At 34.3% G+C, this 1,153,433-nt stretch overlaps 1 protein-coding gene, 1 long non-coding RNA gene and 1 pseudogene across 4 annotated transcripts; 1 reads left to right on the top strand and 2 right to left on the bottom strand.

Moving 5' to 3' along the window:
- Window positions 1-40,659: 40,659 nt before the first annotated feature.
- Window positions 40,660-844,956, bottom strand: NEGR1 (neuronal growth regulator 1). Its single transcript, XM_079129310.1, has 7 exons — window positions 844,579-844,956; window positions 517,364-517,596; window positions 383,170-383,295; window positions 319,738-319,869; window positions 243,348-243,468; window positions 226,579-226,730; window positions 40,660-48,788 (listed from the first exon to the last, which is right to left on the bottom strand). The coding sequence occupies exons 1-7, from the start codon at window positions 844,752-844,754 to the stop codon at window positions 48,664-48,666; spliced, it is 1,065 nt and encodes a 354-aa protein (XP_078985436.1). The 5' UTR covers window positions 844,755-844,956; the 3' UTR covers window positions 40,660-48,663.
- LOC306663251 (sperm motility kinase 2B-like) lies at window positions 619,444-622,357 on the bottom strand (annotated as a pseudogene). Its single transcript has one exon. The product of its transcript is annotated as a sperm motility kinase 2B-like (transcript).
- Window positions 844,957-845,120: 164 nt separating the features above from the next.
- On the top strand, window positions 845,121-895,094 carry LOC306655139. 2 transcript variants are annotated; one of them, XR_013762210.1, is made up of 4 exons: window positions 845,121-845,616; window positions 877,444-877,583; window positions 887,588-887,645; window positions 893,663-895,094. It is a non-coding gene; the product is annotated as an uncharacterized lncRNA (long non-coding RNA). The 2 variants fall into 2 exon arrangements; XR_013762211.1 differs by lacking the exon at window positions 887,588-887,645 and having other exon boundaries at window positions 893,663-895,092.
- The last annotated feature ends 258,339 nt before the right edge of the window (window positions 895,095-1,153,433 follow it).

The following is a 1,153,433-nucleotide window of genomic DNA, read 5'->3' on the forward strand; positions in this document are numbered from 1 at the left end:
AGAGGTGGGATGGGACTTCCCCTCCTCTGGTTTGATTTGAATCTCAAGACTAATACACTATGTATATGCCAATATGATATTCAAAAGTCTGTTATTCACATTATAAGTCTTTTTGAATAGACTCAAAAGTGTTTTGAGAGAGGAGGGAAGGGAGACTGGTGAGGCTTTTATATTTGGCTTAAATCTGGGGCAAGGGTCTTTATGTCAGCCACAGTTTTTTGTTATTTTAACTTCCTGCCAGTGACATATGGGTGTTCTATCAACTTGCGCAGAAACAGGGCTGAAGGGAAAATAAGACTGGAGGATCTTGAAAGTTGTCAGTACTCACGCATCAGAAAACAAATCAGAGGGGAAAATACTGGAGAATGATACTGACTAAATTATGTTGTCATATTATGTGCTTGTATGAAGATCCCATCATTATATACAACTATAATGCACCAATAAAAATGTGAGAAAAGCCAGACTCTAACAATTTGCCCTGATGCTACAGGTGACTGAAATGTGCTGTTTCATTTAATAGAATTGGATCTCACCCAAGTAAGACATTATGATGCTCTGTGAGGCCTATACCCTTGAACTGTGAAGGCATTTGATACCCTGTTCTAGGGTCTAGCATTCTATATTTTGAGAAGTGAAATGACCAATGGCTGCTACCAATAATGTGTGGAGGTCTGAAGGATAAAGAACATCTTAATGAATTCTTTTACTGTGACCGTATTTTAGACTTGGTTATCCATGAGTCAAAAGATTCCTGGAGTTCTTTACCCCAAAGAGAAATCTTGATTAAGAAATCACAGATGCCATTGACTGGACTAGGCAAAAGAGTCTGTAAAAATGTGTAGATAAGGATGATTGTTGGCTAGGGTGTACAGTGTTAAATGCTTGACCGAGGTTCAGTCAATTTTGCTCACACTTGGAGTCCATCCCTCATCAGAAACATACAGTCGAAGGATGAAAAGAAGCAGCTCTCCAGTACATTTCATGACATGTAGTGGTAGTGTTGCCATCTTTACCATATGAACTCTCTCTGCTGCTTATTTCTGTTGATACCAAGGGGCTCCTAAGGAAGCTAAGGGATGTAGAAGAGGGGCAGTCCTCTCCATCACTGTGTCTTTTGACAAGGAAATGAGGAAAATAAAGTCTACCTTTCACCGGCTTATAGAGGTGGGAAAAGTCAGAGAACCAAGGCTTAACACCATTTTATAGGAAGGAAACTTTAGTGGCCATTCTAAACTCAAAGGGAGTTGTTTCCATGACCCAACAAGTAATGAGCAACTAGATATAGAAGGTCATGGGCTCTAGTCCTATGAAGCCTTTGTTTTCAGGAGAGCTCAGTATGCAGCTTGTCCTTGTCACTTTAATGACATACAGTGTAGGGTCAAGGAGGGTTATTTATTTATTTTGCACTGGAAACCCATGCACAATTTGTGGCCATCATGGGTGCATCAGAAAATCTTGAAACAACAAGAGGGTGTTGCTAATCCCCCTACAAAGAAGGAATTTATTTTGAGGTATTAATGAAGTGCTTTGGTTTTACAATTTTGACAGATCCTAGTCTTTTGCTGTAGGAAGTTCTATTAAAAGTTAGCTAATTTGTGAATAACAGCATACTTGGGCTTAAGGTAAAATTTGTAAATGAGGAATATGTTATCTCCAATGCTTCAACCAAAGATCTTGGGATTCTTTTAACCTCCTTGTTGCTGAAAAGGTCAATACCATTTTCTTGACAGTGTCAGAGATGGAGCAGTCTTCAGGTTATCAAGTAAATTTAGGGTTTTAGCTGAAGCGGTGGGGCTTTGTGACATATATGGGTCAATGACCTGTCTTTTAGGGGCCCCTCTCGTGAGTATTTGTATGTCTTGAATAAATGGATCAAATGAGTCCGAAGTGGATATCATCAGAGCAACTTCATACCTGTGCTTCTGGGGAAGGTTGGATGCAGTCAAGGTCTTACCTACAAAGATGGTGTATGATCACAGGACTGAAGTACCCCACAGGTAGCCAATAAGTATCTATTAATGTGTCCTTGCAAAGGTGAAAGCAAAATGAGAGGCAATTGAAATAGATTCTAAACAGAACATATTAGCCAAATCTATGAGTGTAAAAGAGTCAAAATATTTACCAGTTGCTGGTTGAATGGAGTCAGTGATTTTAATAATATTGGGTATGCGATGTGATGATACCATTAACAGTATAGTAATCCACTATAAGGTATCATTTATTCTTTTGGGGGTTAAAAATAGGCCAAACTGGGCTGTTAATTAGAGAAACAATGGAGATAATTACCTCTTCTTTAAATAGGTCTTATATAATGGTTTTCAATCTTTGAAGGTCCAGTTTTAATTTTTATCTGGCAAGATGAACTATTTTATCTGGGGGGAAGGTTCATAGGAACCCATTTTATCAAGCCAATTGTAAGTGCCAAAAGCTTAATTTAATTTTAATTTATTGCTTGTTAGGTCAGACCAGCCATGACCACAATGGTATATTTTAGAGAAATGGACACTATGATTATGGGAAATTTAGGCAATGCAGTAGTTCCGATGGCTAAGGTGAGGCATAACTCTTTTTCTTCCAATTTATGCTCCATAACTCTCCAAAGATTGGAAGAATACCTTAGTTAATTTTTACCATCTCCAGGAATAACTAATTTTAACCCTTGTAACAATTAAAACCATGAAAGTTTACCAATTGGTGCATTTTAACAGCTGTAAAAGCTTTTCAGAAAACATGCTGTAGAGGCAAAATGTCAACCAGTGCTCTTTTATCTTTTCATTGTATGATTCCTTTTAGTGAATTTTGGGTTTTCAATTGAGTTAAAATTTGAACTTTGTTTTGCATTTTTATTTCTTTACCTATATGCAGGCTTTGTTTTGGTGTATGTGTGTATATATATATTTGTGTTCGTGTGTCTTTCTTCATGGTTACTAAATGTATTTTGGACTTCTATATCCTGATCATATTAACACATTTTCAGTCCAGAGAGACTCAAATCAATGTGATAAGGATTTGAGCCTCCCCTAGTACCAAGTCACTGGTTGTTGTATGCAGATGCCATGAGTGTGTTCTTCCTTAATTCTGATGATGAAAATGTTCATTGAGACAGAGGCATAGCTAGTAGCAGCAGAAATGGCATTTTGTAGGCAGGGTTCTAGTATTTCACTGGCTTTTATTAATACTATCTCAACATACCACGTTAGAACTTCTCTTCCTCATTATAAGCCATAGGCAATGCATCTATATAATGCACAATGTATCACTCTTACCCCTAGACACCCTTTAGAAGGAGACCAATACCTATTTAGACACATACACCACTGTCATTGGGTACAAGTTCACCTCCTTGTGAACTTGTCTCAGTCATGACTTGGGCTATACTCAAGGTACATGCTTCAATCTGACATACACAGATATATCCAGGCTGAGATATATTACCACGGCCAGTTCCTTAGTTCTAGCCATTATTATTGAAAATTTCCAAGTTAAGTTGGTTAAATCTAAACACAGACTTAGTAGAATTTATAAATGCAGAATGAATCAGCATAGCTAAGAGCACAAGTTTACCAGTAAGCAGCAATATATTTTAAAGTCCATACTAGGCAGTAAGCAGCCGAATTAGGTAACAAGTCAAAGTGAAAGAAAAAAAAATCCCTGTTGGGGGTAGTGATCACTGTCTTCCCGTGCTTCTGGGTGCACACACTGGGGTTACCCTCTTCAGCAGTATGGACCCTCACCCAGATATTGGGTCAGATGCTATTGGTTCAAATGTTGAGACTGATGATGCCAAGTATACACCAAGAATATGGGAAAAATATTATTACTCTCATAATGAGGCTTTCCATAGCGATGAGAGCAGGCTCCCAAACTGGCTTAAAGATGGCTTCAGTGGAAGTTTGAGAGGATAGAAAAAAGGGGATAGCTGGGTTTTGTTGTGGACAAGGATGGGACTATTCATAACAAGGTGAATAGGATGTGAGTGTTCCTGTGGGGTCAGGGCTTGCATGGTTTGAACATTTCACTGGTATTAAAGAAGGGAGACCTTTGGACTTTCTTATCAGCTTTTTCAGATTGAAAACTTGAAAACTTTGTTTTTTTGGTTTTTTTCTTTTTGATACTGAAGACTGAACCCACAGGTACTTAACGACTGAGGCATATCCCCCAGCCCCTTTTTATATTTATATTTAGAGACAGGGTCTTGCTAAGTTCCTAGCGAGGACTGGAAAACATTGAGCAGCAAAATGCAAAACCAGAGCCAGACTCTATCACTTCTTTAGAATGATACGTTTCCTCTTCTAGTTTTTCTCTTTGTAGGGATGAGTTTATTTTTTGTTGTGGTTAGGATGTGAGTTCATCCCCAAAAGCAATGTGAGACAATGTAAGAAGGTTCAGAGAGGAAATGATTGGGTTGTAAGGGTCTTAACCCAATCAGTGATTAATCCCCTGATGGGGATTAATCGAGTGGTAATTGAAGTGGTAGGGTGTGACTGGAGGAGGTGGGAATTGGGGCATGACTTGGGGTATGAATTTGCATCTGGCGAGTGTTGGCCCCTCTCTATGCTTTCTGACCATCAGGTGAGCTGTTTCCTTCTGCCATGATGTTTGGCCTCACCTTGAGTCCCGAGGAATAGAGCTTGCTGTCTATGGATTGAGACCTCTGCACTGTGAGCCTTCAAATAAACTTTTCTTCCTGTATGGTTTTCTGGTTAGTTCTTTTAGTCACAGTAGCGAAAAAAAGCTGACAAAAACATTTTTATTTCTCTTACTTGAGACTCATAGAGCTTTTTGGATCTATATATTTGATCTTCTGTCAGTTTAGAGACATTTTCAGTCATTATCTCTTGAAATATTGTCTTTGCTTTATTTTCTTTTTCCCCCTCATTCTGATGCTCAAATTTCACATATCATAGACTGTTTTCTAAATGCTCATATACAGTTTTAATCTTGTTATCTATAACTATCCATATTATTTTATGATCACTATTCAATCTTCTATTTTTTAAATTATATCTATTTCTAGGAAACCTATTGATTAATTTTTAAGATTTTAACAATATATTTTTTTTTGTACAAGTTGACTTATTAGTGTTCACCTAATTAGTCTTGTTTTAAATTTTCGTTGACAATTTCTGCATTTCTATTTCTTTTATTTATTCAATTTGATAATTTTAGAGTCAAAATTCTCTGGGTATAATTCTGTGTGACTTTGCCATCTGCCTCTCTTTCATAGTACTTTGTTTTCCTTTTATGTTTGACTGCAAAGTTATACTTTTTAGAAGTTTATTTGTAAAAATCCTTTGAGTTGTAGAAGGAAAATTGGTTCCTTTAGAAAGCATTTGAATTTGCTTCTTCCAGAATCCTAGGGCACAGGTCTTAGGTTATTAAATTCTTTGTTGAAAAGTTTTTTGGACCCAGCATGTAATAAATAATGTACATTCTCATTTCTAAACCACTTTGAAGAAGTGACTAGGGTTAGGAAGGTGTTCTCTGTGTGTGTGTGTGTGTGTGTGTGTGTGTGTGTGTGTGTGTGTACCAGGGATTGAACTCAGGGGCACTCTACCACTGAGCCACATCCCCAGCCCTATTTTGTATTTTATTTAGAAACAGGGTCTCGCTGAGTTGCTTAGCACCTCGCTTTTGCTGAGGCTGGCTTTGAACTTGTGATCCTCCTGTCTCAGCCTCCTGAGCCACTGGGATCACAGGCATGCTGCACTACGCCCAGCAGGTTAGAAATTCTTGAGGAAGTTGTTTTACCCTCTCTATTCAATGCCAAAATTAAGACAGTAGTACTTTGGGGGAAGAGTTTGTATATTTTTAATTCACCCCATAAAGAAGTTGTAACCCTTTAGTACCTATGGCCTGGGAGTGTCTTCTATCAGACTCCCTAACACAAGTAGCCCACACGTGCTCTGCACTACCTTTAGTACCTCCAGTAGTCTTTAAAATAAACCAATACACATGTTCACCTGGTTCAAATGACCTCAAGGCAAACACCTATTAGAGTAGTCAGCAACATGTCCTAGTTCATGCCTTCACTTAACTTGTGTTCTGATTATCCTAATAAGGCTACCCTTTTAAGTTTATGAGTGCATTTAAGCAAATTTGTGGTTGATGCAGATGTTTGTGGTCAGTGAAACAATCACTCAGTTCACTTTTGTTTTATATATGTTGTTATTAGTAGTATTAGTAGTAGCAGTAGTCATATTCAGGTCTCAAACAACAAAAAGAAGCTTTTTTGAGTAGATGAGATTATGTAAACTTGGGCCATCTTTTTGTGTAAGAACTATTTCTTAGAACAGAAATGTCATCATTATAAACATCTGGAAGAATGTTAATGTACATGTGTAACTGGTTTTGTTATATTTAAAATCTATTAAAAAAAAGAGATTGGGTTTAATAAATGACTACATATTCAAAAAGTAATCCATTTAACATTTATACACATTCTCCTGGTTTTATTGAAAAGTAACAAAAGTTTTCTCTGAAAATTAAATGTGTTTCCCTTGAAATGTTTCATATTATGAAATTGGTTTGTATGAGATGTAAATAAAAAAAGGAGGGGAAAGGATAGAATTGTTTTTCTCCTTATCACAAAGTGATGCAGAAAAATGGAAATTCAATCTCATAAAATCTAATGTGCATGTGAAAAGACATCTCATGTGTGGTGGACTGCTACATGGGGGAGAGGCAATGAAGACAACCCAGTCTTTATGTCTTTATTGTGCCCCTACACAGTGATGCTGGGCTTGGTCATATCAAAGTTTTTGTCTGTGAGAGACTAGCAAAAGTGATGCAGGCAGGATTTTGATGTATACTCCACGGTAATGATGTCTCATACTTCTTTCCTTGGGAACTTAGGTGTTACACTATAATTTAATCTCTACTCACCTACTGGAGTGTGGAGGTCAAGTGAAGAAACCTGAAGGATGCAGCATCACATGGAATGCTAGCAACAGTTAAGAATAACCAACCAAGGACCCCAACCATGAGTCACTGCCAAGACCTAGTATTTTAGAGAGGCCTTCCTAACCTAAACCTGTTATCTCAGCTGCCTAACCCACTAGAGCACCAGACTGACCCAGTATACTGTACAGAGTAGAAGAGCCCAGGCAACCTGCAGAATCATGACAAATAATATATCACCATTGTTTTCAGCTGCTAAGTTTTGAATAATTTGTTATAAATAATAGATAAAAGTCATCAAGTAATGAGCTTAATTTAGACTTCGTACTAGAAAATTTTGTTTTCTCACACAAAAGCCACATTAATGTAGAAGCCCAAAACATGGGGTCCTTTTATTCTACACTATGTTCATTTCCAAAGTACTTAGAAATCATTATTAAAGCACAAATTTGGACCTTTATCACACCATCCCCCTTTCAACGAGATTTCATTATAAAGGTTGTAATGAAACCATTTGGTAGAACTCAAATAATTCTTTCTATTATTAATTTGATCTATGTTAAGTGAACTGTTATGCAAATGTTTGCCTTAACTGCTCAGGGCTGTCACTAAAGATTTATGTTCTATACTGATGAATAATGCCAGACTGTGTATCAGGCCCCTTAATGAAGTTTTGACCTTATTTGCTCTTAAAAAATCTCTCTCCTTAAAAGCTTTAATTCTGTTGAATGATTTCTCTGATGTTTGAGGAGTCATACTGTGTAATATTGGCTATACTTCACAGCGTGCAACATTATATTGCACGTACGTTTTACTATTGAGTGGTTTCATTTTGTAGTCTTGTTAGTACCATCATATAATTAAACTGCAAACTCATGTGGTGTAAAGGTCAGACATTTTAAATATACAAAAGCAAATGCTTTCCATATTTAGAGTTCTACTCAATACACACTGAAATCAACTTAACAAATGAAGAAATCATGTAAGCTACAATTGAAATAGAACAAGGTTTATGGCATCCTGCTATTCAAAAGAAATCTTATAGAAAGAATTTAAAATTATGTCTCTATTTTCTTAAAATACTCATGGGAGGAAAAGATGCCAGTTAGTATTTTCAACCTAGTCATGAATAAGACTGATCACTAATTGGTGGCTCCTTTTTCCTTCTGAACAATTTCCTCTGTTAATCTTTTTTATTTCCTGTTTTGTGGTTTCTTTTATAGTAAAAATATACTATACTTTTTTGCCCGATGATGAGAATTTGGAAGATTGTTGCTCATCAGTTCTTTGAATATTAGTTTTGTTAATATACACAACACTTTCAAAATGTTTATTTCTAAATGAACTTTAGAGTTCAAAAAGAATATGATTTTTTATACTAGCTATATTTATTTCATCTCAGCCTAGTACCTAGGATTCTAGAGAAACTCAATGCTTATGCAGTCTTGGGTAGTATTGTTATAAGATGGGGGTATTGGGATAGTAACATAAAAAGTTCTTATTAAAAAATGTTCCAATTATTTTTGAGAACATTCTGAATTAAATTTAAATGTCATGGGTGTTGATGATCACATCATTCTACCAGATTATTGTTAAGGTGGTTCACATAGAGATGGTGCTCGTGGGGTACAAATATTCGCAGAGTGCAATTAGCAGTAAAATGTTTTATTCTCTGTCCAAGAGAGGAAAGGAGCTGGACTCCATGAAAGGCATTCCCCGAGTCCTCAGGGGTTGGGGTTTTCAAGGACTTGTAAGGGTTTGTTAGGGTTAGCAGATCCTGCAAGAAGCAGGATACCTCTGGGTGTTTCTGGAAGGACACTTCCAGCAGCTCCTCTAGGATGTGTTATTTGAATTCTCCACTTGCTGATGTCCCCATGCCCTTTTTTTTTGTTTTAGGAGGCGTTCCCTTACCTTGTTGTGAGTTTCCAAGGACCTAGAACTCAAAGACCTTGGCAGTCATAATTCCCTTCATCCTATCAATCATCTTTTGACAATTTAGAGGAGCAGAGATTATTTATTCATTTATGAAGAATGTGGGATTTTTCTTAAAGGAGATTAATATCTTAAAGCTCCAATCTTTCACTTGATAGATGATATCCTCTACCATAGGTCTTTCTAACTAATGAGTCCTTGAAGAGGTGTCATGATATAAAATTTCTCTCTGTCTTTCCAGGAAGAACATTCAAAACTTTCATAATATATATGAAGTATTTTTTAAAGTAGATATTCTTCCACTCAAATGATACATCAGATTTTCCATCTAGATTCATTCTCTTTGAGTTATTTCCAGATTAAGAAATATTAGAAAATCAAGTAATTAAGCTTAACATCAGAAAGTAAAGCAAAAGTTCGAATTAAGATTTGTCATAAGTGTCATTGTTTGGGCATTAGTTACATAATTTTGAAAAAAAGATTTAGAGTTATAGGAATATATCAATACATATTATCACCAGATATTACCTTTTCCCTCTTTTATCTAGGATTGTGGTTCAGAAATGAATGATTAAACTTGACCTTTCCGTATCTTATGTTTCACTGAATATATAACTCAGCAAACAATTTTATGTATCATAGTAGTCTAAAAAAGAAGTTTTGTTCATTTTTACAATTGTTTTAAGTTCATCTTTCTTTCTGGACATGCATTCTGCTCTAATGTTAATTAGATTTTGTTTGCACTCTCCCCTCTTCTTTGGCAAAGATCTCTTCCTTCAGTAGCCTTCTCAGTGAAGTCCTATTTCACCAGGGCCCTCACAGCATCTACAGGGCACATCTGTCTCTCCTTTGGGTACACTTCACAGAAGCCTTCACTTGAGACTCATAATATGCTTCTCACTTGTACTTATTTGGTCACTGTGAACTCTCTCCGGGGCACAGAGACCATGGCTGTTACTCACAATTGACTATTTCAACACCTACCAGAGTGTGTGACTAACAGCAAATTTTGATAAGTATTGGTGGAATGCGTGAATTGAGCATGCAAGTTCAAATAAAATGATATTTTCTAGATATTTTGATTTCTGATTCCTGTCAAATTTTGTATCTTCTGGAGAATCTGAGAAAATTTGGGATCAACTTTGATGGCTTTTTGATCTGAAGTCTTGGCATGGCTGTTATGTGTTCAACTCTGGGAAGGGAGAGGAATACAGCAAGGGTCTTGATATTTTTCATATACCTTTAATATCTTCAAAGTCAGGAAAAACTACCATCCACAACCTTGATTTTCCTTGGAATAAAAAAGAAAAGAAAAGAGAACAAAGATTGTTGTTGTTGGAGGAAACTCTTGAAGAATTGTAGGCCCATTCATGGGCCCAAGTTCTCTTTCCTATGAGGTTAAGGAGATCATTTGACCACAGGTATTTGCAGCATGACTGTACATATTCATCCTCCCTATACAATTTACTTTGGAATTACACTTTTAAAGATGAGGATTAGTTTAATTTATAAAACAAAGAGGATGTGGATAGATGCTAAACACTATTCAGAAAATCTGAGCCTATATTTTTAAAAACTATTCAAAAACATGAAACCAATATGAGCATTACACTCATAATTCTTGTCATTCTAAGAAATGTAAAACTAGATTATTCTTGTTTTGCTGCATCTTCTTGGACATAAGTTCCCCCCAATTAGAATTACTAATAGAAATATATTTGTGAGCTGTGAAGCAGATGGTTCGGAACTAAGCCTTTTTCTCAGCATAGCATTGTTTATGTGAAAATCCAAACCACACCATTTTTAACATTTAATGAAGAAAACATTTTACAAAATACTTTTAATTATTTAAATGATTGTTTAAAATGACATTTCATTTGGAAGATTGAACATTCGTGGGTCTTGGGAAGTATAATAAGGTATTTTAGAGTTAGCCCATTAGTAACTTATTATGAGCAAAACTTGACTGATATTGGATAATGGAAAGAAATTTTGGCAGATATGTTACAAAAGAGAAACTATTAAAAAAATAAAACTTGTCTGTTCATGGGACAAACAAAATACTTGCCTCTGAATATCAGTATCTAGTAATCACTGTTCAAAGAAAACGCATATCTAAATAATGATTAGTAAGTGAGTAAAACTTATAATTTAATTTTTTAAAAAAACTAACCTAGAAATTTTGGAAGTATAAAGACACAATTTGTAAAGATTTTATTTATGTGTTGTCATTGTATGTTTTTCTCATTAAGTACCTTTTTTTTTTTTGTCTGTTTTTGAAATTTTGATGTCTGGTCTGGGTGTACAGAGAATACAGTAATTTTTTTTCCCCACTCTTGATAATAATTCTATCTGTCAAAAACAATAAAGAAAAGATGAGCATATCACCTGAAATGTGCATGAGAATGTGCAGTTGACAGAAAGTATTGTGTATTTCCTATAAAATCAACTTCTTAAAATCAAGGCCTATATCTAGAAATAATGCTTTTAAATTCTTTTTACATTTTATAATTTAGTACTTGATTATTAGAAATTTATATCTTGTTACTACACTACTAAAATATTGAGCATTTCAAAGGAACAGGCAAAATCCTTCCCTTTGCATATTTTTCTGGAATTGTGTGAAACATGCTTTTATCTCTACTGGGTAAGTGCAAGGAGCTTTTTTTTCTTATGCCCAGTAATATTTATAGAAAGAAAACTTATGTTTGTGGTATGTCATGAAACTGTAGCATAATTGAATATGCCCCATTTGGTTTCAGAAAGGATATATTTAGGGAGAAACAAAAATAGTTATGGTAAAGTCTGTCTTCTGATAAGAATCTTGATTCCTATTATACAACACCAACAGAATGCTGCCCTACAATTAAAATGTTTCTTATTTGAAAAGAAAGTGCCCTTTCCAGTCTAAAAGTGTGGATTCTTCCTGTGAATATGAAAGACTACCAGAAACTTCTTGTAAGTTATCTTTAAACAACTCTCTGAATAATGCCCCCAGATTACTTTATGCACTTTCTAATATTTGGTTCTAAATCATCACTTGCACATCAAAAATTGTATCCAAAGCTGCTTTCGAAACTACCGTTAAACAAACAAACAAAAAAGCATGGTGAAAACTTATTCTAATAAACCCTTCTGAAAATCAGTCTTTAAATAGTTTTTAAATGAGCCTCCACATATTGATTACCCAGCTGTAATTTTGTTTTATTTATTCTCCCACTGTCTTTTTTTAACTGAAATATTTTAAAGACATTCTCAGACATTGTTATTGTACCTGTAAATAGTTCAGCATTTGTCTTGAATTAATGCACTTTTATTTTTAACACAGCTACTACCATTCAATGATCATACTCTACCTAATTAAAATAATTATTTCCCACCACCACCATTTAGATGTTGCAAAATATCTAGTCTTCAGGAAAGTTGCAAGAATAATGCAAAGAATCTCTCTCTTCATTGAAATTTAGCAATTTCCACAGGGTGGCCACATTTGTTCCTTCTTTCTTTTTCAAGTGTACTCTTAGACTCTTTTTTTAAATTATTATTTATTTATTTTCATTAAAAATCATAAGTTTACATAGGGCAATATTGTTTGATTCATTCTGTTATTTTTTCCCTTTCCCCCACCCCTCCCACCCCTCTTTTCCCTCTATACACTCCTTCCTTCCTCCATTCTTACCACCCTCCTTATCCCTAACCCTAAACCTAACCCTAACCCTAACGCTAACCCCTCATACCCCCCCTTCTATGTCCTCATCCGCTTATCAGTGAGATCATTCGTCCTTTAGTTTTTTGAGATTGGCTTATCTCACTTAGTATGATATCCTCCAATTTCATCCATTTGCCTGCAAATGCCATAATTTTATCATTCTTCATGGCTGAGTTAATATTCCATTGTATATATATGCCACAGTTTCTTTATCCATTCATCAACTGAAGGGCATCTAGATTGGTTCCACAATCTGGTTATAGTGAATTGAGCAGCTATGAACATTGATGTGGCTGTATCTCTGTAGTATGCTGATTTTAAGTCCTTTGGGTATAGGCCAAGGAGTGGGATAGCTGGGTCAAATGGTGGTTCCATTCCAAGCTTTCTGAGGAATCTCCACACTGCTTTCCAGAGTGGCTGCACTAGTTTGCAACCCCACCAGCAATGTATGAGTGTACCTTTTTCCCCACATCCTCGCCAACACCTATTGTTGCTTGTGTTCTTGATAATTGCCATTCTAATTGGGGTGAGATGAAATCTTAGGGTGGTTTTGATTTGCATTTCTCTTATTACTAGAGATGTTGAACATTTTTTCATATATCCGTTGATTGCTTGTACATCTTCTTCTGTGAAGTGTCTGTTCATTTCCTTAGCCCATTTGTTGATTGGATTATTTGTATTCTTGGTGTAGAGTTTTTGAGTTCTTTCTCTTACTCTATCTTCTGAAACCAAGTGAGAATTAATTGTAAATATCATGATCCTTCACACTACTTAAGCCTGTCTCTGAAGAACCTGGAATTCTCCTACATAACCACAATAAAATCATCACACTCAGAAAATTTAGCATTAATATGATATAATTTACTAATATTCGGTCCTATTCAATGTCCCTCAATGGTCTCAACAGAGCTCTACATTACTGTTTATTGCTCTAATCCACAGCCTGTCAAGGATCACAATTTGCATTTCATCTCTCTTATTCTAGAACACGACTTGATACTTTTTTCATGTTATTAATATTTTAAAATAACAGACAAATTTTTTCAAAATTTTTTTTGATTTTCATGTATCTGATTATTGCCTCATGATTAGATTTCAGTTAGTATTTCTTTTTTTTTTTTTTTTTCAGGCATATTACATGGATGAACCACATCAAGAGATACATGAAGTTTGTTCTATTATTGATGATGTTATATTTGTTCATTTGGTTAATATTGTGCCCACCAGATTTCTCCATTTTAAATGTGCCTTTTATTATTATAATTAATAAATCATATGTGGAGTGAAACTTCAACAGTATGCAAATATCCTACTCCCATTAAATTTTTTACTCAGTGGTAACTATCCTTTCTTTTTTATATTATTTTATACCAGCATTCACTCAAAACTTTCCATTGGACTCATAGATATTTTGAATTCTTTGGGTGAAATGTGATCAAACAAGACTACTTATTTTATTTCATTTTGATGATTCAGATATTTCTTTATTTTCTGATCATCTCCCTTCCCACTCTCCTCACTTGATCTCTCTTTTCATGTTATGCATTGCTTCATTAGAGAGGTGGGTCTACTGCTTTGCAGAGTGATGGTTTGAGGTGGGGTCACCTTGATCTTCTGTTTCCCATATGTCCTATAAACTACTATTCAGATTCAGAGCTTGACAAAATTCCAGTCTAGATTCTTAAGGCATATACTTTATAAATGGTGCCAAGAACTTTCAACCTGTCTTTTAAAACCCATTAAGTTCAAGTTTACAAATCTGAAAATATTTCAGCAAAATTGACACAAGTGCATTTAAATAGGTTGGAAAATCACAATCTAGAGTTTATATATATTAATTAACATTATATGATAAATATATTATAATATTATATAATTATATAAAATTATATGTTCTGTATCTGGGAAAATTGGTTATTAAAGGAAGACTATTAATGTTTTTAATTTACAGTGGTCTTTGGTCTTTGTCCAAAACCAACCTCATTCTATCCAATGCCTACGAATTCACCATTTCTGAAGAAAATGTAATCATATACAAGTTTTATTCCTCGCTGTCTCACTGTGTTACTTGGCTTTCGTTACTAAAACAAAATACCTGAGTTAATCAACTTAAAGAAGAAAGGCTTATTTTGACTCAGTTTTGGAGGTATCAGTTTTGGTTTGTTGACCCCATTGATGGAGCCTCTGGCAAGGCAACACCCCAGGCAAGTGTGCTTGTGGATCAGGCAACTCACTTTGTGGTGATTAGAAAGCAAAAAGAGGAAGGAAGAGGAAGGACCAGGATTCCAATATACCCCTCAAGAGCATGTCCCCAGTGATCTAAAATCTCCCTCTTAGTAGGCCTCATTTCTTAAAGGTCCCTCCACCTCCCTATAATGTCATGCTGGGGACAGAGTCTTTAGCACATGGAATTTGGAGGGACATTTCAGATTCAAACTATAGTACTAAGTTTCTATTCAACAATTTCTTTCTCATAAGAATCTTACCACAGTTTATGACCATCAAATAAGAAAGAGATTAGTATTAAAAGTGGAAAGTTCTGAGCAATCACTGAAATTTTGTCTTGTAAATGTCATATTTTCCTCTCTACATGGCATCTGAGAGAAGGAGAGGAATTTAAGAACAGGGCAAAAAAGAATTCAGTTGAGCAACAATGTAACAACTAAAATTGAACTGCTTTCATATACAAGGTAAAGTGAAAACAAATTATATAAAATCACTAATTTTCTAGACTAAAAGGACATATGCTATTTTCCACCTAGCTTTTACCTCATATCTCCAATGAAAGTGAACATACTCCTGAAAAAAAGACTTGTCTATTGTTAAATAACTCTATCTTAAAGGATACTGTTTTTTTATGTGATCTTAAAACCCACATCCTCTAAACTCCACATTTGAGTCCCATTTATACATTTTCTCATCTGTGTAACAATTTGTAAATAATTACAAAGCATGGTGATAGCACCCCTTACCTATCTAGCCCCCACATCTTCAGATCCCCACTCAGAGATCTGTCACAAATGTACACCTTTGCACACTGAGCTGCCATGAATGTGTGAAGTTAGCTAGGGTGACAGGTACCACAGAGAGAGATGGGCTACAACAAAGTGGAGAATTTATACCTTGTCTAAATATGGCAGGCAGCGGCTCTCAGCTCCAGTCAGCTGCTTGCCTAGGAGAAAAATGTGGGCCTGGTGTTGCCAGATTTTTTAAATTCCCAAAATCTGGTTTGTACAAGAGATCTCCTGATTTCTTAATATTCATATCTATTCTAAACTTCAAAAGTTTAACACTTTCCACAACAGATAAAACGTGTTTGAATGGTCAGATTCTGCTTGTCAGCTACTAGTTGAAATTTTTGCTTAAATCAATCAAAAGTTGATAAATATCCAGACTCCTGAGCTTCTTCCTTTGAAGGGACCATATTCTACCAATCTCCTTCTTAAAGTATGGTTCATGAAGCTGAAACCAGGTATGGTGAAACAACATAAGACCACTCCTTCCTTTAACTCTGTTAATTTTCCTTAACTTGATTTTAACTTTCTGTTACTTTTTTCATCATTACCTTATTTCATTGTGGCCTTCTAGAAGCTTCAAATCTTTTCACATAACCTGCTGCTAAGTCATATCAGAGACCTTGTCTCTGATTTTATTCCCATTAGTCTAACAATGTGTTTTGAAACAATTTATTCATTCTTTGTTATTTTTAAACTTTTGCAAGATATCATGCTTTTCTTTAAGTAAATATATTTGCTTTTGAAGAAAATAAGAGTTTGTAATGGGTGAAATCTAACCTTTTTAGTATTTCTGGTGTAATTTAAGGAAAAAGTTTGGGTGGATTACACCAATACGACAAAGATACTTGTTGCATAAACATATCATTGGGAAGAAACCATGCTTTTCTTTTTCAGCTCTTTAAGGAAGTGGAATAAACATTTCAGTAAGACAGAAACATGTTGTTTAATTTTGTATTTGGCAGGATAGACTGAATCTCAGTCTGATTATCTGATATAAGCTATTGCAATATCCATTAAAAAGTCATTCTGCTAATGGCAACAAATGTGCAAATGCTGCTTCTTTTACAAATGATGAAATACTATCATAATTGTTGTTATTATCTCATTAACTAGGATACCAAGCAGGGTGTGTGTGTGTGTGTGTGTGTGTGTGTGTGTGTGTGCGTATGTGTGTTCTTTAAAAATAACTGCTACTAATTTAAGATCACTCTCCCCTGGATGCTATTGAAAATCCTGAAAAATAAGTGATTTTATTTTCTATATGGCCATAATTAGTCTATTTAAGTATTCAAAAAATTTTATTTTTATGATGGAATTAATAAAAAGCAATATCATGATTTATGTATCCAAACATGATTGGCAACAGCATCAATTTCTAGCAGATTTTTCATTAGTGATTACTTTTGTTTTTTGGAACTGAGGACTGAACTCAGGGGCTCTCAACCACTAAGCCATATCCCCAAGCCCTATTTTGTATTTTATTTAGAGACAGGGTCTCATTGAATTGCTTAGGGCCTCACTTTTGCTGAGGCTGGCTTTGAACTTGTGATCCTTCTGCCACAACCTCCTGAGCTGCTGGGATTGCAGGTATGTGCCTCCATGCCCAATTTAGTGATTATTTTTAGTAATGATCACAAAAAAAAAGAAAAAGAAAAAAAAAATAAATTCTTGCATTCTCATTTTATGTCATAAGTTTCATATTATTTCTAAATTTATTATTGCATATTTGGTCATGTACTATATTGCAAAGTGAAACATTAATATTTCATACCCTTCCCTTTCCTCTGTTTATTCTTAAAACTAACTGATATTTGATGTAGAGACTTTGGAGATAAAACTCTGATAATCTGGAATAATAAAATATGTGCCAATGAAACAGCACAACTGAAATTCCACTTAAAATTTGAAATTTACATTTGCTAACATATCCACCTACATATCCAGAAACAACCAGAAAGGAAAGCATTTTACTCTGAAAGCAGCATATTTGTTAACTTAACAATGTTTCTGTGAAGAAAAAGTTACATATGAGTAGACTGTTTATTTTTACCCTTCTAAGTGTTACACATATTGGTGAAAATAGCACTGTGATGATGAAGGCATTTTCATGCAAATCTAAGTTTTGTGTCAATGAACAGACTTATAAAAGAAGACCATGGGTCTTAAAATTATGTATTTAATGTTATAATTGACATGGTATTTATTCATATTGCATTCCAATTTATTAGATTTTCTTAAAGTACTAATAGAAAATTGTTCACAGAATAAACATTGCTGGCTTATGACCAGAAAGGCACCTGAATCTGTGCATTGACAATGAAAACCATATTACTTTTCAAATGACAATTCCAAAGTGACCAAAGTGACAAGAGTAGAGATTACATTAAAAAACTTTTTTCATTTCTAAAGGTTAATTTTAAGACAAAGAATTATGTAATTCTTTCTTTCTTTCTTTCTTTCTTTCTTTCTTTCTTTCTTTCTTTCTTTCTTTCTTTCTTTCTTTCTTTCTTTCTTTCTTTCTTTGGTATCAGGAATTGAACCTGGAGGTGCTTAACCACCGAGCCACACCCCAGCTCTTTTTTTTTTTTTTTTTTTTTTTTTTTTGTTATGTTTTATTTAATGACAGGGTCTTGCTGAGCTGCTTATGGACTCGCTCAGTTGCTGAGGCTGGCTTTGAACTTGTAACCCTCCTGCCTTGGTTTCTGGAGCCACTGGGATTACAGGCATGTGCCACCATGCCTGGCTAATATAATCTTTTAATTTTAAGAGCAAAACATAAAGAATAGATTGTCCAATGCTCAGAGTAATCAAAAACATTTTTTCCAAAGAAAAATTTAATGACATTCTCTGGAAGGAGCTTGAACAACAAAGAATATGTTGACTATTCTAACACATTAGACTGTGCTGTGAAAATAGTTCCAAATGTTTCAGTTTTCTTTCAAGCATCAGCAATTGTGCCAGTTGTTAAAATTAGTAAATTTCCAGCAGTTTCCAACAATGTGGCCAAGAATAGGGGAATCTCTCAAATTCATGCACTACCTGAGTGTGCATCAGATAGCTGAGAAGCAAGTGAGGGGGCCTCTACCAAGTTCTCCAGGTCTCATAGTCAGGCTGTGGCCTGTGGACATCAACCAGTTTGAGGACTGCCTATCCTCAGTCCATAACAACACAGATGGACATTTAGAAACTTGTACAACACTTTGACCTTGCTGCTCTATCTAGACCTGTGATATTTGTCAAATGTAATTATTAAAAATTAAATTAACCGAGCTTATTTACCACGTACCTTACTTTACATTTTCATTTCATTTGTACAATTATTTAGTAATACTGCAATTTATAAAGTAGTGACATGCAATAGACTAGAAATGAAAACAAACAAAGCTCTTCATCACAGGTAGTTTGAGAAGCTCTGATCTAGATGGCAAGAACCTGGGACCTTGTGGAGTCTGTTACCCTCTCATCAGAATCCAAAATAAAAGTTTCAGGGGTATCTGCACTGAACATATGGATGCTTGGCTCCCTACATGCCAACACTATGGTAAAAATGCTAGTTACTATCTTTTTAATTCACCATCCCTTCCAAGTTTAATTTAGGTAGATTATGTTAGGGTGGTGATGGGACTACCAAGTGGATTCTGGAACCAGACAGATCTAGTTCAGTCTTGCCCCCATTACTAGTTGTTGAGCGTCAGTTTCTCAGTCTTTGTGATGTCAGTAAAGTCTTCCTTGCAGAGTGTCTTTGAGGATCAAGAGAAGGAGGTTATGTAGAGTACCTGACACACCCTAGGTGTTCAACAATGGAGAAAGCTTTGACCTTTTCCTTTCTTTCTGTTCTGAATACCACATATAATAGCCAAGTTTTTTAAATGCATAAAACTGGCTTAAATAATTCTGATCAACAGTTTTTACAAATATGGATTGATTTCTCAGTAATTTCTTTTGGGAGGATTTCTATAATTTCTTGCTTTTGTAAAAATTTTTATGTGTGCAGATTGTTATGAACATACAACCAAAGGAAAGATACAAATTCGTTAAATTTTGTTCTCTTCCTGCTGAGCCCCACTGGAAAGCTGTAACAATGGAAAAGGGGATAATATCATAAGCCATTATTATTATCTCATCAATGAAATGATTTATAATGATCATGGGGCAAGCTGTGTGCTAATAATGAAGCCATCCCATACAATTTGCAAAAGCCACATATGGTGATGTACCTCTTCCTACTGTTTTACATCTATTTATAACTCAATTATCTGGTGTTATTGTTAAGGGGCTTGTTTTCAGATTGAACAGTACTCAGCTAAAATGATGGCAAAAGAAAATCTGTAAAAATGTATTAGCTTATTCTGTTACGTGTCTCTTTGCAGTCCAGTGCCTAAATCTCTATGATCTGAATTAGGAATATGTGTTTGGTTTATAGATTAAATACAGTATTTACTTTCAATCTCTATTTGCATGTAGAAGGATTTTTAAATCTGGTGCTATTAGTAATGTGATTGCATTGTTAGATCCAGTCAAGGAATAAATTAGGCTCATTTGAAAAGAACAATTCTTGGCTCTGCTAAGATACTGTTTCTGAAATTATCATTATGGTGGGTAATGACCACGGAAGTGTTAATGCCCTCAGCAGAGTACCTCACTTGCTTCCTCAATAACTCAGTGGGAATGGAGGTGGCTATATTTTGAATTCTTTTTCTTTACTTTCCTTTCAGTTTGAGCACTACCATATATGCTAGTTTTCCTTTAACCCATTAGGAGTATGCAAATGTGTATGATGCAGTTAAGTTTCATACTTTTAATGCCAGTAACTCCATAATAGTTACTTTGAGAGTTTAGGAACTGATTTTTTTTTTAAGTTGCCAAATCATTGCTGTTCTGCATTCACAGTACTGTTAGGAAATTATTACTTATAAAAATATATTGTTTTATTTTGGCCTCCACATAACTTAGCTTGAGGAAATGAACTCAATTTTATCATACACACATATCATTAAAGGTACTATAGTCTAAACAGAAAGAAAAATGCCTTGGTGGGGCATGATGTCATTAATAACATCAGCTAAATACTGATAAATTTATCATTCTTTAAATTCAAACACATTTAAATGCTTTTGTATTGTGGGGGTTTTTAATACATTTAAGTAAATTATCTCTAAGACCCTTAAAGTTTACACACCATCCCCCAAGAGGCAAAGCTTCAATAAGGGATAACGTCAGTGACCTGTGCCCATTACCAAAATCAATAAACAGATTGACTAATTAAAAGTATTAAAGTCTTATTTTAAAAATAGATGTTGTTTATTTAAGCTATTTCCTGCCACCACAGTGTTATTTAAGGTATTTTTATAATTAATAAATTTTACTTTTTGAAAAAAATTTCAGTTCACAGTAATTAATGGAGCAGAGAGTACACAGAGTTCCCACATGCCCACATTCCTCATCACGCCTTCCCTATTTTCAACATCTTGTACCACAGTGGAAATTTGTTACAATAAACCCAGTGACACATCTGTATTGTCCAAAGCCCATAGTTTGTAAAACAGTTCACTGTTCCATAGCTTAGCTATTGTGAATTGAGCTTCTATAAACATTGATGTGGCTGCATGGCTGTAGTATGCAGATTTTAAGTCCTTTGGGTATAGACCAAGGAGTGGGGTAGCTGGATCAAATGGTGGTTCCATTCCAAGTTTTCTAAGGAACACCATATTGTTTTCCAGAGTGGTTGCACTAATTTGGTGTCCCACCAGCAATGTATGAGTGTACCTTTTTCCCCACATCCTCGCCAACACTTATTGTCACTTGTATTCTTGATCATTTTCATTCTGACTGGAGTGAAATATCTTAGAGTAGTTTTGAGTTGCATTTCTCTAATTACTAGCAATGTTGAATATTTTCTCATATATTTGTTGATTGATCGTAGATGCCCTTCGATAGATGAATGGATCAAGGAATTGTGGTGTGTGTGTGTGTGTGTGTGTGTGTGTGTTACATACAATGGAATATTACTCAGTCTTAAAGGAGAATAAAATTATGGCATTTGCAGGTACATGGATGAAGTTGGAGAATATCATGCTAAGCGAAACAAGCCACGCCCAAAACCCCAAAGTCCAAATGTTTTTCTCTGTTATGTGGATGCTGATCCATAATTGGGCAGTGGGAAGGGATAAATGGCGGAACTTTGTATTGGGCAGAGGGGAGTGAGGGGAGCAAAGGGGGCAGGTGAATGGGAAAGATGGTGGAATGAGACTGACATTATTACCCTAGGTACTTGTATGGTTGCACAAATGGTATGATTTTATATCATGTACAACCAGAGAAATGAATAGCTGTGCTCCATTCATGTACAATGACTAGAAATGCATTCTGCTATCATGTATAACTATTTAGAACAATTAAAAAAAAACTACCCATTAAAAAAAAAAAAGAGTTCATTGTTGTGTAGTACATTCTATGGGTTTGGGCAAACACATAACAGTATGTATCCACTACTGTAGTATCATTCAGAATATTGCCCTAAAGATCCTCTGCTCTGCCTATTAATCCTCTCCCTGCCCAACCCGCAGTTGCTTGCCACCATGATCCTTTTAATTTCTCACTAGTCTTGCCTTTCTTGGAATGTCATATATATGTGTCATATAGTTAGAATTATTTAGTATGTAGCCTTTCCAGATTGGCTCCTTTCATTTAGTAAAATGCATTTATGTTTCCTCTGTGTCTTTCATGGTTTGGTAGCTCATTACTTTTTAGTGCTGAATAATATTCCATTGCCTGGATGTATTTTATATATATATATATATATATATATATATATATATATATATATATACTTACCCATTACCTATTAAAAGATATCTTGTTTACTTCCACATTTTAGCAATTAAGAACAAAATCATTATAAACAGCCATGTGCAGTTTTTTCTGTGGACCTAAGTTTTCAGTTTTTTTGGATCAGTATCAAGGAACATGAGTCCTAGATTAATGATAAGAGGATGCTTAGTTTTGTAGGACACTGACAAACTGTCTTTCAAAGTGATTGCCATTTTACATTTCTCCTAGCAACAAATGAGAATTCCTCTTATTTTATATCCTTGTCAGCATTTAGTATGGCCAGTGTTTTGGTTTTGGGCCATGTATATAGGGGTGTCTCACTGTTTTAAGTTTAAAGGTTAATAATCTTCCCATAAGCCAAGACTACCATAAGAAAATGAAAAAAATTGAAAAAAAGAACATGGGCTGGGGATATAGCTCAGTTGATAGAGGGCTTGCCTTGCAAGCACAAGGCTCTGGATTCTATCCCCAGCACCACCCCCCCCCCCCCCAAAAAAAAAAAAAAAAGGAAGAAAGAAAAGAAAATGAACATCTGCCAAAAAAATCCTTAGAAAAGAATGACTTTCATTGCAGTAAGATTTATAGCAGTTTCCTCCTTATCCTGGTTTTGCTTTCTGCTGTTTGAGTTACCAATGGTCAATTGTGGTACCAAAATATCACATGAAAAATTCCAAAAATAAACAGTACACAAGTATTAAATTGCATGCCATTTTGAGTAGCATGATGAAATTCCATGCCATTGTACACTGGGACATGAATTATCCCTTCATCCAATGTACATATGCTGTATACATTGCCCACCCAGCAGTTACTTAGTAACTAGCTGTCTCATTTATCAGATTGGCTGCAGAAGTATACTGGTGCTTATGTTCAAGTAAATAGCCTACTGTTACATCACAATGCCTACAGCATTTATTTCACTGAATCTCATGTAGATACGGTATCATCTCACTTCCTCAGGAGAAGAAGGCTGAGTACAATATTTTGAGAGAATAACAGAGACAGAGAAAGGGAGAAGAAAGGCAGGCCCCATTCATATAACCTCTACTACAATATATTGTTGTGATTGTCCTATTTTATTATTGTTAGTTGTTGTCATCTCTTGCCTTGCCATGCATAATTTATGAATAAAACTTATCATAGGCATGTCTGTATGTATAAGGAAAAACATAGTATACATAACATTGGATACTGTCTGTGATTTCAGGCGCCCCTATTGGTCTTGGAGTGCTTCTTTCTTGGATAAGGGGTGAACTGCTATAATCATTTTAAAGAAAATTATCATAGATATATAGTGATTGGAAAAATTACAGGGAGAAAAAAGGTGAGTGAAAATTCTAATTATATTGTCAAACTAATATCTTTTCAAATGTTTGCTCCTAGAAAAAGCTTTCAGTGCTTTTATTAATCTGGTTGTAGCTATTGGTTACCTAAATGTGTTTGTCAGAAAAGGCACCTTGACAATGAAGTGCAGATATAAACTCATGGAATATGTAAGACTAAGTTTTATGGAAGTGCTTCTGGTCTGTATTGGATTTTATGATACTTTTTAAAAAAAAGATTGCAACTTTGTTTGAGTCATAATTTAGCAATGATTTTTCTTTCAGCATTAATTAGTCAACTGGACTATTGTTTAATATGGTATGCACAAAAATTGCCATAAAATTTCTATCGGTTCTATTTCAAAAGTACTACACATATAGTTCTAAACTGCAAAATTGTGCAAAATCATTTTATTTTATACATGTTCTTTTTATTATAATATTTTTATTGATACATTATAATTAAACATAGTACTTGGATTCATTATGCCATATTCATATATGCACATAACATAATTTGATCAATTTCATTCCCCAATACCTTTCTTTTCCTCCCCCTCCTCTTTTCTCTGATGTGTTTGCTCTACTATACTAATCTCCCTTCTATTATTATTTTAGTTAGTGAATAATTATATATATGTTTAACACATATACATAAAATTAAACCCTGGCACTAATCGGCCAAAATGAGATATGGGTCCCTGGTAGTGCAACAAGAGATGACTCCCAAAGTCGTTATTGACAATTAAGTTTTATTCTGCGTATGGAACCTGTCTGCCAGTACTGCTTTATTGCTCTTCCTTTCATCTGTTTTCTTTCTTTTTTTTTCCTCCTTCCATCGTTTTTTGTTTTGTTTTGGTTTGGTTTGGAACCAGGTTTGGGGCCCATGGATGCTTAACCAAGTGGTCACATTCCCAGACCTTAGGTTTTGTTTTGAGACAGGATCTCACTAGGTTGCTTAGGGCCTCACTCTTTCTGGGGCTGATCTCAAACTTGTGATCCTCCTGCCTCAGCCTCCTGAGCCCTGGGATTACAGGAACATGCCACCACACCTGACCTCTTCCAGCTGCTTTCTAAAGGCAGATATTTGGTCCTATTTAGCTCTGGACCTAATAGGCACATAGAATGAAGGTGAAACTGATACTACAATGGGAGACGATACATATGTATATATACTCATACACAAGTGGGACTCCTTATAGTATGTTCAAAGATAGATGTAAAATAATTTAGAAGATTTAGTACAGCTGTACTTCTCCATGCTCTCCTCTTTCTCCCTCCCTCTCGATTCCCTTCCTCTACTCTATTGGTCTCCCTTCTATTTTCAAGAAGAATTCGTCTCTCTCTCTCTCTCTCTCTCTCTCTCTCTCTCTCTCTCTCTCTCTCTCTCTTTCTATCTATCTATCTCTAACACATATGAGAGAAACATTTGAATTTCTGAGTCTGGCTTATTTCACTTAGTATGATATTCTCCAGTTTCATCCATTTACCAGCAAATGTCACAATTTCATTTTTCTTCATGACTGAGTAAAACACCATTGTTGGACATCGTATTCCTATTGCTTGATCTTCCATGTAGAGTTAAAATATCAGTACTGTTTCATGGTCCCTGATATTAATTGAAATTTAGTACTTCAATTAAAAAAATCAGACATCCTAGCCTCTTAACCAGATTGTACATAATTATGAATTGGCTAGTCCTTTAACTAGAAACAGAGGAAGGAAACTAGCATCCCGGATTTCTTTTTTTCATTTGTGAAACAGGTTCATAATGGGTTAAAAAATGCAATTACATTTTATAGTTATGAAATTATTTCAACAGGACCATTAAATTGCCCTCACAATATAACAAGTAAAGTTTACTGCTAGCAACAGCTTGTTTTGTAATTATCACATGGGAGCATTTTTCCTAAACTCTCATTCCAATAGATATTGGTTTAATTTATCAGAATTTCCTATTACAGTGTTTTCAGGTAGGGCATTAAGTTATTACTCAAACACAATGGTGTCTGAGTTCTTATGTATTACAAACTGAATGAGCAGAGAGAAACAAAATTATATCTCATTCTAGTGAAAATGACAGTAGCTTTTTTTCTTTAACAGCATCCTAGGGGAGACCCAAACCGATTTGCACTCTGCTCTCCATTTGTATAGTTAATTAATCCAAAAGAAGCATTCATTAACTTTAATTTCTCGAGTCTATTTAACTTTAATTTTTAAAGTTTTCTCTTAAGATTGCATATGACTTAGCAGACAAGAACAAAGGAAGTTGGTTTTAGGAACTTAAAATATTATTAATAAGGATATGTTTAGTATATTCCTCACTATGAAAGCTTAGTTTCTCCTTTTCCCTCTTCCTTTCTTTCTCCTTCTCTCTTCCTTTCTGTTATTGTGCAGATACATGTGAGAGAGTAGTTGAGAGGGAGTGGAATTAGATGTTGTGTAGCTTCCCATTGCTACTCTATCCAATTACTTACCACAGGTATAGTGGCTTAAAACTGCAATTTTTTTTTCCTTACAGTTCTGAAGGTCAGAAGTGCAAAACAGTTTTCCCTGGGATAAAAATCAGAGTGTAGGTAGGACTGCATTCCTTTCTGGAGGTTCTGAGGAGAAACTGTTTTCTTGCCTTATGAAATAACTTTAAAATGAGAACACAGAACTGCTCGAATGATATTTTAATACAGTATCTTGCCTTAAAATTATAATTTTACCAAAATCATGATTAGACAAGAGTCAATATGATTCAGAAGGTGGACCCTTGTACTCTGGTTTCAAATTCAGAATCATTTTGGGTTTAATCCATTAATGAAGTTTTAAATTCAAGATATTGCTACTAGAATAGAAATCTGGTGACCCTACTGAACTGTATTTTTTCAGCAATCTGAAACCCTGCATGTGAAGGCACCTCGTTGCTTGTATTCTCTGTAGATGCTGACCTGAAGACTTACACATAATGAGAACATTGCTGAAGTAGTAACCTTGTCATTTTAAAAAAGTATCAACCAATAGTTTCCTGATATCAGCAATAGATTCAACAGATAGAAGAACAAGTAACTCTTCTGAAATCTTATGACCTCAATAGAGTGTGAAGTAATGAATGCATTCCTCAGGAGGGATGATGTGGGAGAAGCAGCAGATACTGACACTTTCTCTGACAACTTTGGATTAAATAGAAAGTTACCTGATTCCACACCTAGGTGAATTATTTGCTGTCTCTTTGCCAACTGTAGTAAATAAAATCAGTTGTGTGTGAGAGGTAATTCATATGTAGATTTGACAAAGAGGGTTCATGTTCTGGTATACTTTAGTGAATCAGGTCAGTCATTCCAATATCCTACAGTTTTTTAAGATTTTCAAACATGTTGTTTTATGAGTGAAATTCAGATAGGCAGGACAGAGTGTGGTGATAAACAATTTGTTCGGGAATCAAATTACCTGTTTTAAACCTGGTCCCACCTGTTGCTCATGGATTATTTTACCTGTTTGTGTCTCAGATTGCCCATCTATAAAATGGGCATAACATATGTTACTCTGAGGAATATATGAGAAATAATTGTGAAATACATACAAATAATCTGTACTTGATAAACACTCCAAAATATTAACTGTTTTATTTGCAAATTGACCTTATTGTAGACATTTCATCTAAAGTTACATGCTACTCAAATTCATGCATAAGAAAAAAATTTCTTAAATTATTCTTTCAATTAAGGAAATCCCAAAATTTAGAAGTGGCTCTTGCTTTAAGTTAACCATCTTTTAGGCTTACAGCTTGGAGAAGAAGAAATAAAAACTGCGATTTTTTGTTAATTGGGAAGCTCATGTAAAAAACTCAAAGACATTAGCAAAGAGACTTAAGAAGCTCTAAAATTTCATTAACCAAATAAGTGCATTATAGAATTTGAAAATTTCAATTTACCAAACTTTGGCTTTTATGTGGACTTTAGCTTTTGTATTTACAAATACAAATTTCTTTTAAAACAATGCTTATATAAATTGACTTTGTGGTGTAACAAGTATGTGCCTTTGATGCTAGATGTTAGGCACAAATATTTTTAACACCTGGCACTGCATCCAAGTATAAAGTGAGATTCTAATCTCAATGAGATGCTAGATAAAGTGTGAACACTTTTCCAAGTGAATGTCCTCTGCCAATTGATCACATCAGGAAGCACATCAGGAAGCCAAATGCATTGGGTCCAGGAAGTCAGTGAAAGGAGGTATTAGTTAGAGATTAGACACCAATATCAAGGCACCTCAGCAGGATCTACTGAACGACTTGTCCAGATCTGGGAAAATGGTTGTTTTACTATAAATTATCCTGGTTACAAATATGTTACCTGAATGTTATTCTATACCCTACACATCTGTTTCAATGTCTGTTTTGATTAGGTGGAAATCTCACTTTCCCATTTGTCATGAAAATTGATTTTTCTTTTATTGCTTTGTCAGTTTTATTTTCTGACTCTTTTTCTCATAATATGATAATGCAATGAAGGAAAACTTGATTAATTCCATTGTTATTAGAGAATAGTTTCCTTTAAACAGAGCAATTTTTCAGTCAGGAAAGGATAGAGTCACAGAGCTAATAAAACTCCATTTGTACAGACAGCTTTGCTTTTTAGTTTTCATGGTATATGATGTCCTTGAATTATGCGGGTTCCTTAGACTCTGCTCCCTCTATGTAGCAACAGTGCCTGATGTTTAGATGAAGAAAAAAAATAAATGAAATGAAAGAATGTGGGAGAAAGCTGTTCTTCATCGTTATTAATAGTAAACCACTTCAGAGAGTCACACTGGTCCAAACACCAGGGAGAAACCGTAAATTATGGAGTCATTATGAAACCTCGTGGGGTTGCCTATGAGTTTTTACTATAGGTTGCAAGACCACATATCATGCCTTTCCTTAAAGCATGGTTATTATTTCTTGCCTTCGTGGGGTACAAAGTGTAGCTTTTATCTGCCATGATACATCTTAACCTTTGAGCTGGATGAAGAAAATACATTCTTTGAATTGTACATCCTCCTGATGAAATTGTGGCTGCCAACCTAAAGTTTATGTTGTCATTATTGATCATTTTTAGTGACAAATTAAATATTTCTATGAAAATTTAGCAGTGCCTTGTATCTAACCAGCAAATGCAACTGTTGAATACTGATATGGGGAAAATGTGTCTTGTACATTTTGTTGGTCATTGTAAACTCATGGTTGAGTTAATTATGCAATCTTGGGATGAAAATACTCTTGTTGCATGAGATTCCAAACATGATTTCTTTCTGTTATTTATCTGTTATATGTCTAGTACTCAACTTTTTAACCCATTTAACTTTATAAAAAAATTCATGCCTAATTTCTGTTTTTCTAAGCTAGGCATCTTGAGTTTCACCTTATCTGCAGTGGTGTTTTAAAACATTAAAGAGGATTTTGGTTCATATGTGTCAGAATATATTTTATAAATAATATTTTAACAATATAAAAAGAAAAGGTTCTTTGTTCCATGTTTCCTCTTTCTGAATACTTCTTCAGACAAACCAAATTATCATTGGTTTTATGCCATTTTCTTTCACTTAATTATGCTTTCATGTGTATTGTTACATAAGATAACAAATGGCACTTATATTCAATAATGCTAACTAATTGACATTCATAAATAAAATATTTTATAATATATTTCTATTGTAAAGCTGTGTACGTTGCATGGCTTTCTTGGCTTTTTGTTTTAATACATTGTCACCATAGCTGGGTGATCACATAACTACAACAGAACACTCAGAAATGGAAAGAGGTAGTAATGAATAATTTTCCAAGGTCAGCAAATGTAAAATGGTTCTTTCCTGGACAAAGTAGGATGTCCACACTATGTATGAGCACACTATGTTTCATGGACCAAATTCTAGCCACCATCTCCTTTTGAATAGCTCACAGGCTAAGAATGATTTGTACATGTGTAAATGACTTAAAAAACAAGTAGGAATAACTTAGGACATATGAAAATGATATAAAATTTAAATTTGTATCCATAAATAAAGTGTTATTGGAATAGAACCACATCAAATCATTTATATGTTGTCTGTGACTGTTTTCATGCTGCAAAGATAGAGTTAAATAGTTGCAACATATCATTTTAACTAAAAATTTACTATCTGAATCTTTACAGAAAAAACGTGTATTGATGCCTGATCTACAGTAATCCTCACCAGAGCCCAATTTAGACCATTTGTTTCAATAAAGCAGGATCCTGCCAAACCCTTCTTTCCTAACATTGCATGTGCATTGGAACATCTATAAATAATATTTGTATGTTGTTAATATTGATGTTGATGGTGCTATTTCTGGTGATATATTTATCCACACTGCAGTTTTCTGTTGAGTAGAAACTATCCCTGATCACATTTTTGCTCTAACAGAAAGTCTACTAGATGATATCATAGTTCTTTGGCAATATACTTTTGTATGTAAATATTCAAATTATTAATTCTAGTATGAAGTAAAAATTAGTTTTTCTTCAAGAATCAAACACCTTCCCAGCATTTTCATTTTCTTTGACAAGAAATTAATAGCAGGGCTTGAAAGCACCTTTGCTTTTTGTCTGAATGCTTTTAAAAGTGTGGGGTATAGCAATATTTTAAAGTAGCCTCATTCTGTCTCTTCAGTATCGAATCAAAGGAGTTATAAAAATTCTACCTTTGTCCAGTGAGCCAGATGAATGTCTCCTTTAAAGGGAGTATTTATGTATTGGCCTATTAACAAGCCCTATCCTCTCTTAAAAAGTTAGCATAATTGCTTTTGAACCACTTGCAACATTCTTGTCCATTAAGTTTACTCAAACGGTGTGTTTTTGGAGACTCGCCATCATTTTTCTAATTAGATTGGATCTGTCAGCAGACACATATGATAACTTTTTGAGAGTTACACAGAATACAAAAATCATGTAGGTCTAGAGAGTGAATTAATTGAAAGTTAAATTACCAGTAGAATAAAAAAATATACTGTTCTCATACTTGCTATCTATTATATCCAAACATTGTCCTTTGTGAAACATGGTACAGTTAGCAAGCAGTAGCCAATGTAAGCTGAAGGCCTGTTAGAAATGAGGTCTGCATTAATATTCTCCTGGCACCAAAATGTGCCATTCGTATCTTTCATTTATAAGACTAATTACACATAATAATTCTAGGTTTTAGTTTTAAAAAGAACCCTTCATGTACAGGGTACCATAGGACTATTCAGTTCAGATGTCAACCCTAATTAAGACCTTTCTGAGAATTCATTAAAATCTGGCCCAACTGTTTAACATCTCTTACAGCAGTGCACCTTTAGATGAAAAACACTGTACCTTCCATTTTTTTCCTGTTTCAGTTTTTGTTGTCTAATTAATAGAAACCATTAATTTAGAGGGATGAATTTAAAATGGAATGAATAGTATAGGCTTTGTATAAATTTCTAAAGCTCTTCTATGCCATAATCAAGGTGAAGAAAAATGCCTATTGCAAATGTCCTGAGCTGACAGAACTATATATTTAGAATTGTGAAGTCTGTGGTAGTTAGTGAAAATAAAATGTATAATGAGGATAAAATTAAATGGATGATAGACTCTGAGCTTTAATGACTCGAAGAAAAAAATCCTAATTCCAGTTCCCAAGTCCGTGCTTGTCAAAGGGAAATAAAACTCTTCATTCCTCCCACCCCCCCCCCCCCCCCATTTCTGGCAAGAAAATTACTGAATTAAGATACTTGAACTTTTTTTAAAATTCGTACTTTGGTGATAGGACTTCATTGAAGAAGTGGTCCTAGTAGACATCATAAATATATGACAAAATACTGAGACTTTTGTTATTCAGACAAATTCAGTGCATGACTTACTGAGTAATTGAGAAAGAAAATATATACTTTTCAAGAGGGGAGAAGTGTGAGAAGTACTGTTTCTTTATTCATATCCATCCCAAAGTGGTTTTCTTTGCATTCTAGGAGAAAATTTTGAGAAGGTGCCAGCAGACAAAAGCCTGATTCTTGTGGATGATAAATCTGAAGGTGATTCATAATGAAGCCATTGCCTTAGCTTTGTACAGGCTATCAATTGAGAGGTTAAAACTGTAATGGCTTGAGTTATTCCTTCAAATACCGACAAATCTCACTCCTTGTTGCTTTGTTCTGGGAATTCTTCAGCAAGGAATTTTAGAGACATTTGCCTGGTGATATTGTTCCTGATCCTGATTCTCTTTTTAGGCATAAGGAATAAACTTTTTATATATAGTGAGAGTCCCTCAGTAAGTTCATATTTTTATCTCTATCCTAATCATCCTTTCTACTAAAATACTATTAGGAGCTGGAAGCTAATGGGAAAACCTATTTTGGGGCTTGAAGCAATGGATATCAACACTCCATAACTTCTGTCCTCCAACTATGAGGGCTCTTGGAACTTCTGCATGAAAAAATTCCACACTTCATCACTTATATACAAATGGAAGATAACTTAATAATTTTGTAATTTCATCAAATAAAAAATTCTTATTAAAATAGAAATCATGCCTCTGTTGTACTTAAATACCTCAGCAAATTCATAGGGTTGATTTCAAAATTCTTATGAATCATTTGTTTCTTTCTTTGTTTCAGCACAGGAATTCAACCCAGGGATGCTCAACCACTGAGACACATCCTCAACCCATTTATTTGTTATTTTGAGTCAGGGTCTCTCCAAGTTGCTGAGACTGACCTTGAACTTGCGATCCTCCTACCTCAGCTTCCTGAGTTGCTGGGATTACAGTTGTGTGCCACCACACCTGGCAACAATCCATTTCTTAAACATTTTTAAGAAAATCCTCACATCCTCATCTACTTCCCCTAGTCTTGAATACTTACCACAATTGGTACGATATGTAACAATGAAAACTGCCATTTGGGAGCTAAGAGTATGTGGAGCAAGAAGACAAGAATCATGCTCAAACAGTATGATTCCAAATTCAAGACAAACAAAAATGGGCAAGATAAGCTTTTTATCCTTCAAACTTAGACTATTTTTTCCCTGTTTTTCATTTTGGTGGTCAAGCTACTCATGGTACAGCAAGAGGTCTCAGAAAATGGAATTCCATAAACTTTAATACTTCACAGAAGTTCAAAGACTTTCCTGACATCCTTTTTTCTCTATTGTGAAATCTCTTTAAAAAATTGCAAAAACAAAAATGCACTTTCTAACTGACAGCAATCCTTCAAACTGAATAGTTCCACAGAAACTGATTTTCTCTTCTGCTAGATCCCTATAGCTAGTGTTCTAAGTCTTTCTTGAAGTTGGATATGGTCACCTGACTCGTGTTTGGCTCCGTAGCCCCCAGAATGTGGTGTAAGGGATATATCCTACTTCAAGGTCTGACTGGAGAAATCAAAGAGAATAAAGAAATACAGACATTTGGGAGCTGAAAGGACTGGAAATACAAGTGCCACTATACTCCTGAAAATAGGATATAAAACTGAAACAATTTGTGAGGGACCAATGACCACGAAGACCAGCCCTATGACAAAGATCAGATTAAGAGTATGACTTTCTTACTGAAGCAAAATTCAGGCTTCTAAAACCTCCACAGTCCAAAGGAGAGTCCAATCCTCCACACCAGTCTCACATGTGGATATAGAGGATTATGATCAGAGAGGACTTTTTCAAAGGTGAGAAGCAGAACTAGGGAGAACTAGGAGAACGCAGTTGATTGTGGATTTTAGTTGAGATTTTTTTGAAATTGTAAAATTTTGAGTTATTATCATCTCAACAACGAAATAATTATCTTTTAAATAGTATTCCTATTATTGGCATGGAAAGCTTAAGTGAGTTAATTGTTTTATATTCTAGTGTACTATGACCTAAATATTTGTATCTTCTCCAAATTTATATGTTGAAATACTAATCTCCAAGCTGAGGATATTGGGTGGTTAGGGCATTAGGGAGGTGGTTAGTTCATAGGGTGGAAACTTTATGATCAATATTAGTATCATTACAAGAGACCTAGAGAGCTATGTGTGCCCCTTCTGCTATTTGAAGACACCAAAGAAAGCATCATCTGTGAAAGAGAAAGTGGGCCTTCTCAGAGACTGAATCTGCCTGCACCTTGAGATTGGATTTCTTAATCTGCAGAATTGTGATAAATGCTGTTGTTTATAAACTATCCATTTTATGGTATTTTGTTAGTAAACTGAACATACTCAGGCACAGTAGAAATATTTTGTATGAATTTCTGAAGGAAAAAGAATGTAAGATTGCAAACATCACAATATTTCATACAAGGTTGATCATTTGTATTTCAGCAGTTCTTATTTTTGGTAGAGTGAATAATTACAATAGAAATATAAAGAAAATAAAATGAGTATTTGATAAGGGTTAAAATAAGGCGAGGTTTTAGGTAAAACAGAAGGGGAATTGAAAAACACATTCTGTTATGGAAAGAATGCTAACATCCATTGAGGTCCAGCTTCAGATCTGACACTACCACCATTTTCCATCTGGAGTTCTGACCTGGGTAGAAAGCAATGGAGACTTTGTGCCAGGATTCATGCCTTGATTCATAACCTTTTTCCTCCTTCTTGTTGAAAGGGCCTCTGATTTGGTAAGAGATATACAAATTTTCATCTATTGTTTTGGCAGCTTTCTCACAACCTAGGTGAATAATTACTCAGTACTGGTACTGATATTTATAATCCTAAATTTTATTATTATATATTATTTATTGAAACATGTTCTATGTCAAACTTTGCTTCCAAATATTAGAGACAAAGTAGTGAAGAAAACATCTAAAAATCCCTGTCTTCATGTAGTGTCCCTAGAGTGGGAAAGACAGAAAGCAAGTAGAAGACAGAGTGAAGACTCCTCAGTGGGAGCAGGGTTGACCTGTGTGAGGAACAGCAAGGACATTAGTTAACTGAGCATGAGGAAGAGCTGCAAGAGACCATAATGGAAAAATGAGATTTGGGGTCATGCAGGATTTTGTGATTCATAGCAAAAATTTTGACTCTAGTTAGACTGACTTGTGGTTTAAATAAGAAGTGTCCCCCAGTATCTCTTATATTAATGCAGGTGTAAAAAGAAATGGATCAAGAAAGCAGTAACTTAATCAGTGGATAATCCATTTGATAAATTAATGATTTGAGTGGATTACTGGGTAGTAACTGCAGGCAAGTGGGGTGTGGCTGAAGGAAGAGGGTTGCTGAGGTGGGGTGGTGCCTTGAGGATTATATATTTGGTATTTGGCTCCTCACTGCTGGCTCTTCACTTTCTGGCTATCATAAGCTGAGCAGTTTTCCTCTACCATGGTCTTTTGACATGATTCTCTCATGATTCAGCTGACTCAGAGCAATGGAGTCAGCTGATCACAGACTGAACCTCTTAAACCATGAGGCCCAAACTTTTCCTTTTCTAAATTGTTCTAGTCAGAAATTTTGCTCATGGCAACAAAAATCTAACTAACACAGTGACATAGACCTATACTAGAAACTTTTTTAGCAGAGAAATAATTTGATCATACAGGATTGCTGACTCCACTGTTTAGAGGAGAAACCTCGGCTAGAATTAGGGTGAGCTATTACAAGATTCTTATACAAACCTAGTCAAAAGATGGGGGAGGTTCAAGTCAGGAGAGTGAAAGTGATAAGTCATCAAATTCTATGTCTGTTTTGAAACTGGAATTGTTAAGACTGAGTGAGAGACAGGCTGGGAAATCAAAGAGAGAGTTAGAACTAATTCCTCATTTTTTTTTATCTGAACAACTGAAATAATGGAATTACTATTTCCTGAGATGGGGAAGACACCAGGCAGAGGTAGTTTGGAGGAAATATGAGTAGCACAGATTTGAGATAGTTCAGTCTGGGATGTTCTGTATACATACAGTGGGAGGCTGTGTGCAGTCTTGAGTTCATTGTAGATTTTTAGACTAGCAATACAAATATAGCTTACAGATGCCATTTAATGTTGAGAGCAAATGTTACTATTTAGGAATTGAGCATAGCAAGGACAGAGAAGCATTATGAGAACTTCACTCTGACAGTTATATGGAAGAAAGGGAGGAACCATTAAAAAGAATCTGAAAAGGAGTGACTAGAGAGAGGAGAAAAAGGAAGTACACACACTTTCACAGAAACCAAGTGTACAAAGTGTTTCAGGGAAGAACAAGAAATCTATTCACCTTGTCAACTAATGCTGATGGGTCAAGTAAAACAAGGACTGAGAAAATACAATTTGATTTAGCAATGTGGAGATTAGTGATGACACTGAGTTTTACCAAAGTGATGGGGACAGGAACATGATTGGAGTGGATTCAACAAGGACTAGAAGAAAGAAATAGTTGGAGGCAGTGGATATCAACTTTGCATTTGGTGGTACAAATGGTAGTGTTTTGACCATAAATTAAAATGAAATTGCAGTTTCTTGACATACATTGCTCCAAATGAGGACTCAAACTCATGTTTATCAAATATTTATTGCAGTTCACAATCAGCACGAAACTGTCACATTGTAAGATCAAGCTTCAATGTCACCTCTTCTGTGAAATTTTTCCTGCCTCCTTCAGACAGTTAAGCACTATTTTCTATGCTCCCTAAACACTTCATAAATACATTTGCAAAGCTACATTGTGTTGTAATCATTTATTTATGGTCTTTCTCTTCCATTATATTCTGAGTCTCTCATCCTAATGTAGCAGCACAGTGTTCAGTAAAAGTTTGCATTCCAAAATAGTTGGTGATTGAGTGAATGGATGAAGCCAGTCTAAATGATATAAGGCAATGCCAAAAAAGAAATATCAAGTATTATAGATTACAGGTAAATGTAGGGTCCTTATTTACTTTCCCCAAGATCAAAAGTCTGGTACTTTAAGGAAATAAGGGTATCTATTTCTCTGAATGTAGCCAAGCATTTTCCCTTTGACTCGAAATAAAAGATCTACAAGATCATATGGCAGAAATGTGCTATTCAGTGTGGCATGCTTTTATATTATTTTGTTTGTTTTAGGTTACCAATTTTTTAAACTCTTTTTTTCTCACTATCACATTATTCAGATTAACTCAGTATCTTCATGGGTGATAATGGGGGAATTTAGTAAAGTTTTCCCCTTTTTATCTGAGACAGACTCTGGAATTTGGTTCAGAGTTTTTGAATATCTCCTTTTCCTTAGAGCTTATCTGTGCTCAAATTAACATTACTATAATTTCAATGTAAAGCAGAGACCATTAATCTGATTTGGAATACTGTGCTGTTCTATAAAGCTACTTTCCTAAGGGTGATTAGTTTTTATATTAATTTTTAATATGACTTTTTAATAGTGTTCTCACACATATGATTGTGTTAGAGGCACTGAGTTATAGTATAAGAAAAGTATCTACTAAATCTAAAATATTAAGTGTGCCCTGAAATTCTTTTATGCAGCTCTACACTTCAAGCAATTATTATGGGAGCCAGACCACTCCTAAGAAAATTCTTTCTAAAACTATGTAGTATAGTAAGGGTATAGTTTCAGCATACTATGCTGCATCTATCTTAAATAACTTAAGAAATATTGTGAGAGGGAAAATTTCTGTTGCCCTTAAAAAGTAAACCTAAAACAAAATAAATGTTTGGACACTTTCTCTCTATTAAGAAATGCTGATCTTGAGGGGGAAAGTGTCTAAATGTCTGCCTGTGTATCTATCATCTATTATCTTTTTCAATTGAAGCCTCAGTCTTTACAAATACTAACTTTAGAATTTCTATCAATTCTGCTATGCTCTTCAAGACTACATCAAATAACATAACATTCTGATGTACGGTTCAATATATTTATTTTACTGAGAAAAGAAATTGGATGTAGAAGATATTAAATACATAGACATAATTAAATGTTTTATAGATTATAGTTAAAACAGAAAAATGCTACCGAATTAGCATAAAAGCAGATGAGTAATGGCTTTCCATGTACAATCTATTACAAATTCACCTTACAGGGATTTGTAGTGAATAACTTTCATATTTTGTCTAAATATACCAAGAAACTCTTACTGTTTAAAATATTGCCTATGAATGAATCTTGTTGGAAGAAAGGGCTGCATCTCCTGCTTCTAAAACTCAGGTAGCAGAGATACTTTCTGCACCTGGTAGCTTAATTCTTGGTTTATAAACTTAGGTTTGGGCAACTGCTCAAGATTTGAATCATGGGGAATGAATCAGATAAGGGAACAGTCTACTGTATCTCAGAGTAACAGCAGTAGAACTGAGATTCAATGTAGGTGATGCAGTGGGCCCCCTCCTCCACCAAAGAGTCATAATTAAGCTTCTCCAGAGACCCTCACCATAATTGTTCTTATTAACAAAATATCAGCAAAAATTTCTGCAAAGAACTCAATGTGGCTTAAAGCTTCCTATTTTCTGTGAGGTTAAGTTGCTCTGTCTTACATGAACTAAATTTGCCCTCTCACCTGATGTTGTACAAGAATTGTTACTTCTGCTTTCTGTGGTAAAGACTTGTGAAACCTCTGTCTAGCCTAAAAATACGGGACAAAGAGTAACTGTTAAGTACCCACTCACTGACATGTAACCCCCACTCCACTGAGTATAAAATTTAAAGAATTTCTAGACTCAAGGTCCAGATATTTTTAGGCTACAATCGCTCTGTACTCCTGCAGCTAATAAACTGCTTCCTGCTAACTCCTTTGGTGCCCAGTCTCATCTTTTCTATGTCCATGGAAACTGTAGGAGAGGAAAATTTCTTTCTCCTATTTGTCTTCTAAGTTTTCTGGTTGGGGTCCTATACACTAGAATGACAAAAGAAAAATCAACAAGATTTATATTTATATATTATATTTATATTTTAAATTTATATTTAGTATAAATTGTTATGTGATAAGAGAAGCTTCCTTAGGAAATGAAGACCTGAATGTTTTTATACTAGGTTGACAGAGAGTAGTATGGAAAACATGGTGGGAGAAAAGAGTATGAGCTAAGGGGGTCAACTTGGGGAAATTTTGCAAGGTCCATTCCATCAGATTCTTCTTGACTTTCTTTCGTTTCTAGAAATAAGGATGCTTCTTTCCTCTGGGTATAAAAAGGTGGCTCTCGGAAGAGGTCTTATGACCTGATTTAGGGGAGAGGAGAGAGGTCAGTGAATTCTTCTGGCACCTGTGATTTCTCAAGTTCCTTCAGCTTAATATCAATATGCTTAAAATCACATTTTGAGGTCATATGTTGTGAACCCCATCAATGTGACATCCTTACCTGCCCTTCTGGCATGACCTTAGCTGTATGTTTGACTATCTATTGTCTATTTTGTGTCTCGGTGCCAATCTACGATCTAAGTTTTCATCATTCTAAGAACTACCCTAGAACCTTCCAATGAATTTCTTTTCTGCTCACCTCAGCCAGTTTGTTTCTGTTGTTTGCAACCAAAACTAATAGACTATGACACACAGTCACTTACATCACAGTTCATGAAACACCAAGATCCTTTAAAATAAATTTTTATTTTTATTTACTTTTGAAAAATATTTTTCAATGTTTCTGGCAGCCTCAAGATATAGCCGTTAAATTCTCAAGAATTTGGGGATTTTTTTTTCCAAACATCATCAAGAGTTTATACCTGACAATTACAGAAGTTCTGACTCTCCATTTGTACTGCCCGTATTTATAAAGTGGTGACCTATTCAAACTCAGATTTTGTTTCTTATTAAGCAATTCCAGTAATTCATTGACTATCAATGTCACAGAGAAATGAAAGTTTTGTTCCTTTTATGTTGTGTGATGCAATGGAATATTGTCATATTTTCTCAAGAAAAGGATCTGATATCTCTTATTAAAATCTAATTTTACATGAACAATAATCGAACTTTAAAGAAACAAGGAATGACAAAAAGGAAAATACAGACTAGCAACCTTTATTTATATTACTATATTTACTAATTATAAATGTGGAAAGTGAAGTTGTATAGCTAAGAGAAGTCATTGCAAGATAAACCCAGCCAGTAGGAAGTACATCCCCCCCAATCTCACTCCATACACAGTCTTTTTCCAGCAACAGTTTTAGGGATATACATTTTCAGTAACTACTTTTCCAGGAGAAAACATATGTCAATTTGTCTCTGTGTCTCTGTCTCTGACTCTTTCTCTCCTTCCTCCCTCCCTGCTGATATCTCTCCCCAACTTTTCCTACTTTCCCTCCTTTTTTTTCTTCATTTTCTTTTCTCTCTCAGTCTTAAGGCAAAGCTTGGCGTCTTAGAAAACAGATTAGAGAAATGGATGCTTTTATTTTCCTTCAATTTGATAACAGTCTTCTAAACATCTTGATTAACTCTACCATACAATTTCTTTCAGATAGTTCTTCAAAGATCAGTTGAATCAGACTTTTTGTCTTGAGGAATGAATGAATGAGTGAGAGATGAACTCCACATGAACAGTTCAAGTTATCTGACAAAAACAGTTAAATGTCTTTTCAGTCTAAATTTTATTTTAAAATATCAGAATCAGGAGATGACAAATTCTTCCTGAAATGATAACATTCTGAGAATGTACCTCAACATGAAAATGGAGACCATTATATAAGTTCCTATGTTACTTCATAAAAGATCAACATGTGTCATATACAAACCATAAAGCTTTGTTAATGCATTGTAAAAACTGAATTGCGAGAAAATGAGAATTTTTGAGCACACATACTAGTTTGTATATTAAAAACTTGGAAATATGTATTTCCAGGAAAAAAAAAAAACTTAAAAAAGTTTAAAAAAGAAACCAAACCCAGTCTTCATCCTGTCAACATTTAAAGGTATTAGACAGTAAGACTCTCAAAACATAAATAGTTGTCTACCAACAGGAAGGACATATTTCCAGAGACAAATTTTATTCCAAATTTTTAAAAAATCTGCTTTTCACCATGTTAGTATTTAAAGCAGGTGCCATCTTCTGATTAATTAAATCACAAGATGTTCCTTATGCTAAAATCTTGCAAATGAAACTTAAACAGAAACTGTGGTTGTACTGTTGTCACTTTTTCTCCTTTTTTTTTTTTTTTTACCTTTAAATTATCCAGAATACCACATGGACAGCTTGCAAGCTTATTTTCCAGATCACTGATAGCAATGCAATTCTGTGTTTGCGTCTGAGTATGTGTTTTGTTTCGAAAAAGATATCAGCTTGAAGCAGTTTCAAATCTCTGGCAACAATTTCTTAAGGAGTATGTCAAAAATGAGCTGTTGACCACATTTTTGCCAGGTCACTTGTCAAATGCATGGTTGGGGGATGTCAAGTTTTTGGGTAATCCCCATCCATATTGATGAAACTACTTAGGAGCTATGTAAGAGTTCTATGGGTACTATTCAGTGTTTCAGAACTATCAAGAAACATTTTTTATTTATTGTTAACATATTATAGTCTTCAAGGAATATTTTATAAGTCCTTTTAAAAATACTTGTACCCCACTTTTCTCAGGGAATTCCATGTTCTTTGAGTGCTTGTTTAAAACCACAATTCAAAACTGCAGGAGGCATAAGTCAACTGTGGCTTAAAGTTAACTTTTTTTAATGTAAAAATATCAAAATGAATGAAGAAATTAGCAAATTCAAATTTCCACCCCAAAACATTCCAATGCTTTTAAAATTCACTTGAAATAAGAAGGAAAACCACCTACTTTAACATTTTAAAGCTTTAATAGCCTAATGAACCACACCACCTCCTGTAGTTCCTTCCAAACCAAAATTTGCACTAGGATTGGGCTGATCAGAATTAAGTGGAAGCAGACCACTCAGCTCTTGCAATGGCTTCTTGCAAATTTCTGACCATTGTCATTGTATGTGGTTGATAAAATGTTACTATCTCAATTGTTAATTCATTTTTCTTATTAATATAAAATGCCTGTTATATTACAAAGTTATTTCTTGTAATAAGTGTCCCAAATATGTTAGTTTTTCAACAGAGTATCTTGAAGTGAGATACTTATTATAATGGTTCATTTCTACATGTCCCAGACTATGAAGTGATAGTTTGTGAGAAGAAGAGGGGAAATGAATAATTAGAAGAGAAAGAATATGTAATATTAGATATGTAGATATATTGGGAACTTTCTTCATTAAAGTAGATAATGTATTAAGGATGCTCAAAGTAATAGCAATTTGTTTAATCTAACTGCCCTCAAAATTTTTACATATCATTATTTTAGGGGAATTTTTTTTTCCCCCAGTACTGAAGATTGAACTCTATGCAGGCATTCCTACCCCTTGAGTTACATCCTCAACCCCAGGAAAAATTTCTGCTGCAATGAAAAAACATACATTATGTAGAGACACCATTTTAGGTTACTTGATTCTGATTTTATGGGGCTCTGTACTTTCAATTGCATTTCATCTCTTTTCAACTTGTAGATAAGTGACACTAAGACAAAATATTTCTTTTCTGTATATATGGAAATAAATTCTTTTGTACAAAGATTCAACCGAATTCTTTATTCTGGAAGAAGTCAGTTTTGCTTCCTTTGCCTGTTAATTTTATTATTCTTGATCTATAAATGCATACGCTCTTAAATTGTCCTGGTTTGTAACATCTTACATTAGCTCTTTCATTAATGAATTAATGTACCCATTTTATAAGGATATGTAAGTCATGATTTCCACATTCTTCAAACTAAAAGGTGATGACTAAAGGATTTGCAATATATTTATATTTTAACAAAAATATAAATGTATTTCTTGATTGCATATAATTTAGTTTCTAGAATTAGGATTGCCCTCTTGTTAGACTCAACACAAACAGATGTATATATAATTAGTATTTTGATATAAATTGGCAACATTAGTAAGGTTAAAAACCAGTATTATATTAGGAATTCTAAAAAATGTATATGTGTATTCTGAGTTATATTTCCCCAACAATTCTGTTGATTTTGTCAATGGAGGAATAGTCTTAATGGATTATCCAAAACCTGGCAGGTCTTTTGTAAAATGCCATATAGAAAGAAGATATGTGTGATTATGACAAGATTCTCCATTTGGTATGAAAAGTCTACTACAACTAAGAGCTTTGTGTCAGAAGCCAATTGCATTGTACATTCCATACTCTGAAAGTTTTACATGAGATGTGCCATCAGATTTGCCTTTAAACCTCATGCCCTCTGAAGGCATTAGAATATGGAAGCTCATAACATATTTGATTTCATGGATTCACAGCTGGAGAGTAATGTGCCTCAGAATGAACCATGCCTTGAATTTCACCCATATCTGATTTACTATATATTCCAAAATAGAGTGTAAAGACTTAACCTCTACATTTATTTTTGTAATATTCATGTTCTGCAAGATTTTCTCTGAAAATTAACAATTATTAATCTTGTGGAAATCAAACATGTTATGTGCTTCCATATTCCAATTCCATATTCCAAATATAAATATACAGAGGGCTGTGAAGAAGCAACGCTATCATATCCTTTTCCTATTCCTAAGAAGGCTAATGGTGGTAGAAACCAGTTGGTAGGATTGGCTTAAACATTTGGCTCAAGTACTCTACTTAGTAAAAGTGTAATCTCCAGCAAGTGATTAAAATTTTCTGAATCTTATTTTTGTCATCTATGTGTGACAATAGTATTTTCTACTTATTTTGAAGTATTATGGGAGCCAAAGCAGCAATGTCTGCTAAAGTGTCTTGCCATTATAAAATGAAAGGTGCAAGAGCTGTGATCCCTCGGGGTAACTCCAGTTGCCCATCTGTCTCTGAGGTGGAGCACATCTTTTGGACATAAGGCTGTGGGAAAATTTGGTCTAGCCTTAGGATGACTGTGGCTGAAGCTTCTAGAGAACGCGGTGAAATGATTTCTCTCTTGTTCTCTCCAGAAAGGCTGGGAAATATTTATTTGATTTGCTTGTTGGTTTGTTCTCCTTCCACTAAAGATACCAATTTATAAATATTTTCTCTAAGCTTGAAATCACTTGATAGAAGTACATGTGATTATGAAGGCATTTGCTTAGGAAATTCGGTGGGAGTGAGTGTAAAGACTGTGGTTCTTGGATCAAATCCCCTCCCCCACTTTTTGGCATTAGCGCTCATACCCAGGGGTGCTCTTCCACTGAGCAACATTCCCAGTACTTTTTATTTATTTATTTTTAAGCGGTGTCTTGCTAAATTGCCAAGGTCTCACTAAGTTATTGAGGGTGTCTTGAACTTACCATCCTCCTGCCTCAGCCTCCAGAGTCACTGGGATTATAGGCATGCACAACCAGGTCTGGCTCAAATTCTCTTATCGTGAATGAATCATTCTTGGGAAATTTTTATCCTTAAAATCTTACCTACATTTCTTCTTGACTGGTTAAAGTGAGTAATTATTTTCTGAATAACTGTGTAGTTTTGAAGTGTTTATATTTTGACCTATTACATTCAAAGAAAACCTAACTCTACTTCGTGTGCTAGCTTTCTAGGTCTGCCACTTGATGCTTCTCTGTTTCTATTGTGTAATTGAGTTCAGGACAAAAGTTGAAAGGGCAAGGAATAATGAGGCAGTAGGAAAATCAGACATATTAAATGTGTTTTCACTGCTTGTAGGGGGAGAGGTTTGTTGTGTGTATGGTTTTCTCAGCATAACAGTAACACCCATATTTGAAAACAGCTTAGTAAACCAAGCATGGATCTTTTTCATGGTTTGTTGCATTGTTTCATCAATCACATTGTTCCCATTTATTTGATTACTATAAATGGACAGATATGGGAAAGAGGGCTCATTTGGAATGGACTCCCGTTTGCATATTATAATACTTACACACTAAGGGTGCTCAGCCAAATCACGTGTTTTGTTGGAAGGCAAGATATTTTCAAAAAAATTGTATCAAAATGCCTAAGCTCACTGTTATTTTATACCCAGCTCTCTTAAGAAATTACACTTTGGCTTCTATAAGCATTTGAGTTTTCATTTGCTTAACTTATAAGACTGTCAGGAATTTATCATCGGTCTCTGTAGCTAACTCTGCTGCATTTCAGCAAATAAAAGTTCTAAATAATTAAAATAAGTAAAATATCTCCAGAAAAATTATTTCTAAACTAGATGTGGTGCAGCTTGTTAAACCTTCTGGGAATCAGTAATTGACAGAAAAACCATGTGGAGGTGTTTGAAATTATAGCATCAAAATTTTTCAACCAGTATTGCTTTGCAGCACCAGAAGGATGGAAATATGATACAATGAATGAAGCAGAAAAATGAAGGCGGGACTAGAAGCATGTTTAAATTATTATTTCTTCCATTTTTTTCTTAAACTAATAGTTTTTAAATGAGTCAAATACATATTTAATTGATAAACTGACTTTATATTCACCTATTGGAAACAGTACAACATATTTTACATCAGATTATGAAATATGGATGTTTTACTAAAAGACAGGAAGAGATTTTTTCCAGTCTTTAAAGTAAATACATATTCAAAGAATCTTAAGGCATACCATTTATTCATATTCATATCTATTGAAATACTGTACATCCACATACTTCAATAAATAGTTAAAAACCTGACCTCTTTTTAAATCATTTCTGGATTTCAAAAAACAACTTTTATTGAAAAGATTAAATAGGTAACTTTTGGCTGTGTCACAAAGCTAAGTACAATGGATAAATTAACAATTTTTCAGTAATTTGATCAATATAGATGATTGGCTTTGATAATTCAGCTTTTCAGAGTTTTCTGACTTCACACATAGGGGTATTTATGTATATATATATATATATCTATATATTTTTGTTCTGAATTATTTGGGTAATTTTCTTAGTTCTCCAGTCTACTTTCTAGATATAGCTTAAATGTTATGATGAAGCATTAATTTTCAGTGAAGTTATAAATCCCCCAAAAGTGACTTTATGTTTGAAATTCTCTCGCTCAAATCTTAGTGTCTCAAAAAATCGCACAATGCTATAACTTGGGCAGTACTTTTCATTATATAATTGTTGCATAATAGAAACTTAATGGTGCAACAGGACTTACGTGTTGAATGAGATCATTGTAAAACACATTACACCACTTGCATTTAAACTGAAAATGCAAATGAAAAAGCTAACTACCCTAACATTCTGCTTCTTGCCTCCCTCTCATCCATCCTTTCTCCTTTCATCCTGTCCTCTTTTCCCTCTTTCTGTCCTTCCTTTTTACTACTTCCTTTGTCTTCACCTCCTTTTCTGTCTTTATCTTTTTTCTCAACTGCTCTTTATTTTCCTTTCTTCTTTCTTTGACAAAAATTTAGGGGCAACAAAAGGAATCCCACAAATGGAACTTGTGGAAAACACAATGCCGAAAGGAATAGCTTAAGAAATTATTTTAGATTGAAAGATAAATCAATTTTATAAAACTGCTATTCTGAAATTGCAACAATCTTGTACAGTCAGGACTGATAAAATGGAATAATCAGACATTTCATATGTCCATAAATGTAAAATCATCTACTTGAACATTATATGCAATACATTCACACAAAAAAGCAAATACTGTAGCCTTATTTGAACAATATTGAACTCATAAATACTCATGATTTCACTCTGTCCAGGGGCCTAAGGACTAGGAATGCTGCTGTGATACAGAAAAACATAGTGAATACCTCCTCTATTTAAAAATGTCACTCAAGAAAGTCTCTTCTAACATAAAGGCAAATACATATAGCTACTGAGCTATGACTGTACTTCTGTCACATTCTATGGGAAAAACACCAGACTCCACAAATTCGGAATCATGACAACACTTTGAACTAATTATTTGGTTCATCCATAGTTTATACCTCAATTTACCTCACATTAACCCTACAAACCTTACAAAGAGGAGGTATTTTTAACTCTAGGAAAACGGTCACTGTATAATACGCATTCTTGATCTGTTTCTTTCTCCCAAACAATGTACAGATGGTTAACACTTTTGTGGTAGCACCACTATTTCTAGTAAGTAGATTATTATGGAGTGTGCCACTTTAAAGCTGCAATACAAAAAAAGTATTTTTTTAGTTTACTCACCAATTTTACAAATAATATTTTTAAAAGCAAATAAATAATACATTTAAAGACTATATTTTTAAAGCCAATTTTTAATATATCAGTCAAAATGTCATAAATTTATTACAACTAGTAAATTTAAGAGCATTATGCCATATTATTGCCATTTTGTGGGAAGACTATATTTATGCCTCCTTATTTATGAGTCATCTTTCAAATTAAAGTAGATTTATGGCATAGTTTGTCTTTGAATTTTACTTGGAAAAAAATCACAATTTTCAAGTTATCACTTTTAGGGCAAAATATTAGCAATCTTAAATATGTGTGACCTCTAAATTTTCTTGTATCTAATCTTGGTAGTAGCATGTGGGTTGTTGGTATGATTTGTAAAAGATGACTATTTGTAGAAATGTAGGTGTGCTGAAATTGGCAACTTCATCAAACCTGTAAAATGGCTTTCAAGGCTGTGGTCTTTCTTTGGTAAAGAGTAAAACCATCAGCCTATTCCTGTAATATAATAGTTAGACTCACAGAATTTTCCTTCAAAAATGTAGTTTTAATTCTTTAAGTAGAAAAAAATGAATACTCACAGTAATTGAATAATTAATACATCTTAAGTTATTCTCATCACTGGTGTCTGTCTTCATTTGATCATATCTTACATATATCATGTAAGAAGAAATAAAGCATGGTAATTTTTTTGGCTTCACTTGTTTGAACTTAAATGTTTATAAAGAAAGATTTTATTGACGAATTATTTACTTTAGGGATTGATCTGCTGCATACTAATATAGAATATTTGATATAAAATATTTTGGAACATTTTTTAATGTAACATGCATTCCAGATTATCAACTGAGTGATGTTTTCAGACAGAAAATATGCAAAATACTCCTGTCTGCCGGAGCACTGTTTCTGTCATACTAACTTACCTATCACAAAACCAAATTAGTTTTGAGTGCTTACCAACTCATGTAATATTAGGTGATAGGACTTTGTGTTCTCTCTGACAAACCATCTTAAAAATTTAGGCTTGAAATAGTGAAAGAAAAAAGATACTGTCTTGCTCAGCAATCCCTTGAGTGGACTGTGTTGTCATTTTAAAGGGAACTATTTCCCACAGTAGATCTAACATTTAGCTTCAACTAAAGAAATCATACAGTACATTTACTGTTCTATGTGATTAAATTGTTTTTCATTCCAAGAACGGAGTTATTGTGGGGCAAAACTCTCAAACCCCACTGATAATGAAGGAATACAATCCAATAACTCCTTTGTTCTTTGGAGATAGGGTATAGTTTAACTTTATCATTGTGGTTTATTTTTCCTTACAAATTGTAGGATTTAGCAAAATGTTTTATATTAGTTGGAGACAAAGAGAAAAATATTTCATGAAGGCACACCCATGCTGAACTTACAGGAAAGAGAAGCAGAGCTGCACAGCCAGTTATATTACAAGGCTCATTCCTGAAACCTGAATATCATGCGAGCAGAAAAATCTAGATATGTGTTATATTTTGAAGAAATGATCTGAAGGCAATATTATTTGCTTTTTTATCAAAAAAGAAAAAAAAATGTGTCTTTGTAAATGTAGATTGACTCTTATTGAAACAGGGAACTGAATGCTGTATTGCAGCCTTAAAGAATCACATGTTCACTGCAATATTCGTTTTTGTAAACTACAGCCTGCAACCTAGCAGACCATGACTGAATGCTTTTGAAAAGTTGTAGATTACAAACATGAAATCACAATTAATATCCTCTAAAAGTAATTTCAGAGCTTTCACGTCTTAAAAAAAGGACAATGTGTACTGCTTCACAAGGTAATGTAGCTAATCAAAAAAGAGTAGAATTAAAGTATTTACATAATGAGCAATTCTACAGAAGGCGATCATCCCCATGTAAGCACTGCTGATTATATCCCACGCTGCTTTTAACAAACTGTACCAGATTGGATCCAGCCATCAGCACTTTCAGAGAATCCTTAAAAGCCTTTTATGGGTCTTTAAATTTATTGTAGAATGGCATTCTTCAGGTAGAATATGCTGGTGAAAGAGGACAGTGTCAACACAAGGTACCAGCAGGAGAAAAGAACGTCAGCGCTCCCGGTAATTCCATACTGGGCTGTACTTGGAGCTGGAAAGAAATGGAAAAGATTAAATCAAAATCTAATTTGTGCCTCTCAGGATCTTGACAATAATCAAAAGACAGCCAGGTATACTGGGGAGAGCATTGGCTTTGGGGTCAGACAGAATTAGGTTCACATCTGATTCTGCTCTATGAGAATGTTTGGTCTATTTGACTAACCTCTCTAAGCTTCAGTTTTCTCAAGGGCAAAATAGAAATAACAGAAATAATATAATCTACCTGGCACAGCTGTGGTGACAATTGGAGATGAAGCACATACAATACACTGTACAGGGCTAGACACATGCTAAGTATTCAATAAACAATCACTAACATCTTATTCCTCTTATATGTATTGTAAATATTTGCAGTTGTGGGTAATATTCATTCATGCATATATTTGTAAATATTTCTTATCAGTCAAATACTGTGTTAAGTGCTAGAAAAACAAAAAAGAGGTTCTTTCTCCCAAGGACTGTTTTTATATGTGTTTGGGGAAAGGAATGCATACAATTATAATACAATCCTAGGAATATTAGAATTGCATGTGCAAACTGCAGTGACATGAAAAATTGTGCCTTTAAATCTGCCTGTACAAGAGGGGGATGATTTAACAGTTTTACCAAAGAGAGCTGCCATTTGAATAGAGGAAATAACACCTCCAAAAGTATGAGGAAAGGAGAGATCAGACATACTTCTAGGATCTAAAAGTAGATTAGTCATGTTGGACCGTGAAGTTTGAGGCCTGAAGTGGAGGGAATTGAAATTGGAGCTCTAGGCAAGTAGAATGACCTTGATTGTAATGAAAAGAGTTTTAGTTTCTAATCTAAAGGAGAATTTGAAGAATTTGGAGTGGCTGAATATATAACCACATTCATCATTAGAAAGATCACAGTATTATATACGAAGAAGTTCATGCGGTACTTAGCTAACAGTTATGTTGAATTTTCACCCAAGCCCTAAATATTCATCCAGTCTGGGATATGGTTGTAATCTATGGAGGGGATTATATTTCACTTCACAAGGGGGTAGCTGCCTCCTGTATGTGGTTACTGTGCTGCAGAAATTGAATGGTGGGTGTATGCATGCTCAGAATTGTTCAAGACTGAGTTTTGTTTACCACAATAATAATAATAGTAATAACAAAAATTCCATGCACATATTTTAACTACCTTTTGTTAATGGAACCTAGAATTCAAGCACTATTTCCTAGTTGAAATTGAATAATGTAATAAAGAATATACTATTCTATCCCTTAATCCATAACTCAAATCAAGGAGCAGTTTTAGTTGCTATGGGTTTGAATTACCAGTGGGTAGTTTTTAATGGAACTTTCATAAATGACTGTATTGGTATGTCAGAAGAAGAACAAATTGTGTTGTTTATACTTCTAAGAAATTAAAGGGAGGAAAGATACATTGGCCCCTGCCAGTAGGAAGATTTCTTGACAATGCAATTGTTGATTCCAGGTGACTAGGATTCCAGTGCTGAAGTTACTGCTTTTCAATAAACAGAGAACCAAATCAACTATTTAAGATGCCAAATCAACTGTTTAATATATCTAAATGCATCATGAATGATTTTTTTTTTTTTAATGAAAGCATGATGAAGACAGTGCACCTATGACTGAACAGATAGCTTTCAAATATCTGAGGTAAGTCTAATTTGAAACCATGGAGCTCCTTATTTTCTCTCAATTTAAGACCTGGAAGAATATTTTTAAAATATAAATGACTACTTAATTGTGTATGACCTTCTCAATAACAGGTGTGTCAGAGTCATCTTTTAAGAATCTGAGTGTAACCAAACTGGTGTAAAAAAAGAAACAATAATAAACCAATAAAGTGGTTTAATAAATAAGAAAGATTTTAAAAGCTAAGCATACAAATCAAAGGTAAATTGTTTTTGTTATCACAACAAAGTAAATAGTACCTAATCATGTAGAATATAATAACCCTAAAAATGTATTCATCTTTTGGAGTTCACATTAGGACAATCTTTCCTAAGTCCCAGCTCCTTCTCCCACAAGCTGAGCTGAATACCCCTTTTGTGTCATTAACTATGGTCCCTCTATTATACCACCATTACACTACTTGCAAATGTTTGTCTATGTATCTATTTCTAGATCCAGACCCCTTCTTATTTATCTTTGGTTTCCTGACAGAAAGTTTGGTACATAGTGGATGGGAGATACTTAAGAAATGTCTAAGTGAATGATTCAATGACATAAAAAATTAATTTGCAATTAAAATGTGTATTTCTATCCCACAAAATCAAAACTCTTCTGAAACAGGTCACATGCTTAAAACCTAGAAGACAAATTAAAATATTTTCCCTAACTCATTTAGCAAATTTTTACTGAGCTCAATACCAAGCACCATGTTAAGTGCTGGGAATTCAATGGTTCATAAGACATATAGGGTCTTTTTGTTACTTAATTCTACATACTCCCATATATATTTCTCTTTGTTGTCTACCTTCATGGCCATCTTTTTCCCAAATGTGTCCATCTCTTCTTCTACTCAGTTTACTATCATTTTAAACAGGGCAAAAATATTATGCATGATATATTTTAAAATTAATGATAACTTTACAATTAAAATAGCAAGATTTTAGCATTGATTCACTTTTTAGTTGTTTGTGAACATAATATTATATTAGTCCTAAAGTGAAGCAGGAGCTGGCTGTGGCATTGTTAGCCAGCAATTATTTTAGCTAATGGACTGCAGGATAATTATGAACAATCACTAGGCCACAAAAACAAAGTGCAAAATTAGTCAAGGAAATGTGAGATCAGATACTCAGTGATCAAGTCATAGATCATCACTCATACTCTTGAACTATATACTGAATGTCTTTTATGTGCTGAGAGTTGGATTAAATACACACAAGCAAAGATGAATAAAATCCAATCTTCTCCTTCATAAAGATTTCACTCCAGTAGGGATACAAACAAACAGGCAAATACAGAGCACAGGACATATGCATCTATGATGTAGAATCTTGGGACTGCTAAGAGACTATGGCAGGGCAAGTGTTCAGGCAACAGTTATAAACAAATTGACTCTTTACAGATTTTCCATTCATTACATACAAATCTCATTTTCTAAAATGCTATGTCTTTGTTGGGGTATCCCATAACTGTGTGATTTCATTCTCATAGATTAACATTTATCATATTTGGTTTTTATATGTCTGTGACTGTTGGACTGAACTATTTGGGGATAAGGTCTAAAGGTATTAACATTAAGGGTCTCAGTGGTACTTTGATTTGTTTCACATGTTAAATTCCAATTGAATTTTTGATGTCAAGAAATTAAAGAAAATGACTATTAGCTATTATTAGAAATTAGCTTCAAGATTCTGCTCAAGTATCACCTCCATTAAAAGAAAAAAAAAAATCATTTAGAAAAATCCCATGCTAAATTAAGCACTCTTCTCTTTTCTCCATATGATTTAATAACTCATAAAATCACATTTACACATTTCACCCCAACTAGACCAAACACCTTCCAAAGCTAAGATTTATCTTTTATATTTAAGTACTGACCGCAAAGTCCATAATTTACTAGGTGTTCAGTATTTTTTTTCCAAATAATTATATGATTTACACCTATTGACACTATTATCACCACAAACATAAGGAGACATAAGACCATGATTCCTTTTTATCAGATGAGTATGGTCTTTCCTCTCCCATGTTTTGCTGAATCTTTTCTTTCTACTTTTGGGCTTATTGTTTTTGCTCTTTGACTCAAGCGTCTGCACATAGCACACATTAGATGTGTTAAATGAGTGAGTGAATGAGGAGTATGAGATAATGCTCAAGGGAATGCCTATGGTTTATTAGATGCCATGCTGGGTGGTTTACTTTATTCTGACCTGTGCAGATTAGACTATCTGCTTTCAGCATTTTGAGAAAGAGGACAAATTATAGACAGGTTATAGAGGGGTAGAACATGTATTTTATAACACCATCCTCTCACAGAAGACAGTGAGTGCAAATAAACCAAAGATCCCCAGCTATAGGCATGAAACTTTAGGAAGCATCTGGGATGTGCCTCTCTGTGATTCTCAGATCTCTCATAGGTTCTATGCTATATATTTTGACTATGTGTGAATATTGTACCACTATTATCCTAAGGAAAATTAGGAGGGATGTGTCATGTGATCAGAGAGTAGCAGGGCTATGGTGAGGACTTGGGGTCCATTCTGAGTGAGGCCAGAGGAGAGTCTTACCATTCAATAACTATCACTTGGCTGTTTTGAGGGTAATATGGTGAACTAGAGGAAGAACGAGTAGAATGTTAGTTCGGAACCTTCAGGGATTCCCATCGCCTACCAAGAAAAGCCAGAGATGTGTAGTCCAGAATTCAGAGACCTCTGCTGTCTGTTTATAACCCACTAATCCAAACTCATGCATATGTGTGACTCCAGGCTTACAAGGCATTTTGGAACACCTGGTATTCTACTACCCTATGTCATTTGCACATGCTACATACTTAAGTCTATGTGGTTTTCTTCTTATATCCCTTCTCCACTTATGAAACTCTTACTCATCCTTAAATATCTAAAATATCACTTTTGAGATGGGCATTGTGGCTTGTATCTAATCCCAGTTACTTAGGAGGCTGAGATAGAAGGGTATAAGTTCTAAGCCAATCTGGACAACTTAGGAGAATCTGTCTTGACATCAAAGTCGAAGAGCTGGTGCCCCTGGGTTCAATCCTCAGTATCATAAAATAAACAAATAAAATAAAATAGCCCTTCCTCCATGAGGCCCTCTCCAGTCTCTCTGATAAGAATTATTAGTTTTCTGCTTATACTGACTTCAGAACTGGTTTCTTGTTAACATATAGTTTATAATCTTCCACTGACTATATGCATTTTGAAGTTATGGAACATTTCTCCCAATAATTTGTGTTTGTGTATCTTCTATCAAATGTGTTCAATAGATGTTTATTAAATTAAATATTGGAAAATATTCCTAAGTATACATTTGTGTAATTTGAGAATGATTTGATAATATACCCTATTTCAATAGTCATTTCTATGATTTTTGCCCTTAAGGAAAAAAGGTATGATGAAGAAATTGTTCCATTTCTTTTCCAACACCTATTTAATTGCTTTTGAATAGAAAGAAGAAAAGTTTAAAGAGGGAAAAGAGAAACAATGGGTTAAGAAAGGAAGAAGAGGGGGCTGGGGAGATAGCTCAGTCGGTAAAGTGCTTGCCTTGTAAGCACAAGGCCCTGGGTTCAACACCCCCCCCCAAAAAAAAAAAAAAAAAAAGGAAGAAGAAATCAAAAGAGTGAGAACTTAAAATAAAATAGATGCCCTGCCCTTAAGCAGTGTATTAGTTTCATATTTACCATTTTATATGAGAAAAAAAAAAGGGGGGAATTTTAGAGAAACTGTCTTGTTGCAGTTTGTTGGTCAAAATTTAGTGCTGGCCGTCGTTTTTCCTCGTTTCTTAATATAACTAAGGCATTCTACTTTTTATAATGAAGCATCGTGTTTAATATATGAACTGTGGAAACAGATGACATTGGTTCAAATTCCACCTCCATTGCTTTCTAATTGGACTAAACTGGGCAAGTTTCTTAACTTACTTAATTCAGTATCTTTCTCTGAAAAAGAAGATTAGTGGAATTTCAAGTTTGTGCAAAGATTAAATGAGTTAATGTAAAATAACTAACAAAGCACAAGCACCACTCAGGTATTATGAAAATACTCCTCATTCACTCTTTTATTTAACACATTGAGTGTGAGCTTTGTGCCAGACATTCTGCTCATTGGGCGAAATAGAAATATCCTCTGTCCCCATAGAATTTCCTTTATAGCTTGAGATACTTTGAACGCAACAAGCACTTTTTAACTTCACTTACTTAAACTATACTAATTAAATAAATCAATGTTTCTCTGATCTTACAAAGATCTCCTCCATTCTATCTTAGCAAAGGTAACAGTTATCTGCATTTTCTTAGCTTCTTTGGAAGGATGTATTTTAATGTTAATTACTGTTAGATGATTTGCTAGTCTCTTGTAGTCTCTTCTGTGTCAGGGAACATGACCTCTTCCTCCTCTTCTCCTTCATCTTCTTTTGGCATTTCCACATGCCATTCAGACTGTGGATTTATGACTGAACTAATGCTTGCTGTGGTTTTGGAGGAGTTCTCAGGCATGGAGCAGAAGTGCCCAAGATAGGTGTAGAGTCTAAGCTTTTGGGATTTCTCCCAGTTACCAACAGGAAGATCCAATCTGGGTTTTAACACATATCTTACATCTTGTCTAATTATGATTATCACTCCCAATTACTTACAGCTGCTGCATATTATTTTCAGTCTTGGCAGTTTTCCCTTGTATTGCTCTAGATTTTATTTTTAGGCAAGAGCAAATGTAACTGTGAAATATTTAGTTTTGGTACAATACCAATTACTCGCCTAGGCAATTTCCTTAAATTACACAAGCTTTAACTAAACTAGCTTTGAGTCATATTTTTAAGATTCCTGTCACAATCTTAGGTAAAGTTACTTAAACTACATTAATTCTGCTTCCATAAGACAAAACTGGTCTTAACTCTCTTTCTCCCAAGGAAGCTTCTACCTTAATGGGAAGTGAATGATAATACACCCAAATTAGTTTCATGTAAGAAAGTGATTAAAGTATATTTGAAACAGAAAACACATTACAGTACTAAAAAGTTATGCACCAATGATTCGATCAAATTGGTAGTGTGAAACTATTTCATCACGTAGTATAGAAAGAGTTTACTCAAAAGATAGTTTAATCCTCTTTTTAGCAATATCCATCCCTTGATGCCATCAACAGGTACAGGAAATATACAGAGTGTCATTTAATTCTACCAAAACACTAGGTGGAATTTAGGGGATAAGAACAGCAAATGTGATATTTTGAAACTGAATCTGTAATTTCAATCATGGTATCTGGAGAAAGTAGGCAGGCCTCAGTATAGTGACATAACCTTGTTATTTCTTGTGTAATCACATAACCCAGGTCCTAATATGTGATGTAATGTGTCACAGATAAGGACAGACAAATTGTGCCTTCTCATAAACTACCACACCCATGAGGAACAGTGATGGCCAGGGAGGGGGCTTGGTGTTAATATTGCATGCTGCTGTACTCTCAGATTGTCTTCTTCTCCTAGATTTTGGGGTTCAGCAACTGTGCCTATTTAGAGCCATTGTTATGTAGTAGAGATAACAGTGTATAAATTTTCAGTTCTTGATTTTACTCAACACACCTTATGCCATACACTATTCCCTAGGAAAACAGATAAACACACCATGGTCTACTTTTACAGAAGTTCTTGATCTGATAAAGACAATTTATGAGCCTCTACCAGAAGTAGCTCCCCTGGTAATTAGGAAAAGAATGTAAGAATTGACTCTGTGACTTCAAATTCCTGTCTGTCAACCTTTCTCCTTCTTTAGGTGGAATCAAGCTAACAAGTGCACATTGGTATACTTAAACTAGAGGTCTAAGGTTATAGAAAAATCTGTATTTGGATACTTAATCAAATGTTTCCAATTTTTATCTTTTTATTTGATCAAAAACTGAATGAGTAGAAATTCCAACACCTTTGGCAAACTGAGCTTTCACAAAGATAAAACATATAAAATAATTATTTTCACAGAAGTTTCTCTTTTTGTATTATAAACAATGAGGAGAATGGGTAGGGAAATTATACCCTCCCATCTCTTTCTGATTAGTAAAATTTTCCTGACAACTCAATCTTAGCAATTACTAGGCCATTTCTCTGAAAGACCAGCACCCTTGAATCCCACTCTGCTTGCTGAATAACCATCTTGCCAAAGTTCATGGCATACCATCAGAACTACCCATCACCCATTTAATAGGAATCTCAAATATCTATCTGTTATTACCAGATTCAGAAATATACCTGTTTGCAGATGAATACCTTTACCTGATAATATCCACATGAAACTCTTCAAGATCATTGCCTCTAATTCAAGATATGGAGAGTAAGAAAGCATTCATCCAAATAAAGACAAGTTTGTTGTCTTTTTCTGTCCTAGTAGTTGAAATAGACTCAGACCTCCAATTGTTCCTCAATATCTTCTAAATGTGTTGTATTCTTTGTTTCTATAAAATTAGAAGTAATTTACTTAAATATACTGTTGTTTCTGTTTTTAGGTGTGTTGTCAATACACTTGTCAGTTTTGTAAAGTTCTAAAGGACCCCTTAAACTTGGCATCATTCAGTTGTCCATCCCTGGTTATTTTGCAAATGGGTTTCTATATAAGCATTCTTACATGTATTAGAGTTTGTCTGTCTCTGTATGTAGGTTTGTGTATGTACGCATGTTTTAAAAACAGGTTTGTGTGTGAAATATTTATACACAAAAAGTATACAAATCAGCTTTGCTAAATAGATTTTAGTTTGGGCCTTTAAGCATCATCTGGTTTGAAGAAAACAGGGCTTTATAGAAATAAAAATAGAAACCCAGCTGTGTTCTTAAGGTCACTAATAGTCACTGTCATTAACTGTATCTTTAACTGTGACACTTAGAGTATGGTAAAAATTAAAAAAAATAGGAGAAATTGCAAACCAGAAAACATTTCTGTAAGTTGAAGGATCTCTTAAGATTCTATATATGTGGTTATGTGGATGTGAAATTATTTAAGTTTTTATATGGATCTCTAAACTTGGTGCTTTAATGATCACATTGTCTTGTTTATTAAATTTTATTCTTCACATATTTTATGTGGGGAAGTTTACCCCAAACTAGCTTGTTTTCTGTTCTCCTGCAATGTTGTTCTTTTAGCATTAAGGATCAAGAATTTCATAGGCTTGTTTATCTTTTCCAGTTCAGGGAATATTCCATTTACCATCAAAATTTCTTTGTTTCTTTTGTTTTTAGCTTTTCAAATGTGACTAAAAGCTAGTGATTGGCCCTATAGTTCAGATTTTCTTGCTTTGTTCTACTCCTATGCTCTTACTGATTTTTGGTTACTCAAACTGTCATTGTATTTTGGCTATTAAAAAAGCCTTAATATAATCCAAATGACTTTATATGGAATTTGACTCCTCTGTATATTTTTCTGAAACTACCTTTCCAGCCCTGTCAATGTCTATTCTCCACCACATTCGGCACAAATCATATTAGGGGGAAAGTTCTCTGTTCTCAGGACATGGCTAGGTCTTTGCTCACAGTGCCTTCATCTGAGAGGGCTTTCTGTGTCTCTATGGTTTCTGTGGTTGAAAGAGTACCCATCTCTGGTGCAATCTGCTCACAAAGTTAGGATCTATCAGGACTCTTAGGGGGTCTTCAGCTTTACAGACAAGGAGAGAAAGCTGGTGGGGATTGAGTGTTGTGCTTCTATTAGCTGCAAAAATAAGACCAGAATTCAGATATGCTGATTCTCTGTGCATCCACTTCTATGTAGTTTCCCTGAATTACTATGTACATAACTCCAGTTGAAATTAATCTGTTAGTTCCTCTTTTCTTCCATAGCCATTTACTTTGACCTATACTTTATTACTGTCATGTTCATCTCCTTTATTAGAGTAGAGTCCAAGTTTCTTGAAAGCAAGGATCATATTTAATTTACTTTTGTATCACTCATAACATTTGATCAAAGGTAGTGCTATCAAATATTTATTATATAGCATCAAATTGTAGAAATTGTAGCATTTATTATATAGCATCAAATTGTAGAAATGGTTTTAATTTCCATATTTTAATGAGACTTTACTATAAATCAAAAAAGAAAAAAAGGGAAAAAGAAAGGCACACTCTAAGGCAGATGATATCATTAGTCAATAATTCAGGACTTAGAAACATTGACTTCCATTGTAGAGTACATTGGTTCCATCTTATCGAAAAGGAGAGTTTTGTCTTCTTCATTGTCTCTAAACACTTGATATGGTAAACACACAATTATACATACACAGAGACATACTTCCACATGCACACACACACACACAACTCCCACGCACCCAAGATAACTGCAGTCATTTTCATCTATGACTTCTATTTGAATGTATTAGTGATGAATGGAGACTGTATTGCTTACAATTAACTATACCATTTGCTAATCTAGCCCGTCTGTTTTCTCAGCTAAAAAAGGAGATGCAATTTTCTTCTTCATGGTGTTTTGATAAGCAAATGAGAAAGCTAAATAAAGTGCTCAGTACGAAGTTGATTTTAGTGTTCAATAAATAATGACTTTAAAATGTGTTAATATTTATATAAGAAGTACCAGGGTAAGTAAGCCCCTTTCTTGACCCAAGATGAAATATCCAGTTTTTGAAATGAGGTACCACAAAGTTCCATAAATTTGAGGCAATAACACTCCTACCACATCCACAGAACACATAATACTTGAGAATCTACACATGCCAAGTACCTACTATTCCCAGTTTACTGTTGTATGTGGTGGGATGCAGCTTTTGTACATAATTCTTCTAAGTAGAACATAATATCCCAAATAAACTATACCCTATAACTCCTTGGGTTTGAAATACATGTTCCTTCTACTCAGATTCACCTTCTATTACTCCTTCCCCATTCTCTAGCCTGTATCCAACATGCTTTGACTTCTCCTTAACAACCTAGTTCAGGGTTCCCTCTAGGATCACCTCACTGCTCCCTCCCTGGAGGCCCAGGGCAGCTCACTGTCTGTCATGGCCTTGCTCAAACTTGCTTCCTCCCTTGAGGATAGATTCCTAAAGTACAGGGATCATGATTCTTGATCTTTTTCATCTTTCTTTCGTCTCCTTTCCTCTTCCCCAGTGACTAGCACAGTGACTGCATATAAGAAGGACTTAATAAATATCTACTCTTTTATCGCTACATGAGATAAATTTGAAAAATATACTGGTTTTATACACGGCTTGTGTCTTGTCTTACATCCTTTCATTACCTTATTACTTTAGCTGTTGCCATGACAACCAGTTGTGTGCAGAGCAAACAATTCTGAGGTAGATTTCATGTGGCTCTTCAGAGGGTCCCCAGTAGAACAGAGCCTCGTTACCCACAGCAAGGACCAGCTCAACAAGACATTCTTGGACTGGATTTATTCCTTTCCTATTTTGTTTGGCTCAATTGCCCACCAGGGTTCCCTGAAATTCCTTTCCCAAATAATCATTTATAAGCGAGTCACTCATTTTTGGGGAACCCAGACAAAGACAACAATATTGAATGAAGAAGAGAAAACAATGGATTATAAATACAGGGTCTAGTGCAACTTCATGTCCTCCCAAATTCTTGGTGTTTTGCACATAGTAGGTACACAACAAGTTAATGTAGGGTAAACAAACCAATGAAAAGTAAAACAACTTTCAAATCTCTTTACCACTACTCTTCTTTGCTTATTATAATTTTCTGTTTCATCTCTTTATGAGGTCCGCATTCATAATATTGTTAGTAGGCACATTCTCTTAGTAATGAAAAAGGAGTCTTAAAATCTTAATTAAATCTGGTATTTTTTTTTTTCCTCAAAGACTTTGTCCCAGGAATATCACCCACTGTTTTACACTATCATCATTTTGGTTTTTGCTATACCAGCAAAATTATCTAATGAAAGTCCTGTCTCCTGTTGTATTTCTTAAATATTTAACAGACACTCATGGTTCTTATATTTTTATTATAACTTCAACTATATATTCCCCTCTCCCCTAAAATCTTGAAATGCTTCTTTATTCAGACTTTATTTCTGCCTAAGTTGATCCAGCTCACAAATGGAAAAATATGAGAAATCCTATCATTATGGGAGGAATTTGGAATAATATACGCAAAAATAAAAAGAAGGGTCCAAAGGATAACAAGAAAAAAGATTAAATATGCATAGTGAATTCAGCATTAAACACTCTCTAATCTAATTTTTTAAGATGTTTAGTAAGTTCCTTTAAAAATATAGATAATAAATTGCTCATAATTTCTTCAGACCCTATTCAAGATATTAAAAAGAAAGGGTAACATTTTTAGAGACCTTACATTGAAACACGCTTACTCTGAATGATTGTTGGGATATACAAATTTAATCACTTATGTTAGTGTTTGACTGTAACAGAAACAGCACTTCCTGCATTAATTCATGTTTCAGTCCATCAATGTTAAGTTTTATATCCATGATTTGTTTAATTATAAAACACTAGGGAAAGGCTTGTCATTTTGTAAGTCAAAACCTTTATTTTATTGAGAGCTGCCTTTAATTTACTAGAATTTTTAATTATTCTTAGTCTGAATATATACTTTAAAACCTAAAACTGGAAAATTGTTCTTTTGAACTTCAGTCAGAAAATCATAACTTAGGAGTAACTGACTTCATACCAGTAATCATTTATTCAATAAGTATTTATTGAGCACCTACTCTGTGTTAGGCTTTGTGCTTGGTGCTGAGTAGGCAAAGATGAACAAGATCCAGTTCTTGGCTTTAAGGAATTTATAGTCAATTTGAGATAAAACATTCCGCTGTAGAAAAAAAGGGATGATTTTCACCAAATCATGTATTATTCGAGTTCCAGGATGAAAAGAAACTTCGAAGGACTCCGTTCTCCTTTGTGAAAGTAAAACCTAAATTGGAAATTCAGTTAGAGAAAGACGTTCTGGGCTCATGTCATTTTAAAGTCCATAAACTGGAAACTGGAGAGTGAAGAACTGTGCAGAGAAGTAATGCAAGTGTCCAGGCTTTGAGTTCAGCCCGGCATATGGCACTGCCCGTACTAATTTATTTAGCATCTTGTTTCTGGCTTTCATAACCCTCTCACTGCTCATTAATATTAAATGCAGCAAGTATAATCTTGGAATATTTCTAAATCTAATATAATCAAGAGAATTTCATAGTCTAGTAAATTATCCAACAAGTTAGTCACTTCTTTAATTAGGGATTTCAACCAATAAAATACAAAATGAGTTTGTTCTGTATATATATGCTAGAAGTGATATAATTGCATTTTGAAGTATCAAATGTTGAAAATAATTTCAAAGATCTATAGTCAATGTCTGTTTTATTTACTTCTCTCTAATATATTCAACTTGGACTTTTTCAGTGCCTCAAGCCTATGAAACTCATACTAAATATTTTTGATCAAATATTGGTGATAGTTGAATAACTATTATATTGGAAATGTGTTATGAATGTTTAATCTAGATGTACAGGAAGAACATTGCCTAGAATCAAAACAATAGGCATCTGTAAAATTCTGCTATCTGTCTAGACTCTTGGTTGATTCTCCATTTCTCAAAGGTACACATGAAATCAGAAAATCAGCATTCAGAGCATCTTTGCATAAAATACAGTTTTGTTTTGTTTTGTATTTTCCAGTGAAGTTGCAGCTTCAGTTTATTATTCATGCTTGAGGTCAGGACTTGAAAAATGGAAAAGGGATTAAGGGAACCATATATTCTTAGAAAGCAAAGCTATAGTTTAGAAACAATAAATGTGTCAATTTGGTTTTACTGCAGTAACTTTTCTCCCTCCTAGTATACCAATATCTAAGAGTAATTGCTAATGAAATCAGAAAGCCACATTTAAGTACATATGTTCTAATATACATTTTCCATTTCACACTAAATTGAAGTATAATCACAATTAGTAGGGATATTTGGCATCATTCTCCTTGACAAAAAGAATACCTAAAATTGCCTGTATGTAAGTTAATGTACAAGATTTAAAGAAAACAATCATATATTTTGGTGGTTTCTTAGAAACATGTCATTCTAAAATGGTTTGAACTACATAATTGCACTTGGGTGATATTTTTAATTATAACATTAGAAAAATGATATATTTTTCTCTCTTTCCCCAAAAAAGGGAAATTAAATGCTAATTTCTCATTGTTACTGTGCTGAAGATAAAAAGAATAAGAGGGATGTAATAAGCCCTGTGTATTTTCCTACAGATCTTCTGAGAATCTCTTCTTAAAGAAAGCTGTTTTTTGTTTATAGTATTTAAGATATTCTTCTGGTATTCTGGACAGGAATAAGACGATTGTTTTCAAAGTTTAAGCATTATGACAGCTACCTGCTTTCAAAGAGTAATAGAGCAGCTTTATCCACATGTCTGAATTAGGAACAAAAACTCACCAATAATACAAATAGGGGTTTTTCATTGAGCAGCATTCCTGTTTATTACAGAGCAACAACAATAATTTTTTTGGATTTCAATTTAACATTGAAAACAAGTCCCAATTCCCCATCTCTTTGATGCAGCTGGCTGCACTATGCATAATGTCTATATACAATGGCAATGTCTATTGTTACAGAACTGCTTATTTGTGTATTGGAAATCTTCGTTCAATTTGTATGGTTCAGAATGTTCAATGAAATGCACAAATTGACTAGTTCAATATTCCTCAATTTGTCATAATGGTTTCTGTGTGAGTGTTTTTCTTATTTAAGATTGCCAAAATGCCATTTTTTATTCTTTAAGGAACACGGTGACAATTCCTATGAAATCTCACAGTTGAATGCTAAAGGCAAGGGCCTAGGTCAAGTTCAAAGTCACTCATAGGACTTTGAAAGCCCAAACAGGCTATATCTGGGCTTAGCAGTTACAGGAAATAACTCGTCAAAGACCTTGTATTATTGTTTGCTGACAAGGAAAAGAAATATGTTGTAAGGATATTATGGAAAAGATTTATAAGTGAAAGAAAGTGGCGGAGCAGGAGTCACGTGAATGTCGGAAAAGGTATTGAAACTTCAATAATGTTGAGAGAAGAAGTGGTCTAGGGAGACCCTGTGACTGAAAGTTTCATCAAAAACAGAAACATACTCATTTGGAGCCCTGCAAATACTTCTCTTTGTATTGGACAGATTGAGTCCTTCCCCATTTGTACATATGTTTTTTGAATTATTTTTAACTACTTTTTTGTATTTTTGCAGACTGCATTTTGATTCATTGTACACAAATGGAGTACATCTTTTCATTTCTATGGTTGTGCATGATATAGATTAATACCATTTATGTAATCATACATGTACACAGAGTATCTCTGATCACTGAATCATGAAAGAATAGATAGAGTCAAAAAGGCTATTTTAGAATAAGGAAAGGATACAACATTCTGGAAGAAAATGTTGAGAGTTACTATTTCTAAGGTGGCAGTTAGAGACATATCTATCACATGTTGTTCCTTTGGAGATGTTACTATTTTATCACTTTGTTGGTAGTAGGGATCAAAGGTCCTTTTACAGTCAGTTAGACAAAATGCTGGAAAAACTAGATTCTTCTTGACATAGCTTACTGTATTAATTTCTGAGAAGACACATTTCTAGGATTAAATACAAGACAGACTTTTTGTTTTGGGCAGGGCATGCAAAGGACATTTAAATTCTTTTTTTCACGGCATTTATTTGTGAGTTCTATCATTTTGATCATTCCCCCCCCCTTTTTTTAAAGCAACTTTAACTGCTTTTAGAAAGTTTTAAGCATAAATAATTAAGACCACCAAAATACTGAAATGTTGTGGACCTCAAATTTCTATCTATATGGTGTAGATACTATTGTCTTTGGATTATTGTGAGCATTAGAAAGAATACTATTTGTGACTATGCTTTGTAACTTTTAAATCAGTTTATGAAAGCAATTTGATCTCAGGGCACAATTTTCTAGAAGTTGATAATTGGGATTTTAAAGGAAAAAATCTCTCTTAAATTTGTTGTCATTTGTTAAGTGAACTCTTACCAGTGAATGGTAATTCATTACATGATGAATCAACCTAATCATGAACATAAGGTGAAGTATAACTACCCCAAACTAATTTATTCAGGTTAAACTAAATTATCTTTACCTAGAGGCTCAATTTTACCTGTTAGTAATTTGTATGGTTAGATAGCTGACTTCTTAAAGTGTCTCTTTCATCATTCATTCGTTCATGTATTTGTAGATTCACTTAAGAATATTTATTTAGCACGTACCTAGGCATAGAACTGAGTGCCACAGGGGACAATAAATCATAGTAGGTATAGTAGGGAGAATTTTAAAGATGTCTCTCCTCACCCAGGATTCCTATCCTCTGATTACTAAATCAAACACTAATTTAGGTAGTGCTCTGAAAGATTTTGCAGTTGTAATTAAAGTCCTAAATTAACTGACCTTAAAATATGGTTTGAATGGGCCTAACTGGTCATGTGAGCTCCTTTAAAAGAAGACAATATTCTTCAACAGTGGCAGCAATCACAGATTCACCTCTAGAGGGGGATTTGCCTTGCTGTTGCTGGTTTAAAGACCAAGGGGCCCATGCATTAGGGAATGCAGTTGACTTGAAAGTAGGAAACTTCCTCCCTTTGATGGCAAGGAAATGAGGACCTCCTTGACACAACCATCAGGAAGTGGGTCCTGGCAACAATTGGAATGAGCTTGAGAATAGGCTCTTACCTAGAGCCTGTAAACAAGAGCCCAGATTAGCTAGCATATCAATTTACAGAATTGTGAGCTAATAATCTGTGTTGATTTTAGACACTACATTCCTGATCAAAGCAAATACAAATCAACAGACTCCTTTCATTGGAGTGTGTCACAAAAGCTGTTGAAAGTCAGTACAAGGGTTAAAGAGACAACATGATGAAATGGAAAGACATGTCCAAATGCAATGCCTGAGTATCAAACAAGTAGTGCATATTTTAAGTATTCCTGGATCTCAGAAAGTTGTCTTCAAGTGGGAAGTTCTTCCTAGATCAGGAGGCCTGGAAGCATGGGGAGGCTTGCCAGGGCAGAATTTCTTAAAGCTTCAGAAACTTTTCTTTGAATTGATTTGTCAATCTTTCATTCATACTTTTGCTTACATGACACTATTTGAGCCTATACCTATTCATGTTTACTACAAACCTTACTCCACCTGGTAAACAATTAAAAACAAAGACTCCAATCAGACTCCAGGGGTCAGTACTATTGTTATGTTGAGTTGTAAGGGTATAATCATCAACCACTTACAAATCCAAGATTACTCCCATTCCATGCTGTGCTCCCAATTAGATAATGCACACCAATATGTAATCTCAGTACAAGAAAGCTTGACAGGAAGACTCATGTGCACCCCACCATGCACACCTTTTTAATGTAAACTGGTTAAATCTAAACACATCTCAATGAATAACTAATCCAAGTCAGCCTACAACCACATTCATTTTTCTAACTCCTGTGGTCAAATAATAAATACAGATGATACAGAAAATAGGCACCATGGCAAATTTGTACAAATAGAATTTACAGACAGTGACAGAAAGCTTAGTCAAGCATAATGCTCACAATATATAAAGCAAAAATCAGAATGAAAAAACATCAAACATTTCCCTGAGGCTCATGATTGTATAAGAGTGTCCTTCGGGTTCTTTAGTTTAGCACTAAAGAGGTATCTTCTTTTCTTAGCAATCACACTCCTACAGCTAAAAGATGTTTGGACTAGGACACTCATTATTTACAGCAACTATTGAAGCTGCAAGAATATATACATACACACATAGTACAACTGCTGAAGAGTAAAACCCTCAGCTCATCTTATTTCCCCAAGGTTGCAGTCTAATTGTGTTTCCAGTAGGGGAAAAAGGGCACATATATCTGCCTCAAAAACCTTTTATTTTTATATGCAAAAAGTAAAGTCAACATACTTCTTTTACTTATGCCACTTCTCCATTTAAGCTGTTCTTTGCTATTTTTCGTGCATGAATAGAAGAATGGAGGGAATGAACAAAGCACAGATTTTGTTGTTGCTGCCATGTAAAGTTACAGCAAATAAACTGCAGAGAGACAAGAATAAATGTAGAAATAACCTAAATCTTTTTATGCAGATGAGGTAAAAAGGCAGTCTCCTTTAGAATTGCTTCTTTAGATTATAATAGCAATTTATGTTAAAAGGAACTATGACAAATCAGCTCATCATTTATTTTAAGAAGTCAAACTAGCAAGATCAAGTGTACTGTAGGTGGTATTTCATCTTATCATATTAAAACAGTCTTCCCAAATGTAAAAGATAATCTCAACTGCTGTGTTCTGTAAGCAAGCAGAAAATTATGTAAATCTGATTTCCTTACTATGCGCTTGCTATCTCTTTAAAGCTTACTAAATCATATCCAGATTTGTAAACACAAAAGCACTGGATCCAAGATACATTTGCTTTTCAAACACTCAGAATGAGAAAAGGTATTTTGCAGGGTGTAATTGAAAAATTCCTATCTGTTTTCAAAAGCTAACAAATCAACGGGTTGTATGAGATTAAAAAAAACACAAAACATCACCTCTTAACTTATTATGGGCTTAATTGCTTCCTCATAATGGAGTGTGACAATGTGATTGCAATAAGAATAGCACCTGCTTTGAAAATCACATATCAAAGAAATGCCAGTGAGGGAACAGGAAGCTCACACAGTAGACATGTTGAAGTTCTTTCTCTGTTCTTTAAATGGGACTGGTTCTTATTCCCTGTCTTTTAGGCCTTTTTACACTCATTGCCTGAAAAGCCAATGTTTACTTTAGTAGCTTTCTAAAAATATTAGTCCCTGAATGCCCACCTTGGAGATGTAGTAGGCATAGAGGCACATTTACATAGTTGGGTATTTATCTGAGCTATATCTCATGTATTGTCTTTATAGACATACTGTGGCAAGACGCCCTGCCAGAGGAAGTGAAGACAACTGCATGAACCAGAGTGTACAAGCATCTTGAATCAATAACCATGCCAATGAGACAGACTGTCAGCATTTTTCTTTTGTTCTGAAAAAGGAAATTCTTTGACATTAGGGTTAATTAATTAAATTCGTTGTTATTGTGGATTTGTATCTACTTGAATTAACATAGTCTAATCTATTCAGAAATATATGTTTAATGTTATATATTCTTTAACACTAATTTCTTATTTTGAGCTTAGAGCAAAGCAGGAAATCCTTTACCTTTTCTATGGAGAGTTGACCAAGTGCAATTGATCAATAGGTTAAAAGATATTAAAATAACTAGCTATATTTTAGTTAATAAGATGTATGATTTTTCCTTTTAAATATGAATAAGAAATCAAACTCTATTTCTAGTTCTTGGCATATAGCAGGTGTTAAATATTGCTAACTAAAGGAGTTCTTTCCAATAAATTTATTAAGCAACAAAATATAAATCTGGTTCTGTTTTAAAGAATTGTACCTATTGTAAAATAAGACAACCACTCTAATCCAAACATAGAATTTTAAGTTAGACCACAACATGAAGAGAGTAAAGAAGGACAAAGAATGCTGAGCTAAGATACAAATAAGCCATACAAAGAAAATGACCAAAAAGGCAAAAGGACGAATAATAATGAGAGATGTTCAAAGGGAATTATGCGCTCATACAAAAGAAATGCGGAGAGACTGACAACACAGACTCTCTCTCTCATGCATCCCAACATTTCAGAGGCATACAATGACACTTATCAAAAAGGCATAGAGAGACTGAGAATTATAATTATGGCGAGGGGTGAGATGGATTGGAAATAGCCTCAGCTTATGTGTTTATAGAATGTTGCTCCAGAAGACTGCAATGTCCTCTTTGTATTTCACAGCAGAAGGTATGAATGGCAATGCCAGCTCTCGGTGCTTGCCCTTCTGGCTTGATGACACTAAGCTGAGGTGCACGTTTGGCCTGTGGGCTGAAGGCTTCACACCTGCTGTCAGCACAGTCTGTGTTAAGTCCTATCCTCAATAGTACACATGTAATAACACCGTTCAAATCAATGCTTCATGAAAATAAAAACAACTCATTGTCATTTATCTGTAAAACTGCTACATTGTTAAGGCACCGAGTAAAGCCCTAATAAATTCAAATGCTGGAAACATAATACCAATGTGCTCTCAGTGAGGTGCATAGCTAAAGGAGAATAAATAATCGCATGGTTTGAGGACCTCTGGAATTTAGGACACACACAAAAAACTTATTCTTACATGGACCTGCTATATTTAAACACCATTCTAGGAATTTTGCATATATAGATTTATTTACTTCTAACAACCCCATTTCATAAATGGAGAAAATTAAGACATGCAAGCATTGTATCTCAGAATTAATCCAATTTATATTTTTGTTTTTTACTACTATTTACTATTTACTATTTTTGTTTTTAACTACTTTACTATGTTACCCCTCAGAGATCAACCAAAAAATAAAAAACTTTTAAAAGGTTGTAATAAGATATGCCAATACAAAAAACAACTAAATGAAGAAAATTCCTTTTAATTTTCTTTACTAAGGAGAAAGGAAAAAAATACTTTAAAAATCTGATCTTTATCACCTATAGGTAGCCTTTTCTATGACTTCTATTTCACAAAAAAGCCAATATGAAATAGGAAACCTTGGCATGATGAATGCATATAATTTTTTCGGTTCTTTGATTAAGAAGTGACATCTGGATAATTTTAGATTTTTTTCATAAATCACATTGACTAGAACTGCTGTTACTAGCAAGCATAGCCATATTTATTTTCAGTGAACTTAAATCCAGTGAAAAAGCGATTTCTAAAGAAGGAACAAACGACCACCCAATATTTAAATGGATTATTTTATGTCAAGAATACACATGTCGATGTATCATAGCAGATTTTTTTATTGTACAAACGGTGCAATTAATACAAAAAAGTCTAAACTATGCAAAGTCTAAATTGCATTTCATTTTTAATTTAAATGCTCAATGATTGCACAATGAAATCCTTATTGATAGAAGACTGTTTGAGTAATACTTCTTTTTGCTAATAGTCTAAGCTAAGTCACCCAGAGCCAGTGGTCTCTGAGCAGTCTGTCCAGAGTCATCCATCAGAGGCTTTCTCCATCTGTTAGGCCCACTGTATGGTGCATCCCATTTTGTTCTCACCCTGGGAACTCTCCAGCCAGTCCCAGGCCCATCCATACCTCATTGTTCTGCAGCCAGACAAATGGTGGCAATTAAAACATTGTTGCAGGCATGACATACTATGGTTATGGTTGAGGAGGCCCTTCCATTTTAAAAATCACTGCTTTGTAATACAACTTTCTCAAATATTCTCCCTATGGAAACTTTGTACTTGCCTTCAGTTTGAAGTGTTTCTTTCAGAGAAATATTAAAGAGATGTATTTTGCTTTAAAGTGAAAATATACTTTACGGATTACCGATGCTTCTGTATGAAGGATTTACTCGTGAGGTGGGAAGATAAAGTACATTCATTATTCAACAAATGTGTTGACTCCCTTCTATGTTCAAAGTCCTTTGCCAGTCCTTGTCTTTTCTCAAACAGTAATTGGTAGGACAGATAAAGCAAATTCATAAGTAAATGTTACACAAACTCCAAGTCCCACCTCTCCCTACCACTGCAGAGCCACAGTTCATGGCTTGGTACTACAGTTCAAAAGCAGACGGAATCCTCCTAGCAACTGGGACATCTCATCTCTGAACATTTGTTCATCTTCTAGCAAACTATGACATTTGAAGCACCTAAATTCTGGTTTGAAGATACTTTTTCTCTCTGCTTTTGTCTCTGATATCATTTTGACCTCAGTTTGCATCTCTCCTGTCTGTGTTGTCCCTTGTCTCTGCAAAGGTCATTCCCACCTGGTTCCCTCCCCTGGGATTACTCTAAAGTAACATGCCTTTCTGCAACTCTCTGTTCTTTTGTCTTGAGGTTAAACTAGGTGGCAGGGAGAGGTAATGTGCTTTATCTTCTTGTTTTTAGTTAAAATTCAAATTCATAGTTTTTATTTCTTCTTAATTTTTTTTATAGCAGTTGCACTGCACTTTCATTCAAACCCTTAGATTATGTGGATTTTCTGAAGTTCTTACAGTATAGAGTTGCTTACAGAATACTCACAGTTTATCTTGGTAATACAGAAAGAATATAATTCACACGTTTTACTGAATTTTCAGAAGTGGTATGTCTTATAGCTTTTATGAGCTGTGACTCTCAATACAATCATAAAAAAAAGGCACATTATATTTTGTGATCAGGCAATGAACACATTCTGTGGCATTATTTGGATATATTTGAAACCTACAAACACAGTTTTAAAAACAAGGCAAAATGTAACCAAAAGTATGATAAAGATATAAATCACGAATTCCATTTATTTAATGTTAAAACACAAAAATAGAGTTTGAATAAAGTGAAAAAAGGACATAGCTTCCAATTTTTCTTGTAAGGTGTGTCTAGTGGAAGAGGAGGAAGAGACGAGGGTGTCTATGTAGGACCTTACTGCAGAACCTGCAATGATCAAGGTCCAGCCTTTTGCTTCTTTGTTGCTTCAAATATTTCATCCAATGACTACAAAGTGTTAGCTCTGAAATGAGGCTTCTAGTAAGTCTGATCAGAAAATTCCTTTTTAGAGGCTGGGGCTGTAGCTCAGTGGTAGAGAACTTGCCTTGAACACTCAAGGCACTGGGTTCCATCCCCACCACATAAAAACAAACAAATAAAGATGCTGTGTCCATCTACAACTAAAAAACATTAAAAAAAAAAAAAGAAGAAGAAGAAAGAAAGAAAACTCCTATTTAAAAAACAAATCTGCAAAGTCTTCTACTGGTCAAAATCAAATCAAGTCACTCTTCTTACCTAAGTGAGTTCATCTAGGAGATCAAGAGTGATTTCAGGGTTAAAAACTAACCTATAGCCCTGAAAACATTTAAGCATTTTTAATTGAACTTTGAAGTCTATAAAAACTCTTTACTTCTATTTTGGAATTATTTTATCTTAAGGGGAGAAGATGAATGAATATTTCTTTTGCTTTCATGCATTCACTCACCGATCAAACATTCATCATCCATCCATACATATATTCAATGGATATTTACCAAATATTTACTATATTATCAGGAACTTCCTAGGCACCAGAGACACAGCAGTAAACAAATAAGCTTCTTGCTCTCAGGGAACCCACACTGGACAGGGAGAGGGAGAGAAATGAATAGACAAGTAAGTGTAACATCAGGAGCATGTGCTAAGAAGACTAACTAGAATGAAGGAACAAAGAGTGAGTGGGAAGAATTTGTGCTCTTGTACGTATGTCAGGTGGCATAGAGAACTTGACTGAAGATTTGAATACTGCAATGGCATGAGCCACAAAAATATTTGAGAGGAAACAGTGTTAAAAGTGCTGGTCAGCACTAAGGATTCAAGGCAAGAGCAAGATTGCTATTTCAAAAACAATAAACTAAAACGTCTCGAGAAGAATATGAGAGTCCATGAGACAATGTTATAAGATAGGAGGTCCTAGAACAGAAAGCAAGATCATAGGGTCACACAGAAGCCTCTGGATTTTATTTTTCATGAGAAGGGGATGTATTAGATGGATTTGATCAGAGGAGTAACATGTTAAATTTATAATTTGAACTCCTTGTGACGGAGAATAGACAAAGATGAGGCAATACGGGAAGCTGGGAACAGAAATTTGGAGTCCATGGTAATAATTCAAGCAAGAGATGGTATATACTTATTAGTAGTTGCTCTGTTTTAAAGGAAATTATTTTGTTGCACATATTTAAAGTGGACAACATGATGTTCTAATATACTTATACACAGTTGCTGTTTTGAATGTTTGTGTCCTTCTCAAAACTCATGTTAAAATATAATCTCCAATGCTGCAGTGTGAAGAGGTAGGAACTTTCAAGAGGTGACCAGGTCCTAAGGGTAGTAACCTCACAAAGGTGTTACATCCTTCTAAGAGGGCTTGAGGGAAAGGGTCCCTTTCCTTTAGTACTTCCTCCTTCTGTCATGTGAGTACTTAGCAAGAAAGCCCTTTCCAGAAAAAGAATGTTGGTGCCTGATCTTGGACTTTCCAGCCTCCAGAACTGTGGGAAATAAATTTCTGTTGTTATTAAATTACTCAATCTCTGGTCCTTTATTATAGCAACACAAAGGAACAAAGACAATAGTGAAATGGTTACTATAGTCAAGTAAATTAGCATAGCCATCATCTCACATAATAACTCATTAGCAATTGCTTTTAAAGAATTTCAAAGTGGACAGGAATCCACTGTGCTCCATACTTCCACAAAATGTCTCTGGGCAATAAAGAAGGGCCATGCTTTGGAGGCCAGTATGCATGTGAGACAGAGGGATTAATTTTCTCCATAAGTTTAAAAGACTTGTTATTGGCAGTAAACATTGTGGTTTTCTATATAACCAAATAACTTAATTAAAAAAACTATCAAAAATATATTTTATCCAAATATACTTTTTTTAAAAAAATTGAAGCTATGTTGAAGTTGTTAAATCGGCACTAAGTTAAGTTAGAAATAATAATTGCTTTAATCTCTTATTAAAGGGTACATATCTGTATAGATGGATGGATATTATATGTATATATATATATATATAGTTAACCATACATGTATTAATAGAGCTCTTTTTCGTCTGAGTGTGTTTGTGCACATGACACACATGCACACAGTGCACATGCCCACATATCCATCCATGCTGGAAATGGCAATATGCAGGTCTGTGTCTGCTAAATACACACTCTACCATTTGGCTACACCCCCCCACCCCCAGCTGTCACAGAACTTCAAATATAAACCATACATATACTTCTAAAATCTTTGTAGGTAGAAACTATTTGTTTTAGATGCATGATTTAGAAAAAAAATAATGTTCTAAGGGAATGAACTATATTTAACTGAATAAATTTAGTTAGTAAAATCAATATAAAACCTATTATTGCCTTTCTATGAAATTTGCAGTATAGGCAGATAGATGGAGACAGAAAGATTAGTGATTGATTGCTTAGGGCCAAGAGGGATAAAAGGTTTGGGGAATGATAGCTAAAGTGTAAAAAGGATTTTGAGGGGGTTGGACAATATGTTCTTAAACTGATTCTGGTGCTGATTTCATGAATCTATGACAAAAAAATCTCAGAATTTATATTGTTCATAGGCCAATTATATGGCATGTGAATTATATTTCAATAGGCTGTTATCAAAAATACATTTTCAAACTAATAGATGAAGTCTTATCCATAGGAAACAATGCTCACAATTCAAATTCATGTGCTAAAAAAAATCAGTAAGTATATCAGTGAGTCAAGAAATGAAGGTGCTTTTGTGTAAATATTTTTTGATAATATTACCAAACACTTTGTCCAATTTATGTCTATGGATTAGGTTCATGTAGATATGTGCAAACTCTCTTTGGGAAAATGTGAGCGGGGAGTTCAGGTTGAGCATGAGATCTTTGAAAACAAGAAAAGGAATTACTAATTGGCTGCTCTGTGGAAATTAAATGCCTAGATTTGTATTTGTCTTAAGATATATCTAGGTTTGTTTGACTTTTCCTTAGTTTTTGTTGTGGCTGAAATATGAGATATTACCCAAAAGCTCATGTGTTAGACAATGCAAGAAAGTTCAGAGGTGAAATGATTGGGTTATGAAAGCATTAACCGAATCAATGCATTAATCCACTGATATGGAAAAACTGAGCAGTAACTATAGACAGATAGGGTATGGTTGGAAGAAGTGGATCACTGGGAACATGCCTTTGGGATTTATATTTTGTTTCTGGTGAGAACTCTTTCTGCTTCCTGATTGCCATGTCCTGAGCTGCTTTCCTCCTTATGTCCTTCCACCATGATGTTTTGCCTCTTCTGAGTCCCAAAGTAATGGAGTCGTGTGGGAAGCCATCCTTATCTAGCAGAATCAGACTAAGTTGACACAGAGGCCTGACTTCTCGGAACCGACAGACGTGGAGGTCAGTCCCAGATTGCTGGGTGGGGGAGGGGGGGGAACGGTGGGAGTGGTTCCCTGTCTGATTCCCTGTCTGGCAAATTGGCTCCCCTAACTCTACCCCATCCTGTTCATCACAGAAGAAGCCCCTCCTGGTCCCGGTCCCTTTACCTGTGTGACTATAAATAAAAGAGAGTTGGGCTACTCCATGCTGTTAGCCAGATCTGGTATGGCTTGGTCCATTATGCCCCCTCTCATTTAAAAAGAGTATTGGCTCTTGTGTGTTTATTGACTAGATAAGCTTATGGGTAATTAATTGATTTATAGCCAACACAGTCCTCCAGCAGTTAACACTTTTCTCATCCATGAGGGTCATGGCAGAAACCCCCACAGAGTCCACTGTCTATGGACTGGTACCTCTGAAACTGTAAGCATCAAATAAATTTTTCCTCCTCTAAAATTGTTTTTGTTAGGTCTTTTGGTTTTAGCAGTGAAAAAGCTGACTAAAACAGCATCCATGGTAAATTTCAAGTATGGAGAACTGTTGAGGTCAGACATTAAGAAGGAAGTATGATTTCTCTTCCAGTCAAAGGCAGAAGAGCTGCATTGAGTATGCACTTGAGGAAGCAACACTGCCTTTCAAAGCCATCTTAGGGATTCTCATTATTAGTAACTTCTTTGTTTCTGGAGAGACTTTCTCAAAAGGGCTGCATGCCTTGCTGGACATGGTTCCTAAGTCTTTTTCTATCAGCTATAGCTGCTAATTTGTGACTCCAACCAGTCAGCTACCAAATTACAATGCTTTCTGATAGTTTCAGTGGTACAGATAACATATAAACTGTTTGGATAGGCTTGAAGATACTTAAATGTTTTCTCTGAGCCCTTATTCAAAGATTGCTGAGGTTGGTGGTATACAAATGACAAAATAACAGGTGTTGCAATATCCGAGGCTATGCTTAAATTTGGCACCAAGAATTAATGGATCTTAGCAGAGGTACTTCAATCTGTTTCTTATGGAAAAAAAAAAAAAATCTGTACTTGTAGTCAAACTCCTAGATTCTTTTTCCTATTGTAAAGCATTTTTATCAAATTATAATGATACTTCAAATGTGATGAATCCCAGCACCTTCCTTTTTTTGTGTGTGATGCTGAAAAATTACTTTGCATAATAATAAATTCTCTTAACAAACATAATTGCCTTCTCATCCCACTGAAAAGAGGGATGAGGAACTACTTTCAGGGCAATAAAGAAAGGGTTATGTGGGTTTTCTTTTTTTTAATCTTTTCACATTGAAAAATTAGCTAGGCATGACAGTTTGTACTGGCTTAGAGCACCCAACAGTAACAATGACCCTGAGCTAAGGTTCTGGGATGAACTGGACTCTATCCAAATTCACAATTCTGCTTGTCAAGGAAGCCTAGAAATTTCAGACTACACAAGGTAAATGGAGCCAGACACTCTTGAGGGAACATCTGACCCCATCTTTGCTATTACGGTCAGAACCTGAAGATGCTGACCTAGAATATTGGCAAGTATCCTGGCTAGGGATGGAGCAGTGGAAACCTGTCCTACTGTACACTCACAGGAGGGCAAGCCGTGCTGGCCAAGCACATGTGGACCACTGCTTGCTCATGTGTCTGACAAGCACATGTTCTTTTTGCCCTGCCCTAATTATCAAATCTCTGCTCACTTCAACATTCATAATGAAATCCAAGTCCCCAGCTTTCTTTTACAAAAGAGCAAATCCCCAAATCTCATTTGCTCTGATCTTCACTCCTCATTGTGTTTTCAATCACTGTTTTTATTCTTTTCCAAACTACTCCAAATAATTATGTTGTCCAAGCACTAAACAGGGCTAAAATAAATTCTGAATAAGGTTCTGTGTTTTAGAAGTTTAACTCATTTTACAGATCCAAAAACAGAGAAAGTCTGTGAGAAATTAAATGTTTCAGTGTTCACTTGTTTGGGTTTTTGAGGTTCAAATGGAATTTCAGTATCTTTCCTTTCCTTCAGTAAACTGTAAAATATACTGAATGCTTTTACTGAGACTGATGTCAAATATTTGCCTTCTATGTGCATGAGCAGGATTCTGGTCCAGAGATTCTTATTTTGAACACTCTATCAGTCTTCTTATCTCTCTTTCTATCTCTATCACTGTTTTGATCTTGATATGGATCTCTCTCTCTGTCTCTCTCCCTCTCTCTCTCTCTCTCTCTCACACACACACACACACACACACACACACACACACACACACAAATACATACTGATATTAGTTCACTCTTGTTTTTCTTCACCCTCAAGTAACTTTTCCTTTTAGCGATTTTCACAGAACCTCTCTCTGTCAGTTTCTTAAGAAATTCAGTACTTCCTGCATTGTTTTATTGCTACCATTTCTGGTCACTTGTTTGCAGACTCACTGAGAATGGGTGTCATGTGTCATTCATCATTGTTTCACCTACAATACTTATCACCATGTCATTCCCAGAAGTACTAAATATTTTTAAATATTTTCACCCCAAAATATATTGTACCTTATTCCATAAGTAAATCAATATATTTTGTTAGCCAATGAGCACAATTGATGATTTACTACAAATTGAGAAATACTGAATTACCAGTATATTCTGTAAATTCTTGTGAGTATCGGTCTAATTTACTTGTCCAAGTGTAATTCTGCGTTCATGGCCAACAACCATAGCCTTTGATAAAGCAATAAAGTAATTGCTCTTTAATGAATATCATTTAATTTTGATTATTGATCTGTCTCAAAAACATGAATTCTGTTAATTATCAACATACGAAAGGATAGCTCATCTCTGATATATGAAAAAATATATTCTAAGATAACCTATGTGCTGAGGTCTTTTGTTTTTCTTAAGCAGTTTAAGAAACTCATGAATAAGGATTCTGATAAGAAAGGATGTTACTGAATTCTTTAGGCCTTTGCCATTCAATATGGTCCAAGCATCAAGAGCATCAGTATCACTTGAGAGCTTGTTAAAAATGTCAACTATCATTTCTTACCACAGACTACTGAATTAGAATCTGCATTTTAACAAGATTCCTTGGGTGATTCAAATGCACATTAAAGTTTGAGAGACACTGCCATAGGTTTTTATTTCTGTCACTGGAATTAGAAATGTCATATTTATAGAGTTGAAAGAAGAAAGTCTTGTTGTGTCTGGCTTTGATTGGTCCAACAGCCTCAATCAGCTTAGCTGACGCAGGTGAGCAGCTTAGTAAGGTTTTGAATATTAATATTTTTAAATGATAGAGAATCATGGAAATATACTGGTCACCCATATCTTATATTAGCACAAAGCAGTCAGTTAAATGTTGCATTTACTGGTGTTCACTTTGTAAAAAAAAGTAGGGAGTGTTTCTGGGTCATTATACATGAAATGGAAGATGTTGTAAAGCACCTATAGATGAATACATGCTATGTGCTTCTTAAAAGTCCTTATTGGTACAAATGAGGACAAAATACACCTCTCTTAGGCAAAAATGCATTGCCATGTCTTGGAATGTGTTTGATCATATGACCAATGCATGGGTGGTAAATAATCACTCAGAAGTAAAGAAGGACATCAACTAATTTGAAATCAGCACAGTTGACCATCAAAAGAACACAAAATCACATAAATGTGCACTTAACTTGGTGTGGCAACTTATTTCTGGCTCTCCTCTTTGAGTCTTTCCTTTATCCATACCCTTTGCCATGTACTTTTCAGGGTCCCCCATTGTGGGCAGTATGTACTCTCCTGCTTCATGAATTTGATTCGGTTATGATACTTGCTTTAGCTAATGATATGAAATAGAAATGACAATGTGGCATTTCTGATCCTAGGCCTCAAAAAACATGGTGAACTATGGTGAGCAAGAGTCTACATTCTTGGGATCTGGGTGATGATTTATCAGATCACTAGTCTTGCAAACAACAGTAATGAAATTGTTTTCTACTTTTAGTGACATGGAAAGGCATCGGGAGTTTTTAAGAAATCCCTTTCTGCTTTGTACCATAGCTATCTCAGTATATATGTCACCTATACTAGACATCTAGCTCATTGAAGATAGAAGTCTGTATTGTCTCTCATTGAAACCTCCCTGCTAAGCATAAATTCGTTATTTGGTCATTATTTCAAAGGGTGCTTGAGATGATTCCATATGTTATTATTTTACCAAGATCACTACATGAATACACATTTACCAAAAAGTTACGATCAGTAGACGAAAACCCTGCAGAATTACAAACGATTATTTTATTCTGTCTTTTGTACTTCTTATTCCTTAAAAATGGAAATCTACATTGTCTAACACTTAGTACACTCCATTTTTAGCACAATGTTGATATTCAATAAATATTTCAAAGGTTAGTTGAAATGGGTGCATGTAATTTTTAAGATATTAGCAAAATAAAATTGGTGGTGATTACATCCCACATAAATCTGAATCAAAATGTATAGGTGTTTGTTTACCACCTTAAGAATTTACCTTGAGAAAATAACCTCTATATAAATGTATTTGCAAACAAATGAACATGCAAATATAAAACATTTTAAAATACAAAAGCAAGGTTACTTTTGTTTGTATTTATTTATCTCCAACATATTTATCAACATAGGAAATGTTGCCATTATTAAATAACTAGACATTTTAACTTTACATAGCACAATCTTAACAACCTGCAGTGATGTTCAACTAGGGTAACAGATATTTAGTCATGAAAGGTATAGGACAATATGGTGAGTTCTGAGACATCATTAAGAATCCCTCTACAGGGCCTTGTTTTGATAGATTATGGTTGACTCTTATGTTTTGTCAGAAACAATGGAGGGTCATTGTGTTCAATAATCTTTTAGATAGTAAACAAATGGTCTGAGTTTTCAGGAAAAAAAAACCTTCCATCCCTCCTCCTCTCTTCTAGACCCTGCAAGTGCTCAGGTTAACCCGAAGATCTGCATTCTCAGGCTCAGTCAGAGGTCCAGGTGGGCGGAGAGAGCATGATTGGCCACTCGCTATTCAGTGGATATTTGTTCTCCTTCAGGCTTCTGGTAGAAAACTGGCAATTTTACCCACTTGTGTTCCTCTTTTTCTTTAGGTGTCAAAAGCTTAGATTTGTTTATTATTCATCTAATGCTTAATGGGTGATTTTTCATCCTCCAAATTCCTTGCCAAGTCACTCCTCTACAGGAAGCCTTTGTTGACCCTCTAGGTCTCAGTGATCCATTCTCCCACACAACCATACCATCCCTTAATTCTTAAAAAGATGCTGCCCTCCAAATCCTTTTATTTTAAATTTATATTAAAACCTCCCATTAGGTCCACTTTTATTACTTATATGTTATGTCCTCAGTTTCCTCAGTTAGGGTTGCTAAGGGGTAGAGGCAGTTTCCTACATAGTTTTTGTCCACAATAGTACAGAATAGTCATTAAATGATTGTTGGTCAAGTGCATTAATGGATGAATAAATGGCTTTGTGACCATCATCATGGATTCTTTCATTAAATTATTGAGCAATGAGCATAGAAACATGAATGATATTTTACACATCCTCTTGAAGCTCAGATTCTAATAGAGAACATTCACATCCTTGTATTTTTGATTGGATATACTTTGCTAATGATAACAGATTTTTATAGTTCATGAGAAACAGCTTAACTTTGTGTTTTCTGATGAACATAAGTAATGCCCATTGATTTTTATAGTTTATAGAAGATAATAATCTATATTCAATTCTTGATTAACTCCAGTACAGATTTTTCTAGATTTTTTTAATTAGCACATTCAACTGTGTCAGAGGATAAAAATGAGAAGTTAACTTCAATTTTGTTGTAAATAATTGTTGTAAAGTTGATAGAGATGAGAAACCTAGCACTATTGATTTGTGTGAATCTTTAGCATCACCTGTGGGCATCATTTCAGCATTTGATTTTTGAATCAATAATTATAGGTAACTGGTTCTCACCAGTGAGTATGGAATAGTGTCTTTGCTTTCTCTTGTGTCATTATCAAGTTTTAATTGTAAAAGCTACCAGTTTGCAAAGACTAAACTTTCAGACATTTTAAGTGTCTTGAAGATATGGAAATTGTTATAATCAGAGAATATAAAGGAAAATTCCTTATCCTTTTTAGCCTTCTTATTTTTTTAAGTTCTTCTGTGTAGTTTATTTCAGATTTGCAAATACTCAACTCCACCATTACAATGCAAATGTATTCATAGATAATATGTAAATGAATAAGCATGGCTATGTTCCAATAAAATTTTATTTATGAACACAGAAATTGTAATTTTCTATAATTTTCAAGTGTCATGGGATATTATTCTTCTTTTGATTTTTAAAACCATTTAAAATCTAAAAACCATTTTTTATCTCAAAACCAGGAGGTGGATGGGCTGGCTGCCTGTTTATTCCTTTACATTTATCTGTGGTTTCTTTAGTACTCCTGCTCCAGAATTAAGTCCTCCGTGAAGAGTTGAGTACTTGTCAGAGATGCCTTAAGGCTAGCAGAGTCAAAACTATTTACTATTTGACTTTTCCAAAAAAGGTTTGCCAATCTCTGACATAGAAGATAATACATTTCCATTGAAATTTCACTTGACAAGTCATATAAAGTCCAATATAAGGCACAATTTTTGCTCAAAAGACAACAGACTTTCTAACACAATAATATCCATGAATTCAATTGGTATTCTTGGGCAGCTGCTGTGTATCACTCTCTATTCTAGATATTAGAGATACCACAGCCCAGGCATACAAATGGGCATGAGCTCTGCCTTCATGGAGTTTACTTTCTTGGATAGGAGTCCAGAAATTCTGAGGATACATGCACTTGCACAATTCATAACTGTAACATATTGACACAAAATGACACCCACAAATACAGCCTCTGAGCAAAATTTGAAAATGATGGAACTGTTTCAACAATCTACTATTTGTGTTATCTAAGCAAGGTTCTACCAGCCTGCCCATTGAACTCTAGCTGGGGTTAATGACTTGGGAAACCCCTTAACCTTGCTTTTTTCAGAAACTGCCACAAATCAAGGAGAAAATATAAACTCAAGACACAGATTTAATTTTTTAAAAATATTAATAATAATTTTTGACCATTTTAACTAACTTAGGCTGTCAAAATTGTCTTAAGCATAGATGATAGATAATGGGACAATATAGGTAGAAAATTTTGGAATTCTCTGTAGAAACTGAGAGATAAAAATCTCTGAATATATCCTTAATGAACATCGACGCAAAAATTCTCAACAAAATTTTAGCAAATCGCATACAAAAACATATTAAAAAGATAGTACACCATGATCAAGTGGTCTTCATCCCAGGTATGCAAGGTTGGTTCAACATCAGGAAATCAATAAACGTAATTCACCGTATTAATAGACTTAAAGTCAAGAATCACATGATTATTTCAATAGATGCAGAAAAAGCATTTGATAAAATACAGCACCCCTTCATGCTCAAAACACTAGAAAAAATAGGGATAGTGGGAACATTCCTTAACATTGTAAAGGCCACTTATGCTAAGCCCATGGCTAATATCATTCTAAATGGTGAAAAACTGAAAGCATTCCCCCTAAAAACTGGAACAAGGCAGGGATGCCCTCTTTCACCACTTCTATTCAACATCATTCTTGAGACTCTGGCCAGAGCAATTAGACAAACCAAAGAAATTAAAGGGATACGAATTGGAAAAGAAGAACTCAAACTATCCCTGTTCGCTGATGACATGATTATATATTTAGAGGAACCTGGAAATTCCACCAGAAAACTCTTAGAACTCATAAGTGAATTCAGTAAAGTAGCAGGTTAGAAGATCAATGCCCATAAATCCAACGCATTTTTATACATAAGTGATGAATCTTCAGAAAGAGAAATTAGGAAAACTACCCCATTCAAAATAGCCTCGAAAAAAATAAAATACTTGGGAATCAATCTCACAAAAGAGGTGAAAGACCTCTACAATGAGAACTATACAACACTAAAGAAAGAAATTAAAGAACACCTTAGAAGATGGAAAGATCTTCCATGTTCTTGGATAGGAAGAATTAATATTGTCAAAATGGCCATACTACCTAAAGTGCTATACAAATTCAATGCAATTCCAATTAAAATCCCAATTGTGTACCTTACAGAAATAGAGCAAGCAATTATGAAATTCATCTGGAAGAATAAGAAACCCAGAATAGCTAAAGCAATCCTTAGCAGGAAGAGTGAAACAGGGGGTATTGCAATACCAGATCTTCAACTCTACTACAAAGCAATAGTAACAAAAACGGCATGGTATTGGTACCAAAATAGAAAGGTAGATCAATGGTACAGAATAGAGGACACGGACACAAACCCAAATAAATTCAATTTTCTCATACTAGACAAAGGTGCTCAAAATATGCAGTGGAGAAAAGATAGCCTCTTCAACAAATGGTGCTGGGAGAATTGGAAATCCATATGCAACAGAATGAAACTAAACCCATATCTCTCACCATGCACGAAACTAAACTCAAAATGAATTAAGGACCTCGGAATCAGACCAGAGATCCTGCAGATTATAGAAGAAAAAGTAGGTCCAAATCTTCACCTTGTTGGTCTAGGATCAGACTTCCTTAACAGGACTCCCATAGCACAAGAAATAAAAGCTAGAATCAACCACTGGGATAGATTCAAACTAAAAAGCTTTCTCTCAGCAAAGGAAACTATCAGCAATGCGAAGAAAGAGCCTACAGAGTGGGAGAATATCTTTGCCAATCATACTTCAGATACAGCACTAATCTCCAGAATCTATAAAGAACTCAAAAAACTCTACTCCAAGAATTCAAATAATCCAGTCGACAAATGGGCTAAGGAAATGAATAGACACTTCACAGAAGAAGATCTACAAGCAATCAACAAACATATGGAAAAATGTTCAACATCTCTAGTAATAAGAGAAATGCAAATCAAAACCACCCTAAGATTCCATCTCACCCCAATTAGAATGGCGATTATCAAGAATACGAGCAACAACAGGTGTTGGCGAGGATGTGGGGCGAAAGGTATACTCATACATTGCTGGTGGGGCTGCAAATTAGTGTAGCCACTCTGGAAAGCAGTGTGGAGATTCCTTAGAAATCTCCGAATGGACCCTCCATTTGACCCAGCTATCCCACTCCTTGGCCTATACCCAAAGGATTTAAAATCAGCATACTACAGAGATACAGCCACATCAATGTTCATAGCTGCTCAATTCACAATAGCTAGACTGTGGAACCAACCTAGATGCCCCTCAATTGATGAGTGGATAAAGAAACTGTGGTATATACATACAATGGAATATTACTCAGCCATAAAGAATGATAAAATTATGGCATTTGCAGGCAAATGGATGAAACTGGAGAATATCATGCTAAGTGAGATAAGCCAATCTCAAAAAGCCAAAGGACGAATGATATCGCTAATAAGTGGAGGATGACACATAATGGGGGGGAGGGAAGGGTTAGTGTTAGGGTTAGAGTTAGGGTTAGGGAGGGGGGCAAGTATGGAGGAAGGAAGTACTGTATAGAAGGTAAAGAGGGGTGGGAGGGGTGGGGGGAAGGGAAAAAATAACAGAATGAATCAAACAACATTGCTCTATGTAAATTTATGATTACACAAATGGTATGCCTTTGCGCCATGTACAAACAGAGAAACAACATGTATCCCATTTGTTTACAATAAAAAAAAAAAAGAAAAAAAAAATCTCTGAATATTGTTTCACTTAAAATTTGTTAAGGGTTTATGGCTTTCCAGGAGCAGGCTGATGGTCTATAAATAACTGAATTAGAAATGATGACTAGACATAGGGTAAGTGATCTGCTTGGAGTCTGAAACAACTGACTACTGAGAGTTCTGTTTCTAATAAAGTTCTCCAAACCAGATATTTTAAACTGTAGATACCTGGGAGGAATTCGATTTATGATGCTGGGGGAATAATACCTAGGAAATGTACATGACTTTAAGTAAAAATAGAAAGTCCCAATATGCTTATTCTTATGTTTCAGCCAGCAGTTGGCTGCCTGATGGGAACCTATGTGGGAAAAGTCCAATGGTCAAGTACAATGCTGTGGTCTCGATTATGTGACCTACTGGACATTCCCAAGGACATTTCGTAAATTTCTATCCAGTGTGATTCTGTACAGTTAAACCTCTGTCATTGAATTTCCTAGCTTTCTATTATAAAAATCATGAAAGAGAAAAAGGAAAAGAGATCATACCATATCTTTATTTTCTAATTCTCTATCATATTTTTACATATTAGATTATCCTTTCATAATAAATTTTCAGAATGATACTAAAATGAAAACTACTATTTTTTTTTTTTAATAGCCAGTGCAGCTCAGGATATAAAATTTGAATCACATTGCTATAAGCAGTTATCAGTATGGAGGACTTTATGTGGCCTTAAGAGCATCCGTGACCACATTGGAAGGTATTTTTCCCTTTACTAGAAGCCATGCTGCCTCATTTGAGATGAACTCATTGGAAATCATTTCACAGAAAACCGTGAGGAAGAGGAAATAGGAGGCATTTCAAATCAGATGTGTACCAAATAGATTTCTGTTTAGTTTGTTCTGAGATAACCATCTCAGAAAAGTAAGCTGGGGGGGTTTCATTTTGTTTTAGAAGAGAGAAAAAAGCTACACTTTCTTAAATGTCATGAAATAGTGAATTGTTTCATAAAATCACGAGGCAAGCCTCGACAATGTGTTCATTATTTTGAGGAGGTGAGATGAATTGTTTTTGACAAGATTGACTTTTAAGAATTGCACATGATACTGTTGAGAAGGAGAAATAATTCAGAACTGACATGTTTTACATGGATTGTGTCCCTATGACCAATGTAAGTGACTACAAATTTACTTGACAGGTTTAGATTTTAATTAAAGATGACAATATGAGGCTGCTGTGTGTTCATAAGAGAGGCTGGTTACTCATATTCTTTTATTTGATTTTTCTTTTTAATGTAAACTTTTAATTGAAATATAACAGAAAAAGGCATAAATTGTAACTATACAGCTTAATAATTGTCACAAAGGAAATATCACCACAGCTCTTGAAGTGATTGTCCCCTGTCTGGTTAACTATTCCCATTTCTAAGAGTAACTATTATTGATTTCTAACTACCAAAGTTTTAACTTCAAATAAATGGAATCAAACAATAAATTCTCTCCTGTTCACTATATTTTCATTTAGGATAACATTTGTGGAATTTATTTGTGATGTTTTATGTAATCATAGTTCATTCATTCTCATTATTTATAAGACTGCATTGTATAAATAAAACACAACTTTATCCATTTTCCTGCTAATAGGCATTGGGTGTCTCTAGAACTGGCCTATTACAGTAACACAACTTTAAACATTCCTATACATAGCTTTTGGTGAACATATGCCTTCATATGCTGAGAAATGAAATTGCTAGGTGAGAGGGTAGGAATGGGTTTCAGCTTCAGCAAGTGTAGTTGATGAGTTTCCTAAGTGGCTAGGATTTAAATTCCCAACCAAGTGCATCCAAGTACTGGTAGATCTTAGCAAACTATTGCTATTGTACCTTTTCACTTTAGCCATTCTGATGGCTATGGAGAGGTTTTAAATTGGGGCTCTAATTTCCGTTTGCCTGATGACTAATGACATTGAGTGCCTTTTCAAATGTTTATTGATTATTTGGATACGATCTTTTGTGAAGTGCCTATTAAATAATTTTGCCTATTTCCACATTGCATGGTCTAGCTTAACATTACCATATATGGAAATTTCTTTTTATATATTTTAGATACAAGTCCACTGTAAGATATGTATGTATTATAAATATCTTCCCAAAACCATGAGTTTTTATGAGTTTTTATCATGTCCTATGTCATATTATTGAATGAAGACATTATTTTTTTATCTTATTTATCCATTATAGCAGATTATGTGTCTTATGGGTCTTATGAGATTATGAATCCTAAGAAATCACAATCAGGAGGATCAGTTCTTCAGAATTCACAATCTTAACCTATATTCCAATCAGTTAGTTTAGGAATTTTTGTCCTGAAGGTCTGATTTTAAAATAAAACTAAATAATATTTGTTGTATCTTTTCAATCATGAAATTAATTTGGATCTAGTGTTTAAGCCTATTATAAATTATTTAAATTCATATAGTTAAATATGACCTTTTTCAATTTTAAATAAAAACAGTGAGAAGACTTGAAGTTCATTGAAAATACAAATACTGTGTCTCACACTCAGTATTTTAGTGCAACAGCATCTTTATTCACTATGTGTAACTTCTTGAAGCCTGTTGTGTTTTGCATTATCCTGCTGACTAATATCCCTGCTGTGTTTGGTCCACTTTGTCTCATCCACCCAGAGGGGGCAAAGTGCTGTTACTAGAGATATCTTTACAAATGCACATTAAAAGAAATCACTTCCTGGCCCAGAAGATTCCAAGGTCTTAGGATACAATTCAAGCTCCTTACTATAGCATGAGTTCATGAATAACGTGTGTTGCTTCTCTTTCAATTACCTGACTTTACTTGTAGTTTCTGAATAGCCACAGAGAATCATACTTTTGGCGCCTGGAGTGACTGTATCCTCATCTTTTCTACCTGCTGAACTCTGCTTCCTCCTGTTCAAACCTTGACCTCTAAAAAGCCTTTCCTGATCTTTCACGCACAGTCAAGTCCATTATCTGTACTCCTTAAATGTTTGAACATAATTTCACTTGTATCTCTAAGAGACTGTGAAGCTTCAGGCAGGGACTATGTCTCCTTCATTTTGTGTTTAGAATGACTAGAATGAGTTCAACAAGCTGCACACTATAATTTTATTGGGTAAATGAGTGAATGAACTATTCTGTTATGACATTTTTTTTCCTTTGCAGTGTTCTTTTAAATATTATTAAATTCAATCATAGAAATTAGATCTCTTACAATAAAGAATAGTTAAAAGAAAAATAGTAAAAGCATATATTGACTACAGGGGTTGGAAGAGGAAGCTTTCAATAAACTTGTATTTTAGGTACTTTTGCAGAACAGAAAGATACTCCTATGGAAAAGAAGAAACTGACCCAAGAGAGAGTCAGCAAAAACCTTTTCCTTTTTCCCACCTTGACAATAGAGGCCCTGTTTACTTGTTACTAAAAGGTGATTTATGATTGGTGCCCTTGGTCAATGTTGAAAGAAAAGGATAGAAATGAGGTTTATTGAAGCTTAGAAGAAAAAAGAGATCTTGCAGTGCCTGCTGAAGAAAAAAATAAACAACAACAACAACAACGAGCCATTATTCCTTGAGCCCTGGCAGATAGAGAGGTCCTTGGTAAGAAGAGACTGAGAGAGTTAGAGAGGATGATGTGACCTTCCAGAAACAGGAGCTCTGAAAGCAAGTGGTAGGGCAAGCTCTCCCAGTGGATTCTGCCAGGCTTACAACAGAAATAGTTGGACAAAACATAGGAGGGTAAGGTGCTCCCAGCTTAGATGACTATATGGCAGTGAACATTGTAAGCTACATTATAAGGAGCGTTCTGAAATCTTTGACCTTAGTCACACCTGCACAGTGAAAGGGCATAGGCTACAAATCTCATTACTTTTCAGTTTTCCCCCTTGCAAGAGGCTTATAATGTGGTCTGATATTATGGCTTTGTCAAGTGTATCTGAGTTGTTAAAGACAACTCTGGGACTGCCACTAGTCTGACTCACAAAGAGGCATGATGCTACAATGCACACCACCCGCAAGGAGTAATAGAAAATTTATACAATCAGTGGTTCTGCTCGACTCTACAAAGCCTAACCTGATTATGTCAGAATGCATATTCACCATCACAGCATCTAGGACAAGAGAGGCATGGGAGTGTTAAGTGTTCATTCATTCACATGGAGTTTTTATTGTTTCATGATATAAATCAGCTGGGTTAGAAATTGCTGACATCAATTAATTTGAAACCATTTATATTAGCTAAAATGATATTCAGTGATGTATACATTTAGAGTTTAGAAAATTTTGAACAATATCTATGGGAATGATAAAGCAAAACTTCATTCAGGGCTGGTAGGTGGTTAGAAGGCCATTAGCGATGCTAAAAAATGACCATAGAAGTCATCTCTGAACTTTGGAAGGCAGGCCTTACTGATAAAATCAATTTTTTAAGTTAGGTTCTGTGAACTGTTAGGAAATAACAGGTAAAGAGAAACATAATTTTAAGAACTGAATTTAAGAACTAAATTTTAAGTTCAACTTACTACATGGTCTGCTAGCATCATTTCAGTAGCACATAAAGTTTATATCACAAATCACATGTTTTATCACTTAATTCTCAAAACAAGTTTTTAAGAAAAACTATCATTTCCTCCTTTTGATAGATGGTATAACTGAGGCTCAAGGAGATTTACTGATGTGCTGAGGATTTACAATTATTTATGTATTTATTTTATTCGTTCCTTTTAGTTATACATGACAGTAGAATGTATTTTGACATATCATATATACATGTAGTATAACTTCCCATTTTGGTTTATAATTATTAAATGGACTCAGGACCCATATCTATGTTTCAGAACTTCAAATCCTGAATCACATTGTTGAATACATTCTTCTCAGCCTGAACAGTGTTTCTTTTTTCTTTTTCACTCTCTTTTGGTCTCTTTCTGTTCCTCTTTGTTATTCTCATTGATTAATATATTCCTATAATTTATTAAATAAAATTATTTTATATTTGCCTTTATTATTTTCAAAAATTTTAGAAACTTACAAAAGTTTACACAGAATGCTATTATTTATAAGCATCCTTTCCATCATTAATTTAATGAAAAAAATCTGTGACCATCAAAGGTAAGATATACCATTTAAATTTTAAATACTGTAATAACAAAAATATGAGAAATATTTTTTGAAGAATTATTTATACATAACATTAAAATAGGATTTAATAGCATACTGGTGATTTTGGGGTGTTGAAAAGATGGGTTACTTTTTTCTTCTGTTTCTTACCTTTGCAAAAAATCATTCATGAACACGCAATACTTAGAGCATAGAAAAATACACTTTTTAAAAGAAAATCAGTCTGATGCGGGGAAGCAATGTGTGTGTGTCACCCTCAGGGCCATTGGTCTTTTTTTAGCATTTTTTGGCAGGTCTAGCTTCTACTACACTGGAATTCAAAGAAAGTTTCAATTGTAATGTTCTCTTCTCTAGACTAGGAGTCACCTTTCATATGTAAGTGAGTTGCAGCAATCTGGCCCTTGAAAGATGCCCTTCACAATCTCATAGCATTTCAGTGCTCCACCAGGTAGGATGGATGGGCTTGTTCAATATGGGACTTTTAATACCAGAAGTTCTAAAATTATTCTAAGATATTCTAACAAAGTTCTGAAAAAAAAATTTAAAAGACATTACCCAATTCTATAGTGAAAAAAAAAAAAAAAAAAAAAAAAAAAAAAGATCCCAGGATAAAACTGGTAGAAACAAAAGATACTCAATAGTACCCCAAATTTCTAGAAGGTGGTATCACTAAACATTCCATAGACTGACTGTTGAACTGGAGACCAGTACTATGCACACAGGAACAGACAGAGTCCTGTCCTTGTCCTTGAGAAGACTGAGTAAAAATTAGGCTGCTAGTCTTATAAGTAAGTATTTAAAATTCTTTTGAAATGTGATATTTTAAATCTTATTATGTCTATTAAAATATTCAATAATCCTATTCTGTATTCTAGTACATAATCCTGAAAAAATGAATCCCAAGTGAGATTTTATTTTTAAACACATAATCTTCACTAGACCTTGAATTCTCTTAGGGCAAGATTCATATCTTATATACCTTTGGACCCACATCTTATCCCTCAGTACCAGTAGGGGATCAAAATTAGTTTCTGAATTAGATAAATTAAATCCATTCTAAAATCACGGAAAAGTCTTCATGTTATAATGCAAATAGTTATAATTTTACTATGGGGGAAATAGTTATAATCACTTGATAAATTGGGCCAATTGGTAAACCCTCTCAACACACATTGACACACTCGCACACACACTTTCACATTCATGATTGCCACAACCTCCCTTTATTTTTTTATTTCATTTTATATTTTCATGTAAGTATGAATGATGAAATGGCTGATTTTCATACATTTGGATTTTCCCAGGGCATAGACACAAAGACAATCCTCAATGATATCACTACAGATAAAACTTCACAGAATGTCCGTAACGTTGATTTTTACTTTTAATACATTTTCTTGTGAAAGTGGTAGTCTACATTGCTACAAGGTTTGAAAATAATTTCTGACTTTTATAACTAAAGTATTGAAGGTTTCTGTTCAATATTGCCAATTTAGCAGTGACCTCCACAGGGGGCAAGGTAAGATTGTTTATGGTCATGCTCAGAGTGGAAGGTACAATGTGAAGACACATCACTGGGAGAAACATGGACCTGTCTTAGTGCCAAATAGGGTCATGTAGTCTCTTCAGTAGAGATCTTGAAGGCTACCTTGGTTGAGACCCCTGTCATGAATATTTCCTGACCATCAAGGTCACAGTAAGACTCTAACCATGCATTAAACTGTCAGGTCTGGGGAAAATAAAGTAGTTATTAATGAGGAAAATTTTGAGCCCTTTCATTTCAAATGACTCAGAAAAATAAATAAAAAGCAATTGCTAGGAATACAACAGATAATGGTGCTAGCTCCAAAAACAATGTCACTTGTACTAATAACCTTTGTAAAAATATCTGTAGCAGATTTATTTCAGTAGCATAAACACAGGAAGAGTCCTTTGACTTCCAAGAAGATGAAATAATACATAGGTCATGAATATATAAGTTTCATTTCTATAACCGAAAGTATTTCACCACCTCAAGAAGTATTTATGAGGCAAATTACTGGAATAGTACAGAATTAAATTTGGTTTTATATAGCATCTTTCATACCCCAAGTATCTCGATAGCTTTTTGAACACAGAAATGCAGTGACAATTGGAAACGGAAGAAGCCATTATATATTTAAGGGCAGATGCTACAGATGTAGATTCAGAGCTTGCTTTATTGATTCAGGGAACGGCATATTCCACAACTCACCCTCTACAAATTCTGTGGCATCTTTATGTTTACCTAAGCTACAATCAAGGATGTATAGTGGGGCCTTCACACAGTAGTTCCTTTAATCACATACCAACCTATTCTTGGGTTGCAAGGATGGGATTGTAATATCAGATAAATTTGGGTAGAGAATTTGAAAATCCTTAAATCTCTGGCCTGTGAGGAGCAAGTCATTCCACTCAGCATAGGATACATAGGGTAAAATGCCATTCAATGTCAAGAATTTAAATAAAACTTACATTTAATTTCATGGGATGACCACAGTAGCAGGTTAAAGTTTTTATGCCAAGATGGGAAAGAAATGGAAAAGCCAGAGGCCAATCAGCTTATCAAGAGGTGGAACTACAAGTTTTACCCGGCTGTGGAAGAATCTGAAATAACACTGGCAGCTTTTCAATAAGACATGGGGAAAAGAAGTACAAACAATTGCTGTTGCCCTTCATGATATTTTATGCCGCAGAACTGTTGGTAACTGGGAAGTATTGTTCGTGTCAGAAACTCCCAGGGAAATGAAAAGCTAATAAGGATCAGCATGAATCTGGAATGGTTCTGAGCAGATTGTTCACTGACGAGGAACACTACTAAATAGAGAAAGTCCCACACTCAGTAGACAAAAGGTTAGAAATCAGATTCGTACACCAAACAAATAACTTCTGCCCTTTTCCTTTACCCTACACTGAGCCACAATTACACTGCAAATGTTGGTCTCACATTTAACCACAAACACTGGAGACTGCCTGTTTCTTTCACTTTTTACCTTCTTTTCAGCCTTAACTCATTAACCTACTATATTTTTTAATTAAACTTTTATTCCATACTTAATTTCCCCACTTCTCATGACTGTTCATGTCCTAATTTATTCTTCATCTCCCTTAGCAACTCCCTGTCCATCAACATCAAAGGACAATTGAAATTACTCCTGTTTTTCGTTAACTTTAAGCACTTTTGTTTTAAGAAATTTTTTGCTAGATTTTCAGCTTTTTCTTTAGAGCTTATGATGTCTCTGTCTATTGTTATTAATTCTGGATCTAACATGTTTTCTCTTTGATTCAGTCCCTTTTCATGTTATATGATGAAAAAATTCTTAGGTATCTATAATATCTTCCACATAGACACTTTTCAAAGTCATTAGCTATCCTCTCTGATATGTTCTCATCTCTAGAAACCCAGTCACATCTTTGAAATATTTTTGTTTCTTGAACAGATTCTTTATGATTTATTCAAATAGTCGAATTTCCTTGCGGATGTGTGTGTGTGTGTGTGTGTGTGTGTGTGTGTGTGTTCCATTCTTATAATGTAGACCCCCAAATCCTGAGATGGGTAGAAACACTCAAGAAGAAGCATGAGAAATGGAAAAAAGCAGAACATTTGTGGACAGAAGGGCCAGTTTCAAATTTTCACTGTTATTTAGTAATTAAATAAAACTTGGATAAATCACTGCTTTTTTGTTGTCTTGCCTAGAAAGTAAAGGCTCATATAAGATCTGTCTATTTACATCACAAGTGCAAGCAGCCCTTGCAAAGTACTGCAGGAGACAGTGGAGGTTTTATCTTGGCTAGATCCTTCCTTAGGACACCACCATTTCTCCAATCAAAACTTGTGGTTTGGGCAAGCTGGCCCTTTTCTTTACCAGGTCCAGCTTGGAGGTAATCCTGCTATCCAAAGCTTAGCCAACCAGACCCCATGGCAATTGCTTTAGGAATGGACACAGATTCAAGTGAGGCAATGAGACAATCTTCCAATGGTATAAATACTGAACAGTAGATGGGAGTGATTTGTTGAATCCAATGATGGCAATTCTGAAGAGGGTACCACTATTTTCTACTTCTTAGACTGAGAACCAATTTCTGTTCAGGTTTTTCAATGTTTTTTACAATTCCAGAAGAAATTTAGTATTCAATCCGAAAAACCAATAGTATGGAGATTAAGCAGCTCTGGCATAGGGCCTAGTACTATGCTTCATACATAATACACTCACTTCCTTACTCCTAATGTTATGGTTTGGACATAAGTATCTGCCAAAAGCCCATGTGTGGGACGATGCACAAATGTTCAGAGGTGAAACGATTAGATTTTTAGAGTTCTGACCTAGTCAGTCAATTAATTCACTTGACTGGATTAATTGGGTGGTCACCACAGGTAGGTTGGGTGTGGTTGGAGGAAGTAGGTCACTGAAGCATTGCCTTTGGGGTTTATATTTTGTCCCTGGTGAATGGTATTCTCTCTCTGCTTCCTAGTTGTCATGAATTGAGCAGCTTTTGCCACCAACCCCTTCTGCCATAATGTTCTGCCTCACCTCAAGCCCAGAGCTATGGAGTCTCCTGTTCATTCACTGCACCATTTAAATCATAACCCAAAATGAACTTTTCCTCCTCTAAGTTGTTCTTGTTGGATTATATTTGTCACAATCACACAAAGCTGACTCAAACACCAAATTCTCTCTATAAGCAGTAATTGACCGACTGACTAAATGAGTGAATGCAGGGGATCAGATGAAAGTCTGCTATCATTAAGCAGCTAGTTCAAGTTCACCCAGTTAGCTTTCTGTGGAGGTGGACTTGAGTTCAGATATTTGACTATCAGGCTGATGTACTCACTTTGTCACTTTTTCATAACTCCAACTTAAAATTTTTAATTTATGATTTATCATTACCAAATCATAAATTTATTTATGTTTCCTTTCATCTTCTGTGACTTAAAAGTCCAAAGACAACTTTGGTCTGTAATATGTGCATGTTTCACCTCTAGATAACAAAGTTGTATGTGTTACTCATAAGAAATGGCAGTGGGTTCAGAATTTCAAGAACAGAGGGATACAGAGATGACCAACTAGTTGACTTTGTCTGGGATTTAACTAATTCTAGTTTTGACAGTTTCCTCTCAGATTGGGGCAAACCAGGGCAGTTGAGCTCCCTCCCCATTTTGCTTCCCTGGTTGGTGGCTATTGGAAGTACTTTCATCTTTCCTTGACTTCTAAGAGTCTGCACATCTCTTTCCAGCTTCCTTCTCTCTTTGTCAACCAGTCACTGAGTCACTGAGTCCAGGGATTCTTCCTTTACAAGTCTTCTTTCTTCTAACATTTCTCCAACCAACTCCTCACTCCATCCCACCATCAGCCCCACTTCTCATGGTATAAATTCTCCTTATTTGCCCACTCCCTGGTGTTGGGACTTAGATCCTACCACTTCAAAGAATGGCACTTTTGCATGCTGAGTACTTTGAACTAAAGGAAATTGGGAAGACCTAAGAAGGAATAGCTCTCTGGTTTTCTCCTGTCCTCTACCCCTCCTTCTTTTTCTCCCCAAGAGTGAATCAGCAGAAACCACAATTACCCATTTTTCAAGGAAAGTCATAGAAATTAGAACTCTTCTTCCCCAAAGCAAGTGATAAAACTTAAAAAGATCACTCTCTCCCTTCTCTCTCATTCCTTAGGGGCTCTGCCCCATCCCTGGCAGGAAGGAATGCAACACAGACCAAGAAGAATCAGAACAGACAGGTTTGCTGGGTTTACCCCTTCAGTCTATTCCATTTAGATCACACCCTTTTTGTCCAATCACATTTTCAGGGTAAACAAAAATATACCCTGGGTCTTTGAATCTTCATTTTTGAGCACCCTAGTATCATGTAAAACTTTGATTAAATAAAGAGACTTAGCAGGGCACAGTGGTGTAAGCCTGTAATGACAGCCACTTGGGAGGCTGAATTGGAGGATCACAAGTTCAAGGTCAACTCTGGCAACTTCCCAAGACAGAGTCTCGAAATAAAATATTAAATAGGCTTGGGATACAGTGTAGTGATAGAGCACCCTGGGGTTCAATCCCCAGTACCAAAAATAAATAAATAAATAAATAGACTGTTTTTCTCTTGTTGATCTGTTTCAGTTACAGGGGTGTCATTGTAACCCTCATGGGTGAGAAAAAGTTATTGCATCTTTCTGCTGCTACACTGACTTCTAGAATAATAGTCATAATATCCCAGCTCATCATGCTGTGTTCCTGCTTGTGGGCTTTCAATGATGCTTTACTGTTTGACTGTAAATATACAATTCTACTATGATCCAAAGAATACATTCAGGCTTTTCTTTCTTTCTTTTTTTCATATAAGATATGAAGTTTTATTATAAAACAAACCTGGAATCCATAGTACTATTACATAAATTAGCAGTAAAATTTTCCTAGGGCATATAAATACACACATACACACACACACACACACACACACACACACACACACACACACATACACACACAAATCACAGTGATTTCCATTGTGCAATGAATTGACAGGATTACAAACAGGGTTTTTTAATTCCACACAAGAATCTGGGATTTACAATGTTTCTTTCAGTTCTTTCCTGCATGAAATCTGACACATAGATAGGTATACTTGTGACACGCAACCCCACTTTTAACTTTTTTGTTCATTCATCATGCTTATCGTTCTTATATAAGGCAAGGATTTTTTTCTAGGCCATACATGACTATTTAACAAGTTTTTCCTATTGAAAATTCAGAGAGGAAACTAACATTTTATACAGACATGTTTGGAACTGACTTGAATCATTTCCTTTATTTCTTACAGCAACTATGTGAAATGGAAATTATTTTTTATTTTAGGAGAAAGATAACTAAGGATCAGAGAAGCTACATTACTACCAAAACTCACACAGATACACCAGCACTTTATTCAGGTCTATTTGATTGCAAAGCTTGTATCTTTTTCCTTGGACCTTAGAGCTATTCCAGGGAGCTCATTTATTCATTCCAGGATCATGTGTGTCTCTTGCTAGACTGAATGAAAATTCAACTGATTCATCAAGGTTCAACCTAAGACCTGACTGCTATCTAAACTCTTTGCTTACTGTCCTTGCTTTCTGTTAATGCTCTAAATTCCTGTAAACTCTTATTATCTATGCCATTCCTTTGTCATTAACATTGTTTTAATACATCATGTATTTGTATAATGCAAACTCCAATAGCTTGTGGATTCTTCGATGACCAGGATTAAGTTACATACTTCACAATAACCTCTACAAAGCTCACCATGGAAGTACTTTACACAAAATAATTTCTATTAAATATTTACTTTCAATTATCAGATTGCATTTCAATGGTATGCATAATTTCATTCAGATTGTTTCTTTGTTACTCAACTTTTATATGACTTTAACCATAAAGTAAGCCATGTGTATATTAAAATTGGGATGCTGCATATGTAAATATTTTGAGACTAGTACCTATCACAGGGTCTGGTGCACATGGAACCCAGGACATATTCACTAAATGGATGAGTGATTCAAATTGGGGTTCCCACTTCCTCAAGGCAACAAGAGACACGTTTTTCTAGGTCCGTCTCCAAATGTTAATCAAGTATGTCTTTGATCTAGAATTATATTGTACCCAGAACTTGGTCATTTGTTATCTAAATGACTTGAAGTTTGCTTTATCAGCTCCCATGCCTCAGTATCTCCCAGTCATCATCAGTCTCATATGTCTCTGACAAAATTATCTCCCATCTACTGCTTTGATCATGTCACCTCATTTCTCAAAACCCTCTCCTGACATGCAAAATCAAACCAAGTTACAGACTTTGAGCTTCAAGTTCTTTATCAGTCCTGGACTTTTAAAATAAATTATTTCTTGTCTTGTTTATTTCTTTCCATCACTTTAAGCATCTTCTTTCCTTAAGTAAAAACAAATTTCTCCCCCTTCCATCTTTTATTTGCTATTTTGGAAAATATTATTCCAACTTGAAGATAGCTTTCCTCCCAGCAACAGTCATCTTAACTCTGAAAGAGTAGTTTTGGGATTTTTTTTCCTTGTACCCAGCTCAGCTTTCTTACCTTGTTCCTTTGCTGTAAATGACCCCTGTGCCTACAATGGTCCTCCTGCCCTATGTCTGCATGTCCACATCCTGTACATTCACCAATGCTCAGGCTAAATGTCAACTCTTCCATCGGATTTCTCATAACCACCTCTGGGTAGAACCCGCAACCTGAGCAACCATAAATTTCTTGCACAGTTTCTTTCTTCCTGCATTATATACAAATTATACATGCAGCTTTCCCTACCTGCTCCCATGTTTAGAGTATTCTTATTTCCTCTTTAATGCAGTAATTTACTCATCCTTTAGATAATTGACTTAATCATAACTTCCTGGAAATCCTTCTAAGAATACCTGAATTGATCAAACATCAGTGGTGCTGACAATCATACAATCATAATACCACTCACTTCTTCATATAATGGTCACAATTGTAACTTGTTTTCAGTTTTATGATTACTTCCTTAATATTTAGTTCTTTCCCTAGGTCTTTTAATACCATAAACACATAAACAATGTTTTTGTTGCCCTACCAATGTAGATTGTACTAACCAAGCACAGTATTTGAATGGTTGCAGGTACTTCATTAATATTAGTCGAATAAATAAATTTTGTTTCAGGCTGAGGATAATATTTCCTGGAAAGGATGACATAGTGAGCAGGGTGTGATGGTGCATACCTGTAATCCCAGCGGCTGGGGAGACTGAGGCAGGAAAATCATGCATTCAAAGCCAGTCTCGGCAAAAGCAAGACTTTAAGCAACTCTTTGAGACCCTGTCTCTAAACAAAATACAAAATAGTGCTGGGGATGTGGCTCAGTGTTCAAGTGCCCCTGAGTTCAATTTCCAGTAACCCCCCAAAAAAGGATGACATACTGAAGCGATTTGTGAATTGATCAAAACCAGCAGTATATCCATGTGTGTGTGTGTGTGTATGTGTGTTTGTGTGTGTGTGTGTGTGTGTGTGTGGAACAGTATCATCGATAAAGGGCCAACCACAGGCTCTGGATTCAGATTGAACTGCATCAGATCATTCAAATACAATTAGTGTGACGATAGGCAATAGGGCCTTAGTTAACCAAAGGCAAGCAAGGGACCTAGGGCAAGGGTACACAATTTCAGCAAGGTTCTTACAGCTCTGAAAGTGAATATCTTTTATTTTATACCCTAGACATGTTACTTCCTTCAACCTGGTCTCCAAGTTCTAATGGGCATTTTCCTCAACCTGTCAGTCCTAGTTTTCTCATTCATAAAATGAGGTTTTAAAAAATATATATCACCTGGTGCGGTAGCACACGCCTGTAATCCCAGTGGCTCCGGAGGATGAGGCAGGAGGATTGGGAGTTCAAATCACAGCCTCAGCAAAAACGAGATACTAAACAACTCAGTGAAACCCTGTATCTAAATAAAATACAAAATAAGGCTGGGGATGTGGCTTAGTGGTTGAGTGTCTCTGAGTTCAATTCCCAGTATCAAAAGTAAATATATATATATATATATATATGTATATGTATATGTGTGAGTGTATATATATACATGCAAAATGTATGTCTATATACCCACACACATATATGTATATATATATATATATACTCCAGTATCCAAAAATAAATAAATATATATACACATTTTTATATCTACACCCATATATACATATACACACACACATTACAAGAGTGTTTGGACTAGTTTATAAGATCATATGATACTTAATGAGTCCTGTGGATAGAGCTTCCCAATGGATACTAGATATATTAGCCACTTGCATCAGGCCTGTGGTAGAGCTTGAGGTAATGAGCCCAGGTAGGTCTGGATACTATGAGAAAACAGGGAAAACTTTGAGGTTATTGAGAGGAAGAAGTGAGAAGGCACTACAGATTAGTGGAAGGACTATATAGACACCAGGTATAAAAGAAAGAGGAGACATCTGGGGATGTTTCCTAGAAAGGACAAGGTACTGAAGTGATTGTCAATGGATCGATATTAGCCATATTTCTGTGGTAGAGAAGAATCATTGATAGTGATTTCCATAAAATAACAGAAACAAACTCTTTGGTTATTTTGCAGTTTTCCTAGGCCTGAACAAATATATATCAAGAGTAAAAACTAGTATTGGAGTTTATGTTTTTGGTTTAAATTTTTAAAAACTTATCCTACGACATTGCCAAATAAATTTTTTTTGAGGCTGACTGGTATCTGAACCTAAAGAAACCTATTTTGTCTTTCTAATGGACAATGACCTTTCCATTCAGGGCATACTTGTGTTCTTTATGATTTAAAAATACTGCTGCTGTATTTTTAGTGTTGGATTGAATTGGGTGTCCATTCAATGTTAATTATTTATAATATCAGTCATAGAACATCTTAATGTACACTAAACATAATTGTCTATTGATGTTCTTAAAAAAGATACCTGTTACAAATCTTTGACTAAATTAACAAAAATCTTACGAAAATATTTTTGCCAATCTATCATGTCACAGATTTTTTTTCAAAAATTATACATTACCTTAATGCTATCTTTTTAAAATAAGACAGATTACCTCTAAATGATTGTCTTTAAGATTTGCATAATTAGTTAAGCTAAATTAACATCCTGAACTTGGTCATGATTGCCAAATTTGAAGGTCTTACTACATTTTTATTGAAGAAGTTTGAACTAATTTATTCTCTTTATTAAGCTTGAATGCATAATCAGTTTCTAATTTGAATAAGCAAACTGGCCCAACAAAATTTTGCAAATTACTCTAATAAGTTCTCTTGGTATTTCCCACAGAAGGCTGAACAAATGTTGATAGAAGGACACATTGTTTGCTTACGTTTAATCTTCCCATCTGACTTACACAAATGTCACCAATGGATCTCAGATACACATCCAATGTCAAACACCAGTTAGGTGGTCCTGGGAAGAGGCAATCTCCATTTAGAACTGATTAGAGAAGTTGGATTGTTAGCTTGAAAGAAACTGATGATTGGAGGAGGCAGCATAAAAGTGAGAAGAGAGCTTTGAAGGAGGGTATGCATTCAGAAACACATGAAGGGCAGACCTACTGGAGAAAATAAAGCCAAACTCATTTTCTCTCTGAATGCTGTGTGCCAGACATTGTTGTAAGTGCTTTATAGGACTTTTCTTATTTAATTCTCAGAGGCCCTTTAGCCAAGGAAGAAATGGGGTCTTAAAGAGGTCGAGTAACAGCCCAGACTGCAACAGGGCAGAACAAATGGTCGAATGGGATTCGAACCCTGGAGGGTCTCATTCCTGAGTATGATTTGTACTATGAAATCACATACGTGTTTGCCTCAATTGGTCTATTAACTTTTTCCTTTATAAACTAGGGTTCATAGAACAGGAAACATTATCATGGTAGCAGATAATTCCATATGGAATCTTGAAACAGCACCCATCTGCAAGTAAAATCAAAGATGAAATCTAATGCTTTGAGTAGAATACTCAGCATTAGATGGAAACCCATAATTATTTCTTAAGTAGGCATGGCCCAAGTTTGTTGAGGATGACTTTTATCCTTTTTTTCAAAATAGAACAGATCTTTTAGGATCAAATAAAGATTTAATAGCTGGTATTTGGAAAATTCAGCAGACCCTTTTAGAAGAAGGGCACTTTCATGATAGCATGCTAGTTAGAGGGCAATGGAGATGCAAAGAGGAAAATCAAGCACTAATAGGTGATCTCCAGGTAGTTTCCTTTTGTAGTGCAAAGCAGGCCTTAGAAAGCAAGGCCTTGCCCAGCAGGACGGCCCCCTACCTGTCTAGTGACTGTGAGCACCAGGCCAATCATAGAAGAAGATACTTCAAATGATTTTATCCTGAGAGAAGGGAGAAAGGCTTTTGTACTAAAAGCCAGAGATTACACTGGAAGAGCAGGTAGCAAAGGCCTTCAGCCGTGATGAAAACAATTACCCCAACAATACCTTTATAAAAGAATATAAAGAGCACTTAAAATGTTCCTCTTTTGGATACAATTTACTTAAAAAGAATCAGTTAAACGGTTGATTAGTAAACAAGTTTTGATAGCAAATTTCATTTATAATTATATTTCTCAAAAGGAATAATTAATTTGTGTTGACAAAATTGAGAAGACTTACAAAGACATGTATGTACACAAGTGTGTGTTTCTAGTAACACGGGGTAATACTTAAGCACTAGTAAGAAAACAAGATGAAGTTAATCATATATTTGCAGTTTGGACATGTGTAGTTTATTCATTCATGCAACAATTATTTATTTAGTGCTTCCTGTGTGCTTGACACTCCTCCAGGCACTGGAATGAATAAAGAAGAAAAACATTTTGTCTTTATGTATATTACAATGCAGGTTGAATGAAAAGGGAAGCTGGAAAAAATACTTAACCAAATTCTGTAAAGTGTATGTGGAAAGGTGACAAAAGCTGTGGAGCAAAATTAAGCAGTGAAATGGAGGCTGGGGCATGCTGGGGGATGGACACAAAATGTTTGAACAGTACATTAGGATGATCTTGTTCATCTTGCAGGCACATGCTATGATTACATTTCCCCACTCTGTTAAACTTTCGAGGTGATGTGACTCACTCGGTCCAATGGAGTGTGAGCACAAATTGTATGCACCACTTTTAAACAGAAAGCTTTGAGAAGTTCATGATTCTCCAAGTTTTCTTTCTTCTAATGTGGCAACCAATAATTACAGGGTAAGGGTTCCTGAGGCGGGAATAAGAAAACAGGGAAGGATGAGGAAACAGGAAGCTGCCCTCGATGGCCCTGATGTGAGCAAGAAATACAGACTTCGCTACTGCATCATTTCTGCCCATTCTGATAGCATAGAGGATCACAGTCAATTTCGAATAGTTACTGAATTCAGATTGCCGATTTGTTTCATGGGTTGTAATGAACAAGTTTCCTAAGACATTTTTTTTAAATCATTCATTTCTTATTGTGGTATATGGAAAAATGTGTATTTTAAATAAAGCAATTCAGCATGGGGACAAAAGTGTGCAAGTACATATTTTGTAGAAGGCTCAGTGCTGGACTCTTATCTTAACCCTTAAGGAATTTATATTCTAATTAAAGAAGGAGAGGCCCAAAAGAATGAAATAAAATAAATAGAGCTTATGTTAGATGAGTTTTATAGTCAGGAATCCAAGGGAGAATTGTCAGTCAAAACTGGAGAATTTCTTGGAGAGGGTCTGAGTTAGAGTCCTCTCTTTCCTGGGTCTTTATTTTAAACCCCAGTTGTAGACATCTGCAAAGCCTCCGTGTAGTTAATAAAAGTAGATTAAAGTCAAGTTTTAATCTTCTATCAACAGCTTGCTATCTTGTCTCTTCATTAAGGAGAAAAACAAACAAACAAAAAAAACTCCACAAAATCTGAAGCCAAAGTTGATCCAATATTGTATCATTAGTTCGGAAATGAAAAGTGCCATGTTACTAGGCATGGGCAATCTCTGATTTTAAGTGTCTTACAGTGGATAAGGGAATATGGCAAATCTTAGACTGGAAGAGATTAGGATGGCTTTTACTCATGAATAGCAGCATAGTAAGTTTAAAAAAGGAAGTAAAATGAGCAGAAAATAAAGACTACTAGGGATTATGCACAAAAGAAAAATGTTAGGGGAAAAAATAAAGAGAAGCAACAAATGATATCTACTCAAATTATAGCTTTATCGTCATTGCTACCATCCCTTTCCAATATAAATTGCGTATTTAAAAACTATCTGTCAAAAATGTAAAATGAAAGATAGAGATTTTATTACAGAATATCATATCCTCCCAAAGATGCAGTTTTGTTGCCAACTTAAAATCTGATGTCTATAAATTAAAGAGCATTTTCCATCACAGAGTACAGGAGATGAAGAGCACCTGTGAGCCAACTCATCTGGGAAACTCTGTTCTGCATAAAATTAAATACAAACATGCTGCCTCACTCCCATGTATATAGTTGACAGGACAGAGTGATTCACACTGTGAACCGCAGGGTCTTGGTGTTGAAGGAAGTCTACATTATGGTGTCTAATAGAATAACAGAAACCTTATCTCAAATAGTTGAAATGACAACAAAGGCCCCGGGTACACAGTCATTCAGGGGAGAATGGAGTTAGATATTCTATTCACTCTTAAGAAAATCCCCATCAGTTATCTTTAGAAGAGTGTTAGAATTCAGGACAGAGAAAGCACTTCAGAGCCTTCACTGAATTTTATCTGGAAGTCAAGGATCATTGTGGGAATACTTAGATGTCATTTCAGACCTTAGAATTTGTACCTTTTATTTCATTAACTATTACAAATTCCTGCATCTCCTGTAAAGTTACTGCAATGGTAATGTATGCAATAAAAGACAAAAGAGAATAAAAAATTAGAGTTTCAATGAGAACAACAGTAATAAAAACCATAGAGTCAAGTAATGATTATCACTTGGAGCCAGCACTCGATTACTGCATTTGATGCTAAAGATACAGCTGTGAATAAGACCATCTCTGCCCTGAAGGAGCTTGTAGTTCTTCTCCAGTGAGTTCCAACAGGATCCCTGAGTCATGGACCTAATTATTTCAGGATTTTGATGGTGATGCAAGTTGCTGCTGACTGGTCCCCTGGTCACTATTGACGTGGTCATGATCTGGATGTGTTATCTACTGCTATCTTCTCTGTAACTCATATTACAATGTACACATATGCCGATTTGGAAAAAAACAGAGCAACAATGTTTTGAAGGCAATAATGATAGTAGAGTTATTTCCTATTGAAACCTGGGTATTCATGAACTTGTGAAGTTAATTATAATACCCAACTTTTTTTTTTTTTTTTTATTTCTACTTTTACTAGTTTCTTCAGGACTTTATTATTGGGATTGGGTGTGGGAAGACAGAGCTGCATCAGTGGGCGAGTGTTGTGCCTGGATCTAGAATGTCTCCCAAAATCTCCCACATGGAAGGTTTGATTCCCAGTGGTGGTGCTATTGGGAAGTGGCGAAAATGTCAGGAGGTAGGGTCTAGTTGGAAGAAGTAGGTCAGGGCACTGGGGATGTACCCTGAGTGTGTGGGGGTATGTGGGCCCCATTATCTTTCTGCTCTCCAGTCACCATGAGATGCCCAACTTACTCTACCACATGCTCCCATCAGGATGTTCTACCTCTCCTCAGGTCCATAGTAACAGGGCCATGTGACTCTGTACCAAGACCTCTGAAACCATGTGCCAAGTTTTCTTTAAGTTGATCTTCTCAGGTGTTTTGAAACTGAAGCTGGAAGCTAACACAGTCTGTACCCTGGAGTCATAGAGAATATGCACTTAATGGGAGCATATTGGAGGCCTATGATCATATTAATGGCATCATTATTGCTGTGCTTTAGGAAAGCAAAGCTAGGGCAGGGTATAGAACAGGTTACAGTAAAGAAAAGAAAGAGGCATATCAGTTAGGAAATTATTGTCTTTGTTAATGTGACAAATTATAGGACATTGAATTCAATACTACATAGAGAAGATATTAGAAAAATGATTATGCCCAGCTTTTACCACATTGATATTAGAGGTAAGCATTTTATGTATTGTCTAATAGTTAATAGTAAATCTTTGACAGATTTCTGATCTGTTCCTGATTCCTCCATTTCCACTTACATTCTTTGAACCTGAATCCCCTCTTCTGTGAAATCATGATAGCAATATGCAAGGAACGGGGTTATTGAGCAGAATATGATAATTTGTGTGAAAGAATTCTGGTGCCAGGCACAATTTGTAGGCACTGTATGATAACGTTTCCTTAGTAAAGAAATAATAGTAGTACCAATAGACCAAAATGCCTTACCCCCATGGAGCACACGTCTACTGTCTTCGATTCACACTCAACAAGTAATTATTAGTCACTTACTTTCTGCCCTGATTTAGTGCCTAGACATATATTTACTTAACAAAACACCCCCTTCCCCAGATTCCTGTTCTTTTGGAACTTGTGTGGTAGGAAGAACAGTGGGTAGATTATAAACAATGAATAGAATAGTTAAAATATACATCCTATTGGAATATGAAAAAAATATGAAAAAAATTGAGTAGGAGAAGGGTGATAGACATATATGCTGGGAATCCAGCCAGCATACATGTCTGGTCTGAGCAGGCCTCACTGAGAAGATGCTAACTGGATGAAAATTAGAAAGGAAAGGAAGGGAGAGTGTCAGGGGATGTATGGGGAAGAAAGCTGCCACCAGAGGGAGTGTGAAACCCTCAGGTGGAGCACATCTGGCGTGTGGCCAGGATAAGAAGGCCAGAGTTGGTGAAGGAGAGTGAGCTGGGGGAAAATGGTTGGAAATAAGTTATGGAGAAAGCAGAGGGTATGGGACCCCACACAGGTCCACAGACCACACTCCATACACTGATGTAGCTCCTGAAGGCTGCAGGAGAGGAGAACCTGAATCCTGCTCTGTAGAGTGGTCCAAGGAGTCAGCCAACATTTCACAAAAGACTATCAAACCCATAGTAAAGATTGTGGGTTGCCCCTGAGCCAGCTCTGAGACAAATCCGAAACCCTCTTTCTCATATCTGTAATGGATTTTTGTTTTACATGTCATGGGCAGAAGACTTAGTATCTGTCCATTGTCAATATTTATGTAGCCATGGCAAAAATACATAGTCATAGAGAAATACCTTGTAAAATTCATAAATGAAAGGAAAAAAGACAAAATTGGCTTGTCTTCTTCAGAAGGCAGGCCTTTGGGTACAAAGCTGAAGGTTTGATTACTTTGTTAGGTTAGCCAGTAGGTCATATTTAGTAGGAATTATGTGGCTGAACCTGAGGCAGTGTTGGAAGTGTTTACAGTGTGAGGGAAACATGTCTGAGGTCTTAGTTTGCTAATGGAGGTGTCATGGTGTAAAAAGAGAAAACATGGTAATAATGAATACACAGAAAATTATACAATCTGCATTATAATTGTTGTCACTTGTGCTTGTATTTCAAGTCAAATTTCAATAATTCCCTGTAACAGTATACTAAAGAATTCCTTCATTTTTCAGTGTCATACTTTAGAAAGTAAGTGGTTTTTTAATACGAGAGGAAATTTTAACTAGTGAACTAATGATTTTAATTTGGCAGAATTTTTCTCATTTGCATGTTTGACAATTTTTTATGACTACTCTAGATAATTAGAGGCTTATGTTTTTCAGAATACTATAAACATTAGACCTTAGTTGAACCATTAATTTCAACTGAGGGTAAAACATTTTATACTTTTGATCTTTTATAAAATATTCTTTGATTTAAATTGCTTGTCGAAATCATAGCTATCTGTCCATTTGATATCTAGCATTGCAAAGAAGATCTTGACTTACATGTAGTGCATATAAAGTATTTAGTGGTTGCCATTAAACATTGTACTTATGAACTAAACATTTTGTTTTGTTTTATATTTTAAATGGAGTCATGGATCATGTTGTAAATAATAAATGGTTATTAGACTTAAATGAAAATCTTGTACTTTACGGTATACTTAATTATCATGTCTTTAACACATCTATGGGTAAAAAAATTGAGCTTAATTTTCTACAGACAAGAAAACAAAATAAATTGCAAAGTAATATAATAGTTATAATATTAATAAATTTAAATTATCTAGCAGGTACCATTTGTCTTTTCCTCATAATATAATATGATGGTTTTTGGGAGAAGAAATGGTACATATATTATGGATGATTATTTTTATTTCACTCATCCCTTCTGTTTACTAGGTTAATTTAGAGAGTGGTGCTATGAACTTCAACTAAACCTGACTATATATGAATTTTTTTCATTCATAGGTGAATTTTCCATATCTGATGAATCCATCAATGTTGAAAGATTTTTTTTACCCAAATCAGGAAACCTATTTCTTAAAACCTTTCAACCTCAGCACAGAAAAAAATCTTGAGCAAAATACTAAGTTGAATTGATGAAAAGAATCCCAAGTCATTAACTACTAATGATGGAGCTTGTGAAGTACAGAGTCACTGGAGAAAGAACTGACTTGCCTTATGTGCATTGTATTTTTATCTGCATTTCAATACTGCTTAAATATGTACTTCATTACAGGGCACGACTAAAATGGAAGGGCACCTGCTAAGTCAGAGCCATAAAACAGATCTACAGCCTGCTGGCATGTGAAATTTCTCTAATTTATATTTTTTATGAAACTACCCTCACATTATGTGGTTGGCAGCATAAATAATAAAGCATGTTACTTAAGCAATTTTACATTTACTGTATTAGTAAGTAAATGCAATGGCCACCCTTATTCTCGAATAATAAAACTACCCAGCCTTTTCATGAAAGATGATTGCAATTTCCATTGGCCTGTATATGCAATAAAAAACCATAACTCATCAAAATTTTAGCTATTTTCTTTTAAGATAGAAGAACATTTTGCTTGAACATTGAACGTGATATTAAATATTCATGAACCTGAATAGAGTTTGAGTACTAAGTAAAACTCTTAAATTCTTTTCAACTAGATTGAAATTCTTTTTGAACCAGGTAAAAACTGCCGCTAACCTGAGAAGGTGTGTGAAACATGGTAAAGAGATTGTACAATACATTCAAAGGGCTATGGTTATTTGGGATTGATTTCTGTGAAAAGCCTGTTCCTCCTCTGAAATTGATTCATGATAACGGCCTCCATTTGGGTCAAACAGTATTTAACCGCTTGTAAATTTTAATTAAATGATTTGTCACTTTGAACACATAGTTTGTCATCTTGCAACTAAACGATGTGTCTTTATCAGAAAATGACTCAGGGGGAAGGCATTCATCTAATTTGTCACTTGGACACCCATTAAGATAATTTGGTCATTGCATAGGGATAAAGTTGAAATTTGTAAAATAGAGTGCACCACATTTAGTAAGCAGGATCACATTGTAAACTATTAAAAAAACATAATTTGCTCTGTAATTAAATTCTAATAAGTACTTTACTTCTGGTCATTTTTCATTAGCAGATGTTTAACTTTCTGAGAAGAGAAAATCCTCCAGTCGAATTTAGTATCTAGGGGAAATTGGGGGCTACAAATAAAAGGCAATAAGCTGAATTAGAACTATCTAGGGGAAAAAAACAAACCTTTCATCAGAAGCACTTACATCACTGTAGACTCAGCTGAGACCTTGTCTGCAGCCTGGTTAATACAATCAGAGATAGCTTGGGACAGAGTGAAAGGGACATGTGATGAATTATTGAGGAAATAGAGGAGATCATAAATCTTTCTCTGAAGAAGCACATATCTGGTAGGAATAAAGATATTAAATTGTATTAATTCTAGCGTTTGAAGATTATTAAACAGTTTGTGTGCCTATGCTTGAGAGTTCTCAAGTGAAACAGGCTAAATTGATTCAATGCTCCCTGAACATTAGGGTGCAGTTGGTTCTTTTCCTTAGAGATCGTGATGACCATGCTTTGTTAATACTACCCACTGTAGAATAGGTATATTCACCAAAACTCAAAAGTGTATTAATCTAAATTTATTTTGAAAGTGAAAGTAGTCTTTTTAGTCCTATTACTACAAGAAAGTCCTGAAGGACTTGACAATATCACAAATTTGTGAGTATATTTTTTCCAATCAAGATCTAAAGTCCCTTAAAATCAAGGATCAAGCATTAAATGTCTGTAGTCCTCTTCATGGTCTATGTACTCACTGTGCATCAAAATAACTGGAAGACTTTAGAAAATTCAGATGTCTGACCCTGTCTCCACATACAGTTTCTGATGTTCTGCAATAGGGCCCAGGCATTGGTACTTTACATTCTGTTTTGCAGCCAGGGTTAAGAAGCACTGGTTCTGACAAAGGCAATGCTGAAATAATGCTCAATGATGGGACAGTCTTCAGGAAGATTGTGAAATAGGTCTGCATCTGCTGGGAGGAGTTCTATAGGCATTCAGATTTAAAATTGAACATCTTGAATTTCTGACTTTTTCTAATTGCCTTTGTCTTTCCCTCACCCCATCACTGCCAACCTACCCAACTGTAACTTTTCTTCAAGTTCCCTTTGTCTCTCTCCTCATTTTGTTTCAAGTATTCAGGCACATTTACCAGTTGCTATTGTAAAACAATTTCCCACCTAATACTGCTTTCTGTTTCGAACATAGTTTTTCATTCCATTCACACAGTTAGAAAAATCTTTGTAAAAGACATCTCCAGTTATGTCCCTGCTCCAGAACTCTAATGGCTCCAAGAATCAAAATCATCTATCCTTATACAGCTTACTAGTTCCATAATGTCTTTAGTAATACTAGGGTGATTCTATGTCAATATAGAAATAAAATTTATTGTTCGATTTTTTTTTTTTTCCTGGAAGACCTACTAATTCTTCCATAAAAACATCAACAATTACCATCATATTATAATTTGGAACTGAAATATTTTCCAAAGGCTCATATGTTGACTTGGTCCCAAGCTGGTGGTATTGTTGGATCATGGTAGAAACTGGGAGATGGAGCTTGGTTAGATGAAGTAGGTCAATAAGGGCATGTCCTTGGGCATATCTTATCCCTGGAGGCATTCATCCCCTCCACCCACCCATTTCCTGGCTGCTGTGAGGTGACTATCTTTCTTCTACCATGCTCCTCTGCCATTATGTTTTGCCCCATATCAGAACAAAAGCAATGGAGCCAGTCAGGCATGGACTAAATCCTCTGAAATCAGGAGCCAAATAATTCTTTCCTCTTGTAAGTTGTTTTCCTCAAGTATTATTGATGGTTTTTCATCAACACCTAACACATAAACTAAGACTTTGAAATTCTCTCAAAATCCTCTTGCTATATCCATCAGTTTTAAAGGATTGTATTATTATCCTAACCAAGTCCCACATTGAAAGACCTACCTTAAAACCAACATTAAGTTTTTGGTAAAACCTGACTGTGACTTCTTTCTCTGAGACAAGTTCAACTCTCTAGGTGTAGTCTAGTCAGTTACTTATAGAAGCAAACTCAGTACCATCTTATCAACAGGTTGTATCAGTGACATTCAGGGAGCTGGTATTCCACAGTTCCTCATTCCCAAGAACACAATATCTCAGTATTCCTTTGTCAGCCTGGCGTCCCAAACTTTCTAGAAGATGAACCCCACCTGACTTTCACCTTACAACTTACTCTTCTCTTTCATCTATCCTATACTTCAGACCTTCTAGGAAAACTTCAAGTCTCTGCAGTTATCCTGACCCTTCTCAATGCATATTGTTCCCTCATACTAAAATTCCCCTTCAGTTTAGTAATCTGTAGAACCAACATTTATGAGAAATTTACAATTAAATAGTTGAATTAGATGCTATCTACAGATCCTTCAACTCTTTTTATTTTATCATCTGCCCTTGAGTCTGTATAATCAGTGAAAGAAGAAATGAGAGATGTAAGGCATACTGGCTAAAATAATGGAATGGCATTGATTAATAATACAAATACATCTAGGGCAAAATCTCCTGAATTGTTATTTGTTTTTTCTAATTTGGAGATGTTTACAAATTTGAGCTTTCACTTATTCCTTTCTTTTACTGGTTATGGGTAAGTCTGCCTTAACATAGCCTTACTGAAATATTGTTATATAAATATTTGGGGGGAGGGTTTCACTCCTCAGGATCATGATTCTGGTATAAATGGGCCTAATGGGACTTGAGCTTCATGAAATTGTACTGGTTATATCTTAGAACAGTGAGATCTTTGGGGCGCTTTAAAATGCAAGCAGCTTGAGCTATCCATTATTTTCGCAGGTACTAGAATCAAGTTGACTGATCTATAGATGTTCCCTTAGTGTTTATTTGTTTTTAGAAAGGTGATGCATTGGAACCTTTCCTTAGATAGTCTGTTAATTGTTGTATTATCTCCCAAAGGTCCATGTGTTAGAACCTTGATTTCTCAATGCTGTAGTATCAGGAGTTGTGGCCTCTGAGAGGCATTGGGGCCATGGGGTGGAGTTCTCATGAATGCCTTTATGGAGAGAATGGCTTAGTGGTCTCAGGAGTTTGACCCTTTTGGTTCTTTCTCACGAACCTGTTTGCTGTTATAGCTTTCTACGAGTTGAAGTCCTACAAGACCCTCACCAAAAGCTGAGAAGATGTCAGCAGGATACTCTTGGGCATCCCAGCCTCTAGAACTACAAGCCAGCAACATACCTTCATTCTTTATAAATCACTAAGGGTTAGTTTTTCAGTTATAATAAAAAAAATACACTATGACAGTGGGGAAAAAGTTTTTATTTCATTTCAACTAATGAAAAGAGAGTTACATTTATGTCCTGAAAGTGATAATCTGGATTGAGATATCCATTCATAATAAGAAGAAATTATAAAACACTAACAGGCAGAAGTTAAAGAAAATGTGGAATAATATATATGGAAGAATAATAAATATATGTTATAATATATATATTATAAATAAATATAGTATAATATATATAACTATATATTATAATAAATAATAATAATAAATATGGAAGAATATATTAGGTTTTCTAAATGAGAAGGATTAAAAGAACAAAGATGGAGTAAACTACTCTGGGACAGTAGAACAGAGTTTTTGAAAACTGAATCATAGAGAAATTTATAGTGACAAACATAAAGTAATTTTTTTAAAGTGTGTACATGAATATATGTATAGTTAAGAGAAAAATAGAAGGAAGACTGAAAGTCTCCAACAAATGTCTGCAACAAATTTCAAAAGAAGAAAACAGGAAATAATAGGGAAATAATACATGATAAAAAACTAACAACAGGTGAGTCTTCTAGAATTAAATAAACATGAGTACTAAAACTGAAAGTGGAGAGTGAATACCAGTCAGAATAAATGAAATTAAATATATACTCACATATATTGTATATTATAAGTAACATGCAAAGGACAATAGTGAGACTGTAGTAAAAACTAGTAGAACTAGAGGACAGATGACCTACAAAAACAATTAGATCAACAGCAGATTTCTCATTAGCAACTAGTAGATGTCAAGAGATAATGGAAGGATAGTTTTAAAGTACTAAGGAAAAAACAAACAAGCAAACTGTCAATCCAGAATTCTAAATACTATACAACAATTGAGAGGAAAAGAGTTAAAATGAAACCTGCAACTCACTCATTCTCTAATGGGAACATCCAGGGGGAAATGAATGATCTTAAGTGTACTTCTTTATAAACATGTCAATGACCTTGAACAGGCTTCTTTGTAGTATAATGATAATATTAACCATAGATAGGGAGACCTTATAAAGAAAATATTTTTGTAGGATATATGTGATGTAACTAGATTGTTTATTGTAAATGAAATTGGACCTTAAGGGTGTATGGGGCATGGCTTACTGGATAATTGGAAAGAGGACTGGTAGTCATCTAATCATTTTCTTGTTTCTACAAATACCAGAGTATAAAATGAAAGAGTTCCAGATTCCTATTGGATTCCTTCGTGAACAATGTGCAAATATTGTTCAGTACTATTCTGTTTGAGATGAAAATATATCCTAAAGTAAGGAAAAGAACATTTTTGGAAATTATGTTTGGTCTTGAGTTCCTGCAGGAAATGAATGTCTTGCCTGAGCCTGCTGCTTGCCTGTATCTTTTGAATCATTAATAAAGTTTGGTGCTGGGTAAGATCTATAATGTGCAGAAATGTTTCGATAGTTCAACCCTTTGTATTAAAAGAGTTATCATTCAAAAATCCTAACAATTCTAAAAAAAAAAATCTAGGATAAAAAAGTTTGCCACCCACAGATTCACAGTGAAAGAAATAAAATAATATTTTTAAAAAAATAAAAACAAAAAGATAAACCATGGACTGGGGTTGTAGCTCAGTGGTAGAGTACTTGCCTAGCATGTGTAAGGCACTGGGTTCAATTCTCCTCACTGCATATAAAGAAGTAAAAATAAAGGTCCATCAACAACTAAAAACTATTTAAAAAAAAAAAAAGGAAAAGGATAAACCAGTGGGAAGGTTGATGTGAAAGAAACAGTGGTAAATACAGAAAGTACTACATTTTGATAAAGTTAATTATCTGTTGAATACAGAAAGAAAACAGCAAACCTCTGTGTGTGTGTGTGTGTGTGATTAAAACAGCAAATAAAAATTCAAAACAGTAAATGATGACTATGTATATGACAATGAGAGAGGAAGATGCTAAGTGAATAAGTAAACAATATTAAGTTTCTTCTCTTGCCTGGGAAGAGGGTACTGAATATATTTTAACTCATTTAAAAAAAATGTTGGTAACTCTGCATGCTAAAGTGCAAGTGGAACCACTAAAAGAATAGAAATATGAAATATATAGCTTCCAAATCAACAGAGGAAAGAATTTAAAGAGAAAAGCATTATAGATTCAACAGAGGAAAGATAAGGAGAAAAAAAGAGTATACAAAATTTAAAAACACAATGTCTCAAAATATGTATTCTTTAAGGGTGCATATAAATGTGGTTGGAAAAGATCCATTCTCAATTCAGGATGCAGATAGTGCAGAACACTAGGACGAATGGGATTTCTCTCCACTACAAATAGAAATCTGAAGCAAACCCGGTAAACATTAACATTTGATAAGCATAATTGGTGCATACTTGGATTTTTTAATATTATTTTTGTATTTCTCTGGATAATTGAATAATTTGTTATTTCAGAAAAAATGAATTCTACTATCTTTTATAGATGATAATTTCCAATGTAAATTATTGCTCAAATCACAGAAGTCAACATCAAAAGCTACAGCATAACTTCAGTATTTAATATTACATTTTTTCAAATATAATGTTTATTTGAAAAATTTAGAGGTGGCATAAGAGATATCATGCATATTGTATTAAGCAAGAATAAGAAGCTCCTAAGAACATCTTTAAAAAAAAAAATTCTTGATTGGATTAGGGAACCAATCCTGGCTAAACATTTATAAGACAAGGTATTTTCAAAGAGGTAAACTAACAAATTATTTTCCATTTTTCTCTCTGGTAAAGTTTTGATCTTTAATTTCTTCAATTTATACTCTCAAAAGTCTGTGCTATGTGGTACATTTTATTCCTACATTGTTTTTCTCTTGAGAATCTTCAATTATTCATTTTTGCTATTGTTGTTACTAGGGATTGAACCCAGGGGCACTTTACCAATGAGCTAAAATCTCAGCTCTTTTTATTATTTTTTATTTTGAGACAGGGTCTCCCTAACTTGGGATCCCCATGCTTCAAGCACTTAGTTACTGGGATTATAGGTGTGCACCACCATGCCTGGCTTCAATTATTTTTTATTTTATTTATGTATTGATGTTCACTTGTTCAAGTTTTTAGGCTTTAATTTACAAGAGTTCACTTTAGACTCAAAGTAATATATGTTTACAAACAGACTTTCACTTTCACAGTTCTTCCTAGATATTGTAATAAGCTTTTCTGTTTTGTTTTGTTTTGTTTTATCCGGTCCCTTTAATACATTTTTCTTTTTCTTTCTTTTTATTAAAAATAATATATTTTTTCTTTAAGGACTATTTAAGAATCCTTAATAGGTGCTCCATTATTTTATGAAAGTAACTTCTTTTTAAAATTTTCTGTAATAACTAGTCTATTTTTTTGGAAAAATAGTAGTTACGTGATTGGTTTATATTTGAACGGTAGAAAATAAAAACATGGGGCAATCATAGTGAAGTTTAAGTAGATTATGGAATACATTTTTAGTCATGTTCTTCATTTCTACCTTCAACTGTCATTTTTGACAACAAAAACTGAAATTCAGTAAAATAAACAAGATAGTTATTTATGGGCTAACAGTTGTGTAATAATTTAACATTACCCAAAGGAGGTGTGGATTTTTACCTTGGTTTCTAGGGAATAATCTCTTAGCCCTTGGGATGTCATGCCTGCTAGAAGGGTCTTTGCCTTGGGGTTTTAGGCCAGCTAGTGAGGAAGATTTGGGAAGGTGGGAGTTTTAAACCATTACAACTGTGGACTTTAGTTTGGGAGCTTAACTTCCTGAGAGGCAGGAAATGAAGCTCAGTCACACAGTCAACTGTGTCCTTATGATGGAGCCTCAGCACAGGCTGTGGACACCAAGGTTCAGGTGACTGTCCTGGTTGGCAATATGTTGTGACAGGGAAATAATGCTGTCCATGGTTCCATGGAAAGAACTTTCCTGGACTTTGCCTTCTGCCTTTCTTCCCTTGACTGATTTCACTGTGTATCCTTTAGCTGTAATAAAGTATAATCGTGAGTACAATAGCTTTTGGTGAGCACTGTGAGTTTTTCTAGCAAATTGCCAAAACTGAGGGTGGTCTCAGGGACCCTCCAAGTTGTACCAGGAGGAAGAAGATAAAAAAGTGACAAAAAAATTCAAAAAATAAGAAATTAATGCATTGTCACACATACAATTAGAGTATTTCCCTCACCCTGGCTTGTCTCTAAGGAGCCAGTATTGCTAAGTGGCACACAATAAAAAATATTGTCTTTGAATCAATTTTAATCCTAACCAAGGTTTTTGGTGAACATTGCATATAAAAAAATTGTTTAACCTGTGAAGTTTAAATATATTTTAAAAAAAACAAAAACAAAAACAAAACAGGCAGCCTTGCTAAATACTGATAATATGAGGTAACTGGCAGGTATTCAAAGATGATTTTTATATGTATTTTAGCAGTAAATTTTGTTGACATTCACTGGAAATCCATCTTTAGGGCAGAATATTTGGCAGATGCTTTTGTTCGGCAGGTTTCTTGACAACTGTGTATGAAAAGCTATTTTTCGCCTTTCACAGGGACTGGTCAAAGGCTGAGGTTTGCTTTTGGTGACATTGCGTTAATTGTCTCCCTTGAGACTGCCAGAGCGCTGAAGGCAAGTTAGCATTTCCTGACTCTCACCTCCTCCTGACTCCAAGCTTCTTGCCTTCTAATAGTAGTGTTTATGCCTGCAGCGTGGCTGCCTGCCACCCCTCCTGCTTTGCTGGGACTTCCTCTTTTCACCTTGTACTTAGTCCTGTCTACCGAATTGATGGCAGAAGGTGTCCAGTGATTTTTAGCTCCGTTAGCTACAGTTGATGCCAGATGCTTTTAAGGAAAAGCAGGGTTAGTAGAAGGTGCAGCCCTTGCTTGAAACTTCATGGCCCTTTTGTTTGAGGCATTTTGTTCCCTTACTAGATTTATTGGTGCTTTGTTATATTTGTTTCCTGTATATACTTTGCACTGGATCTGAGATCTCTTAGGAGACTGGCGAGATATCTCAATAGTCAGACAATGATATTACATTTTGGAAATCTTCCTTCCTTCCTTCCTTCCTTCCTTCCTTCCTTCCTTCCTTCCTTCCCTCCCTCCCTCCCTCCCTCCCTTCCTTCCTTCCTTCCTTCCTTCCTTCCTTCCTTCCTTCCTTCCTTCCTTCCTTCCTTCCTTTTGGAAGCCTAAGGGCATGAGGAGTAAGGGTATTGCAATGATCTTGTACTTTTCTTATATAATTTTATCAGGGTTTTCCCTTCAAATAAGGTAAGGCCGCTCTCTGTTGAATTGGAATTTTTTTCCATTGGTTTCCATGAGATGAATGTGTGACTTTATCCTTTGTCCCATTCTATTTTGCCCTCAAGGAACTGAGACTCTTTCATACTTTTGATTTCTTTTGCTATTAAAAGGCACAACCACTGTGGCAAAACCACAGGTGTGGATGTGTACGTGTGAATATAGTATAAATATACTATGACAAGACTACAGAATGTAAAGATTGATCATGTTACTACCCTCATTAAAATCTTTCAGATTCCCTAGTAGCAAGGGTAATATCTCAAATTTCTTGTCATAGCATTTAAAGCATTTTATAATCTGGCCTATGAGCCCCCTTTCCAGCCTTATGAACATAATTCACAATCACAACAATTATTAGTGTCATTGGGCATTCCATAACCCCCCCAAACTTTTTAGACGCTGATAATTTGAGCCCTTGAAAAGGATGTTTTTGTTTCTTTCAGTAATTATTTTCTCCTCTGCTCACCATAACTTGATGTTTACTTGGAAATTGCACTCTTCTTCTTAAGATTGTGTAGAATTTCTCTTGACTGAACACAACAGCATATCATGTTTTTTTGGACATAATAAATACTTAATGGACTAATTTGGATCACAGAGTGAAAACAAGTCCTAGAATATCTGTAGGAGAAACCAGAAATAATCGTATTCCTCCTTTCCTGCCCCGCGATGGTATTGTGTGTGAATGAAAGGCCTGAGACTTATGAATCATTTTGCTACTACAGAGGGAAAATTAAAATTACTGTATGTTAAACCTGGTGCATGAGGATAAAGTTTATATCGTGGAAGACACACAGGGGCAAACTGTCTCAGTGACATTGTAATTGCAACTAGATCAAACCTCACCTGAACTTTATTATGTTACCTATTCAGTTATACAAATGTAGATATTCCTCGTATTAAGACATTTTACATTTTGTCTGCATAATCAGTCTTACAAACCACTGCCTAAAACATTTAGAATATATGCGATATATGTATTACAATTACTTTATTAATAAAATATCTTTTCATGTGAACTAGGTAGAAACAATCATTTTATTTTACTATTATAAAGACAGTAGAAGATCCTGACTTTATGATTTTCCAAGTCCTAACTGTACTTCTCCCAGGGGCTGATTATCTGTGCTGGTCAGTTGAATCAGTGCTAATGAATTTCATTATGCTGATTTTCATTATGCTTCCATAGTTGGCGTGGATTAGTTTCCTACTGACTTATTCTCACTCACTTCTTTCTTCACCGGCTGCATCTCTCTTATTCACTTATTCACTGCAGCAATACCCTGACACAGGATTGAAAAAACAAATCAGAAAACCAGCATCCCATTTTAGCTGGTTGGATGTAATCCAGATAAACTCACTATCCAGTAGAATCAATCAGTAGAAAAAAGCCATTATAAAAGTATGTCTCACTTGCTTGTTTTCTCTTCCAGACAGGCTAAATATTTAATAGGAATCTAGGTGTTATTTATTCATTTTTATTAGGTCCTTCTGACACCCAGTCCTGCATTGTGATAGGCAATTAAGGTAAATATATGCTTAAGGGAGAAAACTTTGCTTCTGGGAAACTGTTTTCACACCAATATCAGTCCAACAAAGTTATAGCTTAAACATATCTGGTGTAAAATCTTTATTTATAGGTATTTAACATACTTTAAACTATTTGCATTCTTTCATTCATGAGAAAAATCAGAGCCCCTGGTTAGTAGGGAATCTTTTTTCCTGCCAATATACAATTAATATTGTCATTGATTTTGTTATCTACAGTGGTTTTGTTGCTTATTAAAGTTTCTCAGTAGCTTCATGATTGCTAACATATAAATCAATTGCAACTGCTAATACCTTGTTTGGTATATTTTGAATATTTGTACTTCTTTTGCATGGTTTGTATTCATTTTATTTGGTTATGATGTTTTCCAGGACAGTTCACTCACTTTTAAACATTTTTAGGCTTTTGAAATGGTCAAAACAGGATAATTATAATGGCCTGTGAACAATAAAATTGTGAAGACTACATTTGAGCCAACTCTTAATTATGGTGGCTGCATTTCTCTAACTCATAATAATAATAATAGCTAATACCTACCCCAAATTTACTCTGTGCCAGGTGTTGTTCTATCTTCTGTTTTTTAATAAATTGATGCATAATAATTATGGATATTTGTGGGGTACAGTGTGATGTTTTGATATATGTATATATTGTATAATAATCAAATCAGGGTATTTAGCATATCTATCACCTCATACCTTTATTTTTTCTTCATGATAAGAACATTCAAAATCCTCTCTTCCACCTATTTTGAAATATTAATTACAGGATAGTCTCTCTACTGTGCAATAGAACACCAGAATTCATTACTCCTCTCTTCAGGACTTTGTACCCATTCATTCACCACTATCTGCCTATCTTACCTATCCTCTACCCAACCCAGCTTCTAGTAAACCCCGTCTCTCTACTTCTATGGCATCACCTTCTTAGATGTGATATTAGTTTTCCTGTGCCTGGCTTACTTACCACAGTGACTGTTGTGAAGAACGTAACTTTACGAGAGGTGCTCATTTAAGCTTTAAACAAATCCTATAAATTTAATAATATTATGTCTGCCCCATTTTACAGATGAAAAAACTGAGACCAGAGAGGTTAAGTAATATAAAGATTTTTGTGTAGTAAGTAACTAATTGCAGACTTCCCTCCCCTTTGTGCTCTTCACTGCATTCCTCCTGTCCTCTCCCTCCCTCCCTTCCATCCTCTTAGCATTTCTTACCTTCTAATATACAGTATGATTTGTTTATTTATCGTTTTTATTTTTTCCCTCCTTCTGTAAATGAGCTCCCTGGGAGCACGGAGAGCATCAATCCATGTTTGTTTACTGCCATACCCCAGCCTACTACAGCAATGGCACAGTGCAGACAGACAATGCTGTTTGGTTGAATGAAAGAAGTGACCCCAACATCAAAGCCCAGTGTGTCTGGCATTGGAGTGTTCAGAGTCTATCCGCAGCACTAAGACACCTCAGAACCCAATGGCAAACAAGGGGAAGTAGGCCACATGGAAAAGCAAGAGGGGATATTTCAAATAAGAAACTATGAATCCTGGTCACATCAGGAATTATCCCTTAGAACCTTACATATCAATCTATGAGTCTCTCAAAAATATGAAAGGTAGGAATATTTACTTCCAGTTTAGAATTAATGAAAAAGGTGCTCAAAGAGATCAAATAACTTACTTAAAAATCATAGAGACTGAGGCTGATTTGCTCTTTTTACATTCAAATATCAGGCTCCTTCTATTAAAACTAATTATTATATATAATAAAAATAGCTAATACTTATTAAAAGATAAAGATCATTGCAACTCTTCTGCATGATTTTTTTTCACATAACAAATTCCATTTCATAACTCAGATAGATATTATTTATCAGGTAAAGAAATGGATAAAGCTCTCGCTTGAGGAGACAAAGCAGGTCAGAGGGCCCTCAGAAGAGCTGAGCCCCAGCCTCTGCATGCCATCTGGTCCTGCCTTCCTACAGAAGCTCCCCTAGAGTCAGTGGGTGCTCAACCATTGTTCACATGCTTGAAGGGAATGAAAATCAAATCTATAAGACTGAGTTTCTCTTGACAGATACTTTGACAACTGCAATTCTTTCTTTGTCTTATAACTATTCTTCATGTGACAATTAATTTTAGGACTTAAATTGTTTGGATGGCTGCAGCCTTCCATTGTCCACATGGGTTGAGCATATGGAGGTGATTCACTTTGCTTCCTCATCTTTTCTCTCCCCAAATGGCAGCAATTGGTAAAAATGAACTGAACCTAGTGAGTATCAAAAGAAAACACAGCTTTTGAGCTGATTTGGTGCTTCTTGGAGCATGGTTTTACATGATAGTCTAGATATTTCTACCAATAAAGACTTCAGCAAGTGTGTCAATATTCATTACTACTCTTTCAAGATAAAACCACTTTGTGAACTTTTTAGGTAATAGATGATATAGAATCTCAGGCATGGATTTTCTTGGTCCTTCTCTCCCCTCCACTTAATTTTTTTCCTCTAAAACATTTATTTCAGGGGATGTTTTTACCATATGAGCTTTTATTTAAATTATTTATCTCCTTTATTTCTATTATTTGCCTGGTAAAGTTGTGCATTCTCATAACTAAGTAAAAACTATATTCATGTCTTTACTTTAAAACTTAGTACTTTTCTCTTGTTCCTCTCCTTTTTATTCTACAAGATTTATGTTTCTCACTCTCTACCTTTGCTTTTTGGACCCTAGTCTAATCCTGAAGACCAGAGTCCACTTTCTGTACCAAATCACAAACCATCAGGCTTCAGGGGTAATGTACTATATCATTTTCAGCATGAGGTCTTTTGGATGAAACACTGAACCAAAAGCAATGGAGATTAAACTTCTGTTCATTTTTTAAAGCACTGTTAACTTTCCTACTGATTCCTCTATACACTAAATAGCCAAAGACAGAAATAAAACGCACACCACAAATAGTTGTTAATCTTCGTTGTTGCCAAAGTAGAACTACATTAATATTAAAAAAAAAAAAAAAAAAAAAAAAAACTAGTTTTGGAAACAGTAACAAAAAGGTATTTTGGGCTCAGTCACTGAGAAACATCTTGCATACATAGATTTTTGTTTTTTAATGTAGGAAGAAGGGAAACACCTGCCACAGCTCATTTTTCTAAACAAAACAGAATAAACTGTTAGGTGGTAGGAATCAGTGAAAAAAGATGTTTTCTTAATTCACAAGATATTTTCTGATTAAAAAAATGACTTATTCTTGCCTAGAAAGTGATCATAATTTTAAACAACCCTAGAATTGAATGACATAACTTAGACTTTTTTTATGTTCTGTTTTTCTAATTTTAATTCTCATTTTTTTTATTTGTGCAAAGAAATTTGTGACAGTAGAGGATTTTGAGGCTGGTTACTAAGAAATAAAACTGTTGTGATATCGATCACTTTTAAGTCACAAACAACAAATCTCCAAAGTGGACATTGCAAGCAGAAGTGTGTTTATCAAGATCATCCCAATGTATACTTCACATCTGTCCTTCCCCGAGGTTCTGTGGTGATAACTGTTATTAATTCAACAAGGCATGTAGATATCAACTAGGTAAATAATTGTTATTTAATTATATACTGCTTGTAATAGTATGCTGGGAATAAAGTCATGAATAAGTACTGTCCTGGTGAAATTTACATTCAGGTTAGGGAGGAAAAACACAATCAAAAAGTACAAAAATTGGGCTAGAGATGTAGCTCAATGGTGGAGTGCTTGTCCAACTTATGGGAGGTGCTGGGTTCAACCACTTTGGAAAACAGTATGGAGTTTCATCAAAAGATTAGGAAAAGAATCACCATATGACCCAGCTATCCCACTCCTTGCTATTTATTCAAAAGAACTAGAATCAACATACTATAGTGAGATATGCATACCCATATTATAGCAGCATAATTCATAATAGCCAACTAATGAAACCAGTTTAGGTGTCTATCAACAGATGAATGTATAAAGAAAATGTTGTATATATTTACAATATAATTTTACTCAGCCATAAAGAAGAATGAAATCATGTCATTTGCAGGTAAATGTGTGGAACTGGTGAACACCATGCTAAGCCAGACTCAGAAAGTTGAAGGTTGAATGTTTTCTCTCATATGTAGTCCTAGGGGTAGGGGAAATAGAGGGATTTTAGAAAGGGTGGAAATGAAAAATTTCAAAATCTCACAAATGAAATCTCACAAAAATGAAAGAAAGACCAATAGAGTAGAGGAAGGGGATCAACAGAGACGAAGGATGGAAAGGAACTGGGAAGTACTGGGGAATTAAATCTACTAAATTGTTATGTTCATGTAGGAATATACCACAATGAATAACATATATATGTACAATTATAACACTCTAAATAAAATAAAAGTAATAGAAAGGAGATCAATAGAGTAGAGCAAGGAGATCGGGAGAGGAAGAAAGGAAAGAAAAGAGAAGGTACTGGGGAATGAGATCAGTCAAATTGTCATGTGCGTGAATCAATATGAACAATGAATTCCACTATTATATATAATTAGAAAGCACCAAATAAAAAAAGAAAAAAATTTTAAAAGTTGGGAATAAACTTTATGGAAGCAAGAGCAGTAGAATGAGGTCCAATTAGGAAATACTGGCTTAACCCTGGAGAGAAATGATATCAACATTATATCAAAATCTCCAGAGATGACTGGACTCCAATGTGGGGTGTGTGTGTGTGTGTGTGTGTGTGTGTGTGTGTGTGTGTATGTGTGTGTGTGTGTAAATGCATACATGCAAATATATCAAATATATCAGACCTTTGAGTCATGCATGGCTCATCAATTTATCTGCAGTGCCAACTCATCCACTGGCAGTGGCTGCCAGGTGTGCTTGTGATTAGAGTCATCTAATGTCATGTTCAGGCTCAGAGGGAAAAAGTCCCATAACTGTGAGAGGCAAATCTGCAGCAATGATGTCAGACTTGTCCCATCTCTGTTCAGAGGCAACTATCAGTAGCGGATTTTAAATAGTTAAGACTGTCTGACTTTTGGTTTAAAACAGATAAAATAAATAAGTGCCTAGCATTTAACAGTCATTTCTATAACAGCAGTATCTAAAAAGGTTTTTAAAACTTCACTTTCACAAAGGATTTCCTTCACCTGGATTCTTATTCTTTAAACATAAATGACAACAACAACTCTGTAGAATATTTTCTAAACTCTCTGGAAGATAACTGGTATGCTCTTGAGGAGTATGGACTTGAAAACCAATGGTGGCTTGGGGTCAAATTGATCAACTATTACCAAATTCTCCTTAGTGTGACTATGGACTTTGATCCTTGACTAAGAACTGGCTTTGCCAGCATCAGCTTTCCATTCTATTTCAGCTTTGCAAATACCCTTTATGGATATGGATTTGAACAGTGCTTTGAACATTGAAACTGTGACTCCATTTGGGTACATGGATGAAATTCAGCTGAATATTAACCTCTAGTGTAATTGGGACACCATTCCTTTTCACGCAATGTTATTTTTTTTTATCCCCAGGGTTAACTAATTTTATTTATTGTTCTTGCCTATAATCCTTAAATGTATAAGAATCTCCATATATATCTGTATAAAATAAAGGCTTGAAGTTATTTCTTCAAAACAGTGATCATTTGCATTTAGTTGGCAGTGCAAATTTATCTTTCTGTGTAATGCTGCTACATCTTAAAAAGGCAATATCATAAATGAGATTATCCCTTCAGAAAGCAATCCCAGACTAGAATAAATCAAGATATGGAAACCTTACAAATGGCCTTTAATATAATGGATATTACCAGAAAGTGTGTGCAACTGAAATGTTCTAAGACAACAATTTATTGCTGAATTCTCAGTGTAGGTTTTCCTTTCGGAAATATATTATCATCATCTACCCAATAGTATTAATAATCTCCCATTCTTTTGTGTCTGAGAAAGTTGGCAGAGAATCATACAAGTCTCAGCCTTCCAGTCTAGTCCTTCTTTGTAAGAACTAAGAAACTTAGGACCACCGAATTTATGTGAAACTTGCAAAATTCCACAGATAGTGAAAAACAAAGGCAAGAAACTATTTCTAACTCACTACGAACACTTCAGGTACTGCATTGATTTGTTCAAATATTTCTTATATGAAACTCTATCTCTAACTTATAGTAGATATTGAATAAAACAAAATAAACATTTGGATGTGACAAATTGGTTATAATATTTTTCACTTATGAAAATATTCCTCAGAGTACTTTCTAACAGCAAGAAAAATATTAATTAAATAAGGTACCTCAAACTCAGATCATTCCAGTGAGATGGTGAACAGAATTCTGACCTTGGAAATTTCAGTTCTTATTTAGTTAGCAGATAATTGCCTGTGGGACTAGATGAGGAAGGGAGGAAAGGTAAATTTACCCCACTTCTCCTCCCCTCTGGCTATATCCTTTACCACAATATTTTCTTTCTTGATTATTTTTTTTTTCTTTGTGATATACTTTAAGAGGAGCTTTTTGTTCATGCTGAACTGAGCAGAAGGTGCAGAGATTTTCCACGTGCCCCCTACCCTGCATATGCATGGCACCCCCACCAAAGCAGTGCATATGTTTAAACTGAGGAACCTGTACTGACACATAATTATCAGCAGGAGTCCATTATTGACATTAGGATTCAGTCTTTGTGTTGTATGTCTTGTGGGTTTAGACAAATATGTAATGATGTGTATCTTTCATTATCATACCATACCATGTGGGAAGCCATTCTTATCTAGCAGAATCAGACTAGGTTGAGCCTCATGACACAGAGGTCTGACTTCCCAGAAGTGGCAGATATGGAAGTCTGTCCCAGATCGCAGGTAGGGGTGTGTGTGGTGCTGTGGAAGTGGTTCCCTGCCTAGTTCCCTGAGAAAATAGATCCCCTAACTCCACCCCATCCTGATCATTACAGAAGAAGCCCCTCCTGGACTGGCCTCCTTTCCCTGTGTGACTATAAAATAAAGGAGAGTTGGGCTACTCCATGCTGTTAGAGGCCAGAGCTGGTATGGCCCAACCGGTCATGCCCCCTCTCATTTAAAAGGAGTATTGGCTCTTGCATGTTTATTGATGAGATAAGCTTATGGGTAACTGATTTATTTATAGCCAACATTGTCCTCCAGCAGTTAACCCTTTTCTCATCCATGCAGGACATGGCTGAGAGACCCCCACAATACAGAGTAGTTTCAGTACTCTAAAAAGTCTCTGTGCTCCACCTATTCATATTTTCCTCTCTGCAACCCCTGGCAACCACCAATCTTAGTGTTTCATAGTTTTAACTTTCTAGGATGTTGTGTAGTTGGAATCGTGCAGTGTGGGGCGTTTTCAGATTGGCATGTTTAGGTAATATGCACTTGCTTTTACTATGTCATTGTATGTCTTCATTGTAGCTCATTTCTTTTCAGTGCTAACTAATATTCTACTGCCTGAAAACACCACAGCTTATCCTTTTGCCTACTGAAGGACATCAGGTTGCCCCCAAGTTTTGGCAATTATGAGTAAAACTGCTATAAACAATTGGGTACAGGATTTTTGGGGACATAAATTTTGACCCCTTTAGATAAATAGGAATGCAATTGCTGAATCTTATGTTTAACCTTATAAACAAAACAAAACCCTACCAGACTCTCTTTAGAAGTGACTACACCATTTTGCGTTCCTACCAGCAATAAACGAGAGTTCCTGTTACTCTGAATGCTTGTCAGCTTATGTTGAAGTCAATGTTGTTCTAAATTTTGGTCATTCTAATAAAAGGGTAGTAGTATCTCGTTGCTATAATTTGCATTTCCCGGAGGACATGTAACATTGAACTTTTTTTTCACATGCTTCTTTGCCGTGTGTGTGTGTGTGTGTGTGTGTGTGTGTGTGTGTATAGTTATTTTTTTGTGTGAGGTGTTTGTTAAAATCTTTGGTCCTTTTTAAAAACCAATCATTTGTGTTCTTTATGTTGAGTTTTAGGGGAGACTTTTTATATATTTTGAATAGTATTTCTTTATCTGACATGTCTTTTGTGAATATAATCTACCCTTTACCGTTGAATATTCATGGTGAAAGAAAAGAAGACAAAATGCAACCTGCCTCTTTAGGAGTGGGAACAATATGAAAGGAATGGGTGGGACGTCTTTCCCAAGGACCCTGCTGATGAGACCCCTGTAGCAAGCACATCCTTACATAAAGTGACCTTCAGAGTCAAACATACCCCACCAGGCACAAAGCAGGTGGTACAGTTTTCCTTTCTGGAACCCTCTGCTGCTAGTTCACCTTCTACTATTAAAAATTGGTTTTCAATGGAATCTTTTTCTAAGGGTCTGTTATGTGAGTCCTAAAGAGACATTTCAGCAATATTTTTGTTCCTGAATGCAAAGGAAAACAAAAGAGATAGAGATAAAAACAAGTGTGCTAATTAACCTAAAGTATTTAGCACAGTTCCTAACCACAAGTCTTCCTACCAGTCTTGAAACATTGAAACATTGGTCAGATGGAGAAAGATCTTTACTCAATTGTCCAAACCAGCAAGGTGATACAGCAGTTGTAAGGACCTTGACCAATTCTACATAGAGACAGAAAAACTGAGAGGAAGAGATAAAATAGAGGATTTTTGCATCTCTTAAGTTCTTTGAAAGTGAAAGGTCTATCTTAAAAACACTAGGTCTTTCTTTGACAGTTGAAGCAAGTCCTAGTAATCATCATGACAGCCTTGCAGGGCAGAATCAGGAGCTCTTGCTGAAATAATCCTACATGCTAACGCTTTGTCTAAAGCCACAGTGACAGCTAAAGGTGTGCTCTCTTCTCATCTACCAGGGGCCTGCCTTCCTTCCCCTCTTCTCATGGCTGTCTCCCAGGCAGATGATTTCAGTATAATATCTGTAACTACTCAAGAGCTCTTCTCCTGATGTGCACTTTGTTCTCTGAACCCTTTTAAGTTGTAGCCCCTGTGATCATTTTGGTTCCAGAGTTTCATGCCTTTTACACATTGTTATTCTAAATTCTCCGAGTCATTTATCCACTCATAATCCAGGTCTTTCAAGCCTCTTTGAGTTTGCACGCTCTGTTCCACACTATTTGTCCCGTTTGTGAAACATTAGCCAGTGACTAATATGAAATCTTCCCAGAATAGTTCAAAATGAAAATAATGAGCTAGCTGAGGAGTAAATATTACTGATTTATGAGTGACAAAGTTCTGCTCAGAAACTGCTGATGATATGAATAGTTTGTTATGATGCATACACACCCTAGCATGCATTTGGAAGAAAAAACATTTTGGTAAAAATGAGCAAACATTTCCCTTTGTAAGCAAAATGTACTTTTCCTTGAAACTTAAGAAGTTGTATTTGTTCACTGATTTTCTTTACAATGTAATAAATTTGCAGTGACTAATCCCATATTCTTTCTGTCTGAAATACACATTTTCTCAAAAACATTAACGATGTGGTCGATAGAACAGATTAGCTTACTTGACATTTTTTTCAAACATCTTTCTGAAGTTTCTTCTTGTACTGCAGACACTGGAAAACTAAAAATAACATTCCCTGACTCCCTTGGAGTTGGGTTTCCAGACATGATTTATATTCTACAAATCAGAGTATAAGCTCAAGACTCGAATTCAGAACTTCATTTAGCAGAGATGAGGCAGGTGGCACATGAGAATCTTCTGGGAATGGTGTGACTTTGAGGTTCAGAGTGCTGGTTATAGTTTGTGGTTTCAACATTCCAATTAAGGCAGAGTATTTCCAAAGGCAATTTATTTTGTGATGGTCTTCCTGATTTCCCCAGCTTCCTGATATTGGCCCAGGAATGTGGGACTTTCCTTGATGGGAAGTTGTGCACGTTGTTCTGGAGGGCAATGTTGGGACAAAGCCGGTGCCCATGATTACAGCCCTATCAGTCAATTTTGTCAACCCCACTTCCCTGTAGAAAGTTACTTTCTGCTTATAAAACCAGAGCAGTTTCTGCCACTAAACTTGCCCTGATTCAGTAGGAACTCTTGAAATAAGGGTTTGAGTTACTGTCCTTGAATTTTCTTTGAAGTTATTTATTCATTCCTCAGAATCTATTTCTTCAAATGGTACCATAACTTTCTATCTACATTGTCTTCTGTAACTCAGAATCAGATTCTTCATCCAGTTTTTGATTAAATTAGCTAAATATCTTTATCATCTTTGCCACTAAAACTACTTGTATTCTTTTTTCTGTTATAAGCAGAACCAGCCTGAATTCAAGTACCCGTCAATAACCTATCCCAGATTTCTGTCTCTGAGAGTCTGTTGCCTTCAACCACTAGCACAACTAGAAATATTACTCCATTCAAGATTCATAAAACTAGTGGTTTTTGTCCCATTAAAGATGATATGGCATAAAAAGTTATAAAATGTGAAAACAATTGAATCTAGACTTAGAAACTGACTTTGTTATTTTTATTACACCATTACTTCACTATTTAATAACTACTTTTGGAAAAGTTATTTAACCTCTTTGAGTTTATTTTCTGAGATTCAAATATCTCAGAGTTCTTGTGAAGATTATATTATAAAATTAAACATAAGAACATAGCCTATATTTTTACTATTGAAGAATTACTTCTTCCACATTGTATCTAGTCTTGACAGAAGTATTAAAGATAAACAGGGAAGAAAACATTTGTTTTCTGTCTTAGGCAAAATAAGGAGCAGGAATAATAATCTATGTACAGTGAATTAGGAACTCTTTTCTGAGGTTTTAAATCTTATAGAGAGATTGGCTCAGCAACTTAGTGAGGTCCTGTCTTTATTAAAAAATAAAAAGATGTAACATTTCTGGATTCAATTACCAATCTATCCTCCCTTCCCCACCCCTAACACAAAAACTCAACATAAAAAAAAAAAAAATCTTTTAGAGAGGTTGTTATTAATTAAAGCAAACAAAGTATTAGTAGTAGTGAAGTCTGGTCCAAATAGTTCCATGCTGAGTTTCTAGTTTTCTAACTCTTGGTCCTCCAGTCTTTTTTCCTTATTCTTTCTTACGTTGGGTTCCTCAGCCTCTTGTTGATGTTGTTAGCTGCTGACATACTTTTCTAATGTTTATTTTTGTATAAGGTATACATAGTTGGTTTCTATTGTTTTTCAGAAAGAATGTTGATTAATAGAATGTGTACTTTTTAATCCATTTAAGAGAAAACGAAGGCATGTTTCAGTCATGTTACTCAACTCAGGTCATAGAGCTAGTACTAGTAGAAACCATGATCTAGGTCAGGTCTTTCGGATGGTAAAACCTATTTTTCTATTTTAAACAGTACTGGTTTTCTGCTTAAACAGATCTATTTCCTTCAGCCCAAATTTGCCTCACTGGTCTTATTTTTTTGGAGGCTACCATGGAAGCTTCCATTCAAGTCAACTTGAGATTCTTTAAAACAGGAAGGAAGGGCAGAAAACCATAGCAGTTTAAAGAGAAATTCTAAACAGTTATACAGGAGGATATATAGGTTACATAAAGGAGAGGGGATTTGCTACCTTGCTCTCAAATCATCATTTATCAGTACTAAAACAGGTTAAAATGGAAATAATTGTACCTTTTGGACAGAAAAAGAAGCCACTTCCCTCTCAGCCCAAATAAAACAATAATCATATGTTAATGAATTTACTGCCTTACCATGTAGGTACTAATTTATACAACCCACTAAAAATTAAATTGTATGATTAAAATTTAAATAGATGAATGTTATGTATTATTCCCATTTTGTATTACAATATACTCTTGGGACTATAGTACATACTAATTTCTTAATAAAGAAGTATTATTTTCTAAATTATTCTTTGTTCATACCAAGAATGTATAAAATTCAGCTAAAAGCAGAAGTAAATCTTGTATATTTATTTAAAAATTGAAACACAAATTTGGAGTTAATAATGTATTTGATATCCACCTAAGGTAATATAAAATCTCATTATTCTGGTGTAAGGAATATTTGAAACAATAGGATACAAGGTGCATCGCTGAAGACATTCTTTATAACATCGCATATGTGTATTATGGAAGAAGAGACAAGAAAAGGCACATCTGGGAATCTCTAGTGACCACCACAGGGTTTGCCCCTTTTTTCCTAAAGTGAAAACATGAATGCGCAGCACAGTGTTTTTCCTCACCTTTCATCTTAATGTGAATGTCAATCAATCCTGGCTTGGTGGAGCCTGGTCTCTCCATATTTCTAGCCTGTAGGGACAACACTAGAAAAATGGTCTCTTTCTCTCAAAGGTCTATAACTTTAAAAGGAAAAACAGGTCATCTCAAAAATGTGTAAAATAGAAAACAAAGAATGTGCTTATTGGCTTTTCTTTCAATCAGTATGTTTGTTGTCCAAACAGAAACTTCATTTTAATAGGCATCCATTTTAATGCTTTGAATGTATATGTCCCTCCAGAATTTGAAGCACCAAAGCAACTATATTGGGATGTGAGGCCTCTGGGAGGTGATTAGGTCCTGAGGGCTCCAGTCTCATGAATGGGATTAGTGCATCCATTAAAGAGTCCTCAGAGAGATACTTCCCCTCTTTGCCCTTCTGCCATGTGACATGCAGCCTTCAGGGCACCATTTCAGTAGCAGAGACTAGGCCCGCATCAGATGCTGAACCTGTTGTTACCTTGATCCTGGACTTTCCAAGCCTTAGAACTGTGAGAAGCAAGTTTCTATTATTTGTAAATTGCCCAGGTAGTGGTATTTTTATATATATGTTATATAAAATATATATATATGCTGATATATATATATCAGCAACATGAGACTAATATATAGGGCATGGTTGAAATATAAACTACAGTACATGGACGAATTTTGGATGAAAGGGGTGTCCTAAAGAGGATCTCACTCACAGGAAGGGGGTCCTGTCTCCTACTATAAGTGTCCCTTGGACACAGACTAAATTTTCTTATAATAGAAAGTTCTAAAGGATTTACAATAGTGTCTTTAAAGTCATCAGTTAAATCTTTATTTAAAAAAAAAGGCTTTTTCTCCCTTCTTCTTATCAAGTCCTCTGTTAGCTAGGTCCCGGATTTAGAAATGTTTGTCTTCCAGGATCCACAACAAGGTACGACCTTCACCTTTCTCTCCTTTCTCCCTTTTCTGACTCCTTCCTACTTCAGTTATTTGCCCTTCCCTTCTTCAAGCACTCAGCCATCTCTTGCTGTTTTTTCTCTATGTCCTCTTGAGTTTTCTATTTATGATTGCCCTCAGATTTTTATCTCTAAATAATTTGGTACAAAAGTTTTACTAAATATGTGAAAAGTAACTAAATATGTGAAAAGTACAAAACGGGTCGGGTAAAAAAAAAAGATGCATAAAACTTTGACCCTGTTTTCAAGGATCTCAGAATTCATCCTGAGGTATTTCAATGATTCTAATGAAAGTTCTACTAGGGTAAGTGCCACAGTAAAAATCTTTCTTTTTTTAAATTCATGGTACTGTTTTATTTTATTTTTTTTTAACTTTTATTGTAAACAAATGGGATACTTCTTGTTTCTCTGTTTGCACAATAAAAATCTTGAAGCAATGAAAAGTGTAGTAACTTGTCTCTCATTGAGCTCCAAATGTGAACTGTTTCTTAATCTACTGCTGATGGGGTCTCTCTCTTCATTTCAAACTTACTATGTTGGAGGCAGAATTCACCATCTTTCTCCCAAAAATTCTTCTGCGTTGTGATTATCATGTTTCTGCTAGTTGTTTCACAGTTAGCCTAGTCACTCATGCTTGAAGGGTGGGGATTCTCTGCATTTTCTACAGGTTCATATTCCCCATCTGGCCATCCACCATGTTTTTCATTTTTCTTTTGAAAGATTCCTTTTATCTTTTTTGTTCCATGATCATTTACTATCACCATACTCCAAAACTGGATCACTTTATACCTGTATTCCTGCAATTTCCCAGCAGATGTCTCTGAACCCAGGCCCTCCCTCATCAAAATCACCCTGTGTACTTCAAAGAACACAGAATTCTAAAATAAGAGTAGGCATAGGCCTCCAAAGCAAAAATCTCTACAAATCAACCCTGAAATGTAGGAGAACAGCCATCTAAACCTTAACACTAATTGATGAGAAGTCCAATTCTTGAAAAGTTTCATTTAGTTTATAGAGTATTTTGATAGGGGAAAAAAATCCCCATATATTGGTAAGTTTGTACCTTTCTTGTTCTAGTTTTTTCCTTTGTAGCCCTAGTTTTGATTCCCTGAACTATGAAATCTCATCAAGCCTTTTAAGAAAGCAATTTCATATTGTCTTTATTTTAAAAGCTAGTCAAATAAACACTATTTCATAATGAATGTGATGTAAATTTTAGACCTCAACATCTCAATTGCCCTCCTATTGATGTTTTATAGTTGTCAGCATTATCTTAAAACGTAGTGTCAAAGTATAAAGAGGACACTTCAGAATTTCTTTACATAAAATTTTCATCATTCTCTTCACCTCCCAAATGCAAGAATCTTAAATACTTCCAGTTTTTATTGCTCCCAGGCAGAATTTCTCTGCCTGAGCTCAACTTGACTTTTAAGGCTATCCAGATTTTGTGTTCTCTGCTAACCCAACTTATTTATCGCAGTTTCCTAAAACACCTCTGGCCTTAGCTGAGCCGAGATTCCTTCATTAGCACACCCTCTGATCCACTCATTCACATCTGATCCAAGCCTTTCCTTTTGTGTATCTTTTAACCTGAATTGATGTGTCTTTACCTAAGTTCATCTTCTATTTCCTTTAAAACTCAGTTCCAGATAATGTAGTAAGAAATTTCAGCTTCACTAAAAGAAGAGTCTGGCTTTTACCTTTGGCTTCTGAGAGGCAATCTCTAGCTTTTGGTATGTCCTCCCGGATAGGAATGACTTTGCTGAGGTCTTTGGCCACCGGATGATATAACAATGTGATTCCAGAGGGCTTTGAGATCATGTCATAACAGTCCTGACCTTATAAAGAATTGATGATAGGCTGACCTGTGTGAGGTGCTGGAGATGAATGGTTGGACACAGAGTTAATATGTGATTGAATCTCACTAAAAACCTGGAACATGGAAGGCTCCATTGATTTTTGCTGGTTGTCAATACTCTATGTACACATTGTGATTGGGAGGAGATAGTGCCATCCATGACTCCACAGGAAGAAAAACCACTGCAAGCTGTGTACTTGGATCCTCCCTCAACTCTGTCCCAAGTTATCTTCCTTTGGTTGATCCAGTATCTTTTCCCTTTAATAAACTGTGATTATAATAGCATTCAATGAATTCAGTAGTTTCTTCTAGTGACATAAAATCCAAGGTTTATTTGGGGGATTCCTGAATTTGCAGCCAGCTGGTCTGAAATGAGAGTGGACCTAGAGACCCAAGAACTTGTGACACATGTCTGAAGTGGAGGCAATCTTGCAACACTGTTACTTCAAAAGACACAGTTGGTTAACTTCATAATACATAACTGCATCCTCCTTAAAGCATCCTCTCAATACTATCTTCCACGCCAATGTCACCTTCCTTTAAATATCTTTATTAGGGTAAAACAAGTTTTGTGGTTAACATAGATCATTCCTGGTAAGTTATTAAGCAGAAATTATAATAAGTACCAGCAAAGGTTTAGATTTGGTACAATGGAAATACAACAATCTGGTAACTTCTGAGATCAGAGGAAATAAAAGGAGAGAAAATACAATATATCTATATCCTATATCTCTCTGTATAAATACATATATATGTATATACATACACAAACACATAGTAAACAAGTATAAAATAGGATACTAGTGATACTGGCAAGAAGATATAAGCATAAGAGAAGATAGTAGAAAACATTAGGCATTTCTCTAAGGAGACACTGTATAAATGATAAAATATAAGAATTTTGTCAACATCTATTGAATACATGCTCATCACTAAAAATGTGCTACCAACTCTCCAGGGATGAATATCTGAGAATGAAATGTGATCATTGTTGCAACAAATTTTGTTTGTTTTGTTGTTTTGTTTTTGGCAGAAAATTATTCCGGTGGATTCATGCTTTGGAAATAGATAAACAACTTTCCACATCTTACAAACTTAACTGTTGAAAACTGTCTATGGTTACTATCTATGACTAGTTTACCTATTACTTGTAACTTTTTCCTTTCATATGAAAGATGTAGATAGTATAGAGCTCTTGTCCAGTTTCCCAACCAGGGATAATTCTAAGGATTGTGAGATACTCTGAAATATGCTAGGAGAAAACAGAGTTACGTGTAACACATAGTGGAACAGGGCACAAGAAACCAGAGTAATAGAGGAATCAAAGGACTGGAATTGGACTCACATTGGTGTTTGGAGCTAATTTGGGGAAGATATTCACAGAAATTTTAATAAATCCTAAAATCAGAAACAGTGCTGTGTTGGACCACAGTAGGTGGTTGTAGAGGGATTGGGAAGCATGAAGGTGCCCATTGACTGGAAGTTTGACATCCCTTCATTGGGTGATGCATCTTGCATCTTGGGGCTTGTTTTCTCTTTTCTCTAAATGATAAGGAGACTGGGATTCATACTTCATTGGGGTGGCATTATGAGAGAATATATTCTTTTTTAAAAAAATCTCAAAATAATAATTTTCAGGAAGAACGGTATCTCAAATAGGCATTCTGAAGGGCTCTGAGGAACTCTAAATTGGAACAATTCTATAAAAACAATAGTTGGTTATCTCCTGTTCTATTCATATAATGCTACATATCCAGGTTGATCTAAGGAATGTACAATGGATCAGTAACAAGGCAAAAATTCACAATCTACTGGCTAGAGTCCCATGACAACATACCAATGGAAAAAGTGTGTTTACCCCTGGTTTATAAGCACCATGTACATTCCATGACACCCTTCAAAGCTAGTTAAACTACACATAATTGCTAACATGCATTCTCAACACTGGAAAATCCATCATCCAAAATAATGCATTAGGCTTTGATGTGCTTAATCAGATTTCTGTTTAAAACATTAGTTTTTATAAATCAGATAAGGGAAGTGCAGCGTGTCTGGTTTCCATAATACTATTTGACTCCAATATACTAGAAAGAATTAAGGACAAGAGCTTATTAATATTGAAATTTCTGATAAGAAATGCATCTCTAGTTGAAGTGATGTCAGGTAGTACTGGTAGTACTTTACATACCAGGGAGTTGGGGAGTTAGAGGGGTGAGTAACTGTTAGTTGACAGATGATGTATCTATTTTATTTTTTATGAAAAAGAGTCTATTCCTCCTGGTTGAAAGAGATGCATGAATCCAGAAATCAAAGTTTAATATCAATTTAATTTCCAGTGCTCAAATAGTCTTCTGAAATAATACCATATATATTATATATATTGTAAACGTAAGGGGAAATATCAGTATTTACTCTGTATCATACTTAAAATTTATTTCCTTTTAGAGAAAGACCTTTACTAATCATTTCATAGTTTAATTTTTTTCAAATATGCTTTCCTAAGACAAATTGAGACTTGTTTTGAAATAAAATTTCCAAAATATTTTATGGTAAATTAATTTGTGGCCACTGACTTCTATAATAGGCAAGGTTTGTTGTTCTTCTACATTGGGTGCATTAAGGACTTGGTTCCTATTAAATATACAATCTAAGTTTTAAAGAAGATAAATAAAGAATAAAAAACAGACAATTGTAAAACACAATCATAAACATTTGCAATGTGAAGAAAAATGGTGATGCATAGATCAACCGTCTTAGGCAAAATAAAACCAATACTATATGTTTTCTGATCAGAACCTCCTTTTCCACTTGCTAATATCTGTCTTATTCAAGGTAGAATGTGAAATTTTATAATTTCTGTGTTCCCATCAAGATAGGAAGAAGATATTTTGTACTGTTTTCCTTCACAGAAAAAAAAAAAAAAAAGCATATGCTGAATTAAAGCATGAGCTAATAGCTACCTACCATGGCCCCTAAGACATCACTTAAAATTTAGCATGAGTTCATTAGTAATTGTTGATTTGGATCTTTTTATAAGAGCAAGCCTGGGCCTGACTGATAAAATATACAAGCAGAAAAACATGCACTCCTCTGAGAGCAGAAGCAGTGACCATCTAAGAGTCCTTTTCCTTGAAATGATTTAGCAATACTTCTCTACATGCAAGAAGATGAAGTTTAGAGCATTCAACATCATAACATTGTAAAACATGCCTTTATCTCTTTCAAACACATCCTTCTGCTTTAGGAAGTTTCCTGCAGTAAGAGCGTGTGATGAACTAGTTGACTTCTAAGGTCTATTAATTTATGAAGTGAAAATTAATATCCTTTTATCAAACAAGTCTGGTGTCCAATTATCAGTAGAGCAGATGTTGTGCTTTTTCTCTGTATATAAAGAAAAGGAATGTGCATATCATGATTCAAGAGGTGGACCAATGTAAGTAGGACATTCTCACTATGCTTTACTGCTACCCTAAAGATAAATTGCTTGGGTGTGCAGCTTCCTCCTGTAGTCCCTCCAAATATCAAAATGAAAAGCACAGCTATGAAAGGTCCAGAGTTGGCTCTCTTCAGCAGTAAATTATGGGAATGTAACTCATACAGCTGCTATGGGTACCTGCTGTCTGCCAGAACCCCTTGCTTCCATTTCTTCTACCCACTGGGTATAGCCAGTCATTTCCAAAAGATAATTTGCAGTTGATTATGCAATCTGCCAAGCCCTATCAATGTGCATACTCATGACCACTCATGAGATCATTTGCCTTAATCATGGGAGACCTCGAGGTCATTACTCAACCATAGGGAATATATTCAGTGGAGATAGTTGTGGGCATGCCCACTACACAGCTGCTTGCCAGGTCTCTTGGCTTCCATTATTTTCATCTCAGTTGCAGCCAGTAATATACAAAGTCGCTTCAAAGGCAAATCCATCCCCTATCAGTGAGAAATCCTCTGCTGACTATGACTTCTGAGGCAGCAGGATAAATATAAAGACCTTGAAGACACTTCAGAATTCGAACTTCCTTTATTTTCTTTTCTGTTTTCAAAAAAAATTGACTTAATGCCAGTTTTCAGCAAGCGTTTATTCTCGTCTATGTAGAAAAATGAACTTCCCTTGTCTAACAGGATAGACTTTTAAAAATCAGGCCTCTTGGGATTTATTGGGCTTATGATTCCTCTCCATATGTATGTCACTGTTTGCATTTTTTATATTCAAAAACTTCTTGTTAAAAATAGGCTCAGTCATCATATTTTAACACATACTCAAGGATTGTGGCTTATAGATCTTGGGATTTTATAACCACCCAGCACAGAGAAGACAAAAATATAACATGTGAGACCATGTGAGGTGCCATTTTCCTTCTTCTCTTTTCTTCTTTGCATCTCTCTCTCTCTCTGTCTCTCTCTCTCTCTCTCTGTCTCTCCTGGTCATCATTACAGTCACTCAGGATGCAACAAAGAACAAAGAATACAAAGTTCCTGCAATACTAGAATATAACGTTTCTAGTGGGAACAGAAATACAAATAGCTTTATTATAGCCTCATGTGATCCTGAGGCCTGGCATAGCCCCTTGCTCCTTCTTAGCCTTTACACTAGTCATTATCAATCAATATGAGAGGCAGGTAGATGAGGACTATTTGTCACTTCTGATTGAGCACAGTCTACTAGTGATAGGTTACCCACAATACAGAATATGTACAACATAATACTGGAACACTTGAATTAAAATATTTCACTGACATAAATGCCAAATCAATGTAAGGGTCATTAACTACTTAACCTGTACCTCTTTCCAACACTGAATCTCACCAAACTGCCAATTGTAGTATTTGTAAGTAATGCAATTCTCTTTATTGAATTAAGATTCAGTCTTAGAAATAAATCTTAATGGTCTTATTTGTTAATAGATTATTATCAGAGGAAATTTTGTGACCTCAAAAATCAAATATAATATCAAAAGAATAAGTTCTACAACTCCTTCATGTCTGTCTAAATATATTTTAGGAAAATTAGATCTGCAATTATGGTTTAACTTCCTACATCACTAGATAATATGTTTAAAGTTGTGTTGGTTATATTATTGCCAATGATTGCATGGTTGAAGAAAGTTGGAGCCTCTGTTATGAGGGTCAAGTCAGACTGAGAATAAATACAGTCATGCATAGCCATTCAATGACCTACAGAATTAATACAAATGAGGAAATGAAAAATGCCACTTTTGTACTTTATCTTCATCTGATCTGCTTACCAGGACCATGGTTTTTATTTCTAAATAAGATTGCTACAGTGAAACTTCTGTTTTTTATTTTTATTTATTTATTTATTTTTGGTGTTGAGGATCAAAGGCAGAACTCACATGGGGAAGGCAAGTTTTCTATCACAGAGCAATGTTCCCAGCCCCCACCCCAACTCAGTTCTCAAGAAGGGTAATATCTTGATTTTGGAATTGATAAATTTCTTCACACATTACATAAGACATCCCATATTCTTTGTCTATTTAAATATTTTTGAACTTCGAAAGATCAGATGAAATGTCATCTTATCCTCAAAGTTCTCCCTCATCATTAGCAAATTTCAGTAAAGTCTTCTCTAACCTTTATTAATACTTAATATTAACAATACTAGCACATGCATAATACTAATTTGAAATATTTTATTGGCTTTCTTATGTGCTCATAAAAATTGACACAGATTTTGAATTACTCATCAGGATAGGTATTACTATGCAAATGGCACCAAAGAATGATCTTTTTATTCTATACACACATGTAGGCATGTGTGTACACACCTACATTTCTAATTGAGACCTAATAATAAGTTGATAGACTAAACTGAATGATCCCATAATCTGAAATATTGCTGAAAGACCCAAGTGCCATTTTGGGGGGTTGTTGTAAAATTAAGTTGTCATAAATTAGGAAATGTTAAACTAAAAATGAAGCCTTGCTCAATGGACTATAACCATCTGCTGGGCATTTACTAAAAGAAGGGCTAATGATTTTATGTATGTATATTTTGAAGCTCAAAAACATCTCTCAGGAACCTGAGAGCCAGTCTCAAGAATTTAACCTTCAAAGGAACAAGACCTCAAGTGTCCAACGTTCTATGGGAAAATAAAATTCTATTACCTACCAGCCAGCAAACATATCTGGTTTCATCTCATTTATACTAACTGAGCCTTTGTACTTTTTACTACTGTTTCTGATTCCCTATATTCCCACCCCGCTCAGTTACTTGCATTTAGTTAATATTAAAAATTACTAATTCTCAAGGTCACACAGATGAGCTGTATTAGTCTCCTACTAGCTTTTCTGAACATAACATCTCTGACATGTGGGTTATGAGTATTACAATTGTCATGGTTACTTTTCACGGACTTAAGGCCGTTTTTGTCCGAAGTACAGACTCATCACTTCCACCCGTGCAGGTATTCGATGGATAACTTTTTGACATCAGCAGGTTGAAAACTCCACCCTCAGAACATGCTAACCATTTTCTGAACATGTGCCCCATGAAGAGCCAGGAAAATTAGGCATATACAAACCACTGAAAACTTCATCTCTGATCACCTCTCCCCCTGCTTTAAATCACCCTACTTCTTAACTTTAGTAGTATCCCCAAACCCTATCTCTGGGGAGGCAGAGTCAACAAAACACTTTGGTCTGCCTTCCAATGCCTGGTTGCTGTTTTGTTTTTTGTTTTTGCAAAACTTGCTTCAGTGACCAGCATATTATGCAGTGGGCAAAACAGGACTGGTTCAGTAATGAACCCTACACTCTATCCTTTGATTGCTACTAAAAGCTTCGGGGCTCCAGAAATGTCACTGAGAGTTGATAAACCTTTAGATTACCTGTATGAAAAATGAAATCAAGGCAAGTCCTTATGGACCTTTTACCAATAAAAAATCAAGAATTTTATTTCAATACAAATTTTTCTGTTCCTGGTAACATTTTAAAGAATGCTGAAATGTGAATATGAGAGTGAAAAGATAATGTTTGTAAAAACATAAGCAATAAGGAATTTCACGTAGCATAGCTACAGATGAGAAGGAGTTAAAATATATATAAGGAGACTTACATCTTCTTTTGACAGGATTTATTACAGCTATTATAAATTGCCCAAATAATCCTTTTTTAAAAGAAAGCACATTTATATATTCAGATGTTCAACATTATTAAGAGTCTAGTAATGTCCATGAAGTTTCTTGACTTCTTTGTTTCACTTTCAGAAAGCAAAATATATTTTAAATAATCAAGGATGAAACAAAAGTGATTTCACTTGAAGTTCAGGTTTATTGTAAAATTGAATATATAATTATATGTACCCATGGTTATTTGGCCAGAGGCCAAATCTTTTGGAGAAGAAAGGTACATTAGAAACCTGAAGGTTGGTACATAGAGTGAATTTTCTCTGACTGTGAAATATCTTCTGAGGCAAAGTTTGGTCAATAAAAGTTTTGTGGCCTGAAACAATGTTAAATAGTTCTCCAAGTTCAGGGCAGGCTCCTGGAAGTGACAATAATTTTGCAGATCTGGCTCGGAAGAACTCTTGGAATGTGCCTTGGAGGAGAAGGGGTAAAAGGAAGGCAGCATGTGACTGCTTTTCAGACATTTTAACTGTGATTAACACCAGCACTCACACAACATGTTCTACTAAAGTAGGTGTTGATTAATAAAACTGGAGAGGCAACATTCTGCACTTGAGTGAATTTAGAGAATCATGAACTAAACAAAGTTTACTCATTTCCTTATTGTTGGATTTCTCAGAATCTCTAATGTGTTTAATGTTTAACTGGGATCTTTAAGGCAATGAGGTAGTATGCAGAGTCTCCAATCTATCGACCATTTGTCTCACAATATGTAACTAACTGGCACATCCCGTGAAGTACTTACTTCCCCTCTTTCTTCAAAAGTCATCATTTTACCACTGTGTTTATATATGGACTACATTCAGTTGTTCATTAGAGCCTCAGCTGAACAGTCTGAAAGAGCTCAGCTACTAGGAGCACAGAGACTTCCAGAGACAGTTTACAAGTTGAAGAATAATTTTAACGTAGGGATTTTGTGTAGATCAATGCCAGGCTGTTATAAAATAAATTATCTGATAAGGACTTGTTATGGTTATATAGAGATAAGTTGAATCAAAGACAGATATGACCTTTTAAAATATTCTTATAGTCCAAAAGTGTCAGTCTGTGTACTGAGATGATCAGTCCAAGACATATAGAACCAATATTAAATATATTTGCTGTAAACAACCATGTAGTAAGAAAATATAATAAGGTACATTATTCTTCCTTTACATTTAAACTTAAATTTTCCAATGTCTATATCAGGATTTTATAAATTAAAAAAATTAAAGAATGTATCCAATTTAAGGATCATAGTATAACATCCACGTTATAGTTGCATTCTGTAAACATTGGAAATGTGTAAAAACTTGAAGTCACTGAAATTTTAGATGCAAGAAAATGATATAATGAATGAAGAACTCCAAAATAAGTTGCTTAAAGTACTGCTATTATTCCTTATTCTCAAACCAAAATCATGATTTCCCTCTTGAAATACAAACATTTCTTCCTTTCTGGGAAACCAAGTGCATTTTTAAAATAGCTATTCAATTACATTAAAATGGAGCTTTTCTGATGCAAAATGTTCTCTGTTGGGAATATTAAATGTAAAAAAAATTATGTAAATAAAATAAGTTTTTGGAATAAGATGTATGGAAGTTAATAAAATATTTACCATGATTATCAAGAAACTAATAGTTTTGCCATATATGTGTATATGTGTATATGCCACATATATATACACACACACATATATATAAGCATTAACAAAAGTATCACATATATGTATTACACGAAAAAAGTTAATTTCTTTTGAAAAATGAGTTCATAGATGCAATTTAGAAAGGCTGAATTCAAATGAATTTTAAAGAAATCTGTTTTATTATCTTAAAGTCTCTTTATGGTAACTTGCTGATTTAAAGTCTGGAAATTTTTTTGTGTTAACTAGGCCTATTAGTTTTTTTATTTGATTAGTTTGCTGATTTATTTTTCGATCTGTTATCTTTCTGATACAGAAATTTACCTCTCCCCATCAAAATATATATAAAATGAGTTATGAGGAAAAGCACTTGGAGTAGTTTTTATCTCAGTGTATCTGCTAGTATTTAGGATACAGCTCTCAGTTTTGTGGGATCAGAAATCTGTTTATTCTATGTTCTTGAGTTGATAAAATTGAATGAACACTCTTACTGTGTAAATTCAGAAGAGGCTAAAGAATTTATGCTTCTTCCTAAATGTAAAATAAAAACTGGTTGATGGGCACTTTTTCTGTAAACAGGTCAACATTAACACTGATATCTACCTTCATTAAGCTCAGTACTGTTCGTAGTTTCCTAAAATATTTCAAAGCTCTATAATGTACATGTTTTTATCCACTTTATGTAGAGGAAACTGTGATTCAGGGAAGTTAAGTAACCAGCTTAAATCACATAGTTAATCTCAAAATTGGATGCAAACTGAGGTATTATATTGTTTTGATACAGTACTACCCAACCAAGATATGTATGAATTCTCTTAAAAGAAAAATATGAATATGCTATGGATCTTTAAAAAAATGTACCTGGACCTGGGATTTTTAAAGTTTGCTCAGTGCAAAAGAAAAATTTCTTTCTTTTCTTTTTAAATATCTGGTAAAAGGGTTATTTAAGTATTACCATTAAAAAGGAAGAGACTAAATTTCATTTTTTCACAGAATTTGTCAGCCTCTAAGAATACAGGTGAGATGTCAACTGAGAAACTGGTTTAATTGTTAAGATCACAGGACTTGGACTTAGATGAACTCTGACCACAATGACTAGATCACTTATTAGCTCTTGGAGCTTCAGTTTTCTTTGTAAATTGGGGTGAAAATACCCACTGTTAGGTTGTCATGAAGGTTAACTGAGATAATGCATTTAAAATTATTTAACTCAGTGTCTGCCACTGAGTAATTGCTTAATAAATGGTAATGACTGTGATTTTGATTTCCACCTCAATGTTGTCCACTAGGACATGCTGACCTCCCCCTGGGTATCATCATGTTGCTTGGTAAAGCAAGGAATAAGATTTATCTTTAAGCATCCATTGCTTCATGACAGGCAGATCCAGTTGCATTTGTCTTCCAGAAAGCTCTCTTTTGGACAGGACTTCAGGAAGAGGATTTTATCTCAATGATTCCTATTGTCAGGTTATTGATTCATATCCTATGTTCTTTAATTAAATATGTTAAGAATGTAAACTGTTCATAAGACTGTCAAAAGCCTGGAATCCCTTTTTGTTTATTCAAAATATCTTTAAATCTCTGTTCTTAACTTCCAGAGGCCAGACTGGTATCATTTTGGCTTTGTATCCTATCCACCATGAGGAATAACTTGTGTGAACAATATGTAAAACCAACAAATCAATAGCTCCTCATTAGTGTTAAAGGCATGGGTGGAACAGGGAAAAAGAACAGAGAAGAACAGATGGAGAGAGTGGGAAGGTTATCAAATATGACTTAAGAAGCACAAGCTATCCTGCCTTTATTTCTCAACTGTCATTTTCTGTCACTCCATACCAATCCAAAAGAAGTTGAAGGGTCATTGATTGGTTGTTAGATGAATCTACTGGAAATTTCTGCATTTTCATGAGATCCAAGTTTTGGCAACTTGCCAGATTAAGGAATAATTTAGGTATGACTTGTAATTCTTGGGCATTTTTATTATCTGCTTAATGATAGGGGATTCATAGGATTATGTACTCTCACAAAGCTTAGTTTCATGGCTTCTGACTTGTAGATGGATATTTATGTCCAAGTTGAATCTTCTTTATTCTAAAATCCTCAATCAATAGCAGATATTTCAGAGTACAAAAGTGCTATGTCCCCATACCAGAGGGAAATAGTCAATGTAACTAAGCTCATAAGAAATACCAAAGCGATTTCATAGCTGATTTTGACCCATAGACCCTTTATATCCAGTTTATAGAAAAATCATAGAAATTAAGAGTTGAAAGCAAACTAAGATTTTCTTATCCAATCATTCCATTTTATGAATATATATTTCCAGAGGACTGAATGTTTGTAGAGGACAGAGACCATGTTTTTTTTTTTTTTTTCATCAATGTTTAAATAAGTTGAGGCATGCCTCAAGTCCTGAATGTAGCTGACATGATTTCAAGCTGTTTTAGTCAGATTTTTTGCTGCTGTGACTAAATGATCTGACCTGCACAATTATAGAGGAGGAAAGGTTTATTTGAGGGCTCATGGTTTCAGAGGTCTTAGTCCATATAAGGCTGGATCCATTCCTTGGGACTTGAGGTGAGGCAGAACATCATGGCGGGAGAGCATGGCAGAGGGAAGCAGCTTGCATAATCTAGAAGCAGAGAGTGAGTGAGAGAGATTCCACTCTCCAGATACAAAATATATACTCCAAAGCCACACCCCAATCCCAATTCCTCCAGGCACACCCTACCACTTCAATTAATTCCATCAGGGATTAATTCACTGATTGGGTTAAGACTCAACCCAATCATTTCTCCTCTGAAACTTCCTGCATTGTGTCACATGTGAGCTTTTGGGGGATACCTCACCTCACATCCAAATCATAACACAAACCTTTTGAGTAAGTAATATACTTCTAATCATGGTACTATATTGCCTTAGTGTCCTACCTCCTTAGACCCAAATCAATGAAATATTAAATACAAAAGGACTGTGTTTTAGTGTGCTTCAACTATCAGGCAACAAGACTGAATTTTTTATTTTTCATTGGCAGTGAGTGTTGACAATTTCAATATGTGATTATTACATTTACAGGAGCAATACTTGTTCAAGAGATTAGTGCAAATCACAATTTAATGAAATGTTGCTGTAGGAGGGGAGAAGATGTTTCGAAATTCCAGCACAGGCCAGTACTTAAATAGAAAGGTCATTATGATCCTTCAGCAGAGAACACAGCACAGAGGTGCCACCTAGTGACTGCATTCTTCTAGCTGTGCAAAGTACAGATTTGTTAGTACGGGGAATGATTTGTATACATTTCAGGTCATCTTTCAATACATTATAACACAAAATGTCTAATCACAGTTTGCTTTGCTCTGTCAGATTTAGAAGATAAAGTGAGTAATGGACCACAAGGCTTGAAAACCGCAAGGGCAACAACAGAAATGGAAGCTTAGGATTGAAGTACCTTGCTCCTCATGGTACACATTCCTGCAGGTTTTTGTTGCTGTTGTTGTTGTTTGTTTTTTCTGGCACTGGAGACTGAATCCAGGGGCATTTAATCACGGAGCCACACCCCCAGCCCTTTTCACATTTTATTTAGAGACAGGGTCTCTCTATAAGTTGTGTAGGGCCTTGCAAAATTACTGAGGCTGGCTTTTGAAACCATGGTCCTCCTGCCTCAGCCTCCCCAAGCTGCTGGGATTACAGGCATGTGTGACCATGCCCAGCACACCCCAGCAGTTCTAATAAACATAATAAGCAATATTTCTAACATCTGATGTGATAAAAATGATAGATAGGCGATACAAGATGGCGGACTAGAGGGTGACTGCATCTCCAGTCGCTCCAGAACCCAGGATTCAAGAAGGGGAGGCATTGAGAGACTCGGACTAAAATAGAGCCACGGGGTGAGTCTCCCCCACCCAGTGAAGCGCTGCCCGGGCGGCAGGCCCAGATTTGGGTGGCTTATTAGAGTAGGGCAGGGCAGCTAGAATCTTCCCCAGGCAGCCCTGCACACTCCAGCGGTGGGCTCCTCCCACAGGGCCAGATTCTCCAGCTTCTGGGAGCAGGCCCCCCAGTGAGAGCCTTTCTGCACAGAACCAGCTCCAAGTCCCTGATCCACCGCGCGGTGAGCTCTGGCCCGCAGGTTGCTTCAGGGACCAGGACAGGGCAGCCAGGGACTTCCCAAAGCAGCCTGACTCACTCCGGCGGGAAGTGCCTTTCTAGGCTAGCTTCTTGGAGCAGACCGCCCAGTGAGAGCCTTTCTATACAGAGCCAGCCACAAGTCCCCAAGCCAGCAGAGACCTCCGACCTTCAAGCAGCCTCTGGGACCAGGGCAGGGCAGCCAGAGACCTCTCCAGGCAGCCCTGCCCCCTCTGGCCAAGGGTTTTTCCATGGGGTGATCCAAGATGGCAGACTAGAGGGTGACTGCATCCCCAGTTGCTCCAGAACCCAGGATTCAAGATGGGGAGGCATTGAGAGACTCGGACTAAAATAGAGCCACGGGGTGAGTCTCCCCCACCCGGTGAAGCGCTGCCCGAGTTGCAGGCCCGGATTCGGGTGGCTTATTAGAGTAGGGCAGGGCAGCTAGAGTCTTCCCCAGGCAGCCCTGCACACTCTGGTGGTGGGATCCTCCCACATGGCCAGCTTCTCAGAGCAGGCCCCCCAGTGAGAGCCTTTCCACACAGAGCCAGCTCCAAGCCCTGGAACCAGTAGCGGGCTAGAGGCAGCTTTCCTCCGAAGCACTGCATTAAGTTACTCTAAAACTTCAGGCTACTGAAGGCTGGGAGGTGATACACTGGAAATCTATAGGGATACTATAAGCCAATAGAGGAAACCTGCACTATCACAGAGTCCCACTGACATCTGACCAATATGAGAAAACAAAGGAAGAAAATGTCCCAAACAAACCTAGATACTATATCAATAAAACCCAATGACAGCACAGCAGAAGAAATGTCAGAAAGGGAGTTCAGAATGTACATAATTAAAACAATCAGGGAAGCAAACAAGGAGATGAAACAGCAAGTGCAGGCATTGAAGGAGGAGATGAAAGAGCAAATGCAGGCATTAAATGATCGCACCAATCAACAGTTAAAGGAGCAAATACGGGAAGCAAGAGATCATTTCAATAAACAGTTAGAGATACTGAAAAAAAAAACAAACAAACAGAAATCCTTGAAATGAAGGAAACAATAAACCAAGTTAAAAACTCCATAGAAAGCATAACCAATAGGATAGAACACCTGGAAGACAGAACCTCAGATATTGAAGACAAAATATTTAATCTTGAAAACAAAGTTGACCAAACAGAGAAGATGGTAAGAAATCATGAACAGAATCTATAAAAATTATGGGATATCATGAAAAGGCCAAATTTAAGAATTATTGGGATTGAGGAAGGCTTAGAGAAACAAACCAAAGGAATGAACAATCTATTCAATGAAATAATATTAGGAAATTTCCCAAATCTGAAGAATGAAATGGAAAACCAAGTACAAGAGGCATATAGGACTCCAAATATACAAAATTACAACAGACCCACACCAAGGCACATTATTATGAAAATACCTAACATACAAAATAAAGACAGAATTTTAAAATTCTGAGAAAAGAATCAAATTACATTCAGGGGGAAACCAATAAGAATATCAGCAGATTTTTCAATCCAGACCCTAAAAGCTAGAAGGGCCTGGAACAACATTTACCAAGCCCTGAAAGAAAATGGATGCCAACCAAGAATCTTATACCCAGCAAAACTTACTTTCAGATTTGATGGTGACATATGATCCTTCCATGATAAACAAAAGCTAAAGAACTTACAAAAAGAAAGCCAGCATTACAGAACATTCTCAGCAAAATATTCCATGAGGAAGAGATGAAAAACAATGATGCAAATCAGTAGTGGGAGGAACTAGCCTAAAGGAATAGCCAAATAAAGGAGAAATCAAATCATGTCAAAAAACAAAAATGAGCCAAATGACTGGGAATACAAATCGTATCACAATAATAACCCTGAATGTTAATGGCTGAACTCATCAATCAAAAGACATAGACTGGCAGATTGGATTAAAAAGAAAAATCCAACAATATGCTGTCTGCAAGACACTCATAGAAAGAGATACCCATAGACTAAAGGTGAAAAGATGGGAAAAAACATACCACGCACACGGACACAGCAAAAAAGCTGGAGTATCCATCCTCATTTCAGATAATGTGGACTTCAAGCCAAAACTAGTCAGAAGGGATAAAGAAGGACATTACATACTGCTTAAGGGAAGCATAAATCAGGAAGACATATCAATCATAAATATCTATGCCCTGAACATTGGCTCATCCATGTACGGCAAACAAATCCTTCTCAATTACAGAAATCAAATAGACCACAACACAATAATACTAGGCGATTTTAACACACCTCTCTCACTGCTGAATAGATCATCCAAACAAAAATTGTATAAAGAAACCATAGATGTCAATAACACAATCAACAATTTCAACTTAACCGACTTATATAGAATATACCTTCCAACAAAGAACGAATACACTTTCTTCTCAGCAGCACATGGATCCTTCTCTGAAATAGACCATGTTTTATGCCACAAAGCTACTGTTAGCAAATACAAGAAGATAGAGATACTACCTTGTACTCTATCAGATCATAATAGATTGAAATTAGAAATAAATGACAGAATAAAAAACAGAAACTTCTCCAATACCTGGAGATTAAATAATACACTATTATATGATGAATGGATAACAGAAGATATCAGGAGGGAAATTAAAAAATTCTTAGAAGTAAACGAGAACAAAGACACATCATATCAAAATCTCTGGGACACTTTGAAAGCAGTACTTAGAGGAAGATTTATTTCATGGGGCACATTCAACAAAAGAAGGAGAAATCAACAAATAAACGACTTAACACTACAGCTCAAAGCCGTAGAAAAAGAAGAGCAGACCAACACCAAAAGTAGTAGAAGACAGGAAATAGTTAAAATCAGAGCCAAAATCAAGGAAATTGAAACAAAAGGAACAATCGGAAAAATTAACAAAATAAATAGTTGGTTCTTTGAAAAAATAAACAAAATTGATAAACCCATAGCCACACTAACAAAGAGAAAGAGGGAGAAAACTCAAATTACTAAAATTCAGAATGAACAAGGAAGTATCACAACAGACATGAGTGAAATACAAAACATAATTAGAAGCTATTTTGAAAATCTATACTCCAACAAAACAGAAAACCTCGAAGACATCAACAAGTTTCTACAGACATATGAATTACCTAAACTGAACAAGGAGGACATATACAACTTAAATAACTCAATTTCAAGCAATGAAATAGAAGAGGTCTTCAAAAGCCTACCAACAAAGAAAAGTTCAGGACCAGATGGGTTCTCAGCCGAGTTCTACAAAACCTTTAAAGAAGAGCTCATTCCAATACTCCTCAAAGTATTCAATGAAATAGAAGAGGAGGGAAGCCTCCCAAACTCATTCTATGAAGCCAGTATCACCCTGATACCTAAACCAGACAGAGACACTTCGAGGAAAGAAAATTTCAGACCAATATCCTTAATAAACATTGACGCAAAAATTCTCAACAAAATTTTAGCAAATTGCATCCAAAAATATATTAAAAAGATAGTGTACCACGATCAAGTGGGTTTTATCCCAGGGATGTAAGGTTGGTTCAACATCCGGAAATCAATAAATGTCATTCATCATATCAACAGACTAAAAGTTAAGAATCACATGATTATTTCAATAGATGCAGAAAAAGCATTTGATAAAATACAGCATCCCTTCATGCTCAAAACACTAGAAAAAACTGGGGTAGTGGGAACATTCCTTAACATTGTAAAGGCCATCTACGTTAAGCCCATGGCCAATATCATTCTAAACGGTGAAAAACTGAAAGCATTCCCCCTAAAAACTGGAACAAGGCAGGGATGCCCTCTTTCACCACTTCTATTCAACATCATTCTTGAGACACTAGCCAGAGCAATTAGACAAACCAAAGAAATTAAAGGGATACGAATTGGAAAAGAAGAACTCAAACTATCCCTGTTCGCTGATGACATGATTATATATTTAGAGGAACCTGGAAATTCCACCAGAAAACTCTTAGAACTCATAAGTGAATTCAGTAAAGTAGTAGGTTACAAGGTCAATGCTCATAAATCCAATGTGTTTTTATACATAAGTGATGAATCTTCAGAAAGAGAAATTAGGAAAACTACCCCATTCACAATAGCATCGAAAAAAATAAAATACTTGGGAATCAATCTCACAAAAGAGGTGAAAGACCTCTACAATGAGAACTATACAACACTAAAGAAAGAAATTAAAGAACACCTTAGAAGATGGAAAGATCTTCCATGTTCTTGGATAGAAAGAATTAATATTGTCAAAATGGCCATACTACCTAAAGTGCTATACAGATTCAATGCAATTCCAATTAAAATCCCAATGATGTACTTTACAGAAATAGAGCAAGCAATGATGAAATTCATCTGGAAGAATAAGAAACCCAGAATAGCTAAAGCAATCCTCAGTAGAAAGAGTAAAGCAGGGGGTATCGCAATAGCAGATCTTCAACTCTATTACAAAGCAATAGTAACAAAAACGGCATGGTATAGGTACCAAAATAGACAGGTAGATCAATGGTACAGAATAGAGGACATGGACACAAACCCAAATAAATACAATTTTCTCATACTAGACAAAGGTGCCAAAAATATGCAATGGAGAAAAGATAGCCTCTTCAAGAAATGGTGCTGGGAAAACTGGAGAACCATATGCAACAGAATGAAATTAAACCCCTATCTTTCACCCTGCACAAAACTCAAGTCAAAATGGATCAAGGACCTCAGAATCAGACCAGAGACCCTGCATCTTATAGAAGAAAAAGTAGGTCCAAACCTTCAACTTGTTGGCTTAGGATCAGACTTCCTTAACATGACTCCCATAGCCCAAGAAATAAAAGCAAGAATCAACAACTGGGATAGATTCAAACTAAAAAGCTTTCTCTCAGCAAAGGAAACTATCAGTAATGTGAAGAGAGAGCCTACAGAGTGGGAGAATATCTTTGCCAGTCATACTTCAGATAGAGCACTAATTTCCAGAATCTATAAAGAGCTCAAAAAACTCTACACCAAGAATACAAATTATCCAATCAACAAATGGGCTAAGGAAATGAGCAGACACTTCACAGAAGAAGATGTACAAGCAATCAACAGATATATGAAAAAATGTTCAACATCTCTAGTAATAGGAGAAATACAAATCAAAACTACCCTAATATTTCATCACACCCCAAGTAGAATGATGATTATCAAGAATACAAGCAACAAAAGGTGATGGCGAGTATGTGGGGAAAAAGGTACACTCATACATTGCTGGTGGGGTTGCAAATTAGTGCAGCCACTCTGGAAAGCAGTATGGAGACTCTTCAGAAAGCTTGGAATGGAACCACCATTTGACCCAGCTATCCCACTCCTTGGCCTATACCCAAATGACTTAAAATCAGCATACTACAGAGATACAGCCACAACAATGTTCATAGCTGCTCAATTCACCATAGCCAGATTGTGGAACCAACCTAGATGCCCTTCATTTGATGAATGGATAAAGAAATTGTGGCATATATATACAATGGAATATTAACTCAGCCATGAAGAATGATAAAATTGTGGCATTTGCAGGCAAATGGATGAAATTGGAGAATATCATGCTAAGTGAGATAAGCCAATCTCAAAAAACTAAAGACGAATGATCTCGCTGATAAACGGATGAGGACATATAATGGGGTATGAGGGGTTAGCGTTAGGGTTAGGGTTAGGTTTAGGGTTAGGGGTAAGGAGGGTGGTAAGAATGGAGGAAGGAAGGACTGTATAGAGGGAAAAGAGGGGAGGGAGTGGTGGGGGGGAAGGGAAAAATAACAGAATGAATCAAACAACATTGCCCTATGTAAATTTATGATTTTTAATTAAAATAATAAAAATAAATAAATTTAAAAAATGATAGAACACATCCCTGCCTCCACTAGTATAAGTTCAGGTTATGTCCTGATTATTCGATTATTTTTTATCTGAGCCTGGCATATAATAGATGCTGGATAAAGTATGCTGAGTAAGTAAATGCATAAATGATTTTTGAACTTCAGAAATTTTAAGAGAAGACATTACCTTGGAAAGTAGGCAGACTTACACTTTCCTTGAAACCTTCATGACTGTATGACAACTATCTAGGTATCTGAGTATAACATCATTTTAAAATCTGAAAGAATTGATGAAATCAAGGTGTTTAGTTTATCAGAAGTTACTTCCAGTGGAATATATTTATTCACAATACACCCAGGCAAGTCCATTATCAGTTATTAATATGTACACAAGACACCACTGTGCCCCATCCACACATGCTCGGTGCTTTCCAAAAATCCACCTACAGTAAAGGTGCATACTCTCATGATCACGTGTATGGTTGCCTAATGATTGTAGTGCTCTGGAAAGTTGATCGGTGCTCTGCTGATACAATAAAAAGCAGTATGTGAAAGCAGAAGTGATAGACACTTCATGAATTGGAAAATTTTGATTGCTTGACTTCATGAGCAAAGGCACAAATTCATTGCCTGTGAACCAACCAATATAGATATATGTATATATTTTATTTCTTTTTTCTTTAAATTTTTTTTTTTATTTTTTCCTTTCCCCCCACCCCTCCCACCCCTCTTTTTCCTCTATAGAGTCCCTCCTTCCTCCATTCTTACCCCCCTCCCACCTCCCATTATGTGTCATCATCCACTTATCAGCAAGATCATTCGTCCTTTGGTTTTTTGAGATTGGCTTATCTCACTTAGCATGATATTCTCAAATTTCATCCATTTGCCTGCAAATGCCATAATTTTATTATTCTTTATAGCTGAGTAATATTCCATCATACAAACACACACACACACACACACACACACATATACATATATATATATACACACACATATATATATATATATATATATATATATATATATCATAGTTTCTTTATCCATTCATCAATTGAAGGACATCTAGATTGATTCTACAATCTGGCTATTGTGAATTGAGCAGCTATGAACATTGTTGTGGCTGTATCTCTGTAGTATGCTGATTTTAAGTCCTTTGGGTATAGGCCAAGGAGTGGGATAGCTGGGTCAAATGGTGGTTTCATTCCAAGCTTTCTGAGGAATCTCCATACTGCTTTCCAGAGTGGCTGCACTAATTTGCAACCCCACCAGCAATGTATGAGTGTACCTTTTTCCCCACATCCTCGCCAACACCTATTGTTGCTTGTATTCTTGATAATTGCCATTCTAATTGGGGTGAGATGAAATCTTAGGGTAGTTTTGATTTGCATTTCTCTTAGTACTAGAGATGTTGAACATTTTTTCATATATCTGTTGATTGCTTGTACATCTTCTTCTGTGAAGTGTCTGTTCATTTCCTTAGCCCATTTGTTGACTGGGTTATTTGTATTCTTGGTGTAGAGTTTTTGAGTTCTTTATATATTCTGAAAATTAGTGCTCTATCTGAAGTATGACTGGCAAAGATATTCTCCCACTCTGTAGGCTCTCTCTTCACATTGCTGATAGTTTCCTTTGCTGAGAGAAAGCTATTTAGTTTGAATCTATCCCAGATATTGATTCTTGCTTTTATTTCTTGTGCTATGGGAGCATTGGACAAAATACAACATCCCTTCATGCTCAAAACACTAGAAAAAATAGGTATAGTAGGAAATACCTGAACATTGTATAGGATATGTTTGCTGAGCCCATGACCAACATCATTCTTAATGGAGAAAAACTGAAACCATTCCCTTTAAAAATGGGAACAAGACAGGGATGTCCTCTTTCACCACTTCTATACAACATTGTCCTCGAAACTCTAGACAGAGTAATTAGACAGACTAAAGAAATTAAAGGGATAGGAATAGGAAAAGAGGAACTTAAGCTGTCACTATTTGCGGATGACATGATTCTATATCTAGAGGATCCAAAAAACTCCTCCAAAACACTTCTAGACCTCATCAATGAATTCAGCAAAATAGCAGGCTATAAAATCAACATGCATAAATCTAAAGCATTTTTATACGCAAGTGATAAAACATCTGAAAGGGAAATGAGGAAAACAACTCCATTTGCAACAGCCTCAAAAAAACAAAACAAAACGAAACAAAACAAAACAAAACAAAACAAAAACTTGGGAATCAATCTAACCAAAGAGGTAAAAAGATCTCTACAATGAAAACTACAAAACATTGAAGAAAGAAATTGAGGAAGATATTAGAAGATGGAAAGATCTCCTATGTTCTTGGATAGGCAGAATTTATATTGTCAAAATGGCCATACTACCTAAAGTGCTATACAGATTCAATGCAATTCCAATTAAAATCCCAATGATGTACCTTACAGAAATAGAGCAAGCAATCATGAACTTCATCTGGAAGAATAAGAAACCCAGAATAGCTGAAGCAATCCTTAGCAGGAAGAATGAAATAGGGGGTATCGAAATACCAGAACTTCAATTATACTACAAAGCAATAGTAACAAAAATGGCATGGTATTGGCACCAAAATAGACAGGTAGATCAATGTACAGAATAGAGGACACAGACACAAACCCAAATAAATACAATTTTCTCATACTAGACAAAGGTGCCAAAAATATGCAATGGAGAAAAGATAGCCTCTTCAACAAATGGTGCTGGGAAAACTGGAAATCCATATGCAATAGAATGAAACTTAATCCCTGTTTCTCACCATGCAAAAAATCAACTTGCAATGGATCAAGGACCTTGAAATCAGACCAGAGACCCTGCATCTTATAGAAGAAAAAGTAGGTCCAAATGTTCAATTTGTTGTATATATTTTAAATCACTAGCAGACTCTCTCTTCAAATCCTCTAAGAATTAGATAGGATATTAAAGAAGCCATGTCCTGTTCATTTAGATGAACACAAGGTAGTTGGTTCATTTGGCATACTATTATAATAAAATTTCCCCAACTGGACCACCCAACTTCTAATGGTTCAGATTCATGATCATTACCCAGGAGCTGATCAGCAGATAAATTTGAGTTTTGAAGATGAAATGAGACTATATGTGAAAGCCTAAACAATGTAAGAAGACCCCTGTCAAAGAAAATACTTGCTGAATTTTTGAGTCTTTGAATAAATTGTGTAACCTCACTGTACTTCAAATTCTTTTTCTATAAAATACTGATATAAATAATTCAGATATCATAGTATTACTTTTGAGAAATAGATGAAAACACTTCAAAATACTTTTAAATGCTTTTAATTGTTACTCTCTTGGAAATGTGGGTATAAATATCACTATTTTCTAACAAAGCACAAAAAAGCCTTAGCTATTTCTTCTCATAAAGCCTCCATTTAGTGTATTTAAGGACAACTGAGATGCAAAGCCAGTTAATATAGCTGATCAGATGAGCAGGCAGAGTCCAAAGATGTGAATTCTTGGATTTAGTGACTTTTTTTGTTCAACAGAAAGTCTCTCAGGACCAGTAATATCCCTCCCAAGTGCCCACTTCACTGGGTGAAATTTGACTTTTAGAAATAAATTATTTAGGGTTAAATCAGTAGTTTCTTTTAAAACACAAATACCCTTAGGTAGGTGCATATTCAAGGTTATTGTCATTAAGATCACACAGGCATGCACTGGTATAACAACTGATCTGCTAATAATAAGTGGATGAAATCTCCTTATTTCAGATTATAGGGATTGACCTGGATTCCAAGTACAGTGAGAAAATATGAGCTAGGAGGACTGACTGAGAATATAGCTGTTCTGAAAGAGGCCAGTGGGCAGCAAAGGGAAAACTGTGTCACCAGAGGTGATAGTGAAAAGCAAAAATGAGAGGTCTCCTTCCTAAGCAATTTTACCCTATCTCATGAATACAAACTTTATTAAAACAGATTTTTTTCTGTTTGCTTTTAGTATTTCAGCATTAAAGCCAATTTAAAATATATGCATTCCTACTCAGAATACCTACAAACAAGTATTTGCTTGTTCCCATCTAGAATCCTGTATCCAAGAATGGAACAGAATGGAACTGTTTCCTACATGTATTATTGAAAAGCTAATCACTTATTAGACTAAAAGTCATTAGCTCCAATTGTTTCGCGATTAACTTGCATTTCCTGTTATAGATGCCTTCTCTGATTGATCAGGTAGCCAGTTGGGATTTATCTCTTACATTAAGATAATTTAGTCTCTTCTTTACATAGATTTGTGTGTGTGTGTGTGTGTGTGAGAGAGAGAGAGAGAGAGAATGATCAGATCATTTGTTTTACAAAATATTGTGATATTGTATGAAATAATGTGGCCCGACAAAAATGATCTTTAAGTAGATATTTTTACCTTTTCCACAGTGAAATCACTGATTATAAAATTTTAGTATAAAATTCAATGTTCAAATAACTTGTATTCTCAAAATCTGAATACCTGACTATTGGAGAAAATCCAGTAGGTTTGGTTGTTTCTGAGGGAAATTTTTAGACATAGAGAAAAATAATTTGTCCTGGTATAGCAGGGAGAATAATGACTTTCCAAAGGTGCCAACATACTCATTCCTGGAATCCAAAAATATATTATATTATATGACAAAGGGGAATTAAGATGGCAGATAAAATTGTGGTTGTTAATTAGCTGACTTAAAATAGGGAGGTTATCCTGGATTATCTAAGAGTTCAATACAATCACAAGGGTTTATTTTATTTTACTTTTTTGTTGTTCTGGAGATTGTACCTAGGGACATTTAACCACAGAGTCACATCCACAGCCCTTTTTATTTTTTATATTGATACAGGATCTCACGAAGTTGCGTAGGGCCTCGCTCAGTTGCCGAGGCTGGCCTAAAACTTCCTCCTGGCTTGGCCCCCTGGGCCACTGGGATTACCAGTATGTGACACCATGCCCAGCTACCAGGGTTCTTAAATGTGGAGGATTGAGGAGGAAGAGCCAGTCACTGTAATGTGACATGAGAAAGATTTGAATCTGGCTTTGAAGATGGTAGAGAAACATGACTGAAGGAATGTGGGCAGCGTCTAGAAACTGGAAAAGGTAGAGAACAGATTGTCCTCTGGAGCTCTAGAAAAAAATGCAGACTTGATGTTTTGATTTTAGCCAGAAAAAGCCATTTTGAACTTTTGAACTACAAAACTCTAAGACTATCAATTTTTGTTGTTTTAAGCCACCATGTTTATGATAATTTTTTATAGCAGCAACAGGAAATTAATACATCAATGAATTCATTCATTCATCTATTCATCATTTCAACAAATCTTGTATATTTTCTACATGCAAGACACTGACACATTCATCTAATCTGTGTTCATTCTATAGAACTTGCTTTTGTTAGCCTCCTCTCTTTCTTTATTTCTGTTGGTAAGTCCCTAATAAGATGAGGAAGACAGTTTCTCTTCCTCATAGAGATCTTGGGAAGACATTCAATTTTCCACCAGCCTTTTGTTGTCTTCTCTTTTGAATAGGTTCATTATGAAAACTCTTTCTCAATGTAAATCTGAGCTCTATGCTGAACTTGGAATAACACATGCATATTTAATTTTAAATATAAAATGTAAAGACATGAATTTCAAATATTCTAATTTCTCATCAGCTGCAATTTTCCTTATATTAATCCAATTATTCAATTATACACTCATGTAGTGAGTTCAGTTCTTAACATGGTCTAATTATTCTTTCAGTTACCATAGATAGGATAATTAAAAGAAAAAAGACTGTACAACAAAAGAAAAAAGATAAAAGCACCCCAACTTGCTCCCTTCCCTAAAGGATCTTGCAATCTAGAAGTAGAGTAGATATGATAAGTAACATCTCCAGATATAATGCAAGGTGTTCAGAGTTTTGATGATTGTGATCCAATTCTATGATTTCTCATATAGTACAGGATATTTGATAAGAACTTAATAGGGACTGACATTCACAAGCATATGTTATTTATGTATATAAAGCAAAATAGTAGTAATCATTAGTAACCTTAATAATTCAACTACATGTCAGTCATTTGATTTAACCTGTTGAAGACTTGCAATTAGTACATATGACATTTGCCTCTGAGGCACTGAGTCACAATTTTGGTGGTGCTTTACTCTGACCCCAGCATAAATCAAAAGGCCAATAGCTGAAAATTATATCTTGAGACAGAGTTGAATATATGTCATCAAGAAAGAGTTGAATAAATAGTGAGAAGCACAGATTAGTGAGCCTCTCACTTTTTCTTCCTTTTTAAACAATAGCATCATATTCAAAATTGCATCACAGGTTTTCTGCTATACTTGTATCTGGAAATTAATCAACTAATTATAGATAATTATAATTAATATCAGAATGCATTATATTGAATATTAATTGGAATTTGAAATACATTCTGGGCCGTCTTCAACTCCTTATACTCTAACAATCAGAGAATAATGGAAGCTTGATTGTTTCAAATTAGGAAAAAAAAATCCCATAAACCTTAAAATAAAACTTGAAATAAACATGAAAGTTTGTTAGATTTTTTTGTGGCAACTGATCGCCCAACTTGTAGAGAGGTGTCTGTTCTCAGGCAGCCATTGTCCTAATTTCCCAGACTTGGCTCCCTGCTTCTCACCCTCATTCTTCATTTTCTTACTTTTACAGAATTATGTTTGCAAAACACAGACAGTGATATTATTTCCCTGTTAGAGCAAAACCAAATAAAACAAAACACCGAATCCTTTCCTAAACAAAAGGATGAAGTCTAAATCATTTGGCATGATACTGTCTCGTGTGGTGCTCCCGTCTGCAGAGAGAGGTGGTAGTCGTTCCTGTTTCACCCTCTCCCTGTCCTCCAAATCTAATCAACAACTGCACCCTGACGTTTCTCTTCTAAACAATTTAAATCTGTTCCATTCTCAAAGCTACATAGGAAGCCTAATAATCAGACTATGTCTAAGGTTAAGCAGACAAAGCTTCCAAGCCACGCACACACAACCCTCACGATCAGGCCTGGTGAACCCCCTAACCCCTCCACACTCTGCTCAGTTTGCACTCCAGAAATTATCTGGATGCTAATTTTAAGTCCTTGGGTATGAAGTTTTTTAAAAATATTGTTTTAGTTGTCCATGGACCTTTATTTTACTTAGTTATATGTGCTGCTGTGAATCAAATCTGTGGGCACACCATGCTGTTTTATGCCTCTGTTACTTTTGTGTATGTGGAGCTTTGTCTGAAGTGGTTTTCTTTCTTTGCCTTCAAACTTAAAAAAAACTTCAGTAATCACTTCCCCTAGAAAACCTTTTCTGATATTCTTCAGGCTGGATCACATTCTCAGTGTACATTACATATTACTATTATAACACAGGTTGCATTCTATTAATCTGGTCTGTCTCTTTGTTGGTCTCAGCCATTGAACGGTGAGATTCAAATGACAAGCAGTAGGCCAATCCCTTTTGTATCTCCAATGCATGGCGCAGTGTGTGAACATTCGGGTGCTCACTGAGTTCTTCAGAACAAACAGAAACTACCCAAGTTAAACTTACTTTCAGTTTCCACCACTTTCTCCACTTTTCTAACGGCCCAGCACTATGAAGCACATGTAAGTTTGTTATCCATTCATCTCTCTATCAATCTATCTATCCATTCACCCTCCATTTCATTCCTGGGTAGTCAGGTATATGCATGTGATCTAGTCATTGAGATTTCTGAATTTTCTGTTTAGTAAACAAATGAATAAATTATCTCATGTTCTTGCTATCTTAATTTTTAAAAATTATTTATTTTTTTATATTTTACAGACTGCGTTTTGATTCATTGTACATAAGTGGGGTACGTCTTTTCATTTCTATGGTTGTACATGATGTAGACTCTTACCATTGTGTGATCATAAATGTACATTGGGTAATGATGTCTGTCTCATTCCACCATTTTTCATACCCTACCTCCTTCTCATTTCCTTCTACATAGTCTAAAATTCCTTCATTCTTCTCTCACTTCTCACCCTCCCACCCTCTTATATATCATCATCCACTTTTCAGGGAAAACATTTGACCTTTGGTTTTTTGGAATTGGCTTATTTCACTTAGCATGATATTCTCTAATTCCATCCATTTATCTGCAAATGCCATAATATTATTCTTCTTTATGGCTAAATAATATTCCATTGTGTATATATACCATAGTTTCTTTATCCATTCATCTGTTGAAAGGCATCTAGATTGGTTCCACAATCTAGCTATTGTGAATTGAGCTGCTATAACATTGATGTGGCTGTGTTACTGAAGTATGCTAATTTTAAGTCCTTTGGATATGAAGTTTTTAAAAAATATTGCTTTAGTTGTTCATGGACATTTATTTTACTTAGTTATATGTGCTGCTGTGAATCAAATCCAGTGCCTCACACTTGCTAGGCAAGTGCTCTACCACTGAGCTACAACCTCAGCCTACTATCTTGTTTTTTGATGGAGTATTTCCAGCACTTTCCATCCTTCAATAAGTTCATCTAAAGCACAGTACAGATGCCTATGAGATTTATATTCTAACTTTGTGAACTACATATGAGTTTTCTAAGTCATTCATTCATTCATTCATTTCTTGAGGAAAGATAACTTCTTGACAATTGTTAAGGGATTTTGTTGAAATTATCAGGCATACATGAGGACCTGCTAAGTACCAGGCACTGTTTTTAGTAATAAAGATATAAAATTAAAATTGGTTGTTACCTTGGGTAACAGCATTTACCTCTTTGCCTTTTTAATCATTTCCTTTGCTGCTACATTTAATATCCTGTTCCTTTCCAACTATTCCTCGCTTGTGAAGACCCTGTTTCTATGTGTGATTTCCTCCAGGAAAAAGTTTCTGCTTCTTCCTTTAGATGGAACTGATAGGATACATGATTTTAAACAATGGTCAGTCACACGTATGCCTGTCTCCTTAATTGGATACAACTCCCTTTAAAATTATAACCTTATGCTCCCAACACTCCGTGTCTGATACAGTTGTTACCCAGTAAATGCTTGCTAAATGATGAACTGTATTCTTCAGAGAAAACAGGAAATGGGGCTTCCTGTTAAGTTGAATAAAAGCATTTTCCTCTTTAAGAAAACCCTTTAAGATTGCAAAGTGAAAAATTATTTGCTAAGTAGATGTATCAACTAGGAATTATTCAGTTCAGAGTGGGATTTCTTTACATGATGTCTTATGATGAATTTAAATGCTTCAGTTTACAAAGATTACATTTTGGGTTTTCAACAACACTATCTGTTGTTTAAAGTGAAGCACACAAACTTGATGATAAATTAAATTTTGGTTTCATCATATAATTTCTGAGCAAACTTTGGTTAAAAAATGATTTTGTTTTTTACTTTGAATGTCAAATAAAACTAGGACTACTTCAAAAACTTAAAAATGATGTTAAAATACATGTAAATAAACTGTGCTTAATAATAGTCATTTTTAAATAGTAAAGTATTCCAAATCCTATTGAAGAGACTGGTTTGTGTTGATTTTTTGGTTTATTTTCAGATATGGGAAAATCATATTATACTATTTCTCTAAATGCTGTAAAGAAAATGAGTAAATCCATGTTACTATAAATATCAATGGTATGCCCTTAAAAATTAAAGTATTTTCAGAATAACAATTTTCAATTGGTGACTACAAGGGACAAAGTAAGGAGGAATACCAGATGGGGCATCTGCAGTGCATTATAAATAAACCCTAATTTTAATCTTCTGCCTATTAACTGAAATGGGTTGATTGGGTTATTGTTTATTAAATTTCACATTCTATATGAAGTCATGTGAATGATGATTTGACTGGAATTTTAACTTTTGGGATGATCCCTGTATTGCTATGTAGATAGTTATAGTAATATAAAACCAGAACAGGGCATCACTGTGCACCTGATTCTGGACTGGGAATTTCAGTTTTGACTTGTCGAAACCAAGATCACATTAGAGAGTCCTATGTGGTATCCTCAGACAGAAATATTGCATTAGCAAACCAATAGATCAATTTAGGAATAAGTTTATAAACAACCTTAGACAGCCTTAGCCTATTCCATATTTTATAAAGTCTAGTATTAATATTAAAATATATTTTAATATATTTAAATTAGAATCAATACATATTAACTCATTTAAATTGTATATTGCTATATATTAAATTATATATATATATTTTTTGGAAAAAATTAAATAGAAATGGTGCAGGTGGTTGAATATGGTGCTGGTATCATTAGCATAACAGTGGGTATTTTTTAGCTTGATGATCATTATCCATAAAACTTATAGTCTAGCTTAGCAATTATGATAAAAGTAGTCTAAATTTTCAAATTGACTGCATATCTCATTCATCATGAAAAATGTCCTTTACCTTTCAAATGTTGAGACTGAGACTGATCAAAGAATAGTTTTCTTTTGTTTTTATTACATACTATATTTTGTGGCCTTTTCTTGAATAATGATGTTAATAATTCAGTTTTCATTTCCGTCAATTGTAGCAGATTTTGACTTGTCGAGAATATATAAAAACATAAGCTATGACCTCAAGATCTTCATTTCTTTAGAACTACGGGTATAAATGATATAAATCCACTTTCTGAAATCTATTTTCAGTGTGTTCAATATTTTCATAACTATATTCACTTTATCTCTGCTTTAACTCTCTGACAGTAATATTAGGAAATGTGAGATCTATGTTGAGGTATATTATATTCTCTTTTTTCACTTATGTAATAGCATCAAATGGGCTAGTTTGCAAATCTGATATTTTTTATCTTTTGAATACTTTTGTGAGACTTTTCACTTACTATTGTTATTTGCATAACATTTTTTAGAGCTTTGTTTTAAACAACTGAAACTCATAACATTTGGCTTTATTCACAAAGTAAATTACTTTCCCATCTGTCTTGAATGATCTTTTGCTTAGGGTTATATACTGCCAAATCCTTATCCTTTGTATCACCCTCAGCAGAGTCACATTCTTTAAAGAGCTTTTGTTTATCATATATACCACTCTTTCAATCCAGCTATAGTCACATACTCTTTAAGCCTTTGCCTTATCAACTTGCTCCTTGGTGGCATTTAACAAATTCAAAATTAATTAAGGGTAAATTTTATTTATAAATAAATAAATTCGTTTTTGCATTTGTTTTTTCTCCATAACCTCAATTCAATTCAATTTGACTCAATTCCATTCAATTTAATTCAACATGTTTTATTAATTTTACTCAATGTTTTTAGAAAAAGCTTACAGTATCTTTTTTAAAGATCACAATGTTGAAGACTTAGATTTTCCACTATTATTCATGCATTCATAGTTTCAGAACATTTAACCCTAGCAACACACTGGCCAATTTGGAGACATAAAGACTGCTGCATAGACTTTCTTTAGGTTGGATAACTATCAAGAGGTTTCAGAGAAGTTTGTGAGATTTGTGGACTCTTTAGAGTCCATATTCTTGCTTTTAACCCAAGTTATTAGTTTGTTTTCTGTTCTGGACATCACACAGACATCTTATGCATGTTTCCCAGGTTTGTGACCTCCAGTTTTACTGTGCTTACTCCTGTGCTAGCACTCATATAGATGATTTGCCAGTACTGACTCATTCTGTTTTCATAACTCCATGTGGTAGGAGCTATCATTGCTACAACCCCACTCCATTTTACAAATGATAAGTCTAAGTCAGAGGGAGTTTAAGTAACTTGATGAGATTTATGCAGCTAAAAGATAAAAGAGTTAAAATTCAAACTTACAGTTAGTGTCTAGTTTTATGTTCTTAACCCTTATACTATACATTTTTTTGAAAAAATTAACCTTTTTAAAGATAAGAACAATTCCTGTGTTTCATCATTGAGAAATATTTTTGTACAAGCCCATACCACTGTAAAATTTTTGATGAAGATGATCTGTTGAAAAAAATCTTGTTATATTTATCCTATATAAAAATATTTCTACTAACACAGTCAGCAAGTATGTTTTTATATGCCACTAGATATCAATTTTTAAAACATTCTCTATACCATTCTTCTTTATTTGAGTATATAAGGAAGATACTCTGTTCTTTTAATTTAACTTCATCCAGTAATTTAGGCAATGTCCTAAGAAGGAAAGTAAGTGCTCATCTAATCTTTACTTATACCTACTAGGTGACATAGCTCTATGGAAATTGCCTAATATCCTCTTTAAAATTGATTTAAAGAAGAAGATCAAAATGTTTACTAACAAGAGTAACTCTGAGATCTTATATAAATCTCAGATGATATTATTCTGTGGAGACCGTGGATATTCATAGAAATCAGATCTAATAAGTTTTTTTAAGTTAAGTGAATAATTCTGTTCAAATGACTCTTACTTATGATTATATCAATATGCTACTCAAACTTGAGGGGCTGTTAATCCCATCTGCAAAATAGGAAGCTGTTATTAATTACATAATTTAAACTTTGCATGCATCAACTATAAAATAATTTAAGACAGACTATTCAAATATGCTTCGTTCTGAGAGGTTATGAAAACGTATTCTATAATTTGACCAGAAAGTGTCATATTATGAGATTCTTTAAATACATAATCATAGACTTACTCAAACTTGTTTCATTTTGGGGGTGGGGGCAATTCATAATCATCTAAAGCAATTTAAAGCACTTTTGATTGATTACAATTTGAGATAGATTTTTTTTTCATTTCTAAAACACTCAGTTTCTCAGATCAGCAAATCCTGTTTTAGACTAAAATTTAGTGCCATTTCTGGAATGAGAGGAGAAACAACTATTTAACTAACTTATACCTCTTTATGGGTAGGCAGCATCAACAAATCCTTTAACTCAGCAGTTACGAGAAATCCCTATGAACTTTTCAAAGCTAAATAACTTTAGCAGTTCCACTTTCTTCTTTAAATAGCCAGCAGCCAACATTCAAAATGAACTGCTAAATTCCTATATAACAAGATAAAGGTTGTTTCTAATATCAATAGCTTTTATCTTGATTTTGTGTCACTCAGGAATGTTCACAGTTGAAAACAACTTTTAAAAACGCACTTATAGCAAAGGCCTATCTTTTCAGACAGAGTGTTTGTGGTTGAATTAGGAACAATCTGAAAATAAAGCCCAACAACTGAAATAAGTCCTTTGACTTGACAGTTTCAAGAGACCAAAATCTCCCACTGTAATATGGCCAGAGCAGAAGTATTGGCTTTTCCCTAGCTATTGTTCCTTTTGGAAGCACTAAACGCCTTCCTGCTTCATAATGATTACATAATAACGTAATACCAAGCCAAAGTAAATAGTTTTTTAATAGCTACTCAGAAAACCTTGTAAACGCTCTAGAGCTCTGTTTGCAAAGGTATTGCAGAAGCTAATCACCTTGCAACTATTCTACAATGTGACACATATTTACTGCATAAGCCCTACAGAATGAAGAGAAGATGTTAACTTCAAATCAGGGTTGGATCAGGATCAGGTCACAAAATCCAAAGAGAGGACAAACCACAGATAGACAAGGACAAGTAATAGACATGAGAGCAGCACGGCAAGCATGCAGCCCAGAATCAACTTGTTTTGTTGCTACCACGATGTGAAGGTCTCGTTTAATGGAAAAAGTACCCAGACATACTTTGTGAATGTATGTGGATACTGACCTGGACTTGTGACAGGACTAGAGGTAGTAGGTTCAATAATTTCTACAAAAAGGGAAAAGGAAAGAAAAGAAAAACATTTTGTGTATTAATCACACATAAAAGACAAACACCCGTGAAGACAATCAACAGTCATGCAACATATATACAGGGGGTCCTTATTTGGAGACTTCTCTGATCATCCAAAAAACAATTACATATAATTTCTGAGGTTTACACAATGCCCCATCACTGTCTTTGCTATTTGGTCATCTCTTATACTGAGCTAACATTTAGAAGTCACATCTCTATTTTCATTTATACCATCAAGTTTTGCTGTGCCAAGGTTAGGGACCTGCCCTTGGAGTTCTCAAGCAATAGTTTCCAGAGTTTCATTCTAGTAAAATATTAAAACCTACACATAGAATGCTTTCTTCTGAGACAGCTGATGCCAGTTCCTATAAAGTCAATCAAGTGTTGTTTCTTAATATGAACTAAAAATAAAAATCATGGGTAAAATTCAAATTATCTCCAACCGTCTTTGGAAAGATAAAAATCTCACATTTTACAAGTGCATTTACAGAACATGGTCACTTAGAGGACCAGGTATGTCTTTTTGGTTTGTTTGTTTGTTTATTTCCAAGTAAAAAGTAAACACATACACACAGACACCCTTATACACGCTGCACATATGCAGAAAAAACATGTACACAGTTTAAATTACTGAAATATATTTGAATGCTGCAAAACAATGCTGGCTATATCTCAGGTAAAAATCAAAAGATAACTGTATCATTGACTTGTCTATAATTTTCCAGTAATTGTCTAACAATTAAGTTCTGTGTCATTTTAAGTTGTGTAAATGTACTTTCATTTAAGATTTCTGTTTGCAACTTTTCATTTAAAAGAATTCTTTTCAAGTGGGAAATGATGGTGATAGTAAAATCATAGTAAAACAAAGATTAACACCATCATTGCCATCTGAAAGGATCAGAACTGATTTTAGTGAGGAGGAATGCAAATATTAGGAATCTACTACATTTTTGAGGCACTCTAATGATGCAGTGGACTGAGAATGTAAACATCTTTCTTACCCTTATAGAACCTAGTTAATAAAAAATTATATAATATGAAGAACACATGACTCAATTTTTAAAACTCAACAATTCCTGTGACTGTGAAAGATCAAACCAAAGACCCTCATGTAAAATCTTGTCTCTGGAAATTTGCTTTGCTTATCTGTATTCTCCCATGACCTTCAAGAGATGCTGCAGAACAGCAACAACAACAAAAAAGTGGATTTTTGCTGTTGTCATTTATTTTTTATTTGCAAGCTCTTTGGGACTCTGACAAGGCAATGACAATTACTAATTCCATTTAATAGTTCACTCATGTCATTTACGTATTAGTCTACATTGGCAATAAAACCCTTGTATGACTATAAAGTCAGAATTCTAAAAAAATGTTTTTTGGGGGGAGGCTTGTATGAGGGACTCAAATCCTTATCAGAAGGAACTGGGCATTTTTCTGAGTGTTATGTGCCAAAGTATCATATTAAGGACAGCTGACAAGGATCATGACTGAGTTACAACAAATCTTGGACTGTAGAATATACTTTCGAACAAAGACATTCTCTAGTGACAGAAGAATTAGTCAGAAAAGAAGCTGCAATTAAAATTCAAAGACCAATTTTGTATCAAACAGTGTGATTTGGTGTTCTTGAGAATTTTTAAAATATAAGAGCATTCATTCATTTTATTAAAATTCCATTCGTTTTAAAAATGAATAAATGTCTAAATTAAAAAATTATAAAAGAAATAATGCTCTAATTGGCACTGTTCTTTTGGTGGGTTGGCAGTAAAATGTCAAATATTTTTATTTGTAATGTAAAATGTAAAAGATGCTTCTTCAAAATAATAAAAAATATTAGCTAATGCCATAAATAAATTCATAAATATAAACAGAGTATGCACTCAAATGAAAGGCTTTTTTTAATTCCAAAGAGAAATGAAAACAGCATGGCTTAAAAAGTTAAGTGCCTACTCAGAATATTTATTCATGGCAAAAGTAAATTCAGTGGAACAGCGAAGAATGTTTTCCGTGGTCAATATTTTGGATATTTGAACTTCAATTTCTTTGACTCTTTGGATTCCACTGTTTTGAATGTCTAATGTTGATCTGTGAGTTCATTGAAAAAGATGGGTGGTGTACAACTACAACTTCATCTCAGTGAAAGGATGGTAGAAACAAAGAGCTATCCCAGTGAACCAAGCTCTTCATTGTGCTTGCTTGTGTAGAGCTAAATTGCTTATGTAAAGCCACATTGTCTCTTAGAAAAGCTTTTAAAAAGAATACAGGAATTTGGTGCATAAAAAATTATGTTGCACACAAGATGCACTCCATAATTATGGCTTCACAGCCAACATGAGATATTTTTCCCCCATATAGACCAAGATAAGTTAGGATCCCTAGTGAGGTAATTTTATGTAAAGCAAGAGTTGGAAACCGAGAAACTAAATGAGTGGAGATTCAGATTATAAAAATCTAGGGGTCACACAGGTATAAAATAGAAGACCAAAGTAAGATTAGATCAAAACACTGAGAATGGGAGAAGCTGTGCTAGGGTCGTAGTTGATAAAAATCAGGGACATTCCTAGATGTGAGGTAGCTTGGTGAGTTAGAAAGGACCCAAATGAAACTAGAATCAGATCTCACACCTTGTCATTATTCAGCTGCATTGTGGTGAACAATTTAATGAAACTCTCCAAGCCCCAGTTTCCTCATTTATCAAATTTAGCTGAAAGTTCCTACTTCATAGAATTGTTGGAAAGATTGAAGATATATAAATAGCCAAGTGAGAGTGAGCAGCAGTAGTAGTTTTGAATTAGTACTTACACAAGAAAATAGAAAAAAAATAATTGAATGTGAATCACTGAAGAAAAATTAAATAGAATTTTAGAATTTAGGGAGATTTTAACCTGACCAAGTTCAAACAAAGATGGAGAACAATGTAAGTAATTGAAACTATATAAATATCAAAATTCCACCAAAAATTTAGATATTAATTTTTCCAATTAAAAGTAGTGAATATTTTGGCTTCATTATTTGAAAGTCATATTGGTTATTGGAAATAATTGCAGGGTATTTCTAACAGTTCCAAATGAGGCAAAAATTGAAATATATATTTATGAATTAATAGCTAACAACTTTTGAGAAGGAAAAAATGCATTTTATTCCTAAAATGGGACTTCTGTGTGAAATTGTAGACATACAAGAATCAAACTTCCCCCCTTTTATCTCTTAAACAAATCACAATGATTCCACTAACTCAAGATAACCAAACTAATTTTTTAAAAAGGAAAATGTTTTATCCCTTAGAAAATCAAGTCTGTGTATTAGTTGAAACTGACTAGATTCAATAAATCTGCACTTAAAAATATTTCCTTTTACTCTTCCTAGATCATTGATTCAATGTTTCAAAAACTAGTTATTCACAGCCATTATAACAACAATTCTTTCTATTACACTAATTACAATTAGGGAGATTGTCAAACTCTTACTGTGTGCCAGGCAAATGAACCAGTAAAAAATGTTTTACACATATTAACCCAATTTATCTCCCCAACAACCCCATGAAGTAGATACCATTATTAATTCCCCTTTTGTAGATGAGAAAATGAAGCACAGAGAAGTTAAATATCTCATTCATATTAACCCCACTAATAAGGAATAGAGATAAAAGATACTCTATCTTAGCATTTCATTCTCTCACCTTCCACTTCACTGTATCTTAAATGGAACACTCCTATACAAGGGATCTTACAATTCCTCACAACAGCTGGCTTTCCTAGGTCTTTCTTTTGGAGGTAGCTAATAGTGAGTAACTTCTGTCATCAAAATTGGAAGAGAGGCCAATTCAATCAGTATTTCTTCCTGGAGCTTCTCTCACGGGCTTTGTGCTGAGGAAATGATCTGCACACCAAACAATCTTGTTCTCATATTCTGAGCCAACACCGAGTATAGGTGTTTGCTTCTGTATAAGACTTGGTGCCATAGAGGACAATTGTTCAGAGAGCTCAGGGAGTGTTATAACAGGATTGCACAATTAAATAGGAATCTTGAACTTGTAAACCTCCATTCTGCTAACAGCAGTTTAAAGAGATTGCTTAGCTTTCAAGAAAATCGTAGTTTTTATGTGGATCAGATTTCAGCTGCTGTTCCGTCGTCTTAGTAATCAATTTGTACAGTGAAATATTCTTCATGAGGTGCCAAGTGGGCTCTCGTGACAAGCAACAGTGAAGGTCCTTGGTGAGACTTTCTTATGTGTCTCATTACATGGAGAATCAGAGTGAGCGCTCCAGGGTTACAGCAGAATATATCACTGTTGGCTACTGTACTACGGTGGGGAATAGCTTTAGCAAGGGCATAGTTTTAATTGTACATAAAACAGGGGTGAAGAGAAGTTCACCAAGACAGACATTTTCAACAGTTATGTAGAAGTATGAAGTATCAAGTTAAACAAGATTTTATTTCTTTTGTAAATGTAATTTTGTCTAGAACAAGAGAGGAAATTCCATTAAAACAAAGAATGGAGGAGGCAGTGTGCTGTAGTACGGAGTCATTGGTAAGGGCCGTTTCTATAGACCACATTAATTATTATTTTAAGACTATGTATACATAATGTATTACTGGAATTGTCCAGTTTCAAACCCCTTCATTTCTATGTATTTTGGAAGATCACATTTGGATTCTTGGTTCTTACTACTTTATCTTTATGCTATTATATGGCTAGGGATGTGTGCAAGTTATCTTTTATCCTGTTGAGAGATAACATGATTGTGTTATAGAGACAGGGCAGAAATCAATCCTTTTGGTTGCCATGGTTTCATCTGAAAACTCTGAGTCCCAATCATTGCGGAGTGGAAGACTGTCATTTTCACAGTGATGTGAAGAGGATGTTGCTCTGGAATGACCAAGCTTAGTGCTGACGAAGCCACAGAAGACAGACTGTGAGCTAAGATGGACATGGAAGACAAATTAAGAAAAAGAACAAAGAAAATAAACAAAGGTGACCCGTATGTTTCTCCTTCATATGAAGGCCCATGAAGTATATGTAAAGCCTCTTAGGGCACTGGAATAGCAGGGACTTTGTACATAGAATAGGATTTAGCGATTACAGTTTTACCTCCAGAGAAGAAAATGCATTACCTCTGAACACTGAAATGGTTATTACTTTCTAATACTGAGGGCACTCTCTGGGCAGTGAGAAGATTTAGATCCCATCCCATCTGGTAGGTGTGTTACTCCAAAGCAAGTTCTGTATTTCACTTTTCTTCTATATGATTAAGAAGTTACCCCCAATACCTTAGTGGGTTGTTTTTGTTTCCATCAGATAGTTGTTGCTTAAAAGATGATTTAGCACAGTGAATAATAACTGAGAGTCTGGAGGAAACTTACCAATTATCAAATCATGGCTCTAATACTTAGAAGTTACTCACCTTCTCTCAGTGTGTGCAATGGAGATAATGATGATATTTGCCACTCAATATTGTAGAAAGAGTAAATGAGATAATACATACAAATTACTCAGCACATGGCAAATAACCATGTGTCTATACATTTTATTTTTTAATTGGAGTTATAAATATCTTTAGAGTCATTGTAACACTATTAACAATTTGTTGTTATAAATGACTATCATACCACTCACCATTAAAAGTAAATATCTTTTCTCAAGAAAATCATTTTTATTAATAAAATGATTGCAAAAGTATTTCCAAGTATTTCCAAAGAAAGTCTACTTACATGTTACCATTAGCTTCACTCAATCAACAAAATTTCACCATAACTTAACAAATCCACAAGGTATTCTGCATTTGTTTTGCAGAAGTTGTTTTGGGACTATATGCAGCTATTGTTTGAAGGTATATGAATAATGTGTATGTGATGAAGTAAGGATTAGAATGTTGCTATAAAAATCTCTAAACATGTATTCCTCCTATGTCCATTTGAAGACAAACCCTGTGTCAAAACTTTGAAAGGATGCATGTATATTATCATCTTGGTAAATGTCCCATGACAATGTAAATACTGCCATACTTAATCTTGGTCAAAACTATTTTGCTGACTGTAAAAACATCCCTCAGTTAACCAAAGCCAGTTCTATTTAGAGTAAAGAAAATTTTTTCTGGAGTAACCAAAGGATACTAATAACAAATGGCGTGTTTACATGTTATGAAATAGCTTTCTAGACTTACAAAGTCACTGCAGTGTATTCCCCACTGGATGATATCTGAGGGAATGAATTTGAAAAAAATATTGGTTCATGCTATGAATTACAACCAATACAAATGTTTGCTCCAGACAACTTCTGGGTAAACTACCAAACTTCAGTAAATATAACATGGAGCCAAAAGGCTTTTGAGGAATTTTGGGTTAGAGTGAATATTTCACAAAGCACTCTAAGGTCAAATATCATTTGACTTTTGTCATTTTATAGATATTAATCTTTGAAAATAATCTGACTGAGACTGGTATTATTTCAGAAACATACTTCCCAACATCTCAGAAGAATAAATATCTCATATTTTAAGAAATACACTTGGTTTCTTTTCTATTAGAAATTAGAACTGCACATAGAACTAAAGGATATGTGGTTGAGGATGCAACAAGCATCCAAAAAAGAATATGTTTAATAAATATTTATATATTTATAAAAGCCCATCATATCAAGATCATGCAAATATATGCAGGGTGCAGACACATTTTAATTAATAGTTGGAGTGTTTATTGTCTTAAGCCTACAAAATCTTTCTTATTTCCAAGCACTGGGCAATAACCTAGTAGATCTATTTCTTCCCTACATAAGATTATATGGAGGTCTGGCTTTTAGTTACTGACTTTGGATTTTCTTGTCTAGAAAAAATTTTGATGGATCTCCGAGGAACTGGAAATGGCCAATACTTTCAGATACTTATTCCCCTGAATTAGCACATTACTTACCAATCAATCTAAAGGGGGATTTCGTCAATTCAAATCAACACTCTGAGACTTAGTCCTTTGAGATATGTCATTAATGGGGTTGGAGTCAGATGGACCTAGAGTCAAGTCTCTGCCATAAACTAGCAGGGTGAATTTTTTTTTTTACAGTTCATTGATCACAGGTAATAAGGATTTTTAAAGATGAATAACCAAGATGAGACACCTAGTACAGTGACTGACATATGGTTAGAAGATACCAATTTTTTTGTAACTTTAATCTGTGACCTAGATCCAAAATTTCTGATATCATGGAAGTAAATCTAAGTCTATAGTCACCTCCAGAAGTTATTTGGAGAGTATATTTGTAAATATCTGGGAAATAAAGGAAGATCCTGAAAACTAACAAAAAATGCAGCTTGAGTTTGGTGATAAATGTCCCTGGAACGCTGGCTTTCCATCGTGGAGATGTGTAAAGTGAGTCCAGCAGTTGGCCAGTATAAAATGGCTATGATAACAAATCCTGGCAAAAAGGGATGCTACGGGACTTCCATGACAAGCTCAGACGGAAGCTACCATCAAGTGTGTTTCTGTGAGCCAGGGTGGGTAAGTCAGGCTCAGCATGGAACCACAGGAGCACCACAGGTTGGCAGAATTCTAGTTGTTAGGGTCCTCCCGGTCCTCTATTTAAAGCAATGTGGCAGTGATACAACTTTCTGATGCTAGCAGAAAGCCAGTTTTTCCAAGAAGCACGGTACTATTGACTCAGTCAAAGAAAAATACCAAAGGCAAAGGGCAAAGCCTTGAGGGATGACTAAGGAGGTTTCCCTATAAGATAGCTGCCTGTTCTGTATCATACTGACAAATGGCATAACTTTGGAATTATTCATTTCTTTTCAACACAATTTTTGAGAATATTCTATTTTCCTGACACCATGCTAGGTATTGTTAGAATAGTGATGGGTATGACAGATTTCCTTCTTTATTAAGTATACTATAAAGGAGATTGGCAATTAGTAAAAACAATAAAGTAATCATGTAATTAGCAGTACAGTAAATAAGCTCAGAATACTTTAAGAGCACGTAGTAGGGGAATGTTTTGAGACCAGGGACTTGAGAGTAAACCTTCCTGAGAACTGCCTTACTAAATGTTAGCTTCTGTATTTGAATCACATGCTTCATCTAGGCTGGTGACAGACAACAGAAGGGGAAGTCAGATGGATTCATTGCTAGTGCAAGCCCGCTGGCAAGTTTGGCTACAGTATATTCTGCACTGTGCAAAGCTCTGGAGAGTTCGAGGTATTGAGAGGGCATGATGTGATATGCTCTGTGAGTAGTGAGGTGCCACGGTAATGATTCCAGCTAGAGACAGAAGACCTAATCGCCTGAAGAAATTTTAGAGGTTCTTCTGCTTCCACCAGTACATTTTATAGATGAGAAAAAAGAGACCCAGGCAGATACAGTAATGTACCAAAAATATACAGCCAGTAAATGCAGGGATAGAATTAGAAACTGTTCTTTTCACTAACAATCCAGTGACAATGAAGAGGAAGAGGAAAAACTTTGCAATGCCCTACCCCAGTAACATTACACTAAACATGAAAAAATCAGCAAGAGCCAACTCTTCTTAGTGATACGCTAAGGTAGGTTGTATCATAATTTCACTCCTGTGAAAACATTTGATTCTCATAACTCCACAAAGTAAGGAGAAAAAAAGTGATTGAAGAACAAGAACAACACAACTGATGTTTCTTGACACCACAGTCTGACCTACCAATTTTGAAACACATTTAGCTGTTGAAAGATTTCTTAAATTAACTCTCTCTTAAATTAGCCTGAACAAGTGAAAATATTTATGCACATCTATACTGAAATATAAAATGAGTACATACCTACTCATACATATATGCGATGTATGTGTATGATATGATATGCACATATGTGACATGATAAGCTTTTTGCTTATTTATTTCCTTTCTTTCTCAGATAACATAAGCTTCAGAAAGTCAGGAATTTTGCCTGTTTTGCTATGGAATTCTCTGTGCCTAAAATATTCCTGGCGCATGGTAGGTACTCAATAACAATTTACTAAATGAATAAAAGAACATGTATACAATTGCATATACATATGTGGGTGCATCTGCTCAAGTGTGAATATTTTGTTTTGTACATGCATATAAGTCATGCACATGTAACAACCCTCAGAAATCTGTTAGATTTATGGAGTGTAGTGACTCACCCTAATCAAATATCTTAAAGTTATAGTATAAATTTGATGCTAATGTGGTAGGAGTTCTGAGTCCAATGAAAGTTTCATCTTGGTCTACATTTTAAAGCTTTTTAAAAAATTAAGGCAGGATAAGACATTTTCTATTATGCAAATTAAAATAGTATCATTTCATCAAGATACCTGCTACTTTGATCATATCATACCAGTTACTTGCTGGGGCTGTTTCCTTATTCCAAAAGTGGAGGAGATAATCAAGAGAGAGGAAATAACATGTCAGTTGCCATAATGGTATTTGGGATCTGAATCAAGATCAGAGTATAAGTTCCTGAGTGCTGGATCAGTTCTGCTACTGTGGTAGTTATTTGGCTGCTAGCTCCATCTGAACCAATTTATTCATTAGTATATCTCTCAAAGATCATTAATTGTTATCTACCAGGTGCTATGTTAGATGTCAGAGATATAACAGCATGAAAAAATGTTTTAAGTGCCCCAATGAAGCTCTCAGTCCACTAGAGAGGCGTGGTGTGGTCCAAGGTGTCCTACTGGATTTTGTCATTCACAACTGAAGATCAAGATCTGTCTGTCTGCCTTTGACCTGTCCACAGATGGAATGAAGGGCACTTCATGCTTATTAAGCACAGGTAACCAACCTAGTCCTCTCATTTTAAAATAGATTGGTTTTGAGTTTTGCTGGCTTCCGCAGCAACTGCCAAATAGGTTTTATGGAAAAGAAATTCTCTCCATAACTTTTCTAACTTGGAGGTAAATAGAATCCTTTGAAATTCAATGCCCTGTGTCAATTTCAGTGTGTCAATGTCCCTTTTAAATCTCGGTTTTGTGTGTAGTTTTTCCTTCTTTCCATCATTCTTCTGTCTCTAGCCATACTCTTGTCTTAACCTTTTTCCTATTCTTTTAAATTCTACGAGGGCTGTGGTGTTTTGCAGACACAATTCCTTTCATGACAAACCCTTCCATTTCAGGTGGGTATGATGAGGGATGTGGAGCAGGGCAGTACGGACAGGCTGCTTCTACAGGAAGCCAGACCTGAGTGGGAAGCTCTGTCTCTATGTGGAGAAGTAGCCCACTTAGGCATTAGTTTTAGGGTTAATGGGAAAGGAACTTCTCTATGATATCGTTTACTACTACCTTCCCCATAAAAATTATCAACCTGAAACAAACCAAAAATAATATGCTGTGATACAAATAATAATGTATTGTGATACAAACCAAAAATAATGTGATTCTAGAGTTTCAATGATTACATCTATGGAGAGGTATTTAAGTCTGATAATCATAAAAGGCAGTAAACTAATAAAAGGAAAAGTAGAATTTTATTTAAGCTTCCTTTTGGTACTCGCAATTGAACCTAGAAGTGCTATGCTACTGAGCTATATCCTCTGCCCTATTTATAAATAAATAAATTAACAAATTAACTTTTGAGACAAGGTCCTGTTAATTTGCTGAGGCTCTCGCTAAGCTGTCAAGGTTGGCTTTGAACCTGCAATCCTTCTACCTCAGCCTCCTGCATAGCTGGAATTATAGATGAGTACCACTGTGGGGATAAGTTTTTTTTTTTTCCTTTTTTTTTTCAGTGATAAAATAGGTCTTCATTTCTAGTGTTTCAAATTATATTATTTGATCAGCATTTGATTATGGTTACTGTGAAGGTGAAATAACCAAACTTTTTAAAATCTAACTAAACTAGGAATGCTTATGGATTATTAAGTAATTAATCTATTCAAAAGCTGCCTGATTCTCTACTATGCAAAGTTTCATAAAAAGTAAAGATTGCATTTGTTTTCTAGTGGGAATATAGCCAAATAATAAGAATAAAAACTTATGTAAGGCAACATAAAATACATGTTTTTGCCAAATATTAAATAAGGAAAATTGGATTTGAAGGTGATAATAGCATGTATATATTGCCAGACAGCATTTTAAGTGACTTAAACATATGAAACGTTTTAATCCTCAGAATAATCCAGAGAAATGGTGCTATGATTTGAATGTATACCACAAATTACTTGTTTTGTAGAGTTCATCCCTAAAGTTATCTATTAGGGGAGTTTGAGAGACTGGACTTTTGTGAGTTGACTGGAGGAGGTCTCTGGCTACTTGGATGGATTGATCCATTCATAGATGAATCCATTCTTAGAAAAATGGGCTAGTAGATCAGTGGGTTATTTCAGGAGTGGCTTTGCCATAAAGTGAACTCTCTCTGGCTTCCTTATCCTGTCTTGACATGTGATGCTGTGTGTTGCCTCAAGACTGCAGAATCACTATTTCAAGAAGATCCTCACCCAATATAGTCCCTTGACCTTGGCTGCACTTTCTATCTTTAGAACTGTAAGAAATAAATTTCTTTTCTTTATATTTACACAGTCTGTTATTCAGTTATAGCAAAAGAAAATGGACTAATACAAGCAAATGCTGTTATTATCACCATTATCGAATAAGAGAAAATTAAGCAAAAATTTGACTTCTTGTACAAGTTGACAAAAGTAAGCAGCATAGGTAAAATTTAAATCCAGAGGGCTCTAGAGTCTGTGCACTTACTACTTAAACCAGTGATTCTTAGAATGTAGTGGGTAAAGGATGGCCTACAACAGTGTGAAGAGACAGCCTACAACACTTGAGGAGCAAGAATAATAGAGGTCAAGAACTGAATTACCTACTATCAGTTCCAACAGAAAGATGCTTGGTTGGTTGATGCCTCTGTAAATTATTCTTAGCTACTAGTTAATCAAGTCATAAATTTAGATAAATAATAATGAAGTAAAAAAAGAAAACTAGAGAGAGGCTGGCAAGTATGTTTGACATTTTAACCTCTGTTTAAGTTGTTTTTATTTTTAAAACATAGTTTTGACTATTTATCATGACCAATAACTGGTGAAGAGGTTATGTCTACCAATTTCTGCACTTCTAGAATATTTTGATGTCTTTATATAGCTAAATAGGAGGTAGGAAAATTCTTTATGACAGCTTTCCTAGTCTTTTCCAAGTTTGTTTGAATCCTCATTTCAAGCTGATTGCAAGTAACAAACCCTTCCCTTGATATCTGATATTGTCCATCTAACTCATTCATTTGTTAAAAGACAGAGACAACAGACTGTGAAGTATTTGGGATAATTAATTGGAAATGAAAGCACATGTATTTTGTAATTGAGAAAAGTCACCATAGAGGAAAGGATATAGGTTTTTCTATCATTCATAGTCTGCTCTTGTGCCTTTCCTATTTGGGAGAATGCTGTCTAAAAACTGGACTGATAGTACTACAGCTTTATCTTCCCTTGTAAAGAATATAAGTAGGAATACTCAACCACAGAATAGGATACAGAGGCAAAGATACTTAGAGGTGTTCAAAAATTTAAAAAGATGAGAGATTTAAAACTGAAACATTCCTCCATATCAATGTGGTCCCAGATAGAAGTGAGAGGATGCACTTCTTTGCAAACTAATATAGCAGGGGAAAACAGGAGAGCAGGGAAGAGTGATGCTTTACCAGTTTTGCTGTAGCCTGCCTCCAAGATGGGCCTCAGTGGTCCTTGGCCTCCTGGTATTCAAATCATTGCACCAGGGTTGGTGTGTTTGACAAGCATTATGTGGCAAAAGCTGTGTCATATTGTTCTTTGGAGTGAGAGTCGTTGCAATGCCTATCCTTGTGCTTCACCCACCGTACATCCCCTCTCATCAAGAGCTTGGAAAAGGCATGTTGTGAGCACCTTAGAAAAGCCTACATAGTAAGGAATGGAGGTCTCCTACCAATAGCCACCTGAGTGATCTTGGAAGCCATTTTCCATATTCGTCAAACTCCAAACTGTCATTGTAATTACAGCCTTGCAAGAGACCCTGATCCAGAACCATCAGGTAAGCCCTCCTGGAATTATGTTACACTAGTTGGGGTCATTTACTATGTCAAAAAACGTACTACAGTTCAGCACCTCTCTTTTAGAGATGGTGCTATTTCTGCAGACACAGCGAGCCTTCTCAGAGCTGGTGGCTTCTCTGAGCAGCAGCATTTGTGCTGCTTCAGGCTCAGTGTGTCTCTGCAATACTGCCGCACTAACTGAGGCACAACACAAAGGATTGCAATCGTGAATAACTTAGGTGTTCAATCCTCACAGCCCAAACTGTGCACGGCACATTTCTCAACACCAGAAAAGAGGAGACAAGATCCTGTGAGGGATCAGGCTCCAATCTGGATTTGACTTTAGCTTTTTATCGCTGTTTCAAAGACATCTTACAATTCTTGGATATTTTTGACGTTTGAATCATGTGTCAAGATGTTGTTGATTCTAGTGATGGCAACGTTTCATCTCATATGCATAGCAGATTGTTAAAACATGCCGAGGCTGTGGTGCTCCTTTCCATTCTGCTGTTCCCAATTTTATTGTCACTTCAGAAATAAACTACAACATATAAAGGAGCACTGAGAAGGCGGCTTTAAGAGCCCTGGGGTAGAGCTAAAAGCAGCTCCCTTGATTTTATGTTTGAGCCATCTGGTGCTTACATCAGCTACCACTTGTTTTCAAATATATATTATTTGCGACTTTGTAGAGCTGAATAACATGAGCCCCTTTGGTACAGCAAATATTGTCAACGTACAGTGATTTAAATAAAAGAAGGAGCTAGTCATTTCATATGAGTCTGTGTGGATAGAGGTTGATAGCTTCACTGCACTGAGAATATGAAAGTTCTTATGCTAAGAGAAGTAACTAAAACTTTGTCCTTCTGGACACCAGGGAAACAATCTAGACCTATGTCTGGAGTCAGGCCTAGCATTTATGGAGTGCTGACTATATCCTCGGCATTGTGCTAAACACTTCAAATGCTTTATCTAATCCAAGTCTATATTAGAATGAATTTTATAATACTGCTGATCGACCTTAAAATTTCAGGGAATTAGCCTAACAAATGTTTATTTATTGTCATGTATCTTTGTATACCCTTCAGTGACTAGGGTAAACTTCTTGTTACTTAGCATTCAGAAAGGGCAAAATTTTTCCTTGCTGGACTTGGGAGAGAATGATTGCTATGTGGTGACTCTTTCATGCTTTGTTCTGGAAACTCCACATACCACAATTGCTTAAAATGTCATTGGTCAGAACAAGTCACATGATCTTGCCTAAACTCTTCCAAATGCCTAAAAAGAGAGGAGACCCAGAAGTAGATAAGTCCTAGAAGTCTCCAGAATACTTAACAGATGAATTTTCTGAAAAGTGGTAAAACTGTATGAATCCAAACCCAGGTATATTAAAACCCAAAGCACACCTTCTTAGTAAGCAATACATATGGAAGAGAAAAATTCCTGCCTGGAGTACCAATGATTAAGGGAAGTTTGTGGGTCATATGGTATCTACTCAGCTTGAATAATATACTTCATAGATTTTTTCCAAATATTTATTTCATATCCCCTAAATGAATGAGGGTAGGGACCATTTAACCACTACTGAACGCTCCAGTTCCTAGGATAGTGTCAGAAACATAGAAAGTGTTTAAAAAACTTTGGTTGAAATCTATTGAATGGATGCCTGATTTGTGCCAGGTATTGTTTTATGATACTTCAAACACCAGGGTGTACATTTGGGGTTGCTTTAGGAATGATAAGGATGTTTCCAGTGAAGTATACTTCCTTCCTCATTTATATGATAAAATTAAGCTATATCACCCACTCCATCACGAATGTAGTTTTGTGACATAATTCTTTCTACTATTCAAGGCCAAATGGTGGAATATTCAGTTTTTGAGTTATTTTAGCTTCTCCATCTTTTGCCTCCATGAGTGTTGTCTGGAGCTACAAAGTTCAGCACTGACTACCTTTTTTCCATCTGAGACTATTTTCACTGAAATACTGCCTCCCAACCACACACAGATTTTCTTTTTCTGTCCTGTTAATCTATATGTGGCATAACATTTTAAAGTTGAAACTCTGTTGTTTTCCTCAGTGTGCACTCTTCTTGTAGGTCCTGGGATGTTGTTTTTTTAAAGTACTATTCCTTTGAAGAAACTAACTCACACTTGCTCTTGTCAGTGTCCAGAGGGTTCAGGGTTGACTATTTTGATCCTCATCCAACTTTTTCTTTTCTTCGGGCTGTGGAATTTTCTTGAATACAGCCCTTTGTGCAAAGACACTGTGACCACTGATATGACACATCATTTTCATTAAGGCCTGAGACACTTGACTTACAAATTCTTAGTCCTTTCTGTCAGGAAGTGAATCGTGCTTAGCCTCTGAACCACCTCCTACAACTACAAGTTAGACTGGTGCCCAAGGGATGCCACTACCATTTCACTTTTTCTTCTTATCTGAATTATTTGGAAAGAAAAATGGGACCACACTTTTCCATGGTGTAGGAAAATTTTCTTGCAGTATTTAGGGCAACAATCAACTGTTTGAAAGGGTTTAGGGAATCTGATTTCTTCAACAATCTCAAAATACACCATCTGTCAGACTTCGATACACCTTACCTAAGTATTCACTATTTTAAGTGTATAGTACATCTCTTGCACATAACTTAGAACATCTACATATTGGGCATTTATGTTGTCTCAGAGACCAGCATCATAAAGGTAATTTACCATATCATAGTGCAGTACTCTACATTTTATGCCTTTAAGAAGAATTTTATAGATATGGTTTATAAGTACTTAATTAAATAATATTGCATACTCCATCAGTATTGCCATTGGAATTTCTCCTACCTTAACACAAAAAATGCAAGCATTACTCTTTTACAATATGCAAATATTACTCTTTAATAGTCATCCTTACCTCTTCAAAAATGTGAGCACTGAAAGTTCCTGTAAAAGATGAATCTCATTACAGACAATCATGAAAGAAAAATCCAACATACTTTAATTCATAAGGAATTTCAATCCTACTTTCTCTTATTTTCAAATAAATAGTGAGACAGAAAAATTGAGAAATAAATTGCCTAATGAACTATTCATATGATTGAGCATTTCAGAGACAGTCATACATATATTTATGCACACATAAATGTTTCTAGTATTTGAGTATATACACAAAGAACATATTCAGGTAGATTTGTGTGAGGCAAAAATGAGAGATTGGAAATTAGGATACCTGGGATTTTATATTTTTCTTTACTTATGTTTAAGATCTTAGACAAATTACATAACTTTGTACAACCAAAGGGTATTGGTGGCCCTTTCCACATGTGGTACACAATGTTAATCAGTCAGATCACTGGTCCTTACTGACCAGTTTTTTAGTCTCAAACCCTTTTTTAGTACTGGGTTCCAGGTAGTGACTGCATTTGATTTGATTTTACACCTGATGTAAAGTTCATTGGTTGTCTCAGGCAGATCACATTAAATGATCCTTTTGCAAGCTCATTCTCAGAAATACGCCTCAGTATTGAAATGAGTTAGAGCCTGAAAATAACCCATACTATTCATGCCCATAATAGCAAAACAAGTGCTCTAAGTGTGAAACTTCTTTATCTTTAATCACACTCTTCCTTCTTTTTCTTTTCTTTACAGAGTTGCATATTGACAAAGATTCTTTCCTTGATCTCATTCTAGTCTGTTTCCTCTAAGTCCCCCACACTGTTCTCCATCCTGGTTGCAATTGCTTTGGCCAGTGGTAGCAAGTCTTGGTCAGTCAGTTTGGAGAGAATCCCTCACCATCAATTCTTGATGACTCTCCATATCTGATCAAATCCCTCACCCTTACGCCCTTGAGGAGATACGGATCATCCCAGCCTGCCTTAACAAAAAATTCTGCTAGGTCTGTTTAACCACAATATCCCTTACCCCTGAAGTTTCCTCTTAATAATTTTCCATCCATTGACCTCCCACTCTGCTCCTTCATATAAATCCCTCCTTTTCCTTGCTGTATTCAGAAATGAGCCCAGTTCCAAACTGAGGTCTTCTCCCCTATTGCCATTCCTGAATCGAATCTGCTTTTACTGCTTAAACTACTGCCAGCTCAGGTTTTTCTTTAATGTATAAGTAAGCAAAAGTGCATTTTGCTTTATAGCACATTCTCACGAGAATTCAACAATAGAAACTGCCAAAACTCTTGACACTGCAGAGAATTGGCATTGTCAAGAAAATGTATTTCTTTGCATTTGACCTCAATATAGGAACACACACTGACCTTTCTATTTTTAGGTTTTCGTAACACAGATTTCATTTATTTACATTATATATATTTCCCCAAAAGAATCAGGTCAAAACTGTAAAAATCACCTGTATTATAAGGTAATTTTATTTTTCTTTCTTTTTTACCACTAATATTAAAAATTCTACTTAGAATACACTTTCTAGAAATAAGATTATGTTGGGAACCACATTTTTTTCCCCACAGCATATGTTTATTTTTCAGGCACCAAAGCATGTTAACTTATAATTTTCACTTACCCTCTTTTTGAATGACCAGTCTCATCTTTAAATTTTTCTGTCTTTAAATAATAAGGCTATTTCTAGTGTTTCAGAATGAATAATTAATTGCCTAGCCTAGAATCTGCCTGCTATCAAAGTATTAATGCCTGAATTAATTTTCAACTTATAACTGTTTTCATTTACACCTACTTCTTTGGTAGTTATTTAAGGCAATTTCATCTTCCCTGTCTGTGGCTTATATGTTAATGTATTTCATTTTAATGAACACTCTTTAAGCTGTAAAAGTAGGCCAGACGCTATCAGAATGTGTCATAAGTGGAAAAATCTGACTCAAAGATAAACCTTTTAGATGAAAAGGTTTAAAAGGAAATATACAATGAAGATATTTTTTATTCATTGCAGAGACATAGCTCATCCAAAATATATTACTATAACTGCTTCCATCTTTTTTGAGGAATTAAACACAGATGACTCACGTCTGCTTATGCGTAGTTCTAAAAAAATTTACCTGAGACTGTGGTTACACATATGAGCCATTCTAGAAAAGAAAAAGGTTTACTAGTTGATGATTTTTAAAATAACTTGTTTGACTGAACTCAGATATGACTGAGTATGTAGTTACAGCCCAAGTGTCTTTATGCTATTAGCATAATTGTAATAATTATATTCACTTAGGTATAAAATTCTTTATTTAATACATTTACTTTTGTTAATATCAAACATATTCATCATAAAACATTTTAAAAATAAGATTTAATAGTAAGTTAGGCTTTAGAGGAAAGGCTGTTTTATTGCAATAACTAAGTCAGCATCCTAAATGAAAATTCATTGCTTTAATTAATCTTTTTGAAAATTATTAAAACCAATTTTGTTGTTTGGATTTCATCTTTACGTCTCTTGGACATATTAGATACTAGTATAGGCCAATCGAATAGTTTATTATTATATAAATAATTTTAGTTAACTTTTTAACTATAAAAGGATTTACGTTTTAGAATGTTTTTTCTATTACCAAAAATCTGGGAATTAAACAACTATAAACCAGACAAGTGTTAATCAAATGCTAATTACAGATAATATTAATTTGTTAATTAGACAACACATTTCTAATTAAAGATAACTATTTAGAATGAAATATTAATATAAAATCAAACCATGGAACTTCTTGCTATTTGTAAAAGACCTTTTTTATTATAAACATTTTTTTGTGTGTGCATTTTGCTTCTTATAACTGTATACATAGATGACAATGTTAAGTACCTTCTTGAAGCATCTTTCTAGATGTTCTAAAGTGCCTGATATATGTTAAAAGTAAAATTAGTAAAATACAACACATTTAAAAATTTTTTTTTGTTAAAAATCTTATGAAATGTTCATGGGAGGTGGGTCACAGCTAAACCCCCTGTTGAGTAGTACACATTGTGTGCTGGTTCTTGGGATCTTACAAAGAGGCAAGAGCAATCATTGTTCCTATGTCTATGGGTTCTATGGGTTTGTTTGTTTTTTTTTTTTTTTTTTACTCTGCTGTGTACATAGTGTACGTGAAGGACAAAAGAGTTCTAATCTACATCTCGTCTTTCTAAGACTAGGTTGCAGTGTATGAGAAAAGTAGAAGTAGCAAACACATTTTGTATGTTTTGTATTAAAATTCCTAGAAAAGTTTGTCTTCTGAAATTTTAAGCATTGTAGTCCACTGGGTCAGTGAAGGGCCAAAATGGCTCATCCTTTGAAACATTTTCAAATTAAAGCATTTGTTACATTGTGCAGTTTATTCAAGATTGTTGTGTACATAGCAGACAAATTGAGTCCTTACTTGAAACATCTAGTCTATCTAGATGTTTAGAAGTGCCTGATGTATGTTAAATGTAGAGGAAGTAAAATATCACTTTGTAAATATCTTTTTGCTAAAATTGAAATGAAAGATTGTATTTTGGGAAGGAACTGTGAAACCACCTCTGTGTGCAGTATAGTACCATCTGTACTTGTTCAGCAATGTAGAGGAGGTGAGAGGGAGACAATTGCCAAAGGTGATATGTTAGTGTGTTCATACTTGGGCATTTCAGACATCATTTTTCTATGTGTTCTGTGTATTTTGTTTTGCTGTGTGTATAGTGCATATAGTGGACAAATGGGTTCCAATTTTGCTATGTCTAGTCTCTAGATGATAAAGAGATTTCCAGCATATCACCAAGTAGTTAGCAAAATTAGCACATTTTGTAGATTTTGTGTGGAAATTCATAGGAAGATTGTCCTCTGTAAATGATTTCTGGATAGGAATTTTCTCAAGATCTCTAAGAATTACATATGACTGTATATGTCCACTGTACTGAAAGTAGGGAGAAGGAACTAAGAAGGGAAAGGTTCAAGGACAAAATGGTCATATTAGAAAATACCTCAGATTACAACCATTGCTATGTGTGCACTTTTATTTACCAGGGTTGTGTGCATAGTGGACAAGTTCTTATGTGAAATACCTGGTCCTTCTAGATATTTAGAAGTGCTTGATATATTTAAAAGTAGAAGTAGTAGAATATAACATTTCAGAAATAACTTTTAAAAAACAAGCATTAGGATAGAATTATGTTAAAGTGCTAAATTCCTGATTTTGATAATTGTAGTTTGGTTTAATAAGAGAATTCCTTCATTAATAGAAATGTATACTCAATTGTGTGCATGTGGGACAGTGAGGGAAATGGGAATGAAATAGCAAAGAGGGCAAAATGTAAATGGTTCATATGTCTTGGTGAAAACCCATACTAGATTCTTTGCACAATTTCCCAAATATTCTATAACTCTGAAATAATATTTAAATAGTTAAAAATAAAAATGCAAAAAAAATTAAAATCAAACAATGGTATTATTCTCTTAATTCTTAAGTTAGCAGAGGCCACATTAATAGCTGTTAGGAGGGAACCTGTTTGGTTCAGGGGAATATATTAGTTTATAGGATAGAGTTTCTGTATTAAGGAAGACTGAGTCACTTAATTATTCAAGGGATGAAGTGTTTGCATGTAGGAAGTCATATATTATATTAAAATTTCTTACCCAATTGTACCCTATATTGACTTCAAGTTTCAAGAAACACAACATTGGTTGAATCTCTATTCCTGGATAGATGTTCCTCAAAGACCCTACTCCACTTTTTCTTTTTTTGCTGTTAAATTAATTTGGGCAACTTAGAAGAAATACTTGAGGCCTCATTTATTACTTCTATTCATCAGATAATACATTCAGGACACTAAGTTACTGGATTTCTTCTCTGGATTTCAATAATTAGATTGCTAGGTGCCCTGCATGTGTAACCTGCTGGAAAGTTAGGATGAGAACAATTTAAGCAATCGAAAGGGAAGCTTCAGAGTAAAAAGTCTCATGAAACCAATAATCTTCAATGCAATATCTCTTCTGTGTTCCCTTGGAAAAACACCAAAAAGTCCTCCTAAAAGTATTCAACAATTATCCTGAAAGTACACACATTAAAATGAATAATTTTTCCCTTCAATAAGTGGGTAGGTGGCATACATATCTACCTAAGAATCAGCCATTTCGAATTCAATTGAAAACAAAGTGTTAATAGCTTTTTGAGTAAGGAATTGAGAAGTTGCACTTGGATTTTGTTGTTCTGTTCTGCACTCACTTGCATGTACAGATTTTATTTTTTATCACATACCTCAGTTTGAACAGCTAGCCGTGCTTAATGCTGTTTAAGCAGTCAGGCATGCCTTGAATGCCACTTCTAATTGCTAAGTAGGAGTTTGAAGGCTGCAATTGTATTAAGCAGCAAAGAGTTTCAAAGGTGATCAGTGATGTCTGCCAGGTGAGAGGAGTAAGAAGTTGCCCACATATTATATTACCCTTCCTGCCTTAAAAGAAGATAATTTTCTTTCTGAATCTGAATTTGTGATATCATTTGATACATAAAACATACATTTTTAAAACATTCACTACTCATAAAGATATATAAAGATGATATATTTGCATCTGGTGGCACAAAAGGAAAGCAAATTAATTTACTTCTAGTTGATAAAGAGTACTGTTGAGCATGTACAGAGTACAGGACTAGCCAATCTCAATATTTGAAGTTTAATATTTTTCTAAATTTTATTTCTTTCACAGATAATTTGGGAGAATGAAGCCAAAAAAGACCAATTAAAGGAAAATGAAAATTTTCTACTTAGTTGCCCTCAATTTTTGAATGAATGGAGACCATTTCTGGTACTCCTTTATTGTTCTCTGTAATCCTAGAGTTGAGAATATTATTATGGTTTGGATGTGAGGAGTCTCCCCAAAACTCCTGTTTTAATGTTCAAAGGTAAAATGGTGAAATTATGAGAGCTATGACCTAATTAGTGGATTGCTCCATTCGATGGATTAATCATTTGAAAGGAATACTTCACTGGGTGATAACTATAATCAGGTAATATTCTGCCTCACTTTTCCTATTACAAGAGGAAATATGTCACTGGGGGTGTCACTTTGATGATTATATCCTGTTCCACTGGCTCCTCCGTCTCTGTTTCCCAGCTGCCTTGAACTGAGCAGCTCTCCTCTGCCACACCCTTCCACCCTGATACTCTGCCATGCCTCCAACCCAGAGCAATGGAGTCAGCCATTCGTGGACTGAACCTCTGAAACCATAAGTTCAAAATTATCTTTTCCTTCTCTGAGCTGTTCCTGTCAGGGGTTTTGGTCACAGTGATGGAATGTTAACAAAATATTTTCAAATGTCCTTTGTCCTCACTGTAGTATTATTTATACATAGGGTTGAGGAAGACATCTATAGAACATCTTTCATATTATGCTCATGTTACTATTTGATGTTTTTATATATCAATCAGAAAACTTAGTTAACAGTACTTTCTGTGATGTAACAAAATTAAAAAAAAAAAAACCCAAATATACATGGTTGTTATGAGTAGATCATAAAACATGGTGCAAATTTTTGAATTTTTCATACTTAGAAAATATTATTTAGTGTACTGTAAGCTATCATTTTTTAGACCTTTTGTTTTTAAATGAAGATCAAATAGTATGGGAATGAATTCTGAGTGTGCAGATATATCAAACTTTAATGCACAATAGCAGTATCTATATTGCAGTGAAGCCTGGGGTTTCCCTGTTGGGTGTTTTGAATCACAGAACTCACATTTCATATTTTCATGCAATATATCTGCAAACCTTTCTGCTTATGTGTCTGAAACCATCTGTTCATTGCCTAGTCAAGAGAATAGTCAGACAGAAAGTGGAAAGTGCTGAAGACAGGTGTGCTTAATTCAGTGAGTTGATGGGAAAGAATTTCTGGAATGCCTAAAGAATTGAAACAATGTGACAATAATGTAAAATTGAATGCTAAGGTTTACTTAGCAAGTCTAGTAGCATTTTCTATAATAATATGTGTATGTTATATATCCATATATATGCATACATACATGTACATACTGGTACACACCTTATCTTGTATATATACAACTATCATTTGCAATCATTTATCATTCTATTCTGTTAGTGATAATATTTCAAAATGAAGTTTTATCCTTTTCATAATTACACATGCCATTTAATAGATATAGACAAACACACTCACATAATTACACTCAGCAAAAAGAAACATGAAGAAATAGAAAGGGAGAGATATATTACCAAAGTCAACCATGACAGGAAAGAGGATATATTGTTTTGTTCAATTAACCTATTTCTCATGTCTTTTTTTTATGACTACATAGAATGATAAATGTGCTTAATAAGAAGAGTCACAGAACAGATGTGTTGAATAGTAAAATGGAAACACCTGAACAGATGTATAATTTTTATTTTGTAGAAAATTAATAGGAATATCAATAATGCATTTTGCAAAGCATGAAAATGCTCTTACATTAGGAAAGCTATGAGTTAGAATGGTTTTAGAAACACCCAGTGGATTTCTTTGAAGTATTCAAGAAAGGCCTTCCCAACTACAGACCCTCAGAAATAATGTGAAGCTTGATAGTAGTTAAAGAATTAGTCCTTTAACGAATGTATAATTAATTTCCCATTATTTCTTTTTGGAACACAATGTTTTTGGTGGGGCACAAGTGAAAAAAAACACAGAAAATAACTGGAAGGAACTGTGGTGCGTCAGGAGGGTAGCAGAGCCTTAAATCCTGAGTTGGCCTGCAAGAGCTTGTTATGGGAGATATCTGAGTAGGATAAAGCCTGGGAAATTTGGCTGTTTTAGGCAGGTGTTAACTTCGTGACGGAAATAGTATGGGAGAGGCAAGAGGTTCAGTTCACAATGAATCAAAACTTACAATGAACGTCAAGCGCTTGAAGGAGATAAATCAAAGGGGAAAATCAAATACTGATGAAATATTTCTATTGTGTATTAATTCCATTGGATTAATGTAAGTTGTTCACTTTAAAAAGCCAAAGTCCTTATCTCAACAGCTTTTTCATTAACTTTGTACTTTAAAACAATTTTAAACTTGTGGAATAGTTGCAAGTGATTAGAACAGAAAATCCCCACGTACCACTCAACCAACTTCCTCTAAGGTTAAAATCTTATATCACCATGCAACACAACTATCAATTATCAATAATCAATGTAATTATTTTTACAAATGAATTAATACTGGTACAATATCATTAACAGATTTTATTCAGATATGTTCTATTACAGGATTCAATCCAGTATATTGCATTAATTCCCATGTCTTGAGATTCCTCCAGTCTGTAATACCTCATCAGTATTTTTTATGCCTTTGAAACTTCTGAGAATATTGGTTGGAGTTTTGCAGAATGTCCCTAAGTTTGGACTCTTCTCATAAACATGTGATACAGAGATAAACATAGATATGTGTGTATACATAGTATGAGCACATACCTTCCTTAACATTGTCTGCTGAGAAATTTAGGACTATGACCCCAATAAGCATGAGTGCTCCTAGCACCCAGGTCTTGATCTTTGATACCATTTACCAATAGGAGGCACCGGGAATCCTTGAAGAAATGCCTTATTCTAAAACTGCTGATCCTGGGTATGAGCAGGGAAAATACAAAATAAGTCTAAAGCACCTTGTGGGCCAGGATGTAAGAAAGACTAGTAAAAAATACATAAAGAAATAAATGGACAAGAATGTTATGGTTTGGGTATGAGGTGTCCCTCCAAAGGTCTTATGTTAATGTAGGAATGTTGAAAGGTTTGTGAGAGCTGAAACCTGATCAGTCCATCCTAGTTTGAATGGACTAAGGAGGTGGTAAACAGGCAAGTGGGGCATGGATGGAGGGGGGTGGGTCACTGGGGCTATGCCCTGGAAGGGTTACTCTTCCTGTGTCCCCCTCCTCACCCCTCTCTCTTTCTCCTTCCTTGCTGCCATGAGGAGAGCAGCTTCCTTGCACCATGCTCTCCCTGCATGACATTCTGTCTCACCTGTGGACCCAGAGCAAAGGAGTTGGCCATATATGGTCACAGAACTCAGAAACTATGAGCCAAAATAAATCTTTCCTCTTCCAAGTTGCTCTCGTTAGGTATATCTTTGTCAAAATAATGCAAAAACTGGTAAAACAGGGGACAATTCAAAAAGACATACATCTAGAAACAACCTGCGAGAGCTCCAAATGGTCAAAACTCGATCAATTTGAGATACAAAACAAGTATTGTTAATATTGTATTATAACTCAGATAATAAAATAAATATCCATGAGTTCATACTGAAATATATACATTCAAAATGACATCTTCAAGTGCAATCAAGCACCTAGTTCATTTTACCATTTGCCCTTTCTTATTTGTAATTTCTTTTGCAGAGAGCGGAAAGCCAATAGTCATTATCTGTAATGCATTTACTTATTTGTTCAACCCCACTATACATTTCATATTGGTTTCAGAATTGCTAACCATAATATTTTAAAAATGAATTTACCAACTATGGTACTTTTTTTTCCCCCAAATCTTTAGACTGACAGTACCAAATCAAAAGACAATTTTACAAAGTTACTTAGATCAGCTACTTTCTTCCTCTCTCATTTCAGTGTGGTTATGTGATTCATTTGTTGCAAAGTTAGACACATTTGTCAGAGTCTGCCTTCTATCTTGGGTTTCCCTGATGCCTATTTGATGTTTAAAATTTGTATATTATAAAGTTCACCTTTTGTGGTGTACATTTTAGTGGGTTCTGACAAATGTATGGAATTGTACATCCGCTGCCACAGTCCAATATGGATTACTTCTATCACCCCAAAGTTCTTGGAAAGGTGTTTGAAAAGAAAAAATATATAGCTGAATGTAGTGGTGCATGCCTGTAATCCCAGGGACATGGAATGCTAAGACAGGAGAATTCCAAGTTCAAGATCAGCATCAGAAACTTTGGGAAATCCAGCCTCAAAATAAAATAAGAAGAAGAAGAAGAGAGAAAGGACTGGGGATGTAGCTCAGTGGTATAATGTTTTCCTAGTATGCTCAAGGAATTGGGTTCAACCCCTAGGGACAAGGAAAAGAAAGAAAGAAAGAAAGAAAGAAAGAGAGAGAGAGAGAGAGAGAGAGAGAGAGAGAGGGAGGGAGGGAGGGAGGGAGGAAGGAAGGAAGGAAGGAAGGAAGGAAGGAAGGAAGGAAGGAAGGAAGGAAGGAAGGAAGGAAGGAAGGAAGGGAGGGAAAAGGGAGGGAAGGAGGAAGGGAGGAAGGAAATAATAACAACACTTTAAGGTTTAATCAAATTCCTAAAACATGCATGTAAAGTATCTGCTGGATTAGACTGAAAATTGGATCCCACAATTTTCAGGGAACCTACTACGCAGTAAAGTTTCATCAATTGTATACACTTTCATAACAATATCCCTTAAATCACAACACTGTTCAGATGATCATTCTGGGAAAAGATCTTCAGATATTTGAAATGTTATGCATACTTCTTGATGCTCAAAAGGCTCCTGAGAGATAGGCTTGGACCTGCCTTTTCAATCTTGTATTTTATTGCCTCCCCATTGATTACTATATTCAGCCCCAAAGGTTCTCGAAGTATTGTCCAAAAACCAGCTCTGTCCTAGTAATATTGCCCTAATTACTAAGAGTTCGTGTTGGAGAATATGATATTCATCATCATCATAATAGCTCTGCTTGAAAGTTGTCATTTATAAAGAACTTTTGTACTCATTTCATATGCAATTTACAATGATCCTAAAAGATTAAGGTGACTATTATTGTACTCTCCATACTAAAAGTTGAGGAAATTAAGCCTCAGTGATTATCTCAAAGGATAAAAATCTAATAAATATAAAACCAAGATCTTTTAAAAATTTTCTTATTCTTCCCATTATCTATATTGAAATCCTTCAGTGTTATCAGGGGTTGGAAGAGATAAAACCAATATATGACCTTAGTATGTTCTAGGCACTGTAATTTTCCATTATATATCTTATCCAATTTATTGTCAGCTGATGGCATAGGTCTGAAATTCCAGAGACTAGGGAGGCTTATGCAGGAGGATTGCAAGTTCAAGGCCAGCCTTGGCCACTTAGGGAGGCTCTGCCTCAAAATAAATAAATAAATAAATAAATAAATAAATAAATAAGGATTAAGGATGAAACTCAGTGGTTTTCAAAATAAATAAATAAATAGATAAATACTATCATTCTTTCAATTCTTTAACATAACACCACCAGTTAAGGATACTAGGATTCTGAGAAGCAGAACAAATTTCCAAATATCACTTGGTATATTTCAGACTCAAATTACATAAATATAAATTCAATTTCTCTCAACTAGATTGTGCTGGATTTTTAAAAGGTAATTAGAATTAATCTTCTCTCTCATTCCAACATTTGATGTCTCATGGGGGTAAGAAGATGATGATGGAGGATAAACCAAGATTCTAACAGTTATTAAATTAAAATGCTTTGTAAGGGGTAAACTTGATATTCTTTGTCTTTCCTGAAGTATGAAAGATTTTCCTGACTTTTGCCTTTCTAATCTTCTGAAGACTAGGCCTAAGAGAAAATATTCTCAAGAACATTAAGAAGAAAAAAAAAGTGCATCTTTATCAATCTAGGTAGAACTGGATTTGAATCAGAGTCTAGTTAACACTAGTTTATGAACTTGGACAAATCATTTAATGTCTCTGAGATGTGATTTTTACGTTATGTGAAACTGAGAAACTCTCATACTATGGCATTAAGGATCAAACAATACAATGGGCATAAAGTCCGTAGGTCCATAGCACATCTTGGCCATGATCATGAGATTAGAAATTAGGGCAGGCAATACACTCACTAAGCCAGCTGCACCTTCTGTTAGTGAATAAAAGATGGAGAGAGTTTAAGAAGTTTATCATGAACATGATTATAGAAAAGTCTCTAAAAAAGATAAGTGTGCTTATAAATTTGTTTGACTTCTTTTAAACATGGTACTGGGGATTGAACCTAGGGCCTTGCATGTACTAAGCAAACTCTCTACAACTGAGCTCCATCCCCAGTCGGTACTATTAATTTGATTCAGCATTGGAATTCCAAATTTTCTCTTAGCCAGTATGATTATACATTCTGGTTTGCTTAAGAAAATCCTCATATAATTTTTTATGGGACTCACTTTTACTCTAAAAACTTACCAGTTGAAATGATAAATTACATGATCATACTATTTAAAAGTGATTTTTTTCCCCTGTACTCACAAAAATCCATTGTGTTTTCTTCCTTAAAGATAAATAAAAGGAACTTACTAAACTGGATAAAATTATGTGCTCACTTGAATTTATAATGAAAATAGAACACTATTAAAGCATATGGACATTTGAAATAGAAATGTTTAGGGCTCCAATTTTTTTTTTTTTTTTTATTTTATTGTTTCTCCATACACCATGAACCCTGAAAGCACAGATGCTCAAGTCCTGTGGGCCAGTCATATTAAGTTGTAGAGTGTTCAGAGTTGGACAGATGGTTTAGGTGTCCTTTTAGTGTCTGTTCTGCCTACATCAAAGAGAAAAAAAAAGTGTCAAAGTATTCTTTTTAGGTCTTTCCTTCATGAATATGCATAAATGTAGCATTCATGAGTCACTGAGATGTAGGAGACTTAAATTGCATTTTTGCAAGAGTTTACAAAAACATATGACTAATAATACTTTTGACTCTTAGCAGTTACAATTCCTGCCTTAGAGGTCAATTTTGAAACTGTTCCAATTCTAGCATTTAGGCTGAAGTGAATTGGAGGTACAAAGATACATTAATGATTAATTGCTGTAGTTCTTTATATTCTTCAGTGACTGAAAAACTTCCTAGTGGCAAGGTAGGGACCAAAGGCTTGATTCAGGTTATTATTAATAAACATCATAGACTATTTAGCAAAATAATAATAATGCATGACAGCAAAAATAAAACTTTTTCAGTAGAACTTACTCTGCTCTTATTATGGTTTGAATTTTTAATGTTCCCTGAAAATCTCATATGTTAGGCAATGTAGAAATGCAATATAAAGGTGAAACGATTAGATTATGAGAACTGTAATGTCATTGGTGGATTAATCCATTTAATGAATTAATAACCTGAAAAAACAACTTAACTCCTAACTGTAGGCCATTGGGACAATGGCTGGAGGAAGGTCATTTGAGGTATAGCCTGGAATATATCCTGTCCCTGGCTCTTCTCTCTCTCCCTCTCTCTCTCCTCCCCACCCCCTCTCTCTTTTTTTCTGCTTCTTTTTGGCTTCCATAAACTGAGCAGCTTTCCTCCATCATGCCCATCTGCCTTGATATTCTGGAGCATCTTGGGCCCAGAGCAATGGAATAAGCCAACCATGGTCTGGCTCTCTGAAACATGAGATCAAAATAAACATTTCCTCCTCTAAGTTGTCCTTGTTGGGTATTTTGGTAACAGTGATGAAAAGCTGACTAACACAGCTCTGTTAACTTCACTGTCGTTATCTTGGCACACATTTGAGAGCAAGAATTTCCTCTAGAATCAACTGGGATCTTATTTACTTTTTTAAAACACTATACATAAATCTTCAGGTTTATCTTGGTATTTTTGTTGTTGTTCTTGGTACTAGAATAAAGCTAGCAAATATATTGCAGTTCTAACCTTTACCTTCATAATATGACAGAAATATGTTAATAAACTGTTTTTTTCCTCTTCTGATGTTTCAGTCATTCAGGACTGGCTTTCTGTATTGAGCAGCACTAGACTCTTGATGAAATCTATATGCCTTCTCTAATATAGATTTAATCAAGTACAAAGCAGAATGTGACTTTTGCATTTTCATTTACCTTTTAAATCTGCCACAGGAAATTACTTGAAGGTTTAGTTAATTCATTTTCTTCTCTATAACTGAGGAGCTTCACTCTCCTGTTCTTAAAGTCATTTACATAGCCCAAAGCACTGATTTTGTTAGCTTTTGGTAGGTGATGCTGTGGTAACCATCAACATTCAGTGATTCCAATAACAAACTTGATTTCTTTGCTCATGTAACTTGTCTATCGCATGTCAACTGCAGTTCTGCTTCTCTTCTATGTGTCTTCATCTAAGACCAGGGTCAAGGCATATCATTTACCTGACTCATGCTCTTCTCATGGCATAGGAAAAGTCTGAGACCAAACTTCTCATATTTCTCGGAGTTCCTACTCAGATATGGTATATATCATTTCTGCTATTGCATCAGTCAAAACAAGTCACATGGCTACTGATATCAGTGGGATGGAGACCTCGTATATCATTTGAAAATGGATAGATGTATAAACCTCTTATTGGAAGGTAAGAAAATATTTGTGAATAATAATAGACTCTCACATAGACATGTATTTGTTTATGAGCTCTATGTTCTATGAAATATATTGAAACAAAAGACAGGTCTCACTTCTACTTAAAGAGAAGATTCCATTTCTCCTGGTTACTCTGGGACATATTTAATCTCTTCAAAAGACATAACTGTAGATTCCACTTGGAAGCTGGTACATAAATGGCCAGCGCATGAACCGAAGAAATGGTTGATTTTTCCCTCAATGTTTCTGTGCTGCTTTGCACCTGGACTCTGAGCGAGATCAGAGGAAGCCCACAGAGCATTTTTGCAGAATAATGTCTTAAATGCCCACCTAATTTTAATTACAAACCAAGCTTAAATGGATAATTTAAAATATGTTCCAATCATACAGAGGGAGAGTAAATTATCATCTATTATTGACTGAAAGAGCTAGAAAGACAAACTGTCGCTAGGCCTTTTTCTATCATTTAGAGAAACAGAAGAGCATTAAAGAATGGCAAAACCATGAGCTAGGAGAAATGTAAGAGCAAGGTTATTTTGTTGTTTTTATACTTTCTTAACAGAGAAAGTTTGAAGCAAGCAAAGGAACATAATTTAGTGGGAACATTGACCTTCTGTTGTAAAAGAGGGTGAAGAATTTAATCAATAAATTTTAGCATTTGATAACTGCTGGTGGTGACTGGAAAAAGGAAAGGAAGGTTGACAATACTCAGAGGAAGTCTGAGGGACTTGTCCTAGCAGGTTGACACAAGATGACTTGAAAATGATACACTGTTGGTGTCTTTTGTCCTGACTATAGGTGACAGATGACTGTACAGAGCAGGCATACAGATTGGGAGCAAAAAAGACCAACATTTCAAAGTAAATTTGTACTTATGCTCAGGAGTCGAAGAACGAGGTGCAAAGACATTCTACATTTATTAAATACTTCTGCTCTTTCTATTCAAATTTTTGGCGATTCCTGGGAGATTGTCAGAAATGCAGAAACTCAGGCCATGGTTCAAACCTACCCAACTAGAATTAATTTTAACAAGATCACAAGTGATGTGCATGCATTTTAAGATCTGAGAAACACTTCTCCTGGACCTGTAGCTCCTTGGTAAGGAAAGTATTTATTTATATGTTTCACATAATCATTACCATGAACTCAGAACTCATTTTTCCAAAACATAATAATTAGAAAACTTCATCTGGGATCTCACACATTGGGCAAACCATATGCAGAAATAAGTAGTGAATTAAGAATTTGGACTTAATTCTGTGCCTCTTTAGTCTTCATCTTTTCACTCTTAACCAGCTTTTCTCAATTCTTATCTTTTAAAACCAGGAAATAGTGGGAAACATAAGTTCTGTGTAGCCCTCAATTTTTTACAATTCTTATTCTAGTACCCCTTCTATTTTTCCTCACTGTCTCCCTCTTTTTTCTTAGTGTTCACAGTACAAAGATATAGACACTAAAAATAACTCAAAATTTTGACACAATTCTCATTTATAATTCAAGGAAATAAGGAAAAATTTTTATGGATAACTTTTAGTTTATCAATTCTGAATGCCAATAGTTTTCATGAAATTGCCAAGGCATCAAATAGTATGTAGATATGACAGACTATTTATAACTATGTCCCACAAGGATAAAACTGGAACATATAGATCATAATATAATCATTGACTTAAAGCTATAAAGGGATTCAGAGATAATCTCATCCCACGCCCTGAGAACTTAGGTGACTTCCCAAGCTCATCTATTGCAGAACCATGGTTAAAACCCAGGTCTTCTGAATCCCTACTTATAATGCATGCATTTGTACTACATATCATACACCTCTAAGGTGAAGCTGAGAGTGACTATCAATTAGAAATCAATTTGGATGGTGTTACATAAGGTAAAGAATCAGTACTATGCCTCTCTTCCCAAACCAGCCAATGGTGTATTTACTGAGAGGTAGCTGGGTAGAATAGCAAGGAAGTAAAGCAAACACCCCCTGATGGGTCCTGGGAGGAAGCTATGCTTTCCCTGCTTGAGCCTTTCTGTGAATCCTGTCCAAAACTGGGACTGGATCAAATTTCCACTGAGATCCTACTTGACTTAATCCTTGGCTTGGGGTTACTAGAGAATTAAGGCATATTCAAAAGAAAAGAAAAGGAAAAAACAAACAGCTGGAGTTTGTGTGCTTGAGCATGCTTCTATGTATGTACACACAATAGTTTAAGCCTGGCTAAGACTGTTATGATTCATGGCATTTCTTGTATACAGACTTCATCTTGGTTCTTAGTGGTTTTCAGTAATAAGCTATTTGCTTAGCAGGGAAAATAAGTGTCTATCCCTATGATTGCCAAAATTGTGCTGGTCTCTGTGCAGAGCACATTTCCTCATCAAGAACTCAGGCCCTCTAAATAGGACAGAGCAACAAGTACTGGCATGCAGACAGGAACATGCAGAGAGTGCCAGCTGACTCTTCAGTTTCTTCACCAGGTACATAGCAGACACAGTGAAAAGAAACAGCTCACAAGCTTAGGAAAAGAAAAGGAACATGAAATAAATATGATGGACGAACTAGAAATAGGAAATATTGGAAAGCAGAGAATAATATTGAGACAAAAGAGCCAGATTAGGCTGAAGAGGATAAGGTTATGAGCAACACTCTGGGTAGGCATTCTGTTTGTAAGTGATTTATAAAATTCTTAAAATTTTGTACATTTATTTTTTTAAATATGTATAATCTGATAATATAGTCTAACTTATCTATATCCACATATAAGACAAATCATGAAAATACATGCTATGGTTTAACACAATGTCTGGTACTTGGAGATGAAGGCCATGTGAGGACAGAAACAGATTGGATTTGTGCTGCCACAAGCCAAGGGCCACCAAGAACTGCTGGCAATTGCCAGAAGCCAGGAGTCAGGCGTGAAATCAAGTCCCAATACATTGCCAGAAAGGAACCAGTTTTGCCAAATTCTTGTTTTTAGACTTTTGGCTCCAGAACCATGAGAGAATAAATGTCTGTTGTTTAAGCCACCTAGTTTATAGTAATTTGTTATTTCAGCCCTAGAAAATTAATAGATATTTAAGTGCATGGATTTCTAATACTGCTTTTAATTTTGAAGTATCTGAATTTTAATATGCTATTTGGTCTTTAGAAAAGATTATCAATAGACTAAGGCAAATGATTTTATAATACTTTGTGTATTTTATACATAAGAAAACTGAGACACAATGAAGGCAAATATTAGTAATAAAATTCTTAGCCCACTTTCTTAAAAAAAATATTTATTCTCCATCAGGTAATTATTATAGTGGTCTGTGTGCATCTTCTCATTTAGTCCTAGAAACACTTGTGAAATGATTATTATGTCCTCCAGATTAAGCAATAAGCTAGTGACAAAGGGAAATCTGAACCCAGATCTCTCTGATTCAATGAAGCATACCTTTAACAGAGATTAGCAAACCTTGCCTGTAGAGGACTAGGATGTAAATATGTTTAACTATCCAGGGAAAATGACTCTTCAGCAACTTCTCCACTCTACTTGTAATTTGCCTTAGATACATCTCTCTCTCTGCTTCCCAGCTATTGTGAGCTGAGCAGATTCCCTTGCCACCCACTTCCACCAGGGTACTCTGTCTCACTACAGGCCCAAAGCAATGGAGCCAGATGACTGACCCTGAGATAAAATAAATTTTCCCCCTTTAAGTTGTTTATATCAGATATTTTGGTCATAGTGACAAAAAGCTAAGACAGAGATAGAAAGTATTTTAGGAAACCCAAGGCAAGATTTCATGCTGGGGAGAAACCAGTAAAAGACAGTATTGGAGGAATCTGGCTTTTCGCCAGTCTGGAGTCCTGCCTTCAAATTATGTGCAATCAGAGCATAAGCTAGTTGATCCCTACTCTACCAGCAGGTAGGAGCTACACATTTTCTTTGCTATGACTCATCAATTACATGCACAGCAGGACTAATCCTAGATGAAACAAGAGATATCCGTGTCCCTTCTTGACTCCTTTCACCCCTGTGGATAACACATCTTCATAAAAATAGGCCACAGGCCACCTACTATGATCATGGAGGCCATGGCCTCAGCCTCCTGACTTGGATGTTATGGGAGGCACAATGAGCAAATGTAACATATCTAAGCAAAGGGAATGCTTAGTTGATCTCCCTTGTTTCTATCCTGTCTCTGGTTTAACCCATATTTCTCTTTCTATAATCACATTTAAATTTTTGAATATAAGATAATCAATTTATTATCACATAAAGACTTTATCTTGATACTGACGCAGAAGTAATGGACACAGGGAAGGATGGTATCAAAGGATTTGCATTAGATATTGTCTTAGTCCACTCAGGATGCTGTAGCAGAATACAACAGACCATGTAGTTTATGAACAGAAATTTATTTCTCATGATTCTGGAAGCTGAGAAGGGCAAGAACAAGCCCTATTCATGACTTGTAAGGGCCCATCCTCAATGGTACATTCTGACTATCTTCACTTAGTAGAAAGGCAGATAGGCCCCCTCAGTCCTCCTTCATGAGGGAACTAGTCCCATTCATGATCTAATCACATATGAAAATACTCTCCTCTTAATATCATTAACTGGGGTCCAGATTTTAATATGAATTTGGTGGGGAAGGTATATAAGCATTCAATCTTTAGAAGTCTAGTAAAAACCCTCTGATTCTTTGAGGATAATTGAAGGAAAAGACAAACTGAGAAAATAAAATATGTCTCAATTTTATTTAGGGCAATGCAGACCCATGGCATTCTTTCCTTTTTGTTTTTTTTCTTTTTCTTTTTATCCCTATTTCTATCATACCAAACTATCTGCTTGAGATAAAATTGATTAAGTATTGCAGAGTTTGGAGCAATTTCAAAAGTGTATTTTTTATATAGATTCTGCTGTGAATGTAGTAGCTGAGTTTTAGAAAAATGGCTTAAGGGAAGATTGTTCCAAAAATAATATTTCTAGTAAAAGGCAGAAATGATATAGAAATTGATAAGCATTTTCTGTTTCCTATACTGTAATCTAATAGTGCTTTTTTTGAACAGTTGCATTTTCTGGTAACAATGTTTATATGTGGACTTTTTTCTGTTTTCTTGAGATTTAGAACAAAATTCAGGTAAACTGTGTATTTGTTCTACTATTATTTGATTTCCACACAATGTGTATATATGAATTCAGTTTTTATGTTATTTATTCTAGATTCATACAATAATTGATTTCTTGAATTCACACAATAATTGATTATTGTTCAGCTCATAATAGTTTACCAGTACAATATACACCGAATGTTTTCATCCCCCTCAAATTCATATGTTAAAATACTAAACTCCAATATGATGACATTAGGAGGTAGGGCACTTATGAAATAATTAGGTTATGAGGGAGGAGATCTCATGAATGAGATAAGTATCCTTATAAGAGCTACGCAGGAGAGTTCTTTCACCCTCTGCCCACCTTGTAAGAGTACAACCAGAAGTCTGTATTCCATTACCCACAAAATTAGGCCCGCTTCTCTTCAGTTCCCCAACCATGCTGGCATTCTGATCCTGAACTTCCAGCTTCCAAAATAGTAAGAAATTTCTATTGTTACTAAACCACTCAGTCTACGGTGTTTTATTACAGAAGCCTGAACTAAGACAATTAGTATATGCAATATATAATTTCATTGTACCCATTCCATTGTACTGTGAAAAAGAACTTCTTATTTTCAGTTGAATTATTGATTTCCTTAGCTGTTACAAAAAAGTTATTTTATTAGCCCACCTATGATATAGTCCTCCCTGATGGTGGATATACATTCTAATCCAGAGAGCCATAACTTGCACCTCAGAGTATGATGATCTCTAATGAAAAATAGCTTCTGCTCACTACAGTCCATGTACCACTGATCTACTCTTTCACCCAAGAGACTGTTTTCAGACTCATGTGCAAAACCTCAGAAGCAGGAACAAAGTAGCTTCCAGGAGTCCTCAATGACCTTGAAGGTAATCCACAAGTTCCAGATGAGCAGACACAGGGAAAAAAAAAGTAATGTGCTCACCAGTAATCAAATATTTATTGAAGTTACTAGGTGACAAGTCCTAGGTGAATACTAGATTTTCAGTGCCAAATAAAAACATATAGAACATGTGCATAAGCATCACAAGATAAAAGTATATGAAAAATATACACATAAATATATGTGCAGTGTGTAAGTATATATGATATGTATATATGTTTACACACATATATGTGTATATTTAAATTAAAATTATAAGACTGAAATATTTTATGTGTGCATATGTAACTTTTTTATCTGTTGTTAGGGGTAATGTATGAATTTTAAAATCTTCATATTCTAAGTTTATAATCTTAGAAAAATAAATGGATCACTTCACATATAAAGGAATTGACTAAAAAAGAGAAAAAATAATGTGGTGGAAAGAGGGTTGAGAGAAAGGGAAAGAGGCAGTAGGAAAGACAGCCAGCCCAGCATGAGCTCGGAAGAGAAAGATGAAAACTATATTTGAGCAGTTGACAAAATGTTGAGTTCATTTCAGGGAGAAATAGATAAGGAGATTTATTATTGTTGGTAGTGTAATAATCTGGTCTTTCCTGCATGCGTAAGAAAATTTCCAGTAATGATCTAGATCACCGTTTAAGGCTTCTGAATTTATTTATTTATTAAAATGAAACAGCCTTGTTTTATTGGGGCTGCACATGGTTCTTGCCCTTACTAAATGCAGAGCTGAGATGATAAATATCTCATGCTTGAGTTTTATTTGGGTCGCTATGAGAGCAAGCTGCAGTGCTAATGGAGACAGAGGCATTGCTACACATGAAGTCATTGAGGGATCCTCTGGCTGAGCTATAAACTGAGACTTGAACCATATTTCAGGTGACACTCAGAGCAGTTCAGACACGAGTGTGGCTCACCACCAGAGTCACCTCCTCTCCTCCTTCTTGTCTAAGCCTTATTTCTTTTCTAGCAGTAGTGTAGCAAGTACCAAATTGACAAAACGAGGTTCTAGCTTCATATCTGCAGCTAACTCGTTCTGTGATTTTGCATTCTTCTTGTTTTCTTGATGCCTGTTTCCTTAAAACACACACAAACACACACACACACACACACACACACACACACATACACACACACGCGAATTTCCTGTGCAAGACAATTTAAGGACCAAAAACAGTGTTTTATGTACTCAGTTAATTAGAAAATTTTTATCTCTTGTTTTATAATTTGCTGACACATGTAAGACTTTTTTAAGGAAAGCCCACAATTCAAAAGGATTCTGAGAAGGAATTGTTAAGTAATTTTCTGTGTCTCTTAAGACAAGAAGCTGTTTTTAATTTGTCATTTTTATAGACTTGGATTTTTTTATACATGGCCTATTTTTGACAAGTGACACATAGTTATTACACTTGTACAGCAATGCCACAGACACTTGCATGGAACTTTAAATTCATTCTTCCTACCTAGATCCAGCTTGTTGATCTGAATACTTTTTATTTTCCTATTGACTCTTGTATAGTAACTGGAGCAATATTCTGGACTAGTGTGGCTTTAAAAGAAATAAACTGGGAAGTGACATACTGCATAACAATGCTGCCAATGTCACTGCTACAATGTCAATGCCAGCAGTCAAATATACCTTCAGGTATAAGGTACAATTAAAACCACTGTATTATTAAATGCTTCGCTTGTTTATAAACTCATCCTTCCAGGTTAATTACTTCTTGATACACAGTAAAATACTTTTAATATACTTATAAACTTTGTTTATACTAGGTACTTATTATTATTATCACTTTTAAAAAGAAAATGTCCTAAAATATTACTGTATGACTCTAGCCACCTATTTCTGTTAAATATATGAAGGAACAGCAATAGAACTTGATAAATAAGTCATCCCAGCCTACAGGGGATAACAAACAACATGAGTTTTAGCTAAATTGATGATGAGCTAAAAGAGTAGTTTGAGGTGATGGCTTAGTCCAAAGCATTAGTAATTATTGTTGTTGTTGTGTTTAGATGGTTTTATTTGTTGGTTTCACACTTACAGAAAAAATAATGTTTGCAAATATCTCTTTATTTATTTATTTATTTATTTTTGGTGCCTGTATTGAACCAAACCTAGGGAATGTGCTTGCTAAATAGATGCTCTACCCTGAACTGCCCTCTACCCTGAGCTGCCCTCTATCCTGACCTGCACTCCACCTTTAGTCCCATGATGTCTCTCTTTGATTCTAGGTATGTTAATTGTTGCCAGGTTAAACTGATGGTGTGTCAGGCAGCACAAGAAAGTTTTCACTTTAGACCTCATATTAAACATGATAGATTAATGGGTTAAGAGCTCATATATCTTGTAAAAATTAATATTAGAAAGTAGGACACATTTTGGCTGTGAATAGCATTTTATCATCACTTCCTTCTTGTTCATAAGTACATTTTGGGACAGACTTATCTGAAGTTTTTGGAAAGTTAAACCAAGGATCCATATGTGTTTTATTGTCTCTCAAAGTGTATTTAGGGAAGTTGACATTATTTAATCAATTCAGAACTATTCTCATAATTCCCTGGAGCCCAGGTACATCTATTGTTAATCATAGCTGGAGCTGGCATCATGGATTTACCATTTTTTAAATATAAATAGGAATTTTTTAATATGATCGATCAATCAATTTTGCCCAGATCCAAATTAATTAGTTGTCTACCACATATAATACTAATAATAATAACACATTTTAAAATCTGAAATGTGAGCTTAGTATGTACAAAGTAGATGTACTTCAGAGCCCACATTTAGGAACATACATTTTCAAAAGTTAAGGATATGAGGATGACACTAATGAGCCTTGACATGTCATAGCTAATTTTCACACAATGTACAGTACAAGACCAGAATGGGGCAGCTGAGGCAGAGAATTCTTTGTACTGTACATTCATAGCATGTTTTGGCCATGCTTTGAAACTTTAATTTTTCAGATTAACTCTGAGTATTAGCCTTTGTCTTTCACATTAGAATACTGATGACTTCTGGGTTTAAATAGGCTTTATTTCGCCCCAACAGAAGTGATTCATTAGAGTTCAAAACTTTAACAAGCCATCTAAGCAGTGGTGACCTCTTTGATCCCCGTTCCTTATTCTTAATCACAACCACTGAAGGGGTCTATTAGGCTTGTGACACGTACACTGCTAAACAAAGGCAGAAAGCAGGCTGTTGAGATTCTGAGAAACTCAAACTGCTCTTAGGTAAGAAGGCAGTAAGAAGTGAAATTCAAGTCTCCATTTAGACCAAAGCCACGCCAGCATCACTACTGTTTTAAGGGTTTCTGTGTCTAATGCATAGAAACTTGGAACACAAATGTATTTTTAGTATTAACAGGGGATAATGTGTTCAATGCCATTATCTCCCACATTAACTCTTTTCTCAGTATTGAGAAAAGCAAAGCATCTGGTGTTTCCAATTGTCAGGCATTTTAAAAACTGCAAACTCTTGTTTAAGCATGGATTTCCAACATAGGGGCTGGACATATATGCTTGAAATCTGAAGGCTCTAAGTAGCAGGCTTATAAGAAAATGTTCATTTAAATATACCTCAGTGTGTTCAAACTTATTTTCCAAATACATAAGTGTATTAACTTACTTAAGGCTCAAGTTATTGCTATGGAAACAGCATAGCTAATATATGTGTCTGACTGCACATTCAGTTGTGCTAGACACTAATAAATGAATAGGTATGGGATCTTGGAGTCTGGTTTGTTACATTTTCAAAGGGACCATTAGAGGAGGAATCCATGAATACTTGATAAAGGGTAACACTTTAGATTGGTTTGCTAATATCATCTTAAATGCAGTTTTTAGTTACTGAGAAGATGGGTAAATAAGGACTTTTGGAGAAACTTATGTTAGGAAATCTCCAGAGGATGAATCCTTATAAGGATAAAGTTTTTTTGAGAACCTCCAAGTACTAAGAGTCTCCCATTCCTACATATGAAACCAGTAGACACTGCCTCTGGTTTAGAAACATTGTGGGCATATTTAACATGGCTATGGATCATTGTGCATTTGATGTCACAGTAAAGGAAAAGGAAGTAAAGATGGAAGATGTTGTAATCTACACACATAGACAAGGAAAGTCGTAGAGGAAAAATAGAGGAATTCAATGGTGGACATATGTACCACTCCAAGAAAAAAGAATCAGAATTATTAGATGTTTTATGTATTTTGTTCTACTGAGAAAATTGCCTTTTTTTTTTTTTTTTGTACCAGGAATTAAACCCAGAGGCATTTAACCACTGAGCCATATCCCCAGCCTTTTTATATTTTATTTTGAGGGTGTTAGTAAGTTGCTTAGGCCCATTTTTTTGTTACTGAGGCTGACTTTAAACTCATAATTCTTCTTCCTCAGCCTCTGGAGCTGCTGGGATTATAGGCATGTGTCACCATGCCCAGCAAAATGGTTTTTTTTTGAGATTAATGATGCAACATTGATTTTAGACTAATGCCATTAAATGTTTGATTTTAGTTATCTTCCCATCTTTTGAATCCATGGTCACCACGAAACCTTCAGATTGTGATTTGATAATCTATGTAGATTTGTCTATGTTGGAGAGAATAACTGATTGTACAGACTTCAATATTTTTTGTCCTAAAGCAGTGAATTCTGACAATGAATTAAAAAGAATTCTGGCTTTGGTGTGACTTCTCTTATGATTTCACATTAGGTACAGGATGAACTGATCATGCCAATATGAAAACTATAATCCAATAATCTCTTATCATAGATTAATACATTGGAATTCTAGAGTCAGCTCAGAATGTAAACATATATATGTATTTTTTTTAGAAAGCATCAGTCTGTCATAATCTGCTAAGTCCTATAAATCACACTAGAAAGACTCTCAAGGTCTTGGAAATAGGAGGTCCAGAACCTAGAATTCATTGTGCTAACTAATAAACCCTTCTGAAGCCCAACCAGACTTCCCCTGTAACCTTACTATCTAAGTGTGGCCCTTGAACTCACAATTTCATTCACCCCTGAGAATTAGAAGTCAGCCTCTGATACAGAATAACAGAATCAAAGTCTACATTTTAACAAGGTCCTTGGTATATGTGTATGCATAATAAATGTCAAGATGTGCCCCAGGGTTACAGCTACCATTTTTATCTCTCCCTCTCTATAGACTGTCAGGAGAACTTTCCTTCCTGGGACTCTCGAGTTGCTACATGTTATGTTGTTACATAATTTGGGGGGAATGCCAAGGATTAAAACAAAATGAAAGGAAAATCCTAGCACACTGACCCACACCTGTAATCCCAGTAACTTGGGAGGCTGAGGCAGGAGGTTTGTGAGTTCAAAGCTAGCCTCAGAAACTTAGCAAAGCCCTGAGCAACTTAACAAGATCTTATCTCAAAATAAAACATAAAAGGGATGGAGATGTGGCTTAGTGGTTAAACACCTCTAGGTTCAATCCGATACCAAACAAACAACAACAAAAACAGCAACAACAAAACTGAACAAAGAGTAAAAAGGAAATTCTCTTATGCACACCATGTCTTGTAGAAGGAGGTAATGCCTCCTAAGACAGAAAGCGGGTTTACTTACTGCTACTGTACGACATTGGGCTCCCTAATCTTAGTCTTCTCCTGTAATAGAAACCACTGCATGTGCAGGCAGTTATCTAGGAAATCCATCTTACCCTTATGGGAATTGGGGCTCATGAAACTGAAACAAACATGCTGACTCTCTGCCTACTGTTTGTGCTGTGTGTAATAAAGTCATATCTCTGAACCCAGGAGTCGTGTTTTCTGCTAGCATCCATGAAATTGTGGCAAGTTAACATTAGCTTATAAATTGGGTAAAATCTCAGACTCTTTATACTTATTGACACAGTTTTCTATATTCCTTTTTTCTTTTGAAACACAGTTGCAAAATATAAAGGTAGAAGAACTGAGTTCTTGTCTAGGTTCTACCATGAATAGCAATACCAAAGAATAATTATTAACTCTTCTTTTGGGGGTGATTTATTTACATATAAATTGAGAGAAGGAGGGTGAGGGATGAGGTCAGTGATGGAAGTTCATAGATGGGTAGTTCCTTAAGGTCAGCATTCATGTCTTAAGAAGGTTTCGTTAATGCCCTTTCCTCTCTAAGATTTAGCAATTTCTTTAAGTTGGAGATAGCAATAAATCTATGCCATGTTTTAACCTTAAGGAGATTTCCTTAGAAAACCTTAATAAGGTATTTGCCTCCACTCACCCTAATTCTCCATGAAAGGTTGTGTATATGTTCTGTGCACAGATGATGTCTTATTTGGTGAAGGCAATTACTTAGTGAATTAACAACACATGATTCATTTTGATTACCCCTGAGTCAGTTTGATTTTGATATGTTCAGATCCTTATTCATTTGAGGTTCTATGGAGTGTGGGCATCTTTGAAAGGCAAACTATTTGTTTATTATTTAATATAAAATTCTTTTGACACTAAATCTACAATGTGATCATTTTTAAGAAAGCAACAGGAGAAATTAGAAGGCTAACATGTTTCCTGGGCTTGTCACTTTCAGACTCGCAAACCTGGTATAGTCCTAGGTACTCTTCCAAGAAGCAGGGAGAAGGCACCTTTGCTAAGGGAGGGTTCACCTGTGTGCTGTAATGAGAACTAATGGGAAGACTGATAATTTACATTCTATAACACTGAAAAATCAAATTGCTTTGGACTCCAACAAAAACTCTAAAGAAATAACTACAAAGCATCAAGCTCAATATAAAAGAAGACTAATGCATTTGTCATGGCGAGCTGTGAGATGAGGTCACAGGTGATCAAGAGTACAGTAGTCCCCCTCTTTCTCTATGATTTCCTTTTCCAAGGTTTCAGTTACCTGCAGTTGACCATGAACTGAAATGGAATTTCTGGAATTGAAAAGTCCAGAAATAAACAATGCATGTTTCAAACTGGACAACATTCCAGGCAGCATGATGAAATTTGTTGTCCTGCTCTATTCTTCCCAGCATGTGAACAATCCCTTTGTCCCAGGCATCCACATTGTACATGTTACCATCCATTAGTTACCCAGGAGCTGTCTCAGTTACCAGATTGACTGTCTTAGTAGTGCAGTGCTTGCGTTCAAGTAACTCTTACTTTCTTTAATAATGGCCCCAAAGTGCAAGAGTTATTTTGCAAAGGAGGCACCAGGCATAACAAGTACAAGGACAGATTAACTTGTGCTTTGTGGCAAGGCTGGAGGGCACATAGGAGAAACAGAAAAGGGTTCAGTGTATAGTGTCAGGCATCTACTGGGGTTCTAAGAATGCATCTTTTGCATATAGCAGGGACTAATCTATTGCCCTTCCCACTAAGCCTATCATTTCAGATCTCTTCAATGTAGCTGTTACTTGATTGAGAGGTAATAAAGTGGTTGGTAAGTGAAAAACTGGAGCTACTAGAATTCAAAACCTTCCCACCAAAGGAAAAAACTTCCCTAACAATGAAATTAGGTATATGGAAAACCGACTCAGTTTTTGAGCAAATCCTTTTGTCAAAAATCCACAAAGTGGCCTAGGAATTTAGTTGTTCACCCTTACAGAGAGTTCTGGGTCCTGATTAGGTACTGGTACAAACTTGGCCACACGAGCTGTCCATCCTCGATGATTTTTTCAGATGTTGTCATGGAGCACAGTGTCCAAGAAACATCTTCCAAAAGAACAAAGACAAGAACCACAGAGAGCAATGGATTTGGGAATTCTTCCCAAGAACACAGGGTGAATTACTGCCCAGTAAGCTACTTAAGGATCATTCCACAGTTGGAAAAGGGAGTTCTGACTCTTCTAACAGGCAGGATCTGATTGCTGACACAGTTGAGTGAATGCTGTGAGTTTTCTTTCCTCATGTTCTCAGAATAAAACACTATTGCAGTTTTCTGGCTCACAGTCCATCATAGTGTGCTGACTTGTGTGTGACAGAAAGAATTCGTTTTAACCCTCGGGTAATCAGAGCAGATGCATCCCATTCGGGCTCATCTAGAGAAAACTGTACCAACCAGAGATCCTGCATCATAGTTAGATCAAGCCTCTGAATGGAAAACTAAGAGATAGGCCAGCCTTAACAGTTTTAAAAAATATTGTGTTATGTCAGTATTGTTACTGTTGAATTCAACTATTGTTCAATCACAAAGGATAATAATGTTGTCTTTACATTTGAAGATAATGATTCTGAATCACCATCAGCAGAATACTTGCTTAGAGCTGTTATTTTCCAGTACCAATACGCATTCTCTCGCTGAATTTCTGAAGTCATGATTATCTGTATCTAGATATAGCACTCAGTCCAACCAGCTTTTCCTCACTCTCTATTGAGCCCAGATACTAAGTCTGATCTTGCAACCGCCATACCTGGTAAAGGCTGTAATACTTCTCTCTTAAGACTTCTCTTCCCCCACCCATCATCTAGTGGAGTGTATATACACAGGCATCTATATTAAGCTTATTTATTAACAGAGGGGATGGATTTGTGCTAAACATCTCAGCTCTCTCACCTGCTCCTGTCACAAACTAATTTTCAGGTACCAAGCTGGGACTAGTGATAGAGGCTATTAGAGACAAAAGCAAAATAAAACAAAAGATATAGGAAACAAGCAAAAGTAAGTTTTCCTGTCCAGGACTTAACTCTTCCTTATACTGGTGACAGCACATATTATACTGGATAATTCATTGGATAGAATAAACTACAAATAAATGAAAAAACAATTGTGTGCATTAATCAGCTATGATCATGTCATTATTAACCAGGAAATTCTCTAATCAGAAGGTAAGGTGTAATCTATACATTAAGGTAAGGTAAATCTATATATTAAGGTTCTCTATGGATTGATTCAGTGGTGAAAGGATTTAATTTTATTTTATATTTAGAGACAAAGGATTTGGCTCCTATGTGTTTTTGGAGAGTCTGTTGCAACATCCTGCATAATTTGAAAGAAAAAGAGGTTGGCCTATACAATTATAGTATGAATTAGTGGACAGACTAAAAGTGCACTAAGAAAAAGTTAGGGAAGCATGTATCAGTGAAAGGTTAGACATCTCATTAAGCAGTTCAGTGCTAATTATCTTATTATTTGATCAGCATAATAAATCAACAGAATGAAATAATTGCTTTTCCTTAAAATACAATTTGGCACAAATATCTATGACTTTCTAGAAACATATAAGGTGGTGATGAATAAGTACTTGAATGCAAGTGGTGCCAAAGTGGTAGAGGAATGGAGGAAGAAACTCAAATAGCCTCATTTAATTAATGGGGTTGTTCCTCAGGCACAACAAGACATCTTAAGAACCAAAGTACTACAGTATTTCAGTAATTCTACTTCACATTACATATAGTCACCACATTTTAAAAGCTATCAATCATATATGAAAAGATAATTTGGGCTGATAATATTTGATCCAGCAATCTCACTACCATGCATATTATATACAGGACATGAATTTCGTATTGTAAAGAGACATCTTTACTCCTATATTTATTGTAGCACTATTTACAATAGCTAAGGAATGGAAACAACTTAAGTGTCTGCAAACTAAAAATGGATAAACAAATTGTGATGGATATACACAATGGAATACTAGTCATCTATAAAAAAGAATAAACTTCTGTCATTTGTCTTACATGGATGGAATTGGAGATCAACATGTTGAATGAAATAAGCCTGGCACAGAATTTCAAGTACTGCATGATCTCATATATAAATGGAACCTAAAACAGTTGATTTTATAAAATATTATAGTAGAATGGTAGAACCAGAGGTTGCGGAGATCAGGGAGAGAGATGGGAGAATTTGATCAATGAGTACTAAGTTATAGTTAGGAGTAAGAAGTTCTGGTGTGTTAATGTATAGTAGATGATAATGTAGTCTGTATTTCAAAAAACTAGTAGAAAGGAGTTTGAATAATTTCACCATTAAAAAATGATAATTTTTGAGGAGACAGATACACTCATACTCAAACATTACCAAAATATCATGATACCCTATAAATATCTACATTTTTTTGGCTTTGAGTTTCTTCCTCCATTCCTCTACCACTATGGCACCACTCACTTTCAAGTACTTATTCATCACCACCTTGTATGCTTCTAGAAAACAAAACAAAACTAGCAGTCTCTGAAAGTTTTAAAATCAAGATATCTTAGCTCATCTTTGTATTCCCAGCATAGCACAGAACTAGAAATTCAGGTCAATAGATTAAATGGTGAAAAGAAAAAAAAAGTACTGAAGTTTTTTAAAAATTTGAAATAATGGTTACTCTTTCCATACCAAAGTATGCGGTTTACAAATAATGATTTACTTCCTTTAAAGTGTTCAAGTATTTTTGAAGGAAGCAGATGGTATGAAAGAATTGATTCCATTTCTTTCAAAGCAGTTTAAAATAAGTATTCCTTCTCCCCTGACTCTGGCCAGGTTAGAGGAGAGATAACAATGGATTTGGATCCTATTGTGATGTTAATATGAGACTTTGAAAGCTTTTTATGACTAGATAATACATTTTTCCCTCTGGTTTCATAGGATTAAAACATTACAATATAAGCATCCCCTGAGGCTTCATAATTTAAGTCTAAAGAAACCATGTTGCTTAAAACCTAGTGTGGAGTAGGAATGAGGTATAGTTAATTACATCAGAAGGAAATAGTTCATGTAGCAGGAAATTTAAAGAAATGCAGTATACTTGTGAAAATATGTATGCATATATTTAATTGATATTTATATTTATATAAATATCAATTGTATCAGGGACCATTATATGGATCAAGAGATGCTGAATTACATCTTTCTTATCTCAAAATAAAATTAAGGGAATTATGTATATATAGTGAGAGGGACTAAAGTTATATGAGGGAAATGAAAGGCTACTACTATGTAAACTCTTATAATGTGCCATATACTTTACACTTATTAAATTCTTTCAACTCTATGTGCATTAATTATTATTAATTTCAATATATAGTTAAGCGAATTGAAGATAAGAAAGATTATGTAATTTGTCCAGGGTTGGACAGTTTACATGTGGAAGAATCATGTTTTCCTTTATAGCCACTGAATTAGATAATGGCATATAGAACCTGACTGGTACCAGTTCATGAGAATAATAGTTAAATTTTTAGGGATCATGTGAATTCTTCATGAAACATGGTCACTATTAAAATTAAATTATATTAAATTGTAAATTAAATTACCTTGTATAATAAATTATAGTAATAACCTTATATTAGTAAATTTCATAACTACTCAAAACTTATCATTTCAAAATAACTGCATTTTACTTTTATTTATGATCTTCAGGTTATTTACATCTGTCATATCTGTATTGTACATATATTATATAATGGTGTGATATAACACATCTCTTCAGAGTAACATCACTTTGGTAGCCTGAAATCACCCATAGTAGACACATTTATACCATGAAAACTGGCAAATGTTCCACACTGGTTGATTTATTGTTTTTCTGATTGTCTTGACTTAAGAATATGGGACAAAAATGCTAATGAAAATTAAACATTAAAGTGTGTCAAGTCTTCATCCATTACACTGCAAATAACACAAAAGAATGAGGGAATTTTCTTGCAATATTTCAAATTACTTTCTCATTCCACAAAGAAACTACATGTGTTATTTTAATCTCAATTTTTATCATAAATAAATATACCAACCCATATTTACATTACAATGATGTTCATAGTTGGAACACAACTCCATATGTCATATCACAGTTGAACTACAACCATAGTTTGGTTACAGATTGCCGAAAAACTGTAGGCACCTGTGAAAATCAGTCAGCTATATAGGATTTACAATAAAGAGAATTGCAGATTATGTTATTATTTTTGAATTTTGTTACACTGTTCTTTATTTCAGTTAAATATTTATCAATGCATCACTAATAAATATAAATTAAGCCATTAAAATATTACTTAGTAAGTCTGAAATTAAATATGGAGAAGTGGTTGCAAGGTATAAAGTTGAATCTATTATAATTGTCAGTATGTAAAATAAATACATGAAGATGGTATTGTTTATGATGGTATTGTTTCTGAGAAAGTGAAGGAAGAAGGGTGGAAGATGTGCAACTATTACATAGAATAAGAGAAAAAACCATGAAACATAGAAATGCATGCTAGTGACCTGTTATGCCCCAAAAGAGGATTTGTATGTTTATTTGTGTCATTTTGTATATTTTAGAGATGAAGAGAGGGAGGTGATTTTACAGAATACAATTCTACAGAGACCCAGAGAAGATTCTTTTGTTTCCATCTCAATAAAATTTTAACTTCTGCTTCTAGAACTACTAAATGCAATTTCTTTGTGAACTTTCCTTCTATTTAATAGTAGCATATTATGTTGCATTATTTGTTCCTATTAATTTTCATTTCTTCTAAATTTTAGAATCCTTATTGAAGGATTAGAACTCATTTTTTCAAAGGCAGAAGAGATTCTTTGGGGGAAGCAAAGTTTTCTCAAATCAAAACAAACATAAGAACAAGCAAACCAAATATCCTTTGGGCAACCAATTCTGTGACTAAGAATATTTTTGAAAAGTAAGTCTGCTTTTCCCCAGGAAGGTATGAGAAAATCTTCCTGCAAATTTCAAGCAAAACCAGGTTGCTTCCCAAATTGGCTGTTTGCACTCCAGGGCTAAAGCTGAAAATGCACAGAATTGCCTGAGTAATTCAATTGCAGGCAGAATCAATGGCTAGTGTGAATGCTGCCCTGGTCAAAGGTTGGCCCTTAGGCTGCAACTTAAATCAATTTTGGGTAAGCTAAGTTTGATTACATTTTCAGTGATGAAGCTTTCAAAAGCAATTTTAAGATTGCCTATTTAGAGGTGGTTGGGTTCTGTCACAAATCTACACTCCTGGTTAGAGAAGAATCTATCTCTTTTGGTGATGATTAAGTCCTGGAGTTGGGCAGACATGAGAGAAAGACAAAAAAGAGGGAATGATATAGAAAGCAAAAACAATGAAAAAATTATGAATGAGAGGCAATCACTAATAATATATGAATCAGGAATGTATCTAACCTTTTAAAATTTTATAATGATAACAAGAATAAGAGGAAAAGAAATTAAGAAATTAAGTAACAAGGAAAATAAATAATAGATGGGAAATAAGCATGATGGTGCTTTGTGGCAGTTTAAAATTATTGCAGCATATGAGGCCCATTCTCTCAGGTGTGGTTGGCAAGAGAAATGTTGGGGAAATACAGGTGTTTCTGCAAATGTGAAGCAAAATGGGTGTAAGAAACGATGTCAAATATGATCTCCAACAGGCAAGATGCTAGCTTGAGAAAAATAAACCCTTCCAACTTACCTTCAAGCCTGTGGAGTTGTTGTTAATCTACTGCTTATGCAAGTCTTTCTAAAAATGTGTTTACTCAATTAATATTACTCAGTTTGAAAATAGAGCTTTTCTACATTTTTGTAAGCATACCATTACATTCCAAACCATAACCCTCCCAAGGAGTGATGATTTTTTTTTTAGAAAATACTAATTTCCCTATAGTAACAGCCAATATTTCTTAGAGCATATACTAGTATTCTGCCAATTTTAGGAAAATAAGCTCTTCCATCTTGTCTTATGAAGTATTTTAGATAACTTGTGATTCCCTCTAAGTGGACTCAGTAGTGACCCGAATGGTTCTTTGACAAGAATTATGATCTGCCTCACTAATTAGGCAGCTCCACATGTGCACTAATTGGATTGATTTTAAAAAAAAAAATCAAAGAAGGAACTGAAGAGTATGAAGCTATCTAAAAATCACATTTTAGAGCTAGGCAACTCAAATTGCTTCTTTGCCTTATAACTGCTGAAAGGCAAAGCGAACTGAAAAAAAAAAAATAAAATAAAGGGTAAAATTGGGAAAAATCCAACTTCCTATAAATGTCTGGCTACAGCATAGGTGAAATAACATTTCCACACAGCAAGTCTTGCTTGATTTATTCTAATCTTATTTAAGTATATACGGGGCAGATAGCTAATTTGTGTCTCTATAGAGGGATCCCAATTGAATTACATTTATAAGGAAATCCGTCCCATGCTGAATAGACACATTCAATGAGGACATACCATTTTTAGTCCCTTCCCCAGCAGTTTTATGGATACTAAAACTGAATTTACAGTGCTTTAGAGAAAGTGTGGCCCACTGAAATATCATTGCTTTCACAGTTAATTCCTCCTCTTTTGCCTTTATCTGGAACATCAAAATGGCAAAAAAGAAAAAAAAAAAAAAAAAGAGGGAGGGAGTAGAAAAAGAAAGTGCCAATTTCACTTTCCTTTTTCTTTTGGTGGGACACTATATTAATTATGCTTCATAGTAACTTAGGAAAAATGGAAAGTTTAATAATGATACCCAGTATTTTATAATGATGATTTTCCCCAGCACACCCCTGGGTCTTTTATTAAGGGCCACATTTCCATATTTCAGAGAAAGAAATCTAAGTACCAAAAGGGCAGTGGGTAGCTCAAACTTTATCACCTTTTGATGTGCTCAAGTTACTAGAGCATTCTTCAGATATCCTCATTGCTACAAGGAAAAGAATGCATGTTGGGTAAAGATGTGTAAAGAGACTTCTCAGAAACAATGGGAAGGGAATCTCTAAGAGGACATCTTACAGGCTCTCCCAGAGATAAGACTGGGAATGGTACTGTTTAAGGAAGTATCTGCTAATACATTTTCTGTAGACTGAGAATGTTGGCATGCTTTCATTTTTATAAAGCCCTCATCACCACAACACCATACAGACAAGGTCATATTTGATCTAATTTGTTATAGGTTAGAGCTGTGTGAAATAAAACAGCAAGCAAGAAGGTCAATTCTAGTGTCTTTTCATAGGTTGCTGACCAATAGAATTGAAACTGAGAACATAAAGGAAATTTCCCTGGAGAGTAAAATCCTTTGTAAAGATGACAAAATGATTAGGCAAGCAGTGTTTTTGAACTAAACTTTATGGAAACTCACTGCAAAGTCAAATATATTAAAATATATATTTTTCTGTCAATAAAAATAATATTGAGATCAATGACAAAAATGTACAGAAGGGAACATATTGGCAGCAATTTTAGTTTTTTGAGTAAGTATAACTTTTTAAAAATATATGCATTCATATATGTACATAAATATTCACTACTATTTTTTTCTTAACATATATAGATTTTTTAGGATCTTAAAGCAGTACAGCTGAAAGAGAACTTGGAGTTTAGTTATTCTAGACTTCTCATTTGATAAATAAGTAAACTCAGGCCAGAGAGTAAAGTGCTGAAGGCATCTTCAATTTAAGGCCAGATTCCTAGGCTAAGACTCTTGGTGAAATTTTATGGCTAAATTTGATCTTTACTTATCTTTTTGGTACCTAATTCCCGTAAGCTTGCTGCATTCCAAGGCTGATCAACAACAATAGCAAATACCAAAGTTCCCTTCTCATTTTGGTATTTATTGACCCTTCAGCTATGGGGACGTACATGCAGCACCAGAAGCTTGAAGCTGCAGCTGTCAAATTGCCTCTTAACCTGAGAGAAACACAACAGCGGAGTAATTAATCTTTTACAACCTTCTCTATCAACTTGCCCATTTTTTTCTCACTCATTACAAATGAATGCTTATGTGCATGGCTGATTTAATTAATAATTCTAATAAAAAGGACAGTTTCATAACCATATACAGAGGTAGATAAGTGAATCAAAGAACAAATGCTGTTAATTTGGATATACGGTGAAATCAGGTTATAAAGTTATTCGGGTTATATAGAACTGAGCCTACTTGTGGTTATTCGTCAACATTTGGATCATATATAATATCAGAATGAAATAAAACTAACATTTAATGGGACTAATTTTGTGGTAGGCCCCATATTAGCCATTTAGTATGTCCTGTTTCGTTTTATCTTCATAGTAACTCCTAACAACAAAGTTTGCCTCTCTATTTTATAAGTGAGGTGTCTAAGGCTCAAAGATTAAGATTGAGAGAACTATCCAAAATCCCTCAAGTGGGATTATTGTTTCAGGTAGGCTTTGCTTAACTCAAAGTTTCTGGTGCTCCTAGTAGGAAGTGTTGGAGCAAAGGGAGGAAAACTGTTCTAGATCTAGATTTGATGTTGGGCTTTGACTCACCCCTTTTGGGTTTCAGTTTGCTCACCTATAAAGTGAAATAACTGCTTTAGCCCAGAAGTTTTCCAATCTAGTTCTCTAAAACTTGATGACATACTGATGGGATTCAATGTTACTGTGCAGTGTAATAGGGAGGAAAAAGGATTTACAGGGTCACCTCCAAGAAAAATAATCTATATGCAATTTTGTCTTTGTTTTTTTAAAGTCATGCACAGCAAGATACTCTTCCAATCACTGATGAACTGCGTAGAAGATGCTGGTCCCATAAGATTACAATGGAGCTGAAAAATTCCTACAGCTTAGTGACATGGTAGCTATCATAAGGCCATACACAGTGCATCACTCATATAGCTGTGGTGATGATGCTATAAATAAGACTGCTGCACCAATAGTATGAAAGTGTAGCATATGCAATTATATACATTACATAATACCCAATAATGATCATAAATGACTGTGCTACTGGCATATGTGCTCTATTATACTTTTTATCATTCCTTTAGAAAGTACTCCTTCTACTTAAAAAAAAAAAAAAAACTAGTGACTGCAAAATAGTGTGTGGTATTATTCTGGAAGCATCTCATATATCTCAGGTTACGATGTCCCTTCATCACATCATTCATTTTCTCTTGCACTTGATTTAATCTCATTGTCTTGTTCATCATGACCTCAAAGCAATAAGAAATGTTGTGTGTGTGTGTGTGTGTGTGTGTGTATGTGTGTGTGTGTGTGTGTGTAGTAGCTACACCATTTCAGTTTGGGTAAGTATATTCTACGTTGTTGCTATAATGATGGAATAACCTAATTATACTTTTCTTAAGACACATCCCTATTGTTAAGTGACACATGAATGGACAATAGGGGTTTGCGTTCCAGAGAAGAGAGGATTACATTTCTTCCTTAAAAGCTATAATAAAATCAACTAGTGATATCTGAATCACCATGTAGCTGTAAAGCTCTGTTTGTTGACATCTGTTTTGGGTTTTCACTCATGGTTATTTGGTGGCCTGGAGACCCTCATTGTGACTTCTTCAACCTGTGAGGAATCATCTTTCTAGTATGGCACAGAACAACCATTTCGCACCTATCCTCCTGAAATACACACAGAATTCAGGGAAGAGGGAAAATCCTCTTCCTTCACTTAAACTCCAATCCAGCAAATTTGTGTACACCCATTATTTGCATAACAATTATGTCTTTGTGTGTGTTCTGTTTGATGGTGTGCCATTGATAGACCTGCAGAGATATATCAAAATCTGCCTACAACTGCAAAAAATTTCTGTGGAGCATTTATTATGAGAACGTCCAGGGAATCCTTCTACTAACAACTCAAACCCATGAGAGTAAAGAAAGTTGACTCTCCCTATACTCTGTCTTCAATAATCGCCAAGGCTAAATTTATCACTGCCTCTTTTGACCAGAATGAAACCCTTTTAAGTTGTAGGAGGGGAGATCAGTTTTGATCTGAAATATGAATCATTTAAATGTGTGCTATCACCTTTCACGTGGAATCAGGGTTCATAAGCAAAAGTAAGAGAGCCTATACAGTACCTTTCCAACATCTGGGAATATTTGAAGCAAGCAGAGTGCTGAAATATCACTTAGAAGAGGCACAGTTGATGCCAGATTCAACAATTCAGTCAACAAGTATTCTTTACTTGCATCAGTTGAATCTGAACAGGCAAAAGTTGTCACATTACCCAATTCTTACATTCTCTGATTGCTTCTTCCATTTCCCTTTTAGACACCAGGTATAGACTTACTTTTTATTTCGAAAGAGGAGGTGTCCATCAAATTAAATAGGCAGAGAAGAAATATTCTCTAATATGAGAGGAGATTTTTCTAGAGAATTAAATAGTACTGACTCTATAAAATATTTGAAATTGAAACTTCATTATTTTATCCATATATAAGCTAAGGCAGGTAAAAGACAAGGTTTGGGTGAGTTCTTTGAAGGTTTTATGTGTAATGTTTTATGAGTATTATTCTGTGATGAATGCTTTGTTACTTTGGATAAATTCACATATGCTTAAAGGCAGAAAGCTCCCATAGCATCCTTAGGACCTATAATTCAGCAAAGGATTTGAAAACATACTTTTGGGGACACTTTAAAGGGGATTTGGGTATGCACACTTGTAACAATACTATTATTATCTATTTGGGTGCTATAAGCAGATTTTTAATTAATATTGTCTGGATTTGCTTCAGATATTTTCATATATCAAGTCTCAGGTTGTATTAAGCCAAAGTTGTGTATGAATTTTAAGCTTATTGCTTATGTAACTCTCTTCCTTCTTAATTAATTCTTCTTCCCTCTTTCCCTTACGATGATGAGTTAAATAAAGGATAAGTGTTCTGACATTATTGTTCTTTTGTGAAAAGCAAGAAAGGATGTAGACCCAATGTGTTTTACTTACAGAAATGACTATGTTTTTGAGGAATGAATTCTTTCTTAAATGATGGTGTATATTTGATGAATTGAACCCATAGATGGCAGGATGGGACCATTCAGTTCATATTCTTAAAAAAACAGACATTGAAGACTCATGTATTCTGTGCTCATATTCAAGAAGCAAAACACACACACTTTCACATTTTTGTGAAAAACAACAATGAAATAAATAACTCTGAGTCCCAAACTTTTTACTTAATAAGGAATTTTCTATAGTTGTCATTCATTATAAATTTTGTTAAGGCATTTTTTTTTTTCTTTTTGCCATAAGGGCTGATCTACACTGATCTGCAGAACAGTCTGTCTTTCTCTTTTCACTTCTAATTTTTCATTTTTTAAAAATGCAGAAATACTTTAGAATTTTTTAGAGTTGATCTAGATGATGAGAGATCTCCACCGTGTGCTTTTTTGTATTTTCCACCTTTTTTGCTTCTACCTTAGTTGACAAAGTATACTGTAGTTGAAGTGATTTAAAATAGTCCCATTGATGAAATTAGTGTAATTTCTACCTAAAATTACCATCCCTTTTACAATTACAACGTAAAACCTAAAGAGAAAAGATTTTAAGATGACTTTGTGTTAAATCACAGGCCTTGCTTATTTCTTCAGAAGAGGCAAACAAGCTGTAGAAGAGGAAGGTTTGTAGAAAACCAGGAAGCAGGGCAAGTTTAGTTAACTAAAACCCACATGCTGTGCCTCTGCAGGCCAGATTGTTGATTTATACACAGACACTGGTCCTGTTAATCAGCAAAGAAGCCTGAGAAGACCAGCTTCAGGACATCTAAGCAGAGCATTGGTCTGGTCTTCTTCCTAGAGTGGTTTACTGCCCAGATCTTTTCTTCTTCATCCTGGTATTCAGCTTTAATACATAGAAACCTATCTTCTACTCCCAGTTTTCCACAGAGATCCTCTGGCACAGATCACTAATAACTGCCTAATTGTCAGGCAGTGGATGACTTTCAGACTTTTTCTGGTCTGATGCAGCAGAGGACACTGCTGCCCCTCCATGCTTCCTGAAATAGTTTCCACCCATGACTTCCAAAGCACTGAATCTCCTCTGGCATATCCATTCACACTGAATCTGCATCCTTCTGTAGGATGCTCCTCCTCCTTTATCCTCTCTTCCATGCTGACTTTATTTGGATTTCTGTCCTTCGTCATCTTTTCATGTCCATGTTTTTATGAGAAATATGATTTACTCTCATGGCTCAAATTATCACCTCCTTTCTAAATCTACATCTCTATTCTGAACTTTATATCTAGCTACCTACTGGACATTGCCCTAAACTGGATTTGTCTAAAATTGAACTTATTCTTTTCTTTTAATTTCTGCCTCATCTCCAAAGCTAAAAGTCTGAATCTTTCTCTAATGTTCTTGTTTGGATTAATGTCACCCCAACTAAAAGTTAGGAATTATCTAGCTTCCTGCAACTCCTTTCTGTTCTTGCAGATTTGTTCATCAATTCATATCTAATTTTCTCTCAAACCTCTCACTTCTACTCTTCTCTCTGTGCACTCATTTTCTTTTGTTTTTATTATTCAAAGTTGAGTATCTGGGTTTGTCATGCAGATGGCTTAAGAAAGTCTTTCAGAAACCAAATCTATTCATATCATTCACACCTTTCAGTGACTCTCCAAATCCAGAATAAAGTCCAACCCTTCTTGTCCTAATCCATGCCAATTTGTATTCTCAGTATTCTCCTTCTCCTTGTTCTCTAACCATAGAAAATACCATTGCATTTTCAAATGTCTTTACATGAACTGTCCATGTTAGTCATCTCCTCCCTTTTTCACATCATCCTCATACCCAGGATCAACCCAATCATTTCCTTAGCTTACACAGCATCTCCTCTATAGCTTTCCTTGAGTCATTGAAAGTTGAAAAATGAGACAACTTCTACTCTCTGGATTTCAAAAGAAAATACCCAAATACAGCTGTTTCTACTTAATTTTCTTCTGTCATGAGCATAGTGGGATTTTTATTATTCTAGTAATAGTGGGAGCATAGTGGGATTTTATTATATGGGTGGAACCATATAAAGCTGAAAAAAATGAGACAATGTTGGCTAAGATGGTGTTTTGAGTAGTAGATTTGTTATAATTCAAATAGCTATATTAGATACTCTAGAAGAGAGTCCATTCATGGTCCTTGAGACTGGATTAGGAGCCTCTTCTCTGCCCCAGAATAGTACCATTATTTATATTGCATTAGAGTTGCCCGTTTTCTGACCTCATTCCTCTCAGTTGTCTGAGAACTCCTTGAGATTGGAGTTCCAGGCCAATCTCTTGCACTGTGCTGTGCACATTGTAGGTAATCAATATAAACATTTGATAAATACATATTGCAAGTTAATGAGTTATCTGGACCTCAAAAACAGAATTGCTGTGTTGGTTCTGCCTTTACTCATGGAATCTCCTGTTTGAGTTGCTGCACAGTAGGTATCATATTTAATCATGAATTACTGCCCCAAAATCTGGTTAATGCACTAAGAAAAGGATGGAATTAAATGAGAAGCTAGATTTGATACAACACTTCAAAATTTGCTTACAATTATTGAATGCCTTTCTTTGTCCCATGCTGAATGCTAAGTGCATCAAATGAAACATTCCAGTTAGTTGCTATCTTGTGAAGGGGGAGTGTTATTATTGCCCTCATTTTTGAAATAAGTTAACTGAAGATTCAGAATTTAGGTAACTTACACAAAGTCACACACAACTGATGTGTGATGCATGTGATCAACTAAGACCTGCCTGACTCCCATTATGTGAACAGCATGCATACCCCATCCACATACTCTAAAGTGATCTGCTTCTTTTGTGATCATCTTAGTTATGAACTGCAGCTTGCCATTTATTGTTTTGGTGATTTAGAAAATGTGAGTTATTACATGCCAGAAGTAGATTATGTGCACATTGTAGGTAATCAATATAAACATTTGATAAATACATATTGCAAGTTAATGAGTTATCTGGACCTCAAAAACAGAATTGCTGTGTTGGTTCTGCCTTTACTCATGGAATCTCCTGCTTGAGTTGCTGCACAGTAGGTACCATATTTAATCACGTAATAGACTCGGGGTTTGTCCTAAATACTATGAATGAAGAGCTGATTCCTAGTGGTTAAGGCTTTGTTGAATTTGAGGGCATGCTACTGATCAGCATTGTAGCAGGTAGTCCACATTTCCAGTCACAATGACTTTGACTTATTAACTATTCAAGGATAGAAGTCACAAAAATATGAAAATTTTTGTGTTCTAAAACATGTGCCAAATATCACCATCTATACAAATGGCAGGCCCCTTGGTGTCTACCTCCTTTCTCCTGAGCAAAGATATGGGCAAGTTAGCATTACATACCTCCATAACCTATAGAAAGTGCTGACCTGAAACAACTGAAAGAGGTTTTTTAGAAGGTCACAGGTCAATGCTGGATCTATTTAGGACGGATTTCTAGTCTTGGATCATTTCTCTGAAGGTTCAGTACCTTTCCCTTCAGAGACTTGACAGAAATTCTTATGGAGCGGGATATGGACATTTATTTTAAGAATAAGTTTTCATATATTAAATAATAACACTAATTATTAAAGAAAAGCGATAAACATAAACAATTATGTTATACATAGAGATTTACCTTTTGAAGAGCATATTGCGAATGATACAAATGATCTCTGACTTTCTTGATGGTTTTAAGTTCAGAGAGATAGGGAGTAAAGTGTATTAGTTAAAACCCTGGGCTCTGCAGCCAGACTTTCAGAATTCAAGTTTGTCACTTACCAACCACTTGACTTTGGCCATATTTATATTCTCTCTGTAAGTTTCCTTATCTGTAAGAGGGGAATTGTGGGATCTAACTTTAAATTATGTGAGAATTAAACAAATCCACATAAAGAAATTAGAACAGAGTCTGCCCAGAGTAAGCTAACAAGTGTTATTTGTAATTACAGAGATATTGCCTTGTATCTCTGGAGGTTGCAAGTACACATTCTGCAGCTGAAACATAGTTCACGCATTCATTTACTCATTAATCCATTAATTCAGCTATTTAGTGTTTAATTCATTTATTCACTAAGCCTTTACTAATTACCTGTTAAATAGCAGGCACTGTGCTTGTTGGTAGGGCAGATAAAATTGTTTATCAGACATTGATCCTTCTCAAAGAACTCATGGTTTGGCAGAAAGCTTAAAACTATACAAAAATAGTACTGGGGGTAGTAATCTACCTGCATAGTATATGTGAGACCCTGGGATTGATCCCAGCACCACAAAAATAAATACAATAATTTTATAGCACAATAGAAATGCTTAGTGCAGTGGGTACTTCAGAGTTGGCATAAAAGAGTTCTGCATATATAGGCATTTTATCAAACTACCAGGACTATGTTTGCAATTGCACATAAGATTTGCATGTTTTGACTTTATTAACAAAATTAAAAAGTTTACTGGCATTTACTGCATCTCAACGGACAGAAAGGCAGTGGTAGAGATTATGAGAGTTCACCCTGAATATTCTGCATTTAGAAGTCTTCCAGCAGCACATTATTTCCAGATGATAATGTTAATGTTGTCAGAATAAAGCAGATATTTAAATCGGTGACATTTGTTCTTAATTTGTCACATTCGTTATTACTCCAGTTTTGAAAAATCAGGATGTGATTTAGAAATTTAAATAGCAAAAAGTTAATATGTTTTAAAGCCTTAAGTTTTTTCTTTACTTTGCCTTTTAAATTCATTTATTCTTTTAGGCTTTTGAATATTTAAGCCATGTAAAATTTTAATAATGTACCAAAGAAATATCAATGTTTATATTAAATTGGAATTCACATTGTTTTATAACATTTTCCATGGTTTACCTTATTCATAATTATAAATAAATCATCTTCAAGGAAGACACTTGAGCAAATATATTATACTACAATTATTGCATGGCAAATAATGTCTTTTTTTCAAAATTTAATATTAAGAAAAATTAAGCTAAAATAATAAAAATGTGATAAAAACTGATACATTTTATTTGACATCAAAGGTTTTAAATCATGGCAATTCCAAGTTCATGAATCATGAAACTTATAATAATATATTTTCCATAGTAAGAACATCTTATATTCCATCCCTGTTTCTACAAAATGGAAAAGATCATTTCCATGATGAACTACACAGTATGTGTATTTTTCAGGGATAGCTTACTATCTCACAGGATGTTGATATGAATACACATGTCAGGTAAAGTATTAAATATAAATAAAAGGGTAATTCAGATAACTATGGGATTGAACAGTGTACTTTAGTTTTCTTTGAGCATTTTGAGAAACACTCAATTTGAAAATTAGAAATATTTTATGGTTGCAAGTATTTGTTGTTTACTTGGTTTCTAAAATGCACTAAGATTAATTGCCGAGGAAAACAGTATAGGGTTCTCTTCCTTTATGGATCCCTTGTGTTTGCTCTCTTATTCATTTCTAGTCTTTAGTACTAATACACACTATCAATGAAATATTTATTTTACTGAGCTCTTAAGTTGTATTCCAAAATACAGATTTGAGTAAAGATGTTACCTGTATGGATAAAATATTTTGTCCATGATTATTTACTTACTCTTTCATCTTACTTATGGCTTGTGAAATTCTGGCTGTTCTAAGGTGAATGTCTAAAGAAAACTAACTAAGAGTAAAGCAAGCCATAATTAGCGTATGCTTGAAGATAATAAAACACATTTTTAAAACCCCCCAAATATAAACAAAACCCCATTACAGCAACTGTCCTCAGTCAGAAGTGACATTTCTGTTAGCCCTATTATTTATGTATTTTTCCCTTAGGGCTAAGACATTTTACTATGCACATGTAGACTTTTGTAGGAATCACAAAATTCTCACAGAGCCCTATTATTTGGGAGCAAGGTTTTCTCTGTGTAAGGGATGTGTCACATCAGAATGAGTTCTAAAATGCACTTTCCACTCTCAGGTTTCATCTATGCTGATGTATAGGAGCTGGAAGGCTCCAGGAGTACTTCTGCAGTACTGTTACTTACGGTTAAGAGGCAGGCTCGCATTGGTTGTGCCGAGCTTGTTGGCAGCCACACAAGTATAGTTGCCGAAGTGCTCCTGTGTCACGTTGGTAACAGTGAGAATGGATCTTGTGCTAAAATTTTGAATAATAATTCCTTGTTGGCCATTGAAGAGCCTAGAAGACAAAACAAAGTTCAGGTAAATATGTATCATGAACATGAGTTTTATGTTTACCTTAGATGGGTAGGCTTGCCAACCCATAAGCAGTTTGATAACACTGATGTTAGCATACAGATGATAACGGTGCAATTAAATTTTCCTTGCATTGGTAGACTTGAGGGAGGAGAGAATGCATAAACAGCTGCAAACTGTTCCTATGGGATAATTTGTGCTACAAAACAAACAGAACTTGGGTATCCACAGGACCCATTTATGCACTGTTTTGTATTATAGGAAATTAAACACAGCCTACCAATAGTAACTCATCTATTAAAGTCAAGACAGAGAAAAAGGAAGTAGATATGAAGATATGAAGATTCCACTTAAGGCAGAAACTGACGGTTTCTAGGCAAGCAGGTTAGCATATATGTCTAGGCCGGTTTAGGTAACATAATTGAATAACTTCCGTGAAACTTAACCTTACAACTATGGTAGGATGTTCTAAGACCAAAGTCAACACAACATTACTATTGCCATGGAACACCCAGATAGACAATTTCTATTAAACCTAGGAAGACACAGCAGTATATAGTGTTTAAAACTGAGTCACATCTCTACGATGCATTCAGAATGTGCCCAAGAAAGCGCTTAAATCTCTCTGGACCTCAATATGGGATTCCATTTAACTTGATTCTACCCTGATTTACTAACAATTTCTTTTCAGACCTAGTAACAGAAACCCTTATTCTCAAGCAGCATGGCTTCATGTCAGCACATGTTGTGGCCACTCATACTTTGTCCTCTTCCTGAATCTTCTCCCTGTCCCTTATACCCCTTTTGTCTCTGCTACTCAGATCTATCCCTCCTGTGAAGGCTTGCCTTAAGACATCTCTTTTTCCCTAATGCTCCTTAAATGACTCTTCCCTCTCTGTATTCTTTTCTTACATTGTCTCCTCCAGTAGTTTCCATGCACACAAGTTTTGTTTTTTTTTTTTTTTTTCAAAACAAATAAAGTGATTTGTTTTAAGTTCCTGTAAAGGTAAGAGTATGTGGATATACTTTCTCTGATATTTGAATCATACATAGTCCTTTATAGTGTTATCTCAGGCACAGAGTAAGTAGCACATAGGCCAAAGGGGTCCAGGTGATATTCTCCCAACACAGGATTTATTAAGTTTCCCTCCAGTGGCCTCTTTAAGAAGTTTTCTCTCTAAACATGAATTATTCTGCCAATGTGATATTAACTTCTCTCTGACTAATCCCAGATTTACTGTGAAAGAGACATATTGATGACAACATGGGCTATGTGAATTCATAGTGCAATAGTGCAAATGTCATGCTAGTCTTCCCTTTTCATTCAACGTGTTCAGTTTAGTACTAAATGAAGACACTCACTCATAAATGGCATCACCTGAGAGTGTAAGCTGAACTCCTTTTCATTATGTTATGTAACTTGCACCTGGATTTAGATAAAATATACTGTAGCTAAACACAGATTAAAATAAGTAGTCATATTTGACTACTCTGAGAATTACTTGTATTTCATACAACAGTTGAATTTGACTTATTCAAAATGTAAATTTTAATCAGATAAACAAAACTTTGAGTTGAATAAATATTAACAAAGTTCAGCTTAAGCAATAAATCTAATGATCCCCAACTCTGATAAAAGAAAATAGGGCATCAGATATCATGAATATGGCAACTTTTTTCCTCTTTCTCATATTTCAAACTTACTAAAATCTGCTTTAAATTTTCACAGTGTTTATTGTATAATTTCATGCAATAACAAAATTATGTTTTTATCTACTAGTAATTAGTAATTTTGTTTTTATCTACTAAGTATGTGTTAAGCATGAAAATCATAGTTTTGTTGTCCTGCAAGTTTAAGCATTATGACTCAAGTCAATTTGCCCACATTTCTGTTACAGATACATTCTAGGGGACTTGGCAACTCCCTGGACAGCTGACCCCTATTGTGCTCCATCCCTGAAAAAAAAAGATTGTTTCAGTGTGAAAAAAATTAAGAAGAAATCGACTAGAATCTTCAGTGGCTAGACTCTAGGTCTAGCCCAGAAATTCCATGTCAACTTCAGACACTCCATGGTGCTCTTGGCTTTTGCTCCTTAAGGTTGTCATTTTGAATGAGTTGACTCTCGATTCTCTGCCGTTTAACATATCTGGAGGCAAAGCTTCAGATGTTGCTGAGTCACCTGGTGCATCCACGCTCTGTATGTGCAGGCCCATTTTGGATCTCTGGTCAGCAGGACTGTGTACCAGAGGTCACATTAGTGCTCCAACCCCTGCTACTCAGATCAGCCATGCAGGTGATTATGGCCAACAAAAATTAATGCATCTTCCCTGGAGGATTTTCTTTCCTCTGGGGAAATATCTGTCTGGGATTATCAGAGAATTCTAAAGCTTACCTCTCAGAGAAGACACCACTCAAGACACTACTTCTACTGGTAGAGAGCCAAGAGAGCTTTTGCAAAGCTGACTGTGAGGAAAAGTGACTTCTGAAATGGTGCACATCTCCAGAGGAGGTACTGTGATTTTTCTTGAAAGGATCTGGGGTTGGGACTTTTTAAAATATTCAAATCAATTCAGAAAATATCCATTCCATTGTTACAAAGATGAGTTCTATGCTGATTGACTTGACAGGCAGCATATAAACTCTGCCTTTGAGAGGGTCAAAGTCAAGCAGAGGAATCAGGCATGGAAAGAGGTACTGTATAAACACACCCACCCTGAGTTGCTGGTTATAGAAATTTTAGTCACACCTGGAAGTATGCATATTCTTAATCTGATTAAAAGCACATAATAAAAGGGTTCTTTAATTGATGACATTCCTTTTTGAAACAAGTTTATTCCAGGATGTCTGTCAGTAATGATACTTTCTATAAAAATAATCATTAATTAATTGACTTATAGAATAAAAGATGCTGTCCTAAAGTCTTTTTTTTTCTTTTTTCTTTTTTTTTCAAAGAGAAAGAAATTCTGCGGAGCTAGGAGTTAAATATGGCATCCCTTTCTCCAGCAGTATATGGTGCTTACTTGGAAATACCTGGTCACTTTTCTTTGTTGAATTTTTGCCATAGGGAATATGGCTGTCAATCCTTCTTTTACTGTAGACCCTGCTGTCCTGTACCTTCTGACACCAACAGAAGTTTGCTCCATATCAAGAACCATTACTCTCTTTTTCTTCCTTCTGCTTTTTGCCAATGCCTCATAAATCTGTAAACTGCAAGCTATTTGCTTTGCCAGCAGATGCTGCCAGCTCATAAGTGACACAGCCCGACCCACTAACCAGTTCTGAATTAGAATAGTCCCCCTATATTTTTTAGTGTCAATCAAAAGTAGCACATGGAAAGCATGCTAATAACTAGAAATACTATATTTCAGACTCATGAAATGCTTACAATCTTAACCTCCTGCAGGCCATAGTTATTGAGGTTGACCAGAAGAACCTATAGCAACATTGCCATAGAAAACCTGACCACACAGGCATGAACACCAATTCTTAAGATTGCAAAATAAATGGAGAAACTCCTCTGCACCTTATTCATTTTATATATAAATCAGGCTTCACTCCACATTTTGGGATTATTGTTCCCTGTCTTTCTAGGTCAGAAATAATAATAAACAGTATAGGCTCTGCATTATAACTATATTTCTAGTCTTTTAAGCATGAGCAAGAATGCTTTATATATGTGGAAAATGATAGCTGTTTTCAATACATTATGGCTGAAGTAATCTAACACTAAAAAAAAAATTTGAGCTTTATACACAAAAATGTTCAGTGTTAAGATTATGGGAAATTGACATTCAGAAAACATGTAAGCATTTTCAAATGTATATTAACAACTAAACTTCACAGCAACCCTAGAATATAGGTGCTATTTAGTTCTTTTTTAAAGATGAGGAAACCAAAGTTTAGAGATATGAAGCTAATTTATCTTTTACCACCTGATAAATAGCAGGTTGAAATTCAGTTCTTCTTACTATAATATTTTCTCACAGTAGTAGTAAGTATTCAAATCACATGGTACAAACCTGTATATTTGAAGTTTTGAGTATTTGAGTTTGGAGATAGAAGTCAGAAATTTTGGTGCTTTAAGAAACTTGCTTTGAGGTAAAGAAGAAAACCAGGGGACCTCAATAGCCAACTGGTATGTGTAGCACCTATATCAGGAAAGCCAGATTCCATCCAAGGAGTAAGTCAAACAAGCAAAAAGCTTCAGTTCTGCCAGCTATCTGGATAATTCTCTGGATCAGAGGGCTCATGACAATTTGGTGCTTAATTATGTCTTGTAATGCAGCTTCTCTTAGACCATATCATCAGCCTACAGGGGAGTCAGTCTCAGGCTACTTGAAGCCTGAGATGAGAAGCATAAAATGGGTTTTCCCTTCTTTTCTCCTCACAATTCCCTCCCATTCCACATGCCTTATGCATCAATTATTGTTTGCTTTTCTTCCTCAGGTTCACTAAATATTTGCATGGTAGAATATCTCACCTCAATGTGGATACTCTGAAAGTAGTCGAGAATGGCAAAGAATACAACCTTATGCAATATTCAAAAATTGTCTCTAAAGTTCAAGTTCTAGTCATGCTGTAGAGTTGCTGCATTCTGCCTGACTTGACCAAACCACAGCATAATGTTAAATACTTTTCTTTCTAATCTCATTTCAGTTGTAAGTTTTCACATATTGCTGTGATTTTTTATTAATACCATCTTCCCTACTAGAGTAAACTCCTTTATGGCAAGATTTCTGAATGGTTTTGCTACTTGTATTCCAAGCACATAGTATAATAGTGTTGGGTACTTAATAGGTAGGGACACAGTGAGTGCCGCATGCTTGACTCCACGTATTGTGCTATTACATATTTTGATTCTTAATTTTTTCATTTGTGAAATGGGAAAAATGAACCCAATAGCAAAATGTTGATGTAAGAATGTTTTAAAAATATATAATGTGTAATATCTATGCACATATATATATCAAGTGCAGGAGGCACTAGATTATGATAGGCGATATTATTGTTCGATGATAGGGTCTGTTTCTTAGACAGAACAGATACATTTCCTCTCAAACAGCAGCCAAATATTAAATATTGAGCATACAGGAAATTATTTTTAAAGAAAAGATCTAGAGAGTGACTGAAAAGATCATGGCATCATGATTCCAAGATGTGCCAAATTCAGTATCAATTACATGCACATTATCAACCTCATCTAGGTTTTTCACAGATGTGCAGGGTAGATAACAGAAAAATAAGAGTAAAAAGGTGGGTGGGGGGATAAGAACTGCTAGAAACCAGAGAGAAATGAAAATTTATGTGAACATGCTGCTATAGCAACCTATTGGTTTATTGTGTTGCTTGATACTTAAGACTTGAAAACAATATATCATTTATTCCTAGGAACAGACTGAAGAATATCATGCATCGCTGTCTTAGCCCCAAGGGGTATCTATCTTTAGTTGTGCATTTGAATAAATTAATGTTATTATAATACATTAGGATACTTTAATGATTCTAGACTTTATTAAGCTACTTAAAATGTATGTCTTGTTTACTTTATCAATTTTAATGAAATTCATAATTTTAGATAAGAGACTTTTGGACTGCTTACTTGTGACAGTTTGATTTGCAGAGAGAGGATAATCCCTTTTAACCCTACATCGAATAAACAAAGGCTGTAGTGCAGGTGACAAGCTGCCCCTGACTGCGGTGAGTTCCTGTATCCCTGACAACCTGGCCTGAGACTGAATTTCTCCCCTCTGCTTGAACTGCTTTTCTCATATCAATATGTCCATGGTTTTAATGTCAAATTTCATCCCATAGTATAACAACACAACCATTTTGTAAAGACTATGTTCACAATAAAGGAAAACAAAATTGAGCGACAGAAACCACTCTCCTGTCCACAAACATATGCTGGGTTTACAATGTCCCACAATCTAAAGTGACAGGATCTATCTGTACGAATACTCTGTTTTCCACTGGAAACTGAATTAAAATAGAATGGCTCTACTTTGTAAATATCAAAAGGCTATAACTCACATTTTCAACACTGTGCGTTTTTCATGCTAAATACTCTGCTAGGTGTTGGGGATGTGCTGGTGAACGAGGGGAATCCTCACTCCCAGGTAACAGTTTAGTAGGTGAGATGGGACAGGTAAAAGAAGCTGAGGCTAGTTTAATAAGTGCTTTGATAGTGGTGAACACAGGAGAGTGCATTTGGGGAGCTCCCTCCCCAAGTAGACAAGGTTCTGTGTGGTGATCCTGTAGAAGGTGGCATCAACACAGAGATTAAAGGACTAGTTGGTGAAGGCAGACAGCTCAAGGAAGCCAGGGATGGTTTGTGTGGAGGGGCTCATAAGCAGCCAACCTGTGAAGAGGACTGAGAGCAAGCAGGTGCAATATGGGAACTAAAACTCTATCAGTGTGGCCAGGGTTCAAGTTCTGAGGGGTAGAATGACTAGATTCATAGCCAGAGAGGTCAACAGGGGCCAGAGTGTGAGAAGGCCTTCCATGCCTTTCCGTGTAGTTAGAACTTTGTCCAGGGACAGTGAGGAACTATGGACAGGCCTCATGTATAAAAGTGATATGATCAGATATTTATTTGGATCGATCACTGAATTTTAAGAAAGCAACCAAATTCTAGTTGTTTATTGTTGGACTCTGTATGCAGTATTAACACCTGGATTCCAGTCTGTCCTACATCAAACTCATCATGGTCCCTCCCAAACCATTTTTATTGTTTCTGCCTCCCACATGGCCTTACCATTCACTGTGCTATTTGGATAAAATGCTCAAATTGTCTTTTTCCCATCTGATTGGTCACTGAAATAGTTAAACACTACCATTTCTCTCTCTTGCTTTATAGTTGCACAGCCTGTACACCAGTTGGAGCCCTATTTTATGTCTCCCATTCATTCCTCTCAATTGCCCCAAGAAACATTCTGATATAAGCTGTATTGTTTACTACTTTGAGAAACCCCTCAATAGCTTCCAAATGCCGCAGAATCCAGTCTGAATGCCTTACCACATTTAAGACTATTCAAGTCTTTCTCTAAGGTGCCTGCTAATCTTACTTCCTATTACACCTGAATTCATATCTTGCACCCAAAGGCATAAAAAAAAAATCTCTATACAATGCTCACTTGAAATTGATCATGTTCTTCCCTTACCCATGATTATTCTCAACCACTTGTAATGTTTGAAAGTACTGTTCACCATTTGGTGTCCAGCACAAAAGTTGCTTTTGTCCTGAAGCATTCTTTAATCCTCTGATTTGAGCTAAAGGGACTCTTCCTGTGCACTTTCACAGACTCCACTAAGAATTCCATCTCACCCCAATTAGAATGGCGATTATCAAGAATACGAGCAACAACAGGTGTTGGCGGGGATGTGGGGAGAAAGGTACACTCATACACTGCTGGTGGGGCTGCAAATTAGTGCAGCCACTCTGGAAAGCAGTGTGGAGATTCCTTAGAAAACTTGGAATGGAACCACCATTTGACCCAGCTATCCCACTCCTTGGTGTATACCCAAAAGACTTAAAATCTGCATACTACAGAGATACAGCCACATCAATGTTCATAGCTGCTCAATTCACAATAGCCAGACTGTGGAACCAACCTAGATGCCCTTCAATTGATGAGTGGATAAAGAAACTGTGGTATATATATACAATGGAATGTTACTCAGCCATAAAGAATGATAAAATTATGACATTTGCAGGCAAATGGATGAAATTGGAGAATATCATGCTAAGTGAGATAGGCCGATCTCAAAAAGCCAAAGGACGAATGATATCGCTGATAAGTGGAGGATGACACATAATGGGGGGGAGGGAAGGGTTAGAGTTAGGGTTAGGGAGGGGGGCAAGTATGGAGGAAGGAACTACTGTATAGAGGGTAAAGAGGGGTGGGAGGGGTGGGGGGAAGGAAAAAAATAACAGAATGAATCAAACAACATTACTGTATGTAAATTTATGATTACACAAATGGTATGCCTTTACGCCATGTACAAACAGAGAAACAACATGTATCCCATTTGTTTACAATAAAAAAAAAAAAAAAAAAGGAATTTCTAACTAACTGTTTATTTCATTTTGCTGATTTTTATGACGAATTCTAAACTCTAAGTCTGGGAATGCAATATGGAGTTGGTCTACTTTCCTCTTTGCTTGACTGGCCCAAATTTTAAATATAATAATATGCATTTGTATCTCATATGGACATGTGCTCTCCAATTTCCAGTTGAGGAAATGCTCTCAGTTGTTTTGCATATTTATCCTTCACCTCCCTGGGCTCCAAGGGAATGATTAAACTTGTACTGATAAGACATTGATGGTTAAAAGGAATGAAATATCATTAGAATAACATAACATTACATTACATAACATTACATAAAACTAAGATAACACTAAAAATGCATAATCCTTCAATGCAGGAACTTATTTGCTTTTCAAATTTCTCAAATTATCTCACAGATGATAAGTGCTCAAGGCATATTTGTTGAATGAAGAAAAGTTAGCAGGGAATTTTGCTTTACTTTTCTTTTTAGACCAGATCTTACTATGTTGCTGAGGCTGGCCTCAAACTCCTGAGCTCAACCCATTCTCTTGCCTCAGCTTCCCAAGAAGTTGGAACTATGGTGCTTGCCAGAGTACCCAGCCCAGGAAAAATACACCCATCTAAATCAAAACATGTAACTTCTAATTCTGGTGAGAATGATCTTGTATATGAAAAGATGAAAAGAGAGAGACAGATAAAATGTATTTCTTGTCCCTTCTGCATAATCAAATTTGCAGTGTAAAATACAGGAGACATCCTGACATGGGAATCAGGGAATTAGATTTTACTTCCCATCCTATTCTTCCCCTCAACAAGTCATTTTACTTCTATGGGACAGTTCATTCCTCGAGTATAATCTGCTCAGAATTATGTGAGGAATGGGTGAGATGTATAAGTATGTTGTTAGACTGCACAGTCAGCAAGTAGGGTAAAAGTTACATGCTGTTAAAATTGCCTTTGAAAAATTCTTAAATGCCTTATTTTAATCTACCATACTTTACAACAGTCTCCAAAATGGAGAGCAAAAATCCTAAAATGAGTATAAAATGATGGGCTACAGTGTGAGAAAATAACATGAGCTCATTTACACTGTAATTTTTTTTTATTGTAAACAAGTGGGATACATGTTTCTCTGTTTGTACATGGAGTAAAGGCATACCATTTGTGTAATCATAAATTTACATAGGGTAATGTTTGATTCATTCTGTTATTTTTTCCCTCCCCCCTACCCCTCCCACCCCTCTTTTCCCTCTATACAGTCCTTCCTTCCTCCATTCCTGCCCCCTCCCACCCCCATTATGTGTCATCATCCGCTTATCAGCGCGATCATTTGTCCTTTGGTTTTTTGAGATTGGATTATCTCACTTAGCATGATATTCTCCAATTTCATCCATTTGCCTGCAAATGCCATAATTTTATTATTCTTTATGGCTGAGCAATACTCCATTGTGTGTGTGTGTATATATACATATATATATATATATATATATATATATGTATATACACACACCACAATTTCTTTATCCATTCATCAATTGAAGAACATCTAGGTTGGTTCCACAATCTGGCTATTGTGAATTGAGCAGCTATGAATATTGATGAGGCTGCATCTCTGAAGTATGCTGATTTTAATTCCCCTGGGTATAGGCCGAGGAGTGAGATAGCTTGGTCAAATGGTGGTTGCATTCCAAGCTTTCTGAGACAAAGGGGCCAAAAATATGCAATGGAGAAAAGATAGTCTCTTCAACAAATGGTGCTGGGAAAACTGGAAATCCATATGCAACAGAATGAAATTAAACCCCTATCTCTCACCCTGCACAAAAATCAACTCAAAATGGATCAAGGACCTTGGAATCAGACCAGACACCCTTCATCTTATAGAAGAAAAAGTGGATCCTAATCTTCAACTTGTCGGCCTAGGATCAGACTTCCTTAACAGGACTCTCATAGCCCAAGAAATAAAAGCAAAAATCAACAACTGGGATAGATTCAAACTAAAAAGCTTTCTCTCAGCAAAGGAAACTATTAGCAATGCGAAGAGAGAGCCTACAGAGTGGGAGAAAATCTTTGCCACTCATACTTCAGATAGAGCACTGATTTCCAGAATACATAAAGAACTCAAAAAACTCTACACCAAGAATACAAATAACCCAATCAACAAATGGGCTAAGGAAATGAACAGACACTTCACAGAACAAGATATACAAGTAATCAACAGATATATGAAAAAATGTTCAATATCTCTAGTAATAAGAGAAATGCAAATCAAAACTACCCTAAGATTCCATCTCACCCCAATTAGAATGGCGATTATCAAGAACACAAGCAACAATAGGTGTTGGCAAGGATGTGGGGGAAAAGGTACACTCATCCATTGCTGATGGGGTTGCAAATTAGTGCAGCCACTCTGGAAAGCAGTATGGAGATACACTGTAATTTTAATCTCATCTTTTAAATTTGATCTATTGGAGGTCATTTAATGTATACAATATACTAGCTCAGAAATGCATATAAATAAGTTAAAAATCAGAATGTGTTTCATCTTAATTTTTCCTAAGTTTTAAATCTTATTCATAGGTATACTCCAAAATGTGTTGCTGACCACTGCTTCTCCATGATTGAGCAGCAGATGATGTTGCTAGGTTGGTTTAGAGCTATGTTATTAAACATCCACCTTCAATGTTATATTCTCACATGGGAGAGATGCACACACTATCAGAGGTATATCAGAGTGAGGAGCAATTGAAGGAGCAGCAAGGTATGCACCTCCCGTTCACATGCATTTTTCAGCTTAGGTGTTAAGTAAAACACCAAGTTGTGCCCTTTACAGTACTTTGCATGTTTATTTCATGCATTTTTCTTCCTCTCTCATGAGGTGCCCCAAATGTGAAGAGTTGACTCTTAGTGAAATATACGAAGCAAACATTTTGCAAAGCTACCACATATGACAATGTTTTGAAAATCGTAGTGCATTATAAAAATGTGATGAGTTCATAATTTTGTTATGTATAAAGTACACAAGGAAGAGGATCACTGAAGACACAAAGAAATATTTTAACTCATTCTACTTATTTCCCTAAAAATTTAAGAAGTAGGGAAGACTCTCCTTACTAATTTCCTTCAACAGATGAAATTTATGCCTGCCTAGACAATAAAGTAGTAAATACCTAGAGTAGAGGAATGGTCACTAACATAATTATGATATCTCAAGTTCCTACCTCTGTAAATCCAAGAATGAAAAATCATCGTCTGACATAAAACCTGACATTCACCTGGGAATCAGGCCTCTGTGTAAAGTGTACGTGGAATAAGGTACATGAGTACCCTACAAGGTTGATTGTAAGTGTTTTCCAGTCTATTAACTGTCTCCGGATACATTTTTGTATATATTTGTTTATGCATGCTTTATAGACAAATATGTTATCCTTCTTATCAAGGCCAAATGGTAATGATTATTACATTTTCTCTAGAAGTGTTGGAAAGAATAATTTATAAATGCATGGACTAAATTTGAACCATTCTGCTTAAAAAGCCAATAGATTATACTTGCCATAATATCCAATGCAAAGATTCCATTTTTTTAGATGCATGTTAGTTTTTGACTGATATATTGATAATTTGTTTATATGTTTTTCATTGGTAAGAGAAATTTATATTTATATCACTTAAATCTTTTGCATCCCTATCTTGAATTATGATGGATTAAAAAGAAAAAAATGTTGAAATTGCTTTCCATGTTGAAATTGATTTCCAAAATACATTGCTATAATCGGCCCTTTGCTTAAGAGCAGATAAAGTGGATAAAATAATATTTAAAAATTTTATTTATTTATTTACTTAATATTATATTTTATTTGACAAGCAATTACTGTCTACATGGGGGGACTACATTGTGATGCTTTGATATAGTTATACATTGTGGAATGATTAAATCATATCCATCACCTAAAAACCAGGAGCAGTTAAACTGGCCATAAGAAATCAAAAGGCTTAACTTTCCAGGCATCAAGTTTTAATTTCAGGAAATCAAGAAGAGGAGAGAATTCATCCACATAAACATAGAGCAAAATTCTGATCTAAGACAAGATTGTAATGCTGACTTAACAAAGTGATACATAACTCACACTTCTGAAATAACTTTTGAAATGTCAGTCCATTATAATGTATGGTTTTAACCTTAATCCCAAGAGAATGTACTATTATGAAGCAATAGATTAGTTTAATTTCATATCATTAAATACTTTTTTGCTTAAAGTTACATTGAATGTTCTTAAATTGTCCTTTTATTGTATATAGGAAGTATATTTCTTCTTATCAACCTTCTTCATTATCAAAAGAAAAGTTAAATTTTTGGCACTCCATATAATTGATCTCTAAATTCTGATTTTACCAATTCTAAAATGTATAGAGAATAAAATTAAGCCTACTGGGATTGTCCCTGCTATGCTGAAAGAGATTAAAGAGTTAAAAAGTGACTACCTTATAAAAAAAGTAATATTTTAATAATAAGCATATAATTTTAGTTACTGTCAGAATGCTTATCTAAAAGTGCAATGAACTAAATCAAACGCCTGATATTTCTAAAATGAAAAACAATTATATAATCTATAATAGAAATACTGTAGGAGCCATCTTATTAAATGGCATTTGACAATTTTGATCTCTTCATATTCATGTATCTGTATTGTCCCCTCCCACATTAAATAGGGTTGTCCTGTGCAGCTATAAGTTATTACAGAAATGACACACCATGACTCTGAAACTAGGTCATAAAGGATATAGCAGCTTCTCCTTTGCTATCTCCCAGATCACTAATTCTGGTGGAATCACATTGCCATGTTAGGAAGACATTCAAGTAGCCTTATGAAGATATCTACATGGCAATTACCTGAGGCCATCTGCCAACAGCTATCAATAGCACTAGTTTGCTGGTCATGTCAGATGTGCAACCTGAGAAGCAGATCCTCCAGCCCAAACTAGGCCTTTGTACGGCCAGCGACAGGTGACTTCTTGATGGCAACCTTCTGAGAAACCCCAAACCATAACCATCAAGTCAAACTGCTCCTGGATTCCTGACCACAGGAACTATAAAGCTATTATATATAGGTTTAATTTGTTAATTAGTAATAGATAACTAACAATGACAGAAGATACAAGGGAAAGAACATGGGGCTGAGAGATTGACAAATCTAAAATGTGTTTTGAAGGTAACTTAAAGTGAGTGCTCTTGGACTGGTTATTTTAAGTCTCTTGAGTCCTAAATTTTTCATCTTAACTCACAGAGGTGTGCAGAATAAATGAGAAAAAAGACTTTAAAGATCTGGAAAGCATTTTTTTTTCTCCTTAAGTATGTATTTCTTTCTTTTCTTTAAAGTGGGCTCAATTTTATAGAGTTTCTTTTTTAAAAGGGCTTCAAGTTGATTATTTTCAGCACACAGAAACTGGACTTTACAGAATGAAGATTGCGTGCAAAAAAAGAATAGGGATGTCCAGGCTCAGCCTCCGTTTTCTGTATATTTGTCCAAATGAAATTTTGACTTTGAAGAACTTGATTTAAGATAGACATATATTTATAAGCATTTTCTAACACGTAAAAAAAAGTGATGTAAGTTATTTTCAACTATTCATGTAAGTTCCAACTTTCAAAGAGCTTCAGGAAAAGAACTTCTCCAGAGCTTGCAAAACTCTTCCTCCATTCTGACAGGGTCTCTGTCAGCATCTAGCTGCTCAACAGGGTCTCAAAGGTCAAGAAGATAACTCTGAAATGTGTTGTGTCTGTCTCTGCCGTGTGTGCCCCTGATTACATTTTTTGTGTCCTTGACTAAATAAATTGGGAAGTTGCGAGTGTCTACATAAGCAGTATTTTAGTTTGCAAATCCATAATTGACCTGAAATTCCTATACCCTTGGTTTCTATCATTGACCTTTCCAATTATTTTTGATAGACTTTGCAGATCCATGACCTATACTCGGTGCCACAGTAAAAGGGTTTACTCTGTGGGCTCTTTTGCAAGACTTCCTAGGTTTAAATCCCAGCTCTGCCGCTAATGTACAAACTTGTACAAATTACTTAAAACCATATTGTACTTTGTTTTCCACAAGCAAAATATAATAAAAATAATAGTATATTTCTCATTGGTTTGTTATGAGAATAAATGTTAATATTCGTTAGTAACTTAGAACACTACCTATCAAATAGCAATAAATAGGTTTTCATTTTGAGGAAGTAACTATTTGAATAGCCTAGAACTTGATAGTAGATCCATTTAGGGAATATAATAACAACCATTCAGCAACCAGAATCCTTCTCGCTACGTAGACTTGCACTACAATGGTTTGTAAAGGACATTTTTTATTCTAGTAATATTTGAAAATTGGAATAATTCCTTAGATAAAATTGTGAAATGATAAATGTATACTTCACTCAGAACTGAAAATATGTTTGCTTTTCAAAAGTGCATCCAATTTTCACAGTTGCTAGATTTTCCCTAGGTGTGTGAGTGTGTTGGGGAAACATTGATTGGGGAGAATCAATCTATTTTTTCCTTGTTAGCAAGTAGTTCTTAAACTTTTTTTTTGAAAATCTAATAAAAGCTGTAGTCTTTCATCCCAGTAGGAAAAAATATCACTGAAGCTATGATTATGGGTACAAATTGGACCCTTGCTATATACAGTGTAGGCCAAGAAAGTGGACTGAGAATTATTGCAGACTTTTTGACAATGGTTTCTGAATTTAGAAAAGGGGAAAAAAGACAGAGCAGGAAAAAATCCAGGACATCACAAAGTACTGGAAACAATTTGGCCTTTAACAAATGAGCTCTCACTTGGATGACAAGAAATAACTCTGATAGTTAGCTATTATGAAATTAATAGCATATATTAAAAATGACTTTGGAAGACAGGTAAAATTGTGTAAGTCAGTGTATTTAAACTGTTTTGTGGAGAACTGGGGCTTGAGGGGCTATTGCAAGGGTGTGCTGAGGGGAGTTCTTGACAGGCAGAACTAAGGCTTCATTCACCCCACATCTACCAGGGAAGTGCTATGTTCATAGATATTACTTCCCAAATAAGATAATGTTTGAATAAAAAGTTCCATACCTTTCAATTTATTAAGAAGCACTCTACTGGATCTTTGTCCACACAGATAATCACAAACTGACCACTTTTCAACCTGGCTTATGAGGATCTGAGAAAGGTTCTATTTACAGGTGAAATGAGGGTGCTCACATATCATTTATTCTAGTTCTCAATATTATAAAAATATGCCACAAAGCCCCAATTAGAATTAGCCAAAAGCATAAATTAGTGAAAAGAAAAAAAAATTGAACAACCCAAATTATAAGAGGTTATATATAAAATAGCTGCAAAAATTTAAGGTAAACCCACAGTGAAATATTCAGAACAATTAAGATAGTTGTAAGACTAGCCTTTATATTAAGTTCAATGTTAAAATGGGAGACTGTCTTCCACAAATCACTTTTCTATTCCAATTTCAGAATCGAAGAACTCCCTTATATCAGCCATTTCACCTATAAGGGCAATATGTAAGTTCTTGTGTGATTTTGCTAACTTCCTCTTTGGACATGAGTTGCAATTAATTTTGAGCTAGGTAGGACCTGAGTAAATAAACTCCTTACGACTGTATTGAACAATATGAAATTGTCAATATTTGACTTTTTATTTTTACCAAAATATGGTAATTTAATATGATTCAGTATAATTTTTTCTTGAATTTGTCCCTCCCTAGTTTTGAAGCAAAATATATGATAGTATAGATAATAATCCTCACCTGGGTAGTATAACTTCTAGTTAGCCAACAGGGGGCTCATGCTTCTTAGATGGTTTTGAGAAGAGCACCTGAAGAGGTATGAATGAGCCTACTGATTCAAAGATGGAGAAAGTTGTCAATCTGTTTTTTTTTTTGTTGTTGTTGTTGTTCAAAAGCTCTTACCAAGACTTCTGGGGTTTCTCTAGGGTACAATCATACAGAGCTCACCTTAGAGTAGTCCCAAATCCCCTGGTTAGTTCTTTAACTATGCATTTTATCTTCTCTATAGACTTCTTCATGATAGAGTATCTAAAACACAGTGTCCCATAAAACAACATCGAACTGTCTTATGGGAGAGTCAGCCTGGTGCGAGGGTTGAGGCTTATCAAGGAAGCCAGGCGGAGTCAGCAGCTCTGCTGCGTTTGAAGTGCTCTTGTGGTGGTTATGCTCAAGTCCTTTAGAGGCAGGTTTACTTCCCAAGTAAACATAGTTGCCGGGAAGAGGCTTGGTGTGCTGGTTCAGAAAGGAGGGAAAGAAATGAAAGGCATCGGAAGGGGATTTGCAGGCATTTCTGAGATTATAGAAACCAATTGTGGACTTTTGTTCTGGATGCTGTTAGCTACTCATCCCTCCCACGTGGGCCCCTTCCATTTGCCTGCCTGTGAGGAGGCTGCTGAGAATCATTCAAGCCAGTTAAAGAAATTGCTTAAAGTAAGTATCTGAAACACAAACACATTAGCTCAAAGTGCTTGAAACACAGTAATAATCACAAAGTCCTTACTTCTTCTCTCCTTTGTACCACTCAAAGGCCGGAGGCGGCACACCTGCACCTTCGCACCTTATCAATCCGCTGCGACCAGGGATCACAGTGCCCGATTTAATTTCCTGAATCGTAGGAGCAACTGAAAATGAAAAAATAAAACCTGGTTGGTAAGGAAAAAATAATCTTCAGCAGAAATATAACATACATATATTTTTATTCCTTCTATATTCAAAGCAATCTTATACCCAATACACCAATGCATCACATTTGCAGTGTTTTATGCTTGAAACACAAGACTAGTCGTTTTCAGCTTCATTTTTCAAGTTGGACAATAGATGAATGTTCACAGGGAGTACAGAGTAAATGCAATGCATTTTGGCTTTACTTCCTGTTGGAAAAATGGCATGGTGAGGAGAGTGCTTCATCTGTACTCCAGTCAAACTACACTTTAGTAATAGCTCTCCTTTATTGAGTAATCACTAGGAGTTAGTCAATGGACCAGGTACTGACTTCCTCACAGTAATTCTCTAAGCTAGATGGTATTAGCCCCATTTTACAAATGTGAAAATGGAAGTTCAGAGAGGTTAAACAATTTGTCCAAGATCACACAGCTTGGCAGAATTTGTATTTGAAATCAGCCATGTTGATTCAAGCCTGGACTCTTTCACCATCTGTTTTTCCCTGCCTACTTCCTGGGTTTAATGATTTAGTGATTTTGTTATGTGGTTTCATCTACCTGGATATTGTTTTTCTCCATTTCCACAGATTCAATGCCCAGTTTAGGTGTCATGGTCTCCTTATTCTTCACTCTCACTTTAGCTGGACATAGCTGTCCCTTCTGAATAGTGTATATGAGTTGCTCATGCCTTATACTTTCACTTTTGTGTTGTAATTATTTTATGGATATGTCAAGCTTCCTAGTTAGCTCCAGATGGCAGGGTCAATATCCAATTCATCTCTGCATTTTCGAAATCAAAGCACAGTGCCCAGCAGAGAGTGATGCTTAAAAACCCTTTTTTGTAACCCAGCCGTTCCTTCAGTCATCTGTTGGTTACTGAGCCACCAATATGCACCAGACCTTTCTCAAGGTTCAAAGAAATCAAAGCCCCTCCACGATCGGCCTTGCATTCTAGATGAGGTGGGGTATGAGGAGACAGACAATAAACAGTAAGTGTAACAACAAAAGAGTTTAAGTAAAATGCCCACAGGTGATACGCAGTATAGTAAAAACAGAAACAAACAATAACAACAGACACTACAGCAGCAAAGTAGGCAGAATCGGAGCAAGCAATGGAATGCAATGCTTCAGAGGGTTGTCCAGTGGACCTCACTGAGAAGGAAGGACTTACAAAAATACTGGGTGCAAATAAGTGGTTGCCTTTGTGGACGTCTGGAGAAGGTCTTCCAGGAAGGGAGAACAGCTAGGTGTAAGATCCCTGCTGAAGCAAATCAGGGTTGTTTCTGAAATACCAAGGTTGGTGTGGCAGAAGCAAGGAGAAAGAAGGGAATGCCACGGGGGTCAGGGCCAGAGATGAGCAGGACTGGAGATCAGGACGGACCTGGAGGGCCGTGTTCGGGATCTGACTTCTACTGAGTGAAATGGTGAGCGACTGCAGAGGAGGGGTCTGATCTGCTTTGTGTTTTAGGAGGAACATGCTGCTTGCTGTGTCAAGGAAAGACATAGGTGAGGCCAGGATAGAACAGGAGGGACCAGTTAGGAAACTGCTGCAAGAAGGGAAGTGATGGTGGCTCAGAGTGGCAGAAGGCGGTGGAGAGTGGCTGGATCCCTGCCTGTTGTGACATGGAGCCCCAAGGACCCCTTGACTGCATGAGATAGGAGCAAAGGAGCTGAGTCAAGGCGACTTCAGGTGGCTTACATGACTGCAAGGTTAGACGGCCATCACTGAGAGGGGAAGTCTGTCAGGGGAGGAATTGTGGAGGAGATAAAAGGCATCGGATGAATATGTCTGTTCATAAATATTTGCTTTTCTGCCAAGTTTTTCACATAGCACATATGTTAAATAACACAATGGGAAAGAGTTCAATACAACTGGATCCTTGCAGATGCAAATACCGGTTCATTTAGAAAAATGACCTGAGTAACTGTATGCTCTGAATATGGCTCCTTTGGAAAGCAATGAAAAAAAAAATTATAGGGTTTAATGTTTTTCAATATATGGCGAATATGAAAGCTGGAACTAATAATAAAACATTGACTTTTTTAATACCCTAGTAAATTCATCACTTTGTATTAAAGGTGATTCTTCATTTTGAAATTATTGCACCTCTATATCTCTATGTTGTTTTACTCTTAATAGTAAAGATTCAAATAAATTTTAATAAAGTCCCAGGAAAAAAAAATCACAAATACATATTTTTATTAAAGTACTTGCTAATAACTTGGTGAAAAATAATGAAAGAATGTTTAAAAATGTTTGAATTAATGAGGAAATATTACAAGATAATATACATGCATACACACATAAACACACACATATACATATATACATACAAATACAACATAAACAATACTATAATAAATATAAAGGATGCTATAAATAATATACCACTCATATGTCGATTATTATGACACTGATTTGCTGTAAAAGGTACAGGTAAGATTGTATTTTCACTATTGTTCTCACAGGCTTTCAACTCTCTCCTTGTCACATTAACAGGCCGTAATCTTTTATGATATCCAACTATTATTGAAGATGAAATAACCATATGCAACAGGAGATCCATCAGAAGCTTCTATTGATAACCTGGTTAGTTTAATTACTCTCTTGTTTGTCAAGGGGGCCATGACTCATTACAAACAAAAGCATGAAATCCGGAACATTGCCTGAAAACCCAGGCGTAATGAACCGAAATAAAAATCTAATTTGTCATTAAAAGGCTTTTATGCAGTACAGGGTGCATATGGCTTAGCATGGGTTGCTTTACCACACAAGTTAAAGGGACATGATCCTGTTTTCAAGGCACTCATGGAATGCTATGATGGACACTGAAAGGAAAGATACCTAAGATGTCACATGGAAGCATGGATAAACAGTGAATCAATAATTAATAATGAAACACATAAGAAAATGTCTTAAGAGCATTTTGTGTAGTAGGGAGTTAAAGGGTTATGGGCCCTGGGACAATCAATGTGGAGAAGGGATTGGTGTAAATTCATTTAGTGGCCAAAATTACAAATTTGAATCTAAAGACTATTGAATTTTCTTAGAGACATAAAAATTGATATTACTATTCATCTTTTGGAAATGACTGAGAGGAAGAGGATTCGTCTGCTTGTTTATTCTTCATTTCTTCATCATTTCAATAAATATTTGTAAAAGAGACCATGTAAGTGAAACATAATAATATTCCCTCAAAGAGTTAATACAGAGTGATAACAAACTGAGATGAAAATAAAGCAGGGTAAAGGGATAGCAAGGTATGGGACAGTTATGGAGCTAGTTACTTATAAAGTAATGTTTGAGTCAAGAATTAAATGATGTAAAATAGTAGTTATGTGGCTACTTGCAGAAATTATTATGACAAGAGGAGGCAGGAAAGATACAGGCTCTAAGTGAGAAGCATATTTAGGTAGAAACATGCATAATGGGTTTAAGTTCAGCAACTGTTTAAAGAACAGAAAAGTAGTCATTGATGGTTTGAGTATCAGCGAGAAGAATCTGGAAGAGATGGTGGGTTGGCCCCTGGGGTCCAGACTTTGTAGGTCTGGTAGCCCCTGGTGAAGACTTTGAATATTACTCTAAGTAAATGACGTTTGAGAGATTTTGAGTACAAAGTGATATTTTGATTACAATTATGTTCTTTGCTCTGTGAAATGTAGTTTGCAGAGAAGCAGCTAGGGGGCTGGCATAGTACATTAGGATGAGGAGAAAGTCACTGGATGCTCCACAGAGAAGGCAGGAATTGAGAAAAATTAATTAACTAAATCATTGATCACAGTGGACATAGTCAATCCCTTTCAGTTAACTGACAATGACAGAACATTTTTAGTGAAATTTCAAGTTATAGTGTTCTGAACTCTATTACTTTGTACAAATAAAGGAGTTCTTTGACCAACCACAGACATTTCTGATTATGCCCAGTAGGTTTCTTTTATACAATACTTCTTAGAGACTGTGTTGTCAATGTACATCTTATGAATCTCTTCCTGGATAGAGCTTTTCAAAAACTAGTGATGATAGAATTCTGAGGGCTTGATATTTCTTGTGACATATCTGCATGTGTTTAACTATTGGACTACTGGGTCTCTGAGGTCTATTCCACATTTTCAGTTATGTGATCCATGACTTTTAAGATGAACAATTAGCATTGGTTCCACAAACTCTTGCGTGCTCATGAACTAGACTGTACTTACAAGTTTCATACTAGGAGAAAGCTTCAATTATTTGCATCCTAAGGATATGGTATTTACTTGCCTACGATAGATGTTCCTGAAAAAAATTCTAACTAATTACATTTCCAACTGGAGCTATAACAGGGAAAATTCTATGTATGCTTGACTAAATTGTACCAAACAGACATTTTACACTAAATTGTTCCATGTTTTAAGAAATCAGACTGGGCATTCCTTGGAAAAATGGTTAAATGATATAGCTGAGTCATTTCTCCCAGATTCTACTTCTTTCATCACTACACTCCTATCATTGCTGTGTAAATTTTGGCATTGCACTAGCAATGTAATCTGTACTTATTGAGAGTAGGAGTATACATGTATGCATTGTAATGTGTTTGTTTCAGGAGTTATTGTGAAGATAGGTTTTTGTTCTGCTCCAGTGAAATATTTCGATCACAAAAGTAGCAAGGAAAATAAATGCTTGAGCCTCTGAAATTCAAAATAACAATGGAATCTTTTGGAAAGGATTGATATACGTATAGTGCTGACATTTAAGTCCACCATCCTTGTGCCAAATTGTATATGACTGTGAGCAGAAGCAATTACACAGTGAAAAAAATCCATTTCAGAGGAATGTTATTAGATACAGGTAAGAGCAAAGAACAGATGTTGGGGAAAGCCAGCAAAAGGGTCAGCAAGGGGTATTTAACACCTGTGTGATTAGACGCTCAAAAAAGAAGAGTCTTTCCTTTTCATTTACTCAGTGGGATTTTTTTCTTGCATTGTTTAGTCAGTCATTTCAGGAGGGAGATAATGAAAGTTTCTTCATCCAAAACTCCAGGCTCTGCAGGTGCAAGCAACAGAACCTCTGTACTTGGCACTCAATAAAGCTAATCAAGATTCATTTTCTTAGTTACATGACAATAGTCTCAAAACCTTCATTCTCTTCTGCCATTCTCAGTGAGAACTTTGGTCATGTACAGTCTTATTATCAAAAAATGGGTGAGTCAAAAATTACTTTTATACCCTAAGTCAAGGTAGGTGGAATGAATCTCTAGATCATATGGCAAAAAATATTTACCAGTGCCCTCATACCTCAAAATAATGGACAATAATAAAAGTGCTACATTAAATAACTGGAACAATAAACAAGAGTGCCCAAAGAGGAATAGAAAACTTAGATGACCCAAAGAGAAGGGAATCATGAAGAAATCAGACCTAAGGAAGCTACATACTTTGGTAATACTGTGGTAAGTAATCATGTTAATGTTGGTCTAGGTTCTAGAATTTACAGGCTACACTAAGGAAAATCTTGGCCAGTCTTTGAAAAATATCTAAGCTTTCCAGTACCTGCCAGAGAACATAACATATAGGATATGATTTATGCATTATTGGTTGGTTGTTTGGTTTTTGCAGTGCTGGAGATCAAGCCCAGGGCTTTGGGCACACTAGCCAGGTGCTCTACCACTGGTCACACCTCCATATCTTCAATATATAATTGTTATAGATGAAGATAATGATAGTTGAAAATGTCTTCCTTGAAGGTGGGTGGCGAATAATGAAAACATTTCCAAGTTTATCACAGATTTTAAAAAAACAGAACTCAAAGTTGACAGACTTTTTCCATGAAGCAAATATGTCCTTCATTCACAGACTAATTTTGCTTTAAAGGAAGTTAGGTCTCCCTTTTTTTTTTTCCTGAAAGACAAATTTGAAGAAAAAAACAAATAATTTATCCAATCCTTTTTAAAAATCAAACTACCAAGATACAGTTGAATCATAATCTTTATGATTTAGGGACTTCTACATTGACTTAAACCTCTGGTCAGCATCTCAGGAGATGAAACAATCTAGTTTGTAATGTAACTCCAGCTTACCCCTGAACCTTAAACGTTTATATAAAGGTAAAATACTGTATTGAAAAGCCTCTACTTTGTAGTCAAACAAAATTGGGCATTTGCTGAGTTACTTAACTCTTCTAAATCCCAATTTTCTCATCTGTAAAATAAAGAGTAGTTACTTTACAGGACTATAGCATAGACAACATAAATCAATTCATGGAAAGTGTGTACTTTAGTGTTTTGCACTGAGTTAGTAGTCAATAAAAACATTATCTAAAGCAGGAATTACTGCAAGAAAATAGGGTAGTATAGTTATGCTCCTTTTAGGAGCATGAAATAATGTTAAGATATGGATAAGATAGAAAACTAATTTTTAAAAATAATTTGCCATGGTGTTGCAAGCATGTGATTAATTTAATTAAAAACTGGATGAGTATATTCCTTCTTATTTTCCCCGAATTCTGTCCATGTCCTGCTTTTTAGTGCAGTTAATCAAGAACCTATTTTCTGAAGACAGATATGATAGACTTTGTCTTTGTTTTTTATGGCCAAAGTTTAGGTTTCATAGTGTGATAGAACATGAAAAGCATATGCAACACAAAAGTATCCCTTCTAGAAAGACGTGCAATTGTGGTGGTGGGTTATGTGTTCAAGAATACAAAAATCAATGCATTGATTCAGTTAAGCATATGATGAGATCATTTTCTTTTTCACAAGAAAGACAGTGATAAATAGAATTTCACATGTAAACTTGACCTTGATGGTTTTATTAAACATTTAATATCCAACATGACAGTGTACTAAGCTGCGATCTCTGATTCCCTCGAACTTCCAGAACTACCAAAAAAAAAAAAAAAGCAACTATTTGGTAAGAAATTTCATAAAGCTGAGATATAAGACTGTACATGATATCTGATTTTAAAAACATTAGTGAAGACCTTGCACTGGCTCCGTAAAGCCTCAAAGAAAATTATATGTTCAATGTTTGAGATTAAAACCTAAGAGATTCTTTTCTTAAGCTCAAATTTAATGCTATTATATTAAACTCTAAGTATTAAATATACTAAGTTTTCATTAGTCATTTATATTGTAATGTGAAAATATGGAATTGTGTTGATTATGAGTATGTGTCTGTTTTATAGGCCAATGAGGATAGATGGATAGATGGATTGATGAATTTATGGATGGGTTATCTGTGACTCATAAAGAAGTAGATAAAAATGCAGTAAGAAAAGAGTTACATAATGAGTAGTTGTTGGTGCTTAGGCAGAATCCATTCATATCATGCTTTTGACAAGGGTCAACACTGGTGAAATTACAGCTTGAAGTAGCTGCCCTTGTAGTCAGCAATGCTCACTCCACTGAGGCATCCACTGTAAAATATGTCTGAGATTTATTGGGCCACCAACTGTATCAATAGGAATTAAATGGTTCACTGTTTCCCTAGCTGTTCTCTAAACTTTCTTTCTTTAGACTTGTTCATGATTTGATCTCTTCTCTGTTGTCAGTCATGCTGAAATTATAGCTGTATGTGATTGATTTGGATACATTGGACAAGTTTGCAAGAATTGTGAAGATGGGATTCTCCAAAGGCATCTCTATTCTCAGCATGTACAACCTTGTAATAAAGTTACCCTTCAGTGTAAGAACTTTATGAATCTTAACACATTTCAATATATTCTTCTCATATTGAAGGTAATATAAATTTACTGATACAAAATTAATTTTATTGAATCTTCAAAATTTAAAGATCAGAAAATTTTTAAGTCTTCCTTTAGATTTACCTGTGAACCATGAGAATATTATTGGGATTTTTTTTTCCCCCCACAGGGAAAGTGTTCCTAGTTGTATTAATTAGCCAAGATATTTTGTTGGGTCTTCTGTTTATTGTTATGCTCTAAGTCATGTTACACTTTTAAAGACTAATGTTGATCTTTGAAAATGTGAGTGAATTAAATTTGGGTATACATTTAAGATTTCGCAGTCAATCTACAAAATGATAGCAATAATGATGTACTTGGCAATAGCATTAGCAGACTTTTCACTTTGGCCAGTTCTTCATTGGATCATGTTTCCCTCTAGCTCTAGGACCAGCTTCCTCCAAAGACCTGATGATAAATCTAAAGGCATCAGGTAATATTGGACTGGTATGATTTCTGCCCTTACTGAATAAGTACTGGATAAGATTTCTTAGTTGCCTAAAGGGCTTATTATTTCTTCTGGTTCCTGTGGTCTTCAATAATCTTAAAATAGAACATTGAAAAGTTGATTAAAATTCAGTTATTAAAATTGTTTAATTCTGAAAAATGAATAATTCATATTACTAATATATTCTAAAGAATTACATTCCTAACACATTGTCTTAGAGGAAGTGAAAAGTAAGCTTTGAATTGCTAGAAAGAAAGAGAAGTTGAAGAAAAAATAAGTATTTATATCATAGAAATAGTGTTGTAAACTACCCATTTCTCTCTTCCTTCCCCTCAAATGTATGAGGGAGAATGGTAGAAGTCTAGTAAGACTAGAGAAAATATGTTAAGTGAATGATATTTTCCAAAACTGCAGATTCCCTAGTAAGAAAATGAGCATTAAACTAGAACCACTTTTACATCTCTGTTTATTTATAAGTGAGAATTGGCTGTATGCTGAAACCTGCATTTTGGAGTATGCCATGTTATAGCATTTCCTTAGGGTTCAAAGAGCAAATCAACAGACATCGTGGCTGTGCAACAGGTGTGATCTATCTGTAGACATGCCATGAGCTGAGAAACAAGGAGAAAAATAACCTAATGGGAAGTGATAGCAATACAAAGAGAATCTGTTCTCATTAAACAAACATGTTTCGGACCCTTGTATTCAGAGAGAAGGAAAGTGAAATCGGAGCAAATATATGGTAAATAGTAGCTAAAAGAAAAAAGTAGGAGAAAACAAAATAGGAGAGATATTTTACCTACAATACAGTATATTTCAAAGAAATCAGAAGATGTGGGAGGAGAAGTGGTAGGAAAAGTGTAATTTTCACAAACAATAGTATGAGTTTTTGAGGACTAAGAATATTTTACAAGGAAAAAAGTATCATCCTTCCTATAATGATTAAATAAAAACGTGGTATGAGAAAACTCTGCCTATCAGCAAACGTAATTTGACAACTGAAGAGGGTGTCAAGAAAGGAAAAGTCTGACTGACAAAAAAGAAATTCTGTCAGCAAGAGCAACACATGAATACATTATTACAAAAATGTTTGAGCTCTTTCCTCTTCGGCTCAGAAGTATCTATAAAATAAAGTTGATACCCCCCTCATAATCTCAATCTCATTCAGGGCCCTTCAGTCAAAATCACTAGATATTCTTTACTCCTCTCACTCTGCAGAGTATATTTCTTGTGCTTGTTGAACAGTTACTATTAGCAGTTCATCAATGTCATTGGAAAAAATTTCTAAGTGAAAGACTCTATAATCTTACTCGTTCTGCCTTTAAAATGCATCTAGAATTTTACCAATTCTAACCGCCCCTGGAACTAGCATGTAAGCCCACATTACCTCTTTTTGTTTTATGTGTGTATATGAAATTTGCAAGCACTCTATCGCTGAACTACATTCCCAGTCCATTTATTTATTTATTTATTTATTTATTTATTTATTTATTTATTATTTATTTATTTATTTACATTTTGAGACAGGGTCTTGCTAATTCCCAGGCTGGCCTTGCAATTGAAATTCTCCTGCCTTTGCCTCTACCTCCCAAAGATGTGGGATGATAGGGGTATTTTTTATATTTTTTTTATTTTTTAAAAAAATTTTAGACTGCATTTTGATTCATTGCACACAAATGGAGTACATCATTTTGTTTCCATGGTTGTACATGATGTAGATTCATACCACTCGTGTAATCATACATGTACATAGGGTAATGATGTCTGTCTCATTCCACCATTTTTCATACCCACCTCATTTCCCTCTACATAATCCAAAGTCCCTCCATTCTTCTCTCACTCCCCACATCCCCCACCCCCATTATATATCATTCTCCACTTATCAGGGAAAACATTCGGCCTTTGGTTTTTTGGGATTGGCTTATTTCACTCAGCATGATAGTCTCCAATTCCATAATTAACACAATAATTGTGTATGTGATTGTGGCATGGTGTGACAGTTTGAAACATGTATATGATATGTAATGATACCGCCCAGGTAATTAGCGTTTCATTTCCTTAGGCAGGTATTGTTTCTTTGCTTGGGTTATTACAGTGGTTTTCTAACTGACCCTCCTCATTCCATATACAGATTGTTCTCAACACAGTAGCCACAGTGTTTCAGAAAAAAACAAATCAAATCCTCCACCCTTGCTAAACACAGCCATACTTTCCTTTACAATTACAATACAAATCAGATTCATCATGGTAGCCTATAAGTTTCTAAGTGGAAAGATCCTCCTACCATCTCTGTGACCACATTTCTGTTTATTCTCTTATCCAATCTGCTTTAGCCATTCTGAAGTTTGATACTTTGGAACACATACCAAGAATGCCCTTTCAGGATCTTTATGCTTGATACTTTCTCAGTACGATATATTTACCTTTTAGATATCTGCACATCTTGCATTTGATTTCATTTCTAGTCTCTGATCAAATTCCACCTTAATAAAGAGAACTTCCTGGACCTATACAAAATAATAATCCCAAACCCTTCATCCTGCAACCATTTCCTTCTTGACATTATTGTTCTTCATGCCAACGATCTCTAACCAATATAGTATATATTTACTCCTTTGTTTGCTGATCACCTCTTTCATTGGAATATACAAACCACAAGGGAAGAGTCTTTGTTTTGTTCAATGATGTATCCCAAGTCACCTTACAGTGCCTGAAACATAGTAAGCTCTAAATAAAAATAAAATATCACTGTTGCTGAGTGTGTAAATAATAAAACAATCATTCAACTCTATTGCAGAAATGTTGCACATTTTGATGCAGGCCAATGAAGGTGTCATTGCTGAATAGAAAATATTTTTAGCACTACCATTTTTACATTTAAAATACCTAATGTTATGTAATGCAATGTTTGCAAGTACATCACTTTCACATTTTTAATAAGTTTTGTTATATGATACCTTACACTATTTCTTTTCTTTTACTTATATTTATGTATGTATACATATACATATATAATGAAATTTAATGTATTGTTACATTACTCAAATGATAGGAAGCAAAGCATCTGAAATGAAATGGTTAACTTAAGGAAGTAATTTTTATGTATTATGCAATAGCACAGATAGTATTTCATAACTAGACATTAAAATATTATATATCTGAGCAGCAGAATTCTAGAAAAACAATTTCAAGCAGTTTTTATCCTACCAAGATATTTTGTCTCAGAGAGTAGTTCTAGACAACTTTTCAGCTAATTTTATATTTAGTCAGCTATAGTCGCAATAATTTTCTGTAGCAAATAACCACAACATTTTAGTGACATGCAATAATTAACATCTATTTCTCATTCAGATGTTCATTCTCTATCATATCTGGAATACTAGCTAAAGCAGTCATATGGTGAAGGCTTTCAATGGCACTGGGGAATATTAGTTCTATTATGTTTGGAGGAAGAGGGAACCAATATTTGGAAGAAATTATTCAGACTACTACTGGTAGGTAGATGTTTCCAAAGTCATTCAGTCTCAAAGTCTCTTCTATACTTAAGCCAAAGAGAGCTTTAATGAATCCGCCTTGAAGACAAAGTTTTATTCTCTGAAAATAAAATGGAGTATCTGAAATGAACTGTGAATTTCAGAGTAATTCAATATGAAGAATATATATTCAATATGAAGAATGAAGATGTACCCAGGGAACCAAGCTGCCCATGAAAATGAAAATAATGTAAATGTTAAGCAAGTAAGGACTGTGGGAAGAAAGCATGGCAGAAAAGTGTTATTAGAGATCCCAAGAAACATGATGAAACCCACCATTGGAAGACTCCCCATTTCTTCAGTGATTATGAATAATATGCATTTGGGAATTGGGAGATAATTTTCCATTTTCATGTGTCATCTATTGACTCCATATTTATTCTGAATGATAGTCTGTTCTCCATTCCTTTATTTACTCAGTGCTAGTAAATAATGGTACATTACAATGGTTCCTGCTCAAAGGTCTATAGAAATCCGGAATTCATGATATTGTATCACAATCTTCTGGGATTCCCTAAGGCCTGGCCCAGTATTAGAAACAAAACAGATACTTTAAAAACTTTTGTTGTAAATGAATACAATAAATGAATTTGTAGTACCTATAAAATATTACAATTCTATATTATTTTTATAATTATCCTTTAGGCTTTTTCAGCTTGCCACAAATAAAATTCAATGAGTTATATTTAATGTGAGTAGTCTTGCTGTGCTCAAAGAATATATAAGTAATAATTAAATACATTTATATTTTATGTCTGAATAGTTATATCAATGCCATTTTCTAATAATGTACATTTCTCAAAGCATGTTAATGAATACATTATAATGAGTAAGGATAGTAAGGATAAGGAAATAGCAGAATTTCTGAGTATATTTTATCTACAACTTAAAGTTTAAAAGTGTCCTGAAAAAGTTGTATATTCTACATATCCCAAGCTGTATTTTAATCAAATAAGCGGATACTTATATATTTTCTTCAGAAAACATTGGTGAATCTGAAAAGTATTTAAGAGACCAAATAATTTATTCTCTATAAATTGTAAGATATGATTTAAACCTAGAAAATTGATCTTTGTATATACTAGACATATACTGGGCATATTAGAAGCAACTAATGTATTTGTTTACAAAAGACACAAGATGAATGGTTCCAGATTAATGTCAGAAATCCTGCGTTACACTTACGTTATCATTTTGGTTAAGTGCTTAAGGTGGGTTCTTTGTTAGAATTTGAGTCCATCATTTTTAAATTGGAAATTTTTAGAAATGAGTATGACTATATTGGAAAAGGTTAAAGATTGGTCAAGATGATGCTCCCCATTAGATTTATTATCTGCAAACTCTTTCCATTGTGTTCCACTGTGTGCCCAAAGAAATAATGATCCAGGGTAGTTTTATATTCCTTTTACTGAAGTAATCCTATGAAGTAAACTAGTAATGACATCGAATAAAATGTTGTGATATGTGTGTGTGTGTATGTGTGTATGTAAATGTGTTTCTTCCAAGATGGAAATGAGCCTTATTTGGTAACTGAACCAAATGTTTCCAGGGCATTTTAAATGCATAATTTGTAGAAACCAAAAATGGTAAAACAATGCACAGACTACTGGCATTCATTTAGTTATAGAAAATATGCAAAAACACTAGGTAGAACAGGTTTTGTCTTTTAACATTTTAATGAGCTTTGGGACTTTCATGCATATTAGTTATGTTGCCCTAATTACTCATTATAATTCTAATGTGCATTTTATATTTAATTACAATGCTTATAAAGATTTGGTATGGACAGTAAATTATTATAACTAGCATGTGCATAATGATTATGAACTGAATTTATTAACTTTTACACCAGCATTTGGTGTTGGTAACTTTGAATTTCACCTTGGTGATTAACCATATTGTCTGATTAAACAAATATTTATACGGAATTAATTGTCAATGTCAAAAATCTGTGTCCACTATTTTGTTTTTTGTTTTTTGGTTTTTTTTTGCTTATTTTTATCAAAATTTATTTTTAGTTCCTTTGGTTCATTTCATTACTAGACAAGAACATTTCAAAGTATTTAAGTAAACATGGGTAATATTATTTGTATTATTTAAAATATCATAGATCTGTTAAGATATGTCAACAGAAAACCTAATATCAGATGACTCAGCGTTTTCTGCTAGGGCAAGTGAAGCTGAGTAGTTTTCTGAGAGGTTAGCTATTTACATGACAAACACACATATATGCAACCTTAAGAAAAAATAATTCTCACATTGTTAAACTTTAAGAATAGTTGGTTTATACCAAGGAGAATTCTCTCCCCTTCTGCTATAATGCATTTTCACAAACTTAGATGTTAATTCTTTGACAAATTGTTCATATTAAAACACAACAGAAACAGCTCTGGATTCATTTTCCATTCTTGAAATTGAATGCAGGGTTCTGTATCTAGTGGGCAATCAACACATATTATTTAGTATTTAGGATGGTAATAAAATTTTCTTGTAAATAATCACATTCCCTTAGAGAAAATTAATGCTAACCATAACTTAAAGGGGAATGAAAAAATCACTATTGGATAAGGTTGTAGGTTTGAACTCCAGATAGTCTTACCTCTGACCTAGGTAATATTTACATTCAGTGAACAAGAATAAATGAAAGACAAAGATTTTGCAAGAATTAGCAAGGAGATTTTTATTTAAAAAATTCCTAAAGGTTGACATCCATATAGTGAAGCAGTTAATAGCTCTGCATTAAGGAGTGATTGAATTAGGATCTTACCTTATGACCAGTAACTCCTTATGTGAGAGTGGACAAGTGTGTCAATGTTTTAAAACTTTAATTTTTGCCTCTGAGACATAGGATGCTTTAAAACTTTAATTCTTGCCTCTGAAACACAGGAATGATAAAATCCACCTCAAATACCATGACAGGTAAATGAGAGAATGCATGTAATGAGTACTAGAAAGGCTTGACATAAAGACTTGAGAATGCAAGGTGCTATCACACAAATACTACCGTCAGCCTGATTCAAGTGAGAGCATGCTTGTTTGGCAGAACACTGGAAGTAACACTCCACTTTTTTCAAATCTTCCAGTATAATCTATCTACTGATGAATGAGATCTGTGCATGCACATATGTAACTATGTATGCATGTTTTATATTCATGTATGTATGTGTATACACACAAATGTCTTTATTTGCATAATTTTAAAAATTAAAAATCACTAATTTTCTAACAGTTGACCACTTTGAATATAATATTCTCAAATCTCATGTTATTGTTTAGTATGTGCTTGAATTCATGGCATTATTTAGTATATACGTTAATTCCTAGTTCATTTTTTGCATACTCTTATGATAATTATCTATAGACTTGTATGAAACTTATTTATATATATGAATTGATATTGAATTTTTATGATAGCACTACTAATAATAAACATTAGATAATTGTTTAATTATTTTATGAGTTATATTACAGACATACATGTAGAGTATATACAATTATAAATTAATATAGTATATTATTCTTATTATAGTGCCATTACTAATAAATATGTTGTTATTTTCTTAACCAAATGCAATCTCTAGGTAGAGTTTATTCCTCAACTATCATTTTATTCTGAAAATTAGCAAACATTGTTTACTAATTATTACTCACTATGGAATAGTCTTCATAGAGGGCACTATGCCTTCAACATAATAAATATCTGTCATATGAGTGAACAGATGAATGAGTTATAGCTTTTCTATTATATAGTATGTTCACTTATGGAAAAGTTCTTCCAAGATGATTGTTTTCTTTAATATTCTCTGGTAGGTAAGGTGAAATCTGTCAAGTGACAGGTGAAACTTCCTATCAATTCATTCAGTCTTTTCACAAACGTCTCTGAACATTTGTTTAATTTCATGAAATTATTAATAAGGTTTATTTTATGAAGTAAATATAGCTACCTACACCTTTTAAAGCATCTCTAGTCAGATTTAATTCTGTCAACTTTGAAATGGAGCTTGAGCAAATTGCACACTGTTTATAGTGATGTAATGGACAGCAAATTAGAGCAGCTACGAATGTATCCTATTATTTAACCCATTTCTTTATTATCCATGAATTTGATCTAACATGCCCAGTCTCACTTATGAGCTGCCTACCTTCATAACAAGCATTTATCTTCTCTATGTCTAGAGCTCTTTATTATCAGGGAAATGCTACAGGGATTTTTTTGGTCATGTATTCAGTAATTGCATAATACAATCCCTTGGCAGTAACTGATTTAATGTTTACATTCTTAACTTTCACTGAATAATTTAAAAAACCTATTAATTGTACTATTGATGATTTTTCTCTGGTCTAACATTGGACCTTTTGCGATTATGTTTTAGACAAGATGTACTGTAGGAGTTTGAGTCTGGAAGGAGGAAAGTTTACTCCGTTCAGTTCAATAGTCAAGGGTAAACTATGATGCTGTCCACAGGAATGCAGAGTCCATGCAGAAAGGAGAAACTGAGGCCGTGAGTTGGAAAGTAGCATATATTCTTAAGGAAAATTAAGGGTACAGGGGCAATTCTCATTCAATATTTTTGCTGGAAGATTGTGGGCAAATTTCTGACTTTTAACCCAAAATGGAGGAGCAACTGATGTTTGAATAACAAAAGAAGAACTGATCATTTAAGGATTCTCTCGAGTTGCTGGCTGTCAGAAGGGCATGTGGCTCCTTGGAGAAGTTTTACAAACACAGGCAGTACCCCTGGGGAAGATTGTGCTTTTCCAGTTGTGTCTGTGACTGGAAGACAAGTTTTGAAAGTGTTACAGTCTGGTGCACTGGGCCAGAAACTTTGAGGCATATAGACAAAAATGAATTTAAGCAGAAAAATAAGCATTCGGAAATTGAGGTTTTCGGAGAGACCAGATTATTTTAGACTTGGAATTGTAGATACTATATGGTTTATATTTGCAGTTGTGTGACTGTCTTTGAATCATTCTGATCAAGAGTGTAGCTTTAAGTCTTGCATGTGTGCAAAAGGGATTTTCATAGTACTTTCAGGGTCTTTGTTCTAGAAGAATGACTATATTTTTTAAGCATTATATATTTTAGGAATATATAATTATATATATAATATTATATAAATATTATATATAATTATATATAATAATATATATAATATATATGATTCTATATATAATATATATAATATATAATATATCTATAATTTATATATATAAATTCTTATATAAATATATAAGAATTATATATTTTAAGAATGACTATAGTTGAGCAGATACATTATATAAGAATCATTTTTTTTCTAATAGGCGTGGCCTAATTAAGCCAGTGGGTCATCAGACCTTAAGCAAAGAGCAAGTGTACCCAGTGGATAACTCAGCAAAATGCTATCGGCAGAATAAACCAGGACAACTGTACCCAAACACAGGTGGTACCAGGGCGCCTTGGCAAACACTGGTCTAACTGGCTCTTATGTGTAGGCTGCTGAAGTTTAACTTTGAACTCTATTGGCAAATCTGGCATGATAATGAAGATGATAGACCATGTATTTTTTTGTGCTTTTCTCAGATGGAAGTCCAGATTCTTTCAGTCACAAAGATCTTGAGTTCCCAAATAGGCGGAAATTGCTAATTCAGCTTCCACAAATTCTTTTTCACTGTTATACTTTACTTTCAGGACTGAAAGAGGAAACTAAAAAGGACTAACCTTGGAAACAAGAAGCATGTCCATTGGCTCTTGGGAGTCTTTCCACACTATGGTGGTCTGAAAATACTCTGTACTTATGGATGATATGGACTTATAAGGTAGTTTTTTATTGTGGAGATCCAAAATGTGTCTTCATTCATAAATGGATCTTAGATTCCACTAATATATTAAAAGAATAGGACCCTTTTTATCAGGAGAATATGCCATCTCTTTAGATGGAGGAAGAAAAGTAAGTCAATACTATTGCTGCAGATTTAAAGGTTTAAAGTTAGTTGAAAAAGTCTGGGCAGAACATAAGGTGTAGATTGGTTCAAGAAGTCAGGAAAGAAAATTCTTGTTTTGCTCCTCTGAGAAGCAATGGGTTAATGAAAACATGAAGGAGGAATTCAGAATGTTTAAATAGTAGAAGAGGAAGAATATTTCAGAAAAAAAAAATGGTGGGAATCTTAGTGGCATGTCCAGATATATATTAAGGGGACTATGGGATACCAAAATTCAGAAGCCAGTGATAAACAGAAGAAAAGAACATAGTTTTAATTGTTCTTAATCAGGTTATCAGAAAAGTAAGATGTACTTAGTTATTACTGGCTCAGAACAAAACAAACAATCCCCTTCCCCTCCAAAAAAATCCCACAGAGAAACAAAATTAAAACAAACAGTTGGTTGTGCTGTAACCTGAACGTAATATTGGAGGAGAGCCAAAGATCATAGGAATGAACAGGAAGGAACACTGCCACAATCAAGGTTGAGGCACAGAAGCAGAGTTACAGTGACAGAGATGGAAGATGAGAAGGGGTTGGGCAGAATTATTTAAGAGGCAAAATGGATAGAGTTTGTGACAGATTGGATATGAAGGAGTGAAAGATGGGGATGTTACAAATTACTCCTGGGTTTTGGGCCAGCACAATTGGATGGATGATCATACCATTCCGGGGTAGAACACTGTTTAAGTGGCTGATGATAGAAGGCAGCTGGGAATCCTAAGTTTGGTAGAAGGCAGCTGGGAATCCTAAGTTTGGTTGGAAACATGGAGTTTAAGACTCTCTTGAAACATCTAAGAGTCAATACTAGAAGAAGAGATAGGTAAAAGGTCTAGGGTCCGGAGGAGAAAGCTGACCTAGGGTTATGAATGTTTGAGTCATTTGTGCAAAAATGTTAATTGATATCATGCATAAGGGATGAGATTTCAGGACTGAGAGAGAATTTGCTTACAATTAGTTTCTTCTCTTTTGTTACTACACACTTTAAGAATGCTTCATATTATCTAAAGTCAGGCTGCTTATGTAGTATCATGAGTACAAATAAATATTTTAATTTCTGGTTCTGGAAGAAATAGCATTCAATGAAATCAGAAAATGTTAAAAGGCAAGGGACAAAAGGTAAACACTCAAAGACAAACTAAATGGAAGATGTAAGTAACTGGAATTGTAAAAGGGCTCTTTTTCTTTTCCATGTACTTGAAATGACCTGTATTATAGAACTACTGATGAATTTTTCAAATTTTTTTTCAATATTTTTGAAGAGCAATCCTTAGTGTTATGGTAGACTGAGAAATAACTAAGTATTTTTGTTTAAAATTGTATTATAGTAAGTTCATAGAAATATTGTTGACATTGCTAAAGAAAAAATAAATAATAAACTTAAAATCTGAGAGACTTGAAGAAAATAATTTCTACTTCATGTTGATTGCAGGGAAATTAATAACCTAGAAGTTCTTTGTTATGCATTTCATACCTCTCTAGTCTTTATTAAACCATTTCATTTTATGTCTTTTAGTTTCTATTTTTGTTATCAAAATAGTGCACATATTTTTGAAAGACATGGGTAAATAGAATTTCATGATAAACAAAACTAGTAAAAGCTTCAAATTGCTACTGGGACAAGATTATCCATGAATTGAGGAATGGATGAATTGATTCCCTATTTTGAGAGAAAAGTCTATAAAATTGTATCATATTCTGAAGGCTATTTTTGAAGAGATATCACCAAATAATATTTTTTCAGGGTATATTTGTCAGGGTATATTTAGATTCAATTTTACAAAATGCCTGTACTATTCATACTGATTGTCATTTTTTGTATTTGCTAGTTACCGTTTTCATAACTGAATGTTATTCATGGAGACTTTAATGACAACCGTAATACAGGTATCTGGCTTGTTGCTAAATGTGTTCCATTGATTCATTCCATTCAGAAACCAGTCATTAGTATATATAAATGTTCTTGAAGCTTCTTAGAGTAACCTCTTTTTTATTTTATTATTATTTTTTTTGAATTTAAACAGAATCTCACTATGGTGCTCAGACTGGTCTTACATTCATTATCTTCCTGCCTCAGCCTCCTGAGTAGCTGGGATGACAGGAGTCTTCCACTGTCCCTGTCTTCAGGGTAGTCTTTTACCATCCACCCAAGGTGCCGTTTTTATAACCCAGCACTTAGGATTCAGGGGAAGGACAGGAGTGTGTAGGCAGATAAGTATTTATGTAGGCAAAAGAAGCAGAGACGATATGGAGAAATTTATTGTGTGAATTTATGGTACAAAGGGTGCTTATAGTTATTTGTTTTTCTTTCTTTTTTGACAGAGGGGGAAAATGGAGTTTAATATTTCCCAGGGTCATGGGTTCTGGTACTATAGTGTATAAATCACTACACATACCATTGATTTAAACTATTTTGATCTACCAGTCTTTCCCATACATAGGTCCACCATTTCCAATATGTCAGGGTATTACTACAATTCGTCAAGTTTTATGTTTATTTGAAACATTTTTACTAAGTAATTTGTATGTCCTAGAATATTAGGGCACCTCCTATAGATTAATAAAACAGATTTCTCTCCTTTCTCATATTATTGTTTGATTTTATATGCAATTACATATAATAATAGAAAAGTAAAATGCCCTATTATAAAATTAAAGGGTGTTCAGTTTAATTGTGATGGGTTTTAGAATGATGACTATCTTTATGTATATAATTTGATATTATGCAGTCTCATTTCTATAGATCACAAAGTAGCAATAACAGAAGAAAGGCCCAAATGTTCCTTGCATATAGAAATAATATAAAACTTTATATAGAAATATCACATGCTGTGCAATTATGATCATAATGAAGATACACTAGAAAACCAGTCACACTGATTTCACCAAGGTTGGTTTATATTTATTATGCACATATTTCTCTAAAAGAAGAAGGAAAAGAAGAAGAAAAGGAGAAAAAGAAGAGAAAGAATAATATGAAGAAATGAAAGAGAAAAGGAAGAATCATTGAGTAATAATGCTGCAACAGACTTAGAGACCACCTAGCCCATGTTTCTGCGTGTCTTCAGGAGCAATAAACAAATTCTCTTTACTCCTGAAGTCTCTACTGATACTAGTCATGATAATTAATCTATACTAAGCATCAAATATGTGCCAGAAACAGTATCAAGTTCCTAAAATGAATTTTCTTATTTAAGAACCCCATATGTCTGGTGCTATTTATTTTTATCTTTTAGATGAGAAAGCTGAAGTTAGAGAGGTTAAGTAATCTTTCCAAGTTTACTTAGCTGATAAGCTAGATTCAAATCCAGGCTTGTTTTACTCAAAAAATTCTCATTATGCTGACAAACATGGATTACTACATAAGTGCTTTGGACATGGCTATCCCTGCTCCACTAATTTCATTATGAGAAAATAGGCTTTTCATCTCAGTTGACACCACCTCTTCATCGGAACCTTGCTAAATCCTTCTACAAAGACATCGTCCCTCCTTCAGTGTGCTCTCATCATGTAGATCATTTGGGACTTACAAGCAGGCAGCAGGGTATAGCTTTGAAATAGAATTAAATTCTATATGGGTTTTAAGCAAGTTCTCTAACCTCTATAATCCCATTTATTCATTAGTAAAATGGGAATCAACTGCTCCTTGTAGAGTTGTAAATATCAGAGAATGTGAAAATAAAGCATTTAGCAAGGACTTGGCTCAAGAAAAGAACTCAAAAACAAGAATGTTTGTTTGATGTTTGATTCTTCAAGTAGGACGGGAATGGGAAGTGGTAGGAATATTGGTGGAAAACTTAGTCCATGCCAGAAAATATTCTGAGGACTTGTCATGTGCCAACACACTTAACCTTCACAACAATTTTATAAGGACTGTTATTATGTCCATTTTACAACAAAGGCAAAGAGAGGTATGGTGTCCGAGGTCATACCCTTAAACACTAGGTCTAATGGATGGTAAATCTTTGCATTTAATAACCCTTTTATATTCTCCAAGAAGAACATCATTACTATACTGTGGCATCTTCCATACTATCTCCACATGTGTCCACGGGCCTAGCTGTTAGTATTTTCTGAATTCCTTTTGAGATCTATTTGTTCCCCAAATTTAAATCTTTCACTAGATAATACCATGGTGTCTAAGTATGGAGGGAAAATTGTAGCTCTTAACTGCTATACTCATATTCATTTTGCCTGTCAAGGGTGAAGAATAAAATAAATTACCATGGATAAGAATAAGCCTGTGCTCTAAATTCATACTCCCTCATGAGCATTGGAGCCTCTCGTGTGCAGGCACCATTGTGTTCACACATTCATCTTTTCTGCCACTTGTGCTGGTGTTCAGAGGACAGTGTGAGTAAACAGACTATCTTTACAAAGAGAGTTCTGCTTATTTGAAGATGAACAGATGTACAAGGGGAAAAAAAGGGGGCAAACAGGAACAACTTCCTAGTGCTCAGTCACAGGCTTTGTCAGCTAGGTGAGTTTATGCTTTATGATTTTCATCAGCTGAAAAAAGGATTGCAGTTACTGAGCATTTTTGCAATTCTTCAATGTGCAGTTACAAAAAGCTTGCTCAACAAAGTCCCTGCTCATCACAAAGGTTTGTTGCTCCTATTTCTTTTGTTGCTGCTCTTGCTTGAAGAAATTTTGTCAATATTTTCACATTCTCTATTTCAGGTGGTTTTCAGGTGAGTGTGTGTGAGTCTGGTGATATAATGGAAGATTGTGTGTGCATGTGCATGCACGTGAGTATGTGTGGGTGTCTGGAGGAGTCGAAAGGTGAGGTGTATAGTCTTTAGGCAGTAGTATATTAGAACCTTTCCTCAGGACAAATACTGCACTGCTGGTAAAGGTGGAAATTAGAGTCACTAACCATTACTAACCTGTGTTTGGACTTCACGCATTTGTGTCCCTTCAAGTAACTTGATGTAGGCCCAACAAGAACATGCCAGTAATGCACTGGAATGCCAGAGGCAATGTGAATGGTGATGTGCATGTCACCTAGTGTCTTCATGATGTATTAGTATTAGTGGAGAAAGAGAGTGGGAGGACTAGAAACATCAGGACTGACCAAGGATAAAGAAGGTCATATATCTTAGTGTGCATTTCCTCCTCTGTTGTGCTTTTATTCTTGAATGGCTAATGTGAGCCTTATGTATTGTCTGCCCTTACACATCATATTTTCATTAACACAATCATGGACCTACCATATATTCACCTGTCACCTGTTGTTACTCTCTAGAAAGTAATATTTGCAACATAAATGAACTGCTGCCCAGTCAAGACTGGACATGTATGGGTTACCACTACACAAGAACAAATTATATGTTAAAGTTATTCAACTTGGGATTCTTGGTTGGATTATGTGTGGTCACGTTGCTATCACAATGAGGGAAATCTTGGCTGTGGAGAGAGCTGTGTATCTGCAAATTTGGCTCTGTAGAGACTCATGGGGGTACAGACCTCTAATCTGCCTGGAACATGGTGCTCCCTTGAAACTGAAACAATGCTCTTGGCTTCCAAAGAGATATCACAGAGGAGAAGTCTCGGAGTGTCAAAGTGAATTATTCTCCTTCACACCTTTCTCTGGTCTTCCCTAGTGATTCAAGCCAGGGAAATAACATGAATGGAATATCCTGGAAATTAGAAATGGAAGAAAGTTCTTTTCTTAACAAAAATGATATACATAATGAGCAGAAGCTAAGTGCTACATTTTATGAATTGAGTATTCTCACCATTCTAAATCTCTCCCAAGAAGACAGTCACTTGAAAATAAAGTTCTGTATTAATAACTGAGTATCAGACTCGAGGAAATTGCCTCAGTAGCCAAATATAGAAGAGCTTAAATATTGAACCTCAGCATGGAAGATTAAGAAGTCATTTATTATTTATTAAAAACTTGGAACTTCTGACTGGAACACAATATCTAACCACTCAAACTTGGACTGACCAAATATGTGACCTATTAATAGATTGAGTGAATGGGTGAAAATAGCTATTATTCTTTTTTATGTATTCCAAATACTTATGGGTTCTGAATATATAGTATGAACTCGTAGAAGCTTGTGGGATGAATGGTAGATGACTCCTCATCATTGGTAATTAACTAAAACTTCTGGAACAAAGAAATTCCTCCAAAGTCTCCCTAGAAAAACAGCTGCTAATTCTTCTGGTGTTGATTTTGCAGAGCCCACACAACAAAGAATGTAAATCCACTAACTCAGATTGTGTTCCTAAGGACACTGCTCATTACGACTGTATAATAAATGGGAGTGCACAAGTCACCATTAGCACAGAACAGATTGTTTGGGTAGTAAAGACAGCAGCTGTCACAGCTTGACAGCTTTCTTGTTAGTGAATCAGCTTTACTGACAGACTATTTGATTGAAAACCACTGTTCACTGACAGTGTGTTATAGCTGATATACATATGTATCTCATGAAATACGAGACAGTTGCTGAATACCCATGAAAGGTTGAGAAGCTATAGCTCCATGAACTACATTAAAAAAGGATAGAATTCCTATAAGACAGGTCTATCAATGCATAAAAAACATTTTGCTTATCCAAAAGAAGAAAAAAAAAAAAAAAAAAAGAAGAAGACTCATCACACTAACAAAAGTGCATATGAAAGAGTGGCAGGTAGTCAATGGTATGTTTTTTTTCCGTTAAATTGTCTTGTCATGAGAGTTTCATTTGCAATCAAACAAAGCCAAGGTGAACACAGAATCCTTGGGAGAGAAACACTCATCCCACTTCTGAAATCTCCAGACTGTCACAGAATGATCATGGGAGTGGGAAATTATCTTCTCAGTTTTGAACTTGGGGTGGAAGTACAATGAGCAGAGTGGGGAAGCCATCAGTAAGCAGAACCAGTCACGTAGCATGAAGGCAGGTGAGGTGCACCCTACTTAGCACAGACCTGACAATGCATTTCAATGCTGAAAAGCTGCTCTTTCAGAAGCAGAGGGTCTCTGCCTGAGTAGAGATGTGGGGATAAGAATAGTTCAGATATTCTGAGGTTCCTTGAAAAGTGACAAGGATGATATCTCTCCGGAACAAGAAGCACCAGACTCGCTCATTTGGACTTCTCTGCAAGGTTCACTAATTTATGTTCCCTAAGCTCTTCCTGAGAATGATCCATATGCTTGGGGCCTTAGGAAATACGGTGAGTTAATGCATTTACCTGATAGCTTTGTCCAGGTTCCCATTTGTCATCATCACATAATTTGGCAGAGTTTCTGGCCTCTATTCAAATGAGAGACAGGATCAGAATAACCAACATGCCTGCAGGTCAGAGGAGCAGTGCAGCTACACTCAGACGATGATTGGGGTGGGCTGGCAGGGCTGCGCCTCTCACTACTGGCAAGCGCAACTGTTCTTAGTGCAGGTGCTGCTAATAATGACTACAACATGGCTGGGAGAATAAGCGTCTGAACCAGTGGTGAAATGTTAGAGCCATGGAATAAAGAAAAATGACAAAGCTGGTCATTTACCAAAAGGAGAGAAAACCAAAGTGTAATTCAGTGTATTAGGAAGAGAAGTGGGAGAGAAGGGAGAACAAAAGGGAGAAAGAAGGAAAGAGAGAGAGGGAAGAAAGAAGAGCAATGGAGAAAGAATAGAAAAGGGATCAGCTTTGAACACATGAAATATTTTTTAAATGGTAGTGAGATCACAATCAATTAAGGCAGCAAGGATTTTGTGACTTTGTTTAATTTGCTCATTCATTCATTCATTCATTACATTAACTGGAACTAATAAAGTACACTGTTCCTGCTTCAGTATTTAGTACGGAGAATCTGTAAATGTTTATTCTAGCTTACAGCAGGCAATTTATAAATATCTTTTCTATAAAAGTTGAATGTATTTCTCCCTCATCTCTTTGGTCTTTCTTTTTCTGAGAGTTGTAACAGCAAGAGTTCTTGGCAGATTGTCACTCTTTTATCCAGGATTGGGCCTGTGGGTATTACTGGGACTTTTAGGCAGAGCTAAATATAATCAGGGGTGGGTAAGCAAAGTTTAAAATAAAGAAGAGGAGTAATTGTGACTTGATAAAGGGTTGAAACCACAAAATTGGTGTTGCCCATCCCTTCAAATGGTAGGAACTGTTTTTCTGCCCTAAACAGGGCAACCAGCTCAGCCTGACAATGTAGGCACCTTTCCTTGGGTGGAATGGGAGATGGTGTAAAATCACACAAGTCCCCAAATATTTGCCCTTGCTCTCCTCTGACCTGGCCTGAAATTTTCCTGATTCTTGCTATGATGTTAGGCTTGTCCACAAGTCAGCAAAATGTAGTTACCAAAGTGCATCAACACACCCTAACTGGGGAGGAGACACCATGTTTCAGGCAACATGTATTTTTATTGAGAGTGATGGTATTGGTGACAACATGGTTACAGAGTATCCTAGGTCAGAAAAAAAAAAAAAATGAACTGTTGGAAAATTGGTGGTTCAATATGAGAATACTTTGCAAAGTCAGGCTGTAAATTTGCATTGGTTAGACATGACATTGTTTTTCATTTGAGCTAGACTTAATTTCTGGGAAAGAAATATAGTAACTCACTATTTTATGTTGCCACTATATGTTTCTAAGACTTAGTCCCAGGAAACAGGATCAATAGAGGAGAGAATTAGTCTTAAGAAGAGGGAGAGGAAGATACTGCTTTTCTTCAAATTCTCACGAGTCCGATCATGTTCCAAACACAAATGTATATGCATGTGGGTGGTTGCAGTAATTTGTAAACTCCAACCTTCTTCAAATTAAAGCTCAGAAATATTGTGATTTTCCTAAATCCAATAAGACCTCAGAAACAATCCAGAATCATTTGGTGGTAAATAGAATGCCTTCAGGACTAGTGTTTGATATGATTTGGAATCATAAACAGTCAATAGAATTCATTCATTAGCTTTCCTCATGGATTTTGCAAAAAAACGAATCAAATTTAAATGAACAATAAACAATTGATGGCAGTTTTTATTACTTACAGAAAATATGATACAAGTTTCCTGTGGAAAAACATTAAACAGCCACAGAGAATGAAACCCGATGTAATAGAGCATTCTTTTCTTGCCCAGTTTAGAACTTCTGCCATTTGTCTAGCAATAATATGGATACTATCTGCCCAAGGGAGCTCTGCTTTTCATTGGGAACACAAGCTAAAGAAACAAAAGAAAAGAAAACAAACAAAAAACTGGCGTGCCTCCATGAACCCGGATTTTGACTCCATGACTCTGATGCCTGTCTTATTCTTCATTTGATGTCCATTCCTTTCCAGCTGCACCAGTTTCACCTTTGGGTTTTGGCACTGGCTTATCCCTAGAATTGGAATATTTTTCCCTAGACAAACATGTGACCAACTTCCTTACCTTCAAGTCCTTGCTCAAATGTCACCTTCTCAATGAGGCCCAACCTGAAAATTCCATTAAAACACAATTCCCAACAACCAATCTCTCTTTGCTTTCTTTTTCTCATGATACTTATTGCATCTTAATATAGAATTTACCTTTTTTGTTTTGCTTTTTTTGTTAACTCTTTACTTTTTTCTGCAAAGGTGAAAGATTAATGAGGTCAGGGTCTGTTATATTTATTCATGAATCCCAAGACCTTAAAAAAGTATCCAGCACTTGATAAGTAATCAGTAAATAGTTGTCAAATGAATATTATGGGTGTGAGTTCTTGGAAAATGTTCTTAATATACATACTTCAATTTCTGCATCTTTTAAGTAGGAATGAGATGTGTCAAAGTGCTTAACATCAAGCCTGGCACACATATAAAATGTAACCATCCTAAGAATCTTCACCAAGCCCAGATGCACCTGTGTTATTACCAAAATTAGAGGACTTCATATTTATAAGCTTATTCTGATAACTTCTCCAGACTGGTATATATATATTCACATACTGTAAGTGAAAGATGTTGGTGTCTGCTATAAAGGGAAAAAAATGCCCTAATGCAAATGCCCTTTTTAGTTACTTTCTTATGGCTTTCTTACTGACTCTCCTTAGACATTCATACATTTGTACAACTCTAAACTGTGTACACTTCTCTACTTTGACAGTCTCCATGAAAGTATTCTCTTATGCAGCCTGCCCCTCAAACATAAATTGGGAGCCAACCCATCTAATAAATCAGGTTTACATCATAACTACCAGTTACATTTATTAATTAGAACAGAAATCTTAGATTATATTCCAATTTTTTGACTTTTGATAAATGCAAGCACATTGAATGCTTTAATATGTACAAAATAGACATTTGTTGAAGTAAATCGAATTTTATCATATGGTTTGAGCATAATTGTTTATTATAGTAAATATTCAGGACAGTGGTGTACCCTCAAAATTTTAATCATTGAAAGCAGACAGAAATTTGAGCACTTAATAATAGTGTTATTTATCACTCTTTAACATTTATTTGTATAACGGAGTCTTAGGAATACAATATACTTCTGAATCATTTATTTTATTCTTTTTGTGACAGAAGCAAAAGAAATAGCTTTTCAAGAATTATTTTTATAATGAATTAACAGATAAGTGAAATAAATCAATACCTTAGGAATTTTTCTGATTTTTAAATATTAAAAGAACGATTTTTGAAGCTCATGGTAAGTTTTAACTTCTTTTAGAGGAAATGGCTAAGTCTAAAGTATCTGGACGTTTGAAGAATATTCCGGAAGTAAGAGGCTAACATTTATCTCCTTATTGTCTGTAGTCCTTTGACAGATGAGGTGGAATAGGAAAAATGGGTATTAAATTTCAATCAGGGTTAATCAGCTGACATGTAGGGCTGTAAGGAAATTGAGTAATGATTGGGAAGTTCCACATTTAATCACTACTTGGCCGCCTTGCATAGAAGAGGTCATGAACTCTAGGCAGGTATTTTTGGATTGTACATTCATAGGAAAGACAAATTATTTCTTGGAATTTTATCCCGTTCTTCTATTGCTCACATTAACTTACATTAGTGGAAATACTAGTGACAGTTTGCCCCCAAATGTGTAAGTTTGTACCAAAATATTGTAATATTTTGTTTTTTTCCAGACTATGATTGGTTATTTGCCTTTTTCAATGATGTATGTGTATAATTCACATGTGTCCATGTGAATTATATACATAAATATGTGTATATTGATATAGCTGTATATGAATGATGCATGATAAAAACTAATTTTTAAAACAGCACTTCATTTTCTTTTCCATACTCTTCTAAAGGAGGGGATCTGAATTGGTAGGTTTCCCTGAAGCAGCAGAATGTTTGAAAGGAGCATATTCTAGGAATTTATAACAGGCTTTGTAATATAAATAATCTAAATACTCATTATTTGGCAAATTCTGTCAGATATAACCAGAAATTAACTGATTCCCCCTCCAAAGAACTATAGGACATGAAGATTAAGAGAAAGTTTGACAGTAGGTCACACCTAGGCAACTCAAGAGAGTCAGAATGTGTTCTAGAGAGCAAAACAATCCGTTGGAGAAATGGCATGGTATTAATGAGCACCATGCATTTGAAAAATTGCTTCTCTCTTCACGTTTGGAAATACCTATATTATTTCAAAGTAAGCCATAGTTGAGTCTGTTATCCTTGACCAGAAGTAATATCTAAGTCTCAGAGAGAAAACCCATCTGTTTTTCTGCTGCAGTACTGAGAAGGATCTTCAGGGACTTTACATCAGAAATCAAAAGCTTACAAATGACACCAAAAGAGAATTTATATACTATTGAACTAGTGTCCCAACTTAAAATATTGTCCCTGCTATATTATTATTCCCACTATTGATTATTATCATGGGTATAGACTATAAGTAAATTCATTAAGATAATAACCAGCAATGGATGCAGTATTTAAGCTTAAGCAAAAATAATCATCATGTTTAGAATATGTTGGATCTAGTCATGTCATATTAGCTTTATTTAAAAAGATAAGCTGATGTAGTAACTTCTTTGTCCAGTACAAAGGACATCAACAGAATTATCTATATTGGACCAAATGTGTTCAGGACTCTTTCTATTGACTCTATTTAATCTTCCTAAGTTCTATCCAGTCTCAAGTCTAAATCACAGTAAAGTATCTTTTGCCAACATTGTTAGTCCTTGAGAGGCAGTTGGGTCCCGTGACTGTTCAGTAGGTTTCTAAATGCTTGCACCAAGTAATCTTTTCCAACCCAGGAGTCCATTAACCCAACCTTTCAAACAACTCTCAGAAATTCGATCAGACAAAATTCCACTAATTTCACAGAATTTTCATAGGTCTCATGTCTGATAAGGAGGGACTGAGGTACATCTCTCTCACATTCATTTTCAAATCATCAGTGAGTAAATACTCATTTGGATGCAGTAAATATTTAAGGCCACACATTAATACTATGGTTCTGTGGTAGTAGAAGAACCACCTGTTTTAGCCAGATTTTTGCTGCTGTGACCAAATAAATAAATAAATAAATAACAAAAACCTGACAAGAACAATTTTAAAGGAGGAAAAGTTTATTTGGGACTCATGATTTCAGAGGTATCAGTCCATAAATGGCTGACTCCGTTGCTCTGGACACAAGGTGAAGCAGGATGTCAAGGAAGAAGGGTATGGTAGAGGAAAGTAGCTCAGAACATGGCCACCAGGAAGCAGATAGAGTTCTGCTCACACAGGACAAAATATAAACCCTGAAGGCACACTCCCGATGGCCTACCTCCTGTAGCCACACCCTACCTGCTTCCACTTACCATCCAGTTAATTCATTATGAATAATACACCTATTAGGCTATAGCTCTTATAATCATAATCATATAACTAATTATTTCACCTCTGAACTTTCTTGCATTGTCCTACACATGAGTTTTTGTGAGCACCTCATATCTAAACCACAACAACCTACAAGCCAGTTTCCTTTTTTCTTCTCCCTCCCTCCTAACAAGCTGCAATAACCATTGACGATTCATGTGTGAGTTTTTATTCATTTGTTAGTTTCCCCATGATAGGTCTTTAATAAGTCCTCTACAATTTCTTCTTTATTAGCCTTGACAACTATTGTCATCATTTCTAGCCAAGGGTGAAGAAACCAAAGAATAGGAACTGAACATATGATAATGGTCTTATTAGCAGCATACACTGAATTAGAGCAGTCACATCATACCTACAAACATTAAACATGTGGCTTATAGTTAATGTGTACATTTAGCACCCTGTACATATTCCTGTGGCACTTATGTGTCCATGAAAATCAAATTGTTATTTCATGGCTCATTCTAAGATTATCCACAAAAACATAGTCAGTAAGGGGAGAAAGTGAACAAAGTGCGTATCTATATGGAAAAAAATATGTAGAGAAAATATATGTATATAGAGAAATATATACGTAGGAAAAGCAATGGAGGACCCTTTTGTTCCATTCCAATGAAAAATAACATTTAATATATCTTACTAGTTTTTCTTGAACTAGAAAAATATGTAGCCAACTGGCACTGTCCCCATTCACAGATGTTTATAACTCCCTTAAAAGAATGCTTTTGGGGTCTAAAATATCTTATAAATCATCTTAGCTAAGAAACAATTTTCTTCAGAAAATTCAATTTAAAACAAAAACCAGAACACTTTCTGAATTACCTGACCACAGGGTAGAAGAAAGCAGTTTAGCTATCTAAAAGCCTACATGCAGAGAAATGTGTGTGCGCGCGCGCACACACACACGCACACACACACACACACACACATTAACAGCAGCATAGCTTAAGAAACAACCAACTTGAATACAGGTTATATAAAAATAAAATCCAATAATTTTGGTAAGAACAAACACTTTTCATGTTTATTTTGTCTTGTCCACTCATTTTAAAGATGGGAAAACTGAGTTTCATGAATGCTAAATGATTCATTGGACACAAACATAACATCACAGCTCTGTTGCTCAGAGATGTTTTAGTCTTGTAAAATTGAACAGAGAGCATTCCTCTGGGCATTGGAAAGCTTGGATTCTATTTCTGGCTCTTCTGACCAGATGATACCCTAGGCAAAATCCTTAACTACTCAGATTTCTCATGTGGAAACTACATGACTGAACCAGAGCATCTCCAGAGGACCTATCTAAAAAGATCCATGATTCAATCACAAGAATGCCAGGTTCTCTCTTGTTCCTTCAGTTTTTTCACAGGTTCTAATGGTGCCCCATTCTTCCAATCCATTACTCAGGGCGTAGATTGGTATATTTTATTTTTATTTCTTTGACTTGTATCTATCTCTACCACATTCAGTTTTCACTATAATCTTTCCTTAATGAAACTGAAATCTTTGTTATACTTCTTCAATTCATTTTGTTCCATTGTGTTCAATACCTCAAATTGAATTCCCAATGGCTCTTTCTAAACTCCAGTTAAATATGATGCCTGATCCTCTCAGCTAAAATCAATCATTCGTTTCCTTGTGCATAGTTTCTTAATTTTGCCATTCTCTATTTATTTATACACAGACATGTCCAAGAATCATGTAATGTGTCCAGTTTTACTTTTAATTAGCATAAGATAAATTATAATAAGGTGCCATATTTTGATCACACATGAAATTATTAGGAAATGAAAATAATCAGTGTTAGCCACACATGCAGAAAAAACAAAAATTTCATATTATAAGGGTGTAATCATAAAGTGGTATGGTCTTTTCTTAAGGAAACTTTGACAGTACTATCAGATGGCTTAAAATTCTGATAATCCAAGAATTCCAATTCAGAGAATTTCTCCTAAGGACATAAACAAACATAAACAAAACATCAATATACAGGGATTTTCATCACATTATGTAACCAAGTTAGAAACAGCCTACCAAATAATAAAATGCTGTTTTAGGTTGAGGGACACTCGTGTAAGATATCATTTAACAATTTTAAAACCTGTTCACAAGGATTGATTCATTATTTGGGAACAGGATAAAATATAGTAAAGTGGAAGCTGTGTAAAAACATATACACGAACTGTGCTCAAATATAAAATCCAAAAAATTAACTGATTAAGAGTCAATATTCTTTTTAGCTTCTGATTTATAAAAATGACAACAAATTTGCATTACACAATAATAAGTCAGACTATAAATATGGAGAAACCCTTGCAAGGTTGCCTACACTGGCCATTCTGAATGCAGAGATACATGCTAGATGGGAAATTAGAAGTCTACAACTTTACTCCTGGGCCTCTATGTGTGAACAGAAAGCAAGTCCGACTTCAGACTCCTCTGATCCTCAGCATCCACATATGAAAAATAGTGGCATCAGGAAAGCATGATGTCTTCTGCATTCCTAAAGTTTTTAATTCTACCAGTCTATTAAATGCACAATATATGAAAAAAATAAGTAAATAGAAGGAGCTTGATTTTTACATAGGAAACATGAAACAAAAGTGAGCAAACATAAAAGTATAGAACAAGGAGGTCGTGGCACTAGAGAATATTTTATTTTTAAATCTGACACTAGATTTCTAAGTACTCTCAAATAAATAAATAGGTGCATGGCAGAAAAATCCTTATTTCCTGGTTATTGGTTGAGATAACCTCTGGATTGAGCACATGTAGAAATGCTGTGATGACAAATAGAAATTTCAGTGACCCCTGTATCACAGGAACTATGATTATGAGAGTTTTTTTTTTTTTTTTTTTTACTCATTGGAACTGAAAGTTACAGTTTACACTATTTATGGTGAAATGACTCCATACAGATGGGGAAGTCAGATCAAGTGGAATCAGAACTTTGGGTTCTAATTAGAACCAGCTGTTTCATGGAAGCTGCATCTTTATCTCTAGGACTTTAAACTAGTAAGCACAAGTTTCACATTTTAAAAAGCAGTTTGAACCTGTGAAGATATAAATGCAGAGATAACAAATTTTGAAATGTAGACTGTGCCTGTCTTATTACAAATGAGCTCTGCATTTTTATTACTGTTATTAAGAGAAGGTCAGACAAGTTTTCTCCCTGCTGCTCACTTATGAGAATATTTGTTTTCTTTTCCTTTTGGCTTTGAAATTTCAAGAAAACTTTCTACCAATAGGTTTTATTCTTTAAGTTGCATCTTCCTAACGTTTGATTAAAATAAATACACTGTTGTCACCATGTGTCCTAAAAAAGATTGTGATTTTTAGCATAAAAGGAAAACACATTTTTTAAAGTAGATAGAAACCAAGATCTGCTATGTGGAGATCTCATTGTGCTTTTCTAATGACATGGAGACACTAGTTTTTTAATATCTTTATTTAGGGGATTAGAATTATAATAAGATAGCAAATGGCTTTGCACTTTCTCCTGAGGGAAATACTAACATTGTTCAGGAAATACATCCTTAACTCAATCTTGAAAATACTTACTAAAAAGTAAAATGAATAGAAATCCATAACTGTGTAACAGATACCTACTTTCTTTACCAATGTATGCCATACCCTAAAATAGTGCCTGACACTTAGAAGGTGCTACAAATATTTTTGGAATAGCTTAGAAAATGCAATTCCCAGGATATTTTTTTTGACTAATGAATGAAATCTGAGATATGAAAGTATTTACAGTTTCAAAGAGAAACATTTGACCTACATATGGGGACCAAGCCTTCACTAAGCTCCACTTACTCTTAGAGTCTGTATGGCAAAGTGCAACTAACATGGACTTTGAAGCCAAGGGGAATGAACTGAATTTGATTCTGTTGTCAGCATATTACTTGTACGACCTCAGGAAAGGCATAACTATTGAATCCAGATTGGTTTTCTATAGTGTGTACAGTAATGTCTACACTAATGTCTACACAGGGTTGTTTTGAGACCTGAATAAGAAATGTTCAGATTCTCCCAAATATTATTAAGTCACTGCTCATACGTGCCTATCAGCTTTCTGCTTCTTTTCTTTCACTCTCACCCTTTGTCTCATCATTGACATCTCTCAGCTCCTTCAAATGAAGTATCATGAACCATTCCCAGACAGCTCAAATGTCATTTCTCTATGAATCCTTTTCTGATCTGCCAATCATATGTGACTGCTGTGTTTCTGTAATGGCATATTCTATCCTGTACAAGTTGCACTCACTTCTAAATGTATACACCCCATACATACATTGCTATATTTAGTGACAGCAGCAGCACAAGTAGCCGCTAAAGTCGCAGAACACTTACTTGGTGCCAAGCACTATGCTAGATGTTTTTCATACATTATCTTATTTACTACTCAGGTATATAAGGTACCATTATTTCTTTTGTTGCAACTTTCTGTCTTGAATTTTAAGTCCAACAAATAATAATTCCCTGTAAATTCTTTGAGGGTACCAATGCCATGCCAGAAATTACACTGTGCTTCATGCAAGCTCTTTTGATTACAGTGTTTAACACTACCATGGGGGAAGGGTTTATCTGTCTTTTAAAACTAGGGAAACAAAGATTCAGAAAGTAAAACATCTATATAACCCATAAGTGTCAGAAAGAAACCAAGGTATGTCCAATTCTTATTTTAAACCCTGCATTCTTCCATTGTACAATAAATGCCAGTATCTTACTTCCACCAAAAATAGCTTGATAAGTCATTCTAGTTTGTAAGCTGAACCAAATAATTTCTGGTTTATTTCACTCTTACTATTATTTTCTAGATCATCTGTTTTTCAATAAAGTTTTATTGAAGCACAGCACAACCATTTGTTTATGTGTTGTCTGTGACTACTAACCCATTAAGATGTCATAGTTGAGTTGGTGAAATTGAAACCAAGGGCAACAAATGCCACAATGCACTATAACATTTACTATTGGTTCCTTTACAGAAAAGTTTGCCAACCCGTTCTAAATCATCATACATTCTAAGACATAGTCTTCTCTTTGATAAGCTCTCTTTCTCTTTGAACTCAACATTTTAAAACTTCTTGTCAGAGGTAGGAATTTATTGACTCATTGACGTTCCTCCTACCTCCACCCCAATGTAGAGTCATTGATTCCAGTTCTTGACACAAGGCTCTGTCTCAGTTTCCTAAATTTCAAAGTATAATCAATACTGCTGGAAATATTTTGCTTTCTTCAGTTGTTCTGTATTTATAGTCTCAAATGTTTTTCTGTTTATTATTTACTATAATCCTAATGGTGATTCCATATAAATGCAGTCTATGAATCTGTAACTCAGCTTTCTTTCTTTCCCTGTAGTCTTAATTTTAATTGAACATTCTTTGGACTATTTTTGATCACATTATATACCTATATTTAGAAAATATGAAATAATTCAGGATATTACCAAATAACCTAATATTCATATGCATAAACTTTTCTTTCCTGAAATGGAAAAAGCATTTTAATTGAAAACCTAAAAAGCCTTCCATGTCATAAATGCTTATCCAACTAGATGCATTAGGTGAGGACTATTTTCCACCTCAATCCTCCTATATTTTGCTTGCCTATTTCTTTGTATTTGATTGACATCTTTTAAGTTTCATTTATTGTATTTTTTGTAAGTTCAATACAGCCCTGTCTGGTTGCTATGCATTATTGGTCTAGACTATCTGTATTATGAAATAAGAGATATTTATTAATACACACACACACACACACACACATACACACACATATGAAAATGCCATTGTGTGCCATGCATGATACTGTCGCTTCTACCACCATTACAACTATCATGGTTGCTGCCTGTGTTACTGCTGGCATGACCAGATGCTGTGCCAGGGCTTTGTATGCTACTTTCTTATCATGAACATTTAAAGTTAGAGTTTCATATTGTTCATTTGAGAGATGGCAAAGCTGCAGTTGTGTGATCTTTAGTAAATAGCCCTATCTCACACAGCCAAAACATGGAAAAGGCACTTTTAAACCAATAGTTGTCAGGCTCCAAGTTCCTTCTTCTACATGATACCTCAGATAATTCTTTTTGTCACTGGAAATAAATCTCATATAAATATGACTACGCATTATTCGGACATGAGAGGGGTGAGCTATAAAAAGATGGAGAAAACTTAAATGATATTGCTAACTGAAATAAACCAAAACTTCAGGGGATGTGATTTCAACTATGAGACATTCTGGAAAAGGCATAACTATGTAGAGAATAATAGATCAACAATTGCTAGGATTTCACGGTACTGGGATGAATATGTGGAACACAAGTATTTTTAGAACAATGAAATTGTTCTGTATAATGTTGTAATCATAGACACATGATATTATGCATTTATCAAAATCTGTAGTATGTATAATACCAAGCATGAACCCTAATGTAAACTATAGGCATTATATTAACATGTCAATATTGGTTCATCAATTGTGACAAATATTCCACACTAATGCAAGATGTTAATAATTGGAAACTGGGGAAAGTGAGTAGAGGTAATATTCATGATTTCTCTTTAATTCTAAAACTATTCAAAAATAAAATATCTTCAAAGTAAAATAAATAAGTTATAAATATGATTCTAACTTCCCTCACAATTGATTCCACTCTTCTATTTTGAGATTTTTGGAACATGCATGCTCTGTATCCTGAACATATTCAGTGGGGTGTGGAAAGGCAGTGCCAGCTATGAGATAGGATGCAAGATTTATTGTAGGTTAATATCAAATAGGTCAAGTGATAGATAATTTCTGAACTCCTTCTGACAGATATGACAAGTGATACTTTTAATGCAAGTGGATACATTATAAACATAAATAAAATTTTGACATTATAGGGCACTGGTTTTCAATGGAAACATAAATTTTGAAGGGGACTAACACATGAATTCAATAATGAAACACTATTTTCCCACTGACAAGAAGAAATATTCCCGTTAAGTAGTGATTGAGAAATACATGTGAGTTTCAATGTTGAAGTTGCAGTAAAATCACCCATCATGACTACTTTGTAGACATTTGAATGTGTGTGTTTGTCAATTAAATTTTCATTTCTGTTTTTGCCTATGTTCAATGGAAACTCCTCCTATGGAATCAAAACTATACTCTTTAGTTCCATTCAGAATGAAATTCCTTAAGTATGCTTGTATTCATTTATTCAAGGAATACTTATTAATACCTTTATTTAGGCAGAATCCAAAACTAACTACTGAGGTGGAAGGTGTAGAAGAAAATTATTGTGGTTTTCTGAATCATTAAAGAACTTACAAAGAAGCTGAAGAGCTATCGCGAGCAAAGAAAATGTTAGAATATCCAAGGAGGTGCATTTTAGAGAAATGATCAGACCAAATGTGCTAAACAGTCCACGATGCTTATGAAAATGACATCACCTACACCCACAGTCTTTAGATAGATGAAAAAAAAAGGATTTGATAAATGAAATTTTCGTGGAAATATTTCCACACAAATATTTGCATTTAGTTTTAGGGAATTTGTGAACTCTCTTTCTTTCTACAAAGCATGATCCTTTAATACTGGGAATTCAAAATCAGATTATTGGGCATTCACATTTACAAACATAGAATTCAAATTTTGCAGCAGGATCAAACAGAATACCTGTATCACAAAATAGTAGTACATCCCTAAAGGTGGAGTGTAACTGATGAAACACCAATTTCTGTGATTTTAGGTACATAAGAAGATTCCACACAAAATTGATTCAATTCTTTTCCTCTAAGGCCTTGGGAACAGGATGTAGCTTTGTACTTGTGAGTCAGATCATGGACATCTTAAGATTCACCTCCCTCCAGGAAGGATGCACCCTGGATCTGTACATCCTTTGCCACTTCAGAGTTGGAAAGGGAGGATAATACTACCCACGTGTATTGCCAAGCACTGTGCTAGTTCTTGACATGGTAAGTATGATAGTAACCAAAGCAGATCTGTCCTTATTCACATGGAGTTTACAGTTTATAGGTGTAGAAAGTAATAAGAAAATTATTATACAAATGATTATCTAACGAGATGAGAAAGACTTCACAGAGGATAAATAAAAATTGCCATAATGATTTATTGCAGGCCCTGTGATTTCATCTTATGTCAAGTTCTCCTGAGCAGCTACTCTAGCAAACATCTACTTAGTAATATTAACTACCATAATTCTTAGGCATATTAACCTTATTATATTTTTGAAGTATCCATTCTATGTTGATTTCTATGATGGGGTCCCCTATATAATATCTGACTTCAACCTGCACACAACCAGATGGATTTTCCTTCAATTTACAAAAGAAAAATTGAGGCTTGCCCAACTGCTGGGTTTTTATGAGCCATAACTGAGTTCTTATTTTGGCATGATTGACCTCAAATTTGATCTCCATAATAGCCTCTCAATCAGGAGCACTGCATGTTTCAAACATCTACTGCATTGACATAAAAATTGAGACCTATCTTTAAACTCTCATGATGTAGTAAAATATCAAAAAACAAAACCCCAGAATTTTCTATTAGAAGACATGGCAGGTCTGCTGGTCTCTTTGCCCCTCCTAATAAGAAAGAACCCCTTAACCTCCTGATCCTTGGGTTATCTATGTAAAATGAGAGACTGCACTAGAGACCACTTAAACTTTATCCATCATAAAAATATAAAAAAGTTTTATTAAATATTTTCCATATCCATGGAATAAAGGGGGTCCTCTTTACAAGCAGAGAATTTGCTATTTTATCTGTATTGGATAATTTAAATAAAACTTCGTATCAAGTATCAGAATGTATCCTGCTACATGTATCTTAGGAAAGGCTTTGACCTAGATTTTTCAAATAATTGCAACATGTCTTTAATTCATTTATTCACTAATAGAATAGTGTCCCTAAACTGACCCAAGGTCACAATATTGTAGAGTGAACATTTCATAATACTGTTTGGCTTCAAAAATAATAGCCAGGATTTGTCACACAGAATATAGAAAGATGCAAGAGTATTGAGCAAGGAACCCCATAGGCTGCTGTAGTTTGATAAAGGAGATCTGAAACAGCAGTCCACAAAGAATGTCTTGAAATAGCTTTACACTCAGACAGTGAATCACAATAGTATAAAGAACTACTGAATTCTTTAAAAGGCAAACAAAACCTCATGTTTCTTCACAGGAACCATCTCTGGGAATGGGCTCTGACAATGGTTCAAAGGGATTCTATCTCGACCTTTACAAAAACCATAATAAGTGTTGAAAAAAACTCTGAAGATCAAAAATAAAATAAAATTTTCTGCTGAACATTTATCCTTGGGGAATTGAATTCTCATCGTATCTCTAAATCTCACACTAATAAATAACATGAATATACACTCTTTAAATTGCTTTTTGTCACTGTAAAACAAAATCGCAAGTCATAAAGATGCCCCGAAGTTTTGTTACCATATTTAGAGAGAAACATTCAGTTCTGTTCTTATTAGAAATGTCCAACATGAGGAAACTAATTTAGAAACAAAAAGATCATTCAGGAAAACAGATTTTAATAATGGCATCGATGAAAAAGCAAGGAAACATTAGGGTCTGGCAGACGAAAGGAGCAGATGTCAACAAGTAAGAAAACAAGCTTACATAGAGCCGGCTGGGGCTGCTGGGCATGAACTTTACATATGCCAATTTTGATGGTTTGATCCCCCCTGGTGACTGGGATCCTTTGGTAATTGATAATGAGGGAAAAGTTTGTTACAAACTATTTGCAATGCTTAACAAGGATTTCACAATAGAGAAAAGAAATATTTTCAAAATCCGTAGCTAGGTTTGGAACTAAATTAATAACTATGACAGCATGGCTAAAAGCCGTATATTCTTTTACTCTTGTGTAGTAACATTAACCCAAACAGGTTTAGAGGCTTGTCCAAAGTCCCATGGCTAGACAGTCTTTCTTTTCTGCCAAAGGACATATCTTTTCAATAACAATTTAAATGTCATTCCTTTCCATGATCCCTGCACAGCCCCAGCCAAAGCATAATTAATTACTTCTTACTCCATGCATTTATAATTTCATATGCATCCCCTATACTTTATTGAAAGTTACTTTTACAATCTTTTACTCAGTGTTAGAGAATGAGCTCACTGGGTGCAGGAATTTTTCATTTATCACGAGATGTACATTACTCAGCATAGTACATGAAGTATAGACATGGGCCATAAATTAAGGGGAATTTTTGTTTAGGGAAAATAGATATATGATTAAATTCTTAATAAACTTCTTTCTGCTATATAGATATTTTATGATTTACTCATTGACTTGATAATAATTATCATCTTCTTTGGGTAGCAATAAGTCACATTTTTTTTTTCTGTACCAAATATTTCTTTTTAGAAACCTGGATTTTCATGTCTGTGCCAAAATTCTCTCTAAATGTGCCACGTTTTTCAATCATTTGATGGGGATCATGTGTTAAAGAGATGCTGACGTATTAGGGCAATTTTGGGTATTGCACCTCTTTCTCATACGTGCAATTTACTTTTCTTCTGGGCAGAATGGCTTTAGGATGAGGACCCTCATTATATGTAGGCCTATTTGATAATTTAAAATAATAGTAAGCAATAATTGAAATATAAAGGGTATAGAACTAACCAGAGTTTCTAGAAAATATATATATATATATTTTATTATTCATATATTTCATTATTTTATTTATATATTTCATTATTTTAGGCATTTAAAGAACTTTGGAGAATGATATTCTGACACTCTGCTGGGGATACTTCCCTTCTCTGAGACTTTTTATACTTGACAAGTCATATAAAAACATTATTGTAGGTCACAATATTATGAAACTAATTGTTGAGTAGAACCCAAATATGAAGAAAGACGTCTTTTCTAATAAGACAAGATTTAAAGGTCTTGATTACTACTTTTTTGTAGTAGTTGTTCAGGATACTGTACCTTGGGTTTTCTGTAACATGCTTAACCCAGTCTGATAAGGTGGTAGACTTTATGGCAAGATCCAGGGCCTTGCCTGTGGAGGACCATTCCTGAAGTTTAGCTTTCTTATTCACTAGTTATTTCACCCTAGTCAAATACTTCACTTCTCTGAGTTTGTGTTATAAACCTCCAAAGATTTTAATCTTTGGGGTTATTTGAGCAGGGCAACTGCAAAGAGCTTTGCAACCTTGTGTAGACTGTAAGGACACCATGCTGGAGAACAGCAGGCTTTACCTGCACTCTGTTCTTTAACAGTTAACATGAGAGTCCTGTTGTTGAGTTCCCTCTATGGGGGAGAGAGAAGGCAGTGTTCTTTTTAAGGTTCCTTCTGTTTAAAGAGATGTACACCCTTAGCAAGGTATTTGCCCAGAGAAGTTACTCTCATGGTATGTTGATACAGCTCTTACAATGAGAATTATGAAGGACCATATAAAAAATCCAAAGATTATTAAAATGAATAATACTTTCTATGTTTCTAGAATTATACAGATATGACTTCTGGGGTGTGTGTGTGTGTGTGTGTGTGTGTGAGAGAGAGAGAGAGAGAGAGAGAGAGAGACAAGGCACCTAGACTCACGTCATTATTTTCTACTTCAACTAATTTTATCTATTTTTTATTCCAAGATTTCCTTGCTGTTTCCAGTTTGTGTCTGCCTCTGTTTTCTTACCATGTTTATTAAGATCCTCTGAAGCTTTTTAATATGTAGTTTTTTTGTGATTGAAGTGGGAATTTAAAAGAGAAATGAGTAGATAAATGAATTGGATCTGTTGTTTTGTACTAAATAATATTAAATCTATTTAAAGTTTACTTTAAAATATAATTTATAATAAAACCTTGAGAGAATTAATCAACTTCCTTTTTTGCTATCAATCCAAACCTTACCTGTGTTATTTGGTCTCTTAGGGAACAAAAAAAAAAAAAAAGATTCTATCTTTCTGGGAAGGTTAAGGTACATTGTACGAAATATCTCTTTGTGCTTCTGACACTCTTTTTCCCTTGATCTGTTTAAGTTGATCCTATTATTGCAGCAGAATAGCAGCAGAAGAGTAGCCTGCCATTTGGACTTACTTTATCTAGAAAAATGTAAGTTTCTAGGATAGATAACCTTTAATAAGAAGGTATAAACATACACTTTCTATCAAACCTTTCTTTGCAATGAGTATCCAAATGTGGAAATGACTTAAATCCAACAATATCAGGCCAAAGTAAAATAACTGTCAAAAGGTTAGGTCAGCAAAAGAAAATTTAATAACAGCATATCAAATATTTACCACAGCTATTTGCAAAGTTAAATCATTCATGAAAATATATTAAACACTTTAAGAAAGGATTTTGTGTGACAAATGAGGGACACTTAGGAAGTAAAAGTACAATATTCTGAAATAATAAAACTAATTTTTCTAAAACCAGAGTTTCCATTACACACAATTTTCATTCATCTTGGCTATCTGGGGATAAAAAGACATTTTAGTTCAGTTAAAATCTAAAGTTCAATATACTTTCTACTGACTTTAAATTACAGGAAGTGTGTGAAAACAAAGTAGATGCATATGCTAATCAGGAGGAAATTAGCAGGCTACAAGAACCCTGTGAGGTTTCTATTGAGCCTATGCTATACTTATTCCATAAACATATACTGAATTTCACCATGTACTAGACATAGTGGTAGATAATACAGTTCCCACTCTTTAGGACCCCACATTCAACCTTGCTTGAACACTTACAGGAATGTAGCACCCACTCCCAATATGCAAAAAATAACACAGGTAAGGTTTGGATTGATGGCAAAAAAGGAAGTTGATTAATTCTCTCAAGGTTTTGTCTCAGAATGATTTTGAGCTCCATTATTCACGAAACTCTCATTGGTTCTTTTCTTTGGAGTTAAATGGACATTTATACTTGTTCGGTATAGTAGAGCTACACTTATTTGGAGACTGCAGCTTTCTATATATTTGTTTTTCTGGACAACATTATATCAATTAATTGAATCATACTTCATAGAACACGTGTTCTAGACTTTTAACATCCTGCTTAGTCTCCTCTAAGTTATGGTTATGGTTTCTTTATTGAAGTTCTCTGTAAGTTCACGGGGGCCTATAATAAAGAATTCAAATTCCTACACAAAGATCATTCATTCTTTAAACTATTAAGGACATTTATTTATTTGGTGGATTCTGCACTGAGTATTGAGGATAAAATAGTGAATTAGAAATAGCTTCTGACTTTAGGATGTTAGCAGTTAGTCATCTGACTCATTTCATCTCATTTTCCCCTCACGGGCAACAGTCACACAGATCCTGAACGTTCAAATGAATACACAACAAACCTAAATGGTTCAGAGAAACATACTTTTTTCTTTTTTAAACCTCTCTTTCAAGAACATTAAGACCTACTTCCATGCAATGGTTCTACCTTATATACCATTTTCTTTTTTAGGATTTTTAAGATCACTTCCAACCATATTCATTTACATTCAAACCATGGGTCTTAAAACAAAAATTCCTTTATGGAGCCATATGCTAAGAAAGCCCTTGAGGGAATTTCCTTTGTGTATCTTTGCTAAGTGTGTTTGCGTGTGTGTATATGTGGGGTGGTGGGGAGCGGGAGAGAACTGCCATGGAAATAGAATAGTCAGTTCTTTAAGAAGCCAAAGCATAGGCACTCAATCAGCATTAAAAATGAACATACTAACACCTACCCCAATCTCTTAAAGATCTTTTTATTTTGAATGGGATATAGAATAGGCAGTGTTTATCTTTGAAAATGGCACAGAAGCCTTTCACAGACATAAGTGCCATATCCATGGTGAAACATTTTAAGCCCAGACTGCAATTACGCTGGGATTTACCACAAATCTTCTAACTAGAATATACCCACTCAGAAGTAAAAGCTCGCTTTCCTTTTGTTCTGTAAATTTATGCCAAAGTATAGCTCTTGCTATGACTTCAAATGTTCAACACACCAGAAAAAGTTCTGCAGACAGGGCTGAATAACTTCTGCATTTCATCGTTCTTTAAAGTGTAATTTTGAATAATTTTTTTAAAAGTTGCATTCTAAACCACCTTTCAACCTGAGATTTATTTTGCTACTGAAGTCATTCCATTATTTCCCAACTATAAGAGCCTATAAAAAAATGTCTCCTGACCTCATATATAACAAACCAATTTCCAATATTGTGCAGGCATCTGTCTGTAGGCTTTAACAAATATTTGGTCTAGTATTAACATTCATAATATTACTATAATACCTTTCTAGAGGAAAATATTAATTATTATGTCTGGTCATAAATGAAGTCCATAGGCAAAAGAAATGAGAGCAAGGCTGTATTGAGAAGGCAAAGCACTTTACTGATATTAAATGTTCCCTAATAGAAAAAGTGAACACCATATATAGAGAGAAGAGAATCTTAACAAATGCCAAAATTACATAATTTATTCCTTGGTAAGTTTAAGGCTGGAAATACAGAGGTTTAGACTTCAATGTGACTGTTTTAAGTGAGTTGAAAAATATATTCTGAATGTTTTGAGTAATTCAATGCAAACTGCCACAAGTGACAGCAAAACCTGGCTTCTAAAACATGGTAATGAATTAAGCTCTTCTGTGTAACTGTGCAGTAAAACCAAGGTCTGTGAAATACACGCAGGTGAGAATGTGAGCAGTAACTTCAGACACACTGTGCCAGATGGGAAAATTAGAGTAGCAATCTGGCAGCATGAGGAACCGTCCTGGATGGGGTCAGAAGATCTGGGTTCTAACTGATCCTACACATGGATGTCTGGTGGAGAGACTGTCTATGTGGGGGGAATGTAGTACAGAAATATTACTGGGAAGGTCTTAAACATTATTGCTCTTTGTAAAAGTAAAAAAATAAAAGAAAATTTACTTCTTGTAATTTTGTTCAGGGTAAAGAGGAAGTCAGAATAATGTGTCTCAAAAGTGCTTTAATAGTTTAACTAAAATCTTACCAAAACTGTTCCTTTGTGTTGGAATTTAGTATAGCAAAATGATAAAGGGTATAGCCTCCAAAACCAAACTTCCTAGCTCCAAATTCCTTATGCTCACTCTAGGCAAGTTACTTAATTTTCCAGAGCATCGTTTTTGTCTGTAAAGTAAGGATCACAGCAGATTGCAAAGAGTAAATATTTGCCCAGCACTTAGAAAAAGTTTGGGCATGGTTTAGGCACTACATACATTTTAACTATTATTATTGTTATTATGGATGATAATGATGATTATGATGATGATTATGAGTATTGTTAATCTATATGAAAGTAACAGTGGATCATAACTAAATCATCAGTTTATTCTTGTTTTTTCCTTTCTGCTGATTATACATATATATATGCATATATTTTTTCCTATTATTTATTGATTTAGTACTGGGGATTGAAGCCAGTGGCACTTAAGCCACATCCTCAGCCCTTTTTTTTTTTTTTTTTTTTTTTTTAATTTTAGAGACAGGATCTAGCTAAGTTGCTTAGGGCCTTGTTGTCTTGCTGTGGCTGGCTTCAAACTCAAAATCCTACCTCAGCCTCCCAAACCACTGGGAAGGCTGAGCTCCACCATGCCCTGATTTATTATTGTTATTATTTTTACTTTTATCTTTATTTTATCCTTTTTTAAAAATTTATGCCAAGCACTAATAGTTAAAATCATTGTTTCAGTTGGAATTTGACCAAGTATTTCTTCCCTGAGAGAAAATCTTCGTCATGTGATCTGGACCTGTTTGAACAGCTCTTCAAATATCACACAGAGGTTCATTCAGCTGGTAAAATGCCCATTACTCTTACTATTCTTTTTCTTGGAAGAAGAATGCATCTTTATTTGACCAGAGGAAGCTAAAATGCCTTTTACTTCCTTTTTTTAGAGGAACTCCTGGATAATTAAAGCCTGTGCCATTCCCAGAATAACAGCAGAAGTGCCACCAAGAGGTAGCATGCCATTTTTTGTTACTGCTAGGCTAATGCAGGAGGGAAGAGTGCAGTACTGTTTAGTATGATAATGAGGGCTACTAAAAATTAGGGTTAGCACTCACTCATGGATAATTTTTCTTCTTTTATTCAATAGAATATTTATCTTTAAGAGATAAGCATCATTAAAGATTTTATTAGCACTGGAAATGGCATTTACACAACTCTCGGTAATAGGAAGATAGAACTTGACATAGAAAATCTTTATACACTTTTCCTTGGGGCAGAGGTTCCATTCTTTGCCTAGAGTTTTAAAACAGAAACCATCTGGATGTCTCCTGATAAGAAGGAAGAAAACAAAAGTGAGCATTCCTTGTTTAGAAGGGTTGGTATTTTCACAAGGAAGGGGACAAAGTATTACAGAGAGTTGACTTACTGATGAGATTATGAAGATGGAAAATCAAAACAGGTATGGAGAGAATGTTTCCAAGAGCAGTCTGCTTTGTGTGAGCCACCATCATAGATCACATGTGCTGACTGGGTTGTTCTTATGTACTATATTATTACTGAGTTTTTTGTTTTCTTCTTCTATGATTTATTTTTCATGAGAGATTTGTTAGTTTTCTGTATAATTATAGATTTTCCCGTGACTCCTTTTAGTTATGTCAAATTCTGCTTTATACATTTTGATATTGTGTTATTGAGTACATGCAGATTTTGAATTTTGATAAATTCCTTAGTAGTAGGCCTCTTTGTCATTATGGGAATGTCATTCTCTGTTTCTAATTAAGTTTCTGATCTTAAAATCTCATTTGTCTGAGAGTAAAATTTCATGAACTATCTTTTGGTCCACCTCGGTATTTTTAAACTCAATGAAATATCCTATTTAAGGTGTGTCTTTTCGTCTGAGCATATATTCTGTTTACTTTTGGTGTATTTAATGAAATATTTGGGTATCTGAAATCTTTTTTTAAATAAATTCATGCTTCACTTTCTGTTTTCTCTTATCCCTTTAGATGGTTTTACTAATTTATTTTTCTCTATTACCCTTTTTGGTTTAGAATATTTTACTTTTGGTGGTTTTCTAGACATTGAAACAATCAACCTTGAATTACTTCAGTATATTTTATCATTTCACCTATAATAACATGACCTTAGGAAACCATTTTTATCACTCTTTCTTTTATCTTGTTGCAATCATATATTTTAATTTGAGATTGTATATTAATAATCTAGAACATTATCATTAATGTTCTGTGTGACCAATATTCATTTATAGAGATAGCAGGTAGTTACTCTTTTCATTGCTCTTGGTTCCTACTGCTTCTGTGTTACCATCTGTGATCATTTTTCTTCTGCCTGAAAAAAATATGACTTAGGTTTTCTTTTAGTGTTCATCCCCCAGAGATGAATTATCTCAGCTTTGGTTTATCTGAGTGGATTCTCATTTACTCTCATTTTATAATCATCTTTTGTTGGAATACAGTGCTAGTTTTGTGTTATTTTCTTTCGGCAATTCAAAGTTATCTTTCCATGACCTTCTGACTTTCATTTCTTTGTTGTTTAAATATTTGTTGTCATCTTATTGGTGCATTTTGAAGTTATTGTGTCCTCTAGTGTGTGTTACTGCTTTTAAAATATTTTCTCTATCTTGGGTTTTTAGAAGCTTGCCTGTAATATACTTACCATAAACTTCTTTATTTTGCCCTTCTTGAAGTTCACACTTTTTTTTTTTTAATGTTAGATTTCATGTCTTCCAAAAATTTTGGAAAAAGTCTTAGCTATTTTTTCTTCAAATATTTCTCCTGGACTATTGTCTTTCTTCTTTTCTTCTGGAACTGCAGTTATTTCTATGTAACTGATATTGTGTCTAATATGACTTATGTTCTCTCTGTACTAACCATCTTTGTTTTCTCTTTGGCTTTACTTTGGATACCTGCTATTTATTAATCCAGCTTCCAATTTACTAATTCTTTCTTTTGTTATGTCTGGCATATTGTTAAACTCATCTGTTGATTTCTTAAACTCAGTTAACATATTTTCAGTTTTATAATTTCTACTTGATTTTTAGATTCAAACAAGTCAGTGAAATGCTGTGTAATATTATCTACTTTGAAACTTTTCATCATAATTTCATTATAGTGTTTGTTACTCCAGTTTCTAGGTTGTGACTCTTTGTTGTGTATTTTTAATCTATTGAACTTTTCCATTTGTTTCTGTCTTTTGGCATGCTATTTTTAATTGAACACACTACCATGTATAATACAAATTATAGAAGCTCTAGATCATGCTATTTCCCTCTAAAAATTGTTCACCTTTATCAGGTAGAAAAATACAGTAGGGAACTGATTATGTTAATTAAATGTAACAGATCTCAATTAAGTTTGGATTAAAAATTTTAAGCTTCCATGTGTCTGGTTGGTCCTCACTCAAGGGTTCTCTGTAACAATTTCAAATGAAGGCTTGTATGCTTATCCGGATCTTTCCTCTTGGTAGTTTAATAATACTAAATATCATCTACTTGACATAGAAAGATTCGTTGTTACATGTTTATTATGTTTACCTTTGCCTTTCCTGTATTTCCATCTAATTTCTTAAATTCCTGTCTTATTCATCTAAAAACTGGTATATCTGAGGAAACTAGTTTGTCAGGTTTTATTCTTATCTGTTTTATCTCAACACTTAAATCTCCATTTTTGTCACCTTACCTCTGGGAAATCCTCAACAATTCTGCTTTTTGTGGGCCACAGCAGTGGCCTCTGAAGAAGAATAACCTGAATTCTCCTGAACTGAACCTCAAATCAGCAGATGCCCAGAATAAAAGGCTGCAAAATGATAATCATCTCTACCCACAAATATTCCTGTTAGCATCTCTTTGATACTTTTAAATAATTTTGGGGCATAGTTGGAAGAAGAAATCAAATAAACTGAAATTTTAATATACTACATTTTGTTCCTTTAACTTTGCAGTGAAAGAATTTTATATACTTATCACTACTAGCTTTGTTAGTTTAATTGACATTAGTAGGACAAAATGATGCAGGAAAGTGAGAACAATTCATACTTCATACTTGTGGGGTTTCGGAGTATAAGAGACTATTGCACCAAGTGTACTTTATTCCTTTGCTCATGGCAATAGTGAAGCTCACCCACCTAGCGATGACCTATGATGGGAACATAAAAGACTCCTGCACATTACCCATAATTAGTAAAGCTCATCTTTGACAGGCGAAAATGAAGGCACCAGGTAAAACCTGGGTTATGGTTATAATTTCTTCGAAAATATGGGAGAAGTTGATAGACCCTGTAAATGACATAAGTCTGAGAAATTAAAAATTATACAAAAAGAGATAAATGTATAAAGAAATTACTTTATAAGGAAACCTAAGCTCTTTTAGGTTATGTTCTCAAGCAGTGACTTCCAGGGCTTGATGTATACATATGCCATCTTGGCAAAGTCATAACAATCTGAATTCCATCTTGATATTCCATTCTTTATCTTTTACCCACCCACAATTTCCATTTCAATTTATCATTACTGAAACTTATGACAGCTAGAATTTTTCCACTGATTTCACTTATATACAACTCTTTAATTAGATTTTGTTTGGTAACCATGGATGCTTTTTGTTTCTCATTATAATTGTGCATAATGATGGGATTCGTTGTTACATGTTTGTACATGCACACAAGTTAATAATATAATTTGGCCAATATCATTTCACAGTAAAGGATGTGTTCTTAATAGTGTTCAATTAATCTATTTTTCCAGGTTCCATTTACATAGCTACATTCATTGAATTGCTTTTTATTCTTTGTTTCAAAAAAGTTATATTTTATTACTGTCCTTTCTTTATTTGCACCATCCCATAGATTCTTGTACTGAAAGTTATATAAATGTTGTGGGCTGTACCAAATACATGCTGTGAATAGGTAAGTGTATCTTAGAATTAAAAGTTGAACAATTCAATACTGGTTTCTAAAGTTTATCATAGTGTTCAGAAAATTGGGGGGAGTAACCATATTCATAATATAATCATTTGCTTTATTAACTAAGAGTGCTTTAGGTAGAGACAAAATTAACTTAGGTAAAATTATTATTTTCATTAAAAGTCAATCTATTTACATTGCTGGTGGAGTTGCAAATTGGTGCAGCCACTCTGGAAAGCAGTATGGAGATTCTTCAGAAAACTTGGATAGGACCCACCTTTTGACCCAGTTATCTCACTTCTCGATTTATACCCAAAGGACTTAAAATTAGCATACTACAGTAACACAGCCACCTCAATGTTTATAGCAGCTCAATTCACAATAGCTAGATTGTGGAACCAACCTAGATGCCCTTCAACAGTTGAATGGATAAAGAAACTGTGGTATATATACACAATGGAATATTATTCAGTCATAAAGGAAAATTATGGCATTTGCAGATAAATGGATAGCATTGGAGAATATCATGCTAAGTGAAGTAAGCCAATCCCAAAAAACCCAAGGCCAAATGTTTTCCCTGGTAAGTGGATGATGATCTATAATGGAGGTGTGGCAAGAGGGGGCGAGAGAAGAATGGAGGAACTTTAGATTACGTAGAGGGAAATGAGAGGGAGGGGGGATGTGAAAAATGGTGGAATGAGAGAGACATCATTACCCTATATACATGTATGATTACAAGAATGGTATGAATCTACATGGTACACAATCATAGAAACAAAAAGATGTATCCCATTTGTGTACAATGAATCAAAATACAGTCTGTAAAAATAAAAAAAAAATTAAAAATAATAAAGATTGCCAATGAAAAGGAAAAAAAAAGATCAATCTAAAAGGTACACTTGAGGATCCCTTGAGATACTTGAGTGGTGTTTTTAAAAAACATGTTTCAAAAGGTACCTATTCTTTGCTAGAGTATCTTTGCAAATCAGTACATTATAGGTGTTTGAAAAATATTTGTTAAATAAATGAAAAGAAATGTTGGTATGGACTGAGTAAACCAGAATTCTATTCTTCACCATCTCTTGTAGTGTTTTGCATGAGGAGATGTTCTGTGACAACCTAATAGAGGGATAGAGTGTTCAGTGGTTCCCAAACTGAACTTTCAAATAGCATTCCTTTGTAAGTACTTGAAAGAGGCTTTTTATATTTAAAAAAAAGGAAAACCCACGTGTATTCATTAACATAAAACTAAATTGACACCAGAAAAATATAATTGGTGTTAATGAATTATCAAATAATAAAACCAACAGATCATGAATGAGTTAGGATAAGGGGATTTTAAATTGGAAATTTTTAAAGCCCATCATAACATATTTAACTGCTTGCTTGGTTTGCCATTGATTACAATCATGGCAGTTGAAACTAACAGGGACCACTTAACAACTGTAATCATACACTATGTCCAGGACATCAGCCTATTATTCTACTAACTCATCTTATTGTAAGAGAGTTAAGCAGGCATTTGGGTAAAGACACAAAAGCCCAAATGTATTATCCTTTGTTCATACTTTATCAGTTTGATAGTCAACAGAAATATGTTTAGTTCCTTCTTTATACTGGGCACTGAATATACAGAGACAATTGCAACTTGGTTCCAGCCTTTATGGTGCTCCTGATCATGGAAGGCAGCTATAAAAACAAATTACTCAAATATGGCATTATTGGGTCTAAAATGTCATTTTTTAGTCTCCTCAAATTTGGAAAGATTATTTCTCTTAAAATGAAAGTAAAGCATATTAAAAATGTGGAAAGCCTTATTGTACCTTTAGCCCTAAGCAGTCTGTTTCAGGACACTAAACTTTGACTTGTGACACTGTGTGAGCAATAAAGTCAGTGCTTACAGTAATTACACAGAGCTGTGCCCACATTCATTTATTTCCACTAAATTGTTCTCCTTTCAGTAATTATTTGCCAAGCTCCTACTATGTTTTAGACACAGTTTAGTAGAGCTCAGTCTCTGTGGAGAACATAGACATGGAAAGCAAATAACAGAGAAATTTATAAAGACTCACACTTTTGTACATTAATTTTTTTGAGTTCATACAATAATATATTAGTGTTAATTGCATCACTGAAATGCCATTTGGGGTGTTTAATGTGAAAAAAACCTCTCAATCCTTTAAGTGTATTTTGTAAAAAGCAAATGTTTGGTAAGGAACAAAATCATTTGTTTCTTCTATTTTCAGAAAAATGATTGATCTAGACATAGTCAATCTCATAATGCTAATAAAATTCCTTTCTTAAAACTATCTGGTATTCAAATTTCTTTCCACCAAATTTGCTAGCATTCATATAAAATTAACACTTACCTCTATTTTAAATAGGTCAAAATAATGAATTATGTAATCTGTCACCTGCAGAAATATCTTGAAAATTGCATAATGTACATTAGTCCAACAAATCAAATATGTAGGCTAATCCCAAACTGAGACATGCTGGTACTTCCTAGGCATTTATCATTGCATTCACTTGAAGTTATCTTTCCACCCATTCTTTTGAACTCCTTCCTAATAAAAAAAAAAAAAAAAAAAAAAAAAAAAAAAAAAAAAAACAAGGTGATATACAATTTGCTGCGGATTCTGTTTACAGTGTACACAGTGTGTCTGTGTGTATTAGAATTCTCAGAAGCGATATTTAAAACAGTTATTAGTATAGCTTTAAATATAGTTAACAAATAGAAAAAAAATAAAGTCAAGTAAGTCTTTGGGAACAGAGTTAAGTGCCTCTGATTCGAGTTCTGAGCTGACACGGGACCAGCTACCTACTTTGAACATGAGTCATGTGGAAACATCAGGTGCTCTAGTCCTTGCACAGAAACATTCATGGCATCTTGAGCTATCCTACGAAGCAGTATGAAAGACTTTCCTTTCACCATGATGTCAGCCAGAAGACACTGGATAATATTTGTTTTAGAGCATGAGGAAAATCTCGTTCTTGCATGTAAGATTATGAGCTTGAAATGTGATTGCAGGTTCCAAAGAAATAGTGAAAAACTAACATTCACTACCAGGAATATAGTTCAGATGCATTAAATTGGGTTTTGTAGTGTTAATGGAAATCAAAGATACCTACAATGTATACAACAAGGGAATCATGTCTTGTTTCAAACAACATAACTTCAGTCACAACATTGATGCTAGGCAGCTATTTGACTTTTAGCATGATACTAAATTTTACAGAATTCAGTAATTCTAATAGGAAAAGTTTTTACTTACAAAATAGAATGGTTGTGAGAAGTAAAATAAAATAAAGTATGGGAATGTGTTTTGGAAGTTTCAAAATTTAGTTACTCTTATACTCTTATTTGGGGAAAGTGTTCCAAGTCACTAAGGACCTCATTTTGTTTTCCATGCATGTGTGTGTGTGTGTGTGTGTGTGTGTGTGTGTGTGTGTGTGTGTGAGCTAATTAGAGACAATTATTATTCTGGGAATTATTGTTAAGAAAAATGTTCTTCCAGTATGTCTCAAAGGTTTTGTGGGTTTAACTATAAAAATAAGGAAAGTCAATGACTTCTAAGTTTTTATCTCTGAACTAAATACTGGTAGACTCTGATAAGAAAAAATGATCTGAGTGCTTCATTTCATATTTTCTCTTATCACCAACTTCCAATGAACAACACACAATGAAAATCCAGTGGTACTACAATGAGATGATTGTTGTAAGTCAAGGGAAACCACTATAACACCATCAACAAACCATGGGTAACCTTGCATGCCAAAGGATATTTATTTCTTCTTCATAAGAACTTTCTTCAATGATTATTGATGCCCTGTCTTGTCAACCACTGCCTCTTCATAATGTAACCAAAAGGGCACATAATAGTACCTTTCTTATTATCTTTTTCTTGTCAGGTAGAGTTTCTGATAATGTAGATCAAAATATAAAATATTGATATTGCCAGGTGCCTGTGGTGCGCACCTGTAATCCCAGTAGCTCAGGAGGCTGATGCAGGAGGATCATGAGTTCAAAGCCAGCCTCATCAATTTAGTCAGGCCCTAAGCAACTCAGTAACCCCTCTAAATAAAATAGAAAAGAGATGTGAAAGAATTCTGAGGGAAGAAGGATGTTTCCAGCAAACATCTGGCTGAATGTAAAGGATAATTGTCAGGACAGGAAAGTACCAAACAAACTGAGGGTATTCCATTTTGCAGATATTCAGTGGTGGAATTATAAGCAGTGGTTCAAAGCCTGGACTTTCCAATCAGACTTTTCACCTCTCCGTTATGCAGTGTATAACCCTGTGTCAGTGACTTCAACCCACAGTACTACATTTCTTCTGTGAAGTGAAAATAATGATGTCTACCCCCACAGTTTCTTGTAAAAATTTAGTGAGACAATGTATGCAAAGTGTTTAGTGACAAGCTAGTGCATTGTTAGCTCTCTATTATGGTGGTCACTATTTTGCCCTTTATGCTCACAGGGGAGCCCTCTGTTTCCATTTCCATCCTCCAGGATTCATTGATGGTGACAGGAGCTATTTGTTCCCACAATCTGGTCCCTGAACAGGATAAAATCCTAACTTTCCACCACCCAGGCAGCATTATCTTTATTGCATGCTTCTTAATGATTAACAATCAATTACAATATCATCCTTTAAATCCAATCCGTAGCACTGTCAAATGATTATGTACTATAATTAAATTAATGATATTGAACTTTAATTTTAGTTGCATGGCTGCTTTTATTTGATGTCTGCTATACTCTCATTGAGTGAATATTGAGTTTTGGTGTGAAGTTATATTTATTTTACAACCACAAAAGAACAAGCCCTTAATACAATTTAAAAAGATAACCACAAATAGAAATATTTCCACATGAGCCCATTTGGAAGTTCACACTTGCTATTCATTAATTTAGGATTTGACAATTTTACATAAATTAAAATAAAAGCCTGTTTCACGGAGCATGTGTCTCATTCTTCACTGTCTCAGCATGACCACGCTGATTCTCATGTTTAGTAATGTCCTCGAACATAATTTACAAATGGGAAAGTTAGTGAGGCTGGAGTAATGTGTATATAGCTTGCAGTCTAGCTTCCTGTGACATTAAAATCTTCTTAATCTGAGACTCAACTTGTGAAGGAAGCATCCAGATTATCAAGCACAAGTCAACATTTGCCTTATAAAATGTGATGGAAAATGCTAATAAGATTTATTGATAAGAGGGAATTGGATTATAATTTTTATCTATTGCAAGTCAATTTTTGAAAATCGCCCTCACAACTTCTGTCCCTATGTGGACTGAACTTCAGATTCTACCACTTTTTTTTTTTTTCACAGAGCTCAGACAAAATGATGGGTTTGTGGAGTGCAGTAATAAAGGAAAATGGTATGCAAACACCTCTAAGACAATTCATGCATAAAAGGGAAGACAAATATATGTGCTGTTATATTTTTTTTTATTGTATGGAAAGAGAGGGAATTGATTGCTTATATCTAGTCAGAATTAATCAAAAGGAAATAAGGGTAATTTTAAACCAGATCATTTTCATCTTTGTATTTGAAACACTGGACAACTATGATATATGTAAGATGAATATTCATATTAAAAGCTTTTCTCTTTACTCTATTACACTGAAGCTTAGCCTCCATTTCATTTGTCAATTACATGGTGTGGTAAGAATGTGATTTATTCTATAACAAAATTAGCATAATGCAGGAAGTAATGAAGTGGTTATTCAAATTTTATCTCACATGATTACATGTGGACACATTCTGAGTGATTGACCACCAACACATTTAACAACACCCCTTACTGTTGTCAGGTCCGCCAAGAGCAAGCTTCATATAATGGCCACATCAAAGGACTCAATTGTATGTGCATACTACACTTTCATGGTGAGCAGACTGCCAGGAAAGTACTGTTTTTGACCTATTTATTAAACATTGCATTCAAAATGTATTCATTTGGGGCTAGGCAGAGTATTAGGAATTAGATCATCTGCATGAAATCAGACAAAAAGGCCTTCAAGACTGTGTATTCAGTCCTCGTTTCAAAACAGCATGACCAATACAGGAAGCAAGTTCCTCTGTAAGACTGGGACAACATCCTAAGGAGAGTAAGGTGAGGGGACATTGCAAGAGACCTGAACCTAGCCAGGAATGGTGGTGCACACCTATAATACCAGCAGTTCGGGAGACTGAGGCAAGAAGATGGAGAGTTCAAAGTCAGCCTCAGCAATGGCAAGGCACTAAGAACTCAGTGAGACCCTGTCTCTAAATATAATTCATATAAGTCTGGGGACGTGGCTCAGTGGCCGAGTGACCCTGAGTTTAATCCCCAGTACCAACCTATCAAAAAGAGACCCACCTGTACCTGAGCTAACAGGGGCCAGATCAAGAAGAGGCTGGGGTGTCCTTACCAAGAGACTGATATACCTGTAAGAAGGGGAAATCATCCAAGATTTTTAGGCAGGACAGGTGTGTATTTTGTAACCTTTAGTCTGGAAATTATGTGAAGACGTTTGGGAATCAAACAACTAACTTTGAATTTACAATTGCAATTTTCCCATTAATTTTTTTCTGATCTTTATATTCTACAGTTCTATGTATTTTGCATTCCAGCAACACCAAACTGTCTAATTACAAATGTGTTTCATTCTTTTTAAGACCAGCTGGAGTCTTCTCGACCTCTTGATTCTCCATATTCATTTTAGAATCAGTTTATCAAGATGGACAAAAATATCTGTTGGGAACTTCATTGGAAATATATTTAATTTATGGTTTAATTTGAGAACAGTTAGCTTGTTCATTACATGGATAGTATGTGTTTTCAGTTCTAAAATACTTATGCTTGCTTTATGTTCAAAGTCTATTAAGTTCTTAAAATTGCTGTATTATGACTATACGTAATAGTGATATTAATTGGGACATATATGTACATATATAAACATAATGTAATCAACTTCATTCCATAGTACTTTCCCTTTCTCTCCACACTGGCCCTCCCCTGATCCCTCTAACTATTTTATTGGTCTCCCTTGCATTTTCATTAGGTGCCTTCTTTCACTTTGTTCTCTCTAGCTCCCACATATAAGAGAAAACTCAGGACTCTTGATTCTAAGTCTGGCTTAAGTACTCAATGCCCTCCAGTTCCATTCATTTCCCTGAAAAGGACATAATTTCATTCTTTTATATGGCTAAGTAAATAAAATCTTTTTAATATGATTTATATTTTTCCATAAAGACTTGTATTATTTCTCTAAGATAAACTTTTATAAATACTTATTATTATAAATGAAATACTTAAAAATTAGTTTCTTAATATTGTCTGGTTTATTCAGCTAAACTGATTAATAGCTTTTATATGAATTCATTTGGCTTAATGATATAAAAGATGACATTATCCACAAATAAAGGCAATTTGATATACTTTATTTTTCAATTTTATATGAGTTCATTCAGAATGATTGAGTTATGACTGATAAAACAAAATATCTTAAAATAGGTGATCGATAAACAATAACAATTTCTCAGGCTTCTGGAGGCTGGAAAGTCCAAGATGAAGGCTCCTGCAGACTCTATTTTATTGTATTAAAAATAGATTTTAGCTTTTTCCTATTCCATATTGTTTCTATTTTATTAATTTTGGATCTAAGCCAATCAATAGGCTTACTTTTTTCATAATAATACAAAGCCTTAGGATATTTTTAATGTCTTTTCTGTCCTTCCATTTCAGGGTTGTTGTCTAATACTTTAATTTTAGCCTGTTTCACCACATAGAATAAACCTTTAAAAATAAAGTTATTTTTTACTCATTTATTTACCAATTTATTTGCCTAATACATTTTCTATATAGCAGGCCTTCCATATGACACATGATTGCTTAAAGCTTGTATTTTAGGAATGTGATAATACATGTTACTATGTTAGCTTATGCTGTAGTAAGACATATCCCCACAAAGTTTTGGTGACTTTATATGACAAAAGTTTATTCTTCATCCATGTAAAACCACCTGTGTGTCCAGGGAACTCTCTAGAGCAGTTTTCCATGTGTTAGATCTGTACTTCAGACTGCTTTAAGTTAAGGCATCTCTGTATCAACATGTGCTCTTATCAAGTTTGCTAATGAGGAGGCTGGGTTTTTAGAAAACAGCATTTGAATATTTCCACTTGAAAATAATGTAAGTCACTGAGATCTCTGGAACAGTTGTAAACCTAACTTCAAGGGGTTAGAAAATGACCTCTTGAAGTTGCTTTTGTTGTTATTATTGTTGCTGTTTCTGCAAAGAGAATAAGATTTTGGCATGTAACGGAGATGCTCAAGTTAAATAATGAGGGTCAATTTCATGTTTTTAGGCATAAGGGATTCTAAGTTTTCTCTCAGGACACTGATAGTATTGTTATTATCCTGCTGTCAGTCTAATTCCTGTTGCTTTATAGGTGATCTAATTTTTTAATTGTTCTTAATCTCTTTCTTTGACCTTATCTGTAGCTTCATTATGAAGTGCATTTGTATTTAATTTATTTATTGCATTAGATTCATAGGGATACCTCAGTTTTAAAATTAGAATTTTTCAATAATTCTGAAAAAGTCTAAATAATTGTCTTTTAATTTACTTACTCTCCATTTCCTTAATCTCTATAATATGTCCTGTGGAATAATATTTTATGTATTTTAGATTTTTAAACTCTGTACCTCATATCATATTCTATATTTGTAAAATTCTGTCTTGGTTTCTGTGGTTGGCATTCTAAATACATACTTTCAGATCTATTTTCTAATTTCTGAATCTCTCTTTAGCTGTTTATACCCCATTTTTTGGTTGTGAGGTTTTTGATTATAATTATTCCAATTTTCATACTTGGAAGTTCTATGAAGGTTTTCAGTAAAATTTCTTATTTCTTTCTCATTCAAGTTTCACTCTTGCTTCTTTAAACTTATGTCTGATTTTCAAACGATTTGGAACTGTACTTCATTTAATGTGGCATTTCTTCAGAAATTTGTGGGATTTTTTTTTTTTTTTTTTTTTTTTGCCAGTTTCCTATGGGTTTCGCCTATTTGGGAAGAAAGTACATTTGATTAATCAGTTTTTAAAAATAAAAGTGAAATGTGGTTCATTTCACTTTTGACTTGGAAGTTATTTGTGGGGAAGTTGAAGTCATGTATTCTGAGTTTTCCCCTGAAGTCAGGTCAAACTTGAGATAGGAAATATTTCTTATATATCCTTCTGAAACTTGGGGTACACTTATCTTTCATCCCTATTTACAGGTACAACCATTTGAAGGCACTTTGCTTTATGTAGAAGAGATGTCTCATAATTTTAATTGCCTCTTCTCTTTATCTCCTGTTCTTTGTATCTCACATTATCATTAAAATGAGTGCTTAAGGTCTCAGAGACAAAGGCTGGGTCTACACTTTCTTGTCTCCAAATGGTTATCATTTCAATAAATTTTAGGGCTCAGAAGATATTTTTGTTTTAATTCAATAACAATCATTAATTTACACTGCACTTTGATATTTTATACAACATTCTAATTGTTTTAGTGCAGAAATTAAAACTTTCTCTGAATATTTGTGAATTTCTAAATATTTTCCATGTTTTTTCTAAGAATTTATATAAATGCACACAGGTACACATATACACACACAAACGTGTGAGTGTGTGTTTCGTTGTATGGTATATTTTTTGAACTATAATTGTTTCTTTGCTGATGTGGATTGCTAGAAAAGAATCATCAGTTTTACAACCCAATACTTTCCTTACCTGTTTCTATTCCTATGAGAAGAGGAATGAGTTATGAAAATGTTCAATTGGAAGAAGGAATTAGGCATGCTGCTGGGTGCTTTCCTTGTTTAGAGGCATCCTTCTAATAGGGTACAGCATGTCCTCCTAAATTGAAAAGATAGGGGCTGGAATTCCAATTGTCATGATCTTGAATCTATCTCTCAAATGATTCCAAACTCACAAAAAGAACTTACTATTCAATGTATTGTGCTCCTTCAAAATAATGATTTTGGAAAATATTTTACTGCCATTCTCTTTGCTTTAATACATCTCTATCTATAATTTTTTAATGTTAATTTCCTTTAGGTTTACCTTATGTAAGCAATATGTTATTGATTAATGTATTAGCATATAATAAACATTAGTGTTTTAAAGCACTATAATTTTTCCCTTTTATGAGTCAATTATATTAGTTTGTTATTATAACTGATATTCTCACTTGATTTTTCTTTTCTTTGTATGGGTTTCAGTTTTTATTCTATATAGATTTCCCTTCCTTTTTTACTATATGTGAAACAGATTTGCATTTGTGTTTTCTGCATTACATTTATTATAAAGTTTGCTTTTAAGATTTAATAATATACCTTATGTTTCTTGAATTATTAAAATTCAGCAATTAATTAATTCAATAATTATTAGTGTCCTGTAACCAATGGGGGGGCAGCATTTTGCACATTTTCCTGGCCTTTGTGTGCTCCAGTTTCTGCCCTGTCCCACCTACCACTTTGCTGTCCATAGTTTTTCACGCTAACGTCCCTGTCAATTACTAGCATATTATACACTATAATTTTGCATTTCATATCAGAATCTTTTATATTCAACTTATTATTTATAGTATAAAAATTATAATGAAAAATGTTGATGAGATTCATAAAATCCTGTTTATAATAATTATTATTTATTACATCTGAGCTTAGGTGGTTTTTAAGCTTAACTGGTTGTCACTAAGTTCATACTGTGCTTTTCTTAGTGCTGTCACCATCGCTACATCAACTGAAAGCAAGAGAGGCCTGTGGAGGGTACATTTTCTGACATCTTGCAAGTAGTACTTTCCTACTGGCATCACACATTCATGATTGGTTCTTAAGTCACAATTTATGTCTTCTCAAAATCTACGAGCATGGTTCTATTGCCAGCCATTTAGCATTGTGAAGGAGAAATATGAGATAGCCAGATTTTTAAAGCTTCTCTGAAGAAATGACATTTATTTTGTGTGGACTGAATTCTGATATAATATTTCATTTATGGAAATTATTTTAAAAATATACATTCTAAGCTTCTCTTGGCTATCCCCGCCCCCCTTTTTTCCAGTACTGTGGATTTAACTCGAGGACATTTTACCACTGAACTACATCCCCAGCCCTTTTCATTTTGAGATGGGATCTTACTAAGTTGCCCAAACTGGCCTCAAACTTACAATCTTTTTTACCTTAGTCTCTGCAGGAACTGGGATTGTAGGCATAAGTACCACCATGCTTGACTTGTTGGCTATTTTCATAGCTGTATGCAGTGGTTTTTATTTTGTTATTTGTTTTGTTTTTGTTTTTGTTTTGTTTATGTTTTTTGTTTTTTTAGTCCCTCAAAGCTTCATTCAATTGTTGGTTTAAATATTCCTCTTTGAGTTGTCATTTCTTCTCCCTCAGAAACACTTATAAATAGTAATTTATATATGAGTGCTATAAAATTCATTTGTCTTCCCTTTTATGAGTTTTGTTTCTTTGGCATTGTTATCAGTATGCTGGAAGCACACCTTCTTAGTTTATGATCTATTCAAGCATCCCTAAACAATATACTCATTTACCTTATTTTTCAACATTATATCAACAATTTCCTAATATGTTATTTTTCTGTATGTTGTTTCTTATTATATTGTATTCTGTAGGTTAATCCATACAGATTATTGTAATTACTATAAATTTATTTTCATTAATGCATAGAAGTCCCTCATATGAGTTATCACAATTTACACATGCCATCTAGTGTTGACAAACATTTGGGTTATGCTTTTTCTTGCAGTGATTCTAAAGAATGACTTTGTAAATGTTCTTGTGCATGTTCTTTTGTTCACATGTACACAACTGCAGGGATTATACTGCAGAGAGAAATATACAGGCTGTAAGGTATGCGCTACATTTTCTAGGTGATACAAAATTGCTTTCCTATATCATTTTTTTAAATTCACCTTATTCTTAATATTGTTTGTGAGAGTTCTTTGTAACACATTCTCACAAATATATTGAATGACATTTATATTGTTAACCTGTATATCTGAAATGATACACATTTATGATTTTAATTTGTGTTTAATGAGCAACCAATAAGATTGTATATCTTTTCATATATGTCTGTGATCCAGTTCACTTTCCTGTATTTTTTTAAATATTTTAGGGAATTGTTCACTTTTCTTTTAATAAGCTCTCTCTATATTTTCTAGATATGTAATATTTATTGGTTTTATGTATTTTGATACCTTTCCTTTGAAAGAGAAATTATTAATTTAATGTGGTAAAACAATGTCATTTTCATCATAATTCACACTTTCCTGTCTGGTTTAAGGACACTTTCCATTCTAAGAATCAGGAAGCTTCATGATTTTCCTTTCCCACTTACGTTCTCAATGTATATGGAATTTATTTTGTTTTGGTTGTGAGATAGGATTCCATATAATTTTTGATGAACTTCCTTATGAAAATGAATTTTCCACAAGTCACTTTAGCCATTTTTTTCTCTGCTGGTGTGCAGTATCTCTGTCATAGGTCAGAATTCTTGAACTTCATGGTTTTGTTTGGGGCTCTCTCTTTTTTCCAGTTGTAGATTTGTCAATTGTTGAATGATCCCACACTTTTTGTGGGGGAAAGGGTACCGGGGATTGAACTCAGGGGCACTGGACCACTAAGCCACATTCCTAGTTCTATTTTTGCATTTTATGTAGAGAAAGGGTCTCACTGAGTTGTTATAGCACCTCACTTTTTGCTGAGTCTGGCTTTGAAATCCAGATCCTCCTGCCTCAGCCTCCCAAGCCACAGAGATTACAGGTATGAGCTACCACCCACGGATTCCACACCTTTATATTACCCTTTAATATTTGCTAGTACACATTCTCCACCGTTTTTTTTTTTTTTTTTTCTTTAGAAGAACCTTAACTTTTTAAAATAAATTTTATCTTATTTCATGTTTTCTAGTCCTGGGGATTGAACCCAGGGCCTCATGCACACCAGGAAAACACTCTACCACTGAGCCACATCTTCAAATCCTCTATAAGAATCTTAGAATTAGCTTACCAAATTTCATGAAAAACTGACTTTGGTTTTTTAATTTGAATTTTAATATATAATCTATTTTATTATGAGCATGTCTAGATCTTTAAGATATTCTTGGTTATATTTAACTTTTACATTTACTTAACCCTTATTAATTGGATTTAAATGATTCCGTAGGTATATTTTATTATCTATATTTATGCTTTGTTTACATTGCAAACAATAATATTTTCTCAATTGGACTTGAACTATTTACTGCTTTATAGCAATATGAAATTGGCATATTGATCTCATACCTATTAACTGTGATAAACTCATTAGTTCTATTAATTTATCTGTAGATATTTCTGGGTTTGTATAAAGGCAATAACATGATCTGGAAATGATGGAAATTCTAATTTTTCTTTTCAAGTTCTTTTATTTTTCATTTTTTCCCTGATCATATTATCAGCCTGGGTAAGAAAAGTGATGAAAGCATCATCATTGTCTTGCTGACTTTAAAGGAAATGTATTTACATTTAATGCATATGTATGAAATTTACCATAGCTTTTCATGGATGCTCCCTTTCAGCTGAGATATTGGTAATTTATTTTAAATTGTTTGATCAATTTTGATAGCATTATTTTTTCATCATGTTGTAATTCCATTTTGATTTCTTTAAGCATATTTACATCCTGTTTCACATTACATTTGGAAAGTTTCCAATATTTTTAGTATTTATATCTTATTCCACAGTTATTTGTTTGCTTTCTTTTCCATTGTGGGCTTGTTTTCTCTTTTGTGCACTGGATTTTCAATTGGGAACTTATGTATCATGAATTGCACCTTTGGAAAAAAATTTGAAGGCTGTGTTTAATATATGTTCTGTAAAAATACTGCATTTTCTTCTGTGAAGCTTCTAGGGAGCCTTTTATGCTGGAACCGCTTTATTTCTTGGACTCCACGGGTAGTGTGAATCCAGTCCCAAATATACATCAACGAGCTTGTGGTTGGAAATTCTCAGAAGAATGTTTTTCTTTCACACAACTCCTTCCCTTACTTTTTTACTCTGTGTCAAAGTTGAGGTACACCTTACAGGGTGGGTCATTTTTGCTGTTGTTTGTTTGCTACTTCTTCCCCTGAGTGTGTAATACTTGCATTGCCCCAATTTTATGAAGGGGATTATCATTAATGTGATTTTTCTTATTCCTAGGGGCCAAGGCTTTGTCTCCAGTCTCTCTATACTGGCAAGTGAAAACCAGAATCCACACATCCAGGGAGCATCTGGATTGGGCACTTTGCCCATAGAATAGCAATTGTGACACTTTCTGGCTCCCAATTGTGTCTCCTATTGCCATAGCTTAGTTATGCTGGGAACCACATATTTCTTATGCTATCTAACTTCTAGCATTTATTTGTTTAACACTGGGAGTGATATATATATATATATATATGATTGATAATATATATTATTATTATGATATATATATATTATTATGATTGATGGTAAGAAATAATTCACCAGCTTTCTTTTCAGCATAAATAGTTGTCTTTATAATGCATTCTATTGTTTTATTATCTCATCCTTTCATCTCAGTGTCTTTTATGGTTTTATTATATTTTTGTTGAGCAAACCTCTTACTTAATAGTAGATATGTTTTTAAAAAGTTGTCAGTTTTTATTCCTTTTGTAAGTAAGATGCTCATGTCCAAGTTTTTTTTTTTTTTAATATATACTATTTTTTCTTGTTCTAGTATATAAATACTTAGGCTTCCCCAGTCCTCCTTCCCCCTCCTTTGCAGAGTGCTAGTTTGGATGAACACTTTCCCACACATGGACAGGTGGTGTGTAAGGACTCTACTCATTGTCTTCCTGACTGTTGGTTTAGTGCATTTTCAGGTCAAGTGCAGAGCAAGTTTGTGCACTGCTCTCTTCCCTTTCCTGTAGAATGACTAATCAAATACAACTTGCAAAATCTACTTGAGTTCCTTTTGTTCAACTCTGTTCCCTGATACCATAATTCTTGGAACAAATGGAAAGCTGTACACCATGTTCAGGTTCTAGTCCTTTTCTCATTTTTTCTTTCTACACATAAAATTTTAATCATGAAAACATACCCTGTGAAATGCAATGGGCTAGTCGATGAAGAAAAGTCAGATGAAAGCAAGGGAATATTACTCCAGCTTGCATTTAACACTGCAATCATACACCGAGGAGGAATGTCTGGTTTCCTCTTTGGTACATTCTGGAAGTTTCTTATAGAGAAATGAAGTCTGTGTCTTCTTTCATAGAGACAGAACTGCTTTCTTCCATGAGATTAAGCTGGGCAAATAATCTGTTTTCATATATTAATTCTTTAACCTTTTATTTGTATAAATTCTTTATAGATTCTGGTTTTGCAGCAGTTTAAATTTTTGGAAGCTTTACAACCACTGTTTCTTTTTCTTTTTCTCTAGTCATACTTTGTCAGGAAAGTTCATTCATGTCAGGTTGATAGTCAGATGATATTTTGTTTCTAATTGTACTTTAGTCATAATCATATGTAGCTTCAAAGGCATGATACTCATAGATTTTTTTTCATTGTTACTCATAAAGTTTGCAAACAGAAATTCAATTGGTTATGCTTCTCAGAGGAAGAGAAAGCCAATATCTCTATACTCTTCTCAGGGAGCTTGTTATGATTGCTTTTAAGCTAGATTTTTTGAAGTAGGGTAAAAAACAAATTTTATACTTTATTCAAGGTATTTTGGGATATGTCCTTGATTGCATTAGTCAGGGAAGACTAAATTCTGGGCATAGAGTTAAATATGCAATGAGTCAGCAAAAGAGAAGTTTAGTTCTCCCTCACCTAAAGTCCATAATATTTCAGGTCAGTGAAAGGTGATCAGTGAAATAGGTAGATAGTAGAATTTTCGTTGCATACAATCATTACGGTGTTCAAGGTAATGGTAGTTTGGTCATTGTCTATATGCAACTTCCAAGGTTGTACTTGGGATTACTACCCTTGTTAGCAAGGAGGGGAAATAAACAAGGCAGAACATGCATGGGAATGTTTCAGGTCGCTCCAAGAAGTAGTCTACAGCACTTCTGCTTATGGCTTCCTTCACTGAATTTGCTCACAGAGCCAAAGCTAACCTTAAAGTAGGCTGGATGAAGTGGTACAAGCAGTGGGTGTGCTAAGGAGATAAATCAGATTTTGATAAAACAATTTGATATCTTTATTGCATTAGATAATGAGAAGATTCTATCAGAATATATCTGAATACTGGATTCTTGGCATTTACACAATTTAATGTGTAAAGAAGTTATAAATCACAGATTAATTCATTTCCTTTTAGCTATGTATAAACAATTCATGAAAGACTTTAGGAAGACTGCATCTGCAGTGAATTACACAGAGCTCAAAGTCCTCTTGGGTATCCACAGAAAAACAGAAGGGTTTACAAAACCCGTATGCTCACAAGAGATGAAACAGCATTAATGAATGAAGCATTTGTGAACTTCATCTAATTAATATACCTCTCTCCATCCTATCTTGTAAACATATACTACCTGATTGTCCTAAATGCAGAAAACATTTTCAACATCTATTCTAGGTCACAGAATACTTCTTTGTTTAGACTAGGTTAAAGTATGACTTATTGCAGAAAAACTAGTATGTATTAGGATAATATGCCTTATTATATTACTTTTTTCTGTAATCCCTAAACTTAAAATTTGGACTATCACCTAGTAAACTTTTAAAGACAAATTATACCCATTTACTCACAGATGAATATAATATAGTCTGAATAAGTCAGTATTTTTTGTGAGTGGTTTTTCTGGAATCTGCATACTAAATTCATTGCTATTTCTTATTATATAAACATCCTTCACAAGGTAGTTTAGTATTGTAATACAAGCAAATCCCTTTTGTTCCCATTTTTTCTGCCAATTTTTTTTCTACATACTGTCATTATTTCTGCTATGTCTGCCATACTCTTTCCCTAATCATCTCATTCCACTTCTTCTCACACATACACAAAGCACATAAACATGTGCAATATCAGGCATAAGAATATTTGGCAGTTTCTGTGAAGCTTAATCATGATGATGTGGCAAAGACCCAAGATTAATTCAATATTGCTTCATTCTATGAATGGCTTTCAAATGTTGGGTTAAAAAGAATTCAATTCTATAGATTACTTTGCTTGATATATGTATTCACTGAGAAAGCATGCTGATAAAGCTGGATTTAGATAAATACAGGTTTATAAACTCTATGTTTATGTGCACTAATGCAAAGTTTTCAACTTTTAAATAATTTTTAAGAATATTTTAACAATAACTCACTTTCTGATTTTCCATTTGACCCTTGGCCAGCTTGGCAGAACATAAGAACATAAATCTAGATAAATATACAATCACAAATGTGTGCATATGCATGTGTATGTATGTATGTACATATGTATACATATATCAAGTTTTCTGTTGTTCTTTCTTTCCCAACCTTAATACTGTTTTTTTCAGTTTTGAATGGGGTACTTTTCAACCCAGAGCATTTTCACACTATCAGAAGTTGTTTTCTTTCTGCTAGTAGATAGTCAAAACTATAGTATCTACTACTCGATACACTATTTTTCTGAAGTGATGAATGTCAACCTAGAAAGAGCTCTAAACAAAATACAGACTTTTCTAGCAAAAAGTTTTGGTTATGTTTTTAAGCAATAAAATTATTTCATCTCTCACTTTTAGAAAAGCTAAGAACAATGATACATGCATATTTCATTACTGCAGACACATTTTTGATTATCCATGAACAAAAGGGAAAAGGTCACTCATATACTGTTAACACTAAACTCCTCTCAAAATTTAGATAAAGGTTTGGGAGAACACATTTAAGTTCAAATGGGTCCCAAACTCATTAAGTAAGGAGAATCTTGGCACTCTAGTTATTAATCAAAGCATATGTCTAGCATTTAAAACAGAGAATCAATTATGTATCCATCAATAAAAGAAGTCATGGATTCCTTAACCATATGTTTAATAACAGTATTATTTTAACTGAAGGATTGCATAAACCACAGAATTAATTTGAACTTTCCCTATCACAAAAGTCCCAGGGGGAAAAGAAAACAAATGTCTTACTTTTTTATGTTGTTCTGAAGAAATGTTTTATTTAAAAGCATGTTTATGTAGTGATTATCCATATTTTTGTAATATTCACTTTTCAATACCTTCAGGGATTTTCCCTCAGATTTCTTAGCTCCTTATTTCTCTTTTAGTTTGAGTTAGTCCCAGAATTACCATTTTAATCCCCTCCCTTACCTTTGTAGTGGCAAAAAAAAAAAAAAAAAAAAAAAAAAAAAGTTGTGGGAAATGAAATATTTTAACACATTCAGTTAATATTCAGAGTTTCCTCTGAATAGTTCTATCTTGAAGGTATTATTGTTTGATTCTGAAGCACTGAGTCTAAGTATCCCTATGTGAATTCATTAATTTCTACCCAATCTGGTCTTGCTTTCCCTATGGTACCCAAGCTCCTTCCTTTCTGTTTCCTTTTTTGGTCCACTCCATCCACTGCATCCTGACTAAGCAAGCAATTCCCTGTCCCCTAACTCCTATGAGGCTAAGCAAATGCTCCCGCTGCTTCTGTCTGCAACACTCTTCTTTCCTGTCAAATTTAATTTCATCCTTCAAGCCCCATCAGGGTTAAGGCCTCCTAGACGCTCTCAGTGATACCTCAAGGCTGTGTTTGGTGCATTTTTGAGCCCAGCATAGCACTTTTTGAGTGGCTTATCAAATCACTTGTTTCACTGTATTGTAGCAATTTCTTTTTTGTCATTCCTTTGTCCCAAAGAGTGAACTTGTTGGACACCAGTTTCTTAGGGCCCTGGCATCTTGACTGTCTCATGCTAAGCAATAAGTAACTAAATGAATGAACGTGTTAGACGAACAGAAGTGTTTCATGATTACTCTAGAAATGGAATATGAACCAGGACTTCCTTTGAGGTACACAGAAACTGTATGTGCTTTTTATGTCCTGAATTGTTATGGTTACATAATTATTAATTAGCTTTAAAATACAGCATCAAACTTGGTCTAAATTATAAGAAAATGTAAAAGATGAGTTAAACAAAATGTAACTTGGGGCATAAAATGGAACCATAAATAAAAACTAAAGTGATGAGTATGATGAGTTCCAGCAATCATTTTCTTCTGGTCCCTCAATACCATTTTAGTCCTATTCATATACTGAATGCCAGGGATTTTTCTTTATTTGAGATGACAGCTCCTTGTCACCTGCAGTTTTTTCTAGTCTTAAGTTTGATATGCCTGCCTAAATTGTCCAAGGTTTCAGAGAAAATTTTATGAATAGTCTGAAAAAATTGGTCATTTCCCTAAAAGCCTTCTCCTCCCCCTACCTCTCCCCTGTGGTCCCCCGTTTCAGGCTTTGATACAGTTGTACTAAGTTATACTAATTGGAACATTCTATTCACGTGTTTGGAGCTAGTTATACTGGTAGATAAAGTGCACATTTGCATAAATGAATATGCAGTGGATGCAAAATAATGCACAAATGTGCGCTTGTGATATATTGGATAAAACTTGGTTACAGCACATCCCAAATGTCTTACTATTTATTTGACCATAGAAAGAATGATCTCTCCTTTACCTAAAAATGTGTGCAAAATCACTTCTGATACCAAATAAATGGTCAGTCTATGAATCTATCATGAGTGAAAACTGAAATAATGTCCAGAGCTCTTTTCACTTTAATCTGGTTTTACTCTATATTTTTCCAATTAATTAATAGCTTTCTTTATTCATGTCTGTTTTGTTCTTGAAAATCAGGAAAGTTCTTAAGCATTTAATCTCTCCGTACCTCAATTGTTTTCATCTGTAAAATGGAACTAATGCTGCTTCTCTCTGAATGAAAGCACTATATTTATATTCAAATTTTAGGTTATCTTTATTGATTCACCTGAAAATTTTTGTAGGACAAAATGGTCTCAGAAGTAAGTTAGTCAACATTTCATGTACTCATTTTCTGGGGGAAAAAAAATTATGAAGCACACCTAATAATTTCCCTCTCCTTCACCTAATAGAATTATTTATCTTGGAGAATCTAATTTCTTTAATAATCCATTCATTCAATAACTAATTTTTGATATCTTCCTGTGGACGAAGTACTGCTCAAGTGACCAATTTTCAAAGAAAAGGAAAACCTCTTTTCCATATAGAGCTTCCTTTTTACAGTAAACTGAGTCTAAATTTATATATTTATAAACTTTTTTTGTATATATCATACTATTGCCTCCACAGAAGTGGAAATTGCAGCTCAGGTAAAGTAAATCTTGTCCAGGTTCTCAAAACCCCATTAATTATGCAATGCAAAATTATCTTTTAAGAATTATAGCCAAGAAAATCATATCTCACTATGTGAAACAGCTACTTCTCACAAGAAGAGATAAAACAGTGGAGAAAAAAGACTCTGTCACAGGACCAGAGAACCTGACAGCAAGGGTTGACTCTTCCAGGCTTTGCTGATTTCTGAGACCTGGGATTCTGCCTTTCTGTAGAGATCTACATTGTATGATTAGTTTATGATACTTTCTATATTATGTAGATTCTGGATTTGGCTTCCTTTGAGTCAGCTTTGCTGGTTTCCTAGACTGAGATCTCTCCTTTCTTTACCAGAACTTCAGGGATTCCTGTTTCCCTTCATTCAGTTAAATCCATGGACTTTTTGAGACTTATTCATTCTTCCGTTTTGTAATTGCAAATAAAAATTGTGGGAACTAGGTTACTGCTAGAGATGGAATACAAGTTTAAATAAGGTGGGGAGTCTGTTCAAAGCTAAATTCACTGGCCTCACAACTGCTCCAAATTTCTGTCTGTCATTCTATCTCTTTGTCTCCTGTATGTGTTGTGTTTTGTCCTCCCAAGATCTAGTTATGATAATGTATGTGACTTTTTTATTTTAGTTTGTTTTAAATTTAACAGGAACACATACATATAAATAAAACAAGTAAATACAAGGAGAATAATCACCTACAGTCACCTTATTAAGAAATGATACCTTACACTAACCATTAGTGGCTCACAGTTTTTTTTTTTTTTTTTTTTCCCTTTATGGTAAGTCTTTGTATAAATAACTCAAAATGAACTGATTTATTCAACCAGCAAACCAGTCCAATTTCTACAAGTCATTTATATTAATCATCTTATGAATCTATCTAGTTAAATTGAATAGAAAGTGGTATACATCCCAAGCTTTTGCCAAATAGAATCTACTTAGCATATGTGTGTTTTCTATATATAGTGTATGTGGCAGACATATTAGGCAAACAGTAAAACAGTAAACATTTGAAATATGCAGGGGGCCTAAATTTCTTTCTCAAATTTACTTGACACATGACTAAGTATACTAGTGCTTATGAAATTTTTATTAAATTTCATTTTGAATACCATTTTGGAAAAAAAGAATAGAGTTTTCTCTCCAATTTATAACTTACACAAGCTACTTCAAATCCATATGCACAATCAATATTGATTAAGAGCAATAAAAGAAAGGGCTGCCTGGAACCTGGCATAAAACCATCCTTAGGGGGTGTATAGGTTATCAAGGGATGTGCCGTTTGATGCTGGCAACAGAGAACATTGAGCTTATTTCTGGGCTTTAGGGGACTCAAAGTTTGTTCAGCGGGTTTTGGCTAATTTCTTTTGGGAAATCAACTCAGTAAAATTCATAAGTATCTCTCAATCTTTGACTAGTCAAGGGACAATTTTCATAAATTAACACTTTCTGAACTTTATCACAAACAGGAACACATGTACTCATGTTCATACACGCACTTATGCACCTTAGCTATCACTTAAATATGTGTGACATCAGTACTACAAAACACAGGCAATATTAAACACAAGACAATTAAGCACGATCAGTGTGAAAGAGACATCATGGAACATTTATTAAAAAAAAAACCTTCAGAAGTATGATTCAAAGGGAGGCAGAAGACAAAACTATTTAAAAATACTTAAAAATTCTGTTGAATCAATTATTTAATGAGAGAAATTAATGTCATATCTGCAGCAACATTCCATTTATGACTCTACCTACCTGAAATGAGTTATTTAAACAGGTAGTCTGAGGGGTGTGGCTCAGTGATTGAGTGTACCTGAGTTCAATCCCCAATACCCTCCCCAAATAATAAATAAATAGAAAGGTAGTTTGTAATGACTTAGAAAGCACTTCCCTACAAGATTAGCAGAGTAGAAGAAGGGGACCAGGGGGAGGGAGAGAGGAGGAAGAGGGGAAATACTGGGGAATGATATTAACCAAATTATATTGTAATATCATGTGCATGTATGAATATGTAACAATGAATCTCAACATTATGTACAAAGATAATGCATCAATAAAATATATGGGGGAAAAGGCACTTCCCTTCCATTTTTTTCCCACTTTTTTTTCCTTCATTATTCCTCTTAAGGTGATTCGTAGAATCTTCTATACTATTCATTCCAACTTCTCTGACACCATAAAAAAGTCACTCAAGCACCTTCTTTAACTGAAGGAATTTTGCTCCAAACTTTCCTGTTCCCATCTTGTGTTGGAAGATAGTTCTTCATGGGTCTCCGGCACTTCTGTGAGTCTTGCATGCAGAAACACTGAGATATTTTTTTAAATTTTTTTTATTTGTTCTAATTTGTTGTACATGACAGGAGAATGCATTTATACATTTTGATAGTTGATCCATAAATGTAGGGTAATCTCTCATTTTTCTGATTGCACATACTGTAGGATCACATCAGTCATGCAGTCATACATGCACATGTGGCAATAATGTTTGTTTCACTCTACTATTATTTCTGCCTCCATACCCCTACCCCTCCCTGCACTCCCCTCTACCTAATCTAAAGTAACTATATTCTTCCCTATCCTTCCTACCTCCTTACCCTCTTATTGTGAATTAACTTCCACATAACAGAGATAACATTCAGCCTCTTCTGGTTTTTTGGATTTGGCTTATTTTGCTTAGCATGATATTTTCTAACTCCATCTAATTACCAGCAAATGCCATAATTTCATTCTACTTTAAAGCTGAGTAATATTCCACCGTACATTGTTTTTGAATCTTTTTTATAATCTTAGATGGTAGAAGTAATTCTCCCTCTGTAGCATAAGACAGGTTTGTTTATGGTTCAGTACAATATGGATAATTTCTCCATTTATGGCAAAGGGCAGATTTTCTTACCCCCATTATAAAGAAACTGAGTGCTCTACATTCAGTGCCTCAGCAAGGCATAGCTGCTGTATAAGGTATGTACAGGTGTCCCCTAATCCTCATATAATCACCCTGTAGTCATTGGAGTTTGAGGAACTAATGCTAGAAAATGACAATACTCTGGCTCTGACTATTGCTCGGAGCACTAAACTGACCTTATTGTCTGTCTTCTGCCAGCATCCATGAAACTGGCAGAAACCTTGCAGTTCTTGACATCTTATTTTTCCAGTTTCTTTTTGCTTTATGGGATGGACTCTCTTCTCCATCCATACCCTAACTGAGTTGATGTGTCTTCCTTTTTATTTAGTTTCTTTCCGTGTTCCTATTGCCTTAAATTGATCTTCCTGTCTCATGTTTCCACTAGTCTAGAAACAGAAAATCAGATTAAATTATAAGTAACCATAAACCAAAGTTAGAGGAATAAAAAGAACATATGAAAACAGAGGGAAATGGAGATTATGCATGGAGTATGGGCCTATATAGATCCATACAATGGGTGAGTTTTCAATGCCCTCACTATCAAAGGTATATTATCAGATCTGAGACTAACCAGGCTGGGTCCCTGGGCTTTTTTGTCAGCTTTAACTCTACTTTTCTATTTTTTAGTACTCACTGCTAAAAAATCTTACTCCTTAATTATCATGTTTCCCCTTTTCTGACCCCCCAATAATAAAATCACTTCACACATATTTAGTATGGTCATTAATAAAATGGTCAAGATTTTTTTCTCATTTTCTACCTCTTATTTCAGAAAGTTCCATAGGGATGACCACTAGCCCACTGTAAGAAGAGTCCTGAGAATCAATGGGAACTTGTTAAAAAGCAGAAATCTAGGCCATATACTCCAAGGATTCTGATTCAATAGGGTTTATGTGAGGCCCAGAAATTCCCACTTCTCATGAGCATCTCCAGTGATTCTACTACTGTTTGTTAGCAGAGCACTCTGAAAATCTTGCTTCAGAAACTGCTTCCTGATATGGTATTATGCACATTTGCCTGGCTTAATAGAGATAGTTCAACCCCTAGTGTATACATTAGTCACTTACAAATGTTAGTTGATAACAGTGATTTGCTCTGGCAGACAACTGCTAGGCATATTCTGAAAGTTATTTTTTGGTTCATGAGACTGAAAAATTAATATTAATATGAAGTAACTAGTGATTAGTGTTAGCATTTCTGGGTATATTTGGAACAATTCCTTCTGATCTGTGGCATTACACAACATATGCATTATTACCAAGGGTCTTATGTAGAAAGATGTATAAATGAAATGAAAAAAGTAAGATGCAGGTTGTATATACTTTTGGTAAAACATTCTTATCCTAAAAGTGTTTTAACTGAAAGAAGTTAAAGGATGTGAACATTTTTGAAAGAAAGACTAAGGAGTCACTTTTAAAGAGTAAAGATGACTTTAGTCATTATTACTGAGATAATAAGATATGCAATTGGATGTTATTGGAAAATTGTTTTATATCATTTTGGAGGCATTTAGAGAAAGGTGTGGTTTCATAACATTGATGGTTCTGCAAGTATCTAATTTGTATTCTAATTTTCTATTAATGACGTTCATGGGTTTTATGATTTACATATTATGTGTCCCCTAAAAGCTCATGTATGAGACAATGAAAGAAGGTTCCAAGGGGAAATGATTGCTTTATAAGAGTATTAACCTAATCAGTGAATTAATCCCTGACAAGGATTAGCTAAGTGATAGGTAACTGAAGATAGGCAGGGTGTGGCTAGAGGAGATGGGCATTGGGGGTGTGGCTTTGGGGTATATATTTTGTATCTGGTGAATAGACTCCTCTCTCTCTGCTTTCTGATCATCGTGCAAGCTGCTTCCCCCTTCCACACTCTTCTGCCATGTTGTTCTGCCTTACCTGGAGCCCTGAGGAATGAAGTCAACTATCTATGGACAGGTACTTCTGAAAACATGATCCCCAAATGAACTTTTCAGATAAACTGTTCCTCCTCTACAGTTGTTCTCATGAGGCCTTTTAGTCACAGCAGCAAAAAAGTTGACTAAAACAATTGGAAACCACTTTCTTAATTTTCTCAAAATTTTCCAAACTAACAGAATTAAACTGTCCAAGTGGTACAAGCATCACTGCACAGGTCTTCTCTGTAAGTGGAAACCATCACACTTCAGCTCCATCAGATCTGAACGGAGCTGCACACTTAAACTTCCTCTCCTGTCGCCCCAGGGGAAACCCATGAGGAAGGAAAAAGCAGGTGCCACCTGTCAGGTTGCTAGGGATGAGGATGAAACTAGAAACATTTCAATCTGCACATAAGATTCAATGCTAGATATACATCCACAAGAATGGGGTCCTAACTAAAATAAGATATATCCCATGCTTGTATAATTATATCAGAATGGAGTCTACTATCATGTATAACTCAAAGATCCAAAAAACAATAAAAATAATTAATTTTTAAAAAAAATATAATTCTGGGGGATTGGTTGGGACAGCTGATATTACACAAAGCAATTTGATCAATATTTCAACAGGTCAACTTTTTCACTGTTAGCAGGTGATAGTTACCAATAGACCACCTTTTAAAGAACACCAGCAGCAGTTTCAGACACTATTTTTCCAGCGTTTTATGTTTTCTCAGAAGTTATGTTGATAAATAGTGACAAGACTTACAGTTTACGACAACTTTTACTTTTTTCACATCTGGGAACGACACGTCGTTTTCCGCACTGCATTCATATTCCCCAGCCTGGTCCCTTGTAATTCCATAAATGTCCAAATATTGTCCATTTTCAAATGATTTTGCTGTGGAAAAAAAAAAAAAAAAGAACAGCATGTTTAATTGTAGGAGCCCGAGGCTTCATTCAAGTAAAGCACAAACTCATGACTTCTTACTAGATATTGCTAACAAAACAATTCCAAATGAAACTGGGGAATTATTAAACTCTTTGTTCTCCTGTGTTCAGAGGAAAACTCAGAGAAAAAAAAAAAAAAAAAAAAAAAACAGAAGCAGAACAAGGGATACCATAACAACTGTTTCCCAGAACAGGATATACATGTGTTCTTTTTAATTGATTGTGGTCTCCTAACCTTCTCACACATCAAATAGGACTCTGCACATTTCTATAATTGAGTTCAACAACCTCCTAGCAGTGTTCACTAATATGACTTGGTACATATTGACTTTTATATAGTGTAAGCTAGCAACTTGACACCTAACCTAACTAAATGTTACTTTTCTTTTGGGGAAAACTCCTACCATACACAAGGTTTCAAGCCAGATTACTTGATAAGAGTATATAGATCCATAAAATCATTGCTGCATTGCTTTTACAAAATTACTAATGTTGCCAAGAAGGTTATGCTGTAAACACTATATATAAATCACCCAATAAAGTTCAGGACAAAATCTTCATGACATCCAAATGAAAAGTTAAGTGATTATAAATACAAGTGTATCCTTATGTTTTGATGTTCTAAATGTTCTATTTGACTAAAAGCAGTTGTAAATTAAAAATATAAAGATATAACCACAGATAAAAGAACATTTTCAAGTGAATGATATTTGAAATGAAGACTTGTTTCTTTGATAATGGATTTTTAATTGAGTTGCAAGCAGAGAATGTCTGGGCAGTAGGGACCTGGTTATGAGAAGTGTCACAAAGGAAGCTTGCCTGTGTGAATTTTGAGAGGAAGGACCCTTTCCCTCTTTGCACAGGTCTTCGAAAGTCTCGTTTCAGTGAATATCACAGGGAATTGCAAATGAAGCAAGTCTTTCATTAAATGTTCTGTTTCCAAAAGTCAAAGTAATTTTTGTCTTCATATTACTGGACTTACCAGAACTATTGTAATGACATATAAGTTAGAAAACTAATAAGAAGATTTAATTTTAATGAATGAAACAAAATGAAAATTTAGTTATGGCCTTTCAAATCTAAAACGTCAATTAGTTTATTTCCCCTGTGGGTTCCCTTGTCTGGGCCCATGTTAGCTGCTGCACAGTCTGTCATCCAGGTAACTTGGACTTTGCTAATTGAAACCTCAAGTGTTTAGAATATATGGAATTATTTTTTTTTTCCATTTATCTAGCTGATGCCAAGTTGTAGACAAGGGAGAGTTAAACTTCTGAGGTGATAGATGATAAACTATTTCTGGTATCCATATGTAAGCTCATAAAATAAGTTATTGTTACAGTCCGAATTCTTAAAATCTGATTGTATAATCATTCTTCCAGCTATCCCAGCTACCTTATCCAACTTCAGCACACTGGTATAATATTTACTTTCTATGGTCTCCTCCTCTCCTCTTATTTTCACCCCTATAATTAAGATGTGCCAGGTTTAAGTGTGTTTGTAAATACTATTGAAATATAGGGGCTTCATTTCTTATTCACAAGAATTTTAAAAGTATAATTTGAATCATGAAGTAAGAACAATGTAGCTATACATTAAAGCATAGAGAGCACTATTAAGTTCATCTGAATTAAACAAAGTTAATCACAAGTGAAAAGGTGTACTATTGTGACTGTATGAAATAAATTTATTAGACTAAATTATTTTAAATATTAAAATGTAACTTGAATATTCTATTTTTATGTTCTGACACAATGAAGAAATGTTACCATGAAAATGCATGCCTTTGATAATAGGCATATATGATAAACTATTTGAGTAATCACTAATCTTTAATCCTTAAATAAAAAAGCAAATATGGTATATATGTATATATGTCTGTATCATTGATTTTGCTGTTTAAACATGGAAGGAATATGAACAATTGCTTTTAAAGTATTATTATGGTTTGGATGTGAGGTGTCCCTCAAAAGCTCATGTGAAACAATGCAAGAAGGTTCAGAGGAGAAATGATTGGGTTGTGAAAGTCTTAACCCAATCAGTGATTAATGCCCTCACAGGGATTAACTGAGTGGTAACCAGAGGCAGGTGAGGTGTGACAGGAGGTGGTGGGAATTTGGGGGGGGGCGTGTCTATGGGCATATATTTGTATCTGGCAGGTAGAAACTATGCTTTCTGATCATCATATGAGCTGCTTCCTTCCACCACACTCTTCCTCCATAATGTTCCGCCTCAACTCAAGCCCTGAGGAATGGAGACTGCTGTCTATGGATTGAGATCTCTGAAACCCTGAGCTCGCACATAAACCTTTCTTCTGCTACAAGTGTTCTGATTAGATCTTTCAGTCACAGCAGAAAAAGCTGATTCAAACAAGTGTTGAAGAATAGGAATAAACCCAATAGAATTTTTAAGTCTATCAGAAATTAATAATTAAAGTTAAAGGTGAGAAATGATAGGTTCAGAATTAAAGTAAGAAGCAAACATATATTTTTTTTCTTTCCTGAAGGACAAAAATGGCAGACCCTGAAAGATAGAGAACTACTGCAAAATAATGGTATGACACAATCTCATCAATGCCAGGAACATCAAACTCATCAAACACCAAAAGAGTACCATTCACTACTACTGATTATTTGTCTCTAGAGTCAATGACACAATCCACCTAACCATATTTCTGAATTCTTCTCCAATTCCACTATAGAACAAAATCTGTTCTATCTGTATTATACCTAGAATTGCCAGTAAATAGTTATGCATTGCATAACCCATAAGGCAATAGCTGTAGAGCAAGTGAATGAGTATTACAAACAGTATCAATAACTTTGTTAGACACATAGTATAAAGGCATGATCAACATCCGCCCCACCCATTACCAGATTTCTGGTACTTTAAGTCATCTGTTGTTATCATTAACTGTGTACCAGCTCTCCCAAAAGATAGGCACTAAGCATTCTATTGTTTTTACACAAATAGCTGTTTCCATCGTAAACTAAACCTGTCTTTGTCATCAGTCTGATCTTACCAGAAGTGATTTCCAGATTTTAAACTTAGAATTGCTTTGCCAAGGATATAAACCCTGGAGTTCACTACTTGTCTATAATATGCTTGGCTGCCTCTTTTTATTTTATTGGCCTGTTTTTCTTAGTGTTAATTTTTAACTTACTGCTGTTTGCAAGAAGACCAATGAGAGAGGATTTGGGCATAGTTCATCAAAATTGTAATGTAGAACATTTCAGTTCACACATGATTTACAACTCAATCTATCCCACAAAATGGAAGAGAAAGACCAAACTGAAAGGATGTATAAAACTAAAAACATGAGAACCATCACCCAAACCAAGACTGCAGTTCTTATGAGGGGTAGGCATTATCCTTGTGCATCTATTATAAATCTAGACATTTTAAGGTGTTTTAATCTCACAATTATAAATGTGGATAAGATGTACACACATTGTTAGATGGCAGTCCTCTTCATAGATTTTGCCATTGTCCAACAGTGTAGTGACATTTTCTTTGTTTCTGTGTTCCTAGCTCTAGTGTAATGCCTGAAACACAATATACTTTGTAAATACTTATTGCATAAACAAATATGTTGAAAAATGAATTAATGAAGTCCTGAAAAGTAAATTCTAACAATTGAAGAAGTTGCCACTTCGTTTTCAGAGTTGTCAAAAAGAAAAAAAATTTTAAAGTGTTGTCATCCTTGCCGACATCTTAAAGTGATAAGTGTTGACAGGAGTGAGAACAAAGTTTATAAAGTTATCATGGAGCCTTCTTAAGAGTGTAAAGACTAACAAAACATTAAACACAATTTTTTGGAAAAAAAGGTAAGTACTGCTGATAATCTAAACAGTTTTCCTTTGTGCATCTGAGCAATGATAGAGATTTTTCAAACATGGAGAACTAAAGAATTTCCACAGCCTTTCAAAGATGCCAATTTTATCACCATCCTCAAAAGGAAGCAGAAAAATAGGATATAGCTACACTTTATAACATCTCCCTGATTCTGATTTCTGATACAAACCTGGTCAAAAAGAGTTCTATAATGACCCTTCAACAGTATCTAGATTTGGATTTACAGTTTGGTAAGATATTTGAACATCATTATATTACATAGAAAAATTATTCACAATAGTCTGATATTTATCTAGAGTATTATATATTTCAGAAAAAATATTTTCAAGAAAAACCTCTCTTTCTTTAGTTTGTAGGACATTGTTTTTCAATAGTTTTCTTCTCACCTCTATGAACATCTCTCTTTTCACTTTTTACAAAACCCTTCAGATTTTCATATCCCTCCGTTATTGTTCTGTCCTTTGCCTTCTTTTTTCCTTCATTCAGTATACTATTTCAAAAAATATTGTTTGTTCATTTGTATTTCATTGTTGTCTGCATATTGACCAGCTCCTAAATGATCTACTTAGTTATATTTGTATTTTGACTCTTAAGTGCATAATACACAATTTGACATCCCCACTTGCATGTCTCGTCGCCATGTCAATGTCAACTCAACCAAAATCAGATTTACCTTTCCTGCTCTATCTGTAACTCCTCTTATGTTCTTAGTCCCAGTGAGAGCTTTGATCATCACCCAGTTGTACAAACTGGAAAGCTGATCATTAACAGTGACGGTTCCTTTTATCTCAGTCATCCATCAGTCTCCATGTCCTAGGAGTTTTACCTCCATCAGGAATTCTCAAACCTCTTCTAGAAGCTCCAGTCTCAGTTACCAATCTCTAAATGCACACAGGACAAGCCCCTGGCTGGATTCTGCTTTGCAGACTCATTTCAATTATATTCCAGAACCTTTGCTCAGTAACTTATCATACTTTTTAAGGCTGCCACGTAGAAAGATATGTTGTTGGGATCTCATAGACAGTTATTATTAGATGGGACTCTGCAACTGAATTTATAAAATATACTTGGGAAGGTTAAAGAACACTTATGAGTGTAATTTTTCCCAGAAGCATATTATCCACAAGCATATCTGGTATTATGAAAGTATCTCTTATTTGTATTGCACATACTATGTAGTTAGGGATGTGGGTTGTAGAGCTGGATAACCTGGTTTAAATCCAAGCTCTGCCATTTGTTAGCTATGTGATCTTACATAAGGTACTTAATCTGTAGCTTACATGTCTGTATCATGTGAAGATAATAATAGAACCTACCTCATACTGTTGTTGTGAGGAGTGAGTTAATTACAATTGAAAAGCTTATAACACTGTATGATATACATGAAAATAATGTAAAAAATACATTAGCTATTATTATAATGCACAGGTTTAGGCATGCCAAATTAAATAAAAGATTGATTACATATTGGAGTCACTCTCTCTTCCTGAATTCTAAAGAACAGTGTAAACTTCCTGATTCTCTCTCTCTCTCTTTCGTGTGTGTGTGTGTGTGTGTGTGTGGGTGGGTGGGTGGGTGGGTGTGTGTGTGCCCGAACACATGGAAGCATGTGTGTAATTTATAGGTACACTTATGTAACCATCTTAACTAGTCATTGGTTGAAAAACAGCATTCGAAGATGCCTTTTGCTTTGGGTTTCTGGTGAGAAATGCAGGCTGAGATTAAGTCCTTTATGGCTGGCATTCTTATTTGGTTCATCTTTCTACAGCCTGAAAGACCCTACTCTTCCATTACCCAGCTAACTTTTTCTTACTCTTCAGGTCTCTACTCAAATAATACCTTCTCCAAAAAACTTTTTCTGATTTACTCACTGCCCAGTCTAGTAGCTTCCCATGAAAACAAAACAAAACAAAATGAAACAAAAAATTTGCAGTAATCTTGTATAGCATATACATGCTTGGTATTACTTATTTAATTATTAATTAAATAATTTTAAAAATATTTTAAAAACTTTAAAAATATTTAGTTTTCCTATTACAAGTCTGTGAGATAAAAGTTTACATCTTAGTCCATGTCTAACATGGGATCTATATTTTTGACTATATTATTAAAGAAAAACAACAGAGTAGAAAGTCCAGATAATGTTTGTAATCTACTTAGAAAAAGTAGATTAGCCTTCTTATTTAACTAATGATTCACTGTGTTGCCACAATTAAAATAATAGTATTTGCCTTGTATTCAGTCATTATTATTATTATGTGTAAGGTACCATGATGAATTCTTTTCAGTAAAATAATTTTTCAATGAACATTAAATAATCTTTTGAGGTAAATTCCATTACAGGTTACTCTTTGTATTCCTGGGTTCTGAATCCACAAATCCAACCAAACATGGATTGAAAATATTCTGAAAAATAATTGTGTCTGTACTGACCATGAACAGACTTTTTCTTTGTCATTATTCCCCAAAAGTACAGTGTAACAACTACTTCCATAGCATTTATATTTAGATTATTAGGAATAATCTAGAAATTAAAGTATGTGGAAGAATGTTTATAGGTTGTATGTAAATATTATGCCACTTTATGGTGGGCAGCATGAACATCTACAGAATTTCGATTCATAGAGGGACCTGTACCCAATCCTCTACAGTTAAGAGTTATCTATAAATAGAATCACTGCAAGGGTCAAAGTGGTTAAATATCTTGCTAATGGACCCAATGACAAATATGAAACCTGAAACAAATTCTGAAACCTAAGTGTTTGGTCTATGTGTAATTGAAATGTTACATTAGGTTTTTTTTTTTTTTTTTTTCCAAAGTATGGTAATAAAAGTGCTCATTGTAAGAACTAAATGGGCACATGTATATATAACTCTTGTTCTTAGAACTATAAAGCACAAAATAGAGGTCATTCTCTAGAAAGTACTATTAGTTCTTACCTTAGCTTTCTATGGCTGCCATAACAAATTGCCACAAATTTACTGGATTTAAACTATACAGATTTATTATTTTAAAGTTCTTTAGGACATAAGTCCAGAAAGAGTCTATGAAAATCTAAATAAATAGATCCCCCAAAGATAGCCACATCCTAATCACAAGAGCAATTGAGCTTATAGGGAAAAAGGAACTTTGAAAATGTGATCATGTTAACATGTTAAATCATTTTGAGAGAATCTAATCTAACCTAGTCTAATCTAATCTAATTATTCTTTAAGAATATAAGAGCAAGTCAGAAGAAAAAGTCAAAAGAGGGGAAGGTGGGACTCTACCAAACATTGTTAACTTGGAAGATTAAAGAAGTGGCATGAGCCAAGAAAAGCTATGATCTCTGGAAACTGGGAATGTCCCTCAGCTGAAAGCAAGAAATTGATTCTCCTTTTCAGCTTGATAAAGGAACACCTCCTGCCAATACCACTTCCAATCTAGTGGGACCAGAACTGAACTTGTGATCTACAGAAGTATAAGAAAAAATTTTTGTGCTTTTTAGGTCTCTACATTTGTAGTAATTTGTTATGGCAACAATGTAATACTAATGCAGGGTCTCAACTAAAATCAGTGTTAAGGAGGTGCAAGATTCCTTTCTGGGTCTTCTTTATTTGCACATTCAGGGTTTGGGGAATTATGTTTCTTGCTCTTGTAGTACATCAGACCCTCACTTATTTGGTGACTATCAGCTAAGTACCATTCCCAGCTTCTAAAGACCGCTTGCCCTGTTATCCATCTTCCAAAATAGCAAATGTTGGGGCAAGTCCTACTATTTTTAATCTTCTTTCTCTCTTCCAGCTTATCTCTGAGCCTCTCTTTGGCTTTCCTCTTCCATTTTTAAGTAGTTATGATTAAATTGAGTCTATCATCCTACTTTAAAATAATTTTATCACCTCTAGTCCCCAATGTTAATCTCATCCGAAAATCTTTTACCACATAAGGTAACACAGTCACAAACTCCAGGGAGTGGGGCTTAGCCATCTTCAGTGATCAATATTCTAAGTAATACGGTTTTCATTACTCCTTGTATTTCAACTTGCACATACAAATGGTATCTTGTATTTTAATTTTTAAGCACAATAGTAAAAAACTTGTGGTGCAATTTATAAAGTTGCTGAGGTCATTAAGAGTATTAGTGAGTTTCAGAAAAATGAATTCAATGAAGATGTACTTTATGAAGCAAACTATATTTATGTGAGAATATACCACAAATATATCAGGTGATATAATTCTAGGGAGTTTTTTAAGAGAACAGAAAAAATGAATTTGAAGGCACAATGAGAAAAAAATGTATTAGGATATATGAAATTATGGAAGTCTGCAATCATCTACTGGGATGATTGTAACAAATTTCACAATAAAATAAAAGTAGCTCATATATAACAAGTTCAAGGCCTTGGCATTTTTAAAAAAATATTTGCTAGTCTACCAGAAAGCGCAGTAGGAAAATTCTCAGCTCAGTATCAATTTATTCCTTCTTGCCCTCCTGTTTGCCTTTGATTCTTCCATCCATGTATTCATTCAATGGATATCAATTCCATCAAGATCTCTGACCAGTAAGCATGATTTTTTCATTTCAAAGAGCTTCCAGTGTTGTGTGGGAAAAAAAGAATAAACAGATAATTTCTGTAAAACCTGATGAATCCAATATTTAGGATAATATATGATGCTCTATTGTCATAATTATGCTATCACAATCTCAAGGAAAATTCTGAAAGTTGAATTCTTTACCTGTGCTGTAAATCTGAAAAATAAGTTCAATAGTAGAAAATGATGTGCAAGTGACATGGGTACCTATAAGAAAAAATGTCCAATGCTCTTAAAAGGAATAAAACAAAAGCTATGCATTCAATGATGAAACAACATAATTTCTTATATCCAATAAAATTGCTGAACATTAAAAAAGCAGGATTTATGAACAATTACTAGGAGAGAAATCAGACTACAGAAAGATACATATAAGTGATAGAAATAATGGAACTACCATACAAGGATTCAAATCTAGCTGGTTATCTTAACTATGTTCAAATATTTAAGAAAAAACATGAATATCATAAGGACATGAATGGATATCAGAATGCCCAATGAAAATTCTTAAGTATATAAAATACATGACATGAAATACTAATTGAAAAATTTAGGAGCAGATTAAACATGAAGAAAACATTGTTATTTAACTTGAAGACATAACATTCAAGTATATAGCAGGTATATAGCATTTCCAAACTGTAGCAAAGAGAGAGAAAAAAAAAAAAAAAGACAAAAACAAATCAAACAAACAAAAAACAACCAGTCACATAAACAGAGCCTAAGTGTTAAATGGAAAGATATAAAATGGTCTCATATATTGATATTGGAATTCCATATTGGTAGAGAAAAAAATATTTAAAGAAATAAAGGCTAAATATGTTCTGAACTTTATTCACACAATATAATGTTAAGTTAGAAGTTAACAATCACAAATCAAGATAAACAAAAGTGCAAAAAGCATACAAAAACCACAACATAATCAAATCATGAAAACCTAAGGGAAAGAGAAAATCTAAAGATAAGTCACAGGTAAAGTACATGTTTTCTATGAAAAACAAAAATAGAAATTATTGTAGATTTTTTGTTTAAAACTGTGCAAGCAATGGAATGATAAGAATTAAAAAAGAAAATGTCCACAATCAAGATTGTAAGGTTCAACCAAAAGAAGATAGAAAATTAAGAACAAACGAAATCTAAAATAAAACCAATATAAAAACAATAAAGAATTGAAACCAGTCGAATTTATAGTGGATGGAGGTTTTAGTTAGCTTTTCATTATTGTGACCAATATACCTGACAAACAACTTGGAGGAGGAAAAGTTTATTTTGGCTCATATCCATGGTCTCAGCCCACAGATGGCCAACTCCATTGCTCTGGACCCAAGCTGAAGCAACACATCATGGGAGAAAGAACCCAGCAGAGGAAAGCTGCTCAGCTCATGGCAAGTTCAGAAAACAGAAAGAAGGAGAGAGGAGCCATAGGGAAGATACACTCTTTCAGGGCGTGTCTTCAGTCACCTCCCTCCTCCAGCTAAGCCCCACCTATCTACAGTTACCACCTAGTCAGTACATTCAAACTGGGATGGACTGATTATGTTATAGCTCTGATAATCTAGTCATTTCACCTCTGAATATTCCTATGTTAACATAAACTTTTGAGGGACACCTCAGTTACAAACCATAACAATAATCAGCAGGGAAAAATCTTTTTTAAAAAGTTAATCCTTTAAAAGTTCACTAAATTCAATAAAGATTATCCAGACTGATAAAGAATAAAAAAGAGATGGCACAAAGTTACCAATATCTGAAGTAAAAGAGAAAATATTACTGTAGTTCCAGAAAGATAGAATGGAGACTAAGTAAATATTGAGAAGAAACTACATGATAATTAACTCAATAGTGTAAATGAGCAATTTTTTAAAAAGATACAAATAACAAATTTAGAAAAAACTAAACAATTTAACATTCACTATATTCAATTACAAGAAACTGAATTTGTAATTTAAAAAACAATCACCCACACAGAGAATTTTAGAAATGCATGACCACATGGTTTTAAGAAAGAAATAATACCAAACCTAAATAAATTCCTTCTGAAAACAGATGAGTAAGGAACTCTCCAATTTACTTTATGTAGCTTCCATTACCCTATATCAGAACAAAAGAGAGATATACATATGTGTGCGCGTATGTGTGTGTGTGTGTAAAATACCACTGATGAATGCAGAACTAAATTTTTTTAAACAAATTTTTAGTAACAAATACAGCAAAATATAAAAATGATAATAGACCACGACAATTATCTTATTACCACAACTTCAATTTATCTCAGGATAGAAAAGGTGACTAAAAAACTAAAAAAAATAAATGATATAATTTATTAACATTAACAACACAAATATGAGTATTTTACATTCAGAAAAATCATTGAAAATTTTTATGTTTATTCACGAGAAATAGTAAACTTTCAGAAAAAAAGGAATTGAGAACTATTGTATGCTGACAAAGACATCTATGAATAAATTAACATCTGACTTAATATTTAATAATAAAAGGCTAAATGCTTTGTCACTAAACATCAGGGTAAAGTTGTTTATTCTGAACCATCTCCACCATCTACATAAATCAAGACAGTATTTATCATTGACCAAAGGGTGAGTCATAACTCTCTAAATATTCTAGAAGAAAATATAGGACAGCTCTGTAATTTGGATTATGCGAGAAGATTTTAATATGACTCAATGCATTAACCAGCAAGAAAATATTTATAAACTGCATTTAAAATTAAAGAAAACTTTTGTTTTAGAAAAGATAGCATGAATTAAATCAAAAGTCAAGTCACGTAAGAGGAGAAAACTTGAATAAATCACATGTCAGGCAAAGGACTTGCATTCAGAATATACACATATTTTTAAATTTTTTATTTGCTCTAATTTGTTGTACATGACAGTAGAATGCATTTATGCATTTTGATAGATCATACATAAATGAAGTGTAATCTCATTTTTCTGTTTATAGATCTTGTAGGATCACATCGGTCATGCAGTCATATATGTACATGAGGTAATAAAGTCTGTTTCACTCTACTATTGTTCTTTTCCTCATACCCCTTTCCCTCCATTCACTCCCCTCTACCTAATATAAAGAATATTTTAATAACACTTAAAACACACACAACTGAATTAAGAAATAGACAAAATATTTGAACAGATAATTTATTAAGAAGATACTCAAAAGGGATTGTATTCAACCAAAGATGCTGCACATGCTTAGTTCATTAGGAAAATGCAATACAAAAGTAAATGGAATTCCACTGCACATGTATGAGAAAGGCTTAAGTTAAAAGAAATAGAGACTAACATTAGAAAGAATAACTGGAATTCTTGATGGTGGGAATGTAAAACGGTAATCACTTTGAAAAATAGTTCATTGTTTTTTCATAAAAGTAAATATATTTACCAGGTAACCCAGCAATCTCATTCCTGGATAAATTAAAAATTTAACACTTAAATAAAAACCTATTCCCAATGCCATAATTTCATTCTTTTTTAAAGCTGAGTAATATTCTATCATATATATATATATATATATATATATATATATATATATCTCACATTTTCTTTATCCATTCATCAGTTGAAGGGCATCTAGGTTGGTTCCATAGTTTTGCTACTGTGAGTTGAGTTGCTATAAACACTGATGTGGCTAAGTCACTGTGGTATGCTGATTTTAAGTCCTTTAGGTATAAATCGAGCAGGATAGCTATATCAAATGATGGTTCCATTTCAAGTTTTCTGAGAAATCTCCATACTGCTTTCCATAATGCTTTCACCATTTTGCATTCCCACCAGCAATGTATGATTGTACATTTTTCCCCATGTCCTCGACAACGTTTATTGTTACTTGTATTCTTGATAATTGCCATTCTGATTGGAGTGAGGTGAAATCTCCAAGTAGTTTTGATTTGCATTTCTCTAATTGCTAGAGATGTTGAACATTTTTTCATATATTTGTTGATCGATTGTGTATTTTCTTCTGTGAAGTGTCTGTTCAGTTCCTTAGCCCATGGATGGAATTGAGGAGTATCACACTAAGGGAAATAAGCCAAACCCCAAAAACCAAAAGTCAAATGTTTCTTCTGATATTCCAATGCTAATTCACAATAAGTGGGGGTTGGGGGAACTAGGGAGGAATAGAGTTACTTTATATTAGATAGAGGGGAGTGAAAAGAGGGGAATGGGTATGGGGGCAGGAAGGATCGTGGAAACAGACATTATTACCTCATGTACATATATGACTGCATGACTGATGTGATCCTACAATATGCATACAGAAAAATGAGAAATTATACTTCATTTGTGTATGATTTATCAAAATATATAAACGCATTGTACTGTCATATACAACTAATTAGAACAAATAAAAAATTAAAAATAAATTTAAAAATGAAGCATTATTAAAAAACTATCTGTAAATGATTATATGAACTGTATTGATAATTGTTAAAAGTAGAAACAATCAACATGTCTTCAACCAGTGATGATTAACCAAAACGTGGCATATCCATTTGACAATAAATGCAGTACCTTGGCCAAAAAAACTATTCATACAAATACAATATTTGAGATGAATCTCAAATACATTTTACTAAGTGAAGGAAACTAGACCTAAACAGCTACCTTATCATTTCATTTATATGACATTTTGGAAAAGGTAAAACCATTCAGTTAAAGAACAGCAGGTTTTTGCCAGTTGTTACCAGACAACTGGTAACAGTTGAACTACAAAAATGCAGCATGAGGGAATTTTCTAGAATGAAAGTGTTCTGTATCTTGATTGAGGCAGTGGATACATATACTTTTGGTGAAAGCCATAAAACTGTAGACCACAAAGACTGACTTTTATCCCCTATAAATGTGAAGACAAAAGCATATTGATATACTACTACACATCTACATACATGGTCAAAATGAAAAACATTAATATATCAAATGGTCATAAGGATGCAAAGCACATAGCACAACTTCTTCCTAAGAACTCACAGCACAATCCTTTTAGGTCCACAGTGGGGAGAGAGTTTTAGGAGTATTTTAATTGGTTGTTGGTTAATCAAGTTTAATGGAAGTTCTACAGAGGTAATGTGAATTACAATCCACTTTGTTATCTCTTGCCTTAGGATTCAGCTGCAAGTTCATTTTCACATCCTATTGTATTAGCTCTGTGACTTGGGGCACTGTTTGAGCAATATACTCTGCACTACATGGTCTGCCCACATAATAGAACTTTGACTTCTCTGGTGTTTAATTTGTATTGTAAATTCGTATACAGGAATAATATTCATTAAGAATTAAATGAAGGAAATTCATTCATTTCCCTAGCTATTTGAAATTTTATTTTCAGAATAAGCCAGGATATTACAAAATGGTGACCTTTGACTGCCTTATTTTGGCACCTCTAAAAATTAGCTTTTCCAAATTTCCTTTGATACTACCATATTAATCTTCATGGGGGGACATTATAAGAAAGACCATATAAAACTTCCTACCATCTTTCTAACAGGAAAGTTACTGATATCATCCTCTTCTCTCATCAATGCATCTACTTACAGGGAGGCCCCAGGGAGGAACTACCTGTACATGTTGGTAATTAGTAAAACAGTAGTTCTAACATCTTAACTTCCTTTTATTTTGTAATATGTGATCCTATAAATAAATTATTTCTTTTTTTTTAATCCTATGTCACTAGGAAATTTAAAGCCAGAGTAAATAAAAATTTACTTTTGACGTCTATACAGACAGGTGTTTTGAGGATCATTAAATACTAGGTGGTTAAATCAGATATCATAAATAAGAACATAAAGCCAAAGATAGATTGGAAATAACTGAATTAAATAAAACAGAGCAGAACTGTGTTAAAATTAAGGATATTAGATTATTGCCTATTGGATAGTACTATAGAGTTTTTGGATCTCACTTTGCTTAAAATCAGAAATATCTGCTTAGCACATATCTAGCAAAAAAGCCTGGTTTTAAATAGAAATGCTATATACAATTACAACACAACCTGCAGATCACCCAGTAGCATTGAAGATTCCAATTACGGAAAGCCTTCTAAAAACTATGCAGCATCTTGGGAAAGTAGACATATACCAAGAGTTAACTCAAACAGATGTCCTTATAAACATGCTCATCAAATAAATAAATAGAAGAGGATATTTAATATTAGAAAAAGACAATTAAGAATGTGCCTTCAGAATAGATGCACTGGGTTTCATAAGAACTGGAGTGACATTTTTAACTGTTCAGGGTCACTTTCTGCATGTAGTCAAACAAAACCTACCTTACAGAGTTATTATGAGCATTAAATGTCAGATAAGAAAACCATGTGCAAAATCCCCAAAAAAATTAGAGTTGAAAGTTTTATTGATGAAAATAAGATTGAACTTATGCTTAACTGGTAAGAGTTGTGTTGTCAGATCTCACAACATAATTTGATTTTGTAAACAAAAAGCTACAGAGCTGAAGCAGCAGGTTAATAGTTTAAAAGAGAATAAATAATACACAGGCCTGATGCTGGCAGGTAGAGTTCAGTGGCCCCGCAAAATATTCACAGTGCCCTTGTAACTGCAATTGTGCATTTTCGATTTTGTGACTTTCTTCTTACTTGTCTATACCATTTTGTGGTCCAAGACTCATTTTTACTTGGAAAATTAGTGATTCAACTTTCAATGGCAAGGTTGGTCATTGTTTTTCCCTTAAGTTTTTAAATTTTAAAAAGAGATAACATTGTATATTACATTGGGAGAAATATCCTTCTCTCCCTTCACCCAACATATACATAGACCTTATTCAAGAGGGATAAATTATAAACAGAAAAGGACTGTTACTGTTTATGAGGCTAATGCAGATAGGTTCTGTTCTGACCTGGTTGAAACCATTACTAGTAACATATTATTTACTGTCTCACTGAACAGAGCCATATGCTGTTTGTATGCACCATGTGAAATCTCTATTATGTTCCATTTGTAAGTATTAAAACTTATCTGAATGCACTCATCTACATATAATATGGTCTAATAAAACTAACTTCTGAGAATGACAAATAGTTCAAGTTACAGAAGATTCAACTGGATGCCACAAAGTAATGTCTACATTTCCATTATGTCTGTAATTCACTGTTACTTCACTATGTGTCTTTCAGCATATTTGTTCCTTATTTTTGAATATGCAAAATAGGAATCTTTTTCTTCAGTGAATCCTAGTCACAAATATTCCTCATCTGCCTTGTGAAACAGTTCATACCGTCTAAATTTATATAGCGAATACCAGCTATGTGCCATGTCTCCCCCAAGTGTCTGCATATCTTTCATAATTTCATCAAGGTCAGGGGCTTATCTACTAGCGTTATGTGAAGTTACACTTGATGTCTAAAACTACTTTAATTCCCCAAATAAATATAATTTTAAACATATGATCTTCGAGTAACATTGCTTTATATACTTTTATGAGCTGAATTGTGTTACTTCAGAAATTTGTAAGTTGATGTTTGAACCCCCAGTACCCTAGAATGTGCCCATATTTGTTTATAGGGTCTTCAATGAAGTGATCAAGTGATATTTATGTTATGAGTGGTGTCCTCATAAGAGGAAATTTGGAAAGACAATGTGAAGACCCAGTGAGAAGATATTGTCTACAAGCCGAGGAGAAAGATCTGGAACAAATTCTTCCCTCTCAGTGTTGTCAACATCTTGATCTTGTCCAGAACTGTGAGACAATAAATTTCTATTGTTTAAGCCACCCAATCTCTGGTACTTTGTTTTGGCAGTTCTAGAAAACTGATACAGATATCATGAAAACAGCAAAGGCAACGCTTGGCCATTATAATACATTAGTTATATTTCAAGTTCTTGAAATTTGACATATCATTTTATATTACTTGTTCTATTTATTTACTCAGTTCTACAGTACTGGAGATCAAACCCAGGGACTAATGCATATCAGCCAAAACCAGTATCCCTGCGTTATACCCCCAGCCCTGTTGGTTTTATTGTTTAACATTGGTTGCCTTTTAATTTAATTGTTTTATAAATTCGAAATATATCAGTTACTATTATTTATCCTCACACAAAATTTTAAGTGTAATGGGTTTATGTATAAGAGCCTGCTATTTTAATAATTTCAATATTTCTATAAAATACAAAACACAAAAAGTAATGAAATCAGTAATCCTTTTGTCTTTGCATCTGTTTCTTTCTATTCCTCTTCATCTTTATTCTTACACTCTATTCTCTTTCCAGTAAACTAGTTATCCCTTTCTGTATGCTTAAGAGTCTACCTATTTGTACCAATCCCTTGATCCCTTTTAGGAAACTTCAGGCAAGTCCAAAGGAAAAAAAAAAATATCTGTAAGATTTTCTGTTATGAACAAAAAGTACTATTTTCTTCATATTTGAAGCTGGAGCTGGGACAATGGATCAACTAAGGGTTTGAGTTAGACCATGTCAAGAAAAACAGTTTTATGATATAAAATTGTGCCATTCTCTGGGGAACGAGTTCTAAAGTACTTTAGATTTTTGCCCCTAACACATTAAGCCTTCAGTTCTGCAAAGGCTTCTTTGGGTTTCCCTTTCCTCAGTGTGAACCAACATCATGATATATGAGGCTTAGAAAGGTTCTGTTTTTAACTCCCTACACTTGGTACAGCAGTAACTTAGAGAACTCAGAAAGTTTTGGCTTATTAATATATCATAAATATTCATTTCATTTGGTAAATGAAGGAGGGGAAGAAAGTGAATGAGCAAATACAATGAAAAAGTAATGAATATACACAGAAGTAAACCACCTGGACTTTCCAGAATTTGACCATAACTTTGTCCAATATTAGATATACCCACTGCATGTTTTCTTGTGCCTGAAATTCCCATCATATTAATTATTCTTTTAGCTGAAGGCATCATTTTTTTAAGAAATTCTTCCTTGAAGTGAAAATGTTTTAACTAAGAAGTAAAACACATAAACCTATCGGTATTTATTTCCCATATGGCCTAAAGTCAAGTCCTGCCTCTACCACTCAGTGAGCCTGAAAAAAATTACTTGACCTCATTTCAACAGCCATGATTTTTGTCTTTGATAAATTTGTCACAACTCAGAAGCTATTCCAGAGAGGAGATATTTGACAAAATAAAGTAGAACCATGTTTTCCATGAGGGTTTCCAAATGGATCTTTTGATGACTTCCAAACTTCAAGTTTCATTCCAATTTGCCTGAACGTGAGCACCACTGCTCACAATCCTTGCTCCTGCGTATGCTTTCACTACAGGAAACCAACAGTTAAATCTATTACCTTTACTTGAAACAATGAGGTCAATAGTTTTTTCTCCAGAGAAAACATCAGCCAGCACTGCAATATCTTTTCCAATATAACAGGTGGAAGCAAGTCAGATTGGACAAAAGTGTTAATTTATTTATAGCATGACAGAGGGAAAACCAAGAAGCAATGAGTTTGCACATTTAAACACAAATCATGACCCTGCTGGAGATTTAAGAAAGTGAATTTATTTTATAAGCTATGAAGAGAAATTTACTTACAAACGATGTGTGCTTAAAACCTTCCTCCCCTGTAGATTCTAATATTCATTCAATTTCTTTTTAAAACTTATGAAAAGGTGAATACCCTCTCCTTTAATCTCAATTGTCAGACTCTGGGGAATATACGCCTTCTGCTCATGATGGAGGTCAGTTGGAGAAATACTCAGTGGGTTGTATATAATGCTTTTAAGGGAAAATGTGGGTGGCATTTAGTCATTCAGTAAATACATATTGATAAAACATTCTCGGCCAGTCACTACTTAAAGAGCTGAGAATATAGGGCTCAGTGAGACACCAAAGACCTCTGTTTCCACTGGTACAAAAAAAACTGGAAGAAAAAGTAAACACAGAAATAAATATCAGATAATTATACATGCTCTGCAAGGAATTAAAATAGTTTTGTGAAACTCAGCACTACTGATATTTTGTACTGTAATTCTTTGGGGGTGGGAGGTGGAGTGTGCTGTCCTGTGCACTGTACTATGTTTGGAGCATCTTTGGCTTCTGCCCTCCGAATTGCAGTAGTCACCTCCCCGCAAAATACTTTTCAGACATTTCAAACCATTATCCCCAGTAGAGAACCACTAAAATAAAGTGATATGATGGAAAATGATTGTCTAGTCATTGGATGAGCAGGCTCTGATGGTCACAAAATGACATTTAATTGGATATTTCAATGTCATCCAACTGGAGGCTGGGGAAGGGAATTCTAGGCAAAGAGAAGGGGTAATGTAGAAGGTAGAAGAACAAGGTCAAGACTGAGAGGCATAAAGAAGGCCAGTAAGAGAAGAGACGTGTGAAAAGAGTGGAGAGTAGAAGTCAGCTCACATACACTTTTTTCACCAGGGCAAAATGCTTTTATTTTATTCTGTGTAATGAGATGCTATTGTAAAGCTTCACTTCAATAAAATGATGTTACAGGTGTATACTTTTGAAGATCACTTTGGTTTCTGTCTGAAGTATGGACTGAGAGCCATTAATGGAAAGTAAGAGGCAAGTCAGGAGGTAAAAACTGTAAAAACAGTGAGATGACAATGGTCTTGATTACCTGCAAATATAAGTTCTCCCTCACCAACTTCAATTAGCAATTTTGCATTTCGTATATATCCTTCTCTTGTGCATAGGTTACCTCCTCTGTTCTCTATCTTTAGAAATACATTTTCTAATCTTTGGAAATACGGTGAATCAATTTTTAAATTTATATAGGTCATTTATTTACATGTTTCTTTTATTAATATACTGAGGTTAAATTAAGCTACCTTAAGGGTTTTAAAAAATAATATGTGATCTGATTACTAATGATCAGTTATGTCATGTGGTAATACCTTCATAACATATCCCAAACAACAGGGCTTGGGGGATCTTGTGAATTGGTGAGCAAAGCCAAGAAGGTGGTACACATTTCATCTCCACAGGGACAGAAGACCGTGTGCTTGGGGGCCTTCCAGACCTCATCCTGTGTACTTCTCTAGCTGGCTATTTGTATCCTTTATAATTAATCAAAGTGCTTTGTGATAAAGTAAAGTGTTTTCTTGAGTTTTTATGAGACATTCTAGCAATTTAAAGCCATGGGAATCCCTTTTAGTCATTTGAACAGATGTCCAGGTGTTCTGGGACTTTCAATTGGTGTGTAAACGGGGCAGTCTTATGGGATGGAGCCGTGTAATTTGTGTGTGCTGATGCTAAATCCAGGGAGAGTGTCCGAACTGCATTGAATTACTGACCACACAGATGGTGTTAGGCAGTTAGGGAAGTACTATTGGAAAAGACACAATGTATTTGGTGTCAGGCAGGAAAAAAAAAAAAAAAGAAAGAAAGAAAGAAAAAGAAACCTCTCAATGGGTTTATAGTTTTCACGAAAGTGGGAAAAAAAAATTTCCACCAACTTTTTTTTTTTTTTTTTTTTTTTTTTTACTTTTCCCTCTTTCCTCTCTGGGGACTCTAGTAACATAAAGTAATATATATTTTGTGAAATTGTCCCACAGTTTATGTGCTTGTTTTAAAAATTTTCTTTTCTATGTTTCATTGTGGATAGGATCTATGTCTATATTCGAGTTTATTAATATTTTCTTATGCAATATAACCAACCATTAATTGCATCCAGTAAATTGCATAATTATAATTTTCATGTTAGATGTTAGCTTAGGAGTTTTTTAAAATTCAAAGGTAGTTAGGTAGAAATATCTCAACTCAACTTTTTTGTACACGTGAAATACAAGCATAAAAATTGTTTCAATGACAATTCTAATGTACCAATTTGGGATCAGTTTTGATTTATTTATTTCTTCATTCTGGATCATATTTTCCTGCTTCTTTGCATTCCTGGTGATTTTTCAATAAACAGTGTGTATGTTAATTTTACTTGACTGGTTGATGGATATTTTTGCATTCTTATAAATACTCTTCAGCTTTGTTCTTGGGTATATTTAAGTTACATGAAAAATTTAGACATTTACAAATTTATTCAGTGGGTCCAACACAGTGGACCTAAGTACCCCCCTTCCCCACTAAAGCAGAGACTGTTGCCTTTCATCCTTTTGTGCAATTCTTTCATCAGTCTTAGGTAGTTGCTTTATATGTCAAGAAAGATGCTCTCCCCACAGTTGTTTCTCTTGCTCTCTCTCTTTCACTCTCTTTGCTTATTTTCTGGCACTTTGTCCTTTTAAGTCTGACCATTTTGCTCCCTCTGGACTCTCAGCTTCTTTACCTGCTGCCCTAAGCACGTCATCTTGACTCTGCTTGGATTTCATGTCCTTGCCACATGGCCTTGCTACTCTCTGGAAACAGTAAACTGGGGCAAGAATATCTGAGGAATCATCCCACTTCCTTGCCCAATATCCTGTCTCTTGAACTGCTGTTTCACATAGTTAGTCAATTCATGGTTATTTTATTAAAAGAGTAAATCTGGTTTCTATTAATTCTTGGCTGGAAACAGAGTCAAGAAGTTTTCGACAGATCTGGTCCACAGAAGAATCTTGATGCTCAATAATAGCTAAAATTTCATGTGCGAGACTTTTGTATTTGGTCTTCTAGGAATTCTAGAACCAATAGTTGGTCATTTTTGTACTGTAGTTTCTCCCACGATCCTTTCCCCAACTGAACGTTTCTTTCAGTTTCATTTTTGATAAGTTTTATAGTTATGGACCTGCACCTGCATATTTCTTTGCATGTAACCTGGGATTAAAATTCTATTCATGCTGATACAGCTTAAGGATATGGGTCAACAGCAACATGAATTCAAGGGTGAGTTTCCTGAGTCTTTGTTTTCCACTTCATCTTTGGTTGGAAACATGTTGTTTCATTACATGTATAGGGAATATAATAAACTTAAATAATTTTCCAGTGGAAATTTAACAAACTATTATCTTCGAATCAAGTCATAACCAAATAAAATAGACAGCTAAAACAGACAGTTAAAAAACACGAAATTAATTTTCTGAATGCCTCTGAATAGCTAGTGTCCAGAGCCCATTCTCTGGAAACTTGTGTAGACCAACCATTTTTTGTTACTTTATTATTCTCTTTGAATACTCTGATGGATCTAAACTTGTCAACCTTTCCTCCTCTTTCTTTCTGATACACTTCTTAATCAGCATTGCATTACGGCACAGTTCTCCTAGTCATTTTAAAGCTTTGAATAGGTTAATATTCTATGCCAAAAGAGGTATCACTGCTGCTCCTCAGTGATAGGAGAATTGACTTTATCTGCTCAGCATCTCTCTGCGTCTATGTAAGTGACATTTGTTCTTGTGACTGTCACCAGTCTGGTTGAAAAAAAAAAAAATAACAAAAATGCTATCTTCAGCAACTGGACATGTGCTGAAGAATTCATCAAAGATAGCTTTTAGTACTGATGCTTGGAAAGAATGTTGGATGATAAATTGCTACTGTTGTGAGCTCTTGGAGTTAGTATTTAGAAAAGTTAGTACTTATGTGATCCTTATTGAAGTACAGCTGTTACTGTCAAGTGTTAGCTGGAATCTTTCTTTTTTCTTTTTCTTTTTTTTCTGTGAAAGTCAGACTCTGAATGTTTCTTTTATACTTTTATGCAACTAATCATAAAGTATAAAGTTTTTGTCCTCACCCAGTTTTAGAGTGAGTTGGAGAAAGAAATTCTGCGAGCTCCTTCTGATTTTGCTCTGTTCATCCTACAGATACAATGGATTTTTGCTCTGCAGGGTACCACATGACAACTGCATTAGCTATGATTTTTTTTTGTTCCTTCAACGTGAAGGAATTCAGTTAAAACTGGTTAAACAAAAAAGGAAATTTACTGTCTTAAGTAACTGAAGAGTTTGAAGTTAGGAGTTAGGGAGTTACTGCCAGGAAATCAGAAGTTATCATCTGAATTCACAAGACTTGCACTTCTTGGTAATCTTTCTTTTATGTTGTTTTACTCTCTGGTGGGTCGTCTCTCTGATCATAAAGACAGCCTGCATCCCCAGACCTATATTGTCCTTAATATTCTTAATCTCGAAGGATTGAGGCCCTTTGCTTCCACTATCCATGTTAATTTGCCCCCAAAGGCTTCTAAAGGCCTTGATGTGGTCCCATTACCATCTCTCCAAGCAATCAGTTCAGTCGAAGGGATGTGGAATCAGGATGAAGCATTAATTCCATACTCATCTTGGTGTGATAAGGTGAAGTCAGTGTATTATAACCATTTAGAGTAGTTCCCCACAAGAAATAGTAATTTCCAGAGGAGAAAAAAGAAATGCTGACTTCACAAATGTAGCAAATATCTACTGGTAATGCTTGACACGGTTCTGTGACACATCTTACTCTATGGGACCTAAGTTTCTTGTGTGTAGCCTGAATACTCTTACATTCAGAAAATATGGCACCTGTGTTATGGCCAGTGATGGCTGAGGGTCACAACATCAGCAAGATGCTAGGTTTACTGATATCTTGCTAATTGTCTCTGGTTAATCATCATAAACTTCAATTAGATACCATTTATAAAATTGAACTAGTTTTTATTCTCTTTATCAGTCTGATGAGACTTCATCATTTGTTCTCCTATATTATAGACTATCCACTTCCTTTCAATTTATTATCTATATGTCTCTATATCTTATAATCATTTTTGATTTGCTGTTAAATTTTTTAAGGTAACGCATTAGTGAATAGGCTATAAAGAGTTGCAATCTTGGAGCATTTTTGTGGGGGGTTTTCCATGTCCCATTTGGAGGAGGGGGAGAGTCTGTCAGAGAACAATGGTGCTGATGATCAATTAAGTGCTAATAAACTTATCCAATCAATAAACACAAAAGCCAATACTTTTTTCAAATGGAAGGGGGTGTGAGGGATCAGACCATACGAGATCTGGCCCCAAACAAGATGGAGGACCCACCTTCACCTTTATTTATAGTTGCATAGGTAAAGGGTCTGGGACCAGAAGGGGTTTCTTTTGTGGGGAACAGGATGGGGTGGTGTTAGGGAAGCCATTTGCTTAGAGAATTAGGTGAGCCTCTCTGTACAGGGTCACTTACTCCTTGGCTATCTGAAAGAGTCTCCCATAACTGCCAGTTCCTGGGAGTCAGACCTCTGTATCCCATGGCTCAGCCAAGCCCAATTCTGCTAAACATGGATGGCTCCCCACACATTTTGAATAAGTAGTACACATGTTAAATAAGTATCAATGAAATAAACTCAGGATATGCTAACAGATACAGAAAATCAGTGAGGTGAGTGGCTAAAGCCTCGATAAAATTTTATTTTCACTCGTACTTGAAACTTTGGGAATTTTCTAAGGTGCTAGTATATCATTAGATCATGATTAGAAATTGAAGGCAGTAGTGATCACTCATCTAGTTTTCAACAAGATGGCAGACTGATTCAAAAAATGCATGCATGCACCAGAACCAGCACAAGTGATTAGAACACAGTCCATTTTTTGTGTGCCATGGTATGAGCAAATCATACAATGGAAATCCAAACTCTGATGTCCTCAGAGTAGAGCACTCTGGTGGAAAGTCAAAACTTGTTTAGTCTTAAAGAAAGGAGTGGTATTCAAGGAGGACCTTTATGACTATAGTGACACAGGAAAAACCTACAGAGGAAGAAATGGTCCTATTTCACATGTGGAAAAGGATATTCCTGAGTCCAGTTGAGCAGAATATTGGGTTTATGCTAAAGAACAGTGAGAAACAAACTGAGAACTGCTGGTAGGTATGAAGACTTATTAGCATGAAAAGCAAAGGTCAACATTTTGTTGTTAGAAAAGCAATGAAATTTGGCACAAAGTAGCTGAGCAAGGAGTCATAAGCCCAAACCTTTCAATTCTGGAAAAGATGTATGAAGTCTACCATATCAGCAGATAGGTTCATGCTTGGATCCCAAAGAGCACAGAATATCTCCTAGTCTGAGCAGACAGACTGAGACCAGAAGCTAATAGTCAGAAAGGAGGCACTGATTGAAGTGGATTGCTTATAAAGGCAGGGATCCAAGTGGAGGGTGGAATGTTGATTTGTTTTAACTCATTTTAAAAAAAAATGCAACTGGGATATGAAGCAGGCAGACTCGTGCAAACAATCTGGAGACACAGAAGGACAGAAGAACAGATTGGGCCCAGGCAGAGTGCTATGGTTTGGATCTGGAATGTCCACCCCAAACTCATATACTTGAAAGCTTGGTTCCCCAATGCAGAAATGTTCAGGGGTGGGCTTTTCAGAGGTGTTTGGATCATGAGGGTGCTAACCTTGTTAAAGGACTAATCCATCATGGTTGAATGGACTGTGAGGAGTGGGTGGAAACTGTGGAGGGTGGGATCTAGTTGGAGGAAGTGAGTCACTGGGGTGTTCCTTAGAAGGATTTATATTGTCCCTGTCCCTCCCCTCTTCTCTCCTCTCTCTCCCACTGTTTCCTGACTGCCAGGAGCTGAGCTGTTTTCCTCCATCATACATTTCTTCCATGATATTCTGCCTCACCCTGTCCCAGAGCAATGGAGCTGGTGAGATGTGGACTGAAACCTCTGCAACCATGAACACAAATAAACCATTCCTCCTTTAAGTTGCTCTTCTCAGGTATTTTGGTCACAGGGATAAAAAGCTGACTGACAGAAAGAGAAACTGGAAGGATGAGTTAGATGAAAAAGTAAGAAACAGGACCAACCTTGCTATTAAGATAAATACTGCTGAGATTTATGCTTCTTTAGTCCCTTCTTAGGACTGGAACTGAAGCTAGTAACCTGGAGACCAAAGACCTGCCGTATTCGAATAGCTCTATATTCTGACCTTCTATTTTTCTTACATGTTTGCAACATATTCATATTGACATTCTGTTAAAAAAAAAATCTCTCACCAGAATCTAACACCTCTTTTCCACCTAGGTTTTAGAGTAGGAACTTTACTGTGTGATTTTTAGACAACTTGTGGAAGTCTCTAGACTTCATTCCTCTGCTTTTTAAATATGAATATATTGACTGCCTCTCAGAGTTTTGAAGACCAAATAATGTGAAATATATCCTCATAAACAGCACAGTTACACACAATGTATGCATAGTAATGTAAGTTTTCTTCAGCTCTTCATTACTCTATTTTTTTCTTCCCTTTTTTTTTTTTTTTTTTAACTTTCTTCTCTTTCTCACTTCCACATACCAAAACACACAGGAGGTTAAAAGAAAAAAAAAAAAAAAAAGCAAAGAGCAGAAAAATCAAAAGTAGCTCTACCATGAGAGAAATCTGGTAGGAAGAGAAGCACCATGGAGCTGGAAGTCAGGAATTTCTTACGGTTTTGATTCAATAGGCAGTGGAGAACAATTGTCCAACTCTGACAGGAGAATGTAATTAAGGAGAAATTGAAGGAGTTTTCACTATGGCTTAAAACATTTTCATGATGTGGCCTGATCTGGTACTCCCAGGATCCATTTAGTCACACTCTCTCTTTTTCCCTCTACTCTAGCCCCAAACCTCTCTTTATGAGACACCCCACCCTCATATGAGACTTTTCTGCCTCCAGGACTTTGCACTGACTGTTGACTGTTAAATATATTTGCCAATGATCACTACATGCATAACGCCTTCTCTGACTTCAAGTCTTTGTTTAAATGCCACCTTCTACAGGGGGCTACTCTGACAAGCATATTTAAATTGCAACATATTTGTCTCTGCTCCAGCATTCTTAATCCACTTTATCACTTTACCATTTAAAATAATCTAAGTTAGTCATCTTCTAACATATTATAAGATTTATCAGACACATTATTTATCATCTATCTTCCTTACTGGATTGGAAGTTCTATAAGGAAAGAAGCTTTCCTTGTCAATTTTGTTCACTACTGTCTCCCAAGTTTTGACACATGGTAGGCTCTCAAATACTTGTTGAATTAATAAAGGTTGTGATTCAAAACAGAAATCTGGAACTTCTATATTAGCAACTTAACAAAATTCATTAAGAGACATGGCTGAACAGTTTTAATCAGAAAAGAATTAATTAAAAGTTTTTTCATTGACTGGGAGACAATACTTATGAGAGAGAATCCGAAACTAACTTTGAAATAAATCTGATAAAAATCAACCAAAGTAATTTCAAAGTGGGAAAATGTCTGTCAAGTCTGGTAATTGGAACAGGGAATCAGGATGTTTAATTTGGTGACAGATACAAGCTTTAATACCGAGAGACATGGGAAGTCTCCTTAAAACAATGGATTTTGCAGTAAAAAGATACAAATAACTCAGAGTCATTTGTTGGAAAACAACAAGAACACAAGAAAATTTCTTGGAATAAATACCATTTGATGACAACAAAGGGAATTGTTGAAATGTTTGTTTTTCATTCTTATCAAAGAGACAGTTGATAATGGCAATAGTGAAGAACTGGGAAATGATTTGGGGAAAAAGTTGAAATCAGAGTACAGAGGTCTGTCTACATGTCTAACCTGCAGTTCCATTTTGAAAAGATAGTAATGATGACCACAATTTTTTAAAAAATTGGTAAAATTTATAGAACTTTGTGTGTTGAACTAAGTTCTGTGACAGTTTTCAAGTCCTGTGGGATGTGTATATCATACTCTCATAATTTCTTTGTACATATATATATATACATATATACATATACATATATACACACACATGCATGTTATTTGTGGGACATATATATACACACACATGCATGTTTATGTTATATGTAAGGCTTTCAAATTCTGAAAATATATTTTTGAAAGGTACTTTAAATTCATTGCCATATTTTCCAAAATATTATTAAATAGATCATAATACACATAATTACTATGAGGTGACAAAATGTAAATAAAATTCTCAATATTCATAAACATCTGTTTTAATTTAGCTTTGGTAGCCCATGTTCAGTATTTAAATCAAAGAGTCTTGTTGAGCCTGTAGTTTTAGTTTTTATAGGCCCATATGCTACTGTCATATAGAAGTACTAGGGTGTGTGTATGTGTGTGTGTGTGTGTGTGTGTGTGTGTGTGTGTGTGTGTGATTTGATTATACAAAGAAATGACCATGGAAAAGACAGTGAAAAATCAATATCAAATAAGCAATGGTTTAATTTTGTCATCATTAGGCTTTTTACTTTTTTGGTTCCTAATAAGTATAGAGGCTTGGGAAAGCAGAAACTTGTGGGATTTTGTTCTTAAATGGATTAGTGATTCAACAATTTAATGAAAACAAGATCAAGGTTATAATTCTTATTAACAAAACATAAGTCAAGGAGGTAAATTTTATATGATGAATTTTATGTGGAGTGTATTCTACAACTGCTCTCCTCATTTTTCAAAAACAACACAGGACATGTTTTATAGAACAATGCACAAAACTCAGTTCTGAGCACTGCTCTGTAAGGTTCCCACTCCACTCAGAGTGGCCCTCCTGCCAAATGGCCATCACTGCATGATTGCAAGGTGGTGGATTTCAGTTCTAGTGATTGGCACTCAGAGTGAGTAGTACTCACCCTGATGTCTAAAGTCATACTTCCTAAAAAATCCCTTTCTTTTTTTTTTTTTTAAAGCAGGAAGAATTCTGTGAATGTGTTGTTTTGAAAAGTTAACAGAATTATTGCTAACTACAGGTGATTCATTTGGTAAGAGCAAAAAGAGAAAAAGGACAATTTCTTCAGTGTAACAATTTCTTCAGTGTAGTGTATAAAGGCAAGAGTTGTTTTTGCCTTTTTATTGTTGTCTTTTGGTAGAAATTTCATTTAAAAATCACACTGTTTCTTTCTTGGCTGCCACCAATGGAGCAGGCAAAATTGGACTTGCCTAAAATGATTGTTAGTACTCCCTACCTCTGCAGGAGGAGATACAACACTGATATATTGTTTTCATATATGGCATCTTCTCAAAACTCATGCTTTACTAGCACAAAGCCATTACACAGCACTGATATAAAACTTTAGGGTTTTAATTTTAAGGTGATTTGAAGGTTGGAATCAGTACTTTTATGAAAGCTTGATATCTTTACCCATGCCCGTTGTTCATTTGTGAAAAAAGGGGGAGATTCAATTTAGCTCTCATTGATTTAATTTCTATTTAGGCCTTTATTGAAAAAGTATTAATTGATTCAAATTTAATCTCCAGTTTTCATAAGACAGTAGTATTTAGAGCAGTAATAAAGAATTCAAAATTCATGATTTTATATGAAATTGAAGCTATCTTGATTTTATTATAAACTGATGATTTCCAGTTATATACATTTATGGTATACAAAATGATGTGATTTATTGTATGTGATACAATGCAATGTGGAATTATTAAATCATGTTAGCTGATATTTTGATTTTATATCAGGACCACCACACAGCCAATGAGTTCATTTTTTACTACTAATAATTTTCTGCCTTAAATTTATTAATGTCACATTTAACACACATTACTTGGTGTCTTTTTTTATGTAGGTGCCACCTTCTCTGTTATACACTAGAAATGTAAAGCATGATAAGATTTTTTAGGGCTGGGGATATAGCTCAGTTGGTAGAGTGCTTGCCTTGCAAGAATAGGGACCTGGGTTCAAACCAGCACCACCCCAAAACAAACAAACAAAAAAGAGATTTTCACTAAATTTTTCCATAATGTTACTGTATTGAGTTTAATATTTGATAATTTGGGTGATACATGTGAGGGAAATTTAATACATCATTCTATCAAAACTCTAAAAATTTGGGTTTCTATAGCTTCACAAAGATTTTTTGTTTGTTTAGTTTTGTTATTTTTGTGCTGGAATCAAATGATCCAAGGCCTTGTTCATGCTTTACCACTGACCTATGCCACAGTCCAAAAGATTTTTTTTTAAGGCATTTGAATTAGCACTGATGAAATACAGGTGATTCCTGATAGTTACCTTCAAAGCTCTGAGAGGATATGCTGCTTTAGAAGAAATTAAGTTTACTCCTGTGACACTTTTCCAAGATTTCTCCAGTTTATGTTACTAAAAAAATGTGAATTGATATGACTGATACATAAGTACTCAGGAATGTTGAATTTTCTTATTGTACCAAAAAAGAGGGAATCAAAGACTGCAGTGTTTTACAATGTCTCTTTATTTTCTGGACTTAGGGAAGAGACCATAAAACAACAATCACAAATAAAGACTAAATTTTTAGAAGTTTCTCTTAATTGAATTATGGAGAAATTTTTTTTTTCCCTGTAAACTTGAGAAACACTGAATTAAGCAGTGTTTGTTAATTTGTTAAGTTTGTTAATTCTGGACCTTCAGAACCTTTAATATGTTAACGTGCACGGTGAATCTCCAAGATAGGTGTGCTCAGCTTTTCAGGGCAGCTGATTTTTTTTTTTTTTCCTACAGATCATACACTGGAATTTTTGTTCTGAAGAGAACAGTTTTCAAACTGCTGCACGATGCATTGTTAGTCTCAGAGATTAGATGAGATTTAAAAGGCAAGTGTATCTACATTTTAATACTCACACATCTGATATAGCTGCTGCTGCTTTTGGGGGAAAAAAAGGCACTAACTTTGTAGAAAATGATAAGAATCAGTGAGTGCTCTGAAGGAGGGCATTGTTTTTGTGGGAATAGTTTACAGATGTGTGTTTTCACATCTGACTCTGAACATTTCACCAGTGAAGTGGATTATATACATTAGCCAAATGAGAAAGAGCCCTTAGAATTTTTAGTCTATTTTCTAACTGCAGTTTTCCCTAGTTCAAATATTCTTATTTGCCACCATGCCTCCAGTTTGTTACAACTGTAAATGTCACTTGCCCAGATAGAGTGGAAGTTAGTAAAATAGATCTCATGCATTATTTATATTTTGGCTTCATATTGTACTTTCAACCGAAGAGCCCAAGGCTCTAAGAACTTTTCAATAAAGCAAAAATAATACAAGTTAGTAGGAGGGTGGAGAGAGAGGTTAAATAGAGCAAAAATGAGGGGCCCAGGAAAGTTTAGTAAATACTGATGAATTCATCAGGGCCCATTTGTTGAAACAATATATAATATAACCATAATTGCATAATGACAATTTAGTCAATCATGAACTGCATAGATGACAGTGGCCTCTTAAGACCATAATGGAGCTGAAAAATCCCTATTTTCTGGTGAAATCATAGCCATGGTAACATTATAGTGATGCTGGTATAAATGAACATATTGCATTTCCAGGTATATGAAAATACAGCGAATACATTTATATACAGTGTATAATACAAGAGAATGATAATAAACAACTGTTATTGATTTATATGTTTACTATGTGAAACTTTTTATCATTATTTTAGAGTGTACACCTTCTACTTATATATAAAAGAAATTACTATAAAACAATATGCCCTGCAACACAGGCAGCAGCCTCATACATCTGTGTTTACTGCAACTCTAGATTGCATCTTTTCCTCTTGTGTTTGATTTAATCTCATGCTGTTTTGTTCATCATGGTCCTAAGAGCAATAGACCATCTCATATATCCCACACAGTCTAGGTGTGTAGTAAATTACAGCATCTGAGTTTGTGTAAGTTACTATGATGTTGGCACAGTAATGAAGACACCTATTGAAACATTTCTCAGAATTTAAGTGAGGTATGACTGTGCAATAGTAATACAATAATATACCAAAATAAAATGGCACAGAACTAGATGTCTGAACTATGTTTACTACCGAACTCAGAAGGACATGCTAAAACTGTGGCTTATAAGCCAAACACTTAATGTGTCATACCCTGTGTCCATCTCTAAATAGACAACTATTTGCTCCTTTTCCAACTTTTCAGTATTGAAAAGTAGGAAATCTTTCACACCATTAATATTCAGACAATCTGGTTATTTTACAGACCTTATTAAATATCTGAGATACTCATAAAAGCTCTTAGGCTTCCTCGTATTACTGAGAGCAATTCACTTATTAATACATTGGAAGATTGGAACTCAAGCATTCCACATATTACCTAGGAGAGAGCAGAGTACTGAATAAACAGAAAAGTGCTCTGGATTTTCCTTTCAGATTCAAAAACTTTTGCCTTCAAAAAAATAACAAAAAAGGCAATTATTGGGTTAAGAAGTAAGAAGTTTAGAATGACTTAATTATAGACTGGGGACATTAGAACTAGATGGACTAGTCTCAAATTAACTCTCTAGCCTTTTGTAGAAGAGTGACTTTGGCCATATTATTGACCTACTCTTAACCAAGTTTCATTTTCTTTATTCCATAAAATGGGCATAATAACAGCATTGAATTGTTTTAAGACTATTGAATTCTTTTACATAAAAGTTTTAGAATTTTGCCTACCGTACTGGGAGAGTTTAATTATTTTTATAAACATATTATTATTTTTATCATTCTAGGCAACTTTTCTCCATATTAAATCCTACATTAAATCTCTTCTACACTGCTTCCTTACTCTTAGTCTAATTTCTTAAAAGTAAGGAAAAAATGTTCCTTTGAGCATAATGGACCATCCCATCTTTCTCCTTCCCTTCATTGCCCCATTTCATTGAAAACTGGTCTTTATTACTTCCAGATGCAACCAGGTCTCACGCTTCTGCAATCTGACCCGAGCCTCAGTGGACCATAAATGTAGTTTCCACTAAATTCACCAGTGGCCTCTTAATTTTAAGTTCAGTGGCCGATTCATTGTTCCCTCCTTTGATATCTAAAATGCTTTGTCCTCCTGTGTGCTGTCCTTAGTTTTCTAATCTCTGCCTGCTCCTTTCAGTCACTTTTACTGTTTCTTCCCTCTCCTTACCTCTAATTACTGTGATTTCCCAAGTCTTTACCCCTCAGATCTTCAAGTTTAGTCTACATACTTTCTACCTGGAAATATCTTTTACTTCTTTTGTAGTATTTTGCAAACTTCCAAATTTTCTTCTTTAGATCTTACCTATTTTGTGATTTTCAGTTAGAATTTACAATGACATTTTCACAGATGCCCCACCAGCACCTCTAATGTAACAGGAGTTTCTCCATTTCTTCATACTCGATTCACTCCAAATAATGATGCCAAGATTAGCATCCATCCTTCAAGATGCACTTTAAATTGAGCTTCCTTTTAAAAGCCTCCTAAGAGTTTAAAGTTGAATTTTATCCTATTTTCAAATTTAACTTGAATTATTTCTCTCGTGTTTATTTTTACCTTTGTATCAATTTTTAATCCACCACTAACTGCAAACTGTTGAAAATGCAATATGTATCAAAGTACTTTAAAAATGATAGTAAACATAAAATCTGATATATAATGAGTGGTGGATAATTCTGATGAACGAAAGAAAGGAAAACATTATCTCTCAAAATGGTAAAGGAGATTATATGATTTGTACAAAAGCACTTGGGAACATTGCACAATGACACACTGGAGTAAAAGAAATAAAGGTTATAGTAACTATTATAGGAGCATCAAGTGAATATTCTTATATAATGTATATACATATAACTAAGTGTATAAAATTAAAGTGTGTTTAATTATAAACATATCCGATTAAATATGTACATTAGGTAAAATTTATTTTTGTGTGATGTTTTGAATATTCCATTACTTCTCCCATTTTTGTGTTGCTAGTGGACAATAATTGAAGATGATTCATTCGAGAATAATATGTGCTCAAAGGCATTTCAGAAAAACTTATTTTAAAATTGTTCCATATGTATCAAAGGACTGAGAAAGTCATCTGCTTTAAGACCCTGCTGTATGGTGTGAAATTCTTACATTCCATTGAAATCATCAATTAATATTCATAGAAAGAAAATGCAGAGTTCCTGACAATATGCTTTACAATCTCTGTAGATGGTGATCACTTCCATATTTTTAGTATAAACTGTTCAAAATTGTCAAGTACATTGACCAACGCCATTGTAGACAATTAGATAAAACAACTATTATATTTTTAAAAGGAAAATACCTATTCTAACTTTTAAAATTATATTGAAATTTTATTAGTTCAGTCATATGTTATAGTATTAGTATTAGTTCCTTCCTACCTTTGATCTATTTGTTGAAAATATTTTGTTGAACTTCTTGGGTTTTTTTTTTCCAAAATAGGGTCTGATTTTTGACATTGAAAGACCTTATATACTTTTACAAAACTATTTTTTTCTTTTTTCTTTTTAAAATAAAAGCAGTGCATTTGATTTTAAATATCCACTTTACAGGTCGCCAGTTACCATTTAAAATGTACTTTGCCCCCTAAGGTTGAACAGTGACATTGGACAAAATAATGTACAGAAGAAATCGGTGACTGGTAAAAGACTGTGTAATTGGCAAAAAGTATAGTTTCTTGAAATGTACATTTCCTGTGTGCCAGCAAAGCTGCCAGATCTCAGAGCTGCTCAGGTTGTGCGCTTTCCCCTCTTGCCTCTGGAATGCAGCTTGAATAGAGTCAGAAAAGTCCTCTTGGACTAAAGATTTTCCAGGATATTACCTTATGGCTAGTAACTTCCACTGTAATCAGCCCTTTGGGTTAATGCCTTCAAGTTCTTGGTATAAGAGAGCTAAATATTTGCTGAAGAATTGAATGCATTTTTAGATACGCAGAAGGAGGAAAAAAAATGTGGATAACTATGTGCCTCTTTCACAATTAAGAAAAGCAAAATTCTGCAATTCTATTCCAATGAAACTAAAAATGCCAACTGGTATTTAACATCAGGAAGGCACATTTTGGGTGGGCTTTGTAAGAGAAGTCAGGAAGGAACACTCGAGAATGCAATGCGGTAAAGTTGGATGCTTCCTAAAATTGTTCTTGAATATCGGGATGAGAAGAAATCAGAAACCATTCATGCATGTTTTAAGCAAAAAAAAAAAATAAGTTTTATGTGTAAAACCAGTATTTCAGCTATAATAAACCTCCAGCAAAAGGAGAGATGTAACCTGAATTTTAAAAGAAATCTTTTTGATTTTTCAGCTTATGGAAAAGGGAAATGAAATAAGCTCTACCATGTTATATCTCAAAATATCTGTTAAACTATGACCTTTTACTCAACCAGTTTTTTGGTAGTTCTAGAATTATAAAATCTGGTCACAATTTCCTCATATATTTCATATTCAAAACCCTTTGGGATAGAGGTAAGAAAATATCTTTCTTTTTTTTTTTTCTGGAAGGGGAATGCTAATGTTGGCTGAAGGCTTAGGTCTTAGCTTGTTCCATCGATCACAATGGAGATTAAGGAATAGAAATGTTATTATTAAAGCAAGAGGCAAATAGGAGAACTCTCTCACTATGCAAGGTGGCCATTTATCTTGCCATTAGTGGGTGGGGTATAAACATGCCAAATAAAATTAAGAGTAAAACTTATTTTAAACTTTTCAATCTTTGTTCCCTTGGATAAATAAAGGACAGAATAGCTGATCTTCTTACTGGGCTGTTCTCCTAGGGAGGTAGAAGTTGAATCTGATTGCACTCTTTTCTGCCCTAGTAATGTTCCCTGCTCTATTCTGAACCAGTTTGGGATCTCTCTGGCCCAGGTGCTCTAGCCACACGGATGGCAGGAGATACAACCCATTTAGGCAACGGTGCCTCTTCCCAGAGCCAACACTAGCTGAGTATATCAGACGACTTAAGGATTCGCCTGCTAGCTATGAAGAAAGTGGGCCAAGCTGGATAAGGGCAGTTGTATCATCCCTCCTGTCTCTCTTTTCTTGCTTATTATCATCTCATCTATGTTCCCCTGAAATATTCCTTTACTTCATTTGACCTTTGAGCAAAATCTTGTATTGAGCTAAGGTTCTCTTTACTGAAAATACATTGAATTGCATGATACCAGCTCCCTGTTTTCCATATTCAATCCAAATTCTTATCTTTATTTATAGCTAGGAACTAAAGAAAGCACACAGAAAACAAAAATGAAGCAAGTTAAAAACCAGAACCAAAACAAAACAAAAACTCTCTTAAATCATTCTTATTCCTTTCAAAAACCAGCTATTTACTTCATATTCTACCTCTGTGCATTTATACATTTTTCCAATGAATCCTAGAAGATCAAATAAAAGTTTACTTTCCTTTCATGGCCCTCACAAAATCAGGAAATTGATTTATTCATTCAATAAAAAGTATATTGAACACATGAAGATCTAGGTGACAGGAGTACAATAGTGAAACAAACAGAAAACTCTGCCTTCATGAAGTTCATAGATTTTTGTCTTCCTGCTCCTATATCCCCATGGGTTTGATCTTTATAAAGGATGGCTCTACTATTACACTGCTCAAAAACTTAATAACTTTCAATTTTTACCAAATCAAAAACATCTAAGATCCCAACCATGTGCCATAAACACCCTCATGCCATTGCCCAGATCCTCCTTGTGCATTACCACAGCAGAAGTTCTCATCTTCCTGAGATTGCTAATAGGGAAGGGTTATTATCAAGTTCAAATACTTCCTGATGCCAGACTTAAATGTGTTCTACTTAGACACGTCTGTCTTATCTGTGACTTCCCTAGAATTTTATTCATTATTTTTCTTATGGAATTTACCTCATCCACTTCTATAATATAGCTAGTTATTTCCTTATCTTCTTGATATTTTATAAACTTCTGAGGGAAGTTCATGTGTTTTGTTCTGTCACACAATCACTCTTCATTGAGAAGAGAGAGTTCTCAGTAAATGGTGAATGAATTATTTCTTTTTTACAGTCTAAGATTTAAAGTTTTTTTTTAAGTTGGCCATGCTACTGTATGACTTATATGATTGTCAGATATTGAGATTAATATAGATTTATTTAAGAGGAGAGTATATGGAAATAATGTAATTAAATACCTAACCTACATGGTAAACAAGGAGTCAATTTTAATTTATGAATCACCTACATCCTAGGGACAAGTAGTGACCTCCAGAAAAAAAATGTGCTTATTCATACACATCAATGTTTGGGGGACTTGTGTGCTGAAAAGAGGAAAATAAAACAGGTTCTCAGGTAGCTGAGACAAAGATTCAGCTAAAATATAATTTATAAGATATATCGTTAAAGATTTTCCCTGGCAAATCTCTAGGAAGCATAACACTCATGGGTCTCTTGGGAAGCCAGGAGGACAGCAATGGCATTATTAGTACTTGTATCGCTTTTGTAGTTAACGGAAGGAGACATTTAAAAAACTATTTCATAATTAAGTTAGGCCATTGGAAATTTCAAAATTGACAAGTAAAAATTTGTATTCAGGATTTATTTTGTAAGGCTACTGCTTTGCTTCAGTGATACTCTATGAACTGAAAGACACCCTGAGAAGATTCCTCAAGTGCCCCATTACACTCAGAATATGACAATTTACACACACACACACACACACACACACACACACACACACACAAATCTAATTTAATTATTTATTGTAGTTACTGTGTCCCAGTTAGGCATGCAACCATTTGATATCGTTTCATACTAAATTTCAGATCTTTCATTTCTTCTCTAAAGGGAAGACACCTAGAGGCTGTTAATTTTCCCTGCGGGTCTGTTTTGGGTTGGAGGTTCAACTGTTATAATTGCCAAACATGGTACAAATTTGCAGTAAAATTAGAGCTCACAAAATTTATTACATTTTTTTACAACCTGGTATTCTGTGAAGATATAAACATTACAAATAACAGTAATGACACTGAATATCACAATTATTATTCATGATCATTTGCCAATACTAATCAGTTTATTTTGAATTCATGTTGTAACTGTTTCCTTATATGAATACAACTCTCCCATTCCTTTTTGTTCAATTGCTTTTTTTTTGTTCAAAAATAGTCCATTCTTCAGTTCTTTGAGGCTAATATTCCTGATGAAATTCATTCATATCTCCAAATCTCCATTTATCCTTCCTGCCATTATTTGACAAATGACTACCATATGCAATTGTGCTAGGAAGTAAAAGTTTGTACACTCCCAAAATCCATATGTTGAACTCTAATCCTCAATATGATGGAATTTTGAGGTAAGACCTTTAAGGTTATTGGGGGGAGGTATTCTCAAAATGGGATTAGTACCCTTATAAAAAGAGATGAGAGAGAGAGATGATCTCTCTTTCCACCATGTGAAGATATAGCTATCTGTGTTAGCTTTCTGTTGCAGTGACAGAAAGTCATAGTAATCAATTTAAAAGGAGGAAAGGTTTCTTTTGGCTTAAGATTCCAGAAGTTTCAATTCATGGTTGTTTGGCTGCATTCCTCTGGGCGTGTGGTTAAACAGAACATTGAGTGTGTACATATGGTGGAGCAAGGCTGGTCACCTCATGGTGGTCATGAATCAAACAGAAAGGAAAGGTCCAGGTTCCCAATAACCACTTTCAGGACACACCCAAATGACCTAATTTTTCCAAATGACCTTTATTCCATTAGGCTTCACCTCCCCACAGCTTCCCAACAGCTCAGGACCAACCCTTCAACACATTGGCCTCTAGGAGACATTTAAGATCCAGACAATAACGGCATCCATCAGCAAACCAGGAAGAGATTCTGAATAGAAACCAAATCAGCTGCCATTTTGTTCTTGGACATTTCAGCTTCCAGAATTGTGAGAAATAAATATTTGTTGTTTAAACAATCTAGTCTATGATAATTGCTATGGCAGTCCAATTCAACCAATAGACATTGCTCCATAAGCTAGGATCTATGCATGTTCAAAACAGTATAATCCAGAATTACCTTTCTCCAAAAGAGTAAAACACAGTTGAATACATATGTAAAACAAATGGGTTAGACAGCACATCCAATCTTGGCAACTGTACCTGTTATTTTCAGTAAGATTCTGATTCAGATAGTATATCATTCATCTGCCACTGATTTTATTTTTCAAATGCAGCCTGAGCAAAACTTCAACTAAAATTTGTATAACTAGATCAGCCTCTTTGTTAATAAAGGATCTTAATTTTAACTAATGCTGAGTATGTTGAATATGAAAGCCTTTCAGTATGGCATTTTTAAAAATAGTCTTATCCATGCTGAAAATAGAAACTTATTTATGCAGTCCCTTGAAACAGTATTGTTATGGGCTCCCTAATGGGATCCTAACAATTACCTCAGCATCATCTTCTGTGGTCCATCTTTCCCACGTTGGTGTTCCTGAAGAACAGCTTGCTGCTGCTGGGCTCTGCTTCCTTTCTGAATGTCTTTCTGTCCTGAATCTCTGGATCTGATACCTGAGTTTCTCATTTAACTTATTGATACTTAGATCTCATGAATTGAGTTGTTCTCCTTTAGTAATATAATTGAAGCATTAGACCTCATTCTTTGTTCCTCTTCATTCAAGCATCACCTTTACACTGCAAATTGCATTTAAAAATAACTATCTTTTCTATCAAACTCGAAAATATGATCTGTCTTGCACTTCCTTAGCCCTCCCTCTGGTTAAATCTGCAATCCTCTTCCACTGGTGACTTAGGTGACCTCAGGATTAATAATCAGAAAAGTGACGAAAGGTATAGTTCTATGTCCAGGGAGCTTAAGTTATCAAGTTTGGACAGATGACCTTTAGATCATCTGTTTAAAAGCAAGAGTTTTTATAGTTATCAAGCTCAGGGTCCAAATGCTAACTCTACTCTTCAACCTTGTTTTTTCCTCTTTAAAGGAAGAGTGAGTATTAATATATTCATGATAATTAATGAGATAGGAACATAAATTTTGTGGAAAATGTAGCACATAGCTACATCTAGCATTAGCAATGATAATAATCCATTCAGGTGTGAAAACGTACAAGTGAACACCACATTTTCATATGCGTGATGCATAAGTCTCAGTCTGTGATATGTATGCTCATATTTCATCTCCATCTTTAAAAACAGGAATTAGCAAGCTTTTTCTAAAGAGACACAAATAGAAAATAATTCAAATTTTACAGGACATTTAGTCTCCGTTATACCTACCTTTTGTGTTGTATTGTGACAGCAGTCATAAATAATATGTAAACAAAGAGCATGGTCACTTTTCAATGAAACATCATTTACAGAAAGAATAAGCCATGGTTTGCTGATTCTGTTCCAAATCACTGGAAGATTTCCACAAACACCTCCAACCCATATATATCTCCACACAATATTCCTAAATCCAAATACTAATATGACCAGTGCCTCTTCATGTCTCTTTTAGTAGAGAAACTAAGAGAAATGAAAGCTATATAAGGATTCCTTTTTAAATAAAAAGATTAATTTTAAAGGATTTCCTTTATTCTGATCTTCTGTCCTTTTTCTCTTCTGTGTTAAAATATTTAATTGAGAAATTGATACTGATAGATAATTCAGATTATTTTTAATGAATTTACTGGATTACATTAAAATCTGGCTCTATTCACTATCACTACTGCTGGCCAAATAATAAAAAAGTATGACTAATGGAGTTAGCTCAAAATTATTATTTTAATTTTCATTATTAGATGGTAGAATTATATTTCTACAGTGACTTAGATTTTTACGGACCCTTAACCAACACAAGAGTTGCCTCTCTGACATACCTCATGTATTTCAAATAAGCAAGAAGTCATCTTTGAACACTTCTGACATTATTATCTAAAGAAAACTTGATGGTTTTTCAACTCTAAAAGAGAACTTTTTTCACAAAAGTACAAATTTACATTTCTGTAATTTACAGGCTACAGATGGCTCTTGGTCTTCTCTAAAGGATCACACATCATATCCACATAATATCCTTATTATATTTGATAACTCTCATCCACAAAACAATATAGCATCAAACAAAAAAACCCTCTCATTTCTGAATACAGATAAAAATCTTCCAGATTTGTGCAGCTTTTTTTTCAACCTCCAGTTCCTAGATCTCATCCTTAATCTCAGGTGATGACTTTGCTTTGTAATTATCAAGAAAATACAAAATATCAGTTTCAAAATACTACAACCTCTGGCCATCACATATAAATGCATATCAGCATCCATAGATCTGTATTAATTATATTGAAAAGTTCAACATTTTATTAAGAATAATCATTAAGATTACTGTAGAAGAGATATAGCAAATTCATTATATATCTCCCTATTTAATTTATATTTTCCTTATTTATTCCATAAATTTCTGTGGTTTTTTTTTGTTATTGTTTTTTGAGGAGATTTTTAAAACCTTCACTTATATTTAAGTGGAGGAATAAAAGTTCAAAAGGAACTGAGCCAAATTTAATTTAATTTAAAAACAGAGGATATGCTATGCATCTGTTTAATAAATAGTATAGCAAAAGTATAGGAGCAGAAAATTATAATAATGAAAGAGAATCATTTACTCAGAACATAGTATCACATAGGTCAATAGAAAAAATAAATCATTTATTTTGATCATACTGATTTCAGTTCATCATATGGATAAAAATACAGTTGGATCTTTCACACCGTGTAATATACAAATATCTTGATTGATAAATTACTGACATGATATGACATGATATATAAAACTCTGAAGCAAATAGAAAAATATATAGCAAAAATGGGGGCTTTAATTCAGTGATAGATTTCTTGCCTACCATAAATGAGGTCCTGCATATAATTCCTAGCACTGTTAAAAGGAAAAGAGAGAGAGAGAGAGAGAGAGAGAGAGAGAGAGAGAGAGAGAGAGAAGAAAAGAAGAAGAAGAAGGAGGAGGAGGGGGAGGAGGAGGAGGAGGAGGAGGAGGAAATGATGATGGAGAAGAAGAAAAATATTAAGCAGTTTATACTTGACCTAAGGATAAAAAAACACAAACCACAAGGTAAGAAATTAATGTTAATGCACATCAAAATTAAAGATTTCTGTTCAACAAAAGAAAATCTAAGCAAACTTAACATACAGATGACTGGGGAATTATCTCAAATGTCTAAGACAAATGATAAATATACAAGGAGTTTCATCAATTTCTCAATTTAAATAGTAAAATTAAAAGCAAATTAAAAATGTGTAAAGGAAAATCCTCCAAATGAGAAATCTGAGTAATTAAAACTGTGTTATAGTAGATGTGTTTGGCAGTGAACCAAAAAGCAATACCAACTGTCCCCATGTTGTGCACTGAGGTTCAAGAAAGTACCTGATAAGAATAATACTAGTAATAATAAAAATACAATAAGTGTAGATTTGAATTATACTTTAAATCTTTCAAAGATCTTCAATTACAAAATGCATGTGATATTGTTTTTAGGCACTTGCCAACAGTGGTATAAAAAAAAAAAGTGTAAAATTCCTTAACCAATAAGAGATATATTTAGAATTCCAGAAGGACATTTTATATGATAAATGCATTCCATTCAAAACTTAACATAAAGTACTTGAGAAAGAACAAAAACCTACTTGCAATATATTTGATTTTACAACTGACGGTCATCTCTGAACCCAATCTCAGTCAATTGAAAATAAATTCTGCTGATCAAATATCATCAATATATATTGTGATATATTCCAAACCTGATTACAAGGAAGATGTGGTCCTTGATTTCAAAGCATGGATAACTTTGGAGACAAGGTAGGATTTAATAAAACACCCGTGGATGAGAAAACAAAAAATTTCTGAGTTGACTAAATAGGACTGGAAAAAAAAAAAAAACAAAAAACAAAAAACCAACAACAACAAGAACCAAGAAGGCTCATTCCTGTAATTCAAGATTCGAGATAATTGAGAGAAAATGGCTATGGGGAAATAAATGAAATTAGAGTGTTAAAGGTAACATTGCTTTGATTCCAATTTTGAAATTTGAACAAATGGCAACAAAAATACACAAACTGCTGCTCACAATTTGTTTTCTTTCATGTTTTTGCCTCTGATTTAGCATAGTTTTGAGTCAGGCTTTAAACAAATATTTGCTTGATAAACAAGTAGCTAAATTTGCTAATTAAGACAACAAGAATAAAGGGTTGAAGATTCCTGAAAGAACTAGTGGAATTGCTAACACAGTAAAGCAAACTTGGATAAACGGTTTCAGAAACTCTGAAATACTTCTTAGAATAATGTTATCTGGTTATAACTGGAAGATATAAAATATCCCCCAAATTCACTGCTCCGTATCTAAATCCTAAGTGACTACCATTTGCAAATTTTGTTTTTCTGTTAACTATTCCAGACATTTAACTTCCTACATTGAATAAATCAATTTTCCTCAATATATGTTCTGTGTTCTGCCACTACTGTCAATACTCATATAATGTCGCCTGACCAGAAGTAACTCTCTCTCTCTCTCTCTCTCTATATATATATATATATTTTTTAAAAATATACACACATATTTTTCTAAATCTTCCAAAATGAAATTCACAGATATTTTCTGCAATTCCATTCCATCCCCCTTTTAATTGCACAGCAAATTCCCTCTCTCAAATGCCTTTCAGGCAGTTTGAATATTAGCTATTAAAAATGGAATATCGGTTGTCTCAATTATATAAAGAGCTCGTCTGATTCTAAGGGTCATTGGAGTTTTCAACCCTCTTCCAGAGAAAAAGGAAATAGCTAGTGTAAATGATTCAATTGCATTACTGGTTTTCAAATGAATTGAATATAGGAGGGGGCTATCTTCCTTAAGACTGTTTCCTCTAGTAAGTAGTAAAATATATCATCTTTTTAACATAAAAAAAGGGGCAACGGACTTAGTGATAAATAGACACACTGGAAAAGAGCTGTTCTGAAGACGGACATATAAATCTTATTAACAACAGTAACACAAAAAGGAAAAAAGTACTTCCTCTATAGATATTTATAAAAGGGATCAGATATCATAGATACGCAAATTAGTCAATCTTCTTCCATTAAATCCATTTCAGTATATAGCCTGGGATCAATATTAAGACAACAATAAATGTAGAAATCATTTAGTGTATCTTCTGAGTGAAAATGGTGACCTCGTGAAATGTCTTACATCATCTTTATAGAATAATAGAAACAATATAAGAAAAGACATGGATGGGTTGACTACATTTCACAATATAATCTTCACTTCTTTCCCACAGCACCCCAGCCTGCACTCTCTGTTTTTATGTCTGATTAGAGAAATATGGCTTATAAAATTTTAGGGGAAGTAATAGAGCAATTTAAAAGTATTTACTATCATTCAAGTCCTTTCAAATCCAATCTTAAGGGACACAATTACTCTACCAAGTATCTTTTTAAAGTTTGTTTAAGACTTCTGATTTTAAATCTCTCTTGCTGATTATTTCATTTTGTCATCAAAACAGTCCAGTTAGTAAGTGTAACTTTCTGCATTCAGATATAGAAGATTAAATCCCAAAGAGATTAAACACGCTGCTCAGTGCACCAAAGCACAATACAAGAGCTTTGAGAGAAAACAGCTCCTTTGATTCCCAAACTGTCCAGCGTTCATTTCCCCTACCTTACCTTCCAGAATGCCTGACAATGTATCTTTGTATAATTTGCCTTTTAAGTAGAGTCCCTCTTCAACATCAGTGTTACAAAGATTATGTGGGTTTACAATGTAGTTCCCTAGGGGTAAATCTGAAGTTCATTCCTAAGGAAAGATACACATGGGTTTGCATTAATTCATTGAAAAAATATTTATCTTTCTTTTAAATTAAAAGATAGATTGCTATTTTTTGCTATGTTTTAAACAAATATCAGTTTCCAGATAAAGACAGAAATGTGATGATTTATTGCGACCTAATCAATGATTTATCTGTATTCTGGAAATAATAGCTGAAAAGTTCAGAGGCTCTGCCCTTTGGTTTTGTTTGTTTGCTTTTTCAGTAGCTGATTAATTTTTAGTGGGTTAATACCAATAACTACATTTTCTACTTAAAAAATATTTATTACCATTCCCAGAAAAAAAAAAAAAAAATCCATGGACGGTCTAGTGCTCACATAATGGCATAATTTAAAACAATGAAATCAAATACAATTTCACTTTGGAATGAAAAATGGAGAGTGTATCTGAAGCTCTAATACACAGAGGGACTGAGTTCTGTAAAGGACCATAATATGCTTCTTATGATTCACACAGGAGGAGCAAAAGAAAAGCCATTTAGAGACTGATCAAAGAAAATTATCTAAAGAAAACAGAATCAAAATATGGCACAAGGAGAATGGAGTCAAACTAGGAAACGGGCTCTTTGTAAATATTATAAGAAGATCATAGAACTCTTGTTTCCCAGAAACCAATGAGAGGATTTTTTTTTAAATTTCACTTAAAATAAGAAAGATGCTTTCAATATGCCCTATCAAAATGCAGGCTTATATGACCAAAAGTTAACAAAAATGTTTGCTTATAATCACAGCATCTGGAATGGAGTAGTTTGATGCAAGATGGAGGAATATTTAATTAAAGTAACGGCTATCTCTGATTTCTGATTTCACAAGTATTACTGAATCACCATTTGTTTAATTTAACCTTGACTATAACACTGGATGGAATATGGACTATTATCTCAATGGAAAAAGACTCAAAATTTTGAGCAGTAAACTGTACAGCAACCATGTTTCTTAATTTAATACTTTCCCTTCATTTATTTAAGCCTCAGATTCTTTGTAAAACAGAAACAATAATAATAACATATCTTTGTTACCATAACATGTAATATAGCATTTACAGATTCTGCCATGATATACATATTTATGAGAGGGCAGTTTTTCAGTTACTTTTGAGCACTTGTCTCTGACACTTTATCTTGGCCCGCCACTCGAGGGTCCTAATTTGAATTCATATTTCCCTTTCCTATGTGTGGACTCTCTCTTCATCCTCCAGCAGCTACTCTCTCCTTGGGTAGGAACTTCCAACTATTGCTTCATTTCATGGAATCTGATCAGCTAATTGCAACCTCATCCTCTAAGTTTTTGAAAATTAGTTCCCAATCAATATTTAGGAGAAACATCTGGTTATGTCAGTCATGTTCTCCTGAAGCACTTTTTCTTTCTTTCTTTTTTTTTTTTTTTTGGTACGGAGAATTGAACCCAGGAGCACTTTACCACTGAGGTGCACCCTAGTACTTTTTCTTTGAGACAGGTTTTACCAAGGTGCTGGTGCTGAGTGACTTGGTAAATTGTTGATGCTACCCTCAAACTTGTGGTCCTCCTGCCTCAATCTCCCTAGTGACTGGGATTACAGGAGTGTGCTGTGTGCCCAGCTCCTCTAGCATTTCAGTGCTGCACTGTAAAGTAACACAGGTGGACTGTATTATTCTACCCTTCTCAACGAAAGGCTAATCTTCAATATTAGTCAATGACTAATATAGAAAGAATCATTAGAACCCTCTCATCTGTTTAGTCTCCCTTATTCTAGATACATATAAAAATCCCTGATAAGCCTCACAGTCTCTCCTGATGAAATCATTTGTTCCTTTCTTTTGGACAGTAAGCCATTGTGTTAGTCTCATCATCCTATGTGCCAGCAAGATCAGATTTTATTTTTTACTTATCTGCTATTGATTGTCCCAGGAAGCATAATACTACTTTATTTTTGTTTTTCAAATTATTGAGGAATCTATTTTGATCATACCTCAAAGTTTTCTTTAATGTTTAGGTTATGACTGTACATTTATATGTTTGCACACGTAAAATTTGTGTATCTGTATTTTAAGACAATATAATGAAATGCAATGCTGTGTATTCCATCCGTGGGATTTAGTTTATGACTTAAGAGTCACAATAATAAAATCCTTTGATCACAAAAATGCCTTAGAGATTATTTTATTTTATCATTTTAGGGGTGAGAATACAGTAAAATATCTGGTGTATAGCTGCCTTTCTTTGTTTGATTGTTTTTGTTCTTTCTTTAAGCCTGAATTCTTGAATATGGAGTAGTATCCAATATAACTGAGAAATTTAGTGGTTTCAGTTTTTATAACCTCTTCAATCAGAGCCAAACTCTTAGCTAAGGTCAGTAATGAGTAACCGAAGATCTGTTATTTTAATCTGTCATTTCAAATTTATTTATACAGTTTACTTATTTCACCTCTAAAGCGCAGAGATAGTGCTTATTATAGTTTAGATTGCAGTGTAATTTGAACACATCAAGAAAAGTATTTGACTCTGGGAAGAGTGAATGATCAACATTTAACACAATGAATTTCTGCTAAGGGTATAAGAGCTCTGCTGAGGACATCTCTGAAGATCAATACTATTAAATCACACATTTTCCCATTGTTTGACTTCCCAAATCCCAGACAGAGACCTTATTGATTTTATTTGACAAGTTTTTTTCCCCACTGTTTGTTTCTTGTGCTTTTTCTACCCATTGGATGTTGATCAAACAGTGACTTTTATCTTACTTCGCAGGAGCTATTCAGCCCAGAGCTGCTTCTGTGACTGTCACTCAATGGAGGCTGACAGGGCTCCCGGGCAAATGTGCCAGCTCCCAGCTCCTTTTCCAAGAAAAAAATCCTGCCTCACTCCCTGCCTCATTCGTAAGTGGCTGCATAAATTGGCTCAGAGCAACATCCTTCCTAGAGAGAAGTCCAGAGACACATTTTCTCTATCAATAGAAAAATGCAGTCAAGGATTTATCCCTTCAGAATTCTGTAATAAAAAAAAAAAAATTATTCTTGACACACATGTGGAGAAAATCATGTGAATATTTAATATGAGAATATAAAATTTTAAACTCACACAATTTGAAGGAATTTAGGGTCATCTGGTTCCAGTGAACTTGAACTTAGCAAAAATAAAACAAAAACAAAAACAATATTGATTGATTTAATGAATTAATTGAAGAGAAATGGAGAAAGAATTCTCTGTTGGAAATATATAAGACATTGGAAGTACTAACCATGAAATCAAATATTGACCTTGTGAGATACAGCAGGAGTCCGTGTTCTGTGAAATTCCAAGAATGAAATATGTACATTTTAAGTGGGATCCTCTTATTATCTGCATCAGGAGTGAACAAATCTTTTATGTCAAGGGCCAGATAGTAAATGTTTTCCTATGTGCAGGTCATAAGTTCTCTATGATACTACTCAACTCTGCTGCTGCAGTGTGAAAGAAGACACAGATAATATAGAACAAATGGGTATGGCTGTGTTCCAAAAACATGTTATTGACAAAAATGAACAGTGAAAGCTATTTGTCTTATTTTGTGTTTTTTTGATTCTTGACTTACAAAAAACATACAATTCTGCTTTTCCTGGCTAGCTAGATCAAATAGATAAAGATGAAAAGCTGCTGCAAAATTATCAACTGCTGTTTTGCATAGGACTATTTTATTCTAAATGTATACTCTGTATTATTTTTGGCATTAACATATTTTGTTTATGAAATAATGGTATGAGAGCAAAGTTTTATTTATATTTCGCTAATTGCTAAAACAATGACATCTTCCATATTAAATTTTTTTTTCCTGATCTATAATTCAATTACTATTGACTCACCCATTAGTGTACCCTCTCATGTTCCTAAGTGTCAGTGTTGACTTAGGCAGCCGTCCAGATAGAAGACTATGGGATCTTTGTAACTATTTACAGTAATAGGGAGTTGGCTAGTTAACAGGGACTATTTTATAATAGCTCTCTTTGTTGGAAAATTTTCCAGAAAAGTTTTGCTATTTTGATGTGAACATCATTCTATAATAGTAAGCCCATGAACTGGAGATTCTAATTCTGCTTATTAGCAGTTTCATGTAGCCAGTAATTCATATTCTATATCCTCCTTTTAGGGATGTTTAATAGCTTGGGCTTTGGGATCAAATAATATTGAGTGTGAATTCTGACTCAGAAGATACCAATCATAGTCCTTGGGAAAATTATTAAATGCTAAGAGACCCAAAGTTCTTTAGTTCAAAAATAAAAGCATTATTATGTATAATGTATGTATTTTTAAGGTATAATTAAGAAAATTAATATAAATCGTCCTGGTAGACCATCTGTGCTAACAAGAGGATGATGTTGGCATAATATTTTTGTTAGTGGTAATGAAAGAAGGGATCAAACTATTACACAAAGTCACCAAAGATATATTTGAGGTCTTATCATTCATTCAGAACTATGTACTAGACACATAACATGTCAAGGAAGCACAGTGGGGATCAGGATAGAAGTAGATTCAGCTCTCATGGATCTTACACTCTAGTAGAGATAGAAGATAACGTTTTCTATCCCATGTGAATCCTAAAACGTGACAGTGGTAGGTGGGTAAGATAAATCTCATAAGGGTTTTGCTCATATCTGGACACTTGGTCCAGAATGATAATACCCGTTTCTATTAGTGATTATAGATTTAGATATGGCCTTTTCCATAATTAGTTATAGGGAATCACTGACATCAAGACTGTCTTCTGATGTGCATTGCTAATGAAATATTTCCTCTGACTTTCTAGAAACTGTATATCCTTCTTTGCTTTTTGAAGATGGACTGTTACTTTACATTTAGTTGTTCCATATTGCCCTTCCTGGGTAGACTTCAAATTACTCAATGTTTTAGAGTATAAACAAGAGGAACCATTTTCAAATAATGAAATTAACAAGCAGCATATAAGAAAACTGGGGTTGAAAGACAATTTGAATTGCATCTTAATCTAGGCATGTTTGATGTTTAGTCTAGACATCATGATTAAAGATGATTATGCCAGGGCCTTAACAAGCTCAACATGTGTCCTTCAATCTAGTAGGGTTTGTAAAAATCATATTCTATTCAAATCCTTCACATTTGATTACCACTCTATCTCTAGGGAGAAATCCTGGATAAGACAAATTTGCAAAGGGAAGTCAAATAAATGTTGATATACAATTCTATTTCCAAACTACCTAGGTCAGAATATTAATTCCATCTTAATATTTTTAGATTACTGTCTTAGACTGTCCACACATGGACTCACTGAATCACAGAAGCAGCGTTTGAAACACACGTAACACTAATACATTCATCAATTACAGTACATAGAAAAGGTTTCTTTTTTGTTGTTGTTGTTTGTTTTTTTAGCTGTAGGCTCAAATTGTATTTGACTGAGTATTTTTCTTACTCAGTGAACATGTATATTTGTTACGGTACAAAATCAGATTCAACAGGTGCTCAGGCAGAAGCATTTTTTCCCCCCTGACTGTCTGGAAACTACACCCAGTAGCTTTTCTCCTTCTTCCTGATTAACTTTGTGGATCCAACATATGCTCAGTAGCATTTCAGAATGGTGATGGGAGCAGTCGGCAATATGTGACGGAGGCAGAGCAGAACACCTGGGAAGAGAAAGGCTGACTGTTTCGAAGACTGCACCTCCTGTTACAGACCACAAGGAAAGGAAAAGGATGGTGATTCCTTTGAGCAATAAACTGCCAGGTGACAGTCCCAGTCAGCAGCAGCAGACACCTGGGGTGATGAATTGGGCATAAAGCACACACAATTTCAAGGCAGAGCAATGGAATAGAACTAAGAGACAGAGCACATTATCAAAAAGAGGAGACTAGAAGCTTTCCTGAAAGAACTGCGACGAAGGTACTCAGAAGTGACAAGAAGTATTCCAGGGACAGAGTTGAGGAGAAAGCATGTGAGCAGCCCACAGTGTAGTTCTGGGTACTTAGGCTCCTTGTGTGTCCTGTATTGGCGTAACAGAAATGTCCACCTCAGAGGATAATAAGAAGACAAACGAAAAGGGGAGATTGTTTTACAATTGTTACTATGTACTCCTACTTTGTATGATAAGTTGAGTTTAAATGTTCAGCAATTGTTTTTGATTGTGGTCCTTTCAACATAAACCTTCTTGTAAAGAACAAAACAAACAAAACACAACTCCCTCCTAGGTTGAGAGTCACTTTAGATGAACAAAATTAGTCATATATCGGTAACTGTTGAAGCTTGATGGAAGTTATGCTGGGTTTGTTATGTTTACCTTTCTTTTAAAAAAGCATCCATTTCTCTCTAGAATCCTATACAACAATCCAGAAGACAACCTATTTCTTCAACTCACCACAAGATTTCCTGAAACACTTCCCCTACTTGCTGATCACCTTACCACCTGATCTCCCTAGTTAACCCACCCAGTCTGGCTCCAGTTCCCAGTTTCGCTGAAAAAACTGCCTTTTTTTTTTTTTTTTTTTTTAGCTTTTAATTTTTTAGACTGCATTTTGATCTGTTGTACACAAATGGGGTACATAATTTCATTCCTATGGTTGTACACAATGCAGATTCATACCATTTGTATAATTATACATGTACATAGGGCAATGATGTCTGTCTCATTCCACCATTTTCCGAAACTGCTTTTATCAAGTAAAAAAAAAAATAATGCTTATTACCAAACACAATTGGCACTCTTCGACATGTATCTTTTCCGCTTCTCATTAAATTGACTCCTTAGATCGCTTTCCAGGTATTACAAACCTTTTCTGAGGTTCACTCTCCTAGGTCTTCATCTGTCACACCAACAACTCCTCAGCCTCTTGTTCTCTGTTTCCTAAGTCTTCAGGCACTGATTCTGGGCTCTTCCCTGTCTTTTCCTCTCATGATCCCATGAGAATCATGGAATTTTCATCCTGTCCACTTCCTCGGGTTCAGGCCTCATTTGTACAATTTTTCACTGGAATGTCTAAATGCCTTCTAATCAAACGTGCAGAAATTTTGATTTTTCTTTAAAATATATTTCTCCTCTGGTTTATCTCATCTTTCTGCAAAAATATTATTTCTGCAAGTTGATAAAACCATAAAACTAACAGGCACTCCCCATTTCAATCCATCATAGTTTTGGGGTTTTCCTATGATATATTACGAGGTTTACTCAATTCTCTTTATTTCTACAGCCTTGATAAATTCAACATTCCAACTACGCTAGCAGTTTCCTAAATGGTTTTCCTGTTTCTGTTTCAGGTTCTCCCTGCAACTCATTTGCTACATACCACCAAAAACATCTTCTCTGAATTAAATAAGATCATGTCATTAACGTGCTCAAAACCCTTTCTTTTGCCTTGAGGAAGAAAAACAAAACAAAACAAAAGTTTTTACCATGACTTACAAACTGCACTCCTCTTACCTATGTATCAATAACTCCAACCTCACCTAAAGGCACTCTATCCTTTTTTTGTTTGTTGTAGACCCACTGACTTCTGTCTTAGAACATATCAATTTTTTTTTTCTTGCCTTCAAGCATTTAAAAATGCTGAACCCATCAATTAGAATGTATAGCATTGCTTCATACAGCAACTTCCTGTCCTTAAACATTAGGGTACAATTTTTGTTTTAGTTTTTGTTTTCGTTTGGGAGTGGGTACCAGAGATTGAACTCAGGGCACTCAACTACTGAGCCACATCCCCAGCCCTATTGTTTATTTTATTTAGAGACAGGGTCTCACTGAGTTGCTTAGTGCTTCGCTGTTGCTGAGGTTGGCTTTGAACTAAGGATCCTCCTGCCTCAGCCTCCCAGGCCACTGGGATTATAGATGTGTGCCACTTTGCCCAGCTAAGACTCAGTTATAAAGATAATTCCTCAAAGATGCCTTATTCACAGTTTACAAATAATTGGTGATATATAATTTTTTTTTTCTTTATGGATGTCTCTTACAAGATTGCAAACTTGTTTAAATTAGTAGCTATATTTTCCCTCTTACCACTGTATATTCAATATCCAGCATTATATCTAACAAAACGCATCATGTCAACAGAAGATTTTTGATGAAAATAGATGTAAAATAAATATTTATAATAAAACTGTTATATAGTGACTTAAGGGTTTTGTTTATTGTTTGTTTTTTACTTAAGGAATATATTTTTGCAAAAACCATAAACTAAATGGAAAGTTTTAGGGTTTGGATATATTTGTACTTTGACAAGGTTGAGTCTGCTTTTCAATACACAAGAGATATCCAACAGAAATTTACACTAGCAATAGTACTTATTGATCACTCCAAACAACTCTGATTGGGCTTAATGCAAAGAGTCAAGAAGTAGCTAGAAAGAGTTGATTCTCTCATTTGTTCCCTGCTGGCAACTTTTTCTTTCAGCTATTGTTCCTCTTTACTTAGGTCTGAATGTTTTAAAAAATGTCATCTAAGACTTGATTTGAAAAATGAGAGTTCTTTTTTGCCTATCACGTTTTAATAAACTGATCTGTAGGGTAACTGTGTATTATAGGTTTATATATTAAATAAATAGTATTTCTTGTAGACTTTCCTCCCCAAATCAATTGAATGACTCCAAAACATATTAGGCCTCTACTGAATTAGAAGCAGAGGGTTGAGAAAACATTTAGTCCCTTAAATGTGTGCAAAATTCATAATTATTCCTTGTCATGTCACAAAAGGAAAAATGGAATACACCTCCATGAAATACCTGGTTATAATCAACTTCACAGAGAAGCTTGCTGGGAGAGTTCTCTCCTCTTCAGCAGGTTCTTTTGTCCTGTAATTGAATTGAATCCACTCTTCGCCCCATTCCTCCCAGACAGCTTCTCATTTGAGAGCTCTGAAGATGTATTACACTAATATATCGTCAGAATGACAATGCTATGATGATGCATGGGTGGAATACATCTTCAGAGCTTCAGTACTTTGCAGAAACAATACAGCTGGAACTGAATTGCATTCAAACCAAATGCAAAAAGAAGCACTAAAAAAAATTATTTGGCTAAGGAGAAAAATGGAAAAAATAAAAATAACAGAACTCTGAAAACAGAGAATTGTTTTAATGAATTCCACAATCCTGTGTACTTTGAAGACAAGTTTTCAAGACTTTGGTATGATTTGTTATTAATTTGTAAATTTATGCAATAATGTTCTGAATAAGTTTCTGAGACTTAAAACGGAGGCTTAGCTGAACAAAAAAATAATATATAAGAAATCAAGTTTTCTAAGTCATGATATCTCAGGAAAAAGTTTATGTGTAATAAATGTTGCATTTTTAACCTCTTTGGTCAGTCTGGCAAAATTAGTCTCTCACTCACCATTGCATGAGACATTTTCATATGCTAAGAATCATTTTCATGAACATTGTTCCTTTTAACAGAATTTTCTTTATAACATTTCCACAGAGGGCAAAAGTGCTATTGTGTGTGTGTGTGTGTGTGTGTGTGTGTGTGTGGCACTGATGATTGAAGAAAGGTCCGTCTTCTGATAAAAAAGACTCCTTAAAATTTTTTGAAAGCTTTAAAAGTAGAAATTGGGTCACACAGTAAACTAAGATTAGACAATGAATAGATAATGATGATAATAATAAACCAAAAACCTGACACCATTTTTCTTAGTCTTCTGATCACATTATCTTTAACATCCTTTTACCTGAGCTATGCTGAGATTTTTAATAATTATATGGAAGTCTTAGCAGGACTGGCTCCTTTACTCTAATGCTAATCCTCAAGAATATACTATTGTTGTGTGAAGGACACTCTGCTTTTTTCTTTAGTTTATAATTGTTTTTCTACAAAACAGGGCAAAACTAAAGAAAGGATTCATTTTTAAAAAATGTACCCCCCTTCAATACTTTGTGCTTCTTTTCCTTCTCTCTCTTATCCACAGCTTAGTGGAATCTGAAAAACAATTCAGAATTTTCTTTCTGGGAGTCATTCTGGTTCTTGTCCAGAATGACATTCCTGCCCTTATTTTACATGTAGGAAAAAAAACCAATATACGTAATACCACCTCACTAGTTCAGAAATGCAATCATTATACTACATTTCCCTAATTTTATTGCATAATAACAGAGTATTTATAATCACCTTTTATTATATGTCCTCAAGCAACTTTTATATAAAAATGAAATGTAAGAGAAATTTTTAGTAATAATAGTTAAGATTGGGGGCTCTTAATTTTGAATGAGTTTTCTTTTAAACTTTTTATGTATAATATCTCTTTTACTTAACAGCCCAGTGATATTACTATAATCATGTCTCTTTTGCAGATAGAGAAACTAAGGAACAGACATCTAAACATTTGTCCAAGCTCGTACTTGCAGTAAATGGTAGAGGAGGGATTTGAAATTAATTAGTCCAAGCACTAACCATGTCCTTTAAAGCATTAGGTTATGCTGTCTTTTAAAATAGAAGCTTAATAATTACAAAACATTGTCAATTTTTCTGTAATCTCTTCAGGAAATGATCTTGTCATGTAGGTGACAGACATAAATATTTTTCCTGGTAATATTAATTTAAAAATATTAATTAGTTAATATAGATTAATTAATCATTTAAAGACTTTACAGTATTCAAAATGTTATATCATTTAATAAGCTCAATAACAAAATATTAATTAAGTACCTACTATGTAGCTTTAATTTCCTGAAACATGTAACCATACTTTTCTGAATCTAAAAAAGACAACACACAAAAAGTGTTTAGTGTTTTAATGATAAAATATTGTTAGGATTATCCTAATTTTCCACTTGTGATGATTATTCCTAATTATGGTCTAGCTAAGAAAAATATCATTTTTAAAATAAACTGGAGAAAAATTAAAATACAATAAAATATATTCATTTTGAGTGAAAAAACAACATACATAGTAATCTTTCACACTAGAGGTGAAAGGTCCTCTAAAAATAATTTCCTGCAAGCCAACCATGTGTTTTTTTCTTTGCTCTTTTTAGATATACATTACAGTAAAGTGTACTTTAACATATTATACATACATGGAGTATCATGTTTTCTTGTCTATAACTGTCATGGAAACTTTGGGCCTTGATTCAAAATAAAAATCATTATTAAACTGTTTTCTCTTTGTGACTCATGTGCATTTCAGTATAGATCCAGGAACAGTGCAAAGTTCTTGTAGGACTTGCTTGTATATAGAAGTGGCCTTGATGAACATGTTCATACATTATGGGGGCAAACAACCAAATTGTATCTACATTGACTGTGGGGTTCAAATGAACAGTACAACCTGGGTACAAGTTAACATTTTCTATTCCTCATGATTGTGGTACATGAAGTTGCAATATTTCTCATGGAAGTCGGCTAACATGTTAGCCTAACACGTGTTAGAACAGTACTAGAACACACTAATGCTCAGTAAATAATACTTCATGTAAATATTCAATGTACCCATTTTATACATCTACTGTGCTTATTGGTGCTCTTTCTGAATCTTTACAGAAATCATCTAAAATTATGAACTAAATTTTTATTCATAGATTTTCAACTCCACCTAAATTAACATGAAATTTACAACCACAATAAAAGCTGTATTTTTTCAGATGATAACTTTAACCAAACCTCTAACTTGTTTAGATGTAACCATTGACATAATACCTTTCCCTAATACATGAAACATGATATTAAAATCACTGGGGGAAAATACCCTAGAAAAAACTAAGTCTCAAATGTAAGTAGTCTAATGTTAATGATTATCTTCCCCTCCAGTTCAGTCCACTAAGGGGAGACAATCTACAGTATCATTGTTTTCTAATGCCCCACTACTTCAGAAAATCAAGTTCTATAAGGAGGTAAAAGAGGGGGAAAAGACTTATGAAATACCAGATGTAATTCTGTTTTTTGTTTTATATGGGTTAGCCCTTAGCTCTGAGAATAGTGAACTATTTTTTGTATTGATTCATCATGTAATCAAGTCCACAGTTTGGTCTTATATATGTGCTAAAATACTAAAAATGTTCTTTTTTTCTATATTCAATTGATAGGCAATAACAGTCTGAATACAAACAATTTAGCATGACCCACTGGATAGAAGTAGAGAAGACTTTGGAGACAGACAAATGAAAGTTAAAAGGTATAAAGAAAACTCAGAACAAAGAGACAATTTTAACTGCATATATAAATTATTGGTGTGCACTCTTATAGTAAAAGTTTAACTTGCCATCGTTATGTAGATTCATTATATAATTATACATTATGTAAAGCCATTATGGAAATTCACAAAGCTTCCACAGAGTGCTGCTCTACAATGGAACTGGAACCACAGCTTATAATCTGAAGATCTAGTATTGTTGAAAATGTCATCAGCATAAATTGCTGGTTTTAACTGATTTTTTTTTTTTTTTGTAACATCAAAGAGCAAAGTGCAGTGTCAGGATTACAAATCTAAAACATGAATCTTAAAGAACTACAGTGTTTGGGTGACACGCTGATAGCTTGGAAGGAACACACACACACACACACACACACACACACACACATACACACACACACACAGCCTCTTCATATCAACCCTGGTGTTAGCCCAGCACTCAGGCATTTCAAAGAATTCTCCACAAAAGAGGAATGACAATGGAATTGAGAACACTAATAGGAACTAATACTTGCCAGTTTGTACCGGTGATGACTTGAACTATTTTCAGAATTATTTTAAACAATAGATTCCAGCAGTGTGCATAATTTTTAGCTTATAATTTTCATTTTTTTGGTTTCCTACTTTTTCTGATAATTAGCAATTAACATTTTCCATCTTCAAGTTGTATTTTATGTAATTATGAAAGTTTTAGTGGGCTAAACCTCTATGTCGCTCATCTAGGAAACAACATTTAGATTCCAAATCTCTTTTGGAATATCTGATGCAGGAGTCAGCAAACTTTTTCTTTAAAATCCGGATGGTAAATAGCCTAGGTTTTTTTGGTTATATAGACCCTAGTGTTCAACTCTGCTTCAGTAGAGCAAAAGCAGTTATGGATAAGAAGGACAAAGAGAGGCATCCATTGGTATCCACTAGTTCAGCAACATTTAAAGACCTGTGCTTTGTACCAAACCCTATGCTCAGCCATGAGTCATTAGATGTCTGTGGACACAAGGAGTCCCCTATCCTGTGAAAATACAGCAAGTAAAGACAATGACTGCAATTCAGGGACAAACTCCACATACTGGCATGAAATTCTATCTAACCATGAAAGAAAGAAGGGCCAGTTTTTTCTAAAATGCTTAGGAAGTGTTTTATGAAAAATCAAAGGATGAGTAAGAGTGGGTCAATTGAATAAAGGAACAAAGTACACTCTTAGTAAAGGAAACACCCAGTGTAAAGTAGAGAAAACAAATTTCCATCTTGACCAACAGTACTTACAGTGTTGCCTCCATAGCTGAACACTTCCCTTCCCATTATGCTCATCTTCCACGGTTGATTTTCTAATCTATATATCACTGCATTGCTATAATGACTGCCAAAACAGGCCTCATGGATGTATTTGATTTGGTTTGTACCTTTTTGACCTGATAGACATTGTTCAACACTCACTGCTCTAGAAACCTCTTCCTCTTTTGGTTTCTTGAAATCACATCATTTTGGTTTAAGTGCTTGTTTGAGGTCTCCTCTATGAGTACTCAATATCTGTTTATTAGATAAAGTGATGCATATCAAGGGATTGAGTTAAAGAGAACTGGGGCCTAGGTAGATGTAGGCAGTGTGGCATGAATAGAAAGGAAGAAGTGAAAGATACAGAGAGAAAAAGGATATTTAATGAAATAATATCTTGAAAAATAGGAAAAATAAGGAGCTCAGAGTAGTCTTTACCTTGAGTTAAGGAAGAGCCATGATTCTCATGGACAAGCAAGGAAACATTGTGTAAAAGCACCAGGCATATGGAAGTTGGTTGAAAACAAGAGTCTGAGACATATAGCCTAGTATTTATTGTCACATTTTGGTTTCAGAGTCAAAAGAATATCTTTGTCAGCTAATAAACACTACCAGACTACAGTGTGAACAACTCTGCAGATTTCAGACACCAAAGAAAAAGAATGAACTAGGAAATAGAGAGCCAGAAAAAGAACAATGAGTAAGTGAATATTGGAAAAAGGTTTTAGAAATGTCTCTAAATCTGTTTTATCTCATCCATTATTTTAAATTTAATCTTCTAATTTTTCCTGTCTTTTTCTGACTAGATCTAGGTTTATTAACATAATTGTGTGCGAATAAGAGTTTTATTTTTTCTCTGTGTTCAAAATCAGATCTTTCTGTAAATCTATCAGTGTTCCCTAGAAGTTTGAACTGATTTTTAGCTTTATGATCACCTAATTTCAGAGTTGCTATGTAGATTACATTCAAGAGTCATAAATAGGCCCCTCAATTTCAGGGAAAGTAGCAAGTTGGTCAAGATTTCAAATATATTTCAGTAGTATATTACTGTTTATACTAGAGTGTTCTCTACAAGTCACGAACTCTGTTCAGCACTCTATATTATCCCACTGAATACTCAGCAGTTTTGCAAAATCAGTTTGTTATCTCCATTTGTATTTAAGTCTAAAGAAATTAATATTTTTCCTCCAATCTTACTAATGGTAACAGGAAGAACTGGAACTCACACCCAATTTGAGTGAGACAAAAGTTCATGGTCTCAATCATGGTGCTACACTGGTACTACATGATGCCTATATTACAAGTAGGGGGATAAAAAGGAATCACATATTAGTAATATTCAGGAAAAACATGAGAATTTTTACATGGACAAGGAGCTCATCACAGGTTGGTGGGCACAGTCCCATCCCATGTAAATAAAGATCTATGAGCATACCTTTCAACAATTGCTTCCTTATGTTTTCCTTGACGTATGTTCCATTATTAATTCCACAAGCATCATTTTGCATACTCATAGGTTCTAGGATCTTTTCCATTGTTATTGTTAGGTAAAGACAAAAAAAATACTTTTTTCCTTTGTTATAAAATTATTTAAGTTCTTTTGGATTAGTGGACTATCAGAGGAAATTGCCTAGACATCTGAATCCCTGAAAATTTTAATGTAAGACAGATCAACAGCGCTAAATTAGTAAACCAGCAAGCAAAGGTTCTAACCCCAACTGTATATGCAGTTGTTTGAAATTAAAAGAAATGGTTGACTCCAGAGATGAACCAGGAAAGACACATGATGATCCTGACATTCTGTGATGCCACAAAATGGCATCAATAAAATAAGGGGAGTATGCCACAGGACACAGGAGTAGGATTGAAGTGCTCAGACTGGCAAGATACGGGCCAATTTGAATATCAAAGTAATTAGAGACTAGTGAATCATAGACAATTATAAACAACTTTTAAAAGTTTGGAACCTACAAATCCACGTCATAAAAATAGATGCATGAGCAAGTAAATAAATAACAAGTAGGATAAAGTGAATTTCTTATTTCTGTAGAGTAAGCAAGCAGGATTGCTGAAGCTAGAGGAAAAATTCACCAGTTTGACCATCAGAGTAAAGATTAGTTCATGAAAGAACCAACATCATGTCAAAAAAAAAGGACTGACAAATGGCAGATATTTGCAGGTCATGTTCTTAAAATCTCTCCCTACAGACCGCTTATTGGTAGCATGGGGAGAACAAATAGAAGAAACCATACCGTGTAGAAATCAGACAACACCTTGATTGGGTAATTGAAATTAACATCACAAATGAGGGACAGATGGATATCATGTGCCATGGAATATGATTCTCTGAGAAGGATACAACTTCACTTATTTAGTTCCAGATGGCCATAACTAGAATGTAATCATGAGGCAACATGAGGCAAACCCCCAAATGAGAAACAAACATTCTATTTTTAAAAAGGGTACAGACATTGTTGAAAACTGTCAATGCTCAGTGATGACAAAGAAAGACTAAGGAATTAATGCCCAGACTAAAGGGGACTAAAGTGGTGTGACTACTTAATATAATACATGGTCCTCTATTGGATTCTGTACCAGAGGGAAAAGTGTTCTCTACAGAACACTATTGGACCTGTTAACAAACTGAAATATGAATTAATTGAATAAAAGCATGATAGCAGTGTTGAATTTGTAGAAGTTGAGAACTGCTGTGGTTATGGAAAGAGAATGTTGTTGTTCTTCAGGAATACACACTGGAATATCTAGAGATTAAGCAGGGCAAGGCTCAGGCCTTGAGTGACTGCTCTCAAATTATTCAATGAAATAGTTTAATTTCCAACAGTCCTAACTTAATGGTAGTTCAAATTAGGATTTTTCAACTTTATGATGGTGCAAAAAATGATATGAATTTAGTAGAAACTGTACTTTGAATTTTGATCTTTTACAGAACAGTAGCATATACATATGATACCCTCTCACCAAGCTGTCAGTGACAGCAAACTAAAACTACCAGTCAGCCACTGTTCTGTCAAGTTAGGTTTATTGTATGCATTTTTGACTTAGGATATTTTCAACTTATGACAGGTTAATCAGGATGTAACCCCTTAAGAAAGTCAAGAAGCTTTCTCTCTCTCTCTCTCTCTCTCTCTCTCTCTCTCTCTCTCTCTCTAATGCTACATATTCAACACACAGAGCAAGTGATGAAGTAAGTAAGCAAAATGATAGATTAAATTAAAGAAAGAATACAGGGTGTCAGTATTACCTCTGCAAACATTTTAAGCATAAATTTGAAGTTAATCCCCAAATGTTGAATAGAAAAAATACAAAGAAGGAAATCATTGTATAAGTGAACTCTTAGGAAGCTTATATAGCCAGATGCTTCTAGGAAAGATGTTTTTGGTGAAAGTAAAAGGAGTGTATTAAATAATAAATAGAATGACAATTTCAACGGGTTTCAGTAACGTTTGTGATGTGGTTGAACACATGGCCTCGTTTTCCTGTGGATAAGGGAGAAGTTCTGATTAGCTATCATCCCATGAACAATCATTTATTACTAAATGACAAAACTAGAGTTGACCATGAACATATAACCAGAAATATAAAAATTACTGGTAAAATATAAACAAGTAACACATGCACAAACACTATGTCTTGTGTCTAATATTGACATGGAGCACAGCTATATCTGTTTTTAACATTAAAACTTGTTCACATATTAAGAGCTATTTTGAGACACATTTTCTTTCCTGATAAAACAAAGGAAAACAGAATATGCAAAACATTGATGTTTCTCATGTAAAATATAAACAAATCACCAAAGTTCACAATTTTTCTTTCAATATGGTCATAACAGTTGTATAAAAGCTAATAGAATTATCATGTATGTTACCTAAAGCAGAAACTCCACTAAGCTGTGCATTTGAATATAGATCATTAATGAATTATGATTTGAAATTATTGGAGGCATTTATAAAATATCCTCCAAGTCTGGCTATTCATTGGATAATAGTTAATATTTATGCTAATTTTACTCATTTGCTTAGGATGGCAGGATCAGAAAAACAAATCTATGCACAGTTTAATTTATAAACTCAATCTGTCTTCTTTCAGCTTTATGATGTTATCCATTATCATTATTCTAATAACTTCACTAACCAACATTCCTGCTATTTAATTAAACTAAAAATGTATCCAAGCATTTAAAAAAGAAGAATATGCATAATAACAAGCACTGAAAGCAGGAGAGTTAGGTCCGAAATAGTAATCTTAAATTATATGAAGATGGAAGATTATGTACTTCATTCTCACAAAAATTATATTGCCATATCAGATTTAAATTCCTGGAAGGATGATTAAGTATCAGTTGTACATTTGCATATCACATTATAACTTTAAAAACACATTTATGCCTATTATATTATTTGAGTCCCACAATAGCCAGGATACATAGTTGGTCAAAGGATAAATAATTACAGTTAGATAGGAGGAATACATGCAAGAGATTTAGTGTATAGTATGGCGACTATAGCTAATGATGATATATTGAATTCTTGAAAAATGCAAAAGAGTGAATGTTAAGTATTCTCACAACAAAAATAACTTTGTGAGGTAATGCATTTCTTAATTAACTAGATTTTACCATTCTATAACGTATATGTACTTCAAGCCATACAGTGGTACTAGATAAATGCTTATTAATTTCTCTGTCAACCGGGGGGAAAAAAAGCCACAAATAATTATCATGCAGTCTTTGGAAAATAGGAAACAAGCTAAGGTCGCTGAGGCTGAAATGTGCTCAAGAATTGGATGAATCGATGCATCAGGATATCAGCTTAAAAGCACATGTATCTAACTGCTAGCTCTGAGTTCATTTCACTTCTATCCCACAGAGAGTACTGCCATGAATTCAGTGCTCACATACCAGTGATTCTGCAGCAACTCTAGTGTGAAGCATGGGCAGCCAAGAGCACATCCAAACTTCAGAAATATTATAAGGGCCATAATGCATATTATATAAGGGTGTACTGCTGTTATATTGATTTTCTCTCACATTAATAGTAATACTAAGCATGTGATGTGGGTAAGTCTCATTAGATTCACTGCATAAATGAGGAAACTAAAAGACACTTAAGGATAAGTGATATTAAAGAAAGCATTAGCAGATAAAATAGATGTTCCAATTGTGTTCTTTCTACGCCCACATAAAATGTTCCTTTCTGATTTCATTAAAAGCAATTTCACTGCACAAGCTTTGTGAGAGTTATTTCCATCAAAATAAAATAAAATTAAAATTAAATAAAATTTTATTGATCTGAAATGAGGTGGGATCCTATTTATTAAAAAATACCACTCTCACTTCCAGGAAATGCTCCAAGCTATGTAGTTTGAACTTTTAAATTGTACCCAATTGTTAGAATCGAGGCTGTGAAAACAGACTTGTTTTGATGATGACTATCACTAACTTCCTAAAATTGACTTAGTCTCTTTGGGAGGGTGTGCACTGAGGCAGAAGCACTGGAAACACATAAACATGTTCAACCCTTCATTTCTCCTACCTATGTGATTTATGTGCACAAGTTACTTAAACTCTGGGGTGTTTAGAACCCTCATCAGTTAAAATTTAATTCTAACTCCAAAATCCTTGATTCTGAACAGCAGTTTGAAATTAGACCCAGCAACCTCACAATTGTATAATTTCCTTCTCCCCTGATTACTTTAGCAGTGCATGCTGGCCTATTAACATGTGAATGCCGACTGAATAAATCCTCACACATTTAAATGAAGATTTTTCTCTTGTGATATTTCTATTTGAGCCTTTTGTCTATTGATTTGTGATTATCTAGTATACTAAAATGAAAATAACCTTGACTAGGAATCAAGAGATAGGGTGATTCGGGGCTCTGATAGACAGCATTCATTTGACTTCTGTGAATCACAGAGGCTTTAAGTATAAAGTAAGTGTATAAAAATACAGATCCTGCCTGCATCAGGAAAAAGACACAAGAAATTCCATGACTTGCTCAAGCTCTGTACAAGTAGAGCCACAGGAAAACAATAACAGCACAAGCAACACTGGTGCATTCGCTCCTACTGTACCTGATGGGGAGATGTGCCGCCAAGAAATGGAGGGCTCTGGCTTCCCAGTGGCCAAGCAAGTGAGGGTGACATTGGTTCCTTCATTGATGGTCATATCGCTTGAGATATCATAAATCTTCGGAGGAACTGAAATGGCAAAACATGCGGTTGTCAGAAGAAAACGTATTGTGTTGAACTACGCGTCCCTGGCTTCATGAGACCTGTAATAAATGGTGAACCTTAAGACTGTAAGGGTTCTTTGTCAGTTGGCTTTATTTTTAGATGCTAAATGCTTTTGAATTAATGAAATATTTAGTAGCAAGAGCTTTTAAAATATTGATTAAAGCAAATATTTATTGTGAATAAGTTGTGCTAAATTAGAATATAACTAGTCTATTCAGTTATCTTCCCTTTAGTGATACTTTTCCTGTTGAAATAGTTAGTCGGAATCTTGAAGAAACTTAAAATAGCAAAACTTTTTGGCCTACATGCTGATTTAAAAGCTGCATGAGAAAGATTTTAGGGTCATGGGGCATTTTCATCTTCTATTTTCTCTCTGCAAGACAGTAGGGCTTAAATTTATCAGAATTTATTTTCTAAGGAACATATCTTAAAGGCTGTAAAAGGTGGATTCAATGAGTCTTTATGTCAGTAATGACTGAAGAATGCTGGTTGAAGCAGATCTCTTTGCTTCAGGAGACTTCTTAGAACCTTCTTTACACCGTATGCATTGCAAAATGACAAGAACGATTGGGAAAATGCTATATTATTTTTTTCTCTGATGTATTAGACTATTGAAACTTGCGTCCCAGAATTGGATCATGGGCTAAAATTTAGTGTTGCACAGAAAAAACTCAACTGCCAGGATTATATTTTCATATTCTGTGGCAAAGCAAAGGGTCTCATTTAATTCCCAAACTACAAAAGTGTAGAGCTTGGCTCTCTGCTGACTGCCTGTGTGACCTGAGGCAAGTTACTTCATCTATCTCAGTCTTGGTGTCTTCATCTGAAAGCTGGAAACAATAATAGTACAGAGCCTGGACAGCTGCACTAGGGACTAACTAAGTTAATACGTGTTGAAGGACTTCAAAAAGTGTCTGGAGTCAGTGTTAGCTGTGAGGATTAGATATTGTAAAGCACACATACGATGCTTGAATTTATTTCAGTACTGCCCTCTCCCAAGCCTTAGAATTGTTCTCTAACTTCAACACTTAAGTAATGCATATGACTGACTTGTGCCATGAATTGCTTGGCTTACTTTATAAAAATTAAAGTATGTTAATGCTTCAGGTCAGATCTAAGTAAATGCCAAATAGACACCTTAATAATGATTAGAAAATACAATTTTTTTTTACCACAACCATTTAAATATCCCATATGCAGTAAATACTTTTTCACAGTTATTTTTAAAGCCAGTTATCAAAACCTGTTGTGACTGTAAATTAAATCTCCCATAATTCTAATAATATCTTTTATTTTTAATGGAATAAAAATCAAGGAAGGAAGAAAACCCAAGGTTGATATGATTACTTATATAAAGCATTTGATTGTATGTAACTATTGATATGATTGAGAAAGACTTGTTTCTAAGTGATATATGATAACTGTTTCTAAATGACAAATTTTAATTTGCATCAAACTCTTTAGTGAGTTATTCTCAGGAAAATAATTTAAGTCTTATTCATCTAAACTGAAACTGAACTGTAATATAGACATTAAAATACTCTAGAAGGAACATAAAGAAAAGTTTGCAAGATTTACTATTAAGTAGGAGAACTAAGAGCTAATGAAAAAATGACTAATGAAATAAAAACAACTAATAACTAAGAAACTTGCAACACTAAACAAAAATATCATTTGGATATTTGGATGTAGAAAGAAGTTTTCTATGGTAGACTGAAATACATGTAGATATATAAATACATATACACACACTCATACATATAAAGACACACAATATACTCATTTATACACACATACCAGTGTTCACTATTTCAAAGAAAGAAAAAAGTTAAATAGTACTTTCTTTTTTCTTCTAGAAGATAGTGCACATATCTCTTTATTTACATATTTCTGACTAATTCAGTTATATATTTCAAATATGGAACTAATTTAAGGTTTAACAGAAGTATGTGTATTTAAGAGCAAGGGTGATATTCCATAATAACATTCATTCTATCCTCTAAATAACACTATTTTGTTAATCCTATCTGATGATAAATAGTTTGGTTGCATTTTTATTCAGATACCTGTATTTAAGGTGCCAAACATTATAGTAAGTTAATAGTAAGCACTAGAATTTGACTAGATAAACAACCAAGTCCCTTAGCAATAAACTCAGATTTGACATTTCACTATGAGAAATTATGCAGTAGGGGAAGAGTGGTTGAGTTCCAGTTGTGATATGTCATTGCAGTGGTTGCAATCACCTCCCAGAGCCTCATAATTCAGGACATGCCACAGGGAAGAAACATCTGGAAAGAGAGCATTGGTAAGAGAGAATCCTCAGGCAAGACTCTTCTCCCCAGAATGCATCACCTGTTGGTAGCAGATGCTGTGCAGAAAGGGACAGTAAAATCTTTTCTTGCACTTCTTATTCACTGCGACTTGTGGAGGCAAAACAAATGCTGCTTTGCTGAATATTCAAAGTAATTGCATATCCAGTGTTCAAGGCTTCCAATTTGTACTGAATATTATGGAAGGAATAATTCTGGGCCCAAAGGAAATGCAAATATTTAAAAGCATAATCCTTGCCCTCCAGAAACTTAGAATCAAAAGAGAGAAGCAGATAGGTAAGTAATTAAGAGAAGACATATATTTTCCACATTTTCCTTTTCCATTTTACATGAGTAATACATATCCAACAGATACACCTTTGGGTTCAAAGCAGCTAAAACTTGTTTAATGCTGATTTATTTTAAAGTGAATCTTATAGCATAGTTTCTGCACATAGTTATTCAGTGAAGAAATGTATGTTATAGAGGAAAATCATTAATAACTCAATGTAGGACACCAGGAATGAAGGTTCAGAGGATTGGTTAACAGGATGATCCTTACAATTATCAGCTGTCACCAGAACAAGATTGCTACTAGGAAAAGATTTGGGATGGTCCAAGGCACATCAGACTGAAGAGAAATGAAGAGAGTAGAGATGCTTCTCCCCTAGATGCAGGACAAGGGGAGAATGTGACATCTCAGGCTTCTGAAGCCCATCAGGTATGGTAGCTGTTCCTGTGTTACAATGTGTACTTAAATGATGAATGCACACGACTGGGTAGAATTCTCAAGCTTTCAAAATGTTTGTCATGTCTTACAGTGTGTAGATATTCTATGTGCTTACACAGAAATAGAGAAAAGTTAGAAGAGGTATTTAAAATAACTCACTATTCTAGATGTATGTTTCTTTATCCCTTATTTCAAACTTCCTCATATGCCTTTCTAAATACTTAAAAACAATGTATATAAAAGGAAGCAAATGTGTTTGACAATTTTTAAACCACTAACTACTGACTTTGAGAAGTATGTTGGATTGCTGTCTGTAATATTTTGTATTGATAACCTAAGCCAACTAATGAAGAAATAGATTATTCCTATACATGTGACTTTGTTTATTATGTGGGATATAGTTATTGTAACATCATTGTCATAACTGACATCATCATGACACCATAAATAAAAACAATGAAATGTAGAAGTTCTAGATTTCATACTAAATCTAGACCTTGCAAAATGCTAGGTAAGTGCTCTACCACTAAACACATCCCCAGCCTTTTTAAATCTTTTTGAGGCAAGATCTTGCTAATTTGCCCAGCTTGTGATCCTCCTGCCTCAACCTCCCAAGTTGCTGGGATTATAGACATGCACCATCACATCTGACTGGGTGAAATGTTCTTCAAAAGTCCTATATCCATTTAAATGAATCACTATCAGACCCCCAAGTTAATCTGTTTTGCCTATAATTGTTCTCTGACCTCAAACTCAATTGCTACTTAGCACCCAGTGCTCAACTCCTATTCACTTGAATCTGAAATGACAAGATGAGATATATTTAGATTTGTGTATAGAATTTAACCCTCTAAGGAGAATTTAAACATCTTGTTGTTTCAATTTGACCAAGCAGTATCAGAAAGGAAAAATCATGGAATACACACCCAAACAAGGTACTAATGATCACCATGCTGCCCATCATTGAAATGAGCAACTGAATGTGTGAGTGGATATGATTTATTTAGTTATTTATGTGTTTATTTATCTATTTATACTGGATATTGAGCAGAAGGCCTTACACATGCTAAATGAATCCTCTACAACTGAGCAACATTCCCAGTTGTTTTTTCCTGTCTTTTAATGATGCTTATTTTCTTTCTTTATTTCTTTTGTTGTTGCTGGACCCTGTATATGCTAAGCATGTACTCCAAAACTGTGCTGCACCCAAGCCCATATTTCCAGATCTACAGAAATAAATTTTTGTTTGTTTAATAAGCATTCTTCACAGATTTAATTTCTTACATGAACTCATCACGTAGCTTCAAACATAACTATTAACAGCATAAGAAGCCAACATATGGGTAACTGATTTGTATATTCTAAAAATCAGATAAGCACAGGGTGTTTTATTATATTAAAAGTCTGTTACAGATGATGTTTAGAATAAAAGTGTTAATACCTATACTAAGTTTGAGGTTGGGTCACATATGTATTGAAGACCCTTGTATGATGTATTTGATGGTTATTTAAACTGTAAATACAAGACACAAACTATTTGGATCTGGGCAGTTGCACTGTCTTACAGGAATCAGTTAAATTCCCCATCATGCTCATAAGCTGAAGAAGTCTATGAAAAATCACAGGGATGCATACGAATTCATTTAGAGGCCTTCTTTAGGATTCCAGGATTAAAAGATAGATGAAATATTTATTTAATCGGACCCACAAGCACTTTCAGATCTTTGAAAAATAAAAATGTAGCATTTTGTGTAACCACAATATTCTGGACACCAATTCCACCAATACACCAATTCCACCTGCTTCCTCAGCCACAGAGTAAAATCAGAGCAGTGTTTTATAGGCAAGCACAGTCAGTGTCCTCCCATTCATTCTCGGGAGGTGCAGGCTCACTGTTGAAACCCTTAGAGGTTGTCACAATTCAATCTGAATTATGCACACAACAACAGAGCTCGCCAAACATGGGCACTTGGACAAATAAACAAAATGCGAGTGATTCTATCACTCACTCTGAGGTCCTACTTGACCTACCTCACCCTACCATCATATCTCTCACCCAAAAATTTACCACAAAGAAAAAAGAGTGAAACAAAAATTTTGAGTGAGTAATTAAAGCACAAGATTTGATCTTAAAACATCAAATCACCGATGATATTGATCATCTTAAAGCAACACAGATTTTCCAGAATATATCCCAATACCTGATTGTTTGCATCCCTCTAGAATTCCCTTGTTGAAATATTCCCAAGGTGATGGCATTAGGAGTTAAGGTTTGGGGAAATGGTTAGATTTCTGGGTGGTTGGTCCCTCTATAAAAGGGATCTCAGAGAGCTAGCTAGTCCCTTCTACCATGTGAGGAAGCAGTGAGAAGCACCATCTGTGTGTGTGGGCCCTCACCTGCACCAATCTGCTAGCACCTTGAGAGTGGATGTGCCAGCTTCTAGCACTGTGAGAAATAAATCAATGCTGTTTGTAATCCACTCAGTAATATGGCATTTTGTTACAGAAACCTGAATAGACTGAGGCAGTGTGTGTTTTGTTGAAATGACCATTTCTGCCCTCCACTCTCTATTCCTTTTCTTCTTGTAGTTCCTTTGCTATGGTAATCCGTTGTTACCTGTAAGTATTCACTTTGCTTTTTGACTCTTTTTCAACTTCTCAGTGAAGACTTTACCCAAATTTTCATGCCTTTTTAAGAATGACATAATATAAATTCTAGACTGTGAAGAAGATGCTGTTATAGTTCTGTTGTTTCTCTGAGTTTGGGAATTTAATATTCCTTTTAACTCATTTCAAAGAACAGTGTTTTCCTGTTCCATTGCCTACTATTGTTTTTGACAGGCAAACCCACAGAAATAATTGACAATAATCATACCAATTTATTTTCAATAGAATGGGCTGTCACATTTTAAGTAGTACTATGTGTATTGGCTAGAGTATTTTTTTTCTTTTTACTTTAGAAGCTATGTGAATTTAGAGTCAAAAAGATTTGACTCTCATACTATGTACATATTATTTCCACTTTTTGTTTTTAAGTTCACCAGGTTGAAACCTGACTTAGCTCAGATAAACTACATTTCTGAAGCTTTTCCAAACTGCTTGAGTCAACAAGCTAGACATAACTATAAATCTTTGGAGAATTGGCTTTTTTATTTTTTGCACTCCCATATCTGGTAATGGCTGGCAATATCAAAAGAACATTCCTTCTTTCGCTGGGTTGGCACTTGCTTTTCCTTCTTGGCCAGCCCCCAGAAGGTGAAAGCAGATCTCCCTTACATAGCAAACCTCCTGGAAAAGGTGCTGTTCCCAAGCTGATGGAAGAAATTTGTTTCATGATTTTCTTTTCTAAATTGGTTTGCTTGTGGGTGCTTGATGGTTTCATGGCTTGCGTCTAAACAACAATGTTGTTTTCTCCAACCAATAGACTATAACTGACTTTTAGTTGTTCATGACATTTCAGAGATTTCTATGTCTTCTCCCCTCATCCCATCACTCAGAGATAGAGATAGATAGGAAAAATATCCCAGCATGATTTGCAAATGCAAACTTGCCAGATTCGTGAATTGCCGACTGATGGAACATGCCAGAAAAACTTAGGGGGTAAAGAACATGTTTGAGAAAAATGTATCTTTCAGACTTTCATTCCAACTTTGAATCATGTTGCTTATCTTAAGTGTTTTTCCTTTTTTAGAAACCTATGCACAAGTTTTTCTCAACCTATTGTGTCCTTCAGGAAGTCAGCCATAAAAACTTAGCAAATTGGTACTGACTTATTTTAATTCAATTATCCATCCGTCTTTCAACAGACATTTATTGAGCATCAACTTTATCAGGGAGGCTGACCTAAAGCAGTCCATGCCTAAAGAGTTTGAAAGGCAGGACATTACTAATTACAATACAGAGTTAGAAATCCTATAAAGTGGTACTCAAGGTGTTTTGGAAATGAAGAGTTACAAAGAGGTTCCAAGGTGTGTTGGAAACAGAGAATTACAAATCTACCTCTTCCTACGGAGTCAGAATTGGAGGGGATGCTGATATAAGACTTTTTGAGGCAGAGAGAATTTGGGCAAAATGTGAGAGTTTAAAAACAGTAGTTTCCTATATCCAGAAAATTATCAGAGATAATCTGATGAGTTATTCACAATCCTAGGGTGGAAAGAGGACTATCTTAGGAGCTGTTTGACCAGTAGGTATGTAGTGAGTTTCAAAATCCACAGATTTTGGAAACTGATTTGTAGGATTTCAAAAAGATGCCTCCCTAAAATACTCTGTGTTACTTATTTAAAATCTTCACTTTAAATAGAGAGGTCTTCCTTTAGATCCTCAGCAGTTACGTGCCTCCAATGGCCTAAATTAAAATGCAACTCTCCCTAGAAGACAGAATGCCTTAATAGTTTGCATCTATTTTCAGATTTGGGAAGAGCAGCATGATGAGTGAAAACAGGTACCATTCTGGAGGTAGAAAGATACCATGGCAAACTTTTTTCACTTAGGAGAATTCAGAGTCAGTTCTGGATAGAGGTGAGTAAAATAATCAGCAATGGAGGAAAGAAAGAAAACATTGAGAAGGATAAACCCCACAGAACATGGAATTATGGAAAAATTAACAGGAAAATCATTTCTTTCTTCCTTTTCACTCCATTATCTCTTGATTATCAAAAACAGGAATTGTAGATCAGTGCAATAAGAGAAAGTGAGAATCCCTAAATTTTAAAACAGATTTTTCTCATTGGAGAAAGGCATAACTTTGCTCAGTAGATTTTCTGTGGCAATTGAAAACTCACAAGCACATTCACATGCACACACACACATATACATAGAGAAGGTTTTGAATACTTGAAAATTAAGTGTGATACAAGAATAAAAAAAGGGGGTCACTGGCTTTAGAAAGGATAGTATTTGGTAGCATAAGTGTTATATCTTGTTATTTAATTTTTGGTTGAAGGCAAATTTTTCACTTGCTGTAAAAACATTTTGAAGGCAAAAGTACAACATGGTTATACAAGAGTTTCAATACTTTGCACTGTGAAGATTGTTATTTTTGCTTCGTTTTGGCGAGAGGATCAATAGCTGGCCTGTACACGTGAATGTTTATACACCAGAGTTCAAATCCCTGCTGTTCCTCAGGCTAGCTTCAGCTTCACTTACTTGGATGGTTCAAAAACATAAAATACTGCTTAAAATCAGGACCATAATAGCAGCTACCCCTTCAGGCAGCGCAGCGGCAGCAGCAGGAAGCCTAGAGCACTCTTAACAGCAGTGCTGTGTCTCATAGGGACTCAGGGACTCAACAATGCCTGTGCAGTTCACCTCCTCCTCAGTAAACAATGGCAACATAACCCACAGGAAGAACACCACTGCTCAAACACCTTCAAGAACACTACTGTGGGTGTTCATTCCTTGCCAGACCACATACTTAAGGAACCACCTCTGTAATTTCAAAAACTGCAGAGATGGCAACATTTTATTAAGAATTAATAATGAGCGATTTCCTGGAAACAATTTGGCAATGTGTTTTAAGAACTTTAAAAATTTTTGAACTTATAGATCCAGTGATACCCCTTCCAGGAATTTATCATGAGGAAAGGAGATACCTTCTTTCAGTTTAGTCACTATTCCCATAAACCTAGTGGCGAGCTCCATTCTTCCGTTTGGAAACCTGCCAACAAATACCCTCTGGAATGGCCTGAGTGAACTTTTCTTGCCTCATCCTTGGCAGTGAATTATTTTCCACATAAACCAGAGGAAACAGCCCAGCTGTGTCAAACTAGATCCCAGCTGCCTTCTGTGCAAACATTTCCCATAGCTAAAAGCTTGCTTCAGGGTTTTTTAAAACATAAGAGAGTCCAATGTCTACTCTGGGTGTCCTAGCCTTATAATGTAACACCTGTCTCTGGATTTCATGAGGTAGGCCTGTTCAGGTTCAATGTGAGTGTTCCTTGTAAGGCTCAGGATTCTACAAATGTGCTTTAGCAGATTTTTGTATCTAAAAGCTGTTATGGTGTTTTATGTACTCACATAGATGTGTCAGCCCAGCACCATTAGAAAAACAATGCCTTCTTTGAAGTGTTCTGGTTTCTTTGTTCTTTGTAAATAATATTTATTATCCTAATTATGAAGATAATATGCATCACTGAAAGGAATGTGAAAAAATACATAAAGAATAAGGAGGAAACAATAAGAAGGAAAAATATATTAGATTGTAACACCTAAAATGGCCCTTTGTAGGTTGAATATTGGCAATTTCTTGTGATTCAATTTAATGTAATGCCACAATTTAGTGAGCATCACAATTAATAATTTAATATATTTCACTTCAGTATTTTTAAGCATGAATTTTTGCATGAAGATTTCCATGGGGTCCAAACAGTTAGCACACTAGCACGTTAGTGCTGAAGTCTTGGCTGAAAATAAAGTGTGCCCTGCAAAAATACATACGCTAAAAAATTATCCAGAAGGTAGCTGGTGGGGTCTCTGACTTTCTTTTTGGAATCATGTAGATATCCAAAAGATATCTTTTGCAAGGGTTAATTTTTGCTGAGCATTGACAAGTGTAATATACTTAAGGCTTAATGACACTTTCATTGGCAGGGGTGGCATCAACCATCTAGCATAGTTCTACATGTCTAGTCCTCAATTCCTCTGTCTACCCACCCATCTGCTTTTGGAGTAGTTGGCCTGTGTGGCAACTTTACAATATGGCGGCAAATCCTCCAAAACTTCTCCCACTAAGAATAGGTTCCTTCCTTCCTCGCACTGTCTGGCATTGCATTTGAGTAGGCTCACAGGTATTTCACAAAAGAGAGTAATGCTGTGTAACCTCCAAACTGGTTCAAAGAAAATGCCATTGATCTCCTGCCTTATTCTTTGAGAATACTCACTCTTGGAGGCCTGGGCCACTGTGCAATTAGTCTGACCACCCTGAGGCCACCATGCTGGAGAAAACACATGAAAATACCACATGTGGATGCTGCATAGAGAGATTCTGAGACAACAGGAACAGAGAGTGAACCTGGGAAGCATCCCAGTTCAACTAGGCTTTAATTGCTGAAGTCATTCCAGGGAGGCCCTACATACCATGTTCAAATTGCCCAAAGTATAATCTTGTGAGTAAAATAAATAATTGTCGTTGTTTAAAACCACAAAGTTTGGGCATGGCATTATAAAGAATAATAAAAATTGGAGGACATATACTACTCGACTTCACAATTTATAAAGTTGCAATGGAGACAGAAGTTGGCGTCAAGATAGACAATGGAACAAAATAGAAACTCCAGAAATAGATGGTAAAACCTCCATTGTTCAAAACACTGATTAAGTATATTGAAAACTAAAATATTTAAATCTATGGATAAGAACATATAAGAGTAAACGTAATGTGGGTCAAGACAAATTGTACATATTTACATTGTGAGTGACAGGGCTTGGGGGAGAACATTGGTCTAAAGGGAGCAGGTTCCAATATTAATTTCCAACTAGAAAATGGAATTCTTATTTTACTAGCTCTTTAGACTTAAATTTTCATTTTTTTTTTTTTTTTACTATGCAACCCCTTCATAATATCTGTGGATTTAATCTGTCATCAACCCAAATGGCACCTTTATGGGAGTTAGAGAAAACTGGCTCTTATTGAAGATACTTCATCATCACATGCTGGAAATTTTTCATAATACAGAAATTTACACAGTCTATGAAAGTAAACAGTGCCTGTAGATTTATGTGTGTACAAAATCTTCACCATATGCTGCAAGCCCTGCATGGTACAGATTCAGCCAGGGAGTCACGATCTTGCCATCTCTGCCTTAAATCTGGGCAATCCCTCAGCCTGCTTTTGCCATGGAAGACCCTTTCATGTTACACTATTGGGTTTCTTCTAAAAGGAGTACATCATCACAATAAGATGTGGTTTCTCACTGGTCACGGACTAGCCAGGATTCGATCTCCAGAGTGACTAGAGACCTGACTTAGGAAGAATTCTAGTAGGTTTAACTCAGAAACTTGAACTATATAAGAAGATGATTCATGTTATTATTCTGCTTCCAAAAATGTAATCATCAACACTTTTTTAATGATCATGTCACTCTATTTACTTCTCTCAAAGAGAATGATTTATTTATATTTTTAAAAAACATATTACACCCAAATGGTATCATGCAGCTTATGTGCCAGAAGATGGTACAGTTCTATGGTTACACATACAGATTCTCTCTGAAATTGGGTTAAAAGGTAATTTGCCATGCTGCTGGCCCCTAGATCATTAGTCACAGTAGCCTAAGTGCATTCTCTTATAATTCAATATCAAAGAAATTGCTTTTATGGCATTAAGTATATTATATTCAAAATTATATAAATTATTGAAATACTATGCCTACTGCCAAGATATAAGACAGTTCACATGAAAAAAGTTGAGTTTTAAATTATTCATTGGATAAAAAAAGGCAGTCTCTTGACAGAAATTGTTTTATACTGGGGCTAGCTTCTGGGATTTACATTTAAATATGAATCACGAAACTGAAAATTTCAGATACTTATAATTTCAGATACTTAAAATTTTCTTGGCCTTGAATAAGAGTTTTATCTCTTTATCTGCTTGATTTTCTCAAGTACATTAAATATTATATATTGTCTTATATCTACATGAAATTCTAATAAGCATTTTCATTAGTAGGGAAAGTATTCTTAGGTAATCCTTATAAAACATGCTAAAATGTTAGGGAGGACTCAGATAATATGATGACTCATATTTAGTATTTTGAGTTAAATATAGAAACAATATAACCAAAATACAGTTATATACCAATAAATAAATGATTAGATAATTTCATATATATGTACTTACATATTTGTGTGAGATATACATATGTTTATTACTTACATAGTTGATACATATCATTGAATATGGTTTATGTAATATATATATATATTACAACATCATTATGTGCCTTTGTTAATACTCAAATATGATAATAAAGGGAAAAGTCTAATTATAGGAAGTACTCAAAAGGTCTTTCTCTTACTGATTTATATAATATTCATTTGGTTTGAAAAGTTTCATTTATCACTTGCTATACACAAAGGACTGTGGTAGGTGTTAGTGATTTAAAATTTAATAAAATAGAGTTTATGTTTTCTGGTAGGTTATATATTATGTTAGGAAACAAACATTGAAATAGATTAAAAATATCATTATATTGAGATTTATGAGAGACATAGGCATAAAGTATTATGTTTATCTTAGAGGAAATTCATCTAAACCAAATGGAGATGGAAGGATGGTGCTGAAGATACAAAGATAATTATTGGAATAATATGCTGGAACTCTCTCCATGGAGATGTGCGTTTCAAGTAAAGTGGCACAGATGTGAAGGTGCAGAGTTGGGCAAGATCAGGAGCTATCTGTGGACAGCACTACCTGGTTGGTCACAGCTAGAATTATTCTTGTAACCCCTTTCTAGACATGAAGAAATTTCTTTTTCTCTAAATACTTCTTGAGAAGTCAGATGAATATAGGAACAATTGTGTGTGTGTGTGTGTGTGTGTGTGTGTGTGTGTGTATTCCAGAGTATTTTACAGGATCATAATTAATTTAAGTAACTACTTGGAAAACACCAACTGAGAATATTTTCATCAGTTCTCAATGTTTCTTATTTGGGGATTTAATCTTTAACACATTCATTAAGAAGTCACTCTCTTTCATATTAATTACTACATTCTGAGGAGTAGAAACACTTCACAATTTCTTCCTTTTGAGTTAAAATGTATTGAGAGCAAATGACTCCCTAGGGTACTAAGTAGAAACACTGGTTTGCTTTAGCTTTTCCAAAATACTAGGTGTATAACATATTTTTTATATCCCAGTTGAAAAGTATACATTTTTACTTTGGCTCTCTAGATAGTATCACAGTCTATTTTTGAGAACTTAAAAATGCAGTGAAAAGTGAAAAGCATATTCCCGTGGGCACCTGGGTTCTGCAACTACCTTTGCAACCTGCTGAACTTTATTCTTCGGAAAACTCCAGACTCATCATCTTGATAAAACTTCCAAAACCAAGAAAATCCTTTTTTTTTTTTTCTTTTTTGGGTACCAGGGAATGAACTCAGGGGCACTCAACCACTGAGCCACATCCCCAGCCCTATTTTGTAATTTTTTTAGATATAGCCTCTCACTGAATTGATTAGCACCTCACTTTTGCTGAGGCTGCTTTGAACTCACAATCCTCCTGCCTCAGCCTCCCAAACTGCTGGGATTATAGGTTTGCAAGATGCCATGCCCTGCCAAATCCTTTTTTCTTGCTGGAAGTTCAAAAGCTCAAACTACCCAATAAATGTTGGTTATTTTATTGTGTATTTTCACTTATAACTCATGCTTATAATCCCTTTCATTTTTTTTTTTTTCATAATTCCCACTCTGAAATAAAGATGAAGAATGGAAACTATATCTAAACTTTTGGTTTAAGGGTTGGGAGAAAATAAATAATTAAAAAGGATTAGCTATGTCAAAATAACCCAACGTACCTGATAGGTAGGCGAACTAGCCTAGCAGATGAAAGGAATTCTAGGAACATATTGTGTATGTGTATATTTCAAGAGCCATTTGAAAGCAGTTAGTGAAAATCCAAACCATAAAATGAAGTGTGGACTGGTGGTTCACACATCCAGATGGAACTCTAAGTAGTTAAGTTACTGCAGGTAGTATTGGTGGTGAGTTTATGTCAAAATTAAGGAACATCTAAAAGGAGTACCATTAGAATCTGCATTTAGTCACTTTACTAAATTTTAAATAACCTGTGTACATCTCTTGGAGATGTATCTACTGATTTAACTACTAGAGATGATACTTTCAGGTATAATCAACTCAACACAAGAGTGATAGACTGATATGTTAGTTTGCAATTATTGGTCCACCAGAATAGTAAAGTGCCCTGATACAGTACCACATTAAGAAACTGATGAAGGACGAGGCAGGTTTATATAATGATACAAAATCTGAGGAGTAAAATGTTTGAATTGTGGATTTATTGTACTTTGACCTACTGAACAAAATAATGGCAGATTTCAGGTCATTTTAAAGAAGTTTCCTAAATAAGAAGTGTCCTCCCCGTAAGAAGAGAATTTTTTAAGAGACTATAAACTCATTGTTCTCAAAATGTTTTAAGAGAATACGGAAGATTACTATATTGAGAACGAATTACTGTATCGAGTGGGTGCTTGAATCCAATATGCCGTTAGAGTTTTCCAGGTCAATTTTTTGACTTTTTGCTGCATTGTATGAATATATATGTAAAGAAGTAAATTGAAATCGTACACCATAAAAACATTAAAGGGCCTGAGTTATTAGAAACTGAAAATGAGGTACTAAAGTGATGAATAAAGAACATGAGTTCAGGAATGGCAATAAGACTGTTAGATGCCTAGAGAAGAAGATGAGGAAACAAGAGGGATAGCAAGAAAATGAAGAAGATGAGTAGGCCTGTGGCAGGAGGGAAAGGGAATATCGTCTTCTATTTCATCTAAAAATACTAAATCTGGCATTTCCTTTTTTACAGTATTTTTAAGCAAAAATGTGTATAAATAGGATGCATTGGCTAGGAATGGTGGCACACTGTAATCCCAGTGATTTGGGAGGGTGAGGCAGGAAGATTTCAAGTTCAAGGACAGCCTCAGCAAGATGGCAAAAGCCTGTCTCAAAATAAAATAAGAAGGGGAACAGGGAATGTAGCTCAGTGATAAAGCACTCCTGGGATTAATCCCCTGTAACAAAAAAGAAAAGAAAAAAAAAAAAAAAAAAAAAGGAGGAGAGAAAAGAAAAGAAGAGAAGAGAAAAGAAAACACTGCAATGTATTGGAACTAGTTTGTTCTAGCATGTGGAAGCTTATTGTTGGATTTTCAAAAATGTTGTGAGTGGCATTTTAATTATAGTCATTATTACACTTAAATAATACAACGTTAAAGTTACATAATATATAATTTTGAAAAAGTTTTAAAAACTCAAAATATATCGCTTTTTAGATATTTTATTACATTTTCCTATTGTCTATTCTCTTGGGGTTATTTGCTTGTATTGTAACCAGGAGATACTGATCTTCTTTCCTCTGAAATCTCCTCTCAATTTTATAATTAGTGATGTCAGGGTGGTGATCTGAAATTGGCCCCTGTGGGTGTTTCCAGCATGGAAATTGGCAAATAATACAAATCATGGATTTATTTGGTGCAATTGTTGTTAAATACTTATCAACAACCTATAACCTTTACCTATACATATGTAAAGAATATATATATAAGGAAATAGTTGTTAATTTAATAAATATTAAAATATTTAGTAATAATGGAATACTCTATATATTCTATGTCTTATCAAGCATTGTTATTATGAAAAAGAATCAAAGGCATAATACTGGTTTCCAAAAGTCTAGGGCCTAATTAAGAGAGAAAAGGAGAACATCGATAACAATACAGTGAATATCCTGAGGATTATAAGAAAGGGTCAGAGAAAAAAATTATGGAATTTTAGGATATAGAATGATTAGCTATAATTGGAAGAGGAGAGGCAGACAGATGGAGAAGAATCAGAAAAGGCTTGGTTGAAGAGAGAAATTTTGGCTCAGTTTTGGATAATAAATAACTTTGTGCTTTGGAAGAGGAGAATTGTGAGATCAGTATCTGGAAATAAACAGTTATGTAAACACATAGGCCATGTTTATAGATCAGGCAGTTTAGCCATAAAGAAACTTCGTTGGAAACAAGATTAAAATGGCAGGATGGGAATAAATTATAGAGGACCTTGAGTTAAGCCTTGCTAAAATAAACAAACAAAAGCAAAAGCAAACATGCCATAAATGGCTATTTACTGTACTCTCTCTGAGAGCTGAAAACTTAACAGGCCAAAGTCAGTTTATTTTAATTCTTAGGATGAAAATAAAATTCGATTAATATATTTATGGGGAGAAAAGATTATTTTCTACTATTTGAAAACTCCATTGGCTAGTTTTATACTTGCCTTCTCCCCATTATATGAACATTACATCCAGTGTTTTTACCTAAGCACATTTTTGTGAGTTTGGGTACATTATAGCAGTCACAGTGTATGAATCCAGATTGACGTGTTAGTATAAACAGATGGAAATATGTTTCTCAGCTGATGAGAAACATAAGAGCCCTTCTCATCCTATTTCACCAAATAACTAAACCCACACACTCTCTGCCCCCGTTTCTCTTTTCTTCCACATTTTATCACTGAATTATTTTAAATTTCCAGAGATGGGGCGACCACCTGCCTTTCAAGCATATTGCAAAAACAGCAGTGACTACTGTTGATTTTTGCCAGTTACTTTATTAAAGAAAATATATACCAAACGACAGCAGAGTCGCCAGGTGATGAGAAGATTTATTATGTTTATAATGTTGTACTTTTGGTAGGGACTCAGCAGAATTATGCTGTGACTGTACTATCAAACTGTTTGAATCAAACTGGTAGACCTAACACTTAAGTAGTACTTTAAGAGGCCAAGCCGTATGCTTGTTACTGAGTGGCATTTTTTAAAAAAGAGGATTAGTCAAAATTCATAGAAAGAAGCATAAACTTTTCTTTTGTGGTAGAGAAATATAAGACATTCCTTCCTCTGTGTTGTAAGACTGCTAATTGGTCACCAAGTTAATTTCTTCTTCTTAGCATGCAACTAGATTCAGTTTCCCAGAATGCCTTGCCGTTACTTATAACTGAGTATTAAACAATGAAATATGAACAGAAGTGATCGGTGCTACTTTCAGGCTTGACCCACAAAAATCTCCCATGGGTGATCCTCCATAGAATTTCCTACAGATTGAGGCACATCCCCTTGGAAATTGGAAATCACATGTTGCAGATGACAGAAAAGCAAAATAGAAGGGAACTGTTTTCTAGAGAATGCATTCTGCCTATAAGGAACAACTGATTTGAATATTCTATTAACAAGAAATACATACTTGGCCCACACAGTTTTATAGAAGAGATCAACAATTTTTAAAGAACTAATTTCTACATTATGTAACTTAATCAAAGAAAGATTCAAGGATCAAAATCTAAGGTAATGAATTTTATACTATTAACCTATTCCACAAAATAAAATGAGGAAAACATTACTAATAATTTTATGAAACTAATGCAATGTGATATTAAATAGGAACAGGGACTCTATAAGAATATTAATTTCATCTAAGAATACAGAAAATTTTAAATTATAATATTGAATGCATCAGCTGAATCCAGTATCTATAAAAATCAGTCCTAAATAATATTCCTTATTCCAGATATGAAGAGATTATTTAAATATTTACTAATTTCATATTTCATGTAAATAAATGGAAGGAGAAATATATCTATTATAGGTTCACAATCATGCCAATATATGTGAAGAAAGCATTATAAAAGAATACTATGGATAATAATAAAATGTTGCAAACTAGAAAAAATTCCATTATATGATTTAAGCATATAATAAAATTCCATAGTATTCACCTTCTTTACTTGCGAAGTGTTAGACATGTTTCATTAAATCTGAAATATGGTAGGTAAGCAAGCCCACTCCTACTGTTTCTATTTTAGATTTTGCTGAAGTTCTTAGCTGGCTCATAAAGGTTGAAAAATAAGTTTGAAATGTAAGTACTGGAAACAAAGTTACCAATAAGGCATTGCTGATAGATAATAAAATTGTCTGTAAACTATTCAAAAGAAGTTACATACCATTAGAGTGCATAAGAGAATTCAGTTAAATTGCAGAAAATATTTTAATTTCTCCCCAAATAAATCTATACCTTTAATGCAATTACAATAAAAATTTTGTTTTATACAAAATTCAATAAGATTACCTAATTGATATTCAAGAAAAAAGGAGCAAGAGGAACCATGGCAAGTACCTTTAAAGGAAAATAAAGGAAAGAACTTATCCTATGATATTCTCAAAACTAAGAATAAAACCCTAGGAAAAAATTACAGAATTAATGAAGCCGAAATACCAAAAAACACACACAGAATATGCACACTCATGGGTATGAAATGCAAAAGTGCGGTTTATGACAAGTCAGAGAAGGATTTAATCATTGGTGGTAAAAAATTGGCTACTCTTAAGCAAAAAAAAAAAAAGAACACATCATATTCAGAATTAATTTATACATAAATTAAAAGTCCAAGTAACAAAGTAACATTTTTAAATGTTTTAATAGAATTAATTTATGATACTGAAGTTGGGAAATAATAAGTAATGAAAATATACTATGAAAACACTGAAAATATATAAAACTATTCTTTAAATTGTTATGACACACATGTATGTGATACAATGCAAAAGCATGAATATAAAAGCTATATACTAACAGAGAGATCACTAAGGAGAATTAGAAATCATGAGTATTTAGCTTGATTTATATACTGTTTCCATTTTACGAAGTGAAGTGAATTAATTTTATAAAATTAAAATCTGTGCATTGGAACATTGCTGTCAATATTATTTTAATAGTTACCTGTATTTTTTAATTTCATAAATCTAGGTTTAATAAAATATTCAAGGGTCCTTATTTCATGAGATTGTTATGAACCTGTAAATGGGATGGATAATTTGATGCTTGGATGAAGAAGCAGTTTTGCAAAGTGAGTGCTAAATAGAAATTAACTGTTATTATTGAAAAAAAATTTATGATAGAAACTAAACATAAATTGCAAATATCAGCTGTTATTATTAACAGAAATGAGATTAATATAAAATGAACCAAAAACATTTGCTTTCCAGTCTTATATAACATAGTCCTATCTAATGATTCATTTCCCCTCATGTTTTTCCACCTGTTTTCAATTCATTCTTCCTTTCTTTCTTATTGAACATCTTTTCCCTCCTTCCTTTTTTAAATTAACAATTATTTGCTTATTGCATTTCCCTATAGTTTTTCATTTTCTGTTTTTTCTCATCAACATTTTTCTTATTTCTTTCATGTCTACTACAGGTGTGATACACATAAATTACACTGATAAGTTAATAAACAATCACATGGTTTTAACAAATAATTTCTAGATATCAAACATTAACCCTTATGACTCAATAGGAAGATTAATGTTATCAAAAATTTAATACCAGAAGAATTCCCCCCCCCAAAATAGGGAAAAACTATAACAAAATGGAAAAAAAAATATCAAACAAATTTTCACTGGGTTGATTCTCTTGTGTCTGTGTCACCAAATATCAAATAGATTGAGGCAATGCAAGCATTACAAAGATAGACTTTTCCCAGACTTTTTGAAGTCCACATCTTTTTGGGAAAGCATGGAACTTTTTTTAATGGTATACTGTGAAATAAAGAACAGCTACAATTTAGGTTAGGATGAACTTTGGGGATCATTTCAAGTCCCAGTCAGTCCCAGAGAAGCAGTACATTTCTGAGTGCACGTGTAGGTTATGGAGAAGTCAACCTGTGGTCATTAAAATTTAGCCTTTGCAACAGTGCTGGTGCCTATCTTGCTCTCCAGATTGCATATTAATATACTTCTATGTTTTAATTGTTAACATTTGGCTCACCTGAATTCCTATCCAAGCTCCTTTGCCCCCTCTCTACTAATTTTCATTGTTAGCAATTGCTACCATGTGCAGGCCTTCCCTGTGTATACTTTGCTCCAATCTCAGGAGACATTGAAGAGTTGGGGCCATACCTCAGCCCAGCACTAAACAAGTCTTTTTATTTAGTCAGCTCCTTAGGAAGTTGTATTTTTGAGAAAAGAATGTCCCATCAATGTGCAGCAGTATCATCAGCTAGGTTGTTATTGTTTTTAATTTTGGAGGTGATTATAGACAAAATTATTGCTCTTTTTTGAAGAAGAGAAACTCATCCAGGAACAGATTTTGATTTTGTGTATTTTTATCATGTTCAAATAATCAAAAACAATGGGTGAGATCACACTCCAGAAGAAAGGTTTAAGTGACTTGAACACAGCATAACATGTGGCAGTCAAATACTATTTTGTTGTTATATTGTAACAAGGTGGCATATAATCAGGTGGAAGAAATTTTCAAAATCAATTCCAGAATAAAATATTTTGTTAAATTTATTCATCAGAAAATTGGTAGATATCCACCATGCAGAGTGCTAGGTTCTCTTAAATAAGGTAGGGGTCACATTTTCCCACAATCTCCTTGCAGAGCCAAAGACTGTATATTTACTAGGTGACATCACAAAGAAAGTAAGTACATTGCTTAGTATTAAGAAAGGAAGTAAAAATTAAGTTCTGGGTGAGTTGAGAGAAGGACTTTTGCTTGGGATGCTAAAGAAAAATTTCTTAGAGACTGTGGATTTGTACAGTGACCAGATAAAGATTTTTAAGGGCTTAAGGGTAAAGCCTATGCATTGGTAATTTTTACAGTGGACATTTATATAACTGGAGTTCATTAAATATTTGTCAGATGGTGAAAAAAAAGTCATTTGTATGTTAAAGAAGGTCTTCAGACAAGCCCAGCAGATTCCAGACAGATGGTAATACTGAAGCAGACAAGAAAGTATTTCTTGAATACTTCACAGGGAAGCACTGTGCTAGATACTTTTGTCCATTATCTCATTTAATAATATGACTCACAGTACCTCAGATGGGATATGAATCAGGAATTATTAAACTAATTCTAAGAGAAGAAAAATCTGAAACTAAACAGATTTATGTGGTAAAACTGGGTATCTGGGTATCACTCCAAGACTGTTTTTTACTAAAGCCTGTGCTTAGTAGACCAAACTGTGCTGCCTATTCATAAGGATAATTTAAGCCACTGAGCCCTGGGAATGAGATTAGTACCTGGTAATGAAAATCTACCATATTCACATAAAAGTATGGATTCTGGAGTTAGCTTCCTGGATACGTCAGTGCAGCCTGGACTGGTGGTGCACACCTACAATCTCAGTGATTTGGGAGGCTGAGGCATGAGAATTGCAAGCTCAAGGCCACACTGGGTAACTTTGCAAGATCCTGTCTCAAAAGTAAAAATAGAAAAAAAAAAAAAAAACAATGGGCAGGAAGGGGATGTAGCTCAGTGGTAGAATGCCCCTGGGTTCTATCTCTAGTACTACCAAAAAAAAAAAAAAATTAAAATAAATTAAATTACTTTGATGCATACTGGTTTTTTGACATTGAATAAATGACTTAAATTTTCCGATTCTTGATTTCCTTGTGTAAAATTTGGATAATTGCAGAACACACATCATAGCAATTTTGGGAGAATAGGTAAGTTAACGTATGTACAGAAATAGAGCATTACCTGACATAAATTATGTACTTGATAAATGACAGCTTTATGGAACTAGTACTTAAATATTCTTGCACTGAAAGGCTTCAGCAATCTTATCTGATTTCTAGTATTTTTTTTTTAATTTCAGAATGGTTCTGAAAAATGTGTACATTTCTCTTAATTTATTTAGTTGTTTTTATTTCCTTCTAAACAACACTCTTGGGCAGATCTCTGGTTATATAGATTGTGTCATAAACTTAATCATTAATTTTCTATTTGCACTGATCATTTTTATTGAATATCTTTAGGAAAAATAAACTGGGCCTATTTTGTTTAACCCAATTCACTAAAGTATCTAGTTGTAGAAGGAACTCGAGCATAAAATCTCAGCTTTTTTCATTAGGTGTCATTGTTTGTTATAATAAAAAAAAATATTGATTGGCCAATGCTAAAGGGACACAATGTATCAAATATTCTCACCCTTCCAGACTGAGTAGTCTACTTCATAGACAAACAGACCATAACCAGGTTGGAACTGTTGAAAAGCCAGGCTCCAAAGCTATGACTGGCTTTCCAACATTGCCACTGACCCCAAACCATTCATGAGGTTAAATAAGACTTGATGAGACATGGACCCTCTTCATTAGCCCAAGCATAACAGCAAAACTAAAACTAAAACTAAAAACCCACAGGAAAAACAGAAATAGTTAATATTAAAGGGAAAATTCATGGTGAAGTACCATCTTAAATGATAAATAGAAGATGCAGAGGGAAAGGTTTAAAAATGAACTCTGATCAAAGAGTATGAAAAGAAGAAAAAAGAAGGTGATAAAGAGGCAAGCATAAAATAAAATAATGCATACTGAAAAAATGGATTAATTATAATAATATTGATGGCACATTCACAGTCCATTGGGTACTCTTCTAAGTACTTATGCATATTAAAGAATTCCACCTTCACAGTAACTGTGTGAGACGCTATTTTTCCCATCTTGGTGATAGGGAGACTGAGGCAAAACTTGCTCAGATCACTTAGCCATGGAAATGAGATGTGAATTCAAACTGAAGTGCTCTGAGTCTAGAACCTATTTTTTTTTTTAACCTCCATGGCTGCATAGGCAGAAAACATAAGTAATAGAAATGTATGAAACAAATCTTGAGAAGAGAGAATATTGTGTAAAGAAATCAGCAGCTCAGAGAGCTGAGAATGTGTTGACACCCTCCTCTTTCAATCCCTTTCCATGCCTTATTCCATGAGGATGAACACCTTCATAGATGGCATGAAAACATGATTTCAGCTACTATCTTAAGATACCAACCTGAGTTAATGGACTTCTGTCCGTCTTGCCCTCCTGCCTAACTGAGCCTAACTGAGCCTAACTGAGGAAAAATCTTGTTTTGGTCTGTGTGTTCTCAGTCAGTCAGAGAATGTCTGGTATATTGTGTGTACTCAAAACTCAGTGTTTTTCTTTCCACATCCCTTTTCCTCATCCGTGTAACATACTATTCATATCCTCATAGTCTGTGTTTAATCAAAATTATTTGCTTCCATTCCACATGTAAGCCTCTGGTGCCTTTAGGTTTTGCCTTTTTCCCTGTTAACATGGAAGATGCTGTTCCTAGGCAGGCCCTTCCTTCTACTTGATCACTAAGCCCATTCCCCTAAACTCCTCAAAGTCTTCATTACACTAGCTCTTCCTTTGTCCCCTACATCATCCTATGTTTCATCTTGATTGAATTGTTCCTACAATGTGTCATACTTCTCTAATCTGTGAAGAAGAAGAAAAAGAAAAAACAACATCTCCAGTCTTCATCCACCCTCAAATACTAATTTTACAGTAGAATGCCTCAAAATAGTGTCTGTACTTATGATTCCACTTGACTTCATATCATCCTCTCCAGATTTCACTAGACTAGACTTTGACCACTGCTACTCCTCTTCAATTACCTTTCCTCCTGCCATTCCCCAATGGCACACATATTACTTAACCCAGGGGCTAGTTCTCACTTCTCATTTTTTTTTTTTTTCTATTACACGATATTTCAAACAGTTGTTCACCTTGTTCTCCTTGAAACACTTTGTCTACTTTGATTTTGGGACATTGCACTCTACTACTTTTTTAATAACCTCCCTGGATTCTCCTGCACAGTCAGCTCCAAAGGTTTTCTCTATCTTACTGGACTTCTGACATTAGGACATCTCAGCAATGGATTCTGGGACCTCTTCCTTATCTATATCAGTCCTTTAGTGATCTCCCCAAATTTCATGTTTTTACATACCAAATCAAAGACAAACTACTCTTCCCTGAACTGCAGACAGAGCTCTCTCAGCTCTTTCCCCTGAATTATAGGCATAGCTATACAACTGCCTGCTAAGTATATCCCTTTGAGGGTCTAATATGTACCTCATCCTTAACATGTCTCATGAGAACTAGTGTTATTACCACTCTAACTTGCTATATGGTAAGCTATCATTACCTCAATTTATGGTAACTGGTGCTTCTAACTTGCTCAGTTGGGTTTGAGCAAATTAGAGGCACTTTTCAGTTCCAACATCAGCAAATCTATCTCACTATCTTCAGAACATCCAAATGGTTCTTCCTGCTGGCATTCACACGCCTCAGAAATCAATTCTCAATACAGAAGTCATAGTAATTTTAATAAAATAAATTAGATTACATTGCTCTTCTGATCAAAATATTCCAATGGTTTTCCATCTGTTATGGTTTGAATTGTGTGTGCTGTTGGTAGAAAAAAATGTAAAGATGATTTTAATGAGGGCTCCAGAAGAGGAGAGCAATAGAGAAAATTAATGCTCTTGAGAATAAAATATCAACAGGAACAGAATGCTGGCATGAACAGTAAAGGTGCTTGTGGTTATTTTCCGAGGGAAATGAGGAATATTTCACTGGGAAGAGGAAGAAAGGAGATCTTTGTTACAAAGCAGCAAAGAAATTGGTTGAATTATGTTCTGAATTTCTGTGGAAAATAGAGGTTGTGAGCAGTGAAACTAGATATTTAGCCAAAGAGATTTCTAAGCAGTAAGTTGAAGATGCAGCTTGGGTTCTATCCTGTACATGGTAATAAGACAGAGGCAAGATACAAATTGAAAAAGAAATTATTAAATAAAATCATACCATAACTAAAGATTTAGAAAATCTTCAGTGTATTCATATTGCAAAAAAGTGAGCAACTATGTTCTGGAAACCACAAGAATGTTTCTGGACAATCACTCCGGAATGAGATTACCAATAGATTTAATCAGATGTCCTACAATAAGCCAAGACAGGGCATAGAGGTATGCTACAAAGAGGGGAACATGCTTTATTCTTCAAAAATGGGAAGTATTACCATATAGGTGATTCAGAGATCATTGGGCCTGCTTCTGTCACCACAGTCTCAGAACATACCCAGGGAACATTTCAAAGAGTAGGGTCACTTTCTAGATTCCAGTGGCAAGAGACATGCTGCTGCATAGTGGTGCCTAGAAGGTAGAGCATCCAAAGAGGAATATTTTGGAGTCTTATGATCATAATAATAATAATATAAAAAGATCTAATGATCTAAATAATAATAATAATAATAATAATAATAATAATAATAATAAAATAAAAAAGACCTAATGGAATTTTTCTGGCTAGGTTTTGGAATTATTTGGGACACATTGCTTCTTTTTCTTTTGTGATTTTTCCCTTTTGGAATGGGAACATCTATACTATGTCTATCCCACTATTTGATTTGGCAAACATACCATTTGTATTGTTTCACAGGCTCACAGCTGGTATGGAACTCTGCTTAAGGATAAGTCATATCTTGAGCCTTATGCATTTCAGATTTAGGTATTATATAGATGAGATTTTGAACTTGGACTTGATGATAGAATGGTTAATACTTTTGGTGCCATGGGATGGGTGAAAGCATTTCAGAACTGAGGAAGATGTAATGGGGGAGCCAGAGGAAAGAATATTATGGAATTAATTATATGGACTGAATTGTAATCCCCCCACTTTATATGCTGAAGTCCTAATCCAGAATGTGACTGTTTTTAAAAATAGATCTTTTAAGGGAGTAATTCAACTAAATGAGGTCATAAGGGTAAAGCCCTAATGTGATATGATTAGTGGCCTTGAAATGAAAAGAAGGGACACTAGTGTGCCCTTCCCCTTTCTTTCTCTCTCCCGCTCTCTTTCCTTGTACACTAAGGAATGGTCATACATCAAGAAGAGAGCAGTGTGCAAGCCTAGAAGACTAGACCTCAACCTTAGAGTTCCATCTTCCAGAATTGTGAGAAAATGAATGTCTATCGTTTAAGTTACCAAGTCTGTGGTATTTTGCTATAATAGTCCCTGTAGAATAATAAATAATCATACTCAGAGTAAAGATAGCATCCTTCCAGTGGCTGACAGTAGCCTTCCCCTCCCCATTCCTTTACAGTGTCATCTGCTGATGTTGGGTTCCTTACTTTGCCTAAATGTCATCTTGTCAAAAATGACTTCTCTGATCATTTTACTTACAAATGTTACCTTTCCATGGTCCCTGATAAAAATTCCTTTGTAGAACTTATCAACTTCTAACATATTACATGAATTACCTAAGTGTTTTGCTTTTTTTTTTTCTACTCTCATTAAAATAAAAATTCCTTGAATAGATATTTTTATCAGTCCTGGTCACTGTTCACCCCTGTGCCTAGATCAGTGATCAGTTTCTATCACCTAATAGATGTTCAATAAACATTTATTAAATTAATTGAAAATGTATTTATATTTTCTTCTCTGTTAGTAAAGGAATAATAATCCTTATATTTGTATTCATAGTGATTATATTATAAATATAACATGCAATGTTTTATTAAATTTCTTATGGTTTATTACGTATGAATATATTAAGGTGAAATTATGAATCAGATATCAATCAAATGAAAAAGTCAGTGCTTCATGATATCAGGGAGAGGAATCAGGAGTCTAGGATATAATTTTTTTCATTTCTTATATTTACATTGAACAAGTTTTCTGCATAATATTTGGAAACAATTACTAGGGATATTATACCTAATCTTAGGCTATGTTTGTTTATTCATGTGTTGTAAACTTGATAATAAACTGCCATTGCAGGTCCTGTTGCCAATATTCCCAACCACTGTGAATGTTGCAAGGTGAATTAATTAGTAAGAACAGATGTCAAGCATATAATGCAATTCTAAGAGATCTGCTGGCCATGATCCAGTGTCTGGTCTCATGGTGCAGTGTGTGGACATACTGCATATGTAGATACCATCCAATTTAGGTTCACATGTGGAATCATAGAGATGGCTTTACAGTCTTTATAAATATTACTTTCAAAGAAAACAAAACACTAACACAATTTTAAAGATAATTGCAATGTTGTATTTAGCTAGAGATTTCATTGCAAGCTCATCAGTTTGCAAACAATATTTATAATTTCTCATGTTTCTTTTGTAAAATGCTTAACTACTTGCCTGCTGTAATATATAATAAGCACAGAATTGAAATGTGTGTGCACCTGGTTTATTTAAATGGCAAATTCTTATTCATGTTTTCAGTAATAGGCATTGGAAGAGCAAACAGAAATTAAGTGGTTAATGAAAAAATAATGACTATAGAATAATTGCCTTTGCCAACCTCTCAACTCTCATTATCCAAATAAAAGTGATTGAGAATATTCTCAAAATTATGTAAGGATTTCAATCTAATGCTTTTTTTTACAATAAAGTGTACAAAACATCTTCCTCACGTTTATCATGAATTTTCCATTATTATTGTGAAAATTAAGCAAGGTGTAGTCAAGAATCTCAGTACTTGGATGGATGATAAATAATTATAAGATGTATCATGAAAAATCATATCACAATAAACAATGTCCTTTCTCTCTATGTGAGCAGGATTACCCCCAGGTCTATATAGTTTAATCATTTGTTAATAACATTTGACTAAGAAGGTGATACTAAAATTTTTAAGAAAATATATTACAAAATATTAAAACTTCTAATTACTAAAGCTAAAGATGATTTGAATTTAAAAATTAAAGTTCTCTCTTTCATACTGCAATTAGAATCCCCATTATTTGGGACTTAAAATAGTTAAACTGTAAAGTTCTATGTTAATAAAGATTGCTATATTAAATATAAAATATTTCACTTTCAAATGAGTATGTAGATCTAAGCAGTGTAAGAAATAGTTTCAACTCAAAATTCTTTTGGAAATAGTCACAACCCATCCTTGCAAAAGAGAGAGAGAGAGAGAGAGAGAGAGAGAGAGAGAGAGAGAGAGAGTAAATAAACAGACAAACAAAAAAACTAGAATTTTTCTTACATAACCTACAGTTTCCTATACTGGAGCCACAAACCAGCTTAGAAATTGCTATAGTATAGTATGGTACAAACATTAGTTCCCTCTTATGGAGAACTTATTGTTGTCCCAGAATTTTGGTAGGCAACTTGTATACATCATTTCATTTAATGTTTACGGTGGTATTACAAAGTGTTACTTTTATTATCTACGTTTAGTGAAGTTTGAAGAAAAGGTGAGTAGTTAAACAATCTGTTTGGGTTATGAGACAAATGCATGTTAAAGGTGAGCTTAGATTTAGATATTTTGGGATAATAAAATCATTATTCTTAATCATTATTCCATAATGCCAATATACTACACAAACTTAAGTACTATAATAACATAAAAATATTTTTTTCTTTCAGTGCTGAAGCATAAACCCAGGGGTATTCTACCACTGAGCTACACGCTTAGTCTATTATCATTATTATTATTTTTACAATCATCACCATTTTAAGAGTCTCGCTAAGTTGCCAAGTCTGGCCTCAAATTTGTGATCCTTCTGTCTCAGCCTCCCCATTCACTGAAATTATAGGTGTGCACCACCATGCCCAGCTATGTGCTTTTGAAATAAATGTTATATACGACACTTTTAAAAGTTACTGGAAAATATATGAATGATATGCAGTTAGGTATCAAAATATGGCTTTAAAAGACTTTCAATTTATAAACAAACTTTAAACATTTATGAAAAATTATTGAAACATTTCAAATAATAAGTAAGGAAATATAAATCAATCCAATAATCACCAGACAATAAAATGTCCTAAAAAAGGCTGGTGAGGAGTGGATACAAATAGAAGTTATGGATGAAAATGTAAATAGAGGATAATGATAGTACTTTTCAAATCTAATGTTTTAATGAATTCTTATGAAGGGAAACCAAAGTTAATAAGAAATGTTCATGTTTAATTCAATTGCCTACCATGCTCTGATTCTTATTATATGGTGTAGATTAGTCTCAGTTTATATTTTTCCTTGCATTTCAAAGTCTAAGGTAACAAACTGTTTCAAAGGTTTTTAAATCAATACTTCAACCCAGGAGACCAAAGTGAAGATTGGAAATGCAGTTCTGATATTTAGCAGGGACAAATCAGGTAGCAGAGTGTCTCTTACTAGGGTTTGCTCCTACTTCCCACCAGAGTAACTTTCACACTGCAGAAGTCCATCTGCAAGGAAAATGATGAGTACTAACAAGGAAGCACTCAGATTTCCAAGGAGAACTTTTTTTCTTGTTTCATAAATATAAGAATGTACAAAAAGAGGAGATTGGTCATATCTCACTAATTTTTCCCCTGTACCTGAGATTATCTATGTGATTTTTACACAAATATCCACATTTTACAAATGGCATCGTATAGCTCTTTACAAAGAAAAATAAAACACATCAACTCCTTCCCCAGGAACACCACTGCCCAAAATCAAAACGTTCAAACTCTAAAAGGGAAAAGCACTCTGCACCAATCTGAAAACCAAGACTTGAATCCAATCAAAAGAGAAGAAATATACATGTGATAATGTTTCAAACTTCATGAAATTCACTATTACTCCACATTCTTGACTCTGCACTATGGGTATTTAGGATTCTGTTTTGAAGAACTTAGGAGAGGGTGGCACTTGTCCTGTTGTTATCAGCTAGGTATGGTGCAGATGAAAACAAATATTTTGGCAGCAATTAGGTGATTTAAATATATTGCTTATTTCCTATAATCATGGTGCCAGGTTGAATTTTTTTCTTTTTTATAGATGAAGAAACTCAGCCTGAGAAGAGAGTTTAGGGAGCTATCAGTCACACAGATGGCTCAGGCCTGCAGGTGTATTCTACACATATAGATCAAAAGAGTTTGTATTATACTTTCTACTATAGTTGAGTGATTTCTGAATAAACAAGAGAATGTACCTCATCTGTTGTGCAATCCAAGGTAATATTAGTTCTGAACTTCAAAAAGCATTAAAGTGAAAATGAGTAGGATATTTTGCATAATTACTTCCCCCTCCTTATTACATATTGTTATTTCAGTAAAAGAGAAGAACAATAGGGGAAATGAGATATTTTTTCAGAGTGGGAGACGTCCACAATGAATATGTGATTTTCCCCCTTCAAGTAAACTCTCTAAAGCTTTTAAAGCAATGCACACCAAATTAGCTCAAAGCCAATAAAAATGACAATAATAATACCTGTCTATCTGTAGCCTGTTTTTGACACATGCCAATTCGTCACCGGCTTGCAAAACCTAATAAGAGTGTATGTATTTGGTTCTCTCCATTTACATGATGAGATCCTTAACAGCAATGTGATTGAGGAGCACACCATGGAAGATTCGCACCTATTGCTTATTAAACACACATCTCCATGTGCGAGAGCTGCAGCAGCAGGGGGACTGACAAGATAAGTGATGGCTGCACGAGGAAGAAAAATGGCTCTGCCTCCTCTCCTTGTTTGTTTCCAATTTATTGGTGTTGCAGAAGCGTGTGGGCCCCGGTGGAAAGTCGTGCTTCTCTGAGGTTTTGATTAACCTGTATCATCACACTTCTCTCATCATCATTACACCAGGCAGTTAAGTAAACAGATATAATAGGCCTTGGTCTCGTCTCTAGAAATTTACTGCCTTGGAAATTCAGCTAGCTATCTCATTTATCTCACTTTTCCAAAGAGTGATTTAAGGGCCACCCACACGGTGAAACAGCATAAGCTAAGTTGCTATAATCATTCATTCATTCATAGAACAGTTCTCGTGCATCATCTATGTCTCAGGCTTTGTACTAGGCATGGGGGTTATAAAGATAAATTAAAAATGCCTCCAATTCCTTACCACATAATGAATTGAGATTATCAGAGAGTACTAACTAAAACCTAAAAGTTATTTTACTTATCAAAGACATATATATAACAGAAATAAATAACAATAAACAAATGTCGCTATTAACTTCTCTGAGTTCATGGTGTTGCCGTTATTATAGATGACATATAAATGCCAAGATAAAGCTCATATGTCCAATTTGATACTGAGAAGTGGTGTGTGTGTGTGTGTGTGTGTGTGTGTGTGTGTGTGTGTTTGTAGATGCTCAACATTTTAAAGAACTCCACTGAAACTTGGTTACAGATATAGAATGGAGTTGGTGATATTTTAAAGTAATTTAAACCTTTTTGTGATTCTAAAGAAGAGATTGCTTTGAGCAAGTCAAAGAAAACATAAAAGTTTTGCATGGAGGGAAACTAAAACAATCTGGGACAAATGGTTATTGTGTTTTAAAGGATGGTTGAAGAGTTTTGTTGTCAGTGAACTAGGTTATCAGATTTAAATGAAGTTCATTAGGATCCATGAGTTGCTTTAGGTTACAGGAAATAATACACTCTCATTTATTCAAGCTAGCAATATGCACTATTAATAGTTATTAAAACTCTAGCTGAACTGGCAATAGCAGATGGAAGGGCAACTTTGGGGGAAGAAAGAGATTCCTACACTTACAATAGGTTTTCTTTTGTGTTCTGGTACTGAATGACTGCTCTCTGATTCACTTTAACTTTAAAAAAAAAACTCTGTCCAATTATACTGTAATTACATTTTTAAAATCACAGTTTTCCTTCTACACAGAGACTGGACTTTTCAGCACGGTGTACTTCCCCTCTACAATCTACCACATTCGTTTGAGCCACTGAGAGTAAATTCTACAATTTTTGGTTAGGAAATCTAACCAACATCATGGATAGATATGAAACTGCATTCATACTATGATACCATGTCAAAATAAAGATTGAAATACATTAAAAGTGTTTTAATGAGTTTACTGAAATAGTGATATTGGATAAGATTTGTCATATTTATGAACACTCATATATGAAAGTAGATATTTCTAAAATATGTTTTTCTAGAGGGAATTCCTAGGCCTAGATATTGAGAAAAACTTTCGTTGACATTCTGGAGGTTTTAAAGCAACAGATGCAAGGGCCAACACTTCTGCTATAGGCTCTGTGCAAGAGCTTCCTCAGAGGCTCAGGGGTGGTGGGAAGAGCCAGAACACCAGGCAGACTGGATTTACCTTACATCTTTCAGGAACTGGGCCTTCTCTATAAAGAAATACTGATGGTAAATTCTATTTCATGATTATTATGGTTTGGAAGTGAGGTGTTCCTCCAAAATTCACATGTGAAACAATGGAAGAAGGTTCAGAGTAGAAATGACTAGGTTGTAAAAAGTATTAACCCAATCAATGAATTAATTCCCTAATATGGATTAACTGAGTGGTAACTGAAATGATAGGGTGTGGCTGGAGGAGGTGGGTGTTGGGTGTGTGGCATGGATAATGTATTTTGTATCTGGAGAGTGGAGTCTCCCTCTGTTTCCTGATCACCATGCAAGCTGCTTCCCTCTGCCACTCTCTTTCACCATGATGTCCTACCTCACCTTGAGCCCTGAGGAATGAAGCCAGACTTGTGGATTGAGACCTCTGAAACCATGAGACTTCAAATAAATTTTTCCTCCTCTATAATTGTTCTGGTTGGGTCTTTTAGACACAGCAGTTAAAAAGCTGACAAAACAATGATTATTTACTCTTTCGTGGTCACTATGCCACATGTCATTTTTACTTTTTATAGCAATGTTTGAGGAAGAGGGTATTATCACCATTTATTAAGGAAGGAACCAAGGCACAGAAAATTCTAGTTCCTAATCTGCAGTTGCAGAGCTAGCTGCTTTCTCCCCTGATTGGAATGCTTCTTTGGTGTTGTGGATTCCTTCTTGTCATGCAGATCTGGGTACCAGTGTCACTTTCTTAGAGGGGCCCTTCTCTAACCACCTTCTTTAACAGTAGCTATGCACCCTTGATCCAAGTCATAATTCCCCTTAACTTACTTTGTAACACCATAATTTGAAATTACACCATCTATATCTGTACTGACATACCTACCTATTTACTCTTTTATGATCTTTCTCATCTAGAATTGGAATGCCACTAGAATGTAGACCTATGAGAGGAGAACTTCTCAATTTGTTATTTCTAAGCCTTTTGAAAAATGCCTGGCACTGAGTAGTTGCTAAATTAATGCTTAATGTAAAAAGAAAGAAGGAAGGAAGGAATGAAAAAAGAATGGAGGCAGGATTCATGTCTTGCCTCAATATCTTATGTTCTTTTTATGCTATCACATGGCTTGCTGATATTCTAAATCCAAAGATTTCAGTCTGTAGGTGACTCTGTTCCTTGTGTACCTATAGGAAACAATTCTCTACTTCAATGTGCTATTGGTAAAATCTGTCATGAACACCTTCTTCCTCCTCTTTTTCTAGTGATCAGTTTCTCTTTCTACTTAAGTCAGACAGTGATCACTGCTAATTAGACATTTGAAATGGTAAAATACATAATATTACTCCTCCATGGAAGTCTACTACCTTTCCACCATCACTTAGCACCCCACACTGTGTCCTTAATTTGCTTTTACTCAAACTAGTTTTCAAAATGCATGAATAAAACCATTTCTTTCCAAAGACCTTAATTCCTTCACGCCAATTTTCCTTTTTACACTCATCCAGGGAACGCAAAAAACCCAGTAAAATACAAGTATTTATTTACTTACTTACTATGTGGTCTGAATGCAAATTCATGACCACAAAACTGAAATGAGAACTCAATAATATGTGAAATTATAATTTAATTTTTTAATAATTCTTATGAGGCTTATAATTAATAATTCTTATAATTCTCACATGTGAGGTACTGGGTTCAATTCTCAGCACCTTGTTTAAATAAATAAGTAAAATAAGATTCATCACCAACTAAAAAATATATTTAAAAAAGGAAGAAATTCCTGTCTTGAATTTAGACTCCCTTCATAGATTCCCCGTTTTTGTAATTTAACTTCATAGTAAACCAATTTACCATGTTTTCTGTAACTATTCTGTCCTCAAGCCACTCCCTTCAGTCTTCAGTTTCCCCTACTCCAGCAGAGTTTCTACACCTGAAGGTTACCCGTAGCCTCTGAATGGATATGGAGATGTGCTGCCCCTGTTTTTCTTCAAGAAAGAACTTGCTGTGAAGATTTCACAGCTGGATCAGTGACTTGACTCAAACAGCCCACATCAATGGCTGGGTAAGGGTAGTAAAAGTCCCAGGCATTTCACTAGCATGGGTTAAATTTGGTGTCCATTATATCTCTAGGTCATTTCCCCACCAGATTGATTAAACTTTTGTCAGATGCTCATTTATAATGTGACATCTTTCTCTGGGCAACTCTGCTTCTTTCTTTCTTCCTTTCACAAGTGCTATTCTCTAATAAATATCTTGCACCCAGACTCAGGATCTGCTTCTTAAGAATCCAATCTGTTTACCAGGAGAGGTTCAAGAGAGCAGGCTGAAAGATGAGTGTGCTTTTTAGATCTAGATCACATGCCACCTGGCAAGCAATGACAACCCATCACTTGTAAGGGGTAACACAGACAACACCCAGCACAAAGTGACAGCCAATTAAAACTTTACCATTTGGTAAGTTTGGTTGACTGTAAGGATGCATTGTTAGAGGGGCACACACTAGCAGCTAATGTCCCTGCTGTTCTTGAGCAGTATGGAGAAAATAGTATATATAAGAATATGAGAATTAGCTATTACTAAGCTCTTCTGGTGTTTTATAGCCATGCTGCCCAATATAGTGGCCAGTACTACCTTAGCTGGTATATACTTGAAATGTGGTTAGTCTATACTGAAGGGCAAGATATGGATAAACCCATATCAGATTTTAAGTACTCAGCACAAGAAAGGTAAACTGTCTCATTAATTTTTTATGTTGATTATATGTCAGACTGGGATATATTGAATTAAATAAAATATATATCAAATTAATTTTACTTTTGTTTGCTCTGTTTTACTTTTTAAAATGTAGCTACTAGAAGTATTTGAAAGTATATATTTGGGTAAAATTAAATTTCTATGATATTGCCCTATTTAAAAAAAAAGCCTTAAGATTAGTAAGCAGGGAGTTGAAAGATAGATATGGAAGACCATGAGCCTCTTTACTATTTTACAAAGAAGTTAGCATCTACTCTAGTCAGAGACTGAAGAAAGAAGAAACCTCAATTCTATGTTTAATAGTCAGGTTGGGCAAACATGAAAGAAGTTTAAATATTAAGTAAGGCCAAGGTGAGGACATATACATCTGGGTACATGCCACAAGAACTTTTGCCTTCCTAGACTCTGAGTTATCTGAGCCTATGATAAGGCTTACCCTTCTTATTAATAGCTGGCACTTGCTGCCATCCACATTGAAAGACAGTAAAAAGTCCTCTGTTCTCTAAGGTGACAGGTACTCACCTCAGAATCTGCCTTACTTCTCTTCCTGGCCCTAGGCCTGAAGCTATGATATAGTCACCATATCAGCTAGGTGGGATGAGATGGTCTTTACCCCAAAGGACCTGCTAGATCCAACGGAACTGTACTAGCTGGGGTTAGATGGGTACATGTGGCACTGGATTCTGAGAGTATTAATTTAAGGGGCTTGAATCTTAAATTGGATAAGAAGGTGTATATTGAAATGAGTTTATCTTCCCAAAGAACAGAATTTAACTAGCGAGGGTCTACCCCAAGAGATGCTGAGAATCCCATATTTTAATGGCTTCTAGAAATATGGAAGAAGTAATTATGCCCAATAAGCAAAGGTAATATACCAAAATTATCATGGAAGTTCAAGGGAAGGAGGTAGAAGAGTCAGAACAATACTGGAGTGGATATTCAATGAATATATGACAGGACTAGTAAATGATTGTGTACCACTCAAAAGCCAGTGGAGATCATTTATTGAGACCACAAGGTATGTGCTAAGTGTATGTCACCAACATCAGTATTTGATGGTAGCTCTCTGGACCAGGACTTGAAGAAAAAGAGGCTGTTATGGATTTTGGCCTACTGATACCAGTGAATGATAAAGCCCCAAACAATAGAAACTGAGTGACATTGCTTAACTGTCAGAACCCAAGGGGGTTGAATTAAAGCTATATCAGAATAATAGTCAAAGAAGCTGGACCCATAGAGTCATGGAGAAGTCAGCAGAACACAACATCCATACAAGAAAAATATCCTGGCTGCCAACAGAGTACTTCTCAGCTTATACCAGCAACTAAAACTTAGATGACTAAGAGGATGAGGAGAGTCACATCAATAAAAATTCATCATCCCTTGTCCAGTTTCCAGACCTGATCCAGTTTTCAGTGAAGATGTGTTCCAGTCTCTTGGAGCAAAGATCCCACAATTTTATTTTATTTGTACATGGAAATAATTCCTCCAGCCCTTCTTCAAAAATTCTATGGCTATTTGCTTTTAGAATTTAAGTACCTTGATACTTTGATGACTATTGTACACAGGATCTAAGTTGACATTGACATCCAGAGATAATTCTCATGATGAATGTAAGGGAACATAAGTATCAGGTGATAAATGAATAAACGGAATTATCATCGATGTTAAACATATTATGTTAATTATGGTATATTCACTAATGGTCATTTTTCTTGTCCTTAAATGAAGCATCAAGAATAACACTCATAAGTCAGTAAAATATCTTTATTGGCTCTTCAGTTGCTTGGTGAAGAGCTATGATATAGGATGAGGCCAAGAAAAAGTTCCCGAATTTGTTTGCTCTACCCCCTCAACCAAGATATAAAAAATCAAAGATACTATTTAATTCTATGAGTGGGAGATGGGATTGGAGGTGAGTTTCACCCTTTTGGATCTAAAGGACACGAAGATATTTTTTCTCATAATATTATGATTTAATTCACTAGTCTGAACCCTGGAAAACAAGATGGATCCTGGAAGATAACTGCAAGATTAACCCAGAAACAGTCCCTTGGCAGCTGCTATGCCAGATGTAGTATATTTGCTAGAGCAGACTAATATAGCCTCAGGAACTTGATATGAAGCCATTATTCTGGAAAAAGTGTTCTTTTCTATCTCAATCAGAAAAGACAATCAGAAACAGTTCACATTTACATGGATTCAACAACAATATTAATTTACAGTTCTGCCCCAGGGCTATGTTAACTCTTCTGCCCTCTGTCATAATATAGTCTGAGGAGATCTGAACCATCTGGATAACTCACAATACTTCACATTAATCCATTACATCAATGATATTACATTGATCATGCCAGATGAGTAAGAGGTAGCTAACATTCTGGAGGCCTTGGTAGAACACATGCATTCCACAGGGTGGGAGATAAATCCTATGAAGATTAAAAAGTCAGTCTGTTACTTAGGACTCGTCAGAGTATGTATGTTTTATATATATTCTTCAGAGTCCTAAGTAAAAGGATAAATGATTGCACTCTGTACCTCCTTGTACAAACAAGGGAACAGTGTCCTAATGGGTCTTTCCAAGTTCTAAAAGGGAACATATTCACTCAAACTAGAGATATACTGGTTGACACAAAACATTTGTTAACACAAATGTATTAGTTGATACAAATCTCAGTGAAGCTCAAAGAAGAAAAAGCTCTGCACAGGTTTGAGCTAAAATGTAACAGTTCTACCACCTAGGTTACACCTTCTGATATTGGTAGGAAAAAATAAAAATACCACATGAAATTTGTGACAAACCCAAGGAGAGAATCATAGCACAGATCCCCAGAAATCTGAGGAGATGTCTTGTCATGTTCAATGGGAGATCCAGATGCCCTTTGAAAACTTTCTGTTGTGTTATTTGGTCCTGGTTTGGATGGAGCACCAACTATAAGATACAAATGATAGAGAAGGAAACAGTCCCAGTTTGGCTTCCAGAAGGGTTTAGATGTGAGTGATAGCCAAACATGGATAGTGGAAACATTATAGATTTATAGTGTACCCTTAAAAGGTAGTGGTGTGAAAAAACTTCTCAATGAGTAGAAGCCTCAGGCAGTGCAACTGGTCATCTACTTTGTGTAGGAAGATAAATGGCTCAAAAAGAGGCCACTAGATGGCCTATGCATATGGCCTAGAAGTAAGAAATATTGGAATGTTGTAAACAAGAAAGAAGTAGAGGCACATGGATGAACTGATAGGAGTGTTCAGAGTGAGAAGATATTTGTAAATTTCACATGTAAATATTCACTAGAGAGCATACACAATGGAAGAGGTACTCAAGAACTAAGGAGGATTAAACGATCTGGCTAATCGTAGCCAGCGAGCTATCATTGGCCAAGTGAGTGACATAAAGGACACAAAGTGTTCATGATGGCAGATATGAACACTACAGACAGGTGCAATAGCATCAGCTCCCACATATCCAAGGATCATCTAGCTCCTTTGCTGCCAAGTGTCCAACTGTTCATAACAAACTAATGCTGAACATTCGTTATGACACCATTGCTTGGGAAACTAGATGCTTATTTGTAAGTTGACTATTTTGTTTTCCTTGCATTCTGGACAGGTCAGTGATTTATTCTCACAGGATTAGACATACATTCTGCATTTGGGTTTTCCTTTCCTGATATTAGTGCCTGATTCAGCTCTACTATTCAAAAGTTCACAATGTATTTGGGTCACTAGCAAATCCCATTGCCCAGGATTCTCCTTTTATAGCAAGTGAGGTATATAAGTACACCCAGGAAAACAGGGTCCACTGTTTCTATCACACACTTTATCCAGACTTTACAAAGTGTTAGAACAGCCTATGGGAAGCATAGCTGAAATGGCAGGTTATAGATAATATTTGGAGAAGGGCTCCATTCTTCAGGACCCAGAATGTGCATCAGTACATGGCACTGGGTCCCTGATATGAAGAAGAAAACAAAATTTGCATTGCCATGTTAATCCTTCCTGCAAAAACTGAAAGGGAATGAACCTGGCATCCTTCATATATTTTATCCTCTGTTTTCTCAATATTCTTATACTCTACCTCCCAGTATCTCAGACCTGAGCTTATAAACTAAAGACAGGTTACTTAAATTTCAAGAAACTTCCAACCTCACACTAGAATTATCATTCAGTGTTTTGTTCTTCTTCCATATTTTCAGAATTTTTGTTTCCTTAGGAAATGTCTGTACAGATAAAGTGTTGAGAAAACAGTAGCGATGATAGCAGACTCACCACCTGCCCATTCACTGCCTGCAGATTTATGGCCAACACAGCCTATTTTGCCATCTGGGTCAAAGTCATATTTTCACTGGAAATATTTTGGTAAGTTATTGCTGGCATTTTTTACATTGCAGGTGGTGATCACACAGGTTTTATGGCACTTTCATAACTGTGTATCTGACTGACGTGCACAGAAGCTGATCTTCTGCAAATGCCTACAGAAGCTGTTTGATGAAACAAAATGCACTCTATTCATTATGTTTACCAGTGTGGGAGGTACTCCTTACACATAAAATGCAATCCTGAGAAAGGTGCCAAGTCATCTTCCCCGGTTGTTTCTAGAAGTATAGATTTTAGTACTCGGGAGTGGTACGGAAGGCTACTCTCAGACACTGAATCTAACATAATTTACACGAAGAGGATTTCAGATTTGATGAGCAGTGTCTTTACTGGAAAGATTTAAAGTAAGCTAATTTTGATGCTACAGCCTTTGCAATTTTCCTGCTTTGCACTTTTTTATTGGGAAAAAAAAGGTTTTTAGTCTGTTTTGCTAATTGTATTGTGAAGAAGACATGATTATATAAAAAACAATTGGAAAAAGAAAAAGTATGAGACTAAAAAATCAGGAGATCTGGATTCTGATAAAAGCTATAATCCAAGAACTGTATCATCTTGCCTACTTTCCTTGATCCTCAGTCTTCTTCTCTGATGTAGATAAAGGGGATAATGATAGAAATCACATAATTTTTTAAATTGAAGTATAATTTAAATGCTTAGATATTAAGTGTTCAATAAATTTTGACCACTATACACAATTATTTGCCTATCATTTAAAGCAAGATGCAGAACTTTTCCGTCACTCTAAATCATGGCTTTTTCCAATTAATCCTTGTTCTCCACACACCCAAGAAGCAATAACTTTCTGCTACTAGAGTTTAGTTTGGGCTATTCTTGTATTTCATATAAATGGAATTATCTAGCTTCATTTACTCATCATAATCTTTGTATTATTTGTCCACAATATATTCATCATTTGTTTATTTCTATTACTGAATAGCATTCCAACATATGCCTATGCAACAAATTGATTGTTTTCCTACTTATGAATATTTGAGTTGTTTCTAGTTTTTTATTTTTTATGACTTAGGTTGCTATGAATATTTATCTATAAATCTTTTGTGGGTATGTTTTCACTTTTTAGGTTAATATCTTATGTGGAATTTTTAAATCATAAAAGTGTTTAATTTTATAAGAAACTCAAAATAGTTCTCCAAAACAACGGAATCATTTGATATTCCCACCAGGAGTTCTAGTTGATCCACAACTGTGCCAACATTTAATATTACCGGTGTTTTTTTTGGGGGTGGGCATTCTATGGGTTTGAAATAGGAATCTCATTATGGCTTTAATATGAATTTTCTAGATAACTCATGAGATTAAGTTTCCTTTCACACATTACCTACAAAGAATTCAGACATTGTTTAAATCTTCTTCAGAAAGTAGTTTGCATATATTCTTCTCCTTTGTTTTCTGTCGGCATTTTATAATTCACCTATGCGGCTTTTAAAATCTACACTAAAGTCTCACCTTTTGATTCAGAAGATTCAGCATAAGTCCTCTTTGAAATATAATTCTTATTCACAAATGAACCATTGGATTATGTTTCTTATTTCTGTCTTAGGGTCTGATCTCTTATTGCCTGGTACCACTGTCTGGATTCTAGGCTTTCTTGCATTTCTGCCTCTGTTCCCTTTCTCTCTGTGTGTTTTCCATTTGTATATCTCCACTGCTTTAGAACTCCCATGGTGTTACTTTTTATTGCAATAAAGTTTTCTTCCCCTACCGCAACAATCATGGATCTACCTGCTAATCACTCTTTTCACTAAATCTTCTCTCTTCTTTCTTAACAAAAACATCTGTACTTTGAGATTCATCCTGGCTTTTTTATGTTTTGTTGGTTTGTTTTATTTAACAAACACCTGCACCTTCCTACTTGAATGGGTCTTCCTTCCTTTAGCTGAAAAATTTATAAAACCATGATGTACACTTTCTAAAAGCAAGTACAAGTATATTTCCATTTACTTGACATCACATGTGAGTCTGCAGAAGTAAGGAGGAAAGATGTTTCCCCATTTCTCTGTGAAAGGTGTTAATGATGATGTGATTTGAACTTCGAAAGAAACTCAACTATTATTTGTTTGTACTAAAAGTACATAGCCCAAACTTGCTGACAAGGGAAGGATTAACTAGTTACCTGCATAACTACATTTCCCCAGTGTCAAAATGCAATGACCCTCTTCATGGATTACTTTTTACATATTAGTAAGACCCAGGGATAAGGACATAGGTAAAGAGAACCCCCAAAAACCTAATTGCACATTTGTCTATGAATAACATTGTATGACTGATGACAGACAGCTTCCCTTTCCTGAAGAAAGGAGAAACAACTGGCTTGAACTAATAGGATCTATAGCATAGTACTGCTTTGAAACTCAGAGCAGTTGCCAATACTGGTTTTCTCTTTGACAGTGATTTCCCAAACGATGAGATGTGTGGTGACAACCAGTTTGGTATGGCTGCCCAGTAAAGGGTCAATTATTACATGGGAAAACAAGGAAACCTTTATTTTGTGTTCTATTGTATTCTATTTTATGGGGAAATGGAGCAGAGAGAAAAGGAAACATCATTCCTTGAAAAATACATAAAGCTTTTTACTACTGAGCGATAGAAACAATCCCAACTTTGCCATTGATGGGTAACATTTGATAGACTGTTGAAAATCTCCCAAGAATGACTAGCTTTCCATTTTCCAAGTAAATTGAAGGGTCCACATCACTTACCAACAGTTATTTTGTCATGCAACCCTGTTCCATCAATGAAGAGGCTGAATGACTCTCTGTAGATAATCATTCTTCAATTTCTGATGCCACAGATTTTTCCTTACAGCGTGTGACTCTGTGTTTTTGTTAAATGCCCATGGAGAGCAGGCTAGCACCAGTGTTTACTGAATCCCTTTCATCAGTCCTTCATGCCCATTTTATTGCAGTTATAATTTATAACTCAGAAAATACAGAAATTGAAAATAAAACAACATAGTTTTCTTTTCTAAAATATTGCTTCCAAAATTAACTGTCTGAAGACAAAAACAGGAAGTACAATTTTTTTTTTCTTTTCTGTTTTTTCCAAGGTCTTACTCCCTCCATGGGTTAGAAGTTTTGTGTAACTATGCCAAGAAATAAACAGGCATTTTAAAGATTTTCTCTTTATTCCAATTGGCCATAAATTCCACACCAACCCAAAGATGTAAAAAGAGAAGGGAAAAAAAAAAATTTGTGGACCCAAATGTAAGGTCAGGTAACAGTTCAGCAAATAAATATTTCATTTCTGACAACTTCTGTAAGAATTCAATAAATTTCTCCTAACACATCTAAAATCTCAGAATCAGGTAAAGGGCAGCATTTTCTTTTAAAACTAGAGGACTATTTGAATTATGGAATTATAGCATATAAGATGTTGTAGTAGATGCTATAAGATGATGTGTGCTCAATATTTTGGATTAATGGGGATAGAATAATTGATTGCTCTTACTCTGTATTGTGATCCTTAACCTTGCTTATTTTGCAAGGAAGCTGTGAATTTCAGAGCCAGAGTGTTTTTCCTCATACAAAGTGTTTCGTTTATCTCTCTGCTCCTTGTTAGTTCTCAATAAATGCTTTAACATTTTCTTTAACCCTGAATTAGTTTTATGTTCCACTACTTCATAGGGAAAATAAGGGTAAGAATAGCAAACAAAGGAAAAAACAATAATAAAGAAAAGATAGTACTTGCATTTTGGTTTCCCAAGGGAATAACTCAAAACACACTGCTGCCACATAGTTTGTTGTACTTTTCGTTTCCTCCCATTGAGAAAGATAGGTTTTCTTTCCTCTTTCTCTTTCTTCCTTTCCCTCTCCTGGTCTCCCTGTCTCCCTCCTTCCCCTCACCTTTCTTCCTCTCCCACCCTTTCAGCCTTCCTTCTTTTCTATCTTTTTGCTCTATAATGTATGCAGCTCTCCACCATTCCACTCTGTCTTTTCACTCTCCTGAGGACCTTGGCCGTGTCTGTGGGATCCAAGTGCATGTTGCTTTGTCTTTTCCAGTAACCTATGCCTACTGCCATCAGAAACCAAATTCTTGAGTTTCTAACTTTCTAGCAAAGTACACCTGCTGTCCTACACGCCACAGGAGTTGCTGTTTGTTCTGATTCTGTGTCATTATTTATTGCCTGCAGTGTGAGCTGTGCTCCTTCAAGGAAAAAGGTTTGGCTTGTGTTTTCTTCCCAATCAATGTACAATGAGTACTTCTGACGGCTGAGTGATGAGACAAGGCTGAGGGCAGAGAGTTAAGGGTCTGTGGATGTGTTTCAGGGCAGTTTTGTTTCTCAGGGGTAGAAAGGAGAACAATCACATATGGAAATTGTGTAACATCAGTATAGTTTAACCTCCTTGCTCATCACACAGTCTATTACTATTATCTGTAGTCCAAATTCAAATTAAGTTGAATAAGTCTTTGATGTACTTCATGAATAAAAAAAAAAAAATATTTCCTGGATTTGTATGATACAGGAGTTTTTCTAGATTTAGTATTATGTGAAATCAAACTGGAATCAATTAGTATTAAAACCCCAAAGATTTTTTTTTGTCATATCATAAGTTCCTTTCAGTTTTTATGAGAAATTAAACTGAAATCTTCATTTCTTTTGAGGTTTAGCAGATATTGGATCCAGCAAATCTCTGGCATCGCCAACCAGTAAGTAAAACTCTGTTACATTCCCAGCAATACTCCAAATCTCAATGCAATAAGCTCCTATCAACTTGATGAGGCAGACAGCCAGTCTTTTCAGAGATATCACACTCCAATTATTTCTGGCAGGGGGTTCTGATATGTAATCAGAGCTGCTGCCTACAACTCTGCAATTCTTCAGGTCTGGATTCAAAGGTTCTGAACACATTTCTGGTCTCTTGACCTCTACAGTCCAGCCCATAATTTGGTGCTCATTTCCATCAAAAAAAGAAGCAACCAAAGCTTTCCTCCCTCTTCAGCCAGCTTGAAAAAAACCTTTGCTTCCTTTAACCAGCTCTTTCAGAGAAAAGGGTTCTCATAGCCTAGTTTAGGGTACTTAGTGAAATGCATAGTTCTATCCTTGATATTATAGCATATTCTTTTCAAGGTGGAGCAGGGGTGGGGCACAGATATGTCTGATCCAGCCTTTTATTACTCACAATGTCTACTTCCACCAAGTAGTCCCATTCAAGTCTGCCTCACGTTACCAGATTCCTACACTCAATGGGGATTTTCTTTCAGGAACTATATTAATCTTTTCCTCTGTCTAATTGTCTTTAAGGATACCAGTCTATCAAAAGAGGTTTGCACAAATCAATCTCAAGTAGTGGGCTGAATTATTTTCCACAGAACTGTGGGCCTCCTACAGATAAAGAAATCTGATTGTGCATGTGTTACAAGGTCTACAAACATTTTGAACGGAAAAGACCACTTGGGATAGGAATGGCTAAGTGTTATCTGATTTTTTCCTAACTCATTTAATTATTATTTCATTAATTCATGTAGCAAACATTTACTGATTATCTACTGGGTGAGAGGCATTGCTCTAGACCAAGAATTGAACAACTTTTTCTGAAAAGGTATAATAATAAGTATTTTTAATTTTGTAAGCCATAAGTTCTCCATCATAAGTACTCAATTCAGCTATTGTTGCACAAAAAAAAAAAAGAAAGAAAACACTAATGGTAGTGACTATGTTTAATGAAATTTCCATTTAAAAACAAAACAAAAACAAAAGCAAAATGAAGTTATTGGTCAGACTTGGTCCACAAGTGGTGTTTTGCTGACCCTTGTTCTTGACACTAGTGGTGAACCAAAAGCAACCAAAAACCAAAAATCTCTGCTGTGTTGAAACTTTCATACCAGATGTATAAGTAAAACACGCAGTTCAGTATTATGTGTTAAGAGAAAAATAAAGCCACAAAAGAATATAAAGTATATACATATGAGAAGGTCTAAGGACATTGTTTCAGTACTATGCCTTTCTATTTTATTCCATACTGATACTTTCCTCTCTCAGTCACAAGAAAGTTTAGCTCTTACTTGATATAATTCAATCATTTGCTAAGCAAATATTCACTCACTATTTATTGTTGCACAACACTTTGTATTATAGTAAAACATACTTGTATAAGCCAAATTTCCTGTCTTTAAGATCACACCATCATTGGAGGGAAAAACTTGTATACCATTAGCATCATCTGGAATTCAATAGGAATTCTGGAAATATTTTAACCTGTTAAAGTAAGAAACATTTCTAAAGACTGACTTTCACATATCTCCGTATAGCCTTAAGCATAAATCCATCACATAAAACAATGAAAATTAAAAATGTAATAGTCTTCTTTGATTGTGTAGGTCCACACACTTAGATGTAAACAAAAACTGTATGCTGTCTTTCAGGGCAGGGTCTTGCAGGACAATCAATTGTTGATGTGAAGTCACCAGGGATCACATGCTCTAGAAGCCTATTCATTCAGATCACCAGATACTCAGTTATCATTATTATGCTAGTTGCTATCAAAGGATCAAAGGACTGTTAAGATATGGCCTCTGGGGGCTGGAATTGTAGCTCAGTGGTAGGGCCTTTGCCTAGCACACATGAGGCACTGAGTTCAATCCTCAGGACCACATTTAAAAAAGTAAATGAATAAATAAAATAAAGGTATTGTGTCCATCTACAGCTAAAGATTTTTTTTTTTTAAAAGAAGAGATGGTCTCTGACTCTAGAAAAAGTTTTTTGAGAAGAAAGCAATTGCAAATAAGCTGGTTATTTGAGTTAATAAAAGCTCCTTTACTCGTATCTTGCATGCTACTTATTATAATCCTCATCTTTATATACACAACATATTGTTAAACTTCTATTCTAGTTTAAAGGCAAGCATTTAAAGGTGGGAGAGATTTACTAAATACTTGGACAAATATTAATTGAGAACCCACTATGAATCAAACATTTCTGGGCATACGGGATTAGATTAGAAGGTTCAACAAGAGAAGGGTTTTCTGTTATCAGAGGGATGTTTCTGAGCGTGAGACACAGTCACGTAAGCTGAAAATTATAGCACAATGTGGTGTGTGCTCTAAGAATATTAGTGGTTGCCAAGATACCCTAGAGGATATCTGAAAGTTGTTACTGAGGCATTATGAGGAATAGTATTTTTATTGGTCCATGAGAACACAGTAGGGTTTCTACAAGAAAGGGGAAACTGAGGAAATTGGGGGCTGGGAGAAAAACATAACAAAAGCAATAAAGCAGTGATGAGCATGCTACTTTGAAGTATGGTGTCCATGGAGTGCCTCTGAGAAAGGAGAAACTGGCTTGAAGGGCACAAGGGGTACAGTTAGGATGCATTTTATTAGATGGTAAAAAGGGAATGACTTTAAGTGTTGAACAGAGAACGAGAGAAGTAAAATAGGACTTTAGGAACACTGGACTGGCAGGAGGGCACAAGAAGCATTAGAAATGTAGAGATTCATCTGAGCAGCCTGTAATAATCACAAGCCCAGATAAGGATGGTAGGAATAAGAAAGGAAAGGAGGGCTGAAACTGAAAGACAGTTCAAAGGGAAAATGACAGGACTCAATGACAGATCGAATACTGGGTTTGAATGAGCGGGAAGAGTAAAAGACAGTCTGGAAGAATGGTGATACCAGTGACAGGATCAACATAGCACCAGGAACTGACAACCAGATGATCAAAGTGACACCACTCACTTGTGCCATATGTCTGAGAGCTCATCATCAGAGATACGAAGCTGAAAGGAGAGTTGTCTCTAGATTTTTCTTGCTCAGGAGTACATGGGTAAATTATGAACTCTTACAAAAAGAAGCCCTCTAAGGCACTAGCTGATGTGACCTCATGTGTCAGACCGAATTAAAGGCCCATAGAGTGAGGGTCAGCTCTGATGTCTATACAATTTAGAACTGCAAATAGATATCACATTCTCCTCGTGAAGCTTCATCCAGGTCACCTATAAACCATAATAAAACATCAAATAACAATACTTGGTAGGCCCTCAGTGAAGATTTGTTGAACTGGTCTGAGGATTAGGGGGTTAACAAGACCATGGAGACTTTACATTGCACTTTAACATTGCACACCATGAGGACAGAGTTGAGAAGGAAGAACTTCAATGAATCACAAAGCCAAGACCCAACTAGGCAAAATGGGACGGCCTATTCTGAACTTATGTGCAGAGTGCGCTGCCAGAACAAAATGAAGAATTTCATTCAGGGAAGTCCATCTCATCTAGAATTTGATAGGCTTAAATGGTGGACTTTGACCAAGTGGCATTGACTACAGACAACACACAGGAAGATTAGGTATCATTAAGTAATTACTAACATATTTTTAAAATCAACGTGAGAAGAGCAAGCACTTTCTGGATCCTGAATTTGCAATGATAACAAAAGAGAAAAGCATCCTGAGACTCTAGAGATGTGACCCAGAGGGAAGGCATTTTCTTTCTTCAACCAATAAGGAGAAATTACCTGTTTTCTTCAAAAAAGAGAAACTGTTTTTTGAGATCATCACAAAATAGAATTGTGATTATTGACTATGCATTTACTTGCAGTAATTTAAACATGCTAAAAATAACAGGAATATTATTGTTTTTAACTAAGAAAAATACATCTTGCATCTGCTAGTAAGTAAATATTGGGATTTTTCTTTATAACAGGAAAATAAAATAGATCTTGCAAAATTCTGAGCCAGACACTATTGTTTTCTGAAGGCAAATGCCTTTAACTCCTACCAATGTCCCATCTCAGGAGTCAGGAGGAGAAAATTATACACTGTGAGAGAAGAGAAAATTTATTTCTCCATGGTTGGTCAAGCCTAGAATTCTCAACAGAGAGAATCTTTCTGGAAGAAACTAGTCTTTTTATGAGCTGGAGGCAATGGAGAAGAAAGCAGAGCTGCTTAGAAAACAAATGGCAGATGCTGTTTTGAGATGGGGCTCCAGCATTCTGGTGCTTAGCCTGATTCCCTGTGCTGAATCCAGCAATACATAAAGCTGGGTCAAGCTTTCAGAACCCTGACTTTGGGGTTTTGACTGTTCTAGACCTGGTGTTACAAACCAGCTGCACCAAATTCATACTGTGTTCTCTGCAGAGTGGGTTTAAGAGATTTGGTCCCAAATGCCATTCTTCATATGCTTAATTATTTAGACCTTTTTTTTTTTTTTTTTTAGATCTTTATGTTTATTTCCCTTCAGATCCACAGCACTCTCACTGTGGCATAAGCATAGCATTTAAACTAGCTTTCTAATTAGTCTGCCTCCTTGTGAATAACTTGTCTTACTCTGTCTAAATTATTCAGGTTAGAGTTGTTTTTGAAATCATGGATTATTTTTAAATTAATTACATAATAGTGCCAAGCACAGAGCCTAGCATATGGCAGACACTTAATAAAATGTTTGTTGAATCAATAAATGAGTTTCACTTCAGTGTTGGATTTTGTCCTACTTTTTTTTTTTTTTTTTTTTAACAATGTTAACCAAATAAACTACCTTGTGTTAGAATGTGAAACCACCTTCACGGATACTGGCATTTGCTTCACAAAATTTGTTTTGATGAATAGATTCATATATGAAAGAAAGAGAAATTTGCCTCCAAATCTTCATTTACTGGTGTTGAGGTTAATTTTATCTGTCCTACTGAGTGGGCCCTGGAGTGCCCAGATTAAACCTTGTTTCCGGGTGTGTCTGTGAAGGTGACTGCCAATGAGATAAGCATTGGAAAAACTGCAGATCCAGTAAAGGAGATTGCTCTTGCCAGGGTAGTTGGGCATTATCTAATTCATTAGGGTCTGAAAAGAACAAAAGACAGAGGAAGGAGGGATTTATCCCCTTTTTGTTTTCTGCCTTGCTTCTTAGGCAGGGACATGTCATCTCACTTCTGCCACCCTCACACTAGTGAAGCCAGAATTGGGGACTGGCAGTTAGTGTAGAAATAGGGGATCAGGGCAAATCGAGGAAATGGAGACCATGAAAGCCATCTGCCTCTGGAAGTTGGAGACTGCCCCTGGGAGAATGGAATGTCAAGAATCTCCAGAGCCCATTGATTACCAAGTTTACCTGTACTTGGCAGGGACTACAGGTAAGGAGTTGCTAATTAATGCCCCCTGTGCCCTTACCTGGCTGAATCACTTTGGCCTTCCCCCTGCCCGTCTCACCTGCAAAACCAGTCATGTAGGCAGGAAGGAGCAATAAGAGGGGAGAGACTGGAGAACAAAAGAGACCTTAACCTATAAAAGATGTAGGGCGTGCTCACTTCTTGGGACTTTAGAACATCAGGCATGGCTCCCTTCTCCCTCCTGGGAGAAGTCTATATTATTACTGTTAAAAAATATCTGCTTAATATGCTTGCCTTGGTGTGCTCCTCTGATGTTATACTTCAACACCTGAGGAAGCAGAACTCTTCACCAGTAAATGGCAATATCACTGGGATTTATACCATAAGCTCCCCTGGTTCCCAGGCCTTCTGAGTTCAGATTATACTATATCAGTAGTTCTTCTAGGTCTCAGATGGCAGATCATTGAACTTCTCAGCCTTCCCATTATGTGAGTCGTATATATCTCCTATTGGTTATTTTTTGCTGGAAAACCTTCAATAATACAACTGGCAATTGTTTAAACTTTTCCCTTTTGAGCAGGACTAGCCCTGGGTGTTAAATCATATAATCTAGGAATAAATGCTGATTTCTGCCCTTACTATGTTATTATAACATTTTTGCTTTGTTTTGTCCTGAGATTATAATGATACTGATGAAACAGTGTTGTTTTTAGATTACATGAGATAACACATATAACACATAAATATCAGTTATCCATGTACAAGAAAGCACCCCATAGTTAGTAACTTACTTATTTTATAAAGTTCACAAGTTTATGACACAGCTGAGCAGTTCAACTGATCTGGACCAGGCTTGGCTGATTTCAGCTAGACTTTCACATGATCTTTGTCCGATAGTTGGCTAAGTCCCACACCTGGTATTTGGCTGGATGCCAGCTAGGGTGATGGAGGTAACAGGACCACGTGCTTCTGTCTATCTTTGCTTTTGATAGGACAAAGGTTTAAGACAGAGAATTAATAAATGCCTCTAATACTCTTCAGATCTCAGAACAGGCATAATGTGGTTTCTGCTGCATTCTATGGGTCAAAGAATCACAAGGGTGGCCAGTGATCATGGACTGAGAAAAGAGACTCTGTCTCTTAATGGGAGAACCTGCTAAGGCATACTGAAAAGGGATAAGAACAGAGGGAGCAGTAGAAAAACCATGCTCATTTTTGCAATCTATCACAACATGAAAATTATCATAGAACCTGCATACATCAGCATTCAATAAATAGCACTTATTGCTATTATTAGCCCTAAAACCTCCCTGCTTACTTGTTAGCTTTTTCTTCACTCTTACTGCATTCCTTTTATGTTTGCAATTCCCTCTTTCTAACAGAAGAGGAAGGTCGGGGTTGATTAAGGAAACGGTTCTGCTTGTCCCTTCTGTCCGTCCCCTGACTTAACTACTTTCAAGAAGTAATCACTAGGGATGGCTCCTGTAATTTTCTTGAGTCTTGTAGTTTCTGAATCTTCCAATTCACTGTTGCCATCAAGGAAGGCACAATAGCATATTGGTTAAATGAGCAGTCTCTGAAGTTAGACTGCTTTGTTTTGAATTATGATTCTGCCAGGTTATAAGTATGTGACCTGTGCTTGTTGGTTTATCTCTTTGTAACTCAGTTTTATTATCCAAAACATGAAGCTATTGAGTTCCTGAGAAGTTTAATATGTGTGTCTGGTATACAGTGCGAAAGAGACACAGAGAGAGAGAGAAAGAGAAAGAGTGTGTGTGTGTGTGTGTGTGTGTGTGTGTGTGTGTGTGAGAGAGAGAGAGAGAGAGAGAGAGAGAGAGAGAGAGAGAGAGAGAGAGAGAGAGAGAAGATTTAATTAATTAGTTTGCTTCAGTCAAATATAAAATCAGGATTTCTGGCCTCTGGTGATACCAGAAAAGGCAAAGCCAGTGCTAAGTAACTGAGTGGGCTCATTATCTCAGGGTGCCTCAACTCCTAATTTCTGACTATATACAGCATGTTCCACTTTTGAATTAAACCCAAATAGATGAAATTCATCAATGTTAAATTTTGAAGGAAATTCTAGGCATATAATGAGAGTTTATTTTTTGGCATCCTGTAGTATAAGTTAGTTGGTTAGATTTTAATGTTCATAAAATTCTGTTTCCTATATTCATTTTCCTATAAACCCTATCCTATAAAACCATAAAAATGATTAATAATATATAATGAAGTAACAGTTATATATGTCTGCATTGATAATACAACAGACTTTTAAAAATTAATTTGAGAGTAGTGAAATAAAGCATTCCCTAAAATTATTTGGAGTTAATACTAAAGGCAGTTATGGTTAGGGAAGACAATGAAAGATGATGAAATATTATTTCTTCTGGTGTTATCGAGACCACCTAAGGGAAAAAAATTGGAACTATGGAGATAGCAATTTTACAAAAGAAATTTTTAAAATTCTATTTCAAAAAATTTTTCTTAAAAAAATTCTATTTGAAATAGCTCACTCTAAACAATATTGTACTTGTCATTTTGCAAACATTTGTATATACGTGGTATCCCTTGTTGTTGTTAAACAAAGAAGAATAAAAAACATGTAGCCAATGGTTGGTTCCTTATCTGCCATGTTATCACCCTCTACCACGTCTCAGAAGAAGGCTCATAGCCAAGTCACATCTGATGAATGAATGCCCTGAAGGGGCACATGACTACATTTAGTGATATTTCTAGAAATCAAGGGAAAGAGGAAATAAGGGAAAAAGTTGAAGCACAAGAAGACGGGAGGAAGGAAGAAAAACAGAAAGTTATACCTATTTCTGCAACATTTGAATTTTTCCCAATTCATCCTTTTATTAGTATTCCTTGTGTTCTCCTAACTTTCCATCCTCCACAATATTAACATACTCTAAAGCAGTTCTATGGTTAACAATCCTAAAAAGGCCCTGTGACTCAGCTTCAGAATCCCATATGCAAAGTAGCTGATAAAAATAGTAAAGCAAATAGCAACTATCATTTATAGAAAGACTTTTCTATATGCCAGACACCATTCTAGGCATATTACTTATGTCATCTTCATTCCTAACAATAGTCTGGAAAAGTAGATATTATTTCTACTTAGCATATAGCAGAGGATCATTGTTAGCCAGTTGATAAGAAAAGGATCCAGGGTTCAAATGCAGGTTCCTTTCATTTCAGGCCTTATTCTCTTAGTGTGAATGGAGTTGAACACTGACACTGTATTTCTCCTCAGACCTCTTTTTTCACTTGATATATATTCATTCTTTATTTTATTTATTTATTTATTTATTTATTTTCTGGTGCTGAGGATTGAACCCAGGACCTTGTGCTTGTGAGGCAAGCACTCTACCAACTGGGCTACATTCCCAGCCTTCATTCTTTATCTTATCCAGAACTTTCAGTCATATTTGTTGTCCTCTTGTTAACACTCCACATTTTTCCTATCTCTCTTTTACTAATGGGCCCCTGGTTGAACCCAGCATTCCACTTACTCTATATAAATAAAGAGCAGATAACCTTATGTTTCCTGCATACACTGTTCTTTCAATATTCCTACATGTACAACTGCCTCTTCCCCATCATTGGCACAGTCTTAATTAACATCTATTTGAAATGGTAAAGCAAGGTCCAAGAGGAAGATATTGAGTTATTATTAATCACTCACAATTGGGTATTCATCTAATTAGAATAAATACTAAAGTATATCATCTACTTCCCTCAGTTTTTTGCTGGATTAATCAATGGGAAGCGCATTTTTAAAAGTAAAATGATTTCTGACTCTTCTTGATGTTCTAAAAATATTAATGTCAGGAAAGATTATTAAATAAGGCTGACAGGGTTTATTTTTTCTAAAAGTTTCATAACTTCTAGATAATACCCATTTGTTCACATTATTTGAAGTACATTGGTGAAAAAAATATACTTTTTTCAGTTTCCAGGGTTTCATTTTTTTTTCTTTTTGCCAAAGATAGTACATACTTACAGAATGTATTTTGGAAAAAAAATATCAGTTATAAATATGTAATTTTTATAAAAACACTTTCCAAAAAAATAAATTTGCATGATACAAACCACATATAGTGTAGACACCATTGGAAAAGTAGTAGTTCCACATAGGTAAAATGTAACATTTAAAAAAAAAAAAATATAACCATGCAAGAAAACACATGACTTTCTATATTTTGAGAGCTGTATGCTCTTGAGAATTAGTTATAAAATTATAAATGAACTCTTTCTATAGTAAAATGCATTCATGCATATATACAAAACCACTATGGGAAAAATTATTATCTGTCAAAGAATTCTTAGTTTCATGTAAGTAAAATAACTGACATTAGGTTACTGAAAATCCCATTGCACAGTATTGGGTCATATAGAAGGTTATATGTAAGTTGCTGGTAAGCTAAGCTGGGAATATAAGGCATATGGTAAGTCTTTGGCATTGGATGTGAAGTGTTCTGTTTCATTCACAGTAGTCGAACTCTACTCTGCTAAACATCTTTATAAATGTTATGCAGTTGGTTGTTAATGACAGTAATTAAATTCTCAGATGAGAGAGGCTATCAAGCAATGAGACATCATATAATAGTACAAAAAGCCTAGAAAAAAATGGTCTAAAATTAATCAAATGAGGTTTAATCTTGAACTGTAAAGGCCAGTATTTGATTAAAAAATAGATTCAATGAAATTTGAAGTAAAATTAAAAATTGGTTTCAATAAAGACTTATTTCCAATAGTTAATATAAAATTGCTCTGATATTCTTATAATGAAATGTGAGAAAATGCAAACTATTTTTACAGTGGCAATGAGTTTGAAATCCTTATATTTATCATTATCCCCAAACAAACAAACAAAAATTCCACTGTCTAGCTGACCACATTGGGAAAGCTAAAATGCTAAGAACAGATTCATGCCTTAAAAAAAACTTACTCTGTCAGACCCCCATCCAATAGAAGGAGCAAGGGTTGTGAGAGAAATCCTGTGAAGAGGATTGAAAGGAAAAAATACAGTTGGATGGGAAAAGACTGGGTTTGTTATGATAATTTTCTGCAAATGTTTTAAAGGATCTGAACATTTCTAAAGAAACAGTAAGAATTAAAAGTATGGAAAACAAAATGAACAGAGTAAAGATAAAGCTTAGAAGGATATAATTTTATTGTGATCAAATAGGCTACTTCTTCATCTGTAGAATTGGGTATATTATTTGCAAATATTCCAGAGGATCTGATTTTAACTAGGGCATTTAAACTCTTCTCTTAATGGAAAATCCCTTGTTTCTGCAAGGATTTAAGTATATTTGGGGAGAAAATACATTCACAAAGGGTTCTTCAAAGTGCTTCTTTTGCAATAGTCTCAGAGCCCTTGCGTTGTTATTCTTTGAAGGAGTTGCTGAAACTCCAGTTACATAATTATAGCCTTACAAAGTAAGTCCTCTATTTTGAGGTTTTCAGTGGTGATTTCTTCTTACTAGTATTAAAATAATGGTAACAGAACATAGCTGCAGGTGACGATGTAAAAAGATACTAAACAAAAATGTAATAAGGCTTTTCTGTTTTTAGCCAATGTGATTATACGCATTATCTCCAGAGCAGATTTCTCTTTTTCTGTAAATACAATTCCTGGAAGCGCTTGCTTTATAGAAAGACTATGGAAGTGTGCTCAGTTTGAGCTCCTCTATCACACCTGATTTACGTGAATCAGGAAACATTTACATCAACAACATCTGTAGGATTATGCACAGTGGGCAAAATATAGTTCAGCTGCTGAAAATATGTTTAGGATTTTGCTCTGTAAATACTCAAAAATGTTCAGAATCACCATGTCATTAGGTATGTATTCAAAATCAGTACTTTTGTATATTCCATAGTAAGAGTTTATTTGATATTCAGAATTTTAGAAAATAATGAAATGATTTCTAAGTAGACTCACTCTAATCTTAAAGTCCATTCAAGGGACTGAGTCCCTATTCAGTGCCATTAATTACTATCTGTAGTATTTTATATATGAGAACAAGAGCCTTAACTATTGCTTCTCTATTGTTATGTTGAAAAATAAATGATTTGGTATCCTCAGCTTAATTTTTATTTTAAAATATAGATCTCATTCTACTATTTAAAGGTTGTGACATTCATAGTAATCATGACTTAAAAGTTCCAGTGAATGAATGACCATTCAGAACATTTAGGACCTTATAGCTAGATTAGTGCTGTAACAAAAACTGTGTGATGGTTAATTTTATGTGTCAACTTATCTGGGACATGATACCCAGATATTTGGTGAAACAGTAATCTGAATGTCTCATTTGGGGATGAGGTAATATTTATTTGGTGGACTTTGACTAAAGTAGATTGTCCTTCATAATATGGGTGGGCCCCATCTAATTAGTTATAAGGTGGAATAGAACAAGATTGACCTTGAACAGGGGAAATTCAGCAGTCTTTGGACATAAACTAAAACATGAGCTCTTCCCTGAGCTTCCAGTCTGCTAGCTTACTCTGCAGATTTGGATTTGGCAGTCTCCATAATGACATGGACCTATTCCTTAAAAGAAATCTTTCTGTATATATGAACGTCCTATTGATTCTATTTCTTGGCAAGACCCTCACTAACAAAATCTGCATAATCATCAGACACCCACCCAATACAAGGAACAAAGGTTCATGTAAGGGATCCTTACTGAAGAAAATTATATTAAATATGAATATCTCTTTCAGTTCTATAGAATAATGTAAACCTCAAATACCAACTGAAATATAAATCTATTCTACTTTAAGAAGTAATAGGTCCCCTATGGGTAGGGAGGTATGGTTAGTGACTATAATTCCAGTATTCAAGAAAAAAGCTTTTCAAAGAATATTATTTCAACATATTTGGTTTACTAGTTTATTGTACACTATGGTGTCAAATCCCAAGTTTGAAAGACTGAAACAGAGAGACACTTATCCCATATCTGCCAACAATGACCCCGTTATTTACTGTGTCTTCCAGTCATGTGTGTCCATCTCTCTGCCCTGAAGACCACACAATGTCCTCATTGTACAACGTGTGGTTACAAATTGTCATTCTGAGGTCACACTCAGAAAGGTTAGGTAACTCTCAATAAATGAAAAACAATAAAATAAAAACACCTACCTCTCAGGGTCAATAGGAGAATAACATTATATGCTCTTAACATAGCACATTGTAGAAGTACAATCCTTGTTTTCAGTCCCCTTGAAAAACAAATTTCCATCTCACAGATCACCTGGTTCAGCAATTTTTGTCTGGGCCATTAGTCAGTAACGGTTGATGGCAGATCCCAATTATTCTGTTTATGGTGTATGAATTTTTAAGATTCTCCTCACAAAATCACTTTGAAGTAGGTACTACTATCCCCTTTTTTGGATGAGGAACCTGAGGCTCTGACAGCAACAGCTCTGAAGATCACACGTCACTTCTGAACAGTGAACAAAGAATTTCATTCAGGTCTAAATCAAAATCATAAATTTTGCTTTGGAGCTCATGGTCACTGTCATTGTCTGTTAGATGAGAGGTAATAGGCATTTGCTACTTTGGAAATGAGAGAAGTTGCCATTGATCACAACATTCTGTCCTTTTATTCCATTTTCATACTGCCTGATGATCTGGCACTGACACACTCTGGGAGTTAGAAGTCTAGCTGTTCTGGTTTGTTAGGCAGTGGGAAAAAGTAAAAGGGAAGGTTAGTAAGGGATGGTCCCCAGTGATTCTTTTGAAGAGAAAAATACACTGCCTATCTGTGGAGCTTGATTTTTAGATTCATCATGCTAGGACAAGATACAGATTATCATGGGTGGCACTTATCTCTCAAGTCTTGGGTCCAAGAAGCCAAAGACAAACTGTGTATGTTCTAAAGATTCTTCCAGTCCCTTGAGTTTGATAACCAACCAAGAAAGGATATATTAAAAAAAAATTCTCTGAAAATTTACAATTTATTGTTACTAATAAAACTATACTAATAAATACTGAAAATATGTTTTCATCTACAGTGTTAAATGTGTCTTTCAAATTCTCATGGAAAACCTTCCTGTATGCATCTTAGTCACAGTATTATTAGAAATTCCATGTAAGGGAAAACTTGAAATTATTAATCTAGCCTTAAATATTGCTTCTAATGTAGAGTGATTTCTTCCATTGCCAAACACTTTTCAATTTCTAGAAAGTAAAACATTTTATTTCTAAGATGTGTCTAACAATGTTATCATTAAGTTACTATTATTATAGCATATCTTAACTCAAGAAAGAATGTGGCAGAGTCTACATATTGATCTTTTGCAACCAATAGATCTATTATTCTCAAATACAGAATTTTGTTACCAAGTTAAATATGAAATGACCCTATTATTATGTGATAGAGGATTATTCCCAGATCCGGGATAATAATGCTATTTTTAAAACCGAACTTCTTTGGGTAATATTTCTGTCTTTTATATTTGATAAAATTATTTCACATTTTTAAGGGAAAATAATCATGGCATTGCCTCAAGTGTCACATCAGGTACATCCGAATGGCAAATGAATGTCATTAGAGTGCCCATTAGGGGACTCACTTTGATTAAAGAGGACATCCATGCCCAAGGACAGCTGCTGTCATAGGTTTCCAGGCTGAAGCAACATTCTCTTTGTGGCATAGGGACAGGGAAGGACTTGAACTACTGCACAGAAACACAGGCTCTCTTTAGAGAGAAACAGATTTAGATATGGAAATACAACATTGAACATAAAAACAAAAAATTTTTGAAAGAACTTGTGATTTGCTTGGGTGAATTTAAAACACATCCATTTCCCGTTAGGCAACAAAAGAACAGAAGTGGAGGGTATTGACCCTTGTGCACTAAATGCAATCAGAAAAGGTGCTTTTCAGTTATTTCATACTGACTGAGAAAATCTACCAGGCGAGGGGTGGTCAGAGACCACTTTTGTAGTGAAAGAGGGGCGTTATCTCAGAACAAAATAGATTCTGAAACTTAAGGTACATCGTGCTATTGCAAGAGACAGTCGATACTATCAAGGATATAAAACACTTGTAATCCTTGTAAAGACTAAGAGTGGAAAAGGTAGTCTCATTAGTGAGACCTCAAGCCAATCCAAAGCAAGACTTTTGGACAGAAATACTAGTTCGGTGTTTGAAAAATTTCAAATTGGACTATTTTCACACTTCATTGTTTTTCTAAGTGAAAAGATAAGTCAGGCACGAGATACATTATCTCTTAGGAATAGAACCAGTCCATTAATTCAATATTCTAGTGAAAGCTTAACGTGTCTAATTGGCAGGAAATGCAAAGTTTAAAATTGGTAATGTGATACCATGCTGGGGACACGTACATCTCTCCCTACATTTCTTTCAGTTTCTCCAGAAAGTCAGTCTATCCTTTTAATTGAACTTGGGAGGGAAGGAAAGAGAGGATGTCAGACTACATTCATTGATGAGTGTCACATCCAATTGCCACTGTTACCAGAGGGAATGAAACTAGGTTAAGGGGACAGGTTCTGTATTTTTTAAAAATTACCTGCCACGTATTTTTTTCCCAAATGTCAAGTGGCAGCCTCTATTAGAAGTATACCATTAATCAAACTAATGAGAACTATGGATGTAACCATCTCTTAACAAAGACATAATGCTGCAGTGGGGAAAGGAATAGAAGGGAAGAATTTTATGAAGTAGGCCTTCCCTAGTGACCACTTGGGTTTGAATCACACCACAATGGGAAAATCAGGGCCTCCTGATCCTTACAACAGTTTAATGCTTCCTAAAGGAAAGGGTCATATTACTGAATCAAAAGCAATTTTACTTATGGTTAAGGGAAAAATAATCACATTTGCTTTGCCACAATTAGGCATTTCAAAACCAACCTTATTGATGTAAACCTCATTGGTGATCTTTCAGGTATTGAACAAGTTGCTTAAGACAGGAAGTGTAGTGAACCATGATCCTGCAATTAGTGCTTCCAGGAAGACTGTCCTTAAACTTCTGCACATATTAAAACCACTCTGACCTGTTTTGCCTTGCATAAAATCTTGACTATCAAGAACATTGTGAAAAGGTCTCTGTGCTTTAGATTTGATCAGAAATAAGAATTTCTTCACCAACTGTTTCCAGCATCCCTAATGAACGTAATCGTCAAAAGTTGTGAAGAGTTTGGAGATGAAAGGAATGAGGGAGGTCAGATCACTAACACATAATGACTGACCTTACCCAAACCATGAAAAAAGACTATTTTTCCCAACTGGATATACTGACAGGCATCCCTGAATAGGCCTACCAAGGTGTACAGCCGCAATATGTCCAAGAAACTGACATTTTTAAGAGTTCACATACACAGACAAAAATGACTTCAGTGTCTAAGGTTTTGGAAATATCTATTAAAAAGTTTTCTTAATATGAGTCAATCTGAATTCAAGATGGAAAGGTTCAATGTTAAAAATAATATATAAATATATATAATCTATAATCTATAATCTATAATCTATAATATATATAATTATATATTATATAATCTATAATATATATTATTTATTTATATAATATATATATTATTATATAATTTTGTAATTTATAAATATATATAATATAAAAACAGTTCATTTTTTCTAACCAATCAATTGTCACTATACTTTTATGAAAATTATTTTCAATAATCAATGACTTACATAATTTTAATTGCACAGTATGCAGTCATATAGAAACATTTCTTGTGTTAATTTTGACATATCAAAGAAGATAGTTTAATTTTTATTAAATTTGATAATTTACTATAAAATTTTCTAAATATGCACAGAATATACTTCATATTCAAAGTCATAAAGTTGTACTGTCATATACAAAGTCATACTGTGCTAAAGAAGCAGGCATAAATAACAGTAAATAAACTACCATCATATTTACAAAAGTAGAAAAAGGGAAAAATAGAAAAAAGCATAAGAAAAGAAATGAAGCCTATATAAATGGAGTTCTCTAACTCAGGAGAAATAAGACCCTCCAGTTCTTCAACAGATACCACCAAAACTAAGCAGCAAGAACAAAACTAACTACCAGTAAGTAATAATATTTATCATGCTTTTATTATTTGGCATGCCTCTTCTAGATATTTAACATTCAACTTAATTTTCACAACAGTCCCAGGATTAGGTACTCTTATTATCTCCATTGGTAAACAAATGAAACACCAGAGGCAGAGAGCAATCAAGCTGACCCGTTCACACAGCAGAAAGGTATAGAGCCAGATTTGCTTCTTGCTGTTTGACCCTGACTCTATGTTCCTGTTCTATGCTGTAGAACTGGGATCCAGGAACGGTATTTCCTTCTACAGGGCTGTTTTTCAATGAAGGAAAGTTGCCCTCCTAGCTCATCAAAATTCTTCTCATAGAAAACAGTTTAAGTCAGATTGCTTTTCTAATACCAAGTACCACAGAGTGCTATTAGCCACATCTATCTTACACAACAAGAGGTCTTAACTACTCACATGATTATCTCCTTTGTTCTTGAGAGCTACAAATACAAACACACAAGCACAGAGACTCACACGCTCACACACAAGGGAAGGCCATGAAAGTTAAGATTGCTGACATGCTTTTAAGGATGTTTCTGGGAAGGGTGGATCTTGAGTCCATGACGAAGTGATTACTGGCCACTCTCACCTTCTTTTCTGTGGTGCTCATCTCCAGGAGGCACTGCATTTGGCGCCTCTGAAGAACCCAGCAATTCCACACACAGGTTAATTAGCTCTCTGCTCTTTTCTTGACTACCATTCTGTCTGTTTCATCTGCTATAACAAAATATTTAGGCTGTGTAACTTATAAACAACAGAAACTTATTTCTCCCATTTCTGGAGCCTGGGAAGACCATGATCAAGGTACTAGCAGGTTCTATGTTTGACGAGGGCCTGATCTTATATATGGTGCCTTCTCTCTGCCTTCACAAGGTAGGAGGGCAAACAAGCTCTACTGGGCCTCTTAGAAGGGCAACAGTTTCATCCATGTGGGCAAAGTCCTTGAGATCTAATTGCCTCCTAAAGGACTCACCTCAGAGTGCTATGCATTAGGGATTTGAAGGAAACACAAACATTCAGTGTATTGCAAACATTAAACACATCTCATTAAATGCCGCCTTCTTACATAGTACCCGACTCTCAGAAAATGAACTCTTCCTTCTCCTTTCCATAGTTCTACTTATTTTCTCAGTGGTCACCACGCATGGTGGAGCTTGGCCAAAACCTGTGTGTGTACCCCACAGTCCCAAGTCATGAACCTTATGCTGCCATGAGAAATAATACTGTGACCTTATGACATCTGTTTTGATTGTTATTGATAATTTCTTTTTTATTCATTTATTATTTTTGTATCTTAATTGACAAAGAAAAATTGCATTTATTTATGGTGCAGAACATTGATGTCCTCATATATGTATGTATTCATTATACGATGACTAACTCAACCTATTTAACGTCAGTTACCTCACATATGTATCACTTTGTATGTGTGTGATGACTTAAAATGTATTGTCTTAGCAGAAAACTTTTTAAGTGTAGTGCAAAACAAACTCCTACATATCCCAGTTGGGACATCTTCTGCCATAGAAATCAGAATTCCTGCAAAATGAATGAATGAATGAATACACACACACACACACACACACACACACACACAGGTCTGTTTGCTATTTATTACATCATTTTAGAGCAAAACTATGAGGAATTACTTCTAAATGGTTATGCTTTTGATTTTATAATACTTTTATTTTTCTTGTTACTATGGAAAAGGCAGCAGTGAAGTGGGGAAGATTTGTCATCACATCATACATTCGGGAGCAGGATTGTGAGTTCAAGGTCAGCCTGGGTAACTTAGGGAGACCCTGTCTCAAAATAAAATATTTTGTTTTAAAAAAGGCTCAAATGTAGTTGAGTGGTAGAATGCTTGCCTAACATGTGTGAGGCTCAGGGTTTGTTCCCCAGTACCAGAAAAAAAAAAAAAAAAAAAAGAAAGAAAGAAAAGGAAGAAGAAGAAAAACGTAAGGGGGAAAAAATAGCCCAATGCTGGAAGCACTAGAGATTTTTCTTGAGAGCTAAAAATATAATTTAAAGTCACTTCTGATTCAAGGCTTTGGAGCGGGTCGTATCCCTGATTATGTGACATGAGCTCTCTATGTTTATTCTAAGCATCCATCCCTGAAGGTTTCAATATGAGCACCTGTTTCCTACGGACCTTTGGAAGTGCTGAGTTGGGTTATTTGCGTAGAGAAGGGAGTTTTCTTAACAGATCGCTTTGGCTATCTACATGACAGCAAAGGAATATTTTGGCAGGAAACTACACAACACAGCAGGATACCCTGGTTTGAACAAAATGTTTTTATGCAATGTGTTACCAGGGGAATTGGTTTGCGTGTTGACATTACCGCCCACACACATAAGCCCTGGTTTATTTCCTGATCAAATGAGCTTTTTCCTTTCTAATATTTTACGAATACATCCTGGGCCTATTTGCTAAATAATTTAATAAATGGTTTTGATGGATTATATTGAACCAAGATTTTTAAGCACTATCAGCAAGTGGTGGGCAGAAAATGCACATTATCTTTAGAAAGCATTTTATTTTTTATTAATATTTTTACTACATTTACAAGACCAGTGCTCTAACCCCTGAGCTTGGAACCTTTACCCTTTTTTACTACGTTTAGATATAGCATACTCCTTATATCAGGAAATGGATAAAACTCTTTAATTCATGTATATTTTATTAAAGTCATTCAACACAATTTTATCAGGCTTTGACTATGCACAGCAGCCTGTGCTTGATCAACAACATGAGGCTGTTTAGTATAAGAGAAGTCTGTATGCATATATAACACAAGGTAGATAAGAGAAATACAGGCAAAGTAACATGGTAGCTCAGTGGAGGAACAAAATTAATTTTGCTAAAGGAGAATGGGAGAATCATTATAGGTAAAATGATATTTGAGCAGGATTTTTAAATAAGTTCTTATCATTTATGTTACCTGTTTTTCTGTTTATTTAGGTTGTTTAGAAAGATAGAAGATTGTAGATTTAAACTGTGGATCCATAGTCTGGGTTTATCCATTAACAGTTTTGTGACCTTAGACAAGTCATGTAACTCAGTTCACACACTTGTAAAATGAGGGTGAAAACAATCCCTTTTCCATGGTGTTCTTGGGAATAAAATATATACTTACTATACATGTATACAGGAAACAGCATTCAAAAGTATAAAGACATAGATGTGGGAATGCAACAATATTATATATTAATCATAAAACTGAAAATCAATATTTAACTACTGCCAAATTTTCAATCTCTTTTTCATCTTTTACTTGGGTATATAATAATTCTTCCTTCATTAAATTGTTGTAGGAAGTAAACACCAGATACTATCTCCATAAACAGCAGATACAAAGTCAATCTTAGATAATAATGATAATGATAAAACATTGTAAACAAACGTAGTAGCTAGATTTTACAGGGCCTTGAAATATAGGCAACATAAAATAGTTGAATTCCATATACCAGAATTCATAGGCCTGCAGGCTATCTCCGTAATCAGTAAGAGCTACATGAGCACACATACAGAAGTGTTCTTTAGCCCAAATAGAATTACCAAAACTAAAAATTTAACATAGATTTTTTACAAAAATTTTTCAAAAAAATCCTGTATTTCCATACAAAAACAATGAGATGAACCTTATCAAGAGCCTGTCCATGCCAGAGTCTTCACCACTCCCTATTGCCTCAACTCAATTAAGTTCACCCACCTTGTTACCTACCTGGCTTATTTAGGCACTTGAGTTTTTACTTTAATGACAATCAACCATGATTGATTTTTTACTAACAGAGGATGGTTTGTACCAGTACTTTCAGGAGTATTACAGCTTTGTAATTTGTAGATTTGATTAGGGAAGAACAAGATTGGAGGCAGGTAAGTTAAAGGTTTTCAGTAATATAGATAAGGCAATAGGTCTCAAGTTAATGCAGAAACTATGTGGAAAAGGGTTGATATGAAAGTTACTCAAAAGGAATCACAAAATGGATTTTGCTATCTGGGAAAAAAAAGAGGTAAAAATAGAAGCTTAATGTAACTAAAGGATGAGAGAGCATATAACTGAAATGGGATAAAACAGAGTATAACTAGAAATGACAGAGATTTCAATTTGTGGCATAATAAATTTGTGTACTTCAATTTAAGGCAATTTCTAATAATCATGAGTCAAGGTAAAAAAATCTATGCTGACCCTTAGAAATATTTCCATCTACTAATCAATAATAATAAACTGTGAGTCTTCACAGTAAAGGTGGGGAAATATATCTACATAATCTCAGAGCTTGGTAAAATGTATTCCCTCAGTAAATGTTTATTGAATTAAATTATAGGGAATATGCATAAATTGTTAACAATCTTTAGAATGTTAGCATATTTTCACAGATCCTACTCACAATTTTGCTAAAATCACTTGCTACTTTAAAATCTATAGCATAATGCATTTTCAGATACAACTGAATTCTTAATGATTCTACATGATGTGATGGTGACATATAGGAATTTAATGTAACTATGCTGTGCTGAATGATAATCATGAAAATTCCAAACTCTTAAAAAGTAAATGTTGGTGTTGAAATTTTGTGTCCCGTATAATGGAGTAGAATTCCACCAAATTTTGCCTCTGTCTTAAAATTTTCATAAGCTATGTGAGTACACTAGGAAATTAATTTAGCTAAAAGGAGGCAAAAATGAATAGCTCTTACTAGAGAAAACTGAAGGTTAACTGAATATATTACTTTGATTCTCTATAGTTCTAGTTAGGCTTTTCTGCTTCTCTGAACTTACAGGCTGTTTTCCCACAATAGCAAAATCAAGAAAGGGGTTGATACAAAAAGAAATTAGGTAGAAAGTTTGTTATTGCAGAGGAAAATTTTTTCACAAAAAGTACCTTAGGTTTTCTGTGGTGTGGTTTGGAGATGATTATATTTATGGGGTAGTCCACACTGTGGTTGTTAGCACTGCTAGGTGTCTGCTTTAATATGAATGTGCTTAGTTCACAGCACAGGAGCAGCTGACTTGCTGACTATAAATTTCTTCCCCTGTGAGCACTAGAATTTCTTCCCCTAACTGTGAGCTCTCACAGTTCAGGCCAAAATTATATTTAATCTCTCTTTTTCCAAAGTCTAGTACAGTTCTTAGAATACAATAGACTCTCAGCAAATACATTTTGAGTAGATTAGTAAATATTTTGTTATATTTCTATTTTCTGTCACATTGCATGTATATTTCCAATAAGGTATTCAATATTTTGAAGAGATTAAATGAAAGTTTGTCTAACTCAGCACCATAAATCAACTGGTCAGTGAGCAGGTGATGAGAATTATAATCTTGAGTATCAAAACAATACTTTTGACAGTTGACGTTCACTGGCACCAACAGTCAAACCATTGTGGAACATTCTATAACTGCACAAGTTCCACTATGTAAGACTTTGAGCTCACCTTGTTCTTGACCTAAGAGTTTTGCTGTTTGCATTTAAGATCCTCCACACTTATCTTTAAATACTCCCCAGTGAATACCAAGTTTAGGAATGTAGAAGTTCTATAAATCACTTTTCTTGCCCAAATTCCCTCGTCAAAATGTAACTCTGTTGTGTATTTCCTCATGTGCAGTCTGTCAGGTCAAACTGCAACCAGTTTCATTTTCTTTCAATAAACTCAAATCCCTGACCTGCCAAGCTCCTTGTAAAGAAACATGGCAATTAGAAAGCAAAACAACTTTTATTCAATCGATATGCAATTGCTGACAAACTGCATTTGTATAATCTTGGGTTTTCCCTGGTAGACCTTGAAGAAACTTCATTTTTTTTCCACTGGTGAAGTTATTTGGAAGACCCTTAATAATGATTTTTTTTTTCCCTTTCAAAATGAAATAAATGAATCCAGAGGTTCTCTTGGTCCTAGGAGAAAAAATGTTGATTTGTGAAGTGAAAATTGCCAACTTAACTCTGGAGGAAGCCGCAATAGCCATTTAACCTCTAAAAGAAAAATAAAAACTCCTTAATAAGACATGTACGTTGGCATTTGGAAGATGGTGAGGAATTAATTGAGAAGGTGTTTGATACTGAGACCAGAATGGATTAAGAACAGTTATTCTATGATTTGGATTATGCTTAATCATCTTTATGGTACAGTAACCATAGTTTTTATTTATGCATTCTTAAGAGAGTCTTAAATTTAATAATGTTCTCTTAGATTTGCATTATACTTTCTTTTAAGGTATTCAAAGCATTTTAGAGGACACAGGTAATATTTATGTCACTGTGAAAAAAACCATTATTATAATAGATGATTGGGTAGCAATGAGGTGAAATTAATTCTACTAGGAAATAGCTGAATATACAAAAACACATTCCAAGTGCCTTTTGTTGGAATATGCTGGAAATTTCATGCTCAAATGTATAATTATGAACTGTTATTCCAGCAAGCAGATGTCATTGCATTCTAGTTTCCAACCATACTCCTCAGCCCCTCCAAGTGCCCCAGCGATGCCTTTTACAATTCTGTGTGTAGGCATGCTAAATCTGCTGCACAGGACACAATTCTTTCTTAGCCCCCTACAAGTCTTTCTGAGGGAGATTAAGGATAGGGCAGAAAAAAAGTCAAACACTTATGATGTGCCTGTGTTCAAAATACTGAGGTCAAAGAAATGAGTGAGAAATAGTGTCCATTTTCAAAACTTGTCTAGTGAAAAACAACCAATTATCTACCCAACTAATGGCCCTCCCAGATGATTCAGACACCCAAAGACGTAAGTTCATAGACACTTCCACACAGTACTGAGGCATTGCAAGGGTCAGCCTTACTTAGGGAGCTAATGTCAGGGAAAACTTCATGAAGAGGGAGTTCTCCTAGGTTAGAAATAAGAAATAAAACAATAGTAAGATAAACAGAATTCCATTCGTGTATCTATTCATCAATGGTTTTGTCCATTTTAATATTTATTGCCCATCATCATGTTAATTGTACAAAAATACAAATTTATAAGTGATAGCTTAAACTGCAGATCCTTTAAGAGAAATTCGGAATCTAAGGGAAACCCTTAATGCAATGTAGATTATTTTGCTTTTCATCAGTTTTGGTGCCACTGGGATCTGCTGGTAATTGGTTAGCAGGATATCTGGTTTTCATGTATGGTTTCTATGGTGTTATGGAAAAAACAGGAGCTTTGGAGTCAGAAGACCAGGGTTTCCATTCTCATTCATGTATTTACATGCCATGACCTTGGGTAAGTACTTCAGATTTATTTTCCTTCTCTGTAAAATGGAATGAGCTAGTGGGATAGCCCAGGGGTGAATTATAAATGGGAAAGTATAAACTAAATGGCAGTGCTTAGGGATTTTTTCCCTCTAATTTCTGGGTGGTTGTAAAATACAGTATTGATTTTGAATATAATATAAAATTCACTGTTGAAGGGAGCATGGGTATTGAGAAGTGTCTTATATTGGGACTCCAAAGAATTTGACTGTGATACTTTTTCTAAAATTGTCATTTAATTTTTCAGACACAGATATTTTTAACCTAAAAAATATTCTGACACATAAACTTCCTTGGTTTCATTAGAGAAAAGTGTTATACATTATAAAGTTCTATAGGAAAATATGATGCAGTTGCTTATCTCTTTATTATGATATATTAATTCTATCCAGTATTGCATCAGCAAAGTATATATTCTACCTCTATCTGAAATATTTTAAAAATTCTATGCCACCGTAAATTTTCTGAAGAATCTAATTGATGGGATGTTTTTGTGTTCTTAAGCCTTGCTATGTAAAGCCTTTCTTCTTCCCTCCTTGCAAAGCTAAAGAATTTTGCATGAATTTCCCTTTCCCTTAGGATATTCTCTAAGGCATTGAATTTGGCAGGCTTTGCTTTTCCCTTCAACTTGCTAACACGAAGTGTTGCAATTTGGCTTTCGCTTTCTTCTGTCCTAATTTCCATTTTTTCTAAACATATTTTCCCTAGAGTTCTATTGAAGTGGCGATCATCAATGGTCACTCTTTGCAGCAGCAGAAACCCGTTTTTGACTAGCTGATCCCTCATGTCAACAGCCTGGCAAGGTACTGTTGAGATGTCCTTCTCCCCAACTTATGCAAAGCTCACAGTGGAAAAAAATGATCTTATTTTTCTTCTTCTGTTAAAGTTTCCTTTCTGAAACTTAGGACTCTATTGCTCAGCCTGCATTTTCCAACTATTCTTGCAAGTAAGTTTTAAAAGCAACGATGGCTTTGACATTAGATTTAATAAACTGCCTGTTGAGCCTTGCACTTGTGTGCATCTCAGAACTTACCATGTAATACCTGAACTTCATGGGTTTTAATGGCAAATTATTATAGTGGAAACTTGCTGATACATGTTAGTGATGGAGAATCCTATTTTAAATTACTGCATTTCTCAGTGATAATTGAAGATAGGGAAAGAATCTTTAGGAACCTCACTGGTATTTCCTCCCCTTCTCAGGTTACCTGAATATCTAATCTGGCATTAAAATCATGTATTCCTTATGTAAACAAATGAACAAACAAAATCACTTTTAAATTCTAATAAGAAATAAGTAATGGTTAAGCGTGTGTGTGTGTGTGTGTTTGTGGGTCAGAGTGTATGTCTGTGTGTACACATTCCATATATATGGGGAAAACTTAGGTAATAAATATATATTCCATAGAAAAGAACTAATATTTATTATATTTCAAAATGGCATTATCAATTGCTCTTAACTAAATAAAAGGGCTATTTAATTGAAAATCTGTTCTCTATCAGTTCTCTTTGGGCAGGGAGTGGTGTTAAGGAAAACTTTATCCAAAATTCAATTTTCCTCACCACCTCTACTCCTATATTTCCAGTCACTGATATGTAGTGCCTGGCTCCTTATAACATTAACTGGAAGGTCTGCCTTCCCTACTCCTGGCCTTGTTCCCCATCAGAATGTTCTCAACTCAGCAGTGGGAGAAGATCCTATTAACCTAAATTACATGCCACTTGGTTACTACTTAACCTCCAGTGACTTCACAATGCACTTCACACAAGTCAGATAGCATGTGATGGCCCTGTGCAATGATTTACCCTCTCCCATTCCCACTGCTTGATCTCCTGCCTCTTTTTTTCCTTCACCCTGCTCCAGCAATATTGGCCTCTCTGCTGACAGTGCCCTCCAAGAATACTTCTGCCTCAGAGTCTGTGAGCTTGCTATTCCTTTGTCCTAGTACACTCTTCCCTTAGAAGCCCCACATCTTGCTCTGTCATCTCCTCTGTGCTTTACACAAATGCTAGATCACTGGTGACTTGTCCCCTGACCAGCCTATCTGACACTCCATGTTTCTATCCCCCTTCTTGTATGTGTTTTTGCTCATAATATGTGCTATCAACTAGCTCTGAATTCAGAAGATATTTTCTGGACAGATGTAGGTCTTAGGGCTTCTGTTGCAACTACTCTAAACTGCCATTGTAGCACTGATGCCATAATAGACAATAGATAAAACAAAAGAACACAACTGTGTTCCAATGAAACTTTACTTACAAAAGCAGGTGGTAGGGCAGATTAGGCCTACAGACTGAATTTGGTGATCCTAGATCTAATGTATAATTTATTTCTTAAATCTATCATCTGTTTCTGGCCATCTTTGGAGTGTAAACTCTACAACAGCAAGGGTTGAGCTACTGTCCTTTCACCACTGCCTTTAATGGTACTTCAAATATAGCAAACTTTCAACAAATTAATTGTTGAATAAAAGTTTTTCACTTACCCATCCAAGTCTCTAGGTAACAGCACATATTTCTGAATGAAGACGACAAAAGAGAAGAAATTCTCTCCACACCCTGTTCTCACTTCCCTTGGAAAATAACCAGGGACCATCTGCCATCCTCACAATGATTAATAAAGGAAGAGGAACTGCCAACAGTCTGTTTCCAGATCCATACTGCTGTGTGAATATGAGAGTTCCCTTCCAAATTCTGTCCATCCAGGTTATATATGACCCTCTTATCCTTATGGGTACACCAAGAAACTCCCAGACCTATGGAATAAGCACTCATGTGTAGCTGGCAAATAGTGACAGAAATTCTTCTCACTAAGAATGAACCACAAAGAGGGAGTTTGTAAGATCCCATATACTCCTGCTTTCTTTTCTTTAAGAACTTACTCCTGAGAATCTGGCTCCACGAGTCTCTTACAAGATAGAAAAATCATCACACAGTATAGCTATATATTTTTCTCATTTTTACTGTAAACTGACAATTTATAATTGTATAAATTTATGGGGTACAAACTGATGCTGAGTTTATGAATACAATATGGAATAATTGAATTGAGCTACTCTTTGTGTTATCTCTCTCTCCTTTTTATTTTATTTTTGTGATGCTGAGAATTGAATTCCAGGCCTAATGCATACTAGGCAAGCACTCTACCACTGAGCTACACCCCAACCCATTATCTACCTCTTTTCAGTGATTATTGAGCAATTTATTCTAAATCTTCGTCTAGCAGGTCTTGTGGACCAGATGATACTGTCCAAACATGATGACAGGTTGTTGTCATATTTTAGAAAATTATAATTCAGATTTACTGTGTGCTTCATTTTAGTAACTCTTTAGTGCATAATAAAGAGTGTTCTAAAAATCATTAAATTAGAATTTAGATTATCACAAAATGAAAGTAAGACTTTCCTTAAACTGACTCTGTGCAAAACTATGAACTTGATTTGTTGGAATACATAACTACTAAAAGAAGATTCCAATTCTTATGGAATTACAATTCAATTCCATTCTTATGGAATTACAGGAGGATTACATTTTAGAGTTAAAAAGTTTTCAGAGATTTTAATTATATCTCAGTCTTTTAAGTACAGAAGAAAAAAAAAATAAACTCTTACCCAGAAAAGATAAACAACATCCCAAGTTATAAAATATTTCTGTGTTTGGAAATAGTGAACATATGGACATGAAGAAAATGAAGATAATCTTATAGAATAACATAACTGCATAATCAAATTATAATAGTATAATTGGCCATCCAATGAAACCAAAGTGAGAAGAGGCCATTGAGAAGACACTTACAGTTTTGCTAAATAATAAAAGCAAAGAAGCTACTCTGTTCAAATTACAGAATATTTTGTTGGCTCTGTATATTAAGAAGCAGTTTAGCATAGTGTTTCAGATCACAAACTCTGGAGTCCAGGAGCCTGGTCTTGAATCATGACTTGAATATGTCATAAATGTAGAAACTGGGCAAGTTTCTTAAGTTTTTGTATCATTTTCTCCATCTATAAATGAGGACAATGGTAGCACTTAGCTCCTAGAGTCATCATGAGAATTAAATATAATACATGTAGAAGACAGGCTAGCATACAATACACACTGTGTGCTATTATCCAGGCAGGGTGGACTGCACAGCTGGTGCCTGAGTTTAGAGAATTTACTTTTTCTCATGGAGCAGTGTTGGTTCTCTCCATTGAGGCTCTAGGAGATAGGCAAGTATCTCCGTGCCTTGCAAATATCTGAGGCTGGAATCAAACTTCCAGGCCCAAATTCAGTTGTCTGCAGAGTTTTTCCTTCTCATGCTGCCCTTTCAACACCAAAGAGAGCAGGAGAAATAGATCTGTATGAATCCCCAGCCTTGGCTTCATTAACACAATTCAGTAAGTAATGAGAAAGGAATAACTTGTACTAAGAGAGATGGCTAACCTTTATAAATAAACTGATTATTTGCAAGCATAAAGTGAAATTGATTTTGTATTATTACAGGGGAGACATGAGTAAACTGCAGTTATTAGGGCATAATGCAGTCACATTAATTCAAGTTAGTGAGTAATTATCACCATTTCCATTTTTCCGTTTAACCATTTAAGGGGTCTGACTCCACAGAAATGAATGAAATAAAATAGATTTCACTCCATCAAGAGAAACTATGTATTTAGATAAGGTTGGCTTTCAGGACATCATTTATAAAGTCATAGATTGTCATATGGAACATATGTCAGTTTTACATACACAGAGGTATGAATCTGAAGAAATAACTTAGGTATTTAAGACACAACACAGAGTAATGTTAATATTTCAGATGAATATTGTTTTTCATTTCTATGTGTATTGTACCCTATTCTATATATAATCCATGACATTGTCTCACTTTTTTCCCATTACAAATAATAATTATCCATTTTGGATGCTTATCATATGTAGGTCCTCTACTGGTCCATAAAAACAAATGTTTTCCTTAATCTTCCAAACACCCTTCAAAATTCACTAGAAAAGAAAATTCTAACACAAAAATATTGAGACTACAACTAGGAAGGGACACAAAGGAGAATTAATCCTGGATGTGCTAATGCCATAGCTCTACTCTACCACAGAGCGGTGCTAGAGTTCCCATCCTGTCCCCACTTCTAATCTGCCACTATTCACTCATTTTCAATAATCAGCATGAAATAATTTCTTCTTCCTGCTATCCTTCTTTTCTGAGATAGCTCCTATCCAGTACTGTTCTGGCCAAACAATTTCACAAAATCATTTCAACCTGCTTCCTAAAGTAAATCTTGCCATTGTACTTCCATTAAGGCGTCAGTGGCTTTCCTCTCTATAGTGTGTATTTTAGCTTATGCTGTATTTTAAATGACTTTGCACTTAAATCAATCTATTGACATATCTGTGTGCTTCTCAGAGGGATATACCCTTTGTTTTGTTTTGTTTTGTTTTGTTTTCATTTTTAGAGACCCAGTATCTAGCATAATGCTGTTCCTATCATTTGCCCTCAAAAATGTTATTTGAATATATAAGTGATCGAATGAGAGAAAACTTGTTATATTTCTCTCTCTCTCTTTTTTTCAGTTAGAGTTCTCACACATGCTTATTAAGTTTCCAAAGCAGATATATTCTTCTTAGTTGGGAATAGAAAGTACCAGTCTTCCAGAGTCCACTGAGATATAACTGAACAGTCTGGCACCCACCCAAGGTGATGATGATATCTAATGAGCAAGAAGACTGTCATTTATTAATAGAACATTAAAATATTTCTTAACATTTATTACATGCTAATAATTTTATATATTTTGTCTTTTTTAATCCTCCCCATAACATTTTAAGTTTGTTTGTTTGTTTTTACATTTTTATAGATGCAAAAATTAAAATTTGGCAAGAATAAGTAACTTTGCTGAAGTCATGTTGTGGAATTCAGATACTACCTCACATCTCATTAACAGAGCTTGTCCATGTGTCACTAAGTTATGCCCCCTCGCATGTTGAGCGGGTTCTTCCCTCAGCCATGCACTGAGGGATTGCCCAGGTGATTGTCAAAGGGCTAGAATCATGGGGTCCACAGGTTTCATAGCATCATCTCTTGGTTCTACTCATGCTAAATGATTTCCAGTGATGGAGATGGTGCAACATATCCCCTGTAGAGGACACAGGCAAGCAATTACTGGCCACTAATGCATCTGGAAAGGCAAGATTTGTCCCATTCCGCACTTCAGGCCAGGTTTTGCTGTGCTGTGTTCTGAATGATCTAGGAATGCCTGGATGTTAGACTTAAGAAAACCATGTGTGTAATTTACTGGCTTTAGCTACAATCTGATTATGCCTAAAAATTAGAAGGTCATCAGAGAAAAACAAGAAAATAAATTTCTCTGTGAGGGAATTGTGACTAAAGTAATTTTTCCTGATACATTGATGAATGTTGTATGGTAGATGAAAAAGTGGCAGATGGCATTTTTTATATCCTTAATTTATTGACCCAAGTGCCCTCCAGCCTCCAAAGCACCTTCATCTGACAGAAATTAAACAAAATTTCAAAGAAAAGGGCAACACAAGACAGGAGCTATTTCCAGTTCTGAAATAGAACAGGAACCATAACAATAAACAGAAAAATCCTTCCAACAAAGCACACAATAAATAAAACATCAAAAGCACAAACAGAAGAACTCAATTAAAGTAGAAAAGTTTTCAGTCTACCCCTGAAGGACATAAATATTATTATTTATTATTTATACAGTGCTCTAGGTGCACATGCCATTATACACCATGTTGAATATCACATGAGAAACAAAACACAGTGTCCTATAGGGTTTCTGATTTAGGGATACATTGAGACTACCCTATAAGAAGAAAGAAAAATACTGAAAACAGTTCCATGAGCCACTTTTTAGAGAAGACAGTTTCTAGCAAATTTGTCAATGATGAGAAGTTCAAGGTCAGTTCAGATATGGGTGTTTGCATGACTGACAACCTATCACATGCTGAATAAAATATGGGTGGAAAAGTCAAAATGGTTAGAATCTTCCAGTGGTGACCTCCTGATTACCTACCTTATTATTTTCAGCATTAGTCATCTGAGGGATAAACTATGAATGTTTTCCTAGCCACACCTGGAGGCCTGATGCACAGCACTCCAGCAATCTGGTGAGCACTTCAATTCCTATGTAAGAATGAGTCACTTTGACTGTTAACCTAGCATGCATGAAGCCATGGACTTGACCCCCAGCATGGCAAGGAAGAAAAAAGAAAGTATCTCTGTGGGTTTAAAATACCTTGAGTGGTTTCTGTTTGCTGTCCTGAACAAAGACATACATCTTAGAAATATCTTATGACTAACACTACTATAATTCACTCCTTTCTTTTTCTGTTGAAAATGTTATTTTAAAATGTCAACACTGAAAATATACCACAATTTTCATAAGTTTGGATGTTGTTTGTCCTCCAGAGGCTCATATGCTCAAAGTAATTTTGAGATGGTAGAACCTTTAAGAGGTGAAACTTAGTGCAAAATCATTCATTAAGTCTTTGTGGGGGCTGCCCTCAGAAGAGATTAATGCTGGTCTCTGGGAGTGAGTTAGCTCTCCACACAGCAGACTATAATGAAAGACCATTGTTTTACTTAATTTTTATTCTGCTGTGACTAAAGGATCCAACCAGCACAATTGTAGAGGAGGAAAAGTTTGAGGGCTTACAGTTTCAGAGCTCTCAATCCTTAGAAGTCTAGTACCATTCCTCAGAGCTCCAGGTAAGGCTAAAACATCATAGCAGAAGAGTGTGGCAGAGGGAAGTAGCTCACATGGTGATCAGGAAGCAGAGAGAGAGACTCCACTCTCCACATACAAAATAAACACCCCAGAGCCATGCCCCCCAATGAACCAGTTCCTCAAACCACACCCCACCTGCCTCCATTTATTCCTATCAGGGATTAATTCACTGATTAGGTTAAGACTCTTATAACCCAATCATTTCTCCTCTGAACCATCTTGCATTGTCACACATGTGAGATTTTGGAAAATACCTCACATCCAAACCATAACAACCATCCTATGTGATTGACTCTTCTGCACGTGGCCATTTCCCCTCCTGTTTCTCTGCAAGGTTGTGGTTCAGTCTCAAGAGGTCCCTCACCAGAAAGAAATAGATGGGGCCACCAGAATGTAGACTGTTAGTCTCCAAAAGTGAATGCTAAAGAAACCTCTTTTCATTATAAAGTAATCATCTCAGGAATTTTGTTATTGCAACAGAAAATGGACTAATGTCCTATTTCTGTCTTTAAAATACTCTCATTTTCTACCATATGAGCATACACAAAAATGGCTCAAACAGAAGCCTTTCCTCTTACTTAAGGAAAAGAATATGAGAAAAGAAGCACATAATATGTCCAAGTTATCTTCTGTTTAAAAAATACCTATTCAAATAATTTGAAAATCTTTAATTGAATAATAATTAGAGAAACACCAGATGAATAGTAAAATATCTCCTAAGTAGACCATTAGCAATTATTAGAAAGAGGAATTTTGGCTTCAGAGGCAATGTTGGAATTGTTTTTGACATGATGTTTCATAACATATCATATTCATCCATTATAATGTCAGTAAGAATAGGCTAATCAAATAATAATGAAGAGCAGACACTTAATAACCATTTAATTCTTCTAATATTTCAATATTTAAAACATGAAAAAAGTCTATAGCTATTGTGAATAATATAAGCTACACTTTAAATAATGGCACAAATATCTGACCTTACAAAGTTTTGCACATTTTCATTAAAACAACTGAGATATTAAATTATTTCATTTTAAATACCCTGTAATATTTTGATCTTTTAAATACTGTATACCCTGTAATAACTCCACCAATGCTGCAAGACTCATAATGAAAGTACAGGGTTACTTTCCAGTTTAGCTAATTTTATGATCAGTAAACAATGTTTATGAGGGAAAATCTAGTACGTTTCAACAACTATTATATACTTTATAAACAAATGTGGTGAGAAGTGATAGGACAATGAGATGCTCTCTTGGTACAGTGTCAAAAGATAAGGCAAAGATTTACACCAAGAAAAATGAATTAGATAAATCATTTAACCTCCCTCAACTGGAGTTTCCATTTCTGAAAATGGGAACATAACTATTTCTTTGTGCTACTATGATTCAATGTGACAGTGTAGGTATACATTATTTAAGAAACAGAAAGATCTTACAGAGATATGTCAACTAAGACTGCTGTGATTCAGGACAGTCATATTTGAAACTGATAACTAACTCTATCCATGGAAATAGTCTAGCAGTGCATGGAGAACTGACATGTACGCTAAAGACAAAGGATTATTTTATTTGGTGAAGGTATTCTAGTTCCCTTCCAACATTAATAGTGTATGAATGCTTCAAGTATATATATCAAGTGCTATCAAAACAGTAATTTTTTCCATTTTTCTACTTCCTCTTATTCAATGCCAATTAGTTATTGCATAAACAAGCAAATAAAGAAAAGCATGTGGATTAAAGAAAAAAACTTTTAGAGGTCCCATCCTTCTTTAAAAATAAACAATAAAATAAAACAACTAATTCCTTCTTTTACAAGATATGGTTCTAAAAATCCAGATGAATTGATCTTTAGTTAGCAAAATTCTAAATTAGTTAGGGTAGTCTATTAGATTATAAGAGAGAATAAAAGTGTGAAGTGAAAAATAGTTCCTCTTAATGAAATAGTGCTACAGGACACAATTGAAGTGAATAATTCAATTGTCAGATTTCTGTGAAATCACTGAAATAAAGTGATGATATTTGTTCCTGTAAGATTTCATAGAGAAAATGATTTCCATTTGATACAGATTAATGGGGATCACATAACCTGAATTATAGGACAGGGATGAGAAAATAATTCAAAACTAATTCTAATGCTTAGATTTCCTTTGATTAGAACTGGTGGAGAAGCCAATCTGAAACAAAGTCTTAAGAAACTAAGATTAAGAAACAGTCATGAAAAAAGAAAATGTTTGAGTTGTAGACAGAGTTTTGCTGGAGTTGGACAATCTAGAGTTTTATTTATGAGTTTATCATTGTCAACAAATGAATTTTCTAAGTGCAAAGTGCATGCAGGCCATGGGAGTCCTACCATGAGAAATTAGTAGAGGTGAGCAACAAAATTACTGAAATCAAGACAAACACCATGGAAATTCAGATAGGAGAGGACATTGTGGCCTAGGAAATGAGAAAAGATGTATGGATATATCAAATTAACTTGATATTCAAATCATAAGACCTACCATTTTTTGAGCAAATCTATTTGTTAGAAGGGGACATTCGGGATTTGGAGAACTTTGTAAAATGTTGAGGATTCTCTGTGAGAAAAATTATTCAAAATTAGCAAAAGGAAATTGAGACAAATGTGACACAACTTTAGATACATCAATATTTTTAAGAATCAACTGTCTGACCCACCTACAAAGTAAATAGATATACTGCCCTTTATATAAGAAGTCACTTCGTAATATTTTTTATCAAAAGAAGAGGAAGGTTATTTTCAATTTTCCTTTAGCAACACTTTACATTTGGTTTAATTATTATTAGTTTAGGAAAACATGTTTCAGTATATCAATAGGTTGTACTCTGAAATTATTTCAGGATAGTTATCAGTTTGGGAAAGTAGTCCATCAATTCTTTGTTAGATATTACCTGTTTGATGTCAAGTACTTGCTCATTGAATGAAAGAAACATTTAAAAATTGTGGTCAATAGCCTCACTGGCACATGTAAGTTATATATAATCTTTGACAGTGTAACCCTTCCATGTCTAATCAGCAAGAAATTTAAATATTTTCCGAAGTATTTTCTAAATCTACTCCTCCTTATTACTTAGCAGGCATATTCCAGGAAATATTCTCATAGGAATAGCTAAATGGAACTTCTATTTCTGGAAACAACCGAATTACATAAAAATATCCCACTAACCCTCAATCATCCCAATTTCCTTACAGATGGTCACTCTGATTTCTTGTGAAACTAGAAAGACAGAGTCAACTTAACTAATTAGGTAAAACACCTTTCTTTACAAATTACAATAGATGATAGATAAATAGATAAAAGATAAATAGGCTTATGTTCATATAAACACATTATACTTCAGTCTTGGAAGCTGATTGTGGCTGAGTGCTTCTCAAATTTAACTTTCATTGGCTTCATAGAAAATCTACTTCTGTTGCCAAAAAAATGTTTCAGGAATTTTCTAATACGAGTTTAGTTATATCAAACGGTTTCTTGTTCATTGAAAGCTATACCTTATTTCTGAAACATATTTCTGTTCCTTCCTCCCATTTCTGCCTGCACTTTGTATTCCTCTGTTATTCTCCTCTGCCCTAAGTCACTGGCACACACACTCCTCTCCCTTTTCTCTCCCTCCCCCACCCCTCTCACACAAGTATGTATACCCTGGATAAGAAGTCCTTTGTCCCATTCACTCCACCTCACCCTATGTATCTTATGCATGCCACCTCATCCTATGCATCAATTTCTCCAAGGAATGCACCCTCAGTTTCCAAATCCCAATTAGGAACACTTCCTATGTCCTTTTGACACATTGCTTTCTTTACACTATGCCAAAAAATCCTGTGTTCATCTGCATCATTCATCATTTTATTTCCTGTGAAGGCAGGAATCTCCCATGTTTTGTTCATAGATTAATATTCAGAACAAAACAGAACTCTAGGATTAAAAGTGATTTAGCTAAATATTCACTGAGTGACTAGATAGGAGAAAGAAATTCTAAACGAAATTAGGTAGACTAGTATTTAACTTACACAGATCACCCAAATCTTGATTATGTGGAAAGAGAAACGGATACAAATAGAATGAGCAGATAAATTAAAACTGTTATCATGAGAAAAATAACAAATAATTGTGAAAAATAATTCTAGAATATACTATTATGTATAAATAAATGTTCATGAAAAATGCAGCATGCAAAAGTGATTATCTTCCTGAAATTCTGGAATACAGACAGACATGGTTCATAAAGGAAATGCAATTAGTCTCACATTTATTTAATGTGATGGATACTGACACCTAGATAGCATTGGTAGTGCTATATGTGGCTTGTTATTTTCAGGTTATTCCACTACAAAAAAGGTAGCTAAACAGAAAAGAAGCTGGAAATCTGCCCAGAAAATTTTCATATAGATAAAGATCAAACCATGATTAAAAAAAAATATGGATTTTATGTTCAGGTCATAAGATAATAATTGCTGTAAAGAATAATTATTTTTATTTCCTTTTTCCTGTCACTTAAAAATGTAGAAAATATTAGTATTTTTCTGAAAAACTATGATATGTAACAGTGGTCTTATGTATTAATGGACTAATCAAACTTGTTTGCATAGTTTTTATAAAGTGTTTATAAAATGTGTATTTTCAATGTCTTAACACGCAAACCACATCATTTGCTTTAAACATTTTCAGATATAGAAATGTATTATTGATGAAGTATGTTGGAAAAGTTTACAGTTTTATAAAGATCAATTTTTCATACAAATAATTGAAATAATTAATAATTATATTGGAGGGTTACATAATTAATTAATTAGGGTTAGAGGAATGATCAATGAATTTTTCCCTGGACATTGGTGAAAGGGCAAATATCAGTTTGAAAAAAATCACCACTGGTCAAAAAAAAATATCATAAAACTATCTATAGATGATATATAAAAAAAAGGTTGAAGAAAGAAAAGAAAGAAAAAAACTTGTATAAATTAAATTCATACTGCATTATACCATGATTAAAGCTTGGGGTGGGGCAGATACATATTCCTGACTCATTTTACTAATTCCAGAATTTGGTATTGTAATTTCTTAAAGAGTAGATAATAATAGTATTATTCATTCTGTTACACTGTGTGAAATTATGTTGGCCTAGAGCTAGGTTGAAAAATCACAGACCTATGAATGTGACTATTATCTGGCTCGGTAAGTGCCTTTTTATTCATTCAAATCTGTGCGCTCAAATTTGAGTTCATATCATACTCGTGAGATGTTTTTTAATGAATGTGTAAAGCTGAAGGGTGAATGTTCAAAACACTGCTGACGCAACATGTACCCAAAATGCAATAAACTAACTGATTTTGTAGGTGTTGCGCCCATGCAGGATTTTGAAAATTCACCCTGAAGGCTCAAATATTTCGTTTGTAAGAATCTCAGCTTTCATATGAACACCTGGAGACAAGAAAAGTGTAAGAAGGAAGTCTAATAGAAGTTAAATTCTACTGCAGGATTGCATTAAGTAGAAGAGCCATACAGAAATAGTTTTAGAGCTTTTTTCCAGCATGTGTTACAAATATCAAATACTCCATCGTCTATATTTCAGTGACTTTGGAGTGCGAAGTACATCTTGCAGAATGCCATTTACGTAGGCTGACTAATGTAGGTGATATATTATTCTCAGAAATGAAAAGCCATAGCCCTGAGGGCAGCCCACAAGTGAATGATCTAGTCATTTTGGAAAGTCTTACCTGTGTCTCAAATCTCTAAAATTCTAATGGTTCTTCAATGTCAGAATTGATAGAACAGTGTTTTTGTAGACTTTTTGTATAGAATGCAGTATTGTGGGATAATTTTGCCTTGTCAAGGTACCTCTAATGATACTCCTTAAGTATCATGGGGAAAGTCAAAGTAAGAGTGAATTAAAGTCAACTTTTTCATTGGCACCTCAATTGTGGTGGTTGTTTAATGCTCCTTTGAAACTCACAATACATATTAAACAGCCCTGCCAGCTGTACACATCCTGTATTTCTATTACATTTGTGGTTTGTCATGAAACAGCATGCTTTGTATTGGCATATAAATACATAACAACTCAAACTGATTTGTACTAGACAAATCTAACTTGAGCTCAAATGATCTATTTCTACAATTAAATAAGAATAACTGAAATATCAATTTATCTTTTCTGAGGAGAATTGCAGGGCACATTAGTCATAGCAGCCCCTCTTAATTTTGCTTATATAGGAAAAAATACATACACCAAATACTGCAGCAGCAACCATGCATTTTTTAATTTGTACAATCCACAAAGTTTAGTACTCTGGTCAACTAAAGAACACAGCAGAAATAAAAATAAAGAACCGCAATCATAGGCAATGTCATAAGATTGTCATAGCTATAACAGATTCAGATTTTGAACTTTAAGTTAACTACATGATAATTATAGGATCAAATATTGTGTAAAAATATTCTAAAGAGGAAGATGAAGCTATTTCCTTTTAGGTATATCTAAGTCCTAGACTGTAATTTTCTGAATCAATTTTAATGCATTTTGCTGAACTACAGTACTCCTCCAGTACCCACAGGGAATACCTTCCAAAATCCCCAGCAGAAACCTGAAACCACACACATAGTACTAAACCCCAATTATATAATACCTTTTCCATTTACACTGATCATTTAACACACATTGTGGCTGTGACTTTTGCTTTCTGAGATACGATAGCAAAACTAGCACAATTCTTTTCCTCCTTCTCTTGTTCTTCCTCCTCCTCCTCCTTGTTTCCTTCTTCACAATTTCAGGTAGATTCATTCTTACCACAGCTCTTGGCAATCCTGAAATGTGATTTTTGCCTTTCCTCATTATTTAAAGAACTTTTACCTTTTTATTTAAAGGAGAAACACTCTACAGTTTCTCCTTGGCATATCCTAATAGCCAGCACCTCTGCTCTTGTGCTTTGGGGCCTTTATTAAGTAATATGAATGTTATTAAACACAGGCACCGTGATACCAACATGGCGTGTCTAATAACTGAGAGGGTTGCTAAATGACTAAAAGTGGGTAGTGTACAGAGTATATATGATGGTCTAAGGGATGATTCTCGTCACAGTTGGGACAGAGGAAAATGGAGTGAGATTTCAACATGCTACTCAGAATTACAGGCAGCTTAGAACTTATGCATTGTTCAGTTTTGAAATTTTCCATTTACTATTTTCAGACTGCAGTAGACCTTGAGTAGCTGAAATCCCAGAAAGCAAAACTATAGATAAAGGGTAACTACTGTAACTACTTGTTTAAGGCTTTCCAAGCCATGGTTCTATAGGTCGTTCTAAGAACTAAACTAGAATTGTTGTGTTGTAGACATTTCTGTGAGAAGCCATTTGCAGGGGGCCCAGAGTGAGAGTAATAAACAGAAGTGACCAAGGGCCACGTCTTGTTTGGGTGGAGATTTCTCCCTCCAGCATAATCTGCAAGATGGTGCTACTCTGTCATTATGCTAAACTCTCAGAGACAATATGAGTAAAGTTCCTCTGCTCACCATGTTGGACAGAACACGAGCAAAAATTAAAACTTGTTTAGTTTGAGCTACTGAAAACAAGGAGTGCCATAATACTAAAGTATACTTTAATATTCTGACAGATACATGTTCAAATATCAGTGAAACACTCCTGGGAAGAGCAAACTATTAAGTGAGCGGTTTGTGTGGGACCTGAAACAAAATAAGTTAACAATAAATGACATCTAAGAAATGGCATAATAGTCAATATTACCATAAACACTTATGGGCATTTCTATTGCATTTTTTATTTTTCTCCTGAAAAATACTGTAGATGGTTAGCAGAAAATAGATACCTCTTAGGCTTCACTGATGTTTCCATTCAGAAACAAAATGACCTGCATTTCATATCTCAATGTGTTTTTTTCTCACTATGTCTATTTCCTAATGTTTGCATTTTAGGAATTGAGGCATATTGAAATCAAATTTTTGAAGACAGAAGAAAAAGGACAAGTAGGACGTTTTGAAGTCTTTGTTTATTTTTTTCTCATTTCATTTATCTACTTTCACATTTTATCTACTATAACTTTTATATTTACAGAGTAATTTGAGTTTCATGTTTGAAAACTAAGTATTTAAATATAGAAACAAATACATGAACTATATAAATCCCATAGCAAAGCATTATCCCTAAGATTTGTTTTGCAGTATAAGTAGATCAAATATGTCGATAAGAAAAAAGTACAAAATTTTAAAAGAAGAAATTTTACTGTAGCAAAAGTTATTGAAAAAATTTTAAAATAAAAATATTAGATTATATCCTTTATTTGCAATTGACTTACTATATGGCCCAAAGCCAGTTAATTAAATGTTCCCTTTCTTAAATATAGGAAAATGACATCTACCCTATTAATTCATAGGGTAGTTATATAACCTTAAGATAACATAGGTAAAAACACTGTGTGTTCTAAATAACATGCTTCTAAGTATTTTCATATTTGATTGTTAACTTTTCCTGGTTTTCCCCTCGATTTTCTTCCATCCTTCCCTTCTCCCAAATCACTGGAGAAACTTAAGTAGAATATGCAGGGTAATGCCACCATTGAGTCAAGCTGTAGTGGGTGTTACTATTATAGTTCATATTCATCATTGCTCTGGTTGAAAATGTGCATTTGGTTGTGGTTGAATAGTTCACATCAAAACAAAATCTCATCTATATGAGAGAAACTCTGTTGTGTTGGGCTGTGAACATAATCCAAGACACTCAAGACAGTAGCAAAATTAGGCATTTGGAAAAATCAGAGTAAGAAAGGCATTTTTCATGCTTATTTGCTTCAAAGGATGCTCTGATTTTGTTAATTGCCTCAAAGAGTGCTTCGATTTGCTATTTTCTGCAAACAGTATTCTAATCTAGTTTATCCTCTGAGTTGCAGCTGTGTTCAAGTATCCTAATAGGTTTTGTGCATGCTGAACTATTCTTCTGCAATTAATTCACTTGATTCTTCATGTGAAATGATTTACACCTATTTAGTACTAAATTGGAAGCTATTCCACTATTGCTCATGTCATTAAGATGGATTTCAAATGACATTAATTCACAATTGGTACCTTTCATCCAAGGATCTCAAAGCACTCTATGAAAGTACATTGTCATTAATGGAGGAAACTAGAAAAATTGAATACTATATTCCATATTGGTTAGGAGCACAGGAAATAAAATAATTTTTTGAATACAGAATAGTTATGGTGCTTATTATCATTATTCTCTAAAACAACCAATTTTTCAGTTTTGTTTTGTTTTGCTTTGTTGTTTTGTTTTGCCCTATGTGTCTAGGTAGGGTTTTGTGTCTCCACCTTCAACCACAAAACTGTGTGGCTATACTCACATTTATAACCCAATATTATCTGGGTTTTTAACCTTATAATGTTATCTCTCCATCATAAATTCCTACCTTGTAAATGCCCCAGACTAACATTATAATTATAATAGCCTACATTGAAAAGCAGATAGAATGGGAATCTGCCGTCACTGATGGACAGTTGCCAGGCGTGCTTTTTCTGTATGTTAGTTTCCTAAGGTCCAAGTGCCTACAGTTATAAACTAACCAACCTAAGAGAAGCTGGGTATTTAGTATCACAGCATCACAAGTAAATGTTCTGCAGATATTGATTACTGTGGAAACTTTCCTATGTAAAATGTGCATATATAAATAAGAATAAATTTATATGCTTTAAAAATGGCAATCTGAGACATAACATTTTTTGTGGGAGAGATAACCAGGGATTGATCTCAGGAGCACTTAACCACTTAACCACATCCCCAGCCCTATTTTGTATTTTATTTAGAGACAGCGTCTGAGTTGCTTAGTGCCTCACTTTTATTGAGGCTGGCTTTAAACTCAAGATCCTCCTGCCTCCACCTCCCCAGTCGCTGGGATTTCAGGTGTGTGCCACCACACTAAGCTAGATAGCAATTTTTTAAAAATAAGACTCAAATAAATAATTCCTTGGGTCAATATGTAATCCTCCTGTAGGCTTTGTTTATTTGCCTTAATTGTGCTAGAAAGCAAGTCTCAGAATTAATAATAATAATAATTCTTTAAAGCTCATAAATTTGTTATGAAATTATCTGCTTCTCTCTATCAAGAGAGATAACTGGTCATTTTAAGCTTTTGGAATTTAACTGATTCATGTTGTCACCAATAGCAGTAGCAATTGATGGTTACCATGGACTTAAACAAGGCTACTGAGGCTGGTTAAAAGTCTTTTAATGAATAAGAAAAGTGCAGCCTAGGACCAGGAATTAGTGCAATGACAATAAAAAGTAACACATCAATATCATATTTCTCAGTGAATTTCTTTGATAAGAGATATATTAAGTTAGTGAAATAAATATCTGTTCTTTGATCGTGCTTCATGATATTTAAAACACAAAAATGAAAACTTGAAAACAGCAAGTATAACATATGTACATACTACCTATCAGTCATCATCAGATCACTCACAAAAATGTGCAAAGGTTGATGAGTGGTGAGAGGTATTTCTTTTTTTCTTATTTTCCTAGAATTGAGGCAAAGAACCACAGTGAAGACAAACTATGCCCTTCCTCACCTACCCGCATGAATATAAGATAGATGTGAAGGGACACAGGCTGGCAGCCTGCAAAAAATTCAGTATTTAAGAGAAGAGAACCATTTTTAAAGATTAACAATGTCTTCAAGAGAACAATTCATACTAGCATGTCTGCTAAAGCCTGGATACTTTTAGGGAAACTTGTGGACCCTAAAGCTGACAATATAGATGAAAAACTAAATGCATCATGATAAACATACAATAAATTCCATTCTTCAGGAGTTTAAGATCCCAGCCGGGCTCAGTGGTGGTGGCACAATCCTGTAATCCCAGGGGCTCTGGAGGCTAAAGCAGAAGGATCAGGAGTTCAAAACCAGCCTCAGCGACTAAGCAAGGCCCGAAGAGACTCTGTCTCTTCTAGGAATCTTCTTTCTTTTCTAGGAAAAAGATCTTAACTTTTCTTGGTCTTTACTAAAACATTTCACAAAAATCTTAGAAATGCCAAGTTTTTTAGCATGGCACTCACATTTCTTGAGACTAGTTATTTTTTCTCCTTCTGTGTTCAGATGGAGCATCGATTAAAACTAGATTTTTTTCTTCATATTGAAAATCAATTTACAGACAATAACACTGCAAAAGCACCAAAATTTTTTAATTTCTGATGATCCTGTGTAGAAAAAACTGACATAAAAACTTCAGTACAAAATTAGTAACACTAGAATTCTATAGAAGGACTTCTGTTTCATTAGCAGCCAAATACATCAACCTCCAAGAATATTCTCAAAAGAGTATCATTTTGAATTTAAACTTTAGGATTTAATAATGGAGAGACTCTTAAGGCCTTAGGTTTAAAAATGCCCCAGGTATCAAGTAGAAATCTTTGAAGATATACTTCATAACAAAAAAATTATTTTATATACAAAGAAGCCTATAATACTTAATGTTATTGATATAATTTCTAAAACAATATACTAATAGTTCATGCTTTATACAAACATGCCAGTATTTTAAAGTGCCACTTTGTAGCAACTTCTTAGGATTGATAAAATTATCATTTTAATTCATTTAAAAGCATATTTCTAGAGACAAAAATGATTATGTCTCGAATTGTCCAAACAAATCCTTTAAGGATATATGCAAGCTAGAATTAGCAGAACAAAGATTCTTTGTTGACTTTTTTGATATTCATTGCTCTCTGTTCAAATTTAAGACATCCTTTGATTCTAGACAAATTTTCTTTTTGCAAATATTTTATAACTTCTTTGAAATGAGGTCCAAGCCCTTTGATATAGACAGAAAACCTCATACTTTCAATGGAGCTTTTCAAAGTACTCTTTTACCCTCTGGTGAAATATTATTTTGCAGCTTCCTACTAAGATAACCTACTGCCTTCAATTCTAGCTGTATGCATAAATATTTTTCTTCTCACCCATAAATGCAATACCTCAAAAAAAGGTTAAGCGCTTTGGACAAAGACTCTATGCTTATAGCTACTAGAATTTTCTTTAACAACTCACATCTTCTTCTTGCCACAATCAGGAATAAATGGGCAGAGCAGCCTCAATATTTATTTAATAATTAATATTGACTAATATTTAGATTCAATTTCCAACCTGAAATTAAGCTTCCTGTAATTCCATAAGATTGATAGGCAGTATATCCAGTAAATAAAATCTGAGTGGCCAATCCTGAGAATAACAAAAGATGACTGGCATATATGCTTTTCAATTCAAGAAATTTACTGACTCACCTTTCCTTGGTGTCTCACTCACATTTTTCTTTTCTTTTCTTTTCTTTTTTTTTTTTTTTTTACCTTGAAAGGATTGGCAAGAGTTCTGTTCAGTCAGAATTCTTCCTACAGTGTAGCATATTTCAAATTTCAAGGAAATTCCTCTGTTAGAAGTTTTACAGATATTAGGATCCCCAAATATGCAAATGTTTTATGAGAAACTTGTCTGGATGGTAAGCGTCTAATACAGAAAGGACATGCATACACAGAGCACAGAGGATGATATTAGAAGAGGAAAGTATCTTCACAGCAAATGCAGGTTTTTTTTTTAAATGCATGTTTTTTGTTTTTTAGTTGTAGATGGACACAATGCCTTGATTTTGTTTAGTTTAATGTGGTGCTGAGAATCGAACCCAGTGTCTCACATGTGCTAGTCAAGTGCTCTACCCACTGAGCTACAGTCCCAGCCCAAATCTAGCTTTTAATAAGAACACTATTGATAGTCTCTTTTCTCATGCTGGTGACATCACCAAGCCTTTTGGCACTTGCATGCAAGTTCCCTTAAATCTTAGTCTAAAATAAATTTTAACTGTTAATTGCTAAGCAATTAGGCCTTTGCACAGATTTCTACTGCTACATTTGCCTAATCTGTTATTGTGCATATCTGTTTTAAAATACAGAATATTTAGGTATAAAGCTACAAAGAAACCATTTGCACAAACTTTCTGCGAGGTCCACTTGCTCAATTTGTTGTCATTTGTTTAGTGATTATTAAGCTGGAAAGGGAATGGCTTTACTATAAAAATGCATGTGGGAACCTCATGTACACATGTGACTGCATGATCAATCCTGCAATATGTATAATCAGAAAAATGAGAGAATACACTATATTTATGTATGAACTATCAAAATGTATAAATGCATTCTACTGTCATGGACAACAAATTAGGACAAATAAAATTTTGAAAATTTTAAAAAAAGAAAACAAATGCATGTGGAGAAAAAGGTTGTTAAAAACATCCTGAATATAATAAGTATCACATGACTTTCACAAGAGAATTCCCAACTGAATTATTTTTAGATCCAATATACTTTTCTTTGAAAGTTTTTTTTCTCTTTTGCCCAACTATGTTTTGTTTGGGGTTTTGAGGGTGTGCACTCAATCTTGCTATTTCAGCTATATCTTCGTACTATAGAAAGCAACCAGTTCTTAGCATGGCTGATAAACTGGTTGACCTCTGTAATCTACATTTTAGAGAAATACATTTCAGCTGTAGATATTCCCAAAGGTAGAAAATTTGTAAAGAAAATTAATCTGCTACTAACAGATGTTTTCACATTAACGCAGTTTGGGGAAATTCTCTCTGAAATATTTTGCCTTCCTGTGGAATTCAAGAGCTCTGTTATCTCACTTTCTTGGGCTCTTGGATCCTACAGCATGGCAAGAAGATGGACTGTCATCTAAATAAACACGTGCAAACCTGGCTTTGTAGTGAGAGGGTGCAATTTAAATCTGTTGACTTTCATATTTGCTCGTTTCTATTTAATTCAGTTAGTTGTATAACGGCTGATAAAATTTTCCTTATTCCTGAAGAAGGCACAGCAAGTTGCTTATATCAAAACTCAGAGTCAGTATAAACCTTGGCAGAAGATTTCATCCTGTTTGGGCACTTTATAGTGTCTTAGGGAATTATTTTTCCCCTAAGGGTTTTATTATTAATGGGAACTGCTCACGTGCTTTGAGGGAAGAATGGACTTCCTCAATTAGAAGACCTTTCAAGAGAGTTAACAGAGAATTTATTTTTTCATTTAGGGAAGAGAATGTTTCCCATAAGAACGCTGAATCTTTCATGGCTGACTTTCTTGCAAACACAATGTGTAAAATTTTAGTTCCTTAAAAATTAAACAGACACTGTGAAATTTAAAAAGGCTTAAAAAGGACCTATCTTTAGTATTCCTGTTTTCTCACCACCCAGTACTCGTGATAACAGGTTATCAACTCGACATACTAAAAATCTCTGTCTTCAGGGAAAAAAAAAATATATAGATATAGATATAGATATATATACATATACATATATATATATTAAAAATACATACATATTATTTTGAGTTCTTTCCAAGGATTCAGTTTCAGAAGTTCTAAGTCTAGACCTGGAAGAGGCTTATGGGATACTTTGTTACTATTTACTAGCTCTATGACTATGGATAATTTGCTTTGTTTTTGGAGGTTCTATTATTTAATTTGAAAGTGATGTCACCTGTTTCATAAAAATTGGAGAAAAGATATGTACGATATCTACTACAAGTAAGTACTAAAGTGAACTCTTGGTAACCATTCATTTATTGCCACAAAGTTTGATTTGCTTAACTCAATAAACATATATAAACTCAAAGACTTCAGCTTCCACTTTGTTGCTCTTTGGTTGTGTAGTATCAATATTTCTGGGCCTCAGTTTTTCCTATGTATTAATCATTATTCACCAAATATAAATCATACACATTAGCTCAGCTCACTGATACCACCACTGTAAGATGCATTCATTACAGAAGGACATTTTCTCAACTGTATTCCTTTCAGAATAGAAAAATGTCAATTTGATTTTATAATGTTAGATATTATAGGCAATAATAAAATAATTTTGATAATTTACTCTATTGAAATACCTGATTTACTACATAACAATTATATATATTAAACTTCCATTGGTATTTGCTATGTTGTCATGTTGACTAACTTTAGACTTTTTGTTAATTTATAGAAAAAGCTAAAGCGATGACTCTTTGCTTAATGAGAAGTTAGGCCACAAATAGATGATTCATCACAGATATCTGACCATTTGGTAGAGTCCCCAGAAAAGATACTGTTTAGGATAGAGATAATTATAGGCTATAACACTAACACATATTTTTTAACAAAACAACATAATGGAGAGATTTCCTTAAAGTCAACATAGACTCAACTTTATAACTACACATAACTCAAATGGTTATTGTTGTTAAAAACTATGAAATTTAAACAAGATCAAGTTTCTGCAAAGAGTAACAGAAGAGTTAACGACATCCTCATTAAAATAATTTTCTTGCTCTCTTAGGTATTATGACTCTTTTGTGTCTTTAGCCATAACACCATTCTATATTTATGCCTTTCCCAAATCAATGAAATCAAATTGCTCAGTTTCTCCATGGGGCCCCTTAAAGTGTCTGCTGAAAGTAATTTAATTCATTCCCTCCTTGCTCTGTATCTTTCCTAATACTGTCTTTAATTGACTATTGTTTCCTCCAATTGAGGTTGTCAGTAGTTTATTTTTTGCTTTTCATTGTTTATTCTTTCTTTCAAGATTGATATTTTCCATCTTTCATTGGGACAGGGTGATATAAAAAATGTTCAAATAACTTCTGTTGTCCTGAGAGTTATATATTATTCATGATGACAATTCCACACTCCCACTCATGTGTACAGACACACTCTTAGCCTAAATTCATACCATAACTGACAGTGTGCACATGAACATTATTCCAATGTTAACTTATATAACCCATCTATTTATAAAGCACTTCTTTTTAAATTGATAATTTGTTTATTTGGTATGTAAATTGTTTATATATGAGGTGCCCCCAAAAGCTCATGTGGGAGAAAATGCAAGAATTTTCAGAGGAGAAATAATTGGATTATGAGGCCATTAACCTAATTATTGGATTAATCCACTGATATGAATTAACTGTGGAGAGGTAGGGTGTGACTAGAGCAAATAGGTCACTGGGGGCATGACTTTGAGGTTTATAATTTCTCCCTGGTGAGTGGAGCTCTGTCTCTGCTTCCCTCATTGCAATTTCCTGAGCTGCTTTCTTCCACCAAGCCTTTAGGCCATGATGTTTTGCCTCACCTGGGGCCCCTTAGCAATCAATGAAGTTGTCCATCTGTGGACTGAGACCTCTGAAACCATGGGCCAAAATGAATTTTCCTCCTCTACATGGTTCTTATCAGGTCTTTTGGTCACAGTGACAAAAAAGCTGACTAACAGATAAACCAACAAAATCACATAAACAAATAATTAAAATTACAGAATTTGAAAACCAAGTAAGGGTCTTAAAATTTCTCTTGACAAAGCTCAAATATCACATGCATCCTTCTCCCTGATAAGAGGCTTTAATTTCTTATTAAATATCTATGGCATACAGAAACCTGTACTTCACATGTGGGAAGTTGACACACTCGCCACTTTCATGAAGAAAATATGTCAAGAAAAATTACATTTTAAAATATTGAATAATTACTCAAAATGAGATAGGAAGAGGTGTCAACAGGCAATCCAATCAATCCTGTCACATCCAGTGACTCAAAGCAGTTGCCTGGTAGATGATTTAAATTCATATAGAGAAAGGCTGAACTTGTCCCTGACTCACGTTCTTTTTGTAAACATTTCTCTATATATATTTGAGATGGAAATGCAAAAGAATCTGAAACAATTTCAGAGACTCCCATTTCTACAAGCTAAACCAATGTCAAGTGCTTTCTTAATCTTGTTGATAAACCTTAGAATGGCTTTGAATCCCTCTGTCTTGGCCAAAACAGACTTACATTATGGAAGTGTGATATTGGTAATTTTCCTCTGACATCGCCCCACCTGGGTGATTCCAAGGATGTCACAGAATAATGAGCACAGTAAACAATTAGCATCATCCAAGAAACAGCCCTCAAATAGTCTGTGGCATCTGTTTGTCCCCAGCTCTGAAGCTAATAAGAGCCAGGACTCTCCAAGGTACCTTCCTTTTCAGCTTCAAGTCTAATTACACTTCCTGCATTTCAAACTGGGGAGGTACTTATGGCTAGGGAGAACACTCACATTATTTTATAGTAGAACAAATTAAGAAACGCTGCATAAGTGGGAAGAATGCCAGCTTGCAATTCTCCCAAAAGACCTGACTCACATAGCACTGTTTCTTGCAGGATTTCTACTTGTTTAGATTTTTTTGTAGATTGTTTATTGTAAGGAAAATGTGCACATTAGCTCTCTTTTAAATTTCTGAGGTAAAACACAAAAATTAGCAATTCAACTGTAAGAGGATCTGGGTGAATTAAAAACACATGAACTTCACACATAAAAACTGACATACACATTAAAATCTCCAAACTTCTTAGAAAATGGTTCACAAGCCATTAATTAATCACATGAACATAATATTTAATTTGCACAGAGACACTGGAGACTAGGGAAGTTCTCAACATTTTAGGGAATTATTTTCACTTGGTTATACACATTATTATGATTTATCCAAATGTCTTATGAAATGTTTCTATTTAAACTTTTATCTATTTTAAGTTTACTTAAATATTTTTAATAAGAAAGTAATAAGGCCTTTATATATATATATATACACACACTGAAAATTTATAAAATATGATTTCACAAAAATGTCTTTATACTACAAACTAAGATATAGAAATGTTTTTAATAAGTAAGTGGAAGACTTAGATGAAAAGATTTATACTTAAGATGCTAATTAAATCTTGCAATGAAGTTTCTATATCAAAAGACGACAGCTTTTTCACTTATGCACTTCTGGGAAAAGACTATCAACCATTAATAGTCCTTATGACAAGCCTGAACTCTAATGTTTGCAAGCTTTCAAAGGAGTTGCTAATTATACACAAAGGAACAAAAGGTGTTGAAAACTATAACAAAAGGGCTTAGATTAGTCCAGGGAAGTTTCCTAAATTCAAAACCTGCTAAACATGTTCTCCCTTGAGAATTATGATTAGTATTTATAACCTAATAAGAATAGCAAATGAAAATGTTAGTGTTTGCTTTAGCAGTGCTAATCTAAGACATGCAATTTCTGTTTTCTTTTTCTACCATAGTATTATCTGGGTATTCCACAGAATGATTGGTATTTAAAATCCTTCTGCATGACCTCACATTATAAATTAAAAATGGCCAGTGCAAAGCATGTCAAGATCTATGGGAAAATAAAGGAAGGAAGAGGATAATAGCAACAGAAATTAGTGGTGGAACAGATCAAGAATCCTCAGTTCTTCACATCTAATCAGGAAAATTATTTTGGGTAAAACATTTAGCTTCACTTTTTAACATTAGTTGCCTTCCAAAATGGTAATACAGATGGTGTCAGTTTTTGCATCACTGTGATCAAAATAGCAAATAAGAACAACTTAGACTAGGGAAAGTTTATTTGGGGCTCATAGTTTTAGAGGTCTCAGTCCATAGACAGGTGACTCCATTACTCTGGGACCAAGGCGAGGCAGCACATCATGGGACAAAGGCCCAAGGGAGGAAAGCTGCTCACCTCATAGCAGGGTCAGTAAGCAGGGAGAGAGGGGAAAGAGAATGGGGCTACAGGGAAAATGCACCCTTCCAGGGTATAACCACAGTGAATCATCTCCTTCAGCAATGCCCCACCTGCCTACAATTGCTACTAAGTCCATTCAAGCTAGGATGGACTTATTAGGTTACAGCTTTCATCATCTGATCATTTTACCTATGAATATCCCTGCATTAACAGGAACTTTTGGGGAGACACTTCATATCCAAACCATAACAGGTGGTATAAGACACAATGTATCTACACTCACCTATTTCCAGCCTTTCCTTAAACAGAGAGAAATATCTTCAGTGACGATAACTGAGATACTAAACTATTGAATAATATATGCTTCATTTATATGTTTGCATTTATTCCATTTGCTTGTTCTCTGAAATAGGAAGGAGGGAGATGCAAACAAGGGCGATTGAGACACAGAGAGGCTATGACTACCGCTTTTGCAACTTATTTATTTTGTACTGACCAGTGGTAAGAACGAGATACCATTTGGTGTGAAAAATACTCACATAAGCTTGACAGCTATCAAAAAATGCACACTTTTAATTTTTTTTTCTTTCCTTAGTCTTTGCTATAGTTTGAATGTGTTCACCCAAATTTCAGAACAATTACAAAATCACATGCTGATGGAGTTTGGAGGTGGAGTCTTTGGGAGGTGGTTAGGGTTAGATGAGAACATGAAGGTGGTGCTCTTCTTGTGTCTTTATAGAAAGAAGAGAGACCTGAGTTTGCCTACTCTATCTCTCTCACAGGGTGGCAACTTCTGCCACATTATGAAGCAGCAAGAAGTGCCTCACCAGATGCAGTCCCTCAGTTTTGGACTTCAAATCTCCAGATTTGTGATAAACACATTTCTCTTCTTGACAAATTACTCAGTTTTGGGTATTACATTGTAGCAGTACAAAATAGACTAAGATACTCTTCAAACCAGTCGTGAGATCATAAGCAAATATCTGTGTTCATTACTTATGCCAATTTTTTTGTTGCTTTTCTTTTTTTTTTTACTGCCATGATTCTCAGTTCTTTCCTTCCAATTATGCTCTATATGTTCTCGCTGATACTGAAGAATAAAGAAATGTGTACTTACTTTAAAAATCAGCTAAAAACAAACCTTCTCCATGCAGAAGTTCAAAGGCTAGCATCTTTCAACCCCACCTGAAGTCTGGTTCACATGTTCCTTGATGCTACAATCTTACTGCAATAAGTAGTACCCCAAAAATTCAGGGAAGCTCAAACTTTAGAAGGCCTATATGTATATTCACCTTAAAACTACCAGGCAGGTCAGGCAGGTCTGAGTGGCATGAAGTTCCCATAAGTCTTTCTTCATGTTGCTACTCTTCCAGAGTAGAGGTTAGTTAATGCTCTTATTTTTTTCTTCTAACATATCGCTGAGTAGAAAAATAACCTAATAAGGGAGAGTGGAAGTTCAGACCACAAGACCTTTTGGTATTCTCTTGAACACTATAATTAGTTCCAAAGTCATGTTATAGGTTTAATCTGTAATGATCCTCACTGGACTGATTTTTTTTGAATCTCATAGTTTGTAATTGATGACTATTTATCTCTATTCATCTCATATATATTAAAGTTACATAATAATACTTAAAGTATTACTATAGTTCAAAGTGTTATTGACATTGTTTTCCATTTAAAAAATGTTTGTCAAAACATAACATTCTTCCCACTACCAACATGAATAGCTAGTAAGTACTAAATTCAATATAACACAGATGTCATATAAGTAAAGATGAAAGACAATATTCTTTGTTGTGTTCAGAATTAAAGGAAAGTTTTCTGATTCTGGCTGGACAGCTAGTTAGTTACCTATTCCTTAATTAATCCCTCAACTTCTCTGATACCTTTTTATCCTGAAAAAGGAGAAATCTGAAATATCCAAAGTCCATTGTGCATTTGGAACCCTAGTTTGAGAGGTATTATTCAAATGAAGCTCATAAATTTGTATTTGATATTTATAAAATTGAAGATAAAAGCACATTAGCCCAACAATTTTAAAGGAATTAATTCATAATTTTAAAAAGTATGATAAAATCTTTACCATGTACACCTCAGATAAAGCATTAATTTCTAGGATATATACAGAATTCAAAAAACTTAAAACCAAAATATCATAATCCAATCAATATATGGGCTTAGGAACTGAACAGACACCTCAGGAAAGAAGATACACAATCTATCAATAAATATATGAAAAAGTGTTCGACATTTCTAGCACTTAGAGAAATGCAAACAAAAACTACTATAAGATTTCATCTCACTTCAATCAGAATGGCAATTATCAAGAACACAAGCAATAATAAATGTTGGCAAGGATGTGGGGAATAAGGTACACTCATACATTGCTAGTGGGAATGCAAAATGATACAACCATTCTGGAAAGCAGTGTGGAGATTCCTCAGAAAACTAGGAATGGAACTACCATTTGACCCAGTTATCCCACTCCTCTGTTTATACCCAGAGGACTTAAAATCAGCATACTACAGTGATACAGCCACATCAATGTTCATAGCTGTTCAATTCATCATAGCTAAAATATGGAACCAACCTAGATGCCCTTCAACAGATGAATGGATAAACATAATAGATAAACAAATGTGATATATATATATACATATATATATATATGTATATATATATATCACACAATGGAATGTTACTCAGCTTTAAAGAATGAAATTATAGCATTTGTTGGTAAGTGGGTGGGGTTAGAGAATATCATGCTAAGCAAAATAAGATGAATCCCAAAACCCAAAGACCGAATGTTTTCTCTGATATGTGGATGCTAATTCACAATAAGGGGTGTGGGTGGGTAGGGAAGAATAGTTACTTTATATTAGGTAGAGGGAAGTGTAGGGAGGGGAAGTGGTATGGGGGTAGGAATGATAGTAGAGTGAAACAGACAGTATTACCTCATGTACATATATGACTGCATGACTGATATAATCCTACAATATGTATAATAAGAAAAATGAGAAATTACACTCCATTTATGTATGATCTATCAGAATGTATAAATGCATTCTACTGTCATGTACAACAGATGAGAACAAATAAAAAAAATTTTTAAAATTCTAAAACGAATAAAAACACCTTAAAAAATGGATTTACTGCCTTATACAAAAACTTACTAGTTACAAAAACCAAGATGATTCAATAATGAAAGGCATACAGACTACATAAAAACACCAGGGATTTGTTCATTTGTTTTGTTTTGCCAAAATTTGGTCAACCTCTAAGGTACTAAATCTGTAAAAATTTTTGAGGAATACTTACTTAAAACTGTAGATATAACTATACATTCATCCAATAAACTTGATACTGACTTTTAAAGAATTTTGATCATTATTGAAGTCAACACAACATATGCATGATTCCCAAAGGAGGATGTTTATATTTTAAAAATTTAAGCTAATAACAATGGCTCTTTAGAAAGTCAACAGATGATTTTGGATTAAGGATACCATTTTTTGAAAGAACTGAATTTTAAGTACTTAAATACCACAATTACTAGCATGTCAAAATCAATAATGGAATAAAACTCATTAACTAGGAATGACTGAGAGTGTGTACACTGAAGACTCCCATTGATGTTACAGAAGGCAGTCTTGTTGGTATTTAAATCTTCAGTCATCAAAGAAACTAATAATTTCTTCCTCAGTGGTATGTCTGTGCCTTTTGTATCTTCTTAATACATCTTTATTTTTTCTAAGAGAGATTATTCCATAAAATGTTTACAAATATCAAAATGAACAGATTTTCCTGAAAGATAAAACTTCTCAGTAATTTTTTTAAGTTTTAATAAAATTTTAGAAGGTTGGAATTTTTCAATAATTGAGATCCAAAAGTTGTTACATGGTGAAAAAATACATATGATTTCTAGGCATGTATATCTATATCTTCTACATACATATCTATATAGAGATAAATATAGAAACACACACACATACACACACACCCCTACCTAGAAATTCTACAAAAAAAAAAAAAAAAAAAAAAAAAAAAAACACCTACACGTGCAAAATTTCCTGGAGAAGTAATCCACGTTTTAAAATTCTTTTTAAAAAATGAAGAGGTCAAACCATTGCCTCCTCATTGATGTTTGCTCAAATCCTAAAGCAAGGTATTGACATTGGTTTCTGAACACAGATATGTGAGGATCCAGAGAGCAGCTGGCAGACTAGGTCTATGGAAAAGGCATAGATTTGGGCATTAGGGTGATATTGAAGATATACTGGATGCCCCAAGAGTGTTTGAGTAGGAAGATAGGGCAAGTGGGGCAATCTATAAGGACAGATCTGCAGACAGGATCAACTAATAAAACTTCTTGGACACTTACCCAGAGCAAGGTTGCGGAAAAAGGTCAGGGTTTGAGCCTGAGAGATATTTGAACTGAAGCACTGGAAACAAAGAAATCCTGAGAAAGAAACTATTGAGAGAAAGAACCAAGGACTCCAACTCATTGAAATGGCTAAAGAGTTACATAAATGTACTGCAAATAGACTGATGTACCCAAATTGAGAGCAATTTATTATTCTATTTAAATGATATAATTTCATTTATAGAAAGATTTTTTGAGTAGTGTTGGAATGTCTCTAATCCAAGGTCATGTTATTCATAGTTATGAGCACTCACTCTGTTTTGATCACAAACCTTTTCTTCTCATAACAGGCTTATCTGAAATTTTCCATATTTGCATTTTAATTTTATCCAAATCTCGGCAAACACGAGCCTTTCCACTAATGTCTGAAAGGTCAGTATTACTGATTGAGGGGACCTCTAGTTGCTGTGAATTCTCCACAGACCTACAGCTTTCTTTAAGTTCTTCTGATGGGATAGGCAGTGGACTATTTGGGAATTCTTCTGAAAGGTAACAGAGAAAATGTGGCTAGTGGAGGAAAACATTTGAGGTATGTATGACCAATAAAAGCCCCTCAATGTCCCGGCAGCTTTGCTTCCATTTCTATACTTACAGTTAAACAATAAGTGTTCTGCTGGATGTGAAATCCTACTTGAGGAAGATTCTAGTTTGTTTGGTCTGATACATGGGGATTTCCTCATATGGTAAATGCAAGGGTACTAGGAACCCTTACAAGGGATGCAAGAGTGTAGCTGAGCCAATTCGTCCATAGTAAAGTGCTATAGCTTATGAACTAGACCTGTTTTCCCCTATTAGTCTCTATTTAGTATTTGCACATTCCATTCTTTATCCTAGTCATGCAAATAAGCACATTACTTACTGTTATTATGAATTAAAATTATTTATTGCATTCACTTTATTATACTGAATTGTCCAATTATTTTTGAGGCAATTCAACAATGTAAAAATCCCTAAGCATATTTATTTAGTTTTTTGAGACAGAAATAGTTCATTTTCATTTAATAATATTCAAATCATCTTAATTGCCTTCACTGATACATGTAATGTTTTGAATCTTAATAATTAGAGTTATTTAACTTGCAGGGTAGCCAACTATATACTGGAAAATGAGGGCAGGGCTCCAATTAATGTAGGAAAAGAATGTTTGCATGTTTTAATAACTTTTAAGAAGAAACATAAGGTTTAGGCTGTACCCACAATTATAGATGCTAGGAATGGAAAGCACATTTGTTTGTTTAACTCATCTCTCAATATGTACAGAATTATTCCACATCAAATGTAGGTTTGTTTAATTAGTATTAATTAAATATTTTACTGGGCAAGAAGCATTGAATGGAAAAGAATATGAAGTGAGAAATAATATCTATGGTAGATGTAACATCTATGGTAGAATATAGTCAGTCATGTTTAAGTAAAAAATATTTTAAAATGTCACCATTAAAAAATTAAAAAATAGTCATCATCACTGGCATCATGATTGTAGCTGAGCAGTATTCAAATACTCCAAAATATTTCATGTTTAATCATAAAAAATATAGAGCTAGATGATTTGAACACAGATCCATCTGACATTGAAGTTCATTTTTCTCTACAATAAAATCCACTAATGAAAATGTTAATCTGTGATCCGTATTTGATGAGGTTTCCATAAAGCAATTATATGGGATTGTCTAAACATTTTATCAGTGCTTGACTGCAGTTTGAAAATGAGGTTTGAATTCAAGACACAGTAAATAGAAACAAAATAATCTGAAAATAAAGAATATGCTCTGTATTAGTTCCCAAGAGCATATAATTACTAATACAGTTGTTGCTGATAATAGTTTCCATTTACTAACCACTACTACTTCTAACACACTGATATCATTATTACTCTCTGACACTTTTCTCATTTATTATGCATCTCCCTTCACTAGAATGCCAGCCCCAACAAAGCAACCTCCTGAGGCTATCTTGCAGATGGCTGAATCCCTAACTTCTATAACTATATATGATGCAAACTAAGGGCTAAAAATGCAAATATTGAATGAACAAATAACTTCATTAATGTAGGGTTTAGGTAATTGGGTTAGAGAAGATCAAACAATCATTTAGAGAGGTCACTGAGTTAAAGTTTCTTCCTAACTACAATGTGACATTGTGGTTCTGATGAGTGCCTTTGCAAAAGCCCTTTTCCTAGAAATATGTTTGATTTATAACCATAACACCACAAAAATGGAAAAGTTAAGCAAAATGTGTTTATTTTTCTTTAGAAAATAAGAAATGTTTCTCTTGTTAATTGCTTGTCCAGGGAAATTAAGAAAGCCTTATTATGCCTACTTCACAGACTTAGAAACTAAGAAGAGCACACAGAAATTTAACTATCCAATGGTAAAGACAAGACTACTACTGTATCCCCAATGCCCATTACCCAGTACTTATTTTCCAGGTGATAAAATATAAATGCAGTATATGATTAAGTTGCTTTGATATTTAACAAATTCTAAAGAATTCAAAGTTGTGCATTTTAATTAATGCTAATTTAATACAAGGGTATATGTCAATTTACACAAGTTATTAGCCAATAAAAATGCTTGAGATTAGCAGAAGTTGAAGAATTTTTCATAAGGATTACTTCTCATATATTTTAATTTGTTTCAATTTACAAGGTATAATTATATATAAAATGGTTCATAATAAAATTCCCATTAAAAAGGAATAAGTAGGGACATAGAAGGGATGGGGTCAAAACAAGACCAAAACTTGGACACGTACTGGCAAAATGTGGTCTCCAAAGGGCTTGGGCAGTTCTGCCTCTTTGACCTTACCTATTATAGTGCACATTGACTCCCTCTTAGCTCTTAGCTTGGCTCTCTCTAGATCCAGTAACTTTTCTCAGCAGTCTGTCCATGTTATTGGCATCTCTTAATTCCTGGGCTTTCCATTCCAGCTTCAGTTTCACCTTGAAAGCCTCATGCATTTCCCTCTAAGGGGCAGCCTGCAGGGATTCTGACCCTGCTACATTTTGTCTGGTCTCTCAAGTCTTTCTTTGAGAGCTTAGTGAAAGCCTCTATGACCCCCTAATTCCAGCATTCTCCCTTCCTGCAGAACCAGTCAAGGATGATGCCAAGGCCTAATGCCAGCACCTGCTGTAAATGAGCCCCATGGGATCATGGTTGCAGTGACCTCTGAGTACCAGAGCACAGGGAAACAACTTCCAAAGTCTCCTACAATCTCTTCTCAAAGGAATGTTACCTCTAGATTCTTGAGCTTGCAATGGGTGTGGTCTTATAGATTCCTGAGATGCCTTTAAGTCATCATTTTTTATTATCTCTGTGCAAAGTACTTATATCTCTTCAGGGGCTTTAATCTCTTCAATAAGCCCAACTTTCTTGGTCTGAGTTTTATATTCATTTTTCTGGTCATGCTACTATTTTTAAAATACTTTAACTCGGCCTTTTGTTCCCAATTCTCACAATAGACCTGTTTAAAATATGCCAGCAAAATCTCTGCCACTGACCAAATGCTGTCCTGCCTTGACACTTCCTATGCCAGATTTATTAGTCCATCACCTTAAACTTTAACCTCAGTCTCAGCACACAGGCCAAATGTAGAAAAGTTTTTTAACACAGTGTAACACAAATAGCCTCTAACCCAATTCCCAATAGAATCGTCTTTCCCCTCTGAAACTTCATGAGCAGTCTTTGTCCACATTTCTCTTAGCATTCTGGTCTTCTAAAGCTCCCACCAGATTCACACATTCAGTTCTGCTTACAACATTTTAAGACTTCCAGCCTGCATCTCCAGATTTTTTCCAAATTCCTTCCAAAAACTAGCTCCAGATGCTTCTGAATCATGTTGGTCTGGTTAGTCACAGCAACAACCTCACTTCTCAGTAGCAATTTTTATGTTAGTCAGCTTTTCATCACTGTGACCAAAATACCTGACAACAACTCACAGGAAGAAAAGTTTATTTTCGCTTACAGTTTCAAAAATAGCATCTATGGACTCTATTGCTCTGGGCTTGAGGTGAGGTGGAACATTTTGGCAGATGTGTGGTGGTGGAGAAAGTTGCTCACCTCATGGCAGGGTCAAGAAGCAAGGGATAATGGGGAAGCACCACCAGAAAGGTGAACACTTCCAGAACATGTCTCAGTGACCCACCTCATCCAGTCACATACCACCTGTCTATAGTTATCCCCTAGTTCATTCAAAAAAGGATGGATTGATTAAGATACAGCTCTCACAATCAAATCACTTCAACTCTGAACATTTCTGCATTAACACAGGAAAGTTTGTGGGGCCATAACAGTAAATAAAAACATTGTGGGCACAATGTGTCATTTCTAATCCTAAAATATACTTTCAATTATAAATTGAAGTTTTAAAATGTGCTACATTTTTCTGGTGAGTTTCAGACGTAGATTATATTTTCTTTTTTGTTTAATTTTACTTCTTTATTCAATGTACACAAATGAGATACAACTTTTCATTTCTCTGTTTGTACACAATGTAGAGTCACACTGTTTGTGTGATCATACATGTACATAGGGTAATGATGTTTGTCTCATGCCATTATCTTTCATTCTCCCACCTCTCCCCACCCCTTATTTCCCTCTACACAATCCAACATTCCTCCATTCTTCCCTTACTCCCCTACCATTATGTATCATCCACTTATCATAGAAAACATTTAGCCTTTGGTTTTTTAGAATTGGCTTATTTCACTTACCATGATATTCTCCAACTCCATCCATTTACCTATAAATGCCATAATTTTATTCTTCTTTAGGGCTGAGTAATATTCCATTGTGTATATATACTTAGATTATATTTTCATGTATTTTTGTTTTACTATCTCATTACCTCTGTTTCAGAAAAAGGGAAAACGTTTTGAGATGATAAACTATTGAAATGCTATGATTAATCCTCCTTTATTAATTTCTCATTTTTAGAGCTATCTATGAAATTTATTTCTGTTAGGTGTAGGAATTTTTAGAATAAATGAAAATGAAAAAGTTTGATCCAAAATATGTGAACCTCCAGACATCCTTCTTGAAAAATCAGAAAACAAAGTCGTCTTCATATTGCTGTGACTGGAGCACACATTTAACTCTACACCAGCACAGACTTTGTGAACTTTTGATAGCACCATGATGCTATTTTTTTGTCTGCTCAGATCATTAGTATGTTTACTAAACCAGAAATAAATTCTATTTAAAGATCTCCTCTCAGTCAAACTAGAGCAGTATTCTTATTTTCACTATTTCTATGCACTTCATTATATAAAATATTAACCAAACCTGACAAAAGGGTTTTATATGATGATAGCATTTCAACTAAGATATTTAATATGTCAGATATTGTTAGTTTTAAATCAATCCAAGAGCACCAGTGTGACCTAAATCTTTCATCTAGATATGTTCTGGAAGCCCCATTACTAAGGTGATGCATGAGACAAGAGATATCATCTATGAATTTTAGTGTATCCAAATGAATGCTCATTATTTGCTCTCATTTTTAATATTCAAATAAAATATTTAAATAAAATATTTTAATATTTACATAATATGAACATTCCTTTTGTACCTCCAAATATAGCTACGTATATGTTTCTAAGTATATATGTGTGTATGGACATATATAGCACTGATATTATCCATATATATGTATTTCATATATCTGTGAAATTTATTTGTTAGGTGTGAAATTTTTCGATTAAATGAAAGTAAAGAAACGATATATATTGATATATAGCTATACATATATATATAATATCTCTTTTATATATCAGTCCCCCTCATTTTCTGTCTTTCTATATATCTATGTATACATACAACCTTATTTTTCTTTCCATTAATCAGGAAGATGTGTGTTATGCATGCCATTATTTATCAACTTTAATGTTAGTGTGCAGAAATAGATTTCTCAATGATAATTTGTTTGAGTTATATTCATTCATTTAATAACAATAAACTTATTTCTTTACTTTTTCTGTCTATGTGGTATAAGAACTTATAAAGTTGAGTCCATTTCATCACTGCATTATATACCATGTTAAAATCCTTTAGTGTCTCTTTTATCTATTCAAAATGAAATACGGTATGAAACAATGCCTCAGGGAAAATAAGCAATTGTGATGGCATTGCTAAAGAGAGCAACTGTGTCTATCAGCATGCACAAAGGGAAAAAGAGGGTGCTTGGGCATGTTTATTAATAACTTCATTTCAAACAGAACACTGCTTAATAAAATTAATTTATATTGCTAAACAAAAACTGTATTATAAGTTACAAAATGTCATTATTAATAACTATTGTGTGACAATTTAACAAAACTAAGTAGAATTATATGATATTTATAGTATGATCTCCAAAAATATTCAAGTGTGCTTTATGGTACTAAACAATCATTATCACTCTTAGGTGAAAGATACTATAATTGCATGGTAGAGACATAAAGTCTGACTGAGTGACATAAACTTAATAAAATAGCAATGTTTATTAAACTTTTGAGTAAAAAAAAGTACTGTCATTCAAGTTTTATCTCTATGTCTCTTCCAGTAAAGGTTCTGGTGAAATTAGACTCACTTCTGAACAAGTGAAAGTCTGTTTCCATAAAAGTGGCTGGGAACACATTTAAACTAGAGTTTGCATAAGCCAGTTGCTTAAACAATGGATGGCTTGAGCAAGCAAACTCACAGTTGAATAGTCTCAGAACTTCTACTCATTTGGCGTCTACAAACTGAATCTGATATCCAGAAAGTACTCAAAGTTCAGGAGGAAGGTATCCTCTGACAGTTTTACTATTGATATACATACTTCACTGGAGAACAAAGTTGTGTGATCTAAGATTCTAATACACTTCATATCGAAGATGGAAGCTGGCATAGAAATCTCTTGCTATACACAAAACTTCCAATTCAAAGTAATTCCATACATTCATAATGCAGCTTTTCCATGAACACCAGAGCAGGTAACTTAATTCTCTATAAAATTATAATTCTCTCAAAAGATTGTGAAAGATTTTTCTTCTTAATCAGGACATTTTTTATATAGTTTGTTTTTTTCTCATATGCAACTTTGTATTAAGAATAAAGATATTAGATCCAATATTTTATCTATTTCAAAAAGTACTCAAAGTTTAGGACGTGCTAAATGACTAAAAAGAATATAATGTAGTTTATCAATTCAATTTTGTGTGTAAATACAAAATAAGCTTAACTTATTTTCTCTTCAAAAATCTATGTTTAGAAATATTTTGTTTATTTTAAAGCATAACATTCTGAAGAAATAAATGTCAATTAAAATGTGAAATTCTTTTTTTTATTTTTTGGGGGTATCAAAGATTGAACTCAGGGGCACTCAACCTCTGAGTCACATCTCCAGCCCTATTTTGTATTTTATTTAGAGACAGGGTCTCACTGAGTTGCTTAGCACCTCACTTTTGCTGAGGCTGGCTTTGAACTCTTGATCCTCCTGCCTCAGCCTCCTGAGCCACTGGGATTACAGGCCTGTACCACTGTGCCTGGCTAAACTATAAAATTCTTGTGTAAACATATTTTATGATAAAATATTTTTACTTAACATGTATGTATTATTCATACCTAAGAAACTCTTAATGTAGTTGGAATTTTCCTCTTACATTGGAACATTGTAAATATAATCAATAAAAAATAAAAGTCAGGAAAATTGTTTATTAAACTTTAGCATTATGGGCCTCTCTGGTCACTAATTAGTCCTTCAGGATCTTGATGGGGCATATAAAGTAAAACTAAGCTTCTAAGTTTAATGGCAGTTTGGGGTAACTTTTCTTATTCAGGAAGAGACACAAAACTCACAAAAAGAAAATAGATTTAGAACAGGGCCCATGGATAATTGCTTCCCAAATAAACAAAGACATCTATCGTTGAAGGTTTAGTATGTTATTCTCATGGCCAAGTGGAACATTAAAATTCACTTAGTATGACAGTTTAGAGATTGTTAAAAACTGTTTAATTGAAAGACCATTAGGTTAGGATGGTTCTAGAGTTTTAGGTTCCATAATTAAGCAAACTGAAGACAAATGTGAATAATCAGAAGCCACCAACTGACTTTTAAGGGCTCATATCCTATGAAGGCAAAGGAGATGTAGAAAAACAAATAATTTATTTGCTTTGCTTCCCTCTTCTGCTGATAAAGCCAGGTTTGCACCCTGCTAAAGTGGAGTTCTCTGGAACACTTCCAGTTCTGAATGCTGCCTGATTCATGAAGTGTTCTTTGTCAAATAAATTCTGTCAAATTCAATTTGTTGAGCTTTCCTCTTAACAAGTTTCACTGGAAACATCTGTTCTATTAACTCTATCACTCCACTAAAGTAAAGACAACAAAGAGACACATAAAAGCAAAAATGAAGTGTGTATGTGACATTCTGCTGGCTTAGATTACACTGGATCTAAACCTAAGCTTCCCCTTGGCTGAACCAAGCTCTTACCTAGCTTGAGGGGTGATAAGTAAGGAGAAACTTGAGGAAGTCCATTGGATTTCATGGAGAATCTCCCTTTATTTCATTTCTGATTTTATTGCTATATTGGCTTCTGTCACCAACCCACTGATTAGCTTCAGTTGGATCTACAGGAAAATGTTATGTATCCATCATTTTGTCTTATATCTGTTAAGTCACTTCTCTTCCTCTCTATATTTGGCTTCATTTGAAATAAAAAATTAAAAGGGGGGTAACCAATATTTACAGGTAAAAATATAATTTCTAATTTAATGAAGATTAAATATCTGTCCCAAAGTGAGGATTTTGTAAAGATTTGAAGGTCAATATTTAGATTTGACTTCTGTTTTCTTTGTCTCATGTCCATAATGGTTGTTAGAAACTACATCGCTTTTATTGAACCAGACTTTATGTGTTAATATGATTGGGCAAGGCACTGAACTTATCACTGTTAGAAACACTAAATAATTTATTTGGAACAAATGTCAAATTATGAGAGAGAGAAAGTTACAGAGAGAGAGAGAGAATTTTGAAGACACCAGTCCTTATGGAATAAGTCAATCATTGGTTCTCTCCTATCAACATGCTCTTGAATCTTTTCTAGAACAGTTTCTGATCTTATATGATGCAAACATTTCCATAAATTTAACCAAAATCACAAATCCGGATTATGGGCAATGTTTGCATTCAGCAAACCAAATCTAGCAAATGTGCCATAGTTAAAAATTTTCAAGACAGAGAACAGGAAGGGAAGGACTCGACAGAGAGTTGTGTACTCTCTGTCACAGGAACCCAGTCACATGTCTGAAAGGCTTCAGCACCTTTGTAACATCCCCAGAAAGAAGATTTATCTAAAAAGATTGAAGAAAGAGGGCTCTGAGAGGTTCTCCAACTAGGAAAAATTTGGATTTTAAACAGTTCTTCCACATTCGGGTTACTAACTCTGCAAGCCACTGAAGTCATTAAACTACAGTGGGTCTTGGCCTTTATTTGTAATTTGAGAGATTGATTTCTAAAGCCTGTTCCATGCAAAAAATCTACTATTTTATATCCATATGATAAATCAATAGTTATAATCTTTTAGAGAACCATATATTCCAAACCAATTTTTGCATTATGTTCTATTATCAAAGTAGACTTAAAGAATTTTTAGATTATTTATATTTCCTTTCTCTTCTCAAATCTTGGAAAATGAGCTTTCTTCCCTTATTTATTTAACATGCATGTATTTTAAAACGGTGTTAAGGTTAACATTATAGACAGAAGGCCAATCATTTGAAACCACTTAAGCACACAACTTCTAACAAAATTAATGAAGTTTAAGGAGCTTGCTGATGAGATCTCAGAGCACTCATCCAAGATCGCTTGTGAGACTTTCAAAATACTTAGGTCTTTGCCGCAGTACTCTGTGGGCACAATACTAAAGAAGAAAGACGCAGTGGTGCATTTACAGAGAGAATGTTTTAGAGAAGGCATAGATTCATGCTGCTATGTGGTAGGATATGTTGGTAGGAGTCCACTTGAAATGGCTGGTGGTTTTCTCCCATGAGATATTCCACAGAGAAAGAAGGCAGCATGAAAAGAAAGAAAGTGGGCGGGGAAACTGGGTGTGATTATGAACATTCACTTTTGTATTTCTTCAAACACATTCCTCGAACTAACATGTAGCCATTTAATGTTCCTCGTGTTCCATTAATATGATTGCTTAGTTGTTATTTGGTTTATTTCAGAAAAACACTTCAAAATTCAAGAGAAAATTTTCTTTTATCATTTTGTTCTGAGCTGGGACAAGATGATAGCCGTGGCTGGCACTAGTGAGTTAATTTTATAGCCAGAACTGACATCTCACTCAAGTACCCACAAGTTAAAAGAGAAATGAATTGTCTGTTTTAACTGGAAAGGGGTTTTTACATAGTTTTGAAGGTGTTTGGATATTCATTTCATTGCACTTTATACAAATCTGTATATGATTTACTTGTTAGTTCTAAATGTAAGTCTCTCTTGGACAGATTTGGAAAGTAAATTAGACTTCACGAACATTATGAGGACTACATCAATATATTAATAGTGGGGAGATATTTGAAAGATTTATTAATCACAGAAAGATAACAAATACCATATCAGAAATAGTACACATATTTAATCAAAGTCATCAATTGTAGTTATGCATAGACACTATAAATAGCATTGAGATTTACTTAATACATATTTATAATATGACACAAATTCACTCAGGTCTATCACATGATTAGAGCATACAAAAAAGTCAAGAAATTAAAACCAAAAATCAACAGATGGGTAGAACAGTACTTTTATTTTTTTTTTTTAAGTATTTTTCCTCATCCTGACTTTTAAAGAAATCCCACAAACTCAAATTAAATGCTAGCCACATAATATTGGGAGAAGATTCTCATACATTCAACAAATATTTACTGAATATCAGAGACTAGACCCATGCTAGATTCTGGTGATAAACTTGAAATGAGATATCATCTCAACCTTTAAGACACTGAGAGCCCAGACACTAAGAGCTCTGGGCAGAAAGCATGACATTCATTTAAGATTTGGTTCTGCTCTTTACTACTTTATCTATTTATTTTTTCTTACTGAGCATTGAACTCAAGGACATTTAATTATTGAATCAAATCCCCACTATTTATTTTTCATTTTGAGGCAGGGTCTCACTAAGTTGTTTGGGGCCTCACTGAGTTACTGAAGTTGACTTTGAGTCTGTGATCTTTCTGCCTCAGTGTCCTGAGTTGCTGGGATTACAGGCATGCACCACTGTGCCTAGCTCCTTGCTACTATTTGATCTAGAGTAAGAAATTCAATTTTTCTGTTGCTAAAAAGTGGAAACAAGATACCTATTCATATGCCCTCAGGCAGTTGTTGAAAGAATGTGAAGCAAATTCAACTCTAACTGTAAGCTAAGGAATGGATTCTAAGCTCCATGAGAGTAGGGACTTTTTGTGAACATCACTATCTGAAGGAACTGAGGTCAAGATACAAGCTTAGTTCACCAAGATTATATAAGCATTTAGGATCAAATTCAGATATACTATGAAGGAACTCAGGTTTGAGAATCCTATGCAAATTTACCACATGTATGTTTCAGAGAGAAGACAGCATTCAGTTTCAAAACTTATTTGAATCCCTTTTGTTGCAGATAATTCTTTGAAACTGTTGCTCCAAAGGGTACACCATAGAAAAAGATGTATTGTATCATAATCTTCCCAATGTATTTGTTAAAAAATGTACTGTGAGGATAGATTGATGAATAGTACATAGACAGATGTGTGTCTTTCTATATATATACATGTATACATACATAAATTTACTATTAAACTGAATATTTTCATGTACTTTATAATTTTTGATTTCACTAAAATAATTTTCTCTTTTCACTGACATTTCCTTAGCATTAATTTTAATTGTTAGATACATGTAATTCAGTAATATTCTCTGGAGGAATTTCATCAGCTTGAACAGGTGTAAAGCTGCACAATGGATTCAAAATTTGTGTATTTCTTGCTTCATAAATTCACCAAAATATGGAAACAATCCTTTTCCGCATTACATCTTCTACGTGGTTTAGTATGGACAACAAAAGAAAAGAATCCTGCATGATGTCACTTCTAAGCTCATATTTTATGTTTGGTGTTCTCATATTGTTCTTGGTTTTGGATTTCTCATTCTTAGATTAGACTTTGAAGGATGAGAAAACTACATTAACTGTAAGTAGACTCAATGCCAAATGATTTGCCTTCGTCAACTGATTGGAGTTTTTCTATCTATTCATTTTACTCAATTTCATTTCCAATTATTTTTCTTTCTAATTGTTCAGCACGTTCTAATCTTTTATAAAGAAATGGAACACACACAAAAGAAAAAAAAAAATAGAGGTGCAATTCCTGAATTCTGTTATTTTAAAGTCATTAACACCTAGTTGCAAATGCTAGTAACACTGTTTCCTCTGAACTAAAGGGGAAAAAAAGTGATAGCTAAATATACCCCTTGCTGTATGCAAGACAAACAATATTTTTCCCAGCATGTCTCTAATCCCTCAGTGGTTTAAGCTTCTTTGTGAAGAGTTGATCACAATACCAACATCCTTTCTTATTAACATAAGAATTGCTAAATTTAAAACAAAGACATACTAATTTGAACAATATAAGAAGATTGTGAGATATCTCTGGCCTTTGAAAGGAGATCTTATGGTTAAGATAGGATATGATTCTAAGATGTCAAATTTGAATAGAAATTAACTGTTTCTGAGCCAACCCACATCACTTGCTGCCTCTTAGAAAAGACTGCCTGAGTAACCATGAAAATAGGCATAAATTATTTTCCCTGGTTCAGATTCATCCTGGCTGCCTCCATAGACAGATATCATCTACCATAGACAGATTTTATTCCAACAATCAAAATTGAAGTGACTGTTACTTTAATGCCTAATTAAACTTATCTTTAGTTTATACTTCCATATATTTCACTGAAGAGGTAAATAATGCACAAAGTTGTAAGCTGTGAGTGGATAAATTAACTGTAGAGATCACTGCTCCTAGATTTCCACACTCTGCTAACAAAGCCAGAATGTCTAGACTACCTCTTAGGAGACATAACTTAAAAGTAATACTCATGGGGCCACTTGATAAAAAAGAAGAGTGAGAAAGAGAGGAAGAGAGAGAAAGAAAGAAAGAAAGAAAGAAAGAAAGAAAGAAAGAAAGAAAGAAAGAAAGAAAGAAAGAAAGAAAGAAAGAAAGAAAGAGAAAGAAAAAGAAAGAAAGAGAAAGAAAAAGAAAGAAAGAAAGAAAGAAAGAAAGAAAGAAAGAAAGAAAGAAAGAAAGAAAGAAAGAAAGAAAGAAAGAAAGAGGGAGAAAGAAATACTGCTACACAAACATTTTTTCATTTTTGATCAGAATTTTTGGAAATTCAGGAAAATTGAGTCTATAGATGTGCAGGATATTTTCATAGGATAGAAATACTGCTACACAAACATTTTTTCATTTTTGATCAGAATTTTTGGAAATTCAGGAAAATTGAGTCTATAGATGTGCAGGATATTTTCATAGGAAGTAAACTTGTACTTGTAAAACTCCTACTGTGGTTTTTTTACAGCCCCCTCCCCTAGTAACTTTAGGAGTGGGACAGGGAATCTGCTGTTGATGTGGTCCAAAGACACTGACAACCAGATCTCTCAATTATTACTATTCATTTGATAGTCCACCTTTCATATGATTTAAAGTTTGCTGCTCTTAGTGCTGTCTTTCTTAGAGAAATACAGGGATGCTTATTTCTTATTCTCACAGTTTACACAAGCATCCAAGCACTATTGCACTACAGTATTCTATCCTATGGAGAGATCTGGTTCTTCCCTAAAAATAATTTTGCATCACTTCCTGACAGGCGGTAGGAGCTGGTAACTACCAGAGTCAGGTCAGTGTAGCCTCTCCCCATCTCCTTCTCTCAGTGTCTCTTGCTCTCTCTTTCTCACTTCTGTCATAACGTCAAAGCAGTGAAGAAATGATGTCGCTCCCCTTTCCAATAGTTCCACATAGATTCTCAGGCTATGACCATTTCACATGAAATCACTGCCTAGTATTTTAACTGAGTGTATTTATCTGCTCTGCGTTCTTGTTTTGGCCGTTGGTAATGACTATCATTTTGTATACACATGTCTTTTTGGCTGCTACTGTGTCTTTTGTCTTCCTTTAGTTGATACTAAAAGTTTTGCCAACAATTTGGTCTACATTTAGTCTGTCATTATGAAAGACAGAAGCTACACATTAAAATATATATCTAAAAAAATAAAACTGCTCAGTTTGTCAGGTAGAAGGTGGTTGATCTAAATTTTTTTTTTTTTTAAGTTAGCAAGAATTTCTTTAATTCTAATAAACAAAGTGGATGAGTGGCATTTTAACATATTTAGGTTTTATAAGAAGTCTTTTTGTCATTATAAAGTTGAAAAATGTCTTGGCATATGCATTTTTCTATGTTGTACTGTCATGACTAAATAAAACAGAGAAGAAGAAGTTGGAGAAAGAGGCAGCTAATATTTATAACAATGCACTTCAATCTATCTATTAAATAAGAGGCTAAAGTGACAGAGTTCACTGAGGAGTTGAAACGGATCCTTTCATCTGGTTATAAACACAAACACAAATCTCTTAAAAGACTTTCATTACAAATACTAATAAGAGTCTTACTTATTGAATATTGACTTTATGTCCATTCCTGAAGACATTTTATCTTTTAATTCTTCAGGTAATTCTGTAACATAGGTTTCATTTTCAACCAAGCCTCAAATGGACTAAGCATCTCAAACCTGAGTTCACACTGCTCCTAAAGTGACAGAGCAAAGGCCTAGATTTCATCCAGTCATAGTCTATCATATTCTATCATTTTCTGTCTTTCTTTTTTTTTTTTTTTTTTTTTTGGTATTGGGGTCTGAACCCAGGGACACTCAACCCCTGAGTCACATCCCAGCTCTTTTTTGTATTTGATTTAGAGACAGGGTCCCGCTGAGTTGTGTATAGCCTCTATGAGTTGCTGAGGCTGGCTTTGAACTGGCAATTCTGCTGCCTCAGCCTCCTGAGCTGCTGGGTTTATAGGCATGTGCCACCACACTCGACTTACTCTATCACTTTCATCTTCTCCATTGTGAAAATCTGTGCTGTACCGTCATCATTCTGAAGAATTCATTTCTCTACAAAACACAGTTCCATTACCTGATTCTCTCAGCTATGATAGTGTAAATTAGTATATGATAGTGTAAAGGTTATTGAGAAAAGATTTATTGAAAAGAATGAATTGCTATCATTTGGATCTGAAATGTCCCCCAAAGGTTTATGTGGTAAAGATCTGGTCCTCAGGTTGGTGCTCTTGGAAGGTGGTAGAAACCTTAAAGAGGTAGGGAATAGTGGGAAGTTTCAGATGACTGCAGGTCTGTGTTCAAGGGGAAATGAGGGACACCAGCCTCTCTCTCTCTCTTGCTTAACCAGCTGCCCTGAGATAGGCAGATTAATTCATCATGGGTTTCTCACCATGACAAGCTGCATCAGTACCTGCCCAAAAGCAATGGGGCAAACCAACCACAGCTTAGAAACTCCAAATCTGCTAACCCCAAACAAACCTTTCTCCTTTTAAGATGATTATCTCAGATATTTTGTTATAGTAATGAAAGAATGACTAACACATGGATAAACAATAATCTACCCTCATGTAGCTTATCACTTAGCCAGAAAAAGATATGTTAGCAATAAGGGATTTTGATAGCAGAGATGAAGTAGTCAAGAGAAAAGTGTGATTGATTCTACTTCAAAAAAAGGAAGAATTTTCAGGAAAGAATGCTGATGAACATGTTTGAAACATCAGGTTATTTAATGAAATCTCAAAATGTTCAGTACTCCCATAGGGTAAGGGAAAGTGAGCAGAAGAGTAAAGAGAAGCAGAACAGATGGTTGCATTGGAGGAGTCAGGAAGTAGGTTCTAGGTTGTTTGCCATTTTGGCTACACTGTTTCCCACAGAGGTGTCTTCAAACTCCATCCATTTATTTAAAAACCCATTTGTTTTAGTTGATGCTTCAATAAGTCTTTATTAATTTTATAATATAAAAGCAAATAAGGTTAAAAACATTATGAGACTTATTAGAAAAAAAAAAAAAAGTGTCTTATGTTCTTACTCCTCAGGATAGTAAGCAATAATTTGATGGCAAGATTCTAAATGATATGGAGTTCCTTAAAAAATCTCTCACTCATTATTAAATACTGAAAATGTAGAATCATCACACAGAAATACAAAAACCCAGAGATTTTTCTCAATTTCTAATACAACATATTCTAACTTTTCATTAGACAGAATGTTCCCAATGACAACTCTTGTTTTTATTCAGCCATGTGTAATATTTTCATTCTGGGCTCAAACCAAAGAGTATGCAGTTGTATACAATAGGCAACTTCTAATTATTGGTCAATGTCAGGGATTTGGTTAGTCAGCTCGTCGCCGCTGTGACCAAAATACTTGACAGGAACAACTTAGAAGAGAGGACATTTATTTTCACCCACAGTTCCAGAGGTTTAGTTCATGGTGGGTTGAGTCCATTGTTCTGGGCCCAAGGTGTAACAGAACATCATGGTGGAAGAGTGTGGTGGAAGGAAGTTGCTCCCTTCATCACAGCCAGGAAGCAGAGAGGAGGAAGGAGGAAACAGTTACAAGGCAGATGAACCCTTCCAGGGCATGCCCCTAGTGGCCCACCTCCTCCAGTCACACTTCAGCCTCCTACAGTTACCACCCAGTCCAAACTAGGATGATTAGGTTAAAGCTGTCATAATCTAATCATTCACATTTGAATAGTTTGTATCAACACAGGTGTTCTTGTGGGACTTCATATCCAAACCATAAAACTGGGCAAAATAAAAAGGCAAAGGTGAGTGTGACATTTAGCTCTTGTGTGTGCACCTGCTCTCTCTTTCTCCATCTGTGTCAATGCTCTTTGCAGAGAGTCGGAGAGGACTGAGGCCACTCTTGGCACAGTGCACTGTACAGTACTTCGTTCCTGCGGCTATTCATAAATACCACTTGATGGTGAGGATATAGAATGTTAAGTGCTGCCGTGGGATAAGGAGAGAACTGGAAAATTACGGAGCATACTAAATCAAACTGATATACTTAGTTATCTTTGAAAAGTAAGAGAACATTTTCATAATAAGTACAACAAATAATCCTTTTTCTTTCAGAAGGTGACAAACCACAAGTCTAGCCCCTTCACTTATCTCAAAGGAAGAAAAGAGAGGATAATTTTGCTTCTCTGATAAATACCTCTTCCTATTTGATTAACTTTGTATTTTAAACCTAGAGTGTGTTCCAAGAAATCTCTGTGAATTCAAAGGGTCCAGAGATGCATATATTCCCTCCCTTTGATCTTGTTAAGTCCACACCAGTTTGCTAACTACATGCAAATGCAAAAAATAAGTCATATCATATTTTGGAAGCACCAAATTGAATAGCAAACCACACTTCAGAAAGCACATATTGAGTTTGGTTGCCTTTAAGTAAGACCTCACCGCTGTGTACTGCGAAGTTAAAAAGAGGAACACATCATACTGTCAAAGATGTGTGGGCTGTGTGAACTGCAAGCTCAAAAGCCTTGCAGTAATCTCAACACATGCCAAGTCTCCAAAAGTGGGACAGTGTCCCCTTTGGAGATGGGAAAAAAACACTCCTAGGTATGCAAAGCCAACAACTCTTCATAAGAGATGGATGAGACTTGGAATGTTTTCTGCCTTCAAATAATTGTTCAAATGCTGTGTAAGACATGTTCATTAGCTAAATAAATACCTTGGAGAGCAATTTTTTATTTGACCAGAGCAGATCTAAAGCAACTATTTCCAGGAATGTTTAGTAGGTCAGAAGCTTCAAGGGTAAATCCTTATTACTTTGAAAATACACATAACTTTTGTGTTAAAAGTGCTCTTATAGATATGCTGCACCTATTTTAAAAAGAATCAAATATAATGAATCTTAAAAAAATGAGTTTCTCCATTGTGTTATTATCCTGACATTTCATTCTTGGTCACTCAAATCCCAATTCACTAATATACTCAAAGTCTTACTCACTTCACTTCATTCCATTGTTTGCTCAGAACAGACTGTATAACAGGCAAGGTTTGAAGGTCAAGTCTATCGATTAAAACCCACAGCAATGAAGTACCTATTAAGTCAGAGAACTGACTCCCATGGGACTTAATTCATGCGAATCTTTTCCAGATGGAGTGATTTTGACAAAAATTGACATTATAAGATTTCGACAAAACAAAAATATTACTAGATATAATTGAATACTAGAATGCTCCCATTCAACAAGTTAAATGTATTTACTTTCATATCCTTCCATTTCTACAGTATCCACTCTGGTTCTCATTCTGTTATTGAAATGTGAACTAACACAGTGGTTTTCAACTGGATTCCCTGTCTCAAGTCTTTATACCATAAATTTGACCCACTCCTTTCAACAAGCAAAATAGAATAAAACGCTAATATTCATTCTTCCCAGGGAAAAAAATATCCCAAAGTGCCATATTTGGCATATACTTTTTGGTATTTCTTGTGAGCCAACATAACAGTTACTTTTTAGGGTAAAATGATCTTTCAATTAACAATAATAATAGAGGTGATAATGCATCAGCCAGGGAAGCTTCTATCAGAGTTTGAGAAAAGTTGTTATTTAAAAATCTTAAATCGATTTTATCAAAATATTTCACATAAGACTGTGTTTCCACCTGCTGAGGTGGTGGAACTGGATGAATAACTTTAGTTTCCATATGAAGACACTCCTAACTGTTGCTTCCCCTGGCAGCCTCTTAATCCAGGGAAGCTCCCAGCGGTGGCTCCCTAGGGCTCCCTGCTTAAGCTCTCTGCAGCTGCTCCTCTCAGCAATGAATGGCTCCAGTCAGCAGTCGAATCCAGCAATTACAGTCTCCTACTGCTGCTCCCCAAGAGTCCCATTGCTTCTCACATGCTCAAACAACCTCCAACTGCATCTTCATCTCTCAGGAGAGGCATATTTGAGCATCCCTTTGTCAGCACCACTTCTAAAAACCCTCTCTGATCAAGCTATTCCTCCACTCTAAAGAACTTATCTGCCCTTGTTCCCACCCTGTTCCCCAGCCCTCAGTCCACTTTGCCCAGCAAAATAATGTAGCATCCTCCTCCCAAGTGCTTCTTCAGCCCTTGATCAGACCTGAAGTAGTGCCTTACTCAGCTCTGAATGACTTATTATACACACTAAAAGTCACTTCCAAGATTACTGCAAGCTAACTATCACTTCTTTCTTTATCATTTAATCTCAAGCCCCTTTCCCTGCCAATTCATCCCAAATGTTGGCTATGAATCTGCCAAATGACGACTATTGCATCCTTATGTGCCCTGCAGCTATATCCATCCAGCCCCCATCCAACTTTAGTGCACTCATTTGCCTTCACATCATTTCACCCCTTGATTTGTAAGTTTTTTGAAGGAAAAAGCTATTCTTATTTGCAGATCTTTGTATTCCAACATCCATGACAATGCTTAACACAAGGCAAATGCTCAGAGAATAAGCCTCAGCTGCGTGAGAGTTTAGTATTCAAACTTGGTTAGCTGGTTTTTTGGATAAGAGTTTTAGATTGTTCTTCACTAGTTTACCCACAAAGCATGTTTTCAGCTGGGGAAATTAAAAAAAAAAAAAAAAAAAAAAAAAAAAAAAAAAAAAATCTAGGCCCAGAATACTGCTGGACAGCTCAGAGCTCCCAGGGTAAATATACAACCACAGCTCTATAGCTTCTCTGTAGGTTATTTTCCTTAAAGTTGCAGTCTGTGTAGATAATGAAAGACTGCTGTTTCCACTCATGCCATTGTGTATTTGTAGCACTAATATTCATTAAAGATGCAACTGAAATGTTAATGATAATTGCACCCAAAAAGCTAATAAAGAGAAGCCCAAGGCTCACATAAATGCCAGCATTTAATAATTATGCATACTTTTAGCTTTTCCCCTAATTTATCTTACTTTCTGATAATTAGTTTAGTAAATCTGAGATCCCAACATATGTGTAATTAATTTTAAAATTTGTTTTTAAATTTGCTTTTTATACTCAGGAATGAGATATATGTTCCCAGAATGTAAATAGGTAATTATCTTTAAATAAGATGGTTACCTATATAGAGGACAGAACATAAAAAACATGCCTCTTGAGAATATTTACAGGTAGAAAACACTTGAAAAAATCAGTATCAGCCAGGATCCAGTCAGGAAAACAGAAACCAATCTAAGTGTTTCAAATAAAAAGGATCTTAAAAAGCGAGCTGTTCACAAATGCGATGAAAAGCTGAGAAGACGAAGCATGTGAAGGACAGGCAGCTCAGAGATTTGTAATAACAAGAAGCCAATGACATTCCTGCAATTAGGTATCACTGCCAGAGCCCAGAGGTCAGGATTGGTAGTGGCAGCCTCATGGGTACACAGGGCTTCCTGGTGTGAGAGTGCCAATGGGAAGGTGGGCTATCCAGCTGAAGCTGTTGCCAAGGAGAGAGGCCTTGCAGGACACAGTGCCCATGGCACTGAGAGGGAAAAGCGGCTTTACTTCTTCCTTCTCCTGTCTCCTAGCTCTTTCTTACCAATGTCCTCTACTGAAAGAATCCTACCTGAAGTCAGAAAAGATACTAGGCTGGGAAATACTCGTGGAAGTGATACACGGCATAGGAAGAGAGAAGTGAAGAATGGCTTTGAGATCAAGTTGGTAAAAATCAGTGCACAATATCTTTTATTTAATTTTAGGTAGCAATTATTGTCCAAAAAATGTGAAATTATTTCTAATTAGCTCAAAGTCTTAACATTAGTACAAATTTATTCTCTCTCTCTCTCTCTCTCTCTCTCTTTTAACAAAGAACTTCTCCATGGGAAGGGAAAGTAATTATTTTTAACAATATTTTACAGATTAACTTCATTATGTATATTCTTAAATAAAAATCTTTTGGAATCAATGAGAGCATATCAATGATATCCTAATTCAAAGATAAAGAGGAAAGGACCTGTCTGTACAATAGTAGGTCTTTAGAAAAAGAAAGATCACAACATCCATTGAATACCTATTCTGAATCAGACACTTCTTGAAAAGTCTTATGTATCTAATTGTTTTCAAAAATTTCATGGCAAACCAGAGAGCTGGTGTTACATTTTAGTTCTCAGAGGATGAAAGTAAGTCTTAAAGAGATGACAACATGTGCTTACCACAAGGAAGAACCCAGGTTCAACTTTGAGCAAAGTCATTTGCACATAGGAAGTATTGAACTGAAGTGGGACCTCACATATTCATTGACTTAAACTGCAGGAACCCAAGATGCCTTGTTAAAGTGAACTACCTTTTAATGAAAGGGTCCTAAGCAGAGGTAACAGCAATGAGTATGTGCTACCTCACCCTACACTGACAAATAGCTCTGAAATCTATCCCCCTTCTTAGACATCCTAAAAAGTGTTCATCTACCCACTTGCTCAAATCAAAACCAGAAAGGGTAAGTAAAAAACCTAAAAGAAAATTTTAATTGTTTAATTCTTGTCTCTTTTTAAACGTTAACCTTTTACTTAGGTTTGGAATGCAAACACTTGGTTGTCATCTTTATAACTAATTCTGCCCATATAAAGAATATTTTTTTTTCTCAAGATAACATGGCTAGAAGAAAAAAAAAATTGTAAAATGCTTGTATCTCATTTATTATTTTTTCACTGCAACATGCAATCACTCTGCTGCATTAGTGGAAACATGGGGATTAGCAGAGGATAAGGATGCTATGACCTGGAATGAAAATAAGCAAACTAAGTCATGAATACCTAACTAATCCTTTTAATTTAAATTTTTTTCTTGTTATGTCAGCATTCCTGGTATTAATGCCCTGAAGATAGCATCAATACATTAAGTCACAGCTTAAGCAAAGTGATTGGCATGAAGCCAGGGAAGAAAAAAGTATGTACATGTATCCAACCAATAAAATGCTCCTGAATTTTCAACATCTATCAGACACAGTTCTGAATTTTTGGTAGTAAAAAAGGATTAAGATCCAGTCTGAATCATCAAGGAGTTTTCTTTGTAGACTATAGATAAATTTAGGGGGTTCATGAGCCTTGTGTTCATGTAAGTAAATATATAAAATGTTAAAAGCATGAAGATTTTAGTAGAGACAGGGTTGACAGATTTCATCAGATTTTCAAATAGGTTCATGACCACAAACTCCTTAAGAATTTCTGAGCTAAAAGCCAACCTACCAATGTGGGTTAGAAAGCTGACAGCTAAGGGAAGTTGGGTAGTCCACCTTCTCTGAGTCTGTTTACTGCTCTAGCTAAGTCACTAACCAGAGGGTATGGAAGAGATGAAGGGTGAAGTGACATTGGGACACAGACCACTCTGACCCTGCAAAGTAAACTTTGCAGATGTCTCAGTTGTGCCCACTTTCCTTTACTTATTATTAATGTTTATTTTTCTGCTACTGAAAGAATGGACATTTTTTAGGCTGTCTGTTTTATCTCAACTCCCTAAGGTTTCCCTCCCAGTAATGGGAACAAAGCCCTTAAAGCTGTTCTCTGTTCCCAAACAGAGAGTAAAAGAGTAAATTGAGCCTGATAGCCAGATAGTGCTCAAACAGTAGGATTACCAGAAACTATTGACCAGAATCTACAGCCTGTTGTAAAACATTGTGAAACATGTTGTCAGCAAACCCAGACCCCCTTTGAAATTTTCTGGCAGCTTTGTTCCCCCTTTTCCCCCTTTCATGTGTGACCCCTCCCGATGTGTGGTTTCTGCCTTTATAAACCTACAAGATTTTCTGCTAGGGACTCGACTCCTGGAGTTGGGTCCTAGCGCGCTGGAATAAACACCTCTTGCGGTTTGCATCAAGTGACGCCTCCTGCGGTTGATTGGGGTTGCCGTCCATCCATGGGACAGAGTTGGGGTTTCCTTTTTGGGGGGCCTTACATTTGGGGGCTCGTCCGGGATAAGATGGACCCCCTCATCCGCGGAGTCGACCTTGGAGGTAAGAAGGGGTACCCCGAAGTTGTCTGTCTTTGTCTTGTGTTTTGTTAGTTGGTCTGGTTCTGTGAGCGCGCTTTCGGTTTCGGTGGCAGCCGTTCGGTGACTCGTGAGAGTGGCCGAACAGTGGCCGGCAGACGTGCCTGGGGGGCCACAGGTTGCAGCCCTGGGGGACGCCCTAAGGGTGGAAGGAGAGCCAGGGACGCCTGGTAGTCTCCGTCGGTAAGGGCGCTGATGGGGTTCAATTGGTGGATCAGAGATTGGCGCCCGTCTGTATCTGGTTCTGTTGTGTGTTTGTGGCGGACAAGGTGGAAGAAGGGTTGGAACAACTGGGGGGTTCTCGGACTGGGCTACTCTCGGGTGGACCCCAAAGGTTCCTTCTCTGGACTCCCCCTCCCGACAGCCCTGAAGGGTAACTTAGCAAAGTAGCTTCAGTCTCAAAAGTAATGAAAAATAAGGTCTCATAATTTTAACATCCAACCTGTCCTGATGAGGTGGCTAAAATGCCTTAGACACAGAGTTTCTGTTAAAACCTGTTAGATCCTTCCAGATCTCAGTCAAGGCTTACATTGAAATATAAATAAAAGAAGCCTAAAGGCTCAGTAGGAGACCGGTCTCAAACCCAGGGAAAGAAAAGGTAAAAAGAGTCTTTAAAACTCCAGCAAAGTAAATGCTATATTTTTAATTATATGTTTTTTTGAGCTCATGATTTTTTGATCAGTTCTATTTTTTATTCAACTAGAGTTTTTGAACATCTGTTACACTGCAATGGAGATTCACCTATAAAGTTACAAGGGCTTGATTTTGTGTTATTTGTATGTTGTGCTGTCTGATGTCATGTTTTGTCTGTATCAAAACTGAGCGCTCCTAAAATTAAAATTTAAAAATGGATCCAGATACTTTTAATTCACGTGATTTAAAAAGGTTCAAATTGGGTAAACTTAATAAAAGTAAAATGTCTTTGAAAATAACTTGCAAGTCTCTAGGTGGTCAAGCTAATAAAATATTGATGTTAATAAAGTGTCTAATATCAATTGTTTCTAGGACCTTTCTTCAACAGGAAAGAGACAGCAAATACTGTACAGAACACTTGTCTGATATCTTGGTTTTTACAGAATAAGTGAATTAGAGTTAACATGTATGGGATTACTCTAATGTATTTGTAGAGACATCTGATTAATTTACAAAGTTAAAATGCTAATTGTTAAATAACATCGAGTACTTTTAACTTCTTAAATTCCATGGGGTATCATACTTAAACATTATTGGTGTTTTCATAGGTTGGTAAATAAAAGGGTTTAAACTTGCTTTGTGTCATCACTAAACTAAAAACAAGGTTACTAAGAGTTATGTCCTAACAAGTGCAATTCTATATACAAAGGGTCCCAAAAGTTTCAACTGTGTTTCAATTAGAGTACTATAAATAACAGAATATTTAATCTTATTAAAATAGAGTAATTTATCTAAATTCAGAAATTTCATAAGAGTTGTTTCAGAATGTGAACAAAAAAGGGTCAACGAATAGGAAAGAGAAAATAAAAGGTTCTGGGTATGGAAATATATTTAGTAAAAGGAAAAAGGAAATGTTTCTGGGTAAGAAAGTGCTTGTGTGATGAAATACATGAGGGTCTAAGTAAGAGCTAAGAAAGTCTGTGTAAGTAAAGGGCAAGTTTCAACAAGTTTGTGTGTAACTAAGTTGGTTATATATATGTGAGACAGCTAAAACTATTGAAGGTTTTTCCTAAGGTGAAATACTAATGTTCTGATATAAACCAAAGTTTAATCTATATGGTAGAATGGCATGATAAAATGACAAGGATTTGAAACACTAATTTACTCTTTGTGTCTATTAAGTTTTATTCTTTAGAACAATTAGTCTTAAAAATTGGGGTATATACAATTATGGTTAAACAACTATTACAGAGTATTGTACTTTGTTACAGAGTATACATTTCTCTTTAAAAACTCAATTTGGTAAGATAAAAGTGTCAAGGTATTTGTGAAATGGTCACTAGTTGTATATTAAATGTGTTCATATTTTTCAGGACCACAAGTTTTTAAAGCAAGGAATTTATTAAGCTCTGCTATTCTCCAGATTAAACTTGTCTGTAATGGTAATCTTAAACTTATAAAGAGTAAATTTTATTGGGGATTTATTTCTATCATTTAATGTTCTATTATAGGACCTGCTATCAATAGGGTATGTGTAAAATTTGTTACTTTTTACACTGGGATAAAGAATTTCAAATGTAAATGTATTTCTAAACATTAGAGTCTGATTTGTTTAAAGGTTAATATTGTGAAATATGAAAGAAACATGAAAACATTTTGCCACTTAATCACACAAAAGGAAAGTTAAAAGCTCTCTCAGCCTTTCTTTGATTCATGTTTTAGATACTATGTTAAATTGTGTTAATTATAAAGTTTATATAGACTCAGGAAACAGTATATGTAAACTACTTAATGGTATTTAAGGAAAAGAAGCAAAGATCAACATCAGAATTAGAACACTTAAGATCTGTAAAGAGCCCTGCCTTACCTGAGATAAGGCTCTGCCTCCCATCTCACTGCATGTTAGAGTGACTCCAAAATAAGCCAGACTTCAGCTTATTTAAAGTTATAGTCAAAAGATTGGTTCTTGTTGTAAAAGTACTGTGATCTCAAATAGGGGATAGAATGTAGTTCTCAATCAAAATTCAAGATAGCTATTATACAAGCTGAATATATTTTTACTCTTGCTAATTTCATTTTGTAAAACTGTTACCTGTTAATGTTTTGCAGAAGTAGCTGCTCCAAGAACAAACAACCTAGGTAACTTGTGATAATAAGCCATCACCTATAGAATAGATAGTGGTAACTTCCAGTACTAATGCAGACTCCAGTTAGATAAAAGGGTAATAACTGTAAAGTTATGGACATTAAAGTTAAAGCCCATTACTCTTAACTTATGACTGGTGAGACTGGCTTGCTGGATAATTAAGATCAAACTTAGAAATTGGAGTTAAATACAGAGGTCAAGAAAAGTCCATATTTAGGTCTTGCCCTCAACGTTAGCCTGAACCCAGGGAATAAGAGAACTTCTCTAAGGAGCGTTGCAACTCTGGGTCACACAACCTCCTGATCAAGGAGATTGTTGAGACTAGAGGGTGAAAAATTATCCAGTGCATCTGCTGCAGAGGAGGTTCATGGAAAAGGGGAAACATCCCTTGATGTTTCTAAAGGAAGTCACCTCATCAAGAGACCCTGCCTAATCAAAGTCACTGGTGGAGCTAAGAAGCCGCTCTTAAGTTCTGTACGAGTGACCCCTGTGGGAACTCAGCTGACTCTTTAACAAGACAGGAACCAGGTCAATTTGACCAGCTTGATCTTAGATACCCAGCAAAACAGTTAAAACCAAAATATAGCCATTCTTGGGCATTTAAAGGAAATAATAATTAAATGTAACTTAAGATGTACACTTGTATTAGCCCACTAGAATAAAGGCTGGAAGCTACAAATGAAAGAAAGATTCTTCAGCAAATGTGCCTGATAACTATCAAGAGAAACTGCCAGAGTCAGAAGTTTTTAGTCAGTTTAAGACCTTCCTAAGCTACACAGGTAGACTTAATCTATGTTTGCTAGTATGATTATCTATTCCTAAGTAACAGAAGTATAGAGATCTCTAGTAAACACAGGTTATACCAATAAAGGGATATTTTACAAAATCAGATGACATTAAGTAGCTTAACTATATTTTCTGGGGCCATCTATGACAATGTTAAAGTCCCCAAATAAAGGCCTTGTTCTCTCCAGCCTTTGCTAGGCCTAGTTATGGGAACAATTTCTCAGTTCTTCCACCTCCTAGTGAGAGATTAACTTCTGTCATTTTCATGATACTCAGTGGCATGTTTCAGATGCTGCAACATTTACTTTGTGCTAATCTCATTTCAGTACTCATGTCTTTTTGTTCTTCTATCATAGAAGCAGCCGCCCCCAGATGACTTTACAACCTGCTCTTCCCCAACCAGGCTTCTTCCTGGGACCCCTTGATTGACCCGATTTTCAGAAAAGGAACTCCAAGCTGCTTGCCCCACGCCACCCACTTCCAGCTCGAAGAAGCTAGAGCGGTCATCGACCTCCTTCCCCAGCAGCATGGAGTTCCTGAGATTAGAGGGGGGAATGAAGCCAGAATTGGGAACAGGTAGTTAGTGTAGAAATAGGGGATCGGGTCAAATCGAGGAAATGGCCATAAAATCATCTGCCTCTGGAAGTTGGAGACTGCCCCTGGAAGAATGGAATGTCAAGGATCTCCGGAGCCCATTGATTACCAAATTTACCTGCCTTTATCAAGGACTGTTTATCAAGGACTGCAAACAAGGGGCTGCTAATTGGTGGCCCGCCCCCTGGGCTCTTGCCTGCCTGAAATCACCTAGTCACCTTCATCAGGGAAAGAGTAAGTGCTGTACAGGTACTAATGCTCAGGCAACAATACCAGTCCCTCCGCCAAGGAAATAGCTTTGGAGAAGAGTATATAGAGACAGAAGTTCCATGATTAGAACTTACCAGAAAAGAAAATGGGGAAATGAAAGAATGGACATTTTTTAGGCTGTCTGTTTTATCTCAACTCCCTAAGGTTTCCCTCCCAGTAATGGGAACAAAGCCCTTAAAGCTGTTCTCTGTTCCCAAACAGAGAGTAAAAGAGTAAATTGAGCCTGATAGCCAGATAGTGCTCAAACAGTAGGATTACCAGAAACTATTGACCAGAATCTACAGCCTGTTGTAAAACATTGTGAAACATGTTGTCAGCAAACCCAGACCCCCTTTGAAATTTTCTGGCAGCTTTGTTCCCCCTTTTCCCCCTTTCATGTGTGACCCCTCCCGATGTGTGGTTTCTGCCTTTATAAACCTACAAGATTTTCTGCTAGGGACTTGACTCCTGGAGTTGGGTCCCAGCGCGCTGGAATAAACACCTCTTGCGGTTTGCATCAAGTGACGCCTCCTGCGGTTGATTGGGGTTGCCGTCCATCCATGGGACAGAGTTGGGGTTTCCTTTTTGGGGGGCCTTACACTACAAATCATAAAATAAATAATAAGCAGATTAAAAATTTCTCCTCTGTTACATTTTATTATTGCCCTAAATAAAGGTTATAAGGGGTATATCATTTAAGATTTAATTGATGAAAATATTAAAATTAAAATCCTGATTTCTTCTATCATAACATCTTAATTTTACATGATTTGGAAAGGAAAACAGAAAAATTATTTTATAAATCAAATCATATTACAATGAATTCTTAGGAGAAGATAAGTTATTCTTCCTGACTTAGGTTTTATTTTCAGTCTTTCTTAAAATAAATGGGCCAGCTAGAGGCTAATAATCTTTTATTTATAGAGAGATTTTCATAGTGATTGTGCACATTACACTGGAATTTAACATGTATTATACAGTTATCAGTTATTTCCTTTTTTTGAAAATATAAAGATATTCTCTGATAGCAAATATAAGCATTCTATAATGTACACACAAAACAGAATTCAGAATTACTACTAAGAATATGAAAACATGTTCAGTTTGAGCTTTGAGTCACTTATCAAACTATATGTTTTAGACCCTGTAATAAATATCCATTGGTCATTAAGGGACATTTAAGGGCAGCAAATCTTGCTTAAAGGGTTAACTAACTACTCTAAAATATTTTCAAATCATTTTGAACTATACGTTATCAAAATCAGAACTACTGTTTCACTCAGTCTCAAAATGAAAAATCATGTTCCTCTTCTTCATTTTACACCCTACTCCCAGATTTTTATTTATTTAATCCTTTTCAGTATGATTCAAAGCTACAAGAGGATAAGGCAGGGTACAATTGCTCTTCATCAGCACACAAATTCTACAGATGCTCCGGTTTTGCCCTTCCCTTGCCACTCCCTCAAAATATGAGGCACTGGAGGGAAACCCTCCTTGTTGGCACAATTTCTAGTGAGCAGAGATGCTCATTTGGATTCTAATATTGTTCCCATTTGTTGTTACCAGCTCACAATGCTCCTTCTGTAGGAAAAAGGGTGACTCAGTTGAAAGCCAGCAAGTGCAATATCTATAATATTACCCTTTTTGCTCCTTCTTACCTATCTCGATTGGCAAACGAAAGTACAGTGAAGGTTTATAAGAAAATACCATAAACTTATTCATTTTCTTTGAATATATTGAACAGTACATTATGAAATTTAGCAAAGTATTAATCTATAATACCATTCCAATATCTTCCATTACACAATATATGACATTTCATGTACTGATATTTTGATTAGAAAAAAATAAGATGTCTACACTTATAGCAAAAATGTTTTTAGAAGAAAAATACTACTTATTGAAATCTACCATGTCTTTCTTTTTACTTCTTTCATCCCAAATGCAATAACATAATAGTCAATAATCCTATTTGAAGGATTATGAAGGAAAGAGTGAGAGAGAGAGAGAAAGGAAGGAGGGAGAAAAGGAGGGAAGAGAAGAAATAGGAAAGGGAAGGGAGGGAGGGAAAAGATTCTTAAGAGAAATATGTTATACTCTGGAACAAAAGCCACTATTCAAATGAAATGTCACTAAAATTTAGTTTGATTAACCTTATATCTTGTGGACTCTACTAGCTAAACAACCTAATCAATGCCAATATATTTACAGGTAGAAGTGAGGAAATGACTTCCTAGAAGATATAATGATGCATTGTCTTGTAACCATAGCTATTATAGCCATACTGCATTGCATGAAAAGAAAGAGAAAACCTAGATCTGAAAAAGGCATTCTTAAATAAAAAAAATTGTTTTGCTGTATTTCATGAACACAGATGATGGGCTTGAGATTATCTGTGACAGCATTTTGAAGAATGATCTTGTTAAAGTACAGATCACAAATGACACCTGAAAGACTTAATTCTCCCAAGTTTCACAAGTTAGGCCTAATTGTTCTGAAGTGTTTAACTATCAGATCATTGCTTTCTAGACTTCCATGATATTGTCTAATATATTTCAACAGATTACACATTTCCCACTAGATAAAGTGCCTGGGAAATATATGACAGTCCTACTAACTATCAAGGCATATAGTCTAAAATGCTGGTAAGTTCTTACCTTCATAAATTGCAAACATGGATATCTCCAACCAACAAAAATAGGAAAATGGAATGTTTTTAGGTACAGTTTCATTGTGATGACTGCCTTATGGTGCAGAGAATTTGTAAGGACTAATTCAAGCTTATTTGTATCACTTACTGAACTTAGTTGGTCTTTGGCCCTGTGACCAGAAGTCAAGTATTAATTGGACCTTGTTAGCTTAGTATAATATGGCTCCCATTGGATTCTGTCACATAATATGAATTGGAGTAAATAAAGAATGATTTATAGTAGAATAGGAAGGAATTCCTTGCAGAAGGAATGAGAATGAATATGGAAATATTATCTTAATAATTTGATATCACTTTTAATCAATATTTGAGTAGTAAATGATGATCATTTTCTCACAAATAGATACCATTATATATCATCACTTGTAAGGTGTTTCTACAAATTTATCTCTCTTATCTAGATAATACTGTCAAGATACAGATCATCTACAAAAACCTAAGTCCACTTCTGGAGAAACCTTGTCCCTAACTTTTACTTGTACTAACTTTGCCAAATAAGTCACCTTTTTCACTTACCTAAGATTATGTTTTGTAACTATTTTATTTCATTGGTATGTCATCAATTTTCATTCCTTAAAGATTCTTAGGGAAGGTTAGTGATAAACAACAAATTTATGGGGTCATTTTAATTTTAGGTGTTCCCATACTAAAAACATTAAGAACATGTATTAGGGATCTCTGTCCTTTTCTTAGTGATTTGGAACATGTTTCAAACTGGGTTCTTCTGTATAATCTTAACCTTCCCCTCCAGTGTAAATAGAGCTGGATGACACAGGTGGGAGCTAAGCTAAGGGTCTTGTCCTGAGCCCTCACTGCATGCAAGCAATGAGTGTTGGACATTCATGGGCTTTGTAAAACTTTTCCTAGTACTGATAATTTTTCTTTGCTTTCATTTTATTGCTTGTTGGAAATTTGGAAATGTTCATTGTTGCAGAACAGTGACTTGAGTTTTCTAACATACATGGCATTTTGACATGCTTTTTTGATCATTACAGCTTTCCTCCCCTCTGGGTCTTTTGGGAAAGGCAGGCCCAGATCTTGGGATGTTGCTTTTTCCCCTCGGCTCAACCTGGAACTGAAGTGTGGAGCCTGTCTGTTCTGGTGTGTTAATCTTGTCAAGACCTTAAAATTCATAAAAAAGATGTTAACCTGAAATTAAGATGTGCTGGTACCTAAAGAATATGGATTTGTACTTGTGACCACATGGAATAATTGCTCTCCTGATACTAATTGGTAGTATAATTTTAAAGGATCTCCACTTGATACTTTAAAAAAGACTCATTGAGAGAAATTGTATTTGTGAGGTTTGCCTCGGGAAGGATAGGTTTTAAAATTTATTCATCAAAAGGCAATAATCAAAAAGCTATTTCTGTGTTATTAGACTGGCATCTTGTTGAATTTATTTTTAAAGGTTTAATTATTTTTTTTTACTTCCTTACACTTTAGGTTATACTGAAAGGTGTTATGAAGAAAAATCCAGTGCACAAGTGCTGTGTCCTATATCAGTTACTGCTGAGATGTCCTTAGAGCGGTGACTGAGATGACTTGTAGTGAAAGTGCTCCAGTCTGAATAACAGAACCGGGGTACTGAGAAAAATATCTTAACCTTACAGACCATGAAATGAATAGCAGATCCTGTTTTCTTCTCTATATTGGGGCTGCTAGGAGTCTTTGAACTAAATATCTTACGAGGCTTTGAAAGTATATAGAAATCATGACATAAACTTTATGATTTAACCTCACTTCTAACTGCATCTTACTCTTACCTTATTTATCTGTTACCTCCTATTTTAGCTATTCATCTTGGTATACTGAATACTTCTTTATAAGCACTTTTAATCCCTTCCAACATAAAACAACATTAATCATAAACAGCATTTGAGTGTTTTGTCTTTCCATTTTATAAAGGCTATCTCAAAATACTGACAAAGCCAGACCAGGACCTAACATGGTTATATTTTGGAACTTTGGGTAGCATACTCTGAAACAAGATTGAGTTTAGAGTGCTGGGTATTTATTAAGGCACATTCTTGTGACTGATGCTGGGGAAAAAAGAGGAAGGAGGGAGGATTGAATCAGGCAAGAAGTTGAGTGGTAGTGTATGCTGGACAACTAGCAATTATGGAGTTAAAATGCCTATTGGGGTTTGACCTTGGGCAAGCAAGTGGCTCTCTGCACCCCAAAAGAGCTGACCAGTGAGTGCTCTCTGATGATACATTCTCAGGAGATACAGAAACAATCTGTCCTTGAAAAAAAACAGCACCCCATTTAGCATTCATATGTCAAACTCTGGGGAAATGGCAATATCCAAGGAGAGTTAAATATACTCAAAATGTTATTGTGGTCTGCAATTATGTGCTACTCATGTCTCCTACTCTGCTCAGAGAACACACATAGTGTATCTTCCTGAAAAGGCACGAGGTGAGTGATAAAGATGTCATATATACTTATTTAACATACAACAATTGCATGTCTACTTTGTGGTATATACAACCTTGTCTCTAGACATTAGGGTGAAGTCAAAGTAGAAAGTATTCTAGACATATATTCAAATGCACATGATTACACTTCATGCTTCTATCATTTCAGTATCATAATTGGGAGCTCTAACCTCATAGCCAGTGCTCTCCAGTCTTGCACATTTGCTCATGAACAAGGAAGATTGATTGCTCTTAGTAAACATCACATCACATGATTTGATAGTTAGGTAACTTGATTTACTAACACCATATTATAAGTAGGTAATGAAAAAATTCATTTCCTTCCTGAATATGTTAGCAAGTTACTGCCATCTTAAAGCCAAACCCCAAATTATTACATTCCATAAATTCCAGGAGTGCATAGTTGTTGGGCTCAGTTGTTGAAAGAAAACTATGTAAAGAAATATGTAAATACTAGTGGAGGCCTGGTGGAAACATTAGTTTGCATGCTGCTCATTGTAAGTTATGAAAGCTTTCATTTTTCAACTTCTTTTTACCTTTTTAAACCTAAGGCAAGTAATAACAGTAGAACTGCTTTTTGTTTATTTTTATTTGTTTCCTTTGTGGGTTTTTGTTGTTTTTCTTTTGGGTTTTGACTTCAAGATCTGTTTTGAGTCATTTCAATTGGAAAAAAAAATCAAGTGTTAAGAGATACTAGGGAATTGCCCATTTTATGAGGGAAAATTCAGGATTAGAATCCAGGTTTTCTGACTTCTGCTCCAGTGTTTTCCTTCCCTATTGCTCCATTCGTTTATATTAAATAGCTGTAAGAAATCAATAGTACCAAACTTCCACATTGTCTGTGTTGGCAAGATAACCGCTTTGTTATCCCCTTTCTAAAAAGATTTTTGAAGAACTAGCTCCCCGGAGTACACAGTTGCAACAATTGAAGATGAGCTGTGTTTTTACCAGTCAATGTATGTTTGACATCGGTGATTAATACAGTTTTCCCTCAATTGCTGAGTTTCTTTATCTTGGTGAATAAAGGATTGACAAATTGTTAGACAAAGAGTATGTGCTTCAAAACTATCCAGATACACCTGAGCATCAGTCTAACACATTAGAGACTGAGGAAATGTGCACATCAGTTTATTTTTGTTCATTGAGAGGAAATGTAGCTTAAGTGGGACTGACTTTTTATGACATTTATTTAGTTCTTGAATTGACTGACAAGCCTATTAATGTATTCTCTGAACTTTATTAATGTAATTGGAAAATAGCCCACATGCCAATCAACTTGTAATAAGTAATTATGTTCATAAATGCTGTAAAATTATTAGCTTTTAATTTGACCCCACCACATACTTTCAAATCAGTAGCCTGGATTTTCTTTTTCTAGAGGAACAAAATAAACTGACAAAACATTCACAAAGGGCATTCTTAACAGCTCAAATGGTCACCACCACCAAATGATCAGCAAAAAATACTACTACCACAGTAACTCAGGCAATCATTTTAAAACTATTAACAGCATTAAACAATCAACGTAACATATAGTTAAAACAAAGTCCTATGACAAATAAACATGAGCCTGGGAAGGACACATATTTCACAGTCTGCTTTAAAAAGTAGATGCCTAACATGGAAAAAAGAGAGAATGGAAAAAGAAAAACAGGATACATTTAGTATTCAAAGCATTGCTTAACCCTATAAATTAAGTGTACCAGCAAAATGTCTATATCTTAAGTGGCTCAAATATATTGTTGTCCAAGTCCATTTTTTCTCAGAAAATAAAAATCTTTTGTAGTCTTTGGTCTAGAAACTCGGGTCAAAAGGCAAAGAACTGAACAAGAGAACAGATTACATGTGGATAACAGAAAAATGTGTTTGTGTCTTATAATCTCATGTCAGTTTTTCAAACTGGACAAACTCTTGCCCTTTGGAGTCCTGGGATAATCTCTGAATAAAGATAGACTCCTGTAAAAACTTTAGCTTATTTTTCTACAACACTTTAAAATAGTGAGCATCACTGCAATATGTCACAATCTGCATCAAGAAAAAGTATTGAGAAATTTCATGGCTTTGTTTTCAATTTATACTTTTTTCCTTAAAGCAAATCATTTAATTAAGAAAATCTTATCAGAATATAAAAATGTGTATTAATAACTGAAGCAGTGTTTACACTTAGGTTTATTTTTATGTAGGAAAATAGGATCAAATTAGATCATTATCAGATTAATAATCTGTTCCAGACTTAAGTCTTATACCTAAATTAATTTTTAGCCTTTACTTATTTAAGGATAAACTCAGAGAAGTACAACAAAGTTGCTCCCTCAATTTTCCATTAAGCATTAAGCATGCATATACTGGCACCACATTATCATAGAATGTTATTAATTTTACTTAGAAATATGGCAAAACAATATTTTGAATTCCATAGAGCATAATATTTCTATACAACAACAGATGATTAATCTATACAGCACAAGTAAATAATGTAAAGGGCAAAAATATACATTTTCCATTTTTCCTAGCATTATACTTGCATTTTTCTCAAAATGTATATTGGGGGTATGTAGCTTTTACACTTTAGTGTGCAACAAAAGCAAAATAATTTGATGGTTTTGTTTGCATTTGGTGATTATAAGTTAGCTAGCATGATTTATGATCTACTGAAAATAAATCAAAGTGTAAAGCGTTGTGCTCATATTTTTTTCAATTACTCTATGTTGAAATAATGTAATTCTAGAAGGCTGCCACTTTTCATTGTGCCTTGAATCAGTGTAAACAGAAGTGGGATAGAGAAAGTGTTTGGAGGCTAAGAGAATTGCTTTTAAATAGTTACCATCATATTTCAAAAAGTTTACTAAACACCAGACTTTTGGGCAATCTAAATCAGACTGAGAGAGAAAAGTATTGTACATTTTCCCTCATGTATGGAAGCTAGAGAGAAAAAAACAAAAAGCAGAAGAAAAAGTGGGAAATGCCATGAAAGTAGAATGAAGAATTTTAGAATGAAAGAAGGGGGTCAGGGGCAGGGAGAAAAGAATAGTGGCGGAGGTTTGGGGAGTGTAATTAATCAAAATCAGTTTTTATGAATATATGAATACGTCAAAATGAAATCAACTAATCTATATAAATATGCACCAATAAAAAGTTATGTTTGATATTTCAATGTATAGGTTTTCAAACACTTAGTGTATTAAATATGTGTTCTCGAAGATTTACAGAAGAGATTATTCAAAGGAATTTGTGAAGTAAATCATACAAAAATCTTCATATGGTGTTAACAGATATGGATTTTCTTGATGTTTGGGAATTTCTATGCCTATAATAGTCTTTACACTTAATGGTGTATAGGAATATAATTCTCTGAAGACAATGACAACATATTTTTCAATATTGTTACTTGTTTCTAATTCATTTTGATGTCTAAATATTAAACATTTATAAATACATTCCTTCACAATACAGCACCTCTGGAAAGGCTTACCTTGCACAGTGAGATGCACCTGCATTGTTCTGGGTGTATGTTGAGTCTGAACAGAACATGTGTATGGGCCATCATCTGTCACATCCACGTTCTGTATCTGGAGGCTATAATCTCTTTTATTCAATGTTGAAATGGAAACTCGAGGATCCACTGACCACTTATCACCTCCAGCAAAAATAATACTTGACCGGTTCAGCCAGGCACCCTTTGAAGCTCCATCTTCCAAATAACACCTACAAATTACCAAAGACAGAACACTATTAATCAAAGTGAAAATGAGAGACAACATTATCTTTGGTCTGAATGTTATTTCCAAATGCTGAATAATAGCACAACATCAAATGCAAACATCAGACAAACTCAGGAGACATGAACGTACTGATGCAACTTCCATTTCCAATGCAAATATGTAACAATACCTGCATACATTTGTGTGTGTGTGTGTGTGTGTGTGTGTGTGTGTGTGTGTGAGAGAGAGAGAGAGAGAGAGAGAGAGAGAGAGAGAGAGAGAATGTGTTTCAATTGAGAATCAAACTCCTTTTTTATTCTGTCTCGATGAAAAATCCTGACAAATAAATCTGAATGAAGTTAAATTAGTTCAAATAACAATTTTCTGCATTAAAGCATATTTCTTTGTTTGAAATCATGAGAGGTAGTAAAGATCTCTGAGTTAGACTGATTTGACTCAATCCAATTCTGAGTATAATGTACCAGATGTGAAAATAGTAGAATAGTGTCACTTAAAAAAAAAAAAAAATTACCCTACCCAGTGGTGAGCCTGTGCACTGAAACTATAAACTGCATTTTATTGATAAACCCATAAACTGCTTTCACTGATGGCTGTCATAATTAAATGTATCAAAGCTCATATAATACTTTCAGGATCAATTTTTTTTGCTGTCTTCTCAATAAACTGTCCAATAGTTTTTCTAGAAGCATTCGTTTTTTCCGCAAATATTTATAAGGTACTTATTTATGGATTCAAAAGGTACTACTACCCTTTCTCTGTAAAAGTTTTAGTGTAGGGAGGAAGACAGTTGAGTAACCAATTATTACTGCACAGAGGAGAGAGTATTTTGATTAAACCATGCAGACACATGAGAGACAAGAAACTGTTACTGGGAATGTGGAGAAAGACTTTCTGGAATAGGAAATTTCTAAAATGGAGTGGAAGGCAGGACACTGAACAGAGATGTGACGTGGGTAACACTAGGTAGAAGAAAGGGAGCAAGGCATTCCATGGAATCACAAAAAAGCACGGGATGTAGGGTAAGAGGGATGAACCATATAATGATGGCAAGTGCAATAGCAATTAGTATATTTTAAGTCTGATTTTGAAGCCATTTATTCAAAGTCACATTCTATAACAAAATCCAAAATACCGCTTTGTATCCAAGAGCAGTCAAGCGCTTGAAGATTTACAACAGAAGGCTGTGGTCATATGCCAGTGATTTTGCTGAGGCCTAGAATTCTATGTTTCATCTTGAAAACGTTCTGTTACAAATTAAAGACTGGTTTTCTTAAATGAGTACAAAGCACAGCTACAGAATGAAAACACACATACATTGAAATAGTTTGACAGCATTTCCACAGAATACCTTGGGGGATTGAACACAGTGTTTGAGATTGGTACAAAATTGCAAGCTGAAGGCAACAGGGCAGGCTGCCGCCAACTGTATGAAACTAATCACTGGGTGAAAAAGTAAGCAGCAAGGTACACTGCAGAATCTAATTTGCAGACAGCTTTACCATCCACAGAATCCAAACTAGTCAAAGTCGTAAAGGTCATTGTTAATTGAAAAGCTTTTCCTTATGTATTTAATGAAGAAAATGAAACCCCTTTAATGATATAATTGAACAATTACAGTATATTGTAATTTTAAATGATTTGCAGAAAGAAGAGAGAGGGGGAATATTCCTCATTCTGCAAGATCACATTTGTGCTGCTGTAGAGTAGAGCTCTAAATACCACGTGTAGGACTGTGTCATTTAGCATCTGGGTTCATCAAGTGTTTATTGTGTGACTGCTGCATTCATAGCCTTCACATTTTGTCCTGTTGGGTGCTCATTACAGTCTAGTAGGGTATGGACTGCTATGCCCTTCATCACTAGAAAACAAATGGAGATGTTTAGGTTAAAAGATTTTTCCAAGCCACGTTATTAGTGGGTAGCAAAGTTGAATTTATAATCAAGTCTTCTCTTTCCACATTCAATGTCCTTTCCACTGTAATGCAGATCAAAGACTTTTTAAATGGGTTTCAGAAATGGGAAGATGATTAGAATGTTGCAGATATTACCGCAAGTAATTTCTTATTTACTGAATGTGACCAACTGCTTAACCTGTCCTATTCTAAAAGAAGCAGAAAATTAATTATTAATGGATATTTTACCATGGAAGTGTGATTTAAAGTACTCTGCTGGATATTTCCCTTTCCCTAGAGACAGTAGCAGCTTTACTTTTATGCTGGGGTGGAGGAAGACACTGGCTAAAAGAATAACCAGTAAGTCTTAGCATAAGCGTTATTCCTCTGTCCTGGCATGCCAAAACCCATCACAGAAGAATCCAAGTTAACTACTTCACTGTGGGGGAAAGAAAAAAAGGGAGTCCTTTATGCCTCTTTGAGGAGGATAACTCTATTTCATAATGGTCATTGTTCCCACCCCAATGTTTTTCAAGATAAACATTAGAAAGAACCCGTGAATGAGACTCGACATACAAACCTGTGGGACTCCTCATTCAAGCAGAATTTATAATGTAAAAAGGAGGACAAAGCATGTTCATGGATAGCCATAATGCAGAACAGGGAGTGAAAATGAGGTCATTAAATTGTCATTCTTCCAGTTGGATCATGCTGAGGGTCTCAGAGTCTCTGGCTTCTGCCCATGATCTTATATTCAGGTCCCTTCTCCCCACAATAAATGGAATAAACCTTTTAGAGTTAAATCAGATCATCAATAACTTCCAGGCTGTTTCATTCATAAGAACACCAGATCCTGTTGATGACCAACCTGCCCCTGAGGCTCTCCTGCCCTTGTCTCCGCCACTCTCTTCCTCTCTGCTCTAGACCAATCTGCTGGGTGTGCTTCCAACCAGCCAGGTGCGCTTGCGTCTGCTGGTTTGCACTAGCTGTTTCTTCTATTTAGAACTCTCTTCCCCCAGAATTCTGCACAAACAAATTGTTTCCTATCTGATTTGGGTCCTCAAGATATCTAAGATCTTAAATAGCAGAAATAATACCACTGTTCTCACAACTTTCATTTTATACAATATTTATTAGATAGATTTATTTTTCTTCCTCTCTCAGCTAGATGACCCAGGAATGTGTCTGTTTGCTTGTTTCTGTATATTCCAATGATCTACACATAATGGATAATAAATATAAAGGTCTGTTGAGTACTTGAATGAAGGCAAAAGTAAGACAGTTTTGGAAAAAGTAATAATAAAGTACATAAAAATTTCCCAAATGCAACATAGTTGGGGAGACAGGACCACACCCACAAAAACCATGATAGCATATAATTAAATGCACATGTATGTAACAGAAACAATAACTGCTGTATGACATAGAGAATATGCTGTGTAATCTGAGCTCTATGTGAAGAACTGAGCTCAGCATTGAGGGAACAGAGGAAAGTGCTGAGTGTAGGCCAGAGATGGGAAGAGTGCAGGTGAATGAGCAATCATATGCATAGCTACATGAAATAAGAAAGCTACAGCACTTGACTACACTTCACTGGTGGACATTCTGCATATTATGTGCTAGGCACTTTGTTAGCCACTTTACTTTTATTATCCCATTTAATCCTCACATAACTCTTTGAACCATATGCCACTATTTATTTTATAGATGAAAAAACAAAGGGACTGATTGGTTGTGATTTGAACAAAACTCATTGTCTTCACTCTTAACCAGTGACAAACTGTGCAAAAGGGTAAACCATTCTTGTTCAGAATGTAGTCCAAGGGAGAAACTTGGTAAAGTTGAAGTAGACAGATCACTAATGGGCAGGATGAAGGCACATTTCCCTTCAGGTCCCTGATTGCAAAGTCATTTTTCTTCTCCGAACTTCGCAATGGAACATTTTAGCCCCTAATGATCTTGGGATCTCTTTGAAATATAGATAATGAAAGAATCTAAATAAAAATGCTCAATATGAATTATTCCTTAATTGAATATGGCATGGCTTTTCTTGAAAAAAAATTTTTTTTCCTCTTTTTCCACTTTAAAAAAAGCACTTGCTAGACTACCTACTTTTCAGGGTGATGAATAAAGAAATTCTAAAAATATGCTCTTCAGTAGAAGCTGTGTTAACACCATACCAAATATCACGACAAATACTTAAATTTTCAGTCAATCTTATGGATGTTTTGTATACATACTGCCAAACATCTGGCTGCTGGAACATGTACAGAAAATAGCTTGAACATTTCATTTTGTTTCACAGTTTGTAATTATATAAACCCAGGCTCTAGGAGTTAATGCTTTTCTAAGAAGGATGGCATTGCTGTTTCTGAACTCTTTCACCTTATAAATGATGTTACTATACATTGGGCAGCTCGAAACATGGGGATATGAAGCCCCATTTGACAAGCTGCTAGTTGTTTCAACTGCGGGTGGAATAATTCTAACAGACTTGCCTATGATACTACCTCCTGTGGTGATTAAATCTGAAAGATGGACATAAGAGTGTTTACCGGAAATTAGCCTATTTAGATTATTTATTATTTTTTAAAGCTCTGTTAAGAAAAAAAAAAAAAAAAAAAAAAAAAACAATCTGTGACTTAGGAATGATTGTTTCCTTTTATATTTCTAATTCTCTGAACACATACTGAACAAGAACCTGAGCCCATAGCAGGATTTGCTCAACTCTGTGGAAATGGATCAGCTCTTCTCAAGCCATGTTGATTAATGAAAGCCCCTATTAAAGGCACAAATTAATAAGAGAAGGAAAGTATAAGTTCCGTGGATTCAAAGTTAAACCATGTGAAAACAATGTTTTTATGAAGGGATTTGGTCACTTAAGTACATTGCACTTCTTTGTCCCTTCATTGTATCAAAAGTTCTACTTTTGACAGAAGGAGAATTTTCAAAAGCATACAAAGATATTTAGAGCCCTTCATGTGAATTCTGCTCACAAGGAAAGTTTTCACACCCTGACTACCAGGCCAAGGTGAGGTAAGAGAAATAAAGTGAAAATTAAATGGAACAGAACAAATTTTGTTCCCTCTCCCACCTGTCTTTGTTTTTAAGATACTTTCTTTTAATATCTTTTGGGAAAGTTATTCCCTAGATGATATGTGTATGTATACATAAATTTGCATATAATTTATATATGCATAAATTATGACACGTATTTCATATACAGAAGCATTTTATATTCTATTAAGATTGACTTACTATCTCAAGATTTCTCTTAGAACTAATCTGAGACAGAAATGATTCTCCTTATTTTGTGTCTGTTTTTGGTGCTGGGGATTGAATATGGGCTGGGGACACTGAGCTACATCCCTAGCCCTTTTTATTTATTTATATTTTTAAATTTTGAGACAGGGTCTCACAAAGTTGTTTAGGGCTTCATTAAATTGCCGAGGCTGGCCTTAAATTTGCAATCCTCCTGCCTCAAGCTCTTGTGTCACTGGAATTACAGGTGTTCTCCACCATGTCCTGCTCTCATTATTCTGGCAATAATTTTGGGTGTGGGAAACTTTGTCCAGGATGGTGGAAAATCTATATCAGCAATTTGTCCAATGAGTTTCAATTATTTAATGAAGAACTCACACTTATAAGTAAGAATAATATTTAAATTTTTTTCAAATGAGCAATCTAGTAAAAAATACACTTCTGCAGTTAACAATTCAATACTGCTGTGCAGATAATACTACTAACACCACCAAACATGAGATACTTCTCTCTCTCTCTCTCTCTCTCTCTCTCTCTCTCTCTATATATATATATATATATATATATATATATATATATATATATACACACACACATACATGTTGTAGATGGATGACACAATACCTTTATTTTTTATTTATTTGTTTTATGTGGTGCTGGGGATTGAACTCTGCCTCACACATAGAAGGCAAGCCCCCAATATCAAATACTTTTCTAAGGATTTTCCAGTCAATTCTCACAACAACTCTTAGAGGTAGGTACTGTCAGATACTATCATGCCCATTTTACAAGGAAGAAAGTGAGGTTCAGAGACATTAATAACTTATAGATGACTCCCACATTGAAACTTCCAATGTATAGAAATACTGAGGTCTTATACATTAAAACTCAATGCCCTAGTTACCTAAGTAATATAAATGTAACATGTACTTTTATTTTCAGGATGGGAGTTGGCCATATTTTACTTCTAATATAGTAGCAAAAAAGAAAAAAAAAATTACCATGCAAATAACATTGATTTCTTATTTTGTGAGGGAAATAAATTTATTTTCTGTATATTTTATTCTAGTAATTCTTTGAAATAATATCCTTTTAAAACAATTCTGGGTAAATGATTGAAAGGTACCAGCTACTAGTAAGACCAAATTCTTAAACATCTTGGAAAATTTTGATGCTATAAGTTACAGGAGGAAAACCTAGAAAAAGAATAAGTTCTGTGAGTTTCTCTTGCTGTTTTTCATAAAGAACTATACCTAATTGTTTCCTAATAGTTGAGAACTTTAATATAATGATGTGACATAGAAATCTGTATTCTTTAGTCTTAATTAATGCACAATTTAGTTATTTAAGCCTGTGTGTATGTATGTATAGATGTATGAGTGTATATATGTGGTGTGTGTGTACAATTTCAATATGTCTAGGGAATTATTCACATTTGAATTGGATTATGGATTTATCAATTTCTGAACACCTGAATCACTTATTTTAACTTATAATTAAAGCATGATTTTCTGCAAATTTCCCCAGATTGCTTTATCATATTCTTTGCATTGACATGTAATTCAAACTTCCATGTAACAATGTATTTATTCAGAAATAGCAATAACAAATATTTGAGATGCTTGAATACATTATCTATAAACAATTCAACATGTAACAGCATTTCTAAGTAAAACAAGTGTGAGTAGAACAAACGCTATTCTATATATTATGCTAAAAGAAACTGGGAAATTCTGAGTGGCAAAACAAATAAACAAAAAGCTCTTCATTTTGGGCCTGTTACTAAACTCTAATAATCATCACCATTTCCTGACATCAATAAAAAGTTTCATTATTTTAAGATTATATCGGTTAAGAGGCATAGAAAACATTGTTACATAGGATATCATTGAACACTCACAGCATTCTGCATGGTAGGTAGGTCATATTATTCCTACATTAAAGACTGAGCCAGCATGCCTCTAGGACTGACTAATGAAGCAGAGAATGTAAAGGTGATAAAAAGAAGGAGTTATCATATATTTGAGAAGTTAGTTTAGGAATAACTTTGTTGCAAAGCTTTACATATGGAACAAGTTGGAAATTTCTTTGTCATCTCTACTTCTTAATTTTTGAATTTAACTAAACCAGCTTGCTTTCTCCCACATGGACTTGAATGTGAGATATTTGGATCTGGAAGAGCGTCAAGATTTTTGCTAACTGGCAGGTGCTCTGAACCACTGTGGGGAGATTTCTATCTGCAAAGTGCTGTCTCCCTGGCAGCTGCTTCCTGGAGAAGTTGGACTTTCACCTCAGGAGCTATAAAGGGAAAGAAAACTATATTCAAAATGCATACATGAAGGGTTTAAAATAGCAGTTCCAAGAGCAGGAATGCCAACAGGGCTAGAGACTCTCCTTTTGTCTAACCTCTTGGATGATAGGTATAGACACCTCTTTTCCAAAGCCAGGGAATAAATGACATGGATTTTAAACCAAAAACAACATTAGCAACTCAACTCCTTTCCATCAAGCATCTTTTTGTCATTTAAAGTATTATATTTGCATATAAATAGAAGTGATAGAATAAGGAACATAAAATGGATATGCAGAAAGGCTTTAAATTCATGTGTTTTGTCAAACTAAGTTTATGCTACTTTACAGTATCTCTGAATAAGAGACATTTAAAAAACAATAAATTCTCTCTCTCCTTCTCTCCCTCTCTCCCTCTCTTCCTCTGCTTACAGTGATCTTTATAGTTCCTGGTGGTCATCGTAGGATTTTTCTTTTTGCAATATTTTTCTAGTAAAAAAGTTTCCTGAGCACAAATTTTGTCTTATGAATAAAGAATGGATACATAGCATAACTAATTAAAACTAGCCTTGCTATCATTAACTAAAATAACCATTAATCCATATTTATTATGTGCTTTATTGTGAAAATGAAACCACAATTTTAAGGCATAGATGAACTATGCCTTAAAATGTAAATTGGGGAGTGTACCCAGAGGAGAAAAAAAGAATGTACTTTCAACCACCTCCCTACAAGTAAATTTAAATTGATTACATTTTCCCAAAAGATGTTAAAAATAGTCACGAATTTGAGTCATTGCCAGATCTTATTATTTATGTTTTTTTTTTTTTTACAGTCTGCATAATGTAGTGATGATGTTGCAGAAACAATAAGACAAGAGGGCACTAGGAAAGTAGGAAAAACTAAACTTTATTTTACACCAGCAGGCCCAGAGGAGATTAGCACTCCAAAATTCTGAGCCCTGATCCACAGTTTCTCACAATATTTATTGGTTGTTTGATGTCATCTTAGACCCATCCTATCATTGGGGCTTTTTCCTCCTTAAAAAAAAAAAAAATTCCTAATCTATGTGGTTGAAGGCCTGTGAAGGGTCTTTAGCACACAGAACAGATAAGAAGAAAACTCTTTTCACAGACATCTCTTACATTTCAGGAGGGAATAGTCAGACTCTTAGGGCAGTTAATGACAATGCAAAAGGTAGGAACCTATGGTTAATTAGGCTTCCTGGAGAAAGGCTAGGAGAGGTAAGGGGAACTGACCCCTTCCCCAGGCATTGGACTCTTACCATAACGATTTTGTTATTTCATTTCACAACCAGGTCTGGTTTTGTCTTAACAATGATAGTTAACATTGGGATTCAAATACCTTCTTTCTTGTGAAATCCTGGGCAAGTTAATTTCTTAGTTTTTTCCACCTGTATTTTGGGGTTAGTAAAAGTACTTAGGTGACAAAATTGTTATAAGGGTTAAATAAATTATTTGGATTAATGTAACAGGTATCTGGAAAGTATGTAAAGTTCACTACAACTACCCTACTTTACTGTGGTTAACTTTGTTAAACAAACAAAGCAAAACTATAGTCTCCAACATCTTCAGCAAACACTGTTATAAAATATAATTAGGAAAACAAAGAAATGTTCATAGAGTATGATCTGTCGGAGCACAGGGCTGGCTCACAGAGTTAATTTTGTAAATAACTGAATAATATATTTAACATTCTCCTACTTACCCTCCTTGAACAAGCATACAAGTTTTTTTTTTTTTCTTTTTAATATTTCTCCATTTTGTGAGCAGAAAATGTTTATAAACAGGGTATTGGTGTATAAAAAAACCTAAAAAGTTACATTAGGACTCAAAAATTTGTATTCAGAAACCAAATCTCTGTTTTACCCATAATTGTTTGGGGCAAATAATTCAACTTCTATGGTGGCTTTATTTACATATTTGCAAAATGGAAATATAGCATCTGTATTAAATAACTATTAATTTGGTATGAGATCCAAGAGGTAGTACAAAGGAGACATGTATATAAAATTGTAAAGTTATAGACAGAATTATGAATGTAAATTTTTTATAATTATTATAAGATTCTATGGATTAATTCTTCTCAGAACGTTAGGACAGGATTATGAATCTCTAAAGACTGAGCACAATGATCTTCCCAAATCTATTGATATGATATAGTCACAAATTTTTTTCTTTCATGACCCATAAAACAATTTTGTAAATTATGTATAACCCTGAATTGTCTACCTAATTTTTTTCATAACTTGAGGTCTGCAAATGTATACTTTTTATTACTATAAATATGTCCAATTTAAAATAAAATTGTCAATTTTTACATTAAATGTGTTCAAAGAAATCTCAATAACAAAGTGGTTTGAAGTTCACTTAACAGTCTATAAATAAAGATGAACAAGCTCTACTTCAAAAGATGTTACACTATTTCTTTTTTTTAATCTTACAAATATTATATTGCTTCTGCTATGTAGTTTGATCTTAATATTATTTTTATTTTGTCTTTTATTGATATCTTATTTTCTCTGCTATAAGATTACACATACAAATCAGCATCAAAAACTGAGATCTTGAAAATCAAAGTAAAAAATATTGTTTAGATTATTTTATAATTGTTAATAGTATATAACTGATCAAATCACATATCTCACACATTTTGATAAATATTTATTAAAGATATTTTTATTTTATACATTTATTAATGGATGTGTTAATGTTTTATTTTCACAAATAGACAAACTTTCTTACTCAAATGAGTAAACATTTTGCTTAGGCAAAAACAGTGTCCAGAATCAATTCTTCCTAGCTTTTGTTTTTGTCTATAGAAACCATAAGAAAACTTGCTTTTGTAAATGGAAGGAATTCTATTACACCAATGCCACTCAATTCTTTAACTTCATAAGAGTGATGAGAAAAAAACACTATAGTCATCTATCACCAAAAATCATTCCAAATGCTCTATCAGTTGGAGACTTAATTATATCACTCACAGAAATGTTGAAAACTGCCAGTATTTTACAAAAGACTTTACTAACCTGTAGATATTGTCTCAACATCAATATTTTAAATAATCTCTTTGTTTCATATCAAATCTTAGGATTAGACACTTTGGGCCAAGGCCCATGATATGACTGTACATTCAAGAGGTTTTTTGAAAGAATACTGTAAAAGCAGGTGGTAGAAATGGGATCCAGTTCAATCATAGAACTGTTTGCAGGCAGCTGAGACTTGGGAAAAAACACATATGAAAATTTAAGGTCCAAAAATTTCCTAAACCAAGCTGGGTGTGGTGGTGGACGCCTGTAATTCCTGTGGCTCAGGAAGATGAGCGATTGTGAATTCAAAGCCTATATCAGCAAGGTGCTAAGCAACTCAGTGAAACCCAATCTCTAAATAAAAATACAAAATAGGGCTGGGGATATGGCTCAGTGTTTGAGTGCCCCTGAGTTCTAATCCCTGGTACCAAAAAATAAATAAATAAAAATAAAAAACCCAAAACAAACAAACAAAAATTTCTTGGACTAGGTGCAGTAGCACATGCCTGTACTCCCAATGACTGGGGAGACGGAGGCAGGAGGATTGCAAGTTCAAAGCCAGCCTCAGCAATTTAGTGAGGCTCTAAGCGACTTAGAGAAATCTTGTCTTAAAATTAAGATAAAAGGGTTGGGGATGTGGCTCAAAAGTTAAGGGCTTCTAGGTTCAATTCCTGGTACCAAAAAAAAAAAAAAAAAAAAAAAAAAATTTAGAAATTTAGAACTGGTTCATATATAGTCCTTAGAAAGTCATCATGTACCTAACTGTATTTGAAGCCCCGAATATCGTATTTTTTAAAATATTCTTCTACTATTATCAGTATATTTGTCTCCATTTCCCCCCCACCCCTTTCAATCTCTGGTGTCTATCCCCATACGCATGGTGTAAACAGACAACTGAGTTTGTATGAGAGTTAGTGGAATATTAGTTTACACATTCAGGGTAGTGCCCTGAAGACATTAATTATTAACAGGGATGGTTTTTATACAGCCGCTTAAAAGTCTTTTCACTTCAATCTGAGTTAAGTCTATGTTCAAAGTTGCTAGAAATTTTTTAAAATAAAACCAAACTGGAGTATATTGGGATATATTTTAACTGTGCATGTACCAGTAATTATTTATCGTATTTCTTGAAATTAATAATAGTGTTCCATTAATTTTGCTAAATCTTATGAACTTGATTATCGCTTATATTTACTTAATATTCATATACATTTAAAAAAGTTATGACAATATTCATGTACTTCAAATACTTTTAAATATATGGCAGTCTTATTTCTCATTTGAAAAATTTAAAAATATTTATCTTTTCTCTGTAACCAACTCTTGAGTCATCATTAAATCTTCAGTCCTTCAAGAGATATATATGTGCTTCAAGAAAGAGGTGTGTGTGAATGAGAGAGAAGACATTTGTTACAAAAATGAACAGAAATAAAAATGAATATTTACAATTATGAGCGTAGTGCTGGAAAGCATAGTTTAAATATGTAACCAACATACAATTTAAGTTAATTTAATCTGAACTTTTTCCTACAAATCAGAATCTCCCCAAATATCAATGCTTCGCCTGCTAGAGGATGCATCCAACATCAGCGTCTACTAGACAGCTAGACCTGTCATATCTCAGTGCCTGACTGGCTCAGGAAAGCAAGTGCCTCCAAGGGTTATTAAAATCCACTGTGATTTAGGAAAATCTGAGATTCCATCCATGAATTTCTGGCTGGACCTCTCTCTACAAGATTATTGCCTATTTTCCTATCCCCATGACTAATCATCTCTCAAGGTCAGAATTCTGTGTTATTTGTAATTACTTCCTTGAGTCACTCTAAAAAGTAAACCTGAAAAGCAAAGACTTGTTCTCCAAAAACAAGTGAACTAGAATTTGAGAATGTTGATAGGGTTTCTCCAAAGACATCTGTACCTTCAATGCAGAACAATTTTGTGTTGAATCACAGTTTTTCCTGTCACTTACAAACTTTATGGGTTTGAGAGCTAAATTTTTCTGCCTTCACATCCGCTTCTTTAAAATGGGAATAGAAATGTGATTAAAAGAGCTATTTTGTGAAGATTTACTGAAATGTCCCGTGTGAAAAGATCAAAGCAATGAACCTTAGATATCATTTTTTGTTTTTGGGGGGTGGGGAGGAAGTTTTCCCTGCAGCTGCCATTCCATACTCCAGATTTGGAGAACCCCTCCTAAAGCTTGCATTGACCCACACCTTAGCTACTTTGCTCATTTAGCGTGCACTGTAAAAATCACTCATTCAATCACATTTTGTTCTTCCTAAACTATAAAAGAAAACCCAGTTTAACTTATTTTTTTTTGATTCCCATTAAGGAGCAAAATGTTTGCCATATAGTTGGCACTTACACACACACACACACACACACACACACACACACACAATACACACACAATTTACATATTTAGTACAATTACAATTCCAAATGAAAAATGTATTTGGTATATAAAAGAAAAAACAACACATTATGCTGGAAACAAAAATTGTTGAAATAGTTCAGGGGAGGTTTTGTTTAAGAGGTAGCTCTGGCATCCACCTTACTCATTTGTTCTTTGGATCATTACTCCTGATTATCATAAATTGAAGCACCCACAGGAATTTCTGGATCTTGTCTATGGTTCTAAAATGGAACATATCATTCAGAACAAACAGGAACACCCATTATCTATAGAGTTTACTTGTACCTGCTTGTTAATTTTACTTTAAAAATATCTTAGTGGTGCTAAATTCTAGCTCTGCCATAATGAAAGTAGAGCAAACTGCTATTTATCTAAAAAAAAAAAAAAAAAAAAAAAAAAAAAAAAAAAAAACACTGGAAGCCACACATATGGTGGTATTTTCTTTCCTATATTTCCAGAGCTATGTGAGAATAACTCAGATGCTAGATTAAATACATAAGGAGTGGGTGAGGAGGAGGCATGAAGAAAACTCGATAAATGAACAAATGTTTTGTTAAAATCTGGGGAAACCTTACCCATCTGGGAGTAATTTAATTTAAACAATATGGTATTTTTAATTATCACTTTTGCAAATTCAAGCATGGTTTCTTCCCCATTTTTGTTTTGATGAATTACAAACTTTGTCTTGATGAAATATTACCAAAATGCATGTAGTTTTAGAGTTCTCCATTCATGAAAGCCTTTCATTTTTTTTAGCAAAAAGTAAATTTGTCCTTCAGTGGCCTTAGGTTTACCTTTATTTTTTTGTTGAACATGTAAGTGACTACCCTTAGTAAGACTTGCAGTTAGCATAACACAATTAATTATCATAAATGTGTAATAAGTATAAATTAGAGAAGGAAAGGAAGAAGAATGGAGATCCAGTGCTTTTTTTTTAAACTAGGAATATAAAAAGTACCATGCCCTGAGAATTGTAAAGGTTACTACATTTGAAATTCTTTTTAACTAGGAATATTTTTATCCTCAAATACTCTGTTTTATTCTTGAACTGGTTTCCTATAAGGAACTCCTTACTGTGTTCTCTATAGTTCTCTACCTTAGCCATTAATCTCTCATGTGAAGCTGTCAAAATCTTTTATGAAAATCGAAATATACTATATCCACTTTTCTTATCTTTCACGGTGTATTATTTTTAAGCAGCCTAGCAAGTTAGTTAAGCACAAACTGCCTTGTAAAAGTTACGTTAGGAATACATCCACACTTTCCTCAGCTTTTATTCTGTTACCCATGTTTCATGTTGTTCTTTGCAATCAATACCAAACCCACAGGTCTATTGTTCCTGGTGTTGCTTGTTTCATGAAGTCCTTAATATATGACTGTCTTCTAATTTAAAATGACTTCATGGATGTCACACTAATTATGCAGACATAACCTTTTTTTCTCCCTCTATAATTGTCCTAATTTTGAGTTCTTCAAAGGCACTATTGTACTTTTGTTTTTGCTAAATCATTAGTTTATCATGTTTGTTTTCAAGATTTCAGAACAATATTAGACAATTCTTTAAAGGCCCACCTTCTTTTTCATATACTTTGTTCAAAAGGGAAAAAGATGAGTTGTAAAATAAATGTGGACTTTATGGGCAGCTAATAGATTCCAAAGTGGCATTTTTATTGAGTTATAAGTAAATGAATTGATTAAATTTCCTTTGAAATACACACTGACCCAATAATTAAAAGAAACCATTTTTGGCAAAGCACATTTTTGATTTTGCCAAACAGCAAACTGTCTTACACATAATGAGAAACATTTGTCTTTCATCTTTAGCAATGGCTGAAAGTCATCATTATCTAACAGATGCTCAGTGACCCTTGTGAAATGAGCTGGTCATCCCATAAGCTATTAATGGGCAAGCAAGTATATCTGGCAAATCAAGATATTATCAATAATTAAACTTCACTTTTGTTTTTAAACAGAGAAAACAAGGTGATACCAAAGTACACCCAATTGTACTGAGAAATAATATAATAATACTTCAACATTCAAGGTTTGCATTTTGGGTGCCAGTGAGTCAATTCTCATTTTGAGTCATTCAACCAATTTTCTTTTTTGAGCTCTGACTCTACAGATATTCTAGAAACTTAGGGTAAAATAAAGTTCCTTGCTTTCAATATGCTTACAACCTGAAAGGGCAAGTAAGCAAAGTATTTACTCCATGACCACCATGATGCACATAATAAAAGTATCATAAGCTACACAATGGTTTATAGGACTTCATTATGGTTTAGGACTTTGTTGTGGTTTAGATATTAGGTGTCTTTCAAAAGTTGATATCTGAGATAATATAAGAAGGTTTATAGGAGAAATGATTGTATTATGAGAACCTATACTCAATCAGTGAATTAATCCCATGATGGGATTAATTGTGTGAAGGCGGGTAGGATGTGGCTGCAGATGGGTCATTGGGGGCGTGCCTTTTGGATATATATTTTGTATCTGGCAAGTTGAATCTCTCTCTCTGCTCTCTTATCATCATGTGAGTCACTTCCCTCTGCCACACTCTTCCACCATGATGTTCTGCTTCATTTTGAGCCCTGAGGAAGGAGGAGTCCTGCCTTCTATGGACTGAGACCTCTGAAACTGTGAGCCTCTAAATAACGTTTTCCTCCCCTAAAATGGTTCTCATCAGGTCTTTTGGTCACAGCAGTGAAAAAGCTGACTAAAACAGACTTCAAGAAAGGAGAGATCATACCTCATTGCATTAGAATTAGGAAAGTTACCTGGACAAATAGGAATGTGAGTGGCTCTATATGGACAAGAATCATTTAGAGTTACAAAGGGGATGAATAAGAGCTGTTGATAGAACTGTTCTCAGCAGGAAAAACTAGAAGAAGTACAGAGAAGAAGGTACAAAAATGGAAAGAAAAGTTGTGCAATCACATACAATCTGATAGGGTGATTGGAAGCGCATGACAGAAATGAAGAATAAAGTTCCAAAATTCAGCGGGAGGTGCATGATAGATGGTTTTACATGCCATCAATTTTAAAATAATTTCAGGAGGCAATGGAGCTCTTTTAGAGTAGTTAAGAAATATTCTCGAAAAAAGTTTTGTGAGGAAGACTTTAAAAAATTTTTTTTTAATACAACCCATGAACGGGGTAATAAGGTAAATGATTCCACCTGTACTATGTGATTTAAAATTTTTATAATAACTCTCTAGAGTATATACTATTGTTTCTTTTATATGCCTAAAAAAAGGACACTCCAGAGCTGTCAGTAACTGTCCCACAGTAGGAGAATCAAACAATGGCAGCATTCTAGCAGATCTCTTCATTCATCTGCTCATCCAACTGCTATTTCATCAAGCACTTACTGAACTTACTTCTCTTTTCAGCACTGCCTCCTTGGCTAAGGACACGAGTTGGAAATATATGGTCCCAGAAATTCCAGGAGTTTCAAAAATAATGAGACATATTTGAAAGCAGATTATAACAACATTCTGTTTTAGGTAGTATAACAAAGGTTGGTAAAAAGTCCAAAGAAGATAAAGGAGGAAGTGAGTTGAAACAAGAATTCTTAAAAAGGCAGAATAGGTAGAATATGTGGTAAGAATATGTGCTCATATTACCCAGAGGTCATGACAGCCCAGACTGGTTTGTCAACAGAAAATTTAAAGATAGATGGCAGTGCCATGATTAGGATGAGACTGTTAGTCTCAAAAGACATGTGATCTGGTACAAAACAAGAGTGAATGAATGACACTAACTGGTTAAACTTAGGTACCTGGAAAAATACAAGTACTACCTAAATTTAGTGAAATTTGGAAGAGGACTAAGTTTAAGAGTATGGATGATAATTAGTTTCTTTTAATGTATTTGAGATATAGACAGAATCACCAGGAGGAGGCGCTCAACTAGTTCAGTCACTAGGAAAAATATACATTTGGAAATTATTTTAATAAATGCAAGCATATCATTCTATGGGACATTATCAATAGGGAGGAATTTTAAAAATAGAAACATGTAGCTACAACACATTTTGGTATTGAAAATAGCAGTAAAAATATAAAAAGAACAATTTTAATAAAAAAGGGGAACTCTTTAGTGTCGAACATGACAAAGATGTTGGAGAGGAAGTCTGAAAACACTAACCAGAAAATACTTCTCAGTGGCATTACCAAAAGCATTTTTAGTAGAGTGGGGACAATGTCAGGATAAAAGACTTTTAAGAGGCTTTTATGGAAGAGAAAGAAGATGAACAGAAAACTCCTTCCGTTAGTGCTCAATCTTAGTCTTATTGCAAGAAGTAGATTTATATAAAATTGAAGCTTTTAATAGCTTTTCAATCATCCTCTTTTTTGATCTCATTACATTTTAATGTCTCTAAGTTTGCTTCCTTTAAATTGTTCCTCATATAGAGCAGTCTATATTTATAAATAAAACTGAGCAATTAGATGATCTAGATGGCCTGTAGTCTTTGAAACTAGAAATCACAACCACTCTATTTGATGGCCGTTGAGTTGACAAGCATCGTTTAATTGCTGACAATTTTATTTCAAAAATTATATTCAAAGTCTGTGTTCAGCCAACTAACATTTTGTATTAAACTCTAGAGTCTAACCAATGTTTCTATCCCCAAAATAATAGAATTTGTGAATCCTTGAGTTCCATTTCCTTCAAATTATTTGAATAATTTTAAGTATGTAGAAGCAGGACAGCATCTGACACCATTTATTATTCATTTGGGGCCTTGGGAAAAATAATAATTAGACTTCCTATCATTACACTTTTAATTAGTATATCGAAGGGTTTTTTTAATAATAAATATTTATCAACAGAGGCCATGTGGCTGTTTCTTGTTGATATTAAAAATCAGGACCAACCAGAGAAGAGAGTTTTTGTTTACTTGAAAAAAGGATTTTCATATCAATTGACTTATTATATAAATGAAAACTTTCATATCAATTGATTTATTATATAGTGATTATCATGTATCCAACTTTCCTGTCTTCTTAATAGACCAACCCTACAGGTCATAAATTCAGAAGTTGAAAATTTGAATAACAATATATTGAAGTTGGCTGGATATAATCCTAAACAAAATGAAAGAGAAAAAAAAATCTTGCTGATCTAAGGAATTACAAGAACAGTTCACATACATAATAACTTTAGAATTATGAATATTAAATTGAGAATGAGGAAACTTGGAATAATTATTATTTCCAATAATCAATGCTTTTCTAACTTCCCAAAAAGGAAACTGGAGAAATCAATATAGTAAAACAAAAAATCCACCTGAGCATGTTGGCAAAAGTGCAATTATACAATCATAATAAAAAGTGCTTAAGTCTTGTGACTGAGACACACACAGTGATGATCAAATTACAGTTAACGATCAGCACTACATCATTAATTCCACGAAATGTACTCAGTGACATATTAAGTACTAGTTAAATATGCAAAAGTACTTTATAAGAAGTTAGTGTTGTTAAATTTTACACAAAGATAAAATGCATCTCAAAGAAATTAATAGTTCAAAGTAGCAAGCTACGTATAGGTGGAGTTGGAATTAGTTCCAAATGAATCCAAGTCCCTGGCCCTTTCTATCATATTCTCCATACTATTATAAAAATTGTAATCTTCTAAGATATCCTTCAATTTACCCCTATGCCACTGAGCATCATTTTTTATCCTATACCTAATTGTCTAAATGAGGCCAGGAAATTAACAATGTTTTTTGGTAAGCCAAGGTCAGTTTGTGGGCCCAAAGGCACAGTCAGTAAAGGAACAGAAAAAAAAAAAAAAAAAAGAAAGAAAGAAAAGAAGAAGAATACAAAGCAGAAAGTAATTCTCTGATGTGGTAGTAGATAAATGCTTGAGTATTGACATTATCCCTTTCTAGCCTACAGATATAAACAGCAGTGAACTCTGGACTCTAGGATTATCTGACGTGACAGATTACAAACTCCCTGAAGGTAGTCATAACCACAAAGGTGAAACAGATCTCCCTGCAGAACAAAAATGTGGATTGCATCTATGCACTTATTTCTTATATAACCTTCAAATTGCTTGTTTGTTCACTTAATGAACCAATATCAGTTATTTGTGATTTGGCCTAAGATTTGTCTTCTGCCTTAGCATTGAAAGAATGAATATTATTAATTTTATAATTTGTACTTTTGTATTCACTTTTCTCAAAATAGTTTAGCACTGGAAATTATTAGAGTGGTATCTGTCAAAACATCTTAGTTATAGGTCAGCAGTGACACTGACCATGATACACATCTTTGTTGTCAATTCTTCTCGTGCTTTTGTGGCTGATAACATGAAATTTAGTTTTCACAGAACCTTCAACCTAGTTAAATACACTATTGCTGATAAAAGAAAAGGTTTATAAACAAAACATACTTCAATGCAGAGGCTTATGTTCACACATTGTCTATATAAAACATTTGTTCTTTTTTAAAACGGAAGATATGCTGAAGGCAGCATTAAAATGATAAATTCAATTTCTTTTCATTTGTGTTTTCCAGTAATCCAGGTATATCTCAAGTACAGGCAAAAATTACATTGATTAGTTTGGGTAACAGATGATATTAAAGAAAACTAATTTTTTTTTTCTGATTTATTTCAATACTAAACATACTTTTAGTATGTCAACTTGCTTACCAAGTTTTGAGTACAAAGATTTTCTTGAAACCAGTATCGTCACAGAGGCTAGCAGTTTCTGATACCTATCAAGTACTCTATGATTACTGGTTGATTATATTATTAATTGAATAAATCATCTTTTACCATGATTATTAATGATGTAAGTTAGAAATATATTAAAGTTTTGTAAAGGATATTGAAAAATTACCAAACCAAATAAAAAATGATTAAGTAACATTATTTTACAAAACTAAATGCTAAACATTCTTTTTTTTTTCTTTTTTCTTTTTTGCTAGTTCTGAGAATCAAGATCAAACGGAGTGCTTTAGACATTCTCGAAAACTGCTGTTCTAATATTGAGCTATACTCTAGCCTTTAAATTCTAACATTTCAATCTGTTTTTGGAAAACATTTATTGCCAAAGCTGTATGTAGCCTAGGCAAGTGAGAACTCTTTCTGTACATGTTAAAAAATAATGAGAAATAAGTAACCTGAGATTGGATTTATGAAGTTGTGTTATTAAAGTCAAGGTGAGAAATAAAAATCAATGATTTTGTAATGCTGATACTTCAAAATTTATGCCATGTGTGTAAAATTATTTGTCAATACACATCAGTCATATATACAGTAAAATGTCCTATTTTACTTTTGCTGAATTTTAATGGTCATATAAGTATACTTGCTCTAAAGTCTAAATGCAGAGAATGTGAAATTCTTAATAATACAACCTAATATAAAGGACTCAAAAATAGAATCTGAAGACTTGGACTCTAAATCTTATTCTGCCCCCAACTATTATTCAGGACTGCATCTGTAGACCTAAGTACCCTTAACAGTTAAATAGTATCAGTATCACAAAGTGGATTCCATAAAACTACTTCCCTGGGAAATTAACAAGCATCTCTTTAAATGTACACTCATGCATGTATAAATAAATGAAAATAATCAGGTATCCTCATTGCAAGAATACTCGGGTCATTTAGTGTACTAATGTACATGAGAGAGAAATAACACATAGGTATTTCCAATCTTTTCACCTCTGAACATGGTGTCAAACATTAATATTCCAGAATTAGTGTTTCATAGTCTTACTTTATTCATTCTGGTTCAGTTAGAGATTTAGTCTATAGAGCAGAAAACTAAATGCCAGTAGTCAAAGCACCAAGATTAAATTTAAGAGTAAGCATTGTTATCATCAGCTATTTGTTTTACGCAGATAATTTGAAGGTCTAAAATCCAGTTTTGTAAGTATTGAAATCATTTGTAACCAATTCTAGACAGAGAAATAATTCACACACACACAAAATTAATCAAATTGATACATAGCTGGTAGTTTTTATGGATAAATGCATATCAATATAGTGATTCATAACCAGAATATACAAAATAGGGGTGGGGTGTGGCTTAGTGATCCCTTATCTAGGATGCACAAGGCCCTGGGTTTGATGATTCTCCTATCTTTCTCAAACACACACACACACACACACACACACACACACACACACACACACACTTGAAGAGAGCAGGCAGGAGGTAGAGCTTAGTGCTAGAATGCTTGCCTAGCATATGCAAAGTCTTGGGTTTAACCTCTGTCACCAATAGAGAGAGAGAGAGAGAGAGAGAGAGAGAGAGAGAGAGAGAGAGAGAGAGAGAGAGAGAGGCTTTGGGAATAGAAAATAGTTGAAGATGAATAGCAAGAAAGTATGTTTTTGCCGTTGAAAAGAATAACATATACACTTATTGAGTTCTTTGTAAAGATTAACATTGTGACCCAACTCCTTCTCAATAATTACTCTCAAATAATAATCACATTAAAATATTAATTGGGTTTGAAACCAATTCAACATATCTACTAATCTCATTGATACTATAAAATTGCTTAACATAGATCAAATGTCCATATGAATAAAAACTTCTTGCTGGTAAATCAATAAATATAAACAAAACAATGTGACAGACTCTACTAAGTATAAGGGAAGGACTCAGTAAACAAAAGACAAGCTCTTAAATTCTGCCTTCGGAAAATTTATGAAGCAACTCATCACCTTACCATCATTCTACTCAATTCCCAGATTATTGTCCTGAAATTCTACTTTGATCACATAATTTCTTTCTCAGTTCCATCAAGTAACTCATCAAGGCCCACAGAAACAAACCTGAAGGCATTATTATGGAATTAAAGATTTTCATAATCTAACCTCTATTTTTTGCAGTCATTTTTTCCCTAGAACCTTTCAATATTGGTCTTTGCATAATAAGCAATTTGGTCTCTTTTCTCTCTCCTGAATGATTATTATACTGAGACATTAATGAGAGACTTCCCTGAAATATCCTCTTTCTATTTACCACATTGTAGAGCTTCCTTTATTTTTTAATTCCATTTTAAATTTCCTCTTTGAAGTTCTCTTTTGTTATTATCCCATGTGAATAGAGCTTCCACTAAAGTATGTACAATTAATGTAGGTCATGGAGAATCTTTTATTTGCCCATATCCACTGAGTTTAACATTTTCATAAGAAAAGTGTGAGATAAAATTTAATGTCTGTAGTCTTGCACTTCTACTACATTTCCCCTTAGGGAAATCCCTTCTTTAGCATCTACATCTTCCAATTTTCTAACTCCTTTCCCCAAACTAGGAACGAATACATTTTGAAATGTATATTTTAGCCACATCAGTAAGTTAACCAGACATTTGTATGTTAAATCAAATTTATATCCAGAAATGGAACTCTCGTCTCTGCTTAAAGGAATCCAGGAAAATGAAAGAATGGAGAAAACAGAAGTACCAAGGGGAGACTCTCCTAGTCCAGGGAAGCATACTGCTCCCAGGAACAACACTGAATACAACACTGATTCATTACTTTCAGTATTTTGATGATTATAACACTTACTCTGTCTCTAAACTGTGGGGACATCATCAACTCATATTAAATGAGTTGATGGGGATACTTTGGGGCTACTTGATAGCTGGTAAGATCTAATTCACCTTTTAAGACCCAGCCCCTTGGTCTTCATCTATGTGAAATCTTCTTTAACCCCACCTCCCCAGTGGTTAGTTTTCTTTATTATTTCAGTATTTTTGTGGTACTGTTAAAATATAATTCACTAAGTCAATGCAGATGACAAGGGACAACTGATTTCCCCCTTGGAGATCCAATTATTTTCCACCCTATGGTTGATGATGATTTTCAATCTATACATCTACCCAGTCTCCCTGCTTTCCTGACCTTTGGGCACAAGCACTCATGATTTAAATTGAATTTACTTAATATCGGACTAATCCTTCTATGTTCTCTATTTCTTCCCATTTCCATTATTTTGCCAACTACTAACAGCATTGACCCTGTAAAAAAAAAACTCTTCCTTTCCCCCCCCTTTCTGGTACATGCCCAATAAATTACAAATGTGAATAAATGTAAGGGTTTTAAACTTTCTCCATTTCTCTACCTATCTCTTTTGAGAATTTTATTTATAAGTGGAGCAATATGCTAGGTAAATATTTTAACAAACATGCATAAGTTTTAAATACAATGATCAGGTTTGTGCACACTAAATATAGTTCCTATGTGTCTGGAGTCTGATCTGAGATCTAAATAAAGGTAAATGAAAATTTAATTTTACCTCTTACTTCTTAAAATTCATCCTCTGGTAATTTAATTGCCAAATAATTTATATTTTAGGTGGTTATCATGTTTCTAAATCTTATAACTTTTTCACCATATCCAATTCTTAGTTTAAATATTTTCATGACAAAAGTTGATGAAGCCCTAATAGTTACTAATTTTCACTGACACTTTGTGAATTGGAAACCTTTACACATGGAAATATTATTTCTCATGGATAATTTTGATAATAAGTAAATACAAAAATAAAGAAGTAGCATCATCAACAGATAACCCTTTAGTGCAGATTATATCACATATTTTCTATACCAGATATACCAAAAATTGTGAATTATATAAATGGAAACAACATCAATATACACAGACATTCCTCTACCCTCAACTCTCAAATTTCAAAACTTCATAGGGAAGCACAAAGACAAGGACTGAAAAAATATGTAAAGATGCCTTTAGAATTCATTCATACTATCTTTACACCAAATGGAATTGACTACTTTTTCCATATACAGCATATTTATAGATTCTTTTATTTTTACATAAATGTGGCAGAAGTCTCACACACCTCTTTCAACCAAATTACTGAGAACCTTCCATGTTACAAAAACAACACACAAACAAAAAAAACCAAAAACATCATGTGCCCTAGAAAGCTTCTTTTGAACTTGGTTCTTGAAAAAATAATTTCTTATAATTGTTAATAGTTATTGTTAATAATGTTAATAGTAATATGTTTTTTAATGTTAATAGTTATTGTGTTTTATTTTATTTTATACTGCCAAAGTTATACAACGTATTTGTAGGTAAAGCAGATTCTGTGAAAGAAGGTTTATTGCCACACAAATTTGAACCTGATAAAAGACAACTTCATATAATTTTACAAGGGTTTTACAGTATCTAGAAAATTATCATAGCAGTAAAATGAAGATGTAACTTTCCTTTATTTCCTATTAAAGTTAAATCTTTAATGGTGAAAGCAGATTCTCAAATTAATTATTTTCCTGTTATTAAGTTTTCATTTCTTACATCCATCCTCAACTCTGTCCAGCATTCCCATGAACATTAGTAGCTCATTAGGAGGCTCAAAGTTAATCCGCAGGGCTAAACATTTGTTCCATCATTAAGGTCTGCTTTCTTGGGATTTAGAAATAAGCAGAATCTAATTTTTGTTAATTTCATTGCGTAGATCACAATAGTAAATTTAACTCAGTCAGCTTTTATAAAAATTATCTTTATTAAAATGAACTATATATTTTGTAGAAATACAAAAATGTCCCCAATGAGACAACATGCCTTAAATGCCAGAATACAAAATAAAATTATGCTTTTTTTCCTCAGGTATCATTTATATAACATTAACCCTATGGTTTATGTAATTCGATGACTTTTAAATTTTTCATAAACAAATTATTATTATGCCTATATATCACACTTGTCAAACACACATTTTTAGGAGGATTCTTACCATATTTTTTAATTGCCTGGGCAATTCCCTGGTCATATTTTAGGCTCAGTGAGAAGCATCAATCTCTCAAGCAGTCACCAATTGAGCTAGACTTCAGCTGTGGAGGGCTGGATATTATGCCCAAGTCCAGTTAAGTAACCATCCCTTAGCACTTTCTTTCCTAAAGGTTGGGTCTGGTTTCACATATTTCCTTTTCCTTTCTCTTTAGGTGCAATGCTGAAATCAATTCAGATACATGTTCTATTAAAAGTTATTTGTTGCTGGCTTGAAAGCAGGGCTACAAAGTGAAATTCTACATTTATAGATGACATTAATTTTGTTTGCTGGGTAAAATGCCAAGAGGATAAGATTTAAATAAGCAGCAGACTTGAAAGGAGTGATTTTAGAGTCAATCGATGGATGTGATATCCTTTGCGTACTATTCCTGGTCCTTAACCTTTCCAGCACATTTTCTTGATCATAAAATGAAGATTAAAATTTCACCAGGCTCACAGGTGGCAGTAAGGATTAAATTAGGTGATACAATGGGTGCAAAAATCATGAAGATAGGTGAGGAACAATGGGAAGAATCATGGAAAGTAAGAGGCCTAAGTTCAATTTCCAGGCCTGTCACATACTAATTCTGTCATCTTGGGCAGCTCTCTTTATACCTCTATTCTTCATTTCACTTCTACAGTACAGCAATATTAATAATAGGCTATTAGAGTCATTTTGTGATTAAAATGACAGATGTTTATAAAATACTTTGTAAACTGTAAGGTGCTTTGCTAAGATAAGTATGTAAAATTTGGTTTTGACAGAGGTTTGAAGTCAAACAGAGCTAGGTTGGATCCTATTTTGACACATTCACCATGGAAGTTGGGAAAGTCACCTATCTTCTCTGAGTCCCCTTATTTTCAATTGTACAGTTGCTATAACTTGGACATCAGCTTTCTGATGAAATAATGTCAACTTTGGGAGCAATTTAAATATGCTAGCTTTATTAATATTCATATTCTTCTTCTTAAGAAATTCTTGTGAATGAGGCAAAATGACAAAGTTGACTGTTGGCAAGTATAAAGTAATGCTTTCAAGAAAAAAAATCTCCAATACAGGCTTAGAAAGTGATGAATGCCAAAATGTCAGATAAGACAGAGGGAAAAGGATCTATTATTATACCCTATTTCCTGGAGACAAGAGTCCACTGTGCACTTGTCAACACTAAAGGTCAACACAAGCGTGGGCATCATTTAAAAGGTTATTGGAAACAAATCAGAAAACATGATTTCTTTTTGGTTTTACATAGATATGTCAGGGGATGATGGTAAAGGGAAGTGTGTAATTATTCTGACAAAAATCCACAGCATTTGCCTTTACATATTCTCCCTTTAAAATGATTTCTTCCCTTATTAAACTACAATTTTACTTGCTCTCAAGTAAAATGAACAGGAATGAACATTTACAAAGGAAATTAAACCCTCTTGATCTAGCATGGTCAGTGGTCAGATTGTGTAAGTGGAGAATTAGCCTGCAATCACTGGTATAATGATATCGCATTATAATGAAAATCTGCCCTAGTTGGCTCTATTCAATATACTTAAAAATCCTTTAGAAATTAAGTAGCACCTATCTCTTAGATAATGATATGTTAAAGCATATCTGATTATTGCATTTACAAATGCTAATTTGGAAGAATAAAAATGTCTCCTACTTATTTCTTTCAAAGGATACACTATTAAAATTTTTTAAAAAGCTTATATTTTTTGTCTTTCAAGTTTTCTGAGTACAGTTCTACTTTTTTTTAAGTCTACCTTTTGTTTCCTTTGCACCTGAAATAAAACAAATCACAGTAGTGACAGTTACTCTCAAGCATGAATGGATATCAGAATCACTTTGAAGCACTAAAAAAAAAAACAGTCTAGTATCTTAGTTCAGAAATAGTGAATGCTAATGATAGGAAAACAAAACAAAACAAAACTAATAGAAATATTCAATCTTCATTTCAAAGCTTCCAGTACCACTCTTTCAAGGAATTGTTTATTTTTTACATGTCTTTATAGGCAATATATAAACAAAACAAAAAATATTTTTCCATACCTGTATTCATTTAAAATTTATTGTTAACATAAATAAGATCATTCTATATATAATGTTATAAGCAGTTTGCTTTTCTTCATGTCTCTGGGACAAGTTTCTATAATGCCTACTTATAGGCACATTCTCCTTTTAAATGAGTGCCTCGTGATTTGTTCACACACAACAGACAGTAGAAGACATAGATGATCCATTAATCAGTGAGGGCAACTAACAAGGAAGGAGCCTACTAGTTCAGAGATCACCAATAGTCCTTCTGTTTTATAAAGATAATACAAGTGCTATTCAGTGTCATGCATTTTAGATAGGGATTGTTTAGTTGTTTCCCAGGAAATATTTGTTAATACAGTGATGGAATGAACAGTGTTGCAATATAACAATGTAGGTAGTATAAAAGCACAAGTTTATAGAAATGGAATTATTGGCTCAAAGTCTATGGGTATTTTTAATTTTGCCAAAATCCTCTCTGTGTAAGTTAATGCTCTCATAATTTTTGTAATTGTTGGAATAGTTTATTTTATGAATATATGCACATATACATATGTATATGTATATATATATGTGTGTACATATATGTATCAGAGAGAAAGGGAAAGAGGGAAAGAAAAAAGATTATATTGCAAATTGACACTTAGAATTTCTATGACTACATTTGAATGGTTATATATGTTTATTTATGTATAATGTTTTATATATATAAATACATATATCCATATACACTTTCCTTAAACACTCTCAAAGATAATCCTGTGATTAAGCATATTTAGTAATTGTTATTTTTAAAAGTCCAAGATTCGTAATAAAAATATTAATTGCAGAAACTTCATGAGAATTTTTGATGCAGTAAATATGAGTCAGGTTCTACCAAAAAATGTAAATCTCTCCGGTGATTTACACAACTATGCTTAGGAATCTTTGTTCTACGTTACATCAGATTCCTTTCTACATTTAGATTCTCAGAAATTCAAAATGATGAACAATGAATGGTGTTTCCTTCTCAAAATACAGCTGGAATTGAAATTTCAGGTTTTACAATGGTTATAATAACTTTAATTTTTTAAAAATTTTTTATTTGTTCTAATTTGTTGTACATGACATCCATGATAGGTCATTGCCAAATCCATTCCAATTCTTTTCACTTCCATCTTAGTACTTTGGGCAGATAGTTTTCAAAAATGGCCACAATATCTCTCTCCAACCTCTTCTATATTAAGACACGGACACTTCTACACCCAAAGGTAGAGTTTATGTTCCCTTCATATATGTAGGTTTGCCTTGGTAATGAGCTTGCAACCCATATAATGTGGATGAAATTCTGAGGCATTAATTCTGAGGCCATGTCAAAGAAAGCTGTATAGATCCTCACTTTTTCCCTTTGTAGTGCTCACTCTCCACACTATTTCTCTCAGAATTTTTTTTTTTTCTTGGAATCCAATTGCCAGGGAGAGGCCAAGTGCAGATGACCTGTTTTGATCTATAGTCCTAGGTGGACCTTTGATTCCTGCCATGGAAGTGCCACACATGTGAATTTGTGAATTAAAGAGACCTCTAGATAATTCCAACCTCTAGCCCCAGCAATTTGATTCTTCCCAGCAGAGGCCCCAAATATTTCTGAGCAGACGTGAGCCAGGAGGTGAGCTGCAGGATCTCATGATCAATGGTATTTCTGGACAAAATAAAACGGTTGCTATTTTATGAAATTATGTTTGTGGTGGTTTGTTATATAATACAGGTAAATTGTTGAAAAAACTACTTTATTTACTTATTATATTTATATGTAATGACATGAGACTTTTCCTGAAGTGCACATACAGATTGCAAGTTTGTGAGAGATGACTCCATGTCCAACTGAGGAAATACTGGGTGCAACAAGTGTTGATAGTAGTCCACCTACTACTCTCAGATGGTGATTAATAAATAATCTGAATTATTTTGCAATATTCTGGTTATCACCACTGTAGTACTTTAAAGTTTTTCTGTATATAAACTTGATGCTAGAATTAGTGTTGGCTAGCTTGTATACATAAAGAAATTATGTTTACAAATTATTTGTAAATCAACAAAATTATAGAAACTCTGAACCAAAAGCACAGGAGTGAAGTCATTGAAGCTGGGAACAAAATTTGGATTCACTTATCTCCCATCATAAGCAGGACAATGCATGTCTGTGTGATTTCATAAAGCTTTGGTCAGTGTTTCTGCTGTTTGCAGATGAACACATTATAAATGCAGCACTGTGTTCAGATAGTCACCCTCCACATAGGGCCACAGAGTCAATATTTCATGGTTTAGGGTGTAAATAGTATTAGTGGGTTTGTGCCATGGAATGGTCCTATGAATTTGCATTCTAAATCTTCCTTTCATATTCAATAAAGTATTGTAGGATTTCTAAAACTAATTTAATGTGGTGCAGATCCAATCCCCAACAACGTTTCTTTTCTTTGAGTCAGTATGTTTTAGAAATTATCCTTTGGGAAAGGTTTGTGGCTTTTCCTCCATAACTTGTAAAAGAATGTCTCATTTCCCTTAAGCTCTTCCAGACTGATTAAATATCCTAAACCTAGATTTTCTGCTTTGAATTGAAGTTTGTGGTAATCAGAGTCATGGGCTTTATTTATTCACAGAACAGTGTTAAAGAAAATCTAGTTTTGCACCTCTACCCATTTTCTTGAAATCTGGGATTTTGCATGCCACTTCTAGGTTAGTATTAAATTGTTAACTTTCCTAACAGAACCTAAAACAATAAATTAGAATTTGGGAAGTTACATTTGGGAAATTACTTTTTACTGAGTTACATATAATCTGAAAGTGTATTAAGAGATTAATCTTTATCTTTTAGATATATTTCCTTTGAATCTGGTAATGAGACAACAAAAAATTTCATTTAGCATGTTTGGAGCATAAACATTACAACTGTATTGATGGTTGGCTGGGCTTGTGCAGTATATCATGTGATAAAAATGTCCAATCTGGGGACAATTATATTATTGCATATAATGATTTAAAGATAATTCAATAATCATATGTAAAACTTTTATGCAGAATGCTAATACCATTACATAAAAAGTTCAGTAATTCATCTCAGTTATGCAAATATTTGTTAGATTTCATGCATAATTTTCCATGCTTTGTATATATACAAAAGTATATATATGCTATTTATATATGTATATATATACTTATATATAATACATAAGTATATGTATACTTATGTCATATGTGTGTGTGTGAGTGTGTGCGTGTGTGTGTGTATCTGGGTTGTTTAATTTTAAAATAACTGTACCTCATGATTATTAACCCTTTATAAAATACAATTATCCTTTATTTCATTATAGCACAGCTACCTCTTTAAAAAATAGTTAGCTAATATGGCAAACTATTCAAGTTGAGGTTTTAAATATTAAATTATTAGTTAAATAATTCAATTGAAATAGTTTTTCTTTTATCAAAAAAAAAAAAAAAAAAATCAGATGCCATGGGAAGAAACAGTAGACGAAGTCCTGTGTTCCTTTAGTCAGAATGGTCAGATGGCTACTTGCACTGCTGACTCTTACTTGAGCTACAAACTTCTTTTCCTATACGATTTGATGGTTTTGCTCTTCAAGATTCCTCAAAAGCAGGTATCGAAATATGAGACTTCTAATTGTTTTCCAAGTTTCTCTTCTTTTTCAAACAATAAACTTCAAAATGATTCTAACTTATATAAAAGATTTTTGTTTTTTTTTTAAGAGTTGAAGTTTCCAGTGAAACAAAGCATCTTTTGTAGCATGCTGAAAGTCAACTAGGCCTCAATCACTTCAGTAGGCAAGTCAAAAATTCCTGCAGGTGATGACAGCCAATGCAGATGGCAACTTCTCCCCTCTGATTTTCTGCTCTGTGGCAGAGAAACAGAAATTAAGGGAGTTAAAAGCAACATACGGTTTGAGACCAGAGAAAAGTGGTTCATCATGCTTAAAGACAAGAAAATAAGCAGCCCTTAAAATTCTTCATGATATTTTACATGCTCAGGCTTGGAGGAAGGGTGCAAGTAGATTTTATAATAATTTTATATTCAGTAGGCTAAATATGCGCCCAACCAGCTGGGTTGTTAATACAGGTCAAGGAATAATTAGCTGCATTTGTTTCAGTTTTAGAAAACCTAAATGAGCTCTGAGTATGTTCAGGGCTAGGAAAGAAACAAAGATTTCTTCACTGATGTAATAGGTTCTGACAAAAACACGAGAGCAGAGAGCAGAGGATTATTACACTAAGATGCACTTATGAAAAAATAATGAATGGAGAACTGATATTATACTTGCAAAATTCAAATAAATGCCACATCTCTGTAATAAATGGATTATGACAGTGGGAAAAGTCCACGCTGGGTGTTCCTACTCATAGCAAGCAGCTAGAGGAAGAAAATAGAGCAGTTCAATCCAACCATCATCCAAAGGCACCAATAATTTTTCTTCTATGGTACTCTCAGAAAATGGTGCATATAAATTTTATATCACCACAGGTCTGTAAGGAGAGAGAAATTGTAAGCTTGAATTTTAAAGAACATGATTTTATCTTACTTTGAGTAACTAGAATACAGAGATGATTATAATTTTTATATCTAGAGTTTTATCTCAAAGCAAAATTAATCTGCTATCATAATTATGAATCTAATAATTCGAGAACATCTCCATATAATCAACAACTCTGGCTTGATACATTTCCAAAGAAGCAAAAATATATACAAAGAAGTGAATTAATCCAGGCAATAATAAGATTATTATTTCTTTTTTGCTCATGTTTTTCTTCAAATGTGAATAATTCAGAAACACTACATTTCTTCATAAAATGGATATTGCACATATTTGATGATACATATTATTATTTTCTTAAAACCATATCACTGGGATAAAATCCTCTACATTTAACTGGAGAAGTGGTTGCATGAACTTTTATGACCACTGTTTATATGTGCTGTTCTCTATATAACATAGTAATATTTAATATATGTTTTTATTTGTATATTCATATGTTGAAGTGGAAAATCATGTTATAATAATAATGGTGATTAGTCATATAAAGGACTTGAAAAATAATCAATTGTTCCAACTATGGGGAATAGCTTTAAGAAAAAAAAGTGAATTTTTCGGGTTGTTATGTTTTAACAAATATGCTTTTGAGGCTATCATTTCACTCTTCAGTTTGCTAACATTCTACTTAAATTATCTCCTTTTTCTAATAACTCTGGAACTTTATCAAATTTCCCTTCAGAAATTCAACTTGTTTAATTATAAGAAAATGGACAAGTTGCACTGGCAAGTGTCACTTAGACCTTCCATATCTGTCCTTTATTGCAACAAAGGCTTCTAAAAGGACCCACTCCTTGGTCAAAGAGAGACACAACCAGTGTAACACACCTCCTTGGCACATAAAAAGATGGTTTAAATAATGAAAACTTCTGATGTTAATATGAAAAATAAAGTATTCCAAAAATGGTTTTGGAATATCACATTTGTCATGATCAATGACTGAGTTAAAGTCATAGTACATTTCTTTCATATCTGTGTATGTATTCAAAGTATTTATTGAATTCCAATTCTGGATACTGGAGGTTGAACAGTGAACAAAATCCATAAAAACCCTCTCGAACTCTCACTCTACTCACAAACTTCTAATTCACATTTCAAGGAGAATAATATTTGTTTTGCTTAGCAATTGTATTAGAAAGAGAGATTTAATGCACAGAAAGAGTACAGGCAGGGTTTTGAAAAATTATAGAGGAAGATGTTTTTGTACAGAAGAAATTTCGAGTATAGTGCTAACTGAAGGGTGACTGTTGCATAGGTTTTTACAAAAATTTAGGTTGCCCCCCTATAAATTTCATCAGCTACTCCTAATTGGAAACAGCTAGGTTTCAATTACATGTAAAATTGCACAGTAGACCTACAGTCAGTCTACATCATAGCAAATGATATTTTTGGCAAGAGATATATGGATCAGAGGCCTTGTTTGTGGGCAGTAATATTTTTTCTCATGGAAAATCAGCTTGTGGAACTAAAAATATCGTGATGTTTTAAAATATTGCACTCTTCCACAGAGGCAGGTGGCTTCCTGATAAAATATTTTGCATGATTTCTAAATAAAATCTCTGATGCTTTGTGGCTGTGGCTTACCCACATACATCTGACACAACAGTGAGATGTATCCTCATGTTCTTAGAACTAAGACTCTTCCACTGGAATCCTGTCACATATCATCGCCCTGCCTTTGTCATCATGTGGCTTTCATGAGCACTGGGAGAAGCATATGAGTACAACCCCAGGATGCAAGCAGAACCTTAATCAAGCAACTCAGTCAATCTCTCTCTCTCTCTCTCTCTCTCTCTCTCTCTCTCTCTCTCTCTCTCTCTCTCTCTCTCTCCCCCTCCCTCTTTCTCTCTCTTTCTCTTTTTTTCTCAGCACTGTTCTATCATGAAAACTTATTTGCCTCCATGTTTTTCTTAGTGCTACCATATTTACCATTGGAGTGGGTACAAGTAAGGTAAAAAAAAATACAAGAATTTTTTTTCTTCTAAATTCTTACAGTATGATTAGAAAGTTCTAAACTCATGAAGAAAAGCAGAAGGAGTGACTCCACAGACATATTATTTGACTTTCAGCTGCTCACTAGAAATCCAGATGTGTTTTCTTCTTGACAAAAACTCAGAATAAGCCATTTGGGAACATGAGGAAGACACTGAATCATGAATAACTAGGCAGTTTTCTGCCTTTGCTTTATCTCATGTGTAGAATAGCCTGGCTTCAATTCTTTCATTTTGTTAACTTTTCTTTCAAAATATATGTTAGCATAGCTACTATTCTTTTATGTAGTATATATGCAGAAAATTTGTTGCAGAGTTGTATTTTAAAAGTGCAGCTAATATGCTAAATGAAATAAGCCAGTCTCCAAAAATCAAAGATTGAATGTTTTCACTGATATGTGGAAGCCAGTCCACAATAAGCAGGGAGAGGGGAAGAACAGATATTTAGTACATTAGACAAAGGGGAATGAGGGGAAGGGATAGGGGGTTAAGAAAAGGAAATATAGAGTAACAAATCCAAAATAATTTTCCTATCTACTTATATGGATACATCATAGTGAATCCCACCATCATGTATATCCACAAGAACAGCGTCCTAACTAGAAGAAGATATATTTCATACTTGTATAATTATATCAAAATGATTTCCACTGTCATGTATAACTAAAAAGAACTAATTTTTTTTAAAGGACATAAGAAAGTGCAACCGATAACCCATTGTCCTGGTGCTTCTTCCCACAAAGATGACAATCATTAAATAAGCAATGTCTGCTGCATATAATGACTATTAGGTTAGGTGCTGTGCTAATTACTACCGGAGTCCATAGCAGGTTCTCCAAACCTATTCTAGGATACCAGAAAGATCAGCCCAGCTTCAGTGATACTGTGGGACCCAGAGTAGTCAGAAACACAGCTGTGATAACAGAAGTGTGTAGGCAGAGGGAACAACCTGGGAGAAAGTTTGGAAGCCAGGTAGGTACAGCATTGACAGGTTTGGGGAGTAAAGATAGATGTGAGCTGGAAAAAAAAGGGCAGAGACCAGATTCTGGTGGGTCCAAAAAATTACTTCAGGGAATTAGTTTTTATTCACAAGATAATTTTAAAGCTGGAGAATGACATATTCCAAGTTTTAAGAAAATCATTTCAAGTTTAAATGATGGTGCATTGTGCTATATGACCTTGGGCATTATATGCAAAAGAGAGAGACTCCAGAGGGTTGGAATGCTCATTAAATAAAATATGTACTGAACCCAGACCCTGGAACAATTATACCTGCTTAAGGGAACAGATGCTGTGATAGTTTGTGTTTGAATAGAGCCTCCAGCTCAAACACTGTAATGTCTGTCCCCTCAAATTTAATTATATTCAGAACCTGAGAATGTACCCTTATTTGGAAAAAGGTTCTTTGCAGATGTACCTGGTTAGGGATCTTGAAATGAAATCATCCTGGATTGGCCCTAAATCCAAAGACTGATCTCCCTACCTAGGGAAGAAGTGACACTGAAACACAGAGAAGAACATTCAAAGATGCAGGTAGAGATCAGGTTCTGCTCCAGAACCTGGAAGAAGCAACAAAGAAATCTTCTATTGAGACTTCAGAGGCAGTGTGGCCCTCTGAGCCCTTTCCACTCTCTAGAACTCAAGAGAGCATAGTAAATTCTTGTTTTTATAAACCATCTAGATTCGAGTACATTTTAACAGTAACCCTGCAAAGATAATACAACCACATAGTCTTAGTGTGCTTATGAACAATTTACCCACTTCCTGTTCTTCATTTCCAGTTTAAAATTGAAATATGAATGCCTAATTTATAGAGATACTATGTAAATGAGTTTATACCTACGAAATACTTGGAGCAGCACTTTGTTTTGACACAGAATAAATACTATTAGCTCTTAGAACTGTTGTGAATATACTAGAAGGGTAATATCATGAAAATGTTTAAACCATTAAAAATATTTTGGTTTTTAATACATCACAGCCAAACCAATACTTTGTGATTTTTTTCAATTATAAATGCTACATTCCATGTTATTCAGTGTAGTAATAATGTCAAATTATTAAATGTATTATTTTGAGTCTTTAATCAATACAATACATGATCACACACTTTTAAAGCAAAACTCCAAGTGAATCTTTAAAGTTCCGTATTTCACTTCTATCAGAATATTTTAAAATGTGTTTGTTACCACTAAGTCTGCTTCTTTCCCTGAATGCTGTTTCCCCCTCTTCCTGTAGGAACAACATTAACCCAATATTCTTATTTTTGATAAGTACTCACATTTCAATATAATTCTCTTGAGACTGTTTTTAGGAAAATAATAGAGCAAATGACAGAAATGAACTATCCATTGCAGCACAATTTATCATAGAGTGTTGCATACCATTATCTCAAAAACATGCAGTGTAGTAATCACTTGGAGTAGTGATAACACATAATTGTATGCTAGTCATAAATTATAGGTGAATGGCAGTTTCAACTAATGAGTGCCAAATAGCAGTGCAGGCACTGTAGTGATTAGAGAAGATGTGGTTATGAATGCATTTATTACTGGTGTATTACAAAGCTTTTCAAATTAAAAATGACAGGTTTATATATAGACACCATGTGGGACACCTATAACTACAAAGTAAAAATATATCACCATCCCCACCTCCCATTACATGTTTAATGTAAAGGGGGTTGAGGTGAGTGGGAAAAAGTGAATGAAAAGCAGAAACTAAGAACAAAACAGGACCTTCTGCTGATATACCTTTTTTTTTTTCTAAAAGTACTTCTGTCCGATTACATTTGTTTTGTAACACTTTAGGAAGAACCCGGGTATATCTAATCTTAGCTACATTTCTTCCCCTCTCCTTTTACATCTTAAATTTTATCTTACTTCTCTGATGTGTGCAAAAGGTCACTCTCTACTGATTGGTATTATTTGTTTCTCTACAGGAGATTTCAAAATCCTACAAAACAGCTACAGTTTTATTCCCTGTCCTATATATTCAACTAGTGTGTATTTGTGCTTGTGATACTAAGAAATTTGTTGATTTTGATACAGCTGAACACAAAGGTAATGAAAGAGATAGAACAGAGAAAGGTAATCACAGTCATTATATTTCTTCACCAGTTGACTCTTCACTTTAAGAGGTATTATATACTTTGGTTTATTGTTGACTTTTGGTTGGAAACATTAAATGTATTTTTAAATACTAGGATCTAAATAATGATGTCCCCTCCAAAATCTCCTCTTAAGAGTTATTACAAGATTCACTGTGGGTAAGTGAATAGATAAATACATACGGAAAAAAAAAATAGGAACACAATAGTTTTAAACAAAAACTAATGTTATTTTCTTTCACATCATAATAAAATGAGAAAATGTACATATTAAAATTTTGATTAATCTGATTTGCCTGTCTTTGGCTTACATTTTCTTGTTTCTACTTTGATTTTCATTAACTACTTTTCTGTTATAGTTTTCTGAGTAGGCCTGGACAAAAAATATGTATGTGCCAAAGTAGTAATGACTTTTTCTGGGAAAGCTTCTTATTTATGTAAATTAGTTTCAAAATTTCTTTTTTTGTAATGCTGGAGATGGAACCCAGGGTCTCTCACTCATGCTAAGCATGTGATCCATCACTGAGCTACAGACCTCCCTGCAAAACTTCTTTTTAAGAAATCAACTCTTGGCACAAAAGTGGTCATTTTTTTTCAGACATATCTGAAAGTACTTTTTGCAATATTTATTTTGAATTAAAATGAAATTTTGAGAATTCAATATTGCCTTGTTTTCAAAATGTGTAAAAATGCTAGGTTATTTTAATTCATTTAGAATATTTTAATTTTAGAAACTATGTGAATATAGTTTTATATTTTGAATGCAAGTGTACAGTACTTCTGTGACACAAATCATGTTCATTTCTCATATCTCTCCATTAATGTGCTCTCTTTGTCATGAGTACCTTCAGGGCAGAGGCTACATTTTATCCTCCTTTATGTCTTTCACAGTTCAATTTCACAGTTCAATGCAGGATCTTCAACAGAAGGTATTTCATAATTATTTATTTAAAACCTAACTTAAAGCATATTTAACACCCAAAAAACAGAGCTTGGGTAAAATCAACATTTCAAGAGATAGACATTTGTTTTGTATTGTACCTCCTCCTAACCAATTTGGTTGATGTTCTTAAATTTTTGAATATCCAATCAAGAAGTACGGGTAAGTTCTCTTACCAAAGTGAATGTGGGAGAGTAAACATTTTTATGTAACATTAGTAACATAAACTCATGTATCAAGACATTTTGAATGGTTTAATACAAGTTCAAATATTAACACTAATGTGTTTAAGTACTATAATATTGTAAGCATATTTTACTAATCACTTTTCATGTCTAGACATGGTACCAAGAACTTCATATTATCTCATTTAATTTTCACAACAATTCCATTATATGGGAACTGGAACCAGCCCAATGACAGGTGTATTTTTAGTCAGGTCCTTTTTAGGGAAGAGTATATATTAATATTCATGATCAAGAAATTGCTTATAACTCTCTGTGACTTCATGGCCTTATAAAGTCATCATACACCAAAGGCAGGTGAACCAGAGTTTGAAGGCCTGGGATTTGTGCCATAGTATGATTTAGATTTGAGGTGTCCTCCCAAAAAAATCCCATATGAGACAATGCAAGAATATTCAGAGGTAAAATTATATTACGAGAGTCATAACCTAATCAGTGCATTTATCCACTGACATGGGAATATATCCTTATTAGGGAAAAACATTTGCAGATTTAGTTAAGTTCAAGATGTTGAAATAAAGAGATCTTCCTGGATTATCCAGGTGGCTACCACATCCAGAGGTAAGCATTCTTATAAGAAAAACACAGGCAAGATTTGACAGGCAGCAGAGAAGGTAATGTGACCAGTGAGACAGAGATTGGTGTGATCCTGCCAGAGGCCAAGTAGCACATGGAGTCACCCAGAGATGGAAAAGGCCAGGGACAGAATCTTCAGGAGAGCCCTGTAAGGGATAGGGTCTTGGCAGCACCTTGATTTTAGATTTTTATACCAAAGGTCACCAGAGAATAAATTTCTGTTGTTTCAAGTCACTAAGTTTGCATCTCTTTGTGATAGAAGCTCTCAGAAAGAAATATAGATTTTAATTTGTATCCAAAAATCATTGAGTTTTTTTAATCTACCATGCAGAATAGAAGAGATAAGATATTATTTGAAATAGTTGTCTTTAAAGAATGTTTTAAAACTATTTGGGGAAAATAGAGAATGATTGATCATTCTTTTTTCCCCTTCTTAGCAAAATGAATATTGGAGATGATGATAAAAACATACTAAATTTGGGCTAAAACTGAATGAAACCATTTTCATCATTCTTTGGAGGGTTATGCAGTGCATAAAATAGAAGAGTGTTTGCCACCAAGAGGATACCCTATAGGGCTGTCTGGGTCAGGCATCGGTGCCTTACCTTATGGATTCCTTTGGACTGTCAACAGGATGATTTCCTTTTCTTTCTTTTTTTTTTTTTTTTTTTCTTTCTTCCTCCCACCCTCCCTTCCATCCTTCTAACTTTCCCATATTCCAAACTTCATTCTTTCCTTCAGAGTTCATTCTAATTTTCATTTGATTCATTCATTGTGCAAAATAAAATTTACTATATGAAATTAGCCTTTTACACAAGGCAGCCAAAAAGGACATTACTTAACAAAACCCTCAGCTGTAGTCACCTGGTGCTCTTTATCTTCTCCCTACAGATACTCACACCACTGTCCCCACAATCCATCCTAAAGAAGCTGGCTCATGCACATTAACCATATTACCTTAAGATATTCATGACTACTGATTCTAACATTCTGATTGTATTCAGTTACCCACTATCTCTTTTGACATTCAAAATAAGCTTGAGATTTTCATATTTTAATAATGTTTCAACCAAATTCAATTAAGCCCTGATAAATAACATTTATTCTTATATGAATAAATAAAATGGATAAAATTCATACTTCCATAGTTTCAGAATAATAAATATATTGTATACAGTTTCCAAACTCTGTTACTTTTTTCCTTTGAGCTTTTGATTAACCATTAAATTTAACTACTTTAAAAACAGTATTATTCAAAATTTTAAAAAATTCCACATATTGATGATGCATCAAACTATAATTAAACATACCACTTACTAGTTTTTAATATAACACTAATGAAATAATCACTAAAATTAATAAAAGTAATAGTTATTTCTTGATTTGCTAGCAATATTTTTAAATTATTTAAGTACAAGTTATTTTTGAATCTTGTATAATTAAGTTCTTTTTATTTTAAAATCAGCCTGTTTTATATTCAAAGGTAATTATTTTTGCAAATGTCTACATCTAAATTCATTTACTTAATATCAGAGATTAGCATTTCTTATTTATTTCATAAATATGTTAGACTAATACCAATAATCTATTAAAAGGTGTATTCCTAACCATGAGTTTTCACCACCTATATTCAAATTCTTATTGAAATTAATGAAAGATTTAACTAACTGAAGAATAGCATAAGGCAGAATGTATTCTTCCCTTAGTGTCAATGTTTCCTTCACTGATGCACTTAAATGTTCAGTTTGGGACTCATGAAAAAGACATCATGGTAAAAGATTTCCAGTGAGGGAAACCTAACATTAAGAGAACTCTGTTCTTCAGTCATTGTTCTTTATTCCAGAAAGAACAATTTTCTATTACCTACATGCCGAACCACTTATTAAATAAGCAATACACATGTGAGCTAGCATAAGTCTATCCACAGGAGCACAGAGGATTTCAAATATATTCCTGTGATAAGACAGAACATAGCCTACCTAATTTCAGAAGTAGAAAAGCAAGGTAAGCTTTTTTGAGGGGGAGTGAGGACATTGATGGTGGTTGTTTTCTTTTTGGCACGTTTCTTCTGATTTTTTCTTTGCCTTCTTATATTAATTTCCCCATTCTTCATAGTCTTCTGTAAGTGTGTCAGATATACAAAGGCTATAGTTAAGGACTTTAGAAATATTACAACCTAAAAAGTTACAGAACATTAGATCAGGAAGGGTGTGATAGCAGTAGTATTACACACTCAGGTCTCTGCATCTGGGCTGCTCTTCTGTCCCTTTCCTCATGTAAAGTCTGGAAATCAGTATTTTTAAAGAAAGGTCTGATATTACTTTTGCAGAAGATCCTTAAACTGGCACAATCGAATTGATCTAAATATTACCTAATAATAGCTAAGTGTCTGTAATCGTACTTGCAATATGACCTGTACAGAAGAATATATGCCTGACTCTGTATCCCATGTCCTCTTCACTAGAGATGTGTACCTGAAGGCAAGTTCTCTGTCGCTCAGGCTCTTCTCCCCAAAACAAAAGCTCTAGATGGAATAGATGCTCCTCAAGCTCCCTCCCAGCTCACAACTTTTGATTACCAGATATTGTTGCCATGTAGCCAAGTTCATTGATCTTTTGGGGAAGAGAATATAATTGAATGTAATTATCTCTTTTTTGGAAAGAGAAAAATAATTCTTTTTTATTTCTAATTTCACCTAAGTACAAAGCCTCTGACATATAGTGTGCTCATCATCAAGTATCGTGCTTGGTGTTCCATAGATTCTCCATAAGTATGTTTTTTAGCCAAGGAGGTCTCAATTACTGTTCCAGAATTGGACTCCATAATCATATTTACTCATAAAAATGAAACAGCTTATGTATAAGACACATGTATAACCAAATGGAATAAATTAATCTGACTTCCAAAGGGAAAGTTTATATTTTCAAAAAAATTTCTTTTTATTTTCCTTTTTTTTTGCTTCTCTTCATAACCTTGAAACACAGGAGTTTCCATCCAAAATGTAGATCACTGAAGCAATGCCAATCCCATCAGTTTATATAATATGTACATGAACCAAGAGATAAAAGGGTAATGAGGCGGGTGTCTTTGATATTGCTCCGAAATTTCAGTGCTATTGTTTTATTTTATGATTTACTGGAAGATTTCCTGTGAATATGCAAACTTGGAATACATTGGATCCAGCCACAGAGTTTCCAATCCATTTACTTATAATACCTGATAAGTGAATCTAATTGAGGGAGACTTGCTCATGGCTATAAGAGCTTACAGAATTTTTTTTGTGTGTGTATTATCTCAACTGTGGACAGTTATATTTCAGTTTTTGGAAATTAAACTTTTTAAAAAAGTTACTTTTACAACAAAATGCTTTCTGAGTTTAGAAATAAAGAAATACTTGTATAAAAATTTTTATAGGTTGCTTTTGCCTCGTACTAAGGTTTTAATCAGAAATATTTCCTTCCAAACACTTCACTCTCACTGCCTCTAAAAGCAAAGAGTTATGCTTTGAGTGAAATATCAGCAAGAAAAAAAAATGCATATTTTCAGGATATTCTTCAATAGATTTAAATGCAGAGTTCACATAAATTGTTTAAAAATGTTTTGTGAGACAGCCTTTAACTGTGCTTTGTGTCTTATAGCATATTTCTTTCATCCATTTAGAGTTTTTTAAAGGTAAATTAAATCTGAAAATTTTATATAGTAGTTATGGAATGTTAGGTACTATGAAGTATAAAGGTTAAAATTAGAAATGACCTATTTGTCTCTGGATTTCAAAGACTGTAAAATACTAGAGATGCTATTTGCTATTATTGAGATAACCTCCCTTTCTGGAGGAAATCTAGGGAGCTAAAAAATAAAATGATCAGTGAGTCTAACTTAATGATGTGATGATTTTTTAAAAGCTAAACTCTTTAAAGACTGACTCCATAAGAACTGAATCTAAATGAATTTCATTTCTTTAGCTACCTCTATTTTATATTAAAAATACGTACAAAATCTCTTTTAAAATATACATGTCAAACGGTATATGTCAGATTGAACACTTTGTTTTGTCTTCATTTCAATTTTAACAAGAATATTTTCCTTCCTAAAAATCATAATGGACATAATATCAGGGAAAACAATGCAAAATAAAAGGGGAGAGGAAAAAGAATACCACAAATTAGAGCAAAGAGAAAAGCAGAAAAAAAGTAAAAGAGAGAAACTAATAGAATTCTTTGAAGGTACACTGCACTAATTTCACTATCTGCCAGAATAAATTTCTTTTCAAGCATCCTCTCCGTAGTTGTTGCTGCTGCTGTTTCAAGTAAGTTGAGGTACCAAGAGGACAGTCTAGGCAGGCTGGCTGCCCTAGTTGATGAGCATTATCAAAGGTGCATTTCATCAAGAGCACAGTCTCCTGATGGTCTTCCACATGAGCCCAGCATGTAAGGTAATAAGACTCTTTAATTTCTGTGATCAGGGGCCTCTTCATCGTGGTGAGAGAGGGCATGCCAAACACCACTAGCTAAGTGCTGCATGAAAAATACGTGAGATGGAGCAATAACTAACTCTTTAACTTTAGAAAATGATTTAGTATTTCTGAATGTGCAAAAATTAAGTGTAAAAATTAAAGAAGATGGATGGATCATTTAGTTTTTCTAAGACCTTTGCTTTGGGTCATTATGATAAATTATTTTTCTCTTTCCTGTATTTATTTAATTCTGAGTTTCTAGTAATTTTTCCATGTTTTCTACCCTAGAATTTGCAATATACTACGAAGAGCAATGAAGATAAAACCAAACTATAATCCTGAAGTTTTTACCAAACAACTACCGAACTTAACTTGAGAAGCTGCCCCCATAACTTATCAATCAAACAGAGATAAAACCTGCACCATCTGTGAAACATTCCAGACTGTAGTGGGAGTCAAATCAGATGGTCTGCATGAAAGCATTTTTAAAAATTTCATATCTAGGGTTAAAGTTTCAGATTGAAAGTGCTTGCATCTTCAGTTATACTAAAATATCAACGAAGTAAAAGAAAGAATAAACCATAGGATGAGAACAAAAATGGACATGACAATAAATGAGAAGAAATTTTTTTCATGGTGAGAAACTGATGGATGACTGGAAACTGACTTATTTAGGAGGAAAACCAAGTTTCTTTTGAGGTTGCAACTAAAAAGAAGCAAGTCAATTGGAGTCATCAAACCATAGAGGGGTTAGAAAATCAGAGGCAAAAACAGATAATTTAGAAAGTAGGAGTAAGCAGTGTGGCCACCAAAAAAAAAAAAAAAAAAAAAAAAAGATCGGTTCAAATTTCATATGACTCATAACTTAGGCCTTTCTCCACCAAGGGAAATTATGCTGAAGACTATAAAGTCAAGGTTGACATGTGCAATAAGGGAAAAGTCATCATAGTGAAAACAGGGATAAGACATGAAGTTCACATTTACAACAATACAGTGTAGAATTCCTTTTCCTGTGCATACACCAGAGAGCTGGCAGACAGGCTTACACCCCATTCCAGAAAGAAGATAGGAAATAAGAAAACTTTGGGTCATGTCCTGATGCCATGACAGAGAGATAATGATATTTTGGGGATCCTAAAGAAATGACTGGATTATATATACGATCCGTCTAAAAAGAAGCCCACTATTTTTACCTATAATTCTAAAAATCCTTTTGTCTAGTGCTTTCTTAATACCACTAAACAGAAGAATCATCAAGCAATTGAGAAAAAGAAATGAATCTAATAAAATAAAGGAACACAAAGAAAATAACTGATGCAAGAAGTATAAGAACACTTAAAAAAGAAAGAGGTAACACCATTAATGACTTCAGAGAGGTAAAATTAGATTCAGCTGTCATGGATAAGAAATTGTTCCTGGACAAGAGCAATAGAAGTGCCTAAGAAAAATAAATAGAATATTTAGAATATTAAGATATTAAGTATAACATCTTCAGACAATTTAAATAGCATATAAACAACTATGAAAATGAAATATTTATTAAATATAGTGTTTTCTAAAAACTATACATAAAAAATGTAATCATAGTATACTGTATTTTTTAGATGTAAGTAATATTTATAGTACTGAGGTTGTGGTCATCAATTATTCATTTAGCCCCCAAATGTGGTACAATTCTAAGAGATGAAGAGGGAAAGAAATAGGCAAATACACAGAAGTGGGGAAGAGGTCAGAAAAATCTGAATTTTACCTTTTATATTTGTAACTCATAAATAAATGTCTCTAATTGAAAATTACCAAACAATGCTATTGATTTAATGCTATTTAGAAAAATGGAGATACATGCAGGAAGAAACAGCTATAAGAATTATAAGAGGTTGCCTCTGAGGATCCAGAAATAGTAGTGGGAAGGCTTGTGTTGTCTTTGACTTATAAGCTATGCACCGTGCATTACTTTGATTAAAAATTAAAATTCAATCTAAAAATAAAACAAAGAAAATTCAAATGTAAGCCATATCTGTTGGCAACACAGTGCAACATAGAACCATTCTCTTATGCATAGGACTGTGGCCTATTCAACAGTGACTGCTACAAATTTTCCATATACTAGGATATATATTTTAAACAATAGAGATAAAGAACATCTAAGCAGCATACAAAACATGTGATATCAATATTATTTCATTTAATTCTTCTAAAATGATTTAAGAATTATTCTATATATTTCATAAATGAGGAACATCTTTCTATTCCTAATAGTTCACAGTATGTGGTAAAGTAGGGATATAAATATTCATATGCTTTAAAATCCCCTTGATTATAGTCAGTTTCTACCTTATATCTCTCAGTGGCTTCCTTTCATCTATAAAATGAAGTCCAAGCCTCTTAGCATGTAACACAGTATCATGAAGTTCAACCTTCACATCACAAATAAGTAACCCAACACCAAAGTTTCAGCTTATTATTGGCCATTTCCTGCCATGTGCACTTAACACTTTCAGTACCAAACCATCTCTACCAGACCCACATTCCTCAGTGATACTATAGTCCTGTTATTCCCTCTGCTTTAAATGTTTTTTTTTTTCTCTTCTTATTTATATGTACCTCCCATTTTTTAAAAATAATTTAGTCTACCTAAGTGTAATCTTTTCCAAGAAATATTCCCAAACTCTGAGATTGGCTCAAATGTCCTTCTGTGCTTCCTTAACCATAGTGTCCTCCCTCATCTACCCTTACTACCTACATACCAATGCCTAATATTTTATCAGCGAGAGATGTTAGAGATGTTGTGATTTTTATTATTGTCTTGACAGGCAGCCACGGCAGGTAGGTGGCAGAAAGACAATGAAGGGCAATAACCTTCAGGGAGGGCATCAGATATATACATCAAAGAGAATTCATAGGTCACAGGACAGGGAATCACATAGGAAACTTTACCAAAGCAGACAAAAACCTGGAAAATGGGAGCTGATATACCAACCTCCCCCAGCCATAGTTAACTTTTACCCCGTAAGGGAACTACTATGTCAAAATCATGTCACACCACCCCTTCTGATCAGGACCCTCACAAAGAAAATTTGATGAAGGGTACACAAAGGATGATAAAGCACATAACAGGAAATAAAGTCAGGCAAGCACAAAGGAACACAAGTGCTTAAACACCTAGACTCTATGAGCTCTCCTCCTCTTCCCAGAGGCTATCCCCTCGGTCTCTATATGAGCATCTATGCTCTCACATTTTTCTAATAAATGTTGGTCTGTACACTGTATGACTCTTTTGAAATTCCACAAGCAGTGGGATCACAACAACTGGTCACTGCAGACCCCATGTTCATTGCAGCTCCATAGGGGCATCTCTTATGCAATTGTGCCCCAGGAATTACTGGGTATAAAAATGAAGACAGAAAAAATCACATTGAAAGCTATAACTCTATATGGACACTGAAAAGGAGTATGAGAAATAAGGATTTCTCACTTGAGAATTTCGAGAAAGATTTTTTTTTTGGGGGGGGCGGTACTGGGAATTGAACTCAAGGGCACGCTATCACTGAGCAACATCCCCAGCCCTATTTTGTATTTTATTTAGAGAAAGGATCTCACTGAGTTTCTTAGCACCTAGCTTTTGCTGAGGCTGGCTTTGAACTAGCCATCTTCCTGCCTCAGCCTCCTGAGCCACTGGGATTACAAGCGAGCACCACAGAGCCGGATTAGAAAGAAGATTGTTATTGGGTTGGGGATATTGCTCAATTGGTAGAGTGTTTGCCTCGCAAGCACAAGGCCCTGGGTTCAATCCCCAGTACCGCCAAAAAAAAAAAAAAAAAAAAAAAGATTATTATTAGAAAGGGTTTATTGTATGAGAATAGCCTTGTTAAGGCTCATTACATAATTAAAGCAGAGGATAAAGTGCAAGTGGAGTATATAAGAAATCTTAAACAAGCCCATCAAAAAGCACAAGACCTGCTCAGTGTTACTCGTGTAAGGCGTGGAAGGTTTAATTCCATAGCTTGGAGGATCTTGAACTGGTGAATGGGGCTGGTATTGAAGTAAGTATTCCAACATGTGTAGAGTGGATGGGAATGGAGTAAGCGGTGGCAATGAGACTTGAAAAAACAATTGAAAGAGTCTTTTTGAAAGTACCATCATACTCTGGAGAACCACAGAGGGGGACTGAGGTGAGAGGCTTCATGTATCACAGTAAAAAGATGGAACATGCCCTGCATTTATATTCATGATGTGAACTACTTAAGAATTCTAAATTCACACCCAGCTTAGATTCACTCAACTGATTCAGAATACTAAACAATATATATTGCATACACATTGTATACCTTGTAGAGTAAGCAATAGAGTTTAATGTCTTTTTTCTTTGTATCCAATGAGCAATGTCCTGTGAAATAGTAATTTGTGATATTGGTACTATCTGGTTCTTTCTATTTATAGAAAGAAAAAAAGAATTTCCAGATACATAAGTCCAAAAATACAATAATAAATAAAATCTTGATTTTTCAAAAATGAGATTTTTTTTCTTCAGACTTTACAAATACAAACTGAAGTCAAACTATAAATAATGCTTTCCTCTTAAAATTTTAAATGTCCAAGTTCATGAGCATTGCATGACTTTTTCTTCCAAGAAACTTTCAGCATAATACAAAGACTCTATTATTATTAATAAATCATTACCATTTCTTGTCTCTAAGGGGTAGGTTTCCTTTGCTCTGTTATTTGGCTTAGGACAGTAAAAAAATTACCTTGATGGCACAGGACAGCTAGCCTAGAATTCTAGTTTCTTTTAATTAAAATCTTTTTTCACAAATGAAATGGCATAGCTATTGATTTAAAAATGTCTTAATCCTGTATTCCATTTGCTTTTCTAGTGGCATAAAGTTAGCAACTACATCAATTATTTTCTCCAAAAAGTTGTGCAATTCTTATATTGCAGTGCATATGGCAAGGATTCAATACGTGTTGACTGACTAACTTGGAGCAGGCATCACAGTGTTTGCATATATTTAAAACTCCCAGTGCATTCAGATACTCAGATACAGGGACAGAAAAAATAAAACAAAATTATTTAATTGAACTTAGTTCAGTTAGAATGTGCCTGCCACAAAGATTAATTTAGGAAGACATCAACAAGTATAAATGAAAGGTAATTCACAAAAGTCTATTCAAGGGGAGAAATCTGTAAAGAGCTAAACATCCAAGAACAAGAAATTGGTGATTTTTCGGATATCAGCACAGGTGGAAGGATAAATGCTTTGTGCTTCGCATATGCATAATTGCTGGGCATATTTCTTTCCAGGAGCTTTCTTTGGTGTTCACATGACCTTGCTTGCATCATTGCAGTTCTTGTGAATCCTATACAAAAACAAAGTCCCCGAATATACTTGCAGGATTTGACAAACTTACAATACGCTCTTCTTTTAAAACTATGCTTAATAGTTCTGTCATATAGAAAGTAGCATGAATCATAATAATTAAACACTTGAAGTTGAAATTATATTCTCTGTATATTGTAGGAAATATCTATAAAATCTATGCAAAAAAGCACAACAATGATTTTAAGTTAAATTTTAAACTATTAAAGTCATTAATTACTATAAAAATAAATGAGCTAAATAGCAATTTCACTATGATGCATTGATGAAGATATGAATAATTTTACACAATGGTAAATGAAAAATGAAAGGAAAAAGATAAACACTTTTTTTCCCCCCAAGAACAAAATTAAAGAGATTCATAATCTCGTTGCAAAGACAAAGAAATGTGTTTTACTTCTCTGTTTTTTACTGACAGGATTTATTTCTTTGGATTATGGTCATGAAGAGGCTACTTTCTAAATTTGCGCAGCAGAGAATAATTGGTCACCTTTCCAAAGTTTCTGCACCCTCCACAAAGGCTTGGGCTCAAGTCAGTTTTACTTCCAGTGAATAGAATGAGATTAAAATCAATTCAGGCCTCTTTAGCTGCTCTTGCTAAATCTTCAAAAGTTCAGGCTGGGTGGACAATTAGATGAGACTCTAAAGAACAAATGTTTAAGTGTCACAAATAGAAATTGGACAAAGGCTATATATATGATGAATGGCACCCTTGTATCCACAAATATGGAAAAACTGATCACAATAATAATAAATACAGTTAAGGCATGTCAGATTAAACTAATTTTATTTATTATTTATTAGCTTTCCCCTTTCTATAACCTTAAAAATTAGTAATTTTTAACTGAAAATAATGAGCTATTCTTCAAATAATTGTTATTCAAAACATTCACAAGTTGTTCTACGAGTCATAGCACCAGAGTCTAAGGTGTGTCAATACTTGCATTAATCCAGCTATGAAAATATGTCTCTTTGTAATGTTTTGCACCACTCTATTCTGTGATGTAAATCTAGCCCCCAGTATGTATTTTGAGAAGCTAAAGTTTGCCATTTTAGTTACCGTCTGCTACACGTTGATTCTCTTTTCTTTCTCTTCCTTCCTCTTTATAGACTCCTGCCCACCCACAGCTACAGATCCCACCTTCTGCCTCCACCACTTAGTCATCACCGGGTGTGCACAATTTCCTCAGGCTTCTACTGTTTCAAATAACAATTAGTCTGTTGAAATAACTTTTAATATCCGCTTTCCACTTGTAAAATTAATATATATATCCACTATGGAAAATTTTAAAACTACAAAGAAAAATAATAAAATTAAAATTTGCATAATGTTATGCACGCTTTGGGATTAGACCACTCTTTGTTGGAAGTCTGGTGGTCTCAGGCAAATCGTTAAATCTCTCAGGTTCAGTTGGATAAAAAGGGCACAGTAACATGTTACATCCTGTATTTGGGGTAAGGAATAATTTTTAAAATTGCGACAAAAATGGCCTAGCCCACAGTATTCAATAAACTTCTTTATTTATTCTAATTGGTAGACCACCTAGATAGCTTCTCTTTACTTGGAAGAGTTTTGTACTCAATGGAATAATTTTCTCCAATCACTAGGAATTCTCAAGTTTGAAATGAGGATAACTTTGCTCAGAAAGGAAAGTAGTTGCATACAAGAATGCATATGAATAGGTATAAGAATGCTTGAGCACATAGTGGAATTCCACTGAATGCCCTTTTATTTCAGAGAAATTCCTGATACACTAATAGCAACTGACATATCTTAAGTCACATTGATATAATTCTAGGTCTGTCTTTAGTGCTTCCTACCTGTCTAAACTTAAGCATGCTTTCCATAGTAATGATAATGATATCAAAATAATAACTCACTACTACAGAATACATCAAGCATTATTAGGAGGTTTTTCCATCTATTACAACTAAATAGATCCTCTCAACAACCATAGAGGATGAGTATTCTCACTCCTATTTAGAGAGGCACATGGAGGTTTAATCACCCAAGAATACCCAACATGTAAGTGGAGAAGACAGAATTTGAATCCAGGCAGTTTGTCTCCAGGATCTGGCTCTTAACCTCTATAACACACTACATTCATCTCTGTAAGCTTTGGATTTCTCTTCTATACCCTAAAAATAACAATCTCTTCACAAGCAAAATCATATATAAAAGGTAGCTTAAATCATAATTTTAAAAGTATCACACATATTTTGGTTTTTAGGAAACGATAAAAATATGAAGATACACTGGATATCCCTTGAATTCATGTTTGTTGATCGAGTGTATTTCTTTTTCTGTGAAGTGTCTGTTCAATTCCTTAGCCCATTTATTGATTGGGTTATTTGGGTTTTGGGTGTTAAGTTTTTTGAGTTCTTTATATATCTTGGAGATTAATACTCTATCTGAGGTGCATGTGGTAAAGGTTTTCTCCCATTCTGTAGGCTCTCTCTTCACATTATTGTTTCCTTCACTGAGAAGAACCTTTTCAGTTTTAATCCATCCCATTTGTTAATTCTTAATATTATGTCTCACACTTTAGGACTATTTTTAAGGAAGTCAGGTCCTAAGCCAACATGATGAAGATTTGGGTCTACTTTTTGTTCTAATAGGCACAGGGTCTCTCTTCTAGTCCCTAAGTCTTTGATCCACTTCAAGTTGATTTTTGTGTAAGGTGAGAGATAGAGGTTTAATTTCATTTTCATTTCATTATATATGAATTTCCAGTTTTGCCAGCAGCATTTGTTCAATAGGCTATCTTTTCTCCAATACATGCTTCGGGCGACTTTGTCTAGTATGAGATAACTGTATTTATGTGGGTTTGACTCTGTGTCTTCTATTTTGTACCATTGGTGTACATGTCTGTTTTGGTGCCTGTACCATGCTACTTTTGTTACTACTGCTCTTTAGTATAGTTAGGTCTGGTATTGTGATGTCTCCTGCTTCACTCTTCTTGCTAAATATCGCTTTGTCTACTCTTGATCTCTTATCTTTCTAAATGTATTTAATGATTGCTTTTTTTCTAGATCCATGAAGAATGTAATTGGGATTTGCATAGGAATTGCATTGAATCTGTGTAACTCTTTTGGTAGTATGACCATTTTGACAATATTAATTCTGCTTATCCAAGAGCATGGGAGATCTTCTAAGGTCTTCTTCAATTTCTCTCTTTAGTGTTCTGTAGTTTTCATTGTGGACAACTTTCACCTCTTTTGTTAGATTGAGTCCCAAGTATTTTATTTTTATAGAGGCTCTTGTGAATGGGATAGATTTCCTAATTTCTTTTGCAGTGGATTGTTCGCTTATGTATAGAAATGCATTTCATTTATGGATATTGATTTTATGTGCTGCTAATTTGCTGAATTCATTCACGAGTTCTAGAAACTTTCTGGTGGAATTTTTTGGATCTTCTAAATATAGAACCATGTCATTGGAAAATAGTGATAGTTTGAGTTTTTCTTTTCCTATTTTTACAGCTTCAATTTCTTTCATCTGCCTGACTGCTATGGCTCGAGTTTCAAGGACTATATTGAATAGAAGTGGTGAAAGAGGGTATCCCTAACTTTTTTCAGTTTTTGGAGGGAGTGATCTCAATTTTTCTCCATTTAAAATGATGTTGGCCTTCGACTTAGCATAGATAAGATTTTATAATGTTGAGGTATGTTCCTTCTATTCCTAGTTTTTCTAGTGTTTTGAACATGAAGAGGTGCTATTTTGTTATAGGCTTTTTATGCATCTACTGAGATAATCTTAGTAATCATATGATTGTCTTTAAGTCTATTGATGTGATATATTATATTTATTGGTTTTCATATGTTGAACCAACCTTACATCCCAGGAATGAACCCCACTTGATCATGGTGCACGATTCTTTTAATATTTTTTTATGTGATTTACCAGAATTTCATTGAGAATCTTTGTGTCTGTGTTCATCAGGGATATTGGTCTGAAGTTTTCTTTTCTTGATATGTCTTTGTCTGCTTTTGCTATCAGGGTGATACTAGCTTTATAAAATGAGTTTGGAAGGGTTCCCTCTTTTTCTATTTCATGGAATAATTTGATGCGTATTGGTGTTAATTCTTTGAAAGTCTTGCAGAACTGGACTGAGAATCCATCTGGTCCTGAGCTTTTCTTGGTTGGTAGGCTTTTGATGGTGTCTTGTATTTCATTGCTCTAAATTGGTCTGTTTAAATTTTTATGTCCTCCTGATTCAGTTTGGGTAGATCATGTGTGTATCAATTTATTGATGTCTATTGAGATATTTTATTTGAGTATAAATTTTCAAAATAGTTTCTAATTATCTTCTGCATGTCAGTAGTGTCCATCATGATCATTCCACAGTATCACAAACTTTAGAGTTTTGAGTTTTTTCTCTCTTTCTCTTCATTAGTGTAGCCAAGAGTTTATAAATTTTATTTATTTTTTTCAAAGAACACATATTTTTTTTGGTCAACTTTTTCAATTTTTTTTGTTTCAATTTCATTGATTTCAACTCTAATTTTAATTATTTCCTATCTTCCACTGCTTTTGGTGCCAATTTGTTCTTTGTTTTCTAGGGCTTTGAGATGTAATGTTGTTGTTGTTTGTTGACTTTATTTTTTCAAATGTTTGAGCTCAGAGCAATGAACTTTACTTTTAGTATTGCCTTCATAGTGTCCCAGAGATTTCGATATGTTGTATCAGTGTTCTCATTTACCTCTAAGTATTTTTTTTTTTTTTAATTTCCTACCTGATTTCTTCTGCAATCCATTCACCATTCAATAGCAAGCTGTTCAGTCTCCATGTTTTGGAGTAGCTTAAATTTTTTATTTTATCATTGATTTCTGGTTTCATTTGGTTATGATTTGATAGAATGCAGTGTAGTATATCTTTTTTGTGTGTTTTCTGAGAGTTACTTTGGGGCATAACATAGGGTCTATTTTAGAGATGGATCCATGTGCTGCTGAGAAGAAAATGTATTCCTTTGATGATGGATGAGACACTCTATATATGTCCATTAAGTTTTAATCATTGATTATATTATTTAGTTCTATAGTTTCTTTGTTTAGTTTTTGTTTGGAAGATCTGTGCAGTGGTGTGAGAGGTGTCACCAGTATTATTGTGTTGTGGTTTATTTGATTCTTGAAATTGAGAGGTGTTTGATGTATGCAGATGCTCCATTTTGAGAGGCATATATATTTATATTTGTTATGTCTTGTCAATATATGATTCCCTTAAGCAGTATGAAATGTCTTTCTTTATCCCTTCTGACTAACTTTGAAGTCCAATTTGTCTGATATGAGCATCCCAGCTTGGAAACCCCAGCTTGTTTACACAGTCCATGTCAGTGTTTACCTTCTGTCTATGGATTTATTTTCCAAGGAGGTGAGTCTCTTGAAGACAGCATATTGCTGGGTCTTTTTTCTTAAATCCAATCTGCCACTCTATGTCTTTTTGATTAATGAGTTTAGACCATTAACATTCAGGATAATTTTTGAGATATGTTTTGTATTCCTGGACATTTTGGTTTATTTTTGGTTTATAACTTCACTTACTTTCTCCTTTGACTGACATTTCTTGTAGTATAGCTCCTCCCTTCACTGGTTTTCATTTTTTTTTTTTTTTTTTTTCATTTCCTCCTCATGGAATAGTTTGGTGAGGATGTTCCATAGTTCAGGCTTTCTAGCTGTTAATTCTTTTAACTTTTGTTTATCATGGAAGGTATTTATTTCATCTTGAAATCTGAAGCTTAATTTTGCTGGATATAAAATTCTTGGGTGGAATCCATTTTCTTTCAGAGCTTGATAAATGTTATTCCAGAACTTTTGGTTTTAGGGTCTGATGTGAGGAATCAGCTAAAATCCAAACTGGTTTCACCCTACATGTAATTTGATATTTTTCTTTTGCAGTTTTTAAAATTATATCCTTATTCTGTATGCTAGTTTTTCTCATTATAATGTGCTTTGGTGTGGATCTGCTGCCATTTTGTACTTTTGGGGTCCTGTAAGTCTCTCATAGTTCATTTTACATTTCTTTCTTTATATTTGGGAAACTTTCTAATATTATGTCATTGAAAAGATTGTGCATTCCTTTGATTTGTTTCTCCATGCCCTCATCTATTCTAATAAATTTTAAATTTGGTCTTTTCATGTTGTCCCATTTTTCTTGGAAGTTCTATTCATGGCTTCTTACCATCTTCTCTGTGTGATTGACTTTATTTTCAAGAGTATATATTTTATCTTCCTTGAAATTTTGTCTTCTAAGAGGTCTAGTCTGTGTTAATGTTACTTTCTATTGAATTTTTAATTTGGTTCATTATTTCCTTCGTGTTGAGGATTTCCTCTTGATTTTTTTTATATTATTTGCCTCTTTATTGAAGTGGTCTTCACTTCCTGTATTTTCTCTCCAATACCACCCTTTATTTCAAAGATCAGTCAACCTATGTACATTCTAAACTTCTTCTCTGACATTTCTTGTACTGTGCTTCCTATGGATTTTATTGTTATTTAAAATATCTCAGTTTGTTTGAGGTGCTCTGTTCCCTTGTATTTTTATGTTGTTTGTGTGTCCTCCCATCTAATGGTATGGAGCTGAGGCAGCATGATTTCTACCCTGTAGTCTTATAGTGTCCATGAAGTCTTCCAGTACCTCACCTTTTAGAAGGAGGCCAATGTTAACAGCATGCTGTGCAAACAATACACCACCTTAAACCAAATTATTCCTATTAAGGCGTCTACAGTTTTGTTGCAATAAACAAAAATGATATGTTCAATTATTGTCTAGGATATAAAAAGTAAATTTGCTAAAAGGGCTTACTGTTTCAAATGATGGAAAATGAGGGAACAGAAGTAGTATAAGAAGTAGTGTTTATGAGGGAGAAGGAAAGAAGTTATGGGTAAAAATTCATAGTAAGAGTGAGGAAGGAATTAATAGAGGTTGGCTGTTAGCATGACAGAAGCAAGAAAGAGAATCCAGGGAGACAGATATATGAGAGAAAAAAATACATACAGATTTTTTTTTAAATAAAAACATAATTTACACAACAAAAACTGTAATATACTATTCAGACATCCCATTCCAATTCCTAAAAAAATTGGTGCATCAAAAATAATTAATTCAAGGATGGTAGAGGTGTGAGAGGGCAACAACAACAACAAAAAAGTCTCAATGGAAAACTGAACAACTCTTTCCATTGGCTTTCAAAATTTTTCTCAGCTTCCCTTCTCTGCCATAAGGTAGGGTTGTTTGAAGTTTGGTATTTGCTCCAGTTTGGTGGGTGCAGGAACAGTTGGGTGAGCACACTGATTGCAAGATGCCCTCATACACTCTACCAGTCTTCTCACCAGTTGTAGCTGGCCTCTTCCATTCTAGCACACTTCAGTACTCAGTGAGAAAGGTCAGTTTTCTCCAGGAATTTTTGCTTACCTGGGGGGAACGGCCTCTAGTCTCCAGTTTTCCACAGGTTTGCTAGACCCAGAGTGGCCCATGCAAACTCAGCTGCAATCTGATGGACCTGGACTTTAGCTTCCCCAGGATCTGCCTTGTTGCAGACCCAAGGTATCAATCCAGTTTTTACTTGCAGAGAGACCACCAGGGATGCGCTCACACAAAGGAGTGACCCTACAAAGAGGCAGCCACATGGGAGCCACTTGCACACTGAGCAGAAAGACCTCAGGGACAACCAGATCTGCAGGTACCCCAACAATAGATCTCCAGGCCCTGGCTAGTGTCCCCAGACGTTGGGGGCTGTGCCCGGAGATGGTGTTGTTGATTGTGTCAAACATGCAGGCCCTGACCAGTGTCCCAAGGTGGCAGCCATGTGTAACCAAACCTGTGGGTACAGTGACAATGAGCTTCCAGGCAGCAACTGACAGTGGGCCATGTGCTAGTGGTCTGTGGGCGGTCTACAGGCTAATGGCAGGTTATTGGCAGGTGGACCTCAGGCAGGTGATGGGTAGGTGAAAGGTGGGTGATGAGCAGGCAAAAGGTGAGCAAATGGCCAAATGGCCTCATTGCACCTTTTAAGTCATGAAAATATCACTGTCTGTCTATATAATAAAATATGTTCAAATCACTGTTGTAAGCAGGATATGTGAAATAGCTCATTTAATCTTCACAGGCTGTTGTATGAAAAAGCCGGAGTTTAGAGGACTTAAGTGATTTGTCCAAATGTATACCACAATGAAATCCCCAAGTGGGATTTAAATGTGGACAGCCTAATAATGGAGTCCACAAAACTGAACATTTTACAGTTTCTAGGGGAAAGAGGACGAATTTATTCATGTTCTCAATTTTTCATATGAAAGCTATGAAAATGTATGGACAAATCTACCAAATTACATATGTACACCATTTTATGGATTCTAGAAGTGGTAACCACAGAGTAATACAAAGGAAAGAAGCAAAAGTTCTAATCCATTAAGCATGTATCTGTTCTAATCCATTAAGTATTTCATTTATTTTATATTGGTGGCTCTCTGGATTATCTAGAAAATTATGGCATTTGATAGACTTGTTTATTCACTCTCTTATTGGTAGACAACCTCCATTGCTCCACCATACTTGGAAGAGCATTATACTTGATGAAATAATTTTCTCCAACCACCAGGGCTTTTCATGTTTAAAATGAGGATAACTTTGCTCATGAGAAGGAAATTGAAAAGTAAAGTCATTGAAATATGTTTTCTGAGAAATATATAACACAATACTGTAAAAGGAAAAAGGAGTACAAGAATCTGAAAATACTCATATATTAATATTTATTTGTTCTCCAATCTCATCTGGAAAGATATAGATAATTAAATTTGGTTTCAGTGTGTGAGAATTCTATATGTGGCAGGGTAATTGTTTTTATCATTTCATAAAACATAGCTTAGCTGCAGAAACATTTAATCCTCTAAATCCAGGATATTTATCACTAGCTTAAAATTCGGCTCCAGGCTCCACCACAGCTGGTCATTAATCTACTAGATATGTTCCACACAATAGTGCATATGAGACTTTAAAAGAAACATTTGTCTTGGCTGAGTGAATGTTTAAGTTGTCTTTTCCAGTTCTTTGGATGCTACAACTCAATAACACTAAGATGTCCTTTGGCACATCTGGGCTGGTCCCAGAGACCAGTCTTTATTCTATACTTCTTCTCATGCCTCTGGCAACTGTCCTGTTATCCCACTCAGTCTTTCTCACTCACCTCCTCCCCATGTTATCTACTCTAAAAACATATGCTGTGAAGGATTTCCAAATTCCAGACACATGCAGAGGGGTTTCATGATACAGATCAACTGAATCAAGGGTTGTCTAAGAAGAAGACGAGTGTTTCAAAATAATGGCTAAATGTCTCGTTACCTGTGTTACATTTCATAAGAGAGGTCCTCCCCTGACACCGTGACTTGCTATAGGTCTTCCCTGGTCTGTGTCAGATTTGCAGATTTTAAAAGTTCATTCTAACCATTGTCTTTGAAATGTTGCTTTCTAAGTACTATAATTCCTGTCAGAGATGACTCCAAATCCTTCTGTCCTTTTCCCCCAATGCAAAGGTCTTAAGTGCAAAAAGGGAATGATGATTTTGCAACAGAGTTGTAGAACTTAGAGGTCAACATAGTGACCTATGAAAGAAAAAAATTGCAATGACTGCTTCAATATTGATATTTTGAGGAAGAAACATTGAACTTGGACTTTTGGTGTTCTAAAAACAGAATGTTGAGTGTTTTGTGAACAAGAGATTTCCAGAAAGGAGCCCTTTCTTGCTGTCTCTGGAATAAAGCTTGTTAGAAAACAAACACCCTGCTTTTCAACAGGATGATCTTATCAGCTACACTAGAATTCCTAAAGAGTTAATGCCAAGTTGTCTCCCAGACCTGCTTAATCCTATATGTTCTATAGCCTTCGCTTACTGAATCCAGATAAAAGAACCGAGAGGTACGAATACCAAGTAGTGAAAGGGCTACTCCAGTGTTTCAATCAAGGCCTGGTGTCAGCTTCACATCTTGCACACAAAAAAGAGATAAAGAGACAGGTGGGAGAGAGAGTGGAAGCAAAAGTTACTAGGGGAAACAAACCTCTCACGTGGTAGTGATCTGTGGAAAGGGTAGGGGAAGGGGGAGACAGTACAGAAATGAGACTAAATAATGCCAACCAAATAGTACACTGCTGAGCAAAGAAAGAAAGGGGCAGAAACAGAATGCAGGACACTGACCCTCTCACTACTACAGCAGCATGAATGTGCCTAGTGGTCTTCAATGATCCAATTTATTTGATTGCACAGGGATAGAGCATACTGGAGAAGATACCACAGAAGCACATTCTCACCGCGTTTTAACTACTATCGAGCAGTAGGAAAATAAACACCCCCATTTGTGACACAAAAGATAAAATGACATCTATTCATTGCTAGGGGAAAATCTCTGGAATATTATGATGAATTGAAGAAATTGGGGGATTTTTATAAAATCTGTTTTATCAAAGCCATTTATTTTCTGTGTCTTTTCTTAGTTCCTTTTCTCTGAATAGATGTGTATAAAATAATCAGCTTTGCCACATGGAATTTGAAAGTATAGCCCTTTATTCAAAAAGGATGCATTGGAGGCTACTTTAAAAATCATTAGGAAAATCTTTGCCAGCTCTAAGCTGTTAATGAGAAAAGATTCTCCTTCTTGTTTGCTATGGCCACTCTAAAAACTACAAATATACAAAAGGGACCCCTGACCCTTGTAGACACTCTCCTCTTGACAGCAGGGGAATTCATGGTCCAACTGACATGACATGACAGTCAGGCACACATGAGTTGTCTTTTTTGTCATATAAACTATCATAAAGAAACTGAATCCTCTCCTCCAGCAACAAAAAAACACACAAAGGACAACAGTCAGAGAAATCTGTGTAAAAGAGACAGAGAAACAGGTGTTATGGGGGTGAGATGAAGAGTAAGAGAAGAGAAAGTAAGAGGGAAAACAGAAATTTATACTTTTCAAGGAAGGTAAATGTAAAATGGAAGGAGGCACAGAAATTGAAGAGGCTAAACCAAAAGGAGGGAGGAGGGCACTGAATTGTATGTACTGAGATTTCACAATGGTATACACATGTCCATCATAAACAACTGCTGGAGAAATCAAAGAGAATAGCAACCTGCTAGGTTAATGGAAGGTTTTATAAAAAATAAAATGACTATGAGCATGCAGCTGAACATACTTGGTTGGGAATGCAAGGAAAAGTTACAGACACAAGATTTGTGCTCAGATTATCATGAATATTTGAAATCTCATGAGTCATTTCCTGTGTTAAGCACTGCCTTTTTGGACTTCTTCTTTTCTCTATTTCAGAGACACAAAACATATATGAAGGAACTAATAGTCTTGTGTGAATTAATTTGGGAGATAGGGTCAGATTGTTGGAATTAGAAAGAGAAACAAGATAAAAATTGCTGGCATAGCAAAAGAAACTGCTGTGTAAGAAGCTGAAGTCCCTAAAGTCAACAGTACCCATTTTCCTTCTGTGTTTCACCTGTTGTCCTTCATCCTGTGACTCATGAAGGAGGCATTGAATATGTAGGATGGGGATTCATCATGTCAAGGCAATGAGTTACATTCTGCTGGGAAGGAAAAGAGTTTTCTTTGCACTGGGAAGAATCGAGGAGACTAAGATGAACAAGCATGTTAGTTAAAATTTTTCATGTCAAAAATCCAAATTATTTTTTCTGAAACTACCAAGAATTAAGAAGAGGAAAACCTAAATGTGTGGTGGTGGGTGCTGAAATAAAAGGGAGAAGAGCATGAAAAGACGGGAAGTGCTTAAGACCTGTTTTGCCATCTAAATGAATTTGCCCAGGCTGATCCTGCATGAGTGTATGCAGAGGTGATACGAGTCCCAAAGTACATGTAAACCTAAACACTTGTTTACCAGCTTTCCACTCCCACAGATGTTCAATGAGAACAAAATAAATTAGATCAACATTTTAAAAATGCATCCAGTAGCTATTTGCCCAGGGAAAGAAGACAAGTGGCTATTTCAAAAGCTGATGTACCAGGTCAGAATACTCAATATATGATAAAAATTAATGAGCCGCTAAGTGATCCAGCTGCAGATCTGATCAATCCAGCAACTGCATTTTGTGTTGCCTAAGTAGAACAAATGAGTGATGGCATTTCAGGACCAGAGCTTACATACCTGCAAATGTTATTAATGGTTTTAATCCATCTTTAAAAATTCCCACCCGCATGCTTATTTCATAAACTTTGGGAAAATAAAGCCTATAGGTGATCATACAGTGAACCGGCAAGTATGTTACTAAAAATATCCAACTGTTGCCAATTAAAACATTTTGAAAAGTATATTTTTAACAAATTTAACCAGAACCTCCATTTTTCTTCCATAAAATATGAAACAGAATAAAGAAGATATAAGAATCATAGCTTCCATGTTTGTAACTCTCTCAACAAAACTCCTTATTTAATTTTCTAATTTCTATACCATTACCATCACTGTTTTTCCAATCACTGATCATATGCCAATTCTAATATACATCTAACTGCCCTGTCTGTTTTCTCTGAACCTGCTTGATCTCTGATACACAACTTGAAGTCAAATGTTATACCTTGGACCAGGTACAACAAGGATGTGTTCTTTGATAAGGAATCACTATGTTATAATTTACTATTAAAGATTTTCCTTCTCTTTGTACATGAAACATTTTATTATTGATTATTGAAGTACAACCAAAATTGTTTTCAGTATCTGCAATACTATTCTTCAGAATCCAAATGATATCAATATAATATTTGCAACAGTTTTATCTAAAAACAGCATGAAGCTTTATAGAAGTTGTTGATCTTACATAGAGAAAGTGAATTTTATTTGTCATAGCTACTAGAGTGGACAAGTGTGCTGAACTACCTCAGCAGTTCTGATTTCTTCAACAACATTAACACTGATTAAAAAAAAAAAAAAAAAAAACACTCCTCTTATCTATTGGTATATACATTATCTTTTTTTTTTTTTCCCAAAGACTGTTGTTAAGTGATGGTTACAATTAAGATATACACATTTGGGCATCCTTTTGATGAGTCCATTATCTATTCCCGGTCATTTGTAAGGGGCATCTTAATATGTAATGTTCATATGAATTATGGTATTTTGGGAACATTCTTGGTCATAGACATCAAACGCATGCCAAAATGTATTTTATATTTGATTTACATAATTTTGAATAATAGTATGGTTCTCAAAATTTATCTCTGGTAAAATGATAATTTAGTGAAATTATAGAACATCTGTCTTTTAGACCATTCTTGGCCTAGCAAAGCCACAGACTATATTAATTTGGAAGAACACATATGAATTCTCTCTGAATATGTCTGCAATACATTTCATCAAAAGACTTAGTCATTAACTCTATGTTCTAGTCACTCGACATTTTCTTTTGGAGAGAGAGCTCAATCCATAAACACTTAATGGAACAATTTCTTAAATACAGTAATGACTCTCCAGATCTATATCTCTAGGTCATATAGATATATAATTAATGACCAGATGATATTCAGAGATGCTATAAATTCAATGTGTTCAACTGAACAATCATTCCCTGGACCCATCTTGCTTGTGTGCCTGCAGTTCTGATCTTTGAAAATGTCCTGTAACCCAAGGCAAAAAGCTCAGTGTTGTCCCCTATGCCTTCATTTATTTATTCCTTTCTATACTTCTTACAGAATAAAAATTCCATAGCTAAGGTGATCATAAATGCTTGTTGGAACTGCTGTAATGACCTCCTATGATTTCCTCACCTCCAATTTTTCACTCTGAAATCTATCCTGTAATCTCCTGTTAGAGGTAGCTCTCAAATTGCAAGTCTCCCTCTCTAGTACTCAATACTATGTAATGGATTTCATATTTTAGAATCACATATTTTACTATCATTTGGCCCAATCTCATTTGGCCCAATCTCAGCTTTTGCCACTACTCCATTCCCTTTCAACCTCTATTTCCTATTGCCAAATGCATACTTTGAGCCACAGAGAACACATTTCCTTCCCCCACAGGACATGGTTCATACTTCCGTACCTTGCTAATACTGCACCTGGGATGTGGGTAACTTTTCATTTGACGATCACTAATTGGTCAATAGTGCTCTTCAAACACAACTTCTGCTCTTTTTTTTTTTTTTTTTACATACTTTGTATACTCTCATAATAACTATGTTTACTTCTATCAAAGTACATTTTTCTGCATTCTCTCTGATGTTTCTATTATCTATTTAGTCTACTGAATTTTAACTGAGAGCAAGAATCAAGCATCCAACTTCATGTTCCAAATCTACTTTAGGTATTTATGGAGCATCACTAAACTAACAAACAAGAGTGTTGTCAATTATAAAACATTATAGTCTATCTAATACCAATATAAATGTCTTAAGTGTTGGAGAATAATATCACAGGAACTAGCATTTAAAAATCCTATATCTCTATATACTTATTTTTGCTGAACAACTGCTGAAATATCCTAAATATGTAAAAAATAAAATTAGTGAAAATGAACCTTGAAATGGAAACTACCACAAGCCACAAGATCTCAAATATTGTGCCATTAAAACTTTTTAAATGAGGGATTCATTATTACATGATGTCTTTCAAAGTGTATATATTTACATGTCTAGAATAGTACTGACCAATAGAAATGTGATGAGTCATAAGTGTAATTTTAAATTTGCTAGTAGCCACCTTAAAAAAATAATCAAGGAAAAGAGGTGAAATGAACTTCCGTAATAAGTTTCAGTTAGCTCAACATATTCAAACTATTATTTCCACCACGTAATGATATGAAAGTGAGAATTTTGTAACCTTTTATATATAGTCTTTAAAATCTAGGATGAAATTTATAGTTATAATACAGTTCAATTCAGGGTAGCCATACTGTCAACATTTAATAGTCATGTGTGGCTGTGTTATGAATCTACTGGAAAGTTCACGGGACAGTTGGTTTAAGCGTATTTCATGATTTTAGTTAAACTTCATCTCTGAATGAAATCGGAAATGCAACTAAGAAATTGAGTGCTTTGTTCATATTTTGAGTATCAAAAAATATTGACCAAAGTACCTAAATTAATTAATTTTGAGATATCTTCTATGTAAAATAAGGGTGACTAGAAAACAATATAAGGGTTTTCTCTGTCACTATCATAAGTGATATAAAATGAGCAAATGTGCTGATTGTAAATTTCCAAACAAATGATTAAGAACCAGAGTACCATCTTTCCCTAGTAGAGCTTTCTTGAAGCAGTGTTTAACATACGATGTGGTACATTCTATGGGGACAACTGCTTGGCAGGTTGCTTCTCAGACAAATTGATGTGGATGACTTTGGAAGTTCACCACTCCTCTCAACTGAAGACATGATCCCATGCCCTAGTTATGGAGCTAAGTCAACTTCAAAATTTTTAGAATAATATGGTCTCTCCTAGCAACTGTCTTAGAATATCTAAAGCAAAGTAATTTTTAATAAAGAAAGCATTATGTAATGGGCAAAAAAGAGTGAGTTAGGGGCCCAACTTTTGGCATAAGGTCATTTATGACCTCTGTCCCCATTCTATGCTTAACTAAACTTGAAAAATGATGTCTCATCTATTTTACTGACAGAATTTACTCATTATAATATGTAAACTGTTTAGATTTAGATCTCTGAAGAGCCAAACATTATGTAAAAATGGTTTGTTTCACAGAGATAAATATACATACTCTATTTATAAGAAAATGGAAGTTGGGAAACATTTCAGAAATAATAATGTAAAAATTATAATAGCTACATGTTAAGTGCTTAGGATGTGTCCCAAAATGTGTCAAATGAATTCTTATCCAATTTTTTTCTGTAACTACACCATAAAGCAGGAATTATTGTTATGTGTAAAATGTAGGCGAATAAACTGAAGAAAGAAAGAATATAGAATTTTCCTCAAGTCACACAGTTAGTTATTTGATGGTAGAGCTGGGACTTCAAATCTAATGCCAATGTCATGATCATAATCTGAGAGAGTCACCTGTAGATACATAGAGCACTTTTCAAATTCAACCCTTTCTTAGAGGACTCTTTCTTTTCAATTTATGGATGTCTGAACTGGCCCTTGGGACTACATGTTATTTATTATTTCTCCATTCATATTATCTACAATGTGACAAAGTAGTAGAAAACCTGGTTTTATATCTCCAACAGTTAATAGAAACCTATCACAACTGTTGTTTAATGAATGCATGAACAAATGCATGCAGTCTGTCATTTAAAATACTGTCAAATACTTACAAAATTGATAGCCTTCAGTTTGCTAAAGTAGAAGGATCACATTATCAAAAAGTCACCAGCTTTTAGAGATTTAAGGACCTAAATATCATAAGATGTTAAGTATGAGGAAGAAGAGATGACATTAATATCCAGATGCTTAAATGTCTTATTCATTAAAAATCAACTCTTCTCTTACTTGTTTGGAGTCAAGAAGTTGATGTAAGAATTTATTATTGTAAAAAGTTTGAGGGTCATTGTTTATTTCCAAAATGACCTCCACCTATACCAGTTGGAAGGAAGAAAAAGGAGTTGTTCAATCAAATCCCCAAATCATGAGACCTTAGACTAAGTATTTATGTCAATGCTCAGGACCTACAACGGTGTTACTCTGTGAATTTTCCATATGATGGTTTCAGAGTCCCTCCAGAGACAGATTACGGTACACATTTCTTTCATTCTTACCTCAAATTGTACAGGAATATCAGTAAATGGTGCTTATGGAAGACTTTTTGCCAGGCAGTAGTATGTCAGGAGTTTTGGCAGAGCAGTATAAAGCATTGGGGGGAATTGAAAACTGCAAATCTATGAGAATAAACAGCTTGTCTATTTGAGGAATCCCCTAAAAAAGTTATTTACTAAAAGTACACTACCAAACACACCTAATTTATGAGATCAAGGTAAAGGCAGCAAGTCCCAGGAATGCCTTTGCCCACAGAGAAAACCTTTACAGGTGGTAGCTGAGCGACAACCAGATTAGCAGATTTAAAAGTTTACATCCAACATTGACTGGGAAGGGTGAGCATAGACATTAGAAGCTTCCATTTGATAAATTTCTTTGTGTTGTCCAGCACAAACTAGTGGGGGAATTGATGACTGAAATCTCTTTTGCATGTGCCCCTAAGGAACAACCTACGAAGAATGTGTACAGACATAAACCTATGCATTTTGATTACACCATGGAAAACATTGCTATTCCACACATTTAAGGAGCCATGATCAATGAAATTATTTTGGGGAAAAAAATCAATTAGGCAAATCTATCAGGGAAATAACAGCAGGCAAATTAATTATAGGCCTAAAAATGCATGGAAATTCTTATATTTTTCACCTTTTTCCATTGTCATCTTCACTGTATTTAAGGATCAACTGGAATTAGTCTATTCAGAAAATATCACTGTAAGATTAAATATACCTTGATTTGCCTTCTCTGTTCTGCCTTATCATTCAGGCCTCTGACATTTTCAAGAAAAATGTTGAAAAGATACAACCTATGCTTTCTATGTGCAGGTAATTAAGAGAAGAGATTTAAACTAATTTTTAACACCACAGGAAATCAACATTTCTCTCTCTGATCATTTCATCAGTCACCAATTGCAACTCAAACATAATATTCTAGGACAACTTTCTAAATTAAATTAATTGAATTTTTCTTTTTAATGGCATTCATGCCATTATATATATAAATAACATTTTTGCTTTTTCTTGTAGCTAGTTTAGTTAAAGATGTTTTTAATGATTTGGCATTAGTTTAGATAATGAATTTTCTTAAAATTAGGAATACTTACGTATGTACATCTGTTAACTGTGCAACTGCAAAAACAGTTAGGGATAACCATTAATATGATGAAGAAAAAGAAATATATACCAGGAATGCATACTACTTGAAAGATTTCCTGTACAAAGTACTATTTTCTGTTTAGTCCTTTATAGGTTTTTGATATATAAATATGCAATAACATTGGTGACATTATTAAAACATGGGTATGTTTTAAGGTCAATCCAATTTGCTGATATCTTGTAAAAACAAAACATACTTTATACCTCTTATGTCATAATTATATATATTCATTCAGTTACTTAGAGTCAAATATAGCCATAAGAAGTCATGCAATTATTTTGAGACAAGTCAGAATCTTGCTATGCTACCACAAATGTACCCTTGCTGTTTATTCTGCTTATTCATTTGTGGCCATCTATTATATCCTCACAATGTCTTAAGCCTTTTCTAAAACCCCTGAGGACCTAATCAATTCCATCATGTTTTAATAGACTCTTTTTCAATGCCATGAGAAAAAAATCAAAGTCATTACAGTGGATACTCTCACAATCTTTTTAGCCATCTCAGAAATATGTCTGTGTTTCTACTCAACTCTTTCCCTTCAGGGACCTATCACTTCCAACGAACTAACATGATGTTGATCCCATTCCTTCTTGCCTTCTCTTATCAATCCTCACCTCAGAAAATTTTTAATCTTTTTTTCCTACAAAGTTTTAGACGCCACTGAAAGGATCGAGAGACAACAATAGACAAGATTATCTTTGCTTTGAAAGAGCTCACTTTATTTGTCCTTCACGTCTCTTGCTTTTGAGCTTTAACCTTACATTCTGAGTAAAGTGCTTTCCAAAGTTACCAAAAATCTCTCATCTGATCTTTCTTTTTTTTTTTAGATTTATGTTTTCCTAGAGCCTTTTGAAACATGCTTCTCCTTTGTTTCTGAAATGCTGTGCTTTCTAAATTTCTTCCTGTTTCTTCCTTCTACTTGGTTCCACACTCTTTACTTCTCCTTGTATCTCATTGTTTCTAGATAATGTAATTGCATATTATTAATGTCAGCTTTATTTGATGTCTCTTAAAACTAAATGTTTAGCTTTCATTTCTATTCTCAGCTTCAGTTTTGTATCTCCAACTAACTCTTCAATAATTTGCAATTTTCAAAAATTCACTATGGTTAAAATTTAAGGTCTCATTTAAATTCTCTGATTCTCCTGAGGTCTCTAAATAGTCACAAAATGGTACTAGGTCAACTAGCCTTGAAACTTTGTAGTCATTCTTATATTCTATTTTATAGACCTATTAGATTTTTTAAAAAGTTTTTGTTTCATTTTCTGTTTTTTTCTTATACCTCAGAACCTTATTACTTTATGCTTATATTTATGTAAGATCCTTTCAAACAGATCTTGTTTTTATTTTTTAATATTTTCTCTTACATTATTAATTCTACACCTACTGACAGATTAATTATTCTAAATCTTCTGATCAGGTGACTCTGAATTAAAACACCTTCTATACATTCATTCAGCAACGATCTCTGTGGAATACAATCCAAATTCTGTAGGTGGTTATTCTCAGATTTCCATAATTAACCTCAATTTAACTTTCCATGTTTAAATCTGACCACTACTTCCCCCTAATTATTCCTAACTTATAGGCACAATAGACAACTTCCCATATTCCAAGCTGTAAACACAGCATGCCACCAAGTGTAGTACAAGGCCCTTCCCCACCCACAGGTGTACACCACAAACCCTAACCATTACTTAACCCCCCTGTCTTTCCCATGGAGATCATTTAATACACATAAGAACACTGTATTTTTCAATTAGTGCTTACTAATTTCTAACTCTTTAGTGTAAGTATAATGTTCTGCTCTCTGGTGAACTTTCTGAACACAGGAAACACAGGATTTTTGTTTCTTTCTGGGAATCCATTATAGTACCTTGCATAAATAAGATTCCAGTGAGTTTTTACTCAATACATTTTCTTAAGAATAGGAGGACACCAGAGTTCATATACTAATAAAATATTTATGTGTCTCTTACATTTTCTTTCCATTTACATAAATTATTTGCCTCTCTCTTTAATTGGTAATATTCAATGAGTTAGATCATCAGTTGCCCAGCTACTGAATTACACACTTACTCTAAATAATCTTCAACATTTTTGCCAGTCATGAATTTCAGTATTATACATAAGGTCTGACACTATACCACTTCCTTTCTATATTCCTATTGGGTTTAATTAACATTAATAGAGTTTGCATTAACATTTCTTAGCATTAATAGATTCACCTTTTGTTTGTAAAAACTAACAAAGTTGAAATGAGGTTTTAATTTTTCCTAAGAAAATTTTGAAGAGTTGTAATTTGGGATGGTAAGGCTAAGAGATTCTATGTAAAGGATAAAACAATAGGCCTTTTTTATTTCTTAATTTTCTGTAATGCTGGAGATTGAATTCAGGTCCTTACAGGAGCTAGGTAAGTGTTCTTTCACTGTGCTAAATCACCAACCCAACCTAGACATTTTCAATTAACAACCTATATACAAATTTTATATAAATCATCTACCTGTAAATTCATCTGTAAAAGGAGAGCAATCATAATACTTATCACGAAGTTTTTGTGAAGATTTACAAAAATAATGCATACAAAGTGATTTCTATGATTTTCAGCATGCAGTTTAATAAGAATTTTTATTAATTGTTTCTTCCCATATTCTAGGCACTGGACAGTTGCAATGAAAATAACTGTTTTGTACATTGGTGTAACAAGTCAGTTTATAAAAATTTCTATTTCAGAGAATACTCTGGAATTATTTCTTTGTGATTTCTTCTGATTCTATAATTTAGGTAAGACTCCACCTATATTTAGTGTGTGATCACAAAATATAAAGAGTTAAATAAACTGGAGCCTCAGATAACTGTATAGTTCCCTGCAGTAGTCTGTGAATTCTTGTGATTACCAAAGGTTAGTGGTTAAAAGGAAGAGATCTCTGTGAAAATTCATGTGATTTTCAGTGCTTGGTTCTCACTCTTTCTTTCATGTTGTCACAACTTTAGTACAGACTCCTATCATCTGTAAACTGAACTACTGAAATCACTTTCTAAATATGTCAATTCTATCTCATCCATTATTGTGCAGTTATTTTCTGAACATAAAGTCCTGATCATGGCTCTCCCCTGCTTAGACAGTTCACATGGCTTCCTATCACTCACAAAATAAATTTTAAAGTTGTTGGCCTACAATTCAATACATCCATAAGAGAAGTCTATTTTACTATTACAGTCTTATAATGCTATTGTTTATCTCACATAGGGTGCACAAAGGTAGAATAAAAGGTATACCCTGTACTTTTAAGCCTTTTTCTCTCTTCCATGCCCTTCCTGACCCCACCTTAAGTTCTTCCTGTCTAGATTTTTACTCATACCTTAGAGGGTTGCTTGTAAGTAGGTCATGTCCTCCACAACATTTTTATTCACCATATTCGAACAGACTTGAATTTTCCCTGTGTATGTGATTTAAGATATATATATATATATATATATATATATATATATATATATAGTCCCTTCATATGTTTAGGTAGACATATATAATACATATTATGACTGAGCATATGTTTTTTATTTATATACTACATTATATGAGTATCTACACATAATATAGATATATAAAATGAGTATTACCATGCTGACATACCTAGGATTATTATAGCTATACCTATGTATATTATACTATGTATGTAATACACACTTGCACTTGAGAATGTAAAATTAAGGTACCTGAATCTCTTCTACCAAGTCTTAACTCTGTGAGTTAAGTGTCTGACACATGTTAAATGATCAGTTCAGTCTTTTAAATGTAAGAATATGTGACTGAATGAATTAGATTCTATTCCATCATCTACAAAGTACACAGATGCCAGGTTTTCCTCCAGCTTTCAGTTTTTCCTCACTGAAAGATATCAATTTCTAAAATGTACTTTCTGAGACCCAATTATTTTGACATCACAAAATTGTAGGGCTGAAAAGGAATACAAGAATGCTTACTCCAGACTTCAATGAGGACTTCATTACTTGGGAAAATTTCTTCTACTTTAAATGAAATCAACTTTGAATGGGATTTCATAACCTGCCCCATTCATTCTATCCTTTTATGTTTAATAATGTCCACTATTAGTTCCTGCAGGCTATCTTGAGATTATTTTTTCAAGGAAATTGAACCATTACCTCCCCTCCCTCCAGGTTTTTTTTTTTTTTTTTTTTTTTTTTTTTTTTTTCCTGTCTAGGAAGATGACATAACACCAGAAATTTTAAGAAACTTGAATATGTAAGAATAAGCAAGAACTATGACAATTGGGTTTAGTCCTAAGAATTGAAGGTGTTCATCTATTTTCACCCAGGTTTGGTAATTTTGTCTGACAATTTCAAAGATACAGGTTCCCCATTCCCATGATGTGAGTGTATTTATATCTGGATCAATGCATTTTTCTCCTCTTCTGTTCTCTGGGCCTTGACTTTCCATGACAGTTACTTTTAGTCACTAAAATAACATAACTTTCACTTTGTTTACATACTATCAATGACTTCCTAGAGCTTTTTAAGGCCTTGGCCCCAAATCCTAGTCTTAGCTATGTGCAGCACTTTGCTTACTTTGTCACCAAGTAATTTGCTTTTGTTTTCCATTGTCCATGTTTGCCTGTTTTCTCTGAAAAGTAGTATCCATAATTGAGTCTCTACTTTGTGTTGGGCACTGTGTTGTGAATGGAATGTACATGGTCTCCTATAGTTTTCATAATAGCACCATGTGCCTGATGCTAAAACCAAGGCTCAAGAGGGATAAGCAATAGAATCAAGCACCTAAATGTACACTAAAGCTAACTCTGAAGCCTACACTTTTAAATTTCCAGTTTATTATGAAAACTTGAATACTATGGTGACCACTATTCTAGAAGAGGCATGATGTATAGTTATTTACTTCGTAAGTTCCCTTAGTTTGTATTTAATTTTGAACTTTGGACCAAGGTAATAATTATGGGTACAATTGAAATGAATACCAGTGATTTAGTACTGACCAAGCTGTTGAGGTAGGCACAAAATGGCTATTGTTAGGCTGCCTCACAGAGGCTTCTGGTGAATTATGCTGTGTTTTTAGGGGGTGGCTAAGGCATGAATTGGCTACGTTATGGTCAGTATGTAGTCAAAGTCAGAAACACTGATTCAGCGTATTTAATCAAGGTCATAAATATTTGCTTGCGAGCATGTGCCCACTTATGTAACCTGTTGGCAGTGTGCCTTCTTTGTTTGGCCTATATATAAAAACAGCCTGTGGAAATGGTTCCAAGAGGGTAGTGAGGGGCTATTGCCACTTGCAAATAAAGGTTGACCAATATTCCCCCGATGCCTTGCATCTTCTCTCACCTGTCGGAATCTCAAACCTATTTTCTGGGTCTGAGTCCCTGCATGACACATGTGCTAAGTATATTATTCATACAATGATATTATGTGCTCTGTAATACTCTTTCCATTTCCCAGATGAAGAGAAAGAATTGAGGGGAAATGCACAAAAATGTTTAGTGCAATTTGAGCTCTAGTAACTTCAAAAACATAAATTCTGTAAGGTTATCAAAATAAAATTTGAAAGTTTATTTCAATTTCTTTTATTTCTTTTTTTTCATTTTTTTTCTTTTTTTTTCAATTTCTTTTAAACATTTTTGGTTTTGTGTATTTAAAATACTTTTCCTGGTTTAGTAATGCTTACCATTCTATATCAGAGGAAAACAATTCATTTATTTTTATTACATAATGTTGGTAAATGCAGCTCATTCAAATTTTTTTAATATTCATGTCACAAAATTCTTCTTCTGAGTAAATAGTGTTTAATAATGAACCAATGAGCAATTTATCAAACTATCTCAAGGTAAGGGTATTTTGTAACACCTGTTGATTGTATTGCTATTTCATTTTTGCCACTTATTATCTTCAATTCTAGATGATTCAAATATTTACCACCTGCAACCTTGTCTGAAATGCAGAATCTCATTGGATTAGAATCAGCATTTAAATAAGCTCCTTTGTGATTTGTATTCCCATTAATATTGAGAATCACTGTTCTAGGGATCGAATTTCAACTATAATCACAATATCAGAGCATATGAATGTTCTGGGCCTGCCAAAAATAAAATATGTCAAGTATTAAAATATAGAGATTAACATTAGGCACTATCTAGGAAAAGTAGAAGTGGTCAAGATGAATGATAGGTAACTAGTCATTCATCAACTTCTTTGAAATTAAGAAAGGCATTATAAATATTGCATTCAATCTTATGGATAGTAGCTAAAACAAACTAGCCCAGTGGTAGATCAGAATTTCAACGAATTTGAAGGAAATAGAAAAGTGAGTGCCAATAAACATATAAGACTGCATCTCCTTTAAGGTCACCTTAAACTCTTAATGCACTTAAGAGCTCATTCCAAGGAAATCATCCCCTTATACTACACAGACTACAGACATATTTTTTTCCCTGAGTGTCTCCCTTTCAAAAAGTCAATTTGATAATTCATTCTACGGGTTTTCCAGAGAATTAAATGAATTTGCCATTTTCTTGAATTGAATGTTTGTTTTTGAACTATGGAATATTAATAAAATTTTAGTTTCCTGGTGTTTTTATCCTGTCACAACCTCTCAAAGTTTAATACATATAGTTTTTAAATTATTATTATATGTGAAAACTCATATGCTACTTTGAAAGACAATTAATTTGAATCTGGACTTAAACTCATTTATTTCCTGCCTTTGCATTGTCTTATGCGTTGCCCAACAGGTATAGAAAATAATTTGGGAGTGGAGTAATGGAGTGACTTTATTGATTGCTAATATTATTTTAATGAAACTTTCACATAAGGGTGTGGGAAATGTATTACAAAATCAGAAAAAAAAACACAATAAAAGACTTAAAGGATAGCAATGGGATAACTGTCATCCTTTTTATGAATTACACGCATCCCTCTGTTTCCCCATTGAATTCCTGAACATGCTAGATGATAGCAAAGAAATCAAACACAATTCCACAGTATTATCTGGGAAAGTAAAATGATTTCTCTAATACCAACTAATTAGCAGAGGCTGTTCAACACCTGGGCTGTGGCTGCACTATGATAGAAGCCACAGCCTCAAGGAGCCCATGGTCTAGTGAAGTGATAGATGCAGTCATTGGATAGCACTAAAACAAGCACATAATTGTTTGGCAGAATTTACTATATATTCTATGGAAAAAAATGTTCAATAGGAGTTTAAAGAATTGGGTCCAGGAGTGTTGGACTAACAAAACCATATAGTATGAGGAAATGATATAAAAAATTTAGTATTCCTATTATTAATCAATAATGTCATATCGATTGCCTACTCTTAAATGTAAATCAATACTAGCTCTCAAAAATGCAATTCAGCAATTCATTAATTATTCTTTACAAATTGCACCAAAGAGTTTACCACAGATCTCTCACGATTTCCTTGAATCAATGCAAAGGACACATCAAATGTAAAATGCTGCATGTTTCTAAACTTACCAAAAGCAATTGCTGCTAATGGGTTACAGTTTAGATAGCATATGAATAAAAATATCTTAAGAGGTTACACCTGTTATTAACCTGTACAATGGCTTAAAAGTAGCACTTAAAACTAGGCAATATTTAGATGGGCATGTTCAAGGTTGGCAAGTTACAATTCAAAAACAAAGATTCAAAGAAAAGATAGAAACTCAATTCTATGTTCAGATATTCACTTCCTTAAAAAATTTCTTTGATTCAGAAATAACCTAAAATACATATAGAAATACTTGAGTTTTCTTTTAGCCTTGATTCCTTTAAGCCCTATCTGAGTATTGTTGGGCTGGCAGGTCAGTCTTGACAACCCAGCTGCTGTTCTGCTCTGCCTGGTACAATATTGACTTTCACAGGATGTTTTGTAAATATCAACATTGTTGTACCCGAAATCAAGCTGAAGCAACACAGCAAAATGTGGCCTGCCAGAAGCATGCAATGCAACTCTAACGGGATCCTGGAAGGATTTAATTAGAAAGTTAAATAAGCAAGGAGGAAATATTGGTGGAAAAGGAAAACACAAGAAAATAGAGCAGTATGGCATAACAAATAAAATTAAAGACATTTAAAAATCAAAAGCTAACATTTGGATACTTTTAAGTAGGTAGAAAATTAGGAACTTGGAAAAGAAAAAAGGTCTAAATGGAGGAAGCCATAAAATTGTTGGAAGACAGAATTCAATTTTGTTTTTAGACTATATTAACTGAAGATGGTTGTATTTCGGGACTGTCCTCATGTTAGGCTTATGTAAATAAACACGGTATAAAAATGGTATAAAATCATACATAGAAAAAAAATCACTTTCAAAGAATATACACTGCAGTCTTTTCCAGAATCAATTTAGTATAGGGAAAACTTGAAATATTGAGATAAACAGAATGAAAATGTTTAATTACATTTCAGAATCATTACAAAGCATACTGTTTATATTTGTTATAGAATTGTGTTGTTAACCTGGTACTACAGATATGAAGTTCATTTACATGAACGATTGTTCATGAAGTAAGGCAAAGATTAATGGCAAGACAAATGAATGAGAAAATACTAAGTAGAAAATAAAGATAAATTTTCTTCCCAATTATTTGGTGTGATCAGCATACCTAATTAAATGAGAAGGAAAGAAATGTAGAGAGACTACATAATTAAACTTCCCATAACCCACAACTGCTTCATGTCACAATTTTATTCTTCCTGTTTTGTTTCCTTTTGTCTACTCACATGCATTATATTTATAATTACAGATTTTTACATATGAGTATACATGCACATATATTGATAGAGAGTAAGACAGCATGTCCTTCTCTGGAAAATAATAAATGGATCTTTTTTTTTTTTTGTAAAAATGGAGTCTAAGTCTACAGAGTACATTTTATAATATCTTTTTTTTTTTTTTTTTTTTTTTCAAATGATGGTCTTACACACACACACCTTTGTGCCATATATCTCCTTGGTGTTTAAAATAGAAAAATAAAACAAAATATTATATAATTACTGCTTTCCTTTTCTTTATACTGTGGTATTAGTAATTGCAACTAGGGCCTTGCACATTCTGGCAAACACTCTGTCACCAGGCTATGTCTCTCCACCTCTTTTTTTCTTATTTTGAGACAGGGTTAAATTAAGTTACCCAGGCCAGCTTTGACCTTGGGATCCTCCTGGTTCAGCCTCCCAAGTAGCTGGTGTTACAGGTTTGCACCACCATGCCCTGATCAGTTCTTTATATATAAGAAAGATCACAAATGAATGCTCTGCCTTGAAACCTGATATTTAGGAAAACCATTGCTTAATTCATTTCAATAACCCAAAGATTTATGACTCATTATTCTAAGAACTCACAACATTGGAAAGTAAGAAGCAAGTCAAAGACAAAAGAATACGAATCTTATAATTTTAACTAATAGTTATCTATTGCATACCACAGACTAGATTTTATGGTGGTCATAATGACCTTACTATATTAATTTCCCTCTGCTTCCTTGGTGATTAAGTATACCTGCATGCCATTTAGCTGGTTTCCCATTCTACCTTTCTAGCCATTTGTGTTTCCCTTGGGTAAAGCATAAGGTAGCATTTGTAAGTCAGGCTATATTTATTTTGAAGTATGATATTTCCATTACTACATGTTGAGAACTAAGAGGAGATAGAATAATAGAGGCAAGATAAGGACATAGTGAATATAAAATGCCCCAACACCATCAAGACAGAAGAAAATTCTGAGTCTACCAGCAAAATCAAGATAAATAACCAAGATATATGTATGAATCTGAACCACATTTATGAACCTTAACTGATGAGATGTTCAATATTAGAAGTGACTCTGTCAAGTATTCTTTCTCCTTATAAATTAAATTGTTAAAGGATATGATAAAATATGAAAACTGATAAAGGGTTTTTAAAAATTAAGCATTCATGTTTTATAATTAAACATATCTAGATTTGTCTTTATTTGAAAATTTTTAGCAGATTATTTGAAAAACTCAGGTTCAGATTGCTTTTGAAAAGTTTAGTTGAGCTAGTTCTCCAAACCTTGAGCATCATAATGCAGGTTTGTTTTACAAATCAAGTTTCCATATTTCTTTTACTTGAAAAGTAAGTTGATCACTTATAAACTGTTTTTAGTGACTTCAATATTTTCACATATTTAGCAGAAGACAACCATGCATGGATTCAGGAAAGAATGATTAGAAAAAAGGAAAATCAACTAGATAAACCCCTATAATTTCATCCTATTTATCTTTTAATTTTCCTTATGTAAGAGTAATATGTATAGTAAGTATCAAATATACCTTTCATCTGGCCAACCTTTTCCAATACTACTTCACTCATTTATATAGGCAAAATATCATTTTAGCCAAAAAGTAAAGAATATTTAAGTTCTATGGAAAGGAAAATTCATGGTGGCTACCAGGTTTGTCATTGTTATGTCTGTCATTTAATCATTGCATTTATTTAATTTCAAACCTCTTTCAGTGTAACTCAAATATATTTGAAATAAAATATGCAAATAAATTCAGTCTCTAGAGAAGGGTAAATTCAACCATGAAGCAGAATAGATTTCCATTTTCCTAATGCACTTTGGCACTTCTGTGTGTCCACTTACATTAGTCTATGAGAGTATCTCCAGCTTTGTCAGCCCCCAAGACTGTGTTAAAATGACATGGTGAATTTAGAGTTCTGAGAATAAATAAGCCTTGTATAGAAAAGGCCTTCCAAACCACATAGGTATAGCAGAAACATTCCATGCATTTTAAGTGCCTATAATCATAATTCTCCACCACAAAATGTAATATATGTTCTATCAGAATAATTATTTTCCTCTATAAGTATCCCTGCCATCAAACCAACTGTCCTGCTTGTATTCTCTCACGGTCAGTACCCAATGCTGTTAAGGAGGAAAGGGCTGCATATGCCAGATACATTATGCATTTTGACATTAAACACTCAATAATTAGCCATGTACCTAACTGCATAATGTGATGAGGAAGAACATGACAATTATATTAGGAGAAAGGCATTTCAGAAAAGTTCCACTAAAAATAATAGCATTAGCATCTCAAATAATGTGGAGGTGAATCTTCATTTCTAAAATGTTATCTTGACTTAGTGCAGAAAAAAACTGAAAAAATAAGGTAGCTTGCAAGGACAAGGTTAGACTGCCTTTAACAAGTCCCTATGACCCGGAGTTGAATAGTCTCTGCAGCAGCCTTACCTTTCCCACAGAGCACAGTGGGGATGAGTACATTGTTAACAGCTTTTTGATGAAAGTGTAAAGTGAGAGATCAAGGTCAAAGTTAATGGTGCAATTTTTGTTTGTTTGTGTATGTTTTAATAAGCCTGTATTTCTCCATGTATCTCTTTACTGTTAGTCAGGTCTAATTCTATTTCCTTCAAAGGTCAAAAATTCCCATCTAAAATAAATAATCACTTCCTTTCATAAAAAAATAGAATAAGCATTAGCAAGGGCATTTATAAAAAGGTATCATTTAAATACATGGGTTCACTCTAGAAGTAAGCTTAAAAATTCACTTATACTTGTAAGTATTGTTTGGCATACTTTTAAGATTTACCACTTCTTTCTCAAGTTTTTGTATGTTTATTACAGTTTGGAGTTCATTTTTGAAATGAGTATCCCAGAGTGAATACAGGCATTAAATCCTTTTAACACTTTTTTCTTCTTCTAAGTCCAAAGAATAAAAAAAAAAAAAAAAAAAAAAAAAAAAAAAAAACACATAAAAGAAGAAAAAAGGAAGAAATTTCCTCCTTTCCTATCTAACCTGACCAATTTTCTGGGTCAAGCTCAGTGTGAGCTTAGCTGATTGGCAGCAGGGGAAGCCAGGGTGATTCTGAAGAAGGTCACTTCCCTCCACAAGCTTTGGCTTTGCTCTGCCACTGCCAAGCTAAGTTACCAATTGTCCTAGAGCCATCAGCTAAAAAATGCACATAAAAATCAAGTATTATAGCCAGTATGAAAAGAAGGAAAGAGAGCCAAAATTAAACAGATCCCTCAATAAAAGTGAACTAGTTAAAAATCCTTGTGTTATCATTTTAACTTGTTCATGTGCTATGTGTTTGAAGTTCAGAAACTTAAAGTAAACCTAACCTAATTCTCCAAAATGAACTCTGAAGATAAAGACAATTTCTATCATCTAAGAGTAATTGTGTTTTTTTCATGACATACATTAATACAATACTTTGCTCAAGGTCTGATTCTTATGTTTTTCAATGAAAAAATGTTGAGTAAGCTTTGTAGTTTTGTAAAAATGAGTCATTTAAGGACTGAGGGACTATTTTCTTACAGTTCTGGACTGTAGGGAAGAAAGAGAAGGGATATAATGGAATTCTAAATTTAAAATGTATTTCAATACTCTTTATTATTTAGATAAATGTCTGGGGAATCTTTCTACAAACACAAACATCACTTCCATAGATGAGGAAATAATGATGGTGTGGATATACAAATTCATTGGTGGTTTTAGGTGTCAACTCTTATTATACACTTTATTTATTTATTTGGTACAGGGAATTAAACCTGGAGTGATTAACCACTGAGCCACATCCTCAGCTCTTTTTATTTTTTATTTTGACACAGGGTCTCACTAGGTTACTTAGGGCCTCACTAAGTCACTGAGGCTAAACTTTAGCTTGTGATCCTCCTGACTCAGCCTCCCAAGTTGCTGGGATTATAGGAGTGTGCCACCACACCTGGTCATTATTCACATTTTATACAAGAGGAAATTGAGTTTACTAGTCATGTGCATACAAGTTCACACAGGTAACAGGTTAATCAAAGATGGTATAGAAATTTCTTCTGAGCAGACCTGACAGAAAATTTATCCCTTATTTCCCCTCTTTCATTTGTAACAAAGAAATATTGGTTTTTACTCAATAAATTCCACCTACTTTGGTTTTTGTGATCTGATAATAGGCATAAAAACTTTTCCCAACTTTTACTTTGAAATATTCTATGCATAAGCAAGATAAAAATTGATTATACTAGACTCTAATTTCTCATTCACAAGTGGAAATTAAAATGGTATCTATCGTACTGGGCTGTTGCAAGAATTAAATGAAATCGCCTGTATAATAAATTTGAATGAGGCCTGACAAATGACAAATGCTCATACACTTTAAATATTGTTATTCTGAATTTTCACAACCATTGCTGTGTTAGTCAACTTTTCATCACTGTGACCAAAATACCAGACCAGAACAACTTAAAGGAGGAAAGTTTATTTTAGGCTCACGGTTTCAGAGGTTGAATCTATAGTCCGTCAACTCCATTGTTTTAGGATCAAATGAGGCAGAGCATGATGGCAGAAAGGCAGCAGAGGAAATATGCTCACCTCATGAAAGCCAGGAAGCAGAGAGAGATGGGGGAAGGGGTCTGAGGGAAGGTGAACCCTTTCGGGGTATACCCCCATGGATATACCTCCTGTAGTCAAGCCCCACCACCTGATTAGTCCACTCAAACCATAATGAACTGATAAGGTTACAGTTCCCATAACTTAATAATTTCACCTCCTGCATCAAAAGAACTTTTTTTTGAGACTAATAGCCAAACCATAACAATCAGTGAGTACAAACTCACTGAAAGTTGAGCCTTGGCCTATGTAATTCTCTTTGTGTAATACTTTCCATAGTTTCATGATTAATGCCGTGCTTATTGTAACTTGTCCTGAATAAGAGGTGATTTATTGATGGTAATACAAAAAAATAATTCAAGATGCAGTGCAGTATTTCACCTCTAGACCATTTTCATCCAAATCACCTATAGTGTGTGCTAAGTGTATACTGCTGGGGTTGATGGTTTAGAAAACCTCTTCAGAAACTACTTTAGTTGGAAGACTGAAATCAAACAAACTTGCATTAAAACATGGTCCAAATATATAACAGTGTTAAGAACCATTAAACCTACTTGAATTTCTTGTCAAAATACATTATGCAATATTATAGAGAAGATAATCAACAAGTTTTACATTTATTTCCTGAGTTCTTTTATCTTCTATGACAGAAATAATCAGAACTAAAATACAAGTTTCCTTTATTGTCAACTATAGAAAATGAGATCCACCAAGCCATTCCATTTCCCTTGACATGTCAGGGACAGTTCTTCTAAGAGTGCTATGCTTTTGTGAAGGTTAACATATGGATTCTTACATAATATTCTAATTTTGATTTCATTTAAATCCAAAATTAGCAGTTTCACCAACTTGCGTTTTTCTTCCTTTTAAAAAACCATTCCACTTTTAAGTGCAGTTTTGCTGTGTTTATAAAAAGCACAATCTTAGGATAAAAATATTCTTTGGACAAAGTAGTCCTCAAAGACTCTACTGGTTGCCATCTAGAAATGGACAAGTAGCATCCTAACATGGGCAGGACACTTTCTGAGACAGTTTACATGTAACCCATGGCGTTATCCATGCAAGACTTTCAGGTTTGTGTCTCCACATCTCTATGTACTAAACTCTCACATCCAGTCAGACACTACATGCTGAACTATCAATTACAGGAATCATGTGTTATTCATATAGTTGGCCCCAACATCTGACAACACCACCATACCAGAGACATTTGTGTTCTTAGAAAATGAATGAAATATAGTGAAGCCATTTGACACTTTGGGGACATGACTAATTATGGGGTCAGATGTAGCAGATGTACTGCTAGTTAAATCTGGGAAGTGAAAAAAAAAATCCTAGCTTTTAAAAGCCAAGACTTGAATGTACAATAAAAAACATACAAGAAAGAAATAACAGAAGGGAAACTATTGGCAAAAGAAAAAAGAAAAAAATTAAAAATTATTTGACTGAAAACTAAGTCCCCTCTGCCACTGTCCAGTCAGATTGTCAGTTTAATTTGTCATTGGAGAAAAATAAGGGACAAGAGTCAAAGCAGGTGTTTGTTGCTTTCTTCTTTTAATGGGGGGGAAATTAAGTGAGAGCATGGCTCTACCAGCTGTGAAGAGTTGCTGACACCTGTCATTGCCATGGCCCATGCTTGTGAGATAGGTCAGAAGCAGTTAAAGACAGCTGAGAAAACGAGGTGAGGCCATATGAAGGGGAAGAACTCAGAAGAAAAGTAGCTCTGGATAAAAACAGTAGGAAAAAAGAGAACAAATGGTGCCCATAAAATGTCCAATTTCAAGATGCCTATTTTTATCTTTATTTTTCTAATTAGTACGAAGTCATACTCTTTCTTTTTCCTCCTTCTGTTCACTAAAGAAAATGTGATGAAAATGGATAAAAATGAAATTTCTGCCTTATGTGCAGTATACAACTCTATATACCTGCCAGGCTCAACTAAAGCATCGCAATATTCTCTGCTGTCTATTTATATTCTTTTTTCTCGTCCTTTTTTCTCTGCTTTCCCATCCCCACTAGGACAGTGGGAAAAAAAAAAAAAAACCCAGAATTTATTCTCTGAAAGCAGGACTGTGTGGAACTCAAAGGAATTGACTTGGCTATAAGTCCCAGGGGAATGTCTAGTAAGTATAGGAGGGTGTGAGTACTGGTTTGCTGGTAGATAACTGGGAGAGGCCTGAGTGGATAGAAGTTGTTTCTCTGAGCACAGGATGTCATGGTATCCATAGTAAGATACTAAAAGATAATTTAAAATTGATACACAGGACAAATCATGACTTCTACCCTAGCTTTCATTATTGTCTTTATCCTGAGATCCCTTATTATCCAGAGGTCCTAGACATGGCATCAGTGCAATTGACAATAGAAAATGGAAAGGGACATTATGTGAATAACTGATTTTGGCTAAATAACATGAGAGGAGAAAAATTTAAGTACATATTTACAATGAACTGTTTTTTTCAAGTTCTTATTTTTCTTAATTACCCAATACAGTATCCTCTGCATGATTTTGGTCACGTCAATGAAGATTGATTTGGGCACCATGGGGGCTGATGAACATTCTGAGACTCTACCCGGAAAGAGGGCTGAGACAGAATATAAGAATTCAAAGGATATTAGTGGACTCAGCATGAGAAGTTCATTACCATCAAGTGCCTAATAAGATGGAGTTGATATTAGGATAATTCAGAAAATCAGTGGGTAAGCAGATATCTTTGGGAAAGGGAAGTTTAGGGTTTGAAAGGATGATCTCTCAGTGTTATATAATAGCATTCACATTGAAATATTGACTTAGCAGATCAAATTCTCTCAGATACTACCTGAGAGATCAAATTCTCTCAGGTAACTTGGGAGATTCACAGATTTGTGTGGTTAATCTATTAATGGAAAAATTTCCTAACACTTAGTGTAAGAAACATAGATCAAGCAGGATACCACAGAGATGTTAAGAATTAATGAGCTACATTATTTGTCCTCAAAAAAGTGACCTTTTAGGAATAAAAAAGCACTCAGATTGTTAGACTACAACATGTTCACTGCAAATAGCAGAAGTGATAGTGTGAGATGGGAACAAAGTTGTGCTTAAGGCTTGAGAAGTTTTTTAGAACTGATGATATCCAATGGAACAATGGAATTGGAATTAGCAGCCAATAAGAATGATACACATAAAGGCGGAGAGACAAGCAAACATCTTGAAGTGAGAGGAACCTACAAAACTCTAGGTGGAGAAAGCATAAGTTATGAAATGCATGGCATTCTGGGGATGGAGTATAGAGTGAGGTATGAGCAAGGCTGTGCAGAATGTTAGGATGTGTTAAGAGCTCAGAGTTACACTGAAGGCAAAGAGAAAGCAGCTTCTTGTGAATCCCTCCAGGAATGAGTATGGGGTAGTTTTAAAAACTATACAAGGTGCTGACAAATTAGAATAAAAATTGCCCAAGTGAAGATTTTAAGGCTTAAATTTAAAGTTGATACGCAATATCTAAAGACTGGATTTATAATCAATAGATTAGTAATCTAGGAACTTTTGTAGGAGGGCATGATAAAAATCATCTTGCCACTTCTTAGTTTATGATCATAAATAACAAAATCATAAATTATTGGACCCTAAAGAGAATTGTGACATAAACTGATGGAATCCAGGGACTGGCATCTCCACCCATGGCACCCTGTTTGTTGACTGTTACCAATTAAAGGAAGTTATCAGCAGGTGCTGGAAGAAGCTGTTCTCTATTATCTCTTCTACTGAAAGGCTGGGCCCACAAGGAGGAGAACAATCACCTAAGAGCTCTTCTTGGTGTTTCTGTTAACTCACAGGAAGAGACTGAAATCTGGTTATAAACTTTGACAGACTTTTGTCCCACAGTTTTGTCCTCTATTTCAGTCCCAAAGAAAATCATTTACAATTTATTATATGTTCTGTGAAACTGTCCTAGACCATTGCATGTTCAGCAACCCCATTCAGGTCCCCTAGAAATGGTTTCATGTTCCCCAACAGTCCCTATTCCACCCTCCCCTATAGAAATGGGATATAAAAGTTTCTAAGTATTTTTGAATTACTGGGTAATCATAGTCATGATTTTTCCCCTTGTTTTTATTTTTCCTGTTTGCACATTAATAAATATGTGTGCTTTTTCTCCTTTTTAACCTTTGCTAGTTTAATCAAGGAAACTTCAGAGGGTAGAAGTGTTTGCCCCACAAACCTGAGGACTATAATGTGACATTTTGTTAACACAAGTAACAGTAAATAAATAGATCTCTATAATTAACAAAAAGCAATTACTAACATTGATATTAAATGAATATTGTACTCTGGTTCTTGCAGGAACATCTAAAACAGAGAGATTAATTTTTGTACAGTTGAAATTTTTACTCCTAAAATATTCTAGTTAGCTATCATGTTTATGAACAGTTTTGTAAGCATTCACTACTCTGATATTTGACATTTAGTACTTCATTTTTTTAATTCAAGCAGTTGAAAACCTAAGCAATATGAATTTTGCAAGCATTTTGATTAATAGGTAGGTGTTTACCTAAGAAATCATTTAAGATAGTGTGTGGAAAGAATACTAGTCCCAAGAGATGCTCTGTGGAAAAAAAAAAAAAAAAGGAGGGTGCTTCATAGTTAATTAAGTTTGGGAATTGCAGAATTTCAAGAGATTCACAATGCACATTAGCATTTTAAAAGCTCTAGGGATCACTGAAGAAAAAATAAAAGCTCTTCACCTTTTTTTTATGCAACATTTCTAAAATGCTTTATATAAATTTCCTTGTTTTAACATGATACAGATTAACATTATCATTGTGTTACTATTATTTATTGAGTGCTTGTTGTCTTCCTAGCATTTTGCAATACAAACATTATCTTGGTTAATAATTCTGTTTGGAAGTTATTATACCTCTTCTCCTTTGAAGAGCCCATGGATAATATAAGAAACCACCCGAAGCCCCACAAGTGGCAAGTGGCAGTGCAAAGTTTAAATCTAGGACTGTTAAGTTCCATAGCTATGTTTCTAGCCCATAAATAATACTATTATACTTATGAATGAAGTAATACTTGAAAAATCCTTCCTGAGATATCGATGAAACATTTCTCAGTTATATTATTATTATTACTATGTTTTAGTTAGCTTTTTTGCTGCTGTGACTAAAATACCTAACAAGAACAATTTTAGAGGAAGAAATTTATTTGGGAGCTTATGGTTTTAGAGGTTTCAGTTCATTAAACAGCCAGTTCCGTTCCTTGGGGCTCAAGGTGAGGCTGAACGTCACGCGGAAGAGTGTGGCGAAGAGAAGGGGCTCACAGGATGATCAGGAAGCAGAGAGAGACTAAGCTCAGCTCACCCACTATATACCACAAAGGCACGTGCCCAATGATCCATCTCTTCCAGCCATATTCTATCCACTTTCAGTTAACATTCAGTTAATCCCTGTCAGGGGATTTAATTCACTGAGTTCAGACTCTTATAACTCAATCATTTCACCTCTGAATGTTCTTGCATTGTTTGAAACATGAGCTTTGGGGGAATACCTCACATCCAAACCATAACATACCACTAATCTCATTTTAATATTTGTGTTGTTGAACTATTTCTAAGTTATATTACTCACCATATGTTAACAAGAATTAAATTATTGAAAGATGTTTGAAAACTTTGCATGAATTTCTGTAAGATATGTTAACAATACTATACTTATATATAAATAACACACTTAAAAAATAACTTCAAGTTCATAAAACCAAATTGGCATATTCAATTCTCATAAAACTAGTGTGGACGTTAGGCTTTTAAATGAAGTTCTTCATTTAACTATGTTATCCCCATTAAAGAAGAGGTATCTACTATGCATTTTATCCATTACTACAAAGATTGTCTTCTACATTACAATTGTTTCTAACCCTTAAAGTGAACATAAATGTGACAATTAAGAAGTCTTCCAAATATGCCACAAAAAGTTTTTTCTTGACAAAGAAAAGCACCAAATTTAGGCATATAGTTGTCATTAAAATTGTATTACAGTGTTGCTTTCTAAGAATCTATTTTAAGAAATTCAAGTAAATACAGCTGTGTTCCATATAATGTCATGGCTAACACCTTATTTGTTCCAATTATTGTTAACATTCAGAAAACATTCTTCAGAGAATAGAACTAGTGTGAGTTGAAACAGAAAACAAAATTTAAAAATATATATGTATATATGTGTGTGTGCATATCTCTTCCTCAACCCTGTGTGTGTCTATGTGTATGTATATATATACACACACATATGCACATGCACACTACACACATAACTTACTAGTTGAGGAAAGAGGACCTCCCTGAATTTGTTATATGTGCATAGGTTTTAGAAGAAACATACTGAATGAAAAAGTTTATTGCTGGAGTGATACTTTTATGAGCATAAATGAAATTGGTAACTCATTTCATTTTTAGAAAATGTTTACAGTATTTAATGTAGTATTTTATCTATCTTCTTCTAAAAGAAACACATTCATTTATCAAGATGTTGTGGTCAAAAAACTGTACCTATCTATGGACATTTGAGTATCCATATCTATACTGTACTAATAAAGTTGTGGTGGGGACAGATGGTGGACCTGAGTCAGGCATAACCCTCTCCTATAGGTTTTACCATAGAAATGATGACTATTAATTTTTCTCAGATATTTTGGACTTCATGACCAAAATGATCTCAAAGAATATCAGAAAAGAAACAGACCTCCAAAGTTAACTAATCAGTCATAAGCATGAATTCCAATCTCAGTTCACCTTGTATCTGGTCCAGAGAAATGAGAAGAATAAGAAGAATGTACTAACTTTTATTGTAGAAGAATTTTCTCAAATTAAGAAATTGTCCTTCATTCTGAAGATAATGTAATCTTAAAATAAATTCTTTGATGTATCATTGACAGATTTAAATCCCACCTTACAGAAACAACAACTCAGAATGACCCAAATGGGAAGAAAAGGAAATTAAACTAAAAATAATTGACAAAATGTTGTGGTTTGGATATGAAGTATCTCCTAAAAGTTTATGTATAAGACAACATGGGAATAATCAGAGGCAAAACTATTGGCCTATGATTGATATAAACTGTTGAATTAATCAATTTCCTGGATTAATAATTAAAATGGATTAATTTTGTGGCAACTGTAGGCAGGGAGGGTTTGGCTGGAGGAACAGGTCATGGGAGCATGCCTTTGGGGTTGATATTTTGTCCCTGGTATGTCTCTCTCTCTCTCTCTCTCTCTCTCTCTCTCTCTCTCTCTCTCTCTCTCTCTCTCTGTCCTTGTCATGAGTTAAGCAGTTTTCCCTCTCCACACTCTTCCCATTCTTCTGTTTACCTGGGGCACACAGCAATGGAGTTATCCAACAATGAACTGAACCTCTGAAACCATGAGCCCAAAATAAAGTTTCCTTCCTTAAATTTTTCTTGTCAGGTATTTTGGTTATAGTGATGAAAAGCTGACAAAGAAAAATGTGTAAGGAAGAGAGGTACAGGAAAAATTAACATTTGGTTATTTACCATCCTTCACAAAGATTTTTTTAAAGCAATCATCAAAAACTATTCAATGTGTACATGATTCAAAACATCACATTGTGACCTGTAACTATGTATAATTGCATGCCAATTAAAAAAAAAAAAAAAAAGGACCATAAAAGTCAGAGGTGGTGGTGCACATCTGTAATCCCCAGCAGCTCAGGAAGCTGAGGCGAGCGGATTGCAAGTTCAAAGCCAGAGTAGCAACATAGGGAGGCTCTAAGCAACTTAGGGAGACCTTGCCTTTAAATAAAATTTAAAAGAACTGGCGATGTGGCTCAGTGGTTAAGCACCCCTGGGTTCAATCCCTGGTTAAAAAAAAAAAAAAAAAAAAGGCCATGTGAGATGTAGAATTTTCCCTATTTCACAAGTAGATAATCTAAATAGTAAAGAAGTTAACTCTTCCAAGGTGTTACAGTTAGGAGTGGTATAGCCTGATTTCAAATCTGGCTAGATATCTCTGGAATCCACATTCTCCTCGACTCATATGCCTCCCAAAATAAAAAGGGCAATAGATTAGAAAATACTTCAAATGCATGAAATTTCCCCTAAGTACTTGCATGATGAAAATAATAGGACTAAATGGAATTGAAGATGTTTTATTCACATTAGAATAAGATATACTCCATTTTTGCATAAATATGTAAAGTACATTTTACTGTCATGTATGTCTAAAATGAACAAATTTTTTTAAATGAGAAGATCTTGCTTTTATGTATGGGGAAAATAACCTGTAAGCTTGGAAGAAAACAGACAGTAACTTATAAAACCCCCATTCCAAAGGCTAAGATGTTTGGGTTCACTTTAAAAATGACTACTGAGACCCTGTCTCAGATAAAAGGTGCACGTTTACCAAATTATTTTTAATGAGCAGTTACTATATGCTATTAGCTCTTTGACCATTCTAAAGATTTTAATTTTGTATCTACTCAATTCGAACTCACAGTTGTTTCTGTAATATGTCTGAATTATAATCACAGTTATTCATCTGATTTTATTATCTTCTTTTGTAGCCTTTAAGCATGACATGAATTTGAATTTTGTAGTAGAGGTTTATGATGCTTATTATAACCCCTTATAGTCACTTGATATTTTTCTATACAATTTGATAAAATATCTATATTGCACAAATATGGTATGCAATGCAATGTGAATACTTAAAATTGTAAGTGTAAAATGCACGTATGTGTGTGCACGCATTTGTGTGCGTGAGTGTGTGTGTGAGTGTGTGTGTGTGTATGTGTGTGTTGTAGACCAAGGGAATTTAATGTAGTAGATAACATGAATTAGTGAATAAGTAGAATAAATGTACACTGTGTCTCTTAACACAAAAGAATATGAATGCTACAGAATCCAAAGGCGGAGAGGTTTTTGAGTTAAGGTGCGTGGGCCAAAATTGTGTTCATGTCCTTCCCTGCATTTTAGAATCTATGGTTTATATTACCTCTAACATGATATTTGTTGACATTTCCTTACAGAATTAGGCCTCTATGATAAAATGATCTTCCTTAGAGCAGGGGGCATGTATTTTATCTTTAGGACTTGGCAAAATGCCTATAGTTTTTAGCATCTGAAGAATGTTTGTTGAACGAGTGGGTGAAAAAATAAATGAAAGAGCAATGTGCATAAATCTCAAATGAACTTTTAAATGATCCAAGAATTTTTGCATCCAGGATATCCCAGAGTTATCACCCAAATTGCATTTATATTGCAGAATACAAAGTTTTTCTTAAGACAGATATAGTGGGTCTTTTTGTAAATCTATTACAATCCAATTATTTTCTTTTGCAGAAAATTGGTTTTCTTTTAATTAGTCATAGTTTAAAAAAGAAAGAATCTTCTGAAATTACTTTGGAAAGTTGCTTTAAACAGCATTGCAAAAAATAGCAGTTTCAATTACACTGAATTAAAGGAGAGGGATTCTTTAAAGTAATTTTACAACTGGTTCTAAAGAGACTTAGATATTCTTAATTCAAAAACTATAATCATCTACAGAACTTTACCACCAGGATGAGAAAGTAATCTCAATGGGGACAAAGATATTTATTTACTTATTCAACTCAGAGTTTCTGTGAGTGAACAGGATGATGAAAGAATAATAGCAATAGTGTTTAGTGAATTATGTACATCCAATGCCAATATTGCATATTTATTTATATATGACAGATGGATAAGATTAAATCAAGCATTTAAAAATTATAAACAAATATTTATCAGAAGCATACTATGAGTCAGTTACTATTCAAGGGATATGAATAAAACAGAGAACAAAATAGATAATGTCCTTGTGTTTTTAAGTTATAGTCAATTGAAGGAAGAATTAAAACAAAATAAATATATGCAACTTTGACTCTGGTTGAAGAGCTTTTAAAAACTATAGAAATCTAGTATTCCACCCTTATTGTTCTATAGAGAGATTGCATATATGATTGTGTATATATACATGTATATATATATGATCTCTCTATATATATACACACATACATGTTGGGACACATAACTTTTATATATTTATAATTTTGATAACTTGCCAGGTAATTCTGATGTGCAGGCAAAGTGTGCAATGTCCAAAATAAATAAATAAGCACAAAATCATAAAATACAATATCAGGTGATAACTGTTATGAAGCAACATAAAGCAGACTGAAAGGAAAAAAATCAGCACATGTCCTAGAGAGCATTCCAGAACATCCAGAAGGCCAGTTGTAAAGACTAGAGGGGCAGGGTAGGAGATTTTTGGTTTTTAGGTAGTGCTTAAGGACCACTGCACGAATTTTGTGCTTGCACTAAAATGTGATAAGTGGACCTGGGGGGTTATCATGTAGGGCAGCATGAAGTAGCACAGGCCTCACCACCCTCGGACTTTTCTGCAGAGGATTGAACAAAAGTGGAAGCTACGATAACCATTGGGAAATCAAGAGATGATGGTGGCTTCGAGAGGATGGTAGCACTAGAAATCAGGAAATAAGATTCAACATGTGTTTTGATATTAGAAAGGAGAACACACATTCCCAGGTTGGATGTGATGTGAGGATAAAGGGGAAAAGTTGAGGATGATTCCACAGTTGTTACCTCACGTAATAAAATGAATGACAGTTCTGTGCTCATCATGCTTGGATTTATCTACTTATGCATTTCCATCTAACTGAAGAGACAGAAGACGGGTCTTAGTGACTTAAAATACTATGGTAAAATAATCTATTTAGAGTTCTCTTTCTCTTTCACATGTATATATAGTGTTAATCATATGGACACAGTATAAAAGCATATTTGCATAATCACATGCACAGTTACAAAATGCTCCTAAGTCTAGAGTCTTCTTGTTCCACATTAGAAAATAGTGAGAAAAAAGCAAAGAAAATAGAAGACAACCCTATATGAGAACTCATGTGTACTGTATACTGCCTCTATCAATATGAAACTGAAAAACTGAAAATTCTTGAAGAGTAATAGAATCTAGGAAGAAATTTTAAAAAAGAAAGAAAGAAAAAAGTAACACAAAGACAGAAATGAAATCTTGATCAGGTCAATGAATAACTTTCAACCAAGTGGAAGCTTTGAGACAGCAAAGACATCTTTAAATTGGTTTTGTCTTAATTTTTAAGTTGCCACTTCTCTTTTGATAAAAGCTGAATAATGGTCAAGCTTCATTACTGTGCCTAATTTGCCATACAATATCAAATTTCCTCATTTTGTTCCATGAATCATTGTAAATTTTAAGCTATGCATTTTAACATAAAATCATTTATAGTTTTATTAACAGTTTGCTTCATTGTCTTCACTTCTTTTTACAGGCATTGTTTATTAAAACATTTGTTTTTAATAAAAACTTTATTAAGTATTAATCATATTAATGATCATTTGTTGAGTAGTTATGTGACTAAGTATGAGTCAAGGATTTCATTCACATTCTGATTTTAATAAAAGAACTAATACAAGATTTTAGCCTCTAGAATTCCTGATTTTCAAATGAGGAAACTGAGGGATGAAACAAATAAAAATGTTGGGCAGGTTTCTTCTAAAATTCCTTCTAAGTTTTTATAGTAATTTAAAAAAAACCCTTTTTGTTTTTGGTAAAAACTCATCAAAGGATTTGAGGAAAATTATCCCTGTATAGATCATTTAGAATATTAAATGTATGGTTTAGCTGTAGGAATTTGAGGAGAGAAATACTCAACAGACAAAATTTCCAGAATGCCTAAAGTAAGGAAGGTAAATCCTATGAGTACGAGTTTGGATGTCTCAAGTCATTCCTGGAGGCCATGGACAAAAAGTTGGAGCCCAGGTAAGTTGGGAGATTGGAAGAATATCTATGATAACATCAGAATCTAATAAAAAGTAGCACCTATTATGCCAGAAAAAGATTATTTTCCAGATAACAGAACAGCAAAGACATTTGCTATAGTAGGGACCATAAATGAACAAACAAAAACTGTGAGTACCTGAAATGAAACACAGCCCAACCTTATACCGTTTACAAGAAAAAAAAAATGCATAAACATAAATATTCTGACATCAAAAGTCAAAGGTCAGAAAAGATGTCAGGTAAATTCTGAACAAATTAACGTGATGTAATTATGCAAATATCAAAGTAAATTATGATGTAAAATAGTAAAAGAAAGCACCAATATTGCCACCAATAAAGACAATAGAGACAAGGGAGAGAAGAATTATTTAGTCATATAAGTATATAAATGCCAATTCCACAGTAAAGGTATGAAAGGTTTGATTTTGGATGTGCTTATAATATAGCTTCAGAATAGCTAAAAAAAATTGACATAACTACGGAATACAATAACAAATCTATCACTATAGCAGTGGATGTTAACACAATTCCTCTGGTCATTGTAAGATTAATCAGTTTTAAAGAAAAAAATCAGGGAAGTGCATAAAAGATGTGAACAAGTTAATCAATTGCTGAGACTGATTCAATGGTCATAACTGACCTGTGCTCCAAACAGTCAGAAAGGACACATATTCCCAAGAGCCAATAAAATGTTTATAAAAATTAAACATATATCGTCACCCCTCTGTATGCACAGGGATTGAAATGAGAGTCCCTTGGGGACACCTAAATCTGCAGATACTCAAGTTTCCTAGATAAAACTGTGTAGTATTTGTATATAACCTACACTCGCCCTCTGATATACTTTAATTCATCTCTTAAGTCATATATAAAAACAAATACAGTGTAAGTTATATAAATACAATTGGCCCTTCATTTTCCTGGGCTCCATATCCACAAATGCAACTGACTTGCATTGAAGATATCAAAAAAAAAAAAAAAAATCAGAAATTTCCAAGTAGCAAAACTTGAATTGGTCCCCAGCTAATTAGCACTACACTGAATCTGCCTGACTGAAGTGATGTGTAGGCATACCCTACTATGCTCCCTGCCAGGAAAGAAAGAGGAAGGTATATTGTTGTTGATGAGTATCATATAGTTAGGGCTATTATGGCTATTTGCACTAAATATTTACAGACTATCTTCCTTGTCATTATTCCCTAAACAATACAGCCTAACAACTATCTACAAAACTTTTAAATTGCGTTAGGTATTACAAGTAATCTAGACATGATTTAAAGTATATGGGAAGATGTGTGTATATTATATGTGAATATCAAACCATTTTAAATAGGACTAGAGCATCTATGAATTGTGATATCCACTGAGGTTCAAAAACCAATCCCCTGTGAGAGCCAGGGATGATATTGTGTTGTTTGTGCTTAATATGCACCCCAACTCCCCCAACTACCTTACCCCTGTCACTGTAGGTCTAACTACATAGCAAATATCAGCAACACTATAACATTGTCTTCCTTTCATAGCAGGTGGCTTTACCAGGGTATGCCTGCATATTTCTTTAGTGGATTCAATGTAGTGCTTACAGCACAGCAAATTCAGCTTGGTTGGTTGGTTGGTTTCCCAAACTTTCTGGAATGTTTGCTTTTCTGAAGATTTTTTGATCCATATGTGGCTGAACCCATGAATGGGCAGTCCACTAATATGAAGGGCTGACAGTCTACAAGTCCCAACAAATTTCATGATGACCACATTCTGACAAAATAAATTTGAAATAAAAAATTGAAAATTATATTTTTGAAAAACTCCATTTGTTTAGAAAAATAACAGATGTCTAAGAAATGTAGAGGTTAAAGAAGAAATCAGAATGGATATTATAAAAATTACTTAATTCTATCAATAATTAAATACTCTACTATTATTATTATTTACTCTATATTAAACTTGAAGAATATACACACATAGACAATGACAGAAGACTGAAAGGTGATCCACTAAGTATCTAAATTTATGTTAGTAGAAGTAAAAAAAAAAAAATCAGAGGAAGTAAAAATAGTATTTTAAGAAGAGTGAAAATTAGGATATTAAAAACTGAAATACAACAAAAGATTATAAAATCCCAAAACTCAAGAAAATTAATTAATATCTAGTGAATTTAATAAAAAGTCATCAAAACCATATTGTAAATGAAAAAAGAAATATAGAGATGTGACAGAAATTAAAAAGACAATTTATTGATATTTAAAAAAAACCTCATGCCAATAAACTTAAGAACAAAAGCAAGGGACTAGGGTTGTAGCTTGTTTGATAGAGGGCTTGCTTGGCATTCATGAAGCCCTGGGTTCAATGCCTGGAATCTTAATAATAATAATGATAATAATAACAATTTTAAAAACCAAGGAAAAATAATCAACATCCTAAAAATACTTACTCAAAAACTTTACTTGAAAAGGAAAAGAATTTTGTAAGTTTTTATTTTAGTCTTAAAGAAAATAAATCATTAGTAAAACATCATGCTCTAAAGAACATCATCCCTATTTTAATAACAGGAACTCAGAAGTTGTATTTCCTAAAAGCACTGACTCTTTATCCACACATGGGGATCTAAAAGCAGGATAAAGTTTGGCATCTCCACCTTAATAATATATCCATTGCCTTCATTACCTTAAAACTCTGGATCAGATTCCTGGTCAATTCTGTACATAGGCATGTTAATCATTTAAATAGTGTTTATCTAAATCTGGCAATCCTTCTCCTTCAAGAATGAAGACAACAGCTTCTTTTAGACTTGAAGACAAGAGTAGCTAAGCTATTTTCAAGATTTGCAGGGACAGTACTTTCAACTGATTGTCAACTGACAACTTTTACAATGTCCTATTCCCAACCACTTGGACAGCACCATTAGTCTCCTTTCACTACCCTGAACCTGCCAAGAACAGTAAGTCTTGTAGGTAGATCACCCTATGATGTAAACTGAGGTTGCTTCCACAAGCAGGATCAATCCTCTTACAGGGACCAAAATTCCCTCTCAAGCAGTAAGATTTTCATGGAGACTCATAGAACCAGAACTGATAGAATGATCAGCCTGATCAAAGTTTGCCCAGGTCTGCTTAATTATATATAGCTCTTGCCACTGCCCCAGTTCTTGCCTATTTAAATCTGAAATTCATGTTAGTACCCACAAAGATGCTTGTCCCCTTGTCTTCCAGGTATAGCTTTACTCAATGAACTCTTTTCCTTCTTCACTATTATATTCCTATACGTCATCTTTTGGGATAAGCAAGCATACCTGATTTGATGGGACTCCTCAAAGTAGCCCCCTTCTGACCTAGGAATACAGTAACATTTTTTACAAGCAAATTTATCATCATGGAGTGAGCTATATTCCAATCTTAAGCTGATTCAAAGAATAGAAATAAGGAAAATATTCTGTGCTTTTTTCTTTTTGTTTGGAGTAATTATATGTTAGGATGTTAAAATCAGAAAAGAAAATCACGAGAATGAAAAATTATAAATAATTCTTATTGATAAATAAAAACCTCTAAAGTAAACCAAATCCAGCAGTTTATTAAAAAAAATACCACTTAAACACATTTTGTTTATTGGAGGATTTGATTAGTTTAGCAGTGCATTAAAGAAAAAGTATATAATTATCTCAATTCATGCATAAAATATATTCAATAAAATCCATATTTATTTATAAGAAAAGTTTAATAAACTTATAAAGAATACATATCCTAAAGGTTAAATTCGTAAAGGATATAGCCAGTTGTGGTGGCACATGCCTGTAAGCCCAACAGTTTGGAAGGCTGAAGCAGGAAGATTACAAGTTCTAATCCAGTGTTAGCAATTTAGCAAGGCATGATGTAACTTAAATAGAACCTGCCTCAAAATTAAAAAAATAAAAAGGACTGGGGATGTGGCTCAGGGGTTTAGTGTCCCTGAGTTTAATCCCTAGTACCAAAAAACAAAAACAAAAATTTACAAAGGACATAAATCGGGGGCTACAATAGGTATTATAAACAGTGAAAAAATAAATGTAATTCCTTTAGAGTATAAACCAATATTTGCTACCATTCCTTTTTACAAGTAATTTAGACATGACAGTATGACATGAAAATAAATGAGAACTATAGACTTAAGTGTCCAGGTTGTCATTATTTAAAATTATCCAAATGAAGGAACTAAAAGAATCTACAAATTCATAATTCAATTCAATATTTAGTAAGACTGCTGATTATAAAATCAGTATACTAGAAATCAGTTGCCTTTTTATACAGTAGTAATAAATATTTAAACATAATTTAAAAAGGTAACACAATAATAATAAAAAAGACACAAGTTTTCTGACAAATTTAATAAGATATCTAGGGAAAGATTCTAAATTTTTAAAAATTACACAACAATAATAAATCCATTGAATTTGAAAAAAAAAAAACTATGGACTAATGACAATTTCTACAGTCTTTTAATTTGACTGTAATTTTTAAAAAGGTGATAAAGACTCATAATATAGACTAATAGAAACATCCCAAGTAATAACAATAAAATCTCTACATGTGGTACTACTTTCATTAAATATTATTTCATTTCCACAAATCATGGCACTACTATGTATTGAAATGCCCTGAAATAATAGAAGTAAAATCTGTACATATGCAATTTTTTTTCATGAAATAGAATTCCATGTGCTCATTTCCTTACATTTCAGTTTTCTTGTACTGCCATGTTTATGGCAGGAGTTACTGAGGAGGAAGCAGAGACTGCTGACTCCTTTTCTGTGTCATGCTGGTGGCACTGGACCCTGAGCAAAGCCCTGGACACTAATTTACATTAAACACAAACCCTTTACACAAATAAAATTACCTGATTTTAATTGCTTGTGTATCTGTAACCACTTACTAAGTGTTTACAGTTTGTCCCCACACCTATTTGTTGGATGAATCCTAAAAGCTGATTTATCAGGGGAATATTAAAAAGGCTTAGTGCTTTAAAATGCAGATGTAAATTTTTCCACACAGAGAGGCCAACCAGCCTGTTTTTGTGTAAATGAGAGTGATGCTGCTAAATCCCACATAATGAGATTAGAAAATATCTTGTAAATTAAAGCAAGAGATTTTTAAAGTTAATATAAGGCATCCATACTAGATTACATCCCATGTTTAAAACATTTTGATGAAAAAAGTCTTAATAAGTAACACAAGAACAATAATTACTAAAATAACAAATTAAAGATTTGAGCTATGTAAAGGCTTTTATACACACTGGGGATCAATGAACATTAAAGTGAGAAAGAAAACTGTTTAATGAACTAACAAAAATAACATGGTAGGAGTATTAGGGACTAGTAAATGTCATTATATTTTATTAGATTCTCCTATCATATTATGCTGTGCTGTCCTGCCTCAACACACGGTGTTGCTTAAACAAAAGAATAACCATAGTCGGAGAGGGTATAGTAAACAGGTTGCTTAGAACTAGGATGCACATTCATTCCTCTCCTTCATGATATTAAGAAAAACCCTTAAAAACACTAAATGAGCTATCATATATCCTCAGATTACCATTTATAACTCAGATCTCATTTGAAAGTCACTAATTTACTTTATTTCAAGGCATCGCCCTTGCTAAAATTCTGATTAAAATGTTTTACACAGGTGATTTCTCATATACAACCATCTGGCTATATGACAGTACTGAAGAACATACCAGAAATTATTTGAGAAAAAATTCTATGTACTAAAAGTTTTTTCCCCCATATCACATCATTTATCTTTCTCTTCATCAGAAATTAAAAATTTTCAATAAGAATAAGCCTTTCCACTTTTTGTTCTCAGTTTAAAAAGTGATGGTTAGAGCATCCTAGGGTTTGTAGAGCACCTACATAAATTGGAAGCATTAGCAGTCTTTACTTTTGTTTACTGTATTTTGAGGAAACTCTTCATGTTAGACTATCTGATGAGAAATAAAATAAAAAATAAAAAATATAAAATCCCTTCTTAAATTGCATCACAAAAGTACCACAACATTTTAAACCATAAACTATATGCCCTAGGAAAAAATATGTATCCGCTGGTTTGTTTTATTAGGCAATGCAAACTAAATGCATTTCTGCTAAGCTCTTAATGAGCAAATTTCCAAATAATTTTCCTGAGGTTGTTATGAACTTCACATAAAGATGCAAAAGCCTTTTTCAGAATGTTTCCACAACCATGTTATACTTAATCAAGGTTATCACTATATTCAACTTTGTATTTACTGTCAAAAGATATATTCAGTCATTATTATGAAATATAAGAATGCTTCAAGCTCTCTAAGCCTGACAATTGCAAATCCTGAAAACCTTTCTTCATGCAAACTTGACAGCTATAAGCTTACCTCTTAAAAAGACAATATACGTTGATGTACTAGAATGGTAAATTCAGATCTCTGAGCATAATATGTGCATTAGCATAATATAATTGGTTCTGCCTTTAGGGTAGCCAATCAGATTGTGCAAATATGTCTATTCATAGAAATCTTGAAATGATTTGCCACTTGGGAATTATAGAGAAACAATTCAATTTCACTTTTCTACAAATGAATTATGGTAAAAAAAAACAAAAACAAAACAAAAAAAAAAACCAAAAACCCAAAATGTCTATTAAACTTTTAAGGAATAGATTTCAGTTTAAACACCAAATATAACTTGTTACACATATTGCTCAGTTTTAATGTTTTATATAGTATAACCTTCATATTGACTTCACAAACAAAACATAAGGTATTCAAATTCTCAGTACATGTAACATTTTACATTTACTTTCAGAGGTCTATGTAGATACTGGAATTTATACTGAACAAAAATGATCTTATATAACTTCCTTATATTAAAGACTAGATATGTTTTAGATGCCTATGGACAAGAAAATACGTATTTATAAAAATGTGTATTTTAACTAGTTTATTATTACTACTCTGGTGATCTTCAAAACTCTTATAAATAATAAAATAATTCATTGCTTGATTCAGTAAATATCTAGGGACATCAATCAAGTTTCCAGGCACTCTACTAATCCCTGGGATCAAGAGTTAACAAAATATCAACCAAATTGAGTTCACAATCAGTGCCAGTCCCAGACTAGTCAGCAGCATCAACACAGAGAAAGTTACTGAAGAAGATAAACAATTCCTGGGTCAAAGTGGAAAAATAAAGCAGTTTTAATTTCTCTGATCAACCTGGAGTCATCTGCTGAATTTTGGTTTTTCATGAAGCAGTATTTAAATATTTCACTGAAGAGAAAGGCAGTGTAATTTTGTTATTTGTACTTTCTCCCAAAAACTAGGTCTCCATTCTGAAGAAGGGAGCCCCACTTTCAAGGAGTGACATAATTAAAGCAGATGGTTCATTGGTTCAAATACAGTATTATCTTTGCTCCATCTGTGAAGTGGTTCTCAACTGACTTGCTATTAAAAATGGAAAGACAGGGAAAAGGTGGTCATGCAGCATTTAGACTGGGTGATTTGAACATTTCATAGTTCCATTAAGTGAATTATCATGGCAAAACTGAAACTAAAACTGTTGTCTCTATTTCTGGTTTATTTCTTTCTTAAGGTAAAACACACCAAAACACATTGAAGACTAGTCATCAGCAAAGCTGAATACTGAAATTAAAATATAACACTAAAATGAGTTTTATGAATGACTCCTTTCCCATTTATACCATTCATAATAACACCCCTTTATAAAAGAAGAAAGTATTTGCCCTCATTCCTGTTAATTCCTTCTATCTTCAAGCTTCAGAGATCTGGCTACTTCTCATCTACTTATCTCTCTTTACAGAGGTAGTCCTGGCAATGGCTATCAGCTGCATAAAGCAAAACTTCTAGGGCAACAGATTCACACTCCACCTTACTTTTATTGACTTAGCTATACTACTATTTATAATTCCTCCTTAATGCCCTCTTTCTTCTGTTTGCAATAATTTGATGAATTCCTGACTTTATTTCTAGCTCTCTGGTAATCCTCTATTTGCTTAGCTAGCTTCTCTTTTTCTACCTACTTACTCCATAGGGATTAGTCCTAGGCTTTATGTTTCTTTTCATTTTCTGTACCATTACTTGGTTTGGTCTGTATGTTTGGATTTTTTTCATATACCAGTTTGCTTTCTTGTGTGTGATATTTTGAGATGTTTCATCTGAATTGTATAAGAATGAGATTATTTCACTTAAAAAAAAAGTTAGCCTTTACTGATTACATATGATAGATGCATTAACTCTCTAAACTCCAGATAAAATGCATATGTATTTCATCATAAATAAAGTGCTTCTTTGGTAGGCTAAATTAGTTAATGGTAGAAATTATCAAAAATATATTTTGTATGAAATCTTAAAGAATTCAAAAGTAACATAATTTGAGTCTTTTCAATACTCTCTCAAATTTGGTTTTATAGGAAAGTTTTTTTTTAATGTTTAAGCTATATAAAAAATCATTAGCCTAGTGTTAGCTCCAGCCAAGTAATATAATAACTTATGTATTTATATCTCTCCAATTCACATCTTTGGTGAGCATCAAATCCAACAATGTCCTAGTGAGATACCTGGACAGTTAAATTACCATCTCCCAGAGGCATTTGCCATAATTGCAGAAACTTGTGCCCAGTGTTGAATTTTAGTGGAGAATCTAGAGGTGAAGAATATTCATAGGTAATCTGTATTTACATTAAATTTAGAGAAGTATTGTACTAGATTTTTCTACCTTGATTTTCCATCAATACTTCATACACACATTATTCTAACAGATTCAACATTTCTCTATTTCTCATCTTTTCTCCTGAAATTTCTATCCTATTATCTGATGCTCCCAATTCACTCAGTTATCTATACTAATTTTCTTGGAGTTTCCCCACCTTTTACATTCAATAGTCATGAAATCCTGTTGAACAAATAGCTTTGATAATCCTCAAAATTGTTTCTTCCTTTTTTTTTTTTTACTCCAGTTTACCTATATTCCAAGCCTTCATCATTTCTTACCTTAGCCATTACAACAGCTTTCAAATTAAAGCCTAGTGTCAAGCTTATTATAATTTGTTTTCACATTATACTGAAGTAATTTTTCAGATGCACGAATCTTATTTATACTCTTGATAAAAACTTTCACACAAAATATCTGTTTCCACATGGAAATGCACAGAATCCACATTATGTTCAACATTCAAACATGTTTTTGATATACTAGGAGGTCTGATATATGAATGTGAATAAATGCATGCAATTATCATTTCTCTCTGCCTATAGAATAAAGATCAAATAACCCTCTTTTTCCTCCCCTTTCCCTAGCTCTCTGACCACTTCACCCACAAATTATACTTTCCTGAGTACATCACCCTGAGTTCAGAGCACTAAGTGATTTCTTGTCACTCTCCTTGTACATACTGATACCTTTACCTAGAATGCTTTCTCCCACCCTTTTAAATGTGAACATGCTTACTTAACCTTCAAGATTCTGCTCAAATAGTTCTGCCTTTGTCAACTATTCTGACCTTCTCCAGATATACTTCAATGTTTTTGCTAGATATTCCCGCTGTACCCTATGTATTTCCTTATTAGAGCAATTTGAAAACTGCAAAGTTTCAGTGTTTATTTCCCTTTTTAAAGTGTGAGCTCTTTGGAGGTAAACATCATGTCTTATATCCCTCATTTAGGGTGTGAGCTCAATAAAATATTTAATAACATTTCAATTCAATGAAATGGATCAATTAAATAATTATTAAAAAAATTAAAAATTGAAAATATTAATATCTCTAAAATGTTCAGAACAAAAGAAATGATTTAATTGACCAATTAAAGAAAATGTCAGATCATCCAATCGTATAGACTGCTACACAAAAAGTGATTCTTAAACTTTGTAAATTAATTTGAAAATACAGAAAGAATACAAGTAATAAAGAAAAAAGGGATCAAAATAAGAAAGTTATTAACTTAGAGGAAAAAGAGGAAAAGGAAAAGAGCAGAGACAATCTCAGTATTGTTTGTGTGGTGTTCAAGATATAAGTAAAACCTAGCAAGAACCATGTCAGTCAGAAACTAGCTAGCAGTTCTGTATAGTTAGCTGTGAAATTCACAGAATGGATTATTAATGTATCAAGCATTGTATGCCCACAAAGTAATTGTGATGAATTTATTGATAAGTCTTCTATAGAACAATATAAGCATATTTCATTGAAAATATAAACTTTTAAATAGAAAACAATGTGCCAAGTTGAAGACTTTTCCTCTGTGTACCAAAATTCATAAGCAACAAAATGGAAGACAGTATTTGAATTATTTGCAACCTGCTTAAGACAAAGGTATATTTGGAGAGATATTCAGCAACCTGCAGAAAATTATGTTTCTGTATGATCTAATTAAGGGGATAACAATAGCTAAAAGGGAAGTAGGTCAGAATGCCAAAATAGCGTAAAACTATTCAGTCTTCATGCCCTAATTTGGGAATTGAAATAGGTTTATTGATAAAAAAAAAGTGTGTGAATAAAATATAAGTTCATTCATATTAAAAGATGTAAGCATGCCATAAAAATGATTTCTTTCTTTTTCCAAGAACTTTGGGTTAAGAAATGTTTTTGAAAATAGCTGAAATTTGAAAAAATTAATATAACTTTATCAATCAGTTATATAAAATATAAATCCAATCCTCATGTACCTGTAAAATATGTCTAATCAGCATTCTTTAGTATATACTTGAAACAAATGAAAATCTGGAATGTAAAAATTCTCACACGTAGTCACAACTAGGGATATTATTGAGGTGCTACCATCTCTTTAAGGCTCAAGAAATACAATATTTCTATCTCCATATCTATGGGGAAGCATGTTTAAGACGAATACCATACACAACTACACTGTGTACAAAAATCTCACTAAAAGAAACAAATTTTATCACTTAAAATTATAAGAGTACATGACATATGGGCATTTTTCTTCATGAAATAAAAAAGTAATCCTATCAACTATACAAGTAAGATAAAGCAACCAGGGCTACTCTGAAATGCAACTGTCACACAGACTAACATTAAAAAGATTTTCTGTTCAAAGCCAAAAGATGAAAAAAAATAACATGTATAATTAAATTTGCACTAAAGCAAATGGTAGTTATAGTCAATGAAATTTCCAGGTTACTTTAATTAACACTCAATGCCCTTGGAAAGTATGATGGGAACATTTTAATGTTTATAGGAATCATACGAAGTTATTAGTTGAGCATTCTATACATTTTCCAAGAAAAGAATACAATGAAATTATACATAGAGAAAAAAAAAATAAAAGACTGAAGGAAAGCAACTTGTTGTGCAGCATTTTGAAACAATTATGCTTTCTGCACTCTCAGAAAATTGAGTCTTGAAATTTTCAATCATGTTATGTTTTTATTATTGTTTACATGAGGCAATTGGAGTTAGACTGTTCTAGAAGGCTTTCCTATTGATTATCAGGATAACTAGTCCATTTAGAAGGAGAGAAAAAAACACAGCAGCAACCTGCAACTGTTTGGAAACTAGGCTTTTCCTGGGCCTTAAGCACCAGGAGGAGGTAGCTGACATCAACTTTCCAGATAAATTGAAAGACTTCCCGTAAAGGTCACCACTCAGTTTAAGGAAGTGATTTTAAAATTATGCTTCATGAAATTCTGTCACCATGGAACCACTTAAAGAAACATTGAAATACTACTGTGATATTGGAATATTATTGAAGAGCTACCATCTCTTTAAGGCATTGTAGAGACATTGGAAATAGGCAAGATGAAAAGGTAGAATGAATCTAAGGGCAAGAAAGCAAGGAGTCCAAAAAAGCAGGACTCCTTGCATCCAACCACACTTTATTGAGGTACCATTCCAATTTCACATGTATCGGATACTAAAATTCAGCTTGCAACTTTGACTGAAAATTAGAAGTATTTCTTTCTTTCTTTCTTTCTTTTTTTTTTTTGGAACATCCATTTTATTAAACAATTGGTGAGAAAGAGAAATTCATTAGGAATCATCTCTGCCATCCCAAAAACCCAAGAGGAAGGCCAGGGAAGAGCAGGGCAGGGGGAAGTGTCCCAGGGAGAGTCTCTGAAGTTAGTGGCAGGTGTGGGTAGAGGAGAGTCCTGGTGGATGCAGACGTACTCTTGGCTGGAATCCGCATGGGGAGGCCGGGGGCCAGTTGACGCACCTCATGGCTGAAACTGTTTGAGTTCACTTCTGACCGGTGACCACTCCACGGGTCAGGATGCACAGAGCTCGGGGACTTCTGGTTATTGGTTGGTCTGTCTGTCCCATTAGGGCACATTCCCTGGAGCCACTCTGTGTGGGTACCTAGGGCGTCTGTGGCCTCCTTGCACCGGTGACATCTTTTGTGCAGGTGGGTCGGCGGATACAGGACACACAACAGCAGTTTACAAAGGCAGGTGGTGATCCTCCTAGTGGACCCCCTCCAGTCCCTGTGGCTGTCAGCGGATTGGCTTGAGGGACCCTGGGAGGACGAGCTGGGGCGTTCTGCCACCCCCTGCTGAAGGTCATCCAGGGACTGGGCTCGGGGTGCTTGGGCCTGCGAGGCACAGGGTCTCGCGGGGGTGGGGAGCTTGGCTGAGAGGGGCTGTGTCCACCTGGAAGAAGCGCAGAGGGATGGCGGGCGCGCTGGCACTGGCAGCGCCCTTCTGCCCCGCCGACCTGGCCTCCGCAGGCTGCTGCTGCCGCTCACAAGGCACCGAATGGGCAGGCTCGCTGGCACACTTGTTGGGGTGGATGCTGGAGGTATCCTCGGGGCGCGGGCGAGACGCCACCACGAGAAGGTGCACAGGCCTCTCTTGGGGCTGGCAGTCCGACCCCTGGGTCCCTGGTGCTGGAGGATGCGGTAGGTAGCCATGGCCTCATCGAACCTCCGCTTGTCCATGGACACCCAAGCATCATAGGGATCAAAACCGAGGTCGAACATGATAGTCATGATGGCGGGATCGGGGTGTTTGGGGAGCGGCTTGCTGCCAGAACCCGGTGGAGGTTGCTCGCCCTGGCTCAGCCACGGGTAGCCCATTACCTGCTCGAGGGTGGTCCTTTGTGCGGGGTCGACTGTCAGCATCTGCTGGATAAGGCTGCGGGCGTCGCCGGAAAGGCGACGGTTAGTGTTGGCCTTCAGCAGGTGTTGGTCGGTGTTCGCCCTGTGAGCCTGACGAAGAGCGTGACTCCCAGGCTCCAGACATCAGCCCAGGGCCCCTCAAATTTTTGTCGTAGCACGATCTCGGGGGCACAATACAGGAGCGAGCCCCAGAAGGTGTTGAGCTTCTGCCCTGGTGTGAAGGTGATGCTTAGTCCAAAGTCGATGAGTTTGAGGCTGCAGCTCCAGCACCACATTGCCTGGCCTCAGATCGAGGTGCGCTATGCCCCTGTCGTGGCAGTGGCGCAGGGCACACACGATCTGCTTGAACACCCGCAGGCCTTCTTCTCCTTCAGGCCAGGGCCTGTGGGGATGCGGCACCCCAGATCGCCCCCATCTGCATGCTCCATGACCATATAGATGTTGTGTGGGGTCTTGATGACTTGGAAGAGCTGGATCATGCTCGGGTGTTCCAGGGCCATCAACCTCTGAGGCTCGCACTAGATGGGCTCGTTTCCCTCTGTCTTGGACACGACTTTCACTGCCACCTCTGCCTCCCCCCAATCCCCCCCCCCCTCCCCCCCGTGAGGAGATGGACCACCTGGCTGAAGTCCCCCTGCCCAAGCTCCCTCACCACCTGGTAGTGGTTGGTGAGGGCCGGCTAGTTGCAGGAGCTGGGCTCCTGAGGCTCTACCTCACTACTCTGACTGCAAAACATCCTAAAGCAGAACACCAACAAAGGACACTAGCTAAAAAAAAAAAAAAAAAAAAAACCCAAACAAAACCATGTGAGCCTTGGACACCAATCACTCTGAGTTGGAAGAAATAGGAATTGAATAAACACTTTGAGTGTAGAGATGAGGAGGCCTTTAGGAGACCAAAGTGATTAGGGTTTCTCATCAGAGTCCAAGTGAAAAGAACCCTGGAGTATGCAAAAGTTTTAAACTCTGAATGTGTAACTATCATTCTCCATAACCCCCAAACAAAAAGCTTCTGGGGTCCTTTCTTATTTTTTATTATGAAAGTGGCAAAGGTCCTGGAGGCCCCAAAGTGAGGTGATCACTGGGGGTTGTGCCCAGTCGTGACTGGGTCATCTCATGCTCTGACCTCACAAGAAGCCACTGTGATGTGCTTTCCAACCGCAGCCATATAAGTGGGCTACTGAAACTGGGCTCTTCTTCCATAAGTACAGGAAGCTCTTGATGGTGACCTGTGGACTTCCAGATAGTTAGAGCCTTTGGTGGTTGGTGGTTGCGGTGTTTTGCTGTTGGTTTTTTGATTTGGGCTTTGGTTTGTTAGTTTTGTCTTTTGTTTGTTGGTTTGGGTGTTTTGCTCACATGGTTATGCTACCCCAAAATGCTCTCTCCCCTAAGATGCTTTAGAGCTTGGCATTAACACTTGTTGAGAAAGAGGGAGTACTCATCATCCTCTCCCCACAAGGTTTTCATCGGATTTCACTCTAGAACACCTGGAGCACCAAAGGCAGTGGTTGATATGTTCAAAGTGAGAAACATAAAACCGGGCGGGCAAGAATCCTAGAACCAGAGAACATGTCCTTCCCATATGTGGAGAAAATGGAGGACTTCCCAGATACCTGAGTCCCTTCCTGCTGCTGTAACAACAAACCTTGGGCTGTGTAATTTATTCACAATACAAATCAAATTCCCAGAGTTCTGGAGACTGGCAAGTTCAAGGTCAAAGCACCTTGCTGCTATGTCCTGGAAGGATGGGAGGGGAAGAAGGCTTGAACTCATTCTCTGAAGCCCTACTTTGGGTTTCCCTGTTTTGTTTTGTGTGTGTGTGTGTGTGTGTGTGTGTGTGTGTGTGTGTGTGTTTTAAGACATACTAGCCATTGAAGTCAGGGCCTCAGGTGTGTCAGGGAAGTGATCTACCACTCAGGGACTTCCACAGACTTTTTTTTTTTTGAGACATGGTCTCATTTTCTCAAGTCTGGCTTGCACTGTGATCTTCCTGCCTTGGTGTCCCAGTAGAGAGGATTAGAGTCTGTGATGGTTTGGATGTGAGGTGCCCCCCAACCCTACACAGGCTCCTGTGCTAGGGGAGGGATATTCAGAGGTGGAATGTTTGGGTTGAGAGAGCTGTAACCTTCAGCCCCTCCTAGGTTGAATGGACTGACTTGCTGGTTGCTCTAGGTGGGTGGGATATGGTTGGTTAGTTGGGCAGTGGCTCACTGGGGTCACATCCCCATCCTCCTCCTTTCTCTGCCTCTGTCTCTGTCTCTTTGCTGTCCTGAGGAGAGAAGCTTTCTTCCACTGGGCCCTTCCCCCGTGATGGGCTGCCTCACCTTGAGAGCAATAGAGCCAGTGATCTATGGACTGAGATGATTGAAACCTTGATGCCCTAGTGAACATTTCCTTCTCTAAACTTCTCTTGTTGAGTGTCTGGGCCACAGTGATGATAAAGTTAACACACAGCCATAGGCCATTGTGCCCAGCTTGACAGATATGTTCCAGTGTGCGTGTGTGTGTGTGTGTGTGTGTGTGTGTGTGTGTTGCTGGGAAGTGAACCATGACCTTGAGCATGCTGGAGAAGCACTCTCAGGTCACCTCCCAATCCTATGGTTGGGGCCTCCTGGCCTGACCTCCTTCTTGCAGAGTTGGTTCCCACTAGATGTGCCTGTGTGAGGGGAGTCCTTCAGGCTGACCTGAAGGACATTGGATGTGTGTACTCAAATCTGATGAAAACAGAAAGATCTCTGGAAAAGAAAATTCATGACAATTATAAAAGCCAGTGCCACTTTTGTTTTTTACAAGATGTAAGAGAATAACATAGTGGGAAACCCCAACTTTATTCTATGGTATCCAACACAGTGTGTACAAATTAGCCTGTGACATCACTGATTGACGGGGTGGGGATGGAGAGGCACAGCACCAGCATTCTCTACACTCGTGATGTTTCCCTGCCACCGGTTCCCATCAGGATGGTTGGTGTTCCTATCTCGGGGGAAATGGAACCCTCATGGGAAGCACAAAGAAATATCTATATGACATACCCAACATGAGAGGCAAGGGAATTCAACTGTTTCACTGCAAACATCAACCAAACAGGAGAGAAGAGAGTCACATAACAACTTAAGTCACACTGAATCAAACTTGCCCTGGCCTCCTCATAAGGAAGGCTGAACCCTGAGCCTACCCTGGTCCCTTAGGACCACGTTCTCGGTAATCACATCCTAACAATGCCAGTTCTGACCAGAGAGACCTTATTCTTCACTGGGGATGTTTGAGCTACATGTGTCTTTGGGGGATAGAAATTAGTCTCTAACATACCCTGGTCCTTCCTATCTCATTTCTTAACTTAAAGGTAATCAGCAGAATTGCCTACTTAAAGTTGACCCCCACCCCCCAAAGGACAAGCTTTGGGGAAAGAAAACACAAAATCACAAGTGGATTGTTCATGACTTCAGAGTTAATGAATAGCAAAACAAGAAAGACTTAAATGTGAGAGCATTGTAAAGTATTACTAAGTTTGATACATGGGAAGAGGTTGGAAAATATCTCATATGAAAAATCCTTTCATTTTCAAGTGAGAGCACTGTTGTTCAGAGAGAGGTTCTGGAAATTATGTGGGGTTATATGAGTCAGAGACCCAGCAAGATCCAGCGGTGGACTAGAAACGGGTAGAGATGGTCTGGAGAGGGGGAATATTTGGGGCTAATTAAAGGGCTAATCTGTGGTATGTTTTCTACCACAGGGTATATTCAAGAAAAGGATGGGGAGTTTCCCATGATGTATCCATGATGTATCAAGAAATTTACATGCATTTAAAAAATCAATCCCCATAGCTCAGTGAGGTAGATATTATTTTCTCTGGATTTACAGATTAAAAAAAAAAAACATATTTAGACTGATGAAGTCATTTCCCAAACCCACAGAGTTAAAAAGTAGAAAAGATGGAAAATAAACTCAGATTTGTCTGCTTTCAAAACCCTTGTGCTTCCACATTAACAAGAAGCAAGAAGACGACTTACTTCTCATGTGCATTTTTGTATCTGATTCAGGCTTTTTAAGGTAACTGAGTATGACAACTCTAAAATTCCTAAGAACTAGAGTTTGTGAGTATGGGTTAATTTTGTTTGACTCCTTATAAGAATCATAAAGAGCTGAAATGCTTATGGAGAAAACTCCCAAGTTTTCAAGTTTGGAAACAGAGGGATTAGGAACCAAGGAGAACTTTGTGTGCAGAATAAGTAACAGAGTGGGAAGCTGCAAGGAACACCGGAACACCTGCCAGCTTTAAAATTGGACTTGAGCTGTCCTTGTTTATTGTGTCTCTAATCTTGCAATAACATGGAGAAGGCAGACATAAAGGACTTTAGCTGCATTTTTCAGGTTTTCTTTAGTCTAAACAGCACAAATGAGTCCTGTTATAAAATAGGATGCCAAGACTCAAGATCATAGTTGATTTACATCAGTTTCCTTCAGTTTACTCACATTCAAAACAAATAGGCCATTTCACATAAATTATCTTTTTTTTACAAAATGTTATTATTTGCACTGTTCTCACATTCTCATGTATGTAGATTGTCCTATTAAAACCATTATGCTTAACTAATATTCTCTTCATCAAATACATTTTAGCATAAATGAGCACAGGCTACAAAATCTGACCACATTGATGAGAATCTTGGTTTAGTCACTTGCTAACTGGGTGGCCTTGAGTGGATTACTTAAGTACCCTCAAACACAGTTTCCTCATTTCTAAGATGAGAATAATGATAGAACATTTCTTAAAGGCTTGTTGCAAGGATTAAAATATTCTCCCTCTCAAAGTATCTAGGTAGAGCATAGTATACAATAATTGCTATGTTAAGTGTTAGCCATTGTTATTTAAGATGATACCTTTAAAATTACATCAGCATTTCTAGAAATTTTTAAAAAACTGCAAAATTTCAATTGTTAAGTTGTTATGCTGTCAATATTTTGTTGCAATCTACTAGAAAAGTCAAAATATAATAGCAAGAACATTTCTAAAAGGGCAAAATTAGACTTCAGGCTTTGCCACTATTATAAATTAATATATTTACTTAACTTAAGCAAGTATGAAATCTGTTAATATATGTATGGGATATGCCTGGAATGATAAAAGGGACTGCACTATTTCAGTAATCACATATTTTATTGAAGAGCCTTTGGGCTATTTTAATATTCAAATCAGCTGAATATTTAGCAGTAATAATGTAAGATTAATATTTGTACAGACACTTGTTCCTTTAACAGCAGACATTACAGTCAAGCTATTACCCTGCAATAATGGAAAGATTTTTTAAAGCATTGTCAAATGGGAGACTTTTATACAGGTTAGAATTTTATTCTGATGCCGTGTACTTCATAAATGTTGCTATTTCTTAAAGTATGGAACATTAATCATCAGCTTTTGCAGTATTTCTTATTCAAGTAAGTTCATACATCTCAAATTCTAATCAAATTAACATAGGCAATTATCTTATGATCATTTGGCCAGTTCTAATCATTTAACTGATTTCAAAAATTACGAGTTCCTTTGTATGAATTCTATTTCATAATATTAGTATCGCACTCTAGTAGAGGACTTCTGGGTTTATTACTTGTCTCTCAATTGGATAAAGCTTCTTGGACTCAAGATTTTAAATATCCTCTAAGGTGTGATAATTACCCAGAAACATTGGCCTGCCATGAGTTATTGTTTTATTCTCATATATTTTTACTTTAAACAAGAAAAAGAACAAAATGCTGTCCTATTTGTTAAAGAATACCAATCTCAGTTACTGGATGTATTTCATGAAGTTGGAAAGAGCCAGAACTGAATTATTTTCTTGTATCATTTCTTATTATCACAGCAACCATTTAGCAGAGGCACTCTTGAGTAAGATGTGTAGAATGGAATGACAGTTTTTGGTTTAATATAAAATTAGTTTCAGAATTCTCTTATTTGAAAACATTTGGCCATTTACAATACATAGCAATCCTAGCCAAAAGCACGCAGGTGTGTTACTTTTTCCTAGTATTGTTTTATTTCTTTAGCCCTTGGAAACAGCAGAAGGGTTTCTATTGTACATGCAGGTGTGATCACCCACTGTGGAGTATAATTCATATGTCCTTTTGGATGAGCAGAAAAGGGGAGGGAAGAATGTTTTTATGTATTTACTTTTTGGTTTACTACTAATTAACTCAGTAGTCCATTTTGGCGAAAAGCACAAGCTCTAAATGGCAACTTCTCTCTTGTGGTAAACATATTCTACTGACTTTTCATCCACAAAATTTTTTTTTTTTTGTGGCAACGTTAAACAGAATGTTGAACAGATAGACCAGATAGAAAATACTTCTTGGTTCTAAGGAACTAGGACTTTAGTGGACAACTGCTGCCACTTTCCTGGATCAGAAGGCCTTTTAGTAAGTTGGGGAAGGCATCTCTGCCTTCTCTGAACTTTATTGCAGAATGGCAGTAAGAAACCAGAGTAGATGATAATAATTTACAAATAGCTTTCAGGACTGAGGCCTACATCTCACCAAGATCTCACTGTGTTGAGAATCATTTTCCTTGTTTAAAGTTGAAGATATAAGGCTTAGATCGCTGAAATATTTTTGGTTAAATTCAAACAGCTAATAACATGGAGTTCAGACTCAAAATCTAATTTTTAAACTCTGTGTTTAGAAATAGTTCCATACAACCTGACGCAGAGGTTTCAGGATTGGTACACGTGGATGAAGGCAGGGAGCCTAGTGGCACCTTTGGGAGAAGCATCCTCAGAAAGTCAATGATTAAAGGATTTAAAGTATTCTATAATAATGAAAATCATTAACATGAATGGATAATGTCTAGGAGCCAGATACTTGTTTGGCACTTAATTATTCACCAAATCTTCCCAAAACCTGTCTGAGCTTATGTCCTTTTACAACCCCTATTTTACATATGAACCAATAGAGACCCAGAAGAGTGAGTAGAATTAGAATTCCACATTTCTCATGTCATTCAGTTAGGAGAGTTCTTCCCACATTTACACTCACTGTATTGTAATAGCTTCACAAATCACAGATGGATAGATTTAGAATAACTTTGAATATAAGGAATTGTATCACAGTTGAAAATCTTAAAGGCACATGATTCAAGAACTGTCCTCTCCTATTCCAGAACTATTTGATTCCTTTGAACATCATGTCAACAGTTCACAATTTCTACAACTACACTCTGATTTAACATAAGTACATTTTAGTGAGTACTAATGTGATGCTGTCAGGAGGGAAATGAATCCAGCAATCCGTCTTCCTAGTCTGATGACTTTGATATTCCATATAACTTATTTATATGGATAGAGAGATATGAATTTATTCTTGAAATATAAAACCTCTATGGAAAAATGTGAAGCATTCCTAATAAGCATTTAACATTTCTGAATGTCACAAATGTTTATATGGTTCTATGCCCTCCTAGGCAATGGTAGAAAAAAAAGTTGCACATCTATTGAGTTCCATTAGAAGCAATATTAAATTACACAGATGGAATATTAAAGACTCATATTGTTGGAAAAGTGTTTCTATTATGCTAGTATATTAGAATTCTAAAAGGACACATATATATATCATGTATGTATACATATATATCATACATACATATCTGTTCATTCCGGTGTGAGGGGAGGTAAAAGAAGATTAAAAATACTGCAAATAGTTCAAATACCTATAGATATCAATCATGGTAAAATCTTTTGTGTTTTGCAACAAGGTGGGATGTGTGTGTGTGTGTGTGTGTGTGTGTGTGTGTGTGTGTTAATGCAAAGAACATATCACAGGGTAGAAGAAAACACACTAAAATAAAAGCATTTAAAATATATGATGCAAACCTTATATTTTTTGCTTACAGAGCAAAGCAATACTCCCTCAGGTACTCATCAGATGTGTTTGATGGAATACAGGTGATGATGTACTGGGCATTTTGCTCTCACCTGTGCCAGCATCCTGCTACTGCAACATCAATCACTACTGTAAATGAATTTGTATGTGGATTTTTACCTTAAATATTTTTCTCACCTCTGATATTTTAAACACCAAATCTGGGGGGAAAAAACTGACTTTTAAGTACTACAGATTCTAAAGAGATGTAATAATAGATATTTAATAGAAAAACACTAAAATATAATTTAAGTCATGTTAAAAAAATTGCTACACTTTATTGAGTACTTGTTATATTCCTGGCACTGCTAACAACTTATTTTTATATCATTTAATGTTCAAAATCTCATTATGAAACCAATATTATTACCACTTCACAAATGAGAAAATGTGTCCTGAAGTCCTATACATAATACATGATAGAGCCAGCATATAAAAATAGACCATTAGCCCAGAGAGGGTTCTTGTTGCCCTGAACCAACTGTGTCATAGCAATTCCTTGGAAAATGCTCTGCTTTTCCAACCTAAAAAACAATGGCCTTGGTTATCATTCTTTGCCATTTTTTTTGCTTCTCTTCTAACACCTATATAAAAACTACACAAAACCATAGAATCAAAGGGTCTTGTGCTTATAATCAAGCAAAAGACTATTTCATGAATATCTGTGTATTAGACTGACAATCTGAATAATTACAAACTTCTGAAGGTATTTCCATCATGTGCAGCAAAGATACAATTTCATTTTTATTTGATACTACACAATATATAACAATGTAGCACAGCTCTACTGGTAAAGGTACAAACAGAATATATTTGCCAGGTCATTTATTTTTATTTCCTCTCTGAGCCTTCTATAATTACTAAACACCATTCTTAAGTGTTTGTGGCCACCTCTCAAAGTTGCTGCCACCTGCTGGTGGCATTTATTTGTAATAAAAGAACTAAAACCTGCTGTTGCTAAATATATTTTCTAGCATTAGTGAATGGTTCCCATTTTCTAAGTACTGTGGTTTTATACATCAGGTCTTAGTCAAGGTGTTGCATGACTGGTAAGTAAGATTTAGAAGGGTTGAAGTCTGACCCTAACCAAAGGTGTTAACCACTATGGTACAGTGGTGCTCTTCTTGGAAAAATCTTCAAGTTGGCTATATGCATACTACTGAATGCTCATGGTGATAAATAGGGTTGAAGTAGTTCCATGCACACTGTCAAGGATAAAAATCGATGTCGAATCAAGAAAAATCTGGTTTCAAAACATTATCTACATGAATATGATACATTTATTAAAACAAGTTGTAGATTAATATGCTTAATCTGAGACTGGAGCTGGGTCTGTTCCCAAGGAAGCTCATAATACCTCACTAAATCATGATATTTTATTAAGAAGTAGTCTTCAAGGTGAAGGCTATTCACCTTGAATAGTCTTACTATTCAGTAAGCTAAGAGACAGCTGAGATACTAAGGATACAAGTTCAGGCACATTACTTTCACATCCCTTTCACATCATATCTCCATTTGCAAATTATTCCTGCTCACAAATGCAAGGGTACAAAGATAAAAGAGAGAATTTCAGTCTTCAAAAGCTTATAATCTTTTGAGATAAGCACTCCATTAGTGAGCAGCAATGGTAATTTAGGTGCTTGAAGATCCTTGTGTTTCAGGACAAAACATTAAAAAGAACAGGAAAGGTATTAGTATGAATGCTCCATAAGTCAACAGGTTTAATAACAAAACAGATTTCAATGTAACACTGTGTGCAAGACACTGAATGCAAGACTGTCCTGAAGGATGCATCACCCAGGTCATTGAGGATTCACTATCACACTGAGGAAAATACACAGATCTAACAATCATATGACTCAGATTATATTAACTTCCGTAGTAGGAATATAAACTAAATACATGTGAGTGCATGGAAGGGTAAATAAGATAGAAGAAGTTGACCTAGACTTTGATGAACCTGTAAACAAGGTAGGAAACAGCTATTCTAAGCAGACAGAACAAAATGAGTGAAGACATGGGGTGAAATAAATTGTGAAAAGTTCTGGAAACAATAAATCATGCAATGTTGATTACAGTTCAGTGCACGTTCAGAGGAATACAGATGATAATGACTGTTTGACATGAAGGAATGTGGATATTATGCTAAGAGGGCTAGCTTCTTCCTGTAAGCACTGAGACACCATTGAGGTTTCAGATCGGGGTAGTGATCACCACGTAAGCAAGGTAAAGGACGAATAAGTGGATGTTGGAGACATTATTTCAGAAGCCCAGATTAGAATACTTGCAGCAACAGAAAAGTAAGCATAAGAGCATATATGTTAGAAGTAGTCTCTTGGAAACAGTAATATAATGAGGAACCACACTTCCTCAAGATTCCAATATTCCAGCATTAATCTATTTTGCATTTAATAGTAAGAATCATCTAAGTGATGGAAAGAAAAAAAAAAAAAAAAAAACAATAAAATTGTGTTCCTGGATACTAGCTCAATATTGTGATCAAGAGAACAAAGAGGATTTTGGATTTTTTACTAGTCAGAATCCCTGAAGGATATAAAGGATAATAGAGAAACTCTCAGCAACTTGATAAGAAGAATGAATATGATATCAAGGAATAAATACTCAAGGACTATCTTCTGGTATTAAGTGCAAATACGCATAACGTGCTAAGAATGTAGAGTGGAAACCTGCAGATTCACAACATTCTGGAATTCTTTTATCATCAGAGAGGGCTAAAAATTTATTCAGTTTTTACTTACATTGATAACCACTGGTAATTCTAAAAATATATTTAAGAAGTGTTTCTGATTAAATAGAACACTGTTCGTAAGCACTTTACTCAAAAATGTATTTCCCGTGTATTCTGAAGTAAAGGCATAAAGTAAGATTCAATGTACACAGCTGTGAAAAAGAATATGTCTAATATGTAGCTAGGAAAAAATGAGATAGCAAGACATGCTCAAAGTCTTCAATAATTTCATTTCCTGAAATATTATTGTATCATGTTATATTTAAATATTTTTATGTATATGATTCTCTGTAATATAATTGCTGAGCCACACATATATTTAGCATACCTTATGATAAAGGCTTTGCAATAGTCTTTCTCAGAATCTAACATCATGGCTTGCCAAAGTGCTAGAGGATAATAATACAAGCCAGATAAACACTTGTTACATTAGAGGAAAGGAAAATCTCCAATGAATCTGCAATAGAAATAGAAAGAGCCCAGAATCACATAGAGTGAACCATTCCACAGTATCATTCCCTCTGAGGCTGCATTCACAGAGCACAGAAGCCAGCACTTAAGCCCACTTAAATAAAAACACCTTCTTGAATGAATTGGCAACAATAGACCTTGAGTATAAAATGGAAATGGAATAGATGCTGATTATGATGAACTTGTCAGCCTGCTAACCCTCAGCAGTTAAATTGGCAAGTGCTGTAAGAGCACTGACAAAAAATCAGAGAACAAGTCCATCAACTCTGCATCTTAGTGAAAGGAAAGAAATTGGGAGTGTGCGTGTGTGTGGGTGTGTGTGTGTTCCTGCACACAGAAGCATGCAAGAGAGTAGAAAGACAATGGTTATTACAAGGTTCATAATGAAATAAGTGACTAAGTGATGACTTATGATGATATAAAAGTGGAAGTTGTAAAAAATAGCAATTTAAAATTTGGACAAAAACTAAATCCAACTCCAACTATGGCTTGCAACTATTTCTAGGATATCAATGCCATGATCTTTTAACATTAATCTCTCTACTAAAGACTTTGAGTTAAGGACATCCCAGTCAGAGGCAGTCTGTCACTCTCTGATCATTAAATTAATAATCTAGTTTCTATTTAGTTTCATCCATAAGTCAGTACTGTGTGTTTCAAGTAATCAGCGCCAGCATTCATTAATCGAAATTTCTTAAAAAAGACAAATTTGAGATTTTCAATCTCCTTACAGAATATTATTAATTTAATCTAAAGTCAAATTACACATAAAATAATTAGAATATATTTCATGTATGTCAATGTAGTTTTGACTACTAATACTTTTTTTAAACTTGTTTGTAATAAATCGAATCCCAATCTTAAGGTCCTAAATATTTGTCCCTTACTTCCTTCATCAATCCCCTCAGGCTCTCTTTTAAAATGTTTTGAAAGAGTTTACATTTTTTTTCATGTGCTCAATACATGAATATAGTTAACATATATCTGCTGTATTTACAGCTAACATATATCTGTAGTACAGATGTTCAGAATTTCATATTCTATATCCTATACTATATCTAACCCATATTTTGTCTTTTCTTCAGCAGTTCTTTTTTTTTTTGTCTCCTGAACTCACATATTCCATTAAAAAGGAAGTTTTATGTCTTCAATTGTTTGTGTATTCAAAGAATAAGGACTGAAAAGGGATGGCAAGTTTACCCTTGTGTTCTGAAGTGAGAAGCTAAGTCATCTAACACATGTGGTAGTACTTCAAAGAGAGTAGTCATTTACTTTGTGGAACATCCCAATTTCCACTTAAGAGTACAAAATGGTGCATGTGGAAAAGACTAGGAGAATTTTTGGTTTGCTTATTTTAAATGAAAATGCTAGCAAGTGGATAGGTACATGTCTTACCTCATGTCAGGTGACAGGCCTTTTAGCACTCATAGCACATGAGGTATTTGAGCTACTGAGAAAAAGAAAAGAGATTATGTCTGTTCCTCAAGCAACAGGAGTGAATGAGGTGATCATGTTACACATTTTCTCTACATCCTGGGGTTGCCAGAGCAAGTGGACTTGGTCCATTTGTAGATCATGTGATACAGAAAGCCAGCTTGAAATGACTTACAGGAATGCTACCTCAGAAAGCTGCCTGTTGCATCGTGGAGAGCCTGCTAAAACAGAAGGATGAGACAAAACCTAAAGAATTCTGCCAGAGAATGCACATCCTGGATAAGAAATGCAGTTGGTATCCCCAGCACAGTTGTGTCCAAGGAAGATATTCAAGAAAGTATGAATTTTGAACATCTGCCAAGCACAATGAGCACCAATGTCAGACCACAAAAGCACAAATTGAAGAATAACATTTTCATTATTCTCTCCCCTTGACCTCAATTCTAGAAAATTCAGAAAGTCACATAAGCAACAGATAAGGAAAAGGAGAAAACAGAAAGTCATCTATCCATTCTCACCTTTTCATAGAGATTACAAATTTGAAAAGGGTGGAAGCTGGGGGAATAAAATTTGGACTTTTCTCTACTACACTTACCAAGACATTGTAGACACATTAACTGTGAACACAGACATGTTTTCTGACTAAATATTGCCAGTTCTGTTTATCTTACATGATCCACAAAATTCAAAGAATCTGTACTATATATCACCCAACATTTCTTCTTCCTATAGTGGTTTTAAATATACATAGGGATAGGGTTAGGGGGGAAAAAAAAAAAACAAACAACTGGTTTTGTACTACTCTCTATAAAATTCCAACTTTTCAAAGCATTCCTAGTCAATATATTTACCAGTCTGCATTTCTCTGTTTTGGGCCAAACTAGTGGACTTCATACTCCTGATGACCAATATCAGTTGTCTGGTACTTATTTTTCCCAGTATGGCTTAATCATGAAGGTTCCTCCTCCAAGATGTCCAATTGGGCACAGCTGTCCCCAGTTTTTCTCCTGAGTGCTCTTGACAACTTTTCCCCTGGAATTAGTAGTTTCTGCATTTTCCTGCTACTCATTGTTATTATCCTCCAGTCTTTCCAATATTTTCTATGAAGCATTTTTTTTTAATCAAAATTTCTTTGTTTGAAATAGCATTGCTTTGGTTTTCCTAATTGGGCCTGGACTGATACACTTAACTGTGAGTTACATATCATACAGGAACGTATGAATATAAATTTTGGAGGATGTAGTTGAAGTAAATGTTGATAAATTCTCCCTATACCTTGTCTACAAATAATTGTAAAATGACTTCAGAATTAAGTCAACTCACAATGAGTTTTAACTCAACTTAAAAAATAAGTAAAAGTCACACTGTATGCTAAATTCCCTGAAAAGAACTGCATATCTATCTCACAGTCAAAAGCTAGCATAACTGTGTTGGCAATGCCAGAACCACACTGTTATGTGTTTTCAATTACATGCTATTTGAGGTTTTTAAATTTGAGCCTTCCATCATGTTCTGAAATGGTCTGAATGACATTGGAATAAATGTGACATATATTGACTTCTGGGCAAGGGCACTTGAAATAGTACAGTAGAATTTACACTGCTCAGTGACCCATGTTGCATCAGTACCTGCAAGGATAATATAATACTTCTGGAAATTTTGGTTGGGCTTTAACCATATTCCAAAGAAAAGCATATAAGAATAAATACCTCTTATTTCTCAAGGATACAGAAGAACAAAAGTAGAAATCTAAAAAATTTTAAATGCAATAGTTAAAACAAAGATGTAAGAAATAAGAAGCTTTACCATGTGCACTGTGAAGCACCACACACTGATCTGTATGCAGATACTGTTTCTACCACTGAAGGCTTGAAAAATATTTAATCTCTCTGAGCTTCAGCTAATGTTCATAAAGTGCTGAACATAGTGCTTGACACATAATAACTACTCAATATATGATGGTTAATATTATTAAGACTTGATTACTGGTGAGTGAATTGAGAAAGTTGAGAAATTCCTACCAAGTAAAAAACCTCAATACTCTCTAAGTTCAATAGTAAATGTAATAAAACAGAGTTTGCACTTAGATTTATTTTTTAAAAAATGGAAGAAAATGAAATAGAAAAATACCCTCAGCCAATAAAGGAGGGGCATGATTTTTCCCTCTGGGATATTGAATATTCCATAACTCTATCTACTATTATTTGAATAGTTTCAAAATTTGATGCTATGCAAATAACAAGTTTACCCAAACCATTGTAGCCATGCCTAACTACAGGACCAGATGTTATGTAAGCAGTGTTTGAAGATTAGGATATCTAAGATGAATCAGTAACCAATAAAAGTATTGTCTTAATCAACCAAAAAATCATAAAGTCATGATCTCACCCAATAAAGAAACAAACTCTGGCATGATTCATTGTCCTATAGGCAAATGCTTAATAGTCCTTTGGGAAGTCTACACCTTGCTTTGATTCTAAGGATTAATCATAATTAAAACAGCATTATTTGGTGGCAAAACAAAATTATCAGATATGTGTTCACCTTTTACTATTTTGACAAATGGCTTATGAATAAAGTTTATACACACTTCAGAGTTTTCTTTCTTTTTGTCTTTCTTCCTCCCTCCCTCCCTCCCTTCTTCCTTTCATCCTTCCTTCCTTCCTTTTTTCTTTCTTCTTTACCAAAAAGAATACAGATAATAAAGCATTATGCCATAAAAATACATATCTGAGGTCATTCTGTGGTACTCAGGGAAAGGGATCAGGAGATTTTGTAGATTTATGGGGTCTTATCACATCCTAACAAGAAGCATGGTAGTCAAAAATTAAGTTTATTTTCCCAGGATCCTTCATATTCATAGGGAATTTTTAGCCATGCCTTCTTAACATAATTTTGTCCTCTCTCAGCATAACATAGTTGCATTAGAATTATGTGAGATAGAAATAATCTATTTCATAATTGGAAGGAGAAAGTTCTTTTGAAATCTCTTTAGTGGTTTAAAAGTACAATAATGTAAGAATTGATAATTGTATGTGTGTAGTTTATCATTTTAAAATATTTTACTTAGGAAAAATAGAAACAATAAATTGCAAAGAGATGAGTCTGGACTTTAATGACGCTGAGTTTAGGGCACTGAAATACTTCAAAATGACAAAAAAAAATTATAGGCTGAAGATAATATCTGGATAAATGGCCTATAGCAACAGGCATCTATCTTATAATTAATTAAAACAAGTAAATGATTTATTTAGCAATAAATGAAATAAACTTTAGTTATTTAAAAGATTTGTCCATTTAATAGAAGTAAACCTGTTTTCAATGATAAAGTATTGTTATAAAATGTCTAGAGTTCTATATGTAATATATTTATAGTATCAGAATAAAAACTGTTCAAATATGTAAAATAAAAAAATAAAGTATTAATGAAAAATTTCTAGAAATCAACTCAATGTATACAAATGAATACAAATAAAATGATAAGGAAAGCCTGCAATAAGAAACAAGAAAAAATATTGCAGGAAAAAAATATCAGTGCTGTCTCACTAGAGTGCTAGTTGGGATGCAGTCCATGTGACCTATAAGTATCCATCTTCTAGTATCTATGATTTTCAAATAGGCAGAATGGTACACAGATTGCAAGAAATGATTAACCACCATCTCTACACTTACCATCAAAATAATTCAGAGTCTTTTAATTGAGCATCCACCTTTTCCTGGCCTCTGCTCAAGTTCATCTTGAAGATTAGTTCCTGCTATATTTTTTTACACCTGCAATCTGTTCTTAGCTTTTTAAATATCTACTCATTCATTTTAGCAAGCATGTCAAGCATGCATACAAGGGATGAGATTTAATAATAATAAGAGATTTGAAGTTAAATCCTTAGAAAACTATTTCAAGATTTCTGAGTATCTCTTGTCACCCTGTATATAAATAAAATTTTTAAAAAGTGGAACAGAAATAGAGTAAAAATCTAAAGACAGTTCATTCAGTTCCAAAGAGTAGCTGTGCCAGATGATCTATTTTCTAAAATTATACTCAATCCCTGGTTTTTAAATAACATAAATTGAAAATAATTAAAGGAATGTGCACATTTTAATATAAAAATAAATTATGGCTTGAGATCATGTTTCATTGAGATATTAGAAAATATGAATTTCATAAATTATAAGTAATCCAGTAATTTTTTTTAAAACCTGTAGAATCCTTTATAATAATAAATGATTCTGAAATATATTGAGAATTCTTCAGATGTAAATTTTCGTGAGTATTTATTTTAAATTTAAAGGAATGTTCTTATTGTAAGCAATCATTCAGCTCTTATGCACCACTGACATGGAAAATCTATAAATTAAAATTTTCAACTTGAGTTTATTTTATTAGCAAGGGTTACTATTAACATCTGATAAGTATTTGGATCATTAACTAACACTCAATACTTCAAATTTTTATTATGCATTGATGGACATGAATTTTTCCCCTCAGTAGATGAAATATAGAATATAAAATTTCATTTGCATAGAAAGAAACATATGAAAACACAGTTCGTCCAAACGCTGAACCTCATCTTACATGTAACATAGGAGCCAGTCAAAATGGCCAACCACTCCTTCAACTTATTTCTCTTTTTGTGTACTTCCACTCATCTACAATACCCTTCTCCAGTTTTCACCTTCCGCTTGTATCTCTAAGTGTTCAAAATCCACCCCTGTTCTGTACATCATTGAGAACTCTACTGAAACATGCAATTTTTTCTTAAAGTTTTTTTCTTATTATCCCATCAGAAGTGTTATGAACAGCACTGAATTCCCATGGATCTTTCTCGTCATAATAGCTCATATTATAATAAAGATGTTACAATTAAAAGCAATTTAGAGTTCATTTCACCCATGACTTTTATTTTTCTTGAGCACATCAGAAAACTGAAGTCTCTTAATAAGTAAATTGCTTAAGAGTATGTCATTAGAAGCAGAAAGGACTAAATCCCTTGTATTTGCTCACCTTCCTTTCTACCTTGCATTTTGCATAGGTCCTGTATGAACTCCATGACCTCTTAAAATGTGTAAATCCATTTAAGTTTCATAATTTCTTAATTTTTTAAAAAATTTTGAGAATGGGGATTAAATCCAGGAATGCTTTACCCCTGAGCCACATACCCAGTCCTATTTACTTATTTTTTTTTATTTGTTTATTTTGGAACAGGATCTTGTTAAGTTGTTGAGAACCTGTTCTATTTGCTGAGGCTGGCCTCCAATTTGCTATCCTCCTGTCTCAGCCTCCTGAGTCACTGGGATTATAGGCATGCACCACTGCACCTGGCTGTAATTTCTTAATATATATGTACACAGCAATTTTTCATGAGGGAGATAAAATAATTGAAGAATGGAGTAGGACGAAGAACCAGCAGGGACAAGCCTTGATTCACTAGGAAGTAAGGAGTAAAAAAGAGTCCCCAGTGATCTGATAAAAAATAATATTACCTTCCAGATGTTCTTCTAGTCTTTCTCCAAATTACAAGGGTTAATCCTATAATCTTCAAAGTAAGTTACACTTACTCGGATATTTAGTCTTTTTTTCCTTAGCCATGTTTTTGAGACATTCTGGAAAATTAAGTCAAACTATGAACTACCTTAAAGGAACAAAAAAGAACAGTAGGGATTCTCCAAATTTGATCCTAAAACCACCTGCCTAAAATCACTTGGGTTGACTTTTCACTTAAGTGAAGAAGTCAGGAAAGTAATCAGAAAATAAACAAGCGAATTATAAATTGTGTTTATATTAAGAAAGTACATAGAATAATGAAACAAAGTAATTTGGGGCCTACTATAGACAGAGGGGTCATTAAAATTTCTCTGAGGGTCTGGGGTTGTAGCTCAGTGGTAAAGCTCTTGCTTTCCATGTGTGAAGCATCCGGTTCAATCCTCAGTACCACATAAAAATAAATAAATAAAAAATATTTTTTCTGAGGAAGTGACATATAAACTAAGGATGGGAAATTTGAAAGTACCAGCCTCAGGAAGAATTTTAGGAAATTTATTCAAGGCAGAGAAAATAGGAAGTGCAAAGTTACATTTAAATGACCACAGGTGGCAGCATGGGGTATTAATCAGGAACTGAATTCTTCCATTCTTTAAAATGAAACAAATGGAATGTACAAAGTTACAGAATGGAAAGTTGTTTGCAAACATATTTATTTGGACTCAGAGAATCACAGCAGAGCATTTAGCCTCAAGTTCATTCCTCTGTGCTCTTCTGTTAGTGTGTACTTGATCAAATACATATAACCTTAATCGAAGAAGAAGCAGACTAAATAAGGACACGCCAGTCTCTCCTATTAAAAGATGAACTTTTTCTTGGTAAGCACCATCTCTTACTCATCTTTGCATCCCAATTCTTTGCATACTGCTGGACGTTAATAAAAGTTGAATTTCTGTTCCATTACATGTAATTTTATTCTATTAAATAGGCTAAACTCCAGAATGGTTGAACCTTTCAAAATAGCAATTTCGAAAGTTGAAGGCAATATATATCAGCTTCTGGCTTAATATGTAGAAAAGTACTTATAATTTTTGCTTTACTTCTTTTGTTAATTCATAGACAGTGGAAGTATTTTGCATTGTGATGGAGAAAAATGGTTGCTAATATAGGATAAAAAATTCAATTACATTATAGTATTTGATTCAGTTCAAGTCCACTGCTTTTCTAGATAAGGTAATATCTTTCTATTCTAAAAGGGAAAACTATGAAGTTTAACAAAATCATAAATTTTAAAAATTAATTAATATATGGTATATACAGTCCAATTGTACTGGTTAATAATAAAAGTATCTCAAAAATGAATTAAAATCTTTAATGGAATATTTGTAAATGAATTAGTTAATATACAGTATGTACTTACTGATATTTTAAGGTATTTCTACAATATTAAAAAATAAATAATTTCATTTAAATTTAATTTTAAGTCACAAATTGGGTATAACAATTGTCATAAAATCATATACTCTAAGGACTGTGCCAAATCTATTAGCTGCCATAATCAGATACTTAAAGAACTGGTTTATTCTCTGAAATGTTTTGTCCAGTTCAATTCTAACTAACAAAGGGAAAGAAGTTTTGAAAATACTTAATCCATGGATGACTCTTTTGGATATTTTGCTGTGCAAAGAGAGTAGTTATGCATTAATGTCTGTGTCAGTGAGCCACTAAAATAGCTCCCCATGATCTTCACCTCAGGTATACATACCTTTATATAATTCCCCTTTCTCACTGAGTACTGACTGTGTTACCTACTGTGATATCAGGGGAATGAGAGCAGGTAACCTTTGAGGTTAATTTATAAAAGACACCTAGGCACCTGTCTTACTCTGTTGAGTTGCTTACTCCAGTGGAAGCTAGTATCCTGGGGACACTTGAGCAGCTGTACAAAGAGATCTGCAGAGAATGGAATCTTCTTCTGAGAAGACGTCACACCAGTTTTCCTGCCTTACTATGACCCATCTTAGAATCAGATCCTCAGTTCAATCAGGCCTTCAGATCTGAGCCTAAATAGTAATATTTCTTGATATTTCAAATTTGGTCAGAGTGAGACAACATGTCCTCATTTATCATAAAACTAGTTAAAGGAAGAAAAGAGAACAAAATGTACTTCATTTATAATAATTTTGGAATTTGCTTCATGGACCTCAGAACCTTGTTCAATGACCCTTGAGTCTCACATTCTGAAATTTGTTTTTTTCTGTTCCCCAAACAAACTAAATCTTCCAGCCTACTAACTTTCTCACGATCCTTAAAATCCTTTATGCACTTTCTACATTTTGGCTTTGCATGTGATGCTCCCTAGACATTTAGGTCCAACCCTTCTTTCAATGTCTGATGACTACCCATTCATCAGTAAATGTCAGGGAACACATAATTAGCATTAATGTACAGACAGATTTTCTGAAAGACCAAAAATTTTGATGAAGCATTTGTCTATCATGAAAGTACGCGGTACAATCAAGATTACTGTCAAGAGAAGACAATTTGATTGGAAAACAATGTATTTGTTCCTGAACTTAGATTTCTTTCCAATATAAAACATCTTTGTTTTAAACATTATTTTATCAAGCAAAAGAAGAAACACTTTTTTTTTTTTTTTTTTTTTTTTTTTTTTAACTGATCATGGTAATGCTCTGATCCTTGGGAAGATTCCAGCTCATCTGGAGAAAAATCAAATATTGTCAGCTATTATATATATAAAATTTTGGGCACTTCTGTTACGCTGTATTATTTCATTACATTTTTAAGGTCCCCTTTGAAAACTACAAGGGCCATCAACATCCTTGAAAGTGTGGAAAGTTTCTTTGCCAAGGAAAACTTAGCTTGGAAGTCAAGGTGGGTAATTCTGTGCACAGACGGAGCACCTGGGAAGCTTGGCAATACCCATAGTTTTGCAGCTTTGCTGAGGGAAGGAGCCCCACACAAGACTGTGACTCACTGCTTTCTAAGTTGGCATACACTGGCATTAACAACACTGCCAGTAATTCTGAGAAAATTTGTGTCTATTGTCCTGAAAGTTGTCAACTTTAATAGGTCCAGGGTCTTGAATCACTGTCTTTTTTAGGAAATATGTCAAGAGCATACAAAGAGAACATAAAGTTATCTGTTCTATGTAGAAGTTTGCCAACTTTCCAGAGCACTTGATCCAATTTTCAGTAAAAATTTAAGAGATACAAAGCTCATCTTCAGAACAATTTGGTAGAACTTCTTGGAGCTTTGACTTACTTAGGAGGGTATTTCTGAATTTCATGTAGAATGTGGGAATAGAATTCTTGACAGTGATGATAAACTATGAAGTATTTTTGTCCAAGTTGCTAAGTGTAAATTTTCAAATGTCATAAAAAGTGCTTCTTCAGGTTAAGTTCATAATGACAAAGATTGACCAAATTCTTCCATGGAAAAAATGCCTTAGGATCCTAGAATTACAACAGAACTTTTAATTATTGCTCCTGCTGAAGTGGCTTTACAATTGATCACACACTGAATAATTTTGATATTGACAAAGAAAGCATTTATGAAGTAGTCAGGGTCAAATGTGACTCTAATGATTTGCTCATATGAATTCAAGTGAAGAATCTGAAAGAATTCTTGTGTTCTAAAAAATAGGTAGCCCCTCATGGACATAACTGACAGTAAGCCCTCATTCCTTTGGTATTAGTGTCGGAGTTTGCACATTTTCAAATAAAAGGAGGACAACCTCACTGATGTCAGAGATGAAGTCTACGTAACCATGTTTCACAAAAAGTACACAAGTTCAAATTTGTATTCAAGCTGTTGTCTTGTCAAGAAAATTAATTTTGAACAGTTATAGTTTTATTTTTAATTTGAACAAATTTGATTTCTTGTTTTTCATCTTATTATTAGAATTGGACCATTAACTTTTGCATAAAAATAGTGAGGCATTTTATGAGTAGTTTAACTTAGTATCTGACTAAAATGCATTCTAATGCATTACATAGATTTTATCAACAATTTTGCATTTCTGTTTATATTTACCATTTTCCATTGTGGGACCTCCAGTGATTTCATCAGATGGATTTGTTAACTGCACTAATTAAAGGTCATGTATCTCAGTTTTTCAGCAGCCTTTGCCTTAATTTCTCTAGGCTCAGTCAACATCCTTCCCTTTGCATTCCTAGTACTCTTGTCTCTACCTGTGATGGTGCTTACCTGATTTTATGGTAGTTTCCTTTTCCTTGTCACCAGATCGCAGTATTATTCAGAACAGGAAATATATATTCATGTTTGCTTTCCATGCAAATGTTAATCAGTGCAATGTCTTGGAAATGATAGGTGCTCACAGAACATTCATGGGTAAATAAATGCAAATACACACACCCTTTCCTTTGCTTTGATATTTTTTGGGGCAGCCTGGTTTTGTAAGAGGAAGGATTTCATGTGGGAAGATAGTTTCATCTTCTTCATTACTTGCTTAGGAAAGAAAATTGAACTGGTAACTAGGTAAGGTCAATAATTACAAACAAACTGTGTGATAGTTTTGGATTTTTAGTCCCCAACACCAAGTGAACCATCACCTTTAAATTATAAAAATATACTTTTTGACAATATTCAAATAAGAGTAAGTAGAACACTTGTAGGAAAAATAGTAATCACACTTTTGCCAATTAAGTCTGCACAGCATAAAGATTTTTTTAAATTATCTTTTAATTTTTCATATCACATAAATCATAGTTGGGTCTAGATACAATTCACTTGATCCATTCTTTAAAATTAATTGCCAGGAACCGTAGTAAGGTAATTAACATTAAACTCAAAGGCCACAATGTCCTCAGCCAAATTCTATCTGTAATTAGTTAAGTTGCTAGATAAATCAATGGAAAATTAGAAATGCTGAATTATTTAACTACTGCACTTATTTTTGCCCTCTTCTGAAAACCATATCTTATAAAAACACCAGTTTCAGGTTTTATATTTACAATAGAACATCATTGTCAGAATATTTTAAGTATTCTAAAATTAACATGAGCTTTTTTCTACTTAATTTTAAGATTATTATACATTAAATATCATAACCTCAACTAAATATTTGTTGAACTTACATTAATTCTCTAAATATTCAGAATGAAATAATCTCTTCTGATAGAAGGCATTATTAAAGCAATTAAAAGAGTAGAAAGTCATAAGGTAAAATGAGAGAATCTAAACCTGCTGAAGTTAATTAGCTCTGGGGAATAATTTTAAAATAATAGGTACATTAGCTAGGGAAAATTACAGCAAAATATCTTCTACACAAAAAAATACAGTATGTGGAAAAATAAAATTGTAAAGAAAACGTCTTTCTTCCCTAGTGCAAAGTAAATCATCAGAGCTTTTGCAGGTTAAACCAGAAACCATTCAGCATGCATGGAAGCTCCTTAGGAAGTTCTCTGTTTCTAAATGATGGCTACGCGTGCATCTGTGAATATTCACATCAATGACTTTAAAGATCATTGTATCTTCCCACTTTCCATCTGCCTTTGTCTTCTCTAGAGCTTTTTATCTTGGCATTTTGGAACTGTTTTCTGAATAATCACTTTTAGACTATAGATCCTTTGGAATGGTTTGTTACTCTCCTGCCTTGACTCAATTCTATAAAGCAACAGTGCATTATTTAAAACAACTAACTTTTGAAAGTGGATTTTGATTTATAAAACTTGTCCCTAAATGTATCTAATTTGTATCTACAATATCATGGTACCCTATTTAGTAATAAATATCTATTTAATTGTGTTTTGATAACAGACTCCGAACTTCTTCATCTTGTGCTAGCACTCACCATAAACAAATTGTCTTTCATTAAAAATTTGCTCTTGGAGTTCATCTAATATTATACTTTGCGTCTTTGCTCTCTATAGAAGATATAGATAACCTGTATTATCAGGTTGGACTTCTAATAATTTTGAGACATTATGAATTACAAATTCAGAAGAGGGCAGAAATCACTAATTATTCTTAGATCAAAAGGATGGTATTTCCTTTTCAAATACGTTCAATTTATGGAGGCTATGTAGTACATACACAAATAATATTCATACATATAGCACTTCTCATCTTCAAAGCCTTTTCCAAATATTAAGTAATTAGCAAGATTACACATTCAATAAGTGACATGTGGACCACAGTTTTTCTTTTAAAATGATTAGTTTATGTTAAAATAAGTACTTATTTTTTCATTGCTTAAGCCAAACACTTGCTATATTATTTATCTTCACTACCTTCTATTTATGTATGTTCATTTCACTATGTATAAGAATATTTCACAAAGGTTAGAGATTTACATTAAACATATCATCTTTATCCTTAATGGCATAGATGAGTCCTTTTGAACAAGACATTTACAACAAGTATCAATGGATTAATAGGATAAAATTATTTTTCCGATAACAAAAATTATCTTCCATTACTTTTGTCTCTACTCATACAAAATGCTGCTTGATTTGCTCTAGAATTATCTATTATTATGTTCTTTCCCTCCATTCTTTGGAGATAAAATTTAACCTCTTATTAAAATTCACTAAAAAATTAGAGAAAGTGAAATATGACTGACTAATTATGCCAGTTATGCCTTAATTTCAGCATTAATTCAGAAACACCAAAAACAACTTTTGACACAATTCTAGAGGAAATAAGGAATACTAGTCTATTCCTAAAAGTATTAACTACTTAAAATAAAAATATAGCAAATTGGAAAAACAAATTCCAATACCAATAGTTCGGTCAGAGTCCTGTTTCAAATAATATTCATACTATGCATATATTCTGCACAATTCATTCATTAAACCCTTTCAAAACAAATCAAAAAGATATTGTGCCTACAAATCCAGCTTCTCGAAACTAGTTTTGAAAAAAACAAAAACAATAAAACTGTGTTATCCTAAGTAAACTACTTAATCTGATTTCTATTTTCATCATTCCTAAACTTCTAGAGCTAATTCTGTGATTTATGATTTGAATGTATGTATTTTTCTACTAAGTGCATTTCCTATTTCTTATTTTTGACAAATTGGCAAATCAATAAGCTCTTTGAGAGAGATGAGTCTATACAGTGTGGGATATCAATACCTTATAGTTCCAACAAGAGTAATTATGTATAATGAGTACAATAATATTCAATATTCTGATTTTAGCTAACAACACAATACCCTAAAGGAGTAAATCAAAACTTTATTTTTCTTCGTGTGGTCTTGTTGGTCCAGGGGGAGATCTAGGTGAGTAAAGAGAAACCCAAATTTATGCATCCCATGAATCGAATTAGAAATTTATTTACTCATTACTTATTGATTTTTTTTCTGGCAGCACAAGGAAGACTTCTTGTATATGACAACACAGATGATCAAAGGAAAATTCTTGGCTGAGTTAGGATAAGAATACAAGAGGCCGACTTTCTCCTCTCAACCTCTCAGAGTTAGTATTGTCAGTGCTCTTCCAGATACTGTGGTGGAAACAGAGCTTACAAGAGTCTGCTAGAAAGTGAAAGTCCTGATGGAATTAAGGTGATTCACTGAGAAGCTCATCAAAGTGATAAGGATAGGAATAGAATCTCACTAAGTTATTATTTTAAGAAACAAATGTCTCCTTATGCTCATTAATATTATTTTCACTGATCCATGTCTTTTGATTACATTTAAAATGTAGTACAATAGCCAGTAATTCATTTTTATTAAATTAGTTCCTTTTCATTACACATAACAGTGTTTTAAATAAGAACTAATAGAATGTGAAAGTTAACTTTTGTTTTGAAGTCTATTTATATTTTCCCTACTTGCCCACTAATTTGTCCAATTAATCACCAATTTCTCTTGACTCCCTTGGAACTGTTTGTTTCTGATTCAACACAGGTAGACACCACCTAGGTCCTTCTGTGCCCATAACTGTTGGTCATGCAGGTGCATTTTTGGTCATATCTCCCTGCATGGAGGCAGGGCCAGTCATCTCTCCTTTGTGCCACCATAGTACTCAGTATCTCATTTATACCTCAGTTTTTTTCATTATAATTTAAAAATCCCCTCTCCCTCCCAAATGCTGAGTGGGAGCAGTGATCAGTTCTCTAAGTACCCAGTGTTACTGCTGGTGAATAATAGTGTTACTGCTGGTGTTTATCAGATGGAACAATGAATAAAATAATGAATTACATAAGTTACTTGCACGGTCCAAATTAAGGGAGAAGGAGTTTCCTTATTAAATATCTTGTCTACGAAATTCATATTGTATATTCTTGAAGTACATGTAAACTCAACTTGGTATTTTATTCATTTATTTACTTTTTACACTTAGATTATCTATACTATTCCAGGTATTTGGATGTTAGTTGAACAACCAAACGCTCATACCTACTGTAGTTTTACAGTTTTCTTATATCATAGTTACAAAAAAGGGACCGTTTTGTAATTCATTTTGTTTAGGATTAGCAAAAGATCAAAGAAAAAGATTTTTCCATTCTTGACTCCCTATCCATGTGGTGTTGCTGGAAGCCCAGAGGACCTAAGGAGCATAGGCAACCTTGTTAGTTCTGCAGGCCTCTCAAGGAGAGACCACTGCACACACCATATGGTCTGCTCAGACTGCCAGAACAAAATACCATTGACTGGAAGCTTAAACCACAGACATTTATTTTCTCTAAACTATGGAAACTGGAAGTCCAAGATTAAGGTCCCAGCATGGTTGGTGTCTGGTATCTTGCAGAACCACCAAGAGCTCCTTCCTTGGGTTGCAGATGGTGGCTACCTTGCTATGTTCTCACATGACAGAGACCTCTGCTGCCTTCTGTTCATAAGGCCACCATTACTATTGGATTAGGGTCCTCCTCTGATGGCGACATTTAAACTTACTTATCTCTTAAAAGCCCTATCTCCAGACACAGTACAATGGGGGTTGGGACCACAAGCCATAAATTTTAGGGGTGCAAAACTCAATCTATAGCACTCATATTAATTTTGTATACATTTCACTTCCTGGAAATGTCCCAACTTAATAGGACACATCTGAAGATCGACAACCTGATAGGACACACATTACAGTTCCACATGATTACATGTGCCTTGAGCTTCAGGTCCTATCACTCCCTTCACATGTAACTTTACCATGCCCACTGTAGGAGGGATCCTCACATGGGATGTGACTCAGTCTGATAATTTTGAAAGAAATAAAAGAAATGTCATAAATAGAGCTAACAACTCTTTCAGCTTTTTCCTTTGCCTTTGAAAGTACCAAAAGCAGAAGAGGAATTCAGAAATTTGGCAAAGAGAATCAAAAGAAATACAAGTAATTAGCATACTACCATTAGATACTCCTGCACCATTTCTGTCCTGGTATCTGGTTAGCAGCAAGTTAAAGAGTTCAAGACTTTGGGTTCCATTAAATGTTTCTGAGAACTCAAGTGAATTTTAAATAAACACAGTAATAAAATTTGAAATAGAGTGATGTTCGGAGAAAAATGTAAGTGGTCGGTTTCTTACCACCGATTGTCTAGATTGTTTCATGTGTACTCTTTAGATAAAATGGTTGAGGTTTATGTCATTACACAGACATGATGATGGTAAGCTAAGCATCTGCTATAGCTGTCCTTAAAATTTTATGCTATTAGGTAGGCAGACATTTCTTTTATGCAAGGTAAGCCCTGCACTTTAGTGCCATTGCCTATTTATTGGTCTGAAAAAAATCGGTATGTATTTTAAATTACACATTTAATTGTTTTGTGTTTTGGTGCCTAATTCCTCTCCTTGAAATGCATGAAAAGAATTAAAATGTTCAAATTGTTTCCTTTAATTCCTTTCATGCACTTTTGTGGGTGGAATTAACCTCTACACTCTAAAATGATTGTATGTGTAATATTAAAAATGGAACATCTCATTTCCTTTTTATTTCTATTGTGGGGATTGTAAACACCAGAGGTATCTAATGAAGATGTTACTTTTACAGCAGAACAAAATGGAAAAGGCACATTGGAAATACTACTAGAAGCTTGTCTTTCAGAATGGTCCCCTGATCTACTGCAACACATTGATTTCTTTTTGTTTTCATTGTTCTTGTTGTCATTCTCTTACATTTGATTTGTAGGGAAGTTAATGTGACAAGATGTCAAAGATGCAGCTTCTTAGAGTCGGGCATTTAGTTACAGCCTGAGCCTTCTTTATTAGTGCTCTTAATTTCCTAGTTTTAAGCCAGGAAGTAAGGATGATGAGCATCCAAAACCATAAAGTTCTGTTTATAAAGCAAGTTCAAAATAAATGGTCTTAGCACCACTAACACTGCAGATCCTCCATCTTAAAAACAAAACAAAACACAACAAACAACAAAAAAACACAACACTTTATGTAGACTCACAAACCATCCATTCTTTTTTGAGGGTCTAGGGAAGAGTTTCTTTGCTTTGGCATGTTATCAGATCCAACACTGCCAAGTGAAATCCTATTTACTGGAGTATATCAGTGTTTCTTTTTAGCATCTTTGACTTCAAACAGATACTCAATATACAGTTCTAAACACACAATCTGGCCAATAAGTTTTTAATAGTAGACAGATTTTAATAGATATTTTGAATTATAATCTATATAATGACAAAGAGAAAGAATAATCTCTATTTTGCTTGGTTTTGCTTATATGTTAGGCAGATTTCTCAGTTTTACACAGCAGATTAAAATAAACACGAATATTCATTCAACAAACATGCTTTAGTAATTATGAAAAACGAGTAGTTTTAGTAAATTTATACATTATGCATGTTAAACCCTAAGTCATGTTTTTACTAAGGGCTATTTTACAAACAAAACAAGCAGCAAAATTCACATTTGGAAAACAACGAAAACATTCCTCATTGTTTCACACACAGACTAGTGCTCCTCCATGACAATGCCTTAAGCAGTTCAGATTTCAACACGATTCAGGTTTTAAAGAATCCATCTTGCAATCCTCTGACAAAGTAATTGGCTAGAAAAATTATAATAAAATTTTCATAAAGTTCATATTCATGAAGTGGCAAAAATTGCTTTTAGGAAATTACGATATTAATAATTTACACCCATGTCAATACCATTTCCAAAATAATTAAATCTCTCTATGTCCACGATTATGAACCCACCTTGATTGCCCCCCCAACACAGTTAAATACAGTGACACACATTGAGATCTAGATACAGATTATTCATTTAAGAAGATAGCTCCTTGTTTAATTAGAGATTTATCATCTTAACTAGCTGTACTATTGCTCTGAATTAGTTTTCCAGGGTTTGCAGAATTAAAGATGGTAAAAATTGATGAACCTTAGCTGTATTTCCCCCCGAAGGGTACAAACTTTTATTACATTTCAGATGCAAAACACAATTAGCCTCTAACCTAACCATGTTAATCTCCTTGAGTTAAGCCTGTGTGCTTCTGCTTGTGTAGAAACTTTTAATGAAAGATCTATGTCTTCTACAGCCGATTTTAATAACCTCTTTATTTGCATCTCTGCCCTTGTTTAGAGGAGGAGTTAATACGATAAGCTCCTGGATTACAGAACACTCTTTTAAAATTGGGGATAAATAAAATTCTGTGACATTCAGTTGGAGCAGTACTCAGCAGGAGATGGACATCAACAATAAACAGTACTCAACTTCCCTAAGTTTTTGTGTAATTAACTGAGATGGACACATTAGTGTCATCCATTATGTTCCATCTGTAATCTCCAGGCTTCTGCTCATTAAACAAGACCATTTTGACAAGACTGGATTTTTAAAAGAGATTTACTTCCTATATAAATAGATCATTAGAGATTGGTTCTTTTTTGTCTCAGCAGCAGATCTATTGCATCTTATCTGAATGTTTACCATGGCACATTCCAAAATGCCCAACCAACTCTTCAATTGTATTTTCTGCTAAATAAAAGCTCTGGTAGCCTAAAAAGAACCTATTGGAAAATGGGGAAAAAAATAGTCACCTGCGGATTTCTTCACTCTGCTCTTGAATGTATGACACCATCACTTCCTCATCCCAGTAAAAAATTTGCTACCTATATTGACATCTCTAGTTTTATCTTTTAGAATGAATTTCTGTCAAAAGAAAAAAGAAAATGAAAAAGATAAAAAAATCCTTCTTTTCCATATAGAACTATGGATATCTTCCATGGTTCAGAATTAGCTGAAACATAGGAACACCACCTGATGAACCGCTCACTGTTTTGATGTCTAGCACCTGTCATCTGTTTCATTACTAGCAGTGTGCCATTATTTCATGAAGTGTAATGGAGAAGTTTTGTCCTAAAATTGCACTTAACATGACCTTATTTCAGACAGTGAATGAGAAGTTTTCCCTAGAAATGCACATTTTTCAAACAGTCACTATGATTTATTCCAATATATAGCATTGTTTTTTCTTTTCTTTTCTTTTTTTTTAAGGCATTTAATAGTGAGATGCCCAAGGTCAGAATTGTGTCTATTTAAGACTCTGTACTTAGTATGTCTAATTCAATACCTGATACATAGAATGATATGCAGCACATGGGGATTTTCCATAAAGATTTAGTGAATGAAGACTGGATACATGATTGGATAGCAGACTTTTATCTACCAACCATTGCAGAGCTAGAACAAGAAGCAAGGGAGAATAACTTTTAAATACATAATTTTTATAAGACATTTTCACAGAAATCTTAGCCCCATTGAGTAACAACTAGAATTAAATCTAATGCTGACATGAATTCTCTTGCCTCATAGTAGTTCTTAGTGTTCTACAGTCACATTCTATGAAGCATGAGCCACACAACGTTGTCCCTGGATTATGGATGATACTTAATCTACTGTGTTGTCCCTTAGATTATTTTATGAATTTCACCATGGGCTCCTTACCCTCAGTCTCTCCCCTGCTCAACCCCAACCCCAGACTATTTCCCACATTGCTACTACAGATAATTTTCTACCATATGGGCTTATCCTTGTCTTTCCCCAATGACAGTTTCCAAATAGCTAGTACTTCATTGTTCAGGAATAAAGTCTAAATTATTTAATAAGGATTCAAGATCTTTCCCAAATTGATCCCTCACTTTATTTTCCTGAATAACCAATTCTCAACAAGGTATACTGTCCGCATATATGGGCATTCCACAAAAATATGAAATCTACTTTCTTTCAATATTTACTCATTTTGTTTCTTCTACCTGAAAACTATTTCCCAGGTCACATGACTCCTTTTTCAATTGGGAATTTCCCACCCAAGCTCATCCATATTTTAAAGATTTCAGAATCCTACAGGCAGAGTTAATCATTCCTTCTATGTGATACCATAATATTTATTATGTACTTTTATGAGGACACCTACCACAGCCAGTATTAGCAGAATTTATTAGGTATTATATCTTTTTACTACATGCATTGATATCCTTCCCTTTTCTGAGCAGAAGGTTTTCCTTATTTGAGTTCAAATGTCCAGCATCTTGAATAGTAAGAAGAAGCAGAATTAGTCCCATGAATACAAATAGAGCAAGAAATAAAGTAGTTATAAAGAACTTTGGGAGCACACATATTTTTTCTGGTGACCAAAGTGAAAAACTCCCTAAAGACATATGTATCTTCTTGTAATCTTTCATCCCTGGTGCCTAAGAAAGAGGGCTCTCTCTTCAACCTAGCCACTTCTCCAACACCAGGAAGGGAGAAAGCCTGTTAACTGAACTGACCTTGTTGATTTGTGCCTGTCAGACTGTAAGAGGATATATTTGCCTGAAATAATTTGCCCTGAAAAGGAAAGAAAGGTTTGCCCAGATGGTATTATTAGCCAATTAACAGATGGTTAGCCACTTTCAGAGAGAATGCACCTCCAACTTCAGTCCTCTTCCTCTGTTCAGAAGGTAACACGTGTGTATACAAGTGGAGTGAAGTCTGTTAATTCATGGTACTGAAACTAGTGGAAGGAAATGAAAAGAAGTAAATTCTTTTTATATGCTGTATTGTTGAAGAAGCACTTATTTTTGGAATTGTTAATAGATCAGGGTATTATATTTATTTTGAAATGAATAAAATCTACTCAGGTGCAAATTATTTCTCAAACTGCATCAGTAAGAATCATCTTGTAGGATAAATTTATAAATTTTGAAATCAAACATTTCCCTGAATAATCTCTTATCCCAACAAGCTAATAGATAATCTGTTTTACATGCAATCCTCTAATCCTCTAACATTCCAAGATACATGAGGATTCTGGGCCTCAGATAACAGACCCAGAATTTGAACCCGAGTCTCATTTATTTTAAAGCCACTTCTATTTCCAACATGCTATGAATTTAAGGTGTTTCTAGGACAAGGACTGAGTAGACTTAAATATGTAGATTAAAACCTTCAGCAGCTCACAAAACTATCACAAATGTCATCCTAAAAGTAGCATGCAGGGAGTAACACACCATGCACATATGTGCACAATTTAAATCATGACTATTAACCTTCATGGTGGTAACCATCTACAAAACTGAGATTGCAGCACTTGATCACACTGCCTATGTGCTCTTCCTAAGACTTAATGCTCACAGAATCTCTCGCTAAGATGTAGTCTGCAAAGTGTTAGGTTTAATGTAATTTTTGACAGCTACCATCCTGTAAAATAATGCTCAGTGATGAGATGGCTTGCAGACTCAATATCAGCTTAAAGAACAATTCAAGAGGTGCATTTAATAAATTTTCCAATATTGGAGTAGAAATAAATATCTGAAAGGATAAGAAAAAGGAAAAAAAAAATCCTTCCCTCTTGCATTTGTTTTACTTAAAATTGTGCTAGCCAAAAGTATAGGGAGTTAAGTCGGATGTAGAGAAGTGATGGGTAATTAAGTCCATGTCATTTATTTTGTAGAAAGAAACAGCCTTTATCACAAATCGTATTGCCTTTCCAGTCTCTCAGAAAGAACATTTTCTCCTCGCCTTTTTCTCTTCAGTTATTAAAAATAAGCCCTCCAAATACAGAAACCAGACACAGTTACCTAAAGAAAAGAAAGCCTCTAATCCTCTCTCCAGGCATGTAGAGGAGCTGAGGATCCTTTACCTCTGTGGCTTTGTTAGTGCACCAATAACTGGAGCAAGATAAACTCTGACTGAACAAGCAATATGTTGATAGTGTCTGAGCAAAAGCTCCTGTGGTTCAGACAGCTGGGATCAAACCAGAGCACAGTGGCCTTGAGCCCAAGGCTTCCTTTATGCTGGCCCCATTCTTTCATCAGTGGTGTCCAAACACAGTCATTCTTGTCAATTTAGTTTAAATTTCTTTCCAGAATGGACTTTTAATAGGATCTGAGTTACCAAAGGATATACTCTACCAGAAAAGCAAAATGTACATATAACCATTAATCATCTGAAAAGAGAATCATCATTATTATTTTTCTTATTGCTGCTAACCCCAACACCTGACATTTAAACTGTTCTTTTAACACTGAAAAACATTTTCATATTTTTTTCATCACATATAAATTCTATAGCAACCTCGAGATACAGAAGGTACATTTTCTTGTTTCCTCTTCATAAATGAAGAAACAATGAAATACAGAATATATATATGACTTGGCCTAACGTCATGACATTTAGTTGCAGTATCTGAATTGTAACTATAAACTTAAGGTTCTGTGGTATTATTGTTATACTTACTGTTGTTTTCATATCTACCTGTAGATCAAGTGCCAAATATTTCTGAGGAAAACAAATTCTCAAGATACCCACTGTTATTTTGGTATACATAGATGTAGCTAGATACATATGTGTATTTTCTCATACATACACAATGAAAACAAGCCTACAAATAAACTACCTTTTCACTTTTTTAAAACTAGGAATCTTTTTTTGCACACTTGTCATATTATGTTTGAAAAATAAATAACAAGATATTTTAACTTCTGGGTCAAAGAGCTGGCATCCTTCTAAGGATTCTAAAACAGCCTGTCTACTTGCTTTTGAATCTCCTAGTCCTTCTTTAAATCTCTATAATTTTGTAGATCTTTCCTCTATAGCATCCATCATTTAGCAAATGGTCCTAAATGGTGTGAATTTTATTTGTTTTATCAGAATACAGAAGCAAACTACCAATTTATTTCCACAGATTTTAGACATGAAAAACTGGCATCATTTATTATCTACCCAAGCTTCAAACAGAAAAAACAGAATCAATCTGTAGAGGCTGCTTTGGGAGCTGGGCATCTTCTCCATGTGTCTACTGAAAGTACTGCAGCAATGCCTCTTGGGAAGAGTTTGGCTTATTGTTCAGGTTTGGCTGCATTAAAACACAACAACAAAGTATGAAGTCTACTTTAAGGTAACAGCCAGATTAATCATCATCATTTTGTTATTTATATCAGTAAAATATAATAAGAGTAATAATTCTTATTTTACACCAGGTAATGCTCTGCTACTTTTTTTATTTCTGCATTTCATGCTCAAAACATCACAAAAAGGCACTATTTTGAATTCTCATTTTTCCTTAAGCAAAATAGGTCTTAAAGATATTAAATGACTTGTCAGATGACATCAATCCCAGAAGTTACAAATCCAGGATACAAACCAAAGCAGACTGAGACCAGAGTCCACACAATTAACCAACTTGCAATAAAAAGTACTATTTTCAAAAGTTCCTCTACTTTAAAAAGTATTCCAAGTGTACCTTCAAATATGCAGAGTAGACAGAAAAATATTCTCAATAATAAATATAGCTAATGTTTATAAGGCATTTGCCAGGAGTCTTTCAAATTCTTCATGAATTGCTCTTAAAGCATTAATTATATCAATTCTACCATGAGAACATTGAGGTACAGAGAAGTTGGACAACTTTTTCAAGATCTCTCAGCTAATACATGGTGGAGCTGGAAGCAAATATAGACAGCCAAACCTGAATCCACAGACTAAAACCTGGATCCACTAACCTACACTGCTTGTTATTAACATTAATTTTTATTTATGTGCTTTCCATGAACAAAATAATGGTGTACAACAAAGTCTCAATACACAGAACTAGTCTGCTTCCTATAGGGGCCTGCAAATTTTATTCTGTAAAGTAACCAACACAATAATAAGTCATGATTGACTATTCTGGATGGAAGTGTGTCTTCCCAAAACTCATATGGAAACTCTCTAAGTTGCACTAAGAAGGTATGTGGAGATAGAGCCTTTAAGGAGGTAATTAAAGTTTAAGAAAAGCTTAAGTTTGGAACTCTAATCCAGAATGACTGACCTCATTGCAAAAAGAGAGACGCCAAGGACACACATGCTCCTCTAAAGGCCTTGCAAGTACACAGTGAGAAGACTTGTAGATAGATAGCCAAGGAGAGGGGCCGCAGGAGAAACCAACCCTTATTGCCCTTTGATATGACACTTTTAGCCTCCAGAGTTGCAAGAAAAGCAATTCTGTTTTTATGGTTACCCATCTTGCAGTACTTTGTTAAGGTTGCCCTAGCAAACTAAGATAATGACCAACTCATCACATAAATTCTGGTAACTAAAGAACATGCAGGTATGATGTAGGTCTGAGAAGAATTTTGAAAAATAGGTAGAATGCTAGTGAAGCATTTGCAGAGTAGGACAGGATATGTTGCAGACCCTTCCACCACCAATGAAAAATTTTGCCAGAAAATATCAATATACATTTACCTTACATTTATTTCATGCTAGGAATATTGTACCTAGCTAAAGCAGTAAAGAACTATCTTACTAGTTGTAGCAACATTTAGTGACAAAATAGCAACTTCTATAAACATGGGAAAGATCGATTTGATTTGTAAACCAAATTATATACCTTTTAATTTTAAGATCCTAACTCAACTCATGAATCTTTCATGTTTAGTAATATCCTGTACATTAGAGATTTAAATTTTGTTGTGGTGTAACAGTGTCTGTATATGTTCAATTTCCATTACCCTTAATGAGTGTTCTGTTCAAACTGGTTTGTAAAAAAGTTCACGGTGTGAACTGCATTTTGATTTTATGTAAAGATGAGATTCGTCTCGTCATACCTCAAGCACCAAACAGAAGATAAAATGTGTATTTTAACACCATACCCATTTCTTACTACTGAAAAAAATTGACTTGATGTCTACTCCAATCTTAAGAAGTACAACTTATTCAATTTATAAAACTCTGAAGATAAGGTATCATAATTTACAGACAATTTACTTGCTCTGAATCCTGCTTGAACTGTAGTTTTACACTGAGTGATTTTCCTAATCTATTCTCTAGCCTGTCAATTTTGTTGTCCATTCTAACAAGAAACATCTTCAGTGATGCATAATAATATCAGGTTTGTGGATGTGAATAGACTTCACATCCTGGACGGGGGCGGGGGGGGGGACTGTTCTTAAAATATACCATTTACATAAAAATGTTATTTGATTTATTTTTCTTAAAATATCAATAAATGGCTGGCATCCATTTTTAAATTTGGTTGGATTTGTTATGATTCTATCATTAGGGAAGATTACAATGACTATAAAACACATAGTGGGCACTTTCTAACAGAAATGGACCAAATTGTTGCTCCTTTGTATCTTATGTATAGGCTTTGGCATTCAGCTGTGAAATATATATTGACGAGTTTGGCAGCATAATGCACAGGAAAATCAGCTCTTAGGGAGGATCATCTCTTTGGTAACTTCACAGAATTTAATTAGAGGTTTGCTGATTATTGTTCAACATACTATGTTATGTGGATGAATAGATGGAAGAGTGAGAAAATGATAGGATGGATAATGCATTAATGTTCTGAGAAAAATTCATAAGATGACTCAACTTCCTGAAGGTAACAGAACTGTATATAATCAGAAATATTTTAATAGAAGGCCAGTGTAAATAGACTGAAAATACTTAATCTGAATTAATAACTATTGATAATTACATACTATAAATTTTACAATAATTTTCTTAAATGACTTTTGCCTCCAAACACCAGTTTAGGATTATTCTTGAGAAATTTGCTAGATAAGAGTATATATTGGCATCTAAAAATTTAATTATTTTAATTTAAAAGAAAAAAATATAAATGTTATATTTACTTAACAGGGAAAAATTAAAGACATATTAAACCAGCAAAATGTTGGTTAATTTACACTTAGAAAATTTATTTCTTAGAGAAATTATCATTTTCTAATAGGAAATTCTTCAGATTTTAATCAATAATTAAATAATTAACCTAAAATAATTTTCTTACATCATATATCATTTGAATAAGTTTAATATGTAAACAATAGTTTAAACAAACAAATATGTTTGCTTTAAGAAGGAATTTTGATTAAGGTACTTTATACGATATGATAAATATAAATCTTTTGTTATCTGCCACATAAATATCTTCCTATGTTCATCTCTCCCTTTACACAGACCTATGCACATTCTGCCTTTCTTTCTTACTTTTATTTCTTTCTCCTCAGTATGATTTCTGAGTAGTTCCCCTGAAGGAACAATCTGCAAGGCAAGGAAATTTGTGTTCAATTAAGGAGAATTCATTTTGTATTTGTAATGGAGTCCTGTTGTGCTATGAAATTGCATTAGATAAGACTTTTGCATATTCCATTGATCATACATGTGAGAATACCTTTGGCAAATTGATGATCTGATAATTTCAGAATTGCATGTTTCTTTCAGTTTTGATAGGTAATTCTCTTTCTATACAGACACAAAAAAGCTAGAATTTAGTCTTAAATATTTATAGCTTTATTTTTCATTCTATCAAAATACCTCTTGTTAATTATTCATATGGCTGAATATGATTTTTGTCAGCAATATGATTATTTATTTATTTCATAATCTATAATCCAGGATAATGAACTTCAGGATATACATGCAATTTTAAGATTCTTCTAATTCTATTAAAAACAAGAATTTAGTTTTTTAAATGTGTATTGCCAAATTCCATAAACTTTGAAAGCTTATCCTTAGATTACTGATTTTTTTTTTTATAATGTACAGAGGAAAGTAGATTGGTTGCATTAATTAAATTGGCTTGAAGCTTTCTGGAGGTCTCCAATAACTTTTTTTAATTATAGCTTAATGTTTTCTTCCTGCACTTGCAAAATTGAAATTTCATTCCTAATGGCTATGTTTCTTGTACTTGTTCTCTTTTTTCCCAAAAGAGTCATAGGATTCTCATTTGAAGTACTGTCAATATTTAGTTATCAGTAGTGACTTGGTCGAAAAAAGTTTTTACACTTAATACTGCAATTTCCTGTGTTTCATTTTTTTATTGCCTCATGAAGTAGAAGTCTGAAATATGATAAAGAATAAAGAGCTATATTTATGAAATTATAAAACTGGTACCTTCTAAAATCAACACCTAAATATTTAGATAAAAACACTAAAATATCAAGTATTTTATGTTAAGTCGTACTTTAGTATGACGTTAAAACACATACTACTGCTATGAATATGAACATTGGTGTTCATACTACAGGATCCCCATATAATAAATGATAATATGTAGTGCATCATGCAAATCCATCTAACTGTGTACTTTGGTTACTTTGTTTTGCTATTTGTTATCTTCAAAGGATATTAAACAAAAATCTAATTAATTATACAGCATAAATGATGGCATATTAAAATTAAATCTTAAATTGTAAGTTATTATATTTTTATAATAAATATCTGATGGAACGTTTATGCTGTTTCCACACATAAAATGCCCTTTCTGATTTCATATAAACTTGTACATCTCTGCAGTTTTAATGTAATCTCTACTGTTTTAAATGTCATTTATGAAGACAGCCTAAGAAGAGTAAGTGGAACATTTGGTTAACCACTAGAGAAGAGTACCCAAATAGGATTTAATTATCCAAGTTCTCAACAGCAACATAAGAAATGAAGAGTGGAGCCACAGGCATAACCTAATTAAAAAAAAATGGATGTGGTGGAATTGAAAAGTTTATCTACTGAAATAAGGGGAAAACCCCACCTATCTCAGCTATATTGAATATTACATTAAAATCAGCTAAAATGATAATATATAAACTGAATGGATAAATCTAAATGAATTATCTGGCATGAAGAAATAAGGAGACAGAAAATATTAAATTGGTGTTAATACATAGGTGTTGGGGGCTATGCCGTGCAGACGGTGCCAGGATGGCACCTGGCAGCCAGCCAGAGGTTGTTTTGTTCACACCGGCAGTGAGGAGGTTAATTAACATAAGCACACTCAGGTGATTTATCATTGGCTGTATTCAATTAAGTCCACGCACACAACGTGTGCACAGGTGTTCCCAAGTGCTCCTGCTTGTGCCTGCTCATTTTAACCTTTGCCGTGATAGGGCAGCTGGCTCCTTGCCTGATCTCAACTAGCATGGCCCTGCCCTCTGCCTCCTGGAGGGAATATAAGTGGGCAGTAGGCGGAAGGCAAAAAGCAGCAGTAAGCAGCAGCAGCTAGCAGAGAGAAGCAGCAGCAGTAAGCAGAAGCAGCAGTAAGAAGAAGCAGCTAGGAGAAGCAGCAGCTAGCAGAGAAAAGCAGCAGCTAGCAGAGAAGAGAAGCAGCTAGCAGTAAGAAGCAGTAGGCAGCGGCAGAAGGCAGATCATAGAGCAGAGAACTGAGAACACACCTCTAGGTTGCACCCTTTAGTTCACAGGATGCGGGATGCAACTCTAAGAAGAAATAGATCTCTGATAAGCATAGAAGCCTCTCTTTCTCTAAAACTTTCTATATAAGCAAAGCCTATCTTTCTCTCAAAGTTTCTCTTCCTCTAATCAAAGTTTCTCTTCCTCTAAGCAAAGTTTCTTTTCCTCTAAGCAAAGTCTTTCTTCCTGATAAGCAAAGTTTCTCTTCCTCTAAGCAAAGCCTATCTTTCTCTCAAAGTCTCTCTTCCTCTATAAATTAGTGAATATAGGAAAAGTAGTTTATTTTCAGTCCACCTCCAATAAATACCGACACAATTGTTGCCACGGGCAGCGACACATAGGGGGGAAAAACTCCAAAGACTAGGCATACTAGGGTGAGAAAACAGAATGGAGTAGAGGAAATACTTAAAGAGATAACAGATATTTTTCCACAATTGTTGGAAAATCATAAAATCATAAAATCAGCAAGCACAATAAATCCCCAAACACATATTTTGATAAAATACATGGGTAGACCTAACCACAGTGAAACTACAAGATACTGAATGTTATTTTAAAAGCAACCAAAGTGGGGTATGTATATCATCATGAAAGCAAGACAATGAAATACTTAGTATGCTTTTCAGCAACAGCAATATACCCAAAATATGGTAGAAGATTATCTTTCTAACTTTAATCATCAACATAGAATATGAACCAAGAAAAAGACATGTTCAGATGAAAAAGCTTTCAACATCAACTGCCTTGAAAAATAATACAGTAAAAGGATGATCTTCAAGAAGGAAAATGATTCCAAAATGATGAATTGAAATCAAGGAACCAGTGAGCAAGTAGAATGATAATATAAATTGAAGACATTGCTTGTTGAAAAAGATTATGATGAAATAAATGTTTTTAACAAGTAAAAATGTTATAATGAATGTAAATGCAAAGAAATCATTCTGATTTAAATGCAAGACATGGTTCTTTCATACTGCTAAAATATTTTTCTTCCAAAATATCACAAAAAGTAAACACACATTTAATTGTGTTTTTATCCCTGCCCAATAATATATCATTTTATTAGTGATAGTAGAGAAAACAATTGATCCAAATTAGCTGAGTACAAATGTAATTTCCTTCTTCTCAACAAAAGAAACAACCAATAATGTGAAGAGAGAATCTACAGATTGGGAGACAATCTTTACCACACGCACCTTAGATAAAGCATTAATCTCTAGAATATAAAAAGAACACAAAAAACTTAACACCAAAAAAACCAGTAACCCAACTGATAAATGGGCTAAGGAACTGAACAGACACCTCACAGAAGATATACAATCCATCAACATATATATGAAAAAAATGTTCAACATCTCTAGCAATTAGAGAAATGCAAATCAAAACTACTCTAACATTTCATCTCACTCCAATTAGAATGGCAATTATCAAGAATATGAGCAATAATAGATGTTGATGAGGATGTGTGGGAAAAGGTACACTCATACATTGCTAGCGGGAATGCAAAATGATGCAACCATAGTGGAAAGCAGTATGGAGATTCCTCAGAAAACTTGTAATGGAACCACCATTTGACCCAGTTATCTATCCCACTCCTAGGTCAAAGAACTTAAAATCAATGTACTATAGTGATGTAGCCATATCAATGTTTACAGCAGCTCAATTCACCATAACTAAACTATGGAACCAACCTAGATGCCCTTCAACAGATGAATGGATAAATAAAATGTGACATATATACACACACACACAATGTAATATTACTCAACTTTAAAGAAGAATGAAATTATGGCATTTGTTGGTAAAGGGATGGAGTTAGAGAATATCATTCTAAGCAAAATAAGCCAAACCCAAAAAAATAAAGGCCAAATTTTTTTTTTTTTCTGATATGTGGATGCTAACTCACAGTAAGGGTGGGTGGTGCAGGGAAGAACAGAGGTACTTTCGATTAGAGGTGAGTGAAGGGAGGGGAAGTGGTTTGGGGGTAGGAAGGATAGTGGAGTGAACAGACATTATTACCTCATGTACATATGTGACTGCATGACTCATGTGACCCTACAATATGTATAATCAGAGAAATGAGAGTTTATACTCCATTTATGTATGATCTATCAAAATATAGAAATGTACTCTACTGTCATGTACAACTAATTAGAATAAAAAATAAAAAATATCATTACCTTTCAGTGATTATATTTTAGAAGTCAATATGACTGTTTATGTAAATACATGCAAAAAACTACATTAATTGTTCTTTTTGCCGATTTGATAGTATTTCCACTAGAATTTGCTATATGTGCATGAGGCTTCTGACAATCTATAATAAGCTATACTTTAATGTCCATGTAACACACAATGTTAGTGCTACTGTGGATTTGCCCCTCCGTCATCCCACTTTTCCATTTTATTTCACTAATCTCTAATTTCTTTTGAGTCAATCACTGAGATAGCTCTCAAAAGGAACTTTTTCTAGTCCCACACCTACTATCCTAGTTGGAAACCTGCTTTTATTCCTACTATCAGTAATTTAAACATATTCCTGACTTACAAAGGGGGTGGGGGGGTGCTGGGAGTGACAGAAGAATGGAGGAACTTTGGATTATGTAAAAGGAAATGAGAGGGAGGTGGGTATGAAAAATGGTGGAATGAGACAGACATCATTACCCTATGTACTTGTACGATTACAGGAATGGTATGAATCTACATTGTGTACAACCATAGAAACGAAATGATGTACCCCATTTGTGTATAATGAATCAAAATGCAATCTATAAAAAAATTAAAAAATAAAAAAAATAATTTTAAAAAATCTTCACTCTTTAGTCCTTTTCTCTCAGTCCTTCTCTTTGTTAGAAATGTTCTGAAACAATTTAAGTATCACGATTTCTTGGTTACAAAACTTTACATGGTTACTATGAACTTCAGAACGAAATTAGAACTACTCATCCAGTCTTACTTTTATACCCAATCCCTTCTAAACCCTTCATATAAATATATTTTACTTTTATTAACATCAGTTACTACTTCAGAAATAGTCTTTTCTCCTTGGCAAATTCCTATTCATCCCTTAAAATCCAGTTCTTTTAAAATCCCCCTGCTTAGAAAAAACCCCAATGCCAGTCTGAGTTTATTATATCTTTTGTAACACCATTATGTTGCTTCGTCCCCCTCAACCATAATTTTAAAGCATTGGATAGTGACTGGTCTCAATGATGCATATCTGTAATTCCAATGGCTCAGGAGGCTGAGGCAGAAGGATTGCCAAACCACTCAGTGAGGCCCTAAGCACCTCAGCAAAACCCTGTCTCAAAATAAAAATAAGCAGAAAGGACTGTGGGTGTAGCTCAGTGGTTAAGTGAACCTGGGTTCAATCCCTGGTGTGTGGGTGTGTATGTGTGTGTGTATGTAAATATATATATATATATTATAATATATATATATTCAACAGTGATTCAAACAGTTCTAAAACAATCTTCAAACATCTGAGAGTGAAGACAACTTCTTCTACCTACCATACAATTTACATATACATATAAATAAATATATAATATATAAATATATTTGTAAATATATAGAGATATAAATACATATAAATATATAGAGATATAAATACATATTATTATATATTTAAATTATAAAAAATGTGTAATATATAAACATATATGCAAATATAAATATAAATATATATATTGTAAATTGTATGGTAGTTAGAATAATTTAACTTTACTCTCAGATGTTTGATGAATGTTTAGAAATGTCTGACTAATTGTTGAATTTTTAGTAACTACTAAACTGACTGAAACAGAAGGTCCAAAGGAAGTGGCTTTTAATGCCAGTATACAGCCCTTAAAATACTTACACTATTAAAATAATATGTGCATGAAAAATGAATCCAAAGGTACCTGTAGGATCATTTTTCTAGTAACCATGGATAATTTGGATGAACAGTTTCACAAAGAAAATTCTAGAGAAACAAACTAAATATTATTGCATATAAACCTTTCCTAAGAATAAAAGCTGAGAAAAAACATGGGTTTGAGCTAGTCTTGGAAGTTAGAGATCCGGCTGTCTGTGTAACTCTAGGCTGAGTCTTCATTTAGTACTTTTTACTCCAGAGTACTTCAATAGTCTGCTTCTCAAAGGCATGGATTTGACCTCATTTCTCAGCACTCCATGCCCATTGGTTTAGAAAGGGAACTCCCTTTGTGTTAATAATACAAACGTTGAGAGCAGTCTAATTCAAATATAGCTTAATAATTGATGGAGAAGTACATCCGGATTCTCCCTCAATTTACAGACAGTAATCTCAAATAATCCCCACCTGTGTTTAGTAACCCTGGATATACTGTATTTATAAATTTTAGACGACCTTGTAGTTTAATCAACATTTCTCAAGAAGCAGACTACAAGGTGGAAAGTTGCAGACAGGGTGTTTGTTATGAATACTCCAGAGATTAAATACATATATGAGTGAAGGAAAGGATTCAGGCTGTGTAGAGGAGACCCTGAGCTTGATAGAGTCCAAAGAAGATCTCAGAACCCCACAGAAAGCTATGGAGCTACAAGGTCTTTGTGGTTATTTTAATTAGGATTGAAAGCACAACTCTTTGTATGTCTTGTCAAATTTAACCTTTGGATGTAGACTTCCATAAAAGGATGCCTGACCCTGAACAAGTCAATTTTCTTCAAGGAGCTGACACCAAAGGTGGTCTTCTAACAGCAATTCAAGGAGTTAGGAGAGCATGTTTCATTCCTAAAAATGATCTTGGTGGTGCATTAATCAAAATCATTAAATTTTGATTTACTTCCATTATGCAATTTTTCTTCCCTTATTTATCTTTCTACGTCTATGGATACACCTGTCTTTTAAAGTATAAGAATAGATAGAGACAGCTATAGTTAAAAACCAAAAATATTATAAGATTTTACAATTATTATAATGGGTACAAAATTTGATATGACAATTTGGTTAAATCTTTAACCAAATAACATATTTATTTCATTTTGATGCTGCATGTATATTTTCTTAAGCCACTTCAAAATTAACTGTCTCATGACTAAAGCTTTTTTTAAATGGATAAATAGACTGAAGTTTCCTAAGTTACACCCCAGAAGGAGATGCCTTTTTGATTCACTAAAAGACTACTATAGCAAATTAAAAAAAAAAAATGTTTAAAAAAGAAGAAGTGGAATGAAAAAGAAAAATGGAGAATGATGGAATATCTGTAGGATTTTATTTGATACTGAGCCAAAAGAAAGACAAAATAAGTTACAGGATGACAATACTGGATGCTGGACTCTAGATGTAAAAAGTTTTGAGGCTGGAGAATGGAAGCTTACATAACAGGTAGGATGTTAAGAAAATACAAGGTATCATCAATTCTGTGATGTGTTTTTCATATTTTACCATCTCTGAAATTAGGGTTGAATTTAGAATTTAGAATAAAGGGTGTTTAACTGAACATTTTTTCTTTCATAGTTATAGACAAAATATATATTACAATATGCATCCTCTTGGATTTGTTGAAATATGGTATCTGATGCCATAAGTGAAAAAGATACAAAACTAGACTGAATGGGTCTAATAAATATATAATTGAATGTGTTTATATAACTCAAGTTAATTCCTTAGTCAGTGACTATAAGTTCCTCAAGTTACAATTTTCTATATACATTTGCTACAAAATAACTGTTAGGTTTCCTTGTGCTTCAACTACATTTATCTAGCTTAATGATACTGCCACTTATATTATTCTTCACCATGTTTTGTTTTTTTTGCATGTAAATGTATCACATATATCAGTTGTGATAAGAAAAATGATAAATCTGTATTCACTGCTCTTCCAGGTTCTAAAATGCACATCTTCTACTCTGTTCTTGGTAGTGAAAAGGCATTTCTGTGCTGCTACTCCTATGACATTAATGAAACGTCGATATAAGGGACTACAGTTTGAATCTTGAACATCTTCCCAATGTCCATTTGTTAAAGGCTTGGTCCCCCGTGTGATTCTATTAGGAGGTGCTATGGATCTTTGACAGGTGTATTATGGGAGGTCCTTAGGAAACTGGGGGCATGCTCTTGAAGGGGATTGTGGGAACCACTTCCCTTCCTCTTCCTCTCTGGCTTCCTGGTCATGAGGAGAGCAATTTGCTGATACACATGCTCTTCACATTGCCATCTGTCACTCTCATCAAAGACCAAGGAGTTGGTCTCATATTTGATAGGAATCATCAGAGCCATGAGTTAAATAAACCCTTTCTCTTACAAGATAATTATCTCAAGTATTTCATTATAACGATTCAAAGTTGACTAATACCTAAGGGAAAGTCATTAATTTGACATTTCAGGACAATATGGTAAACTCCTGAATTCTTATTCAAAATTGTTAATAAGATTTTATTAAGTACCTAATAGACTCTCCCAAAAAGTTTTTAGTTTTACTTCATTTTATGTTTTCAAAAAGGCATCAGATGCAATATGAAATTTACAAAATAGATTATCATTCCCAATTTAAAAATAATAAAAAGTGATGTTTTTCCCATTTTTTTCTTATTATATTTTATTCTGAATTTATGGATTTATGACTTCAAACAAGTTTATTAATTCCTCTGCTCTTAACATTTATGATTTAAATAACTGGGAAGTCTTTTCAAAGTCAAGTATATGTTATACATATTTTATCAGGCAATCCAAAATTCACCTTTAAAGATACAAATATGAATAATATTAAGCTATTACAGGTTTGACTAATTTTATCTCCAATAGATACAACTCTTGAACCATGGAATCAAGTGAATTCACATTTTTCTCTATCAATTTCTTTAATGTAATTGCAGATATTTTTTTAAATATTGCCATATTTCAAAATTCCAAATAGGTTTAGGGAAACTTACCAAATATTTATTTTTAAAATTTAGAGATCCATAGATTATAATTAAAGTTGAAAAAGTAGGAAACAAATAATTGATATAGGTTTTATAAAATCTTCAAAGAAGTTTGCTTTCTATTTGTTGTTTAAAAGCATACTTGCCTCCACAGTGTTACAGAAAAACAGGTCAGTCTGGTGAGTCAGACTACTTTTACTCTAAATTCTGTTTTACTAAACAAGAAAAGCTTAAAAGAATTGTATTCTAAATATTGCATAATGAGAGAATGAAGATTACAGATTGGAAGTAAAACAATTAATATGTATACTGTGGCTTTTATTTATGTTCAAAATAAAAAATTTTGAGCTCTCAGTCACAATTTAAAAAAAATGTTTTTCAGCAGCGTCAAGCTGTGAAGCATCTACAGCTCATCTGCATATCCTAATTTTCATCCAAATTTTTATGGTGCTGACCATCTGGATGAATGAGTGCTACAGATGACTACCCAGGTCCTTTCAACAGAAGCTAAAGTTATTCCCGCTGCTATGGAAAAATATATTTTGGTTGAGCCTTAGGAAGTCCATTTGTCAACATGCTGCAAAGTGGAAATGTGCCTGGGTATGTTCTATACAGAAATTTTCCTCTATATATTAAGTTAAGTACCTTTTAACTATATGAACCAGATTAACTGTTCCTACATATGAATAAAAAGACTAAATAACTAAGATTAGAGTCATAGTACTTGGGTTTAATTCAGGATTTAACAGTTTTCCTGCTTGTTGATTTTTGCAAATCTCAAACTTTCTGAACTCCAGTGTCCTCATGTTTTTAAAAAGGATAATAACACATAGATTGTTTAAAAAACTAAATCAAATAATCTAAATAAATAAGAAACAGAAGCTGTTCATTTATGAGGACTAAGTACATTGATAAACTTTTGTAAGACTGATCAAGAAAATAGAGTAGTTCAAATAAACAGAAGTATGTACCTAAAGGCAAAGAATAAACACATAAAGCATTAGCAATGTTTAAGATCACAAAAAACTGCTAGGACTAGTTCATGCAATTGAATATGGAAATTTAGATGAATTAGCTAAGATTTTAGAAAAAAAAGATATCAAAATTGAAAGGATTAAAGAGAATCTTACTAGCCCTATAACAATCAAATAATATGAATTTGATGAAGAAATAGACTTATATAATAAAATGGACTTATAAACCACAGAATTTCATTGTTAATAAGGAAAATTTCTATAAAACTAGGAATCACTCCAAAGATTAATGCATTATAACACTACATATTAATGATGACTTGGAATAATGAAAAAACTTATACTGGCAAAAGTATAGACTGTGTGATTTGAACAGGAAGTTCATTAATATTTAGTAAAATCAAATAGCACACATAGTTCCCAGTAGCAAATTCATTTATAGATATCTTCCCTAGAGAAAATCTTATACATGAGTACAAGGGGACACAAGATGGAATGTTTTGCTGAAGTACTGTAAATAAGAGTAAAAAGTAGAAACACCTCTAACAGTCCCTAAACTGCAGAGATAATTAACTACCTTTATTCATTTAATATAATACTATATAGCCTTCAAACCACATCTTCATATTAACAGGAGCAAATCACAAATATAGGATGTCCACTGATAGAAGCAAGTTGAGATTATGTATACACTTCTTCATGTCAGTTCTCTACATTTTAAATATAAAACACACCCACATGTATAGTATTACCTATGGCTCACATCGGCTTCTGGATATTTTTGTATGTATCTTTGTCATCTCTAAGAATATAAATCAAATGTGACAAGTATTACTTTTTATTTAATCTAGGGTTATGTGTTTGTCATATAACTGCAATGATTTTTGTTTGTTTAAATGGTTATGTAATTTAAAAGAAAGGTAATTTATATAGAAAAAGTAGATATAAAACACAATAAGAGCTGAAAATCATGAACTCATGAATATTCAAACTGGTCTGTGATAAAATAAGTCATATCTAGCATGATTTATTCTGGCATCCAGTTGTAGTTTCTAATTTTATATCCCATGAAAATGAAGCAGGATCTACTGATAGAAAGTTTATTCCAGGGTCTGGATCAAAAGCTTCGGAAGGTGAATCTGCCATGTCTCATGTGAAAAAGTAAGGTAACCACTGAAAAATACAGAAATCATGTGATAAGAAGGCAAAAGCTTCCTTTATGCTTATGGACAAAGTTATTAGTGGTCAATAGTCATTGATATACCTTTTTAAATTACAGGTATATATTTGATTAAAGTTTCTAGGTAGATGTTTTCATCTCTTATTCTTTCCCACCTTCATCCAGACCCTTAAACGACGTTTCAAGGAGACAGGGAATTAGCAAGCCTATTTTAATTCACACTAAATTATTGTCTTCCAACCTAGCACACCTCTGTAATTTTGAACTATTTTACCTTAATATTTTGCTCATTTTTTTTCAATTGGTTAAAAACATATTCATTAGGATCCCTTATATACTCTATCAGCATGTTTTGGCTAGGGCCCCATGAATAAAATGTCAACTGAAAGGCAGCAAACTCTTCAAAAGTAATCTGAAGACATAAAAAGTATTGTCAGTGCAGGGGCATCTTTCAGCTAGAAAGGACAGCTTGACATCATGGTCTAACTTATTTCTAAATCATTACAGTCATCACCAGAGTAGCCTCTTAATTACACTCTGAGAGGCTTGAATTGGAAAGGATTTGCCCATTTTTAAAACTTTTTGGGAGTAACCAAAATGAGAGAGACACAGAAAATAATTTCCCCTGGATAATCTAGTTTAAAGGTAAGCTCAGTTGAGTTGGGCCTAAACCCCCCACCTGTCCTCATAGTTAGAAGAAATTCTTAAACTTTACTAATGTTAAAGCCCAGCCCAAATGCTCAGACTCAAAAGATAGAGGCAAAAAGGAAGAAACAGTTTCCTCCCATGTCCAAATTCTGTCTTTAAAGATACAGTTTCCTTGTTAGACATGAGTTTCTCACCTTCTTAAATGACAACTCTTACTCAGAGATGATCCACACCAGTGTACTCCAAGAAGCGTCAACCAAAGTAATCAGTCACTTCAGCAGGAAAGATATTTCACAAAGTGACACATTCTTTATAAGTGGCCATTACATAATCATGGGATTGTTCTATTGCAAATAACTTTGACAAGTGCATGCACAATACCTACTATTAGTCCAAGTGTTATTTAATATCATCATAGAGCTCCGCTTTGTCAGTATAATTTTCTGTACTATTCAAAACTAGTAAACTTGTAAACTAGTAAATTATTACAGTGAAAAGGTTTTTGATTACCTAAGACCTATCAATCTAGTAAACAGGGAGGTTAGTGAAGTACCCCTACCCTCTCATGTTTTCACTACTGTATCCACTGAAAAGAAACATCCTTCTCCATCCAACTTACATGAGAATCATGTTTACCTACAATGAGGCTAGACATAGAGTCTACAAATTCCCATTCTTTGCTTCATAAATGATTAGCTGACTAGACTGAAATAGGAACTCTACCTGCTACCCAGCACCCTACCCACATCAGGATTGAACTATATCATGACTATCTTAGGTCTTCAGTTTACTGACTTGCTGATGGCAGATAGTGAGATTTCTTGGCTTACATGTATGAGTCAATTCTTATAATAATATATTATGCCTCTCTCTCTGTGTATGTATGAGTGTATGTGTGTGTGTGTGTGTGTGTGTGTGTGTGTGTGTTCATGTATAATTAGTTCTATTTCCTTTGAAGAACCCTGACTAATCCACCATATGACAAACTGTGGTAAATGAAAGCAAAACAGATTCAGTGATCAATATCTAGACACTATCAATTTAAAAAGTGTGCTTTTCTCAGGCCTTTTCTTCCTTTCTGTTGATGAAATGTGAATGTGACATGTGCAGTTGGAGCAGGCACACTAGACAAGGAGATATCATAAAGGAGCTGAGGATGGGGATAGCAAGGTAGAATGATGGGGTTCTATCACTTTCAGAGGACATAATGCTGACTGAAACACATCATTTAAGCTCTTCTTTTCTCCACATAAGACTCTACTAAACAGTTATAAAGAAAAAAATACCCACTTCAGGGTAATTCTCACTTATTGAATATTATTTTAAAGCTGTTCTTTCCCAAATCAAGTACAAAGAAAAGAAAGTGAAATTATTAGAAAAGAACAGTGGATGGTCATTAGATATCAGGATAAAGCTTCTATTAGTTTAAGTCATTTTCTACAGTTCTAATATAACAAATATTTATAAATAATCAGAACAAAGTAGAAATGCAGAACAACTAATGACTACCCTGTTGAAAAGATGCACATTCCTTGTTTATTAACTTGAAACTAACAATGTCTAGTTCAAAGGAGTATAATTCTAACATCTCTGTCCATAAGACAGCCTATCTTTTCATCCATGATTAACTGTGAGTACTAATTTACTACTCCCTAATTTAATCCAAAGAGTTATCCGAGTCACATAGTAAAAAATCAGACACACCAGAGATGGCAAACATAATTTATTGGCAACATCAAATCCAGAAAAATTACCTTATAGCATTGCATCTTCTCAGCAATTTCAGTTCACTATAAGACCAGAAAAAAGACTGAAAAATGGTGGGAAAATATGAACCCACTAGCTTTCAACCTTTTACTTCTGAGCTAAAAATCTCATTAAATTCATACACGGTTTATGAGAAAAGACATATACACAAATATTCATATACATATAAAACAACCATAATCTTGAAAACTACAGATTCTAAGGATTTAGTCTTGTCTTTGGGAATATGTTTAAAATTTCACTGATATCAGCAGGAAAAATATGTATTTATTTATACTTGAAATTTCCCTGTCACTATAAATTAAAATTAAAAGGATATGAATATTTGTTTGTATTAGTTTATTATCACATATACTAATATACATATATACTAATATTACTTGAACTTTATCTCCATTTCAAAATGTAGCTCTTGCTTCTGAATATAACATTTGTTCAAATGTTAAGAAGGTTATGATAATACGTATAAAACTGAAATAAATTCATGATACTACTACAAACATGTGAATTTACTTAATACCTATATGTCAGTGGTAGCTTTAACAGGAGATATGTGTGTATATATTTATGTATGTGTGTATATAAACACATATATACAGATATATACACATAGATTTTATACATAGATATAAAATATTCCCGAGTGAAATATGTCATATATCTATGACTAAAAGAGTATAAATTCAAATAAAAAGTTATTTCAGCATTCCTAATACTCATTAGTTCATTTAGGAATATACCTGAGTGACTTCTGTGTGATAGATAATCATATGGTCTTGATAATTAGAGTTAAGATTCATAAATAGCCATACACTATTATATCAATTCTATATGACAGTAAATTCCTTCTAATTAGTACACCAGTGGGAACAGTAATATACCAATTAAGTCATTGTCTCAGTTATCAAAAGCTAATAGAGAAATATTTGGTTATCTGGTAGTGACTTTTATCTGATTTTTAAGAATAAAAAGTAGCATCAGACATAAGATCCAATCAGTCCTATTTAACAATTTTAGTACAGGAGCCAAGAAAGAACTGTAGAAAATTTTCTGTTTTTTCTTAAGAATAGGACAAGTAAAACAATGCCAGTCATTATAATAAATATCTGCTTTTAGTTATTTCATAGTTAGTAATCAGTCAATACAAATTTAGGTAAGAATGAGCCAAGTGAGTATTACAAAATATTCAAAATTTTGACAATCGTCTTTGAATTCAGAGTAATTAAAGAACAAAGACCAAAACATGCCTCTATAATTTTCTATCATATTGAAGAGAATCTCAAACTCTGCTTTTGAATACTAAAAGATGCTTCTATATATTCAAAAGTGTTCTTTGGTAGTTTTGAAACAAACATTTCTCTCTCTCTCTCTCTCTCTCTCTCTCTTACACACACACACACACACACACACACACACACACACACACACACACCCAAAAAAAGCACACACATACAAATTCCAAGATTGAATTGTGTGTTTCAATAAATATCTATGGTTTCTTTCACTAGATAGAAAAACATTACTTTTTTTCATCTCTTTCCTTATTCCTCCCCGCCCCCCTTTCTTTTTTCAATCTATCACTTTTCAGATAGGGTCTCACTATTTACCCAATCAGGCACAAAAACTCCTGGGCCCAAAGGATCCTCCTGCTTCAGTATCCCAAGGAACTGGTATACAGGCAAAGGTCACTGCCCCAGAATAGTTAACTTGTTTGTGTCAAAACCACTCTGAATTATTTATTTAAAAACCAACCATTAATAGGAGTTGCCTTTTTTGACAATATGTGATCTATATAAAATTCATATTTTGCTGCTATTATTATTGGTCTTTCCATCTGAGATTTGATGTTATAAATACATTAATTTATTAATCATCTAGGGTTAATATTAGGGTGTTTTGAAATGTAAATACTTTATGTGATTTTATGACACTTTGAAAGTAAAGGAACCTTGTATCTTTATAAGCTATTAGTATTTTGAATGTATTAACCATTTATGTACAAAATATTCAAATAGTTACGTATTGGGAAAAAATACATAGTCCAGGAGTGTATCTTCAAAACTTACTATAGTGATTACACTTTTTTCAGGTTCATGGATAATATACAAGATTAGCTAATTAATACACTCAAAAATTACTTTCCTAAGGATTGTGAATAATAAAAGGAACATAAGTAATATGGTACCTGTTGACAAGGATTTCATATTTAAATATAGATGCTAGATGTTTAAAATTCAAAAGCATATAGAATTAGGTACTAGGCACTACACTTAGATAACAAATGGAATGTTTCAAAAATGAAAAAGACAAGGGCAATGGTTAAGAAATAAGATTATAGAATTATACACCTTGATTTAGATTCTGGTCTGACCATGTACAAGCAGTGGGCTGCAATTTCCTCATTTGTGAAATCAAAAGAATAATAAGAGGAACCTCCTCATAGCATTGTTGCAAGGTTTCAATGACATGAAAGCAAGCAGAGTGCTTATCAACAGAAACACTTACTTGAAAACTTTTGTTAAGTGGTAATTACTTTGGGTAAGTGGTAATTACCTCATTCCTGGCAGAATCAAAGAAGACTTCCTAACTTTCATCGTATGATCTGGGCTCTACGTTTTGACATTGTGACTAGAGTGTATGGACAAATAAATGAATGAACGTATACATGAATCCCTGGTTGGAAGAGGATATTTCAGACTAAGGGATAGGTTAAATTAAAAAGGAAAGAGACATTAAAGAGCAGATTCAAAGAAAGAGGATTTGTGAGGTTGAATATAGGATTGAAGAGAAACTGCACTATGGATAGGTTTTAGTGATACTTTTAGTTTCCAGTCAGGAAGATACAGGAAGGACTTGGGTTTGATTCAGACAAAAAAAAAAAAAAAAATTATTACTATTATTAATAGTAATAATTAAGGACATTGTGATCCTAAGGTCTACATTTAGTACATTCTGGAGAAACCAAATCAAACTGCACAGTGTTTGAACACAACATGCCTTTCTCAAACCATACCTGACCTGAAAGCAGAAGATTGGCTGAAGAATAGAATAAGGAGGGCTTGGTGGGATTTCCCCACTTCCATTCTCAGCATTTAAATATATCCCCTTATATCAAGGATTATGGGATTATTTTATAAAATTTTAAATCTAAAAGAAATCTCAGAAATTATATAATCCCAAACCTTCACATAACTTTTCATTACATTTCCCTGTAGCTTCCCTTTACTGCCCTTAACCACATCCTGATTAATTTAACTCTACTAGTCTATGGGTATCATGAGAGTAAATAATGTGCCCCCTTTTTTTTTTGCTCACCATTGTATCCAATGGATATAATGGCCCAACACAGAGCAAGACACATGGGAGGTGAATGTTAACTGAAAGAATATAAATGAATGTTACACATGGGGAAACTGAGGCCAAGGGAGTTTTGGTGCTATGCCCTAATAAACATGAATAGTGAGTGACATGATTTCCACCTAAAAGCATCTCTTCTGATTCTTATCTTAAAATCTTACATTACCATGTGTTATGAGTATCCCCTGACACCTCTTCTTAGCAATGCCATGTACTTCCTCAGGAAACCTTGTTAGATATCTCTGAAACTTTTGTGAGAATGAGTGCATCAACTGGTTTAGTAGGTCATAAAACAGACTCAGAGAAGATTTTGAATTTAAAGATTTTAGCCAGAGACACAGCTGTGTAAATGAAAGAGAGTATTAAATATTAGCTTGATCAATTTTTGGTTTGACCTAGATGTATATCCAGGATCTCCATTCTATGATCATAGAAATAAAATATATGAGTACCTTTTCTAACCAAAAATTCAGGGAGTGAAACTCTACTTGCCTTCTCCACACTTCCAGGCTGTGTTCTTTGAGCAGCAAGGGCTAGAATAAGGATGAAGAGAGGGAGGTAAAGAAAGAGGTAGGGAAAGAAATCCTTAATAGGCTTCTCCTTAGAAAGTGACAGCTATTATCACACACACTGTTCAGTAGCTATTTGATGATGCTTAAGAAGATAAAAATTAAAATTTACATTAAAATAAGGAATAATAATGTCAGCTTCCATGCAATTACTATAACATAGATCTGAGAAGATCAGCTTGTAAAGAAAAAAAGGTTTTTCTTGTCTAAGTTTGAGAGGTTCCAGTTCATGATCGTTTTGTGCTGTTTATTTAGGCATGTGGTGAGGTAGCATATCATGGGGGAAGCACCTGGTACACCAAAACCACTCACTAGAGAGCAAAAATAAACCAAGGAGCAGGTCAGGGTCCCACTGATCCCTTCAAGGGCATTGCTTTCAAAGACCTGAAGACCCCCAACTAGGAACCACTTCTTAAAGGTTCTGTATTTCCAACAGCAACACCCAGGAAAACAAGCTTTTCATACATGGATCTTTGGGAAACATTCAGGATCCAAATAATAGCAATGTTACTGTAATTCAAATATTTTAATGACTGTATTAATTTGTATGCCAGAAGTTACTTATCCTTCCTTATGTACATATAACAATCCACATTTCATATAGAGGCATGTGTTATTCTCTTCAACTACAATTCCATGACAGTATTAAAGACATTGGGTTATCTGAGGACACACAAAAGAAATTTTCAATCTATTATACTACTATTTATTTCCTTAGCAAATCTTCTCCCTGGATTATTCATAGATAAGAATGAAAACAGATCCCATACATGATGAAATGGTGTGCTTACAAAACAACAACAAAAACAAAAGAAACTATGGATCATACCGACTAAAACTCTTATATCATGCCTTATATCATGCCTTGGTGTTAACTGTCTATAAAATATCACTTAATTATTTCCTTAGCCGGTATTTCCATTTATTTTAAACTTAATTTCCTTCACTTAAAGACAAAAGAAATGATGACCCAAGTCAAGCTAAAACCTAAAGATTTAAATGTACGCCTCAATGTTGGAACATAGAACTATGGAGTGTATATCTTATCATTGGTGTAAGTGGTCATTTCCTTCATCATAGTGATTATTTTATCCAAAACATAAAGTGTACTATGAATTTCATTTTTAAAACATGAACTAAAATCAATAAAAACATTAATAATCCATGCTTTAAAAATCTTGGATCAATATTTCTGTATTATAGAAACAAATTATACTGACTCTCCCTACTTATGATTGAAATATTTGTTATAAATTAAAACTAAAAAATAGGAAGTGATAGAGTCTATGTTCGTCTTTCAAAATAAGTTTAAATATTAGATATAGAAACAAAACAACTATTGGAACCAGATTATATACAGAAAAATATCATCCAATTTTATTTTAGTAAGAATGGAAATTTGTTAAGTTCCTCTCAGTAAACATTTTCTCCCCTCTCATAAGCATTATGTTTACAGGAAGAGAGGGAAATTTTTCTGTGCTTTGATTCTTTTAAAAGGATGTGTCTAGAGCACTTTTAGATTCACAACAAAATTGGGAGGAAAGTTGTGAGAGTTCCCACCAATCCCTCGGCCCTGTGTTTCAGTTTCTCCCACTGTTAATATCCTGAACCAAAGTGATAGATTTGTTAAGATTCCATGAACCTACGTTGACCTCCTTATTAGCCACAGACCATACTGTACACTGGTGTGCACCCTTAGTGCACATTTCTGTGTGTTTTGAAAATTTTAAAATGACATTTGTCCACCCATATATTATAATTGCAGGATAGCTTCACTGTCTTAAACATCCTCTTTGTTCTACCTGTTTATCCTCCCTTCTTCACAGAGCAGATTGGCTCTCTTTTCAGGACTATTTCAATCTTAACCTTCTTGTTGAAGCTGCCTCTGGACAGTCTATCTAAAAGTATAAATTGTTAATCTTTTCTTGTAATTCTTTCTTTTTTTTTTTTTGGGGGGGTGGGGGGCCAGGTACTGGATTGAACTCGGGGCACTTGGCCACTGAGACACATCACCAGCCCTATTTTCTATTTTAATTAGAGACAGCGTCTCCCTGAGTTCCTTAGTGCCTTGCTTTTGCTGGAGGTTGGCTTGGAACTCATGCTTCTTCTGCCTCAGCCTCCAGAGCGGCTGGGCTTACAGGTGCGCGCCACTGTGCCTGGCATTTTCTTGTAATTCTTAATACCATTTTCTTAATCATCTTTCAATTATAATTATCATTGACAAAAATCTTATTTTTTTCCTATTTTCCTATCTCTATACCAGAAAGTAAGTTCCAGGAGAGTTGGGTTTCGTCAAGTTTGTTCATGATTGCACTCTAGAGCTTATTTTTCTGCCTACATAGAGAATTTTACTAACAATAATGTTTTAATTAAAAGAATAAAATATTAGCAAAAATGATTAATGTGGTTCAAATGTGATTTTTGAAGGAAAAGAAGAATTTGAAACATTTTCTAACATAATGACCAGGAAATTATGCTATCCTGAAAGAAACTTTTATTGGATTTTAGAACATAAAAAGAAAAAAAAAAGTATCATATGTGCACTAAATTATCTGTTGAATGTTGCATGTTGCTAAGATGATGAAGTGATGATAATATAGCACATGTGGAATGATAGTAAGCAATTAAAGGAGAGGACAGTACATTAAATGGAAGCAACACAATTACTTAGGTCTAGACCTTTTGTGGAGTGGCCTGATAGATTTCCACACAAAATAAAAATGTGAGACACTTGTGGATTAAACAGATTTTTAGACTCTCATAAATACGTTTTCATAGACAAAGCTCATTTTAGATAGCATCCAGATGATTGCTTAGAGTGGTAAAGTGCCCATACACAAAAGATTGCATCAGTATTTTGTATTAGGAGGATTGCTCAAATATATATAATACATTTTATTAAATGAACTGTGTTTAACACATCATTATGAATACATGCACATTTACACAAATTTATAGATAAATGGGTAAAAAGATTAGCATTAATTATAATAGTGTTAGGGAATGTTTAGTCTCTTGCAGGACAAAGTGCCTTATTTGTATTTCCAGATTTGAAAATGTTATAAGCATTATTCTTGATGTAATAACATTGGTCTAGGTAGGTTTTAGAACTTATGTTATCATAAACAGCAATTTAAAATCTGCTTATTTTGTAGTTTCAGTTTTGAAAAAGTTCTAAGTGACTTTCTCTTATTACCTTGAATTGCAATTGTCAAATCAAGAATATGTTACACATTTCTTTGTGCTCTTAACTAATTACTTCTCTGAGCTAAATCATTGGTGTTTCTTTAATATTTATTTTTAATAATGGTACAGAACACTTTAAAAATTATGAAATTATGAACTAAAAGAAAGTACAAACATTAATATCTTTCCCTTAAATTTATAATTCCCCACAAATTTGACTCTAGAAACAGGAATTCAGTTCAAAGGTCTATACCTGTATTACAGTTTAACTCTTGAGGTCGCCTCAAGAACTTCTGTTAATGCAGGAGGTGAGATAATTAGATTTGAAAACCTAATTGATGCATCCTAATTTGAATGGAATAACTTGGTGGTAAGTGTAGGTGTAGGTGGGACAAGGCTGGAGAGGGTGGGTCCCTGGGGTCCTGCCCTGAAAGGGTCCATCTTCTCTGAGGCCCCTTCCCCTCTCTCTCTCTGCCTCCTGGCTTCCATGAGTGGAATAACTCTGCTGCATCAAACCATTCTGCCATGACATTCTGCCTCATCTTGGGCCCAGAACAATGGAGTTGGACAACCATGGACAAAATCTCTGAAACTGTAAGTTCAAAATAAACTTTTCCTCCTCTAAGTGGTTCTTATCAGGTATGTTGATCACAGTGACAAAAAGATGACTAACAAATCTCAAAACACCTAATGTTTATAAGAACAACATATCCCTGCTAATAACTTTAACAGTCTAATTTCTCCTAAATCACCTACAAGAGTAGTGCAAAATTATCATCATTGTGATATTTAGGGTAATTTTGAAACTGAAATGAAAATACTTAGATATCCAGCTACAAGTTGATAACATTGAATTATTAGTAATAATTGCCAACGCTGTCAGCTAATGTGCTTTTCCAAGGGGTCGATGATATTTCTTTGGATGAACACAGACACTACATTACACCAGCTTCTCAGGGATTTACAAGTCATACATTATGACTCTTAACTTTTATGCCATTTGTTGTTTCACTCTTTGTTTTCCAGAATTTTTGTTAAATATCCTTAATGTACTATGAGATTAAAAATGAGAAAGATAAAAGCAGAAGAGAGCCTGATTATTTCCTAGACCACTTTCTTGTTTAAAACAGTGTCTAATTTTATTCATAATACAAATGCTAATTTGTTTCTCACAAGAACTAAGATAATCTTAGATTGACTAATATGAGTTGTTGTGCTGAAAATATTTTACTGAGCAGGTTGTGCTATAACTTTAGACTGCTTAGTTTTCCTTAAAATAAGTTGTTCTGCTAATTTGATAATGTCTTTTATCTTGATTTTTTTTGGACAGATCCATATAAAATTATGTCTATTATGATGTATTATGATTGCTATATTTATTATGAAAAACTTTTTAATTATGTATCCATTTGCCAAGGGTTTATTAATCACCAAATTATAATATTATTGTAACTTTTATTTTCTTACACATTTAATAAATTTAGATCCAACAGCAATGACTAAAAATAATTATTTATGGAAACAAAACCAAATCATACTGTACAGTAAATTACTGTGTGTAAAAACACATGGCTAGAATTTAGTAAACTCATTTTATAATTGTTTTATTATATTTTAATACTATTAAGAATTAACTGATTCTTGGTAAGATTTTCTATCTATATTTCATTTATCTTAAATATGAACTATTAGGATAAATAAGTCAAAGGAACTAAAAAATTCTTTGACTCTACAAATACATAGATTATGTATGTGTTACCTTATTATATAAAATTAATATATATGATGCAGGGGTTATGTTCAAAATACTCAATAATGGAATGGCATATACTCCTCAGAATTGCATTGGTAGAAACAACCAGTATGATTCTCTAAGAGTGCATTTGCTTATTAACATGGAAGAAATCTCTCAAAAAAAAAAAAAAGACATAAAATTGCTCATAAGGAGAAAGAGCAAAATACATATCCTGCAATACTTGTGTGCCTCAGGTTCCTAGGAGGTTTACATGAAATGGAATGCAATTCCACCCAGGTTGGAAGAATTATTTCACTGACTTCCTAGACTCAGAGCTGTTTTGTGTACAAAGATTATTATAACCCTGAGACTTCTTTAATTTTGGAAATACTGTTGGTGATCAACGTATATGAAACCAGAGACCAGAAAGGTATCTTATTAATGTAATTCTTAGACCATTTGGAAGGGTATCACCTGTGAACTTGTTAGAAATGCATATTGTCAGAGGTCACCCCAAATGTACTGAAATCAGAAACTGTGGGGGAAGTGGAGCTACACTCTACAGTTGAAAGTACCTCAAAGCTTCTCATAAACACTAAACTTACACTACTGACGTAAGCTACCACAGTAGGCTGGCATTACAAGTAATGAAGAAAGAGATGGCACATATTTCAGAGATACCATCAAAATTCATCTCAAATCTTATAAAGTTGAAAACAAAGTTTAAGGAACTTGCAATCAGTCAGAAAGTGAAACCCAGATATACCTTAAACAGGATTCAAAATGTGCACCCCTCATTTTTCCCACCAAATAACAATATCAAGAATATTAGAATAATAAATTCTTAGCCCAATGCCTAAATCTTATCTTTTAATTGATACACAGTTTTACAGAAGTTGACCCTAAGGAGCTTTTGTGTTTCTTTTAAAATTGGAAGCATATAATTATCAATTCAGAATACAATACATAGTAGAGTTCTAAAAAGAATATTTCACTAAAAGGCAGTATAGTTATGCCTCATTTAATGTGGATATGTTCTGAGAAATGTGTCCTTAGAATGTGTTGTGTGAGCATTGCATAGTGTGCCTACACAAACTAAGATGGCTGCAATGTCAGTAAATGATATAATCTGGTGGGAGGACTGTCATATGTGCAGTCCATTGTTGACCAAAATGTCATTATATGGCACATGACTGTATTTAGTTGTTGAATCATCAGGCCTGAATTGCGGCCTGGGTTCTACTTTTCTAAGATGCTCTTAGAGGATGTTGGTCATTCATTGAACCACATAATGTTGGTCCATGGACGATATTTTGTGAAACCAACACATAGAAGTTAAGATAGCCATCTCTGGAGCCAGAATGGAATCACCCAGTTCCACTCATAATGATGTGAGTTTAAGCAAGCTAGTAAATCTCTGGGCTCCATCTGTGCAATGAGACTAGGAATAGTGCCTATATTATAATGGTTGTATAATGACTTAATGTGTACATTATGCTTAGAATAGTGACTGACACTCAAAAGCACATAAATTTTAGCTAATGATATTCAAAACAAGAAGTTATATGTCAATATAAGTGTATCAGTCATTGAAAGCACAATTTTAGTTGAATAATTAATTTATATAAAGGAACATAATCATTATATTTGAAGCAACAACTCCTACAGAAAATGACTAATTTTTAAATTAGTATAATAATAAAGCTTATTTCTTTATGTAATATTGCTTGACTTTTACCAAATCATGTTATTATTATATATTTCCATCAAGGATAACTTTTATATACACCTTTTATTTTTTCTGATAGTCTTTATCTCTTCTTTAATTCCATCTGATTAGTTATACTCCATGTTCACTTGGGGCACTTTAAATAATTTCTTGCCCAGAAGACAGAAGATTAAATTATGGACTATTAAATATACATATAACTAATTAGTTCAGTGATTAATTTTAAATTTGGTTGAGATAAGAAATACCAAATCACACCTAACTTCAGGGACTTGTGGTATGGAGATTCTCCTAATTTTTTTAAATAGAAAAATGATTAGTGTTATATTTTATGAGCCTTTTAATCATGTAAATGGTCAAACTGGAAATTAAAGTCAGAAGTTAGGGATTTGCCAGATAAAACAGCCTGACATTAGATTTCTACCTCTATCAAAAGATTGGATAAAAATGCAAAATCACTTATGGCTGCTTCAAATAACTAATTCACATATTATCACTAATAGGAGAGTTATGTACATATTTCTTTAAATATACCTATAAGCAGGAGTCCCTGGAGGTTGAATCACTCCTCTGGGATGTTGTCTTGTGGAGTCCTTTAGGTTTATGTACCCATTACATTCAAGGAATGCTTTAAAGCAAAAGTTCACCAAAGGATCATTACATACCTGAGTGTCTGAGGTCAGAGAGGATCAAGATAAAGCCCTGAAACATTTCAAGTTTGGTTTATAGAATTTATTCCCTTAAAAAAAAAAAATCAGAGCTCACATCATGGAAGTAATGGATAGTGCAGTGAGGCTTTATTTTGTAATTAATATGCATGGGAATTTACACAGTTAATTTACATTCACATTTACAGGAATTACCTCTAACCTACATATTGACAGAAGAGCCTTTTTAATTTTATGAGTCCAAGAAACCTATCTAAGTGCCTAATTTTTTTCTCCATTGCCTTTAATTAAAATAACTCCAGGATCATCTACCTGATAATTTGGATAATTTTTTTAACAGGAAGCAAGTTTGCTCACTGAACACATTTGCTAAGCTTGCCTAATGACAACTCTAGATTCATGAAAATTAAAATGAGCACATTCTCAGCAGGCAACAGGCCCACTTGGGAGGAGTGAGAAAACTTGCTGCTTGCTTCTTCCTGAATAATCTAGAGCTGGGAGCTTTGGGTAAGTCATGAAACCCTCTAGAACTAGTTTTCATATCTGAAAAATAAGGGACTGAGGTAATATCCAAGGCACTGTCAAGCTTAGATTCCTTAAAATGCCATATTTCTATAAAGGATTTAGGAATTATGTTGAAGACGATTTTAATAGCTTTCAGGGATCATATGGATGCAATCCCCAAATATGAAATTTGCTGGGAAAACATGTGTTCTCCCCTGTCTCTGATATGCCTAATATATTTCAGGTTTGTTGAGTAATCTTCCTCCCCACAAGTTATAAAAGACAGTTTCATTCAGTCTTTCCATCCCTCTAGAGATCTAGAAAAGTTTCACTAGAGGTGAGCACGAATTACTCCCTGCCTTGAGAAGACAGTAGGCCACACTGTTTCAAATGATATCCTCAGATATAACAAGGCATCTATTGTCATGAACACTGAACATTATGTTGATGGTGATGATGCTATAGATGTATCAGATTCTGCTCCCCCTTTATCTTTCTATATCCCTACTGTCCTTTCCCACTCATTTTATGGCTTCTCTCCTTTTTTCCCTCCTTCCTTTTTCTTTTGTGCCAGACTGAGTTTTATGTCTCAAGGATATCATGAAAGGAAGGAATGAAGGACTATAAAAATCAGCACACACTATCATAACACAGTTTTCAAGTCCCATAGGACTATAGAGATAGGAGGAGCTAGTTTTTCTTTATTGGAAGTCAGGGAAGACACTAGAAGCTTTACAGAGGAATTTTAGCTCTTTCACTTCGGAAAAAATAACCAGGCCAATTGTATCAGTCTTCCTGGTCTGCCAGAACAAAATGCCATGGAATGACTGGATGGCTTTAACAACAGAAACTTATTTTTTCCACAGTTCTGGAGGCTGAGAAGTCTAAGATCAAGGTGTCAGCAAGGAAGGAGTAATTCTGAGGCCTTTTCTTGTCTTGTTGGCAACTGTTGTCTCATTGTATTCTCACATGATTGTGTGAGTGTGTGTGTTATACAGACACTGATCCTAAATGGATCAGGGCTACACCCCTATTACCTCTTATAGGCCCACTTTCCAAATACAGTCATACTGAGACTCAGGCCCAATGCAGGGATTTGGGGAAGACAGTCAGTCTATAATACTAATGGAAAAGTTTTGAGTCAGTATGAGGGAGTCTTGCAGTTTGCATGAGAGGGTTCTATGCTTTGATCAATGCAAACATGGACTACTATACAGTTGTATAGTCAAGGAAGCTTGTCAAAGAAGTGTCAGAAAAAAAAAAAAAGAAAAGTTCAAGGCTAGTGTAGAATGCCCTCCTCAGGAGTCTGGAGGGCATCCTGCACATGTTAAAATCCCTGGCAAAGACCAACAGCAAGTTTCCATCTAGTCTGTGTTGTTTCTCTACCCACCACTGAAAAGACTTTCTGACTTGATGTGCTTCATTTCTAATTAACAACACACTAGTAGATGGAGATGCACTTAGGGAAGATTTCTAGCTGTACAAGAAAGAGATCTAGTTATTGTCCCTTTTTCTTCTGAAAGAAACAGACTTTTGAAAACACAGGTTGCTCTATAATTTTCATTTATCTAACCAAATTTTACTTAATACAAAAGATACAATGCACAAGTGAAGCACAATTATGCTTTTTCTCATTTTCAGGCCATAATGAACACATTGGAGATGAGCTGTTCTTCTTTGTTGTACTACAATGTACAATTTCCTCAAATACTATTACTGGTGAATCTTTAATTTTAATTTTGGACATTTTATAAGTCTTGAACCTACTTCAAAATTCCTTAAAAATGTGAAACTCAAATGATAAAGCAAAAGGTAAAACATCTTGTAGTTATGAGTCTAACAATGTGATATTACTAATAAAAAATAAGTAATTGCTTCCAAATCTTCATGGATTTGAGGATGACATTTTTGCAAGTGACATTAACAATGACAAGTAGTTTACAAATGTGTAAATGTAAGATTATTCTGTGGCCATTAAGTTCCTATAATGGCAAGTATTTGTTATTCTAAATGCAAACTATATGTACATATCAAAACCTAAGGAGGAATGAGAATATTCTAACATTGGGTTATATTGGTAATGTGATTTTCTACCTAGAAAGATTTTTATAAATGTAAGTCTCATTAAGGTCATTCCTTATAAATCAGCATTTTTCAAAACTACAGTTTGGTTTGATCAAAATATAAAATCTTGTCAGTAAACATTCTCAGTATTCTGCTTTCTTAATGAAACTCCTGTGAAAATTTTATATAATTAGCATGCTGCTGTTCAACTAATACATATTCTCACATTTCTGGGATGATGAACATCTAACTTCAAAATAGCAAGGAACCCAGATGTGACTGATTCATTTTTTTAGTAAAGAACTGAGCAGTACAATACATTTTGTTGAAGTTTATTGCTTAAAAGTCAGTTAAAAATAAGGCATTCATTTGTTAGTATTTTGACTTGTTTCATCCCTTTTCCTTACTATATAATAATTAATTAATTATGTCAATTCTCATGTAAGTAAAAGATCAGATATGATTCTACATAATTTAAAGCAGTGTTAGAGGTAGTCTGAAAAACCTGTGTTGCTCACAAACAGGGGAAATTAACAGTAACCTCAGAAATTAATCTGTAACTACCTATTGTGGAAAAGGCTATGAAGGATAACATCAGAGTTATGTCATAAAGGAAAATAAGAATTAACTAATTTATGTATTGGGGGAAATCGAAGATAAAATCAAAGATCTCATGGATCAATAAGCTGTAGCCAGGGAAAGAGGGAAAGAATGATCAGGCACAGAGAATACCCTATGCAAAGGCCCTGAACTGAGATGAGTCAGAAATCAGGTTCCTGCTCTTTCTCTATGAAACCTTTAATGAGCATGGATTCTCATCATACACTACAAATTTTCCTATGTTAATTGAGAATAACTGCTCTGATAAATTATGGAACTCTATTTTCATTTTACGGAAGTGTGTTATAACCCTCCTCTAGACTAATAAATGAAAGCCCCAGAAAAAATTATTAGACTGTCATCACAATTATTTTGATGTTGGTTTACTGTTTGTCCATTGGTAATATGAATTTTAAGAAAAGGGGGCTAATAAAATGATGCTGCAGTGGTAAGAAGGAAAAAAAAGGCCATTCATTACACTCCAGTAAAAGTCAGATCTAATCAAGAACTGAGTTTTCGCAGTGATATTTATTGCCTAGCTCTGCATTTATTGCTTAAGAGTACCTTTATTTTAGAAATTCCTTCAGGGAAAATAATTTGCTGTTATAATTCTGAAAGTCTTTGACTATTTTCTAATCTCATTTCATCCATTAAGATAATTGCTTCTACCAGGCATGATGGAGCATGCCTGTAATCCCAATGGCTTGGGAGGCTAAGGCAGGAGGATCTCAAGTTCAAAGGCAGCCTCAACAACTCAGTGAGACCCTGTCTCTAAATAAAATACAAAATACAAAGTGGTTGAGTGCCCCTGAGTTCAATCCCTAGTACTTCCCCCACCAAAACAGACAATTGCTTCTAGATTCTTAGAATCACATATGTATTTATTTAGTATTGGCATCAATCTCAGAGCTACTTTCTCTTGACCCAGACCCTCAAATGTCTATGACAGAAAACAAAACTCTTCCTTGAACAAACCAAGGATTCATGCTAGCTGTGTCCTCATGCTTCCAAAATGGTCTGGACTCTGTGCATTCAATCATAGAATGTTAGTTTTTAGTCACATACCTAACACTTGCTCTATATATTTAATCATCTTCTTATTTTAGCATCTTTTTTTTTTTTTTTTTTGGATAGCTTTCTGTGCTTCTTTCTTTAGTTTTCTTCTCATCCTATCATCAAAAATGAAGACACTTTTCCCCATGTCCTCACACACATACAGCACACATAGATACTACTTCAGTCTAAGCTCTTGCACTGATAAACTCCAGAAATATTTTTAACATTTATTGTATTCTGTGTCTCAATGTTTTTTCCCACACTTTTTATTTCAAATGAGTTGACATAAATGCTTAAATAATCATTGGCATTCACTTTATTCAAGGTAATGTTCTAATGAGGAGTAGGAGGATTTTTTTTTTTTCCTTTTGGGTACACTGAAACATTTAAAGTTAAATGAAACAGAACAAACAATAGAGCTCAAGTATTCAATAGAATGTCTCCATAGGAAACATTATCTGACCAAGAGTAACTCCGAATTGTACCAATGTTTAAAGAAAACTGTTGGGAAAGGTCACTGTTAGCAGGAACTGAAGATGTTTATAATTATATTGAATAGACCAAAAGCAATATGGTTAAATTAATTAAATAAGCAATATAATAAATGTATATGCTTTGAAAGTATCATGATTCAAAAAGGTTAATAGAGCATTGCAACTGCTAAAAATGTTATGTAAGAATGTCACACAACCTCATGTTTTTACTGTAGTAAATTCTAGTACCTCCCACATTCACAATACTCAAAAGAAATTATTCTACAAGTGGAGATGCCTTAAAGATAAACCACATAATTTAAAAATAGTGAAATTACCTAAACATGTACATGAAGTATGAGAATATTGTACATTTTTCAAGCTTGGCTTTTTATATTGTCTATATAAGTCTCCCTTGAGATTTACATTTTAAAACACAAACTTGGACTAGTGGTGACTCTGGATTAAAATTCATTTCAGATAGTTCAATAATAATTCATGTTTATTCTTATACTCAAAATATTACAAGAAAATCAAGTCTGTGCTCTACTATAATTAGAGTACAGTCATACTTTCCTTACTTCTTCAATGATTTCCTATTTGATATTTTTCAGACAAAATTACACGACTTTTATGAGCATAATTCTTGTAGGAATCAGAAGATCTAAGGACACTTCTAATGGATTTGTGTGGTGTATTTCCTTGTAGTGCTTTATGTTAATGAGTTTTCTGCCCTCTACTTACCCCTTGCACTAAAATTCCTGTTTAGAGAAAGTTCTGCTTTTTGTTAATGCCTAGTTTAGCATATGGCTTACATTTCTCAAAGACATCTCCTCCCATCTCCTCCCCAGTATCTTACATTGTCATTATTTTAAAATTAAAACTAATTTAAAAAAAAATATAGTATGTCATTGTCTCACATTTTGATTCTTTCCTATGTAGGTATTTCATAAGCTATAAAACTTTAGAATCTTCAAACTTCAAAAGCACTGTTATGATGAGGGCAAACTTTAACCCATGCCAATCCCAGGTAAGGAATGACTATAAGAGTTTATTTTTAATGAAAATAGAATTTTTCTTTCTCTCCAAACTCACCATGAAAATATTTTCTTTCCAATTTTGTCTTCTACCTCTTAACTGTGCTTTCCCCACTCCCAAATTTACTTTAATAAGCAAAGCAATGGATTAGATATGTCCTTTTTTAAAAGCTTTGATCCAAAGTATATGATTTTTAAAGTATGACTAAGCATCTTGCTAAGACTTTTGCAAGGCCTCAAACCAACTGTGCAGGAATTTTCTTCTCTCTGTGGATCACATTTCTTTACACTTCAAATACAAGTCTTAAATGATCAATTTTCCAATTAAGGTTGAATATACACCAAATAAGTAGAAATGATGTTTGATGTTTCAAGGTGAACCTGAACTTTATTTCATATTAAATGTTCTTAAATAGGAAAATGTTCCATTTATTTCATTCTTTGGTTTATAGATTCCCCAAGGTTTGAGAAAACAAAAATTTGCGTAGATAAAAACAGTAAAGTCAATGATTATTTCAACTTATTTTATTACATAAAAATACCTGGATAAGTAATAATTGGTTGACTTAATAGGAGAATTAATGAAATATGGCATGAATTTTCTAAATCTCTCATGTTTTGTCTAACTTTATTTTCATATCAATGGAGTCAAACTGAGTGCTGCATAATATAAAATCCAATATTAAAATATTGTTTTAATACAGATTAGAAAATTAAAGTCAATAAATAACTATGAATTGTACTTTGATATAATTTTGCAGTTTCATACATTTAAAAAATTATAAATACATAAAAGAAAATTTAATTAGGTATTTTTCAAGTCAACATAACTAATTACATGTTTTAAAATTTTAATTTTATTTTAAATAATCAGGCAAATAAAATTTTATAAGTTCTTATTTAGGTTGTTTAGTTGTAACATATTGTTTTGAAGTTGTGCTGATTTTTGAGAGGTGATATTTCACAGTGGTCAAAAGTAAATGAAGCCAGAATTGAAGACAGGCAGTTAGTGTAGAATAGGTCATCGGGTCGAATCGAGAAAATGGAGACCCATCTGAGTCTGGGAAGTTACAAACTGCCCCTAGAAGTTTGGAATGTTCAAGTCTCCAGAGCCCTTTGATACCACCCCTCCCAAAACGGTTGTTGATGAAGCAACTCCTGAGCAGACAGAGAGCTACCAACCAATGCCCCCTGGGCTGCAGCTCCCTTCCGGCCTAACACCTCATCTTGATCCTTCCAGCTCACCTGATCACCAGGTGGCCATCCCCCAGGCATTTCCTGGGCCTAGTCAGTAGGCAGGAAGGTGAAAGATAAGGGGCGGGGGAGAGAGCAGGAGAACAAAGGAAACTTTAGGGTATAAAAGGGGAAGGGTGCTCTTACTTCTTGGGATACCAGAATACCAGCCATGGCCCCCTTCTCCCTCATGGGAGAAGTCTGTGTTACTACTTTTAAATAAAATTTGCTCTATATGCTCGCCTCTGCGTGCTTCTCTAATGTTCAAACTTCAACATTTGAGGAAGCAGAACTCATCACTGATAACTGGAGGTATCATATTGACCCCCCAGTCTGGCTTTGAAGCCTACTACCATCACCTTCTTGAAACTAGCAGACATGTGAGGTCTTTTAACCTCATTCTATCTCAGGAAGGTAGGATTATAACAATACCTACCTCTTAAGGTGGTTGTGAGGACTAATTGAGTAATATGAAAAGCAACTACAGGCTATTTGACCCATACACAAAGTTTAAGTGCCCAATTATGAAGTTATTTGATAATGCATCTTGCCCTGGGAAGACTACTGGGTTTTCTCTATACTCTCTCATTATTCTCCCTGGCACAGGCCTCTGAGGCCTCCTCCTTAGGCATGACTTACATCACACAGGCTCCATTTTAACCCATCAATTTTCCTTTCTATAGAAGAGAATTATAAATGGTATAAAAGAAAAGGAAGTAAGTTAGGGCTTATATTGAGTTCAAAAATTTGACTGAAATTTTGGACAGTTTTCTTTCGCCCCCCAGGACTTCCATGTCATGCTTTACAAAAAGCTCACAAAATAGGAAGGATATTACCTGCTTTTGTTCAGAGAACAGCAGGAGAATCAGATGATTTCACCTGGGCAGACAATGCTTTTCCTGAGAGTTTCTTGAAGTTGGACCAGCTGCTTTACATATAACATTCATCTTCATGTTCACTCATCCCTAAGGTAGGAATACTGTCCTCACATGCTTGTGGAGAAAGCATGTAGAAATGACCAAAAGAAATCAAGAATGTGATAATTTGACTAATGCCCCATATATTTTTCTGTGCAAACTTTGGATTGGAAGTGAGATCTATTCTCTGTTCACTTCAGCTCAATTTTGACTGCTTGCTTAAAACTCTGATTATAATCCTTCAATTAGCATATGTGCTGTAGGTTTAAATGTGACCTTCAGAGTTTTAAATGCTATTGCCTACCCACTGTCCTATAAAATGGTGAAATAATTAGTCTTTTGAACAGAAAAAGGGCAAAAGGAAAGGCAACACTTAAAAATAAAATGTCTATGACCATTACAAATAAAACAGCTATGCAGGGCAGGATTGATCATGTCCCATACTACAATTGGTTACTATCCAATTTAGGCTGATAATAACCAAAAGGAGGGACTGGGAATAGCAATAATATAATTCCCTTTGCCTATAGTAAACATTACCAGATCCGATAACACTCTCATGAACTTATGTTAAAAAATACAAGGTCCAGGCCTACTTTTTTGTTCCTCTGCTAAATAGGGGAGAGTTTAAAAAAAAAAAAAAAAAAAAAATAGGTGCTAGCTCTTAGGTGCTAGGTCCAGGAACTGTTTTCCTTAGAGACAAAACAGTTGTCTTACTTATCACATTGAGACATTGTCTCTCTATGACCACCAAACCAAAACCATTGTGTCACAACTCTGCCCAATCCCAGTTATGTTCTGCCCAATCTCAGTTATGTTATTCGTGAGACCCACTTTAAAATCATCCAAATATCCTTTCTCATTTTCACATTTGAAGTATGTATTAGGAAGCTGTGAACCAAATCTAAAGCTTAGCTTCACTTGATTAGTTTTTTCTAGTAGTGTTTGAGAAAGTCTATATTCACTAAAATGTAATAATAACAGGTAAATTACAAGTAAAAAGTTTTATCAGAAGCTTTAATGTGATTATTACTCAAGTCACGATAGAACTTTTTTTTTTTGACCAAGTAAAATATAAGGGTTTTCTTCTTTGTTTTTACTCGAAATTTGACCCCCAAATTTACAGCTGTGTTAAAATTCAGTTTCTATGGATAAAGGGTCATTTTCACTCAAAAACTTACAAAATTAAAAATAAAACTAAAATAATGAATACACTTTTACTCCAATTGAATTTATGAAATGCTTCATTTTGAAATTAGCAATAAGGTATGATTTGTAATTTCAACTCTTATAAAACTTTTGAATTCTTTCAACTTCTTAAAACTTATTTAAGTATATTATCTTTAATGACATAATACATCTTTATTGTCAGCATTTGTTTGAGTCAGAAATTATAAATTATTAAAGGGTGTTTTAATTTTATTTTAAATATTTTGTATTAAAGTTTCATAGAATAATGTCCAGGAAGTTAGGTTATTTCAGATGAATGAAATGAATGCTTTCATACAGTTTCTTCTATTCCTTGCCATTTCTTTCTAACAGATTTTTAAAATTCCTTGATGAAGCCTAAGAATGATTTTATTTCAAAGATTAGTTGTCTTTTCTAACCTAGCATACATTTTGTATGTTTTAGTGTACTTTATTTCTTATGTTAGTGAGGTTCTTAAAGAACATGTCTTGTCCATTAGTAATAAAAGTTTTCAGATTTTGATTTTCTATCTTAAATGGAAAATGCAAATAGACAAATACTAGGTCAGACTTTGGTCTGCTGATTTTCTAACTTTATGAAAGCATGATAAAAGGAATAAAGTTCTTTATACATACTACTTTTCTTCTTTAGTGACAAAAATAAAATAACTTACATTCACACTGGACCTAGTAAGTAAACTTGGTGAAATCTTTTTTCCACATAGGTCTAATATTTAGCTTATTTCTCATAGTAATCTACCACTTTATATGCATTATAGTTTTGCCTTTCTCACCAATTTAAATCTTGCTTATGTAGTCAGCATCTGAACTGTTTTATAAAATTTAAATGTTATTTTTAAGTATGGTCTATCTAAATTCATTACTGTCTTCTACAAACAGTACATAAAATTATTTTAGTTGATATAACTTTAAGTAAACAAAAATTTGAATATCTTTATATAGGTACAATATTCAAGAATTGGATCTTAAGTGACAAATGTTCTTATATTTAACCATTGCATGACAGCTGAAATAAAAACAAAAATAGTGATCCTGACATTGCCAACATAGAAGATTGAAATTTAGATACTGTAATTCCAAAAATAAAGTAATTTGATTTTCTTCTAAGGACTAAAATAACTTTCAAAAATATACTTGTCAATTCTGTTTCATTGATTCTGTATTTCTGAGGAATAAAATGAGACTTGGAACTGTAGCTATGACCCAAGAGTATAACTAAAACCAAATCAATACTTAATTTTAAAACATCCACCAGGAAAGTTTAGAAATATAACACAAGTTTTCCATACTAGCTACCTCTGAGAAAAACAGAGATGAATGTCCATGTTTTACTTAAAATTGATTTTATTTGATTTCAGTACTTACTTCTTTTTATTATTACATTTCACAATATCATCAATTTACTATATCTCAGCTCATAATAAGAGCCAACACAAGATCTTGTTAGCTATATATTTATTCAGTGTATTGCAGAGGTCAGTGCTTTGGTGCTGTTCTGAATCCAGGCACCTCAGTAAACAGTTAGTCCCACTCACTGTGACCATAATAATGTTAACTGCAATTCACTGAGTTGTTCCAGTTTGTGGAAATGGTCTGGTATGGTTTCCATTATATACACATATAGAACAGTTCTAAAGTACTTAATTACTTGTCAATTACTTAATGAGTGTTTCATGTGATGTGAAATTTCATTTACTGAGAACAAAATGAGCTAAGAATTACACAACAAGTTTTTTGCAGCTATGTTCATACAGTATGCTCTGTCAGTCTGCTCAGGCCTCCACAACAAAATACCACAGATTGGTTGACTAACAAAAGAAATTCATTGCCTTGTGGTTCTGGATCCTACAAGTCCATAATCAAGATTCTGGCAAGGTGAGTTTCTGGTATTGGATCTCGTCCTGGCTTACAGATGGCCACCTTCTCACTGTGTTCTCACATGACCTTTCTTCTGTTTGCATGTGGAATGAGAACATTTGAGGGTCTCTCCCCATTTTGTAAGATACCATTCCCATCGGACTAGGACCCCACTCTCATGACCTTGTCTAGTCTTAATTACATCTTCAAGGCTGTCTGCAAAACACATCTACTTGCGGAATGCAACTTCAATACATGAATTTTGAGGGCCCATGATTCAGTCCATTGTAGTGCTTAAGCACGACTTTTGAACTTGGCTTTATCTTTCTCATTCTCTCTTAAAACATTCTGAAGAGCAAAAGTTTAGTAGAAGGCATTTGTGTAGTTCTTCAACAGAACATTAACAAAATATAACCTATAATTCATAAAAATGAGAACTTCTTAAACATATATATTGAAGAATTCTTTGGCAGGGAAAGAGCTATCCAGTTGCAAAAATGCCTTCAATATCACTGTATTACTATGAAATACTTAAGGGAAATAAATGCTTTTAAAACAATTGCTAATTATTAAATTCTGAATGTAGCAACTTTATCAAACTAAGTTTTGCACCTTAAAACTCCAAATTACTAGGACTCTACTTCAGGTTCAAGATTTAAATAGAATAAAATGAGCATAAATGGAATTCACCAAACTTTCAGGGCAGTTTTTAGCAGAGTTTTTGTTTCATTATTATATTTTTTCTTTAGGAAATAATAAAAAAATGGAGACTATAGGTTATTTTAAAAAAATGTTCAAAAAGAAAGAGATGCTTAATCCCCTATGATGAATCCCATCTCTCACTGAAAATTTTATTTCAAATTGTTCCAGAAATTAAAAAAAAAATTGCTTGTTTCAAACACAGCAAGGGACAGACACTGCTGAGTCTCTGGCTATATACAAGCAAGGAGTTTGAAGTTTCTTCTCTAATACAGAGGTAAATAGAAACAAATTCTAGAAGTCAATTACAAGTGGCACCAATGTTTTCAGTGGGTTTTGTTATATTTTTACATTAAACTATTTTGAGAATCAATAACATTATATTGCTTTTTAAAATCTAGGTTAGAATTTTACACATTTTACTATCTGCCTGTACATCTGCATACCCATTCCCTCATCTCTTATCTAGTTATAGCACACCTGAAATGCTATGCTGACCCTACGACACTAATAAGCAGCATTTGGTCACTACAGGTAGCAGTCAGGAAAAAGGTGCTACTCTAAAGAAACCTAAGGACACGCTTAGGTTTCTCAAAGTTCCCAATTAAGTCTGCCTTACAACAACTCATATAGAAGATTCGTGAAAGAAACATAATTGTGAATGTTTTACTTGTATGATGAAAATAATTAGTGTAAGTAATACGAGTTAGATGACATAGTTGGTATTTCAATCCCCTCCCAATTCAATTATACTCTAAAAAAGTCAGAAGCCTAATAGTAAGAAGGCTCCATGGTCTTTCTGAGAGCGACCTTCTAAATTAAAAGGCCAAATTAAAAAAAAAAAAATGCCTGGTTGCATAAATATTGCAGTCTTGCTATTTTACAAGAAACTCGGCAATATGCAACATTCCATGCTATAACTGTGACCTTGCGCCTATAAAATACAAAAAATATATTATTTAAGTTTAATGAACTACCCACATTTGGAAGATAGTAAAATTAGGCTAGCTCTGTAAACATGCTAGCTATGTAACTTTCTGCTAATGAAAGTGTAACTGAAAAGCTTTTAAAGCGAGATGTTTACTAGATGCATCGTTATCAAAGCAAGCTAAAGTGTCACACCCTATTATGTAACAAACAAATAAAATATTATACTCTTGCACAGACACACATATACTTCACTTCCATATTTATTATTAAGAATATAGTTATATTCACTTATATAGTTGTGAACATTTTTCATATGAATTATGAATATATTTATATTTGCTGTATAGATATTTTACCTAATTATTGCTTATTTTATTGCTGAAGAAACTGTAAGTCAAATGAAACCAAATCTTTCTCAGTAAATACAAGAAATATTTAAAAGGTAAGTTACTTCAGAAGTAAAACTACTTTATGAAATGATTTTTAAAACAAAACTTTGCTATGTTACTTGAGTGGAAATTGCTTACAATCACAATAAAGTCAACAGATTAGTGGAGGAAAGTTATATATCATAAGCAACCACATTAAGTGAATGGCCATCTTTTTATTGTTCTTGTAATTGTTTGAAACTATTTATATTAGTTATCTCCCTTTCTGAAAAATTTTTCTTTAAATATACAATATCACATTTTTTTTGTATTTACTGCAAATTTCAACAGAGTCATTTAATCCACCCATCCCCTGTTCATGGATACTTAACCATTAAGATGTTAATACTTCATAAGCTTGTTTTTTTTTAAATTTTATACTGTGCTCCAGTGAGGATATTTGAGTAAATACAGTGAATGAAGAAAAAATATATATATGTATATATATACACAATTCTATATATATATGTATATATATGTGTGTATATATATATATATATATATATATATATATATACACAATTCCTTTGTCCTTGGGTCTGACCCTCCTTTTCTAATATAGTATGCTGACAGCATAATTAATAATAATTTTTAAAAATCACAATGTATTCAGCATTACTTTAATGTTCTGTCTCCTACTAATTCCTTTAGATCTGATTTAGTGAGGAAAATCTTTCCTAATGATGGATGAAATATTTAGCATTGTTCATGCCTTCTCTATTCACTCACAGATAGCACCGCTGGGTCACCATCTCAGTTTGCTAAGATTGTCAAATCTAAAATCTTAATCATGACTCTGGACTTTACTTAGTCTTGTCATTTCCACCCTTAATTCAGACCTGCTTCAAACTGGAATCTCTGCAGTGGTCAATTCTCCTTAGTTCTCAGGTTCATTTTCTGCCTTTTCTTTCACTGTCTTAGTGTGCCTCTAAAGTTGGTATCTGATCCAGCTCTGGTAGCATGTGTGATGTTGAAAAGAGCAATAATAAAATAGGAGAACTATGAGGGGAATATTCTTAAAGTTGGTTTGTCCTCTCTGGACCTAGCAGTAGGCAATTGATCATATAAATCAACAGAGAATGATGCTATAAAGATGATGTTGAGTAACTTCCTAAAAGATCAGGAACCTTAAAAAGCAATGTAATATATTTGATTGTCAGTTACAACGTAAGTGCATTTTGTTTTAGGACTATTGACTAAGTCTTTTAACTGTGCTCCAGATTGGCATTGGGGATCAGGGTCTTTTCTTCTTTCCCTCCTTCCTTCCTCTTTCTTCTATTCTTTCCATTTCTTCCTTTCTTCTTTCTCTCCTCCTGCTCTTTCTCTTTCTCCTCCCTCCTTGCTTCCTTCCAACCACAGTATTCCCCCCACCCCTCTTTCTCTCTCTCTCTTGCACATTTTTTTGGCTGTGGTTTATCCCAGGAAGGACGTACAAATTTGAATGAAGAAACGAAAGTGAAGTAATTATTTTATATTCAGAGAATGGTGTCTAGAGAAATAATAGTCCCATTTATCACAATTTATTGAGGATGGATACAGTTATTCATATTCAGAAATTTAATGACAAAGTTATAACAACACTAAGGAGAGAAAATTGTATATAAAAGTATGAACATCTACTTCTCAGAAGTGGTAGTTGAATTATGGAGACTGAATGGCTCAGGGCACCGTCTCAGGGAAGGCCTTAATTTACGGAAGCATAATTAAAGCACACTCAGGGGGCTGGGGTTGTAGCTCAATGGTAGAGGGTTTGCCTAGCATGTGTGAGACACTGGGTTTGATCCTCAGCACCACATAGAAATAAATTAATGAAATAAAGGTGTTGCATCCATCTACAACTAATAATATTAAAAAATAAAAAAATAAAAAATACTCAGCAGGACTGATGTGGCCAAGTGGGCTCACCCCACAGTCTATTTGCCTCCTTCTACTTTTTGCACTCCTTCTAGATAAGGAGGGTCACATGATTAATTTGGATAATAGGCTGTAAAAGAAGTGGCATGTAATTTTCCTGGGTATCAGCATTAAAAGTTGGTAATTAAGCTGCAGTGTCTCCTCTCCTGGGCCTACAACTGAGGTGTCACATAGTCCAGGTGTTATGGCTATTTGATAGTGAATCCTGTCAGCCTGGATACCTTAGTGACAAGGCATAGAGAAGTCCTGCCAACTTCAGTTTAGAACCAGTGAAAATTAAACCTTCGTTTGGTTAAGCCAGGGGGATTTGGTGGTATTTGTTACTGAAACAGAATGTAGCTTGTCCTTGAGAGTACTGTATTAAAAAAGTGTCACAGAGTATGTGATGGAGAGTATTTTTAGTAGAAGAAAGATGGTCAAGGTAGAATGCTGTGGAGATGACTTGAGAAGAGAACAGAGGACAAGTGCTGATTATAAAGTTATCCCTGTTTCTTAAGAGAACAAATTTACCAGAAGCAAAAGGCAAGCATATAACGATAAGGAATGATAGATTAGGAAACTTTGGCAGAAAGACGACTTTATCATGAAGGTCTTGAAATGAAGGAAAAAATCAACAGTCACAACAAAAGTAAAACCACTTTAGGTATCAACTTTGTTCATGAAATCTATCTTACACGATACAAACTTGAAGACATTTGTAGGTATGCAGAGAGAGAGAGAATTACACAAGTAATGATACAGCAGTGATAGGAAAAAGAAGGAAAGAAGATGGAGGTGAATGTTTCATAACCAACAAAGAGGAATATTGAGGAAGTTTGCATTAAAGTTTCTCTACTATCTCAGTAGAGAAACTTGCTTTTCATATCTGAGCAGGGAAGACAGTGTTAAGTTTATTGAGAGCAGAAGACTTTTGGAAAGGTTTAATGGAAAATAAAATAGAAGATGCATCAGAGATACCAGATGGCAGTGAAAACCTAGATATAACTAAGATAAATATGACTTTGCCCTAGAATAAGTAGGATCTAAACAATATTTTGAGCAGGAGAAAAAATATTAGATAACTTCTTTTCAAAAATTATTGCAATTGGTTGAAGGAGATATAAAAAATATGATAAATAATAACTGACACATTGAGATTAAACTATAAGGAACAATAATGACAAAAATAAAGATCATTTAAGAAATGTAACACTAAGATAGGGTCAGAAGATTGGTAAACTTCATCAAATGGTTACTAGACAAAGGAAATGGGAATTTGGGCTCAGTGGTAGATTTGAAATTTCAGTTAGCTTTTCTTACAACATTATTCTGCAACATGGTAAAAGCAGTAGTGAGCACTCAAATTCAATTTGAGAAAGCAGTGACCCAAGAATATGCAATATGAAAATTTCACTGTCTGCTTCCCCAAAGTTCTTTGTTCAGAGGCATGCCTCATTATATAGGAAAAAATGTTCAGTAGATACTGCTAACTATGTTAGTTTAAGTTACTCATAATACATTCAGATATCTATTCTCAATCCCAAGTATGAAATAAGGAGGCTAGGAGAGAAAAAAAATGGACTTGAATAATAAGGTTTTGATTTCCAGGATGATTGGATTATGCCTCTAAAATGACAGGTTATAAATTTCTTCCCATTGCCTTGAATGGAAAACTAAAATGAAAATATGACTAAGGAAGACAGCAATGCATTTAGAATAAGAAACCCATCAAACTTTTCAACAAAGAAAAATTGAATGAATCAGAGTAATGGTAGATTAGAGATTAATTTACTACTTCTAAATTTTGGATAAATCTTTAGACACAATTGTGAATGAAGTATCATTAGAATTTTCAGTGTTCCCTCTCTATCAAAGGCAAAGAGTGTCATTATAATATAGAAATAGATGCAGATTTAGATATATGATACTTTCCTCTTTCCTGTTACGGCATCAGGTAAGAGGAATTATCTACTAGGCAACAACTCATGAAACTCAGAATTGTAAAAGGTTCAACCTTGATTTATATAGCTTCTTCAAGAAACCAATTTTTCAGATAAGAAAATTTCTCTTCTTATTAGGTCCATACACAATGATTTGAATGAAATATCATTAGGGTGTGAATAATCACACATCTTAAAAGTAGGTTTTAATGAATCAACTGATTGCAGAACTGCTTTGCAATGATAGCATAGGCAGGAAAGGAACTTATATTGAGAATATTAAAAATTTTATTATGTGAAATTATCACATTGAAGTTTTGTGAAACCATACTTATGATTAGAATTATCTATTCTAGAAAATTCATGGTAAGTCCTACATATGGTGTAGCTTATGAGAATAGAGAATAAGGCCTCATTCTGGAATAAAAAATTGTACTGAATAAGCAGCAAAATTTAAGATGGAAAATTTATCATTAATGTATAAAAGTTTTTACAAAAACTTTAAATTTTAAAATATGCTAACTTTTACCTATTTAATCCCATTTGATATGTTTCTTTTGGCTTGGTTTTCTAGTTTAATTTCAAAGAAAAAAACTAATTTTAGTTTCTTTTAGGCAAAAAGATATCATATCTATTATGCTTTCCACTTTAAAAAGTTTTTTTATCCATGGACTCTCCAAAACTGGTATTTTTTCTCTGAAACTTTTTTTTTATTTAAATAAATAAATGTCAGTGGAATATTCAAATATATATATGCACTTAATAATATTATACCATTCTACACATATTATTTTTCTTTAAAATTAACAAAATGCATTTGGTTCAGTCCTTACCCTGTTCCTTGTCTTTTCTGAAATCAGAGGTTAATTCTGTTACTATATGTATAAATATTTTTGGGGGGTGCAGCTGGGATTTCTAGAAAAAAGAAAACAGTCTTTAGTAAAAATGAGTGCTTTGAGAAAAAAAAATGGAAGTTGTAGTTGAACAATTTCTGGAACATCTTAGTAAGTAACTGAATAGGTAATTACAAATATTTTAAAAATAACCTTCTATTGTCCCCTCATTTACTTAAAATCCCATAAGGTCAGATGTTTTGTGATAAAAACATTCAGAAAGATTTTCTCATTGTTATGACTACACATTGGGTTCATTATTTAAGTGATTATCTCTATACCATGAATTGTTGACATTCTCTACTAAGTTCATACAGCATTACAGAAAGACCTTCCTTCTAGTTAGATTTTTTACTTTACATTTCAGCATAATTTTAGTATCTATAGAGTATTATCATTACACTGTCAAGTATGATGTATAGATGCAATATGCTTAATCATTCTGGAACTAGGTAAATAATATATCATTTAAATATAAGACTAGAGTCTGGGGATATATCAAAGCAATTCAACATTATTCATTTCTATGTATATAATTTTAACAAAAGGACTATTTCATATAATTGCAATGATAAAAGACTTGGTTCAGAAGAATAAATGAATATTTATAAAAATATATTGTGAAATTAATGAATACCTCAACAGTTATTTGCTAAGAAAAGCCCAATTATGTGAGATTAGAATAAACCATGGGAATCAAGTATCTCATCCTTCTTAGGAATCCAAAAACACCTCCAAGTTCTCAGGATAGGACAGGAAAAAAACTAGGACAACAAATTAAGCCTCCTAATTTTTAGTGTGTTCCTCTTTTTGGCAACATCTTGTCACCCACTCTGCTAAGTATTAATTTTGATCCAATTCTTTCATAGTCAAGAAACAATTTCTAGCTTTCATTTATTTTGGGAATATACAACAGGACAAATAGATTCTCATATTATAGTAGTATTCTCCTGGTTGTAATGAGTCAATAACTTTCCAGGTAAGCAAACAACATTACCAGACAATGTTGTCATGTCTAGAAAATGGGTGACATTCCATGTCTTTAATCTCATTTTCACATAAACACATTTTAACAATATATAAAATAATTCAATAATCTGATAATCTGGACCAAATTCCTTAATATGACAGCAGTAAGTACAGAACAATGAGCTTACAGAAAATAGTGGTGGTTTCTAAAATTGTTTAAACATTGCAATACAACTCCAAGAAGATAAAGAAAAAATTCACAACTTATGCTATTATTTCATTGTTTTGAGTCCTTTCTTTCATTTAAAGGTAGATCAAGCTAAATGGTTAAGAGAAAGAACAAGAAAAGTTATACTTAAAAACACTTCATTGAATTCTACCCATGTTATAAGTGCAATGAACTTATACACTGATCTTTTTCTTTTAAGACATACGGAGATGAGTATTTCTAATGAAATCTTATTTCAAAGTAGCTCAAAGTACTTATTACCCTTCAATTGATTCTATGGAGTCATTTTGAGGCATATATTAGAACCATTGTTTCTGTTGAAGACACATTTTATATTTCAAAATTATAAATATGTATTCTATTTCTCCATCTCCATATGTGCTTTAGAAATTTTATTTGTTCTCAGTATGAAGGCAACAACTTGAGGAATTGTCTTTAATTCCTAAGACCAAGACCACCAGGAGAAAATTAAAACTCACTGATTCTGGTGATCATCCCCTAACCAACTCAACATTAGCATTAACAAAGAACATACTTATTATCATATTTTTAAAACAAGAGAATTAGACAATAAGACAATGTGTAAAATTTTGATTATTTTGTGACTGTATGGAAAAGGATGCCTATATCTATAAAGATTCTTATATTATATTTAGAAAAAAAATTCCCTCATTTCCCTCTATATCATGCATAGAATAAAAACATTTTAACACAATAAAAACATTGATAACAGAATAAAAGCATTGATGTTATTACTTAGAAATTCACAGCATGGAATTCTCATATTTACCCTGATAGGTAAGTAAGAGTTTTAGAAAGAAAACTTAGAGAATCTGTTTCCTGGCTAGAGAACCATGAGAGACAATGCAACTGCAAAACCCTGAAGATTAATTTCCAGTTTGGTGTGGTGATAAAACAAGTATTTTACATACATAATTCCACTAGTGGTTGAGTCAGCTTTTTCACTGCTGTGACTAAAAGACCTGACAGGAACAATTTTAGAGGAGGAAAAGTTTATATGGGGGCTCAAGATTTCAGAGGTCTTAGTCCATAAACAGCTAGCTCCTTTTCTCAGGGCTGGAGGTGAGGCAGAACATTATGGTAGAAGAGTATGGCAGAGGAAAGCAGATCAGAACATGACCACCAAGAAGCAGAGAGAGAAAGAGCTACTGCACTTGCCAGATACAATATATATACACCAAAGGCATGCCCCCAATGACCACCTCCTCCAGTCACACCCTACCTGCCTTCAGTTACCACCCTCTTAATCCCTATCAGCTGATTAATTCAGTGATTGGTTTAAGGCTCACATAGGCTAATCACTTCACAAGTAAACTTTATTGCATCGTCTCACACATGAGCTTTTGGGGACACCTCATATCTAAACCATAACAACCAGCAGTTTAAAGATCCATGTGCACAGTGATCATATACAGTGAATGGAAATTTTGTTGCTGTATTATAGAAGATGCTGTAGATCTGCTTTGGACACTTGAGAAGTATTCTTTTAACCACAGGTGTGTAGTAACCAAAGTAAATGTACTCAGTCGATAGATTCAAACGAAGTATTAAAGGAATGAAAGAGTAAGAATCTTTCTCAGATTCATTTAACTTTATAAGTATTAGGCACACTGTTCCACATAGATGATATGCAAAGCTGAGTAAGAAACAACATGAGTATCCAAAGATATTCAAGTTTAATGGTGAGTAATAGAGAAAGAAAACACACATGACAAGTGAGTGATGATAAATAGGAAAAACTGATTTCTTTTTGTAATCCATATTATGGAAGCCCTTTTTGTTTTTCATGGAAATCTTCAGCATTTGCATCCATGGAAACTTTTAGCTCCATAAAAACCATATGTTCATATGATTAAGAGAATTACTGGCTTTGCAACTGAGCATCTGAGAATAATGTAAAGAAGAATTGGAGAGAAGGTTGAGTCACTGTCTAACTTCCACAAATTTCATGTGCATACATTCCTGTATTAAGAGATGAGTAGCAAGGCAATTGACTTGGACTGAGCACCACCACGTGCTGTTGTTTCCACACAGGCAAGGATCAGTAAGTCCTGAGAGCAACTCTCCGTGTGTGTTGAATCTTATACTTTTTCTCCTCTTACCTACCCTTTTGGTTATTTTCCATTATAAACTATAATTACCTGGAAGTTCAAAGAGATAACCTGAGTCCTTTTTTATATTTTATCTTAATTATGATTTATCTCTTCATAATATTTTCTATATTTTTCCATTGAATACTTACTGTTTTCATGTTTTATTTTCTAACATTTAACTTTATCTGCTACAGTCTCACCCAATTTTCTCATTACCAACTGATACTGAGATGATCTACTACTTGCATGACTTTGCTAAAATCATAACATGTTAATACTTGTGAGTATTCTCCCTTCCTCTAATGAAGCAGATAGTGAAGTCTGTGTTCAATGATTCAAAGGAAAATGGGTCTTCGTCACTAAAATGAAGGGAAATATTTTTTTCAGACTAGAAAATAATTTTCCAAGATTGGGGAAAGGGAGAAGTGAAGATAGAGAGTAATTTTTAGTTTAGTGAGGATAATGTAGCTTCCCAGGAGCAAGAAATAGCAGGGTACTGTATTATCCCAACTCTGAAAAAAATGCATCTCATTTTTTATTTGCTTCTGATTACCTTGCCTGAGACCTCTGCTTTTCTCCCCCACTTCCCTGTTCCCTCAGTCCTCCACCCGGGGAGCAGGGGTTGAAAATGACAGGTTTTAAAACTACTTCTTGTTGGTATAGGTGACTCATCTGCACTCCAGGTTTCTTTGTTTAAGGCTTAAATTATGTTCCTGTTGAAAATCAAAACCCTTTCTTACCCCATCTCCCTCAGTACCATCCTTGCCATGGCATAACTTTTGATCCTTTGGATCCCTTTCTTTAATAGGTATTGGAAAAGTAATGTGGGTTTTTTTCCCCACATACTTTCTCCCTCTTAATTTTCTAGTGTTGCTTCTTATTTTTCCTTCCTCACAAAGTCTTTCTTTTAGAACTAAATCCATCACCCTTACCTGCCTAGATTTTCTTAAAACCTCCTTCCTTTTGTTCAACAAAAGGAATATCTCCTTTGCTTGGTGTTTTGGATTTGAATGTATTTATTCCTTAGCAACCTTGCAAGTCAGTATTATATACTCAGCTCTGTCCCATGATGTATCTAAGAAGACTGGACACCAGGCAGACACAAAGTCAAGAGTCCAACCTGACATAGAGAGGTTCAGAGAATTACCAGACCTAAGGGTTTCATGCTGACAGGGTTATGAACCTGTTTTGACTAGCAAACAGTATGGCCCAATGACCTAAGTTTTGGTGTCATGTGAAAGTCTGAAACAGAATGAACTTGGCAGTAGTGAAAGCCAAAATAATATCTGGATTTATTGCCAATCCAGTTGAACGGAGACTCAAAATCAAATAAAGTGGATAAAGTAAAGAAAGGATATTTGTAATTCATTGAGGTCGTGGTGTAGCTGCTGTCCTTGGTGAGTAGGGGTCAGGGGGTGGGGTTAAACTTTTACAGGAAAAAAATAAATGTGCATTTTAATGAGAGGTAAATATATAGATGCCTAGAAATACATATGTCAGAACTATGTTGATGTGTACATATTTGTTAAAGGAAAATATTTGGTAAAGGAAGAAGCAGTATCAGGAAAGAAAGACAAAGTAAAGAGGCACAAAGGTAGGGGCACAGAGAAAGCATGGGGAAGGATGGCAAAGCTCAGGAACTGTACCCACTTCAGGGTGTTTTTCCATATTACTCTTTCTAAGCAGATTCAGACTGTGATCTTTAATCATGGATTATCTTTAGAATATGTCCTCTCACAGTTAGGTGGCTTTCATTTTTTCAAGTACCATCAGGCTGTCAGTTTCTCAGTCAGCACCACCTTGCACAGTATGTAAGACTGAATTTAACTCTTGTGTGTGACAGCACCTTACACACTGCTTCATCAATCAGCACACTGCTGCTGTTGTATGATGCTTCCCTTTTTACCAAATAGCCCACTGAACCATATCCTCTCTATATACATATTCTATGTAAAAATACCTGTGTGATAGTATGTTATGGCTTGCTAATCATAAAAATGATATAAGGTAATTTTTTAATACATGAATGTTTTAGAATTGATCAACTTACTGAATCAGATGTCCCTTCCATCCTATTATTTCTATTTCTTTGGACAGCCCTCAATAATACAGTGAGAATAGCAGTGAGGACTTGAAGTGATGACATAGCAAAATTAGCTCCTACTTTGGGTAGATATTTTGGAAGACCCTTCATTTTTGTTTTTAAAGAAAGAAACCAAGGAGTTTTGAGAAGGCCCTTTATTCCAAATGATTCTATTCCCCACTATTTTCAAGTACAAAGCACAAATTTCTTTGAAGCAAACTCTTCATATAGGAGTTACACTTTTAGTTCACTGAACCTACAATTTACTGAAAGTAAGAAGTAGTGTACTCATGAAGCATTTGTGTTTTTGAACAAAGTTGAGTCTTGTGAAAAGATGAAGTGTCATATCTGTTACTATTGCTTTTTATGCCAAAGTAGGATCTGTAGAATCAGGAGAAAGCTGGCTTTTCTAGCCTGAAAGCTGTTTTTGTTAGTGTTATTTCTCTCTTCACTCCCTCTAGTTGTCTGGAATATGTCGTTTGGTATTGCAGCTTGGCCTCAGTAGTCTGTAATCTTGCTAAGACTAGTGGGAAATTAGGGCCAGTGACCCAAAGAACATTATCTGTATCAGAAAATCTGGCATAGACCCGGTCTTTAGACAGAGCCAGCATGAGTGGACAGCCTGAAAAAGGAGGCTGACCATGTATCTAATTGGAGCAACACCTGCAAGATGTATAAATGGAAGTAGGGGAGAGTGGTGGTTTTATTAACGTGACTGGCAAACTCTCCAGGTATTGAGAGGCATAGCAGAGATGCTAATACTTCTGCCAAGTGTAGGAGGAGCTCTAGGTGATACACTGACTAACCTAAAATCAAATGTGAGGTAGACACTAAAGGGAAAGAAATTTCAAATTTAGAGTGTGAGTGTTAAGGGTCTGTCCTCATATCTTCTGTGATGCCATCCGGATGGTGGGTGGGTGTTGAAATGGTTCTTAGAAATACAGAAAGTCAAGAAAGCAATTAGGGCTTGACTAGCAATAGCACTTCACTTAAGAATATCTGGATAACAATGAAACCTCAGACATGCTTTTATGTGCATCCTAATCTCAAAATCACACAAAAGTTAATCAGATCCTTTAAAACAGAAGGCACATATTATGTAAGTAAGGAAATCACCCTGGAGATTTTATATTGTCACTGTCAGTTTGGATGTTCAATACAAGGATAATAGAGATTTTGATTCTCAAAACAGATACAGCAAAAGTCCCACTCTGGGGAGTGCAATGGAAGGAATTATGGTGAAAGACTTTTACTTTTTATATAATAATGCTCTACACTTTTTGATTTTTTTTAACGTTGTGCACATTAAAAGATACTTAGAAAGAAATAAAGCCATAAACCTTAAGTTAAAATGTATCTATCCATCAAATCTCTTTGAAAAGTACCTATGATCTGTAAAGCAGCAAATGCATTAGAGATGGCATTTTAAAAGAATTGCTTTGCAAGGCATAGATTCTTTTGAATTGTGAACAATAACACCCAATTTACAACCCTAGGTTTTGCAATTTGGATTCTTTTAAAGTCATATGCAGCCTTAATGATTTAACTTTATAATCATTAGCATAATTGTTGTACATATAGAATATAATCAATAAATATTTGTTAGACAAAAATAGGCAGAAGTGGTTCTAAGCTAATTACAGCTAATTTAATCCCTACTTAATGAAAATAAAATATCCCAACATGATTTCCTCCCTGCACCCCCTAACACAATTGTTTTAATTAGCTTGCTTTATGTCTAATATTTATGCTGACTTCAGATAATAGCTTAATTAAAAACACATTTAAATTATATAAATTGAGATTAACATTTAAATCTTCAAATGAAATAAACTTTAAAAGTGTTTATTATTTATTTTCACCTATTTACTTAGAAATAAATTTGCTAACATTAAATGTACTCTAATATAGAAAACTTCATTCACTGATTTTGAGAAGAAAATTAATTGAAATATTTTTAAGTAACATTAAAATAGTTCACTAATAGCTTGGTGCTATGTACCTCAGAGAACACATTTTGTTTAAGCTTATTATTGCCAGTCTGAAAGCTCAAAGAATGCTTAAGTAATTTTTCTGTGAACTTTGGCTCAAAAAAAGAAGTGAAGATATTATGAGCCATTTTGACTTTCATCTTTTACTTCCTTCTATCTTCATAGCTTCATTTCTAATTGATGAGTTTTACTAATGCATATTAAAAGGCCCATTCTTTTCACAGACTATGAGGCATGTGCTTGGAACATCTTATACGTGGTTTTTAAAGAATTGTCTAATTAAATCTGTGAATTTTATTACAAGTAGAGATGTTTATGCATGACTTCTTTTTGTCCTCAACAATCACTAAGCACAAGGTTTAGTGGCAACCTTTATTATTTGTATCACCAGCCCTTCGAAAAAAAATCAGTGAATTACTTGCTTGGGAATAAAGATTTAAGGTAACCAGAATGTAGCAATGCTGACACTGATTCCTGTGCTTTAATCTCTCAGCATTCCAGGCACAGAGAAAACACCTACAATGACATTTCTGCCATATTCCATTTGGGGGAGGGGAGGAAAGCAAATACAATGACACCTGGGCAGATTTCATTTCTACAGTAAGATCATGAAATTTGGAATGCCTGTCCATTTACACACACTATGACCTTTCATTGTTAACATTCCAGGAATTTATCCCTGTCCACCAATTCCTCAAAGCCAGAACATTCCCAGTAAAAAGAACGATCTCTTTTTGGTTTGTAGACAGAATGCATCTGGGGGTGTGGACACCTGCTAGTTTAACATTCTTTATATAAGCTAGACTGTAAGCAGAGGGATGTTCACTTGCCTCAAGGTATTTTTGATTCTCAAGAACCACCTGTTCTAGAAACTGCAGCCAAATGTTATTTAAGACAAGTATGGTGAAGGAATTTTCTGAATACACAGGACTATCTAAACACTGAAGCTACACACTCTAGAAAGTCAGCAGCATGATTTTTCTGGGAATGGGATGGAAGGAAGTCATGGAGGAATGCTAGCAAATCTCTTGGGGCAAGAAACTACTTTTCTGTTCCTACTCCTTAAAGCTAGATAGAAATTTTGGAGGTTGTGTACTTATTCCTATGCATGCCCCAATACTTGTGTCTGTTCTCTGTAATACTAAACTGAGTGACTAGGGTATAACAGTGATTTGTGGACTTGGTTAAGGACCATATAACCTAGTCTTTTCATTTTATTTTTATTTTTTATTTTTAGTACCAAGGATTGAACCCAGGGGCACTTAACCACTGAGCCACATTCCTAACCCTTTTTATCTTTTGTTTTGAGACAGGGTCTTACTAAGTTGCTTAGAGTCTCACTAAGTTGCTAAGGCTGGTTTTGAACCTGTGATCCTCCTTCCTCAGCCTCCTGAGTTACTGGGATTACAGGTGTGCACCACAACATCTGGTTTATTTTTGCAGTGTTGGGAAATTGAACGCAGGTTCAATTGTGGTTGAGAACATTAAAAATCCTCTCTTTCAACTATTTTGAAATATGCAGTACATCATTATTAAGTATCAGGTCCATGTTAGTCAAGAGAACACAACATTTATAGATGGATCTAACTATAACATTGTACCTGTTGCCCAGTGTCTACCCTTTCTCCATCTATTCATCCATCCCAGACTCCAGAAAACAACATTCTATTCTATACTTTGATGAGTTCACATTATTTTTTTAGATTCCACATATAAGTGAGATTATATAATATTTGTCTCTGTAGTTGACTTTTATTCCTTAGAATTCTGCCCCCACTCTAGGTACATCCACGTTGTTGCGGTTGACGGAATTTACCCATTTTAAAAACTAAATAGTTTTCCAAGTGTACATGCACCACAGTTCTTAAGCCAGTCAGCACTTAGGTTGTTTCTAAACCTTTTCTATTGTAAGTAATGCTAATGATGATGTAAACATGGGAGTTAGCTATCTCTTCTGCACACTGATTTCAAATCTTTTATTTATTTATTTATTTATTTTTTCACAGTGCTGGAGATTAAACCTAAGGCCTCATGCATGCTAGCACTCTTACACAGGGCCACACCCCCAACCTTCACTTCCTTAGGTAGATACCCAGTACTGGGATTGGTACATTCCTTTTGTTTGTTGTGATATAAAATCCTGGAAGGAGAATTGCATTACTTGTGGTCACATTCTGACTCTACCACTTGCAAGCTACAGTAGGTGATTTGTTTCCTCAGTCTTTCTTCTTTTAACACTTTGTAATGACTAGGCTGTAAAGTGAAAGAAGGAAAGAATGAAAGAGAGAGAGAAGAGGAGGAGAAGGAAAGAGAAGAGAAGAGAAGAGAAGAGAAGAGAAGAGAAGAGAAGAGAAGAGAAGAGAAGAGAAGAGAGGAGACCTATCACACACTCCTTGCAACTAAAATTTCAAAGTGACTTAGGTTCTGCTCATCAGAGTTAGGAACCAAGTGAATTGGGAATCAAGGTAGTGGGAAATACAATTTTTGCTTTAGTAGCTTAGTGATAATGCAGTACATTTTGTGTCTCGGGTGGCAATAATTCTGGAAGTGGCTAAGGTAGTATAATCTTGAGTGCTGTAATCAGTAAAGCCATATCCTGATTTCCTTGCTTTTTGATTGTAGTGTTTAGAGGTTGAGCATCATTGATCCAAAATGCTCAGAACCAGCAGTATTTCAAATTTTGCCCATTTTTGGATTTTGGAATAATTGCAAATATAAAATTAGATATATTGGGAATGAAACTCAAGTCTAAACATGGAACTCATTTATGGAATATTTGCCTGTGTTTTGACCACAACCAGTCATGTGAGGTCAGGTGGGAAATTTTATAGTTGTGATATCATGTTGGTACTCGTAAAGTTTGAACATTGTTGGAACAGTTCGGATTTTTGGATTGGCAACGCTCAACTAGTAGTAGCAGTTTTGCAGTATTGCTCTGAGAGTCATTACTGGCAGCCAAACCTGTAGCCTGATTTTCCATCCCTTCCAATAGTTTTAAGTACCCTGTTGCTTAAACTCAATCTCTTTCTGTTTAAAATGCCTGCATTAGTTTCTGTTACTTCACCTGAATCCAGATATATACATAAATTACATACACATATTTCATCATTTAAATCAGTTTCTATCAATAGATGACACACATAGATATATATAAATAATATTTCTACTTTGGCAGCTATTCCATCTAAATTTCCAATAAACGTGATTGTGCCAATTAAATATTTTAGTTCTTAAGAAAATTTCTTAAATTCAAGCAACATGGTATGCCAAAAGAAACTTTAATTGTCCTGAATATTGGTAAAAAACTAAATGCAGAAATTATATCCCGTGATGAAAATGATTTTCATCATATTTAATCTGATTTGATTTTTGACCAGTTCTAAGGTGAATAAATTCAAAGTTTATTTTGCTTTATTCTAATTTCAGAGTTCATAAGGTTTTATATTTCAGATATGAAATCAAATAACATTTTGAAAGAAGTGCTGTGGGAGCATAAAGAAGCAGAATATACCTTTCTCTAAAAGTGTGGTAAACTGGGTCTTGAAGGATGAATAAGAGTTTGATATATGAAGAAAGAAGATGTGAGTATAAATTTCAATTTAAATAAGCAGAAACCCATTGCAAAGTAAAATTTGGGTGCAGTGAATGCAGAACAAGTGGAAATTGGCAAACGTCAACTAAATTCAATGCTCTCAGGATGTAACTAATTTGAAATGTAAATAATAAATCAAATCATCATTTCTTGTTTTATCAAGAATAAAAATGGTCTAAATTTGTTAAACAAGAAAAATGACAAAAATCTATTAGTAAATGTGTTTAGGTTACAATTTGTGAATAGTTTCCAAGACTTGTTTAAAAAGGATGAAGGTGTTTCTCAAAATGTAGGGAAGACGGGAATTGGAATGCCTTAGTGTGACAAGATAAAAAAGCAGTTTAAGGGAAAAGAAAATCTTGTTTGTGTAATAAAAGAAACTAGCAGAGTTATCATATTGGGAGAGATATGTCAACAGGTGGGGTTTATATTGTTGTGAATATCAGGATATTTCAATGACTCTAAGTTGGGGGGGATTTCACTGTCCTCTGCTCACAGGGGACATTTGGCAATGTCTGGAGATATTTGGGTTGTAACATCTGGCAGAGAGTTGCTCTTGGCATGTTGTAGATAAAGGACTTGGATGCTGCTAAATGTCCTACAATGCCCAGGACAGCCCCTCACAACAAAAAACTATCCAGCCCCAAATGTCAATGAAGCTGTGGTTGAGAAATCCTGGAATGTCTTCAAAGAGAATTTCATTGTGAATTTGCAGACAAATGACACTTGTTCACACTCACATCTTCAGAAACATCTGGACTTCCTGGAAGAGAGTGTTTTCATGTAACTGGGCCTTACTGTGAACTTAATGTAAACCATGTATAAATGATTAAGAAAAATGAGTCAAATGAATATGAAATTGTATACCATAAGCTGATAAAATCAAGGCCTTTCACATAATTTTATTCAAATAAGCCTTTAAGATGATCTCAGAGCTAATCTAATTGTAGAGGAAGACTGAAGGCAAATGCTCAGACTGAAGATAAGAGAACATTTGGGAAATATGAGAGTTAAAAAATAATAGTCATAAATGGATGATAATAAAACCATATTAGGAGGGGTAAATGTGTTTTCTTTATATTCAACAAGTATTTGGCTATATTTCAAAATGGAAAGGTCAATCTGAAAAATATATTTTATGATGAAAAGAATGGTTTGCTGATGAAGTAGTATTTTTCAGAAATGTATATCTGTTCAATAGTATAACTGAAAAGATAAGAAATTGGAATGGTATCAAGTATGCTGTAAATAATCTCAGCAATTAAATATGAAATTAGCCACCCCAAACAAATATCCTATTAGTGTTTTATATATCTGTGCATAATTTAACACTTCTTAAGATGTTCATTAAAAAAACCTTATTTTTTAACAGATGAAATTAAAGTCTATTATAAATTCATTCCCTCTTTTCCCTCATGCTTTGCAATTTTAAGTGAACAATGTATCATTCTGAAGCTGTTTGATTTAAATATTTTTATAGTTCACTTTAATGCACAATGTTGTCATATAACATTTTCTCTTAAAAAATGAATGTTAATGGAGGTGCCAACTTTGGTGAAATGTAATTCACTGGAGGAGGTCAGAAATTTTGCACATTTGTGTATATCAAGGCCATTCTTGCAACTTTAAATTTGGGGATGCATAGAGAAAATTTTTCTTCCACATTGGAGTAATTTTCTTACATCTGTGTGGTATAATTTTTATATAAACTACCTTACCCATAAGTTTATCATTGTTTTGTGGTATGTCTTTTACCTCAACATTTGCAAACAAACCCTATTACCTAAACATACTCTCCCAGAAACAAAGGTCAATGTTTGAATCACCTATCACAGATCTAAATATTCCCTGCTATTTTTTTTTAAAAACACTAGATATTTTAAATCAGTCGTATAGAATTCTGTCTATATTTTCAAAAAGTCAATACCATAATAATTATGCCATACCACATTCAACCTTCTACTTCACATATAGTATAGAATTTAATAAATGCATCTAAGAATGGGTTTCCTTTATCAATCTATGAGAAGATAGAAAATAAACGTATAACTTAGTTTCCTTAGTAAATATCTTTTAATAAGCACCTTTTACAGTATTGTGAAATAGGCAGAAGTGTAAATACACAGAAAGCAAAGCAGGTTTAGAGGCAAAGTAGAAAAGACTTTATTTTACCTTAGCACATTTTTTTCAGAAAAATATAATTATTTTTTAGGTGTTTGTTCAAACTTCATGATGATAGATAAATCAGGAATAAGGTGAGTTTACCATTGAGTCATAATAATAAAATAGGTTAGTTATTTTTAAAGAGGTAATGTAGAGGATTTTTAAGACTTATATGCAAATAACTTTATAGTTTTTATATATACTGTTTTCTCAGAGAGCAAACTGAGCAACAATTGTTTCCCTAAAACTAGGTTTATTCTAAAATATACATAATGACTTCTTTAGGAAGAATTTGTAATTATCAATGATGTCACTGCAAATATATGTTTTCTATGTTCAAAAAAAGAAGCAACAAAACCCTCAAAATTCTCATACTCAACACAACTCCTAATTGGATCTTGCTACAGATATATCACAACCTTTTGTTTTCATCTATTTCCAGAAAACATTAAGCCATAGCTCTCAACAAGCTGTTTTCATTTATAATGTAATGTGCATGTAGTGCTGACAAAATGGGAAATCCCAGAGCAAGTGAATAAACAGGAAGCTTCATCTAGTGTTAACAATCCCCCAGGACCCTATTTGTAAAGTAATGGCCTTTTCAAGAACATGCACAATCATGCAGTTTCTTAGTTGGCAAAAAAAAATCTTGTGAATTTTACTCCCAATCAATTTAGTAACTTCATGCTTTTTCACATACACAAACATATACAAACTTGTGATAGTGGGTACATCTATGGAGATTATTATATGTGTTTATTTGCGTAAGGTATCTGATATATGTCATGCATGCATATATTTATTCTATTGTACACATATAGGATTCAACAGAACGTCTTAAGATGAGTACAGTAAGTTTCTTAATTGATAAAAATCCTAGCATGCATGAAATGGAAGGATACCGTGCAGGGTAGCATGAGCCATTGCCATGACAGCAATTTTTAAAGTACATTACCATCTTAAAATATTATTTAAATTTCAGAAAATAACAACTATTTATCATGTTGGAGTTCAGTTCCGTACCATCCCTAATAGGAAGCAGTGAGATCCAGTAATGGTGTTAAAGTGTGATTACACTGTAACACATTATTTTCAAAATACAAAATGAGATAACTCCATATTCTATAATGGCAACATGGAAGTTGAGGAATATTCTCTGTATGTCTAAATAATGGGAGACATTGAGGACATACAACACCTCCTGGAATACTGTTTTAAGAGATTTTAATGTTATTAAATAAGCTTTATTTCAGAAATTTTATTTTGGGTGCAGTTTTTATTCCCATGGAAAGATCCTGAAGTTGATACACTTCTTCTTAACTGCAATTACAGATTCTCAGAATTTCTATTTTAATGGTTTCTGTCTTTATCCTTTTCATGTATCTTTAGCTATGGTGAACTAATGTTTTATTTCAAAAACCAATTTTGGCTAATATAAAAAAATCATGAATAAAATAATTCCTATAAATTTTAAATATATACTGATAATCTTGAGAATAAGTCAGTATAATTAATTCATGGACATATATAAAAATAATAAAGCAAATCCCTCAAAAGCATGCTAGCAGGCCAAGAAATACCTTTTGCTTGATACCATATAAATAAAATGCTTGTTAAATGCTTCAGGATCACAATGATAAATTTTAACTGCAGGTAATCATTCATACAGAAATGAAGGCAAACGACTTGGGTAGAGAAGAAGAATTCAATACTAAATAATGCATTAAGTTTCTGAAAATTTATGAAGAAAAATAAAATTTAGGAAATACAAAGAGACTCTTACAAATTTTAGGCAACAGAAGTCCTATAAAGAACACTATGTAGGTACAGATACTCCTTTTGTATTGTCATCCTCATAAATTAGTATTAAATATAAACAGGTCATTAGCTAAAATGATGAAGTGATAAGTAATTTTATATAAAGGCAGAATTCAAAAGCATCTTTATTATGATGATTGGATGTGTGGTTCTGAGCATTTGAACACCTTTAAAAGCAGAAGGGAAAGTGGATTTATTTGGTATTATCTGCATATGTGAAATTGCCTAAGTGAAGTACAACCATTGGCCCAGGTGGATGATTCTGCCTTGGTTAGCATTGCTGCTGTTTCATCCACACTAAGAAATAGATGTTCTTTTAAAGTTACATATAAATCATCTCTTTGAAACTAGAAATTTATCATTTATATAGTTTATATAATCTGAGATGTAATGTTTGAGGAATTGGAAAGGAAAGGAAATGAAAACATATTTCTCCCTTCAGCTTCAGAAACTGCTAGCTTGCAAATCTCTCGCCTTGAAGTTTGTGGATGATCAGCAATGAGAGCCAGCACCAGGGTTTTAACTCCCCAGGGTTTCCATGACCCTCCCTCCTTCCAAGAAAATACACATTTTAGCAAACACAGTGTATTTCTATGCTCCCTGCAGGCTTAAGACTAATTTCCTAGGTGGGCTTTCCCTACTATGGCCATAGTAACTCCTCTAATTTCTCCCCCCAAAATATTGAGGAAACCCTTGGAATACAGTTGAAAGAGTACTGAAAAATATTAGCCCAGAGCAAAGTCTAAGTCTTCATAAGAGGGATAGGAAAAAAAATATTCAAACCAACAAATCGAAACAGGAAGAGAACAAGAGCAACAAATCCTTGAGCAATGTAGCAGATAAAGAAAGATTACTGGAACTCACAAATACATAGAAATGTAGACAAGGAAAATAAAGACCAGATTTGGGATTACTTTAACTAAAATGAATCTAGGTTGCCTGTGTATAGAGACAAGATTTCCAGATCTAATTTTATTGTTCTTAATTTGTTAGGTTTATAACTGTCTTCACTTTTGCTATTGGTAGACATTTTAGATGTTAGTTTACTCCTAGCACTGATGTTGAATTTATCTTGAGCTAGCATTTTCACTATAAAAACGTTGGGGGGGAGGAAAAAATAACAGAATGAATCAAACAACATTACTCTATGTAAATTTATGATTACACAAATGGTATGCCTTGACTCCATGTACAAATAGAGAAACAACATGTATCCCATTTGTTTACAATAAAAAAAATACATTATTATAAAAAAAAAGTTGGTACAAATAATTTCATTTGGAAGTACAAAGTCATCTAAATCATTAATTTCCTCAGTTGACAACACGTTAAATTTTAGAATGAGTAGTAATTTTTCCTTAATAAAAATATTTACTAATGATAAATGCTTCAAGGTTTACATAAAAATCAGTTACTTTAACTGAAAAAGAAATTTTTTTCATGATTATATGTCACTCAACAACAACTTCAGTAAGCAATCTGTTAGATTTTAAAGTATGACATCTGATAAAATATCAGTTACACGAAACAGTATAAAATGGTATTGGTAAAACCCCAAGTGATTACAGCTCATTCAAGTTTCTTATTTATCTAACAAAAATAAATAGAAATAACACTCTGCAAGACATTAAGAAAATTAATCCTTTCCACAAACAAATGACCCAAATAAAAGTCTACATGGTTACATGTATTTCAATTCTTTCTGCTTTTAAAAATTAAAGACAAATATTTTCAAAATTTATCTATAGGCTCTAACATAGCAACAATAGCAGAGTAACACAGTTTTCCCACACCATCATTATTATAGTACATCAACTACATAAGGTTATAAGTACAATATAAATTGTGCTCAAATTAATGCATTCAAATTCAGTTAATAACATATACTAAATTCATTTACCAGTTCTGTAAGTTATTTGTAAATTGGATTATTAGGAAGTTTCAGTATTAAAGTGCAAAGGCAGTTTCATCATATTTTATGAAAATAGTAAAATATATATATATCATTATTATAAATGGATATACACAGAGCAAAGTTAAAGTATTTAGTAGACAAAATATAGCAGCAAATGTTCATTGTATTCAAAGCATGCATGAAGTGATACAGTAAGATAATGAGAACTCTGTTACTTTTGACAGTATATTTCTCACACAGAATCAAGGAACTTCACTTACAATTAGATGGGCCTTTTTAAATTATTGAAAGTAATGAACTTTCATTTCCCTGGCAGAACAGAGTAAGACTCAACATATTTAGGAGGCTTGCAAGCATCCCTCAGGTAGGGATGTGAAAGACTAGAACTCAGTTGTCTAGACTCTCAATACAAATTTTTTATTACGTTTTGGTGTCTTGCACAAACAGTTCCCCCAACGAAGAAATAATTTCAGTTTCCAAAATTAGTAATACTAAATCCTTAAAATCTACTACTACTCTTAGGGATAATTTGCAATGTGATGTGATTCTCTCCTATAATTAGATGGTGAATGTGTGTGTGTGTGTGTGTGTGTGTGTGTGTGTGTGTGTGTGTGTGTGTTGGGGGGAGAGTTAATGAGCAAAAGAAAAAGGACAGAGAGAGGGAAAAGAAGAGGGAGGGAGAAAGAGAAAAAGGGAAAAAGCATTTTGTGACATTGATAGAAATGAGATGGTTTTCTTTTGTTTGTTTTCTGTGTTTTAATATCTCCACATTATTTCTGGAACTTCCAAGAACATATCTTTACATTAAATTATAATTACGAATTTACAAAAATTGATGAGTTTTTTAAATGTTTCCTTCTAGTTTGTGTTATTAAAGAATACATATTATTTTATTTATGCCAGGTTAAGTAACCATCAATAAAATCATGCACTGGTACAAAGAGAATTTTATTATTTTTGCATGAATTTCATGTATCCTCTTCCTACCATTCAGAATCTCTGGAGTAATGCCAAGTGGCTCAGGGTGGTTCTACACAACAGGGATGTATTGTAGCTGAGGATCTCTGAACTTAGACACCCCCAATCTTATAAAAAGTCTTTAGGAAAGAATGCCAACACATTTGACCCAGAAGAGAAGTTATCTTTATTACACTGATCTGCAAGCAAATTTGCCTTTTGTGCTAGAAGGAAACACCATCTCTCTTCTCCAATTCTCTTTGATAGTTATGGACAAAAGCTGTCATAAGATGTGAAGAGATGTCATGGGAAATTGACCCTCCACAGATAATAATATCATCTTTGTGACTATTTATAGTTGTATGATTGATGTATGAAAATTAGCATTTAAAAATGTAAGAATTGAGTTTTGCTGCTAAAAGGACTATCTTAAGAATGAATATTGATCTTATATTGCACATATATTGTGTCATTTTAAGGACTCATTAAAATTTTATGAGTACAGAAAAAAATGTAAGAATTGCAATCCATTGTATGGGATCACTAAATATTCCCAAAAAAAGCCTTCATATAATGAAATGTTGAAAAAGCAAAGGTTCCTAAAGATGACAAAGAAGTACAATTTGTTATTTCTCTATAACACTTGACACCTTGAACATATATGTTTCATTTGTAAAATAAATAGATCAACAAATGGTTAACTGTCTTCAGTGCAGCCAATTATTTAATAAAACAGGCTCTGGAAGACACTTAGTTCATCAAAATCAAAGATACAGGGGTATGAAAAACGGTGGAATGAGACAGACATTATTACCCTATGTACATGCATGATTACACAAACGGTATGAATCTACATGGTGCACAACCATAGAAACAAAATGATGTACACCATTTATGTACAATGAATCAAAATGCAGACTGTAAAAATAAAAAAAAATCAAAAAAAGGAAACAATTGACTTGCAATGTTTCTAATCTAAAAGAGAAAGTGTCCATATACATAAGATTTTCTTTACAATTCCATATCATCTTTTCCAAAATCCAAAGGAGAGGACAAAAATAAATATTATCTCTAACTGATTGTAGGAGAAAAACAAAACAAACCCATAAATATTCTTATATTGAAATAAAAATGTAGGAATATGGCAAATAAATATAGCAAATTCCCTTAAAAGAGCAGTGACATCACACAATATTAGGAGAAACAAGAACTCCACAATCTTATCTTAAAATAATAAGGAAAAAAATCATACCTTCCTTTGATGTCCATAATAAGTAAAGCATGAGATTTCTCATTTGCCCTTGATAAAGATTGTTAAAAGCTCAAGAAATATAAAAATATAAGAAGTTATAACTGCATTGTTAACATTCGATCATAATTATATGTTATGTTAAGGGTTTTCAATGGTGTCAAATCTATTGAAAAATAAAAAAATAATCACAGAGAAAAGTGTGGAACACTTAGGCAGTCAAGAAAATACTAAAGTGTAGCAATAAATCATGAAACTTGCGCAGCTTTAAATGAATTCTATCCCCAGAGTCTGAATTATAATAAACAGAGATGCCGTAAAGGTAGATAAAGGTAGATATATCTAACAGTTGAAGTTTGAAATTGAAACATAATAATAAATAATATTCATAAGTTATGTAAAACAAGATTAACTGACTTATAAATATATATAGTAGTTTCCTAGAACTACCATACATATTTACAATATGAAATAGCTTCAAAATTCTATATATATTTAAATTTAAAAAATTATTTTTAAAAGTCATAGACATTTTGTCTTGTTTTTCATTAATTTTGGTATTATGATGGTTAATCTTATTTGTAAACTTGACTGAATAGAAGTGTTCAAATATTTGGTTAAACAACATTTTGGGGTGTTTTTGTGAGGAGGACTCCTGATGAGATAAGCATTTGATTTGGTACATTGAGTAAAGCAAGTTTTCCTACTCAATATGGGTTAGCATCATTTCATTTGTTGAGAGAACAAAATTTTGAAGGAATATAGAATTTGCTCATACTACCTGACTTCTTGGACTGGATATTGATCATCTGTCATTATACTGTGCCTTTCATTATCAGTGCTCTTGTTTCTTTGGCCATTGGATTTGGACTAGAAATTACACCATTAATTCTCTTGGTTCTCAGGCATTCAGACTCAGACAGGAACTATATCACTGACTTCCTGGCTTCCCTGGATCTCTTGCAGACACAGATAGATTATGGGACTTCGCAGCCTTCATATTACATGAGCAGTTCCTTATACTTTCTGTGTGTGTGTGTGTGTGTGTGTGTGTGTGTATACACATATATATGCACATGTCCATCTATATCAGTATATACACATACATATAGAACTTTAATTATATATGTATATGTGTGCATTTGTATTTATATATAATATTTGTTATATATATAACATATATATATGTGTGTGTTCTTTTGGCATATATACATATATATATGTATATATTTAACCTATAGGTTCTGTTTCCCTGGAAAATCCTCATGAAAACCTGCCTGTTCAATCGTTATGAATGCTATTGTTCAATTTTCCAAATAAGTCTAAGTATTTCTGAGAGCATATTTATATTCTTTGATTAATATACAATTTAATCACTTGACAAAAAGTATTTATTTTTCCATATTTAATCATGTTAATAACAATAGAAATCCTAGAGCAAAATATAATAGACTATATCCATTAATACCTAAGCTAAAATATCTTTATTTATTAATAGGTGTATAGCTTTGTTAATTGTCGATGGAGAGTGAGGAAGAAATATTGACCAAACATATTTTGGGCAAACAAAGATAAAAATAATAATCCTCAAGTTTAGGGAGCGAAGAGTTTCCTAAGAGATTAAAGTAATACAGTGTTGCAGGGTAGGCAACTAGGAAGATAGAGGTCTAATTTATTTGAATGTTTGATATAGAATCTAAATTGGAAGATCCTTGGGAATGATGGAGAAGAAAGAAAATAGATAGGATTGACTATTTTCTCCATTAAGAATATTTCTATTCTGTTTGAAGTTGCTCGGAGTGATCCTTCATTGCTTTTTTTTGTTCTGAGATACTCTATATTAGGCATATCAGAAAAAAAGGCTAATATATGCCTTCTCTATATATTTTTAAGGGAAACCAAAATGTATAACCAGTACTGTAAATGCCTTAAGCCAATTCATCATTATCCTTTGCCAGGTTGACATTAATTGTCTGCCATTTATTACCCTTGCTTCCATAGCTTCATCAATAGATCCTCTTCTCAATCCAGTTTACAGAATAATCAGTGACTCAAATTCCACCACTCCTCTGCTCAAATTCTTAATGATTCCCATGTCACTTTGCATAATGGACACTTTCTACACTGGTGGACAGATATCCCAAAATAATACTCCCCAATTATTCTTGCTTTCTTTCTTTGTCCTGACATAGAAAATAGAGCCTTGACTTCTCTGAGACTCGGCTGCATGTTTCCCCTGAATGATTAGACCCAAACCACATCTTCAACATTTATACTGTTACTGGTGAAGTTTAAACTATTGCCTGAAAGGCTGAAAGATCGAAAATGGTGTTAAACACAGAGAAACTAGTTTTCATCTTAAGTCAAATTATTCAAACATTCATATAAACTCAAAAACACAACCTCCTCCTTAAAGACATACTTGGTTTCTTTTCTCAGTGTCTGTTATGAGATGCTGAAGCTCTTTGTACATAAATTCCCCTAATAACTACTTTGGACCAAAGGTCCTGGCACTTATTGTTTCTTCCTTTGGTCCCGTATTGGGATGGTTTGGGGCAGTTTGAACACCAAACATGGATTCCTCAATCCCCATTATTTCTGAAGCTTCATCTCCAAATAACTTTTTGCCTATTCTAATTATTCTGATATTCTCATTGATCCCTGAGTAACCTTAAATTCTTCCTCACATCACCAGTGTAAGTTGCATGACATTAGGGATATGTATGCCACATCTCTACTGCCTGGCATAGTTTCTAGCCAACAGTACTCACCTAAGTATGTTAGATAGGAGGATGGAAGGAACGGATAGACAGATGGATAAGGAACAGAAGAAAGAAGGAAAGGAAGAAATAGATAAAGGGATTGATGATATGAACTACCTAATATAAGTATCTGACTTAAAAAAAAAAAAAATCCAGTACTCGATTTGTGTACAATGAATCAAAATAAAAAAAGAAAGAAAACAAAAACAAAAGAATCCCATTGCTCAAGTTATTAACTCATATTTATATTCATCTAACTGGCAAAAAAAAATTATATTATAATTTCAGCCTTTGGAGACACTTGATTAATTTGGCCTAACTTTTTAATAAGATGAACTTCGTACAGTTTAACATACATAAACAACCCACTGCATATACCTATATTTCAATGTATTTGATAATACACATTCAACAATTATGCATTATGTATTTATTATATTTTGCAAACACTTTGATGTTTTAGGAATAAATCAAGAAGAAAACTTTCCCCTTATGTATCTTATTGTATAACAGGATTGAGATAGGCCTATACACACATATATACAGCATACAATGTAAAAGTAAATATAAAGAAGAAATACATCAAAAATTGAGTGGGGGAATCTAAACAAAGAAGACCAGGATATAGAGTTTTCATGATGTTTTATTTACAAATAAATCAGATTTGAGGTAAATTTTCAATACAAATAACTGGGAACTACCACAATTTCATTTTTTTGGAATCAGGAAGAGAAAATGAGAAATTCCAGTAGTTAATCTTTATATAAGAAAACTGTGTAACAAATGTAAAAGCACAACTAATAAATTGATTTTTCTAGAAAATTTTATAATACTATAAAAACTGAGATAAACCTAAGAATGTATGACATATGCCTTTATCACTCATATGTTCCTTAGTGGACCGTCTTTGTATTACACTGCCACCATTTAGGGTCATTTTACTCCCTGTATCCATGAATATGAATAGGACACAGATGGCCTGGTGAACTACTAGGATCCCCTCAGAATCTTAAAAAAGTTATTTTGGAGTTAAAAATTCATATGTATTTATTCTCTTGATGAACAGTAAACTTTGATTTCATGAGTCATTCTGCTCATACTGTTGTGAGGAAGTATAGTTTATAAGAGACCAAACCTGAGGTCAGAAACAAAGGGAGTAGCAAACAGAGTTCCTAAGAATGCTATGAATTGGTACTTTGGAAAAATTCCTTAAGGTAAGCATGTTAAGAGTAGAATCAACTATGACTTGGACAGAATTTGATGATAAAGGTATTATGACAATCTTTTTGAAATGTCATTTCTTTCCTTAACATGATACTACTGTTTATGCACTATATTAACATATGACAACTTGTCACTCCAATAAGTGAAGAAAAATCTCATAACTCACAAGGCAATGCATATGAAACCAAGAAGAACTGCACCATTGTGGGAGAGAATAATAATGTGTTGAAGACTGCACTTCTCTCTGGTGTGTCTAATAGACTTTAAAAGTCAGATTCTAAAGGATAAAACACTTTCCAAGCAACTAAAGTACCTATAATAGCAAGGATCAATAATATTCACAGAATTTAAAATATTCAGCAAAAATCAAGACAAAATTCACATTGCTTATAATCCAGTCTTACAACAGAGTCAGGGAAATAAAAAGCATGATGAAGAAAAAAAATGATATCAATCAAAAATCACACAGAAATAGAAATGTTAAAATTTGTAGGTAATAATATTAAAATAGTTATTATGACTGTATTTCATGTTTGCTAATTTAAATCGAAACAGAGTACATAAAAATATGCTACATTATCTAAGGTAGAAAATGCAAAAGGCAGCAATGACAATAGTAGTAAGACTATGCAGAGAAAAAATGATCAATACCTTGGGCTTTAAAACATAGCAATGGAACTTTCCAACTGAAGCATATGAGAAAAAATATCTCAAGTAAACATGGAAACAACTTCAAGTGCCATGTATAACTGTAAGTGGAATCCCCAGAACAGAAGCCAAAGAATGAAAAAACAATTTAAAGAAACAATGGATGAAAATTTTCAGATCCAACAAACCCATAGAACCCAAAGAACCAAGAGAGGAGGAAATAAAGTAAAATGAAACAATAAAAATACTACTCTAATCCAAAAAAAGGCAGAAAACCCATCAACCCAACCACAAGAAGCTTCACATCATAGGTACAACACAAATGGCTCATTATTAGTGATAAAGAAAAACCTTTTAAAAAGCTAGACAAAAGCAGTGTATTGAATGCAGAGGCATAAATCTGTTCGAAATAACAGCAGGTTTATTGCCAAAACAATGGAAGATAGAAGACATTGAAGTAAAAACAAAAAACTGAAAACAAAGTCAATCTAAAATGCTATACCTATGGAAAATTTATTTCAGAAATGCTGGCAAAGAGTTTTTCAGACCCAGAACAGCTGAAAGAATTTACCACCATCAGACCCATACCACAAGATACACTAAAAAAAAAATATTTCAGGTGCAAAAAAAAAAAAAAAAAAAAAAAAAAGAAAAAAAATATATATATACTTTATGGGACTTTTTAGAGCTACACAGGAGCTAGATAAAACTAGAGTGGGTAACATGGAGAGGGAATGTGTGAGACTTTTCTGATAATTTAATTGTCTTTAAACATAACTAGTTGTTCAAACAAAAATATAAAATTTATACTGTAGCATTTATAACATATGCAAAACAAAATTTGGGTGAAGATTGGGTAAAAGAAAGAATATGCAATCACTAGGTTCATATACAACACAATAAAAGGTGTAAAGTCACTTTAAGTTAGGTGATATCATTTTAAATGTATGCTTGATGGAATTATGTTTTTCAAAACCATTGTTCTTATTAAATCTGGATGATTTTGCATGTCCTTAACTACTAAATGTGAGATGAAAACAAAAGATCATTTACTTAAAAAAATACAAACTATCCCTGAAAGTTGTATATTATAAAACATAAAAGCAATTAGTAAATAACAAAATAGAACTATAAAAACAAGCTAGCAATAGAAATAAAGTGGAACAATTTAAAAAACTTACTCCATTAATCCAAAAGAAAGTAAAAAAAAAAATAAGAGTAATAAAATAGGAATAATGGACAAATAGGTCAAATAAAAAACACAGCAAGATGATAGACCCAGTTTTAATTACATCAATAATCACACTAAACATGTGTTCAAAACACCTTGATTGAAAGGCAAATATTGCCATTCTGGATTACAGAGCAAGGTCCAATTCTGTGCTTTCAAGAAGAAAGACAGTTTAACACATGAAAGGAGAAATAGTTAAAAGGCAAAGGATAGGCAAACACCTGATAGGCAAGGTAAGTTGAAAGGAAGTTCAGTAGATTTCATTAAATACAAAAAAGATTTACTTCAGAGGAAAGAATATAATAAAGAAAATAATTTCATATTTATAAGTACATCAAATAATCAAGAGGACATAACAAATCAAGCCCAAACTATTTTCAATCCAGTAAAAGGGATTCAAAATACGTGAATTAAAAATTGTTGAAACTGCAAGGGTAACTAAACAAAAACACAATTCTAGTTGGACATTTGAATACCTGTATCTCAATCACAAACGAATTAGACAAAATATCAGCAATGATATGAAATACTTGAAAATACTATGAAATAATTTGATATAAATTTACATGTATAGAATATTCTGCCAAACAGCAGAATAATACATTTTTTTCAAGGGCGACTCCAGTCATTATCAAGACTGGCCATGTTCTGGGTCATCAAAATTTCAAATCTTTCAAAAATTCAAGTCATTGAAAGTATGTTATCTTTACAGAGTAAAATTAAATTACCATTCAATGGAAGAAAATTATGTGGACATTATGTAACTATTAAGAACTAGATTACACACATATAAATAACTCAATGAAAGAAAGAGAAATTAGAAATTTGTCAATTGTTACTAAAGCAGTATTTAGAGAGTTTATAGAAGTTAAGTCCTATTAAAAAATAAAGATCTCAATCCAATAAATTCATCTTTTGCTTCAAGAAACAATAAAAATTGGAGAAAATTAAATCCAAACTAAGCAGAAGCATGTAAATAATATATGTAAGAGCAGAAATAAAAGAAATAAAAAATAGAAAAACAACAGACAAAAGCTGTGTGCAAAAAACCAATAAATTAAAAATTTAATCACATTGTTTAAGGGAAGAGAGAATAAATAATTTATTATAAGGAGTCAATGTCACAAAATTATTATAGGCTTTACAGATATTAAAAGTATAATAAGAAAATTTTATGAATAATTGTGTCAGCAAATTCAACAATTTGATTAAATGAACAAATTTCTTGAAAGGTACCAACAATCAAATCACTCCACAGACAACCTGACTATCCTTATGTCAATTCAAGTACATAAGATACTATTTATGTAAAATTCTAGAAAATGCAAACAAATTTATAAATAGAAAGCACATCAGTGTTCGGCTGGAGAAAGATTGGTGTAGCAATGAGGGATGAAGGGAAGAGATGAACAGAAATGGCAAGAGGAAATGGATGTCATCTTCTAGAATTAACTAAATCTTTAGTTTGAAAAAGCATAATTAATAAATATCTAGAATCAAAAAGAAAAATCTCTATTATGGTTAGATATGAGGTGGACCACGAAAGCTCATGTATGAGACAATGCAAGAAATTTCAGAGGTGAACTGATAGGGTTTTAAGAGCCTTAACCTAATAAGTGCATTAATCCTCTAGAATGGATTAACTTGGTGATAACTATAGGCAGGTAGGGTGTAGCTGGAGGAAGTGGGTCACTGGGGGCATGCCTTTGAAGTATGTGTTTTGTCCTAGCTGAGCAAAGCAGTCTTTCTCTGCTTCATGATTGTCAGGTCCTGAGCTGCTTTCCTCCTTTACACCCTTGAGCCGTAAGGTTCTGTTTCCACCTGAGCCAAGAGCAATGAAGTCAAGCCACCCATCTATAAACTGAAACGACTTAAACTGTAAGCCCAAAATAAACTTTTCCCTCTCTAAAACTGTTGTTGTCAGGTCTTTATGTCAGTGGCAAAAAAGCTGAATAAAATGATCTTCATGCCTAGAACATCTCTAGTGTAAAACTAGCAAAACATCAGGAACAAAGAGAGATGGAAAGGTCAGAATAATGATAGCAGAATAGTTAGATTAAAGGTGATTTTAATCTATAACATTAAACATACTAGAAGTTCATTGGCAAGGTGGTTAAGGAAAACGTCGGTGGCTACAGAAATCAAAATTCAGCTGGAAGTATTCAATTCAGGGAGAATACTGACATTTCCCAGTAAAATAAAGCAAGCATGCTTCATATGATCTTGCTGAATATATCATAAAAATGGAACAAAGAAGAAAGGAAGAAACTGAATTCAGGGGAGGGAGTGGGATGGAAAAATCAATGATAAGCAAAGAAATTCTTACTTTTCAGTAAATTTCCACATGCACTGTCTGTAAAACTACCAGCAGCAACATGTTCTAATGGTGGGTTAAAACAATGCGGACTAAAAAACAACAGAACTTTCCAGTGGGTCTAATAAGTGTTCAAGTATTCTGATGTTCTGGGAATGTTTGGGTCGAAGATAGAACCACTGAACTATTTTGTATATTAAGTTGAGAACACCTTTTTAAAAAATAAGAAAAACTATGCAAGACCAGAACTATAATTTAGAATTTAAAATTGATAGTTTGAGAAAAGGAATAATGACAAAAATCTATTCATTAAGTTGAAGACATAACAAAAAAACCCACAACTTTTATAAAACACAAAGAGTGTAGAAAATATTCAAATAATAATATATATATCATGTATTATCAATCTACTGATATACAATATAGCAAATAACATGAATAAAATAGATAACTAAATTATCACTTTGAACATGAATCAATTATCAAGACACCATGTGAATAAAAAAAAAAAAGTGACTGTCCAAAATATATCTAGGGTATGGTATACTTTGGGTATATTTTTTTAAAGTATATTAAACAGTTCTTGCTATATACTACACAGAAACTTAGAAACATCAGTCTGCTTAGGAAATTACTCATAGGACAGGTGAAAAGGAAATTATATGAAGTGTTTCTGGCATAATTTATAATATTTTATTCTTTTCAATATTCTAAAAGTATCTTAATATTTTATCCCTTTAATGTAAAAGGATATGAAATAAAATTACTAAATTTCAACAGTTGCTAAATATGTTTAGTGGGTAGAGTTTATTGTTATATTAAATAGTTTTCTTCATTTTTCTAATAATTGTAGAAATATTATATAGAAATATTACTTTTAGAGCTTAAATATTATGAAACTCTTTTAAAAGGTCCTTTCAGAACTTAAAAAATAAGAATATTTTATTTCCTTAGACCCAATCTTTATTATATTGCAAGTAATCTCAGTTGTGTTATTTCTTCTGATTTCCCTGCCTTTCCTGACAATAGCTAGGTTTGGATTGGATGAAGCAGCAGATCCTCCCCTTACCTTGGTACTTGTAGTCTATCCAATGAATGAGATTGCCACTACATTTTACTTCCTAGTCTAGGAGAATCACATGCTTATCATTGTTTTGAAAAAGACTCTCCAGTCTGAAAACAGTTACCAAACTAATACATTCAGAGAACTGGTTTCAGAGGCAGAATTTTATTTTCCAGTTGCTACTCCAATAGGGGATTAATATCCAGAAATATAAAAAGGACTCAAAAATACTTAACAACCAAAGCAACGAGCCCAAGAAACACAATCAATAAATGGGCAAAAAACTAAACAGACACTTCTCAAAACAAGAAATACAAATAGCCAAAAATATATGGATAAATGTTCAATATCCCTAACAATCAGGGAAAGGCAAATCAAAACTACATTGAAATCACATCTCACTCCAGTTAGAACATAAGTTATCAAGAATATAAATAATAATAAGTGTTGGTGAAGACATGGAGAAAATGGTGTTCACACATTTTTGTGGGACTACTAAGTAGTACAACCACATTGGAAAGCAGTACGAAGTATTCTCAAAATACTGGGAATGGAACACCATAAGATCCATCTATCCCAATCTTTGGTATTTTATCCAAAATAACCCAAAAACAGCATATCAATATACATAATAGTACAATTATAAAAACAGCATAGATGTCTACCAATGGATAAAAAAATGTATGTGTGTGTGTGTGTGTGTGTGTATATATATATATGTATATACACACACACACACACACACACAATGGGGTTTTACTTAGCTCTAAAGAAGAACAAAATTATGGCATTTGTTGGTATTGGATAGAACTGGAGAACATCATGTTGAGTGAAGTAAGCCAGACTCAGAAGTCAAACTTAAATATTTTCTCTCATATGCAGAAGCTAGAGTGAAATAAGAGGGAAAGGGAAAAGGGAATCATGAAAATAATAGGAAAATCAGTAGAATAGGGGAGGGGGTTGAGACAGTCAAAGGAGGGATGGGAAAAGGGAGGAATGTAGAATGAGATGGACAACTATCCTATGTACATTTATGAACAGACCACAGTGAAGTCCATTTTAAAAATAATAAATGAATACAAGAAGGGCCAGTAGAGGAGGGGGATAGAAGGAGAAGGGAGAGAATGGAAAATTGGAAGAAATGGGAACTGATAGAACTCAAATTGTATTCCATGCATATATTGAAACGTCAACACGAACTCCATTACTATACATAACTATAATATATTATGAAAACATTTTTAAAAGGAAGGGAATATTACAATGATTGGAAAGACAGAGATTCTGGTGAGAGAGATTCATTTGTCTACAATAGAAAATTCAGAGGGCCATGAGAAGTTCAGTATAATTAAAATATCACCTACAAATATCAAAGATGCAACTGGAAGCTCATGGACCCATCCTGTGCAGTGCAGACATAAGAGTATTTTGTAGAAGAAATACAACGTATGCATATGTCATTTTCAAGGGATTATGAAAATAAAAAGCTACATTTTATCCACATTTTCTAGTCTTGACACAATATGAAATTACATCATGAAGTTAGAATAAAATATATGAAAATCATACATTCAATAAACAGAATCAGCTGTGCAACAGTATGGTATATATTACCTTGAACTATATTTGAATGTTGGTTACAAAATTTTGAATAAGTTATTCAATGAAGTCACAACACTCTGCAACCAATTGAAAGTACCATTCAGTTTATTGATATCTCTTATGAAACTTTTAGCAAATCAGTGACACTAATTATTGGTCAAAGCATGACAGTTTCATTAAAGGAAGATATTTCTCTATGATGTCACTGGAGGAATCATTTGTTTAAATGATGACAAATACACCTGTATGACAAAATATACGGACCCTCAAAAACAGTCTCTTTATGAACCTGGAAACATACATATCCCCTTGGGCTGAAGGCCACAAAAACAGAAAGGCTTTTCTCTAATCCATTGTATCTGTGGCTTATGACTGTCTAGTATGGTAGGGGTTTAGCAAAAGTAAATCTCTGTAACTGCTAGTCACACAATGACAGTAATTGAAATTTTACCCAGTACCATCAAGGTAATAACTAACAATTTATAGCAAAAAGGAAAAGCATGATAATAAAGTAGTCAACAGCTAATAAAGAAAAGGAATGAAGTAACTACATGAGCACTGTACCCAGGCAATCATTATAAATAAACCAATGGAGTCTCCCTATAGCGAAACATCTCCGCATTAGAGAAACAGACTGCAGGAACGGAGGGGACCTATAGTTCATCATTCATTCTACTTCGCCAGACTCCAACTCCATGCCCTCTCACCCAAAGAGGCAATTGGTACTTAGATTTTATAATTTAATGCTTCATTAAGAAGGTTCTATTCTGTCAGAGTGTGATTTTTTTCTTTATTTCTTACTAAGCAAAAAGCAATTCTGAATGATTATCAGAGACACATGGAAATAAAGATACATGGACATATAAAACATAAGATTGATCTTCAACACAAATAACTCAATTTACACTTCCTGAATAGTAGGTAACATAATGAAATTCACACGACCAAAATATTTGACCCTAATTTAATCAAAAAAGACAGATTTTCTCATAACCAGTACTTTAGTTAGGCAGTAAAATATTTTATGAGACATAATAATCTGATAGCTAAATAGATCATTATAGAGAGCTATGTTTTTAATAAGTGTCCCCAAAAGGCCAATGTGTAAAAGGCTTGATATCCAGCCCATAATGCCATTGGGAAATAGTGGGCATATTTAGAGTTAGAGCCTAGAAGGAGGTGTTCTGGACACTGGGAGCATGCCCTTGAAAGAGTTATTGAGAATCCATGTACTTCCTATTTCTTCCACTTCATACTCATACAGTGAACAGATTTGCTCTACCATGTGCTCCTATCATGATTTGCTGTCTTGCCATAGGTCCAAAAGAAATGGGCCAATTAATCATGAACTAAAATCACCAAAACTGTGAGTCAAAATAATCCGATCTTCTTTATAAGATGATTATCTCAGGTATTTTGTTAGAGTAATAAAAGTTGACTATTTAAGTCAGATTTTTATGTTGCTGTGATCAAAAGACCTAACCAAAATAATTTTAGAGGAGGAAAAGTTTATTTGGTGTTTATAGTTTAAGAGGTCTCAGTACATAGATGGCCAACTCCATTGTCTGGGCCTAAGGTAAGGCAGAACATCATAATGGAAGGGTGTGAAGGAGAAAAGCAGCTCAGGATATGGCAATCAGGAAGCAGATAGAGCTCTCTAGATCAGAGACAAAATATAAACCCCCAAATCATGCTTCTCATCACCTCATTTGGCCACACCCTATCCACCTATAACCACCACCCAGTTAATCCAATCAGTCAATCAATCCACTGAGTAGGTTAGGTCTCTGGTTCTGACCATTTCACCTCTAAAAATTTTTGTCTTTTCTTACACATGAGCTTCTGGGGGATACCTCATATCTAAACTATAACACTAAGTAACACAGACAGATATATACACATATGTATGTGCATGTACATATATATATACATACAATATATATATATAACTTTATAGCTTAAGCAAATAGTTGTCCCTCAATATCTGTGGTGGATTATTCTCAGAGACCCCACAGATATTAAAATCTGCAAATACTCAAGGTATCTGAACAACAATAGTGTAGTATGTGCATATAAATTATGTATATCCTCCTGTGAAACATTAATAATCTCTAGATTACTTATACCTCATAAGGTGTCAATGTTAAATAAGTTGCTGTTGTACTGTGTTTTTCAGGACACAACAACAAGAAAAAATACTTTTTCCATATTCAGTATTGATGTAACTTTTAAAAATTAATTTTTACCCATTTTTGGTTGAATCTGTGGATATGGAACTCATGGGTACAGATGGTTGCCTGAGTTGCTTGTGTTTTTTTTTTTTTTTTTTTTTGGCATCTTGTGGACGACAACACACTAGTCATGACAACGCTTGCTATCAGGCTGAGGGCTTTATGATGACTTTTGCATTCATGACTATGTCAAACAGTTGTCAAACAGTTGCTATAGTAGTTGCTGGCAGTCACTGATGATTTTACCGATGTGTCCCCTGAGGCCACAGAGATTCCAGGAAATTCTCCTTTATGTGACCTCTTTCACATTTCTTCAGAAATGAAGGGATTTCTTTCTCAAAGACCTCATAGGCCCCAGAGACTTCACAGAGGTGGGTACAGTTATCTGTCCAAGCTAAGAAATAATTCTTGAAGGAAGTGGGCATAATGCTTGAGAGAACAGAGACAGGATTGGAGGCTGTTGACTGACCACAGTTGACCCTGCCAAGTCTGCTCTACAGAAGTGTTTATTTGGCACTTAGTTATTTTTTAAATTTATTTTTATTGTAAACAAATGGGATACATGTTGTTTCAGTTTGTACATGGAGTAACAGCATACCATTTGCATATTCATATATTTACATAGAGTAATGATGTTTGATTCATTCCGTTATTTTTTTCCTTCCCCCCCACCCTTCCCGCCTCTCTTTTCCCTCTATACAGTCCCTCCTTCCTCCATTCTTGTCCCCCTCCCACCCCCCAATAAGTGTCATCATTCGCTTATCAGTGAGATCATTCCTCTTTTGGATTTTTGAGACTGGCTTATCTCACTTAACATGATATTCTCCAATTTCATCCATTTGCCTGCAAATGCTATAATTTTATTATTCTTTATAGCTGAGTAATATTCCATTGTATATATATACCACAGTTTCTTTATCCATTCATCAATTGAAGGGCATCTAGGTTGGTTCCATAGACTGGCTATTGTGAATTGAGGCACTATGAACATTGATGTGGCTGTATCTCTGTAGTGTGCTGATTTTAAGTCCTTTGGGTATAGGCCGAGGAGTGGGATAGCTGGGTTAAATGGTAGGTCCATTCCAAGTTTTCTAAGGAAACTCCACACTGCTTTCCAGAGTGGTTGCACTAATTTGCAGTCCCACCAGCAATGTATGAGTGTATCTTTTTCCCCACATCCTCTCCAACACCTATTGTTGCTTGTATTCTTGATAATCGCCACTCTAATTGAGGTGAGATGGAATCTTAGTGTAGTTTTGATTTGCATTTCTCTTATTACTAAAGATGTTGAACATTTTTTCATATATCTGTTGATTGCTTGTACATCTTCTTCTGTGAAGTGTCTGTTCATTTCCTCAGCCCACTTGTTGGTTGGGTTATTTGTATTCTTGGTGTAGAGTTTTTTGAGTTCTTTATATATTCTGGAAATTAGTGCTCTATCTGAAGTATGAGTGGCAAAGATATTCTCCCACTCTGTAGGCTCTCTCTTCGCATTGCTGATAGTTTCCTTTGCTGAGAGAAAGCTATTTAGTTTGAACCTATCCCAGTTATTGATTCTTGCTTTTATTTCTTATGCTATGGGAGTCCTGTTAAGGATGTCTGATCCTAAGCCAACAAGTTGAAGGTTTGGACCTACATTTTCTTCTATAAGATGCAGGGTCTCTGGTCTGATTTCAAGGTCCTTGATCCATTTTGAGTTGAGTTTTGTGTAGGGTGAGAGATAGGGGTTTAGTTTCATTCTGTTAAATATGGATTTCCAGTTTTCCCAGCACCATTTGTTGAAGAGGCTATCTTTTCTCCATTGCATATTTTTGCCCCTGTGTCTAGTATGAGAAAATTGTATTTATTTGTGTTTGTGTCCTTTTCCTCTATTCTGTACCATTGATCTACCTGTCTATTTTGGTGCCAGTACCATGCTGTTTTTGTTACTATTGTTTTGTAGTATAGTTGAAGTTCTGGTATTGAGATACCTCCTGTTTCATTCTTCCTGCTAAGGATTGCTTTAGCTATTCTGGGTTTCTTATTCTTCCAGATGAATTTCATGATTGCTTGCTCAATTCTGTGAGGTACGTCATTGGGATTTTAATTGGAATTGCATTGAATCTGTATAGCACTTTAGGTAGTATGTCCATTTTGACAATATTAATTCTGCCTATCCAAGAACATGGGAGATCTTTCCATCTTCTAAGGTCTTCCTTAATTTCTTTCTTCAGTGTTTTGTAGTTTTCATTGTAGAGATCTTTTACCTTTTTGGTTAGATTGATACCCAAGTATTTTTTTTTTTTTTTTTTGAGGCTATTGCAAATGGAGTTGTTTTCCTCATTTCCCTTTCAACTGTTTTGTCGCTTGCGTATAAAAATGCTGTAGATTTATGCGTGTTGATTTTATAGCCTGCTATTTTGCTGAATTCATTGATGAGGTCTAGAAGTTTTCTGGAGGAGGTTTTTGGATCCTCTAAATATAGAATCATGTCATCCGCAAATAGTGACAGCTTAAGTTCCTCTTTTTCTATTCGTATTCCTTTAATTTCTTTAGTCTGCCTAATTGCTCTGGCTAAAATATCGAGTACAATGTTGAATAGAAGTGGTGAAAGAGGACATCCCTGTCTTGTTTCTGTTTTTAAAGGGAATGGTTTCAGTTTTTCTCCATTAAGAATGATGTTGGCCATGGGCTTAGCATAAATAGCCTTTACGATGTTCAGGTATGTTCCTACTATCCCTATTTTTCTAGTGTTTTCAGCATGAAGTGGTGTTGTATATTGTTGATAGTAAATATCTATGCCCCAAACAATGGTGCATCCCTGTACATCAAACAAATCTTTCTCAATTTTAAGAATCACATAGACCACAATACAATAATTCTGGGCGACTTTAACGCACTGCTGTCACCACTAGATAGATCTTCCAAACAAAATCTAACCAAAGAAACCATAGAACTCAATAACACAATCAATAACCTAGACTTAATAGACATATATAGAATATTCCATCCATCAACGAGTGGATACACTTTCTTCTCAGCAGCACATGGAACCTTCTCAAAAATAGATCATATGTTATGCCACAAAGCAGCCCTTAGGAAATGCAAAAAAATAGAGATACTGCCTTGTGTTCCATCACATCATAATGGACTGAGAGTAGAAATCAATGACAAAGTAAAAAAAGGAAATTACTCCAACACTTGGAGATTAAATAATATGCTATTGAATGAAACATGGATAACAAAAACATCAGGGAGGAGATTACAAAATTCTTAGAGGTCAATGAGAATGATGATAGAACATATCAAAATCTCTGGGACACTATGAAAGTGGTACTAAAAGGAAAATTCATTGCATGGAGCACATTCCAGAAAAAAATGAAAAGTCAACAATTAAATGACCTAACATTACAGCTCAATGCCCTAGAAAAAGAAGAACAGAATAACAGCAAAAGTAGTTGCTTGTGTTTTGTCTCCTTTAAGTAAAAGAATTAATTTGAGACTACATATTAACTTCCAGTAACACCAGTAACACCAACGACTTGAATACTATATTAGAACTTAAAGTTTTCTTTTTGTTCCAGATACAGTGATATTTAAGTGAAAGAATATTCCATTTGTTGTCAACACCCCTATTTAATACAGCACTTGGAATTTTAGAACCTAATTAAGCAAGAGAAGGAAATAAAAGGGATATAAATAGGAAAAAAAGAAATCAAATTATCTCTATTTTCATGATATGGTCCTGTACTTAGAAGACCCTAAATGTTCCACCAAAATACTTCTAGAGTTGATAAACAAATTCAGCCAAGTAGTAGTATAAAAAAATTAACATCAAAAAACCAAGATTTTCTGTATGCCAATAATGAATCCACTGAGAAAGAAATCAGGAAAATAAATCCATTCATAATAGCTTCCAAAGAATAAAAGGCCTAGGAATAAACCCAACTAAGAAGATAAGACACCACTGCAATGAAAATGCTAAAGAAAGAAATTGAAGGAGAACTAGAAGAGAGAAACACTTCCCATGTTCATGGATAGGCAGAATTAACATTGTTAAAATGGTCGTATTATGAAAAGCAATGTAGTCCACATGAAAATACAAATTACAATCTTCATGTAACTGGAAGAACCAGTAATAAAATTCATATGTAAGAACAATAGACCCAGAATAGTCAAAGAAACCCAGACCTGAAAACATCACAATACCCTATTTCAAATTATACCACAGAACCATAGTAATAAAAATGGCATGGTACCAGTATAAAAATAGACATGTGAACTAATGGAATAGAAGATGCAGAGATAAACCCACATGGCTAGAGTCATTTAAATCTTGACAAAGATGCCAAAAACATGCACTGGAGAAAAGACAGTTTCTTTAGCCAAAGATACCAGGAAAACTTGATATCCACATATAAACAAATGAAACCAGATCCTTATTGCTTACTCTGTACAGAAGTCCAATCAAAATGAATCAAAGACCCATGTAGAAGATTAGGACCTTTGCAACTATTACAAGAAAATATAGTGGAAACACTTCAACTTGGAATTGCAGGCAAAGACTTTCTTAATAGGAATCCCTGCAGCTCAAAAATAAGAACAATAATCAATAAATGGATGATGTCAAATTAGAAAAATTTCTTCTCAGTAAACAATTAACAAAGTAAAAACACAACCCATAGAATGGGAGAAAAATCTCTGCCAGTTACTCTTCCAGAATATATAAATAACTAAAAAAAAGTCAACACCAACAAAACAATTTCATTAATAATTGGGCAAAAGAAATGAACATGTACTTCTGCAAAGAAGAGGACAAATGGCCAAAATACATATGAAAAATGTTTATCATTTTTGTCAGTGAGGGAATTGCAAATCAAGACTACCCCTTAGGTTCCATCTCACCCTATTAGAATGACAATTATCAAGAATGAAAGTAACGATACATGCTAATGAGTATTCATGAAAAAGGAACACTAATGCACTGTTGATGAGAATGTAAAGTAGTACAGTCACAATGGAAATCAGAATAGTGGTTCCTCACAAAGCTGTATATAGAAATGCCACATGATCCAACTATACTACTCTTTGGTATTTTTCCAAAAGAATCCAAGTTAGGATACATGCCCATGTTTATCACAAGTGCAATTTATAATGGCCAAAATATGGAATCAGCCTAAGAGTATGTCAATAGAGAACTGGAAAAGAAAATGTGGTATATATACACAATAGAGTTTTACTTATCCATAAAAAAGAGTCATCTTGTGTCATTTGCAAGAAAATGAATGGAACTGGAAATCATAATGTCGAGTGAAATAAGTCATTGCAAGAAAATGAATGGAACTGGAAATCATAATGTCGAGTGAAATAAGTCATACTCAGAGAGAAAAGTATCATATGTTTTCTCTCATACATGAAAGCTAGAGGGGGAAAAAAACAGAAAGAAAATGGACACTGGAAATAGAATATAGACCATTAGGGTAGAGAAGTGGACTAGTGAGAAGGAGGAAAAAGGATGGAGGAAGTATTGGATAGTAAAATTCATCAAATTATGTTTTCACATATATATGAATAAGCCACAGTGAAACCTACCATTCTGTATAATTAATGTGAGCTAATAAAAATAAATGGATAAATATATATATAAGATATATATATATAAGATTTATATTATATAAAGATAAGATTTATATATATATATATATATATAAAGCATAACATCCAGAAAGAAGAAAAGGATCCAAGGTCTATAGAATGTTTCTGACTACCATATTCTGATTAACTACACAATTCTGAACATATATTTCCTGTAACTTTGCCCTGTCAAGATGGGATGTGCAAGGTGGTTCATAACACCTGAATGAGTGTTTGTGTGTGTGTGTGTGGGGGGCAACTGCATCTGTTAAAAGCAAGCAGGGATAGTGTCTAAGGGAAGTCAGCAGAGTACTGGTGAGAATAGAAAGAATAAGTAATAGGTTATGGAGATGGCTGGTGGGTTAGATTCAGTGGAGACAAAGGTTATGTCAATCTTTTAATGATTGTTTCATTTCCACACCTGAAACTGTAAAGGAGAATAGGTCCTCCATAGACATTAGTTCAATGAATGATAGAGAAGTCAATATGAAGGTAATTACATGAGACAAACTTTACTAATTTGACACTTTCTACATCCTATGGAATGAGAGAACACATACTACATTTTGCTTTGTTTAGCCTTCAATAATAACTGAAAATAAATTATTTGCATGTATCCTAGTTATTAAGTTATTCCAACTCAGGCATTCTTGTTCTTCTCAATTCACAGAACAAAGACTAATACATGGGAGGTGCTGGGTGAGTAAAACAGTGAAATTACATGAGCAAATACAATCCGAAGAAAATTAGTGCTGAACATCCAAATACCACTCATTATTTGGAAACACAGATTCCTCATTATCTATTAAAGAATAGCAAGAAGGAACACAATCTAGGAAGAAAAATGATGGGCCTCATTATTCACCTATGATCGTGAATACATATTTACAAAGCCTTTTCATAGAAGCAGTATTTCAATCTGTTAAAAATCACAGATTTCAGAGTCCCAGCACAAGGATTCATATTCCAGTTCTAACAGTTTGTATAACGTGTGTCAACTTATTAACCTTTATGTGCCTCTATTTCTCTTTTAGGGATTAAGATAGTGCACATTTTACAATGGAGATTATGATAATGCCTATTTTATAAAAATGCAGTGGGGATCAAATTAGTATTATGGATGATTTATATTTGGTCAAATAAATAAACATTTATTTATGCCACATATATGTAAAGTAACATTCAGTGAGAATTTCTAATAACATGAAAATAATTTTAGATTTAAAAATTTGTATAATTTGTAAAGTTATATTAAAGTATTATTTTTTCTGATTAGCTGTTTTGTAGGCTGTGTATCTGGTTATTAAAACACCTACTTTTTCTGATTCACAAGAGAATGCTTTCTAAAATAGCCATTTTTCACTCCAATAGTGAATATATTTTAAATAATTATGAAAAGCAATAGAGAAATCCTGTTCTATGTACAAATTTTATTGAATATGGACATTTTTTAGTGTCTCTTCATGTTGTAAATTGAGGTCACTGCTATCTTTCTTCGTTTCGAGAAAATGTCTTGACAACCAAGGAAATGATTTTAAATGTATATATTCATTAACTCAGGCTTTTCAACGGGGAGGGACTTGTCAGAATGACCTAGTACTTTCTCATTGTCCTTTCCCCTTTTGCATCAATTCTATTATTGATGGAGAAGTATTTTATCTTTCAGGTGTTTTGGAGTAGGCTTTTAAAATGAAGAAGGAAAATTACTACTTAAGTGAATAGGATTCTGAAGAACAAGTGCATATCAATTCAGAGTAGAATGGTCCAGAAATAAATACAAGATCTTGCTCATTCTAAATTATACAAAGCATATAGGTCTTTAGGGAACTCCAAATTATATCTCATTCAATCATTCATTCATTTTTGAATGTGTATTTATTTTATAGTCATGCATATACTAGACTATGAAATACATGTGGATATGTAGTGGTGAGTGAAAAACACAGTATTTAATATTATCTGACATTTTCAAGTACCATTTGCATTTAAGGTATTTCCTTTTAAGATAAAGAGGAAGTAATCACAAATTATAAGAAAATACAAAAAATGGACAGCAATTCACTATATATATGCACATAAACTGTAATTACTAAAGGATGTGAATTAGCCTAGAAAAACCTAGAGTTTTTATATGCATGCAGTAAACACTTTCATAATTAGGTAGCAACATATTTACACATGAAAGAAACAAAGCAGACATGTTTTAGAATTTCAACACAGTTGGTATTGCTATCTTAATTGTGAACTATGTATACCCAAACCGACTAGATTTTAAAACTCTTCCCAAAGGCAGTTTTTCACCCATGTGGAAATGAATATCCAAATTTAAGAAACAATAAAAAAGCATAGGGTTCAAGAGGGACCTATTTCACTTTACACTTTAGAAGGAGGAACCAGTCTTATTTAAATTATCTTCTGCTTTCTGGACTGTTCCTCCATATGACTCAGAATAAATATCTATGCATGTATATGTGTAATACATATATAATTTTTCTCTGATTTCTTTATATTGCCCTCCTTAGAAAATTTCAAGAGAAGAATTCATTGTGATATTTCATTCAAATATAATTTGCAACTCAATCCTCCAGGGCTTGCATTGTTCCTCCATGATCTGTAAACATAGCCTACATACCTACAACATGAATTCATGTTAAAACTTTGTCAGTCATGTAGTCATGCAGCTCATTAAATATCCTGAATAAGATAATACTAATACATCTCAAGCATTCTGCATAGTAAGTAGAAGGACATGCTTGAGGGAAAAAAAAAAAAAAAAAAAGACATCCTGATAGTCAACTACTGAAAATTTATCTTATATGTGTCCTTCTGACATCATCTAAGTATGCCTATGTAGTTTTATTTTTATTCCAAGTATATTTTTCACTGAGAGCTCAGGTCAAGTGAATCAAGTTGTTGAACAGTTATTTTGTTGTCTGTGAACCTATGAACACTACCTAAGATAACCGGACGTAGAGTTGCAAGGTAGTGTGAAACAGAGTTTCTCCAGGGTGCTGGAGCAATAACATGCAAACTTCAGGCTGACAACTGAGTGTGCACCATGATGTCATGAATCTATTGTTTTTGCCTACTTGAGGAGCTAGGTGTTTTGATGTTAAATTTAGGTGGATAAGGGTGGTAGAAATTCCATCTTTATGCCTTCCTAGATAAGTGGGCATCTGGTGGCCCAAGTCACATCTCACAGTATAGTTGATTATCCTAGAAAAATTCTGTTTTGTCTTTCTGTGTTTCTGAGATTCCATTTTTTTCTTTATCTTCACTTCACTATTTCCCATAACCCTGTTTTACTTCCTCTGACTCATCATAAAGCAGACTGCTAAAATATCACTCCAGTTTTTGAAAAAAAATATTTCTCTTTGCTGATTGACACTCTTGTTAGGGCATCTCTTTACTAACTCCATCAATTTTTTCATATTTGAGCAGAAAATAAAGTGTCCAATTTTTTATTCTGCTCAAATCTAAAGAACTTCATCTTAATGACGTGTTATTATTTTGGAATTGAGATACTTTAGTTTTTTCTTGAAAGTTGAAGGACTTTATTCAGAAAAATTCTTAGAGTTTCTGTGGTCTTCATATGCTATATGATTCCCACTATTTCTCTTTTTTATTGACCAGGGTTGGGTTGGGTGAGGTCTTCACAAAACTGCACTTTAATTCCTGGCAAAAGAAAGTTATTTTACCTTATCAATAGTGTTTTAATTTGCTGTTTCAACAGTTAAGGTTTGGTAGGTGACATAAATGTGCATAGCAAATGCCATTTATATGCAATCACACGATCCACAGACTGCATCTTTAAGTAGAATATGCTGTTAAATTTTGAGAAAAGTTGAATTTTTTACTATGTCATGATGTACAATTGCTTTCCAATTCACAGGGACTTTTTATACTCTCTTGAGTGACCTATGCTCTCAATCAATGCATTTTGATGGTAGCCGACTGGCAATCTTTCTTCCTCTGTGAAAAGAGCACAATGTTCTATGTGTGTACACAAGCACATGTATGTGTTTGTGTTGTATGCATAAGGCATTAGTTCTATATAGATAATAAAATTTCATTGTAGAAGCTCACATTTAATGTATATGAGTTCATAAAAAAGAGTTTGTTATTGATAGGAAATTTTCTAACGGATTCCACACTACATTTAAATTCAGACCTTGAGAACCAGTATATTTTAACACACACATTTCTTAAGGTAAAAAAAAAAACCAAAAAAACAATAGGCTCAATTTACAAAAACTGGTACTCTAAATCCACCAAGTATTAATATTCGTATACAATAACTATAAGACAAGTTTATAACTTAAACATCAGACTTACATTCAAAGAGCCTGTCATGCATTTCTTTGTGTTATTCTCTTTACATATCACTGCTCTGAATTCTCCTGTAATTTGTCTAGTAGCAATTCATTTTTATGGCCATTAAAGTTCCAAAGCTGAGTGTCTCAGACAGACAGATTTTTGCACTTTTTCTTCCATGCATTTATTATTCTTTAATATTAATTTGAATCAACACCCATCCTGACACCTGTCATGAAGCACAAGCTTTTCAAGATACAAAGATACTAAGAATTTGTAACTGACACACATTTACTTCGAAAGGAGAGTCATCTATTGCTCCCTTATAAAAGAATATATAACAAGAAAACATGGTTGAAATCTCCTCTTAAGTGTGTGAAGCATAAAAAGCTGTGATAGGAATTTTTGCTTCTAAAATGAGTAAATACAACCACTGAAAAAGTGAAACAAAATAAATTTGAAGAAGATATTTTTGATCATTATTTGAAGATTAATAAATGAAACCAAGAGGGTTTACCTGGAACCTTAGCAATTGTAAAGATAATACATCAAAATACAGTTTGCTTATTTCAAGTCTTAAATTTTGGACTAGTGATATTTTGGTGGCATTTGGTTATTAGTCACTTCACAAAATGATCAACATCAGTGACTAGTTTTTGGGAAACCCTGGACTTCTGCAGCCACAACTGCAGAAAACTGTTACCTGTTAAGATCTGTTGATGATTTTTAGGTTTTCAAAATATGCACATTTACATTATAGTATGTATTATAGTATGAAATCTAACCATTTTACAAAGCTAAAAATGGTAATTTTACTTATTTACATACATTTCCCAATGCCATTCTACAACATGAACTTTAAAAATGTAGTAGTACCAAGTTTGTATCATTGCTATCTTCCTAATTTGCAGCCCTTTGGTTGCCTGGTTTAGTCCTTGGTCCATCAAATAACTCCTCTGATTCTTTAGCAAATGTAGAGAAAAAGGAAAGTAGGCAGATAGAGAGGAAGGGAAAGTAAAACAAAAAGGAAAACAAACATCTCTCCTACAAAATACTAGTTTTAACAAAATCAGAAAATAAAGAATTTGTTACCATAAACCAAATAAAATTATATATAAATTATAAAATTTATTTATATGATAAGATTTACCAGGAAAATGGAGAAAAGGAACAAAGGAACAAACACATGTGTACACATACAATATTTAGATGTAAATATGAGAATTTTAGGAAATGAAGTAGAAAGATATAAATCTAAAATACAATGAATACACTGCTACCTCATTTGGAAATTGAATCATAATAGTTGTATTGTTTGAGAAAAAAAGCCAAGTTAAAAATCAGAGTTTGAGGAAACATTATTACTATTATAAATTGGATACATACAAATTGATTTTTGGATTGTGAATAAGGACATCAGAAGAGAAGTTAAATAGAACTGATGGTCAGAATTGTGATAAGAGGTAGGGATGATAGATGACACATGACTGTGGATAGATGATACATAATAAATGTGTGTCTATATGTGTATCTAAGCAATATACAAACAATGATTGAAGCTACAGATATAAATGAGGTTATTCATAGGTTATTCATAGAATCATTTAGTGTTGAGAACTGGACCTAAAAATAGAGTGTGGATGGATATCTTTTAAAAAATGGGTGAGAAAAGATACTGAATTAGTCTAAGAACAATACGGTAGAAGAGTGGAAGGAAACCCACTAAAGGATAATAGTTTGAAGTCCCAAAGATAAAGAAGCTTCTTAGAAGTCACATATACTCAGGACTGAAAATCTTCCACTGATTTGTGTAGAAGAAAGAGGATTGGAATCTGGTGAAATTAAGTTTCCGGATAGTGGTAGAAGTAAATGTCATAGAGTAAAAATGTGAAAAATGAATGTGGACTGAGCAAGTATTGATAGTAAGGGTGAATATCTCTTCCAAGATGCACAGGCAAAGGTAATGCAGTAGCTGGGAGAGATTTGTGCCGAGAAAAGATTAGTGGGTAAATTTGGCCTTTTCTTCTGATAGTTTTTGTACATCACATAAAAAAAAAAAGCATTTCCTTCTTGGAAACTAAAATGGAAAAACCCAATAATCTCTTTACAGTTTGAACTAATTTAGTATATTTAATAAAAGTTATCTATGGACCATGAAAAAAAATTTTGGCTATTTTTAATTTTGGCAAGAGGTAAGCATATGAGTATCCCCATGGGATTGATGCACTATAGTGAGAGAAGTTAAGACCAGGAGTGAACATTTGGAAGGCCAAGTGAAGTCTGTGAGAAGTCAGAAATTTGTATCAACAAACTTGCCAGTTGTTCAAATCAGAACCTTCCAAATTTTCTTTTCTGGTTTATAGTCTGTGGCCTCTGCTCCGTGACTAGCTATTGGTACTGAGCCAGTCATTCTGGAACATTTTCCAGAATTCATTTCTGTCATCATTATAACTTAGAAAGCTCTTCATTTCTTTCAGGGCACAATTGGCTGGGTACATTTCTACACAGAAGCATAACAAATACACTCCTAATGGGAAATATCAGGAATGCCCAACTCAAGTAGAAACTCAACAAATCTGAAATATTTTCGAGCTGGTTCAAAATCAATGCAACATTAGAGATTGTATATTTCATAAAAGATTTTACATCACACAATATGAACACATACAAAGTGTACTTTATAATAATATATTTGAGTCAAATACTAAGACCATATTTAACTTTGGGTTAATATTTTTTATACATGACTCATGAGCAAATCTGAGCCCTGCTGCTTTAGCAGTTATTAGATGTCCATAGGTCACTGGGTACGTTAATACATTAATAAATTATCCTTCAGGATGAATGTCAGCAAACCATATTTGAATAGGATAGATTAAAATGAGTCTATTATTAGAGGAATGACTAAGAGTAACATTAGTCTTTGAATACAATGATAAATATAAAACATAGAATTCACAGTGATACATATTATAGAATAATTCTGCAAATTCTGAACTCCTCAGGAAAACATACATGGTAGAAAATAACAGTAGTTAAATGAGCTGTCTGTTTTTAAATTATTTTTTCTGTTTAAAATCTAACTGTACTTTTTCTGAAACCATTTAAAAGAGTTTGATAATGTACCAGAAATTCATACATCTCAATTATGCCATGAGTACTTTCTAATTGTTCTAACCTTTTCATCATTGCTAAAACCACTGTGACTCTTATCCCAGTAGTGGTTCCAAGAGCATCTCTCTTTAGCAATAAAAATGCTCACTTTAAATGTTAGCAGTTAAAGGACACTGAGAAATTAACTATCAGCTTCAGCCAAAGAAGCCCATCCTTCATAATATTTCCAAATCACAATTTAAGGGAAGAAATGTCATAAGTACCCAAATCACATAACCTAGTGGCTTAGTCAATTATCCTAAAAATAATCAGATTTCCATTTTGAAATAATTAACATTTTGGCAAAGATTGTACCTCTTTATAGCTAGTCATTTCAACATAAGTCAAGTTCCTCAAAAATGATATATAAACTACATTGTAGTTCATAAGAGATTTGAATATTTTCACTTACTAAGTTTATTAATTGAAAATAAAATGTTTATCATTATTGTGCTGTTATACAAAATATTTTAATATATTTGCTAAGTAATTCATAACCTACTCCAATATCTTGAGAGCCAATGTAGGTTTTTAGTTGAAGAGGCAAAATAACGTGTTGAATCTAAGAAACTCAACCTTGCAAAATTCCCTTAGGTAATCTAATCCTCAGTTTTCTTATCTGCAAAGTAAGGATAATGGTAAGTATTTCACACACACTGAACGGGATAATCAAGATGATGCAACATTGGTGCCAAACACATAGCACATATTCAAGAGTGGGCAGCTGCTAACAGGAAACATCAAATATCAAACATTAAATTGACAGGGAAAATGGAGGAAATGTGAAGAAGTGGATCTAAATGAAGTGTCACATTTGATTTATCTAAGAAATAGGGTAGCCTGTAGCATCACTGGGAAGTAGCTGAAGTGTGCTTTTGATATCTCTCCATTTCATATTTCAAATCTTCTACACTTTCCTAGTCATTTCAACATTCCTTGGACAATTAACCTAAAAGCTCTCATACCCTCCTCCCCACCCTAAGATTTTCTCATAGTGAAACAGGAACTTTGAGGACTGATATCCATTTACAATCATATGCAAATTGTAGGTTGAGCATCCCTGTTAAGAAAATCTGAAATGTAACATGCTCAAAAAGTTTCAGATTTTGGAGCAGTTAGGGTTTTTGATTTTCTGATTAGGTATGCACAACCAGTTTATGCAGCTATTTCAAAAGGTAAAAAACTATTAAATCTGAAATACTTCTAGTTCCAGGTAATTTGAGTAGGGGATATTTAACTTTATCTGCTTTGGGCCAAAACTGCAGTGATGATTGTCACTGACACATACACATTCCTTATCTTATGGATCTTATAAGTCTAAGTGATATGCGTTTTTATCAGTGGCAATTTTCTTTTTTCACATCCTCCTCAAATCAAACCAAGGTAACTAAATCCAGCCAAGTCAAACTAATCAAATTGAAGTAAAAGAGAAAGAAACATTCTTTAAATTTTTTTTTGTATTTTTACAGACTGCATTTTGATTCATTGTACACAAATGGTTGTACACAATGTAGATTCATACCATTCATGTAATCATACATGTACGTAGGATAATGATGTCTGTCTCATTCCACCATTTTTCATACACTTTCCCTCTCATTTCTGGGGACTTAGCGGGTGAGCAAAGAATGGAAGAACTTTAGAAACATTCTTTAAAGAAGACTTACTAGGTTAAAGCACAAGGGTAGTCCTGTTTATAAAAGCATTTCACATAGAAGAAAAGTGTTGGAAACAGCAATTGGAAAATACCTGTAACTTCTTTAAAAAATTAACATGAACATTCTGGCAGAAAGGTAGTATGTTATAGATATACATAATAGTATAGGAGTGAAGGATTTCAGAAATTATGACAGATTTAACCTATTTTTACTTTACCAGCTTGAATCATCTTTTTATGTTTTATATGTCATATTTTCAATAGTATTTCAGATTCCTGTTTTAAATTTCCGATTAATATAAATATCATAATTCTGTTCTTGGCATTATTTGGGGACGTGGGAGCCAATAAGGCCACTTAGCTTTATTTCATAGGGTTTCAAATGAATTTCTCAATATTTGTCTTGAAAAGATCATAAACCACATTTTTTGCAAAAAGTGGAAAGAATCATCATCTCATTTCTGTTGAAGGATATTGTGTTTCACATGGACTTTGTTATTAAGTAATTTTTTTCCACAGTGAGATGTTGACTTTTCTTGATAGAATTGACTATTTCTTCAACAAATGTAAAAGGTGCATTTCTCCTCCTCCCCCTCCCCTCCACCTTCTTCTTCCTCCTCCTCCTCCTTCTTTTTCTGTCACTGCTATTAAATATGTATGTATTTGTCCTTTGGTTATATGTATATAGCCAAGGAACCACAGTGTTTCCATGATGGTCTTGCTTTCATTTCATAATTTTTACCCAATACGAACTAGATAGCAGTATTAATAGACTAGAATACACAAAAGGGTAAAATTTCACACAAATAAGTACACAAAACGAAAAAATGTTTTCCTTTTTATTATGAGAAAAATCCTTTTTGTTTTGTACTATTGTCAGATTTTTAAAAGTTTATAAGAAAAATTATGTATATCTCAGTTTATATAAAACATCCTATCTTTCTATTGCTTATAATATACATAAAACTTTTGCATGTTCTTTTTGATGATGCTTTGAAAATTAAAAAAAAAGTTGTTTCCCACTAATTTCCAAAATGGAAAAACATTTTAATTCATGAATCAATAATAAATCTTCTGATAAAGGATATTTAATGTGTTAATTCAATCCCTAATTCCCACATTTGACACTAATTTTTTATGACAGTGGGTTCAAGATTCTCTGTATTGTTACTTTCACATATTCTTATGGACAGGAATGCATGTAAGACTAGAAGTTTAAGCAAGTGGCCTTTGTAAGCTAGTTTCTGCACCTACGTTTGGTTCATGATTAACAAAAGCACTGTTTTCAGAATGAAGAGGGTATTTTTAAAATTTGAGCTAAAAATTTCATCCAATATCAGCATGTCAGTGGGCTACCACAGTGAAGACATCCATAAAGAGGGGACAGTGGAACCTTAACCACAATGACTGCATGCGATGAGTCCAAGGTAGCTCCACCTCATCACCAGTGCGGAGGGCTGTAAGTCATTAAAATTGACGTACATGCTATTGGATTCTCTTCAAAGTCTTACAGTCCTCATAGAAGCCAACCTGATAGATCATGTTATCACTGCACATATCCATTCAAGAACAAAGCTACAAGCATAAGAGCCTGGTTCCAGAAAGTAGCCACTGTCAGAGCAAACATCAAGGATTATTTGCTTCAGCAAATCTCTCTCATTTTTACCATGTGACCACAGAAGTACTGGGATAAAAAAAGCTGAGGTTCTCCCTAAAGACACAGCACAGTTCTTCCTGGGGAAGAGCATTCTGAAGTTAATCATGGAAGGGATCAGTGATTTTGGAATATTCCTCTAGTAACACAATTGAGAAACTGCACAAAGACTGGGCATTCTTTACCACCTCAGAGTGTGCAGATGCTATCATCCAGGCAAAATGGGCATTGAAAGGGTTTAAAGAGATTTTCTGGATCAAAAGACATTGTGAAGGGATGTATTTTATGAATTTAATATTCTGTAATGTTGGTATGACATAAAGTCTCTTAGATGATGGACTACAGGAAATAGGGTACTCGGCAGAGAGTGACCTTTTGTGCAGCTCTCAAAGGCTGGTGCAGCTCTTGCCCAGCTGCCCTGTGTGCAAGACCTGGGCAGCAGGCCCACTAGCTGTGATTCAGTCAAAGGAGCTTGTGCCAGGGAAGAGTCTTGTGTTTTTCATGTGACCCAGTGGCCCACCCAGCCCCACTAGTTTTTGTGTAGCCCATTCAGTTGTCCCTGCCATCTTCTGTTTCCCTTTTCCTCTTCTCTGTCCCTGTCTGATGAATCCGTTTCTAAACTTTGGGGCAAAATTTAAAACCTGAAAGAACTGAAATAAAGCCATCTCACCACAAAAATATGAAACCATTTCCCTAGATTAGCACATTTTGGACTGGAAAAACTTCTGTCCAATAAACTAAGTTGTAAGATGAAAATTAAAAAGAAAAACACAAGACCTATAATATACATTAGTTGACCAAGGGTCTCACAGTTGTTATATTGGTTAAGTTTAAAAATGGGATGACTATAATTAAAATGAATATATTGCTGATTTTTAAATCATAAATAGTCTATGGTATGAATTATCTAATAATTAAGTTGATAAAGATGAAACCCAAAATAATCTAATTCAACATGTTAAACTGAACCCAAAATAATATCAAACACAGGTGTAGAGTCCTTGTGAGGTTGAAGAATACATCTGTTGTGGCTGCAGGTGGTGAGTACTTTGCCTAGATAATGTGAAATTAGTGTAATAGATCCTAACTGTCTACTAAAGGTTAGACATAATCATTTTCTTGTGTGCTTGTTCATGTCTATTGTCATGCCAATCTTGGTACTTATTTTAGAAATCTGCTTAGGTTATATCCTCAGCTGTGAACTTTTATTTTGGGTAGAAAGGGATTTAAGAGTAGGAAAAGTCAGGAATAGTCTCCTTGTGTATCTGTACCCTCTCTCCTTCACAAGTGAGAGGAAATGATTATTGCTAAGAAAATGATAGGCCAAACCATGTTTACATTTTGTATATTTGTATTAATTTAGCCCATGATTTTATGTGTGTGTGTGTGTGTGTGTGTGTGTGTATGACTGATCTGAAATTAAGGTACATTATAACTGCCTCATGTATATCTGACATAAAAATACTTTAATAGCTATAGCTGAGTGGATTTTATGTGATTTACTTATTCATTTTTTTTATTTTTGAAAACTTGTCTTTTTTTATAATTTTTTTAAATGAACGGCCAAAGTTTCTATAAGCAATGTCTCACTTTCCTCCAGAAGGTAAGTGGAGTTTTCAAAAGCTGGCTCAGCTCATTACACAGTAGTACTGAGTGTGAAACTATCAAGGTTTCATTCCTTTTTCCAACTCAAACAGCTGCTACCCTCTCCAAAGAAGCAGGTGTTGATGGGTGAACAATATTAGCACTAAAAAGAACCGACCATTTGCTGATGACTTTTCTCCCTGGAATATTATATCAAAATACTTTTAAATTCCCTAAAGTGCCCAGGTGGGATGGCAAATTAAACTTTAAAATGTCTAAAAACATTTCAATAGTTTTATTAGTTCTCCTTCCCTTTACAAATCTGAATTACAATTATAAGAATATTATTATGAGGAATTTCAGTATTTATATTTATATAAAATATTTTAAATAAAAATTCGATTTCAGTAATAGTAAGAATAGAGAAGCAGCCAAGTAGGTCAAGTAATCTAAGTATCAAATCTGAATTTAGTACTTTAAAATATTTTCTATCATGACATTGTTACTGAAAAAATTTTATTTGTATTTTTTTCTGGAAAGGTTATTAGAAAGTCTTTTCTAGAAATGAAGCTATTTCAGACTGTAAAAAATTGCCACATTACTTAAGATAGAATTCCTTTTGAGGCTAGAGTTTAAGATCATGTGAATATAGAAAAATGTCACATAAAAAATGTGTGAACAGGCTCTGCCTTCTAGGGCTGACTTGAATTTTTATTTTTATTGTCATCCCTTTGCTTCCTAGGGAAAAACAAAACAAAACCACCAGGTTGTAACTATTATTTAAGTTGCTACATAGTAAGAATCTATCAGAGTTTCATGGCAGATTTAATTCTGTGAAAGAGCCAGACAATTGCTTTGTTTAGTAATACAAAGTTGGTGATACTTGTTACATATTTACTGAGTTGCATATTATTACTTTGATTATTGTTTCAGGAACTCTGGACCTTGGAGAGAGAATTACTGCCAGAAGGACTTGTAGGACTGAGAGTTTCTTCACCAAAATTTTTTTGAAAATAGGCTGGATTTGGAGAGCTCAAGGATACCCTGATCACTTGGAGTCAGTCCATTCCTGGGGGAGCAAAGATGCCAGGTGGTGGTTCTTACACTTTAGTGAGGAAGCACCTTTTTTTCTTTTTTTTCTGGGGAAACTTGTATCTACCTTCCTTGATGTGTGTTGGATTAGAGTATTTCCAGTGTGAGAACTGAAATGTTCCATATCCCCTCAATGACTGGGTCTCAACCGGGCTTGCATTGCCCCCAGGGAACATTTGGCAATGTCCGGAGACATTTTTGCTTGCATGACTTGAAAGGATGCTACCTAGTCATCTAGAAGGTGGAAGCCCAGGGGCAGATAACCATCCTACAATATGTAGGAGACTAACCCATTAAAGAATGTCTAGTCAAAATGACCATACCACAGATGCTGTTAAACATATGCCTGTGTTTTGTATTTTCCTTGCTTTCTCCATAAAGTATTAATTCAGTTAGTGTTAAGTTATAGTTTAGACCCAAGTATGCTATCAGAAATTATGGAAAAGGTAATCATCACAACAAGTTTTAGGTAATTTAATTTTGTTCAACTAAATTATATTTGTATACATAAGAAAAAGACTGAGAAACAAAGGAAAGACATCGCTCCATGTCTCAAGATTAGAGTGACAGTCATTACCAAAACTCTTATGCTCAGCAAAGCAATGATGTCCTATGACATATGCAGCAAACAGCAATGTGGTCATGAAAATAGGAGATCAGAGTAGAAAAGCTTAAGAAGTGTATTCTTAGGAATAGATGAATCAAGCCCAGTTATCATCAGGAGACAGGTTGAAGAATTTAGAATACCGAGTCTTGAATAATAATAATTTGGGACTAAAAACCATTATAACATCATTATGCAATCTCGTGTAGACTAAAGTGAGTAGAAGTTAAGTGACATATATGTGTGTGTGTGTGTGTGTGTGTGTGTGTGTGTGTATATATATATATATATATATATAAAACAAATATCTACCTATAGTATAATAAGCAACATTCTGAGACTTAGAAACAGCAGTTTAAAATTAAGATCCTGCTCTCTTAAAGGTAGCACTATAAAGCAATTGTAATAATGTACAACTAAATAAATCAACAGCTTCTGTCATATTTAATTAGGAAATTATTAGTGAAAATTTATTAGTGCTTGAAAGAGTCACATTTTTCTGATAACATAGGGAGGCATTTACTAGACAATTTCCCAGAATGTTTATGAACAGTTGGTATTTAGTAAACATATATTTACATTATCTTTCACTTATTATGAAATAGACACATTATAACATGTAATATAAGGTAGATTTTGAAGAAAAGAATCAGATATATAGTGTACAATTCACCAAAGGACTGCAGAATACTTATTCATCAGTATTCTGTAATGGTGCTGTCCTAAATTTAATCACACTACTTCACTTTCTGGATTACACCCCTTTTACATAAGAATATGAGGAAAAGTGCACATGTTGAACAATTGAGAAGTTGTCTTTAATCCTTGTACCAGACACTGTTATTGTTCCTGATTTATATTTAAGGAAACTCTTTTCCTTCTATAAACACTTTTATTTTATTTATTTATTTTATTTATTTTTTTTATTGTAAACAAATGGGGTACATTTGTTTCTCTGTTTGTCCATTAAGTAGAGGTGTACCATTTGTGTAATCATACATTTACATAGGGTAATGGTGTTAGATTCATTCTGTTATTTTTTCCTTCCCCCCACCCCTCCCACTGCTCTTTTCCCTCTATACAGTCCCTCTTTCCTCCATGCTTGCCTTCCTCCCAGCCCCCATTATGTATCATCATCCATTTATCAGCGGGATTCTTTGTCCTTTGGTTTTTTGAGATCGGCTTATCTCACATAGCGTGATATTATCCAATTTCATTCATTTGCCTGCAAGTGCCATAATTTTATTCTTCTTTATGGCTGAGTAATATTCTAATATATATATATGATATATATATATATATATATCATATATATATCACAGTTTCTTTATCCATTCATCAACTGAAGGGCATCTAGGTTGGTTCCACAATCTAGCTATTGTGAATTGAGCAGCTATGAACATTGATGTGGCTGTATCTCTGTAGTATGCTGATTTTAAGTCCTTTGGGTATAGGCCAAGGAGTGGAATAGCTGGGTCAAATGGTGGTTCCATTCCAAGTGTTCTAAGGAATCTCCACACTGCTTTCCAGAGTGGCTGCACTAATTTGCAATCCCACCAGCAATGTATGAGTGTACCTTTTTGCCCACATCCTTGCCAACACATATTGTTGCTTATATTCTTGATAATCGCCATTCTAATTGGAGTGAGATGAAATCTTAGGGTAGTTTTGATTTGCATTTCTCTTATTACTAGAGATGTTGAACACTTTTTCATGTATCTGTTGATTGCTTGTAGATCTTCTTCTGTGACGTGTCTGTTCATATCCTTAGCCCATTTGTTGATTGGGTTATTTGTATTCTTGGTGTAGAGTTTTACCCCATTTACAATAGCCTTGAAAAAAAATAAAATACTTGGGAATCAATCTAACAAAAGAGGTGAAAGACCTCTACAATGAGAACTACAGAACACTAAAGAAAGAAATTAAAGAAAACCTTAGAAGATGGAAAGATCTCCCATGTTCTTGGATAGGCAGAATTAATATTGTCAAAATGGCCATACTACCTAAAGTGCTATACAGATTCAATGCAATTCCAATTAAAATCCCAATGACGTACCTCACAGAAATAGAGCAAGCAATCATGAAATTCATCTGAAAGAATAAGAAACTCAGAATAGCTAAAGCAATCCTTAAAAGGAAGAGTAAAGCAGGGGGTATAGCAATGTCAGAACTTCAACTATACTACAAAGGAATAGTAACAAAAACGGCGTGGTATTGATACCAAAATAGACAGGTAGATCAATGGTACAGAATAAAGGACATGGACACAAACCCAAATAAATACAATTTTCTCATACTAGACAAACATGCCAAAAACATGCAATGGAAAAAAGATAGCCTCTTCAACAAATGGTGCTGGGAAAACTGGAAATCCATATGCAGCAGAATGAAACTAAACCCCTATCTCTCACCCTGCACAAAACTCAACTCACAATGGATCAAGGACCTCAGAATCAGACCAGAGACCCTGCATCTTATAGAAGAAAAAGTAGGTCCAAATCTCCAACATGTCAGCTTAGGATCAGACTTCCTTAACAGGACTCCCATAGTACAAGAAATAAAAGCAAGAATCAACAACTGGGATAGATTCAAATAAATAGTTTTCTCTCATCAAAGGAAACTACCAAATATGTGAAGAGAGAGCCTACAGAGTGGGAGAAAATCTTTGCCACTCATACTTCAGGTAGAGCGCTAAGGAAACTCCTCATTGATAAACTGCAGGATCAAAACTTCCTTCCCCGGAGGCTATACCACTTAATTTATGATGTGAAGTTGACAGCATAGCCTATTGTTTAAAAATTACACACTTAGAAACATCTCAAGGTTATGTTATATTTCTTTATGTGCTCTCTTTCTATCATGCCCTACATCATAAACACACAAATATGATTAGAAAGGATTACTAAACATAGTCAAGCTACAAGTTTGAAGAACATGTTAACCAAATGCAGAAACAAAACTGTATTCTAGAACAATTGTTAAGCTACACTCATTATAAATTTAGAATATTTTATATAGTTTAACTAAATTATCTAAAATAGTTACTAGACAAAAGCCATTCAACTATTTAAAAGTGAATTTTATCCTTCTTTCAAACACTGTTAAGCCAGATGGTACTTAGGTTTCTTGACTGATAGATATGGATATAGATATATTTCTCACAGCATAAGAAAGAATATAGAAGTATAATGTGTTATTCAACTATGGCATCATAAATCATATTTTTCTACTAGGAGCTAAATCTAAACTAAAAGAAAAAGAAAAGAAAAAAGAATGGCCCTACAGAAAGCCAATATTATCTTGTAAGTTAAAGATACGCCTGATACTCAGAGTGCAATGGAAGTAGACACTTCCAAGATTCAAGAAGTAGAAAGTAATTCAAAGTTAAATAAATAAATCTTCATGCAAACATTATGTATTTGTACCAGGGATTGAACCCAGGGGTGCTAAGCCCTCTTTTATATTTTATTTAAAGAGGATCTTGCTAAATTGATTAGGGCCTTGATAAATTGCTGAGGCTGGCTTTGAACTTGTGATCTTCCTGCCTAGTCTTCCAAACCGCTGGGATTACAGGCATGTGCCACAACACCAGGCCAGACAAACATTCATTTAAAATAAAGGTAAAAGCATAAAGAAGAAGATGAATGGAAAAACAGGCCTCCCTTGGTAAGTTTGGAGGAACTGAAACAAAGTTCCCTGAGTCTTGGGGGAAGCCTATTCTTTTCTTAAAACTACAGCTTTCGTTGTAGTGAATTACTGCTTTGAGACCCTAAGTGAGTACTTTTTAAAAGACCTAATGTAAGTTAAAAGAAAGAACCTTGTTCATTGATTCATTTCTTTATTAGTTTTTCTCTCTGAGAGGGGTAGAAATATCCTTCAGCAATCTAAGAACAGGTATTGCTACCTGTTTTTAATCCAACTTACTGTCTCCACCTGTTCTCTTTAAGATCCACTCATCTCAAGCCCTGTCTCACAAACTGCTGAGATCAGCTCCAGTATGGTCCCAAGTTTCCAGTTTGGACTTTATGCCCTGACTTCAAATGAGAGCCATCTTATTTTTCAGCTTCCAATTGTCTGTCATTTATTCATATGAATACTTTTAAGATTAAACTGAAAATCTCATGAATTTTATGATTTTCAAATATTTTATTTCCTTTCAGAATATTACACTTCATTGGACTATCTAATCCTGATAATTTTCTAGATCACCAGTGTCTTGAATATTTACATTCACAGCTTTCTGGAGTTTTTTTTGTTTTTGTTTTTTTGGGTTTTTTCCCTCTCTTTCTTTTCTTCTTTTATCAGTATGGAACGAAATTAAGGTACAGGGAATCAAATGAAGTACATTTAATATCCTTTTTATGAAATGTAAGGATCATATGTAATGCTCATTTTTGGATCATTTAATTTCTCTTAAATTAATGTGAATAAATTATATTTACCAGTCTATGTAAATTCATCTTTATTCCAAATTTACAAATGAAATTTAAAAATACTTTATAATAATTTCTGTGCCAGAAATAGACAAATTAACCCATTACTTAGTGGGTTTTTACCTTAAGTTTTGGAAAGCAATTGGTGAGGAAAAAGGAAAGTTTTTTTTTTTTCTTTATTCCTATTCTCTCTGAACACATACACTCAAATAAAAGTATACACTTGTAAACAATTTTGAGTGGGAAACACAGATATATTTGTGCAATTTTTGTTTGTTTTGTTTCTTTTTGGACCTACAAAACATTGGTTATCTATAGAACATTGACAAACCAGATAGAGTGCAGAAGGAAAAGTAACTGCAAATTTCATAAAGATTTAGGAAACTTTATCAAATGCATAGTATATCAACTAATTAGGGCAAATCTGAGAGTGATATTAGCAAGAGAGGGAGGACATAAGAGTTCTTAAATTTAAAAACATCTGTCATAAGAAAAATGTACTAAACTCATTCTCCACAAAAAAATTCAGAATAATTAGTAGGAAATTGCAAGGATTCAGATATTCATGCATATTCAATAGCTCATTATCAAGAAAGGATAATAAGTGTTAAGTAAAAATTTTCTCATGACTATATTAGGAAAGCAATAGATGTAAATCAGACCTTTGAAAATCATATTCAAATTTCACATACCTTAAGAAATTTTACTTTTCTCAAAATCAGCAAGGTATAAGTTTCAGTACATTGTATTAAATGTTGCTAGTCCAGATTTTTAAAAGGCTTCAAATGTCTTTAATAAACAGTTTATCATATTACATATTAATTTAATAATGGTTATATTTCTCTATAGCATTTAATTCTGATGTTAAGTTAATTATCCATTCTAAGATATTTTGCTTCAGGTCTGGACTTAGTGCATAATCTTGTAATTTAGGAATTAAATATATTGTCTCTACTGAATTCTTCTTTATGGTTTTTAATATTATTTCTGTCTCTGACCTTTTATAAGATTCAACAGGTTAATGAAGTAGAAATTCTCTAATGGTTATCCATATGCAAATAGTGCTTTTTTTCCCCTCCCCTGTAAGGGCTTTTATGTGATTCAGAATTTATGCCAAACTCTCCATTAAATGGATATATACTGATGAGGCTTTCTTTTCTGACCCATTGTTTTTAGCATAAAATTATGCCTGACACTTCCTAATCCTTGAGAATTGCTTCCAAATTTAGTGAACTTTAATAAATGTCAGTTAAAGGTTCACTGACAAATTAGAGGTGAGCAGAAAGACAAATGAAAGACTTAAACACAAATGTTCAGTAGAAGGAGGAAAGACACAGCTCTTGAGACCACCTCATGAAAAAATAATAAAAATGAGGGAACTTTAATATTAGTTTTACATGTTTAATCAAGGAATTCATATGTACATTTGTTTATACTCAATAATATGAATAATTTTATTTACACACACACAAAAGTTTTTGTTTGCCCCTCTTTTAATATCTCTACTACAAGATGCTAAGTATACATCCTGATAAATCATAAACCCTCCAGGTTCAGAAATCTTTCCTCTCTGCTCTTCATAGTGCTTCATACTTGAATATTACCAAACTTTTATTTAGATTCAATTTCAGTCCTCTTGATTGATAAAGAGGAAAATCAATACATTTCCTCAGACCATTTTAAGAACACTGGGATCACAAGGGGGGCCTCACACATACCAGGTAAGAGCTTTAACGCTGACCCAAATCCCCAGCTTAAGAACATTAATGTTTCTGTGAAGATTTATATGAAAATACCAAAATTATGAGAAATGCAGTTTATAATATTAAACTGTTCTTTTAAAAATTAAACGTTTTTTTTAAGTCTGATTTTCTTGTGAATCCAATATTTCCTATAATTAAACTTTTGTAATGTCAAAGAGCTTTTTAAAAAAAATATGATTTCAGACCTTCTCTGTCAGGCTATGAATTTTAAAGTTGTCACAACAGGCAACATAAGGAAAAACCTGGTGGTTTAAAGGGAAGCATTTTTTAAATTATGAAATGATCATCATCAGTGGGTGGTAGGCAGTTCACCAGAATGTAAATCATAGAATGTTAATGATTTAGTCCTTTGTTTTTTAATTGAACCATTATAATTTTTCAAGTAAAATCATCCTAAATTGTATTCTTCCCACATTAAATGTACCATAGACAGTTATAAGAAAATACCTATACTGGATCTTGTCTATAACAAATATTTTAGTGTTTCATCGTTATAATTCCTTTTGCTTCTATCAGGGAATAATGCACTATTTTTCAAGAAAGCATTATGTAGTACTCACTCACCAACATGTAACTTCTTAAAAGGGGCTTTGAAAAATTTCCAACTCAGCTCTAATTTATGAATATAATTCTGATAGTAATGAGGATGTTTGCCTTCTCCATAAATAAGAGTCCCAGCATCAATTGCAATTTGCCCAAAGGTGCCTTTGCTCTTCACATTGAAATAGAAAACCTGTTTGCCATCATTAAAAACATATGAATAAAGCTGTTATATTCTTTACCTGTTATGCTAAGTATATTATATCAGTTTCCTACTGCCACAACACTTTACCACTAATTTGGCGACTTACAGCAACACAAATTTACTACAGTTATCAAAGTCAGAATATGAAGTGGGTATCGATGGACTAAGATGGAACAACTACATTTCTCCTGGGGTTTCTAAGGTGGACTTGAATTCCTGGCCTTTTCTAGCTGGTAAGTCCTTCCCACATTTCTTGCTTCATGAATCCTCCTTCCATCTTCCAAATCAGGAATGTTGTACTGAGTTCTTCCAGACAGCCATCTCTCTGGTTATCTCTGGTTCTTTCTCCTCTATCTCCCTTTCTAAGGACTGTTAGGATTATCTTAGGACCACCAGTATAACCCAGTCTAATCAAGAAAAATTGATTTTTTCATATCAAAATCAATTTTTGGGCAATCTCAACTCCATCTGACACTTGAACTTCTTTTGCTGTGAATACTAATATATAGTCATATGTCCTAGGTATTAAATCCATTTTATGTAAAGTAATTTAATGTAATATTCCAGCTTATAGGAAATTATCACAGAAGTGTTTCTTAATACATTTTTAAATGCTTTTTTTAAAGGAAAATGTGTAGAGTAATGGACATTTTCCCCATCATTTTTTAGGCTACTTAATTTCTAACAGTTTCATCTGCACCTCAAATCTTCATTACATTTCTCATTACATCATTTTGATTGTTATTTGCATTCTATTAAACAACAAAAGATAGATGAAAATAATTAGTGACAAAATTAATAAAGTGGTAACTTTCTATAATGCCTGTAATTATTAAAGTACATTCTAATTCTCTCATATTGTTCCACAAAAATCATCTGGCATGGGCACACTAGACAATTTTTTCTAAGACAACTGTAAATTTTATTTAAGACTTTAGATGTACTGATATAAAGTTTTGCTTTTTATAATTCTGTACTTTATGTACAGACTATTTTTAGAGGAGATTAAGGTTCACAAAATAGTTGAGTAAAGAATAGAGGTTTCCCAGGTGTTTCTCACTCATGTGCACAGCCTCTTCCACTTTCAAAATCCTCCCCTAAATTAACCCCTCATTATCACCTGTAGTATATACATGAGGGCTCATTTTTGTGAGAGCGTATTCTGTGGAGTAGGAGAAAGGTATAACAAGAGGTTTCCACCTTGACAGCATCATGCAGAATATTTTCAATGCTCTGAAATTCTCTGTATTTTGTCTCTTCATTCTTCTCTCCTAAGCCCTCACAGTGCTCTTTTCACTGATTCTAGAGTTTTGCTACTCTGGGCATATTTTAATCCTATTTTATAGGTGAGTTAACTGAGACTTGAGAGGTTCACTGACATTCCTCAAGGCATGCAATCACTCATGTGTCTGGATTTAAATTAGAACAAAGATCTTTTGATCCTAAGCGTGTTTTTTGAAACCACGTTACTCTTTTCAAAAGAAAAGTTTGCATCCTAATGTTGATAGATCAAAAGGCCAGGAAGGAAGATTTTTGTTTTTTTTTTTTAATTTTAAAAATTAGAAAACAGAACTCTTCTTTCTTCTTCTTAAATCTTTGTTTTATTGCACTACCATGATTTAAAAGAGGTAGTGTAGAATACTGGGGGAAAAAAAGAATTAGAAAGAAAGATTTCACTCAGTTTGGGCAAGTTGCTTAAAATCTTAGTCGTTTTATCTGCAATGTGTAATACATTTGACCACTAAGAACTGTGTATGGTAAGTTTAGATATTGTATATTTGAATCACTTTGTAAATTATATATCTCAAATATATCATTGAAGTTGAATATAGTTTATGACTTCATTTGGGCAATGTTTATTAATCCATCAGAAGCTAATCATCATCCAGTTAAACTACTGAAGAAGGAAAGTTATAGCTAGAAGTTAACAGAGGTCTCCTGATTCCATTTAATGTTTTGTCTATCCCTCCTTTTCCTCTATTGTGATAGTGATGCTTAGTAGTTCAATTCCACTTTCAGATACGGTTTTCAAAAGTTAGTTAAATGGTAAAATGTTCCCTATTCTTTTTTATGAATGTCTAATTGGTACTAATGTGATGGCATCAAGACTGTTTGTATAGGAAATAATTACTCAAAAGTGTTGAGGTAAGAGTATTGGAAAATATGTTAGAAAATATAAGTAGAGTATGTTTTGAATACATTTAAACAGGAGTAATCTTTAAAATATCTAAATATAAGTAGTGATATTCTCCATCTATAAGAAAATTTCTGATTGTAGTTTTGGGAAGTATTATAGAATCAAACATCAAAATTTGAAGTTACAACTGTTTTTCTACCAATGACTTTCACACTTTCTAATTGAAATTATTTCATAACCTCCACATCATAAGCCATTCATGGGCACTAGGGATACAACTATTATATGTCATTGGTTTCAATGTATTTAGGTAATCTTTACCTATATCAAGGAAATGAAAATTAACTAATACAATAAGATACTTTGTCTCTGAAGACAGTTAAAAATAAGGCAGAACCAAATCTTTTAAGAAGATTTTCTAAGGAAATTACATAAATTGTACTAGTATTGAATATATATTAAATAACATTTTCTGGAAATTAATTGGAAAATTAGCATTGACATTCTCCATAAGTCAATTGTCTTTTCCCCATCTATGATTAGTTTACACAGTTCTAATGATGGATGATATGTAGATTCTTATAAAATTTTGTACCATGTTTCACCTCATAAAATAATACAAATATTTTTGTGACTATGCGTTTTCTCATAAGTACCTTTATGAAGATCACAACAATTGTATCAACTTAAAATTTACTTCTGAACATTTGTTCTAAGCTTTTATAAGACAACAGTGTGCTCTAAACACAGTGCTAGGCTTGATGAATACATTTTCCTAACAATTTGGCCTTAATATACTCCAACTCTCATGGAGAAGAACACCAAAACAGACAATTAAAACTCAAAGTAGTAAATAAAGTGATAGAAATAGGCACACAATATCAAGAAAGCCCAGAGAAGAAGCACCTAAGTCTGGCTCCTGAAGAATGGTAAATTGCTGAATTAAATAATTAATGGATGAACAAAATTTAATCTGTCAAGGTTAGCAGATGAGTATTCTTAGACACAAGAGAAGTAGATGTTAGCATTGGCTTAAAAACAACAACAAATACTGGCATTTTACAAGGGACAGAATAAACAATTTGGGATAGATAAACATGAAATGGAAGGCAGAATGGTAAGAATGTGCTTGCAGTTGTGAGCAGAGACAAATCATGGTGGCAAGGAAAACCACTGACAGGTTTTTGATTGATTGATTGTTCATTTGTTTTTGGTGCTGTGGATTGAACCCAGGGGACCTTTATATCCCTACCTCTTTTTTTTTTTTTTTTTTTTGGGGGGGGGGGATCTTGCTAATTTCCCAGGCGCTGTCCTCAAGCTTGCAATCCTCCTGTATCAACTTCCCATGTAACTGTGATTACAGGTGCTACCATGCCCTGTTACTGGCAGATTTGAAAAAGGGAAGTGAATTGGTCAGACTTAGATAGATAATGTTAGTGTCTGAAAGAAAAAAAAAAAAAGAATAACTTGATTTCAGTGGAAAAAATAATGATAGTTTGGGAACAGTGAGGAGTTACAAGATAGATTCAATGAACATTTTTCATATAAATGAAGTACCTACAGAAATGGTCTTCACAATAGTTAAAAGCTCATGTTCGTGGAGCACCTATTGTTGGTTTAAGTGTTGTAGTTATATAATCTTGGCCAGTCTAAAGCATATATATTGCTGGTTTTGAAATTTCCCAAATAAAGAAACTGACGTAAGGAGGTGTGGAACTTACTCATGGCATACACATAGCAATTGACAAAGTCAGGATTCAAATTCAGGAACAAGTGACTTGATATGATGAGTAAGGAAGCAGATAGAGGCACGATGCCTAGTTCTAGCTAAATTGAATAGAACGCAGCCTCCCTCTGAGGTTAGGAGGCAATGGGAGAAGCACATTGTAGTGGTCTAGTGTATACAAGGGTTTAACCATTTTCTAATTATTGGACATTCATTTTATTTTTATATATTTTATTATTATAACTAATACTACATTAAACATCACTGTACATACACCAATTCATTTTTTGAATTATTTTCTTTTTATGTAAATTTTACATATAACTAATGATTATGTGGACAGTATATCAAAACAATAATGTATTAAAAATTATTCATATAAGCTATATTTTTCTTTTCCTTCTCAATGCATTAATATTCTCATCTTCTAGAAAAACAAAACATTATTTAAATGTAATTGCAGAACACATCCTTTTTTGTGCACACCTTCTAAAATTATCAATACACTTAAAGGTTATTTTTAAAAATCACCGAGGAACACCTGCAACACAGCATAAGGAGGAACAATAAAATCTCTGTGAGAACTGCAGAATGATTCACTGAGATGAAGCACAGCTTGCTGCTTTTCAGGTCCTAACTATGAGCTTTAAGTCATACCTTTGTAGAATCTCTGTATCTTAAAATTTAGGAAGGATCATATTAACTTATTTGTTAGAAGTCTTTAAAAGGAGTGTTTATTTAAAGACCCAAATACAAAGAATGAATATACTTTTTTTTGTTTTTGTTCATTTTTTATACAAGAGGTTAGTACTCAAGAAATAGTTTATCATCTGTAGTTAAAATAATAACCATTTTTTAAAATTATTTTGTTCTTAACAATTAATTTTATTTAAAAAAAAGGAGATGTTGAATTTTTGACCAGTAGGCAATTGTATTTTGTGATATTCATGGTCATTCCCTAAAGCTAGTATAACCCATTAACTGGTCCATTTCTTCTCTGAAACTCATGCATCCACAGGTTTGCAGAATCCCAATTAGCTCTCTTCTCAGTGGCACCTTGTCACAGCACTTCCCTTGCCCTCTACTGATTCTCCTTGACAGCTCGCATGAACAAGTAGGCTAAATCAGGACACCCATGACTCATGGACTTGAGGGCTCTTGCAGCTCGTCATGCTTAGCAACATTGTAACACTTCCTTTTCTCCTGTAGTTAGAAGAATCCCTAATTCTAAAAATTACCTGTTTATTAGATGTATTGGTAAAATATTTTATTATCCTAACAGATGAATTCTATATTGAGATTCTTAATAGGATTTGCTCAGTCATCTGATGAAATTGCAAAATGCGTCACATACCGAATTTTTAAAAAATTTTCAGGTATTTATCATTATTATTATTGTTATTATTTCATGTTTTTCTATAGTTCAATAGCAATGGTTAAAAATGCACTTTTCCTAAATCATATACTACTCATATGGTGTGTTTATGTTGGAGTTATTACACCTTTGTAATATCTTCAACCAGATGTAGGGTTCCCTAAGGGTTGGGGAAGATTTTAAATGTTTTTTTGTGCCACACTTTTGTTTCCTCATCCGTACAAAGAGAATGAGAGAATTATTTGGCTCTTAGCATATGTGGTACATTGCATCCTTGGTCTCGGTGATTCATCTATTCTATAGCCACACACTTTGCCATGTAATTTGAAGAACATCTCCCTTGTGGACACAGCTTTCTTCCCTGTGATTTGACTGCTTTTCCGTGCTGTGACCAACAAAATAAGGTTGATTGCATGCTAGTTCTAATCCTAGGCACTAGTGTTGTTATTTGGCCACTTATGCTGTGACATAACCAAGAAAATTCCATGCCCAGGCAATTATACCACTGGTTCCAGATGTAAAATGATAGGCACCTGAGTTCCATATATTCTTTGATAGTTATTATAGATTTTTGAGTGAGTCAAACTGAAACCAGAACAACTGTTCAGCACAGACAACTGATGACTCAGCCACATATTTAAAAGGTCTGATTATTTGTCTAAATATATTCTTATTTTTAATGTCTCTGATATTCATCAGTTGTAGTAGAGCATTTTTTTTTCTGATAATAATTACCTAATACAGAGTGGTTAGGAGGAATCCATTTGCTCACGTGAAATGCTCTGAACAGTGTCTAGTACACCGCACAGTATGTGCTCAATAAGTATTCAGGCATCATTAAGCTGTTAGCACTTGTCCCTCCAGAATACCAATAGCTGTGGGACAAAGAGAAGTTTAGTAAGGATCTATAAGCCCTTTGAATAAATTAACATAGAACAAAGTTCTGGATGCTTTATTCTCATTTTCAAACACAATATAACATTGCAATTCCTGTTTCCATTTTGAGTCTTCTAGTGAACACTGAATTACTAATGAAGCAGCTTATCAAAGAAGAAACTATGCCCAAAGCTACCTCACACTCCTTAAGGTTAATATCTGGCTCTACAAGGTCTGAACTAGGAAAAATAATTACACAGTTACAAAATTGCTAAATATATGTATATATAACCACATATATATGTATATAACACACACGCACACATATACATGTAATTAAAGGAAAGAACAAAGAGTTGGTTTGCTTTGTAACCTGGCAAAATGATCTGCTTTTGACATTTTATATTTCCCTTAAAATAGAAACAGAAAAGTTAATATACTAAGGAAAATTTAGGCATTCAAGGGTATAGTGACATGCAGATATCATGCATCTAAGTACTAAAAGTAAGACCCAAATCTAGGTCTCCTGTTTCCTATTTCATCTCTACTTGTTTAATAACTTTAGAGGTAAGCCCCCATTTTCCAATACATTAACCACATGAGTCTAAAACAGAACTATTCTTATGGAAGTACTGAGTGGTGGTGAGCAAGGTGGGTCACTGCAACCTCCCTTTAAGAGATCCTGGTGCAGAGAGCATAGTTGCTAAACAAATATACACTATGGAAATTATGCCAAGACCAATCTTTCCCAAGGAAGCTTCTAGGAAATAGCTATGCATGGGTGTTACTAAAACTGTGATTTTCCTACTGTTGGTTTCTTCTCATCTTTGCTCAGAAATTTCACATCCATCAGGACAAGTCTGTCTCAGACTTGAGACTCCTCTTCCTCTTCAATTTTCTATCCCTCTATCTCTCCTATAGCTGTGAGAACTATGTGGTCATCTGAAGTCTCTCGCCACCTACTCTGCTCCAACTTCATAAGCCCTCTAAATATTTCCCCTATAAATATTCTTATCTAATCCTGAATTGGTGCTTCTTGGAAGATCTAAACAAACATATTATAAATATATATTGAAGCATCTGTTCATTATCCACTGTGTATGTCTAATACCAGGTGCTAAGAATTTGATCATAAGAACTTCTTTAATGATCTCAAAACTTAGTGTTGGTGATAGTTACTTGTAGTAACCTCAGTGCAGTTTGCTAATTTCTTTAATTCTAGCATTATACAACATGCACAATAACTTGAATAGATGCTATTTCTTCTGCAGGAAGAGAAGTTTATAAAAGGTTTCACAAATGAGCTGACATTTGATATTGGCTTTTAAGTCTAAGCGATATTTTCTTAAGTGGAATATAGTGATGGAGAAGGTTGGAAGAGGACATTTCAAATAAAAGAATCAGCACAAATATAGACAAACCTGTGTGGATGTAAATGACATATGAAAAGGATATCCAACAACTTTTAACTTTTTATTGAGCTATACCTGAACAGTTTTAAGATGCTTCCAAGGACAAACTTTTGTGTTCTTTAAACTTTGTCTTAGTTATTTTGATAGGCAAATACACCTTTCTTTTGTAGAGTTCTCATTCATTCTGTGTTTATGAAAAGCACCCTGACTTTGTGGGAGGGGGAAATTTTAAGGCTGATGTTGGTTGGGGCTTTAAGAGAATATCAGAGCTTCATACATAATGAGCAAGAATCAAAGAAACAAAAACAGCTGAGTACAGGGCTTCTTCCCTCATGCTCTGTGAGGCAGTAGCAGCAACAGTAACAACACTGGAAAAATAAAGTGTTCAGACCCAGCAGGCACAGAAGATACCAAAAAGAAAGTGGCAGAAAGGCAGTTGGCAAAGTAGGAACCAGATAAGAACACTATTGAGAAAGCAGCCAGAATCAACAAGACAATGTGCAAGAGGACTGAAAAGGAAGTACAGGAAATAAGGAATGCAATAAAGAATAAACCATATGAATTAATAGCTCTGGAAAAGAAATAACACATGAGGAAAAGAACAATAAATGGCTGCATCCTGAGTCACTGAACAGAGTTAGTAAGCCTCCTGTGATGCACTGAAAATAACAGAAGGTGAGGACAGAATTGGACAGATGAGAAACTAGATGACAGACATAAATCAGTAGTTTTAGCTTTCCGGGCTTGGATTTATTTATTTTTTTGTGTGTTTTAGGTATAGCTCGAATCACACATTCGTGGTACAAAATTCACTGATATCCTTTATATCTGTGATACTATAATTTTATCATGGATACCACCACAAATATCCTGGAATACACAGTTGATCATTAGGAACCATTTGGTCCTAGTGCCAGTTACTAAGTTCAAGTTCTGGGTTTGATTGTTTGCCGAATTACTTATTAGTTTGTCGATGCTGTCAATTCTTTAAATAATTTATATGATAGTTTCTTTATCTCTACAGGTGGATGAAAATAATGCCTACCTCATAGGCTTCTTTTGAGAATTAAATGAGATCATATGAAAGTTTGCTTACTCAATTACAGTATATAGGATATTCTCAACAAATTCTAGCTATATATATATATTATATATATATAGTTTCTAACTGAACTAGTTTCATTATGATTAGCAAGTTACTGAAGCTTGCTGAGCTTCAGATATCTTATTTTTAAAGTGAGGATGGCAAACACTACATTTTAATGGCTAAAGTAACTAAAGTCAATGAAAACAAAGCAATTGGCATGGTGTGTGGCACACAGCAGGCTTTCAGTACATGCACCTTTTCCTTTTTCTTTTCTCACTTCCCTTCTTCCCAAACTTATTAGTAATATTATTATCATTTTGTCACCAATTAAATAAATATTTATTTATCCCTCTGCAATTATTAAAGGAAAGGACCATAATTTAAACAGTGTTTAGAATAAAAGCAACTAAATTAAGTAATCTTAGAGATATAGTTCCCTCTATTCTAAAGCACTATGAATAAATAGACTGCAAGAATTCAACAAAATATAGTATAACCCAATGGCAGAACTTTCCAGAACAATCAATCAATATGAATGTTACCTGTTGTGACTGATTTCATAAACTGAGCAATTACTTATTCAAGGTCTGAAAATGAGAGAAACAATAAGGGCTGCTTTTCCCCAGGAGAGTGGTAGAAAGGCTGAGTGATAAGTAGGAAAAGAACTGCATAAATGGAAATGGAATTCATTGAAATGATTTCATGCATTAAATAGGGTTTTCTACCATTAAAATTATGTTTCCTACTTGAGGTCACCAACAAGGAGGAGAAACTAGATGAAAAAAATAAATTACGTCTAATGTTTTATTAGGTCAGAACCTTAGATGAAAAGCAGTATCTAGTGGGAATTACTCTAATATTACTATGTGGGTGTTTCTTAAAATGTCACTCCGCTCTATAATAAATTGAAAAGTACCCAAGACCTACATTTACATTGGACTTTTCATGCAGTGCAACTGGGATAATAAATAAAACTTTTGCAACACTGGTCAGATTAGATGTGACACGTATGCTGTATTCCTCTATACAGGTGAAGTAAGTACATATGCTATTCTGGACTTGTAAATGTTTTGACTGATTTGATCTGATTTAGTGTGAAATATAGAAGATCACATACTGTAAGACTGTAGATTAAAATACATACCAAGTGCTAGCTGCAATTCTTAAGACGAACAGAAGCAGTTAGTTATTACTCATTCTGTAATTTGTTAATCCAGAAACTTTTCATAGAAAATAAAGTAGTAAGTTTATCTCTATTCAGCAAAAAACATCTCCCTAATCAAGGTAATTCTTGTTCACCTCTAACTTGGAAAATATCACATAATAACCTTTAGATCATCTCTACCTGTTGATTTATTCTAGGTCAAATAAAATTTAACATGCCATTTTGACAATTTCCTACCTGATTTTCAAAAAGTCCATTGTAATAAATTTAATTACACGTTTTACTCTTTCCAGAAAAATGTGCTTCTCAAAAGAACACTTAATTCTTTGAATTCCATAATCTGTTTCCATGTATTCTGATCTCTTTTCTATTCAATCTAAGTGGCTTTATTGGAGAGTTTATAGCTTAATACTGATTCTTCTTGGATAGATCATTAATTCTTGCCTAAGGTCATACATATCTTAAACCATTGAAAAGGGGCAGCAAGGTAAAAAAAAGGACTGGGCCAGGTGATAAAGTACAAATGCCAAAATCTCAGTTTATCTACTTACTAGACAAGAACTGAGACAAGTTGAGGTGATTTTGTAATTATCACAGGGCTTAAGATAGTACACAGACCCCCCCCCAACCCCACTTATATAAGCTCAATAAACTCAAGACAATTGCTATCAAAATTCTAAGTCTCAATTTGAGGCTTCCTAGCTCTCCAAGTATAACTCTTGGAATTGTGTCATGTTCTGTATTAAGAATCTGATACCTTATTTTAAAGTGGAAATTTGAAATCTGCACGGGTTTCTTTGAAAATGCAATAAGATAAACTTTCAGAAGAATGCTGAAAACTGTGAAAAATTCTGCAAAAGGATTGTTGTCAACTATCCTTTAATAGCATAGTCCTTGGTATGTTCTATGAGATCTGCACTCCCTACTAGATGGAAGTGATACCCATTTTGTGTTTCTCCTTTCTCTAGCAGTCAAGTACTTGACTCCCCCCACATCCGCTCCAATGTATAAAAGAAACCTCATTCTGTGGTCAATCACTCTGGACTTAGGATACCATCACTGTAGGTGACCAATCTAAGTGCAGTGGAAACACACCTTTTTTTGGTTCATCTTGAATATTTCACTAATTCTTGACTAGGGGAATGCATATCCTTAGTCATTCAAGAAGTGCAACAATAGGGGGAAAAATGCCTGGGCCAGATGGTACAGTGAGAGAGGCAGCACTGTGATTTCCAGTGCTTTTCCCTTTGGATGGAGGGGACTTAACTGCAGATTTATCCTCATCCTTAGCAAGTTTCTAGGTGGGATGGCTCCCCTCTAGAGAGCTCAGCCTTTAGTGATAACATTTTTAATCTTCAAAATCTGTTTGGCAAAGGCTATTGTTTTTGTCACCAAAGGAACATGTATGTCTAATTTATATTAGTTTTTTCAAAAAAAATTGTGCAAATAATAGAAAACAGATCCTAGAATGGTATTTGACATACATTCAGTATTCAATGTTTATTTGTGAAATCTTTGAGTTTGACTTAATTTATTCTATCAATTAAAGCAAAGACTTGATTCAGGACCATTTGACTGCTATTCGAAATGAACTTCAAAGGACTCTACTATTTGAATACCTACTATTCAAAGGACTCTAAAATTTACTATATTTTCCTAGGCTCAAGCTGTAACATTTTGAGGTTCTTTGAATTTCTTCCTAGTGAATGCTCAAGAAAAGAGAGAGGTGACCAAGAGAGAAGGTGAGAATCCTAAACTTTACAGATATTACTTATTTTTTTTAAATTACATATAACATACAATTCAAAGCTAGTACATAATAAAAGAATAATAATAGCATTTAACATTTAATGAACCACAAGCTAAGTACAGCACTAAGAGCTTTCCTATGTGGTCTTAGTTAATCTCCGTCATTCTGTCAGGGTAGACAAAATATTTTTAAATCCTATTTTGAGGACTGAGTAACTGATACATAAAGATATTGAGTGATGATGGAGCCACTTTACAAAGGCAAGAAGGTCTGACTCTAGCACAAGGTTTTGATGATCATACTGCATTTTCATGCTTGCTTCATGTGGCCTTCCTTTAGACTGCTTCAGTGAGGTTGATTTAAACAAGCAAGAAAGATTTTGATGCCATCACACATTCAAATCACTCTCAGAATTAAAGTTGTTTTGGGTCCTGAAGCTAAAGGAATGTTACATTGATGTTGAATGCTGATCTCTTTACTCTCATGAAATGAACGTGAAGGGACTCACACTAGCCATTCTGTGCCATTTTCTTGCTACGTTAGTGCTTCAAAATAGGAGAATTAAGTTTCAAAGTCAAACATTTTAGAATAATGAACCTTTCTAAAGGTGCAGTTTTATCCATAAATTATGAACTTGTAGAGATCAAGAAGGTTAAAATTGTTCTCAGTACCTGTAGTGTAAATTTTTCGTCACTTTCGTCTATGAACAGCCTTTCTGTATAATGTCCATATTCCGTGTAACCTGCAGGTTAATCACACTGGTGGAATATCATTGTTTCATTTTTGGCAATGATTCATTAACTGGATTAAAATGAAATAATTCTTGCTTTTAGTGCTTGTCCTTCAAAAATGTGTTTTCTTTACTCTTTTATTTAAAGTCTATACAACTGATTTCTATAGAATATCCAAGATAGTATTTATAGCCTTGTGCTTAAAGTCATTTATATTTTTATTACTCATCTTGGGAAATGTTTTCTAAGTGTATACTATTTGTATATGATACACAGAAACCTTAAGGAACAAGTCTCCTACTGTTATAACCAAAATTGAAAAATTATTAGATTTTCTTTAAACAACAGTCAGACCATTAAGTCATGATGAACACTTCAACTCTGAATGGTTTTTACTCAGCTCTTTATAGCGAGAGGAGGGGGGCATAAAAAATGGTGGAAAGAGACAGACATTACACGAATGGTATGAATCTACATCATGCACAATCATAACAAAAAGATGTACCCCATTTGTGCACAATGAATCAAAATGCAGTCTGTAAAAATAAAAATATAACTTAAAAAAATAAAATCAAAATCAAAATAGACAGGAATGGCTCTAACATGTACTTTTTATTTCATATCTGTTTAAATCCATAATTTTTTTATTGGGTAGTGAATCTTTCCCTCATAATCCAACATGATAATATATTTCATAAATGTAACACATTTTCACATTCACTATAATTTGTCAAAAGTTTACTTGATACTATTTCATTTTTCTCCCTTAGGAAAACAGTAGCACTATTCAAATGATAAACTGTATTTTTATCACATTATAAAAATATATTGTTTTATTTTCCCCTAAATATATAATTCTATTTTTGAATATTTTTGGAATATTCTCTCAAAAGGTCACTTGTGCAGCAATTCTTCTCTTATTTCTTTCTGGCATTTTATTGGGAAATAAAATGCATGTGCTTCAATGCATTTTATTTATCTCTATATTCTGAGTCACTAAAACAATGACCATCAAAGCAGGTACTTGAGAAGTGATATTTGTTCAATGGATTAGTGAAATCATAAATTAGTACCCACATGAGAAGGCAGAATTACATTGCTTGAGTAATATGTCCATGTTTTACATAGTTTCCTTCCACAAATTAGATAAACATACTAACAAAGAGATACATGATAAGAACAACTGCCATTATGTTTTCACCATACAAGAGTATTCAAGGTGTTCACTAAAGAGCATATGAAGAGGAACAGAAAATACTCAAAGTTATTTGATCTAAAGAATTTATCTTGATTTTTATAGTCAGGAAATAAAATGTACAGTGCACAAATTTTCACTTCTACTTTCCTTCTCTTTTCCTGATCATCATTTATTTCTTTAATCAATAGCATCAAGAAGTCATTGCATTAGAAACCCTCAATTTAATAAAACATGTTCAAATATTTTACCAATGTAGAAAAATATTGACATACTGTCCAAAATAACATGTACATAAATGGGAAATTTGAATTCCTTTTGTTAAATACAGCTATATTAAGAACAAATTGATGAGGAAGAAAGTCAGAATATATGGATTCATACTGCAACTCTATCACATAATACATTTATTTTCTTGATGAAGTTAATTTAACCCCTCTTATACTCTGGTTGTGTGTGCATGCATGCATATATGTATCCATGCTTGTGTATGTGTTTATGTGTTTTACTTCTAGAGTTACTATAATAACTATACACAGGTTTTTGTGAGCATTTAAGTGACTCAATAACTTCTCAGTACATGAAATGTGCCTGCTGATAATTATTAATGATTTACCTATAATTGAGTGACTGAAATAAAAATATACTCTCATATTTATGTGGGAGGGTATATTTAATTTTGAGATTCCACTTAAATTGGAAAAAATGGTATTGTTAATCCAAAAAATACACAGGTATTCATACATTTTTACTTCCTACCAACAAAGAAATGGTGTTCCTAAGCATTAATTTCAATTTAATTTTGTTTTCTATTATATTAATCTAACATATCAATCAAATTGCTATGTCTATAAAATTAACATTTTGGTTAAATGTTTTACAGAGGCAAAAAATACATCTGCTAATGTACCTGAATAACTAATAATTATGCATGATGTGAATAGCTAAAGAAATGAGACTTCTCTTTGGAAATTACCTGCCATTTTTATTAGACAAAAAAAATTTTTGAGAGTTTTTGATATTTATGTGAAAATTAATTTTAAACATTGACATAATATATATGATGTACAATTATATATATTAAAACACTTCAGCACATTATTTTACATTTGTTTTATGTTATATGGATTCCACTACTTTTTTATATTTTTGATGGCCTTTGATATGCTCAACAATGTGTAAATGGTGCCTCAATTTTATAACATTTGTCATGTTAGTTGCAGGTTTACTTAAACTTTTACATGATGATTCAGTAGGTCTCCCTACAGACCATATAGTGTGATTCCTTCAAATTCCCAACAGGCAAACAGGTTCCTATATACCTGAAGTTGTACTAATATTCTTCTAATAATTAGAGATCACAATATCTTTCCAAATGGTTTACAGAATACAGGACATTAATAACTATATACTTGTCCTCTGAATATGTATTGATTCTGTCTCCTTAACCTTTAGTTTCATTTTTATCTCATCTATATTTCTATGTGGCTGAAAGTTCTATTAATAGTTCCTGAAGTAAATATTTGTCATTATGAGAAATCATTTATTGGATTACATTGAGACTGGAATACCCACACACACACATTGAGTCACCAATTTAAATAAAAATGTTTATAATTTCCAAACTATTTTATAAATACACCTTAAAATAAAACAAGTAAATGCTATAATTTCAAATGAAATAAAATGATACCTATTCTCAATGATATCTATTCTCATATTCACGTCATGCATAATTATTAATTATTCAGGTACACACACTCACATACACACATGAGAAACTTATAGCAGCAGATGATCATTTCAACTGGTTTGTTTTAGTAATCATTTGTAAGTATAAAGTGCTCTCTTAGATTTCAGATGATGCCTCTTAAAGGGAAACCAATCCACAAGACAGGTAAATTAATAATGATAATAAACACTCCTAAAAACGCTGACTTGAGACCCTGTGGCAGGAGGATCACAAGTTCAAGGCCAGCCTCAGCAACTTAGTGAGGCCTTGAGGAACTTAGTGAGACTGTATCAAAATAAGAAAATAAAGATAAAATGGGCTGGGGAGTGGCTCAGTGGTTAAGCACACTTGGGTTCAATCCCTGGTACCAATGAATGAATGAATGAATGAATGAATAAATAAATAAATAAAAATAATTCCTAAGAACCATTCAGAAGACATGTATGTATATGAATCACAATAAATAATTCCCCATTGGAATTGTTTTTATCCATTCTGTTTTCCCTTTCCGTCTTGATTGCTTTTAAACTCACAAATTGTCATTTTATGAAGATTTCTTTTTCAAAATGCATATCAAAGGTTGCCATTAATCTGTGATTATAAATGGTGTAGCATGGATCCCAAAGAGCATCATAAAAAATGGTAACTTTTTGGTGAGGCTGTTCATAACAAACTCCTCTCAGCAGCTTTGGCCTGGGGCTAGGAAGCGGGATAGTCCATCCAGCACCTGGTGATGGGCAGAGTAGGCAGTAGAGGCTTTCTTTGTCACAGGTTAATAGTCACAAACAAACACTTGGTTCCAAGTTAATTCAGGAAATCCTCCACGAAGATGTATGTACTTATCAACGAGAATAGATATCATTTTATTTCATTAGAAATTATAGTGTTTGCTTGTTTTATTTTAAGGTACATTTATAAAATAGTTTGGAACATTATAAACATTATATTTAAATTGGTGACTCAAGCATGTTGGTTTAAATTAAACCACATGCTTGGGATATTCATAGAGCTATGTAAGGACTATATTTTATGAAAATGCAGGGTGCTGAGCAGCAAAATTTAATCTGGAGGGCACTTGTCCTCAGTCATGCGCGACAAGATGTATTAGCCATGAATGGATTGCAGCAGTGCTACTTGAGTTTCTTTAATTTTCTAAACCAAGATTGTAAAAAGAATCAGTAGTATTGAATCCCACTGGCTATGGCAAAAAGGCACTGCTCAGAGATAAAGAACAATTTATCTTCTGCTGTAAAAGAGAGCAGTTTTGGCAGATAGTAAAATACATTTCAGTATAATATACTCTAGGAAGAACATTACAAAATATGGATTTTTCTTAAATTTTAAGAGCACTGATTTAATATACCTTCCCAAATAAAAGGTAATGATAGTGCTAATTGCAAATTACAAATATTAAAAATGTAAATTACAGTCTAGGAGGGCATAAGCATATGTCTTTATGAGATACATTCTTAGCAATGATTCAGTAAGAAGAATAATATTTCACTTAGGAAACGAAAATACTAATTAAGCTTTAAATATTCTATGTATTACCTGTATTAAATCAAATTGTATATTGCCACATTAAAATGGTGGGGTTTCCCAGGATGTTATAGGCTTTTTCATGTCCAGATTTTCATAAATACCTGGGGATTCTATCACTAGATGGTAGAGAGATTTCTTCTCAGTTTGAGATCCTGCTTTTTTCTTTTTTTTTTTTTTTTTTTTACTGTGTAGCACCTAGAAAGAATTAGAGTATTGATGGTCCAATTATGCCTTCATTGTTTATTATTCCTATTCAGTACACATTTCAGAAAAATGTTTGTAATGTTCCAAATAATAATAAATACATTTTTATGGGAAAAGAACAGTCACTTTGACAATATGGCTTCTGAACATCACAGTGAAAGAGAAATACTTTTTCTAAGGTCATAGAGCCAGTAAGGGACAGAAACTCACTAATTTTGGGTGTCAATTATGCACTTAACCTTTCTGTATCTTATATAAAAGAAGCAAGCACTTATGTAAGACTATAGAAAAATTTATCGTTGGCTGATTTTGTAGATGATTTAAACTTTTGTCTATCTTACTATGATAACACTGATAAAAAAATTGAAAACCAGCAAGTTTTTCTTCTCCATTTTGCAAGAATTTCATACAGAATAATCAAGAAATGTTCTGGTAGATTTTTAAAAAATTCTAACAATCAATATGAACATGATGCACCATAAACAGTCCGTAAATTGGTCACATGACATTTCTTTTTTAATGTTACTATCTCTGTTACATCTTTGTAAGTTTACGGACTATATTACACTGTCAAATATGTAGCTATGCATTATAAAGTTGATAATCAAACAAGATTAATGTGTCAACATATCCTAATGTCAACACCACCATTTCCTTAAACATCTATGGTGCTGAGATGACTGGAAGTAAAGAATTACATGCAAAGTATTGCTAGAATGTAAAAATATATTTTAAGAAACAATTTGTCATTTAATTCTTTTTAAGTATCAGTCCTATAATTTTTTCACATAATATATTCCTTTATTCTTACATCACATTGTATTCTTTTACTACTGGAAATTCATATGTATATTTATAAAATAGTTTATTTTCAATTATATTCAAATGCATCCCAGGTCAATTTATAATCCTGAAAATCTACCTACTGTACACCATTGTAATTCCTTGAAATTTAGCCCTATGTATCAACTCCAAGGTTTTACAATCAAAATATACAAACATAGCCTAGAGAACTTAGTAATAGTAAATTTATTAATTTTATTGATGGAATGTATCACTTCATTACTTTCAATGTGCATCATGTCCATATGAAATAAAGTAAATAATTCATAAATGCTTTATATTCCAAAAAAATATTTTAAAAGCATAGAACTGGAAAATCCATAAAACTCACAAGAAAAATAAATTCATAACTTGAATTTACAGATAGAAGTATTTGAATACAATAAATGACATCAGTAGTTTACCAGATGTGTGTCTGACTTAGCACTTCCATGTACGGCTGCTTGTCTAGTAGACTAAGACAAATGTTGTGGTGCTGCCTAACCATGCAATCTCCTTCCCTCCTTTGGCGGCAGTGCGGGGCAGGGCAGGGGTAGGTGTGTGTGTGTGTGTGTGTGTGTGTGTGTTTGTGAAAGGGAGCAATTTTTTTGCTATCTTTTTATGATATGCAAATCAGAAGTATTAAACAAATGAGTAATTTTTATTTTTAGTGGCAATATTCTGTTCTACATAAATATTTTATTTGCCATCAAACTTAGAATGTCAAAGGACACTGTCACCAGGAAGAAATCCTTTTTACAGTCAAAGTAGAGAGCAAGCAATTTAGGGAAGTTGCCAAGATTCCTTAACTGATTCTCTCATAAACATGTAAGATCATTTTTTAACTCAAAAGTAGACTACAAGCAAACATAAATATTTTGCATTCCAGGGAGGATAATAAACATAGAAAAGGACTGTGAATGTACCATACCTTCCAGTATTAAGTCTTCTCTTCAGTCAATGGAAGGTGCTGGTATAGTGAAAGTATTGGATAAGGATGAAGATCTGGCCCTCCACAGAGGAGTTTGCATATTTCCCTTATTTCTCCCTGTTTTTCTGAAGATTCTAGTTGCATGATCACATGTCACCTGAATGGCACAAGGCCTTCTGAAAATTCATGGATGGACCTTCGGGTTTTCTCTGATGTTTTCACTGTCCTCAGCTCCTCCCCATTGTGGTACAAACATGGAAAATGGGTTCCATGTCAGGAAGACAAGTGTGTTTCCTCTGTTGGACCCTGAGCCTGATTATTCATGTTTGCACACGACACAATGAGGCACAGGGATTCTTCAGAGACAGTCACCTAGCTCTACATTCAATATCCTCTTAACTATTATAATAAGACCAAGTCCTAATTGAATAAGTCTTATCACTATGACAATGTTAAACAACCATCATCAAAGTACTTTAGACATGTCAAATGTCACTTGAGGGTGAAGATACACTGCTTATTGTATATATTTAATATTTTCCTAACAGTTTCAAATTTTATCACTGTGACTTTATCTTCCTATTCCAAATTTCCAGTATACAGTTCAGTTAAGTGTTTTCCTAGGAAGTGGTAGCCAAAGATTCTTCTATGTTTTTAGTTGTGAAGCACAAAATGCAACTGAAACCCATGAATAATTCAGTTTTATTCCTTGTTATGTACTATATTACCTTAGTTTAAAATTAGCAACTTGACAAAAGGAAACCAAGATTTAACTCTTAGAGATGAAAACCATGTATTTTCAAAGATACATGAAAAAATAATTTTGTGTTTCTGAAAAGCTTTATAAGGTGTAGTCAGAGAACCTTTTTTAACACCTATAATAAGTTATTACTCTGTATCATAATATTCAGGTAGCCCTGTTTATGGCAGCATAACTCACAATAGACAAGGAACCAACATAGGTGTATATCAACAGATAAATGGATAAAGAAAATGTGGCATATATACACAATGAAGTTTTACTTGGTCATAAAGAACAGAATTATGTCATTTGCAAGAAAATGGATGAAACTAGACAACATTATGCTAAGTGAGATAAGCAAAACTCAAATTCAAGGATAGTATGTTTTCTCTCATATATGGAAGATAGAAAAAAGGAAAGAAAAGGACTTCATGAAAATAGAAAATAGAATAACCAAGGTGTTGGGGAGGGAGGAAGGAAGGAGAGGGGAGGTACTTGAGGATGAAATAGGTCAATTTATGCTATGTGAATTTAAGACTGCATCACATTGAATCCCAGTTTTACATAAAATTATAATGCACCAATAAAAACATTAAACAATAAATAAAAAATTAAAAATACAGTAAAACAGGTATTTATTATTTGATATTACAAAACATATTTATTGATATGAGTTATGTGGAATGTGTTGAATAAGAAATGCCATCAGGAAACAGTATACAAAGAATGGGCTAATTTTTAATGGAAACCTATTTTATGTGAATAAATGTATATTTAAAATAGTCAAAAGAATAATTGAATACAATTTCTAGAAATACCAATACAATTAGGAATGACTGATAAGTGAGTGAATGAATGTCTTTCCTTGATATCTTGCAAAACACTGCACATCTTATTTGTGCATTAAATGAAAAGGTGCTACAAGTTGTGTACTGAAGATTAAACCCTTCTTGTTGTCATGCTGATGGTGATTTAAGTCTGAGGGAAACTGAGAGCAGTTGCTTAGAAGAAGCAACCTAATGGTATTTCAAGTATTAATTCTCAGTATATTTGTGCCTTCTTTGTCAAGTTCACACAACCTCTTCCTTGTCCTCCCTTACAGTGATTTCAGTGAGGCATTACTACACAATCTTTAAAAGTTTGTTCACAATTGTGAACAATACACAATCTCTAAAAGTTTGCTTTTAGACTTCAGGAAGACTTTGGGAGAGAAGTGAAGAATACCACAGGACATTCTTAATACTGCTATATTAAGTGAGGACTTTAATTTTAATTTAACACATGCTAAAATGCTGAATAAAATATGCACCTCTGTGAAAATGAGAGGAAAATGCAATTTTTTACTTAGAAAAATAATCAGTGTAAGAGAGAAGATGACATACATGTAACTATAATGAAAGGATTTCTGTCAAGTTGAGATAATAAAACAGTGTCCCACAAGAAGTCATTTGAATAATTGAGAATGAAATTAAAATTTTAATAACCATTTTCTCATTTCCCTATGTGCCATATAAATGTGGCAAGTAGATTTGGGACAATGGAACGTGATTTGGAACAATTAATCAGATAATTTAACTGACATAAAATTTATTTTTCAGGAGAATATTTTAAGACATTGCTTATACTTTGTATTTAAAATTATCCAAAAATTTTAGTGATATACCTAGATTATAGAAAACAACAGATAGCACCAAGAGCTATGAGGTATATACCTTTTACATTGTACCAAAAGTCAATGTTTATAATTCCTCCCCCCAAGTGATATGTTAGCCAAGAAAATAACTGTTCAAATTAAATTATTATAGTGATAAAAATAGGAACCAAATATTAGAAAATCATATCCTTTATAAAAGGATACCAAATAACTACTTATTGTACCTTTATTTACTCAATTTTATTGCTGTAAAGTGGAATGATGGAAAAGCCCTACCTACTTCTACCATTTTGCTTTTAGACTTCAAGAAAGAATATTTTATATATTAAACTTTGTGAACATAATTGTTTTAATTATTCATACACTTTTAAACAATATAGAGTCAAAAACCTGCCACCTCATTCACTAGCACAGGGGCAACCTACAGTCCAACACTTGGCATTGTATACTTCCAAATGTTGAAACTCCATTGTCATCTCTTAGATAAATTGTCATCTACCTGATATTCCAAGTAAGAAAATCATCTGCATTTCCAACCTCCAGATGCAAGAAGAGAAGTTAAATTATACTTCTCGACAAGGGAGCAAGACACTTCTACATTTGGTAAGATTCAATGTTTTAAAAACAGAATAAGACTTTTTTATTAGCCATGGGTTGAGTCAATTTACATCATTCATATTTAGAAGCAATTTTAAAGAAACCAGTTAAAATTTAGCATTTTGTCTTATATTTTTTGTTTCAAGGAACAGGGTCATTATAGTGTACAACTCCAGAAGAACCATTCATGTCATATTCTGTTTGAATTGCAGTCCTATAACTATTAATAAGATGGGATTTATCCAAGCACAAAATTCATAATAAACTTTTATTAAATCATATGAACATAAAGACATGTAAGGAATAATAAAACCCTGGCAATATATGAAAATTATATTTATTTCCAATATTTTGGAAAATAAGATAGAAAGGTTCCCCTCTCTGGAGAGTATGATGTTTCACTTCTTCTATCCTGGTAGTTGAAAGAGGTATGATGGGTAAGAGGATGAGGGCAGACTGGTAGTATTTACCCAAGTTCTCTCTTTGAACTGAGATTGTGCCTCCAATTTTTAGATATTGTCCAAAATAAAGATGACATTTACCAGTCTCTTTCAGAGATAGGAACATATAGATGATTAAATTCTAGTCAAAGGACTGAAGAGGAAAAAAGGGAAAGAACAATTTGGCATGAATTTTAAGGGAAGAATGCATGACTTTCTTGTTTGCTGTCCTCCTATTTGATGGAATGAGATGTAATGTTGGAGCTGGGAGGACCTTTGGCCAGTTTCCTAGAGGATGGGGAAAATGTGAGTCCTAGCAACAAGGTAGAAGGAGCCTAATTTTGTGATAGTCAGGAATACCATCCCAAACCAGACCACCTACCTCTGCAACTTAATGTGTGACAAACACTGACTTCTACCTTGTTTTCAACAGCTGCTCTGAGTAGTGTGTGTGCGTGTGTGTGTGTGTGTGTGTGTGTGTGTGTGTGTTTTGTACCAGGGGTTGAATCCTGGTGGGTTTAGCCACTGAGCCACATTTCAAGTTCCTTTTTTGTTTGTTTGCTTTATTTTGAGACACAGTCCCACTAAGTTGCTTAGGACCTCACTAAGTTGCTGAGCCTGACTTTGAACTTGGAATCCTCCTGCCTTAGCCTCCTGAGTGCTGGGATTACAGGCCTATGCCAACATGCCTGGCTGTGTATAGTATTTCTTAAAAATTTGTACCCACATCTACTCTGATATGGAAGTGAATGCTAAACTTGAAATTAATTTTTCTGATTATCATTTCTTTTTTTTAATGCTGTCTTTGACCAGAAAGACACCTGTGAAAAAATAGTAAATCACACCAGTGGAGAAAATGATTTGATATATTGGGGGAACTGCTGATCAGCAAATGCACCAGACGTGATGAATGACATTGCTACCTTATACTTAAATATAAAGTGTATAATTAAAAATCACCATAAATATTAATTGCAGTTGAGGATTTTGACACCAATGTAAGAATGAGTGAGCGCTCTTTTGAGTTAAAATGAACTTTCAATCTAACTTTTCAGAAAGAGTGTTTTATTCTAGCACTTACCTGTATTTGTTAGATTAAATATTTCAGTAATTCTATGTTGTCTTTCATTCTATGTAAGATGCATCTTTAAGTACTAGGAGTAATAAAAATTATGTGACAAAATGATAAAAATTCACTCCACATACTACTATAAAATGACAATAGTTGTATATGATATATTAATGGGTATTACCAGTTTTACTTACTTTGAAATCTATTTTCTTTATTCTAATGGATCAAACAATTTCTGATGCTTTCATTTTACATTGTTTGGAAATGACAGGAAATCATATTACATATATTTTGGTAAGAAAACAATACATCTTTACTTAATAGGTTTTTTTAGATCTTATAATGTATTTGTTTATAGTTTTCAAAGAGAATATCTTCCTCCAATATACAGTATTTGATTAATTAGTACAAAGGTATCAAATGTCTTTTGTTCTTTTTCTGAGCTGAGAACATAATGTTCAAAATTTCACTTTAATATGACCTATTAGTGTATTAGTTGAGTATGACTTATATAGCAAATAGTCTATACCTTGTACACTCAAAAATGTGCAGAGCTGAAATGAAGAAAGAAACATATGATAGCTTTGGACAAAGTTGTACACAAATAGGACATTTTTATTGTTTCTCCTGTTTGACTAATCACAAACAAGGTCACATGAAGTTTAAGATGTGCCATAATTTCAAAGATGTTAAAATGTTGTAGGGCTGGAGTAATAACTTATAAATAGTGAAATTCAGGAAATATGTGTTTATAAAATGTTTGTCTTATTTTATGCATAAAAGTTGATCAAACTCATATTGATTAAACATCTAATTAGAATAGAGATGTATGGGCAAGGAAAATGGGAATGGTCATAATCACTAGATCCACCAATCTTTGAACTCTGACTTGATCCCACCATCAGTGAAATCTTAGAATAATACCCAATAACCTTCTTAAAGGCTAAAACCACATAAAACAAAGTTACACAGTGAAAACTCTCTTACCACTTGAATTAACCATTTGACCACATAATGTGTTTATGGATCATAATCATAAACATCATTCAATTGGTTCCTTGCAAAGATCTTTAGATTTACTGAAGTCCTTATTTAAAGAGGAAAAAAAAAAAACATTTCATTTTCCTCATCACTTCCCTTTTTTCCTCTGCAACATGCATGCTCCAAATAAGATCACAATTGATTTTAAGAATAAAAGCATCTTTAGAGGTAAGCCATAAGCCAATAAATGCTAACCAATCTAGCCATTTTAGTCAATAGTCATCATATCAGTAGGACCTCTGTGTTTTTCAGTTCCCTAAGCAGTGATGTGTAGAGAGTCAAGAATGTTAAGCTTTAAGATGAAGCACTGTTGATATTTGCTACTTTCACAGCATTGTGGATCACTCAAAGTTCACAGCATGTGAGACAATGCAATCTGTTTTTCATACATCCAAACTAATTACATGCTGACTTCTCTCCAGTATTGTTATAGCTGGGAATACAGGAAAACAACAACAAAAATAGTGGTGCACAAATAACCAAGGCAGTGTTAATGAGCTAAGACTTAAATGTACTTACAGACATTGATTCTTTGCTTCAGAGCTATCAAAAAGAACAATCAGGACCCTTATGTTTAATTTTCAAATGAGAATAAATGTTGCAGAATTAAAGATGTTAACAGGTTATAGATATCAGTTCTGACTTGTAATACTAAAATTATTTCCAGCTTCCTTTCCACAACTTGTCACAGAAAATCTAAAGCAGGTTGATAGATCTGAAAGGGCATATAACAATGCTGAAAAATAAAATTATATGCCTTTATGGAATACAATTCAGAATAATAAACAAATATAAAACTGTGTTGATGACAGTCAAAGCTCAGTGCTTGGAGGTATGAAAAACTTTGTTGCAAATGTAGGATTTTTCTGTCACTGGATCTTAATTGGAAAGAAAAAAAATAATTTTTCTAGAGGAAAAAAAAAACCTGGATCAGAATGCTAATGTGGAATTTGAAAGTGATTTGAAATTACAAGTCCCACTTTGCAGTGACCAGGTTCCTTCAACTTTCTATCACTTCTACATTTTCACCCAACCCACACACTGACATCAGATCTCTTCACTCTAGAGCTACTAACTCCTTGAATGTTCAGAAATGGGTAAAATCTTGGGTTGGCATTCAAAGCAAAACTCTCAAGGATTTAGGGGAGAAAAGGGTTGACTCTGACCTTCATCTACTTGGAATTGCCTCAAACACAACATCAGACGAAAGAGATGCTGAAAGTACAGGTTCAAGTCCAGTTACATCTCTAATAGATGTCATTGGAACTTGAATCTTGTTAGTTTTCTAAGATTGTTTCCTTTTACAATCCTGGCTACTTTTTAGCAATTTAAGCGTCACATTCAGGAGTGATGAGTAACAGGTGATTTTGTTAATTAAAAAGTACTTCCATTCATTGACTTGTTTTTTGTAAGAATACAGATACGGTCTTATTGAATAACTACTATATGTCAAACATGAACTTAGTTGCTGGGGATGCAGAGATGAATGAGATATTTCTATTCTCAGGAACACATGATTTGGTGGAAAAGACAAAGAGATATAAAACTAACTCTAATATGATATGGTAAACGTTATACTGAAGTATAATTAAACACAAACATGATGCAAGCACAGATGGCATGATTAATTCTGTGGGGGAGGAAGGTCAGGCAATTTTGTGAGTGTGTACGGGAAATGCTATTTTTAAAAGCATCAAATACACATTATTAACAGATGATTATATCTGTGTATTGGCACAAATCTATTTCTGAAAATGTGGCACACTATGAGAAGAAAACACAAATAATTTCAACATTTATGAAAATATCTGAACAAATAGCAGAACCAAATATTCAAGAAATACCAGTGTCCTAATGTTCATTGCAAGCAAGTATTCAGTGATATGAATTTTGGACAGCATGTTAAAGTACCTCCTATTTGTCACTGTTATTTCTAATATTTGCTGTCTTCCTATATTTACAATCTCGAATTTATGTAATGTTTTGCCAAGGAACTAATATTAATGTTTTACTTTGCTCTTACTAAAGAAGCTGGTATTTTTTTTTTTAAGTATGCAGAGATGAATAATGTATTAAAGACCAGATAGCCTGAGTCCTCATAGTAAGACAATTACTACAGTCCTGGGTGGAGGTGGGGGGGTCATATTACATTTTATGACCTCAAATTTCATTTTCATTTTCACCCATGAGTAATATATTAGGGTTCTCCAGAGAAACAGAACCAGTGGGATAAATATAGATAAAGATATGGAAAGGGAGATTTATTATAAGAATTGGCTCACATGATTATGGAGGCAGATAAGTCCCAGGATATGCCATCTACAAGCTGGAGGGCCAGGGAAGCTCTCAGTGTAACTCAGTCTAAGTTCAAGTACCAGAGAACCAGGGGAGCCAATGATAAGATCAAACTTAGCTACAAAGTAGTTAGTGGGTATATGCTGGACTAGGTGCAAAAATGGATGTTATTAAGTGAGCTTTATAAAATTAAGTAGAAAATTAATAGAAAATTAATAGAAAAAACACAAAATGCACATTATATTTACAATAATTTGCACTTTATGCTTACTTAAAAGTGTTAACTAAATAAAAATAAAAAAAATAAGTTTTAATAATTATGTGATTAAATTTTTCAATATTTAATACAAAGCAACACAAAAATAGTTTCTTCTTAAATTAACCAAAGTTATAAAGCCAACATAAATAAGCAAAAGAGTGTGTAACCATATGTTTTTCTGAATGAATTTGTCTATGAATTTGTTATTAGAAATGTTGAAATGTCATGTTAGTGTTAATACTGCATATATGCCACTAGGAATTAGGCCAACATTGTAGTTGTACTAGTATTTGTACATGCAATTCTAAGACATGTATTATATTAGTTTTAACATAAATCTATAATTTATTAGTAACCAACTGAATGCAAATATATAGAAATCAAGAATGCATCCTAATAATCAATGTTAAGCTTTTTTAAAATCATCTGTGGACATCTTTAACTGACCACAGTGCCAGCATGACTAAAGTCTCAAACATTATGTTTCCTTATACACCAGATGCTATTCATGACATCCATTTTTAAAATGACTCACATACTATGTCTCTGAGGCAGAATGTGAACACATACAGTATTTCAAAGAAAATAATTTGTGATTTAGCAAGGATGTCATGTCAGAGTTGGACATTTGCATTTCAGAGGGTAGTATATCAATGTGGAACTGAGCATTTGTTTCCCAAAAATATTATATCTAGGGTTGTAGATTTGCTAAACACTAATATAAAGGTAAATACCAATGTGACTAAAATTGCTGAAAGGCCATAAGAAGATTAAAGATAGGAATTTGGGACATACATAGCTTTATAGGAGAAGGAGAAGAACTAAACTCAACAAAAATAAATAGCGAAATAGATTGGAGTGGGGTGAAAAATAGGAGAATTCATGAAATGAATTATAAAGAGAAATGAGAGATATTTGAAAAAAAAAAAAAGGATTCGCTTTCAAAAGTGTAGAAATCAGAGGCATAAGTTATTCCTAGTAAATGATAGTTCCATGAAGAAATGAAGACAGATATTATTAGAAGATGTTTAGGACCAACAGATGAAGAAACAAAAGCAATGAGTGCCAAGTACTGTTCTGAAATAACTTGCTGCACAACAGAGCAAAGAAAGGTATAAGTTGGAGAGGACAGAAAACAGCAATAACAACAAGGACAAAAACAAGCCCCAAAAGCCAAAATACAGACACTTGAAACTTGTTCACAATAAGGTAGATAATGAAACTGAGTGATTTCAGGAACTAAATACCACATAAATAAAAACCAGAAAATGCAGTACACAGAGTTCAACATGAGAAAACAGAAAAGCAGAGGACACAAAGTAGAAGATTAGCACATTACATGGGCCTTCATGGAGGTCTTTGACTTTCCAATTAAAATTAAAATCTAAGTAATTTATTTAGAACATAAAGAATGGAGAAAAGGGGCTGGGGAGATAGCTCAGTCGGTAGAGTGCTTGCCTTGCAAGCACAAGGCCCTGGGTTCAATCCCTAGCACTGCAAAAAAAAAAGAATGGAGAAAAGTATAAAAGTATCAGAAGCTGGAGAATTAGGATTTAGAACTGATATGGAGGATAAAATTATGAGAAATATCAAATTTTCATAAAACTAAACCATTGATAAAACACAATTATTAAGAATTCATTAATATTAAATTGATATGTTATACATAATATTTTACAAGTATTTTACAAATATTAGAAATATATTGAGTCTAAGTTCAATGAAATATTGAACTTTTACTTGCTCTGAGAAAATTTATTCTTGGGAAAACATTGAGACTTACCTTGTTTATAAGTCATCTTTCAAGGGCCACTTCAAGAAAAACATTTATTAAATAAAAGTCAGTTAAAAACCTTAGGATTAAAAGAAATGCCAAATATAAAATGGAGATTTTCTAATAAATTATTTACATTCTTAAATTTTAGACAAATGCTTATTAAGTAAATTGAATGTCCTTAAGAGAGCAAATTTCCTATATAAAAATACACCTCAGAAATTTTATTGATGATACTGGTGGATGAAAAATAGGGATTCAATAAAATTGTCAAAAGGAGAATTCTAAGTAAATTGAGATAATTCCAACTGGTTTTAATAATAATTCAGCATGATCTGGGCAGAAAAAATTATCTTCTTTACTTCATCTGTAGAGATTTAAAGGATCATCCAGGAATATAGAACAAATTAAAGAATGTGGTACTGCAGTAATGCAACTCTGTGTGTGTGTGTGTGTGTGTGTGTGTGTGTGTGTGTGTGTTTTAACAAATATTGAAAAGCTATGAAACTAATATAAAATTTCAAATAGTAGTTGATATAATTACTATTATACTTTTAGCTTTATGTGAATGTACTTGTTATATTGGGATAATAGTTTTGTTATAAGGTATCTGAATAGAAATGGAAATTTATTTTATTTACTATTAGATTTATTCAATGGAATGTAGAACTAAAGTGATGTATTTTCAGCCTATAGAAATTGGCAGGGATTTTTTTTCTTTCCTAATAATTTTGTTGTAGGATGACTTGAATATCTAGAATAGAATCGTTAATAATTCTTCTTTAGAAACATAAGTATTTTATAGATGATATTTGTATTATAATAAAGTAGATTATAATTATTGAAATAGCCTATAAAAATGTGGCTCACTTTACTACTTAGGAAACTTTTTTCCAATTCAATGATCTTGCAGATCCATTTATTGTTTTTGTAAAATAAAATGTAGGTGATAGAGGAATAAAAAAGGCTTTGGAAGACATTCCCTAAAATACATTATAGGGAAGTTTACCTTATAGAGTAGTCCACTGAAACCTGGGTGTCCATGAATCTCAATTTCTCCATAAAAACTATTCTTATAGCAATACTGAAGCTTTTTTTTTTCCATTATGTTGACATTTGCAATAATTTTATAAAAGCAATGGTGGCCAAAATGCCAGCCTTTAGCAAGAAATAACTTAGTAGAACAATGTGACATCATGAGTTGAAAAAATATTGAAACCCTGGGCACTTTTAATATTCCAGGGGATTAAATGGAACAACCACAAAAAGTACTTCCTTTGTTTATTTGAAGTACAATGAGTTTCTGGAAATGAACCTCTGGGTTGTTGAAATCCAAGCTGAATTAGTGACTTTTGCCTTAGACATTATTTTTCCTTAAAGGAATAAATGATGAATAAAATGAAAATTAAAGACAGCCATGTGGAAGACATATGCTATCAAAAGAAGCACTATCATCCATAAAAAAATCTCTATTTCAAAGTTATAAATCAGTGAAAATTTAAATTACTGACATTTTGCCTCTGTCACTGTTAATTTTTCCTAGCTTGCACAATATTTTTAGATTATATTGGTGATGATATTAACCAATTTGATTCCTTTTCTGATATTGTATTATGTAATTGTTGAAGATCTGAATAACCCTGAAACAAATACTTTTCTAATTTACCAATAAGTGATGTTATAGAATCCCATTAGGGTAAAAGTTGTATTCAAAGGGCAAGATAAATCAATCGATTTTAATGTAGTAGTACACAAATAGTTTATTGATATATTATCAATAAACATTGCAATTAAGCATTTAAAAATCAATACATGAAAAGATTTAATGTTTGATAAAAGAATGATAGGTAGATCTGATAACTTGATTGTGGTGTTGGTATCACAGGTGTATGCCTATGTCCAAATTCTAGAAATTGTATGTATTAAAAAAGATCAGTTTCTCAATTCTACTTGAAGGAACTTAAAATTAGAACACTCACAATTTGCTGAAATAGCTATTAACATATTTACCCTCTTTCAAATCTGTAAAAGGGAAGACAAGATTTTCTTTTTATGCTCTACTAAATATCATACTGTCATTGAGTGAATGCAGAATCAGAATAAAATCAGGCTGTCTTCTATTAAGGCAGATAACAAAGAGATATGCAAAAAAATCTAATACAATGCCACTCATCTTGTTTACAAAACAAGTATGTGCCTATATTATTTTCATTATATATTAACAAGAAATGGGCTTGTTGTTTTATTTATAAATGAACTGATAAATATTTATAATTTCTCTACTTTCTAGAAAGATGAATATTGAAAGATATAACCTATATAAAAATAATCTCTTTGATGTTCCAAATATTTTTGAGAGTGTAAAGGTGATTAGACCAAAAACTTGTGAAAACTGTTGCCTTATTGAAAAAAATCAATCTATAAAATAGTCACTTTAGGAAAAGATGAACAATTTTAGAGAGTGTCTTAAAATAATACCTCATAGTTCTTTACCACTGTCTTCGGAAAGATTTATTTTCTAAGATTCATTTGCAATGAAAAGTGGTGAATGGACCAGAAAAAATTGGAATATATTTTAAAATTCAAACACACAATTGTGGAATACAAAAACACAGATTGTTGAATGAAATGTTTATGTTTAAAGGGAGAAGCTCATGATAATGTGCTGATTCCTGCCAGTCACCACATGATGATATTGGCAAAGATGTTCACACTAACTTGATTTTTCAATTTTAGGATTTAAGTATATTAAAAGGATAAGGGGGTAGAATTTTATGAAGAACTGAGATAGTTTATGTGAATCTTTTCTGTGTCAATTATAATCCAGTCATAATCAGTAAACTTTATTAATGCACTTTTGCCCAAATACTACAAAAAACATATTTTCCTTTTATTATATTATGCTTTGAAAAAAGTTTTTCTTAGTCTTTCTTATGTCCAGGGTGGCAGATGGCACATTGGTTAGGTGCTATCCTGAAATGGACAGGACCAAATTAACACATTTGGCTGGAAGTCATTTCAGGACACCAGGTTTGGTGGTGGGCAGCTGGACACCAAATTTTTCAAAAACCCGTCAACAATGGAAGCCAAGTCTACCACTGTAGACACAAAATGCTCATTTCCAAGGAAGTTATTATAATCCAGTGCATTGCTTACATTTGTCCTTAATTATGATTTACATTTTGAGCATTAATTTATTTATATGTTTTTCTGTATTAAGGAAAGAACAATCAAAAAAGTATTCACATAAGTGGAAGGTAATAAAATATAAATATAAATTTAGGAAACATTAGTAATTCTAAAGTTTGTCCTCCCATTTACTAGGGTAGAGAAACAACTTACCATAGGCTAGATAAAGAAATATAAAATATCCCCACATCCTGAAGCTAATGGCATTTTAACATGAATGATAAGACTTATGAACTTGTCATAAAAAGTGCAAAATAAGTAGTCTTTGAATAGGATGCCATGTAATGTGTCAAGGGTATGGCAGAGGCTAACTATTGTGATAGAATATTAGAGAAGACTAAATAAAATAAGCCATTTGTGGTAGGCAATCAGAAAGTTAATAGAGGTGGCTAAAAAAAACAGGAAAGGCATTTGACGTGAAGAGGCAAAGCCAAGACGTCGGCATACAGATTATTTTCATAATGCATACTGCATCTTTCTGATCACACTGTTGAAGAGCACATGGACACATAAACTTCTAAAGCTGTTAATTGAAGGCAACTCTTCCTATTATCTTCTGCTAATTTCATGTGGGAGCAGAAGGGTGGGCATATTTGGTCTCTACTGTTTTTTTTTTTTTTTTTTTGCGGTGCTGGGGATTGAACCCAGGGCCTTGTGCTTGAGAGGCAAGCACTCTACCAGCTGAGCTATCTCCCCAGCCCAAGGGTGGGCATATTTGGAAACAAGATGTAATTCACAAGAATGGATAAGGACTAATTCAGCATTTACATGTCCAGATATATTTTTTCCTGTTGGTTTTTATAAGACATTTGTAAAAATGATTCAGTCTTACCATATGCTTAGAAAAGATATACATAGGTAGATAAATAAACTACATATATATATATATATATATATATAGTTTTTGTTCTTTCCAACAAAAATATACATGGATTTGACAAGGTGATAAATTGCAGTTTAAAAATCCTTAAAAAAAATTTCATCTTATGTATTATGAATATGCTAATGCACATAATTCACAAAAGAAATACTTCTAGTTATAAGTACATATCTAGTTAGCACTAATTGTTAAATCACTTTCCTACTGGAAAGTATTATCTTTATTATATCCAGGAGAATGAAAATACTGAAAATGAAGTATTTAAAATATTAATAAATGCAGTCAATTTAGAAGTTTCAAAACAATTGTCAAAAAATGACAGATGGTAATACTTTAACCTTACCTAAGTGGGATAAATTCCTAAAAATTCCAAGCATGACTGAAGCCACAGATGTACCAAATTCCATATACACCAATGTTTTCCCCAAATCCTGTATACTAATATAAAGTTTAATTTATAAATAAGGAATAGTAAGAAATTAATAACAATAGATAATAATAAAAGAAGTAAAACAATAATGAAATTTACTTAAAACTTATAATTATTTATTTCTGGAACTTTCCATTTATTATTTTTAGATTGCAGTTGACCCACAAGTAATTAAAACTGTAGAAAATAAACTGCAGATAAAGAGGGACTACTATATTTTATTTAGTAAAAGATTTAAAAAATATATTTTCATTTTATATCTTGAATATTTAGATTTAAAGATATCATTTCCAAATAAAACATAAAATAACTTGTATTTGTATATCTGATTATCAAATATTATAACCCATTTTACCACATATAAATTACTATTTTTGAAAACATTAAATGAAAATAAATGTTAATACAATTTTAAGAGTTTTGAAATTTTATGATACTTTTTCATCTCTCTCTGTTTCAGAAATTTTACAAGTACTAAAATATACTTCTGAATAATGACATGGTTGTTGTGAGGGTTAAATGAAATATTATATATATATATATAAATATAAGGCATTTATAAAAGGATCTAGCACAGCTGTATACAGTGGCACATGCCTGTTATCCCAGTTACTCTGGCAGCTGAGGCAGGAGGATAGCAAGTACAAGGCATTTCAATACTTCTTGAGGCTCTAAGCAATTTAGTGAGACCCTGTCTCAAAAAAAACAAAAACAAAACAAAACAAAACAAAAAACAAAACTGAGGTTGTAGCTCAGTGGTAAAGCACCCCTGGCTTCAATTCCTAGCATCAAAAAAAAAAAAAAAAAAGTCTTGAAAAGAATGTTTAGCACATAATAAAAGTTATATATTATATAACTATGCTTATATAATTTCATATATATGTATATATATACACATATAATTCAAAGTGATTAAAACACAATATGAATAATAACCAATTTGTCTTCATATGATTTTGGTCATTTTCCTTCTATTTTATTTAAATATTTGTATTTAAAATTTATTTACTAATACAAGTTCACTCAATACTTTCAAAGTTTCTGTATCTGAAATGTTTCAGCTATATCTGCTGTAACAGTATATATCTCCAGAGTAAACAATGGTATCCAAAATTTTAAAGTAGTAAAGTCATATATTTTCCAAGTTTCTGAAAGTCATTATAAATAATAACCTTTTCAGGCATTGTAGAATCAAGTTATTATGAGTTTATGGCCAACATTTATATAGCCATATACTTATAACAACAGGAAAAATGTTTAGATGGAAAAACAAATTATGATATTTTGGGTATACAAATAAATTGTTCATACTCAAGGCATATTGAGAACATTTCACATTCAAGATTAAATATTTTCAGATAGTTTTAATCTTCCTATCTAGGGCTTATTAAAGTGTCTTTAATAAAAAAATATTGATGTTAAACAAACCAACATGTTAATCCTGAGTGTTAATATTGAAGGAATAGAGTTAATTCAATGAAAGTTAAGGACATTCAGAGATAGGGTCAAAGCCAAAATGATATATTATGTTCAAAATTAAAAATACTTGGTAGTTAGCAGAGAAATCAGTATATTATTTGGGAATAATTTCATTAGATTGGGATATATAGTTGAGATGGAACATAGGGACACTTGGCCACTGAGCTACATCCCCAACCCTTCATTTTTTATTTTGAGCCAGGGTCTCACTACTAAGGCTGGCCTCAAACTTGGGATCCTCCTGCCTCACCTCTTGAGTAGCTGGGATTATAGGTATGCATTGAAACTCCTAGCAATTATGCTATTAAAAAATAGTTATTATAAACATTCCAGTCATTGGTATTATTTACTTCCTATTCCAATCCAGTATAGCCTTATCATGACTGGATTACATTTTCAAAATCTCTACTTACAAATAACGTTGTATATAAGTTTGCAGTGAACATACATTTTGGGGGAGCCCTGTTCAATCCAACAGTGTGCTTATATTTAGCTAAATCCCTCATAAATAATTTAAATTCATAGTAAAATTTATTTGAGAAGATTTTTTTTTCAAGAATAAAGGACAAAAATCATATGATTTTTAAAATTAAAAATCATTACCCAAACTTTCCTTTTGTGGATCTTTAATGTTACTAGATATAAATTAGTGTTAATTTAATAAAATATGCTGTGATAAAATGCAATTGTAAACATAGCACATAATTCCACCTCTGATATTAACCATAAAAATCTTAAAATTTTCTGTTAAGTGTTATTTAAACTAAGCCTTTTTTCTTGACTACTGAGCATTTCCACAGTGACTGTATCTAGTTTTCTAAGGGATCATTTATCCTGTGGTGATATTAACTTATGATTTTAGAATCTTTCACATTCTCCTCACAAGTAACCCTGGGCTTCAGGTCTACTGCAAAATGAAACCAGCCCCTACAGATTCAGGCATCAGACCTGCACCACAGGTTCAGTTTCTATTTAGCAGGTCTGGATCAGGTGATTTCAGGTTCTGGACTACCCCCAATATCAGACTATACTCATCAGTCCAACACCTGAGAACACAGCCTTCATGTTGACCTTTATTGATATAGGCTCTAGGTTGCCCAGTGTCAGACTAGCCTTTGTGGACCCATTCAGCAGGTCCACTCTAGTGGATTCAGAGTCTGACCCATCTCTAAAGACCAGGCAGAAGGCTAGACTGACAAAGGACTCCAATCACAAGTAGTCCTTGTACAGTGTATTATAGATAATATATTATAGATAGCCCACAAATCTCTGTATGGGCTGATTGATGAAAGGCTTTTCCAAACATAACCAGTCTATGAAAAAGGAAATAAGTCTCTACTTCTTCAAATGCTCAGATAACATGGTGCAGCCAAAACAATAACAATGAGAAAAACATGAACTCACCAAAAGATCAAAATGAAACACCAGCAATTGATCCTAAAGAAATAGAGATGTATGAACTGCTTGACAAAGAATTCAAAATAATCATTGTGAGGAAGTTCAGCAAACTTCTAGAGATGGAGTTTATATTCACTCCTCGTGTATCTGAGTGGGTTGTTCTTAATGGATGGGCTTGTTATTTGTTTGATAAAGTAAGGTTTGAGAACCCTATGTGACTTCGAAAACTAAGGAATAGAAGGACAGGCAACCTCTACTTGTTTTTCTAGGAATGCATGCTTTTGAAAACTCAGTTGTCATCCTCTAAGAATGCCAAATGCATTTACCCAACAACTCCACCTATTCCTGACCTCTTAATCATCCCAGCCCAGGTGTTCAATATATGAATTAAGATATCTCTAGATTAATACTGTCCAAAAGGCTGTTATGATGGTAATTTCTATATATCAGTATTGTCTAACTAGGTAGCTACTATGTATTTCTACAAATTATTTAAAATATATGTAGTGTAACTGAATTTTCAACTATATTTAATTTTAATTAATGTAAAATTAAAGGTTAATAATGGCTACCCTATTGGTCAGTGGTGGGCAGAAAATTCTAGCCCTTATTCATTTGTATTACCCTGTGCTGATCATCATGCAAGAATTCTGCTTTACTTAGTCTGAATTCATAATTTAGAGTTTTCACAAGTGTTTTTGCATTATGCCATACAGTTTGAAGTAGTTCATTATGTAGCTATAGAAAAATGGAACAGGACTCCAGTATTTTACAATAGTGAACTACAAAAAACAAACAAACAAACAAAAAAAAAAACATGCTTTGTACAAAATTCTGTGGCAGACTTTCCATCTGATGCAGGAAAACTTTTTCTGAAAATGCATCAAAACAGCTATTTGATAACAAGCTATTAAACCTGATAATCTAAAACTTATACTGAGTGATATAGCTCCCGTCTTTGGAATTCATTCCTGAAGCATGCTTTTTAAGTGACCAAAACAATGAATATAATTTCATTAGTCAAGTAAAGATCCTGACTACTTTATAATGCAACATTATCTTAAAATGAAAAAAAATTGAAATAATTTTACTTACATAAGCATTTTAAATAAATAGAAAGTGATGCATATTTGCTAACCATTGACCAAAAAAAAAAAAAATTACAATAATTCCTTATATTCCTTAAAACTTCTTCCTCCTCTAAAAAAACAATGTTGTGATTAGTTTACCAGTTAAGGTTTCAGTATGGTTTATTAAGCCAAATATCTTTTTTTTTCTCATTTTTGATGTATTCAATAAATAAATTAAAGGTATGAGAGAATAAATTAGCAACACAAATCAGCAACTTCCCCATCTTCTGGCAGCTTGACAGCTTTGTTATGGTTTAGATTCCCCAAGGAGAGTCTTAGCACCAAGATATTGATTTGCACCACTGCACTTTTCTGACTAATTATTACCAATGCAGTCCCTCCAGTTAATCAGTGCATCCTCACAGTAAGACTGGCCTTCAGTTTAAATTCATTATGCTGATAAGTGACAACATCACAGCTACATGACAACCGCTTTAATTAAAAATAATTTTGATGAAGATTAGAAAACTATTGTAAGCTTAAGTGTACCAAAGTATCCCGTAAGAACTCAGGCTTCCATTGATGTATGGATTCAACAATTTCTGAGTATGTTGTAAAAAAGAGATTCCTGTTTAATAACATTTCTCTTGAGAACCATGTCAGTAAGAATGACCCTACGAGAAAACTGATTAGGAAAGCTGTCAAATTCATTGAATTTTTTTCCTAATGTATAGCCATGTTATTTGAGATGTAATGAGAGGAGGTGGGAAAGTGAAGAATGCTATTTTAAATGGGGTTGGTAAAATTCTCTCTGATGAATATCTCAGGGAAGAGTGTTCTACACAGGGGATATAGATATGAAAAAGCATTGGGTTATTTGATTTTTACATGTATTATTTAATGTAATTCTCATAACTTCTGTATGAGTTTGGTCTCAATATTATTTTTGATTAATATTCATTATCTGCTTGAATGTCCAAGCGTAATGTCCAAGGTAATATAAATAATTTGCATCTTACCTAAGGTTGCATAGGTAGTGTATTGCAAAGTCTGGATTAAGAGTAGCTTTTAAAAACATTTAACTGAGTTTATTGTATTAATCACAAAGTTAAACTGTAAGAGACAGAGACAAACAGAGTAATAAAAAGACTCACTAAAATATTCAAAATATACTTATTTTGATCTGGACTAGAGACAATGTTTCTAGGTTTGAGCGATTACAAGTCTGAATCTTATTGTTTTTTGTATCTCCATTACACCACAAAAATTTAAGAGTTGTGTATGGAAATAAGTGAATACCTACATTTTCAAACACATGGTAGTGGTACCTGAGTGCTTAAAACCCAAATCTACATCATATAGTCCAGAAAATCACTGCTTATAATTGAAATTATAAGGACATTACTTAATAATTTAATATTTATTTAGCTTATGACTACAAAAGATTAGAAGCAACAATATACTTAATAATGGTTCTATGTCAACAAAATTTTAAATGTCTTAATATGTTCCATTTGTTATGGAAACAACTTGGTAATATATTTTAGTATTCATTAAAATGGTTAAAAAAAGAAAATATCTGAGCCTTTGATAAGATATACTCTATTAAAATATCCCCCAAATTTTGTAGTTTAAAATTAGTGAGTTAGTAATATTGTTAGTAATTTCCAGTCACTGTGTATATTTATCGTAATCACCTAATTATTAATATCTACAGATAAATGAACTAAGAATCAGAGAAGTCACTTGCTAATGGTTCCCTTCCTAGTAAGTAAAAAGTGATAAAATTGTATTCAAACCCAGTTTTCTGATTCAGGTGACTATAAATTATTATATCACACTGTCCCTTATTTCTTATGAGAGCTGGATTAAATAAGGTAATATCGTTGTGATTTTTTATAGTTAAGTTTGTGGTTATTATGGCCAGAAAAACTATTATTTTATTTAAATATGAGTTCTGTACTGGTTATAAATTTGAAAATTACCTCAAATACATTCATATTCTGAAAAATAAAAGTTTACACTTCAAAGTATTTAAAATCAATTATCTTACAAAATAATGACTTTATTTAAAGAAACTCATCAGAATTCTCCTAGGATTAAAAATTGTGCTATGCAGATTATTTCTTTTAGCCAAAATCAATCAAGGACTAGAATATGTATTAAGAAATTAAGACTATTACAAATATAAACATACATATTAGGCTCATATCCAGCCTCTTTAATGGACATCTAGTAATGTTTTTAATTGAGACTAATTAATTTCTAATGAAGTCTATTTTGATTAGTAATTTTAATTTCTGTTTTAAATCTGATCATTTCTAATATAGCCTCATGTAGTAGTTATGAAAGGACAGGAAAATCAAACTCAACTACTTCGAGAATTAGTACTCTTTTCACAAGAACCAAAATAGAATTTGATCCAAATTACCTTCAGTTTTGATGAAATTCAGTTGATGTTTGCTGATTTTGAAAGGGAAAATGTATTTAAAGAAGTTTAGATTTATATTAAAATACAAATACATATTTTGAGTAGTTAACCTAGTAGGGTCTCATATTGTAGTCTAAAAGATCTAAAATGGGTCTGGGGTTACAGCTCAGCTGTACAGAACCTACACATGCATGAGTCCTTGTGTTCAATCTCCAGTACCACCGAAAGAAAAAAAAAATGAAAAAGAAAAAAAAATCTAAGAAAAGAAGGTTAAAAAAAAAAAAAAAAAGCAAGAATTTAAGGGCTAAATGTATTACAAAGTAAATAGTCATAACAGTGAGTGGAAATAAAAGAATAACAAATCTTAAACATACCTACTGGCATAATTAGAAACTACATTTTCATGAAAAAGTTATTTATTTATGTATAACTAATATATACACGACAACATTTTTTTTCTTAGTATTCCAAGAGGGCCTTTATTGTTAAAATAGAAAGTTGTAAACATATTACAACATGCTATATTACTACTATAGATCTTTTCAAATAAAAGAAGATCAAAAATGAATAGCTGTTAAAGCATAAGATCAATCAGAATCCCAAGATCCAAAAAGTCACATTTTACAAATGACACACATGCCCTCTTTACTTTCAAAGCCAATCCTTCATAAAGGGTATGCACCTGCTTTCTGAATCACTAGTGTCACAGGCACAGACTTTATTGGATATCTAGAGAATAATTATCTTTTCAGTGGCAAATGTTATAACCTTCAATTCCTAATTGTCAAGGGAAAGCTTATATTTAACTTCATACATAAATTCATATTTTCAGAAATTCTCAAGTTATATTAGAAATCATATTTAGTTTTTGATCACAATCAACTATATCACTTATATGTAGCTCTTAGGAATAAATATTTACCAGAATATTCACAACATGTTCTTCAAATGTTACTTATTTCTTGACAAAATGGTGTTATTCCCACCATTATGTCTTTTGAAATTCAGAAAAAAAAGTAATTTAAAAACTGAGTTATCTCTCATATTTATATTTACTTTTATATCTCTGAGCTGAATAGAAATGAACAGAAAACAAAGCATTCTCTTTTGTGTCATATTTCTATTCTGTAACTTTAAAAAAGGGCACTAAGAAATAAGAGGGCTCAATTATTACAGTATTAGTGTAGGCAAAATGACCATCCCTTCCAATTTCACAGAATAGCGAACAAGTTGATTGCCTTAATAAGAAAATGGAACCTATGTACAGGCAAAGTGTCTAATCCTAAAATACTTTGTTTAAATAATGCATTTAGGAATATCCATGACCTAAATGAGAAGATACCACTGGAAACTAAGGCTAAACCTGGGTTTTAGTAAAATCAGAGCTGGTATATGTATTCTCTTCATATTTTTGTAACCTCAGAAAATTAAGTTCATGTTCTTGAAATTTAAATTTCTTCATATCTAAAATAGGAATACTAAAAGCCTATCTGGTGGGCAAGTCATAAGAATGAGAAATAGTCTTATAGACAGTGTCTCCTAAACACTGAATATCAAAAAGCAGGATAGAAGAAGGAATTCAAAATTACATCATCCTGAATGCTATTTCCAGAGTCCTTTTAGAGTGGGAAGTGTTTGGAAAAATACATTAAAGTTATACTGAAACTAAGATTTAAAAAATTGACCTGAAGATAAGATTAAAGGTCATAAGGGAAAAGTTTGCAGAAAAACTGCTTCACATGAGACAAGAAGAACCATTCTTACTGCAAGAAGAGAAGGCCTGAAAGAAAACCATGATGATATTGCAATGCTAGAAATTGAAGAGAATACAGGCACTACATCTTAGCTTGGAGTGAAGGAACTAAAAGAATATTCTGAGAATGAAAATGTTTCATTTATATTTGAAGTGTCTGGCTTTGCTAAGTTTAGACTCTTCCTCTACCATATATACAAATCTTTCATCAAAGCAGGGTTTTTTTGTTTTTTTGTTTTTTTTTTTTTTTTTCTCTTGTGAGTATGGGTTTGACATGGTATGAATAAGTGCAGGTTTACAAAGAAGCTGAGGTTACCATAAAAAAATGAGAACAATATTGGTAAGTCATAAAAATTAAAGAAAGATTTGTATTTCACAGGATGTGGTTCTGCACTTTTAGCTAGGGTTATCCAGAGCACAAGAAGTAAATTTCCAAACACCAAAACCAGACTGCCCTGATCTAGAACACTGGCTTTACTACTGTGTCCTTGGGCAAGTCATTAACTCCTCTGTGCTTCAGTTTCTTCTTCACTCTAATCAGCACCTGATTGATCATTTTACTGTCAATGAGATTAGCATTTGAAATGGTGGATCCTCCTCCCCAGTATGAATGGGCACCATCCTGTCCTCTATTCTGTTGAAGACTTTAATAGAAGAAAAGGTAGGAGAAGAATTTTTACCTTTTGATTCCTGTTTACCTCCTTGAAATGCTGCATCGGTCTTTTCCTGCCCATGGACTGGAATTCACACCACTGGATCCCACTGCTTAGGCCTTTGGGCTCAGACTAGAATTATACCACTGGTTTTCTGGGTTCTCCAGCTAGCAGAAGGTAGATTGTAGGACTTCTCAGCCTCGGTAATATTATGAGCCAATTCCTCAAAACAAATCTATTTATATTGTAATGTAAGATATACTAAGTGACCTTGGGCTCTATAAAAGCATCAAAAGAAAGTCAGGATATATCTATAGACCAAAGGATGATCAGAAACTTCTAAATTATAGAGCTCTCAAGTCTTCATTCAGTTGTAGTTCTTTAAGGAAAATGAAACTCAAATAGTTCAGTCTGTGGCATTTTAGTAAACTTTTGTTGCTTACAATTGAGCGTCTTCTAATGAAAAACACAGTAAAGGAATTAGGACGAAAATTCACTTTCTTGAGAACAGTTTTATCACTAAGTAGTTAATGTGTTAATATGTATAGGTAACTAAATCCTTAGTTTTATATTATTGAAAACCATTACCAAATTTCTATCCCAACTCCACTTTTCAAAAATCCTAGAGTCTTAAAACAAAGAGTAACTTTCCATAGGGCTTAATACTTAAGCAAGTTGATCCAGGAATCTGTAGTATTAGCTCTGATAGATTTTTGCTTTACAAATACATAATTATACATATATGCCCAAATATACACTTATATAAAATAATATTTCAACTATAAATTATATTTTAGGTATTGATAGTATACCCTATCATTTAATTTTTTAAATTGATAAAAATCCTATAATAAAATTTCAAAATTTTCCAAAGTAAATAATTTATATTTCCAAAACAATAATATTTATTAAGAGCTTTAAATCTTTATTAAAAATCCATGTTTCAGCCTAAGCAAAGTAAAATTAAATCTGAAAATATGCTTAACTAATTGTTAAGTCCTTGAGTATCGTATTTATGGTAATCAATATATCTTTTTTAAGATTAATTTTTTGATTTATAACAAAACATAATGATTGAAATTGCTAATGTATTTTTAAAATGCCTGTAAAATTAAGATTATTTAGAGAATTAGTTTCATCTGCTCATTTCAAAGATTTTATCACAAATAAGAAAATCTGTTCCAACAAGTAATGAAAATTACGTTTCTAAATTCTTTATTCTTCTAGGACATTCTGCTTTTATCAAAAAGCAGATTTTGTACAATGAATAGTGTACTGTGTAATTTTTCCACTCAATCCTTTAAGAAGTTAGTGAAATGAACAATCAATCCACATGATCTTTACACAGTTGCTCAGTACATTAGAATATATCATACAGATAATCACTAGTTCAGTGGGAGTTCTCTGATTGCAGAGGATTTAACTGTTTAAGCAACCAAATTGGGTAGGATACTTTGCAGATTTTACTGTGGGAAATATCACATGAATCATTTGCCAATGTAATTCTAGTAAAGCAAGCAGTCCAAAGTTCACTCTGAAAGTTAAAAAATCTTCTGAAGAATGGAGTTACCTAACTCCCTCAAAAATTCTCTTTGGTGTAGCAATGATTATCAATTGCAAAATAATTATTTGTACATGCTATCTAACATTACAAAAAAGGAAGCAGCGCTAGTTACATATTTGACCTGCAAAGTTATTTTTCACAGTTTTGTTGCCAGGAATGGATTTACTGAGAGAAGGTTAACCTGGATAATTTCAAATGCATTTCATAAGTCATCAAATATGTAAATCAAATAATGATGTTCTTCATTACAAACATAAATTTAGATTTCTGCTTAATGAATACAAATGAAGCACTAATGTTTTTTACCTCATTTTGAGTCTCAGATTTCCTTATAAATATTACTCTTAGCCAGTCATTTTCAACCTTTTTATTTCTCTTATAATAAAAGTTCACTCTGAATATGTCATATTCATCTACTATAAAGCTAAATATTGATCTGATTTATCAACTTAAGTTGAATTCTTATCCTATTATTTCTGAAATTCTATCAACTGTGTCCAACTTCCTGTCAAATGATACTGTATAGTAGGTTGGAACAGGGGTTTAAAATGTTTTATGACACTTTCATTTTCTATTTGTTCAGGATAGAAAGTATTTTCTATCTTATAGGATTTTCACACACACATACACACACACACACACACACACACCAAAAAAAACATATATTCTTGACTCCAATTAAAAAGTGACAAATGCCTAATTAGTTGGTAAGCTTTTCGTCACTCTGACAAATACCTGAGAAAAACAACTGAGCAGAGAAAAGACTTATTCTGGCCCATGGTTTCAGAGGTTCCAGTCCATGGCCAGCTGGCTCCATTGCTTTGGGCATGAGGTGAGGCAGAATGTCAAGGCAGAAGAGCATGACAGGGGAGAGATGCACACTCATGGTAGCCAGGAAGGGTGAGGGCAGAGGAAGGAGCTTGGAACAAGATGTAGTCCCCAAGGGCATGCCCTCAGTGACCTACTTCCTTCCTCCATGCCCCACTACTTACAGTTTCTATCATCTCCCAGCAGCCCATGCAGCAATCAGTGGATTAATGCACTGATAAGGTCAGAGCCTACATGATCTAATTACTTCCCAAAAGCTCCACCTCTGGACATTGCATCATTAGGAGCAAGCCTTCAACATATGAGCTTTTGGGGCACGTTTCAGATGTAAACCATAATACCTATGTTTTCTAAAATTTTTTTTTGTAGTTGTAGATAAAGTTATTTTATGTTTATTTTTATGCGGTGCTAAAGATTGAACCCAGTGCCTCACACATGCTAGGCAGGCGCTCTGCCAATAAGCTACAGTCCCAGTCCATTACACTTATCTTTATTATCCATACTTTATTTCTTTTATTATGTATCATCTTTTCATTAACTTCTAAATGTTTTCACAAATTATGAAGATTAAAATACAGAATATTCTCTATCAGCACATAGATTCATCAGAGGCTATTCCATGGTAGTGAATAAACTATGTTAGAATTTAAGAGACATATGTGATAGTATATTCAAAGAAAGTTGTCACATATACATCCATTTTTTTGAAGGCAAACCTGCTTATGAAGCTCAAGTTAAATTCCAGAGTTATGAAGCAAATGTGATTTTATAATTTGCTATGCAATACATGTTTTCTCCAACTACTGTACTACTGTCAAATGAATTTGAAGATTTGTTTAAAGATCTGCAGACACCTACTGGTGAGTCTAAAACCAGAAAGCCATACATTAAAGTCAAAATCAATTGTCCATAAGCTGTGTGGGGGGTGCTATAGAAACAAATATGTACTTCTCACAGTTCTAAGTCTTGGGAAGTCCAACATCAAGGTTTCAGCAGATTCAGTGTGGGAAGGGCCCACTTCTGACTGCATCCTCCCTTTGGTGAAGGGGACAAGGCAGCTCTCAGGGACTTCTTTTATAAGATCACTCATCCCAATCTTGAGAGTTCTACACTCATAACCTAATAACCTCCCAAACGGGTTATCTCCTCAAACCATCACATTCAGGATTAAGATTTCAATATATGAACTTTGCAGGAGAAAGGACAAAAATGTCAGACATATCAATCAGACTATATAAATTCAATTTATAGATGTTCCAGTTATCTAAAGTTTATAATAAAATGTCTGTAAATTTCTTCTATTAGACACTTTGTTAGGGAAACTGGGTGGTACAGGAAAATTTGGTAGGTGGAGGGATCTGTGCTCATTTTGGTATTGATATTTACTAGTCACTCAGACAAGTGACATTATAACTACTACCTATGGACAATGAAGTTTTTAATGGCCTCATGCACAGTTGTTGTGAGCATTAAATGAGATAATTCAATAAAGTTGCCAAGTGGTAGCCAGGCTTGGTAGGTGTTCACTTTACTTGTTCTTCATTCTTCCTTCTCCTTCTCCTGTCTTAAGGACCATGTTTTATTTCTTGTCTTACTGCATACAAAATTAGCTTTTTGTGATTTAAAAATCACAAAATTAGCTTTTTGTGATGTTTGATTATACATATGATCGCTCTGACAGACATCAAATATCCACCTTCACTAATATAATCTATTCAGTAGGAATGCTAGGGATTTTTAACCTCTTCCTCGTTCCTCCTTCATCAGACAACAGCAATTTCCTTGGCACTGTGACAAATATTAATCATACTGAGGTGAATAGCATATGGTGTCAATCCTTCAGAACCTGAGATTCTAGTAGAAGAGATAGGCTTGCAACATGCAAAGTATAAAATTCTTCTTGATTTTACAGTGTACTCTATAAACCATATAAATTGAACCAAAAGATATTTCTTACCTGTGTTATGAAATTAAAACAAATAAATAAAACCTAGTTCCTACAGAGACTTGATGAAAGTCCACTTCTCTAATCAACGGAAAGCTTCTTGAGGGAATGTAGGCTTATATCAGGGGCAACAGGTGCTGGAGATCAACAGGCAATTCCTGACAGAGACCCTGGGGTCCCATAACCCTCTTCTCCTTAATGATGCAATCCTGTTGCATTTAATCTGAAAATATCCCTTTTGGGTTCTATTGCGCCTTCCTCCTACTCTTCCTAAGGATCCTCAGGTTAAGTTCAGGAAGTTACTTGTCTCCCCCAAATGTACACGAAACTCAGAATGAATAAAAGAGGAATGTAAAGCTCAAAACTTGGGAAGGACAGGACCTGCAGTACTCCATACCATGGAGCCTAGTAATCAGTGGTATAGAAAAAAAGACATTGCAGTAAGGTACTTTCTCAGACACATGTGTTTTGCATTCTCCTTCCTGAGCACTGTTCATGAGTTCATGGGTCTCGCATCCTACATTAAAAATGCTTCCAAACTGTTGAGAGAAATTTTACTTCACAAGCACTTTCAAGTGTAAAAAAAGGGCCCATTCAAAAAAGAAATAAAATTACTCTATTTCTCAACTAAGAAAGAAAGCAAATAATAAACAAAAATATGTCAATGTCAACCAATCAATGGTATGAAAAGAACAGTTTTGCTATGAAGAGAATGTACTACTAATCTTTCTTTTCCCACAGTCAAAGATGCTTTATCCCTAAGCATATAAAACTGCAAATGAATGAAGGCAACTCTGCACTCAGGAAAACAGACATAATTTCAATAATTAATCATAAATTATGTTCATTTGAAATTCTTTCCTAAAATTCTTCTTTGAAACAATTAACCACTATACTGACATTATTTACATATTTCTTTATTTTGTTGGCCTGAATCTAGAAAAAAATTATATAAGTAGCTGTTAAGTACTTCAGCTACTTAAAAATGATTTGTCCTTTTCATTTTATGACACTTATGTGATTCACAAGAATTACCTATTGTTTGGGGGTAGTTCAGTATTCTGAAATTAAAATCAGAAAAGGCAGTTTGTAATGAAATTATTTAATTTTTATATTATGAAAACTGCTGAGTTCTTCAAACAAAATGATAAAAATATATTGAGAGAAAATATTAAATTCCAGATAAAATTTACCTAAAAACTGCCCCCACAGCCTTCCATCATTTTGAGAAGGGGTAATATGAATGGATTAGAATTGACTTCATAGTCAATAAGACTTAAAAAATGAAATAATAGAAGTTTTTTAAGAGACTTATAAGAAAAGTGAAAAGTAAATAGTAACAATTATAAAACAATTTACTTTTTTCATATGAGAGATTCTAAACATAGTATTTTGATTTGGAGATAAGGTCAATTTTATTGTTATACTTAACAAACTAAGATGAATATAATTTTAGAAATGAAAACTTCCCTCATGTATTTTGACAGGTAAAAATATGGAATTCCAGAGATTAATAAAGTACTTAAATTAAAATAGCAAATATTCAGATAGGACTGGAATCCAAAGTTTGGGATACCTGATATTCTCTATCTACCATAATTCTAAGGAGGCCAACTCAGATTTGATTAATAAAGTCTATGTAAGTACTTTAAAGGGGAATTGTTTTCTTTGGACTTCTAAGAATGTGAGAACTATGAGCTAATGAACCAGGTTCTATAAAATAGATGAAACAAGGCCATACATACTATTTTTTCCTCACACACTAACTCTAACCAATGGCTGCAGGTGACCTCTGTGCTTTTTTGAGAAAGATTGTTCCTTTGTGAGCTAATCTGTAGGTAATATCTGCCTAGACACAAAGGTAGAGTGATGCTACAGGTCTGAGATATTTTAAGTTCCTAGTTTTTCACATGCATTTTTACCTGATCTTACCTGCAAACTACCCAAATTACAGATCACTTTCAAAATGAAATGATTGGACAGTACAGATTAATATGACTTCAGATTTTACATTAATACTAATACAAAGCTATTGAATCAACTGATGACTAGTCAGTATAATAAACTCTAAATCTATCAAATAAATCTATTTAAAGAAAATTGTTATACAATCTCTATGAATGGGTGTTTATATATTCTACAGTTAGAAACACATATGGACTTTACTTTTCCACTTTCATTTTTAGGTCTCTAAAATAAAATAGTAAAAAAGATTTCAAAAGGCAGATAAACCCAACCTTAATGCATTCAAATATTCCTCTATTTCCAGGCAATCCAAAATTAAACAACTTCATAATAGAGATAGTGGAGCATAAGGGTGGTACTTATGCAAATTTTGGAGTAAGATTTGATTTGAGCTCCAGTTCTATCATCAGTTTGTAAATGTGGACTTAGCTCATTTAGTCTGTTTCCATAGCTTGTAATATATTTAATAATATCTACTTAAAAGACACATTGTGAAGCTTTAAAAGTCATTACACCTGGAAAACCCTTAGAACAGTGTTTGGCATATACTAAGCATCCAAAACTCATTATCTGTCATGCTCAGAAGGAAATGTTTTTGTTTGCAGTAAACTCTTAAAAGAGTTATGGTTTATTTTGAATAATGATGATAATGATTTCCATCCAAAAGATGAGGATGGGAAAGATAATTATACATTTTATAGCATAAACTATTAATATAGAGGAGATGATAAAGTAATTGTGAAGTCATAGTGTATACTTGATATTACCTAAATTATTATTCCTGACATATCACTCATAGAATTATAAAAGTGAGTTATAAATTAAATAATCATCCTCTTGAATATCATTCCTTTATAACAAAGCAATTTTTATATGTTTCTTTTTGCAGTATAACTAGTTGAGTTATTAAAAAAATTGATCTGTTGAACAGACTGGTGGCACATGCCTGTAATCCCAGCTACTAGGGAAGCTGAGGCTGGATGGTTCCAAGTTTGAGACCAGCCTCAGTAACTTAGCAAGACCCTGCATCAAAATAAAAAATAAAAAGGGTTGGGGATGTGGTTTAGTGGTAAAGCACCCCTGGGTTCTAGTCCAGTAATGACAACAACAAAAATGATCTGTGATGGATAATTAAACTATAAAACATTATTAGTCATTATTCAACACACTTTTTGTGTGTATGTGTGTGTATAAACATATATATGGAAATACTAAGATATTTCATTTTAGTTTTGCTATTAGACTTTAAGTACTAAAATTGAAATGGCAGAAGCCATATTTATTCTGTTCACTGAGCTACCTCCTGGCCTGAGAGACACAAAGTGACTCAATAAATATCTCTTGACTGGGTTTAGGCCCACATGATAGGTAAGATATTTCATTCATTCATTCATTCAACAACTCTACGGATAGGTTTACTAACCTCTGTTACCATGATTAAATAATTTTCTCATGATATTGTACATAAAATATGCTTACATTAACACTAATTTTTAACATTTATCAGGTACTTATGTATCAGATACTGTCTTACCACTTTAAATGGATTCTTTAATTCAATCCACACTGCAAATCTGTGTGATTCTTTATTATTTCCATTTACATCAAGAGTAAATCAGAACACAGGTAGTTTAATCATGTTGTCTAAGAATCTTACATTAATACATGATAAAGCTGAAAATTAAGCTCAGTTCCATTCTTAGCCAGCCCTACACTACTGCTTCATGTTATAGCTACAAAGAAAAGGGGGCATTAACTCTTCCTGAAGGCAAACCTGAAAGGATTTTTGTTTAAATATTCTTATACTACATATCAGTATTCATTTTCTGGGGATAACACTATATTTGTATAAAGTAAGATTACATATTTCTTCAAAAGCAAAGATTTCTTTATATTAACACCATGTTTTCAAATTATAAGGTAACATGATTGGTAAAAGTAATGTTCATTGCACTGGTATTAACCATGCCTTACTAATAAATATATTTATTGGGCTATAAAGAAAGAATAGAATAAAATGAATAAAAAATAATGTTTTCATTACTTATATGTCTTAAAATATTTTAATAACATGTTATATATCTAATTCTGGCTCTGATAATATTTAGAATAATATTTAATCAATATTTTCTTAATAAATCAAGTTTTATTAATCAAGATTATAAGAAATCACTCAAATCCTTATTACTATACCATAAAGTTACCCTTCTTATCTCAATTAAAATGACTAATGCTTTCCTTATAAATGCTGAACTTAAAAGTGCTATATTATTCCTTCAGAAATCATATTTCTTTAGTAATCTGATGAATAAACTTAAATTTTCTTTTTCTGTAAAAGTGAGAAGCAAAAATGGTTGAAATAATAAATAATCTGGAGTTTTACCACCAGACTTTAAGATAGAGCCTATTGTATTCAAATTTTTGTGCTCCTCTAGAGGCAGTTTTAATGTTAGATATATTTCCTAAATGAATAAATTATTTTTCAAAAGATAGCATAAGTAAAAAAAACACAAACTGAATACAATCATAACAATCTAGAAAAAGAAGTCTGTGATGTGCATAAATTTGCTGGATTATATACACTACAATTATTAACTCATTAACTAATTATATGCATTAAGAGATGCAAAAATAATATTTATACTGCTGGTTTCATGCTTCTTTCAATTATTTCTGAAGTAAGTACCTTAATTTCTGTATGGCATGAAGTTTGGCTAAATAGCAATGGGCTATTGGAATATATTTGAACAAGGTTTTCATTTCAATTTGAATTGGAAATTAAATTCTTTTTGTTTTAGGTTAATAGGTGATTTATAGAGAAGCTAGATTTATCCTTTCAGATTTATCTAAGGATAGCATCTTAATCTGATTTTCCAGTACACCAGTCCCTGATCCCAAGTTAATTCTGTTTCATTAATTATTTATTTTGTTCAGCAATCTGAACTTGTTTTTGTTTTGATAACAATATGTGGTAAAGAACTTCTTTCCACACACACGTAATATTCTTATTTTTGTATATTCAAAATATATATTATGCAGAATGGAAGACAGGATTACTGCATGTCAGGTGGTACAAATGCCTTAACAGTTGTTAGATTTATACCTTTTGGAACTTTTTGCCTCTGAAATAACCTATGTTAAATTAAGTACCACCCAAATTAAGAAACTTTAGTCCTATGAGACTTTGTAATTTTTTTCTACCTACTTTATGTAACATAATATGTGATTCAGGATTTTTCTAACAAAAATTATGAGTTCATAAGCATTATTCAAGTTAGTTATAGATACACATATGCATGAAAGCAAATCATGTTGTTATTGCACCTCCCACTTCACATTGCCAAAGCTACAGATTGAGTATTGTAAAACCAATCAATTCTTGTTATTTATGGTAGTTATAGTTTTTTAATTCACTGCCAATCCCGCATGAATAAATACTGAACCATTGCTTCTGAAGGAAAACAAAGATAACTTCCTGTATTTCTTGTTAGGTTCCTGTGAGTCTCTAGTCACAACATCTTCATCAACCAATTAACATTGCTTTATTTTATAAGAGCTTTTACTTAAACACTCTTTATTTAATATGTAATATTGATTCATTAACATTGATCTCATCACCAACAACACTGTAAGTCACGCCTGAATAAAGCTCACCATATATATATATATATATATATATATATATATATATATATATATTCTCCTTAAGACACATAATAGTCTTCTTGAGCTGAGGAACACTGAACAGTACTTCAGAACTGTACATGGGACCAATTTAAACAGTGAAATCATCAATAAAAATAACAAAAATGTGAAAAATACATCACTAAATAGATTGTGGGTAAAGTATGAGCTGAAATGAGAAGACAGAATCACCTTGTTTGATCTCAAATAGGAACTAGAGCACCTTCAACTAAAGTTTTCATCCTCTGCATATCCATACAGATGTCATAAGTGTTGATTTCAGCATCATGAACAAATCATAATGAGTTCACATATATGGAATACACAATGAGGATCAACTATATGTTGTCAGAATTTCCATACTGGATCAGCAAGCTCAAGTTTTCTAATTGATTGAGAAAGGATTGTAACAAATTTTAAATGGCTTTTTCAGTAAGTCACCTAAAATTTTTTAAAGGCATGTTTAGGACCAAAAGTATTATAATACTACTTCTTTTGGAATAGCACAATACTATCAGAAAAAGACATTCTTCCAGTTCCAAGTTCCATTCAACTCCCAAGTCAATGCACAGTCACGGCACCACTAATAATTCCTAAACTCATGTGGTACCAAGTAGTATTTAAATGATACAGACAACTTCTTCAAATAATCAAACAAACATGAACTTTTAAATCATATCATGTCAAACTAATAAAGAAGAACAATACTCTTGGATATAACAAAATAAAAAGCTTTATGCTAATCATTTAGAGGATTCAAATATTAATTTTAAATATGTAAGAAATATATTAAATATTTCAATTTGATGCAAAATTTCTTGCATATGCACTGATGAAATAAAATCCTCATGACTCATTTTAACAAAATTGCTAAGTAAAAATTCCATTCACCTAAAACCAACTATAAACTCTATACTTCTAATATATGTTTGGAAAACTAAGTTTTGCAACCTAACACACTTTACCTACATTTAAAAGACTGACATAAAAATATATGTTATTAAAAACTACCTCTGGAATGCATGTAAATTAATAGGCTACAGAAACTAGATAAAAATTTTAATACAAGATCTCAAAATAATAATTATTTACCATCCTAATAATATTACTGCTAGTATTTTTCAAAATATTCTTCCTCCCTTGAAATATGAATTCATTATTACAATGAAATGAATTAGTTTTCTTATTGTAGAAAGTGTTTTGTTCCATTTAATAAAATTAGACTGATTTTATTTACCCATTGCCTATTTGCAATATATTACTGAAACTGGGGCTGGAGCTAGAACTCAGTTGGTAGAGTGCTTGCCTCACATGCACAAGGCCATTTCACCACAAAATCAAACAACAAACAAACAAAAATATACACATGCATACACACACACACACACACACACACACACACACACATATTACTGAAATGAATAAGCCTACTTCTAGTGTTTTGCTGTCTCTTTTCCACCCATTATTTTTCTAAAATATAATCCTGACCAGATCACCCAGTTGCATAAAATAATTCACAACCAACAAAACAAAACCCAAACTATTACAATTTGCACTGTGCAAATGAAACTCAAACATCCATTATTATTATGTCCTTGTCCATTCCTCAACCTCACTTCCTACAGTGCCCCTTCCACATGTGTGCTTTAACAATTATTATTTTTAAAAATATTTTTTAGTTGTTAATGGACCTTTATTTTATTTATTTATATGTGGTGCTGAGAATTGAACCCAGTGCCTCACGCATGCTAAGCAAGCGCTCTACCACTGAGCCACAACCACTGAGATTTCTGCCACATCCACCGTGAATGAGAGAAGGGTTGATGGCCGAAGGATGATGCTGGCTATAAATCAATTACCCATAAACTTATCAAATCAATAAACACACAAAAGCCAATACTCTTTTTAAATGAGAGTGGGTATGACGGATGGAGCCATGCCAGATCTGGTCTCTAACAAGATGGAGTACCCCAACCCTCCTTTATTTATAGTCACACAGGTAAAAGGGCCTGGATCAGGAGAGTTTTCTTGTGTGATGAACAGGACGGGGTGGAGTTAGGGGAGCCATTTGCTCAGGGAAACTATCATGTAACCAGATGGTGAACCACTCCCACACACGGCCGCATACTCCCTGGTGATCTGGGACAGTCCTCCATGGCTGTCAGTTCCTGGGAGTCAGGACTCACTGTCCCATGGCTCAACCATATCTGATTCTGCTAGATATGGATGGCTTCCCACACATAATCCCAGCCCTTGCTTTAACAATTACGTTGTAGCTCTAATTCATTCCAAATCCTGTTACTTTTTATGACTTCATGCCCTGCATTCATACTTCAGAATCTTTTTCCTTTATGCCGTTTAAAAGATTTCTTACTTACATTAGAACTACCTCAAGCATTTTCACTCTATGAAGCTTTGACTGTCTTGAGAAAAACCTTATTTTCCACTTTAGAAATTTTAACATTCATTTGCTGTTGCCTTTATTATATTAGAGAAATATTCCAAATGACTTATTAATTACCAATGTCATTTATTTTATATTATTTATTTTGTAACCCAAATAGTTAACACAGGCCTTTATCACATACCTAATGACCAATAATTTTGTGCTGTGAGACAAATGAAACTAAAAGGAAGTTCTGTCCCTTTCACATAAATTTTTGATTTGGTTTAATACACAGCACAACAGTAGGGTGAAAATTCTTCACTGTAAAATTATTCAGTAATAATAGAGGAAGTGGGGAATTACTTTTATTGTAATTTTAGCAATGTAACATTAAAAAAATGACAATTTGATAAGAAGTTCATTAAATATCACTACCTTGCTAGATTTTTTTATCCTAGAATTTTTATACCATCTACTTTCAAAAGACTTGAAGCATTGTGTCACAGTAGGAATTATATGCATTAAAATATGGGACAGAAAATAAACACAATGAATTTTTTTTATTAACTGCACACTCTTCTAAGTACTTTAGTTGCATTAATTCATTTAATCTTCATGGGATAGAATGAGATAGGTGCCATTATGTCTATTACCACTACAAATGAATAAATTGAAGACGAAGAAGATAAAAGTGGTAAATACAAAAGACTTGTCCAAATCCAGTGTTCCCACCCCAAAGTCCATTACCCACAACTCTACCCCAGGTGAGAGAAAAGATGAATTAGAGTAAGCAAAACTCTTACTGTAAAATGAATGCTAGACTTTTGCACTAAATCATAACCTTCATTTTCTTTGACTCACTTGTCTGAAATGCATGTATGATCTTGGTTTGTCCAAGCAATATCTACATAAGCTCACACATTGCATTTAGCTGATGTCGATGTCTACTAATTTTCTATAGAAGTTACCCCTTCTACACTTAGACTTTTTCAAACCATTAAGTCACTGAAAAAACATATTATTTTCCTATGGAGTTCTCCAGTTATGGCTTCAGCTGAATGTATTATTGTTTTATTAATTATTTTAATATGCAAATAAACATTATATATACATTATATATATACAAATATATATACATTATATATTTACATTATATATACAAATAAACATTATATATATATACATTATATATATACACACACACACATATATATATGGCACAACACAATGTTCTTAAATATGTATATGTTGTAGGATGCCTAAATTGAATGAATGTGCATTACCTCAGACACTTCTATTCTGTTGTGAGAACACGTAAAATCTATTTTCTTGGCAATTTTAAAGAATACAATACATTGTTATTGACTATAGTATGGTTATATTAACTACTAGTCACATTGTATAGTATATTTTGAACTTATTCTGCATTATTGTGGCTTTGTTTAAAATTTTTGTTTCTACTACCTACATTTCCTTTAAATGTGTAATTAGTTATACAGACTTGAAAAGATGTAGGCCCAATGTTTTTGATAAGATTATTTACTATTTGGGATGAATACTGCTTGTTTCACCATATCAGTAGTTACTTATTATTTCATTGTCATACTTTTGGTGATTTTAAGATTGCTCTATGTATTCAATGGCTGTTTGAAGATATCACAAAGTCATTATTACTATTGCTGAGTGTGACAGTGGTATTTTCCTAGTTATTTGTGGATGACAGATTATGATATCCAGGATTTATTTAAAAATATTTCAGAAAGATGTGCTTATGTCATGCAAGATTGGCAAAATGTGGATAATCACTACAACTGGGTACTAAGAACATGGAAATTAATTATGTTACTTGGAATCTTTTTTGTATATTTAAAAGTACATATAATAAAAAGCTTTACAACTGCAAACAGATTGATTTTTTATAATCAAATAAGAGTTGAAAAGACTTCCTTTGGTCTTTAACAAAATGACTTATTTTACTTCATTCCTAAATCCTCAGAAAATCTTTCAAGGTAAAAAGCAATTTAAGATTTTTTTTTTTACTAATACTTACTTTAGGACTTGCTCTGAAAACAAAAAAGCAAATAAACAGACAACTAAGCCAGGAGTAAAGTTTTATAGCCTGGTGCCTGGCATATGATACACACTGTTTTCATCTAATAAGGGAATTAATTAACGAATAAATATATTACTTGGAATTTCTGATCCTACATGTTTATATCCACAATTCACCTTATATGTATTATGGTACTCTTGAGGATGAACAAAAGAGTTAGTGAATTTGAATGTTTTATAAAATCCATATTCCTCAGTAAGGTAATAGAAAACCTAATGAAAGAAGTATATGTTATTCATCCTTTTATTAGTATATATTTTCTAACAAAATAATGGCTTGTATATTGCTGACCCTTATTTTAGTTTGTTAGAGTTGTTATAACAACAGGTTTTTCCCCCCTTAGGTCAGAATGCTGGAAGTCTTAAGACCAATGTGTTGGCAGCCAGTGTTCCTTCTGAGGGTATTGGATAAGGATCTGCTCCAGGCCTCTCTCCTGGACTTATTGTAGACCAATACCTTTACTACACATCATCTGTGTCCTTTATGGAAATAGTCATGTTGGAAGAGGGTGAATATTAGTTATCTCATTTGAACTTGTTACCTCTGTACAAATTTTAGCTCAAAATTCAGTCACATTTTGAGACATGGAGGGTTGCAATTTTAACATGATTTTTTTTCAAGGAATACAATTCAGCCCATAACAACCTTCAAAAGTATTTTGGCTCACTACCCCAGATTTTTAAACCTGGTAACATAATTAACACAAAACTATTATAAATTATTCAATATTTTCTTTGTAGCACTTACTGAAACACTGTACAATGTTGTTTTCTATCCTGCAAACCCATTTTACTATGTCCTTAACAATTTTTTATTTGTAAAGAAAGCATTAGTTAAGGAGTAACTGTCCTTTAAAAATGATGGTAGTTTGGGTTTTTTTAAGAAACTACATCTTACCAAAGAAAATATAGGAAAATACCACAGAGAAATTTTATTTTGTATTATCTAATAATAATACTGCAAAAGTGAAAGGCTAAAATATATTAACTTATTTGACATTTTTTCCATATATTCTGGAAAGTTATCCTTGATTGCTATCTTATAATTTAATTTTATATCTTCTTCAAAAACCAATATAATGGATTGCTAAGGTCTGAATGTTTGTGTACACCATCACATTCATATTGAAACATAATCACTAATGTAATGGTAACAGAAAGTAGAGCCACTATTAAGTAATTAGGTTCAGGCATATGGTCCTCATGAATGGGATTTAATCCTCTATAAAATAGGCTCAAGAGAGAGCCCTCACCTCTCTACCTTGTGAAAACACAACCAGATGTCAGCTATGACCCAGAAAGCAGATTCTTGCAAGACACTGAGCCCACTGAGCCCAAAAACATAAGGCATTTGGGGATTGAACTCAGGGGTGCTTAACCACTGCCAATCCCTGTTTGTATTTTATTTAGAGAAAGGATCTCCCTGAGTTGCTTAGGGCCTCACAAAGTTGATGAGGCTTGTTTTGAACTCTCCATCCTCCTGCCTCAGCCTCCCGAGCCACTGGGATTACAGGGCCCGGAGCCACTGGCACTTGGATCTTGGAATTCCCAGCCTCCATACCTCCATAATTACAATAAATAAAATTCTGTTCTTTGAAATTTATCCTGTCCAAATGGGCTGAGAGAAGCATATTTTTCTTATCAACACTCCCACTATCCTTAATGAATAGGTTAAATATATGTATATATACATATATATATACATAAATATATGTGTGTATATATATATATATCACATTTTTCCACACAAATTTTCTGGTAGCTAATTATGAGCTTAATATAAGTGAGGCATTATGGGAGCTACATAAATATATATATATATATATATATATATATATATATATATATATATATATATATGTGGTGAAGCTCATGACCCCAAAGGAGTTTATACACTAACAGAAAAAATACAAGATAGTTAAGTACAACTAATGGAGAAGTAAGGACCAAACTCTGGTGGAGTTTATAGATATTATACAATTTCAGAGAAAGAGAAATGAATGTGAGCATGAAATATTAAATAAAGCTTAACATTTATACTGAAGTTAAAATTGGATAGAGTTTAAATAAGTTGAATTAGAAGGAGAGATGACACATGGTTCCAAGCAAAGGAGGAAAGGAAAAAAATTGAAAATTGCCCATGTTGCCTGGAAAAAGAAATTTACTCTGATATTTTTCTCATCAAATACAAAGCAACAACTATTTTGCACTGAATTCCTTTCTGTTATAAATACCCTAAACCCTTCTTCAATATTTGGGAGAGCAATAGTGATATAGACAAGAACTTGCCTTTTACTAAGAAGTCATGGTTAATTTCATGTGCGAATTTGGTTAGGCTATGGAATCCAATTTATGTTACAAATAGCAATTTAGATTTTGATTTGAAAGTATTTCTCAAAAGTGATGAACACTTAAATTAGGAGATTTTGAGAAAAGCAGATTACCTTGCTTAATGTGGGTGGGCCCTGTTATGGTTGGATAAGAAGTGTCCCCCAAAGATTCATATGTTGAAGGCTTGTTCCCCTAGATAGTGATGTTTGGAACCTGGGGATCTGGGGAAGTTTTTGGATAAGAAGGATAGTTCATTAGTGAACTAATACATTGATGGATTAAAACATTGATGACATCACAGAGAGATGGAAACTTTAGTAGGAATTGGGACCTAGCTGGAGGGAGTGGATCCTTTGAGTGTGCCTGCCCTCGGGCACTATATTTTGTCTCAGATACCTTCCTCTCTCTCTCTTTCTCTCTGACTCCCCACTGCCATGAGCTGAACAACTTTGCTCCACTACTCTCTTCCACCCAAATGTTCTGCCTGGCCTTGAAGGTCAAAGGAATGGAACTAGGTGATCATGAAACTGAAATGCAGAGTCTAACTGAATCTTTCCTCCTTTTGTTTATGTCAGATATTTGGGTCACAGTGATAAAAAAGCAGACTAACACAGCCTCATTGGCTACTTCCACTCACATGAAGAACTAAGAAAAAATATTGGGTTTCCTAAACAAGAAATTTTCCTCAAAACTACAGCATAGTAACTGCCTGAGTCTCCAGTCTGATTCCTTGCACTACAAATTCCACACTTCCTAGCCCCCACAGTCTTTTAAGACAATTCCTTAAACAAATAAATCTCCTTCTCTCTCCCTGCCATGTATGTATATCTCCACTGATTCCGTTTTTTTGGAGAATTCTGATTAATCTCCTACCCTTACACTTATAATTAATTACTTTTCTCCTTATCTAGTAAGAAAACTATTTTTAAACCTTAACACTTACATGCATATTGTGACATTTAAACAAAAGAGAAATAATAACTTATTTAAAAAAAATTACCATTTGGAAGATTATTAAGGAAAATAAAATACACATCCTTTTCTTCCCATTGTGCCTAAAGATACTGTATGTATAGAATAAAATAGTTTTTTAATTCCAGAATCCTATAATACCTTCATACACTGAAGGGCTTCATCACCAAAGGATACATTGAACTGTAAAATTTTCTTCTTTTATCCATTTTTATCACAACATTGGTAGTGATTACATGTGCTCTTTTTGATATAATTAATTAAAATCTTAGCCACTAAAATATATTCAAAGTAATATGGAAACCATGAATGTGAGTTTCTCTGCTAGCAGCAATCTGCAATAGGGCTGTATCTGTACCCTCTAAACACTCACCCCCACTGGGAAATAGCAACCTCCCCATTATGAAGATGACATTACTTTTCAAGATGATCTGCTCCATGTACTGCTACCCAGCATGCTATCCATAACTCTCCAGATAAATTGAGGACAATGAAAGATTTATGAACTCATGAATTTTTTTATTGTAGGAACCCCAGTCAAATTCACCAGAGGATTTCTTATGCCTACTTATGCCTATGTGAAGATCCTTTGGCAAAATAGAAAATGTGTGGGAAGAGTAATGGGACATTAAAATCAACTCCTATTGACTAGAAATTCTCCTGTGAATAGGTAGGAAACAAAGTGGGCTAGGACCATATTACACCTTGTTAGGTCATATTACATCATTGATTTTTGGAGCAAGGTATTATTTTAAACAAAATATGCTTCATGCATTATGGATGTCATCCTTCCAATAAATCAATCATGTTATTTATAAATATTAGGTCAATATATGAATTAGTAGATAATAAAATATTTATTTCACAAAAAAGATATTAAAAAGCAAGACAAAGCAAAGGACAAATGAATATACACTATTTTGTTTGATTTCATTGTATATTTATGAAGGAATATTTTTCTTACAATATTTATTCAAAGTAATTTTTCTACAGGTAGCATTCCAGCCAAATTTAATAAATTACTCTTTCTAAAACATGAGATTGATCAAGGAAAGATTTTTATTTAGAGAACTTTCAGCACATTACTTTTCATTGTGTAGATATCATGGTGTCTTGCTTATAAATAATTAACAGCATATTTTCTTATTAACCATATTTTATTTGAAACTTTCAAAAGCACCAATTTGTAATTTTTTACACAAAATTGTGCAACCTTATATCTAGTTAGGGAAATCAATGTGTTTATTTGAGAAATAATATTTTATACTGTGTGGTCTTATGTCAGGTTGCTTCCAGAGCTTAAAAATAATTTCACAGATTACTATACCATGTCCTAGAACCCCAAATTTTGTTTGATATACTCATATCTCAACAATTCTAATATATGTGTGTGACATTTTGGTTGATTTATTTTTCTCAATAACTATATTCTGTGACATTACAATTACTCTATAATTTATATATTGACTTACCTTTAGAAGCATTTGCAGAGAAAGTGAGGAGAGTCTGTATGGGCATATATGAAACAGAGAGTAAGAGGATGTGGAGGTAGGAATAGGGAGAGAAGGAAAGAGACAGAAACAGAGAAAGGATAGGTTTTATTTAATATTTCTTTGGGTATTAAATCTGTCAGGATGCATGACCATTCAGGGATCTAAATATATTAATTCCTGAAAGTAGTATGTGATTTATATATATATAGGACTTTGACTTATAGAATTAGTAATATAGACTATAACTTCATACCATCTGGTTCAGGCTGATGATTATAAATGGTCATATTCAGGGCAAAGTCAAATTTTCTGTTTAGAAAGCAATGACATTGCTAAGGAACAATGAACTGATGTTGCCTTTCTAAGTGAGATATTGCCTATCTAAGTAGGATATATGTTTTCCAATTTTTTTTTTAACTTAAAGGACTTATTTAACAATAAATAATAGGAAAGTTACATTGAATTGGGTGCATTGAATCTTATGGACCTGAAGATGTGAAAGTTATTCAAATTATCTGATAATGTAGCTTCAGAATTTGTACTGAATTTGGTGGGCAGTGATTTTTGTTTAGGATTTGAGCAATAATGTTCCACTGCACATCCATCATCCCTTCCTCATTGTCAACAAAGAATCTCTAAAAGTTCCATTTTCATTTTATCTCTTTTGGAAATACTTGAAGAATTGAAAAGTTCATGTTAAGATGCTTTGGGGCCTCTCTAGGAAATATTTCCATCTCATTAGGCTAGATGCCCAGAAGTTCAGGCAGGGAAATCAGACAATGAATTTCAGATCAAGTAACAGAATCAGAATACTTTTATGGAGTGACAATGAGCCTGAAGAGGGATTAAAATAATAAATCAACACTCATCTTTGCTTCAATATATTAATCTTTCTGCCATATCTTGGGGCATAGCCAAGTATGAGTCTTTTTTATTCAGCTATGGGAGAAGATAACACAAAGAAAGACATGGAAAATACCCTAGGAATAAATAAGTGTTTTTGCGGAAGAGATACATACTGGAACATTGTGTTACCATTAGAAACGGAAATGAGAAATCTGTCAGAGATGTCAAATGCAATGCTAATTGAAAGGATGTAAGAAATAAAGTACAGGAAAAATTAATCCAATGGTGAATGCCTTTAAATGGAATCAATAGAAGTATTATTTGGATTTCAGGATATTGGCAAAGAATAGCAATGTTCATTCTGTGATATTAAAATGGAGATTTCAGGAAATCTGAACTGGATCTTGGATGTATGTTAGCAGAAAAATCATCAGTAGAGACACTGAATGAAGCTGATATGAAAGATTCATTCAACAAGAAGATTTTGAATGATCAAAACCTTTTTATATTCTACCATTTTATGGTTGGATTAAAAAATGAAAGCTGGAGTAGTTTCAAATGATTTTCCCAAGGCCAAAAGAGTTTCCAAAGCAGAGCTGGATGACATTCTCTAATAGCAACTAAATAAATAAATAGTCTCCTAAGCCAAATCCCATATATAACCCAAGGTCCTCCTCAGATCATACAACGTTTCTATTTTTCTATATCGTGCATCCTCCTTGTTGCCCATATTTAAGTATTATATAATATTTTCATAATTTTTTTGATATATAGTACCCTCTTTCAAGGGTGCATTTATTGCTGCTACAATCAACTCTCCCTTAATGGACAACATACTCTATATTTTTTGCTTAATGCCTAGTAGAAATATGTTTTAGAAGACATTCAGAGAATACTTGGAGCCTAAATAAAACGAATGAAAGAGGAATGTTGCTGCCACTCTAGTCATCACGTTGAAGTTCTGTATACTTTTGAGTTTTCAGAAACGATACCTTAGCTCACACTTACTGTACACATTATGAAAAACATGATATTCACATATGGTTAAACATTTTTCAGTAGCCAGCAAAATACTGATAGATTTTACAGTTTTTCCCATTCAGTTGCAAGAAGAATTAGATCCTTTGTTTCTTTAAACATGTATTTTTTTAAGCTGGACATGATAGCACACACCGGTAATTGGAGCAATTGGGAGGCTGAGTCAGGATGGCAAATTCAAAGCCAAACTCAGTAACTTAGCAACACACTGTCTCAAAATAATAAATAAAAAAGGATAGGGATGTCACTCAGTGGTTAGGTGCCCCTGAGTTCAATCCCTTGTATTCCCACCCCCACCAATTTTTTTTTCCATATTATTTCTGCCTGAATTTTCCCAAAAAATTTACAGAAATTCCTATTTCTTCAGATACTCACTGGGGCAATTTATATATCCAACTCTATAGATGTAGTAAAAATGTATCTATGTTTATCTACTTTTTATACATTTTGTTTGTTTCCCCCCATTATCGACATTAGGTTCTCTATTACCTCAATGCTCAAACAATACTTTACTATGTTGATCTGCTAGTTCTACTTATGGCTCTTCATAGTCAGTTGGTCTTTAAAGGAAATTGACATATTATGGAAAATAAACCTGTGAGCTGGGTTACTTTTAACTAGAAAGTACTAGTGAGTTAACTGTTCTGTTGTGTGCTAATCTAACATTTATTATTTTAAAAATTGCACTTACTGTGGAATATATTTTACTTACATTTTAAATAAAATAATAAGTAGCATGAGTGTTTATTTGGAATAAAATATATGAACACCAATTACTTTTCAGCAACATGAAATAATAGTTAGCATAGCTAGCATGTATTAGGTCTTGAAGAGATATTGAATAAATGAATGAATAAATAAATAGGTGTTCAGAACACACACAAAAAAAACAGGATCTAATTTTAAACTATATAGGATATTAATGTACTCTGTCTAATGTGTGGTATTTAAGACATGCTCAGAATCCTACTATCATTTAAGAATGCCTGCTATAATTTATCAAAAATATATCTTAATTTTAAACCATTAAATCTTCCATGGCCATATAGAAAACATTTATTATCATTTCTATAAATTAAATAAAACAAGAAGACAAATCTAGAAGTTTATATGTTGCATTTTACATAGTAATTGTACAACATAAATTTTAATTAACAGATAAATTATTTAACTCATACAATAAAAATAATAGAAATAGAAATCCAAATGCTAAGAAAGAAATATTTTATGCAATAATGCAGACTATGTTCTGTGTACACCTACACTATTGTCTTAGTAGCCTGAAATTTAGGTTAACAATTAAGCATGCATTCCACATACTGAATAGATTTTCACCTTTTTGAATGAAGAGTATTCACCAGATGATAATTAGTATCTGCTAAGTGCTCTTCAGACTAACATGATATCATCAAGAAATATCACAAAAGTGTTGACACAATGCTCATCCAGCTGGAGATCCCTAACAAGTCTGTTTTCACTGCCATTTACAGTAAATTGTAACTCTGCACCAGCTGGCCAGATCCTTTTCCTCTACCCACTCTAAACAGAAAAAAACAAGAATATGCTTTTTGTTTGTTTGTTTATCTAGTTTAAATTGATGAGGAGGTAGAAAATACACATTTGAAATTAAAATGGAATTATGAATTATAATTACTCTAACCATGTAACTACATTACTTTATATATAAACATAATTTATTTCCTCATATCTATTTCATTATTGCAGTTCACAGAAGAAAATTAATGAGCTAAAATTTATGTAAAAACTACAACATATATTCTGTGCATAAACAAAAATTCACTGCTTTTAACTGTTATCACATTTGTTACTTGATTAGAGAAATGACACAGCTTAATAATAAAAAATTAAATCTACGATGACAAATAAAAATCTGGAATCAACCTAATAGTTAACAGGTTCTAGAGTAAGTCAAACATTGATTTGAACTCAAAGTAAGACCTGTGAACTTTCTTTAATCAATCAGCTAAGAATATTATATAATAGTATTTATTACAAGTTTGGGTGAGTATTGAAAAAAATAAGTGAAAACTGATTCACACTGTGAAAAATAGGAAATGATTAATAAATGATAATTTAATGTCATCTTTTACTAACATGGTTGATCAATATATACATAACTCTGTATTGATATAAGTAATTTAATTTGATATATGTCCCCTGACCTTATGTCCTTCCTCCAAACATTTGGGGATGTATTCCTATTTCCATCACTTTTTTAAAGGAGCAATTTTTCTATCAGGAATAAATAGAATAGAAGAAAGCAACTTCATGACCATCTCTACTGAAGAACCTCTTTCTTGCTCACTGGTTTGGAGTATACCTCTGTTTTGTGCCCGATTCTATCGTCCCAAGTTTGAGAGATGTTAACTGTAATATGAGGCTACAACAGTTTTCTGACCATGCTTTCCTTGGAATGAAAAGCAAAGACGAAATATTTGAAATTCATAAAGTATAAAGATTGAAATGTTACACATATTATTTAATTTTACTAGGAAATTCCATGAACTCTTTGTAGAAAAAACATATGCAAAAATCACTAATTACTAAGTTTATTTCTGTCATTGTTTACTGCAAACATGAAGTAAAAGATTGAAATCCTGAATTGGGGAAGCTAATATGTCACGAACAGATATTCCCCAGTATTTTCAATATTTCCCAAATTAATTTTCATGCTGGATTTTAAAATCTGTTATTCATGCTGGATTTTAAAGTCTGTTATTCATGAATCAAGAGTCATTGGGCTATGGATTGGTGATTCTCAATTGGGGGTAATTCTAACTATATGGGGGCATTTGACAATAATTGGATACCCTCTTGGTATTCAGAACACAGGAGAGTAGTATATCAAGATAATAGCCACAGACAATGCTAAACATTCGAAACCCAGACAATCCCCAAAACAAAATCCTCTGGCTCAAAATTAAGAAACTCTGGAATGAAAGTTCAGAGATACATGACAGCATTGCAAGAATCTAAGCATTCATCAGACTTCCTTGGTTGCATCAAGCTTATCAAGAAGAAGCACAGCTCCAGAATGTTTAATTACAACTAGTTTAAAGTGAAAAATGTCAGAAGAAAATAGATCAAAGAGAAAGAAGAGAGAATTATACATAAACAAGCTATGGGCATTTATGAAGTAAAATTAGTTATGGCCCTGAGTTCCACAGGACAATTACATGACTAAGTTATTATACCTAATATAAGTTGTAATTAACATAAAGCATATATAGAAAAAGTGAATTTTTAACTTTACCTTTAGAAGTTAAAAAGGATAATAGATCATGAGAAAATATCCTATAACTGAAAAATAATCTACCATATTAAACTCTAAATGTACTAATACGCATATGTAGGCACTAAAATTCACCTGTCACTTTTTTGGTTTTATGAAAAGAGTAATGTATGAGGAGCAGGGAATCTTATTTTAGATTTCTTACTAAATTCTCTCCACATATATCATTGAGCTAGTCTGAAGATCAGGAGGGAGACTAAATTATCAGAGCCCTTTAAAAAGTGTACCTCCATATGACATGTTTTTCTGCTGATAACCAAGCTAGTTTTATTTATACATTTTAAGTTGTTTTTATTTTCCTGTTGTATCATGTGATCTGAACCATGACAAGACCAAATAAATGCCTTTTATGATGAGTTCTTACAAAGCCAAAGTTTGTAGCATAGTTTATAGCATAGGACAGCTTTTACCAAGTCTACAAGATTATCTTTAAGAAAATGCATCAAAACCAAAGAGCCATTGATAAGAATTCAAGTCAGTACAGTTCAGTATCTTAATTCAGAAAATGTGCCAGGTACTGAAGATAGGACTGAAATGCCAACCTCTTGAAGTTCTGGTCATCAGAGGAAGATGAGGTGGGGATGAGTCTAGACAACAGGGAACAAGGACGAACCCCCTCTACACTGTTAATTTTTTTCTGCTCTTCTCCTTTAATACATTGAAATGTCTTTAGTATTTTTTTCCTCAAACACCCTTTTTCCTGCATCATCCATAAAGTCATGACTCCTTGTGTATTTGAAGACATGTTTTTGGCTCATAAAAACATCACCTGATTTGCAACAGTGGTTTGTAGCATTTAAATCTCAAAACAAGAATTCTATCTCATCTATGATGAAAAGAGGAATTTTATTATTTTACTATTTTATTGTATCACTGTAATGTAGTGAAGTTTCCCAGTGTATCAAGCCTATCGTGGAAAAGGAGTTTATACATGAAGAAATAAATCTCATTATATGCTTCTAAAGAGTAAGTATCATGTCTATTTGATAGACAATCTCAAAAGCACTAAGATGCAGCAGGCTGATAAGTAGTCTTCAACAATAATGAGACACACATGAAACTACTCTTGCATATAGTTCTAGGACAAACTGCTATGTGGGCCAAGTTTACCTTTTGCTATTGCTTGTCTCTTTTATTGTTCTTTTTCTTCAATTCTCTGTAGTAATTCTTTTAATTTTTGTTATGCACTATTTTTTGTGCATTTGTTCCCTTTTCTAATTTAAAACAAATTTTAAAAATAATTACCTCTAACATAAAATTAATACAATAACAAAAACCTATTAATCATTCACTAAGTATACACTCTGCTAAGGGTTTTCTATAACTTTCCTCTTTTGATCCACAGAGCAACCCTAGGAAGTATGGACCCATTCCTCTTTTAGTGCTAGCTGATTTTGAGAGGTTAAGCAAACTGCCTAAAAATCACAGCATCTAGGAGGTGAAAGAATCTACACTATGACTGAAATCTGAGGGCTTAAAAACAATGCTTTGCCCCAGTGGGTATTTATATGATATAAAGATGTCCTCCATTTTTAGTTACATTCAAAATCCAGATATGATTCTTTATTGGTAAGCCAAGTTGCATGAAAATGTTTTTGAATTCTAACTTTTTTCTCATTCATTGAGTTATAAAATCTGTATAAGCAAGCAACATGTAGTAATTTATTAATATTTACTATGTACTTATGATGAGCCAGGCACTGTTTTAAGTAATATATTAGTTTATATGAATAAATGTTCATAATAAATTCATAAAATATGCATTGTTAGCACAGGATTGGATCAGCAATTTGTCCAAAGTCACAATTAAGTGGTAGCAATTTGTGATTCAAAACAAAGAGATTGCCTTTAGAGATACACTATACCTCACTGTTCCTTCCTCTGTTACTTGGTAGAGTGGGTCTAAAACTGATCCCAAGGAAATATACTGCAGGTGTCAATATTGGTACAAAATAATTGTTTAGAGTATTTTAATATTTAATATTTTAAATGAATTCCAGTTGGAATTCAATAGAATTTTAGAAGTGTTTAAGTGAAAGCTTAAACATAAAGTGTTTAATTAGGTCAACACAAACTTGAAAGATTCTAGACACAATTATAGGATGTGGCTTTTATTTAGAGGATATAATGAGAAGGATCACAAAATAATGTTATAAAATATCATTCAAACATTAATAGATATTTATCCCTTCCTGGTATTTTCTTTTCTGGATTTCGGGGTGAAGGGAAAAAGGCATTGAAGCAAAAGGGGGAAAATGACAATGTCCAAAGAGAAAGGCATATTTGGTGGAATAATGTATATTGGTGGAATAAGACGAAATCAGTTTTTCTACATCATTCTTACTCAAATTTTCTTCTCCTCCTGTGATACCATTTCTTAGATATTTCCATCATTTACTCAATGCACATCTATTCTGTAGAAATGGGCACAGTATGATGGGGAATAAAGCACAAAATGGGAACAGCAGTCCCTGCAAATTATAGGTATCATTAGCCATGACAGGCAAAATCAATATGGAGGCTGAGGTGAAACCAAAAGCTGTTCTAGAGACCCTGGAAAATCAAATGAATCTGTAACTCTGTGTAGTTATGTCTGTGTAATCAATAATATGAAGCAAAGGGTAGAAAGTAAGAACTCAGCCTGGGTTCCAGTCTAAGCATTGATGTACATAATACATATTTATTACTATTAACCAAGAAGAGGTCTTTATAGATCCAAGTCTGTGCTTATTCACTTATAAAACTGGAATTTTAACACTTGTCCTGATTTCCTCATAAGTTTTTTTTTTGATATTTAAGTGAGAAAATAAATAAGCAATATTTGAAAAGTATGAAAGAAATATGCTTAGATTTTAATTTGAAGTTTATAAGACATAGTTACCATCATATCTTGATTTCTACTTTCATGGGAATGTTTATACTGTATTAATAAATATGTAAAGACTTCAAACAGAAGGTTTTTAAGTATAGAAAACTAATGAATAAGTGCAATCAAACATATTTTTACTCATTATTATTCTTTGTTTCTCATTGTCCTATAAAGCTTATTATTACTTATGGTTCAACGTTAAATACTAGTATATGGAAACCATAGTCCATAGTTTTATGGTAATAATTATTTAAATGGATTGGTTACTTTTAATGACAGAAAATAAAGACCCCACTGACATATATAACATACTTGATAATAAAAAAAACTTTCTAAGTAATATTCATATTTACAATGCCAATATATAGATTTAAAGTTAAGAATCACATGATTATTTCAATAGATGCAGAAAAAGCATTTGATAAAATACAGTACCCCTTCATGCTCAAACACCTAGAAAAAATAGGGAGAGTAGGAACATTCCTCAACATTGTAATGGCTCTCTATGCTAAGCCCAAGGCAAAGATCATTCTAAATGGAGAAAAACTGAAAGCATTCCCCCTAAAAATCGGAACAAGGCAGGGATGCCCTCTTTCACCACTTCTATTCAACACTGTCCTTGAAACTCTAGCCAGAGCAATTAGACAGACCAAAGAAATTAAAGGGATACGAATAGGAAAAGAAGAACTCAAACTATCCCTATTTGCCGATGACATGATTCTATATTTAGAGGAGACAAAAAATTCCACCAGAAAATTTCTAGAACTTATAATGAATACAGTAAAGAAGCAGGATATAAAATCAATACTCATAAATCTAATGCATTTTTATTCATAAGTGATGAATCCTCTGAAAGAGAATTTAGGAAAACTACCCCATTTACAATAGCCTCAAAAAAACTAAATAAATAAAATACTTGGGAATCAATCTAACAAAAGAGGTGAAAGACCTCTACAATGAGAACTACAGAACACTATAGAAAGAAATTAAAGAAAACCTTAGAAGATGGAAAGATCTCCCATGTTCTGGGATAGGCAGAATTAATATTATCAAAATGGTCATACTACCAAAAGTGCTATACAAATTCAATGCAATTCCAATTAAAATCCCAATGATGTACCTCATAGAAATAGAGCAAGCAATCATGAAATTTATTTTATTTTCTCTTTAAAATTTTTCCTCTTGAATATATAAAGAAAAAATATAAAAATGAACCAAAAGTCAATTTTTCTATAGATAGAAAACACATTATCAAGAAATTATTTCAGATATTTTTGTCCTTCCTAAGAATATGTTGATATAATACATTTATAACTTCTTATGAACTACTGAAGTGAATAAATTTTAAGTAGTTTTTCAATTGCCAATTCTTCATAAAATATTTCAACAGCTATATATGTTTTCCACTTTCTCTTGGTGAAATGCTGGTTTAGATCATTACTACCAACTTGTGTGTACTTTATATGTCAATTTTGTTTTCTATACTTATTCTAAACATTCAGACAATCTTTTTTGTTCTAATTATGCATGACTGATGATAGCTGTTCTCCTGTTTGACCATCAACCTATTTGCTGATGCCAAATGAAAATCATTTAAAATAGATAAATAATTGACTCTTTCATTAAGAAGATAGTTTTGTTATCCTTTAATCTTAATTAGTTTTATGGTGCTAAAAGTCAATCAGTTTCAGTATTTCCATTTAATCTTAGAATACATCAAACTTCCTCTTTGCATTTTTCTCTAAGGAAAATACTTGAAATGCAAATACACAATCTAGTTGAACAACTAAGAATTAATTTGATCCTACAGTATATGACTAATTTACCATTACGGAATAATGAGTCAATGGTTAAATGTAATTCAAGCTTTCAAGGATACATGACATAATCAATAAACTATTAAATGTTCCACTAACTACTAATATATACTAAGATCCTAGAAATCAAAATGTCATCTTTTTAAAACCAAACTAAGAACTCTGCTTCTTCAATCCCTAAAACATGTAGTATTACACATACCTTAGAAACTTATAAAATAGCTGTCTTTAAATTTTTATAAATTTAAATAAATTTTCTCAGGCTATAGAAATTATCATCAATATTACGATATAATATTCAACAAAATTTTCTAATTCTGAAATTTATTTGATTGTTACTTTGTAATAGAAACTTAATTTTTCTTTCCCATGTGTGACATCCTATTTTATATATAGGAAAGATACTAAATTATGCACAGTAGGATTCAAGTCATTTTATTTAATCAAATGCTAAAAAAAAGTCTTACTTTTAGCATTACTTTTTTTTTTTTTTTTTAAACTGGGGATTGGACTCAGGAGCCACATCCCCAGTCCTTTTTTGTATATTTAGAGACAGAGTCTCACTGAGTCCCTTGGGGCATCTCTAAATTGCTGAGGCTGGCTTTGATTCTCCTGCCTCAGAGTAGTAACAAAAATTTACATCTTCATGATTTCCCTGTACAAATATTACACACATTGTTTACTTACTTAAAGCTAGATGACATAGAAAAGTGCAGATATTATCTGCCAGAAACCATCTGATTGTGTGTGTCAAATATGAGAGAATTTTCATAATGTCCCAGTGAGAATTCAGAAACTAAATTCATCAATTTACACATTTGGAAGACGTGTCATCTATTCCATTGTGAGCAAGAAGGATTGAAATAGTTCAGAAAATGAAGGGACAAAAGTGCAGACTTGCTATAATATGAAAAATCATTTACAGAAGAATTACAAATACTGTTTGCTTTGTTGGTTGAATAGAGCATCAGGTGGTAATTATGAAGTCTTCCTCCACATGTTTTCACTCCAAGAAAGAAAAAATATACAGCAAGTACATTGAGAAAAGTGTAGTATTTTAGAAGAACCAAATTACAATGACAAAAAGGTATCAATTCAGAAGAAATTGTATGGAAGAAAATAAACTTGTTACTGACCTGAATATATAAAAAATTGACAATAAAGTTGAAGAAAAATATATGCATAAATATATTAAAGAGAGAAAAGTATGAAGACAAAGCATCTCAGATGAAGATTAAAAAGAAGCCCCAATCAGAAACAATATGAATAGGGTAGTCATTGCATGTTTAAATGACCTCTATTCTTCACAGTATCAAAAAGTCCCTTTAAAATAGGTAAACCTGAGAAGCTATTAGGGCACAAACAGATTGTACCAAGTATAAAATGACCTATAATGATTCCCTTAACTATATATTACAGGGACTCAATAAATATATATGCTAAAAATGAATTACAATCTGAAAGAAGTTGTGTTCTATGCAAAAGCTATAACATGAGTTGGAAAAATAACTTCCAAAAATAAACAAAATCAGTTTAAGGATCTTAAATTTCAATAAATATTTTCTAAACAAATAGTGAAATACAAGGTTGAATTAAAGGTTTGCAATGATATACAGCAATCTCCTTATATAAAATCACATTTGTCATATTACTTTGCATTCGAATAACAATATTATTTGAATATTGTTATTTGAATATTGTTATCTGAATATTGTAAAACACTAAATGTAAAATGTAAAATTGAGAAAAAAATTATAAAATGACGGGTGTAGGAATTCAAAGACAGTGCTAGAATTAGCCTAGAAAGGCTTAAAAATATTCTTGAATGATATGAGACAAAAAATGTAATTTATATTAGGAGTGCTTTGGATACCTAAAGCAGCAACCAACCATCATGAAATTTACAATTTTCTTGGGTATGCATGCAAAGTCTGGAGCAGGTGAATATATGAAAATACATTAAAAATACCAATAAATTACATCTTATCAGATGAAAACAGGTTTCTACTCAACTAGTATATATAACTACATATATGCATATAAATACATAAACACGTGTATGTATGCATACATATACACACATATACATATCTTCTTATACATGTATACATATATATATTCTAATTAGACCACTTTTTTGCCTAATTAGATTAATACATAAACTATATACACTCCTACCCACTAGCAGAAAAAGGCCTCATGCCTAATATGCTTGATTTTATTCATTTCCAGCAATTAAAAAAGACTGACAGGCTTAATGAAAACTGGAGTAAAAGCATCTTTTATAGGTCCCTGAATTTTTTGATCTTTATGCCTATTATGAGAAATAATGGTACTCAACACTCTAGGCTGCCTAACCCTCTTCAAATGAGTAAATCAAGGTGGTTCAATTGTTCACAGTTATATCAGAATTAGCATTCAAATGATTAAACTGGAGATTTGGAATACTATAGTGAGTGACCGATACTTCTTCCTTCTGTTAAGGACTACAATATACAAAAGATCAAAAAATTTGGTCATTTTAAAAAATGAACACAAACTTTGGAGACACACAGGCCTATGACCAAGTCCTGGCATCCATTTGCTCCTCCTACTGAAGTTCAGAAAGTTACTCAGCTTCTATGATTTTTACTCCACTTGTAAAGTAAAAAAATTAGAGGTCGTTGCAAGGAAATGTCAAAGTAGCTAATATATAACACTAACTATATGTTATGTTCACTAGATGTTAATTTTTTCTCTTGTGTTATCAGTAGTTCGTAATCATTAGAGATAAATTTTTTTTTGGGGGGGGGGAATGAGAGGTTTCTATTTCAGGAAATACATAATTTTAAGAATTCACTCTTGTCCTACCTAGTATATGCTGATGGTCATCTAATGGACTGTGATATCTACTTAGTCTCATTTAAAACAATTCCACATTTTTCCTCAATATGTACAATATATTCTTGATTTTTATCATTGTAGACATAAAAGTAGCTAAAATGAAGTTAGTGCTCAATAAGTGTTTAGTAACTGAATAAGTAAAAAATTATCAATTATGTCATTTTCTTAATAAAAAATACAAGATAATAGATAATGCACTGATTTTGATATAGGAAGACCTAGATTAGAATTCTGATATAGTCACATCCTACCTGTTTTACCTGGAAGAGGTTATATTACCTTTCCAAGCCTAAGTGCTTATAAAATTTGGAAATCAATACTTCATTACATATTATTGTGAAAGTGTGTCATATAGATATTCAAGGAGTATTAGATGGATCTGAATTATGATGTTGATGGCTTTACCATTATGTATATAAAATATTCTGCTATGCGTTTTTCAAATATGCAGAATTAGAGCAAGCATTCATACATAATTTCTGAGCTGTACTCAGCATATCGTTTTTGGCTAAAATGGCAAGAGAGAAAGATCTTGCCTGTAAATATGCCTCTGAAATGTACTACTTTCAGCTTAACCTACAGATGATCTAAGGAATCATAAGGATGTTCCTAATCCATGAACAGAATCCAGAGTTAGCTACTTTTTTAAAAAAATTAATCTTCTTATCTACTATTCCAAATTATCACCAGTTATCACATCTTCCAATTGAAAGCGTCACAAATGTGAATCTTTACCCTCTGACTCCATCACTGAATTGCATTACACTTTGTAATCTCTCTTTTTTGTTCTTTACTGAGTCTTTTTTTTTTCCTTCTTTATTCCTTTTATGTCTCATGTGACCACCAAGTCACTGTCATCTCTTAATACTGGCAAAGGAATCAAATCACCATCAGTCTGCTGAGTATAAAGTTTGTACTTCCATTACATTCCTTGCTTTGGTTCTGAACTCTAATCACTAACATTTTTCAGGTGTGTTTCTATTTTTATTTTGAGTCATTTCATTTTTTATTGGGCTCAAAAACAACAAAAGCAAGTATGTGTATTAACTATAATCTTTAAAATGTAAAATATGTTAGGTGAGTATTTTACAGAGGGCCATAAATAATTGGTACAGTGAGTTAAATAGGACAAATTATAACCACTATAGTAGGTAGGAAGTGTCAAAAAACTTCAGTTTGAGATTAGAAGAGAAGCAGCCCAAAATTACTGGCTGATATAAATTTAATATACTGTGCACCATGTACTGTTAGCCTCTCACATTCAGTATCTCATGTAATCCACACAGTTCTACTATTGAGGTAAGGTATTTGTTCAAGGTCAGAAACACAGTTAGCTAAAGAAACAGGAGTATAAAATCTGGTCACTGCTATACTGGACACCTCAAAATCTGAACAATTTCAATAAAACTAAGCAATAACAATTGAAAAACTGCATAAAAGTAACTCTTCATATATCTTAACTCGTTCTGCTGTCTCATATTAATCACACATGAGCAAAAATATTGATCAATGATAAAAAAATACCCCATTATTTGAAGATTTACATAAAATTTGCTTTTGTTAACATATTGCAAAACATATCCCCTGACCTCATTGCAGGTCAATATGTAAAATAATCATAAATGAACCTGTAAATTATAATGAAATTATACACCTGAGTGAAAAACACAATTTCAGAGTTGTAATTTATACAGCATATCTCACTTCATCATGGGAAGGTCACAGGTTTATGATAATGCCCATTATTTAATGGATTATATGAAATAAATGTATGTTCCCTTATTGTAATTGCATATAGTGCAATATATGGACTTAGTTTTATGTTATTCCTAATATATGAACTTTTAAATATTTTTATTATGTCACTGGAACAGTATAGCATATCCTCCATTTCTTCTTCCTTTTCTCCCTCTCTTCTTCCATTTCTTCTTTATGCTTTCAGTTTCAGTATAATAATGTGCCAAACACTATAGTAAGCAGCAGAATTGCTATTTTCTATTCAACTGATCAATTACCCAAGATTTTATTTTGAAAAAAGGTTACATGCTAATCAAATATATCTAAATATGTTCTGAAAGAAATATTCTGTCTAGAAGACTTAGGAAAACTTTATGATCCTTTTGATATATTCTTTTAATATCCCTATACCATAGGATGTGATATTATTGGAGGGAATATACAATATCTTATTATAGCTTTTACTTTTACAGTATTTCTTAAATACATTTATTATACATAAATTTAATTTAGTTGCATGAAGAGGAAAGGGTTTTTTGAAGACAAGAGCACATACATTTTCCATGACCCTTTAAGTCATCCAGAACCATTAAATGCTTTATGGCAGTAGATTCAGCTAAAAAAAAAAAAAAATCCAAAACACAATACAAAACAGATCAAACATCCTATCATGCAGCATGAACGAAGGCACTGAACCTGTGTCCATATGACATAGTGAAGAACAGCTTAGCTCTGGATTAAAAACGTTTGTACACATCTTCCATAAAATCGAGCAAATTACTATCTCTTTGGAAACTACAATGTATTGGCTTCTAGTCAGAAGACAAACACTTAATGTGGGCAACATTGCCAAATTCCTCTTTCCTCTATTCCCCTTTTCTTAGAGAATGTGATTAAGTGACTAATTTCCATGCCAGCTGGATGCTTAAGAGCATCCAAGTTCCTCTGTCAGGATTCAGAACTTGATAAGACCTAGAAACCACTATGCTAATAGATAACCTCCTGAACATTATAAATCAAAACCTCATGACTACATTAGAATTCTATCAGCTAGTATCAATACCCTGTGGTTTACAAAGTACTGTTGACCTATCTCTGGAAGATGGTTAAGGTCGGAATGATACAAAATTCTGCTCTGGTTTGAGGTGTGTAGTTACTTTTCATAATTCAGAGTTATTCATGTGTAGCATTAGCCAATTCTTTCTCCTTTTGTTATCTTCACTGGTTTTATTTAGTTGATGCCTTCGGACAAAAGAAGAGGAGGTTCTATGAGTTGAGGAAGAAACACAAAAATTATTAGGAAGTCATAACAGACATTTTACTGTTTTGAACTGTTCCTATTAGCTGATGATTATAATTGCAAATCTTGGATTTTGAAATTATATCAACATCTCGAAATCTGCAAACTGGACACAGTTTTAAAGTTCTGTTGCAGTCCCAGTAAGAAACATATCTCAAATCTTGACACACAGGCACAAATAAATACAAACAAAATAAAAGATTAATCAAACAATATTTGCCTTTATATGCAATGCTTTTTAATGGCACTATAACTTGATAATGATTATGCCTAAGCAGAAAATTCCTAATTTTTGATATTTGGTGGTATAGGAAGTCCTTGCTTTCAATACTTAATTTTAGACATTTCTGACATATAGATGATGTCTATATGGACATATAAGATGATGGACAGGTAAGATGATGCTTGTAGGGAAAAAATGAGCAATAACTTTTAATTTGTATACACCAAAGTGTCAATGATGTCAATGATGAACTTTAATGAATCACCAAAGCTTTGAGAGATGTAATGGCAGAGATCAAGAATTCACTTTTCCTCCCAATTCGGAAATCTTTTCTAGAGTGTGTCTGAAAGTCATTTAATTGATGATAGTTCTAAATTAACATTATCCTAAAAAATTATGCAGAAATGTACCAACAGTAGGATTTGATAGTAATTGCACATATCAATACCAAACAGCAACTTGAAAGACAACTGTCTTTCAGAAAGTGTTCTGTAGACATGATGGAAGTTCACTGGTCACCACATCTTCTAGTCCTTTCTTAAAAGGGAGAGTAAGAAAACCACAGTACTTACTTTTGAAATTTCTCATAGCTCTTCTATGTAAATCATGTCATGTAATATCTAAAATATCTTAATTTCTCTCATCCTGAAGCAAGACATGATGGAAAATAGATCTGATTTCTAACTAGAGAATTCCACTAGTTTGAGAATCTAGTTCCTACAACAGTCAAATAATTGAATCAAGAGCATTGCTAAGATCATATACCTCATAAGAAACTAGAAACTTTGATTAGCTTCTCAGGTCTTAAGCTACATAAAAGAAAAACCTTTAATTCCTATCGATCCTCATGGCAATACTATAGAAATTGTCTTAGCATTCTAATCTTATATCCACAAGCATATCTCATATCCTAGTTATCTTTTTGCTTCAGTCAACAACAATAATATAGCCCTATTGAATTTTATCACTATATATCCTCTAACTTTATTTTCCATTCAAAAAATTATATATTTTTCTAGTGAATTTGCTCAATTTTATGTTAAATATTTACATATTTAGTTTTTATTCTCACCATAATCTAGGTATGAAAAAAATACATCTTTTTTCTTTGTAATAAGTCTTGATGTTATTGTTCAACTTCTGTGCATCTCTCCTTAAATAACTATTACATCCATCCTTAGTAAGGAACGTTTATAGTACCATGGGAAAGTAGTCATTCAATCAAACATAATTAAAATCACTGAAACTATTATTTTTCTCTATGTATCATTGTTCTGCAAGAAACATTTAAGCCATTCAGTATATTTAAAACAAAGGTGATTTAATGCATAGAATTTAATGCAGGGAATTTATTATAAAGAGGATAGATTTTTTGAGAAGCCAAACAGATTGGCAAGATAATACAGTATGTAGTAATAGCAGGAAGGCACAAATACTTCTAAGTTGAAGGAACAGAGGGATAAGGCAGTAAACACAAGCCCAAGAGCTACCTATCATTTGAAAGCTGGCACAAAAAGCTTCTAGTGAGAAATGGAAATGGTGCTGGACAATTCTTAAACCAAATAAGAGAGGAGAAGAGGAATACCCTGGACTCTCACTTTGTCATGCTCTCCCTTTTCCCCAAACTACCTTCCATTAGCCACTCAACAGTCTGAAGACAGCCAACATGGAAGACTGGGAAACACAGCCTGAGGTGCTAGCTCCATCTCCTCTTCCCAGAAACACAGAACAGGGGAATGATGAAGGAGAGGCTAGGACAATCAGGCCCACAACTAACTGACACATACCATGATGTGACCAATTTTTTAAGTTCTTTAGAAGTCAAGTGTTACAGAATTAACTTATCCCATGAAGCAGTTCAATTACAAAGCCGATCCATTCAAAATAAGTAGTTTATTAACATGCTCTGGTACAAAGATTTGTACAACAAAATGGCCTTTTCAATGATTGTGTACTTAAAAAAAAAAAATGGAACTAGGCACAGTGGCAATCCCAGAAGCTTGGGAGGCTGAGGCACGTTCAAAGCCTAAGCAACTTAGGTCCTAAGCAACTCAGCAAGACCCTGTCTCTAAATTAAAAAAAAAAAAAAAAAATGAAGGAGAACTGGGCATGTTGCTCAGTGGTTAAGCATCTTTGGGTTCAATTTCTGGTACCAAAACAAATAATAATAATTCTAAAGCTCCAATGGCAAACATAAATTTATTTAGGAAGGTTAAAAATATTGTGTTGTTACTTAATTAATAAAGGTTTTAGATTAATACACCAAGCAATACATCATACTACAGAATAGTTCTGAAAAACCACTACAGGTTACTTTGTTGCATTTCATTCTACATTCTGAAATATTTTTCCAAATTGACTCATTACAATGACACTATTTAATAACCACATAGATGTTTAGGTAATGCCTTGATGGTCATTAAATGCCTCATTAAAAAGTGTATTTAGAATATGCAGTGTATCAGTGTGTAGAAACAATCCAACAATGTAATACTTTCTAATGATACTCCCAAAGTATCACATAATTTATTTTTATTGCAATAGGTAATTCCACATTTTTGTACATAATCATTTAATTTATTATAGCCAATAGCATGCATTTCAAACCAATACTACTTAATACAGTTTAGTTGAAAGGCAAAATGTTTTGGACAAACAGGCTGAGAAGGAATAAATAACTGTCATATCCATTTAGAAATATACTTGAAAAAGTTTCGTGGGTTCCAATGAAAATGTTTCCTAGAACTGTGCTCTATGCTAAAAAGAAAAATTCTGCTCCTTATTACAATATCATAGTAGGATATCATACAATTTCCATTCAAATTCAGTACATTAAAATGACAGAGTTGTGTTCAATTTTGCTAAAGTAAAAGAAGACATCACATTTAAGTAAAGAATCTCTCTTCCTTCCTTTGATTAAAGCATGACAAGCAGATAATAGGATATTTTGAATTCATATCAGGAAGATGGCTAAAAATGCACAAAATTTATACAGAAGAGTTTGAATGAGAAACAGATTGAAAAATTTAGCTTAAAAATGACATGTAATTAAAAAATGTGAAGGCACAAGGAGGATATAAATGAGGATGTTCACAGCATTGTTTCCAAAGAATGTTAAACATTTTCAACTTGTTTACACAACAGTATATGTTAAGGTAAGAATAAAGCAATTGATTGACAGCACAGTAATGGCAAAATTCTATGTAAAAAAATCATCCGAAATTAATGTATTTTTCCAAAGCAATGTTTGCCCCACTCCCGTTTTACACACTCTGATTTCCAAAGGAGGGCCAATGTGGTTCTACCATATTCTGTTCTCTACTATGTTATCCCTTGACAAATAACTCAGAACTTCTACACAGTATAAAATGCAACATGAAAACTGGAAAAAAAAGTTAATGTTTCCACACACAGCTTAACAAGTTTTGTTAGACATAAAATCCTATATGTATTCCATGTGGTTGTGATAAAAGTCTATATTTAATAAGTTAAAGGAAACAATGTATATATGAAAATTAGAATGTACATTAGACACTCATGAATTTACTTAAATCCAAAGTTTAGGTAAGGGAAGTATATATTATTATATTGAATATATTAATCATTAAATACTTTATCAAGAAGGTCCAAATAGTTCAACTGAATCCTTCAGAGATTTAGCAGTAAAAAACATTATCGACTAACCTTAAAGGACAAAGTTGAAATTATAAAAGATGTTGAATTGCTAAGTGGAATTTCACTATAAATCCTCTATTCAAATTTAACAGATTATTTACATGATAGATAAAGTTAGTAGATTACAGAATAAATTTCCTTTGAGTTAGAGCTCCACTTAAGTTTTGTTTTCTCATGATTCTCTTCTTAAAAGCAGATATTCTGGCACTTAGAAGATAGAAATGTATCATTTCGACCTTTAAACTTGTGTTTCATTACTGTAACCACAAGCAACAGAGTCACTGACTGGCATGCTTGCACTTTAAGGCCTTTACCACTTAAAGTTATTTGATAACTGTTATGCCACCATTTGTTTTTTATTAGATGCTTTGAGGAATATGCTACAATAAAAACAATATATTGAATAAAGCTTGATAAATGACATCACATAATTCAGTTAAGTGTTTTCTTATACACTGGATTCATCTACTTTGATGGGAAGGGGGTGTGTATTTGGAGGACGAATTTTTGTTTTCTAATGAATTACAGATTATTGCCAAATATGATGCTAAGTATACTAGTATAAAACAAAATACAACTCTGTAAATTTATTCTTGATGAAAAATATGGCACCTAAGTTGCCCACACTCTATGAGCCCTTAAGCCATACCTGTTTTGGTCTATGAACAAAGACAATACCAGAGGCAGAAGTCAAGAAAAATAACTGGTCTTACTTAATATTGTTTTAATAGAGAATTCTTGTAAATAAATATGTTTGATTATTTTTAAACCTATGGGCAATGTAAAAAAGTCAACAATTGGATATTTCCTAGAAAATTATAAAATTAATATAAGCAAATTGCTTTGGGTAAAAGGTAAGGCAGATAAAATCTCTTTCATATGATAAAAAATGATTGTTCATCAAAAAGTAAAATGTAATTGGTTAGAAACATCATTGAGAAGAGACAGAGATTTAAGAAGTTTTAAAAGTCAAAAATTACCTAAAGATATTACAGAACTCAGGATAGAGCATATCAATGGATGAGGTACACTGCTCAGAAAGTAAACAAGGACTGCACCAAACCAAAAACATTGGAAAGATGTTGTCCCCACACGTCAGGAAAGCTTCACTGTTGGAAGCAATGAGTTCTCATGGAAGCAGAATGTGGATCCAGCTATTTTAATTAACCATAGTATCTGATGGATTGTTCATTAGGGAAAAAAAAAAAAAAAGCCAAGATATATGGTGAAAAGGTAAGTCATCTTCCAAATCCCTTAGGTTGAAAATGGTACTGCTTTCTATACATAAGCAATATGCCACTAGAAACATATATATTGCAGCTCCCATGATTTGTGTTTTCAGCCTCTGAAGGTAGTATTTTGGCTCTATCACTGTTATCTAAACTTCTAAAAGAAACTTAATATAAAGAATAATTATGTGTTTAAATTATATTCTCTATGTGACAATTATGACCAGCAATGAAGTTATTTTACTATGGTGAAATTTGAAAATTTGTTACTTTTGTATACTCAGCTGTATTCATAACAAAGATAACATATATTAGTAAAACAAATTAGTGTATATTAGAAATCATAATAGTACTCAATGCAAATTGGGACTCATAAGCATGTTTCAAGATATATAGGCCATATACCACACCCACATCATTAAATTTAAAATATGTTGCATGATTCAAACAGAAATATATCCCAATTTCTTTCACCTCACACATGCCATGTATGTTGAATTTGTGTAGTCTACCCTTATAAGCCAACTACCACCCAGTGGAGAGAAAGAACATCTTTCAGGAAGATTTGAGGTATATGTCAGGTGAGGGTATCAGGGGAGAAGGGAGGGCAATGGGAAATGAAGGAATAGAGCATTTAGCCTTGTTTAGATTCAAGAGCTATGGATCATCAATTTGTATTTTCACAGGAAAGGAAATGTTTACAGAAGCTCACTCCGCAATGTTGCTTAGGGATAAAACCAGGCTAGGATGTTCATTAATGACAAACCATTTCAACGTTTAAGCTCAGAGAAAAGAGAAGAAAGGAGTGGGGGAGAAGTAAAACTGAAGACCAGAAGGAGGGAGGAAGGTTGGAAGAAGTGGCAGGTTGGGGAGGGTGAGGAGGCAGGGCAGGGGAAGAAAGACAGTGTGTACACATGTGTGAGTGATAGTGTGTGGAGCAGAGGAGTGTGTGCCTTTTAAACAGTAAGAAAGAATCTGAACATGAGAGTGGTCGTTAGAGTACAGAAGTGCCCGTGTGTGAGGGCGTGAAAGAGCATGTGAAGGAGTGTGTTTATAAAACTAAGATTTATGAGGGTGAGAAAATGGTACTTAGGGGGAAAGTGGAAACATGCATGTGGGTGTGACACGGATGGGGAAGAGCATTGGGAGAAGGGTGTGGGAAATGGGAGTCAAAGGGGGAAGACAAGGCACAGAGTAAGGACACTAGGAAGACAAAATTAAGGGAAAGGAAAGGGTGAAGAAAGGAGGGGATGGGGTTAAACAAGTGGATAAGAAAAGAGTAGTGGAGATTAAAAAGAGGGAAAAAATAAGGGAAAAACAGACACATAGAAAAGGGATGAAAGAAGGTAATGGAGAAGAAAGAGTAAGAAGGAGGTTTAGAAAATGGTCAAAGAGGGGAAGGAAAAAAGAGAAGGGAGAAACCAGAAAAAGGAAAGAAAGCAAGCTAAAGAGGGAGAAAATCAAACCCAAGTGTCCAAGTGAGAGGGAAAAATAAATGGAGCAGAGAGCCAGCAGTTTGAAAAAGTCGCTTAGGCTAGAGTAAAATAGAAACAAACCTGATAAACTTGTCAGACTCTCCGAGAGTACCCCATGACAGTAAAACAGAGACCTTGTGAATTGAGTTTCAAAGTGGCACCTGCTCCTCCTTCCAAACCTGACACTTCACTCATCCCCGGGCTACTTGGCTTCCCAGCAAAGTGCTTTAGCATCATAAAGTCCAGCTTGCTACCTGCCCCGACAAAAAGAGGCTTGGATTCTGGGAAGAATCAGCACCGGGGTTTCTTGAGATGTGGTCTTTCGATTAGTGAACACCACCAGTATTACTGCTCTGTTTAAAAGAAGGTAAAGAAGGTGGAAAGAGAGAAAGACAGACTGAGACAAGTACGAAAAGCACGCCGTTCTTCCTACCTAAGCACCGCCGTGTCCCCTTTTCTGACCATCATGTTGTCCACGGCCGCCCAGGGGAAGTCCACACTCTGTCCAGCCGGGAGGCAGGAGGGTAGCAGGCAGCACAGGCTGAGGAGCACCGCCGCCAGCCACTGGTTCGAGCAACAAGCACCCTGCACCAACAGCATCATGTCCATCCCTGCTAGGGCTGCTCACTCTCCAGCAGCTTTCAGCTCGCACTCCCCCACCCCCTGGTGCTGGCGAGTCTTCCCGGGAACCAGGCGGCGCGCCACAGATTTTTTTTTTTTTTTTTTTTTGAGTGGGTGGGTGGGTTTCTTTTCTTTCTTTCTTCCCCCCCTTCTAGTTGTCGGGTGTTGTTTCTTTTTTCTGCCTCTCCTCCTCCTCCTCCTCTTCACTTTCCCTCCCTCCCTCCCCTCCCACCCCCTGGCGCCACACTACACCTCCTCTCGGTTGCTTTTGGCCGCGTCCGGAGTGTGTCTAATTCTCCGGCGGCTAGCACACCATCTAGCGAGGAGGCGAGCGCGCCGGCGAGTGAGGGAGGAGGCGCGGCGGCGGCGGCGGCGGCGGCGGCAGGGCGAGCGGCAGTGGCTGCAATCGCAGCAGCAGTAGCAGCGGCAGCAGAGGCAGAAGCAGCGCGGGGCGCAGCGGCGGCCGCCGGCCCCCGGGCTCGCGCGCGTTGCCAAGCGGCCGTTTCCTTAGCAACCCCGCCCGGGGATAGAGGATGGAGCAGGGAGGGGGGAAATGAAAGGGAAAAAAAGATTGAAAAGAAAAAGAAAAGAAAGAAAATGAAAAAAAAAAAATACGAGGAGGTTATATCGCAATTGTGCAAACTGTGGAGGAAAGGATGCACACAGACTGAAGGTTTCCCTCACTGTCGTAAGCGCTAGAGAGATGCTTTGCTAGAAAAGTGTACCGGGGCTGGGGTGACGAGAGCGGAGGGGCGCTTTCCTTCCCCTCTTCGGTGCGTTTTTTCTCCTGAGGCACCGTAAGTTTTAAGTCTTCTAAGTTGTGGTCGGCGCCATCATGACGCCGAAGACTGTGAGTTGGTTTTTGTTGTTTTGTTTTTAATCTTGCCTGGGTGGTCGCGCTACAGTTAACAAGCTGCTAAATAGTTAGCTTTTTACTCCTTTGCTGGAATTTGTAGGGACGATGTGGCAGGGCGCCGTTTTTTTGTTTTTTGTTTTTTGTTTTTTTTTTTTTTGCGGGGACACGAAGGGGTGCAAGGCCTTGCGGTAGAGCAGCTGGCTTGTCTGTCCCGTCAGCCAATATGGATTGGAGGACGCCTGCCCTTCTCTATGCGTCTTGACACTTTAGTTGTGCGTATGTGCGTGCGTGTGTGTGTGAGTGTGTGTGTGTGGTTGTGGAGAGAGAGGGAGAGAGCAAACGTGTGCGTGTATGTGTGTGAGTGTGTGTGTGACGGAGAGTAGTACGCGCGCGGGGCGCGAGCGCAGAGCTTGTGAGCGCGCGGCACGCAGGCGCGATGGGAGGGACAGGGCGGGTCGTGCTGGGATGCAGTGTCGGAAAGAGACTGCAATCAAGTGTTTTAATTGTGTACAGCCAGTCAGTCCTGTTATGTAAGAGGCAGTTTAACCCGTTTGAGTCTATCAGGCGGAATGATCAGCGCATCCAAATCTAGGCAGGGCAGAGTTATCGGGTTTAACGAGTCACAGAGTTTTATTTTTTAACAACCTCAAAACCGGGTTGGAACCTGCTTGCTTTCTCCTCGGAGGGCGCGGAGCTGCAACCTCGGCTCTCCAAGCCGCAGTCCCTTCGCTGCTCACTGGGCTGTTGCATGCCGCCGTCCCGGGCCAGGGCAGAATTGGGTACTGGACATAAAACTGACCCCTGTGCCCCCGCTTTTTTTTTTTTTTTTTCTTCCTTCCCTTCTTGAAAACTCATTTTTAGATTCCAGATCCTTTAGCTATTCCGGGCCATTTACAAATCAATGAAAGAACTGGTGCTGGAGTCCATAGCAGTTATGCCAATCAATCTTCTTCAGTGAGGAGTTCGGGAAGCAGAGGAGGGGAGTGGAGAGAAACAAGCAGTTAAAAATAAATTAGCCCCTCCTCAATTCTTTTCCTCCTCCACCCCTTCGCCTTTAGTAGTGTTTGGAAACGACATTCTTCGCCCCACCCCAGTCCTTCTTCCCTTAGACAATATAAAACTAAGCCTTGCACATTCCAACTCATTTTTCATAACGCTCGCAGGATCCTTTGGCAAAGCGCACCGAAGCAATAATCTCTGCAGGGGTCAGCATCCGGCTTCCTCCCCAGCCCGAGCTCTTTATGAGGCAGGCAGGGAGTCGTTTTGCTTGGTAGTAGTGGTACTGAGTGATTTTTATCTCCTTTCATAAGGACGTGTGGGAAAAGGGAAGTGTTCCCATCACCTGTGACCACCCAGACTAACTGATCTAAGAGCCCCTAACCAACAGCACTTCCGTGCTAAACTAACACTCCAGGCTCAGCAATTAACCGAGAGGTTTGCAGCAGGAGTTACTGATGTTATTAGTATTCAGGCTTAAATCTCAAAACTGGCTGAGAAATTGAAAGTGCTATAGTATGCAGCCGTATTTTGAAGCGTCAATAAAATGTTAGTCATTTGCGGATGAATGGAAACATTTTCTTTACCGTCTGGTGTACTAGGGAAATAATTGTCAAATGACAGACTTGCTAATATTGATGCCAAATACCTAGATAACACTGTCATCTTGTTAACTGAATTTTTTCCTTCTACGTGGTACACTGATAGTTAAAGCTTAAAATTATCTAGGGCAAAGGAGGGATTAGAAGAATTGACATGTCATATACATGGGCAAAACTATGCAGTACTATTTAGTATTTTTGCTAGAGATGAACCAGATCCGGATAAAGAGAAGCAGAAGGCACAGCTTCCGGCACTGTGACTCAGTTTAGTGCTATTTTATGCAGAGATGGGGTTGCCGGCGTTTTCTAATACAAGCTACGAAATGCATCCTTTCCTAACTGTCGTTTCCCTGGGATCTGACATCTTCAGTGTCAATGGGGTGGGAACGGGGAAGGAAGGAGGAGGGATTTCTGTGACCATGGATGAAGCTATGCAGCAGTTTTAATATGTACAACAACCCTTCAAGCTTGTAAACGGAAACTGGAGCCACTTCTATTTAAAGGCAAAGAGTTTCTTTTCCTTATTTCTAGTTTCTATCTCAGCTTCTATTCGTTGATCAAAAAGCACTTAATTCTCACAGAACACAACCAAAGGAAGCAATAACTAAACCTAGTTTATGGATGCATAGAGTGTTGGAGAGATTATTTACAGGTAGGTCAGTGCTATTTGAAGTGAGTGCAAGAATGTTGGATGGGGCAGCCCCCCTTGCCCTGTATACTTCTGCTGTCCTCTGACTAGAGAGGAAAATGATTTTAAAAGCCTTTTATGACATTCTTTCCCCTTGACCTTTCTAAGGGCATATATCTGAGAGGATTTTACAGGGTTTCCAGTATTTGCTTTTGAGGTCCCAGAGTTCTTCCAAGCAGAAACATAAATCCTGGAAGTCTTGGCTCCTTTTGAAGAAAAACCAGAACAAACACAAATAACAACAATAAAATGAAAGAAAACCTTCTAGTATCAAGAATAGGTGATAGGTAGCATTGTTAAAAAATAAATATTTTATATGGTTAAGATTGGATTGGGTAGATGGAATCCATTCTTGGTCAGACTTTTTAGAAATGATTTTGCCTTTTAATTAATTCTTCTCATAATTTTGTGCTTTATTTTGTTTTAAAACTTCAACTTCTGATATTTGAAGAAATGTAATGATTTGTATGGAATTAGTTTGGAAGGAGAAAGGTGGCACCTGATTGTGATGGCTTATTACTCTGTTATGTAGATTGATTTACATCCTTTTATATATTTTATGCCCTCTGGCTGGTATTATGAACATTCAGGAGTGTTGGGAAGGGTAATATTGTAAAGATGCTTTAGTTAGTAAGCCCGTTTTTATTCAGTGGTATAAATGAGATTTTTATGAAAAAATAGAATATAAATTTACATTGCTTCTTGATAATGAGTAAAGCCATATTCATTTTTCACATTATTACTATCTAAGCATGAGAAATTTTAGGCAAGACAGGACCCAGGATCTAATGGAAAGAGCTAATGAGAGCACTTTGTAGTTTCTGAAGGAAGTCAGTCAGGGTGCACTTATAAATAGGACATATGAATAATAACTCCCTAACTTGGTCTATAATTGATTCCCAATTTGAATTAAACTGGCTTAAGATTAGAGCAATTTGACAACTAAAACTGACTTTTAGTGATGGTTTTCAAATCAGTGTGAGATGTACAAAGCTCAGCAAATTTGTTGAGGGATTTCTCAATCTAGACTCTTTTGACATTTTGGGCCAGGTACTTGAGATTACCCCAAGCACTGGAAAATGTTTAACAGCATTCTCTGCCTCTATTGACTAGATGCCAGCAATACCAGTAGATGGCAGTAGTTGTGGTGACTGAAATTCCTCTTGACTTGATAAATGTTCTGAGGATTGGGGGCATGGATCACCGGATCACCCCAAGTTGAAATCTATTCCGGTATAGGCTTTATTTCTAAAAATATGTGCCATCTTCTCCTTGTTGAATAAAATAATGAAGCAGATTTGTGGTTAAAAAACCCCCACCTTATTGAATTCAGTATCTACAAATGTCACTTCTTATCAGTTCAGTCTCTGCATTTACCCTTCTGTATAATCAAGTAGCCCAGATTAGCACAGATGCAATAAATTTAATGACTGACCATAAAAAATATATTTCTATGATTTTTTTCATGTACTGCAAGAGACCTTCTCAAACACCACAATTACAATATACAGTTACAATATCTTTTCTGTTGTTAGAATGCTTACTTTAGTGATGCGTGGTTTGGTTTTAAATGCTATTGTAAAGCAGGGTTAGATTTAAGCCAGAATTGAATGATAGTTCTCATTTTTAAAATAACTTTTCTTTTTGTGGTTTTCAGGTAAAATAAATGGTGAGCTTATTTCCATCCAGAACTCATTGAAATCTTGGTATTCTTTATATTTTGACAGTTGTAGGGTATGCACTCTTGGAGATGGCTATTGAATAAAGGAGAGGAAAAACAAAGTCATTTTACTATTGAATCATGCTGTTTGATAATCATAACTTATTTCATTCAATTTCCAGTTATTTATCATCTTTTCTATTAACTATCAGCTTTAAAGGTAAGCAAAGGAATAAGAAATATGTGTTTTTGCATTGTTCGGGGAGTGTAGGAATACCAAGTCTACTTACAAAGCTCTTTAAATCATTCCCATAGAATGACCCTGAAAATTTCAGCTAAGTACTTAAGCAAGAAAGATAAATCTTACAGAAGGTGTGGGTAGAAATCATTTCTAAAATATTGAAAATTTTATTCTTTTTACTTATAAAATAATGGGTTTTGATTTAAGACATTAATTATGTATTTGCTGGGTCCAAAAAGAAACTATAATCGTTTTTAAAGATCTTTTTCACTTCCCAAAAGACTTTAGGAAACTCAGGACCATCTATTAAAAAATAAACACCAAATTTGATATTTTCTTTTGGACTATAAAGAAATGAAATCTTATTTTTCCAAACAAGCACTTTATTTTATTATGTTCTTTCATTTTATTTCTTGGAAAATTCTGATTCTTATTGCAGATAGGTTTATTTTTAATAGTTTCAAACTGTACTATGGCGTGTTATTTTTTTCCCTTTGCCATTTTTTTTCCTGTAATTTATATGCCCGTGTATGTTTTTAGAAGGGAAGTACTTCATTGTGAAAACTTACAATGGCATCTTGAAAGGAATTGGTAATTTTTAATTTGGAAGATTTTTCACTACTGATATGGTTTTCGTAAAACAGACTTTCATCTTTTTTATAAAATATGGCTTTAAGATACAGTCCTAAGCAAAAAGAAAATAAGCATATCTTTTTCTTTCCATGACCACTTCTAGAAACTACTGGAGTCTTTAATGTTCTTGCTGTAAGCTATAATATTTATAGGGAAGTAAACACTTGAATTTTCTTAACACTTTAGAAAACCATCTAGATTTGAAGTATAATAAGTTTAAAAAACTATTTCAAATTGCTTTCCAAATTTACCCACCCATGTTCATGACATTTTAGAACTTTTGTTTCAAAATACAAAACACTCATAACAACATATTTGCAGAAAAGTACATAGAATATAAAGGTACAATTTAGTTAAGTATGATTGTGAACTTAACATCAATTTAATTTCACCCAATTTAACAAACAAGAATCATCAGTATCCCAAAAATTTCCTACAAGCCTTTTCTTAATTACAATCTTTGTTTATTTCTTTGAAAGTAATTACAACAATTATTTCATGGTCATTTCCTCAATTTCTTCGCATTTTTGCCCCTTTGTTTTGCATATATCTGAAATAATAACTTGTTTTTACATGTATTCACACAAAACCACTTCACATAATATACTATATAATTTAACAGTATAAATATACTGTAAATATACTGTTAAATGTGTGTGTGTGTGTGTGTGTGTGTGTACACTATATCTGCCTCTTGTACTGAACATTATGTTAGGATTTCTCTGTACCATTGTGCAACTATTGTATTTCATTTTACAAAAAAAAAAAATCTGTGTAGTATTTCATGGTATAACTATGCAAGTTCACGTATATCTACTATATTGTTAGTAAATAGTTATGTATGTTTTATTGTGTCTGTTATAGACAAATTATGCTATAAATATTTTTGGACATTAGTGCTGAAAATTTCCCTCAGGGCAGTACACACACACACACATATACATCCAGGTATAGTCATGCGTCCCTTAGTGATGGGGATACACTTTGGGAAATACATTCCTAGGTGATTTGTTGGGCAAATCATAGAGTATATGTACATGAACCAAGTGTTAAAGCCTGTTACAAACCTAGGCTGTATTGTATGTCCTATTGTTCCTGGACTTAAAAACCTAAACAAAATATTACTGTACTGAATATTTCAGGAAATTATAACAAAATGGTATTTGTATAGCTAAACATATCTAAACATAAAAAAGGTACTGTAAAAATTTGCAGTATAAAAATATGGAAAGTGATACACCTCTATAGGACACTTATATGACAGGTGCAGCTTTCTAGACTGGAAGCTACTCACCACTACTAGTGAGTGAGTTGTAAACAAATGTGAAATACTGTACACTACTGTGAGCTTTAATAAGCTAACTGTAACTTACTGTTTTTACTTTATAAACTATTTTTTTTAACTTTTGACTCTTCTGTAATAATATCTTCTTAAAACACAAACTCATTGTATAGCTATGCAAAAATATTTTTCGTTATAGCCCTATTGTAAAAGTTTTTATGTATTTTAAAATTATTTTTTACCTTTGGAACTTTTGTTAAAAATAAATCATGAATACAGACATTTTCCTAGGCCTACATGAGGTTAGGATCTTTAATATTAACTGACTTCCACCTCCCCATCATGTCCTACTGGAAGATTTTTAGGGCAACAATAATACATATGGAGCTGTCATTTCCTCTGATTACAATGCCTTCTGGAATACCCCCAAAGGACCTGCCTGAGGCTGTTATAGAGGAGATATTTCTTTTCATAAATAAGTCCATGGTGGCCTGCTGCTGCTTCTTGTTGCTTTTCATCATGTTGGCTTGTAAGCCAATGATGTACACTCTTTATGAATGAATGCATGTTGATTTTGGGGTTCATGTTTTCAACTCTTAATGAACTTGTTAAGTTCTACAAAAGCTTCTGCTAAATCCTTCACCGTGGATCCTACAGGTTCTTCTCTTTCTTCTACAAGTTCTTTCCTTTTATCTTTCCTTCAGGTCTGTATTCCTGTTTCACTTCCATCACCTCCTCATTAGGCAATTCCTCAGGAACCATCTCTAGGAAAGCCTATATGTCCATCCTGATTCATAACCAAGTTGAAGTCGTTTGCCATCTCAGCAACAGCCAGGCTGATTTTTGCAACCTCCTCATCTTTGGCAAATACTTTGAAGTCCCAGGCGAACCTCACCTGTGTCTTCTTCCAGATGTAATATGTGTACTCCTTGATCCTAGACCCAAGTAAGATCATTGATGCTGTCATCGATGTCACAGTGCTTCCACAGTTGCACCATTGTCTTCTTATTGTCTTCCTCAGTTGTAGCAATAGTCTGGCCAAGGTCCTCTTCAAGCAACAGACCTTAAAAGTTTTGAAACACCTTGATCTATGGGTTAGATCCCAGAGGTGGTGTTTTGAGGAAGAAATATCACTCTTTTTTTACTATTATTTTGATTCGTTGTACACAAATGGGGTAAAATTTTCATTTCTCTGGTTGTACACAAAGTAGAGTCACACCGTTTGTGTAATCATACTTGTACATAGGGTAATGATGTTTGTCTCATTCTATTATCTTTCCTTCATACTTTGTGTAATCATACTTGTACATAGGGTAATGATGTTTGTCTCATTCTATTATCTTTCCTTCCCCTCACTGCCTCCCCACCCCTCGTTTTCCTCTACACAATCCATCCTTTCTCCATTCTTGCCTCCCCCCACCCCCATTATATATCATCATCCACTTACCAGAAAAATCAGTTGGCCTTTGTTTTTTGGGGGATTGCCTTATTTCACTTAGCATGATATTCTCCAACTCCATTCATTTACCTGCAAATGCCATAATTCTATTCTTTATCACTGAGTAATATTCCATTGTTTATATATACCACAATTTCTTTATCCATTCATCTATTAAAGGGCTTCTAGGTTGGTTCCACAGTGTAGCTATTGTGAATTGAGCTGCTCTAAACATTGATGTGGCTGTATTACTGTAGTATACTGATTTGAAGTCCTTTGGGTGTAGGCCAAGGAGTGGAATAGCTAGGTCAAATGATGGTTCCTTCCAAGTTTTCTAAGGAATTTCCATACTGCTTTGCAGAGTGGCTGCACCAATTTGCAACCCTCCCAGCAACGTATGAGCATACCTTTTTCCCCACATCCTCAACAACACCTATTGTTACTCGTATTCTTGATAATAGACATTCTAATTAGGGTGAGTGAAATCTTTAGGGTAGTTTTGATTTTCATTTCTCTTATTACTAGAGATGTTGAACATTTTTTCATATATCTGTTGATTGTTTATAGATCTTCTTCACAGAAGAAGATCTTCTGCTCATTTCCTTAGCCCATTTATTGATTGGGTTATTTGTATTCTTGGTATAAAGTTTTTTGAGTTCTTTACCAATTCTGGAGATTAGTGCTCTATCTGAAACGCATGTGGCAAAGATTTTCTCCACTCTGTAGGCTCTCTCTTCTCATTGTTGATTGTTTCCTTTGCTGAGAAAAAGCTTTTTAGTTTGAATCTATCCCATTTCAACCGAGTTCTGTAAGACCTTCAAAGAAGAACTCATTCCAATACTCCTCAAAGTATTCCATAAAATAGAAAAGGAGGGAACCCTTCCTAACTCATACTATAAAGCTAGTGTCACCCTGATACCAAAACCAGACAAAGACACATCAAGGAAAGAAAACTTTAGGCCAATATCCCTAATAAACATAGATGCAAAAATTCTTAACAAGATTTTAGCAAATCACATACAAAAACATATTTAAAAGATAGTGCGCTGCCATGATCAAGTGGGTTTCATTCCAGAGATGCAAGATTGGTTCAACATCTGGAAATCAATAGATGTAATTCACTACATCAACAGATGTAAAGTTAAGAATCATATGACTATTTCAATAGATGCAGAAAAAGCATTTGATAAAAAATAGCATCCTTCATGCTCAAAACATTAGAAAAAAATATGGATAGTAGGAACATACCTCAATATTGTAAAGGCCATCTATGCTAAGCCCATGACCAACATCCTTCTAAATGGAAGAAAACTGAAAGCATTCCCTTTAAAAACTAGAACAAGGCCATCTTTCACCACTTCTATTCAACATCATCCTTGAAACTCTATCCAGAGCAATTAGACAGACCAAAGAAATTAAAGGGATATGAATAGGAAAAGAAGAATTCAAACTATCACTATTTACTGAAAACATGATTCTATATTTAGAGGACCCAAATAATTTCACCATAAAACTTCTAGAACTCATAAATAAATTCATCAAAGTAGCAGAATATAAAATCAACACTCATAAATCTAATGAATTTCTATTCCTTAGTGATGAATCCTCTGAAAGAGAAATTTGGAAAACTATTCCATTCACAATAGCCTCAAAAAGAAAAAAAAATATTTGGGAATCAATCTACAGGAGGTGAAAGACTTCTGCAATGAAACTATAGGACACTAAAGAAAGAAATTAAACAAAATCTTAGGAGATGGAAAGATCTCCCATGTTCTTGTTCTTGGATAGGCAGAATTAATATTGACAAAATGGCCATACTACCAAAAGTGCTATACAGATTTAATGCAACTCCAACTAAAATTCCAATGATTTACCTCATAGAAATAGAGAAGTCAATCATTAAATTCATTTGGAAGAATAATAGCCAAAGCAATCCTTAGCAGGAAAAGTGAAGCAGGAGGTATCACAATACCAGACTTTAAACTATATTATAGAGCAACAGTAACAAAAACAGCATGATATTGACACCAAAATAGGCAGGTAGACCAATGGTACAGAATAGAGGACACAAAGAAAAACCCACATAAAAGTACAGTTATTTCATACTAGACAAAGGTGCCAAAAACATACATTGGAGAAAAGATAGCCTCTTCAACAAATGGTGCTGAGAATACTGGAAATCCATATGCAGGAAAATGAAATTAAACCCCTATCTCTCACCATACACAAAACTCAACACAAAATGGGTCAAGAACCTAGGAATTAGACCACAGACCCTGCATCTAACACAAGAAATAGTAAGTCCAAATCTTCATCATGTCGGCTTAGGGCCAGACTTCCTTAACATGACTCCAAAAGCATAGGAAATAAAAGCAGGAATCAATAAATGTAATAGAGTCAAACTAAAGAAATGAAGAAGATTGATGAAGGAAGGAAGATTGATGAAGGAAGATTGATAACCATTGAAATGATGGGAGCTTTATTAATAACAAACAAATTTTTAAAAGTTGTTATTCTCCAAGTACTGCTTGTCCATTTTGCTGGTCCATCAATTCAGGAGGGCATCTTGGAAGAGAAGCTGAGCCATTCAGGACTTCCTATTACTCCTGTAGTACACAGGCATTGAGTAAGATGCTTTAAGACCTTGCATTCCCACTGTGCCAATTACAAGGCTCCCAATCTATAGCCTGAAACTTTGCTTCCAAGCACTACTGTTATCCTGTTTTCCATATCCTTGAACCCTGGCAGTGACTTGATCTCTTTGTGGATGAACATACTTTCAGGGATCCATTTCCAAGATAGGAAGCTTCATTCATTTGAAGATTTATTGTGTTGAGTAACTTTTCTCAACAGTCAGCTTCTCTACAGTTTCCTAAAATCCTTCAAGTCCCTACACATCATCACTTGCACTCATCACTCCTTTCTTTTTACGTAATGAAAAAAATTTGGAATCATTTAAACTACCCAGAGCTAGGCGTGAATTCAAATGATAGTCAGACCCAATTGTGTATTTCTTTGATTTTTTAATAATGTTTAAAATTGTTCTAATTAACTGTACTTGACAGTATAATGTATTTGACATATTATACATATATGGAGAATGACATCTCGTTTTTCTAGTTGTGCATGATGTAAAATTACTTTGATCATTTAATTATATACACACATAGGATAGTAATGTCCGCTTCATTCTACTGCCTTTCCTATTCCAATTCCCCCTCCCTTCCCTTCATTCCCCTTTGTCTACTCCAAAATATTTCTATTCTTCCCTTCCCCTTTTTGTGAATTAGCATATGCAAATCAGAGAAAACAGTGGGCCTCTCTTTTGGGGGAATTGGCTTATTTCACTTAGCATGATATTTGATTATTTCACCTAGTTTGGTTCCATAGTTTAACTGTTGTGAATTGAGCTGATTGATACAGATGTGTCACTGTAGTATGCTGATTTAAAAAAAAAAAATCTCTAATTGCTAGAGAAATTGAACATTTTTTCATATATTTGTTGACCAATCATATTTCTTCTTCTGTGAGGTGTCTGTTCATTTCCTTAGCCCATTAATTGATTGGGTTATTATGATTTATTTTTTGGTGTTAAGTTTTTTGAGTTCTTTATGTCTTGGAGATTAATGCTGTATCTGAAGTACAAACGGTAAAGACTTTCTCCCATTCTGCAGACTTTCTTCTCACATTCTTGATTGTTTCCTGTGTTGTGAAGAAGGTTTTTAGTCTGATTTCATCCCATTGATTGATTATTGATTTTCCTTCTTGTGCTGTAGGAGTCTTGTTAATGAAGTCAGTGCCTAAGCCAACATGATATAGGTTTGGGATGACATTTTTGTCTATTAGGCTCAGTATCTCTCTTCTAATGCCTAAGTCCTTTATCCACTTTGAGTTGAGTTTTGTATATGGTGAGAGATAGGGGTTTAATTTCATTTTATTACTTATGGATTTCTAGTTTTCCCAGCACCATTTGTTGAAGAGGCTATCTTTTCTCCAAAGTAGGTTTTTGGCTCCTTTGGCTAGTATGAGGTAACTGTACTTATGTGGGTTTCTCTGTGTCTTCTATTTCATTGGTCTACATGTCAGTTTTGGTGCCAATACCATGTTGTTTTTGTTACTATAGCTCTGTTGTATAATTTAAGGTCTGCTATTAAAATGTCTCCTGCTTCACTTGTCTTGCTTTAGCTCTTCTGGGTTTCTTATTTTTCCAAATGGATTGACTGCCATTTCAATTTTTATGAAGAATGTCATTGTGACTTTAATAGAAGTTAAATTAAACCTGTGTAGTGCTTTTGGTAGTATGGCCATTTTGATAGTGTCAATTCTGTCTGTCCAAGAGCATGAGACATCTTTTCATCTTCTAAGGTCTTCGTCAGTTTCTTTCTTTATTGTTCTGTAGTTTTCATTGTAGAGGTCTTTCACCTCTTTTATTAGATTGATTCCTAAATATTTTTTTGAGACTCTTGTGAATGGGGGTAGCTTTCCTAATTTCTCTTTCAGTAGATGCATCACTGATATATAGGAATGCCTTTGATTTATGGGTGTTAATTTTAGATCCTGCTACTTTACTGAATTCATTTATGAGTTTTAGAAGTTTCCTGGTGGAATTTTTTGGGTCTTATTAATATAGAATCATGTCATTGGCAAATAGTGATAGTTTGAGTTCTGGTCCTATTCATATCCCTTTCATTTCTTTCTTCTGTCTAATAGCTCTGGCTAGAGTTTCAAGGATGAAAATCCTGTATTTCAACATCAAAAATAAACTTTTGCTTTGTCTGTGATTATTATGTTTCTGAGAGGGTGATGCCTCTGTTTTTGGTCTTCATTCTAGGTCATTAGACCTTTCTCCATATTTGGTATAGGCTCTTCTCAAATTTTTTGATTGTCTTCAATGAAGTACATCCTTTTACAGCTTCTGTTACTTAGTTCTTGTTTTTCAAGATGGTAGCTAATGTTAAATGGGATATTTCTGAATTGTAAGTAATAACCATCAGTGATTTTCTAACTTCATTGTTCTTAATCATTTTTAAGGACAGTCATTTTAAGGACCATTTTTCAGGTCAATCATTCAATGATGTCTTTTACTGGCAACATTAGCAGTAGATTTTGTATGCCTAGAGGCCATGATGGACAAAACAGTGAGTTTTAGCTTTTTTTGTTACTGGGACCAAATGACCTGACCAGAACAATTTTAGAGGAGGAAAAGTGTATTTAAAGGTTTATGGTTTCAGAGGTTTTAGTCCATAGAAGGCAAGGTGAGGCAGAACATCATGGTGGAAGAGCATGACTCACATGATGATCAGAAAGCAGAGAAACTCAACTCGGAGATACAAAGTATATTCTCCAAAACCATGTCCTCAATGTCCCACCCCCTCCTGCCACACCCTACCAGTCTTCAGTTATCACTCTGTTAATCCCTATCAGAAGATTAATTCACTGATTGAATTACGGCTCTCACACCTTGATCATTTCTTCTCTGAATTTTCTTGCATTGTCTCAGACATTAGCTTTTGGGGCACATCTCACATCCAAACAACAACACAATGCATGACAAAATCAAGCACAAGAGAAAATGATGGAATCAAGAGACACTAGAAACATAAGATATATGAGGTTGCTGCTTGCATAACATGTCATACTACCTTATGGTAAATATTTTTTATAAGTAAAGTACACTCTAATTAGCATAACATAAAAATACATAAACTGGTAACATAGTTTATTATCATTATCAGGTGCTATGTACTTTATGTACTTACGTGCTAAATGTTTGCAATTGGCAGCATTGTAGGAGTGATTACACCAGCATCACCACACAAACATGGACAGTACATTGCAGTATAATGTTATAATAGTTATGTCATCAATAGACAATAGGAATTTGTCAGCTCCATTATAATATTCTGAGATCATCATCATTTATGTGGTCTATCACTGACTAAAACATCCTTATACAACACAGGATCTGAGACACACACACACACACACACACAGATTTTAAGAAATTATCTCATGTTAGTGTAGAAGTTAGCAAACCCAAAATCTGCAGAGTAGGATGGTAGGCTGGAGACCCAGTGTTCTTTGTATTACAGCTGGAATGTGAAATAACTGTGGTGGTAGAATTCAGTCTTAACTCCAGGGACTTCAATCTGTTCTATGTTAAGATTTTCAACTGACTGAATGATCACCCCTTTAAAACAGGAGGATAATCTGCTTTTCTTAAAGTCTATAGATTTAAAAGTTAATCATATCTAAAATAACAATTTTCACAGCAATATCCAGACTGATGTTTGACAAAATATTTGAGTACCAGGGCCTAGTGGAATTGACGCATAATATTACCATCACACATGTATACCTCCAGTTTACTCATGCTAAATGATAGCCCTTCCTCATTTCAGCTTAAAGTAAGAGAGTTTTTAATAATTCCAATCATTGGCTATTTCTTTATTACTTCAATAATTTATAATTGACAAAATTTTATGTCAGCATTGAATTATAAATTCTTTTGACACTTAGAATTAGATATATAATATTTGATTCTTTTCAAGACTTTCTTTCCCTTAAATAATATTGAAGCAAGCAACTAAGAAGAAAACCTTGATTTTTTTTAGCATATTATTTGAGTTTAAATACAGACTTTAAAGACTTTTGCTATTTGAAACTATATCAAAACTATAATGTGGGACAAACCAAACAAACAAACAAACAAACAAAAAAACCCAGAAACTTCTAATAGGGACAGATTAAAATACTAAAGCATTCCTACTTAAAGTGATAGTTAATCAAACCCAGTTCTGTTAGATTCTGTCAAATTCTATGAGCTGAATGTAATGATCAAGTATTTTTCAAAAAGAATTTTTTTCCAATTTTACTTTTTTATCCTTTGACTTCTATCTCCCCATTTCCTCCACATTTTGCTCCTTGAAGCAATATTTTAGTCTCCCTTCATGTGTTTAATAACCTCCCTTTTTTCATACTACTGAAAATAACATACAGATGTAATGCAATGTTTATCAAAATTCCAATGGCAGTTTTCATATGAATAGAAAACAAACATCCTAAAATTGTGTGGGGCTACAAAACTCCTAAACAGCTTCAGCAATACTGAGAAGAGTAAAAATAAAACAAAACAAAAAATCAAAGTTGGAGACATTACACTTTCAGATTTTAAATTATACTCCAAGGCTATAGTAATCAAAACAGCATGTTATAGGTTTAAAAATGGAAACATAAAACCGTGGAAGAGAATACAGCACCAAGAAATAAAACTAAACATATGTGGTCAACTAATTTTCAACACCGGTACCAAAGGAAAGAGAATACAATCAGAAAAGAATAGGCTCTTCACTAAATGATGCTGGGAAAACTGGTTTTCCACATGCAAAGGAGTTAAAATTGGACTCTGATGATATTTACAAAAATTAATTCTAAAGGAATAAAATATGTAAATGTAAGATCTGAAAATCTAAAACTTCTAGAAGAGAATACAGGGAAGATCTCTTTGACATTGGCCTTGATGATATTTTTGGATATCATACCAAAAACTCAAGCTACAAAGGCAAAAGTAAGTAAAGGGAATCAAATATCTCTAGAAAATCTTTTCACAGAAAAAAAAAATTTAAGGTAACATCTATAATGGAAAAATGTGTGCAAACTTCATATCTGATAATGGACTAATATTCAAAGTCATGAAGAACATTTATAATGCAATAGCAGAAAACTATAATTAAAAATAGACAAAGGGCTTGAATAGACATCTCTTCACTAGACATAAAAATGAGCAAAAGGTACATTAAAAAGTGAACAAGATCACAAATCATAGAAATTTATTTTTTCTGGGTTTTGACTTTTTTCACTGAATGTTACTTTAACATATTTGTTCATTGTCACTGTAGAACATAATATCAGTGATGTCTATTAAGAGAAACAAAAATTTAAAAAACAACTTCATGATGAATTTAATTGTGGAACTTCTCAGACTCAGCAAATATTTCAAAACACCCAGGCTGTGTTTATGTGATATCATGGAAATGGGTATGGGTCTATCTATATATTTTTTTATCTATTGTTGATGTATATTCAGAAAAACTTTCATGGCAATATAAATCAATTATAATGATGGATGCGTTTAGTGAAAAGACCCCAGGGTTAGAAATGCAAGAAAGGAAATTTTCTTATGTATGTACAAAAATTTTAAATTGGTACCTCTAGGTTAAATGATCTTTTCAACTAGAGTGAAAACTGAAATAGAGGACAGGAGACCTCAATTCATGTCCGATTTTAGCCACTACCTTTTGAAAGACAAAAGGTAAATCTCTTTCCTTGGACTCCATTTCAGCTCTTGCAGTGCAAAAGAAAAGAATATTATGTAATCTCTAAGGCTTCTGTAGAATAATTGGAGGGACTAGATATTTTAATAACTGAATGACTAAGCTTACTGGTTTAAAATGATGGGTTATCATAGTCCTTGCCAAAAGAAATTTATTCTAGTGCACTCAGTACTTACTTTCTATCTCTCATTTATTCTGGATATGATTGGACATGAACTATGGTGGCAAATGTTCTCTTTTTTATTCCTAAGAAAACATTTCAGTCAATGTAAAGTGACACCTAAACTCATTTATGTTTTTTTTCTTGGAGATTAAAGGAAAAAATTATGAGGGCCATGAGATGGGGATTTGTACACATGGATAAATTATGAACAATGGGCAAAGTGTCAAAGCTGAAGTTGCAGGCTTCGAATAATTAGAAATTACCTAGACATATAATTTTGGTGCAAAAGAAAATACATTTATCCTGGTACAATTCTTTCCTGCTTTGTGCATGCAAATGCATGTATATGTGTACCTGGGTGCACTCATACAAACATACATCATTTATAATGAAAAATATTTAAGGACTAGCATTGGATTTAAAGAACATTTGAGAGCTGTTTTAATAGTTCTATAATTGAGACAAGTCTACAGTCCAAAGCATATTTGCCCAGACCCCACAACTTTGACATGAGACATGTAAATGATCATGCTGTAAAACAAATAAAATTATTCTCTGTTTCTCTAATAATAATCTAGAAGGCAAATTTACCCTGATCTGTCAGTTTGAATTGGATTTATGAGGTAGGCTTTATCTGTGATCATTTATGGGTGAGCTAATTTTCCATTACTTAAATCCAGATGCTATCAGGAACTCTTAAGGATATTTAGTCCTGTCTCCTCTGAGAAAGGAGAGAAGGGTTATGGCCAGACAATACCATAATGTCTTCTATTCTGATTAACTCATTTTTTCAAATGCTTTTTCTGTTGCTATAACACCATTCAGAACCCAATTTTGGCATTCCCGAATGACTCATCTATTTAGATTATTCATATATGATAGTTCTGTTATTTTCAGTGTGGGGTCACATGGCTTTTAAAGACTGAAAGCTACAGTTTTTATTATGAATGATTTTCTAATATTCTATACAATCTTCACTGCACTCTTCCATGCTACAGCCTGGAAGTGGTGATGGATTGATATTTACTATAACATTTCTCAAATGATTTCTATTTATACTACGAGTCTACCTTATTAATGAATTTACTTCAAAAACAGTTTTGTTGTAGGTGATTAGTGATTTCTCTAAATTATCTGGCAACCTAGGATACCATTATCACTGTAACATCTTAGAAGCAATTAAAAGGAATAAATAAAGTGCAGACTCAAGAAGATTCAAGGCAAAACTGATAAGAAATCTGAATAGACATAAAAGCCACCACCTTCACTGAGAATTTACTATGTGCCAAACTCTATAAGTTTATTTTATTAACTCATTTCATATAATATTGTTTGGTATATTATATATTGTAAACATTTTATTTTTAAAAATGATATAAATAAAGACAATTTACATTTGTTTAAATATATTTGTTAATCACAACTGTAATGGTATTATATAAAGCAATTTAGTCAACAAAACTTTGTTTTCTCTTTTTTTAGTTAATAAATTTATTGTTCTTTGAATTTTCTTAATGAATATACATACTATATTTCTAAATTATCATTTTATATGTGAATATTGTCTGAAATTATTTTTATCAAGGCTATATTAAACTCTAATATATTCTAAGAAAAGGCTTGTGTGGTTTTTGCCATTTATTGCCAAAATATAACAGAGAAGAAAATGACAGGATTCATATTGTTGAACTAAATGATCTTTTTAAAATAAGGTATATTTTAATTTTTGTGTAGAAAATAGTATTATAAACATTCTCATTTAAACTATGGATTGACTTCAATGTTTATAGACTACCAGTATATGATGTGGCATTACTATCCAATATTTCTGTTAAAATTATTTTATAGCTTTAGTCAAAGAAACAGTCAAAAATTATTATTGAGGAGGTCCTTCTCTTTGGATAAGTATATGAGGAAGAAAAGAATATAAACAAAACAAGAGTTTACATGGAAACTCCATTCACATGAATACCGCAAAAGCAAAGAAATGAATCATTCAAAACCAAAAAGAATACCCAATAATAGTAAAAACTAATCAAAGAAAACAACAAATACAATTGTGCAATTAAAATTCCTATTCAAGATATTAAGATCACAAAGCCAAACTGGCAGTATTGACACTACAGAAAATAACCAGTAATATGGAAGGAAAATCCAAATAACTCATGGTGCCTACAGAAAATAAAAATGCATAATATCAGTTATATGTGCATGATAAAGTTCATATAAACAATTGATTACAGGAGGAATAATTAGCCAAAAATTGTAATGAGAAAACTCATTAACTATTTAGAAACTAGTAAAAACCATCATCTTATGCCATTCCCTGAAAGAAAAAAAAAAAAAAATCAGCAAGGGTCAAGTGGAGTATGGAATCTGGAATCTTTATCTGATACTACTATGCAAAGGAATTTTTTTCCATTTTTTTATTAGAAATCATAAATTTACATAGGGCAATGTTGTTTGATTCATTCTGTTATTTTTTCCCTCCCCCACCCCTCCCACCCCTCTTTTCCCTCTATACAGTCCTTCCTTCCTCCATTCTTACCACTCTCCTTATCCCTAACCCTAAACCTAACCCGAGCCCTAACACTAACCCCTCATACCCCCCATAATATGTCCTCATCCGCTTATCAGCGAGATCTTTCGTCCTTTAGTTTTTTGAGATTGGCTTATCTCACATAGCATGATATCCTCCAATTTCATCCATTTGCCTGCAAATGCCACAATTTTATCATTCTTCATGGCGGAGTAATATTCCATTGTATATATATGTCACAGTTTCTTTATCCATTCATCAACTAAAGGGCATCTAGGTTGGTTCCACAATCTGGCTATGGTGAATTGAGCAGCTATGAACATTGATGTGGCTGTATCTCTGTAGTATGCTGATTTTAAGTCCTTTGGGTATAGGCCAAGGAGTGGGATAGCTGGGTCAAATGGTGGTTCCATTCCAAGTTTTCTAAGGAATCTCCACACTGCTTTCCAGAGTGGCTGCACTAATTTGCAACCCCACCAGCAATGTATGAGTGTACCTTTTTCCCCACATCCTCGCCAACACCTATTGTTGCTTGTGTTCTTGATAATCGCCATTCTAATTGGGGTGAGATGAAATCTTAGGGTAGTTTTGATTTGCATTTCTCTTATTACTAGAGATGTTGAACATTTTTTCATATATCTGTTGATTGCTTGTACATCTTCTTCTGTGAAGTGTCTGTTCATTTCCTTAGCCCATTTGTTGATTGGGTTATTTGTATTCTTGGTGTAGAGTTTTTTGAGTTCTTTATATATTCTGGAAATTAGTGCTCTATCTGAAGTATGAGTGGCAAAGATATTCTCCCACTCTGTAGGCTCTCTCTTCACATTACTGATAGTTTCCTTTGCTGAGAGAAAGCTATTTAGTTTGAATCTATCCCAGTTATTGATTCTTGCTTTTATTTCTTGTGCTATGGGAGTCCTTTTAAGGAAGTCTGATCCTAAGCTGACATGTTGGAGATTTGGACCTACTTTTTCTTCTATAAGATGCAGGGTCTCTGGTCTGATTTCAAGGTCCTGAATCCATTTGTAGTTGAGTTTCATGCAGGGTGAGAGATAGGGGTTTAGTTTCATTCTGTTGCATAAGGTTTTCCAGTTTTCCCAGCACCATTTGTTGAAGAGGCTATCTTTCCTCCATTGCATATTTTTGGCACCTTTGTCTAGTATGAGAAAATTGTATTTATTTGGGTTTGTGTCCTTGTCCTCTATTCTGTATCATTGATCTACCTGTCTATTTTGGTACCAATACCGTGCTGTTTTTTTTACTATAGCTTTGTAATAGAGTTGAAGATCTGGTATTGCGATACCCCCTCCTTCACTCTTTCTACTGAGGATTGCTTTAGCTATTCTGGGTTTCTTATTCTTCCAGATGAATTTCATGACTGCTTGCTCTATTTCTGTAAGGTACATCGTTGGATTTTAATTGGAATTGCATTGAATCTGTATAGCACTTTTGATAGTATGGCCATTTTGATAATATTAATTCTTCCTATCCATGAACATGGGAGATCTCTCCATCTTCTAAGATTTTCTTTAATTTCTTTCTATTGTGTTCTGTAGTTCTCATTGTAGAGGTCTTTCACCACTTTTGTGACATTGATTCCGAAGTATTTTATATTTTTTTGATGCTATTGTGAATGGAGTAGTTTTGCTAATTTCTCTTTCTGAAGATTTATCACTTACGTATAAAAATGCATTGGATTTATGAGCATTGATCTTGTAACCTGCTACTTTACTGAATTCACTTATGAGCTCTAAGAGTTTTCTGGTGGATTTCCCAATTTCCTCTAAATATATAATCATGTCATCAGCAAACGGATAGTTTGAGTTCCTCTTTTCCTATTCATATCCCTTTAATTTCTTTGGTTTGTCTAATTGCTCTGGCTAGAGTCTCAAGAACAATGTTGAATAGAAGTGGTGAAAGAGGGCATCCCTGCCTTGTTCCAGTTTTTAGGGGGAATGCTTTCATTTTTTCCCCATTTAGAATGATATTGGCCATGGGCTTAGCGTAGATGCCCTTTACAATGTTAAGGAATGATCCCACTACCCCAATTTTTTCTAGTGTTTTGAGCATGAAGGATGCTGTATTTTATCAAATGCTTTTTCTGCATCTATTGAAATAATCATGTGATTCTTAACTTTTAGTCTGTTGATATGGTGAATGACATTTATTGATTTCCGGATGTTGAACCAACCTTGCATCCCTGGGATAAAACCCACTTGATTGTGGTGCACTATCTTTTTAATATATTTTTGAATGCGATTTGCTAAAACTTTGTTGAGAATTTTTGCGTCGATGTTTATTAAGGATATTTGTCTGAAATTTTCTTTCCTCGATGTGTCTCTGTCTGGTTTAGGTATCAGGATGATATTGGCTTCATAGAATGAGTTTGGGAGGGTTCCTTCCTCTTCTATTTTATGGAATATTTTGAGAAGTATTGGAATGAGCTCTTCTTTAAAGGTTTTGTAGAACTCGACTGAGAACCCATCTGGTCCTGGACTTTTCTTTGTTGGTAGGCTTTTGATGACCTCTTCTATTTCATTGCTTGAAATTGATTTATTTAAGTTGTGTATGTCCTCCTGGTTCAGTTTAGGTAATTCATATGTCTCTAGAAACTTGTTGATGTCTTCGAGGTTTTATGTTTTGTTGGAGTATAGATTTTCAAAATAGTTTCTAATTATGTTTTGTATTTCACTCATGTCTGTTGTGATACTACCTTGTTCATTCCGAATTTTAGTAATCTGAGTTTTCTCCCTCTTTCTCTTTGTTAGTGTGGCTAAGGGTTTATCAATTTTGTTTATTTTTTTCAAAGATCCAACTATTTATTTTGTTAATTTTTCCGATTGTTTCTTTTGTTTCAATTTCATTGATTTTGGCTCTGATTTTAACTATTTCCTTTCTTCTACTACTTTTGGTGTTAGTCTGCTCTTCTTTTTCTAGGGCTTTGAGCTGTAATGTTGTTTATTTGTTGATTTCTACTTCTTTTGTTGAATGCACCTCATGAAATAAATCTTCCTCTAAGTACTGCTTTCATAGTGTCCCAGAGATTTTGATATGATGTGTCTTTGTTCTCATTTACTTCTAAGAATTTTTAATTTCCCTCCTGATGTCTTCTGTTATCCATTCATCGTATAATAGTGTATTATTTAATCTCCAACTATTGGAGAAGTTTCTGTTTTTTATTCTGTCATTTATTTCTACTTTCAGTCCATTATGATCTGATAGAGTATAAGGTAGTATCTCTATCTTCTTGTATTTGCTAACAGTAGCTTTGTGGCATAAAACGTGGTCTAATTTAGAGAAGGATCCATGTGCTGCTGAGAAGAAAGTGTATTCGTTCTTTGTTGGATGGTATATTCTATATAAGTCGGTTAAGTCTAAATTGTTGATTGTGTTATTGAGATCTATGGTTTCTTTATTCAATTTTTGTTTGGACGATCTATCCAGTGGTGAGAGAGGTTTGTTAAAATCACCTAGTATTATTGTGTTGTGGTCTATTTGATTTCTGGAATTGACAAGGATTTGTTTGACGTATTTGGATGAGCCAATATTCGGGGCATAGATATTTATGATTGTTATGTCTTGCTGATTTATGCTTCCCTTAAGCAGTATGTAATGTCCTTCTTTATCCCTTCTGACTAGTTTTGGCTTGAAATCCACATTATCTGAAATGAGGATGGATACTCCAGCTTTTTTGCTGTGTCCATGTGCATGGTATATTTTTTCCCATCCTTTCACCTTTAGTCTATGGGTATCTCTTTCTATGAGATGAGTCTCTTGCAGGCAGCATATTGTTGGATTTTTCTTTTTAATCCAATCTGCCAGTCTATGTCTTTTGATTGATGAGTTCAGGCCATTAACATTCAGTGTTATTATTGTGATATGATTTGTATTCCTAGTCATTGGACTCATTTTTGTTTTTTGACATGATTTGGTTTCTCCTTTATTTGGCTATTCCTTTAGGCTAGTTCCTCCTGTTGCTGATTTGCATCGTTGTTTTTCATCTCTTCCTCATGGAATATTTTGCTGAGAATGTTCTGTAATGCCGGCTTTCTTTTTGTAAATTCCTTTAGCTTTTGTTTATCATGGAAGGATCTTATCTCATCGTCAAATCTGAAAGTAAGTTTTGCTGGGTGTAAAATTCTTGGTTGGCATCCATTTTCTTTCAGGGCTTGGTAAATGTTGTTCCAGGCCCTTCTTGCTTTTAGGGTCTGGATTGAAAAATCTTCTGATATCCATATTGGTTTCCCCCTGAATGTAATCTGATTCTTTTCTCTTGCGGCCTTTAAAATTCTGTCTTTATTTTGTATGTTAGGTATTTTCATAATAATGTGCCTTGGTGTAGGTCTGTTGTAATTTTGTATATTCGGAGTCATATAAGCCTCTTCTACTTGGATTTCCATTTCATTCTTCAGATTGGGAAATTTTCTGATATTATTTCATTGAATAGATTGTTCATTCCTTTGGTTTGTTTCTCGAAGCCTTCCTCAATCCCAATAATTCTTAAATTTGGCCTGTTCATGATATCCCATAATTCTTGTAGATTCTGTTCATGATTTCTTACCATCTTTTCTGTTTGGTCAACCTTGTTTTCAAGATTAAATATTTTGTCTTTAATATCTGAGGTTCTGTCATCCAGGTGATCTATCCTATTGGTTATGCTTTCTATGGAGTTTTTAACTTGGTTTATTGTTTCCTTCATTTCAAGGATTTCTGTTTGGTTTTTTTTCAGTATCTCTTACTCTTTATTGAAATGCTCTTTTGCTTCCCATATTTGCTCTTTTAACTGTTGATTGGTGCGATCATTTAATGCCTGCATTTGTTCTTTCATCTCCTCGTTTGCTTCCCTGATTGTTTTAATTATGCACATTCTGAACTCCCTTTTTGACATTTCTTCTGCTGTGCTGTCATTGGGTTTTATTGATATAGTATCTAGGTTTGTTTCGGACATTTTCTTCCCTTGTTTTCTTATATTGGTCAGATGTCAGTGGGACTCTGTGGTATTGTAGATTTCCTCTATTGGCTTATAGTGTTCCTGTAGATTTCCAGTGTATCACCTACCAGCCTTCAGTAGCCTGAAGTCTTGGATTAACTTGATAATGTAGTGCTTCTGAAGAACACTGCCCCTAGCCCGCTACTGGTTCCAGGGAGAGAGACCTGGACAGGTCTCTTGCTGCCCAGCCCTGGTCCCAGAGGCTGCTTGCAGGTCGGAGTTCTCCACTGGCTTGGGGACTTGTAACTGGCTCTGTGTAGACAAGCTCTCACTGGGCGGTCTGCCCCGAGAAGCTAGCCTCTAAGACGCTTCCCGCCGGAGGGGGCTGGTCTGCTTGGGGACGTCCCTGGCTGCCCTGTGCTGGTCTCTGAAGCAACCTGCGGGGTGGGCCTGAGCTGGCCGCACACTGCCTCTGTGCAGAAAGGCTCTCACTGGGGGACCTGCTCCATGAGGCTGGAGAATCTGGCCCTGTGGGAGGAGCCCACCGCCAGAGTGCTCAGAGCTGCCAGGGGGAGACTCTATCTGCCTTGTCCTACTCTAATAAGCCGCCTGATTCTGGGCCTGACGCCCAGCTGAGCTTCACTGGGTGGGGGAGACTCACCCCGTGGTTCTATTTTAGTCCGAGTCTCTCAGTGCCTCCCCTTCTTGATTCCTGGGTTCTGGAGCCACTGGAGATGCAGTCACCCTCTAGTCCACCATCTTGGATCGCCCCGTGGAAAAAGCCTGCAGCTGGAGGGGGCAGGCTGCCTGGAGAGGTCTCTGGCTGCCCAGCCCTGGTCCCAGAAGTTGCTTGCGGGTCGGAGGTCTCCGCTGGCTTGGGGACTTGTGGCTGGCTCTCACTGGGCGGTCTGCCCTGGGAAGCTAGCCTAGAAAGGTGCTTCCCGCCAGAGGGGGCTGGGCTGCTTGGGGAAGTCCCTGGCCCCTGTGCTGGTCTCTGAAGCAACCTCTGCAAAGGATTTTTACGACTGTAAATGTCAAAGAGAAAAAAGTTAAAAAATTCAAGGCATATTCTACTTTGTATTTCATAAAGTACTGTGTATATTTTAAGAACAAATGAAAACCCAATAATAATTCTATGAAAAGTTATAATATAATTAATGATAGCCACTGTTCCCAATTCTAATATATAAATAATTTAATCATCATAAACAATTAGTGAGGAATCATCCTTAGTCCCATGCCACAGAAGAGGAAAGTGTTGTACACAGTAGATCAATGGCTGATTAAGGTCACTGAGACCTCAAGTATAATAGTGGAATCTGAAACAAGGACATCTGGCTTCCAATCCTGCATTTTCTTCCTCACCACTGTTCTGTGTCTGTAAGGTCTACGATGACTAAGACCAGGTTCAAGCTATACAAAACATCTAGTACAGGATTTACTAGAAAAGTGAAGAGTATTGGGCCCTGGATCATGTCTTTTAGCTCTTCCTCCTCCAGCATTTTCAATTCCATGCTCTCACTTGTGATTTATTCTGTCAGTTCTTCTGTCTCTCAATTTTTTCCTTTCCTTTGTGGAACAAGGTACAATCTCAAAACACATATATATAAAGCATAACCTAATTTAGAAATCTAAAGAAACTTTGGATATACAGTTTGGATATATAGGTTCTTTTTTTTTTTTTTTTTTGCTGTTTTTTAAATTTTCAATTTATTTTTTAAATTGACATATAAAATCATAAAAAATGATACATATTTATGGAGTACCATGTGATCTTTTACTACGAGTATACATTGAGCAATATTTAAATCATTGTAAACATCTGTCTCCTCATTCATCATTTCCTTATGATAAAAGTATTCAAAAAGTTTGCTAACTTTTTGACACTTAAAACAATGAGCAAATTTAGTGCTAAAACTTTAAATTGTATGTAATCAATATGAGTAAAATATATTATTCAAATTAAAATATATGGGTCCAATTTTACAAGCTTGAAGGATAAACTTTTGAAATATTGCAAATGGTTCTCCAAAAATTATTTCAATTTACTTTCCCATTAGAGAATTTGGGATTATCATTTTTTCTAATTTGATAATCCATGTACAGTATCCTATTTTTGTTTCAATGAATGTTTATCTGATTACTAATTTTATCAGCTTTATTAAAGTATAACCAAGAAATAAAATGGTATATATTTAAAATGTACAACATGATGATTCACATATTACATAAATTTAATCACCACAGTCATGTCAATTATGTATCCATTACCTGACACATTTGCCATGTTTAAAAATTTTAAGGGTAGGAATATGTAAAATCTATTGTCTTAAGAAGTTTTAATTATATAATACAGTATAAACTATACTCACCATGCTATACATGGATCTCAAGAACTTATTTTTCTTATAAGTGAACATATATATTCTTTTTCCAGTGTCTCTCCATTTGCCCCACACTCCAGCCCCTGCCAGCCACCATTTCACTTTGGGTTTCTATAAATTCAACTTCTTTAGATTCCATATGTGCATGTAGTCATACAGTATTTGCCTTTCTGCTTTTGAATTTGAATTTTTTCACTTACCATAATGTCCTCCAGATTCAGCCATGTTCTCACAAATGACAAGATTTTCTTTTTCATAAAGATTGAATAGGATTCCACTGTGTTAAAAAGCATGTTTTCTTTACCCATTTATCTGATGATTTCTTTGGTTCTTTCCCTGTCTTAGCTATTGCATAATCCTATAATGGCATGGACGAGCACAAAACTCACCATACTGATTATATTTCCAATAGATAAACTTCCAAGAGTTTCTGGGTTTGCTCAGATCTTATGTTGGTTCTATTTTGAGTTTATTGAAAAACTCTCAAACTATTTTCCCTAATGGCTATATCAATTTATTTATCCAACTGTGACCAAGGATTTTGCTTTCTGCAAACCTTTGCTGTCACTTGTTACCTCTTATCCTTTTTAAAATAATAATTCTAACAAAAGTGAGGTGGTATCTCATTGTGATTCTTATTTGCATTTACCTGATGATTGGAAATATTGAACATGTTTTGGATATCTTTTGGCCATTTATATATCTTTGGAAAAGTGTTTTCTTTGGAAAAATATGTATTCAGGTCCTTTGTCCATCTAAATTTACTTGACTTGTATGAATTCCATATGTATTTTATGTATTAGCCCCTAATCAGGTATTGGTTTGCAAATGTTTCTCCAGTTGCATAGTTTATCTTTAATTTATTGATGGTTACCTTTGCTGTACAGAAGCTTTTAGTTTGATAAAATCCCACTTGTTTATTGTAGCTTTTGCTTCCTGTGCTTTGGGTGTGAGTTCCAAGAAGATCATCAATAAGAACAATGTCTAGAGAATTTTCCCCTGTGTTTTCTTCTAGGAATTTTATGGATTCAGGACTTAAATTTAATGTAATCTTTAAGATAGTTCTAGTTAAATTTTTTTTATGTTGCAACTTAAAGGTGCAACTTCATTCATTTGCACGTGAATATTCAGTTTTCCTGACACCATTTATTAAATACACAATTTTTTCTCCATTGAATATTCTTGGAAACTGTGTCAAAGATTAGTTCACCACATATATACATGGACATGCTTATGGGATTTAGATTCTATTCCTTTGGTCTGTGTGTCTGTTAATGTAACAGTATTATCATGTTTGTGTTACTGTATTTTTCTGTTCTATTTGTGATCAGAGTGTATGTTTATAGCTTTGTCTTTCTCAAAACTTGTATGGATATTCTCTGTGATTCTGCATGAATTTTAGCATTATCTTTTACATTTTTACAAAAATGTTATTGAAATGTTAAGGGGTTGTACTAAATCTACAGATAGTTTAGATAGTACACACATTTTAACAGTATCAATTCTTCTAATCTATGAACACAAATTTCTTTTATCTTTATCCATTGCTATCATAAATACTTTATAGTTTGCAGTGTACAAATCTTTCACCTCCATAAATTTATTCCTAAGTATTTTGTTCTCTTGGATGAAATTATAAATGAGATAGCATGCTGTGCAGAAGCTTTTACTTGGATGTAGTCCTACCTGTTTGTTTTTTCTTTTCCAGATAGTCTTTAATGGAATGTAGAAATGAAAATAATTCGTGTGTGTTGATTTTATATCTTGTATATTTACTCAATTCATTGTTATTTTTAACAATATTTTAGGATTTTAAATATATATATTTCATATATAAAAGATTATGTCATAAGATATATGATATATTATAAATATATGACATAATTTAAAAATATAAGATTATGTCATCTCCTAACAGAAAATCGAAATTCTTCCTTTCTAAAATGAATGCCTTATTCTTTTTGTTACCTAATTTCTCTGGCTAGGATTTCCAGAACTGGGTTGATCAGAAGTGGTTAAAGTAGCATTTTTGTCTTGGTCCTGATCTGAGAGGAAAAGCTTCCAACTTTTTACCGTTGAGTTTGATGTTAACTGTGGGTTGTCATTTATGTTCTTTATCATGTTATGGAACAATCATTCTATACCTAATTTGTTGAGAGTTTTTATCATGAAAAGATTTTGAATTTATTCAAATTTTCTCTATATCTTTTGAGATGAAAATATGATTTTTATCTTTCATTCTATTAATGTGATATAATTAAACTTACTGATTTAAATATGTTGAATTATCATCAAATCCCAGGAATAAATTCCATGTGGATATGGTATATGATCATTTTAATATTGTGCTGAATTTTGATAGTATTCCATTAAGGATTTCTGCAATGCTGTTCATCAGAGATATCCTCCTTGATTCTCTTTTCTTATAGTGTTGTTCTCTAGTTTTGGTATGAAGGTAATGCTGGCCTGTTAAAATAACTTGGGAAGAATTCTCACCTCTTCATATTTTTGGAAGAGTTTGAGAAAGATGGGTATTAATTCTTCAAATGAGTGGTAGAATGTTACCATGAAGTCATGTGGACCTGCGCTTTTCTTTATTAGGAGGTGTTGATTATACTGCTTCAATTTCCTTTAATCATTTTTACTTGGTTCACGTTGTCTATTTCTTCATGATTCAGTCTTAGATGTTTCTAGTAATTTATCCATTCCTTCTAGGTTATCTATTTTGTTGGTCTATAAATGTTTATAATAATCTCCTATCATTCTTCAATCATTCTTTTAATATATACATTTAAAAGTTTATTAGTCATTAATCTTTTGGAATGTGTTTATACATCGTATTAGTTCTTTTGTGTTATATTAAAATACCTGAAGCTGTGTACTTTTATAAAGAAAAGAGATTTATTTAGCACATAGTTTTGGAACTTCCAGAGCATAGTGTTGGGGTATTGTCAAGGTTTTCTTGGCTCAAATGGCTATATGCAGACGAGATCGCACAGTGCCTTAGAAAGCCAGAGAGATTAAGGGATAAGCTTGCCGTTTTGTATAATGGCCCACTGTCCTAGAACTAAGTTCCTGCAAGAACTACATTAATCCCTTCCCAAGGTGATCCTCCTTGTGACCTGAATTCATTATTAATCTTTCTTCCAGGTCCTGTCTCCAAGAATCTACCACCTCTCAATATCACCACAGTAGAAACCACATTTTGATCTTCAGTTCTTGGAGGACCCACACCAACTGTATCCAAATTACAGGATGTATGTGTCTGTGTGTCTTATGTATAAATATGTATTTAGTTTCTTCTCTAACTCACTGTTTTCTTAAATTCTCAGAGCATACTGCATGTGAAAACAATTAGTCTTTGTCATTGTAATGGACTTTACTTTTATGAAAAATATTAGTTTTATAGAACACTGGACAACATCATACAGTCTCTTCCATATCAACACTTTACATAGCATGGCACATTTGTTACAATTAATGAATCATTATTGACATGTGTTAAAGCTCACACTTTATTAAGATTTTCTTACATTTTATCTAATGTCCTTTTCCTGCTATAAGATCCTATTGTCTTCAGTTACAACTTCTCCTTAGTTTCCTTTTAGCCTTGAAAGTTTCTCATATTTTCCTTGTTTTTCCTGATTTGGCTGGTTTTGAGAAGTATTGGTCACCCAGTATTTTGGAGAACTATCGGATGTCTTTTTAATGGTTGGTAGGGTTTATGAGTCTTTGGGGAAAAAGACCTCAGAGGTAAAGTACCATTTCTATCACACCATGAAGAGGGTAGGTACCATTGAAATGATTTATCACTGTTCATGTTTTCATGTTGATGTGGATTACCTGGCAAAAGCAGTGATTGTCAGGATTCTTTAAAGCTTCTCCCCCTTCCTCTCTCTTCACTGTTGTACAGCCCCACAAATAAAGAATAGGGAGCTATGTCCTCTCCCCTATGGGTAGCATATCTACCTAAAATTCTTCTATTCTGCGTAGAAGACTTGATTCATCTCTCCTATTTTTGAACTCACTTCCCTCTATTATTATGAGCACATTGTTAGTTACTTAATACTTTGGGTTTTATTCCAGTATTATTTTGTTTATTGCTCAAATAGTTTAAGCTTTGGCTATTAGGAGCTCTTTTGGTAGATTCTTTTAACATACCTTTAAAGCAGACCAGAGACCCCCCACTAGAAGACCCTTACCATAATTAAGCAGAAACCCCCACTATATAACGTGCAAATTCCTCTTCTTGTCAGAAAGATTTATAACAGAATATCAGCAAAAATTTCTACAAAAACCCAATGTAGGATAGGACTTCCTATTTCTTGTGAAGACTAAGTTACTCTGTCTCACGAAAACTAAGTTTGGCAGCAGGCTTGATAATGTCACTTCTGCTTTGGTTTTTGTTTAATGCATTTGACTAATCTTAGAAAATGGGACCAAAAGCACTTTCTGTGAACTCAAGGAAAAAAAAAAAAACTTTAATGTAGACTCCTACAAAAATGTAAACTTCCAGGCACCCCTCCACCCAATGGTTTGGGTATAAAGTTTCAAGAATTTCCAGACTCAAGGTACAGAGCATTTTAGGCAATAGCCCTTCTGGACTCTGCAGCCAATGAACCTACTTCCTCAAAATTCCACTGGGTCCAGCCTTTTCTGTTCTATATCATGTTCATCAGTCAAGTTTTTTTCCCTTGTGTTTTTTGAGAGCGCCCTTACTTTGCAAGGATGTATTGATATCCATAAATATTTCTATATGTAACCATCTGTATCTATATTAAGCTAAACATGAATTCATACTGATATCCCCAACTCTAATTAACATTAAGATTCAATTTTTGTGCTGCAATTTTCTATGTATTGAGTAATGTGCCATGCCATGCATGTATCATTGAAGTGTCATACAGGAGAGTTTTTAACTAACTTAAAATTTTCCTTTTTTTTTAACTTGTTTTTGTGTTTTGTTTTCATTTTACTTATTTGCTCCATTTCAGGCCCCTTGCAACCAGTAATTTGTTGAATGTTTCTATAGTTTTGCTTTTATGAGAATGTTTCATAATTGGAATCATATAGTACGTAGCCTTTTCAGACTGCTTCTTTCATATAACCATGTGTTTTAAGATTTATAAATGTCTTATTGTGGCTTAATAATATTTACTTTTATATTTGAGTAATATTTCACTGTATTAATGCACCACAGTATGTTTATATGCTCACTTATTGAAGAACATCTTGTTTACTTCCAAGTTATTTTGAATAAAGCTGTTATAAACACTTGTGTTCAGGTTTTGGTGTGGACATAAGGTTTCAGTTCATTTGGGGTAAATACCTAGGAGCTGTATTGCTATTTTGTATTTTAATACTGTGTTTAGCTTTGTTAGAAACTGCCAAACTTTCTTCCAAAGTTGGTATAGAATTTTGCATTTCCATTAACAATGAACAAGAATTCATATGTGTCTGTGTTCTAGCCAGCACTTTAGAACTAATTCTTTGGATTTTAGCCATTCTAATAGGTGTAAATAGAAACCTCATTGTTATGTTAACTTCTAATTCCTTATGGAAAAAAAGTACTCAGCACATTTTCATAGGCTCATTTTTCATTTGTTTACTTTCTTTGGTGGGGTATCTGTTCCAGAACATTTTCTGCATTTTAAATTGAGTTGGTTCCTTATTCTTGAGTTTTAAGTGACTTTTTTGTTACTTATAAATGCAACTCCTTTACATGTGTGTGTGTTTGCAAATGTTTTCTCTTAGTCTATGACTCCTTTTTTCATTGTCTTTACAGTACTTCATTCTCTTTGCAAACAGAAGTTTTTACTTTAAAGTAATATAACTTTAATCCTTTTTTCTCTCATGGATTCCATTTTTGTTGTACTTAACAAATCATCACCAACCCCAAGGTCACCTAGATTTTTCTCCTCTTGTCTTACAGGGCTTTCATAGTTTTGATACCAGTGTTGAAGAATCAGGTTCACATCCTGTGTCCCGGTGTTGAAGATTGAACACCCAAGAAATCCCAGGCATGAGGAGAAAGTTTTATTTAAAGGATAGAACAAAGAGAGAGAGGTCCAGGTTGGTTACTTTGTTCTCATGTCCTGCCCCTTTTGTAGATACTGCTTGTTCTTTGTTCTCATGTCTCCTCCTCCTCTCATCCTGCCTTGTGACTGTAAAGGTGGAGTGATCCCAGAATGGGAACCAAGCTGCCCAGGGTTACAGGCTGGAAGGCAGTCAGGAGGGGCTACTCATTAACAGGTCCTTGCAGGGAGGAACAATCCCCTGGAGGCAGGTAACCTTGGCAACAGGTTGGAGGAGAGGAAGTACTCTGGAGTTTTTAGCATTTTCTTTCCTCTTAAATCAGCCCTCATCTTCCTGACCCAAACATTCCTTACCTACACTGACTGTCCTTTTGCACTCCCACCTCAGTTTTCTAATTTATACTTATGTCTATGATCCATTTTCATTTGAATGTGTTTTTTGAGACAGATATGAGTTTTTCTTTCTTCCTTCCTTCCTTGTTTTCTCTCACTCTTCCTGTTTTTTTTTTTTTTTTTTTTTTTTTTTTTTTTTTTTTGGATGTCTGATTGGTCCAAAACCATCAGTGGAAAAATTATTTTGCTATTTTATTTCTTTTACCACCTTGATAAATATCAGTTGATTGTAACTGTGTAGGTCAACTTCTGGGATCTCTGTCCTGTTTCACTGATCTGTGTGTCCTTGTCTGACCAATAATACAATATCTAGTTAGTTGGAACTCCATAGTAAGTAATGAAGTTGAATGTTATGAGTCCTCTAATTTTCTTCCTTTACTACAATATTGTGTTAACATATATATTTACATATAAGTTTAAGAATTGATTTGCCAATATCTATAAAATAGGTGGAATTTTTAAAATAGTTTGGAGTTTTATTGAATCTATAGAACAATTTTGAGGGAACTTTCCTTTTGACAGTGATTCTTCTTCCAATGCATGAATATAATACTGAATATAAGAATAATGCCATCTGCTATCTCTTTGGTTCATGAAATAATGTCTTGATGATCACTTATATTACAGCATATCCTTTTATAATTTTATTTTGGCTTTGTGAATATTAGAATCCATGAAGAATTTGTTTGGTATATAATGCAGGAATAGACTTTTTTGTTTTTCTTCATTCGCTGTTCTATACATTCTTATATTTCTGGCACTGATTTTTACATAAGAAATTTGTGTTTCCATTTTTAACATTGTCCTAGTTTTAAATTGTTTTAGTAGTTTGGGTTTTGTTATACATCTTGATGTTTAACCAGACTGATACTACAAAATTACTAACTTAAATTTTTTTTTTTATTTTCTTATTTTTGGTACTGGGTATTGAACTCAGGGGCACTCAATCACTTAGCCACATCCCCAGCCCTACTTTGTATTTTATTTAGAGATAGGGTCTCAATGAGTTGCTTAGTGCCTCACCATTGCTGAGGCTGGCTTTGAACTCATGATCCTCCTGTCTTAGCCTCCCAAGCCACTGGGATTGCAGGTGTCTGCCACTGCATCTGGCTCAAAGTTACCTTTTTATATCCAAAACACTGTTAGCTAATTTTATGAAATCTATTAAAATGTTAAAATGTGTAAGTGTTTCCTTTAATGAGGGTGGGAAAAATACTGTCCCATTCTCAAGAACCCATACCCCACTCTCCCCATCCTAATTTTTCATTTATTTTTTTAATTAAAAATCATAAATTTACATAGGGCAATGTTGCTTGATTCATTCTGTTATTTTTTTCCCTTTCCCCCACCCCTCCCACCCCTCTTTTCCCTCTATACAGTCTTTATTTCCTCCATTCTTACCACCCTCCTTATCCCTAACCCTAAACTTAACCCTAACCCTAACACTAACCCCTCCTACCCCCCATTATATGTCCTCATCCGCTTATCAGCGAGATCATTCGTCCTTTAGTTTTTAGAGATTGGCTTATCTCACTTAGCATGATATTCTCCAATTTCATCCATTTGCCTGCAAATGCTATAATTTTATCATTCTTCATGGCGGAGTAATATTCCATTGTATATATATGTCACAGTTTCTTTATCCATTCATCAACTGAAGGGCATCTAGGTTGGTTCCACAATCTGGCTATTGTGAATTGAGCAGCTATGAACATTGATGTGGCTGTATCTTTGTAGTATGCTGATTTTAAGTCGTTTGGGTATAGGCCAAGGAGTGGGATAGCTGGGTCAAATGGTGGTTCCATTCCAAGCTTTCTGAGAAATCTCCATACTGCTTTCCAGAGTGGCTGCACTAATTTGCAACCCCACCAGCAATGTATGAGTGTACCTTTTTCCCCACATCCTTGCCAACACCTATTGTTGCTTGTGTTCTTGATAATCGCCATTCTAATTGGGGTGAGATGAAATCTTAGGGTAGTTTTGATTTGCATTTCTCTTATTACTAAAGATGGTGAACATTTTTTCATATATCTGTTGATTGCTTGGGCATCTTCTTCTGTGAAGTGTCTGTTCATTTCCTTAGCCCATTTGTTGATTGGATTATTTGTATTCTTGGTGTAGAGTTTTTTGAGTTCTTTATAGATTCTGGAAATTAGCGCTCTATCTGAAGTATGAGTGGCAAAGATATTCTCCCACTCTGTAGGCTCTCTTTTCACATTACTGATAGTTTCCTTTGCTGAGAGAAAGCTTTTTAGTTTGAATCTATCCCAGTGATTGATTCTAGCTTTTATTTCTTGTGCTATGGGAGTCCTGTTAAGGAAGTCTGATCCTAAGCCAACAAGTTGAAGGTATGGACCTACTTTTTCTTCTATAAGATGCAGGGTCTCTGGTCTGATTCTGAGGTCCTTGATCCATTTTGAGTTGAGTTTTGTTCAGGGTGAGAGATAGGGGTTTAGTTTCATTCTGTTGCATATGGTTTTCCAGTTTTCCCAGTACCATTTGTTGAAGAGGCTATCTTTTCTCCATTGCGTATTTTTGGAACCTTTGTCTACTATGAGAAAATTGTATATATCTGGGTTTGTGTCCATGTCCTAAATTCTGTACCATTGATCTACCTGTCTATTTTGGTACCAATACCATGCCGTTTTTGTTACTATTGCTTTGTAGTAGAGTTGAAGATCTGGTATTGCGATACCCCCTGCTTCGAATCCGAGAGTATTTTCTGGGAGAGAATGATGGAAGGAAACTGATCAGAATGTTATGAATTAGTAACAATATATTCTGATTGTACTCTTACAAATTAGAGCTTTGAAGTTTTGAGTGATATGTACAGAAAGACCATATTCAAGTACTTTTTGGGAATTGTAATTTTTAAGAAATCTGTGGACTCAGAAAACTAAGCCCATAGAAGCATTCATAGATCAAAGTGGCATCAGGTGAGCATCAGGTAGAAAAATGGAACTAGACTGGCAGTTATTCTTACAAATCAATCTTTAAACCAAAAGTCTAAAGAGTCTTGATAGTAGTGCTAAAACTATCTAAAAAGTGAAAGACCATACATGTAAACAAAAACACAAAAACAACTATACATTGCTGTCAAAAACAGATTAAGATAGTGAATATTCTAGGGTTTCAAAAAATGAAATAAATCAATGCTTATATGAAACAGAATCAGAAGTTCTAAGGAATAACAATGTGGAGGAGAACAAAACAAAACCAACAGAGTGATATGAAAAGGGAGATGGAAAGGAATTATCCTGAAGGATTGTAACATGATCAAAAGTCTTTAGTAAAATTTAAATTTACATTGAAGGTATTATACATTAAAACTGATAAAACTTAACATAATCAGTAGCATGAAGACCAAATTAGAAATACTCTACCAGAAAACAGAATAAAATTACATAGTTATAGATATAACGGCTTGTTGCACTGAGTTGCAACACAGGAGGCAGGCCTAATGTGTTGTGCTTCTACAGCACAGACACCGACAATGTGATGGGAAAAGGACTCAGTCTTGGTACGGAGATCTGAGAAGAGCTTTATTCAGGAGGGACAGAGCACTTGTCACAGAGAAAGCTGCTTCTGTCTTTATTTCCTATAACACTTTCTTTTATATGCTTGCAATTAAGTGAACCATACATCTTAAAGGTTAAGCCTTGCGTATGCAGTTATTAGCCTATTTGGCAGACTATAGGTTGGTTACAGGAAGAAAAAACCACTGTTACACAGATGGCAGAAGAACCGTTTTCACAGACTACAGAACTGTTTTGCAGACCGAAGAACATCCTGTTCACAGAACACAGGAGAGGAAGATGGGGCCCTGCTCCCCAAGGATCCTGTTCGGCACATGCGATGTAAGCCTCCTTTCAGGGAACAGGGCCCACAGCTGAATATTTTTGTGAGTATAGAATATCTATATTAACCATAGGACTTAAAATTAGCATGCTACAGTGATGCAGCCACATCAATGTTTATAGCAGCTCAATTCACAATAGCTAAACTATGGAACCAACCGAGGTGTCCTTCAGCAGATGAATGGATAAAGAAAAATGGGATATATATATATACACAGTGGAATATACTCAGCCTTAAAGAAGAATGAAATGATGGCATTTGCCTGTAAATGAATGGAGCTGGAGAATATCATGCTAAGTGAAAAAAGCCAATCCTAAAGAACCAAAGGCCAAATGTTTTCTCTGATATGTGGATACTAATTCACAAAAGGGGTGGGGATAGGGAAGCATAGCGATATTTTGGATTTGACAGAGGGTAGTGAAAGGAGGGGAGGGGATATGGTGGTAGGAATGATAATAGAATGAACCTGACATTATGACCTATGTGCAGATATGATTACCTGACCAATGTAATTCTACATCATACAGTAGAATGTAAAGTTATACTCCATTTATGTATAATGTGTCAAAATACATTCTACTGTATGTATAACTAACAAAAATATTAGAACAAATTAAAAATATTAAAAATATAAATAAATAAATAAAAAGAAAGACATGCAGAAACATATCCATTACTTTTCATCACTATATATTTCACTATGTATTCATGAGTTTATTTTGTTCTCTCCAGTATACCAAGGATTGCAAAAAATGAGAGTAAACATTGTCCGTACAGACTTTCTGCAGTGACAGAAATATTCTAAAATTTGTCTTATCAAAATGCCATCTACATAACAAGTGGTATGGATCACTTAAAATATGCTACATATTATACACATTTTATATATAATATACAAATGAGGACCTAAGTTTTTATTTTTCTATAACCTTAACTAATTTAAATTTAAATAGCCCCACATGGCTAGAGGCTATATATTGGACAGGGAAGAAGAGAAAATTAATTAGGGGTGTTGTAATCTCATTGATTATTTTATTTTTGAAATGTCACCTATATAGACTATATTTAATCACCTACCTCCACCAGTTCTCTTATTTTGGGAGTGTGTTTTACATATGTCAATCTCACAGTACTGATGTGCTCAACCAAGTAAATTTTTACTTATGTCAGTACCCATATAACCACAACCCAGATCAAAATTTCCATCATTCAGAATATTTCCTTATGCCGTTTTCTTGTCAATCTCCTTTGAAGGATAAGCTATGTTCTGACATCTATTATAATTTGACTTGTTTTGAAGTAATAGAAAATAATGTTTTTCATTTTTTGTACCTAACTTCACTTTCTCAGTGTGATTGAGATGCACACATTCCATGTGCATTAGTGTTATTTTCCATTGTTTTGTAGTGTTCCATTTAGGAACATTATTCAGGGTTTTTGTTTGTTTGATTGCTTGTTTGTTTTCCCACTGTTGTAACAGAGACATTAGATATGTTTCCAATATTTATCTTTTATAAATAAAAATTCTTTGAACATTCATCTGCATTTTTTATTATTATATCTTTTTATACATAATTTAGTTTTCTGAAGTGTTTATACAATGTACATCCCTACTGGCAATGTGGGAGAGAGCACATTTAAGGTATTGATTAATTAATCAAAGAACAATTAAATATGTTGACCAACATAATACAACTAATGAATGGCAGAACTGGGATTTAAATGAAGAAATGTAGACTCAGAAATTGTCTTTTGAACCACCAATTTTACCCACAGACATCTAAGCAAATAAGCAAAATGTTGCTAACCTGACACAGAATGAAACAGAAAACTTGAGTTAACCTAATAAAAATAAATTACAAAAAAATAATCTTTCTTTAAGAAATAAAATTTTAGAGATTTTTCTTTGGTAATTCTACAATAATTAAAGAAAGAGATATTTCAAATTTTGAGAAAGTATTTTCCAGAAAATTGGAGAGAAAGAACACTATTTACTTCATATTATTAGCCTACTATCATTTTGATACAAAAATCCAAAAGGATTTTTTTGAAAAGAATACAGACCAAGCAAACTCAAAATAAGAGAGAAAAATACTCATGAAAATATTGGAAATTGTAACCCTGAATACATAAACATCATACTGCATGACCACATTTTTTCTATATCAGAAATTCAAGATTCTTCAAATAGTAGACAAACATTCAAGTAATTCACTATACTAATGATGTAAAATCAAATACTCATTTATAATCATAACTATAGAGATAGCAAAGGCATTATACATAAACTAAAATCAATGCATAATTTAAAAAAAGATTTATCAAGCTAGCAAATAGAATATAGTTTAATTACTTGATAACTATTACAGAAAACCTATAGGGAGCTTCACATTTAATTATTAAAGGTTGACATCATTTCCGCCGAAGTCAAGAATAAAGTAAGAATATTGTCTATTATAAATTCCATTTATATTACTCAAGCTTCTGGCCAGAGCAGTGAGACAAGAAAAAGAAGAAAATTAAAATTACTGTAACTGAATAGCACTATTTTTAAATGATTAGTACAACCTAAAAAGTACTAAGGATAAAATTAGAATTAATCAGATTAACAGGATTACTGAAAACAAAAAATACATATATGTGCATATGCATATATATTTACAAAGTAAATGTTATTCCTGTCTACTAGACATGAACAAAAAATCAAGTTACAATTTATTGTAGCATCACAATATGATTTACTTGTGAACAGTTCTTTTGATTAATATGCAAAATATTAGTTGGGAAAATTACATAAATTCCACATCAATAGTAGCCAAGAAATTCTAAAAGAATAACAAGAAGTGTGTATGTATCAGAACATATAGAGAAAATTAAACTGGTTAATAGAATGTAATCTTTGAGGTAGAATTTTTTTAATTTAAAAGTTGTAAAAAGTTAATGTGTTAATGCTCTGGAGTAGACGAAGCAACAGAACCAAAGCAATGGAGAAAGATGTGCAGACATATATGGATGCACAACATGCTCCATAAACATGTAATTTTAGATTATTAAGGAAAGAACTGACATGGCAACAAATGGTGCTGATAATTTAATTATTGTCTATAGGTCTTCCATGTGATTCTTCATGACTTTTGAGTAGAGGCACTAACTTTCTTTGCTTTACACTCTTTTTAATTTGTAGCAAACAGACATGAAGATAGAGATGTCTCTGCTCCACCCTTTACCCCCAACAACAGGCCAGTTATCTACTGCGCCCTATATTGTATTACTAATAATGTCTTCTGTGACAAAATTCAAGCATACTTGCAACCCAGTATTAAAAAAATTGGGTTCTGTAAACTCAGGATCCATCTACTGTAATGCATATCACTGTCATCTGACTTTCCCAAGTACCACTGTGGGAAAAGAGACTCAGGGAACTTGTAGAAGTGCTAATTATCTGGCTCTTCTATTCCTGTGATTAATAGACTGTCTTTCGTCTATTCTATAGAAGTCTAGTGTACTTTGCCAGTAGCCACATAATTATGGGGTGCTAACATGTCAGGTTACAAGTAAGATAAAATCTCAGATCATTCACAATTCTTTTCACTGACCTTGTATATGGACAAAGAACTAAAAATATGAGAAAAAAAAACAAATAAGTGGCTAGCAAAAAAGTCAAGATGGTTTTATCTCTGGGAGGATAAAAGTGAGAAGAAGTTGATGAGAGACATGTATTCAGTGGAGTTCCTGAGATGTTTACCACATTCTACTTCCTTGTCAAGCTGATAAAATTTAAAGAAATGTTCAATTTATAATTTTTGTTTAAACCAGGCATGTGTGTTTTGTGCACTTTACTATCATTCCCATAATAAAAATTATTAAAAGAATAGATCAAATACTCACTGTGGGTAATTTACATTTAAGCATATTGATCCAGCATATAGTAAGTGCTCAATAAATTTTAAATAGAAAGTCATATAGACGTTTTCACATGGAATTATATACAATATAAAGCAATAACCCTAAAAGAGATTAAAACCCAATGTTAATAATCTTTATTTCTGAATAGGGTAAGAACACTTATTTCTTTTACCTTTCACTTCTACAGGTAATTCTGTAATTTTTCTATGTCTAGCGTATATTATCAGTGGAATGGGAAAGTTTTATTAAGTTGAGAAAGTAAACAAAATATAAAGAATACATTGAAATTTCTCTATCCCATACACTAATAAACTTTAGAGACCACTCATACAAATCAGCTGATAATATGGAATTGGCAATTTATAGATAAAGATTCAAGGAAGTACACCCAAGTCTTCACTTCAGAAGCATAAAACAGGATTCAAGAAATAACAAGAGAGAATTCAGTGCAGAAACCTGAATCATAAACTAACCCCTCAGAAAGACTAGATTAGATGGAAGATTTTACCAGGGATCCTAATTAAAGCAAAATATATGCATGACATGGAAAGCTCAAAATAGTCTAAAATACTATTTCTCTTACATGGGTAAGAATCACGATGAAATAACAAAATAATAATAGTTTTAATACACAGAAAACTACCAATAGGTAACACTTATTTGAGAGTTTATTTTGTGAGAAACACTGTGCCAAAAATTCACATGCATCATCTCAGTTAATTCTCAGCACAACTCAGTGAAAGAGCAATCCTTAGCACCATTTTTCAAATATGGAACAACAGAAATTAGAGGGTTTTAATTAGAGGTCACACAGCTAATTTGTGAGGAATAATGACAACTGTTCAGGTTATCTGAATAAATTTATCCAAATATGAAATGATAAATGAAGATGACCAGAAATACTGACATATGTGTATGTATGTATAAATTATTTTTAGTGCAAAATATCCACAGTCTATGAAATTAAACTTCTCTGCCTTTCCATTCTCAACCTCTGGAGCATGAATTTTTACTTTTTCTTTTGTTCATTAGTTTAGGAAGAAAGAATAAAGATTGTCTCCTTAGGAAACATTGCATGAAATATATCAGTAATATTTCCAAAATTTAACCTCCGATGTATTATGCCTTCCAAAATCAGATTGACGCAGTATAGAATCCTGTTTCTGCCTCAGAATCCCAGGTCAGGTCATAGAGTCCCAGGGAGATTCCACTTTTCCTCTCTCAAATTTGCAAGGTCCTTACAAATATTAAAATGGCTTATTTAAATGAAAAAATATCTTGTCCCTGAGCCATCTTTCATCTTTCTTGTTTTGTTACTACCATGTAATTGTAGTGGCATTTATGGTGTGCGTTTGCAGTGTGTGCTCCTGTATTTTGTTTCTGATAGTGTAAAGTACTACCAGGAGGAGTGGTGGTCATGGGCAAATGCACTGATGTGTAAAGTCTTATTTTAGATTGACTCTAAGTAATTTGGGGGAAACTTTGTTTTTACAACTGATGTGATTCAGACCCTTAATTTGCTTTTTAAATTCAAGCAGAACAAAATTTAAAATCCAATGGTGATTAGTATTTTATATTAATTGCTAGTGTTCTTAACATAATCTCAATGACTCAAAAATTAAGTAGTGATTTTACAACACTGTTTTTAGTTGTATTTCAGAAACCTTAAACATGCTCAGTTATGTTTACTAAAAAACAGCTTAATAACTGCTGCTTGAAGCCATAGAATACAGTAATCCTTATCATGATTTATTGCACTGGGTACACCATAGGAGATAGTCTTTTAAATGTTGATGTGAAACATAAAATATTGATAAAAAAGTGACTAAATAACATAAATTTAAACAGGCATGCATGATGTTTTGAGTATTTTTCTTTCACTAGGAGCCAAGGACTGGGTAAAAAAAATGGAGATAATGTTCATTATAAGACCTCTTGGAATGTAAGTATTACTGACTTTGTTCATGCAACGTCACTCAAGTAGTGAACAGAAAACACAGCCCTTGGCTGTATTTTACTTCTCTGAATATTTAAAACACCTGATGTAGTTGGGATTAAGAATCATGTGGGATAAATAGGAGAGACTGAACAACGAGAAGTGAGACAACAGAGATTATAGTGGAATAAGGCAAAAATCAGGAAAGAAAGAAGTCTATCTCCCAGAGGTCTGAACATTCTTGATAGACTGAAAGTGCTTTGACTTATACAATTAGAAAATTGATTACAAGTGTGATAATCAATATGTAGTTTATAGGAAATGATGAAGTAACAGAAACTACCATGTACTGGTTTATTCCCAGGAGCAGTTTTATAATAACAGGTTCTCCATTCAGGGCTTCATTTTATAGTATATAGTAAGTGAGGGGATGTAATACATAAGAGAAATGTCTATAATTAATGGGCAGGGGGACTAACCAAGTTGTCATTACTTCAGAAACATTTATCTTGCCCACAGTTAGAAAGTTATGTACAAACCAAAAACAAGCAGCACATCATTATATTAATATTGCTGCCTATAAGATCTGTGAAGAGTCTGACATTCTGCCTCACTTGGCAGCATACACGGTATATTTTCATGAATGCTAGGAGAAAACATGATGTCTGTGGTTTAGAGATAAAAGAAAGTTTAGTACTCATAGCATTAGTAGCAGCCAGAATACTGATGTTTTCTTGTCCCTATTCTCAAAGCCACAATTCTCAGATTAAAAGGAAGAGGGCTAGATTATATTTGCACAGTGTGTTTACATTACAGCTGAAGAATCCCAAACTAAGAACACAAGCTTTACTATGGGCTTCCAGCAAACCTGATAAAACTTTATAAGGATTGTAATAGGATATATTATCATTATTTTATGAATTTCAAATAAATCTGCCCTTTTCTCAGGAGGGAGATACTAGTATTATAACTCCCAAGACTTTCGCTCTAAAAATACAAGATAGTTTGGAAGAAAAATTTCGATGCTTCTGCTTGTATAATACATAGACATATGAGAAGTCTTTGGAGAATTGTCTTGAAGGCACTAACATTTCACTACATGACAATGTTGATAATAAATATTTTTTTCCATTAACTGATTTTTATCCTCAGGACAACTATGTGAAGTGGGAACTCTAATGCTAATTTTAGTGAAGATAAAAATGCTCAGAAAGAATAAATAATTATCAATTAGTATGTGGCAATCTGGCTATAAAGACCTACTCTTAATCCTTTTATTATCTTGCATTGAAATAGTGTTGGAAAAAGCTTTGAATAAATTCATTCTCAAAATTATATACATATATATTTGTAGTTTTATATATATAAATGTACATATATATATATATATATATATATAGTGAGAGAGAGACAGAGAGAGAGAGGAAGATTTGCTTACATCATGCAAGAGTCATTTCTTTTTTGGGTAACAGTTGTGCAACAAGAAAGAAAAAATATCATGTGTGTCACACATGTTAGCCAATTATAAAATGGAATATTGGAAATAATGTGAAAATAATGAGCATTTGGAGTAACAAATAAAAAAGGGAGAAATTTCAGTGAGAAAAGAATAGCAAGGGAGAAGAAAAAAACAGATGGAGAACAAATACGTTCTCTTTGCCAATTCCCACTAAGAAAACTATAGGAGTTATTAATGGAAATACACAGTAATTTGCCAGTATATTTTTTGTAATTTGGTCTACATTTATACATAAATTAAATGTTTAATCATTTACACATCATTGATTCTTAGAATGACTTCAAGATTTCTAACCATATATAAAATGATTTATATCCTTTTGATATATTTTACTAATAAAATTCATTTAGTTGCTAATGATCTCAGCCAGTGTCCTAGGTGCTGTCATGTACAATGGTGAATAAAATAAAGTTCATGCAGTTATTTTACTTGAATATTAATGGAGAAGGAAGACAATGAACGGATAATCAGTTACAACATTTATTTTCAAATACAGGGAAATAGCACAGAAAAAAACAAGAATAATTCAGCAACAAAGCTATATGGTTAAAAAAAAAAAAAACAGAAAGACAAATTGAATTTATCAATTCAGTTGAATTTGGTACAATTCAAATCAAACTGAATTTGGTACAATTTTGAATTTGAAAAATATAACATAAAATGGCATTATGAAGTATAAGTTCAGAAAAAAAAGAATAGATAGATAAACTGCTTATTTTTAAAACACTGGTTTATAGACTCATTCTTTTTTTTTTTTCCATCTGTTTTTTACTGGGTTCCTGTAAAATGCTGAAGTTAGGCTACCATTACTTTAATGGGCTAGATATAAAAGAAGAAGATTATAATACTGACTTTGGAGGCAAGACAAAGATGGTTTTGAATCATGACTCTGACTTTGTAACTGGTAACCTTGGATGATAAGCTTACTTAAACTTTCTAAGCCTCAGATTTCACAGTATTAAAATAAAGATAGCAGTAGTTAACTCTGGATGTTGCTGTGAATATTAAATATGTTAAATCATACAATGCTTAGCTGATTACTACCTAGTTAGTGATCAATAACCAGCATTTATTATTGTTATAGGGAATGTTCTAGACAGATACATAATTAAAATTGATTCTAGAATGAATAAAAAGATTCTTCATCATTGGTGTTATTAACACTGAGAGACCTCTGGGCCTGTGGGAACAGTAGATTAGGGGACATTAACATTTGGGGACCTCTGTCACCACTCCCCAGCCTTATTAACTTGATTTTGAATTAGCATAAACTCCTGAGTTAAGCCTAAAGGTTTTCTAATGTGAGTGCAAGAGAAAGGAATTAATATGCTCTATGCACTTACTATATATCAGACACCACTCAAGCTACATGACAAGTGCTATCTCATTTAATTTATTTCTGATCCATTTACCATTATTTAGATGAAGAAAATGTAACTCAAAGTGATAAAGTAACTTGCCCAAGATCATGCAGATAGTAATGGATGACTGGGGATTTGAAACTAGAATAACTATTTCAAAAGTGCATTCTCTTTTCACTGTGACATACTGACTTCCTCCACACTTTGGATTCACTGGGTTCGTTCTGATTCTGAAATATCCATTTCAAAGATGAAAAATCTTTGGAACTGATTGTTACAAAAATAAAAAAGAGGAAAATACGTATGGTGAAATTTAAATGTGTTCCGATTCTAAAAGCACTTGCTCTTTTTAACCCCAGTAAATTTAATATTTTATTTTGAGAATACATGGTTATTTTAATAACCAAGACTTATCTTACTCACTTTGTAGAAAATACCAGAAATTTACTACACTCTGCAAGGATAAAGAGGCTCTTCCAGGCATTGACTAATAGTGGACTAGAGTAAAGCAATACCTGAAAGCCAGAGCGATATCTGCCTGATAGTAAAATGGTTTGTAGACTTAAAACAGTGACCCTTCACACCTACTCTCTTAAAATAATGCTTATTTTATGGACCTTTGTGTATAGCTGAAACACTCTGAGGCAGCTTAAGGACGCAATGACTTTGTTAATTATATATTGGGGTATCTCACAGAACTTAAGCTAGGAATGAAGCCAGGCCTTAACAGGAGAATTAGAATATGGGATGTTGTCAGGATTAACTCTTATTTCTCTTCTGATTTTGATTTCATAAGAAACTTTGTTTCCCTGGTGAAATATGACTATCTAAAAGTGCATAAATGTGTATGTAACATTTTGAAGCACATAAACCTCTAGCCACTCACTCAAAGTCTAAATACTGATTCCAAATTACTAGGAAAGAGATTCAGAATAGTTCAGTTTAGATTAAGATTTTGTCCCAATACAACTGACTGTATACTCAAGGCCATGACAATGTATAAAACGCATGTACAGCTGGTTCTTTGGGGTAGAAGAATGTTCCCACGGAAGGAGAGAAGAATTCTTTTATGAAAAGAAGTTATCTCTCTACAACACAAGCACATATCACATATTTTGCATATAATTATAGATAATTCCCTAACTTCTTGTGAACATAGATTTAAAGACCATTGAAAAACCTATTCTAGATAAAAAAAATCTACTCTCACATCTAGTCAATTTGCTTTAGTGCTGTGTATGTTTCTGTGTGAAAGCGCTCATGAGCACATACGCTACTGGTATGGAAATCATTATGCCTTATTTTACAAAAGTGGGATATGTTGTTTAAAATAGCAGCTGGATCATTTTCTGTATGTAAACACAGGACCAATTTACTGAAGTAAAAAGAATTTGGATGAGACTAGGGAAAGAAGAGGCTAAGTATATGTCTACAAGGATATATTATGTGTAATCACTTGAGCTTTCCTAGCAGATGGCGGCTCAGCAAATGATAAAGCTTTAATAATATTTGCACCCTCTGCTTTTCCATGCTGGTTCCATCCTGCCTTTGCCTTTGCCGTGGTCAGCACATGTTTGCTTTTTCAATGTGAAGTCAGAGGTTCCAGCTGTATTGAAAGGGAGACCGGAGTTAGTGCCTATCCATTAAGAACCAAGCAATGACATCTATACTTTTTATATAGGCTTGCTGACAGGCATTTATGATAATCATTCACAAGATTTGCTGACCTTGGTTTGATGCAATCTGTTGATTTCTGATTCATCCATTTCCATTAGAGTGCTTGTGTATGGATTCAAATATTATTGTCACAGTGTAAATACCTTTAAGATGTATTTTGGGGAAAAATAAATTCCTGGAATTGCTAGATTTTTAAAATCAATAAATTTTATTTTCCAGTGCAATGATTTGATGAGTCCTAAATATAATACTGTTTTAAAAAGTAAATTTTTATATTAAAATATAACAAAGGCTTTGTGGAAATACAGACATAATTACAGTAAGTCACATCAATACTCTTTGCATCAATTTTTCCAACTCAAAGATTGCATATAGAATTTTGTTAGAAGACATGCCCCCCAGTGACCGAACTCCTCTAGACACAACCTACCTGCCTATAGTTAATACCCAGGTAATCCTTATCAGAGGATTAATCCATTGACTGGGTTACAATTCTCATAAGCTAATCATTTCACCTCTGAATATTTCTGCTTTGTCTCACACATGAACTTCTGATGGACACCTCATAACTAAATCATAATAGATGGTATTAGCTAATAATTTGTGAAAATTAATAGACTAATCAAGGAAAGGATTAGCTATTCCTTTCCTTTTCCCACATTTTTATTGGTGCAAAATAGTGTTACTTAATGGTGGGATTTGTTACATATCCGTATATATAACAAATATAACAATATAATCTGGTCAGTATCATTCCCCAGTATTTCTGCTTTCCCTTTCTGCCTTCTTCCTTCAAAATATATTCATTTCTAAGTACAACTCATCACCTACCTGCCACCTCAAATTAATTATTTCACTAATGCAGTGAATATGACTAGAATCTGAAATAAGAACATCTATCATGTTCATAAGGATGCATATGGTTTGAACAAATAAAAAGTTATTTTAGAATATAGTTCATTTATCCTGAAGAAGCTTAATGAAATTAGCTTAGAATGAGGATAATAGGATATAAATTTGCTTTCATATATAAGGCTAGTGATTTTTTAAAAAATAACACACTTGACCATTTTACTTACACACAGCAAAGTCATTTTAAAATTGATTTTTACATTTATAAGATAATTAATAATTACCTAAAATGATTTGTTTTATATAGAGTCGAAGAAGAAAGTAAAGAGATAAGGGCATATTATAGAGAAAGTATGAAAATTAACTCTGATTTTTTTATTTATTGATAAGGACAAAGGTAACAACATGAATTATTCATAACTGCAGCATTGCCTGGGTGTATTTAAACTAGTAACTCTTCCATTAAAGCAATAGTAAATTGATACAAAAATCCAGGCTCAACAACTCTTGCAAACAAATAATATGTTGTGCTATTCACTTTTATTTGTCAACATGATTGGGCTAAGGAACACCCAGCTGACTGGTAAAACATTAACTCTGGTTTTGTGTTTCAGGGTTTTTCCAGAAGAGATGAGTATTTGATCAGTAGATGGCATAAAAACGATTCAACTTTACCACTGTGGGTGGGTATCAGCAATCCATGGAGTTCCTTCACACAAGAAAAAGGCAGAGAAGGAAGGATTTGCATTCTCTTTTCTTGACCGTGGACACCAATTTTCTTCTGCTCAGAGCAGCAAAGCTCCTGGTATTGGACATTCTAATGAAGAAACATATACGGGTAACCTCGTACTCACCCACAAAACAGGTTCTGAATAGGAGCCTCAGAATAGGAGTTAGACCATTGGCCTTCCTGGCTCTCAGGCCTTCCCACATCTGAATTATAGCACTGGCTTTCCTGATTCACCATCTTATAGAGAACATGTCATGGAACTTCTCAGTTTCCACAGTCATGTGAATTAAATGCATGATTAGTCTCCTAGCAGTCTATTCATCCAACCATCTATACATCTGTCCATCCTATTGGTTCTGATTCTTTTGGAGATTTCTCATTGATATTTAGGTATTGGATGAAATCTTGCAAACCGTGATACAAAATTTTTGATTTTGTTTTCAGCATTATGGTGAACTAGTCATTTTGGGAAATCCTTCATAACAAGGATACTCTTTTCTGAATAAAACTGATTTTAATGTGATCTAGAGCTTGCAAAAAAATAAGGAAAAATTTAATTGCTATTCTCCCATACATAACAAATAGGGAACACTACAAATGCTAAATTCATATCTAGAGGCAAAAATCTGTATAGAAATAAAAGGCATAGGATTATCAAGAATGGAAGTCCAAAGCAGTATTATTACTTTTGGTATAAGAATAATAAATTTTGGATCACCGATAAAAAGTCTTTAAAAAGGGGGTCCTATTTAAGGTAAAGATTTTGAGGGATTAGAATTAAGCACAAGAAGGGGAAAATATTTCTTGAAGAATTCTTCTCCAGTTTAGTCCTGGAGGATGTTCAGAATTTTGATAATATAATAGTAATTTTACAACATTGCAATCAAGTATCAGTAAGTCCTGAAAGAACAAATCACCATGTGCAGAAATCCACAGAAAGGCCGTAGAATGTCTAATTCCTCAGTTTTTATTATTGGCAATGCAATATATCTAAGAATAAAAAATAGTGCCTAAAGAAAATAGTACTGTATTGTATTATGAAAGGTTTTATAAAAGGGTACACCCTATGTTAAGTGTTCTCATTACCAAAAAAAAAGAGAGTGGAACAGAACTTTTGGCACTGACAGATACATGATACATTTATGGCAAAGATTATGGTAATGGTTTCATGATGTGTGTGTGTGTGTGTGTGTGTGTGTTGTATTTGTTTGAGATTGGGTCACACTAAGTTTCCAAGGCAGGCCTTGAACTCATGATCTTCCTGATTTAGTTCCTGAGTAATTAGAATTATAGGCATGAGGCATGCAGCACCAAAGCCTTGTCATGATAGACATTTATCTCCAAACTCATCATGTTGTATACATTAAATATGTACAGCTTTTTGTATGTCAGTTAGACCTCATTAAAGTGAAAAAAAAGGATGGAAAAAATGAACTCATAAAAATAACTGCATATCATTATCAGAAATAACTGACATATAAGAAAAAAAGCCAAAATAAACTTCTAGAAAAATAAATATCATTTATTTAAAACAAACTCTTAAAATATTAGAACAAAACTATAAAAGATAAAATGGTAAGGATAAACACAGAACTAAAATATTTTTATGAAGAAATTTTGTGTAATTCAACAGAGTCAAAGAAGCAGAGTATTTGAAAGCAACAGGAACAATAGATTTGTTTATTCCCAGAAATACAGAATCAAATCAAAGCTTTACAAACAATTGAAAAAATTAGATAACCAAAATAGGGCATGACCCCATATGAGAAAATTAGATGGATAGTATTCGCTTTCAGCGAACCAAATAAATGGAAGCAGATATGTAAATTTGAAGAGCTATGTATATAAAAATACATATCTAATTTATAGGGTTAACATATGGGAAATAATTGCATATATGTCTGGAAGAGTGTAGTAATAGGTAAATATTCCAATGGCTTTCAATTATTCAGAATGTAGATGAAGATATTATTTAACTTCTAGTATTATTAAGGTAATATGCATGATTAAATTTCAAGCATAACTACTGTATAATAAAAACTGTACTTCCCAAACTAATGAAGAAGGAACAGGGGGCAAGAAAAAAAAAAAAGAATGGAGGCAAATTATATCAATGAAGTACAGGGGAATATAGAGAGAAAGTGGAGGTGAGATGAGAAATATAAGAATTTTAAAAGAAAGAGAGGGACTTCCAGTTCCATCAGTAAGGAGATTGGAAGTTTCCACATCTAACAACATGTAAAAAGTTGATTAAGTAAAAAATTAACATGCTTCTTAAATTCATAAGAGAAGAAAGATTTGAGAACAAAACATTACCCCCAATATTGGAGAGACAGATAGGAGCATACAGAGAATCAGAAGTTACTGAAGCTGCAACTCCTGAACAGAAATCTTCACGTGAGCCAGTGCCAAGTGCATCATTCCATAGTTATCAACAGAAAATTAAAACAATAAAGAAAATGCATTTTTCAGAGAGAGACATATCAAGCAGGACTGAAAATGGGCACTCCCAGGGGGGGATTTATGATAATACTTCTGATGAACAAAATTCCTCTTCTGTCTTCTCAGTCACACATTTTAATCAGAACGGGTGATTCCAGCATGCACTTGCTAGCACAGGATCAAGCCAACTCCACAGTATGAAAGATGCATCAAGAATGCATCTTATTCACCCACAAAAAGCATGAAGGGTTGGAGACCTCTATTCAGCCAGATCGTGTTCCTAGATAACAACCTCCAAAAGGAACTAGCTTTAAAACAACCAATGGGAAGTAATCAGGAAAGATTTGGTTCAGGAACAGGAGGTTCAAACTGAGGAAGGAGTAACAGCAAAGGCAATCACTAAGCCACCAAACCAGATCCGTCCAGCCAACAAGAATGTTTCCACCTCAGCCAGCACATCCACCAATCCTTATTCTTTTTCTCCTGTGGATTCTTTAGCCCCCTTCAACCTCAGCCTGCATTTCCTTATGATTGGTAAGGACATCCTATTTTCATGAGGAATCTCACAAGTGATTTCCAAATGCAAGACACTGAGTTGGAGAGGCTGGTGGCTTTAGTTCCTGCTTTGTACCCTTATGCCTATGACAAAGTCCAAATCATAAAACTGTACAGTTTACATGAAGGGTGAGATATCCAATTCTTCCTTCCACTGACTGGATTGGTATCTTTCACCCACAAGGTTCCAACTAGGTAGAGAGCATTCCTCTCGGCACCTTGGCTGGCCCAGCTGTTGGTCTATGATCCAGGTGTTGGTCTACCACCAAAGCAAACTTGCTCCAGTAGAACAAGCCAAAGCTTCTCAGCCTGCAGTCTGAGACAGCCCAGGGTTTCAGAACCCCTATTGTAGGGTAGACTTTGCATTTGTCTGACCACACTCTTTAGAAAAAGAGATCTGTTTGTCTTATATATGTGATTATCTTCTTTCTTTTGTCTGCTTTTAAACTCAAATATCTGGGCCAGTGTTACTTTCATTATAATGGCAATATTATAAAAAGTTAGAACTTTGATTTTTTTCTTTTTCTTTCTCCCCCTCCCCCACCATATATAACTCAGCATTATACAATCAGCCGAAAACTCTCCCTGGGGACAGGTCTCCTAGTGTCCCATGACAATGAGACTCCAAAATTTCCTTTTCCCAAAACTATCTTAAACTTTTAAAGAGAGGAATAGCAGCTTTCGGTGGCATTTACTTTTAACAAGAAAGGGTTATAAATTTGTATTTTATTTCCAATATTTAGTTTATGGGCTTTTTAGAGGAGTTTTGAAGTCAAAATTTGGACTTATTGTTAGACTAGATGTCACTTAGGAAAGAATTTCCAAGCTTAAAATTATCTCATTAGAAACCTCCAAATAGGAAAAGTGGGAAGAACGGAGACAAAGACAGAAAACAACAACAACAAAGAGAACATTTATAGTTACCATGCAGTAAGTACAAAATGTGTAACACATATTTGGAAATACCAGAAGGAAAAGAAAGGGAGAGAAGAAATAATTTAAACATTTACCAAGAATTTCCCCCAAATTAATGTCAGAGAATAAACCAGAAATCCAGGATAGAGGAATAAAAATATCATAACTGACTTCTCATAAACTTGGCATGCAAGTAGAGACTGTAATAACAAAAGTATGTAAATTAGAAATCAATAACAGAAAGATAACTGGAAAATATCAAAATAAATGGAGAGTGAACAGCACACTTCTAAATAACACATGGGTGAAAGAAGAAAACAACACTAAAAATGTTACTATTTCATTTGGAACTAAGTGAAAACTACAATGCAACTTACCAAAATTTGTGGGAATTTGTATAGAAAGTAGTACTTAGGGGATATTTATGGGATTGACTGATTTATGTAATAAAAGAAGAGAGATCTGAATTTCCACCTTATAAACTAATAAATGAAGAGCAAAATAAATTCCATAGCAAAAATGAAAACTAGAGCAGAAATATGTAAAATTGAGAACAGGAAATTAATAGAAAAAATAAACAAAGTCAAATGCTGGTTTTTTGAAAGGATCACTAAAATTGTCAAACTTCTAACCATACCAACTACAGAAAACAGGACAAAAATTATTAATATAAGAAATGAAAAAGGAGACATCACCACAGCTACTATAGATAGTAAAAGGATAGTAAAGGAATGCTATTAACAACTTGTGCCCACAGATTTGATGATGTAGATGAAATAGACTTGTTTTTTTAAGCACAATGTGCCAAAACTCTCACAAGAAAAATTTGACAATGTGAATAGTCCAATATCTGATTCAGAAAATTGGCTTCATAATCAATACATTCCAAATAAGAAAGGCATCCCAGATGAGTTCACTGGTGAGTCCTACCTAACATTTAAGGAAAAAAAAAGTTCCAATTTTCCTTACGTCCTTTTGGAAGGCAGTAAGATAATATAATACTTCCTTATTTGTTATATGAGATCAATATTGAACCTCAATACCAATCCAAGTACCAAGGCCAGATGAAGAAGTTATAAGAAAACTACAGATTTGGGGTGGGAGATAGAAAGATAGTAGAATGAAACAGATAGTTTTACCCTATGTATATTTATGATTATATGAATGGTGTGAATCTATATTGTGTACAACCATAGAAATGAAAAGTTGTACCCTATTTGTGTACAATGAATCAAAATGCAGTCTGTAAAAACAAAAAAAATATTAAAAATAAAGAAAACTACAGATCTATGGTTTGCATGAACATAGAAACAAATATCCTCAACAAAATATAAGCAAATCAGGTTAAACGATGTATATAAAGGATTATACAACAAAGTCAGATACAATTTGCCTTAGGGTCAGTACCCACAGTTGGATCCTGTGGTATAGCCCCAGTGCTGGAGAAAACAGGCAACACCAGTCTTTCAAACTTCTGTTGTATCAAGCATCATTTCTGGCTGGAAGTCCTAGGCTATGAGTCCACCTCCATAGTAGGTAACCCATAGCAGTATGGCCATTGGTTTTATCCCAGAAATAGACCAGAGACCCCCACCCAGAAGTCCCTTACCATAATTATGCAGAAACTCAACCATATTTGAAACTTATAAGTTCCTCTTCTCGTCAGAAAGTTTTTTACATAAGATATCAGCAAAATCTTCTGCTGAGGGCATTGTGGTGTGTAGCTTCCTCTTCTTTGTAAATGTCAGGTTTGCAGAAAAAAAAGAACTTGCAAAACCCAAAACCTCTGTCTAGTCTGAAAAAAAAGGTCAAAAAACACTTGTCATGTAAACCTTCAAACCCCTCCTTCCACTGGGTTTAAAGTTCAAAGAATTTCCAGACTTGAGGTCCACAGAAAGTTTTAGACCATAGCCCCTCTGGAGTCAGCAGTCGATAAACTTGCTTCCTGAAAATTCCTTCAGTGTCCAGCCTCTTCTGTCCTATGTCACCAGAACTTGCTTGTCTTGGTGAGATGTGAAATTAGGATGTGACACAGCATTGCTGAATTGACTGCAACAAGCAAGGTATAGGTGGCTGGAGCTGGTCACTCCAAAGTGACTCTGCCCAGAGCTGGAAAGAATCCTTGAAAACAAAAGCCACAAACTAAGAGAAACACATTAAAAGACATATCTGGAAAAGGATTGTTACTACTTAGGGAAATAATCAAGAAGTTTTCAGTGTAAACCTTCGTAGTCCTAACCAAGTACAACAATTTTATTGATAATGTATATAATGCACATACATACTTTTAAAGTTTATACTCACCATTACTTTAAGCATCATGGTTAACTCTGCAAACTTTGTAATAATTTTTGTAGTAACATTTTACAGAGGAAAAATTCAAAACTCATAGTTAAACAATATTGGCAAGTTTTCTCAGCTAGTAAGTAACAAAGTGAAGATGCAAATCAGGTCAGTCTGATTCCAAAGGCAATGTTATTCCCATTAGGCTTTGCTACTGATGGGAAAGGCATAATAATCTTGAAATTATGGCATTTTATGAAGAACGTTTAACACTGCAGAGATATTTAAAAGTACAGTTCTTTAAAACACTGCATATCTTTATGGACAACTTTGTGCAAATTAGCTAAGATGGAGAAATGGGCAGTTTCTTCCTATTGTTTACACTGAGTATTAAATAGAGACATGGCAATGAATATGTTGTAAAAGATTTCTCATTAAAACAGTACTTGTCATATTTACATCTGCATAGCAATTTTAGATGAACAATATACCATATGGGGAATAACCTTACAATGCAGAACAGGATAATTTAATACTTGCTAAATAGAATATTGCCTGTGTTAGGGTTTCTCCAAAGAGCATTACCAAATTCAGCAAAACAAATTTCTCTTCTATATTTGTTTTATTTTCAGTATGATAAAAACAAATAAGAATAAAGGTAGGTGTTTATATTCCAGCAATGACTTCTTCAAAGAAAGCATATCAATCACACATAATTAAGCTGTCAGTTCCTAATTTAGCAAGAATTGTTCTATCCTAAACCAGCAAATGTAAATATCAAAATAGATGAAGTTTTGGAAAACAAAACACAATAAATGTCCTTTTTTTCTGGTATTATTCTGAAACTGGGGTTCCTGTTTTCACTACTTTCTTTGTATAACATGTAGATATTTTATTACCTACCAGAACCATTTTACCATGGATCTGAACTGGCATTGGTACTTACCTGAAAAGGATTATGACTTTCCTCTGTGGTGCAGAAATAAAGATGATCCTTGAAGGAAAATTTATAGTTAATCTTGGTCATGTCCTTGAGCTGTCTTCTATAACACAGGAGTGAACTCAGCAAATGAAAGGCATATGTACACGGATAAAATTTGACATGGTGCTCTTTTGACTGTTCAGATTTACGGACTAATTTTTATCAACTTAACTATATTCATGTTGGAGCTCTGAGATAAAACATTTACCCCACATTAGGTAAGTTATTAGCTTATACACCCCCATTTATATGACCTGTACCCAAAATGACAACAGTAAGAAGCCTTGCTAAAGATCCCCTCAAAATTGCCTGATATAAAATTTAAGAACATTGAAATATCTTTCTCTGTCATTACTTTGTGTTCATTTATTGTTTAATTTTTAGAGTTATTTATTTATGAAGGAAGACAGACAAGGCACATGTTCATTTTTCTACTTGAAGGAAGTTAATGCAACATTGCATAGTATGTTTAATATTAATAATTATCTAGAAAGAGGCAAGATGGCACATATATATCACTAAATTACTATAAGCATTTCTCTAAAAATTAATATTTTTTCTGGACACTTTAATTATGAATTATTGAAATCTCTGTATTGAATCTCTGTATTACATTTGCTGTTGGAAAAATAAAAGTATTCAAGACAGGTGGAAGTCAATTTTCGGAAGCTGAAAAGTGGCCATTTGCTAAGGGCAAAATAGCCATAGCTGTGAATGATTGTGGTAGAGAAGGGAAAGTTTAAGAAGGAATCAAAGTACACAGAAAGATTTGTGACAGGCATGAAGGGTGTCATGTCCCATCTCTTCCCACAACTGTCTTTCCCCTTCAAAAAGTAGGAAATGTCCTAGAGATTCTGTGATAAGGGTGATAAGATGGAGATTAGGTCAAAATGAAGTCTATATGTGACCTTCAATATCAGAGAAACTGGGGCTGGGGAGATAGCTCAGCTGGTAGAGTGCTTGCCTTGCAAGCAGAAAGGCCCTGAGTTCAATCCCCAGTACCGTAAAATAAATCAAATAATATCAGAGAAACTGAGGCTCAGAATTCCAGAGCTGCACAATTTTCTTCAGGATCATTGTCACTAAGCAGGCATAATAAATTCCAGTGTGTCTTTAACGTGGCAGATAAATACATTCAAACTGTGGATGATCATGAAAGAAAAGCTGGATGATCATGAAAGAAAAGCTGTGAGTCCAGTACTTTCCAATTTGCTTTATCTTGTGAAATTTATCTTTTTTCCCTCTAAACTTGTAATCCCTGGCCATCTAGGCAAGGACCTTCCCAGTCTTTACAAGTTTCATTTCACCTAACTGTAAGTAGGATGGAGGAAGGGAGAGTATAAAATCAAAAACATGATTTTTTTTTCCTTCCATGAATGTAGCATCAATTTATAGATATGTACAGTAACTATGGGACACTTTCCAGGACAACATCTTCATGACAAAAATTCAACTTGTAGACAAACAAAAATAATGGAAGGAATCTTTGCATGGCATAAAGATGTGTCTTCATAAATCTCAGCAAACTGTAAGTATATTTGAGCTGTAATTAAGGAAGCAACATGCTCTCAAAAGGAGCACAGAAATGAGGTCTTATATTTCTATATCTGAGTTGGTTAATCCTTACAAAAAAGCTGTCTGAGCCTTACCTTTTTTTATAGTTATAGCTTCACAAGTATAAACACTCATTTTTACATTTTTACATAGGAGACACTTGTTGAGTACCAACTATGTATAAGAAACCATAAAAAGATGTGTGAAAGTTTTAATCCCTATATAAAAAAATTATTAGTACTGAAGGGAAAAGAGGCCTATTCAATTATTACAGAATAAGGCATTACCTTTTAAGGGTCACAAAATATTAAAATTCCAAGTGTAGGTCTACAGTTTCTAGAGAGCAAGAATTAGAATTGTATTAGAATTTAGATTAGTGTTGAGGCCCTGGCATGAGTATTTTTAAAACAAACAAAATCTGAAACAACAATCATTACCTTCTTTTGCCTAGCCTTAAAAATATAGCCATTCTTCTGAATTTCTTCCGTTCTTCTCAATGTACAGTAGTAATATCTATCTATCTATCTATATATATATATATTTATTTATTTATTTTTGTGGTGCTGGGGATTGAACCCAGGACCTCCTGCTTGCGAGGCAAGCACTCTACCAGTTGAGCTATATCCCCAGCCCAGTAATATATATTTTAAGGTTTGAATTTGTGAGGTAGGACATATAAATGTGTACACAGAAAGCATAGAAATGCTCGAGTGATTGAGTGAATTAATAAACTAGAAAGGTCATTGAAATTCAGTTCCTAATGGCTCACATTCTGCTTTATAAAAAGCATGCTTTCTCTAGACAAAAGAAGTCTGTTGATCACATTAGGCTCTGTGTTCAACTGTTTGTGACTTTATCATCTCCTTATACTATCCCATTCCCTTCTCAATGTTTCGATTGATACTTGTGTTTTCTAATACCGTACATTGTTAATTACTTGAAACAGTTCTTCATACCTGCTATGTATATTAAGTTCTATTCAGGGTATTGAGCATGAGAAAGGTCACAACTCTATGTGATCCCTGTACATATAGAACTTGAGACCTAGCTGTGAGAGATAAAAATAAGTAAACCAAAAACTAAAAGAATGATTACAAACTTCCATAAATAATATAAAAGGAATGAAGATGATGGAGTGATAGGCTATAATAAAACAGTACCTAACTAGGCAGTGTGGGCCTGAAAAGTTCTTAGAGAAATGTGTGAAAACTTGTGGGCCATGTGACTCCTAAGGAGTTTAAATGGAAGTAATGTTCTATTCCAAAACAACCACTTGTAGGAAGTCCATGAGAAGTGAAAGAGATTGGCCCTTTCGAAAACCATGTAGAAGGCTGTACTGGGGCCACCTTGTTGGAGGGGTCAGGGGAGGCCCTTGATGTGTAAGCATGGCAGCCTGCTCTGAGGAGCTTCTGTCTTGCAGGCTGATAATAACTTGGTTCTCTCCAGTTAAATTGCAGCTTTATTTTCAGATATTTAAAACATATGATTTAAAAAAAAACACAAAAAAATTTATTTTTACATCTAGTTGATATCTCTTTCATCCTCATTCCCATGAGAGTGTAGGCTGTTTGAGGCTATTTGAGATATTGTGGTTAAAAAGTGAAGTGTGATGGCAGATTTCTAAGATGACCCCTCCAGATTCCTAGACCCCGGTTATTCATTAAAACATCAATCTAGGTGCTGCTGTGAAGGGCATTGGCAGATGTGATTAAAGTCTCCACTAAGTATAATTTAGGATTAGCCTGACCCAATCATTTGAGCTCTTAAAAACAATTTTTTTTTGGCTGGTTATAGAGGAGAAAGTCAAAGTGTTGTGACATGAAGGAGATTTAATGGTCCTCTGGTGGTGTGAAGACAGAGGGAGCCATAGAAAGGCACCTGAGCATGGTCTCCAGGACTTAGGAGTGACAACCAGCCAGGTAACAGAGGCCTTCATCCTATATCCACATGGGAATGCTGCTAACACCAAGAATTAGTTGAGCATAGAACTTTTTCTTTCTTTCCAGAGCCTTCTGCTGATAATTAATTTTGTTCAAATCCCTGATTTTAGGCTTACGATATCCTAACCAGAGAACTAAGCCACTCCATTCAGATTTTTGACTCATGGTACTATAAGCTAATAAATTGATGTCACTGTTGAATTTGTGGGAATTTGTTATGCAGCACTAGAAAACAAGGAGCATGGTCTGTTCCGTCTACTCTATAATGACCTTGGCCTTTCTCCTTCTCTGAGTAAAATTGCTTCTGGCTCCTGTAGGTACTAATCTGGGGATAGAGGAGAATAGAAGGATTGAGAGGAAAGATGGGTGTTTTTAAAATTACCCAGGTTCAGATGCATTCCAAGGATCATGGGAAACAAGCCATTTTTCTCCTGCCAAATGGTGTCATTACAGCTTGCAAGATGGAGTACTTTGTGTTCTGACTTCTCCAGGTGAGAAGCAGGTATTATCTTCTTTGATCACCAGTCCTACAAATACCAGAGGACACATGCCAGCTTTCCCGGAAATGTTCTCAGTGTCTGTACTCTGAATGCACTAATGGTAACAAGGTAAAGGTTCTTTTTCTCGGAAGCTTGTCTGATTTGTATGAGTGAATCTATGGGGATCTCTTCAAGTCAAGGAGTAGAGCATTCCCCACTTATTATGTAACAAGGAGGAGAAAAGCCAGGGCTTGCTCTCCATTCCTGGTAGGATGATAAGTGTGGATATAGGGAGAAGGGAACAGACATAAGATACATTTTTTGAGATAGAAATGGCAGTATTTTCTGGAGTGAATGTCAGGAGTGAGGAAAAGGAAGAAAATCCATAATGCTGACTAATGTTTCAAGCTTAAATGAAATAATGGTGGCTTATGAAGTTTGAAAGATAAGAAGGTGCAGTGTTGAAGAAAATAAAGGTTTTGAGTTGGTCACATTAAGTTACAGATATCAACACAACATGTTAGTAGCTATAGTACAGATTCACATACCTGCTTCCTCTTGCTCTTTCCTCTTTCTGCTCCATTCTAACTTCTTAGTTGAAAATGTATGATCGGTCAGTAATAATCCTCCATAAACCATTTTTTATAAATTTCCTATTTTTTAAAGAAAAATATTGCAAGTTCATTTTCCCTGAAATCGTCTACTTCATTTTATATTTTTTCCTCATTGCTAATTCTTTCCTAATGGTCAGAATTAAATTAATGGCAACTACTTCCTGCATTGATTCTACCTTCTGTGAAATAATTTTTCAGGTTCTTATTTTAAAGAATTATTATAACTTGAAGAAGAAAATTACCAATTTATTATCCAGAAAAAGAAAAGAAAAACAAAACAAATTTTTTAAAAAATCACTTCTGTGCCTAATATACTCCTCATTTTCTTTTGTACAGTTTTCCAAATCAATGGCAACAGTACAAAGTCAGTCCTGTTTTTGAAAGGGTTAGTAGGTAATTTGTGAATACCCATTGGTGAATGTGGGTAATCATCTCTAATTGGAATATATTAGACTGTACATCTTTTTAATTGCTATGTGTTTTCTGGCTTCCTGGTCATCAAAGAAGAGACACTGATCTAACACCTACAGAACACAATACATCACCATTACCAGGGCAATGTCCCTGGGACTAAATCCCCAGGCAGAGCATCATAAGGATTTTGTGATTTCCATGGTGACCAAGGGAAAATTAGAAAGTGATTCTCTAAGGTGGGCTATAAGAAGGCTACAGATTGCTATTAAATACTTCTTTCTTTGTGCACTATTTTATTAATAATACCGTGCATTTAATGAGTTTTCCTCTATGGGGGTTTCTTTTTTCCTTGTTTTGAGCTGCATGAAAAGCAACATGAATGGAAAAATTAGCTCAAGTAAAATGGCCACAGTTTGTTATTATTATTTTTTTAATTCTTTAAAATAAATTTTTCAGTTATAGTGTTAAATATTGCAATATATAACATTTATAGTAATCATTCATATTCTAATTTAAGTATGGGAAATAAAGATGCAAATTGTTGAATACGTTGCTTAAGTTCATTCTGCAAGAAGCATAGCTGGAGTTTAGACCCAGGTGTTTGGGTTCCCAAACTGTTTTTAACCCCCTGCTAGAGATGCATCAACTGGATTGTGCAGGAAAACACAGATGCCCCTTTTCTCTTGCTCTGACTGTCTTTCACAAAGTAGATATGAAATAATATCACTGATGTCACAAAAATTTATTTTTTTCTTGAAATGTGCAGAGTGACTTACATATCACATTAGAGAAGTTTCTATGACTATATGCTTCCCTACCAATCCCTATCAATCTCCTAGGAAGAAATATGTGAATACGTACAGTAGCCATGCTTTAAATGATATAAATTACTATCTTTAATAATGATATAATGACTGTAAATAAGTCTTATAACTATGTCCTTGGAATTTCATCTAATTATTGGATGCAATAAAAATCTTTTGCAAATATTTTGGTCTGAATAATTTCTTCTATGATAATTTGTTGGGGCTGGGGTAGCAATGAAAAGATATAGTACTCTTCAATAGTTTACTATAATCATTTTTACATTATATTTACACAAAGGCACAAAGTGGAAGTTGGATACTAAGGAAATCTCAGAGTATCTCCTAAATTGGAGGGATGATTTAATCCTCTAAATCTCTGCTAACTAAGCATATAGTGCTTCTCAAACAGTAATTTCAGTGGGAAAATTCATCAATCTGCCTAGCTCTCATATATCCTATAGGATATTTAGCATTTATTACCCTGGTCCTCAAAACCCAGGAATAACTAAAACTGTTTTTACATTTTCAAATGAACCTGACTGAGAAAAACAGAAAGAATTAGAGGAAAACAACAGATAAACATTCCTGCCATTATTTTATTTCTCCTTCCTTTCCTCTTTCAAAATAGATCAATTTGGTCCCTTGAAAACCATCTCTTTAAAAGGAAAGAAAAGCTTATTAGGTATAGTAGTAAAAAATGAAAAGAAGCAAGAAATGCCACCTAGAAAAGGACTCTTTCATGAAGGTATGGCTGGAGAGGGATGGCATGTTAATGGCCACATTCAGACCATGGCTTTATGGCTGAAGATTCCTATTTACCTCTAGTTTGTATAAGTTGACATCATAGAATGGATGTATTGTCTTGCAGCAGTATCAAAATGCACACATGAGGTACAACTGTATCTGTACTTCCTGTCCAGAATACAGTTATGTCAGAAGCATATTGGTGTCCCTTTGTATCACACTGCTTTCTTTCTTTCTATAAATTGTATTTGTTCTTTTTAGTGATGCATTACAGTAGAATCCTTTTGATATAATTATACAAGCATGGAATATATCTTATTCTAATTAGAACAACAATCTTGCAGATAAACACAATGGTGAGATTCACTGTGCTCTATTCGTATATTTACATAGCAAAGTTATGTCAGATTTATTCCATTGTCTTTCCTTTTCCAACACCTCCTCTCTTCTTTCATTCCCCTTTGTCTACTACACCGAATTTCTATTCCCCCCTCCCCCCCACTTATTGTGGTTAACTTCCACATATCAGAGAAAACATTTGACCTTTGGTTTTTTGGGATTGGCTTAATTCACTTAGCAGATAGTCTCCAGATCCATCCATTTTCAGGCCACTGTCATAAAGTCATTCTTTTTTTTTCTCTATGGCCGAGCAATACTCCATTGTGTACATATGCCACATTTTCTTTATTCATTTATCTTTTGAAGGACACCTAGGTTGACTCCATAGCTTAGCTATTGTGAATTGTGCTGCTGTAAACACTGATGTGGCTGCATCACTGTAGAATGCTGATTTTAACTTCTTTAGATATATACCGAGGAGTAGGAAAACTGGGCCAAATGTTGGTTTCATTCCTAGTTTATCGAGGAACATCCATACTGCTTTCCAGAGTGGTTGCTCCAATTTGCAATCCCACCAGGAAAGTATGAGTGTACCCTTTTCCCCATATCCTTGCCAATGTTTATTTATTTTTACTTGTATTCTTAATAATTCCCATTCTGGCTCTAGTGAGATGAAATCTCAGTTTAAGTTTTGTTTTGTATTTTTTTATTTGTATTTCTCTAATTGCAAGTGATGTTGAACATTTTTTTCTTATATTTGTTGACCATTCATTTTTATTCTTTTGAGAAGTGGCTGTTAGTTCCTTTGCCCATTTGTTGATTGCGCTTTTTGGTTTTTGGGTGTTCAATTTTTTTGTTTCTTTGTATATACTGGAAATTCATGCCCTATCTGAAGTACAGGTGGCAAAAATTTTCTCCCTTTCTGTAGGCTATCTCTTCACACTCTTGATTGATTCCTTTGCTGTGAATAAACTTTCTAGTTTGATATCACTGCATTTATTGATATTTTATTTTACTTCTTGCTTTTGATCATTGCATGTAGATCTGGTGGTCACAGCTCATGATCTGCAGTGAGGGCTTGGAATCTTAATTCTTATTCATTGATTTGCTTAATTATTATTAATTAGAGCACAGTAATACTTTGAAATGCAAATATTTTCATTTGGAGTCTCAGAGAAATATAAAATTGTCCCCAACTCAATGTATAATAAAAACCAAAGCCTTCACATATATTCTATACCTCAACTTCCCCTAAACTTAAACATATTCTATGTGATTCTCGATTTGACATTCCTTAACATGAAATCAATGTGCATAGGGCCATTCATGCAGCTATGTTTATATTAATTATGGATCAATATGCCAAATTTTTTATTATCTTGAATTGCTATCAAAAGTTCTTAGTAACCAGAAACTATGGTTTAATTTCCTTATGTTACCCACAGCCCTGGCACAAAGCCAGGAAAAGGAAGTGCTCAAGAATATTTTTTCATTTGAAATATTTGTATTTCCCTTCATTTTTCAGACATGATATGTAAGAACTATTTTCTGTGAAATCACTTCACTCTTTTGCACTCATCTGAAGTCAATTATTAAGATGTCTATGCTCTGTGTCAATAAGATGTACAGCATTATGATTCACCAGCTGACTTCATTACTGGCTTTGGCATTGCTGGATTTTTTTAAAATAAATTGCTAAGAGATAAAGTAATAAGAGTATTTGAAAACACACAGCCCATAGGAGCTGTTGTTATTGAGGGCAAAAGGGAAAAGAGTTTATACATTTCCCAGAAATATTAATAATTAAAGATTCCCTTAAATTAGAGTCACTTTGCAACTGAAGTCACATCTTAAAAAAAAAAGACAGAAAATTTTAATATAGTGTCTATTTGAAGCTTTATTTTGCATCTTAGAGGTTCTATGTCAACTCAAAGTATTTAAATGTATTGATCGTCGTGGGTTAACACATGGTCATTTTCAATTAAGTTAATTCAGGTAAACTACTGATAATGAAAACATCAACAAAACTTTTGTTTGTTATGTATAAACCACAAGAAAATCTTTAACTACTTTATAAAATGTTTACTTAAAAAGCAGTATCATTAATTTGCAAGAGGAGATATTTTTGGTAATATTACTTCATTATTTTAATTTTAAATGAATGAAAGCCATGTCCTGGATATTGAATAAATGAAGTGAATTTAAATTTTGTTTATTAGCATTTGTCATTAAAAAAGTGTGAGCACATCAGGAAAGCCAAAGGCACTGTTTTCTACTATGAAAACATATGCATATATTCTCAGGAACACTCAATGATAATTCTCTTGCTGGGTACTATTTGGGGTTCATAGGTCTTATTCTCATTTATTTCATCCTATCATTATCAAAGTTACCCAGTCAGGTGTTATAATTCTTCTGAGTCCTTCCTTTTTTAGCTTAGTATAATAAACAGTAGCATCATCTAATATTTTCACATACAAATTTGATACCCCTTTCCAGGAACCATGTTCACTCTTTCAGAAAGGTTTATAGGAAACCTAACTCTTTGATCTCATTTTCCTGAGGACATTAAAATACACTTTAGGAGCCACTATATTCTTGGCACACTCAATTCCTCTTATGAATAAAGTGATTAGAATAGGGTCCTTTCCATGAGTGAGCAGGATTTGTGTCATCGAACAAGATGGCTACCATGATCCAACAAACTGTGCTGGGAAATCTGCTCTCTTGCAAAGACAGCCACTCCTAAGATGTTCTGGAACAAGACCATTGTGTAATGATGTCTTCATTAGAGAATGACCTCGTGATACAATTAGATCATATCCCTTGGGGAGCTTGACTATGAAAGAAAGGTGGGGAGGAATCATAGGAGACAATAGAGGGAAACAGTGGTCATAAAGGACAAAAAGTAAAAAGGAGTGTCTTAGAATATTGTCTGTTGCTACAATGTAGTATTTAAGGCTACGTAATTTATAAAGAACAGAGATTTATTTCTAACAGTTCTGGGACTAAGATTGAGAGTCCACATCCAGGGAGGGCCTTCTTGCTGCATTATAACCTGGCAAAATACAGAATAGAGTATGCAGGCTCTATTGGGTCTCTCTTCCTCTTCTTATATAGTCACTAATTCTAACATTGGGATCTTACCCTCACAACCTCATATAATCCTAATTACTTCTTCAAAGTCCCATCTCCATATACTATCAACATGAATTTGGGGATTAAGTTTCCAACACATAACCTTTGGGGGATGCATTCAAACCCAAGCAAGGGAGGAGGAGTGACTTACTGTGTTGGAGTCCCTAGAGGAGTGCATTAGAGCAGGGAAAGACTAATTGACTAGGTTTCTCAGGTTGATACTGGTGCTCCAAAACTTGCTTCTTCCTGAGTGGCAAAGTGGACTGAGTGGCAAGTTTTCCTGTTGAAATGCTTTTCTGAGTTTCCATTTTTTCATGGAGCTTTATATTAAATCTTTTTTACATGAGGTAAGCACTTCATTCTTATTCCATTATAATCTGTAAAATCTAAATTAATAAAATCCCTACACATGCTACTTTTACCATTGCACAGTTTTATAGCATCATTCCTGCCAGTGCAAAGGGCTTCACCAGAGAACTTATATGATAGTCTAGTTGGATAACTCTTGTTGCCTCTACTTATTTCATCTACATCATGGGTAGGTTTTTATTTTATTTTATTTTAATAGTTTTCGTAAGTCCCAAAGTCCTGGTGCTTCGGGTGGAAACTGTTTGTTTTACCTCAGTGTAAGCAACCTTAATGCACAAGTACAGAAACATTGCTTCTGGTAAATATTGCTTCTATTCTTGTTTCAGAATCCCTATATTTTTTAAAAAAATAATAAACTCCTGAATATCTAATGTGAATTTAGTTTTTTTGGAAGCAGACACTGTTGGTACTTCATCCATATCCCCTTGCCACTAACTTTAAATGGATTCTGCTCTGTCTGAAATCTTCTCTAACAGTAGGAGTGTGCTAAGCTCCTCACATGTAGGATGGGAGACATAACATGCCAGGAGCACTCTCAGCCAATGATGAATGAGAATTGCTAAATAGATACACCAACTACTTTACCCCTGCCCTCCCTTCCTTGGAATATGTTACTTAGTCTCTCCTGTTCTTCCCAATTGGACTGAGTTTTAGTTGCTGAAAGTTATGTTTTGCTAATTAATACCTTATATTGCCTTTCTTCTCTACTGATGCTTTCTGTTTTTAAAAAAAAAAATAGTTGTCAATGGACCTTTATTTTATTGATTTATATGCAGTGCTCAGAATCGAACCCAGTGCCTCACACATGCTAGGCAAGTGTTGTACCCCCAAGCTACAATCCCAGCCCCCTGATACTTTCGTAAATGCCTCAAATGTTCATCTCTGTGTCTATTCTCAGGAATCCAACTCTTTCAATGCCATTTTATCATTGGAGATTAGACAAAGTTCCAAGTGCAAAATTCATGTCATAGTCTAAAAGTATAAGTACACCTCCTTTAGTTCATCTATAATGAAAAGGTGTGGTTGTCAGACCATAGAATCACTCACACATATGCAAGTACCTTTTATCACTAATTTAAGTGTAAATACGTGCAAACACACACACCTAACAGTCACTTCTATGTTGTTAAACTAGAAGTGAGTTGTAATTTAGGTTATCAACTACAGAAGGGACATCCCAGCAGAATAACTTATTCACTCTGCCCTTCAACTCTTTCCACGTTTCCTTAAAATATGTAGTTCCAAAGCCCTAGAGCTTTTTATCAAGAATATATAAACTTCAAAATGACAAGCTTCTTTGTGTTATACAAATATGTATGTAGAGAGTACTTTTGAATCTAGAGTAGGTTATTATTGTTCATAATAATCATTTAGAAAGAATGCTTATATACATGGTAATGGGTTTAGTGAAAGTCATTTGTAAAAATATATTTTGGCAACTTTATTTAGAGATAAGTGACATACAAGTATACATTCTGATAATTTTTATATAGGCATGTAAGTATGAAATCACAACCACAACTAAAAATGTGAACATGTTCACTCTCAAATTTCTTTTTGCCCCTGTGCTATCTCTGCCAGCCCCAGGAAAACCTTGACCTGCTTTCTGATACTATACTTAGAATTTTCTAGGATTTCATACAAATAAAATTATCCTTTCTGTCTGGCTTCCTGTACCTGACCTACTTGTACTGAGATTCATTCATGAGGCACCATGTGTCAATGGTTCATTACCTTTTTTACTTCTTATTCTGCTGAGCACGGTTACATTGTAGGGATTGCTTGTCATTAACTTATTGGCATTTAGGTGATTGACTTTTTTTTTTTTTTGCTATTATAAATAGGCTGCTATGAACAGTCATGTATATGTCTTTCATACGTTCTTATTTATCTTAGATAAAAACTAGAAAGGAATGGTCAGATCATAGGGTAGTTGCATCATTTTCACATATATTTGTTTAAGAAAATGCTAAGATTTTCTACAAGTTAATTGTAGTATTTTATATTTTCAACATCAATGTAGGAGTTTCTGTTTCCTCTTTAACATGTGGTATGGTCAGTCATTTTCTTTTTAATTTTAGCAATTTTAATATATGTAATGCTAATACACTGGTGGTGATGTTTTCCACTTAATGAATAAATAGTGAGGTGTTGCACAACTTTTCCTGTGCTTATGTGCTGTTTATCTTTTTTTATTGTTGAAGTTTATTTTCATTTATTTCATCCATTTTTAATAATTTTATTGTTTCCTGTTTATTGAATTTGAGTATTCTTTACATATACTAGATTAAAGTCACTTTCCATATTTTGTTTATAAATAATTTCTCCCCCCATGACTTTTCTTTCTTGAAAAATTACCTTTTGAAGAGTAGAAGTTTTTAATTCAATGAAGTCAATGTTAATTTCTTTTTTTTTTTACATATTGCGATTTGGTGTACTACTTTAAAAAATTTGAGTCTAACTCAACCTAACAAATTTTTTCCTGCATTCACTCAATACTTATGAAAGATTTTGAATTTATATTAACTTTATGATCAATATTATATACTCTTACAATTTTTTATATTTTTGTAATTGTATGGTGTGTATAACAAATTTTTGTTATTTTTAATATGAATTTCCAATTGTTGAAAAGACTACTGTATCTCTATTGAATTTCTCTGCACCTTTTCCCCAAATCAATAATCTATGTTTGTTTAGTCTCTTCTGTTGGAGTAATTATATACCTTAATGCCATGCAGATCTGTGATTCTATGAATTCTACATTGTACTTTAAAAGTTAAACTTAGTTAAATATAAGGCTTAGAAGAACACTTCACCAAGTTGCTGTTCTCCAGACTAAAATTATGTGTGACAATAGTCTTGCATTTGTATACAAATAACAAATTTGATTGGTACTTATTCATGTCATTTAATGTTTTATAGCTGAATAAAGTAACCTATTGTCAATAAGTTGTATATACAACTTTGTATTACTCTTCACATTGGAATTAGAATTTAAATGTATTTTGGGAAGATGATGAGAGATTGACCTGTTTAAAGGTGACATTGTAAAACATGGAAGCAATTTGCCATTTTTTCCACATTAAAAAGTTAAAAGCTCACTTAGCCTTTGTTTGATTCATGTTTTAGATGTAATGTTGTATTGTGTCATTTGTCAAGAGCCCCACCTTACCTGAGATAAGTCTGTGCTTCCCACCTTACTCCATGTTACAGTGACTCCAAAATAGGTTAGACTTGAGATCATTTAGAGTTATACTTGAGTTCATTTAGAGTTTTGTTCAAAAGATTGAATTTTTTTCATAAAGATTACTGTGATTTCAAAATAAACAGGGCATGCTATACAGAACTAAATAAAGCTTTAAGATTATAAAAGTCATTTTACTTGGTTCATAGCTATTACACAAATTGAATATTTTTTTGCTCTGTTAATTTTATTTTTTATTTTCCTTGTATACTTTATAACTATTGCTTGTTAGTGTTTTGCAGAGGTACTGCTTCTAATAAAACAACCTGAGTTATTTGAGATAATAAGTCATTGCCTATAAGACAGATAGTATATAATGCTGACTTCTAGTACAAATACTGGCACCAATTAAATAAAAGGAATAACTGTAAAATTATAGATATTGAAGTTATAATCTGTTACTCCCACTTTAAGAGTGAAACTTCTGCTGGGTGTTTAAAACCAAAAATGTGGAGACCTAATTCAAGGAAGTAAAAGGGTCAAGGAAAAAGCAACCAACATGTTGGCTCTTGTCCTCCAAGGTCAGTCAGGACCCAGAGAATGACTAGACTCCTTGTGGGTTCTGTAACTCCAGTGAGTCATGTGATCTGCCAATCAGAGAGATCTAGAGGACCCTAGAGAGCAGGAAGCCAACCAGTGCACATTCTTCAAAAAGGAGGGTCATTGGAGAGGGTATTGTCCCTGATGCTTCCAAGAGAAGCCATGTATGGTCACACAGACTCTGACCCATTCTGGTAGGTGACACCACTGGTAGAGGAAATCTAAAGGAGCTGAGAGGCTTCATACACAACCCCAATAGTGATCCCTGAGGAATCACAGCTGATGAAGAGTAGATAGAAACAAGGTCAGTTTTGACCAGCTTGGCCCTAAACACCTGGAGAGTATAGCCTAAGTACAATCCTACATGGACATTTAAAAGGAACAACAATGTCTTTTTTAAAAATGCATCTTAAGATGTACACTTGTGTCAGCCCTACCAAAAATAAATGAAGCTGGAGGCTGTAGATGAAGGGTTCTTGGGTGGGAGTGCCTAATAATAATGATCTTAAAGGACTGTAGAGTTGCAAGTTTGTCCTGAGTTAATTCGAGCCTGATCTCATGGACTAACAAATCTTTCTAACTTCCTACCTCGATAAACTTGATCTGTTTTCCGCTGATATGATTATGAGTTATTGTCTTCATGGTTCTCAGAGACTAGCTGAAATACTCATTGCTTTTGTGCTAATTATTTACAAAAAAGTAGTGCTTTGCTGTCTTGTTTATTATTGGCTTAGCATGATCCCTGTCTGATGTATGCCTTGTCCAGTCACCTGCTACCAGCCTTGTGGACCTCTGAACTGCTCTGATGCTGAATACCCTTAACTGTCCCAGTCCCATGTGATAAAGAACAGGGACTTTGGGTCACTTCCCTCAACTTTGCCCTCTTTCAGCAGGAAGATGTCATCATCCATTTTTCCATAGAAATGGAATGTAGAAATTGACAATGGGGAAATGTAACAGTGGTCTACTTTATGCTTTAAAGATAGCCCCTACTGGTCTGCCACTGTAACTTATTTTTAAAATGGACATATTTCTTTCTCTTCCTTTATCCATGCTCCTCCCTAATCTCTCCCTCTCCCTAATCCCAGGGGAAATGGAATTACCTTTCTTCCCCATGTCAGGCAAATTTATCTGTCCTTGAGTACAAACCCACCATAGAAATGAAGTAATACAGACTTTGGAAATGGTACCAGAAGACCTCAAAAATGACTCTCCCAAATTAACCAGTGAATTATAACTCTGGAACACATGGAATATAGCCTTTTATCACTTCTTTAAAAGTCCCCTGTTCTTGCTGAGGGTCAGAATCACAACCTCTGGGACAGGATTTCCCTGTGTTTCTCCTTTGCTAGCAAATCAATAAACCTTCTTTTTCACTTTGCTCAAAAAAAAAAAAAAATTCTGGGACAAAAGTCCCCAAGATTGTAATGAAATGAAAGAGCCCTAAACAGCTAGTGGTACAAGAAAGTACATGGCATAATGATATAGGTAAATATGTAGACCGGTACAGAAAACTGTATACCTTAGTCAGTTTTTCATCACTGTGACCAAAATACCTGACCAGAAAAACTTAGAGGAGGAAAAGTTTATTTTGGCTCATGTTTTCAGTCTACCATCAGCAATTCCAGTGTTCTGGGCCTAAGGTGAGATAGAACATCACATTGGAAGGATGTTGTTGAGGAAAACTGCTTAGCTCAGTTGAAACCAGGAAGCAGAGAGAGATAGTACAGGAATCGGGGACAAAATATGTAACCCTCAATGTATGTTCACAGTGACCCACTTCCTCCAGCCATGCCCCACATTCCTAGTTACCACATAATAATCCACCCAAATTACTAATTCTTTCAGTGGTTTAACAACTCCCTTAATCTAATCATTACATCTGCTGCATTTAGACATGAGGGTTTTTGGGGGGCACCTAATATCCATATCATAACACTGTATTATTGTCATGGACGTGGTTAATTCAGTTTTAATTCTGGTATAAAAGTTAAAAGCATTCAAATAACTAAAACTAAAAATGCATTTTAAGGAACACAATATGCATCTATGTGAATTGTAACAAGTATATACAATGTATATAGGAGAGAAATTATAGTATTTGTGTGTAGTTGAATTTATTATCAGCTTAAGTACAATATTATAACTCTAAGGCATTGTATCCTTTGGATCTGAAGTCCCCCCAAAACTCATGTGTTGAAGGCTTCGTCCTTCAGCAATGTTCAGAGATGATGACTTTGGGAGGTGATGGAAGTCATAAGGGTTCTGACCTTTTTAATGGATTAATCCATTGATGGATTAATAGCTTAGTGGGATATCAGAAGCTGATGGAAAGTTTATAAGATGGGTTCTATTAGGAGTAAGGAGATCACTGGGGACATTCCTTTGAAGGGTATAATGTGATCCAAACTCCTCCCCCAACTCTGCCTTCTGGCACCCATGAAATAAGCAGCTTTGTTCCACCACATGCACCATGCCATGAAATTCTGACTTACCACTGGTCCAGAAACAAGACAACCAAGTGACCATGGACTAAAACCTCTGAATTGATAAATTTTTCCTTCTTCAAGTTTATTTTCTCAGATTTTTTGTCAAAACAATGGAAAGATGACTAACACACGAATTTTATATAAACCTAATGAAATCACAAAAAATGCTTATCAAAATTATACAAAAGAATAAGGAAAGGAAATCAGGGTATATCAATACAAAATATTTAAAAATGCAAAGAATGACATCAAGAGAGGGGAAAAAAGGCAAAATAATTACACAACTCACAGAGCACGACTAAAAAATGACAATAGTAAATCTTTTCCTGTAACTGATTTAAATATAAATGGATTTCACTCTACAATTACATAATATGCTGTTTACAAGAAACTTACTTTAGATCTAAGGACACACCTTGTGTGAAGCTGAAGAGACTGGAAAAGTTTTCCATGTAAATAGCAACCAAAGGAGAGCAGGAATGACTATATTTATATCAGACAATATACTTTTGATCCAAAATTCTTATAAGAGGTGTTTTAGTCAGCTTTTATGCTGCTGTGACTGAAAGATCTGACCAGCATAATTGCATAGGAGGAAAAGTTTATTTGAGAGCTCACAGTTTCAGAGGTCTCAGAACATAGACAGCAAGCTCCATTTCTCAGGGCTTTAGGTGAGGCAGGACATCAATGGTGGATCAATGTAGCAAAGCGAATCTGCTTACAATGATGATCAGGCAGCATGCAAAATATATACTCCACATCAATGCCCCCAATGCCCACCTCTTCTAGCCACATCCTACCAGCCTTCAGTTACCACTCAGTTAATCCTTATCAAATAATTATTTCACTGAATGGGTTAAGATTCCCATAACCCAATCATTTCTCCTCTGAAACTTGTTGCATTGTCTCACACATGAACTTTTGGGAGACACCTCATATCCAAACCATAACAAGAAGTAAAGAAGAATATTATACAATAAAAAATTTAGAATCTCTCCAAACTCATGAGGTCAGAATTACCTTAACACTCAAACTAGACAAAGACACCAGAATAAAAGAAGACCATAGGCCAATATCCCTGATGATATAGATGCAAATGTCTTCAACAAAATGTTGACTCCAATAGCACATTTAAAGAATGTTTCATACAACAAGGATGAGTAAACATATGAAATCAATTAATGTGATAAACCACACTGATGGAATAAAGAGTTATAATCAAATAACTATTATCAGTAGATGCAGAAAGAAAATTTGGAAATTTAGCAAGCTAGAGAAAAGATGAAACATACTTCAACATAATAGAGTCCATATATTATAAGCTCAAAACCAACTTCATCTTCAACAGTGAAAAGCTAAAAGTTTTTTCCTCTAAGATCAGGAACAAAGCAAAGATTTCCACTCTCACCACTTCTGCTAGAAGACTTAACTAGAAAAATGTTCCATGAAAAAGAAATAAAATACTTCCAAATCAGAACTCTAATTCAGAATGAAAAATGTAGAATTTTCCTTATTTACAAATGGTATGATCTTATATATTTAAAAAAATCCTGAAAACCTTGTAAAAGCTGTTAAGAATAATAAATAAATTTAGTAAACTTGTACACATGAAACCAATTATGTTTCCATAAATTAACAAAGAAATATCTGAAAATAAAATTAGAACAATTGTATTTACAATACTATAAAAATAAAATAAAAGACAGGAATAAACATAGGAGGTGAAATAGTTGTATACTGAAAACTACAAACTATTGATGAAACAAATTAAATATGAAAGTGTGGAATCATCTCATGTTTATAAATTGGAAGACTTAAGATTAAAATGTTTATTCTATTCAAAACTATCTGTGGATTCAATGGCATTTTCCACAGAAGTAGGAAAACAATTCTAAAACCCATAGAATCAGAAAAGAGAAAAATAGCCAAAGTAATCTTGAGAAAGAAGAATAAGGCAGAGATATAACATTTTCTGGTTTGAAAGTATGCTACAAAACTATAGAAATCTAAAGTGTATGTTAAGGCATAAAAATAAATTTACGGACCATTGAAATAAAATAGAGGGTCCAGAAATCAATCCACACATATACATTCAACTGCCTTCAACAAGGGTGCCCAGAATACCCAAGAGGTAAAGGAAAATCTATTGAACAATAGTTCTGGAAAAACTGTATATCTGCATACCAAAGAATGAAACTGAATGTTTATCTTACCAATGAATTTGGATGATTTTCTTATGTGAAAATCAATTAAAAATCGATCAAAGATTTAAATGTAAGAACTATAAGAACTGAAATTATAAAGCCCCTAGAAGAAAACCTAAGGAAAAACTTTACAACACTAATCTTGGCTATAATTTCATTGATAAGACATAAAAAGCACAGACAACAGACACAAAAGAACAAGTGGAACTACATCAACCTAAAATCGTCTGCATAGCAAACAATCCAGTAAGACATAAAGACAACCTGTGGAATGGAGAAAATATTTGCAAACATATATCTGATAAATAGTTAATAGTCAAAATATATGAAAATATAATTTCTAAATCTCAAATGTAAATATCTTATAAGCTGATTATAAAAATGGGTTAAGAACTTAAGTGATCATTTCTCTGAAGAAGAATTAAATGGCCAACAAATATATGGAAAAAAGTTCAATATTATTAATCAGGAAAATGCAAATCAAAACCACAATGTAGTATCACCTCACAACTTTTAGGATGGCTACTATTAAAAACCAAAGATAACAAGTGATGGTGAATAAGTGGAGAAACTTTCACACTCTTAGTAACTATGCAAAATTGTTCTGTTACTAGGGAAAACAGTACGGAACTTCCTCAGAAAATTGAAAACAATTACTATATGATCCAGCAATACCACCTCTAGATATAGATCCAAAGAGTTGAAATTAGAAACTCAAATATACATTGGCATCCTGATGTTCCCTGAAGCATTATTCACAATAGTGGAAATATACAACAAAAAAACAAACAAACAAACAAACAAAAAAACCCATAAATATACCACAGGTGAATGGATATAGAAAATATGATAAACACATACAAGGAAATACTATTCAACCTTTAAAAAGAAAGTAATTCTGCAAAATATGACAACTTAGATGCGAATTTGCATACCCTAAAGCAAAAGGAGATGGTAAAACACCATGTCCCTGAATGTTCCCTTTCTGTTCCCAAAACCTAGCCAAGTTAAGGGAACAACGAGAGCAAGCCTGGATTGGAAAGTTCAGATACATATTATTTTGAAGGACCTTGATTCTTTCATATGTACTGGAAATTAATGCAAGTTACTATTATTCTTACAGAGCTACTTTCTTACATACACACCAGGACAATTGGTATTTGGGATGCTGGTCATGCAAGTCAACTATTGCTAATGATTTCATGGCTTCTACATTCTAACATAAAATTCCTATCTGAATGGAGACAGGTGCAGAACTGAAGAGACTGTGGAAAGGATACATGTCACTCATTCAGCCAGACACCACTGGACGAAACACCTGTGGGAGAGGAGGCATTGCTTGGTCAACCACCTTGAAGGACAGAGGTGTGTCCATTAGCCTGTTGCCTCAGAACTTTTCTTAAAACAATCTCATCTTTTGTAAACTTTCCCCAATAAACCATATGTCTCCCATCATGGCTCTGGACACTGTCTTTAGACTGTCTGCAACCTACCCCACTATCCTGACACAACTGGACTGTGGATAAGACAAGGGTCATAGACAAAGTGAAATAAGCCAGTCTCAGAAAAAAATACTTAATGATTTCATTTTTTTGAGGCATATAAAATTGTAAATTCAGTTTTGAAGTATGGGCTGGTTGTTACTAGGGAATTGGAAGGGGCTAGGGTAAGTGGGAGTTCCTAAAGGATAGTGATAAAGTTTCAGGCTAGCAGGATGAAGCTCTGGAGACCTGTTGTATAGCATTAAACATATAAGTAATAGTAAAGTCCATATATTTAAAAGATTTGTTTAGAGGCGGATAGATCTTATGTTAATTGTTCTCACTACACTAAATTTTTTAAAACTTAAAAATTAGTTGTAGTTTTTCTTAGATACTCTTATCGAGTTGAAGACTTTTTATATTATTTTTTAATTTGTTGTGGTTTTCCTGTATTGGTATCACTTTAAGTATCAGGGTATGTCAGTTTAATAAAATAGAAATTATTCGCTTCCTCAAATTTTCTTAAGTGTGTGTTGAACTGATATTATTTTTTCCTTAAATTTTTGGTAGAATTCACTGGCAAACCCATCTTGGCTTGATATTTTCTTAGTTAGAAGGTTTTTATAGAAAAATTTAATTTTTGGAATCACTGTAGAATTATTCAGGCTATTTTTTTATAAATGAACTTGCATTTTTGAGGATGAATTTGTCATTGAACCATTATTCACAATGGTGAACTTTTTATTTATGTCTTCAAATTTATATTATGTATTTTTTCCATAATTTCTTATTTTAATTTTAATATCTGTATAACCTATAGTGAGATTTTCTTTTATAATAATCAATTTTTCAAATGATTCCTTAATTTAATGATCTCAAAGAGACATTGTTGACTTTCATTGTTTTTCTTTTCTTTCTTTCTTTCGTTATTTATTTTGACGATGCTGGGGATCAAACCCAGGGCCTCATGCTTGCAAGGCAAGCACTCTACCAACTGAGCTATCTCCCCAACCCCTTATTGTTTTTCTATATGTTTCAATTAATCTACTTATTTATGTACTAATATTGATAATTTTATTATCCTGTTTTCTGTAAGTATTTGAATTATTTTCTTTTTTTTCTTAACATTTTAAGCAGGTAGCATATAATTATAATTTTAGAATGTTTACTAACTATAGCACCTGTGTTAGTTTGAAGTCTTTTTTTCCCCCCTGAATCCTTGCATTCTTTTTTTAAATTTGCTTTAATTAGTCATACATAACAGTAGAATGTACTTTGCTACCTCATATATAATATATTATAATTTCTCATTTTTCTGGCTATACATGATGTAGAATCCCACCAATCATATAGTTATATATGTACATAGGGTAATAATGTCTAATTCATTATACTATCCTTCCAATAACCCCTTTCCTTCACTCCCTCTACCTAATCTAAAGTAACTCTCTTCTTCCCTAGCCCCCACCAATGTGAATTAGCATCTGCGTATCAGGGGAAATATTTGGCTTTTGGTTTTTTGGGTTTGGCTTATTTTGCTTAGCTTGATATTCTCCAGCTTCATCCATTTACCAGCAAATGCCATCATCTCATTCTTCTTCAAGGCTGAGTAATATTTCACTGTATATATACACCACATTTCTTTTATCCATTCATCTATCAAAGGGCATCCAGGTTGGTGTCATAATTTAGCTATTGTGAATTGAGCTGTTACAAACATCGATGTGGCTTATCACTGTAATATGCTGATTTTAAGTTCTTTGGGTATAAACCAGGAAGTGGGATAACTGGGTCAAACGGTCGTTCCATTCCAAGTTTTCTGAGGATTCTCCATACTGCTTTCCATAGTGGTTGCACCAATTTGCATTTCCACCAGCAATGTATGAGTGTACCTTTTTCCCCACATCCTTGCCAACATTTATTGTTGTTTGTATTCTTGATAATTGCCATTCTGTCTGGAGTGAGATGAAATGTTAGAGTAGTTTTGATTTATATTTCTCTAATTGCTAGAGATGTTGAACATTTTTTCCTATGTTTGTTGATTGATTGTATTTCTTCTGTGAAATGTCTGTTCAGTTCCTTAGTCCATTTATTGATTGGGTTATTTTGTTATTAAGTTTTTTGAGTTATTTATATAATCTGGAGATTAATGCTCTATCTGAGGTGCATGTGGTAAAGATTTTCTCCCATTCTGTAGTCTCTCTTCACATTATTGATTGTTTCCTTTTCTAAAAGAAAGTTTTTTAGTTTGAACCATCCCATTTATGGATTCTTGATTATCAAAATCAAGAATCTTGTGCTTCAGGAGTCCTGTTAAAGAAGTTAGATCCCAAGCCAACATGGTGAATATTTGGTCCTACTTCTTTTCTATTAAGGACAGGATCTCGGGTTTGGTGCCTAAGTCTTTGATACACTTTGAGTTGAGTTTTGTGCAAGGTGAGAGATAGGGTTTAAATTCATTTCATTATATGTGAATTTCCAATTTTCCCAGCACCATTGATTGACTAGGTTGTATTTTCTCCAGTCTGAGAATAGCCAATGTAATCCTTAGCAAGAAGAGTGAAGCAAGAGGTATCACAATACCAGACCTCAAACTATACTACAGAGTAATAGTAACATAAACAGTATGGTATTGGCACCAAACTAACATGTAGACCAGTGGTATAGAACAGAAGACACAGAGACAAACTCACATATATACAGTTATCTTGTACTAAACGAAGGCACCAAAAACATTCACTGGACAAAAGATAGCCTATTCAATAAATGGTGCTGGGAAAATTGGAAATCCATATGTACCAAAATGAATTTAAACCCCTATATCTCACCCTGCACAGAACTCAACTCAAAGTGTATCAAAGAGGCACTAGATTAGAGACCCTGCACATAATAGAAGAAAAAAGTAGGCCCAAATCTTCACCATGTTGACTTAGGAACTGACTTCCTTAACAAGACTTCCAAAGCACAAGAAGTAAAATCAAGAATCAATAAATGGGATGGATTCACACTAAAAAGCTTCTTGCATTCTTTGTAATTGTGCATTTTCCCTTTTGGGTATTGGATACCTTTATATTCCTATGATGTTTTTCGAGCTTGATTTGGGTACTCAGTTCTGTAACTCGAGAATAATTTTTTCAATCTTTGCTTTTAAGATTTGTTAGGAAAGTCCAGTGCCACACTCAGACTAAGGTCCTGTATTGACCATTATTAAGCTGAACTTCTGCTCTCCAGGCAGTACAGTGCCTCATGCATTGTAAAGTGCTGGGAAAATTAGAAATCCACCTGTAACAAAATGAATTTAAACCCTATATCTCACCAATTTTCCCCACTAGGGTTATGTACTATCCTAGAGCTCACCACATTTGTTTACCCTTTCTCCGATATCATTATCCTGCATTTCCTGATTTCCAGTATCTTGAAAAATAATTGTTACATATATTTTATCTAGTATGGGTTTGTTTCAAGAGGTAGAGTCAATCTGCCATTATAATTCCATCTTGGTCAGAAGTGGAAATCTGTTAACATAAAACTTAAAATTATCATTTATTCAGAAAATATGAAATTCAAAGTATGGATATCCAGGTTTCTTTAAACTTTTATGTAGGTATATGTAGAATAATTAAATTCATAAATGTATATATGTGTATATACAAACATTTTAGTAAACAAGTCTCATTCACACTTTAAAATACTTTTGATAAAAGAGCACTATATCAAATATCATTTAAAACTCATTCATTAAAAGTTTTAATGGTGTTCTATATCTCATGAAATTTAAATATTGTTATTATTGGTCTTAAATGGTTTATCATTATGAAAACCTTCTTTGATAGTTGTCCTTTTTCTGTTTTCTCATTTTCTTGTATAAATTGGAATTTCAAAGGCATACCCCATGATTAAGGAGATAGAGGAAGTAAAAGTTCCTGGGATTATGATAAATACACATTAACTATATCAGGTAGGTAATAAAACCCAGATTAACAGAAAAAAGGAGATAAAAATTCACATTTAATAATTTTGATAAATCATATGCATTTAGTACAAGATTTTGTTAAACTTGATTTTATAATAGTAAAAATGTGTTAATAATAATAACTTTTAAAACATGCACTGGAATTCTACTAGTAAGGGCTTCCCTTTGAACCTATAGTGCTAGAAGTAAAACATGAATACTTTATTAGTTGTTGACAGATCACCTTGTAGATATGTGCCTGTGTTTCCTGTTTAAAACATTATGTCTCCCAGAAATGCATTTGCTAGCTAGAGGCAGTTTGACATGTGCACATTTCTTGCTGCCTGCAGTAATAAGCAACACCAAATGTAGACAGGTAAAATGTGACATCACAATAGCAGAATATGAGAATGAGCATTTTTTAGGCAATATTGCATTCATATCTATCATTTCTATTAACAACTAATGTCAACAACAAACTCAATTATTTTACTCAAACTGAAAAATACAAAGTGAAAAAAATACTTTAAAAACAGCCATGTTTGGGGAAACAATATTGCCTAAAACTGAAAAAAACTGAAGGTAACTGTCACATTTTGACAGCCTACTTTCTAATATATCTTTTCAAAAGTGAAATCTAATCATGTTCACCCTTTCCCATGCCATTTAATCCCTCTCCTCGATATGTCTTGCTTCCTAAAGTGCTATAATAAAAACCAGAGTTCATGGCAAAACTCTAAGCTCCCTTACCTCTCATTAGTTGCACTCAGCTTTGTCAACTTTTATTCTTTCAGCTCTCTCCTGTGGCTGAACTGAAATTCAGACATTCATTGATATAAAAAATGTAAAAGAAATAACAGGGTAATTTTTTCCCCAAGGAAATGTTTCACTGTTTGAAAATATATTGGGAACAAGTAGCCAGGTCAGCCCTTTATTTATTCTTTTTTAAAATGATATTTTATTTAGAAGTCAACAGAAATAAAACAACAGCATTCTACATGGAATAATTCACTTATCAGTTACTAATTTCTGTATTAAAAAAAAACACTGAAGAAAATTCTTTCACATTTTTTCCCATTTGATTTGCATTTGCTTGAAACATACCTGATAGAGATTAGAAATATAATGGAAAATATTTTGAAAAGTACTGAAGTCAGTTTTCACATGGAATAATAAAATAAAATTTCTAATAATTAAGCACATCCAAAAATAGAATGGGTTGCCTTGTGAATCAGTGAAAAAAAAAAGACTGCAAAAAGAAAATTTAAAGTACCTGTCAGTGTGTATTGTAGAAGGGAATACTATTGTCTTTGCCTTCCTGTAGAGCTTTTTTTGGAACCTATCATCATGTTGCTTGTGTATATTATATGGGTATCTTTCTTAAATTCCTTACCAGGATGTAAATAATATGAGAGCCAGTTACTTGTTTTATTCATTAGTTTTTCATCATAGAATCTTGTTCAAACTAGTTTCTCAGTATATATGTTTCATTTAGTAGTAGTAATAGTGGTATGTGCTAGTTATCAGACATATATTTAATTTAATAATAGTAACAGTGATATGTACTAGTTATCAGACAGTATATTGGATACATAGCTTTGATTATCTCATTGAATATTTGCAACAACACTATTAAGCAAGTGCTATTTTTATCTATTTTTATCAAAGAAAATAAGCATGAGGGATTTTAAGTAAATGCCTGCACGAAATAATATAAATTAATTAATGAAAAAATGAATGTATGAATGGAAAGTTGGGCTGGAGAATATATGAAGTATATTCTGTGACAATGAACATAAGAACTTTATATGTCTATCAATATAAAAACTACATATTAAAGTTCAATGAAAAGATTATATTTATTGTCATCAACACCCCTTTAACCTCTCTTTTAAGCATGCTTTGCGTTATTCCTCACAGGTAGCAAATATCAGTAATTTCATTTGTGTTGCTACAAAAATGAAGGAAAGAGGAGAGTGCAAACATCATGTATGTAGAAATTCATGCAATATCTACAAATTCACATGTATCAACAGGATTTTGGCTTTACTTCCAATTAAAATCCTTTCAGTAAACATTTAATATGTCTCTGCAAGGTACTGAATAACACAAAGAAACATTCTTATTACTTAGAAAAGTAGGTTGTAGACTCATTGAATTAGTCTCTCTTGGAGTTATGTGTGACATCAAATAGCCCTGCTGTTTTGTTTTTCATTGGATTACTAGTTGCTTGGTATTATTAAACAGCTAGAAAATGATTCTCCACTGAGACCATTGTGATACCCTTTGATATAATGGCAAAAAAAAGGCAACATTACAGTAATGTTGATCTACCCCTGAGGAGGCTTTAGGTACTTATGTATTTTCTTTATTATTAAGCTTGTGTTGTTATAGTTTCATACTTAGGGGATAAGTTACATATGATTTTGGAAGGTTGTATTTTTGATCTGCAAGTATTTTTATTTCTTTATTCTATCCCAGAAGGAACCAGAAGATTATTTGAAGAAAATACTTAGATACATCAGTTATAATTCAATGGAGGCATGAATAGTCAGGCCACTAATATTTATCAGAAAATGAACTTTTTAAAGCAAATATTTTGGTATAATATCAATAAGATTAATACCTATTGGTTCTGATTATTTGGGAAATCATTACAATCTAAAATAAAGCTACAAATTGAGCCCTTCCCCCCTCCTCTGACCTTACACTAATATTTATTTTCACCCGCCAGTGGTTTGGTGGGAATATCATGGCTTTACACTTTGACTCCAGAATTTACCTTATAAACTTCACCTTATTTCTTTCACTTCTCCGTCTCTAGTTTTCGTCTTTAAGTTGGAAATATTTTGTAATGAATGGGGCTAGCATAAGAAACAGATAATGAATGGAAAATTCTTAGCATAGTGCTATATGCAAAGCTGATATAAATAAATTAAAATAATATTTAATCACCTTTCCCCTCATCTACATCTTCCACTACTTTTTTTTTTTTTTTTTTTTTTTTTTTTTTTTTTATTGTAAACAAATGGGATACATGTTGTTTCTCTGTTTGTACATGGCGTAAAGGCATACCATTTGTGTAATCATAAATTTACATAGAGCAATGTTGTTTGATTCATTCTGTTATTTTTTTCCCTTCCCCCCACCCCTCCCACCCCTCTTTACCCTCTATACAGTAGTTCCTTCCTCTATACTTGCCCCCCTCCCTAACCCTAACTCTAACCCTTCCCTCCCCCCCATTATGTGTCAACCTCCACTTATTAGCGATATCATTCGTCCTTTGGCTTTTTGAGATTGGCTTATCTCACTTAGCATGATATTCTCCAATTTCATCCATTTGCCTGCAAATGTCATAATTTTATCATTCTTTATGGCTGAGTAATATTCCATAGTATATATATACCACAGTTTCTTTATCCACTCATCAATTGAAGGGCATCTAGGTTGGTTCCACAGTCTGGCTATTGTGAATTGAGCAGCTATGAACATTGATGTGGCTGTATTTCTGTAGTATGCAGATTTTAAGTCCTTTGGGTATAGGCCAAGGAGTGGGATAGCTGGGTCAAATGGTGGTTCCATTCCAAGTTTTCTAAGGAATCTCCACACTGCTTTCCATAGCGGCTGCACTAATTTGCAGCCCCACCAGCAGTGTATGAGTGTACCTTTCTCCCCACATCCTCGCCAACACCTGTTGTTGCTCGTATTCTTGATAATCGCCATTCTAATTGGGGTGAGATGGAACCTTAGGGTGGTTTTGATTTGCATTTCTCTTATTACTAGAGATGTTGAACATTTTTCCATATGTTTGTTTATTGCTTGTAGATCTTCTTCTGTGAAGTGTCTATTCATTTCCTTAGCCCATTTGTTGACTGGACTGTTTGAATTCTTGGAGTAGAGTTTTTTGAGTTCTTTATAGATTCTGGAGATTAGTGCTCTATCTGAAGTATGATTGGCAAAGATATTCTCCCACTCTGTAGGCTCTTTCTTCGCATTGCTGATAGTTTCCTTTGCTGAGAGAAAGCTTTTTAGTTTGAATCTATCCCAGTGGTTGATTCTAGCTTTTATTTCTTGTGCTATGGGAGTCCTGTTAAGGAAGTCTGGTCCTAGACCAACAAGGTGAAGATTTGGACCTACTTTTTCTTCTATAATCTGCAGGGTCTCTGGTCTGATTCCGAGGTCCTTAATCCATTTTGAGTTTAGTTTCGTGCATGGTGAGAGATATGGGTTTAGTTTCATTCTGTTGCATCTTCCACTACTTTCTACTCCAACCCTTCATGTGTCATTTTCTGTAAGTTGACCAGTCCACAGAGATGACGCTATCTTCTGATGACTCTTGTAATTTAAAATGTGCTATATGAATTTAATTATACTCAATTTTCTTACAAATTGCTTATAATTCATGTGCTGTGAACTTAATGGTAGAAAGTGCATTTTCTTGGAGAAAGAAATATTTGCCCAAGAGTTACTGGGCATGTGATCCCCGACAAGTTACTTAATCTCAGTTTACTCTCAGTGAAGTGAAGATCATCTTACTACTTTGATAATATTAAATGTGGTAATATCAGTGAATCCCTTAAGTACCTGACCTATTACAGATACTCAGTATGTTAGTTGTTAGTTTCTTTCCTATCTGTCCCTTTACCCACTCCCCACCCCCCAATAAAGGACTCTCCTGTGAGTCAGAGAAAAATAAAACTGCCCAAGCAATTTCATCCTTGGAGACAATAGCCAGATCTCACTTATTATGATACTGTATAATAAATTAAGGTTTTTTTTTTTTTTTTTTTTTTTTTCAGTTTTCAAAACTAACTTCCCTTATCTGAGTCGGTGTTTTTCAAGCTTTGGTGTATATGGAATAACTCTGGAATCTTGATAAAATGCAGAGTGAATTCTGCAGGTCTAAAGAGGGGCCTGAGATTCTACATTTTTAACAAGATCCCAGGTGTATCTCTGATGCTCTTCACAGACCACACTTTCAATGGCAAGCATCACACTAATATAAATTCAGCTAGAAATCTGTTATAGCTATAAAAGTTGTTCTAATGATAGAATGAGTAGGAACAAAGCTAAAATGGAACTGTATTAAAGAATGCAAAAATTCCTTTTTTCACATATTTTGATGTGATTCCAAAGGTTTTAAAGATTTTGTTGTTAGCCACGCGTGGGGTTGCACATCTATAATTCCAGCAACTTGGGAGTCTGAGGCAAGACTATCAAGAGTTTGAGGCCAGCCTGGACAACTTAGCCAGATCCTGTCTCAAAGTAAAAATAGAAAAAGTCTGGTGAAGTAACTTAATAGTAAAGTGAATCTGGGTTCTATCCCCACTACAAAAAAAGAAGAAAAGTTCTTTTTTGTTGTTGTTCCAAAGACTGTTAATCCTTTTTTTTGTGAATCTCACCTCACTTTAATAAGTCATAATTCTTTTCTTGCCTAAGTCTGGCTTTAGGTACCTGTTCAATCCCTTCAGCTATGTGGATCCCTCTCCTAGGTTTGTTTATTCATAAGATATAGTAACTGAGAACCTGTCCTAGTCCTAAGTCCCTAGAAAACTTAGTGAGTGACTTATACCATCTAGCTATATGTAAGCAATCTACAATATTCACAAAATGAAGAATCTGAGGAATGATGCATTTGTCAGTGTGCATCAGCATCATTATTTGTAAGTGGGGTATGACTGTGTGTGCACACACACATCTATCTATCTCTCTCTCTCGCTTTTTCTATATATAAATGGCAAGGAGGAGTCTGGAATGAATACAACCAATGTACATCTTTTTTAAAAAAGTTTAGATTCCTGCTAAACCATTCTCCACATCTCCATTTGAATGTGCGATTGAAATATCCACTGTTCTCTATAAAACTCACGGATATCCTCACAAAATCACATCATCTCACTCTCCTGCTTAAATCTCTCCAATATATCACTCCTCACCTAAGTATACAAATCATTTGCAAGGACTTTTAAGAATGTATTGAAATTGCCATGATCTCTTTCAAATATCTCCTTATCTATCCTAGTCAGGAGCTACTCTTTATGGTTTTGTGATGTCGCCTAGCTGGCTCCTGTATTCAGATCTTTGTACCTCTACTCTCTTTGCCTGTCACATTCTCACTGATTTTGCTGTTTTTGTGACTTCCTTCCACGTTTTCTTTCTGTATCTTTCCAATTATATCTTTCCAATGATGTCTTCCATTACCTTCCTAAATGATGGCAATAATGAAGATGATTATGATTGATGATGATGACGGAGGAGATGGAAACTTTAAAAAAATTCTCATGTATCTATGTTCACACTCTTTCACAAATACATCATGTATTGTAATATCTAATGTTAAGCAATATTTCCCTTATCACCTCTAGTTATTTGGACTCAAGTCAGCACTCTTAACCACTCTGCGAGACTACTTCTCAATTTAGCAGCAACGCCTCTTCCCTCCTCTGACATTTCTTATCCACTTCACCACACTTTTCTCCACAGTTCCTACTGCCTAATATTTTATTCACTTAATTTTTAATGTCTGTTAACTCTTTCCCATGAAAAGCATGTAAGTTCTGTGGGTCCTTGGACTGTCTTGCTCCCAACTATCTCCATATCAACTGGAATAGTCAAATAGGCCCTCAATAAATATTTGTCTGAAGAATTAATGTTTCTCTATTTCCTCTCTGTATGATCTCTAATCCTACATTACCACTTTTTAAAGTTGCTTCAACTGATACTCTGTGATAATTGAGACTGTGACAAATGAGTGCTTTCCTTAGCTTGAAATATTCTTTCATCTCATGTTAATTCATACTCATCCTCAGACCAACTTCATTCCTGTATGTACCCACCCATGTGTGGCCATTCATAGCACTTATCATTTGATAGCTGTTTTCCTCAATAGAATGCGAGGTCCCTGTGTTGTTGCCCTCCTCAACCTGACTTTGGTTGACTTTTACTTATTCACAGAGCAGATAGGTACTCAGTAGATTTTAACCAAATGGGTGAATGACTGGGCCAATGAGTGGATAAAATAGGATCAAAGGATGGAAAAAGTACTGATATGCATCATTAAAATGAATTTTAAAAATTGTCAGATGATTTCCAGAGAAATATATTTATATAAGCCATAAAATTCTTCTCAAAAGTTCTTATAATTAAAATAATCAATAAATTAATACTAAAAGGTGGATATGAATTTAGAGTTTTTTAGTGTAATTGTTATTTATATATATTTGGCACATTTGTTTTGGTAAATTCTAGACTTGGTTAATGATGAAGCAATAAAATGAGAATATGTTTTACTTGTCATGATATTATAAGTTATATCTGAGTTATTTAATATAAGTATATTTTTAAAAATATTTGTATACTGGTACCTATTGCTAAAATGTTTTTCAAGTTTTATTGTTTAGAAATTTTCTGATATTGCTGACTCAATTTAAGTGAAAAGAAATATACTATTACTTTTGCTTCTAAGCCCGATTTTCTGAATGAGAACATATTGATTGATTTATATTTAACTCTAAATACACACACATTCATACTACAGAATAAAAGCAAACTATAAAGAATCATAATTTCATGTTTAAATACTGGATATTTTATTAATAAAATTAATATCTGTCCCTGTTTATCACATGAAGCCAATTTATAATTAAACATAGAGGTTCGTTTATTTCAGCCTGGGTTTTAAAAGTGAATAAGGCTATATTTAATATGGGAAAGGAAAATCAAATACATAATATAATGGGCTCTAAGATAAAGAAATCTGTGCAACAATTTTCCCATGTGTGCTGTTTATGTAAAGAGGACACTGTGTTGCTTTGTATTAATCATATTCTGCAATAGTAAGTGGCTCAACATGAGGGGTTGCTATTCCTGGTTAGTGACTATAGTGTTCTTGGAAGATCTCATGAAGCTCCCAGGTTGCTTTCAAGACATGGTGTTGACCTGAGCATAACCCGTTATGGTCCTTCCCTCTCTTTCTTGTATTTTACTTTACTCCTGGTGAAGACCATACCATTATCTGTTTCTTCCTCATTTTCCTCTTAACTCTGTGCCAAAAAAAAGCTTTTGGTGGGCAGATGAATATTGTTCTGCTCTAGATCATGGGAAAGCTGTATTTGTTTTCTGCCTCTCTCATTTCTTTTCCACTGTCACTTGTGGATTGCGCCCCTCTGCCATCTGTGATAGGATGTGGAATCAGTGTAGAGACTGATTATTTTGGTTCTATATAGCAAACAAACAATCCAGCCTAACTTTCAGTTCTATATTTTATCTGGTCAAAATTCAGACAAAGATTGAGTACTAGTCACAGAAAGTAGTATTTGGAAGCAAGATTTGAGTATATTGTCCCTCATCTAAATAATAGAGCAAATGTTTTAACTGCTATTTAACTATATATCTATTGAATATACAAAATGATAGCAGAGTCACTAATGACTTGTCTAAAGTTTATGAACTGTTTAATTCCAGGGATAGATGATATTGTGAAAAGAAGACTAAAACATTTATCTAACTGGAAGAGCAAAGCACTGAATATTTAGAGGGCTTTGTTTTATGAAAGAAGATTTAATCAAGTCTTCAAAGGGAAATTTAATTTAAAATATGTTTAGGCTGACCTACTATTGAAATAAATGACTAATACTGGAAACTGATACAATTTAAGAAAAGAGAAATTCAAAACTAAATTGATTCATAAGACACTTTAGCTAATGTTTGTTCATCATCTACTTGGTGTTTAGTGAATACCTGTAAATATCTAAGTAAAACTCAGAACTCAAGACGACTCCTACTATGCAATAATATGAATGACAACAATGTGTGGTAATACAGATGAGTCATTTAATGTGAAGCAGCAAAAACTCACTTAAGAATTTTAATTCAATGCCATTCAATTATTATAATCAGATTCTGAAGTATTTCATAGAATAAATCATTATAAATTCAGTTATTTTCGATCAACATATGAAACAAAGAAGGTTGTAGTATAAATAAAGATATCGTTAGAAATGTTCACATGATCATTATTTTAAAAATCATCATTTCCTAATACTTCATATTTCATTTGTTGGAATGCAATATCAATTACATACATATATACACATGGTATCATGTAAATTATTTTAGTATATTGTGCTATGTAAAGTATTCTTTTGTATTTTTTGTTGTTGTCTTTACTTTAAGGTGATAGCAGGAGGGATATTTTGCAAAGCTTTCCTTTTTAATAAACTTTATTTTTTATGTAAGCTCAAAAAGTATTTTTATGATTGAGATAGCTTATTTTAAAACAGTGACCTTAAAATGCTTTACAAATAAATTTTAGAAAGCTATTAAGGTGATATTAGACATATGTAAATATCAATATGCTTAAAGTTCTGTAAACTTTGCTCTCTGAGAATGTTCAAATTTTGTAAAATGTATTCCAACAAACTCAGCAGCCTGAATCTGAATTTTTTTCATCTAACTTTCTTGTCTCTAAAATTCACCAGATGGATTATTAACTGCTGCAAATATCAATCCCTAAGCACATGATATAAATGGTACAAAGTCAGAGCAAGAGTGAGCAGAGGTCCAAAAATAGACTTAGGAAGAGAAGAAAATGATAAAAGTGAGTGTACAGAATATAATTTTAAATATGTGCAAATTATAGAAAATAGAAAGCAATCTCCCATACAAATATTTTCCCTTATGCAGCTTAGACTGCATTGTTATAAATAGCACTAGGATAAAACTGATTAAAAACAAAATTCAAAACCTTAGCCAAAAGTATAATTCAAGTAAAAAAGGGACATTCCAATTTTATATAAAGACTTTGAAATTAACATTTTCTTTCCATTTCCTTCTATATTTAAAATCTCCTATATTCCTCTATATCCCTTTTGACTTTAGGTTGCTGTGGCCATTATTCATTCAAATGGATCTATGGAGGGGACAACTTCCTAAATATATAATCACACTGGCCACACATTAGGTGCTGTGCTTGAATTGAAAATGACTTCCTAATAAATAGGTGGTGAAACATGGGGAATTTGAAAGTGAATGATTTCAAATCCATAGACACCCATCCTTCCCTCTCTCACTTCTACCTGGTCTCCATTTCTTCCTTCTTTTCTTTTAGTCCTCACATTTCTTTTCCTATACCCTCTGCCTCCCTCACTTTTAAGTGGCCCTGTGATAACATTGGCCACTTGAATAATCAAGAATATTTTCTCAATTTTAAGGTCAGCTTTATTCCTCTTTACCTTGTATCCTGATGTAAGTAGATTGCCAACATCTCCAGAAACAGGTATTCTCCCAGTCATAGTGAACACTACAGTACACATGTTCTCCATTCACTCCTACCAATCCTTATATAGAGTTAATGAAGACATAAAACTAAGAAGATGAAGTTTTTATTCTTTTTTAAAAATTTATTGATTATTTAAAATGTATTAAAACATATACTATTTTCTTGATTTATAAAATAAATAAGTTATTTTATCTAATTATTTTTTGATCACTAATGTGGCATGCACCCAGAGGGGTAAATCACAACTAAAAATCCTTGACACCAAATCTGTTGGAAGCCAGAGAGCTAGTTGGTTTTCTTTTGATGCCAGATTCATTAAATACTTTGTCTGTCTTTACTTAAGTCACACTAAGTCCTTAAACAATATGACATAAGTCACAGCAGGTCTTTAAATATATTTACTTAATGCATTCTTTTTACTGGAGTTTTACATTAGAAATACATTTGTACAAAATTATAATGGCTCCAGCTTATAATAGTGAGCTTCACATTACTGTTCTCGTTGGGTTTCCATTAGAATATTTGAGTGAAAGGTATTGTATTATATTTCTTTCTTTAGTCTCAACACTTACAACAAAGGTAGGTATTTTGTAAGTTTTCAATATAGTGAGATTGGATAGATTAGCATTCTAATAATCATCAGATTTTTACTTCATAGGTTTTACTATATTCTTCTAGGGAGGTCTTTTTTTATTGTCACATTTATGATGAATGGGTCAAAATAGTTTAAATTAAAGATTAATTGGGAGATATGAAATGTTTTAAGAATACTTTTTAAAATAGAATCAGGGCTATCTTTGTATTAGGAAATCAGAATCTATGCCTCCCAACCCTCACAATGACTTCAAAAATCCACTCCTCATAAGAAGGAGATAAGTAAATTCTAGTCAGTCTTGTCTATCAGCCAAATGTTTCTATAAATTTAAACTCATCAGATTATCTTGACAACCTCATTGTATTTTAATGTGTCTTTTTAAATGCAAAAATTGGTTTAAAATATGGTTTAATATGAATTCTATTTTTACAAAATATGCCTCCTATATGTTAATATGAAATAGAAAAAAATGCTAAAACTTATCTCACAGAAATAAGGAGATAAATATGGAAAAAGTGGAGAAAGTTCTGAGTGCATCAAAAGTTAGATTATTTCCTAAATTCTGCCTCTAGACCAAGCCAATTATTAGGAAGTTCCTAATTGTTATTCTGATAGGACTAAATCTTTGTCTTCCTTTGAATTTTTTATAAGCAGATAATGAACTACACTTACTGTGAAGAAAAAGTTATGCCTAATGTCTCTCCAATGATTTTGAATTCAAAGTTAACCTCTTTTTTCATTACATTTCCTAAGACTGAGAGTATATAACTCAAAATATTTGTGACCTGTTTGTTTAAAATATCCAGAATTCATTATTTTTTTTTGTTTTTTTTTCAATGTGAAAAATGTTTTATTCTCACTTTAAAAGTAATTTTAACTCTAAAATAATTCAAATCCTGAAATAATTTAATTATGAAGATAGCTAAAAATAAATCACTAAAATTTTTATCCAGAGAGCTGGATGTGGTCCCCAACATAAAAAACAAAAATGTGTATCCTAATCTTTTCAGATATTTTTCCTTCTGTACACAGACATTATTAAGTGATAATATTTTACATGATGTTTGATGCCTTAACAACATATCAAAAATTATTAACGCTTTTCTATGGCAATAACTGTGGATCTATGATATCATTGTTCTATGTCAAATATTCCATGTGTGGCTACGTATCACTGACTGAACAATGGCCATTTATTTCAATTTTTTTCAAAAGTTTTAATTATGAAGGGTCTTGAGAGATGTACAATTCTGCCATGATTATGTAGTTTTCAGTTAGCAAGCTTGACCAGAAGTAGAATTAATTAATCAAAAGATATGCTGTTGTACAAATTGGTTGTGTATTGGATTTTTTAATTGTTAACATATTTTTTATTTTTGCCAAAAGTTCCAGCTTTGTTCTACTGATTGTCAATTATATTTTTTTCTAATCTATGAATTTCAATTTTAAATTCATTAGTTGCATCCCCCTAGTTTCTCTAGTTCTACTTTTAGTTCCCTGTAACTCCTGTATCCCAGTTCTCAGGATTAATATTATTATTCACTATAGCATATTAGTGAATATGATCTATGGATCTAGCTTGGAATGCTGGTTTTTCCTTTTAGTTACTCTATAATTGTGCATGACTTTTTAAAATACTTCTGTGGTTCAATTTTCTCATATGTACAATGGGAATAATAGTAGTGTTTATCTCTTAGGTTTCAACAAGGTTTAATAATACTTCTGAGTTCTTAGAGCAATTTCTGATAAAATAAATATGTGCAATGTTAACTATTATCATTAATATGGTTTCTATTTGAATAAAAATCTTTCAAGGTCTGATTTATTTTGAGAAATGCCTTAATATCATAGTTTTTGCTTCTAAGGGTACCTTTTCTCATAACTTTTAAATTAATTTTTAATTTTGTTTTTCACATGTCCTTGAGGAATTTGTGGGAGACTATCTTCTGGAAGTTGAACTATTTAAGCTACATTTTATCAATTCAACTTAATTTTACATGTTAGCATCACAGTATGTAGAATATTAATTTTCTATTTAAAATAAAATTGCTAATTTTGTTGTTATGTTTAAATAGATTTTCCATGGATATAAGTAATCATCCTATTTGAAAAAATTTTTGTTTTTAAATAAGGTTTGGAATATTCAGGTCTACTATAGCTATTATATTTTGTCAAAATTCAGAAAGAGATGTTTTAACTTTCCCAATTATAATTGTTTTTCAGAAATTCAACTTAGAAAGAAAGCTTTATACAGATATTTGTATCTTGTTCAACATGAGGTTTAAGCCAATTATATTTCCCTGAAAATCTAAACTTTTTAAATTGTTGTTTATAGTCTATTTTCCTTGTTGAATGATTTTTTCATAGATTCCACTGTTATGACTATATTTACTGGATCATTTTCTGCTCTTTATAGTTGCTTAAGAATCTTTTGCCCAACTCTTATTTCAAACTTGTTTTTATCACTTTATTTTTATTTTATTTTTTGTAAACAACATATGTGTGAATTTTGCTTTTACCCATTCTAACAATTATCCATCTCTAGTCAAGAGATTCAGTCTGCTCACATTTAGTGTAATAAATGATATAATTGTTTTTATTACTAGCATTTTATTTTATGATGTCTATTTATTTTACTTTGCTGTTGTTTTCTTTCCCCTTTTATTATTTTGCTGGCTTTAGTACACGTGTGTTATTTCCCTTTTTGCCTTGCTAATTATGTTCTATGCTTTTCAATATGGTAGTATTCATCTTTCCATTGTGAATAATCGTAATTTACTACATTGTTTTTCTTTGTTAGAGTAATGAAAGCAAATGACATTATCTCTGACCACAAACCAGATAAAAGCTTTAGAAAACATTAACTTCACCACTTCTCCTTTCTTTTGTCTCTTATATTATTCAGGATAAACTAGGGTATACTGTGAGGGAAAATGCTGGAATCTCAATTCTTTAGTCTTTTAAAGTTTATTTTTCACTTATGAGACATTCAAGGGAAATTTAGCAGCTGTGATGGGACTCTATTACCTAGGGTGTCCTACCACCTCAGCACATGGTCCTCTCAGTCACAGTGGCAGAGGAAGAGAGTTGAAGCTCCTAAAATTGTGATTTTATGCTTTATTTCCACTCATATTTTACTGTTCTGCATTAGTGACTTTACTTAGTTGCAAGAAAGTCTGAAGCATATTATTTTTGCATAAAGGAAATGAAGCAAACACATAGTATCTTGGCATACCATTCTACTCTTATAAATTCTGATTTTCTTAGAACAATTTACAACTTCTATTTTCAGATCATTATTGTTCTCAATGCATCTATTTTGCTTATAAATAATTACAATTTTGTAAGGTAGTATGAACCAGACTAGAGGGAAATGCTATTTTTCTTAAGGAAAAGAAATTAGATTTTTAAATTTGAAATAGGGGAATTTGGGAAAACAGATATTGGGAAGGATATCAAAATTGGTTTAGTTTTTACCTATAAAACTGGTGGGATGAGAGGATAGAGTTCAGTCAGATGAAACACAAGTCCAAGCACAGGTTCTACTTCCAGAATCCTTGGTTGCAGGTTTTTCCTTAAATCAGTTAGAAAAGTTACATGCAAAAAGCCCAAGCAGACTGTAGGTGTGTGGATTGGTAGTCTAACTAGCTCTGCATTAGGATAATTCCTCTAGGAAGTATGAGCAAGCTTTGTTGAAGTGATGAAACTCAGAAGGTTGCCCTACTCAGTGCTCTGACCTGCTGAAGGTGAATAGGACACATTAGTTCAGCCTGGAAAGCTAGAATTGATCAGGAGCCATCTTGACTTAGCATTCAGTTGTGGGGCATGTAGAAAGAGTCATATTTAATCATCTCCAGTAATTCAATTAAAAATTCTTCTGGTTTGTGGAAGGAAGGAAGGAAGGAAGGAAGGAAGGAAGGAAGGAAGGAAGGAAGGAAGGAAGGAAGGAATGATAAGGCTCAGGCTGTGCTTTGGGGTTATAAATAAAGTAATTTTTAGGATGCCTGGGAGCTTGATTATTTCTTGTTCATTGTAGGACTGTTGTTTATATCACATAGTAAGATTCGTGTCAGCGATCTTGAATAACTGCTGGCAGACCATAATACAGAAGAAAATTCAGATCAGAGAGCGGTAGGGCTTGGGATTTATCTGGCACCTGCCTGTATCTTACTTTGAATCATTTCTCTGTACTTTATTATTATAAAGGTGATGAGCTCATCCAAAGGTATATGAACAGTTAGAAGACAGTCAAAACAACTGTTTTTAAATGGTTGTCCTGGTCTTTTACATACCCCCAAACAGTCTCATGTAGGTATGTGTACAAGAATAGATGTGCTTATTGTTATCTTCCCCATTTTTGAGATCAGCGTTTGTTTTAGTCAAATTTTTCTTGGCTGTGACTAAAAGATATGACAAGAACAATTTTAGAGGATAAAAACATTCATTTGGGGGGTTCACCATTTCAGAGGTCCCAATTCATAAATAGCCAACTCCATTCTTGGGAGCTTCAGGTGAAGCCAATCATCAGGGTGGAGTGTGATAGAGGAAAGGAACTGAAGACATCACAAGGGAAGAGAGAGCTGGGGAGTGGGGTGGGAGGGAGTGCTCTCCTGCCCAGGACAAAACCCCAATGACCCACCTCCTCCAGCCACACCCTACTTGCCTTCAGTAACCATTCATTATTCCCTATCAGAGTATTGATGCACTAATTAGGTTAAGGCTGTCTTAACCCAAACATTTCACTTTTAAACCTTCTTGCATTGTCTCAAACATGAATTTTGAGGGGATACCTAATATCCAAACTATAACAGTGTTTTAATTTAATTTTTACTTAGGGAAAGGGAATATATCTAGTATGCTCTGAAAATCTAAAAATTGCATAGAGCTACTGGGGGAAATGCTAGTGTGTCTGGATGCAGGATTCTTGAGAGTTAAACACTTTCTTCTCAGCAGACTGTGACCTATTGATAGGTCAATTCTTGTGATCAACTACTGGGCAATATTTGATTATTCTATCTCTGTACATATATAAAAATATTATCATTATTCCATGATAAGAAACTGCCTCTTTTGGGGGATGGGGAGTTTGGGAAGCTCTCTACTCATATTTATTGTTAAGAAATTTCAAAAGAATATATTTGTATCTATATTTAAAGATGAATCTTGCACGAATCTCAATGAACCCTCTAAGCTGAAGAAGCCAGTATTTTTGTTATAAAGATAAGTTAGTTTTAATTATTTGCATAATTGTTCTTATTTTATTTCCTTTGCTTATTCTGGAATATCAGCCTTTGGATGCTACATTTTATGAAGCTACTCTCCCTATTTTTCATCTTTACTTTATTTGTTCCATTTTTTTCTTTATTTGGTCACGTGCATTGCCAAAGCACTGGACATTCAAAGTCTTCAATTCTTGATATTAGACATGTTCTTTTTGTGGATTAGATTTTAAATTATAAAGAAATTTAAAAGTAATACTATAAAATAGCTATTAATGTATTTTTTACTTTAAAATTTTGACACTTCTTTTTGCATTTTATCTGAAAACTTTGCCTGAGTTCTTCAGTTTCATATACTGTTGTAGTTGTTGTTCATCTTGTTCTTTTCTTTGGATCATTAGTGTCTTTCTTAAGCTGTAATTTCTCTTTGCTTGCTAAGAGTTTTGTGCAGTCTCAGCCTGCCCATTAGAGATTGGTTTTAAACACAATAGTTTCTGTACTTGTGGACTGGTGGTAAACCAGAGGGAATGAGAGAAGCACCTACAAGTAGTCAGTCCCTTTCCAGATGTTAACAGGTCAGCAGATGTAAGTCCTTCCAGAATCATAAGTGAGCATGCCAGGGAGTCCTCCCCCAAGATGACTGACAACTTCATGATGTCTTCTGAAATGTTTCATGCATGGTCAGGAAGATCTTCTATGTCTGTGTAGCTGCACAAGAATGACAACCTAGGGAGTGAGTAAGGGCTGATAACCAGATGTCTTATGCTTCTCTTGCTAAGTTATGTGCCCCAAAAGGAAGGAGTACCGTTACCTGTTCCCTAATTTGTAAATAGGTCCCAAAGTTTGGTCTATGCTCAAAGCTACATAAACCTACTCTCTGCTTCAGATACCACTGGATCCAACTGGGATTGAATAAAAACAGCATATGTGCCCTTACCTTTTTCCTTGAGATTGCAATGAACCTGTTTAGTTGCCTTCCACAAAGAATTTTACTATTGTTTCTTTTCAGGTGATGTTCTTACTCAGAAAGGAAGGAGAGAAGTTTGCCACAAAGAAAAAGAGTTCTACTAGGATGTAATCTTGTTAGGATTTAGATATTTTATTACTTTAAAGGAAAACTTTATGAACCATAGAAATTCTTTATTTCTTATACATTTATCATATCTTAATATATTTATCACAATTAGCAACTCATATTTTATTTCCATGTGCTTTTAAATTTTTTAAGGAGATCACTTAATGAGTGTCTGAGTATATTTATGTTTATTACCAGATGCATGCCCCACAGACACCAGCTGCCACTGAGCTTACAGGAATGCAGAGCTACCAACACATGCCTAGCTGAGGGCAGATACCCACATCTTCCAGAAGATGTTCAGTGCAGAAAACATTGGCCTGTTGTGCCTCTGCCATAGGCTGCTACTGCCTCTGCACCCCCAAATCTAAACAGGCAAGTTCACACCCATTTTGGCAGCTCCAGCTGTAGGTGGGCACACAAGATGGCATTTCAAAATAGGGAAAGAACTAGATGCTAGGCCATAAACATGTATTGGACACACCAAAGAATGGAAGGATCCTCCAACATTTCTGTCAGAGGAAGGCAGGTGAGGCTGCTACCTCCATTCCACCAGAAATTTAGAGGCAAAGCCAAGGAGGTATGGACATTTACTAAGTCTCCCCAAACCAAATGAAATGAAAATCTGGAAGGCCCACCTAAGAGAGCTCCTCAAGGAATAGTTTAAATCTCTCAAATGTCAGTTTTCAATTTCTCAGATATCAACTGCTGTATTGATTTGATAGGTTCCCCCTCATTATTTGAAATTACATTTCTTGATCCAATTTAATGTATTTCCTTTATGGTTGAAAAGCATAAATTGGAATTATCTTTTCTTTTTTCTTTATGTTACACTTCTCCTCTTTTGTCTCTTTTTATTCTTGCATTATCTGTTCCAATCTCTATTGTCCCAACATTTTTTCCTCTTAAAATTTTTTCCATTTTTTATCTTTTCCCTTTTATACCCTATATACTTCAATAGCAATTCTACTTTCTTTAATAACTAATTTTTCAATCTGTTCCAGAGCATTATTCCCACTTTCCTCTTGAATTGTAGTTTGTAGAAAGTATTTTCAATAAGATTTTTAAGGTTTATTAAAATATGGTTTTATTCTGAAGTAGTCCCAGCTACTTGTGATTATTATCTTCTCTTAAAATGGTGGTAGAAACTGTACATGGCAGCATGATCTTATTGATTGAAAATATTGACACATATATTCACCCAGCACAGGGGACATAATAATGAGAAATCACTTCACTAAAATATCCCTTGTGTAATAGAAGAAGACATAATTACCCCAGCAGATGCACAAAAATATAGGTAACATGACAAAACAAGATAATAAGACTCCACCAAAAGTTAGTAACACTCCAATAAATGATCCTACTAAAGTAGAGGGAATGCCAGATAAAGAATTCAAAAACCTTACTATTAAAATGATCAGTGAAGTAAAATATTTTTTTGTTTGTTTGTGGTGATAGAGATCAAATCCAGAATCTCATGAATGCTAGGCAAGTATTCTAACCCATGATCCCTATTCCCAGCCTGAAAAGATCTAATCAATGTACCAAGACAAAAAACACAGTATTTGACAGAGCATATCATTTAAGAGGCAGAGACTCTGAAAAATAGCCAATAGAAGTCCTGGATATGAAAAATTCTTTAGTCAAATAAAAAACTCAGTTGAAAAATCTCAGCAATAGATTAGATCACAAAGAACACAAAATTTCAGGCCCTGAGGGACAAGGTACAAGAACTTGAACACTAAGACAATAAAATAACATAAAACCAAGCAAACAAACAACAACAACAATAAAAATTATCAGAATATACAATAACTCTGGAATAACATTAAGAAACAAAAGGAAGGAACAAAGATATAAACCAATGGCTTTGTTAGCCGATTGGGTGAAATAATAGCAGAAATATTTCCAAGCCTTGGGAACAAGATGGTCATCCAAATGCAGGAGGCGTTTAGAACCCAAAATAGACAACACCAAAAAAGCACCTCTCTAGGACACATTATAATTAAAATGTCAGATATGTAAAACAAGAAATAGAATTCTAAAAGCCTCAAGAGTAAAACATTAGGTTACATTTAGTCTCTCTAGCAAATGGTACTGAGAAACCTTAATATCCATATGTAGAAGAATGAAACTGGATCATAACTCTCACACTAAAATGAGTCAAAGAGCTAGGAAGTAGAACAGAAATTTTGCAACTACTAGGAGACAAAAAAAGGGGCAATAGTACAGCATAGAGGCAAAGGCAACAGCTTCCTTTATGGGAGTCCTAAAGCTCAGGAAATATTTATTCTGATAGAATAGCATCAAATTTAAAAAAAAAAAAACAACTTCTGCACACAAAAGAAACAATTAAAAGTATGAAGAAAGAGCCTACAGATAGAGAAGAAAATCTTTGCTGCTACTCTCACCTTGAGCCCTGAGGAATGGAGTGGGCCTTCTATGGACTAAGACCTCTGAAACTATGAGTCCTTAAATAAGCTTTTCTCCTTCTACAATTGTTCTGGATAGATCTCTCAGTCACAGCAGCAAAAAAGCTGACTAAAACAACAACAACAACAACAATAATAATAATATTCTAATCAATAAATAAGCAAATGAATTAAACTTTTTCAAGAGAATTTCAAATGATCATAGATATATGAAAAAAATGTTCAACATTTTTAGGAATCAAGGAAATGCTAATCAAAACTGAGACTTCATCTTGCTCCATTTAGAATAGTTATCATCAAGAATATAAATGTTAATAAATGTTGGTGAGTATGGGAGAGAAAGGAACGTTTATGCACTTTTGATAGGACTGGAAATTGGTACAAGCACTATGGAAATAAGTATGAGGTTCCTCAAAATAATAGGCATACCCCTTGTTGGTATATATACAAAAGATCTAAAGTTAGCATACTACAGCAATACACACATACCTATGTTATAGAAGTGCAATTCAAAATAACTAAGTTATGGAACCAGCTTAGATGTTTGTCCACAGATGAATGGATTAAAAATGTGGTACACATACCCTGTGGAGTTTTAGTCAATGATAAAGAAGGATGCAATTGTGGCTTTTGCAGGAGAATGGATGGAACTGGAGAACATCATGTTAAGTAAAATAAGCCAGACTCAGAGTCAAGGGTCATATGTTTTCTTTCATATCTGAAAGGTAGAGAGAATAAAGGAAAACAAAAAAAAAAAAACAAAAAAAGGAACTCATGAAAATAGAAAAGAGATCAGTAAAGGAAGGAACTCGGGGACAGTGAAGAGGTGAGGGAATGAAGAGATACATGGGAATGAAATTGATCAAGTTATGTGCATACATGAATATGTCACAATTAATTACACGAGTATGTACAACTATAATGAAACAATAACTTTTTTGAGATATGATTTCATTACTCATCATGTGATTGATCTTGGTAAATATTCCCTTAAATATGTAAATTAACTGTTTTGTAATTTTGTCACTGTTCTATATATGTCAGTTTGTCATTCAGAAATGTTCTGATTTTTTTTTTTTTTTTGGTATTGGGGATTGAATGCAGGGGTACTCAACCACTAAGCCACATCCCCAGCCCTATTTTTTTGTACTTTATTTAGAGATGGAGTCTCGCTGAGTTGCTTAGTGCCTCACTTTTGCTGAGGCTAGTTTTGAACTTGAGATCCTCTTGCCTCAGCCTCCTGAGCTGCTGGAATTACAGGCATATGCCACTGCGCCTGGCTCTATTATAATTTTTTATATAGAATTTTTTTATCATTTAGCAAGAAATATGTGTTGAAATCTACAGTGATGATTAGAATTTGTCTTTTATCATTTAGTCTTATCAATTTCTTATTTTTTCTTTTCTTTTCTTTTTTTTTTTTTAGTGCAGGGATTGAACCCAGGGATGCTGAGCCACATTCCCAGTTCTTTTTACTATATATTTAGAGACAGGGTCTCATTAAGTTGCTGAGACTTTGTACTCTTGATCTTCCTGCCTCAGTTTCCCAAATGGTGTGCCATCGCACCTGGCTAGTCTTATCAATTTCTGTATTATACTTTATGCAGCTGTATTTATAGCTTTCTGTCATCAGATGAACTGACCCTTCTTTCAATATTAAATACTACTCTTAAAATACTTCATCTTACTTTACACTTTGCCACACCAGCCTCTTTGTATGAGTTATGATGTATTTTTCCTTATTCATTTGAACTTAATTTTCTGTGTCTGTATTTATACTATGTCTCCTGTAAACAGCATGTTTTTCTTGTTTTTGGTGCTGTTAGCTTGTCTGACAATCTCAATATTTTACTTAGATTAGGGCATATGGATTTTACTTAGGAGTACATTACTTTTAATAAACTAGCAATATTTTATTTCTTCCCTTTTTGTATTAATTGAGCATTTGGGACATTTTATTATTTTTTTCATCTATGTATTTTTGGTTGTATCATATCAATACGATATCTTTTTTTCTATTTTTAAAACATTTTATATAACTCATAAAATATTGCTTGTATAAAAATCCACACAAAGTTGCTGGGGAGCATTCAATTTCCAAAAACGTCTTGAGTTTTTGTTACATCTAAAGATGCACTTAATTCCATGGTAATATACAGACATCATGCCATATTTCGTTATCTTTGGTAAAATTATTCTCATTATTCTGTCTCCTCATAGTGTTAACTCTGATATCCACTTTGTGCATGGTCCGTTTTCACTAGGATGTCAGAAAACATTAAGGTTGGATCTACAAGAGGCAAGTGTTCCCAACGGTAGGGACACCCTGACCCCCAACCCCCTCTTCAGAATTGTCATCACAGGCAGGACAAAAGATCAGTGACCTCCAATCAGGGATGTCAACAACTTTCAATCAGGGGAGAAGTAGCTGCTTGGGGGAAAAGGTGGAAACTAAGGCCATCTCTACAGTTACCCATGTGGTCATGTTGTGGTGTGGTCAGACCAGCAACACTTACTGGCTCTTACCATTTTAACAGCCAATCCAGTTACCGCTAAGGTAGATTCCATTGGTTGGTTGATAATTACTGCTGATATGTCCCCAAACTTGAAAGGAAAGCAAGGTTTGGAGCCAACACTAAGGGGGGAAGGGCATACTAGCACTAATGATACCAGATAACACTTAATTCCTTGTCAAACTTCTGTCAGCATGTAGACAGGGCCATGTGAGTGAAGCAGGATCCAAAGACTTAATATATTTATGACTATCATCACACATTCTTCAACAACTTAGAGAAAATCAGGACCACTACCATCTACCATGACTTACTCTTTTACTTACGTCAGAATCTGTCTGCGCTGATTCTTCAGTCCTTGGGAAAAAAGGCAGAAAATAATCCGAAACACAAACAGGTAAAACCTCCAAAATTTAGGTGGGGAGAAGGATGGGGGATAACAACAGATTTTATGGAGTACATTAAGTTCTGAAAAAGTAAGTATTTTGTATTTCTATTCCTTCATGTTAAAAAAAAGAAAAATGCCCATGGGAGCCACCTGTATGAATGCAGAAGTGAGGACACCATACAGACAGAACACATTCCAGGGGACAGGGAACAGTTCCCAGAGGGTGTCCACCTCTTTACTGAAAGGTACTGTAGTATGTGAGGGCTATACAAGAAAGGTGTTCAATACACTATCTTTTACCAAAACCTACAAAGTATAAAATGCTTGCTGGGTTTATTATCATCTTTAGTAAATCAGTATTTTTTTAAGACATGCAAGAATCAAAAGTTAAATTCTAGTTATCTCTTCTGTGTTTGTTCTTATTAGGATACATTTTATTTATTCATAGTAATATAGTTGTATCATATCAATACATTATCTTTTTTTCTATTTTTAAAACATTTTATATAACTCAAAATGGTTATGAACTCTAAAATGAACATCTATTTTTTTGTGCTTTACAGGGCCAATATTTTTTTTACATTTACCTTTGCAATGCTCTTCATTCTTTTGTGCAGTTTCATATATCTACCCTTGATTTGTTCCCTTAATTCAGTTTTATGTAGTTATGAGATGCGGTGATTTTTCTGGATTATTTTCCTATTGATATACATTTTCATTATTAATAAAAGTATCATATACTGTTTTGATGTTTATAAAATTTTATTTTCATTTTGTAAGTATAATGTTAAACATTCTCAGTTTTACAGTTTTAAAAATAATCTATAATTTCATTATTATTTATCTTGGTCCAAAGAATTATTTAAATTATTTCTGAAATTTAAAAATTAATGTATTTTTTACTGATACATACAAACATAAAACTTGTAAATGACAATGAGGTCATATGTGATGTTTTGTTACATACCATCTTGTGTAAAGTTTAAATCAGGTTAAACATAGCTATCTCATTATTTATGATTTATGATTTAAACTTTAACAATACTATTTTTCTAGCATTTTGCATCATACAGTATATTATTATCTAGAGTCATCTTACTGTGCAAGAGCACACCAGAATTTCATGCTCTTTCTAAGAGTGACTTTGTACCTGTTTAGTTACCTTTTTGCTGCCGAGATCAAAAAGCCTGACTAGAATAATGTCGAGGAGGAAAAATTTACTTTGATTTAGTTTCAGAAGTTCAGTCCACAGCTGGATGATGTCACAGATTTGGACCCAAGTTGAGACTGAACATCATGGAGGAAGGGCATGGTGGAGGCAAACAGCTCAGGAAATGATGGCCAGGAAACAAAGAGAGCTTTACTCACAGGGAACAAAATATAAACTGAAAAGACAGACCCTCAGTGAACTAGTACCCTTAGCCACACCCTCCTTGTCTATAGTTACTGCCCAGTTAATCCAGATCAGTGTACTAATCCACTTATTACACTGCAACTCTAATAATCTAATCATTTCACCTCTGAAAAATCTTGCATTGTCTCATACATGAACTTTTGGAGGACACCTCATATCTAAACATAACATCACTGTTTGACCAATCTTTCCCTAAACTTCCTTCCGCCACTGGCAACCAGCATTCTCCAACTTCTGAGATCAACTTTTTAAATCCCACAAGTGGTATCATGTGATGCTATATTTCTGTGCTTGGTTTGTTTCAGTTTACAAAATGACTTCTAGTCCCATCCATGTTGTCACAGGTGACAAGATTTCATCCTTTTATGGCTAAGTATTTTATTGTGTCTATCTACTACATTTTCTTTATCCATTCATCAGTTGATGGACACATAGATTATTTCAATTTCTTAGCTATTATGAAGAATATTGCAATAAATGTGGGAGTGTAGATGTCCACTTAACAAGCTGATTTCATTTCATTTGGATATAAAGTCAGTATTGGGATTGCTGGATCACGTGGTATTTCTACTTTTAATTTTTTCAGGAACCTCCACAGTTTTCCCTAATGGCTGTACTAATTTCCATTCCCACAAACAGTGTGCAGTTGTTCCCTTTTTCACACATCCTCACCAAGACTTATGAATTCTGATGATCATGATCGGATTGTTCTGTATTTTTATTCTTAATTCTCCATATTGCCCTTTGTAATAAAAGAATGAACCCTGAGGCTTGAGTAATTTTGTAAATTATTCAGATTTTCCAGCATTTAATGACTCCTAGATAATACTCAATGGATAATGAATTGTGTCCAACTCTTCCATAATGTCATTTATTTTATTTTCTCTAATGATTCTGTCAGATTCTTGGGGATACATATTAAATTTAGCATGATTTGTAAATATGTTGCATATCTGTTAATTATTCATTATGTAAATTAATGCAATATTTATCATTCTATAAACTCAGATATTGTTGAATTTTAGTATTTTAAAAATTAGAAGTTTCCATCTGTGATTATATCCCTTCAAATCATGTAGGTGGTATTTCATTGAGTGTTCTTAGCTACCAGAGGGATTTTCCTTGGTTTATTTGATCTGACTAACATTATGTTTAGCAGATCTTCTCTAGGCTTTATGGGTCGTTATCTAATTCCAAGAAAACAGAGTATAATTTACTTTTAGCTGTTTTCAGTTTGCATTTACAAAGAAGTGCAGAAAGAAGGATTATAAAACTATAAATATTTTGAAACAACTATTTCTGAAGCTTTGCTTGTGTTCTTATTGACAACTCCCATTTTCTTTATTGCATGATAGTCTGTGAATATTTATTATGTTGACTAACTTGACTAACTTATTATTATCTTGTGATATTACTTTTGAAAACGTCCAGCATAAATCCAAGGTCATGAATTATTTTTTGGAATAATTTTGAAACCTCTTTAAAATCAGGATAAGAAATCAAATGTTCACCACCATTTATTATGTCACTAGTATGTGTTAGGCTCTGGGCTAAATATTTGACTTAATGATTCTTATTTAATTCCTATATAGGTATATGAAGTTGTTTTTATTACATTTATTTCCATTTACCAACATCAAAATGGAAAATCAGAGAGGATAATCTAATCAACTTGCAAATAATTTCTACAACTTGCAAATAATTTCTACAAATTTTGGTAGTGAATTCTGGTAGGCATGCTCACACTCTTAGCATTGTTATATTGTTGGTTGGAGAAAACAAGGGTTGATTTTTTTTTTTTTTTTGTCATGTAGGTACCATCTTGTATATTTTAAAATATATTTACAAGGTAATGTTAACTAGAGAGTAGAATGTCAAATAAATTTTATGATGATCTCATGATTTAGAGAATCATAAATGGCTGAAAATACTGCTACTTGACTTCATTCATTTATTCATTCAACCAAGAATCATGATTTTTTGACTCCTGTTCTTGAAGGCAATAATCTGGGTGATAAAAATAATATAAAAAGTAATTGGACACAGAATTTGCTTCCAGGAACTATGGCTAATTAGGGGAACTACTACGTAGCACAATTCAACTGTAGAAATATAAAGTTTTTAGCTCATGAAAGAGATACTGTTTAATTTTGGTTACGCAATATCTTTACTACAGTTGAAGTTCTGCTCAAGTGTTACTTAATACTGATTTTCTAGAGTAGTTGAGAATCTCTGATTATTAGCTTCCCTGTTTCCCATCATTATATGTATTTTTGTTACTAGCATGTCTATGTTATCTAATCACTTAACATTGTCTACTGTCTCTTCAATTTTATAATATTACGGCATTAAAATCTTGAAAAACATTAATCTCCCTCTTAAAATATATGTATATATATATTATTTATAATGTCTTATTTAACAATTAGATTTTTATTAATACTAGGTTTCATTGGACTCTATATTTTCTTTTTAAAAATTTTTCTTTTGTGGTCATGTATGGACAGCATGCCTTTATTTCATTTGTTTATTTTCATGTGGTGCTAAAATAGAACCCAGCACCTCACGCATGCTAGGCAAGCGCTCTGCCCCTGAGCTACAGCCCCAGCCCTTTCCTATTTTCAATGCAGTCAAATACATATTTGTTTTTTCAGTTTGCTGAACTTAAACTATTGCAAAAGCTGGAAGATTTACAATGCTGAGTTATGCCATCTGGGCCAGGAAAAAATGGCCTTTTTGGCAAATCATAATAGCTACTAAAGATAAAGTTTCTATTCTATTTCTTTTCCTAGCTTTGTACGGCACCTGCCCTCTTTATGTCTCTGTATTCTTTCCATGTCCATAGAGACCATGCTTTTTTCACTTTCTTCAACAAAATTTCGGGCAACCTTTTGGACTAATTCTTGAGGTAATAAAAAAATAACTGATTAGGTCATGATACAAGACATACATATTAAAAACAAATTGGTATACCTCCAAGTTTATCATCTAAAAGTATGAATATTGAATTGGAGGAATATTGTATTTTTCATCGCCAAATTCAATGTGCAGGGAGAAAGGCACATGATAAAACAACATATGAGAGATGAATGCCAATTACCACTCAAAAGACCAAACAGAAATTTTCAGAGTATAATATACAATCAGGAAACTAGAACAAAATTGTGTTTTCATTGTAGAGAAACAATTTAAATCTTGCTACATTTACACATGTTGATGGAAAAACATGTAGCTGAATGACTGTCAGTACAGATGGATTTGTCTATAAATGGATAAATTTTGGAAGGATTTTAATGATCCACTCTACTTTCCTTTTAATGAGCTACATCAACGTGTTTACCTCAACAATCTAATGAATTCAGAGAATCTTGAACTTGAATCCTTATTTTGGTCTCTTGTGCTTATGTGTAAAATTATATCCTTTATATATCTACAGGAAAAGCATATATTTTCCTGCCATATTTTTCATAAGTATATTGGAATAAATAAAAACATGATAAATATCATGTAAATAAGTTACTAATTTTATGGTATCTGTATTAGCTGCTACTTAGACTTCAGAATATTAAAATATCAAGGCTGATATTAGATGCCCCCTAAAAGCTCATGTGTGAGACAAGGCAAGGTTTAGAGGTGAAATGATTGGGTTATGAGAGTCTTAACCTAATCAGTATGTTAATTCCCTGATAGGGATTAACTGGATGGTAATGGTAGGCCAGAATTTTGTAGCTGGAGGAGGTGAGTCTCTAAGGATTGTGCCTTTGGGCTTCATATTTTAGCCTTTTGGGGCAGAGTTCTCTGATTCCTACGGCCATGTCTCCAGCTGTGTTCATCTGCAAAATCTGTCATGATGTTCTGCCACACCTTGAACCCAGAAGAATGGAGTCAACCATTTATGAACTGAGACCTCTGAAACTGTGAGCCCCCAAATAAACTTTTCCTCCTTAAATTGTTTTTGTCAGGTCTTTTGGTCACAGCAGTGAAACAGCTGACGAAGACACACTGCAATTAAAGGAATTTTCCCAATGTACATTAGGGATTTATATAGCTTTTTTTTTAAATTAATTAATTAATTAATTTTTTATTGTAAACAAATGGGATACATGTTGTTTCTGTTTGTACATTAACAGCATACCATTTGCATATTCATACATAGAGTAATGATGATTGATTCATTCCATTATTTTTTTCCTTCCCCCCACCCCTCCTACCTCTCTTTTCCCTCTATACAGTCCCTCCTTCCTCCATTCTTGCCCCCCTCCAAACCCCCATTACGTGTCATCATCCGCTTATCAGTAAGATCATTCCTCTTTTGGATTTTTTAGATTGGCTTATCTCACTTGGCATGATATTCTCCAATTTCATCCATTTGCCTGCAAATGCCATAATTTTATCATTCTTCATGGTGGAGTAATATTCCATTGTATATATATACCACAGTTTCTTTATCCATTCATCAATTGAAGGGCATCTAGGTTGGTTCCATAGTCTGACTATTGTGAATTGAGCAGCTATGAACATTGATGTGGCTGTATCTCTGTAGTATGCTGATTTTAAGTCCTTTGGGTATAAGCCAAGGAGTGGGAGAGCTGGGTCAAATGGTAGGTCCATTCCAAGTTTTCTAAGGAATCTCCACACTGCTTTCCAGAGTGGCTGCAATAATTTGCAGCCCCACCAGCAATGTATGAGTGTACCTATTCCCCCACATCCTCTCCAACACCTATTGTTCGTTGTATTCTTGATAATCGCCATTCTTATTGAGGTGAGATGGAATCTTAGGGTAGTTTTGATTTGCATTTCTCTTATTACTAAAGATGGTGAACATTTTTTCATATGTTTGTTGATTGCTTGTAGATCTTCTTTAGTGAAGTGTCTGTTCATTTTCTTAGCCCATTTGTTGATTGGGTTATTTGTATTCTTGGTGTAGAGTTTTTTGAGTTCTTTATATATTCTGGAAATTAGTGCTCTATCTGAAGTATGAGTGGCAAAGATATTCTCCCACTCTGTAGGCTCTCTCTTCACATTACTGATAGTTTCCTTTGCTGAGAGAAAGCTATTTAGTTTGAATCTATCCCAGTTATTGATTCTTGCTTTTATTTCTTGTGCTATGGGAGTCCTGTTAAGGAAGTCTGATCCTAAGCTGACATGTTGGAGATTTGGACCTACTTTTTCGTCTATAAGATGCAGGGTCTCTGGTCTGATTTCAAGGTCCTGAATCCATTTGGAGTTGAGTTTCGTGCAGGGTGAGAGATAGGGGTTTAGTTTCATTCTGTTGCATAAGGTTTTCTAGTTTTCCCAGCACCATTTGTTGAAAAGGCTATCTTTCCTCCATTGCATATTTTTGGCACCTTTGTCTAGTATGAGAAAATTGTATTTATTTGGGTTTGTGTCCTTGTCCTCTATTCTGTACCATTGATCTACCTGTCTATTTTGGTGCCAAAACCATGCTGTTTTTGTTACTATTGCTTTGTAGTATAGTTGAAGTTCTGGTATTGCAATACCCCCTGTTTCATTCTTCCTGCTAAGGATTGCTTTAGCTATTTTAGGTTTCTTATTTTTCCAGATGAATTTCATGACTGCTTGCTCTATTTCTGTAAGGTACATCGTTGGATTTTAATTGGAATTGCATTGAATCTGTATAGCACTTTTTGTAGTATGGCCATGTTGACAATATTAATTCAGCCTATCCAAGAACATGGGAGACCTTTCCATCTTCTAAGGTCTTCCTTAATTTCTTTCTTCAATATTTTGTAGTTTTCATCATAGAGATCTTTTACCTCTTTGGTAAGTATTTTATTTTTTTTGAGGCTATTGCAAATGGAGTTGTTTTCCTCATTTCCCTTTCAGCTGTTTCGTCGCTTGCATATAAAAATGCTTTAGATTTATGCGTGTTGATTTTATAGCCTGCTATTTTGCTGAAATCATTGATAAGGTCTAGAAGTTTTCTGGAGGAGGTTTTTGGATCATCTAAATATAGAATCATGTCATCCGCAAATAGTGACAGCTTAAGTTCCTCTTTACCTATTCGTATCCCTTTAATTTCTTTAGTCTGCCTAATTGCTCTGGCTAGAGTTTCGAGGACAATGTTGAATAGAAGTGGTGAAAGAGGACATCCCTGTCTTGTTCTCATTTTTAAAGGGAATGGTTTCAGTTTTTCTCCATTAAGAATGATGTTGGCCATGGGCTTAGCATAAATAGTCTTTACAATGTTCAGGTATGTTCCTACTATCCCTATTTTTTCTAGTATTTTGAGCATGAAAAGGTGTTGTATTTTGTTGAACACTTTTTCTGCGTCAATTGAAATAACCATATGATTCTTATTCTTAAGTCTATTGACATGATGGATTACGTTTATTGATTTACGAATGTTGAACCATCCTTGCATTCCACTTGATCGTGGTGCTCAATTTTCTTAATATATTTTTGGATATTGTTTGCCAAACAATATTGTTTGTTCGTTAAGGATCTTTGTATCTATATTCATCAAGGATAATTGGTCTAAAATTTTCTTTCCTTGATGTGTCTTTTCCTGGTTTGGGTATGAGGGTGATATTAGCTTCGTACAATGAGTTTGGCAGGGTACCCTCCTTTTCTATTTCCTGAAATACTTTGAGGAGTATTGGAATGAGTTCTTCTTTAAAGGACTTATAGAACTCGGCTGAGAATCCATCTGGTCCTGGGCTTTTCTTGGATGGTAGATTTTTAATGGCTTCCTCTATTTCATTGCTTGATATCGATCTATTTAAATTGTGTTTGTCCTCTTGGTTCAGTTTGGGAGGAGCATATGTTTCTAGAAATTTGCCAATGTCTTCGGTACATTCTATTTTGTTGGAATACAGATTTTTAAAGTAGCTTCTAATTATGTTATGTATCTCAGTGGTGTCTGTCATGATATTTCCTTTTGCAATATGTATTTTAGTAATTTGAGTCGTCTCTCTCCTCTTTGTTAGTGTGGCTAAGGGTTTGTCTATTTTGTTTACTTTCTCAAAGAACCAACTTTTTGTTTTGTCAATTTTTTGAATTGTTTCTTTTGTTTCAATTTCATTGATTCCAGCTCTGATTTTAATTATTTCCTGTCTTCTACTACTTTTGCTGTTATTCTGTCCTTCTTTTTCTAGAGCTTTGAGCTGTAATGTTAGGTCATTTAGTTGTTGACTTTCATTCTTTTCTGGAATACGCTCCATGCAATGAATTTTCCTCTTAGTATTGCTTTCATAGTGTCCCAGAGATTTTGATATGTTGTATCATCATTCTCATTGACCTCTAAGAATTTTTTAATCTCCTCCCTGATGTTTTTTGTTATCCATGTTTCATTCAATAGCATATTATTTAGTCTCCAACTGTTGGAGTAATTTTCCTTTTTTATTTTGTCATTGATTTCTACTCTCAGTCCATTATGATCTGATGGAACACAAGGCAGTATCTCTATTTTTTTGCATTTCCTAAGGGCTGCTTTGTGTCATAACATATGGTCAATTTTCGAGAAGGTCCCATGTGCTGCTGAGAAGAAAGTGTATCCGCTAGTTGATGGATGGAATATTCTATATATGTCTATTAAGTCTAGGTTATTGATTGTGTTATTGAGTTCTATGGTTTCTTTGGTTGGATTTTGTTCAGAAGATCCATCTAGTGGTGACAGCGGTGCGTTAAAGTCACCCAGAATTATTGTGTTGTGGTCTATGTGATTCTTAAAAATGAGAAGGATTTGTTTGATGTACAGGGATGCACCATGTTTTGGGGCTCAAATATTTACTGTCATTATGTCTTCCAGATTTATGGTTCCCTTAAGCAGTATGAAATGTCCTTCTTTATCCCTTCTGACTAACTTTGGCTTGAAGTCCACTTTATTTGATAAAAGTTCGCTTTTTTACTGAGTCCATGTGCGTGGTAGGTTTTTTCCCATCATTTCACCTTTAGTGTGGATGTCTTTTTCTATGAGATGAGTCTCTTGCAGGCAGCAGCTTGTTGGGTCTTTCTTTTTAGTCCATTCTGCCAGTCTATGTCTTTTGATTGATGAGTTGTGGCCATTAATGTTCAGGGTTATTATTGAGATATGATTTGTATTCCCAGTCATTTGGCTTATTTTCGGTTTTTAAGTTGGCTTGGTTTAAACTTTGAGTGGTTCTTCTCTAAGGTAGTTCCTCCCTTTGCTGACCTACATTGTTGTTTTTCATTTCCTCCTCATGGAATATTTTCTTGAGAACATTCTGTAGTGTAGGCTTTCTATTTGTAAATTCTTTTAACTTTTGTTTATCATGGAAGGATTTTAGTTCATCTTCAAATCTGAAGGTTAGTTTTGCTGGGTATAGGATTCTTGGTTGGGAAATACGTTCTTTCAGAGCTTGACATATGTTGTTCCAGGCCCTTCTAGCTTTTAGAGTCTGAGTTGAGAAGTCAGCTGCTATCCATATTCGTCTCCCCCTATATGTAATCTGATGCTTTTCTCTCCCAGCCTTCAAAATCCTATCATTATTTTGAATGTTAGGCATTTTCATTACAATGTGCCTTGGTGTGGACCTGTTGTGATTTTGTGCATTTGGTGTTCTGTAAGCCTCTTGCATTTGATTTTCCATTTCATTCTTCGGGTTTAGGAAATTTTCTGACATTATTTCATTGAATAGGTTGTTCATTCCTTTGGTTTGTATCTCTGTGCCTTCCTCAATCCCAATAATTCTTAAATTTGGTCTTTTCATGATGTCCTATAGTTCTTGGAGATTCTCTTCATGATTTCTTACTATCTTCTCTGTTTGGGCAACTTGATTTTCAAGATTCGATATTTTGTCTTCATTGTCTGAGGTTCTGTCTTCCAAGTAGTCTAGTCTGTTGGTGATGCTTTCCATTGAGTTTTTTTAATGGTTTATTGTCTCCTTTATTTCAAGGATTTCCATTTGTTTTTTTTTTTTTTTTTTAAGAATCTCTATCTCTTTGTTGAAATGATCTTTTGCTTCCTGCAGGTGCTCTTTCAGCTTATTGGTATTATCATTCATTCCCTGCATTTGCTCTCTTATCTCATTCTTTGCTTCGCCAATCATCTGAATCATGTATAATCTGAAGTCCTTTTCTGACCTTTCTTCTAACATACTGTCATTGGATTCTATTACTATAGAATCTAGATTGGTTTGGATCATTTTCTTCCCTTGTTTTTTCATGTTGTTCATGTATCTTCCCCTCTAGCAGTGCAGATCTGGGGTATTACAGATTTCCCCCTATAGGCTTATAGTGGCCCTATAGGTTTCCAAAACCCTTTCTTTAAGGGGAGATCAATATTAGCAGTGCCCAAATCAGACACTATGCAACCCTAGACCAAATAGCCCCTATGGGGATAATAACAAAATTGTCATAATAAGCAAAGTGAGTTCAAATATTATCTTTGGTAAAACAAACAGATTTGTAATAAGGTCTGCATTTTCTAATGTAGGACAAAGAGGATGCAGAGGGATGTAGAATGTGGCTGTTAATGGGATAAGAAAACAATATACAGAAGTTCTAGAAAATAGAAAGGGTGAGAGTGTAATCAAAAGAAATCGGATGTTAGCAAAAAAGGGAGAAAGAGACTCTGAGGGAACAGGTAAACAAAAGGAAAAGAGAGCAAGAAAATAAAGAAATAAAAACTTAAATTTTTTTAAAAAGGAGAAAAAAGAAAATCTACTCTATAGCAGTCTTATACTAATGAAACCTCCCAGTGTTCAGTAGCCTGATGCATGAGAAGTACCTGACAATGAGCTTCAAGCTTCCAGCAGGCGTCTCAGGATGAGATTGGCCCCACCCAAAGATCGGAGCTATGGCTTCCAGGATTATCCAAGATGGCTGCTCTGGCTTCGAAATGTGTTGGCAAATGGGGAGCTGCAGCTCAGGGTGGACGTGGTCAGCTGGAGGTCCTGGAGAATCAATGCAGTTGGTCCGGCACGGGTCCTGGAGGTCTGGTGTGTTTGGTGTGGTTGTGGGATCCTGGAGGCCAGGTGCAATCAGTCTGTCTAGGGTCCCGGTGATAGGGCACAGTCAGTTGTTCTGGGGGTCCTGGCAGCAGGGAGCAGTTAGTCGATGTGAGGGCCACAGAGGCAGGGAGTGATCGGTGGGGCTGAGGGCTCCTGGAGATGGGGCTCAGTCAGTCTGGCCAGGGGTCCTATGTGGCCTGGCTGTTGTCTCAAAATGGCGGCAGCCACGTGTCATCAAACCTGCAGATACTGTAGCAGTGAACTTCCAGGCAACAGCAGACAGCTGGTGCTCCACTGTGGTTGGCGATCAGTTTGCTGACTGTTGTCGCACGATCCGGAGGTGAATCTCGAGCGTTGGGTGATGGATAGGAGTAAGGCAGGCGATGGACAGGTGAGAGGCAGGCAAATAGCAGATGATAGATGCCTGACAGTGAGCAATCTGCTCTCAAAAAAGGCGTTGATATGCTGGCAGACTGCAGGTCATCACAGCAGACAAATGGGTAAACAGCAAGGGATCGATAAGCAGCAAAAACTGCCTCACTGAGAAACAGATATCCTCTGCTTGAATCTGGCGTTAAGGAGAGGCAAGGAACTCAGCCTCCCTCTAGTCCGCCATCTTGGATCTCTCTTATATAACTTTTGAAATTTAAAATTCTCAAATGTATATGGGAGTAATTTGAAAAAATCAAGTCATGTTACTGATTAACTGTGTGAACTATATAAAGATTTGGGATACACAAATTTGAAGGTGCAGATCAGTTCATATAAAATTTCCAGGTATTTTTTATTGCAGTGCCATATGGGTACGGGCAGTGGCTAACAATTAAAAATTGAAGTCTGAGTAATGAGTTTAAAGGATTTTCCTGTTATAGAGTGAATTAAAAAACAAAAAAGAGAAGAACCAACTTTATTCTTCTAGAGCCTGTATCATAGTTAAATACTATCAAATGTGTCTTCAGGGAATATGATACTAAGGATTTTTATCCTCATCCCAAGATAGGGAAAAGGAATAGGATATTTTAAACCTCCTCTTACCTTCTGACACTTTTACAGTGGTTTGAAGATAGAAAATATATCCCAAATTAGAATTCTACCATAAAGAAATAAGATAGCACAAGGACTAGTCAAAGCATTTTAGATCTTAGTTTGAGTTCTCTGGAATGAGACTGATGGCAGTAGAATCACATTTTCTTATCACCCTGATCCAATGGTGACTAGTAATAGTAGATCACTTGATAGGTATCAGTCGAAACTGCTTTTAGATCAGACCTCAAACCTCAAATTACAGCCAACATCTGATCAGTCTTAAATATATAGTTCTGATTCTCTGTATTTTCCTTTTTTTCTATAGGCAAACTTGTTTTTTTCATTCATCAAATGTGTCTTCATTGCCCAAATCATCATTTTTATCAGTGACCTCAAATGGCATGCTATCTGCAAGTCAACAATCCTTGAACTGAGCAGATCTATCAGTTTAGAAATTAAGCAATGACTCAAATTGATGATCCGGTTTAATTTGCTTTTAAGCATCCTCATTGATCTCACCTATGAATCAACATGTTACCAAACATATGTGTGTGTGTGTTTCAGTCACACTAAAAGTTAAAATTGAGTTTTCAAAGATATTTTGTGTTAAATAAGCTATCCTAGTTGACCTGAAAGGATTCTTCCTGAGATATTGGTAATAAGTATAGGCTTTAGAAATTTGTATGAAGATGCTATTTAACATAAAGACTAAGTATTCAGTTATCATTTGCATTGAGGATTTGGAGAAATAATATTATAATCAAAAGTATTTTCCAAATGATTTATTTCAGTAGGTGGCAAAAATAATACAAACAGGCAATGACATTTCTCACCTTATACACCTGTCAGTGTGGAAGGGAAATCCTCATATGTTATGACATTTTGTGTGTAAAAATTTTAACATTATAATTAATAACTAATTTTTAATATTGAAAGTTTGTTTTTATTAAACTATGGAACTAATTTTATATTGATAACAATAGATTCTACAGATTTCTCCAGTTCAGCAGAGTTTGTATATTCATATTTCATTTTTATTTATCTCTACTTTTCTTGTTCATTCTATCCAGGATCAAGCTGACTTTCTGTTGATGCTATAACAGTAGCACCATAATAGCATGTTTTGCTTGCACCCTGAAATTTGAAATAAAAAATGAAATATTCAGCTTACTTTACAATCTCACATATGCACATCTTTTCTCTTCACATTATGTGGCCCTGATGAGCATGACTCATGTAAGTGAAGACTATATTAATTTCCTCTTGATGCTGTGGCACCACAAACTTGGTGACTTAAGAAGCACACACATTTACTTATAATTCTGGAGGCCAAAGTCTCAGCAGGCTAAAATCAAGGTACAGTCCATGAATTTCCTTCTGGAGGCTACAAGTGGAAAACTTCCAGAGGATGCCTGCACTCTGTTCCTGGGCCTTTTCCAGAGTTACATCATTCAGGCCTCTGCCTCCAAATCTCCTCTACCCTGAACCTCTAACTCTCTGACTCTCTGACTTCTCTTTTAGAAGGGCTCCAGTGATTATATTGGGCCCACCCAGATTATCTGGGGTGATTTCAAGAGTTTTAAATAAATCCGATGTGCAATCTCCTGTTATACAGATTCACATATAATGTAAACTCCCATGTAGTGTAGAGTATTCACGTATTCTAAGGGTAAGGTTATTTATATCTTTGGGATCTGCTATTCTGATCAAATGGGTATGCACATAGAAAGGGTACTGAATTCTTAAAAAGTAAATCAAGAGTTTTTAATTTTATTCATACATTCATATTTCTATTTTATAAAATGGCTTACATATGATTTTTAAAACTTATTTTTTATTTGGTACAGGGAATTGAATCCAAGGGCACTTAACAGCTGAGCCACATCCCCAGCCCTTTCTTAATATTTTATTTAGAGACAGGGTCTTGCTGAGTTGCTTAGGGTCTCACTAAGTTGCTGATGCTGACTTTGAACCCACCATCCTTCTGTCTCAGCCTCCTGAGCTTCTGAGATTAGAGATATGCCTGATTATTTTTCAAACTTTGGTGTCTCCTTGCCTCATTTTTGTCTTTTTCTTTTTTAAAATATTGGTATGCGCTTATTTATAAGTTTATACTTGTGGAGTTTTTCTAGAGTCTGATATTTATTTATTTGGGTTAAAAAGCAACAAACAGTCAAAACTTTTCAATACTAAATTATAAGATTATCTATAAACATTTTTGAGATTAATAGTATTTTACTTCATAGAGATTAATAGTATTTTCTTTCTTTTTCACAGTCTTTGAAAAACTTGGTTGAGAAGTAGGAAATATATGTGGTTTTTAAAAATTTTTTCTTCAGATATTACTCTGAGATGATAATCTTTTTTTCTTTTGTCTTTCTTTTGGAAGATATGGCTAAATATTAGTCATTTTATCTTACACTGAAAATTTTGTGAAAGATGTTTTCTGTCCTCACAGTCATCTTAGCAGAGGTTTTTGCAAATGTTGACAGTAATAAACCAAAGAAAGATAAGAAAGATATTTAATCCAGTGGTTGCTTTATTTTTTGTATACCTGAGGAAGGTAAGTGTTCATTAACTTCCCCAAGGCATTTGATTTCTGCAATTTGATGTCCTTCTATCATGTTCAGTCCATAGTATAAGAATTATGACTATTTATGAGATGTACAAGTTACTTTCTCCATGGAGAATTTATGATTCTATTTTCATATTACATTTATATAGAGTTTTTGTAGGTCTTATCTTTGCATACAAAGAGTGGAGGAAGTAAGCACATTGACACTTATTTTGTGACTATTGCAATAATAGCACCTACAGAACGTTCTATGTGTAGACACTCAGTACTTCACAATATCCACCCACTTAATCTTCAAAGGAAACACATGAGAGGCATAATATTAGTACCACCAGCTTACAATTGTAGAAATCAGGAGACACAAAATTGAAACAACTTTCCCAAAGTCATATTAGTGACCAGTACATGTGGAAGAGTCATTTTTGAGGAAAGATCCTTCGAGGTGTCTACATACTAGTAGTTCTGGTATGACTTGTGGAAAATCTCTATATAGAGCATGAAATGATTTTCCTTTTAGTCCTTTCACCCTCCAGTCCTCACAACAAGAGTCTCATTCCTATCAGTTCCAAAGGAAAAATGCTGATCTGAGGGGAAGGGGCTCAAAATTACCCTGAATTTGTGGAATTCACCACAAAGCCATCCTTCCAACTAGAGTAACTTACTACAACCCTATTTAGGAAATTTAACAACTACTTTATTCCTTTGTACTTGACTTTTACTTAGCATACAAATTCCCAGAGTCCAGGACTCAGTTTCAATATTCTCAGCACCAAAAATGAGGCATAGTGGTTCTGGTATGCCATGACTGCCAGGTAACTGGGACCTGAACAGACTACTTGCTGACAGAGTTTGGCCTAAGTTGGCTTCTTGCTGCTGTCCTTCCTTAGTAAGTTGCAACCACACTATTTGTTATTGACATCCTCTGACTAGCTCAGTGAATTAAGTCCAACAATACTTACTGAGCATAAAGAGATATGATATTCAGTCTCTGAAGTCAAATCGCCATACCATCATTCCCTAGCTATGTGACACTGAGACAATTATTAATCCTTTTGGTTTTAGTTTACGCTAAATAACATCAGCAGCTTAAATAATGACAATGAAAAATTAGGGCTTTTATATGTGCCATACACTTAAGGGGAAAAAAAAATGAAAGAATCAATAGCATAAGTGAGAAAAAACATGAATTGTGTCAAAATCCATAAGATTATTCAGAAAAAAAAACATACAAATTCATGTATAATGTTGTCTTTGTTCATAATTTTGTACTGGAGATGTGCTGTCTGACATAATATGGGATCTGGGAAGACCAAAATTACACAGAGCTACAAAGAACTAAATGAATACTGGAATTCAAGCAACATAGTTATAGGGAAAATCCATGGGAAAATGTGATTTGATCAAGGCACATGTCAAAACAAAAAAAAAAGAAGCCAAAACAAGAAGCCAAGTAGAGTTGCATCAGAAAGCAGGTGAGATGCCTAGAAACTGCAGCTGGGGTAGCAATCACCACTGCCATTCGATTATGCAGGTTGACATCTCTTGCCTCAAGCCACTTTTAATGAGCCTGGAGTCTGTGGTGTCTTACTCCTTTGGCAGCATTGTAGTTCAGGTGCTGCCCAGCACCTAACAGGAGCAAGGTCTCTAAATTCTGCATCTGTTCTAGTGTCAGAAAGTCACAAAATCATAGGAAGTTCTCTTACTTTTCTTTCACATCAGAACACTTTCTATGCTATTGGGGTACATTTCATTTAAAGAGTTTCCAGTGTTTTAAGAATCTGTTTTGCAACATGGATTAAGGGGAAAAATGTTCTGTGTGCTGCCCCTTTGTTGTGATATAAACTATCGACAAATGAAATTTAATACCCTCAGTGATCATAAGGAAGAAGAAAGGCAAATTTCTAAATTTTTCTTGATAAAATTAGGAAACAAATTGCTGAAACATAAATTGAGGTCATTATTTTGCATATTTCCTGCAAAGGCTTTGATTATAATTTATGGAAATAGGGTCAGGATCTTATTTAACTTGGGGAAGATAAAATGTTCTGTTGTTTTTCAAATAAACAAGATTTCAATTTTTGAGTGTGAACCCACCTACACATAGTCTGTATTAAATATACATAGAGGAATTGTGAGTACTCACTGCTCACATGTAGCATGTCATATGTGGAGTGGAGTGGGCAAATGAGAGAGAAAGTGAGAGTCCGCTGGACTCCTCAAATGTAATCAAGAGTGAACTCCAAAGAACCAGCCTTAATGCTCAGCTCTCTCACTATTTCTGAAGGCTATTCTGGATTATATAATTCTATGAGCTTCCTTCAAGGCCATAGCTTCATTACAAATCAAGGAAAATTTCAATGCAGTGGCTGGATTGCTGTACATATTAGAAGTGATTAGCTGCATTCATGATTCATGAATCCATAATCACACCTGCAAATGAGGAAGAAATCTATAGAAATAGGAAGCATTTCCAAAGCCATGAATATGCATGCAGGGTGAGTTGCCAGAAATATCATAATAAAAATAGTTTGCAAGTATCCAGGATCCAGCAAAAAGTCTACTTTTATTTTCCAGATGTCAGAACTCAGCCATTTTGACTGAAACAGATAATAAAACCTGAAGTTCAATATTTAGAAGTCACCATTCACGGTGCTCATTTTAGAAAAGCCAGTTTTATGTGTGTTGGAGAAATACAGCTGACTCTCAGGAGTGATTTCAGTAGTCCAGGAAGCTCAATACCTACTCACCTTTCACCCCATGAAAAGATAAAAGAGGAAAGAAAGAATGCTTATATGTTGCCTGGTATCCGAACTTCTTCATTAGAATTTTGCTTTTAGTTTATTAAGACTTTCTTTGGTATTTTAAAATGAGTAAATCCATATCCACATATTTATTTAAAATAAACACATTATTAGTCAGTTAGCCTTAAAATATGAATTACATATGCTGTCTTACCGGGAATTTAAAATATGAGGAACCATAATATCTTTGAGGTATTGGAAACTTTGGTTAAATATATGTCGGCAACATGATTCACTCTGAATGAATGTATTATGGATACTTGAAGACAAACAGCACTCCCTGATTCTCTAACACTCTCCATCCATTTGATTGGCTTTACATCTTCATTACTTTCTGAATAACACCACTGAGAATTAAGGATGTGTAAGAATGAGGCTTACTCAGAAACAAGCAGGAACACAGTTAAGACTACAGAGACATTAAGAAGTTGATTTTTATCTAATCACATGGGTTTCTTTTCTCTAGATTTAGAGCTTAAATTACCAGCTTCTGTGAGAATCATGCATCCATGTCATGGATACTCATTAAAGTTACAAACCTCTGTGGTGGGGTGGGGTGGGGGAGTAGGGGTGGCCTTAGATACATGTAGTTTTGTGGAACATTGACTAACCCAATAAATATGTGCCAAAGGAGAGGATTTTTTGGGAAATGGTTGTTTCATTAAAAATCCATACTTTGTATTCTAATAGAACACCTTGCTCTCTGAGGAAGACATACTAATTAAAATAACAAGAACTGTTTCTTTCCTTTAACAAGTTAGGTCTATTTTAAAAATAGATTTTCTGTGGGTAAAACGTCAGTTTATTTTACCTAATTTAATTAGGATACAAATTGAGTGATAGTGCAATATGATCAAAGTAATGCAACTATTGAAATACTACTTGACTCTTCAAAACATAATATTGTAAAATAGGTAAATACTGAACAACTTCAAGTAAATACATATATTTGAAAAGAACTATTCTGGGCCCGTTGTTTAGTAGGTGATAACTTTTCAATTATAAAGATAAAAAAGGTACTGGAGATTTTGCTCACACAATACAGGAAAGAAATAATAAATCAGGAAGCACAATATAATGTGGTGTAAAGAAAACTCAAGAAACTGTGGTGATGTATAATGGGAACACTTAAATTAGTCCTGTGAGTAGAGAGTGATGAGACATTTCCCCAAAGGAAATCACTTTGAAATAGGAGATAGGGAATAAATAAGAATCATCAGCAAAGAGAAAGTGTAGAATGTTCACCTGTACCTCAGATGGAGCATTCACCTTCAGGATACATAAAGAACTCAAAAACTTAACACCAAAAAACCAAATAACCCAACTGATAAATGGGCAAAAGAATTGAACAGGCACTTGACATAAGAAGAAATGCAATTGGTCAACTGATATATGAAAAAATGTCCAACATCTCTAGCCGTTAAAGAAATACAAATTGAAACTACACGGAGATTTCATCTCACTATAGTCAGAATGTCAATCATCAGAAATACAAGTAACAAAAAATGTTGATGAGGATGTGGGGGTAAAGGTATACTCATACACTGCTGATGGGACTGTAAATTGGTGCAACTACTATGAAAAACACTATGGAGATTCCTTAAAAAATTTTGGATGGAACCAACATTTGACCCAACTATCCCACTCCTTGACTTATAATTAAAGGACTTAAAACAAGCATAACAAGGATGCAGTCACATCAATGTTCATAGCAGCTCAATTCACAATAGCCAAGCTATGAAATCAACCTAGGTGCCCTTCAACAGATTAATGGATAAAGAACAGTGGTATATGTACACAGTGGATTATTATTCAACCATAAACGAGAATAAAATTATGGCATTTGCTGGTAAATGGATGGAACTGGAGACTACCATGCTAAGTGAAATAAGACAATCTCCAAAAAATTAAAGGTCCAATGTTTTCTGTGACATGCAGATGCTAACTCACAATAAGGGGGATAATGTAGGGAAGAATAGAAGTACTTTGGATTAGACATAGGAGAATGAAGGGAAGGGAGGTGAATGGAAATAGGAAAGACAGTATAATGGATCAATATTACTATCCTTTGTGCATATATGATTAGATGACCAATGTAATTGTACATCATGTATAACCAGAAGAATGAGAAGTTACATATATTATACACTTATGTATAATATACCAAAATACATTCTACTATCACGTGTAACTATAAGAACAAATAATATATATGTATATATATATATATATGAGACAAAATACATGATATTTCATTAGGGAAACTCACTGTTTTTGCTACTGAAGAGGGCAGAGGACGGAATGAGAGAACAGTCTAAAGAGAAAAACATGGACCATATAATGGTCCATGGACCATTTATTTTTTAAAGCATGTAGAAAGTCTGGCTATCATCTTTATGTCAACAGATAGTTAATAATTTCAATCCCAGGCTACATGTGTTTCCTCAGATACCCTATGACCAAGGGAATGATCCCTTCTATAATTTGGTGCTTAGCAGTCAATACTCATTAACGAATAAATTTTTCTTTCACTATTTCTCCTTCTTCCTCTCTTTCTCTCTTTTTTCCTTTTCTTCCTCCTTTCCTTGTTTACCTTTACATCTTTTGATTTCTCTTTTCCATGTTTCCTTTCTCACAGACTTATTGATAGTATTTTAATGAATACATTTAAAATAGATACATGAGATCACTTATTTATCTAGATCAGGGTATGTTATTAAAATGACAAATGAAAATCTCTCAGTGGTTACAACTGAACTAACCAAATACATTAATGTCCAAAAAGTGACTAATGAATTAAATCTTCCTAAGATCATTCAGACATGCAAAATTGTGACTAGATATAAATAATGGCCACAAAATAAAACTCATAATGGCAGAAATTATTGTAACTTATTTTGACTAGGGATAAAGTGATGGATAATCAAATCTCAATTATGATTTTCATCAAGAATAATGAATCACGATAAAATATATTTTTGCACAATAGAAAAGAGAAGAGGAAATTGTTTAGCACTTAATAGGAAATTAATCAAGCAGTTAAATAGACTCAGTTAATTCACTGCTAAAATCCTTTTTAAGAAATTCATTGATAAATTTTCGATTAAAATATTTACATTTTTTCATCTAGACAAGATAGGATAGAATTCATCTTCAGGTCTGAAATAGACAAAAAAATACAAAACCATGGTTTTTAAGAAACTAGACATTAGGAAATGAATACAGATATCACTAAGAGGTGGAAAACAAATGATTATAACTCCTTAGTGGTATAAAACAGTTTCCAAGATATGGAATGGAGAAACAAAACAGGCAGAGTGTCTGGGAAACTCCTTGAGTTGAAGAGATGCAGCTAAATGTCCTTGGATATCAAGTCAGGTGGAATGTGAAGGAACAGATGTGTAGAAAGAGAATTTTGAAGACAGGAAGAACCCTCTCAAATATTCCTCTGAGTACTGAGTGAGGAGCAAGTGTATACAACTGCTATTAGAATTCAGGAAAAGAACCACCCAAATGGACTAACAGTATCTGAACCTAATGTAGGTATCAAAATAAGTGGGGGGGGGTAATAAATTACCAATAGAAAGATGGGGAATGATTGATCAATATCTAATAAGTTACACTTGTAAGAAAGAAACACTGATGTGCTGTTGCACGCTGGGGTCACTATACATAACAATAATGCACTGTACATTTGGAAAGTTAAGTAAGATAAGACTTTGAAAGTTTAAACCATAAAGAAATTAGGTTTGAGAAGATAATGTATTTAACTAGTTTAAATACTACACAATGTATACATGCAACAAAAAAGCGCAATCTCACTTACATGTACAATTTTTATGTTTTAGGTAACAGTTAAAAAATGAACTTAATTTAAATATTAGAAATACACAAGAAATACCTTCATGGCAAAAAGAAAGAAAGAAAGAAAGAAAGAAAGAAAGAAGAATGGTTATATGGGCACAGGTTTCATAGATATTAAATTGACACTGATGAAATATGAAAATCTTTATACCTACATATTAGTCAACAGAAAATCTTGAATACATTTGAATAAATTTCATGAAAGACAAACCACTACCAGCTACTCAAGAAATATATATCCAGAATATACATAAATATTGTGATTAAAAACTTTTTTGGAAAGAAATAAAAGTACAGTTTCAAGTTAAATCCTATGAATGTTCTCTGTAGCATAGCCTTCCTTAGCAAGACCTGTCCTCATGTACCAGAGTGACTCCTTCCTGGGAAAGAGTTTTACTCAGAATTTCTAAAATTCATAAAATAACTCCTAAATATATGTTAATCTCTTAACGGAAAGTCACAGTGTGTCCACTGCTCAGCTTGAGGGCAATAGAGTGAGGTTATCAGTGAAAAAATGTGATTTGAATCACTCTTGAAGTGGAATCAATGCAACCCAGATCAGTCCTGTGGTTTTATTTCCAGTACTGGAATGTGGAATCGTAATAACTGGCAAAAAAAAAAAAAAAAAACAAAAAAAAAACCCACTAAAATTCCTTGGCCAATGTGACGATATTTATGTTAGGAAGGGCCAAGCACAAGTCTCTGAAATAGCTCCTGTCTCCCTCACCACCTTCTAAGATGCAATACTACATCCCTGGGGCAGAGCAGAGGATAATTAGTCTGATTCATTTACTGGGTCACCTACAAGGCTCAACATTGAAGTGAGTGAAGACTCAGCTTCAGCTTGGGGCTATGGTTCATATTGCCAGTCACTTGAGCATTATGACCTAATAGATCCAACTGTATTAAAAGTATTATGGTAGACATGACAGTTCTATAGAAAATCTACAAAACCACCACAAATAGATAATAGCACAGACCTCTAAAATTTTTCAATGAAGTCACTTCTTTTTCCACCAATAAGCTTCTCCATTTGAAATGTAGCCCTGCCTGGTTACTGGAAGTTTGTAGAGTTCATGGAATACCACAACTATGCAACTGGTATTGTACATCATGAATTGTGTGTGATCTGATCCACTGAACCATAAAATTGAATATGCATTGCAGCATTCCATTGTAAAATGAAAATGGTATATATTAGACTTGGACACATAGGTCCAGGAAGGCACAAATAAACCATAAGAACAGATGGCTCAGACTCCCATGGTACCTGCTTCTGCTGCTTCACTGCCTCCCACTCAACTACAGATTTGACCTCAAGAGGAGGTTCCCATGACCAGTTAATGGAGTAAGAAGAGTGTGATTCTGGTTTACTGTTAGATCTCCAAGATAAGTGGTACTGATTGAAAGTAAGACGCCTCTGCTTATGTCTGTAACGTGTCAGACCTTGTAAACAGTGGTAAAGAGAAATTCTTCTAATTGTTCATTTTCCATAGGCAAGAATTATGAATCTGTGATGATTATTGAGGAATATTTAATAAACAGGCCTCTTTAAATTCTTGTTAGCCTCAGGGGAAAAATAAAAACCAATATGGGAGTATTTCCCAAAGTTTTCTGGAGTATAGGAATACAGATAGGCCTCTTAGAATGGACACAGTGTGAAGATATCCTTGTCCTGTCGACATTACAAATAGGAAAATGTCCACTTTGGTGTAAGGAATCAATAATTCTGTAGATAAAATGGGCCATCCTACAGATAACAGTATGTGTCTCCCCTCCCCTGACATTGTTTCTCGAAGGAACCCATGAACAACACAACCATGGTGGAGACCATACACACTATTGACAGTGAAACTTTGCCTGACAAATCTAATCTGCTCCAAGCAGAGACTAATGAGTCCTCAATATTGTATTATTTCTAGGAGTCTAGGCAGCCAGCTGAAAAAGGTTGATTATTTTGACCTTTTTCATCACAGTTGAAGTAGCCGCTTCACTTATAAAAAGAGCCAAATGCATATCAATTAACACCAACATTTCATAGTTTTAGCAAATCCCTTGTATGTTATTATTTTACCTCATACGCATTGCATCTAACTAGAAAACACACTTAACAGGAAAGGCAGTTGGTCAAGAGATACATGCTCAAGGGTATTCACTAGACCCTATACATCCCTATGAACCTGAATTAGTTGACCTGATGAAGATTCAGTGCCATATTAGAAATCATTTTTTGCATTTACATACCTTAAACAAGTAGACAAAGAGAAGATTCTCATTTTAATGAAGAAAAGTTAAGTTTCCTAGAGATTTTTATCCTGATATACTCACTGAGTGGCATAACTAGAATATTAAACAGTATCTAAAATGATAAGTTTGTAATCCTTTGTCATGACGCATAATTTGAAACCATCTTTAAGTCTTAACTAAACTATGAAACTTCAGTTTTATTGGCTACCTTCAGAAAACCCTGTTTTACTTCCTTCAAAGTATGTATTTTACAAAAATATTAATTGCACACCTGATACTTTTAATACAGTTTGTGAGTGCCAGGGATGCAAAAATAAAACATGCAGTTCCTACTTTCAAGAAACATACAGTGTTTCATATAAACTGTCAGTCTGTCCAGGGTGAGCACATCCTTGCTTCTCTCAACAAATAGTTACCTGGCATTGACATGCTAAAGATTTTGTGGTATGTTCCAGTGGTAAATCATGAGGAGAAGAATTAACCATTACATTAATGGTGGTATTAAGAGATAAAAAAGGCAGAAAAACTATAATGCTATAATACATGGTAGAAAATGGTAAATGACCTAGAGAAGCAATGTGAAAATGCAGATATTAAATCCAGCTGTGACAACAATTTCTGACTATTCTAGATAAAGCCTATCTTTTATGTTAAGAAAGGGCATACTCATTTGAAATGCCATGCCCATCAGTTATAAATGGCAAAACAGTACAGTGAAGAAGGCTAACATAACATCCTTAAAATTTAACCTGTTGACATCTGCCAAAAAACTTAAAATTTAATCCAGTTTAAATATGGAATGTCAAAAAGAAAAAGAAAAAATTAAATGTGGGATGTCTGTTTCCTTTCCTTCTGTTTTTTAAAAGTGGAAACAATAAGGAGAATAATTGATTTTTTTCAGAAATGAAACTTTAGTGTAATTCTCAAGTAGTAATTTAACATAACAGTTTAAGCCATTAATATGCCTCAACTAGATTTTTTTTAAGTATTCTGAAAATAGAATTTAATGGAGAAGATGTGGGAGACAAGACAGGATTTCCATGATCTAGGGAGGAACTATATCTGAATGGTGGAACAAATAATGAGCATATTTAGGCTATTAAAGTATTGTGGGTGGAGTTGTGGAGGAGGAATTGCAAAGTAATGTTTTTGTATAACCTCTAAATTGAAAGAACTGTATGTGAACATTTATTACTTGTATTTATTTTGATGGTTATTACCCACAAAATGAGAATAAAAAATGCAAATTTAAAATGTATGTTAGGAAATATATAGTGCATATATAACAGGATCAATGTTTCATTTTTTGAGGGTAATATTACTGTATGCCATGTACTTTTCTATGTGCTTTATATGAATGAATTGATACATTACTCTTAACTTCACAACTGTCATTATCTTTATTTCGTAGAATGACAACAATAATGAAGAAGCAAGCACAAATATTCAGTAACCAAAAACCAGTACAAAAATTTAAAGCCCGTTAATTTGTCCTCACAGTCAATATCTTAACCATACCCCAAGGTGAATTTTGCATTTCTGACTTTGATTTCTCTTTCTCTTCATTTTTTTACTGATATTATGAAACCATAGCAGTTGTCTGATTTAAAATTATAATTTCTGTGTTTTATCCTCTATGTGAAACTGATCTATTCCATGGTATTATGACACACTATCAAAGTTTTATACCTGTGTAAATTTCTAATAAAACATCTAAATCTTTGACAGTGTCACTAATATGAAGAAAAAACCAACTATTTGAGTAATTTAGTAATTTTTTAAAAACCAAAATGTATCCAATCTGATTTGAATTTTCTTCACCACTTGAAGTCTGAGTTGAATTTTTTTAACCAATTTTCTGAAATTAACTTCAATAAAAGTAATCTAATGATTTCTAAAAATTTATATTCTAAACTTTATTCTAAACATTTCAGCGTAATACCTGGTATGAGTCTCAAAAACCACTTCTGTAATATTTCCATTTCATTTATTTCTTTGGGCACAGAGTGGTTATACTACTTTTGTGAAAAATTTGCCAAAAAGCAAAAGATTTATTCTATTTCAATTCTTACTGTTTTTCTTCTACATTTCAGTATTTGAAACTTTCCACTTGCTTTTATTTTAATAACTCCAACTTTATTCCTGTTTTGGGAACTCATTCCTTCAAATCTATAGTTCTAGAACTATTGTTTTATCTATTAAAATTTTCTACATGGATATTTGATTAATTTTGAGTTGCTAACAGCATATAAAAATTTATAAATTAAAATCATGGACATTAAACCATTAAGAAATAAATACTAAACACGAAGAGGATCTCTAATATTTTTTCTAAACAGAATTCTCTCCAACTTATATCAACAACTAAAATCAAACATTAATCTTATTTTTATTATTTTTTTGGGGGGCATACCAGGTGTTGAACTCAGGGACACTTGACCACTGAGCCACATTCACAGCCCTATTTTGTATTTTATTTAGAGATAGGGTGTCACGGAGTTGCTTAGTGCCTCACTTTTGCTGAGGCTGGCTTTCAACACTTGATCCTCCTGTCTCAGCCTCCTGAGCCACTGGTCAAATATTAATCTTTTAATTATACTTATATTCAAACTTATCATTTGAATTTATATTAATATCTTCATTTTGAAATGTTTATATATATTTATTACATTATATGTAATTATATGCAATTTACATATATAATATGTAATTTCCTTCCTTGACTCCAGTTCTTAGCTCTTTATTTCTATTACTAATTGTACCATGAATATAACTATTTTTTAATTTGTGAGTTCCAGAGTTCCTTCTATGTAACATTTGTATATTTATATCATATTAATATTCAATAGGTTTAAAAAGGCCAAGCACCGCCTCAGAATGCTTAAATAATTTTATTTCCTTCCTGGGTTAGGCCAGAAAAAGGGCTTACAAGGCATTTGTAATGAAAAACTATTTAATATTTTGTTCAATAAAGAGTTTCAGAATATTTGAGAAAATAGTATCTTGAGAATTCACAACTAATATTCACAATATATTTTCAAATTACTTTTAATCATAACAGTTAAAAAGAACTTTGTCTTAAAAGGTAACTGAGGACTGGGACTGCATCTCAGTGGCAGAGCACTTGCCTAGCATGTGTGAAACACTGGGTTCGATTCTCAGCACCACATAAAAATAAACAAATGAAATAAAGGCATTCTGTCCATACACAACTACAAAGAATTTTTTCAAAAGGTAATGAAATATATGGTATTACATATTGAATTCAATACTTTGAGAATGAATATTCTTGGTAACAACAGAACAACCTAAGTTCTATGGTCTAGTTTCATTATTATTGGTGTGAGTTCTGTCTTGTTCAACTATGGAAGTTATAACTAACTAATAATTCATTAAGACTTCAGACAACTCTCAATCTTTATTTCATTTATAAAGCATATGTTTAACATCAAAAGATAAAGATTAGTCATTCTAAAATATTTTATTTTACCAATGGAATTATCAAAAAAGGATGAAAAAATGTTTGTCATTTGTAGTAAGATTATACTTAATATTTGAATGAATGATACTATTTTTAATTTTTAGAATGTGGGGAATGTTTGATGTTTCCCTCTAATCAAAGATGGAAAATTTTATAAAACAAGGTGTTTATTTTGATGGAGACTTTTGTAGGCATATTTTGTGCAAAATAATTAGTTTCATATTTTATACATGAACTAAATTATAAAAATTTATTCATATACCGGTTCTTAAAACATCATTCTTTCATGAAAGAAAACCAATATATGCCCATGTTTCCCAACTAACTGACAGAAATCAAAGATTTATAATCATATGTTACAGGAATCCCAATAGTGGTCTTGGACATGGGAATGAAATACAATTTTGGGAATTGTATTGATATCTCGCTCAAATAACCCAATTCCCAGCTTCACTATCTATCTTTATAGCAATGTTTCTTTTCTATTTTCCTTCCTTTCCTCCATGCCTGCCTGCATCTTCCTTCCTTCCTTCCTTCCTTCCTTCCTTCCTTCCTTCCTTCCTTCCTTCCTTCCTTCCTTCCTTCCTTCTTTCTTTCTTTCTTTCTTTCTTTCTTTCTTTCTTTCTTTCTTTTTCTTTCTTTTTTTCTTTATGATATTTGCCTGATTATTTTTAAAAACCCGTATACCCTCTTACATTTTAAAATTGAAAAAAATTTAAAATTTTAAGATTTAAAAGTCACAATGCCAATGCTTTTGATGGCACATGAGACATTATTGAATGGAAAAAACACCAATTAAAAAACTGTAAATGAGGGGGTTCGGGTATGAAAGATGGTGGAATGAGACAGACATCATTACCTTATGTACATGTATGATTACACGAACAGTGTGAATCTACATGGTGCACAATCATAGAAACAAAAGTTGTACCCCATTTGTGTACAACGAATCAAAATGTAGTCTGTAAAAATAAGAAAAAAAACCTGTTAACTGTTAAATTACTCAGACGAGCTTTGATGATGATTTAGGAATTCTGTAGCCTTTTGGTTTTGCATATATCTTTATACTCTGGAGTGAACTATGACAAGAAAATGGTCTGTTACTTAAAAATATCTCAGTAAGAATAAAAATATTCTAGATATATTTAATATATTAGAATATATTGAATCGTAGTTTAATTGACAGCATGCCTTTCATGTACTTGGTGCTTCATAATTAGTGGCGTGATTTATAACCTGTGGCTTTTTATATGTCATCAGATAGGCACCCCTTCTAAATGAGAGGCTGACTATATCTGATGACAAAAACAAAAACAAAAACAAAAACCAAAAAGCAATTCTTATAATAGTCTTGATGAGAGATGAAGGTGAGCCTACATGAGGAGGAGTGGGGTTGGGATGAATGAAAAAAGACACATCTGAGAGAGCTATGAAGGAAACAAAACATAATAAAATCTAGAGTATATTCATGTGTCATAGATGTTAAGAAAAAAAGATATAAGGACTATTTCCTGGTCTATTACCAAAACTATTGATATATTTTTGATGCATATTATGTTTAAAATGGTAAATATATAGAAGAATTTAGTACAAGAAAAAGCCTATAATTGGAAAACTAAAAAGTAGAATATAAAATAGTATATGATATTGATTATAGTAAGACTTGTACAAGGATAAACATGGGAGGGGGCATAAAGATTATCATATCATTGTGTTAAGACCAGGGATTATTTTGGTTGGCAACTGGTGATTGAACTTAGGGGAACTTTGCCACTGATTTATATCCCCTTATTTTGAGGCAGGTACTCACCAAGTTGTCAAGGGTCTTGGTAAGTTTCTGAGACTGACCAGGAATTTGTAATCCCTGTCTTGGCCTTCCAAATTGCTGGCTTGCACTACAGCACCTGTTAGGACAAGTTTGTTTGCTCTTTGTTTTTTTTTTTTTTTCCCTGCTCTTTTTGCATCTTTATCATTTACTTTAAAGGAAGTTAATCATGTACCAGTAAAGCATGTTCACCAAGGGCAACGTTGGAGGGAGAATGTTATGGGATATAACGAAAAACTGTCTCCAAATTAATCTAAACTTATTCCTATATAGACTATGAATCTAGTCATTTTCATCTTAAAATAAACAATGAACACTCTTTCACAGCCTCCTGTTATATGAGCTAAATAATTTCAAAAAGCCCTGCCTTTTCTTCAATTTGCAAAATTTGGGATAAAAACAAATTGACAAAAAAGCTACATTCTCTAATCATTTTCTTATGTTCTTAGATTCTTATAAACTGTTTAATTTTAATTTTTGATTATTTTGTGATTAAAAAATATTTCCTAAGTCTGAGTTTAATGTTTGGGAGATGTGTCTCTAGCTAAAAGGACATGCATGTGTGGCTTTGTTTGAAAGACATTGTTCCCACATTGTATGGAGTCATATTGATCTCCTGGATACTCTTTCAGCTGGGGTATTGGCCATTGTTTCCTAATGATCAGTATAAACTGCCAAGGTTTTGTTCTTTGCTAAGTATTTTCCAGTCCTTTGATGAAAACATAATATGATTTATTCACTGTGCACATCTGACTGAGAGGTTTGTGAATTTCTTTGGGGCTGAAGCTGCTTTTTTGGTGTGTGTAATAAGAAATTATTAACTCATGGAGTGTCTTACACTGTAAAGTCGTATTTATTTGCTGAAGGACAGTAAGTTTTAGAGGTTAAATAATGTACATCAATTTGTTATATAAGTGTAATTATTTTTTTTCAGAGAGCATATATATATAAGTTAATGGAAAGTGGAGATTCAGGTTGTTTACATAATTTTTTCATATGTATGAAATATAAGGATGATTGATATCACTTGGAAAAACTAGTGATGGTTTTAGTTTACTCATTAATTATCAAGTCTTTCTCTTTGATCTTGGGATCAATCTTTTGTACTACTAACAACTTTTAGACTTACTAGTTTCTTTTAGCACATTTCAACTCTTCTCTGGAAAAACAAAGGATTTTTTTTTATTATTTTACATTTGACTCAGAAAAATGGACAATATGACACAATTTTGTCTTTGAGAATTTTAAATGATTTTCTCCATATTTGGTTCTTATAGTACTTGATTACAGCAAATTCAAGATACATTTTCTTTCACTTTCATAGTAGATTGGCAAATAAAGTCAAAAGTATATTTTAGAAAGAAAAGAAAATAGTATCTTAATAATGTCTCTCATTTGGTTTTTTAAATTTTAATGTATTTTTAAAATTAGGCTGTGAATAAATTAAAAGTTGGTACTTTAATCCTCTAATAATCTTCTCAGTGTAAACCCGCAAGAGCATGCAGACTTTGCCAATCTCCTTACTGTTCCTTGTGACACTTTCTCACATCAGAAGAATTTCTGCTCCTGAATCTTTGGCACTGGGTAAGCCTTTTCTCTCCATGCTTCCAAAGGATTTTTTTTTTTTAAATTGCCATCTTACCACTTACACTGTTCCTAATTATTCCAGCCCTTATTGATCTTTTTCTCTCTTCAAACTCTTATAACATCAGATTTATTTCCTAAATTTAAAAGTTTCAGAGTGGTGTGTGTGAATGTGTGTGTGTGTGTGTGTGTGTGTATGGACACAAATCAATTTGTGGTCATGGAGAGTATTCAAGTTTTAAATCATTACTCTCTCCTTTCATACATAACCTGTTAGGATGTTTGATACAGAATTGATCTCCTTAGTATATGTATATACATGCTCAGGTTTTGGAGTAGAATTTCTAGATTTACCAATGTTTAGGAGCTAAATCAATGGACTGAAACTGTCCTTGTCCAACTTTATCCTATCAATATACACAAGACTTGTTTTTCAAATTTTAAAATATTGTCTCTACTGTCTCTATTAATTCATTGGATTACAATGCATTGGTTGGAATTTACAACTTTTCATTAAATTGACTGTTTGGATGCAACAAAAATGGATAAAGACTGAGACTCAAATTAAGACAGAAGTGTTGGTCCTACAAAGCTTCTTTTATTTTATATGATGTTTTGATGCACTTCAGAATGAAGTAAATTTCAAGCTTTCTCTAATGTGGTTCATTTTAATGATGGATATCTAAAGCCAGCTACAAAATAGAATTATGGTAATGCAATAATAAGGAAATTATATATTGCTTATGTGCATATGTCCACATGTTCTTCACAAAAGTGTTGCTTCTAAAAAATAGGCACTTAATGAAATTCTTAGCTCAGTTCACAATAACTTCATTGACAGAGTGAAGCTGTTAGAGAGGCCATAAGCATAGCCATTATAAGAAGCTGATGATTAATAATAACTTCTGATGAATACATAGTAGCTATTTATTGTGGTGCTAGCAGATGATTATATACTAAGCCCATTGTAGAACACTTCACTATAAATTAGATGAATGGTTTTCTTGTTAAGAATTTTAAAGGGCAAATAACGTTGACTATATTTATACAGCTAGAGGCTAAACACACATTTTATATTATTCAAACCAAGAACTAAAGGGATATTTTAAGTTCACCGCATTTCTAGATAAACATGTGAATTCTGGGTCAAGTGATCTTTGATTAAGGCATCAAACTTTTGAGGTATGATAGACTTCTGTCATAAATGACACAAACCACAAAATCTCTGGGTACATATTTAAAAGGTCAGGCTTATACTACACAAAGCTCTAGAATACCTTTCCACTTTCAATTTTTAAAGTGGTAGTTAATTATTCTCTTCCAAGGAAAGGTTCCTTAATGTAAACTTATAATTCAAATAGAAATATGCAAACCAAACATATATCCATATAAGCAAAATAAAAGAAATATTTTCATTTGTTTTTGCAAACTAAGGACAAACACTTGACAAATAATTTCTTTATAAATAGTAAAATAAAAACTGATAGGTTTGATTAAAATGCATTAAGTCAACCTAATAAGAAATTATTGTTAGCATTTATAGACTGCATATTCTTTTGATGATAGAATTCCCGTTATTTAAAAGAATGCCAGGGTACTTTAATGCTCTCTTAAATAAATCTTTCTAGTAAAATTCTCCCCAGGAAAAGAGCAGACACAGAGTGAGCCCTGTGAAAAACTAGCATTCACTAAAAAGAAATAGTAAGTCAATAAAAATCAAACTTTAATGCCTTCCTATTTGCCATATTGTTCTCTAATTTATTATTTTATCTTTCACAGATGATAAGCAATTTTAAAGATCAATTCACTGTTGTTAATAAGGACTGACATTCCAGTAAGCCCATGTTCAATACTTCCACCCATATTTAACCTGTCCTGAAGCATTTTCGGCTCTAAACCTGGAGTCTAAACCCTTGGGGTCTACCGATGGTGCTTGGTTGTGTAGTTTGTGCCCTGAACAAGGCACCTACCTAAGGACAGAAATGCACACAGTCTTTATTAGCAAGCCCGTGGTGGCCCTGGTTGCATCCTCCATCAGTAGCCTACCCTTTATTTATTTATTTATTTTGGAAGCATCATCTCCTATACTTTTCTGAAATTTAATTTCAATGAAGTTTGTTTAGTGATAGCTTTACTTAATGTATTGCATCTCCTGAAAGTAACAATATTCTACCAAGTGACTTCTGAAAACTTACTTTCATAATCTGAAGAATCAAATCTTTGAGTAGTAAAACTTAACTAGTGGGGAAAACTAGAGTTGCAGTTTTTGCAGAAGTGTGGACACTGTAGGGTTACCAGTTATCAGTCACTGGTTTATCTAATTAACTATATATGGATGTATATTAAACATATATTAATTCCTCTTTCCATTCATTGTGTAAGAAATTAACTGAATTGTTTATTTTAGTGTGAAACTGAAGTGAACAAAGTGATGAAAGTGAAAGAAAATCTGAAATATTCATCTTCCTGGGGAAAAGGTTGCATCTATGATCATAAGACACAACCATGCAAGCTGCTTCCACACTTACTGTTCTCTTTCCTTTAATAGCCAAAATATCCAAATACAAAGAGGAGAAATAATTTTGTGGAGGGAGGTCAACTTCCAGCATTTCATAGAAACAATACTGGGATTTTATTATGTTTACAAACCAAACAGAAAATTCTTCTACTGCTTAATATTATTCTTGCCAAATTGAGTGGAACCTAATTGCTATACCTGTAGGTAAGCTGTGCACTTCTTTTTACTCTAATAAATGAATAATATTTAAATTGTTGAAATAGCTGTTATCATTTTCTTGTTTTTTTAAACTTTTTTTGTTTAACCTACTTTTCCTGTAGTTAGAACACATATTGTCTAATTGTCTTTACTGATTGGTTCACCTTTGCCTTGTGCATTCCTTAGAGGGAGAGAACCCTCTGTTTTTTCAACAGATGCTTTATTATGGGAGGTGAGTAGCTCAGTTACGTCACCATTTCACCTTTTTCTCCATGTCTGGCAGTTGTTGTGGGCTGTTAAACAGCGTTAATAGAAGATGAGACCAGCCTCTTGCTCTAAGGGCATGAAAACTTTTTTATTGGTCTCACCATCTTCATGGTTCGTTAAATACAATGTAGAGTCATTTTACTGCAGCTACTGGATCCCAGAAGGACCTGACAGTTAAATGAAAGTTGTCAGTCTTCCTTCTGTTCTAGCTAGATTGGATAATAAAAGGGCAGAACCTGGAAGTGAAGAACAGAACTGAGATCAATGTGCCAAACAAATAAAAGGAATGTAATGAGTTCCTGAAAAATGCAGCAGAAGAAGGCCTGGGTATTTAAGTGTCTAGACAAACAGAGGCCAGTAGTAATAAATCTATAATGAATGGGTTCAAGAATTACAACTGTGCTTTGCATAATAGATAAATGGAAATCTTGCATTCTAAAATTGACAAAGAAGAATTTCAATGAGTGGCAATGGAAAAATACCATGTGAGTACTGGAAACTGCAAAGAAATTTTACCAAGTATAGTTCATTTTACATCAGAATATAAGGAATTTGTATTGTTGATATCTAACTATTCTTACTCAAAAGGAAAGAAGAAATGACCTCCTATTTAATTTGACTGTGTGCTTTTAAAATTTCCAGTGATTAATTTTCATTGTGTCCACAAATAAAGAAACTAGCCTTAAATTAGAAAGCATTTTATGGCTCAGCATCATCTAGTGTTTCTGAATAAAACATCAAAACTTGTTTTAAAATATCACTGTTGGAAAAATTGTAAAGGGTATTTAAGGAAAACTTATGAAAAAAAGCAATGTCAAATATGTTGGAAATCAGTAAGGAAATAACTGAGATGCCACAAAAGCAGTTCAGTTTAAATTATTTGCTTTCATTGATCAGATTTCATGCCAAAAACACTTGGAGAACTTGCTCTTGTCCTAAAAAGACTTACGAAAAAATTTAGGAAATCTGTTAGATATTGTTTGGGTTTTAAAACTAACGATATTTTTATAAAAGCTGCTGATGCCCAAAGTTCCCACTGATGATTTAGAACAGTGCTGCCCAGCAGTTTTCTTCAGTGGAGAAAACTGTTCATCAGCACTGTTCGATATGACAGCTACCAACTACACACAGTTCACTTGGCCATAGAACACTTGAAGTTGGCTAGAGAAGGGAAGAAAATGAATTTTTAATGTTATTAATTTTAATTAGTTTAAATATAAGTCTAAAATATTACATATACAATTAGTGACTACAATAAGAGAACCCTATCGAGTATTATCTAGCTCTTCATTAATTGCTTTATTATGATATTTCATGTAAGTAAAATAACTTAAGAGCAATAACCCTAGTATTTTAATTTCATTCAAATGGTTGGAAGATTTAACTGGTCGATTTTAATTAACTTATATCCTAAATTCCGCACGTAAACAACTTAACCATACTTGATGTGTTAGTCTGTGTCCAACAAAGAAATTGAACTACTAGTATATGATATATAGTTATAGATCATTAACAATGAGAAATGAATGGTTAGATGATTTAGACTTTGTGCAGCATCATAGAGAGTACTCACACAAACCTAAATGGTATAGGTCAACTACTTAACATGGCTTCTTGATACAATTAAGAGAAAATAAACAAGAGGCATGAGGTTGCTGCCTGCATAACACATGTGCTCTTTTACAGCATACGTTTTTCCCCTTAGTATCTTTTTTAAAGTTTTTAAAAGTTTTTACAGACTGCATTTTGATTCATTATATTATGTAGAGGGGTTACAAACTGAGGTAATAATAAAAAGTATAGTTAAGTACATAAATACAAAGAGGATTATTATAAGGCATTGGCTCACATATTACATAGAAGTCTAATGATTTGTGTTTGCCAAGCTGGAGATGCAGGGAAGTTGATGTCTGAGTTTTACTTCAAGTCTGAAAGTCTGAGAACCAGGAGAGCTAATGGTGTAAGATCCAGTCCCAGTTTGCATACTTAGACAGGAAAAACAAATATACCAATTTGAAGAGAGTGGGGCAAGGGTAGGAATTGTGTTATGCAGCTTTTTTGTTCTGTTCAGGCCTCTAAGAGATTATATGAGGCATGATCTCATTGGAGCGGGCAATCTACTTTACTCAGTCTAACAATTCAGATGTCAATCTCATCTAGAATCACCCTCACAGATAGACCCAGATTATGTTTAAGCTGATGTCTAGGTATCCCAGTCAAGTTGATAAATAAAATTAACTATCATATCTGGAATTACAAGAAGGCCTCTTTTCTTTCATCCACTTTTTCTCTCTGCCACTTTCAATCATTACTATTAAAGTTGAAGAGACCCCCTTAACCAATTTCTTTAACTGTGATTCCACTAAGTAGTCCTAAATAGTTGGCGAGATTCCCAATAGAAAAGGAATAGCCTAGAATACTGTGAGTTCCTAAGCTAGGTTCTCTTTTGTCATTGATTTCCAGTTTGTAGCAAGAGCCTAGGACTCTTTCCAATACATCATTAGTCTCGGAAAAACTAGTTTAATGAATGATACCTGATATTGTTCAATAATGCTTCCTTTTGAGTAGTGATCTCATGCCACTGTTTTGGTTTCTATCTCTCACTTTTCTTGTAAGCTTCCTATCTGATAGGGTCTTCAATTTTCAAATATATTTTGGAGCTGTGATTTTCAGTATTTAATGTGCACATGAATCACCTCTATTAAAATGTAGATTGACGTAAGAGCAATCTGGCCTGGAGGATGGTGTTCCCCAATTATAACAAGTTCCAAGGAAAGAATGCTGTTAAGAAGACCACACTTCAAGTAGCAATGATTTAGGAAACAGCCTGAAGGAGGAGAAGGCAAAGACCATTGTCCATGAGGAAGAGTCATAGATTTAGTTGCATGGGATATAGTAGCACTGAAACCCTTTACAAAGCAAAGTGTATTTATTCCTTCATTCAATAAATATTTCTTAAATATCTAGCATGTTACAAGTATTGTAGTAAGCACCAGGGGGAAAATTAGATAAAATCATGATTCCTTACCTCCAATTGAATATAGGTTAGTGGATAGAAATGGAAGGAATTGAAATACAGTGGCAGTTCTGGGTAGGAGTATACATTGGAACAGGATATTACAGAAGTGAAAAGTTGGGACTATTCTTTCAAACTTAGTACATTTCCAAGGAGGTGTTGTTATCTGACTTTACTACTGAAGGAAAAGCAGCATTTGTGTTAATCATGTGTTCTAGATCAAGGTTCTATTAGATAAATATATGGAAATGACAAGAGGGAGACAAGGATAGGAACATGCCATGGATGGAAATTCTATAGTTTCCCATCTCAGGCCTCCTATTTTCATTTGTAAATTGAAATATTTGATTTACTAATAAAAAGGAAGAAGTGAGGGGATGATTTAAACATTTAAAAAAGAGTGCAGGAAGTTTGAAGATTAAGGACTAATAATGGACAGTATCCATGTGAAAGATCAAGTTGAAGTTGCCTTTAGGAAGTTGTGCAAGTACTAACAAATACAGTTGTGTGTGTGCATGTTTTCCTGCAGTTTGGGTTTTAGAGTAAAAACATGGTTGGTTGGATTAGCCTTATTGTAAAATTTGACCAGATGGATATAATAGAAGAATCAAAAGACACAAAGTTCATGTTGGTGCTATAAAGGCAAAAAGTAATTTGGGTGAAATTAATGAATCATAGGGTACAGTAATATAATAGACATGTGCATATATATAATAGAATATCTATAATATAATAATATATGATAATTATATAGGATATCTAATATATACATATAAGTAGGAAATTATGGTCATGGATACAAAAGTTAGAAGTTGAAATTTAAGAAGTTGAGTAGCTTAAAGCTGCTGACAAGGATAATGTGACTGGGATTAGATCCTGCCTTATATCTTACTCTGCTACCAATACTGTTAATGACACACTGTACTCTTACAAATAGAGGTCTAATTGCTAGATATTGTAGGGCATAGGGGATTAAGTTTTGAACATGGCTTTTTTAATTACTTTTGTCCATTGCTATTAAGTATCCTCCATAATATTTTTCCTTGGGATAAATTATATCTATGTAAATGAAAAAAGATTTAATGATCTGTAACTTTGCCACTTCAAGAATTTTCATAGTAGGCATATTTTTATAGGAAAGCTATTAATATTCACTGTTCAGGAAAACATAATGTGACAAATGCTGATAAAATAAAATATACATTCTTTAGCCAAACATTAAAAACAGTTCTCAGTCTGACTACAACCTGGTTTTTTCTACTCAGCTCCTAGTGATTCCCTATAGAAAACTGTACCCCGAAGAAATGATTGCTAACATAAATCAAATGGTTTCTCTCACTTTTCTTCTCCTATTTAATCCGCTGTGATAACTACTAATATTTACTCTTTTTTATTAATGAATAAACTAACACATGGACAAATTCATGTCCATAGTACCAATAGAGTCAGTATTTCAAAGTAGGCACTCTGTTTCCAAAGTCTGAAGGCTCTAGTACTATTTGCAGTAAACTCTGACTATTACTATTTACCACTGAGTATTCCCCAGGCTTTCTTACAACCAATGTGGCATTGATACATACGTAATATTATTTTCTTTCCTTCTAAACTTCATTCATTTTCCATTTCAACTTGATTTCCATTATCTATAAGAAAATTTCCTTGGGCATCTCCATCATAGTGGTTTCGGATTACCTTTAGCATGCTAGAGTGTTCATTATAGAGTCACGGAATTTTTAGGCCAGGTTTACATTAGACAGCATTAATTTAACAAATGTTTCATATTTGTGCTTTAGCCCTGCTCAGTACATTCCTACAGGGAGCTTATATAAGCAGCCCAGTTTTGCATTTACGCTGGGGAAAGTCTTCGATTCCTTGACACAGTGATCTCAGTACCCTCCAAGTAGGAATCAGAGTAGGAATCCAGAACAAATTTTGTCATTATAAATATGATGAATATGAATATACAATGGAAGGTCAAATAGCAAGTGAACAACACAGTTAGGCCCTTTAACTTTTGTCCCTGTTGAATATATTTCCAGAACCTCACATCTTGACTATAGTGCATTTTACAATAAATATAGAATATTTGGAATCACACACGTTCCCAACAAATTCCAAGATAAAAGATTTCTATAATTAAGTCAGTCTAAAACTCTCTCTTTTTCTCTTTCCCATTCTATTATCTTTTTCCAATGCTTTGCCAGTTCTCTTCAATGGATATGATGCTGTTTCTTTTTTAAACTTTGTTTTCACTTGTACCTAGATTATAAACTCATTGAAAGCCAGAAAGAAACTCAAGTTCATTCTTTTTAAAACAAAAACTCAGATTAAAAGACACTGTTCCGGAGATGGGAAGATGGCGGACTAGAGGGTGGCTGCGTTTCGTGTTGCTCCAGGACTCAGGACTCAAGAAGAGGAGATATAGAGAGACTTGGGACCAACTCAAAGCAGCCGGGCGAGAGTCCGCCACTGGGCAGGCGTCCCGGACGGGGCAGGAGTCCTGGATGGGGCGATAGCCCCAAAAGCAGGGATCTTTGCAAAGTAGAACGGCCGGCGAGGCGCCCCTCCCCCCGCCGGAGCAGTGATCGCAGACAGCTGGGAGCATTGAAGAGGGGGCTGCCCAGAGGAGAAGGAGAAATACGGGCTCGGCATGTCGCTTGGAATTGGATCAGCTGCGCCAGGGCTCCGGGCGGCTATCCGGAGGAGCAGCGTGGACTCAGGACTCAAGAAAAGGAGATATTGAGAGACTTGGGACCAACTCAAAGCAGCCGGGTGAGTGTTTCCCACTGGGCAGGCGGACGGGGCGGTAGCCCCCGGACAGGACGGTAGCCCCGAAAGCAGGGATCTTTGCAAAGTAGAACTGCCGGCGAGGCGCCCCTCCCCCCGCCGGAGCAGTGATCGCAGACAGCTGGGAGCATTGGAGAGGTGGCTGTTCACCACAGCGCTTGGACTCGGCGCAACCCACCCACGCTCTGGGAGGCTGCCCAAAGGAGAAGGTGCTTGGTGAGCTGTTTGGACTGAACATGACCACCCCTGAACACAGGGGGCTACCCAGAGGAGAAGGAGAAATACGGGCTCAGCACGTCGCTTGGAATTGGAGCAGCTGCGCCAGGGCTCTGGGCGGCTATCCGGTGGAACAGCGTGGTGAGTGGTTTGGTCCCTGAGCATCCGCTCCTGAACATAGGGGGGTTGTCTGGAGAAGGAGGAGGAGCGTGGCGGGGTGCTTGGGCTCGAAGTGACTGCACCAGGGCTACGGGAGGCAGTCGGGACAAGAAGGTGCACAGTGAGTTCTTGGGACTCGTGACGCACCAGATCTCTGGGTGACTGCCTGGTGGAGAAAGTGGTGCGTGGTGGGTCACTTGGTCTTAGAGCGACCGCACGGAACAACAGGTGGCTGCCGGAGGAAAAGGCGTGTGGCGGGTCACTGGGACTCGGAGCGATTGTAAGGGGCTCCAGGTGGCTGCTCAGAGGAGGGGCCGCATAGCCAGGCGAAAAGTGCAGAGCAGGGTCCTAGACGGCTTCTTGGTGGAAGGGCCCCACAGACAAACTGAGGGGCGGAGCAAAGGCTCCAGGACTGCAGGCAGCTTCTCTGAGGAGAGGCAGCCGAAGGAGATTCGTTTGCGAAGGGTGAGGCTTCCAGGCCCAGGAGGTAGGTCTGGGTCCCTGGGAATATTGCAGAAGAAGGCTGCCCAGCCCAGGCGGTAGTTGTGAATTGAACGGAACCTCTGGGAGGAAAACCGACCAGCGAGACCTCCCCACCGGGTGACTCCTCCCGGTTGGGTGAGGTTCTCCCAAAAGGACCGTAAAATCAGAGACACAGGCCCAAACTGGTCTTGCATCAGCCCACAACCTACTTCCCTTCTGGATGACCATTCATCACCAAGTGAAGGTACCTCTGCCCACTAGCAGGGAATATACCCCACCAGAAGGCCACCACCCCTAGGGAGTCTGCTCCCTTGTGGAGCACTGCATTATCAACTTCCTCCAAGATTTCAGGCCACTGAAGACTAAGAGGGGATATAATAGAAATCTTCAGGGATATTATAAGACAATAGAGGAAATCTGCAATATCACAGCGGTCAACTGATACCTGAACAATATGAGAAAACAAGGAAAGAAAATGCTGCAAACAAATCTAGATGTTACATCAATGAAACCCAACGACAGCATGGCAGAAGAAATGACAGAAAGGGAGTTCAGAATGTACATAATTAAATGCTCAGGGAAGCAAAATGACGAGATGCAAGAGCAAATGCAGGCACTGAATGATCGCACCAATCGACAGTTAACAGAGCAAATACAGGAAGCAAAAGATCACTTCAATAAAGAGTTAGAGATATTGAAAAAAAACCAAACAGAAATCCTTGAAATGAAGGAAACAATGAACCAAATTAAGAACTCCATAGAAAGCATAACCAATAGAATAGAACACCTGGAAGACAGAACATCAGACATTGAAGATAAAATATTTAACCTTGAAAACAAAGTTGAACAAACAGAGAAGATGGTAAGAAATCATGAACAGAATCTCCAAGAACTATGAGATATCATGAAGAGGCCAAATTTGAGAATTATTGGAATTGAGGAAGGCTTAGAGAAACAGACCAAAGGAATGAACAATCTATTCAATGAAATACTATCAGAAAATTTCCCAAATCTGAAGAATGAAATGGAAGATCAAGTACAAGAGGCTTATAGTACTCCAAATATACAAAATTACAACAGACCCACACCAAGGCACATTATAATGAAAATGCCCAACATACAAAATAAAGACAGAATTTTAAAGGCCGCAAGAGAGAGGAATCAAATTACATTCAGGGGGAAACCAATACGGATATCAGCAGATTTTTCAATCCAGACCCTAAAAGCTAGAAGGGCCTGGAACAACATTTTTCAAGCCCTGAAAGAAAATGGATGCCAACCAAGAATCTTATACCCAGCAAAACTTACCTTCAAATTTGATGATGAAATAAAATCCTTCCATGATAAACAAAAGCTAAAAGAATTTACAAAAAGAAAGCCAGCATTACAGAACATTCTCAGCAAAATATTCCATGAGGAAGAGATGAAAAACAAAGAAACAAATCAGCAATGGGAGGAACCATCCTAAAGGAATTGTCAAATAAAGGAAGAACTAAGTCGTCTCAAAATAAATAAATAAATAAATAAATAAATAATAAATAAATAAAATGAACCAAATGACCGGGAATACTAATCATATCTCAATAATAACCCTGAATATTAATGGCCTGAACTCATCAATCAAAAGACATAGACTGGCAGATTGGATCAAAAAGAAAGATCCAACAATATGTTGCCTGCAAGAGACTCACCTCGTAGAAAGAGATACACATAGACTAAAGGTGAAAGGATGGGGGAAAATATATCATGCACATGGACTCAGCAAAAAAGCTGGGGTATCCATTCTCATTTCAGATAAGGTGGACTTCAAGTCAAAACTAGTCAAAAGGGATAAAGAAGAACATTACATACTGCTTAAGGGAACCATAAATCAGCAAGACATAACAATCATAAACATCTATGCCCCAAACAGTGGCTCATCCATGTATGTCAAACAAATCCTTCTCAATTTCAGAAACCAAATAGACCATAACACAATAATACTAGGTGATTTTAACACGCCACTCTCACCACTGGACAGATCTTCCAAACAAAAATTGAACAAAGAAACCATAGATCTCAATAACACAATCATTAATTTAGAATTAACGGACATTTATAGAATATACCATCCAACCAAGAGCGAATACACTTTCTTCTCAGCAGCACATGGATCCTTCTCTAAAATAGACCATATATTATGCCACAAAGCTAATGTAAGCAAATACAAGAAGATGGAGACACTACCTTGTATTCTATCAGATCATAATGGTTTGAAGTTAGAAATAAATGAAAGAGTAAAAAACAGAAGCTACTCCAACACCTGGAGATTAAACAATATGCTATTACATGATGAATGGATAACAGAAGATATTAGGAAGGAAATTAAAAAATTCCTAGAGGTAAATGAGAACAAAGAAACATCATATCAAAATCTTTGGGACACTATGAAAGCAGTACTTAGAGGAAAATTTATTTCATGGAGCGCATTCAATAAAAGAAGTAAAAATCAACAAATAAACAACCTAACACTTCAGCTCAAAGCCCTAGAAAAAGAAGAACAGACCAACACCAAAAGTAGTAGAAGACAGGAAATAGTTAAACTCAGAGCTGAAATCAACGAAATTGAAACAAAAGAAACTATACAAAAAATTGACAAAATAAATAGTTGGTTCTTTGAAAAAATAAACAAAATTGATAAACCCTTAGCCACTCTAACAAAGAGAAGACGAGAGAAAACCCAAATCACCAAAATTCGGAATGAACAAGGAAATATCACAACAGACACGATTGAAATACAAAACATAATTAGAAGCTATTTTGAAAATCTATAATCTAACCAAATAGAAAATTTCGAAGACATCAACAGGTTTCTAGAGACATATGAATTGCCTAAATGGAACGAGGAGGACATACAAAATTTAAATAGATCAATTTCAAGTAATGAAGTAGAAGAGGTCATCAAAAGCCTACCAACAAAGAAAAGTCCAGGACCAGATGGGTTCTCAGCCGAGTTCTACAAAATCTTTAAAGAAGAGCTCATTCCAATACTTCTCAAAGTATTCCATGAAATAGAAGAGGAGGGTACCCTCCCAAACTCATTCTATGAAACCAATATTACCCTGATACCCAAGCCAGACAGAGATAAATCGAGGAAAGAAAATTTCAGACCGATATCATTAATGAACATTGACGCAAAAATTCTCAATAAAATTTTAGCAAATCGCATACAAAAATATATTAAAAAGATAGTGCACCACGATCAAGTGGGTTTTATCCCAGGGATGCAAGGTTGGTTCAACATCCGGAAATCAATAAATGTAATTCACCATATCAATAGACTTAAAGGCAAGAACCACATGATTATTTCAATAGATGCAGAAAAAGCATTTGATAAAATACAACACCCCTTCATGCTCAAAACACTAGAAAAAATAGGGATAGTGGGAACATTCCTTAACATTGTAAAGGCCATCTATGCTAAGCCCATGGCTAATATCATTCTAAACGGTGAAAAACTGAAAGCATTCCCCCTAAAAACTGGAACAAGACAGGGATGCCCTCTTTCACCACTCCTATTCAATATCGTTCTTGAGACTCTAGCCAGAGCATTAGACAGACCAAGGAAATTAAAGGAATACGAATAGGAAAAGAAGAACTCAAACTATCCCTATTTGCGGATGATATGATTATATACTTAGAGGAACCAGGAAATTCCACCAGAAAACTGTTAGAACTCATAAGTGAATTCAGTAAAGTGGCAGGTTACAAGATCAATGCTCATAAATCCAATGCATTTTTATACATAAGTGAGGAATCCTCAGAAAGAGAAATTATGAAAACTACCCCATTCACCATAGCATCGAAAAAAATAAAATACTTGGGAATCAATCTCACAAAAGAGGTAAAAGACCTCTACAATGAGAACTACAGAACACTAAACAAAGAAATTAAAGAAAACCTTAGAAGATGGAAAGATCTCCCATGTTCTTGGATAGGCCGAATTAATATTGTCAAAATGGCCATACTACCAAAAGTGCTATACAGATTCAATGCAATCCCAATTAAAATCCCAATGACGTACCTTACAGAAATAGAGCAAGCAATCATGAAATTCATCTGGAAGAATAAGAAACCCAGAATAGCTAAAGCAATCCTTCGCAGGAAAAATGAAGCAGGGGGTATCGCAATACCCGAACTTCAACTTTATTACAAAGCAATAGTATGGCATGGTACTGGTACCAAAATAGACAGGTAGATCAATGGTACAGAATAGAGGACACGGACACAAACCCAAATAAATACAACTTTCTAATACTAGACAAAGGCGCCAAAAATATGCAATGGAGAAAAGATAGCCTCTTCAACAAATGGTGCTGGGAGAATTGGAAATCCATATGCAACAGAATGAAACTAAACCCATATCTCTCACCCTGCACAAAACTCAACTCAAAATGGATTAAGGACCTTGGAATCAGACCAGACACTCTGCATATTATAGAAGAAAAAGTAGGTCCCGATCTTCAACATGTCGGCCTAGGACCAGACTTCCTCAACAGGACTCCCATAGCACAAGAAATAAAAGCAAGAATCAATAACTGGGATAGATTCAAACTAAAAAGCTTTCTCCCAGCAAAGGAAACTATCAGTAATGTGAAGAAAGAGCCTACAGAGTGGGAGAATATCTTTGCCAATCATACTTCAGATAGAGCACTAATCTCCAGAATCTATAAAGAACTCAAAAAACTCTACACCAACAATACAAATAATCCAATCGACAAATGGGCTAAGGAAATGAACAGACACTTCACAGAAGAAGATGTACAAGCAATCAATAAACATATGAAAAAATGTTCAACATCTCTAGTAATAAGAGAAATGCAAATCAAAACCACCCTAAGATTCCATCTCACCCCAATTAGAATGGCGATTATCAAAAATACAAGCAACAGGTGTTGGCGAGGATGTGGGGAGAAAGGTACACTCATACATTGCTGGTGGGGCTGCAAATTAGTGCAGCCACTCTGGAAAGCAGTGTGGAGATTCCTTAGAAAACTTGGAATGGACCCTCCATTTGACCCAGCTATCCCACTCCTTGGCCTATACCCAAAAGGATCTAAAATCAGCATACTACAGAGATACAGCCACATCAATGTTCATAGCTGCTCAATTCACAATAGCCAGACTATGGAACCAACCTAGATGCCCTTCAATTGACGAGTGGATAAAGAAACTGTGGTATATATACACAATGGAATATTACTCAGCCATAAAGAATGACAAAATTATGGCATTTGCAGGCAAATGGATGAAATTGGAGAATATCATGCTAAGTGAGATAAGCCAATCTCAAAAAGACAAGGGACGAATGATATCGCTAATAAGTGGAGGATGACACATAATGGGGGGGAGGGAAGGGTTAGTGTTAGGGTTAGAGTTAGGGTTAGGGAGGGGGGCAAGTATGGAGGAAGAAAGTACTGTATAGAGGGTAAAGAGGGGTGAGAGGGGTGGGGGGAAGGGAAAAAATAACAGAATGAATCAAACAACATTACTCTATGTGGATTTATGATTACACAAATGGTATGCCTTTGCGCCATGTACAAACAGAGAGGCAACATGTATCCCGTTTGTTTACAATAAAATAAAAAAAAAAAAAAAAAAAAAAAAAAACAAGAACTCAGAGACAGATCATGAAAGTATTTGACCTGCCTTTGGCTATCAGAAAGTCCCAATAAAAGCAAATTAGTGTCTGTGAAGACCTCCCCAAATATTCAGTTTTAGCTATTCTTCTTTATATATTAACAAATGATAACTGTAAATTAGTTCCTTTTTTCTGCATGGGATACCTTCCAACACCCCAGGGATTGCCTGAAGTCATAAATAGTACTGAAACACATAATTTAATTACTTTTCCATCTTAACTAAGAACAAACCACACACTGTGATTCTAACTTTTGCTCTTTGAGGTTTGTAAGCACAACTAGTACAAAATCGTTTTTTTCTTTTCATAATTTCATGGATAGATTTATTCATAACATTGATCTTAACATCCTCAGCATACGATTGTTTTTTTTTTTTCCTTAATAAGTTGAAATCTTTCAATTTTTCAGTTAAAGGAAGCACTATACAGCTTCTCTTTGGCATATAGCCAGTATCACTATTCTCATGCTTAGGGGCCATTACAAAGTAAAATAAAGGTTACTTGAAAGGCTAGAAATGTAGATTAGTGGTAAAGCACCTCTCTCTCTCTCTCTCTCTCTCTCTCTCTCTCTTACACAAACACAAACAGACACACACACACGAGTTTGCTTGAACACAAGCACTGTGATAATACAGTCAGTGTGATCATGGAGTAAGTATTAAGCAACAAAGCGTAGACATGCTAGAGAAGGGAATGGTTCATGTTCTGATCAGGAGGGATCGGGACAGCTCAAGATTTCATTACACTTCGCAACATGCGTGCAATTTAAAACTTACAAATTGTTTATTTCTGGAATTCGCCGTGTTATGTTTTTTGGCTGCTGGTAACTGAAAGCATGGAATAGGAAACAGAATAAACTACTGTATATATTTATGGAATACAAATTGATGCTATGGTTTTGAATACAAAGTGGAACGACCAAATCAATGGTTATGTTCTAATTAGATTGGATGTCTTTCCTATTTCCAGGCTTCAAGTGTTGGTAGGCTCCCACTTTGCTTTCTAGAAATAAATTCCTTTCCCACTAGAAAACCCATTTTGTAGCCATAATATATTTACAGCTGAGCTCTGAGTAATAACTTCCCTGTTGATTGAAAATAATATTTGTGTAGTAGGACAATTATCCTCACATCATTTAAGACTTTCTGCACTATTATTTTACCTGTATTTGTCATTTTGATTATGCTGACGGCGTAGTAGAAACATATCTTTTATATATAAATGGTTTTGAAAGGTCTTTCTCTTTCACACACACACATACACACCACACACACACACACACACACACACACACACACACACACACACATTCTCTCTTGTTGCTGTTCTTAATATATAATATATAAACAGGAAACGTGAACAGCTTTTATGATTATTATTCATTTGTTAAGAAGCAAAAGACTGAAACATACTATAGTTTTGATTGAGATAATATGATTTTTACCTTGCAGATACAAGTCAATGATATATTCAAACATTAAGGACCAGAGAAGATATCTTTTCCAGGTATAAAATTTGCCATTTTTAAAAATAATTCACCAAATTTTTTTCACTTAAGAAAATGTACAATTAACAGAAGAATTCTACAATAAACAGCACAATTTGTATGTTACTTTACACACAAATTAATCACTTTTTCTCAAATACCATCTTTAACTTGATTCTAAATACAATAGATTGTGAGAAGTGAAGTCCAGGTTAGTTCAGCCAATGTACAGCAGTGGTGGAATCTGAACCCAGTTTCTCAAACTTCAGTCCTCTGCTGTTGCTACTGCTTTATGTTACTTTCCTGCATATAAATACATTTTTCCAGATTCCCAGGTATTCTTTCCTTTTATAGTTTGTATACAAAATTTAGCATATGGAAGATATCTAATGCTAAAATCTTGCTTTTGTCAATTTTGCACCAGCCACTAATTGAAACTTATCGATTCAAGGATTTACACTTTTTGTTAGTTCCTTTTTAGAGGTCTCCACTGACAAACTCTGAAAATAAATGTGTGGAAGTTTTTGCATACTTGAGTGTTATCCATCAGTTTCCTTATGAATTACAGGTAACCCCAGTTAGAATCCAAAAGAATAAATGACAAATAAATATCATTTTTTCATTGAGTTTAATGCAAAGTGGGTTGACCTAAATTTTAAATTTGTGCAGATAGTTTTGTATAGAAAATCCTTCATTTCATAAAGGCAGTTTTGCAGGACATTATGAAAAGATATGACTAGGTTTCCTGTGTGGAGAAAAATTTTGCTATTTGGGTGGTTGTTACCTCATACAAACTCATAAAGATTTTTTTTTACACCAGGATATGGATTATGGGCATTCAAGAGACAATGGGCTTCCTTTGGTTATTTCAGCATAAAATGTATTTTCACAGAACTTGTGTCTCACAGGTAACTCACCCATGTTAGATATTTATATAGGATAATTTTTTCCCCTGGAGGTGATTCATATAGTTCAATTTGACCAAGATAAACCTGAAATGGTGATGCTTCTTTGGTATTTAATTTTCCAGAATTAATCTTTTCTTTTTTAAACTTAAAAAAATTATTAATTTGAAAGGTAGACTGCAGGAATAGCCAAAAGACATCAATTTTGGTGTTAAGTGATTACCATAATTCATGTTTTATTTCATATTCATAACAAATTAAATTTTAAAAACTCATAGCATCGAAATCAACTACCTTTTCCCAGTGCTGTTAGCATGGCTTCCATCTGGGAAAGGGTCTGTGGTATATTTGGAGAAGGACATTGGGAATGGGAATTATGTCACAGGTGAAATAAATTATGTCAAAGTATTTACATAGTATATTTGTGTTCTAGGGTTGTAGCATAATTGTATTCTGTCAGAGTTTGGGATGCCAGAAGTTCAAAACCATGGTGTCCTCAAGGCTGAGTTCCTCTGATGACTTGAGGGAAGAATTGCGCTTGGCATCTTTTAGCTTCTGGTGGCACTACCTACCCCTTGGGCCTTTGGAAGCATAACTCCTATTTTCCCCTCTCCTTTCATGTGACTTTATTTGTTTCTTGTTCTATAGTCATTCCTTGTAAGAACACCAATCATTTCATATAGGGTCCATCATAAATACAGAATAATTTTACTTTCAAGTATTTAATTGATTAAATCTACAAAGATTCTATTTTTAAATACAATCACATTTTATGTTCCAGGTGGACTTGATTTGGCGGGGAGATGCCATTCAACCAACTACAAGTGGTAACAGCCTTATATATAATGTAGTAAATATATTATATATAAAAATCTGGAAGAGATTATCTATTTTGATTTTGCTAGATTATAAGTATGTTTTCAATCACTTTTCAATTTTATGAACACACACATAGAAAATTTATTACAATCCTAGAAAAGTAAACACATAAAAATAGCACACTGGAGTTAGTGTGGATCAGTGGCAGGTAGTGACAAGCAAATCATGATTTCTTCAAATATAAAAGCTGAGGAGGATAACGTTCTGACAGCTTAGTAGGAATGAGAAAAAGGTCTTGAACAGGAAAGACATGCTCAATTTCTTCTTTAGCTCTGTCACTATGATGTGGGGTTCACAATTAGCTGCCAGAGAACAAAGACAAGGGTAGCAGCCAGTCTGGAGGTTCCCCTGGCATTCATTCAGTAGATAACGGTCCAGAGTGGTTTCTCAAGACTCAGTGTCCTGTCCTGCCCCTTCAGCAATTTTGTAAAAGTCAAAAGTTGAGGCGATCTTTATTAGGCTCTCAGATGACACATATTAAAGGGGGTGGCCATTTTATTAGGTAATAAAATTAAATTACAATGTAATTTTGGTTGCCTAAATGATGGACCTAGAGTCTTGAATTTAGGTTGAAACAAATCAGTTGCATAAGCATAATTTATGGAAACTTTACTACACAGCAGCTGATACTTTAAGGAAAGAAAAAAAAACCCATATATACATATATGCATATACACAAATGGAATTTATTGGCTCACAACTTCAGAAGGAGCCAAGATTGTGACACAACTGCCAAAATAATAGTACTTTCCAAGGCTGCATTTCAGAGTACAGGGAACATATCCTAAGGAAGCAAAGAATTCCAGGGAATCCACAAACCTAAAGAGTTTTATTTTTCAAGAGCAAGAAACAGGGACATTTTATAATTTCTTCCATCCTCATTCTGAACACACTCAGCAATGACAGAGACTGTTGGATGAAAATAATCTAACCATAATTAATCTAACTATAATTGTGTTATTTTGGTTTCTATTGTGCTAAACACACAACAGAGGGTATACAGATAAATTTAATAAACTATAGTAATCACTGTGCTCCTGTTTTTGAGATTTTTGGAAAATATAATGCATTTTGAAAGAGAAATTATTGGTTTCTGTGGGCAAACAAACATTTGACATTTCTGACAAATATTTTTGGATTATACACAAATCCTGGATTCCACTAGTTCAACAAATAAAATGAAATCTCCTTCTGATGTTATTTCTAGTTCTACCTCTTAGATAAGACATCAGATAGTTTGTCACAAATTATATCACAAGAGACTAAAGCAGCTGCTATTTATGCCAAAGTAATCTATGCAGCCAATGTCAGTATAAGAAGTTCAAGTCCAAGGGACTTAGGAGGCCTCCCAGCAGCCTGCCTGTCATTGTTAAGGAAAGGAGAATTGGAAAGCATCTGCTAAAGGCGAGGAAGGACTGCTTCCTGGGCTTTGCTGGGTTTTTAATAGTGATTGCGAATTTGGCCCAGTCAATGTTGTCACTCAACAAACATAACCTCAGAGAGGAGTACACATCATCTGGTTTCCAATTCACTACAGGCAAAATAGCAAAAAGTAGATCATGGAGCACCACTGAGAACCATAAGCATTTCTGCTTCTAGGAAAGCCCCATACACAAAAGGTAGAATATATAAAATAAATAGATGAGAGAACCTTAGATATCTTTACCATAGTATTCACAGATGTTTTTCCCAACTAATTAAATATCATAGTAATTAAATTATATCATTCGAGTTGAAGAGTTAATGTATTCATGGACAGGAAGATTCACCAGTTTCACAAATTTTTATTGAGTGATTGCTGTATGCAAGTGACGGGGTCTGGACTTTGGGAAATACAGAAATGATGACACAAGTTTGCCACATAAAGGCAAAATGAGTGTCAGCAAATGTTTGCTGACTGGAATAGAAAACATAATTAAACATAATTGCATGAGGGAGAGGAACAGCAGCAGATATATATTTACCCCTAGGTAGGATGTGATAAATCTAAGGTAGAAGTTCAAAAGGAGGATTTGTATAAAAAATATGAGTATAACATTTTAACTGAAGGAATCATGGACAGCTTCATAGAAAAAAATATTGCATCATTCTATTGGGCCTCCATAGATAAATGTGATACAGATAGAAACTGATAATGGGAGAAGAAGGCCAAAAGAAAATGAAGAATTCAGAAGCGGGCGAATGGCTTCATGGCTATTAATGTCTCTCTTAATGAAGTTGTAAGTAATCCCATGAAAACTACGCTGGACACAGGAAATCACATAAGGGAGTTTATTAGGCAAACAAAGTTTCTCCCTGCAGGGTAAGACAAAATGAAAGGAAAAGAAAGGGAAAGAGAAAGTGTGCATGCTAGAGAGAGTGGAAAGTGAGGAGGAGAAAGAAATCAAGTGAGTAGAAGAGAAAAAGCAAGAGAAAAGATGGCAGGGTAGCTACCCTTAAGCAGTTGAATTTCTCCAGGCTAAAAGGGGACTAATAACGGAGAAGGATACTTGCAAGCTGACTGATGAACCAACAGCTAGCTAGGATGTTCACAGACTGACAGTAGTTGGGAGGTGGGGAAATGGCTGCAACGGAAAGGATGGGGAGAGCAGCTTTGTACATTACATTCCCCCGTTTCTGTTTTTATAAGAAAATCTTTTGTTCTCCAGTTCTTTCCTGCCTTATCTCTCCTTTCTGCCTAAGTGACTGGGCCTGGTTTTGCAGGTGAGATGTAAAACATCTATTCTCCCAGGGGCGTCTTCAACTTCCAGACTTCCAGAGGCAGATGGTTTTCATGGACTTCATTTCTTCGATTTGACTGATCCCCTATTCCTACACTAACTGCCTGTCCCCGATTCTGGCTTCATTCACACCTCTAATTTTAGGAACTCCTCTACTGCTGTACGGAAAGGGGGGCGATGACTGATCTGGCGTCTTTGAGCTGTAAGGAGGCAGTGTGGGGCAAGCAGTTTGGAGTTCCTTTTTTAGAAATTGGGTTAATTGAGGGGTCCAGGTAGAAGTCTGGTTGGAGAAGAGCAGGTTGTAAAGGCATCCGGGGATGGGTGCTTCTATGAGAGAAGAACAAAAAGACATGAGTACTGAAATGTGAAATGAGATTAATACAATATAAATGTTGCAGAATCTGGAACCTGCCAATGAATCCCTCACCAAGAGGTGGAAGAATTGAGAAGTTTTTCCCATAACAAGGCCTAACAGAGGCTGGAGGGGCAAGGTCTTGATTTGAGAATTTTAACATTGTCTAGGTTATCGGGAATGTAAACACAACATTTAGTAGAGATACTAGCAAACATAGATTAAGCCTACCTGTGTCTGTGGGCCTTAAACTGACTTAAAACTTCTGACTCTGGCAGTTTCTCCTCGTAGTTATCAGGCAAATTTGCTTCAGAATCTCTCTATTCTTTTTTAAATTTATTTTTATTGTAATAAAAATAAATACACGTTGTTTCTGTTTGTACATGGAGTAACAGCATACCATTTGCATAATCATACATTTACATAGGGTAATGATGTTTGATTCATTCTGATATTTTTTCCTTCCCCCCCACCTCTCCCACCCCTCTTTTCCCTCTATACAGTCCTCCATTTTCTTCCTCCATTTTTGTCCCCCCCGATTATGTGTCATCATCTGTTTATCAGCAAGATCATTCATCCTTTAGTTTTTTGAGACTGCCTTATCTCACTTAGCAAGATATTCTCCAATTTCATCCATTTGCCTGCAAAAAGCCATAATTTTATTATTCTTTATAGCTGAGTAATATTCCATTGTGTGTGTATGTGTGTGTGTGTGTGTGTGTGTGTGTGTGTGTATACATACATATATATATATATATATATATATATATATATATATATATCACAGTTTTTTATCCATTCATCAATTGAAGGACATTTAGGTTGGTTCCACAATCTGGCTATTGTGAAATGAGCAGCTATGAACATTGATGGGGCTGTATCTCTGTAGTATGCTGATTTTAAGTCCTTTGGGTGTAGGTCAAGGAGTGGGATAGCTGGGTCAAATGGTAGGTCCATTCCAAGTTTTCTAAGGAATCTCCACACTGCTTTCCAGAGTGGCTGCACTAATTTGCAACCCCTCCAGCAATGTATGAGTGTACCTTTTTGCACACATTCTCACCAACACCTATTGTTGCTTGTATGCTTGATAATCGCCATTTTAATTGGGTGAGATGGAATCTTAGTGTAGTTTTGATTTGCATTTCTCTTATTACTAAAGATGAACATTTTTTCATATGTTCATTGATTGCTTGTACATCTTCTTCTGTGAAGTGTCTGTTTATATCCTTAGCCTATTTGTTGATTTGGTTATTTGTATTCTTGGTGTAGAGTTTTTTGAGTTCTTTAAATATTCTGGAAATTAGTGCTCTATCTGAAGTATGAGTGGCAAAGATATTCTCCTACTCTGTAGGCTCTCTCTTCACATTGCTGATAGTTTCCTTTGCTGAGAGAAAGCTATTTAGTTTGAATCTGTCCCAGTTATTGACTCTTGCTTTTATTTCTTGTGCTATGGAAGCCCTGCTAAGGAAGTCTGATCCTATGTCACCAAGTTAAAGATTTGGAGCTACTTTTTCTTCTATGAGATGCAGGGTCTCTGGTCTGATTTCAAGGTCCTTAATCCATTTTGAGTTGAGTTTTGTGCAGGGTGAGAGAGAGGGGTTTAGTTTCATTCTGTTGCATATGGTTTTCCAGTTTTCCCAGCACCATTTGTTGAAGAGGCTATCTTTTCTCCATTGCATATTTTTGGCACCTTTGTCTAGTATGAGAAAATTGTATTTATTTGGGTTTGTGTCTGTGTCCTCTATTCTGTACCATTGATCTACCTGTCTATTTTGGTGCCAATACCATGCTGTTTTTGTTACTATTGCTTTGTAGTATAGTTGAAGGTCTGGTATTGTGATAACCCCTATTTCATTCTTCCCGCTAAGGATTGTTTTAGCTATTTTGGGTTTCTTATTCTTCCAGATGAATTTCATGACTGCTTGCTCTATTTCTGTGAGGTACGTCATTGGGATTTTAATTGGAATTGTGTTGAATCTGTATAGCACTTTAGGTAGTATGGCCATTTTGAAAATATTAATTCTGCCTATCCAAGAACATGGGAGATCTTTCCATCTTCTAAGGTCTTCCTCAATTTCGTTCTTCAATGTTTTGTAGTTTTTATTGTAGAGTTCCTTTACCTCTTTGGTTAGATTGATTCCCAAGTATTTTATTTTTTTTGAGGCTATTGCAAATGGAGTTGTTTTCCTCATTTCCCTATCAGATGTTTAGTTGCTTGCATATAAAAATGCTTTAGATTTATGTGTGTTGATTTTATAGCCTGCTATTTTGCTGAAATCATTGATGAGGTCTAGAAGTATTCTGGAGAGGTTTTTGGATCCTCTAAATATAGAATCATGTCATCCATAAATAGTAACAGCTTAAGTTCCTCTTTTCCTATTAGTATCCCTTTAATTTATTTAGTCTACCTAATTCCTCTGACTAGAGTTTCGAGGACAATGTTGAATAGAAGTGGTGAAAGAGGACATCCCTGTCTTGTTCCCGTTTTTAAAGGGAATGGTTTCAGTTTTTCTCCATTATGAATGATGTTGGCCATGGGTTTAGCATAAATAGCCTTTACAATGTTCAGGTATATTCCTACTATCCCTATTTTTTCTAGTGTTTTGAGCATGAAGGAGTGTGCATTTTGTCAAATGCTTTTTCTGTGTCAATTGATATAACCATATGATTCTTATTCTTAAGTCTATTGACATGATGGATTATGTTTATTGATTTACAGTTGTTAAACCATCCTTGCATTCCAGGGATGAACCCCACTTGATGGTGGTGCACGATTTTCTTAATATGTTTTTGGATACAGTTTGCCAATATTTTGTTAAGGATCTTTGCATCTATATTCATCAAGGATATTGGTCTAAAATTTTCTTTCCTTGATGTGTCTTTTCCTGGTTTGGGTATGAGGTTGATATTAGCTTCATAGAATGATTTGGTCGGGTACCCTCCTTTTCTATTTCCTGGAATATATTGAGAAGTATTGGAATGAGATCTTCTTTGAAGGTCTTGTAGAACTAGGCTGAGAATTGCCTGGTCCTGGGCTTTTCTTGGATGGTAGGTTTTTAATCGCTTCTTCTATTTCATTGCTTGATATTGATCTGTTTAAATTGTGTATGTCCTCCTGGTTTAGTGTGGGAGGAGCATATGTCTCTAGAAATTTGTCAATGTCTTCGGTAGATTCTATTTTGTTGGACTACAGATTTTCAAAGTAGCTTCTAATTATGTTATGTATCCCAGTGGTGTCTTTCGTGATATTTCCTTTTTTCCTCACGAATGTTAGTAATTTGAGTTTTCTCTCTCCTTCTCTTTGTTAGTGTGGCTAAGGGTTTGTCTATTTTGTTTACTTTGCAAAGAACCAACTTTTTGTTTTGTCAATTTTTTGAATTGTTTCTTTTGTTTCAATTTCATTGATTGCAGTTCTGATTTTAGTTATTTCCTGTCTTCTACTACTTTTGCTGTTATTCTGTTCTCCTTTTACTAGGGCTTTGAGCTGTAATGTTAGGTCATTTAGTTGTTGACTTTTCATTCTTTTCTGGAATGTGCTCCATGCAATGAATTTTCCTCTTAGTACCGCTTTCATAGTGTCCCAGAGATTTTGATATGTTGTATTATTGTTCTCATTGACCTCTAAAAATTTTTTATCTCCTCCCTGATGTTTTCTGTTATTCATGTTTCATTCAATAGCATATTATTTAGTCTCCAGATGTTGAAGTAATTTCTGGTTTTTATTTTGTCATTGATTTCCACTCTCAGTTCATTATGATCTGATAGAACACAAGGCAGTATCTCTATTTTTTTGCATTTCCTAAGGGCTGCTTTGTGTCATAACATATGGTCAATTTTCAAGAAGGTTCCATGTGCTGCTGAGAAGAAAATGAATCTGCTCATTGAAGGATGGAATATTCTATATATGTGTATTAAGTCTAGGTTATGATTGTGTTATTGAGTTCTATGGTTTCTTTGTTTGATTTTTGATTGGAAGATCTGTCTAGTGGGACAGTGGTGTGTTAAAGTCACCCAGAATTATGTGTTGTGGTCTATGTGATCCCTAAAAATGAGAAGGATTTGTTTGTTGCACAGGGATGAACCATTGTTTGGGGCATAAATATTTACTATTGTTATGTCTTCCTGATTTATGTTTCCCTTAAGTAGTATGAAATGTCCTTCTTTATCCCTTCTGACTAACTTTGGCTTGAAGTGCACTTTATCTGATATAAGGATGGAATCCCCCGCTTTTTTACTGAGTCCATGTACGTGGTAGGTTTTTTCCCATCCTTTCACCTTTAGTTTGGATATCTTTTTCTATGAGATGAGTCTCTTGCAGGCAGCATCTTGTTGGGTCTTTCTTTTTAATCCATTCTGCCAGTCTGTGTCTTTTGATTGATGAGTTGAGGGCATTAATGTTCAGGGTTATTATTGAGATATGATTTGTATTCCCAGTCATTTGGCTTATTTTCGGTTTTTAAGTTGGCTTGGTTTCTCCTTTGAATGGTCTTTCTCTAAGGTAGTTCCTACCTTTGCTGACCTATGTGATTGTTTTTCATTTCCTCCTCATGGAATATTTTCTTGAGAACATTCTGTAGTGTAGGCTTTCTATTTGTAAATTCTTTTAACTTTTGTTTATCATGGAAGGATTTTATTTCATCTTCAAATCTGAAGGTTAGTTTTGTTGGGTATTGGATTCTTGGTTGGCAACCATGTTCTTTCAGAGCTTGAAATATGTTGTTCCAGACCCTTCTAGCTTTTAGAGTCTGAGTTGAGAAGTCAGCTGCTATCCATATTCGTCTCCCCTATATGTAATCTGATGCTTTTCTCTCGCAGCCTTCAAAATCCTATCATTATTTTGAATGTTAGGCATTTTCATTATTGTGCCTTGGTGTGGACCTGTTGTGATTTTGTGCATTTGGTGTTCTGTAAGCCTCTTGCATTTGATTTTCCATTTCATTCTTCGGGTTTAGGAAATTTTCTGACATTATTTCATTGAATAGGTTGTTCATTTCTTTGGTTTGTATCTCTGTCCCTTCCTCGATCCCAATAATTCTTAAATTTGGTCTTTTCATGATGTCCTATAGTTCTTGGAGATTCTCTTCATGATTTCTTACTATCTTCTCTGTTTGGGCAACTTGATTTTCAAGATTCGATATTTTGTCTTCATTGTCTGGGGTTCTGTCTTCCAAGTAGTCTAGTCTGTTGGTGATGCTTTCCATTGAGTTTTTTAATGGTTTATTGTCTCCTTTATTTCAAGGATTTCCATTTGTTTTTTTTTTTTTTTTTTAAGAATCTCTATCTCTTTGTTGAAATGATCTTTTGCTTCCTGCAGGTGCTCTTTCAGCTTATTGGTATTGTCATTCATTGCCTGCATTTACTCTCTTATCTCATCCTTTGCTTCGCCAATCATCTGAATCATGTATAATCTGAAGTTCTTTTCTGACCTTTCTTCTAACATACTGTCATTGGATTCTATTACTATAGAATCTAGATTGGTTTGGATCATTTTCTTCCCTTGTTTTTTCATGTTGTTCATGTATGTTCCCCTCTAGCAGTGCAGATCTGGGGTATTGCAGATTTCCCTCTATAGGCTTATAGTGGCCTTATAGGTTTCCAAAACCCTTTCTTTAAGGGGAGATCAATATTAGCAGTGCTCAAATCAGACACTATGCAACCCTAGACCAAATAGCCCCTATGGGGATAATAACAAAATTGTCATAATAAACAAAGTGAGTTCAAATATTATCTTTGGTAAAACAAACAGATTTGTAATAAGGTCTGCATTTTCTAATGTAGGACAAAGAAGATGCAGAGGGATGTAGAATGTGGCTGTTAATGGGATAAGAAAACAATATACAGAAGTTCTAGAAAATAGAAAGGGTGAGAGTGTAATCAAAAGAAATCGGATGTTAGCAAAAAAGGGAGAAAGAGACTCTGAGGGAACAGGTAAACAAAAGGAAAAGGGAGCAAGAAAAGTAAAGAAATAAAAACTTAAAATTTTTCAATAAGGAGAAAAAAGAAAATCTACAGTATAACAGTCATATAGTAATGAAACCTCCCAGTGTTCAGTAGCTTGATGCGTTAGAGGTACCTGACATTGAGCTTCAAGTCTCCAGCAGGTGTCTCAGGGTGGGATTTGCCCTACCTAAAGATTGGAGCTATGGCTTCCAGGATTATCCAAGATGGCCGCTTTGGCTTCGAAATGTGTTGGCAAATGGAGAGCTGCAGCTCAGGGTATGGATGTGGTCAGCTGGAGGTCCTGGAGGCAGGGTGCGTTGTTCAGGCAGGGGTCCTGGAGTTCAGGTGTGTTTGGTGTGGTTGCGGGATCCTGGAGGCTGAGTGCAGTCTCTCTGGGGTCCCGGTGATAGGGCGCAGTCAGTTGGTCTTGGGGTTCTGGTGGCGGGGAGCAGTCAGTTGATGTGAGGGTACCAGAGGCAGGGAGTGATCATCAGGCTGAGGGCTCCTGGAGATGGGGCTCAGTCAGTCTGGCCAGGGGTCCTATGAGGCCTGGCTGTTGACTCAAAATGGCGGCAGCCACATGTAATCAAGTCGGCAGGTACTGTAACATTGAACTTCCAGGCAACAGCATGCAGCTGGTGTTCCACTTAGTGGTCAGCGATCAGTTTGCTGACTGTTGTCAGACAATTGGGAGGTGAACCTCATGTGTTGGATGATGGATAGGTGTAAGGCAGGTGATGGACAGGTGAGAGGCAGGCAAATGGCTGATGATAGGTGCCTGACAGTGAGCAATCTTCACTCAAAAAAGGTGTCGATATGCTGGCAGACTGAGGGCGGTCATAGCAGACAAATGGGGTAAACAGCAAGGGATCAATAAGCAGCAAAAACTGCCTCACCAAGAAACAGATATCCTCTGCATGAAACCAGAGTTATGGAGCAACAAGGATCGCAGCCTCCCCCTAGTCTGCCATCTTGGATCTCCCAGAATCTCTCTTTTGTAGCTTTTAGTCTTTATTCTAGTGGGCTAACACAAGTGTACATCTTAAGTTACATTTAACTATTATTTCTTTTAAATGCTCAAGAATGGCTATATTTTGGTTTTAACTGTTTTGCTAGGTGTTTAAGATCAAGCTGGTCAGACGTGTTTAACAGAACTGTTCCTGTCTGTTAAAGAGTCAGCTCAGTTCCCCCAGGAGTCACTCATAGAGAACTTGAGAGCTTTAGCTTTAGTGCCGTCTATTAGGCAAGGTCTCCTCAATGAGGTGGCTTCCCTTGAAAGCACCAGGGATATCTCCCTTTTTCCTTGACCCTCTCTTCAGCAGGTGCACTGATTGGTTTTTCATCCTCTAGTGGCCTCATTAATCTCCTGATCAGGAGGTTGTGTGACCCAGAGTTGCAAACCTCCTTAGAGAAGTCCTCTTGTTCCCTGGATTCAGGCTGACTGAGGGCAAGACCCAAATATGAACTTTTCTTGACCTGTGTATTTAATCTCAATCTCTATGTTTGATCTTAAACATCAAGCAAGCCAGTCTCACCAGTCATAAAGTAAGAGTACTGGGATTTAACTTCAATGTCTATAACTTTGTAGTTATTTACCCCCTTTTATTTAAATTGGGGTCTACATTATCTGTCCTATAGGTGATGACTTACTATTCCAAGTTAATTTACAGTGTTTGCTCTTGAAGCAGTACTTCTGCAAAATATTGATCAGGCAACAATTAGAGTTTACAAGGAAAATACAAAATGGAATCACCAACAGTAAAACATTCAGTTTGTACAATAGCTATCTTGAATTTTGGCTGAGTTATTCATTATATCCCCTGTTTGACAGCACGGTAATCTTTACAACAAACATCAAACTTTTGAACACAACTTTAAATGAGTTAAAATCTGGTTTACTTTGGAACCATTCTAACATGCAATAGGGTGAGGCAGGGTCTTATCTCAGGTAAGGCAGGGATCTTCACAGATGTTAGGTAAAATGTTCTAATCCTGAAGCTAATTTTTTCCTCTTTTCCCATGACCAGCATGACCAAATTTTCAAGTTCAGTGAGGGGCAAAGGCATATTAGAAAATAAAGGTTTTATCAACACAGATTTTGAAGATTAACCTGAGATCAGATGGAGCTCTATTCTCTGATGGAAATGCAGATCTAAAGAGTTATGTCAGCAATCTTTATACATGTATGTAAGCATTATTCTTTGTTTACAGGAAAGTTAGAGACTAGGACATCTACGTAACTTTTTTTCACAGCTGCAAAGTGCAATGTTAGGAGCTCTGTGTAGCTCTCAAGGAAGTCCACTGTCCAAAGTTACTGTAAGGTGGGAAGAAACCAGAGAAGGGAGCTGATGAAACACTGGTTATCTACCAAAAGAATTCCTTCCTGCCCAAGATCTGAGTGCCTGAGATCAATGTCAGAGCTGATAGGACTCCTATATAGAGCCTCCACAAAGAGAGTACTGCCACAACAGTTAGGCATCTTGTGCCCTGCACAGGAACACTCCCAGGCACCAGGCATGCCACAGTCATGAGGTCAGAGACCCCAATTTCAATCATTGTTGTCCCATTTTTGTTACTGTGCATTACATTCTTTCTTTCTTTTTTTTTTTTTTTTTTTTTTTTTTTTTTTTTTTTTTTTTTTGCAGTGCTGGGGATCAAACCCAGGGCCTTTAAGTCAAGCATTCCACCAACTGAGCTATCTCCCCAGCCCCTACACTCTTTCTTAAATATCATTTTAAGAAGTTTACATATATTGACTCCTGAGTCTATATGAACATTAGTTAACACAATTTAACATTATATCTAAAACATGAATTAAAGAAAGGCTGAGAGAGCTTTTAACTTTCCTTTTGTGTGGCAAAATGGCAAAATGCTTTCATGTTTCATGATATTAACCTTTAAACACATCAGACTCTCAATAACTTTTAGAAATACATTTACATTTAAATATTTTTTTATCTCAGTGTAAAAAGTAACAAATTTTACATATACCCTATTGATGACAAGTCCTATAATAGAACATTAAATGATGAGTTTAAAATTACCATTGCAGACAAGTTTAATTTAGAGAATAGCAGCTTGATAAATTTTCTGCTTTAAGGGCTTGTATATCTGGAAAATATAAACACATTTAATATACAAAGAATTATGTTTTTAAGTATGTTACTCCATGGAATAACTTTGTAAATTAATCAAATGTCTCTAACAAACACGTTTGAGTCATCCCCTACACGTCAACTCTAATTCACTATCTTATTGTAAAAAACAAAAAACAAAAAACAAGATATCAGACAAGTGTAAAAAAAAACAAGATATCACACAAGTGTATCAACAGTATTTGCCATCTCTTTCCTGTTGAAGTATAGTCCTAGAAAAATTGATGTTAGACATTTTATAAACATCAACATTTTATTAGTTTGACCACCTAGAGACTTGTGAATTAATTTTAAAGACATTTTACTTCTATTAGTTTACCCAATTTAAATTGAACCTTTTTAAATCATGTGAATTTAAAGTATTTGGATCCATTTTTTAAATTTTAATTTTTATGTGTGCTTATATTTAACACAAAAGCAAAGGCCTTGTAATGCTTATCTCCATTGCAATGTAACAGATGTTCAAAAATAACTCTAGAGTTGGATAAAAAGAACTGATCAAAAATCATTAACCTAGGTATGTAGGATCAAAATTGTGAGCTCAAAAATATAGCATTTAAGAAAAACAAAAGTCCTAGAAGAAAAATGATAATGGCCATTAATTATAGCATGAGAAAATGAGAAAGAGAAGGGCAGAGAGAAGGGGTGAGAGGGAGATATAAAGTGTTCTGTGTTGCAGGGCAGGAGAAATTTAAAATGGACACTTTTTTTCCCCTTGTGTTTGAGACTGGTCTCTCATTGAGCATTCTGGCTTCCTCCATTACATTTCAATATAAGCCTTGACTGAGATCTGGATCTGAAAGGAGCTAACAGGTTCTAGCAGAAACTTGATGCCTAGGGCATTTTAACCCTTTTTTTCTCGTTAGTAATCAATTCAGTTTTGGATGCAGAAAATTGTGAAACATTATCTCCCACTACTTGTGGGGAATGGGGCTGCTATATCATACTCCTTACTGGGACGTGCCACTGATGGTTGGGCTGGTTACTCCCTCCACACTGGCATATGTGGGATCTCATGTCAGGAGGACTAGGTGGGCTGGGCCGGGGAATGGAAGCAGAAACAGAACGGGGTAAAGGAGATGGAGAAGCATGGGAAGATGGAGAAACAGGGGCTGGAGGTTCCTGTGCCTGCAGGAAGAGCCAAGAAGCAAGAAAGAAGAGACTTGAAGATATGGAATCCTTTTCCATCTGCCCGCTTGCTACAAAAACGAATTTTGATGGCTTTAAGCCAGGGTCAGGGGAAGGGTTCCTAGGGTTGCATCTGATTGGAGGACCCAGGTCCCATGTGAAGACTGATACAGCTGAGTCTGTGGCCAGGGTGTACATGGCCATTTTGGATTGACTATCTAAAGGGTACTATGGCCAAATATAAGCCGGGAGTCCGGCGAAGGGTTGAATCTGCTGGAATGGAGGACCCAGATCCCATGGTGGAGACTGATACAGCCGAGTCTGTGCCCTGGCCTCCCAAGGCCACAGAGTAGTCGGCTGGAATTGAGGAGGCAGCACAGTGATGGTGTTGTAACACAAGCATCAGTGTGTGTGTCAGGCAAAAGCCAAGAAGGAATTGAGGACCTGATATCAGGGTTTTCGAGTGCAAGCGTGAGTGCAAGATAAGCCTCAACCCTGAGAGAAAATCTCCACCATAAAATCAGGAACCCACCCAGCAGATAAGACTGACTAAGGGGGCCAGCCATTGTGGCTGGGGAGTACCCTGACCCCTCAGCCACCTCGAGGGTCCTGGATAAATTGGCCTAGGGGAAACTGCCTAGAGGACTCACCAATCTGAAGTCCAGTGTTGCATGCAAAAAGCTGAGCATCCGGGCGAATGAAAGGTGGGGCCGTGTCCGGGGGCACTGGGGCGTCAGATGGGGTTCCACTTGCCTAAGATGCAGTGAAAGGACCCATCCTGAGTCACGGCACCAATGTAAGAAATTCCACGAAAACCACGCCGGACCCAGGAAATCACATAAGGGAGTTTATTAAGCAAACAAAGTGTCTCCCTGTAGGGTAAGAGACAAAATGAGAGGAAAAGAAAGGGAAAGAGAAAGGGCGTGTGCTAGAGAGTGGAAAGCGAGGAGGAGAAAGAAAGCAAGTGAGTAGGAGAGAAAAAGCAAGAGAAAAGATGGCGGGGTAGCTACCCTGAAGCAGTTGAATTCCGCTTGGCTAACAGGGGACCAATAGTGGAGAAGGATACTTGCAAGCTGACTGATGAACCAATAGCTAGCTAGGATGTTCACAGACTGACAGTAGTTGGGAGGTGAGGAAATGGCTGCAAAGGAAAGGGTGGGGAGAGCAGCTTTGTACATTACAGAAATATTCACTTTAGTGGAGAGATAAATGAGAAGCAAGTAAAAAATATTTGATTTCAAATGAACTTAAACACTATGAAGAAAATTAAAATAGGCCAGAGAAAAACTTAGTGAAATTGAGCAGTGAGGTAGATATTTTACTCATGGAAAATGTTATTTCAGAGGAAGTGATATTTGGGCATAGATTCAAATAAAGTAACTGAGTCATAGGAGTTCTTGGAGAAGGGCATTCCTGGAGGAGAAAAGAAAATGTGCAAAGAACATTACTAGAAAATAAGTTGAAATGCTATGAGAAACCCAGTGTCCCTGGGAAGAGTGAGATGAACCCAGAGAAATAGAAACGCTTTCATAGAGAAGTGATTGTGTCACAGAGGAAAGATAAGAGAAGTGGTATTAAGAGGAAACCGAGAGCTCGGTTTTTTATACGTTTACATTTAGATGTGTCTAGGTCTGTAAAATGTATCTAAAATTTGGGTGAAAAGTTATAAGATTCCAGTGCTCAACAGAGGTCAGAGCTAGAAATATGCAGTTGATGTACCATACAGTCTGAAGTTATGAATTCAGGAGCCAAATGGCCAGGATGTGAGTCACTAGAATATTGTATTAACTTTATAAATTCGATCACTGTATTTTTCTGGCACTGAGTTTGATCATTTTACAAAATAAAATCATTTTTCCCTGAGAATTAATCATTAGAGTTAATTATTACAGTATCTATTGCATGGTTGTTATAACCTTTTCTAGTTTGATGTCTCTCTGCTCATTATTATAAATGAGCAGTGAGTAAAACCCTGAGATTAAAATGAGAACATCTAATATCCTGGAAATCTCTGATATCTAAAGACTGAGTAAGGATAGAATAGGTGATAAAGATAAATAAGGACTGATTAGTGAAGCAGGAGAAAAAAATCAGGAGTGTGAGTTGTCTTGACAATGTGAATACAATGTTTCCACAAGGTAGGACTGATCATTTAAAGTTTGCTGAGGGTGTGAGCAAAGTGAGGAGGAAGACTTGTCCGAGGGGACCGTTCAAGAGGGTGCACTTACCGTCATCTGTGGACATGAGTTAAGTGTACCACAGGGAATGAAAGCTGCAGTATAGTGGTGCAAGGGGAGAATGGGAGACGAGGCAGTTAGGACCAAGTGTGGAGGTAACTATGGAATTCTACTCCAAAGGGAAGCAAAGAAATGGAAAATAGTTATAGAATAAGATGGTATCAAAGGATTTATTTCTTTCCTTTTAAGCTGTGAGTGTTTCTGTGGGAGGAGAGAGATGATAAAATAAATAGCATGACGGCTTTCTGACTTGGGGATAGCTAATAGGATCCAAAGTACAAGTAGAGGATTAATCTTAAATAGAAAAAATTTGCACAGCAAACTGGTAAACATGACAGAATATATATAGGCTTTGGAAAGTTGGTTAGTGGAAAGATGATCTTTGTAAATTGATTGTATTTTTCTATGAAAATAAGAAACAAGACCAAGTACTGAATTTTGAATAGGAAATTTATGAGAATTATAGTTTTTCAAGTAAAACTGAGATTCACCATTGCCCTATATCTCTCCAGCATGTTGCTACAATATTATAAAATGTCTAGATAGGAAAAACCAAAGGATTGACAGGTGTATAAAGATATTGTATTAAGACATATAAGCCATAGACTTTAGTGAGAGTGTGGAATTAAAAGGGTGAGTAGATACTAGAAGAATGATAGGAAATCATTGTCAGTCACATCCTTGATATGGATGCAATTGTTCGTAGAGGAAATGTAGAAACCAATTAGAAGGGGAGTAGATGGATTGTCTTCAGCAATGCTTCTATTTAGAAATGGTTTGAGAAAACAAAACAGAAGAAAGTTGAAGAGTGATCAGAACTAGAACACAAATCAGGTGAAAATAGTATATGTAATAATTAATATGTCAAGAAGAAATTTACAAGGAGATATGTGATATGCCCAGTTTGGGAGGTAAGAATGGTAAGAATGTTCGAGAGTACATTTGTTTATCAAATATCTTAAGATAAACCAGGAACTCATAGGGAAGGTCTTGAAAATTATCAAAATAGATCCTATCACCAGGAGAGATTTTGGAGTTCACAAAACACTCTGTGAAAATACCAGTTCAGGAGATTTTGGGGGCATATAAAGAACTAATGAAAGCCAAGAGTCATTAATTAATGTATCTAATGGTTCTAAAATCTCAGTGAATGGTCACAAAAGTTGCATAGCAAAAGAAAAATAAGTGAATGGGAAAAAAATGTTTGGGGTTACCATATAAGTATCACATTCAAAATTGTTCTATAGTTAGATAATTGGGGAGAAAATAAATCATGTAGTTTTCAAGGTAAACATGTCCTTTATCCTCTGTACTGCAGGTTCTTTACCCTGAAGGAGTTTCTCCATTTTTTTCTTTCATCGCTGGAAGGCTGTGCCAATAAGGATAGCTGTGATGTGGACTGTGGATGTGTAAAGTTAGAGGGTGAGAAAAATGGATGATCTGTCTTTCAGGAAAGGACCTCATGGAGATGGGATCATTGTTATTCAGACTTAAAAAGAAAAGGACATGTTAATATTGGATGTTTAATCCAATCTAAGTAAAACTACTTAGGTAGTTCAGGAAAACATAAAATCGTGAAAACAATAAAAATGCCAGTAAATTTATAAGAAGTGCTGATTTCAGCTAGTTCAACCTTATAAATTATTTCCTGAAAAACTTGTATGATAAATGCTGCATCTTAAGATTAAATTATATGTAGTCAGATGAAGGAAAATAAGAGATATTATTTGTCATACAGATAATATTATGTGCCTATAAGAAAGTATGATGATGTAAAAAATTTACCCCAAAGAAAATTGTTAATGGATTATTCTAAGGTGATTTGAGTTCTTCTCCTCTGGGAAGCCCTGAGAGATATGGCTATGTGCTGACTTTAAATTTGTGTTCTCCTCTAACCCTCCTAGAGGCTGGATGTGTAGGATACAAAGTATCTTCTATAAAAAAATATTCAGACTGTATAAAATGACTTCCTGGAGTTGTGCCAGCAATTTTTAATAGAATTTATTTTGTAGAATAGTTTTAAGTTCACACTAAAATGCCATGAATTTTAGGAAGCAGATTTGCAACTTATAAACAGTCAGTAATATGTAATCATAGCTGGGCTATTTGTGTTTGTGTGGGAAAGCAATAAACAGATATGTAAAACTAACTCATGCCATTTGCAAAGTGAATAAAATATTTTTATAAAATGATTTCATGGGAAGGAATAAGGTTTGTGATTAAAGTATAATACTTTAAATAACTTTCAATCTGTTAAGAGATTCTTAAATTATCATTTTCTTAAGACACCCTCAAGTTTAAAGAAAAACTTAGCCAGGTGTGATTTCCTTTTCAATCTTTTGGTCACACCACCAGAGAGTCAGGGTTACTGGGTTTGGGAGGCTCTAGGGCAAAAGAGAATGAGAAAGATCCTTCTCCAACTTCAGAGATTAATATTGCTTAAGGGAAGAAAAAATAAAATTAAAGAACTAGCATTATTAAAATATCTATTCACCTTTACATTATTCTTCATACCACAAAAAAATTACTACACCATTAAAATGGTCTGTAACTCCCTTTCCCCAGTAAAGCTTCTTCTATTAATATTACTATGGTTCTACTAGTTACTAAAAGCATGGAACTTTGCATAGTGTTTACCACATTCAGAATATAATATTTAATTCCTCTTTTTTATGTTGTTTATGTTTAAATATTCATCTCTCCTATGATGCAGAGTCTTCTCTTTTCATATTACATTCTCCTATCACCCTTCCGTTCTAAGTACTTGCCTTCAGTTTTTTTTCCTTTCTTTTCTACATACTTTCCCATTGGCTCACCTCACAAAATGTACTACATCCCAATAGCTATTTATATCCTGAAAAAATATATTTCAGTCTAGAGATTAGATCAGAATTTCAGTCATTTAAACCCTTTGTGAGTGTCCCATGTTAGCCCCTGGGACCTGTTTTTAAAAATATCCTTCATCTTTATTGTGCCACTGTGCTATTTGTCTCCTCTGTTCTCAGTTCAGCACATTTAATCCTAACCCAGAGTCAAACTTGACTCTTCCTCTTCCCTTACTCCTCTCTTGTCTATGCAATTCAATCCATCTCAAATCCTCCAGATTTTATAGCAGAGGACATGGCCTCTTTGCTCACTCAAGTATGATCATTCTATTATTTCCAACATCTTCCAAAATGGGAAGTGTTAACCTTCAGATGGAGTAGAGGCCAGGCTAGTGATGGATCTGTATTGATTAATGAGCACATGGTCCCTGCACATGGTCAAGAATGATATTTTCTTATTTCTCTTCATTTGTGACACTATGATATCCCCTGCTTTGTGTTCCTTTACCATTCAGACAGAAGGAGACACACAACAACTAGATTTTGGTTCAGATGAAAGGGAATTTAGGACACATGCAAACCAAAACGAAACTCAATTTTCCTCCCCAGTTCTATCTCCCCATTTCTCCTTTTTAGGAAATGACACTCCCAATCATGGAATTATTCATGTGTATCTAAGCTCTCTTCCTATCCCCCCAAGTATAATTTACCACATGCTGTAGAATACTCTCCCTTAATATGTGTCAAATCAGCTAATTTATGTCCTACTCTGTTTCCATCAACTTCGAATGATCATCTTTTCTAATTTGTGTTGATAGTCTTTCAATGGTTCTCTTTGCCTTAACTCTGACCATGCTCCAATCCATTCTCCATGTAACAGTAATAGATACATTAACAAATGAAATCACATCATGCTACTGATTAAAATAAAACAAGAGATGTATGAGAGAGAGGAAGAGGAGTAACAGATGGAGAATTCATTACTCCATGTATTTTCCTCTATTTGTGCTTATAAATTTGCCAATGTTTTTCTTCCATTAAACTATACCCCTTTCTTTCAGAAACTTGCTATACAGAGAGAATAACAATTCATACATGCTAGCATTCTTTTCCCTAAAACTATGAGTTATTGTGTCTGGCATTGAAGGAATTCTGATTTACAGTGTTATCAAGTGTCTTGCCAGAACATCACACAGTTACAAGTTTTTCTAGCCTGCTGTATCTGTTACCTCCCTGTCTTCCACTGGGCTGCTAAACCAGTGCCATTCATATTATCTTTTGTTAGGACAACAGTTGGCTTCAAGATTCAATATTTTAGTGTGATTGACATTTTTTTGTAATGATCAGACCCACCATATATAATGATCTAAACAACAAGGAAGTTTATTTCCAATAATATAAACTGCAAGGAAGGAGTTCCTAATTGGGAGGGACATCTTCTGCTTCAGGGACTCTAAAATTTTTTTTACTGCTTTGAGAATTTTCCATCCTCTGAGAAGTTTTCTTCTGCAACAAGATAACATGAGGAGAAGGAGATAAAGTATTACACCTTCTACTGAATAGATTTGACTAGAAAAAGCTACAATTTCAACTTATAGTCTACTGTAGAAAACTCAGCCATATGACCCACCACTATAAGCATGTCTGAGAATCATATAGTGACTATGACCTATGTGGAGGTTAAAAAAGGTAAAAAATAAAACTTGGTTGAAAAAAGTGGAAACCACTAAAATAAGATAAAATGAAGCTCTAAATGAGAATAATAGAACTTAATAATTTATAATTTTTGTACGGTACAAATTCACTCATGATGACTAATAAAATTTTAAAGTCAAGAAAAAAAGAAAGTAAAACATGAAAATGTGGGACAAATATGAATCATGAACTATAATAAATTAAGTAAAAATATAACATTATTTATATTAAATATAAATGTACAAAATTATTCAATTAAAAATCAAAGATTATAAGACTGGATTTAAGTAAACATACATACTAATCAAATTATAAGCAGTTAAAATAGACATGAAACCTTAGCACACAGAATAGTTGAAAGCAAAATAACATTAAAACTGGTATAAGATTGTAACAAGTGATAACTGTCAAATCTATTGGCACAAAGAAATGAAAGAATACAGTGAAAGCATATAGAAAGTCATGAAAATTTATGGGATAATATAGATGATTATCTATAGATTTAAACTTGTAACCTACAAAGATATTAATGTGTTAATCAGTTTTTGGTTCTGGTAACAAAATCCTTGAGAAAATTAACTTATAATGAGGAAAAGTTTATTCTGGCTTATGGTTTGAAAGTTTCAGCCAATGACTGGATTTGTTGCTTTAGGTCTGCATGAAGGCAGCACATGATGGTGGAGAGCTGCTTCCCAAAAATGTCAAGCTGAGGACTAAGCTTTTAACACATGGGAATTTGGCAGACATTGAGATCTAAACTATAGCAATCAGAAATTATAAATATATAATGCAGTTTGAGAATTCCTTATCTAAACTGTTCTGAATTGGATGTACTTTGTATATCAGATTTCAATATATTTGCATACACATAAAGATATATTTGGGGATGGGTCTCAAGTCGAAACATGAAATTCACTTATTCCATATACACATAACCTGAAGGTAATTTTATACATTCTTAGTGTCTATGCATTTTAACTGCAACCTGTCAAATGAGATCAGGTGTGGAATTACCCATCTGTGGTGTCACGTTGGCATTCAAAAATTTTGTGCATTTTGACTTGAGATATCAGATTTTCTATTTATGTATCAGGGATGCTCAACCTTTGTTGAAACAGTCCTATACAAGTTAGACTTTCAGGGAAAATATGAAATAATATCTCAAGAATTGGAGAATACTAATTTTTACAAATCTACATAGATTATTAAAAAGGGATCACATAATGGAACATAAAGAAAATCTTTTTTTAAAATTGTAAACAAATGGGGTACAACTTGTTTCTCTGTATGTGTAATCATACATTTACCTAGGGTAATGGTGTTTGATACATTCTGTTATTTTTTCTTCCCCCCACCCCTCCCACCCATTTTTTTCCCTCTAAGCAGTCCCTCCTTCCTCTATTCTCACCTCCCTTCTACTACCCATTATGTATCATCATCCACTTATCAGCGAGATCATTCATCCTTTGGTTTTTTGAGATTGGTTTATCTCACTTAGCAAGATATTCTCCAATTTCATCCATTTGCCTGCAAATGCCATAATTTTATTCTTCTTTATGGCTGAGTAATATTGCATTGTTTATATATACCACAGTTTCATTATCCATTCGTCAACTGAAGGGCATCTAGGTTGTTTCCACAATCTGGCTATTAGGAATTGAGCAGCTATTAACACTGACATAGCTGCATCACTGTAGTATGCTGATTTTAAGTCCTTTGGATGCAGGCCAAGGAGTAGGATAGCTGGGTCAAATGGTGGTTCCACTCCAAGTTTTCTAAGGAATCTCCACACTGCTTTCCAGAGTGACTGCATTAATTTGCAGACCCATCAGCAATGCATGAGTTTTTTTTTTTTTTTTTTTGCCCACATCCTCTCCAACACCTATTGTTGCTTGTATTCTTGATAATTGCCATTTTAATTGGGATCAGATGGAACCTTATGTAGTTTTGATTTGTATTTCTCTTATTACTAATGATGTTGAACATTTTTTCATACATCTTTTGATTCCTTGTAGATCTTCTGTGAAATGTCTGTTCATTTCCTTAGCCCATTTGTTGATTGGATTATTTGTATTCTTGGTGTAGAGTTTTTTGAATTCTTTATATATTCTGGAAATTAGCGTTCTATCTGAAGTATGAGTGGCAAAACTTTTCTCCCACTCTATAGGTTCTCTCTTCACATTGCTGATAGTTTCTTTGCTGAGAAAAAGTTTTTAGTTTGAATCTATCCCAGTTATTGATTCTTGCTTTTATTTTTTGTGCTATGGGAGTCATTTAAGGAAATCTGATCCTAAGCTGACATGTTGAAGATTTGGAGCTACTTTTTCTTCTATAAGATGCAGGGTCTCTGGTCTGATTCCAAGGACCTTGATCCATTTTGAGTTGATTTTTGTGCAGGGTGAGAGATAGGAGTTTAATTTCATTCTGCTGCATATAAATTTCCAGTTTTCCCAGCACCATTTGTTGAAGAGGCTATCTTTTCTCCATTGCATGTTTTTGGCACCTTTGTCTAGTATAAGAAAACTGTATTTATTTAGGTTTGTACCCTTGTCCTCTAATCTGTACCATTGATCTACCTGTCTATTTTGGTGCCAATACCATGCTGTTTTTGTTACTTTTGTTTTGTAGTGGAGTTGAAGTTCTGGTACTGTGATATCCCCTGCTTCACTCTTCATGCTAAGGATTGCTTTAGCTATTTATTCTTCCAGATGAATTTCATGATTGCTTGTTCTAATTCTGAAAGGTACATCATTGGGATTTTAATTGGAATTGCATTGAATCTGTATAGCACTTATGGTACTATGGCCATTTTGACAATATTAATTCTGCCTACCCAAGAACATGGAGGATCTTTCAATCTTCTAAGGTTTTCTTTAATTTCTTTCTTTAATGTTCTGTATTTCTCATTGTAGAGGTCTTTCACCTCTTTTGTGAGATTGATTCCCAAGTATTTTATTTTTTTCGAGGCTATTGTGAATGCTGTAGTTTTCCTTACTTCTCTTTCTGAGGATTCATCACTTATTTATAAAAATGCATTAGATTTATGAGCATTGATCTTATATCCTGCAACTTTACTGAATTCACTTATGAGTTCTAAAAGTTTTCTGGTGGAATTTCCTAGTTCCTCTAAGTATATAATCATGTCATCAGCAAATAGTGATAGTTTGAGTTCTTCTTTTCCAATTCGTATCCCTTTAATTTCTTTGGTTTGTCTAATTGCTCTGGCTCGAGTTTCAAGGACAATGTTGAATAGAAGTGGTGAAAGAGGTCATCCCTGCCTTGTTCCAGTTTTTAGGGAGAATGCTTTCAGTTTTTCCATTTAGAATGATATTAGCCATCGGCTTAGCATAGGTAGCCTTTACAATGTTAAGGAATGTCCCCACTATCCATATTTTTTGTAGTGTTTTGAACATGAATGGGTGTTGTATTTTATCAAATGCTTTTTTTGCATCTATCGAAATAATCATGTGATTCTTAACTTTAAGTCTGTTGATATGGTGAATGACATTTTTTGATTTCCTAATGTTGAACCAACCTTGCATCCCTGGGATAAAACCCACTTGATCATGGTGCACTATCTTTTTAATATATTTTTGTACGCGATTTGCTAAAATTTTGTTGAGAATTTTTGCGTCGATGTTCATTAAGGATATTGGTCTGAAATTTTCTTTCCTCAATGTGTCTCTGTCTGATTTAGGTATCAGGGTTATATTGGCTTCATAGAATGAGTTTGGAAGGGTTCCCTCCTCTTCTATTTCATGGAATACTTTGAGGAGTATTGGAATGAGCTCTTCTTTAAAGGTTTTGTAGAACTCAGTTGAGAACCATTTGGTCCTGGACTTTTCTTTGTTGGCAGACTTTTGACGACTTCTATTTCATTACTTGAAATTGATCTATTTAAATTGTGTATGTCTTCCTCGTTCAGTTTATGTAATTCGTATGTTTCTAGAAATCTGTTGATGTCTTCGAGATTTTCTATTTTGTTGGAGTATAGATTTTCAAAATAGCTTCTAATTATGTTTTGTATTTCACTCGTGTCTGTCATGATATTTCCTTGTTCATTCCGAATTTTAGTAATTTGATTTTTCTCTCTTCTTCTCTTTGTTATTGTTGCTAAGGTTTTATCAATTTTGTTTTATATTTTCAAAGAACAAACTATTTTTTTGTCAATTTTTTGTATTGTTTCTTTTGTTTCAATTTCATTGATTTCAGCTCTGATTTTAACTATTTCCTATCTTCTACTACTTTTGGTGTTGCTCTGTTCCACCTTTTCTAGGGCTTTGAGCTGTAGTGTTAGGTCATTTATATGTGGATTTTTTTTTCTTCTTTAATTGAATGCGCTCCATGAGATAGATTTTCCTCTAAGTACTGCTTTCATAGTGTCCCAGAGATTTCGATATGATGTATCTTTGTTCTCGTTTACCTCCAGGAAATTTTTTATTTCCTCCTGATGTCTGCTGTTATCCATTCAACATCAATAGCATGTTAATCTCCAGGTGTTGGAGTAGTTTCTGTTTTTTTTTTTTTTTCTGTCATTTATTTCTATTTCAATCCATTATGATCTGATAGAATATGAGGTAGTATCTCTTCTTCTATTTGCTAACAGTAGCTTTGTGGCATAATATATGGTCTATTTTAGAGAAGGATCCATGTGTTGTTGAGAATAAAGTGTATTTGCTCTTTGTTGGATGATATATTCTATATATGTCTGTTAAACCTAAATTATTGATTGTGTTATTGAGATCTATGATTTCTTTGATTAATTTTTTGTTTGGAAGGTCTGTCCAGTGGTGAGAGTTGTGTTAATGTCACCTGGCATTATTGTGTTGTGGTCCATTTGATTCCTGGAATTGAGAAGGATTTGTTTGATGTACATGAATGTGCCACTAACATAACATAATCATAACATATCATACTATGATTGTTATGATTTGCTGATTTATTCTTCCCTTAAGCAGTATAAAATGTCCTTCTTTATCTCTTCTGACTAAGTTTGGCTTGATGTCCACATTATCTGATATGAGGATGGATACTCCGTTTAATTTGCTGTGTCCATGTGCATGGTATGTTTTTTTTCCTTTAGTCTGTGGGTATCTCTTTCTATTAGATGAGTCTCTTGCAGGCAGCATATTGTTAGATCTTTCTTTTTAATCCAATCTGCCAGTCTATGTCATTTGATTGATGAGTTCAGGCCATTAACATTCAAGGTTATTATTGAGATATGATTTGTATGCCTGGTCATTTGACTCATTTTTTTTTTTTTTTTTGACATGACTTGGTTTCTCCTTTATTGGCTATTCCTTTAGGGTATTTCCTCCCTTTGCTGATTAACATCATTGTTTCACAACTCTTCCTCATGGAATATTTTGCTATTTTACTGAGAATGTTCTCGGTTACTGGCTTTTTTTTTTTTTTTTTTTTTTTTTTTTTTTGTAAATTCTTTTAGCTTTTTTTTTAATCATGGAAGGATTTTATTTTGTCATCAAATCTGCAGGTAAGTTTTGCTGGGTATAAGATTCTTGGTTGGCATCCTTTTTCTTTCAGAGCTTGAAAAATGTTGTTCCAGGTCCTTCTAGCTTTTAGGGTCTAGATTGAAAAATCTGCTGATATCCATATTGGTTTCCCTCTGAATGTAATTTGATTTTTTTCTCTCGCACCCTTTAAAATCCTGTCTTTATTTTGTATGTTAGGTATTTTCATTTTAATATGCCTTGGTGTGGGTCTATTATAATTTTGTATATTTGAAGTCCTATAAGCCTCTTATACTTGATTTTCTATTTCATTCTTCAAATTTGGGAAATTTTCTGATATTATTTCATTGAATAGATTGTTCATTCCTTTGGTTTGTTTCTCTGTGCCTTCCTCAATCCCAATAATTCTTAAATTTGACCTTTTCATGATATCCCATAATTCTTGTAGATTCTGTTCATGATTTCTTACCATCTTCTCTGGGCAACTTTGTTTTCAAGATTAAGTATTTTGTCTTCATTGTCTGAGGTTCTGTCTTCTAGGTGTTCTATCCTATTGGTTATGCTTTCTATGGAGTTCTTAATTTGGTTTAGTTTCCTTCATTCGAAGGATTTTTTTTTTCAGTGTCTCTAACTCTTTATTGAAATGATCTTTTCCTTCCTACATTTGCTCTTTTAACTCTTGATTGGTGTGATCATTCAAAGCCTGCATTTGCTCTTTCTTCTCATCATTTGCTTCTCTGATCATTTTAATTAAGTACATTCTGAACTTCCCTTCTGACATTTCTTCTGCCATGCTGTCATTGGATTTTAGTGATATAGCATCTAGGTTTGTTTGGGACATTTTCTTCCCTTGTTTTCTTATATTGCTCAGGTATCTACCTTTCTAGTAGTGAAACTGAGATACTGCAGATTTCCTCTATTGACTTAGAGTGTCCCTGTAGATTTCCAATAACTCACCTCTTAGCCTTCAGTAGCCTGAGTTCCTGGAGGAACTCGATAATGCAGTGTTCCACAAGGAAGCTGCCCCTCTAGGGGTTGTGATCTTCAGGTGGGGTATATTCCTGTGAGTGGGCATAGGCACCTCCACTTGTTGACCAGTGGTCTGCCAAAGGGGAACTAGACTGCAGGTTGGGGCATGGCTGGTCTGGGTCTACAGCCCCGGTGTGGAAACCTTGCCCAGTGGGGAATACTCACCCAGTGGGGAAGTCTCACTGGGCAGCTCTCCTCCAAGAAGTTCCCTTCTGTCCAGAACTACCATTTGGCTGGGCAGCCCTCCTTTATGATGTTCCCTGTGGACTGGAGCTACTGCTTGAGTCTGGTACCCTAACCCTGCACCGAAGCGTTTCTCTGGGCAGTCCTCCTCTGTAATGCTCCGGGTTGTCTGGGTTCATGGCTCCAGCAGTGGAGTCTAACTTGGCAACTCTACTCCATGAATTTCCCTGCGTTCCAGGACTACCACCCCATTCAGGGAGCCTCACCCAGTGGAAGAGACTCACCCACTGGCTCTGAATAGGTCCCGAGTCTCTCAATACTTCCTCTTCTTGAATCCTGAGTCCTATCAAAGGGCCTCCATCTCCTGTAGGTGTCTCAGGAAGGGAGCCACCCTTCCAATGATGATGGCCACATCCTCAGGAATGATTCAAAATGCCTGCACCCATCTCCAAAGAAGCTGGGGAGCCCCAGCGAGGGTGCTCTGAGTCAGCACAGAGGCATGTGCAGTGTCTCTCAGCAGTAGAGGGGCAGGCAGGCAGGCTCAGCGATGGTGCCCAACCTCATAGTGGGGACCAGGAGGGCTCTGTGATGGCAACTGACCAGCAAATCTTAAATAGTTTCAAAGGATTAAAACCATAAAGTATTGTTCTAATTATCTTTTTTGTCACTATATCCAAAGAAAAACAACTTAGAGGAAGAAAGGCTTATGTGGGGCTCAGAGTATCCAATGTTTTAGTCCACGAGAAATATGACTGAGTAACATTACTTCCAAAGGACTTGAACAGATTCACCCCTTTGGCCTTGTGTGTGTGGGCAGACTTTAACCTCACTTTATCTGCATTCATCAACTTTTCATGGCATTTCCTAATTCCTGGGGTCTTCATTCCAACTTTGGCTTCAACTTCATGGCTTCATGCATCACTTTTTCATGAAGAGCCCACAGGAATTCATACCCTGGTACATTATCCCTGACTTCCAAGGTCTTCCACAGAGATCTCTAGATGCCTCAGTGACCCACTAACTCAAACATCCTGCCTTCCTTCAGAACCAGCACCACATAGATGATGCTATTGTCTTTACCAGATGGTGTAATACTTGGGTCCTCTAGAATCACAGCTGCAGTGACCTCTGAGTGCCTGACTCAGCATGGTAAAGCAAATTCCTATCCCCCCACTTCCCCTCATGCATGTAGAATGTCCATGATCTCATCTGCAAATTCCTGAGATGCCATATCTTTCATATTGTCTTCATATAAATAACTTGATCTTTAATGTCTTCAACAAACACAACTCCTGGACCCCAGTTTTACATGCACTTTTCTAGCCAAATTGAAAGTTTTTCAAATCTTTCTGCTCCTGATTATCACAGTAAATCTGGCTTAAAGGCTACCACATGGCTGCTGTGCTGCCTTGAAATTTCCTCCACCAGATTAATTAGTTCATTACTATTAAATTAAACCTCAGAAAAATTCTGAGGACATGGATAAAATGTAGCCATGTTCTTTGCCAAAATATAATCAGTGGCCTCTAGTTCAATTTTAATAGAGTCTTTATTTCCCTCTGAAACTACATAAGCAGTCCACATTCCCATCATTCTGGTTTTCTGAGCTCCCACCAGAATTGATCATTAAACTCCACTTACTGTATTTGTTGAAGTTTTTTGCCATGTACCACTAAACATTTTTTGTATTTCCTCCAGCAAACAACATGGCAAGGACTTCTGAACTACATGGTCAGGTTGGTGACAGTAAGGATCCCAATTTTTGGTAACAATATCTCCATTAGTCATGGTTATCTAGAGGAGCCCAGTCAAAAGGGGGTTTACTAGATTGGCTTGTACAACCAGAAGCCAGATAGTCCCACAATGGTTATCTGTAGCCTGAAGAGCTAAGGAACCAGTAACTGCTCAGTCCAAGAAGCTGGAGCCTAAACAAAAAATAGGAACGAATGATGCTGCTCCAGACTAGCTGAAATATGGGAAATTCCTGTAAAGTAGCTGCTCAGAGACCACTTTGGAAGAATGAAGAAACTAGACTTCAATATCTCCAGGAGATCACAGCAACAATTCAAGTACCCACCCAACAGAGACAACATGATGCTTGCATCCAGGTTGGCTTCCTTCATCCTCCAACCTCCCTCCAAGTCCCCTGTTCATTGGACTTCACCACCCACATTCACAGTGAGTCTACCACCTTAGTTTGCTATTCCATGTCAATAATCCTGGAAATATACACATAGATGTATACATAAGTCCCTTAATCCAATCAAGTTGACAATTTGTATTAACCATCATAACTATTTTTTTTGACATTATTGCAATGTTTACATATAAGTAGCAACACCAAAGTGGAAATTTCCTATGTACTTAGACATTTTTATTTTGAAATAAAGTTCTAAATAACTCATGAGACAATGATACAATTATAATGGGAATTAGAAAATATTATGTACTTCATTGTAAAAAGCACTTGGAAAAGTTTTAAACTCTATTAAATGGAATTTTCAGCCCTGAATGTATTAATTAAAAAATTATGTCTGAAAATATAGTGATATAACCATTTAGTTCATCAAACTAACAATAATAATCAACATAAACCTTCAAAAACAGAGGAAAGTAATGGAATAATAAGAAAAAATAATGGAATAGATAAAAATATACTGAAGCAATTCAATAGTCTGTAATTGAATTTCAAACATGGTGTTGATAAACTTGTGGTAAGAGCAATGATAATAAATAGAAAATGAACAGATAATTGATCACTGAAAGTAAAAAAGAAGTATCTTCACAAATGATAAAAATAGAATATAGTACATGTAAATTTATCCCAATATTAGAAACATCCTTCTTAGAATTTATTGAACTTAAATCTATCAAAACTGATATAAAAAATAAAGTATAAATAATAAAATTATCATCAAAGAAATTGAATAAATAATTAAAAATGCTTTCAAAAGAAAATATAATCCCTAAATAGCTTCATTTAACTAAAGTGAATACACTAATTAAATATTATTCAAGAATTAATTCTCACCTTTCACAAATTTCTCCAAATGTACCTACCAGTTCTTTTGGAGGCTAACTCATCCTTGACACCGAAATCTCAAAATGCCAGGAAAATTTAATAAATGAAAGAGAATTGACCATTCTTTTCAGTTAACATGGATTTTTTTAAAATCAATATTTACTAGTATACGAAACAGTTTTGAATCCAGTGTCATAAATGCAAAGGTACATCTTGACTAAATGGATTTTATCATAGAAATGAAATGACAACTTAAAAAAATCAAACAATGGAATTTTCCACATTATCATATTAAAAGATAAAATTGTAGGGTTTTCAAGATGGCAGAATAGAAGAGGTTGTTTATCTGACTGTTCCATGGCATGAAAACAAGGAAGCAGACAGGCAGCTTCTGCACAAGGTGCATGAACAAAAAGAGGGGATGGGGAATTTACTGGAATTTAAAACTGGATATTCAAAGCAGATCGGTGACTCAAGAGGTTGGATATAAGAAAAATAAGAAAGAAATCCCCAGCTGATCATCCGGGGCCACAACCAGGCCACAAGCACCAGCCAGAGCAGTTCCTCCATTTGCAAAGTGGAGAGATAAGGCAAATAAAGGAGCCTGCATTTTGGGTTAGGGTTGAAGCATCTCTGGGTATGGAGCATTTAGAGACTAAGGACGTTGTCCTACAAACGTAGTCATGCTGAACAATATCCTTGTGGGGGAAAGAAACTGCCATCTCTCCAGGTAGTGTGTAGAGGACACAGGAAGGAACCATTCTGCAGCTATGATATGGGAGTCAACAGCTGAGAGAGCTAATTCCTGGCAAACCCAAGTTTGGTCCTAAATACAGACCCAATAAACACACACTGCAGGACACAGAGTGTGCCTAAGTGGCCAGGAGATAAACAAACATGGAAAGAGTTTTAAACAGGGGACAACTGGTCCTGAAAACCCACCCAGCTCTACCATATCCCCTCCAACCCAGGTTGTTTACAGGAATGGCTGGGGTAGATGTGTCTGACTGAAAATTTGGAAGGGGGGTTTGGTGGGAGAAATTATTTGGAGACTGAACCTGAGACCAGGAAACACGGGGTCCATAGGTAAGGTAGAGGACTAGGATTTGGCTCCCCCTGCACATGAGTGGAACCCAGGATAGATAGATACCTGGGATACAGTCTTGCACTGTGGATCAGCAATTACAGGGCCCTGGAGGTGTGCTGATTTAAATTTTCCAGACAAATTGGCCTTCAACCTGGAGCCCACCTAAGCCTAAAACCTGCCTCCAGAACATCTGTCTATGGGACTACCTCTCTCACTCCAGCAATCCAGAGGGTGGAGAACCACACTCAGAAGACCCTACCTAAAACTGCTGAGAAGAGAAGGTGAGAATCTTTTGAACTTCCATGGAAAGCGTTCTTTAACTTTTCATCAAGAATTTTTCTTTATTCTTTCTTGTTTTATTATTTTCTCTGTTTAATTGTGACTGTAATGGCACATGGACATTTATATATATTCATATTTTTTCTCATTTCTAGCATTTTGAAGCCAGTTACTTATGATGGATGTATTTTTTTGAGGACTAGGATGTTTGCTTGATATATTTTAGTTATTTTTTTATTCTTATTTTCACTTTTATTTTTTCTTATTTTTTTTTACTTTATACATATTTTTCTCTTGCCTATCTTTTCCCCTTGATTCTCTCTTTTCTTCCACTAACAGCCAATCTCTGTTGTTCTCTCTTTCACTCTTCCTTTAATTTCTTACTTCTACCTTCTCTCCTCCATCATAATCATCACATCCCATATCACTTCTTTTCTATCACTGTCCACTATTGGAAATTATAAACTCTTCTGCAAGCTTGCTGTTTTTATTGTAGGAAATAGCTCATCATATCATTTCTGTTTATTGTGGTAATTAATATTGTAGATATTGTAGTAGGAAGTGTTTGGTTTAATGCTATATATTGTTTGCATTGGTTGTTGTTATTACTTGTCTCTCCCTAAACAGTGAGGTACTAGAAGCCTTCAGGTACACTACATATATAAGTCCACATGGTAGAAATTCTACTGCCTCAGATCCATAGATAGGTAAACACACAAACAGTATGAAAAAGCATAGGAACAAAGTACCCTAAACAAAACAAGATACTCCAATAACAGAATTCATCAACACCACTGTGAAAGAAATCAATATTAACATTGAGTATAAGTGGGCTAAACTCATCAACCAAAGGACATAGACTGGCATATTGAATTGAAAAACAATACCCAACAATATGCTGTCTCTAAGACACTCACCTCATAGGTAAAGACATCTACAGGGTGAAGTTGAAAGGATGGGAAAAAATATAATTCACATAGATCTTGTAAACATGAAAGGGTTTCTTATCCTCATATCAGATAAAGTGGACTTCAAGCCAAAGTTAAGATGGGGCAAAGAAGGACATTTCAGAATGCTTAAGAGAATTACATATCATTAAGACATAAAAATTGTAATTATTTATGCCCAAACAATGGAGCATCAATTACAAGAATCAAAGAGAACACAACACAATAATACTTGGTGACTTTAATACACTTCTCCTACCACTGGACAGAGCCTCCAAACAAAAATAAATAAATAAACTCTAGAACTAAAAAATACAATGAATACTTTAGACTTAACAGAAATATCTGGAATATTTCATCAATCAAGGATTGAATACACTTTCTTCTCAACAGCACACACTCCTTCTCCAAAATAGACCAGATCTTATGTCACAAAGCAATTCTTAGGCAAATACAAAAAATAGAGATAATACATTTTATCTTATCAAATCATAATAGAATGAAATTAGAAATCAATGAGAAAATATAAAATAGAAGTTACTATAACAGCTGGAGACTAAATAATATGCTATTGAATGATGCATGGATACCAAAATAAATCAGGGATGAAATAAAAAAATACTTAGAGGTAAATCAGAATAGCAATACAACATATCCAAAACTCTGGGACACTATGAAGGCAGTGTTAAGAGGTAAGTTCACTTCATTGAGATCATTTATTAAAAGAACAGAAACACAAAAAATACATCTTAAAGCCCTAGGGAAAAAAGAACAAATCAATACCAAAAGCAGTAGAAGAAAGAAAATATTAAAATCAGTGCTGAAATTGAAACAAAAGGAGCAATAAATGACAAAATGAAAAGTTGTTTATTTGAAAAAAATATATAATTAATTAACTCCTAGCTGTGCTAACAAAGAGAAAAAGAGAAAACTCAAATTAATAAAATTTGTGATGAAAAAGTAAATATCACAATGGAAATGACTAAAATACAGAAGATAATGAGAAACTATTTTGCAAATTTATTCTGCAACTAAAATAGAATATATTTAAGACATCAACAAATTTCTAGATATATATGACTTATCCAAACTGAAACAGGAGGATATATATGATTTGAAAGGTCAATTTCAAATAATGAAATAGAAAATGCCAACAAAAGCCTAACAATCAAGAAAAGCTCAGGAACACATGGATTCTCAGCTGAGTTCTACACCTTCAAAGAAGAATTAACACCAATACTCTTCCAAGTATTCCATGAAATAGAAAAGGAGGGAACCCTTCCAAACTCATCCTGTGCAGCTAATATCAGCCTGATACCAAAACTAGACAGATCATCAAGAAAATAAAACTTCAGAACAATATTCCTGATGAACATAAATGAAAAAAAAATCTCAATAAAATTCTGGTAAATTGCATACAAAAAACATTAAAAAGAGTGCACCATGATCAAGTGGGATTCATCGTTGGGATGCAAAGTTGGTTCAACATATGGAAATTATAAAAGTAATCACATCAATAGACATAAAATCAAGAATCAAATGATCATCTCAATAAATGAAGAACAGACATTTGATAAAATACAGCACTCCTTCATGTTCAAAACTCTAGAAAAACTAGGGATAGTAGAAATATACCTCAACATTGTAAAAGCTGTATATGCTAAACCCAAGGCCAATATAATTCTAAGTGGAGAAAAATTGAAAGCATTCCCTCTAAAACTGAAACAAGAACAGAATGTCCTCTTTCATCACTTCTATTCACCATTATTCTTGAAACTCTAGTCAGGTAATTAGATAGAAGAAATTAAAACACAAATAGGATACAAATAGGAAAACAAGAATTCAGACTACTCCTATTTGCTGATGACGTGATTCTGTATTTAGAAAACCCAAAATATTCCACCAGAAAACTTCTTGAACTCATAAATGAATTCAGAAAACTAGCAGGATCTAAAATTAACACCCATAAATCAATTGTGTTCCTATACATTAGTGATGAATCAACTAAAAAAGAAAGTAGAAAAAACATTCAATTCGCAAGAGCCTCAAAAAAGTATTTAAGAATCAATCTAACAAAAGAGGTGAAAGCCTTCTACAATGAAAACTACAGAATAATAAAGAAAGAAATTGAAGAACACCTTAAAAGTTTGAAAGATCTCCCATGTTCTTGGATAGGCAGAATTAATATTGTCAAAATGGCCATACTAGCAAAAGAACTATAAAGATTGAATGCAATTCCTATTAAGGTTCCAGTGACATTCTTCATAAAAATAGAAAAAGCAGTCACAAAATTTATTTGAAAAAATAAGGGACCCAGAATAGCCAAAGCAATTCTCAGCAAGAAAAGTGAAGCAGGATGCATCACAATACCAGACCTTATACTACAGAACAATAGTAACAAAAACAAATGGTATTGGCACCAAAGCAGACACGAAGACCAATGATACAGAATTGAAGACACAGAGACAAACCCACATAAATACAGTTATCTCATAGTAGACAACAGAGCCACAAGCACACATTGGACAAAAAATAGCCTCTTCAATAAATGGTGCTGGGAAAACTGGAAATCCACAGGTAAAAAAAAAAAATGGTAGTAGACCACTATCTCTCATACTGCACAAAACTCAACTCAAGTGGATCAAGGACTTAGGCACTAGATCAGAAACCCTGTACCTACTAGAAGAAAAAGTTGGTCCAAATCTCCATTATGTAAGCTTAGAAAATATATTCCTTAACAAGACTCCTAAAGTGCAAGAAGTAAAATGAAGAATCAATAAATGGAATTTTATCGAAGTAAAAAATTTTCCACAGCAAATGAAACAATCAAGAACATGAAGAGTGAACCTAAAGAATGCAAGAAAATCTATGATTTGCACCCAAAATACATACAGAACTCAAAAACTTAACACCAAAAGGACCCAAATAACATAATCAATAAATGGAAAAAGGAACTGAATAGACACTTCACAGTGGAAGAAATATGAATGATCAACAAATATGTGAAAAAATGTTCAGGATCCCTACCAATTATAGAAATGCTAATTAAAACTACACTGAGATTTCATTGCACTTTAGTTAGAATGGCAAATATAAACAATATAAGTGACCATAAATGTTGGTGAGGATGTGGGGAAAAAGATATACTCTACATGGCTGGTGGGACTGCAAATTTGTGCAACCACTATAGAATACAGTATGGAGATTCCTTAGAAAACTTGCAATGGAACCACCATTTGGCTCAGTTATTCCATTCCTCAGCATATACCCAAAGGACTTAAAATTAGCATACTATAGTGAAACAGCCACATCAATGTTCATAACAATTGAGTTCATAATAGCTAATCTATGGAACTAACCTAGGTGAGCTTCAACAGATGAATGGATAAGGAAACTGTGGTAGATATACACAATGACATATTACGCAGCCATAAAGAAAAACTGGATTATGGCATTTGCCAGTAGATGAATGGAACTGTAGACTATCATGCTAAGTAAAATAAGCCAATCCCCCAAAACCAAAGGCTGAATGTTCTCTCTGAGTGCAGATGCTAACTCACAATAGGCATCTGGGTGGGAGGAGTTACTGAATTGAACAGGGGGAATGGGGGAAAGGGAGGAGGGATGGGAATGGAAAAGACAGTAGCATGAATGGGACATAACTTTCCTATGTTCCTATATGAATGCATGACAGTGTAATTCCACATTATATACAACCACAGGAATGAGAAGTTATACTCCATGTATGTATGATATGTCAAAATGCATTCTATTGTCATGTATAACAAAAAAGGTGAAATTTCACAATCTTCTCTAATAAAAATATAGTTGATAAAATTTAATATCATTTTATAACTTTAAAAATACCTACTTACTAGAAATAAGGTGTACAATTTATGGGATTTTATGAATAAAAAAATCTTGTCTAACAAAACATGACTACAAAAATTCTACAAAAACCAGCACACAATATGAAAATAGACAACTTTTTAAAAAATCATGAGTAGCAGAAATGTATTTTGTTACCTACCTATAAAAGAAGAAAAGTTTTATAAAGATTAGAGAGAAATACAACTGTCATTATTTGTAGATAACATGATTATAAACTTTAAAACTTTAATATATAAACTGTTGGAATTAATAAGAGCAAAATGATGCAAGCAAATGTAAAATCAATTGTTTATGTAAATAACAATTAATATTTTCAATAATCAATTTAGAATAGTTATACAATATTAAATATAAGGAAATAATAAAGTCTGTGCCAAAATATATAAATTATTTTATTTCACAAATGCTAAATTTCTTTAATAGGTTACAATTGCTGCCACACAAAATTTAATAATGACGCAAATATTATGTGCCCTTTTATATCTCTTTCCTGCCATTTATCCTGTTTCTTACTCAATTTTTTTCTTTCCTACTTTAATTCAGATACACCAACAATTATAAATTCTCTTAATTATTCCTTCCATTGCATCTTCTCTCACATGCCCTGTACCCTGCCTAAAATTATATCCCTTTCCATGACTATCATTTACTCATCTTTAGGCATCAATTAAAATGTCACTTTATCAAAAAAATTCTCCCCATTTCACTTTCTAAAACAAATAAGCTACCATTATATTATCCTGAACCTGTTATTTTTTTCCTTCGTAGCATATTTCACATCTCACAACTGTATATTCATTGGATTAGTTTTTGCTGTATATCCCATAATAACTTAACCTTCATAAATGGAGAAGGCACAATTTATTATCCACTACTATGTTCCTAATACTTAGAATGTTTCCTAAAACCTAGAAAGCATTCAATACATATATGCTAAGTAAATATATATGAGGCTAAATAATATTATTCCCCAGGCTCATGATTGCTTTGTCAATAATTTTTATCATCATACAGTATTTTTTTCCTATTTTAACATTGTGGTTTTGATCAACACTCCTTCAAAATGTAGGATTTGATAATCTCTATATACTTTGTGTAATACCATCAAATTCTTCAAAGAAATCACACTGACATTGATTACTAGTTTTAACCAATTTCTCTTAATTTGTTTACTTTTTCAGAGTAATTCAAATCATTTGACTTATCATCATGCCAAAAATATTTGCCCAAATTCTCTGTCTAGAATGATAACTAGATAATTTTTTAAAAGACTGATTTGGCTGTTCTTTCATTACAACACGCTTCCTCCCTCTGTGGACATTTGCATTACTTTGCAATAATAAATTCAGTCCTGAACTGTGATTTTCAAGATCATGTATTATTCAGCCCCTGCTCAGCTGTCCAGTCTCACCTATCAGTACTCATGTTCGTAAAATCATCATACTATAGTGATGCAGCCATATCAATGTTCACAGCAGTTCAATTCACAATAGCTAGATTGTGGAACCAATCTTGATGCCCTTCAACAAATGAATGGATGAAGAAACTGTGGTATGTATACACAATAGAATATTATTTACATAAAGAAGAATAAAATTATGGCATTTGCAGGTAAATGAATATAATTAGAGAATATCATGCTAAGTGAAATAAGCCAATCCCCAAAAACCAAAGGCCAAATGTTTTCCCTGAGAAGTGGATGATGATACATAATGGGGGTGGAGGATGGGGGGGGTAAGAGAAGAATAGAGAACATTAGATTACATTATGTAGAGGAAAATGAGTGGGGGTGTCGCTGTCCAGCAGGACATAAAGACACGTACACCTCAGATTGTAATGAAGCAGCTTCTTCTTTATTCGGATTCCAACAACAATAACAACCCCCAAAAATCAGTCTCACCCTCAATATATAAGCAGTCTCATGCATAAGCAATTTTGATCAGATATGTCCACCCAATCCTGTTAAAGGTCAAGCAATCACGAGCTCAAGCATACATGTAGCCAATTGTAATAGCTTCCTGTTTTTCTCTAGGCATACCAAGCACGCCCTTTGGCTCCCTGCCAGCCCACATCTCCCCTGTTTGTTTATAAAAAGACTGTGCCTGTCTTAGGTTGTCCATGACAGAGCAACATCTTTACCCATCATCGGAAAATGAAGCTTATTCTTCATTCCCTGTCTTAGGTTGGTATGAGCTCTTCACGAATCTTACCTGTCTCTGACTACCGGTCTAGCATAGCCAATTGGGGGGAAGTTCCCACATAACCTGCTAAGTTGTAGGAGCCATTTGGGAAGGGTGCTAAGTCAGGAGAAAAGGGTACAGTAAGTAACACTAATGTGGAATTAGTGGTAAGAATAGGAGGATATAGATTGGAAGAGTTAGTAAGGGGCAAAGGGCAAGGCTACGCTTTTACTATCCCCCATAGGTAACACACGGCTCCTCCATTAACATGGTGAGGGATCATCAACAACAGGAGTTGGAGGAACTTCCACATCTTCTTGTTGTTCTTGGTTTTCTTTTGAGGAAGCCTTGACCAATCTTTCAGGCACCCAAATTGGCCATTGTGTGTCCTGTGGGAAAACACAAACAGACCCTCGGGTCCAGATTAATACCGGATCCAGGCCTATCCATTGTCCCGATAGAATGTCCTTCCAGAGCACTTGAGGTAGATGTTTTTTATTAGGCTCTGAATGACGTCAGCAGCCAATCGGCCCTCAGAATTGAGATTTAACGAATTTAAAATGAACAGGGCAACAGATAATTTGTCTTTTGGGGATCTGTATGATGCCCCTATTCCCCTTTTTGTTTATAAAGCATGTTTTTAAGTGTTAAATGGGCACTCTCAACAATCCTTTGTCCAGTAGGATTATAGGGAATTCCTGTGACATGTTGAATACCAAAAGTGAAACAAAATTGTTTAAAGGCCTGGGATGTATATCCAAGACCATTATCTGTTTTAATTTGTTTGGGGACCCCTCGGATGGAGAAAGAATGTAAACAGTGTGTTATTATATCTTTGGTTTTTTTCTCCAGTGTGAGCAGAGGCCATAATAAATCCTGAAAAGGTATCTATTGACACATGGATGAATTGTAGTTTTCCAAATTCTGAATAATGAGTTACATCCATTTGCCAAATATGATTGGTCTGAAACCCTTTTGGATTTACTCCTAACAAGGGGTTAGGAATAAGTGTAGCACATTTAGCACAAGACTTGACTATGTCCCGAGCTGTTGCCTTAGTAATTTGATAGCGTAAACGTAGAGTAGAAGCATTTACGTGAAATTTGGAATGAAAATTTTTTGCATTTTCAAGTGCATCAAAGATATGTGGGTCTCTGGTGGCCATGTCTGTTAAATCATTGTGTAAACTTAGAAGACCTGAAAGGCCAGTATGAGCCCAAACATGCCCAATAAAAAAAAGGGCTTTTTCTATCCCAAATAAGTTTTTGTAAAGATTGTAAATACTTAGTGATGGTGGAAGTGAGGGAGAGCAGACCAGTTAATCCTAAATTTTGAATAGCATTAACAACATATTTGCTATCAGAGAATAGGTTAAAGGGCTCATGTTGGGTTCTGAATACTTCTATAGCTACTAATAGTTCTGTTTGTTGTGCAGATAGAGTATTAAACTGCAATGTTTCTGTAACATTTACAGTAATAGCACTCATACCATTTTTTGACCCATCAATAAATATAAGGGTAGCTCCTATAATAGGTTCTTTTCAGGTGACTTTGGGGAAAATTATAGGATGTTGACTCCAAAATTGGAGAAGAGGATCAGATGGCAAATGATTGTCAAACACAGCAGAAGTACTAGTAAAGACTACAGCCCATGAATTTGAATTATTAATAAGATATTGTATCTGATCAGTAGTATAAGGAGAAGTTATTGTCCAGGGATGTGACCCAAAGGTGGAAAGGGATATTTAATGCCCTAAGAATGAATTCTGCCACAGATTCAGTAAACAAGGATAAGACCTTGTTATGGGCATAATTCATGTGAACCCATAGAATAGGACCCTTTTGTCAAAACACTCCTGTGGGTAATTTATTTGTGGCCAAGACAATGAATGATAAAGGCTTAGCTAGGTCAATATGATCAAGATGAATCTTTTCCATAGCTGTTTCAACAAGCTTGAGAGCTGTTCGAGCCTTAGGAGTAAGCACTCGCTTAGAAAGGGGATCAGAATCACCTTTAAGAGTGTCAAACAGGGGGTCCAAACTTGAGGTGGGTAAGTGAAGATAAGGTCTAATCCAGTTAATGTCACCTAATACTGCTCTGGCGGAGGCACAGAGGTCCAATCCTGCGCTTCCTCTTGTTTGTCTAATTGTGGAGTCAAGGGGTAATGGGTTCAAGGTATGGACTGGATAGCCCCGTATATTTGTAGGCCCTGAGGCCAGGGGCCCTGATTCCCATTTTTTGGAGGTAAAGGGTTACCATCTTTGTCGCTAGTTGATTTACAGTCACTTGCCCAGTGTTTCCCTTTTTTACATCAGGGACATAATTTTGGCACAGGACCCTGGGGGCAGTCCTTTTTTATGTGTCCATATTGTTTACTCCGATAACACTGTTGGCCTGGGCGGGAGTTGGCATTGCCTCTAAGACCCTGTGCAAGTGCTGCAGCCATCACCTGACCTTGAATGAATAAAAGCCTCATTAATATCCCTACAAGCCTTTAAATAGGCTCCAAGGTCTTTGTTTTTCCAAGGTCTTATTGCTTCTTTACACCATTTATTTGCTTGCTCATATGCAAGCTGATTGACTAAAGGCATAGCCTGGTCTACATCTCCAAATATATGTCCTGCTGTTTGAATCAATCTGTCTACAAAATTGGCATAGGGTACATTGTTGCCTTGAATAACCTTAGATAACTGTCCTTGAAGATTGCCAGCACCTGAAAGCATTTTCCAAGCTTTAGTGGCGGCAGTATTAATCTGTTGATACACACCGGGGTGGAAATTAATCTGATTACCTTGCCCTTCATATGGTCCTTGGCCTGTCAGCATGTCTAGATTCCATTGAGGATTGACTGCAACTGCATTATGTTGGGCAGTATCAGAACATAACTCCTGGTTGGCCACCTTCCACATAAGATATTGTCCCCCAGATAAACATGTTTTTGTTAAATTACCCCAATCAGTCAAAGTAAGATTTTGACTTGCAACATTCTCTAATAAAGAAATGATAAATGCAGCTTGCACTCCATAGGACATAACTTCCTCTTTTAACTGTTTCACTAATTTTATATCTAATATTTGATGATATCTCTGATTGTTTTGATCTTCAAATACCGGGAATATTGGGAACACTGATCGAGATTCTACATCAGCCCACTGTCTGGGGACCGCCCCTGTGCAGCAAGTGTGTGCGCCCCTACAAGCCCCTACAACTTGGAAAAGAGTGGTGACCTGGATTTTACGCTGGAGGGTGCGTCATAGTAGGGGCTAAATGCCACTGAGAGAACTCCTTTTCTATCTCTGTCTCAGATAGTTCCTGTTCTAAGTCTGAACATCTACTTTCTCTTTCAGAAGCTCAACTTGATTGTTCTTCTTTTACATTTTCTAATATCTCCTCCCCTTCTCTTAGCTGTTCTTGATATTTTGGTTTTTTGGAAGTCAGACAGAAAAGAACTAATGTTCATCTATATGGACAAGAGGGAGAGGCGTTTTCTCATTTTGTTTATGGAGGTCCTTTCCCAAACGCTCCCACTGAGGGACAGTAAGGAGGCCTGCTTCTAAGAGCCAAGGACAGGCTCTTCCATAGTTTTAAGGAATGTCCGCGCAGTTTTAGACTTTAACAGAATTCCATTTTCTATTAACAATGCCTTAAGAGAGCCTTCCATGCGAATCCATGAAATTTCTGATCCCATGACTATAATATGGCCTCTCTGATCACCACCACAACAACAAACAGAAACCAAATAAGAAAAAGTAACAAAAATATTAACACAACTAACACCTTACACACATTCATTTACTACAGGACGTCCTTTGCTGTCTCTTGGGACAGCCTTCTGTTAAGTTCCCTCACTAGGGGAGCCTTCCATTAGTACCTTAAGGCCACTGTTTCCTTGAATAGGGAAACCTGCTAGTTGACTGCTAGTTGACTGTGCTAGTGAAAAATTTTCTCTTTTATTACTTACCTGAGCTCTCACCATTCCCCGTATGGGCCGCCAAATGTCGCCGTCCAGCGGGACATAAAGACACGTACACCTCAGATTGTAACGAAGCAGCTTCTTCTTTATTCAGATCCCAACAACAACAACAACCCCTAAAAAGCAGTCTCACCCTCAATATACAAGCAGTCTCATGCATAAGCAATTTTGATCAGATATGTCCACCCAATCCTGTTAAAGGTCAAGCAATCACGAGCTCAAGCATACATGTAGCCAATTGTAATAGCTTCCTGTTTTTCTCTAGGCATACCAAGCACATCCTTTGGCTCCCTGCCAGCCCACATGGGGGAGGAGGGTGGGGATATGAAAGATGGTGACTGAGACAGGCATCATTACCCTATGAACATGTATGATTACTTGAATGGTATGAGTCTACATTGTGTACAACCATAGAAAAAAAAGTTGTACCCCATTTGTGTATAATGAATCAAAATGCAGTCTGTAAAAATAAAAAAAAAAAAAAAAGAAAAAAAGAAAAATTTCCACAATGTGGAACTATTTTAAGATTGTAAGTGTGCAAAATTCTGGGATCACAATGATTTTGCAAATGTTATCTCTTTCATACCTTCCCTACCTACTTTTCACTCCTTTTACAGATTTCATCATGAAGATTTTTTTACCTCAGAAAACCTTCTTTGACTCCCTAAGGCTTAATTAGAAGACTACCCACACATATAATGATCTTATCACAGTACTTGCTACACCTTAGTTGTGTTTTACCAGCGTGTATCCACTAATCACTGTAGAAATTGGGTTTTACTGATGTAGCCTCAGAGTTTAGCTGAAAACTTGACTCACACCATAGACTGCTATGATTTGGATATGAGGTGTCCCCCAAGATCAGGTTTCAGGCAATGAAGGAATGTTTAGAAGTGAAAGGATTATATTATGATAGCTGACACCTCATCAGTACATTAATCCATTTGACATGTTAAAAGTTTGAATGGACTGTTGGGTGGTAACTGTAGCCTGGTGGAGCATGGCTGGAGGAAGTGGGTCCCTGGGTGTATGCCCTTGGGGATTAGGTTTTGTCCCTGTCTCCCTTTGCACTCTCTCTTGCTTCCTGGCTGCCATGAGTTGAGCTGCTTTCCACTGCTGTGTTCTACTAAAATGTGCTGCTCACCCCAGGCCTAAAACAATGGAGTTGCCCAACCATGAACCTTTAAACCATGTTCCTGAAGTAAACTTTTGCTCCTCTAAGTTGTTCTTGCCAGGTATTTTGGTTACCACCATGGAGAACTGACTAGCACAGAGAGATCTTTTCCCAGTGGGAGAAAGAAATAGGTGAGGGAGAGAGGGAGATCCTGGTGAGTGGATAGGGAGGAAAAAAAATGGAGTAGAAAGGATGCAGAAAGGGAGATACATTGGAAGGAGGAAAAAGGAAAGAAGGAAAAATCAAGCATTAGGGCAGTGTTTGACAAACTTTCTGTAAAGGGTCAAATAGTAAATATTTAGGGCTTTTGGGGCCACATCATCTCTGTCCCAACTACTCAACTCTGCCATTGTAGCACTTTAAAGGTGCTGTGTGCCATGTTACAGTATAATACAATTTACAAAAATATGTAGCAGGATTTGGCACAAGAACTGTAGTTCTCTGGCCACAACATTATGTATACTGCTTGAATTAATTATAGCAACAATTTTTGTGACCACTATGACCAAAAACAAATGAACAAACAGACAAACAAACCTACTTTTCCCAGAGCTGTGAAAGTCCTAGGTCTAAGTAATGTCACAGAGAAAAAAGGAGAGAAAGTAAGAATCAGAATATAATGGAATGTCTATTTTTGTTATCCATTGCTCTAAACTAGAAAATTGCAGGTTACAAAAACCTGCTTGTGTTATTTCACCTTATATTTAAGCTTAATTTTTATTGACAAAATGATTTCAAGTTCTTAAACATTGGCATATGGAGATTTTATTGAGTTAAAGACTCATTTTTCTAAATTTTCTGCTTCTTCAGAGAATTGTTGATCTGAAAACATTTTTGTGATAATCCCAAAATTTACTTTTTCTCCTATTGTTCTTCCTTTGAAACTCAATACAAAATACCAGCAAAATTAACAATTTAATGAACAAGGAAAAGCAGTCCACTAATAAGCATTGCTTACCATTTACATTTGTACAAATAAAGCTGTATTATCTAGTATTTAGGAAGATGAAGAAGCATGACAAAAGAACAGACATTTTATTAATCTTATGGATAAAGCACAGAGATATTTGGGAGATCAGATCTCAGAGAAAGGGTGTACTCAAAACTTTTAACACTGGATTTATATATCTCTGTTAATAAAAAGAATGTGGAAGTGGACATCAAATGATAGTGCAGAATAGCAAAAAAATAAAATTTCTGTTACACATATCACTATCAATAGTACTCAATCTGTCTTGGGTTCTGCGGACACAGCATTCTTCTCTTGGTGAACGTTAAGGGTTGTGTTGGAATCCAAAGCTCAGTATCCCACTGTAGACAACAGGATACTGGCAGTGCTGGATTTGAGTCATCAAACTATTTTGGGCCTGAATCTCTGGCATATTATAATATCTGGGACTTAGAACAATTATTTTAGTCCAAATATTCCCTAATCTGTAAAAGAAAAATGACTACAAGTTATGATGTTCAAATGCTATTATAATGACAATCTCAGCTGAACCCACTAATTCTATCATTTTCTAACTATATTAAGAAAAATTCAATAGTTTAGTGTTCTATCAGTTTTATTTGGCTAAGTCATTAATGACATAAGCTTCTAACAGGTGTAAGCTGATTCTTTGGAACAAAGCTTTATAAATGGAAATAATAGCTTCATCAGTAAAAACTGAGATGCTAACCTATGAATATGACATTACCACCTAGTAGTGAAGAGAATGAACAATCCCAGGAACAGAGATAGAGCTGGGGACTGAGACATGGCATATTCTTTTGTGGGTAATGAAAGGCTAAGTTAAGAGTAAAGCCTGTGTTCAGGAGAAAGCAAGGTTAAGGAGTACAGTTAGCAAGATTATTGAAAAGCTAATGACAGAGTGGGCTGTCTTACCCGGGCACAGATACATGCACAATAGAGACAAAAAAGAATCTGGTATAAAAAAAATTCTATGGTGTACTCCTGAACATGAAAAGACCTTGATCTCACATTTGGTGGGTAATGCAGTGTAAAATGCAGCATGCTTTAAAGAGGCTTGTTTGTAGTTCTGACATTTCTATTAATTGTATGGGTTTATTTATATAACTGATTGTGATTCAAAGTGAATACATTGTCTTGAGCACTGTTAACTCAAGAAAGCTGGACTAGATAATGCTAATATAAACATGTTTTTAATCCATATCAAATGCCTTATAAGCACTTTACAGGCGTTATCTACTTTAATTTGTGAGGGAGTAGGTACCTTAATTACTCCCATTATATCACTGAACATATTGAGAGTTATGAAGCTGAATTCCCTTACTGCAGGCCACACTGCTAGCATTGAAGCCCAGGTATTTCTAAATACCAAGCCCCAAATCTTTTTTTTTAATTTTTTTTTCTTTTTTTTTTTTTTTGGTAAGGGGTATTGAACCCAGTGCTTAAGCACTGAGCAACATCCCCAGCCCTTTATTGAGTCTCACTGAGTTGCTTAGGGACTTACTAAATTGCTGAGGCTGACTTTCAATGCATGATCCTCCTGCCTCGGCCTCCGAGCTGCTTGGATTAGAGGCATGCATCACCATGCCCAGTAAGCCCCAAATCTTAACATCATACTCTGTCACGTTATGTTGTTAATTATTTCACACGTTTCCACTTTAACAATTGACATATTCCATGAGAATTTTGTGGCTGCTATTAGAGTTATATAAATAAAAGGAGAAAAAATTCTGAACAAAACAATTGAGCTCTTCCTCTAGGCTTCTATCAATGAATAATGCTAGGTGAGACTTTATTCATCTAGCTATAATGAACAGATACATCTGACTATCATAAATAGCTACCATAAATGACTGATTCTCTATCAAGAAAAATATTATATTTAATAGGTCTGGAAAAAATCCTATCAAAAAGTTAGTTATACAAAAGGAACTTTTTTTTTTTTTACTTTCTCCGATTCCTCGTTTTAAGCAAACTATCACAGTCAACTTACCATTCCTCCAAAACATGAAACTAAGCCCTTTTGAACAATTTTAAACATTTTCACAAATGAATAGACATAGCAGTGTGTCATGAAATCTTGCCAGTTTACAATGCCTACATAACTTCACAATAATATATTTCTTTATTTAAAAGCTATTTTATTGCTTCTTTACAATTTTCAACATGCATTTCTCTTCCCATTATAAAAAGCAGTAATGTGAGGAGAAAGGTGTCAGCTGAAGCACAGATTGTAAGGGGTCCAATTCCCAGTGAACATAACAAACCATACTGATCACAACTTTGTGTGGGGAAAATGCTCTGTAAAATTATTTTTTGCATGTGTTTAAATATTATTCACAATGGAGAAATCATTTCTATAGAAATGCTTTAAAATAATATGGCTGGCTGTTACCATGTGAATGCTTTTTTTTTAGCCTAGACTTTTATAATCACATATATTCTTTATCCTTTTTCATTTCAGTTCTATCTTGGTAAAAATGAACAAAATAGAAAATTCAGTATAATTTTTACCATTTGCATTAGTGAGAGAACAATGGCAAGTGGCTTTGAACTGCTCTTCCATCTGGCATTTCAGTTACTATTTAGATTAATAGGTACAATAGGAGTTGAAATTTTCTGGGCCAGAGTTTAATGGTGCTCAGAACTGCTCCTTTCAGAAAGGACCCATCCACCTGTGGACAAAGCCTTCTGTCTGTTACCATGGCCCTGACTAAAGTGACTGATGAGCATGTGAGGCTGTTTTAAGTGGCAAAAAGGAAAGACTTACATTCCAGTTAACTGCACTGTCTCTTCTTGATACGAATTATGCCAGCTGAGATAATCAATAACTTATCAGGCTGCGGAGAGCCCATTAGCATGTGCTTAACATGCTAGTGTTCACGGCAGTATTCTTCAGTGTGGGAAGTGGCCCTTTGGTATAACACACTTCAATAGTTTAAGCTCAATAATAATAACTCTTGTTTAACAAGATATTAGATTGACTCTTATAAATTAGAAGATTGTTTTCATGATCTATGTAATCTACTCTATTAATAAAAATAGAACTGAAGGCTCTTGGCACAATTCATTTCTCACTTCCACTTACAAGTGGGCTCTAAATATAAAGAATCAGGCTTACCCAATTAATCACAGCACTGAACAACATGTCTACCTGAAGAGAATGTAAAACCACTGCTACTAGAAGTTTAATTCAAATCTTAGGGCTGAATTACTGACCTCTTAAAACACATATATTATTATTCCATAATAGCAAAACAAAATCATATTTTTATTAGTGTTCAGAAAAATAATTCCAGACATAAAATGAAAATTTTGTTCAATCATTTTGAAGAAAATTGGATGCTATGCTCTCACATTTGAATGTGGACAAGAAATAAAAACAGTACAATTGAAAAGGTTTAAGATTTAAAGATCTTCGTTTGCATCTTCTAAGTGACAGAGACAAGGGTTTGCATCTGGTGTCTGTACACTAACTGAATTTCCCACTATTTCTTAAATGCAATTCTGATTGTGTTGCCTTAAGAAAGAACAGCTAAGTGAATGAGCAGAATGCAATATTTCATGTACTGTTCCCACTTCAGGATTGTCATATCGCATCTGTGGGATTAAATGTTTTAAAGAGTTGTCAAATTTAATTGGCGAGTTAGCAGAGTTCTGGTTTACTGGATACATCACACCACCAAGATCTTTTCCTTTTATCACTTTATGTTAACTCCATGATTTAAATATTGCCATCTGTGAACAAAGCCTACAGAATTAAGAAAACAGCTTTAGTAAATTAAAATCTTAACTGATGCACAGTTTAAAGATTTTAGTATTGTTTATTTGATGTTTGTTGTATTTCTTTCTTTTTGCATGGCAGGTATTGTCTTTTGTACATGTTCAGTGTAGCAGAATGCTCTATAAATACTCTAATAGGTTTAAATGCTACAAAGAAGAGTAAAATCTATACCATGAACAACAGACATACAATCTTCTCAAGGATTAGGAAAAATGCTTCACATATATGCTACAAATGAAATCAAACTTGCTTCGCTACCCAGGAAGCCTACATGGCCTGGGACCTAATACAATATCTTTCTCAAATTTCCTCCCCAAATTTCCTTGCCCTTCCTCGCTTATGTAGCTTCTCCTATTATTCATATGTGACTTTTTGTCAGGTCTTCACTTAAAACACCCTTCCATCAAAGGAACAGAGGGCCCTCTCAATCATCCCAAATTGGCTCCTTCAATTATTCTCAATTATCTCCCTCAAACTGGTTTTCATTCAAATAATTACAATTTTTTTCATTTTTTGTTTACTTGTATGTTACATGTTTACCCACACAATACATTTGAACACACTTATTCCAAAAAATTCCATTCTTTATTTTAACAACTACATATTTATACATGAAAAATAACTGAAGAACCATTTGAAAGAAAACTTATAAAAATAAAAATAAATAAGCACATGTTTGCAAATGTGGAAATTTGACTGAAATCTCTAAAATCTCTTCTATAACTATGGTTCTACCATATTAAGAGATGGCTATGTGATGCCTAAACTAAATAATACGTTATTTTTTGAGTAGCTCACATGGCTTTGATCATAAGTTGACTAAAGACTTAGACCTTAAGCTATTTTAGTTTGAGGATAATTTAATGATATATGAAAGGGAAATGTCATGTGCTGAACATATGTGGGTCCTCATGTAAGGATTGCTTCACATGAGCACCCACAATGGAGGGTGATGGAGCAGCAAAGAATAGAAAACATAGTGATATATGATTTTTTTCTTGATTGTATAATCTTAAAATATCACATATAGTAAACATGCTTAAAATTTTGCCCTAATCTGATAACATATTCTATCTTGACCTATTTCAATATGGAACAAAAAAACAAAGATGAAAAGACTATATCTATCATTAGCCAGTTATGAAAATTGGATATATCGTATTTTGTCACTGCACTTCATTTTCCTCATCTATCAAACAGAAAAATAATATTACTTTCCAAATGAGATTGTGTCAGGAGTAGGGAATGAATTTTGGTCCATGAACTGCCCAGAAACAGAGGTGACACCTCTCTTGGGAATTTCTCAGTTCAAAGATGACAAGAGTACCACCCAGTTGTATGGTGATGCCCTGTTCAAAGGGAAATTCCCTGGTTGTCATGGAGTTTATCAGTTCATGACTTAAGGTTCAAACACCAGCCTCCTGGTGGTGGAGAATTATGGGCACAAGCTGATGACCGTAATTGGGCTATTCAAACTTTTGGCCTTGGTTGTCTTTGAAAGTAAATTTTTTACAGTGAATCCCTTTGATGTTGAAACCTAAATAATAAACATACGAAGCCTGCTTGTGGCCAGTCTTTCTCCCATCAGGAGTTTGGTCCACTGAGTCCTACTTTCTCTGTATTTGTGTCTGTTTGATCTTTTGTCTAATTTTCTCACTGCCTGGTTTGGGAAACTGAATAAACATGGCACAGGAACTGGCAAGATTGGTATATAATAAATAATTAATAGAAGAGTTTATTAAAAGTATTTCATATTTTCTTCCTTTGAAATTCCATAACACTGTGTGGTATAAAGGCAGGGCCCCTGTTTTGCTTATCACTGTACAAAGAATATTGAGGCTATCAGTGGGTACTCAGTGCAGCTTTGCAGAGCACAATAGCTGGCATCAGAATCGGTAGGATGGCTTATTTGAAAGGCATTCCTGGGCTGCCCCATTGATTTTCTGATCTGGTGAGGTCCAGCTAAGTAATATGTACATGATAATCAAAAGTGACACAAATAATGAGTGTTCATAAAATTAAAATTAAAAAAATTGAACCTGATACCTTTAATTCACATGATTTAAAAAGGTTAAATTGGGTAAACAAATGAAGGTAGAATATCTTTAAAATTACTTAACATACAAGTGTCTCTAGGTAGTCAAACTAACAGATTAGGACTTTTCTTCAACAGGAAAGAGACGGCAGATACTGTTCAATACACTTGGTTTTTACAGTGAAATTGGTAGATTTGACATGTATGGGATTACTCAAATATGTTTTTTAGAGACATCTGATTAATTTACTTAAGTCCTAACAGGTATAAATCTGTATACAAAGGGATCCAAATATTTCAACTGTGTTTCAATTAGAGTACTATAAATAACAAAATATTTAATCTTATTAAAATGGAGTAACTTATCTAAATTCAGTAATTTCATAAGAACTGTTTCAAAATGTGAACAAAAAGGGGTCAACCGATAGGAAACAGATTTATATCATTTAATGTTCTGTAACTGGACCTGAACCTGATGTTACCTTCTACACTGGGATAAAAATGTAAATGTATTTCTAAAAGGTAATGAGAGCCTGATCTTTTTAAAGATTTATATCATGAAACAGGAAAGCATTTGCCACTTTGCCACACAAAAGGAAAGTTAAAAGTTCTGTCAGCCTTTCTTTGATTCATGTTTTAAATATAATGTCATATTGTGTTGACTAACATTCATATGGACTCAGGAAATAATATATGTAAACTTTGAAAAATGATATTTAGAGAGGAGGCAAGATCAGCTTTAGAACTAGAACACTTTACCTAAGATTTGTAAAGAGCCCTGCCTCACCTGAGCTAAGGCTCTGCCTCCCACCTTACTTACTACATGTCAGAATGGCTCCAAAATAAGCTGAACTTCAACTTATTTAAAGTTATATTCAAAAGATTGTTTTTTTTTTTTTTTTTTTTTTTTTTTTGTAAAATTACTGTGATCCCAAACAGGGGATATAATGTATAGCTCAGCCAAAATTCAAGATAGCTATTAAACAACATAAAGTGTTTTACTGTTATACTTACAATTTTTTCAGTGATGCTGATACCACTGGTCTGGGAGCTGCAGATTGAAGATCACTTACCTATGTCAAGAAATTAAATTGACATTGGAGTCAAAAATTCTAGTATTAAAAGCCCACTATGGAACTTGGTAGTATTTTTAAACTTTGCAAGTCATGAAATTCCTTTAGATTACCACTTTTCTTCTTCAGGCAAATAAGGTGGCTATTCAGCATAAGATTCACTTTTCTCTGATTACCAGTGAATTAGCTATGCTTTCTTCGGTCCTTAGTTTGGGTTGTGCAGGAAATTCTCATGCTCCTGCCTTCAGTAGTAGCTGGGAAGGGCCCTATTCCTCCTATGCCTTCTTCCTCATTGCTGATATTGTAGAAGTTCTACTTGTAATAGCTAATCAGCACAAATTCCTGCTCTGTTCTAACCATCTTTGGTCCCAGAATCTTTGCCTTATTCATGCTTCTCTTTTCAACTTAGGTTTAATTCTCAACATGATCCTAAGTGAAAATCTGTCCCTGTCCCAGAAGCTACATTCTGCTTGGAACTGTCCTAGGCACTGTGCTTTGGTGAATGTCACATGTCTTGAAAAATACACAGTCTGGTGAATTCAAGAGAAAGGTCAAAGCTTAAGTAAATGAATGTGATTGTTATCTATACCATGATATTTGATGTACAGAGAATTTTTGAAATACCAAGAAGACTATAAAGAGAAATAGGATAATGCCATTAAGAACAGACACTTGGAAGAAAACCACATCATTTTAGAAAGCAAGAGGAAGAAGACTGTGCACTTCATTGCCCTGTACTACTAATTACTGCACATAGACTAAAGTCACTCACATAGACTTAAAATCATATGTAAAATTTTGGGGAAAGTAACCTGATTTCTAATCCAAATCACCTGTAACTATTCTGAGACAGACTAAGATTCTACGTAAGACTATTTAGATTACAAACATCATAAATCTGTTTCTCTTCCATCATACAGAAACAGTTTCAGCTTAGAGATCTAATAGTTTTAAATTCACCATTTCATTTTGTACTTATGACTCTACAAAAAAATATGTGATTGCATATTGTGGGCATTTTAATCTTAAAACTTATTTTTTTTTTTTTTGCAAAACTTCTTAAATGAGATATGAAAAGATAAAATTTTGGTTTTGTATTTGAAGCCATTACATTAAAAAACTTTTACATAAAAGCATAAATACATTTTGCTGTCTTGGGTTTTCATTTTTTCCCTACTACTGTCAATATCTTATAAAAGAGCCCAGCGTAATTATAGCTGTTCACTCAAAAAGGTTTGGAAATGGCAACATGCAGTGAAGTAAGACTGATGTCAACAAAGAAAAAGGACTGTATTTTCAAAGAACTGGCGGGAAACTATTAGTGAATTATTTGTTTCTAAAGTCCCAGTGCCTTAAGGCATGTACAAGATCCAGACCTAAAATCAGTGTGCTTCTAGAAAACTAAAAGTGACAGGGCAAAGTCTAGACAGCAAATCAGTGCTGAAAACAGGAGTACATCATCTCTTTCATTTCACTGACATACATCCCATACTATTCCTTAACCTTATTCTGTTCTTCTCTAGCCTAACCTTTTGGTGACAGTAAACATGGCTTGGCAGAGGGTCTGACACAGAAATTACATGATCTTTAACCTTTTTGTAATTTGTGACAGGTTTGGGACACATCTGGACTAATCAATCAGGGAGGAAAAATTATCTTTGTAATAACAATATGACAGTTATCTTTCTGAACAGTTAAGTGTTTGTGCATAGTAATGTACATAAACAGAAAACTAATAAAGAAACTCAATCCCTTAAAGTAAAAGGAATCATTTCTGTCAAATGAAAGGAAGAAGAGCCCAGCATGCATTTAAAAAAATTTTATGCAGCATCAACTGGAAAAATTATAAATTGGTTCTTATTTCTCTATTACTGAATATGCATATGTACATAACAGAAAATAGACATCATAGGCATCTGTGAAATTTAGGCATTTGTAAGTATACACTGATATAAGTAGATGTTGTAAGTATATCTGTAGGTTAAAATATCCTTATAAATGGGAAATATTTTAAAGTATTCTTGTTAAAATATTTATCCACTATAAATGCATGTCTAGACACTGATGTATCTACTATCTAGCTATGAAGTGAAAGGAGATAAATATAATCAAGTGTAAATATTGAGAATTATACTCTGGGGCAGAAAACTGGTGCTTTCTAATCTATCTTATTTTTGTTCCTTTTTAAAAATGGAACAATTGGATAAGAGTAATTATATTCTATATTTGAAATGTTGTCAAAATCTGCCTTAATAGCAAATGTAGGAAGATAAGGCATTTTACTTCTATCAAGCACTATGTATATTTTAATGTATTTTTTCATGTTGGCAAATAGATTTGCACATCAAACTACCAAACCACAACTATCTACACAGGGAAACAAAAATTTCCCTATTTGGTCACCTTCTTTCCATTTTTCCTGACTATTCCAGATGATGAAACAAATAGCTTACAGTCTCTGCTATTTCACATCCCAGGATAATTGAAATTCCTCTATTTCCTTTAATAGTATAAAGTTCCTACAATTATATTTACAATAACAATTTTAGTATTACCTTGGGTGGTGAGTAGAGATTATACATGAACCACTTAGCAATTTGTCACTCAGTAAATGCAAGATAGAATATTCCTAATGTGTAGAATCCTTGTAGAGATGTTATGCCTACCTTACAAAAATGTTAGCCCCAATTATATCCTATAGCTTATATACACAAATTTTTGTATTATTGACGGTGGCAGAATTAATAGGGATCGTTTAACTATACTGGCTAAATGACTAAGATACTTTTCATAAATTTCTACTGTGTTTCTGGGATGACATCTATATACCTATAGCTTAGATATATGTAACTATGTGCTTCAGCTTCTTTCCTCAAGAGGACTTTAAAGCTGTTTATTATAAATAAGTGTTTTAGACCTCAGATTGCATTTCTCAGTTTCAAGTGAAGGATTTGTTTTGAATCTGAAATTCCTTTAACATTAAAGACTTGTAAACTTGTATTATCTTAGGAAACACGGAGATTTCCGAACAGAAATTCAATTACTAAAAGCTTTCTATGCCATTTTATTTAGAACAACTATGCTATGACTTTGTAAAATAATGTACCAATTTTTAATTAGAAGTCAAAATGCCTTCCTAATTGTTTTCCCCAAGTTGTTGACTTCTATGACACAGTGAACACTTCTTTTTAGCTAAAAATAGAGTTTAGAAATCAGCATCAATTGTTTTGAGTAGTGGAATATTTTCATTTATAAAAATATTCTTAGGAAATATTCTTAAGAATCTATAGGATTTCTCTGCATAGGAAAGGCCCAGTAGAAAGTAACAGGATTGATATTGAAGGCATATTTCTAGAAATAACAACGAGAGACAGGCAAATTATGGCATTTATCCTAGAATTTGTCCTGAGCATTTTGAAGAAAAACAATGCAGCTGTACTCAGACTCTCATGATAGCAAGGCCAGAGGCTGGCTGTAGATTTTGTATTGGCTGGCTCTTTGGTGACAAGTAGTGTCAATTTAGGGAAATCTTACAGTCTCTAGAAGTGTTAACAAACCTGAGAATCTAAAAACACTGCAGTAAATTTCGCAGGGCCTGGGCCATTTCTCTTGGGTTTACCTTTTTAAACCTAGTTTTGAATTGTACATAGAGTTGGCAAAAGTAAGTGGAAGGGTTATATTTGATATCTCAGTAGTCACCTCCTCCATGATTGCTATTAGATACTTTGAGTCACTCCAAACAAACAGAATTCTAAGTAAAGCTGACATCCTTACCAAGCAGCTGCATCTTCATGATAGTCCTTAAGATCTACATCCTCCTTCACAGAAATTTGAAGCTTTCAACAATGGTATGGAGTAGATGTTCAGGGAATATTTGTTGACCACATAAGAATGTGAGTGAATGGGTAAAGTAAGGAGATGATGGGCCAGACTTCAGTTTCCTAATTTAAAAATTGTCTTTAAATATCAGATTTCTCCCAAGTTAGGATAAGGGTAAGGAGTTTATAAATGTTTAACAAATGGTGTGCAATCCTATGTGAGAGTGATCAACTTAGCCATCTGAACTGAATTAGGGGATACGCGTCACCATGGCAATATTCAAAATCTGTTTTCAAGTAAATATCATCAACAAATAAAACTTAAAACAGGGTTGTTCTCAAGAATTTACAAAAGTTTTGGAAATAACTTAGTTACCTAAAAGTAGATTTTAAAAAATGAGAATTGCTGAGTTGAGTGTTAAAATAATGGATAGGGATATATAAAAATGGCAGGCAAAAACATATCATAGAATGTAAGCCAATAAATTGAGCATTTAAAAAGTTTTCTGTTAATGGCAATCTGCATAACAGGAAAAGCCAACACATTATATGGGGACCCTAGAACTAAACCTGCTGTAGATTTCATAAGTTTTATAGCTGCTACTATAGTTGTTTAATAGAATATGCCTCATTTGATATTCTATCAAAGTACATCTAGTGGGACCAGCACACAAGTAGTCAAAGAAGAAAAGAATATGTGATAATTAGGCAAGCCTCAAGTTGTTGTCCATTGACATAATTTAACATACCAAAGACACTTTCTTGTTTTTTCTCTGACAGAATATTTAAAACCTGGATATTAATTATATAAATGAGATGCAATCTCAAAAAAAAAATTGACATGTCATACTTTCAATACTAAGCTAGTCATAAAAATTCACAGAAATGTCTTTTGGAATTGATCAAGAAAAATTCTAATGTAAACTGTCAGGTTAGGAATTTAAGTTCTTGGAATAATCATGTGATTCACGGTCAATTTTGTTGGCTAAATTGCAGTTTCTCTTTGGAGGCTTTAAATCTCTTCTGGTTTTTTTTTTTTTTTTTCAGTGCTGAGGATTGAACCCAGGGCCTTATGCTTATAAGGCAAGCCCTCTACCAGCTGAGCTATATCCCCAGCCCTTCTCTTCTGGATTAGTGTTTCTAATAACTAGATGGCAACAATGTTGGAGCTTGATCTCTTGAAGATCCCAAAAGAGCATTTGTACCTTGCAGAAGAAGAAAGTCATGAAGAAATTGTGTACTCTAGGTCTTGATTGAGAGAACTAGAAAAGCCTCTGTAAACAACTGATGTAGTTTTCCTAATTATTCTTTCCAAAGATTCATCACTTATGTATAAAAATGCATTAGATTTATGTGCATTGATCTTATATCCCGCTACTTTACTGAATTCACTTATGAGTTCTAAAAGTTTTCTGGTGGAATTTCCTGGTTCCTCTAAGTATATAATCATATCATCAGCAAATAGGGATAGTTTGAGTTCTTCTTTTCCTATTCGTATCCCTTTAATTTCTTTGGTCTGTCTAATTGCTCTGGCTAGAGTTTCAAGGACGATATTGAATAGAAGTGGTGAAAGAGGGCATCCCTGCCTTGTTCCAGTTTTTAGGGGGAATGCTTTCAGTTTTTCACAATAGCCTCGAAAAAAATAAAATACTTGGGAATCAATCTCACAAAAGAGGTGAAAGACCTCTACAATGAGAACTACAGAACATTAAAGAAAGAAATTAAAGAAAACCTTAGAAGATGGAAAGATATCCCATGTTCTTGGATAGGAAGAATTAATACTGTCAAAATGGCCATAATACCTAAAGTGCTATACAGATTCAATGCAATTCCAATTAAAATCCCAATGACATACCTTACAGAAATAGAGCAAGCAGTCATAACATTCATCTGGAAGAATAAGAAACCCAGAATAGCTAAAGCGATCCTTAGCAGAAAGAGTGAAGTAGGGGGTATCGCAATACAAGATCTTCAACTCTACTACAAAGCAATAGCAACAAAAATGGCATGGTATTGGTATCAAAATAGAAAGATAGATCAATGGTACAGAATAGAGCACATGGACACAGACCCAAATAAATACAATTTTCTCATACTAGACAAAGGTGCCAAAAATATGCAATGGAGAAAAGATAGCCTCTTCAACAAATGGTGCTGGGAAAACTGGAAATCCATATGCAACAGAATGAAACTAAACACGTATCTCTCACCATGCACGAAACTAAACTCAAAATGGATTAAGGACCTCGGAATCAGACCAGAGACCCTGCATCTTATAGAAGAAAAAGTAGGTCCAGATCTTCAACATGTCGGCTTAGGATCAGACTTCCTCAACAGGACTCCCATAGCACAAGAAATAAAAGCAAGAATCAATAACTGGGATAGATTCAAACTAAAAAGCTTTCTCTCAGCAAAGGAAACTATCAGCAATGCGAAGAAAGAGCCTACAGAGTGGGAGAATATCTTTGCCAATCATACTTCAGATAGAGCACTAATCTCCAGAATCTATAAAGAACTCAAAAAACTCTACACCAAGAATGCAAATAATCCAATCGACAAATGGGCTAAGGAAATGAATAGACACTTCACAGAAGAAGATCTACAAGCAATCAACAAACATATGGAAAAATGTTCAACATCTCTAGTAATAAGAGAAGTGCAAATCAAAACCACCCTAAGATTCCATCTCACCCCAATTAGAATATCGATTATCAAGAATACAAGCAACAACAGGTGTCGGTGAGGATGTGGGGAGAAAGGTACACTCATACATTGCTGGTGGGGCTGCAAATTAGTGCAGCCACTCTGGAAAGCAGTGTGGAGCTTCCTTAGAAAACTGGAATGGAACCACCATTTGACCCAGCTATCCCACTCCTTGACCTATACCCAAAAGACTTAAAATCAGCATACTACAAAGATACAGCCACATCAATGTTCATAGCTGTTCAATTCACAATAGCCAGATTGTGGATCCAACCTAGATGTCCTTCAACTGATGAATGGATAAAGAAACTGTGGTATATATATACACAATGGAATATTATTCAGCTATAAAGAATGATAAAATTTTGGCACTTGCAGGCAAATGGATGAAATTGGAGAATATCATGCTAAGTGAGATAAGATAATCTCAAAAAACCAAAGGACGAATGATATCGCTAATAAGTGGATGATGACACATCATGGGGAGTGGGAGAGGTTAGTGTTAGGGTTAGAGTTAGTGTTAGGGAGAGGGGCAAGAATGGAGGAAGGAAGGACTGTATAGAGGGAAAAGAGGAGTGGGAGGGGTGGGGGGAAGGGAAAAAAATAACAGAATGAATCAAACAACATTACCCTACATAAATTTATGATTACACAAATGGTATGCCTTTACGCCATGTACAAACAGAGAAATGACATGTATCCCATTTGTTTACAATAAAAAAAAAAAAAAACCAACTGATGTAAAATAGATCTTGCATGCTGTTGATTTTCCCAGACAAGGTAACTAAGTATTGACTGTTTCTATCTAGACGGACAGTAGAAGGAACAGGGCAAGTACACAATAGTAAAGCAGATGGCTCTTGGTACACTGGGGATATACCCACGGTCTTGCACATGGTAAGCACATACTCTAGTACTGAGCTCTATCCCTAGCTCTAAAAAAATTACTTTTTGATAAACAATTCACAACAGATTCAAGTCTTACCTTGCTTTGACCTTCAAGGAATATTATGCAAAAATTGATAAAGACTTTAATGAATCTTTTACTATTTACATGGGACTAATCCCTAATATTTTGAAGATTTCAGTAGATTAGTTGGTCCACAGAATATCAAGGACTTGAAGTCACACTGAGATTGGGTTGAGTACACAAAATGGAAACCAAATTATCCACTTGAACTATTGGTGCATGATGCATGTGCCACGTACAAGAGATTTCTGGTATTTCAGGACAGTTCATCTGAAGAAAACTTGTTTGATAGTTAAATGTAAAAGGAATCTTTCAATAATAAATTCATTGGGATGTTATCACAATGGTGGAATTTTGAAAGTTGGCTTGTGAGAGGATGAAATTTGTTGCACTCTGGTGAAGGGGAGAGTTTGAGAGGTACTTGAAAGTGGTCAGATTTGTAAGAGAGCTAGAAAAATAGAGGAAGCACTTAGAGTGGATAGACTAGCTATTTAGAAAACTTTGCTTCTGCTCTCTGTTATGAAAGATGATTCTCTTCTACGTTTTGACAGAATTGTAGGAAATTGATACAGACTCACTTGGAACCCCTTTCAGAACATTGACTTTGATTTTTGTTGATGTTAAGATGGAAATATTAATTCCCTGTTGTCCTTTTGCTTTAAAAACACAGTAAGAGCTTGTAAAATGGAAATTCATTATCGTTTCTTATAGACGTGGCAGTTTATATTTATCTGCTTTATTTTTTTGAACACTGGGGATTGAACTCAGGGGCACTAGGCCACTGAGCCACATCTGCAGCTCTATATTGTACTTTATTTAGAGACAATGTCTCACTGAGTTGCTTAGTGCCTCCCTCTTGCTGAGGCTGACTTTGAACCCATGATCCTCCTATCTCAGCCTCCCCAGACCCTAGGAATACAGGCCTGTGCCACTGTGCCCATCAGTCCGCTTTATTTTTAAATGCAACAGGTTAGTTTGTGGCTGTCTTTGTCCTCCTCCTTTTTCTCCTCTTCCACTTTCTCCTCCTCTTCTTCCTTCTTCTCCTTCCTTTTTTCCTGTCTAAATTCTATCAAATGTATTCAGTCAAAGGTCAAAATTGAGTAAGCATGTGATTCCCCCATCCAGTCTTTCCTTCTGCACAAAATCTGTAATTTCTGGTTTTAGATCATCTTCAAAAACATTGGAGAAAGTAGTGGAAATGTCAGCATTCAGGCCTAATGGTTAATATTGTGTAAGGACACTAATATATCTCTGAATTGTCTCATGGTTTCAATATTTTACTTTTTGCAAATCTGAACCAAGGTCCGATTTACTTGTCAATATGTGAAATATATTCTTAATGTAGATTGTCCCAACTTACATACCCTTTCATATTCCATTGCATTTTAGTTGATTGTATGACTCTTTAAATCCTCCTTAGAGTTCTGCTATTAGCCTTTTCCAAGTAAACTCTTTCATTTCCTGGTGCTACCAAAAAAGTACACTAATTGATAGGAGTCGGGAGGCCTTAGTGTCTGTAACCAGGACAAGTCTAAATATGTCAATAAAACTTTTTTTTTCCTTTCTATCCTGGGACCTGGGAAATCCTTAACAGTGTCCTATATACATATACACATGATTGGGGTTTGAAGTCCATGAGACAGGAATCTCTTGCACTAGCTGCTTAATTTTTTTTTTTTTTTTTTTTTGACGGTGCTGGGACTTGAACTCAGAGCCTTTTGCTTGCGAGGCAAGCACTCTACCAACTGAGCTATAGCCCCAGCTAGCTGCTTAAATTTTTAATGTGTGTTTCAGCAGAAAGAATGACTAAAACAATGCTTGCTTGCAGAAGGGTATTGTAAGGGAAAGGTGAGATCCAAACAGGAAAGGCAGGATAGAATTTGCCTCTTCGCTCCATAGGCAGTCATTAGGGAATCCGTGCTGAAGTTCAGAGAGTATTTAAAAGCCCTCTCATACCAATTAAGGAATGCATACAACTGGATAGTCAAGATCTGATGCCTATTTAAGTCTCCTTTCAAATGAGTATTCTTGTTCTTGCTTAAAAGTTCCGAAGTGTCCACAGTTACTTGAAATTGTCTTTCACCAAAGTGATGTTATCCTGCCTAGTGAGAGTTATGCTAGAATTATAAAAATAGAAGTCACAGTTTTTCTAATGAACACAAAGGCAAGATTGAGAATAGCTCTTAAAAGGTTTTGATGACACAGGGGCTAAGTTTGTTTCAAGTACAGTAGTCTAATAGTGTCTTCTGAACATGGAACTGGCTCTACAATGACCTGGGTTAAATATATATCATATCACTATGACTTCTTTTTGAAGGAAAAAAAGAATGACTCAAAAGACTCGTTAGGCAGATACACTGTGAGATAGATATTAAAATTAAAATTTACTATGTAAAAAATTATAATCTAGTGAGGAGTTGAAAGTCTAGAAGTAATACATGTTAATAGCTCAATTTTGCTGTGAACCAGATAAAAAAAGAGAAAATCTCTTCTTTTTAATTTTTTTTATCTATTCTTTTTAGTTATACATGATAGTAGATTGTATTTTGACATATTCTACATACATGGAGTATGACTTCCCATTCTTGTAGTTGTAGGTGAGTTTGATGGCACACATCTGTAATCCCAGGTACTTAGAAGGCCCAGGCAGGAGCACTGCAGGACCTTATCTCAAAATAAAATATTAAAAAGGACTGGAGATGTAGTAGGATGTATAGCATCCCAGGATTCAATCTCCACTATTGCCAAGAAAAATAATAAAGGTAATAAAATTTTTAAAATTATAATAAATAAAAAAACAAGTCTATTTAAAAAAACCTTGCTCAAAATGTTTATTTAGAGGGGTGAGAAGATTTAAAGGAAATGAGATTTTTCATGAAAAAAATAGGAAATTACTCATTGTAGTGAAGAGGAAGAATTTGCATATTTTTGTATAAAGTATGCTATAAAGTGTCCTTGGTTTGTGTCAGAAAAAGTAGCCTTCACTTTCTCTGATTATCAGAAACATATATTTTTTAAAAATCACACTGTAGTGTTATCCTTCTGCATATATTATAGGTAAAGTTTAATTTTTGTCTATACTGATTTTTTTGTTGACATAAACCCTTTATGTAAAGTCTAGTATGAAATTGTCTAACACTGAATTTCTCATTACTTATTAATTCCTTCCTTTACTCTAACCATGTGCCAAATACTGTGTAACCATTAGAAAGTATAATAAATAAACAAAAACAAAAACAAAATAACCCTTCTAATTGAGTTTCTGTGTAGGTATTCTGGTGAAAAAGAAAGCAAGTCATCGATAAATAACCATATCTAGGATAACAGTAAGCCTTATGAGGCAAGTAAAGAAGGGTATCTTGATAAAGTCTTCAGCATGGGTTTTGGTAGTGTTTTGCTATTTCAAAGGATCAGCAGGGGTGGCTTCTCTGACTTGGTGATTTTAAGCAATAATCTGAGCAAAGGAAGAGAGTCCTCCTTTTGAAGATCTAATGGAAAAGATAGTGTTGTCAGTAAGACCAGGATAAAGGTCGGGGCATCGACAGACAGAATAAGATGGGAGTGTTAGGAGATGAGGTCAGGGAGATAAGCAGGCACTAGATCACACAGGGACTTGTAAAGCATGATACAGAGGTTGGATTTTCTTCATTGTCATGAGGGATTATGGGAGGTTATAAGAGTTCTTGAGGAGGATATTGACATAATCTGATTTATTTTTTAATAGATTGTTCTATTCACTGTGTGTAAAATTGGCAAGATGGTTTGAGTGAAAGCAAGGAAAAGAAGCAGCTGCAGTGATGAATGTGAGAGATGACAGTGACTCAGCCAGGACTAGGAGCGTTCATCAGACACACTTGCAGTCAGGGTGTGACCTGAAGCCAGGGTCACTAGGTCTTGCAGGTGGATTTGGTGGAACTGATATAGCAGTTGTACAAAAGAATCTGGAATGATCCTTTGTTTTAGTCCAAAGAAGTTGAGTAAATCATGGAGCCATTTCATAATGGGGAAAACTAGGAAAGAATAGGGGGAATCAAGAGATTTAGTGGAAAGTGCTGTGTTCAAAATGCTTCTTGGAAATTTATGTGTAGCTATCAAGCTGGCTTAAGATAGGAGGAGGACCAGAGACATATGGGAGTAATTGAGTGTGGATGGGAATTAAAGCCATCAACAGAGGAGCTCACATAGGGCACAAGTATAAACAGATACAAAAAGAGAATTGAGTTAAGAGGTGCTCTGAGATATAAAAGTCCAGACAAGGAAAAGATTTCAGCAAAGGACAAACAATGGAGCAGATAGTGAGGTGGAAAATAATCTAGAGACTGTGATTTCCTAAAAGCAAACTGATACCCTGGTTGTGACTGAGAGCATGATCCAGAGTCTACAGTGTTCCTTCCTGAGCTATTGTAATGAACCTTGTAGAAGTGTTCAAAATATTACTTTCTGGGTAAGCAAAATAATACAGGCTGTATATAACTCACTTTCATTTAAATTTTATAACAAAAACAATGCATTCATTTAACTAATTAATGTGAGTTTTGTATGGATAAATAAGGTTGATCAGTTGAATTAAGAAATGATGGTTGTAAAGCCAGATATCCTTGAATCTTCTCAATATCATCCTTCCCAAATCTTCTACAATCTATCTATAGCCTGCCAAGTGATTTTATAATGTCAATTTAAATAAAAGAAAAGAAAGTATACTTTACAATTAGCAATTTTTAAATTATTTGTCATTTTGTGAAATTCTTTATTTAAAAGAAAATCTGAGCCAGGTGCAGTGGCACATGCCTGTAGTGGCTTGGGATGCTAAGGCAGGAGGATGGCAAATTCAAGGACAGTCTCAGCAACTTAGCAAGGTCCTAAGCAATTTAACAAGATCCTTTCTCAAAATAAAAATATAAAAACCAGCTGGGAATGTGACTTAGTGATTAACACTGATGGATTCAGTCCCTGATAAAAAAAAAAAAAAAAAAAAAAAAAAAGGAAAAAATCTGATATAGATTAACTCTGAACTTTATAATTTACCTTTTAGTTATTAGTACTAAGATTTCCTCCCTGAAGTAAGAAAGTGTAGGGTAAATTCTTGTGCATCGTGACAACCCTTCAATAATTCTATTTACATTGTCTTCTGTAAACAATGTGTGACATAATTTTAAGTATTATAGGAAATGACTTGTTCATAATACAATTTGTAAAGTTTCCCTTTGAAATGAGGCTACCCAAATGGACGATGGTTATGATTTAGCAGGAGAGACCCAGTCTGCCAGCTTTTGATTTGATTTCAGAACTATTGTGATATTATGTATCCTTCACTTACAACTCAAATATACAACCTAAGTCTTCAAGTCAAAGGAATTTATGTGGCAAGGAGTTTGTCACTGTTAAGTGTAGGTTTATTTCCACCATTCATATTTTTATTTTGTGTCTATATTATAAATAAGCTGAAAGATGCTTTTTCTAACAAAAAAATGCTTCATGTCAAATTCTCCAGCACCATTTGGGAATGTCATTGAATAAACTAATAGTAGGCTTCCAAGCCAAGAGTAATTATGTTACATTGCTCTTTTTTGGCAGGGAGCTATTTTTTTCCTGTAAATGAGGCACTTTAACATAAGCACTCTCTTACACTGTAAAGTGGAGGAGGATTTGATGCAGATGTCTTTTAGGTGAGACACAAGATCATATTTTCCCACTTCTAGATTAATGTAACAAAGTGATCAATCAATCAATTAATCTATCAACTTGTTTTTTTGATAATCACTATAGCAGATAGCAATTAGAAATGGAAACACATACCCTTGAAAGTTGGGGTGCTTTTGATGACTGAGCAGTTTGTGATATTTTATATTCAGAAATCACTTTAAAATCATTCATATTAGTGTTTGCTTTAAGCCAAATGTTGAGGAAATTTATTTCTTTGATTGCCACTTTTAAAGGAGCAAACTGTTCAGGAAGGTTAAATAACTTGCCCAAATATGGTTAGCAATTTGATGGCAAAAGTGGAGCTAACAATCTGTTCTTAGTCCATCTTTTTTACCATAGGTCACTATTATAGATGTGCTTCCTTAATTTCTCATTTCCCCAGAAGAGAAATTTGAAGACATTGTTCAAGTTTATGGAGTTGAATTTACATACTGTGAGAGTCAAGAAAAATCCATTTTCTAAACTGATATCATTTTAATGTTTATGTATCTATCTAGGAACATCTAACATCTATAGGGGAAAGAACTAAGTGCTTTAAATACATATTTCATATACATAAATCTTTTAAACATAGAGTTTAGTTGGAAGTCCATGAGTTATCCTCAGGAAACTAGACTAATTATGGCTAACGTGTATTGATAGTTTATAACAAAGCATGCAGGATACCAAGCACTTAAGGGGCCTCATTTGAATCTCATCAAGCACTATGAAGCAAGCACTATTATTCTTATTTAAAGATGAAGAAACTCAGGAAACATACAATTTCCTAAAGGTCGCAGAAAACAGGAGATAGAGGGTTGGGGTTGTGGCTCAGTGGTAGAGGACTTGCCTAGCATGTGTAAAAAACTCAGTTCAATTCTCAGCACCACATATAAATAAATGAATAAAATAAAGGCCTATCAACATCAAAAAAAAAAAAAAAGAAAGAAAGAAATAAAGAAAATAGGAAGAAAATAGGAGTTAGACACAGGATACCACATATTGCTCTAAAATCTATGGCCCTAAGCCCTACATTATATTGCTTCCCTCCACAATCTACTCCTTTAAGTAAATAATAGTCTCTACCCCAATATGTACCTTTGCTTTTCTTTCTTTATTTGTGAGCAAGTTGATTGCATTTTTCTTATTAATTAATTAATGCATATTATCAAAGGAAATATTGGAAAAAAATCCCTCAGAGTTTAAAATTGTCAATTCTGTTATCTGTTCCAGTAGAACTTCATATTACCTGACATCAAATAAAGATGACCATGAGATGAAAATTTTCATAAAAAGAGATTAAGCTAATGACCTCTAGGCCAAGCCTGCATCACTAACGATATTAGAATCTTTCTCACCCCTATTTCCCAGGGTGGGTGTTGGGGCTGAGATGTCAGATTGACCGAATGCTAGTTAACCCTACATAGGCCATAGGTTTTAAATTGTACATAGGACTCACAAAAACTAGAGTGTAAACATGAAAAGTTCAAATAAGACACTAGTGTGAGGTACAAATAAGATTTGGTGGTAAATATCACTGTGGGTTATATTCTTCTTTGCTTAACCCTAAGTGGACAATTTTTTAAGAATTGACAGTATTGGTATAGTCTGCCTCTTTCCTCATATTGGTTATTATTTTACTTATTCATTTATTTTTGCCTACATATGGTAAATTAAATTTATCTCATAATTATAAACAAAGAGCTGTCAATATTTTTGAATGTCAGAAGAAGCAAGTCATGTCTTTGTTGGTTAGAATGGACTGGGACTGAAGTCACATATTGGATTCAAGAAAAGGCAGTAGTGGATTGGGAGAAAGGCATAATTTTTTAAGTCAAATGGACAGATGTTCTAAATTTGACTTGACCTCCATGTGACCTTGGATGTGCTATTTCTCTGAAATTTGGTCTCAGGTAATGTGTTATTGCTTCTGGCACAGTGCTTGGCAATTAGTAGGCTACTTAGTAATATGACTACTTGTACCACTATGCTAACATTAGGGTATACAGTTGAACTAATATTCCAGGACACACTTCCTTAACCTTTTATGTGTTATAAATAGTGATAAAGTATTTTATGTGCTTTCATTTATGAAGATACATGCATAGTGTAATCAGTAAGTTACGGGTTCATAGCAGAAGGTCTACCACATTTCCTCTCATGATAATATTAAAAGGAATCATAATCATGCTCTAGTTTGTAGAAGAAGTGTATTCAAAATGAGTAAGAAAATAATTTTTTTTGTAGATGAAATGTGTTTGTATTAAGGAAAAATATTTGAAATAAGATATAATCATGACCTTCATATAAATGTAACATGAATGCATGTCAAAAAGTTTATATAATCTACATTGTGCACAACCATAGAAACAAAATGATGTACCCCATTTGTGTACAGTGAATCAAAATGCAGTCTGTAAAAAATTAAAAAAAAAAGTTTATGTAGTTCATTAATTAACTAATAAGGGAAGTTATAAGATACTACAACTGATTCATAGGAGAATTAGTCAAAATCTCTCTCTACCTCTCTTTTATTATATTAATCTTCCATCTTCCACCATGGAAAACAGCAAGAAGCTCCTTGGCAGATGCAGATGTTTTAATTCTGGACTTCTCAGTATCCAGAACTGTAAGGAATACATTTTTACTGCTTATAAATTATCCAGTCTCAAGTATTCTGTTTTAGCAATACAAAATGGACTAAACTAATCAGCAAGAAAATTAATTTATAAATAAATACAAAATTTGCATATTATAAGAGTGAAGGTAGGGAAATCAGTCATACTTCTATGTGATAAAATTAATTTGCATGCCTGTGTGCCTGTGAACATGACTTATCTGCATTGCTGTGACTTACCTACAATTTAATAGTTCAAGGACAATGAAAGACCCAGTAACCAAATAGAATTAGCTAAACACCTAGCTTTCCATTGAAGTCATACAGTCATCCCTTTGATTCAATCTAGTCTTCCACAATTTTTATCTATATTGACTATCGTGGAAATAATAGTTGCTCCACAAAATCCTGATCAGTCCTCAATTGCTTCACAAATAACCTCCTTTAGAAAATCTTCCTGATTCCCTCAACTGACTGCATTCTCTGTCATTTGTAGTTCCATAATTCCATAGTCTATCTTCTATAGCAATATTTTTCTTTACCATTTGTCATACTTACGAATCTATCTTATTCACTATACTAGATTTTAAGTTGTTGTTATTGTTTTGATCCTCTGCAGTGGCTATCAGAGTGCTTATGTATGCAATATACTCAATAGCTATGTTTCATTGAATTCTATGTAATTCTGGAGTCCATTCAGCTAGTGCTGATTGGCTTTGCTTACAGGTAAAGATAACAGTTTCCTGCAAGGTAGGATCTGAGTAACTGATCTTTATAAGGTATTTTATTTTATGGCAATCATATAAATGAAAGAACTCCAGGAAATGCTTATCTCTCCCTCTTGAATTACTGATCACAATAGCCAGATTGGGAACCAACCTAGATGTCCTTCAATTGATGAATGGATAAAGAAACTGTGGCATATATATACAATGGAATATTACTCCACTATAAAGAATGATAAACTTATGGCACTTGCAGGCAAATGAATGAAATTGTAGAATATCATGCTAAGTGAGATAAGCCAATCTCAAAAAACCAAAGGAGGAATGATCTCACTGATAAGCGGATGATGACACATAATGGGGGGTGGGAGGGGTTAGTGTTAGGGTTAGGGTTAGGTTTAGGGTGAGGGTTAGGGACGGTGGCAAGAATGGAAGAAAGAAGGACTGTATAGAGGGAAAAGAGGGGTGGTAGGGGTGGGGGGGAAGGGAAAAAAATAACAGAATGAATCAAACAAAGTTACCCTATGTAAATTTATGATTACACAAATGGTACGCCTTTTCTCCATGTACAAACAGAGAAATGACATGTATCCCATTTGTTTACAATAAAAAAAAAGAAAAGAAGATGTCAGTGTAATACCACCACATAACTTTTGGCTAATGGCCATGATATGAACTGCATTTCAAAAAATAACAGGCATTCTTTTAAAAAAAGTTTTAAAAACTTTTATTCATAATTTACAGTGAATATTCTTCTAGATTTCTAAGTTTACTGGAAAAAGTCTCAGAAAAAGTCATCTCATAAGAATGATGTTGTGGGACTTCATTTATTTTTATGAGCTATAGACCCTGCACATCCCCAACTCCAAGTGTTCTAGTTCCTTATTCCTGTTTAAAAGAAGAAAGGGGAAAAAAACTTACTTCCTTTTCTACCATTGTTTTGGGACCTATTCAATTGGGAATTGTTCCATACTGATATTAATGCAGCTAATGGTTAGTGAGGCACTGAAATACCCTTTCAGAGATAATACTTTAATTCACTAGATTATGTTCAAGAAATGTTCAAGAAAATACTTTTGATGCTTTTATAAAGCCTTTTGACATACATAAAATGATATCCATTGATAATTCATGGTAGAACTGATGATCTTCATCTTTTCCTTAATCAATAAATGATTATTTAAAAACACTGTAGTGAAGAAAATACGCTATATACTACTTGTAAACATGGTTTTCACACAAAAAGGTAGTTACATGCATATGTAATAGTATGATAAATACAGCATACACTGTATCAGAAATAGTCAAATTCAAGACAAATTTTTTGAAGGTTATAATTTTTCCATACCTTTAAAAATAATCATAACATATTTATTCAATTTGTAATCTGTATTGAGACTGAATTCTATACAGAATCGACTTGGAAAATTTCGCCTGGGGAAGCATTTGTTTTCTGTATTGCACTGAACAATTCAGTTCCAACCTCAAATTTACATTTCCCACCCAACAAATTAGAATTTCAATTAATAATACTAATCATTCTTATTGTCCACTTCTAGAAACTTTTACTAATTATGCACACTGCCTCCTTTCATCACTCTTATGAAGCTGCCAAAAAATTTTTATTTCCACTCACATACAATACTCTTCCTGAGAGATTTCCTTCTACTTGATAAAGTATCAGTGATGTATAATGTCCTTGAAGATTAACACTCTGGTCAGGTATGTACTTATTCGAGTAGTTAATTCTTGTTTGATAGGAGGGATTGAGAAGATGTCCCTAAACTGGCTTGTGTATCAGTTAAGGTAGCATTTTGTTGTCAACAACAAAATTGTTTATTGACTTCTCATAGTAAATATTTATTTCCCAATTGGTTGGTAGATCACATCCAAATGAAATCCAGCCTCCTTTCTTCTTAGGATCCAACAACTTTCTAAGAGCTCAGATCCTCTAAATCCAGTCTACAGATATAGAAGAATAGGAAGACACCCAGTATAAATCACTTTGTCTAGAAAGTAACATTATTTTGTTCTTATTCCTTTGCTATAAGCAAACAACTGTGCCTCACATAGATGTCAATGGGGTTGGAATGACAAAAACTAGGTCTATGTTCTCCCTGCTGGCTGTTCTACACTATGAAAGGGAAGACTACGGTTGTATTAAAAGATTGTCTTTGCCAAAGGGTACAGTGTTGATGTGGTAGTAGTAAGCATAAGCCATTTAAGAACAGAGGGGTGGACAGTCCAGATTGTGAAAGCATAATTATGTATACTGTTATGAAAGTGAGAGTTCAGAAGAGGCAGTCACCAATTTCAAATATATTTCAATCAGAAAATATTAAGGACCAAATGCTGACCACGTGCTCAGCCTTTTGTCATGTTAATAGAGAGAAAGCAGTTTATCAAAATGTAGCCTCTGCTACAAAGAAACTTCCAATTCTTCGGTGGGAGATGGGCACATCAATCAAGTTATTAGAGTAAATGTTAATTTTTACATTTTGAATTCTAGAATGATTCTGAACTAGATTTTCTGGGAAAATTTTGAGCAAATTGATTATTTGTCCTATCAGACCGTGTTTGAATAATACTGAATACTTTTATTGGAACAAGAGATGAGATGGTGAAAAGATAAATGTAGCCCAACTCTTAAAGAGCTGACATACCTGTAATTTTATGAGTTGGGAATAATTCCTAAATTGATGGGCAGCTGATTTAAGTTTGAGGTAACCATACTGATAACACAAACAGAGGTGGTGCCTTACTATATGAGACTCTTCACATAAGACTTTTTATTGTTTTACAGATTTCTAGAAGATATTTCAATGATCAGTTTTATGAAAAATAATACAGAATTCATATATGGCTATTATGGAAGATGCATTATTTTTTATGTCCTTCAAGAAAAATAAATGTATAATATTAAATTAAAATTAGTATTTTTAAGCTACTTTACTTTGGGGGCCCTCAGACTAAATTAAAGATGGACTAAGAATTTCACTGAGGGAATTTCTCCAAATTAATTTGATTACATCTAAATCTTCAGGTATGTGTGCTTTAATATAACTTGAAAGTCAAGTTTGTAGCCAACACCTGATTTCTTTTTTGTTGATTCCAGTCGCTGAAATCTGAATTAGGATTCATCTTTCTATTTAAATGCAGATGCAGGCTCTCTACCTGAGGGGGAAACGTCATTTCTTTTGACTGAAATACTAATATATAGGGAAGTTTCATTTACATGAATATTTTTTCCCAGGACAGGAGGCCTTTCTTGTGATATCTAGAATATTCATTACAATAATTTTGTAGCCTTCCCTACTTACTTCATCTTTGTGTGCTATAATTTTATGTGCTGAATAATGGAGATAAATACAAATTAAACTTTCAGTGTGCAATGGAAAGGTGTGAGGGAATTTTAAAATGGAAGTGGTGAATTAAATAGCAAGGAGTGACCAAATCAAAATTGAAATAGAGGATACTGAAAAGCTAGGTGCATTAATATACTGACAGAGATATAATATGTAGAACCATTTTATGCCTTTTCCTTTCATCTCTTTTTTTTTTTATGCTTTAAAAATTGAATCCTGCAAAGAGTGTTTTAAAATATAGAGCCTTGGGTTATGTATGCCAACTCATCTAATGTATACCTGAAAAGCTGCTACACTTATCTCCAATGTGGAGATTTATAACACAGAAGAAATCAAAAAGTGAAGATAAATCATTGTAAAAGAGTAGTATTAGCATCTTATTAAATGATTTCTTTTTGTATTGAATAATAGCTAAAATGATAGTCCTATTTTAGTGAGACAATTTTGTCCAATTCCAAAGCTATGAGAATTGAAATCCAATTACATATATATAAAATAACCATCTTTGCTTAGGTAATACAAGTGAACAAAATGTAAAGTAAAACAACAGCATTCACCTCAGTTATTTAATAGAAAATTTTGAAGTTATTTTTAAAATGCATTTTCTCCCTCAGAAGAACTTCATCTGGAAGAATATTATTTATAGAAAATTGCAGAGTTTATTATTACCAAGATTTAAACATTTTCATTCATTAATAAAAAATCAAGAGTAGGATGTCTTCTATGTTTAGGTACTGGAGATATACAGCCTATACTACAAGTCTTTGAATCACATAGCCTACAAAGTAAGGAGCATACATTCAGTATAGGGCATTTATTTTATTTTATTTTGATTCATTGTACACAAATGGGGTACAACTTCTATTTCTCTGGTTGTACATAGGTAGTCACACTGTTTGCATAATCATACATGTATATAGGGTAATGATGTTTGTCTCATTCTATTATCTTTCCTTCCACACCCCATTTCCTTCCAACCCTCATTTTGTTCTACTTAATCCATCCTTCCTCCATTCTTGCCTCCCCCTACCCTCTATTATGTATCATCATCCACTTAATCAGAGAAATCATTTGACCTTTGGTGTTTTGGGATTGATTTATATTCTCCAACTCTATCCATTTACCTGCAAATGCCAAAATTTTAATCTTCTTTACGACTGAATAATATTCCATTGTGTATATATACCAGTATAGGGTATTTTGTGATCTTTAATTTGAAACATATAAATCTGAAACATTCTAACCTTTATTTCCCAAACACCTGTTTGTTGTGATTTCTCTGGTATTTCGTCCTAGGTTTCTCTAAGGACTTGGTCTATTTTGGTGGTATTACATACCGTGTTAACTGTGTATGCTTGTCATACTACACTGTCCCTGATTGATGCTATCTAGGTACAACCTTTATTCATCATTTCTATCAAGGATTGTGTTAGTAAGCTTCTTGTCACTGTGACCAAAATACCTGACAAGAAAAATTAGAGGAGGAAAATTTTATTGTGGTTTCATGGTTTCAGAGAATCAGTCTATGGATGACCAAGGCCTTTGCTCTGTGCCCATTGTGAGGCAGAACATCATGGTGGAAGAGAATGGCAGAGGAAAGCTGCTTACTTACCTCATAATACCCAGGAAGTAGAGAAAGCAAGAGAAGCCTTGGACAAAACACATAATCCCCAAGGCACACACCAGTAACTTACTTCTTCCAGCCTTGCTGCGCTTGCCTACAGTTACCACATAGTAACTGATTTAAATGATTAATTCATTCAATAGATTAATCCGCTGATTACAACACAGCTCTTATAACCTAATTATCTCACTCCCTCCATTAACACAGGAGTTTTTGGTGTATAACTTATACCCAAACCATAAGAAGGATTATCAAATTTTAATGGAACCACCATTTGACCCAGCTATCCCACTCCTTGGCCTATAACCAAAGGACTTAAAACCAGCATACTACAGAGATACAGCCACATCAATGTTCATAGCTGCTCAATTCACAATAGCTAGATTGTGAAACCAACCTAGATGCCCTTCAATTGATGAATGGATAAAGAAACTGTGGTATATATATATATATATATATATATATATATATATATATATATACACACACACAATGGAATATTACTCAGTCATAAAAATAATAAAATTGTGGCATTTGTAGGCAAATGGATGAAATTGGAGAATATCATGCTAAGTGAGCTAAGCCAATATCAAAGAACCAAAGGACGAATGATCTCCCTAATAAGCGGATAATGACACATAATGGGGGTTGGGAGGTGGGCAAGAAGGGAGGAAGGAAATTGTATAGAGAGAAAAGAAGGGTGGAAGGGGTGGGGGGAAGAAAAAATAACAGAATGAATCAAAAACTATTACCCTAGGTAAATGTATGATTACATAAATGGTATGCCTCCACTTCATGTACAGAGAAACAAGATGCATCCCATTTGTTACAATAAAAATAAATTTTAAAAAGAAACAAACAAACAAAAAAACACTTAAAAACCATAGGCAGAAATATTAGGGGAATTTAGGAGAGACAGAAGGGGTGGTGATACTTCCCTTACAAGCAAATGACTCAACTAGCTACAGGCACTAACTAGATACAGCACTCTTCCACCATGAACCTTCCAAACAGAATCACCTGTCACCAGAAAGAATGATGGATTTTACCCCCCGAAATACACACACACAGACACATGCACCACTCACACAGCTAATCTCCCATTTGGACTTTTGTGTTTGTTTGTGGTGCTGGAAATCAAATACATGATCTCAGGCATGTTAGGCAAGTGCTCTACCAGTGAGGTATACCCACGGCTCATCGTTGCTGTGTGTGACCTTGAGCAATGATGAGATGAGGCTACTTTCTCTATCATACAGGAAATCAAATTTCTGTAACTATGAGGTGGGGTAAAAAAAATTAATGTTCAAAATAATCAGCTAGGCACTTGTGATAAAGATAGATTCAGTAGATATCTGGAATCACACTTTGAGAAACATTTATCTATAAACTGTCAATACCCTTTGTCTATTCTGAAGCCCGGATCTTTTTCTGGGCTTCCCTGACATACAGCTAACTACCTGTTAGAAATTTCCTCTTGGTTGTGGCAATTGTTTCTTTTTAATTTTTTATTCATTTTTATTATATAGATGTATTTTTTATTTTTACAGACTGCATTTTGATTCATTATACACAAATGGGGTACAACTTTTCATTTATTATTTTTTATTCCCTGCAAAACTTCCCCTTTCATAATGCAGTGCTCCTGGTGATTATTCACACATTCTCTGATTTAGAGAATGTCACGTTAAGTCCCTAATATAATAGATTAGACATATGGGTGTTATCCTTGACTCTTCCTTTTACTTTATTCTTTTTATCTGATCAATTACAAAATCCTGTTGATATTAACCCTTAAAGAGATTCTGGATTTGCTCCATTTTCCTTAATGCCTGTTCTACTCTAACATCACTACCACTCCCTAATCACACGATCATTTTCTGTATAGATGCTAAAACATTTTCTGAGTCCCTCAAATTAAATCTATACTCTACACTTTAAATTAAATAGCATTACTAGAAAACCAATCACAGAAAAATAAGTGGATAGATTAAAAAATCCTTTCTGTAGTTCTGAATCCATGCATGACTGAGCCCCTCAGTCTCTTCTCTAATCTCTGTCTTGCTCCTCTCCTCATACTCCTGGGAAACAAAAAGTAGTCAATCAAATCTACAGTTTTATTTATTTTTTTATTTTTGGTAATTATTTTATTTATTTTTAATTTTTAATTTTGTTTAGTTGTACATAACAGTAGAATGCATTTATACATTTTGATAGATCATACACATAAATGAAGTATAATCTCTCATTTTTCTGATTATACATATTGTAAGATCACATTGGTCATGCCATCATATATGCACATGAGGAAATAATGTCTGTTTCACTCTACTATGGTTCCTTCCTCCATACCCCTTCCCCTTTCTTCACTCCCCTCTACCTTATATAAAGTAACTCTATTCTTCCCTATCTGCCCCATCTTATTGTGAATTTGCATCCCCATATCAGAGAAAACATTTGGCCTCTGTTTTTTTGGGGGGGTTTGGCTTATTTCACTTAGTTTGATATTCTCTAACTCCATGCATTTACCAGCAAATGCTAGAATTTCATTCTTCTTTAAAGCTGAGTGGTATTCCATCATATACATATATATATATCACATTTTCTTTATCCATTCATGCATTGAAGGGCATCTAGTTTGGTTCCATAGTTTAGCTATTGTAAATTGAGCTACTATAAACATTGATGTGGCTGCATCACTGTAATACGATGAGTGCAAGTCCTTTGATTATAAACTGAGGAGTGGGATAACTGGTCATATGGTGGTTACATTCCACATTTTCTGAGGAATCTCCATACTGCTTTCCACAATGGTTGCACCATTTTGCATTCCCACCAGCACTGTATAAATGTACCGTTTTCCCCACATCCTTGCCAACATTTATTGTTGCTTGTATTCTTGATAATTGCCATTCTGACTGGAGTGTGAGAAAATCTTAGATTAGTTTTGATTTGCATTTCTCTAATTGCTAGAGATGTTGAATGTAGTTTCATTTATTTATTAATTGAATGTATATCTTCTTCTGTGAAGTATCTGTGTAGTTTCTTAGCCCATTTATTGATTGGTTTATTTGTGGTTTTTTTGGTGTTAAATTTTTTTGTGTTTCTACCAAAAGAATTATACAAATTTAATGCAATTCCTATTAAAATCCCAATGACTTTTTTCATAGAGCTAGAAAAAGCAATCAGGAAATTCATTTGGAAAAATAAGAGATGCAGAATAGCCAAAGAAATCCTTACAAGAAAATTGAAGCAGGAGGCATCACTACACCAGACCTCAAACTATACTAAGGAACTATAGTAATATAAACAGCATGGTATTGGCACCAAAACAGACATATAGATCAATGGTACAGGATAGAAGACACAGAGACAAACACACAGAAGTACAGGCATCTCAAAGTAGACAAAGGTGCCAAGAACATTCACTGGAGAAAAGATTGCCTAGTCAATAAATAGTTCTGGGAAAAATGGAAAGCCACATGTAACAAAATGAAATTAAACCTCTATCTCTCACCCTGCATGAAATTCAACTCAGTGTGGATCAAAGACTTAGGCACTAGAAAAAAGACCCTGTGACTATTAGTAGAAATGGTAGGACCAAATCTTCACCATGTCAGCCTCGGATCTGACTTCCTTAACAAGACCCCTAAAGCACAAGAAGTAAAATCAAGAATCATTATATGGGAGGGACTCAAACTAAGAAGCTTCTTCTCAGCAAAAGAAACAGTCAATAATGTGAAGAAAGCCTACAGATTAGGAGAAAATTTTTACCACGTGCACCTCAGATAACAACATGCAGATTGGATTAATCTCTAGGATATTCACTTTTATTTTTTAACCTTCTAGTCTATCTGAGTATATTTGGGCTGCTATAACAAAATAGCATAAACTGAGTGATCATAATCCACAGACATTTCCTATAGTTCTGAAGGTTGTGAAGTTCAAGATGATGATATGATATCTGGTGAAGTCCTGGCTCTGTTCATAGAGGGCATCTTTTCACTGTCCCCACATGGTAGAAAGTGTGAGAGGTTTTTCTTTGCCCTCTAACTGCACTAATCTCATTTATGAGAGCTGCACCCAAGGACTTAATTACCTCTCAAAGACCTCACCTCCAATTATGATCATCTTCAAGATTAGGGTATTGACATGTGATTTTTTTTAAGGGGGTGACTACCAGGGATTGAACGCAGGGGAGCTTAACCACTGGTTCACATCCCCAGCCCTTTTGAATTTTTCATTTTGAGTAAGGGTCCCACTAAATTGCTTAGAGCCTAGCTAAGTTGCTGAAGCTGGCTTTGAACCTGTGATCCTTCTGCCTCAGACTCCCAAACTGCCAAAATTATACTCTATGCCACCATGTCCAGACTCCATATATGGACTTTGACACAAACATTCAGACTGTAGCATGTTTTTGCATGTGCTGTACCCTTTACCTAAACTTACCATATATCACTTGAGAAACTTCAACTAGATGTCATGTCCTTGGTGAAAGTTCTCTTAGAAAGGAAGTTTGGCTTCAATCCAATCTGCATGTTGTAGAATTGCCTGATTTAGCATATTTATTACATCTCCCCCAAAAATATTTGGTATGTACTTATATTAAAATTATTTTTGTTTATTTAAAACAGAAATTTTCCTTTGAAACTAGGGTCATGTCTGGACACCCTTACCTTTACCCATTTATCATAACGCAGTTAATTTTTTTTATTTTTACTTATTTTTTTTTGTTATTTGCTTCTATCTCTTAAAAAACTATGAATTACTAAATTCCTCAAAGGCAGGAACCCCATCTCCTTTTTTCTGCACTGTCACTAACACTTTGAGTAGTGTTATTTTTTGGAAACCAAAAAATATTTGATAAAAGAATGAAACAATGTATTCAATATTCAAACCTTACTATTTCTGTTTTTCCACTACACTTATTGCTTCTAAATCATAGCAACAGAAAATTGCTTCTAGTATGTGTGAATACTCGTTAGGTATAAAAAAAATACCATTTAATCCTTAACAGAAACAAGAATTTCATACCATAACAAGACCTATGAATAATTTTATTTTGAATATAATTTACTAGTCTGCAACAAACATAATTAAGAGAATCATTCTGTGAACCCAAAGCTCTACCAAGCCAGTTTTCTCGGAAATACAAAAAAAGTGTTAAACAATAGTATAAACTGTCATTTTTAGAGCTTATTTGAATGAGAAAGAAGATATTTTTATGAGAAAGAGAACACATCAGAAAGAATATTTTCTGTTGGTACTCAGAGAAATAGATATCTTGCCATTTTCAAATTTTCAAACCCTTAAACAAATAGTTCTTTGAAAAACAAAAGTAAAACAGTGTTTTGAGATTGGATCTAGACTTTTCTATATACTGTAATTGAAAACAATGATCTGGATATTCTAAGTCATAAAAAATATAAAATACCTGTATCAATTATAGGTCCATTAAAACACAACTTTGCACAATTGATTCTAATAGCAATTGATTTCCAAATGTCACAAGATATCATGGGGCTCCTAGAATTGATGATGGATAGCAACTTTAGCAATATTAGGCACAGATAACACAAGCAAAAACAGCATCTGTTACATGATAAGTGGTCATTGGCACATGAAAATAACTGGAAAATGATATTTTGGGATTAGTTGGGAAAATGTACATTCCCCCACCCCTAGTTTCATTAACAAGCAATTGATTAAGTAATCAAGAAAGAATTAATGATAAAGTCACATTTATTCATTGAACTTAGGTTTACTTAGGTCTGACTCCATGCCTGACATTAATATTCTCTACATTGAGTAAGAAATAGGTTTAAAAAGAAGGGGAAGGCTTTGACTCAGTGATGGCAATTAATCCCTCCAAGGAAATGGATAATTCCAGTATTTGAAGACATTATGAGCACTGAAGGGCACTAAGCCTCTGTTTTGAGTGCAGGGTTTTCATCAGTGAAACAAACTAGTTTACCTCCATTCAGGAATGTTTGGTGACAGTCCTCCTCCAAGTCGCAGTCTAGGGCTATGATGCTCCCTGGTGACCTTCCTTCCACCATCTCTTATAGTATTCTCTCACCTGGCTCCTCCTTTCCTTCTGTGCTGCTCTCTTTTGTGTAGAGGCTTCTTTGTTTTATTTTTGTTCTCCTTTCCTATGTTTTGTACTTCAAGTCAAAGAGACAAGCATGTTTTCCTTCTTGCTCATGATCACAACTTACCAATTATCTCATACATTGCTGATGGAGTTGCAAATTGGTTCAGTCACTCTGGAAAGCAATAAAGTGATTCCTCAGAAAACTTGGAATGGACTCACCATTTGACCCAGCTATCTCATTCTTCCATTTATACCCAAAGGACTTAAAATCAGCATACTACAGCGATACAGACACATCAGTGTACATAGCTGCCCAATTCACAATAACTAGATTGTGGAACCAACCTGGATGCCATTCAACAGATGAATGGATAAAAAACAAACAAACTGTGGTATATAAACACAATGGAATATTATTCAGCCAAAAAGAAGATTAAAATTATGGCATTTGTTGGTAAATGGATGGAGTTGGAGAATATCATGCTAAGTGAAATAAGCCAAGCCCAAAAAGCCAAAGATCGAATGTTTTCTCTGATAAGTGGATGATGATACACAATGAGGGGGGTTGACGGGGGGCATGAGAGAAGAATTGAGGAACTTTGGATGGTGTAGATGGAAATGGGGAGGGAGTGGGTGGGGGAAAGAAAGATGGTGGGCTGAGAGATATCATTACCCTATGTACATGTATGGTTACATGAATGGTGTGAATCTACATCATGTACAACTATAGAAATGAAAATATTATGCCCCATTTGTGTACAATGAATCAAAATGCAGTCTGTAAAAATAAAAATTAAAAAAAGTATAAAGATGTAAAAGTCAAAATGACAATAACAGTAAAATTATTCTACCGAAGCCCAACACTCAAATCACGTACCTACCACCCTTCCTCTTTATACTTGTATTTCAGTCTCTTAGATATTCTTCTCATTAACTCATTAAATCAACTTATTAAATATAACCTCTCTGCATCCCGACTCCTGTTTCCAACCTCATTATTTCGATATTTATGCAAGTGAAACATCTTAGTTCACGACCTCTTAGTATCTTTCTTTCTTACCTCCTGTGAACATTTCTTTTACTTTTTCTCAGCTTTTCACTTTCCATGAGACAAGCTATCTTTGGACCCAGTCATCACTGGAAACTGTTCCACTTTGCGGTGCTGGGGATCGAACCCAGGGCCTTGTACTTGCAAGGCAAGCACTCTACCAACTGAGCTATCTCCCCAGCCAACTTTTCCACTTTGGATTTCTTTGTTTCCAAAATAAAATTTCCCTCTCCAGACATGTTTTTCTGCTTTTTTAGATAATTTGTTTCATGATTTCCAACAACAAAATTCTACCCAGGTGTGGTAGTGCATTGCCTACAATCACAAGTTCAAAACCAGTCCCAGAATTTAACAAGACTCTCATTTGGAAAATAAATAAATAAATAAATAAATAAATAAATAAATAAATAAATAAATAAAAGGATTGATGATGTAGCTCAGTGGTAGAGCCTCCTAGGATTCAAACCTCAATCCCGAAAACAAAACAAAACAAAACAAAACAAAAAAGACTGCAGTGATTATACTGAGTTGGCCATGCTACTCATATTTCTCTTCCCCTGTCTACTTGACCCCCTCTAGATCTTCTATTTTCCATTTTGTTATAATCACTCCATTGTAAACACCATGAACTTACCTCTTTCCCTTTGTCTCACTGCCCATCAATTCCCCCACCCTGGATTACCACTTCTTCTTGGAGAAAATAACATAAATCATTTTAAGATGTCTGGTATCACTTTAAACTGAACAAAACCATTGTGAAATGTGCTGGAATTCTTGCATAACTTAATCATTTGCCTGACAAATACATATCGGTAAATCTGTTTGCATTAGAAACTTTTTTAGGTGAGTTATGTGTCAAAAATTTAAAACGGATCTTGCTTTTATATGACTTATATTTCATTGGGGTTTCATGAGAAGGGTAGATAAAAATCAAGTAAAGAAATAAGCATTTGGAACATATCAGATAGGTATAAATGCTACTTATTCATTGGGAACACTTACTATTTGAAAAATATTATAAGAGTTATAGAAGCCAGGTGCAGTAGAGCACACCTGTAATCCCAGTGGCTCAGAAGGCTGAAGCAGGAGGATTGCAAGTTCAAAGCCAGCCTCAGCAAAAGGAAGGCACTAAGCAACTCAGTGAGACCCTGTCTCTAAATATAATACAAAATAGGACTGGGGATGTGGCTCAGTGGTTGAATGTCCCTGAGTTCAATCTCCAATACCAATAAATAAATAAATAAATAAAGTAATAAAGTAGGATAATGTTGGAGAAGTTCCTGGAAGGGAATTTATAGAAGCCCTTTAAGGTCTCCTTGACAGGGAAAAATATTTTGTGAGACTTGAATGGTGGAGTACAGATAGAAGAAACCTGTAACCTTCTTCTTGTATACTAATATCTTCACTTCATACACTTCATGCAACATTTAGAAAATAGAAACGATCAAGTGCAAACTATGTGCCTCAAGTTTGCACCTATAAGCCTATCATATTTTTTTTATCTCATCTATTCCTCTGACACTTTTCTTCTGTCTTTCCTTCTTCAGTTGTAATCTGTATATCTAGTGTCATTAATAGCTTCATCTCCATTAGATCATTAGAAATTTAGCATTAAAGCATATGCAAATATTTCCTAATTCAAAATAACAATTTTCCCTTAGCCCTCTCTGTCTCTGACACATGCATTCCCACCCCATCCCACCACCCAGTATATTTGCCTCAAAATCATTAAGTCTCCATGTTTCAATTTGAAACTATTTTGTCATCTCCATCTTAACATCTCAGCAGCATTCTACGGAAGATTAACACCACATAATAAAATAACCAATACCAATTCTCTCCTGCAACCCTCACAAATACATGTCCTCAGTACAATAGTCTGTCAGTATCTGTGGGGCACTGGCTTCAGGATCCTCTCAGATATCAAATTAGGTAGGTGTTCAATTCTACTATATAAAATAACAGTGTTTTCATACAACCTATGCACATCTTCTTGTTTACTTTAAGTCATAGCTAGATTATTTACCTGATAACATTGTAAGTGCTTTATAAATAGTTATAATACTGCATTGTTTAGGGAATAATGACAAGAAAAATATGTGTATATTCAGTACAGAGGCAGTTTTTTAAAACATTGATCTGTGGTTGGTTGGATCTATAGATTTAGAACCTATGGTGATAGAGGCTGGGTATAACTCTAATATCAATCCCTACATGAGACTTTTTCTCTAGCATTAGTTCTCTGAGTAATTGGGAGACTATGTTGAAAATAAAAAATCCTAATCATAATGGAGGTTAAAGGTATGTCTTCATCAAGAACATTACTCACATTCCACATTATACAATCAATCTGTGCGTATGCCTATCCATATACACCTTTCTTTTAAAATGTTTTAATAATATATATGTGATATGTATGATATATATAATTTAAAGTCAGTGATGTGCAGCATGGCTGATATAACTTGTTTATGTGTCCTTAAATCCTTTTAACCTTTCAGTAATATTTATGGAAATGTCTTTTCTAGAGTTTTCTGAATTCAGTTTTTCCCCTACTTCAACTCCCTCTTGCTGATCAGAAAAAAAAAAAAAAAAAAAGTCTTCTGCAGCATTCAAATTAGTACAGGATTTTCTAAGCAATTCAAATCCAGAAGCCAAGAAAGGAATAAAAAGTTGAAAATAATTGACAAATATTTTAAAGTAAGAAACTTCTTATGTTCATGACATTTTCAATGACTGATTTTTTTTTTCAGAATATTGAAAATGCAAAGTAGATAATTTCTTTCAACATTCTGTTTTAAATTAGATAAATTTTCAAAGAAATCTCAGTGTGTTTGTTTTTTAATGCCTCTTTCTCCATCAACTAATTCTATTTTTGTAGCCCAAAGCAGGCTTTTGAACAGTGTAGTGTAGTAATTGCTTTATTCTGACAGGATCTTCCATATGTTGAGGATGTGAACATAATTCTTTGATTGGACTACTCGAATGTAAACATGCCCAGTGGGTAGACAAGTTCAGGTTGTTAATCATTTTCTGAATATTTATATGTTCGTTAAATTGTTAATGAGATTTTATGGTTCTTCTTCTCCTACATGTCAGAGATACCTGTTCAACATGAGGACACATTTGAGAGATTTGGTAGAGCTGTAAGATAAGGTGACTTCCCTTTTTTTTTTTTTTTTTTTTCTGCTGGCAACTCATGGCAGCAGAGTTCTTTGTCAAGTTTCTGTATCATTTCAGTTACTCCAGGCCACTGTCAGCCATGTGGTTTTCAGAGCTTCTCTGGCTTTGCATGATGGACTGTTCAGATCCGGAGGCATCAGAATGAAGCTAGTGTTTACATCTAAATGACTTCCTTCATTAAACTCCAACTTTGATTTTCACTATATTAAGTTTGTGTGTTGTTCAAAGTAATAAAATGATTTCAAGCATTTCTTTAATTGACTTTGTTTGTATAATTATTAAATTAAGATTGTCACTGAGTATTACTTCATCTGGAATGATAATTTCAATGCTGTCATTTTTACATGCCGTTTCAAAAGAATAGCAGAATTTTTAAATCAATTTTAGTACATAAATGTTGTGTTCATGCTGTAGGAGCTAGTGAAACTGAACTGAATAATTTCATTTGAAAGTCAGGCCAAAATGAAGTTATAAAAAGTGTAAACTCTAGAGCATTTTTAAAGAAGTTTAAATTAAATTTTAAAAATAGATTTTTCCACAGTTCATTTCTTCTCAAGTATCTACTATAATACAAGCCAATAGTTAGTAAAGAATTGCTAATTTAAGGTATTCTGGTGCTACCTCTCATTGTGGCATGAGGATCATTTGAACAGAACTCATTTTTTTTGTATATGAGTAAATAAATAATTCTAAATGGGGAGTAAGAAATTTCTTAAGTAGTCTAGTTGCTTATGCTTTTTAAATTAGTAGGCAGATATTTTATATAAAAATAATTCAAAGATAAATTTGGTTATAGTTTCTAAAAATTTTATAAAAGTTGAATTTGTATACTTTATATTGTGATATTTCTATAAATAATACATTGATCATGAAAAGGAAATAGATTTCATTGTAAAGATAATACATCATTGTCAAATTTAAATGCCTATTTAAAAGGAAACTATTTCAGATGAAAGAGAATGGAATGTAGATCGATTCATCTTCCATTACCACATAATATGAGCAGAGGAATGACCTTCAATGTCTTCCCAAACCTGCCTGAGATAAAATGGTATTCTCTGGATATGTAAGGGAGGGGGGAATGGCTTGCATTTACTCTGCCAATTCATCTTCTGTAACCTGTCAGAAATGGTCAATTCAGGATTACCAAGGACTCATTTTAATCTTGATTTCAATTTCTTTTCCCAGAAGCATTTTGTCAAAGAAAGTAAAAGTAGCAAAGTTTCCTGATCTGACTTGCAATTTGAATCTCTTTCTTTCTCTCTTTACTTCCAGATTAAAGACAAAACTGGAAGACCTTGGAATTATTGTCAACCTGTTCACCATTTCATATGTCCAATATCTTCTTGATGTGAAAAAGAGAAATGGAATCACTGATCTCATCAAAGGCTTTGATAACATCCACAGTAAATTTACTTTGAAAACCTCAGTTTTCGATTTGAAAAGCAGCCCCTTATCTGAAGCCTTGTAACAAGACTTATTAAAATTAGCAGAAACCTTTATAATGTCTGACTTGGCATTAAAGATTAAATTTTTTATTTTTCTACAGAAATGTATACAACACTCCATTTGGGAAAGGCCAATATTTTAGTTCACTTGTCGATGATAATCAGGATTTAATGAAATAAATGTGTCTGTGTTGATGTTTTGATTGTGGCACTTTGTCATTCTTTGGTTGGCAGACCCACAGGGGGCCGTTTTGGGTCCAGAAACTTTCTGACCAAACACATTCTATTTTTTTGGTCTACTTTCTTCTCACATATTCTTTGAGAATATCTGATGATCTTCCTTTTCACTAAGAAAGCTTTTAAAATCAATTATTTATCTTTACTTTCTAGGTTTCTTGAAAGTGCTACCCAATCTTCTTTCTGAAATATCAAATTTCATTTTACGGCTTGCTTCCTGTTGCCCTATGCTTCAGTTAGATGGAACTGCTCATCATTCTGTATGCAAGTCTGTTGCTGTTTCTTTCTTCCTGGGCTTCCCTTGACTGGAATTTTTCTTACCTCTAACAACTCATTCTAAGCCATACTGCAAGCCCTGTTGCAACTGATCAAAATACCTGATGTCCAATCTGTTAACTCCATAAATGCTTCACTGACTTCTTTTGCCAATTTCACTCTTTGAACTTGGGTTTTTTGCCTTGTCACTTAGGACACAATTTTCTGTTGGTTTATACACTGTAGGGTCTATGTGACCTTTCTTCTTTCAGAGTACTTTTCCAAGTACTTCCACTATATTTCCTTGGCAACCCAGTAATGCTTCCTTTCTTTTTATTGTTCCCTCTATGTTCTCTATATGGTTTTGACTGTGTATTCCCCTCCACTAGTTTGAAGTTCTTGGCACATTTAATGTTATTCTGCCTCTTAGAGTCCTTGTCTTATTTTAAACCCAATCTCAATTGAATCAGCAATCCATCTTCCCTGAGCCTCATATTCTACTCTATGAAAAGAAAAAATGCAGAAGCAATCAGCTAGGGTTTCCTTGATTGTTTCTGCATATCTTTATGTCCCATGTATCCTACTCCCCTAGAGCATCCAGATATTAGCCAGCCTGCTCCTGTCCCAAGGACCTCCCTAACTGTGTGATTCTCATCTATTCCTATATTCACAGGTTCTTTGTCATTCTGGGAAAAGTCTATCCATTTTTCTTTCTCTCATATATTTCACTTCTTCTTCTCATCTGTCAAATTTAATTAAACAAACAAAAATCCAAACCAAAAACTCACACTCAAACTTTATTCCCACTTTCTTTTTTCTCCCTTTATGAGTTCATCTCTCTTTTCCCCTTTATAGATAAAATGAATGGATATTTTAAAAATACTTTATTTCAGACCTCTGTAGCATTGAATATGGTTACTCCCTGTCTTCCTATACACCTTCTTTTCCTTCATTTTCATGGCATACCTTCCTCCTAAACCTCCGGCTACTCCTTCCGTGGAATCTTTGGTAGCTTATCCTCCTATAGCTTACTTCCTCCAGGCAATTCAAGGTTCTTCAAGGCTCAATCCAAAACCCTCTCCTTTCTCTCTCAATATTTTCTCCCTAGGTAATCTCAATCATACTCCAGAATCAGTCAATACCTCCATTCATTTCTATCTCAAATTTTTCCTCTGAACCAAAATTTCTACTCTCTTTTCCAATTTGTTTTCCAAAAGGTAACCAGAGAGGGAATTTTCAAAATTAAAATTTCAGATTGTCTTCCAAGGCCCTTTCCCCCCAATTCCCCTGCTTCTACTTAAAATCTTTAATCACTTCCCATCTTCTTACCCTGAGTTCTCTGTGTTCTTATCATCTAGACCTCTGTTTGATTCATGGTAATCATTCTGATTCCTCCTATTAATCCTAACCAATGAATTTATACATGCTGTTCTTTTCTCTTAGTTATTTTCCCATTCTGCTTTAGCTTAAGCCTGACTCTTCCTTCAGATACCAGCTGAAATATAACTTCCTCAAAGAAGAGTGCCCTGATCTTTCTGACTAGATTATTCCCTGACATATGGGGTGTGTTTTCTTTATGCCATTTACTGATTGCCAATTTGTCTTTGTTAGTGAGATTATTTGATTAATATTTCAACTCCTTTCTAAGATCAGTTACCAACTCTTTCTTTTTTTGAAAGTAAGTCCCCCATATGTACTATAGAACCTAATGCAGAATAGTAGCTCAATAAATGTTTGGTGAAAAAAATATTAATACATGATAAATTCCTATTTCGGTCTATGTTATTCATCAAAACACAACACTTTTCCCGTTGTAAAAGCTCTATAAATATTTGTTAAACTGTATTAGGTAATATATACTTTCAATGATTGAATGATATTTGAAAGAAAACAAAAATAGAGTAGCATCTGCAATTTAGAATAACACATTTATATTCAGCTCATCTCTGCTCAGATTATTTTCATATTGTTTTGTGTAGCATGTGAACAAGAGTCATGGCAATTCCTTTTCTTTTGGATTAAGAAATATTTGGTATTGTTCCTCAACTCATTTATTAGAACATCTGATTAAGGTTGGCCATACTAGTTTCTGGTTAAATTGAAATGTCACTTTGCTGTCCCTTTTAGACTGACCTGAATTGACTAATCATTTACATTTTACATGTATTAAACCCTGAGTTCTTGGAATGGAAAAATCAGTGTTGTCACACTGGGAGTGTGGTTTTGATGAATGTATTTTTCCCACTCCCCAGAAAGAAAAGTGGTTATAATAACTCAATAAAACATTATTCATTTTTCCCAGCATACCCCACATTTTGTTTTTGAAAGCAGCATGCATAGAGCAGTAACAAAAAAGTTGTTTTTTAAGGATGATTCATTTTAGCACAGTTTAAAGTAATCATTAGTTTGTGACCTTTCATTAATAGAGGAGATGCAGAAACCACAAGCAATAACCACTAATCACTAATTAAAGTCACTGATGGGAGAAATTTGAAAGAAACACTGTTTACTTTGCTTTGGAAGAAAATTCAGAAGTATGGCAGGGCTCTGGTTAAGGTTACAAATTCTATGCAGTCCAAGCCAGCTAACACCCAAATTGTGCACTCCATATTAAGCACCATTTCTAATTAAAATTTGAAAATATAACATTGCCTTTTTATTAAACAAAAATAAGTATCAATCCCCATTAATTAAAAGAAACTTATTATCACAGGATGAGGTTACAGAAAGCCCTTAAAAATTGCCACATTGATTTTGAAATAAATATTTTAATACAAACATCGATGAAATTATATTAAATAATTAAAAGTGAATCATGAGCAAAAAGCACATTACTCCTTATGTAATTTTAAAGTGACACTTAGTCTCCTGACTGGTCTTGCAGTCTCTTGCTATGACTATGCAAAAGCTCAACTTCCTGCAGCCAATGTGGTCTTTCTAAGTGTCAGTCACATTGTGTCTTTCCTTTTGTTAAAGTTATTTGATTTCTCTATAGCATTTGATTTACAATTTCTTCAGTTAAAAATGCTGGTCCTTCATGATCAGATAGATAAACACACATATAAACACACTCAACCTGTGTTCAGCTATATACAATACATACCCTTTTAAGACACATTTTCTTTCTCAAATGATCCATGGTGAATTTTCTCCCTTTCCTGACCTCTTTTCTGTTGAATTTTTCAAAACATTTCCAATATTGAATTGAATTTTATTCAGTTCAAATGTCATCTCTTCCAGGATGCTGATTTCTGATGCCCCAGTTTCTTTCAGAAACCCAGAACACCTGAAAACAAAACCCCATTCATAGGTAGTAACTGTAAGTATTTGTTCATGTGTATCTCAGGACAAATTGTATATATTTTGAGGATTGCATTTTCTTTAATTATCTGCTGTCTTCTGGCATTCATTTGTCACTTATCTTGTATTAGGTGTTACTCTCCTAGCTTGCCTTTGTGGACACAAAGGTTCAAGACACATAGCTCCCATCCTTGAACAGTGGATCAGTCATAGACAGACAAAAAGTATTACGAACAACAGTTGCTAACTGCAATAGTAAACAACAACAACAACAAAAAAATCTCAGTTTTGAGAACTGATTAAAAAAAAAGCTAACACCCATAATCACATAATGATTAGAATGACAAACTATAGTAATTTCCTTTTATCCATGGTTTCACTTTCTGTGGTTTCAGCCACCTGCAGTCAACGCCAATCAAAAGTATTACATGGAAAAATCCCAGAAGTTAACAGTCCATAAAATTTAAACTGTACCATTTTGAGTAGCTTGATGAAATTTCGTGCTATCTAGTTCCATCCCTCTGGGATGTGAATTGTCTTTTTTACCAGTGTATCTATACTCTATATGCTACCCTATCATTAGGTACTTAAAACTGTCTCAGTTATCAGATGGATTGTGGAGGTATCACACTTCTTATGTTCAAATAACCCTTATGTAAAATCATAATGCTATGTTATGATGCCTATACCATTCACCTCACTTCATCTCATCATATAGGCATTGTGGCATCTCTTATCACAAGAAAGGTGAGTATTTCACAAGATATTTGTGGGGTGAGAATTCACATATTACAGTATATTCCTATCATTATTCTATTTTATCAGTTGTATTAGTCATTAATTCCTTATGGTGCCTAATTAATAAACTAAACTGTCATAAGTATGGACATAGGGAAAAATATATTTTATATATATTGGCTTTGGTACTGTTTGTGGTTTCAGACACCTACTGTTGGTCTTGGAACATATGTCCTGTTGATAAGGGGGGACTCATTATATATTATTAAATGCATGTAATCTTTAATTTTTACTGTATTAAAGATAATTTATGTTCCAAAATAGAAACTAAGTTCCTGTCTTTTTTTTGCCTCATATTAATTTCAGTGAAGCATGGCATTTTAAGTATTTTATTAATTAGGAACTTTGGTTTCAAAGATCAGGTTCTACCCAGTCACCATGTTGATATAGTTATGTATTACTTAATAACAGGGACACAATCTGAGAAAGGCATTATTAGGTGATTTCATTATTTTGTGAACATTATAGAGGGTGATTACACAAATCTAGATGGTGTAACCCCTACATACCTAGACTGTAATACAATCTTATGGGACCACCATTGCATATGTGGACTTCCATTGACTGAAGCGTCGTTATATAGCACATGACTATAGTTCTTTCCTTACCTGACAGTGTAAAGGCTAAAGACTGGGACTTAAGCATTAGTGTGATTTCTATCTTTAAAAAACATAAAGTATTTTAGGATTCAGAGTGAAAGTTGAAGTTAGTGTTAGGTCAAGACAAAATACTATTATGCTTCCCAGAAAAATGGCTGACTTCAGAGACAAGCGAAACACTTGATCCTGGCAACTTTCCAAGCCTACCCAGTGGTAGATATTTGTGATACTTCCTAATAATTACAAGGACAAAGCTTTTTTCTTGATTATGCTGGCAGTTGCTGTTTGATGGAAGGATTACCACTCATTCACCAGCTTTCAGGATACTTGCAGTTTGAAGATCTATCTCTAGGACAATAGGAAAGCTACTGCCAGGAAGGATCAAAAACAGTGTGCACAGTTCAGGGATGGGGAGAAGGGTCTTGCTGTTGGGCAGAAACCTGATGGGGAAAGTAGAGGGCATCAGCTCTGGGTTCAACATGATCAATTTCCCATCATTGACTGGAGAGAGATTCAATTGATTTATTTCAGCCCAAAAGCATTCTCTAAGAGGTTATTGATGTGATTATATTGCTTTGGAGAGCACAGACACTTGCTAATTTGCTATATCTATTTCAAAATAAATAATATTCTTATTGTTAACTCAATTCTGGCGCTGTTTAATATTAGGTGGTCCATCTAGGTGTGCTTTTGTGAATGTTCAAATGGGTTTCTTGATCTAACCCAAAATATAGCTTTTGGTGAAACTGGTCAGCAATAATACCCTTTTGTTGATAAGTTTTTACAAAAATATGTATGAATGTTAGTCTAAAAATGAAATTAGAAGATCAATTAATTCTTGTGTAAAGTCCCTTGTAGAGAGAGTTTTAATTGAAGTTGGAAGACTATTTTTCTCTTTGTTCAGTTTTTGGTGACAAGGGCAGAGACTGAATAGAACATTTTTCTGAGCTCTTTTATCCATTTAAAGATACAAAAGAATTCTAATCGAGGTGTCTGTGGCCAGGGATGCTATGAGGATACACAGTTGAGTAACTCCATAAGTTGGACAGATCTTGCATTGATGGAAATTCCTTGATACTAAAACTCTATTTTTAAAAAATCTGGCATTGTTCCTGGATTTCTTGGCTCTGTGCCACCTAATGAAACACTCATGACATATATGAGCAGTCTTCCTGTCTTGCCTATAAAGGAATGCTTGATGATTTTATTAACATGAGCAGTTCTGAAACTTCCCTTTGATGAACATTCTAATAAGGATCCCTCTGTGCTAGCAAAGTACAGGGAAATAACAAGGAAGAACAAACTGATGAAAGAAAAGATACTTTTGATTATAACACAGAAATACATGGCAGGTATGTGACTTAAATAATTGCATGCTCCAAACCAGTATGCAATTCATAGACTTAGGCCTAGAGAAAGAACAATTTGGATTTTCAAATTGCAACTGGCAATGGCAACACAATATAATTATTCTTAAAAGCACAATCTTGATTATGAGAATTTGAGTCATGTAATTGATAATCTGCATTATTATTATATTTTTCATAGCTGAAAAACTTGTAAATGGATTAGGAAATAAAACAAAAAATGAGGTATTAAAATATTCATGTAATCAAAGAAAAACTAATAGTTCAATACAGAAGTTTGTAGAAATCATTGCAATCTAAATAAGGAAATTGTTTTCTCAAGTCAATCAACTCTTTAGATAAACTCTTTAGACTTGGTAGTTAGCTCAGTATTGGACTACTTACAAAATGAGGGAAACTAGAATATGCAAATGGCACACGTCTTTGTTTTTTTTTTTTTTTATTGTAAACAAATGGGATACATGTTGTTTCTCGGTTTGTACATGGCGTAAAGGCATACCATTTGTGTAATCATAAATTTACATACAGTAATGTTGTTTGATTCATTCTGTTATTTTTTCCTTCCCCCCACCCCTCCCACCCCTCTTTACCCTCTATACAGTACTTTCTTCCTCCATACTTGCCCCCCTCCCTAACCCTAACTCTAACCCTAACATTAACCCTTCCCTCCTCCCCTTTATGTGTCATCCTCCACTTATTAGCGATATCATTCGTCCTTTGGCTTTTTGAGATTGGCTTATCTCACTTAGCATGATATTCTCCAATTTCATCCATTTGCCTGCAAATGCCATAATTTTGTCATTCTTTATGGCTGAGTAATATTCCATTGTGTATATATACCACAGTTTCTTTATCCACTCATCAATTGAAGGGCATCTAGGTTGGTTCCATAGTCTGGCTATTGTGAATTGAGCAGCTATGAACATTGATGTGGCTGTATCTCTGTAGTATGCTGATTTTAAGTCCTTTGGGTATAGGCCAAGGAGTGGGATAGCTGGGTCAAATGGAGGGTCCATTCCAAGTTTTCTAAGGAATCTCCACACTGCTTTCCAGAGTGGCTGCACTAATTTGCAACCCCACCAGCAATGTATGAGTGTACCTTTCTCCCCACATCCTCACCAACACCTGTTGCTTGTATTTTTGATAATCGCCATTCTAATTGGGGTGAGATGGAATCTTAGGGTGGTTTTGATTTGCATTTCTCTTATTACTAGAGATGTTGAACATTTTTTCATATGTTTATTGATTGCTTGTACATCTTCTTCTGTGAAGTGTCTGTTCATTTCCTTAGCCCATTTGTCGACTGGATTATTTGTATTGTTGGTGTAGAGTTTTTTGAGTTCTTTATAGATTCTGGAGATTAGTGCTCTATCTGAAGTATGATTGGCAAAGATATTCTCCCACTCTGTAGGCTCTTTCTTCACATTACTGATAGTTTCCTTTGCTGAGAGAAAGCTTATTAGTTTGAATCTATCCCAGTTATTGATTCTTGCTTTTATTTCTTGTGCTATGGGAGTCCTGTTGAGGAAGTCTGGTCCTAGCCTGACATGTTGAAGATCTGGACCTACTTTTTCTTCTATAATCTGCAGAGTCTCTGGTCTGATTCCAAGGTCCTTAATCCATTTTTAGTTGAGTTTCGTGCATGGTGAGAGATATGGGTTTAGTTTCATTCTGTTGCATATGGATTTCCAATTCTCCCAGCACCATTTGTTGAAGAGGCTATCTTTTCTCCATTGCATTTTTTTGGCGCCTTTGTCTAGTATTAGAAAGTTGTATTTATTTGGGTTTGTGTCCGTGTCCTCTATTCTGTACCATTGATCTACCTGTCTATTTTGGTACCAATACCATGCCGTCTTTGTTACTATTGCTTTGTAATAAAGTTGAAGTTCGGGTATTGCGATACCCCCTGCTTCACTTTTCCTGCGAAGGATTGCTTTAGCTATTCTGGGTTTCTTATTCTTCCAGATGAATTTCATGATTGCTTGCTCTATTTCTGTAAGGTACGTCATTGGGATTTTAATTGGCATTGCATTGAATCTGTATAGCACTTTTGGTAGTATGGCCATTTTGACAATATTAATTCAGCCTATCCAAGAACATGGGAGATCTTTCCATCTTCTAAGGTTTTCTTTAATATCTTTCTTAGTGTTCTGTAGTTCTCATTGTAGAGGTCTTTCAACTCTTTTGTGAGATTGATTCCCAAGTATTTTATTTTTTTCGATGCTATGGTGAATGGGGTAGTTTTCCTAATTTCTCTTTCTGAGGATTCATCACTATGTATAAAAATGCATTGGATTTATGAGCATTGATCTTGTAACCTGCCACTTTACTGAATTCACTTATGAGTTCTAACAGTTTTCTGGTGGATTTTCCTGGTTCCTCTAAGTATATAATCATATCATCCGCAAATAGGGATAGTTTGAGTTCTTCTTTTCCTATTCGTATTCCTTTAATTTCCTTGGTCTGTCTAATTGCTCTGGCTAGAGTCTCAAGAACAATATTGAATAGGAGTGGTGAAAGAGGGCATCCCTGTCTTGTTCCAGTTTTTAGGGGGAATGCTTTCAGTTTTTCACCGTTTAGAATGATATTAGCCATGGGCTTAGCATAGATGGCCTTTACAATGTTAAGGAATGTTCCCACTATCCCTATTTTTTCTAGTGTTTTGAGCATGAAGGGGTGTTGTATTTTATCAAATGCTTTTTCTGCATCTATTGAAATAATCATGTGATTCTTGACTTTAAGTCTATTGATATGGTGAATTACATTTATTGATTTCCGGATGTTGAACCAAGCTTGCATCCCTGGGATAAAACCCACTTGATCGTGGTGCACTATCTTTTTAATATATTTTTGTATGCGATTTGCTAAAATTTTATTGAGAATTTTTGCATCAATGTTCATTAATGATATCGGTCTGAAATTTTCTTTCCTCGATTTGTCTCTATCTGGCTTGGGTATCAGGGTAATATTGGTTTCATAGAATGAGTTTGGGAGGGTACCCTCCTCTTCTATTTCATGGAATACTTTGAGAAGTATTGGAATGAGCTCTTCTTTAAAGATTTTGTAGAACTCAGCTGAGAACCCATCTGGTCCTGGACTTTTCTTTGTTGGTAGGCTTTTGATGACCTCTTCTACTTCATTACTTGAAATTGCTCTATTTAAATTGTGTATGTCCTCCTCATTCAATTTAGGCAATTCATATGTCTCTAGAAACCTGTTGATGTCTTCGAAATTTTCTATTTGGTTAGAATATAGATTTTCAAAATAGCTTCTAATTATGTTTTGTATTTCAATCGTGTCTGTTGTGATATTTCCTTGTTCATTCTGAATTTTGGTGATTTGGGTTTTCTCTCATCTTCTCTTTGTTAGAGTGTCAAAGGGTTTATCAATTTTGTTTATTTTTTCAAAGAACCAACTATTTATTTTGTCAATTTTTTGTATAGTTTCTTTTGTTTCAATTTCGTTGATTTCAGCTCTGAGTTTAACTATTTCCTGTCTTCTACTACTTTTGGTGTTGGTCTGTTCTTCTTTTTCTAGGGCTTTGACCTGTAGTGTTAGGTTGTTTATTTGTTAATTTTTACTTCTTTTATTAAATGCGCTCCATGAAATAAATTTTCCTCTAAGTACTGCTTTCATAGTGTCCCAAAGATTTTGATATGATGTTTCTTTGTTCTCATTTACCTCTAAGAATTTTTTAATTTCCTTCCTAATATCTTCTGTTATCCATTCATCATGTAATAGCATATTGTTTAATCTCCAGGTGTTGGAGTAGCTTCTGTTTTTTACTCTTTCATTTATTTCTAACTTCAATCCATTATGATCTGATAGAATACAAGGTAGTGTCTCTATCTTCTTGTATTTGCTAACATTAGCTTTGTGGCATAATATATGGTCTATTTTAGAGAAGGATCCATGTGCTGCTGAGAAGAAAGTGTATTGCTCTTGGTTGGATGGTATATTCTATAAATGTCCATTAAGTCTAAATTATTGATTGTGTTATTGAGATCTATGGTTTCTTTGTTCAATTTTTGTTTGGAAGATCTGTCCAGTGGTGAGAGAGGCGTGTTAAAATCACCTAGTATTATTGTGTTATGGTCTATTTGGTTTCTGAAATTGAGAAGGATTTGTTTGACATACATGGATGAGCCACTGTTTGGGGCATAGATGTTTATGATTGTTATGTCTTGCTGATTTATGGTTCCCTTAAGCAGTATGTAATGTCCTTCTTTATCCCTTCTGACTAGTTTTGACTTGAAGTCCACATTATCTGAAATGAGGATGGATATCCCAGCTTTCTTGCTGAGTCCATGTGCATGGTATGTTTTCCCCCATCCTTTCACCTTTAGTCTATGGGTATCTCTTTCTACGAGGTGAGTCTCTTGCAGGCAACATATTGTTGGATCTTCTTTTTGATCCAATCTGCCAGTCTATGTCTTTTGATTGATGAGTTCAGGCCATTAATATTCAGGGTTATTATTGAGATATGATTAGTATTCCTGGTCATTTGGTTCATTTTATTTATTTATTTATTTATTTATTTATTTATTTATTTATTTATATTGAGACGACTTGGTTCTTCCTTTATTTGACAATTCCTTTAGGATAGTTCCTCCCATTGCTGATTTGTTTCTTTGTTTTTCATCTCTTCCTCGAGAATATTTGCTGAGAATGTTCTGTAATGCTGGCTTTCTTTTTGTAAATTCTTTTAGCTTTTGTTCATCATGGAAGGATTTTATTTCATCATCAAATTTGAAGGTAAGTTTTGCTGGGTATAAGATTCTTGGTTGGCATCCATTTTCTTTCAGGGCTTGAAAAATGTTGTTCCAGGCCCTTCTAGCTTTTAGGGTCTGGATTGAAAAATCTGCTGATATCCGTATTGGTTTCCCCCTGAATGTAATTTGATTCCTCTCTCTTGCGGCCTTTAAAATTCTGTCTTTATTTTGTATGTTGGGCATTTTCATTATAATGTGCCTTGGTGTGGGTCTGTTGTAATTTTGTATATTTGGAGTCCTATAAGCCTCTTGTACTTGGTCTTCCATTTCATTCTTTAGATTTGGGAAATTTTCTGATAGTATTTCATTGAATAGATTGTTCATTCCTTTGGTCTGTTTCTCTAAGCCTTCCTCAATTCCAATAATTCTTAAATTTGGCCTCTTCATGATATCCCATAGTTCTTGGAGTTTCTGTTCATGATTTCTTACCATCTTCTCTGTTTGTTCAACTTTGTTTTCAAGGTTAAATATTTTATCTTCAATGTCTGATGTTCTGTCTTCCAGGTGTTCTATGCTATTGGTTATGCTTTCTATGGAGTTCTTAATTTGGTTTATTGTTTCCTTCAATTCAAGGATTTCTGTTTGTTTTTTTTTCAATATCTCTAACTCTTTATTGAAATGATCTTTTGCTTCCTGTATTTGCTCTTTTAACTGTCGATTGGTGCGATCATTCAATGCCTGCATTTGCTCTTGCATCTCGTCATTTTGCTTCCCTGAGCATTTAATTATGTACATTCTGAACTCCCTTTCTGTCATTTCTTCTGCCATGCTGTCGTTGGGTTTCATTGATGTAACATCTAGATTTGTTTGCAGCATTTTCTTTCCTTGTTTTCTCATATTGTTCAGGTATCAGTTGACCGCTGTGATATTGCAGATTTCCTCTATTGTCTTATAATATCCCTGAAGATTTCTATTATATCCCCTCTTAGTCTTCAGTAGCCTGAAGTCTTGGAGGAAGTTGATAATGCAGTGCTCCACAAGGGAGCTGACTCCCTAGGGGTGGTGGCCTTCCGGTGGGGTATATTCCCTGCTAGTGGGCAGAGGTACCTTCACTTGCTGATGAATGGTCATCCAAAAGGGAAGTAGGATGTGGGCTGATGCAAGACCAGTTTGGGCCTGTGTCTCTGATTTTACAGTCCTTTTGGGAGAACCTCACCCGACAGGGAGGAGTCACCCGGTGGGGAGGTCTCGCTGGTTGGTTTTCCTCCCAGAGGTTCCGTTCAATTCACAACTACCGCCTGGGCTGGGCAGCCTTCTTCTGCAATGTTCCCAGGGACCCGGACCTACCTCCTGGGCCTGGAAGCCTCACCCTTCGCAAACGAATCTCCTTCGGCTGCCTCTCCTCAGAGAAGCTGCCTGCAGTCCTGGAGCCTTCGCTCCGCCCCTCAGTTTGTCTGTGGGGCCCTTCCACCAAGAAGCCGTCTAGGACCCTGCTCTGCACTTTTCGCCTGGCTATGCGGCCCCTCCTCTGAGCAGCCACCTGGAGCCCCTTACAATCGCTCCGAGTCCCAGTGACCCGCCACACGCCTTTTCCTCCGGCAGCCACCTGTTGTTCCGTGCGGTCGCTCTAAATCCACGTGACCCACCACGCACCCCTTTCTCCACCAGGCAGTCACCCAGAGATCTGGTGCGTCACGAGTCCCAAGAACTCACTGTGCACCTTCTTGTCCCGACTGCCACCCGTAGCCCTGGTGCAGTCACTTCGAGCCCAAGCACCCCGCCGCGCTCCTCCTCCTTCTCCAGACAACCCCCCTGTGTTCAGGAGCGGATGCTCTGGGACCAAACCACTCACCATGCTGTTCCACCGGATAGCGCCCAGAGCCCTGGCGCAGCTGCTCCAATTCCAAGCGACGTGCTGAGCCCGTATTTCTCCTTCTCCTCTGGGCAGCCCCCTGTGTTCAGGGATGGTCGCTTTCAGTCCAAACAGCTCACCAAGCACCTTCTCCTTTGGGCAGCCTCCCAGAGCCCGGGTGGGTTGCGCCGAGTCCAAGCGCTGTGGTGAACAGCCACCTCTCCAATGCTCCCAGTTGTCTGCGATCACTGCTCCGGCGGGGGGAGGGGCGTATCGCCGGCAGCTCTACTTCAGAAAGTTCCCTGCTTTCGGGGCTACCGCCCCTTCCGGGACGCCTGCCCAGTGGGAAACCCTCACCCGGCTGCTTTGAGTTGGTCCCAAGTCTCTCTATATCTCCTCTTCTTGAGTCCTGAGTTCACGCTGCTCCTCCGGATAGCCGCCCGGAGCCCTGGCGCAGCTGCTCCAAGTCCAAGCGACGTGCCGAGCCCGTATTTCTCCTTCTCCTCTGGGCAGCCCCCTGTGTTCAGGGATGGTCGCTTTCAGTCCAAACAGCTCACCAAGCACCTTCTCCTTTGGGCAGCCTCCCAGAGCCCGGCTGGGTTGCGCCGAGTCCAAACGCTGTGGTGAACAGCCACCTCTCCAATGCTCCCAGTTGTCTGCGATCACTGCTCCGGCGGGGGGAGGGGCGCCTCGCCGGCAGCTCTACTTCGCAAAGATCCCTGCTTTCGGGGCTACCGCCCCGTCCGGGACTCCTGCCCCTCCAGGATGCCTGTCCAGTGGGAGATGCTCCCCCGGCTGCTTTGAGTTGGTCCCAAGTCTCTCTATATCTCCTCTTCTTGAGTCCTGTGTCCTGGAGCAACACGAAAGGCAGCCACCCTCTAGTCCGCCATCTTGAATCCCCCTCTGTTTTTTTAATTTACCTGTTTATGGCAAAACTATTAATATTACTTGTAGTAGACACTTTGCCTACTTCAATGCCACATATTTTTTGCTTAGCAGGCTCCTGGTAATTCTTTACATTACAGTTTGTGAGTCATATACTCTTTCTTTTTTCATGCTGGAGTTTGAGATCAGGACCTCGTGCATTCTAGGCAAGCACTCTATTGCTGCACATTCCCAACTTTGGAGTCAGCAACACTTTTTTTGGAGGGAGGGGCTACGGGGGATTGAATTCAGGGGCACTCGACCACTGAGCCACTACCCTGGCTCTATTTCATATTTATTAGAGACAGGGGCTCACTGAATTGCTTAGTGCCTCACTTTGCTGAGGCTGGCTTTGAATTCATAATCCTCCAGCCTCAGCCTCCTGAGCTGCTGGGATTACAGGAATATGCCCATGCCCTGCTGGAGTCATCTATTCTTGGAAGTCTATTTTCAACTCCTCACATGCCTCTCTGATAATGCCTCATAATTTTATCTCCATTATATCATTTCTCACATTGTATTTGTATTGCCTGTCAATTATGATTTGTCTCAATGAGATTACATCTTCCTGGAAGATAGAACCAATGGCTTATTCAGAATTGTAACTCGATTTTTCACCTGAGTTAATAGTTTTGAATGAATGTGTTAGTGCAGGTATAAATGAATGTTTGTATTCATCGTTAAATCAAGCCTTAATTTTTAAAATCATAATTGCAATATAATCTGAAATATTCATATTTTCAGTGTGAAACAAAAATAGTTGGGTTGAACATGACTTTCACCATTAACAAAACTAATCATAATGCAGTTACTCAATAAAGAAAAGTGAAAAAGAAAGGAATAATCATTTAAGCACTTCCTGTGGGTACATGGACATCTGTGTGTATGTGTGTGTATCAACTCTATAAAATGTATATTTTTCAAAAATATATATTGGTTGCACAAGTTTATGCTATGGCAAAAGTTTTATAAATGCTCATGATACTAAATATACAGATTAGATTTATACGATTCAACATACATTTACAACACCAGATACAATTCATAATGCTGCCAATTATCGGAAAAAACATTCGTCTCTGGCATTCAGCTTATGTCCCGTTGGCTTTTTTTTCCCTTTTAAATGTTGCTTTGAATTACTTTTAGAAAATATTTACTTTACTTTTGGAGAAGGGATTTTGTTGCTGTAGTATATGTGCTAAAATATTTTCAAAATAAATATAAAACATGAATCATAATATGTTATATATTAATTCTTGTTACATTAAAAGTAATGTCAATTTCACAACAAATTCAAATTATATATCTGTGGTTATAAATAGCACACAGTCATGCTATACTAATTCAACACTCTGAGTACTCATTTTGTGAATAAACATTTCCTTCAAGACAACAAGATAAGTCTATAATACTGACTCTGAAAATATTTCAAATCTGATTTAATATTTTATTAACTTAGAAATACACTCAATTTAGGCTTGAATACAATCATTATTATTTTAATTAGGACATTCCCATTCCTCAATTATATCTTTATTAGTCAAATTGCTCTACATTTGCACAAAAGCAATGTTTTAGAATTAAGTTAGAGGTAGCAGACACAAAAGTATTTAGCAAGGTCATTCTTTAAATCTGAAGACTTCTGCACTTTGCAATGCATCAAACCGTAATTTGTAATTGACAGTTTTCTTACCTAGAATGCTTCTCAGTCAAGAGATTGTTCTCCAAAGACAGTCAGCTGGGTAAATGTCAGAGGCTCAAAAAGTAAATTATAGTGCAAACAGTGTTGATATTTCTATGAAATGGAAGAAAGGCATATTTATTTTTAAAATATAGAATTTTATTTAAAACAAGTGAAAACCTTCTATTGTGACCTTTACGAGATTCCAAACAGTGACGAATTTGGTCATTACAAATAACCTTTTCCAGAAAGAGCTTTACCATTCGGGACTTCCATTTGGTAATATATGTGAATTAATTTCTTTTCTACAAAATAACTCATGATATTAAATTTTTATAAGGTATTTTATCCCTGTTACTAGAGTTTTAAACAAATTTTGAAAGGGAAAAATGTAAGGGAACAGCTACGAGTTAGTCTATCATTTTCACTTGATTTGGGAAAATTAGTAATTTTCTCATTTTTTCCTTCTGTACAGAACGATGCTGTATTTGTGTGATCTTTGTTGGGAGTTATGTTTCCCAATGTTCTTATATACATCTTAATTAAGCTCTATTGAGTAGCTCCATATAAAGCAGTTTCCTACTTAACAAATAGGTTGGATTGTCTGAGTGCATTTGCTTAGAATCTGAAACTCTTTTCTCCATTTAAAGAAATAATATTGTGGCTTTATTTTGCTTCCCAAGTTAATCTTCACAAGTTTTTAGCTCTTAGGGGGCTCAAAGAAAATATAATAAGCATGAATTATAGACCTATTTATGTATGGCTATATAAGATTATGAAAATAAGTAAAAGGAGAGGGAAATAATATTGCCAAAATCTCAAATGGCTTGCATAAGAAAATGTCTGTTGAAATTCAGGTTAAATTATAACTTGGTGTTATAGGATCACGTCCTGGCCTAATGCTCCTGCTCCAAGTGCTTTGCTCTTCTCAGTGCCTCAGCTCCCAAACCCTGTGAGCCAAGTGGACTACAGATCTGTTTTGCTGATTGGGCTTGTGATGCCTTACGACATGACTTCAGCAAGGCAGTGGCAGGGAGCCCCCTCAAAAAAATAGAAGATAAAGGGGCTCTGAAAGACCAGGTCTCTCTCTTTGATTTAAAATCCCTGACAAACTGGTCCTGAGCTTTTATTTTGTCTTGACTACGCCCCTCCCGTTCCTGTTTCCTCTAGAACACTGTCCTTGATGTGTTCAGTATGAATACTCCCTACCAGTTGTTCTACATAATCTGATGAGGAGAGTCAGTTGTCTCCGATAAGCTAATATAAATGAAGAGCAGAGGTACAATCAAGTTTCAACAAATCATTAGAGCCCTTAACAAAGGTTGTATGGTTATGCATTGGAGAGTACAGAAGTCTAGATTTAGAATTGTCTTGTTATCCATGAGTCACTTCCATGACTATCTACAGTGGTGGACACAGATTCTATTCTCCTATTTGTTTTGTGTCTTCATAATCTTTAACATTGCCAATACTTTATTTATTTATTTAGTTTTTTCTTCTAATGGTGAAAACACTTCACTGATGCAAGTACAGTTCTTCTGTTTTCAATAAGTTCTTATGATATCCCCAGGTGCTAGAAGAGTGATTGGCATATAGGAGACACTAATTGTTATTTCTTCAATGAATGATTTAATGAATGAATACTAACACAAAGACTTTGTTAATTTGAAACTTGCTTTATCTTAAAAGCACATGTTTATATTACTTTGCAAATAACAAGAAACAATCCCTTTGTATCAAGTACTTTTTAGACGACTGTTTGCTTTATAGATAGATTTCTTGTCTGAATAGGTTTCCCCTATTCCAAGTCTCCATCCACAGAGGTGCTTGGTCTGTCACCTTATTGGATCTGACTAAATGGCCATGACTCAGGTCACTTGTTTCCTGCTTCACAGGTACATAGGGAGACTTATGGACGATAACAAGTGTATAAGAAACACAAAATTATTGCAAATTTTTCTCTTCACAATCTAGTAAGAAGAAAAAGGAATTACAGAGCTAATAATATAGCTTACTGTTAATAGTGCTGATTAAGTTTCTAAAACATATTTCCTGGTTCTTTTACCTTAGTAACAAATAGAATTCTAGTGCCTATGGAAATTGTGTCCCTTTATATGGACATTTGAGATGCACAAAAACATAAAATATTATTATTTTGTAATGTTTTCATTTAACAAAGATTACACAGCAAATAAAGTTTATATTAATGAATACTGGCCTCAGGATTTTTTTTCTTTTTTTGGTGATTAGTTTGATTGAACATGGGATTTTAGATACAATAATGAAAAGCATATACTGAAAAACAGTGATCAAATATTAATAATGAAACAATGGGGTTACCTGTTTACAAGAGTAAAAAACACAGACTATTAAGGTCAGAAGTTAAAGATAAGCCTCAAATTTGACTCAGGTTAGTCACAATTCTAACATACATTTATATATCAGCAATCAATGTCAATTACAAAATAAGAAGTGATAGTAAACATGATAGAAATACAGACTTCAATTGCACAGACTTATTTTGTTTTAAACATTAGACTGCCGAACCCTTTAAAAGAAGAACTGAGAATTCAAAGATTACTATTCTACTATAAAATTGGTATAAGCACACCAGGTCTATTCTAGTTCTATGTCACTGCCTCCACTTGTGGGACCATTAATTCAGAAAACCAGCCTGGAACAATGGGGGATTAATCAGGACACACAAACATGTGGAGAGAAAACAGGGATCAGGTGGGGCACTGATCTCAGGTGGAGAAGCAGTGGGATCCAGTGGGCCTACATAATAAACTGGCCCAGGAAGTGTATTATATAGAATCTCATAGTCAGGAAGTTAAAGACTATAGAGGAATTGTTCTTGTGTACTAGAAAGTTACAGGGTTAGAAACAGCTATTTCATTGTTGCAGTGTTAGGAGCTTTCTGTGACACCCAGGAAGCCCATTGTCCACTTTCTATTAAGAGGGCATACTTGAAAAACTTAGAGCACTGGTGAAACATTGTAGTTATCTTGCTATGTTTAGAAACCTCTATCCCTGGGAGCTAGCTTCTGAGACTCAAGGTTAAGAACTGAATGGCCGGGTGTGCTGGCACATGCCTGTAATCCCAGCTGCTCAGGAGACTGAGGCAGGAGGAATGTTAGTTCAATGTCAACCTCAGCAATTTAACGAGGCCCTAAGCAACTTACCGGGACTCTGTCTCCAAATAAAATACAAGGAAAAAAAAAAAAAACAAAAAAACGACTGGGTGTGTGGCTCAGTGGTTGAGTGCCCCTAAATTCAATCCCTGGAACCAAAAAAAAAAAAAAAAGAGTGAGTGGCTCTGTGGCTAAGACAGAACCCCCTTTTGCACAGGGTGTCACCATAGCAACTGGATTATCTCTATCAGCACCTTGATCTGGAGACTCCCCAGAGTGGCATTGCCTCTGTCACAGAACAGTTTCAAAGTCCATAATTCAGTCATTGCTCCTGACACATCACAATTCATTACCACTTTCTCCTATGTTAAATAATGTGTGTGAGTGTGTGTGTGTGTGTGTGTGTGTGTGTGTGTGTGTGTTTCTATGAATTGAATCCAGGAGCACTGAGCTATGTCCCCAGTTCTTCTTGTTTTTCATCTTAAGACATAGTCTTGCTAAATTGCTAAGACTAGTCTCAAATTTTTGATCCTACTGCCTTAGCTTCTTGAGTAGTTGGAATTACAGGCATGCACTACCATATCTGACATATTCTTATCTTTTAAATTAGTTTCTTAAACATAAAATTACCTAATATATTTAAATATTATGCTACTGATTAAATACATAAAAGTCAGATATGCTATAGTATGCTACTTTTACTATGAATATTTATATATTTTGCATAGAAATATTTAATATTTTAATTAAATTTGTTAATTAATATTATAATATTAAATATTAATATTAAACAATATTAATATTGTTTAATATTGTTAATATTGAAACAATATTTAATATTGTTCTCAAATGAATCAGGTATTTGTGAAATTCTATGCCAACAACCCTACTCTGATTTAAAAATTATTTTTAATGAAAATGGCAGGTATATGTCATCAAAAAAAAAAAAAAAGAAAAGAGAATTAAAGAAGAAAATAATAGTGTCTTTGTAAGACATAAATATTTTCAAAGTATGTGACTAATAAATAAAAACTTATACAATGGGGTTTAAATTATAGCTTAAACTAATAATTACTGCTCAGAAGAATTAATTTTGTGTCAAAAAGTTTGTTAGATGCTTGAAATGTACTATATCTAATCTAATCTCACAAGCACTTCTGGAAATTAGATATATTATTTTCCTTTTATATAGGGTAAATTTAGGCTGAAGAGTTTAAGCCTTGCTAGAAACCAGGGAAATCTATAGAGGCTACATTTTCAATTTTTAGTTTCCTCAAAACTCTGAAGCTTTTGTTTTTTCCACTAAAGTATGCTGACTCTCAATTCCTAATTGACTACACTAATCAGAAACTCAAAAACAATGCCAAAAATCACATAATCTTATCAATAAATAGGCTAAGGGACTGAACAGACACTTCACAGGAGAAGAAATGCAATCAATCAACAAATAAATGAAAAATGTTCAACATCTCTAGCAATTAGAGAAATGCAAATCAAAACAGATTTCATCGCACTCCAGTCAGATGGCAATTATTAAGAAAAGAGGCAATGATAAGTCTTGGCAAGGATGTGGGGAGAAAGGTACACTCATACATTGCTGGTGGGAATGCAAATTAGTGGCCACTATGGAAAGCACTATGGAGACTCCTCAGAAAACTTGGAATGGAACCACCATTTGACCCAGCTATCCCACTCCCTGGTTTATACACAAAGGACTTAAAATCAGTGTACTACAGTGATGCAGGCACATGAGTGTTTATAGCCACTCAATTCACAGCTAGACTGTGGAACCAGCCCAGATACCCTTCAACAGATGAATGGATAAAGAGAATGCAGGACATATATACAATGGAATATTACTGAGCCTTAAAGATGAATGAAACAATGGCATTTGCTGGTAAATGGATGGAGCTGGAGAATATCATGCTAAGCAAAATAAGCCAATCCCAAAAAGTCAAAGGTCAAATGTTTTCTCTGGTATGCAGTTGCTGACCCATAATAGGGGGTGACTTGGGAAGAATGGAGGAACTTTGGATTAAGCATAGGGAAATAAGGGGATGGGAGGGGATGGAGGGTGGGAAGGATAGTGGAAACAGACAGACATTATTATCCTATGTATGATTGCAGGACTGGTGTGACTCTGCATCATGTACAGCCAGAGGAATGAGAAGTTGTGCTCCACTTGTATACAATGTGACAATATGCATTCTGCTGTCATGTATAACTAATTAGTACAAATAAAAAAAAAACACAAATGAATTAGAAGTATCCCTTTAAAACCCTCTTTAACAATGATGATCCCACCAATTAAATATAATCTGCTCCTCTAAATGCTCCAGGACTTTTTATCATCATTGCCTTTTTTAGACATAGTTTTTTTGTAGTATTATCTATTTACCAATCTGGGTATTTTACTAAATTATAATGTGGGATTCTGATAGAAAGTAGACACCAAAAAATGTAGAAATCAGTGTAAGTCTTTACCCTCAGTCAACTTGCCATATTATAAAGGTGTATATGTATATTAAGTTTAGAACAGCAAAACTCAATACTGATTATATAATCTTAAAGGCCTCTCTTTTTCCAATCCTGCCCAAATCACATATATTTTAATAATACAACATGGATCTCCCTGATCAGGAAATAAACAACTTGACCTTGTCGTCAGTCATCTAAATTCTCCTGTGGAAGGCAGAATAACCAAACAACACCCCTTGCCCCAAAGAACAATGTGTACATCTTTATCCCCAGAACTCATGATTATTCCATGTTGCCCTTGCATAACAAAGCAAAATTAATGCTAGGGATGCAAATAAGGTGGTTGGTCAGATGCCTTTAGAGAAATAATCCTGTATTATCCAGATAGTTCCAATTTAATCACAAGGGTAGAAGAGAGTAAGAGAAACATGTGACCACAAAATGTCATGTGATGTGAGCAAGACTGGTCAGTCCATTTTCAGTTTTCAAGCTGGCAAAAGTGAACATGAACCAAAGAAAGAGGGCAGCCTCTAGTGATGGAAAGGCAAGAGAATGAATGAATGAATTCTCATCTAGAGCATCCAGAAAATAATGCAGTTCTTTGAACACTTTGATTTTATCCCAGTGAAATTCATTTTGGTTTTCTGAACAACCAAACTGTAAGGTAATAAATTTGTTTTGTTATAAGCTACTGTATTTGTGTTAATTTGTTATAGCATCCATTGAAAACTAATACATCTCTCTTGGCTGATGCATCTTCTAGACCTTTAACAATTTTCTGTAAATATCATTGCATATTGATTGTCACATTTGCATTTCCTTCATTATGTTTTTTTGGTGTTCTTGTCTGTTTATCATTACTTCTTTGGGGGACTAGTAAAGAGAGATTTTCTTAGAATGAAGATCTAGCTGTGTCTGGAATGCAGATATAAATATCTTAAATATGTGCTTTGCAAATTTATTTTATTCTTCCTATTTAGCCTTGAACAAACTTTTTTTTTGGATGTATGAATATGTGTAGCCCCATGTTTATCCTCCCAGTTTTACAGTGTGAGTTTTCTTCCCATGAAAAAAGGGTTATTCTTTACCCAGGGAAATGGAGGGAATTTTCTTAGGAATTTATATTACTTGAATTACTGTAGCCTAAATTTCTCAGGTTTTTTAAGTTTTAGAAAAAGCAGACATACAACTAAAAATGTCATAGCAAATTATTCATCCAAATAACATTTATAATACACAAAAGTTTTCAACTTCTGCATCTATTAACCTAACATTTTCAAGGTAGAGCAATATTGCTTTTGTATTCCAGAAAAAGGTAGGTAGAGAAAAATGAAGAACAAAGAAAGAATATATGAAGGGAAAATTTTAGCTTCACCAGATACTCCTCAGCTTCTATAAGGTCTCTGAAGCATCTTTGAACTTATGCACACTTGGGGAAAGTATAAAATCATAAATGAAATATCATTTTTATAATATTTTTCTACCTTTTTTAGGAAGCACCTACCAATGCACATATTTTCCTGTTTCACTATGTGACATTTGACATACTCCTGACTCCTTGGACAGTCAGAGATGGGCCTCTTGTGTTCCTTTAACTTTTGCCTTCCTACTCTCTTTTCATGTAGATGGAATTCTGTTATTATGATATTTTTCTTGCTTTTTAGGCTGGCCTTTCTTGTGTTCTCCAGGAAATATTGAGTCAACACTACTTGCTCAATTCCTTTTCCATTTAGAGTAGATACACATGTCTTATCATCCTCCTTTGAGTCATGTTCATGGAGCTCTATGTGGTAAGAAATATATATGACTTCTGAATGCTAATGTGCCAATTATGTGAATTGTCTCAGTCCCTTCCCTCAGGCAGGGTAGTTCTCTACAGAAGGAATCCCTTTATGGGGAAGCCAATACCTAACCCCAGCTTCTATTCTATATTCTGTTCCACTTGCTGATGTGAGGAACATTTTCCTTGTATGGTCCTTTGAGTCTAGATTTTACCTTTGCGTCTAGATTTTAAAATCCTTCCCAATGGTGTAATCTCAGGGCATGTAAAATGTATGTATTATACCAACAACACTTTTCCAGTCTTGGTACTCACCTAGAAATGATTGAAAGATTGTATCTGTGCATTCTCAAATCCCAGCAAGTTTTCTGATTCCTAAGAATACTCATTCCAGTCATGAAAATTGTGATTGATAGTAGCTTTATACTATTGTTAAGAGGCACCTCTCATATTTTCCTGTAACTGGACCTCTTTGGAAGAGTGATTCAGGATAACTCTTGAGATTGTGCCTCGTATCTTTATGTATCCTTTTGGGATGGAGTCAACCCATTCCTTTTAGCTAAAATATTAGAATAAGTTATGCATAGATATAATTATTTTTCATTTATGTGTAAATATAAGTGCTTTTCCTTTCACTTATTAAAACTTAAGTATGGCCTTCTCTTATCCCAGTTCAAGGAACATATTTCATTTCATTTTATTTTCTAAAACTTCTATTTGAACGTTTTCTCACTGAGTTTTGAGCAAAATCTATTTTAGACACAATAATCTGTGGATTATGCATTCTAAGTTCTTACTTTTGCATTAGTTTTTGGAAAAATTCTATCAAGCTTCTTTCTGCATAATTGCAATAAGATGATCTATTCCCTTTAAAGGCTTTTATTACTCTTTATCGTTATTCAGAAAATCTAACACTCCCTCATGATTATGGTACCTGAAGCCCACAAACATCATAAGGACTTCTATGTTTCTGAAAGTAGACCCAATGTGAAATCATTTAATGCTGGTGGATTATGGCTTGACGATACAGGAGCATAAGAATAGGGGCCATATAAATAAGCAGAGAGCACATCTGTACCAAAACTATAAGCTTTAGTAAGAGTAGTCAACATCTCATTGCTCTTTCATCAACTCATGTTAATTTAACAAATAATTCCGTTATGATTAATAAAACATTCTTTTAAAGTTGGATTGTGATAACTATAAAAAACTAATAAATCAGTTTAAGAAGAATAGAGATAGAGCATCGTGAATCAAGGAAATTACTTTTCCATACAGTAGTTCATAAAGGTCTCTGTGTTGGTTTATGAACAAAAAATGTAGGAATATGAATGTCTTGTTAAGGACTTTCCAAAAAGAAGAAAAAGTTTTAGTATGTTCATGGCACAGCAAAGAATGAGAAAGGTGGGGAGACACATAGATAACAGCATCAGGGAGAACAGACAAGGCAGTCCTAATCATCAATACCCTAAAACAGAATTTTTGGGTGAAAGCTAGATTGGAGTCAGGTCTCCTTCTTCTTGCTCATCCTAAATCTAAATCTCCAGTTCTGCAACTGGAGTTTGGAGTCTAAGCAACTGGGACTAAGGGACTGAAGAATAAGGATTAGAAACCAAGTATTTGACTTAATCTTGATGAGTCATGGGCAGACATCGGTATAGGATGTAACAACAAAGAAAAGGTACAATATAACATGGTTTAGCCCAGTAGACATGTGACCCAGTGGATCGCAAATTCAGGGCAGCCATTCCTTCTTTCTTGGGAAGGGATTAAGGGGGATAGATGGAGAAATCATATACACATACTTCAATCCCATCAGAAGAGAGTTGTGTGTAAATCTCAATGAAAGTGCTTCTAGGAAGAAGTATTTCCTAACAGTTATCATTACCTGGAACAATGCAGCTCATCATTTTGAAAGTTATCTAATGTATGGGAAATGCCTTAGAACAAGCCTTCTAAATATTGCTGGTTTCAGATAATTTGCCAATAATACTTACTTTATCATGACAGCTTTGCTTCAGAGTAGTTTATAAGATGGTTGAGAGGTCATTCATTGTGAAATGTTAGGATAAAATAGTATTTTATAAAATTTGGGACAAAACATGATAGTTTATTATTACCATATTAATAATTATTTTAAAATTCACTTTTCTATAAACTTGATGAAAATATTCGAGGCAGATGTAAAGATCAAAAGCACTAAAGGAGATAAATATTTGATCATTTTCTCTTTACCTAGTTTACAGTGTATACTGAAAGTGATTAATTTCAATAGTAGTAACTTCCATTTGTCTAACAATAAGAGATTTCAACCAGTAGAGGGACTTGTCACTCAACAAAGATAATGGATGATATAGCAACATAACCATTGTTCTACACACAAACTACGAACCAACTCTGGATGTTGATTGTTTGGGGTGAATTGCATGTATAATCATGAGTTCCTTGTTTTAATTATAGGAAAAAAATGCCAGTGAATAAATGACTGGGAATGTTAATTCCTTCCCCCTTTCCCCTGTACCCCCACAAAAGTTTGCTTACTCTTAGGTAATAATTTATTTTTTAAAAAAAACAACTTTTTGTAAATTAAGATTCACACTAATTAGATGAACATGAATACAAAAGTATCATAGAATAATGTTATAATAAAAAATAATCATTGTTGATAATTCTGGAATCTCGCAAATGTATTTTCTAACACATAGAGCTTTCTGGTAAAATGAAATAATAATGTACATTTTGCTTTAAATACTTTTCATAATCAAATATAGCATAGTCATATTTTCATATCCATAGACAAACATGTATAAATACTTTAAGTACAAATTACATTTTCCTATAATGGAGATTTCAAAAATGGAAATAAGTATGTCAAATATTGTGGACATATACTAGAATGTGGACATTCTATATTTTATTTAACCTTGTTATTAGTAATGATATTGTGGTAAACATCCATGTGTTTTGTTTGAGTTGGATGGGGGAAATTATTTCAAGAAAAGAAAAATTTATTTATATTTTGTATTTTTGGTACATTATCACTTCATTTTTCTACAAAATCTATATGAATTTTATTTCCACCATTAATTTATGATTGTGTTTATGATAAGATTGATTGTGCTGAAAATATGCTTAATTTTTGCATCATACAAAAAGAAAGGCAACTAAATATTTCCTATAACATAACTGCACCTGACAGTCTCACTTTAAAATTATCATTAATATTTTGATTTAATTTTTCATTTTGTTTTATATTTGACCGTGAGGTTAAATAGCTTTATATTTTGAACAAGGTCATTTTAAAATATTCTTTTCTGTTTTTTCATCTATATTTAAAATGCCTTTTCATATTTATTGCTCTTTATATTAGGGACAACCACATTTTGTGCTCATTTCTTTTACTTTTTTCTTACTTGACTGTGACTTTAATGTTAAATCATCATTCTGTATCTGTAAAAGGTAAGTCTCCAATGATTTCATAATAATTCTTCAAAACACTCACCTCTGTTGAGATCAGATGTTAAGGTTTGTTTTACATACTTACCATGAATAAGTTCCATCAAACTACTGAAGATTTCAGATGCCCTCATATGCTGCCAATTTTCATGGAGAAATGATATTCAGTTAAAATGTGCACTATAAATAATCCGTATTTTCTTGATTACAAATATGTTCTCCCAAGAACTAAAAATACAAAAGAAGCAAAAATCTCCATTCTTCTGAATTCTACCTATTAAATTGTTGACCTCTTTTTTATCTATCAATTATAACACTTCTTTTAAATGCAGTCTTCACTTTCCTCAGTCCAGTGCCTGTTCCTATGACTGGCTACCGGAGTCCAAGTTGGTGAAACAATCATGGATCTTTTATTCATTTTCATTCTACTCAAGCATTATGCCATGTAAGATTATTTTATTCTATTTCTCCAGAATTATCTCCTTTTCATGATTCACTGTCATTTTTCTCTACTTACGCATCTCTAGTGACCCAACTAACTTTATCTGCTCTTTTAATGGGACCATCTTAAATCACTATGTGGATTTAACTATCACCTCTGTGCAGTTGATTCTGGGATCAGTAGACATGACTTATGTCTTGATCCCTCTTCAGAGACCTAATTAATAAATGCTAAATAAAACTAATGAATGAATGGTATAAGGATGTACCACCTGGAATCAACCTTTAGTTTAAGGAACTGCTATAGTATCTATTCAATTAATGCCTATTCATTGGACAGTTACTATTGAGAGGCAACAACCATGGTATGGGATTATGGTAATAAATAGTATACGAATCCAAGGAAAACTCACTGTTTAGTTTAGTCAGTCTGAAGTAGGACTTACAATGCTTTCTTACATCAAAGGGCTTTTTGAACCTTGTTGTATAATGGGCATTAAAATGAATTGCTTACTTATATACCCATTGTTGTTAAAAGAAATAAGAAAAAGTACACAGGTTTTCCCAATTAAGAAAAAATGAAGAAATTTTTAAAAATAATTTTAGTTGTAGATGGATATGATACCTTTATTTTGTTTACTTATTTTATGAGGCACTGAGGATCAAAACCCAGCACCTCACATGTGCTAGCAAGCACTCTACTACTGAACCAAAACCCCAGCTCAGAAAAGATGAAGAAAATTTTAAATAATATATTCAGAGCTGAAAGCTTGCAAGAAGCCCATCTATTAAAACAACAAGAGTAAATTCAAGCTAGAGCAGAGGTAATGCTGAATTATCCTACGGAACTGCATCACTTGAAAACAAACTGTTGGAATGTCTATAATATAAAAGAAAAATGTGGTCTGAATTCAGGTCCAGATAAAATATGATCCTGTTTTGTAGTTTAAGGATACTTTTACATGTAAAGGTGTGTATTATTTGGTAAAATTCCCATAATAAAATAAAGGTCACCAAAGGATGTAAGAATAAACTTTCCTCGATAGCTAATTTAGAGACCTTTTAACCACCCAATCAGAAATGAAAATACAGAGTTAAGGTATTGTTCTCCCACTGACCACATTGCAGGGGTAAGTTTTCTATGAGTTTCACGTAGGTTAAAGAGGAAGCACATCAGGAAAATTCTATGAGTCTCACACATGTGTTAAATACTCAGAGGGATTCAGAAGTACTACGAGTTGCTGAAGTCCTGGCCCATGCACTGGACACCTGTGGATAGGCATTATGACTTTTTGAAAGACATTTCCTCAGACCTCTCCATACATGAGCTGAGACTGCTCTTCTATTAATCACTATTTCTGGAGTGAGGTGGAGATGACCAGAGGATACTGGAGGTACACAGTATGCAGTTAATTTTTTTCATTGAATTTTAAGTTTGCACCAGTCCTTTCCCCATTAAAAATATACTGTCTTAAAAAGGTAATTCTGTATTTTTATGATTATAAAACACATTAGTAATGAAAAATATAACAAGGAAGGAAAGGGGGAAAAAGGAAAAAAAAATGAAGATAAAAGAGAAAAATAGAAATGATAACTGGTCTAGGAAACAGGAACATTGGAAGGGTTGAAAGGATTGGAAGGATCTGGAGCAAAAGCTATCATCTGTGTATTATTGTTATTCAAATCAAAGAATCATTCTTCTAGCATGAGGAATAAAATTAGAACAAGTGTAAATAATTGATAACTCATTCACTTATTAATAATACATTTTAATAAAAATATCTTATTTGGAAGAAAGCATAAAATTAGGAGCAACTGACATTGCAAAAATGTAGACATTAATTACATGCACACACACACACACACACACACACACACACACATGTCCATACACATATGTCCCGAAATGATATGTGTACATATATACATTTTCAAACACTTGCACCACCTTGTGATTGAGTTGCCCCTTGGAAACTGCATTAAGAGTAGGTTTATGTAGATACATATTAAAGCAGAAATCTAATTGTCTGTGTTGATTTATTGCCCTAATCTAGAAAGTATGACAAAACACTACACCTACCAGTGCCAACTGTGGATCACCAGAAAAGGCAAAGATGAGAACATGATAATGAAGTAGAAATCAGGGAGATGGAGAAGGTGGAGAAGTGAGGGAATATCTAGTGCTACTGTCTCCTGGAATTTTGGGATTGTGGCATTTGATAATTGTTCCTATTTGGGGGAAGGAGATGTTGGTATATTAAGAGAGAAGTGAACAGACAGGGAAAAACATGAAAGAGAAGAAATGTAAAATGGAATTTAACAATGGGTTTTCGATTGTAGGGCATTTTATGATTCATTTTATTTCCAACAATTTATTATGCTTTTTCTTCCTTGACAGGTGTTCAGTAGCTCACTGTGATTGTTGAGAAGTCAGCACAGGAACCAGGGTGGGTAGCAGTAGGAAACTCTGTCAAATCAATGAAATAATTAAAGTCAGGTTAAAAACCTGCTGATTCTAAATAGGTATTTTGAGAAAGATCAAGCACATATGGTCGTGTTTCAAATATTTTAGCTTTTTTGGCTTAAAAAAAAATCTCACTTAAGAAAGTTAAAATTGATTTTTTTCCCTTAAAAAATTAAGTCTATATAAGAAATTTGATAAAAATTTGCCTTTTAAAATACCATTTCAATATGGGAAATAAATCCCAATGGCTCAGGAGGCTGAGGCAAGAGGATCACAAGTTTAAAGCCAGCCTCAGCAACAGCAAGGTGCTAGGCAACTCAGTGAGACCCTGTATCTAAATTTAAAAAAATGGGGGTGATGAGGATGTGACTCAGTGATTGAATGCCCCTGATTTGAATCCCCAATTTCCCCCCAAAAGAAATATGGGAAATAAATTTTATAAGGGCAATTCCTAATCAGTTTGTACTGGTGTATGCTACTGCCTATTACCATTTGGAAATAAGTAAATCAACCGAGGAAAGTAGTCTATATTAAGGAAAAATAATAAGTCCATTATTACTCTTTTCTAGGTATGGCCAGTTCCAAAGTCATCTCATTTATCGTTTATTTGTTAAGAGATTATAAATCACCGATTTAGTTAAATAGTCCTTTATTTGCCCTTTGTTAATATAATAAAGATTGATTTCCTTAAGGCAGAGGTTCTCAAAGTGTGACCCACACATAGTGGCATAAATTATTAGAAATGCCTTGAAATTTGTTGGAAATGCCCCATTTCAGACCTACTGAAAAAGAAACTCTTGAGAACAGGATCAAGAAATGTCTATTTAAAATCTTCCACATGATTCTCGTTCTCATTAAAGTTTGAGAACCATAGAATCAAACAATGATTGCTTCCCTTTTTAAGATTTTCTTTCTGCATGCTTCTGGAGAATTTTAACCTTCTTGGTTCCCTAGAGGTTGAAGTGACTCTTAGGATTACAGTGAGACAGATGACTGCCTTAGGCAACATATTTATGATCATGACGTAATTCATTCAATGAAACTTCTAACAGCTTTCCTGAATAGCATTCTTGCTTCGCTTCATGCTCAAAAATGTGGCTTGTGGAAACCAAATTATACTATGAAAATTTGTAGCTTTTTAAAAATGGAACTATATGGTGTAACAGCATTTTGTATGCAGAATTTGTTGACAAGTAGCAACTCAAAAATTACCTGTTTGTGCTACATAAAATATGAACCCATCACATCATTGCTTTATTGGAATTATGCATCCTTGAATTGCACTTAGACCAATCAGATAAGTGAATTCAATCAATCAGACTTTTTCAATGTCTTGATTTTCGGTAGTCAAGGATGAAGTCATTTATCTCTAAATACCATCAGAAGTAGCTTAGAAAACTGGGGTTAGCAGTCAACATAGCTCTTAATGAACAACTCTCATCAATTGTAAAAGTGAATGGTTCATATTTGATAAGTAGAACGCAATAAGAATGTACCAATTGGCAAGATATCTCTGATCATGTCTATATGAGATTATTTGAATAAGGTATACAAAATGCAAAAATAAGTTACACAAGAAATGCAACTTACTTTTTCTTAAGTCTTATGGCTAAAGCCTCTTTTATTAGAGAAATATTTAGAGAGATTTTATTATAGGAAGATGCACACATTTTTGCTTTCCTTTATTTGACCACATGGTCTGGACAACCAGACCATGGATACTTAACTCCTGGTTATTTAAAATACATGGTTTCAACTTGGCAATACTGTGTATGAGAGGTTATTAAAATACCCCTGGAGAAGTTCCAAGTACTTGAAGCCTTTTAGTATATGACATTCTTTTTGATGGCTACACATTTAGTATTCATTCAAAATTATAGAATTATTTAAATTTCATGCATGCCCTGATTTAGAACTACAGAATTTATTAATTAAATGTAAAAGTTTTGTACAAGAGTCACAATTTTGTAAGATTCATATTTTTGGCTTGTATTGAATTTCTGCTGATGAACTCAACTATAAATTGCTGACATAGCCCATGACAGAAGAATAAATATGCAGTAAGTATACTTGAGAATATATTTTGGTCAATAAGGATAAAATCATTTATTAAATTTGTATTATTTTTCAAACAATTTAATGTAATTTAGAAATTAATTGAATGTGGCAATTAGCTTAATCATGTTGCTCTTCAATACCTACAATGTTGACACTCCTGAAGAAGGCCACATTCTTGTTTGCTTAATTTAGTAAAGTTGGGAGGTACAGATCTGTCACTTAATTAAACTTGTAACATAAATAAGAAACATTACACCTATTAAATTATTGTCAGGCATTACACAAAGAATAGAAATAATAAAAAGCAAGAATGAGGTTATACTTATTGATATAATGAAATGCTATAAATTAATCAAAGTAATTAATCAATAGCACCAGTTCCACGCAGGAACTTTGAATTATTTTATGAAATTAACATCTGAAATATTCCAGTATTTGTTAGATTAAGTAAGTGTGCTTAGACTTTTGGTTAAAACACCTCAAGTGGAAAAAGACCAGTCATAGAGAATATCCCATAACATAGCTTCATGAAAAATCCGAAGACTGCAGGGAACAAAATGACAAAATTTGAAGGCCATGTTGTTTAACTTTGGGATTGTCAAACTCTTTAATTAAATTGTTGTGTGATGATAGATGTATGAATATGATGCACCATTAGGATTTCAGGATGAAAGGTAAAAATAATGTTAAAGATACAGATCAAAAATGAATTCACTCTAATTTTAAAATCAGTCTCAGATAAATGTCAGTAGACAAAATATTTATCAGAATTTCTGTTACTATAAGAAAATTCCTGAGATAAAACAATATTCTTCAGAAGAGAAAAGATTTATTATGGCTCACAATTTAGAGGTTTCAATTCATGCTTAGTTGGCCTGTTTGCTTTTGAGATTGTGTCTAGGCAGGACATCATGACAGGAACCTATTTCACCTCATGGCCTGTAAACAAAAAGGAAAAGCACATTGTGTTTCTAAATCCCCTTCAATGGTACACCACCCAAGACCTAACTGCTCTCATCTGGCCCCACTGTTACCGAATCTACCATCTCCCAAAGCTTGAACCGAGACTTAAAGCATGTGGGGAACATGTAAAAGTCAAACCACAGCAGGCAATAAATAAGAAAGTAACACTTAAGCTATGTAAATATTGAGGTTCATATCAAAGGTAAAATAAATTCCTGGAAAACATCTAAATTTTATTCTCCTTTAAAATTTTCTTCCTGGAAATTATATTACTTTGGAAAATAAAATGTTCTTGGGGAAAAAAAATTAAGATTTTTTTTCTCCATTATTTTTTACAGTCTATTTTTTCCAGGTTCTCAGTCAGCTTCTGCATAGCTGAAATCAACTGGCCTTACCCTGTGGCCCAGCCCTACATCATTTTGGTGTCAGTCTTATTTCTATTTGGGAGATGTTTGAGGAGCTATCACCAACATTGGGGAGAAAATATCAGGTTAGCTTCATTGTGATTTGACTCTCGACTTGTACCTCATTCTGATAACTGGGGCACTGATGTTTCCTCAGCCTCCAAATTCTCTGCCTTTTAGGCCTACCCTTTTGCAGCCAGGAATCCTTTGCTTACGCATTGGGTGATCTATCTGCTTTCACAGAGGTTTTGGTGGTGTTGTGGTTGCTTTTTAATGATTGAAAGAATACTCTTTTGCTCTTCTTGCTTGCTTTCTCCCCAACTCTCACCCACCTTTGCTATTCTTAACCTTAACCAGAGGCTAAGATCCATTCACCTGCCAAGAGAAAACTATAATAGAAACCACTTGCTTTATTGCCACATAATCTATTGCTGATTCAATTACAGTCTCCATAACTGTGATTCATTTAGCTGTTGGGACCTTCACACTGCAGTATAGATTTCTCTGATAGGTCATTGCTTAAAGTATGTGATATTCTCTGATAATCAGACAAATGAGAAATCCAAGTACTTGGACATACATAAAGCTGTCCTCGTGTTCATTATTAGGAAGCATCACTCAAGGCCACATTGAGATGAAATAAGATTCTCTGTTTCACCAGTTTCTTTCTGGGTTCTTGTCTTACAAATTTCAAGAATAAGATCCACAGACAATAACAGAAGAAAAGCGGGAATAGAGTAGGATTTATTTAGGGGAGAAGTGAAGAGAGAGAACTCCCACAATGGGAAGCAACTTGTTAGCAAAAAAAAAAAAAACCCAAAAAATCCCCAAAAATCTGTTTGGTGTGTGAGCCTAAGAGCTTATATGGTTTTTGGATATGAGCACTGGTCAGAATCTAAGTTAAAAGGCACTGGAAAAATATGGTGGCTATTGGCTCTGTCCTTTAACCTTCGAGTTTTAATTCTTCCTGTAACGCCCATCCCAGTTCACCTCCACCTTCCATTTTTTCACTGCTCTGGGATAAAGGAGTTGACTAGAATGTCTTACATAGGTTAGCTTCATGGAGTGGTCTTTACACTTGAAAAAGACCTTGATGGGGCCTGTTAATGTTTCTACAGATTATCCTTCTGGTATAGTCTTTTTATAGGAACAAGACCTTAATTGGGGTCCATTACCCTGCCTGCCTGACCATTGACTATCTGTTCTTATTCAGTATTATGCACCTGCTATGCTTATTAAGGAATAGTATTACTAATATTATCTACAGGGTGACCAAATTCAAAGTTAGAGTAAATCAGAAATTATGTTGAGATACAAAGCTGCATTGTTTCTATTTTTGAAGATGTTAGATGACAGGTATGGTGGCAAGATGGGGAATTTTTTTTTTAAAAGGAGTCCTAAAGAAGAGTTTTAACAGTAAGAATGTAATTGCCTCCACTTTAACAAGAGACAACATATTTGGTAATTGAAGTAGGATGGCAGTGGTGGTGGGATAAAATATTTGTAATATAACCAAGTTACTTTTCTTAACTAATGGTGTTTCACATCCGCTGCTTTAGTTGCAAAATGAAGGGAAAGATATGTCTTTGCTCCTTCTGTTTGGGCTTTCCTTTTTCAGTCTCAGCATGGCACTCATGAAAAGGAAAGGGAGAATGGTGCCATTCCTGAGTATGTGGCAATCAGTCAGAACACTCCAGGCTGACACTGTTTTTCCACGTGTAATACCTTCAATATTTGAAATCTGTTTTGCAATCCAGTCAGACATTATCAGCCTAAACTACAGGAAACAATGAATAAATCTTCCATTCTAAGACTTTAGGAAGTAAATTCTTCTTGAATGACAATGCAGTTTTCTAAATACTGGTAATATATGTTCGTCAAAAGACATAACTGGGTTAAGCCTTATAATAGCATCTGCAAAAACAAAGTGAAACCATCAGTATATGTCAACAACACTGGTAATACCTCTGTACAGACAGGTGCATCAATTAATAAGCATTTTGTAAAAAAGAGCCCATATCTGATTTTTTGTTAAAATGAAAACAATATTAGAGAATGTAGCCCAATAAAACTCTGTGATAAATTCATCAGGGAGAACAAAGTTTATCCTAACCTGCAATAAGGAAAGACTCCAGGCTCACAAACAAAAAACAGAGAAAGGGAAGATCAAATCCCTGAGGAACACCGTTAACATAATTGAACACTTAAATGCATAAGAAACAAATTGAGACCACTTAAATAAATAAGAAGAAAGCTATGTAAAGACAGCATCAAGATGCTACAATTGATCTTTAACTGCCACCATCTCTGGAATTAAGCAGGACTGACATCTCTAAGGACTACTTCTTGGATGTAGAGCTAAATAGGCATGTGAATTTCTACAGGAACAGCATGACTTGCTAGCATCTGGCAGATGTATTATCTTAGGCAAGATTCCTGTCTTATTTATGACCCAGTTGCTTTTTAATAAACTGGGTGAAATTAATAACACTGCCTCATAGAATGTTGTGATTTTCAAATGAGCTAGTCAAATAAAATGTTTATCCCGTGGTGCATAAACTGTAGTAAAAAAAAAAAAAAAAAAAAAAAACAGTTAAAAATACTTTCATTATATTTATTACTATTATTATTATGACTAGGTATAGATAGTCATGACAATTTAAAACATATACTCATATAAGTAAGTGAAAATGAATGAATTAGTCATTAATAGAATTTTACTTTCTATTAAACATCCAAATCAACTCATAAAATAAATGAGCCCAAATTATACTTGTTTCACTTCCATTAAAATCTAATTTCTTTGTGAAAAATTGAATGGGATTGACTAAGTTGCAGTACAGTTTTTGAAATATTGCAGCCAAAACGTCAAAATCATGATGGTGAAATTTCACTAATATATGAAATATGAATTGTAAAATATCATAACAATATTAGTTACTATTAGATATTTATATACTAGTTGGTAAGTTAAATATGCATCAACCATCTACTAAATTGTTTGATCTGTTTTAGAGAAGTTATTATAGTATCTTGCACAAGATATTTTCTGTATTATTTCATTTACTTTTTTGACAAACTTAATTGAGGTATGAAATATATATAATGCTACTATAAATTTTAAGTTCACAGGTTGGAAACATTTTCTGTGAATGATTACATGAGGTAAACAACACCCAGATGATAACACAGCTATAAACTGTACCCCAGACATCTCTCACCTGTCTGTTTCATAGACATTTTGCAGTCCTGAACACGATCAATATTCTTGTTGTATCACCTAGGTTGATTTCAATTGACTCTGATTTTTACCTTGAAATCACATAGTGTGTAGTGTTTTGTGTTTATGATTCTTTTGCTCAACTTAAGTCTATAACACTGATTTGTATTGATGCTGAAAACAGGACTGTTTTGTTTCCTTGCTGTATTATAGTTCATTATCTAAACATTATATGATACATTTATTCCCTATTCTATTTACTGAAGGGTTATTTATAGTTTTTTGACATTATAACTGTACTTAAAGAACCTTCTTGTACATGCCTGTGCTATAATCATTTATTAATTTCTGTTAAGAGTACATTCAATATCAAATTGCTTGCCCATAAGATAGGTATATGTTTAATTGTGGAAGGTACTGGCAACTGTTTGGATGGCCCAATTTAAATAAGCAACAAAAGTTTATGAGAGTATTGTTGATCCTTTAAGTTCCCACAATAGTTATTGTTGCTTATATTCTGGTGTATTTTTATGTTTTTCTGATATTTTATTATATCAAGCACAGTTTCATGATCTTATTGATCTTTCGAATTTCTTCATTTGTAAAGGCCTACTCAAGTTTTTCACTTGTTCATATAAGGAAGTTTGATGTTTTATTACTATTTGTAGGAATTTTTTGAATAGTTCTATTACAGATATAGATGAGACAAATTTCTTATTTGTGGAACTTGCCTTTTGAATCTCTTAAAAGTATCTTTTCATACACTGAAGCTTTAATTAAATCTAGTTTTTCCAAGTAACTATTAGGTTTTATCAAACCATTGCATGGGAGAAAAAAATGGCAGATGGAATAATGCTTTAGATTCATTGTTTTGTATCCTTTTAGTTCAATTCTAATAGTTTTTAACTGATTGCGTTTGCTAAAAGGAATGGTGCAACAAACTAATTTCCAACAAAAGAGATGTACTTTTGCCCCCCCAAAACCAATATTTGTTTGCCTGTGCCTTTCTAAATTTCCAGGTCATTTTTAGAGTTTATTTGATGTTGAGTATATTGGTTATAATTGGTAACAACTTAGACTGCCAAAATTAATATTTTTGCAGCAAATCTGAGATACTTGTCTATAGTTACAAAGTGGATGTTTAGATTGGTTTATTTTTATGTAAATGTCATTAAACTCAAAAAAGACTGTTTTCTTAGAGAAAAGGGGAGCCCCAGTGGATGTCTCGGTCCTTTTAGAGCTGCACTTACAGTTGAGCAATAGTATGAGCCTCCCCAGCTCACTGGTAAAAACACTGCATGACTTTTATTTCTTCCAGAGAAATTTTCGCATTCTTTTTTTTTTTTTTCCCCACATAAGGGAATTTATTAAGCAAACAGTGTCTCCCTGCAGGGTAAGAGAGAAAATGAGAGGAAAAGAAAGGGAACGAGAAAGGGCGCGCGCAAGAAAGAGTGTGAAAGCGAGGAGGATAGAGAAAGTGAGTAGGAGAGAGAAAAGGATGAGAAAAGATAGCCAAAATTTTCACTTTCAATGAGGTAAGACATTGCCTGCTTACACTGTTCCATGAAAATCTGGAAAGCAAATGTAGAGTACTGAAGCTTGCTACCTGGCTCTGTTTAAACAAAATTTTGTACTCTTTCCAAAAAAAAATCATGCTCCAGCTCCCCAAATAGGAATGACATACAGGAAATTCAGGAATTGGATGGACTTTAAATTTTGACTGTTTGAACATTAAACATAAATTTTGGTTCATTAAGTTAAAGTATTTCCTATTCTATGTCAATATATCTAAGAAGATGGCTGTGCACAGTTTTGAAAGTAGTTGAAGCAGTTTGTTACTCATGGTCTGCCTTCAAATGCAGTAATTAAGTTTACTGCCACTTTGGACTCTTTCAGTAATATGGAACATGATTATTTAAAATAAAGATTTATTGTGTTCTTAATCTTCATTTATTGTCCAACAAGCCATATGGTTAGAAGAAAGAGTATTTGAGGTTCATAATAATTTGTTCAGGGATTCATTTCACAAATGACATCATTATTTTGTTTGGAACTACCTCTTCCTAAAACAAAATTAAATCAACTCAGCTTTATAGCCTAGGTATTAGTAAAGATTATTTGTACAAATCCACTCCAACTAATGTACCTAATAAAAATATTCTTATATATTTTTATCATATCATGTGGAGAGTTCAGTAACAAATTGAGTTTTATGCATGGCTACAGAAATGGTCAAAATGATGTTTCTGGGACATTCTCCACTTTATTTCTTCCCTATATTTGCCTCTTAGTCCATTTGGGCTTCTATAACAACATATCACAGATTGGGTGACTTAAGCAACAGAAATTAAATTCTCATTGTTCTGGAGGTTAAGAAGTCCAAGATTAAGGTGCTGCAGGTTTGGTGTCAGGTTGGACCCTCTCCCTGGTTTGAAATGGCTACCTTCAGGCTGTATCCTCACGTAGCATGCATTCCTCTTCTTGTAAAGGCATTAATCCCATCATGGGGCTCTACTCTCATGACCTTACCTAAACTTAATAACCTCCCGAAGATCCTAGCTCCATGTAATCACATTGGGGAATATGGTTTCAGCATATAAATTTGGTGTGTGGGCATGGAGGGACAAAACATTCAGACCATAATGTCTCTCCTTGCTTTCTTCTCTGAAAATCCTATTGGGGTAAGCTTCTTTGATGTGACAGAATATGACTGCCAATGTCCTGAGCAGAGATGCCTTTACAACTTTTAACTACCTGTCAGAGATGACACTGACATACACTTTGTTAATGTTTTATGTTACAAACAAAAAATAAGGTTTACTGGGAAAAAATTATAAATGGAAAATACACAATACCCTGAGCTCTCATTATCCCACAAAGAAATATGCTTACAACAAGCACATTTCTAAAAATAAGGTAGACCTCAGCAAGGAAGATACACCCTTAAAATAACTATTTATAAAAATGGTAATCAGGAAAAATCTGGTTATGTATATTACAAAGGGGTCCTTCCTTGTCATGGAGAACATTAGAACTGATTGGCTGAAACAGCCTGCTTCTGTCTTGAGATGGCTGATGGAGGCTTACTTAGACAGGTGCTTCTTGACACATCTTCAGATTCACTTCGCCTTACAATGCAAAAGAAAGAACTATATCTCCATGCCAGTCATATATTTCTTGTCTTTTGGCAACTCCAACCTCTACCTTCAATTCCTGTCCCACTCTGCTCTGTGATTGTGGCACTGAATCACTGCATTTTGGTTTTGTCAGTGGGCTTCCTGTTTAGCTCTTCCAGGGGGGACATTAGAGGGAGACACAGGGCTGGAGAGGGGCAGGGGAAGACTTGCTTGATCTGTTAGTTCCCTGTGAGTTTCTAGCCTGCTTTCTTTCTCTGTGAGTATTGCACTACAACAGCACTTCCCAGCAGTAGCAGAGCTTTCCCAAGGCAGCAAGCAAGTTCAGTTTCGAGTTTTCCCAATATTTGCAATCTCAGACTCATAACCCACCTCTCTGAAACACCACTGTCTGCCAGTGCACCTCTTCAGAGGTCTGGGTGTGAGACCTAGGACTGCTCTTCCAAAAGCAGTGATAGCAACCTGGGGAAGCTAAGTTTCTAAGTTTTAGTAATTCTAGTAATTCTTCCTTTTGTTCCTTTGGCCTTACAAGGGATGCCTGGTTTCTAAGGTTGTTATCTCCTTAACAGTCTTCTTTTATCCTTTTAGTTAGTTAGTTAAGATTTTTATTGCCATATAATAGAGGCACATTGAGAGTTAAAAATTTGGTGGGGGGGCAAACATTCAGTCCACAACAAGCAGGTTCCTGGTGATGACGTGGCTAGTTCTGCCCCATCTTGATAAACCCTAAAACAGTTATATTCTCCCATCACACAAAGTTTGAAGCTTTTATTAGAGACTGGGAACTTGCATTTCTTTGAACCCAATTTCTGTTACTTGAGTAAAAGGAAAACTTCCATCCCACCTGTTAGTACCCAATGACTTTTTTCTTGCAGTTTTGTAGAGTAATTTGATTTTACTGGAAAATCTCATCATGATGAAGCATACACCATCTGCTCTCCATTTGGATACCACACTTCTCACAACTGCTGCCTGAAACCTCTGAGCAGTATCCTTTCCCCTCATTGTGAAAGGGCAACCTGGAGAGGTGGAGAACCACCCGACCTGAGCACAGGCTTGGCCTTTTATACAGGAACAAATGTTAGCAGGATTATTGGCTTCTGTGTGTCTCTGGGGAAAATTCAGCTTGTGTTATTTCTTTCTTTACAGAAGGGGCGGGTGGGAGGATATGGGTGGGAAGCCTGGAAACAAGATCATGGCAAATTTACTGTTGTAGACCACCGGAGCAAGTAGAGACCAAGCATGTATAAGCTCTGGAAGCACAAACTGTTCTGTGGAGTTATCAGCAGACATGCATTTGAGAAACTTACTTTTCTACATATACTCCATAGTTTATAGGTCTTTGAAGGGTAGGAAAATCTATTCAGTGTTGTATTAATGTATTTAACCAATGCTTACTTCTGTTTATGAGAATTACATATCAGAAGCTCAAGTGATCTTGCTCTTATTCTTTTAACCAAATACACTTTAAAACATGTTGCTAATTTGATAACTACAGAATTATTTCCTGTAAGAAATTGAATCAGGACATGAAAGGTAGTGAGTTATAAAAAATTCAGGGAAACAGGTATAGTGGTAGAAATGAATTAAAATTATCTCTACAACTTTTTAAAGTAGAATTGTGTATGTCTTCACTAAGAAAAAGAAGTTCATTTGAAGCCATTTTTCTTACATACCAAATAACATAAAACAAGATGCATTAATGACAGAGTTTGACAGTAGTGAAAATAGCCTGCAGCAAGTATCAATACCCTACCTGTTAATGTTATGAAGGTTGTGAAAATGAAGTATTGCTCTCAAAAGTTGTTTCTTTCAATATGCTTATTTTCTGCTGGAGAAAAGTACAAAGAGAAATAATGTCAATATAAACATCTGTAGCCATAAATATTGAAGATTTTATTTGCAGTAATACTCCAGCTTGCCTCTCCACTATATTACATCAAAAGGACCTACTTTAGAATGTTTTAATTGTGAACATAATCTGGGTAGGTACTTGGATAAAGTGTCCTATAGCAAAGTAGAAGAGTAAAGAAGTAGCAATTGTTAAAGGAGGAAAAATTATCGGGTGGTTGGATTCTGTGAACTTTTCAGTGGCATGTGAGTTAAGTATCATGTTTTAAAGGCAAACAGGTGATATTCAAATATGAATGCTGATGCCATTGCGTATAGTTTAATATCTGAAAAGGTAAATATTTATACTAAATTAAATGACTATTGCTGATAAAATACACAATACAAATTTGAGAATATGATGATTTAAAAAACTAATAAAGAGAAACAGAAAATGGTTTATAAATTATGATCTTTAACTAGATGAGAAAGCCAGAAAAAAATTCAACTCTGCTATTTTTATTTTATATACTAACAAAGAACCAGAATGATCATGAGTGTAGACAACTTTTATTAAATTTATTAAAAATCCTGCTTTCTTCAAAATTAAATTAAATTGTACACCCAACCAGAGTTATCTCTTTATAGGCTATAGCTCATGATTTATATACTGCATTGAAAGGGTCAGAACACCTTCGCAAACATTAAGAAAAGTTATGATGAAAATGCATGATTTTAGAAATCAAAATTCTAACTCCACTGTCTTATTTATTTATTTTTGTTGCCTTAGGTAAATGTGCTTTATTCCTTATTATCTTGGGTTTTTGTTCCAGAACAAATGAAATAACATATAAAAAACAAGTTCAAGCATTATAAAAAGGAATACAGGAAAGATGCACACAGTTGAAACTCTTTCGGGGTTCATGCTTGGCTAGCGGAATTTCTTAGAGGAACCTTAGAGGGGGCATGCAAATGATAAAACATAATTTATGTTTGAACAAAATTATGCCACAGTATTTTCATAATACAAAGTAAAAAAATATGGACTCCATGTTTTCAAAGAGGGCATATGCTTTTACACTATGAGCATCATGGATTTAGTATAGATTGTTATATTCTATTTTTTTGAAAAGTACAGTTAATATGTACAGTAAAAGTACAGTAGAATTCATTCAGTTAGTTAATATGGGCAAATTAAAATACATGGTACACAGATGAAATGTTTTCTCTAGGGAAATATTTAACTTCAAAGAGAAATAAATGCTGGATATTCACCTGAAAATAATTCATTGGACACATTACTTCATTTATCCAATATAATGAACACTTCAGAATGCTCAAGTATTAGAAATCAGAACATCGATCCAGAGCTATCTTAAATTGTACCAAGGAGAATTATGCTTTGAAGAATTCTAGGTGTGTGCTCCTCCTGTCAGGGGCTGTGACAGGAGGCAAGCAGTGTGGTTTCAACAGGTTGTGTTGGCACAGAGGGTCCTTGTCTAGAACCTGGGTTTTAGTGTTAAGTACAGGGGAAAGAGGTGCTTGAACAAGCAATGCTTGAGCTTGAGCGGTACAGTGAACCCAAGAGAGAAAAGTGTAATAAGTAACTGCAGAGAAAAAGGAAAAGGAAGAATTTAGGAGCTTCTGTGACCACCTATTGTACTTTGAGTGATGTCTAAAGAGAATTTTTAGGAGGGTTTACTGGGCACTTGCAGAGAGAAATACCCATCATATCTATAGAATATTTACTCTAAAGATGTTCTTTAGTTCTGAAAGAGTTTTGCATTTAGGCTTAAGGGAAATGGTTACTTGTTTTAAAATCAGCAGAGTTCACGTTAGCCTCAGAGTGACCCACACTATTCTCAAGATCAAAAAGAAAAATACCTGGATATTATGTACATAGTACATAATCATATTGTAATATAGATATTTTCCATAGTAAACACTTTTCAAAGAAGTTCCATTAACTGTACATATCTACTTCAGGGCACTAAATATTGGGTTCTACATCCAAGTTAATACTTACACATACTAATTTTGATTACTTATTATATCTCACTTCAAACTTTATTGGTTAAAAATACATTTTATTTATTTGTTTATTTATTTGTTTATTTTTTTGCAGTACTGGTATGTCCTTCAAAAAAATACATTTTATTTAAATGTATTCTATGATTTTTAAAAATTATTCAGTTGTCTAGTAAAGTGTCAATAACTCAAGTTTTGAATGTTTTTGTAATTCAGTTCATTTTTCTGCAGGTACTTTTGTGTTTCATGTAGTTAGAAATATTTCTGTAAAATTACTTTGCATTATGTTTAAACACTTGAACACAAATGCTAATAGTTCCATGTCATTCCTAACATCTTTTGGTTATATATTAAATATATTTTAAATGAGCATACCTTTTTTTAGTAGATTTAAAAATAGATTTTAATAAAATTGAAATAATCAATAGTAGGTTATGGCAGAAAATTAAGACAAACTATAATAAAACTTAACAAAGGATCTTTGAAATAATTTTTTAATATGAATCATAATTACAAAATCATTTTTACTTGTCAAAATTTCTTGATTTGAGAGAAGCGTGATTCATTCTTCTATAACTATGCAAACACAGGGCCAAAATGACTCCACTATGTAACTATTAATCTTCCATTCAAATTGTGGTAAGCATTTTAGCATACAGCACTCTTCATAATACTGAAAATAAATTTGTTTTTCTACAGCTACATTTTAAAAATTTCCATTTCAGCTTGGAAATAAATTTAAATAAAATATTTTTTAGTCATATCAACTCCATGATGCCTAAAATATACTTCCAGCTGATCCTTTTTGTCAATATTTTGACACCTATTTTAAGTTCTTTCTAACCTTAAGTAGCTATGTCTGAGATTCCAACAAAGCTAATCTGATTAATTTTACAAATATGCTTTGCCTTTTCTTTTCCATTTCCATACACTTATACATGTCAGCTTCTCTGGTTGGACTATTTTTCTGAAGTATAACAGCCTGTCACCTCTTTTAATCCTGTTTCTAAGCTTAGTTGAAATACAATCTCTTACATGAATTCTTTTTTTAAATTTCAGATAGCTCTGATTGCTACTGTCCTCATTACAGTATGTAGTCTTTTCAGTTATATTCAGCAGATTGAAAGCATCCAAGTTTTTTAACGTATGTGTAAGGCTTTACATATTATTATTAATTTTTGTTAAAAAAATAAACTATATGAAGAGACAAAAATGAAATATTTCTAATGTATCAGTACCAGGAGAATTTAGATGAACATCAGATATCTTGTTAATTTTATGAACTTTGACCCTTGTAATAGATTCCATTTTCTGTTATTACTGTTGCTCAGAAGCTCATAGTATCTTGAAGGCATTTTATAGCCTTATTTTTATAGGAATCCATTACCTTTACTACTATTTTCATCTTTCTTTTTTTATTTTAATTCTCTCTTTGTTCTGATTTCCTTCATTTATATTTTAGTAAATTCTGATGTTCTTGAAACTTCCCTGTAAATCACCTCAAACCTCTTTATATCAAAGAGAAGCACAAGCAAGCAGAAAATAAATTGTGTGAAAACAATTATCCTTATCTGGACAATAAATTCCAGTGGAGATTGCATGAGAAAATAATTTAAGACACAGGAAGCATATATTTGAACTCCTTTATTTCTTATTTTAAAAGCAAGTAAAAATTAAATTTAGAAATATTTATTATACAAATCAAAGAAGTACCTAGGCTATTGCAAAATCAATGTACACATACTGTGTGTGTGTGTGTGTGTCCCCTTAAGCACTAACACTGAAGGGCATGTTTTACCAGCTGCTCGGAGTGTGACCAACTGACAGCTGAAGGTTTTGAGACCTCTCCTGGACCACACCAGGAGGAAGCAGCTGAGGAAAGTTGCATTGCCCAAGACCATGCCTCATTTTTGAGGACAGCCTACATCTAAAAGCACATTGACACAGGGTTTATAACGACCATCTCCGTTGCTTCATCTCACTTCAGCTCTGATGCACCATCTCAGATTCAGAACTTGCATTTGTCAGTTTTTTGTCACTATAATTAAACTACTTAACAAGAACAACTTAGAATAGGAAATGTTTATTTTGGCTGGTAATTTCAGAGGTTCAGTCTACCGGTGTACTTAATCAATTGTTCTGGACCTGAGGTGAGGCAGAAGGTGTGGTAGGTGAAAGCTGCTCAGCCCCTGGCAGCTAGGAAGCACAGAAAGTGCAAGCCAGAGGTCAGGAACAGACTTAATCCCCAAGGGCATGTCCCAGTGACTCACTTGTTCCTGCCATTCCCTGCGAGTCTCACCCAGGTGGTCCATTCAAATTAATAAACTATCATATAGATTACTCAACTAAGGAGGTTACAGCCTCTGAAAATTACAGCATTGTCTAACATGCATTTTGGGGCTACCTCATATCCAAGCAATAACAATGTCCTTTGTGGAGTTCGTTGGCACTTTTGGTAGGATGGTTTCATAGTCTACATTCTTCTGCTTCTCCAATTCTACTTTTTTCACTTCTCATATAAAAATAAATCTTGAGATCACTTCCAATGAACTTCCTGTACACTCTTTATCTCAGAGTTTGCTTCTCAATGAGTTTGACCTTTACATACATAGAAAGATAGGTAGATAGCTAATACATACATACAAAAGTACAGTGATCAGCAGATAGGCTTACCAGTAAATAACTAATATTGAACAAAGTGAACAAGCCTCTACAATCCTTCAAGTTCACCTCAAACCCCTTTCTCATTCTCACAAGAATGTATTTAATCTTCTCGTGTTGCTATATGGAAGAAGGTTAATTTTCATTCAGTCTATAAAGGACTGAACTTACTATGAGGCAACAAGTATAGACCAGATAATCAGCCACTTGGGTTTGAACCTTAGCTCCTCCACTTACAAAATGTGTGACCTTGGGTCATTATTTACCTTTCTGAGCCTTGAGTTCCTTATCTGTAACTTGAGTATAATAAAAGTAACTATGCAACAGGATTGTTTGAAAAAAATAAAAATGAGTTATTTAAAACCATTTGACAAAGAATCTAGCAAATTTAATTTATGGTATTAGCTATAATCTTAATAATAAAAATACATTAAGCACTTTTGGGTTTTTTAAAAATAATGACTAATTATTCCATATGGCTTATTTGGATAATACTCTACTGAAAATGAATATTTCTACTGAAAATGCTATTAGCATGATATAACTAATAGCAATTAAAATGTAGACATGTGAATTTTTTCCTTACTTTTAGTATTATAAGAAAAAAGATTATAAACTAAGGGACATGTACATTTTCACCAATATATTTAGGTTACCAACTTACAGTTATATTTAGATAGATATTTTAAGTAATTCTAGGCATAAATTAGAGAGAACTACTGCAATGGTTTTAAACATCTATAAATTCTTACAAACTTCCTCCATCAAAAGTGAAAGTCAATGCTCCCTCCCCTTGAAAATGGTTCAGCCTTTGAGACTGCTGAGGTAGTGTTCTTGAAATGACACTCCACAGTCTTTAGTATTCAGAAAGGCCATTTCAAGCTTCCTGAGAGTTCTTTGTACGCTGCCTGTTATGATTTAGAGGTGTCCACCAAAGGCTTATGTATGATATAATGTACAAAAGTTTAGAGGTGAAACAATTAAACCATTACAACTTAACCTATCAGTGCATTAATTGTCTGATAGGGAATCAACTGGGTGATAATTGTAGGCCTTTGGGGTGTGGATAGATGAAGGGAGACCAAGGGGTTTATATTTTGTCTCTGGTCTGCGGTGTCTCTCTCTTTCTCTCTCTCTCTCTCCTCCCTGTTGTCCATGTTCTTAGCTTCTTTCCTCCACCACACTCTTCTGTCATTACATTCTGCCACAATTGGACACAGAGCAATGAAGTCAGCTATCTATGGACTAAGACCTCTGAAACCATGAGCCCCAAATAAACTTTTCCTTCTTTAAAATTGTTCAAGTTGCATCTTTGGATCACAGCAGCAAAATAGCTAACTAAAACACTATCTCTGGGATCCTTCAGTCACTATGGAAAAAGTCCAGTTTCCACAAGTGCACTTGTGTAAAGGGCACACAGAAAGATGATAAAGGAGATCCAGTTGTTCCAGTGCCTTGCTTTTGGAATCTTAATAGACCAGTTGGCAGACATGCAAGTGAAGAAACTTTAACATGACCCCATGAGAGAACCTGATTAAAAATTGTTGAACCAGTCATTCCCCAGACTTGAGCAAGATAAATGAGTATTTGTATTTAAGCCACTCTTCAGTGATTTGTTAATGCAGCACCAGACAGTGGCAATGGATATCTGTCCCTGTCTAGATTCTAAATTAATTAATTAATTTTATGTAAAATGATGACTACACGCATCAAAGTTCACAGAGACATTTATTTAAAAACTTTCCAGTTTTCAAAATTTTCAAGATTTTGCAAAATCCTTTAGATTCTGTAATTAAACATCACTGTTTTCTTCTCTTCTACTACAATGCAGATATTTTACATTTAGACCAGAAGATAAAGAGGACCACTATCACCCAACAAATACACATATGCGTACACACACACACACACACACACACACAGACTAGCAACACCATCCTACCTCTGCCTGTGAAGCAAACAAGGAGAAATTTGCCATTATTAAAATCCATGTGTGGAGTCTTGTTAACTCTTTATAGAAGTTAGATATTTTATCTTTGCTTAAAAGAGAGACAATTGAGTCAGAAATGGCATTTGATCATGACAGTTTGGGCTCTTTTTGGTTCTGAGAAACTCATCTTCTAGTCTCTAATCAAATGATTATAAACTAGAAAGTGTAGAGTCAGGACAGAGAAAAATATGAGAGTTTCCCCATATAGTGTGAGTTCCTGTTCTCCATTTTTCTATCACATGAAACTATTTGTATAAAATAATACAGTCAATATTTTGTGATTACAATGAGCAAGGACACTGACAAATTACAAGCCTGAGCTTTCTCTAATGAAAGAAGGACAAACCCATGTCTATTGGCCAAGAGTCTTAATCCAGAAGCTAAGAATTTAGCAAGGGGCCTGACTAAATTAAATTCTCTATTTTCTAATGGAAATATGTGTAGATTTTTGGCTGCAAGAACAAGAATTTAGAATTATGCCTTATATTGTTATTTTCCATAATAATTAGCAATTGGATCTATTTATACTGTAGAAAAGGACTTTCTGTTGGCATATTCTCTTCTCAAGTCTTTGCATACAAATTTTCAATGTACTTTAGAAATATGTTGCTTTAATCAATGTTCTGTGCTTGAATGGTTGTTCTTAAAAGAATACAGGGTTAAAGATGAGAGATTAATTATGGGAATGATATTTTAGTTTTAGGCTGTAAAATTTATTTTTGTTTTTATTGAGGTAAGCACATCTTTATAAAAGAATTCAAAAAGAAAATTTTTGTAAGGCATTGAGAAACAGCTGCCCAATATGTTGAAGTCTACTGGGACTTAGTTTGTCACCTGTGGAAAAATAATTCTGATTAAGTAGCACTGAGTTTAGTCATTTTGACCCCCTTTGAGTTCAAGCCTCACTAGAACCTTCCCCATCTTTTGGCACCTGATGTTGAACATTTCACCTGTGGCCACAGAATGAAACTGAGCCAATGGGAATGACATACCCAATTTGGAAACACTCATGCTGGCGGCTGAGGGGTAGGACTCTCTGAGGAGGAGCAAGTTAATATGACAACTCCACTGAAGCGAATCACCACTGAAGCAGAAGCTCTAACATATGCAAGTTGCTTTTCATTATTATGCAAAATGTCTAGAAGAAGAGAATAACATTAAGAATTTTTTCATAACTTGATATTTTTTCTCTGCATTTCTTCTAACAACTTAGCTAAAGACTATTCTTGAGAGTTCTAAAAAGCCATGATTCTATGTACTCTGAGAAACACTACTGTCCAGATATGTTAATGCCCACAAGAGGAAAACAGGTGTACTTATTAAAAATCCATGACATCATTCTACAGAATTATTAACATCTTTGAAAAGAGATTCAAGGGAAGAGCTAAATGTCCAAACCATATAAACAAATAAACATAAGTATAGTAGATCCTTCATTACCAGGACTAAGCTAAATTCTTCTCTTTTGAATTTCCATTTCTAGGAATAAAATGGAGTTTGCTGTGTCTTGTCCTCCTACTTTGTATTTTTCCAGTTCATTTGTTAAAGCCTTGCAAAAAGAAAGTAAAACACACACAAGCAGTACAGAAACCAGGCAGAGAGATCCATAGTTAAGAAGCTTTATTTGTCAGTCAGAGTCTGACAAAGGCCATGGCTCAGAAAAGGTGAGAGAAGGCAGGGAACATCTAACTCTGGGGTATTTTATAGGGCTGTTTGTGTAGGCTTGCATGAGCTGTCTATGTGAAGCCCCACAGTGGGCTTTTCCTAGTAAAGCCTTGCTGTGGGCCCTTAGGAGAACAAAGGATATTTCAGTTAAGTTGGTTAACAGGTGGTGAGGGGGATGAGGAAATATCTGCTAACTTCTGTTTTCTCTGCAAGTCCCTCTCTAGGGCAGGGAAGCATAATTTGGAAGGAGAGCTATGTGCTATCTTTTGTTTTCTTTGCAAATACCTCCCTATGGCAGTAAAATGAAACTTATTTTTAAAAAAATGGCAGTAAGGATTTAAAATGGTTGCACAGATATTAAACTTTGGACCTAATATTCCCCCTTTTAGTTTTATATTGGACCCCTTGGGAATGTGGGTGAAGATTGTTCTTCTAGCTGCTTTAGGCTGGAGTGGGTGTTGTCTCCTAATTCAAATCCTCATCAACATGGGCATTCAGGATGCTGGTGAAGATCCAAACTGCGGGGCTGTGATGACACTGGGAGGTATCCACTATCCTAGTAACTGGGAGGCAGTGGTGACATTGGGAAGTACCCATCATGTTTGGTTAGGTGCACATATTCCCCAAGGAGCATCTGATTGACTGGTTAGGGAAGATTTTCGTTTTCTCCAGGATGGTTTCTTGGAGGCATTTGAAGAGACAGGAAACTAAGAAAGCCAAAGTTAATCTTGCTGTTAATGGACCCAGGAAGGGAAATACACAAAACATGAGAAAGTTCCATGGGGATGAGTAGAAAGGGGAGAGGCTAGGTGTGAAGCCCCTTTGTCAGATTTTTGTGGCCAGATCTTGCAAGGTTTGTATATTTTGTTCCATTTTTCCTGATTGATATAGTAACAGCATTGTTTCCCAAGAAACAGGTTCCACCTTTTTCAGCTGTGATGAGGTCCAGAGCCCATCTGTTCTGTAAGAGCACCTCCCCAAGGGAGGAGATTTAGGCCTGAAGGATGCAGATGGCTTCACTGAAAGTTTCGATAGTTCTAGCCACCTCATCACTCAGTTGTTCAAATTTTCTAGCAAGGTTTATGCTGTGTGTGTCCTAGAACTCCCCCTGAAAGTCCTCTGGAAGTGAGGGAGGTGGCTAGAGTAATGCCTACCAAGATTGGAAGGAAGCCTGCATGCTTCTGTAAAGTGATTGAAGTGAAAGTTAACATAAATTCTGAATAACTATAACAGGTGAGTTGAGGGGAGAGCATAACCAATATGCAGGGTCCTATAGTGGAGGAGTTGATACAAGTAGTTAGGGATTGTGAGCATAAGAAGTAGGTGCCCGATGGGTTAGAGTAGGAAGTAATGAGTTAAAGGTAATGTTTATGGAGCATAGAAATTGAAAGGTGGTGCCTTGAGTGGTGTCTTGGAGGGTGTGCCAGCATCATCCAGTTTAGGAAGATCTGTAGGCCTTATATCAACCAAAAATTTCTGACTTTGGCAGTTTCTCTTGATGTTATTAGGCACTCCTGCCTAAGAATCTCTTTTGTAGCCTCCAGTCTTACTTATTCTTGGGGCTAACACAAGTGCACATCTTAGGTTACAGTTGACCATTTTTCCTTTTAAATGCCCAGGAATGGCTATGTTTTGGTTTTAACTGTATTGCTAGGTGTTTAAGACCAAGCTGGTTAAATTGATAAGCTCCTGTCAAGAGTCAGTTGAGTTCTCACAGGTGTTACTCATGGGGAACTTGAGAGCAGCTTCTTAGCTATTTTAGTGCCATCCACTATGTAGGGTCTCCTTGATGGGGTGGCTTCCATTGGAAGCATCAGGGATGACTCCCTCTTTTAATGACCCTTCTCTGCAGCAGGTGCACCAATTGGCTTTTCATTCTCTAGTGGACTTATCAATCTCTCTGATCGGGAGGTCATGTGGCCTGAAGTTTCAAAGCTCCTTAGAGAAGTTCTCCTGTTCCCTGGGTTCAGGCTGATTCTGAGGGAAAGAGCGAAATATTGGTTTTCTTGGCCCCTTCATTTTAATCTCAATCTTTAAGTCTTGATCTTAAACACACAGCAAGCCAGTCCCAGCAGTCATAAAGTAAGAATACTGGGATTTAAATTTAATGTCTCTAACTTTACAGTCACTTACCCTCTTTTATTTAATTGGGAATTGGGGTCTGTATTATCCCATCTGTCCTATAGGTGAAACCTATTATCTTAATTCAGATTGTTTGTTCTTGAAGCAGTACTTCGAAAACATTAATCAGGCAACAGTTATAGAGTATACAAGGAAAACACAACATGAAATTAAAAACAATAAAAATATATTTAGTTTATGTAATAGCTATTTTGAATTTTGGCTGAGCTATATATGATATTCCCTGTTTGAGATCACAGTAATTTTCTAATAAAAACCAATCTTTTGAATATAACTTTAAATGACCTAAAGTCTGGCTTATTTTTGGAGCCATTCTAACATGCAGTAAGGTGGGAGGCAGAGCCTTATCATAGGTAAGGTGGGGTTGTTCACAAATCTTAAATAAAATGTACTAGTTCTGAAGCTGATCTTTGCCTCCTCTTTAAATATCATTTTATAAAGTTTACATATATATTTTCTAAGTCTATATGATTGTTAGTTAACATAATATTATATTACATCTAGAACATAAATCAAGGAGCGGCTGAGAGAGCTTTTAACTTTCCTTTTGTGTGGCAAGATGCTTTCAAGTTTCATGATATTAACCTTTAAACAAATCAGGCTCTTATTAACTTTTAGAAATACATTTATATTTTTATCCTATTGTGGAAGGTAACATAAAATTTTATATATATCCTATTGATAACAGGTCCCATTATAGAACATCAAGTGATATAATAAGTCCCCAATAAGTTTCACTATTCTTATAAGTTTAAAATTACCATTACAGGGAAGTTTAGTTTGGAGAATAGCAGCTTGATAAAATTTCTTCTTTAAAGACTTGTATACCTGGAAGATATGAACACATTTAATTTGCAAAGAAAAGCAAAAGTCCCATAATTACCTTGATATTTTAATCAAGTTTAGCTTTTAAAGGAAAATTTAGACTTTGTAATGTAGTGCAATACTCAAAATAGTTGTTATTTAACCAGAGTTCAATTAAACCCTAATTTCTTTAAGAGTAATTGTTCTAAAGAATAAAACTTAACAGACATAATGTTAAGAATTCATTAATATTTTAAGAAATTTTTTTAACACATACCTTAAACTTTGGTGCATATCAGTACATTAATATTTGAACCTAGGGAAAAACTTTGAATAGCTTTAACTGATTGTTTCACATACATATAATCAACTTAGTTTCACATAAACTGGTTGAAAATTGTCTTTTTACTTACACACAGACTTTCTTAGCACTTACTTTGATTCTCATGTATCCCATAAAGACTTTCTTTCTTTTTTTATTTTTTTTTTATTGTAAACAAATGGGATACATGTTGTTTCTCGGTTTGTACATGGCGTAAAGGCATACCATTTGTGTAATCATAAATTTACATAGAGTAATGTTGTTTGATTCATTCTGTTATTTTTTCCCTTCCCCCACCCCTCCCACCCTTCTTTACCCTCTATACAGTAGTTCCTTCCTCCATACTTGCCCCCCTCCCTAACCCTAACTCCAACACTAACACTAACCCTTCCCCCCCACATTATGTGTCATCCTCCACTTATTAGTGATATCATTCGTCCTTTGGCTTTTTGAGATTGGCTTATCTCACTTAGCATGATATTCTCCAATTTCATCCATTTGCCTGCAAATGCCATAATTTTATCGTTCTTTATGGCTGAGTAATATTCCATTGTATATATATACCACGGTTTCTTTATCCACTCATCAATTGAAGGGCATCTAGGTTGGTTCCACAGTCTGGCTATTGTGAATTGAGCAGCTATGAACATTGATGTGGCTGTATCTCTGTAGTATGCTGATTTTAAGTCCTTTGGGTATAGGCCAAGGAGTGGGATAGCTGGGTCAAATGGTAGGTCCATTCCAAGTTTTCTAAGGAATCTCCACACTGCTTTCCAGAGTGGCTGCACTAATTTGCAGTTCCACCAGCAATGTATGAGTGTACCTTTCTCCCCACATCCTCGCCAACACCTGTTGTTGCTCGTATTCTTGATAAACACCATTCTAATTGGGGTGAGATGGAATCTTAGGGTGGTTTTGATTTGCATTTCTCTTATTACTAGAGATGTTGAACATTTTTCCATATGTTTGTTGATTGCTTGTAGATCTTCTTCTGTGAAGTGTCTATTCATTTCCTTAGCCCATTTCTCGACTGGATTATTTGAATTCTTGGAGTAGAGTTTTTTGAGTTCTTTATAGATTCTGGAGATTAGTGCTCTATTTGAAGTATGATTGGCAAAGATATTCTCCCACTCTGTAGGCTCTTTCTTCGCATTGCTGATAGTTTCCTTTGCTGAAAGAAAGCGTTTTTGTTTGAATCTATCCCAGTTATTGATTCTTGCTTTTATTTCTTGTGCTATGGGAGTCCTGTTAAGGAAGTCTGATCCTAAGCCGACATGTTGAAGATCTGGACCTACTTTTTCTTCTATAATCTGCAGGGTCTCTGGTCTGATTCCAAGGTCCTTAATCCATTTTGAGTTTAGTTTCGTGCATGGTGAGAGATATGGGTTTAGTTTCATTCTGTTGCATATGGATTTCCAATTCTCCCAGCACCATTTGTTGAAGAGGCTATCTTTTCTCCATTGCATATTTTTGGCACCTTTGTCTAGTATGAGAAAATTGTATTTATTTGGGTTTGTATCCATGTCCTCTATTCTGTACCATTGATCTACCTTTCTATTTTGGTACCAATACCATGCCGTTTTTGTTACTATTGCTTTGTAGTATAATTGAAGATCTGGTATTGCAATACCCCCTGTTTCACTCTTCCTGCTAAGGATTGCTTTAGCTATTCTGGGTTTCTTATTCTTCCAGATGAATTTCATAATTGCTTGCTCTATTTCTGTAAGGTACATCATTGGGATTTTAATTGGAATTGCATTGAATTTGTATAGCACTTTAGGTAGTATGGCCATTTTGACAATATTAATTCTTCCTATCCAAGAACATGGAAGATCTTTCCATCTTCTAAGGTGTTCTTTAATTTCTTTCTTTAGTGTTGTATAGTTCTCATTGTAGAGGTCTTTCACCTCTTTTGTGAGATTGATTCCCAAGTATTTTATTTTTTTCGAGGCTATTGTGAATGGGGTAGTTTTCCTAATTTCTCTTTCTGAAGATTCATCACTTATGTATAAAAATGCGTTGGATATATGGGCATTGATCTTGTAACCTGCTACTTTACTGAATTCACTTATGAGTTCTAAGAGGTTTTTTCCCTTCTACTAGATATATTTCCATATCTGGAATCTTCTATTTTCTTTTCTATCAGTTGACCCCTTTTTTGTTCACATTCTGAAACACCCTTATGAAATTTCTAAATTTGGATGAATTACTTCATTTTAATAAGATGAAATACTTAATGTTATTTACAGTACTGTAACTAAAGCACAGTTGAAACTTTTGGTGGGATAGGAGCTGGTTTAGTGAGCACTAAGAGGACTTAGAGGGGAGAGTCAAGGAGGAGAACCTGTGCAGAGGAGCAGGATTGACACAAAGAGGGGTGGGAGAAAAGAGAAGGCTTGAACAGAGTTGTTGTGCCCTAGGTTTTGTGAACTTGGAATTGCCAATAGCCTAATGTTTTGGAATGTATAAGAGAGAAAAAAATAAATAAATAAAAGTAAGGAAGAAAAAGAAAAGGCGCAAGGGAGAGTAGGAATTGCAGAGGGAGGTTTAAAGTGCAGGAAAGAGAAAGCCTGAATGTAAGGTATCTCTTTCCATTTCCCTGAGCGCTCACAGAAGTTAAAAAAAAAAAACAAAACAAAAAACAAAAGCCCTGAGAATGTTGGGATCTAGGGTGCCCTTAAGCGGCCATTTGGAGTCATTATCTAGAATATATGATGACCAAATTTCATTACATAACTTGATGAGTTTTTTTGGTTTGAGGTCCGGGGTGAAGTGCCAGGATTCTAAATTAGCCAAGAGGCAGCCCAGAGGGCTATGGGTGGGAATTGAGAGTGACGTGCCCAATGTGAGAGAGGATCCGGTGAATATAGAGGTGAGGCATCCCTCGGCCCCTAGTGAAACACCTGAGAGAAGGACATGTTACCTATGGAGTTGTCACTACCACTAGGTAAGTGTCCAGGGTTAGCCCGGCTAAGACTTTAGGGTGCCTGAGTGCCCAGTGCCAAGGGCTTTGTAGAGAATGTGTCGTAAAGACGAGGTCCAGTACCAACAGTAAGTCTAGCAAGGGGCAGTCTCTCAGGAAAGAGTTCCCAGATAGCCCAGAGCTCTCCCCCAGCAAAGAATATAGAGATTTAGCCATAGTTGCAAGAACCTTGGCTGGGGGTTCCCCCATCCCACAGAGAGCCTCAGGGGAACCAGACCCTCAGTGGTCACTTCCCAGGTCTCCAAGGGGGAGGAGCCACTTACCGACCATGAGGGTGGTGTCTGGATGTGGAGGAGAGCGCTTGGTGAGATGGAAGCCTGGTCTCCAGAAGAGGATTGGATCAGGTCCCAAGGCAGCTCAGACCCTTAAAATAAAGGGAGCGGGCTGCTGCAGGGAGCCCGGGTCCCAGGGCAGCTCAAATCCTTAGAGTAAGGGGAGGGAGCACGCTGGGGAGCGCAATCTGAGTCAAGGCACCAAATGAAAGGAAAGTGAAACACACACAGAAGCAGCACAGAAACCAGGCAGAGAGCTCCATTGTTAAGAAGGGTTATTTGTCAGTCAGAGTCTGACAAAGGCCATGGCTCAGAAAAGGTGAGAGAGGACAGGGAAAATCTAACTCTGGGGTATTTTATAGGGCTATTTGCATGGGTTTGCATGAGCTGACGAGGTGAAGGCCCGCAGTGGGCTTTTTCCTAGCCAAGTCTTTCTGTGGGCCCTTTAGAGAACAAAGAGATATTTCAGTTAAGTTGGTTAACATGTGGTGAGGGGGACAAGGAGCTATCTGCTAGCTTTTGTTTTCTCTGTAAGCACCTCTCTAGGGCAGGAAAGCAAAACTTGGATGGGGAGCTATGTGCTAACTTTTGTTATCTTTGCAAATACCTCTCTATGGCAGGAAAATGAACTTGTTTTATAAAATGGCAGTAAGGATTTAAAATGGTTGCACAGATGATAAGCTTTGGATGTAATACTCTGGATATATTAGATTGTCAAATCAATTGTAGTATGATTGAAAATTAAATAAAAATGGGAGAGATTTAATGTGTATTTTGGGAACAAAGAGGAATCAAGTTTTCTTTGGATTGTAGAACCCATATTTAGCAAAGACAATAGCTATGCAGATCTCTGTGTGCCAGATAAAATGTAACTTTTCCCTTTCTCATCCTGTCATTCTTGGATATGTAACTTTCCTTTCCTTCAAAGACATTTCTGACTCAGGGAGAGTCGTGGGAGATTGTTTTGTATCCGCGATATGTAAATTATGTGGAAATCCATTTGAAGCAAGGGAATGAGCAGAACATGTTTCTATACTAGGGAGAAGATAATCATTAATACTAATTTGTAGCAATTTACTATACCATGAAAATAGAGACAAAGTCATACACCATTTAAATAAAAGTCTTTAAAATAAGATGTGATTCTTGAACTTTAATTTGCATTCCACTTTGATTTTTTGAAAAAGAGAGGATGGTCCATACTCAAGATTCACATGTTTTTACCTAGGTTCTTTTGTTTTTACTGTATCTGAAAAACTTCCCTAAGAGCATTGTGGTAGAATATTTCCTATATTACCATCAGATTCTTCAGTTGTCTTAAAAAACATTGATTGATTTATTTTTTTGGTCATAACTAACACAGGAAAGAAAGTTATTATCAAAAATGCAGTTATACTCAAAAGATTTTGACTTTTCTGAATAAAGAAATAATACATAGTGCTTGACATTGCACCTATAATTTTACACTCCAGTGACTTTAATATAATGAATAATAGATATGTAATTTCAACTTTCAACTTTAGTAAGAGATGGGTTTGTCTCTGCCACTTGGAATTTAGATTCATGTCTATTAGTTCTTATGAGGGACTTCCAATACAGCTGTGTGCCAGTCATCAAAATGTTCAAATTTGTATATGATTATTTTGCTATTTTTTTTAAATTTGGAATGTTCATTTTCTTGGTCAGTGGTAAGTTGTCATACAGAGTTCCAAAGAGAATTTATGTAGATTGATTGAGACAATTTATCTCAATCCCCAAATTTAAACATTTTATTTTTAGCCCTATTTAATAGTCATTACCTTATAAGCAGTAGTTATCAAAGTGTGGCCCCCAAACAGTAGCATTAGCATTATCTGGAAATTTGCTAGAAATGAAAATTATCAGATCTTTACCCAAACTACTGATTCAGAATCTCTGGGTACAGAAATCTAGTTTTAATGAGCTTTTCGATGATGTGCAGTCAAGTTTGGGAGTTCATAGCTATATTAGTGAGTAGAAATAAAAGCGAAATTGATGACTTGACATATAGAGAAATAAAGCAATAACAGGATGAATCAAGCAAATAAAGCTACGATCATATATGCCATACTGATAAACTTTACTTATTGACCTAATAATAGTTCATATATCAGTTGTCCAATGAAATTACCAAATCACTTTCAGATGTATCACTGTATTGGTTTCCCACAATAACCCTCTGAGAGAGCACCAACAAAGTGTTGCTCCCAATCTTTAGCTAAAAAAAAAAAAAAAAAAAAAAAAAAAAAAACCTCAAAATTTTTTTGTCTAAAGTTACCCAGTAGTTGGAGATGGTATTAGAGCTCATTTTCTGTCCCTGGGCCTCCTTGGTAAAAGATCCTCAGGAAGGAGAACTGATTTAAAATGTAACACATTTTTATCAATCTGCATAATGAATGATATTTTCAACTTTGGCTATTACTTTTCATACTAAGTGATATCAGAGGAAACATTTCTAGTTAAAATTTCAAGATCTGCATGCTGTGACTATATTGAGAAAAGTAACCTTATGTACATGCTATGTTAGAGTTTACTTATTGTACTGAGATATTTAAATACTGTGAAACTTGTAATAAAATATAATTCAAGAAAATTGCAATATTTAGCTTTCTTGCTTTCTCAGAATAAAATCTAGTCAACTCATCACAAATTTATTCACTGATGAGGCATTTTTTAGTGCTTATTGTATGACAGGTCCTCATTCAGTCACTAGAAGAATAAATAAATGTCATAAGTCTTGTACTCTGAGAGCTTCCTTTAGAAATAAAATAAAACTCATCAAGGGCTAAGCCACCATTACCTTGACTGTGGTATAACAATTAGCCTCCTTTGCTATTTCCCTGTATGAACTTTCTCCTGTTCTAAGGTAGACAATAAACCTTTCAGTCATAAAAGGAATCAGATTATTATTCTGCCCAAGACTCTTTAAAATCTTCCCATTACTTTTGTGAAAATAATGCTAAATATTTTCCATACAATAGAAGGCTCCATATTATCTGATTCCCTGTGTACTTTCTGGTTTACATTGCTTTAACCCTTTCCTTACTCTTCCTTCAGCATACTAAATTTAGGCTTAACTCAAGTCCTCTGAACCAGTGAGTCATTTGACCTGAAATGTTTTCTCCCTGAAAAGCTACATGGTCCATTAGTTTACTTCATTCTGTTTTCTATTCAAATGTCATCTCATTAGAAATGCCTCTCTGACTGATAACTCCATGTACAAAATACCACACAGTCCCCATCCAGTCACTAAATTTCCTTCACCTAGCCACATTTCTTGTGCTAGTAGATATCATAAAATATATGAAAGGTGAACCTACAGTAAATTATGTAGAACTATTATACTACTAGAACTATTAGACTTTGAAAGAATCAAATAACATGGTAAAAGATATCCTCTTCATATATATGTATGAAGTCAAAATTTTTTGAATATAACTGTATACATATATATGTATACATATACAACTGTATACATATATACATATATAGGAAAAATAAAACTGAGAAATTATCAATGTTCACAATATTTTCATATTCTATAAATGAATGAACACCAACTTTGGTTGATATATGATTAAATAATGATGGAGAGCTTTCTACTTTTTATAGAAAAATTCTGTGGTGCAATATGTATGTATATATTTAGAAATTCTTGTATAAAAAAAGTTTACTGAAGCAGGGTTCTTTTCTTATTCATCATTGTATTACCCACAACATATAATAGAATATGTTTTAGGTAAAATTTGTTTATACATAAATAAAAGAATAGCAGATATATACACTTTTGTTTCCACATAACTTAGAATTCTTTTTACTTTTGCTATTTGAGGTCAGCTACTTGCTATCCTTTCTTGATGGTGAGGCATTTTTCACTGCAATTTAGTGTAACAACTCCTTACTTTCTGGTGGTGTTGTTCTATTGGTAATGTTTTCATTACTCATCAATCATTTTCTTTTTTTCTGGTTATACAGTTCTGGAGTGTAAGCTGGCAGATTCTGTACAAGAAAACTGCCCATCATAAGTAAAGAAACAATTTTCTCTAACTATTGCACTGGTGAATGATGACCTTTAGAAAATGGTGGACGATTAGGAAACCCCCAAAACATCCCAACCAAGTTGTTATAAGTAAACTGAACATCTTGAAGAATAAATAAGAAGGCAATGGTTTCCAATGCTTATCGTCCATGAGTTGATATGAAGAAATAGAATTGATTTTTAAGAAACAATGTGCTTGTGGGACTGGGGCTTTAGCTCAGTGGTAGAGCACTTATCTTGTATGTGTGAGGCACTGGGTTCGATCCTCAGCACCACATAAAATTAAATAAATAAAGATATTGTGTCCACGTACAACTAAAAAAGAATTTTTTTATAAAAACTGTGCTACTTTCAATTTTTCTCAATTGGATTTTGATATAGATGGGAAAGAGATCAAGATGTAGTACTTTTTGAACTACTGTTTATCTAAGTAAGAAACATTAATAACAGCATCATTATAATTTATGACAGATAACAAAAAGAAAACAAAACAAAACAAAAAAAAAAAACTCCTGGTTTATTTCAAAAGGAGGAATGCATACATATCTGAAAAGGAGTGGAAATAGGCATTACCTTTTTTTCTGTTCTAGACTCATGAAAACTTTCAGAGATATTCCTTAAAGAATCAAAGTGCAAAGTGGTAATATAAAGTATACATTCAAAAATTCAAGGTAAATATATAAAATGTAGGTAGTAGTATATTAATATAGTCTTAATTTTTAATAGCAATATTTGTGGGATAAACTGTCTTTTATGTGGGTAGATTAAGTATTCACATTTGCTGACATACCCTTTAGCATACCTACCATGATTGTAGTTTAATATGAATCTTCTTTGTCATTTATTTATTTATTTTGGTACCAAGGATTGAAGCCAGGGCATTCAACTGCTGAACCACATTCCCAGTCTTTATTTTTTTTTAATAGTTTATTTTGAGGCACAGTCTTGGTAAATTCCTTAGGGCTTCACTAAATTGCTGAGGCTGGCCTTGAATTCACCATCCTCCTGCCTCAACCTCCTGAGGCACTGGGATTACAGGAGGGCACCAACACACCCAGCTGTTATTTAAATCTCCTGTTGGGTAGTGACTGAATTGTTTCTTCCAACCCTGTGAAGTTAACACATAATAAACACAAGAAATGTAGTGTGCAGCAGCAAAGAAATTGGAAAGTGATTATAATTTTATTTTATGCGTATTGTAATAGTTTTATCATCTCCCTAATATACAATTTTCAATAATATTGATCAATATAATCTTTATTGTTGGTGGCATGTAAGCATGACTCACTTGAAAATTATTGCTATTAACAGTGATCATAGCCTTCTGTATTAAATAGATCCTACATATTTGCCATTGTAGTAGGCATTTTACACAAGTTATTTCACTCTTTCTCATTATATTACTATGAGATAAGAAATAATGTCAGAATTGCATGAACATTCAAAGGGTAACTTAACATCCTAAAATCAATTACTTCTAAAGATGAAGCAAAAATTTAAAACCTGGTGTATGTGGCTTGATCTCTTCCACTCTTTTCACATTGTCAAGCTGACGAGTCTCATAAATATTGCTTATTAGGTAAATATTTTTGCTATCCCTTTTCCTGTTTCATCAATCAATTAACAGTACCTTAAAAACACAAAAGACCTTCTTTCCTGTCATTGGAGACAATAAGGGAAGATTACAAAGCTCCACGTAACTCTTTGCTAGGGAACCAGGTAACAGCAGAACTCCAGGGAGCCAAAAAGACAATGGCAACTAGAAGTAAATAAAGTTGGGTTAGTATCTCCTTCTATGGAAATAGGGCAGAACGCAAGCTGCCTGAATGAGAAATTAGACTCCTGTTGTTCCTAGATACTAATATTCGTTCAACTGAACTGAATGTGGCAACTAAGGTACCTCCTAGAAATTTTCTTTAGTTGGGTGTAGAATCAAAGAAACTATAAAAAAAAGAAAAATCAATGTATGTTTGATGACTACAGCTGTCAGAGAAAAAGTATGAGACACTCAATTTTGATGGATAGAATTTCTCAACAGTGCCTTGAAGTAGATGATGTTGAATTCGCTCTCTGTATCCTTTTGCCCACCTGAATTCCCCAAGGCTGTAAAAGACAACCTTGCTGCATTCTGAAAAATGTTCATCTCAGGCACCTTTTCCTCGGTTCTGCCAGAAGATATCAAGGAAGTTGCTCAGCCACAAACCAGGTCTAACCTGAAGGTAGAGGCTTGTTCATATCCTCAGGGACAACTCTTACCAAGTGAGGAAGTAGTCAGCAGGTAAATTCTTTGACTTCCTGTCTGTCCAGCTGTCATGTGCAATGATTCTAATTCAAGATCCACTTACTTTCTCTGAGTGTCCTCAGTGAGACACAGCTACAGTCACTCATAGCAGTATTTCCATTGTTAAGGAACACTTTTCCTTTAGTCTTTGACTTTGTTGTTTCATTTTCCTTCTGTTTTACATGGACCTCCTGGGATCACGTCCCATATAAAGTATACGCAGTGAAATCAATCTAAGACCATTCTCTAAAGAATGCTTTTTGAAATGTTGGGAGATTGTCTAATATAAATATTTTCACATTTTTATGTTTAATTGTTGTCAACTCTTAGTATTTTGTCTGCCATAATACACTATCAATTTGTGGCTAGACACTGCATCTGCTTCTTTGTTCTCTTCTCCTTTTTTTCCTCCAAGAGCTGTTTTCCCCTTACATCTAGTATAGAGCTAACAAAGCTGTGTAATAAATACTTTTTGATCAATGGAAGTTCCCATCACAACTATGTGTGGTTGGTGTTATTGGTGTCATTGGTGTTATTGGTTGGTGTTAACTCATTATTTCACAAAAATGAGTTAAGTAATTCGCCCAGTAGTCCCATTGGCAGGGGCAAATGACAGAAATGAGAGTCCAATTCAGGTCACCTTGTCTTTACAAACCCACGCTCTTTCCACTGTGTCATTCTCCAGTGGTCTAGGTCAGAGACAAATTGGACATATTCTAGTCATTCATTTTGAGATTATTGTTTTATGGTTACTGAAGTTCGAAGAATGTTCAAGTCTGAACACTTTCATGTCTAGTAAACCTCCGTAGTATTTCATAAGTATATGAAACCACTATGGTCAGAAAATGCTTCTATGCAGTATTCTTGTGATCTCTCACTGATGTGGATGCTCTGGAGATTAAAGAAGAATAACTTTTGTATAGTTTATTGTGGATGGTAACTAAGAAAAAAATGATTCACATCTAGGGCACTTCTCACCCCTATTTTCTGTCCATAGAATTTTTCCTTTGTATTTAAAGAGTCCTATGCACTCAGTTTATTTGTAGGAGACATCAAACTGAATGAGATTTGTATTCTACTTCTATTTTACAAACCATGACAAGCTTATCAGTCCAAATAGTGATAATATTATGGAGGGACCCTCATTTTGGAAATCATAGATAGACTGCCTATAGTAAAAGCAGCAGGAGAATTTCAGAATGCTACTATTATATGTTTTCATTCTTGACAAATTTAATTATGTATGCTTAAAAGTACATTAGGTGTGTATAATAAGATAATCTGATTTTCTAATTATCTAATTCTAATGGGTAACTAACCAAACATGCATTTAATCTAGTAAGAATATGTACATTTATGCATAATCAATAAATTTATCAATGTAAATGTTTGTTATATTTAACTTACATACACATTTAAAATTCAACATATAAGAAAAGTTATATTTTTCATTTCACTGTTGATGTAGTAATTTTAATATCACATGTATCTTCATCATCACTTTTTTATTACCTTTAGAAGCAAATATTCTATCATCTGACTTTTAAGTACATCTTTATTTTCATCTAAAATATTTGGGATACAGTATTTTTTACCCAATGGGAATTTTATGCCAAGTCACATGATAGTATTCATGCAGCATGAGATAATTTTAATCTTATCCTGAAAAAAAATATATATATACATACACACACATATATATATACACACACACATATATATGTTCATGAATATATATATGTAAATCACACATACTACATATGTGTATATGTGCTTTTTCAACCTAAATCTCTGCTTCTTGTACATTTCTAAATTGACCTTTTAGTTTTTTAATAGTAAAACATCAAACTTTCTAATGTGAATTGATTCCTCTAAACAGCTATTATCTGTTAAGTTTCTTTTAAAAATTTTATTACTTCTATGAAATTCAAAACTTGCATTGATTGAAGTCTTTTTAGGCTGTTGTATCTTACCCAGACAAAACATCTCTGGTTCTGAATATAGCATTTGATAGAGTACCTTTTGATATGTGATTGTTTAAAGAACATAAAAAGGTAACTGACTTCTATAAAGAATAATTTTGGTAAAAGTTCTGTTCATATTTGAGTATTCTGAAAATAGTTTCCTACCTATAGCAGCCTTTGACCTTATTTTCTTGCATTCATAGTGAATGTTAGTATAAAATTCTAGCATTAAGCTAAACAGAAATTTTTATAATTTTGATATATATTTTATAATTATATATATTATAATTTTTATAATTTTGATATATATATAAATGGGGAGGAGCAATGGAAATTGCTCTGAATAAATTTTTGAACAGTATTAAGCAGTTCATTGAAGTAGTCCATAGTAGACTAGATAAAATAATAATGATATAGTTGATTGTATACATGGTATAAAAATTCTAATTCCATTTGTATGTTGTAAGGATTCATTTAGGAGTAATATGGATTTGTTTTGCCCATTTTAATTTTTGTTTATTATTATTATGAATTATTTGACCATCTTACTCTTTCCAAAACTAAACAAATGGGTATACAAAATGAATTAAAAGTCATATAGTATAAGTTTTTATACCTCTTGATCCTAAAGCAGAACAGATTTCCAGACAGTATCATAGACACCAAAGCTGTTCTATGCTTTTATAAATTTCCTCTTGTTTTTCTGCTATCTCTGATCTAGATAAAGAAAAACTGATAAGAATGGTGTTATGACATGAAAAATCTACTGGATGTTTTTTTTATTAACTATGTCTCACTATTTTTGATGCACTTAGTAAAAAAAAAGACAAAATCTAATCAAAAGAATATTAAAAAGAAATTGTCACTTTCCTATATGATATAAAACAATTGCTAGTGTGTGTTCTGCAGTGATTTACTGTTTACAGAAATGAATGGACCCACCAAAAGACAGCTATCTGATGGGTAGCAGTGATAAATATTCATAAATATAGTTAATACTAAAACATTTTCTTCTCTATATTTATTCCACTTTACTTATTTCAACTTGCTGGAGTGGTAGACATATTAAAATATTAATTTTCCGCTTTACTGGAATGATTTCAGAGTCAAGTGCCATTAAAATTCTGAATGTAAATATTGAAAAAGAGGATATGGCTCACACTAATCTTCTTCATTGGTTTTTAAAACTATTTGCTTCTTTTGAAGAAAACTACAATTTCAAAAATTTTAATTGCTTTGGGAGATGCAAGCAGAGGCCAGAAAAGGTGTCACAGTCTTGTGAAATATTGTCTGTCACTCAGAAAGCATTGGATAGTCTCTTACTATAAGCTTGTAAAACAAAGGGCAGCTTTTTGGAGGCAGGTCAATGTGTGATGGTCAGGGCCACATTTCACTGCCATGAAGAGCGTTTCCTCTGTACTCTTTCCTTTTTAAGTTACTACATATTTCAATTAGAGGGACAGGCTGAAAAATGCCATGCGGGGCAACTCTGTGTGTGTGTGTGAAGCAATTTCTCACAGTTAGCAGCCTTGGGGCACCAAGGAAAGGTAGGGTTAAAAGCTCTAAAGAAGAGGTTTGCCATTGTTACTGGTCAAAGGGGATCATAAACTATGGATTACAAATTTAACCTGATGTGAAAGATATGTCATAATATCCATTGAATTTTCCTTTATCTCTTATGATTTTTCTCTTTACTGCTAAATCAAACTTAATTACAAACCAAATGGAATCTATTGCTTAAACATACACAGACATGTAGATAACTGTAAGAATCTATTTTAATAAATGATATTTTTAAAAACCTGTACCCTTTCCCAGTATTCATGAAATTAATAGTTCTAAAACCCATCCCTTCATTGGTAATGACAACAACGCCATAGGATATTTAGCTCTTGACTACAGTGTTGGTGAAGCTTCTGTTTTAGGGGACACTGCCAGATTCTGAATTGTGTGACTCTGAGGAAAATCTTAACAGAGAATAATAGGGGAGTTTCACACAATACCATAATGGCTCCAGTTCCATTGTTTTTCCTTTGCACATTACAACAGGAACACATATTAAGAGTTTCACATATATTATTATTCATTTAATACTTTAACTGCTTTCTGAGTTGGATGGGACTCTCATGATCTCCATTTCACTGAGATTATCTCAGGGTTACGCAGAGCACACACCTCAAGAGGAACCCAACAGCCTGCCTTCCCACTCTCCTGCTCTTGCCCACTTGGGTACACTGTCTTACCCTAAAGCATGGAACAAAGAAGTCCCTCCTATTTCATCTTTATAATGACATATACACTTCTCTAACACTTTTCTGTTTTTTAGTATTATGATTTCTATATTTCAACTCTGTCATTTCAGAGGATTAAAAATCACTGAATTTAAGATAGGTTTTGATTAACTGGGAAAACAAAAACTACAAAGGAACTTCATTGTGATAATGTGAGATATTCAAAATTATTACTCTTATAGAGGTGATGTCAGATTCTTGAACACAGGAGAGGGTGATCTAATTTTAAAAATGTATTTATGTATTCATTCATTCATTTGCCTCTTTTGGGATGTTGCTAATACACTAAAGTGTGAATGTTAGACTTTATTATGATTACTATTGTCTATAACATCAGTTTTATGCAACTCGTACTAGTCAGTGTTTTTACATATTATAATGATCAGAACTTATATTATTTACTATATATGACCATATATTGTCAATGTTTGTAGTAAACTTTTATGCCATATAAATTAGCTTTAAATAAATTTCAAAAATATATTACTAAGAAATAAGTTATCTACTGCATATCACAAAATGTTGATTCAGCCACCAATATTAGTTAAAACATAACTCACTCTGACATCAGTGATCTAACTCTAATTAGTTCAATATAACTTATCCTAGATCTAATTAAATCACTATAGATTTTAGTGGTGTTTGGAATAAAGATGAGACTAACTTCATATTATATGCACTGCTACCTCAAAGTATACAAAGCTACTTATACTCCTTGAACATTTTTATACTAATTCATGTCTTCTTAGGTAATCTTCCTTGCCTTGTGATTTAGTCAGCTTTTTCTCTGCTGTGATTAAATGATCTGACCAGCACAATTATAGAGGAGGAAAGGTTATTCAAGGGCTCACAATTTCAGAGGTCTTAGTCCACAGAAGGCCAGCTCCTTTCCTTGGGTCTCGAAGTGAGGCAGAACATGATGGTTGAAAAGCATGGCAGAGGGAAGCAGCTTGCATCATCATGAAGCAGAGAGAGTCTCTACTCTCTAGATACAAAATATATACTCCAATGCCATGCCCAAATTCCAATCTCCTCCAGCCACACCCTACCACTTCAATCAATCTCAGTAGGGATTAATTCACTGATTGGGTTAAGACTCTTACAACCCAATCATTTCTCTCTTCACCTTCCTGCATTGTCTCACATGTGAGCTTTTGGGGGACACCTCATATCCAAACCATAACACCTTGGAATGCTTCTAGTTCAACAATTTACTACCTAGCCTTTAAAACTTAATCCAAGTATGAATCTGTAATGACTTCCCGACACTGCTATCTAAATTATGTAACCCTCTATTATGATATCAGTGCAACTTCAATACTTAGTTCTATCATTTATCAGGTTGTTTATTTAGTTATACTTCTTGATCACACGAGTGTATGTGTTTAGGAAAACATGAGCCATATTTTACCTGACTTTTATATAGCACATTCATACAATAAACTGAAGAATATATGCTTAAACAGAAGAGCAATAAATAGTAAATGTTTCTTCTTAACTTGCATGATATTAAAGGGCTGTGTTAGACAGAATTATGAAGTGGCCAAGCTTCCAACTCTCTTCTATACATGTCTTACATAACCTGTGGCCTCTGAGAATGGGTAGGACCTGTGAATATGAAGAGCTTGACATTGCCACTGTGATATTACAAACACATGACTTCATTGAGTCAGACTGAAAGGGATGGAGAGATAGAGTCACTCTAGCTGATCTAGAAAAATTAAATAACTATGCTGTAAACCGCCTGCGGGAGCCATGCAGCAAGGGAATGTGGATGACCACTAAGAACTGAGAGTGATCATTGGCAATTGTGAGGATTAACACAACTTGCACAAGATCAAGATAAATTTAATGAACTCAGAAGAAGACTGCAAGCCTGCAATGAGAATCACAGCCCTTGTTGACATTTTGATTTCAGTCTGTTGAGAACCAGCATAGGACCCAGGTAACCTGTACTAGACTCCTGACCCATGAAAACTGTAAACAATAAATAGATGCTGTTTAAAGAACTGAGGTTTGTAGTGATTGTTATACAAAAGTAGAAAACTAGTCAACTTGTCCAGATTAAAGATGGACAAAGTTACGTCAAACTTTCATCAATATTTTAACTATGCTATTTCTCCTTTAATTTGTGTATATCTCACCTGTAAATTTTACCAGTTTACAGGCTTCATTTTTGCTCAGGTATGTTTCTAGTTTGTATCAAATGCTTTGAAGAAAAGAAATGTTACTTTTTAAAAAAGAGTATTTGTTTATGCATGTTTGTTTATGTTTATTTTTCCATTCTTGCTTTTACTTTCAATAATTAATGCACTTTAGTTCCAAACACCTCTTGGTCTAAGTAATTTCACACTAATAATGGCTTTTTAATGTTATATGTTAAAGAGTATTACTTAGAAATTGATGGAGTTTTATCCCTCCCCAAATTTAGAGTTAAAATACAAATGATGGAAATACAGTATTTTGAATTAGACGCAAGAAATGTATTCCTAATACAATTAGCTTATATTATAATGAATGCATGCATTTCTTTTTCTGGGTATTTAAAACAAAACTTGTCAGAAGTTCTTTCTTTTCGGAGTTTTTTTTTTTTTTTTTTTTTTTTTTTTTTCATAAATCTGAAGAAAGGTGCTTAAGTGAATACTCTGATGCCCCATTAGCTTTAGAAGTATTCATTTTAGTACCATAAGAACATTGCAAACAAGATGCTAATGTTTTATTAACACATTTTAAGAACACAGTAAATAGAACTAAGTGCTTAAGTGCTTAGTAACATTTATAGTATTTTATATTTATTTCTGTTATCTAATGAAAAATCTACAGAGAAATAAAATGCTGGCCTGAAATTCAGGAAGCACTTAGGAATCAACATATCATAGTGTTTATAAATGCTGTTGGTATAATAAATATTAGCATTAAATTCAATTCTACCAATCAATTGTGTGATTGGGTTAGATATTTAACTTCTTAAGCATTGTTTCCTTGCAAAATAGATATAATTAATATCTATATAAAAGGGTCTGAAAGTAAATTTCTTATTAGGGTAATTGCTCTACAAATTGCATTGATTTACTTTTTCATATTAACACTTTGTGTTTTCACATACTAACCATTTATCTTTCACATTCCACTTGTGTAAGAAAATTATAATGCAACCTGTAATATTTTGTTACTAACTTATGATTACATATGCTGTTTGAAGCAAATTTGGAATTTGGAACTATTATGAATCAAATTTTCTGAGTACAATTAATGAATCATTTCATATATAGGAAAATTTAAATATATCTAAATGTCTGCTATATACAAAATAGGATACAGAAACTAAAATTAAATCATATATTTTGGGCATAAAGTAAAATTGAGCAAAAACTCTAAGGATAATTGGTACATACATCCAATTAGAGTAACTTTCATGAATATTAGCATTTTAGTAAATGAAAGTAATCTACCTTATAACTTAATCAAGTGTATGTTCATGTAAATGCAACAAAGGAAATGAAAAGATTCATGAAATAATAATCCTTTGACAAATTAAAGATAACTGCAAATTTTTTATTTCATTTTTACAATTTTTAATTGTCACACATACAATCGCTGTGCAGTGATTCTGATGTACAATTCTTGGGCAGTATTATGGAGTACAGTGTGATTCTTCAACATATGTGTATAAAGCATGATAATCATATTAGGATAAGTACTACTTAGATTTGTTTAAACATTTACCTTTTCTTCTTTGTGATGTTCACAGAATTTTAGACAGTTCTTTTGGATTTGCATTTCTGGAGAATTTCTTCTTGAATCTTGGTTTGCTCTCTCTTCTGTCATAGAGAATATGGTGGAAGTGCTACTGTGCAAGATACCTAGTTCAGGCCTCACGAGATTAGCACCTTATACCTTTTACTGATTTTCTTCTTACTTGTAAGTGACTTGCCACTTTCACTTCCTGAATAACTGCTCACACCTGCTGTAAGTAAGCATGACATAATGTGTTGCTCCTGTGGGTTACCTTATCTGACTTTCTTATAATGGATGAGAAGAGTAAAAGTACTTTGAAGGCCTTGGGTATAGACATGAAATAAAAGTATACATCATTTTCTTGAAGACTGATTCAATATCTGTGGGTTAGGGGCAGAAAGGAAGATGTATAAATAATTATGCTTTCCTTGGGAGGACAATTTCCTTCCACTTTTGTGGTACCTGTAGGTCAATGTATGAACACTCCCATTGTTACACTTTGTTCAGGAATTTTAGTAATAATACCGTAGGGAAATCATTCATCCTTTCTCTTTACTCAGTCTTCCATACATATATTAGGTTTTAGGTCTCTTGTATAAATATATTTTTTAGGGTTATGAGTACAGACTTTAGCATCAGACACATTGAACTGCAATTTTATGCCTTCCACCACCTGATTATTTCTTGATTGACCCTTAACTTTACTTCTGTTACACTCAGATTTTTAGCCTGTAAAATCAATCTAATAATGTTCATCAAAATAATTTTTTCAGTAAATGAAACAGCATTTATAAAGCATCTCTCATACAGCATATAGATGATGCATACCAAACGCAAGCTATCATCATCTTTACTATATCCTGTATAGTTGTGATCCAGCTCTTTATTCTTAATTCCTAGCTTAAGCAAGGTACTGGAAATACTATTAATGACCTCCTATATAGTAAGTGAGCATCATTTTATAATTTAGGTATATTATGTAAGCATCATAGTAAATCTGTGAAATAATTCTATTAGTATAAATTTTTAGATGAGGAAATTGAGGTGCAGAGAAATCACATGGCTGAACAGGAAAAGCAAGCTGTTTGACCAAAACATGTGACTTCAAAACCACTGTTCTTCCACACCACCCTGTCCTTCTTCTCTCTTCTCCCAATATGCAAGCTCAAAACTAAATGGATATAGTACTCTGGGGAATAATTTGTATAACTCAAATTGTATATATGGGACTTTTATTACCATGCTTTTCTTCACTTATTTTGCCACTTAAGAAAACATCCATAGACCTCTAGTGATATTTTCCCTACTAGTAAGTGTATTTACTTACATAATGAAGACCCAAGGTGTTGATTACATCTATATCTAATAAAGGAGTTTAGATGAACTAATATTTACATGGTTGCTTTGAACTATATTCAAAGAGTATCTCATCTACCATTTTATTCACCTTTAAAATCCATCGTGTAAAATAAGGGATGAGAAATACAAGGTAAAATAGAAAAGAGTTGACTGATTGGATGTATGTAACCCAGGACTTACTTTTTCCCCTCAGATATAAGGGTTCTATTAATCCGGATTCTCTAACACAACAGAAATCAAGGAGGA

The sequence above is a fragment of the Sciurus vulgaris genome, assembly GCF_902686455.1.
Source record: "Sciurus vulgaris genome assembly, chromosome: 1".
In the NCBI taxonomy this organism is placed as follows: domain Eukaryota; kingdom Metazoa; phylum Chordata; class Mammalia; order Rodentia; family Sciuridae; genus Sciurus; species Sciurus vulgaris.

Coding starts and splice junctions, on each gene's coding strand:
- NEGR1 (XM_079129310.1), bottom strand. CDS start 844,754: ATGGACATGATGCTGTTGGTGCAGGGTGCTTGTTGCTCGAACCAGTGG. Junction 383,296..517,363: donor GGTGCATCTCACTGTGCAAG/GTAAGCCTTTCC, acceptor TTGCCATTTCAG/TTCCTCCGAAGATTTATGAT. Junction 226,731..243,347: donor TGGTACAAAGGAGAGAAGAA/GTAAGGACTTTG, acceptor TTTGTCTTCTAG/GCTCTTCAATGGCCAACAAG.